The 1,153,433-nt window shown below is 41.4% G+C and overlaps 2 protein-coding genes across 2 annotated transcripts; one reads left to right on the plus strand and one right to left on the minus strand.

Annotated features, from left to right (window-relative positions):
- Positions 1-207,876: 207,876 nt before the first annotated feature.
- Positions 207,877-210,335, minus strand: LOC149324920 (uncharacterized). Its single transcript, XM_089565182.1, has one exon. The coding sequence runs from the start codon at positions 210,316-210,318 to the stop codon at positions 207,922-207,924; it is 2,397 nt and encodes a 798-aa protein (XP_089421308.1). The 5' UTR covers positions 210,319-210,335; the 3' UTR covers positions 207,877-207,921.
- A 184-nt stretch (positions 210,336-210,519) lies between these two features.
- On the plus strand, positions 210,520-212,724 carry LOC149324921 (uncharacterized). Its single transcript, XM_089565183.1, has one exon. It carries the CDS (start codon positions 210,523-210,525, stop codon positions 212,677-212,679), a length of 2,157 nt encoding a protein of 718 aa, XP_089421309.1. The 5' UTR covers positions 210,520-210,522; the 3' UTR covers positions 212,680-212,724.
- Positions 212,725-1,153,433: the final 940,709 nt, after the last annotated feature.

Raw genomic sequence — 1,153,433 nt, forward strand, 5'->3', positions numbered from 1 at the left:
AGAACACCACAACCCCGAATCTCCAAAACTGAGAAACTCCAAAAATCCATACCTCCAAAATCCAAAATTCTAAAACTCCAAAACTACAAAACTACAAAATTCTGGAACAAAACCCCGAATCTCCAAAAATCCAAAAATCCGAAACTCCAAAACTCATAAATTCCGAAACTCCACAACCCTGGACCTCTAAAACTCCGAAACTCCAAAACTCCAAAACTCCGAAACTCCGAAACTCCAAAACTCCGAAACTCCGGAAATCCGAAACTCCAAAACTCCCAAACTCCAAAACTCCGAAACTCGAAAACTCCAAAACTCCGAAACTCCGAAAGTCTAAAACTCAAAAACTCCGAAATTCCGAAACTCCAATAATCCGCAACTCCGAAAATCCAAAGCTCCAAAAATCCAAAACACAAAAACTCCAATGCTCCAAATATCCAAAACTCCAAAAATCGAAAACTTAAAAACTCCAAAACTCGAAAAATCCGAAGCTCCAAAACATGAAAACTCCGAAACCCCGAATCTCCAAAACTCCAAAAATCCATACCTCCAAAATCCAAAATTCTAAAACTCCAAAACTCCAAAACTACAAAATTCTGGAACAAAACCCCAAATCTCCAAAACTCCAAAAATCCAAAACTCCAAAAGTGCAAAATCCAAAACTCAAAAACTCCAAAACTCCAAAACTCTGAAACACCGAAATTACGAAAATCCGAAACTCCAAAACTCCGAAACTCCAAAACTACAAAATTCCGAAACTCCAGAACTATGAAACTCCAAAATACTTAAACTCACAACACTGAATCTCCAAAACTCCGAAACTCCAAAGCTCTAAAACTTAAAATTCGAAACTCCAAAACTCCAAAATTCCGAAACTCCAAAACTCCGAAACTCCGAAAATCTGGAACTCCAAAACTCCAAAGCTCTAAAACTCCAAAAGTCCAATAATCCGAAACTCCGAAAGTCCAAAACTCCAAAAATCCAAAACTCCAAAAATCCAAAACTCCAAAAATCCAAAACTCGAAAACTCCAAAACTCCAAAATCTCCAAAGCTCCACAACCCCGAATCTCCAAAACTCTGAAACTCAAAAAATCCATACCTCCAAAATCCAAAATTCTAAAACTCCAAAACTCCAAAACTACAAAATATTGGAACAACAAAACCCCAAATCTCCAAAAATCCATACCTCCAAAACTCCAAAAAACCAAAACTCCGAAACTCCAAAACTCCAAAAGTGCAAAAATCCAAAACTCCAAGCTCTAAAACTCCAAAAGTCCAATAATCCGAAACTCAGAAAGTCCAAAACTCCAAAAATCCAAGACTCCAAAAATACAAAACTCCAAAAATCCAAAACTCGAAAACTCCAAAACTGCAAAAATCCAAAACTCCAAAATTCCGAAACTCGGAAACTCCGAAACTCGGAAACTCCAAAACACTAAAACTCCGAAAATCCAGAACTCCAAAACTCCAAAACTCCAAAGCTCTAAAACTCCAGACGTCCAATAATCCGAAACTCCGAAAGTCCAAAACTCCAAACATCCAAAACTCCAAAAATCCAAAACTTAAAATTCGAAACTCCAAAGCTCCAAAACTCCGAAACTGCAAAACTCCAAAACTCCGAAACTCCAAAATTCCGAAACTCCAAAACTCCGAAACTCCAAAGCTCTAAAACTCCAAAACTCCAAAAGTCCAAAAATCCAAAACTCCAAAATTCCGAAACTCGGAAACTCCAAAACTCGGAAACTCCAAAATTCCGAACCTCCAAAACTCCAAAACTCCACAACCCCTCAAAACTCAAAACCTCCAAAAATCCAAAACACCAAAACTCCAATGCTTTAAAAATCCAAAACTCCAAAAATCCAAAACTCCAAAAATTGAAAACTCCGCAAATCTGAAACTCCAAAACTCCGAAACTCCAAAACTCTGAAACTCCAAAACTCCGAAACTCACAAACTCCGAAACTCCGCAACCCCGAATCTCCAAAACTCTGAAACTCCAAAACTCCGAAACTCCAAAAATCCAGAACTCCAAAACTCCAAAGCTGTAAAACTCCAAATGTCCAATAATCCGAAACTCCGAAAGTCCAAAACTCAAACAATCCAAAACTCCAAAAATCCAAAACTCCAAAAATCCAAAACTCCAAAATTCCGAAACTCGGAAACTCCAAAACTCGGAAACTCCAAAACTCCGAACCTCCAAAACTCCAAAACTCCACAACCCCTCCAAACTCAAAACCTCCAAAAATCCAAAACACCAAAACTCCAATGCTTTAAAAATCCAAAACTTCAAAAATCCAAAACTCCAAAAATCGAAAACTTAAAAACTCCAAAACTCCAAAACTCCGAACCTCCAAAATCTCCAAAGCTCCACAACTCCGAATCTCCAAAACTCCGAAACTCCAAAAATCCATACCTCCAAAATCCAAAATTCTAAAACTCCAAAACTCCAAAACTACAAAATTTTGGAACAACAAAACCCCAAATCTCCAAAAATCCATACCTCCAAAACTCCAAAAATCCAAAACTCCGAAACTCCAAAACTCCAAAAGTGCAAAAATCCAAAACACCAAAGCTCTAAAACTCCAAAAGTCCAATAATCCGAAACTCCGAAAGCCCAAAACTCCAAAAATCCAAGACTCCAAAAATCCAAAACTCCAAAAATCCAAAACTCGAAAACTACAAAACTGCAAAAATCCAAAACTCCAAAATTCCGAAACTCGGAAACTCCAAAACTCCAAACCTCCAAAATCTCCAAAACTCCACAACCCCGAATCTCCAAAACTCCGAAAACTCCAAAATTCCATACCTCCAAAATCCAAACTTCTAAAAGTCCAAAACTACAAAACTACAAAATTCTGGAACAACAAAACCCCGAATCTCCAAAAATCCATACCTCCCAAACTCCGAAACTCCAAAACTCCAAAAGTGCAAAAATCCAAAACTCCAAAACTCAAAAATCCAAAACTCGGAAACTCCAAAACTCGGAAACTCCAAAACTCTGAACCTCCAAAATCTCCAAAACTCCACAACCCCGAATCTCCAAAACTCCGAAAACTCCAAAATTCCATACCTCCAAAATCCAAACTTCTAAAACTCCAAAACTACAAAACTACAAAATTCTGGAACAACAAAATTCGAATCTCCAAAAATCCATACCTCCAAAACTCCGAAACTCCAAAACTCCAAAAGTGCAAAAATACAAAACTCCAAAACTCAAAAACTCCGAAACTCCAAAAATCCAAAACTCCAAAGCTCCAAAACTCGAAACTCCGAAAATCCAAAACACCAAAACTCCAAAACTCTGAAACTCCAAAACTCCAAAACTCCAAAACTACAAAATTACGAAACTCCAAAACTGCAAAAATCCAAAACTCCAAAATTCCGAAACTCGGAAACTCCAAAACTCCGAAACTCCGAAACTCCGAAAATCCAGAACTCCAAAACTCCAAAGCTCTAAAACTGCAGACGTCCAATAATCCGAAACTCCGAAAGTCCAAAACTCCAAACATCCAAAACTCCAAAAATCCAAAACTTAAAATTCGAAACTCCAAAACTCCAAAACTCCGAAACTGCAAAACTCCAAAACTCCGAAACTCCAAAATTCCGAAACTCCAAAACTCCGAAACTCCGAAAATCCGGAACTCCAAAACTCCACAACCCCTCAAAACTCAAAACCTCCAAAAATCCAAAACACCAAAATTCCAATGCTTCAAAAATCCAAAACTCCAAAAATCCAAAACTCCAAAAATCGAAAACTTAAAAACTCCAAAACTCCACAAATCCGAAACTCCAATACTCCAAAACTCCGAAACTCCAAAACTCTGAAACTCCAAAACTCCGAAACTCACAAATTCCGAAACTCCGCAACTCCGAATCTCCAAAACTCTGAAACTCCAAAACTCCGAAACTCCAAAAATCCAGAACTCCACAACCCCGAATCTCCAAAACTGAGAAACTCCAAAAATCCATACCTCCAAAATCCAAAATTCTAAAACTCCAAAACTACAAAACTACAAAATTCTGGAACAACAAAACCCCGAATCTCCAAAAATCCAAAAATCCGAAACTCCAAAACTCATAAATTCCGAAACTCCAAAACACAAAAATTCCGAAACTCCACAACCCTGAACCTCTAAAACTCCGAAACTCCAAAACTCCAAAACTCCGAAACTCCGAAACTCCAAAACTCCGAAACTCCGGAAATCCGAAACTCCAAAACTCCAAAACTCCAAAACTCCGAAACTCGAAAACTCCAAAACTCCGAAACTCCAAAACTCCGAAACTCCAAAACTCCGAACCTCCAAAACTCCACAACCCCTCAAAACTCAAAACCTCCAAAAATCCAAAACACCAAAATTCCAATGCTTTAAAAATCCAAAACTCCAAAAATCCAAAACTCCAAAAATCGAAAACTTAAAAACTCCAAAACTCCACAAATCCGAAACTCCAATACTCCAAAACTCCGAAACTCCAAAACTCTGAAACTCCAAAACTCCGAAACTCACAAACTCCGAAACTCCGCAACCCCGAATCTCCAAAACTCTGAAACTCCAAAACTCCGAAACTCCAAAAATCCAGAACTCCAAAACTCCAAAGCTGTAAAACTCCAAATGTCCAATAATCCGAAACTCCGAAAGTCCAAAACTCAAACAATCCAAAACTCCAAAAATCCAAAACTCCAAAAATCCAAAACTCCAAAATTCCGAAACTCGGAAACTCCAAAACTCGGAAACTCCAAAACTCCGAACCTCCAAAACTCCAAAACTCCACAACCCCTCCAAACTCAAAACCTCCAAAAATCCAAAACACCAAAACTCCAATGCTTTAAAAATCCAAAACTTCAAAAATTCAAAACTCCAAAAATCGAAAACTTAAAAACTCCAAAACTCCAAAACTCCGAACCTCCAAAATCTCCAAAGCTCCACAACTCCGAATCTCCAAAACTCCGAAACTCCAAAAATCCATACCTCCAAAATCCAAAATTCTAAAACTCCAAAACTCCAAAACTACAAAATTTTGGAACAACAAAACCCCAAATCTCCAAAAATCCATACCTCCAAAACTCCAAAAATCCAAAACTCCGAAACTCCAAAACTCCAAAAGTGCAAAAATCCAAAACACCAAAGCTCTAAAACTCCAAAAGTCCAATAATCTGAAACTCCGAAAGCCCAAAACTCCAAAAATCCATGACTCCAAAAATCCAAAACTCCAAAAATCCAAAACTCGAAAACTCCAAAACTGCAAAAATCCAAAACTCCAAAATTCCGAAACTCGGAAACTCCAAAACTCGGAAACTCCAAAACTCCAAACCTCCAAAATCTCCAAAACTAAACAACCCCGAATCTCCAAAACTCCGAAACTCCAAAAATCCATACCTCCAAAACTCCAAAAATCCAAAACTCCGAAACTCCAAAACTCCAAAAGTGCAAAAATCCAAAACACCAAAGCTCTAAAACTCCAAAAGTCCAATAATCCGAAACTCCGAAAGCCCAAAACTCCAAAAATCCAAGACTCCAAAAATCCAAAACTCCAAAAATCCAAAACTCGAAAACTCCAAAACTGCAAAAATCCAAAACTCCAAAATTCCGAAACTCGGAAACTCCAAAACTCCAAACCTCCAAAATCTCCAAAACTAAACAACCCCGAATCTCCAAAACTCCGAAACTCCAAAAATCCATACCTCCAAAATCCAAAGTTCTAGAACTCCAAAACTACAAAAATACAAAATTCTGGAACAACAAAACCCCGAATCTCCAAAAATCCATACCTCCAAAACTCCAAAACTCCAAAACTCCAAAACTCCAAAAGTGCAAAAATCCAGAACTCCGAAACTCAAAAACTCCAAAAAACCAAAACTCCAAAACTCCAAACCTCCAAACTTCGAAAACTCCCAAACCCCGAATCTCCAACACTCGGAAACTCCAAAACTCCAAAAGTGCAAAAATACAAAACTCCAAAACTCAAAAACTCCAGAACTCCAAAACTCCAAAAATCCAAAACTCCAAAACTCCGAAACTCCAAAGCTCGAAAACTCCGAAACTCCAAAACTCCGAAACTCGAAAACTCCTAAACTCCGAAACTCTGAAAATTCAAAACTCCAAAAAGTCAAAACTCTGAAACTCCGAAAATCCGAAATTCCGAAACTCCACAACCCCAAATCTCCAAAACTCCACAAATCCAAAACTAGAAAACTCCAAAACTGCAAAACTGCAAAACTCCAAAACTCCGAACCTCCAAAACTCCAAAAGTTCGAAACTCCGAAACCACAAAAATCTGGAACTCCAAAACTCCAAAGCTCTAGAACTCCAAAACTGCAAAAATCCGAAACTCCAAAATTCCGAAACTCCACAACTCCGAGTCTCCAAAACGGCGCAACTCTCAAACTCAAAAACTCCGAAACTCCAAAACTCCAAAACTCCGAAACTCGGAAACTCTAAAACTCCAAAACTCCAATAATCCGAAACTCCGAAAATCCTAAACTCCAAAAATCCAAAACTCCGAAACTCCAAAACTCCAACACTCCGAAACTCCGAATTTCTGGAACTCCAAAACTCCAAAGCTCTAAAACTCCAAAACTCCAAAAATCCGAAACTCCTTAAATCCAAAACTAGAAAACTCCACAACTGCAAAAAACTGAAACTCCAAAATTCCGAAACTCCACAACCACGAATCTGCAAAACTGCGAAACTCCAAAACTCAGAAACTCCAAAACTCTGAACCCCCAAAACTACAAAACTTGAAACTCCGAAACTCCAAAACTCCGAAACTCCAAAACTCCAAAACTGCAAAATTCTGGAACAACAAAACCCTGAATCTCCAAAAATCCAAAAATCCGAAACTCCAAAACTCAAATTCCGAAACTCCACAACCCTGAACCTCCAAAACTCCGAAACTCCAAAACTTCGAAATTCCGAAACTCCAAAACTCCAAAACTCCGAAACTGCAAAACTCCAAAACTCCGAAACTCCGAAACTCCGAAACTCCGGAACTCCGAAACTCCGAAACTCCAAAACTCCGAAACTCCAACAATCAATACCTCCAAAACTCCAAAACTACAGAATTCGGAAACTCCAAAACCCCGAATTTCCAAAACTCCGAAACTGCAATAGTCCGAAACTCTAAAACTCCAAAAATCCGAAACTCTGAAAATTCAAAAATCCGAAACTCCAAAAATCCGGAACTCCACAACCCCGATTCTCCATACGGCGCAACTCCCAAACTAAAAAACTCCGAAACTCCAAAACTCCGAAACTCGGAAACTCCAAAACTCCAAAACTACAAAATTCTGGAACTCCAAAATTCTGAATCTCCAAAAATCCATACCTCCAAAACTCCAAAACTCCAAAACTCCGGAACTCCAAAACTCAAAAATTCCGAAACTCCACAACCCTGAACCTCCAAAACTCCGAAACTCCTAAACTCCAAATCTCCAAAACTCCAAAACTCCGAAACTCCAAAACTGCGAAAATCGGAAACTCCAAAACTCCGAAACTCCAAAAGTCCAAAACTCAATAACTCCAAAACTCCGAAACTCCAAAACTCCCAAAATCGAAAACTTGAAAACTCCAAAACTACACAAATCCGAAACTCCAAAACTCCAAAACTCCGAAACTCCAAAACTCTGAAACTCCAAAACTCCGAAACTCACAAATTCCGAAACTCCGCAACCCCGAATCTCCAAAACTGAAACTCCAAAACTCCGAAACTCAAAAATCCAGAACTCCAAAACTCCAAAGCTCTAAAACTCCAAAAGTCCAATAATCCGAAACTCCGAAAGTCCAAAACTCAAACAATCCAGAACTCCAAAAATCCAAAACTTAAAATTCGAAACTCCAAAACTCCAAAATTCCGAAACTCCAAAACTCCGAAACTCCGAAAATCTGGAACTCCAAAACTCCAAAGCTATAAAACTCCAAAACTGCAAAAATCCAAAACTCCAAAATTCCGAAACTCGGAAACTCCAAAACTCCGAACCTCCAAAATCTCCGAAGCTCCACAACTCCGAATCTCCAAAACTCCGAAACTCCAAAAATCCATACCTCCAAAATCCAAAATTCTAAAACTCCAAAACTCCAAAACTCTGAAACTCCAAAACTCCAAAACTACAAAATTACGAAACTCCAAAACTGCAAAAATCCAAAACTCCAAAATTCCGAAACTCGGAAACTCCAAAACTCCGAAACTCCGAAAATCCAGAACTCCAAAACTCCAAAACTCCAAAGCTCTAAAACTCCAGACGTCTAATAATCCTAAACTCCGAAAGTCCAAAACTCCAAACATCCAAAACTCCAAAAATCCAAAACTTAAAATTCGAAACTCCAAAACTCCAAAACTCCGAAACTGCAAAACTCCAAAACTCCGAAACTCCAAAATTCCGAAACTCCAAAACTCCGAAACTCCAAAGCTCTAAAACTCCAAAACTCCAAAACTCCAAAAATCCAAAACTCCAAAATTCCGAAACTCGGAAACTCCAAAACTCGGAAACTCCAAAACTCCGAACCTCCAAAACTCCAAAACTCCACAACCCCTCAAAACTCAAAACCTCCAAAAATCCAAAACACCAAAACTCCAATGCTTTAAAAATCCAAAACTCCAAAAATCCAAAACTCCAAAAATTGAAAACTCCACAAATCCGAAACTCCAAAACTCCGAAACTCGGAAACTCTGAAACTCCAAAACTCCGAAACTCACAAACTCCGAAACTCCGCAACCCCGAATCTCCAAAACTCTGAAACTCCAAAACTCCGAAACTCCAAAAATCCAGAACTCCAAAATTCCAAAGCTGTAAAACTCCAAATGTCCAATAATCCGAAACTCCGAAAGTCCAAAACTCAAACAATCCAAAACTCCAAAAATCCAAAACTCCAAAATTCCGAAACTCGGAAACTCCAAAACTCCAAAACTCCGAAACTACAAAACCCTGAAACTCCAAAACTCCGAAACTCACAAATTCCGAAACTCCGCAACCCGGAATCTCCAAAACTGAAACTCCAAAACTCCGAAACTCAAAAATCCAGAACTCCAAAGCTCTAAAGCTCCAAAAGTCCAAAAATCGAAAACTCGAAAACTCCAAAACTGCAAAAATCCAAAACTCCAAAATTCCGAAACTCGGAAACTCCAAAACTCCGAACCTCCAAAATCTCCAAAGCTCCACAACTCCGAATCTCCAAAACTCCGAAACTCCAAAAATCCATACCTCCAAAATCCAAAATTCTAAAACTCCAAAAATCCAAATCTACAAAATTTTGGAACAACAAAACCCCAAATCTCCAAAAATCCATACCTCCAAAACTCCAAAAATCCATAACTTCGAAACTCCAAAACTCCAAAAGTGCAAAAATACAAAACTCCAAAACTCAAAAACTCCGAAACTCCAAAAATCCAAAACTCCAAAGCTCCAAAACTCCGAAACTCCGAAAATCCAAAACACCAAAACTCCAAAACTCAGAAACTCCAAAACTCCAAAACTCCAAAACTCCAAAACTACAAAATTACGAAACTCCAAAACTGCAAAAATCCAAACCTCCAAAATTCCGAAACTCGGAAACTCCAAAACTCCGAAACTCCGAAAATCCAGAACACCAAAACTCCAAAGCTCTAAAACTCCAGACGTCCAATAATCCGAAACTCCGAAAGTCCAAAACTCCAAACATCCAAAACTCCAAAAATCCAAAACTTAAAAATCGAAACTCCAAAACTCCGAAACTGCAAAACTCCAAAACTCCGAAACTCCAAAATTCCGAAACTCCAAAACTCCGAAACTCCGAAAATCCGGAACTCCAGAACTCCAAAACACCAAAAATCCAAAACTCCAAAATTCCGAAACTCGGAAACCACAAAACTCGGAAACTCCAAAACTCCGAACCTCCAAAACTCCACAACCCCTCAAAACTCAAAACCTCCAAAAATCCAAAACACCAAAACTCCAATGCTTTAAAAATCCAAAACTCCAAAAATCCAAAACTCCAAAAATCGAAAACTTAAAAACTCCAAAACTCCACAAATCCGAAACTCCAAAACTCCGAAACTCCAAAACTCTGAAACTCCAAAACTCCGAAACTCACAAATTCCGAAACTCCGCAACTCCGAATCTCCAAAACTCTGAAACTCCAAAACTCCGAAACTCCAAAAATCCAGAACTCCACAACCCCGAATCTCCAAAACTGCGAAACTCCAAAAATCCATACCTCCAAAATCCAAAATTCTAAAACTCCAAAACTACAAAACTACAAAATTCTGGAACAACAAAACCCCGAATCTCCAAAAATCCAAAAATCCGAAACTCCAAAACTCATAAATTCCGAAACTCCAAAACACAAAAATTCCGAAACTCCACAACCCTGAACCTCTAAAACTCCGAAACTCCAAAACTCCGAAACTCCGGAAATCCGAAACTCCAAAACTCCAAAACTCCGAAACTCGAAAACTCCAAAACTCCGAAACTCCGAAAGTCCAAAACTCAAAAACTCCGAAACTCCGAAACTCCAATAATCCGCAACTCCGAAAATCCAAAGCTCCAAAAATCCAAAACACAAAAACTCCAATGCTCCAAATATCCAAAACTCCAAAAATCGAAAACTTAAAAACTCCAAAACTCGAAAAATCCGAAGCTCCAAAACATGAAAACTCCGAAACCCCGAATCTCCAAAACTCCAAAAATCCATACCTCCAAAATCCAAAATTCTAAAACTCCAAAACTACAAAATTCTGGAACAAAACCCCAAATCTCCAAAACTCCAAAAATCCAAAACTCCAAAAGTGCAAAATCCAAAACTCAAAAACTCCAAAACTCCAAAACTCTGAAACACCGAAATTATGAAAATCCGAAACTCCAAAACTACAAAATTCCGAAACTCCAAAACTATGAAACTCCAAAATAATTAAACTCACAACACTGAATCTCCAAAACTCCGAAACTCCAAAGCTCTAAAACTTAAAATTCGAAACTATAAAACTACAAAATTCCGAAACTCCAAAACTCCGAAACTCCGAAAATCTGGAACTCCAAAACTCCAAAACTCCGAAACTCCAAAACTCTGAAACTCCAGAACTCTGAACCTCCAAAACTACAAAACTTGAAACCCCGAAACTCCAAAGCTCCGAAACTCCAAAACTCCAAAACTGCAAAATTCTGGAACAACAAAACCCTGAATCTCCAAAAATCCAAAAATCCGTAACTCCAAAACTCAAATTCCAAAACTCCACAACCCTGAACCTCAAAAACTCCGAAACTCCAAAACTTCGAAATTCCGAAACTCCAAAACTCCAAAACTCCGAAACTGCAAAACTCCAAAACTCCGAAACTCCGAAACTCCGGAACTCCGAAACTCCGAAACTCCGAAAGTCCAAAACTCCGAAACTCCAACAATCAATACCTCCAAAATTCCAAAACTACAGAATTCGGAAACTCCATAACCCCGAATTTCCAAAACTCCGAAACTGGAATAGTCCGAAACTCTAAAACTCCAAAAATCCGAAACTCCACAACCCCGATTCTCCATACGGCGCAACTCCCAAACTAAAAAACTCCGAAACTCCAAAACTCCGAAACTCGGAAACTCCAAAACTCCAAAACTACAAAATTCTGGAACTCCAAAATTCGGAATCTCCAAAAATCCATACCTCCAAAACTCCAAAACTCCAAAACTCCGGAACTCCAAAACTCAAAAATTCCGAAACTCCACAACCCTGAACCTCCAAAACTCCGAAACTCCAAAACTCCAAAACTCCAAAACTCCAAAACTCCAAAACTCCGAAACTCCAAAACTGCGAAACTCGAAAACTCGAAAACTCCAAAACTCCGAAACCCCAAAAGTCCAAAAATCAAAAACTCCAAAACTCCGAAACTCCAAAACTCCAATAATCTGCAACTCTGAAAATCCAAAGCTCCAAAAATCCAAAACACAAAAACTCCAATGCTCCAAAAATCCAAAACTCCAAATATCCAAATCTCCAAAAATCGAAAACTTAAAAACTCCAAAAATCGAAAAATCCGAAGCTCCAAAAATTCCGAAACTCGGAAACTCCAAAACTCGGAAACTCCAAAACTCCGAACCTCCAAAATCTCCAAAACTCCACAACCCCGAATCTCCAAAACTCCGAAAACTCCAAAATTCCATACCTCCAAAATCCAAACTTCTAAAAGTCCAAAACTACAAAACTACAAAATTCTGGAACAACAAAACCCCGAATCTCCAAAAATCCATACCTCCCAAACTCCGAAACTCCAAAACTCCAAAAGTGCAAAAATCCAAAACTCCAAAACTCAAAAATCCAAAACTCGGAAACTCCAAAACTCGGAAACTCCAAAACTCCGAACCTCCAAAATCTCCAAAACTCCACAACCCCGAATCTCCAAAACTCCGAAAACTCCAAAATTCCATACCTCCAAAATCCAAACTTCTAAAACTCCAAAACTACAAAACTACAAAATTCTGGAACAACAAAATTCGAATCTCCAAAAATCCATACCTCCAAAACTCCGAAACTCCAAAACTCCAAAAGTGCAAAAATACAAAACTCCAAAACTCAAAAACTCCGAAACTCCAAAAATCCAAAACTCCAAAGCTCCAAAACTCCGAAACTCCGAAAATCCAAAACACCAAAACTCCAAAACTCTGAAACTCCAAAACTCCAAAACTCCAAAACTCCAAAACTACAAAATTACGAAACTCCAAAACTGCAAAAATCCAAAACTCCAAAATTCCGAAACTCGGAAACTCCAAAACTCCGAAACTCTGAAACTCCGAAAATCCAGAACTCCAAAACTCCAAAGCTCTAAAACTCCAGACGTCCAATAATCCGAAACTCCGAAAGTCCAAAACTCCAAACATCCAAAACTCCAAAAATCCAAAACTTAAAATTCGAAACTCCACAACTCCAAAACTCCGAAACTGCAAAACTCCAAAACTCCGAAACTCCAAAATTCCGAAACTGCAAAACTCCGAAACTCCGAAAATCCGGAACTCCAAAACTCCAAAACTCCAAAAATCCAAAACTCCAAAATTCCGAAACTCGGAAACCACAAAACTCGGAAACTCCAAAACTCCGAACCTCCAAAACTCCACAACCCCTCAAAACTCAAAACCTCCAAAAATCCAAAACACCAAAATTCCAATGCTTTAAAAATCCAAAACTCCAAAAATCCAAAACTCCAAAAATCGAAAACTTAAAAACTCCAAAACTCCACAAATCCGAAACTCCAATACTCCAAAACTCCGAAACTCCAAAACTCTGAAACTCCAAAACTCCGAAACTCACAAATTCCGAAACTCCGCAACTCCGAATCTCCAAAACTCTGAAACTCCAAAACTCGGAAACTCCAAAAATCCAGAACTCCACAACCCCGAATCTCCAAAACTGAGAAACTCCAAAAATCCATACCTCCAAAATCCAAAATTCTAAAACTCCAAAACTACAAAGCTACAAAATTCTGGAACAACAAAACCGCGAATCTCCAAAAATCCAAAAATCCGAAACTCCAAAACTCATAAATTCCGAAACTCCAAAACACAAAAATTCCGAAACTCCACAACCCTGAACCTCTAAAACTCCGAAACTCCAAAACTCCAAAACTCCGAAACTCCGAAACTCCAAAACTCCGAAACTCCGGAAATCCGAAACTCCAAAACTTCAAAACTCCAAAACTCCGAAACTCGAAAACTCCAAAACTCCGAAACTCCGAAAGTCTAAAACTCAAAAACTCCGAAATTCCGAAACTCCAATAATCCGCAACTCCGAAAATCCAAAGCTCCAAAAATCCAAAACACAAAAACTCCAATGCTCCAAATATCCAAAACTCCAAAAATCGAAAACTTAAAAACTCCAAAACTCGAAAAATCCGAAGCTCCAAAACATGAAAACTCCGAAACCCCGAATCTCCAAAACTCCAAAAATCCATACCTCCAAAATCCAAAATTCTAAAACTCCAAAACTCCAAAACTACAAAATTCTGGAACAAAACCCCAAATCTCCAAAACTCCAAAAATCCAAAACTCCAAAAGTGCAAAATCCAAAACTCAAAAACTCCAAAACTCCGAAACTCTGAAACACCGAAATTACGAAAATCCGAAACTCCACAACTCCAAAACTCCGAAACTGCAAAACTCCAAAACTCCGAAACTCCGAAACTCCGGAACTGCGAAACTCCGAAACTCCGAAAGTCCAAAACTCCGAAACTCCAACAATCAATACCTCCAAAATTCCAAAACTACAGAATTCGGAAACTCCATAACCCCGAATTTCCAAAACTCCGAAACTGGAATAGTCCGAAACTCTAAAACTCCAAAAATCCGAAACTCTGAAAATTCAAAAATCCGAAACTCCAAAAATTCCGGAACTCCACAACCCCGATTCTCCGTACGGCGCAACTCCCAAACTAAAAAACTCCGAAACTCCAAAACTCCGAAACTCGGAAACTCCAAAACTCCAAAACTACAAAATTCTGGAACTCCAAAATTCTGAATCTCCAAAAATCCATACCTCCAAAACTCCAAAACTCGAAAACTCCGGAACTCCAAAACTCAAAAATTCCGAAACTCCACAACCCTGAACCTCCAAAACTCCGAAACTCGAAAACTCGAAAACTCCAAAACTCCGAAACCCCAAAAGTCCAAAAATCAAAAACTCCAAAACTCCGAAACTCCAAAGCTCCAATAATCTTCAACTCTGAAAATCCAAAGCTCCAAAAATCCAAAACACAAAAACTCCAATGCTCCAAAAATCCAAAACTCCAAATATCCAAAACTCCGAAACTCCAAAACTCTGAAACTCCAAAACTCCGAAACTCACAAATTCCGAAACTCCGCAACTCCGAATCTCCAAAACTCTGAAACTCCAAAACTCCGAAACTCCAAAAATCCAGAACTCCACATCCCCGAATCTCCAAAACTGAGAAACTCCAAAAATCCATACCTCCAAAATCCAAAATTCTAAAACTCCAAAACTACAAAACTACAAAATTCTGGAACAAAACCCCGAATCTCCAAAAATCCAAAAATCCGAAACTCCAAAACTCATAAATTCCGAAACTCCACAACCCTGGACCTCTAAAACTCCGAAACTCCAAAACTCCAAAACTCCGAAACTCCGAAACTCCAAAACTCCGAAACTCTGGAAATCCGAAACTCCAAAACTCCAAAACTCCAAAACTCCGAAACTCGAAAACTCCAAAACTCCGAAACTCCGAAAGTCTAAAACTCAAAAACTCCGAAATTCCGAAACTCCAATAATCCGCAACTCCGAAAATCCAAAGCTCCAAAAATCCAAAACACAAAAACTCCAATGCTCCAAATATCCAAAACTCCAAAAATCGAAAACTTAAAAACTCCAAAACTCGAAAAATCCGAAGCTCCAAAACATGAAAACTCCGAAACCCCGAATCTCCAAAACTCCAAAAATCCATACCTCCAAAATCCAAAATTCTAAAACTCCAAAACTCCAAAACTACAAAATTCTGGAACAAAACCCCAAATCTCCAAAACTCCAAAAATCCAAAACTCCAAAAGTGCAAAATCCAAAACTCAAAAACTCCAAAACTCCAAAACTCTGAAACACCGAAATTACGAAAATCCGAAACTCCAAAACTCCGAAACTCCAAAACTACAAAATTCCGAAACTCCAGAACTATGAAACTCCAAAATACTTAAACTCACAACACTGAATCTCCAAAACTCCGAAACTCCAAAGCTCTAAAACTTAAAATTCGAAACTCCAAAACTCCAAAATTCCGAAACTCCAAAACTCCGAAAATCTGGAACTCCAAAACTCCAAAGCTCTAAAACTCCAAAAGTCCAATAATCCGAAACTCCGAAAGTCCAAAACTCCAAAAATCCAAAACTCCAAAAATCCAAAACTCCAAAAATCCAAAACTCGAAAACTCCAAAACTCCAAAATCTCCAAAGCTCCACAACCCCGAATCTCCAAAACTCTGAAACTCAAAAAATCCATACCTCCAAAATCCAAAATTCTAAAACTCCAAAACTCCAAAACTACAAAATATTGGAACAACAAAACCCCAAATCTCCAAAAATCCATACCTCCAAAACTCCAAAAAACCAAAACTCCGAAACTCCAAAACTCCAAAAGTGCAAAAATCCAAAACTCCAAGCTCTAAAACTCCAAAAGTCCAATAATCCGAAACTCAGAAAGTCCAAAACTCCAAAAATCCAAGACTCCAAAAATACAAAACTCCAAAAATCCAAAACTCGAAAACTCCAAAACTGCAAAAATCCAAAACTCCAAAATTCCGAAACTCGGAAACTCCGAAACTCCAAAACTCCAAAACTCCGAAACTCCGAAACTCCAAAACTCCGAAACTCTGGAAATCCGAAACTCCAAAACTCCAAAACTCCAAAACTCCGAAACTCGAAAACTCCAAAACTCCGAAACTCCGAAAGTCTAAAACTCAAAAACTCCGAAATTCCGAAACTCCAATAATCCGCAACTCCGAAAATCCAAAGCTCCAAAAATCCAAAACACAAAAACTCCAATGCTCCAAATATCCAAAACTCCAAAAATCGAAAACTTAAAAACTCCAAAACTCGAAAAATCCGAAGCTCCAAAACATGAAAACTCCGAAACCCCGAATCTCCAAAACTCCAAAAATCCATACCTCCAAAATCCAAAATTCTAAAACTCCAAAACTCCAAAACTACAAAATTCTGGAACAAAACCCCAAATCTCCAAAACTCCAAAAATCCAAAACTCCAAAAGTGCAAAATCCAAAACTCAAAAACTCCAAAACTCCAAAACTCTGAAACACCGAAATTACGAAAATCCGAAACTCCAAAACTCCGAAACTCCAAAACTACAAAATTCCGAAACTCCAGAACTATGAAACTCCAAAATACTTAAACTCACAACACTGAATCTCCAAAACTCCGAAACTCCAAAGCTCTAAAACTTAAAATTCGAAACTCCAAAACTCCAAAATTCCGAAACTCCAAAACTCCGAAAATCTGGAACTCCAAAACTCCAAAGCTCTAAAACTCCAAAAGTCCAATAATCCGAAACTCCGAAAGTCCAAAACTCCAAAAATCCAAAACTCCAAAAATCCAAAACTCCAAAAATCCAAAACTCGAAAACTCCAAAACTCCAAAATCTCCAAAGCTCCACAACCCCGAATCTCCAAAACTCTGAAACTCAAAAAATCCATACCTCCAAAATCCAAAATTCTAAAACTCCAAAACTCCAAAACTACAAAATATTGGAACAACAAAACCCCAAATCTCCAAAAATCCATACCTCCAAAACTCCAAAAAACCAAAACTCCGAAACTCCAAAACTCCAAAAGTGCAAAAATCCAAAACTCCAAGCTCTAAAACTCCAAAAGTCCAATAATCCGAAACTCAGAAAGTCCAAAACTCCAAAAATCCAAGACTCCAAAAATACAAAACTCCAAAAATCCAAAACTCGAAAACTCCAAAACTGCAAAAATCCAAAACTCCAAAATTCCGAAACTCGGAAACTCCGAAACTCGGAAACTCCAAAACACTAAAACTCCGAAAATCCAGAACTCCAAAACTCCAAAACTCCAAAGCTCTAAAACTCCAGACGTCCAATAATCCGAAACTCCGAAAGTCCAAAACTCCAAACATCCAAAACTCCAAAAATCCAAAACTTAAAATTCGAAACTCCAAAGCTCCAAAACTCCGAAACTGCAAAACTCCAAAACTCCGAAACTCCAAAATTCCGAAACTCCAAAACTCCGAAACTCCAAAGCTCTAAAACTCCAAAACTCCAAAAGTCCAAAAATCCAAAACTCCAAAATTCCGAAACTCGGAAACTCCAAAACTCGGAAACTCCAAAACTCCGAACCTCCAAAACTCCAAAACTCCACAACCCCTCAAAACTCAAAACCTCCAAAAATCCAAAACACCAAAACTCCAATGCTTTAAAAATCCAAAACTCCAAAAATCCAAAACTCCAAAAATTGAAAACTCCGCAAATCTGAAACTCCAAAACTCCGAAACTCCAAAACTCTGAAACTCCAAAACTCCGAAACTCCGAAACTCCGCAACCCCGAATCTCCAAAACTCTGAAACTCCAAAACTCCGAAACTCCAAAAATCCAGAACTCCAAAACTCCAAAGCTGTAAAACTCCAAATGTCCAATAATCCGAAACTCCGAAAGTCCAAAACTCCAAAAATCCAAAACTCCAAAATTCCGAAACTCGGAAACTCCAAAACTCGGAAACTCCAAAACTCCGAACCTCCAAAACTCCAAAACTCCACAACCCCTCCAAACTCAAAACCTCCAAAAATCCAAAACACCAAAACTCCAATGCTTTAAAAATCCAAAACTTCAAAAATCCAAAACTCCAAAAATCGAAAACTTAAAAACTCCAAAACTCCAAAACTCCGAACCTCCAAAATCTCCAAAGCTCCACAACTCCGAATCTCCAAAACTCCGAAACTCCAAAAATCCATACCTCCAAAATCCAAAATTCTAAAACTCCAAAACTCCAAAACTACAAAATTTTGGAACAACAAAACCCCAAATCTCCAAAAATCCATACCTCCAAAACTCCAAAAATCCAAAACTCCGAAACTCCAAAACTCCAAAAGTGCAATAATCCGAAACTCCGAAAGCCCAAAACTCCAAAAATCCATGACTCCAAAAATCCAAAACTCCAAAAATCCAAAACTCGAAAACTCCAAAACTGCAAAAATCCAAAACTCCAAAATTCCGAAACTCGGAAACTCCAAAACTCGGAAACTCCAAAACTCCAAACCTCCAAAATCTCCAAAACTAAACAACCCCGAATCTCCAAAACTCCGAAACTCCAAAAATCCATACCTCCAAAACTCCAAAAATCCAAAACTCCGAAACTCCAAAACTCCAAAAGTGCAAAAATCCAAAACACCAAAGCTCTAAAACTCCAAAAGTCCAATAATCCGAAACTCCGAAAGCCCAAAACTCCAAAAATCCAAGACTCCAAAAATCCAAAACTCCAAAAATCCAAAACTCGAAAACTCCAAAACTGCAAAAATCCAAAACTCCAAAATTCCGAAACTCGGAAACTCCAAAACTCCAAACCTCCAAAATCTCCAAAACTAAACAACCCCGAATCTCCAAAACTCCGAAACTCCAAAAATCCATACCTCCAAAATCCAAAGTTCTAGAACTCCAAAACTGCAAAAATACAAAATTCTGGAACAACAAAACCCCGAATCTCCAAAAATCCATACCTCCAAAACTCCAAAAATCCAAAACTCCAAAACTCCAAAACTCCAAAACTCCAAAACTCCAAAAGTGCAAAAATCCAGAACTCCGAAACTCAAAAACTCCAAAAAACCAAAACTCCAAAACTCCAAACCTCCAAACTTCGAAAACTCCCAAACCCCGAATCTCCAACACTCGGAAACTCCAAAACTCCAAAAGTGCAAAAATACAAAACTCCAAAACTCAAAAACTCCAGAACTCCAAAACTCCAAAAATCCAAAACTCCAAAACTCCGAAACTCCAAAGCTCCAAAACTCCGAAACTCCAAAACTCCGAAACTCGAAAACTCCTAAACTCCGAAACTCTGAAAATTCAAAACTCCAAAAAGTCAAAACTCTGAAACTCCGAAAATCCGAAATTCCGAAACTCCACAACCCCAAATCTCCAAAACTCCACAAATCCAAAACTAGAAAACCCCAAAACTGCAAAACTGCAAAACTCCAAAACTCCGAACCTCCAAAACTCCAAAAGTTCGAAACTCCGAAACCACAAAAATCTGGAACTCCAAAACTCCAAAGCTCTAGAACTCCAAAACTGCAAAAATCCGAAACTCCAATATTCCGAAACTCCACAACTCCGAGTCTCCAAAACGGCGCAACTCTCAAACTCAAAAACTCCGAAACTCCAAAACTCCAAAACTCCGAAACTCGGAAACTCTAAAACTCCAAAACTCCAATAATCCGAAACTCCGAAAATCCTAAACTCCAAAAATCCAAAACTCCGAAACTCCAAAGCTCCAACACTCCGAAACTCCGAATTTCTGGAACTCCAAAACTCCAAAGCTCTAAAACTCCAAAACTCCAAAAATCCGAAACTTCTTAAATCCAAAACTAGAAAACTCCACAACTGCAAAAAACTGAAACTCCAAAATTCCGAAACTCCACAACCACGAATCTGCAAAACTGCGAAACTCCAAAACTCAGAAACTCCAAAACTCTGAACCCCCAAAACTACAAAACTTGAAACTCCGAAACTCCAAAACTCCGAAACTCCAAAACTCCAAAACTGCAAAATTCTGGAACAACAAAACCCTGAATCTCCAAAAATCCAAAAATCCGAAACTCCAAAACTTCGATATTCCGAAACTGCAAAACTCCAAAACTCCGAAACTGCAAAACTCCAAAACTCCGAAACTCCGAAACTCCGGAACTCCGAAACTCCGAAACTCCAAAACTCCGAAACTCCAACAATCAATACCTCCAAAACTCCAAAACTACAGAATTCGGAAACTCCAAAACCCCGAATTTCCAAAACTCCGAAACTGCAATAGTCCGAAACTCTAAAACTCCAAAAATCCGAAACTCTGAAAATTCAAAAATCCGAAACTCCAAAAATCCGGAACTCCACAACCCCGATTCTCCATACGGCGCAACTCCCAAACTAAAAAACTCCGAAACTCCAAAACTCCAAAACTACAAAATTCTGGAACTCCAAAATTCTGAATCTCCAAAAATCCATACCTCCAAAACTCCAAAACTCCGGAACTCCAAAACTCAAAAATTCCGAAACTCCACAACCCTGAACCTCCAAAACTCCGAAACTCCGAAACTCCAAAACTCCAAAACTCCAAAACTCCAAAACTCCAAAACTCCGAAACTCCAAAACTGCGAAAATCGGAAACTCCAAAACTCCGAAACTCCAAAAGTCCAAAACTCAATAACTCCAAAACTCCGAAACTCCAAAACTCCAAAAATCGAAAACTTGAAAACTCCAAAACTCCACAAATCCGAAACTCCAAAACTCCAAAACTCCGAAACTCCAAAACTCTGAAACTCCAAAACTCCGAAACTCACAAATTCCGAAACTCCGCAACCCCGAATCTCCAAAACTGAAACTCCAAAACTCCGAAACTCAAAAATCCAGAACTCCAAAACTCCAAAGCTCTAAAACTCCAAAAGTCCAATAATCCGAAACTCCGAAAGTCCAAAACTCAAACAATCCAGAACTCCAAAAATCCAAAACTTAAAATTCGAAACTCCAAAACTCCAAAATTCCGAAACTCCAAAACTCCGAAACTCCGAAAATCTGGAACTCCAAAACTCCAAAGCTATAAAACTCCAAAACTGCAAAAATCCAGAACTCCAAAATTCCGAAACTCGGAAACTCCAAAACTCCGAACCTCCAAAATCTCCGAAGCTCCACAACTCCGAATCTCCAAAACTTCGAAAATCCAAAAATCCATACCTCCAAAATCCAAAATTCTAAAACTCCAAAACTCCAAAACTCCAAAACTCTGAAACTCCAAAACTCCAAAACTACAAAATTACGAAACTCCAAAACTGCAAAAATCCAAAACTCCAAAATTCCGAAACTCGGAAACTCCAAAACTCCGAAACTCCGAAAATCCAGAACTCCAAAACTCCAAAACTCCAAAGCTCTAAAACTCCAGACGTCTAATAATCCTAAACTCCGAAAGTCCAAAACTCCAAACATCCAAAACTCCAAAAATCCAAAACTTAAAATTCGAAACTCCAAAACTCCAAAACTCCGAAACTGCAAAACTCCAAAACTCCGAAACTCCAAAATTCCGAAACTCCAAAACTCCGAAACTCCAAAGCTCTAAAACTCCAAAACTCAAAACCTCCAAAAATCCAAAACACCAAAACTCCAATGCTTTAAAAATCCAAAACTCCAAAAATCCAAAACTCCAAAAATTGAAAACTCCACAAATCCGAAACTCCAAATCTCCAAAACTCTGAAACTCCAAATCTCCGAAACTCCAAAAATCCAGAACTCCAAAATTCCAAAGCTGTAAAACTCCAAATGTCCAATAATCCGAAACCCCGAAAGTCCAAAACTCAAACAATCCAAAACTCCAAAAATCCAAAACTCCAAAATTCCGAAACTCGGAAACTCCAAAACTCCAAAACTCCGAAACTACAAAACCCTGAAACTCCAAAACTCCGAAACTCACAAATTCCGAAACTCCGCAACCCGGAATCTCCAAAACTGAAACTCCAAAACTCCGAAACTCAAAAATCCAGAACTGCAAAACTCCAAAGCTCTAAAGCTCCAAAAGTCCAAAAATCGAAAACTCGAAAACTCCAAAACTGCAAAAATCCAAAACTCCAAAATTCCGAAACTCGGAAACTCCAAAACTCCGAACCTCGAAAATCTCCAAAGCTCCACAACTCCGAATCTCCAAAACTCCGAAACTCCAAAAATCCATACCTCCAAAATCCAAAATTCTAAAACTCCAAAAATCCAAAACTACAAAATTTTGGAACAACAAAACCCCAAATCTCCAAAAATCCATACCTCCAAAATTCCAAAAATCCATAACTTCGAAACTCCAAAACTCCAAAAGTGCAAAAATACAAAACTCCAAAACTCAAAAACTCCGAAACTCCAAAAATCCAAAACTCCAAAGCTCCAAAACTCCGAAACTCCGAAATTCCAAAACTCCAAAACTACAAAATTACGAAACTCCAAAACTGCAAAAATCCAAAACTCCAAAATTCCGAAACTCGGAAACTCCAAAACTCCGAAACTCTGAAAATCCAGAACTCCAAAACTCCAAAGCTCTAGAACTCCAAAACTGCAAAAATCCGAAACTCCAAAATTCCGAAACTCCACAACTCCGAGTCTCCAAAACGGCGCAACTCTCAAACTCAAAAACTCCGAAACTCCAAAACTCCGAAACTCGGAAACTCTAAAACTCCAAAACTCCAATAATCCGAAACTCCGAAAATCCTAAACTCCAAAAATCCAAAACTCCGAAACTCCAAAACTCCAACACTCCGAAACTCCGAATTTCTGGAACTCCAAAACTCCAAAGCTCTAAAACTCCAAAACTCCAAAAATCCGAAACTCCTTAAATCCAAAACTAGAAAACTCCACAACTGCAAAAAACTGAAACTCCAAAATTCCGAAACTCCACAACCACGAATCTGCAAAACTGCGAAACTCCAAAACTCAGAAACTCCAAAACTCTGAACCCCCAAAACTACAAAACTTGAAACTCCGAAACTCCAAAACTCCGAAACTCCAAAACTCCAAAACTGCAAAATTCTGGAACAACAAAACCCTGAATCTCCAAAAATCCAAAAATCCGAAACTCCAAAACTCAAATTCCGAAACTCCACAACCCTGAACCTCCAAAACTCCGAAACTCCAAAACTTCGAAATTCCGAAACTCCAAAACTCCAAAACTCCGAAACTGCAAAACTCCAAAACTCCGAAACTCCGAAACTCCGAAACTCCGGAACTCCGAAACTCCGAAACTCCAAAACTCCGAAACTCCAACAATCAATACCTCCAAAACTCCAAAACTACAGAATTCGGAAACTCCAAAACCCCGAATTTCCAAAACTCCGAAACTGCAATAGTCCGAAACTCTAAAACTCCAAAAATCCGAAACTCTGAAAATTCAAAAATCTGAAACTCCAAAAATCCGGAACTCCACAACCCCGATTCTAAATACGGCGCAACTCCCAAACTAAAAAACTCCGAAACTCCAAAACTCCGAAACTCGGAAACTCCAAAACTCCAAAACTACAAAATTCTGGAACTCCAAAATTCTGAATCTCCAAAAATCCATACCTCCAAAACTCCAAAACTCCAAAACTCCGGAACTCCAAAACTCAAAAATTCCGAAACTCCACAACCCTGAACCTCCAAAACTCCGAAACTCCGAAACTCCAAAACTCCAAAACTCCAAAACTCCGAAACTCCAAAACTGCGAAAATCGGAAACTCCAAAACTCCGAAACTCCAAAAGTCCAAAACTCAATAACTCCAAAACTCCGAAACTCCAAAACTCCAAAAATCGAAAACTTGAAAACTCCAAAACTCCACAAATCCGAAACTCCAAAACTCCAAAAGTCCGAAACTCCAAAACTCTGAAACTCCAAAACTCCGAAACTCACAAATTCCGAAACTCCGCAACCCCGAATCTCCAAAACTGAAACTCCAAAACTCCGAAACTCAAAAATCCAGAACTCCAAAATTCCAAAGCTGTAAAACTCCAAATGTCCAATAATCCGAAACTCCGAAAGTCCAAAACTCAAACAATCCAAAACTCCAAAAATCCAAAACTCCAAAATTCCGAAACTCGGAAACTCCAAAACTCCAAAACTCCGAAACTACAAAACCCTGAAACTCCAAAACTCCGAAACTCACAAATTCCGAAACTCCGCAACCCGGAATCTCCAAAACTGAAACTCCAAAACTCCGAAACTCAAAAATCCAGAACTCCAAAACTCCAAAGCTCTAAAGCTCCAAAAGTCCAAAAATCGAAAACTCGAAAACTCCAAAACTGCAAAAATCCAAAACTCCAAAATTCCGAAACTCGGAAACTCCAAAACTCTGAACCTCCAAAATCTCCAAAGCTCCACAACTCCGAATCTCCAAAACTCCGAAACTCCAAAAATCCATACCTCCAAAATCCAAAATTCTAAAACTCCAAAAATCCAAAACTACAAAATTTTGGAACAACAAAACCCCAAATCTCCAAAAATCCATACCTCCAAAACACCAAAAATCCATAACTTCGAAACTCCAAAACTCCAAAAGTGCAAAAATACAAAACTCCAAAACTCAAAAACTCCGAAACTCCAAAAATCCAAAACTCCAAAGCTCCAAAACTCCGAAACTCCGAAAATCCAAAACACCAAAACTCCAAAACTCTGAAACTCCAAAACTCCAAAACTCCAAAACTCCAAAACTCCAAAACTACAAAATTACGAAACTCCAAAACTGCAAAAATCCAAAACTCCAAAATTCCGAAACTCGGAAACTCCAAAACTCCGAAACTCCGAAAATCCAGAACTCCAAAACTCCAAAGCTCTAAAACTCCAGACGTCCAATAATCCGAAACTCCGAAAGTCCAAAACTCCAAACATCCAAAACTCCAAAAATCCAAAACTTAAAATTCGAAACTCCAAAACTCCGAAACTGCAAAACTCCAAAACTCCGAAACTCCAAAATTCCGAAACTCCAAAACTCCGAAACTCGAAAATCCGGAACTCCAAAACTCCAAAACACCAAAAATCCAAAACTCCAAAATTCCGAAACTCGGAAACCACAAAACTCGGAAACTCCAAAACTCCGAACCTCCAAAACTCCACAACCCCTCAAAACTCAAAACCTCCAAAAATCCAAAACACCAAAACTCCAATGCTTTAAAAATCCAAAACTCCAAAAATCCAAAACTCCAAAAATCGAAAACTTAAAAACTCCAAAACTCCACAAATCCGAATCTCCAAAACTCTGAAACTCCAAAACTCCGAAACTCCGAAACTCCAAAACTCCGAAACTCCGGAAATCCGAAACTCCAAAACTCCAAAACTCCGAAACTCGAAAACTCCAAAACTCCGAAACTCCGAAAGTCTAAAACTCAAAAACTCCGAAATTCCGAAACTCCAATAATCCGCAACTCCGAAAATCCAAAGCTCCAAAAATCCAAAACACAAAAACTCCAATGCTCCAAATATCCAAAACTCCAAAAATCGAAAACTTAAAAACTCCAAAACTCGAAAAATCCGAAGCTCCAAAACATGAAAACTCCGAAACCCCGAATCTCCAAAACTCCAAAAATCCATACCTCCAAAATCCAAAATTCTAAAACTCCAAAACTCCAAAACTACAAAATTCTGGAACAAAACCCCAAATCTCCAAAACTCCAAAAATCCAAAACTCCAAAAGTGCAAAATCCAAAACTCAAAAACTCCAAAACTCCAAAACTCTGAAACACCGAAATTACGAAAATCCGAAACTCCAAAACTCCGAAACTCCAAAACTACAAAATTCCGAAACTCCAGAACTATGAAACTCCAAAATACTTAAACTCACAACACTGAATCTCCAAAACTCCGAAACTCCAAAGCTCTAAAACTTAAAATTCGAAACTCCAAAACTCCAAAATTCCGAAACTCCAAAACTCCGAAACTCCGAAAATCTGGAACTCCAAAACTCCAAAGCTCTAAAACTCCAAAAGTCCAATAATCCGAAACTCCGAAAGTCCAAAACTCCAAAAATCCAAAACTCCAAAAATCCAAAACTCCAAAAATCCAAAACTCGAAAACTCCAAAACTCCAAAATCTCCAAAGCTCCACAACCCCGAATCTCCAAAACTCTGAAACTCAAAAAATCCATACCTCCAAAATCCAAAATTCTAAAACTCCAAAACTCCAAAACTACAAAATATTGGAACAACAAAACCCCAAATCTCCAAAAATCCATACCTCCAAAACTCCAAAAAACCAAAACTCCGAAACTCCAAAACTCCAAAAGTGCAAAAATCCAAAACTCCAAGCTCTAAAACTCCAAAAGTCCAATAATCCGAAACTCAGAAAGTCCAAAACTCCAAAAATCCAAGACTCCAAAAATACAAAACTCCAAAAATCCAAAACTCGAAAACTCCAAAACTGCAAAAATCCAAAACTCCAAAATTCCGAAACTCGGAAACTCCGAAACTCGGAAACTCCAAAACACTAAAACTCCGAAAATCCAGAACTCCAAAACTCCAAAACTCCAAAGCTCTAAAACTCCAGACGTCCAATAATCCGAAACTCCGAAAGTCCAAAACTCCAAACATCCAAAACTCCAAAAATCCAAAACTTAAAATTCGAAACTCCAAAGCTCCAAAACTCCGAAACTGCAAAACTCCAAAACTCCGAAACTCCAAAATTCCGAAACTCCAAAACTCCGAAACTCCAAAGCTCTAAAACTCCAAAACTCCAAAAGTCCAAAAATCCAAAACTCCAAAATTCCGAAACTCGGAAACTCCAAAACTCGGAAACTCCAAAACTCCGAACCTCCAAAACTCCAAAACTCCACAACCCCTCAAAACTCAAAACCTCCAAAAATCCAAAACACCAAAACTCCAATGCTTTAAAAATCCAAAACTCCAAAAATCCAAAACTCCAAAAATTGAAAACTCCGCAAATCTGAAACTCCAAAACTCCGAAACTCCAAAACTCTGAAACTCCAAAACTCCGAAACTCACAAACTCCGAAACTCCGCAACCCCGAATCTCCAAAACTCTGAAACTCCAAAACTCCGAAACTCCAAAAATCCAGAACTCCAAAACTCCAAAGCTGTAAAACTCCAAATGTCCAATAATCCGAAACTCCGAAAGTCCAAAACTCAAACAATCCAAAACTCCAAAAATCCAAAACTCCAAAAATCCAAAACTCCAAAATTCCGAAACTCGGAAACTCCAAAACTCGGAAACTCCAAAACTCCGAACCTCCAAAACTCCAAAACTCCACAACCCCTCCAAACTCAAAACCTCCAAAAATCCAAAACACCAAAACTCCAATGCTTTAAAAATCCAAAACTTCAAAAATCCAAAACTCCAAAAATCGAAAACTTAAAAACTCCAAAACTCCAAAACTCCGAACCTCCAAAATCTCCAAAGCTCCACAACTCCGAATCTCCAAAACTCCGAAACTCCAAAAATCCATACCTCCAAAATCCAAAATTCTAAAACTCCAAAACTCCAAAACTACAAAATTTTGGAACAACAAAACCCCAAATCTCCAAAAATCCATACCTCCAAAACTCCAAAAATCCAAAACTCCGAAACTCCAAAACTCCAAAAGTGCAAAAATCCAAAACACCAAAGCTCTAAAACTCCAAAAGTCCAATAATCCGAAACTCCGAAAGCCCAAAACTCCAAAAATCCAAGACTCCAAAAATCCAAAACTCCAAAAATCCAAAACTCGAAAACTACAAAACTGCAAAAATCCAAAACTCCAAAATTCCGAAACTCGGAAACTCCAAAACTCCAAACTTCCAAAATCTCCAAAACTCCACAACCCCGAATCTCCAAAACTCCGAAAACTCCAAAATTCCATACCTCCAAAATCCAAACTTCTAAAAGTCCAAAACTACAAAACTACAAAATTCTGGAACAACAAAACCCCGAATCTCCAAAAATCCATACCTCCCAAACTCCGAAACTCCAAAACTCCAAAAGTGCAAAAATCCAAAACTCCAAAACTCAAAAATCCAAAACTCGGAAACTCCAAAACTCGGAAACTCCAAAACTCCGAACCTCCAAAATCTCCAAAACTCCACAACCCCGAATCTCCAAAACTCCGAAAACTCCAAAATTCCATACCTCCAAAATCCAAACTTCTAAAACTCCAAAACTACAAAACTACAAAATTCTGGAACAACAAAATTCGAATCTCCAAAAATCCATACCTCCAAAACTCCGAAACTCCAAAACTCCAAAAGTGCAAAAATACAAAACTCCAAAACTCAAAAACTCCGAAACTCCAAAAATCCAAAACTCCAAAGCTCCAAAACTCCGAAACTCCGAAAATCCAAAACACCAAAACTCCAAAACTCTGAAACTCCAAAACTCCAAAACTCCAAAACTACAAAATTACGAAACTCCAAAACTGCAAAAATCCAAAACTCCAAAATTCCGAAACTCGGAAACTCCAAAACTCCGAAACTCCGAAACTCCGAAAATCCAGAACTCCAAAACTCCAAAGCTCTAAAACTGCAGACGTCCAATAATCCGAAACTCCGAAAGTCCAAAACTCCAAACATCCAAAACTCCAAAAATCCAAAACTTAAAATTCGAAACTCCAAAACTCCAAAACTCCGAAACTGCAAAACTCCAAAACTCCGAAACTCCAAAATTCCGAAACTCCAAAACTCCGAAACTCCGAAAATCCGGAACTCCAAAACTCCACAACCCCTCAAAACTCAAAACCTCCAAAAATCCAAAACACCAAAATTCCAATGCTTCAAAAATCCAAAACTCCAAAAATCCAAAACTCCAAAAATCGAAAACTTAAAAACTCCAAAACTCCACAAATCCGAAACTCCAATACTCCAAAACTCCGAAACTCCAAAACTCTGAAACTCCAAAACTCCGAAACTCACAAATTCCGAAACTCCGCAACTCCGAATCTCCAAAACTCTGAAACTCCAAAACTCCGAAACTCCAAAAATCCAGAACTCCACAACCCCGAATCTCCAAAACTGAGAAACTCCAAAAATCCATACCTCCAAAATCCAAAATTCTAAAACTCCAAAACTACAAAACTACAAAATTCTGGAACAACAAAACCCCGAATCTCCAAAAATCCAAAAATCCGAAACTCCAAAACTCATAAATTCCGAAACTCCAAAACACAAAAATTCCGAAACTCCACAACCCTGAACCTCTAAAACTCCGAAACTCCAAAACTCCAAAACTCCGAAACTCCGAAACTCCAAAACTCCGAAACTCCGGAAATCCGAAACTCCAAAACTCCAAAACTCCAAAACTCCGAAACTCGAAAACTCCAAAACTCCGAAACTCCAAAACTCCGAAACTCCAAAACTCCGAACCTCCAAAACTCCACAACCCCTCAAAACTCAAAACCTCCAAAAATCCAAAACACCAAAATTCCAATGCTTTAAAAATCCAAAACTCCAAAAATCCAAAACTCCAAAAATCGAAAACTTAAAAACTCCAAAACTCCACAAATCCGAAACTCCAATACTCCAAAACTCCGAAACTCCAAAACTCTGAAACTCCAAAACTCCGAAACTCACAAACTCCGAAACTCCGCAACCCCGAATCTCCAAAACTCTGAAACTCCAAAACTCCGAAACTCCAAAAATCCAGAACTCCAAAACTCCAAAGCTGTAAAACTCCAAATGTCCAATAATCCGAAACTCCGAAAGTCCAAAACTCAAACAATCCAAAACTCCAAAAATCCAAAACTCCAAAAATCCAAAACTCCAAAATTCCGAAACTCGGAAACTCCAAAACTCGGAAACTCCAAAACTCCGATCCTCCAAAACTCCAAAACTCCACAACCCCTCCAAACTCAAAACCTCCAAAAATCCAAAACACCAAAACTCCAATGCTTTAAAAATCCAAAACTTCAAAAATTCAAAACTCCAAAAATCGAAAACTTAAAAACTCCAAAACTCCAAAACTCCGAACCTCCAAAATCTCCAAAGCTCCACAACTCCGAATCTCCAAAACTCCGAAACTCCAAAAATCCATACCTCCAAAATCCAAAATTCTAAAACTCCAAAACTCCAAAACTACAAAATTTTGGAACAACAAAACCCCAAATCTCCAAAAATCCATACCTCCAAAACTCCAAAAATCCAAAACTCCGAAACTCCAAAACTCCAAAAGTGCAAAAATCCAAAACACCAAAGCTCTAAAACTCCAAAAGTCCAATAATCTGAAACTCCGAAAGCCCAAAACTCCAAAAATCCATGACTCCAAAAATCCAAAACTCCAAAAATCCAAAACTCGAAAACTCCAAAACTGCAAAAATCCAAAACTCCAAAATTCCGAAACTCGGAAACTCCAAAACTCGGAAACTCCAAAACTCCAAACCTCCAAAATCTCCAAAACTAAACAACCCCGAATCTCCAAAACTCCGAAACTCCAAAAATCCATACCTCCAAAACTCCAAAAATCCAAAACTCCGAAACTCCAAAACTCCAAAAGTGCAAAAATCCAAAACACCAAAGCTCTAAAACTCCAAAAGTCCAATAATCCGAAACTCCGAAAGCCCAAAACTCCAAAAATCCAAGACTCCAAAAATCCAAAACTCCAAAAATCCAAAACTCGAAAACTCCAAAACTGCAAAAATCCAAAACTCCAAAATTCCGAAACTCGGAAACTCCAAAACTCCAAACCTCCAAAATCTCCAAAACTAAACAACCCCGAATCTCCAAAACTCCGAAACTCCAAAAATCCATACCTCCAAAATCCAAAGTTCTAGAACTCCAAAACTACAAAAATACAAAATTCTGGAACAACAAAACCCCGAATCTCCAAAAATCCATACCTCCAAAACTCCAAAACTCCAAAACTCCAAAACTCCAAAAGTGCAAAAATCCAGAACTCCGAAACTCAAAAACTCCAAAAAACCAAAACTCCAAAACTCCAAACCTCCAAACTTCGAAAACTCCCAAACCCCGAATCTCCAACACTCGGAAACTCCAAAACTCCAAAAGTGCAAAAATACAAAACTCCAAAACTCAAAAACTCCAGAACTCCAAAACTCCAAAAATCCAAAACTCCGAAACTCCAAAGCTCGAAAACTCCGAAACTCCAAAACTCCGAAACTCGAAAACTCCTAAACTCCGAAACTCTGAAAATTCAAAACTCCAAAAAGTCAAAACTCTGAAACTCCGAAAATCCGAAATTCCGAAACTCCACAACCCCAAATCTCCAAAACTCCACAAATCCAAAACTAGAAAACTCCAAAACTGCAAAACTGCAAAACTCCAAAACTCCGAACCTCCAAAACTCCAAAAGTTCGAAACTCCGAAACCACAAAAATCTGGAACTCCAAAACTCCAAAGCTCTAGAACTCCAAAACTGCAAAAATCCGAAACTCCAAAATTCCGAAACTCCACAACTCCGAGTCTCCAAAACGGCGCAACTCTCAAACTCAAAAACTCCGAAACTCCAAAACTCCAAAACTCCGAAACTCGGAAACTCTAAAACTCCAAAACTCCAATAATCCGAAACTCCGAAAATCCTAAACTCCAAAAATCCAAAACTCCGAAACTCCAAAACTCCAACACTCCGAAACTCCGAATTTCTGGAACTCCAAAACTCCAAAGCTCTAAAACTCCAAAACTCCAAAAATCCGAAACTCCTTAAATCCAAAACTAGAAAACTCCACAACTGCAAAAAACTGAAACTCCAAAATTCCGAAACTCCACAACCACGAATCTGCAAAACTGCGAAACTCCAAAACTCAGAAACTCCAAAACTCTGAACCCCCAAAACTACAAAACTTGAAACTCCGAAACTCCAAAACTCCGAAACTCCAAAACTCCAAAACTGCAAAATTCTGGAACAACAAAACCCTGAATCTCCAAAAATCCAAAAATCCGAAACTCCAAAACTCAAATTCCGAAACTCCACAACCCTGAACCTCCAAAACTCCGAAACTCCAAAACTTCGAAATTCCGAAACTCCAAAACTCCAAAACTCCGAAACTGCAAAACTCCAAAACTCCGAAACTCCGAAACTCCGAAACTCCGGAACTCCGAAACTCCGAAACTCCAAAACTCCGAAACTCCAACAATCAATACCTCCAAAACTCCAAAACTACAGAATTCGGAAACTCCAAAACCCCGAATTTCCAAAACTCCGAAACTGCAATAGTCCGAAACTCTAAAACTCCAAAAGTCCGAAACTCTGAAAATTCAAAAATCCGAAACTCCAAAAATCCGGAACTCCACAACCCCGATTCTCCATACGGCGCAACTCCCAAACTAAAAAACTCCGAAACTCCAAAACTCCGAAACTCGGAAACTCCAAAACTCCAAAACTACAAAATTCTGGAACTCCAAAATTCTGAATCTCCAAAAATCCATACCTCCAAAACTCCAAAACTCCAAAACTCCGGAACTCCAAAACTCAAAAATTCCGAAACTCCACAACCCTGAACCTCCAAAACTCCGAAACTCCGAAACTCCAAAACTCCAAAACTCCAAAACTCCGAAACTCCAAAACTGCGAAAATCGGAAACTCCAAAACTCCGAAACTCCAAAAGTCCAAAACTCAATAACTCCAAAACTCCGAAACTCCAAAACTCCCAAAATCGAAAACTTGAAAACTCCAAAACTACACAAATCCGAAACTCCAAAACTCCAAAACTCCGAAACTCCAAAACTCTGAAACTCCAAAACTCCGAAACTCACAAATTCCGAAACTCCGCAACCCCGAATCTCCAAAACTGAAACTCCAAAACTCCGAAACTCAAAAATCCAGAACTCCAAAACTCCAAAGCTCTAAAACTCCAAAAGTCCAATAATCCGAAACTCCGAAAGTCCAAAACTCAAACAATCCAGAACTCCAAAAATCCAAAACTTAAAATTCGAAACTCCAAAACTCCAAAATTCCGAAACTCCAAAACTCCGAAACTCCGAAAATCTGGAACTCCAAAACTCCAAAGCTATAAAACTCCAAAACTGCAAAAATCCAAAACTCCAAAATTCCGAAACTCGGAAACTCCAAAACTCCGAACCTCCAAAATCTCCGAAGCTCCACAACTCCGAATCTCCAAAACTCCGAAACTCCAAAAATCCATACCTCCAAAATCCAAAATTCTAAAACTCCAAAACTCCAAAACTCTGAAACTCCAAAACTCCAAAACTACAAAATTACGAAACTCCAAAACTGCAAAAATCCAAAACTCCAAAATTCCGAAACTCGGAAACTCCAAAACTCCGAAACTCCGAAAATCCAGAACTCCAAAACTCCAAAACTCCAAAGCTCTAAAACTCCAGACGTCTAATAATCCTAAACTCCGAAAGTCCAAAACTCCAAACATCCAAAACTCCAAAAATCCAAAACTTAAAATTCGAAACTCCAAAACTCCAAAACTCCGAAACTGCAAAACTCCAAAACTCCGAAACTCCAAAATTCCGAAACTCCAAAACTCCGAAACTCCAAAGCTCTAAAACTCCAAAACTCCAAAACTCCAAAAATCCAAAACTCCAAAATTCCGAAACTCGGAAACTCCAAAACTCGGAAACTCCAAAACTCCGAACCTCCAAAACTCCAAAACTCCACAACCCCTCAAAACTCAAAACCTCCAAAAATCCAAAACACCAAAACTCCAATGCTTTAAAAATCCAAAACTCCAAAAATCCAAAACTCCAAAAATTGAAAACTCCACAAATCCGAAACTCCAAAACTCCGAAACTCGGAAACTCTGAAACTCCAAAACTCCGAAACTCACAAACTCCGAAACTCCGCAACCCCGAATCTCCAAAACTCTGAAACTCCAAAACTCCGAAACTCCAAAAATCCAGAACTCCAAAATTCCAAAGCTGTAAAACTCCAAATGTCCAATAATCCGAAACTCCGAAAGTCCAAAACTCAAACAATCCAAAACTCCAAAAATCCAAAACTCCAAAATTCCGAAACTCGGAAACTCCAAAACTCCAAAACTCCGAAACTACAAAACCCTGAAACTCCAAAACTCCGAAACTCACAAATTCCGAAACTCCGCAACCCGGAATCTCCAAAACTGAAACTCCAAAACTCCGAAACTCAAAAATCCAGAACTCCAAAGCTCTAAAGCTCCAAAAGTCCAAAAATCGAAAACTCGAAAACTCCAAAACTGCAAAAATCCAAAACTCCAAAATTCCGAAACTCGGAAACTCCAAAACTCCGAACCTCCAAAATCTCCAAAGCTCCACAACTCCGAATCTCCAAAACTCCGAAACTCCAAAAATCCATACCTCCAAAATCCAAAATTCTAAAACTCCAAAAATCCAAATCTACAAAATTTTGGAACAACAAAACCCCAAATCTCCAAAAATCCATACCTCCAAAACTCCAAAAATCCATAACTTCGAAACTCCAAAACTCCAAAAGTGCAAAAATACAAAACTCCAAAACTCAAAAACTCCGAAACTCCAAAAATCCAAAACTCCAAAGCTCCAAAACTCCGAAACTCCGAAAATCCAAAACACCAAAACTCCAAAACTCAGAAACTCCAAAACTCCAAAACTCCAAAACTCCAAAACTACAAAATTACGAAACTCCAAAACTGCAAAAATCCAAACCTCCAAAATTCCGAAACTCGGAAACTCCAAAACTCCGAAACTCCGAAAATCCAGAACTCCAAACATCCAAAACTCCAAAAATCCAAAACTTAAAAATCGAAACTCCAAAACTCCGAAACTGCAAAACTCCAAAACTCCGAAACTCCAAAATTCCGAAACTCCAAAACTCCGAAACTCCGAAAATCCGGAACTCCAGAACTCCAAAACACCAAAAATCCAAAACTCCAAAATTCCGAAACTCGGAAACCACAAAACTCGGAAACTCCAAAACTCCGAACCTCCAAAACTCCACAACCCCTCAAAACTCAAAACCTCCAAAAATCCAAAACACCAAAACTCCAATGCTTTAAAAATCCAAAACTCCAAAAATCGAAAACTTAAAAACTCCAAAACTCCACAAATCCGAAACTCCAAAACTCCGAAACTCCAAAACTCTGAAACTCCAAAACTCCGAAACTCACAAATTCCGAAACTCCGCAACTCCGAATCTCCAAAACTCTGAAACTCCAAAACTCCGAAACTCCAAAAATCCAGAACTCCACAACCCCGAATCTCCAAAACTGCGAAACTCCAAAAATCCATACCTCCAAAATCCAAAATTCTAAAACTCCAAAACTACAAAACTACAAAATTCTGGAACAACAAAACCCCGAATCTCCAAAAATCCAAAAATCCGAAACTCCAAAACTCATAAATTCCGAAACTCCAAAACACAAAAATTCCGAAACTCCACAACCCTGAACCTCTAAAACTCCGAAACTCCAAAACTCCGAAACTCCGGAAATCCGAAACTCCAAAACTCCAAAACTCCGAAACTCGAAAACTCCAAAACTCCGAAACTCCGAAAGTCCAAAACTCAAAAACTCCGAAACTCCGAAACTCCAATAATCCGCAACTCCGAAAATCCAAAGCTCCAAAAATCCAAAACACAAAAACTCCAATGCTCCAAATATCCAAAACTCCAAAAATCGAAAACTTAAAAACTCCAAAACTCGAAAAATCCGAAGCTCCAAAACATGAAAACTCCGAAACCCCGAATCTCCAAAACTCCAAAAATCCATACCTCCAAAATCCAAAATTCTAAAACTCCAAAACTCCAAAACTACAAAATTCTGGAACAAAACCCCAAATCTCCAAAACTCCAAAAATCCAAAACTCCAAAAGTGCAAAATCCAAAACTCAAAAACTCCAAAACTCCAAAACTCTGAAACACCGAAATTATGAAAATCCGAAACTCCAAAACTACAAAATTCCGAAACTCCAAAACTATGAAACTCCAAAATAATTAAACTCACAACACTGAATCTCCAAAACTCCGAAACTCCAAAGCTCTAAAACTTAAAATTCGAAACTATAAAACTACAAAATTCCGAAACTCCAAAACTCCGAAACTCCGAAAATCTGGAACTCCAAAACTCCAAAACTCCGAAACTCCAAAACTCTGAAACTCCAGAACTCTGAACCTCCAAAACTACAAAACTTGAAACTCCGAAACTCCAAAGCTCCGAAACTCCAAAACTCCAAAACTGCAAAATTCTGGAACAACAAAACCCTGAATCTCCAAAAATCCAAAAATCCGTAACTCCAAAACTCAAATTCCAAAACTCCACAACCCTGAACCTCAAAAACTCCGAAACTCCAAAACTTCGAAATTCCGAAACTCCAAAACTCCAAAACTCCGAAACTGCAAAACTCCAAAACTCCGAAACTCCGAAACTCCGGAACTCCGAAACTCCGAAACTCCGAAAGTCCAAAACTCCGAAACTCCAACAATCAATATCTCCAAAATTCCAAAACTACAGAATTCGGAAACTCCATAACCCCGAATTTCCAAAACTCCGAAACTGGAATAGTCCGAAACTCTAAAACTCCAAAAATCCGAAACTCCACAACCCCGATTCTCCATACGGCGCAACTCCCAAACTAAAAAACTCCGAAACTCCAAAACTCCGAAACTCGGAAACTCCAAAACTCCAAAACTACAAAATTCTGGAACTCCAAAATTCGGAATCTCCAAAAATCCATACCTCCAAAACTCCAAAACTCCAAAACTCCGGAACTCCAAAACTCAAAAATTCCGAAACTCCACAACCCTGAACCTCCAAAACTCCGAAACTCCAAAACTCCAAAACTCCAAAACTCCAAAACTCCAAAACTCCGAAACTCCAAAACTGCGAAACTCGAAAACTCGAAAACTCCAAAACTCCGAAACCCCAAAAGTCCAAAAATCAAAAACTCCAAAACTCCGAAACTCCAAAACTCCAATAATCTGCAACTCTGAAAATCCAAAGCTCCAAAAATCCAAAACACAAAAACTCCAATGCTCCAAAAATCCAAAACTCCAAATATCCAAATCTCCAAAAATCGAAAACTTAAAAACTCCAAAAATCGAAAAATCCGAAGCTCCAAAAATTCCGAAACTCGGAAACTCCAAAACTCGGAAACTCCAAAACTCCGAACCTCCAAAATCTCCAAAACTCCACAACCCCGAATCTCCAAAACTCCGAAAACTCCAAAATTCCATACCTCCAAAATCCAAACTTCTAAAAGTCCAAAACTACAAAACTACAAAATTCTGGAACAACAAAACCCCGAATCTCCAAAAATCCATACCTCCCAAACTCCGAAACTCCAAAACTCCAAAAGTGCAAAAATCCAAAACTCCAAAACTCAAAAATCCAAAACTCGGAAACTCCAAAACTCGGAAACTCCAAAACTCCGAACCTCCAAAATCTCCAAAACTCCACAACCCCGAATCTCCAAAACTCCGAAAACTCCAAAATTCCATACCTCCAAAATCCAAACTTCTAAAACTCCAAAACTACAAAACTACAAAATTCTGGAACAACAAAATTCGAATCTCCAAAAATCCATACCTCCAAAACTCCGAAACTCCAAAACTCCAAAAGTGCAAAAATACAAAACTCCAAAACTCAAAAACTCCGAAACTCCAAAAATCCAAAACTCCAAAGCTCCAAAACTCCGAAACTCCGAAAATCCAAAACACCAAAACTCCAAAACTCTGAAACTCCAAAACTCCAAAACTCCAAAACTCCAAAACTACAAAATTACGAAACTCCAAAACTGCAAAAATCCAAAACTCCAAAATTCCGAAACTCGGAAACTCCAAAACTCCGAAACTCTGAAACTCCGAAAATCCAGAACTCCAAAACTCCAAAGCTCTAAAACTCCAGACGTCCAATAATCCGAAACTCCGAAAGTCCAAAACTCCAAACATCCAAAACTCCAAAAATCCAAAACTTAAAATTCGAAACTCCAAAACTCCAAAACTCCGAAACTGCAAAACTCCAAAACTCCGAAACTCCAAAATTCCGAAACTGCAAAACTCCGAAACTCCGAAAATCCGGAACTCCAAAACTCCAAAACTCCAAAAATCCAAAACTCCAAAATTCCGAAACTCGGAAACCACAAAACTCGGAAACTCCAAAACTCCGAACCTCCAAAACTCCACAACCCCTCAAAACTCAAAACCTCCAAAAATCCAAAACACCAAAATTCCAATGCTTTAAAAATCCAAAACTCCAAAAATCCAAAACTCCAAAAATCGAAAACTTAAAAACTCCAAAACTCCACAAATCCGAAACTCCAATACTCCAAAACTCCGAAACTCCAAAACTCTGAAACTCCAAAACTCCGAAACTCACAAATTCCGAAACTCCGCAACTCCGAATCTCCAAAACTCTGAAACTCCAAAACTCGGAAACTCCAAAAATCCAGAACTCCACAACCCCGAATCTCCAAAACTGAGAAACTCCAAAAATCCATACCTCCAAAATCCAAAATTCTAAAACTCCAAAACTACAAAGCTACAAAATTCTGGAACAACAAAACCGCGAATCTCCAAAAATCCAAAAATCCGAAACTCCAAAACTCATAAATTCCGAAACTCCAAAACACAAAAATTCCGAAACTCCACAACCCTGAACCTCTAAAACTCCGAAACTCCAAAACTCCAAAACTCCGAAACTCCGAAACTCCAAAACTCCGAAACTCCGGAAATCCGAAACTCCAAAACTTCAAAACTCCAAAACTCCGAAACTCGAAAACTCCAAAACTCCGAAACTCCGAAAGTCTAAAACTCAAAAACTCCGAAATTCCGAAACTCCAATAATCCGCAACTCCGAAAATCCAAAGCTCCAAAAATCCAAAACACAAAAACTCCAATGCTCCAAATATCCAAAACTCCAAAAATCGAAAACTTAAAAACTCCAAAACTCGAAAAATCCGAAGCTCCAAAACATGAAAACTCCGAAACCCCGAATCTCCAAAACTCCAAAAATCCATACCTCCAAAATCCAAAATTCTAAAACTCCAAAACTCCAAAACTACAAAATTCTGGAACAAAACCCCAAATCTCCAAAACTCCAAAAATCCAAAACTCCAAAAGTGCAAAATCCAAAACTCAAAAACTCCATAACTCCGAAACTCTGAAACACCGAAATTACGAAAATCCGAAACTCCACAACTCCAAAACTCCGAAACTGCAAAACTCCAAAACTCCGAAACTCCGAAACTCCGGAACTGCGAAACTCCGAAACTCCGAAAGTCCAAAACTCCGAAACTCCAACAATCAATACCTCCAAAATTCCAAAACTACAGAATTCGGAAACTCCATAACCCCGAATTTCCAAAACTCCGAAACTGGAATAGTCCGAAACTCTAAAACTCCAAAAATCCGAAACTCTGAAAATTCAAAAATCCGAAACTCCAAAAATTCCGGAACTCCACAACCCCGATTCTCCGTACGGCGCAACTCCCAAACTAAAAAACTCCGAAACTCCAAAACTCCGAAACTCGGAAACTCCAAAACTCCAAAACTACAAAATTCTGGAACTCCAAAATTCTGAATCTCCAAAAATCCATACCTCCAAAACTCCAAAACTCGAAAACTCCGGAACTCCAAAACTCAAAAATTCCGAAACTCCACAACCCTGAACCTCCAAAACTCCGAAACTCGAAAACTCGAAAACTCCAAAACTCCGAAACCCCAAAAGTCCAAAAATCAAAAACTCCAAAACTCCGAAACTCCAAAGCTCCAATAATCTGCAACTCTGAAAATCCAAAGCTCCAAAAATCCAAAACACAAAAACTCCAATGCTCCAAAAATCCAAAACTCCAAATATCCAAAACTCCGAAACTCCAAAACTCTGAAACTCCAAAACTCCGAAACTCACAAATTCCGAAACTCCGCAACTCCGAATCTCCAAAACTCTGAAACTCCAAAACTCCGAAACTCCAAAAATCCAGAACTCCACAACCCCGAATCTCCAAAACTGAGAAACTCCAAAAATCCATACCTCCAAAATCCAAAATTCTAAAACTCCAAAACTACAAAACTACAAAATTCTGGAACAAAACCCCGAGTCTCCAAAAATCCAAAAATCCGAAACTCCAAAACTCATAAATTCCGAAACTCCACAACCCTGGACCTCTAAAACTCCGAAACTCCAAAACTCCAAAACTCCGAAACTCCGAAACTCCAAAACTCCGAAACTCTGGAAATCCGAAACTCCAAAACTCCAAAACTCCAAAACTCCGAAACTCGAAAACTCCAAAACTCCGAAACTCCGAAAGTCTAAAACTCAAAAACTCCGAAATTCCGAAACTCCAATAATCCGCAACTCCGAAAATCCAAAGCTCCAAAAATCCAAAACACAAAAACTCCAATGCTCCAAATATCCAAAACTCCAAAAATCGAAAACTTAAAAACTCCAAAACTCGAAAAATCCGAAGCTCCAAAACATGAAAACTCCGAAACCCCGAATCTCCAAAACTCCAAAAATCCATAGCTCCAAAATCCAAAATTCTAAAACTCCAAAACTCCAAAACTACAAAATTCTGGAACAAAACCCCAAATCTCCAAAACTCCAAAAATCCAAAACTCCAAAAGTGCAAAATCCAAAACTCAAAAACTCCAAAACTCCAAAACTCTGAAACACCGAAATTACGAAAATCCGAAACTCCAAAACTCCGAAACTCCAAAACTACAAAATTCCGAAACTCCAGAACTATGAAACTCCAAAATACTTAAACTCACAACACTGAATCTCCAAAACTCCGAAACTCCAAAGCTCTAAAACTTAAAATTCGAAACTCCAAAACTCCAAAATTCCGAAACTCCAAAACTCCGAAAATCTGGAACTCCAAAACTCCAAAGCTCTAAAACTCCAAAAGTCCAATAATCCGAAACTCCGAAAGTCCAAAACTCCAAAAATCCAAAACTCCAAAAATCCAAAACTCCAAAAATCCAAAACTCGAAAACTCCAAAACTCCAAAATCTCCAAAGCTCCACAACCCCGAATCTCCAAAACTCTGAAACTCAAAAAATCCATACCTCCAAAATCCAAAATTCTAAAACTCCAAAACTCCAAAACTACAAAATATTGGAACAACAAAACCCCAAATCTCCAAAAATCCATACCTCCAAAACTCCAAAAAACCAAAACTCCGAAACTCCAAAACTCCAAAAGTGCAAAAATCCAAAACTCCAAGCTCTAAAACTCCAAAAGTCCAATAATCCGAAACTCAGAAAGTCCAAAACTCCAAAAATCCAAGACTCCAAAAATACAAAACTCCAAAAATCCAAAACTCGAAAACTCCAAAACTGCAAAAATCCAAAACTCCAAAATTCCGAAACTCGGAAACTCCGAAACTCGGAAACTCCAAAACACTAAAACTCCGAAAATCCAGAACTCCAAAACTCCAAAACTCCAAAGCTCTAAAACTCCAGACGTCCAATAATCCGAAACTCCGAAAGTCCAAAACTCCAAACATCCAAAACTCCAAAAATCCAAAACTTAAAATTCGAAACTCCAAAGCTCCAAAACTCCGAAACTGCAAAACTCCAAAACTCCGAAACTCCAAAATTCCGAAACTCCAAAACTCCGAAACTCCAAAGCTCTAAAACTCCAAAACTCCAAAAGTCCAAAAATCCAAAACTCCAAAATTCCGAAACTCGGAAACTCCAAAACTCGGAAACTCCAAAACTCCGAACCTCCAAAACTCCAAAACTCCACAACCCCTCAAAACTCAAAACCTCCAAAAATCCAAAACACCAAAACTCCAATGCTTTAAAAATCCAAAACTCCAAAAATCCAAAACTCCAAAAATTGAAAACTCCGCAAATCTGAAACTCCAAAACTCCGAAACTCCAAAACTCTGAAACTCCAAAACTCCGAAACTCACAAACTCCGAAACTCTGCAACCCCGAATCTCCAAAACTCTGAAACTCCAAAACTCCGAAACTCCAAAAATCCAGAACTCCAAAACTCCAAAGCTGTAAAACTCCAAATGTCCAATAATCCGAAACTCCGAAAGTCCAAAACTCCAAAAATCCAAAACTCCAAAATTCCGAAACTCGGAAACTCCAAAACTCGGAAACTCCAAAACTCCGAACCTCCAAAACTCCAAAACTCCACAACCCCTCCAAACTCAAAACCTCCAAAAATCCAAAACACCAAAACTCCAATGCTTTAAAAATCCAAAACTTCAAAAATCCAAAACTCCAAAAATCGAAAACTTAAAAACTCCAAAACTCCAAAACTCCGAACCTCCAAAATCTCCAAAGCTCCACAACTCCGAATCTCCAAAACTCCGAAACTCCAAAAATCCATACCTCCAAAATCCAAAATTCTAAAACTCCAAAACTCCAAAACTACAAAATTTTGGAACAACAAAACCCCAAATCTCCAAAAATCCATACCTCCAAAGCTCCAAAAATCCAAAACTCCGAAACTCCAAAACTCCAAAAGTGCAAAAATCCAAAACACCAAAGCTCTAAAACTCCAAAAGTCCAATAATCCGAAACTCCGAAAGCCCAAAACTCCAAAAATCCATGACTCCAAAAATCCAAAACTCCAAAAATCCAAAACTCGAAAACTCCAAAACTGCAAAAATCCAAAACTCCAAAATTCCGAAACTCGGAAACTCCAAAACTCGGAAACTCCAAAACTCCAAACCTCCAAAATCTCCAAAACTAAACAACCCCGAATCTCCAAAACTCCGAAACTCCAAAAATCCATACCTCCAAAACTCCAAAAATCCAAAACTCCGAAACTCCAAAACTCCAAAAGTGCAAAAATCCAAAACACCAAAGCTCTAAAACTCCAAAAGTCCAATAATCCGAAACTCCGAAAGCCCAAAACTCCAAAAATCCAAGACTCCAAAAATCCAAAACTCCAAAAATCCAAAACTCGAAAACTCCAAAACTGCAAAAATCCAAAACTCCAAAATTCCGAAACTCGGAAACTCCAAAACTCCAAACCTCCAAAATCTCCAAAACTAAACAACCCCGAATCTCCAAAACTCCGAAACTCCAAAAATCCATACCTCCAAAATCCAAAGTTCTAGAACTCCAAAACTGCAAAAATACAAAATTCTCGAACAACAAAACCCCGAATCTCCAAAACTCCAAAAATCCAAAACTCCAAAACTCCAAAACTCCAAAACTCCAAAACTCCAAAAGTGCAAAAATCCAGAACTCCGAAACTCAAAAACTCCAAAAAACCAAAACTCCAAAACTCCAAACCTCCAAACTTCGAAAACTCCCAAACCCCGAATCTCCAACACTCGGAAACTCCAAAACTCCAAAAGTGCAAAAATACAAAACTCCAAAACTCAAAAACTCCAGAACTCCAAAACTCCAAAAATCCAAAACTCCAAAACTCCGAAACTCCAAAGCTCCAAAACTCCGAAACTCCAAAACTCCGAAACTCGAAAACTCCTAAACTCCGAAACTCTGAAAATTCAAAACTCCAAAAAGTCAAAACTCTGAAACTCCGAAAATCCGAAATTCCGAAACTCCACAACCCCAAATCTCCAAAACTCCACAAATCCAAAACTAGAAAACTCCAAAACTGCAAAACTGCAAAACTCCAAAACTCCGAACCTCCAAAACTCCAAAAGTTCGAAACTCCGAAACCACAAAAATCTGGAACTCCAAAACTCCAAAGCTCTAGAACTCCAAAACTGCAAAAATCCGAAACTCCAATATTCCGAAACTCCACAACTCCGAGTCTCCAAAACGGCGCAACTCTCAAACTCAAAAACTCCGAAACTCCAAAACTCCAAAACTCCGAAACTCGGAAACGCTAAAACTCCAAAACTCCAATAATCCGAAACTCCGAAAATCCTAAACTCCAAAAATCCAAAACTCCGAAACTCCAAAGCTCCAACACTCCGAAACTCCGAATTTCTGGAACTCCAAAACTCCAAAGCTCTAAAACTCCAAAACTCCAAAAATCCGAAACTTCTTAAATCCAAAACTAGAAAACTCCACAACTGCAAAAAACTGAAACTCCAAAATTCCGAAACTCCACAACCACGAATCTGCAAAACTGCGAAACTCCAAAACTCAGAAACTCCAAAACTCTGAACCCCCAAAACTACAAAACTTGAAACTCCGAAACTCCAAAACTCCGAAACTCCAAAACTCCAAAACTGCAAAATTCTGGAACAACAAAACCCTGAATCTCCAAAAATCCAAAAATCCGAAACTCCAAAACTTCGATATTCCGAAACTGCAAAACTCCAAAACTCCGAAACTGCAAAACTCCAAAACTCCGAAACTCCGAAACTCCGGAACTCCGAAACTCCGAAACTCCAAAACTCCGAAACTCCAACAATCAATACCTCCAAAACTCCAAAACTACAGAATTCGGAAACTCCAAAACCCCGAATTTCCAAAACTCCGAAACTGCAATAGTCCGAAACTCTAAAACTCCAAAAATCCGAAACTCTGAAAATTCAAAAATCCGAAACTCCAAAAATCCGGAACTCCACAACCCCGATTCTCCATACGGCGCAACTCCCAAACTAAAAAACTCCGAAACTCCAAAACTCCAAAACTACAAAATTCTGGAACTCCAAAATTCTGAATCTCCAAAAATCCATACCTCCAAAACTCCAAAACTCCGGAACTCCAAAACTCAAAAATTCCGAAACTCCACAACCCTGAACCTCCAAAACTCCGAAACTCCGAAACTCCAAAACTCCAAAACTCCAAAACTCCAAAACTCCGAAACTCCAAAACTGCGAAAATCGGAAACTCCAAAACTCCGAAACTCCAAAAGTCCAAAACTCAATAACTCCAAAACTCCGAAACTCCAAAACTCCAAAAATCGAAAACTTGAAAACTCCAAAACTCCACAAATCCGAAACTCCAAAACTCCAAAACTCCGAAACTCCAAAACTCTGAAACTCCAAAACTCCGAAACTCACAAATTCCGAAACTCCGCAACCCCGAATCTCCAAAACTGAAACTCCAAAACTCCGAAACTCAAAAATCCAGAACTCCAAAACTCCAAAGCTCTAAAACTCCAAAAGTCCAATAATCCGAAACTCCGAAAGTCCAAAAGTCAAACAATCCAGAACTCCAAAAATCCAAAACTTAAAATTCGAAACTCCAAAACTCCAAAATTCCGAAACTCCAAAACTCCGAAACTCCGAAAATCTGGAACTCCAAAACTCCAAAGCTATAAAACTCCAAAACTGCAAAAATCCAGAACTCCAAAATTCCGAAACTCGGAAACTCCAAAACTCCGAACCTCCAAAATCTCCGAAGCTCCACAACTCCGAATCTCCAAAACTTGGAAAATCCAAAAATCCATACCTCCAAAATCCAAAATTCTAAAACTCCAAAACTCCAAAACTCCAAAACTCTGAAACTCCAAAACTCCAAAACTACAAAATTACGAAACTCCAAAACTGCAAAAATCCAAAACTCCAAAATTCCGAAACTCGGAAACTCCAAAACTCCGAAACTCCGAAAATCCAGAACTCCAAAACTCCAAAACTCCAAAGCTCTAAAACTCCAGACGTCTAATAATCCTAAACTCCGAAAGTCCAAAACTCCAAAACTCCAAAACTCCAAAACTCCAAAACTCCAAAAGTGCAAAAATCCAGAACTCCGAAACTCAAAAACTCCAAAAAACCAAAACTCCAAAACTCCAAACCTCCAAACTTCGAAAACTCCCAAACCCCGAATCTCCAACACTCGGAAACTCCAAAACTCCAAAAGTGCAAAAATACAAAACTCCAAAACTCAAAAACTCCAGAACTCCAAAACTCCAAAAATCCAAAACTCCAAAACTCCGAAACTCCAAAGCTCCAAAACTCCGAAACTCCAAAACTCCGAAACTCGAAAACTCCTAAACTCCGAAACTCTGAAAATTCAAAACTCCAAAAAGTCAAAACTCTGAAACTCCGAAAATCCGAAATTCCGAAACTCCACAACCCCAAATCTCCAAAACTCCACAAATCCAAAACTAGAAAACTCCAAAACTGCAAAACTGCAAAACTCCAAAACTCCGAACCTCCAAAACTCCAAAAGTTCGAAACTCCGAAACCACAAAAATCTGGAACTCCAAAACTCCAAAGCTCTAGAACTCCAAAACTGCAAAAATCCGAAACTCCAATATTCCGAAACTCCACAACTCCGAGTCTCCAAAACGGCGCAACTCTCAAACTCAAAAACTCCGAAACTCCAAAACTCCAAAACTCCGAAACTCGGAAACTCTAAAACTCCAAAACTCCAATAATCCGAAACTCCGAAAATCCTAAACTCCAAAAATCCAAAACTCCGAAACTCCAAAACTCCAACACTCCGAAACTCCGAATTTCTGGAACTCCAAAACTCCAAAGCTCTAAAACTCCAAAACTCCAAAAATCCGAAACTTCTTAAATCCAAAACTAGAAAACTCCACAACTGCAAAAAACTGAAACTCCAAAATTCCGAAACTCCACAACCACGAATCTGCAAAACTGCGAAACTCCAAAACTCAGAAACTCCAAAACTCTGAACCCCCAAAACTACAAAACTTGAAACTCCGAAACTCCAAAACTCCGAAACTCCAAAACTCCAAAACTGCAAAATTCTGGAACAACAAAACCCTGAATCTCCAAAAATCCAAAAATCCGAAACTCCAAAACTTCGATATTCCGAAACTGCAAAACTCCAAAACTCCGAAACTGCAAAACTCCAAAACTCCGAAACTCCGAAACTCCGGAACTCCGAAACTCCGAAACTCCAAAACTCCGAAACTCCAACAATCAATACCTCCAAAACTCCAAAACTACAGAATTCGGAAACTCCAAAACCCCGAATTTCCAAAACTCCGAAACTGCAATAGTCCGAAACTCTAAAACTCCAAAAATCCGAAACTCTGAAAATTCAAAAATCCGAAACTCCAAAAATCCGGAACTCCACAACCCCGATTCTCCATACGGCGCAACTCCCAAACTAAAAAACTCCGAAACTCCAAAACTCCAAAACTACAAAATTCTGGAACTCCAAAATTCTGAATCTCCAAAAATCCATACCTCCAAAACTCCAAAACTCCGGAACTCCAAAACTCAAAAATTCCGAAACTCCACAACCCTGAACCTCCAAAACTCCGAAACTCCGAAACTCCAAAACTCCAAAACTCCAAAACTCCAAAACTCCGAAACTCCAAAACTGCGAAAATCGGAAACTCCAAAACTCCGAAACTCCAAAAGTCCAAAACTCAATAACTCCAAAACTCCGAAACTCCAAAACTCCAAAAATCGAAAACTTGAAAACTCCAAAACTCCACAAATCCGAAACTCCAAAACTCCAAAACTCCGAAACTCCAAAACTCTGAAACTCCAAAACTCCGAAACTCACAAATTCCGAAACTCCGCAACCCCGAATCTCCAAAACTGAAACTCCAAAACTCCGAAACTCAAAAATCCAGAACTCCAAAACTCCAAAGCTCTAAAACTCCAAAAGTCCAATAATCCGAAACTCCGAAAGTCCAAAAGTCAAACAATCCAGAACTCCAAAAATCCAAAACTTAAAATTCGAAACTCCAAAACTCCAAAATTCCGAAACTCCAAAACTCCGAAACTCCGAAAATCTGGAACTCCAAAACTCCAAAGCTATAAAACTCCAAAACTGCAAAAATCCAGAACTCCAAAATTCCGAAACTCGGAAACTCCAAAACTCCGAACCTCCAAAATCTCCGAAGCTCCACAACTCCGAATCTCCAAAACTTCGAAAATCCAAAAATCCATACCTCCAAAATCCAAAATTCTAAAACTCCAAAACTCCAAAACTCCAAAACTCTGAAACTCCAAAACTCCAAAACTACAAAATTACGAAACTCCAAAACTGCAAAAATCCAAAACTCCAAAATTCCGAAACTCGGAAACTCCAAAACTCCGAAACTCCGAAAATCCAGAACTCCAAAACTCCAAAACTCCAAAGCTCTAAAACTCCAGACGTCTAATAATCCTAAACTCCGAAAGTCCAAAACTCCAAAACTCCAAAACTCCAAAACTCCAAAACTCCAAAAGTGCAAAAATCCAGAACTCCGAAACTCAAAAACTCCAAAAAACCAAAACTCCAAAACTCCAAACCTCCAAACTTCGAAAACTCCCAAACCCCGAATCTCCAACACTCGGAAACTCCAAAACTCCAAAAGTGCAAAAATACAAAACTCCAAAACTCAAAAACTCCAGAACTCCAAAACTCCAAAAATCCAAAACTCCAAAACTCCGAAACTCCAAAGCTCCAAAACTCCGAAACTCCAAAACTCCGAAACTCGAAAACTCCTAAACTCCGAAACTCTGAAAATTCAAAACTCCAAAAAGTCAAAACTCTGAAACTCCGAAAATCCGAAATTCCGAAACTCCACAACCCCAAATCTCCAAAACTCCACAAATCCAAAACTAGAAAACTCCAAAACTGCAAAACTGCAAAACTCCAAAACTCCGAACCTCCAAAACTCCAAAAGTTCGAAACTCCGAAACCACAAAAATCTGGAACTCCAAAACTCCAAAGCTCTAGAACTCCAAAACTGCAAAAATCCGAAACTCCAATATTCCGAAACTCCACAACTCCGAGTCTCCAAAACGGCGCAACTCTCAAACTCAAAAACTCCGAAACTCCAAAACTCCAAAACTCCGAAACTCGGAAACTCTAAAACTCCAAAACTCCAATAATCCGAAACTCCGAAAATCCTAAACTCCAAAAATCCAAAACTCCGAAACTCCAAAACTCCAACACTCCGAAACTCCGAATTTCTGGAACTCCAAAACTCCAAAGCTCTAAAACTCCAAAACTCCAAAAATCCGAAACTTCTTAAATCCAAAACTAGAAAACTCCACAACTGCAAAAAACTGAAACTCCAAAATTCCGAAACTCCACAACCACGAATCTGCAAAACTGCGAAACTCCAAAACTCAGAAACTCCAAAACTCTGAACCCCCAAAACTACAAAACTTGAAACTCCGAAACTCCAAAACTCCGAAACTCCAAAACTCCAAAACTGCAAAATTCTGGAACAACAAAACCCTGAATCTCCAAAAATCCAAAAATCCGAAACTCCAAAACTTCGAAATTCCGAAACTGCAAAACTCCAAAACTCCGAAACTGCAAAACTCCAAAACTCCGAAACTCCGAAACTCCGGAACTCCGAAACTCCGAAACTCCAAAACTCCGAAACTCCAACAATCAATACCTCCAAAACTCCAAAACTACAGAATTCGGAAACTCCAAAACCCCGAATTTCCAAAACTCCGAAACTGCAATAGTCCGAAACTCTAAAACTCCAAAAATCCGAAACTCTGAAAATTCAAAAATCCGAAACTCCAAAAATCCGGAACTCCACAACCCCGATTCTCCATACGGCGCAACTCCCAAACTAAAAAACTCCGAAACTCCAAAACTCCAAAACTACAAAATTCTGGAACTCCAAAATTCTGAATCTCCAAAAATCCATACCTCCAAAACTCCAAAACTCCGGAACTCCAAAACTCAAAAATTCCGAAACTCCACAACCCTGAACCTCCAAAACTCCGAAACTCCGAAACTCCAAAACTCCAAAACTCCAAAACTCCAAAACTCCGAAACTCCAAAACTGCGAAAATCGGAAACTCCAAAACTCCGAAACTCCAAAAGTCCAAAACTCAATAACTCCAAAACTCCGAAACTCCAAAACTCCAAAAATCGAAAACTTGAAAACTCCAAAACTCCACAAATCCGAAACTCCAAAACTCCAAAACTCCGAAACTCCAAAACTCTGAAACTCCAAAACTCCGAAACTCACAAATTCCGAAACTCCGCAACCCCGAATCTCCAAAACTGAAACTCCAAAACTCCGAAACTCAAAAATCCAGAACTCCAAAACTCCAAAGCTCTAAAACTCCAAAAGTCCAATAATCCGAAACTCCGAAAGTCCAAAACTCAAACAATCCAGAACTCCAAAAATCCAAAACTTAAAATTCGAAACTCCAAAACTCCAAAATTCCGAAACTCCAAAACTCCGAAACTCCGAAAATCTGGAACTCCAAAACTCCAAAGCTATAAAACTCCAAAACTGCAAAAATCCAGAACTCCAAAATTCCGAAACTCGGAAACTCCAAAACTCCGAACCTCCAAAATCTCCGAAGCTCCACAACTCCGAATCTCCAAAACTTCGAAAATCCAAAAATCCATACCTCCAAAATCCAAAATTCTAAAACTCCAAAACTCCAAAACTCCAAAACTCTGAAACTCCAAAACTCCAAAACTACAAAATTACGAAACTCCAAAACTGCAAAAATCCAAAACTCCAAAATTCCGAAACTCGGAAACTCCAAAACTCCGAAACTCCGAAAATCCAGAACTCCAAAACTCCAAAACTCCAAAGCTCTAAAACTCCAGACGTCTAATAATCCTAAACTCCGAAAGTCCAAAACTCCAAACATCCAAAACTCCAAAAATCCAAAACTTAAAATTCGAAACTCCAAAACTCCAAAACTCCGAAACTGCAAAACTCCAAAACTCCGAAACTCCAAAATTCCGAAACTCCAAAACTCCGAAACTCCAAAGCTCTAAAACTCCAAAACTCCAAAACTCCAAAAATCCAAAACTCCAAAATTCCGAATCTCGGAAACTCCAAAACTCGGAAACTCCAAAACTCCGAACCTCCAAAACTCCAAAACTCCACAACCCCTCAAAACTCAAAACCTCCAAAAATCCAAAACACCAAAACTCCAATGCTTTAAAAATCCAAAACTCCAAAAATCCAAAACTCCAAAAATTGAAAACTCCACAAATCCGAAACTCCAAAACTCCGAAACTCGGAAACTCTGAAACTCCAAAACTCCAAAACTCACAAACTCCGAAACTCCGCAACCCCGAATCTCCAAAACTCTGAAACTCCAAAACTCCGAAACTCAAAAATCCAGAACTGCAAAACTCCAAAGCTCTAAAGCTCCAAAAGTCCAAAAATCGAAAACTCGAAAACTCCAAAACTGCAAAAATCCAAAACTCCAAAATTCCGAAACTCGGAAACTCCAAAACTCCGAACCTCGAAAATCTCCAAAGCTCCACAACTCCGAATCTCCAAAACTCCGAAACTCCAAAAATCCATACCTCCAAAATCCAAAATTCTAAAACTCCAAAAATCCAAAACTACAAAATTTTGGAACAACAAAACCCCAAATCTCCAAAAATCCATACCTCCAAAATTCCAAAAATCCATAACTTCGAAACTCCAAAACTCCAAAAGTGCAAAAATACAAAACTCCAAAACTCAAAAACTCCGAAACTCCAAAAATCCAAAACTCCAAAGCTCCAAAACTCCGAAACTCCGAAACTCCAAAACTCCAAAACTACAAAATTACGAAACTCCAAAACTGCAAAAATCCAAAACTCCAAAATTCCGAAACTCGGAAACTCCAAAACTCCGAAACTCTGAAAATCCAGAACTCCAAAACTCCAAAGCTCTAGAACTCCAAAACTGCAAAAATCCGAAACTCCAAAATTCCGAAACTCCACAACTCCGAGTCTCCAAAACGGCGCAACTCTCAAACTCAAAAACTCCGAAACTCCAAAACTCCGAAACTCGGAAACTCTAAAACTCCAAAACTCCAATAATCCGAAACTCCGAAAATCCTAAACTCCAAAAATCCAAAACTCCGAAACTCCAAAACTCCAACACTCCGAAACTCCGAATTTCTGGAACTCCAAAACTCCAAAGCTCTAAAACTCCAAAACTCCAAAAATCCGAAACTCCTTAAATCCAAAACTAGAAAACTCCACAACTGCAAAAAACTGAAACTCCAAAATTCCGAAACTCCACAACCACGAATCTGCAAAACTGCGAAACTCCAAAACTCAGAAACTCCAAAACTCTGAACCCCCAAAACTACAAAACTTGAAACTCCGAAACTCCAAAACTCCGAAACTCCAAAACTCCAAAACTGCAAAATTCTGGAACAACAAAACCCTGAATCTCCAAAAATCCAAAAATCCGAAACTCCAAAACTCAAATTCCGAAACTCCACAACCCTGAACCTCCAAAACTCCGAAACTCCAAAACTTCGAAATTCCGAAACTCCAAAACTCCAAAACTCCGAAACTGCAAAACTCCAAAACTCCGAAACTCCGAAACTCCGAAACTCCGGAACTCCGAAACTCCGAAACTCCAAAACTCCGAAACTCCAACAATCAATACCTCCAAAACTCCAAAACTACAGAATTCGGAAACTCCAAAACCCCGAATTTCCAAAACTCCGAAACTGCAATAGTCCGAAACTCTAAAACTCCAAAAATCCGAAACTCTGAAAATTCAAAAATCTGAAACTCCAAAAATCCGGAACTCCACAACCCCGATTCTCCATACGGCGCAACTCCCAAACTAAAAAACTCCGAAACTCCAAAACTCCGAAACTCGGAAACTCCAAAACTCCAAAACTACAAAATTCTGGAACTCCAAAATTCTGAATCTCCAAAAATCCATACCTCCAAAACTCCAAAACTCCAAAACTCCGGAACTCCAAAACTCAAAAATTCCGAAACTCCACAACCCTGAACCTCCAAAACTCCGAAACTCCGAAACTCCAAAACTCCAAAACTCCAAAACTCCGAAACTCCAAAACTGCGAAAATCGGAAACTCCAAAACTCCGAAACTCCAAAAGTCCAAAACTCAATAACTCCAAAACTCCGAAACTCCAAAACTCCAAAAATCGAAAACTTGAAAACTCCAAAACTCCACAAATCCGAAACTCCAAAACTCCAAAAGTCCGAAACTCCAAAACTCTGAAACTCCAAAACTCCGAAACTCACAAATTCCGAAACTCCGCAACCCCGAATCTCCAAAACTGAAACTCCAAAACTCCGAAACTCAAAAATCCAGAACTCCAAAATTCCAAAGCTGTAAAACTCCAAATGTCCAATAATCCGAAACTCCGAAAGTCCAAAACTCAAACAATCCAAAACTCCAAAAATCCAAAACTCCAAAATTCCGAAACTCGGAAACTCCAAAACTCCAAAACTCCGAAACTACAAAACCCTGAAACTCCAAAACTCCGAAACTCACAAATTCCGAAACTCCGCAACCCGGAATCTCCAAAACTGAAACTCCAAAACTCCGAAACTCAAAAATCCAGAACTCCAAAACTCCAAAGCTCTAAAGCTCCAAAAGTCCAAAAATCGAAAACTCGAAAACTCCAAAACTGCAAAAATCCAAAACTCCAAAATTCCGAAACTCGGAAACTCCAAAACTCCGAACCTCCAAAATCTCCAAAGCTCCACAACTCCGAATCTCCAAAACTCCGAAACTCCAAAAATCCATACCTCCAAAATCCAAAATTCTAAAACTCCAAAAATCCAAAACTACAAAATTTTGGAACAACAAAACCCCAAATCTCCAAAAATCCATACCTCCAAAACACCAAAAATCCATAACTTCGAAACTCCAAAACTCCAAAAGTGCAAAAATACAAAACTCCAAAACTCAAAAACTCCGAAACTCCAAAAATCCAAAACTCCAAAGCTCCAAAACTCCGAAACTCCGAAAATCCAAAACACCAAAACTCCAAAACTCTGAAACTCCAAAACTCCAAAACTCCAAAACTCCAAAACTCCAAAACTACAAAATTACGAAACTCCAAAACTGCAAAAATCCAAAACTCCAAAATTCCGAAACTCGGAAACTCCAAAACTCCGAAACTCCGAAAATCCAGAACTCCAAAACTCCAAAGCTCTAAAACTCCAGACGTCCAATAATCCGAAACTCCGAAAGTCCAAAACTCCAAACATCCAAAACTCCAAAAATCCAAAACTTAAAATTCGAAACTCCAAAACTCCGAAACTGCAAAACTCCAAAACTCCGAAACTCCAAAATTCCGAAACTCCAAAACTCCGAAACTCGAAAATCCGGAACTCCAAAACTCCAAAACACCAAAAATCCAAAACTCCAAAATTCCGAAACTCGGAAACCACAAAACTCGGAAACTCCAAAACTCCGAACCTCCAAAACTCCACAACCCCTCAAAACTCAAAACCTCCAAAAATCCAAAACACCAAAACTCCAATGCTTTAAAAATCCAAAACTCCAAAAATCTAAAACTCCAAAAATCGAAAACTTAAAAACTCCAAAACTCCACAAATCCGAATCTCCAAAACTCTGAAACTCCAAAACTCCGAAACTCCAAAAATCCAGAACTCCACAACCCCGAATCTCCAAAACTGCGAAACTCCAAAAATCCATACCTCCAAAATCCAAAATTCTAAAACTCCAAAACTACAAAACTACAAAATTCTGGAACAACAAAACCCCGAATCTCCAAAAATCCAAAAATCCGAAACTCCAAAACTCATAAATTCCGAAACTCCAAAACACAAAAATTCCGAAACTCCACAACCCTGAACCTCTAAAACTCCGAAACTCCAAAACTCCGAAACTCCGGAAATCCGAAACTCCAAAACTCCAAAACTCCAAAACTCCGAAACTCGAAAACTCCAAAACTCCGAAACTCCGAAAGTCCAAAACTCAAAAACTCCGAAACTCCGAAACTCCGAAACTCCAATAATCCGCAACTCCGAAAATCCAAAGCTCCAAAAATCCAAAACACAAAAACTCCAATGCTCCAAATATCCAAAACTCCAAAAATCGAAAACTTAAAAACTCCAAAACTCGAAAAATCCGAAGCTCCAAAACATGAAAACTCCGAAACCCCGAATCTCCAAAACTCCAAAAATCCATACCTCCAAAATCCAAAATTCTAAAACTCCAAAACTCCAAAACTACTAAATTCTGGAACAAAACCCCAAATCTCCAAAACTCCAAAAATCCAAAACTCCAAAAGTGCAAAATCCTAAACTCAAAAACTCCAAAACTCCAAAACTCTGAAACACCGAAATTACGAAAATCCGAAACTCCAAAACTACAAAATTCCGAAACTCCAAAACTATGAAACTCCAAAATACTTAAACTCACAACACTGAATCTCGAAAACTCCGAAACTCCAAAGCTCTAAAACTTAAAATTCGAAACTATAAAACTACAAAATTCCGAAACTCCAAAACTCCGAAACTCCGAAAATCTGGAACTCCAAAACTCCAAAGCTCTAAAACTCCAAAAGTCCAATAATCCGAAACTCCGAAAGTCCAAAACTCCAAAAATCCAAAACTACAAAAATCCAAAACTCCAAAAATCCAAAACTCGAAAACTCCAAAACTGCAAAAATCCAAAACTCCAAAATTCCGAAACTCGGAAACTCCAAAACTCTGAACCTCCAAAATCTCCAAAGCTCCACAACCCCGAATCTCCAAAACTCTGAAACTCAAAAAATCCATACCTCCAAAATCCAAAATTCTAAAACTCCAAAACTCCAAAACTACAAAATATTGGAGCAACAAAACCCCAAATCTCCAAAAATCTATACCTCCAAAACTCCAAAAATCCAAAACTCCGAAACTCCAAAACTCCAAAAGTGCAAAAATCCAAAACTCCAAAGCTCTAAAACTCCAAAAGTCCAATAATCCGAAACTCCGAAAGTCCAAAACTCCAAAAATCAAGACTCCAAAAATCCAAAACTCCAAAAATCCAAAACTCGAAAACTCCAAAACTGCAAAAATGCAAAACTCCAAAATTCCGAAACTCGGAAACTCCAAAACTCGGAAACTCCAAAACTCCGAACCTCCAAAATCTCCAAAACTCCACAACACCGTATCTCCAAAACTCCGAAAACTCCAAAATTCCATACCTCCAAAATCCAAACTTCTAAAACTCCAAAACTACAAAACTACAAAATTCTGGAACAACAAAACCCCGAATCTCCAAAAATCCATACCTCCAAAACTCCAAAAATCCAAAACTCCGAAACTCCAAAACTCCAAAAGTGCAAAAATCCAAAACTCCAAAACTCCAAAACTCCAAAAATCCAAAACTCCAAAACTCCTAAACTCCGAAGCTCCGAAACTCCGAAACACCAAAACTCCAAAACTCTGAAACTCCAAAACTCCAAAACTACAAAATTACGAAACTCCAAAACTGCAAAAATCCAAAACTCCAAAATTCCGAAACTCGGAAACTCCAAAACTCCGAAACTCCGAAAATCCAGAACTCCAAAACTCCAAAACTCTAAAGCTCTAAAACTCCAGACGTCCAATAAACCGAAACTCCGAAAGTCCAAAACTCCAAACATCCAAAACTCCAAAAATCCAAAACTTAAAATTCGAAACTCCAAAACTCCAAAACTCCGAAACTGCAAAACTCCAAAACTCCGAAACTCCAAAATTCCGAAACTCCAAAACTCCGAAACTCCAAAGCTCTAAAACTCCAAAACTCCAAAACTCCAAAAATCCAAAACTCCAAAATTCCGAAACTCGGAAACTCCAAAAATCGGAAACTCCAAAACTCCGAACCTCCAAAACTCCAAAACTCCACAACCCCTCAAAACTCAAAACCTCCAAAAATCCAAAACACCAAAACTCCAAAACTCTGAAACTCCAAAACTCCGAAACTCACAAACTCCGAAACTCCGCAACCCCGAATCTCCAAAACTCTGAAACTCCAAAACTCCGAAACTCCAAAAATCCAGAACTCCAAAACTCCAAAGCTGTAAAACTCCAAATGTCCAATAATCCGAAACTCCGAAAGTCCGAAACTCAAACAATCCAAAACTCCAAAAATCCAAAACTACAAAATTCCGAAACTCGGAAACTCCAAAACTCCGAACCTCCAAAACTCCAAAACTCCACAACCCCTCCAAACTCAAAACCTCCAAAAATCCAAAACACCAAAACTCCAATGCTTTAAAAATCCAAAACTCCAAAAATCCAAAACTCCAAAAATCGAAAACTTAAAAACTCCAAAACTCCGAACCTCCAAAATCTCCAAAGCTCCACAACTCCGAATCTCCAAAACTCCGAAACTCGAAAAATCCATACCTCCAAAATCCAAAATTCTAAAACTCCAAAACTCCAAAACTACAAAATTTTGGAACAACAAAACCCCAAATCTCCAAAAATCCATACCTCCAAAACTCCAAAAATCCAAAACTCCGAAACTCCAAAACTCCAAAAGTGCAAAAATCCAAAACACCAAAGCTCTAAAACTCCAAAAGTCCAATAATCCGAAACTCCGAAAGCCCAAAACTCCAAAAATCCAAGACTCCAAAAATCCAAAACTCCAAAAATCGAAAACTCCACAAATCCGAAACTCCAAAACTCCGAAACTACAAAACTCTGAAACTCCAAAACTCCGAAACTCACAAACTCCGAAACTCCGCAACCCCGAATCTCCAAAACTCTGAAACTCCAAAACTCCAAAACTCCAAAACTCCGAAACTCCAAAAATCCAGAACTCCAAAACTCCAAAGCTCTAAAACTCCAAATGTCCAATAATCCGAAACTCCGAAAGTCCAAGACTCAAACAATACAAAACTCCAAAAATCCAAAACTTAAAATTCGAAACTCCAAAACTCCAAAATTCCGAAACTCCAAAACTCCGAAACTCCGAAAACCTGGAACTCCAAAACTCCAAAGCTCTAAAACTCCAAAAGTCAAATAATCCGAAACTCCGAAAGTCCAAAACTCCAAAAATCCAAAACTCCAAAAATCCAAAACTCCAAAAATCCAAAACTCCAAAACTCCAAAACTGCAAAAATCCAAAACTCCAAAATTCCGAAACTCGGAAACTCCAAAACTCCGAACCTCCAAAATCTCCAAAGCTCCACAACCCCAAATCTCCAAAACTCCGAAACTCCAAAAATCCATACCTCCAAAATCCAAAATTCTAAAACTCCAAAACTCCAAAAGTACAAAATTTTGGAACAACAAAACCCCAAATCTCCAAAAATCCATACCTCCAAAACTCTAAAAATCCAAAACTCCGAAACTCTAGAACTCCAAAAGTCCAATAATCCGAAACTCCGAAAGTCCAAAACTCCAAAAATCCAAGACTTCAAAAATCCAAAACTCCAAAAATACAAAACTCCGAAACTCCAAAACTCGGAAACTCCAAAACTCCGAACCTCCAAAACTCCAAAACTCCACAACCCCTCCAAACTCAAAACCTCCAAAAATCCAAAACACCAAAACTCCAAAGCTCTAAAACTCCAAAAGTCCAATAATCCGAAACTCCGAAAGTCCAAAACTCCAAATATCCAAGACTCCAAAAATCCAAAACTCCAAAAATCCAAAACTCCAAAATTCCGAAACTCGGAAACTCCAAAACTCGGAAACTCCAAAACTCCGAACCTCCAAAACTCCAAAACTCCACAACCCCTCCAAACTCAAAACCTCCAAAAATCCAAAACACCAAAACTCCAATGCTTTAAAAATCCAAAACTCCAAAAATCCAAAACTCTAAAAATCGAAAACTTAAAAACTCCAAAACTCCACAAATCCGAAACTCCAGAACTCCAAAACTCCGAAACTCCAAAACTCTGAAACTCCAAAACTCTGAACCTCCAAAACAACAAAACTTGAAACTCCGAAACTCCAAAGCTCCGAAACTCCAAAACTCCAAAACTCCAAAAATCTGGAACAACAAAACCCTGAATCTCCAAAAATCCAAAAATCCGAAACTCCAAAACTCAAATTCCGAAACTCCACAACCCTGAACCTCAAAATCTCCGAAACTCCAAAACTTCGAAATTCCGAAACTCCAAAACTCCAAAACACCGAAACTGCAAAACTCCAAAACTCCGAAACTCCGAAACTCCGGAACTCCGAAACTCCGAAACTCCGAAACTCCAAAACTCCAAAAGTGCAAAAATCCAAAACACCAAAGCTCTAAAACTCCAAAAGTCCAATAATCCGAAACTCCGAAAGCCCAAAACTCCAAAAATCCAAGACTCCAAAAATCCAAAACTCCAAAAATCCAAAACTCCAAAACTCCAAAACTGCAAAAATCCAAAACTCCAAAATTCCGAAACTCGGAAACTCCAAAACTCCGAACCTCCAAAATCTCCAAAGCTCCACAACCCCGAATCTCCAAAACTCCGAAACTCCAAAAATCCATACCTCCAAAATCCAAAATTCTAAAACTCCAAAACTCCAAAAGTACAAAATTTTGGAACAACAAAACCCCAAATCTCCAAAAATCCATACCTCCAAAACTCTAAAAATCCAAAACTCCGAAACTCTAAAACTCCAAAAGTCCAATAATCCGAAACTCCGAAAGTCCAAAACTCCAAAAATCCAAGACTTCAAAAATCCAAAACTCCAAAAATACAAAACTCCGAAACTCCAAAACTCCAAAAGTGCAAAAATCCAAAACTCCAAAGCTCTAAAACTCCAAAAGTCCAATAATCCGAAACTCCGAAAGTCCAAAACTCCAAATATCCAAGACTCCAAAAATCCAAAACTCCAAAAATCCAAAACTCCAAAATTCCGAAACTCGGAAACTCCAAAACTCGGAAACTCCAAAACTCCGAACCTCCAAAACTCCAAAACTCCACAACCCCTCCAAACTCAAAACCTCCAAAAATCCAAAACACCAAAACTCCAATGCTTTAAAAATCCAAAACTCCAAAAATCCAAAACTCTAAAAATCGAAAACTTAAAAACTCCAAAACTCCAAAACTCCACAAATCCGAAACTCCAGAACTCCAAAACTCCGAAACTCCAAAACTCTGAAACTCCAAAACTCTGAACCTCCAAAACTACAAAACTTGAAACTCCGAAACTCCAAAGCTCCGAAACTCCAAAACTCCAAAACTCCAAAAATCTGGAACAACAAAACCCTGAATCTCCAAAAATCCAAAAATCCGAAACTCCAAAACTCAAATTCCGAAACTCCACAACCCTGAACCTCAAAAACTCCGAAACTCCAAAACTTCGAAATTCCGAAACTCCAAAACTCCAAAACACCGAAACTGCAAAACTCCAAAACTCCGAAACTCCGAAACTCCGGAACTCCGAAACTCCGAAACTCCGAAACTCCAAAACTCCAAAAGTGCAAAAATCCAAAACACCAAAGCTCTAAAACTCCAAAAGTCCAATAATCCGAAACTCCGAAAGCCCAAAACTCCAAAAATCCAAGACTCCAAAAATCCAAAACTCCAAAAATCCAAAACTCGAAAACTCCAAAACTGCAAAAATCCAAAACTCCAAAATTCCGAAACTCGGAAACTCCAAAACTCGGAAACTCCAAAACTCCAAACCTCCAAAATCTCCAAAACTAAACAACCCCGAATCTCCAAAACTCTGAAACTTCAAAAATCCATACCTCCAAAATCCAAAATTCTAGAACTCGAAAACTACAAAAATACAAAATTCTGGAACAACAAAACCCCGAATCTCCAAAAATCCATACCTCCAAAACTCCAAAAATCCAAAACTCCAAAAATCCAAAACTCCAAAAGTGCAAAAATCCAGAACTCCGAAACTCAAAAACTCCAAAAAACCAAAACTCCAAAACTCCAAACCTCCAAACTTTGAAAACTCCCAAACCCCGAATCTCCAAAACTCGGAAACTCCAAAACTCCAAAAGTGCAAAAATCCAAAACTCCAAAACTCCGAAACTCCGAAAATCCGAAACTCCAAAACTCCAAAACTCCGAAACTCCAAAACTCCGAAACTCGAAAACTCCTAAACTCCGAAACTCTGAAAATTCAAAACTCCAAAAAGTCAAAACTCCAAAACTCCGAAACTCCGAAACTCCGAAACTCCAAAACTCCAAAAGTGCAAAAATCCAAAACACCAAAGCTCTAAAACTCCAAAAGTCCAATAATCCGAAACTCCGAAAGCCCAAAACTCCAAAAATCCAAGACTCCAAAAATCCAAAACTCCAAAAATCCAAAACTCCAAAAATCCAAAACTCGAAAACTCCAAAACTGCAAAAATCCAAAACTCCAAAATTCCGAAACTCGGAAACTCCAAAACTCGGAAACTCCAAAACTCCAAACCTCCAAAATCTCCAAAACTAAACAACCCCGAATCTCCAAAACTCCGAAACTCCAAAAATCCATACCTCCAAAATCCAAAATTCTAGAACTCCAAAACTACAAAAATACAAAATTCTGGAACAACAAAACCCCGAATCTCCAAAAATCCATACCTCCAAAACTCCAAAAATCCAAAACTCCAAAACTCCAAAACTCCAAAAGTGCAAAAATCCAGAACTCCGAAACTCAAAAACTCCAGAAAACCAAAACTCCAAAACTCCGAAACTCAAAAACTCCAAAAAACCAAAACTCCAAAACTCCAAACCTCCAAACTTCGAAAACTCCCAAACCCCGAATCTCCAAAACTCGGAAACTCCAAAACTCCAAAAGTGCAAAAATCCAAAACTCCAAAACTCCGAAACTCCGAAAATCCGAAACTCCAAAACTCCAAAACTCCGAAACTCCAAAACTCCGAAACTCGAAAACTCCTAAACTCCGGAAATCCGAAACTCCAAAACTCCAAAACTCCAACACTCCGAAACTCCGAATTTCTGAAACTCCAAAACTCCAAAGCTCTAAAACTCCAAAACTCAAAAAAACCCAAACCCCTTAAATCCAAAACTAGAAAACTCCACAACTGCAAAAAACTGAAACTCCAAAATTCCGAAACTCCACAACCACGAATCTGCAAAACTCCGAAACTCCAAAACTCAGAAACTCCAAAACTCTGAACCCCCAAAACTACAAAACTTGAAACTCCGAAACTCCAAAACTCCGAAACTCCAAAACTCCAAAACTGCAAGATTCTGGAACAACAAAACCCTGAATCTCCAAAATGCCAAAAATCCGAAACTCCAAAACTCAAATTCCGAAACTCCATAACCCTGAACCTCCAAAACTCTGAAACTCCAAAACTCCGAAACTGCAAAACTCCAAAACTCCGAAACTCCGGAACTCCGAAACTCCGAAACTCCGAAACTCCAAAACTCCGAAACTCCAACAATCAATACCTACAAAACTCCAAAACTACAGAATTCGGAAACTCCAAAACCCCGAATTTACAAAACTCCGAAACTGCAATAGTCCGAAACTCTAAAACTCCAAAAATCCGAAACTCTCAAAATTCAAAAATCCGAAACTCCAAAAATCCGGAACTCCACAACCCCGATTCTCCATACGGCGCAACTCCCAAACTAAATAACTCCGAAACTCCAAAACTCCGAAACTCGGAAACTCCAAAACTCCAAAACTACAAAATTCTGGAACTCCAAAATTCTGAATCTCCAAAAATCCATACCTCCAAAACTCCAAAACTCCACAAATCCGAAACTCCAAAACTCCAAAACTCCAAAACTCCGAAACTCCAAAACTCCAAAACTCCAAAACTCCGAAACTCCAAAACTGCGAAACTCGAAAACTCCAAAACTCCGAAACTCCGAAAGTCCAAAACTCAAAAACTCCAAAACTCCGAAACTCTAAAACTCCAAAAATCGAAAACTTAAAAACTCAAAAACTCCAAAACTCCGAAACTCCAAAACTCCAAAACCGCAAAATTCTGGAACAACAAAACCCTGAATCTCCAAAAATCCAAAAATCCGAAACTCCAAAACTCAAATTCCGAAACTCCACAACCCTGAACCTCCAAAACTCCGAAAATCCAAAACTTCGAAATTCCGAAACTCCAAAACTCCAAAACTCCGAAACTGCAAAACTCCAAAACTCCGAAACTCCGAAACTCCGGAACTCCGAAACTCCGAAACTCCGAAACTCCAAAACTCCGAAACTCCAACAATCAATACCTCCAAAACTCCAAAACTACAGAATTCGGAAACTCCAAAACCCCGAATTTACAAAACTCCGAAACTGCAATAGTCCGAAACTCTAAAACTCCAAAAATTCGAAACTCTCAAAATTCAAAAATCCGAAACTCCAAAAATCCGGAACTCCACAACCCCGATTCTCCATACGGCGCAACTCCCAAACTAAAAAACTCCGAAACTCCAAAACTCCGAAACTCGGAAACTCCAAAACTCCAAAACTACAAAATTCTGGAACTCCAAAATTCTGAATCTCCAAAAATCCATACCTCCAAAACTCCAAAACTCCACAAATCCGAAACTCCAAAACTCCAAAACTCCGAAACTCCGAAACTCCAAAACTCCAAAACTCCAAAACTCCGAAACTCCAAAACTGCGAAACTCGAAAACTCCAAAACTCCGAAAGTCCAAAACTCAAAAACTCCAAAACTCCGAAACTCCACAACTCCAAAAATCGAAAACTTAAAAACTCCAAAACTCCACAAATCCGAAACTCCAAAACTCCGAAACTCCAAAACTCTGAAACTCCAAAACTCCAAAACTCACAAATTCCGAAACTCCGCAACCCCGAATCTCCAAAACTGAAACTCCAAAACTCCGAAACTCAAAAATCCAGAACTCCAAAACTCCAAAGCTCTAAAACTCCAAAAGTCCAATAATCCGAAACTCCGAAAGTCCAAAACTCAAACAATCCAGAACTCCAAAAATCCAAAACTTAAAATTCGAAACTCCAAAACTCCAAAATTCCGAAACTCCAAAACTCCGAAACTCCGAAAATCTGGAACTCCAAAACTCCAAAGCTATAAAACTCCAAAAGTCCAATAATCCGAAACTCCGAAAGTCCAAAACTCCAAAACTCCAAAAATCGAAAACTCGAAAACTCCAAAACTCCGAACCTCCAAAATCTCCAAAGCTCTAAAACTCCAAAACTCCAATAATCCGAAACTCAGAAAGTCCAAAACTCCAAAAATCCAAGACTCCAAAAATCCAAAACTCCAAAAACCCAAAACTCGAAAACTCCAAAACTGCAAAAATCCAAAACTCCAAAATTCCGAAACTCGGAAACTCCAAAACTCGGAAACTCCAAAACTCCGAACCTCCAAAATCTCCAAAACTGCACAACACCGAATCTCCAAAACTCCGAAAACTCCAAAATTCCATACCTCCAAAATCCAAACTTCTAAAACTCCAAAACTACAAAACTACAAAATTCTGGAACAACAAAACCCCGAATCTCCAAAAATCCATACCTCCAAAACTCCAAAAATCCAAAACTCCGAAACTCCAAAACTCCAAAAGTGCAAAAATCCAAAACTCCAAAACTCCAAAACTCCAAAAATCCAAAACTCCAAAACTCCAAAACTCCTAAACTCCGAAGCTCCGAAACTCCGAAACACCAAAACTCCAAAACTCTGAAACTCCAAAACTACAAAATTACGAAACTCCAAAACTGCAAAAATCCAAAACTCCAAAATTCCGAAACTCGGAAACTCCAAAACTCCGAAACTCCGAAAATCCAAAACACCAAAACTCCAAAACTCTGAAACTCCAAAACTCCAAAACTCCAAAACTACAAAACTCTGAAACTCCAAAACTCCGAAACTCACAAATTCCGAAACTCCGCAACCCCGAATCTCCAAAACTGAAACTCCAAAACTCCGAAACTCAAAAATCCAGAACTCCAAAACTCCAAAGCTCTAAAACTCCAGACGTCCAATAATCCGAAACTCCGAAAGTCCAAAACTCCAAACATCCAAAACTCCAAAAATCCAAAACTTAAAATTCGAAACTCCAAAAATCCAAAACTCCGAAACTGCAAAACTCCAAAACTCCGAAACTCCAAAATTCCGAAACTCCAAAACTCCGAAACTCCGAAAATCCGGAACTCCAAAACTCCAAAACTCCAAAAATCCAAAACTCCAAAATTCCGAAACTCGGAAACCACAAAACTCGGAAACTCCAAAACTCCGAACCTCCAAAACTCCACAACCCCTCAAAACTCAAAACCTCCAAAAATCCAAAACACCAAAACTCCAATGCTTTAAAAATCCAAAACTCCAAAAATCCAAAACTCCAAAAATCGAAAACTTAAAAACTCCAAAACTCCACAAATCCGAAACTCCAAAACTCCAAAACTCCGAAACTCCAAAACTCTGAAACTCCAAAACTCCGAAACTCACAAATTCCGAAACTCCGCAATTCCGAATCTCCAAAACTCTGAAACTCCAAAACTCGGAAACTCCAAAAATCCAGAACTCCACAACCCCGAATCTCCAAAACTGCGAAACTCCAAAAATCCATACCTCCAAAATCCAAAATTCTAAAACTCCAAAACTACAAAACTACAAAATTCTGGAACAACAAAACCCCGAATCTCCAAAAATCCAAAAATCCGAAACTCCAAAACTGATAAATTCCGAAACTCCAAAACACAAAAATTCCGAAACTCCACAACCCTGAACCTCTAAAACTCCGAAACTCCAAAACTCCAAAACTCCGAAACTCCGAAACTCCAAAACTCCGAAACTCCGGAAATCCGAAACTCCAAAACTCCAAAACTCCAAAACTCCGAAACTCGAAAACTCGAAAACTCCGAAACTCCGAAAGTCCAAAGCGCCAAAAATCCAAAACACAAAAACTCCAATGCTCTAATAATCCAAAACTCCAAAAATCGAAAACTTAAAAACTCCAAAACTCGAAAAATCCGAAGCTCCAAAACATGAAAACTCCGAAACCCCGAATCTCCAAAACTCCAAAAATCCATACCTCCAAAATCCAAAATTCTAAAACTCCAAAACTCCAAAACTACAAAATTCTGGAACAAAACCCCAAATCTCCAAAACTCCAAAAATCCAAAACTCCAAAAGTGCAAAATCCAAAACTCAAAAACTCCAAAACTCCAAAACTCTGAAACACCGAAATTACGAAAATCCGAAACTCCAAAACTCCGAAACTCCAAAACTACAAAATTCCGAAACTCCAAAACTATGAAACTCCAAAATACTTAAACTCACAACACTGAATCTCCAAAACTCCGAAACTCCAAAGCTCTAAAACTTAAAATTCGAAACTCCAAAACTCCAAAATTCCGAAACTCCAAAACTCCGAAACTCCGAAAATCTGGAACTCCAAAACTCCAAAGCTCTAAAACTCCAAAAGTCCAATAATCCGAAACTCCGAAAGTCCAAAACTCCAAAAATCCAAAACTCCAAAAATCCAAAACTCCAAAAATCAAAAACTCGAAAACTACAAAACTGCAAAAATCCAAAACTCCAAAATTCCGAAACTCGGAAACTCCAAAACTCTGAACCTCCAAAATCTCCAAAGCTCCACAACCCCGAATCTCCAAAACTCTGAAACTCAAAAAATCCATACCTCCAAAATCCAAAATTCTAAAACTCCAAAACTCCAAAACTACAAAATATTGGAACAACAAAACCCCAAATCTCCAAAAATCCATACCTCCAAAACTCCAAAAATCCAAAACTCCGAAACTCCAAAACTCCAAAAGTGCAAAAATCCAAAACTCCAAAGCTCTAAAACTCCAAAAGTCCAATAATCCGAAACTCAGAAAGTCCAAAACTCCAAAAATCCAAGACTCCAAAAATCCAAAACTCCAAAAATCCAAAACTCGAAAACTCCAAAACTGCAAAAATCCAAAACTCCAAAATTCCGAAACTCGGAAACTCCAAAACTCGGAAACTCCAAAACTCCGAACCTCCAAAATCTCCAAAACTGCACAACACCGAATCTCCAAAACTCCGAAAACTCCAAAATTCCATACCTCCAAAATCCAAACTTCTAAAACTCCAAAACTACAAAACTACAAAATTCTGGAACAACAAAACCCCGAATCTCCAAAAATCCATACCTCCAAAACTCCAAAAATCCAAAACTCCGAAACTCCAAAACTCCAAAAGTGCAAAAATCCAAAACTCCAAAACTCCAAAACTCCAAAAATCCAAAACTCCAAAACTCCAAAACTCCTAAACTCCGAAGCTCCGAAACTCCGAAACACCAAAACTCCAAAACTCTGAAACTCCAAAACTCCAAAACTACAAAATTACGAAACTCGAAAACTGCAAAAATCCAAGACTCCAAAATTCCGAAACTCGGAAACTCCAAAACTCCGAAACTCCGAAAATCCAGAACTCCAAAACTCCAAAACTCCAAAGCTCTAAAACTCCAGACGTCCAATAATCCGAAACTCCGAAAGTCCAAAACTCCAAACATCCAAAACTCCAAAAATCCAAAACTTAAAATTCGAAACTCCAAAACTCCAAAACTTCGAAACTGCAAAACTCCAAAACTCCGAAACTCCAAAATTCCGAAACTCCAAAACTCCGAAACTCCAAAGCTCTAAAACTCCAAAACTCCAAAACTCCAAAAATCCAAAACTCCAAAATTCCGAAACTCGGAAACTCCAAAAATCGGAAACTCCAAAACTCCGAACCTCCAAAACTCCAAAACTCCACAACCCCTCAAAACTCAAAACCTCCAAAAATCCAAAACACCAAAACTCCAATGCTTTAAAAATCCAAAACACCAAAAATCCAAAACTCCAAAAATTGAAAACTCCACAAATCCGAAACTCCAATACTCCGAAACTCCAAAACTCTGAAACTCCAAAACTCCGAAACTCACAAACTCCGAAACTCCGCAACCCCGAATCTCCAAAACTCTGAAACTCCAAAACTCCGAAACTCCAAAAATCCAGAACTCCAAAACTCCAAAGCTGTAAAACTCCAAATGTCCAATAATCCGAAACTCCGAAAGTCCGAAACTCAAACAATCCAAAACTCCAAAAATCCAAAACTCCAAAAATCCAAAACTCCAAAATTCCGAAACTCGGAAACTCCAGAACTCCGAACCTCCTAAACTCCAAAACTCCACAACCCCTCCAAACTCAAAACCTCCAAAAATCCAAAACACCAAAACTCCAATGCTTTAAAAATCCAAAACTCCAAAAATCCAAAACTCCAAAAATCGAAAACTTAAAAACTCCAAAACTCCGAACCTCCAAAATCTCCAAAGCTCCACAACTCCGAATCTCCAAAACTCCGAAACTCCAAAAATCCATACCTCCAAAATCCAAAATTCTAAAACTCCAAAACTCCAAAACTACAAAATTTTGGAACAACAAAACTCCAAAACTCAAAAACTCCAAAAAACCAAAACTCAAAACTCCAAACCTCCAAACTTCGAAAACTCCCAAACCCCGAATTTCCAAAACTCGGAAACTCCAAAACTCCAAAAGTGCAAAAATCCAAAACTCCAAAACTCCGAAACTCCGAAAATCCGAAACTCCAAAACTCCAAAACTCCAAAACTCCGAAACTCCAAAACTCCGAAACTCGAAAACTCCTAAACTCCGAAACTCTGAAAATTCAAAACTCCAAAAAGTCAAAACTCCGAAACTCCGAAAATCCGAAATTCCGAAACTCCACAACCCCAAATCTCCAAAACTCCACAAATCCAAAACTAGAAAACTCCAAAACTGCAAAACTGCAAAACTCCAAAAGTCCGAACCTCCAAAACTCCAAAAGTTCGAAACTCCGAAACCACAAAAATCTGGAACTCCAAAACTCCAAAGCACTAGAACTCCAAAACTGCAAAAATCCGAAACTCCAAAATTCCGAAACTCCACAACTCCGAAACTCGGAAACTCTAAAACTCCAAAACTCCAATAATCCGAAACTCCGAAAATCCTAAACTCCAAAAATCCATAACTCCGAATCTCCAAAACTCCAACACTCCGAAACTCCGAATTTCTGGAAATCCAAAACTCCAAAGCTCTAAAACTCCAAAACTCAAAAAATAAAACTCCTTAAATCCAAAACTAGAAAACTCCACAACTGCAAAAAACTGAAACTGCAAAATTCCGAAACTCCACAACCACGAATCTGCAAAACTCCGAAACTCCAAAACTCAGAAACTCCAAAACTCTGAACCCCCAAAACTACAAAACTTGAAACTCCGAAACTCCAAAACTCCGAAACTCCAAAACTCCAAAACTGCAAGATTCTGGAACAACAAAACCCTGAATCTCCAAAAATCCAAAAATCCGAAACTCCAAAACTCAAATTCCGAAACTCCACAACCCTGAACCTCCAAAACTCCGAAACTCCAAAACTTCGAAATTCCGAAACTCCAAAACTCCAAAACTCCGAAACTGCAAAACTCCAAAACTCCGAAACTCCGGAACTCCGAAACTCCGAAACTCCAAAACTCCGAAACTCCAACAATCAATACCTCCAAAACTCCAAAACTACAGAATTCGGAAACTCCAAAACCCCGAATTTACAAAACTCCGAAACTGCAATAGTCCGAAACTCTAAAACTCCAAAAATCCGAAACTCTCAAAATTCAAAAATCCGAAACTCCAAAAATCCGGAACTCCACAACCCCGATTCTCCATACGGCGCAACTCCCAAACTAAAAAACTCCGAAACTCCAAAACTCCGAAACTCGGAAACTCCAAAACTCCAAAACTACAAAATTCTGGAACTCCAAAATTCTGAATCTCCAAAAATCCATACCTCCAAAACTCCAAAACTCCACAAATCCGAAACTCCAAAACTCCAAAACTCCGAAACTCCGAAACTCCAAAACTCCAAAACTCCAAAACTCCAAAACTCCGAAACTCCAAAACTGCGAAACTCGAAAACTCCAAAACTCCGAAACTCCGAAAGTCCAAAACTCGGAAACTCCAAAACTCCGAACCTCCAAAATCTCCAAAACTGCACAACACCGAATCTCCAAAACTCCGAAAACTCCAAAATTCCATACCTCCAAAATCCAAACTTCTATAACTCCAAAACTACAAAACTACAAAATTCTGGAACAACAAAACCCCGAATCTCCAAAAATCCATACCTCCAAAACTCCAAAAATCCAAAACTCCGAAACTCCAAAACTCCAAAAGTGCAAAAATCCAAAACTCCAAAACTCCAAAACTCCAAAAATCCAAAACTCCAAAACTCCAAAACTCCTAAACTCCGAAGCTCCGAAACTCCGAAACACCAAAACTCCAAAACTCTGAAACTCCAAAACTCCAAAACTACAAAATTACGAAACTCCAAAACTGCAAAAATCCAAAACTCCAAAATTCCGAAACTCGGAAACTCCAAAACTCCGAAACTCCGAAAATCCAAAACACCAAAACTCCAAAACTCTGAAACTCCAAAACTCCAAAACTCCAAAACCCCGAATTTACAAAACTCCGAAACTGCAATAGTCCGAAACTCTAAAACTCCAAAAATCCGAAACTCTCAAAATTCAAAAATCCGAAACTCCAAAAATCCGGAACTCCACAACCCCGATTCTCCATACGGCGCAACTCCCAAACTAAAAAACTCCGAAACTCCAAAACTCCGAAACTCGGAAACTCCAAAACTCCAAAACTACAAAATTCTGGAACTCCAAAATTCTGAATCTCCAAAAATCCATACCTCCAAAACTCCAAAACTCCACAAATCCGAAACTCCAAAACTCCAAAACTCCGAAACTCCGAAACTCCAAAACTCCAAAACTCCAAAACTCCAAAACTCCGAAACTCCAAAACTGCGAAACTCGAAAACTCCAAAACTCCGAAACTCCGAAAGTCCAAAACTCGGAAACTCCAAAACTCCGAACCTCCAAAATCTCCAAAACTGCACAACACCGAATCTCCAAAACTCCGAAAACTCCAAAATTCCATACCTCCAAAATCCAAACTTCTATAACTCCAAAACTACAAAACTACAAAATTCTGGAACAACAAAACCCCGAATCTCCAAAAATCCATACCTCCAAAACTCCAAAAATCCAAAACTCCGAAACTCCAAAACTCCAAAAGTGCAAAAATCCAAAACTCCAAAACTCCAAAACTCCAAAAATCCAAAACTCCAAAACTCCAAAACTCCTAAACTCCGAAGCTCCGAAACTCCGAAACACCAAAACTCCAAAACTCTGAAACTCCAAAACTCCAAAACTACAAAATTACCAAACTCCAAAACTGCAAAAATCCAAAACTCCAAAATTCCGAAACTCGGAAACTCCAAAACTCCGAAACTCCGAAAATCCAAAACACCAAAACTCCAAAACTCTGGAACTCCAAAACTCCAAAACTCCAAAACTACAAAACTCTGAAACTCCAAAACTCCGAAACTCACAAATTCCGAAACTCCGCAACCCCGAATCTCCAAAACTGAAACTCCAAAACTCCGAAACTCAAAAATCCAGAACTCCAAAACTCCAAAGCTCTAAAACTCCAGACGTCCAATAATCCGAAACTCCGAAAGTCCAAAACTCCAAAAATCCAAAACTTAAAATTCGAAACTCCAAAAATCCAAAACTCCGAAACTGCAAAACTCCAATACTCCGAAACTCCAAAATTCCGAAACTCCAAAACTCCGAAACTCCGAAAATCCGGAACTCCAAAACTCCAAAACTCCAAAAATCCAAAACTCCAAAATTCCGAAACTCGGAAACCACAAAACTCGGAAACTCCAAAACTCCGAACCTCCAAAACTCCACAACCCCTCAAAACTCAAAACCTCCAAAAATCCAAAACACCAAAACTGCAATGCTTTAAAAATCCAAAACTCCAAAAATCCAAAACTCCAAAAATCGAAAACTTAAAAACTCCAAAACTCCACAAATCCGAAACTCCAAAACTCCAAAACTCCGAAACTCCAAAACTCTGAAACTCCAAAACTCCGAAACTCACAAATTCCGAAACTCCGCAATTCCGAATCTCCAAAACTCTGAAACTCCAAAACTCCGAAACTCCAAAAATCCAGAACTCCACAACCCCGAATCTCCAAAACTGCGAAACTCCAAAAATCCATACCTCCAAAATCCAAAATTCTAAAACTCCAAAACTACAAAACTACAAAATTCTGGAAACACAAAACCCCGAATCTCCAAAAATCCAAAAATCCGAAACTCCAAAACTCATAAATTCCGAAACTCCAAAACACAAAAATTCCGAAACTCCACAACCCTGAACCTCTAAAACTCCGAAACTCCAAAACTCCAAAACTCCGAAACTCCGAAACTCCAAAACTCCGAAACTCCGGAAATCCGAAACTCCAAAACTCCAAAACTCCAAAACTCCGAAACTCGAAAACTCGAAAACTCCGAAACTCCGAAAGTCCAAAGCGCCAAAAATCCAAAACACAAAAACTCCAATGCTCTAAATATCCAAAACTCCAAAAATCGAAAACTTAAAAACTCCAAAACTCGAAAAATCCGAAGCTCCAAAACATGAAAACTCCGAAACCCCGAATCTCCAAAACTCCAAAAATCCATACCTCCAAAATCCAAAATTCTAAAACTCCAAAACTCCAAAACTACAAAATTCTGAAACAAAACCCCAAATCTCCAAAACTCCAAAAATCCAAAACTCCAAAAGTGCAAAATCCAAAACTCAAAAACTCCAAAACTCCAAAACTCTGAAACACCGAAATTACGAAAATCCGAAACTCCAAAACTCCGAAACTCCAAAACTACAAAACTCCGAAACTCCAAAACTATGAAACTCCAATATACTTAAACTCACAACACTGAATCTCCAAAACTCCGAAACTCCAAAGCTCTAAAACTTAAAATTCGAAACTCCAAAACTCCAAAATTCCGAAACTCCAAAACTCCGAAACTCCGAAAATCTGGAACTCCAAAACTCCAAAGCTCTAAAACTCCAAAAGTCCAATAATCCGAAACTCCGAAAGTCCAAAACTCCAAAAATCCAAAACTCCAAAAATCCAAAACTCCAAAAATCAAACACTCGAAAACTACAAAACTGCAAAAATCCAAAACTCCAAAATTCCGAAACTCGGAAACTCCAAAACTCTGAACCTCCAAAATCTCCAAAGCTCCACAACCCCGAATCTCCAAAACTCTGAAACTCAAAAAATCCATACCTCCAAAATCCAAAATTCTAAAACTCCAAAACTCCAAAACTACAAAATATTGGAACAACAAAACCCCAAATCTCCAAAAATCCATACCTCCAAAACTCCAAAAATCCAAAACTCCGAAACTCCAAAACTCCAAAAGTGCAAAAATCCAAAACTCCAAAGCTCTAAAACTCCAAAAGTCCAATAATCCGAAACTCAGAAAGTCCAAAACTCCAAAAATCCAAGACTCCAAAAATCCAAAACTCCAAAAATCCAAAACTCGAAAACTCCAAAACTGCAAAAATCCAAAACTCCAAAATTCCGAAACTCGGAAACTCCAAAACTCGGAAACTCCAAAACTCCGAACCTCCAAAATCTCCAAAACTGCACAACACCGAATCTCCAAAACTCCGAAAACTCCAAAATTCCATACCTCCAAAATCCAAACTTCTAAAACTCCAAAACTACAAAACTACAAAATTCTGGAACAACAAAACCCTGAATCTCCAAAAATCCATACCTCCAAAACTCCAAAAATCCAAAACTCCGAAACTCCAAAACTCCAAAAGTGCTAAAATCCAAAACTCCAAAACTCCAAAAATCCAAAACTCCAAAACTCCTAAACTCCGAAGCTCCGAAACTCCGAAACACCAAAACTCCAAAACTCTGAAACTCCAAAACTCCAAAACTACAAAATTACGAAACTCCAAAACTGCAAAAATCCAAAACTCCAAAATTCCGAAACTCGGAAACTCCAAAACTCCGAAACTCCGAAAATCCAGAACTCCAAAACTCCAAAGCTCTAAAACTCCAGACGTCCAATAATCCGAAACTCCGAAAGTCCAAAACTCCAAACATCCAAAACTCCAAAAATCCAAAACTTAAAATTCGAAACTCCAAAACTCCAAAACTCCGAAACTCCAAAATTCCGAAACTCCAAAACTCCGAAACTCCAAAGCTCTAAAACTCCAAAACTCCAAAACTCCAAAAATCCAAAACTCCAAAATTCCGAAACTCGGAAACTCCAAAAATCGGAAACTCCAAAACTCCGAACCTCCAAAACTCCAAAACTCCACAACCCCTCAAAACTCAAAACCTCCAAAAATCCAAAACACCAAAACTCCAATGCTTTAAAAATCCAAAACTCCAAAAATCCAAAACTCCAAAAATTGAAAACTCCACAAATCCGAAACTCCAAAACTCCGCAACTCCAAAACTCCAAAAGTGCAAAAATCCAAAACTCCAAAACTCAAAAATCCAAAACTCGGAAACTCCAAAACTCGGAAACTCCAAAACTCCGAACCTCCAAAATCTCCAAAACTCCACAACCCCGAATCTCCAAAACTCCGAAAACTCCAAAATTCCATACCTCCAAAATCCAAACTTCTAAAACTCCAAAACTACAAAACTACAAAATTCTGGAACAACAAAATCCGAATCTCCAAAAATCCATACCTCCAAAACTCCGAAACTCCAAAAATCCAAAACTCCAAAGCTCCAAAACTCCGAAACTCCGAAAATCCAAAACACCAAAACTCCAAAACTCTGAAACTCCAAAACTCCAAAACTCCAAAACTCCAAAACTACAAAATTACGAAACTCCAAAACTGCAAAAATCCAAAACCCCAAAACTCAAAAACTCCGAAACTCCAAAAATCCAAAACTCCAAAGCTCCAAAACTCCGAAACTCCGAAAATCCCAAACACCAAAACTCCAAAACTCTGAAACTCCAAAACTCCAAAACTCCGAAACTCACAAATTCCGAAACTCCGCAACCCCGAATCTCCAAAACTGGAACTCCAAAACTCCGAAACTCAAAAATCCAGAACTCCAAAACTCCAAAGCTCTAAAACTCCAGACGTCCAATAATCCGAAACTCCGAAAGTCCAAAACTCCAAACATCCAAAACTCCAAAAATCCAAAACTTAAAATTCGAAACTCCAAAAATCCAAAACTCCGAAACTGCAAAACTCCAAAACTCCGAAACTCCAAAATTCCGAAACTCCAAAACTCCGAAACTCCGAAAATCCGGAACTCCAAAACTCCAAAACTCCAAAAATCCAAAACTCCAAAATTCCGAAACTCGGAAACCACAAAACTCGGAAACTCCAAAACTCCGAACCTCCAAAACTCCACAACCCCTCAAAACTCAAAACCTCCAAAAATCCAAAACACCAAAATTCCAATGCTTTAAAAATCCAAAACTCCAAAAATCCAAAACTCCAAAAATCGAAAACTTAAAAACTCCAAAACTCCACAAATCCGAAACTCCAAAACTCCGAAACTCCAAAACTCTGAAACTCCAAAACTCCGAAACTCACAAATTCCGAAACTCCGCAACTCCGAATCTCCAAAACTCTGAAACTCCAAAACTCCGAAACTCCAAAAATCCAGAACTCCACAACCCCGAATCTCCAAAACTGCGAAACTCCAAAAATCCATACCTCCAAAATCCAAAATTCTAAAACTCCAAAACTACAAAACTACAAAATTCTGGAACAACAAAACCCCGAATCTCCAAAAATCCAAAAATCCGAAACTCCAAAACTCATAAATTCCGAAACTCCAAAACACAAAAATTCCGAAACTCCACAACCCTGAACCTCTAAAACTCCGAAACTCCAAAACTCCAAAACTCCGAAACTCCGAAACTCCAAAACTCCGAAACTCCGGAAATCCGAAACTCCAAAACTCCGAAACTCGAAAACTCCAAAACTCCGAAACTCCGAAAGTCCAAAGCGCCAAAAATCCAAAACACAAAAACTCCAATGCTCTAAATATCCAAAACTCCAAAAATCGAAAACTTAAAAACTCCAAAACTCGAAAAATCCGAAGCTCCAAAACATGAAAACTCCGAAACCCCGAATCTCCAAAACTCCAAAAATCCATACCTCCAAAATGCAAAATTCTAAAACTCCAAAACTCCAAAACTACAAAATTCTGGAACAAAACCCCAAATCTCCAAAACTCCAAAAATCCAAAACTCCAAAAGTGCAAAATCCAAAACTCAAAAACTCCAAAACTCCAAAACTTTGAAACACCGAAATTACGAAAATCCGAAACTCCAAAACTATGAAACTCCAAAATACTTAAACTCACAACACTGAATCTCCAAAACTCCGAAACTCCAAAGCTCTAAAACTTAAAATTCGAAACTCCAAAACTCCAAAATTCCGAAACTCCAAAACTCCAAAACTCCAAAACTCCAAAACTCCAAAACTCCGAAACTCCGAAACTCCGAAACTCCAAAACTCCAAAACTCCAAAACTCCGAAACTGCAAAACTCCGAAACTCCAAAACTCCAAAACTCCGAAACTCCGAAACTCCGAAACTCCGAAACTCCGAAACTCCAAAACTCCGAAACTCCGAAACTCCGAAACTCCAAAACTCCGAAACTCCAACAATCAATACCTCCAAAACTCCAAAACTACAGAATTCGGAAACTCCAAAACCCCGAATTTACAAAACTCCGAAACTGCAATAGTCCGAAACTCTAAAACTCCAAAAATCCGAAACTCTCAAAATTCAAAAATCCGAAACTCCAAAAATCCGGAACTCCACAACCCCGATTCTCCATACGGCGCAACTCCCAAACTAAAAAACTCCGAAACTCCAAAACTCCGAAACTCGGAAACTCCAAAACTCCAAAACTACAAAATTCTGGAACTCCAAAATTCTGAATCTCCAAAAATCCATACCTCCAAAACTCCAAAACTCCACAAATCCGAAACTCCAAAACTCCAAAACTCCGAAACTCCGAAACTCCAAAACTCCAAAACTCCAAAACTCCAAAACTCCGAAACTCCAAAACTGCGAAACTCGAAAACTCCAAAACTCCGAAACTCCGAAAGTCCAAAACTCGGAAACTCCAAAACTCCGAACCTCCAAAATCTCCAAAACTGCACAACACCGAATCTCCAAAACTCCGAAAACTCCAAAATTCCATACCTCCAAAATCCAAACTTCTATAACTCCAAAACTACAAAACTACAAAATTCTGGAACAACAAAACCCCGAATCTCCAAAAATCCATACCTCCAAAACTCCAAAAATCCAAAACTCCGAAACTCCAAAACTCCAAAAGTGCAAAAATCCAAAACTCCAAAACTCCAAAACTCCAAAAATCCAAAACTCCAAAACTCCAAAACTCCTAAACTCCGAAGCTCCGAAACTCCGAAACACCAAAACTCCAAAACTCTGAAACTCCAAAACTCCAAAACTACAAAATTACGAAACTCCAAAACTGCAAAAATCCAAAACTCCAAAATTCCGAAACTCGGAAACTCCAAAACTCCGAAACTCCGAAAATCCAAAACACCAAAACTCCAAAACTCTGAAACTCCAAAACTCCAAAACTCCAAAACCCCGAATTTACAAAACTCCGAAACTGCAATAGTCCGAAACTCTAAAACTCCAAAAATCCGAAACTCTCAAAATTCAAAAATCCGAAACTCCAAAAATCCGGAACTCCACAACCCCGATTCTCCATACGGCGCAACTCCCAAACTAAAAAACTCCGAAACTCCAAAACTCCGAAACTCGGAAACTCCAAAACTCCAAAACTACAAAATTCTGGAACTCCAAAATTCTGAATCTCCAAAAATCCATACCTCCAAAACTCCAAAACTCCACAAATCCGAAACTCCAAAACTCCAAAACTCCGAAACTCCGAAACTCCAAAACTCCAAAACTCCAAAACTCCGAAACTCCAAAACTGCGAAACTCGAAAACTCCAAAACTCCGAAACTCCGAAAGTCCAAAACTCGGAAACTCCAAAACTCCGAACCTCCAAAATCTCCAAAACTGCACAACACCGAATCTCCAAAACTCCGAAAACTCCAAAATTCCATACCTCCAAAATCCAAACTTCTATAACTCCAAAACTACAAAACTACAAAATTCTGGAACAACAAAACCCCGAATCTCCAAAAATCCATACCTCCAAAACTCCAAAAATCCAAAACTCCGAAACTCCAAAACTCCAAAAGTGCAAAAATCCAAAACTCCAAAACTCCAAAACTCCAAAAATCCAAAACTCCAAAACTCCAAAACTCCTAAACTCCGAAGCTCCGAAACTCCGAAACACCAAAACTCCAAAACTCTGAAACTCCAAAACTCCAAAACTACAAAATTACGAAACTCCAAAACTGCAAAAATCCAAAACTCCAAAATTCCGAAACTCGGAAACTCCAAAACTCCGAAACTCCGAAAATCCAAAACACCAAAACTCCAAAACTCTGGAACTCCAAAACTCCAAAACTCCAAAACTACAAAACTCTGAAACTCCAAAACTCCGAAACTCACAAATTCCGAAACTCCGCAACCCCGAATCTCCAAAACTGAAACTCCAAAACTCCGAAACTCAAAAATCCAGAACTCCAAAACTCCAAAGCTCTAAAACTCCAGACGTCCAATAATCCGAAACTCCGAAAGTCCAAAACTCCAAAAATCCAAAACTTAAAATTCGAAACTCCAAAAATCCAAAACTCCGAAACTGCAAAACTCCAATACTCCGAAACTCCAAAATTCCGAAACTCCAAAACTCCGAAACTCCGAAAATCCGGAACTCCAAAACTCCAAAACTCCAAAAATCCAAAACTCCAAAATTCCGAAACTCGGAAACCACAAAACTCGGAAACTCCAAAACTCCGAACCTCCAAAACTCCACAACCCCTCAAAACTCAAAACCTCCAAAAATCCAAAACACCAAAACTGCAATGCTTTAAAAATCCAAAACTCCAAAAATCCAAAACTCCAAAAATCGAAAACTTAAAAACTCCAAAACTCCACAAATCCGAAACTCCAAAACTCCAAAACTCCGAAACTCCAAAACTCTGAAACTCCAAAACTCCGAAACTCACAAATTCCGAAACTCCGCAATTCCGAATCTCCAAAACTCTGAAACTCCAAAACTCCGAAACTCCAAAAATCCAGAACTCCACAACCCCGAATCTCCAAAACTGCGAAACTCCAAAAATCCATACCTCCAAAATCCAAAATTCTAAAACTCCAAAACTACAAAACTACAAAATTCTGGAAACACAAAACCCCGAATCTCCAAAAATCCAAAAATCCGAAACTCCAAAACTCATAAATTCCGAAACTCCAAAACACAAAAATTCCGAAACTCCACAACCCTGAACCTCTAAAACTCCGAAACTCCAAAACTCCAAAACTCCGAAACTCCGAAACTCCAAAACTCCGAAACTCCGGAAATCCGAAACTCCAAAACTCCAAAACTCCAAAACTCCGAAACTCGAAAACTCGAAAACTCCGAAACTCCGAAAGTCCAAAGCGCCAAAAATCCAAAACACAAAAACTCCAATGCTCTAAATATCCAAAACTCCAAAAATCGAAAACTTAAAAACTCCAAAACTCGAAAAATCCGAAGCTCCAAAACATGAAAACTCCGAAACCCCGAATCTCCAAAACTCCAAAAATCCATACCTCCAAAATCCAAAATTCTAAAACTCCAAAACTCCAAAACTACAAAATTCTGAAACAAAACCCCAAATCTCCAAAACTCCAAAAATCCAAAACTCCAAAAGTGCAAAATCCAAAACTCAAAAACTCCAAAACTCCAAAACTCTGAAACACCGAAATTACGAAAATCCGAAACTCCAAAACTCCGAAACTCCAAAACTACAAAACTCCGAAACTCCAAAACTATGAAACTCCAATATACTTAAACTCACAACACTGAATCTCCAAAACTCCGAAACTCCAAAGCTCTAAAACTTAAAATTCGAAACTCCAAAACTCCAAAATTCCGAAACTCCAAAACTCCGAAACTCCGAAAATCTGGAACTCCAAAACTCCAAAGCTCTAAAACTCCAAAAGTCCAATAATCCGAAACTCCGAAAGTCCAAAACTCCAAAAATCCAAAACTCCAAAAATCCAAAACTCCAAAAATCAAACACTCGAAAACTACAAAACTGCAAAAATCCAAAACTCCAAAATTCCGAAACTCGGAAACTCCAAAACTCTGAACCTCCAAAATCTCCAAAGCTCCACAACCCCGAATCTCCAAAACTCTGAAACTCAAAAAATCCATACCTCCAAAATCCAAAATTCTAAAACTCCAAAACTCCAAAACTACAAAATATTGGAACAACAAAACCCCAAATCTCCAAAAATCCATACCTCCAAAACTCCAAAAATCCAAAACTCCGAAACTCCAAAACTCCAAAAGTGCAAAAATCCAAAACTCCAAAGCTCTAAAACTCCAAAAGTCCAATAATCCGAAACTCAGAAAGTCCAAAACTCCAAAAATCCAAGACTCCAAAAATCCAAAACTCCAAAAATCCAAAACTCGAAAACTCCAAAACTGCAAAAATCCAAAACTCCAAAATTCCGAAACTCGGAAACTCCAAAACTCGGAAACTCCAAAACTCCGAACCTCCAAAATCTCCAAAACTGCACAACACCGAATCTCCAAAACTCCGAAAACTCCAAAATTCCATACCTCCAAAATCCAAACTTCTAAAACTCCAAAACTACAAAACTACAAAATTCTGGAACAACAAAACCCTGAATCTCCAAAAATCCATACCTCCAAAACTCCAAAAATCCAAAACTCCGAAACTCCAAAACTCCAAAAGTGCTAAAATCCAAAACTCCAAAACTCCAAAAATCCAAAACTCCAAAACTCCTAAACTCCGAAGCTCCGAAACTCCGAAACACCAAAACTCCAAAACTCTGAAACTCCAAAACTCCAAAACTACAAAATTACGAAACTCCAAAACTGCAAAAATCCAAAACTCCAAAATTCCGAAACTCGGAAACTCCAAAACTCCGAAACTCCGAAAATCCAGAACTCCAAAACTCCAAAGCTCTAAAACTCCAGACGTCCAATAATCCGAAACTCCGAAAGTCCAAAACTCCAAACATCCAAAACTCCAAAAATCCAAAACTTAAAATTCGAAACTCCAAAACTCCAAAACTCCGAAACTCCAAAATTCCGAAACTCCAAAACTCCGAAACTCCAAAGCTCTAAAACTCCAAAACTCCAAAACTCCAAAAATCCAAAACTCCAAAATTCCGAAACTCGGAAACTCCAAAAATCGGAAACTCCAAAACTCCGAACCTCCAAAACTCCAAAACTCCACAACCCCTCAAAACTCAAAACCTCCAAAAATCCAAAACACCAAAACTCCAATGCTTTAAAAATCCAAAACTCCAAAAATCCAAAACTCCAAAAATTGAAAACTCCACAAATCCGAAACTCCAAAACTCCGCAACTCCAAAACTCCAAAAGTGCAAAAATCCAAAACTCCAAAACTCAAAAATCCAAAACTCGGAAACTCCAAAACTCGGAAACTCCAAAACTCCGAACCTCCAAAATCTCCAAAACTCCACAACCCCGAATCTCCAAAACTCCGAAAACTCCAAAATTCCATACCTCCAAAATCCAAACTTCTAAAACTCCAAAACTACAAAACTACAAAATTCTGGAACAACAAAATCCGAATCTCCAAAAATCCATACCTCCAAAACTCCGAAACTCCAAAAATCCAAAACTCCAAAGCTCCAAAACTCCGAAACTCCGAAAATCCAAAACACCAAAACTCCAAAACTCTGAAACTCCAAAACTCCAAAACTCCAAAACTCCAAAACTACAAAATTACGAAACTCCAAAACTGCAAAAATCCAAAACCCCAAAACTCAAAAACTCCGAAACTCCAAAAATCCAAAACTCCAAAGCTCCAAAACTCCGAAACTCCGAAAATCCCAAACACCAAAACTCCAAAACTCTGAAACTCCAAAACTCCAAAACTCCGAAACTCACAAATTCCGAAACTCCGCAACCCCGAATCTCCAAAACTGGAACTCCAAAACTCCGAAACTCAAAAATCCAGAACTCCAAAACTCCAAAGCTCTAAAACTCCAGACGTCCAATAATCCGAAACTCCGAAAGTCCAAAACTCCAAACATCCAAAACTCCAAAAATCCAAAACTTAAAATTCGAAACTCCAAAAATCCAAAACTCCGAAACTGCAAAACTCCAAAACTCCGAAACTCCAAAATTCCGAAACTCCAAAACTCCGAAACTCCGAAAATCCGGAACTCCAAAACTCCAAAACTCCAAAAATCCAAAACTCCAAAATTCCGAAACTCGGAAACCACAAAACTCGGAAACTCCAAAACTCCGAACCTCCAAAACTCCACAACCCCTCAAAACTCAAAACCTCCAAAAATCCAAAACACCAAAATTCCAATGCTTTAAAAATCCAAAACTCCAAAAATCCAAAACTCCAAAAATCGAAAACTTAAAAACTCCAAAACTCCACAAATCCGAAACTCCAAAACTCCGAAACTCCAAAACTCTGAAACTCCAAAACTCCGAAACTCACAAATTCCGAAACTCCGCAACTCCGAATCTCCAAAACTCTGAAACTCCAAAACTCCGAAACTCCAAAAATCCAGAACTCCACAACCCCGAATCTCCAAAACTGCGAAACTCCAAAAATCCATACCTCCAAAATCCAAAATTCTAAAACTCCAAAACTACAAAACTACAAAATTCTGGAACAACAAAACCCCGAATCTCCAAAAATCCAAAAATCCGAAACTCCAAAACTCATAAATTCCGAAACTCCAAAACACAAAAATTCCGAAACTCCACAACCCTGAACCTCTAAAACTCCGAAACTCCAAAACTCCAAAACTCCGAAACTCCGAAACTCCAAAACTCCGAAACTCCGGAAATCCGAAACTCCAAAACTCCGAAACTCGAAAACTCCAAAACTCCGAAACTCCGAAAGTCCAAAGCGCCAAAAATCCAAAACACAAAAACTCCAATGCTCTAAATATCCAAAACTCCAAAAATCGAAAACTTAAAAACTCCAAAACTCGAAAAATCCGAAGCTCCAAAACATGAAAACTCCGAAACCCCGAATCTCCAAAACTCCAAAAATCCATACCTCCAAAATCCAAAATTCTAAAACTCCAAAACTCCAAAACTACAAAATTCTGGAACAAAACCCCAAATCTCCAAAACTCCAAAAATCCAAAACTCCAAAAGTGCAAAATCCAAAACTCAAAAACTCCAAAACTCCAAAACTTTGAAACACCGAAATTACGAAAATCCGAAACTCCAAAACTATGAAACTCCAAAATACTTAAACTCACAACACTGAATCTCCAAAACTCCGAAACTCCAAAGCTCTAAAACTTAAAATTCGAAACTCCAAAACTCCAAAATTCCGAAACTCCAAAACTCCAAAACTCCAAAACTCCAAAACTCCAAAACTCCGAAACTCCGAAACTCCGAAACTCCAAAACTCCAAAACTCCAAAACTCCGAAACTGCAAAACTCCGAAACTCCAAAACTCCAAAACTCCGAAACTCCGAAACTCCGAAACTCGGAAACTCCGAAACTCCAAAACTCCGAAACTCCGAAACTCCGAAACTCCAAAACTCCAAAACTCCAAAACTCCAAAACTCCGAAACTCCGAAACTCCGAAACTCCGAAACTCCAAAACTCCAAAACTCCAAAACTCCGAAACTCCAAAACTCCAAAACTCCAAAACTCCAAAACTCCAAAACTCCGAAACTCCGAAACTCCAAAACTCCAAAACTCCAAAACTCCAAAACTCCGAAACTCCAAAACTCCGAAACTCCAAAACTCCGAAACTCCAAAACTCCAAAACTCCAAAACTGCAAAACTCCAAAACTCCAAAACTCCGAAACTCCAAAACTCCAAAACTCCGAAACTCCGAAACTCCAAAACTCCAAAACTCCAAAACTCCGAAACTCCGAAACTCCAAAACTCCAAAACTCCAAAACTCCGAAACTCCAAAACTCCAAAACTCCAAAACTCCAAAACTCCAAAACTCCAAAACTCCGAAACTCCGAAACTCCAAAACTCCAAAACTCCAAAACTCCAAAACTCCGAAACTCCAAAACTCCGAAACTCCGAAACTCGGAAACTCCGAAACTCCAAAACTCCGAAACTCCGAAACTCCGAAACTCCAAAACTCCAAAACTCCAAAACTCCAAAACTCCGAAACTCCGAAACTCCAAAACTCCAAAACTCCGAAACTCCGAAACTCCGAAACTCCGAAACTCCGAAACTCCAAAACTCCGAAACTCCAAAACTCCGAAACTCCGAAACTCCGAAACTCCAAAACTCCAAAACTCCACAACCCCGAATCTCCAAAACTCTGAAACTCAAAAAATCCATACCTCCAAAATCCAAAATTCTAAAACTCCAAAACTCCAAAACTACAAAATATTGGAACAACAAAACCCCAAATCTCCAAAAATCCATACCTCCAAAACTCCAAAAATCCAAAACTCCGAAACTCCAAAACTCCAAAAGTGCAAAATCCAAAACTCCAAAGCTCTAAAACTCCAAAAGTCCAATAATCCGAAACTCCGAAAGTCCAAAACTCCAAAAATCCAAAACTCGAAAACTCCAAAACTGCAAAAATCCAAAACTCCAAAATTCCGAAAATCGGAAACTCCAAAACTCGGAAACTCCAAAACTCCGAACCTCCAAAATCTCCAAAACTCCACAACACCAAATCTCCAAAACTCCGAAAACTCCAAAATTCCATACCTCCAAAATCCAAACTTCTAAAACTCCAAAACTAAAAAACTACAAAATTCTGGAACAACAAAACCCCGAATCTCCAAAAATCCATACCTCCAAAACTCCAAAAATCCAAAACTCCGAAACTCCAAAACTCCAAAAGTGCAAAAATCCAAAACTCCAAAGCTCTAAAACTCCCAAAGTCCAATAATCCGAAACTCCGAAAGTCCAAAACTCCAAAAATCCAAGACTTCAAAAATCCAAAACTCCAAAAATACAAAACTCGAAAACTCCAAAACTACAAAATATTGGAACAACAAAACCCCAAATCTCCAAAAATCCATACCTCCAAAACTCCAAAAATACAAAACTCCGAATCTCCAAAACTCCAAAAGTGCAAAAATCCAAAACTCCAAAGCTCTAAAACTCCAAAAGTCCAATAATCCGAAACTCCGAAAGTCCAAAACTCCAAATATCCAAGACTCCAAAATCCAAAACTCCAAAAATCCAAAACTCCAAAATTCCGAAACTCGGAAACTCCAAAACTCGGAAACTCCAAAACTCCGAACCTCCAAAACTCCAAAACTCCACAACCCCTCCAAACTCAAAACCTCCAAAAATCCAAAACACCAAAACTCCAATGCTTTAAAAATCCAAAACTCCAAAAATCCAAAACTCAAAAAATCGAAAACTTAAAAACTCCAAAACTCCACAAATCCGAAACTCCAGAACTCCAAAACTCCGAAACTCCAAAACTCTGAAACTCCAAAACTCTGAACCTCCAAAACTACAAAACTTGAAACTCCGAAACTCCAAAGCTCCGAAACTCCAAAACTCCAAAACTGCAAAATTCTGGAACAACAAAACCCTGAATCTCCAAAAATCCAAAAATCCGAAACTCCAAAACTCAAATTCCGAAACTCCACAACCCTGAACCTCAAAAACTCCGAAACTCCAAAACTTCGAAATTCCGAAACTCCGAAACTCCGAAACTCCAAAACTCCGAAACTCCAACAATCAATACCTCCAAAATTCCAAAACTACAGAATTCGGAAACTCCATAACCCCGAATTTCCAAAACTCCGAAACTGCAATAGTCCGAAACTCTAAAACTCCAAAAATCCGAAACTGAAAATTCAAAAATCCGAAACTCCAAAAATCCGGAACTCCACAACCCCGATTCTCCATACGGCACAACTCCCAAACTAAAAAACTCCGAAACTCCAAAACTCCGAAACTCGGAAACTCCAAAACTCCAAAACTACAAAATTCTGGAACTCCAAAATTCCAAAACTACAAAACTACAAAATTACGAAACTCCAAATCTGCAAAAATCCAGAACTCCAAAACTCCAAAGCTCTAAAACTCCAGACGTCCAAAATCCGAAACTCCGAAAGTCCAAAACTCCAAACATCCAAAACTCCAAAAATCCAAAACTTAAAATTCGAAACTCCAAAACTCCGAAACTGCAAAACTCGAGAACTCCGAAACTCCAAAATTCCGAAACTCCTAAACTCCGAAAATCCGGAACTCCAAAACTCCAAAAGCACAAAAATCCAAAACTCCAAAGCACTAAAACTCCAAAAGTCCAATAATCCGAAACTCCGAAAGTCCAAAACTCCAAAAATCCAAGACTCCAAAAATCCAAAACTCTAAAAATCCAAAACTCGAAAACTCCAAAACTGCAAAAATCCAAAACTCCAAAATTCCGAAACTCGGAAACTCCAAAACTCCAAAACTCCAAAACTCCGAAACTACAAAACTCTGAAACTCCAAAACTCCGAAACTCACAAATTCCGAAACTCCGCAACCCGGAATCTCCAAAACTGAAACTCCAAAACTCCGAAACTCAAAAATCCAGAACTCCAAAACTCCAAAGCTCTAAAGCTCCAGAAGTCCAAAAATCGAAAACTCCAAAACTCCAAAACTGCAAAAATCCAAAACTCCAAAATTCCGAAACTCGGAAACTCCAAAACTCCGAACCTCCAAAATCTCCAAAGCTCCACAACTCCGAATCTCCAAAACTCCGAAACTCCAAAAATCCAAAACTCCAAAATTCCGAAACTCGGAAACTCCAAAACTCGGAAACTCCAAAACTCTGAACCTCCAAAACTCCAAAACTCCACAACCCCTCAAAACTCAAAACCTCCAAAAATCCAAAACACCAAAACTCCAATGCTTTAAAAATCCAAAACTCCAAAAATCCAAAACTCCAAAAATTGAAAACTCCACAAATCCGAAACTCCAAAACTCCGAAACTCCAAAACTCTGAAACTCCAAAAGTCCGAAACTCACAAACTCCGAAACTCCGCAACCCCGAATCTCCAAAACTCAAACTCCAAAACTCCGAAACTCCAAAAATCCAGAACTCCAAAACTCCAAAGCTGTAAAACTCCAAATGTCCAATAATCCGAAACTCCGAAAGTCCAAAACTCAAACAATCCAAAACTCCAAAAATCCAAAACTCCGAAAATCCAAAACTCCAAAATTCCGAAACTCGGAAACTCCAAAACTCGGAAACTCCAAAACTCCGAACCTCCAAAACTCCAAAACTCCACAACCCCTCCAAACTCAAAACCTCCAAAAACCCAAAACACCAAAACTCCAATGCTTTAAAAATCCAAAACTCCAAAAATCCAAAACTCCAAACCTCCAAAATCTCCAAAACTCCACAACACCGAATCTCCAAAACTCCGAAAACTCCAAAATTCCATACCTCCAAAATCCAAACTTCTAAAACTCCAAAACTACAAAACTACAAAATTCTGGAACAACAAAACCCCGAATCTCCAAAAATCCATACCTCCAAAACTCCAAAAATCCAAAACTCCGAAACTCCAAAACTCCAAAAGTGCAAAAATCCAAAACTCCAAAACTCTAAAACTCCAAAAATCCAAAACTCCAAAACTCCGAACCTCCAAAACTCCAAAACTCCACAACCCCTCAAAACTCAAAACCTCCAAAAATCCAAAACACCAAAACTCCAATGCTTTAAAAATCCAAAACTCCAAAAATCCAAAACTCCAAAAATTGAAAACTCCACAAATCCGAAACTCCAAAACTCCAAAACTCTGAAACTCCAAAACTCCGAAACTCACAAACTCCAAACCTCCAAAATCTCCAAAACTAAACAACCCCGAATCTCCAAAACTCCGAAACTCCAAAAATCCATACCTCCAAAATCCAAAGTTCTAGAACTCCAAAACTACAAAAATGCACAATTCTGGAACAACAAAACCCCGAATCTCCAAAAATCCATACCTCCAAAACTCCAAAAATCCAAAACTCCAAAACTCCAAAACTCCAAAAGTGCAAAAATCCAGAACTCCGAAACTCAAAAACTCCAAAAAACCAAAACTCCAAAACTCCAAACCTCCAAACTTCGAAAACTCCCAAACCCCGAATCTCCAAAACTCGGAAACTCCAAAACTCCAAAAGTGCAAAAATCCAAAACTCCAAAACTCCGAAACTCCAAAACTCTGAAACTCGAAAACTCCTAAACTCCGAAACTCTGAAAATTCAAAACTCCAAAACTCCACAAATCCAAAACTAGAAAACTCCAAAACTGCAAAACTGCAAAACTCCAAAACTCCGAACCTCCAAAACTCCAAAAGTTCGAAGCTCCGAAACCACAAAAATCTGGAACTCCAAAACTCCAAAGCTCTAGAACTCCAAAACTGCAAAAATCCGAAACTCCAAAATTCCGAAACTCCACAGCTCCGAAACTCGGAAACTCTAAAACTCCAAAACTCCAATAATCCGAAACTCCGAAAATCCTAAACTCCAAAAATCCCAAACTCCGAAACTCCAAAACTCCAACACTCCGAAACTCCGAATTTCTGGAACTCCAAAACTCCAAAGCTCTAAAACTCCAAAACTCCAAAAATCCGAAACTCCTTAAATCCAAAACTAGAAAACTCCACAACTGCAAAAAACTGAAACTCCAAAATTCCGAAACTCCACAACCACGAATCTGCAAAACTGCGAAACTCCAAAACTCAGAAACTCCAAAACTCTGAACCCCCAAAACTACAAAATTTGAAACTCCGAAACTCCAAAACTCCGGAACTCCAAAACTCCAAAACTGCAAAATTCTGGAACAACAAAACCCTGAATCTCCAAAAATCCAAAAATCCGAAACTCCAAAACTCAAATTCCGAAACTCCACAACCCTGAACCTCCGAAACTCTGAAACTCCAAAACTTCGAAATTCCGAAACTCCAAAACTCCAAAACTCCGAAACTGCAAAACTCCAAAACTCCGAAACTCCGAAACTCCGGAACTCCGAAACTCCGAAACTCCAAAACTCCGAAACTCCAACAATTAATACCTCCAAAACTCCAAAACTACAGAATTCGGAAAATCCAAAACCCCGAATTTCCAAAACTCCGAAACTGCAATAGTCCGAAACTCTAAAACTCCAAAAATCCGAAACTCTGAAAATTCAAAAATCCGAAACTCCAAAAATCCGGAACTCCACAACCCCGATTCTCCATACGGCGCAAATCCCAAACTAAAAAACTCCGAAACTCCAAAACTCCGAAACTCGGAAACTCCAAAACTCCAAAACTACAAAATTCTGGAACTCCAAAATACTGAATCTCCAAAAATCCATACCTCCAAAACTCCATAACTCCAAAACTCCACAAATCCGAAACTCCAAAACTCCAAAACTCCGAAACTCCAAAACTCCAAAACTCCAAAACTCCAAAACTGCAAAAATCCAAAACTCCAAAATTCCGAAACTCGGAAACTCCGAGCCTCCAAAATCTCCAAAGCTCCACAACCCCGAATCTCCAAAACTCCGAAACTCCAAAAATCCATACCTCCAAAATCCAAAATTCTAAAACTCCAAAACTCCAAAACTACAAAATATTGGAACAACAAAACCATAAATCTTCAAAAATCCATACCTCCAAAACTCCAAAAATCCAAAACTCCGAAACTCCAAAACTCCAAAAGTGCAAAAATCCAAAACTCCAAAGCTCTAAAACTCCAAAAGTCCAATAATCCGAAACTCCGAAAGTCCAAAACTCCAAAAATCCAAGACTCCAAAAATCCAAAACTCCAAAAATCCAAAACTCGAAAACTCCAAAACTGCAAAAATCCAAAACTCCACAATTCCGAAACTCGTAAACTCCAAAACTCGGAAACTCCAAAACTCCGAACCTCCAAAATCTGCAAAACTCCACAACCCCGAATCTCCAAAACTCCGAAACTCCAAAAATTCATACCTCCAAATCCAAACTTCTAAAACTCCAAAACTACAAAACTACAAAATTCTGGAACAACAACACTCTGAATCTCCAAAAATCCATACCTCCAAAACTCTAAATATCCAAAACTCCGAAACTCCAAAACTCCAAAAGTGCAAAAATCCAAAACTCCAAAAGTCCAATAATCCGAAACTCCGAAAGTCCAAAACTCCAAAAATCCAAGACTTCAAAAATCCAAAACTCCAAAAAACCAAAACTCGAAAACTCCAAAACTACAAAATATTGGAACAACAAAACCCCAAATCTCCAAAAATCCATACCTCCAAAACTCCAAAAATCCATAACTCCGAAACTCCAAAACTCCAAAAGTGCAAAAATACAAAACTCCAAAACTCAAAAACTCCGAAACTCCAAAAATCCAAAACTCCAAAACTCTGAAAATCCAAAACATCAAAACTCCAAAACTCCAAAACTCCAAAACTCCAAAACTACAAAATTACGAAACTCCAAAACTGCAAAAATCCAAAACTCCAAAATTCCGAAACTCGGAAACTCCAAAACTCCGAAACTCCGAAAATCCAGAACTCCAAAACTCCAAAGCTCTAAAACTCCAGACGTCCAATAATCCGGAACTCCGAAAGTCCAAAACTCCAAACATCCAAAACTCCAAAACTCCAAAACTCCGAAACTGCAAAACTCCAAAACTCCGAAACTCCAAAATTCCGAAACTCCAAAACTCCGAAACTCCGGAACTCCAAAACTCCAAAACTCCAAAAATTCAAAACTCCAAAATTCCGAAACTCGGAAACCACAAAATTTGGAAACTCCAAAACTCCGAACCTCCAAAACTCCACAACCCCTCAAAACTCAAAACCTCCAAAAATCCAAAACACCAAAACTCCAATGCTTTAAAAATCCAAAACTCCAAAAATCCAGAACTCCAAAAATCGAAAACTTAAAAACTCCAAAACTCCACAAATCCGAAACTCCAAAACTCCAAAACTCCGAAACTCCAAAACTCTGAAACTCCAAAACTCCGAAACTCACAAATTCCGAAACTCCGCAACTCCGAATCTCCAAAACTCTGAAACTCCAAAACTCCGAAACTGCAAAAATCCAGAACTCCACAACCCCGAATCTCCAAAACTGAGAAACTCCAAAAATCCATACCTCCAAAATCCAAAATTCTAAAACTCCAAAACTACAAAACTACAAAATTCTGGAACAACAAAACCCCGAATCTCCAAAAATCCAAAAATCCGAAACTCCAAAACTCATAAATTCCGAAACTCCAAAACACAAAAATTCCGAAACTCCACAACCCTGAACCTCTAAAACTCCGAAACTCCAAAACTCCGAAACTCCGGAAATCCGAAACTCCAAAACTCCAAAACTCCAAAACTCCGAAACTCGAAAACTCCAAAACTCCGAAACTCCGTCCAATGTCCAATAATCCGCAACTCCGAAAATCCAAAGCTCCAAAAATCCAAAACACAAAAACTCCAATGCTCCAAATATCCAAAACTCCAAAAATCGAAAACTTAAAAACTCCAAAACTCGAAAAATCCGAAGCTCCAAAACATGAAAACTCCGAAACCCCGAATCTCCAAAACTCCAAAAATCCATACCTCCAAAATCCAAAATTCTAAAACTCCAAAACTCCAAAACTACAAAATTCTGGAACAAAACCCCAAATCTCCAAAACTCCAAAAATCCAAAACTCCAAAAGTGCAAAATCCAAAACTCAAAAACTCCAAAACTCCAAAACTCTGAAACACCGAAATTACGAAAATCCGAAACTCCAAAACTCCGAAACTCCAAAACTACAAAATTCCGAAACTCCAAAACTATGAAACTCCAAAATACTTAAACTCACAACACTGAATCTCCAAAACTCCGAAACTCCAAAGCTCTAAAACTTAAAATTCGAAACTCCAAAACTCCAAAATTCCGAAACTCCAAAACTCCGAAACTCCGAAAATCTGGAACTCCAAAACTCCAAAGCTCTAAAACTCCAAAAGTCCAATAATCCGAAACTCCGAAAGTCCAAAACTCGAAAACTCCAAAACTGCAAAAATCCAAAACTCCAAAATTCCAAAACTCGGAAACTCCAAAACTCTGAACCTCCAAAATCTCCAAAGCTCCACAACCCCGAATCTCCAAAACTCTGAAACTCAAAAAATCCATACCTCCAAAATCCAAAATTCTAAAACTCCAAAACTCCAAAACTACAAAAGTGCAAAAATCCAAAACTCCAAAGCTCTAAAACTCCAAAAGTCCAATAATCCGAAACTCCGAAAGTCCAAAACTCCAAAAATCCAAGACTCCAAAAATCCAAAACTCCAAAAATCCAAAACTCGAAAACTCCAAAACTGCAAAAATCCAAAACTCCAAAATTCCGAAACTCGGAAACTCCAAAACTCGGAAACTCCAAAACTCCGAACCTCCAAAATCTCCAAAACTCCACAACACCGAATCTCCAAAACTCCGAAAACTCCAAAATTCCATACCTCCAAAATCCAAACTTCTAAAACTCCAAAACTACAAAACTACAAAATTCTGGAACAACAAAACCCCGAATCTCCAAAAATCAATACCTCCAAAACTCCAAAAATTTAAAACTCCGAAACTCCAAAACTCCAAAAGTGCAAAAATCCAAAACTCCAAAACTCCAAAACTCCAAAAATCCAAAACTCCAAAACTCCAAAACTCCTAAACTCCTAAACTCCGAAGCTCCGAAACTCCGAAACACCAAAACTCCAAAACTCTGAAACTCCAAAACTCCAAAACTACAAAATTACGAAACTCCAAAACTGCAAAAATCCAAAACTCCAAAATTCCGAAACTCGGAAACTCCAAAACTCCGAAACTCCGAAAATCCAGAACTCCAAAACTCCAAAACTCCAAAGCTCTAAAACTCCAGACGTCCAATAATCCGAAACTCCGAAAGTCCAAAACTCCAAACATCCAAAACTCCAAAAATCCAAAACTTAAAATTCGGAACTCCAAAACTCCAAAACTCCGAAACTGCAAAACTCCAAAACTCCGAAACTCCAAAACTCCGAAACTCCAAAGCTCTAAAACTCCAAAACTCCAAAACTCCAAAAATCCAAAACTCCAAAATTCCGAAACTCGGAAACTCCAAAACTCGGAAACTCCAAAACTCCACAACCCCTCAAAACTCAAAACCTCCAAAAATCCAAAACACCAAAACTCCAATGCTTTAAAAATCCGAAACTCCAAAAATCCAAAACTCCAAAAATTGAAAACTCCACAAATCAGAAACTCCAAAACTCCGAAACTCCAAAACTCTGAAACTCCAAAACTCCGAAACTCACAAACTCCGAAACTCCGCAACCCCGAATCTCCAAAACTCTGAAACTCCAAAACTCCGAAACTCCAAAAATCCAGAACTCCAAAACTCCAAAGCTGTAAAACTCCAAATGTCCAATAATCCGAAACTCCGAAAGTCCAAAACTCAAACAATCCAAAACTCCAAAAATCCAAAACTCCAAAAATCCAAAACTCCAAAATTCCGAAACTCGGAAACTCCAAAACTCGGAAACTCCAAAACTCCGAACCTCCAAAACTCCAAAACTCCACAACCCCTCCAAACTCAAAACCTCCAAAAATCCAAAACACCAAAACTCCAATGCTTTAAAAATCCAAAACTCCAAAAATCCAAAACTCCAAAAATCGAAAACTTAAAAACTCCAAAACTCCAAAACTCCGAAACTACAAAACTCTGAAACTCCGAAACTCCAAAGCTCTAAAGCTCCAATAGTCCAAAAATCGAAAACTCGAAAACTCCAAAACTGCAAAAATCCAAAACTCCAAAATTCCGAAACTCGGAAACTCCAAAACTCCGAACCTCCAAAATCTCCAAAGCTCCACAACTCCGAATCTCCAAAACTCCGAAACTCCAAAAATCCATACCTCCAAAATCCAAAATTCTAAAACTCCAAAACTCCAAAACTACAAAATTTTGGAACAACAAAACCAAAAATCTCCAAAAATCCATACCTCCAAAACTCCAAAAATCCAAAACTCCGAAACTCCAAAACTCGAAAAGTGCAAAAATCCAAAACACCAAAGCTCTAAAACTCCAAAAGTCCAATAATCCGAAACTCCGAAAGCCCAAAACTCCAAAAATCCAAGACTCCAAAAATCCAAAACTCCAAAAATCCAAAACTCGAAAACTCCAAAACTGCAAAAATCCAAAACTCCAAAATTCCGAAACTCGGAAACTCCAAAACTCGTACAAAATATTGGGACAACAAAACCCCAAATCTCCAAAAATCCATACCTCCAAAACTCCAAAAATCCAAAACTCCAAAAGTGCAAAAATCCAAAACTCCAAAGCTCTAAAACTCCAAAAGTCCAATAATCCGAAACTCCGAAAGTCCAAAACTCCAAAAATCCAAGACTCCAAAAATCCAAAACTCCAAAAATCCAAAACTCGAAAACTCCAAAACTGCAAAAATCCAAAACTCCAAAATTCCGAAACTCGGAAACTCCAAAACTCGGAAACTCCAAAACTCCGAACCTCCAAAATCTCCAAAACTCCACAACACCGAATCTCCAAAACTCCGAAAACTCCAAAATTCCATACCTCCAAAATCCAAACTTCTAAAACTCCAAAACTACAAAACTACAAAATTCTGGAACAACAAAACCCCGAATCTCCAAAAATCCATACCTCCAAAACTCCAAAAATCCAAAACTCCGAAACTCCAAAACTCCAAAAGTGCAAAAATCCAAAACTCCAAAACTCCAAAACTCCAAAAATCCAAAACTCCGAAACTCCTAAACTCCGAAGCTCCGAAAATCCAAGACTCCAAAACTCCAAAACTCAAACAATCCAAAACTCCAAAAATCCAAAACTCCAAAAATCCAAAACTCCAAAATTCCGAAACTCGGAAACTCCAAAACTCGGAAACTCCAAAACTCCGAACCTCCAAAACTCCAAAACTCCACAACCCCTCCAAACTCAAAACCTCCAAAAATCCAAAACACCAAAACTCCAATGCTTTAAAAATCCAAAACTCCAAAAATCCAAAACTCCAAAAATCGAAAACTTAAAAACTCCAAAACTCCAAAACTCCGAACCTCCAAAATCTCCAAAGCTCCACAACTCCGAATCTCCAAAACTCCGAAACTCCAAAAATCCATACCTCCAAAATCCAAAATTGTAAAACTCCAAAACTCCAAAACTACAAAATTTTGGAACAACAAAACCCCAAATCTCCAAAAATCCATACCTCTAAAACTCCAAAAATCCAAAACTCCGAAACTCCAAAACTCCAAAAGTGCAAAAATCCAAAACACCAAAGCTCTAAAACTCCAAAAGTCCAATAATCCGAAACTCCGAAAGCCCAAAACTCCAAAAATCCAAGACTCCAAAAATCCAAAACTCCAAAAATCCAAAACTCGAAAACTCGAAAACTGCAAAAATCCAAAACTCCAAAATTCCGAAACTCGGAAACTCCAAAACTCCAAACCTCCAAAATCTCCAAAACTAAACAACCCCGAATCTCCAAAACTCCGAAACTCCAAAAATCCATACCTCCAAAATCCAAAGTTCTAGAACTCCAAAACTACAAAAATGCAAAATTCTGGAACAACAAAACCCCGAATCTCCAAAAATCCATACCTCCCAAACTCCAAAAATCCAAAACTCCAAAACTCCAAAACTCCAAAAGTGCAAAAATCCAGAACTCCGAAACTCAAAAACTCCAAAAAACCAAAACTCCAAAACTCCAAACCTCCAAACTTCGAAAACTCCCAAACCCCGAATCTCCAAAACTCGGAAACTCCAAAACTCCAAAAGTGCCAAAAATCCAAAACTCCAAAACTCCGAAACTCCGAAAATCCGAAACTCCAAAACTCCAAAACTCCGAAACTCCAAAACTCCGAAACTCGAAAACTCCTAAACTCCGAAACTCTGAAAATTCAAAACTCCAAAAAGTCAAAACTCCGAAACTCCGAAAATCCGAAATTCCGAAACTCCACAACCCCAAATCTCCAAAACTCCACAAATCCAAAACTAGAAAACTCCAAAACTGCAAAACTGCAAAACTCCAAAACTCCGAACCTCCAAAACTCCAAAAGTTCGAAGCTCCGAAACCACAAAAATCTGGAACTCCAAAACTCCAAAGCTCTAGAACTCCAAAACTGCAAAAATCCGAAACTCCAAAATTCCGAAACTCCACAGCTCCGAAACTCGGAAACTCTAAAACTCCAAAACTCCAACACTCCGAAACTCCGAATTTCTGGAACTCCAAAACTCCAAAGCTCTAAAACTCCAAAACTCCAAAAATCCGAAACTCCTTAAATCCAAAACTAGAAAACTCCACAACTGCAAAAAACTGAAACTCCAAAATTCCGAAACTCCACAACCACGAATCTGCAAAACTGCGAAACTCCAAAACTCAGGAACTCCAAAACCCTGAACCCCCAAAACTACAAAACTTGAAACTCCGAAACTCCAAAACTCCGAAACTCCAAAACTCCAAAACTGCAAAATTCTGGAACAACAAAACCCTGAATCTCCAAAAATCCAAAAATCCGAAACTCAAAAACTCAAATTCCGAAACTCCACGACCCTGAACCTCCAAAACTCCGAAACTCCAAAACTTCGAAATTCCGAAACTCCAAAACTCCGAAACTGCAAAACTCCAAAACTCCGAAACTCCGAAACTCCGGAACTCCGAAACTCCGAAACTCCAAAACTCCGAAACTCCAACAATCAATACCTCCAAAACTCCAAAACTACAGAATTCGGAAACTCCAAAACCCCGAATTTCCAAAACTCCGAAACTGCAATAGTCCGAAACTCTAAAACTCCAAAAATCCGAAACTCTGAAAATTCAAAAATCCGAAACTCCAAAAATCCGGAACTCCACAACCCCGATTCTCCATACGGTGCAACTCCCAAACTAAAAAACTCCGAAACTCCAAAACTCCGAAACTCGGAAACTCCAAAACTCCAAAACTACAAAATTCTGGAACTCCAAAATACTGAATCTCCAAAAATCCATACCTCCAAAACTCCAAAACTCCAGAAATCCGAAACTCCAAAACTCCAACACTCCGAAACTCCAAAACTCCAAAACTCCAAAACTCCAAAACTCCGAAACTCCAAAACTGCGAAACTCGAAAACTCCAAAACTCCGAAACTCCGAAAGTCCAAAACTCAAAAACTCCAAAACTCCGAAACTCCAAAACTCCAAAAATCGAAAACTTAAAAACTCCAAAACTCCACAAATCCGAAACTCCAAAACTCCGAAACTCCAAAACTCCGAAACTCACAAATTCCGAAACTCCGCAACCCCGAATCTCCAAAACTGAAACTCCAAAACTCCGAAACTCAAAAATCCAGAACTCCAAAACTCCAAAGCTCTAAAACTCCAAAAGTCCAATAATCCAAAACTCCGAAAGTCCAAAACTCAAACAATCCAGAACTCCAAAAATCCAAAACTTAAAATTCGAAACTCCAAAACTCCAAAATTCCGAAACTCCAAAACTCCGAAACTCCGAAAATCTGGAACTCCAAAACTCCAAAGCTATAAAACTCCAAAAGTCCAATAATCCGAAACTCCGAAAGTCCAAAACTGCAAAACTCCAAAAAACGAAAACTCGAAAACTCCAAAACTCCGAACCTCCAAAATCTCCAAAGCTCTAAAACTCCAAAACTCCAACACTCCAAAAATCCAAAACTCCAAAATTCCGAAACTCGGAAACTCCAAAACTCGGAAACTCCAAAACTCCGAACCTGCAAAACTCCAAAACTCCACAACCCCTCAAAACTCAAAACCTCCAAAAATCCAAAGCACCAAAACTCCAATGCTTTCAAAATCCAAAACTCCAAAAATCCAAAACTCCAAAAATCGAAAACTCCACAAATCCGAAACTCCAAAACTCCGAAACTCCAAAACTCTGAAACTCCAAAACTCCGAAACTCACAAACTCCGAAACTCCGACACCCCGAATCTCCAAAACTCTGAAACTACAAAACTCCAAAACTCCAAAACTCCGAAACTCCAAAAATCCAGAACTCCAAAACTCCAAAGCTCTAAAACTCCAAATGTCGAATAATCCGAAACTCCGAAAGTCCAAAACTCAAACAATACAAAACTCCAAAAATCCAAAACTTAAAATTCGAAACTCCAAAACTCCAAAATTCCGAAACTCCAAAACTCCAAAGCTCTAAAACTCCAAAAGTCCAATAATCCGAAACTCCGAAAGTCCAAAACTCCAAAAATCCAAAACTCCAAAAATCCAAAACTCCAAAAATCCAAAACTCCAAAAATCCAAAACTCCAAAACTCCAAAACTGCAAAAATCCAAAACTCCAAAATTCCGAAACTCGGAAACTCCAAAACTCCGAACCTCCAAAATCTCCAAAGCTCCACAACCCCGAATCTCCAAAACTCCGAAACTCCAAAAATCATACCTCCAAAATCCAAAATTCTAAAACTCCAAAACTCCAAAACTACAAAATTTTGGAACAACAAAACCCCAAATCTCCAAAAATCTATACCTCCAAAAGTCTAAAAATCCAAAACTCCGAAACTCCAAAACTCCAAAAGTGCAAAAATCCAAAACTCCAAAAGTCCAATAATCCGAAACTCCGAAAGTCCAAAACTCCAAAAATCCAAAACTCCAAAAATCCAAAACTCGAAAACTCCAAAACTGCAAAAATCCAAAACTCCAAAATTCCGAAACTCGGAAACTCCAAAACTCCGAACCTCCAAAATCTCCAAAGCTCCACAACCCCGAATCTCCAAAACTCCGAAACTCCAAAAATCCATAGATCCAAAATCCAAAATTCTAAAACTCCAAAACTCCAAAACTACAAAATATTGGAACAACAAAACCATAAATCTTCAAAAATCCATACCTCCAAAACTCCAAAAATCCAAAACTCCGAAACTCCAAAACTCCAAAAGTGCAAAAATCCAAAACTCCAAAGCTCTAAAACTCCAAAAGTCCAATAATCCGAAACTCCGAAAGTCCAAAACTCCAAAAATCCAAGACTCCAAAAATCCAAAACTCCAAAAATCCAAAACTCGAAAACTCCAAAACTGCAAAAATCCAAAACTCCACAATTCCGAAACTCGTAAACTCCAAAACTCGGAAACTCCAAAACTCCGAACCTCCAAAATCTCTAAAACTCCACAACCCCGAATCTCCAAAACTCCGAAACTCCAAAAATTCATACCTCCAAATCCAAACTTCTAAAACTCCAAAACTACAAAACTACAAAATTCTGGAACAACAACACTCTGAATCTCCAAAAATCCATACCTCCAAAACTCTAAAAATCCAAAACTCCGAAACTCCAAAACTCCAAAAGTGCAAAAATCCAAAACTCCAAAAGTCCAATAATCCGAAACTCCGAAAGTCCAAAACTCCAAAAATCCAAGACTTCAAAAATCCAAAACTCCAAAAATCCAAAACTCCAAAACTCCAAAACTCCAAATCTCCAAAAATCCATACCTCCAAAACTCCAAAAATACAAAACTCCGAAACTCCAAAACTCCAAAAGTGCAAAAATCCAAAACTCCAAAGCTCTAAAACTCCAAAAGTCCAATAATCCGAAACTCCGAAAGTCCAAAACTCCAAATATCCAAGACTCCAAAAATCCAAAACTCCAAAAATCCAAAACTCCAATATTCCGAAACTCGGAAACTCCAAAACTCGGAAACTCCAAGACTCCGAACCTCCAAAACTCCAAAACTCCACAACCCCTCCAAACTCAAAACCTCCAAAAATCCAAAACACCAAAACTCCAATGCTTTAAAAATCCAGACGTCTAATAATCCGAAACTCCGAAAGTCCAAAACTCCAAACATCCAAAACTCCAAAAATCCAAAACTTAAAATTCGAAACTCCAAAACTCCGAAACTGCAAAACTCGAGAACTCCGAAACTCCAAAATTCCGAAACTCCTAAACTCCGAAACTCCGAAAATCCGGAACTCCAAAACTCCAAAAGCGCAAAAATCCAAAACTCCAAAGCACTAAAACTCCAAAAGTCCAATAATCCGAAACTACGAAAGTCCAAAACTCCAAAAATCCAAGACTCCAAAAATCCAAAACTCCAAAAATCCAAAACTCGAAAACTCCAAAACTGCAAAAATCCATAACTCCAAAATTCCGAAACTCGGAAACTCCAAAACTCGGAAACTCCAAAACTCCGAACCTCCAAAATCTCCAAAACTCCACAACACCGAATCTCCAAAACTCCGAAAACTCCAAAATTCCATACCTCCAAAATCCAAACTTCTAAAACTCCAAAACTACAAAACTACAAAATTCTGGAACAACAAAACCCCGAATCTCCAAAACTCCATACCTCCAAAACTCCAAAAATCCAAAACACCGAAACTCCAAAACTCCAAAAGTGCAAAAATCCAAAACTCCAAAACTCCAAAACTCCAAAAATCCAAAACTCCAAAACTCCAAAACTCCGAAACTCCAGAACACCAAAACTCCAAAACTCTGAAACTCCAAAACTCCAAAACTACAAAATTACGAAACTCCAAAACTGCAAAAATCCAAAACTCCAAAATTCCGAAACTCGGAAACTCGGAAACTCCAAAACTCCGAAACTCCGAAAATCCAGAACTCCAAAACTCCAAAACTCCAAAGCTCTAAAACTCCAGACGTCTAATAATCCGAAACTCCGAAAGTCCAAAACTCCAAACATCCAAAACTCCAAAAATCCAAAGTTTAAAATTCGAAACTCCAAAACTCCAAAACTCCGAAACTGCAAAACTCCAAAACTCCGAAACTCCAAAATTCCAAAACTCCAAAACTCCGAAACTCCAAAGCTCTAAATCTCCAAAACTCCAAAACTCCAAAAATCCAAAACTCCAAAATTCCGAAACTCGGAAACTCCAAAACTCGGAAACTCCAAAACTCCGAACCTCCAAAACTCCAAAACTCCACAACCCCTCAAAACTCAAAACCTCCAAAAATCCAAAACACCAAAACTCCAATGCTTTAAAAATCCAAAACTCCAAAAATCCAAAACTCCAAAAATTGAAAACTCCACAAATCCGAAACTCCAAAACTCCGAAACTCCGAAACTCTGAAACTCCAAAACTCCGAAACTCACAAACTCCGAAACTCCGCAACCCCGAATCTCCAAAACTCTGAAACTCCAAAACTCCGAAACTCCAAAAATCCAGAACTCCAAAATTCCAAAGCTGTAAAACTCCAAATGTCCAATAATCCGAAACTCCGAAAGTCCAAAACTCAAACAATCCAAAACTCCAAAAATCCAAACCTCCAAAAATCCAAAACTCCAAAATTCCGAAACTCGGAAACTCCAAAACTCCGAACCTCCAAAACTCCACAACCCCTCAAAACTCAAAACCTCCAAAAATCCAAAACACCGAAACTCCAATGCTTTAAAAATCCAAAACTCCAAAAATCCAAAACTCCAAAAATCGAAAACTTAAAAACTCCAAAACTCCACAAATCCGAAACTCCAAAACTCCAAAACTCCGAAACTCCAAAACTCTGAAACTCCAAAACTCCGAAACTCACAAATTCCGAAACTCCGCAACTCCGAATCTCCAAAACTCTGAAACTCCAAAACTCCGAAACTCCAAAAATCCAGAACTCCACATCCCCGAATCTCCAAAACTGCGAAACTCCAAAAATCCATACCTCTAAAATCCAAAATTCTAAAACTCCAAAACTACAAAACTACAAAATTCTGGAACAAAACCCCGAATCTCCAAAAATCCAAAAATCCGAAACTCCAAAACTCATAAATTCCGAAACTCCAAAACTCCAAAACTCCTAAACTCCGAAGCTCCGAAACTCCGAAACACCAAAACTCCAAAACTCTGAAACTCCAAAACTCCAAAACTACAAAATTACGAAACTCCAAAACTGCAAAAATCCAAAACTCCAAAATTCCGAAACTCGGAAACTCCAAAACTCCGAAACTCCGAAAATCCAGAACTCCAAAACTCCAAAACTCCAAAGCTCTAAAACTCCAGACGTCCAATAATCCGAAACTCCGAAAGTCCAAAACTCCAAACATCCAAAACTCCAAAAATCCAAAACTTAAAATTCGAAACTCCAAAACTCCAAAACTCCGAAACTCCAAAATTCCGAAACTCCAAAACTCCGAAACTCCAAAGCTCTAAAACTCCAAAACTCCAAAACTCCAAAAATCGAAAACTCCAAAATTCCGAAACTCGGAAACTCCAAAAATCGGAAACTCCAAAACTCCGAACCTCCAAAACTCCAAAACTCCACAACCTCTCAAAACTCAAAACCTCCAAAAATCCAAAACACCAAAACTCCAATGCTTTAAAAATCCAAAACTCCAAAAATCCAAAACTCCAAAAATTGAAAACTCCACAAATCCGAAACTCCAAAACTCCGAAACTCCAAAACTCTGAAACTACAAAATTCTGGAACAAAACCCCGAATCTCCAAAAATCCATACCTCCCAAACTCCGAAACTCCAAAACTCCAAAAGTGCAAAAATCCAAAACTCCAAAACTCAAAAATCCAAAACTCGGAAACTCCAAAACTCAGAAACTCCAAAACTCCGAACCTCCAAAATCTCCAAAACTCCACAACCCCGAATCTCCAAAACTCCGAAAACTCCAAAATTCCATACCTCCAAAATCCAAACTTCTAAAACTCCAAAACTACAAAACTACAAAATTCTGGAACAACAAAATCCGAATCTCCAAAAATCCATACCTCCAAAACTCCGAAACTCCAAAAATCCAAAACTCCAAAGCTCCAAAACTCCGAAACTCCGAAAATCCAAAACACCAAAACTCCAAAACTCTGAAACTCCAAAACTCCAAAACTCCAAAACTCCAAAACTACAAAATTACGAAACTCCAAAACTGCAAAAATCCAAAACCCCAAAACTCAAAAACTCCGAAACTCCAAAAATCCAAAACTCCAAAGCTCCAAAACTCCGAAACTCCGAAAATCCCAAACACCAAAACTCCAAAACTCTGAAACTCCAAAACTCCAAAACTCCAAAACTCCAAAACTACAAAACTCTGAAACTCCAAAACTCCGAAACTCACAAATTCCGAAACTCCGCAACCCCGAATCTCCAAAACTGAAACTCCAAAACTCCGAAACTCAAAAATCCAGAACTCCAAAACTCCAAAGCTCTAAAACTCCAGACGTCCAATAATCCGAAACTCCGAAAGTCCAAAACTCCAAACATCCAAAACTCCAAAAATCCAAAACTTAAAATTCGAAACTCCAAAAATCCAAAACTCCGAAACTGCAAAACTCCAAAACTCCGAAACTCCAAAATTCCGAAACTCCAAAACTCCGAAACTCCGAAAATCCGGAACTCCAAAACTCCAAAACTCCAAAAATCCAAAACTCCAAAATTCCGAAACTCGGAAACCACAAAACTCGGAAACTCCAAAACTCCGAACCTCCAAAACTCCACAACCCCTCAAAACTCAAAACCTCCAAAAATCCAAAACACCAAAACTCCAATGCTTTAAAAATCCAAAACTCCAAAAATCCAAAACTCCAAAAATCGAAAACTTCAAAACTCCAAAACTCCACAAATCCGAAACTCCAAAACTCCGAAACTCCAAAACTCTGAAACTCCAAAACTCCGAAACTCACAAATTCCGAAACTCCGCAACTCCGAATCTCCAAAACTCTGAAACTCCAAAACTCCGAAACTCCAAAAATCCAGAACTCCACAACCCCGAATCTCCAAAACTGCGAAACTCCAAAAATCCATACCTCCAAAATCCAAAATTCTAAAACTCCAAAACTACAAAACTACAAAATTCTGGAACAACAAAACCCCGAATCTCCAAAAATCCAAAAATCCGAAACTCCAAAACTCATAAATTCCGAAACTCCAAAACACAAAAATTCCGAAACTCCACAACCCTGAACCTCTAAAACTCCGAAACTCCAAAACTCCAAAACTCCGAAACTCCGAAACTCCAAAACTCCGAAACTCCGGAAATCCGAAACTCCAAAACTCTAAAACTCCGAAACTCGAAAACTCCAAAACTCCGAAACTCCGAAAGTCCAAAGCGCCAAAAATCCAAAACACAAAAATTCCAATGCTCTAAATATCCAAAACTCCAAAAATCGAAAACTTAAAAACTCCAAAACTCGAAAAATCCGAAGCTCCAAAACATGAAAACTCCGAAACCCCGAATCTCCAAAACTCCAAAAATCCATACCTCCAAAATCCAAAATTCTAAAACTCCAAAACTCCAAAACTACAAAATTCTGGAACAAAACCCCAAATCTCCAAAACTCCAAAAATCCAAAACTCCAAAAGTGCAAAATCCAAAACTCAAAAACTCCAAAACTCCAAAACTTTGAAACACCGAAATTACGAAAATCCGAAACTCCAAAACTCCGAAACTCCAAAACTACAAAATTCCGAAACTCCAAAACTATGAAACTCCAAAATACTTAAACTCACAACACTGAATCTCCAAAACTCCGAAACTCCAAAGCTCTAAAACTTAAAATTCGAAACTCCAAAACTCCAAAATTCCGAAACTCCAAAACTCCGAAACTCCGAAAACTCTGAACCTCCAAAATCTCCAAAGCTCCACAACCCCGAATCTCCAAAACTCTGAAACTCAAAAAATCCATACCTCCAAAATCCAAAATTCTAAAACTCCAAAACTCCAAAACTACAAAATATTGGAACAACAAAACCCCAAATCTCCAAAAATCCATACCTCCAAAACTCCAAAAATCCAAAACTCCAAACCTCCAAAAGTGCAAAAATCCAAAACTCCAAAGCTCTAAAACTCCAAAAGTCCAATAATCCGAAACTCAGAAAGTCCAAAACTCCAAAAATCCAAGACTCCAAAAATCCAAAACTCCAAAAATCCAAAACTCGAAAACTCCAAAACTGCAAAAATCCAAAACTCCAAAATTCCGAAACTCGGAAACTCCAAAACTCGGAAACTCCAAAACTCCGAACCTCCAAAATCTCCAAAACTGCACAACACCGAATCTCCAAAACTCCGAAAACTCCAAAATTCCATACCTCCAAAATCCAAACTTCTAAAACTCCAAAACTACAAAACTACAAAATTCTGGAACAACAAAACCCCGAATCTCCAAAAATCCATACCTCCAAAACTCCAAAAATCCAAAACTCCGAAACTCCAAAACTCCAAAAGTGCAAAAATCCAAAACTCCAAAACTCCAAAACTCCAAAAATCCAAAACTCCAAAACTCCAAAACTCCAAAACTCCGAAGCTCCGAAACTCCGAAACACCAAAACTCCAAAACTCTGAAACTCCAAAACTCCAAAACTACAAAATTACGAAACTCCAAAACTGCAAAAATCCAAAACTCCAAAATTCCGAAACTCGGAAACTCCAAAACTCCGAAACTCCGAAAATCCAGAACTCCAAAACTCCAAAACTCCAAAGCTCTAAAACTCCAGACGTCCAATAATCCGAAACTCCGAAAGTCCAAAACTCCAAACATCCAAAACTCCAAAAATCCAAAACTTAAAATTCGAAACTCCAAAACTCCAAAACTTCGAAACTGCAAAACTCCAAAACTCCGAAACTCCAAAATTCCGAAACTCCAAAACTCCGAAACTCCAAAGCTCTAAAACTCCAAAACTCCAAAACTCCAAAAATCCAAAACTCCAAAATTCCGAAACTCGGAAACTCCAAAAATCGGAAACTCCAAAACTCCGAACCTCCAAAACTCCAAAACTCCACAACCCCTCAAAACTCAAAACCTCCAAAAATCCAAAACACCAAAACTCCAATGCTTTAAAAATCCAAAACACCAAAAATCCAAAACTCCAAAAATTGAAAACTCCACAAATCCGAAACTCCAATACTCCGAAACTCCAAAACTCTGAAACTCCAAAACTCCGAAACTCACAAACTCCGAAACTCCGCAACCCCGAATCTCCAAAACTCTGAAACTCCAAAACTCCGAAACTCCAAAAATCCAGAACTCCAAAACTCCAAAGCTGTAAAACTCCAAATGTCCAATAATCCGAAACTCCGAAAGTCCGAAACTCAAACAATCGAAAACTCCAAAAATCCAAAACTCCAAAAATCCAAAACTCCAAAATTCCGAAACTCGGAAACTCCAGAACTCCGAACCTCCAAAACTCCAAAACTCCACAACCCCTCCAAACTCAAAACCTCCAAAAATCCAAAACACCAAAACTCCAATGCTTTAAAAATCCAAAACTCCAAAAATCCAAAACTCCAAAAATCGAAAACTTAAAAACTCCAAAACTCCGAACCTCCAAAATCTCCAAAGCTCCACAACTCCGAATCTCCAAAACTCCGAAACTCCAAAAATCCATACCTCCAAAATCCAAAATTCTAAAACTCCAAAACTCCAAAACTACAAAATTTTGGAACAACAAAACTCCAAATCTCCAAAAATCCATGCCTCCAAAACTCCAAAAATCCAAAACTCCGAAACTCCTAAACTCCAAAAGTGCAAAAATCCAAAACACCAAAGCTCTAAAACTCCAAAAGTCCAATAATCCGAAACTCCGAAAGCCCAAAACTCCAAAAATCCAAGACTCCAAAAATCCAAAACTCCAAAAATCCAAAACTCCAAAATTCCGAAACTCGGAAACTCCAAAACTCGGAAACTCCAAAACTCCAAACCTCCAAAATCTCCAAAACTAAACAACCCCGAATCTCCAAAACTCCGAAACTCCAAAAATCCATACCTCCAAAATCCAAAGTTCTAGAACTCCAAAACTACAAAAATACAAAATTCTGGAACAAAACCCCGAATCTCCAAAAATCCATACCTCCAAAACTCCAAAAATCCAAAACTCCAAAACTCCAAAACTCCAAAAGTGCAAAAATCCAGAACTCCGAAACTCAAAAACTCCAAAAAACCAAAACTCAAAACTCCAAACCTCCAAACTTCGAAAACTCCCAAACCCCGAATTTCCAAAACTCGGAAACTCCAAAACTCCAAAAGTGCAAAAATCCAAAACTCCAAAACTCCGAAACTCCGAAAATCCGAAACTCCAAAACTCCAAAACTCCAAAACTCCGAAACTCCAAAACTCCGAAACTCGAAAACTCCTAAACTCCGAAACTCTGAAAATTCAAAACTCCAAAAAGTCAAAACTCCGAAACTCCGAAAATCCGAAATTCCGAAACTCCACAACCCCAAATCTCCAAAACTCCACAAATCCAAAACTAGAAAACTCCAAAACTGCAAAACTGCAAAACTCCAAAAGTCCGAACCTCCAAAACTCCAAAAGTTCGAAACTCCGAAACCACAAAAATCTGGAACTCCAAAACTCCAAAGCACTAGAACTCCAAAACTGCAAAAATCCGAAACTCCAAAATTCCGAAACTCCACAACTCCGAAACTCGGAAACTCTAAAACTCCAAAACTCCAATAATCCGAAACTCCGAAAATCCTAAACTCCAAAAATCCATAACTCCGAATCTCCAAAACTCCAACACTCCGAAACTCCGAATTTCTGGAAATCCAAAACTCCAAAGCTCTAAAACTCCAAAACTCAAAAAATCCAAAACTCCTTAAATCCAAAACTAGAAAACTCCACAACTGCAAAAAACTGAAACTGCAAAATTCCGAAACTCCACAACCACGAATCTGCAAAACTCCGAAACTCCAAAACTCAGAAACTCCAAAACTCTGAACCCCCAAAACTACAAAACTTGAAACTCCGAAACTCCAAAACTCCGAAACTCCAAAACTCCAAAACTGCAAGATTCTGGAACAACAAAACCCTGAATCTCCAAAAATCCGAAACTCCAAAACTCAAATTCCGAAACTCCACAACCCTGAACCTCCAAAACTCCGAAACTCCAAAACTTCGAAATTCCGAAACTCCAAAACTCCAAAACTCCGAAACTGCAAAACTCCAAAACTCCGAAACTCCGGAACTCCGAAACTCCGAAACTCCAAAACTCCGAAACTCCAACAATCAATACCTCCAAAACTCCAAAACTACAGAATTCGGAAACTCCAAAACCCCGAATTTACAAAACTCCGAAACTGCAATAGTCCGAAACTCTAAAACTCCAAAAATCCGAAACTCTCAAAATTCAAAAATCCGAAACTCCAAAAATCCGGAACTCCACAACCCCGATTCTCCATACGGCGCAACTCCCAAACTAAAAAACTCCGAAACTCCAAAACTCCGAAACTCGGAAACTCCAAAACTCCAAAACTACAAAATTCTGGAACTCCAAAATTCTGAATCTCCAAAAATCCATACCTCCAAAACTCCAAAACTCCACAAATCCGAAACTCCAAAACTCCAAAACTCCGAAACTCCGAAACTCCAAAACTCCAAAACTCCAAAACTCCAAAACTCCGAAACTCCAAAACTGCGAAACTCGAAAACTCCAAAACTCCGAAACTCCGAAAGTCCAAAACTCGGAAACTCCAAAACTCCGAACCTCCAAAATCTCCAAAACTGCACAACACCGAATCTCCAAAACTCCGAAAACTCCAAAATTCCATACCTCCAAAATCCAAACTTCTATAACTCCAAAACTACAAAACTACAAAATTCTGGAACAACAAAACCCCGAATCTCCAAAAATCCATACCTCCAAAACTCCAAAAATCCAAAACTCCGAAACTCCAAAACTCCAAAAGTGCAAAAATCCAAAACTCCAAAACTCCAAAACTCCAAAAATCCAAAACTCCAAAACTCCAAAACTCCTAAACTCCGAAGCTCCGAAACTCCGAAACACCAAAACTCCAAAACTCTGAAACTCCAAAACTCCAAAACTACAAAATTACGAAACTCCAAAACTGCAAAAATCCAAAACTCCAAAATTCCGAAACTCGGAAACTCCAAAACTCCGAAACTCCGAAAATCCAAAACACCAAAACTCCAAAACTCTGAAACTCCAAAACTCCAAAACTCCAAAACCCCGAATTTACAAAACTCCGAAACTGCAATAGTCCGAAACTCTAAAACTCCAAAAATCCGAAACTCTCAAAATTCAAAAATCCGAAACTCCAAAAATCCGGAACTCCACAACCCCGATTCTCCATACGGCGCAACTCCCAAACTAAAAAACTCCGAAACTCCAAAACTCCGAAACTCGGAAACTCCAAAACTCCAAAACTACAAAATTCTGGAACTCCAAAATTCTGAATCTCCAAAAATCCATACCTCCAAAACTCCAAAACTCCACAAATCCGAAACTCCAAAACTCCAAAACTCCGAAACTCCGAAACTCCAAAACTCCAAAACTCCAAAACTCCAAAACTCCGAAACTCCAAAACTGCGAAACTCGAAAACTCCAAAACTCCGAAACTCCGAAAGTCCAAAACTCGGAAACTCCAAAACTCCGAACCTCCAAAATCTCCAAAACTGCACAACACCGAATCTCCAAAACTCCGAAAACTCCAAAATTCCATACCTCCAAAATCCAAACTTCTATAACTCCAAAACTACAAAACTACAAAATTCTGGAACAACAAAACCCCGAATCTCCAAAAATCCATACCTGCAAAACTCCAAAAATCCAAAACTCCGAAACTCCAAAACTCCAAAAGTGCAAAAATCCAAAACTCCAAAACTCCAAAACTCCAAAAATCCAAAACTCCAAAACTCCAAAACTCCTAAACTCCGAAGCTCCGAAACTCCGAAACACCAAAACTCCAAAACTCTGAAACTCCAAAACTCCAAAACTACAAAATTACGAAACTCCAAAACTGCAAAAATCCAAAACTCCAAAATTCCGAAACTCGGAAACTCCAAAACTCCGAAACTCCGAAAATCCAAAACACCAAAACTCCAAAACTCTGGAACTCCAAAACTCCAAAACTCCAAAACTACAAAACTCTGAAACTCCAAAACTCCGAAACTCACAAATTCCGAAACTCCGCAACCCCGAATCTCCAAAACTGAAACTCCAAAACTCCGAAACTCAAAAATCCAGAACTCCAAAACTCCAAAGCTCTAAAACTCCAGACGTCCAATAATCCGAAACTCCGAAAGTCCAAAACTCCAAAAATCCAAAACTTAAAATTCGAAACTCCAAAAATCCAAAACTCCGAAACTGCAAAACTCCAATACTCCGAAACTCCAAAATTCCGAAACTCCAAAACTCCGAAACTCCGAAAATCCGGAACTCCAAAACTCCAAAACTCCAAAAATCCAAAACTCCAAAATTCCGAAACTCGGAAACCACAAAACTCGGAAACTCCAAAACTCCGAACCTCCAAAACTCCACAACCCCTCAAAACTCAAAACCTCCAAAAATCCAAAACACCAAAACTGCAATGCTTTAAAAATCCAAAACTCCAAAAATCCAAAACTCCAAAAATCGAAAACTTAAAAACTCCAAAACTCCACAAATCCGAAACTCCAAAACTCCAAAACTCCGAAACTCCAAAACTCTGAAACTCCAAAACTCCGAAACTCACAAATTCCGAAACTCCGCAATTCCGAATCTCCAAAACTCTGAAACTCCAAAACTCCGAAACTCCAAAAATCCAGAACTCCACAACCCCGAATCTCCAAAACTGCGAAACTCCAAAAATCCATACCTCCAAAATCCAAAATTCTAAAACTCCAAAACTACAAAACTACAAAATTCTGGAAACACAAAACCCCGAATCTCCAAAAATCCAAAAATCCGAAACTCCAAAACTCATAAATTCCGAAACTCCAAAACACAAAAATTCCGAAACTCCACAACCCTGAACCTCTAAAACTCCGAAACTCCAAAACTCCAAAACTCCGAAACTCCGAAACTCCAAAACTCCGAAACTCCGGAAATCCGAAACTCCAAAACTCCAAAACTCCAAAACTCCGAAACTCGAAAACTCGAAAACTCCGAAACTCCGAAAGTCCAAAGCGCCAAAAATCCAAAACACAAAAACTCCAATGCTCTAAATATCCAAAACTCCAAAAATCGAAAACTTAAAAACTCCAAAACTCGAAAAATCCGAAGCTCCAAAACATGAAAACTCCGAAACCCCGAATCTCCAAAACTCCAAAAATCCATACCTCCAAAATCCAAAATTCTAAAACTCCAAAACTCCAAAACTACAAAATTCTGAAACAAAACCCCAAATCTCCAAAACTCCAAAAATCCAAAACTCCAAAAGTGCAAAATCCAAAACTCAAAAACTCCAAAACTCCAAAACTCTGAAACACCGAAATTACGAAAATCCGAAACTCCAAAACTCCGAAACTCCAAAACTACAAAATTCCGAAACTCCAAAACTATGAAACTCCAAAATACTTAAACTCACAACACTGAATCTCGAAAACTCCGAAACTCCAAAGCTCTAAAACTTAAAATTCGAAACTCCAAAACTCCAAAATTCCGAAACTCCAAAACTCCGAAACTCCGAAAATCTGGAACTCCAAAACTCCAAAGCTCTAAAACTCCAAAAGTCCAATAATCCGAAACTCCGAAAGTCCAAAACTCCAAAAATCCAAAACTCCAAAAATCCAAAACTCCAAAAATCAAACACTCGAAAACTACAAAACTGCAAAAATCCAAAACTCCAAAATTCCGAAACTCGGAAACTCCAAAACTCTGAACCTCCAAAATCTCCAAAGCTCCACAACCCCGAATCTCCAAAACTCTGAAACTCAAAAAATCCATACCTCCAAAATCCAAAATTCTAAAACTCCAAAACTCCAAAACTACAAAATATTGGAACAACAAAACCCCAAATCTCCAAAAATCCATACCTCCAAAACTCCAAAAATCCAAAACTCCGAAACTCCAAAACTCCAAAAGTGCAAAAATCCAAAACTCCAAAGCTCTAAAACTCCAAAAGTCCAATAATCCGAAACTCAGAAAGTCCAAAACTCCAAAAATCCAAGACTCCAAAAATCCAAAACTCCAAAAATCCAAAACTCGAAAACTCCAAAACTGCAAAAATCCAAAACTCCAAAATTCCGAAACTCGGAAACTCCAAAACTCGGAAACTCCAAAACTCCGAACCTCCAAAATCTCCAAAACTGCACAACACCGAATCTCCAAAACTCCGAAAACTCCAAAATTCCATACCTCCAAAATCCAAACTTCTAAAACTCCAAAACTACAAAACTACAAAATTCTGGAACAACAAAACCCCGAATCTCCAAAAATCCATACCTCCAAAACTCCAAAAATCCAAAACTCCGAAACTCCAAAACTCCAAAAGTGCTAAAATCCAAAACTCCAAAACTCCAAAAATCCAAAACTCCAAAACTCCTAAACTCCGAAGCTCCGAAACTCCGAAACACCAAAACTCCAAAACTCTGAAACTCCAAAACTCCAAAACTACAAAATTACGAAACTCCAAAACTGCAAAAATCCAAAACTCCAAAATTCCGAAACTCGGAAACTCCAAAACTCCGAAACTCCGAAAATCCAGAACTCCAAAACTCCAAAGCTCTAAAACTCCAGACGTCCAATAATCCGAAACTCCGAAAGTCCAAAACTCCAAACATCCAAAACTCCAAAAATCCAAAACTTAAAATTCGAAACTCCAAAACTCCAAAACTCCGAAACTCCAAAATTCCGAAACTCCAAAACTCCGAAACTCCAAAGCTCTAAAACTCCAAAACTCCAAAACTCCAAAAATCCAAAACTCCAAAATTCCGAAACTCGGAAACTCCAAAAATCGGAAACTCCAAAACTCCGAACCTCCAAAACTCCAAAACTCCACAACCCCTCAAAACTCAAAACCTCCAAAAATCCAAAACACCAAAACTCCAATGCTTTAAAAATCCAAAACTCCAAAAATCCAAAACTCCAAAAATTGAAAACTCCACAAATCCGAAACTCCAAAACTCCGCAACTCCAAAACTCCAAAAGTGCAAAAATCCAAAACTCCAAAACTCAAAAATCCAAAACTCGGAAACTCCAAAACTCGGAAACTCCAAAACTCCGAACCTCCAAAATCTCCAAAACTCCACAACCCCGAATCTCCAAAACTCCGAAAACTCCAAAATTCCATACCTCCAAAATCCAAACTTCTAAAACTCCAAAACTACAAAACTACAAAATTCTGGAACAACAAAATCCGAATCTCCAAAAATCCATACCTCCAAAACTCCGAAACTCCAAAAATCCAAAACTCCAAAGCTCCAAAACTCCGAAACTCCGAAAATCCAAAACACCAAAACTCCAAAACTCTGAAACTCCAAAACTCCAAAACTCCAAAACTCCAAAACTACAAAATTACGAAACTCCAAAACTGCAAAAATCCAAAACCCCAAAACTCAAAAACTCCGAAACTCCAAAAATCCAAAACTCCAAAGCTCCAAAACTCCGAAACTCCGAAAATCCCAAACACCAAAACTCCAAAACTCTGAAACTCCAAAACTCCAAAACTCCGAAACTCACAAATTCCGAAACTCCGCAACCCCGAATCTCCAAAACTGGAACTCCAAAACTCCGAAACTCAAAAATCCAGAACTCCAAAACTCCAAAGCTCTAAAACTCCAGACGTCCAATAATCCGAAACTCCGAAAGTCCAAAACTCCAAACATCCAAAACTCCAAAAATCCAAAACTTAAAATTCGAAACTCCAAAAATCCAAAACTCCGAAACTGCAAAACTCCAAAACTCCGAAACTCCAAAATTCCGAAACTCCAAAACTCCGAAACTCCGAAAATCCGGAACTCCAAAACTCCAAAACTCCAAAAATCCAAAACTCCAAAATTCCGAAACTCGGAAACCACAAAACTCGGAAACTCCAAAACTCCGAACCTCCAAAACTCCACAACCCCTCAAAACTCAAAACCTCCAAAAATCCAAAACACCAAAATTCCAATGCTTTAAAAATCCAAAACTCCAAAAATCCAAAACTCCAAAAATCGAAAACTTAAAAACTCCAAAACTCCACAAATCCGAAACTCCAAAACTCCGAAACTCCAAAACTCTGAAACTCCAAAACTCCGAAACTCACAAATTCCGAAACTCCGCAACTCCGAATCTCCAAAACTCTGAAACTCCAAAACTCCGAAACTCCAAAAATCCAGAACTCCACAACCCCGAATCTCCAAAACTGCGAAACTCCAAAAATCCATACCTCCAAAATCCAAAATTCTAAAACTCCAAAACTACAAAACTACAAAATTCTGGAACAACAAAACCCCGAATCTCCAAAAATCCAAAAATCCGAAACTCCAAAACTCATAAATTCCGAAACTCCAAAACACAAAAATTCCGAAACTCCACAACCCTGAACCTCTAAAACTCCGAAACTCCAAAACTCCAAAACTCCGAAACTCCGAAACTCCAAAACTCCGAAACTCCGGAAATCCGAAACTCCAAAACTCCGAAACTCGAAAACTCCAAAACTCCGAAACTCCGAAAGTCCAAAGCGCCAAAAATCCAAAACACAAAAACTCCAATGCTCTAAATATCCAAAACTCCAAAAATCGAAAACTTAAAAACTCCAAAACTCGAAAAATCCGAAGCTCCAAAACATGAAAACTCCGAAACCCCGAATCTCCAAAACTCCAAAAATCCATACCTCCAAAATCCAAAATTCTAAAACTCCAAAACTCCAAAACTACAAAATTCTGGAACAAAACCCCAAATCTCCAAAACTCCAAAAATCCAAAACTCCAAAAGTGCAAAATCCAAAACTCAAAAACTCCAAAACTCCAAAACTTTGAAACACCGAAATTACGAAAATCCGAAACTCCAAAACTATGAAACTCCAAAATACTTAAACTCACAACACTGAATCTCCAAAACTCCGAAACTCCAAAGCTCTAAAACTTAAAATTCGAAACTCCAAAACTCCAAAATTCCGAAACTCCAAAACTCCAAAACTCCAAAACTCCAAAACTCCGAAACTCCGAAACTCCGAAACTCCAAAACTCCAAAACTCCAAAACTCCGAAACTGCAAAACTCCGAAACTCCAAAACTCCAAAACTCCGAAACTCCGAAACTCCGAAACTCGGAAACTCCGAAACTCCAAAACTCCGAAACTCCGAAACTCCGAAACTCCAAAACTCCAAAACTCCAAAACTCCAAAACTCCGAAACTCCGAAACTCCGAAACTCCGAAACTCCAAAACTCCAAAACTCCAAAACTCCGAAACTCCAAAACTCCAAAACTCCAAAACTCCAAAACTCCAAAACTCCAAAACTCCGAAACTCCGAAACTCCAAAACTCCAAAACTCCAAAACTCCGAAACTCCAAAACTCCGAAACTCCAAAACTCCGAAACTCCAAAACTCCAAAACTCCAAAACTGCAAAACTCCAAAACTCCAAAACTCCGAAACTCCAAAACTCCAAAACTCCGAAACTCCGAAACTCCAAAACTCCAAAACTCCAAAACTACGAAACTCCGAAACTCCAAAACTCCAAAACTCCAAAACTCCGAAACTCCAAAACTCCAAAACTCCAAAACTCCAAAACTCCAAAACTCCAAAACTCCGAAACTCCGAAACTCCAAAACTCCAAAACTCCAAAACTCCAAAACTCCGAAACTCCAAAACTCCGAAACTCCAAAACTCCGAAACTCCAAAACTCCAAAACTCCAAAACTCCAAAACTCCAAAACTCCAAAACTCCAAAACTCCAAAACTGCAAAACTCCAAAACTCCAAAACTCCGAAACTCCAAAACTCCAAAACTCCGAAACTCCGAAACTCCGAAACTCCGAAACTCCGAAACTCCGAAACTCCAAAACTCCGAAACTCCAAAACTCCGAAACTCCGAAACTCCGAAACTCCAAAACTCCAAAACTCCACAACCCCGAATCTCCAAAACTCTGAAACTCAAAAAATCCATACCTCCAAAATCCAAAATTCTAAAACTCCAAAACTCCAAAACTACAAAATATTGGAACAACAAAACCCCAAATCTCCAAAAATCCATACCTCCAAAACTCCAAAAATCCAAAACTCCGAAACTCCAAAACTCCAAAAGTGCAAAATCCAAAACTCCAAAGCTCTAAAACTCCAAAAGTCCAATAATCCGAAACTCCGAAAGTCCAAAACTCCAAAAATCCAAAACTCGAAAACTCCAAAACTGCAAAAATCCAAAACTCCAAAATTCCGAAAATCGGAAACTCCAAAACTCGGAAACTCCAAAACTCCGAACCTCCAAAATCTCCAAAACTCCACAACACCAAATCTCCAAAACTCCGAAAACTCCAAAATTCCATACCTCCAAAATCCAAACTTCTAAAACTCCAAAACTAAAAAACTACAAAATTCTGGAACAACAAAACCCCGAATCTCCAAAAATCCATACCTCCAAAACTCCAAAAATCCAAAACTCCGAAACTCCAAAACTCCAAAAGTGCAAAAATCCAAAACTCCAAAGCTCTAAAACTCCCAAAGTCCAATAATCCGAAACTCCGAAAGTCCAAAACTCCAAAAATCCAAGACTTCAAAAATCCAAAACTCCAAAAATACAAAACTCGAAAACTCCAAAACTACAAAATATTGGAACAACAAAACCCCAAATCTCCAAAAATCCATACCTCCAAAACTCCAAAAATACAAAACTCCGAATCTCCAAAACTCCAAAAGTGCAAAAATCCAAAACTCCAAAGCTCTAAAACTCCAAAAGTCCAATAATCCGAAACTCCGAAAGTCCAAAACTCCAAATATCCAAGACTCCAAAATCCAAAACTCCAAAAATCCAAAACTCCAAAATTCCGAAACTCGGAAACTCCAAAACTCGGAAACTCCAAAACTCCGAACCTCCAAAACTCCAAAACTCCACAACCCCTCCAAACTCAAAACCTCCAAAAATCCAAAACACCAAAACTCCAATGCTTTAAAAATCCAAAACTCCAAAAATCCAAAACTCAAAAAATCGAAAACTTAAAAACTCCAAAACTCCACAAATCCGAAACTCCAGAACTCCAAAACTCCGAAACTCCAAAACTCTGAAACTCCAAAACTCTGAACCTCCAAAACTACAAAACTTGAAACTCCGAAACTCCAAAGCTCCGAAACTCCAAAACTCCAAAACTGCAAAATTCTGGAACAACAAAACCCTGAATCTCCAAAAATCCAAAAATCCGAAACTCCAAAACTCAAATTCCGAAACTCCACAACCCTGAACCTCAAAAACTCCGAAACTCCAAAACTTCGAAATTCCGAAACTCCGAAACTCCGAAACTCCAAAACTCCGAAACTCCAACAATCAATACCTCCAAAATTCCAAAACTACAGAATTCGGAAACTCCATAACCCCGAATTTCCAAAACTCCGAAACTGCAATAGTCCGAAACTCTAAAACTCCAAAAATCCGAAACTGAAAATTCAAAAATCCGAAACTCCAAAAATCCGGAACTCCACAACCCCGATTCTCCATACGGCACAACTCCCAAACTAAAAAACTCCGAAACTCCAAAACTCCGAAACTCGGAAACTCCAAAACTCCAAAACTACAAAATTCTGGAACTCCAAAATTCCAAAACTACAAAACTACAAAATTACGAAACTCCAAATCTGCAAAAATCCAGAACTCCAAAACTCCAAAGCTCTAAATCTCCAGACGTCCAATAATCCGAAACTCCGAAAGTCCAAAACTCCAAACATCCAAAACTCCAAAAATCCAAAACTTAAAATTCGAAACTCCAAAACTCCGAAACTGCAAAACTCGAGAACTCCGAAACTCCAAAATTCCGAAACTCCTAAACTCCGAAAATCCGGAACTCCAAAACTCCAAAAGCACAAAAATCCAAAACTCCAAAGCACTAAAACTCCAAAAGTCCAATAATCCGAAACTCCGAAAGTCCAAAACTCCAAAAATCCAAGACTCCAAAAATCCAAAACTCTAAAAATCCAAAACTCGAATACTCCAAAACTGCAAAAATCCAAAACTCCAAAATTCCGAAACTCGGAAACTCCAAAACTCCAAAACTCCAAAACTCCGAAACTACAAAACTCTGAAACTCCAAAACTCCGAAACTCACAAATTCCGAAACTCCGCAACCCGGAATCTCCAAAACTGAAACTCCAAAACTCCGAAACTCAAAAATCCAGAACTCCAAAACTCCAAAGCTCTAAAGCTCCAGAAGTCCAAAAATCGAAAACTCCAAAACTCCAAAACTGCAAAAATCCAAAACTCCAAAATTCCGAAACTCGGAAACTCCAAAACTCCGAACCTCCAAAATCTCCAAAGCTCCACAACTCCGAATCTCCAAAACTCCGAAACTCCAAAAATCCAAAACTCCAAAATTCCGAAACTCGGAAACTCCAAAACTCGGAAACTCCAAAACTCTGAACCTCCAAAATTCCAAAACTCCACAACCCCTCAAAACTCAAAACCTCCAAAAATCCAAAACACCAAAACTCCAATGCTTTAAAAATCCAAAACTCCAAAAATCCAAAACTCCAAAAATTGAAAACTCCACAAATCCGAAACTCCAAAACTCCGAAACTCCAAAACTCTGAAACTCCAAAAGTCCGAAACTCACAAACTCCGAAACTCCGCAACCCCGAATCTCCAAAACTCAAACTCCAAAACTCCGAAACTCCAAAAATCCAGAACTCCAAAACTCCAAAGCTGTAAAACTCCAAATGTCCAATAATCCGAAACTCCGAAAGTCCAAAACTCAAACAATCCAAAACTCCAAAAATCCAAAACTCCAAAAATCCAAAACTCCAAAATTCCGAAACTCGGAAACTCCAAAACTCGGAAACTCCAAAACTCCGAACCTCCAAAACTCCAAAACTCCACAACCCCTCCAAACTCAAAACCTCCAAAAACCCAAAACACCAAAACTCCAATGCTTTAAAAATCCAAAACTCCAAAAATCCAAAACTCCAAACCTCCAAAATCTCCAAAACTCCACAACACCGAATCTCCAAAACTCCGAAAACTCCAAAATTCCATACCTCCAAAATCCAAACTTCTAAAACTCCAAAACTACAAAACTACAAAATTCTGGAACAACAAAACCCCGAATCTCCAAAAATCCATACCTCCAAAACTCCAAAAATCCAAAACTCCGAAACTCCAAAACTCCAAAAGTGCAAAAATCCAAAACTCCAAAACTCTAAAACTCCAAAAATCCAAAACTCCAAAACTCCGAACCTCCAAAACTCCAAAACTCCACAACCCCTCAAAACTCAAAACCTCCAAAAATCCAAAACACCAAAACTCCAATGCTTTAAAAATCCAAAACTCCAAAAATCCAAAACTCCAAAAATTGAAAACTCCACAAATCCGAAACTCCAAAACTCCAAAACTCTGAAACTCCAAAACTCCGAAACTCACAAACTCCAAACCTCCAAAATCTCCAAAACTAAACAACCCCGAATCTCCAAAACTCCGAAACTCCAAAAATCCATACCTCCAAAATCCAAAGTTCTAGAACTCCAAAACTACAAAAATGCAAAATTCTGGAACAACAAAACCCCGAATCTCCAAAAATCCATACCTCCAAAACTCCAAAAATCCAAAACTCCAAAACTCCAAAACTCCAAAAGTGCAAAAATCCAGAACTCCGAAACTCAAAAACTCCAAAAAACCAAAACTCCAAAACTCCAAACCTCCAAACTTCGAAAACTCCCAAACCCCGAATCTCCAAAACTCGGAAACTCCAAAACTCCAAAAGTGCAAAAATCCAAAACTCCAAAACTCCGAAACTCCAAAACTCTGAAACTCGAAAACTCCTAAACTCCGAAACTCTGAAAATTCAAAACTCCAAAACTCCACAAATCCAAAACTAGAAAACTCCAAAACTGCAAAACTGCAAAACTCCAAAACTCCGAACCTCCAAAACTCCAAAAGTTCGAAGCTCCGAAACCACAAAAATCTGGAACTCCAAAACTCCAAAGCTCTAGAACTCCAAAACTGCAAAAATCCGAAACTCCAAAATTCCGAAACTCCACAGCTCCGAAACTCGGAAACTCTAAAACTCCAAAACTCCAATAATCCGAAACTCCGAAAATCCTAAACTCCAAAAATCCCAAACTCCGAAACTCCAAAACTCCAACACTCCGAAACTCCGAATTTCTGGAACTCCAAAACTCCAAAGCTCTAAAACTCCAAAACTCCAAAAATCCGAAACTCCTTAAATCCAAAACTAGAAAACTCCACAACTGCAAAAAACTGAAACTCCAAAATTCCGAAACTCCACAACCACGAATCTGCAAAACTGCGAAACTCCAAAACTCAGAAACTCCAAAACTCTGAACCCCCAAAACTACAAAATTTGAAACTCCGAAACTCCAAAACTCCGGAACTCCAAAACTCCAAAACTGCAAAATTCTGGAACAACAAAACCCTGAATCTCCAAAAATCCAAAAATCCGAAACTCCAAAACTCAAATTCCGAAACTCCACAACCCTGAACCTCCGAAACTCTGAAACTCCAAAACTTCGAAATTCCGAAACTCCAAAACTCCAAAACTCCGAAACTGCAAAACTCCAAAACTCCGAAACTCCGAACCTCCGGAACTCCGAAACTCCGAAACTCCAAAACTCCGAAACTCCAACAATTAATACCTCCAAAACTCCAAAACTACAGAATTCGGAAAATCCAAAACCCCGAATTTCCAAAACTCCGAAACTGCAATAGTCCGAAACTCTAAAACTCCAAAAATCCGAAACTCTGAAAATTCAAAAATCCGAAACTCCAAAAATCCGGAACTCCACAACCCCGATTCTCCATACGGCGCAAATCCCAAACTAAAAAACTCCGAAACTCCAAAACTCCGAAACTCGGAAACTCCAAAACTCCAAAACTACAAAATTCTGGAACTCCAAAATACTGAATCTCCAAAAATCCATACCTCCAAAACTCCATAACTCCAAAACTCCACAAATCCGAAACTCCAAAACTCCAAAACTCCGAAACTCCAAAACTCCAAAACTCCAAAACTCCAAAACTGCAAAAATCCAAAACTCCAAAATTCCGAAACTCGGAAACTCCGAGCCTCCAAAATCTCCAAAGCTCCACAACCCCGAATCTCCAAAACTCCGAAACTCCAAAAATCCATACCTCCAAAATCCAAAATTCTAAAACTCCAAAACTCCAAAACTACAAAATATTGGAACAACAAAACCATAAATCTTCAAAAATCCATACCTCCAAAACTCCAAAAATCCAAAACTCCGAAACTCCAAAACTCCAAAAGTGCAAAAATCCAAAACTCCAAAGCTCTAAAACTCCAAAAGTCCAATAATCCGAAACTCCGAAAGTCCAAAACTCCAAAAATCCAAGACTCCAAAAATCCAAAACTCCAAAAATCCAAAACTCGAAAACTCCAAAACTGCAAAAATCCAAAACTCCACAATTCCGAAACTCGTAAACTCCAAAACTCGGAAACTCCAAAACTCCGAACCTCCAAAATCTGCAAAACTCCACAACCCCGAATCTCCAAAACTCCGAAACTCCAAAAATTCATACCTCCAAATCCAAACTTCTAAAACTCCAAAACTACAAAACTACAAAATTCTGGAACAACAACACTCTGAATCTCCAAAAATCCATACCTCCAAAACTCTAAATATCCAAAACTCCGAAACTCCAAAACTCCAAAAGTGCAAAAATCCAAAACTCCAAAAGTCCAATAATCCGAAACTCCGAAAGTCCAAAACTCCAAAAATCCAAGACTTCAAAAATCCAAAACTCCAAAAAACCAAAACTCGAAAACTCCAAAACTACAAAATATTGGAACAACAAAACCCCAAATCTCCAAAAATCCATACCTCCAAAACTCCAAAAATCCATAACTCCGAAACTCCAAAACTCCAAAAGTGCAAAAATACAAAACTCCAAAACTCAAAAACTCCGAAACTCCAAAAATCCAAAACTCCAAAACTCTGAAAATCCAAAACACCAAAACTCCAAAACTCCAAAACTCCAAAACTCCAAAACTACAAAATTACGAAACTCCAAAACTGCAAAAATCCAAAACTCCAAAATTCCGAAACTCGGAAACTCCAAAACTCCGAAACTCCGAAAATCCAGAACTCCAAAACTCCAAAGCTCTAAAACTCCAGACGTCCAATAATCCGGAACTCCGAAAGTCCAAAACTCCAAACATCCAAAACTCCAAAAATCCAAAACTTAAAATTCGAAACTCCAAAACTCCAAAACTCCGAAACTGCAAAACTCCAAAACTCCGAAACTCCAAAATTCCGAAACTCCAAAACTCCGAAACTCCGGAACTCCAAAACTCCAAAACTCCAAAAATTCAAAACTCCAAAATTCCGAAACTCGGAAACCACAAAATTTGGAAACTCCAAAACTCCGAACCTCCAAAACTCCACAACCCCTCAAAACTCAAAACCTCCAAAAATCCAAAACACCAAAACTCCAATGCTTTAAAAATCCAAAACTCCAAAAATCCAGAACTCCAAAAATCGAAAACTTAAAAACTCCAAAACTCCACAAATCCGAAACTCCAAAACTCCAAAACTCCGAAACTCCAAAACTCTGAAACTCCAAAACTCCGAAACTCACAAATTCCGAAACTCCGCAACTCCGAATCTCCAAAACTCTGAAACTCCAAAACTCCGAAACTGCAAAAATCCAGAACTCCACAACCCCGAATCTCCAAAACTGAGAAACTCCAAAAATCCATACCTCCAAAATCCAAAATTCTAAAACTCCAAAACTACAAAACTACAAAATTCTGGAACAACAAAACCCCGAATCTCCAAAAATCCAAAAATCCGAAACTCCAAAACTCATAAATTCCGAAACTCCAAAACACAAAAATTCCGAAACTCCACAACCCTGAACCTCTAAAACTCCGAAACTCCAAAACTCCGAAACTCCGGAAATCCGAAACTCCAAAACTCCAAAACTCCAAAACTCCGAAACTCGAAAACTCCAAAACTCCGAAACTCCGTCCAATGTCCAATAATCCGCAACTCCGAAAATCCAAAGCTCCAAAAATCCAAAACACAAAAACTCCAATGCTCCAAATATCCAAAACTCCAAAAATCGAAAACTTAAAAACTCCAAAACTCGAAAAATCCGAAGCTCCAAAACATGAAAACTCCGAAACCCCGAATCTCCAAAACTCCAAAAATCCATACCTCCAAAATCCAAAATTCTAAAACTCCAAAACTCCAAAACTACAAAATTCTGGAACAAAACCCCAAATCTCCAAAACTCCAAAAATCCAAAACTCCAAAAGTGCAAAATCCAAAACTCAAAAACTCCAAAACTCCAAAACTCTGAAACACCGAAATTACGAAAATCCGAAACTCCAAAACTCCGAAACTCCAAAACTACAAAATTCCGAAACTCCAAAACTATGAAACTCCAAAATACTTAAACTCACAACACTGAATCTCCAAAACTCCGAAACTCCAAAGCTCTAAAACTTAAAATTCGAAACTCCAAAACTCCAAAATTCCGAAACTCCAAAACTCCGAAACTCCGAAAATCTGGAACTCCAAAACTCCAAAGCTCTAAAACTCCAAAAGTCCAATAATCCGAAACTCCGAAAGTCCAAAACTCGAAAACTCCAAAACTGCAAAAATCCAAAACTCCAAAATTCCAAAACTCGGAAACTCCAAAACTCTGAACCTCCAAAATCTCCAAAGCTCCACAACCCCGAATCTCCAAAACTCTGAAACTCAAAAAATCCATACCTCCAAAATCCAAAATTCTAAAACTCCAAAACTCCAAAACTACAAAAGTGCAAAAATCCAAAACTCCAAAGCTCTAAAACTCCAAAAGTCCAATAATCCGAAACTCCGAAAGTCCAAAACTCCAAAAATCCAAGACTCCAAAAATCCAAAACTCCAAAAATCCAAAACTCGAAAACTCCAAAACTGCAAAAATCCAAAACTCCAAAATTCCGAAACTCGGAAACTCCAAAACTCGGAAACTCCAAAACTCCGAACCTCCAAAATCTCCAAAACTCCACAACACCGAATCTCCAAAACTCCGAAAACTCCAAAATTCCATACCTCCAAAATCCAAACTTCTAAAACTCCAAAACTACAAAACTACAAAATTCTGGAACAACAAAACCCCGAATCTCCAAAAATCAATACCTCCAAAACTCCAAAAATTTAAAACTCCGAAACTCCAAATCTCCAAAAGTGCAAAAATCCAAAACTCCAAAACTCCAAAACTCCAAAAATCCAAAACTCCAAAACTCCAAAACTCCTAAACTCCGAAGCTCCGAAACTCCGAAACACCAAAACTCCAAAACTCTGAAACTCCAAAACTCCAAAACTACAAAATTACGAAACTCCAAAACTGCAAAAATCCAAAACTCCAAAATTCCGAAACTCGGAAACTCCAAAACTCCGAAACTCCGAAAATCCAGAACTCCAAAACTCCAAAACTCCAAAGCTCTAAAACTCCAGACGTCCAATAATCCGAAACTCCGAAAGTCCAAAACTCCAAACATCCAAAACTCCGAAAGTCCAAAACTCCAAACATCCAAAACTCCAAAAATCCAAAACTTAAAATTCGGAACTCCAAAACTCCAAAACTCCGAAACTGCAAAACTCCAAAACTCCGAAACTCCAAAACTCCGAAACTCCAAAGCTCTAAAACTCCAAAACTCCAAAACTCCAAAAATCCAAAACTCCAAAATTCCGAAACTCGGAAACTCCAAAACTCGGAAACTCCAAAACTCCACAACCCCTCAAAACTCAAAACCTCCAAAAATCCAAAACACCAAAACTCCAATGCTTTAAAAATCCGAAACTCCAAAAATCCAAAACTCCAAAAATTGAAAACTCCACAAATCAGAAACTCCAAAACTCCGAAACTCCAAAACTCTGAAACTCCAAAACTCCGAAACTCACAAACTCCGAAACTCCGCAACCCCGAATCTCCAAAACTCTGAAACTCCAAAACTCCGAAACTCCAAAAATCCAGAACTCCAAAACTCCAAAGCTGTAAAACTCCAAATGTCCAATAATCCGAAACTCCGAAAGTCCAAAACTCAAACAATCCAAAACTCCAAAAATCCAAAACTCCAAAAATCCAAAACTCCAAAATTCCGAAACTCGGAAACTCCAAAACTCGGAAACTCCAAAACTCCGAACCTCCAAAACTCCAAAACTCCACAACCCCTCCAAACTCAAAACCTCCAAAAATCCAAAACACCAAAACTCCAATGCTTTAAAAATCCAAAACTCCAAAAATCCAAAACTCCAAAAATCAAAAACTTAAAAACTCCAAAACTCCAAAACTCCGAAACTACAAAACTCTGAAACTCCGAAACTCCAAAGCTCTAAAGCTCCAATAGTCCAAAAATCGAAAACTCGAAAACTCCAAAACTGCAAAAATCCAAAACTCCAAAATTCCGAAACTCGGAAACTCCAAAACTCCGAACCTCCAAAATCTCCAAAGCTCCACAACTCCGAATCTCCAAAACTCCGAAACTCCAAAAATCCATACCTCCAAAATCCAAAATTCTAAAACTCCAAAACTCCAAAACTACAAAATTTTGGAACAACAAAACCAAAAATCTCCAAAAATCCATACCTCCAAAACTCCAAAAATCCAAAACTCCGAAACTCCAAAACTCGAAAAGTGCAAAAATCCAAAACACCAAAGCTCTAAAACTCCAAAAGTCCAATAATCCGAAACTCCGAAAGCCCAAAACTCCAAAAATCCAAGACTCCAAAAATCCAAAACTCCAAAAATCCAAAACTCGAAAACTCCAAAACTGCAAAAATCCAAAACTCCAAAATTCCGAAACTCGGAAACTCCAAAACTCGTACAAAATATTGGAACAACAAAACCCCAAATCTCCAAAAATCCATACCTCCAAAACTCCAAAAATCCAAAACTCCAAAAGTGCAAAAATCCAAAACTCCAAAGCTCTAAAACTCCAAAAGTCCAATAATCCGAAACTCCGAAAGTCCAAAACTCCAAAAATCCAAGACTCCAAAAATCCAAAACTCCAAAAATCCAAAACTCGAAAACTCCAAAACTGCAAAAATCCAAAACTCCAAAATTCCGAAACTCGGAAACTCCAAAACTCGGAAACTCCAAAACTCCGAACCTCCAAAATCTCCAAAACTCCACAACACCGAATCTCCAAAACTCCGAAAACTCCAAAATTCCATACCTCCAAAATCCAAACTTCTAAAACTCCAAAACTACAAAACTACAAAATTCTGGAACAACAAAACCCCGAATCTCCAAAAATCCATACCTCCAAAACTCCAAAAATCCAAAACTCCGAAACTCCAAAACTCCAAAAGTGCAAAAATCCAAAACTCCAAAACTCCAAAACTCCAAAAATCCAAAACTCCGAAACTCCTAAACTCCGAAGCTCCGAAACTCCGAAACTCCAAAACTCCAAAGCTCTAAAACTCCAGACGTCCAATAATCCGAAACTCCGAAAGTCCAAAACTCCAAACATCCAAAACTCCAAAAATCGAAAACTTAAAATTCGAAACTCCAAAACTGCAAAACTCCGAAACTGCAAAACTCCAAAACTCCGAAACTCCAAAATTCCGAAACTCCAAAACTCCGAAACTCCAAAGCTCTAAAACTCCAAAACTCCAAAACTCAAACAATCCAAAACTCCAAAAATCCAAAACTCCAAAAATCCAAAACTCCAAAATTCCGAAACTCGGAAACTCCAAAACTCGGAAACTCCAAAACTCCGAACCTCCAAAACTCCAAAACTCCACAACCCCTCCAAACTCAAAACCTCCAAAAATCCAAAACACCAAAACTCCAATGCTTTAAAAATCCAAAACTCCAAAAATCCAAAACTCCAAAAATCGAAAACTTAAAAACTCCAAAACTCCAAAACTCCGAACCTCCAAAATCTCCAAAGCTCCACAACTCCGAATCTCCAAAACTCCGAAACTCCAAAAATCCATACCTCCAAAATCCAAAATTGTAAAACTCCAAAACTCCAAAACTACAAAATTTTGGAACAACAAAACCCCAAATCTCCAAAAATCCATACCTCTAAAACTCCAAAAATCCAAAACTCCGAAACTCCAAAACTCCAAAAGTGCAAAAATCCAAAACACCAAAGCTCTAAAACTCCAAAAGTCCAATAATCCGAAACTCCGAAAGCCCAAAACTCCAAAAATCCAAGACTCCAAAAACCCAAAACTCCAAAAATCCAAAACTCGAAAACTCGAAAACTGCAAAAATCCAAAACTCCAAAATTCCGAAACTCGGAAACTCCAAAACTCCAAACCTCCAAAATCTCCAAAACTAAACAACCCCGAATCTCCAAAACTCCGAAACTCCAAAAATCCATACCTCCAAAATCCAAAGTTCTAGAACTCCAAAACTACAAAAATGCAAAATTCTGGAACAACAAAACCCCGAATCTCCAAAAATCCATACCTCCCAAACTCCAAAAATCCAAAACTCCAAAACTCCAAAACTCCAAAAGTGCAAAAATCCAGAACTCCGAAACTCAAAAACTCCAAAAAACCAAAACTCCAAAACTCCAAACCTCCAAACTTCGAAAACTCCCAAACCCCGAATATCCAAAACTCCGAAACTCCAAAACTCCAAAAGTGCAAAAATCCAAAACTCCAAAAGTCCAATAATCCGAAACTCCGAAAGTCCAAAACTCCAAAAATCCAAGACTTCAAAAATCCAAAACTCCAAAAAACCAAAACTCGAAAACTCCAAAACTACAAAATATTGGAACAACAAAACCCCAAATCTCCAAAAATCCATACCTCCAAAACTCCAAAAATCCATAACTCCGAAACTCCAAAACTCCAAAAGTGCAAAAATACAAAACTCCAAAACTCAAAAACTCCGAAACTCCAAAAATCCAAAACTCCAAAACTCTGAAAATCCAAAACACCAAAACTCCAAAACTCCAAAACTCCAAAACTCCAAAACTACAAAATTACGAAACTCCAAAACTGCAAAAATCCAAAACTCCAAAATTCCGAAACTCGGAAACTCCAAAACTCCGAAACTCCGAAAATCCAGAACTCCAAAACTCCAAAGCTCTAAAACTCCAGACGTCCAATAATCCGGAACTCCGAAAGTCCAAAACTCCAAACATCCAAAACTCCAAAAATCCAAAACTTAAAATTCGAAACTCCAAAACTCCAAAACTCCGAAACTGCAAAACTCCAAAACTCCGAAACTCCAAAATTCCGAAACTCCAAAACTCCGAAACTCCGGAACTCCAAAACTCCAAAACTCCAAAAATTCAAAACTCCAAAATTCCGAAACTCGGAAACCACAAAATTTGGAAACTCCAAAACTCCGAACCTCCAAAACTCCACAACCCCTCAAAACTCAAAACCTCCAAAAATCCAAAACACCAAAACTCCAATGCTTTAAAAATCCAAAACTCCAAAAATCCAGAACTCCAAAAATCGAAAACTTAAAAACTCCAAAACTCCACAAATCCGAAACTCCAAAACTCCAAAACTCCGAAACTCCAAAACTCTGAAACTCCAAAACTCCGAAACTCACAAATTCCGAAACTCCGCAACTCCGAATCTCCAAAACTCTGAAACTCCAAAACTCCGAAACTGCAAAAATCCAGAACTCCACAACCCCGAATCTCCAAAACTGAGAAACTCCAAAAATCCATACCTCCAAAATCCAAAATTCTAAAACTCCAAAACTACAAAACTACAAAATTCTGGAACAACAAAACCCCGAATCTCCAAAAATCCAAAAATCCGAAACTCCAAAACTCATAAATTCCGAAACTCCAAAACACAAAAATTCCGAAACTCCACAACCCTGAACCTCTAAAACTCCGAAACTCCAAAACTCCGAAACTCCGGAAATCCGAAACTCCAAAACTCCAAAACTCCAAAACTCCGAAACTCGAAAACTCCAAAACTCCGAAACTCCGTCCAATGTCCAATAATCCGCAACTCCGAAAATCCAAAGCTCCAAAAATCCAAAACACAAAAACTCCAATGCTCCAAATATCCAAAACTCCAAAAATCGAAAACTTAAAAACTCCAAAACTCGAAAAATCCGAAGCTCCAAAACATGAAAACTCCGAAACCCCGAATCTCCAAAACTCCAAAAATCCATACCTCCAAAATCCAAAATTCTAAAACTCCAAAACTCCAAAACTACAAAATTCTGGAACAAAACCCCAAATCTCCAAAACTCCAAAAATCCAAAACTCCAAAAGTGCAAAATCCAAAACTCAAAAACTCCAAAACTCCAAAACTCTGAAACACCGAAATTACGAAAATCCGAAACTCCAAAACTCCGAAACTCCAAAACTACAAAATTCCGAAACTCCAAAACTATGAAACTCCAAAATACTTAAACTCACAACACTGAATCTCCAAAACTCCGAAACTCCAAAGCTCTAAAACTTAAAATTCGAAACTCCAAAACTCCAAAATTCCGAAACTCCAAAACTCCGAAACTCCGAAAATCTGGAACTCCAAAACTCCAAAGCTCTAAAACTCCAAAAGTCCAATAATCCGAAACTCCGAAAGTCCAAAACTCGAAAACTCCAAAACTGCAAAAATCCAAAACTCCAAAATTCCAAAACTCGGAAACTCCAAAACTCTGAACCTCCAAAATCTCCAAAGCTCCACAACCCCGAATCTCCAAAACTCTGAAACTCAAAAAATCCATACCTCCAAAATCCAAAATTCTAAAACTCCAAAACTCCAAAACTACAAAAGTGCAAAAATCCAAAACTCCAAAGCTCTAAAACTCCAAAAGTCCAATAATCCGAAACTCCGAAAGTCCAAAACTCCAAAAATCCAAGACTCCAAAAATCCAAAACTCCAAAAATCCAAAACTCGAAAACTCCAAAACTGCAAAAATCCAAAACTCCAAAATTCCGAAACACGGAAACTCCAAAACTCGGAAACTCCAAAACTCCGAACCTCCAAAATCTCCAAAACTCCACAACACCGAATCTCCAAAACTCCGAAAACTCCAAAATTCCATACCTCCAAAATCCAAACTTCTAAAACTCCAAAACTACAAAACTACAAAATTCTGGAACAACAAAACCCCGAATCTCCAAAAATCAATACCTCCAAAACTCCAAAAATTTAAAACTCCGAAACTCCAAATCTCCAAAAGTGCAAAAATCCAAAACTCCAAAACTCCAAAACTCCAAAAATCCAAAACTCCAAAACTCCAAAACTCCTAAACTCCGAAGCTCCGAAACTCCGAAACACCAAAACTCCAAAACTCTGAAACTCCAAAACTCCAAAACTACAAAATTACGAAACTCCAAAACTGCAAAAATCCAAAACTCCAAAATTCCAAAACTCGGAAACTCCAAAACTCCGAAACTCCGAAAATCCAGAACTCCAAAACTCCAAAACTCCAAAGCTCTAAAACTCCAGACGTCCAATAATCCGAAACTCCGAAAGTCCAAAACTCCAAACATCCAAAACTCCGAAAGTCCAAAACTCCAAACATCCAAAACTCCAAAAATCCAAAACTTAAAATTCGGAACTCCAAAACTCCAAAACTCCGAAACTGCAAAACTCCAAAACTCCGAAACTCCAAAACTCCGAAACTCCAAAGCTCTAAAACTCCAAAACTCCAAAACTCCAAAAATCCAAAACTCCAAAATTCCGAAACTCGGAAACTCCAAAACTCGGAAACTCCAAAACTCCACAACCCCTCAAAACTCAAAACCTCCAAAAATCCAAAACACCAAAACTCCAATGCTTTAAAAATCCGAAACTCCAAAAATCCAAAACTCCAAAAATTGAAAACTCCACAAATCAGAAACTCCAAAACTCCGAAACTCCAAAACTCTGAAACTCCAAAACTCCGAAACTCACAAACTCCGAAACTCCGCAACCCCGAATCTCCAAAACTCTGAAACTCCAAAACTCCGAAACTCCAAAAATCCAGAACTCCAAAACTCCAAAGCTGTAAAACTCCAAATGTCCAATAATCCGAAACTCCGAAAGTCCAAAACTCAAACAATCCAAAACTCCAAAAATCCAAAACTCCAAAAATCCAAAACTCCAAAATTCCGAAACTCGGAAACTCCAAAACTCGGAAACTCCAAAACTCCGAACCTCCAAAACTCCAAAACTCCACAACCCCTCCAAACTCAAAACCTCCAAAAATCCAAAACACCAAAACTCCAATGCTTTAAAAATCCAAAACTCCAAAAATCCAAAACTCCAAAAATCGAAAACTTAAAAACTCCAAAACTCCAAAACTCCGAAACTACAAAACTCTGAAACTCCGAAACTCCAAAGCTCTAAAGCTCCAATAGTCCAAAAATCGAAAACTCGAAAACTCCAAAACTGCAAAAATCCAAAACTCCAAAATTCCGAAACTCGGAAACTCCAAAACTCCGAACCTCCAAAATCTCCAAAGCTCCACAACTCCGAATCTCCAAAACTCCGAAACTCCAAAAATCCATACCTCCAAAATCCAAAATTCTAAAACTCCAAAACTCCAAAACTACAAAATTTTGGAACAACAAAACCAAAAATCTCCAAAAATCCATACCTCCAAAACTCCAAAAATCCAAAACTCCGAAACTCCAAAACTCGAAAAGTGCAAAAATCCAAAACACCAAAGCTCTAAAACTCCAAAAGTCCAATAATCCGAAACTCCGAAAGCCCAAAACTCCAAAAATCCAAGACTCCAAAAATCCAAAACTCCAAAAATCCAAAACTCGAAAACTCCAAAACTGCAAAAATCCAAAACTCCAAAATTCCGAAACTCGGAAACTCCAAAACTCGTACAAAATATTGGAACAACAAAACCCCAAATCTCCAAAAATCCATACCTCCAAAACTCCAAAAATCCAAAACTCCAAAAGTGCAAAAATCCAAAACTCCAAAGCTCTAAAACTCCAAAAGTCCAATAATCCGAAACTCCGAAAGTCCAAAACTCCAAAAATCCAAGACTCCAAAAATCCAAAACTCCAAAAATCCAAAACTCGAAAACTCCAAAACTGCAAAAATCCAAAACTCCAAAATTCCGAAACTCGGAAACTCCAAAACTCGGAAACTCCAAAACTCCGAACCTCCAAAATCTCCAAAACTCCACAACACCGAATCTCCAAAACTCCGAAAACTCCAAAATTCCATACCTCCAAAATCCAAACTTCTAAAACTCCAAAACTACAAAACTACAAAATTCTGGAACAACAAAACCCCGAATCTCCAAAAATCCATACCTCCAAAACTCCAAAAATCCAAAACTCCGAAACTCCAAAACTCCAAAAGTGCAAAAATCCAAAACTCCAAAACTCCAAAACTCCAAAAATCCAAAACTCCGAAACTCCTAAACTCCGAAGCTCCGAAACTCCGAAACTCCAAAACTCCAAAGCTCTAAAACTCCAGACGTCCAATAATCCGAAACTCCGAAAGTCCAAAACTCCAAACATCCAAAACTCCAAAAATCGAAAACTTAAAATTCGAAACTCCAAAACTGCAAAACTCCGAAACTGCAAAACTCCAAAACTCCGAAACTCCAAAATTCCGAAACTCCAAAACTCCGAAACTCCAAAGCTCTAAAACTCCAAAACTCCAAAACTCAAACAATCCAAAACTCCAAAAATCCAAAACTCCAAAAATCCAAAACTCCAAAATTCCGAAACTCGGAAACTCCAAAACTCGGAAACTCCAAAACTCCGAACCTCCAAAACTCCAAAACTCCACAACCCCTCCAAACTCAAAACCTCCAAAAATCCAAAACACCAAAACTCCAATGCTTTAAAAATCCAAAACTCCAAAAATCCAAAACTCCAAAAATCGAAAACTTAAAAACTCCAAAACTCCAAAACTCCGAACCTCCAAAATCTCCAAAGCTCCACAACTCCGAATCTCCAAAACTCCGAAACTCCAAAAATCCATACCTCCAAAATCCAAAATTGTAAAACTCCAAAACTCCAAAACTACAAAATTTTGGAACAACAAAACCCCAAATCTCCAAAAATCCATACCTCTAAAACTCCAAAAATCCAAAACTCCGAAACTCCAAAACTCCAAAAGTGCAAAAATCCAAAACACCAAAGCTCTAAAACTCCAAAAGTCCAATAATCCGAAACTCCGAAAGCCCAAAACTCCAAAAATCCAAGACTCCAAAAATCCAAAACTCCAAAAATCCAAAACTCGAAAACTCGAAAACTGCAAAAATCCAAAACTCCAAAATTCCGAAACTCGGAAACTCCAAAACTCCAAACCTCCAAAATCTCCAAAACTAAACAACCCCGAATCTCCAAAACTCCGAAACTCCAAAAATCCATACCTCCAAAATCCAAAGTTCTAGAACTCCAAAACTACAAAAATGCAAAATTCTGGAACAACAAAACCCCGAATCTCCAAAAATCCATACCTCCCAAACTCCAAAAATCCAAAACTCCAAAACTCCAAAACTCCAAAAGTGCAAAAATCCAGAACTCCGAAACTCAAAAACTCCAAAAAACCAAAACTCCAAAACTCCAAACCTCCAAACTTCGAAAACTCCCAAACCCCGAATCTCCAAAACTCGGAAACTCCAAAACTCCAAAAGTGCAAAAATCCAAAACTCCAAAACTCCGAAACTCCGAAAATCCGAAACTCCAAAACTCCAAAACTCCGAAACTCCAAAACTCCGAAACTCGAAAACTCCTAAACTCCGAAACTCTGAAAATTCAAAACTCCAAAAAGTCAAAACTCCGAAACTCCGAAAATCCGAAATTCCGAAACTCCACAACCCCAAATCTCCAAAACTCCACAAATCCAAAACTAGAAAACTCCAAAACTGCAAAACTGCAAAACTCCAAAACTCCGAACCTCCAAAACTCCAAAAGTTCGAAGCTCCGAAACCACAAAAATCTGGAACTCCAAAACTCCAAAGCTCTAGAACTCCAAAACTGCAAAAATCCGAAACTCCAAAATTCCGAAACTCCACAGCTCCGAAACTCGGAAACTCTAAAACTCCAAAACTCCAACACTCCGAAACTCCGAATTTCTGGAACTCCAAAACTCCAAAGCTCTAAAACTCCAAAACTCCAAAAATCCGAAACTCCTTAAATCCAAAACTAGAAAACTCCACAACTGCAAAAAACTGAAACTCCAAAATTCCGAAACTCCACAACCACGAATCTGCAAAACTGCGAAACTCCAAAACTCAGGAACTCCAAAACCCTGAACCCCCAAAACTACAAAACTTGAAACTCCGAAACTCCAAAACTCCGAAACTCCAAAACTCCAAAACTGCAAAATTCTGGAACAACAAAACCCTGAATCTCCAAAAATCCAAAAATCCGAAACTCAAAAACTCAAATTCCGAAACTCCACGACCCTGAACCTCCAAAACTCCGAAACTCCAAAACTTCGAAATTCCGAAACTCCAAAACTCCGAAACTGCAAAACTCCAAAACTCCGAAACTCCGAAACTCCGGAACTCCGAAACTCCGAAACTCCAAAACTCCGAAACTCCAACAATCAATACCTCCAAAACTCCAAAACTACAGAATTCGGAAACTCCAAAACCCCGAATTTCCAAAACTCCGAAACTGCAATAGTCCGAAACTCTAAAACTCCAAAAATCCGAAACTCTGAAAATTCAAAAATCCGAAACTCCAAAAATCCGGAACTCCACAACCCCGATTCTCCATACGGTGCAACTCCCAAACTAAAAAACTCCGAAACTCCAAAACTCCGAAACTCGGAAACTCCAAAACTCCAAAACTACAAAATTCTGGAACTCCAAAATACTGAATCTCCAAAAATCCATACCTCCAAAACTCCAAAACTCCAGAAATCCGAAACTCCAAAACTCCAACACTCCGAAACTCCAAAACTCCAAAACTCCAAAACTCCAAAACTCCGAAACTCCAAAACTGCGAAACTCGAAAACTCCAAAACTCCGAAACTCCGAAAGTCCAAAACTCAAAAACTCCAAAACTCCGAAACTCCAAAACTCCAAAAATCGAAAACTTAAAAACTCCAAAACTCCACAAATCCGAAACTCCAAAACTCCGAAACTCCAAAACTCCGAAACTCACAAATTCCGAAACTCCGCAACCCCGAATCTCCAAAACTGAAACTCCAAAACTCCGAAACTCAAAAATCCAGAACTCCAAAACTCCAAAGCTCTAAAACTCCAAAAGTCCAATAATCCAAAACTCCGAAAGTCCAAAACTCAAACAATCCAGAACTCCAAAAATCCAAAACTTAAAATTCGAAACTCCAAAACTCAAAAATTCCGAAACTCCAAAACTCCGAAACTCCGAAAATCTGGAACTCCAAAACTCCAAAGCTATAAAACTCCAAAAGTCCAATAATCCGAAACTCCGAAAGTCCAAAACTCCAAAACTCCAAAAATCGAAAACTCGAAAACTCCAAAACTCCGAACCTCCAATAATCTCCAAAGCTCTAAAACTCCAAAACTCCAACACTCCAAAAATCCAAAACTCCAAAATTCCGAAACTCGGAAACTCCAAAACTCGGAAACTCCAAAACTCCGAACCTGCAAAACTCCAAAACTCCACAACCCCTCAAAACTCAAAACCTCCAAAAATCCAAAGCACCAAAACTCCAATGCTTTCAAAATCCAAAACTCCAAAAATCCAAAACTCCAAAAATCGAAAACTCCACAAATCCGAAACTCCAAAACTCCGAAACTCCAAAACTCTGAAACTCCAAAACTCCGAAACTCACAAACTCCGAAACTCCGACACCCCGAATCTCCAAAACTCTGAAACTCCAAAACTCCAAAACTCCAAAACTCCGAAACTCCAAAAATCCAGAACTCCAAAACTCCAAAGCTCTAAAACTCCAAATGTCGAATAATCCGAAACTCCGAAAGTCCAAAACTCAAACAATACAAAACTCCAAAAATCCAAAACTTAAAATTCGAAACTCCAAAACTCCAAAATTCCGAAACTCCAAAACTCCAAAGCTCTAAAACTCCAAAAGTCCAATAATCCGAAACTCCGAAAGTCCAAAACTCCAAAAATCCAAAACTCCAAAAATCCAAAACTCCAAAAATCCAAAACTCCAAAAATCCAAAACTCCAAAACTCCAAAACTGCAAAAATCCAAAACTCCAAAATTCCGAAACTCGGAAACTCCAAAACTCCGTACCTCCAAAATCTCCAAAGCTCCACAACCCCGAATCTCCAAAACTCCGAAACTCCAAAAATCATACCTCCAAAATCCAAAATTCTAAAACTCCAAAACTCCAAAACTACAAAATTTTGGAACAACAAAACCCCAAATCTCCAAAAATCTATACCTCCAAAACTCTAAAAATCCAAAACTCCGAAACTCCAAAACTCCAAAAGTGCAAAAATCCAAAACTCCAAAAGTCCAATAATCCGAAACTCCGAAAGTCCAAAACTCCAAAAATCCAAAACTCCAAAAATCCAAAACTCGAAAACTCCAAAACTGCAAAAATCCAAAACTCCAAAATTCCGAAACTCGGAAACTCCAAAACTCCGAACCTCCAAAATCTCCAAAGCTCCACAACCCCGAATCTCCAAAACTCCGAAACTCCAAAAATCCATAGATCCAAAATCCAAAATTCTAAAACTCCAAAACTCCAAAACTACAAAATATTGGAACAACAAAACCATAAATCTTCAAAAATCCATACCTCCAAAACTCCAAAAATCCAAAACTCCGAAACTCCAAAACTCCAAAAGTGCAAAAATCCAAAACTCCAAAGCTCTAAAACTCCAAAAGTCCAATAATCCGAAACTCCGAAAGTCCAAAACTCCAAAAATCCAAGACTCCAAAAATCCAAAACTCCAAAAATCCAAAACTCGAAAACTCCAAAACTGCAAAAATCCAAAACTCCACAATTCCGAAACTCGTAAACTCCAAAACTCGGAAACTCCAAAACTCCGAACCTCCAAAATCTCTAAAACTCCACAACCCCGAATCTCCAAAACTCCGAAACTCCAAAAATTCATACCTCCAAATCCAAACTTCTAAAACTCCAAAACTACAAAACTACAAAATTCTGGAACAACAACACTCTGAATCTCCAAAAATCCATACCTCCAAAACTCTAAAAATCCAAAACTCCGAAACTCCAAAACTCCAAAAGTGCAAAAATCCAAAACTCCAAAAGTCCAATAATCCGAAACTCCGAAAGTCCAAAACTCCAAAAATCCAAGACTTCAAAAATCCAAAACTCCAAAAATCCAAAACTCCAAAACTCCAAAACTCCAAATCTCCAAAAATCCATACCTCCAAAACTCCAAAAATACAAAACTCCGAAACTCCAAAACTCCAAAAGTGCAAAAATCCAAAACTCCAAAGCTCTAAAACTCCAAAAGTCCAATAATCCGAAACTCCGAAAGTCCAAAACTCCAAATATCCAAGACTCCAAAAATCCAAAACTCCAAAAATCCAAAACTCCAATATTCCGAAACTCGGAAACTCCAAAACTCGGAAACTCCAAGACTCCGAACCTCCAAAACTCCAAAACTCCACAACCCCTCCAAACTCAAAACCTCCAAAAATCCAAAACACCAAAACTCCAATGCTTTAAAAATCCAGACGTCTAATAATCCGAAACTCCGAAAGTCCAAAACTCCAAACATCCAAAACTCCAAAAATCCAAAACTTAAAATTCGAAACTCCAAAACTCCGAAACTGCAAAACTCGAGAACTCCCAAACTCCAAAATTCCGAAACTCCTAAACTCCGAAACTCCGAAAATCCGGAACTCCAAAACTCCAAAAGCGCAAAAATCCAAAACTCCAAAGCACTAAAACTCCAAAAGTCCAATAATCCGAAACTACGAAAGTCCAAAACTCCAAAAATCCAAGACTCCAAAAATCCAAAACTCCAAAAATCCAAAACTCGAAAACTCCAAAACTGCAAAAATCCATAACTCCAAAATTCCGAAACTCGGAAACTCCAAAACTCGGAAACTCCAAAACTCCGAACCTCCAAAATCTCCAAAACTCCACAACACCGAATCTCCAAAACTCCGAAAACTCCAAAATTCCATACCTCCAAAATCCAAACTTCTAAAACTCCAAAACTACAAAACTACAAAATTCTGGAACAACAAAACCCCGAATCTCCAAAACTCCATACCTCCAAAACTCCAAAAATCCAAAACACCGAAACTCCAAAACTCCAAAAGTGCAAAAATCCAAAACTCCAAAACTCCAAAACTCCAAAAATCCAAAACTCCAAAACTCCAAAACTCCGAAACTCCAGAACACCAAAACTCCAAAACTCTGAAACTCCAAAACTCCAAAACTACAAAATTACGAAACTCCAAAACTGCAAAAATCCAAAACTCCAAAATTCCGAAACTCGGAAACTCGGAAACTCCAAAACTCCGAAACTCCGAAAATCCAGAACTCCAAAACTCCAAAACTCCAAAGCTCTAAAACTCCAGACGTCTAATAATCCGAAACTCCGAAAGTCCAAAACTCCAAACATCCAAAACTCCAAAAATCCAAAGTTTAAAATTCGAAACTCCAAAACTCCAAAACTCCGAAACTGCAAAACTCCAAAACTCCGAAACTCCAAAATTCCAAAACTCCAAAACTCCGAAACTCCAAAGCTCTAAATCTCCAAAACTCCAAAACTCCAAAAATCCAAAACTCCAAAATTCCGAAACTCGGAAACTCCAAAACTCGGAAACTCCAAAACTCCGAACCTCCAAAACTCCAAAACTCCACAACCCCTCAAAACTCAAAACCTCCAAAAATCCAAAACACCAAAACTCCAATGCTTTAAAAATCCAAAACTCCAAAAATCCAAAACTCCAAAAATTGAAAACTCCACAAATCCGAAACTCCAAAACTCCGAAACTCCGAAACTCTGAAACTCCAAAACTCCGAAACTCACAAACTCCGAAACTCCGCAACCCCGAATCTCCAAAACTCTGAAACTCCAAAACTCCGAAACTCCAAAAATCCAGAACTCCAAAATTCCAAAGCTGTAAAACTCCAAATGTCCAATAATCCGAAACTCCGAAAGTCCAAAACTCAAACAATCCAAAACTCCAAAAATCCAAACCTCCAAAAATCCAAAACTCCAAAATTCCGAAACTCGGAAACTCCAAAACTCCGAACCTCCAAAACTCCAAAACTCCACAACCTCTCCAAACTCAAAACCTCCAAAAATCCAAAACACCAAAACTCCAATGCTTTAAAAATCCAAAACTCCAAAAATCCAAAACTCCAAAAATCGAAAACTTAAAAACTCCAAAACTCCAAAACTCCGAAACTACAAAACTCTGAAACTCCAAAACTCCGAAACTCACAAATTCCGAAACTCCGCAACCCGGAATCTCCAAAACTGAAACTCCAAAACTCCGAAACTCAAAAATCCAGAACTCCAAAACTCCAAAGCTCTAAAGCTCCAGAAGTCCAAAAATCGAAAACTCGAAAACTCCAAAACTGCAAAAATCCAAAACTCCAAAATTCCGAAACTCGGAAACTCCAAAACTCCGAACCTCCAAAGTCTCCAAAGCTCCACAACTCCGAATCTCCAAAACTCCGAAACTCCAAAAATCCATACCTCCAAAATCCAAAACTACAAAATTTTGGAACAACAAAACCCCAAATCTCCAAAAATCTATACCTCCAAAACTCCAAAAATCCATAACTCCGAAACTCCAAAACTCCAAAAGTGCAAAAATACAAAACTCCAAAACTCAAAAACTCCGAAACTCCAAAAATCCAAAACTCCAAAACTCCGAAACTCCGAAAATCCAAAACACCAAAACTCCAAAACTCCAAAACTCCAAAACTACAAAATTACGAAACTCCAAAACTGCAAAAATCCAAAACTCCACAATTCCGAAACTCGGAAACTCCAAAACTCCGAAACTCCGAAACTCCGAAAATCCAGAACTCCAAAACTCCAAAGCTCTAAAACTCCAGGCGTCCAATAATCCGGAACTCCGAAAGTCCAAAACTCCAAACATCCAAAACTCCAAAAATCCAAAACTTAAAATTCGAAACTCCAAAACTCCAAAACTCCGAAACTGCAAAACTCCAAAACTCCGAAACTCCAAAATTCCGAAACTCCAAAACTCCGAAACTCCGGAACTCCAAAACTCCAAAACTCCAAAAATCCAAAATTCCAAAATTCCGAAACTCGGAAACCACAAAATTTGGAAACTCCAAAACTCCGAACCTCCAAAACTCCACAACCCCTCAAAACTCAAAACCTCCAAAAATCCAAAACACCAAAACTCCAATGCTTTAAAAATCCAAAACTCCAAAAATCCAAAACTCCAAAAATCGAAAACTTAAAAACTCCAAAACTCCAAAATTCCGAAACTACAAAACTCTGAAACTCCAAAACTCCAAAGCTCTAAAGCTCCAATAGTCCAAAAATCGAAAACTCGAAAACTCCAAAACTGCAAAAATCCAAAACTCCAAAATTCCGAAACTCGGAAACTCCAAAACTCCGAACCTCCAAAATCTCCAAAGCTCCACAACTCCGAATCTCCAAAACTCCGAAACTCCAAAAATCCATACCTCCAAAATCCAAAATTCTAAAACTCCAAAACTCCAAAACTACAAAATTTTGGAACAAAACCCCAAATCTCCAAAAATCCATACCTCCAAAACTCCAAAAATCCCAAACTCCGAAACTCCAAAACTCCAAAAGTGCAAAAATCCAAAACACCAAAGCTCTAAAACTCCAAAAGTCCAATAATCCGAAACTCCGAAAGCCCAAAACTCCAAAAATCCAAGACTCCAAAAATCCAAAACTCCAAAAATCCAAAACTCGAAAACTCCAAAACTGCAAAAATCCAAAACTCCAAAATTCCAAAACTCGGAAACTCCAAAACTCGTACAAAATATTGGAACAACAAAACCCCAAATCTCCAAAAATCCATACCTCCAAAACTCCAAAAATCCAAAACTCCGAAACTCCAAAACTCCAAAAGTGCAAAAATCCAAAACTCCAAAGCTCTAAAACTCCAAAAGTCCAATAATCCGAAACTCCGAAAGTCCAAAACTCCAAAAATCCAAGACTCCAAAAATCCAAAACTCCAAAAATCCAAAACTCGAAAACTCCAAAACTGCAAAAATCCAAAACTCCAAAATTCCGAAACTCGGAAACTCCAAAACTCGGAAACTCCAAAACTCCGAACCTCCAAAATCTCCAAAACTCCACAACACCGAATCTCCAAAACTCCGAAAACTCCAAAATTCCATACCTCCAAAATCCAAACTTCTAAAACTCCAAAACTACAAAACTACAAAATTCTGGAACAACAAAACCCCGAATCTCCAAAAATCCATACCTCCAAAACTCCAAAAATCCAAAACTCCGAAACTCCAAAACTCCAAAAGTGCAAAAATCCAAAACTCCAAAACTCCAAAACTCCAAAAATCCAAAACTCCAAAACTCCTAAACTCCGAAGCTCCGAAACTCCGAAACACCAAAACTCCAAAACTCTGAAACTCCAAAACTCCAAAACTACAAAATTACGAAACTCCAAAACTGCAAAAATCCAAAACTCCAAAATTCCGAAACTCCAAAACTCCAAAACTCCAAAGCTCTAAAACTCCAGACGTCTAATAATCCGAAACTCCGAAAGTCCAAAACTCCAAACATCCAAAACTCCAAAAATCCAAAATTTAAAATTCGAAACTCCAAAACTCCAAAACTCCGAAACTGCAAAACTCCAAAACTCCGAAACTCCAAAATTCCAAAACTCCAAAACTCCGAAACTCCAAAGCTCTAAAACTCCAAAACTCCAAAACTCCAAAAATCCAAAACTCCAAAATTCCGAAACTCGGAAACTCCAAAACTCGGAAACTCCAAAACTCCGAACCTCCAAAACTCCAAAACTCCACAACCCCTCAAAACTCAAAACCTCCAAAAATCCAAAACACCAAAACTCCAATGCTTTAAAAATCCAAAACTCCAAAAATCCAAAACTCCAAAAATTGAAAACTCCACAAATCCGAAACTCCAAAACTCCGAAACTCCGAAACTCTGAAACTCCAAAACTCCGAAACTCACAAACTCCGAAACTCCGCAACCCCGAATCTCCAAAACTCTGAAACTCCAAAACTCCGAAACTCCAAAAATCCAGAACTCCAAAATTTCAAAGCTGTAAAACTCCAAATGTCCAATAATCCGAAACTCCGAAAGTCCAAAACTCAAACAATCCAAAACTCCAAAAATCCAAAACTCCAAAAATCCAAAACTCCAAAATTCCGAAACTCGGAAACTCCAAAACTCCGAACCTCCAAAACTCCAAAACTCCACAACCCCTCCAAACTCAAAACCTCCAAAAATCCAAAACACCAAAACTCCAATGCTTTAAAAATCCAAAACTCCAAAAATCCAAAACTCCAAAAATCGAAAACTTAAAAACTCCAAAACTCCAAAACTCCGAAACTACAAAACTCTGAAACTGCAAAACTCCGAAACTCACAAATTCCGAAACTCCGCAACCCGGAATCTCCAAAACTGAAACTCCAAAACTCCGAAACTCAAAAATCCAGAACTCCAAAACTCCAAAGCTCTAAAGCTCCAGAAGTCCAAAAATCGAAAACTCGAAAACTCCAAAACTGCAAAAATCCAAAACTCCAAAATTCCGAAACTCGGAAACTCCAAAACTCCGAACCTCCAAAGTCTCCAAAGCTCCACAACTCCGAATCTCCAAAACTCCGAAACTCCAAAAATCCATACCTCCAAAATCCAAAACTACAAAATTTTGGAACAACAAAACCCCAAATCTCCAAAAATCCATACCTCCAAAACTCCAAAAATCCATAACTCCGAAACTCCAAAACTCCAAAAGTGCAAAAATACAAAACTCCAAAACTCAAAAACTCCGAAACTCCAAAAATCCAAAACTCCAAAACTCCGAAACTCCGAAAATCCAAAACACCAAAACTCCAAAACTCCAAAACTCCAAAACTCCAAAACTACAAAATTACGAAACTAGAAAAACTGCAAAAATCCAAAACTCCACAATTCCGAAACTCGGAAACTCCAAAACTCCGAAACTCCGAAACTCCGAAAATCCAGAACTCCAAAACTCCAAAGCTCTAAAACTCCAGACGTCCAATAATCCGGAACTCCGAAAGTCCAAAACTCCGAACATCCAAAACTCCAAAAATCCAAAACTTAAAATTCGAAACTCCAAAACTCCAAAACTCCGAAACTGCAAAACTCCAAAACTCCCAAACTCCAAAATTCCGAAACTCCAAAACTCCGAAACTCCGGAACTCCAAAACTCCAAAACTCCAAAAATCCAAAACTCCAAAATTCCGAAACTCGGAAACCACAAAATTTGGAAACTCCAAAACTCCGAACCTCCAAAACTCCACAACCCCTCAAAACTCAAAACCTCCAAAAATCCAAAACACCAAAACTCCAATGCTTTAAAAATCCAAAACTCCAAAAATCCAAAACTCCAAAAATCGAAAACTTAAAAACTCCAAAACTCCAAAATTCCGAAACTACAAAACTCTGAAACTCCAAAACTCCAAAGCTCTAAAGCTCCAATAGTCCAAAAATCGAAAACTCGAAAACTCCAAAACTGCAAAAATCCAAAACTCCAAAATTCCGAAACTCGGAAACTCCAAAACTCCGAACCTCCAAAATCTCCAAAGCTCCACAACTCCGAATCTCCAAAACTCCGAAACTCCAAAAATCCATACCTCCAAAATCCAAAATTCTAAAACTCCAAAACTCCAAAACTACAAAATTTTGGAACAACAAAACCCCAAATCTCCAAAAATCCATACCTCCAAAACTCCAAAAATCCAAAACTCCGAAACTCCAAAACTCCAAAAGTGCAAAAATCCAAAACACCAAAGCTCTAAAACTCCAAAAGTCCAATAATCCGAAACTCCGAAAGCCCAAAACTCCAAAAATCCAAGACTCCAAAAATCCAAAACTCCAAAAATCCAAAACTCGAAAACTCCAAAACTGCAAAAATCCAAAACTCCAAAATTCCGAAACTCGGAAACTCCAAAACTCGTACAAAATATTGGAACAACAAAACCCCAAATCTCCAAAAATCCATACCTCCAAAACTCCAAAAATCCAAAACTCCGAAACTCCAAAACTCCAAAAGTGCAAAAATCCAAAACTCCAAAGCTCTAAAACTCCAAAAGTCCAATAATCCGAAACTCCGAAAGTCCAAAACTCCAAAAATCCAAGACTCCAAAAATCCAAAACTCCAAAAATCCAAAACTCGAAAACTCCAAAACTGCAAAAATCCAAAACTCCAAAATTCCGAAACTCGGAAACTCCAAAACTCGGAAACTCCAAAACTCCGAACCTCCAAAATCTCCAAAACTCCACAACACCGAATCTCCAAAACTCCGAAAACTCCAAAATTCCATACCTCCAAAATCCAAACTTCTAAAACTCCAAAACTACAAAACTACAAAATTCTGGAACAACAAAACCCCGAATCTCCAAAAATCCATACCTCCAAAACTCCAAAAATCCAAAACTCCGAAACTCCAAAACTCCAAAAGTGCAAAAATCCAAAACTCCAAAACTCCAAAACTCCAAAAATCCAAAACTCCAAAACTCCTAAACTCCGAAGCTCCGAAACTCCGAAACACCAAAACTCCAAAACTCTGAAACTCCAAAACTCCAAAACTACAAAATTACGAAACTCCAAAACTGCAAAAATCCAAAACTCCAAAATTCCGAAACTCCAAAACTCCAAAACTCCAAAGCTCTAAAACTCCAGACGTCTAATAATCCGAAACTCCGAAAGTCCAAAACTCCAATTATCCAAAACTCCAAAAATCCAAAATTTAAAATTCGAAACTCCAAAACTCCAAAACTCCGAAACTCCAAAACTCCGAAACTCCAAAATTCCAAAACTCCAAAACTCCGAAACTCCAAAGCTCTAAAACTCCAAAACTCCAAAACTCCAAAAATCCAAAACTCCAAAATTCCGAAACTCGGAAACTCCAAAACTCGGAAACTACAAAACTCTGAACCTCCAAAACTCCAAAACTCCACAACCCCTCAAAACTCAAAACCTCCAAAAATCCAAAACACCAAAACTCCAATGCTTTAAAAATCCAAAACTCCAAAAATCCAAAACTCCAAAAATTGAAAACTCCACAAATCCGAAACTCCAAAACTCCGAAACTCCGAAACTCTGAAACTCCAAAACTCCGAAACTCACAAACTCCGAAACTCCGCAACCCCGAATCTCCAAAACTCTGAAACTCCAAAACTCCGAAACTCCAAAAATCAAGAACTCCAAAATTCCAAAGCTGTAAAACTCCAAATGTCCAATAATCCGAAACTCCGAAAGTCCAAAACTCAAACAATCCAAAACTCCAAAAATCCAAAACTCCAAAAATCCAAAACTCCAAAATTCCGAAACTCGGAAACTCCAAAACTCCGAACCTCCAAAACTCCAAAACTCCACAACCCCTCCAAACTCAAAACCTCCAAAAATCGAAAACACCAAAACTCCAATGCTTTAAAAATCCAAAACTCCAAAAATCCAAAACTCCAAAAATCGAAAACTTAAAAACTCCAAAACTCCGAAACTACAAAACTCTGAAACTCCAAAACTCCGAAACTCACAAATTCCGAAACTCCGCAACCCGGAATCTCCAAAACTGAAACTCCAAAACTCCGAAACTCAAAAATCCAGAACTCCAAAACTCCAAAGCTCTAAAGCTCCAGAAGTCCAAAAATCGAAAACTCGAAAACTCCAAAACTGCAAAAATCCAAAACTCCAAAATTCCGAAACTCGGAAACTCCAAAACTCCGAACCTCCAAAGTCTCCAAAGCTCCACAACTCCGAATCTCCAAAACTCCGAAACTCCAAAAATCCATACCTCCAAAATCCAAAATTCTAAAACTCCAAAAATCCAAAACTACAAAATTTTGGAACAACAAAACCCCAAATCTCCAAAAATCCATACCTCCAAAACTCCAAAAATCCATAACTCCGAAACTCCAAAACTCCAAAAGTGCAAAATTACAAAACTCCAAAACTCAAAAACTCCGAAACTCCAAAAATCCAAAACTCCAAAACTCCGAAACTCCGAAAATCCAAAACACCAAAACTCCAAAACTCCAAAACTCCAAAACTACAAAATTACGAAACTCCAAAACTGCAAAAATCCAAAACTCCACAATTCCGAAACTCGGAAACTCCAAAACTCCGAAACTCCGAAACTCCGAAAATCCAGAACTCCAAAACTCAAAAAGCTCTAAAACTCCAGTCGTCCAATAATCCGGAACTCCGAAAGTCCAAAACTCCAAACATCCAAAACTCCAAAAATCCAAAACTTAAAATTCGAAACTCCAAAACTCCAAAACTCCGAAACTGCAAAACTCCAAAACTCCGAAACTCCAAAATTCCGAAACTCCAAAACTCCGAAACTCCGGAACTCCGGAACTCCAAAACTCCAAAACTCCAAAAATCCAAAACTCCAAAATTCCGAAACTCGGAAACCACAAAATTTGGAAACTCCAAAACTCCGAACCTCCAAAACTCCACAACCCCTCAAAACTCAAAACCTCCAAAAATCCAAAACACCAAAACTCCAATGCTTTAAAAATCCAAAACTCCAAAAATCCAAAACTCCAAAAATCCAAAAGTCCAAAAATCGAAAACTTAAAAACTCCAAACCTCCAAAATTCCGAAACTACAAAACTCTGAAACTCCAAAACTCCAAAGCTCTAAAGCTCCAATAGTCCAAAAATCGAAAACTCGAAAACTCCAAAACTGCAAAAATCCAAAACTCCAAAATTCCGAAACTCGGAAACTCCAAAACTCCGAACCTCCAAAATCTCCAAAGCTCCACAACTCCGAATCTCCAAAACTCCGAAACTCCAAAAATCCATACCTCCAAAATCCAAAATTCTAAAACTCCAAAACTCCAAAACTACAAAATTTTGGAACAACAAAACCCCAAATCTCCAAAAATCCATACCTCCAAAACTCCAAAAATCCAAAACTCCGAAACTCCAAAACTCCAAAAGTGCAAAAATCCAAAACACCAAAGCTCTAAAACTCCAAAAGTCCAATAATCCGAAACTCCGAAAGCCCAAAACTCCAAAAATCCAAGACTCCAAAAATCCAAAACTCCAAAAATCCAAAACTCGAAAACTCCAAAACTGCAAAAATCCAAAACTCCAAAATTCCGAAACTCGGAAACTCCAAAACTCGTACAAAATATTGGAACAACAAAACCCCAAATCTCCAAAAATCCATACCTCCAAAACTCCGAAACTCCAAAACTCCAAAAGTGCAAAAATCCAAAACTCCAAAGCTCTAAAACTCCAAAAGTCCAATAATCCGAAACTCCGAAAGTCCAAAACTCCAAAAATCCAAGACTCCAAAAATCCAAAACTCCAAAAATCCAAAACTCCGAAACTACAAAACTCTGAAACTCCAAAACTCCGAAACTCACAAATTCCGAAACTCCGCAACCCGGAATCTCCAAAACTGAAACTCCAAAACTCCGAAACTCAAAAATCCAGAACTCCAAAACTCCAAAGCTCTAAAGCTCCAGAAGTCCAAAAATCGAAAACTCGAAAACTCCAAAACTGCAAAAATCCAAAACTCCAAAATTCCGAAACTCGGAAACTCCAAAACTCCGAACCTCCAAAGTCTCCAAAGCTCCACAACTCCGAATCTCCAAAACTCCGAAACTCCAAAAATCCATACCTCCAAAATCCAAAACTACAAAATTTTGGAACAACAAAACCCCAAATCTCCAAAAATCCATACCTCCAAAACTCCAAAAATCCATAACTCCGAAACTCCAAAACTCCAAAAGTGCAAAAATACAAAACTCCAAAACTCAAAAACTCCGAAACTCCAAAAATCCAAAACTCCAAAACTCCGAAACTCCGAAAATCCAAAACACCAAAACTCCAAAACTCCAAAACTCCAAAACTCCAAAACTACAAAATTACGAAACTCCAAAACTGCAAAAATCCAAAACTCCACAATTCCGAAACTCGGAAACTCCAAAACTCCGAAACTCCGAAACTCCGAAAATCCAGAACTCCAAAACTCCAAAGCTCTAAAACTCCAGATGTCCAATAATCCGGAACTCCGAAAGTCCAAAACTCCAAACATCCAAAACTCCAAAAATCCAAAACTTAAAATTCGAAACTCCAAAACTCCGAAACTGCAAAACTCCAAAACTCCGAAACTCCAATATTCCGAAACTCCAAAACTCCGAAACTCCGGAACTCCAAAACTCCAAAACTCCAAAAATCCAAAACTCCAAAATTCCGAAACTCGGAAACCACAAAATTTGGAAACTCCAAACTCCGAACCTCCAAAACTCCACAACCCCTCAAAACTCAAAACCTCCAAAAATCCAAAACACCAAAACTCCAATGCTTTAAAAATCCAAAACTCCAAAAATCCAAAACTCCAAAAATCCAAAACTCCAAAAATCGAAAACTTAAAAACTCCAAAACTCCAAAATTCCGAAACTACAAAACTCTGAAACTCCAAAACTCCAAAGCTCTAAAGCTCCAATAGTCCAAAAATCGAAAACTCGAAAACTCCAAAACTGCAAAAATCCAAAACTCCAAAATTCCGAAACTCGGAAACTCCAAAACTCCGAACCTCCAAAATCTCCAAAGCTCCACAACTCCGAATCTCCAAAACTCCGAAACTCCAAAAATCCATACCTCCAAAATCCAAAATTCTAAAACTCCAAAACTCCAAAACTACAAAATTTTGGAACAACAAAACCCCAAATCTCCAAAAATCCATACCTCTAAAACTCCAAAAATCCAAAACTCCGAAACTCCAAAACTCCAAAAGTGCAAAAATCCAAAACACCAAAGCTCTAAAACTCCAAAAGTCCAATAATCCGAAACTCCGAAAGCCCAAAACTCCAAAAATCCAAGACTCCAAAAATCCAAAACTCCAAAAATCCAAAACTCGAAAACTCCAAAACTGCAAAAATCCAAAACTCCAAAATTCCGAAACTCGGAAACTCCAAAACTCGTACAAAATATTGGAACAACAAAACCCCAAATCTCCAAAAATCCATACCTCCAAAACTCCAAAAATCCAAAACTCCGAAACTCCAAAACTCCAAAAGTGCAAAAATCCAAAACTCCAAAGCTCTAAAACTCCAAAAGTCCAATAATCCGAAACTCCGAAAGTCCAAAACTCCAAAAATCCAAGACTCCAAAAATCCAAAACTCCAAAAATCCAAAACTCGAAAACTCCAAAACTGCAAAAATCCAAAACTCCAAAATTCCGAAACTCGGAAACTCCAAAACTCGGAAACTCCAAAACTCCTGTTGCGGAAAAGAATATATTTACAGATATTTACAAATAGACAAGAACAGCTGCGAGCGGCACCGAGAACACAGTCCGAACTTCGTTGTCGTCTTCTACTCTTCGCACTCGTGCCATCGCTCTTCGTCGTCGTCGTCTACCCGCATCAGGACCCCCGGCTGCTGAAACGCCGTCTCGGCGTTAGGGCGGCGACGTATGAGCGTCGTGGTAAGGTTTAAGGCGACAGACGTGGACGATGTCGGTGGTGGCGCCAGATGACGAGGGCGAGGTTTCAAGGGGAGCAATTTCATAGTTCACGTCGGTAACACGGCGCACGACACGGTAAGGGCCACGGTAGTGCGAAAGGAGCTTCTCGGAGAGACCGACGCTGCGAGAGGGCGTCCATAGAAGGACGAGTGATCCTGGGGTATATTCGACGGCCTGGTGACGGCGGTCGTAGGCTGACTTCTGGGAAACTTGAGAGGCTTGGAGCCTACTACGTGCTATTTGGCGCGCCAGCGTGGCCTGGGAGATGGCGTCCCGAGCGTAAGCAGTGGTGGGGGCTGAAGAAGGCGGCATGAGTGTGTCCAAAGGCAAGGTGGGATGCCTACCAAACAAAAGGTAGAAAGGAGAATAGCCTGTTCTGTCATGAAGGGAAGAGTTATATGCAAATGTCACATAAGGCAAGGCTGCGTCCCAATCTCGGTGGTCTGGCGATACGTACATGGCTAACATGTCGGTGAGCGTGCGGTTGAACCTTTCCGTAAGCCCATTGGTTTGTGGGTGGTAAGCTGTCGCGAGCTGGTGCTGCGTGTCACACGAACGAAGAATGTCGTGAACTACTCTGGATAGAAAATAACGACCGCGGTCGGTGAGCAGTTGACGAGGGGCGCCGTGGTGAAGGATGACGTCTTGCAGAAGAAAATCGGCAACATCAGTAGCGCAGCTGGACGGCAAAGCACGCGTGATGGCGTACCGAGTCGTATAATCAGTTGCGACAGCGATCCACTTGTTGCCGGAGAGGGACGTCGGAAAAGGGCCAAGAAGGTCGAGGCCAACACGGTGAAAAGGTTCAGGAGGTATGTCGATGGGTTGCAGAAGACCAGCAGGCAGAGTGGAGGGCCTTTTCCGACGTTGACACAGGTCGCAAGCGGCCACGTAACGCTTGACGGAACGATAGAGACCAGGCCAAAAGAAGCGATGCCGCACCCGAGCGTACGTGCGGGACACGCCAAGGTGACCGGCTGTCGGCAGATCGTGCAGTTCTGCAAGGACAGAAGAGCGTAGACGTTGGGGTATCACGAGCAGGAGCGGAGGGCCATCGGAGCGTAGGTTTCGGCGATACAAAATGCCGTTCTGGAGCACATAAAGGTTCAGAGACGGAGATCGGTTTGCAGAACGGATGCCATCAAAGATAGGTCGTAAAGATGAGTCGTGACGCTGTTCGTTGGCAATATCAGCAAGATCGGAGATAGCTAAGAGGCAGGGCAGGGTCTCAGCGTCCTCTAGGTCAGGTGGTTCCACAGGGTATCGGGATAAGCAGTCAGCGTCCTGGTGATGGCGCCCTGACTTGTACACGACGGAGTATGAGTATTCTTGGAGGCGCAATGCCCAGCGACCAAGGCGACCGGTGGGATCTTTTAGTGAAGACAACCAACAGAGAGCGTGGTGATCAGTGACAACAGCGAATGAACGGCCGAACAAGTAGGGTCTGAATTTAGCTACTGCCCAGACAAGGGCAAGACACTCGCGCTCAGTAATGGTGTAATTTTGCTCTGCGGCTGAAAGTAGGCGGCTGGCATAAGCGATGACTCGATCTTGACACTGCTGACGTTGGGCTAGGACGGCGCCGATGCCATATCCGGAGGCGTCGGTGCGAACCTCTGTGGGAGACGACGGGTCAAAATGTGCTAAGATGGGCGGAGTGGTCAGCAAATGGACGAGAGAGGAAAATGAGTTCTCTTGAGCAGGGCCCCAGGTAAAGGGGGTGTCGTTCTTCAGAAGATCGGTGAGGGGACGAGCGATGCCGGCGAAATCTTTGATAAAACGGCGAAAATATGAGCACAAGCCGACAAAGCTGCGCACATCTTTCGACGACCTTGGAAGAGGAAAGTCCTTCACAGCTTGAATTTTGATGGGATCTGGGCGTACACCAGAAGCGTCTACGAGGTGTCCGAGAATAGTGAGTTGGCGACGACCGAACTTGCATTTCGATGAGTTCAGCTGAAGTCCGGCGTTACGAAACACTGTCAGAATATTAGAGAGGCGCTCGAGGTGCGTGGCAAAAGTAGGCGAGAAAACCACAACATCGTCTAGGTAACAGAGGCAGGTGGACCATTTAAAGCCACGAAGAAGGGAGTCCATCATTCGTTCGAAGGTAGCCGGGGCGTTACAGAGGCCGAACGGCATGACTTTAAACTGGTATAAGCCATCAGGCGTCACGAAGGCGGTCTTCTCGCGGTCCTTTTCATCAACGGCAATTTGCCAGTACCCCGATCGAAGATCAATTGAAGAGAAATATTTGGCGCCGTGGAGGCAATCTAAGGCATCATCGATCCTTGGGAGTGGATATACGTCTTTTTTTGTGATGCGGTTGAGGTGCCGATAATCAACGCAGAAGCGCCAGCTGCCATCCTTCTTTTTCACCAGGACGACTGGTGAAGCCCAAGGACTTGACGAGGGCTCGATGATGTCTTTTGCGAGCATCTTGTCCACCTCTTGATTTATGACGGTGCGTTCGGCGCTGGACACTCGGTACGGACGTCTGCGGAGAGGAGCGGAATCACCGGTGTTTATCTGATGCGTCACCACAGAGGTCCGAGCCAAAACACGGCTATCAAAGTCGAAGATGTCGCGGAAAGATGATAAGAGGCACCTAAGATCGCGAGCTTGCATCGGCGGTAGGTCAGAAGCGATCATGTCGGCGTAGTCATCCGTTGGGTTCGCTGTTGATGGGGCCGCAGGCAACCGGCATTGCTGAGTGGAAGGTAAGCAGCTGTCCACCACTGATATCACACATTCGGCAGCAGGGCACAGCGTGGCGAGTGAGATGCCTTGCGGGAGCGGTTGGATGGATGAACCGAAGTTCAGGACCGGAAGGCACGCTCGGTTGGCCGACATTGTAAATACAATGTGTGGAAGCGCAATGCTGCGTGTCAGGGCGACGTCAAGTTCCGGAGTGACTACGTAGTGACCATCAGGTACAGGGGGAACAGACGAGAAAGAAATGTAAGTTGCGGCTTGAGGCGGTAGACGGACAAAATCGACAGCACAAAGACGGTGTATAACTGGGGACGGCGACTCAGCAGAAAGAGGAAGGTCAAGCTGAACAACATTAGTAGCGCAGTCAATGAGGGCTGAATGCTCAGACAGGAAGTCGAGGCCAAGAATGACTTCATGAGGGCACTGGTCCAGAACAGAGAACAGAACGGATGTATGGCGGCCGGATATGGTCACACGGGCTGTGCATAGTCCAACAACATGAGCAGTTCCGCCGTCGGCAACGCGGAGAACGGCTTTGGGTGCAGGGGTCAGTACTTTTCGGAGGCGGCGTCGTAGGGCTGAACTCATGACGGATACGTGCGCGCCTGTATCGATCAGAGCTCTCACAGGCACTCCATCGACATGAATAGCGAGCAAATTATGGTCTGCGCGAAGGGCTAATCGAGGATTTTGGGACTGGGGCTGTACTGCAGCATCACCTCCAGACACTGCAGCGTCTAGTTTTCCGCTTGCGAGCGTCCGTAGGGGCCAGGAGAGGAGCGACGGCGTTGGGGCGAACGAGACTGGCGACGCAGGGGGGACGGGGAGCGGCTGGAGCGGGGAATCTGGCCGTCGACTGTAGCACTGTGCTGGGCTGGAGGGGGCGTGTAGTGGCTGGGCTGTTCGTCGTCGCGGTGGGAGCTGAGAGGACGGTATGTGCTGCGACGGGACCAATAATTTCGACAGTGGCGGGAGATGTGGCCAATGCGGTGGCAATGGAAACAAATGGGCCTGTCGTCGGTTGTCCGCCAGTCGTTAGGGTTTCGACGACGGGGAGTGAAGTACGAAGGTCGTCCAGGAGCAATCGCAGTGATTTCGGGTGGTGGTGAAGACCGTACAGGGCTGACGGGCTGGAAACCAAGGTTGGCAAGCTCTTGGCGGACGACAGCTTGTACCAGAGAGATGGTAGGTAAGCGGGTGTCGCCATCATGTAGATGCTGGGGGGCAGGGGACATAGCTTCGAGCTCGCGTCGGATGATGCGGGTCACATTTTCTGGGGGCGCTGGAGTTGCCCGGTGTCGCAGGTCTTCACATGAAGAAGTCGCAGCCGTGTTGGGGAGGCGTGTGTACGGCTGGCTAATACGCCTGCTTTTGGCTTCCTCGAAGCGTCGACATTCCTTAATAATTCCGTCGACTGTAGTGCAGCTCTTGTATACGAGCAAGTTGAAGGCATCGTCGGCGATTCCCTTCAACACGTGGCCGACTTTGTCAGACTCGGGCATGTTGGCGTCAACTTTGTGACAGAGGGCCAGCACATCTTGAATGTACGACACATAGGACTCCGTAGATGTTTGAGCTCGGGAGGCGAGGTCCTTCTTAGCGGCAAGCGTTCGGCCGAGCGGCCGTCCAAACAATTCGCGGAGTTTCTCTTTGCACACGTCCCAGCTGGTCAGATGGTCTTCGTGTGTCTCATACCAGACCCGGGCGGTGTCTTTTAGATAGAATATTACATTTGCGAGCATAAGGGTCGGATCCCAGCGGTTGTAGGTACTCACTCGCTCGTACATGTTGATCCAGTCGTCGACGTCAGTGTTGTCGGTACCAGAAAATGTCCCAGGGTCACGAGGGGGAGAAAGAACGAGTGAAGTCATGGCCGGGGCTGAGGTTTGCTGGGCGGCGTCGTGGGTCATGATGAGTGAAGGCAACTGGCGGCCGCTGCGGAGCTCCGTCGTCGGTAGACGTAGGGGAAATCCGCACCTCCACCAAATATGTTGCGGAAAAGAATATATTTACAGATATTTACAAATAGACAAGAACAGCTGCGAGCGGCACCGAGAACACAGTCCGAACTTCGTTGTCGTCTTCTACTCTTCGCACTCGTGCCATCGCTCTTCGTCGTCGTCGTCTACCCGCATCACTCCGAACCTCCAAAATCTCCAAAACTCCACAACACCGAATCTCCAAAACTCCGAAAACTCCAAAATTCCATACCTCCAAAATCCAAACTTCTAAAACTCCAAAACTACAAAACTACAAAATTCTGGAACAACAAACCCCGAATCTCCAAAAATCCATACCTCCAAAACTCCAAAAATCCAAAACTCCGAAACTCCAAAACTCCAAAAGTGCAAAAATCCAAAACTCCAAAACTCCAAAACTCCAAAAATCCAAAACTCCAAAACTCCTAAACTCCGAAGCTCCGAAACTCCGAAACACCAAAACTCCAAAACTCTGAAACTCCAAAACTCCAAAACTACAAAATTACGAAACTCCAAAACTGCAAAAATCCAAAACTCCAAAATTCCGAAACTCCAAAACTCCAAAGCTCTAAAACTCCAGACGTCTAATAATCCGAAACTCCGAAAGTCCAAAACTCCAAACATCCAAAACTCCAAAAATCCAAAATTTAAAATTCGAAACTCCAAAACTCCAAAACTCCGAAACTGCAAAACTCCAAAACTCCGAAACTCCAAAATTCCAAAACTCCAAAACTCCGAAACTCCAAAGCTCTAAAACTCCAAAACTCCAAAACTCCAAAAATCCAAAACTCCAAAATTCCGAAACTCGGAAACTCCAAAACTCGGAAACTCCAAAACTCCGAACCTCCAAAACTCCAAAACTCCACAACCCCTCAAAACTCAAAACCTCCAAAAATCCAAAACACCAAAACTCCAATGCTTTAAAAATCCAAAACTCCAAAAATCCAAAACTCCAAAAATTGAAAACTCCACAAATCCGAAACTCCAAAACTCCGAAACTCCGAAACTCTGAAACTCCAAAACTCCGAAACTCACAAACTCCGAAACTCCGCAACCCCGAATCTCCAAAACTCTGAAACTCCAAAACTCCGAAACTCCAAAAATCCAGAACTCCAAAATTCCAAAGCTGTAAAACTCCAAATGTCCAATAATCCGAAACTCCGAAAGTCCAAAACTCAAACAATCCAAAACTCCAAAAATCCAAAACTCCAAAAATCCAAAACTCCAAAATTCCGAAACTCGGAAACTCCAAAACTCCGAAAATCCAAAACTCCAAAACTCCACAACCCCTCCAAACTCAAAACCTCCAAAAATCCAAAACACCAAAACTCCAATGCTTTAAAAATCCAAAACTCCAAAAATCCAAAACTCCAAAAATCGAAAACTTAAAAACTCCAAAACTCCAAAACTCCGAAACTACAAAACTCTGAAACTCCAAAACTCCGAAACTCACAAATTCCGAAACTCCGCAACCCGGAATCTCCAAAACTGAAACTCCAAAACTCCGAAACTCAAAAATCCAGAACTCCAAAACTCCAAAGCTCTAAAGCTCCAGAAGTCCAAAAATCGAAAACTCGAAAACTGCAAAACTGCAAAAATCCAAAACTCCAAAATTCCGAAACTCGGAAACTCCAAAACTCCGAACCTCCAAAGTCTCCAAAGCTCCACAACTCCGAATCTCCAAAACTCCGAAACTCCAAAAATCCATACCTCCAAAATCCAAAATTCTAAAACTCCAAAAATCCAAAACTACAAAATTTTGGAACAACAAAACCCCAAATCTCCAAAAATCCATACCTCCAAAACTCCAAAAATCCATAACTCCGAAACTCCAAAACTCCAAAAGTGCAAAAATACAAAACTCCAAAACTCAAAAACTCCGAAACTCCAAAAATCCAAAACTCCAAAACTCCGAAACTCCGAAAATCTAAAACACCAAAACTCCAAAACTCCAAAACTCCAAAACTACAAAATTACGAAACTCCAAAACTGCAAAAATCCAAAACTCCACAATTCCGAAACTCGGAAACTCCAAAACTCCGAAACTCCGAAACTCCGAAAATCCAGAACTCCAAAACTCCAAAGCTCTAAAACTCCAGTCGTCCAATAATCCGGAACTCCGAAAGTCCAAAACTCCAAACATCCAAAACTCCAAAAATCCAAAACTTAAAATTCGAAACTCCAAAACTCCAAAACTCCGAAACTGCAAAACTCCAAAACTCCGAAACTCCAAAATTCCGAAACTCCAAAACTCCGAAACTCCGGAACTCCAAAACTCCAAAACTCCAAAAATCCAAAACTCCAAAATTCCGAAACTCGGAAACCACAAAATTTGGAAACTCCAAAACTCCGAACCTCCAAAACTCCACAACCCCTCAAAACTCAAAACCTCCAAAAATCCAAAACACCAAAACTCCAATGCTTTAAAAATCCAAAACTCCAAAAATCCAAAACTCCAAAAATCCAAAACTCCAAAAATCGAAAACTTAAAAACTCCAAAACTCCAAAATTCCGAAACTACAAAACTCTGAAACTCCAAAACTCCAAAGCTCTAAAGCTCCAATAGTCCAAAAATCGAAAACTCGAAAACTCCAATACTGCAAAAATCCAAAACTCCAAAATTCCGAAACTCGGAAACTCCAAAACTCCGAACCTCCAAAATCTCCATAGCTCCACAACTCCGAATCTCCAAAAATCCATAACTCCGAAACTCCAAAGCTCCAAAAGTGCAAAAATACAAAACTCCAAAACTCAAACACTCCGAAACTCCAAAAATCCAAAACTCCAAAACTCCGAAACTCCGAAAATCCAAAACACCAAAACTCCAAAACTCCAAAACTCCAAAACTACAAAATTACGAAACTCCAAAACTGCAAAAATCCAAAACTCCACAATTCCGAAACTCGGAAACTCCAAAACTCCGAAACTCCGAAACTCCGAAAATCCAGAACTCCAAAACTCCAAAGCTCTAAAACTCCAGACGTCCAATAATCCGGAACTCCGAAAGTCCAAAACTCCAAACATCCAAAACTCCAAAAATCCAAAACTTAAAATTCGAAACTCCAAAACTCCAAAACTCCGAAACTGCAAAACTCCAAAACTCCGAAACTCCAAAATTCCGAAACTCCAAAACTCCGAAACTCCGGAACTCCAAAACTCCAAAACTCCAAAAATCCAAAACTCCAAAATTCCGAAACTCGGAAACCACAAAATTTGGAAACTCCAAAACTCCGAACCTCCAAAACTCCTCAACCCCTCAAAACTCAAAACCTCCAAAAATCCAAAACACCAAAACTCCAATGCTTTAAAAATCCAAAACTCCAAAAATCCAAAACTCCAAAAATCCAAAACTCCAAAAATCGAAAACTTAAAAACTCCAAAACTCCAAAATTCCGAAACTACAAAACTCTGAAACTCCAAAACTCCAAAGCTCTAAAGCTCCAATAGTCCAAAAATCGAAAACTCGAAAACTCCAAAACTGCAAAAATCCAAAACTCCAAAATTCCGAAACTCGGAAACTACAAAACTCCGAACCTCCAAAATCTCCAAAGCTCCACAACTCCGAATCTCCAAAACTCCGAAACTCCAAAAATCCATACCTCCAAAATCCAAAATTCTAAAACTCCAAAACTCCAAAACTACAAAATTTTGGAACAACAAAACCCCAAATCTCCAAAAATCCATACCTCCAAAACTCCAAAAATCCAAAACTCCGAAACTCCAAAACTCCAAAAGTGCAAAAATCCAGAACACCAAAGCTCTAAAACTCCAAAAGTCCAATAATCCGAAACTCCGAAAGCCCAAAACTCCAAAAATCCAAGACTCCAAAAATCCAAAACTCCAAAAATCCAAAACTCGAAAACTCCAAAACTGCAAAAATCCAAAACTCCAAAATTCCGAAACTCGGAAACTCCAAAACTCCAAAAGTGCAAAAATCCAAACTCCAAATGTCGAATAATCCGAAACTCCGAAAGTCCAAAACTCAAACAATACAAAACTCCAAAAATCCAAAACTTAAAATTCGAAACTCCAAAACTCCAAAATTCCGAAACTCCAAAACTCCAAAACTCCGAAAACCTGGAACTCCAAAACTCCAAAGCTCTAAAACTCCAAAAGTCCAATAATCCGAAACTCCGAAAGTCCAAAACTCCAAAACTCCAAAGCTCTAAAACTCCAAAAGTCCAATAATCCGAAACTCCGAAAGTCCAAAACTCCAAAAATCCAAAACTCCAAAAATCCAAAACTCCAAAAATCCAAAACTCCAAAAATCCAAAACTCCAAAACTCCAAAACTGCAAAAATCCAAAACTCCAAAATTCCGAAACTCGGAAACTCCAAAACTCCGAACCTCCAAAATCTCCAAAGCTCCACAACCCCGAATCTCCAAAACTCCGAAACTCCAAAAATCATACCTCCAAAATCCAAAATTCTAAAACTCCAAAACTCCAAAACTACAAAATTTTGGAACAACAAAACCCCAAATCTCCAAAAATCCATGCCTCCAAAACTCTAAAAATCCAAAACTCCGAAACTCCAAAACTCCAAAAGTGCAAAAATCCAAAACTCAAAAAGTCCAATAATCCGAAACTCCGAAAGTCCAAAACTCCAAAAATCCAAAACTCCAAAAATCCAAAACTCCAAAAATCCAAAACTCGAAAACTCCAAAACTGCAAAAATCCAAAACTCCAAAATTCCGAAACTCGGAAACTCCAAAACTCCGAACCTCCAAAATCTCCAAAGCTCCACAACCCCGAATATCCAAAGCTCCGAAACTCCAAAAATCCATACCTCCAAAATCCAAAATTCTAAAACTCCAAAACTCCAAAACTACAAAATATTGGAAGAACAAAACCATAAATCTTCAAAAATCCATACTTCCAAAACTCCAAAAATCCAAAACTCCGAAACTCCAAAACTCCAAAAGTGCAAAAATCCAAAACTCCAAAGCTCTAAAACTCCAAAAGTCCAATAATCCGAAACTCCGAAAGTCCAAAACTCCAAAAATCCAAGACTCCAAAAATCCAAAACTCCAAAAATCCAAAACTCGGAAACTCCAAAACTGCAAAAATCCAAAACTCCACAATTCCGAAACTCGTAAACTCCAAAACTCGGAAACTCCAAAACTCCGAACCTCCAAAATCTCCAAAACTCCACAACCCCGACTCTCCAAAACTCCGAAACTCCAAAAATTCATACCTCCAAATCCAAACTTCTAAAACTCCAAAACTACAAAACTACAAAATTCTGGAACAAAAACACTCTGAATCTCCAAAAATCCATACCTCCAAAACTCTAAAAATCCAAAACTCCGAAACTCCAAAACTCCAAAAGTGCAAAAATCCAAAACTCCAAAAGTCCAACAATCCGAAACTCCGAAAGTCCAAAACTCCAAAAATCCAAGACTTCAAAAATCCAAAACTCCAAAAATCCAAAACTCGAAAACTCCAAAACTACAAAATTTTGGAACAACAAAACCCCAAATCTCCAAAAATCCATACCTCCAAAACTCCAAAAATCCAAAACTCCGAAACTCCAAAACTCCAAAAGTGCAAAAATCCAAAACTCCAAAGCTCTAAAACTCCAAAAGTCCAATAATCCGAAACTCCGAAAGTCCAAAACTCCAAATATCCAAGACTCCAAAAATCCAAAACTCCAAAAATCCAAAACTCCAATATTCCGAAACTCGGAAACTCCAAAACTCGGAAACTCCAAAACTCCGAACCTCCAAATCTCCAAAACTCCACAACCCCTCCAAACTCAAAACCTCCAAAAATCCAAAACCCCAAAACTCCAATGCTTTAAAAATCCAAAACTCCAAAAATCCAAAACTCCAAAAATCGAAAACTTAAAAACTCCAAAAATCGAAAAATCCGAAGCTCCAAAAATTCCGAAACTCGGAAACTCCAAAACTCGGAAACTCCAAAACTCCGAACCTCCAAAATCTCGAAAACTCCACAACCCCGAATCTCCAAAACTCCGAAAACTCCAAAATTCCATACCTCCAAAATCCAAACTTCTAAAAGTCCAAAACTACAAAACTACAAAATTCTGGAACAACAAAACCCCGAATCTCCAAAAATCCATACCTCCCAAACTCCGAAACTCCAAAACTCCAAATGTGCAAAAATCCAAAACTCCAAAACTCAAAAATCCAAAACTCGGAAACTCCAAAACTCGGAAACTCCAAAACTCCGAACCTCCAAAATCTCCAAAACTCCACAACTCCGAATCTCCAAAACTCCGAAAACTCCAAAATTCCATACCTACAAAATCCAAACTTCTAAACCTCCAATACTACAAAACTACAAAATTCTGGAACAACAAAATCCGAATCTCCAAAAATCCATACCTCCAAAACTCCAAAAGTGCAAAAATCCAAAACTCCAAAACTCAAAAACTCCAAAACTCCAAAAATCCAAAACTCCAAAACTCCAAAACTCCGAAACTCCGAAAATCCAAAACACCAAAACTCCAAAACTCTGAAACTCCAAAACTCCAAAACTACAAAATTACGAAACTCCAAAACTGAATAAAATCCAGAACTCCAAAACTCCAAAGCTCTAAAACTCCAGACGTCCAATAATCCGAAACTCCGAAAGTCCAAAACTCCAAACATCCAAAACTCCAAAAATCCAAAACTTAAAATTCGAAACTCCAAAACTCCGAAACTGCAAAACTCGAGAACTCCGAAACTCCAAAATTCCGAAACTCCTAAACTACAAAACTCCGAAAATCCGGAACTCCAAAACTCAAAAACTCCAAAGCTCTAAAACTCCAAAACTCCAAAACTCCAAAAATCCAAAACTCCAAAATTCCGAAACTCGGAAACTCCAAAACTCGGAAACTCCAAAACTCCGAACCTCCAAAACTCCAAAACTCCACAACCCCTCAAAACTCAAAACCTCCAAAAATCCAAAACACCAATACTCCAAGCTTTAAAAATCCAAAACTCCAAAAATGCAAAACTCCAAAAATCGAAAACTTAAAAACTCCAAAACTCCACAAATCCGAAACTCCAAAACTCTGAAACTCCAAAACTCCGAAACTCACAAATTCCGAAACTCCGCAACCCCGAATCTCCAAAACTCTGAAACTCCAAAACTCCAAAGCTCTAAAACTCCAAATGTCCAATAATCCGAAACTCCGAAAGTCCAAAACTCCAAAAATCCAAAAATCCAAAACTCCAAAAATCCAAAACTCGAAAACTCCAAAACTGCAAAAATCCAAAACTCCAAAATTCCGAAACTCGGAAACTCCAAAACTCCGAACCTCCAAAATCTCCAAAGCTCCACAACCCCGAATCTCCAAAACTCCGAAACTCCAAAAATCCATACCTCCAAAATCCAAAATTCTAGAACTCCAAAACTCCAAAACTACAAAATATTGGAACAACAAAACCCCAAATCTCCAAAAATCCATACCTCCAAAACTCCAAAAATCCAAAACTCTGAAACTCCAAAACTCCAAAAGTGCAAAAATCCAAAACTCCAAAGCTCTAAAACTCCAAAAGTCCAATAATCCGAAACTCCGAAAGTCCAAAACTCAAACAATCCAAAATTCCAAAAATCCAAAACTCCAAAAATCCAAAACTCGAAAACTCCAAAACTGCAAAAATCCAAAACTCCAAAATTCCGAAACTCAAACTCCAAAACTCCGAACCTCCAAAATCTCTAAAGCTCCACAACTCCGAATCTCCAAAACTCCGAAACTCCAAAAATCCATACCTCCAAAATCCAAAATTCTAAAACTCCAAAACTACAAAATTTTGGAACAACAAAACCCCAAATCTCCAAAAATCCATACCTCCAAAACTCCAAAAATCCAAAACTACGAAACTCCAAAACTCCAAAAGTGCAAAAATCCAAAACTCAAAAGCTCTAAAACTCCAAAAGTCCAATAATCCGAAACTCCGAAAGTCCAAAACTCCAAAAATCCAAGACTCCAAAAATTCAAAACTCCAAAAATCCAAAACTCGAAAACTCCAAAACTGCAAAAATCCAAAACTCCAAAATCCAAAATTCTAGAACTCCAAAACTACAAAACTACAAAATTCTGGAACAAAACCCCGAATCTCCAAAAATCCATACCTCCAAAACTCCAAAAATCTAAAACTCCGAAACTCCAAAACTCCAAAAGTGCAAAAATCCAGAACTCCAAAACTCAAAAAATCAAAAACTCCAAAAATCCAAAACTCCAAAACTCCGAAACTCCGAAAATCCAAAAATCCATACCTCCAAAATCCAAAATTCTAAAACTCCAAAACTACAAAATATTGGAACAACAAAACCCCAAATCTCGAAAAATCCATACCTCCAAAACTCCAAAAATCCAAAACTCCGAAACTCCAAAACTCCAAAAGTGCAAAAATCCAAAACTCCAAAGCTCTAAAACTCCAAAAGTCCAATAATCCGAAACTCCGAAAGTCCAAAACTCCAAAAATCCAAGACTCCAAAAATCCAAAACTCCAAAAATACAAAACTCGAAAACTTCAAAACTGCAAAAATCCAAAACTCCAAAATTCCGAAACTCGGAAACTCCAAAACTCGGAAACTCCAAAACTCCGAACCTCCAAAATCTCCACAACTCCACAACCCCGAATCTCCAAAACTCCGAAACTCCAAAAATCCATACCTCCAAAATCCAAACTTCTAAAACTCCAAAACTACAAAACTACAAAATTCTGGAACAACAACACTCCGAATCTCCAGATATCCATACCTCCAAAACTCCAAAAATCCAAAACTCCGAAACTCCAAAACTCCAAAAGTGCAAAAATCCAAAACTCCAAAACTCAAAAACTCCTAAACTCCAAAAATCCAAAACTCCAAAACTCCAAAACTCCGAAACTCCGAAACTCCGAAAATCCAAAACACCAAAACTCCAAAACTCAAACTCCAAAACTCTAAAACTACAAAATTACGAAACTCCAAAACTGCAAAAATCCAAAACTCCAAAATTCCGAAACTCGGAAACTCCAAAACTCCGAAACTCTGAAACTCCGAAAATCCATACCTCCAAAACTCCAAAAATCCAAAACTCCGAAACTCCAAAACTCCAAAAGTGCAAAAATCCAAAACTCCAAAACTCAAAAACTCCTAAACTCCAAAAATCCAAAACTCCAAAACTCCAAAACTCCGAAACTCCAAAACTCCGAAACTCCGAAACTCCAAAACTCCAAAACTCCGAAACTCCAAAACTCCGAAACTCCGAAACTCCAAAACTCCAAAACTCCAAAACTCCAAAACTCCAAAACTCCGAAACTCCGAAACTCCGAAACTCCAAAACTCCAAAACTCCAAAACTCCGAAACTCCGAAACTCTAAAACTCCAAAACTTCAAAACTCCAAAACTCCAAACTCCAAAACTCCGAAACTCGGAAACTCCAAAACTCCAAAACTCCGAAACTCCAAAACTCCAAAACTCCGAAACTCCGAAACTCCAAAACTCCAAAACTCCGAAACTCCAAAACTCCGAAACTCCGAAACTCCAAAACTCCAAAACTCCGAAACTCCGAAACTCCAAAACTCCGAAACTCCAAAACTCCAAAACTCCAAAACTCCAAAACTCCAAAACTCCAAAACTCCGAAACTCCGAAACTCCAAAACTCCAAAACTCCAAAACTCCAAAACTCCGAAACTCCAAAACTCCGAAACTCCAAAACTCCAAAACTCCAAAACTCCAAAACTCCAAAACTCCGAAACTCCAAAACTCCAAAACTCCAAAACTCCAAAACTGCAAAACTCCAAAACTCAAAAACTCAAAAACTCCTAAACTCCAAAAATTCAAAACTCCAAAACTCCAAAACTCCGAAACTCCGAAACTCCGAAAATCCAAAACACCAAAACTCCAAAACTCAAACTCCAAAACACTAAAACTACAAAATTACGAAACTCCAAAACTGCAAAAATCCAAAACTCCAAAATTCCGAAACTCGGAAACTCCAAAACTCCGAAACTCCGAAACTCCGAAAATCCATACCTCCAAAACTCCAAAAATCCAAAACTCCGAAACTCCAAAACTCCAAAAGTGCAAAAATCCAAAATTCCAAAACTCAAAAACTCCTAAACTCCAAAAATCCAAAACTCCAAAACTCCAAAACTCCGAAACTCCAAAACTCCGAAACTCCGAAACTCCAAAACTCCAAAACTCCGAAACTCCAAAACTCCGAAACTCCGAAACTCCGAAACTCCAAAACTCCAAAAGTGCAAAAATCCAGAACTCCAAAACTCAAAAAATCAAAAACTCCAAAAATCCAAAACTCCAAAACTCCGAAACTCCGAAAATCCAAAAATCCATACCTCCAAAATCCAAAATTCTAAAACTCCAAAACTACAAAATATTGGAACAACAAAACCCCAAATCTCGAAAAATCCATACCTCCAAAACTCCAAAAATCCAAAACTCCGAAACTCCGAAACTCCAAAACTCCGAAACTCCAAAACTCCAAAACTCCGAAACTCCAAAACTCCAAAACTCCGAAACTCCAAAACTCCAAAACTCCGGAACTCCGAAACTCCAAAACTCCAAAACTCCAAAACTCCGATACTCCAAAACTCCAAAACTCCAAAACTCCAAAACTCCAAAACTCCAAAACTCCGAAACTCCGAAACTCCGAAACTCCAAAACTCCAAAACTCCAAAACTCCGGAACTCCGAAACTCCAAAACTCCGAAACTCCAAAACTCCAAAACTCCGAAACTCCGAAACTCCAAAACTCCAAAACTCCGAAACTCCGAAACTCCAAAACTCCAAAACTCCAAAACTCCAAAACTCCAAAACTCCAAAACTCCGAAACTCCAAAACTCCAAAACTCCAAAACTCCAAAACTCCAAAACTCCGAAACTCGGAAACTCGGAAACTCCGAAACTCTGAAACTCCAAAACTCCAAAACTCCAAAACTCTAAAACTCCAAAACTCCAAAACTCCAAAACTGCAAAACTCCAAAACTCCAAAACTCCGAAACTCCAAAACTCCAAAACTCCGAAACTCCAAAACTCTAAAACTCCAAAACTCCAAAACTCCAAAACTGCAAAACTCCGAAACTCCAAAACTCCGAAACTCCGAAACTCCAAAACTCCAAAACTCTAGAACTCCGAAACTCCAAAACTCCAAAACTCCAAAACTCCGAAACTCCGAAACTCCAAAACTCCAAAACTCCAAAACTCCGAAACTCCGAAACTCCGAAACTCCGAAACTCCGAAACTCCAAAACTCCAAAACTCCAAAACTCCGAAACTCCGAAACTCCAAAACTCCAAAACTCTAGAACTCCGAAACTCCAAAACTCCAAAACTCCAAAACTCCGAAACTCCAAAACTCCGAAACTCCAAAACTCCAAAACTCCAAAACTCCGAAACTCCAAAACTCCGAAACTCCAAAACTCCAAAACTCCAAAACTCCAAAACTCCAAAACTGCAAAAATCCAAAATTCCAAAACTCAAAAACTCCTAAACTCCAAAAATCCAAAACTCCAAAACTCCAAAACTCCGAAACTCCAAAACTCCGAAACTCCGAAACTCCAAAACTCCAAAACTCCGAAACTCCAAAACTCCGAAACTCCGAAACTCCGAAACTCCAAATCTCCAAAACTCCAAAAGTGCAAAAATCCAGAACTCCAAAACTCAAAAAATCAAAAACTCCAAAAATCCAAATCTCCAAAACTCCGAAACTCCGAAAATCCAAAAATCCATACCTCCAAAATCCAAAATTCTAAAACTCCAAAACTACAAAATATTGGAACAACAAAACCCCAAATCTCGAAAAATCCATACCTCCAAAACTCCAAAAATCCAAAACTCCGAAACTCCAAAACTCCAAAAGTGCAAAAATCCAAAACTCCAAAACTCCGAAACTCCAAAACTCCAAAACTCCAAAACTCCGAAACTCCAAAACTCCAAAACTCCGAAACTCCAAAACTCCGAAACTCCAAAACTCCAAAACTCCGAAACTCCGAAACTCCAAAACTCCAAAACTCCGAAACTCCAAAACTCCGAAACTCCGAAACTCCAAAACTCCGAAACTCCGAAACTCCAAAACTCCAAAACTCCGAAACTCCGAAACTCCAAAACTCCAAAACTCCAAAACTCCAAAACTCCGAAACTCCAAAACTCCAAAACTCCAAAACTCCAAACTCCAAAACTCCGAAACTCGGAAACTCCAAAACTCCAAAACTCCGAAACTCCAAAACTCCACAACTCCGAAACTCCGAAACTCCAAAACTCCAAAACTCCGAAACTCCAAAACTCCGAAACTCCGAAACTCCAAAACTCCAAAACTCCGAAACTCCGAAACTCCAAAACTCCAAAACTCCGAAACTCCAAAACTCCAAAACTCCGAAACTCCGAAACTCCAAAACTCCAAAACTCCAAAACTCCGAAACTCCGAAACTCCAAAACTGCAAAACTCCGAAACTCCGAAACTCCGAAACTCCGAAACTCCAAAACTCCGAAACTCCAAAACTCCGAAACTCCGAAACTCCAAAACTCCAAAACTCCAAAACTCCGAAACTCCAAAACTCCAAAACTCCAAAACTCCAAAACTCCGAAACTCCAAAACTCCAAAACTCCAAAACTCCGAAACTCCAAAACTCCAAAACTCCAAAACTTCAAAACTCCGAAACTCCAAAACTCCAAAACTCCAAAACTCCGAAACTCCGAAACTCCAAAACTCCGAAACTCCGAAACTCCGAAACTCCAAAACTCCGAAACTCCAAAACTCCAAAACTCCGAAACTCCAAAACTCCAAAACTCCGAAACTCCAAAACTCCAAAACTCCGGAACTCCGAAACTCCAAAACTCCAAAACTCCAAAACTCCAAAACTCCGATACTCCAAAACTCCAAAACTCCAAAACTCCAAAACTCCAAAACTCCGAAACTCCGAAACTCCGAAACTCCAAAACTCCAAAACTCCAAAACTCCGGAACTCCGAAACTCCAAAACTCCGAAACTCCAAAACTCCAAAACTCCGAAACTCCGAAACTCCAAAACTCCAAAACTCCGAAACTCCGAAACTCCAAAACTCCAAAACTCCAAAACTCCAAAACTCCAAAACTCCAAAACTCCGAAACTCCAAAACTCCAAAACTCCAAAACTCCAAAACTCCAAAACTCCGAAACTCGGAAACTCGGAAACTCCGAAACTCTGAAACTCCAAAACTCCAAAACTCCAAAACTCTAAAACTCCAAAACTCCAAAACTCCAAAACTCCAAAACTGCAAAACTCCAAAACTCCAAAACTCCGAAACTCCAAAACTCCAAAACTCCGAAACTCCAAAACTCTAAAACTCCAAAACTCCAAAACTCCAAAACTGCAAAACTCCGAAACTCCAAAACTCCAAAACTCCAAAACTCCAAAACTCCAAAACTGCAAAACTCCGAAACTCCAAAACTCCGAAACTGCAAAACTCCAAAACTCCGAAACTCCGAAACTCCAAAACTCCGAAACTCCGAAACTCCAAAACTCCAAAACTCCGAAACTCCAAAACTCCAAAACTCCAAAACTCCAAAACTCCGAAACTCCGAAACTCCGAAACTCCGAAACTCCAAAACTCCGAAACTCCGAAACTCCAAAACTCCAAAACTCCAAAACTCCGAAACTCCAAAACTCCAAAACTCCAAAACTCCAAAACTCCGAAACTCCAAAACTCCGAAACTCCAAAACTCCAAAACTCCAAAACTCCAAAACTCCGAAACTCCAAAACTCCGAAACTCCAAAACTCCAAAACTCCGAAACTCCGAAACTCCGAAACTCCAAAACTCCAAAACTCCAAAACTCCAAAACTCCGAAACTCCAAAACTCCAAAACTCCGAAACTCCGAAACTCCAAAACTCCGAAACTCCAAAACTCCAAAACTCCAAAACTCCGAAACTCCGAAACTCCAAAACTCCGAAACTCCGAAACTCCAAAACTCCAAAACTCCAAAACTCCAAAACTCCGAAACTCCGAAACTCCAAAACTCCAAAACTCTAGAACTCCGAAACTCCAAAACTCCAAAACTCCAAAACTCCGAAACTCCGAAACTCCAAAACTCCAAAACTCCAAAACTCCAAAACTCCGAAACTCCGAAACTCCAAAACTCCAAAACTCTAGAACTCCGAAACTCCAAAACTCCAAAACTCCAAAACTCCGAAACTCCAAAACTCCGAAACTCCAAAACTCCAAAACTCCAAAACTCCAAAACTCCGAAACTCCAAAACTCCGAAACTCCAAAACTCCAAAAATCCAAAATTCCAAAAATCCAAAACTCCAAAAATCCAAAACTCGAAAACTCCAAAACTGCGAAAATCCAAAACTCCAAAATTCCGAAACTCAAACTCCAAAACTCCGAACCTCCAAAATCTCTAAAGCTCCACAACTCCGAATCTCCAAAACTCCGAAACTCCAAAAATCCATACCTCCAAAACTCCAAAAATCCAAAACTACGAAACTCCAAAACTCCAAAAGTGCAAAAATCCAAAACTCCAAAGCTCTAAAACTCCAAAAGTCCAATAATCCGAAACTCCGAAAGTCCAAAACTCCAAAAATCCAAGACTCCAAAAATTCAAAACTCCAAAAATCCAAAACTCGAAAACTCCAAAACTGCAAAAATCCAAAACTCCAAAATCCAAAATTCTAGAACTCCAAAACTACAAAACTACAAAATTCTGGAACAACAAAACCCCGAATCTCCAAAAATCCATACCTCCAAAACTCCAAAAATCTAAAACTCCGAAACTCCAAAACTCCAAAAGTGCAAAAATCCAGAACTCCAAAACTCAAAAAATCAAAAACTCCAAAAATCCAAAACTCCAAAACTCCGAAACTCCGAAAATCCAAAAATCCATACCTCCAAAATCCAAAATTCTAAAACTCCAAAACTACAAAATATTGAAACAACAAAACCCCAAATCTCGAAAAATCCATACCTCCAAAACTCCAAAAATCCAAAACTCCGAAACTCCAAAACTCCAAAAGTGCAAAAATCCAAAACTCCAAAGCTCTAAAACTCCAAAAGTCCAATAATCCGAAACTCCGAAAGTCCAAAACTCCAAAAATCCAAGACTCCAAAAATCCAAAACTCCAAAAATACAAAACTCGAAAACTTCAAAACTGCAAAAATCCAAAACTCCAAAATTCCGAAACTCGGAAACTCCAAAACTCGGAAACTCCAAAACTCCGAACCTCCAAAATCTCCAAAACTCCACAACCCCGAATCTCCAAAACTCCGAAACTCCAAAAATCCATACCTCCAAAATCCAAACTTCTAAAACTCCAAAACTACAAAACTACAAAATTCTGGAACAACAACACTCCGAATCTCCAGATATCCATACCTCCAAAACTCCAAAAATCCAAAACTCCGAAACTCCAAAACTCCAAAAGTGCAAAAATCCAAAACTCCAAAACTCAAAAACTCCTAAACTCCAAAAATCCAAAACTCCAAAACTCCAAAACTCCAAAACTCCGAAACTCTGAAAATCCAAAACACCAAAACTCCAGAACTCAAACTCCAAAACTCTAAAACTACAAAATTACAAAACTCCAAAACTGCAAAAATCCAAAACTCCAAAATTCCGAAACTCGGAAACTCCAAAACTCCGAAACTCCGAAACTCCGAAAATCCATACCTCCAAAACTCCAAAAATCCAAAACTCCGAAACTCCAAAACTCCAAAAGTGCAAAAATCCAAAACTCCAAAACTCAAAAACTCCTAAACTCCAAAAATCCAAAACTCCAAAACTCCAAAACTCCGAAACTCCAAAACTCCGAAACTCCGAAACTCCGAAAATCCAAAACACCAAAACTCCAAAACTCAAACTCCAAAACTCTAAAACTACAAAATTACGAAACTCCAAAACTGCAAAAATCCAAAACTCCAAAATTCCGAAACTCGGAAACTCCAAAACTCCGAAACTCCGAAACTCCGAAAATCCATACCTCCAAAACTCCAAAAATCCAAAACTCCGAAACTCCAAAACTCCAAAAGTGCAAAAATCCAAAACTCCAAAACTCAAAAACTCCTAAACTCCAAAAATCCAAAACTCCAAAACTCCAAAACTCCGAAACTCCAAAACTCCGAAACTCCGAAACTCCAAAACTCCAAAACTCCAAAACTCCAAAACTCCGAAACTCCGAAACTCTAAAACTCCAAAACTCCAAAACTCCAAACTCCAAAACTCCGAAACTCGGAAACTCCAAAACTCCAAAACTCCGAAACTCCAAAACTCCAAAACTCCGAAACTCCGAAACTCCAAAACTCCATAACTCCGAAACTCCAAAACTCCGAAACTCCGAAACTCCAAAACTCCAAAACTCCGAAACTCCGAAACTCCAAAACTCCGAAACTCCAAAACTCCAAAACTCCAAAACTCCAAAACTCCGAAACTCCGAAACTCCAAAACTCCAAAACTCCAAAACTCCAAAACTCCGAAACTCCAAAACTCCGAAACTCCAAAACTCCAAAACTCCAAAACTCCAAAACTCCAAAACTCCGGAACTCCAAAACTCCAAAACTCCAAAACTCCAAAACTGCAAAACTCCAAAACTCAAAAACTCAAAAACTCCTAAACTCCAAAAATCCAAAACTCCAAAACTCCAAAACTCCAAAAGTGCAAAAATCCAAAACTCAAAAACTCAAAAACTCCTAAACTCCAAAAATCCAAAACTCCAAAACTCCAAAACTCCGAAACTCCGAAACTCCGAAAATCCAAAACACCAAAACTCCAAAACTCAAACTCCAAAACACTAAAACTACAAAATTACGAAACTCCAAAACTGCAAAAATCCAAAACTCCAAAATTCCGAAACTCGGAAACTCCAAAACTCCGAAACTCCGAAACTCCGAAAATCCATACCTCCAAAACTCCAAAAATCCAAAACTCTGACACTCCAAAACTCCAAAAGTGCAAAAATCCAAAACTCCAAAACTCAAAAACTCCTAAACTCCAAAAATCCAAAACTCGAAAACTCCAAAACTCCGAAACTCCAAAACTCCGAAACTCCGAAACTCCAAAACTCCAAAACTCCGAAACTCCAAAACTCCGAAACTCCGAAACTCCGAAACTCCAAAACTCCAAAACTCCAAAAGTGCAAAAATCCAGAACTCCAAAACTCAAAAAATCAAAAACTCCAAAAATCCAAAACTCCAAAACTCCGAAACTCCGAAAATCCAAAAATCCATACCTCCAAAATCCAAAATTCTAAAACTCCAAAACTCCAAAACTCCGAAACTCCAAAACTCCAAAACTCCGAAACTCCAAAACTCCGAAACTCCAAAACTCCAAAACTCCGAAACTCCGAAACTCCAAAACTCCAAAACTCCGAAACTCCAAAACTCCGAAACTCCGAAACTCCAAAACTCCGAAACTCCGAAACTCCAAAACTCCAAAACTCCGAAACTCCGAAACTCCAAAACTCCAAAACTCCAAAACTCCAAAACTCCGAAACTCCAAAACTCCAAAACTCCAAAACTCCAAACTCCAAAACTCCGAAACTCGGAAACTCCAAAACTCCAAAACTCCGAAACTCCAAAACTCCAAAACTCCGAAACTCCGAAACTCCAAAACTCCAAAACTCCGAAACTCCAAAACTCCGAAACTCCGAAACTCCAAAACTCCAAAACTCCAAAACTCCAAAACTCCGAAACTCCGAAACTCCAAAACTCCAAAACTCCGAAACTCCGAAACTCCAAAACTCCAAAACTCCAAAACTCCGAAACTCCGAAACTCCAAAACTGCAAAACTCCGAAACTCCGAAACTCCGAAACTCCGAAACTCCAAAACTCCGAAACTCCAAAACTCCGAAACTCCGAAACTCCAAAACTCCAAAACTCCAAAACTCCGAAACTCCAAAACTCCAAAACTCCAAAACTCCGAAACTCCAAAACTCCAAAACTCCAAAACTTCAAAACTCCGAAACTCCAAAACTCCAAAACTCCAAAACTCCAAAACTCCGAAACTCCGAAACTCCAAAACTCCGAAACTCCGAAACTCCGAAACTCCAAAACTCCGAAACTCCGAAACTCCAAAACTCCAAAACTCCGAAACTCCAAAACTCCAAAACTCCGGAACTCCGAAACTCCAAAACTCCAAAACTCCAAAACTCCAAAACTCCGATACTCCAAAACTCCAAAACTCCAAAACTCCGAAACTCCGAAACTCCGAAACTCCAAAACTCCAAAACTCCAAAACTCCGGAACTCCGAAACTCCAAAACTCCGAAACTCCAAAACTCCAAAACTCCAAAACTCCGAAACTCCGAAACTCCAAAACTCCAAAACTCCGAAACTCCGAAACTCCAAAACTCCAAAACTCCAAAACTCCAAAACTCCAAAACTCCAAAACTCCAAAACTCCGAAACTCCAAAACTCCAAAACTCCAAAACTCCAAAACTCCAAAACTCCGAAACTCGGAAACTCGGAAACTCCGAAACTCCGAAACTCCAAAACTCCAAAACTCCAAAACTCTAAAACTCCAAAACTCCAAAACTCCAAAACTGCAAAACTCCAAAACTCCAAAACTCCGAAACTCCAAAACTCCAAAACTCCGAAACTCCAAAACTCTAAAACTCCAAAACTCCAAAACTCCAAAACTGCAAAACTCCGAAACTCCAAAACTCCAAAACTCCAAAACTCCAAAACTGCAAAACTCCGAAACTCCAAAACTCCGAAACTGCAAAACTCCAAAACTCCGAAACTCCGAAACTCCAAAACTCCGAAACTCCGAAACTCCAAAACTCCAAAACTCCGAAACTCCAAAACTCCAAAACTCCAAAACTCCGAAACTCCGAAACTCCGAAACTCCGAAACTCCAAAACTCCGAAACTCCGAAACTCCAAAACTCCAAAACTCCAAAACTCCGAAACTCCAAAACTCCGAAACTCCGAAACTCCAAAACTCCAAAACTCCAAAACTCCGAAACTCCGAAACTCCGAAACTCCGAAACTCCAAAACTCCAAAACTCCAAAACTCCGAAACTCCGAAACTCCAAAACTCCAAAACTCCGAAACTCCGAAACTCCGAAACTCCAAAACTCCAAAACTCCAAAACTCCGAAACTCCAAAACTCCGAAACTCCAAAACTCCAAAACTCCAAAACTCCGAAACTCCAAAACTCCGAAACTCCAAAACTCCAAAACTCCAAAACTCCGAAACTCCGAAACTCCGAAACTCCAAAACTCCAAAACTCCAAAACTCCAAAACTCCAAAACTCCGAAACTCCAAAACTCCAAAACTCCGAAACTCCGAAACTCCAAAACTCCGAAACTCCAAAACTCCAAAACTCCAAAACTCCGAAACTCCGAAACTCCAAAACTCCGAAACTCCGAAACTCCAACACTCCAAAACTCCAAAACTCCAAAACTCCGAAACTCCAAAACTCCGAAACTCCAAAACTCCAAAACTCCAAAACTCCAAAACTCCGAAACTCCGAAACTCCAAAACTCCAAAACTCCAAAACTGCAAAACTCCAAAACTCCAAAACTCCGAAACTCCAAAACTCCGAAACTCCGAAACTCCGAAACTCCGAAAATCTGGAATTCCAAAACTCCAAAGCTCTAAAACTCCAAAAGTCCAATAATCCGAAACTCAGAAAGCCCAAAACTCCAAAAATCCAAAATTCCAAAAATCCAAAACTCCAAAAATCCAAAACTCGAAAACTCCAAAACTGCGAAAATCCAAAACTCCAAAATTCCGAAACTCAAACTCCAAAACTCCGAACCTCCAAAATCTCTAAAGCTCCACAACTCCGAATCTCCAAAACTCCGAAACTCCAAAAATCCATACCTCCAAAACTCCAAAAATCCAAAACTACGAAACTCCAAAACTCCAAAAGTGCAAAAATCCAAAACTCCAAAGCTCTAAAACTCCAAAAGTCCAATAATCCGAAACTCCGAAAGTCCAAAACTCCAAAAATCCAAGACTCCAAAAATTCAAAACTCCAAAAATCCAAAACTCGAAAACTCCAAAACTGCAAAAATCCAAAACTCCAAAATCCAAAATTCTAGAACTCCAAAACTACAAAACTACAAAATTCTGGAACAACAAAACCCCGAATCTCCAAAAATCCATACCTCCAAAACTCCAAAAATCTAAAACTCCGAAACTCCAAAACTCCAAAAGTGCAAAAATCCAGAACTCCAAAACTCAAAAAATCAAAAACTCCAAAAATCCAAAACTCCAAAACTCCGAAACTCCGAAAATCCAAAAATCCATACCTCCAAAATCCAAAATTCTAAAACTCCAAAACTACAAAATATTGAAACAACAAAACCCCAAATCTCGAAAAATCCATACCTCCAAAACTCCAAAAATCCAAAACTCCGAAACTCCAAAACTCCAAAAGTGCAAAAATCCAAAACTCCAAAGCTCTAAAACTCCAAAAGTCCAATAATCCGAAACTCCGAAAGTCCAAAACTCCAAAAATCCAAGACTCCAAAAATCCAAAACTCCAAAAATACAAAACTCGAAAACTTCAAAACTGCAAAAATCCAAAACTCCAAAATTCCGAAACTCGGAAACTCCAAAACTCGGAAACTCCAAAACTCCGAACCTCCAAAATCTCCAAAACTCCACAACCCCGAATCTCCAAAACTCCGAAACTCCAAAAATCCATACCTCCAAAATCCAAACTTCTAAAACTCCAAAACTACAAAACTACAAAATTCTGGAACAACAACACTCCGAATCTCCAGATATCCATACCTCCAAAACTCCAAAAATCCAAAACTCCGAAACTCCAAAACTCCAAAAGTGCAAAAATCCAAAACTCCAAAACTCAAAAACTCCTAAACTCCAAAAATCCAAAACTCCAAAACTCCAAAACTCCAAAACTCCGAAACTCCGAAACTCTGAAAATCCAAAACACCAAAACTCCAGAACTCAAACTCCAAAACTCTAAAACTACAAAATTACAAAACTCCAAAACTGCAAAAATCCAAAACTCCAAAATTCCGAAACTCGGAAACTCCAAAACTCCGAAACTCCGAAACTCCGAAAATCCATACCTCCAAAACTCCAAAAATCCAAAACTCCGAAACTCCAAAACTGCAAAAGTGCAAAAATCCAAAACTCCAAAACTCAAAAACTCCTAAACTCCAAAAATCCAAAACTCCAAAACTCCAAAACTCCGAAACTCCAAAACTCCGAAACTCCGAAACTCCGAAAATCCAAAACACCAAAACTCCAAAACTCAAACTCCAAAACTCTAAAACTACAAAATTACGAAACTCCAAAACTGCAAAAATCCAAAACTCCAAAATTCCGAAACTCGGAAACTCCAAAACTCCGAAACTCCGAAACTCCGAAAATCCATACCTCCAAAACTCCAAAAATCCAAAACTCCGAAACTCCAAAACTCCAAAAGTGCAAAAATCCAAAACTCCAAAACTCAAAAACTCCTAAACTCCAAAAATCCAAAACTCCAAAACTCCAAAACTCCGAAACTCCAAAACTCCGAAACTCCGAAACTCCAAAACTCCAAAACTCCAAAACTCCAAAACTCCGAAACTCCGAAACTCTAAAACTCCAAAACTCCAAAACTCCAAACTCCAAAACTCCGAAACTCGGAAACTCCAAAACTCCAAAACTCCGAAACTCCAAAACTCCAAAACTCCGAAACTCCGAAACTCCAAAACTCCATAACTCCGAAACTCCAAAACTCCGAAACTCCGAAACTCCAAAACTCCAAAACTCCGAAACTCCGAAACTCCAAAACTCCGAAACTCCAAAACTCCAAAACTCCAAAACTCCGAAACTCCAAAACTCCAAAACTCCGAAACTCCGAAACTCCAAAACTCCAAAACTCCGAAACTCCGAAACTCCAAAACTCCAAAACTCCAAAACTCCAAAACTCCGAAACTCCAAAACTCCGAAACTCCAAAACTCCAAAACTCCAAAACTCCAAAACTCCAAAACTCCGGAACTCCAAAACTCCAAAACTCCAAAACTCCAAAACTGCAAAACTCCAAAACTCAAAAACTCAAAAACTCCTAAACTCCAAAAATCCAAAACTCCAAAACTCCAAAACTCCAAAAGTGCAAAAATCCAAAACTCAAAAACTCAAAAACTCCTAAACTCCAAAAATCCAAAACTCCAAAACTCCAAAACTCCGAAACTCCGAAACTCCGAAAATCCAAAACACCAAAACTCCAAAACTCAAACTCCAAAACACTAAAACTACAAAATTACGAAACTCCAAAACTGCAAAAATCCAAAACTCCAAAATTCCGAAACTCGGAAACTCCAAAACTCCGAAACTCCGAAACTCCGAAAATCCATACCTCCAAAACTCCAAAAATCCAAAACTCTGAAACTCCAAAACTCCAAAAGTGCAAAAATCCAAAACTCCAAAACTCAAAAACTCCTAAACTCCAAAAATCCAAAACTCGAAAACTCCAAAACTCCGAAACTCCAAAACTCCGAAACTCCGAAACTCCAAAACTCCAAAACTCCGAAACTCCAAAACTCCGAAACTCCGAAACTCCGAAACTCCAAAACTCCAAAACTCCAAAAGTGCAAAAATCCAGAACTCCAAAACTCAAAAAATCAAAAACTCCAAAAATCCAAAACTCCAAAACTCCGAAACTCCGAAAATCCAAAAATCCATACCTCCAAAATCCAAAATTCTAAAACTCCAAAACTCCAAAACTCCGAAACTCCAAAACTCCAAAACTCCGAAACTCCAAAACTCCGAAACTCCAAAACTCCAAAACTCCGAAACTCCGAAACTCCAAAACTCCAAAACTCCGAAACTCCAAAACTCCGAAACTCCGAAACTCCAAAACTCCGAAACTCCGAAACTCCAAAACTCCAAAACTCCGAAACTCCGAAACTCCAAAACTCCAAAACTCCAAAACTCCAAAACTCCGAAACTCCAAAACTCCAAAACTCCAAAACTCCAAACTCCAAAACTCCGAAACTCGGAAACTCCAAAACTCCAAAACTCCGAAACTCCAAAACTCCAAAACTCCGAAACTCCGAAACTCCAAAACTCCAAAACTCCGAAACTCCAAAACTCCGAAACTCCGAAACTCCAAAACTCCAAAACTCCAAAACTCCAAAACTCCGAAACTCCGAAACTCCAAAACTCCAAAACTCCGAAACTCCGAAACTCCAAAACTCCAAAACTCCAAAACTCCGAAACTCCGAAACTCCAAAACTGCAAAACTCCGAAACTCCGAAACTCCGAAACTCCGAAACTCCAAAACTCCGAAACTCCAAAACTCCGAAACTCCGAAACTCCAAAACTCCAAAACTCCAAAACTCCGAAACTCCAAAACTCCAAAACTCCAAAACTCCGAAACTCCAAAACTCCAAAACTCCAAAACTTCAAAACTCCGAAACTCCAAAACTCCAAAACTCCAAAACTCCAAAACTCCAAAACTCCGAAACTCCGAAACTCCAAAACTCCGAAACTCCGAAACTCCGAAACTCCAAAACTCCGAAACTCCGAAACTCCAAAACTCCAAAACTCCGAAACTCCAAAACTCCAAAACTCCGGAACTCCGAAACTCCAAAACTCCAAAACTCCAAAACTCCAAAACTCCGATACTCCAAAACTCCAAAACTCCAAAACTCCGAAACTCCGAAACTCCGAAACTCCAAAACTCCAAAACTCCAAAACTCCGGAACTCCGAAACTCCAAAACTCCGAAACTCCAAAACTCCAAAACTCCAAAACTCCGAAACTCCGAAACTCCAAAACTCCAAAACTCCGAAACTCCGAAACTCCAAAACTCCAAAACTCCAAAACTCCAAAACTCCAAAACTCCAAAACTCCGAAACTCCAAAACTCCAAAACTCCAAAACTCCAAAACTCCAAAACTCCGAAACTCGGAAACTCGGAAACTCCGAAACTCCGAAACTCCAAAACTCCAAAACTCCAAAACTCTAAAACTCCAAAACTCCAAAACTCCAAAACTGCAAAACTCCAAAACTCCAAAACTCCGAAACTCCAAAACTCCAAAACTCCGAAACTCCAAAACTCTAAAACTCCAAAACTCCAAAACTCCAAAACTGCAAAACTCCGAAACTCCAAAACTCCAAAACTCCAAAACTCCAAAACTGCAAAACTCCGAAACTCCAAAACTCCGAAACTGCAAAACTCCAAAACTCCGAAACTCCGAAACTCCAAAACTCCGAAACTCCGAAACTCCAAAACTCCAAAACTCCGAAACTCCAAAACTCCAAAACTCCAAAACTCCGAAACTCCGAAACTCCGAAACTCCGAAACTCCAAAACTCCGAAACTCCGAAACTCCAAAACTCCAAAACTCCAAAACTCCGAAACTCCAAAACTCCGAAACTCCGAAACTCCAAAACTCCAAAACTCCAAAACTCCGAAACTCCGAAACTCCGAAACTCCGAAACTCCAAAACTCCAAAACTCCAAAACTCCGAAACTCCGAAACTCCAAAACTCCAAAACTCCGAAACTCCGAAACTCCGAAACTCCAAAACTCCAAAACTCCAAAACTCCGAAACTCCAAAACTCCGAAACTCCAAAACTCCAAAACTCCAAAACTCCGAAACTCCAAAACTCCGAAACTCCAAAACTCCAAAACTCCAAAACTCCGAAACTCCGAAACTCCGAAACTCCAAAACTCCAAAACTCCAAAACTCCAAAACTCCAAAACTCCGAAACTCCAAAACTCCAAAACTCCGAAACTCCGAAACTCCAAAACTCCGAAACTCCAAAACTCCAAAACTCCAAAACTCCGAAACTCCGAAACTCCAAAACTCCGAAACTCCGAAACTCCAACACTCCAAAACTCCAAAACTCCAAAACTCCGAAACTCCAAAACTCCGAAACTCCAAAACTCCAAAACTCCAAAACTCCAAAACTCCGAAACTCCGAAACTCCAAAACTCCAAAACTCCAAAACTGCAAAACTCCAAAACTCCAAAACTCCGAAACTCCAAAACTCCGAAACTCCGAAACTCCGAAACTCCGAAAATCTGGAATTCCAAAACTCCAAAGCTCTAAAACTCCAAAAGTCCAATAATCCGAAACTCAGAAAGCCCAAAACTCCAAAAATCCAAAATTCCAAAAATCCAAAACTCCAAAAATCCAAAACTCGAAAACTCCAAAACTGCGAAAATCCAAAACTCCAAAATTCCGAAACTCAAACTCCAAAACTCCGAACCTCCAAAATCTCTAAAGCTCCACAACTCCGAATCTCCAAAACTCCGAAACTCCAAAAATCCATACCTCCAAAACTCCAAAAATCCAAAACTACGAAACTCCAAAACTCCAAAAGTGCAAAAATCCAAAACTCCAAAGCTCTAAAACTCCAAAAGTCCAATAATCCGAAACTCCGAAAGTCCAAAACTCCAAAAATCCAAGACTCCAAAAATTCAAAACTCCAAAAATCCAAAACTCGAAAACTCCAAAACTGCAAAAATCCAAAACTCCAAAATCCAAAATTCTAGAACTCCAAAACTACAAAACTACAAAATTCTGGAACAACAAAACCCCGAATCTCCAAAAATCCATACCTCCAAAACTCCAAAAATCTAAAACTCCGAAACTCCAAAACTCCAAAAGTGCAAAAATCCAGAACTTCAAAACTCAAAAAATCAAAAACTCCAAAAATCCAAAACTCCAAAACTCCGAAACTCCGAAAATCCAAAAATCCATACCTCCAAAATCCAAAATTCTAAAACTCCAAAACTACAAAATATTGAAACAACAAAACCCCAAATCTCGAAAAATCCATACCTCCAAAACTCCAAAAATCCAAAACTCCGAAACTCCAAAACTCCAAAAGTGCAAAAATCCAAAACTCCAAAGCTCTAAAACTCCAAAAGTCCAATAATCCGAAACTCCGAAAGTCCAAAACTCCAAAAATCCAAGACTCCAAAAATCCAAAACTCCAAAAATACAAAACTCGAAAACTTCAAAACTGCAAAAATCCAAAACTCCAAAATTCCGAAACTCGGAAACTCCAAAACTCGGAAACTCCAAAACTCCGAACCTCCAAAATCTCCAAAACTCCACAACCCCGAATCTCCAAAACTCCGAAACTCCAAAAATCCATACCTCCAAAATCCAAACTTCTAAAACTCCAAAACTACAAAACTACAAAATTCTGGAACAACAACACTCCGAATCTCCAGATATCCATACCTCCAAAACTCCAAAAATCCAAAACTCCGAAACTCCAAAACTCCAAAAGTGCAAAAATCCAAAACTCCAAAACTCAAAAACTCCTAAACTCCAAAAATCCAAAACTCCAAAACTCCAAAACTCCGAAACTCCGAAACTCTGAAAATCCAAAACACCAAAACTCCAGAACTCAAACTCCAAAACTCTAAAACTACAAAATTACAAAACTCCAAAACTGCAAAAATCCAAAACTCCAAAATTCCGAAACTCGGAAACTCCAAAACTCCGAAACTCCGAAACTCCGAAAATCCATACCTCCAAAACTCCAAAAATCCAAAACTCCGAAACTCCAAAACTCCAAAAGTGCAAAAATCCAAAACTCCAAAACTCAAAAACTCCTAAACTCCAAAAATCCAAAACTCCAAAACTCCAAAACTCCGAAACTCCAAAACTCCGAAACTCCGAAACTCCGAAAATCCAAAACACCAAAACTCCAAAACTCAAACTCCAAAACTCTAAAACTACAAAATTACGAAACTCCAAAACTGCAAAAATCCAAAACTCCAAAATTCCGAAACTCGGAAACTCCAAAACTCCGAAACTCCGAAACTCCGAAAATCCATACCTCCAAAACTCCAAAAATCCAAAACTCCGAAACTCCAAAACTCCAAAAGTGCAAAAATCCAAAACTCCAAAACTCAAAAACTCCTAAACTCCAAAAATCCAAAACTCCAAAACTCCAAAACTCCAAAACTGCAAAACTCCAAAACTCCAAAACTCCGAAACTCCGAAACTCCGAAACTCCAAAACTCCGAAACTCCGAAACTTCAAAACTCCAAAACTCCGAAACTCCGAAACTCCAAAACTCCAAAACTCCGAAACTCCAAAACTCCAAAACTCCGAAACTCCGAAACTCCAAAACTCCGAAACTCCGAAACTCCAAAACTCCAAAACTCCGAAACTCCGAAACTCCAAAACTCCAAAACTCCAAAACTCCAAAACTCCGAAACTCCAAAACTCCAAAACTCCAAAACTCCAAACTCCAAAACTCCGAAACTCAGAAACTCCAAAACTCCAAAACTCCGAAACTCCAAAACTCCAAAACTCCGAAACTCCGAAACTCCAAAACTCCAAAACTCCGAAACTCCAAAACTCCGAAACTCCGAAACTCCAAAACTCCAAAACTCCGAAACTCCGAAACTCCAAAACTCCAAAACTCCGAAACTCCAAAACTCCAAAACTCCGAAACTCCGAAACTCCAAAACTCCAGAACTCCAAAACTCCGAAACTCCGAAACTCCAAAACTGCAAAACTCCGAAACTCCGAAACTCCGAAACTCCGAAACTCCAAAACTCCGAAACTCCAAAACTCCGAAACTCCGAAACTCCAAAACTCCAAAACTCCAAAACTCCGAAACTCCAAAACTCCAAAACTCCAAAACTCCGAAACTCCAAAACTCCAAAACTCCAAAACTTCAAAACTCCGAAACTCCAAAACTCCAAAACTCCAAAACTCCAAAACTCCAAAACTCCGAAACTCCGAAACTCCAAAACTCCGAAACTCCGAAACTCCAAAACTCCGAAACTCCAAAACTCCAAAACTCCGAAACTCCAAAACTCCAAAACTCCGAAACTCCAAAACTCCAAAACTCCGGAACTCCGAAACTCCAAAACTCCAAAACTCCAAAACTCCAAAACTCCGATACTCCAAAACTCCAAAACTCCAAAACTCCAAAACTCCAAAACTCCAAAACTCCGAAACTCCGAAACTCCGAAACTCCAAAACTCCAAAACTCCGGAACTCCGAAACTCCAAAACTCCGAAACTCCAAAACTCCAAAACTCCAAAACTCCGAAACTCCAAAACTCCAAAACTCCGGAACTCCGAAACTCCAAAACTCCAAAACTCCAAAACTTCAAAACTCCGAAACTCCAAAACTCCAAAACTCCAAAACTCCAAAACTCCAAAACTCCGAAACTCCGAAACTCCAAAACTCCGAAACTCCGAAACTCCGAAACTCCAAAACTCCGAAACTCCAAAACTCCAAAACTCCGAAACTCCAAAACTCCAAAACTCCGAAACTCCAAAACTCCAAAACTCCGGAACTCCGAAACTCCAAAACTCCAAAACTCCAAAACTCCAAAACTCCGATACTCCAAAACTCCAAAACTCCAAAACTCCAAAACTCCAAAACTCCAAAACTCCGAAACTCCGAAACTCCGAAACTCCAAAACTCCAAAACTCCAAAACTCCGGAACTCCGAAACTCCAAAACTCCAAAACTCCAAAACTCCAAAACTCCGAAACTCCAAAACTCCAAAACTCCGGAACTCCGAAACTCCAAAACTCCAAAACTCCAAAACTCCAAAACTCCGATACTCCAAAACTCCAAAACTCCAAAACTCCAAAACTCCAAAACTCCGAAACTCCGAAACTCCGAAACTCCAAAACTCCAAAACTCCAAAACTCCATAACTCCGAAACTCCGAAACTCCAAAACTCCGAAACTCCAAAACTCCAAAACTCCGAAACTCCAAAACTCCAAAACTCCGAAACTCCAAAACTCCAAAACTCCGGAACTCCGAAACTCCAAAACTCCAAAACTCCAAAACTCCAAAACTCCGATACTCCAAAACTCCAAAACTCCAAAACTCCAAAACTCCAAAACTCCGAAACTCCGAAACTCCGAAACTCCAAAACTCCAAAACTCCAAAACTCCGGAACTCCGAAACTCCAAAACTCCGAAACTCCAAAACTCCAAAACTCCAAAACTCCGAAACTCCAAAACTCCAAAACTCCGGAACTCCGAAACTCCAAAACTCCAAAACTCCAAAACTCCAAAACTCCGATACTCCAAAACTCCAAAACTCCAAAACTCCAAAACTCCAAAACTCCGAAACTCCGAAACTCCGAAACTCCAAAACTCCAAAACTCCAAAACTCCGGAACTCCGAAACTCCAAAACTCCGAAACTCCAAAACTCCAAAACTCCGAAACTCCGAAACTCCAAAACTCCAAAACTCCGAAACTCCGAAACTCCAAAACTCCAAAACTCCAAAACTCCAAAACTCCGAAACTCCAAAACTCCAAAACTCCAAAACTCCAAAACTCCGAAACTCGGAAACTCGGAAACTCCGAAACTCCGAAACTCCAAAACTCCAAAACTCCAAAACTCTAAAACTCCAAAACTCCAAAACTCCAAAACTGCAAAACTCCAAAACTCCAAAACTCCAAAACTCCGAAACTCCGAAACTCCAAAACTCCAAAACTCCAAAACTCCGAAACTCCAAAACTCCGAAACTCCGAAACTCCAAAACTCCAAAACTCCGAAACTCCAAAACTCCAAAACTCCGAAACTCCAAAACTCCAAAACTCCGAAACTCCGAAACTCCAAAACTCCAAAACTCCAAAACTCCGAAACTCCGAAACTCCAAAACTGCAAAACTCCGAAACTCCGAAACTCCGAAACTCCGAAACTCCAAAACTCCGAAACTCCAAAACTCCGAAACTCCGAAACTCCAAAACTCCAAAACTCCAAAACTCCGAAACTCCAAAACTCCAAAACTCCAAAACTCCGAAACTCCAAAACTCCAAAACTCCAAAACTTCAAAACTCCGAAACTCCAAAACTCCAAAACTCCAAAACTCCAAAACTCCAAAACTCCGAAACTCCGAAACTCCAAAACTCCGAAACTCCGAAACTCCGAAACTCCAAAACTCCGAAACTCCAAAACTCCAAAACTCCGAAACTCCAAAACTCCAAAACTCCGAAACTCCAAAACTCCAAAACTCCGGAACTCCGAAACTCCAAAACTCCAAAACTCCAAAACTCCAAAACTCCGATACTCCAAAACTCCAAAACTCCAAAACTCCAAAACTCCAAAACTCCAAAACTCCGAAACTCCGAAACTCCAAAACTCCAAAACTCCGGAACTCCGAAACTCCAAAACTCCGAAACTCCAAAACTCCAAAACTCCGAAACTCCGAAACTCCAAAACTCCAAAACTCCGAAACTCCGAAAGTCCAAAACTCCAAAACTCCAAAACTCCAAAACTCCAAAACTCCAAAACTCCGAAACTCCAAAACTCCAAAACTCCAAAACTCCAAAACTCCAAAACTCCGAAACTCGGAAACTCGGAAACTCCGAAACTCCGAAACTCCAAAACTCCAGAACTCCAAAACTCTAAAACTCCAAAACTCCAAAACTCCAAAACTGCAAAACTCCAAAACTCCAAAACTCCGAAACTCCAAAACTCCAAAACTCCGAAACTCCAAAACTCTAAAACTCCAAAACTCCAAAACTCCAAAACTGCAAAACTCCGAAACTCCAAAACTCCAAAACTCCAAAACTCCAAAACTGCAAAACTCCGAAACTCCAAAACTCCGAAAGTGCAAAACTCCAAAACTCCGAAACTCCGAAACTCCAAAACTCCGAAACTCCGAAACTCCAAAACTCCAAAACTCCGAAACTCCAAAACTCCAAAACTCCAAAACTCCAAAACTCCGAAACTCCGAAACTCCGAAACTCCGAAACTCCAAAACTCCGAAACTCCGAAACTCCAAAACTCCAAAACTCCAAAACTCCGAAACTCCAAAACTCCGAAACTCCGAAACTCCAAAACTCCAAAACTCCAAAACTCCGAAACTCCGAAACTCCGAAACTCCGAAACTCCAAAACTCCAAAACTCCAAAACTCCGAAACTCCGAAACTCCAAAACTCCAAAACTCCGAAACTCCGAAACTCCGAAACTCCAAAACCCCAAAACTCCAAAACTCCGAAACTCCAAAACTCCGAAACTCCAAAACTCCAAAACTCCAAAACTCCGAAACTCCAAAACTCCGAAACTCCAAAACTCCAAAACTCCAAAACTCCGAAACTCCGAAACTCCGAAACTCCAAAACTCCAAAACTCCAAAACTCCAAAACTCCGAAACTCCAAAACTCCAAAACTCCGAAACTCCGAAACTCCAAAACTCCGAAACTCCAAAACTCCAAAACTCCAAAACTCCGAAACTCCGAAACTCCAAAACTCCGAAACTCCGAAACTCCAAAACTCCAAAACTCCAAAACTCCAAAACTCCGAAACTCCGAAACTCCAAAACTCCAAAACTCTAGAACTCCGAAACTCCAAAACTCCAAAACTCCGAAACTCCGAAACTCCAAAACTCCAAAACTCCAAAACTCCGAAACTCCGAAACTCCGAAACTCCGAAACTCCAAAACTCCAAAACTCCAAAACTCCAAAACTCCGAAACTCCGAAACTCCAAAACTCCAAAACTCTAGAACTCCGAAACTCCAAAACTCCAAAACTCCAAAACTCCAAAACTCCGAAACTCCAAAACTCCGAAACTCCAAAACTCCAAAACTCCAAAACTCCAAAACTCCGAAACTCCAAAACTCCGAAACTCCAAAACTCCAAAACTCTAAAACTGCAAAACTCCAAAACTCCAAAACTCCAAAACTCCAAAACTCCGAAACTCCGAAACTCCAAAACTCCAAAACTCCGAAACTCCGAAACTCCAAAACTCCAAAACTCCGAAACTCCAAAACTCCAAAACTCCAAAACTCCGAAACTCCAACACTCCAAAACTCCAAAACTCCAAAAGTCCGAAACTCCAAAACTCCGAAACTCCAAAACTCCAAAACTCCAAAACTCCAAAACTCCGAAACTCCGAAACTCCAAAACTCCAAAACTCCAAAACTGCAAAACTCCAAAACTCCAAAACTCCGAAACTCCAAAACTCCGAAACTCCGAAACTCCGAAACTCCGAAAATCTGGAATTCCAAAACTCCAAAGCTCTAAAACTCCAAAAGTCCAATAATCCGAAACTCAGAAAGCCCAAAACTCCAAAAATCCAAAATTCCAAAAATCCAAAACTCCAAAAATCCAAAACTCGAAAACTCCAAAACTGCGAAAATCCAAAACTCCAAAATTCCGAAACTCAAACTCCAAAACTCCGAACCTCCAAAATCTCTAAAGCTCCACAACTCCGAATCTCCAAAACTCCGAAACTCCAAAAATCCATACCTCCAAAACTCCAAAAATCCAAAACTACGAAACTACAAAACTCCAAAAGTGCAAAAATCCAAAACTCCAAAGCTCTAAAACTCCAAAAGTCCAATAATCCGAAACTCCGAAAGTCCAAAACTCCAAAAATCCAAGACTCCAAAAATTCAAAACTCCAAAAATCCAAAACTCGAAAACTCCAAAACTGCAAAAATCCAAAACTCCAAAATCCAAAATTCTAGAACTCCAAAACTACAAAACTACAAAATTCTGGAACAACAAAACCCCGAATCTCCAAAAATCCATACCTCCAAAACTCCAAAAATCTAAAACTCCGAAACTCCAAAACTCCAAAAGTGCAAAAATCCAGAACTCCAAAACTCAAAAAATCAAAAACTCCAAAAATCCAAAACTCCAAAACTCCGAAACTCCGAAAATCCAAAAATCCATACCTCCAAAATCCAAAATTCTAAAACTCCAAAACTACAAAATATTGGAACAACAAAACCCCAAATCTCGAAAAATCCATACCTCCAAAACTCCAAAAATCCAAAACTCCGAAACTCCAAAACTCCAAAAGTGCAAAAATCCAAAACTCCAAAGCTCTAAAACTCCAAAAGTCCAATAATCCGAAACTCCGAAAGTCCAAAACTCCAAAAATCCAAGACTCCAAAAATCCAAAACTCCAAAAATACAAAACTCGAAAACTTCAAAACTGCAAAAATCCAAAACTCCAAAATTCCGAAACTCGGAAACTCCAAAACTCGGAAACTCCAAAACTCCGAACCTCCAAAATCTCCAAAACTCCACAACCCCGAATCTCCAAAACTCCGAAACTCCAAAAATCCATACCTCCAAAATCCAAACTTCTAAAACTCCAAAACTACAAAACTACAAAATTCTGGAACAACAACACTCCGAATCTCCAGATATCCATACCTCCAAAACTCCAAAAATCCAAAACTCCGAAACTCCAAAACTCCAAAAGTGCAAAAATCCAAAACTCCAAAACTCAAAAACTCCTAAACTCCAAAAATCCAAAACTCCAAAACTCCAAAACTCCGAAACTCCGAAACTCCGAAAATCCAAAACACCAAAACTCCAGAACTCAAACTCCAAAACTCTAAAACTACAAAATTACGAAACTCCAAAACTGCAAAAATCCAAAACTCCAAAATTCCGAAACTCGGAAACTCCAAAACTCCGAAACTCCGAAACTCCGAAAATCCATACCTCCAAAACTCCAAAAATCCAAAACTCCGAAATTCCAAAACTCCAAAAGTGCAAAAATCCAAAACTCCAAAACTCAAAAACTCCTAAACTCCAAAAATCCAAAACTCCAAAACTCCAAAACTCCGAAACTCCAAAACTCCGAAACTCCGAAACTCCAAAACTCCAAAACTCCGAAACTCCAAAACTCCGAAACTCCGAAACTCCAAAACTCCAAAACTCCAAAACTCCAAAACTCCAAAACTCCGAAACTCCGAAACTCCGAAACTCCAAAACTCCAAAACTCCAAAACTCCGAAACTCCGAAACTCTAAAACTCCAAAACTCCAAAACTCCAAACTCCAAAACTCCGAAACTCGGAAACTCCAAAACTCCAAAACTCCGAAACTCCGAAACTCCGAAACTCCAAAACTCCAAAACTCCAAAACTCCGAAACTCCGAAACTCTAAAACTCCAAAACTCCAAAACTCCAAACTCCAAAACTCCGAAACTCGGAAACTCCAAAACTCCAAAACTCCGAAACTCCAAAACTCCAAAACTCCGAAACTCCGAAACTCCAAAACTCCAAAACTCCGAAACTCCAAAACTCCGAAACTCCGAAACTCCAAAACTCCAAAACTCCAAAACTCCGAAACTCCGAAACTCCAAAACTCCGAAACTCCAAAACTCCAAAACTCCAAAACTCCAAAACTCCAAAACTCCAAAACTCCGAAACTCCGAAACTCCAAAACTCCAAAACTCCAAAACTCCAAAACTCCGGAACTCCAAAACTCCGAAACTCCAAAACTCCAAAACTCCAAAACTCCAAAACTCCAAAACTCCGAAACTCCAAAACTCCAAAACTCCAAAACTCCAAAACTGCAAAACTCCAAAACTCAAAAACTCCTAAACTCCAAAAATCCAAAACTCCAAAACTCCAAAACTCCAAAAGTGCAAAAATCCAAAACTCAAAAACTCAAAAACTCCTAAACTCCAAAAATCCAAAACTCCAAAACTCCAAAACTCCGAAACTCCGAAACTCCGAAAATCCAAAACACCAAAACTCCAAAACTCAAACTCCAAAACACTAAAACTACAAAATTACGAAACTCCAAAACTGCAAAAATCCAAAACTCCAAAATTCCGAAACTCGGAAACTCCAAAACTCCGAAACTCCGAAACTCCGAAAATCCATACCTCCAAAACTCCAAAAATCCAAAACTCCGAAACTCCAAAACTCCAAAAGTGCAAAAATCCAAAACTCCAAAACTCAAAAACTCCTAAACTCCAAAAATCCAAAACTCCAAAACTCCAAAACTCCGAAACTCCAAAACTCCGAAACTCCGAAACTCCAAAACTCCAAAACTCCGAAACTCCAAAACTCCGAAACTCCGAAACTCCGAAACTCCAAAAGTGCAAAAATCCAAAACTCCAAAACTCAAAAACTCCTAAACTCCAAAAATCCAAAACTCCAAAACTCCAAAACTCCGAAACTCCAAAACTCCGAAACTCCGAAACTCCAAAACTCCAAAACTCCGAAACTCCAAAACTCCGAAACTCCGAAACTCCGAAACTCCAAAACTCCAAAACTCCAAAAGTGCAAAAATCCAGAACTCCAAAACTCAAAAAATCAAAAACTCCAAAAATCCAAAACTCCAAAACTCCGAAACTCCGAAAATCCAAACATCCATACCTCCAAAATCCAAAATTCTAAAACTCCAAAACTACAAAATATTGGAACAACAAAACCCCAAATCTCGAAAAATCCATACCTCCAAAACTCCAAAAATCCAAAACTCCGAAACTCCAAAACTCCAAAAGTGCAAAAATCCAAAACTCCAAAACTCCGAAACTCCAAAACTCCAAAACTCCAAAACTCCGAAACTCCAAAACTCCAAAACTCCGAAACTCCAAAACTCCGAAACTCCGAAACTCCAAAACTCCAAAACTCCGAAACTCCGAAACTCCAAAACTCCGAAACTCCAAAACTCCAAAACTCCAAAACTCCAAAACTCCAAAACTCCGAAACTCCGAAACTCCGAAACTCCAAAACTCCAAAACTCCGGAACTCCGAAACTCCAAAACTCCGAAACTCCAAAACTCCAAAACTCCAAAACTCCGAAACTCCAAAACTCCAAAACTCCGGAACTCCGAAACTCCAAAACTCCAAAACTCCAAAACTTCAAAACTCCGAAACTCCAAAACTCCAAAACTCCAAAACTCCAAAACTCCAAAACTCCGAAACTCCGAAACTCCAAAACTCCGAAACTCCGAAACTCCGAAACTCCAAAACTCCGAAACTCCAAAACTCCAAAACTCCGAAACTCCAAAACTCCAAAACTCCGAAACTCCAAAACTCCAAAACTCCGGAACTCCGAAACTCCAAAACTCCAAAACTCCAAAACTCCAAAACTCCGATACTCCAAAACTCCAAAACTCCAAAACTCCAAAACTCCAAAACTCCAAAACTCCGAAACTCCGAAACTCCGAAACTCCAAAACTCCAAAACTCCAAAACTCCGGAACTCCGAAACTCCAAAACTCCGAAACTCCAAAACTCCAAAACTCCAAAACTCCGAAACTCCAAAACTCCAAAACTCCGGAACTCCGAAACTCCAAAACTCCAAAACTCCAAAACTCCAAAACTCCGATACTCCAAAACTCCAAAACTCCAAAACTCCAAAACTCCAAAACTCCGAAACTCCGAAACTCCGAAACTCCAAAACTCCAAAACTCCAAAACTCCATAACTCCGAAACTCCGAAACTCCAAAACTCCGAAACTCCAAAACTCCAAAACTCCGAAACTCCAAAACTCCAAAACTCCGAAACTCCAAAACTCCAAAACTCCGGAACTCCGAAACTCCAAAACTCCAAAACTCCAAAACTCCAAAACTCCGATACTCCAAAACTCCAAAACTCCAAAACTCCAAAACTCCAAAACTCCGAAACTCCGAAACTCCGAAACTCCAAAACTCCAAAACTCCAAAACTCCGGAACTCCGAAACTCCAAAACTCCGAAACTCCAAAACTCCAAAACTCCAAAACTCCGAAACTCCAAAACTCCAAAACTCCGGAACTCCGAAACTCCAAAACTCCAAAACTCCAAAACTCCAAAACTCCGATACTCCAAAACTCCAAAACTCCAAAACTCCAAAACTCCAAAACTCCGAAACTCCGAAACTCCGAAACTCCAAAACTCCAAAACTCCAAAACTCCGGAACTCCGAAACTCCAAAACTCCGAAACTCCAAAACTCCAAAACTCCGAAACTCCGAAACTCCAAAACTCCAAAACTCCGAAACTCCGAAACTCCAAAACTCCAAAACTCCAAAACTCCAAAACTCCGAAACTCCAAAACTCCAAAACTCCAAAACTCCAAAACTCCAAAACTCCGAAACTCGGAAACTCGGAAACTCCGAAACTCCGAAACTCCAAAACTCCAAAACTCCAAAACTCTAAAACTCCAAAACTCCAAAACTCCAAAACTGCAAAACTCCAAAACTCCAAAACTCCAAAACTCCGAAACTCCGAAACTCCAAAACTCCAAAACTCCAAAACTCCGAAACTCCAAAACTCCGAAACTCCGAAACTCCAAAACTCCAAAACTCCGAAACTCCAAAACTCCAAAACTCCGAAACTCCAAAACTCCAAAACTCCGAAACTCCGAAACTCCAAAACTCCAAAACTCCAAAACTCCGAAACTCCGAAACTCCAAAACTGCAAAACTCCGAAACTCCGAAACTCCGAAACTCCGAAACTCCAAAACTCCGAAACTCCAAAACTCCGAAACTCCGAAACTCCAAAACTCCAAAACTCCAAAACTCCGAAACTCCAAAACTCCAAAACTCCAAAACTCCGAAACTCCAAAACTCCAAAACTCCAAAACTTCAAAACTCCGAAACTCCAAAACTCCAAAACTCCAAAACTCCAAAACTCCAAAACTCCGAAACTCCGAAACTCCAAAACTCCGAAACTCCGAAACTCCGAAACTCCAAAACTCCGAAACTCCAAAACTCCAAAACTCCGAAACTCCAAAACTCCAAAACTCCGAAACTCCAAAACTCCAAAACTCCGGAACTCCGAAACTCCAAAACTCCAAAACTCCAAAACTCCAAAACTCCGATACTCCAAAACTCCAAAACTCCAAAACTCCAAAACTCCAAAACTCCAAAACTCCGAAACTCCGAAACTCCAAAACTCCAAAACTCCGGAACTCCGAAACTCCAAAACTCCGAAACTCCAAAACTCCAAAACTCCGAAACTCCGAAACTCCAAAACTCCAAAACTCCGAAACTCCGAAAGTCCAAAACTCCAAAACTCCAAAACTCCAAAACTCCAAAACTCCAAAACTCCGAAACTCCAAAACTCCAAAACTCCAAAACTCCAAAACTCCAAAACTCCGAAACTCGGAAACTCGGAAACTCCGAAACTCCGAAACTCCAAAACTCCAGAACTCCAAAACTCTAAAACTCCAAAACTCCAAAACTCCAAAACTGCAAAACTCCAAAACTCCAAAACTCCGAAACTCCAAAACTCCAAAACTCCGAAACTCCAAAACTCTAAAACTCCAAAACTCCAAAACTCCAAAACTGCAAAACTCCGAAACTCCAAAACTCCAAAACTCCAAAACTCCAAAACTGCAAAACTCCGAAACTCCAAAACTCCGAAAGTGCAAAACTCCAAAACTCCGAAACTCCGAAACTCCAAAACTCCGAAACTCCGAAACTCCAAAACTCCAAAACTCCGAAACTCCAAAACTCCAAAACTCCAAAACTCCAAAACTCCGAAACTCCGAAACTCCGAAACTCCGAAACTCCAAAACTCCGAAACTCCGAAACTCCAAAACTCCAAAACTCCAAAACTCCGAAACTCCAAAACTCCGAAACTCCGAAACTCCAAAACTCCAAAACTCCAAAACTCCGAAACTCCGAAACTCCGAAACTCCGAAACTCCAAAACTCCAAAACTCCAAAACTCCGAAACTCCGAAACTCCAAAACTCCAAAACTCCGAAACTCCGAAACTCCGAAACTCCAAAACTCCAAAACTCCAAAACTCCGAAACTCCAAAACTCCGAAACTCCAAAACTCCAAAACTCCAAAACTCCGAAACTCCAAAACTCCGAAACTCCAAAACTCCAAAACTCCAAAACTCCGAAACTCCGAAACTCCGAAACTCCAAAACTCCAAAACTCCAAAACTCCAAAACTCCGAAACTCCAAAACTCCAAAACTCCGAAACTCCGAAACTCCAAAACTCCGAAACTCCAAAACTCCAAAACTCCAAAACTCCGAAACTCCGAAACTCCAAAACTCCGAAACTCCGAAACTCCAAAACTCCAAAACTCCAAAACTCCAAAACTCCGAAACTCCGAAACTCCAAAACTCCAAAACTCTAGAACTCCGAAACTCCAAAACTCCAAAACTCCGAAACTCCGAAACTCCAAAACTCCAAAACTCCAAAACTCCGAAACTCCGAAACTCCGAAACTCCGAAACTCCAAAACTCCAAAACTCCAAAACTCCAAAACTCCGAAACTCCGAAACTCCAAAACTCCAAAACTCTAGAACTCCGAAACTCCAAAACTCCAAAACTCCAAAACTCCAAAACTCCGAAACTCCAAAACTCCGAAACTCCAAAACTCCAAAACTCCAAAACTCCAAAACTCCGAAACTCCAAAACTCCGAAACTCCAAAACTCCAAAACTCTAAAACTGCAAAACTCCAAAACTCCAAAACTCCAAAACTCCAAAACTCCGAAACTCCGAAACTCCAAAACTCCAAAACTCCGAAACTCCGAAACTCCAAAACTCCAAAACTCCGAAACTCCAAAACTCCAAAACTCCAAAACTCCGAAACTCCAACACTCCAAAACTCCAAAACTCCAAAAGTCCGAAACTCCAAAACTCCGAAACTCCAAAACTCCAAAACTCCAAAACTCCAAAACTCCGAAACTCCGAAACTCCAAAACTCCAAAACTCCAAAACTGCAAAACTCCAAAACTCCAAAACTCCGAAACTCCAAAACTCCGAAACTCCGAAACTCCGAAACTCCGAAAATCTGGAATTCCAAAACTCCAAAGCTCTAAAACTCCAAAAGTCCAATAATCCGAAACTCAGAAAGCCCAAAACTCCAAAAATCCAAAATTCCAAAAATCCAAAACTCCAAAAATCCAAAACTCGAAAACTCCAAAACTGCGAAAATCCAAAACTCCAAAATTCCGAAACTCAAACTCCAAAACTCCGAACCTCCAAAATCTCTAAAGCTCCACAACTCCGAATCTCCAAAACTCCGAAACTCCAAAAATCCATACCTCCAAAACTCCAAAAATCCAAAACTACGAAACTACAAAACTCCAAAAGTGCAAAAATCCAAAACTCCAAAGCTCTAAAACTCCAAAAGTCCAATAATCCGAAACTCCGAAAGTCCAAAACTCCAAAAATCCAAGACTCCAAAAATTCAAAACTCCAAAAATCCAAAACTCGAAAACTCCAAAACTGCAAAAATCCAAAACTCCAAAATCCAAAATTCTAGAACTCCAAAACTACAAAACTACAAAATTCTGGAACAACAAAACCCCGAATCTCCAAAAATCCATACCTCCAAAACTCCAAAAATCTAAAACTCCGAAACTCCAAAACTCCAAAAGTGCAAAAATCCAGAACTCCAAAACTCAAAAAATCAAAAACTCCAAAAATCCAAAACTCCAAAACTCCGAAACTCCGAAAATCCAAAAATCCATACCTCCAAAATCCAAAATTCTAAAACTCCAAAACTACAAAATATTGGAACAACAAAACCCCAAATCTCGAAAAATCCATACCTCCAAAACTCCAAAAATCCAAAACTCCGAAACTCCAAAACTCCAAAAGTGCAAAAATCCAAAACTCCAAAGCTCTAAAACTCCAAAAGTCCAATAATCCGAAACTCCGAAAGTCCAAAACTCCAAAAATCCAAGACTCCAAAAATCCAAAACTCCAAAAATACAAAACTCGAAAACTTCAAAACTGCAAAAATCCAAAACTCCAAAATTCCGAAACTCGGAAACTCCAAAACTCGGAAACTCCAAAACTCCGAACCTCCAAAATCTCCAAAACTCCACAACCCCGAATCTCCAAAACTCCGAAACTCCAAAAATCCATACCTCCAAAATCCAAACTTCTAAAACTCCAAAACTACAAAACTACAAAATTCTGGAACAACAACACTCCGAATCTCCAGATATCCATACCTCCAAAACTCCAAAAATCCAAAACTCCGAAACTCCAAAACTCCAAAAGTGCAAAAATCCAAAACTCCAAAACTCAAAAACTCCTAAACTCCAAAAATCCAAAACTCCAAAACTCCAAAACTCCGAAACTCCGAAAATCCAAAACACCAAAACTCCAGAACTCAAACTCCAAAACTCTAAAACTACAAAATTACGAAACTCCAAAACTGCAAAAATCCAAAACTCCAAAATTCCGAAACTCGGAAACTCCAAAACTCCGAAACTCCGAAACTCCGAAAATCCATACCTCCAAAACTCCAAAAATCCAAAACTCCGAAATTCCAAAACTCCAAAAGTGCAAAAATCCAAAACTCCAAAACTCAAAAACTCCTAAACTCCAAAAATCCAAAACTCCAAAACTCCAAAACTCCGAAACTCCAAAACTCCGAAACTCCGAAACTCCAAAACTCCAAAACTCCGAAACTCCAAAACTCCGAAACTCCGAAACTCCAAAACTCCAAAACTCCAAAACTCCAAAACTCCAAAACTCCGAAACTCCGAAACTCCGAAACTCCAAAACTCCAAAACTCCAAAACTCCGAAACTCCGAAACTCTAAAACTCCAAAACTCCAAAACTCCAAACTCCAAAACTCCGAAACTCGGAAACTCCAAAACTCCAAAACTCCGAAACTCCGAAACTCCGAAACTCCAAAACTCCAAAACTCCAAAACTCCGAAACTCCGAAACTCTAAAACTCCAAAACTCCAAAACTCCAAACTCCAAAACTCCGAAACTCGGAAACTCCAAAACTCCAAAACTCCGAAACTCCAAAACTCCAAAACTCCGAAACTCCGAAACTCCAAAACTCCAAAACTCCGAAACTCCAAAACTCCGAAACTCCGAAACTCCAAAACTCCAAAACTCCAAAACTCCGAAACTCCGAAACTCCAAAACTCCGAAACTCCAAAACTCCAAAACTCCAAAACTCCAAAACTCCAAAACTCCAAAACTCCGAAACTCCGAAACTCCAAAACTCCAAAACTCCAAAACTCCAAAACTCCGGAACTCCAAAACTCCGAAACTCCAAAACTCCAAAACTCCAAAACTCCAAAACTCCAAAACTCCGAAACTCCAAAACTCCAAAACTCCAAAACTCCAAAACTGCAAAACTCCAAAACTCAAAAACTCCTAAACTCCAAAAATCCAAAACTCCAAAACTCCAAAACTCCAAAAGTGCAAAAATCCAAAACTCAAAAACTCAAAAACTCCTAAACTCCAAAAATCCAAAACTCCAAAACTCCAAAACTCCGAAACTCCGAAACTCCGAAAATCCAAAACACCAAAACTCCAAAACTCAAACTCCAAAACACTAAAACTACAAAATTACGAAACTCCAAAACTGCAAAAATCCAAAACTCCAAAATTCCGAAACTCGGAAACTCCAAAACTCCGAAACTCCGAAACTCCGAAAATCCATACCTCCAAAACTCCAAAAATCCAAAACTCCGAAACTCCAAAACTCCAAAAGTGCAAAAATCCAAAACTCCAAAACTCAAAAACTCCTAAACTCCAAAAATCCAAAACTCCAAAACTCCAAAACTCCGAAACTCCAAAACTCCGAAACTCCGAAACTCCAAAACTCCAAAACTCCGAAACTCCAAAACTCCGAAACTCCGAAACTCCGAAACTCCAAAAGTGCAAAAATCCAAAACTCCAAAACTCAAAAACTCCTAAACTCCAAAAATCCAAAACTCCAAAACTCCAAAACTCCGAAACTCCAAAACTCCGAAACTCCGAAACTCCAAAACTCCAAAACTCCGAAACTCCAAAACTCCGAAACTCCGAAACTCCGAAACTCCAAAACTCCAAAACTCCAAAAGTGCAAAAATCCAGAACTCCAAAACTCAAAAAATCAAAAACTCCAAAAATCCAAAACTCCAAAACTCCGAAACTCCGAAAATCCAAACATCCATACCTCCAAAATCCAAAATTCTAAAACTCCAAAACTACAAAATATTGGAACAACAAAACCCCAAATCTCGAAAAATCCATACCTCCAAAACTCCAAAAATCCAAAACTCCGAAACTCCAAAACTCCAAAAGTGCAAAAATCCAAAACTCCAAAACTCCGAAACTCCAAAACTCCAAAACTCCAAAACTCCGAAACTCCAAAACTCCAAAACTCCGAAACTCCAAAACTCCGAAACTCCGAAACTCCAAAACTCCAAAACTCCGAAACTCCGAAACTCCAAAACTCCGAAACTCCAAAACTCCAAAACTCCAAAACTCCAAAACTCCAAAACTCCAAAACTCCGAAACTCCGAAACTCCAAAACTCCAAAACTCCAAAACTCCGAAACTCCGAAACTCCGAAACTCCAAAACTCCGAAACTCCGAAACTCCAAAACTCCAAAACTCCGAAACTCCGAAACTCCAAAACTCCAAAACTCCGAAACTCCAAAACTCCGAAACTCCGAAACTCCAAAACTCCGAAACTCCGAAACTCCAAAACTTCAAAACTCCGAAACTCCGAAACTCCAAAACTCCAAAACTCCAAAACTCCAAAACTCCGAAACTCCAAAACTCCAAAACTCCAAAACTCCAAACTCCAAAACTCCGAAACTCGGAAACTCCAAAACTCCAAAACTCCGAAACTCCAAAACTCCAAAACTCCGAAACTCCGAAACTCCAAAACTCCAAAACTCCGAAACTCCAAAACTCCGAAACTCCGAAACTCCAAAACTCCAAAACTCCGAAACTCCGAAACTCCAAAACTCCAAAACTCCGAAACTCCAAAACTCCAAAACTCCGAAACTCCGAAACTCCGAAACTCCAAAACTCCAAAACTCCAAAACTCCGAAACTCCGAAACTCCAAAACTGCAAAACTCCGAAACTCCGAAACTCCGAAACTCCGAAACTCCAAAACTCCGAAACTCCAAAACTCCGAAACTCCGAAACTCCAAAACTCCAAAACTCCAAAACTCCGAAACTCCAAAACTCCAAAACTCCAAAACTCCGAAACTCCAAAACTCCAAAACTCCAAAACTTCAAAACTCCGAAACTCCAAAACTCCAAAACTCCAAAACTCCAAAACTCCGAAACTCCGAAACTCCAAAACTCCGAAACTCCGAAACTCCGAAACTCCAAAACTCCGAAACTCCGAAACTCCAAAACTCCGAAACTCCAAAACTCCAAAACTCCGAAACTCCAAAACTCCAAAACTCCGGAACTCCGAAACTCCAAAACTCCAAAACTCCAAAACTCCAAAACTCCGATACTCCAAAACTCCAAAACTCCAAAACTCCAAAACTCCAAAACTCCAAAACTCCAAAACTCCGAAACTCCGAAACTCCGAAACTCCAAAACTCCAAAACTCCAAAACTCCAGAACTCCGAAACTCCAAAACTCCGAAACTCCAAAACTCCAAAACTCCGAAACTCCGAAACTCCAAAACTCCAAAACTCCGAAACTCCGAAACTCCAAAACTCCAAAACTCCGAAACTCCGAAACTCCGAAACTCCGAAACTCCAAAACTCCGAAACTCCGAAACTCCAAAACTCCAAAACTCCAAAACTCCGAAACTCCAAAACTCCGAAACTCCGAAACTCCAAAACTCCAAAACTCCAAAACTCCGAAACTCCGAAACTCCGAAACTCCAAAACTCCAAAACTCCAAAACTCCAAAACTCCAAAACTCCGAAACTCCAAAACTCCGAAACTCCGAAACTCCGAAACTCCGAAACTCCGAAACTCCAAAACTCCAAAACTCCAAAACTCCGAAACTCCAAAACTCCGAAACTCCAAAACTCCAAAACTCCAAAACTCCAAAACTCCGAAACTCCAAAACTCCGAAACTCCAAAACTCCAAAACTCCAAAACTCCGAAACTCCGAAACTCCGAAACTCCAAAACTCCAAAACTCCAAAACTCCAAAACTCCGAAACTCCAAAACTCCAAAACTCCGAAACTCCGAAACTCCAAAACTCCGAAACTCCAAAACTCCAAAACTCCAAAACTCCGAAACTCCGAAACTCCAAAACTCCGAAACTCCGAAACTCCAAAACTCCAAAACTCCAAAACTCCAAAACTGCAAAACTCCGAAACTCCGAAACTCCAAAACTCCAAAACTCTAGAACTCCGAAACTCCAAAACTCCAAAACTCCAAAACTCCGAAACTCCGAAACTCCAAAACTCCAAAACTCCAAAACTCCGAAACTCCGAAACTCCGAAACTCCGAAACTCCGAAACTCCGAAACTCCGAAACTCCAAAACTCCAAAACTCCAAAACTCCGAAACTCCGAAACTCCAAAACTCCAAAACTCCGAAACTCCGAAACTCCGAAAATCCAAAACACCAAAACTCCAAAACTCAAACTCCAAAACACTAAAACTACAAAATTACGAAACTCCAAAACTGCAAAAATCCAAAACTCCAAAATTCCGAAACTCGGAAACTCCAAAACTCCGAAACTCCGAAACTCCGAAAATCCATACCTCCAAAACTCCAAAAATCCAAAACTCCGAAACTCCAAAACTCCAAAAGTGCAAAAATCCAAAACTCCGAAACTCCAAAACTCCGAAACTCCGAAACTCCAAAACTCCAAAACTCCGAAACTCCAAAACTCCGAAACTCCGAAACTCCGAAACTCCAAAACTCCGAAACTCCAAAACTCCGAAACTCCGAAACTCCAAAACTCCGAAACTCCGAAACTCCAAAACTCCAAAACTCCGAAACTCCGAAACTCCAAAACTCCGAAACTCCGAAACTCCAAAACTCCAAAACTCCGAAACTCCGAAACTCCAAAACTCCAAAACTCCAAAACTCCAAAACTCCAAAACTCCGAAACTCCAAAACTCCAAAACTCCAAAACTCCAAACTCCAAAACTCCGAAACTCGGAAACTCCAAAACTCCAAAACTCCGAAACTCCAAAACTCCAAAACTCCGAAACTCCGAAACTCCAAAACTCCAAAACTCCGAAACTCCAAATCTCCGAAACTCCGAAACTCCAAAACTCCAAAACTCCGAAACTCCGAAACTCCCAAACTCCAAAACTCCGAAACTCCAAAACTCCAAAACTCCGAAACTCCGAAACTCCAAAACTCCAAAACTCCAAAACTCCGAAACTCCGAAACTCCAAAACTGCAAAACTCCGAAACTCCGAAACTCCGAAACTCCGAAACTCCAAAACTCCGAAACTCCAAAACTCCGAAACTCCGAAACTCCAAAACTCCAAAACTCCAAAACTCCGAAACTCCAAAACTCCAAAACTCCAAAACTCCGAAACTCCAAAACTCCAAAACTCCAAAACTTCAAAACTCCGAAACTCCAAAACTCCAAAACTCCAAAACTCCAAAACTCCAAAACTCCGAAACTCCGAAACTCCAAAACTCCGAAACTCCGAAACTCCAAAACTCCAAAACTCCGAAACTCCGAAACTCCAAAACTCCAAAACTCCGAAACTCCAAAACTCCGGAACTCCGAAACTCCAAAACTCCGAAACTCCGAAACTCCAAAACTCCAAAACTCCGAAACTCCGAAACTCCAAAACTCCAAAACTCCAAAACTCCAAAACTCCGAAACTCCAAAACTCCAAAACTCCAAAACTCCAAACTCCAAAACTCCGAAACTCGGAAACTCCAAAACTCCAAAACTCCGAAACTCCAAAACTCCAAAACTCCGAAACTCCGAAACTCCAAAACTCCAAAACTCCGAAACTCCAAAACTCCGAAACTCCGAAACTCCAAAACTCCAAAACTCCGAAACTCCAAAACTCCGAAACTCCGAAACTCCAAAACTCCAAAACTCCGAAACTCCGAAACTCCAAAACTCCAAAACTCCAAAACTCAAAAACTCCAAAACTGCAAAACTCCAAAACTCCAAAACTCCAAAACTCCGAAACTCCGAAACTCCAAAACTCCAAAACTCCGAAACTCCGAAACTCCAAATCTCCAAAACTCCGAAACTCCAAAACTCCAAAACTCCGAAACTCCAACACTCCAAAACTCCAAAACTCCAAAAGTCCGAAACTCCGAAACTCCGAAACTCCAAAACTCCAAAACTCCAAAACTCCAAAACTCCGAAACTCCGAAACTCCAAAACTCCAAAACTCCAAAACTGCAAAACTCCAAAACTCCAAAACTCCGAAACTCCAAAACTCCGAAACTCCGAAACTCCGAAACTCCAAAACTCCAAAACTCCAAAACTGCAAAACTCCAAAACTCCAAAACTCCGAAACTCCAAAACTCCGAAACTCCGAAACTCCGAAACTCCGAAAATCTGGAATTCCAAAACTCCAAAGCTCTAAAACTCCAAAAGTCCAATAATCCGAAACTCAGAAAGCCCAAAACTCCAAAAATCCAAAATTCCAAAAATCCAAAACTCCAAAAATCCAAAACTCGAAAACTCCAAAACTGCGAAAATCCAAAACTCCAAAATTCCGAAACTCAAACTCCAAAACTCCGAACCTCCAAAATCTCTAAAGCTCCACAACTCCGAATCTCCAAAACTCCGAAACTCCAAAAATCCATACCTCCAAAACTCCAAAAATCCAAAACTACGAAACTCCAAAACTCCAAAAGTGCAAAAATCCAAAACTCCAAAGCTCTAAAACTCCAAAAGTCCAATAATCCGAAACTCCGAAAGTCCAAAACTCCAAAAATCCAAGACTCCAAAAATTCAAAACTCCAAAAATCCAAAACTCGAAAACTCCAAAACTGCAAAAATCCAAAACTCCAAAATCCAAAATTCTAGAACTCCAAAACTACAAAACTACAAAATTCTGGAACAACAAAACCCCGAATCTCCAAAAATCCATACCTCCAAAACTCCAAAAATCTAAAACTCCGAAACTCCAAAACTCCAAAAGTGCAAAAATCCAGAACTCCAAAACTCAAAAAATCAAAAACTCCAAAAATCCAAAACTCCAAAACTCCGAAACTCCGAAAATCCAAAAATCCATACCTCCAAAATCCAAAATTCTAAAACTCCAAAACTACAAAATATTGGAACAACAAAACCCCAAATCTCGAAAAATCCATACCTCCAAAACTCCAAAAATCCAAAACTCCGAAACTCCAAAACTCCAAAAGTGCAAAAATCCAAAACTCCAAAGCTCTAAAACTCCAAAAGTCCAATAATCCGAAACTCCGAAAGTCCAAAACTCCAAAAATCCAAGACTCCAAAAATCCAAAACTCCAAAAATACAAAACTCGAAAACTTCAAAACTGCAAAAATCCAAAACTCCAAAATTCCGAAACTCGGAAACTCCAAAACTCGGAAACTCCAAAACTCCGAACCTCCAAAATCTCCAAAACTCCACAACCCCGAATCTCCAAAACTCCGAAACTCCAAAAATCCATACCTCCAAAATCCAAGCTTCTAAAACTCCAAAACTACAAAACTACAAAATTCTGGAACAACAACACTCCGAATCTCCAGATATCCATACCTCCAAAACTCCAAAAATCCAAAACTCCGAAACTCCAAAACTCCAAAAGTGCAAAAATCCAAAACTCCAAAACTCAAAAACTCCTAAACTCCAAAAATCCAAAACTCCAAAACTCCAAAACTCCGAAACTCCGAAACTCCGAAAATCGAAAACACCAAAACTCCAGAACTCCAAAACTCCAAAACTCCGAAACTCCGAAACTCTAAAACTCCAAAACTCCAAAACTCCAAACTCCAAAACTCCGAAACTCGGAAACTCCAAAACTCCGAAACTCCGAAACTCTAAAACTCCAAAACTCCAAAACTCCAAACTCCAAAACTCCGAAACTCGGAAACTCCAAAACTCCAAAACTCCGAAACTCCGAAACTCCGAAACTCCGAAACTCCGAAACTCTAAAACTCCAAAACTCCAAAACTCCAAACTCCAAAACTCCGAAACTCGGAAACTCCAAAACTCCAAAACTCCGAAACTCCAAAACTCCAAAACTCCGAAACTCCGAAACTCCAAAACTCCAAAACTCCGAAACTCCAAAACTCCGAAACTCCGAAACTCCAAAACTCCAAAACTCCGAAACTCCGAAACTCCAAAACTCCGAAACTCCAAAACTCCAAAACTCCAAAACTCCAAAACTCCAAAACTCCGAAACTCCGAAACTCCAAAACTCCAAAACTCCAAAACTCCAAAACTCCGAAACTCCAAAACTCCGAAACTCCAAAACTCCAAAACTCCAAAACTCCAAAACTCCAAAACTCCGAAACTCCAAAACTCCAAAACTCCAAAACTCCAAAACTGCAAAACTCCAAAACTCCAAAACTCAAAAACTCCTAAACTCCAAAAATCCAAAAATCCAAAACTCCAAAACTCCAAAACTCCAAAAGTGCAAAAATCCAAAACTCAAAAACTCAAAAACTCCTAAACTCCAAAAATCCAAAACTCCAAAACTCCAAAACTCCGAAACTCCGAAACTCCGAAAATCCAAAACACCAAAACTCCAAAACTCAAACTCCAAAACACTAAAACTACAAAATTACGAAACTCCAAAACTGCAAAAATCCAAAACTCCAAAATTCCGAAACTCGGAAACTCCAAAACTCCAAAACTCCGAAACTCCGAAAATCCATACCTCCAAAACTCCAAAAATCCAAAACTCCGAAACTCCAAAACTCCAAAAGTGCAAAAATCCAAAACTCCAAAACTCAAAAACTCCTAAACTCCAAAAATCCAAAACTCCAAAACTCCAAAACTCCGAAACTCCAAAACTCCGAAACTCCGAAACTCCAAAACTCCAAAACTCCGAAACTCCAAAACTCCGAAACTCCGAAACTCCGAAACTCCAAAACTCCAAAAGTGCAAAAATCCAGAACTCCAAAACTCAAAAAATCAAAAACTCCAAAAATCCAAAACTCCAAAACTCCGAAACTCCGAAAATCCAAAAATCCATACCTCCAAAATCCAAAATTCTAAAACTCCAAAACTACAAAATATTGGAACAACAAAACCCCAAATCTCGAAAAATCCATACCTCCAAAACTCCAAAAATCCAAAACTCCGAAACTCCAAAACTCCAAAAGTGCAAAAATCCAAAACTCCAAAACTCCGAAACTCCAAAACTCCAAAACTCCAAAACTCCGAAACTCCAAAACTCCAAAACTCCGAAACTCCAAAACTCCGAAACTCCGAAACTCCAAAACTCCAAAACTCCGAAACTCCGAAACTCCAAAACTCCAAAACTCCGAAACTCCAAAACTCCAAAACTCCGAAACTCCGAAACTCCAAAACTCCAGAACTCCAAAACTCCGAAACTCCGAAACTCCAAAACTGCAAAACTCCGAAACTCCGAAACTCCGAAACTCCGAAACTCCAAAACTCCGAAACTCCAAAACTCCGAAACTCCGAAACTCCAAAACTCCAAAACTCCAAAACTCCGAAACTCCAAAACTCCAAAACTCCAAAACTCCGAAACTCCAAAACTCCAAAACTCCAAAACTTCAAAACTCCGAAACTCCAAAACTCCAAAACTCCAAAACTCCAAAACTCCAAAACTCCGAAACTCCAAAACTCCAAAACTCCGAAACTCCGAAACTCCAAAACTCCGAAACTCCAAAACTCCAAAACTCCGAAACTCCAAAACTCCAAAACTCCGAAACTCCAAAACTCCAAAACTCCGGAACTCCGAAACTCCAAAACTCCAAAACTCCAAAACTCCAAAACTCCGATACTCCAAAACTCCAAAACTCCAAAACTCCAAAACTCCAAAACTCCAAAACTCCGAAACTCCGAAACTCCGAAACTCCAAAACTCCAAAACTCCAAAACTCCGGAACTCCGAAACTCCAAAACTCCGAAACTCCAAAACTCCAAAACTCCAAAACTCCGAAACTCCAAAACTCCAAAACTCCGGAACTCCGAAACTCCAAAACTCCAAAACTCCAAAACTCCAAAACTCCGATACTCCAAAACTCCAAAACTCCAAAACTCCAAAACTCCAAAACTCCGAAACTCCGAAACTCCGAAACTCCAAAACTCCAAAACTCCAAAACTCCGGAACTCCGAAACTCCAAAACTCCGAAACTCCAAAACTCCAAAACTCCGAAACTCCGAAACTCCAAAACTCCAAAACTCCGAAACTCCGAAACTCCAAAACTCCAAAACTCCAAAACTCCAAAACTCCAAAACTCCAAAACTCCGAAACTCCAAAACTCCAAAACTCCAAAACTCCAAAACTCCAAAACTCCGAAACTCGGAAACTCGGAAACTCCGAAACTCCGAAACTCCAAAACTCCAAAACTCCAAAACTCTAAAACTCCAAAACTCCAAAACTCCAAAACTGCAAAACTCCAAAACTCCAAAACTCCAAAACTCCAAAACTCCGAAACTCCGAAACTCCAAAACTCCAAAACTCCGAAACTCCAAAACTCCAAAACTCCGAAACTCCAAAACTCCAAAACTCCGAAACTCCGAAACTCCAAAACTCCAAAACTCCGGAACTCCGAAACTCCAAAACTCCAAAACTCCAAAACTCCAAAACTCCGATACTCCAAAACTCCAAAACTCCAAAACTCCAAAACTCCAAAACTCCGAAACTCCGAAACTCCGAAACTCCAAAACTCCAAAACTCCAAAACTCCGGAACTCCGAAACTCCAAAACTCCGAAACTCCAAAACTCCAAAACTCCGAAACTCCGAAACTCCAAAACTCCAAAACTCCGAAACTCCGAAACTCCAAAACTCCAAAACTCCAAAACTCCAAAACTCCAAAACTCCAAAACTCCGAAACTCCAAAACTCCAAAACTCCAAAACTCCAAAACTCCAAAACTCCGAAACTCGGAAACTCGGAAACTCCGAAACTCCGAAACTCCAAAACTCCAAAACTCCAAAACTCTAAAACTCCAAAACTCCAAAACTCCAAAACTGCAAAACTCCAAAACTCCAAAACTCCAAAACTCCAAAACTCCGAAACTCCGAAACTCCAAAACTCCAAAACTCCAAAACTCCGAAACTCCAAAACTCCGAAACTCCGAAACTCCAAAACTCCAAAACTCCGAAACTCCAAAACTCCAAAACTCCGAAACTCCAAAACTCCAAAACTCCGAAACTCCGAAACTCCAAAACTCCAAAACTCCAAAACTCCGAAACTCCGAAACTCCAAAACTGCAAAACTCCGAAACTCCGAAACTCCGAAACTCCGAAACTCCAAAACTCCGAAACTCCAAAACTCCGAAACTCCGAAACTCCAAAACTCCAAAACTCCAAAACTCCAAAACTCCGAAACTCCAAAACTCCAAAACTCCAAAACTCCGAAACTCCAAAACTCCAAAACTCCAAAACTTCAAAACTCCGAAACTCCAAAACTCCAAAACTCCAAAACTCCAAAACTCCAAAACTCCGAAACTCCGAAACTCCAAAACTCCGAAACTCCGAAACTCCAAAACTCCGAAACTCCAAAACTCCAAAACTCCGAAACTCCAAAACTCCAAAACTCCGAAACTCCAAAACTCCAAAACTCCGGAACTCCGAAACTCCAAAACTCCAAAACTCCAAAACTCCAAAACTCCGATACTCCAAAACTCCAAAACTCCAAAACTCCAAAACTCCAAAACTCCAAAACTCCGAAACTCCGAAACTCCAAAACTCCAAAACTCCAAAACTCCGGAACTCCGAAACTCCAAAACTCCGAAACTCCAAAACTCCAAAACTCCGAAACTCCGAAACTCCAAAACTCCAAAACTCCGAAACTCCGAAAGTCCAAAACTCCAAAACTCCAAAACTCCAAAACTCCAAAACTCCAAAACTCCGAAACTCCAAAACTCCAAAACTCCAAAACTCCAAAACTCCAAAACTCCGAAACTCGGAAACTCGGAAACTCGGAAACTCCGAAACTCCGAAACTCCAAAACTCCAGAACTCCAAAACTCTAAAACTCCAAAACTCCAAAACTCCAAAACTGCAAAACTCCAAAACTCCAAAACTCCGAAACTCCAAAACTCCAAAACTCCGAAACTCCAAAACTCTAAAACTCCAAAACTCCAAAACTCCAAAACTGCAAAACTCCGAAACTCCAAAACTCCAAAACTCCAAAACTCCAAAACTGCAAAACTCCGAAACTCCAAAACTCCGAAAGTGCAAAACTCCAAAACTCCGAAACTCCGAAACTCCAAAACTCCGAAACTCCGAAACTCCAAAACTCCAAAACTCCGAAACTCCAAAACTCCAAAACTCCAAAACTCCAAAACTCCGAAACTCCGAAACTCCGAAACTCCGAAACTCCAAAACTCCGAAACTCCGAAACTCCAAAACTCCAAAACTCCAAAACTCCGAAACTCCAAAACTCCGAAACTCCGAAACTCCAAAACTCCAAAACTCCAAAACTCCGAAACTCCGAAACTCCGAAACTCCGAAACTCCAAAACTCCAAAACTCCAAAACTCCGAAACTCCGAAACTCCAAAACTCCAAAACTCCGAAACTCCGAAACTCCGAAACTCCAAAACTCCAAAACTCCAAAACTCCGAAACTCCAAAACTCCGAAACTCCAAAACTCCAAAACTCCAAAACTCCGAAACTCCAAAACTCCGAAACTCCAAAACTCCAAAACTCCAAAACTCCGAAACTCCGAAACTCCGAAACTCCAAAACTCCAAAACTCCAAAACTCCAAAACTCCGAAACTCCAAAACTCCAAAACTCCGAAACTCCGAAACTCCAAAACTCCGAAACTCCAAAACTCCAAAACTCCAAAACTCCGAAACTCCGAAACTCCAAAACTCCGAAACTCCGAAACTCCAAAACTCCAAAACTCCAAAACTCCAAAACTCCGAAACTCCGAAACTCCAAAACTCCAAAACTCTAGAACTCCGAAACTCCAAAACTCCAAAACTCCGAAACTCCGAAACTCCAAAACTCCAAAACTCCAAAACTCCGAAACTCCGAAACTCCGAAACTCCGAAACTCCAAAACTCCAAAACTCCAAAACTCCAAAACTCCGAAACTCCGAAACTCCAAAACTCCAAAACTCTAGAACTCCGAAACTCCAAAACTCCAAAACTCCAAAACTCCAAAACTCCGAAACTCCAAAACTCCGAAACTCCAAAACTCCAAAACTCCAAAACTCCAAAACTCCGAAACTCCAAAACTCCGAAACTCCAAAACTCCAAAACTCCAAAACTCCAAAACTCCAAAACTGCAAAACTCCAAAACTCCAAAACTCCAAAACTCCAAAACTCCGAAACTCCGAAACTCCAAAACTCCAAAACTCCGAAACTCCGAAACTCCAAAACTCCAAAACTCCGAAACTCCAAAACTCCAAAACTCCAAAACTCCGAAACTCCAACACTCCAAAACTCCAAAACTCCAAAAGTCCGAAACTCCAAAACTCCGAAACTCCAAAACTCCAAAACTCCAAAACTCCAAAACTCCGAAACTCCGAAACTCCAAAACTCCAAAACTCCAAAACTGCAAAACTCCAAAACTCCAAAACTCCGAAACTCCAAAACTCCGAAACTCCGAAACTCCGAAAATCTGGAATTCCAAAACTCCAAAGCTCTAAAACTCCAAAAGTCCAATAATCCGAAACTCAGAAAGCCCAAAACTCCAAAAATCCAAAATTCCAAAAATCCAAAACTCCAAAAATCCAAAACTCGAAAACTCCAAAACTGCGAAAATCCAAAACTCCAAAATTCCGAAACTCAAACTCCAAAACTCCGAACCTCCAAAATCTCTAAAGCTCCACAACTCCGAATCTCCAAAACTCCGAAACTCCAAAAATCCATACCTCCAAAACTCCAAAAATCCAAAACTACGAAACTACAAAACTCCAAAAGTGCAAAAATCCAAAACTCCAAAGCTCTAAAACTCCAAAAGTCCAATAATCCGAAACTCCGAAAGTCCAAAACTCCAAAAATCCAAGACTCCAAAAATTCAAAACTCCAAAAATCCATAACTACAGCGCAAACGACAGGACAGAGATGAAGAAGGGACACCACACAGCGCTGACTCACAACTAAAGTTTATTGGATGCCAGAAGGTATAAATACCTCCCTGGCGGCCAGAAAGAATGCAGTCGACACTTACATGCGTGACTGACATAATTGTGTACCAGTCATATGCCGCCAAGCAAATCACATGCGCGAGAATACAAGCAGTGACAGAATACAATATAATCAGTGAGCAAGCACTTGTCAAAATTCGCAATCAAGGTATCTTCTTTCTTTTTCTGACAACGCGACAGATGAAGCACTGATGCATTCTTCCGAGAGCCTACCTATTAAGTGAGCTTCAATGATCTCCCTTGCTAACGAGTCACGGTTCTTTTCTAACACTGCACTTTCCTGATAGTTTGGCGCACAGACGTAGGTGTCATCGTCATCTTCATTGCCTTTGCAGTGCCTGCAATGTTTCGCCACGTGGCCAGAGATAGCGACACGGGAGACATTATACTCATGCTCTCTGAGTCTTTCGTTTAAACATCGGCCGGTTTGGCCGATGTATCGCTTACCACAAGACAGTGGCAGCGAATATATCACCCCTTCCTGGCAAGGCACGAACTGTTTTGCGTGCTTTATCGGGCACTTGCGCGATTCTTTAATCTCTGAATTGACATTCTTAATCAGGCTGGACAGTCGTTTGGGCGCCGAAAAGACGACATCAACGCCTGCATGTTTTCCGATTCTTTTCAGATTGTGCGACACCTTGTGAAGATATGGCACCACAACAATCTTCCTTTTCTTCGTCTCTTTCGTACATTTACTATTTCCTTTTGATTTTAACTTTTCCAGTAGTTTTCCTGCCACGGAAACTAATAATTCAGACGGGTAGCCTGCCTTTGCCAGGCGGTCTACTTGGTTGCTGAAGCTATGCTTCAACCTGTGTTCACAGGATTTGTTGACTGTGTTGCTAAAAACGGTATGCACAATTGCTCTCTTCACCAGCTTGGAGTGAGCTGATGAAAACGGCAAGATGGGCTTAACAGCACGGGGTTCATAAGCCCAACAAACATGAGATGGACTGAAATGAAGCGAAAGATCTAAAAACCTAATAAAATCATTCAATGGTACTTCGTGTGTTAAAACCAATGGTGTGAGGCATTCTGAGAACACCGAAAGGACGTCAGGGAATTGCTGCTCGAAATCGAGGTTGTCACAATCTAAAAACACAAGGTAGTCATCAACAAATCTAAAAATGCTACAAACTCTGGAACCTTCAAATCGCTCTTTCATGCTTCTGTCTCGTGCTGCTAGGAACACGTCACTAAGGAAAGGCGCTAGACATGAACCAATACAGATCCCCTCTTTCTGAATAAAAACTTCGCCATTCCATTCCGCGAAAGTTGAGCCAAGATACAGTGACAACAATTCAAGGAACCCAGTAGTGGAAATTCCGCTCTCATTCTGAAATGCAACAGCACCATATTCATCAATCAGATCGTTAACAGAAGACAAAATTTCTGCTTGAGGAATGGTGTAATAAAGATCCTTTACATCGACGGAAAATCCACAAAGCTTCTTACTGTAGTTACTTTCTAGGAACGCGATAACATCTTTCGAACTTTTTACTCTAAAAGGGTCGTCAATTGATAAAAGATTCAGTTTTTTCTGCAGGAACTTAGCTACATGCTGCTGCCATGTTCCAATTTCCGAGACAATTACACGAAACGGCCACTCTAGTTTATGTGTTTTCGCAGTGAAAAACATTTGCAACCACTTTCCTGAGCTGCTGTCGATCTTACTTGATAGCCTAGTTAATTCCAGCCTATTAGCAAGTTTCTTCGCCTTGCTCTTAACTTTTGAGGCGGACACATCACTGCGTTTTTCAAACATCGCAAGAACAGCTTCCGATGCTTTCGACAAATATACGTTCCTGTCCAAGACAACAAAACCTCCGTCCTTATCAGAAAGTAGCAGAGAGAACGAGTTCTCTTTCAGCCAACTAACCGTCTTATGCAGAGGTAGCTTCGTCCCCGATGCCCTGTACCTCGTTAACATGTCCACACCTTCCGAAATGCAACGGTCCACCTCAGCTCTGTCGGCCTGCTTGGAAACTTGCTTTACCATGGCTAAAAGTTCCGGTCTGGATTTCTTGGGCTCCACAGCAAACTTCGGTCCCAGCCCCAGGACTTGCCTGACGTACCCAGGAAAGGGGATGCTTTCAGTGGTGTGGATCTGTTGTCTTGTTGATACACTCTTCTTCGGCAGCAGCGCACGAAGGCCGGGAAGCGTTTGCTGCCATATGAACTCGGTGGTAAGGTCTATGCTCCGTGACAGCTGACGCCATTGGTTCTTTGAGTGGGCAGGTTCCTCCAAGAACTGCACCCGAAGCTTGAGATGTTCCTTGTACATTCGCACCCGTTGCTGCCATTCCGCTCGGAGTAGTTTGCAAAATCTTCTTCCATGACCGGCAGAGGGCTGAACGCCACCCAGTAGACCCAAGACTTCGGGCGGCAGCACTTTCTTGCGAATACAAAAACCGAGCGTTCTTGCGATGCAGGATGCGGCAGCAACGACTGGTACACAGCGAAGAGGGTCAATATCACATACAGAAAGGCCCTTTGTACGAGAAATGAAGTTCGACAAAAGCATTTGTTGGGCGAGTTGGTGTTTTTGATGATCCATAACTACAGCGCAAACGACAGGACAGAGATGAAGAAGGGACACCACACAGCGCTGACTCACAACTAAAGTTTATTGGATGCCAGAAGGTATAAATACCTCCCTGGCGGCCAGAAAGAATGCAGTCGACACTTACATGCGTGACTGACAGCGGAATGGCAGCAACGGGTGCGAATGTACAAGGAACATCTCAAGCTTCGGGTGCAGTTCTTGGAGGAACCTGCCCACTCAAAGAACCAATGGCGTCAGCTGTCACGGAGCATAGACCTTACCACCGAGTTCATATGGCAGCAAACGCTTCCCGGCCTTCGTGCGCTGCTGCCGAAGAAGAGTGTATCAACAAGACAACAGATCCACACCACTGAAAGCATCCCCTTTCCTGGGTACGTCAGGCAAGTCCTGGGGCTGGGACCGAAGTTTGCTGTGGAGCCCAAGAAATCCAGACCGGAACTTTTAGCCATGGTAAAGCAAGTTTCCAAGCAGGCCGACAGAGCTGAGGTGGACCGTTGCATTTCGGAAGGTGTGGACATGTTAACGAGGTACAGGGCATCGGGGACGAAGCTACCTCTGCATAAGACGGTTAGTTGGCTGAAAGAGAACTCGTTCTCTCTGCTACTTTCTGATAAGGACGGAGGTTTTGTTGTCTTGGACAGGAACGTATATTTGTCGAAAGCATCGGAAGCTGTTCTTGCGATGTTTGAAAAACGCAGTGATGTGTCCGCCTCAAAAGTTAAGAGCAAGGCGAAGAAACTTGCTAATAGGCTGGAATTAACTAGGCTATCAAGTAAGATCGACAGCAGCTCAGGAAAGTGGTTGCAAATGTTTTTCACTGCGAAAACACATAAACTAGAGTGGCCGTTTCGTGTAATTGTCTCGGAAATTGGAACATGGCAGCAGCATGTAGCTAAGTTCCTGCAGAAAAAACTGAATCTTTTATCAATTGACGACCCTTTTAGAGTAAAAAGTTCGAAAGATGTTATCGCGTTCCTAGAAAGTAACTACAGTAAGAAGCTTTGTGGATTTTCCGTCGATGTAAAGGATCTTTATTACACCATTCCTCAAGCAGAAATTTTGTCTTCTGTTAACGATCTGATTGATGAATATGGTGCTGTTGCATTTCAGAATGAGAGCGGAATTTCCACTACTGGGTTCCTTGAATTGTTGTCACTGTATCTTGGCTCAACTTTCGCGGAATGGAATGGCGAAGTTTTTATTCAGAAAGAGGGGATCTGTATTGGTTCATGTCTAGCGCCTTTCCTTAGTGACGTGTTCCTAGCAGCACGAGACAGAAGCATGAAAGAGCGATTTGAAGGTTCCAGAGTTTGTAGCATTTTTAGATTTGTTGATGACTACCTTGTGTTTTTAGATTGTGACAACCTCGATTTCGAGCAGCAATTCCCTGACGTCCTTTCGGTGTTCTCAGAATGCCTCACACCATTGGTTTTAACACACGAAGTACCATTGAATGATTTTATTAGGTTTTTAGATCTTTCGCTTCATTTCAGTCCATCTCATGTTTGTTGGGCTTATGAACCCCGTGCTGTTAAGCCCATCTTGCCGTTTTCATCAGCTCACTCCAAGCTGGTGAAGAGAGCAATTGTGCATACCGTTTTTAGCAACACAGTCAACAAATCCTGTGAACACAGGTTGAAGCATAGCTTCAGCAACCAAGTAGACCGCCTGGCAAAGGCAGGCTACCCGTCTGAATTATTAGTTTCCGTGGCAGGAAAACTACTGGAAAAGTTAAAATCAAAAGGAAATAGTAAATGTACGAAAGAGACGAAGAAAAGGAAGATTGTTGTGGTGCCATATCTTCACAAGGTGTCGCACAATCTGAAAAGAATCGGAAAACATGCAGGCGTTGATGTCGTCTTTTCGGCGCCCAAACGACTGTCCAGCCTGATTAAGAATGTCAATTCAGAGATTAAAGAATCGCGCAAGTGCCCGATAAAGCACGCAAAACAGTTCGTGCCTTGCCAGGAAGGGGTGATATATTCGCTGCCACTGTCTTGTGGTAAGCGATACATCGGCCAAACCGGCCGATGTTTAAACGAAAGACTCAGAGAGCATGAGTATAATGTCTCCCGTGTCGCTATCTCTGGCCACGTGGCGAAACATTGCAGGCACTGCAAAGGCAATGAAGATGACGATGACACCTACGTCTGTGCGCCAAACTATCAGGAAAGTGCAGTGTTAGAAAAGAACCGTGACTCGTTAGCAAGGGAGATCATTGAAGCTCACTTAATAGGTAGGCTCTCGGAAGAATGCATCAGTGCTTCATCTGTCGCGTTGTCAGAAAAAGAAAGAAGATACCTTGATTGCGAATTTTGACAAGTGCTTGCTCACTGATTATATTGTATTCTGTCACTGCTTGTATTCTCGCGCATGTGATTTGCTTGGCGGCATATGACTGGTACACAATTATGTCAGTCACGCATGTAAGTGTCGACTGCATTCTTTCTGGCCGCCAGGGAGGTATTTATACCTTCTGGCATCCAATAAACTTTAGTTGTGAGTCAGCGCTGTGTGGTGTCCCTTCTTCATCTCTGTCCTGTCGTTTGCGCTGTAGTTATGGATCATCAAAAACACCAACTCGCCCAACAAATGCTTTTGTCCAAAAATCCAAAACTCGAAAACTCCAAAACTGCAAAAATCCAAAACTCCAAAATCCAAAATTCTAGAACTCCAAAACTACAAAACTACAAAATTCTGGAACAACAAAACCCCGAATCTCCAAAAATCCATACCTCCAAAACTCCAAAAATCTAAAACTCCGAAACTCCAAAACTCCAAAAGTGCAAAAATCCAGAACTCCAAAACTCAAAAAATCAAAAACTCCAAAAATCCAAAACTCCAAAACTCCGAAACTCCGAAAATCCAAAAATCCATACCTCCAAAATCCAAAATTCTAAAACTCCAAAACTACAAAATATTGGAACAACAAAACCCCAAATCTCGAAAAATCCATACCTCCAAAACTCCAAAAATCCAAAACTCCGAAACTCCAAAACTCCAAAAGTGCAAAAATCCAAAACTCCAAAGCTCTAAAACTCCAAAAGTCCAATAATCCGAAACTCCGAAAGTCCAAAACTCCAAAAATCCAAGACTCCAAAAATCCAAAACTCCAAAAATACAAAACTCGAAAACTTCAAAACTGCAAAAATCCAAAACTCCAAAATTCCGAAACTCGGAAACTCCAAAACTCGGAAACTCCAAAACTCCGAACCTCCAAAATCTCCAAAACTCCACAACCCCGAATCTCCAAAACTCCGAAACTCCAAAAATCCATACCTCCAAAATCCAAACTTCTAAAACTCCAAAACTACAAAACTACAAAATTCTGGAACAACAACACTCCGAATCTCCAGATATCCATACCTCCAAAACTCCAAAAATCCAAAACTCCGAAACTCCAAAACTCCAAAAGTGCAAAAATCCAAAACTCCAAAACTCAAAAACTCCTAAACTCCAAAAATCCAAAACTCCAAAACTCCAAAACTCCGAAACTCCGAAACTCCGAAAATCCAAAACACCAAAACTCCAGAACTCAAACTCCAAAACTCTAAAACTACAAAATTACGAAACTCCAAAACTGCAAAAATCCAAAACTCCAAAATTCCGAAACTCGGAAACTCCAAAACTCCGAAACTCCGAAACTCCGAAAATCCATACCTCCAAAACTCCAAAAATCCAAAACTCCGAAATTCCAAAACTCCAAAAGTGCAAAAATCCAAAGCTCCAAAACTCAAAAACTCCTAAACTCCAAAAATCCAAAACTCCAAAACTCCAAAACTCCGAAACTCCAAAACTCCGAAACTCCGAAACTCCAAAACTCCAAAACTCCGAAACTCCAAAACTCCGAAACTCCGAAACTCCAAAACTCCAAAACTCCAAAACTCCAAAACTCCAAAACTCCGAAACTCCGAAACTCCGAAACTCCAAAACTCCAAAACTCCAAAACTCCGAAACTCCGAAACTCTAAAACTCCAAAACTCCAAAACTCCAAACTCCAAAACTCCGAAACTCGGAAACTCCAAAACTCCAAAACTCCGAAACTCCGAAACTCCGAAACTCCAAAACTCCAAAACTCCAAAACTCCGAAACTCCGAAACTCTAAAACTCCAAAACTCCAAAACTCCAAACTCCAAAACTCCGAAACTCGGAAACTCCAAAACTCCAAAACTCCGAAACTCCAAAACTCCAAAACTCCGAAACTCCGAAACTCCAAAACTCCAAAACTCCGAAACTCCAAAACTCCGAAACTCCGAAACTCCAAAACTCCAAAACTCCGAAACTCCGAAACTCCAAAACTCCGAAACTCCAAAACTCCAAAACTCCAAAACTCCAAAACTCCAAAACTCCAAAACTCCGAAACTCCGAAACTCCAAAACTCCAAAACTCCAAAACTCCAAAACTCCGGAACTCCAAAACTCCGAAACTCCAAAACTCCAAAACTCCAAAACTCCAAAACTCCAAAACTCCGAAACTCCAAAACTCCAAAACTCCAAAACTCCAAAACTGCAAAACTCCAAAACTCAAAAACTCCTAAACTCCAAAAATCCAAAACTCCAAAACTCCAAAACTCCAAAAGTGCAAAAATCCAAAACTCAAAAACTCAAAAACTCCTAAACTCCAAAAATCCAAAACTCCAAAACTCCAAAACTCCGAAACTCCGAAACTCCGAAAATCCAAAACACCAAAACTCCAAAACTCAAACTCCAAAACACTAAAACTACAAAATTACGAAACTCCAAAACTGCAAAAATCCAAAACTCCAAAATTCCGAAACTCGGAAACTCCAAAACTCCGAAACTCCGAAACTCCGAAAATCCATACCTCCAAAACTCCAAAAATCCAAAACTCCGAAACTCCAAAACTCCAAAAGTGCAAAAATCCAAAACTCCAAAACTCAAAAACTCCTAAACTCCAAAAATCCAAAACTCCAAAACTCCAAAACTCCGAAACTCCAAAACTCCGAAACTCCGAAACTCCAAAACTCCAAAACTCCGAAACTCCAAAACTCCGAAACTCCGAAACTCCGAAACTCCAAAACTCCAAAACTCCAAAAGTGCAAAAATCCAGAACTCCAAAACTCAAAAAATCAAAAACTCCAAAAATCCAAAACTCCAAAACTCCGAAACTCCGAAAATCCAAACATCCATACCTCCAAAATCCAAAATTCTAAAACTCCAAAACTACAAAGTATTGGAACAACAAAACCCCAAATCTCGAAAAATCCATACCTCCAAAACTCCAAAAATCCAAAACTCCGAAACTCCAAAACTCCAAAAGTGCAAAAATCCAAAACTCCAAAACTCCGAAACTCCAAAACTCCAAAACTCCAAAACTCCGAAACTCCAAAACTCCAAAACTCCGAAACTCCAAAACTCCGAAACTCCGAAACTCCAAAACTCCAAAACTCCGAAACTCCGAAACTCCAAAACTCCGAAACTCCAAAACTCCAAAACTCCAAAACTCCAAAACTCCAAAACTCCAAAACTCCGAAACTCCGAAACTCCAAAACTCCAAAACTCCAAAACTCCGAAACTCCGAAACTCCGAAACTCCAAAACTCCGAAACTCCGAAACTCCAAAACTCCAAAACTCCGAAACTCCGAAACTCCAAAACTCCAAAACTCCGAAACTCCAAAACTCCGAAACTCCGAAACTCCAAAACTCCGAAACTCCGAAACTCCAAAACTTCAAAACTCCGAAACTCCGAAACTCCAAAACTCCAAAACTCCAAAACTCCAAAACTCCGAAACTCCAAAACTCCAAAACTCCAAAACTCCAAACTCCAAAACTCCGAAACTCGGAAACTCCAAAACTCCAAAACTCCGAAACTCCAAAACTCCAAAACTCCGAAACTCCGAAACTCCAAAACTCCAAAACTCCGAAACTCCAAAACTCCGAAACTCCGAAACTCCAAAACTCCAAAACTCCGAAACTCCGAAACTCCAAAACTCCAAAACTCCGAAACTCCAAAACTCCAAAACTCCGAAACTCCGAAACTCCAAAACTCCAAAACTCCAAAACTCCGAAACTCCGAAACTCCAAAACTGCAAAACTCCGAAACTCCGAAACTCCGAAACTCCGAAACTCCAAAACTCCGAAACTCCAAAACTCCGAAACTCCGAAACTCCAAAACTCCAAAACTCCAAAACTCCGAAACTCCAAAACTCCAAAACTCCAAAACTCCGAAACTCCAAAACTCCAAAACTCCAAAACTTCAAAACTCCGAAACTCCAAAACTCCAAAACTCCAAAACTCCAAAACTCCAAAACTCCGAAACTCCGAAACTCCAAAACTCCGAAACTCCGAAACTCCGAAACTCCAAAACTCCGAAACTCCGAAACTCCAAAACTCCGAAACTCCAAAACTCCAAAACTCCGAAACTCCAAAACTCCAAAACTCCGGAACTCCGAAACTCCAAAACTCCAAAACTCCAAAACTCCGATACTCCAAAACTCCAAAACTCCAAAACTCCAAAACTCCAAAACTCCAAAACTCCAAAACTCCGAAACTCCGAAACTCCGAAACTCCAAAACTCCAAAACTCCAAAACTCCGGAACTCCGAAACTCCAAAACTCCGAAACTCCAAAACTCCAAAACTCCGAAACTCCGAAACTCCAAAACTCCAAAACTCCGAAACTCCGAAACTCCAAAACTCCAAAACTCCGAAACTCCGAAACTCCGAAACTCCGAAACTCCAAAACTCCGAAACTCCGAAACTCCAAAACTCCAAAACTCCAAAACTCCGAAACTCCAAAACTCCGAAACTCCGAAACTCCAAAACTCCAAAACTCCAAAACTCCGAAACTCCGAAACTCCGAAACTCCAAAACTCCAAAACTCCAAAACTCCAAAACTCCAAAACTCCGAAACTCCAAAACTCCGAAACTCCGAAACTCCGAAACTCCGAAACTCCAAAACTCCAAAACTCCAAAACTCCGAAACTCCAAAACTCCGAAACTCCAAAACTCCAAAACTCCAAAACTCCAAAACTCCGAAACTCCAAAACTCCGAAACTCCAAAACTCCAAAACTCCAAAACTCCGAAACTCCGAAACTCCGAAACTGCAAAACTCCAAAACTCCAAAACTCCAAAACTCCGAAACTCCAAAACTCCAAAACTCCGAAACTCCGAAACTCCAAAACTCCGAAACTCCAAAACTCCAAAACTCCAAAACTCCGAAACTCCGAAACTCCAAAACTCCGAAACTCCGAAACTCCAAAACTCCAAAACTCCAAAACTCCAAAACTGCAAAACTCCGAAACTCCGAAACTCCAAAACTCCAAAACTCTAGAACTCCGAAACTCCAAAACTCCAAAACTCCAAAACTCCGAAACTCCGAAACTCCAAAACTCCAAAACTCCAAAACTCCGAAACTCCGAAACTCCGAAACTCCGAAACTCCGAAACTCCAAAACTCCAAAACTCCAAAACTCCAAAACTCCGAAACTCCGAAACTCCAAAACTCCAAAACTCCGAAACTCCGAAACTCCGAAAATCCAAAACACCAAAACTCCAAAACTCAAACTCCAAAACACTAAAACTACAAAATTACGAAACTCCAAAACTGCAAAAATCCAAAACTCCAAAATTCCGAAACTCGGAAACTCCAAAACTCCGAAACTCCGAAACTCCGAAAATCCATACCTCCAAAACTCCAAAAATCCAAAACTCCGAAACTCCAAAACTCCAAAAGTGCAAAAATCCAAAACTCCAAAACTCAAAAACTCCTAAACTCCAAAAATCCAAAACTCCAAAACTCAAAAACTCCGAAACTCCAAAACTCCGAAACTCCGAAACTCCAAAACTCCAAAACTCCGAAACTCCAAAACTCCGAAACTCCGAAACTCCGAAACTCCAAAACTCCGAAACTCCAAAACTCCGAAACTCCGAAACTCCGAAACTCCGAAACTCCAAAACTCCGAAACTCCGAAACTCCAAAACTCCGAAACTCCGAAACTCCAAAACTCCAAAACTCCGAAACTCCGAAACTCCAAAACTCCAAAACTCCAAAACTCCGAAACTCCAAAACTCCAAAACTCCAAAACTCCAAACTCCAAAACTCCGAAACTCGGAAACTCCAAAACTCCGAAACTCCAAAACTCCAAAACTCCGAAACTCCGAAACTCCAAAACTCCAAAACTCCGAAACTCCAAAACTCCGAAACTCCGAAACTCCAAAACTCCAAAACTCCGAAACTCCAAAACTCCCAAACTCCAAAACTCCGAAACTCCAAAACTCCAAAACTCCGAAACTCCGAAACTCCAAAACTCCAAAACTCCAAAACTCCGAAACTCCGAAACTCCAAAACTGCAAAACTCCGAAACTCCGAAACTCCGAAACTCCGAAACTCCAAAACTCCGAAACTCCAAAACTCCGAAACTCCGAAACTCCAAAACTCCAAAACTCCAAAACTCCGAAACTCCAAAACTCCAAAACTCCAAAACTCCGAAACTCCAAAACTCCAAAACTCCAAAACTTCAAAACTCCGAAACTCCAAAACTCCAAAACTCCAAAACTCCAAAACTCCAAAACTCCGAAACTCCGAAACTCCAAAACTCCGAAACTCCGAAACTCCAAAACTCCAAAACTCCGAAACTCCGAAACTCCAAAACTCCAAAACTCCGAAACTCCAAAACTCCGGAACTCCAAAACTCCGAAACTCCGAAACTCCAAAACTCCAAAACTCCAAAACTCCGAAACTCCGAAACTCCAAAACTCCAAAACTCCAAAACTCCAAAACTCCGAAACTCCAAAACTCCAAAACTCCAAAACTCCAAACTCCAAAACTCCGAAACTCGGAAACTCCAAAACTCCAAAACTCCGAAACTCCAAAACTCCAAAACTCCGAAACTCCGAAACTCCGAAACTCCAAAACTCCAAAACTCCGAAACTCCAAAACTCCGAAACTCCGAAACTCCAAAACTCCAAAACTCCGAAACTCCGAAACTCCAAAACTCCAAAACTCCGAAACTCCAAAACTCCAAAACTCCGAAACTCCGAAACTCCAAAACTCCAAAACTCCAAAACTCCGAAACTCCGAAACTCCAAAACTGCAAAACTCCGAAACTCCGAAACTCCGAAACTCCGAAACTCCAAAACTCCGAAACTCCAAAACTCCGAAACTCCGAAACTCCAAAACTCCAAAACTCCAAAACTCCGAAACTCCAAAACTCCAAAACTCCGAAACTCCAAAACTCCAAAACTCCAAAACTTCAAAACTCCGAAACTCCAAAACTCCAAAACTCCAAAACTCCAAAACTCCAAAACTCCGAAACTCCGAAACTCCAAAACTCCGAAACTCCGAAACTCCGAAACTCCAAAACTCCGAAACTCCGAAACTCCAAAACTCCGAAACTCCAAAACTCCAAAACTCCGAAACTCCAAAACTCCAAAACTCCGGAACTCCGAAACTCCAAAACTCCAAAACTCCAAAACTCCAAAACTCCGATACTCCAAAACTCCAAAACTCCAAAACTCCAAAACTCCAAAACTCCAAAACTCCGAAACTCCGAAACTCCGAAACTCCGAAACTCCAAAACTCCAAAACTCCAAAACTCCGGAACTCCGAAACTCCAAAACTCCGAAACTCCAAAACTCCAAAACTCCGAAACTCCGAAACTCCAAAACTCCAAAACTCCGAAACTCCGAAACTCCAAAACTCCAAAACTCCGAAACTCCGAAACTCCGAAACTCCGAAACTCCAAAACTCCGAAACTCCGAAACTCCAAAACTCCAAAACTCCAAAACTCCGAAACTCCAAAACTCCGAAACTCCGAAACTCCAAAACTCCAAAACTCCAAAACTCCGAAACTCCGAAACTCCGAAACTCCAAAACTCCAAAACTCCAAAACTCCAAAACTCCAAAACTCCGAAACTCCAAAACTCCGAAACTCCGAAACTCCGAAACTCCGAAACTCCGAAACTCCAAAACTCCAAAACTCCAAAACTCCGAAACTCCAAAACTCCGAAACTCCAAAACTCCAAAACTCCAAAACTCCAAAACTCCGAAACTCCAAAACTCCGAAACTCCAAAACTCCAAAACTCCAAAACTCCGAAACTCCGAAACTCCGAAACTCCAAAACTCCAAAACTCCAAAACTCCAAAACTCCGAAACTCAAAACTCCAAAACTCCGAAACTCCGAAACTCCAAAACTCCGAAACTCCAAAACTCCAAAACTCCAAAACTCCGAAACTCCGAAACTCCAAAACTCCGAAACTCCGAAACTCCAAAACTCCAAAACTCCAAAACTCCAAAACTGCAAAACTCCGAAACTCCGAAACTCCAAAACTCCAAAACTCTAGAACTCCGAAACTCCAAAACTCCAAAACTCCAAAACTCCGAAACTCCGAAACTCCAAAACTCCAAAACTCCAAAACTCCGAAACTCCGAAACTCCGAAACTCCGAAACTCCGAAACTCCGAAACTCCAAAACTCCAAAACTCCAAAACTCCAAAACTCCAAAACTCCGAAACTCCGAAACTCCAAAACTCCAAAACTCCGAAACTCCGAAACTCCGAAAATCCAAAACACCAAAACTCCAAAACTCAAACTCCAAAACACTAAAACTACAAAATTACGAAACTCCAAAACTGCAAAAATCCAAAACTCCAAAATTCCGAAACTCGGAAACTCCAAAACTCCGAAACTCCGAAACTCCGAAAATCCATACCTCCAAAACTCCAAAAATCCAAAACTCCGAAACTCCAAAACTCCAAAAGTGCAAAAATCCAAAACTCCAAAACTCCAAAACTCCGATACTCCAAAACTCCAAAACTCCAAAACTCCAAAACTCCAAAACTCCAAAACTCCGAAACTCCGAAACTCCAAAACTCCAAAACTCCGAAACTCCAAAACTCCGAAACTCCGAAACTCCGAAACTCCAAAACTCCAAAACTCCAAAAGTGCAAAAATCCAGAACTCCAAAACTCAAAAAATCAAAAACTCCAAAAATCCAAAACTCCAAAACTCCGAAACTCCGAAAATCCAAACATCCATACCTCCAAAATCCAAAATTCTAAAACTCCAAAACTACAAAATATTGGAACAACAAAACCCCAAATCTCGAAAAATCCATACCTCCAAAACTCCAAAAATCCAAAACTCCGAAACTCCAAAACTCCAAAAGTGCAAAAATCCAAAACTCCAAAGCTCTAAAACTCCAAAAGTCCAATAATCCGAAACTCCGAAAGTCCAAAACTCCAAAAATCCAAGACTCCAAAAATCCAAAACTCCAAAAATACAAAACTCGAAAACTTCAAAACTGCAAAAATCCAAAACTCCAAAATTCCGAAACTCGGAAACTCCAAAACTCGGAAACTCCAAAACTCCGAACCTCCAAAATCTCCAAAACTCCACAACCCCGAATCTCCAAAACTCCGAAACTCCAAAAATCCATACCTCCAAAATCCAAACTTCTAAAACTCCAAAACTACAAAACTACAAAATTCTGGAACAACAACACTCCGAATCTCCAGATATCCATACCTCCAAAACTCCAAAAATCCAAAACTCCGAAACTCCAAAACTCCAAAAGTGCAAAACTCCAAAACTCCAAAACTCCGAAACTCCGAAACTCCGAAAATCCAAAACACCAAAACTCCAGAACTCAAACTCCAAAACTCTAAAACTACAAAATTACGAAACTCCAAAACTGCAAAAATCCAAAACTCCAAAATTCCGAAACTCGGAAACTCCAAAACTCCGAAACTCCGAAACTCCGAAAATCCATACCTCCAAAACTCCAAAAATCCAAAACTCCGAAATTCCAAAACTCCAAAAGTGCAAAAATCCAAAGCTCCAAAACTCAAAAACTCCTAAACTCCAAAAATCCAAAACTCCAAAACTCCAAAACTCCGAAACTCCAAAACTCCGAAACTCCGAAACTCCAAAACTCCAAAACTCCGAAACTCCAAAACTCCGAAACTCCGAAACTCCAAAACTCCAAAACTCCAAAACTCCAAAACTCCAAAACTCCGAAACTCCGAAACTCCGAAACTCCAAAACTCCAAAACTCCAAAACTCCGAAACTCCGAAACTCTAAAACTCCAAAACTCCAAAACTCCAAACTCCAAAACTCCGAAACTCGGAAACTCCAAAACTCCAAAACTCCGAAACTCCGAAACTCCGAAACTCCAAAACTCCAAAACTCCAAAACTCCGAAACTCCGAAACTCTAAAACTCCAAAACTCCAAAACTCCAAACTCCAAAACTCCGAAACTCGGAAACTCCAAAACTCCAAAACTCCGAAACTCCAAAACTCCAAAACTCCGAAACTCCGAAACTCCAAAACTCCAAAACTCCGAAACTCCAAAACTCCGAAACTCCGAAACTCCAAAACTCCAAAACTCCGAAACTCCGAAACTCCAAAACTCCGAAACTCCAAAACTCCAAAACTCCAAAACTCCAAAACTCCAAAACTCCAAAACTCCGAAACTCCGAAACTCCAAAACTCCAAAACTCCAAAACTCCAAAACTCCGGAACTCCAAAACTCCGAAACTCCAAAACTCCAAAACTCCAAAACTCCAAACTCCAAAACTCCGAAACTCGGAAACTCCAAAACTCCAAAACTCCGAAACTCCAAAACTCCAAAACTCCGAAACTCCGAAACTCCAAAACTCCAAAACTCCGAAACTCCAAAACTCCGAAACTCCGAAACTCCAAAACTCCAAAACTCCGAAACTCCGAAACTCCAAAACTCCAAAACTCCGAAACTCCAAAACTCCAAAACTCCGAAACTCCGAAACTCCAAAACTCCAAAACTCCAAAACTCCGAAACTCCGAAACTCCAAAACTGCAAAACTCCGAAACTCCGAAACTCCGAAACTCCGAAACTCCAAAACTCCGAAACTCCAAAACTCCGAAACTCCGAAACTCCAAAACTCCAAAACTCCAAAACTCCGAAACTCCAAAACTCCAAAACTCCAAAACTCCGAAACTCCAAAACTCCAAAACTCCAAAACTTCAAAACTCCGAAACTCCAAAACTCCAAAACTCCAAAACTCCAAAACTCCAAAACTCCGAAACTCCGAAACTCCAAAACTCCGAAACTCCGAAACTCCGAAACTCCAAAACTCCGAAACTCCGAAACTCCAAAACTCCGAAACTCCAAAACTCCAAAACTCCGAAACTCCAAAACTCCAAAACTCCGGAACTCCGAAACTCCAAAACTCCAAAACTCCAAAACTCCGATACTCCAAAACTCCAAAACTCCAAAACTCCGAAACTCCGAAACTCCGAAACTCCAAAACTCCAAAACTCCAAAACTCCGGAACTCCGAAACTCCAAAACTCCGAAACTCCAAAACTCCAAAACTCCGAAACTCCGAAACTCCAAAACTCCAAAACTCCGAAACTCCGAAACTCCAAAACTCCAAAACTCCGAAACTCCGAAACTCCGAAACTCCGAAACTCCAAAACTCCGAAACTCCGAAACTCCAAAACTCCAAAACTCCAAAACTCCGAAACTCCAAAACTCCGAAACTCCGAAACTCCAAAACTCCAAAACTCCAAAACTCCGAAACTCCGAAACTCCGAAACTCCAAAACTCCAAAACTCCAAAACTCCAAAACTCCAAAACTCCGAAACTCCAAAACTCCGAAACTCCGAAACTCCGAAACTCCGAAACTCCAAAACTCCAAAACTCCAAAACTCCGAAACTCCAAAACTCCGAAACTCCAAAACTCCAAAACTCCAAAACTCCAAAACTCCGAAACTCCAAAACTCCGAAACTCCAAAACTCCAAAACTCCAAAACTCCGAAACTCCGAAACTCCGAAACTGCAAAACTCCAAAACTCCAAAACTCCAAAACTCCGAAACTCCAAAACTCCAAAACTCCGAAACTCCGAAACTCCAAAACTCCGAAACTCCAAAACTCCAAAACTCCAAAACTCCGAAACTCCGAAACTCCAAAACTCCGAAACTCCGAAACTCCAAAACTCCAAAACTCCAAAACTCCAAAACTGCAAAACTCCGAAACTCCGAAACTCCAAAACTCCAAAACTCTAGAACTCCGAAACTCCAAAACTCCAAAACTCCAAAACTCCGAAACTCCGAAACTCCAAAACTCCAAAACTCCAAAACTCCGAAACTCCGAAACTCCGAAACTCCGAAACTCCGAAACTCCAAAACTCCAAAACTCCAAAACTCCAAAACTCCGAAACTCCGAAACTCCAAAACTCCAAAACTCCGAAACTCCGAAACTCCGAAAATCCAAAACACCAAAACTCCAAAACTCAAACTCCAAAACACTAAAACTACAAAATTACGAAACTCCAAAACTGCAAAAATCCAAAACTCCAAAATTCCGAAACTCGGAAACTCCAAAACTCCGAAACTCCGAAACTCCGAAAATCCATACCTCCAAAACTCCAAAAATCCAAAACTCCGAAACTCCAAAACTCCAAAAGTGCAAAAATCCAAAACTCCAAAACTCAAAAACTCCTAAACTCCAAAAATCCAAAACTCCAAAACTCAAAAACTCCGAAACTCCAAAACTCCGAAACTCCGAAACTCCAAAACTCCAAAACTCCGAAACTCCAAAACTCCGAAACTCCGAAACTCCGAAACTCCAAAACTCCGAAACTCCAAAACTCCGAAACTCCGAAACTCCGAAACTCCGAAACTCCAAAACTCCGAAACTCCGAAACTCCAAAACTCCGAAACTCCGAAACTCCAAAACTCCAAAACTCCGAAACTCCGAAACTCCAAAACTCCAAAACTCCAAAACTCCGAAACTCCAAAACTCCAAAACTCCAAAACTCCAAACTCCAAAACTCCGAAACTCGGAAACTCCAAAACTCCGAAACTCCAAAACTCCAAAACTCCGAAACTCCGAAACTCCAAAACTGCAAAACTCCGAAACTCCGAAACTCCGAAACTCCGAAACTCCAAAACTCCGAAACTCCAAAACTCCGAAACTCCGAAACTCCAAAACTCCAAAACTCCAAAACTCCGAAACTCCAAAACTCCAAAACTCCAAAACTCCGAAACTCCAAAACTCCAAAACTCCAAAACTTCAAAACTCCGAAACTCCAAAACTCCAAAACTCCAAAACTCCAAAACTCCAAAACTCCGAAACTCCGAAACTCCAAAACTCCGAAACTCCGAAACTCCAAAACTCCAAAACTCCGAAACTCCGAAACTCCAAAACTCCAAAACTCCGAAACTCCAAAACTCCGGAACTCCAAAACTCCGAAACTCCGAAACTCCAAAACTCCAAAACTCCAAAACTCCGAAACTCCGAAACTCCAAAACTCCAAAACTCCAAAACTCCAAAACTCCGAAACTCCAAAACTCCAAAACTCCAAAACTCCAAACTCCAAAACTCCGAAACTCGGAAACTCCAAAACTCCAAAACTCCGAAACTCCAAAACTCCAAAACTCCGAAACTCCGAAACTCCGAAACTCCAAAACTCCAAAACTCCGAAACTCCAAAACTCCGAAACTCCAAAACTCCGAAACTCCGAAACTCCAAAACTCCAAAACTCCGAAACTCCAAAACTCCGAAACTCCGAAACTCCAAAACTCCAAAACTCCGAAACTCCAAAACTCCCAAACTCCAAAACTCCGAAACTCCAAAACTCCAAAACTCCGAAACTCCGAAACTCCAAAACTCCAAAACTCCAAAACTCCGAAACTCCGAAACTCCAAAACTGCAAAACTCCGAAACTCCGAAACTCCGAAACTCCGAAACTCCAAAACTCCGAAACTCCAAAACTCCGAAACTCCGAAACTCCAAAACTCCAAAACTCCAAAACTCCGAAACTCCAAAACTCCAAAACTCCAAAACTCCGAAACTCCAAAACTCCAAAACTCCAAAACTTCAAAACTCCGAAACTCCAAAACTCCAAAACTCCAAAACTCCAAAACTCCAAAACTCCGAAACTCCGAAACTCCAAAACTCCGAAACTCCGAAACTCCAAAACTCCAAAACTCCGAAACTCCGAAACTCCAAAACTCCAAAACTCCGAAACTCCAAAACTCCGGAACTCCAAAACTCCGAAACTCCGAAACTCCAAAACTCCAAAACTCCAAAACTCCGAAACTCCGAAACTCCAAAACTCCAAAACTCCAAAACTCCAAAACTCCGAAACTCCAAAACTCCAAAACTCCAAAACTCCAAACTCCAAAACTCCGAAACTCGGAAACTCCAAAACTCCAAAACTCCGAAACTCCAAAACTCCAAAACTCCGAAACTCCGAAACTCCGAAACTCCAAAACTCCAAAACTCCGAAACTCCAAAACTCCGAAACTCCGAAACTCCAAAACTCCAAAACTCCGAAACTCCGAAACTCCAAAACTCCAAAACTCCGAAACTCCAAAACTCCGAAACTCCAAAACTCCAAAACTCCGAAACTCCGAAACTCCAAAACTCCAAAACTCCAAAACTCCGAAACTCCGAAACTCCAAAACTGCAAAACTCCGAAACTCCGAAACTCCGAAACTCCGAAACTCCAAAACTCCGAAACTCCAAAACTCCGAAACTCCGAAACTCCAAAACTCCAAAACTCCAAAACTCCGAAACTCCAAAACTCCAAAACTCCGAAACTCCAAAACTCCAAAACTCCAAAACTTCAAAACTCCGAAACTCCAAAACTCCAAAACTCCAAAACTCCAAAACTCCAAAACTCCGAAACTCCGAAACTCCAAAACTCCGAAACTCCGAAACTCCGAAACTCCAAAACTCCGAAACTCCGAAACTCCAAAACTCCGAAACTCCAAAACTCCAAAACTCCGAAACTCCAAAACTCCAAAACTCCGGAACTCCGAAACTCCAAAACTCCAAAACTCCAAAACTCCAAAACTCCGATACTCCAAAACTCCAAAACTCCAAAACTCCAAAACTCCAAAACTCCAAAACTCCGAAACTCCGAAACTCCGAAACTCCGAAACTCCAAAACTCCAAAACTCCAAAACTCCGGAACTCCGAAACTCCAAAACTCCGAAACTCCAAAACTCCAAAACTCCGAAACTCCGAAACTCCAAAACTCCAAAACTCCGAAACTCCGAAACTCCAAAACTCCAAAACTCCGAAACTCCGAAACTCCGAAACTCCGAAACTCCAAAACTCCGAAACTCCGAAACTCCAAAACTCCAAAACTCCAAAACTCCGAAACTCCAAAACTCCGAAACTCCGAAACTCCAAAACTCCAAAACTCCAAAACTCCGAAACTCCGAAACTCCGAAACTCCAAAACTCCAAAACTCCAAAACTCCAAAACTCCAAAACTCCGAAACTCCAAAACTCCGAAACTCCGAAACTCCGAAACTCCGAAACTCCGAAACTCCAAAACTCCAAAACTCCAAAACTCCGAAACTCCAAAACTCCGAAACTCCAAAACTCCAAAACTCCAAAACTCCAAAACTCCGAAACTCCAAAACTCCGAAACTCCAAAACTCCAAAACTCCAAAACTCCGAAACTCCGAAACTCCGAAACTCCAAAACTCCAAAACTCCAAAACTCCAAAACTCCGAAACTCAAAACTCCAAAACTCCGAAACTCCGAAACTCCAAAACTCCGAAACTCCAAAACTCCAAAACTCCAAAACTCCGAAACTCCGAAACTCCAAAACTCCGAAACTCCGAAACTCCAAAACTCCAAAACTCCAAAACTCCAAAACTGCAAAACTCCGAAACTCCGAAACTCCAAAACTCCAAAACTCTAGAACTCCGAAACTCCAAAACTCCAAAACTCCAAAACTCCGAAACTCCGAAACTCCAAAACTCCAAAACTCCAAAACTCCGAAACTCCGAAACTCCGAAACTCCGAAACTCCGAAACTCCGAAACTCCAAAACTCCAAAACTCCAAAACTCCAAAACTCCAAAACTCCGAAACTCCGAAACTCCAAAACTCCAAAACTCCGAAACTCCGAAACTCCGAAAATCCAAAACACCAAAACTCCAAAACTCAAACTCCAAAACACTAAAACTACAAAATTACGAAACTCCAAAACTGCAAAAATCCAAAACTCCAAAATTCCGAAACTCGGAAACTCCAAAACTCCGAAACTCCGAAACTCCGAAAATCCATACCTCCAAAACTCCAAAAATCCAAAACTCCGAAACTCCAAAACTCCAAAAGTGCAAAAATCCAAAACTCCAAAACTCCAAAACTCCGATACTCCAAAACTCCAAAACTCCAAAACTCCAAAACTCCAAAACTCCAAAACTCCGAAACTCCGAAACTCCAAAACTCCAAAACTCCGAAACTCCAAAACTCCGAAACTCCGAAACTCCGAAACTCCAAAACTCCAAAACTCCAAAAGTGCAAAAATCCAGAACTCCAAAACTCAAAAAATCAAAAACTCCAAAAATCCAAAACTCCAAAACTCCGAAACTCCGAAAATCCAAACATCCATACCTCCAAAATCCAAAATTCTAAAACTCCAAAACTACAAAATATTGGAACAACAAAACCCCAAATCTCGAAAAATCCATACCTCCAAAACTCCAAAAATCCAAAACTCCGAAACTCCAAAACTCCAAAAGTGCAAAAATCCAAAACTCCAAAGCTCTAAAACTCCAAAAGTCCAATAATCCGAAACTCCGAAAGTCCAAAACTCCAAAAATCCAAGACTCCAAAAATCCAAAACTCCAAAAATACAAAACTCGAAAACTTCAAAACTGCAAAAATCCAAAACTCCAAAATTCCGAAACTCGGAAACTCCAAAACTCGGAAACTCCAAAACTCCGAACCTCCAAAATCTCCAAAACTCCACAACCCCGAATCTCCAAAACTCCGAAACTCCAAAAATCCATACCTCCAAAATCCAAACTTCTAAAACTCCAAAACTACAAAACTACAAAATTCTGGAACAACAACACTCCGAATCTCCAGATATCCATACCTCCAAAACTCCAAAAATCCAAAACTCCGAAACTCCAAAACTCCAAAAGTGCAAAACTCCAAAACTCCAAAACTCCGAAACTCCGAAACTCCGAAAATCCAAAACACCAAAACTCCAGAACTCAAACTCCAAAACTCTAAAACTACAAAATTACGAAACTCCAAAACTGCAAAAATCCAAAACTCCAAAATTCCGAAACTCGGAAACTCCAAAACTCCGAAACTCCGAAACTCCGAAAATCCATACCTCCAAAACTCCAAAAATCCAAAACTCCGAAATTCCAAAACTCCAAAAGTGCAAAAATCCAAAGCTCCAAAACTCAAAAACTCCTAAACTCCAAAAATCCAAAACTCCAAAACTCCAAAACTCCGAAACTCCAAAACTCCGAAACTCCGAAACTCCAAAACTCCAAAACTCCGAAACTCCAAAACTCCGAAACTCCGAAACTCCAAAACTCCAAAACTCCAAAACTCCAAAACTCCAAAACTCCGAAACTCCGAAACTCCGAAACTCCAAAACTCCAAAACTCCAAAACTCCGAAACTCCGAAACTCTAAAACTCCAAAACTCCAAAACTCCAAACTCCAAAACTCCGAAACTCGGAAACTCCAAAACTCCAAAACTCCGAAACTCCGAAACTCCGAAACTCCAAAACTCCAAAACTCCAAAACTCCGAAACTCCGAAACTCTAAAACTCCAAAACTCCAAAACTCCAAACTCCAAAACTCCGAAACTCGGAAACTCCAAAACTCCAAAACTCCGAAACTCCAAAACTCCAAAACTCCGAAACTCCGAAACTCCAAAACTCCAAAACTCCGAAACTCCAAAACTCCGAAACTCCGAAACTCCAAAACTCCAAAACTCCGAAACTCCGAAACTCCAAAACTCCGAAACTCCAAAACTCCAAAACTCCAAAACTCCAAAACTCCAAAACTCCAAAACTCCGAAACTCCGAAACTCCAAAACTCCAAAACTCCAAAACTCCAAAACTCCGGAACTCCAAAACTCCGAAACTCCAAAACTCCAAAACTCCAAAACTCCAAAACTCCGAAACTCCAAAACTCCAAAACTCCAAAACTCCAAAACTGCAAAACTCCAAAACTCAAAAACTCCTAAACTCCAAAAATCCAAAACTCCAAAACTCCAAAAGTGCAAAAATCCAAAACTCAAAAACTCAAAAACTCCTAAACTCCAAAAATCCAAAACTCCAAAACTCCAAAACTCCGAAACTCCGAAACTCCGAAAATCCAAAACACCAAAACTCCAAAACTCAAACTCCAAAACACTAAAACTACAAAATTACGAAACTCCAAAACTGCAAAAATCCAAAACTCCAAAATTCCGAAACTCGGAAACTCCAAAACTCCGAAACTCCGAAACTCCGAAAATCCATACCTCCAAAACTCCAAAAATCCAAAACTCCGAAACTCCAAAACTCCAAAAGTGCAAAAATCCAAAACTCCAAAACTCAAAAACTCCTAAACTCCAAAAATCCAAAACTCCAAAACTCCAAAACTCCGAAACTCCAAAACTCCGAAACTCCGAAACTCCAAAACTCCAAAACTCCGAAACTCCAAAACTCCGAAACTCCGAAACTCCGAAACTCCAAAACTCCAAAACTCCAAAAGTGCAAAAATCCAGAACTCCAAAACTCAAAAAATCAAAAACTCCAAAAATCCAAAACTCCAAAACTCCGAAACTCCGAAAATCCAAACATCCATACCTCCAAAATCCAAAATTCTAAAACTCCAAAACTACAAAATATTGGAACAACAAAACCCCAAATCTCGAAAAATCCATACCTCCAAAACTCCAAAAATCCAAAACTCCGAAACTCCAAAACTCCAAAAGTGCAAAAATCCAAAACTCCAAAACTCCGAAACTCCAAAACTCCAAAACTCCAAAACTCCGAAACTCCAAAACTCCAAAACTCCGAAACTCCAAAACTCCGAAACTCCGAAACTCCAAAACTCCAAAACTCCGAAACTCCGAAACTCCAAAACTCCGAAACTCCAAAACTCCAAAACTCCAAAACTCCAAAACTCCAAAACTCCAAAACTCCGAAACTCCGAAACTCCAAAACTCCAAAACTCCAAAACTCCGAAACTCCGAAACTCCGAAACTCCAAAACTCCGAAACTCCGAAACTCCAAAACTCCAAAACTCCGAAACTCCGAAACTCCAAAACTCCAAAACTCCGAAACTCCAAAACTCCGAAACTCCGAAACTCCAAAACTCCGAAACTCCGAAACTCCAAAACTTCAAAACTCCGAAACTCCGAAACTCCAAAACTCCAAAACTCCAAAACTCCAAAACTCCGAAACTCCAAAACTCCAAAACTCCAAAACTCCAAACTCCAAAACTCCGAAACTCGGAAACTCCAAAACTCCAAAACTCCGAAACTCCAAAACTCCAAAACTCCGAAACTCCGAAACTCCAAAACTCCAAAACTCCGAAACTCCAAAACTCCGAAACTCCGAAACTCCAAAACTCCAAAACTCCGAAACTCCGAAACTCCAAAACTCCAAAACTCCAAAAATCCGAAACTCCAAAACTCCAAAACTCCGGAACTCCGAAACTCCAAAACTCCAAAACTCCAAAACTCCGAAACTCCGAAACTCCAAAACTGCAAAACTCCGAAACTCCGAAACTCCGAAACTCCGAAACTCCAAAACTCCGAAACTCCAAAACTCCGAAACTCCGAAACTCCAAAACTCCAAAACTCCAAAACTCCGAAACTCCAAAACTCCAAAACTCCAAAACTCCGAAACTCCAAAACTCCAAAACTCCAAAACTTCAAAACTCCGAAACTCCAAAACTCCAAAACTCCAAAACTCCAAAACTCCAAAACTCCGAAACTCCGAAACTCCAAAACTCCGAAACTCCGAAACTCCGAAACTCCAAAACTCCGAAACTCCGAAACTCCAAAACTCCGAAACTCCAAAACTCCAAAACTCCGAAACTCCAAAACTCCAAAACTCCGGAACTCCGAAACTCCAAAACTCCAAAACTCCAAAACTCCAAAACTCCGATACTCCAAAACTCCAAAACTCCAAAACTCCAAAACTCCAAAACTCCAAAACTCCAAAACTCCGAAACTCCGAAACTCCGAAACTCCAAAACTCCAAAACTCCAAAACTCCGGAACTCCGAAACTCCAAAACTCCGAAACTCCAAAACTCCAAAACTCCGAAACTCCGAAACTCCAAAACTCCAAAACTCCGAAACTCCGAAACTCCAAAACTCCAAAACTCCGAAACTCCGAAACTCCGAAACTCCGAAACTCCAAAACTCCGAAACTCCGAAACTCCAAAACTCCAAAACTCCAAAACTCCGAAACTCCAAAACTCCGAAACTCCGAAACTCCAAAACTCCAAAACTCCAAAACTCCGAAACTCCGAAACTCCGAAACTCCAAAACTCCAAAACTCCAAAACTCCAAAACTCCAAAACTCCGAAACTCCAAAACTCCGAAACTCCGAAACTCCGAAACTCCGAAACTCCAAAACTCCAAAACTCCAAAACTCCGAAACTCCAAAACTCCGAAACTCCAAAACTCCAAAACTCCAAAACTCCAAAACTCCGAAACTCCAAAACTCCGAAACTCCAAAACTCCAAAACTCCAAAACTCCGAAACTCCGAAACTGCGAAACTCCAAAACTCCAAAACTCCAAAACTCCAAAACTCCGAAACTCCAAAACTCCAAAACTCCGAAACTCCGAAACTCCAAAACTCCGAAACTCCAAAACTCCAAAACTCCAAAACTCCGAAACTCCGAAACTCCAAAACTCCGAAACTCCGAAACTCCAAAACTCCAAAACTCCAAAACTCCAAAACTGCAAAACTCCGAAACTCGGAAACTCCAAAACTCCGAAACTCCGAAACTCCGAAAATCCATACCTCCAAAACTCCAAAAATCCAAAACTCCGAAACTCCAAAACTCCAAAAGTGCAAAAATCCAAAACTCCAAAACTCAAAAACTCCTAAACTCCAAAAATCCAAAACTCCAAAACTCAAAAACTCCGAAACTCCAAAACTCCGAAACTCCGAAACTCCAAAACTCCAAAACTCCGAAACTCCAAAACTCCGAAACTCCGAAACTCCGAAACTCCAAAACTCCGAAACTCCAAAACTCCGAAACTCCGAAACTCCGAAACTCCGAAACTCCGAAACTCCAAAACTCCGAAACTCCGAAACTCCAAAACTCCGAAACTCCGAAACTCCAAAACTCCAAAACTCCGAAACTCCGAAACTCCAAAACTCCAAAACTCCAAAACTCCAAAACTCCGAAACTCCAAAACTCCAAAACTCCAAAACTCCAAACTCCAAAACTCCGAAACTCGGAAACTCCAAAACTCCGAAACTCCAAAACTCCAAAACTCCGAAACTCCGAAACTCCAAAACTCCAAAACTCCGAAACTCCAAAACTCCGAAACTCCGAAACTCCAAAACTCCAAAACTCCGAAACTCCAAAACTCCCAAACTCCAAAACTCCGAAACTCCAAAACTCCAAAACTCCGAAACTCCGAAACTCCAAAACTCCAAAACTCCAAAACTCCGAAACTCCGAAACTCCAAAACTGCAAAACTCCGAAACTCCGAAACTCCGAAACTCCGAAACTCCAAAACTCCGAAACTCCAAAACTCCGAAACTCCGAAACTCCAAAACTCCAAAACTCCAAAACTCCGAAACTCCAAAACTCCAAAACTCCAAAACTCCGAAACTCCAAAACTCCAAAACTCCAAAACTTCAAAACTCCGAAACTCCAAAACTCCAAAACTCCAAAACTCCAAAACTCCGAAACTCCGAAACTCCAAAACTCCGAAACTCCGAAACTCCAAAACTCCAAAACTCCGAAACTCCGAAACTCCAAAACTCCAAAACTCCGAAACTCCAAAACTCCGGAACTCCAAAACTCCGAAACTCCGAAACTCCAAAACTCCAAAACTCCAAAACTCCGAAACTCCGAAACTCCAAAACTCCAAAACTCCAAAACTCCAAAACTCCGAAACTCCAAAACTCCAAAACTCCAAAACTCCAAACTCCAAAACTCCGAAACTCGGAAACTCCAAAACTCCAAAACTCCGAAACTCCAAAACTCCAAAACTCCGAAACTCCGAAACTCCGAAACTCCAAAACTCCAAAACTCCGAAACTCCAAAACTCCGAAACTCCGAAACTCCAAAACTCCAAAACTCCGAAACTCCGAAACTCCAAAACTCCAAAACTCCGAAACTCCAAAACTCCAAAACTCCGAAACTCCGAAACTCCAAAACTCCAAAACTCCAAAACTCCGAAACTCCGAAACTCCAAAACTGCAAAACTCCGAAACTCCGAAACTCCGAAACTCCGAAACTCCAAAACTCCGAAACTCCAAAACTCCGAAACTCCGAAACTCCAAAACTCCAAAACTCCAAAACTCCGAAACTCCAAAACTCCAAAACTCCAAAACTCCGAAACTCCAAAACTCCAAAACTCCAAAACTTCAAAACTCCGAAACTCCAAAACTCCAAAACTCCAAAACTCCAAAACTCCAAAACTCCGAAACTCCGAAACTCCAAAACTCCGAAACTCCGAAACTCCGAAACTCCAAAACTCCGAAACTCCGAAACTCCAAAACTCCGAAACTCCAAAACTCCAAAACTCCGAAACTCCAAAACTCCAAAACTCCGGAACTCCGAAACTCCAAAACTCCAAAACTCCAAAACTCCAAAACTCCGATACTCCAAAACTCCAAAACTCCAAAACTCCAAAACTCCAAAACTCCAAAACTCCGAAACTCCGAAACTCCGAAACTCCGAAACTCCGAAACTCCAAAACTCCAAAACTCCAAAACTCCGGAACTCCGAAACTCCAAAACTCCGAAACTCCAAAACTCCAAAACTCCGAAACTCCGAAACTCCAAAACTCCAAAACTCCGAAACTCCGAAACTCCAAAACTCCAAAACTCCGAAACTCCGAAACTCCGAAACTCCGAAACTCCAAAACTCCGAAACTCCGAAACTCCAAAACTCCAAAACTCCAAAACTCCGAAACTCCAAAACTCCGAAACTCCGAAACTCCAAAACTCCAAAACTCCAAAACTCCGAAACTCCGAAACTCCGAAACTCCAAAACTCCAAAACTCCAAAACTCCAAAACTCCAAAACTCCGAAACTCCAAAACTCCGAAACTCCGAAACTCCGAAACTCCGAAACTCCGAAACTCCGAAACTCCAAAACTCCAAAACTCCAAAACTCCGAAACTCCAAAACTCCGAAACTCCAAAACTCCAAAACTCCAAAACTCCAAAACTCCGAAACTCCAAAACTCCGAAACTCCAAAACTCCAAAACTCCAAAACTCCGAAACTCCGAAACTCCGAAACTCCAAAACTCCAAAACTCCAAAACTCCAAAACTCCGAAACTCAAAACTCCAAAACTCCGAAACTCCGAAACTCCAAAACTCCGAAACTCCAAAACTCCAAAACTCCAAAACTCCGAAACTCCGAAACTCCAAAACTCCGAAACTCCGAAACTCCAAAACTCCAAAACTCCAAAACTCCAAAACTGCAAAACTCCGAAACTCCGAAACTCCAAAACTCCAAAACTCTAGAACTCCGAAACTCCAAAACTCCAAAACTCCAAAACTCCGAAACTCCGAAACTCCAAAACTCCAAAACTCCAAAACTCCGAAACTCCGAAACTCCGAAACTCCGAAACTCCGAAACTCCGAAACTCCAAAACTCCAAAACTCCAAAACTCCAAAACTCCAAAACTCCGAAACTCCGAAACTCCAAAACTCCAAAACTCCGAAACTCCGAAACTCCGAAAATCCAAAACACCAAAACTCCAAAACTCAAACTCCAAAACACTAAAACTACAAAATTACGAAACTCCAAAACTGCAAAAATCCAAAACTCCAAAATTCCGAAACTCGGAAACTCCAAAACTCCGAAACTCCGAAACTCCGAAAATCCATACCTCCAAAACTCCAAAAATCCAAAACTCCGAAACTCCAAAACTCCAAAAGTGCAAAAATCCAAAACTCCAAAACTCCAAAACTCCGATACTCCAAAACTCCAAAACTCCAAAACTCCAAAACTCCAAAACTCCAAAACTCCGAAACTCCGAAACTCCGAAACTCCAAAACTCCAAAACTCCAAAACTCCAAAACTCCGGAACTCCGAAACTCCAAAACTCCGAAACTCCAAAACTCCAAAACTCCGAAACTCCGAAACTCTAAAACTCCGAAACTCCGAAACTCCAAAACTCCAAAACTCCAAAACTCCAAAACTCCAAAACTCCAAAACTCCGAAACTCCAAAACTCCAAAACTCCAAAACTCCAAAACTCCAAAACTCCGAAACTCGGAAACTCGGAAACTCCGAAACTCCGAAACTCCAAAACTCCAAAACTCCAAAACTCTAAAACTCCAAAACTCCAAAACTCCAAAACTGCAAAACTCCAAAACTCCAAAACTCCAAAACTCCAAAACTCCGAAACTCCGAAACTCCAAAACTCCAAAACTCCAAAACTCCGAAACTCCAAAACTCCGAAACTCCGAAACTCCAAAACTCCAAAACTCCGAAACTCCAAAACTCCAAAACTCCGAAACTCCAAAACTCCAAAACTCCGAAACTCCGAAACTCCAAAACTCCAAAACTCCAAAACTCCGAAACTCCGAAACTCCAAAACTGCAAAACTCCGAAACTCCGAAACTCCGAAACTCCGAAACTCCAAAACTCCGAAACTCCAAAACTCCGAAACTCCAAAACTCCAAAACTCCAAAACTCCGAAACTGCAAAACTCCAAAACTCCAAAACTCCGAAACTCCAAAACTCCAAAACTCCAAAACTTCAAAACTCCGAAACTCCAAAACTCCAAAACTCCAAAACTCCAAAACTCCAAAACTCCGAAACTCCGAAACTCCAAAACTCCGAAACTCCGAAACTCCGAAACTCCAAAACTCCGAAACTCCAAAACTCCGAAACTCCAAAACTCCAAAACTCCGAAACTCCAAAACTCTAAAACTCCGGAACTCCGAAACTCCAAAACTCCAAAACTCCAAAACTCCAAAACTCCGATACTCCAAAACTCCAAAACTCCAAAACTCCAAAACTCCAAAACTCCGAAACTCCGAAACTCCAAAACTCCAAAACTCCAAAACTCCGGAACTCCGAAACTCCAAAACTCCGAAACTCCAAAACTCCAAAACTCCGAAACTCCGAAACTCCAAAACTCCAAAACTCCGAAACTCCGAAAGTCCAAAACTCCAAAACTCCAAAACTCCAAAACTCCAAAACTCCAAAACTCCGAAACTCCAAAACTCCAAAACTCCAAAACTCCAAAACTCCAAAACTCCGAAACTCGGAAACTCGGAAACTCCGAAACTCCGAAACTCCAAAACTCCAGAACTCCAAAACTCTAAAACTCCAAAACTCCAAAACTCCAAAACTGCAAAACTCCAAAACTCCAAAACTCCGAAACTCCAAAACTCCAAAACTCCGAAACTCCAAAACTCTAAAACTCCAAAACTCCAAAACTCCAAAACTGCAAAACTCCGAAACTCCAAAACTCCAAAACTCCAAAACTCCAAAACTGCAAAACTCCGAAACTCCAAAACTCCGAAACTGCAAAACTCCAAAACTCCGAAACTCCGAAACTCCAAAACTCCGAAACTCCGAAACTCCAAAACTCCAAAACTCCGAAACTCCAAAACTCCAAAACTCCAAAACTCCAAAACTCCGAAACTCCGAAACTCCGAAACTCCGAAACTCCAAAACTCCGAAACTCCGAAACTCCAAAACTCCAAAACTCCAAAACTCCGAAACTCCAAAACTCCGAAACTCCGAAACTCCAAAACTCCAAAACTCCGAAACTCCGAAACTCCGAAACTCCGAAACTCCAAAACTCCAAAACTCCAAAACTCCGAAACTCCGAAACTCCAAAACTCCAAAACTCCGAAACTCCGAAACTCCGAAACTCCAAAACTCCAAAACTCCAAAACTCCGAAACTCCAAAACTCCGAAACTCCAAAACTCCAAAACTCCAAAACTCCGAAACTCCAAAACTCCGAAACTCCAAAACTCCAAAACTCCAAAACTCCGAAACTCCGAAACTCCGAAACTCCAAAACTCCAAAACTCCAAAACTCCAAAACTCCAAAACTCCGAAACTCCAAAACTCCAAAACTCCGAAACTCCGAAACTCCAAAACTCCGAAACTCCAAAACTCCAAAACTCCAAAACTCCGAAACTCCGAAACTCCAAAACTCCGAAACTCCGAAACTCCAAAACTCCAAAACTCCAAAACTCCAAAACTCCGAAACTCCGAAACTCCAAACCTCCAAAACTCTAGAACTCCGAAACTCCAAAACTCCAAAACTCCGAAACTCCGAAACTCCAAAACTCCAAAACTCCAAAACTCCGAAACTCCAAAACTCCAAAACTCCGAAACTCCAAAACTCCAAAACTCCAAAACTCCGAAACTCCGAAACTCCAAAACTCCAAAACTCCGAAACTCCGAAACTCCAAAACTCCAAAACTCCGAAACTCCAAAACTCCAAAACTCCGAAACTCCGAAACTCCAAAACTCCAAAACTCCAAAACTCCGAAACTCCGAAACTCCAAAACTGCAAAACTCCGAAACTCCGAAACTCCGAAACTCCGAAACTCCAAAACTCCGAAACTCCAAAACTCCGAAACTCCGAAACTCCAAAACTCCAAAACTCCAAAACTCCGAAACTCCAAAACTCCAAAACTCCAAAACTCCGAAACTCCAAAACTCCAAAACTCCAAAACTTCAAAACTCCGAAACTCCAAAACTCCAAAACTCCAAAACTCCAAAACTCCAAAACTCCGAAACTCCGAAACTCCAAAACTCCGAAACTCCGAAACTCCGAAACTCCAAAACTCCGAAACTCCGAAACTCCAAAACTCCGAAACTCCAAAACTCCAAAACTCCGAAACTCCAAAACTCCAAAACTCCGGAACTCCGAAACTCCAAAACTCCAAAACTCCAAAACTCCAAAACTCCGATACTCCAAAACTCCAAAACTCCAAAACTCCAAAACTCCAAAACTCCAAAACTCCGAAACTCCGAAACTCCGAAACTCCGAAACTCCAAAACTCCAAAACTCCAAAACTCCGGAACTCCGAAACTCCAAAACTCCGAAACTCCAAAACTCCGAAACTCCGAAACTCCGAAACTCCAAAACTCCGAAACTCCGAAACTCCAAAACTCCAAAACTCCAAAACTCCGAAACTCCAAAACTCCGAAACTCCGAAACTCCAAAACTCCAAAACTCCAAAACTCCGAAACTCCGAAACTCCGAAACTCCAAAACTCCAAAACTCCAAAACTCCAAAACTCCAAAACTCCGAAACTCCAAAACTCCGAAACTCCGAAACTCCGAAACTCCGAAACTCCGAAACTCCAAAACTCCAAAACTCCAAAACTCCGAAACTCCAAAACTCCGAAACTCCAAAACTCCAAAACTCCAAAACTCCAAAACTCCGAAACTCCAAAACTCCGAAACTCCAAAACTCCAAAACTCCAAAACTCCGAAACTCCGAAACTCCGAAACTCCAAAACTCCAAAACTCCAAAACTCCAAAACTCCGAAACTCAAAACTCCAAAACTCCGAAACTCCGAAACTCCAAAACTCCGAAACTCCAAAACTCCAAAACTCCAAAACTCCGAAACTCCGAAACTCCAAAACTCCGAAACTCCGAAACTCCAAAACTCCAAAACTCCAAAACTCCAAAACTGCAAAACTCCGAAACTCCGAAACTCCAAAACTCCAAAACTCTAGAACTCCGAAACTCCAAAACTCCAAAACTCCAAAACTCCGAAACTCCGAAACTCCAAAACTCCAAAACTCCAAAACTCCGAAACTCCGAAACTCCGAAACTCCGAAACTCCGAAACTCCGAAACTCCAAAACTCCAAAACTCCAAAACTCCAAAACTCCAAAACTCCGAAACTCCGAAACTCCAAAACTCCAAAACTCCGAAACTCCGAAACTCCGAAAATCCAAAACACCAAAACTCCAAAACTCAAACTCCAAAACACTAAAACTACAAAATTACGAAACTCCAAAACTGCAAAAATCCAAAACTCCAAAATTCCGAAACTCGGAAACTCCAAAACTCCGAAACTCCGAAACTCCGAAAATCCATACCTCCAAAACTCCAAAAATCCAAAACTCCGAAACTCCAAAACTCCAAAAGTGCAAAAATCCAAAACTCCAAAACTCCAAAACTCCGATACTCCAAAACTCCAAAACTCCAAAACTCCAAAACTCCAAAACTCCAAAACTCCGAAACTCCGAAACTCCGAAACTCCAAAACTCCAAAACTCCAAAACTCCAAAACTCCGGAACTCCGAAACTCCAAAACTCCGAAACTCCAAAACTCCAAAACTCCGAAACTCCGAAACTCTAAAACTCCGAAACTCCGAAACTCCAAAACTCCAAAACTCCAAAACTCCAAAACTCCAAAACTCCAAAACTCCGAAACTCCAAAACTCCAAAACTCCAAAACTCCAAAACTCCAAAACTCCGAAACTCGGAAACTCGGAAACTCCGAAACTCCGAAACTCCAAAACTCCAAAACTCCAAAACTCTAAAACTCCAAAACTCCAAAACTCCAAAACTGCAAAACTCCAAAACTCCAAAACTCCAAAACTCCAAAACTCCGAAACTCCGAAACTCCAAAACTCCAAAACTCCAAAACTCCGAAACTCCAAAACTCCGAAACTCCGAAACTCCAAAACTCCAAAACTCCGAAACTCCAAAACTCCAAAACTCCGAAACTCCAAAACTCCAAAACTCCGAAACTCCGAAACTCCAAAACTCCAAAACTCCAAAACTCCGAAACTCCGAAACTCCAAAACTGCAAAACTCCGAAACTCCGAAACTCCGAAACTCCGAAACTCCAAAACTCCGAAACTCCAAAACTCCGAAACTCCAAAACTCCAAAACTCCAAAACTCCGAAACTGCAAAACTCCAAAACTCCAAAACTCCGAAACTCCAAAACTCCAAAACTCCAAAACTTCAAAACTCCGAAACTCCAAAACTCCAAAACTCCAAAACTCCAAAACTCCAAAACTCCGAAACTCCGAAACTCCAAAACTCCGAAACTCCGAAACTCCGAAACTCCAAAACTCCGAAACTCCAAAACTCCGAAACTCCAAAACTCCAAAACTCCGAAACTCCAAAACTCTAAAACTCCGGAACTCCGAAACTCCAAAACTCCAAAACTCCAAAACTCCAAAACTCCGATACTCCAAAACTCCAAAACTCCAAAACTCCAAAACTCCAAAACTCCGAAACTCCGAAACTCCAAAACTCCAAAACTCCAAAACTCCGGAACTCCGAAACTCCAAAACTCCGAAACTCCAAAACTCCAAAACTCCGAAACTCCGAAACTCCAAAACTCCAAAACTCCGAAACTCCGAAAGTCCAAAACTCCAAAACTCCAAAACTCCAAAACTCCAAAACTCCAAAACTCCAAAACTCCGAAACTCCGAAACTCCGAAACTCCGAAACTCCAAAACTCCGAAACTCCGAAACTCCAAAACTCCGAAACTCCAAAACTCCGAAACTCCAAAACTCCAAAACTCCAAAACTCCGAAACTCCAAAACTCCGAAACTCCAAAACTCCAAAACTCCAAAACTCCGAAACTCCGAAACTCCGAAACTCCAAAACTCCAAAACTCCAAAACTCCAAAACTCCAAAACTCCGAAACTCCAAAACTCCAAAACTCCGAAACTCCGAAACTCCAAAACTCCGAAACTCCAAAACTCCAAAACTCCAAAACTCCGAAACTCCGAAACTCCAAAACTCCGAAACTCCGAAACTCCAAAACTCCAAAACTCCAAAACTCCAAAACTCCGAAACTCCGAAACTCCAAACCTCCAAAACTCTAGAACTCCGAAACTCCAAAACTCCAAAACTCCGAAACTCCGAAACTCCAAAACTCCAAAACTCCAAAACTCCGAAACTCCGAAACTCCGAAACTCCGAAACTCCAAAACTCCAAAACTCCAAAACTCCAAAACTCCGAAACTCCGAAACTCCAAAACTCCAAAACTCTAGAACTCCGAAACTCCAAAACTCCAAAACTCCAAAACTCCGAAACTCCAAAACTCCGAAACTCCAAAACTCCAAAACTCCAAAACTCCAAAACTCCGAAACTCCAAAACTCCAAAACTCCAAAACTCCAAAACTCCAAAACTGCAAAACTCCAAAACTCCAAAACTCCAAAACTCCAAAACTCCGAAACTCCGAAACTCCAAAACTCCAAAACTCCGAAACTCCGAAACTCCAAAACTCCAAAACTCCGAAACTCCAAAACTCCAAAACTCCAAAACTCCGAAACTCCAACACTCCAAAACTCCAAAACTCCAAAAGTCCGAAACTCCAAAACTCCGAAACTCCAAAACTCCAAAACTCCAAAACTCCAAAACTCCGAAACTCCGAAACTCCAAAACTCCAAAACTCCAAAACTGCAAAACTCCAAAACTCCAAAACTCCGAAACTCCAAAACTCCGAAACTCCGAAACTCCGAAACTCCGAAAATCTGGAATTCCAAAACTCCAAAGCTCTAAAACTCCAAAAGTCCAATAATCCGAAACTCAGAAAGCCCAAAACTCCAAAAATCCAAAATTCCAAAAATCCAAAACTCCAAAAATCCAAAACTCGAAAACTCCAAAACTGCGAAAATCCAAAACTCCAAAATTCCGAAACTCAAACTCCAAAACTCCGAACCTCCAAAATCTCTAAAGCTCCACAACTCCGAATCTCCAAAACTCCGAAACTCCAAAAATCCATACCTCCAAAACTCCAAAAATCCAAAACTCCGAAACTCCGAAACTCCAAAACTGCAAAACTCCGAAACTCCGAAACTCCGAAACTCCGAAACTCCAAAACTCCGAAACTCCAAAACTCCGAAACTTCGAAACTCCAAAACTCCAAAACTCCAAAACTCCGAAACTCCAAAACTCCAAAACTCCAAAACTCCGAAACTCCAAAACTCCAAAACTCCAAAACTTCAAAACTCCGAAACTCCAAAACTCCAAAACTCCAAAACTCCAAAACTCCAAAACTCCGAAACTCCGAAACTCCAAAACTCCGAAACTCCGAAACTCCAAAACTCCAAAACTCCGAAACTCCGAAACTCCAAAACTCCAAAACTCCGAAACTCCAAAACTCCGGAACTCCGAAACTCCAAAACTCCGAAACTCCGAAACTCCAAAACTCCAAAACTCCGAAACTCCGAAACTCCAAAACTCCAAAACTCCAAAACTCCAAAACTCCGAAACTCCAAAACTCCAAAACTCCAAAACTCCAAACTCCAAAACTCCGAAACTCGGAAACTCCAAAACTCCAAAACTCCGAAACTCCAAAACTCCAAAACTCCGAAACTCCGAAACTCCAAATCTCCAAAACTCCGAAACTCCAAAACTCCGAAACTCCGAAACTCCAAAACTGCAAAACTCCGAAACTCCGAAACTCCAAAACTCCAAAACTCCGAAACTCCAAAACTCCAAAACTCCGAAACTCCGAAACTCCAAAACTCCAAAACTCCAAAACTCCGAAACTCCGAAACTCCAAAACTGCAAAACTCCGAAACTCCGAAACTCCGAAACTCCAAAACTCCGAAACTCCAAAACTCCGAAACTCCGAAACTCCAAAACTACAAAACTCCAAAACTCCGAAACTCCAAAACTCCAAAACTCCAAAACTCCGAAACTCCAAAACTCCAAAACTCCAAAACTTCAAAACTCCGAAACTCCAAAACTCCAAAACTCCAAAACTCCAAAACTCCAAAACTCCGAAACTCCGAAACTCCAAAACTCCGAAACTCCGAAACTCCGAAACTCCAAAACTCCGAAACTCCGAAACTCCAAAACTCCGAAACTCCAAAACTCCAAAACTCCGAAACTCCAAAACTCCAAAACTCCGGAACTCCGAAACTCCAAAACTCCAAAACTCCAAAACTCCAAAACTCCGATACTCCAAAACTCCAAAACTCCGAAACTCCGAAACTCCGAAACTCCGAAACTCCGAAACTCCAAAACTCCAAATCTCCAAAACTCCGAAACTCCAAAACTCCGAAACTCCAAAACTCCAAAACTCCAAAACTCCAAAACTCCGAAACTCCAAAACTCCGAAACTCCAAAACTCCAAAACTCCGAAACTCCGAAACTCCGAAACTCCAAAACTCCAAAACTCCAAAACTCCAAAACTCCGAAACTCCAAAACTCCAAAACTCCGAAACTCCGAAACTCCAAAACTCCGAAACTCCAAAACTCCAAAACTCCGAAACTCCGAAACTCCAAAACTCCGAAACTCCGAAACTCCAAAACTCCAAAACTCCAAAACTCCAAAACTCCAAAACTGCAAAACTCCGAAACTCCGAAACTCCAAAACTCCAAAACTCTAGAACTCCGAAACTCCAAAACTCCAAAACTCCAAAACTCCGAAACTCCGAAACTCCAAAACTCCAAAACTCCAAAACTCCGAAACTCCGAAACTCCGAAACTCCGAAACTCCGAAACTCCAAAACTCCAAAACTCCAAAACTCCAAAACTCCAAAACTCCGAAACTCCGAAACTCCAAAACTCCAAAACTCCGAAACTCCGAAACTCCGAAAATCCAAAACACCAAAACTCCAAAACTCAAACTCCAAAACACTAAAACTACAAAATTACGAAACTCCAAAACTGCAAAAATCCAAAACTCCAAAATTCCGAAACTCGGAAACTCAAAAACTCCGAAACTCCGAAACTCCGAAAATCCATACCTCCAAAACTCCAAAAATCCAAAACTCCGAAACTCCAAAACTCCAAAAGTGCAAAAATCCAAAACTCCAAAACTCCAAAACTCCGATACTCCAAAACTCCAAAACTCCAAAACTCCAAAACTCCAAAACTCCGAAACTCCGAAACTCCGAAACTCCAAAACTCCAAAACTCCAAAACTCCGGAACTCCGAAACTCCAAAACTCCGAAACTCCAAAACTCCAAAACTCCGAAACTCCGAAACTCCAAAACTCCAAAACTCCGAAACTCCGAAACTCCAAAACTCCAAAACTCCAAAACTCCAAAACTCCAAAACTCCAAAACTCCGAAACTCCAAAACTCCAAAACTCCAAAACTCCAAAACTCCGAAACTCGGAAACTCGGAAACTCCGAAACTCCGAAACTCCAAAACTCCAAAACTCCAAAACTCTAAAACTCCAAAACTCCAAAACTCCAAAACTGCAAAACTCCAAAACTCCAAAACTCCAAAACTTCAAAACTCCGAAACTCCGAAACTCCAAAACTCCAAAACTCCAAAACTCCGAAACTCCAAAACTCCGAAACTCCGAAACTCCAAAACTCCAAAACTCCGAAACTCCAAAACTCCAAAACTCCGAAACTCCAAAACTCCAAAACTCCGAAACTCCGAAACTCCAAAACTCCAAAACTCCAAAACTCCGAAACTCCGAAACTCCAAAACTGCAAAACTCCGAAACTCCGAAACTCCGAAACTCCGAAACTCCAAAACTCCGAAACTCCAAAACTCCGAAACTCCAAAACTCCAAAACTCCAAAACTCCGAAACTGCAAAACTCCAAAACTCCAAAACTCCGAAACTCCAAAACTCCAAAACTCCAAAACTTCAAAACTCCGAAACTCCAAAACTCCAAAACTCCAAAACTCCAAAACTCCGAAACTCCGAAACTCCAAAACTCCGAAACTCCGAAACTCCGAAACTCCAAAACTCCGAAACTCCAAAACTCCAAAACTCCGAAACTCCAAAACTCCAAAACTCCGAAACTCCAAAACTCCAAAACTCCGGAACTCCGAAACTCCAAAACTCCGAAACTCCGAAACTCCAAAACTCCAAAACTCCGAAACTCCGAAACTCCAAAACTCCAAAACTCCGAAACTCCAAAACTCCGGAACTCCGAAACTCCAAAACTCCGAAACTCCGAAACTCCAAAACTCCAAAACTCCGAAACTCCGAAACTCCAAAACTCCAAAACTCCAAAACTCCAAAACTCCGAAACTCCAAAACTCCAAAACTCCAAAACTCCAAACTCCAAAACTCCGAAACTCCAAAACTCCAAAACTCCAAAACTCCGAAACTCCAAAACTCCAAAACTCCGAAACTCCGAAACTCCAAATCTCCAAAACTCCGAAACTCCAAAACTCCGAAACTCCGAAACTCCAAAACTGCAAAACTCCGAAACTCCGAAACTCCAAATCTCCAAAACTCCGAAACTCCAAAACTCCGAAACTCCGAAACTCCAAAACTGCAAAACTCCGAAACTCCGAAACTCCAAAACTCCAAAACTCCGAAACTCCAAAACTCCAAAACTCCGAAACTCCGAAACTCCAAAACTCCAAAACTCCAAAACTCCGAAACTCCGAAACTCCAAAACTGCAAAACTCCGAAACTCCGAAACTCCGAAACTCCAAAACTCCGAAACTCCAAAACTCCGAAACTCCGAAACTCCAAAACTACAAAACTCCAAAACTCCGAAACTCCAAAACTCCAAAACTCCAAAACTCCGAAACTCCAAAACTCCAAAACTCCGAAACTCCGAAACTCCAAAACTCCAAAACTCCAAAACTCCGAAACTCCAAAACTCCGAAACTCCGAAACTCCAAAACTCCAAAACTCCGAAACTCCGAAACTCCGAAACTCCGAAACTCCAAAACTCCAAAACTCCAAAACTCCGAAACTCCGAAACTCCAAAACTCCAAAACTCCGAAACTCCGAAACTCCGAAACTCCAAAACTCCAAAACTCCAAAACTCCGAAACTCCAAAACTCCGAAACTCCAAAACTCCAAAACTCCAAAACTCCGAAACTCCAAAACTCCGAAACTCCAAAACTCCAAAACTCCAAAACTCCGAAACTCCGAAACTCCGAAACTCCAAAACTCCAAAACTCCAAAACTCCAAAACTCCAAAACTCCGAAACTCCAAAACTCCAAAACTCCGAAACTCCGAAACTCCAAAACTCCGAAACTCCAAAACTCCAAAACTCCAAAACTCCGAAACTCCGAAACTCCAAAACTCCGAAACTCCGAATCTCCAAAACTCCAAAACTCCAAAACTCCAAAACTCCGAAACTCCGAAACTCCAAAACTCCAAAACTCTAGAACTCCGAAACTCCAAAACTCCAAAACTCCGAAACTCCGAAACTCCAAAACTCCAAAACTCCAAAACTCCGAAACTCCGAAACTCCGAAACTCCAAAACTCCAAAACTCCAAAACTCCAAAACTCCGAAACTCCGAAACTCCAAAACTCCAAAACTCTAGAACTCCGAAACTCCAAAACTCCAAAACTCCAAAACTCCAAAACTCCGAAACTCCAAAACTCCGAAACTCCAAAACTCCAAAACTCCAAAACTCCAAAACTCCGAAACTCCAAAACTCCGAAACTCCAAAACTCCAAAACTCCAAAACTCCAAAACTCCAAAACTCCAAAACTGCAAAACTCCAAAACTCCAAAACTCCAAAACTCCAAAACTCCGAAACTCCGAAACTCCAAAACTCCGAAACTCCGAAACTCCAAAACTCCAAAACTCCGAAACTCCAAAACTCCAAAACTCCAAAACTCCGAAACTCCAACACTCCAAAACTCCAAAACTCCAAAAGTCCGAAACTCCAAAACTCCGAAACTCCAAAACTCCAAAACTCCAAAACTCCAAAACTCCGAAACTCCGAAACTCCAAAACTCCAAAACTCCAAAACTGCAAAACTCCAAAACTCCAAAACTCCGAAACTCCAAAACTCCGAAACTCCGAAACTCCGAAACTCCGAAAATCTGGAATTCCAAAACTCCAAAGCTCTAAAACTCCAAAAGTCCAATAATCCGAAACTCAGAAAGCCCAAAACTCCAAAAATCCAAAATTCCAAAAATCCAAAACTCCAAAAATCCAAAACTCGAAAACTCCAAAACTGCGAAAATCCAAAACTCCAAAATTCCGAAACTCAAACTCCAAAACTCCGAACCTCCAAAATCTCTAAAGCTCCACAACTCCGAATCTCCAAAACTCCGAAACTCCAAAAATCCATACCTCCAAAACTCCAAAAATCCAAAACTACGAAACTACAAAACTCCAAAAGTGCAAAAATCCAAAACTCCAAAACTCAAAAACTCCTAAACTCCAAAAATCCAAAACTCCAAAACTCCAAAACTCCGAAACTCCGAAACTCCGAAAATCCAAAACACCAAAACTCCAGAACTCAAACTCCAAAACTCTAAAACTACAAAATTACGAAACTCCAAAACTGCAAAAATCCAAAACTCCAAAATTCCGAAACTCGGAAACTCCAAAACTCCGAAACTCCGAAACTCCGAAAATCCATACCTCCAAAACTCCAAAAATCCAAAACTCCGAAATTCCAAAACTCCAAAAGTGCAAAAATCCAAAACTCCAAAACTCAAAAACTCCTAAACTCCAAAAATCCAAAACTCCAAAACTCCAAAACTCCGAAACTCCAAAACTCCGAAACTCCGAAACTCCAAAACTCCAAAACTCCGAAACTCCAAAACTCCGAAACTCCGAAACTCCAAAACTCCAAAACTCCAAAACTCCAAAACTCCAAAACTCCGAAACTCCGAAACTCCGAAACTCCAAAACTCCAAAACTCCAAAACTCCGAAACTCCGAAACTCTAAAACTCCAAAACTCCAAAACTCCAAACTCCAAAACTCCGAAACTCGGAAACTCCAAAACTCCAAAACTCCAAAACTCCGAAACTCCGAAACTCCGAAACTCCAAAACTCCAAAACTCCAAAACTCCGAAACTCCGAAACTCTAAAACTCCAAAACTCCAAAACTCCAAACTCCAAAACTCCGAAACTCGGAAACTCCAAAACTCCAAAACTCCAAAACTCCGAAACTCCAAAACTCCAAAACTCCGAAACTCCGAAACTCCAAAACTCCAAAACTCCGAAACTCCAAAACTCCGAAACTCCGAAACTCCAAAACTCCAAAACTCCGAAACTCCGAAACTCCAAAACTCCGAAACTCCAAAACTCCAAAACTCCAAAACTCCAAAACTCCAAAACTCCAAAACTCCGAAACTCCGAAACTCCAAAACTCCAAAACTCCAAAACTCCAAAACTCCGAAACTCCAAAACTCCGAAACTCCAAAACTCCAAAACTCCAAAACTCCGAAACTCCAAAACTCCAAAACTCCAAAACTCCAAAACTGCAAAACTCCAAAACTCCAAAACTCAAAAACTCCTAAACTCCAAAAATATAAAACTCCAAAACTCCAAAACTCCAAAAGTGCAAAAATCCAAAACTCAAAAACTCCTAAACTCCAAAAATCCAAAACTCCAAAACTCCAAAACTCCGAAACTCCGAAACTCCGAAAATCCAAAACACCAAAACTCCAAAACTCAAACTCCAAAACACTAAAACTACAAAATTACGAAACTCCAAAACTGCAAAAATCCAAAACTCCAAAATTCCGAAACTCGGAAACTCCAAAACTCCGAAACTCCGAAACTCCGAAAATCCATACCTCCAAAACTCCAAAAATCCAAAACTCCGAAACTCCAAAACTCCAAAAGTGCAAAAATCCAAAACTCCAAAACTCAAAAACTCCTAAACTCCAAAAATCCAAAACTCCAAAACTCCAAAACTCCGAAACTCCAAAACTCCGAAACTCCGAAACTCCAAAACTCCAAAACTCCGAAACTCCAAAACTCCGAAACTCCGAAACTCCGAAACTCCAAAACTCCAAAACTCCAAAAGTGCAAAAATCCAGAACTCCAAAACTCAAAAAATCAAAAACTCCAAAAATCCAAAACTCCAAAACTCCGAAACTCCGAAAATCCAAAAATCCATACCTCCAAAATCCAAAATTCTAAAACTCCAAAACTACAAAATATTGGAACAACAAAACCCCAAATCTCGAAAAATCCATACCTCCAAAACTCCAAAAATCCAAAACTCCGAAACTCCAAAACTCCAAAAGTGCAAAAATCCAAAACTCCAAAACTCCGAAACTCCAAAACTCCAAAACTCCAAAACTCCGAAACTCCAAAACTCCAAAACTCCGAAACTCCAAAACTCCGAAACTCCGAAACTCCAAAACTCCAAAACTCCGAAACTCCGAAACTCCAAAACTCCGAAACTCCAAAACTCCAAAACTCCAAAACTCCAAAACTCCGAAACTCCGAAACTCCAAAACTCCAAAACTCCAAAACTCCGAAACTCCGAAACTCCGAAACTCCAAAACTCCGAAACTCCGAAACTCCAAAACTCCAAAACTCCGAAACTCCGAAACTCCAAAACTCCAAAACTCCGAAACTCCAAAACTCCGAAACTCCGAAACTCCAAAACTCCGAAACTCCGAAACTCCAAAACTCCAAAACTCCGAAACTCCGAAACTCCAAAACTCCAAAACTCCAAAACTCCAAAACTCCGAAACTCCAAAACTCCAAAACTCCAAACTCCAAAACTCCGAAACTCGGAAACTCCAAAACTCCAAAACTCCGAAACTCCAAAACTCCAAAACTCCGAAACTCCGAAACTCCAAAACTCCAAAACTCCGAAACTCCAAAACTCCGAAACTCCGAAACTCCAAAACTCCGAAACTCCGAAACTCCAAAACTCCAAAACTCCGAAACTCCAAAACTCCAAAACTCCGAAACTCCGAAACTCCAAAACTCCAAAACTCCAAAACTCCGAAACTCCGAAACTCCAAAACTGCAAAACTCCGAAACTCCGAAACTCCGAAACTCCGAAACTCCAAAACTCCGAAACTCCAAAACTCCGAAACTCCGAAACTCCAAAACTCCAAAACTCCAAAACTCCGAAACTCCAAAACTCCAAAACTCCAAAACTCCGAAACTCCAAAACTCCAAAACTCCAAAACTTCAAAACTCCGAAACTCCAAAACTCCAAAACTCCAAAACTCCAAAACTCCAAAACTCCGAAACTCCGAAACTCCAAAACTCCGAAACTCCGAAACTCCAAAACTCCGAAACTCCGAAACTCCAAAACTCCGAAACTCCAAAACTCCAAAACTCCGAAACTCCAAAACTCCAAAACTCCGGAACTCCGAAACTCCAAAACTCCAAAACTCCAAAACTCCAAAACTCCGATACTCCAAAACTCCAAAACTCCAAAACTCCAAAACTCCAAAACTCCAAAACTCCGAAACTCCGAAACTCCGAAACTCCAAAACTCCAAAACTCCAAAACTCCGGAACTCCGAAACTCCAAAACTCCGAAACTCCAAAACTCCAAAACTCCGAAACTCCGAAACTCCAAAACTCCAAAACTCCGAAACTCCGAAACTCCAAAACTCCAAAACTCCGAAACTCCGAAACTCCGAAACTCCGAAACTCCGAAACTCCAAAACTCCGAAACTCCGAAACTCCAAAACTCCAAAACTCCAAAACTCCGAAACTCCAAAACTCCGAAACTCCGAAACTCCAAAACTCCAAAACTCCAAAACTCCGAAACTCCGAAACTCCGAAACTCCAAAACTCCAAAACTCCAAAACTCCAAAACTCCAAAACTCCGAAACTCCAAAACTCCGAAACTCCGAAACTCCGAAACTCCGAAACTCCGAAACTCCAAAACTCCAAAACTCCAAAACTCCAAAACTCCGAAACTCCAAAACTCCGAAACTCCAAAACTCCAAAACTCCAAAACTCCAAAACTCCGAAACTCCAAAACTCCGAAACTCCGAAACTCCAAAACTCCAAAACTCCGAAACTCCGAAACTCCAAAACTCCGAAACTCCAAAACTCCAAAACTCCAAAACTCCGAAACTCCGAAACTCCGAAACTCCAAAACTCCAAAACTCCAAAACTCCAAAACTCCAAAACTCCGAAACTCCAAAACTCCAAAACTCCGAAACTCCGAAACTCCAAAACTCCGAAACTCCAAAACTCCAAAACTCCAAAACTCCGAAACTCCGAAACTCCAAAACTCCGAAACTCCGAAACTCCAAAACTCCAAAACTCCAAAACTCCAAAACTCCGAAACTCCGAAACTCCAAAACTCCAAAACTCTAGAACTCCGAAACTCCAAAACTCCAAAACTCCGAAACTCCGAAACTCCAAAACTCCAAAACTCCAAAACTCCGAAACTCCGAAACTCCGAAACTCCGAAACTCCAAAACTCCAAAACTCCAAAACTCCAAAACTCCGAAACTCCGAAACTCCAAAACTCCAAAACTCTAGAACTCCGAAACTCCAAAACTCCAAAACTCCAAAACTCCAAAACTCCGAAACTCCAAAACTCCGAAACTCCAAAACTCCAAAACTCCAAAACTCCAAAACTCCGAAACTCCAAAACTCCGAAACTCCAAAACTCCAAAACTCCAAAACTCCAAAACTCCAAAACTGCAAAACTCCAAAACTCCAAAACTCCAAAACTCCAAAACTCCGAAACTCCGAAACTCCAAAACTCCAAAACTCCGAAACTCCGAAACTCCAAAACTCCAAAACTCCGAAACTCCAAAACTCCAAAACTCCAAAACTCCGAAACTCCAACACTCCAAAACTCCAAAACTCCAAAAGTCCGAAACTCCAAAACTCCGAAACTCCAAAACTCCAAAACTCCAAAACTCCAAAACTCCAAAACTCCGAAACTCCGAAACTCCAAAACTCCAAAACTCCAAAACTGCAAAACTCCAAAACTCCAAAACTCCGAAACTCCAAAACTCCGAAACTCCGAAACTCCGAAACTCCGAAAATCTGGAATTCCAAAACTCCAAAGCTCTAAAACTCCAAAAGTCCAATAATCCGAAACTCAGAAAGCCCAAAACTCCAAAAATCCAAAATTCCAAAAATCCAAAACTCCAAAAATCCAAAACTCGAAAACTCCAAAACTGCGAAAATCCAAAACTCCAAAATTCCGAAACTCAAACTCCAAAACTCCGAACCTCCAAAATCTCTAAAGCTCCACAACTCCGAATCTCCAAAACTCCGAAACTCCAAAAATCCATACCTCCAAAACTCCAAAAATCCAAAACTACGAAACTACAAAACTCCAAAAGTGCAAAAATCCAAAACTCCAAAGCTCTAAAACTCCAAAAGTCCAATAATCCGAAACTCCGAAAGTCCAAAACTCCAAAAATCCAAGACTCCAAAAATTCAAAACTCCAAAAATCCAAAACTCGAAAACTCCAAAACTGCAAAAATCCAAAATTCTAGAACTCCAAAACTACAAAACTACAAAATTCTGGAACAACAAAACCCCGAATCTCCAAAAATCCATACCTCCAAAACTCCAAAAATCTAAAACTCCGAAACTCCAAAACTCCAAAAGTGCAAAAATCCAGAACTCCAAAACTCAAAAAATCAAAAACTCCAAAAATCCAAAACTCCAAAACTCCGAAACTCCGAAAATCCAAAAATCCATACCTCCAAAATCCAAAATTCAAAAACTCCAAAACTACAAAATATTGGAACAACAAAACCCCAAATCTCGAAAAATCCATACCTCCAAAACTCCAAAAATCCAAAACTCCGAAACTCCAAAACTCCAAAAGTGCAAAAATCCAAAACTCCAAAGCTCTAAAACTCCAAAAGTCCAATAATCCGAAACTCCGAAAGTCCAAAACTCCAAAAATCCAAGACTCCAAAAATCCAAAACTCCAAAAATACAAGACTAGAAACTTCAAAACTGCAAAAATCCAAAACTCCAAAATTCCGAAACTCGGAAACTCCAAAACTCGGAAACTCCAAAACTCCGAACCTCCAAAATCTCCAAAACTCCACAACCCCGAATCTCCAAAACTCCGAAACTCCAAAAATCCATACCTCCAAAATCCAAACTTCTAAAACTCCAAAACTACAAAACTACAAAATTCTGGAACAACAACACTCCGAATCTCCAGATATCCATACCTCCAAAACTCCAAAAATCCAAAACTCCGAAACTCCAAAACTCCAAAAGTGCAAAAATCCAAAACTCCAAAACTCAAAAACTCCTAAACTCCAAAAATCCAAAACTCCAAAACTCCAAAACTCCGAAACTCCGAAACTCCGAAAATCCAAAACACCAAAACTCCAGAACTCAAACTCCAAAACTCTAAAACTACAAAATTACGAAACTCCAAAACTGCAAAAATCCAAAACTCCAAAATTCCGAAACTCGGAAACTCCAAAACTCCGAAACTCCGAAACTCCGAAAATCCATACCTCCAAAACTCCAAAAATCCAAAACTCCGAAATTCCAAAACTCCAAAAGTGCAAAAATCCAAAACTCCAAAACTCAAAAACTCCTAAACTCCAAAAATCCAAAACTCCAAAACTCCAAAACTCCGAAACTCCAAAACTCCGAAACTCCGAAACTCCAAAACTCCAAAACTCCGAAACTCCAAAACTCCGAAACTCCGAAACTCCAAAACTCCAAAACTCCAAAACTCCAAAACTCCAAAACTCCGAAACTCCGAAACTCCGAAACTCCAAAACTCCAAAACTCCAAAACTCCGAAACTCCGAAACTCTAAAACTCCAAAACTCCAAAACTCCAAACTCCAAAACTCCGAAACTCGGAAACTCCAAAACTCCAAAACTCCAAAACTCCGAAACTCCGAAACTCCGAAACTCCAAAACTCCAAAACTCCAAAACTCCGAAACTCCGAAACTCTAAAACTCCAAAACTCCAAAACTCCAAACTCCAAAACTCCGAAACTCGGAAACTCCAAAACTCCAAAACTCCAAAACTCCGAAACTCCAAAACTCCAAAACTCCGAAACTCCGAAACTCCAAAACTCCAAAACTCCGAAACTCCAAAACTCCGAAACTCCGAAACTCCAAAACTCCAAAACTCCGAAACTCCGAAACTCCAAAACTCCGAAACTCCAAAACTCCAAAACTCCAAAACTCCAAAACTCCAAAACTCCAAAACTCCGAAACTCCGAAACTCCAAAACTCCAAAACTCCAAAACTCCAAAACTCCGAAACTCCAAAACTCCGAAACTCCAAAACTCCAAAACTCCAAAACTCCAAAACTCCGAAACTCCAAAACTCCAAAACTCCAAAACTCCAAAACTCCAAAACTCCAAAACTCCAAAACTCAAAAACTCCTAAACTCCAAAAATATAAAACTCCAAAACTCCAAAACTCCAAAAGTGCAAAAATCCAAAACTCAAAAACTCCTAAACTCCAAAAATCCAAAACTCCAAAACTCCAAAACTCCGAAACTCCGAAACTCCGAAAATCCAAAACACCAAAACTCCAAAACTCAAACTCCAAAACACTAAAACTACAAAATTACGAAACTCCAAAACTGCAAAAATCCAAAACTCCAAAATTCCGAAACTCGGAAACTCCAAAACTCCGAAACTCCGAAACTCCGAAAATCCATACCTCCAAAACTCCAAAAATCCAAAACTCCGAAACTCCAAAACTCCAAAAGTGCAAAAATCCAAAACTCCAAAACTCAAAAACTCCTAAACTCCAAAAATCCAAAACTCCAAAACTCCAAAACTCCGAAACTCCAAAACTCCGAAACTCCGAAACTCCAAAACTCCAAAACTCCGAAACTCCAAAACTCCGAAACTCCGAAACTCCGAAACTCCAAAACTCCAAAACTCCAAAAGTGCAAAAATCCAGAACTCCAAAACTCAAAAAATCAAAAACTCCAAAAATCCAAAACTCCAAAACTCCGAAACTCCGAAAATCCAAAAATCCATACCTCCAAAATCCAAAATTCTAAAACTCCAAAACTACAAAATATTGGAACAACAAAACCCCAAATCTCGAAAAATCCATACCTCCAAAACTCCAAAAATCCAAAACTCCGAAACTCCAAAACTCCAAAAGTGCAAAAATCCAAAACTCCAAAACTCCGAAACTCCAAAACTCCAAAACTCCAAAACTCCGAAACTCCAAAACTCCAAAACTCCGAAACTCCAAAACTCCGAAACTCCGAAACTCCAAAACTCCAAAACTCCGAAACTCCGAAACTCCAAAACTCCGAAACTCCAAAACTCCAAAACTCCAAAACTCCAAAACTCCGAAACTCCGAAACTCCAAAACTCCAAAACTCCAAAACTCCGAAACTCCGAAACTCCGAAACTCCAAAACTCCGAAACTCCGAAACTCCAAAACTCCAAAACTCCGAAACTCCGAAACTCCAAAACTCCAAAACTCCGAAACTCCAAAACTCCGAAACTCCGAAACTCCAAAACTCCGAAACTCCGAAACTCCAAAACTCCAAAACTCCGAAACTCCGAAACTCCAAAACTCCAAAACTCCAAAACTCCAAAACTCCGAAACTCCAAAACTCCAAAACTCCAAACTCCAAAACTCCGAAACTCGGAAACTCCAAAACTCCAAAACTCCGAAACTCCAAAACTCCGAAACTCCGAAACTGCAAAACTCCAAAACTCCGAAACTCCAAAACTCCGAAACTCCGAAACTCCAAAACTCCAAAACTCCGAAACTCCGAAACTCCAAAACTCCAAAACTCCGAAACTCCAAAACTCCAAAACTCCGAAACTCCGAAACTCCAAAACTCCAAAACTCCAAAACTCCGAAACTCCGAAACTCCAAAACTGCAAAACTCCGAAACTCCGAAACTCCGAAACTCCGAAACTCCAAAACTCCGAAACTCCAAAACTCCGAAACTCCGAAACTCCAAAACTCCAAAACTCCAAAACTCCGAAACTCCAAAACTCCAAAACTCCAAAACTCCGAAACTCCAAAACTCCAAAACTCCAAAACTTCAAAACTCCGAAACTCCAAAACTCCAAAACTCCAAAACTCCAAAACTCCAAAACTCCGAAACTCCGAAACTCCAAAACTCCGAAACTCCGAAACTCCGAAACTCCAAAACTCCGAAACTCCGAAACTCCAAAACTCCGAAACTCCAAAACTCCAAAACTCCGAAACTCCAAAACTCCAAAACTCCGGAACTCCGAAACTCCAAAACTCCAAAACTCCAAAACTCCAAAACTCCGATACTCCAAAACTCCAAAACTCCAAAACTCCAAAACTCCAAAACTCCAAAACTCCGAAACTCCGAAACTCCGAAACTCCAAAACTCCAAAACTCCAAAACTCCGGAACTCCGAAACTCCAAAACTCCGAAACTCCAAAACTCCAAAACTCCGAAACTCCGAAACTCCAAAACTCCAAAACTCCGAAACTCCGAAACTCCAAAACTCCAAAACTCCGAAACTCCGAAACTCCGAAACTCCGAAACTCCGAAACTCCAAAACTCCGAAACTCCGAAACTCCAAAACTCCAAAAGTCCAAAACTCCGAAACTCCAAAACTCCGAAACTCCGAAACTCCAAAACTCCAAAACTCCAAAACTCCGAAACTCCGAAACTCCGAAACTCCAAAACTCCAAAACTCCAAAACTCCAAAACTCCAAAACTCCGAAACTCCAAAACTCCGAAACTCCGAAACTCCGAAACTCCGAAACTCCGAAACTCCAAAACTCCAAAACTCCAAAACTCCAAAACTCCGAAACTCCAAAACTCCGAAACTCCAAAACTCCAAAACTCCAAAACTCCAAAACTCCGAAACTCCAAAACTCCGAAACTCCAAAACTCCAAATCTCCAAAACTCCGAAACTCCGAAACTCCAAAACTCCAAAACTCCAAAACTCCAAAACTCCGAAACTCCAAAACTCCAAAACTCCGAAACTCCGAAACTCCAAAACTCCGAAACTCCAAAACTCCAAAACTCCGAAACTCCGAAACTCCAAAACTCCGAAACTCCGAAACTCCAAAACTCCAAAACTCTAGAACTCCGAAACTCCAAAACTCCAAAACTCCAAAACTCCGAAACTCCGAAACTCCAAAACTCCAAAACTCCAAAACTCCGAAACTCCGAAACTCCGAAACTCCGAAACTCCGAAACTCCGAAACTCCAAAACTCCGAAACTCCAAAACTCCAAAACTCCGAAACTCCGAAACTCCAAAACTCCGAAACTCCGAAACTCCAAAACTCCAAAACTCTAGAACTCCGAAACTCCAAAACTCCAAAACTCCAAAACTCCGAAACTCCGAAACTCCAAAACTCCAAAACTCCGAAACTCCGAAACTCCGAAACTCCGAAACTCCGAAACTCCGAAACTCCAAAACTCCAAAACTCCAAAACTCCAAAACTCCAAAACTCCGAAACTCCGAAACTCCAAAACTCCAAAACTCCGAAACTCCGAAACTCCGAAAATCCAAAACACCAAAACTCCAAAACTCAAACTCCAAAACACTAAAACTACAAAATTACGAAACTCCAAAACTGCAAAAATCCAAAACTCCAAAATTCCGAAACTCGGAAACTCCAAAACTCCGAAACTCCGAAACTCCGAAAATCCATACCTCCAAAACTCCAAAAATCCAAAACTCCGAAACTCCAAAACTCCAAAAGTGCAAAAATCCAAAACTCCAAAACTCAAAAACTCCTAAACTCCAAAAATCCAAAACTCCAAAACTCCAAAACTCCGAAACTCCAAAACTCCGAAACTCCGAAACTCCAAAACTCCAAAACTCCGAAACTCCAAAACTCCGAAACTCCGAAACTCCGAAACTCCAAAACTCCAAAACTCCAAAAGTGCAAAAATCCAGAACTCCAAAACTCAAAAAATCAAAAACTCCAAAACTCCGAAACTCCGAAAATCCAAAAATCCGTACCTCCAAAATCCAAAATTCTAAAACTCCAAAACTACAAAATATTGGAACAACAAAACCCCAAATCTCGAAAAATCCATACCTCTAAAACTCCAAAAATCCAAAACTCCGAAACTCCAAAACTCCAATAGTGCAAAAATCCAAAACTCCAAAACTCCGAAACTCCAAAACTCCAAAACTCCAAAACTCCGAAACTCCAAAACTCCAAAACTCCGAAACTCCAAAACTCCGAAACTCCGAAACTCCAAAACTCCAAAACTCCGAAACTCCGAAACTCCAAAACTCCGAAACTCCAAAACTCCGAAACTCCAAAACTCCGAAACTCCGAAACTCCAAAACTCCAAAACTCCAAAACTCCGAAACTCCGAAACTCCGAAACTCCAAAACTCCAAAACTCCAAAACTCCAAAACTCCAAAACTCCGAAACTCCAAAACTCCGAAACTCCGAAACTCCGAAACTCCGAAACTCCGAAACTCCAAAACTCCAAAACTCCAAAACTCCAAAACTCCGAAACTCCAAAACTCCGAAACTCCAAAACTCCAAAACTCCAAAACTCCAAAACTCCGAAACTCCAAAACTCCGAAACTCCAAAACTCCAAAACTCCAAAACTCCGAAACTCCGAAACTCCGAAACTCCAAAACTCCAAAACTCCAAAACTCCAAAACTCCGAAACTCCAAAACTCCAAAACTCCGAAACTCCGAAACTCCAAAACTCCGAAACTCCAAAACTCCAAAACTCCAAAACTCCGAAACTCCGAAACTCCAAAACTCCGAAACTCCGAAACTCCAAAACTCCAAAACTCCAAAACTGCAAAACTCCGAAACTCCGAAACTCCAAAACTCCAAAACTCTAGAACTCCGAATACTCCAAAACTCCAAAACTCCAAAACTCCGAAACTCCGAAACTCCAAAACTCCAAAACTCCAAAACTCCGAAACTCCGAAACTCCGAAACTCCGAAACTCCGAAACTCCGAAACTCCAAAACTCCAAAACTCCAAAACTCCAAAACTCCAAAACTCCGAAACTCCGAAACTCCAAAACTCCAAAACTCCGAAACTCCGAAACTCCGAAAATCCAAAACACCAAAACTCCAAAACTCAAACTCCAAAACTGCAAAACTCCGAAACTCCGAAACTCCGAAACTCCGAAACTCCAAAACTCCGAAACTCCAAAACTCCGAAACTCCGAAACTCCAAAACTCCAAAACTCCAAAACTCCGAAACTCCAAAACTCCAAAACTCCAAAACTCCGAAACTTCAAAACTCCAAAACTCCAAAACTTCAAAACTCCGAAACTCCAAAACTCCAAAACTCCAAAACTCCAAAACTCCAAAACTCCGAAACTCCGAAACTCCAAAACTCCGAAACTCCGAAACTCCAAAACTCCGAAACTCCGAAACTCCAAAACTCCGAAACTCCAAAACTCCAAAACTCCGAAACTCCAAAACTCCAAAACTCCGGAACTCCGAAACTCCAAAACTCCAAAACTCCAAAACTCCAAAACTCCAAAACTCCGATACTCCAAAACTCCAAAACTCCAAAACTCCAAAACTCCAAAACTCCAAAACTCCGAAACTCCGAAACTCCGAAACTCCAAAACTCCAAAACTCCAAAACTCCGGAACTCCGAAACTCCAAAACTCCGAAACTCCAAAACTCCAAAACTCCGAAACTCCGAATCTCCAAAACTCCAAAACTCCGAAACTCCGAAACTCCAAAACTCCAAAACTCCGAAACTCCGAAACTCCGAAACTCCGAAACTCCGAAACTCCAAAACTCCGAAACTCCGAAACTCCAAAACTCCAAAACTCCAAAACTCCGAAACTCCAAAATTCCGAAACTCCGAAACTCCAAAACTCCAAAACTCCAAAACTCCGAAACTCCGAAACTCCGAAACTCCAAAACTCCAAAACTCTAGAACTCCGAAACTCCAAAACTCCAAAACTCCAAAACTCCGAAACTCCGAAACTCCAAAACTCCAAAACTCCAAAACTCCGAAACTCCGAAACTCCGAAACTCCGAAACTCCGAAACTCCGAAACTCCAAAACTCCAAAACTCCAAAACTCCAAAACTCCAAAACTCCGAAACTCCGAAACTCCAAAACTCCAAAACTCCGAAACTCCGAAACTCCGAAAATCCAAAACACCAAAACTCCAAAACTCAAACTCCAAAACACTAAAACTACAAAATTACGAAACTCCAAAACTGCAAAAATCCAAAACTCCAAAATTCCGAAACTCGGAAACTCCAAAACTCCGAAACTCCGAAACTCCGAAAATCCATACCTCCAAAACTCCAAAAATCCAAAACTCCGAAACTCCAAAACTCCAAAAGTGCAAAAATCCAAAACTCCAAAACTCAAAAACTCCTAAACTCCAAAAATCCAAAACTCCAAAACTCCAAAACTCCGAAACTCCAAAACTCCGAAACTCCGAAACTCCAAAACTCCAAAACTCCGAAACTCCAAAACTCCGAAACTCCGAAACTCCGAAACTCCAAAACTCCAAAACTCCAAAAGTGCAAAAATCCAGAACTCCAAAACTCAAAAAATCAAAAACTCCAAAAATCCAAAACTCCAAAACTCCGAAACTCCGAAAATCCAAAAATCCATACCTCCAAAATCCAAAATTCTAAAACTCCAAAACTACAAAATATTGGAACAACAAAACCCCAAATCTCGAAAAATCCATACCTCTAAAACTCCAAAAATCCAAAACTCCGAAACTCCAAAACTCCAAAAGTGCAAAAATCCAAAACTCCAAAACTCCGAAACTCCAAAACTCCAAAACTCCAAAACTCCGAAACTCCAAAACTCCAAAACTCCGAAACTCCAAAACTCCGAAACTCCGAAACTCCAAAACTCCAAAACTCCGAAACTCCGAAACTCCAAAACTCCGAAACTCCAAAACTCCGAAACTCCAAAACTCCGAAACTCCGAAACTCCAAAACTCCAAAACTCCAAAACTCCGAAACTCCGAAACTCCGAAACTCCAAAACTCCAAAACTCCAAAACTCCAAAACTCCAAAACTCCGAAACTCCAAAACTCCGAAACTCCGAAACTCCGAAACTCCGAAACTCCAAAACTCCAAAACTCCAAAACTCCAAAACTCCGAAACTCCAAAACTCCGAAACTCCAAAACTCCAAAACTCCAAAACTCCAAAACTCCGAAACTCCAAAACTCCGAAACTCCAAAACTCCAAAACTCCAAAACTCCGAAACTCCGAAACTCCGAAACTCCAAAACTCCAAAACTCCAAAACTCCAAAACTCCGAAACTCCAAAACTCCAAAACTCCGAAACTCCGAAACTCCAAAACTCCGAAACTCCAAAACTCCAAAACTCCAAAACTCCGAAACTCCGAAACTCCAAAACTCCGAAACTCCGAAACTCCAAAACTCCAAAACTCCAAAACTCCAAAACTCCAAAACTGCAAAACTCCGAAACTCCGAAACTCCAAAACTCCAAAACTCTAGAACTCCGAAACTCCAAAACTCCAAAACTCCAAAACTCCGAAACTCCGAAACTCCAAAACTCCAAAACTCCAAAACTCCGAAACTCCGAAACTCCGAAACTCCGAAACTCCGAAACTCCGAAACTCCAAAACTCCAAAACTCCAAAACTCCAAAACTCCAAAACTCCGAAACTCCGAAACTCCAAAACTCCAAAACTCCGAAACTCCGAAACTCCGAAAATCCAAAACACCAAAACTCCAAAACTCAAACTCCAAAACACTAAAACTACAAAATTACGAAACTCCAAAACTGCAAAAATCCAAAACTCCAAAATTCCGAAACTCGGAAACTCCAAAACTCCGAAACTCCGAAACTCCGAAAATCCATACCTCCAAAACTCCAAAAATCCAAAACTCCGAAACTCCAAAACTCCGAAACTCCAAAACTCCAAAACTCCGAAACTCCGAAACTCCGAAAATCCAAAACACCAAAACTCCAAAACTCAAACTCCAAAACACTAAAACTACAAAATTACGAAACTCCAAAACTGCAAAAATCCAAAACTCCAAAATTCCGAAACTCGGAAACTCCAAAACTCCGAAACTCCGAAACTCCGAAAATCCATACCTCCAAAACTCCAAAAATCCAAAACTCCGAAACTCCAAAACTCCAAAAGTGCAAAAATCCAAAACTCCAAAACTCAAAAACTCCTAAACTCCAAAAATCCAAAACTCCAAAACTCCAAAACTCCGAAACTCCAAAACTCCGAAACTCCGAAACTCCAAAACTCCAAAACTCCGAAACTCCAAAACTCCGAAACTCCGAAACTCCGAAACTCCAAAACTCCAAAACTCCAAAAGTGCAAAAATCCAGAACTCCAAAACTCAAAAAATCAAAAACTCCAAAAATCCAAAACTCCAAAACTCCGAAACTCCGAAAATCCAAAAATCCATACCTCCAAAATCCAAAATTCTAAAACTCCAAAACTACAAAATATTGGAACAACAAAACCCCAAATCTCGAAAAATCCATACCTCTAAAACTCCAAAAATCCAAAACTCCGAAACTCCAAAACTCCAAAAGTGCAAAAATCCAAAACTCCAAAACTCCGAAACTCCAAAACTCCAAAACTCCAAAACTCCGAAACTCCAAAACTCCAAAACTCCGAAACTCCAAAACTCCGAAACTCCGAAACTCCAAAACTCCAAAACTCCGAAACTCCGAAACTCCAAAACTCCGAAACTCCAAAACTCCGAAACTCCAAAACTCCGAAACTCCGAAACTCCAAAACTCCAAAACTCCAAAACTCCGAAACTCCGAAACTCCGAAACTCCAAAACTCCAAAACTCCAAAACTCCAAAACTCCAAAACTCCGAAACTCCAAAACTCCGAAACTCCGAAACTCCGAAACTCCGAAACTCCAAAACTCCAAAACTCCAAAACTCCAAAACTCCGAAACTCCAAAACTCCGAAACTCCAAAACTCCAAAACTCCAAAACTTCAAAACTCCGAAACTCCAAAACTCCGAAACTCCAAAACTCCAAAACTCCAAAACTCCGAAACTCCGAAACTCCGAAACTCCAAAACTCCAAAACTCCAAAACTCCAAAACTCCGAAACTCCAAAACTCCAAAACTCCGAAACTCCGAAACTCCAAAACTCCGAAACTCCAAAACTCCAAAACTCCAAAACTCCGAAACTCCGAAACTCCAAAACTCCGAAACTCCGAAACTCCAAAACTCCAAAACTCCAAAACTCCAAAACTGCAAAACTCCGAAACTCCGAAACTCCAAAACTCCAAAACTCTAGAACTCCGAAACTCCAAAACTCCAAAACTCCAAAACTCCGAAACTCCGAAACTCCAAAACTCCAAAACTCCAAAACTCCGAAACTCCGAAACTCCGAAACTCCGAAACTCCGAAACTCCGAAACTCCAAAACTCCAAAACTCCAAAACTCCAAAACTCCAAAACTCCGAAACTCCGAAACTCCAAAACTCCAAAACTCCGAAACCCCGAAACTCCGAAAATCCAAAACACCAAAACTCCAAAACTCAAACTCCAAAACACTAAAACTACAAAATTACGAAACTCCAAAACTGCAAAAATCCAAAACTCCAAAATTCCGAAACTCGGAAACTCCAAAACTCCGAAACTCCGAAACTCCGAAAATCCATACCTCCAAAACTCCAAAAATCCAAAACTCCGAAACTCCAAAACTCCAAAAGTGCAAAAATCCAAAACTCCAAAACTCAAAAACTCCTAAACTCCAAAAATCCAAAACTCCAAAACTCCAAAACTCCGAAACTCCAAAACTCCGAAACTCCGAAACTCCAAAACTCCAAAACTCCGAAACTCCAAAACTCCGAAACTCCGAAACTCCGAAACTCCAAAACTCCAAAACTCCAAAAGTGCAAAAATCCAGAACTCCAAAACTCAAAAAATCAAAAACTCCAAAAATCCAAAACTCCAAAACTCCGAAACTCCGAAAATCCAAAAATCCATACCTCCAAAATCCAAAATTCTAAAACTCCAAAACTACAAAATATTGGAACAAAACCCCAAATCTCGAAAAATCCATACCTCTAAAACTCCAAAAATCCAAAACTCCGAAACTCCAAAACTCCAAAAGTGCAAAAATCCAAAACTCCAAAACTCCGAAACTCCAAAACTCCAAAACTCCAAAACTCCGAAACTCCAAAACTCCAAAACTCCGAAACTCCAAAACTCCGAAACTCCGAAACTCCAAAACTCCAAAACTCCGAAACTCCGAAACTCCAAAACTCCGAAACTCCAAAACTCCAAAACTCCAAAACTCCAAAACTCCAAAACTCCAAAACTCCGAAACTCCGAAACTCCAAAACTCCAAAACTCCAAAACTCCGAAACTCCGAAAATCCGAAACTCCAAAACTCCGAAACTCCGAAACTCCAAAACTCCAAAACTCCGAAACTCCGAAACTCCAAAACTCCAAAACTCCGAAACTCCAAAACTCCGAAACTCCGAAACTCCAAAACTCCGAAACTCCGAAACTCCAAAACTCCAAAACTCCGAAACTCCGAAACTCCAAAACTCCAAAACTCCAAAACTCCAAAACTCCGAAACTCCAAAACTCCAAAACTCCAAACTCCAAAACTCCGAAACTCGGAAACTCCAAAACTCCAAAACTCCGAAACTCCAAAACTCCAAAACTCCGAAACTCCGAAACTCCAAAACTCCAAAACTCCGAAACTCCAAAACTCCGAAACTCCGAAACTCCAAAACTCCAAAACTCCGAAACTCCGAAACTCCAAAACTCCAAAACTCCGAAACTCCAAAACTCCAAAACTCCGAAACTCCGAAACTCCAAAACTCCAAAACTCCAAAACTCCGAAACTCCGAAACTCCAAAACTGCAAAACTCCGAAACTCCGAAACTCCGAAACTCCAAAACTCCGAAACTCTAAAACTCCGAAACTTCGAAACTCCAAAACTCCAAAACTCCAAAACTCCGAAACTCCAAAACTCCAAAACTCCAAAACTCCGAAACTCCAAAACTCCAAAACTCCAAAACTCCAAAACTTTAAAACTTCAAAACTCCGAAACTCCAAAACTCCAAAACTCCAAAACTCCAAAACTCCAAAACTCCGAAACTCCAAAACTCCGAAACTCCGAAACTCCAAAACTCCGAAACTCCGAAACTCCAAAACTCCGAAACTCCAAAACTCCAAAACTCCGAAACTCCAAAACTCCAAAACTCCGGAACTCCGAAACTCCAAAACTCCAAAACTCCAAAACTCCAAAACTCCGATACTCCAAAACTCCAAAACTCCAAAACTCCAAAACTCCAAAACTCCGAAACTTCGAAACTCCGAAACTCCAAAACTCCAAAACTCCAAAACTCCGGAACTCCGAAACTCCAAAACTCCGAAACTCCAAAACTCCAAAACTCCGAAACTCCGAAACTCCAAAACTCCAAAACTCCGAAACTCCGAAACTCCAAAACTCCAAAACTCCGAAACTCCGAAACTCCGAAACTCCGAAACTCCGAAACTCCAAAACTCCGAAACTCCGAAACTCCAAAACTCCAAAACTCCAAAACTCCGAAACTCCAAAACTCCGAAACTCCGAAACTCCAAAACTCCAAAACTCCAAAACTCCGAAACTCCGAAACTCCGAAACTCCAAAACTCCAAAACTCCAAAACTCCAAAACTCCGAAACTCCAAAACTCCGAAACTCCGAAACTCCGAAACTCCGAAACTCCAAAACTCCAAAACTCCAAAACTCCGAAACTCCAAAACTCCGAAACTCCAAAACTCCAAAACTCCAAAACTCCAAAACTCCGAAACTCCAAAACTCCGAAACTCCAAAACTCCAAAACTCCAAAACTCCGAAACTCCGAAACTCCGAAACTCCAAAACTCCAAAACTCCAAAACTCCAAAACTCCGAAACTCCAAAACTCCAAAACTCCAAAACTCCAAAACTCCAAAACTCCGAAACTCCAAAACTCCGAAACTCCGAAACTCCAAAACTCCAAAACTCCAAAACTCCGAAACTCCGAAACTCCGAAACTCCAAAACTCCAAAACTCCAAAACTCCAAAACTCCAAAACTCCGAAACTCCAAAACTCCGAAACTCCGAAACTCCGAAACTCCGAAACTCCGAAACTCCAAAACTCCAAAACTCCAAAACTCCGAAACTCCAAAACTCCGAAACTCCAAAACTCCAAAACTCCAAAACTCCAAAACTCCGAAACTCCAAAACTCCGAAACTCCAAAACTCCAAAACTCCAAAACTCCGAAACTCCGAAACTCCGAAACTCCAAAACTCCAAAACTCCAAAACTCCAAAACTCCGAAACTCCAAAACTCCAAAACTCCGAAACTCCGAAACTCCAAAACTCCGAAACTCCAAAACTCCAAAACTCCAAAACTCCGAAACTCCGAAACTCCAAAACTCCGAAACTCCGAAACTCCAAAACTCCAAAACTCCAAAACTCCAAAACTGCAAAACTCCGAAACTCCGAAACTCCAAAACTCCAAAACTCCAAAACTCCAAAACTCCGAAACTCCAAAACTCCAAAACTCCAAAACTCCAAAACTCCGAAACTCCAAAACTCCGAAACTCCGAAACTCCAAAACTCCAAAACTCCAAAACTCCGAAACTCCGAAACTCCGAAACTCCAAAACTCCAAAACTCCAAAACTCCAAAACTCCAAAACTCCGAAACTCCAAAACTCCGAAACTCCGAAACTCCGAAACTCCGAAACTCCGAAACTCCAAAACTCCAAAACTCCAAAACTCCAAAACTCCAAAACTCCGAAACTCCGAAACTCCAAAACTCCAAAACTCCGAAACTCCGAAACTCCGAAAATCCAAAACACCAAAACTCCAAAACTCAAACTCCAAAACACTAAAACTACAAAATTACGAAACTCCAAAACTGCAAAAATCCAAAACTCCAAAATTCCGAAACTCGGAAACTCCAAAACTCCGAAACTCCGAAACTCCGAAAATCCATACCTCCAAAACTCCAAAAATCCAAAACTCCGAAACTCCAAAACTCCAAAAGTGCAAAAATCCAAAACTCCAAAACTCAAAAACTCCTAAACTCCAAAAATCCAAAACTCCAAAACTCCAAAACTCCGAAACTCCAAAACTCCGAAACTCCGAAACTCCAAAACTCCAAAACTCCGAAACTCCAAAACTCCGAAACTCCGAAACTCCGAAACTCCAAAACTCCAAAACTCCAAAAGTGCAAAAATCCAGAACTCCAAAACTCAAAAAATCAAAAACTCCAAAAATCCAAAACTCCAAAACTCCGAAACTCCGAAAATCCAAAAATCCATACCTCCAAAATCCAAAATTCTAAAACTCCAAAACTACAAAATATTGGAACAAAACCCCAAATCTCGAAAAATCCATACCTCTAAAACTCCAAAAATCCAAAACTCCGAAACTCCAAAACTCCAAAAGTGCAAAAATCCAAAACTCCAAAACTCCGAAACTCCAAAACTCCAAAACTCCAAAACTCCGAAACTCCAAAACTCCAAAACTCCGAAACTCCAAAACTCCGAAACTCCGAAACTCCAAAACTCCAAAACTCCGAAACTCCGAAACTCCAAAACTCCGAAACTCCAAAACTCCAAAACTCCAAAACTCCAAAACTCCAAAACTCCAAAACTCCGAAACTCCGAAACTCCAAAACTCCAAAACTCCAAAACTCCGAAACTCCGAAAATCCGAAACTCCAAAACTCCGAAACTCCGAAACTCCAAAACTCCAAAACTCCGAAACTCCGAAACTCCAAAACTCCAAAACTCCGAAACTCCAAAACTCCGAAACTCCGAAACTCCAAAACTCCGAAACTCCGAAACTCCAAAACTCCAAAACTCCGAAACTCCGAAACTCCAAAACTCCAAAACTCCAAAACTCCAAAACTCCGAAACTCCAAAACTCCAAAACTCCAAAACTCCAAACTCCAAAACTCCGAAACTCGGAAACTCCAAAACTCCAAAACTCCGAAACTCCAAAACTCCAAAACTCCGAAACTCCGAAACTCCAAAACTCCAAAACTCCGAAACTCCAAAACTCCGAAACTCCGAAACTCCAAAACTCCAAAACTCCGAAACTCCGAAACTCCAAAACTCCAAAACTCCGAAACTCCAAAACTCCAAAACTCCGAAACTCCGAAACTCCAAAACTCCAAAACTCCAAAACTCCGAAACTCCGAAACTCCAAAACTGCAAAACTCCGAAACTCCGAAACTCCGAAACTCCAAAACTCCGAAACTCTAAAACTCCGAAACTTCGAAACTCCAAAACTCCAAAACTCCAAAACTCCGAAACTCCAAAACTCCAAAACTCCAAAACTCCGAAACTCCAAAACTCCAAAACTCCAAAACTCCAAAACTTTAAAACTTCAAAACTCCGAAACTCCAAAACTCCAAAACTCCAAAACTCCAAAACTCCAAAACTCCGAAACTCCAAAACTCCGAAACTCCGAAACTCCAAAACTCCGAAACTCCGAAACTCCAAAACTCCGAAACTCCAAAACTCCAAAACTCCGAAACTCCAAAACTCCAAAACTCCGGAACTCCGAAACTCCAAAACTCCAAAACTCCAAAACTCCAAAACTCCAAAACTCCGATACTCCAAAACTCCAAAACTCCAAAACTCCAAAACTCCAAAACTCCGAAACTTCGAAACTCCGAAACTCCAAAACTCCAAAACTCCAAAACTCCGGAACTCCGAAACTCCAAAACTCCGAAACTCCAAAACTCCAAAACTCCGAAACTCCGAAACTCCAAAACTCCAAAACTCCGAAACTCCGAAACTCCAAAACTCCAAAACTCCGAAACTCCGAAACTCCGAAACTCCGAAACTCCGAAACTCCAAAACTCCGAAACTCCGAAACTCCAAAACTCCAAAACTCCAAAACTCCGAAACTCCAAAACTCCGAAACTCCGAAACTCCAAAACTCCAAAACTCCAAAACTCCGAAACTCCGAAACTCCGAAACTCCAAAACTCCAAAACTCCAAAACTCCAAAACTCCGAAACTCCAAAACTCCGAAACTCCGAAACTCCGAAACTCCGAAACTCCGAAACTCCAAAACTCCAAAACTCCAAAACTCCGAAACTCCAAAACTCCGAAACTCCAAAACTCCAAAACTCCAAAACTCCAAAACTCCGAAACTCCAAAACTCCGAAACTCCAAAACTCCAAAACTCCAAAACTCCGAAACTCCGAAACTCCGAAACTCCAAAACTCCAAAACTCCAAAACTCCAAAACTCCGAAACTCCAAAACTCCAAAACTCCAAAACTCCAAAACTCCAAAACTCCGAAACTCCAAAACTCCGAAACTCCGAAACTCCAAAACTCCAAAACTCCAAAACTCCGAAACTCCGAAACTCCAAAACTCCAAAACTCCAAAACTCCAAAACTCCAAAACTCCGAAACTCCAAAACTCCGAAACTCCGAAACTCCGAAACTCCGAAACTCCGAAACTCCAAAACTCCAAAACTCCAAAACTCCGAAACTCCAAAACTCCGAAACTCCAAAACTCCAAAACTCCAAAACTCCAAAACTCCGAAACTCCAAAACTCCGAAACTCCAAAACTCCAAAACTCCAAAACTCCGAAACTCCGAAACTCCGAAACTCCAAAACTCCAAAACTCCAAAACTCCAAAACTCCGAAACTCCAAAACTCCAAAACTCCGAAACTCCGAAACTCCAAAACTCCGAAACTCCAAAACTCCAAAACTCCAAAACTCCAAAACTCCGAAACTCCGAAGCTCCAAAACTCCGAAACTCCGAAACTCCAAAACTCCAAAACTCCAAAACTCCAAAACTGCAAAACTCCGAAACTCCGAAACTCCAAAACTCCAAAACTCTAGAACTCCGAAACTCCAAAACTCCAAAACTCCAAAACTCCGAAACTCCGAAACTCCAAAACTCCAAAACTCCAAAACTCCGAAACTCCGAAACTCCGAAACTCCGAAACTCCGAAACTCCGAAACTCCAAAACTCCAAAACTCCAAAACTCCAAAACTCCAAAACTCCGAAACTCCGAAACTCCAAAACTCCAAAACTCCGAAACTCCGAAACTCCGAAAATCCAAAACACCAAAACTCCAAAACTCAAACTCCAAAACACTAAAACTACAAAATTACGAAACTCCAAAACTGCAAAAATCCAAAACTCCAAAATTCCGAAACTCGGAAACTCCAAAACTCCGAAACTCCGAAACTCCGAAAATCCATACCTCCAAAACTCCAAAAATCCAAAACTCCGAAACTCCAAAACTCCAAAAGTGCAAAAATCCAAAACTCCAAAACTCCAAAACTCCAAAACTCCGAAACTCCGAAAATCCAAAAATCCATACCTCCAAAATCCAAAATTCTAAAACTCCAAAACTACAAAATATTGGAACAACAAAACCCCAAATCTCGAAAAATCCATACCTCCAAAACTCCAAAAATCCAAAACTCCGAAACTCCAAAACTCCAAAAGTGCAAAAATCCAAAACTCCAAAGCTCTAAAACTCCAAAAGTCCAATAATCCGAAACTCCGAAAGTCCAAAACTCCAAAAATCCAAGACTCCAAAAATCCAAAACTCCAAAAATACAAGACTCGAAAACTTCAAAACTGCAAAAATCCAAAACTCCAAAATTCCGAAACTCGGAAACTCCAAAACTCGGAAACTCCAAAACTCCGAACCTCCAAAATCTCCAAAACTCCACAACCCCGAATCTCCAAAACTCCGAAACTCCAAAAATCCATACCTCCAAAATCCAAACTTCTAAAACTCCAAAACTACAAAACTACAAAATTCTGGAACAACAACACTCCGAATCTCCAGATATCCATACCTCCAAAACTCCAAAAATCCAAAACTCCGAAACTCCAAAACTCCAAAAGTGCAAAAATCCAAAACTCCAAAACTCAAAAACTCCTAAACTCCAAAAATCCAAAACTCCAAAACTCCAAAACTCCGAAACTCCGAAACTCCGAAAATCCAAAACACCAAAACTCCAGAACTCAAACTCCAAAACTCTAAAACTACAAAATTACGAAACTCCAAAACTGCAAAAATCCAAAACTCCAAAATTCCGAAACTCGGAAACTCCAAAACTCCGAAACTCCGAAACTCCGAAAATCCATACCTCCAAAACTCCAAAAATCCAAAACTCCGAAATTCCAAAACTCCAAAAGTGCAAAAATCCAAAACTCCAAAACTCAAAAACTCCTAAACTCCAAAAATCCAAAACTCCAAAACTCCAAAACTCCGAAACTCCAAAACTCCGAAACTCCGAAACTCCAAAACTCCAAAACTCCGAAACTCCAAAACTCCGAAACTCCGAAACTCCAAAACTCCAAAACTCCAAAACTCCAAAACTCCAAAACTCCGAAACTCCGAAACTCCGAAACTCCAAAACTCCAAAACTCCAAAACTCCGAAACTCCGAAACTCTAAAACTCCAAAACTCCAAAACTCCAAACTCCAAAACTCCGAAACTCGGAAACTCCAAAACTCCAAAACTCCAAAACTCCGAAACTCCGAAACTCCGAAACTCCAAAACTCCAAAACTCCAAAACTCCGAAACTCCGAAACTCTAAAACTCCAAAACTCCAAAACTCCAAACTCCAAAACTCCGAAACTCGGAAACTCCAAAACTCCAAAACTCCGAAACTCCAAAACTCCAAAACTCCGAAACTCCGAAACTCCAAAACTCCAAAACTCCGAAACTCCAAAACTCCGAAACTCCGAAACTCCAAAACTCCAAAACTCCGAAACTCCGAAGCTCCAAAACTCCGAAACTCCAAAACTCCAAAACTCCAAAACTCCAAAACTCCAAAACTCCGAAACTCCGAAACTCCAAAACTCCAAAACTCCAAAACTCCAAAACTCCGAAACTCCAAAACTCCGAAACTCCAAAACTCCAAAACTCCAAAACTCCAAAACTCCAAAACTCCGAAACTCCAAAACTCCAAAACTCCAAAACTCCAAAACTGCAAAACTCCAAAACTCAAAAACTCAAAAACTCCTAAACTCCAAAAATCCAAAACTCCAAAACTCCAAAACTCCAAAAGTGCAAAAATCCAAAACTCAAAAACTCCTAAACTCCAAAAATCCAAAACTCCAAAACTCCAAAACTCCGAAACTCCGAAACTCCGAAAATCCAAAACACCAAAACTCCAAAACTCAAACTCCAAAACACTAAAACTACAAAATTACGAAACTCCAAAACTGCAAAAATCCAAAACTCCAAAATTCCGAAACTCGGAAACTCCAAAACTCCGAAACTCCGAAACTCCGAAAATCCATACCTCCAAAACTCCAAAAATCCAAAACTCCGAAACTCCAAAACTCCAAAAGTGCAAAAATCCAAAACTCCAAAACTCAAAAACTCCTAAACTCCAAAAATCCAAAACTCCAAAACTCCAAAACTCCGAAACTCCAAAACTCCGAAACTCCAAAACTCCAAAACTCCGAAACTCCAAAACTCCGAAACTCCGAAACTCCGAAACTCCAAAACTCCAAAACTCCAAAAGTGCAAAAATCCAGAACTCCAAAACTCAAAAAATCAAAAACTCCAAAAATCCAAAACTCCAAAACTCCGAAACTCCGAAAATCCAAAAATCCATACCTCCAAAATCCAAAATTCTAAAACTCCAAAACTACAAAATATTGGAACAACAAAACCCCAAATCTCGAAAAATCCATACCTCCAAAACTCCAAAACTCCGAAACTCCAAAACTCCAAAAGTGCAAAAATCCAAAACTCCAAAACTCCGAAACTCCAAAACTCCAAAACTCCAAAACTCCGAAACTCCAAAACTCCAAAACTCCGAAACTCCAAAACTCCGAAACTCCGAAACTCCAAAACTCCAAAACTCCGAAACTCCGAAACTCCAAAACTCCGAAACTCCAAAACTCCAAAACTCCAAAACTCCAAAACTCCGAAACTCCGAAACTCCAAAACTCCAAAACTCCAAAACTCCGAAACTCCGAAACTCCGAAACTCCAAAACTCCGAAACTCCGAAACTCCAAAACTCCAAAACTCCGAAACTCCGAAACTCCAAAACTCCAAAACTCCGAAACTCCAAAACTCCGAAACTCCGAAACTCCAAAACTCCGAAACTCCGAAACTCCAAAACTCCAAAACTCCGAAACTCCGAAACTCCAAAACTCCAAAACTCCAAAACTCCAAAACTCCGAAACTCCAAAACTCCAAAACTCCAAAACTCCAAACTCCAAAACTCCGAAACTCGGAAACTCCAAAACTCCAAAACTCCGAAACTCCAAAACTCCAAAACTCCGAAACTCCGAAACTCCAAAACTCCAAAACTTCGAAACTCCAAAACTCCGAAACTCCGAAACTCCAAAACTCCAAAACTCCGAAACTCCGAAACTCCAAAACTCCAAAACTCCGAAACTCCAAAACTCCAAAACTCCGAAACTCCGAAACTCCAAAACTCCAAAACTCCAAAACTCCGAAACTCCGAAACTCCAAAACTGCAAAACTCCGAAACTCCGAAACTCCGAAACTCCGAAACTCCAAAACTCCGAAACTCCAAAACTCCGAAACTCCGAAACTCCAAAACTCCAAAACTCCAAAACTCCGAAACTCCAAAACTCCAAAACTCCAAAACTCCGAAACTCCAAAACTCCAAAACTCCAAAACTTCAAAACTCCGAAACTCCAAAACTCCAAAACTCCAAAACTCCAAAACTCCAAAACTCCGAAACTCCGAAACTCCAAAACTCCGAAACTCCGAAACTCCGAAACTCCAAAACTCCGAAACTCCGAAACTCCAAAACTCCGAAACTCCAAAACTCCAAAACTCCGAAACTCCAAAACTCCAAAACTCCGGAACTCCGAAACTCCAAAACTCCAAAACTCCAAAACTCCAAAACTCCGATACTCCAAAACTCCAAAACTCCAAAACTCCAAAACTCCAAAACTCCAAAACTCCGAAACTCCGAAACTCCGAAACTCCAAAACTCCAAAACTCCGAAACTCCAAAACTCCAAAACTCCGAAACTCCAAAACTCCAAAACTCCAAAAGTGCAAAAATCCAAAACTCCAAAACTCAAAAACTCCTAAACTCCAAAAATCCAAAACTCCAAAACTCCAAAACTCCGAAACTCCAAAACTCCGAAACTCCGAAACTCCAAAACTCCAAAACTCCGAAACTCCAAAACTCCGAAACTCCGAAACTCCGAAACTCCAAAACTCCAAAACTCCAAAAGTGCAAAAATCCAGAACTCCAAAACTCAAAAAATCAAAAACTCCAAAAATCCAAAACTCCAAAACTCCGAAACTCCGAAAATCCAAAAATCCATACCTCCAAAATCCAAAATTCTAAAACTCCAAAACTACAAAATATTGGAACAAAACCCCAAATCTCGAAAAATCCATACCTCTAAAACTCCAAAAATCCAAAACTCCGAAACTCCAAAACTCCAAAAGTGCAAAAATCCAAAACTCCAAAACTCCGAAACTCCAAAACTCCAAAACTCCAAAACTCCGAAACTCCAAAACTCCAAAACTCCGAAACTCCAAAACTCCGAAACTCCGAAACTCCAAAACTCCAAAACTCCGAAACTCCGAAACTCCAAAACTCCGAAACTCCAAAACTCCAAAACTCCAAAACTCCAAAACTCCAAAACTCCAAAACTCCGAAACTCCGAAACTCCAAAACTCCAAAACTCCAAAACTCCGAAACTCCGAAAATCCGAAACTCCAAAACTCCGAAACTCCGAAACTCCAAAACTCCAAAACTCCGAAACTCCGAAACTCCAAAACTCCAAAACTCCGAAACTCCAAAACTCCGAAACTCCGAAACTCCAAAACTCCGAAACTCCGAAACTCCAAAACTCCAAAACTCCGAAACTCCGAAACTCCAAAACTCCAAAACTCCAAAACTCCAAAACTCCGAAACTCCAAAACTCCAAAACTCCAAAACTCCAAACTCCAAAACTCCGAAACTCGGAAACTCCAAAACTCCAAAACTCCGAAACTCCAAAACTCCAAAACTCCGAAACTCCGAAACTCCAAAACTCCAAAACTCCGAAACTCCAAAACTCCGAAACTCCGAAACTCCAAAACTCCAAAACTCCGAAACTCCGAAACTCCAAAACTCCAAAACTCCGAAACTCCAAAACTCCAAAACTCCGAAACTCCGAAACTCCAAAACTCCAAAACTCCAAAACTCCGAAACTCCGAAACTCCAAAACTGCAAAACTCCGAAACTCCGAAACTCCGAAACTCCAAAACTCCGAAACTCTAAAACTCCGAAACTTCGAAACTCCAAAACTCCAAAACTCCGAAACTCCAAAACTCCAAAACTCCAAAACTCCGAAACTCCAAAACTCCAAAACTCCAAAACTCCAAAACTTTAAAACTTCAAAACTCCGAAACTCCAAAACTCCAAAACTCCAAAACTCCAAAACTCCGAAACTCCAAAACTCCGAAACTCCGAAACTCCAAAACTCCGAAACTCCGAAACTCCAAAACTCCGAAACTCCAAAACTCCAAAACTCCGAAACTCCAAAACTCCAAAACTCCGGAACTCCGAAACTCCAAAACTCCAAAACTCCAAAACTCCAAAACTCCAAAACTCCGATACTCCAAAACTCCAAAACTCCAAAACTCCAAAACTCCAAAACTCCGAAACTTCGAAACTCCGAAACTCCAAAACTCCAAAACTCCAAAACTCCGGAACTCCGAAACTCCAAAACTCCGAAACTCCAAAACTCCAAAACTCCGAAACTCCGAAACTCCAAAACTCCAAAACTCCGAAACTCCGAAACTCCAAAACTCCAAAACTCCGAAACTCCGAAACTCCGAAACTCCGAAACTCCGAAACTCCAAAACTCCGAAACTCCGAAACTCCAAAACTCCAAAACTCCAAAACTCCGAAACTCCAAAACTCCGAAACTCCGAAACTCCAAAACTCCAAAACTCCAAAACTCCGAAACTCCGAAACTCCGAAACTCCAAAACTCCAAAACTCCAAAACTCCAAAACTCCGAAACTCCAAAACTCCGAAACTCCGAAACTCCGAAACTCCGAAACTCCGAAACTCCAAAACTCCAAAACTCCAAAACTCCGAAACTCCAAAACTCCGAAACTCCAAAACTCCAAAACTCCAAAACTCCAAAACTCCGAAACTCCAAAACTCCGAAACTCCAAAACTCCAAAACTCCAAAACTCCGAAACTCCGAAACTCCGAAACTCCAAAACTCCAAAACTCCAAAACTCCAAAACTCCGAAACTCCAAAACTCCAAAACTCCAAAACTCCAAAACTCCAAAACTCCGAAACTCCAAAACTCCGAAACTCCGAAACTCCAAAACTCCAAAACTCCAAAACTCCGAAACTCCGAAACTCCGAAACTCCAAAACTCCAAAACTCCAAAACTCCAAAACTCCAAAACTCCGAAACTCCAAAACTCCGAAACTCCGAAACTCCGAAACTCCGAAACTCCGAAACTCCAAAACTCCAAAACTCCAAAACTCCGAAACTCCAAAACTCCGAAACTCCAAAACTCCAAAACTCCAAAACTCCAAAACTCCGAAACTCCAAAACTCCGAAACTCCAAAACTCCAAAACTCCAAAACTCCGAAACTCCGAAACTCCGAAACTCCAAAACTCCAAAACTCCAAAACTCCAAAACTCCGAAACTCCAAAACTCCAAAACTCCGAAACTCCGAAACTCCAAAACTCCGAAACTCCAAAACTCCAAAACTCCAAAACTCCGAAACTCCGAAACTCCAAAACTCCGAAACTCCGAAACTCCAAAACTCCAAAACTCCAAAACTCCAAAACTGCAAAACTCCGAAACTCCGAAACTCCAAAACTCCAAAACTCTAGAACTCCGAAACTCCAAAACTCCAAAACTCCAAAACTCCGAAACTCCGAAACTCCAAAACTCCAAAACTCCAAAACTCCGAAACTCCGAAACTCCGAAACTCCGAAACTCCGAAACTCCGAAACTCCAAAACTCCAAAACTCCAAAACTCCAAAACTCCAAAACTCCGAAACTCCGAAACTCCAAAACTCCAAAACTCCGAAACTCCGAAACTCCGAAAATCCAAAACACCAAAACTCCAAAACTCAAACTCCAAAACACTAAAACTACAAAATTACGAAACTCCAAAACTGCAAAAATCCAAAACTCCAAAATTCCGAAACTCGGAAACTCCAAAACTCCGAAACTCCGAAACTCCGAAAATCCATACCTCCAAAACTCCAAAAATCCAAAACTCCGAAACTCCAAAACTCCAAAAGTGCAAAAATCCAAAACTCCAAAACTCCAAAACTCCAAAACTCCGAAACTCCGAAAATCCAAAAATCCATACCTCCAAAATCCAAAATTCTAAAACTCCAAAACTACAAAATATTGGAACAACAAAACCCCAAATCTCGAAAAATCCATACCTCCAAAACTCCAAAAATCCAAAACTCCGAAACTCCAAAACTCCAAAAGTGCAAAAATCCAAAACTCCAAAGCTCTAAAACTCCAAAAGTCCAATAATCCGAAACTCCGAAAGTCCAAAACTCCAAAAATCTAAGACTCCAAAAATCCAAAACTCCAAAAATACAAGACTCGAAAACTTCAAAACTGCAAAAATCCAAAACTCCAAAATTCCGAAACTCGGAAACTCCAAAACTCGGAAACTCCAAAACTCCGAACCTCCAAAATCTCCAAAACTCCACAACCCCGAATCTCCAAAACTCCGAAACTCCAAAAATCCATACCTCCAAAATCCAAACTTCTAAAACTCCAAAACTACAAAACTACAAAATTCTGGAACAACAACACTCCGAATCTCCAGATATCCATACCTCCAAAACTCCAAAAATCCAAAACTCCGAAACTCCAAAACTCCAAAAGTGCAAAAATCCAAAACTCCAAAACTCAAAAACTCCTAAACTCCAAAAATCCAAAACTCCAAAACTCCAAAACTCCGAAACTCCGAAACTCCGAAAATCCAAAACACCAAAACTCCAGAACTCAAACTCCAAAACTCTAAAACTACAAAATTACGAAACTCCAAAACTGCAAAAATCCAAAACTCCAAAATTCCGAAACTCGGAAACTCCAAAACTCCGAAACTCCGAAACTCCGAAAATCCATACCTCCAAAACTCCAAAAATCCAAAACTCCGAAATTCCAAAACTCCAAAAGTGCAAAAATCCAAAACTCCAAAACTCAAAAACTCCTAAACTCCAAAAATCCAAAACTCCAAAACTCCAAAACTCCGAAACTCCAAAACTCCGAAACTCCGAAACTCCAAAACTCCAAAACTCCGAAACTCCAAAACTCCGAAACTCCGAAACTCCAAAACTCCAAAACTCCAAAACTCCAAAACTCCAAAACTCCGAAACTCCGAAACTCCGAAACTCCAAAACTCCAAAACTCCAAAACTCCGAAACTCCGAAACTCTAAAACTCCAAAACTCCAAAACTCCAAACTCCAAAACTCCGAAACTCGGAAACTCCAAAACTCCAAAACTCCAAAACTCCGAAACTCCGAAACTCCGAAACTCCAAAACTCCAAAACTCCAAAACTCCGAAACTCCGAAACTCTAAAACTCCAAAACTCCAAAACTCCAAACTCCAAAACTCCGAAACTCGGAAACTCCAAAACTCCAAAACTCCGAAACTCCAAAACTCCAAAACTCCGAAACTCCGAAACTCCAAAACTCCAAAACTCCGAAACTCCAAAACTCCGAAACTCCGAAACTCCAAAACTCCAAAACTCCGAAACTCCGAAGCTCCAAAACTCCGAAACTCCAAAACTCCAAAACTCCAAAACTCCAAAACTCCAAAACTCCAAAACTCCGAAACTCCGAAACTCCAAAACTCCAAAACTCCAAAACTCCGAAACTCCAAAACTCCGAAACTCCAAAACTCCAAAACTCCAAAACTCCAAAACTCCGAAACTCCAAAACTCCAAAACTCCAAAACTCCAAAACTGCAAAACTCCAAAACTCAAAAACTCAAAAACTCCTAAACTCCAAAAATCCAAAACTCCAAAACTCCAAAACTCCAAAAGTGCAAAAATCCAAAACTCAAAAACTCCTAAACTCCAAAAATCCAAAACTCCAAAACTCCAAAACTCCGAAACTCCGAAACTCCGAAAATCCAAAACACCAAAACTCCAAAACTCAAACTCCAAAACACTAAAACTACAAAATTACGAAACTCCAAAACTGCAAAAATCCAAAACTCCAAAATTCCGAAACTCGGAAACTCCAAAACTCCGAAACTCCGAAACTCCGAAAATCCATACCTCCAAAACTCCAAAAATCCAAAACTCCGAAACTCCAAAACTCCAAAAGTGCAAAAATCCAAAACTCCAAAACTCAAAAACTCCTAAACTCCAAAAATCCAAAACTCCAAAACTCCAAAACTCCGAAACTCCAAAACTCCGAAACTCCAAAACTCCAAAACTCCGAAACTCCAAAACTCCGAAACTCCGAAACTCCGAAACTCCAAAACTCCAAAACTCCAAAAGTGCAAAAATCCAGAACTCCAAAACTCAAAAAATCAAAAACTCCAAAAATCCAAAACTCCAAAACTCCGAAACTCCGAAAATCCAAAAATCCATACCTCCAAAATCCAAAATTCTAAAACTCCAAAACTACAAAATATTGGAACAACAAAACCCCAAATCTCGAAAAATCCATACCTCCAAAACTCCAAAACTCCGAAACTCCAAAACTCCAAAAGTGCAAAAATCCAAAACTCCAAAACTCCGAAACTCCAAAACTCCAAAACTCCAAAACTCCGAAACTCCAAAACTCCAAAACTCCGAAACTCCAAAACTCCGAAACTCCGAAACTCCAAAACTCCAAAACTCCGAAACTCCGAAACTCCAAAACTCCGAAACTCCAAAACTCCAAAACTCCAAAACTCCAAAACTCCGAAACTCCGAAACTCCAAAACTCCAAAACTCCAAAACTCCGAAACTCCGAAACTCCGAAACTCCAAAACTCCGAAACTCCGAAACTCCAAAACTCCAAAACTCCGAAACTCCGAAACTCCAAAACTCCAAAACTCCGAAACTCCAAAACTCCGAAACTCCGAAACTCCAAAACTCCGAAACTCCGAAACTCCAAAACTCCAAAACTCCGAAACTCCGAAACTCCAAAACTCCAAAACTCCAAAACTCCAAAACTCCGAAACTCCAAAACTCCAAAACTCCAAAACTCCAAACTCCAAAACTCCGAAACTCGGAAACTCCAAAACTCCAAAACTCCGAAACTCCAAAACTCCAAAACTCCGAAACTCCGAAACTCCAAAACTCCAAAACTTCGAAACTCCAAAACTCCGAAACTCCGAAACTCCAAAACTCCAAAACTCCGAAACTCCGAAACTCCAAAACTCCAAAACTCCGAAACTCCAAAACTCCAAAACTCCGAAACTCCGAAACTCCAAAACTCCAAAACTCCAAAACTCCGAAACTCCGAAACTCCAAAACTGCAAAACTCCGAAACTCCGAAACTCCGAAACTCCGAAACTCCAAAACTCCGAAACTCCAAAACTCCGAAACTCCGAAACTCCAAAACTCCAAAACTCCAAAACTCCGAAACTCCAAAACTCCAAAACTCCAAAACTCCGAAACTCCAAAACTCCAAAACTCCAAAACTTCAAAACTCCGAAACTCCAAAACTCCAAAACTCCAAAACTCCAAAACTCCGAAACTCCGAAACTCCAAAACTCCGAAACTCCGAAACTCCGAAACTCCAAAACTCCGAAACTCCGAAACTCCAAAACTCCGAAACTCCAAAACTCCAAAACTCCGAAACTCCAAAACTCCAAAACTCCGGAACTCCGAAACTCCAAAACTCCAAAACTCCAAAACTCCAAAACTCCGATACTCCAAAACTCCAAAACTCCAAAACTCCAAAACTCCAAAACTCCAAAACTCCGAAACTCCGAAACTCCGAAACTCCAAAACTCCAAAACTCCGAAACTCCAAAACTCCAAAACTCCGAAACTCCAAAACTCCAAAACTCCAAAAGTGCAAAAATCCAAAACTCCAAAACTCAAAAACTCCTAAACTCCAAAAATCCAAAACTCCAAAACTCCAAAACTCCGAAACTCCAAAACTCCGAAACTCCGAAACTCCAAAACTCCAAAACTCCGAAACTCCAAAACTCCGAAACTCCGAAACTCCGAAACTCCAAAACTCCAAAACTCCAAAAGTGCAAAAATCCAGAACTCCAAAACTCAAAAAATCAAAAACTCCAAAAATCCAAAACTCCAAAACTCCGAAACTCCGAAAATCCAAAAATCCATACCTCCAAAATCCAAAATTCTAAAACTCCAAAACTACAAAATATTGGAACAAAACCCCAAATCTCGAAAAATCCATACCTCTAAAACTCCAAAAATCCAAAACTCCGAAACTCCAAAACTCCAAAAGTGCAAAAATCCAAAACTCCAAAACTCCGAAACTCCAAAACTCCAAAACTCCAAAACTCCGAAACTCCAAAACTCCAAAACTCCGAAACTCCAAAACTCCGAAACTCCGAAACTCCAAAACTCCAAAACTCCGAAACTCCGAAACTCCAAAACTCCGAAACTCCAAAACTCCAAAACTCCAAAACTCCAAAACTCCAAAACTCCAAAACTCCGAAACTCCGAAACTCCAAAACTCCAAAACTCCAAAACTCCGAAACTCCGAAAATCCGAAACTCCAAAACTCCGAAACTCCGAAACTCCAAAACTCCAAAACTCCGAAACTCCGAAACTCCAAAACTCCAAAACTCCGAAACTCCAAAACTCCGAAACTCCGAAACTCCAAAACTCCGAAACTCCGAAACTCCAAAACTCCAAAACTCCGAAACTCCGAAACTCCAAAACTCCAAAACTCCAAAACTCCAAAACTCCGAAACTCCAAAACTCCAAAACTCCAAAACTCCAAACTCCAAAACTCCGAAACTCGGAAACTCCAAAACTCCAAAACTCCGAAACTCCAAAACTCCAAAACTCCGAAACTCCGAAACTCCAAAACTCCAAAACTCCGAAACTCCAAAACTCCGAAACTCCGAAACTCCAAAACTCCAAAACTCCGAAACTCCGAAACTCCAAAACTCCAAAACTCCGAAACTCCAAAACTCCAAAACTCCGAAACTCCGAAACTCCAAAACTCCAAAACTCCAAAACTCCGAAACTCCGAAACTCCAAAACTGCAAAACTCCGAAACTCCGAAACTCCGAAACTCCAAAACTCCGAAACTCTAAAACTCCGAAACTTCGAAACTCCAAAACTCCAAAACTCCAAAACTCCGAAACTCCAAAACTCCAAAACTCCAAAACTCCGAAACTCCAAAACTCCAAAACTCCAAAACTCCAAAACTTTAAAACTTCAAAACTCCGAAACTCCAAAACTCCAAAACTCCAAAACTCCAAAACTCCGAAACTCCAAAACTCCGAAACTCCGAAACTCCAAAACTCCGAAACTCCGAAACTCCAAAACTCCGAAACTCCAAAACTCCAAAACTCCGAAACTCCAAAACTCCAAAACTCCGGAACTCCGAAACTCCAAAACTCCAAAACTCCAAAACTCCAAAACTCCAAAACTCCGATACTCCAAAACTCCAAAACTCCAAAACTCCAAAACTCCAAAACTCCGAAACTTCGAAACTCCGAAACTCCAAAACTCCAAAACTCCAAAACTCCGGAACTCCGAAACTCCAAAACTCCGAAACTCCAAAACTCCAAAACTCCGAAACTCCGAAACTCCAAAACTCCAAAACTCCGAAACTCCGAAACTCCAAAACTCCAAAACTCCGAAACTCCGAAACTCCGAAACTCCGAAACTCCGAAACTCCAAAACTCCGAAACTCCGAAACTCCAAAACTCCAAAACTCCAAAACTCCGAAACTCCAAAACTCCGAAACTCCGAAACTCCAAAACTCCAAAACTCCAAAACTCCGAAACTCCGAAACTCCGAAACTCCAAAACTCCAAAACTCCAAAACTCCAAAACTCCGAAACTCCAAAACTCCGAAACTCCGAAACTCCGAAACTCCGAAACTCCGAAACTCCAAAACTCCAAAACTCCAAAACTCCGAAACTCCAAAACTCCGAAACTCCAAAACTCCAAAACTCCAAAACTCCAAAACTCCGAAACTCCAAAACTCCGAAACTCCAAAACTCCAAAACTCCAAAACTCCGAAACTCCGAAACTCCGAAACTCCAAAACTCCAAAACTCCAAAACTCCAAAACTCCGAAACTCCAAAACTCCAAAACTCCAAAACTCCAAAACTCCAAAACTCCGAAACTCCAAAACTCCGAAACTCCGAAACTCCAAAACTCCAAAACTCCAAAACTCCGAAACTCCGAAACTCCGAAACTCCAAAACTCCAAAACTCCAAAACTCCAAAACTCCAAAACTCCGAAACTCCAAAACTCCGAAACTCCGAAACTCCGAAACTCCGAAACTCCGAAACTCCAAAACTCCAAAACTCCAAAACTCCGAAACTCCAAAACTCCGAAACTCCAAAACTCCAAAACTCCAAAACTCCAAAACTCCGAAACTCCAAAACTCCGAAACTCCAAAACTCCAAAACTCCAAAACTCCGAAACTCCGAAACTCCGAAACTCCAAAACTCCAAAACTCCAAAACTCCAAAACTCCGAAACTCCAAAACTCCAAAACTCCGAAACTCCGAAACTCCAAAACTCCGAAACTCCAAAACTCCAAAACTCCAAAACTCCGAAACTCCGAAACTCCAAAACTCCGAAACTCCGAAACTCCAAAACTCCAAAACTCCAAAACTCCAAAACTGCAAAACTCCGAAACTCCGAAACTCCAAAACTCCAAAACTCTAGAACTCCGAAACTCCAAAACTCCAAAACTCCAAAACTCCGAAACTCCGAAACTCCAAAACTCCAAAACTCCAAAACTCCGAAACTCCGAAACTCCGAAACTCCGAAACTCCGAAACTCCGAAACTCCAAAACTCCAAAACTCCAAAACTCCAAAACTCCAAAACTCCGAAACTCCGAAACTCCAAAACTCCAAAACTCCGAAACTCCGAAACTCCGAAAATCCAAAACACCAAAACTCCAAAACTCAAACTCCAAAACACTAAAACTACAAAATTACGAAACTCCAAAACTGCAAAAATCCAAAACTCCAAAATTCCGAAACTCGGAAACTCCAAAACTCCGAAACTCCGAAACTCCGAAAATCCATACCTCCAAAACTCCAAAAATCCAAAACTCCGAAACTCCAAAACTCCAAAAGTGCAAAAATCCAAAACTCCAAAACTCCAAAACTCCAAAACTCCGAAACTCCGAAAATCCAAAAATCCATACCTCCAAAATCCAAAATTCTAAAACTCCAAAACTACAAAATATTGGAACAACAAAACCCCAAATCTCGAAAAATCCATACCTCCAAAACTCCAAAAATCCAAAACTCCGAAACTCCAAAACTCCAAAAGTGCAAAAATCCAAAACTCCAAAGCTCTAAAACTCCAAAAGTCCAATAATCCGAAACTCCGAAAGTCCAAAACTCCAAAAATCTAAGACTCCAAAAATCCAAAACTCCAAAAATACAAGACTCGAAAACTTCAAAACTGCAAAAATCCAAAACTCCAAAATTCCGAAACTCGGAAACTCCAAAACTCGGAAACTCCAAAACTCCGAACCTCCAAAATCTCCAAAACTCCACAACCCCGAATCTCCAAAACTCCGAAACTCCAAAAATCCATACCTCCAAAATCCAAACTTCTAAAACTCCAAAACTACAAAACTACAAAATTCTGGAACAATAACACTCCGAATCTCCAGATATCCATACCTCCAAAACTCCAAAAATCCAAAACTCCGAAACTCCAAAACTCCAAAAGTGCAAAAATCCAAAACTCCAAAACTCAAAAACTCCTAAACTCCAAAAATCCAAAACTCCAAAACTCCAAAACTCCGAAACTCCGAAACTCCGAAAATCCAAAACACCAAAACTCCAGAACTCAAACTCCAAAACTCTAAAACTACAAAATTACGAAACTCCAAAACTGCAAAAATCCAAAACTCCAAAATTCCGAAACTCGGAAACTCCAAAACTCCGAAACTCCGAAACTCCGAAAATCCATACCTCCAAAACTCCAAAAATCCAAAACTCCGAAATTCCAAAACTCCAAAAGTGCAAAAATCCAAAACTCCAAAACTCAAAAACTCCTAAACTCCAAAAATCCAAAACTCCAAAACTCCAAAACTCCGAAACTCCAAAACTCCGAAACTCCGAAACTCCAAAACTCCAAAACTCCGAAACTCCAAAACTCCGAAACTCCGAAACTCCAAAACTCCAAAACTCCAAAACTCCAAAACTCCAAAACTCCGAAACTCCGAAACTCCGAAACTCCAAAACTCCAAAACTCCAAAACTCCGAAACTCCGAAACTCTAAAACTCCAAAACTCCAAAACTCCAAACTCCAAAACTCCGAAACTCGGAAACTCCAAAACTCCAAAACTCCAAAACTCCGAAACTCCGAAACTCCGAAACTCCAAAACTCCAAAACTCCAAAACTCCGAAACTCCAAAACTCCGAAACTCCAAAACTCCAAAACTCCAAAACTCCAAAACTCCAAAACTCCGAAACTCCAAAACTCCAAAACTCCAAAACTCCAAAACTGCAAAACTCCAAAACTCCAAAACTCAAAAACTCCTAAACTCCAAAAATCCAAAACTCCAAAACTCCAAAACTCCAAAAGTGCAAAAATCCAAAACTCAAAAACTCCTAAACTCCAAAAATCCAAAACTCCAAAACTCCAAAACTCCGAAACTCCGAAAATCCAAAACACCAAAACTCCAAAACTCAAACTCCAAAACACTAAAACTACAAAATTACGAAACTCCAAAACTGCAAAAATCCAAAACTCCAAAATTCCGAAACTCGGAAACTCCAAAACTCCGAAACTCCGAAACTCCGAAAATCCATACCTCCAAAACTCCAAAAATCCAAAACTCCGAAACTCCAAAACTCCAAAAGTGCAAAAATCCAAAACTCCAAAACTCAAAAACTCCTAAACTCCAAAAATCCAAAACTCCAAAACTCCAAAACTCCGAAACTCCAAAACTCCGAAACTCCGAAACTCCAAAACTCCAAAACTCCGAAACTCCAAAACTCCGAAACTCCGAAACTCCGAAACTCCAAAACTCCAAAACTCCAAAAGTGCAAAAATCCAGAACTCCAAAACTCAAAAAATCAAAAACTCCAAAAATCCAAAACTCCAAAACTCCGAAACTCCGAAAATCCAAAAATCCATACCTCCAAAATCCAAAATTCTAAAACTCCAAAACTACAAAATATTGGAACAACAAAACCCCAAATCTCGAAAAATCCATACCTCCAAAACTCCAAAACTCCGAAACTCCAAAACTCCAAAAGTGCAAAAATCCAAAACTCCAAAACTCCGAAACTCCAAAACTCCAAAACTCCAAAACTCCGAAACTCCAAAACTCCAAAACTCCGAAACTCCAAAACTCCGAAACTCCGAAACTCCAAAACTCCAAAACTCCGAAACTCCGAAACTCCAAAACTCCGAAACTCCAAAACTCCAAAACTCCAAAACTCCAAAACTCCGAAACTCCGAAACTCCAAAACTCCAAAACTCCAAAACTCCGAAACTCCGAAACTCCGAAACTCCAAAACTCCGAAACTCCGAAACTCCAAAACACCAAAACTCCGAAACTCCGAAACTCCAAAACTCCAAAACTCCGAAACTCCAAAACTCCGAAACTCCGAAACTCCAAAACTCCGAAACTCCGAAACTCCAAAACTCCAAAACTCCGAAACTCCGAAACTCCAAAACTCCAAAACTCCAAAACTCCAAAACTCCGAAACTCCAAAACTCCAAAACTCCAAAACTCCAAACTCCAAAACTCCGAAACTCGGAAACTCCAAAACTCCAAAACTCCAAAACTCCGAAACTCCGAAACTCCGAAACTCCAAAACTCCAAAACTCCAAAACTCCGAAACTCCGAAACTCTAAAACTCCAAAACTCCAAAACTCCAAACTCCAAAACTCCGAAACTCGGAAACTCCAAAACTCCAAAACTCCGAAACTCCAAAACTCCAAAACTCCGAAACTCCGAAACTCCAAAACTCCAAAACTCCGAAACTCCAAAACTCCGAAACTCCGAAACTCCAAAACTCCAAAACTCCGAAACTCCGAAGCTCCAAAACTCCGAAACTCCAAAACTCCAAAACTCCAAAACTCCAAAACTCCAAAACTCCAAAACTCCGAAACTCCGAAACTCCAAAACTCCAAAACTCCAAAACTCCGAAACTCCAAAACTCCGAAACTCCAAAACTCCAAAACTCCAAAACTCCAAAACTCCGAAACTCCAAAACTCCAAAACTCCAAAACTCCAAAACTGCAAAACTCCAAAACTCAAAAACTCAAAAACTCCTAAACTCCAAAAATCCAAAACTCCAAAACTCCAAAACTCCAAAAGTGCAAAAATCCAAAACTCAAAAACTCCTAAACTCCAAAAATCCAAAACTCCAAAACTCCAAAACTCCGAAACTCCGAAACTCCGAAAATCCAAAACACCAAAACTCCAAAACTCAAACTCCAAAACACTAAAACTACAAAATTACGAAACTCCAAAACTGCAAAAATCCAAAACTCCAAAATTCCGAAACTCGGAAACTCCAAAACTCCGAAACTCCGAAACTCCGAAAATCCATACCTCCAAAACTCCAAAAATCCAAAACTCCGAAACTCCAAAACTCCAAAAGTGCAAAAATCCAAAACTCCAAAACTCAAAAACTCCTAAACTCCAAAAATCCAAAACTCCAAAACTCCAAAACTCCGAAACTCCAAAACTCCGAAACTCCAAAACTCCAAAACTCCGAAACTCCAAAACTCCGAAACTCCGAAACTCCGAAACTCCAAAACTCCAAAACTCCAAAAGTGCAAAAATCCAGAACTCCAAAACTCAAAAAATCAAAAACTCCAAAAATCCAAAACTCCAAAACTCCGAAACTCCGAAAATCCAAAAATCCATACCTCCAAAATCCAAAATTCTAAAACTCCAAAACTACAAAATATTGGAACAACAAAACCCCAAATCTCGAAAAATCCATACCTCCAAAACTCCAAAACTCCGAAACTCCAAAACTCCAAAAGTGCAAAAATCCAAAACTCCAAAACTCCGAAACTCCAAAACTCCAAAACTCCAAAACTCCGAAACTCCAAAACTCCAAAACTCCGAAACTCCAAAACTCCGAAACTCCGAAACTCCAAAACTCCAAAACTCCGAAACTCCGAAACTCCAAAACTCCGAAACTCCAAAACTCCAAAACTCCAAAACTCCAAAACTCCGAAACTCCGAAACTCCAAAACTCCAAAACTCCAAAACTCCGAAACTCCGAAACTCCGAAACTCCAAAACTCCGAAACTCCGAAACTCCAAAACTCCAAAACTCCGAAACTCCGAAACTCCAAAACTCCAAAACTCCGAAACTCCAAAACTCCGAAACTCCGAAACTCCAAAACTCCGAAACTCCGAAACTCCAAAACTCCAAAACTCCGAAACTCCGAAACTCCAAAACTCCAAAACTCCAAAACTCCAAAACTCCGAAACTCCAAAACTCCAAAACTCCAAAACTCCAAACTCCAAAACTCCGAAACTCGGAAACTCCAAAACTCCAAAACTCCGAAACTCCAAAACTCCAAAACTCCGAAACTCCGAAACTCCAAAACTCCAAAACTTCGAAACTCCAAAACTCCGAAACTCCGAAACTCCAAAACTCCAAAACTCCGAAACTCCGAAACTCCAAAACTCCAAAACTCCGAAACTCCAAAACTCCAAAACTCCGAAACTCCGAAACTCCAAAACTCCAAAACTCCAAAACTCCGAAACTCCGAAACTCCAAAACTGCAAAACTCCGAAACTCCGAAACTCCGAAACTCCGAAACTCCAAAACTCCGAAACTCCAAAACTCCGAAACTCCGAAACTCCAAAACTCCAAAACTCCAAAACTCCGAAACTCCAAAACTCCAAAACTCCAAAACTCCGAAACTCCAAAACTCCAAAACTCCAAAACTTCAAAACTCCGAAACTCCAAAACTCCAAAACTCCAAAACTCCAAAACTCCGAAACTCCGAAACTCCAAAACTCCGAAACTCCGAAACTCCGAAACTCCAAAACTCCGAAACTCCGAAACTCCAAAACTCCGAAACTCCAAAACTCCAAAACTCCGAAACTCCAAAACTCCAAAACTCCGGAACTCCGAAACTCCAAAACTCCAAAACTCCAAAACTCCAAAACTCCGATACTCCAAAACTCCAAAACTCCAAAACTCCAAAACTCCAAAACTCCAAAACTCCGAAACTCCGAAACTCCGAAACTCCAAAACTCCAAAACTCCGAAACTCCAAAACTCCAAAACTCCGAAACTCCAAAACTCCAAAACTCCAAAAGTGCAAAAATCCAAAACTCCAAAACTCAAAAACTCCTAAACTCCAAAAATCCAAAACTCCAAAACTCCAAAACTCCGAAACTCCAAAACTCCGAAACTCCGAAACTCCAAAACTCCAAAACTCCGAAACTCCAAAACTCCGAAACTCCGAAACTCCGAAACTCCAAAACTCCAAAACTCCAAAAGTGCAAAAATCCAGAACTCCAAAACTCAAAAAATCAAAAACTCCAAAAATCCAAAACTCCAAAACTCCGAAACTCCGAAAATCCAAAAATCCATACCTCCAAAATCCAAAATTCTAAAACTCCAAAACTACAAAATATTGGAACAAAACCCCAAATCTCGAAAAATCCATACCTCTAAAACTCCAAAAATCCAAAACTCCGAAACTCCAAAACTCCAAAAGTGCAAAAATCCAAAACTCCAAAACTCCGAAACTCCAAAACTCCAAAACTCCAAAACTCCGAAACTCCAAAACTCCAAAACTCCGAAACTCCAAAACTCCGAAACTCCGAAACTCCAAAACTCCAAAACTCCGAAACTCCGAAACTCCAAAACTCCGAAACTCCAAAACTCCAAAACTCCAAAACTCCAAAACTCCAAAACTCCAAAACTCCGAAACTCCGAAACTCCAAAACTCCAAAACTCCAAAACTCCGAAACTCCGAAAATCCGAAACTCCAAAACTCCGAAACTCCGAAACTCCAAAACTCCAAAACTCCGAAACTCCGAAACTCCAAAACTCCAAAACTCCGAAACTCCAAAACTCCGAAACTCCGAAACTCCAAAACTCCGAAACTCCGAAACTCCAAAACTCCAAAACTCCGAAACTCCGAAACTCCAAAACTCCAAAACTCCAAAACTCCAAAACTCCGAAACTCCAAAACTCCAAAACTCCAAAACTCCAAACTCCAAAACTCCGAAACTCGGAAACTCCAAAACTCCAAAACTCCGAAACTCCAAAACTCCAAAACTCCGAAACTCCGAAACTCCAAAACTCCAAAACTCCGAAACTCCAAAACTCCGAAACTCCGAAACTCCAAAACTCCAAAACTCCGAAACTCCGAAACTCCAAAACTCCAAAACTCCGAAACTCCAAAACTCCAAAACTCCGAAACTCCGAAACTCCAAAACTCCAAAACTCCAAAACTCCGAAACTCCGAAACTCCAAAACTGCAAAACTCCGAAACTCCGAAACTCCGAAACTCCAAAACTCCGAAACTCTAAAACTCCGAAACTTCGAAACTCCAAAACTCCAAAACTCCAAAACTCCGAAACTCCAAAACTCCAAAACTCCAAAACTCCGAAACTCCAAAACTCCAAAACTCCAAAACTCCAAAACTTTAAAACTTCAAAACTCCGAAACTCCAAAACTCCAAAACTCCAAAACTCCAAAACTCCGAAACTCCAAAACTCCGAAACTCCGAAACTCCAAAACTCCGAAACTCCGAAACTCCAAAACTCCGAAACTCCAAAACTCCAAAACTCCGAAACTCCAAAACTCCAAAACTCCGGAACTCCGAAACTCCAAAACTCCAAAACTCCAAAACTCCAAAACTCCAAAACTCCGATACTCCAAAACTCCAAAACTCCAAAACTCCAAAACTCCAAAACTCCGAAACTTCGAAACTCCGAAACTCCAAAACTCCAAAACTCCAAAACTCCGGAACTCCGAAACTCCAAAACTCCGAAACTCCAAAACTCCAAAACTCCGAAACTCCGAAACTCCAAAACTCCAAAACTCCGAAACTCCGAAACTCCAAAACTCCAAAACTCCGAAACTCCGAAACTCCGAAACTCCGAAACTCCGAAACTCCAAAACTCCGAAACTCCGAAACTCCAAAACTCCAAAACTCCAAAACTCCGAAACTCCAAAACTCCGAAACTCCGAAACTCCAAAACTCCAAAACTCCAAAACTCCGAAACTCCGAAACTCCGAAACTCCAAAACTCCAAAACTCCAAAACTCCAAAACTCCGAAACTCCAAAACTCCGAAACTCCGAAACTCCGAAACTCCGAAACTCCGAAACTCCAAAACTCCAAAACTCCAAAACTCCGAAACTCCAAAACTCCGAAACTCCAAAACTCCAAAACTCCAAAACTCCAAAACTCCGAAACTCCAAAACTCCGAAACTCCAAAACTCCAAAACTCCAAAACTCCGAAACTCCGAAACTCCGAAACTCCAAAACTCCAAAACTCCAAAACTCCAAAACTCCGAAACTCCAAAACTCCAAAACTCCAAAACTCCAAAACTCCAAAACTCCGAAACTCCAAAACTCCGAAACTCCGAAACTCCAAAACTCCAAAACTCCAAAACTCCGAAACTCCGAAACTCCGAAACTCCAAAACTCCAAAACTCCAAAACTCCAAAACTCCAAAACTCCGAAACTCCAAAACTCCGAAACTCCGAAACTCCGAAACTCCGAAACTCCGAAACTCCAAAACTCCAAAACTCCAAAACTCCGAAACTCCAAAACTCCGAAACTCCAAAACTCCAAAACTCCAAAACTCCAAAACTCCGAAACTCCAAAACTCCGAAACTCCAAAACTCCAAAACTCCAAAACTCCGAAACTCCGAAACTCCGAAACTCCAAAACTCCAAAACTCCAAAACTCCAAAACTCCGAAACTCCAAAACTCCAAAACTCCGAAACTCCGAAACTCCAAAACTCCGAAACTCCAAAACTCCAAAACTCCAAAACTCCGAAACTCCGAAACTCCAAAACTCCGAAACTCCGAAACTCCAAAACTCCAAAACTCCAAAACTCCAAAACTGCAAAACTCCGAAACTCCGAAACTCCAAAACTCCAAAACTCTAGAACTCCGAAACTCCAAAACTCCAAAACTCCAAAACTCCGAAACTCCGAAACTCCAAAACTCCAAAACTCCAAAACTCCGAAACTCCGAAACTCCGAAACTCCGAAACTCCGAAACTCCGAAACTCCAAAACTCCAAAACTCCAAAACTCCAAAACTCCAAAACTCCGAAACTCCGAAACTCCAAAACTCCAAAACTCCGAAACTCCGAAACTCCGAAAATCCAAAACACCAAAACTCCAAAACTCAAACTCCAAAACACTAAAACTACAAAATTACGAAACTCCAAAACTGCAAAAATCCAAAACTCCAAAATTCCGAAACTCGGAAACTCCAAAACTCCGAAACTCCGAAACTCCGAAAATCCATACCTCCAAAACTCCAAAAATCCAAAACTCCGAAACTCCAAAACTCCAAAAGTGCAAAAATCCAAAACTCCAAAACTCCAAAACTCCAAAACTCCGAAACTCCGAAAATCCAAAAATCCATACCTCCAAAATCCAAAATTCTAAAACTCCAAAACTACAAAATATTGGAACAACAAAACCCCAAATCTCGAAAAATCCATACCTCCAAAACTCCAAAAATCCAAAACTCCGAAACTCCAAAACTCCAAAAGTGCAAAAATCCAAAACTCCAAAGCTCTAAAACTCCAAAAGTCCAATAATCCGAAACTCCGAAAGTCCAAAACTCCAAAAATCTAAGACTCCAAAAATCCAAAACTCCAAAAATACAAGACTCGAAAACTTCAAAACTGCAAAAATCCAAAACTCCAAAATTCCGAAACTCGGAAACTCCAAAACTCGGAAACTCCAAAACTCCGAACCTCCAAAATCTCCAAAACTCCACAACCCCGAATCTCCAAAACTCCGAAACTCCAAAAATCCATACCTCCAAAATCCAAACTTCTAAAACTCCAAAACTACAAAACTACAAAATTCTGGAACAATAACACTCCGAATCTCCAGATATCCATACCTCCAAAACTCCAAAAATCCAAAACTCCGAAACTCCAAAACTCCAAAAGTGCAAAAATCCAAAACTCCAAAACTCAAAAACTCCTAAACTCCAAAAATCCAAAACTCCAAAACTCCAAAACTCCGAAACTCCGAAACTCCGAAAATCCAAAACACCAAAACTCCAGAACTCAAACTCCAAAACTCTAAAACTACAAAATTACGAAACTCCAAAACTGCAAAAATCCAAAACTCCAAAATTCCGAAACTCGGAAACTCCAAAACTCCGAAACTCCGAAACTCCGAAAATCCATACCTCCAAAACTCCAAAAATCCAAAACTCCGAAATTCCAAAACTCCAAAAGTGCAAAAATCCAAAACTCCAAAACTCAAAAACTCCTAAACTCCAAAAATCCAAAACTCCAAAACTCCAAAACTCCGAAACTCCAAAACTCCGAAACTCCGAAACTCCAAAACTCCAAAACTCCGAAACTCCAAAACTCCGAAACTCCGAAACTCCAAAACTCCAAAACTCCAAAACTCCAAAACTCCAAAACTCCGAAACTCCGAAACTCCGAAACTCCAAAACTCCAAAACTCCAAAACTCCGAAACTCCGAAACTCTAAAACTCCAAAACTCCAAAACTCCAAACTCCAAAACTCCGAAACTCGGAAACTCCAAAACTCCAAAACTCCAAAACTCCGAAACTCCGAAACTCCGAAACTCCAAAACTCCAAAACTCCAAAACTCCGAAACTCCGAAACTCTAAAACTCCAAAACTCCAAAACTCCAAACTCCAAAACTCCGAAACTCGGAAACTCCAAAACTCCAAAACTCCGAAACTCCAAAACTCCAAAACTCCGAAACTCCGAAACTCCAAAACTCCAAAACTCCGAAACTCCAAAACTCCGAAACTCCGAAACTCCAAAACTCCAAAACTCCGAAACTCCGAAGCTCCAAAACTCCGAAACTCCAAAACTCCAAAACTCCAAAACTCCAAAACTCCAAAACTCCAAAACTCCGAAACTCCGAAACTCCAAAACTCCAAAACTCCAAAACTCCGAAACTCCAAAACTCCGAAACTCCAAAACTCCAAAACTCCAAAACTCCAAAACTCCAAAACTCCGAAACTCCAAAACTCCAAAACTCCAAAACTCCAAAACTGCAAAACTCCAAAACTCCAAAACTCAAAAACTCCTAAACTCCAAAAATCCAAAACTCCAAAACTCCAAAACTCCAAAAGTGCAAAAATCCAAAACTCAAAAACTCCTAAACTCCAAAAATCCAAAACTCCAAAACTCCAAAACTCCGAAACTCCGAAAATCCAAAACACCAAAACTCCAAAACTCAAACTCCAAAACACTAAAACTACAAAATTACGAAACTCCAAAACTGCAAAAATCCAAAACTCCAAAATTCCGAAACTCGGAAACTCCAAAACTCCGAAACTCCGAAACTCCGAAAATCCATACCTCCAAAACTCCAAAAATCCAAAACTCCGAAACTCCAAAACTCCAAAAGTGCAAAAATCCAAAACTCCAAAACTCAAAAACTCCTAAACTCCAAAAATCCAAAACTCCAAAACTCCAAAACTCCGAAACTCCAAAACTCCGAAACTCCGAAACTCCAAAACTCCAAAACTCCGAAACTCCAAAACTCCGAAACTCCGAAACTCCGAAACTCCAAAACTCCAAAACTCCAAAAGTGCAAAAATCCAGAACTCCAAAACTCAAAAAATCAAAAACTCCAAAAATCCAAAACTCCAAAACTCCGAAACTCCGAAAATCCAAAAATCCATACCTCCAAAATCCAAAATTCTAAAACTCCAAAACTACAAAATATTGGAACAACAAAACCCCAAATCTCGAAAAATCCATACCTCCAAAACTCCAAAACTCCGAAACTCCAAAACTCCAAAAGTGCAAAAATCCAAAACTCCAAAACTCCGAAACTCCAAAACTCCAAAACTCCAAAACTCCGAAACTCCAAAACTCCAAAACTCCGAAACTCCAAAACTCCGAAACTCCGAAACTCCAAAACTCCAAAACTCCGAAACTCCGAAACTCCAAAACTCCGAAACTCCAAAACTCCAAAACTCCAAAACTCCAAAACTCCGAAACTCCGAAACTCCAAAACTCCAAAACTCCAAAACTCCGAAACTCCGAAACTCCGAAACTCCAAAACTCCGAAACTCCGAAACTCCAAAACACCAAAACTCCGAAACTCCGAAACTCCAAAACTCCAAAACTCCGAAACTCCAAAACTCCGAAACTCCGAAACTCCAAAACTCCGAAACTCCGAAACTCCAAAACTCCAAAACTCCGAAACTCCGAAACTCCAAAACTCCAAAACTCCAAAACTCCAAAACTCCGAAACTCCAAAACTCCAAAACTCCAAAACTCCAAACTCCAAAACTCCGAAACTCGGAAACTCCAAAACTCCAAAACTCCGAAACTCCAAAACTCCAAAACTCCGAAACTCCGAAACTCCAAAACTCCAAAACTTCGAAACTCCAAAACTCCGAAACTCCGAAACTCCAAAACTCCAAAACTCCGAAACTCCGAAACTCCAAAACTCCAAAACTCCGAAACTCCAAAACTCCAAAACTCCGAAACTCCGAAACTCCAAAACTCCAAAACTCCAAAACTCCGAAACTCCGAAACTCCAAAACTGCAAAACTCCGAAACTCCGAAACTCCGAAACTCCGAAACTCCAAAACTCCGAAACTCCAAAACTCCGAAACTCCGAAACTCCAAAACTCCAAAACTCCAAAACTCCAAAACTCCGAAACTCCGAAAATCCAAAACACCAAAACTCCAAAACTCAAACTCCAAAACACTAAAACTACAAAATTACGAAACTCCAAAACTGCAAAAATCCAAAACTCCAAAATTCCGAAACTCGGAAACTCCAAAACTCCGAAACTCCGAAACTCCGAAAATCCATACCTCCAAAACTCCAAAAATCCAAAACTCCGAAACTCCAAAACTCCAAAAGTGCAAAAATCCAAAACTCCAAAACTCAAAAACTCCTAAACTCCAAAAATCCAAAACTCCAAAACTCCAAAACTCCGAAACTCCAAAACTCCGAAACTCCGAAACTCCAAAACTCCAAAACTCCGAAACTCCAAAACTCCGAAACTCCGAAACTCCGAAACTCCAAAACTCCAAAACTCCAAAAGTGCAAAAATCCAGAACTCCAAAACTCAAAAAATCAAAAACTCCAAAAATCCAAAACTCCAAAACTCCGAAACTCCGAAAATCCAAAAATCCATACCTCCAAAATCCAAAATTCTAAAACTCCAAAACTACAAAATATTGGAACAACAAAACCCCAAATCTCGAAAAATCCATACCTCCAAAACTCCAAAACTCCGAAACTCCAAAACTCCAAAAGTGCAAAAATCCAAAACTCCAAAACTCCGAAACTCCAAAACTCCAAAACTCCAAAACTCCGAAACTCCAAAACTCCAAAACTCCGAAACTCCAAAACTCCGAAACTCCGAAACTCCAAAACTCCAAAACTCCGAAACTCCGAAACTCCAAAACTCCGAAACTCCAAAACTCCAAAACTCCAAAACTCCAAAACTCCGAAACTCCGAAACTCCAAAACTCCAAAACTCCAAAACTCCGAAACTCCGAAACTCCGAAACTCCAAAACTCCGAAACTCCGAAACTCCAAAACACCAAAACTCCGAAACTCCGAAACTCCAAAACTCCAAAACTCCGAAACTCCAAAACTCCGAAACTCCGAAACTCCAAAACTCCGAAACTCCGAAACTCCAAAACTCCAAAACTCCGAAACTCCGAAACTCCAAAACTCCAAAACTCCAAAACTCCAAAACTCCGAAACTCCAAAACTCCAAAACTCCAAAACTCCAAACTCCAAAACTCCGAAACTCGGAAACTCCAAAACTCCAAAACTCCGAAACTCCAAAACTCCAAAACTCCGAAACTCCGAAACTCCAAAACTCCAAAACTTCGAAACTCCAAAACTCCGAAACTCCGAAACTCCAAAACTCCGAAACTCCGAAACTCCAAAACTCCAAAACTCCGAAACTCCAAAACTCCAAAACTCCGAAACTCCGAAACTCCAAAACTCCAAAACTCCAAAACTCCAAAACTCCGAAACTCCGAAACTCCAAAACTGCAAAACTCCGAAACTCCGAAACTCCGAAACTCCGAAACTCCAAAACTCCGAAACTCCAAAACTCCGAAACTCCGAAACTCCAAAACTCCAAAACTCGAAAACTCCGAAACTCCAAAACTCCAAAACTCCAAAACTCCGAAACTCCAAAACTCCAAAACTCCAAAACTTCAAAACTCCGAAACTCCAAAACTCCAAAACTCCAAAACTCCAAAACTCCAAAACTCCGAAACTCCGAAACTCCAAAACTCCGAAACTCCGAAACTCCGAAACTCCAAAACTCCGAAACTCCGAAAATCCAAAACACCAAAACTCCAAAACTCAAACTCCAAAACACTAAAACTACAAAATTACGAAACTCCAAAACTGCAAAAATCCAAAACTCCAAAATTCCGAAACTCGGAAACTCCAAAACTCCGAAACTCCGAAACTCCGAAAATCCATACCTCCAAAACTCCAAAAATCCAAAACTCCGAAACTCCAAAACTCCAAAAGTGCAAAAATCCAAAACTCCAAAACTCAAAAACTCCTAAACTCCAAAAATCCAAAACTCCAAAACTCCAAAACTCCGAAACTCCAAAACTCCGAAACTCCGAAACTCCAAAACTCCAAAACTCCGAAACTCCAAAACTCCGAAACTCCGAAACTCCGAAACTCCAAAACTCCAAAACTCCAAAAGTGCAAAAATCCAGAACTCCAAAACTCAAAAAATCAAAAACTCCAAAAATCCAAAACTCCAAAACTCCGAAACTCCGAAAATCCAAAAATCCATACCTCCAAAATCCAAAATTCTAAAACTCCAAAACTACAAAATATTGGAACAACAAAACCCCAAATCTCGAAAAATCCATACCTCTAAAACTCCAAAAATCCAAAACTCCGAAACTCCAAAACTCCAAAAGTGCAAAAATCCAAAACTCCAAAACTCCGAAACTCCAAAACTCCAAAACTCCAAAACTCCGAAACTCCAAAACTCCAAAACTCCGAAACTCCAAAACTCCGAAACTCCGAAACTCCAAAACTCCAAAACTCCGAAACTCCGAAACTCCAAAACTCCGAAACTCCAAAACTCCAAAACTCCAAAACTCCAAAACTCCAAAACTCCAAAACTCCGAAACTCCGAAACTCCAAAACTCCAAAACTCCAAAACTCCGAAACTCCGAAAATCCGAAACTCCAAAACTCCGAAACTCCGAAACTCCAAAACTCCAAAACTCCGAAACTCCAAAACTCCAAAACTCCGAAACTCCAAAACTCCGAAACTCCGAAACTCCAAAACTCCGAAACTCCGAAACTCCAAAACTCCAAAACTCCGAAACTCCGAAACTCCAAAACTCCAAAACTCCAAAACTCCGAAACTCCAAAACTCCAAAACTCCAAAACTCCAAACTCCAAAACTCCGAAACTCCAAAACTCCAAAACTCCAAAACTCCGAAACTCCAAAACTCCAAAACTCCGAAACTCCGAAACTCCAAAACTCCAAAACTCCGAAACTCCAAAACTCCGAAACTCCGAAACTCCAAAACTCCAAAACTCCGAAACTCCGAAACTCCAAAACTCCAAAACTCCGAAACTCCAAAACTCCAAAACTCCGAAACTCCGAAACTCCAAAACTCCAAAACTCCAAAACTCCGAAACTCCGAAACTCCAAAACTGCAAAACTCCGAAACTCCGAAACTCCGAAACTCCAAAACTCCGAAACTCTAAAACTCCGAAACTTCGAAACTCCAAAACTCCAAAACTCCGAAACTCCAAAACTCCAAAACTCCAAAACTCCGAAACTCCAAAACTCCAAAACTCCAAAACTCCAAAACTTTAAAACTTCAAAACTCCGAAACTCCAAAACTCCAAAACTCCAAAACTCCAAAACTCCAAAACTCCGAAACTCCGAAACTCCAAAACTCCGAAACTCCGAAACTCCAAAACTCCGAAACTCCAAAACTCCAAAACTCCGAAACTCCAAAACTCCAAAACTCCGGAACTCCGAAACTCCAAAACTCCAAAACTCCAAAACTCCAAAACTCCGATACTCCAAAACTCCAAAACTCCAAAACTCCAAAACTCCAAAACTCCAAAACTCCGAAACTTCGAAACTCCGAAACTCCAAAACTCCAAAACTCCAAAACTCCGGAACTCCGAAACTCCAAAACTCCGAAACTCCAAAACTCCAAAACTCCGAAACTCCGAAACTCCAAAACTCCAAAACTCCGAAACTCTGAAACTCCAAAACTCCAAAACTCCGAAACTCCGAAACTCCGAAACTCCGAAACTCCGAAACTCCAAAACTCCGAAACTCCGAAACTCCAAAACTCCAAAACTCCAAAACTCCGAAACTCCAAAACTCCGAAACTCCGAAACTCCAAAACTCCAAAACTCCAAAACTCTGAAACTCCGAAACTCCGAAACTCCAAAACTCCAAAACTCCAAAACTCCAAAACTCCAAAACTCCGAAACTCCAAAACTCCGAAACTCCGAAACTCCGAAACTCCGAAACTCCGAAACTCCAAAACTCCAAAACTCCAAAACTCCGAAACTCCAAAACTCCGAAACTCCAAAACTCCAAAACTCCAAAACTCCAAAACTCCGAAACTCCAAAACTCCGAAACTCCAAAACTCCAAAACTCCAAAACTCCGAAACTCCGAAACTCCGAAACTCCAAAACTCCAAAACTCCAAAACTCCAAAACTCCGAAACTCCAAAACTCCAAAACTCCAAAACTCCAAAACTCCGAAACTCCAAAACTCCGAAACTCCGAAACTCCAAAACTCCAAAACTCCAAAACTCCGAAACTCCGAAACTCCGAAACTCCAAAACTCCAAAACTCCAAAACTCCAAAACTCCAAAACTCCGAAACTCCAAAACTCCGAAACTCCGAAACTCCGAAACTCCGAAACTCCAAAACTCCAAAACTCCAAAACTCCGAAACTCCAAAACTCCGAAACTCCAAAACTCCAAAACTCCAAAACTCCAAAACTCCGAAACTCCAAAACTCCGAAACTCCAAAACTCCAAAACTCCAAAACTCCGAAACTCCGAAACTCCGAAACTCCGAAACTCCAAAACTCCAAAACTCCAAAACTCCGAAACTCCAAAACTCCAAAACTCCGAAACTCCGAAACTCCAAAACTCCGAAACTCCAAAACTCCAAAACTCCGAAACTCCAAAACTCCGAAACTCCGAAACTCCGAAACTCCAAAACTCCGAAACTCCAAAACTCCAAAACTCCAAAACTTCAAAACTCCGAAACTCCAAAACTCCAAAACTCCAAAACTCCAAAACTCCAAAACTCCGAAACTCCGAAACTCCAAAACTCCGAAACTCCGAAACTCCGAAACTCCAAAACTCCGAAACTCCGAAACTCCAAAACTCCGAAACTCCAAAACTCCAAAACTCCGAAACTCCAAAACTCCAAAACTCCGGAACTCCGAAACTCCAAAACTCCAAAACTCCAAAACTCCAAAACTCCGATACTCCAAAACTCCAAAACTCCAAAACTCCAAAACTCCAAAACTCCAAAACTCCGAAACTCCGAAACTCCGAAACTCCAAAACTCCAAAACTCCAAAACTCCGGAACTCCGAAACTCCAAAACTCCGAAACTCCAAAACTCCAAAACTCCGAAACTCCGAAACTCCAAAACTCCAAAACTCCGAAACTCCGAAACTCCAAAACTCCAAAACTCCGAAACTCCGAAACTCCGAAACTCCGAAACTCCGAAACTCCAAAACTCCGAAACTCCGAAACTCCAAAACTCCAAAACTCCGAAACTCCAAAACTCCGAAACTCCGAAACTCCAAAACTCCAAAACTCCAAAACTCCGAAACTCCGAAACTCCGAAACTCCAAAACTCCAAAACTCCAAAACTCCAAAACTCCGAAACTCCAAAACTCCGAAACTCCGAAACTCCGAAACTCCGAAACTCCAAAACTCCAAAACTCCAAAACTCCAAAACTCCGAAACTCCAAAACTCCGAAACTCCAAAACTCCAAAACTCCAAAACTCCAAAACTCCGAAACTCCAAAACTCCGAAACTCCAAAACTCCAAAACTCCAAAACTCCGAAACTCCGAAACTCCGAAACTCCAAAACTCCAAAACTCCAAAACTCCAAAACTCCGAAACTCCAAAACTCCAAAACTCCGAAACTCCGAAACTCCAAAACTCCGAAACTCCAAAACTCCAAAACTCCAAAACTCCGAAACTCCGAAACTCCAAAACTCCGAAACTCCGAAACTCCAAAACTCCAAAACTCCAAAACTGCAAAACTCCGAAACTCCGAAACTCCAAAACTCCAAAACTCTAGAACTCCGAAACTCCAAAACTCCAAAACTCCAAAACTCCGAAACTCCAAAACTGCAAAACTCCGAAACTCCGAAACTCCAAAACTCCAAAACTCTAGAACTCCGAAACTCCAAAACTCCAAAACTCCAAAACTCCGAAACTCCGAAACTCCAAAACTCCAAAACTCCAAAACTCCGAAACTCCGAAACTCCGAAACTCCGAAACTCCGAAACTCCGAAACTCCAAAACTCCAAAACTCCAAAACTCCAAAACTCCAAAACTCCGAAACTCCGAAACTCCAAAACTCCAAAACTCCGAAACTCCGAAACTCCGAAAATCCAAAACACCAAAACTCCAAAACTCAAACTCCAAAACACTAAAACTACAAAATTACGAAACTCCAAAACTGCAAAAATCCAAAACTCCAAAATTCCGAAACTCGGAAACTCCAAAACTCCGAAACTCCGAAACTCCGAAAATCCATACCTCCAAAACTCCAAAACTCCGAAACTCCGAAACTCCGAAACTCCAAAACTCCAAAACTCCAAAACTCCAAAACTCCAAAACTCCGAAACTCCAAAACTCCGAAACTCCGAAACTCCGAAACTCCAAAACTCCAAAACTCCAAAACTCCGAAACTCCAAAACTCCGAAACTCCAAAACTCCAAAACTCCAAAACTCCAAAACTCCGAAACTCCAAAACTCCGAAACTCCAAAACTCCAAAACTCCAAAACTCCGAAACTCCGAAACTCCAAAACTCCAAAACTCCAAAACTCCGAAACTCCAAAACTCCAAAACTCCGAAACTCCGAAACTCCAAAACTCCGAAACTCCAAAACTCCAAAACTCCAAAACTCCGAAACTCCGAAACTCCAAAACTCCGAAACTCCGAAACTCCAAAACTCCAAAACTCCAAAACTCCAAAACTGCAAAACTCCGAAACTCCGAAACTCCAAAACTCCAAAACTCTAGAACTCCGAAACTCCAAAACTCCAAAACTCCAAAACTCCGAAACTCCGAAACTCCAAAACTCCAAAACTCCAAAACTCCGAAACTCCGAAACTCCGAAACTCCGAAACTCCGAAACTCCGAAACTCCAAAACTCCAAAACTCCAAAACTCCAAAACTCCAAAACTCCGAAACTCCGAAACTCCAAAACTCCAAAACTCCGAAACTCCGAAACTCCGAAAATCCAAAACACCAAAACTCCAAAACTCAAACTCCAAAACACTAAAACTACAAAATTACGAAACTCCAAAACTGCAAAAATCCAAAACTCCAAAATTCCGAAACTCGGAAACTCCAAAACTCCGAAACTCCGAAACTCCGAAAATCCATACCTCCAAAACTCCAAAAATCCAAAACTCCGAAACTCCAAAACTCCAAAAGTGCAAAAATCCAAAACTCCAAAACTCAAAAACTCCTAAACTCCAAAAATCCAAAACTCCAAAACTCCAAAACTCCGAAACTCCAAAACTCCGAAACTCCGAAACTCCAAAACTCCAAAACTCCGAAACTCCAAAACTCCGAAACTCCGAAACTCCGAAACTCCAAAACTCCAAAACTCCAAAAGTGCAAAAATCCAGAACTCCAAAACTCAAAAACTCCGAAACTCCGAAACTCCAAAACTCCAAAACTCCGAAACTCCGAAACTCTGAAAATCCAAAACACCAAAACTCCAAAACTCAAACTCCAAAACACTAAAACTACAAAATTACGAAACTCCAAAACTGCAAAAATCCAAAACTCCAAAATTCCGAAACTCGGAAACTCCAAAACTCCGAAACTCCGAAACTCCGAAAATCCATACCTCCAAAACTCCAAAAATCCAAAACTCCGAAACTCCAAAACTCCAAAAGTGCAAAAATCCAAAACTCCAAAACTCAAAAACTCCTAAACTCCAAAAATCCAAAACTCCAAAACTCCAAAACTCCGAAACTCCAAAACTCCGAAACTCCGAAACTCCAAAACTCCAAAACTCCGAAACTCCAAAACTCCGAAACTCCGAAACTCCGAAACTCCAAAACTCCAAAACTCCAAAAGTGCAAAAATCCAGAACTCCAAAACTCAAAAAATCAAAAACTCCAAAAATCCAAAACTCCAAAACTCCGAAACTCCGAAAATCCAAAAATCCATACCTCCAAAATCCAAAATTCTAAAACTCCAAAACTACAAAATATTGGAACAACAAAACCCCAAATCTCGAAAAATCCATACCTCTAAAACTCCAAAAATCCAAAACTCCGAAACTCCAAAACTCCAAAAGTGCAAAAATCCAAAACTCCAAAACTCCGAAACTCCAAAACTCCAAAACTCCAAAACTCCGAAACTCCAAAACTCCAAAACTCCGAAACTCCAAAACTCCGAAACTCCGAAACTCCAAAACTCCAAAACTCCGAAACTCCGAAACTCCAAAACTCCGAAACTCCAAAACTCCAAAACTCCAAAACTCCAAAACTCCAAAACTCCAAAACTCCGAAACTCCGAAACTCCAAAACTCCAAAACTCCAAAACTCCGAAACTCCGAAAATCCGAAACTCCAAAACTCCGAAACTCCGAAACTCCAAAACTCCAAAACTCCGAAACTCCGAAACTCCAAAACTCCAAAACTCCGAAACTCCAAAACTCCGAAACTCCGAAACTCCAAAACTCCGAAACTCCGAAACTCCAAAACTCCAAAACTCCGAAACTCCGAAACTCCAAAACTCCAAAACTCCAAAACTCCGAAACTCCAAAACTCCAAAACTCCAAAACTCCAAACTCCAAAACTCCGAAACTCGGAAACTCCAAAACTCCAAAACTCCGAAACTCCAAAACTCCAAAACTCCGAAACTCCGAAACTCCAAAACTCCAAAACTCCGAAACTCCAAAACTCCGAAACTCCGAAACTCCAAAACTCCAAAACTCCGAAACTCCGAAACTCCAAAACTCCAAAACTCCGAAACTCCAAAACTCCAAAACTCCGAAACTCCGAAACTCCAAAACTCCAAAACTCCAAAACTCCGAAACTCCGAAACTCCAAAACTGCAAAACTCCGAAACTCCGAAACTCCAAAACTCCGAAACTCTAAAACTCCGAAACTTCGAAACTCCAAAACTCCAAAACTCCAAAACTCCGAAACTCCAAAACTCCAAAACTCCAAAACTCCGAAACTCCAAAACTCCAAAACTCCAAAACTCCAAAACTTTAAAACTTCAAAACTCCGAAACTCCAAAACTCCAAAACTCCAAAACTCCAAAACTCCAAAACTCCGAAACTCCGAAACTCCAAAACTCCGAAACTCCGAAACTCCAAAACTCCGAAACTCCGAAACTTTAAAACTCCGAAACTCCAAAACTCCAAAACTCCGAAACTCCAAAACTCCAAAACTCCGGAACTCCGAAACTCCAAAACTCCAAAACTCCAAAACTCCAAAACTCCGATACTCCAAAACTCCAAAACTCCAAAACTCCAAAACTCCAAAACTCCAAAACTCCGAAACTTCGAAACTCCGAAACTCCAAAACTCCAAAACTCCAAAACTCCGGAACTCCGAAACTCCAAAACTCCGAAACTCCAAAACTCCAAAACTCCGAAACTCCGAAACTCCAAAACTCCAAAACTCCGAAACTCTGAAACTCCAAAACTCCAAAACTCCGAAACTCCGAAACTCCGAAACTCCGAAACTCCAAAACTCCGAAACTCCGAAACTCCAAAACTCCAAAACTCCAAAACTCCGAAACTCCAAAACTCCGAAACTCCGAAACTCCAAAACTCCAAAACTCCAAAACTCCGAAACTCCGAAACTCCAAAACTCCGAAACTCCGAAACTCCAAAACTCCAAGACTCCGAAACTCCGAAACTCCAAAACTCCAAAACTCCAAAACTCCAAAACTCCGAAACTCCAAAACTCCAAAACTCCAAAACTCCAAACTCCAAAACTCCGAAACTCGGAAACTCCAAAACTCCAAAACTCCGAAACTCCAAAACTCCAAAACTCCGAAACTCCGAAACTCCAAAACTCCAAAACTCCGAAACTCCAAAACTCCGAAACTCCGAAACTCCAAAACTCCAAAACTCCGAAACTCCGAAACTCCAAAACTCCAAAACTCCGAAACTCCAAAACTCCAAAACTCCGAAACTCCGAAACTCCAAAACTCCAAAACTCCAAAACTCCGAAACTCCGAAACTCCAAAACTGCAAAACTCCGAAACTCCGAAACTCCGAAACTCCGAAACTCCAAAACTCCGAAACTCTAAAACTCCGAAACTCCGAAACTCCAAAACTCCAAAACTCCAAAACTCCGAAACTCCAAAACTCCAAAACTCCAAAACTCCAAAACTCCGAAACTCCAAAACTCCAAAACTCCAAAACTTCAAAACTCCGAAACTCCAAAACTCCAAAACTCCAAAACTCCAAAACTCCGAAACTCCGAAACTCCAAAACTCCGAAACTCCGAAACTCCAAAACTCCGAAACTCCGAAACTCCAAAACTCCGAAACTCCAAAACTCCAAAACTCCGAAACTCCAAAACTCCAAAACTCCGGAACTCCGAAACTCCAAAACTCCAAAACTCCAAAACTCCAAAACTCCGATACTCCAAAACTCCAAAACTCCAAAACTCCAAAACTCCAAAACTCCAAAACTCCGAAACTCCGAAACTCCGAAACTCCAAAACTCCAAAACTCCAAAACTCCGGAACTCCGAAACTCCAAAACTCCGAAACTCCAAAACTCCAAAACTCCGAAACTCCGAAACTCCAAAACTCCAAAACTCCGAAACTCCGAAACTCCAAAACTCCAAAACTCCGAAACTCCGAAACTCCGAAACTCCGAAACTCCGAAACTCCGAAACTCCAAAACTCCGAAACTCCGAAACTCCAAAACTCCAAAACTCCAAAACTCCGAAACTCCAAAACTCCGAAACTCCGAAACTCCAAAACTCCAAAACTCCAAAACTCCGAAACTCCGAAACTCCAAAACTCCAAAACTCCAAAACTCCAAAACTCCAAAACTCCGAAACTCCAAAACTCCGAAACTCCGAAACTCCGAAACTCCGAAACTCCGAAACTCCAAAACTCCAAAACTCCAAAACTCCGAAACTCCAAAACTCCGAAACTCCAAAACTCCAAAACTCCAAAACTCCAAACCTCCGAAACTCCAAAACTCCGAAACTCCAAAACTCCAAAACTCCAAAACTCCGAAACTCCGAAACTCCGAAACTCCAAAACTCCAAAACTCCAAAACTCCAAAACTCCGAAACTCCAAAACTCCAAAACTCCGAAACTCCGAAACTCCAAAACTCCAAAACTCCGAAACTCCGAAACTCCAAAACTCCAAAACTCCAAAACTCCAAAACTGCAAAACTCCGAAACTCCGAAACTCCAAAACTCCAAAACTCTAGAACTCCGAAACTCCAAAACTCCAAAACTCCAAAACTCCGAAACTCCGAAACTCCAAAACTCCAAAACTCCAAAACTCCGAAACTCCGAAACTCCGAAACTCCGAAACTCCGAAACTCCGAAACTCCAAAACTCCAAAACTCCAAAACTCCAAAACTCCAAAACTCCGAAACTCCGAAACTCCGAAACTCCAAAACTCCGAAACTCCGAAACTCCAAAACTCCAAAACTCCAAAACTCCAAAACTCCGAAACTCCAAAACTCCGAAACTCCAAAACTCCAAAACTCCAAAACTCCAAAACTCCGAAACTCCAAAACTCCGAAACTCCAAAACTCCAAAACTCCAAAACTCCAAAACTCCAAAACTGCAAAACTCCAAAACTCCAAAACTCCAAAACTCCAAAACTCCGAAACTCCGAAACTCCAAAACTCCAAAACTCCGAAACTCCGAAACTCCAAAACTCCAAAACTCCGAAACTCCAAAACTCCAAAACTCCAAAACTCCGAAACTCCAACACTCCAAAACTCCAAAACTCCGAAATTCCAAAACTCCGAAACTCCAAAACTCCAAAACTCCAAAACTCCAAAACTCCGAAACTCCGAAACTCCAAAACTCCAAAACTCCAAAACTGCAAAACTCCAAAACTCCAAAACTCCGAAACTCCGAAACTCCGAAACTCCGAAACTCCGAAACTCTGAAAATCTGGAATTCCAAAACTCCAAAACTCAAACTCCAAAACACTAAAACTACAAAATTACGAAACTCCAAAACTGCAAAAATCCAAAACTCCAAAATTCCGAAACTCGGAAACTCCAAAACTCCGAAACTCCGAAACTCCGAAAATCCATACCTCCAAAACTCCAAAAATCCAAAACTCCGAAACTCCAAAACTCCAAAAGTGCAAAAATCCAAAACTCCAAAACTCAAAAACTCCTAAACTCCAAAAATCCAAAACTCCAAAACTCCAAAACTCCGAAACTCCAAAACTCCGAAACTCCGAAACTCCAAAACTCCAAAACTCCGAAACTCCAAAACTCCGAAACTCCCAAACTCCGAAACTCCAAAACTCCAAAACTCCAAAAGTGCAAAAATCCAGAACTCCAAAACTCAAAAACTCCGAAACTCCGAAACTCCAAAACTCCAAAACTCCGAAACTCCGAAACTCCGAAAATCCAAAACACCAAAACTCCAAAACTCAAACTCCAAAACACTAAAACTACAAAATTACGAAACTCCAAAACTGCAAAAATCCAAAACTCCAAAATTCCGAAACTCGGAAACTCCAAAACTCCGAAACTCCGAAACTCCGAAAATCCATACCTCCAAAACTCCAAAAATCCAAAACTCCGAAACTCCAAAACTCCAAAAGTGCAAAAATCCAAAACTCCAAAACTCAAAAACTCCTAAACTCCAAAAATCCAAAACTCCAAAACTCCAAAACTCCGAAACTCCAAAACTCCGAAACTCCGAAACTCCAAAACTCCAAAACTCCGAAACTCCAAAACTCCGAAACTCCGAAACTCCGAAACTCCAAAACTCCAAAACTCCAAAAGTGCAAAAATCCAGAACTCCAAAACTCAAAAAATCAAAAACTCCAAAAATCCAAAACTCCAAAACTCCGAAACTCCGAAAATCCAAAAATCCATACCTCCAAAATCCAAAATTCTAAAACTCCAAAACTACAAAATATTGGAACAACAAAACCCCAAATCTCGAAAAATCCATACCTCTAAAACTCCAAAAATCCAAAACTCCGAAACTCCAAAACTCCAAAAGTGCAAAAATCCAAAACTCCAAAACTCCGAAACTCCAAAACTCCAAAACTCCAAAACTCCGAAACTCCAAAACTCCAAAACTCCGAAACTCCAAAACTCCGAAACTCCGAAACTCCAAAACTCCAAAACTCCGAAACTCCGAAACTCCAAAACTCCGAAACTCCAAAACTCCAAAACTCCAAAACTCCAAAACTCCAAAACTCCAAAACTCCGAAACTCCGAAACTCCAAAACTCCAAAACTCCAAAACTCCGAAACTCCGAAAATCCGAAACTCCAAAACTCCGAAACTCCGAAACTCCAAAACTCCAAAACTCCGAAACTCCGAAACTCCAAAACTCCAAAACTCCGAAACTCCAAAACTCCGAAACTCCGAAACTCCAAAACTCCGAAACTCCGAAACTCCAAAACTCCAAAACTCCGAAACTCCGAAACTCCAAAACTCCAAAACTCCAAAACTCCGAAACTCCAAAACTCCAAAACTCCAAAACTCCAAACTCCAAAACTCCGAAACTCGGAAACTCCAAAACTCCAAAACTCCGAAACTCCAAAACTCCAAAACTCCGAAACTCCGAAACTCCAAAACTCCAAAACTCCGAAACTCCAAAACTCCGAAACTCCGAAACTCCAAAACTCCAAAACTCCGAAACTCCGAAACTCCAAAACTCCAAAACTCCGAAACTCCAAAACTCCAAAACTCCGAAACTCCGAAACTCCAAAACTCCAAAACTCCAAAACTCCGAAACTCCGAAACTCCAAAACTGCAAAACTCCGAAACTCCGAAACTCCAAAACTCCGAAACTCTAAAACTCCGAAACTTCGAAACTCCAAAACTCCAAAACTCCAAAACTCCGAAACTCCAAAACTCCAAAACTCCAAAACTCCGAAACTCCAAAACTCCAAAACTCCAAAACTCCAAAACTTTAAAACTTCAAAACTCCGAAACTCCAAAACTCCAAAACTCCAAAACTCCAAAACTCCAAAACTCCGAAACTCCGAAACTCCAAAACTCCGAAACTCCGAAACTCCAAAACTCCGAAACTCCGAAACTTTAAAACTCCGAAACTCCAAAACTCCAAAACTCCGAAACTCCAAAACTCCAAAACTCCGGAACTCCGAAACTCCAAAACTCCAAAACTCCAAAACTCCAAAACTCCGATACTCCAAAACTCCAAAACTCCAAAACTCCAAAACTCCAAAACTCCAAAACTCCGAAACTTCGAAACTCCGAAACTCCAAAACTCCAAAACTCCAAAACTCCGGAACTCCGAAACTCCAAAACTCCGAAACTCCAAAACTCCAAAACTCCGAAACTCCGAAACTCCAAAACTCCAAAACTCCGAAACTCTGAAACTCCAAAACTCCAAAACTCCGAAACTCCGAAACTCCGAAACTCCGAAACTCCAAAACTCCGAAACTCCGAAACTCCAAAACTCCAAAACTCCAAAACTCCGAAACTCCAAAACTCCGAAACTCCGAAACTCCAAAACTCCAAAACTCCAAAACTCCGAAACTCCGAAACTCCGAAACTCCAAAACTCCAAAACTCCAAAACTCCAAAACTCCAAAACTCCGAAACTCCAAAACTCCGAAACTCCGAAACTCCGAAACTCCGAAACTCCGAAACTCCAAAACTCCAAAACTCCAAAACTCCGAAACTCCAAAACTCCGAAACTCCAAAACTCCAAAACTCCAAAACTCCAAAACTCCGAAACTCCAAAACTCCGAAACTCCAAAACTCCAAAACTCCAAAACTCCGAAACTCCGAAACTCCGAAACTCCAAAACTCCAAAACTCCAAAACTCCAAAACTCCGAAACTCCAAAACTCCAAAACTCCAAAACTCCAAAACTCCAAAACTCCGAAACTCCAAAACTCCGAAACTCCGAAACTCCAAAACTCCAAAACTCCAAAACTCCGAAACTCCGAAACTCCGAAACTCCAAAACTCCAAAACTCCAAAACTCCAAAACTCCAAAACTCCGAAACTCCAAAACTCCGAAACTCCGAAACTCCGAAACTCCGAAACTCCAAAACTCCAAAACTCCAAAACTCCGAAACTCCAAAACTCCGAAACTCCAAAACTCCAAAACTCCAAAACTCCAAAACTCCGAAACTCCAAAACTCCGAAACTCCAAAACTCCAAAACTCCAAAACTCCGAAACTCCGAAACTCCGAAACTCCGAAACTCCAAAACTCCAAAACTCCAAAACTCCAAAACTCCGAAACTCCAAAACTCCAAAACTCCGAAACTCCGAAACTCCAAAACTCCGAAACTCCAAAACTCCAAAACTCCAAAACTCCGAAACTCCGAAACTCCAAAACTCCGAAACTCCGAAACTCCAAAACTCCAAAACTCCAAAACTCCAAAACTGCAAAACTCCGAAACTCCGAAACTCCAAAACTCCAAAACTCTAGAACTCCGAAACTCCAAAACTCCAAAACTCCAAAACTCCGAAACTCCGAAACTCCAAAACTCCAAAACTCCAAAACTCCGAAACTCCGAAACTCCGAAACTCCGAAACTCCGAAACTCCGAAACTCCAAAACTCCAAAACTCCAAAACTCCAAAACTCCAAAACTCCGAAACTCCGAAACTCCAAAACTCCAAAACTCCGAAACTCCGAAACTCCGAAAATCCAAAACACCAAAACTCCAAAACTCAAACTCCAAAACACTAAAACTACAAAATTACGAAACTCCAAAACTGCAAAAATCCAAAACTCCAAAATTCCGAAACTCGGAAACTCCAAAACTCCGAAACTCCGAAACTCCGAAAATCCATACCTCCAAAACTCCAAAAATCCAAAACTCCGAAACTCCAAAACTCCAAAAGTGCAAAAATCCAAAACTCCAAAACTCAAAAACTCCTAAACTCCAAAAATCCAAAACTCCAAAACTCCAAAACTCCGAAACTCCAAAACTCCGAAACTCCGAAACTCCAAAACTCCAAAACTCCGAAACTCCAAAACTCCGAAACTCCGAAACTCCGAAACTCCAAAACTCCAAAACTCCAAAAGTGCAAAAATCCAGAACTCCAAAACTCAAAAAATCAAAAACTCCAAAAATCCAAAACTCCAAAACTCCGAAACTCCGAAAATCCAAAAATCCATACCTCCAAAATCCAAAATTCTAAAACTCCAAAACTACAAAATATTGGAACAACAAAACCCCAAATCTCGAAAAATCCATACCTCCAAAACTCCAAAAATCCAAAACTCCGAAACTCCAAAACTCCAAAAGTGCAAAAATCCAAAACTCCAAAACTCCAAAACTCCGAAACTCCGAAACTCCAAAACTCCGAAACTCCAAAACTCCAAAACTCCAAAACTCCAAAACTCCAAAACTCCGAAACTCCGAAACTCCAAAACTCCAAAACTCCAAAACTCCGAAACTCCGAAACTCCGAAACTCCAAAACTCCGAAACTCCGAAACTCCAAAACTCCAAAACTCCGAAACTCCGAAACTCCAAAACTCCAAAACTCCGAAACTCCAAAACTCCGAAACTCCGAAACTCCAAAACTCCGAAACTCCGAAACTCCAAAACTCCAAGACTCCGAAACTCCGAAACTCCAAAACTCCAAAACTCCAAAACTCCAAACTCCAAAACTCCGAAACTCGGAAACTCCAAAACTCCAAAACTCCGAAACTCCAAAACTCCAAAACTCCGAAACTCCGAAACTCCAAAACTCCAAAACTCCGAAACTCCAAAACTCCGAAACTCCGAAACTCCAAAACTCCAAAACTCCGAAACTCCGAAACTCCAAAACTCCAAAACTCCGAAACTCCAAAACTCCAAAACTCCGAAACTCCAAAACTCCAAAACTCCAAAACTCCGAAACTCCGAAACTCCAAAACTGCAAAACTCCGAAACTCCGAAACTCCGAAACTCCGAAACTCCAAAACTCCGAAACTCTAAAACTCCGAAACTCCGAAACTCCAAAACTCCAAAACTCCAAAACTCCGAAACTCCAAAACTCCAAAACTCCAAAACTCCAAAACTCCGAAACTCCAAAACTCCAAAACTCCAAAACTTCAAAACTCCGAAACTCCAAAACTCCAAAACTCCAAAACTCCAAAACTCCGAAACTCCGAAACTCCAAAACTCCGAAACTCCGAAACTCCAAAACTCCAAAACTCCAAAACTCCAAAACTCCAAAACTCCAAAACTCCGAAACTCCGAAACTCCGAAACTCCAAAACTCCAAAACTCCAAAACTCCGGAACTCCGAAACTCCAAAACTCCGAAACTCCAAAACTCCAAAACTCCGAAACTCCGAAACTCCAAAACTCCAAAACTCCGAAACTCCGAAACTCCAAAACTCCAAAACTCCGAAACTCCGAAACTCCGAAACTCCGAAACTCCGAAACTCCAAAACTCCGAAACTCCGAAACTCCAAAACTCCAAAACTCCAAAACTCCGAAACTCCAAAACTCCGAAACTCCGAAACTCCAAAACTCCAAAACTCCAAAACTCCGAAACTCCGAAACTCCGAAACTCCAAAACTCCAAAACTCCAAAACTCCAAAACTCCAAAACTCCGAAACTCCAAAACTCCGAAACTCCGAAACTCCGAAACTCCGAAACTCCGAAACTCCAAAACTCCAAAACTCCAAAACTCCGAAACTCCAAAACTCCGAAACTCCAAAACTCCAAAACTCCAAAACTCCAAAACTCCGAAACTCCAAAACTCCGAAACTCCAAAACTCCAAAACTCCAAAACTCCGAAACTCCGAAACTCCGAAACTCCAAAACTCCAAAACTCCAAAACTCCAAAACTCCGAAACTCCAAAACTCCAAAACTCCAAAACTCCAAAACTCCAAAACTCCGAAACTCCAAAACTCCAAAACTCCGGAACTCCGAAACTCCAAAACTCCAAAACTCCAAAACTCCAAAACTCCGATACTCCAAAACTCCAAAACTCCAAAACTCCAAAACTCCAAAACTCCAAAACTCCGAAACTCCGAAACTCCGAAACTCCAAAACTCCAAAACTCCAAAACTCCGGAACTCCGAAACTCCAAAACTCCGAAACTCCAAAACTCCAAAACTCCGAAACTCCGAAACTCCAAAACTCCAAAACTCCGAAACTCCGAAACTCCAAAACTCCAAAACTCCGAAACTCCGAAACTCCGAAACTCCGAAACTCCAAAACTCCGAAACTCTGAAACTCCAAAACTCCAAAACTCCGAAACTCCGAAACTCCGAAACTCCGAAACTCCAAAACTCCGAAACTCCGAAACTCCAAAACTCCAAAACTCCAAAACTCCGAAACTCCAAAACTCCGAAACTCCGAAACTCCAAAACTCCAAAACTCCAAAACTCCGAAACTCCGAAACTCCGAAACTCCAAAACTCCAAAACTCCAAAACTCCAAAACTCCAAAACTCCGAAACTCCAAAACTCCGAAACTCCGAAACTCCGAAACTCCGAAACTCCGAAACTCCAAAACTCCAAAACTCCAAAACTCCGAAACTCCAAAACTCCGAAACTCCAAAACTCCAAAACTCCAAAACTCCAAAACTCCGAAACTCCAAAACTCCGAAACTCCAAAACTCCAAAACTCCAAAACTCCGAAACTCCGAAACTCCGAAACTCCAAAACTCCAAAACTCCAAAACTCCAAAACTCCGAAACTCCAAAACTCCAAAACTCCAAAACTCCAAAACTCCAAAACTCCGAAACTCCAAAACTCCGAAACTCCGAAACTCCAAAACTCCAAAACTCCAAAACTCCGAAACTCCGAAACTCCGAAACTCCAAAACTCCAAAACTCCAAAACTCCAAAACTCCAAAACTCCGAAACTCCAAAACTCCGAAACTCCGAAACTCCGAAACTCCGAAACTCCAAAACTCCAAAACTCCAAAACTCCGAAACTCCAAAACTCCGAAACTCCAAAACTCCAAAACTCCAAAACTCCAAAACTCCGAAACTCCAAAACTCCGAAACTCCAAAACTCCAAAACTCCAAAACTCCGAAACTCCGAAACTCCGAAACTCCGAAACTCCAAAACTCCAAAACTCCAAAACTCCAAAACTCCGAAACTCCAAAACTCCAAAACTCCGAAACTCCGAAACTCCAAAACTCCGAAACTCCAAAACTCCAAAACTCCAAAACTCCGAAACTCCGAAACTCCAAAACTCCGAAACTCCGAAACTCCAAAACTCCAAAACTCCAAAACTCCAAAACTGCAAAACTCCGAAACTCCGAAACTCCAAAACTCCAAAACTCTAGAACTCCGAAACTCCAAAACTCCAAAACTCCAAAACTCCGAAACTCCGAAACTCCAAAACTCCAAAACTCCAAAACTCCGAAACTCCGAAACTCCGAAACTCCGAAACTCCGAAACTCCGAAACTCCAAAACTCCAAAACTCCAAAACTCCAAAACTCCAAAACTCCGAAACTCCGAAACTCCAAAACTCCAAAACTCCGAAACTCCGAAACTCCGAAAATCCAAAACACCAAAACTCCAAAACTCAAACTCCAAAACACTAAAACTACAAAATTACGAAACTCCAAAACTGCAAAAATCCAAAACTCCAAAATTCCGAAACTCGGAAACTCCAAAACTCCGAAACTCCGAAACTCCGAAAATCCATACCTCCAAAACTCCAAAAATCCAAAACTCCGAAACTCCAAAACTCCAAAAGTGCAAAAATCCAAAACTCCAAAACTCAAAAACTCCTAAACTCCAAAAATCCAAAACTCCAAAACTCCAAAACTCCGAAACTCCAAAACTCCGAAACTCCGAAACTCCAAAACTCCAAAACTCCGAAACTCCAAAACTCCGAAACTCCGAAACTCCGAAACTCCAAAACTCCAAAACTCCAAAAGTGCAAAAATCCAGAACTCCAAAACTCAAAAAATCAAAAACTCCAAAAATCCAAAACTCCAAAACTCCGAAACTCCGAAAATCCAAAAATCCATACCTCCAAAATCCAAAATTCTAAAACTCCAAAACTACAAAATATTGGAACAACAAAACCCCAAATCTCGAAAAATCCATACCTCCAAAACTCCAAAAATCCAAAACTCCGAAACTCCAAAACTCCAAAAGTGCAAAAATCCAAAACTCCAAAACTCCAAAACTCCGAAACTCCGAAACTCCAAAACTCCGAAACTCCAAAACTCCAAAACTCCAAAACTCCAAAACTCCAAAACTCCGAAACTCCGAAACTCCAAAACTCCAAAACTCCAAAACTCCGAAACTCCGAAACTCCGAAACTCCAAAACTCCGAAACTCCGAAACTCCAAAACTCCAAAACTCCGAAACTCCGAAACTCCAAAACTCCAAAACTCCGAAACTCCAAAACTCCGAAACTCCGAAACTCCAAAACTCCGAAACTCCGAAACTCCAAAACTCCAAGACTCCGAAACTCCGAAACTCCAAAACTCCAAAACTCCAAAACTCCAAACTCCAAAACTCCGAAACTCGGAAACTCCAAAACTCCAAAACTCCGAAACTCCAAAACTCCAAAACTCCGAAACTCCGAAACTCCAAAACTCCAAAACTCCGAAACTCCAAAACTCCGAAACTCCGAAACTCCAAAACTCCAAAACTCCGAAACTCCGAAACTCCAAAACTCCAAAACTCCGAAACTCCAAAACTCCAAAACTCCGAAACTCCGAAACTCCAAAACTCCAAAACTCCAAAACTCCGAAACTCCGAAACTCCAAAACTGCAAAACTCCGAAACTCCGAAACTCCGAAACTCCGAAACTCCAAAACTCCGAAACTCTAAAACTCCGAAACTCCGAAACTCCAAAACTCCAAAACTCCAAAACTCCGAAACTCCAAAACTCCAAAACTCCAAAACTCCAAAACTCCGAAACTCCAAAACTCCAAAACTCCAAAACTTCAAAACTCCGAAACTCCAAAACTCCAAAACTCCAAAACTCCAAAACTCCGAAACTCCGAAACTCCAAAACTCCGAAACTCCGAAACTCCAAAACTCCGAAACTCCGAAACTCCAAAACTCCGAAACTCCAAAACTCCAAAACTCCGAAACTCCAAAACTCCAAAACTCCGGAACTCCGAAACTCCAAAACTCCAAAACTCCAAAACTCCAAAACTCCGATACTCCAAAACTCCAAAACTCCAAAACTCCAAAACTCCAAAACTCCAAAACTCCGAAACTCCGAAACTCCGAAACTCCAAAACTCCAAAACTCCAAAACTCCGGAACTCCGAAACTCCAAAACTCCGAAACTCCAAAACTCCAAAACTCCGAAACTCCGAAACTCCAAAACTCCAAAACTCCGAAACTCCGAAACTCCAAAACTCCAAAACTCCGAAACTCCGAAACTCCGAAACTCCGAAACTCCGAAACTCCAAAACTCCGAAACTCCGAAACTCCAAAACTCCAAAACTCCAAAACTCCGAAACTCCAAAACTCCGAAACTCCGAAACTCCAAAACTCCAAAACTCCAAAACTCCGAAACTCCGAAACTCCGAAACTCCAAAACTCCAAAACTCCAAAACTCCAAAACTCCAAAACTCCGAAACTCCAAAACTCCGAAACTCCGAAACTCCGAAACTCCGAAACTCCGAAACTCCAAAACTCCAAAACTCCAAAACTCCGAAACTCCAAAACTCCGAAACTCCAAAACTCCAAAACTCCAAAACTCCAAAACTCCGAAACTCCAAAACTCCGAAACTCCAAAACTCCAAAACTCCAAAACTCCGAAACTCCGAAACTCCGAAACTCCAAAACTCCAAAACTCCAAAACTCCAAAACTCCGAAACTCCAAAACTCCAAAACTCCAAAACTCCAAAACTCCAAAACTCCGAAACTCCAAAACTCCGAAACTCCGAAACTCCAAAACTCCAAAACTCCAAAACTCCGAAACTCCGAAACTCCGAAACTCCGAAACTCCAAAACTCCGAAACTCCAAAACTCCAAAACTCCAAAACTCCAAAACTCCGAAACTCCAAAACTCCGAAACTCCAAAACTCCAAAACTCCAAAACTCCGAAACTCCGAAACTCCGAAACTCCGAAACTCCAAAACTCCAAAACTCCAAAACTCCAAAACTCCGAAACTCCAAAACTCCAAAACTCCGAAACTCCGAAACTCCAAAACTCCGAAACTCCAAAACTCCAAAACTCCAAAACTCCGAAACTCCGAAACTCCAAAACTCCGAAACTCCGAAACTCCAAAACTCCAAAACTCCAAAACTCCAAAACTGCAAAACTCCGAAACTCCGAAACTCCAAAACTCCAAAACTCTAGAACTCCGAAACTCCAAAACTCCAAAACTCCAAAACTCCGAAACTCCGAAACTCCAAAACTCCAAAACTCCAAAACTCCGAAACTCCGAAACTCCGAAACTCCGAAACTCCGAAACTCCGAAACTCCAAAACTCCAAAACTCCAAAACTCCAAAACTCCAAAACTCCGAAACTCCGAAACTCCAAAACTCCAAAACTCCGAAACTCCGAAACTCCGAAAATCCAAAACACCAAAACTCCAAAACTCAAACTCCAAAACACTAAAACTACAAAATTACGAAACTCCAAAACTGCAAAAATCCAAGACTCCAAAATTCCGAAACTCGGAAACTCCAAAACTCCGAAACTCCGAAACTCCGAAAATCCATACCTCCAAAACTCCAAAAATCCAAAACTCCGAAACTCCAAAACTCCAAAAGTGCAAAAATCCAAAACTCCAAAACTCAAAAACTCCTAAACTCCAAAAATCCAAAACTCCAAAACTCCAAAACTCCGAAACTCCAAAACTCCGAAACTCCGAAACTCCAAAACTCCAAAACTCCGAAACTCCAAAACTCCGAAACTCCGAAACTCCGAAACTCCAAAACTCCAAAACTCCAAAAGTGCAAAAATCCAGAACTCCAAAACTCAAAAAATCAAAAACTCCAAAAATCCAAAACTCCAAAACTCCGAAACTCCGAAAATCCAAAAATCCATACCTCCAAAATCCAAAATTCTAAATCTCCAAAACTACAAAATATTGGAACAACAAAACCCCAAATCTCGAAAAATCCATACCTCCAAAACTCCAAAAATCCAAAACTCCGAAACTCCAAAACTCCAAAAGTGCAAAAATCCAAAACTCCAAAACTCCAAAACTCCGAAACTCCGAAACTCCAAAACTCCGAAACTCCAAAACTCCAAAACTCCAAAACTCCAAAACTCCAAAACTCCGAAACTCCGAAACTCCAAAACTCCAAAACTCCAAAACTCCGAAACTCCGAAACTCCGAAACTCCAAAACTCCGAAACTCCGAAACTCCAAAACTCCAAAACTCCGAAACTCCGAAACTCCAAAACTCCAAAACTCCGAAACTCCAAAACTCCGAAACTCCGAAACTCCAAAACTCCGAAACTCCGAAACTCCAAAACTCCAAGACTCCGAAACTCCGAAACTCCAAAACTCCAAAACTCCAAAACTCCAAAACTCCGAAACTCCAAAACTCCAAAACTCCAAAACTCCAAACTCCAAAACTCCGAAACTCGGAAACTCCAAAACTCCAAAACTCCGAAACTCCAAAACTCCAAAACTCCGAAACTCCGAAACTCCAAAACTCCAAAACTCCGAAACTCCAAAACTCCGAAACTCCGAAACTCCAAAACTCCAAAACTCCGAAACTCCGAAACTCCAAAACTCCAAAACTCCGAAACTCCAAAACTCCAAAACTCCGAAACTCCGAAACTCCAAAACTCCAAAACTCCAAAACTCCGAAACTCCGAAACTCCAAAACTGCAAAACTCCGAAACTCCGAAACTCCGAAACTCCGAAACTCCAAAACTCCGAAACTCTAAAACTCCGAAACTCCGAAACTCCAAAACTCCAAAACTCCAAAACTCCGAAACTCCAAAACTCCAAAACTCCAAAACTCCAAAACTCCGAAACTCCAAAACTCCAAAACTCCAAAACTTCAAAACTCCGAAACTCCAAAACTCCAAAACTCCAAAACTCCAAAACTCCGAAACTCCGAAACTCCAAAACTCCGAAACTCCGAAACTCCAAAACTCCGAAACTCCGAAACTCCAAAACTCCGAAACTCCAAAACTCCAAAACTCCGAAACTCCAAAACTCCAAAACTCCGGAACTCCGAAACTCCAAAACTCCAAAACTCCAAAACTCCAAAACTCCGATACTCCAAAACTCCAAAACTCCAAAACTCCAAAACTCCAAAACTCCAAAACTCCGAAACTCCGAAACTCCGAAACTCCAAAACTCCAAAACTCCAAAACTCCGGAACTCCGAAACTCCAAAACTCCGAAACTCCAAAACTCCAAAACTCCGAAACTCCGAAACTCCAAAACTCCAAAACTCCGAAACTCCGAAACTCCAAAACTCCAAAACTCCGAAACTCCGAAACTCCGAAACTCCGAAACTCCGAAACTCCAAAACTCCGAAACTCCGAAACTCCAAAACTCCAAAACTCCAAAACTCCGAAACTCCAAAACTCCGAAACTCCGAAACTCCAAAACTCCAAAACTCCAAAACTCCGAAACTCCGAAACTCCGAAACTCCAAAACTCCAAAACTCCAAAACTCCAAAACTCCAAAACTCCGAAACTCCAAAACTCCGAAACTCCGAAACTCCGAAACTCCAAAACTCCGAAACTCCGAAACTCCAAAACTCCGAAACTCCGAAACTCCAAAACTCCAAGACTCCGAAACTCCGAAACTCCAAAACTCCAAAACTCCAAAACTCCAAACTCCAAAACTCCGAAACTCGGAAACTCCAAAACTCCAAAACTCCGAAACTCCAAAACTCCAAAACTCCGAAACTCCGAAACTCCAAAACTCCAAAACTCCGAAACTCCAAAACTCCGAAACTCCGAAACTCCAAAACTCCAAAACTCCGAAACTCCGAAACTCCAAAACTCCAAAACTCCGAAACTCCAAAACTCCAAAACTCCGAAACTCCGAAACTCCAAAACTCCAAAACTCCAAAACTCCGAAACTCCGAAACTCCAAAACTGCAAAACTCCGAAACTCCGAAACTCCGAAACTCCGAAACTCCAAAACTCCGAAACTCTAAAACTCCGAAACTCCGAAACTCCAAAACTCCAAAACTCCAAAACTCCGAAACTCCAAAACTCCAAAACTCCAAAACTCCAAAACTCCGAAACTCCAAAACTCCAAAACTCCAAAACTTCAAAACTCCGAAACTCCAAAACTCCAAAACTCCAAAACTCCAAAACTCCGAAACTCCGAAACTCCAAAACTCCGAAACTCCGAAACTCCAAAACTCCGAAACTCCGAAACTCCAAAACTCCGAAACTCCAAAACTCCAAAACTCCGAAACTCCAAAACTCCAAAACTCCGGAACTCCGAAACTCCAAAACTCCAAAACTCCAAAACTCCAAAACTCCGATACTCCAAAACTCCAAAACTCCAAAACTCCAAAACTCCAAAACTCCAAAACTCCGAAACTCCGAAACTCCGAAACTCCAAAACTCCAAAACTCCAAAACTCCGGAACTCCGAAACTCCAAAACTCCGAAACTCCAAAACTCCAAAACTCCGAAACTCCGAAACTCCAAAACTCCAAAACTCCGAAACTCCGAAACTCCAAAACTCCAAAACTCCGAAACTCCGAAACTCCGAAACTCCGAAACTCCGAAACTCCAAAACTCCGAAACTCCGAAACTCCAAAACTCCAAAACTCCAAAACTCCGAAACTCCAAAACTCCGAAACTCCGAAACTCCAAAACTCCAAAACTCCAAAACTCCGAAACTCCGAAACTCCGAAACTCCAAAACTCCAAAACTCCAAAACTCCAAAACTCCAAAACTCCGAAACTCCAAAACTCCGAAACTCCGAAACTCCGAAACTCCGAAACTCCGAAACTCCAAAACTCCAAAACTCCAAAACTCCGAAACTCCAAAACTCCGAAACTCCAAAACTCCAAAACTCCAAAACTCCAAAACTCCGAAACTCCAAAACTCCGAAACTCCAAAACTCCAAAACTCCAAAACTCCGAAACTCCGAAACTCCGAAACTCCAAAACTCCAAAACTCCAAAACTCCAAAACTCCGAAACTCCAAAACTCCAAAACTCCAAAACTCCAAAACTCCAAAACTCCGAAACTCCAAAACTCCGAAACTCCGAAACTCCAAAACTCCAAAACTCCAAAACTCCGAAACTCCGAAACTCCGAAACTCCAAAACTCCAAAACTCCAAAACTCCAAAACTCCAAAACTCCGAAACTCCAAAACTCCGAAACTCCGAAACTCCGAAACTCCGAAACTCCAAAACTCCAAAACTCCAAAACTCCGAAACTCCAAAACTCCGAAACTCCAAAACTCCAAAACTCCAAAACTCCAAAACTCCGAAACTCCAAAACTCCGAAACTCCAAAACTCCAAAACTCCAAAACTCCGAAACTCCGAAACTCCGAAACTCCGAAACTCCAAAACTCCAAAACTCCAAAACTCCAAAACTCCGAAACTCCAAAACTCCAAAACTCCGAAACTCCGAAACTCCAAAACTCCGAAACTCCAAAACTCCAAAACTCCAAAACTCCGAAACTCCGAAACTCCAAAACTCCGAAACTCCGAAACTCCAAAACTCCAAAACTCCAAAACTCCAAAACTGCAAAACTCCGAAACTCCGAAACTCCAAAACTCCAAAACTCTAGAACTCCGAAACTCCAAAACTCCAAAACTCCAAAACTCCGAAACTCCGAAACTCCAAAACTCCAAAACTCCAAAACTCCGAAACTCCGAAACTCCGAAACTCCGAAACTCCGAAACTCCGAAACTCCAAAACTCCAAAACTCCAAAACTCCAAAACTCCAAAACTCCGAAACTCCGAAACTCCAAAACTCCAAAACTCCGAAACTCCGAAACTCCGAAAATCCAAAACACCAAAACTCCAAAACTCAAACTCCAAAACACTAAAACTACAAAATTACGAAACTCCAAAACTGCAAAAATCCAAGACTCCAAAATTCCGAAACTCGGAAACTCCAAAACTCCGAAACTCCGAAACTCCGAAAATCCATACCTCCAAAACTCCAAAAATCCAAAACTCCGAAACTCCAAAACTCCAAAAGTGCAAAAATCCAAAACTCCAAAACTCAAAAACTCCTAAACTCCAAAAATCCAAAACTCCAAAACTCCAAAACTCCGAAACTCCAAAACTCCGAAACTCCGAAACTCCAAAACTCCAAAACTCCGAAACTCCAAAACTCCGAAACTCCGAAACTCCGAAACTCCAAAACTCCAAAACTCCAAAAGTGCAAAAATCCAGAACTCCAAAACTCAAAAAATCAAAAACTCCAAAAATCCAAAACTCCAAAACTCCGAAACTCCGAAAATCCAAAAATCCATACCTCCAAAATCCAAAATTCTAAATCTCCAAAACTACAAAATATTGGAACAACAAAACCCCAAATCTCGAAAAATCCATACCTCCAAAACTCCAAAAATCCAAAACTCCGAAACTCCAAAACTCCAAAAGTGCAAAAATCCAAAACTCCAAAACTCCAAAACTCCGAAACTCCGAAACTCCAAAACTCCGAAACTCCAAAACTCCAAAACTCCAAAACTCCAAAACTCCAAAACTCCGAAACTCCGAAACTCCAAAACTCCAAAACTCCAAAACTCCGAAACTCCGAAACTCCGAAACTCCAAAACTCCGAAACTCCGAAACTCCAAAACTCCAAAACTCCGAAACTCCGAAACTCCAAAACTCCAAAACTCCGAAACTCCAAAACTCCGAAACTCCGAAACTCCAAAACTCCGAAACTCCGAAACTCCAAAACTCCAAGACTCCGAAACTCCGAAACTCCAAAACTCCAAAACTCCAAAACTCCAAAACTCCGAAACTCCAAAACTCCAAAACTCCAAAACTCCAAACTCCAAAACTCCGAAACTCGGAAACTCCAAAACTCCAAAACTCCGAAACTCCAAAACTCCAAAACTCCGAAACTCCGAAACTCCAAAACTCCAAAACTCCGAAACTCCAAAACTCCGAAACTCCGAAACTCCAAAACTCCAAAACTCCGAAACTCCGAAACTCCAAAACTCCAAAACTCCGAAACTCCAAAACTCCAAAACTCCGAAACTCCGAAACTCCAAAACTCCAAAACTCCAAAACTCCGAAACTCCGAAACTCCAAAACTGCAAAACTCCGAAACTCCGAAACTCCGAAACTCCGAAACTCCAAAACTCCGAAACTCTAAAACTCCGAAACTCCGAAACTCCAAAACTCCAAAACTCCAAAACTCCGAAACTCCAAAACTCCAAAACTCCAAAACTCCAAAACTCCGAAACTCCAAAACTCCAAAACTCCAAAACTTCAAAACTCCGAAACTCCAAAACTCCAAAACTCCAAAACTCCAAAACTCCGAAACTCCGAAACTCCAAAACTCCGAAACTCCGAAACTCCAAAACTCCGAAACTCCGAAACTCCAAAACTCCGAAACTCCAAAACTCCAAAACTCCGAAACTCCAAAACTCCAAAACTCCGGAACTCCGAAACTCCAAAACTCCAAAACTCCAAAACTCCAAAACTCCGATACTCCAAAACTCCAAAACTCCAAAACTCCAAAACTCCAAAACTCCAAAACTCCGAAACTCCGAAACTCCGAAACTCCAAAACTCCAAAACTCCAAAACTCCGGAACTCCGAAACTCCAAAACTCCGAAACTCCAAAACTCCAAAACTCCGAAACTCCGAAACTCCAAAACTCCAAAACTCCGAAACTCCGAAACTCCAAAACTCCAAAACTCCGAAACTCCGAAACTCCGAAACTCCGAAACTCCGAAACTCCAAAACTCCGAAACTCCGAAACTCCAAAACTCCAAAACTCCAAAACTCCGAAACTCCAAAACTCCGAAACTCCGAAACTCCAAAACTCCAAAACTCCAAAACTCCGAAACTCCGAAACTCCGAAACTCCAAAACTCCAAAACTCCAAAACTCCAAAACTCCAAAACTCCGAAACTCCAAAACTCCGAAACTCCGAAACTCCGAAACTCCGAAACTCCGAAACTCCAAAACTCCAAAACTCCAAAACTCCGAAACTCCAAAACTCCGAAACTCCAAAACTCCAAAACTCCAAAACTCCAAAACTCCGAAACTCCAAAACTCCGAAACTCCAAAACTCCAAAACTCCAAAACTCCGAAACTCCGAAACTCCGAAACTCCAAAACTCCAAAACTCCAAAACTCCAAAACTCCGAAACTCCAAAACTCCAAAACTCCGAAACTCCGAAACTCCAAAACTCCGAAACTCCAAAACTCCAAAACTCCAAAACTCCGAAACTCCGAAACTCCAAAACTCCGAAACTCCGAAACTCCAAAACTCCAAAACTCCAAAACTCCAAAACTGCAAAACTCCGAAACTCCGAAACTCCAAAACTCCAAAACTCTAGAACTCCGAAACTCCAAAACTCCAAAACTCCAAAACTCCGAAACTCCGAAACTCCAAAACTCCAAAACTCCAAAACTCCGAAACTCCGAAACTCCGAAACTCCGAAACTCCGAAACTCCGAAACTCCAAAACTCCAAAACTCCAAAACTCCAAAACTCCGAAACTCCGAAACTCCAAAACTCCAAAACTCTAGAACTCCGAAACTCCAAAACTCCAAAACTCCAAAACTCCAAAACTCCGAAACTCCAAAACTCCGAAACTCCAAAACTCCAAAACTCCAAAACTCCAAAACTCCGAAACTCCAAAACTCCGAAACTCCAAAACTCCAAAACTCCAAAACTCCAAAACTCCAAAACTGCAAAACTCCAAAACTCCAAAACTCCAAAACTCCAAAACTCCGAAACTCCGAAACTCCAAAACTCCAAAACTCCGAAACTCCGAAACTCCAAAACTCCAAAACTCCGAAACTCCAAAACTCCAAAACTCCAAAACTCCGAAACTCCAACACTCCAAAACTCCAAAACTCCGAAATTCCAAAACTCCAAAACTCCAAAACTCCAAAACTCCGAAACTCCGAAACTCCAAAACTCCAAAACTCCAAAACTGCAAAACTCCAAAACTCCAAAACTCCGAAACTCCGAAACTCCGAAACTCCGAAACTCCGAAACTCTGAAAATCTGGAATTCCAAAACTCCAAAGCTCTAAAACTCCAAAAGTCCAATAATCCGAAACTCAGAAAGCCCAAAACTCCAAAAATCCAAAATTCCAAAAATCCAAAACTCCAAAAATCCAAAACTCGAAAACTCCAAAACTGCGAAAATCCAAAACTCCAAAATTCCGAAACTCAAACTCCAAAACTCCGAACCTCCAAAATCTCTAAAGCTCCACAACTCCGAATCTCCAAAACTCCGAAACTCCAAAAATCCATACCTCCAAAACTCCAAAAATCCAAAACTACGAAACTCCAAAACTCCAAAAGTGCAAAAATCCAAAACTCCAAAGCTCTAAAACTCCAAAAGTCCAATAATCCGAAACTCCGAAAGTCCAAAACTCCAAAAATCCAAGACTCCAAAAATTCAAAACTCCAAAAATCCAAAACTCGAAAACTCCAAAACTGCAAAAATCCAAAACTCCAAAATCCAAAATTCTAGAACTCCAAAACTACAAAACTACAAAATTCTGGAACAACAAAACCCCGAATCTCCAAAAATCCATACCTCCAAAACTCAAAAAATCTAAAACTCCGAAACTCCAAAACTCCAAAAGTGCAAAAATCCAGAACTCCAAAACTCAAAAAATCAAAAACTCCAAAAATCCAAAACTCCAAAACTCCGAAACTCCGAAAATCCAAAAATCCATACCTCCAAAATCCAAAATTCTAAAACTCCAAAACTACAAAATATTGGAACAACAAAACCCCAAATCTCGAAAAATCCATACCTCCAAAACTCCAAAAGTGCAAAAATCCAAAACTCCAAAGCTCTAAAACTCCAAAAGTCCAATAATCCGAAACTCCGAAAGTCCAAAACTCCAAAAATCCAAGACTCCAAAAATCCAAAACTCCAAAAATACAAAACTCGAAAACTTCAAAACTGCAAAAATCCAAAACTCCAAAATTCCGAAACTCGGAAACTCCAAAACTCGGAAACTCCAAAACTCCGAACCTCCAAAATCTCCAAAACTCCACAACCCCGAATCTCCAAAACTCCGAAACTCCAAAAATCCATACCTCCAAAATCCAAACTTCTAAAACTCCAAAACTACAAAACTACAAAATTCTGGAACAACAACACTCCGAATCTCCAGATATCCATACCTCCAAAACTCCAAAAATCCAAAACTCCGAAACTCCAAAACTCCAAAAGTGCAAAAATCCAAAACTCCAAAACTCAAAAACTCCTAAACTCCAAAAATCCAAAACTCCAAAACTCCAAAACTCCGAAACTCCGAAACTCCGAAAATCCAAAACACCAAAACTCCAGAACTCAAACTCCAAAACTCTAAAACTACAAAATTACGAAACTCCAAAACTGCAAAAATCCAAAACTCCAAAATTCCGAAACTCGGAAACTCCAAAACTCCGAAACTCCGAAACTCCGAAAATCCATACCTCCAAAACTCCAAAAATCCAAAACTCCGAAACTCCAAAACTCCAAAAGTGCAAAAATCCAAAACTCCAAAACTCAAAAACTCCTAAACTCCAAAAATCCAAAACTCCAAAACTCCAAAACTCCGAAACTCCAAAACTCCGAAACTCCGAAACTCCAAAACTCCAAAACTCCGAAACTCCAAAACTCCAAAACTCCAAAACTCCAAAACTCCGAAACTCCGAAACTCCAAAACTCCAAAACTCCAAAACTCCAAAACTGCAAAACTCCAAAACTCCAAAACTCCGAAACTCCAAAACTCCGAAACTCCGAAACTCCGAAACTCCGAAACTCCGAAAATCTGGAATTCCAAAACTCCAAAGCTCTAAAACTCCAAAAGTCCAATAATCCGAAACTCAGAAAGCCCAAAACTCCAAAAATCCAAAATTCCAAAAATCCAAAACTCCAAAAATCCAAAACTCGAAAACTCCAAAACTGCGAAAATCCAAAACTCCAAAATTCCGAAACTCAAACTCCAAAACTCCGAACCTCCAAAATCTCTAAAGCTCCACAACTCCGAATCTCCAAAACTCCGAAACTCCAAAAATCCATACCTCCAAAACTCCAAAAATCCAAAACTACGAAACTCCAAAACTCCAAAAGTGCAAAAATCCAAAACTCCAAAGCTCTAAAACTCCAAAAGTCCAATAATCCGAAACTCCGAAAGTCCAAAACTCCAAAAATCCAAGACTCCAAAAATTCAAAACTCCAAAAATCCAAAACTCGAAAACTCCAAAACTGCAAAAATCCAAAACTCCAAAATCCAAAATTCTAGAACTCCAAAACTACAAAACTACAAAATTCTGGAACAACAAAACCCCGAATCTCCAAAAATCCATACCTCCAAAACTCAAAAAATCTAAAACTCCGAAACTCCAAAACTCCAAAAGTGCAAAAATCCAGAACTCCAAAACTCAAAAAATCAAAAACTCCAAAAATCCAAAACTCCAAAACTCCGAAACTCCGAAAATCCAAAAATCCATACCTCCAAAATCCAAAATTCTAAAACTCCAAAACTACAAAATATTGGAACAACAAAACCCCAAATCTCGAAAAATCCATACCTCCAAAACTCCAAAAATCCAAAACTCCGAAACTCCAAAACTCCAAAAGTGCAAAAATCCAAAACTCCAAAGCTCTAAAACTCCAAAAGTCCAATAATCCGAAACTCCGAAAGTCCAAAACTCCAAAAATCCAAGACTCCAAAAATCCAAAACTCCAAAAATACAAAACTCGAAAACTTCAAAACTGCAAAAATCCAAAACTCCAAAATTCCGAAACTCGGAAACTCCAAAACTCGGAAACTCCAAAACTCCGAACCTCCAAAATCTCCAAAACTCCACAACCCCGAATCTCCAAAACTCCGAAACTCCAAAAATCCATACCTCCAAAATCCAAACTTCTAAAACTCCAAAACTACAAAACTACAAAATTCTGGAACAACAACACTCCGAATCTCCAGATATCCATACCTCCAAAACTCCAAAAATCCAAAACTCCGAAACTCCAAAACTCCAAAAGTGCAAAAATCCAAAACTCCAAAACTCAAAAACTCCTAAACTCCAAAAATCCAAAACTCCAAAACTCCGAAACTCCGAAACTCCGAAAATCCAAAACACCAAAACTCCAGAACTCAAACTCCAAAACTCTAAAACTACAAAATTACGAAACTCCAAAACTGCAAAAATCCAAAACTCCAAAATTCCGAAACTCGGAAACTCCAAAACTCCGAAACTCCGAAACTCCGAAAATCCATACCTCCAAAACTCCAAAAATCCAAAACTCCGAAACTCCAAAACTCCAAAAGTGCAAAAATCCAAAACTCCAAAACTCAAAAACTCCTAAACTCCAAAAATCCAAAACTCCAAAACTCCAAAACTCCGAAACTCCAAAACTCCGAAACTCCGAAACTCCAAAACTCCAAAACTCCGAAACTCCAAAACTCCGAAACTCCGAAACTCCAAAACTCCAAAACTCCAAAACTCCAAAACTCCAAAACTCCGAAACTCCGAAACTCCGAAACTCCAAAACTCCAAAACTCCAAAACTCCGAAACTCCGAAACTCTAAAACTCCAAAACTCCAAAACTCCAAACTCCAAAACTCCGAAACTCGGAAACTCCAAAACTCTAAAACTGCAAAACTCCAAAACTCCAAAACTCCGAAACTCCGAAACTCCGAAACTCCGAAACTCCAAAACTCCGAAACTCCGAAACTCCAAAACTCCAAAACTCCGAAACTCCGAAACTCCAAAACTCCAAAACTCCGAAACTCCAAAACTCCGAAACTCCGAAACTCGAAAACTCCGAAACTCCGAAACTCCAAAACTCCAAAACTCCGAAACTCCGAAACTCCAAAACTCCAAAACTCCAAAACTCCAAAACTCCGAAACTCCGAAACTCCAAAACTCCAAAACTCCAAAACTCCAAACTCCAAAACTCCGAAACTCGGAAACTCCAAAACTCCAAAACTCCGAAACTCCAAAACTCCAAAACTCCGAAACTCCGAAACTCCAAAACTCCAAAACTCCGAAACTCCAAAACTCCGAAACTCCGAAACTCCAAAACTCCAAAACTCCGAAACTCCGCAACTCCAAAACTCCAAAACTCCGAAACTCCAAAACTCCAAAACTCCGAAACTCCGAAACTCCAAAACTCCAAAACTCCAAAACTCCGAAACTCCGAAACTCCAAAACTGCAAAACTCCGAAACTCCGAAACTCCGAAACTCCGAAACTCCAAAACTCCGAAACTCCAAAACTCCGAAACTCCGAAACTCCGAAACTCCAAAACTCCGAAACTCCAAAACTCCGAAACTCCGAAACTCCGAAACTCCAAAACTCCGAAACTCCAAAACTCCAAAACTCCGAAACTCCAAAACTCCAAAACTCCGAAACTCCAAAACTCCAAAACTCCGGAACTCCGAAACTCCAAAACTCCAAAACTCCAAAACTCCAAAACTCCGATACTCCAAAACTCCAAAACTCCAAAACTCCAAAACTCCAAAACTCCAAAACTCCGAAACTCCGAAACTCCGAAACTCCAAAACTCCAAAACTCCAAAACTCCGGAACTCCAAAACTCCAAAACTCCGAAACTCCAAAACTCCAAAGCTCCGAAACTCCGAAACTCCAAAACTCCAAAACTCCAAAACTCCGAAACTCCGAAACTCCAAAACTCCAAAACTCTAGAACTCCGAAACTCCAAAACTCCAAAACTCCAAAACTCCGAAACTCCGAAACTCCAAAACTCCAAAACTCCGAAACTCCGAAACTCCGAAACTCCGAAACTCCGAAACTCCAAAACTCCAAAACTCCAAAACTCCAAAACTCCGAAACTCCGAAAATCCAAAACTCCAAAACTCTAGAACTCCCAAACTCCAAAACTCCAAAACTCCAAAACTCCGAAACTCCAAAACTCCGAAACTCCAAAACTCCAAAACTCCAAAACTCCAAAACTCCGAAACTCCGAAACTCCAAAACTCCAAAACTCCAAAACTCCAAAACTCCGACACTCCAAAACTCCAAAACTCCGAAACTCCGAAACTCCAAAACTCCGAAACTCCAAAACTCCAAAACTCCAAAACTCCGAAACTCCGAAACTCCAAAACTCCGAAACTCCGAAACTCCAAAACTCCAAAACTCCAAAACTCCAAAACTCCAAAACTCCGAAACTCCGAAACTCCAAAACTCCAAAACTCTAGAACTCCGAAACTCCAAAACTCCAAAACTCCAAAACTCCAAAACTCCGAAACTCCGAAACTCCAAAACTCCAAAACTCCAAAACTCCGAAACTCCGAAACTCCGAAACTCCGAAACTCCGAAACTCCAAAACTCCAAAACTCCAAAACTCCAAAACTCCGAAACTCCAAAACTCCGAAACTCCGAAACTCCGAAACTCCAAAACTCCGAAACTCCGAAACTCCGAAACTCCAAAACTCCGAAACTCCGAAACTCCGAAACTCCAAAACTCCGAAACTCCAAAACTCCAAAACTCCGAAACTCCAAAACTCCAAAACTCCGAAACTCCAAAACTCCAAAACTCCGGAACTCCGAAACTCCAAAACACCAAAACTCCAAAACTCCAAAACTCCGATACTCCAAAACTCCAAAACTCCAAAACTCCAAAACTCCAAAACTCCAAAACTCCGAAACTCCGAAACTCCGAAACTCCAAAACTCCAAAACTCCAAAACTCCGGAACTCCGAAACTCCAAAACTCCGAAACTCCAAAACTCCAAAACTCCGAAACTCCGAAACTCCAAAACTCCAAAACTCCGAAACTCCGAAACTCCAAAACTCCAAAACTCCAAAACTCCAAAACTCCGAAACTCCAAAACTCCAAAACTCCAAAACTCCGAAACTCGGAAACTCGGAAACTCCGAAACTCCGAAACTCCAACACTCCAAAACTCCAAAACTCTAAAACTCCAAAACTCCAAAACTCCAAAACTGCAAAACTCCAAAACTCCAAAACTCCGAAACTCCAAAACTCCAAAACTCCGAAACTCCAAAACTCTAAAACTCCAAAACTCCAAAACTCCAAAACTGCAAAACTCCGAAACTCCAAAACTCCAAAACTCCAAAACTCCAAAACTGCAAAACTCCGAAACTCCAAAACTCCGAAACTCCAAAACTCCAAAACTCCGAAACTCCGAAACTCCAAAACTCCGAAACTCCGAAACTCCAAAACTCCAAAACTCCGAAACTCCAAAACTCCAAAACTCCAAAACTCCAAAACTCCGAAACTCCGAAACTCCGAAACTCCGAAACTCCAAAACTCCGAAACTCCGAAACTCCAAAACTCCAAAACTCCAAAACTCCGAAACTCCAAAACTCCGAAACTCCGAAACTCCAAAACTCCAAAACTCCAAAACTCCGAAACTCCGAAACTCCAAAACTCCAAAACTCCAAAACTCCGAAACTCCGAAACTCCAAAACTCCGAAACTCCGAAACTCCAAAACCCCAAAACTCCAAAACTCCGAAACTCCAAAACTCCGAAACTCCAAAACTCCAAAACTCCAAAACTCCGAAACTCCAAAACTCCGAAACTCCAAAACTCCAAAACTCCAAAACTCCGAAACTCCGAAACTCCGAAACTCCAAAACTCCAAAACTCCAAAACTCCAAAACTCCGAAACTCCAAAACTCCAAAACTCCGAAACTCCGAAACTCCAAAACTCCGAAACTCCAAAACTCCAAAACTCCAAAACTCCGAAACTCCGAAACTCCAAAACTCCGAAACTCCGAAACTCCAAAACTCCAAAACTCCAAAACTCCAAAACTCCAAAACTCCGAAACTCCGAAACTCCAAAACTCCAAAACTCTAGAACTCCGAAACTCCAAAACTCCAAAACTCCAAAACTCCAAAACTCCGAAACTCCGAAACTCCAAAACTCCAAAACTCCGAAACTCCGAAACTCCGAAACTCCGAAACTCCGAAACTCCAAAACTCCAAAACTCCAAAACTCCGAAACTCCAAAACTCCGAAACTCCGAAACTCCGAAACTCCAAAACTCCGAAACTCCAAAACTCCAAAACTCCGAAACTCCAAAACTCCAAAACTCCGAAACTCCAAAACTCCAAAACTCCGGAACTCCGAAACTCCAAAACACCAAAACTCCAAAACTCCAAAACTCCGATACTCCAAAACTCCAAAACTCCAAAACTCCAAAACTCCAAAACTCCGAAACTCCGAAACTCCGAAACTCCAAAACTCCAAAACTCCAAAACTCCGGAACTCCGAAACTCCAAAACTCCGAAACTCCAAAACTCCAAAACTCCAAAACTCCAAAACTCCGAAACTCCAAAACTCCAAAACTCCGAAACTCCAAAACTCCAAAACTCCGAAACTCCGAAACTCCAAAACTCCGAAACTCCAAAACTCCAAAACTCCAAAACTCCGAAACTCCGAAACTCCAAAACTCCGAAACTCCGAAACTCCAAAACTCCAAAACTCCAAAACTCCAAAACTCCAAAACTCCGAAACTCCGAAACTCCAAAACTCCAAAACTCTAGAACTCCGAAACTCCAAAACTCCAAAACTCCAAAACTCCGAAACTCCGAAACTCCAAAACTCCAAAACTCCAAAACTCCGAAACTCCGAAACTCCGAAACTCCGAAACTCCGAAACTCCAAAACTCCAAAACTCCGAAACTCCGAAACTCCGAAACTCCAAAACTCCAAAACTCCAAAACTCCAAAACTCCGAAACTCCGAAACTCCAAAACTCCGAAACTCCGAAACTCCAAAACTCCAAAACTCCAAAACTCCGAAACTCCAAAACTCCGAAACTCCAAAACTCTAAAACTCCAAAACTCCAAAACTCCGAAACTCCAAAACTCCGAAACTCCAAAACTCCAAAACTCCAAAACTCCGAAACTCCGAAACTCCGAAACTCCAAAACTCCAAAACTCCAAAACTCCAAAACTCCAAAACTCCGAAACTCCAAAACTCCAAAACTCCGAAACTCCGAAACTCCAAAACTCCGAAACTCCAAAACTCCAAAACTCCAAAACTCCGAAACTCCGAAACTCCAAAACTCCGAAACTCCGAAACTCCAAAACTCCAAAACTCCAAAACTCCAAATCTCCGAAACTCCGAAACTCCAAAACTCCAAAACTCTAGAACTCCGAAACTCCAAAACTGCAAAACTCCAAAACTCCGAAACTCCGAAACTCCAAAACTCCAAAACTCCAAAACTCCGAAACTCCGAAACTCCGAAACTCCGAAACTCCGAAACTCCAAAACTCCAAAACTCCAAAACTCCAAAACTCCGAAACTCCGAAACTCCGAAACTCCAAAACTCCAAAACTCTAGAACTCCGAAACTCCAAAACTCCAAAACTCCAAAACTCCAAAACTCCGAAACTCCAAAACTCCGAAACTCCAAAACTCCAAAACTCCAAAACTCCAAAACTCCGAAACTCCAAAACTCCGAAACTCCAAAACTCCAAAACTTCAAAACTCCAAAACTCCAAAACTCCAAAACTGCAAAACTCCAAAACTCCAAAACTCCAAAACTCCGAAACTCCGAAACTCCAAAACTCCAAAACTCCGAAACTCCGAAACTCCAACACTCCAAAACTCCGAAACTCCAAAACTCCAAAACTCCAAAACTCCGAAACTCCAACACTCCAAAACTCCAAAACTCCAAAACTCCGAAACTCCAAAACTCCGAAACTCCAAAACTCCAAAACTCCAAAACTCCAAAACTCCGAAACTCCGAAACTCCAAAACTCCAAAACTCCAAAACTGCAAAACTCCAAAACTCCAAAACTCCGAAACTCCAAAACTCCGAAACTCCGAAACTCCGAAACTCCGAAAATCTGGAATTCCAAAACTCCAAAGCTCTAAAACTCCAAAAGTCCAATAATCCGAAACTCAGAAAGCCCAAAACTCCAAAAATCCAAAATTCCAAAAATCCAAAACTCCAAAAATCCAAAACTCGAAAACTCCAAAACTTCGAAAATCCAAAACTCCAAAATTCCGAAACTCAAACTCCAAAACTCCGAACCTCCAAAATCTCTAAAGCTCCACAACTCCGAATCTCCAAAACTCCGAAACTCCAAAAATCCATACCTCCAAAACTCCAAAAATCCAAAACTACGAAACTCCAAAACTCCAAAAGTGCAAAAATCCAAAACTCCAAAGCTCTAAAACTCCAAAAGTCCAATAATCCGAAACTCCGAAAGTCCAAAACTCCAAAAATCCAAGACTCCAAAAATTCAAAACTCCAAAAATCCAAAACTCGAAAACTCCAAAACTGCAAAAATCCAAAACTCCAAAATCCAAAATTCTAGAACTCCAAAACTACAAAACTACAAAATTCTGGAACAACAAAACCCCGAATCTCCAAAAATCCATACCTCCAAAACTCCAAAAATCTAAAACTCCGAAACTCCAAAACTCCAAAAGTGCAAAAATCCAGAACTCCAAAACTCAAAAAATCAAAAACTCCAAAAATCCAAAACTCCAAAACTCCGAAACTCCGAAAATCCAAAAATCCATACCTCCAAAATCCAAAATTCTAAAACTCCAAAACTACAAAATATTGGAACAACAAAACCCCAAATCTCGAAAAATCCAAACCTCCAAAACTCCAAAAATCCAAAACTCCGAAACTCCAAAACTCCAAAAGTGCAAAAATCCAAAACTCCAAAGCTCTAAAACTCCAAAAGTCCAATAATCCGAAACTCCGAAAGTCCAAAACTCCAAAAATCCAAGACTCCAAAAATCCAAAACTCCAAAAATACAAAACTCGAAAACTTCAAAACTGCAAAAATCCAAAACTCCAAAATTCCGAAAATCGGAAACTCCAAAACTCGGAAACTCCAAAACTCCGAACCTCCAAAATCTCCAAAACTCCACAACCCCGAATCTCCAAAACTCCGAAACTCCAAAAATCCATACCTCCAAAATCCAAACTTCTAAAACTCCAAAACTACAAAACTACAAAATTCTGGAACAACAACACTCCGAATCTCCAGATATCCATACCTCCAAAACTCCAAAAATCCAAAACTCCGAAACTCCAAAACTCCAAAAGTGCAAAAATCCAAAACTCCAAAACTCAAAAACTCCTAAACTCCAAAAATCCAAAACTCCAAAACTCCAAAACTCCGAAACTCCGAAACTCCGAAAATCCAAAACACCAAAACTCCAGAACTCAAACTCCAAAACTCTAAAACTACAAAATTACGAAACTCCAAAACTGCAAAAATCCAAATCTCCAAAATTCCGAAACTCGGAAACTCCAAAACTCCGAAACTCCGAAACTCCGAAAATCCATACCTCCAAAACTCCAAAAATCCAAAACTCCGAAACTCCAAAACTCCAAAAGTGCAAAAATCCAAAACTCCAAAACTCAAAAACTCCTAAACTCCAAAAATCCAAAACTCCAAAACTCCAAAACTCCGAAACTCCAAAACTCCGAAACTCCGAAACTCCAAAACTCCAAAACTCCGAAACTCCAAAACTCCGAAACTCCGAAACTCCAAAACTCCAAAACTCCAAAACTCCAAAACTCCAAAACTCCGAAACTCCGAAACTCCGAAACTCCAAAACTCCAAAACTCCAAAACTCCGAAACTCCGAAACTCTAAAACTCCAAAACTCCAAAACTCCAAACTCCAAAACTCCGAAACTCGGAAACTCCAAAACTCCAAAACTCCGAAACTCCAAAACTCCAAAACTCCGAAACTCCGAAACTCCAAAACTCCAAAACTCCGAAACTCCAAAACTCCGAAACTCCGAAACTCCAAAACTCCAAAACTCCGAAACTCCGAAACTCCAAAACTCCGAAACTCCAAAACTCAAAAACTCCAAAACTCCAAAACTCCGAAACTCCAAAACTCCGAAACTCCAAAACTCCAAAACTCCAAAACTCCAAAACTCCGAAACTCCAAAACTCCAAAACTCCAAAACTCCAAAACTGCAAAACTCCAAAACTCCAAAACTCCGAAACTCCGAAACTCCGAAACTCCGAAACTCCAAAACTCCGAAACTCCGAAACTCCAAAACTCCGAAACTCCGAAATTCCAAAACTCCAAAACTCCGAAACTCCAAAACTCCGAAACTCCGAAACTCGAAAACTCCGAAACTCCGAAACTCCAAAACTCCAAAACTCCGAAACTCCGAAACTCCAAAACTCCAAAACTCCAAAACTCCAAAACTCCGAAACTCCGAAACTCCAAAACTCCAAAACTCCAAACTCCAAAACTCCGAAACTCGGAAACTCCAAAACTCCAAAACTCCGAAACTCCAAAACTCCAAAACTCCGAAACTCCGAAACTCCAAAACTCCAAAACTCCGAAACTCCAAAACTCCGAAACTCCGAAACTCCAAAACTCCAAAACTCCGAAACTCCGAAACTCCAAAACTCCAAAACTCCGAAACTCCAAAACTCCAAAACTCCGAAACTCCGAAACTCCAAAACTCCAAAACTCCAAAACTCCGAAACTCCAAAACTCCAAAACTGCAAAACTCCGAAACTCCGAAACTCCGAAACTCCGAAACTCCAAAACTCCGAAACTCCAAAACTCCGAAACTCCGAAACTCCGAAACTCCAAAACTCCAAAACTCCAAAACTCCGAAACTCCAAAACTCCAAAACTCCGAAACTCCAAAACTCCAAAACTCCAAAACTCCAAAACTCCAAAACTCCGAAACTCCAAAACTCCAAAACTCCAAAACTCCAAAACTCCAAAACTCCGAAACTCCGAAACTCCAAAACTCCGAAACTCCGAAACTCCGAAACTCCAAAACTCCGAAACTCCAAAACTCCAAAACTCCGAAACTCCAAAACTCCGAAACTCCAAAACTCCAAAACTCCGGAACTCCGAAACTCCAAAACTCCAAAACTCCAAAACTTGTGGGTTTCTAAGTGGACACAGGCCACCACCCACCGCGGTTTCGAGCTTCGCGCGAGCCAAGGGCCCCGATCAGCCGTCACCACACACACACTGGGACACCGATGCGGTGCACTCAACCTCCGCTGGGAGGAGAGCGATTCGCCGCAAAGAAATAGGCCTCCAAGTTCACAAAGGAGACGTTTATTCACGTCGTCCTTCAGCAGGTACACAAACACTCAATAGTCACCCCGTCCCGGGGGCGCGCGAGGAGCAAGGCTCCGCTGCACGCACGAAGCGACCAGAGTAATGCGCGCCGCTAACACGCCGCTGCAGGAGAATGTCCCCGCGGCAGTGCTGTGATCTCTCTCTCGTGTCGACCGTTGGGCCGGTTGCGAGAGAGAGTGGGCATTCAACGCAAGGTACGCCTGTCAGAGGTCGCTGGACCCCGCTGGACAGGCTCGAGCCGCTGCAGGTCAGAGGACACGTGCGGGCGAGCTCGAGTAAGCACTGGTCCGAACGGCAAAGGCCGGCACGGAAAAAACAGTAACGTACGCACCTTTCGCTGTCTCGGAGGGATCTCTCTCTCTCTGGGCCCCGCTCGGACGGTCCCGCGGCGCGCGGCCGCCCAAAGCGGGGTCCCGAATTCCCGCCAAAAGGCGCCAATGGCAAAGGCCCTTGGGGAGCCGGGGCGGAGCTGTGGCTAAATGACAGTGATTAGTCACCCAGCCGCCTCTCCACCGCCTGAGGCGGGGGCAAGGGAAAGAGGAGAAACAACGCGGGAGGCCGGAACAGCCGCGCAAAGGCGACGGCGGAAAGCCAGCATTCCCACATCCCCCTCTCCTTAAATGCCCTCCTACCCATCGGCAAAGCACGCGGCCAAAATAAAGAAAATCAATACACAAAAAAAAATAAGCTACACTTCAGTTCAAAAAATAAAGAAATGAATACACACAAAAAAAAAACTAGCTACACTTCAGTTCCAAAATAAAGAAATGAATACACAAAAAAAACTAGCTACACTTCAGTTCCAGCCAGAACAATGTAAAAAAACAAAGGAAAAACAAGGCAAACAACACTTGCATACGCTTCAGTAAATCAAAACAGCTTGCAGATTATATACACGGTACACAAGAAGATGTGAATACAACTGTACAACTATGTTACAGGTGGATGCCAGCCTCAAAGTTCGGTGGCGCGGCCCAGTGGGCCTGTCGGCGACTCACCGCTCGCAGACTTGAACGGGTTGAAGTTGAACGGGTTGGGAGGGCCGACGACTGATGGCGGTCTTCTTTCAGTTGATGACGACGGGGCCGCGGCAGAGCACTGACCTCACGCCCTTGGACACGACATCACGTTCGGGCACAAGACAGTTAGCACACCCCCCTTCACGCCGGCTGAAACGGGCGAGGACGTTCGGCGGCGTCCAGATGTGTAACCTTGTCCACAGCGAGGGGTCCTTCTTATACTCGCGCTCACGCAGAAGGACACAACGGCACAACTCACAGGCGTCGCCTTGGCTCATGGTTACGCGCGCACACAGCCACAGCCACAAACACGCATACACCGGCACGTGCGCGGACGCTGGTCGGCGACAACGACCCCCCCCCCCATCAGAAGCGTCCAGAGGCGCCGCGGCGAGGGTCAAAGGGTGCACTTTCCGCCCCAAACGCCCCGCCAACTTCCCCTCCATAAGGGCCGCACAAAACTCGCACCGCGAGACACGGCTCCTTAACGAGCCAACCACCCACAGTCGGGCCGGAAATGAGAGAAGGCGCGCTGTACAAACGACACCTAATCCAATCTATTCCTTCTAGAAGATAAGAGCAAGCACGAGCGGGCTGAAGTTTGCCTATGTACAAGTCTGGGAAAAAAAACTGAACGCCAACACAAACGCATGTTGCCTATGTACATCTCGGTACGTTAGAACGAAAACAGACGTACCAGCAGGAAACGAAAGTGGCTAGAAAACTGACTCAAGCAAAACAAATAAATGAATAAACTGATAAACACACAAGGCTGGAACTGAGCATGCTGCAAAAACAACAAAAAAAATAACACACCGTGCTTCACCTGGGTAGGGCCTGACGAGAAAGCTCGCCAGCTAGCTGAGGCTGCGTGCCTTCGGTTGCGGAAAAGTCCGCCGTCCGGCATCAATCACACCGGTGACCGTCGCCTCAGATTGTACCGGTGCTCCGTACGCTTGCGTTCCGCAGCACCAGTTGTGCCTTTGCGCTTGCCTTTGATACCAATGGGTACCGGCGCAAGCTCGTCAGACCGTGACGCGTAGGCCTTCAGATCTGCGATGTGGGCACGGCTGGTTTTCCCCGTAAGGGAATCCTCCAGCAGGTACGCGAGTGGCGACCAGACTCTGACCACTCGGTACGGACCAAGCCACTTAGGAGCGAGCGAGGCTGAGAACCCCTTGCTCGCATCGCTAAGGACGTGGTTGCGCTTCAGGACAAGATCACCCACCTGAAAAGTCAGGCGGCGGTGCTTGCGGTCATACTGAGCCTTCTGTTGGGCTCTGGCTGCCGCCAAACTCTGCCTTGCTCTGTTGAGAGCCCGACCAAGCCGGTCCCGAAGCGTCGACGCATAAGCAGAGCAGTCTGCCCGCGTCTGCTCATCCCCGAGCTGGCCCTGCACGACGTTTGACATCGGATTCGCCAGCTCCCTCCCGAAATTGAGGAAGGCGGGAGAGAAACCAGTTGAGCGATTCTCAGCTGTTCGGATGGCGAACGCAAACTCGCTCAAATGGTCTGCCCAATCCTTTTGACACTCGGCAAAGGCCGCCAGCATTGGCTTGAGCGTTCGGTTGATTCGCTCGGTCAAGTTGGACTGGGGGTGGTAGGGTGAAGTGGTGTAGTGCTCGATTCCGAGGGAACGGCACGTGTTACCGAACACCCGAGCGGTGAAATAGGACGCATTGTCCGTGATCAGTCTTTCCGGAAAGCCGAACCGACAGAACACTTCCTGGAGTTTATCCAGCACCGCTCGTGCTGACACTTTCCGAAGGGGGTACAACTCAACCCATTTGGAAAAGTGGTCAGCGACTACCATCAGGTAAATGAACCCCTGCTTGCTCCTGGGGAAAGGCCCCATCAAATCGCAGGTGGCCATCTGCCACGGACGCACACTGTCAATTGGTTTCATCATTCCAGGCGGCTTGCCGCCCCGTGACTTCACCGCTTGACAGACATGGCAGGAACGGCAATAGCGGAAAATGTCACGCTTCATGCCGGGCCACGTCACCGATTGACTCAGTTTTGCAAAAACTTTGGAGCCACTCAGATGACCGGCCAGTGGTTCGTCATGAGAGAATCGCAAAAGTGCGCCTCTTAGACTTTTGGGGATAACCACCTTGAACGGGTCGCTGGACTCGTCATCGGTGGCTATGTACTTCAGCACGAGCCCGTCATGATCCAGCAAATATGAATCCCCGGGGTTCGCCGCGACACACGCTGGCTTCTGCCCCCCTGCGCCCGCTACAATACAAGTAGCGTCACAGCGCTCCGTCTCCCTGAGACCGTCGCTCACCTCGCGACAAAAGGGGTCATTTTGCTGGGCTTTCAGTAGCTCTTTACGGCTGAAAACGATTCCAGTCATCCCAGAGGGGAGCGTGGTCTCGTCCCCACTCAGGTTTGCAGCCAAAATTTCCGTTCGCGTCGGCAACTCCGAGGCGCTCACGAAGAGCTTCGCCTCTCGTCCTCTTTGCGAAGCGCTGCTTGCCTGGTTAGCGGAATGGGTTAGCCCGTTCGCGGGCTCTCCCTCCTTGCCGCCCGGCGGCTCGTCCGCTGTTTCGCCCCCTCCGCCTACAGGCGTCAAGGCGCCGCTGGCGAGTGGGGCACGGGATAGCGCGTCAGCTACCACGTTTGTGCTCCCCTTTCGACACTGCACGGAAAAGTCGTAATGCTGTATCAGGAGAGCTCAGCGCGCCAGCCGACCCGCAGGCTCGCGGAGCCGCATCAGCCAACTAAGCGCACTGCACCCCTGCCTCAGTGGATGCTTGGGTGGGCTGCACGAACGAGGGAGGCAAGGCTCCTAGTTCGATGAGCGGCGTGGTTTCCACAGGGAACCGGGCCAGCGCCTCGCCGTTCCCAGAGCAGAATTGACTGCTCGCGGGGCACGGCTGCTGCTGTTCGAAACTGCCGGTTGCGGCAGCGTGACACGAACTGCTTTCGCACTGGGCGGAAAGCATGCACAGCTGAGGCATGTGACCAGCGGATGCACCGCAGGGTGCTTCCGATACAGCTCCAATGGGAGCCACGTGGTCAACATTTTGGGTTGTGTCACCGTAAACCCCAATGGGGGCCGCGGCCAACCACGGTGTCTAGCTATTCGAAGGAACAGCAGCCAGCGCATCAAACGACGCTACAACTCCGTAGGGAGCCGACATGTAGCTGCCGAGTGCCGCGCTGGGGGTGGTAGACACGGTGCACAAGCGTGATCGTCAAGGCGACCTGCTCGGCTAATGTGCCATCAAAGGCGTAAGCGCCAATGACTTAGCACGTTGGGCGCCAGTTGTGGGTTTCTAAGTGGACAAAGGCCACCACCCACCGCGGGTTCGAGCTTCGCGCGAGCCAAGGGCCCCGATCAGCCGTCACCACACACACACTGGGACACCGATGCAGCGCACTCAACCTCCGCTGGGGGGAGAGCGATTCGCCGCAAAGAAATAAGCCTCCAAGTTCACAAAGGAGACGTTTATTCACATCGTCCTCCAGCTGATACACACACACTCAATAGTCACCCCGTCCCGGGGGCGCGCGAGGAGCAAGGCTCCGCTGCACGCACGAAGCGACCAGAGTAATGCGCGCCGCTAACACGCCGCTGCAGGAGAATGTCCCCGCGGCAGTGCTGTGATCTCTCTCTCGTGTCGACCGTTGGGCCGGTTGCGAGAGAGAGTGGGCATTCAACGCAAGGTACGCCTGTCAGAGGTCGCTGGACCCCGCTGGACAGGCTCGAGCCGCTGCAGGTCAGAGGACACGTGCGGGCGAGCTCGAGTAAGCACTGGTCCGAACGGCAAAGGCCGGCACGGACAAAACAGTAACGTACGCACCTTTCGCTGTCTCGGAGGGATCTCTCTCTCTCTGGGCCCCGCTCGGACGGTCCCGCGGCGCGCGGCCGCCCAAAGCGGGGTCCCGAATTCCCGCCAAAAGGCGCCAATGGCAAAGGCCCTTGGGGAGCCGGGGCGGAGCTGTGGCTAAATGACAGTGATTAGTCACCCAGCCGCCTCTCCACCGCCTGAGGCGGGGGCAAGGGAAAGAGGAGAAACAACGCGGGAGGCCGGAACAGCCGCGCAAAGGCGACGGCGGAAAGCCAGCATTCCCACAAACTCCAAAACTCCAAAACTCCAAAACTCCAAAACTCCAAAACTCCGAAACTCCGAAACTCCGAAACTCCAAAACTCCAAAACTCCAAAACTCCGGAACTCCGAAACTCCAAAACTCCGAAACTCCAAAACTCCAAAACTCCGAAACTCCGAAACTCCAAAACTCCAAAACTCCGAAACTCCGAAACTCCAAAACTCCAAAACTCCAAAACTCCAAAACTCCGAAACTCCAAAACTCCAAAACTCCAAAACTCCGAAACTCGGAAACTCGGAAACTCCGAAACTCCGAAACTCCAAAACTCCAAAACTCCAAAACTCTAAAACTCCAAAACTCCAAAACTCCAAAACTGCAAAACTCCAAAACTCCAAAACTCCGAAACTCCAAAACTCCAAAACTCCGAAACTCCAAAACTCTAAAACTCCAAAACTCCAAAACTCCAAAACTGCAAAACTCCGAAACTCCAAAACTCCAAAACTCCAAAACTCAAACTCCAAAACTCTAAAACTACAAAATTACGAAACTCCAAAACTGCAAAAATTCAAAACTCCAAAATTCCGAAACTCGGAAACTCCAAAACTCCGAAACTCCGAAACTGCGAAAATCCATACCTCCAAAACTCCAAAAATCCAAAACTCCGAAACTCCAAAACTCCAAAAGTGCAAAAATCCAAAACTCCAAAACTCAAAAACTCCTAAACTCCAAAAATCCAAAACTCCAAAACTCCAAAACTCCGAAACTCCAAAACTCCGAAACTCCGAATCTCCAAAACTCCAAAACTCCGAAACTCCAAAACTCCGAAACTCCGAAACTCCAAAACTCCAAAACTCCAAAAGTGCAAAAATCCAGAACTCCAAAACTCAAAAAATCAAAAACTCCAAAAATCCAAAACTCCAAAACTCCGAAACTCCGAAAATCCAAAAATCCATACCTCCAAAATCCAAAATTCTAAAACTCCAAAACTACAAAATATTGGAACAACAAAACCCCAAATCTCGAAAAATCCATACCTCCAAATCTCCAAAAATCCAAAACTCCGAAACTCCAAAACTCCAAAAGTGCAAAAATCCAAAACTCCAAAGCTCTAAAACTCCAAAAGTCCAATAATCCGAAACTCCGAAAGTCAAAACTCCAAAAATCCAAGACTCCAAAAATCCAAAACTCCAAAAATACAAAACTCGAAAACTTCAAAACTGCAAAAATCCAAAACTCCAAAATTCCGAAACTCGTAAACTCCAAAACTCGGAAACTCCAAAACTCCGAACCTCCAAAATCTCCAAAACTCCACAACCCCGAATCTCCAAAACTCCGAAACTCCAAAAATCCATACCTCCAAAATCCAAACTTCTAAAACTCCAAAACTACAAAACTCCGAAACTCCGAAACTCCGAAACTCCAAAACTCCAAAACTCCAAAACTCCGGAACTCCGAAACTCCAAAACTCCGAAACTCCAAAACTCCAAAACTCCGAAACTCCGAAACTCCAAAACTCCAAAACTCCGAAACTCCGAAACTCCAAAACTCCAAAACTCCAAAACTCCAAAACTCCGAAACTCCAAAACTCCAAAACTCCAAAACTCCGAAACTCGGAAACTCGGAAACTCCGAAACTCCGAAACTCCAAAACTCCAAAACTCCAAAACTCTAAAACTCCAAAACTCCAAAACTCCAAAACTGCAAAACTCCAAAACTCCAAAACTCCGAAACTCCAAAACTCCAAAACTCCGAAACTCCAAAACTCTAAAACTCCAAAACTCCAAAACTCCAAAACTGCAAAACTCCGAAACTCCAAAACTCCAAAACTCCAAAACTCAAACTCCAAAACTCTAAAACTACAAAATTACGAAACTCCAAAACTGCAAAAATTCAAAACTCCAAAATTCCGAAACTCGGAAACTCCAAAACTCCGAAACTCCGAAACTGCGAAAATCCATACCTCCAAAACTCCAAAAATCCAAAACTCCGAAACTCCAAAACTCCAAAAGTGCAAAAATCCAAAACTCCAAAACTCAAAAACTCCTAAACTCCAAAAATCCAAAACTCCAAAACTCCGAAACTCCAAAACTCCGAAACTCCGAATCTCCAAAACTCCAAAACTCCGAAACTCCAAAACTCCGAAACTCCGAAACTCCAAAACTCCAAAACTCCAAAAGTGCAAAAATCCAGAACTCCAAAACTTAAAAAATCAAAAACTCCAAAAATCCAAAACTCCAAAACTCCGAAACTCCGAAAATCCAAAAATCCATACCTCCAAAATCCAAAATTCTAAAACTCCAAAACTACAAAATATTGGAACAACAAAACCCCAAATCTCGAAAAATCCATACCTCCAAAACTCCAAAAATCCAAAACTCCGAAACTCCAAAACTCCAAAAGTGCAAAAATCCAAAACTCCAAAACTCCAAAACTCCGAAACTCGGAAACTCGGAAACTCCGAAACTCCGAAACTCCAAAACTCCAAAACTCCAAAACTCTAAAACTCCAAAACTCCAAAACTCCAAAACTGCAAAACTCCAAAACTCCAAAACTCCGAAACTCCAAAACTCCAAAACTCCGAAACTCCAAAACTCTAAAACTCCAAAACTCCAAAACTCCAAAACTGCAAAACTCCGAAACTCCAAAACTCCAAAACTCCAAAACTCAAACTCCAAAACTCTAAAACTACAAAATTACGAAACTCCAAAACTGCAAAAATTCAAAACTCCAAAATTCCGAAACTCGGAAACTCCAAAACTCCGAAACTCCGAAACTGCGAAAATCCATACCTCCAAAACTCCAAAAATCCAAAACTCCGAAACTCCAAAACTCCAAAAGTGCAAAAATCCAAAACTCCAAAACTCAAAAACTCCTAAACTCCAAAAATCCAAAACTCCAAAACTCCGAAACTCCAAAACTCCGAAACTCCGAATCTCCAAAACTCCAAAACTCCGAAACTCCAAAATCCAAAATTCTAAAACTCCAAAACTACAAAATATTGGAACAACAAAACCCCAAATCTCGAAAAATCCATACCTCCAAAACTCCAAAAATCCAAAACTCCGAAACTCCAAAACTCCAAAAGTGCAAAAATCCAAAACTCCAAAGCTCTAAAACTCCAAAAGTCCAATAATCCGAAACTCCGAAAGTCAAAACTCCAAAAATCCAAGACTCCAAAAATCCAAAACTCCAAAAATACAAAACTCGAAAACTTCAAAACTGCAAAAATCCAAAACTCCAAAATTCCGAAACTCGGAAACTCCAAAACTCGGAAACTCCAAAACTCCGAACCTCCAAAATCTCCAAAACTCCACAACCCCGAATCTCCAAAACTCCGAAACTCCAAAAATCCATACCTCCAAAATCCAAACTTCTAAAACTCCAAAACTACAAAACTACAAAATTCTGGAACAACAACACTCCGAATCTCCAGATATCCATACCTCCAAAACTCCAAAAATCCAAAACTCCGAAACTCCAAAACTCGAAAAGTGCAAAAATCCAAAACTCCAAAACTCAAAAACTCCTAAACTCCAAAAATCCAAAACTCCAAAACTCCAAAACTCCGAAACTCCGAAACTCCGAAAATCCAAAACACCAAAACTCCAGAACTCAAACTCCAAAACTCTAAAACTACAAAATTACGAAACTCCAAAACTGCAAAAATCCAAAACTCCAAAATTCCGAAACTCGGAAACTCCAAAACTCCGAAACTCCGAAACTCGGAAAATCCATACATCCAAAACTCCAAAAATCCAAAACTCCGAAACTCCAAAACTCCAAAAGTGCAAAAATCCAAAACTCCAAAACTCAAAAACTCCTAAACTCCAAAAATCCAAAACTCCAAAACTCCAAAACTCCGAAACTCCAAAACTCCGAAACTCCGAAACTCCAAAACTCCAAAACTCCGAAACTCCAAAACTCCGAAACTCCGAAACTCCAAAACTCCAAAACTCCAAAACTCCAAAACTCCAAAACTCCGAAACTCCGAAACTCCGAAACTCCAAAACTCCAAAACTCCAAAACTCCGAAACTCCGAAACTCTAAAACTCCAAAACTCCAAAACTCCAAACTCCAAAACTCCGAAACTCGGAAACTCCAAAACTCCAAAACTCCGAAACTCCAAAACTCCAAAACTCCGAAACTCCGAAACTCCAAAACTCCAAAACTCCGAAACTCCAAAACTCCGAAACTCCGAAACTCCAAAACTCCGAAACTCCAAAACTCCAAAACTCCAAAACTCCAAAACTCCGAAACTCCAAAACTCCGAAACTCCAAAACTCCAAAACTCCGAAACTCCGAAACTCCAAAACTCCAAAACTCCGAAACTCCGAAACTCCAAAACTCCAAAACTCCGAAACTCCGAAACTCCAAAACTCCAAAACTCCAAAACTCCAAAACTCCAAAACTCCGAAACTCCAAAACTCCAAAACTCCAAAACTCCAAAACTCCGAAACTCGGAAACTCGGAAACTCCGAAACTCCGAAACTCCAAAACTCCAAAACTCCAAAACTCTAAAACTCCAAAACTCCAAAACTCCAAAACTGCAAAACTCCAAAACTCCAAAACTCCGAAACTCCAAAACTCCAAAACTCCGAAACTCCAAAACTCTAAAACTCCAAAACTCCAAAACTCCAAAACTGCAAAACTCCGAAACTCCAAAACTCCAAAACTCCAAAACTCAAACTCCAAAACTCTAAAACTCCAAAATTCCGAAACTCGGAAACTCCAAAACTCCGAAACTCCGAAACTCCGAAAATCCATACCTCCAAAACTCCAAAAATCCAAAACTCCGAAACTCCAAAACTCCAAAAGTGCAAAAATCCAAAACTCCAAAACTCAAAAACTCCTAAACTCCAAAAATCCAAAACTCCAAAACTCCAAAACTCCGAAACTCCAAAACTCCGAAACTCCGAATCTCCAAAACTCCAAAACTCCGAAACTCCAAAACTCCGAAACTCCGAAACTCCAAAACTCCAAAACTCCAAAAGTGCAAAAATCCAGAACTCCAAAACTCAAAAAATCAAAAACTCCAAAAATCCAAAACTCCAAAACTCCGAAACTCCGAAAATCCAAAAATCCATACCTCCAAAATCCAAAATTCTAAAACTCCAAAACTACAAAATATTGGAACAACAAAACCCCAAATCTCGAAAAATCCATACCTCCAAAACTCCAAAAATCCAAAACTCCGATACTCCAAAACTCCAAAAGTGCAAAAATCCAAAACTCCAAAGCTCTAAAACTCCAAAAGTCCAATAATCCGAAACTCCGAAAGTCAAAACTCCAAAAATCCAAGACTCCAAAAATCCAAAACTCCAAAAATACAAAACTCGAAAACTTCAAAACTGCAAAAATCCAAAACTCCAAAATTCCGAAACTCGGAAACTCCAAAACTCGGAAACTCCAAAACTCCGAACCTCCAAAATCTCCAAAACTCCACAACCCCGAATCTCCAAAACTCCGAAACTCCAAAAATCCATACCTCCAAAATCCAAACTTCTAAAACTCCAAAACTACAAAACTACAAAATTCTGGAACAACAACACTCCGAATCTCCAGATATCCATACCTCCAAAACTCCAAAAATCCAAAACTCCGAAACTCCAAAACTCGAAAAGTGCAAAAATCCAAAACTCCAAAACTCAAAAACTCCTAAACTCCAAAAATCCAAAACTCCAAAACTCCAAAACTCCGAAACTCCGAAACTCCGAAAATCCAAAACACCAAAACTCCAAAACTCAAACTCCAAAACTCTAAAACTACAAAATTACGAAACTCCAAAACTGCAAAAATCCAAAACTCCAAAATTCCGAAACTCGGAAACTCCAAAACTCCGAAACTCCGAAACTCCGAAAATCCATACCTCCAAAACTCCAAAAATCCAAAACTCCGAAACTCCAAAACTCCAAAAGTGCAAAAATCCAAAACTCCAAAACTCAAAAACTCCTAAACTCCAAAAATCCAAAACTCCAAAACTCCAAAACTCCGAAACTCCAAAACTCCAAAAGTGCAAAAATCCAAAACTCCAAAGCTCTAAAACTCCAAAAGTCCAATAATCCGAAACTCCGAAAGTCAAAACTCCAAAAATCCAAGACTCCAAAAATCCAAAACTCCAAAAATACAAACTCGAAAACTTCAAAACTGCAAAAATCCAAAACTCCAAAATTCCGAAACTCGGAAACTCCAAAACTCGGAAACTCGAAAACTCCGAACCTCCAAAATCTCCAAAACTCCACAACCCCGAATCTCCAAAACTCCGAAACTCCAAAAATCCATACCTCCAAAATCCAAACTTCTAAAACTCCAAAACTACAAAACTACAAAATTCTGGAACAACACTCCGAATCTCCAGATATCCATACCTCCAAAACTCCAAAAATCCAAAACTCCGAAACTCCAAAACTCGAAAAGTGCAAAAATCCAAAACTCAAAAACTCCTAAACTCCAAAAATCCAAAACTCCAAAACTCCAAAACTCCGAAACTCCGAAACTCCGAAAATCCAAAACACCAAAACTCCAAAACTCTAACTCCAAAACTCTAAAACTACAAAATTACGAAACTCCAAAACTGCAAAAATCCAAAACTCCAAAATTCCGAAACTCGGAAACTCCAAAACTCCGAAACTCCGAAACTCCGAAAATCCATACCTCCAAAACTCCAAAAATCCAAAACTCCGAAACTCCAAAACTCCAAAAGTGCAAAAATCCAAAACTCCAAAACTCAAAAACTCTTAAACTCCAAAAATCCAAAACTCCAAAACTCCAAAACTCCGAAACTCCAAAACTCCGAAACTCCGAAACTCCAAACTCCAAAACTCCGAAACTCGGAAACTCCAAAACTCCAAAACACCGAAACTCCAAAACTCCAAAACTCCGAAACTCCGAAACTCCAAAACTCCAAAACTCCGAAACTCCAAAACTCCGAAACTCCGAAACTCCAAAACTCCAAAACTCCGAAACTCCGAAACTCCAAAACTCCGAAACTCCAAAACTCCAAAACTCCAAAACTCCAAAACTCCAAAACTCCAAAACTCCGAAACTCCGAAACTCCAAAACTCCAAAACTCCAAAACTCCAAAACTCCGAAACTCCAAAACTCCGAAACTCCAAAACTCCAAAACTCCAAAACTCCAAAACTCCGAAACTCCAAAACTCCAAAACTCCAAAACTCCAAAACTGCAAAACTCCAAAACTCCAAAACTCCGAAACTCCGAAACTCCGAAACTCCAATACTGCGAAACTCCGAAACTCCAAAACTCCAAAACTCCGAAACTCCGAAACTCCAAAACTCCAAAACTCCGAAACTCCAAAACTCCGAAACTCCGAAACTCCAAAACTCCGAAACTCCAAAACTCCAAAACTCCGAAACTCCGAAACTCCAAAACTCCGAAACTCCGAAACTCCGAAACTCCGAAACTCCAAAACTCCGAAACTCCAAAACTCCAAAACTCCGAAACTCCAAAACTCCGAAACTCCAAAACTCCAAAACTCCGGAACTCCGAAACTCCAAAACTCCAAAACTCCAAAACTCCAAAACTCCAAAACTCCAAAACTCCAAAACTCCAAAACTCCAAAACTCCGAAACTCCGAAACTCCGAAACTCCAAAACTCCAAATCTCCAAAACTCTGGAACTCCGAAACTCCAAAACTCCGAAACTCCAAAACTCCAAAACTCCGAAACTCCGAAACTCCAAAACTCCAAAACTCCGAAACTCCGAAACTCCAAAACTCCAAAACTCCAAAACTCCAAAACTCCAAAACTCCGAAACTCCAAAACTCCAAAACTCCAAAACTCCAAAACTCCAAAACTCCGAAACTCGGAAACTCGGAAACTCCGAAACTCCGAAACTCCAAAACTCCAAAACTCCAAAACTCTAAAACTCCAAAACTCCAAAACTCCAAAACTGCAAAACTCCAAAACTCCAAAACTCCGAAACTCCAAAACTCCAAAACTCCGAAACTCCAAAACTCTAAAACTCCAAAACTCCAAAACTCCAAAACTGCAAAACTCCGAAACTCCAAAACTCCAAAACTCAAACTCCAAAACTCTAAAACTACAAAATTACGAAACTCCAAAACTGCAAAAATCCAAAACTCCAAAATTCCGAAACTCGGAAACTCCAAAACTCCGAAACTCCGAAACTCCGAAAATCCATACCTCCAAAACTCCAAAAATTCAAAACTCCGAAACTCCAAAACTCCAAAAGTGCAAAAATCCAAAACTCCAAAACTCAAAAACTCCTAAACTCCAAAAATCCAAAACTCCAAAACTCCAAAACTCCGAAACTCCAAAACTCCGAAACTCCGAATCTCCAAAACTCCAAAACTCCGAAACTCCAAAACTCCGAAACTCCGAAACTCCGAAACTCCAAAACTCCAAAACTCCAAACGTGCAAAAATCCAGAACTCCAAAACTCCGAAACTCCAAAACTCCGAAACTCCGAAACTCCGAAACTCCGAAAATCTGGAATTCCAAAACTCCAAAGCTCTAAAACTCCAGAAGTCCAATAATCCGAAACTCAGAAAGCCCAAAACTCCAAAAATCCAAAATTCCAAAAATCCAAAACTCCAAAAATCCAAAACTCGAAAACTCCAAAACTGCAAAAATCCAAAACTCCAAAATTCCGAAACTCAAACTCCAAAACTCCGAACCTCCAAAATCTCTAAAGCTCCACAACTCCGAATCTCCAAAACTCCGAAACTCCAAAAATCCATACCTCCAAAATCCAAACTTCTAAAACTCCAAAACTACAAAACTACAAAATTCTGGAACAACAACACTCCGAATCTCCAGATATCCAAACCTCCAAAACTCCAAAAATCCAAAACTCCGAAACTCCAAAACTCGAAAAGTGCAAAAATCCAAAACTCCAAAACTCAAAAACTCCTAAACTCCAAAAATCCAAAACTCCAAAACTCCAAAACTCCGAAACTCCGAAACTCCGAAACTCCGAAAATCCAAAACACCAAAACTCCAGAACTCAAACTCCAAAACTCTAAAACTACAAAATTACGAAACTCCAAAACTGCAAAAATCCAAAACTCCAAAATTCCGAAACTCGGAAACTCCAAAACTCCGAAACTCCGAAACTCGGAAAATCCATACATCCAAAACTCCAAAAATCCAAAACTCCGAAACTCCAAAACTCCAAAAGTGCAAAAATCCAAAACTCCAAAACTCAAAAACTCCTAAACTGCAAAAATCCAAAAATCCAAAACTCCAAAACTCCAAAACTCCGAAACTCCAAAACTCCGAAACTCCGAAACTCCAAAACTCCAAAACTCCGAAACTCCAAAACTCCGAAACTCCGAAACTCCAAAACTCCAAAACTCCAAAACTCCAAAACTCCGAAACTCCGAAACTCCAAAACTCCAAAACTCCAAAACTCCGAAACTCCGAAACTCTAAAACTCCAAAACTCCAAAACTCCAAACTCCAAAACTCGGAAACTCGGAAACTCCAAAACTCCAAAACTCCGAAACTCCAAAACTCCAAAACTCCGAAACTCCGAAACTCCAAAACTCCAAAACTCCGAAACTCCAAAACTCCGAAACTCCGAAACTCCAAAACTCCAAAACTCCGAAACTCCGAAACTCCAAAACTCCGAAACTCCAAAACTCCAAAACTCCAAAACTCCAAAACTCCGAAACTCCAAAACTCCGAAACTCCAAAACTCCAAAACTCCAAAACTCCAAAACTCCGAAACTCCAAAACTCCAAAACTCCAAAACTCCAAAACTCCAAAACTCCGAAACTCGGAAACTCGGAAACTCCGAAACTCCGAAACTCCAAAACTCCAAAACTCCAAAACTCTAAAACTCCAAAACTCCAAAACTCCAAAACTGCAAAACTCCAAAACTCCAAAACTCCGAAACTCCAAAACTCCAAAACTCCGAAACTCCAAAACTCTAAAACTCCAAAACTCCAAAACTCCAAAACTGCAAAACTCCGAAACTCCAAAACTCCAAAACTCCAAAACTCAAACTCCAAAACTCTAAAACTACAAAATTACGAAACTCCAAAACTGCAAAAATCCAAAACTCCAAAATTCCGAAACTCGGAAACTCCAAAACTCCGAAACTCCGAAACTCCGAAAATCCATACCTCCAAAACTCCAAAAATTCAAAACTCCGAAACTCCAAAACTCCAAAAGTGCAAAAATCCAAAACTCCAAAACTCAAAAACTCCTAAACTCCAAAAATCCAAAACTCCAAAACTCCAAAACTCCGAAACTCCAAAACTCCGAAACTCCGAATCTCCAAAACTCCAAAACTCCGAAACTCCAAAACTCCGAAACTCCGAAACTCCGAAACTCCAAAACTCCAAAACTCCAAACGTGCAAAAATCCAGAACTCCAAAACTCCGAAACTCCAAAACTCCGAAACTCCGAAACTCCGAAACTCCGAAAATCTGGAATTCCAAAACTCCAAAGCTCTAAAACTCCAGAAGTCCAATAATCCGAAACTCAGAAAGCCCAAAACTCCAAAAATCCAAAATTCCAAAAATCCAAAACTCCAAAAATCCAAAACTCGAAAACTCCAAAACTGCAAAAATCCAAAACTCCAAAATTCCGAAACTCAAACTCCAAAACTCCGAACCTCCAAAATCTCTAAAGCTCCACAACTCCGAATCTCCAAAACTCCGAAACTCCAAAAATCCATACCTCCAAAACTCCAAAAATCCAAAACTACGAAACTCCAAAACTCCAAAAGTGCAAAAATCCAAAACTCCAAAGCTCTAAAACTCCAAAAGTCCAATAATCCGAAACTCCGAAAGTCCAAAACTCCAAAAATCCAAGACTCCAAAAATTCAAAACTCCAAAAATCCAAAACTCGAAAACTCCAAAACTGCAAAAATCCAAAACTCCAAAATCCAAAATTCTAGAACTCCAAAACTACAAAACTACAAAATTCTGGAACAACAAAACCCCGAATCTCCAAAAATCCATACCTCCAAAACTCCAAAAATCTAAAACTCCGAAACTCCAAAACTCCAAAAGTGCAAAAATCCAGAACTCCAAAACTCAAAAAATCAAAAACTCCAAAAATCCAAAACTCCAAAACTCCGAAACTCCGAAAATCCAAAAATCCATACCTCCAAAATCCAAAATTCTAAAACTCCAAAACTACAAAATATTGGAACAACAAAACCCCAAATCTCGAAAAATCCATACCTCCAAAACTCCAAAAATCCAAAACTCTGAAACTCCAAAACTCCAAAAGTGCAAAAATCCAAAACTCCAAAGCTCTAAAACTCCAAAAGTCCAATAATCCGAAACTCCGAAAGTCAAAACTCCAAAAATCCAAGACTCCAAAAATCCAAAACTCCAAAAATACAAAACTCGAAAACTTCAAAACTGCAAAAATCCAAAACTCCAAAATTCCGAAACTCGGAAACTCCAAAACTCGGAAACTCCAAAACTCCGAACCTCCAAAATCTCCAAAACTCCACAACCCCGAATCTCCAAAACTCCGAAACTCCAAAAATCCATACCTCCAAAATCCAAACTTCTAAAACTCCAAAACTACAAAACTACAAAATTCTGGAACAACAACACTCCGAATCTCCAGATATCCAAACCTCCAAAACTCCAAAAATCCAAAACTCCGAAACTCCAAAACTCGAAAAGTGCAAAAATCCAAAACTCCAAAACTCAAAAACTCCTAAACTCCAAAAATCCAAAACTCCAAAACTCCAAAACTCCGAAACTCCGAAACTCCGAAACTCCGAAAATCCAAAACACCAAAACTCCAGAACTCAAACTCCAAAACTCTAAAACTACAAAATTACGAAACTCCAAAACTGCAAAAATCCAAAACTCCAAAATTCCGAAACTCGGAAACTCCAAAACTCCGAAACTCCGAAACTCGGAAAATCCATACATCCAAAACTCCAAAAATCCAAAACTCCGAAACTCCAAAACTCCAAAAGTGCAAAAATCCAAAACTCCAAAACTCAAAAACTCCTAAACTGCAAAAATCCAAAAATCCAAAACTCCAAAACTCCAAAACTCCGAAACTCCAAAACTCCGAAACTCCGAAACTCCAAAACTCCAAAACTCCGAAACTCCAAAACTCCGAAACTCCGAAACTCCAAAACTCCAAAACTCCAAAACTCCAAAACTCCGAAACTCCGAAACTCCAAAACTCCAAAACTCCAAAACTCCGAAACTCCGAAACTCTAAAACTCCAAAACTCCAAAACTCCAAACTCCAAAACTCGGAAACTCGGAAACTCCAAAACTCCAAAACTCCGAAACTCCAAAACTCCAAAACTCCGAAACTCCGAAACTCCAAAACTCCAAAACTCCGAAACTCCAAAACTCCGAAACTCCGAAACTCCAAAACTCCAAAACTCCGAAACTCCGAAACTCCAAAACTCCGAAACTCCAAAACTCCAAAACTCCAAAACTCCAAAACTCCGAAACTCCAAAACTCCGAAACTCCAAAACTCCAAAACTCCAAAACTCCGAAACTCCGAAACTCCGAAACTCCAAAACTCCAAAACTCCGAAACTCCGAAACTCCAAAACTCCAAAACTCCGAAACTCCGAAACTCCAAAACTCCAAAACTCCAAAACTCCAAAACTCCAAAACTCCGAAACTCCAAAACTCCAAAACTCCAAAACTCCAAAACTCCAAAACTCCAAAACTCCAAAACTCCGAAACTCGGAAACTCGGAAACTCCGAAACTCCGAAACTCCAAAACTCCAAAACTCCAAAACTCTAAAACTCCAAAACTCCAAAACTCCAAAACTGCAAAACTCCAAAACTCCAAAACTCCGAAACTCCAAAGCTCCAAAACTCCGAAACTCCAAAACTCTAAAACTCCAAAACTCCAAAACTCCAAAACTGCAAAACTCCGAAACTCCAAAACTCCAAAACTCCAAAACTCAAACTCCAAAACTCTAAAACTACAAAATTACGAAACTCCAAAACTGCAAAAATTCAAAACTCCAAAATTCCGAAACTCGGATACTCCAAAACTCCGAAACTCCGAAACTCCGAAAATCCATACCTCCAAAACTCCAAAAATCCAAAACTCCGAAACTCCAAAACTCCAAAAGTGCAAAAATCCAAAACTCCAAAACTCAAAAACTCCTAAACTCCAAAAATCCAAAACTCCAAAACTCCAAAACTCCGAAACTCCAAAACTCCGAAACTCCGAATCTCCAAAACTCCAAAACTCCGAAACTCCAAAACTCCGAAACTCCGAAACTCCAAAACTCCAAAACTCCAAAAGTGCAAAAATCCAGAACTCCAAAACTCAAAAAATCAAAAACTCCAAAAATCCAAAACTCCAAACCTCCGAAACTCCGAAAATCCAAAAATCCATACCTCCAAAATCCAAAATTCTAAAACTCCAAAACTACAAAATATTGGAACAACAAAACCCCAAATCTCGAAAAATCCATACCTCCAAAACTCCAAAAATCCAAAACTCCGAAACTCCAAAACTCCAAAAGTGCAAAAATCCAAAACTCCAAAGCTCTAAAACTCCAAAAGTCCAATAATCCGAAACTCCGAAAGTCAAAACTCCAAAAATCCAAGACTCCAAAAATCCAAAACTCCAAAAATACAAAACTCGAAAACTTCAAAACTGCAAAAATCCAAAACTCCAAAATTCCGAAACTCGGAAACTCCAAAACTCGGAAACTCCAAAACTCCGAACCTCCAAAATCTCCAAAACTCCACAACCCCGAATCTCCAAAACTCCGAAATTCCAAAAATCCATACCTCCAAAATCCAAACTTCTAAAACTCCAAAACTACAAAACTACAAAATTCTGGAACAACAACACTCCGAATCTCCAGATATCCATACCTCCAAAACTCCAAAAATCCAAAACTCCGAAACTCCAAAACTCGAAAAGTGCAAAAATCCAAAACTCCAAAACTCAAAAACTCCTAAACTCCAAAAATCCAAAACTCCAAAACTCCAAAACTCCGAACCTCCGAAACTCCGAAAATCCAAAACACCAAAACTCAAACTCCAAAACTCTAAAACTACAAAATTACGAAACTCCAAAACTGCAAAAATCCAAAACTCCAAAATTCCGAAACTCGGAAACTCCAAAACTCCGAAACTCCGAAACTCCGAAAATCCATACCTCCAAAACTCCAAAAATCCAAAACTCCGAAACTCCAAAACTCCAAAAGTGCAAAAATCCAAAACTCCAAAACTCAAAAACTCCTAAACTCCAAAAATCCAAAACTCCAAAACTCCAAAACTCCGAAACTCTAAAACTCCGAAACTCCGAAACTCCAAACTCCAAAACTCCGAAACTCGGAAACTCCAAAACTCCAAAACTCCGAAACTCCAAAACTCCAAAACTCCGAAACTCCGAAACTCCAAAACTCCAAAACTCCGAAACTCCAAAACTCCGAAACTCCGAAACTCCAAAACTCCAAAACTCCGAAACTCCGAAACTCCAAAACTCCGAAACTCCAAAACTCCAAAACTCCAAAACTCCAAAACTCCGAAACTCCGAAACTCCAAAACTCCAAAACTCCAAAACTCCAAAACTCCGAAACTCCAAAACTCCGAAACTCCAAAACTCCAAAACTCCAAAACTCCAAAACTCCGAAACTCTGAAACTCCAAAACTCCAAAACTCCGAAACTCCGAAAATCCAAAACACCAAAACTCCAGAACTCAAACTCCAAAACTCTAAAACTACAAAATTACGAAACTCCAAAACTGCAAAAATCCAAAACTCCAAAATTCCGAAACTCGGAAACTCCAAAACTCCGAAACTCCGAAACTCGGAAAATCCATACATCCAAAACTCCAAAAATCCAAAACTCCGAAACTCCAAAACTCCAAAAGTGCAAAAATCCAAAACTCCAAAACTCAAAAACTCCTAAACTGCAAAAATCCAAAACTCCAAAACTCCAAAACTCCGAAACTCCAAAACTCCGAAACTCCGAAACTCCAAAACTCCAAAACTCCGAAACTCCAAAACTCCGAAACTCCGAAACTCCAAAACTCCAAAACTCCAAAACTCCAAAACTCCGAAACTCCAAAACTCCAAAAGTGCAAAAATCCAAAACTCCAAAACTCAAAAACTCCTAAACTCCAAAAATCCAAAACTCCAAAACTCCAAAACTCCGAAACTCCAAAACTCCGAAACTCCGAATCTCCAAAACTCCAAAACTCCGAAACTCCAAAACTCCGAAACTCCGAAACTCCAAAACTCCGAAACTCTGAAACTCCAAAACTCCAAAACTCCGAAACTCCGAAAATCCAAAACACCAAAACTCCAGAACTCAAACTCCAAAACTCTAAAACTACAAAATTACGAAACTCCAAAACTGCAAAAATCCAAAACTCCAAAATTCCGAAACTCGGAAACTCCAAAACTCCGAAACTCCGAAACTCGGAAAATCCATACATCCAAAACTCCAAAAATCCAAAACTCCGAAACTCCAAAACTCCAAAAGTGCAAAAATCCAAAACTCCAAAACTCAAAAACTCCTAAACTGCAAAAATCCAAAACTCCAAAACTCCAAAACTCCGAAACTCCAAAACTCCGAAACTCCGAAACTCCAAAACTCCAAAACTCCGAAACTCCAAAACTCCGAAACTCCGAAACTCCAAAACTCCAAAACTCCAAAACTCCAAAACTCCGAAACTCCAAAACTCCAAAAGTGCAAAAATCCAAAACTCCAAAACTCAAAAACTCCTAAACTCCAAAAATCCAAAACTCCAAAACTCCAAAACTCCGAAACTCCAAAACTCCGAAACTCCGAATCTCCAAAACTCCAAAACTCCGAAACTCCAAAACTCCGAAACTCCGAAACTCCAAAACTCCAAAACTCCAAAAGTGCAAAAATCCAGAACTCCAAAACTCAAAAAATCAAAAACTCCAAAAATCCAAAACTCCAAACCTCCGAAACTCCGAAAATCCAAAAATCCATACCTCCAAAATCCAAAATTCTAAAACTCCAAAACTACAAAATATTGGAACAACAAAACCCCAAATCTCGAAAAATCCATACCTCCAAAACTCCAAAAATCCAAAACTCCGAAACTCCAAAACTCCAAAAGTGCAAAAATCCAAAACTCCAAAGCTCTAAAACTCCAAAAGTCCAATAATCCGAAACTCCGAAACTCCGAAACTCCGAAACTCCGAAACTCCAAAACTCCAAAACTCCGAAACTCCGAAACTCCAAAACTCCAAAACTCCGAAACTCCGAAACTCCAAAACTCCAAAACTCCAAAACTCCAAAACTCCGAAACTCCAAAACTCCAAAACTCCAAAACTCCAAAACTCCAAAACTCCAAAACTCCGAAACTCGGAAACTCGGAAACTCCGAAACTCCGAAACTCCAAAACTCCAAAACTCCAAAACTCTAAAACTCCAAAACTCCAAAACTCCAAAACTGCAAAACTCCAAAACTCCAAAACTCCGAAACTCCAAAACTCCAAAACTCCGAAACTCCAAAACTCTAAAACTCCAAAACTCCAAAACTCCAAAACTGCAAAACTCCGAAACTCCAAAACTCCAAAACTCAAACTCCAAAACTCTAAAACTACAAAATTACGAAACTCCAAAACTGCAAAAATTCAAAACTCCAAAATTCCGAAACTCGGATACTCCAAAACTCCGAAACTCCGAAACTCCGAAAATCCATACCTCCAAAACTCCAAAAATCCAAAACTCCGAAACTCCAAAACTCCAAAAGTGCAAAAATCCAAAACTCCAAAACTCAAAAACTCCTAAACTCCAAAAATCCAAAACTCCAAAACTCCAAAACTCCGAAACTCCAAAACTCCGAAACTCCGAATCTCCAAAACTCCAAAACTCCGAAACTCCAAAACTCCGAAACTCCGAAACTCCAAAACTCCAAAACTCCAAAAGTGCAAAAATCCAGAACTCCAAAACTCAAAAAATCAAAAACTCCAAAAATCCAAAACTCCAAACCTCCGAAACTCCGAAAATCCAAAAATCCATACCTCCAAAATCCAAAATTCTAAAACTCCAAAACTACAAAATATTGGAACAACAAAACCCCAAATCTCGAAAAATCCATACCTCCAAAACTCCAAAAATCCAAAACTCCGAAACTCCAAAACTCCAAAAGTGCAAAAATCCAAAACTCCAAAGCTCTAAAACTCCAAAAGTCCAATAATCCGAAACTCCGAAAGTCAAAACTCCAAAAATCCAAGACTCCAAAAATCCAAAACTCCAAAAATACAAAACTCGAAAACTTCAAAACTGCAAAAATCCAAAACTCCAAAATTCCGAAACTCGGAAACTCCAAAACTCGGAAACTCCAAAACTCCGAACCTCCAAAATCTCCAAAACTCCACAACCCCGAATCTCCAAAACTCCGAAATTCCAAAAATCCATACCTCCAAAATCCAAACTTCTAAAACTCCAAAACTACAAAACTACAAAATTCTGGAACAACAACACTCCGAATCTCCAGATATCCATACCTCCAAAACTCCAAAAATCCAAAACTCCGAAACTCCAAAACTCGAAAAGTGCAAAAATCCAAAACTCCAAAACTCAAAAACTCCTAAACTCCAAAAATCCAAAACTCCAAAACTCCAAAACTCCGAACCTCCGAAACTCCGAAAATCCAAAACACCAAAACTCCAAAACTCAAACTCCAAAACTCTAAAACTACAAAATTACGAAACTCCAAAACTGCAAAAATCCAAAACTCCAAAATTCCGAAACTCGGAAACTCCAAAACTCCGAAACTCCGAAACTCCGAAAATCCATACCTCCAAAACTCCAAAAATCCAAAACTCCGAAACTCCAAAACTCCAAAAGTGCAAAAATCCAAAACTCCAAAACTCAAAAACTCCTAAACTCCAAAAATCCAAAACTCCAAAACTCCAAAACTCCGAAACTCCAAAACTCCGAAACTCCGAAACTCCAAACTCCAAAACTCCGAAACTCGGAAACTCCAAAACTCCAAAACTCCGAAACTCCAAAACTCCAAAACTCCGAAACTCCGAAACTCCAAAACTCCAAAACTCCGAAACTCCAAAACTCCGAAACTCCGAAACTCCAAAACTCCAAAACTCCGAAACTCCGAAACTCCAAAACTCCGAAACTCCAAAACTCCAAAACTCCAAAACTCCAAAACTCCAAAACTCCAAAACTCCGAAACTCCGAAACTCCAAAACTCCAAAACTCCAAAACTCCGAAACTCCAAAACTCCGAAACTCCAAAACTCCAAAACTCCAAAACTCCAAAACTCCGAAACTCTGAAACTCCAAAACTCCAAAACTCCGAAACTCCGAAAATCCAAAACACCAAAACTCCAGAACTCAAACTCCAAAACTCTAAAACTACAAAATTACGAAACTCCAAAACTGCAAAAATCCAAAACTCCAAAATTCCGAAACTCGGAAACTCCAAAACTCCGAAACTCCGAAACTCGGAAAATCCATACATCCAAAACTCCAAAAATCCAAAACTCCGAAACTCCAAAACTCCAAAAGTGCAAAAATCCAAAACTCCAAAACTCAAAAACTCCTAAACTGCAAAAATCCAAAACTCCAAAACTCCAAAACTCCGAAACTCCAAAACTCCGAAACTCCGAAACTCCAAAACTCCAAAACTCCGAAACTCCAAAACTCCGAAACTCCGAAACTCCAAAACTCCAAAACTCCAAAACTCCAAAACTCCGAAACTCCAAAACTCCAAAAGTGCAAAAATCCAAAACTCCAAAACTCAAAAACTCCTAAACTCCAAAAATCCAAAACTCCAAAACTCCAAAACTCCGAAACTCCAAAACTCCGAAACTCCGAATCTCCAAAACTCCAAAACTCCGAAACTCCAAAACTCCGAAACTCCGAAACTCCAAAACTCCAAAACTCCAAAAGTGCAAAAATCCAGAACTCCAAAACTCAAAAAATCAAAAACTCCAAAAATCCAAAACTCCAAACCTCCGAAACTCCGAAAATCCAAAAATCCATACCTCCAAAATCCAAAATTCTAAAACTCCAAAACTACAAAATATTGGAACAACAAAACCCCAAATCTCGAAAAATCCATACCTCCAAAACTCCAAAAATCCAAAACTCCGAAACTCCAAAACTCCAAAAGTGCAAAAATCCAAAACTCCAAAGCTCTAAAACTCCAAAAGTCCAATAATCCGAAACTCCGAAAGTCAAAACTCCAAAAATCCAAGACTCCAAAAATCCAAAACTCCAAAAATACAAAACTCGAAAACTTCAAAACTGCAAAAATCCAAAACTCCAAAATTCCGAAACTCGGAAACTCCAAAACTCGGAAACTCCAAAACTCCGAACCTCCAAAATCTCCAAAACTCCACAACCCCGAATCTCCAAAACTCCGAAACTCCAAAAATCCATACCTCCAAAATCCAAACTTCTAAAACTCCAAAACTACAAAACTACAAAATTCTGGAACAACAACACTCCGAATCTCCAGATATCCATACCTCCAAAACTCCAAAAATCCAAAACTCCGAAACTCCAAAACTCGAAAAGTGCAAAAATCCAAAACTCCAAAACTCAAAAACTCCTAAACTCCAAAAATCCAAAACTCCAAAACTCCAAAACTCCGAACCTCCGAAACTCCGAAAATCCAAAACACCAAAACTCCAAAACTCAAACTCCAAAACTCTAAAACTACAAAATTACGAAACTCCAAAACTGCAAAAATCCAAAACTCCAAAATTCCGAAACTCGGAAACTCCAAAACTCCGAAACTCCGAAACTCCGAAAATCCATACCTCCAAAACTCCAAAAATCCAAAACTCCGAAACTCCAAAACTCCAAAAGTGCAAAAATCCAAAACTCCAAAACTCAAAAACTCCTAAACTCCAAAAATCCAAAACTCCAAAACTCCAAAACTCCGAAACTCCAAAACTCCGAAACTCCGAAACTCCAAACTCCAAAACTCCGAAACTCGGAAACTCCTAAACTCCAAAACTCCGAAACTCCAAAACTCCAAAACTCCGAAACTCCGAAACTCCAAAACTCCAAAACTCCGAAACTCCAAAACTCCGAAACTCCGAAACTCCAAAACTCCAAAACTCCGAAACTCCGAAACTCCAAAACTCCGAAACTCCAAAACTCCAAAACTCCAAAACTCCAAAACTCCAAAACTCCGAAACTCCGAAACTCCAAAACTCCAAAACTCCAAAACTCCAAAACTCCGAAACTCCAAAACTCCGAAACTCCAAAACTCCAAAACTCCAAAACTCCAAAACTCCAAAACTCCGAAACTCTGAAACTCCAAAACTCCAAAACTCCGAAACTCCGAAAATCCAAAACACCAAAACTCCAGAACTCAAACTCCAAAACTCTAAAACTACAAAATTACGAAACTCCAAAACTGCAAACATCCAAAACTCCAAAATTCCGAAACTCGGAAACTCCAAAACTCCGAAACTCCGAAACTCGGAAAATCCATACATCCAAAACTCCAAAAATCCAAAACTCCAAAAGTGCAAAAATCCAAAACTCCAAAACTCAAAAACTCCTAAACTGCAAAAATCCAAAACTCCAAAACTCCAAAACTCCGAAACTCCAAAACTCCGAAACTCCGAAACTCCAAAACTCCAAAACTCCGAAACTCCAAAACTCCGAAACTCCGAAACTCCAAAACTCCAAAACTCCAAAACTCCAAAACTCCGAAACTCCAAAACTCCAAAACTCCAAAACTCCGAAACTCCGAAACTCTAAAACTCCAAAACTCCAAAACTCCAAACTCCAAAACTCCGAAACTCGGAAACTCCAAAACTCCAAAACTCCGAAACTCCAAAACTCCAAAACTCCGAAACTCCGAAACTCCAAAACTCCGAAACTCCAAAACTCCGAAACTCCGAAACTCCAAAACTCCAAAACTCCGAAACTCCGAAACTCCAAAACTCCGAAACTCCAAAACTCCAAAACTCCAAAACTCCGAAACTCCGAAACTCCGAAACTCCAAAACTCCAAAACTCCGAAACTCCGAAACTCCAAAACTCCAAAACTCCGAAACTCCGAAACTCCGAAACTCCAAAACTCCAAAACTCCAAAACTCCAAAACTCCGAAACTCCGAAACTCCAAAACTCCAAAACTCCAAAACTCCAAAACTCCAAAACTCCGAAACTCGGAAACTCGGAAACTCCGAAACTCCGAAACTCCAAAACTCCAAAACTCCAAAACTCTAAAACTCCAAAACTCCAAAACTCCAAAACTCCAAAACTGCAAAACTCCGAAACTCCAAAACTCCAAAACTCAAACTCCAAAACTCTAAAACTACAAAATTACGAAACTCCAAAACTGCAAAAATTCAAAACTCCAAAATTCCGAAACTCGGAAACTCCAAAACTCCGAAACTCCGAAAATCCATACCTCCAAAACTCCAAAAATCCAAAACTCCGAAACTCCAAAACTCCAAAAGTGCAAAAATCCAAAACTCCAAAACTCGAAAACTCCTAAACTCCAAAAATCCAAAACTCCAAAACTCCAAAACTCCGAAACTCCAAAACTCCGAAACTCCGAATCTCCAAAACTCCAAAACTCCGAAACTCCAAAACTCCGAAACTCCGAAACTCCAAAACTCCAAAAGTGCAAAAATCCAGAACTCCAAAACTCAAAAAATCAAAAACTCCAAAAATCCAAAACTCCACACCTCCGAAACTCCGAAAATCCAAAAATCCATACCTCCAAAATCCAAAATTCTAAAACTCCAAAACTACAAAATATTGGAACAACAAAACCCCAAATCTCGAAAAATCCATACCTCCAAAACTCCAAAAATCCAAAACTCCGAAACTCCAAAACTCCAAAAGTGCAAAAATCCAAAACTCCAAAGCTCTAAAACTCCAAAAGTCCAATAATCCGAAACTCCGAAAGTCAAAACTCCAAAAATCCAAGACTCCAAAAATCCAAAACTCCAAAAATACAAAACTCGAAAACTTCAAAACTGCAAAAATCCAAAACTCCAAAATTCCGAAACTCGGAAACTCCAAAACTCGGAAACTCCAAAACTCCGAACCTCCAAAATCTCCAAAACTCCACAACCCCGAATCTCCAAAACTCCGAAACTCCAAAAATCCATACCTCCAAAATCCAAACTTCTAAAACTCCAAAACTACAAAACTACAAAATTCTGGAACAACAACACTCCGAATCTCCAGATATCCATACCTCCAAAACTCCAAAAATCCAAAACTCCGAAACTCCAAAACTCGAAAAGTGCAAAAATCCAAAACTCCAAAACTCAAAAACTCCTAAACTCCAAAAATCCAAAACTCCAAAACTCCAAAACTCCGAACCTCCGAAACTCCGAAAATCCAAAACACCAAAACTCCAAAACTCAAACTCCAAAACTCTAAAACTACAAAATTACGAAACTCCAAAACTGCAAAAATCCAAAACTCCAAAATTCCGAAACTCGGAAACTCCAAAACTCCGAAACTCCGAAACTCCGAAAATCCATACCTCCAAAACTCCAAAAATCCAAAACTCCGAAACTCCAAAACTCCAAAAGTGCAAAAATCCAAAACTCCAAAACTCAAAAACTCCTAAACTCCAAAAATCCAAAACTCCAAAACTCCAAAACTCCGAAACTCCAAAACTCCGAAACTCCGAAACTCCAAACTCCAAAACTCCGAAACTCGGAAACTCCAAAACTCCAAAACTCCGAAACTCCAAAACTCCAAAACTCCGAAACTCCGAAACTCCAAAACTCCAAAACTCCGAAACTCCAAAACTCCGAAACTCCGAAACTCCAAAACTCCAAAACTCCGAAACTCCAAAACTCCGAAACTCCAAAACTCCAAAACTCCAAAACTCCAAAACTCCAAAACTCCGAAACTCCGAAACTCCAAAACTCCAAAACTCCAAAACTCCAAAACTCCGAAACTCCAAAACTCCGAAACTCCAAAACTCCAAAACTCCAAAACTCCAAAACTCCAAAACTCCGAAACTCCAAAACTCCAAAACTCCAAAACTCCGAAACTCCAAAACTCCGAAACTCCGAAACTCCAAAACTCCAAAACTCCAAAACTCCAAAACTCCGAAACTCCAAAACTCCGAAACTCCAAAACTCCAAAACTCCAAAACTCCGAAACTCCGAAACTCCGAAACTCCAAAACTCCAAAACTCCGAAACTCCGAAACTCCAAAACTCCAAAACTCCGAAACTCCGAAACTCCAAAACTCCAAAACTCCAAAACTCCAAAACTCCGAAACTCCAAAACTCCAAAACTCCAAAACTCCAAAACTCCAAAACTCCAAAACTCCGAAACTCGGAAACTCGGAAACTCCGAAACTCCGAAACTCCAAAACTCCAAAACTCCAAAACTCTAAAACTCCAAAACTCCAAAACTCCAAAACTGCAAAACTCCAAAACTCCAAAACTCCGAAACTCCAAAACTCCAAAACTCCGAAACTCCAAAACTCTAAAACTCCAAAACTCCAAAACTCCAAAACTCCGAAACTCCAAAACTCTAAAACTCCAAAACTCCAAAACTCCAAAACTGCAAAACTCCGAAACTCCAAAACTCCAAAACTCCAAAACTCAAACTCCAAAACTCTAAAACTACAAAATTACGAAACTCCAAAACTGCAAAAATTCAAAACTCCAAAATTCCGAAACTCGGAAACTCCAAAACTCCGAAACTCCGAAAATCCATACCTCCAAAACTCCAAAAATCCAAAACTCCGAAACTCCAAAACTCCAAAAGTGCAAAAATCCAAAACTCCAAAACTCAAAAACTCCTAAACTCCAAAAATCCAAAACTCCAAAACTCCAAAACTCCGAAACTCCAAAACTCCGAAACTCCGAATCTCCAAAACTCCAAAACTCCGAAACTCCAAAACTCCGAAACTCCGAAACTCCAAAACTCCAAAACTCCAAAAGTGCAAAAATCCAGAACTCCAAAACTCAAAAAATCAAAAACTCCAAAAATCCAAAACTCCAAAACTCCGAAACTCCGAAAATCCAAAAATCCATACCTCCAAAATCCAAAATTCTAAAACTCCAAAACTACAAAATATTGAAACAACAAAACCCCAAATCTCGAAAAATCCATACCTCCAAAACTCCAAAAATCCAAAACTCCGAAACTCCAAAACTCCAAAAGTGCAAAAATCCAAAACTCCAAAGCTCTAAAACTCCAAAAGTCCAATAATCCGAAACTCCGAAAGTCAAAACTCCAAAAATCCAAGACTCCAAAAATCCAAAACTCCAAAAATACAAAACTCGAAAACTTCAAAACTGCAAAAATCCAAAACTCCAAAATTCCGAAACTCGGAAACTCCAAACTCGGAAACTCCAAAACTCCGAACCTCCAAAATCTCCAAAACTCCACAACCCCGAATCTCCAAAACTCCGAAACTCCAAAAATCCATACCTCCAAAATCCAAACTTCTAAAACTCCAAAACTACAAAACTACAAAATTCTGGAACAACAACACTCCGAATCTCCAGATATCCATACCTCCAAAACTCCAAAAATCCAAAACTCCGAAACTCCAAAACTCAAAAAGTGCAAAAATCCAAAACTCCAAAACTCAAAAACTCCTAAACTCCAAAAATCCAAAACTCCAAAACTCCAAAACTCCGAAACTCCGAAACTCCGAAAATCCAAAACACCAAAACTCCAAAACTCAAACTCCAAAACTCTAAAACTACAAAATTACGAAACTCCAAAACTGCAAAAATCCAAAACTCCAAAATTCCGAAACTCGGAAACTCCAAAACTCCGAAACTCCGAAACTCCGAAAATCCATACCTCCAAAACTCCAAAAATCCAAAACTCCGAAACTCCAAAACTCCAAAAGTGCAAAAATCCAAAACTCCAAAACTCAAAAACTCCTAAACTCCAAAAATCCAAAACTCCAAAACTCCAAAACTCCGAAACTCCAAAACTCCGAAACTCCGAAACTCCAAACTCCAAAACTCCGAAACTCGGAAACTCCAAAACTCCAAAACTCCGAAACTCCAAAACTCCAAAACTCCGAAACTCCGAAACTCCAAAACTCCAAAACTCCGAAACTCCAAAACTCCGAAACTCCGAAACTCCAAAACTCCAAAACTCCGAAACTACGAAACTCCAAAACTCCGAAACTCCAAAACTCCAAAACTCCAAAACTCCAAAACTCCGAAACTCCGAAACTCCAAAACTCCAAAACTCCAAAACTCCAAAACTCCGAAACTCCAAAACTCCGAAACTCCAAAACTCCAAAACTCCAAAACTCCAAAACTCCAAAACTCCGAAACTCCAAAACTCCAAAACTCCAAAACTCCAAAACTGCAAAACTCCAAAACTCCAAAACTCCGAAACTCCGAAACTCCGAAACTCCAATACTCCGAAACTCCGAAACTCCAAAACTCCAAAACTCCGAAACTCCGAAACTCCAAAACTCCAAAACTCCGAAACTCCAAAACTCCGAAACTCCGAAACTCCAAAACTCCGAAACTCCAAAACTCCAAAACTCCGAAACTCCGAAACTCCAAAACTCCGAAACTCAGAAACTCCGAAACTCCGAAACTCCAAAACTCCGAAACTCCAAAACTCCAAAACTCCAAAACTCCAAAACTCCGGAACTCCGAAACTCCAAAACTCCGAAACTCCAAAACTCCAAAACTCCGAAACTCCGAAACTCCAAAACTCCAAAACTCCGAAACTCCGAAACTCCGAAACTCCAAAGCTCCAAAACTCCAAAACTCCAAAACTCCAAAACTCCGAAACTCCAAAACTCCAAAACTCCAAAACTCCAAAACTCCAAAACTCCAAAACTCCGAAACTCGGAAACTCGGAAACTCCGAAACTCCGAAACTCCAAAACTCCAAAACTCCAAAACTCTAAAACTCCAAAACTCCAAAACTCCAAAACTGCAAAACTCCAAAACTCCAAAACTCCGAAACTCCAAAACTCCAAAACTCCGAAACTCCAAAACTCTAAAACTCCAAAACTCCAAAACTCCAAAACTGCAAAACTCCGAAACTCCAAAACTCCAAAACTCCAAAACTCAAACTCCAAAACTCTAAAACTACAAAATTACGAAACTCCAAAACTGCAAAAATCCAAAACTCCAAAATTCCGAAACTCGGAAACTCCAAAACTCCGAAACTCCGAAACTCCGAAAATCCATACCTCCAAAACTCCAAAAATCCAAAACTCCGAAACTCCAAAACTCCAAAAGTGCAAAAATCCAAAACTCCAAAACTCAAAAACTCCTAAACTCCAAAAATCCAAAACTCCAAAACTCCAAAACTCCGAAACTCCAAAACTCCGAAACTCCGAATCTCCAAAACTCCAAAACTCCGAAACTCCAAAACTCCGAAACTCCGAAACTCCAAAACTCCAAAACTCCAAAAGTGCAAAAATCCAGAACTCCAAAACTCCGAAACTCCAAAACTCCGAAACTCCGAAACTCCGAAAATCTGGAATTCCAAAACTCCAAAGCTCTAAAACTCCAAAAGTCCAATAATCCGAAACTCAGAAAGCCGAAAACTCCAAAAATCCAAAATTCCAAAAATCCAAAACTCCAAAAATCCAAAACTCGAAAACTCCAAAACTGCAAAAATCCAAAACTCCAAAATTCCGAAACTCAAACTCCAAAACTCCGAACCTCCAAAATCTCTAAAGCTCCACAACTCCGAATCTCCAAAACTCCGAAACTCCAAAAATCCATACCTCCAAAACTCCAAAAATCCAAAACTACGAAACTCCAAAACTCCAAAAGTGCAAAAATCCAAAACTCCAAAGCTCTAAAACTCCAAAAGTCCAATAATCCGAAACTCCGAAAGTCCAAAACTCCAAAAATCCAAGACTCCAAAAATTCAAAACTCCAAAAATCCAAAACTCGAAAACTCCAAAACTGCAAAAATCCAAAACTCCAAAATCCAAAATTCTAGAACTCCAAAACTACAAAACTACAAAATTCTGGAACAACAAAACCCAGAATCTCCAAAAATCCATACCTCCAAAACTCCAAAAATCTAAAACTCCGAAACTCCAAAATTCCAAAAGTGCAAAAATCCAGAACTCCAAAACTCAAAAAATCAAAAACTCCAAAAATCCAAAACTCCAAAACTCCGAAACTCCGAAAATCCAACAATCCATACCTCCAAAATCCAAAATTCTAAAACTCCAAAACTACAAAATATTGGAACAACAAAACCCCAAATCTCGAAAAATCCATACCTCCAAAACTCCAAAAATCCAAAACTCCGAAACTCCAAAACTCCAAAAGTGCAAAAATCCAAAACTCCAAAGCTCTAAAACTCCAAAAGTCCAATAATCCGAAACTCCGAAAGTCCAAAACTCCAAAAATCCAAGACTCCAAAAATCCAAAACTCCAAAAATACAAAACTCGAAAACTTCAAAACTGCAAAAATCCAAAACTCCAAAATTCCGAAACTCGGAAACTCCAAAACTCGGAAACTCCAAAACTCCGAACCTCCAAAATCTCCAAAACTCCAGAACTCAAACTCCAAAACTCTAAAACTACAAAATTACGAAACTCCAAAACTGCAAAAATCCAAAACTCCAAAATTCCGAAACTCGGAAACTCCAAAACTCCGAAACTCCGAAAATCCATACCTCCAAAACTCCAAAAATCCAAAACTCCGAAACTCCAAAACTCCAAAAGTGCAAAAATCCAAAACTCAAAAACTCAAAAACTCCTAAACTCCAAAAATCCAAAACTCCAAAACTCCGAAACTCCAAAACTCCGAAACTCCGAAACTCCAAAACTCCAAAACTCCGAAACTCCAAAACTCCGAAACTCCGAAACTCCAAAACTCCAAAACTCCAAAACTCCAAAACTCCAAAACTCCGAAACTCCGAAACTCCGAAACTCCAAAACTCCAAAACTCCAAAACTCCGAAACTCCGAAACTCTAAAACTCCAAAACTCCAAAACTCCGAAACTCCGAAACTCCAAAACTCCGAAACTCCAAAACTCCAAAACTCCAAAACTCCAAAACTCCGAAACTCCAAAACTCCGAAACTCCAAAACTCCAAAACTCCAAAACTCCAAAACTCCAAAACTCCGAAACTCCAAAACTCCAAAACTCCAAAACTCCAAAACTGCAAAACTCCAAAACTCCAAAACTCCGAAACTCCGAAACTCCGAAACTCCGAAACTCCAAAACTCCGAAACTCCGAAACTCCAAAACTCCAAAACTCCGAAACTCCGAAACTCCAAAACTCCAAAACTCCGAAACTCCAAAACTCCGAAACTCCGAAACTCGAAAACTCCGAAACTCCGAAACTCTAAAACTCCAAAACTCCGAAACTCCGAAACTCCAAAACTCCAAAACTCCAAAACTCCGAAACTCCGAAACTCCAAAACTGCAAAACTCCGAAACTCCGAAACTCCGAAACTCCGAAACTCCAAAACTCCGAAACTCCAAAACTCCGAAACTCCGAAACTCCAAAACTCCAAAACTCCAAAACTCCGAAACTCCAAAACTCCAAAACTCCGAAACTCCAAAACTCCAAAACTCCAAAACTCCAAAACTCCAAAACTCCAAAACTCCGAAACTCCAAAACTCCAAAACTCCAAAACTCCGAAACTCCGAAACTCCAAAACTCCGAAACTCCGAAACTCCGAAACTCCAAAACTCCGAAACTCCAAAACTCCGAAACTCCAAAACTCCGAAACTCCAAAACTCCAAAACTCCGGAACTCCGAAACTCCAAAACTCCAAAACTCCAAAACTCCAAAACTCCAAAACTCCAAAACTCCAAAACTCCGAAACTCCGAAACTCCGAAACTCCAAAACTCCAAAACTCCAAAACTCCGGAACTCCGAAACTCCAAAACTCCGAAACTCCAAAACTCCAAAACTCCGAAACTCCGAAACTCCAAAACTCCAAAACTCCGAAACTCCGAAACTCCAAAACTCCAAAACTCCAAAACTCCAAAACTCCAAAACTCCGAAACTCCAAAACTCCAAAACTCCAAAACTCCAAAACTCCGAAACTCGGAAACTCGGAAACTCCGAAACTCCGAAACTCCAAAACTCTAAAACTCCAAAACTCCAAAACTCCAAAACTGCAAAACTCCGAAACTCCAAAACTCCAAAACTCAAACTCCAAAACTCTAAAACTACAAAATTACGAAACTCCAAAAGTGCAAAAATCCAAAACTCCAAAACTCAAAAACTCCTAAACTCCAAAAATCCAAAACTCCAAAACTCCAAAACTCCGAAACTCCAAAACTCCGAAACTCCGAATCTCCAAAACTCCAAAACTCCGAAACTCCGAAACTCCAAAACTCCGAAACTCCGAAACTCCAAAACTCCAAAACTCCAAAAGTGCAAAAATCCAGAACTCCAAAACTCAAAAAATCAAAAACTCCAAAAATCCAAAACTCCAAAACTCCGAAACTCCGAAAATCCAAAAATCCATACCTCCAAAATCGAAAATTCTAAAACTCCAAAACTACAAAATATTGGAACAACAAAACCCCAAATCTCGAAAAATCCATACCTCCAAAACTCCAAAAATCCAAAACTCCGAAACTCCAAAACTCCAAAAGTGCAAAAATCCAAAACTCCAAAGCTCTAAAACTCCAAAAGTCCAATAATCCGAAACTCCGAAAGTCAAAACTCCAAAAATCCAAGACTCCAAAAATCCAAAACTCCAAAAATACAAAACTCGAAAACTTCAAAACTGCAAAAATCCAAAACTCCAAAATTCCGAAACTCGGAAACTCCAAAACTCGGAACCTCCAAAACTCCGAACCTCCAAAATCTCCAAAACTCCACAACCCCGAATCTCCAAAACTCCGAAACTCCAAAACTCCAAAACTCTAGAACTCCGAAACTCCAAAACTCCAAAATCCGAAACTCCGAAACTCCAAAACTCCAAAACTCCAAAACTCGGAAACTCCAAAACTCCGAACCTCCAAAATCTCCAAAACTCCACAACCCCGAATCTCCAAAACTCCGAAACTCCAAAAATCCATACCTCCAAAATCCAAACTTCTAAAACTCCAAAACTACAAAACTACAAAATTCTGGAACAACAACACTCCGAATCTCCAGATATCCATACCTCCAAAACTCCAAAAATCCAAAACTCCGAAACTCCAAAACTCGAAAAGTGCAAAAATCCAAAACTCCAAAACTCAAAAACTCCTAAACTCCAAAAATCCAAAACTCCAAAACTCCGAAACTCCGAAACTCCGAAAATCCAAAACACCAAAACTCCAAAACTCAAACTCCAAAACTCTAAAACTACAAAATTACGAAACTCCAAAACTGCAAAAATCCAAAACTCCAAAATTCCGAAACTCGGAAACTCCAAAACTCCGAAACTCCGAAACTCCGAAAATCCATACCTCCAAAACTCCAAAAATCCAAAACTCCGAAACTCCAAAACTCCAAAAGTGCAAAAATCCAGAACTCCAAAACTCAAAAACTCCTAAACTCCAAAAATCCAAAACTCCAAAACTCCAAAACTCCGAAACTCCAAAACTCCGAAACTCCGAAACTCCAAACTCCAATACTCCGAAACTCGGAAACTCCAAAACTCCAAAACTCCGAAACTCCAAAACTCCAAAACTCCGAAACTCCGAAACTCCAAAACTCCAAAACTCCGAAACTCCAAAACTCCGAAACTCCGAAACTCCAAAACTCCAAAACTCCGAAACTCCGAAACTCCAATACTCCGAAACTCCAAAACTCCAAAACTCCCAAACTCCAAAACTCCAAAACTCCAAAACTCCGAAACTCCGAAACTCCAAAACTCCAAAACTCCAAAACTCCAAAACTCCGAAACTCCAAAACTCCGAAACTCCAAAACTCCAAAACTCCAAAACTCCAAAACTCCGAAACTCCAAAACTCCAAAACTCCAAAACTCCAAAACTGCAAAACTCCAAAACTCCAAAACTCCGAAACTCCGAAACTCCGAAACTCCGAAACTCCAATACTCCGAAACTCCGAAACTCCAAAACTCCAAAACTCCGAAACTCCGAAACTCCAAAACTCCAAAACTCCGAAACTCCAAAAGTCCGAAACTCCGAAACTCCAAAACTCCGAAACTCCAAAACTCCAAAACTCCGAAACTCCGAAACTCCAAAACTCCGAAACTCCGAAACTCCGAAACTCCAAAACTCCGAAACTCCAAAACTCCAAAACTCCGAAACTCCAAAACTCCGAAACTCCAAAACTCCAAAACTCCGGAACTCCGAAACTCCAAAACTCCAAAACTCCAAAACTCCAAAACTCCAAAACTCCAAAACTCCAAAACTCCGAAACTCCGAAACTCCGAAACTCCGAAACTCCAAAACTCCAAAACTCCAAAACTCCGGAACGCCGAAACTCCAAAACTCCGAAACTCCAAAACTCCAAAACTCCGAAACTCCGAAACTCCAAAACTCCAAAACTCCGAAACTCCGAAACTCCAAAACTCCAAAACTCCAAAACTCCAAAACTCCAAAACTCCAAAACTCCGAAACTCCAAAACTCCAAAACTCCAAAACTCCAAAACTCCAAAACTCCGAAACTCGGAAACTCGGAAACTCCGAAACTCCGAAACTCCAAAACTCCAAAACTCCAAAACTCTAAAACTCCAAAACTCCAAAACTCCAAAACTGCAAAACTCCAAAACTCCAAAACTCCGAAACTCCAAAACTCCAAAACTCCGAAACTCCAAAACTCTAAAACTCCAAAACTCCAAAACTCCAAAACTGCAAAACTCCGAAACTCCAAAACTTCAAAACTCCAAAACTCAAACTCCAAAACTCTAAAACTACAAAATTACGAAACTCCAAAACTGCAAAAATCCAAAACTCCAAAATTCCGAAACTCGGAAACTCCAAAACTCCGAAACTCCGAAACTCCGAAAATCCATACCTCCAAAACTCCAAAAATTCAAAACTCCGAAACTCCAAAACTCCAAAAGTGCAAAAATCCAAAACTCAAAAACTCAAAAACTCCTAAACTCCAAAAATCCAAAACTCCAAAACTCCAAAACTCCGAAACTCCAAAACTCCGAAACTCCGAATCTCCAAAACTCCAAAACTCCGAAACTCCAAAACTCCGAAACTCCGAAACTCCAAAACTCCAAAACTCCAAAAGTGCAAAAATCCAGAACTCCAAAACTCCGATACTCCAAAACTCCGAAACTCCGAAACTCCGAAACTCCGAAAATCTGGAATTACAAAACTCCAAAGCTCTAAAACTCCAAAAGTCCAATAATCCGAAACTCAGAAAGCCCAAAACTCCAAAAATCCAAAATTCCAAAAATCCAAAACTCCGAAACTCCAAAACTCCGAAACTCCGAAACTCCAAAACTCCAAAACTCCAAAAGTGCAAAAATCCAGAACTCCAAAACTCAAAAAATCAAAAACTCCAAAAATCCAAAACTCCAAACCTCCGAAACTCCGAAAATCCAAAAATCCATACCTCCAAAATCCAAAATTCTAAAACTCCAAAACTACAAAATATTGGAACAACAAAACCCCAAATCTCGAAAAATCCATACCTCCAAAACTCCAAAAATCCAAAACTCCGAAACTCCAAAACTCCAAAAGTGCAAAAATCCAAAACTCCAAAGCTCTAAAACTCCAAAAGTCCAATAATCCGAAACTCCGAAAGTCAAAACTCCAAAAATCCAAGACTCCAAAAATCCAAAACTCCAAAAATACAAAACTCGAAAACTTCAAAACTGCAAAAATCCAAAACTCCAAAATTCCGAAACTCGGAAACTCCAAAACTCGGAAACTCCAAAACTCCGAACCTCCAAAATCTCCAAAACTCCACAACCCCGAATCTCCAAAACTCCGAAACTCCAAAAATCCATACCTCCAAAATCCAAACTTCTAAAACTCCAAAACTACAAAACTACAAAATTCTGGAACAACAACACTCCGAATCTCCAGATATCCATACCTCCAAAACTCCAAAAATCCAAAACTCCGAAACTCCAAAACTCGAAAAGTGCAAAAATCCAAAACTCCAAAACTCAAAAACTCCTAAACTCCAAAAATCCAAAACTCCAAAACTCCAAAACTCCGAACCTCCGAAACTCCGAAAATCCAAAACACCAAAACTCCAAAACTCAAACTCCAAAACTCTAAAACTACAAAATTACGAAACTCCAAAACTGCAAAAATCCAAAACTCCAAAATTCCGAAACTCGGAAACTCCAAAACTCCGAAACTCCGAAACTCCGAAAATCCATACCTCCAAAACTCCAAAAATCCAAAACTCCGAAACTCCAAAACTCCAAAAGTGCAAAAATCCAAAACTCCAAAACTCAAAAACTCCTAAACTCCAAAAATCCAAAACTCCAAAACTCCAAAACTCCGAAACTCCAAAACTCCGAAACTCCGAAACTCCAAACTCCAAAACTCCGAAACTCGGAAACTCCTAAACTCCAAAACTCCGAAACTCCAAAACTCCAAAACTCCGAAACTCCGAAACTCCAAAACTCCAAAACTCCGAAACTCCAAAACTCCGAAACTCCGAAACTCCAAAACTCCAAAACTCCGAAACTCCGAAACTCCAAAACTCCGAAACTCCAAAACTCCAAAACTCCAAAACTCCAAAACTCCAAAACTCCAAAACTCCGAAACTCCGAAACTCCAAAACTCCAAAACTCCAAAACTCCAAAACTCCGAAACTCCAAAACTCCGAAACTCCAAAACTCCAAAACTCCAAAACTCCAAAACTCCAAAACTCCGAAACTCTGAAACTCCAAAACTCCAAAACTCCAAAACTCCGAAACTCCGAAAATCCAAAACACCAAAACTCCAGAACTCAAACTCCAAAACTCTAAAACTACAAAATTACGAAACTCCAAAACTGCAAAAATCCAAAACTCCAAAATTCCGAAACTCGGAAACTCCAAAACTCCGAAACTCCGAAACTCGGAAAATCCATACATCCAAAACTCCAAAAATCCAAAACTCCAAAAGTGCAAAAATCCAAAACTCCAAAACTCAAAAACTCCTAAACTGCAAAAATCCAAAACTCCAAAACTCCAAAACTCCGAAACTCCAAAACTCCGAAACTCCGAAACTCCAAAACTCCAAAACTCCGAAACTCCAAAACTCCGAAACTCCGAAACTCCAAAACTCCAAAACTCCAAAACTCCAAAACTCCGAAACTCCAAAACTCCAAAACTCCAAAACTCCGAAACTCCGAAACTCTAAAACTCCAAAACTCCAAAACTCCAAACTCCAAAACTCCGAAACTCGGAAACTCCAAAACTCCAAAACTCCGAAACTCCAAAACTCCAAAACTCCGAAACTCCGAAACTCCAAAACTCCGAAACTCCAAAACTCCGAAACTCCGAAACTCCAAAACTCCAAAACTCCGAAACTCCGAAACTCCAAAACTCCGAAACTCCAAAACTCCAAAACTCCAAAACTCCGAAACTCCGAAACTCCGAAACTCCAAAACTCCAAAACTCCGAAACTCCGAAACTCCAAAACTCCAAAACTCCGAAACTCCGAAACTCCAAAACTCCAAAACTCCAAAACTCCAAAACTCCAAAACTCCAAAACTCCGAAACTCCAAAACTCCAAAACTCCAAAACTCCAAAACTCCAAAACTCCAAAACTCCGAAACTCGGAAACTCGGAAACTCCGAAACTCCGAAACTCCAAAACTCCAAAACTCCAAAACTCTAAAACTCCAAAACTCCAAAACTCCAAAACTGCAAAACTCCAAAACTCCAAAACTCCGAAACTCCAAAACTCCAAAACTCCGAAACTCCAAAACTCTAAAACTCCAAAACTCCAAAACTCCAAAACTGCAAAACTCCGAAACTCCAAAACTCCAAAACTCCAAAACTCAAACTCCAAAACTCTAAAACTACAAAATTACGAAACTCCAAAACTGCAAAAATTCAAAACTCCAAAATTCCGAAACTCGGAAACTCCAAAACTCCGAAACTCCGAAAATCCATACCTCCAAAACTCCAAAAATCCAAAACTCCGAAACTCCAAAACTCCAAAAGTGCAAAAATCCAAAACTCCAAAACTCGAAAACTCCTAAACTCCAAAAATCCAAAACTCCAAAACTCCAAAACTCCGAAACTCCAAAACTCCGAAACTCCGAATCTCCAAAACTCCAAAACTCCGAAACTCCAAAACTCCGAAACTCCGAAACTCCAAAACTCCAAAAGTGCAAAAATCCAGAACTCCAAAACTCAAAAAATCAAAAACTCCAAAAATCCAAAACTCCAAACCTCCGAAACTCCGAAAATCCAAAAATCCATACCTCCAAAATCCAAAATTCTAAAACTCCAAAACTACAAAATATTGGAACAACAAAACCCCAAATCTCGAAAAATCCATACCTCCAAAACTCCAAAAATCCAAAACTCCGAAACTCCAAAACTCCAAAAGTGCAAAAATCCAAAACTCCAAAGCTCTAAAACTCCAAAAGTCCAATAATCCGAAACTCCGAAAGTCAAAACTCCAAAAATCCAAGACTCCAAAAATCCAAAACTCCAAAAATACAAAACTCGAAAACTTCAAAACTGCAAAAATCCAAAACTCCAAAATTCCGAAACTCGGAAACTCCAAAACTCGGAAACTCCAAAACTCCGAACCTCCAAAATCTCCAAAACTCCACAACCCCGAATCTCCAAAACTCCGAAACTCCAAAAATCCATACCTCCAAAATCCAAACTTCTAAAACTCCAAAACTACAAAACTACAAAATTCTGGAACAACAACACTCCGAATCTCCAGATATCCATACCTCCAAAACTCCAAAAATCCAAAACTCCGAAACTCCAAAACTCGAAAAGTGCAAAAATCCAAAACTCCAAAACTCAAAAACTCCTAAACTCCAAAAATCCAAAACTCCAAAACTCCAAAACTCCGAACCTCCGAAACTCCGAAAATCCAAAACACCAAAACTCCAAAACTCAAACTCCAAAACTCTAAAACTACAAAATTACGAAACTCCAAAACTGCAAAAATCCAAAACTCCAAAATTCCGAAACTCGGAAACTCCAAAACTCCGAAACTCCGAAACTCCGAAAATCCATACCTCCAAAACTCCAAAAATCCAAAACTCCGAAACTCCAAAACTCCAAAAGTGCAAAAATCCAAAACTCCAAAACTCAAAAACTCCTAAACTCCAAAAATCCAAAACTCCAAAACTCCAAAACTCCGAAACTCCAAAACTCCGAAACTCCGAAACTCCAAACTCCAAAACTCCGAAACTCGGAAACTCCAAAACTCCAAAACTCCGAAACTCCAAAACTCCGAAACTCCGAAACTCCAAAACTCCAAAACTCCGAAACTCCAAAACTCCGAAACTCCGAAACTCCAAAACTCCGAAACTCCGAAACTCCAAAACTCCAAAACTCCGAAACTCCAAAACTCCGAAACTCCAAAACTCCAAAACTCCAAAACTCCAAAACTCCAAAACTCCAAAACTCCGAAACTCCGAAACTCCAAAACTCCAAAACTCCAAAACTCCAAAACTCCGAAACTCCAAAACTCCGAAACTCCAAAACTCCAAAACTCCAAAACTCCAAAACTCCAAAACTCCGAAACTCCAAAACTCCAAAACTCCAAAACTCCGAAACTCCAAAACTCCGAAACTCCGAAACTCCAAAACTCCAAAACTCCAAAACTCCGAAACTCCAAAACTCCGAAACTCCAAAACTCCAAAACTCCAAAACTCCGAAACTCCGAAACTCCGAAACTCCAAAACTCCAAAACTCCGAAACTCCGAAACTCCAAAACTCCAAAACTCCGAAACTCCGAAACTCCAAAACTCCAAAACTCCAAAACTCCAAAACTCCAAAACTCCGAAACTCCAAAACTCCAAAACTCCAAAACTCCAAAACTCCAAAACTCCAAAACTCCGAAACTCGGAAACTCGGAAACTCCGAAACTCCGAAACTCCAAAACTCCAAAACTCCAAAACTCTAAAACTCCAAAACTCCAAAACTCCAAAACTGCAAAACTCCAAAACTCCAAAACTCCGAAACTCCAAAACTCCAAAACTCCGAAACTCCAAAACTCTAAAACTCCAAAACTCCAAAACTCCAAAACTCCAAAACTCCGAAACTCCAAAACTCTAAAACTCCAAAACTCCAAAACTCCAAAACTGCAAAACTCCGAAACTCCAAAACTCCAAAACTCCAAAACTCAAACTCCAAAACTCTAAAACTACAAAAGTACGAAACTCCAAAACTGCAAAAATTCAAAACTCCAAAATTCCGAAACTCGGAAACTCCAAAACTCCGAAACTCCGAAAATCCATACCTCCAAAACTCCAAAAATCCAAAACTCCGAAACTCCAAAACTCCAAAAGTGCAAAAATCCAAAACTCCAAAACTCAAAAACTCCTAAACTCCAAAAATCCAAAACTCCAAAACTCCAAAACTCCGAAACTCCAAAACTCCGAAACTCCGAATCTCCAAAACTCCAAAACTCCGAAACTCCAAAACTCCGAAACTCCGAAACTCCAAAACTCCAAAACTCCAAAAGTGCAAAAATCCAGAACTCCAAAACTCAAAAAATCAAAAACTCCAAAAATCCAAAACTCCAAAACTCCGAAACTCCGAAAATCCAAAAATCCATACCTCCAAAATCCAAAATTCTAAAACTCCAAAACTACAAAATATTGAAACAACAAAACCCCAAATCTCGAAAAATCCATACCTCCAAAACTCCAAAAATCCAAAACTCCGAAACTCCAAAACTCCAAAAGTGCAAAAATCCAAAACTCCAAAGCTCTAAAACTCCAAAAGTCCAATAATCCGAAACTCCGAAAGTCAAAACTCCAAAAATCCAAGACTCCAAAAATCCAAAACTCCAAAAATACAAAACTCGAAAACTTCAAAACTGCAAAAATCCAAAACTCCAAAATTCCGAAACTCGGAAACTCCAAACTCGGAAACTCCAAAACTCCGAACCTCCAAAATCTCCAAAACTCCACAACCCCGAATCTCCAAAACTCCGAAACTCCAAAAATCCATACCTCCAAAATCCAAACTTCTAAAACTCCAAAACTACAAAACTACAAAATTCTGGAACAACAACACTCCGAATCTCCAGATATCCATACCTCCAAAACTCCAAAAATCCAAAACTCCGAAACTCCAAAACTCGAAAAGTGCAAAAATCCAAAACTCCAAAACTCAAAAACTCCTAAACTCCAAAAATCCAAAACTCCAAAACTCCAAAACTCCGAAACTCCGAAACTCCGAAAATCCAAAACACCAAAACTCCAAAACTCAAACTCCAAAACTCTAAAACTACAAAATTACGAAACTCCAAAACTGCAAAAATCCAAAACTCCAAAATTCCGAAACTCGGAAACTCCAAAACTCCGAAACTCCGAAACTCCGAAAATCCATACCTCCAAAACTCCAAAAATCCAAAACTCCGAAACTCCAAAACTCCAAAAGTGCAAAAATCCAAAACTCCAAAACTCAAAAACTCCTAAACTCCAAAAATCCAAAACTCCAAAACTCCAAAACTCCGAAACTCCAAAACTCCGAAACTCCGAAACTCCAAACTCCAAAACTCCGAAACTCGGAAACTCCAAAACTCCAAAACTCCGAAACTCCAAAACTCCAAAACTCCGAAACTCCGAAACTCCAAAACTCCAAAACTCCGAAACTCCAAAACTCCGAAACTCCGAAACTCCAAAACTCCAAAACTCCGAAACTACGAAACTCCAAAACTCCGAAACTCCAAAACTCCAAAACTCCAAAACTCCAAAACTCCAAAACTCCGAAACTCCGAAACTCCAAAACTCCAAAACTCCAAAACTCCAAAACTCCGAAACTCCAAAACTCCGAAACTCCAAAACTCCAAAACTCCAAAACTCCAAAACTCCAAAACTCCGAAACTCCAAAACTCCAAAACTCCAAAACTCCAAAACTGCAAAACTCCAAAACTCCAAAACTCCGAAACTCCGAAACTCCGAAACTCCAATACTCCGAAACTCCGAAACTCCAAAACTCCAAAACTCCGAAACTCCGAAACTCCAAAACTCCAAAACTCCGAAACTCCAAAACTCCGAAACTCCGAAACTCCAAAACTCCGAAACTCCAAAACTCCAAAACTCCGAAACTCCGAAACTCCAAAACTCCGAAACTCAGAAACTCCGAAACTCCGAAACTCCAAAACTCCGAAACTCCAAAACTCCAAAACTCCAAAACTCCAAAACTCCGGAACTCCGAAACTCCAAAACTCCGAAACTCCAAAACTCCAAAACTCCGAAACTCCGAAACTCCAAAACTCCAAAACTCCGAAACTCCGAAACTCCAAAACTCCAAAACTCCAAAACTCCAAAACTCCAAAACTCCGAAACTCCAAAACTCCAAAACTCCAAAACTCCAAAACTCCGAAACTCGGAAACTCGGAAACTCCGAAACTCCGAAACTCCAAAACTCCAAAACTCCAAAACTCTAAAACTCCAAAACTCCAAAACTCCAAAACTGCAAAACTCCAAAACTCCAAAACTCCGAAACTCCAAAACTCCAAAACTCCGAAACTCCAAAACTCTAAAACTCCAAAACTCCAAAACTCCAAAACTGCAAAACTCCGAAACTCCAAAACTCCAAAACTCCAAAACTCAAACTCCAAAACTCTAAAACTACAAAATTACGAAACTCCAAAACTGCAAAAATCCAAAACTCCAAAATTCCGAAACTCGGAAACTCCAAAACTCCGAAACTCCGAAACTCCGAAAATCCATACCTCCAAAACTCCAAAAATCCAAAACTCCGAAACTCCAAAACTCCAAAAGTGCAAAAATCCAAAACTCCAAAACTCAAAAACTCCTAAACTCCAAAAATCCAAAACTCCAAAACTCCAAAACTCCGAAACTCCAAAACTCCGAAACTCCGAATCTCCAAAACTCCAAAACTCCGAAACTCCAAAACTCCGAAACTCCGAAACTCCAAAACTCCAAAACTCCAAAAGTGCAAAAATCCAGAACTCCAAAACTCCGAAACTCCAAAACTCCGAAACTCCGAAACTCCGAAAATCTGGAATTCCAAAACTCCAAAGCTCTAAAACTCCAAAAGTCCAATAATCCGAAACTCGAAAACTCCAAAACTGCAAAAATCCAAAACTCCAAAATTCCGAAACTCAAACTCCAAAACTCCGAACCTCCAAAATCTCTAAAGCTCCACAACTCCGAATCTCCAAAACTCCGAAACTCCAAAAATCCATACCTCCAAAACTCCAAAAATCCAAAACTACGAAACTCCAAAACTCCAAAAGTGCAAAAATCCAAAACTCCAAAGCTCTAAAACTCCAAAAGTCCAATAATCCGAAACTCCGAAAGTCCAAAACTCCAAAAATCCAAGACTCCAAAAATTCAAAACTCCAAAAATCCAAAACTCGAAAACTCCAAAACTGCAAAAATCCAAAACTCCAAAATCCAAAATTCTAGAACTCCAAAACTACAAAACTACAAAATTCTGGAACAACAAAACCCAGAATCTCCAAAAATCCATACCTCCAAAACTCCAAAAATCTAAAACTCCGAAACTCCAAAATTCCAAAAGTGCAAAAATCCAGAACTCCAAAACTCAAAAAATCAAAAACTCCAAAAATCCAAAACTCCAAAACTCCGAAACTCCGAAAATCCAAAAATCCATACCTCCAAAATCCAAAATTCTAAAACTCCAAAACTACAAAATATTGGAACAACAAAACCCCAAATCTCGAAAAATCCATACCTCCAAAACTCCAAAAATCCAAAACTCCGAAACTCCAAAACTCCAAAAGTGCAAAAATCCAAAACTCCAAAGCTCTAAAACTCCAAAAGTCCAATAATCCGAAACTCCGAAAGTCCAAAACTCCAAAAATCCAAGACTCCAAAAATCCAAAACTCCAAAAATACAAAACTCGAAAACTTCAAAACTGCAAAAATCCAAAACTCCAAAATTCCGAAACTCGGAAACTCCAAAACTCGGAAACTCCAAAACTCCGAACCTCCAAAATCTCCAAAACTCCAGAACTCAAACTCCAAAACTCTAAAACTACAAAATTACGAAACTCCAAAACTGCAAAAATCCAAAACTCCAAAATTCCGAAACTCGGAAACTCCAAAACTCCGAAACTCCGAAAATCCATACCTCCAAAACTCCAAAAATCCAAAACTCCGAAACTCCAAAACTCCAAAAGTGCAAAAATCCAAAACTCAAAAACTCAAAAACTCCTAAACTCCAAAAATCCAAAACTCCAAAACTCCGAAACTCCAAAACTCTGAAACTCCGAAACTCCAAAACTCCAAAACTCCGAAACTCCAAAACTCCGAAACTCCGAAACTCCAAAACTCCAAAACTCCAAAACTCCAAAACTCCAAAACTCCGAAACTCCGAAACTCCGAAACTCCAAAACTCCAAAACTCCAAAACTCCGAAACTCCGAAACTCTAAAACTCCAAAACTCCAAAACTCCAAACTCCAAAACTCCGAAACTCGGAAACTCCAAAACTGCAAAACTCCGAAACTCCAAAACTCCAAAACTCCGAAACTCCGAAACTCCAAAACTCCAAAACTCCGAAACTCCAAAACTCCGAAACTCCGAAACTCCGAAACTCCAAAACTCCAAAACTCCGAAACTCCGAAACTCCAAAACTCCGAAACTCCAAAACTCCGAAACTCCGAAACTCCAAAACTCCAAAACTCCGAAACTCCGAAACTCCAAAACTCCGAAACTCCAAAACTCCAAAACTCCAAAACTCCAAAACTCCGAAACTCCAAAACTCCGAAACTCCAAAACTCCAAAACTCCAAAACTCCAAAACTCCAAAACTCCGAAACTCCAAAACTCCAAAACTCCAAAACTCCAAAACTGCAAAACTCCAAAACTCCAAAACTCCGAAACTCCGAAACTCCGAAACTCCGAAACTCCAAAACTCCGAAACTCCGAAACTCCAAAACTCCAAAACTCCGAAACTCCGAAACTCCAAAACTCCAAAACTCCGAAACTCCAAAACTCCGAAACTCCGAAACTCGAAAACTCCGAAACTCCGAAACTCTAAAACTCCAAAACTCCGAAACTCCGAAACTCCAAAACTCCAAAACTCCAAAACTCCGAAACTCCGAAACTCCAAAACTGCAAAACTCCGAAACTCCGAAACTCCGAAACTCCGAAACTCCAAAACTCCGAAACTCCAAAACTCCGAAACTCCGAAACTCCAAAACTCCAAAACTCCAAAACTCCGAAACTCCAAAACTCCAAAACTCCGAAACTCCAAAACTCCAAAACTCCAAAACTCCAAAACTCCAAAACTCCGAAACTCCAAAACTCCAAAACTCCAAAACTCCGAAACTCCAAAACTCCGAAACTCCGAAACTCCGAAACTCCAAAACTCCGAAACTCCAAAACTCCGAAACTCCAAAACTCCGAAACTCCAAAACTCCAAAACTCCGGAACTCCGAAACTCCAAAACTCCAAAACTCCAAAACTCCAAAACTCCAAAACTCCAAAACTCCAAAACTCCGAAACTCCGAAACTCCGAAACTCCAAAACTCCAAAACTCCAAAACTCCGGAACTCCGAAACTCCAAAACTCCGAAACTCCAAAACTCCAAAACTCCGAAACTCCGAAACTCCAAAACTCCAAAACTCCGAGACTCCGAAACTCCAAAACTCCAAAACTCCAAAACTCCAAAACTCCAAAACTCCGAAACTCCAAAACTCCAAAACTCCAAAACTCCAAAACTCCGAAACTCGGAAACTCGGAAACTCCGAAACTCCGAAACTCCAAAACTCTAAAACTCCAAAACTCCAAAACTCCAAAACTGCAAAACTCCGAAACTCCAAAACTCCAAAACTCCAAAACTCAAACTCCAAAACTCTAAAACTACAAAATTACGAAACTCCAAAAGTGCAAAAATCCAAAACTCCAAAACTCAAAAACTCCTAAACTCGAAAAATCCAAAACTCCAAAACTCCAAAACTCCGAAACTCCAAAACTCCGAAACTCCGAATCTCCAAAACTCCAAAACTCCGAAACTCCGAAACTCCAAAACTCCGAAACTCCGAAACTCCAAAACTCAAACTCCAAAACTCTAAAACTACAAAATTACGAAACTCCAAAAGTGCAAAAATCCAAAACTCCAAAACTCAAAAATCCAGAACTCCAAAACTCAAAAAATCAAAAACTCCAAAAATCCAAAACTCCAAAACTCCGAAACTCCGAAAATCCAAAAATCCATACCTCCAAAATCGAAAATTCTAAAACTCCAAAACTACAAAATATTGGAACAACAAAACCCCAAATCTCGAAAAATCCATACCTCCAAAACTCCAAAAATCCAAAACTCCGAAACTCCAAAACTCCAAAAGTGCAAAAATCCAAAACTCCAAAGCTCTAAAACTCCAAAAGTCCAATAATCCGAAACTCCGAAAGTCAAAACTCCAAAAATCCAAGACTCCAAAAATCCAAAACTCCAAAAATACAAAACTCGAAAACTTCAAAACTGCAAAAATCCAAAACTCCAAAATTCCGAAACTCGGAAACTCCAAAACTCGGAAACTCCAAAACTCCGAACCTCCAAAATCTCCAAAACTCCACAACCCCGAATCTCCAAAACTCCGAAACTCCAAAAATCCATACCTCCAAAATCCAAACTTCTAAAACTCCAAAACTACAAAACTACAAAATTCTGGAACAACAACACTCCGAATCTCCAGATATCCATACCTCCAAAACTCCAAAAATCCAAAACTCCGAAACTCCAAAACTCGAAAAGTGCAAAAATCCAAAACTCCAAAACTCAAAAACTCCTAAACTCCAAAAATCCAAAACTCCAAAACTCCAAAACTCCAAAACTCCAAAACTCCGAAACTCCGAAACTCCAAAACTCCGAAACTCCGAAACTCCAAAACTCCAAAACTCCAAAACTCCAAAACTCCGAAACACCGAAACTCCAAAACTCCAAAACTCTAGAACTCCGAAACTCCAAAACTCCAAAACTCCGAAACTCCGAAACTCCAAAACTCCAAAACTCCAAAACTCGGAAACTCCAAAACTCCGAACCTCCAAAATCTCCAAAACTCCACAACCCCGAATCTCCAAAACTCCGAAACTCCAAAAATCCATACCTCCAAAATCCAAACTTCTAAAACTCCAAAACTACAAAACTACAAAATTCTGGAACAACAACACTCCGAATCTCCAGATATCCATACCTCCAAAACTCCAAAAATCCAAAACTCCGAAACTCCAAAACTCGAAAAGTGCAAAAATCCAAAACTCCAAAACTCAAAAACTCCTAAACTCCAAAAATCCAAAACTCCAAAACTCCGAAACTCCGAAACTCCGAAAATCCAAAACACCAAAACTCCAAAACTCAAACTCCAAAACTCTAAAACTACAAAATTACGAAACTCCAAAACTGCAAAAATCCAAAACTCCAAAATTCCGAAACTCGGAAACTCCAAAACTCCGAAACTCCGAAACTCCGAAAATCCATACCTCCAAAACTCCAAAAATCCAAAACTCCGAAACTCCAAAACTCCAAAAGTGCAAAAATCCAGAACTCCAAAACTCAAAAACTCCTAAACTCCAAAAATCCAAAACTCCAAAACTCCAAAACTCCGAAACTCCAAAACTCCGAAACTCCGAAACTCCGAAACTCCAAACTCCAATACTCCGAAACTCGGAAACTCCAAAACTCCAAAACTCTGAAACTCCAAAACTCCAAAACTCCGAAACTCCGAAACTCCAAAACTCCAAAACTCCGAAACTCCAAAACTCCGAAACTCCGAAACTCCAAAACTCCAAAACTCCGAAACTCCGAAACTCCAAAACTCCGAAACTCCAAAACTCCAAAACTCCCAAACTCCAAAACTCCAAAACTCCAAAACTCCGAAACTCCGAAACTCCAAAACTCCAAAACTCCAAAACTCCAAAACTCCGAAACTCCAAAACTCCGAAACTCCAAAACTCCAAAACTCCAAAACTCCAAAACTCCGAAACTCCAAAACTCCAAAACTCCAAAACTCCAAAACTGCAAAACTCCAAAACTCCAAAACTCCGAAACTCCGAAACTCCGAAACTCCGAAACTCCAATACTCCGAAACTCCGAAACTCCAAAACTCCAAAACTCCGAAACTCCGAAACTCCAAAACTCCAAAACTCCGAAACTCCAAAAGTCCGAAACTCCGAAACTCCAAAACTCCGAAACTCCAAAACTCCAAAACTCCGAAACTCCGAAACTCCAAAACTCCGAAACTCCGAAACTCCGAAACTCCAAAACTCCGAAACTCCAAAACTCCAAAACTCCGAAACTCCAAAACTCCGAAACTCCAAAACTCCAAAACTCCGGAACTCCGAAACTCCAAAACTCCAAAACTCCAAAACTCCAAAACTCCAAAACTCCAAAACTCCGAAACTCCGAAACTCCGAAACTCCGAAACTCCAAAACTCCAAAACTCCAAAACTCCAGAACGCCGAAACTCCAAAACTCCGAAACTCCAAAACTCCAAAACTCCGAAACTCCGAAACTCCAAAACTCCAAAACTCCGAAACTCCGAAACTCCAAAACTCCAAAACTCCAAAACTCCAAAACTCCAAAACTCCAAAACTCCGAAACTCCAAAACTCCAAAACTCCAAAACTCCAAAACTCCAAAACTCCGAAACTCGGAAACTCGGAAACTCCGAAACTCCGAAACTCCAAAACTCCAAAACTCCAAAACTCTAAAACTCCAAAACTCCAAAACTCCAAAACTGCAAAACTCCAAAACTCCAAAACTCCGAAACTCCAAAACTCCAAAACTCCGAAACTCCAAAACTCTAAAACTCCAAAACTCCAAAACTCCAAAACTGCAAAACTCCGAAACTCCAAAACTTCAAAACTCCAAAACTCAAACTCCAAAACTCTAAAACTACAAAATTACGAAACTCCAAAACTGCAAAAATCCAAAACTCCAAAATTCCGAAACTCGGAAACTCCAAAACTCCGAAACTCCGAAACTCCGAAAATCCATACCTCCAAAACTCCAAAAATTCAAAACTCCGAAACTCCAAAACTCCAAAAGTGCAAAAATCCAAAACTCAAAAACTCAAAAACTCCTAAACTCCAAAAATCCAAAACTCCAAAACTCCAAAACTCCGAAACTCCAAAACTCCGAAACTCCGAATCTCCAAAACTCCAAAACTCCGAAACTCCAAAACTCCGAAACTCCGAAACTCCAAAACTCCAAAACTCCAAAAGTGCAAAAATCCAGAACTCCAAAACTCCGAAACTCCAAAACTCCGAAACTCCGAAACTCCGAAACTCCGAAACTCCGAAAATCTGGAATTACAAAACTCCAAAGCTCTAAAACTCCAAAAGTCCAATAATCCGAAACTCAGAAAGCCCAAAACTCCAAAAATCCAAAATTCCAAAAATCCAAAACTCCAAAAATCCAAAACTCGAAAACTCCAAAACTGCAAAAATCCAAAACTCCAAAATTCCGAAACTCAAACTCCAAAACTCCGAACCTCCAAAATCTCTAAAGCTCCACAACTCCGAATCTCCAAAACTCCGAAACTCCAAAAATCCATACCTCCAAAACTCCAAAAATCCAAAACTACGAAACTCCAAAACTCCAAAAGTGCAAAAATCCAAAACTCCAAAGCTCTAAAACTCCAAAAGTCCAATAATCCGAAACTCCGAAAGTCCAAAACTCCAAAAATCCAAGACTCCAAAAATTCAAAACTCCAAAAATCCAAAACTCGAAAACTCCAAAACTGCAAAAATCCAAAACTCCAAAATCCAAAATTCTAGAACTCCAAAACTACAAAACTACAAAATTCTGGAACAACAAAACCCCGAATCTCCAAAAATCCATACCTCCAAAACTCCAAAAATCTAAAACTCCGAAACTCCAAAACTCCAAAAGTGCAAAAATCCAGAACTCCAAAACTCAAAAAATCAAAAACTCCAAAAATCCAAAACTCCAAAACTCCGAAACTCCGAAAATCCAAAAATCCATACCTCCAAAATCCAAAATTCTAAAACTCCAAAACTACAAAATATTGGAACAACAAAACCCCAAATCTCGAAAAATCCATACCTCCAAAACTCCAAAAATCCAAAACTCCGAAACTCCAAAACTCCAAAAGTGCAAAAATCCAAAACTCCAAAGCTCTAAAACTCCAAAAGTCCAATAATCCGAAACTCCGAAAGTCAAAACTCCAAAAATCCAAGACTCCAAAAATCCAAAACTCCAAAAATACAAAACTCGAAAACTTCAAAACTGCAAAAATCCAAAACTCCAAAATTCCGAAACTCGGAAACTCCAAAACTCGGAAACTCCAAAACTCCGAACCTCCAAAATCTCCAAAACTCCACAACCCCGAATCTCCAAAACTCCGAAACTCCAAAAATCCATACCTCCAAAATCCAAACTTCTAAAACTCCAAAACTACAAAACTACAAAATTCTGGAACAACAACACTCCGAATCTCCAGATATCCATACCTCCAAAACTCCAAAAATCCAAAACTCCGAAACTCCAAAACTCGAAAAGTGCAAAAATCCAAAACTCCAAAACTCAAAAACTCCTAAACTCCAAAAATCCAAAACTCCAAAACTCCAAAACTCCGAAACTCCGAAACTCCGAAACTCCGAAAATCCAAAACACCAAAACTCCAGAACTCAAACTCCAAAACTCTAAAACTACAAAATTACGAAACTCCAAAACTGCAAAAATCCAAAACTCCAAAATTCCGAAACTCGGAAACTCCAAAACTCCGAAACTCCGAAACTCGGAAAATCCATACATCCAAAACTCCAAAAATCCAAAACTCCGAAACTCCAAAACTCCAAAAGTGCAAAAATCCAAAACTCCAAAACTCAAAAACTCCTAAACTCCAAAAATCCAAAACTCCAAAACTCCAAAACTCCGAAACTCCAAAACTCCGAAACTCCGAAACTCCAAAACTCCAAAACTCCGAAACTCCAAAACTCCGAAACTCCGAAACTGCAAAACTCCAAAACTCCAAAACTCCAAAACTCCAAAACTCCGAAACTCCGAAACTCCAAAACTCCAAAACTCCAAAACTCCGAAACTCCGAAACTCTAAAACTCCAAAACTCCAAAACTCCAAACTCCAAAACTCCGAAACTCGGAAACTCCAAAACTCCAAAACTCCGAAACTCCAAAACTCCAAAACTCCGAAACTCCGAAACTCCAAAACTCCAAAACTCCGAAACTCCAAAACTCCAAAACTCCAAAACTCCGAAACTCCGAAACTCCAAAACTCCAAAACTCCAAAACTCCAAAACTCCGAAACTCCAAAACTCCGAAACTCCAAAACTCCAAAACTCCAAAACTCCAAAACTCCGAAACTCCAAAACTCCAAAACTCCAAAACTCCAAAACTGCAAAACTCCAAAACTCCAAAACTCCGAAACTCCGAAACTCCGAAACTCCGAAACTCCAATACTCCGAAACTCCGAAACTCCAAAACTCCAAAACTCCGAAACTCCGAAACTCCAAAACTCCAAAACTCCGAAACTCCAAAAGTCCGAAACTCCGAAACTCCAAAACTCCGAAACTCCAAAACTCCAAAACTCCGAAACTCCGAAACTCCAAAACTCCGAAACTCCGAAACTCCGAAACTCCAAAACTCCGAAACTCCAAAACTCCAAAACTCCGAAACTCCAAAACTCCGAAACTCCAAAACTCCAAAACTCCGGAACTCCGAAACTCCAAAACTCCAAAACTCCAAAACTCCAAAACTCCAAAACTCCAAAACTCCAAAACTCCGAAACTCCGAAACTCCGAAACTCCGAAACTCCAAAACTCCAAAACTCCAAAACTCCAGAACGCCGAAACTCCAAAACTCCGAAACTCCAAAACTCCAAAACTCCGAAACTCCGAAACTCCAAAACTCCAAAACTCCGAAACTCCGAAACTCCAAAACTCCAAAACTCCAAAACTCCAAAACTCCAAAACTCCAAAACTCCGAAACTCCAAAACTCCAAAACTCCAAAACTCCAAAACTCCAAAACTCCGAAACTCGGAAACTCGGAAACTCCGAAACTCCGAAACTCCAAAACTCCAAAACTCCAAAACTCTAAAACTCCAAAACTCCAAAACTCCAAAACTGCAAAACTCCAAAACTCCGAAACTCCGAAACTCCAAAACTCCAAAACTCCAAAACTCCAAAACTCCGAAACTCCAAAACTCCGAAACTCCAAAACTCCAAAACTCCAAAACTCCAAAACTCCGAAACTCCAAAACTCCAAAACTCCAAAACTCCAAAACTGCAAAACTCCAAAACTCCAAAACTCCGAAACTCCGAAACTCCGAAACTCCAAAACTCCAAAACTCCGAAACTCCGAAACTCCAAAACTCCGAAACTCCGAAACTCCGAAACTCCAAAACTCCGAAACTCCAAAACTCCAAAACTCCGAAACTCCAAAACTCCGAAACTCCAAAACTCCAAAACTCCGGAACTCCGAAACTCCAAAACTCCAAAACTCCAAAACTCCAAAACTCCAAAACTCCAAAACTCCAAAACTCCGAAACTCCGAAACTCCGAAACTCCGAAACTCCAAAACTCCAAAACTCCAAAACTCCAGAACGCCGAAACTCCAAAACTCCGAAACTCCAAAACTCCAAAACTCCGAAACTCCGAAACTCCAAAACTCCAAAACTCCGAAACTCCGAAACTCCAAAACTCCAAAACTCCAAAACTCCAAAACTCCAAAACTCCAAAACTCCGAAACTCCAAAACTCCAAAACTCCAAAACTCCAAAACTCCAAAACTCCGAAACTCGGAAACTCGGAAACTCCGAAACTCCGAAACTCCAAAACTCCAAAACTCCAAAACTCTAAAACTCCAAAACTCCAAAACTCCAAAACTGCAAAACTCCAAAACTCCAAAACTCCGAAACTCCAAAACTCCAAAACTCCGAAACTCCAAAACTCTAAAACTCCAAAACTCCAAAACTCCAAAACTGCAAAACTCCGAAACTCCAAAACTTCAAAACTCCAAAACTCAAACTCCAAAACTCTAAAACTACAAAATTACGAAACTCCAAAACTGCAAAAATCCAAAACTCCAAAATTCCGAAACTCGGAAACTCCAAAACTCCGAAACTCCGAAACTCCGAAAATCCATACCTCCAAAACTCCAAAAATTCAAAACTCCGAAACTCCAAAACTCCAAAAGTGCAAAAATCCAAAACTCAAAAACTCAAAAACTCCTAAACTCCAAAAATCCAAAACTCCAAAACTCCAAAACTCCGAAACTCCAAAACTCCGAAACTCCGAATCTCCAAAACTCCAAAACTCCGAAACTCCAAAACTCCGAAACTCCGAAACTCCAAAACTCCAAAACTCCAAAAGTGCAAAAATCCAGAACTCCAAAACTCCGAAACTCCAAAACTCCGAAACTCCGAAACTCCGAAACTCCGAAACTCCGAAAATCTGGAATTACAAAACTCCAAAGCTCTAAAACTCCAAAAGTCCAATAATCCGAAACTCAGAAAGCCCAAAACTCCAAAAATCCAAAATTCCAAAAATCCAAAACTCCAAAAATCCAAAACTCGAAAACTCCAAAACTGCAAAAATCCAAAACTCCAAAATTCCGAAACTCAAACTCCAAAACTCCGAACCTCCAAAATCTCTAAAGCTCCACAACTCCGAATCTCCAAAACTCCGAAACTCCAAAAATCCATACCTCCAAAACTCCAAAAATCCAAAACTACGAAACTCCAAAACTCCAAAAGTGCAAAAATCCAAAACTCCAAAGCTCTAAAACTCCAAAAGTCCAATAATCCGAAACTCCGAAAGTCCAAAACTCCAAAAATCCAAGACTCCAAAAATTCAAAACTCCAAAAATCCAAAACTCGAAAACTCCAAAACTGCAAAAATCCAAAACTCCAAAATCCAAAATTCTAGAACTCCAAAACTACAAAACTACAAAATTCTGGAACAACAAAACCCCGAATCTCCAAAAATCCATACCTCCAAAACTCCAAAAATCTAAAACTCCGAAACTCCAAAACTCCAAAAGTGCAAAAATCCAGAACTCCAAAACTCAAAAAATCAAAAACTCCAAAAATCCAAAACTCCAAAACTCCGAAACTCCGAAAATCCAAAAATCCATACCTCCAAAATCCAAAATTCTAAAACTCCAAAACTACAAAATATTGGAACAACAAAACCCCAAATCTCGAAAAATCCATACCTCCAAAACTCCAAAAATCCAAAACTCCGAAACTCCAAAACTCCAAAAGTGCAAAAATCCAAAACTCCAAAGCTCTAAAACTCCAAAAGTCCAATAATCCGAAACTCCGAAAGTCAAAACTCCAAAAATCCAAGACTCCAAAAATCCAAAACTCCAAAAATACAAAACTCGAAAACTTCAAAACTGCAAAAATCCAAAACTCCAAAATTCCGAAACTCGGAAACTCCAAAACTCGGAAACTCCAAAACTCCGAACCTCCAAAATCTCCAAAACTCCACAACCCCGAATCTCCAAAACTCCGAAACTCCAAAAATCCATACCTCCAAAATCCAAACTTCTAAAACTCCAAAACTACAAAACTACAAAATTCTGGAACAACAACACTCCGAATCTCCAGATATCCATACCTCCAAAACTCCAAAAATCCAAAACTCCGAAACTCCAAAACTCGAAAAGTGCAAAAATCCAAAACTCCAAAACTCAAAAACTCCTAAACTCCAAAAATCCAAAACTCCAAAACTCCAAAACTCCGAAACTCCGAAACTCCGAAACTCCGAAAATCCAAAACACCAAAACTCCAGAACTCAAACTCCAAAACTCTAAAACTACAAAATTACGAAACTCCAAAACTGCAAAAATCCAAAACTCCAAAATTCCGAAACTCGGAAACTCCAAAACTCCGAAACTCCGAAACTCGGAAAATCCATACATCCAAAACTCCAAAAATCCAAAACTCCGAAACTCCAAAACTCCAAAAGTGCAAAAATCCAAAACTCCAAAACTCAAAAACTCCTAAACTCCAAAAATCCAAAACTCCAAAACTCCAAAACTCCGAAACTCCAAAACTCCGAAACTCCGAAACTCCAAAACTCCAAAACTCCGAAACTCCAAAACTCCGAAACTCCGAAACTGCAAAACTCCAAAACTCCAAAACTCCAAAACTCCAAAACTCCGAAACTCCGAAACTCCAAAACTCCAAAACTCCAAAACTCCGAAACTCCGAAACTCTAAAACTCCAAAACTCCAAAACTCCAAACTCCAAAACTCCGAAACTCGGAAACTCCAAAACTCCAAAACTCCGAAACTCCAAAACTCCAAAACTCCGAAACTCCGAAACTCCAAAACTCCAAAACTCCGAAACTCCAAAACTCCGAAACTCCGAAACTCCAAAACTCCAAAACTCCGAAACTCCGAAACTCCAAAACTCCGAAACTCCAAAACTCCAAAACTCCAAAACTCCAAAACTCCGAAACTCCAAAACTCCGAAACTCCAAAACTCCAAAACTCCAAAACTCCGAAACTCCGAAACTCCAAAACTCCAAAACTCCGAAACTCCGAAACTTCAAAACTCCAAAACTCCGAAACTCCGAAACTCCAAAACTCCAAAACTCCAAAACTCCAAAACTCCAAAACTCCGAAACTCCAAAACTCCAAAACTCCAAAACTCCAAAACTCCAAAACTCCGAAACTCGGAAACTCGGAAACTCCGAAACTCCGAAACTCCAAAACTCCAAAACTCCAAAACTCTAAAACTCCAAAACTCCAAAACTCCAAAACTGCAAAACTCCAAAACTCCAAAACTCCGAAACTCCAAAACTCCAAAACTCCGAAACTCCAAAACTCTAAAACTCCAAAACTCCAAAACTCCAAAACTGCAAAACTCCGAAACTCCAAAACTCCAAAACTCCAAAACTCAAACTCCAAAACTCTAAAACTACAAAATTACGAAACTCCAAAACTGCAAAAATTCAAAACTCCAAAATTCCGAAACTCGGAAACTCCAAAACTCCGAAACTCCGAAACTCCGAAAATCCATACCTCCAAAACTCCAAAAATCCAAAACTCCGAAACTCCAAAACTGCAAAAGTGCAAAAATCCAAAACTCCAAAACTCAAAAACTCCTAAACTCCAAAAATCCAAAACTCCAAAACTCCAAAACTCCGAAACTCCAAAACTCCGAAACTCCGAATCTCCAAAACTCCAAAACTCCGAAACTCCAAAACTCCGAAACTCCGAAACTCCAAAACTCCAAAACTCCAAAAGTGCAAAAATCCAGAACTCCAAAACTCAAAAAATCAAAAACTCCAAAAATCCAAAACTCCAAAACTCCGAAACTCCGAAAATCCAAAAATCCATACCTCCAAAATCCAAAATTCTAAAACTCCAAAACTACAAAATATTGGAACAACAAAACCCCAAATCTCGAAAAATCCATACCTCCAAAACTCCAAAAATCCAAAACTCCGAAACTCCAAAACTCCAAAAGTGCAAAAATCCAAAACTCCAAAGCTCTAAAACTCCAAAAGTCCAATAATCCGAAACTCCGAAAGTCAAAACTCCAAAAATCCAAGACTCCAAAAATCCAAAACTCCAAAAATACAAAACTCGAAAACTTCAAAACTGCAAAAATCCAAAACTCCAAAATTCCGAAACTCGGAAACTCCAAAACTCGGAAACTCCAAAACTCCGAACCTCCAAAATCTCCAAAACTCCACAACCCCGAATCTCCAAAACTCCGAAACTCCAAAAATCCATACCTCCAAAATCCAAACTTCTAAAACTCCAAAACTACAAAACTACAAAATTCTGGAACAACAACACTCCGAATCTCCAGATATCCATACCTCCAAAACTCCAAAAATCCAAAACTCCGAAACTCCAAAACTCGAAAAGTGCAAAAATCCAAAACTCCAAAACTCAAAAACTCCTAAACTCCAAAAATCCAAAACTCCAAAACTCCAAAACTCCGAAACTCCGAAACTCCAAAAATCCAAAACTCCGAAACTCCAAAACTCGAAAAGTGCAAAAATCCAAAACTCCAAAACTCAAAAACTCCTAAACTCCAAAAATCCAAAACTCCAAAACTCCAAAAATCCAAAACTCCGAAACTCCAAAACTCGAAAAGTGCAAAAATCCAAAACTCCAAAACTCAAAAACTCCTAAACTCCAAAAATCCAAAACTCCAAAATTCCGAAACTCGGAAACTCCAAAACTCCGAAACTCCGAAACTCCGAAAATCCATACCTCCAAAACTCCAAAAATCCAAAACTCCGAAACTCCAAAACTCCAAAAGTGCAAAAATCCAAAACTCCAAAACTCAAAAACTCCTAAACTCCAAAAATCCAAAACTCCAAAACTCCAAAACTCCGAAACTCCAAAACTCCGAAACTCCGAAACTCCAAACTCCAAAACTCCGAAACTCGGAAACTCCAAAACTCCAAAACTCCGAAACTCCAAAACTCCAAAACTCCGAAACTCCGAAACTCCAAAACTCCAAAACTCCGAAACTCCAAAACTCCGAAACTCCGAAACTCCAAAACTCCAAAACTCCGAAACTCCGAAACTCCGAAACTCCAAAACTCCCAAACTCCAAAACTCCAAAACTCCAAAACTCCAAAACTCCAAAACTCCAAAACTCCGAAACTCCGAAACTCCAAAACTCCAAAACTCCAAAACTCCAAAACTCCGAAACTCCAAAACTCCGAAATTCCAAAACTCCAAAACTCCGAAACTCCAAAACTCCGAAACTCCGAAACTCCAAAACTCCGAAACTCCAAAACTCCAAAACTCCGAAACTCCGAAACTCCAAAACTCCGAAACTCCGAAACTCCGAAACTCCAAAACTCCGAAACTCCAAAACTCCAAAACTCCGAAACTCCAAAACTCCGAAACTCCAAAACTCCAAAACTCTGAACTCCGAAACTCCAAAACTCCAAAACTCCAAAACTCCAAAACTCCAAAACTCCAAAACTCCGAAACTCCGAAACTCCGAAACTCCAAAACTCCAAAACTCCAAAACTCCGGAACTCCGAAACTCCAAAACTCCGAAACTCCAAAACTCCAAAACTCCGAAACTCCGAAACTCCAATACTCCAAAACTCCGAAACTCCGAAACTCCAAAACTCCAAAACTCCAAAACTCCAAAACTCCAAAACTCCGAAACTCCAAAACTCCAAAACTCCAAAACTCCAAAACTCCAAAACTCCGAAACTCGGAAACTCGGAAACTCCGAAACTCCGAAACTCCAAAACTCCAAAACTCCAAAACTCTAAAACTCAAAAACTCCAAAACTCCAAAACTGCAAAACTCCAAAACTCCAAAACTCCGAAACTCAAAAACTCCAAAACTCCAAAACTGCAAAACTCCGAAACTCCAAAACTCCAAAACTCCAAAACTCAAACTCCAAAACTCTAAAACTACAAAATTACGAAACTCCAAAACTGCAAAAATCCAAAACTCCAAAATTCCGAAACTCGGAAACTCCAAAACTCCGAAACTCCGAAACTCCGAAAATCCATACCTCCAAAACTCCAAAAATTCAAAACTCCGAAACTCCAAAACTCCAAAAGTGCAAAAATCCAAAACTCCAAAACTCAAAAACTCCTAAACTCCAAAAATCCAAAACTCCAAAACTCCAAAACTCCGAAACTCCAAAACTCCGAAACTCCGAATCTCCAAAACTCCAAAACTCCGAAACTCCAAAACTCCGAAACTCCGAAACTCCGAAACTCCAAAACTCCAAAAGTGCAAAAATCCAGAACTCCAAAACTCCAAAACTCCGAAACTCCGAAACTCCGAAACTCCGAAACTCCGAAAATCTGGAATTCCAAAACTCCAAAGCTCTAAAACTCCAAAAGTCGAATAATCCGAAACTCAGAAAGCCCAAAACTCCAAAAATCCAAAATTCCAAAAATCCAAAACTCCAAAAATCCAAAACTCGAAAACTCCAAAACTGCAAAAATCCAAAACTCCAAAATTCCGAAACTCAAACTCCAAAACTCCGAACCTCCAAAATCTCTAAAGCTCCACAACTCCGAATCTCCAAAACTCCGAAACTCCAAAAATCCATACCTCCAAAACTCCAAAAATCCAAAACTACGAAACTCCAAAACTCCAAAAGTGCAAAAATCCAAAACTCCAAAGCTCTAAAACTCCAAAAGTCCAATAATCCGAAACTCCGAAAGTCCAAAACTCCAAAAATCCAAGACTCCAAAAATTCAAAACTCCAAAAATCCAAAACTCGAAAACTCCAAAACTGCAAAAATCCAAAACTCCAAAATCCAAAATTCTAGAACTCCAAAACTACAAAACTACAAAATTCTGGAACAACAAAACCCCGAATCTCCAAAAATCCATACCTCCAAAACTCCAAAAATCTAAAACTCCGAAACTCCAAAACTCCAAAAGTGCAAAAATCCAGAACTCCAAAACTCAAAAAATCAAAAACTCCAAAAATCCAAAACTCCAAAACTCCGAAACTCCGAAAATCCAAAAATCCATACCTCCAAAATCCAAAATTCTAAAACTCCAAAACTACAAAATATTGGAACAACAAAACCCCAAATCTCGAAAAATCCATACCTCCAAAACTCCAAAAATCCAAAACTCCGAAACTCCAAAACTCCAAAAGTGCAAAAATCCAAAACTCCAAAGCTCTAAAACTCCAAAAGTCCAATAATCCGAAACTCTGAAAGTCAAAACTCCAAAAATCCAAGACTCCAAAAATCCAAAACTCCAAAAATACAAAACTCGAAAACTTCAAAACTGCAAAAATCCAAAACTCCAAAATTCCGAAACTCGGAAACTCCAAAACTCGGAAACTCCAAAACTCCGAACCTCCAAAATCTCCAAAACTCCACAACCCCGAATCTCCAAAACTCCGAAACTCCAAAAATCCATACCTCCAAAATCCAAACTTCTAAAACTCCAAAACTACAAAACTACAAAATTCTGGAACAACAACACTCCGAATCTCCAGATATCCATACCTCCAAAACTCCAAAAGTGCAAAAATCCAAAACTCAAAAACTCAAAAACTCCAAAAATCCAAAACTCCAAAACTCCGAAACTCCGAAACTCCGAAAATCCAAAACACCAAAACTCCAAAACTCAAACTCCAAAACTCTAAAACTACAAAATTACGAAACTCCAAAACCGCAAAAATCCAAAACTCCAAAATTCCGAAACTCGGAAACTCCAAAACTCCGAAACTCCGAAACTCCGAAAATCCATACCTCCAAAACTCCAAAAATCCAAAACTCCGAAACTCCAAAACTCCAAAAGTGCAAAAATCCAAAACTCCAAAACTCAAAAACTCCTAAACTCCAAAAATCCAAAACTCCAAAACTCCAAAACTCCGAAACTCCAAAACTCCGAAACTCCGAAACTCCAAACTCCAAAACTCCGAAACTCGGAAACTCCAAAACTCCAAAACTCCGAAACTCCAAAACTCCAAAACTCCGAAACTCGGAAACTCCAAAACTCCAAAACTCCGAAACTCCAAAACTCCGAAACTCCGAAACTCCAAAACTCCAAAACTCCAAAACTCCGAAACTCCGAAACTCCAAAACTCCGAAACTCCAAAACTCCAAAACTCCAAAACTCCAAAACTCCAAAACTCCGAAACTCCAAAACTCCGAAACTCCGAAACTCCAAAACTCCAAAACTCCGAAACTCCAAAACTCCGAAACTCCAAAACTCCAAAACTCCAAAACTCCAAAACTCCAAAACTCCAAAACTCCAAAACTGCAAAACTCCAAAACTCCAAAACTCCAAAACTCCGAAACTCCGAAACTCCGAAACTCCGAAACTCCAATACTCCGAAACTCCGAAACTCCAAAACTATAAAACTCCGAAACTCCGAAACTCCAAAACTCCAAAACTCCGAAACTCCAAAACTCCGAAACTCCGAAACTCCAAAACTCCGAAACTCCAAAACTCCAAAACTCCGAAACTCCGAAACTCCAAAACTCCGAAACTCCGAAACTCCGAAACTCCAAAACTCCGAAACTCCAAAACTCCAAAACTCCGAAACTCCAAAACTCCGAAACTCCAAAACTCCAAAACTCCGGAACTCCGAAACTCCAAAACTCCAAAACTTCAAAACTCCAAAACTCCAAAACTCCAAAACTCCGAAACTCCGAAACTCCAAAACTCCAAAACTCCAAAACTCCGGAACTCCGAAACTCCGAAAATCTGGAATTCCAAAACTCCAAAGCTCTAAAACTCCAAAAGTCCAATAATCCGAAACTCAGAAAGCCCAAAACTCCAAAAATCCAAAATTCCAAAAATCCAAAACTCCAAAAATCCAAAACTCGAAAACTCCAAAACTGCAAAAATCCAAAACTCCAAAATTCCGAAACTCAAACTCCAAAACTCCGAACCTCCAAAATCTCTAAAGCTCCACAACTCCGAATCTCCAAAACTCCGAAACTCCAAAAATCCATACCTCCAAAACTCCAAAAATCCAAAACTACGAAACTCCAAAACTCCAAAAGTGCAAAAATCCAAAACTCCAAAGCTCTAAAACTCCAAAAGTCCAATAATCCGAAACTCCGAAAGTCCAAAACTCCAAAAATCCAAGACTCCAAAAATTCAAAACTCCAAAAATCCAAAACTCCAAAACTCCAAAACTGCAAAAATCCAAAACTCCAAAATCCAAAATTCTAGAACTCCAAAACTACAAAACTACAAAATTCTGGAACAACAAAACCCCGAATCTCCAAAAATCCATACCTCCAAAACTCCAAAAATCTAAAACTCCGAAACTCCAAAATTCCAAAAGTGCAAAAATCCAGAACTTCAAAACTCAAAAAATCAAAAACTCCAAAAATCCAAAACTCCAAAACTCCGAAACTCCGAAAATCCAAAAATCCATACCTCCAAAATCCAAAATTCTAAAACTCCAAAACTACAAAATACTGGAACAACAAAACCCCAAATCTCGAAAAATCCATACCTCCAAAACTCCAAAAATCCAAAACTCCGAAACTCCAAAACTCCAAAAGTGCAAAAATCCAAAACTCCAAAGCTCTAAAACTCCAAAAGTCCAATAATCCGAAACTCCGAAAGTCCAAAACTCCAAAAATCCAAGACTCCAAAAATGCAAAACTCCAAAAATACAAAACTCGAAAACTTCAAAACTGCAAAAATCCAAAACTCCAAAATTCCGAAACTCGGAAACTCCAAAACTCGGAAACTCCAAAACTCCGAACCTCCAAAATCTCCAAAACTCCACAACCCCGAATCTCCAAAACTCCGAAACTCCAAAAATCCATACCTCCAAAATCCAAACTTCTAAAACTCCAAAACTACAAAACTACAAAATTCTGGAACAACAACACTCCGAATCTCCAGATATCCATACCTCCAAAACTCCAAAAATCCAAAACTCCGAAACTCCAAAACTCCAAAAGTGCAAAAATTCAAAACTCCAAAACTCAAAAACTCCTAAACTCCAAAAATCCAAAACTCCAAAACTCCAAAACTCCGAAACTCCGAAACTCCGAAAATCCAAAACACCAAAACTCCAGAACTCAAACTCCAAAACTCTAAAACTACAAAATTACGAAACTCCAAAATTGCAAAAATCCAAAACTCCAAAATTCCGAAACTCGGAAACTCCAAAACTCCGAAACTCCGAAACTCCGAAAATCCATACCTCCAAAACTCCAAAAATCCAAAACTCCGAAACTCCAAAACTCCAAAAGTGCAAAAATCCAAAACTCAAAAACTCAAAAACTCCTAAACTCCAAAAATCCAAAACTCCAAAACTCCAAAACTCCGAAACTCCAAAACTCCGAAACTCCGAAACTCCAAAACTCCAAAACTCCGAAACTCCAAAACTCCGAAACTCCGAAACTCCAAAACTCCAAAACTCCAAAACTCCAAAACTCCAAAACTCCAAAACTCCGAAACTCCGAAACTCCAAAGCTCCGAAACTCCGAAACTCCGAAACTCCAAAACTCCAAAAGTGCAAAAATCCAGAACTCCAAAACTCCAAAACTCCGAAACTCCGAAACTCCGAAAATCTGGAATTCCAAAACTCCAAAGCTCTAAAACTCCAAAAGTCGAATAATCCGAAACTCAGAAAGCCCAAAACTCCAAAAATCCAAAATTCCAAAAATCCAAAACTCCAAAAATCCAAAACTCGAAAACTCCAAAACTGCAAAAATCCAAAACTCCAAAATTCCGAAACTCAAACTCCAAAACTCCGAACCTCCAAAATCTCTAAAGCTCCACAACTCCGAATCTCCAAAACTCCGAAACTCCAAAAATCCATACCTCCAAAACTCCAAAAATCCAAAACTACGAAACTCCAAAACTCCAAAAGTGCAAAAATCCAAAACTCCAAAGCTCTAAAACTCCAAAAGTCCAATAATCCGAAACTCCGAAAGTCCAAAACTCCAAAAATCCAAGACTCCAAAAATTCAAAACTCCAAAAATCCAAAACTCGAAAACTCCAAAACTGCAAAAATCCAAAACTCCAAAATCCAAAATTCTAGAACTCCAAAACTACAAAACTACAAAATTCTGGAACAACAAAACCCCGAATCTCCAAAAATCCATACCTCCAAAACTCCAAAAATCTAAAACTCCGAAACTCCAAAACTCCAAAAGTGCAAAAATCCAGAACTCCAAAACTCAAAAAATCAAAAACTCCAAAAATCCAAAACTCCAAAACTCCGAAACTCCGAAAATCCAAAAATCCATACCTCCAAAATCCAAAATTCTAAAACTCCAAAACTACAAAATATTGGAACAACAAAACCCCAAATCTCGAAAAATCCATACCTCCAAAACTCCAAAAATCCAAAACTCCGAAACTCCAAAACTCCAAAAGTGCAAAAATCCAAAACTCCAAAGCTCTAAAACTCCAAAAGTCCAATAATCCGAAACTCTGAAAGTCAAAACTCCAAAAATCCAAGACTCCAAAAATCCAAAACTCCAAAAATACAAAACTCGAAAACTTCAAAACTGCAAAAATCCAAAACTCCAAAATTCCGAAACTCGGAAACTCCAAAACTCGGAAACTCCAAAACTCCGAACCTCCAAAATCTCCAAAACTCCACAACCCCGAATCTCCAAAACTCCGAAACTCCAAAAATCCATACCTCCAAAATCCAAACTTCTAAAACTCCAAAACTACAAAACTACAAAATTCTGGAACAACAACACTCCGAATCTCCAGATATCCATACCTCCAAAACTCCAAAAGTGCAAAAATCCAAAGCTCAAAAACTCAAAAACTCCAAAAATCCAAAACTCCAAAACTCCGAAACTCCGAAACTCCGAAAATCCAAAACACCAAAACTCCAAAACTCAAACTCCAAAACTCTAAAACTACAAAATTACGAAACTCCAAAACCGCAAAAATCCAAAACTCCAAAATTCCGAAACTCGGAAACTCCAAAACTCCGAAACTCCGAAACTCCGAAAATCCATACCTCCAAAACTCCAAAAATCCAAAACTCCGAAACTCCAAAACTCCAAAAGTGCAAAAATCCAAAACTCCAAAACTCAAAAACTCCTAAACTCCAAAAATCCAAAACTCCAAAACTCCAAAACTCCGAAACTCCAAAACTCCGAAACTCCGAAACTCCAAACTCCAAAACTCCGAAACTCGGAAACTCCAAAACTCCGAAACTCCGAAACTCCAAAACTCCAAAACTCCGAAACTCCAAAACTCCGAAACTCCGAAACTCCAAAACTCCAAAACTCCAAAACTCCGAAACTCCGAAACTCCAAAACTCCGAAACTCCAAAACTCCAAAACTCCAAAACTCCAAAACTCCAAAACTCCGAAACTCCAAAACTCCGAAACTCCGAAACTCCAAAACTCCAAAACTCCGAAACTCCAAAACTCCGAAACTCCAAAACTCCAAAACTCCAAAACTCCAAAACTCCAAAACTCCAAAACTCCAAAACTGCAAAACTCCAAAACTCCAAAACTCCAAAACTCCGAAACTCCGAAACTCCGAAACTCCGAAACTCCAATACTCCGAAACTCCGAAACTCCAAAACTATAAAACTCCGAAACTCCGAAACTCCAAAACTCCAAAACTCCGAAACTCCAAAACTCCGAAACTCCGAAACTCCAAAACTCCGAAACTCCAAAACTCCAAAACTCCGAAACTCCGAAACTCCAAAACTCCGAAACTCCGAAACTCCGAAACTCCAAAACTCCGAAACTCCAAAACTCCAAAACTCCGAAACTCCAAAACTCCGAAACTCCAAAACTCCAAAACTCCGGAACTCCGAAACTCCAAAACTCCAAAACTTCAAAACTCCAAAACTCCAAAACTCCAAAACTCCGAAACTCCGAAACTCCGAAACTCCAAAACTCCAAAACTCCAAAACTCCGGAACTCCGAAACTCCGAAAATCTGGAATTCCAAAACTCCAAAGCTCTAAAACTCCAAAAGTCCAATAATCCGAAACTCAGAAAGCCCAAAACTCCAAAAATCCAAAATTCCAAAAATCCAAAACTCCAAAAATCCAAAACTCGAAAACTCCAAAACTGCAAAAATCCAAAACTCCAAAATTCCGAAACTCAAACTCCAAAACTCCGAACCTCCAAAATCTCTAAAGCTCCACAACTCCGAATCTCTAAAACTCCGAAACTCCAAAAATCCATACCTCCAAAACTCCAAAAATCCAATACTACGAAACTCCAAAACTCCAAAAGTGCAAAAATCCAAAACTCCAAAGCTCTAAAACTCCAAAAGTCCAATAATCCGAAACTCCGAAAGTCCAAAACTCCAAAAATCCAAGACTCCAAAAATTCAAAACTCCAAAAATCCAAAACTCCAAAACTCCAAAACTGCAAAAATCCAAAACTCCAAAATCCAAAATTCTAGAACTCCAAAACTACAAAACTACAAAATTCTGGAACAACAAAACCCCGAATCTCCAAAAATCCATACCTCCAAAACTCCAAAAATCTAAAACTCCGAAACTCCAAAATTCCAAAAGTGCAAAAATCCAGAACTTCAAAACTCAAAAAATCAAAAACTCCAAAAATCCAAAACTCCAAAACTCCGAAACTCCGAAAATCCAAAAATCCATACCTCCAAAATCCAAAATTCTAAAACTCCAAAACTACAAAATATTGGAACAACAAAACCCCAAATCTCGAAAAATCCATACCTCCAAAACTCCAAAAATCCAAAACTCCGAAACTCCAAAACTCCAAAAGTGCAAAAATCCAAAACTCCAAAGCTCTAAAACTCCAAAAGTCCAATAATCCGAAACTCCGAAAGTCCAAAACTCCAAAAATCCAAGACTCCAAAAATGCAAAACTCCAAAAATACAAAACTCGAAAACTTCAAAACTGCAAAAATCCAAAACTCCAAAATTCCGAAACTCGGAAACTCCAAAACTCGGAAACTCCAAAACTCCGAACCTCCAAAATCTCCAAAACTCCACAACCCCGAATCTCCAAAACTCCGAAACTCCAAAAATCCATACCTCCAAAATCCAAACTTCTAAAACTCCAAAACTACAAAACTACAAAATTCTGGAACAACAACACTCCGAATCTCCAGATATCCATACCTCCAAAACTCCAAAAATCCAAAACTCCGAAACTCCAAAACTCCAAAAGTGCAAAAATCCAAAACTCCAAAACTCAAAAACTCCTAAACTCCAAAAATCCAAAACTCCAAAACTCCAAAACTCCGAAACTCCGAAACTCCGAAAATCCAAAACACCAAAACTCCAGAACTCAAACTCCAAAACTCTAAAACTACAAAATTACGAAACTCCAAAACTGCAAAAATCCAAAACTCCAAAATTCCGAAACTCGGAAACTCCAAAACTCCGAAACTCCGAAACTCCGAAAATCCATACCTCCAAAACTCCAAAAATCCAAAACTCCGAAACTCCAAAACTCCAAAAGTGCAAAAATCCAAAACTCAAAAACTCAAAAACTCCTAAACTCCAAAAATCCAAAACTCCAAAACTCCAAAACTCCGAAACTCCAAAACTCCGAAACTCCGAAACTCCAAAACTCCAAAACTCCGAAACTCCAAAACTCCGAAACTCCGAAACTCCAAAACTCCAAAACTCCAAAACTCCAAAACTCCAAAACTCCAAAACTCCGAAACTCCGAAACTCCGAAACTCCAAAACTCCAAAACTCCAAAACTCCGAAACTCCGAAACTCTAAAACTCCAAAACTCCAAAACTCCAAACTCCAAAACTCCGAAACTCGGAAACTCCAAAACTCCAAAACTCCGAAACTCCAAAACTCCAAAACTCCGAAACTCCGAAACTCCGAAACTCCAAAACTCCAAAACTCCGAAACTCCAAAACTCCGAAACTCCGAAACTCCAAAACTCCAAAACTCCGAAACTCCGAAACTCCAAAACTCCGAAACTCCAAAACTCCAAAACTCCAAAACTCCGAAACTCCAAAACTCCGAAACTCCAAAACTCCAAAACTCCAAAACTCCAAAACTCCAAAACTCCGAAACTCCAAAACTCCAAAACTCCAAAACTCCAAAACTGCAAAACTCCAAAACTCCAAAACTCTGAAACTCCGAAACTCCGAAACTCCGAAACTCCGAAACTCCAAAACTCCGAAACTCCGAAACTCCAAAACTCCAAAACTCCGAAACTCCGAAACTCCAAAACTCCAAAACTCCGAAACTCCAAAACTCCGAAACTCCGAAACTCGAAAACTCCGAAACTCCGAAACTCTAAAACTCCAAAACTCCGAAACTCCGAAACTCCAAAACTCCAAAACTCCAAAACTCCAAAACTCCGAAACTCCGAAACTCCAAAACTCCAAAACTCCAAAACTCCAAACTCCAAAACTCCGAAACTCGGAAACTCCAAAACTCCAAAACTCCGAAACTCCAAAACTCCGAAACTCCGAAACTCCAAAACTCCAAAACTCCGAAACTCCAAAACTCCGAAACTCCGAAACTCCAAAACTCCAAAACTCCGAAACTCCGAAACTCCAAAACTCCAAAACTCCGAAACTCCAAAACTCCAAAACTCCGAAACTCCGAAACTCCAAAACTCCAAAACTCCAAAACTCCGAAACTCCGAAACTCCAAAACTGCAAAACTCCGAAACTCCGAAACTCCGAAACTCCGAAACTCCGAAACTCCAAAACTCCGAAACTCCAAAACTCCGAAACTCCGAAACTCCAAAACTCCAAAACTCCAAAACTCCGAAACTCCAAAACTCCAAAACTCCGAAACTCCAAAACTCCAAAACTCCAAAACTCCGAAACTCCAAAACTCCAAAACTCCAAAACTCCAAAACTCCAAAACTCCAAAACTCCGAAACTCCAAAACTCCAAAACTCCGGAACTCCGAAACTCCAAAACTCCAAAACTTCAAAACTCCAAAACTCCAAAACTCCAAAACTCCGAAACTCCGAAACTCCGAAACTCCAAAACTCCAAAACTCCAAAACTCCGGAACTCCGAAACTCCGAAAATCTGGAATTCCAAAACTCCAAAGCTCTAAAACTCCAAAAGTCCAATAATCCGAAACTCAGAAAGCCCAAAACTCCAAAAATCCAAAATTCCAAAAATCCAAAACTCCAAAAATCCAAAACTCGAAAACTCCAAAACTGCAAAAATCCAAAACTCCAAAATTCCGAAACTCAAACTCCAAAACTCCGAACCTCCAAAATCTCTAAAGCTCCACAACTCCGAATCTCCAAAACTCCGAAACTCCAAAAATCCATACCTCCAAAACTCCAAAAATCCAAAACTACGAAACTCCAAAACTCCAAAAGTGCAAAAATCCAAAACTCCAAAGCTCTAAAACTCCAAAAGTCCAATAATCCGAAACTCCGAAAGTCCAAAACTCCAAAAATCCAAGACTCCAAAAATTCAAAACTCCAAAAATCCAAAACTCCAAAACTCCAAAACTGCAAAAATCCAAAACTCCAAAATCCAAAATTCTAGAACTCCAAAACTACAAAACTACAAAATTCTGGAACAACAAAACCCCGAATCTCCAAAAATCCATACCTCCAAAACTCCAAAAATCTAAAACTCCGAAACTCCAAAATTCCAAAAGTGCAAAAATCCAGAACTTCAAAACTCAAAAAATCAAAAACTCCAAAAATCCAAAACTCCAAAACTCCGAAACTCCGAAAATCCAAAAATCCATACCTCCAAAATCCAAAATTCTAAAACTCCAAAACTACAAAATATTGGAACAACAAAACCCCAAATCTCGAAAAATCCATACCTCCAAAACTCCAAAAATCCAAAACTCCGAAACTCCAAAACTCCAAAAGTGCAAAAATCCAAAACTCCAAAGCTCTAAAACTCCAAAAGTCCAATAATCCGAAACTCCGAAAGTCCAAAACTCCAAAAATCCAAGACTCCAAAAATGCAAAACTCCAAAAATACAAAACTCGAAAACTTCAAAACTGCAAAAATCCAAAACTCCAAAATTCCGAAACTCGGAAACTCCAAAACTCGGAAACTCCAAAACTCCGAACCTCCAAAATCTCCAAAACTCCACAACCCCGAATCTCCAAAACTCCGAAACTCCAAAAATCCATACCTCCAAAATCCAAACTTCTAAAACTCCAAAACTACAAAACTACAAAATTCTGGAACAACAACACTCCGAATCTCCAGATATCCATACCTCCAAAACTCCAAAAATCCAAAACTCCGAAACTCCAAAACTCCAAAAGTGCAAAAATCCAAAACTCCAAAACTCAAAAACTCCTAAACTCCAAAAATCCAAAACTCCAAAACTCCAAAACTCCGAAACTCCGAAACTCCGAAAATCCAAAACACCAAAACTCCAGAACTCAAACTCCAAAACTCTAAAACTACAAAATTACGAAACTCCAAAACTGCAAAAATCCAAAACTCCAAAATTCCGAAACTCGGAAACTCCAAAACTCCGAAACTCCGAAACTCCGAAAATCCATACCTCCAAAACTCCAAAAATCCAAAACTCCGAAACTCCAAAACTCCAAAAGTGCAAAAATCCAAAACTCAAAAACTCAAAAACTCCTAAACTCCAAAAATCCAAAACTCCAAAACTCCAAAACTCCGAAACTCCAAAACTCCGAAACTCCGAAACTCCAAAACTCCAAAACTCCGAAACTCCAAAACTCCGAAACTCCGAAACTCCAAAACTCCAAAACTCCAAAACTCCAAAACTCCAAAACTCCAAAACTCCGAAACTCCGAAACTCCGAAACTCCAAAACTCCAAAACTCCAAAACTCCGAAACTCCGAAACTCTAAAACTCCAAAACTCCAAAACTCCAAACTCCAAAACTCCGAAACTCGGAAACTCCAAAACTCCAAAACTCCGAAACTCCAAAACTCCAAAACTCCGAAACTCCGAAACTCCAAAACTCCAAAACTCCGAAACTCCAAAACTCCGAAACTCCGAAACTCCAAAACTCCAAAACTCCGAAACTCCGAAACTCCAAAACTCCGAAACTCCAAAACTCCAAAACTCCAAAACTCCGAAACTCCAAAACTCCGAAACTCCAAAACTCCAAAACTCCAAAACTCCAAAACTCCGAAACTCCAAAACTCCAAAACTCCAAAACTCCAAAACTGCAAAACTCCAAAACTCCAAAACTCTGAAGCTCCGAAACTCCGAAACTCCGAAACTCCAAAACTCCGAAACTCCGAAACTCCAAAACTCCAAAACTCCGAAACTCCAAAACTCCGAAACTCCAAAACTCCAAAACTCCGAAACTCCAAAACTCCACAACTGCAAAACTCCGAAACTCCAAAACTCCAAAACTCCAAAACTCCGAAACTCCGAAACTCCGAAACTCCAAAACTCCGAAACTCCGAAACTCCAAAACTCCAAAACTCCAAAACTCCGAAACTCCTAAAACTCCGATACTCCGAAACTCCAAAACTCCAAAACTCCAAAACTCCGAAACTCCGAAACTCCGAAACTCCAAAACACCAAAACTCCAAAACTCCGAAACTCCGAAACTCCGAAACTCCAAAACTCCGAAACTCCAAAACTCCAAAACTCCAAAACTCCAAAACTCCAAAACTCCGAAACTCCAAAACTCCAAAACTCCAAAACTCCGAAACTCCGAAACTCCGAAACTCCGAAACTCCGAAACTCCGAAACTCCAAAACTCCAAAACTCCAAAACTCCAAAACTCCGAAACTCCGAAACTCCAAAACTCCAAAACTCTAGAACTCCGAAACTCCAAAACTCCGAAACTCCAAAACTCCAAAACTCCAAAACTCCAAAACTCCGAAACTCCAAAATCCAAAACTCCAAAACTCCAAAACTCCAAAACTCCAAAACTCCAAAACTCCAAAACTCCAAAACTCCGAAACTCCAAAACTCCAAAACTCCGAAACTCCAAAACTCCAAAACTCCAATACTCCGAAACTCCAAAACTCCGAAACTCCAAAACTCCAAAACTCCGAAACTCCAAAACTCCACAACTGCAAAACTCCGAAACTCCAAAACTCCAAAACTCCAAAACTCCGAAACTCCGAAACTCCGAAACTCCAAAACTCCGAAACTCCGAAACTCCAAAACTCCAAAACTCCAAAACTCCGAAACTCCTAAAACTCCGATACTCCGAAACTCCAAAACTCCAAAACTTCAAAACTCCGAAACTCCGAAACTCCGAAACTCCGAAACTCCAAAACACCAAAACTCCAAAACTCCGAAACTCCGAAACTCCAAAACTCCAAAACTCCGAAACTCCGAAACTCCAAAACTCCAAAACTCCGAAACTCCAAAACTCCAAAACTCCAAAACTGCAAAACTCCAAAACTCCGAAACTCCGAAACTCCAAAACTCCAAAACTCCAAAACTCCAAAACTCCAAAACTCCAAAACTCCGAAACTCCAAAACTCCAAAACTCCAAAACTGCAAAACTCCAAAACTCCAAAACTCCGAAACTCCAAAACTCCAAAACTCCAAAACTCCAAAACTCCGAAACTCCGAAACTCCAAAACTCCAAAACTCTAGAACTCCGAAACTCCAAAACTGCAAAACTCCAAAACTCCAAAACTCCAAAACTCCAAAACTGCAAAACTCCGAAACTCCAAAACTCCAAAACTCTAGAACTCCGAAACTCCAAAACTGCAAAACTCCAAAACTCCAAAACTCCGAAACTCCAAAACTCCGAAACTCCAAAACTCCGAAACTACAAAACTCCAAAACTCCAAAACTCCGAAACTCCAAAACTCCAAAACTCCAAAACTCCAAAACTGCAAAACTCCAAAACTCCAAAACTCCGAAACTCCGAAACTCCGAAACTCCGAAACTCCAAAACTCCGAAACTCCGAAACTCCAAAACTCCAAAACTCCGAAACTCCGAAACTCCAAAACTCCAAAACTCCAAAACTCCAATACTCCGAAACTCCAAAACTCCGAAACTCCAAAACTCCAAAACTCCGAAACTCCAAAACTCCAAAACTGCAAAACTCCGAAACTCCAAAACTCCAAAACTCCAAAACTCCGAAACTCCAAAACTCCAAAACTCCAAAACTCCGAAACTCCAAAATCCAAAACTCCAAAATTCCAAAACTCCAAAACTCCGAAACTCGGAAACTCCAAAACTCCAAAACTCCGAAACTCCATAACTCCAAAACTCCAAAACTCCAAAACTCCAAAACTCCAAAACTCCGAAACTCCAAAACTCCGAAACTCCAAAACTCCAAAACTCCAAAACTCCGAAACTCCGAAACTCCAAAACTCCAAAACTCCGAAACTCCAAAACTCCAAAAATGCAAAACTCCAAAACTGCAAAACTCCGAAACTCCAAAACTCCAAAACTCCAAAACTCCGAAACTCCGAAACTCCAAAACTCCGAAACTCCGAAACTCCAAAACTCCAAAACTCCGAAACTCCGAAACTCCGAAACTCCAAAACTCCAAAACTCCGAAACTCCGAAACTCCGAAACTCCGAAACTCCAAAACACCAAAACTCCAAAACTCCGAAACTCCGAAACTCCAAAACTCCAAAACTCCGAAACTCCGAAACTCCAAAACTCCAAAACTCCGAAACTCCAAAACTCCAAAACTGCAAAACTCCAAAACTCCGAAACTCCGAAACTCCAAAACTCCAAAACTCCAAAACTCCGAAACTCCAAAACTCCAAAACTCCAAAACTGCAAAACTCCAAAACTCCAAAACTCCGAAACTCCAAAACTCCAAAACTCCAAAACTCCAAAACTCCAAAACTCCGAAACTCCGAAACTCCAAAACTCCAAAACTCTAGAACTCCGAAACTCCAAAACTGCAAAACTCCAAAACTCCAAAACTCCGAAACTCCAAAACTCCGAAACTCCAAAACTCCGAAACTACAAAACTCCAAAACTCCAAAACTCCAAAACTCCGAAACTCCAAAACTCCAAAACTCCAAAACTCCAAAACTGCAAAACTCCAAAACTCCAAAACTCCGAAACTCCGAAACTCCGAAACTCCGAAACTCCAAAACTCCGAAACTCCGAAACTCCAAAACTCCAAAACTCCGAAACTCCGAAACTCCAAAACTCCAAAACTCCGAAACTCCGAAACTCCAAAACTCCAAAACTCCAAAACTCCAAAACTCCGAAACTCCGAAACTCCAAAACTCCAAAACTCCAAAACTGCAAAACTCCGAAACTCCAAAACTCCAAAACTCTAGAACTCCGAAACTCCAAAACTGCAAAACTCCAAAACTCCAAAACTCCGAAACTCCAAAACTCCGAAACTCCAAAACTCCGAAACTACAAAACTCCAAAACTCCAAAACTCCAAAACTCCGAAACTCCAAAACTCCAAAACTCCAAAACTCCAAAACTGCAAAACTCCAAAACTCCAAAACTCCGAAACTCCGAAACTCCGAAACTCCAAAACTCCGAAACTCCGAAACTCCAAAACTCCAAAACTCCAAAACTCCGAAATCCAAAATTCTAGAACTCCAAAACTACAAAACTACAAAATTCTGGAACAACAAAACCCCGAATCTCCAAAAATCCATACCTCCAAAACTCCAAAAATCTAAAACTCCGAAACTCCAAAATTCCAAAAGTGCAAAAATCCAGAACTTCAAAACTCAAAAAATCAAAAACTCCAAAAATCCAAAACTCCAAAACTCCGAAACTCCGAAAATCCAAAAATCCATACCTCCAAAATCCAAAATTCTAAAACTCCAAAACTACAAAATATTGGAACAACAAAACCCCAAATCTCGAAAAATCCATACCTCCAAAACTCCAAAAATCCAAAACTCCGAAACTCCAAAACTCCAAAAGTGCAAAAATCCAAAACTCCAAAGCTCTAAAACTCCAAAAGTCCAATAATCCGAAACTCCGAAAGTCCAAAACTCCAAAAATCCAAGACTCCAAAAATGCAAAACTCCAAAAATACAAAACTCGAAAACTTCAAAACTGCAAAAATCCAAAACTCCAAAATTCCGAAACTCGGAAACTCCAAAACTCGGAAACTCCAAAACTCCGAACCTCCAAAATCTCCAAAACTCCACAACCCCGAATCTCCAAAACTCCGAAACTCCAAAAATCCATACCTCCAAAATCCAAACTTCTAAAACTCCAAAACTACAAAACTACAAAATTCTGGAACAACAAAACCCCGAATCTCCAAAAATCCATACCTCCAAAACTCCAAAAATCCAAAACTCCGAAACTCCGAAACTCCAAAACTCCAAAACTCCAAAACTCCGAAATCCAAAATTCTAGAACTCCAATACTCCGAAACTCCAAAACTCCGAAACTCCAAAACTCCAAAACTCCGAAACTCCAAAACTCCGAAACTCCGAAACTCCAAAACTCCGAAACTCCAAAACTCCAAAACTCCAAAACTCCGAAACTCCAAAACTCCAAAACTCCAAAACTCCGAAACTCCAAAATCCAAAACTCCAAAATTCCAAAACTCCAAAACTCCGAAACTCGGAAACTCCAAAACTCCAAAACTCCGAAACTCCATAACTCCAAAACTCCAAAACTCCAAAACTCCAAAACTCCAAAACTCCGAAACTCCAAAACTCCGAAACTCCAAAACTCCAAAACTCCAAAACTCCGAAACTCCGAAACTCCAAAACTCCAAAACTCCAAAACTCCAAAACTCCGAAACTCCGAAACTCCAAAACTCCAAAACTCCGAAACTCCAAAACTCCAAAACTCCAAAAATGCAAAACTCCAAAACTGCAAAACTCCGAAACTCCAAAACTCCAAAACTCCAAAACTCCGAAACTCCGAAACTCCAAAACTCCGAAACTCCGAAACTCCAAAACTCCAAAACTCCAAAACTCCGAAACTCCAAAACTCCGAAACTCCGAAACTCCAAAACTCCAAAACTCCGAAACTCCGAAACTCCGAAACTCCGAAACTCCAAAACTCCAAAACTCCAAAACTCCGAAACTCCGAAACTCCGAAACTCCGAAACTCCAAAACACCAAAACTCCAAAACTCCGAAACTCCGAAACTCCAAAACTCCAAAACTCCGAAACTCCGAAACTCCAAAACTCCAAAACTCCGAAACTCCAAAACTCCAAAACTCCAAAACTGCAAAACTCCAAAACTCCGAAACTCCGAAACTCCAAAACTCCAAAACTCCAAAACTCCAAAACTCCGAAACTCCAAAACTCCAAAACTCCAAAACTCCAAAACTGCAAAACTCCAAAACTCCAAAACTCCGAAACTCCAAAACTCCAAAACTCCAAAACTCCGAAACTCCGAAACTCCAAAACTCCAAAACTCTAGAACTCCGAAACTCCAAAACTGCAAAACTCCAAAACTCCAAAACTCCGAAACTGCAAAACTCCAAAACTCCAAAACTCCGAAACTCCAAAACTCCGAAACTCCAAAACTCCGAAACTACAAAACTCCAAAACTCCAAAACTCCAAAACTCCGAAACTCCAAAACTCCAAAACTCCAAAACTCCAAAACTCCAAAACTGCAAAACTCCAAAACTCCAAAACTCCGAAACTCCGAAACTCCGAAACTCCGAAACTCCAAAACTCCGAAACTCCGAAACTCCAAAACTCCAAAACTCCGAAACTCCGAAACTCCAAAACTCCAATACTCCGAAACTCCAAAACTCCGAAACTCCAAAACTCCAAAACTCCGAAACTCCAAAACTCCGAAACTCCGAAACTCCAAAACTCCGAAACTCCAAAACTCCAAAACTCCGAAACTCCAAAACTCCGAAACTCGGAAACTCCAAAACTCCAAAACTCCGAAACTCCATAACTCCAAAACTCCAAAACTCCAAAACTCCAAAACTCCGAAACTCCAAAACTCCGAAACTCCAAAACTCCAAAACTCCAAAACTCCAAAACTCCGAAACTCCGAAACTCCAAAACTCCAAAACTCCGAAACTCCAAAACTCCAAAACTCCAAAAATGCAAAACTCCAAAACTGCAAAACTCCGAAACTCCAAAACTCCAAAACTCCAAAACTCCGAAACTCCGAAACTCCAAAACTCCGAAACTCCAAAACTCCAAAACTCCAAAACTCCGAAACTCCAAAACTCCGAAACTCCGAAACTCCAAAACTCCAAAACTCCGAAACTCCGAAACTCCGAAACTCCGAAACTCCAAAACTCCAAAACTCCAAAACTCCGAAACTCCGAAACTCCGAAACTCTAAAACTCCAAAACTCCAAAACTCCAAACTCCAAAACTCCGAAACACGGAAACTCCAAAACTCCAAAACTCCGAAACTCCAAAACTCCAAAACTCCGAAACTCCGAAACTCCAAAACTCCGAAACTCCGAAACTCCAAAACTCCAAAACTCCGAAACTCCGAAACTCCAAAACTCCAAAACTCCAAAACTCCAAAACTCCGAAACTCCGAAACTCTAAAACTCCAAAACTCCAAAACTCCAAACTCCAAAACTCCGAAACTCGGAAACTCCAAAACTCCAAAACTCCGAAACTCCAAAACTCCGAAACTCCGAAACTCCAAAACTCCAAAACTCCAAAACTCCGAAACTCCTAAAACTCCGATACTCCGAAACTCCAAAACTCCAAAACTCCAAAACTCCGAAACTCCGAAACTCCGAAACTCCGAAACTCCAAAACACCAAAACTCCAAAACTCCGAAACTCCGAAACTCCAAAACTCCAAAACTCCGAAACTCCGAAACTCCAAAACTCCAAAACTCCGAAACTCCAAAACTCCAAAACTCCAAAACTGCAAAACTCCAAAACTCCGAAACTCCGAAACTCCAAAACTCCAAAACTCCAAAACTCCAAAACTCCGAAACTCCAAAACTCCAAAACTCCGAAACTCCAAAACTCCAAAACTCCAATACTCCGAAACTCCAAAACTCCGAAACTCCAAAACTCCAAAACTCCGAAACTCCAAAACTCCACAACTGCAAAACTCCGAAACTCCAAAACTCCAAAACTCCAAAACTCCGAAACTCCGAAACTCCGAAACTCCAAAACTCCGAAACTCCGAAACTCCAAAACTCCAAAACTCCAAAACTCCGAAACTACTAAAACTCCGATACTCCGAAACTCCAAAACTCCAAAACTCCAAAACTCCGAAACTCCGAAACTCCGAAACTCCGAAATTCCAAAACACCAAAACTCCAAAACTCCGAAACTCCGAAACTCCAAAACTCCAAAACTCCGAAACTCCGAAACTCCAAAACTCCAAAACTCCGAAACTCCAAAACTCCAAAACTCCAAAACTGCAAAACTCCAAAACTCCGAAACTCCGAAACTCCAAAACTCCAAAACTCCAAAACTCCAAAACTCCGAAACTCCAAAACTCCAAAACTCCAAAACTGCAAAACTCCAAAACTCCAAAACTCCGAAACTCCAAAACTCCAAAACTCCAAAACTCCAAAACTCCGAAACTCCGAAACTCCAAAACTCCAAAACTCTAGAACTCCGAAACTCCAAAACTGCAAAACTCCAAAACTCCAAAACTCCAAAACTCCAAAACTGCAAAACTCCGAAACTCCAAAACTCCAAAACTCTAGAACTCCGAAACTCCAAAACTGCAAAACTCCAAAACTCCAAAACTCCGAAACTCCAAAACTCCGAAACTCCAAAACTCCGAAACTACAAAACTCCAAAACTCCAAAACTCCGAAACTCCAAAACTCCAAAACTCCAAAACTCCAAAACTGCAAAACTCCAAAACTCCAAAACTCCGAAACTCCGAAACTCCGAAACTCCGAAACTCCAAAACTCCGAAACTCCGAAACTCCAAAACTCCAAAACTCCGAAACTCCGAAACTCCAAAACTCCAAAACTCCAAAACTCCAATACTCCGAAACTCCAAAACTCCGAAACTCCAAAACTCCAAAACTCCGAAACTCCAAAACTCCAAAACTGCAAAACTCCGAAACTCCAAAACTCCAAAACTCCAAAACTCCGAAACTCCAAAATCCAAAACTCCAAAATTCCAAAACTCCAAAACTCCGAAACTCGGAAACTCGGAAACTCCAAAACTCCGAAACTCCATAACTCCAAAACTCCAAAACTCCAAAACTCCAAAACTCCAAAACTCCGAAACTCCAAAACTCCGAAACTCCAAAACTCCAAAACTCCAAAATTCCAAAACTCCGAAACTCCGAAACTCCAAAACTCCAAAACTCCGAAACTCCAAAACTCCAAAACTCCAAAAATGCAAAACTCCAAAACTGCAAAACTCCGAAACTCCAAAACTCCAAAACTCCAAAACTCCGAAACTCCGAAACTCCAAAACTCCGAAACTCTGAAACTCCAAAACTCCAAAACTCCAAAACTCCGAAACTCCAAAACTCCGAAACTCCGAAACTCCAAAACTCCAAAACTCCGAAACTCCGAAACTCCGAAACTCCGAAACTCCAAAACTCCAAAACTCCAAAACTCCGAAACTCCGAAACTCCGAAACTCCGAAACTCCAAAACACCAAAACTCCAAAACTCCGAAACTCCGAAACTCCAAAACTCCAAAACTCCGAAACTCCGAAACTCCAAAACTCCAAAACTCCGAAACTCCAAAACTCCAAAACTCCAAAACTGCAAAACTCCAAAACTCCGAAACTCCGAAACTCCAAAACTCCAAAACTCCAAAACTCCAAAACTCCAAAACTCCGAAACTCCAAAACTCCAAAACTCCAAAACTGCAAAACTCCAAAACTCCAAAACTCCGAAACTCCAAAACTCCAAAACTCCAAAACTCCAAAACTCCGAAACTCCGAAACTCCAAAACTCCAAAACTCTAGAACTCCGAAACTCCAAAACTGCAAAACTCCAAAACTCCAAAACTCCGAAACTCCAAAACTCCGAAACTCCAAAACTCCGAAACTACAAAACTCCAAAACTCCAAAACTCCAAAACTCCGAAACTCCAAAACTCCAAAACTCCAAAACTCCAAAACTGCAAAACTCCAAAACTCCAAAACTCCGAAACTCCGAAACTCCGAAACTCCAAAACTCCGAAACTCCGAAACTCCAAAACTCCAAAACTCCGAAACTCCAAAACTCCAAAACTCCAAAAATGCAAAACTCCAAAACTGCAAAACTCCGAAACTCCAAAACTCCAAAACTCCAAAACTCCGAAACTCCGAAACTCCAAAACTCCGAAACTCCAAAACTCCAAAACTCCAAAACTCCGAAACTCCAAAACTCCGAAACTCCGAAACTCCAAAACTCCAAAACTCCGAAACTCCGAAACTCCGAAACTCCGAAACTCCAAAACTCCAAAACTCCAAAACTCCGAAACTCCGAAACTCCGAAAATCTAAAACTCCAAAACTCCAAAACTCCAAACTCCAAAACTCCGAAACACGGAAACTCCAAAACTCCAAAACTCCGAAACTCCAAAACTCCAAAACTCCGAAACTCCGAAACTCCAAAACTCCGAAACTCCGAAACTCCAAAACTCCAAAACTCCGAAACTCCGAAACTCCAAAACTCCAAAACTCCAAAACTCCAAAACTCCGAAACTCCGAAACTCTAAAACTCCAAAACTCCAAAACTCCAAACTCCAAAACTCCGAAACTCGGAAACTCCAAAACTCCAAAACTCCGAAACTCCAAAACTCCGAAACTCCGAAACTCCAAAACTCCAAAACTCCAAAACTCCGAAACTCCTAAAACTCCGATACTCCGAAACTCCAAAACTCCAAAACTCCAAAACTCCGAAACTCCGAAACTCCGAAACTCCGAAACTCCAAAACACCAAAACTCCAAAACTCCGAAACTCCGAAACTCCAAAACTCCAAAACTCCGAAACTCCGAAACTCCAAAACTCCAAAACTCCGAAACTCCAAAACTCCAAAACTCCAAAACTGCAAAACTCCAAAACTCCGAAACTCCGAAACTCCAAAACTCCAAAACTCCAAAACTCCAAAACTCCGAAACTCCAAAACTCCAAAACTCCGAAACTCCAAAACTCCAAAACTCCAATACTCCGAAACTCCAAAACTCCGAAACTCCAAAACTCCAAAACTCCGAAACTCCAAAACTCCACAACTGCAAAACTCCGAAACTCCAAAACTCCAAAACTCCAAAACTCCGAAACTCCGAAACTCCGAAACTCCAAAACTCCGAAACTCCGAAACTCCAAAACTCCAAAACTCCAAAACTCCGAAACTCCTAAAACTCCGATACTCCGAAACTCCAAAACTCCAAAACTCCAAAACTCCGAAACTCCGAAACTCCGAAACTCCGAAACTCCAAAACACCAAAACTCCAAAACTCCGAAACTCCGAAACTCCAAAACTCCAAAACTCCAAAACTCCGAAACTCCGAAACTCCAAAACTCCAAAACTCTAGAACTCCGAAACTCCAAAACTGCAAAACTCCAAAACTCCAAAACTCCAAAACTCCAAAACTGCAAAACTCCGAAACTCCAAAACTCCAAAACTCTAGAACTCCGAAACTCCAAAACTGCAAAACTCCAAAACTCCAAAACTCCGAAACTCCAAAACTCCGAAACTCCAAAACTCCGAAACTACAAAACTCCAAAACTCCAAAACTCCGAAACTCCAAAACTCCAAAACTCCAAAACTCCAAAACTGCAAAACTCCAAAACTCCAAAACTCCGAAACTCCGAAACTCCGAAACTCCGAAACTCCAAAACTCCGAAACTCCGAAACTCCAAAACTCCAAAACTCCGAAACTCCGAAACTCCAAAACTCCAAAACTCCAAAACTCCAATACTCCGAAACTCCAAAACTCCGAAACTCCAAAACTCCAAAACTCCGAAACTCCAAAACTCCAAAACTGCAAAACTCCGAAACTCCAAAACTCCAAAACTCCAAAACTCCGAAACTCCAAAACTCCAAAACTCCAAAACTCCGAAACTCCAAAATCCAAAACTCCAAAATTCCAAAACTCCAAAACTCCGAAACTCGGAAACTCGGAAACTCCAAAACTCCGAAACTCCATAACTCCAAAACTCCAAAACTCCAAAACTCCAAAACTCCAAAACTCCGAAACTCCAAAACTCCGAAACTCCAAAACTCCAAAACTCCAAAACTCCAAAACTCCGAAACTCCGAAACTCCAAAACTCCAAAACTCCGAAACTCCAAAACTCCAAAACTCCAAAAATGCAAAACTCCAAAACTGCAAAACTCCGAAACTCCAAAACTCCAAAACTCCAAAACTCCGAAACTCCGAAACTCCAAAACTCCGAAACTCCAAAACTCCAAAACTCCAAAACTCCGAAACTCCAAAACTCCGAAACTCCGAAACTCCAAAACTCCAAAACTCCGAAACTCCGAAACTCCGAAACTCCGAAACTCCAAAACTCCAAAACTCCAAAACTCCGAAACTCCGAAACTCCGAAACTCTAAAACTCCAAAACTCCAAAACTCCAAACTCCAAAACTCCGAAACACGGAAACTCCAAAACTCCAAAACTCCGAAACTCCAAAACTCCAAAACTCCGAAACTCCGAAACTCCAAAACTCCGAAACTCCGAAACTCCAAAACTCCAAAACTCCGAAACTCCGAAACTCCAAAACTCCAAAACTCCAAAACTCCAAAACTCCGAAACTCCGAAACTCTAAAACTCCAAAACTCCAAAACTCCAAACTCCAAAACTCCGAAACTCGGAAACTCCAAAACTCCAAAACTCCGAAACTCCAAAACTCCGAAACTCCGAAACTCCAAAACTCCAAAACTCCAAAACTCCGAAACTCCTAAAACTCCGATACTCCGAAACTCCAAAACTCCAAAACTCCAAAACTCCGAAACTCCGAAACTCCGAAACTCCGAAACTCCAAAACACCAAAACTCCAAAACTCCGAAACTCCGAAACTCCAAAACTCCAAAACTCCGAAACTCCGAAACTCCAAAACTCCAAAACTCCGAAACTCCAAAACTCCAAAACTCCAAAACTGCAAAACTCCAAAACTCCGAAACTCCGAAACTCCAAAACTCCAAAACTCCAAAACTCCAAAACTCCGAAACTCCAAAACTCCAAAACTCCGAAACTCCAAAACTCCAAAACTCCAATACTCCGAAACTCCAAAACTCCGAAACTCCAAAACTCCAAAACTCCGAAACTCCAAAACTCCACAACTGCAAAACTCCGAAACTCCAAAACTCCAAAACTCCAAAACTCCGAAACTCCGAAACTCCGAAACTCCAAAACTCCGAAACTCCGAAACTCCAAAACTCCAAAACTCCAAAACTCCGAAACTCCTAAAACTCCGATACTCCGAAACTCCAAAACTCCAAAACTCCAAAACTCCGAAACTCCGAAACTCCGAAACTCCGAAACTCCAAAACACCAAAACTCCAAAACTCCGAAACTCCGAAACTCCAAAACTCCAAAACTCCAAAACTCCGAAACTCCGAAACTCCAAAACTCCAAAACTCTAGAACTCCGAAACTCCAAAACTGCAAAACTCCAAAACTCCAAAACTCCAAAACTCCAAAACTGCAAAACTCCGAAACTCCAAAACTCCAAAACTCTAGAACTCCGAAACTCCAAAACTGCAAAACTCCAAAACTCCAAAACTCCGAAACTCCAAAACTCCGAAACTCCAAAACTCCGAAACTACAAAACTCCAAAACTCCAAAACTCCGAAACTCCAAAACTCCAAAACTCCAAAACTCCAAAACTGCAAAACTCCAAAACTCCAAAACTCCGAAACTCCGAAACTCCGAAACTCCGAAACTCCAAAACTCCGAAACTCCGAAACTCCAAAACTCCAAAACTCCGAAACTCCGAAACTCCAAAACTCCAAAACTCCAAAACTCCAATACTCCGAAACTCCAAAACTCCGAAACTCCAAAACTCCAAAACTCCGAAACTCCAAAACTCCAAAACTGCAAAACTCCGAAACTCCAAAACTCCAAAACTCCAAAACTCCGAAACTCCAAAACTCCAAAACTCCAAAACTCCGAAACTCCAAAATCCAAAACTCCAAAATTCCAAAACTCCAAAACTCCGAAACTCGGAAACTCGGAAACTCCAAAACTCCGAAACTCCAAAACTCCAAAACTCCAAAACTCCAAAACTCCAAAACTCCGAAACTCCAAAACTCCGAAACTCCAAAACTCCAAAACTCCAAAACTCCAAAACTCCGAAACTCCGAAACTCCAAAACTCCAAAACTCCGAAACTCCAAAACTCCAAAACTCCAAAAATGCAAAACTCCAAAACTGCAAAACTCCGAAACTCCAAAACTCCAAAACTCCAAAACTCCGAAACTCCGAAACTCCAAAACTCCGAAACTCTGAAACTCCAAAACTCCAAAACTCCAAAACTCCGAAACTCCAAAACTCCGAAACTCCGAAACTCCAAAACTCCAAAACTCCGAAACTCCGAAACTCCGAAACTCCGAAACTCCAAAACTCCAAAACTCCAAAACTCCGAAACTCCGAAACTCCGAAACTCCAAAACTCCGAACCTCCGAAACTCCAAAACTCCAAAACTCCGAAACTCCAAAACTCCAAAACTCCAAAACTGCAAAACTCCAAAACTCCGAAACTCCGAAACTCCAAAACTCCAAAACTCCAAAACTCCGAAACTCCAAAACTCCAAAACTCCAAAACTGCAAAACTCCAAAACTCCAAAACTCCGAAACTCCAAAACTCCAAAACTCCAAAACTCCAAAACTCCGAAACTCCGAAACTCCAAAACTCCAAAACTCTAGAACTCCGAAACTCCAAAACTGCAAAACTCCAAAACTCCAAAACTCCGAAACTCCAAAACTCCGAAACTCCAAAACTCCGAAACTACAAAACTCCAAAACTCCAAAACTCCAAAACTCCGAAACTCCAAAACTCCAAAACTCCAAAACTCCAAAACTGCAAAACTCCAAAACTCCAAAACTCCGAAACTCCGAAACTCCGAAACTCCAAAACTCCGAAACTCCGAAACTCCAAAACTCCAAAATTCCGAAACTCCAAAACTCCAAAAATGCAAAACTCCAAAACTGCAAAACTCCGAAACTCCAAAACTCCAAAACTCCAAAACTCCGAAACTCCGAAACTCCAAAACTCCGAAACTCCAAAACTCCAAAACTCCAAAACTCCGAAACTCCAAAACTCCGAAACTCCGAAACTCCAAAACTCCAAAACTCCGAAACTCCGAAACTCCGAAACTCCGAAACTCCAAAACTCCAAAACTCCAAAACTCCGAAACTCCGAAACTCCGAAACTCTAAAACTCCAAAACTCCAAAACTCCAAACTCCAAAACTCCGAAACACGGAAACTCCAAAACTCCAAAACTCCGAAATTCCAAAACTCCAAAACTCCGAAACTCCGAAACTCCAAAACTCCGAAACTCCGAAACTCCAAAACTCCAAAACTCCGAAACTCCGAAACTCCAAAACTCCAAAACTCCAAAACTCCAAAACTCCGAAACTCCGAAACTCTAAAACTCCAAAACTCCAAAACTCCAAACTCCAAAACTCCGAAACTCGGAAACTCCAAAACTCCAAAACTCCGAAACTCCAAAACTCCGAAACTCCGAAACTCCAAAACTCCAAAACTCCAAAACTCCGAAACTCCTAAAACTCCGATACTCCGAAACTCCAAAACTCCAAAACTCCAAAACTCCGAAACTCCGAAACTCCGAAACTCCGAAACTCCAAAACACCAAAACTCCAAAACTCCGAAACTCCGAAACTCCAAAACTCCAAAACTCCGAAACTCCGAAACTCCAAAACTCCAAAACTCCGAAACTCCAAAACTCCAAAACTCCAAAACTGCAAAACTCCAAAACTCCGAAACTCCGAAACTCCAAAACTCCAAAACTCCAAAACTCCAAAACTCCGAAACTCCAAAACTCCAAAACTCCGAAACTCCAAAACTCCAATACTCCGAAACTCCAAAACTCCGAAACTCCAAAACTCCAAAACTCCGAAACTCCAAAACTCCACAACTGCAAAACTCCGAAACTCCAAAACTCCAAAACTCCAAAACTCCGAAACTCCGAAACTCCGAAACTCCAAAACTCCGAAACTCCGAAACTCCAAAACTCCAAAACTCCAAAACTCCGAAACTCCTAAAACTCCGATACTCCGAAACTCCAAAACTCCAAAACTCCAAAACTCCGAAACTCCGAAACTCCGAAACTCCGAAACTCCAAAACACCAAAACTCCAAAACTCCGAAACTCCGAAACTCCAAAACTCCAAAACTCCGAAACTCCGAAACTCCAAAACTCCAAAACTCCGAAACTCCAAAACTCCAAAACTCCAAAACTGCAAAACTCCAAAACTCCGAAACTCCGAAACTCCAAAACTCCAAAACTCCAAAACTCCAAAACTCCAAAACTCCGAAACTCCAAAACTCCAAAACTCCAAAACTGCAAAACTCCAAAACTCCAAAACTCCGAAACTCCAAAACTCCAAAACTCCAAAACTCCAAAACTCCGAAACTCCGAAACTCCAAAACTCCAAAACTCCGAAACTCCAAAACTCCAAAACTCTAGAACTCCGAAACTCCAAAACTGCAAAACTCCAAAACTCCAAAACTCCGAAACTCCAAAACTCCGAAACTCCAAAACTCCGAAACTACAAAACTCCAAAACTCCAAAACTCCGAAACTCCAAAACTCCAAAACTCCAAAACTCCAAAACTGCAAAACTCCAAAACTCCAAAACTCCGAAACTCCGAAACTCCGAAACTCCGAAACTCCAAAACTCCGAAACTCCGAAACTCCAAAACTCCAAAACTCCGAAACTCCGAAACTCCAAAACTCCAAAACTCCAAAACTCCAATACTCCGAAACTCCAAAACTCCGAAACTCCAAAACTCCAAAACTCCGAAACTCCAAAACTCCAAAACTGCAAAACTCCGAAACTCCAAAACTCCAAAACTCCAAAACTCCGAAACTCCAAAACTCCAAAACTCCAAAACTCCGAAACTCCAAAATCCAAAACTCCAAAATTCCAAAACTCCAAAACTCCGAAACTCGGAAACTCGGAAACTCCAAAACTCCGAAACTCCATAACTCCAAAACTCCAAAACTCCAAAACTCCAAAACTCCAAAACTCCGAAACTCCAAAACTCCGAAACTCCAAAACTCCAAAACTCCAAAACTCCGAAACTCCGAAACTCCAAAACTCCAAAACTCCGAAACTCCAAAACTCCAAAACTCCAAAAATGCAAAACTCCAAAACTGCAAAACTCCGAAACTCCAAAACTCCAAAACTCCAAAACTCCGAAACTCCGAAACTCCAAAACTCCGAAACTCTGAAACTCCAAAACTCCAAAACTCCAAAACTCCGAAACTCCAAAACTCCGAAACTCCGAAACTCCAAAACTCCAAAACTCCGAAACTCCGAAACTCCGAAACTCCGAAACTCCAAAACTCCAAAACTCCAAAACTCCGAAACTCCGAAACTCCGAAACTCCGAAACTCCAAAACACCAAAACTCCAAAACTCCGAAACTCCGAAACTCCAAAACTCCAAAACTCCGAAACTCCGAAACTCCAAAACTCCAAAACTCCGAAACTCCAAAACTCCAAAACTCCAAAACTGCAAAACTCCAAAACTCCGAAACTCCGAAACTCCAAAACTCCAAAACTCCAAAACTCCAAAACTCCAAAACTCCGAAACTCCAAAACTCCAAAACTCCAAAACTGCAAAACTCCAAAACTCCAAAACTCCGAAACTCCAAAACTCCAAAACTCCAAAACTCCAAAACTCCGAAACTCCGCAACTCCAAAACTCCAAAACTCTAGAACTCCGAAACTCCAAAACTGCAAAACTCCAAAACTCCAAAACTCCGAAACTCCAAAACTCCGAAACTCCAAAACTCCGAAACTACAAAACTCCAAAACTCCAAAACTCCAAAACTCCGAAACTCCAAAACTCCAAAACTCCAAAACTCCAAAACTGCAAAACTCCAAAACTCCAAAACTCCGAAACTCCGAAACTCCGAAACTCCGAAACTCCAAAACTCCGAAACTCCGAAACTCCAAAACTCCAAAACTCCGAAACTCCGAAACTCCAAAACTCCAAAACTCCGAAACTCCGAAACTCCAAAACTCCAAAACTCCAAAACTCCAAAACTCCGAAACTCCGAAACTCCAAAACTCCAAAACTCCAAAACTGCAAAACTCCAAAACTCCAAAACTCCGAAACTCCAAAACTCCAAAACTCCGAAACTCCGAAACTCCGAAACTCCGAAACTCCGAAACTCCGAAACTCCAAAACTCCGAAACTCCAAAACTCCGAAACTCCGAAACTCCGAAACTCCAAAACTCCAAAACTCCGAAACTCCAAAACTCCGAAACTCCAAAACTCCAAAACTCCGAAACTCCAAAACTCCGAAACTCCAAAACTCCAAAACTCCGAAGCTCCAAAACTCCAAAACTCCGAAACTCCGAAACTCCAAAACTCCAAAACTCCAAAACTCCAAAACTCCGAAACTCCAAAACTCCGAAACTCCAAAACTCCAAAATTCCAAAACTCCAAAACTCCAAAACTCCAAAACTCCGAAACTCCAAAACTCCAAAACTCCAAAACTCCGAAACTCCGAAACTCCGAAACTCCAAAACTCCTAAACTCCAAAACTCCAAAACTCCAAAACTCCAAAACTCCAAAACTCCAAAACTCCGAAACTCCGAAACTCCAAAACTCCAAAACTCCAAAACTGCAAAACTCCAAAACTCCAAAACTCCGAAACTCCAAAACTCCAAAACTCCGAAACTCCGAAACTCCGAAACTCCGAAACTCCGAAACTCCGAAACTCCAAAACTCCGAAACTCCAAAACTCCGAAACTCCGAAACTCCGAAACTCCAAAACTCCAAAACTCCGAAACTCCAAAACTCCGAAACTCCAAAACTCCAAAACTCCGAAACTCCAAAACTCCGAAACTCCAAAACTCCAAAACTCCGAAGCTCCAAAACTCCAAAACTCCGAAACTCCGAAACTCCAAAACTCCAAAACTCCAAAACTCCAAAACTCCGAAACTCCAAAACTCCGAAACTCCAAAACTCCAAAATTCCAAAACTCCAAAACTCCAAAACTCCAAAACTCCGAAACTCCAAAACTCCAAAACTCCAAAACTCCGAAACTCCGAAACTCCGAAACTCCAAAACTCCTAAACTCCAAAACTCCAAAACTCCAAAACTCCAAAACTGCAAAACTCCAAAACTCCAAAACTCCAAAACTCCGAAACTCCGAAACTCCGAAACTCCGAAACTCCAAAACTCCGAAACTCCGAAACTCCAAAACTCCAAAACTCCGAAACTCCGAAACTCCAAAACTCCAAAACTCCGAACCTCCGAAACTCCAAAACTCCAAAACTCCAAAACTCCGAAACTCCTAAAACTCCGATACTCCGAAACTCCAAAACTCCAAAACTCCAAAACTCCGAAACTCCGAAACTCCGAAACTCCGAAACTCCAAAACACCAAAACTCCAAAACACCGAAACTCCGAAACTCCAAAACTCCAAAACTCCGAAACTCCGAAACTCCGAAACTCCGAAACTCCAAAACTCCAAAACTCCAAAACTCCGAAACTCCAAAACTCCAAAACTCCAAAACTCCAAAACTCCGAAACTCCGAAACTCCAAAACTCCAAAACTCCAAAACTCCGAAACTCCAAAACTCCGAAACTCCGAAACTCCAAAACTCCAAAACTCCGAAACTCCAAAACTCCAAAACTCCAAAACTCCAAAACTGCAAAACTCCAAAACTGCAAAACTCCGAAACTCCAAAACTCCGAAACTCCAAAACTCCAAAACTGCGAAACTCCGAAACTCCAAAACTCCGAAACTCCGAAACTCCGAAACTCCGAAACTCCAAAACTCCAAAACCCCAAAACTCCGAAACTCCGAAACTCCAAAACTACAAAACTCCACAACTCCAAAACTCCGAAACTCCAAAACTCCAAAACTCCAATACTCCAAAACTCCGAAACTCTGAAACTCCGAAACTCCGAAACTCTAAAACTCCAAAACTCCAAAACTCCGAAACTCCGAAACTCCAAAACTACAAAACTACAAAACTCCAAAACTCCGAAACTCCAAAACTCCAAAACTCCAATACTCCAAAACTCCGAAACTCCAAAACTCCAAAACTCCAAAACTCCAAAACTCCGAAACTCCAAAACTCCAAAACTCCAAAACTGCAAAACTCCAAAACTCCAATACTCCGAAACTCCGAAACTCCGAAACTCCGAAACTCCAAAACTCCAAAACTCCAAAACTCCGAAACTCCAAAACTCCAAAACTCCAAAACTCCAAAACTCCAAAACTCCGAAACTCCAAAATCCAAAACTCCAAAACTCCAAAACTCCAAAACTCCGAAACTCGGAAACTCCAAAACTCCAAAACTCCGAAACTCCAAAACTCCAAAACTCCGAAACTCCAAAACTCCAAAACTCCAAATCTCCAAAACTCCGAAACTCCAAAACTCCGAAACTCCAAAACTCCAAAACTCCGAAACTCCAAAACTCCAAAGCTCCAAAACTCCAAGACTCCAAAACTCCGAAACTCCAAAACTCCGAAACTCCGAAACTCCGAAACTCCAAAACTCCGAAACTGCAAAACTCCAAAACTCCAATACTCCAAAACTCCAAAACTCCAAAACTCCGAAACTCCGAAACTCCGAAACTCCGAAACTCCAAAACTCCAAAACCCCAAAACTCCGAAACTCCGAAACTCCAAAACTACAAAACTCCACAACTCCAAAACTCCGAAACTCCAAAACTCCAAAACTCCAATACTCCAAAACTCCGAAACTCTGAAACTCCGAAACTCCGAAACTCTAAAACTCCAAAACTCCAAAACTCCGAAACTCCGAAACTCCGAAACTCCGAAACTCCAAAACTACAAAACTACAAAACTCCGAAACTCCAAAATCCAAAACTCCAAAACTCCAAAACTCCAAAACTCCGAAACTCCGAAACTCCGAAACTCCGAAACTCCAAAACTCCAAAACTCCAAAACTCCAAAACTCCGAAACTCCGAAACTCCAAAACTCCAAAACTCCAAAACTGCAAAACTCCAAAACTCCAAAACTCCAAAACTCCGAAACTCCAAAACTCCGAAACTCCAAAACTCCGAAACTCCAAAACTCCAAAACTCCAAAACTCCAAAACTCTGAAACTCCAAAACTCCAAAACTCCAAAACTCCGAAACTCCAAAACTCCAAAACTCCAAAACTCCAAAACTCCGAAACTCCGAAACTCCAAAACTCCAAAACTCCAAAACTCCAAACTCCAAAACTCCGAAACTCCAAAACTCCAAAACTCCGAAACTCCGAAACTCGGAAACTCGGAAACTCCGAAACTCCGAAACTCCAAAACTCCAAAACTCCAAAACTCCGAAACTCCAAAACTCCAAAACTCCAAAACTCCGAAACTCCAAAACTCCAAAACTCCAAAACTCCAAAACTCCAAAACTCCGAAACTCGGACACTCGGAAACTCCGAAACTCCAAAACTCCAAAACTCCAAAACTCCAAAACTCTAAAACTCCAAAACTCCAAAACTCCAAAACTCCGAAACTCGGAAACTCGGAAACTCCGAAACTCCGAAACTCCAAAACTCCAAAACTCCAAAACTCCGAAACTCCAAAACTCCAAAACTCCGAAACTCCGAAACTCCAAAACTCCGAAACTCCGAAACTCCAAAACTCCAAAACTCTAAAACTCCAAAACTCCAAAACTCCAAAACTGCAAAACTCCAAAATTCCAAAACTCTAAAACTCCAAAACTCCAAAACTCCAAAACTGCAAAACTCCAAAACTCCAAAACTCCGAAACTCCAAAACTCCAAAACTCCGAAACTCCAAAACTCCAAAACTCCAAAACTCCGAAACTCCGAAACTCCAAAACTCCAAAACTCCGAAACTCCAAAACTCCAAAACTGCAAAACTCCAAAACTGCAAAACTCCGAAACTCCAAAACTCCAAAACTCCAAAACTCCGAAACTCCGAAACTCCAAAACTCCGAAACTCCGAAACTCCAAAACTCCAAAACTCCAAAACTCCGAAACTCCAAAACTCCGAAACTCCGAAACTCCAAAACTCCAAAACTCCAAAACTCCGAAACTCCGAAACTCCGAAACTCCGAAACTCCAAAACTCCAAAACTCCAAAACTCCGAAACTCCGAAACTCCAAAACTCCGAAACTCCGAAACTCCGAAACTCCGAAACTCCGAAACTCCAAAACTCCAAAACTCCAAAACTCCGAAACTCCAAAACTCCAAAACTCCAAAACTCCAAAACTCCGAAACTCCGAAACTCCAAAACTCCAAAACTCCAAAACTCCAAAACTCCAAAACTCCGAAACTCCGAAACTCCAAAACTCCGAAACTCCGAAACTCCAAAACTCCGAAACTCCAAAACTCCAAAACTCCAAAACTCCGAAACTCCAAAACTCCAAAACTCCAAAACTCCAAAACTGCAAAACTCCAAAACTCCAAAACTCCGAAACTCCAAAACTCCAAAACTCCGAAACTCCGAAACTCCGAAACTCCAAAACTCCGAAACTCCGAAACTCCGAAACTCCAAAACTCCGAAACTCCAAAACTCCGAAACTCCGAAACTCCGAAACTCCGAAACTCCAAAACTCCAAAACTCCGAAACTCCAAAACTCCGAAACTCCAAAACTCCAAAACTCCAAAACTCCGAAACTCCAAAACTCCGAAACTCCAAAACTCCAAAACTCCAAAACTCCGAAACTCCAAAACTCCGAAACTCCGAAACTCCAAAACTCCAAAACTCCAAAACTCCGAAACTCCGAAACTCCAAAACTCCAAAACTCCGAAACTCCGAAACTCCGAAACTCCGAAACTCCAAAACTCCAAAACTCCAAAACTCCAAAACTCCGAAACTCCGAAACTCCAAAACTCCAAAACTCTAGAACTCCGAAACTCCAAAACTCCAAAACTCCAAAACTGCAAAACTCCAAAACTCCAAAACTCCAAAACTCCGAAACTCCGAAACTCCAAAACTCCGAAACTCCAAAACTCCAAAACTCCAAAACTCCAAAACTCCGAAACTCCAAAACTCCAAAACTCCAAAACTCCAAAACTGCAAAACTCCAAAACTCCAAAACTCCGAAACTCCAAAACTCCAAAACTCCGAAACTCCGAAACTCCAAAACTCCAAAACTCCAAAACTGCAAAACTCCAAAACTCCAAAACTCCGAAACTCCAAAACTCCAAAACTCCGAAACTCCGAAACTCCGAAACTCCAAAACTCCGAAACTCCGAAACTCCGAAACTCCAAAACTCCGAAACTCCAAAACTCCGAAACTCCGAAACTCCGAAACTCCGAAACTCCGAAACTCCAAAACTCCAAAACTCCGAAACTCCAAAACTCCGAAACTCCAAAACTCCAAAACTCCAAAACTCCGAAACTCCAAAACTCCGAAACTCCAAAACTCCAAAACTCCAAAACTCCGAAACTCCAAAACTCCGAAACTCCGAAACTCCAAAACTCCAAAACTCCAAAACTCCGAAACTCCAAAACTCCAAAACTCCGAAACTCCGAAACTCCAAAACTCCAAAACTCCAAAACTCCAAAACTCCGAAACTCCGAAACTCTAAAACTCCAAAACTCCAAAACTCCAAACTCCAAAACTCCGAAACTCGGAAACTCCAAAACTCCGAAACTCCGAAACTCCAAAACTCCAAAACTCCAAAACTCCGAAACTCCGAAACTCCAAAACTCCGAAACTCCGAAACTCCAAAACTCCGAAACTCCAAAACTCCAAAACTCCAAAACTCCAAAACTCCGAAACTCCAAAACTCCAAAACTCCAAAACTCCAAAACTGCAAAACTCCAAAACTCCAAAACTCCGAAACTCCAAAACTCCAAAACTCCGAAACTCCGAAACTCCGAAACTCCAAAACTCCGAAACTCCGAAACTCCGAAACTCCAAAACTCCGAAACTCCAAAACTCCGAAACTCCGAAACTCCGAAACTCCGAAACTCCAAAACTCCAAAACTCCGAAACTCCAAAACTCCGAAACTCCAAAACTCCAAAACTCCAAAACTCCGAAACTCCAAAACTCCGAAACTCCAAAACTCCAAAACTCCAAAACTCCGAAACTCCAAAACTCCAAAACTCCGAAACTCCAAAACTCCAAAACTCCAAAACTCCAAAACTCCAAAACTCCGAAACTCCAAAACTCCGAAACTCCGAAACTCCAAAACTCCAAAACTCCAAAACTCCGAAACTCCGAAACTCCAAAACTCCAAAACTCCGAAACTCCGAAACTCCGAAACTCCAAAACTCCAAAACTCCAAAACTCCAAAACTCCGAAACTCCGAAACTCCCAAACTCCAAAACTCTAGAACTCCGAAACTCCAAAACTCCAAAACTCCAAAACTGCAAAACTCCAAAACTCCAAAACTCCAAAACTCCAAAACTCCGAAACTCCAAAACTCCGAAACTCCAAAACTCCGAAACTCCAAAACTCCAAAACTCCAAAACTCCGAAACTCCAAAACTCCAAAACTCCAAAACTGCAAAACTCCAAAACTCCAAAACTCCAAAACTCCAAAACTCCGAAACTCCGAAACTCCAAAACTCCAAAACTCCAAACTCCAAAACTCCGAAACTCCAAAACTCCGAAACTCCGAAACTCCAAAACTCCAAAACTCCGAAACTCCGAAACTCCGAAACTCCGAAACTCCGAAACTCCAAAACTCCAAAACTCCAAAACTCCGAAACTCCAAAACTCCAAAACTCCGAAACTCCGAAACTCCAAAACTCCGAAACTCCAAAACTCCAAAACTCCAAAACTCCGAAACTCCGAAACTCCAAAACTCCAAAACTCCGAAACTCCGAAACTCCAAAACTCCAAAACTCCAAAACTCCAAAACTCCGAAACTCCGAAACTCTAAAACTCCAAAACTCCAAAACTCCAAACTCCAAAACTCCGAAACTCGGAAACTCCAAAACTCCAAAACTCCGAAACTCCAAAACTCCAAAACTCCGAAACTCCGAAACTCCAAAACTCCAAAACTCCAAAACTCCAAAACTCCAAAACTCCAAAACTCCGAAACTCCGAAACTCCAAAACTCCGAAACTCCGAAACTCCAAAACTCCGAAACTCCAAAACTCCAAAACTCCAAAACTCCGAAACTCCAAAACTCCAAAACTCCAAAACTCCAAAACTGCAAAACTCCAAAACTCCAAAACTCCGAAACTCCAAAACTCCAAAACTCCGAAACTCCGAAACTCCGAAACTCCAAAACTCCGAAACTCCGAAACTCCGAAACTCCAAAACTCCGAAACTCCAAAACTCCGAAACTCCGAAACTCCGAAACTCCGAAACTCCAAAACTCCAAAACTCCGAAACTCCAAAACTCCGAAACTCCAAAACTCCAAAACTCCAAAACTCCGAAACTCCAAAACTCCGAAACTCCAAAACTCCAAAACTCCAAAACTCCGAAACTCCAAAACTCCAAAACTCCGAAACTCCGAAACTCCAAAACTCCAAAACTCCAAAACTCCAAAACTCCAAAACTCCAAAACTCCGAAACTCCAAAACTCCGAAACTCCGAAACTCCAAAACTCCAAAACTCCAAAACTCCGAAACTCCGAAACTCCAAAACTCCAAAACTCCGAAACTCCGAAACTCCGAAACTCCGAAACTCCAAAACTCCAAAACTCCAAAACTCCAAAACTCCGAAACTCCGAAACTCCAAAACTCCAAAACTCTAGAACTCCGAAACTCCAAAACTCCAAAACTCCAAAACTGCAAAACTCCAAAACTCCAAAACTCCAAAACTCCGAAACTCCAAAACTCCGAAACTCCAAAACTCCGAAACTCCAAAACTCCAAAACTCCAAAACTCCAAAACTCCGAAACTCCAAAACTCCAAAACTCCAAAACTCCAAAACTGCAAAACTCCAAAACTCCAAAACTCCAAAACTCCAAAACTCCGAAACTCCGAAACTCCAAAACTCCAAAACTCCAAAACTCCAAACTCCAAAACTCCGAAACTCCAAAACTCCGAAACTCCGAAACTCCAAAACTCCAAAACTCCGAAACTCCTAAACTCCAAAACTCCGAAGCTCCAAAACTCCAAAACTCCAAAACTCCAAAACTCCGAAACTCCAAAACTCCAAAACTCCGAAACTCCGAAACTCCAAAACTCCGAAACTCCAAAACTCCAAAACTCCAAAACTCCGAAACTCCGAAACTCCAAAACTCCAAAACTCCGAAACTCCGAAACTCCAAAACTCCAAAACTCCAAAACTCCAAAACTCCGAAACTCCGAAACTCTAAAACTCCAAAACTCCAAAACTCCAAACTCCAAAACTCCGAAACTCGGAAACTCCAAAACTCCAAAACTCCGAAACTCCAAAACTCCAAAACTCCGAAACTCCGAAACTCCAAAACTCCGAAACTCCGAAACTCCGAAACTCCGAAACTCCGAAACTCCAAAACTCCAAAACTCCGAAACTCCAAAACTCCAAAACTCCAAAACTCCAAAACTCCAAAACTCCGAAACTCCGAAACTCCAAAACTCCAAAACTCCAAAACTCCGAAACTCCGAAACTCCAAAACTCCGAAACTCCGAAACTCCGAAACTCCAAAACTCCGAAACTCCAAAACTCCAAAACTCCAAAACTCCAAAACTCCGAAACTCCAAAACTCCAAAACTCCAAAACTCCAAAACTGCAAAACTCCAAAACTCCAAAACTCCGAAACTCCAAAACTCCAAAACTCCGAAACTCCGAAACTCCGAAACTCCAAAACTCCGAAACTCCGAAACTCCGAAACTCCAAAACTCCGAAACTCCAAAACTCCGAAACTCCGAAACTCCGAAACTCCGAAACTCCAAAACTCCAAAACTCCGAAACTCCAAAACTCCGAAACTCCAAAACTCCAAAACTCCAAAACTCCGAAACTCCAAAACTCCGAAACTCCAAAACTCCAAAACTCCAAAACTCCGAAACTCCAAAACTCCAAAACTCCGAAACTCCAAAACTCCAAAACTCCAAAACTCCAAAACTCCAAAACTCCAAAACTCCGAAACTCCAAAACTCCGAAACTCCGAAACTCCAAAACTCCAAAACTCCAAAACTCCGAAACTCCGAAACTCCGAAACTCCAAAACTCCAAAACTCCGAAACTCCGAAACTCCGAAACTCCGAAACTCCAAAACTCCAAAACTCCAAAACTCCAAAACTCCGAAACTCCGAAACTCCCAAACTCCAAAACTCTAGAACTCCGAAACTCCAAAACTCCAAAACTCCAAAACTGGAAAACTCCAAAACTCCAAAACTCCAAAACTCCAAAACTCCGAAACTCCAAAACTCCGAAACTCCAAAACTCCGAAACTCCAAAACTCCAAAACTCCAAAACTCCGAAACTCCAAAACTCCAAAACTCCAAAACTGCAAAACTCCAAAACTCCAAAACTCCAAAACTCCAAAACTCCAAAACTCCGAAACTCCGAAACTCCAAAACTCCAAAACTCCAAACTCCAAAACTCCGAAACTCCAAAACTCCGAAACTCCGAAACCCCAAAACTCCAAAACTCCGAAACTCCGAAACTCCAAAACTCCGAAACTCCAAAACTCCAAAACTCCAAAACTCCAAAACTCCGAAACTCCAAAACTCCAAAACTCCGAAACTCCGAAACTCCAAAACTCCGAAACTCCAAAACTCCAAAACTCCAAAACTCCGAAACTCCGAAACTCCAAAACTCCAAAACTCCGAAACTCCGAAACTCCAAAACTCCAAAACTCCAAAACTCCAAAACTCCGAAACTCCGAAACTCTAAAACTCCAAAACTCCAAAACTCCAAACTCCAAAACTCCGAAACTCGGAAACTCCAAAACTCCAAAACTCCGAAACTCCAAAACTCCAAAACTCCGAAACTCCGAAACTCCAAAACTCCAAAACTCCGAAACTCCAAAACTCCGAAACTCCGAAACTCCAAAACTCCAAAACTCCGAAACTCCGAAACTCCAAAACTCCAAAACTCCGAAACTCCAAAACTCCAAAACTCCGAAACTCCGAAACTCCAAAACTCCAAAACTCCAAAACTCCGAAACTCCAAAACTCCAATACTCCAAAACTCCGAAACTCTGAAACTCCGAAACTCCGAAACTCTAAAACTCCAAAACTCCAAAACTCCGAAACTCCGAAACTCCAAAACTACAAAACTCCAAAACTCCGAAACTCCAAAACTCCAAAACTCCAATACTCCAAAACTCCGAAACTCCAAAACTCCAAAACTCCAAAACTCCAAAACTCCAAAACTCCGAAACTCCGAAACTCCAAAACTCCAAAACTCCGAAACTCCGAAACTCCAAAACTCCGAAACTCCAAAACTCCAAAACTCCAAAACTCCGAAACTCCAAAACTACAAAAGTCCGAAACTCCGAAACTCCAAAACTCCGAAACTCCAAAACTCCAAAACTCCAAAACTCCGAAACTCCGAAACTCCAAAACTCCAAAACTCCGAAACTCCGAAACTCCAAAACTCCAAAACTCCAAAACTCCAAAACTCCGAAACTCCGAAACTCTAAAACTCCAAAACTCCAAAACTCCAAACTCCAAAACTCCGAAACACGGAAACTCCAAAACTCCAAAACTCCGAAACTCCAAAACTCCAAAACTCCGAAACTCCGAAACTCCAAAACTCCAAAACTCCGAAACTCCAAAACTCCGAAACTCCGAAACTCCAAAACTCCAAAACTCCGAAACTCCGAAACTCCAAAACTCCAAAACTCCAAAACTCCGAAACTCCAAAACTCCAAAACTCCGAAACTCCGAAACTCCAAAACTCCAAAAACTCCAAAACTCCAAAACTCCGAAACTCCGAAACTCCAAAACTGCAAAACTCCGAAACTCCGAAACTCCGAAACTCCGAAACTCCAAAACTCCGAAACTCCAAAACTCCGAAACTCCGAAACTCCAAAACTCCAAAACTCCAAAACTCCGAAACTCCAAAACTCCAAAACTCCAAAACTCCGAAACTCCAAAACTCCAAAACTCCAAAACTCCAAAACTCCGAAACTCCGAAACTCCGAAACTCCAAAACTCCGAAACTCCGAAACTCCAAAACTCCGAAACTCCAAAACTCCAAAACTCCGAAACTCCAAAACTCCGAAACTCCAAAACTCCAAAACTCCGAAACTCCAAAACTCCGAATCTCCAAAACTCCAAAACTCCAAAACTCCAAAACTCCGAAACTCCAAAACTCCAAAACTCCAAAACTCCAAAACTCCGAAACTCCGAAACTCCGAAACTCCAAAACTCCGAAACTCCGAAACTCCAAAACTCCAAAACTCCAAAACTCCGAAACTCCAAAACTCCAAAACTCCAAAACTCCAAAACTCCAAAACTCCGAAACTCGGAAACTCGGAAACTCCGAAACTCCGAAACTCCAAAACTCCAAAACTCCAAAACTCCGAAACTCCAAAACTCCAAAACTCCGAAACTCCGAAACTCCGAAACTCCAAAACTCCAAAACTGCAAAACTCCAAAACTCCAAAACTCCGAAACTCCAAAACTCCAAAACTCCGAAACTCCGAAACTCCGAAACTCCAAAACTCCGAAACTCCGAAACTCCAAAACTCCGAAACTCCGAAACTCCGAAACTCCGAAACTCCAAAACTCCAAAACTCCGAAACTCCAAAACTCCGAAACTCCAAAACTCCAAAACTCCAAAACTCCGAAACTCCAAAACTCCGAAACTCCAAAACTCCAAAACTCCAAAACTCCGAAACTCCAAAACTCCAAAACTCCGAAACTCCGAAACTCCAAAACTCCAAAACTCCAAAACTCCAAAACTCCAAAACTCCAAAACTCCGAAACTCCAAAACTCCGAAACTCCGAAACTGCAAAACTCCAAAACTCCAAAACTCCGAAACTCCGAAACTCCAAAACTCCAAAACTCCAAAACTCCGAAACTCCGAAACTCCAAAACTCCAAAACTCCGAAACTCCAAAACTCCGAAACTCCGAAACTCCAAAACTCCAAAACTCCAAAACTCCGAAACTCCAAAACTCCAAAACTCCAAAACTCCAAAACTCCAAAACTCCGAAACTCGGAAACTCGGAAACTCCGAAACTCCGAAACTCCAAAACTCCAAAACTCCAAAACTCCGAAACTCCAAAACTCCAAAACTCCGAAACTCCGAAACTCCGAAACTCCAAAACTCCGAAACTCCAAAACTCCAAAACTCCAAAACTCTAAAACTCCAAAACTCCAAAACTCCAAAACTGCAAAACTCCAAAATTCCAAAACTCTAAAACTCCAAAACTCCAAAACTCCAAAACTGCAAAACTCCAAAACTCCAAAACTCCGAAACTCCAAAACTCCAAAACTCCGAAACTCCAAAACTCCAAAACTCCAAAACTCCGAAACTCCGAAACTCCAAAACTCCAAAACTCCGAAACTCCAAAACTCCAAAACTGCAAAACTCCAAAACTGCAAAACTCCGAAACTCCAAAACTCCAAAACTCCAAAACTCCGAAACTCCGAAACTCCAAAACTCCGAAACTCCGAAACTCCAAAACTCCAAAACTCCAAAACTCCGAAACTCCAAAACTCCGAAACTCCGAAACTCCAAAACTCCAAAACTCCAAAACTCCGAAACTCCGAAACTCCGAAACTCCGAAACTCCAAAACTCCAAAACTCCGAAACTCCGAAACTCCAAAACTCCAAAACTCCGAAACTCCGAAACTCCGAAACTCCGAAACTCCAAAACTCCAAAACTCCAAAACTCCCAAACTCCAAAACTCCAAAACTCCAAAACTCCAAAACTCCGAAACTCCGAAACTCCAAAACTCCAAAACTCCAAAACTCCGAAACTCCAAAACTCCGAAACTCCAAAACTCCAAAACTCCAAAACTCCAAAACTCCGAAACTCCAAAACTCCAAAACTCCAAAACTGCAAAACTCCAAAACTCCAAAACTCCGAAACTCCAAAACTCCAAAACTCCGAAACTCCGAAACTCCGAAACTCCAAAACTCCGAAACTCCGAAACTCCAAAACTCCGAAACTCCGAAACTCCGAAACTCCGAAACTCCAAAACTCCAAAACTCCGAAACTCCAAAACTCCGAAACTCCAAAACTCCAAAACTCCAAAACTCCGAAACTCCAAAACTCCGAAACTCCAAAACTCCAAAACTCCAAAACTCCGAAACTCCAAAACTCCAAAACTCCGAAACTCCGAAACTCCAAAACTCCAAAACTCCAAAACTCCAAAACTCCAAAACTCCAAAACTCCGAAACTCCAAAACTCCGAAACTCCGAAACTCCAAAACTCCAAAACTCCAAAACTCCGAAACTCCGAAACTCCAAAACTCCAAAACTCCGAAACTCCGAAACTCCGAAACTCCGAAACTCCAAAACTCCAAAACTCCAAAACTCCAAAACTCCGAAACTCCGAAACTCCAAAACTCCAAAACTCTAGAACTCCGAAACTCCAAAACTCCAAAACTCCAAAACTGCAAAACTCCAAAACTCCAAAACTCCAAAACTCCGAAACTCCAAAACTCCGAAACTCCAAAACTCCGAAACTCCAAAACTCCAAAACTCCAAAACTCCGAAACTCCAAAACTCCAAAACTCCAAAACTCCAAAACTGCAAAACTCCAAAACTCCAAAACTCCAAAACTCCAAAACTCCAAAACTCCGAAACTCCGAAACTCCAAAACTCCAAAACTCCAAAACTCCAAACTCCAAAACTCCGAAACTCCAAAACTCCAAAACTCCGAAACTCCGAAACTCGGAAACTCGGAAACTCCGAAACTCCGAAACTCCAAAACTCCAAAACTCCAAAACTCCGAAACTCCAAAACTCCAAAACTCCAAAACTCCGAAACTCCAAAACTCCAAAACTCCAAAACTCCAAAACTCCAAAACTCCGAAACTCGGAAACTCGGAAACTCCGAAACTCCAAAACTCCAAAACTCCAAAACTCCAAAACTCTAAAACTCCAAAACTCCAAAACTCCAAAACTCCAAAACTCCAAAACTGCAAAACTCCAAAACTCCGAAACTCCAAAACTCCAAAACTCCGAAACTCCAAAACTCTAAAACTCCAAAACTCCAAAACTCCAAAACTCCAAAACTGCAAAACTCCGAAACTCCAAAACTCCAAAACTCCAAAACTGCAAAACTCCGAAACTCCAAAACTCCGAAACTCCAAAACTCCAAAACTCCGAAAGTCCGAAACTCCAAAACTCCGAAACTCCGAAACTCCAAAACTCCAAAACTCCGAAACTCCAAAACTCCAAAACTCCAAAACTGCAAAACTCCAAAACTGCAAAACTCCGAAACTCCAAAACTCCAAAACTCCGAAACTCCGAAACTCCGAAACTCCAAAACTCCAAAACTCCGAAACTCCAAAACTCTAAAACTCCAAAACTCCAAAACTCCAAAACTGCAAAACTCCGAAACTCCAAAACTCCGAAACTCCAGAACTCCAAAACTCCAAAACTCCGAAACTCCAAAACTCCAAAACTCCGAAACTCCGAAACTCCAAAACTCCAAAACTCCAAAACTCCAAAACTCCAAAACTCCGAAACTCCAAAACTCCGAAACTCCGAAACTCCAAAACTCCAAAACTCCAAAACTCCGAAACTCCGAAACTCCAAAACTCCAAAACTCCGAAACTCCGAAACTCCGAAACTCCAAAACTCCAAAACTCCAAAACTCCAAAACTCCGAAACTCCGAAACTCCAAAACTCCAAAACTCTAGAACTCCGAAACTCCAAAACTCCAAAACTCCAAAACTGCAAAACTCCAAAACTCCAAAACTCCAAAACTCCGAAACTCCAAAACTCCGAAACTCCAAAACTCCGAAACTCCAAAACTCCAAAACTCCAAAACTCCAAAACTCCGAAACTCCAAAACTCCAAAACTCCAAAACTCCAAAACTGCAAAACTCCAAAACTCCAAAACTCCAAAACTCCGAAACTCCGAAACTCCAAAACTCCAAAACTCCAAAACTCCAAACTCCAAAACTCCGAAACTCCAAAACTCCAAAACTCCGAAACTCCGAAACTCGGAAACTCGGAAACTCCGAAACTCCGAAACTCCAAAACTCCAAAACTCCAAAACTCCGAAACTCCAAAACTCCAAAACTCCAAAACTCCGAAACTCCAAAACTCCAAAACTCCAAAACTCCAAAACTCCGAAACTCGGAAACTCGGAAACTCCGAAACTCCAAAACTCCAAAACTCCAAAACTCCAAAACTCTAAAACTCCAAAACTCCAAAACTCCAAAACTCCGAAACTCGGAAACTCGGAAACTCCGAAACTCCGAAACTCCAAAACTCCAAAACTCCAAAACTCCGAAACTCCAAAACTCCAAAACTCCGAAACTCCGAAACTCCAAAACTCCAAAACTCCGAAACTCCAAAACTCCAAAACTCCAAAACTCTAAAACTCCAAAACTCCAAAACTCCAAAACTCCAAAACTCCAAAACTCCGAAACTCCGAAACTCCAAAACTCCGAAACTCCGAAACTCCAAAACTCCAAAACTCCAAAACTCCGAAACTCCAAAACTCCGAAACTCCGAAACTCCAAAACTCCAAAACTCCAAAACTCCGAAACTCCGAAACTCCGAAACTCCGAAACTCCAAAACTCCAAAACTCCAAAACTCCGAAACTCCGAAACTCCAAAACTCCAAAACTCCGAAACTCCGAAACTCCGAAACTCCGAAACTCCAAAACTCCAAAACTCCAAAACTCCGAAACTCCAAAACTCCAAAACTCCAAAACTCCGAAACTCCGAAACTCCAAAACTCCAAAACTCCAAAACTCCAAAACTCCAAAACTCCGAAACTCCGAAACTCCAAAACTCCGAAACTCCGAAACTCCAAAACTCCGAAACTCCAAAACTCCAAAACTCCAAAACTCCAAAACTCCGAAACTCCGAAACTCCAAAACTCCAAAACTCCAAAACTGCAAAACTCCAAAACTCCAAAACTCCGAAACTCCAAAACTCCAAAACTCCGAAACTCCGAAACTCCGAAACTCCAAAACTCCGAAACTCCGAAACTCCGAAACTCCAAAACTCCGAAACTCCAAAACTCCGAAACTCCGAAACTCCGAAACTCCGAAACTCCAAAACTCCAAAACTCCGAAACTCCAAAACTCCGAAACTCCAAAACTCCAAAACTCCAAAACTCCGAAACTCCAAAACTCCGAAACTCCAAAACTCCAAAACTCCAAAACTCCGAAACTCCAAAACTCCAAAACTCCGAAACTCCGAAACTCCAAAACTCCAAAACTCCAAAACTCCAAAACTCCAAAACTCCGAAACTCCAAAACTCCGAAACTCCGAAACTCCAAAACTCCAAAACTCCAAAACTCCGAAACTCCGAAACTCCAAAACTCCAAAACTCCGAAACTCCGAAACTCCGAAACTCCGAAACTCCAAAACTCCAAAACTCCAAAACTCCAAAACTCCGAAACTCCGAAACTCCAAAACTCCAAAACTCTAGAACTCCGAAACTCCAAAACTCCAAAACTCCAAAACTGCAAAACTCCAAAACTCCAAAACTCCAAAACTCCGAAACTCCAAAACTCCGAAACTCCAAAACTCCGAAACTCCAAAACTCCAAAACTCCAAAACTCCGAAACTCCAAAACTCCAAAACTCCAAAACTCCAAAACTCCAAAACTCCAAAACTCCAAAACTCCGAAACTCCGAAACTCCAAAACTCCAAAACTCCAAAACTCCAAACTCCAAAACTCCGAAACTCCAAAACTCCAAAACTCCGAAACTCCGAAACTCGGAAACTCGGAAACTCCGAAACTCCGAAACTCCAAAACTCCAAAACTCCAAAACTCCGAAACTCCAAAACTCCAAAACTCCAAAACTCCGAAACTCCAAAACTCCAAAACTCCAAAACTCCAAAACTCCAAAACTCCGAAACTCGGAAACTCGGAAACTCCGAAACTCCAAAACTCCAAAACTCCAAAACTCCAAAACTCCAAAACTCTAAAACTCCAAAACTCCAAAACTCCAAAACTCCAAAACTCCAAAACTGCAAAACTCCAAAACTCCGAAACTCCAAAACTCCAAAACTCCGAAACTCCAAAACTCTAAAACTCCAAAACTCCAAAACTCCAAAACTCCAAAACTGCAAAACTCCAAAATTCCAAAACTCTAAAACTCCAAAACTCCAAAACTCCAAAACTCCAAAACTGCAAAACTCCAAAACTCCAAAACTCCGAAACTCCAAAACTCCAAAACTCCGAAACTCCAAAACTCCAAAACTCCAAAACTCCGAAACTCCGAAACTCCAAAACTCCAAAACTCCGAAACTCCAAAACTCCAAAACTGCAAAACTCCAAAACTGCAAAACTCCGAAACTCCAAAACTCCAAAACTCCAAAACTCCGAAACTCCGAAACTCCAAAACTCCGAAACTCCGAAACTCCAAAACTCCAAAACTCCAAAACTCCGAAACTCCAAAACTCCGAAACTCCGAAACTCCAGAACTCCAAAACTCCAAAACTCCGAAACTCCAAAACTCCAAAACTCCGAAACTCCGAAACTCCAAAACTCCAAAACTCCAAAACTCCAAAACTCCAAAACTCCGAAACTCCAAAACTCCGAAACTCCGAAACTCCAAAACTCCAAAACTCCAAAACTCCGAAACTCCGAAACTCCAAAACTCCAAAACTCCGAAACTCCGAAACTCCGAAACTCCGAAACTCCAAAACTCCAAAACTCCAAAACTCCAAAACTCCGAAACTCCGAAACTCCAAAACTCCAAAACTCTAGAACTCCGAAACTCCAAAACTCCAAAACTCCAAAACTGCAAAACTCCAAAACTCCAAAACTCCAAAACTCCGAAACTCCAAAACTCCGAAACTCCAAAACTCCGAAACTCCAAAACTCCAAAACTCCAAAACTCCAAAACTCCGAAACTCCAAAACTCCAAAACTCCAAAACTCCAAAACTGCAAAACTCCAAAACTCCAAAACTCCAAAACTCCGAAACTCCGAAACTCCAAAACTCCAAAACTCCAAAACTCCAAACTCCAAAACTCCGAAACTCCAAAACTCCAAAACTCCGAAACTCCGAAACTCGGAAACTCGGAAACTCCGAAACTCCGAAACTCCAAAACTCCAAAACTCCAAAACTCCGAAACTCCAAAACTCCAAAACTCCAAAACTCCGAAACTCCAAAACTCCAAAACTCCAAAACTCCAAAACTCCGAAACTCGGAAACTCGGAAACTCCGAAACTCCAAAACTCCAAAACTCCAAAACTCCAAAACTCTAAAACTCCAAAACTCCAAAACTCCAAAACTCCGAAACTCGGAAACTCGGAAACTCCGAAACTCCGAAACTCCAAAACTCCAAAACTCCAAAACTCCGAAACTCCAAAACTCCAAAACTCCGAAACTCCGAAACTCCAAAACTCCAAAACTCCGAAACTCCAAAACTCCAAAACTCCAAAACTCTAAAACTCCAAAACTCCAAAACTCCAAAACTCCAAAACTGCAAAACTCCAAAATTCCAAAACTCTAAAACTCCAAAACTCCAAAACTCCAAAACTGCAAAACTCCAAAACTCCAAAACTCCAAAACTCCGAAACTCCAAAACTCCAAAACTCCGAAACTCCAAAACTCCAAAACTCCAAAACTCCGAAACTCCGAAACTCCAAAACTCCAAAACTCCGAAACTCCAAAACTCCAAAACTGCAAAACTCCAAAACTGCAAAACTCCGAAACTCCAAAACTCCAAAACTCCAAAACTCCGAAACTCCGAAACTCCAAAACTCCGAAACTCCGAAACTCCAAAACTCCAAAACTCCAAAACTCCGAAACTCCAAAACTCCGAAACTCCGAAACTCCAAAACTCCAAAACTCCGAAACTCCGAAACTCCGAAACTCCGAAACTCCAAAACTCCAAAACTCCAAAACTCCGAAACTCCGAAACTCCAAAACTCCAAAACTCCGAAACTCCGAAACTCCGAAACTCCGAAACTCCAAAACTCCAAAACTCCAAAACTCCGAAACTCCAAAACTCCAAAACTCCAAAACTCCAAAACTCCGAAACTCCGAAACTCCAAAACTCCAAAACTCCAAAACTCCAAAACTCCAAAACTCCAAAACTCCGAAACTCCGAAACTCCAAAACTCCGAAACTCCGAAACTCCAAAACTCCGAAACTCCAAAACTCCAAAACTCCAAAACTCCAAAACTCCGAAACTCCAAAACTCCAAAACTCCAAAACTGCAAAACTCCAAAACTCCAAAACTCCGAAACTCCAAAACTCCAAAACTCCGAAACTCCGAAACTCCGAAACTCCAAAACTCCGAAACTCCGAAACTCCGAAACTCCAAAACTCCGAAACTCCAAAACTCCGAAACTCCGAAACTCCGAAACTCCGAAACTCCAAAACTCCAAAACTCCGAAACTCCAAAACTCCGAAACTCCAAAACTCCAAAACTCCAAAACTCCGAAACTCCAAAACTCCGAAACTCCAAAACTCCAAAACTCCAAAACTCCGAAACTCCAAAACTCCAAAACTCCGAAACTCCGAAACTCCAAAACTCCAAAACTCCAAAACTCCAAAACTCCGAAACTCCAAAACTCCGAAACTCCGAAACTCCAAAACTCCAAAACTCCAAAACTCCGAAACTCCGAAACTCCAAAACTCCAAAACTCCGAAACTCCGAAACTCCGAAACTCCGAAACTCCGAAACTCCAAAACTCCAAAACTCCAAAACTCCGAAACTCCGAAACTCCAAAACTCCAAAACTCTAGAACTCCGAAACTCCAAAACTCCAAAACTCCAAAACTGCAAAACTCCAAAACTCCAAAACTCCAAAACTCCGAAACTCCAAAACTCCGAAACTCCAAAACTCCGAAACTCCAAAACTCCAAAACTCCAAAACTCCGAAACTCCAAAACTCCAAAACTCCAAAACTCCAAAACTGCAAAACTCCAAAACTCCAAAACGCCAAAACTCCAAAACTCCAAAACTCCGAAACTCCGAAACTCCAAAACTCCAAAACTCCAAAACTCCAAACTCCAAAACTCCGAAACTCCAAAACTCCAAAACTCCGAAACTCCGAAACTCGGAAACTCGGAAACTCCGAAACTCCGAAACTCCAAAACTCCAAAACTCCAAAACTCCGAAACTCCAAAACTCCAAAACTCCAAAACTCCGAAACTCCAAAACTCCAAAACTCCAAAACTCCAAAACTCCAAAACTCCGAAACTCGGAAACTCGGAAACTCCGAAACTCCAAAACTCCAAAACTCCAAAACTCCAAAACTCTAAAACTCCAAAACTCCAAAACTCCAAAACTCCAAAACTCCAAAACTGCAAAACTCCAAAACTCCGAAACTCCAAAACTCCAAAACTCCGAAACTCCAAAACTCTAAAACTCCAAAACTCCAAAACTCCAAAACTCCAAAACTGCAAAACTCCGAAACTCCAAAACTCCAAAACTCCAAAACTCCAAAACTGCAAAACTCCGAAACTCCAAAACTCCGAAACTCCAAAACTCCAAAACTCCGAAACTCCGAAACTCCAAAACTCCGAAACTCCGAAACTCCAAAACTCCAAAACTCCGAAACTCCAAAACTCCAAAACTCCAAAACTGCAAAACTCCAAAACTGCAAAACTCCGAAACTCCAAAACTCCAAAACTCCGAAACTCCGAAACTCCGAAACTCCGAAACACCAAAACTCCAAAACTCCGAAACTCCAAAACTCTAAAACTCCAAAACTCCAAAACTCCAAAACTGCAAAACTCCGAAACTCCAAAACTCCAAAACTCCAAAACTCCAAAACTGCAAAACTCCGAAACTCCAAAACTCCAAAACTCCAAAACTCCGAAACTCCAAAACTCCAAAACTCCGAAACTCCGAAACTCCAAAACTCCGAAACTCCGAAACTCCAAAACTCCAAAACTCCGAAACTCCAAAACTCCAAAACTCCAAAACTGCAAAACTCCAAAACTCCAATACTCCGAAACTCCAAAACTCCGAAACTCCGAAACTCCAAAACTCCGAAACTCCAAAACTCCGAAACTCCGAAACTCCAAAACTCCAAAACTCCAAAACTCCGAAACTCCAAAATCCAAAACTCCAAAACTCCAAAACTCCAAAACTCCGAAACTCGGAAACTCCAAAACTCCAAAACTCCGTAACTCCAAAACTCCAAAACTCCGAAACTCCAAAACTCCAAAACTCCAAAACTCCGAAACTCCAAAACTCCGAAACTCCAAAACTCGAAAACTCCGAAACTCCAAAACTCCAAAGCTCCAAAACTCCAAGACTCCAAAACTCCGAAACTCCAAAACTCCGAAACTCCGAAACTCCGAAACTCCAAAACTCCGAAACTGCAAAACTCCAAAACTCCAATACTCCAAAACTCCAAAACTCCAAAACTCCGAAACTCCGAAACTCCGAAACTCCGAAACTCCAAAACTCCAAAACCCCAAAACTCCGAAACTCCGAAACTCCAAAACTACAAAACTCCACAACTCCAAAACTCCGAAACTCCAAAACTCCAAAACTCCAATACTCCAAAACTCCGAAACTCTGAAACTCCAAAACTCCGAAACTCCAAAACTCCGAAACTCCGAAACTCCAAAACTCCAAAACTCCGAAACTCCGAAACTCCGAAACTCCGAAACTCCAAAACTCCAAAACTCCAAAACTCCGAAACTCCGAAACTCCAAAACTCCAAAACTCCGAAACTCCGAAACTCCGAAACTCCGAAACTCCAAAACTCCAAAACTCCAAAACTCCGAAACTCCAAAACTCCAAAACTCCAAAACTCCAAAACTCCGAAACTCCGAAACTCCAAAACTCCAAAACTCCAAAACTCCAAAACTCCAAAACTCCGAAACTCCGAAACTCCAAAACTCCGAAACTCCGAAACTCCAAAACTCCGAAACTCCAAAACTCCAAAACTCCAAAACTCCAAAACTCCGAAACTCCAAAACTCCAAAACTCCAAAACTGCAAAACTCCAAAACTCCAAAACTCCGAAACTCCAAAACTCCAAAACTCCGAAACTCCGAAACTCCAAAACTCCAAAACCCCAAAACTCCGAAACTCCGAAACTCCAAAACTACAAAACTCCACAACTCCAAAACTCCGAAACTCCAAAACTCCAAAACTCCAATACTCCAAAACTCCGAAACTCTGAAACTCCAAAACTCCGAAACTCCAAAACTCCGAAACTCCGAAACTCCAAAACTCCAAAACTCCGAAACTCCGAAACTCCGAAACTCCGAAACTCCGAAACTCCGAAACTCCGAAACTCCAAAACTCCAAAACCCCAAAACTCCGAAACTCCGAAACTCCAAAACTACAAAACTCCACAACTCCAAAACTCCGAAACTCCAAAACTCCAAAACTCCAAAACTCCGAAACTCCAAAACTCCAAAACTCCAAAACTCCAAAACTCCAAAACTCCGAAACTCGGAAACTCGGAAACTCCGAAACTCCAAAACTCCAAAACTCCAAAACTCCAAAACTCCAAAACTCTAAAACTCCAAAACTCCAAAACTCCAAAACTCCAAAACTCCAAAACTGCAAAACTCCAAAACTCCGAAACTCCAAAACTCCAAAACTCCGAAACTCCAAAACTCTAAAACTCCAAAACTCCAAAACTCCAAAACTCCAAAACTGCAAAACTCCAAAATTCCAAAACTCTAAAACTCCAAAACTCCAAAACTCCAAAACTCCAAAACTGCAAAACTCCAAAACTCCAAAACTCCGAAACTCCAAAACTCCAAAACTCCGAAACTCCAAAACTCCAAAACTCCAAAACTCCGAAACTCCGAAACTCCAAAACTCCAAAACTCCGAAACTCCAAAACTCCAAAACTGCAAAACTCCAAAACTGCAAAACTCCGAAACTCCAAAACTCCAAAACTCCAAAACTCCGAAACTCCGAAACTCCAAAACTCCGAAACTCCGAAACTCCAAAACTCCAAAACTCCAAAACTCCGAAACTCCAAAACTCCGAAACTCCGAAACTCCAGAACTCCAAAACTCCAAAACTCCGAAACTCCAAAACTCCAAAACTCCGAAACTCCGAAACTCCAAAACTCCAAAACTCCAAAACTCCAAAACTCCAAAACTCCGAAACTCCAAAACTCCGAAACTCCGAAACTCCAAAACTCCAAAACTCCAAAACTCCGAAACTCCGAAACTCCAAAACTCCAAAACTCCGAAACTCCGAAACTCCGAAACTCCGAAACTCCAAAACTCCAAAACTCCAAAACTCCAAAACTCCGAAACTCCGAAACTCCAAAACTCCAAAACTCTAGAACTCCGAAACTCCAAAACTCCAAAACTCCAAAACTGCAAAACTCCAAAACTCCAAAACTCCAAAACTCCGAAACTCCAAAACTCCGAAACTCCAAAACTCCGAAACTCCAAAACTCCAAAACTCCAAAACTCCAAAACTCCGAAACTCCAAAACTCCAAAACTCCAAAACTCCAAAACTGCAAAACTCCAAAACTCCAAAACTCCAAAACTCCGAAACTCCGAAACTCCAAAACTCCAAAACTCCAAAACTCCAAACTCCAAAACTCCGAAACTCCAAAACTCCAAAACTCCGAAACTCCGAAACTCGGAAACTCGGAAACTCCGAAACTCCGAAACTCCAAAACTCCAAAACTCCAAAACTCCGAAACTCCAAAACTCCAAAACTCCAAAACTCCGAAACTCCAAAACTCCAAAACTCCAAAACTCCAAAACTCCGAAACTCGGAAACTCGGAAACTCCGAAACTCCAAAACTCCAAAACTCCAAAACTCCAAAACTCTAAAACTCCAAAACTCCAAAACTCCAAAACTCCGAAACTCGGAAACTCGGAAACTCCGAAACTCCGAAACTCCAAAACTCCAAAACTCCAAAACTCCGAAACTCCAAAACTCCAAAACTCCGAAACTCCGAAACTCCAAAACTCCAAAACTCCGAAACTCCAAAACTCCAAAACTCCAAAACTCTAAAACTCCAAAACTCCAAAACTCCAAAACTCCAAAACTGCAAAACTCCAAAATTCCAAAACTCTAAAACTCCAAAACTCCAAAACTCCAAAACTGCAAAACTCCAAAACTCCAAAACTCCGAAACTCCAAAACTCCAAAACTCCGAAACTCCAAAACTCCAAAACTCCAAAACTCCGAAACTCCGAAACTCCAAAACTCCAAAACTCCGAAACTCCAAAACTCCAAAACTGCAAAACTCCAAAACTGCAAAACTCCGAAACTCCAAAACTCCAAAACTCCAAAACTCCGAAACTCCGAAACTCCAAAACTCCGAAACTCCGAAACTCCAAAACTCCAAAACTCCAAAACTCCGAAACTCCAAAACTCCGAAACTCCGAAACTCCAAAACTCCAAAACTCCGAAACTCCGAAACTCCGAAACTCCGAAACTCCAAAACTCCAAAACTCCAAAACTCCGAAACTCCGAAACTCCAAAACTCCAAAACTCCGAAACTCCGAAACTCCGAAACTCCGAAACTCCAAAACTCCAAAACTCCAAAACTCCGAAACTCCAAAACTCCAAAACTCCAAAACTCCAAAACTCCGAAACTCCGAAACTCCAAAACTCCAAAACTCCAAAACTCCAAAACTCCAAAACTCCGAAACTCCGAAACTCCAAAACTCCGAAACTCCGAAACTCCAAAACTCCGAAACTCCAAAACTCCAAAACTCCAAAACTCCAAAACTCCGAAACTCCAAAACTCCAAAACTCCAAAACTGCAAAACTCCAAAACTCCAAAACTCCGAAACTCCAAAACTCCAAAACTCCGAAACTCCGAAACTCCGAAACTCCAAAACTCCGAAACTCCGAAACTCCGAAACTCCAAAACTCCGAAACTCCAAAACTCCGAAACTCCGAAACTCCGAAACTCCGAAACTCCAAAACTCCAAAACTCCGAAACTCCAAAACTCCGAAACTCCAAAACTCCAAAACTCCAAAACTCCGAAACTCCAAAACTCCGAAACTCCAAAACTCCAAAACTCCAAAACTCCGAAACTCCAAAACTCCAAAACTCCGAAACTCCGAAACTCCAAAACTCCAAAACTCCAAAACTCCAAAACTCCGAAACTCCAAAACTCCGAAACTCCAAAACTCCAAAACTCCAAAACTCCGAAACTCCGAAACTCCAAAACTCCAAAACTCCGAAACTCCGAAACTCCGAAACTCCGAAACTCCGAAACTCCAAAACTCCAAAACTCCAAAACTCCGAAACTCCGAAACTCCAAAACTCCAAAACTCTAGAACTCCGAAACTCCAAAACTCCAAAACTCCAAAACTGCAAAACTCCAAAACTCCAAAACTCCAAAACTCCGAAACTCCAAAACTCCGAAACTCCAAAACTCCGAAACTCCAAAACTCCAAAACTCCAAAACTCCGAAACTCCAAAACTCCAAAACTCCAAAACTCCAAAACTGCAAAACTCCAAAACTCCAAAACGCCAAAACTCCAAAACTCCAAAACTCCGAAACTCCGAAACTCCAAAACTCCAAAACTCCAAAACTCCAAACTCCAAAACTCCGAAACTCCAAAACTCCAAAACTCCGAAACTCCGAAACTCGGAAACTCGGAAACTCCGAAACTCCGAAACTCCAAAACTCCAAAACTCCAAAACTCCGAAACTCCAAAACTCCAAAACTCCAAAACTCCGAAACTCCAAAACTCCAAAACTCCAAAACTCCAAAACTCCAAAACTCCGAAACTCGGAAACTCGGAAACTCCGAAACTCCAAAACTCCAAAACTCCAAAACTCCAAAACTCTAAAACTCCAAAACTCCAAAACTCCAAAACTCCAAAACTCCAAAACTGCAAAACTCCAAAACTCCGAAACTCCAAAACTCCAAAACTCCGAAACTCCAAAACTCTAAAACTCCAAAACTCCAAAACTCCAAAACTCCAAAACTGCAAAACTCCGAAACTCCAAAACTCCAAAACTCCAAAACTCCAAAACTGCAAAACTCCGAAACTCCAAAACTCCGAAACTCCAAAACTCCAAAACTCCGAAACTCCGAAACTCCAAAACTCCGAAACTCCGAAACTCCAAAACTCCAAAACTCCGAAACTCCAAAACTCCAAAACTCCAAAACTGCAAAACTCCAAAACTGCAAAACTCCGAAACTCCAAAACTCCAAAACTCCGAAACTCCGAAACTCCGAAACTCCGAAACACCAAAACTCCAAAACTCCGAAACTCCAAAACTCTAAAACTCCAAAACTCCAAAACTCCAAAACTGCAAAACTCCGAAACTCCAAAACTCCAAAACTCCAAAACTCCAAAACTGCAAAACTCCGAAACTCCAAAACTCCAAAACTCCAAAACTCCGAAACTCCAAAACTCCAAAACTCCGAAACTCCGAAACTCCAAAACTCCGAAACTCCGAAACTCCAAAACTCCAAAACTCCGAAACTCCAAAACTCCAAAACTCCAAAACTGCAAAACTCCAAAACTCCAATACTCCGAAACTCCAAAACTCCGAAACTCCGAAACTCCAAAACTCCGAAACTCCAAAACTCCGAAACTCCGAAACTCCAAAACTCCAAAACTCCAAAACTCCGAAACTCCAAAATCCAAAACTCCAAAACTCCAAAACTCCAAAACTCCGAAACTCGGAAACTCCAAAACTCCAAAACTCCGTAACTCCAAAACTCCAAAACTCCGAAACTCCAAAACTCCAAAACTCCAAAACTCCGAAACTCCAAAACTCCGAAACTCCAAAACTCGAAAACTCCGAAACTCCAAAACTCCAAAGCTCCAAAACTCCAAGACTCCAAAACTCCGAAACTCCAAAACTCCGAAACTCCGAAACTCCGAAACTCCAAAACTCCGAAACTGCAAAACTCCAAAACTCCAATACTCCAAAACTCCAAAACTCCAAAACTCCGAAACTCCGAAACTCCGAAACTCCGAAACTCCAAAACTCCAAAACCCCAAAACTCCGAAACTCCGAAACTCCAAAACTACAAAACTCCACAACTCCAAAACTCCGAAACTCCAAAACTCCAAAACTCCAATACTCCAAAACTCCGAAACTCTGAAACTCCGAAACTCCGAAACTCTAAAACTCCAAAACTCCAAAACTCCAAAACTCCAAAACTCCGAAACTCCAAAACTCCGAAACTCCAAAACTCGAAAACTCCGAAACTCCAAAACTCCAATACTCCAAAACTCCGAAACTCCAAAACTCCAAAACTCCGAAACTCCAAAACTCCGAAACTCCGAAACTCCAAAACTCCAAAACTCCGAAACTCCAAAACTCCAAAACTCCAAAACTGCAAAACTCCAAAACTGCAAAACTCCGAAACTCCAAAACTCCAAAACTCCGAAACTCCGAAACTCCGAAACTCCGAAACTCCGAAACTCCGAAACTCCGAAACTCCAAAACTCCAAAACTCCGAAACTCCAAAACTCTAAAACTCCAAAACTCCAAAACTCCAAAACTCCAAAACTCCAAAACTGCAAAACTCCGAAACTCCAAAACTCCAAAACTCCAAAACTCCGAAACTCCAAAACTCCAAAACTCCGAAACTCCGAAACTCCAAAACTCCGAAACTCCGAAACTCCAAAACTCCAAAACTCCGAAACTCCAAAACTCCAAAACTCCAAAACTGCAAAACTCCAAAACTCCAATACTCCGAAACTCCAAAACTCCGAAACTCCGAAACTCCAAAACTCCGAAACTCCAAAACTCCGAAACTCCGAAACTCCAAAACTCCAAAACTCCAAAACTCCGAAACTCCAAAATCCAAAACTCCAAAACTCCAAAACTCCAAAACTCCGAAACTCGGAAACTCCAAAACTCCAAAACTCCGTAACTCCAAAACTCCAAAACTCCGAAACTCCAAAACTCCAAAACTCCAAAACTCCAAAACTCCGAAACTCCAAAACTCCGAAACTCCAAAACTCGAAAACTCCGAAACTCCAAAACTCCAAAGCTCCAAAACTCCAAGACTCCAAAACTCCGAAACTCCAAAACTCCAAAACTCCGAAACTCCGAAACTCCGAAACTCCAAAACTCCGAAACTGCAAAACTCCAAAACTCCAATACTCCAAAACTCCAAAACTCCAAAACTCCGAAACTCCGAAACTCCGAAACTCCAAAACTCCAAAACCCCAAAACTCCGAAACTCCGAAACTCCAAAACTACAAAACTCCACAACTCCAAAACTCCGAAACTCCAAAACTCCAAAACTCCAATACTCCAAAACTCCGAAACTCTGAAACTCCGAAACTCCGAAACTCTAAAACTCCAAAACTCCAAAACTCCGAAACTCCGAAACTCCAAAACTACAAAACTACAAAACTCCAAAACTCCGAAACTCCAAAACTCCAAAACTCCAATACTCCAAAACTCCGAAACTCCAAAACTCCAAAACTCCAAAACTCCAAAACTCCAAAACTCCGAAACTCCGAAACTCCAAAACTCCAAAACTCCGAAACTCCGAAACTCCAAAACTCCGAAACTCCAAAACTCCAAAACTCCAAAACTCCAAAACTCCGAAACTACAAAACTCCAAAACTCCGAAACTCCGAAACTCCAAAACTCCGAAACTCCAAAACTCCAAAACTCCAAAACTCCGAAACTCCGAAACTCCAAAGCTCCAAAACTCCAAAACTCCAAAACTCCGAAACTCCAAAACTCCAAAACTCCAAAACTCCAAAACTCCAAAACTGCAAAACTCCAAAACTCCAAAACTCCAAAACTCCAAAACTCCAAAACTCCGAAACTCCGAAACTCCAAAACTCCAAAACTCCAAAACTCCAAACTCCAAAACTCCGAAACTCCAAAACTCCAAAACTCCGAAACTCCAAAACTCTAAAACTCCAAAACTCCAAAACTCCAAAACTGCAAAACTCCGAAACTCCAAAACTCCGAAACTCCAGAACTCCAAAACTCCAAAACTCCGAAACTCCAAAACTCCAAAACTCCAAAACTCCAAAACTCCAAAACTCCGAAACTCGGAAACTCGGAAACTCCGAAACTCCAAAACTCCAAAACTCCAAAACTCCAAAACTCTAAAACTCCAAAACTCCAAAACTCCGAAACTCCAAAACTCCAAAACTCCAAAACTGCAAAACTCCAAAACTGCAAAACTCCGAAACTCCAAAACTCCAAAACTCCGAAACTCCGAAACTCCAAAACTCCAAAACTCTAGAACTCCGAAACTCCAAAACTCCAAAACTCCAAAACTGCAAAACTCCAAAACTCCAAAACTCCAAATCTCCGAAACTCCAAAACTCCGAAACTCCAAAACTCCGAAACTCCAAAACTCCAAAACTCCAAAACTCCAAAACTCCGAAACTCCAAAACTCCAAAACTCCAAAACTCCAAAACTCCAAAACTGCAAAACTCCAAAACTCCAAAACTCCAAAACTCCAAAACTCCAAAACTCCGAAACTCCGAAACTCCAAAACTCCAAAACTCCAAAACTCCAAACTCCAAAACTCCGAAACTCCAAAACTCCAAAACTCCGAAACTCCGAAACTCGGAAACTCGGAAACTCCGAAACTCCGAAACTCCAAAACTCCAAAACTCCAAAACTCCGAAACTCCAAAACTCCAAAACTCCAAAACTCCAAAACTCCGAAACTCCAAAACTCCAAAACTCCAAAACTCCAAAACTCCAAAACTCCGAAACTCCGAAACTCGGAAACTCGGAAACTCCGAAACTCCAAAACTCCAAAACTCCAAAACTCCAAAACTCTAAAACTCCAAAACTCCAAAACTCCAAAACTCCAAAACTCCAAAACTGCAAAACTCCAAAACTCCAAAACTCCGAAACTCCAAAACTCCAAAACTCCGAAACTCCAAAACTCTAAAACTCCAAAACTCCAAAACTCCAAAACTGCAAAACTCCGAAACTCCAAAACTCCAAAACTCCAAAACTCCAAAACTGCAAAACTCCGAAACTCCAAAACTCCGAAACTCCAAAACTCCAAAACTCCGAAACTCCGAAACTCCAAAACTCCGAAACTCCGAAACTCCAAAACTCCAAAACTCCGAAACTCCAAAACTCCAAAACTCCAAAACTGCAAAACTCCAAAACTGCAAAACTCCGAAACTCCAAAACTCCAAAACTCCGAAACTCCGAAACTCCGAAACTCCGAAACTCCGAAACTCCGAAACTCCAAAACTCCAAAACTCCGAAACTCCAAAACTCTAAAACTCCAAAACTCCAAAACTCCAAAACTCCAAAACTGCAAAACTCCGAAACTCCAAAACTCCAAAACTCCGAAACTCCAAAACTCCGAAACTCCGAAACTCCAAAACTCCAAAACTCCAAAACTCCGAAACTCCGAAACTCCGAAACTCCAAAACTCCAAAACTCTAGAACTCCGAAACTCCAAAACCCCAAAACTCCAAAACTGCAAAACTCCAAAACTCCAAAACTCCAAAACTCCGAAACTCCAAAACTCCGAAACTCCAAAACTCCGAAACTCCAAAACTCCAAAACTCCAAAACTCCAAAACTCCGAAACTCCAAAACTCCAAAATTCCAAAACTCCAAAACTCCAAAACTGCAAAACTCCAAAACTCCAAAACTCCAAAACTCCAAAACTCCAAAACTCCGAAACTCCGAAACTCCAAAACTCCAAAACTCCAAAACTCCAAACTCCAAAACTCCGAAACTCCAAAACTCCAAAACTCCGAAACTCCGAAACTCGGAAACTCGGAAACTCCGAAACTCCGAAACTCCAAAACTCCAAAACTCCAAAACTCCGAAACTCCAAAACTCCAAAACTCCAAAACTCCAAAACTCCGAAACTCCAAAACTCCAAAACTCCAAAACTCCAAAACTCCAAAACTCCGAAACTCGGAAACTCGGAAACTCCGAAACTCCAAAACTCCAAAACTCCAAAACTCTAAAACTCCAAAACTCCAAAACTCCAAAACTCCAAAACTCCAAAACTGCAAAACTCCAAAACTCCAAAACTCCGAAACTCCAAAACTCCAAAACTCCGAAACTCCGAAACTCCGAAACTCCGAAACTCCGAAACTCCAAAACTCCAAAACTCCCAAACTCCAAAACTCTAAAACTCCAAAACTCCAAAACTCCAAAACTCCAAAACTCCAAAACTGCAAAACTCCGAAACTCCAAAACTCCAAAACTCCAAAACTCCGAAACTCCAAAACTCCAAAACTCCGAAACTCCGAAACTCCAAAACTCCGAAACTCCGAAACTCCAAAACTCCAAAACTCCGAAACTCCGAAACTCCGAAACTCCAAAACTCCGAAACTGCAAAACTCCAAAACTCCAATACTCCAAAACTCCAAAACTCCAAAACTCCGAAACTCCGAAACTCCGAAACTCCATAACTCCAAAACCCCAAAACTCCGAAACTCCGAAACTCCAAAACTACAAAACTCCACAACTCCAAAACTCCGAAACTCCAAAACTCCAAAACTCCAATACTCCAAAACTCCGAAACTCTGAAACTCCGAAACTCCGAAACTCTAAAACTCCAAAACTCCAAAACTCCGAAACTCCGAAACTCCAAAACTACAAAACTACAAAACTCCAAAACTCCGAAACTCCAAAACTCCAAAACTCCAATACTCCAAAACTCCGAAACTCCAAAACTCCAAAACTCCAAAACTCCAAAACTCCAAAACTCCGAAACTCCGAAACTCCAAAACTCCAAAACTCCGAAACTCCGAAACTCCAAAACTCCGAAACTCCAAAACTCCAAAACTCCAAAACTCTAAAACTCCGAAACTCCAAAACTCCAAAACTCCGAAACTCCGAAACTCCAAAACTCCGAAACTCCAAAACTCCAAAACTCCAAAACTCCGAAACTCCGAAACTCCAAAGCTCCAAAACTCCAAAACTCCAAAACTCCGAAACTCCAAAACTCCAAAACTCCAAAACTCCAAAACTCCAAAACTGCAAAACTCCAAAACTCCAAAACTCCAAAACTCCAAAACTCCAAAACTCCGAAACTCCGAAACTCCAAAACTCCAAAACTCCAAAACTCCAAACTCCAAAACTCCGAAACTCCAAAACTCCAAAACTCCGAAACTCCAAAACTCTAAAACTCCAAAACTCCAAAACTCCAAAACTGCAAAACACCGAAACTCCAAAACTCCGAAACTCCAGAACTCCAAAACTCCAAAACTCCGAAACTCCAAAACTCCAAAACTCCAAAACTCCAAAACTCCAAAACTCCAAAACTCCGAAACTCGGAAACTCGGAAACTCCGAAACTCCAAAACTCCAAAACTCCAAAACTCCAAAACTCTAAAACTCCAAAACTCCAAAACTCCGAAACTCCAAAACTCCAAAACTCCAAAACTGCAAAACTCCAAAACTGCAAAACTCCGAAACTCCAAAACTCCAAAACTCCGAAACTCCGAAACTCCAAAACTCCAAAACTCTAGAACTCCGAAACTCCAAAACTCCAAAACTCCAAAACTGCAAAACTCCAAAACTCCAAAACTCCAAATCTCCGAAACTCCAAAACTCCGAAACTCCAAAACTCCGAAACTCCAAAACTCCAAAACTCCAAAACTCCGAAACTCCAAAACTCCAAAACTCCAAAACTCCAAAACTCCAAAACTGCAAAACTCCAAAACTCCAAAACTCCAAAACTCCAAAACTCCAAAACTCCAAAACTCCGAAACTCCGAAACTCCAAAACTCCAAAACTCCAAAACTCCAAACTCCAAAACTCCGAAACTCCAAAACTCCAAAACTCCGAAACTCCGAAACTCGGAAACTCGGAAACTCCGAAACTCCGAAACTCCAAAACTCCAAAACTCCAAAACTCCGAAACTCCAAAACTCCAAAACTCCAAAACTCCAAAACTCCGAAACTCCAAAACTCCAAAACTCCAAAACTCCAAAACTCCGAAACTCCGAAACTCGGAAACTCGGAAACTCCGAAACTCCAAAACTCCAAAACTCCAAAACTCCAAAACTCTAAAACTCCAAAACTCCAAAACTCCAAAACTCCAAAACTCCAAAACTGCAAAACTCCAAAACTCCAAAACTCCGAAACTCCAAAACTCCAAAACTCCGAAACTCCAAAACTCTAAAACTCCAAAACTCCAAAACTCCAAAACTGCAAAACTCCGAAACTCCAAAACTCCAAAACTCCAAAACTCCAAAACTCCAAAACTGCAAAACTCCGAAACTCCAAAACTCCGAAACTCCAAAACTCCAAAACTCCGAAACTCCGAAACTCCAAAACTCCGAAACTCCGAAACTCCAAAACTCCAAAACTCCGAAACTCCAAAACTCCAAAACTCCAAAACTGCAAAACTCCAAAACTGCAAAACTCCGAAACTCCAAAACTCCAAAACTCCGAAACTCCGAAACTCCGAAACTCCGAAACTCCGAAACTCCGAAACTCCAAAACTCCAAAACTCCGAAACTCCAAAACTCTAAAACTCCAAAACTCCAAAACTCCAAAACTCCAAAACTGCAAAACTCCGAAACTCCAAAACTCCAAAACTCCGAAACTCCAAAACTCCGAAACTCCGAAACTCCAAAACTCCAAAACTCCAAAACTCCAAAACTCCGAAACTCCGAAACTCCAAAACTCCAAAACTCTAGAACTCCGAAACTCCAAAACCCCAAAACTCCAAAACTGCAAAACTCCAAAACTCCAAAACTCCAAAACTCCGAAACTCCAAAACTCCGAAACTCCAAAACTCCGAAACTCCAAAACTCCAAAACTCCAAAACTCCAAAACTCCGAAACTCCAAAACTCCAAAACTCCAAAACTCCAAAACTCCAAAACTGCAAAACTCCAAAACTCCAAAACTCCAAAACTCCAAAACTCCAAAACTCCGAAACTCCGAAACTCCAAAACTCCAAAACTCCAAAACTCCAAACTCCAAAACTCCGAAACTCCAAAACTCCAAAACTCCGAAACTCCGAAACTCGGAAACTCGGAAACTCCGAAACTCCGAAACTCCAAAACTCCAAAACTCCAAAACTCCGAAACTCCAAAACTCCAAAACTCCAAAACTCCAAAACTCCGAAACTCCAAAACTCCAAAACTCCAAAACTCCAAAACTCCAAAACTCCGAAACTCGGAAACTCGGAAACTCCGAAACTCCAAAACTCCAAAACTCCAAAACTCCAAAACTCTAAAACTCCAAAACTCCAAAACTCCAAAACTCCAAAACTCCAAAACTGCAAAACTCCAAAACTCCAAAACTCCGAAACTCCAAAACTCCAAAACTCCGAAACTCCGAAACTCCGAAACTCCGAAACTCCGAAACTCCAAAACTCCAAAACTCCGAAACTCCAAAACTCTAAAACTCCAAAACTCCAAAACTCCAAAACTCCAAAACTCCAAAACTGCAAAACTCCGAAACTCCAAAACTCCAAAACTCCAAAACTCCGAAACTCCAAAACTCCAAAACTCCGAAACTCCGAAACTCCAAAACTCCGAAACTCCGAAACTCCAAAACTCCAAAACTCCGAAACTCCAAAACTCCAAAACTCCAAAACTGCAAAACTCCAAAACTCCAATACTCCGAAACTCCAAAACTCCGAAACTCCGAAACTCCAAAACTCCGAAACTCCAAAACTCCGAAACTCCGAAACTCCAAAACTCCAAAACTCCAAAACTCCGAAACTCCAAAATCCAAAACTCCAAAACTCCAAAACTCCAAAACTCCGAAACTCGGAAACTCCAAAACTCCAAAACTCCGTAACTCCAAAACTCCAAAACTCCGAAACTCCAAAACTCCAAAATTCCAAAACTCCAAAACTCCGAAACTCCAAAACTCCGAAACTCCAAAACTCGAAAACTCCGAAACTCCAAAACTCCAAAGCTCCAAAACTCCAAGACTCCAAAACTCCGAAACTCCAAAACTCCGAAACTCCGAAACTCCGAAACTCCAAAACTCCGAAACTGCAAAACTCCAAAACTCCAATACTCCAAAACTCCAAAACTCCAAAACTCCGAAACTCCAAAACTCCGAAACTCCGAAACTCCAAAACTCCAAAACCCCAAAACTCCGAAACTCCGAAACTCCAAAACTACAAAACTCCACAACTCCAAAACTCCGAAACTCCAAAACTCCAAAACTCCAATACTCCAAAACTCCGAAACTCTGAAACTCCGAAACTCCGAAACTCCAAAACTCCAAAACTCCAAAACTCCAAAACTCCAAAACTCCAAAACTGCAAAACTCCAAAACTCCAAAACTCCAAAACTCCAAAACTCCAAAACTCCGAAACTCCGAAACTCCAAAACTCCAAAACTCCAAAACTCCAAACTCCAAAACTCCGAAACTCCAAAACTCCGAAACTCCAAAACTCTAAAACTCCAAAACTCCAAAACTCCAAAACTGCAAAACTCCGAAACTCCAAAACTCCGAAACTCCAGAACTCCAAAACTCCAAAACTCCGAAACTCCAAAACTCCAAAACTCCAAAACTCCAAAACTCCAAAACTCCAAAACTCCGAAACTCGGAAACTCGGAAACTCCGAAACTCCAAAACTCCAAAACTCCAAAACTCCAAAACTCTAAAACTCCAAAACTCCAAAACTCCGAAACTCCAAAACTCCAAAACTCCAAAACTGCAAAACTCCAAAACTGCAAAACTCCGAAACTCCAAAACTCCAAAACTCCAAAACTCCGAAACTCCGAAACTCCAAAACTCCAAAACTCTAGAACTCCGAAACTCCAAAACTCCAAAACTCCAAAACTGCAAAACTCCAAAACTCCAAAACTCCAAATCTCCGAAACTCCAAAACTCCGAAACTCCAAAACTCCGAAACTCCAAAACTCCAAAACTCCAAAACTCCAAAACTCCGAAACTCCAAAACTCCAAAACTCCAAAACTCCAAAACTCCAAAACTGCAAAACTCCAAAACTCCAAAACTCCAAAACTCCAAAACTCCAAAACTCCGAAACTCCGAAACTCCAAAACTCCAAAACTCCAAAACTCCAAACTCCAAAACTCCGAAACTCCAAAACTCCAAAACTCCGAAACTCCGAAACTCGGAAACTCGGAAACTCCGAAACTCCGAAACTCCAAAACTCCAAAACTCCAAAACTCCGAAACTCCAAAACTCCAAAACTCCAAAACTCCAAAACTCCGAAACTCCAAAACTCCAAAACTCCAAAACTCCAAAACTCCAAAACTCCGAAACTCCGAAACTCGGAAACTCGGAAACTCCGAAACTCCAAAACTCCAAAACTCCAAAACTCCAAAACTCTAAAACTCCAAAACTCCAAAACTCCAAAACTCCAAAACTCCCAAACTGCAAAACTCCAAAACTCCAAAACTCCGAAACTCCAAAACTCCAAAACTCCGAAACTCCAAAACTCTAAAACTCCAAAACTCCAAAACTCCAAAACTGCAAAACTCCGAAACTCCAAAACTCCAAAACTCCAAAACTCCAAAACTCCAAAACTGCAAAACTCCGAAACTCCAAAACTCCGAAACTCCAAAACTCCAAAACTCCGAAACTCCGAAACTCCAAAACTCCGAAACTCCGAAACTCCAAAACTCCAAAACTCCGAAACTCCAAAACTCCAAAACTCCAAAACTGCAAAACTCCAAAACTGCAAAACTCCGAAACTCCAAAACTCCAAAACTCCGAAACTCCGAAACTCCGAAACTCCGAAACTCCGAAACTCCAAAACTCCAAAACTCCGAAACTCCAAAACTCTAAAACTCCAAAACTCCAAAACTCCAAAACTCCAAAACTCCAAAACTGCAAAACTCCGAAACTCCAAAACTCCAAAACTCCAAAACTCCGAAACTCCAAAACTCCGAAACTCCGAAACTCCAAAACTCCAAAACTCCAAAACTCCAAAACTCCGAAACTCCGAAACTCCAAAACTCCAAAACTCTAGAACTCCGAAACTCCAAAACCCCAAAACTCCAAAACTGCAAAACTCCAAAACTCCAAAACTCCAAAACTCCGAAACTCCAAAACTCCGAAACTCCAAAACTCCGAAACTCCAAAACTCCAAAACTCCAAAACTCCAAAACTCCGAAACTCCAAAACTCCAAAACTCCAAAACTCCGAAACTGCAAAACTCCAAAACTCCAAAACTCCAAAACTCCAAAACTCCAAAACTCCAAAACTCCGAAACTCCGAAACTCCAAAACTCCAAAACTCCAAAACTCCAAACTCCAAAACTCCGAAACTCCAAAACTCCAAAACTCCGAAACTCCGAAACTCGGAAACTCGGAAACTCCGAAACTCCGAAACTCCAAAACTCCAAAACTCCAAAACTCCGAAACTCCAAAACTCCAAAACTCCAAAACTCCAAAACTCCGAAACTCCAAAACTCCAAAACTGCAAAACTCCAAAACTGCAAAACTCCGAAACTCGGAAACTCCAAAACTCCAAAACTCCAAAACTCCAAAACTGCAAAACTCCGAAACTCCAAAACTCCGACACTCCAAAACTCCAAAACTCCGAAACTCCGAAACTCCAAAACTCCGAAACTCCGAAACTCCAAAACTCCAAAACTCCGAAACTCCAAAACTCCAAAACTCCAAAACTGCAAAACTCCAAAACTGCAAAACTCCGAAACTCCAAAACTCCAAAACTCCGAAACTCCGAAACTCCGAAACTCCGAAACTCCGAAACTCCGAAACTCCAAAACTCCAAAACTCCGAAACTCCAAATCTCTAAAACTCCAAAACTCCAAAACTCCAAAACTCCAAAACTCCAAAACTCCAAAACTGCAAAACTCCGAAACTCCAAAACTCCAAAACCCCAAAACTCCGAAACTCCGAAACTCCAAAACTACAAAACTCCACAACTCCAAAACTCCGAAACTCCAAAACTCCAAAACTCCAATACTCCAAAACTCCGAAACTCTGAAACTCCGAAACTCCGAAACTCTAAAACTCCAAAACTCCAAAACTCCGAAACTCCGAAACTCCAAAACTACAAAACTACAAAACTCCAAAACTCCGAAACTCCAAAACTCCAAAACTCCAATACTCCAAAACTCCGAAACTCCAAAACTCCAAAACTCCAAAACTCCAAAACTCCAAAACTCCGAAACTCCGAAACTCCAAAACTCCAAAACTCCGAAACTCCGAAACTCCGAAACTCCAAAACTCCAAAACTCCAAAACTCCAAAACTCCGAAACTCCAAAACTCCAAAACTCCGAAACTCCGAAACTCCAAAACTCCGAAACTCCAAAACTCCAAAACTCCAAAACTCCGAAACTCCGAAACTCCAAAGCTCCAAAACTCCAAAACTCCAAAACTCCGAAACTCCAAAACTCCAAAACTCCAAAACTCCAAAACTCCAAAACTGCAAAACTCCAAAACTCCAAAACTCCAAAACTCCAAAACTCCAAAACTCCGAAACTCCGAAACTCCAAAACTCCAAAACTCCAAAACTCCAAACTCCAAAACTCCGAAACTCCAAAACTCCAAAACTCCGAAACTCCAAAACTCTAAAACTCCAAAACTCCAAAACTCCAAAACTGCAAAACTCCGAAACTCCAAAACTCCGAAACTCCAGAACTCCAAAACTCCAAAACTCCGAAACTCCAAAACTCCAAAACTCCAAAACTCCAAAACTCCAAAACTCCAAAACTCCAAAACTCCGAAACTCGGAAACTCGGAAACTCCGAAACTCCAAAACTCCAAAACTCCAAAACTCCAAAACTCTAAAACTCCAAAACTCCAAAACTCCGAAACTCCAAAACTCCAAAACTCCAAAACTGCAAAACTCCAAAACTGCAAAACTCCGAAACTCCAAAACTCCAAAACTCCGAAACTCCGAAACTCCAAAACTCCAAAACTCTAGAACTCCGAAACTCCAAAACTCCAAAACTCCAAAACTGCAAAACTCCAAAACTCCAAAACTCCAAATCTCCGAAACTCCAAAACTCCGAAACTCCAAAACTCCGAAACTCCAAAACTCCAAAACTCCAAAACTCCGAAACTCCAAAACTCCAAAACTCCAAAACTCCAAAACTCCAAAACTGCAAAACTCCAAAACTCCAAAACTCCAAAACTCCAAAACTCCAAAACTCCGAAACTCCGAAACTCCAAAACTCCAAAACTCCAAAACTCCAAACTCCAAAACTCCGAAACTCCAAAACTCCAAAACTCCGAAACTCCGAAACTCGGAAACTCGGAAACTCCGAAACTCCGAAACTCCAAAACTCCAAAACTCCAAAACTCCGAAACTCCAAAACTCCAAAACTCCAAAACTCCAAAACTCCGAAACTCCAAAACTCCAAAACTCCAAAACTCCAAAACTCCGAAACTCCGAAACTCGGAAACTCGGAAACTCCGAAACTCCAAAACTCCAAAACTCCAAAACTCCAAAACTCTAAAACTCCAAAACTCCAAAACTCCAAAACTCCAAAACTCCAAAACTGCAAAACTCCAAAACTCCAAAACTCCGAAACTCCAAAACTCCAAAACTCCGAAACTCCAAAACTCTAAAACTCCAAAACTCCAAAACTCCAAAACTGCAAAACTCCGAAACTCCAAAACTCCAAAACTCCAAAACTCCAAAACTCCAAAACTGCAAAACTCCGAAACTCCAAAACTCCGAAACTCCAAAACTCCAAAACTCCGAAACTCCGAAACTCCAAAACTCCGAAACTCCGAAACTCCAAAACTCCAAAACTCCGAAACTCCAAAACTCCAAAACTCCAAAACTGCAAAACTCCAAAACTGCAAAACTCCGAAACTCCAAAACTCCAAAACTCCGAAACTCCGAAACTCCGAAACTCCGAAACTCCGAAACTCCGAAACTCCAAAACTCCAAAACTCCGAAACTCCAAAACTCTAAAACTCCAAAACTCCAAAACTCCAAAACTCCAAAACTGCAAAACTCCGAAACTCCAAAACTCCAAAACTCCGAAACTCCAAAACTCCGAAACTCCGAAACTCCAAAACTCCAAAACTCCAAAACTCCAAAACTCCGAAACTCCGAAACTCCAAAACTCCAAAACTCTAGAACTCCGAAACTCCAAAACCCCAAAACTCCAAAACTGCAAAACTCCAAAACTCCAAAACTCCAAAACTCCGAAACTCCAAAACTCCGAAACTCCAAAACTCCGAAACTCCAAAACTCCAAAACTCCAAAACTCCAAAACTCCGAAACTCCAAAACTCCAAAACTCCAAAACTCCAAAACTCCAAAACTGCAAAACTCCAAAACTCCAAAACTCCAAAACTCCAAAACTCCGAAACTCCGAAACTCCAAAACTCCAAAACTCCAAAACTCCAAACTCCAAAACTCCGAAACTCCAAAACTCCAAAACTCCGAAACTCCGAAACTCGGAAACTCGGAAACTCCGAAACTCCGAAACTCCAAAACTCCAAAACTCCAAAACTCCGAAACTCCAAAACTCCAAAACTCCAAAACTCCAAAACTCCGAAACTCCAAAACTCCAAAACTCCAAAACTCCAAAACTCCAAAACTCCGAAACTCGGAAACTCGGAAACTCCGAAACTCCAAAACTCCAAAACTCCAAAACTCCAAAACTCTAAAACTCCAAAACTCCAAAACTCCAAAACTCCAAAACTCCAAAACTGCAAAACTCCAAAACTCCAAAACTCCGAAACTCCAAAACTCCAAAACTCCGAAACTCCGAAACTCCGAAACTCCGAAACTCCGAAACTCCAAAACTCCAAAACTCCGAAACTCCAAAACTCTAAAACTCCAAAACTCCAAAACTCCGAAACTCCGAAACTCCAAAACTCCAAAACTCCAAAACTCCAAACTCCAAAACTCCGAAACTCCAAAACTCCAAAACTCCGAAACTCCGAAACTCGGAAACTCGGAAACTCCGAAACTCCGAAACTCCAAAACTCCAAAACTCCAAAACTCCGAAACTCCAAAACTCCAAAACTCCAAAACTCCAAAACTCCGAAACTCCAAAACTCCAAAACTCCAAAACTCCAAAACTCCGAAACTCCGAAACTCGGAAACTCGGAAACTCCGAAACTCCAAAACTCCAAAACTCCAAAACTCCAAAACTCTAAAACTCCAAAACTCCAAAACTCCAAAACTCCAAAACTCCAAAACTGCGAAACTCCGAAACTCCGAAACTCCAAAACTCCAAAACTCCGAAACTCCAAAACTCTAAAACTCCAAAACTCCAAAACTCCAAAACTCCAAAACTGCAAAACTCCGAAACTCCAAAACTCCAAAACTCCGAAACTCCAAAACTCCGAAACTCCGAAACTCCAAAACTCCAAAACTCCAAAACTCCAAAACTCCGAAACTCCGAAACTCCAAAACTCCAAAACTCTAGAACTCCGAAACTCCAAAACCCCAAAACTCCAAAACTGCAAAACTCCAAAACTCCAAAACTCCAAAACTCCGAAACTCCAAAACTCCGAAACTCCAAAACTCCGAAACTCCAAAACTCCAAAACTCCAAAACTCCGAAACTCCAAAACTCCAAAACTCCAAAACTCCAAAACTCCAAAACTGCAAAACTCCAAAACTCCAAAACTCCAAAACTCCAAAACTCCAAAACTCCGAAACTCCGAAACTCCAAAACTCCAAAACTCCAAAACTCCAAACTCCAAAACTCCGAAACTCCAAAACTCCAAAACTCCGAAACTCCGAAACTCGGAAACTCGGAAACTCCGAAACTCCGAAACTCCAAAACTCCAAAACTCCAAAACTCCGAAACTCCAAAACTCCAAAACTCCAAAACTCCAAAACTCCGAAACTCCAAAACTCCAAAACTCCAAAACTCCAAAACTCCAAAACTCCGAAACTCGGAAACTCGGAAACTCCGAAACTCCAAAACTCCAAAACTCCAAAACTCCAAAACTCTAAAACTCCAAAACTCCAAAACTCCAAAACTCCAAAACTCCAAAACTCCAAAACTGCAAAACTCCAAAACTCCAAAACTCCGAAACTCCAAAACTCCAAAACTCCGAAACTCCGAAACTCCGAAACTCCGAAACTCCGAAACTCCGAAACTCCAAAACTCCAAAACTCCGAAACTCCAAAACTCTAAAACTCCAAAACTCCAAAACTCCAAAACTCCAAAACTCCAAAACTGCAAAACTCCGAAACTCCAAAACTCCAAAACTCCAAAACTCCGAAACTCCAAAACTCCAAAACTCCGAAACTCCGAAACTCCAAAACTCCGAAACTCCGAAACTCCAAAACTCCAAAACTCCGAAACTCCAAAACTCCAAAACTCCAAAACTGCAAAACTCCAAAACTCCAATACTCCGAAAATCCAAAACTCCGAAACTCCGAAACTCCAAAACTCCGAAACTCCAAAACTCCGAAACTCCGAAACTCCAAAACTCCAAAACTCCAAAACTCCGAAACTCCAAAATCCAAAACTCCAAAACTCCAAAACTCCAAAACTCCGAAACTCGGAAACTCCAAAACTCCAAAACTCCGTAACTCCAAAACTCCAAAACTCCGAAACTCCAAAACTCCAAAATTCCAAAACTCCAAAACTCCGAAACTCCAAAACTCCGAAACTCCAAAACTCGAAAACTCCGAAACTCCAAAACTCCAAAGCTCCAAAACTCCAAGACTCCAAAACTCCAAAACTCCAAAACTCCGAAACTCCGAAACTCCGAAACTCCAAAACTCCGAAACTGCAAAACTCCAAAACTCCAATACTCCAAAACTCCAAAACTCCAAAACTCCGAAACTCCGAAACTCCGAAACTCCAAAACTCCAAAACCCCAAAACTCCGAAACTCCGAAACTCCAAAACTACAAAACTCCACAACTCCAAAACTCCGAAACTCCAAAACTCCAAAACTCCAATACTCCAAAACTCCGAAACTCTGAAACTCCGAAACTCCGAAACTCCAAAACTCCGAAACTCCAAAACTCCAAAACTCCAAAACTCCAAAACTCCAAAACTGCAAAACTCCAAAACTCCAAAACTCCAAAACTCCAAAACTCCAAAACTCCGAAACTCCGAAACTCCAAAACTCCAAAACTCCAAAACTCCAAACTCCAAAACTCCGAAACTCCAAAACTCCGAAACTCCAAAACTCTAAAACTCCAAAACTCCAAAACTCCAAAACTGCAAAACTCCGAAACTCCAAAACTCCGAAACTCCAGAACTCCAAAACTCCAAAACTCCGAAACTCCAAAACTCCAAAACTCCAAAACTCCAAAACTCCAAAACTCCGAAACTCGGAAACTCGGAAACTCCGAAACTCCAAAACTCCAAAACTCCAAAACTCCAAAACTCTAAAACTCCAAAACTCCAAAACTCCGAAACTCCAAAACTCCAAAACTCCAAAACTGCAAAACTCCAAAACTGCAAAACTCCGAAACTCCAAAACTCCAAAACTCCAAAACTCCGAAACTCCGAAACTCCAAAACTCCAAAACTCTAGAACTCCGAAACTCCAAAACTCCAAAACTCCAAAACTGCAAAACTCCAAAACTCCAAATCTCCGAAACTCCAAAACTCCGAAACTCCAAAACTCCGAAACTCCAAAACTCCAAAACTCCAAAACTCCAAAACTCCGAAACTCCAAAACTCCAAAACTCCAAAACTCCAAAACTCCAAAACTGCAAAACTCCAAAACTCCAAAACTCCAAAACTCCAAAACTCCAAAACTCCGAAACTCCGAAACTCCAAAACTCCAAAACTCCAAAACTCCAAACTCCAAAACTCCGAAACTCCAAAACTCCAAAACTCCGAAACTGCAAAACTCCGAAACTCCAAAACTCCGACACTCCAAAACTCCAAAACTCCGAAACTCCGAAACTCCAAAACTCCGAAACTCCGAAACTCCAAAACTCCAAAACTCCGAAACTCCAAAACTCCAAAACTCCAAAACTGCAAAACTCCAAAACTGCAAAACTCCGAAACTCCAAAACTCCAAAACTCCGAAACTCCGAAACTCCGAAACTCCGAAACTCCGAAACTCCGAAACTCCAAAACTCCAAAACTCCGAAACTCCAAAACTCTAAAACTCCAAAACTCCAAAACTCCAAAACTCCAAAACTCCAAAACTGCAAAACTCCGAAACTCCAAAACTCCAAAACCCCAAAACTCCGAAACTCCGAAACTCCAAAACTACAAAACTCCACAACTCCAAAACTCCGAAACTCCAAAACTCCAAAACTCCAATACTCCAAAACTCCGAAACTCTGAAACTCCGAAACTCCGAAACTCTAAAACTCCAAAACTCCAAAACTCCGAAACTCCGAAACTCCAAAACTACAAAACTACAAAACTCCAAAACTCCGAAACTCCAAAACTCCAAAACTCCAATACTCCAAAACTCCGAAACTCCAAAACTCCAAAACTCCAAAACTCCAAAACTCCGAAACTCCGAAACTCCAAAACTCCAAAACTCCGAAACTCCGAAACTCCAAAACTCCGAAACTCCAAAACTCCAAAACTCCAAAACTCCAAAACTCCGAAACTCCAAAACTCCAAAACTCCGAAACTCCGAAACTCCAAAACTCCGAAACTCCAAAACTCCAAAACTCCAAAACTCCGAAACTCCGAAACTCCAAAGCTCCAAAACTCCAAAACTCCAAAACTCCGAAACTCCAAAACTCCAAAACTCCAAAACTCCAAAACTCCAAAACTGCAAAACTCCAAAACTCCAAAACTCCAAAACTCCAAAACTCCAAAACTCCGAAACTCCGAAACTCCAAAACTCCAAAACTCCAAAACTCCAAACTCCAAAACTCCGAAACTCCAAAACTCCAAAACTCCGAAACTCCAAAACTCTAAAACTCCAAAACTCCAAAACTCCAAAACTGCAAAACTCCGAAACTCCAAAACTCCGAAACTCCAGAACTCCAGAACTCCAAAACTCCAAAACTCCGAAACTCCAAAACTCCAAAACTCCAAAACTCCAAAACTCCAAAACTCCGAAACTCGGAAACTCGGAAACTCCGAAACTCCAAAACTCCAAAACTCCAAAACTCCAAAACTCTAAAACTCCAAAACTCCAAAACTCCGAAACTCCAAAACTCCAAAACTCCAAAACTGCAAAACTCCAAAACTGCAAAACTCCGAAACTCCAAAACTCCAAAACTCCGAAACTCCGAAACTCCAAAACTCCAAAACTCTAGAACTCCGAAACTCCAAAACTCCAAAACTCCAAAACTGCAAAACTCCAAAACTCCAAAACTCCAAATCTCCGAAACTCCAAAACTCCGAAACTCCAAAACTCCGAAACTCCAAAACTCCAAAACTCCAAAACTCCGAAACTCCAAAACTCCAAAACTCCAAAACTCCAAAACTCCAAAACTGCAAAACTCCAAAACTCCAAAACTCCAAAACTCCAAAACTCCAAAACTCCGAAACTCCGAAACTCCAAAACTCCAAAACTCCAAAACTCCAAACTCCAAAACTCCGAAACTCCAAAACTCCAAAACTCCGAAACTCCGAAACTCGGAAACTCGGAAACTCCGAAACTCCGAAACTCCAAAACTCCAAAACTCCAAAACTCCGAAACTCCAAAACTCCAAAACTCCAAAACTCCAAAACTCCGAAACTCCAAAACTCCAAAACTCCAAAACTCCAAAACTCCAAAACTCCGAAACTCCGAAACTCGGAAACTCGGAAACTCCGAAACTCCAAAACTCCAAAACTCCAAAACTCCAAAACTCTAAAACTCCAAAACTCCAAAACTCCAAAACTCCAAAACTCCAAAACTGCAAAACTCCAAAACTCCAAAACTCCGAAACTCCAAAACTCCAAAACTCCGAAACTCCAAAACTCTAAAACTCCAAAACTCCAAAACTCCAAAACTGCAAAACTCCGAAACTCCAAAACTCCAAAACTCCAAAACTCCAAAACTCCAAAACTGCAAAACTCCGAAACTCCAAAACTCCGAAACTCCAAAACTCCAAAACTCCGAAACTCCGAAACTCCAAAACTCCGAAACTCCGAAACTCCAAAACTCCAAAACTCCGAAACTCCAAAACTCCAAAACTCCAAAACTGCAAAACTCCGAAACTCCAAAACTCCAAAACTCCGAAACTCCGAAACTCCGAAACTCCGAAACTCCGAAACTCCGAAACTCCAAAACTCCAAAACTCCGAAACTCCAAAACTCTAAAACTCCAAAACTCCAAAACTCCAAAACTCCAAAACTGCAAAACTCCGAAACTCCAAAACTCCAAAACTCCGAAACTCCAAAACTCCGAAACTCCGAAACTCCAAAACTCCAAAACTCCAAAACTCCAAAACTCCGAAACTCCGAAACTCCAAAACTCCAAAACTCTAGAACTCCGAAACTCCAAAACCCCAAAACTCCAAAACTGCAAAACTCCAAAACTCCAAAACTCCAAAACTCCGAAACTCCAAAACTCCGAAACTCCAAAACTCCGAAACTCCAAAACTCCAAAACTCCAAAACTCCAAAACTCCGAAACTCCAAAACTCCAAAACTCCAAAACTCCAAAACTCCAAAACTGCAAAACTCCAAAACTCCAAAACTCCAAAACTCCAAAACTCCAAAACTCCGAAACTCCGAAACTCCAAAACTCCAAAACTCCAAAACTCCAAACTCCAAAACTCCGAAACTCCAAAACTCCAAAACTCCGAAACTCCGAAACTCGGAAACTCGGAAACTCCGAAACTCCGAAACTCCAAAACTCCAAAACTCCAAAACTCCGAAACTCCAAAACTCCAAAACTCCAAAACTCCAAAACTCCGAAACTCCAAAACTCCAAAACTCCAAAACTCCAAAACTCCAAAACTCCGAAACTCGGAAACTCGGAAACTCCGAAACTCCAAAACTCCAAAACTCCAAAACTCCAAAACTCTAAAACTCCAAAACTCCAAAACTCCAAAACTCCAAAACTCCAAAACTGCAAAACTCCAAAACTCCAAAACTCCGAAACTCCAAAACTCCAAAACTCCGAAACTCCGAAACTCCGAAACTCCGAAACTCCAAAACTCCAAAACTCCGAAACTCCAAAACTCTAAAACTCCAAAACTCCAAAACTCCAAAACTCCAAAACTCCAAAACTGCAAAACTCCGAAACTCCAAAACTCCAAAACTCCAAAACTCCGAAACTCCAAAACTCCAAAACTCCGAAACTCCGAAACTCCAAAACTCCGAAACTCCGAAACTCCAAAACTCCAAAACTCCGAAACTCCAAAACTCCAAAACTCCAAAACTGCAAAACTCCAAAACTCCAATACTCCGAAACTCCAAAACTCCGAAACTCCGAAACTCCAAAACTCCGAAACTCCAAAACTCCGAAACTCCGAAACTCCAAAACTCCAAAACTCCAAAACTCCGAAACTCCAAAATCCAAAACTCCAAAACTCCAAAACTCCAAAACTCCGAAACTCGGAAACTCCAAAACTCCAAAACTCCGTAACTCCAAAACTCCAAAACTCCGAAACTCCAAAACTCCAAAATTCCAAAACTCCAAAACTCCGAAACTCCAAAACTCCGAAACTCCAAAACTCGAAAACTCCGAAACTCCAAAACTCCAAAGCTCCAAAACTCCAAGACTCCAAAACTCCGAAACTCCAAAACTCCGAAACTCCGAAACTCCGAAACTCCAAAACTCCGAAACTGCAAAACTCCAAAACTCCAATACTCCAAAACTCCAAAACTCCAAAACTCCGAAACTCCGAAACTCCGAAACTCCGAAACTCCAAAACTCCAAAACCCCAAAACTCCGAAACTCCGAAACTCCAAAACTACAAAACTCCACAACTCCAAAACTCCGAAACTCCAAAACTCCAAAACTCCAATACTCCAAAACTCCGAAACTCTGAAACTCCGAAACTCCGAAACTCCAAAACTCCGAAACTCCAAAACTCCAAAACTCCAAAACTCCAAAACTCCAAAACTGCAAAACTCCAAAACTCCAAAACTCCAAAACTCCAAAACTCCAAAACTCCGAAACTCCGAAACTCCAAAACTCCAAAACTCCAAAACTCCAAACTCCAAAACTCCGAAACTCCAAAACTCCGAAACTCCAAAACTCTAAAACTCCAAAACTCCAAAACTCCAAAACTGCAAAACTCCGAAACTCCAAAACTCCGAAACTCCAGAACTCCAAAACTCCAAAACTCCGAAACTCCAAAACTCCAAAACTCCAAAACTCCAAAACTCCAAAACTCCGAAACTCGGAAACTCGGAAACTCCGAAACTCCAAAACTCCAAAACTCCAAAACTCCAAAACTCTAAAACTCCAAAACTCCAAAACTCCGAAACTCCAAAACTCCAAAACTCCAAAACTGCAAAACTCCAAAACTGCAAAACTCCGAAACTCCAAAACTCCAAAACTCCAAAACTCCGAAACTCCGAAACTCCAAAACTCCAAAACTCTAGAACTCCGAAACTCCAAAACTCCAAAACTCCAAAACTGCAAAACTCCAAAACTCCAAAACTCCAAATCTCCGAAACTCCAAAACTCCGAAACTCCAAAACTCCGAAACTCCAAAACTCCAAAACTCCAAAACTCCAAAACTCCGAAACTCCAAAACTCCAAAACTCCAAAACTCCAAAACTCCAAAACTGCAAAACTCCAAAACTCCAAAACTCCAAAACTCCAAAACTCCAAAACTCCGAAACTCCGAAACTCCAAAACTCCAAAACTCCAAAACTCCAAACTCCAAAACTCCGAAACTCCAAAACTCCAAAACTCCGAAACTCCGAAACTCGGAAACTCGGAAACTCCGAAACTCCGAAACTCCAAAACTCCAAAACTCCAAAACTCCGAAACTCCGAAACTCCAAAACTCCAAAACTCTAGAACTCCGAAACTCCAAAACTCCAAAACTCCAAAACTGCAAAACTCCAAAACTCCAAAACTCCAAATCTCCGAAACTCCAAAACTCCGAAACTCCAAAACTCCAAAACTCCAAAACTCCAAAACTCCGAAACTCCGAAACTCGGAAACTCGGAAACTCCGAAACTCCAAAACTCCAAAACTCCAAAACTCCAAAACTCTAAAACTCCAAAACTCCAAAACTCCAAAACTCCAAAACTCCAAAACTGCAAAACTCCAAAACTCCAAAACTCCGAAACTCCAAAACTCCAAAACTCCGAAACTCCAAAACTCTAAAACTCCAAAACTCCAAAACTCCAAAACTGCAAAACTCCGAAACTCCAAAACTCCAAAACTCCAAAACTCCAAAACTCCAAAACTGCAAAACTCCGAAACTCCAAAACTCCGAAACTCCAAAACTCCAAAACTCCGAAACTCCGAAACTCCAAAACTCCGAAACTCCGAAACTCCAAAACTCCAAAACTCCGAAACTCCAAAACTCCAAAACTCCAAAACTGCAAAACTCCAAAACTGCAAAACTCCGAAACTCCAAAACTCCAAAACTCCGAAACTCCGAAACTCCGAAACTCCGAAACTCCGAAACTCCAAAACTCCAAAACTCCGAAACTCCAAAACTCTAAAACTCCAAAACTCCAAAACTCCAAAACTCCAAAACTCCAAAACTGCAAAACTCCGAAACTCCAAAACTCCAAAACTCCAAAACTCCAAAACTCCGAAACTCCGAAACTCCAAAACTCCAAAACTCCAAAACTCCAAACTCCAAAACTCCGAAACTCCAAAACTCCAAAACTCCGAAACTCCGAAACTCGGAAACTCGGAAACTCCGAAACTCCGAAACTCCAAAACTCCAAAACTCCAAAACTCCGAAACTCCAAAACTCCAAAACTCCAAAACTCCAAAACTCCGAAACTCCAAAACTCCAAAACTCCAAAACTCCAAAACTCCAAAACTCCGAAACTCCGAAACTCGGAAACTCGGAAACTCCGAAACTCCAAAACTCCAAAACTCCAAAACTCCAAAACTCTAAAACTCCAAAACTCCAAAACTCCAAAACTCCAAAACTCCAAAACTGCAAAACTCCGAAACTCCAAAACTCCAAAACTCCAAAACTCCAAAACTCCAAAACTGCAAAACTCCGAAACTCCAAAACTCCGAAACTCCAAAACTCCAAAACTCCGAAACTCCGAAACTCCAAAACTCCGAAACTCCGAAACTCCAAAACTCCAAAACTCCGAAACTCCAAAACTCCAAAACTCCAAAACTGCAAAACTCCAAAACTGCAAAACTCCGAAACTCCAAAACTCCAAAACTCCGAAACTCCGAAACTCCGAAACTCCGAAACTCCGAAACTCCGAAACTCCAAAACTCCAAAACTCCGAAACTCCAAAACTCTAAAACTCCAAAACTCCAAAACTCCAAAACTCCAAAACTGCAAAACTCCGAAACTCCAAAACTCCAAAACTCCGAAACTCCAAAACTCCGAAACTCCGAAACTCCAAAACTCCAAAACTCCAAAACTCCAAAACTCCGAAACTCCGAAACTCCAAAACTCCAAAACTCTAGAACTCCGAAACTCCAAAACCCCAAAACTCCAAAACTGCAAAACTCCAAAACTCCAAAACTCCAAAACTCCGAAACTCCAAAACTCCGAAACTCCAAAACTCCGAAACTCCAAAACTCCAAAACTCCAAAACTCCAAAACTCCGAAACTCCAAAACTCCAAAACTCCAAAACTCCAAAACTCCAAAACTGCAAAACTCCAAAACTCCAAAACTCCAAAACTCCAAAACTCCAAAACTCCGAAACTCCGAAACTCCAAAACTCCAAAACTCCAAAACTCCAAACTCCAAAACTCCGAAACTCCAAAACTCCAAAACTCCGAAACTCCGAAACTCGGAAACTCGGAAACTCCGAAACTCCGAAACTCCAAAACTCCAAAACTCCAAAACTCCGAAACTCCAAAACTCCAAAACTCCAAAACTCCAAAACTCCGAAACTCCAAAACTCCAAAACTCCAAAACTCCAAAACTCCAAAACTCCGAAACTCGGAAACTCGGAAACTCCGAAACTCCAAAACTCCAAAACTCCAAAACTCCAAAACTCTAAAACTCCAAAACTCCAAAACTCCAAAACTCCAAAACTGCAAAACTCCAAAACTCCAAAACTCCAAAACTCCGAAACTCCAAAACTCCAAAACTCCGAAACTCCGAAACTCCGAAACTCCGAAACTCCGAAACTCCAAAACTCCAAAACTCCGAAACTCCAAAACTCTAAAACTCCAAAACTCCAAAACTCCAAAACTCCAAAACTCCAAAACTGCAAAACTCCGAAACTCCAAAACTCCAAAACTCCAAAACTCCGAAACTCCAAAACTCCAAAACTCCGAAACTCCGAAACTCCAAAACTCCGAAACTCCGAAACTCCAAAACTCCAAAACTCCGAAACTCCAAAACTCCAAAACTCCAAAACTGCAAAACTCCAAAACTCCAATACTCCGAAACTCCAAAACTCCGAAACTCCGAAACTCCAAAACTCCGAAACTCCAAAACTCCGAAACTCCGAAACTCCAAAACTCCAAAACTCCAAAACTCCGAAACTCCAAAATCCAAAACTCCAAAACTCCAAAACTCCAAAACTCCGAAACTCGGAAACTCCAAAACTCCAAAACTCCGTAACTCCAAAACTCCAAAACTCCGAAACTCCAAAACTCCAAAATTCCAAAACTCCAAAACTCCGAAACTCCAAAACTCCGAAACTCCAAAACTCGAAAACTCCGAAACTCCAAAACTCCAAAGCTCCAAAACTCCAAGACTCCAAAACTCCGAAACTCCAAAACTCCGAAACTCCGAAACTCCGAAACTCCAAAACTCCGAAACTGCAAAACTCCAAAACTCCAATACTCCAAAACTCCAAAACTCCAAAACTCCGAAACTCCGAAACTCCGAAACTCCGAAACTCCAAAACTCCAAAACCCCAAAACTCCGAAACTCCGAAACTCCAAAACTACAAAACTCCACAACTCCAAAACTCCGAAACTCCAAAACTCCAAAACTCCAATACTCCAAAACTCCGAAACTCTGAAACTCCGAAACTCCGAAACTCCAAAACTCCGAAACTCCAAAACTCCAAAACTCCAAAACTCCAAAACTCCAAAACTGCAAAACTCCAAAACTCCAAAACTCCAAAACTCCAAAACTCCAAAACTCCGAAACTCCGAAACTCCAAAACTCCAAAACTCCAAAACTCCAAACTCCAAAACTCCGAAACTCCAAAACTCCGAAACTCCAAAACTCTAAAACTCCAAAACTCCAAAACTCCAAAACTGCAAAACTCCGAAACTCCAAAACTCCGAAACTCCAGAACTCCAAAACTCCAAAACTCCGAAACTCCAAAACTCCAAAACTCCAAAACTCCAAAACTCCAAAACTCCGAAACTCGGAAACTCGGAAACTCCGAAACTCCAAAACTCCAAAACTCCAAAACTCCAAAACTCTAAAACTCCAAAACTCCAAAACTCCGAAACTCCAAAACTCCAAAACTCCAAAACTGCAAAACTCCAAAACTGCAAAACTCCGAAACTCCAAAACTCCAAAACTCCAAAACTCCGAAACTCCGAAACTCCAAAACTCCAAAACTCTAGAACTCCGAAACTCCAAAACTCCAAAACTCCAAAACTGCAAAACTCCAAAACTCCAAAACTCCAAATCTCCGAAACTCCAAAACTCCGAAACTCCAAAACTCCGAAACTCCAAAACTCCAAAACTCCAAAACTCCAAAACTCCGAAACTCCAAAACTCCAAAACTCCAAAACTCCAAAACTCCAAAACTGCAAAACTCCAAAACTCCAAAACTCCAAAACTCCAAAACTCCAAAACTCCGAAACTCCGAAACTCCAAAACTCCAAAACTCCAAAACTCCAAACTCCAAAACTCCGAAACTCCAAAACTCCAAAACTCCGAAACTCCGAAACTCGGAAACTCGGAAACTCCGAAACTCCGAAACTCCAAAACTCCAAAACTCCAAAACTCCGAAACTCCAAAACTCCAAAACTCCAAAACTCCAAAACTCCGAAACTCCGAAACTCCGAAACTCGGAAACTCGGAAACTCCGAAACTCCAAAACTCCAAAACTCCAAAACTCCAAAACTCTAAAACTCCAAAACTCCAAAACTCCAAAACTCCAAAACTCCAAAACTGCAAAACTCCAAAACTCCAAAACTCCGAAACTCCAAAACTCCAAAACTCCGAAACTCCAAAACTCTAAAACTCCAAAACTCCAAAACTCCAAAACTGCAAAACTCCGAAACTCCAAAACTCCAAAACTCCAAAACTCCAAAACTCCAAAACTGCAAAACTCCGAAACTCCAAAACTCCGAAACTCCAAAACTCCAAAACTCCGAAACTCCGAAACTCCAAAACTCCGAAACTCCGAAACTCCAAAACTCCAAAACTCCGAAACTCCAAAACTCCAAAACTCCAAAACTGCAAAACTCCAAAACTGCAAAACTCCGAAACTCCAAAACTCCAAAACTCCGAAACTCCGAAACTCCGAAACTCCGAAACTCCGAAACTCCAAAACTCCAAAACTCCGAAACTCCAAAACTCTAAAACTCCAAAACTCCAAAACTCCAAAACTCCAAAACTCCAAAACTGCAAAACTCCGAAACTCCAAAACTCCAAAACTCCAAAACTCCGAAACTCCAAAACTCCGAAACTCCGAAACTCCAAAACTCCAAAACTCCAAAACTCCAAAACTCCGAAACTCCGAAACTCCAAAACTCCAAAACTCTAGAACTCCGAAACTCCAAAACCCCAAAACTCCAAAACTGCAAAACTCCAAAACTCCAAAACTCCAAAACTCCGAAACTCCAAAACTCCGAAACTCCAAAACTCCGAAACTCCAAAACTCCAAAACTCCAAAACTCCAAAACTCCGAAACTCCAAAACTCCAAAACTCCAAAACTCCAAAACTCCAAAACTGCAAAACTCCAAAACTCCAAAACTCCAAAACTCCAAAACTCCAAAACTCCGAAACTCCGAAACTCCAAAACTCCAAAACTCCAAAACTCCAAACTCCAAAACTCCGAAACTCCAAAACTCCAAAACTCCGAAACTCCGAAACTCGGAAACTCGGAAACTCCGAAACTCCGAAACTCCAAAACTCCAAAACTCCAAAACTCCGAAACTCCAAAACTCCAAAACTCCAAAACTCCAAAACTCCGAAACTCCAAAACTCCAAAACTGCAAAACTCCAAAACTGCAAAACTCCGAAACTCGGAAACTCCAAAACTCCAAAACTCCAAAACTCCAAAACTGCAAAACTCCGAAACTGCAAAACTCCGAAACTCCGAAACTCCAAAACTCCAAAACTCCGAAACTCCAAAACTCCAAAACTCCAAAACTGCAAAACTCCAAAACTCCAATACTCCGAAACTCCAAAACTCCGAAACTCCGAAACTCCAAAACTCCGAAACTCCAAAACTCCGAAACTCCGAAACTCCAAAACTCCAAAACTCCAAAACTCCAAACTCCAAAACTCCGAAACTCCAAAACTCCAAAACTCCGAAACTCCGAAACTCGGAAACTCGGAAACTCCGAAACTCCGAAACTCCAAAACTCCAAAACTCCAAAACTCCGAAACTCCAAAACTCCAAAACTCCAAAACTCCAAAACTCCGAAACTCCAAAACTCCAAAACTCCAAAACTCCAAAACTCCAAAACTCCGAAACTCGGAAACTCGGAAACTCCGAAACTCCAAAACTCCAAAACTCCAAAACTCCAAAACTCTAAAACTCCAAAACTCCAAAACTCCAAAACTCCAAAACTCCAAAACTGCAAAACTCCAAAACTCCAAAACTCCGAAACTCCAAAACTCCAAAACTCCGAAACTCCGAAACTCCGAAACTCCGAAACTCCAAAACTCCAAAACTCCGAAACTCCAAAACTCTAAAACTCCAAAACTCCAAAACTCCAAAACTCCAAAACTCCAAAACTGCAAAACTCCGAAACTCCAAAACTCCAAAACTCCAAAACTCCGAAACTCCAAAACTCCAAAACTCCGAAACTCCGAAACTCCAAAACTCCGAAACTCCGAAACTCCAAAACTCCAAAACTCCGAAACTCCAAAACTCCAAAACTCCAAAACTGCAAAACTCCAAAACTCCAATACTCCGAAACTCCAAAACTCCGAAACTCCGAAACTCCAAAACTCCGAAACTCCAAAACTCCGAAACTCCGAAACTCCAAAACTCCAAAACTCCAAAACTCCGAAACTCCAAAATCCAAAACTCCAAAACTCCAAAACTCCAAAACTCCGAAACTCGGAAACTCCAAAACTCCAAAACTCCGTAACTCCAAAACTCCAAAACTCCGAAACTCCAAAACTCCAAAATTCCAAAACTCCAAAACTCCGAAACTCCAAAACTCCGAAACTCCAAAACTCGAAAACTCCGAAACTCCAAAACTCCAAAGCTCCAAAACTCCAAGACTCCAAAACTCCGAAACTCCAAAACTCCGAAACTCCGAAACTCCGAAACTCCAAAACTCCGAAACTGCAAAACTCCAAAACTCCAATACTCCAAAACTCCAAAACTCCAAAACTCCGAAACTCCGAAACTCCGAAACTCCGAAACTCCAAAACTCCAAAACCCCAAAACTCCGAAACTCCGAAACTCCAAAACTACAAAACTCCACAACTCCAAAACTCCGAAACTCCAAAACTCCAAAACTCCAATACTCCAAAACTCCGAAACTCTGAAACTCCGAAACTCCGAAACTCCAAAACTCCGAAACTCCAAAACTCCAAAACTCCAAAACTCCAAAACTCCAAAACTGCAAAACTCCAAAACTCCAAAACTCCAAAACTCCAAAACTCCAAAACTCCGAAACTCCGAAACTCCAAAACTCCAAAACTCCAAAACTCCAAACTCCAAAACTCCGAAACTCCAAAACTCCGAAACTCCAAAACTCTAAAACTCCAAAACTCCAAAACTCCAAAACTGCAAAACTCCGAAACTCCAAAACTCCGAAACTCCAGAACTCCAAAACTCCAAAACTCCGAAACTCCAAAACTCCAAAACTCCAAAACTCCAAAACTCCAAAACTCCAAAACTCCGAAACTCGGAAACTCGGAAACTCCGAAACTCCAAAACTCCAAAACTCCAAAACTCCAAAACTCTAAAACTCCAAAACTCCAAAACTCCGAAACTCCAAAACTCCAAAACTCCAAAACTGCAAAACTCCAAAACTGCAAAACTCCGAAACTCCAAAACTCCAAAACTCCAAAACTCCGAAACTCCGAAACTCCAAAACTCCAAAACTCTAGAACTCCGAAACTCCAAAACTCCAAAACTCCAAAACTGCAAAACTCCAAAACTCCAAAACTCCAAATCTCCGAAACTCCAAAACTCCGAAACTCCAAAACTCCGAAACTCCAAAACTCCAAAACTCCAAAACTCCAAAACTCCGAAACTCCAAAACTCCAAAACTCCAAAACTCCAAAACTCCAAAACTGCAAAACTCCAAAACTCCAAAACTCCAAAACTCCAAAACTCCAAAACTCCGAAACTCCGAAACTCCAAAACTCCAAAACTCCAAAACTCCAAACTCCAAAACTCCGAAACTCCAAAACTCCAAAACTCCGAAACTCCGAAACTCGGAAACTCGGAAACTCCGAAACTCCGAAACTCCAAAACTCCAAAACTCCAAAACTCCGAAACTCCAAAACTCCAAAACTCCAAAACTCCAAAACTCCGAAACTCCAAAACTCCAAAACTCCAAAACTCCAAAACTCCAAAACTCCGAAACTCCGAAACTCGGAAACTCGGAAACTCCGAAACTCCAAAACTCCAAAACTCCAAAACTCCAAAACTCTAAAACTCCAAAACTCCAAAACTCCAAAACTCCAAAACTCCAAAACTGCAAAACTCCAAAACTCCAAAACTCCGAAACTCCAAAACTCCAAAACTCCGAAACTCCAAAACTCTAAAACTCCAAAACTCCAAAACTCCAAAACTGCAAAACTCCGAAACTCCAAAACTCCAAAACTCCAAAACTCCAAAACTCCAAAACTGCAAAACTCCGAAACTCCAAAACTCCGAAACTCCAAAACTCCAAAACTCCGAAACTCCGAAACTCCAAAACTCCGAAACTCCGAAACTCCAAAACTCCAAAACTCCGAAACTCCAAAACTCCAAAACTCCAAAACTGCAAAACTCCAAAACTGCAAAACTCCGAAACTCCAAAACTCCAAAACTCCGAAACTCCGAAACTCCGAAACTCCGAAACTCCGAAACTCCAAAACTCCAAAACTCCGAAACTCCAAAACTCTAAAACTCCAAAACTCCAAAACTCCAAAACTCCAAAACTCCAAAACTGCAAAACTCCGAAACTCCAAAACTCCAAAACTCCAAAACTCCGAAACTCCAAAACTCCGAAACTCCGAAACTCCAAAACTCCAAAACTCCAAAACTCCAAAACTCCGAAACTCCGAAACTCCAAAACTCCAAAACTCTAGAACTCCGAAACTCCAAAACCCCAAAACTCCAAAACTGCAAAACTCCAAAACTCCAAAACTCCAAAACTCCGAAACTCCAAAACTCCGAAACTCCAAAACTCCGAAACTCCAAAACTCCAAAACTCCAAAACTCCAAAACTCCGAAACTCCAAAACTCCAAAACTCCAAAACTCCAAAACTGCAAAACTCCAAAACTCCAAAACTCCAAAACTCCAAAACTCCAAAACTCCGAAACTCCGAAACTCCAAAACTCCAAAACTCCAAAACTCCAAACTCCAAAACTCCGAAACTCCAAAACTCCAAAACTCCGAAACTCCGAAACTCGGAAACTCGGAAACTCCGAAACTCCGAAACTCCAAAACTCCAAAACTCCAAAACTCCGAAACTCCAAAACTCCAAAACTCCAAAACTCCAAAACTCCGAAACTCCAAAACTCCAAAACTGCAAAACTCCAAAACTGCAAAACTCCGAAACTCGGAAACTCCAAAACTCCAAAACTCCAAAACTCCAAAACTGCAAAACTCCGAAACTCCAAAACTCCGAAACTCCAAAACTCCAAAACTCCGAAACTCCGAAACTCCAAAACTCCGAAACTCCGAAACTCCAAAACTCCAAAACTCCGAAACTCCAAAACTCCAAAACTCCAAAACTGCAAAACTCCAAAACTGCAAAACTCCGAAACTCCAAAACTCCAAAACTCCGAAACTCCGAAACTCCGAAACTCCGAAACTCCGAAACTCCGAAACTCCAAAACTCCAAAACTCCGAAACTCCAAAACTCTAAAACTCCAAAACTCCAAAACTCCAAAACTCCAAAACTCCAAAACTGCAAAACTCCGAAACTCCAAAACTCCAAAACTCCAAAACTCCGAAACTCCAAAACTCCAAAACTCCGAAATTCCGAAACTCCAAAACTCCGAAACTCCGAAACTCCAAAACTCCAAAACTCCGAAACTCCAAAACTCCAAAACTCCAAAACTGCAAAACTCCAAAACTCCAATACTCCGAAACTCCAAAACTCCGAAACTCCGAAACTCCAAAACTCCGAAACAACAAAACTCCGAAACTCCAAAACTCCAAAACTCCAAAACTCCGAAACTCCAAAATCCAAAACTCCAAAACTCCAAAACTCCAAAACTCCGAAACTCGGAAACTCCAAAACTCCAAAACTCCGTAACTCCAAAACTCCAAAACTCCGAAACTCCAAAACTCCAAAACTCCAAAACTCCGAAACTCCAAAACTCCGAAACTCCAAAACTCGAAAACTCCGAAACTCCAAAACTCCAAAGCTCCAAAACTCCAAGACTCCAAAACTCCGAAACTCCAAAACTCCGAAACTCCGAAACTCCGAAACTCCAAAACTCCGAAACTGCAAAACTCCAAAACTCCAAAACTCCAAAACTCCAAAACTCCAAAACTCCGAAACTCCGAAACTCCGAAACTCCGAAACTCCAAAACTCCAAAACCCCAAAACTCCGAAACTCCGAAACTCCAAAACTACAAAACTCCACAACTCCACAACTCCGAAACTCCAAAACTCCAAAACTCCAAAACTCCAATACTCCAAAACTCCGAAACTCTGAAACTCCGAAACTCCGAAACTCTAAAACTCCAAAACTCCAAAACTCCGAAACTCCGAAACTCCAAAACTACAAAACTACAAAACTCCAAAACTCCGAAACTCCAAAACTCCAAAACTCCAATACTCCAAAACTCCGAAACTCCAAAACTCCAAAACTCCAAAACTCCAAAACTCCAAAACTCCGAAACTCCGAAACTCCAAAACTCCAAAACTCCGAAACTCCGAAACTCCAAAACTCCGAAACTCCAAAACTCCAAAACTCCAAAACTCCAAAACTCCGAAACTCCAAAACTCCAAAACTCCGAAACTCCGAAACTCCAAAACTCCGAAACTCCAAAACTCCAAAACTCCAAAACTCCGAAACTCCGAAACTCCAAAGCTCCAAAACTCCAAAACTCCAAAACTCCGAAACTCCAAAACTCCAAAACTCCAAAACTCCAAAACTCCAAAACTGCAAAACTCCAAAACTCCAAAACTCCAAAACTCCAAAACTCCGAAACTCCGAAACTCCAAAACTCCAAAACTCCAAACTCCAAAACTCCGAAACTCCAAAACTCCAAAACTCCGAAACTCCGAAACTCGGAAACTCGGAAACTCCGAAACTCCGAAACTCCAAAACTCCAAAACTCCAAAACTCCGAAACTCCAAAACTCCAAAACTCCAAAACTCCAAAACTCCGAAACTCCAAAACTCCAAAACTCCAAAACTCCAAAACTCCAAAACTCCGAAACTCGGAAACTCGGAAACTCCGAAACTCCAAAACTCCAAAACTCCAAAACTCCAAAACTCTAAAACTCCAAAACTCCAAAACTCCAAAACTCCAAAACTCCAAAACTGCAAAACTCCAAAACTCCAAAACTCCGAAACTCCAAAACTCCAAAACTCCGAAACTCCAAAACTCTAAAACTCCAAAACTCCAAAACTCCAAAACTGCAAAACTCCGAAACTCCAAAACTCCAAAACTCCAAAACTCCAAAACTCCAAAACTGCAAAACTCCGAAACTCCAAAACTCCGAAACTCCAAAACTCCAAAACTCCGAAACTCCGAAACTCCAAAACTCCGAAACTCCGAAACTCCAAAACTCCAAAACTCCGAAACTCCAAAACTCCAAAACTCCAAAACTGCAAAACTCCAAAACTCCAAAACTCCAAAACTCCGAAACTCCAAAACTCCAAAACTCCAAAACTCCGAAACTCCGAAACTCCGAAACTCCGAAACTCCGAAACTCCAAAACTCCAAAACTCCGAAACTCCAAAACTCTAAAACTCCAAAACTCCAAAACTCCAAAACTCCAAAACTCCAAAACTGCAAAACTCCGAAACTCCAAAACTCCAAAACTCCAAAACTCCGAAACTCCAAAACTCCAAAACTCCGAAACTCCGAAACTCCAAAACTCCGAAACTCCGAAACTCCAAAACTCCAAAACTCCGAAACTCCAAAACTCCAAAACTCCAAAACTGCAAAACTCCAAAACTCCAATACTCCGAAACTCCAAAACTCCGAAACTCCGAAACTCCAAAACTCCGAAACTCCAAAACTCCGAAACTCCGAAACTCCAAAACTCCAAAACTCCAAAACTCCGAAACTCCAAAATCCAAAACTCCAAAACTCCAAAACTCCAAAACTCCGAAACTCGGAAACTCCAAAACTCCAAAACTCCGAAACTCCAAAACTCCAAAACTCCGAAACTCCAAAACTCTAAAACTCCAAAACTCCAAAACTGCAAAACTGCAAAACTCCGAAACTCCAAAACTCCAAAACTCCAAAACTCCAAAACTGCAAAACTCCGAAACTCCAAAACTCCGAAACTCCAAAACTCCAAAACTCCGAAACTCCAAAACTCCGAAACTCCGAAACTCCAAAACTCCAAAACTCCGAAACTCCAAAACTCCAAAACTCCAAAACTGCAAAACTCCAAAACTGCAAAACTCCGAAACTCCAAAACTCCAAAACTCCGAAACTCCGAAACTCCGAAACTCCGAAACTCCGAAACTCCGAAACTCCGAAACTCCAAAACTCCAAAACTCCGAAACTCCAAAACTCTAAAACTCCAAAACTCCAAAACTCCAAAACTCCAAAACTGCAAAACTCCAAAACTCCAAAACTCCAAAACTCCAAAACTGCAAAACTCCGAAACTCCAAAACTCCAAAACTCCAAAACTCCGAAACTCCAAAACTCCAAAACTCCGAAACTCCGAAACTCCAAAACTCCGAAACTCCGAAACTCCAAAACTCCAAAACTCCGAAACTCCAAAACTCCAAAACTCCAAAACTGCAAAACTCCAAAACTCCAATACTCCGAAACTCCAAAACTCCGAAACTCCGAAACTCCAAAACTCCGAAACTCCAAAACTCCGAAACTCCGAAACTCCAAAACTCCAAAACTCCAAAACTCCGAAACTCCAAAATCCAAAACTCCAAAACTCCAAAACTCCAAAACTCCGAAACTCGGAAACTCCAAAACTCCAAAACTCCGTAACTCCAAAACTCCAAAACTCCGAAACTCCAAAACTCCAAAACTCCAAAACTCCAAAACTCCGAAACTCCAAAACTCCGAAACTCCAAAACTCGAAAACTCCGAAACTCCAAAACTCGAAAGCTCCAAAACTCCAAGACTCCAAATCTCCGAAACTCCAAAACTCCGAAACTCCGAAACTCCGAAACTCCAAAACTCCGAAAGTGCAAAACTCCAAAACTCCAATACTCCAAAACTCCAAAACTCCAAAACTCCGAAACTCCGAAACTCCGAAACTCCGAAACTCCAAAACTCCAAAACCCCAAAACTCCGAAACTCCGAAACTCCAAAACTACAAAACTCCACAACTCCAAAACTCCGAAACTCCAAAACTCCAAAACTCCAATACTCCAAAACTCCGAAACTCTGAAACTCCGAAACTCCGAAACTCTAAAACTCCAAAACTCCAAAACTCCGAAACTCCGAAACTCCAAAACTACAAAACTACAAAACTCCAAAACTCCGAAACTCCAAAACTCCAAAACTCCAATACTCCAAAACTCCGAAACTCCAAAACTCCAAAACTCCAAAACTCCAAAACTCCAAAACTCCAAAACTCCGAAACTCCGAAACTCCAAAACTCCAAAACTCCGAAACTCCGAAACTCCAAAACTCCGAAACTCCAAAACTCCAAAACTCCAAAACTCCAAAACTCCGAAACTCCAAAACTCCAAAACTCCGAAACTCCGAAACTCCAAAACTCCGAAACTCCAAAACTCCAAAACTCCAAAACTCCGAAACTCCGAAACTCCAAAGCTCCAAAACTCCAAAACTCCAAAACTCCGAAACTCCAAAACTCCAAAACTCCAAAACTCCAAAACTCCAAAACTGCAAAACTCCAAAACTCCAAAACTCCAAAACTCCAAAACTCCAAAACTCCGAAACTCCGAAACTCCAAAACTCCAAAACTCCAAAACTCCAAACTCCAAAACTCCGAAACTCCAAAACTCCAAAACTCCAAAACTCCGAAACTCCGAAACTCGGAAACTCGGAAACTCCGAAACTCCGAAACTCCAAAACTCCAAAACTCCAAAACTCCGAAACTCCAAAACTCCAAAACTCCAAAACTCCAAAACTCCGAAACTCCAAAACTCCAAAACTCCAAAACTCCAAAACTCCAAAACTCCAAAACTCCGAAACTCGGAAACTCGGAAACTCCGAAACTCCAAAACTCCAAAACTCCAAAACTCCAAAACTCTAAAACTCCAAAACTCCAAAACTCCAAAACTCCAAAACTGCAAAACTCCAAAACTCCAAAACTCCGAAACTCCAAAACTCCAAAACTCCGAAACTCCAAAACTCTAAAACTCCAAAACTCCAAAACTCCAAAACTGCAAAACTCCGAAACTCCAAAACTCCAAAACTCCAAAACTCCAAAACTCCAAAACTGCAAAACTCCGAAACTCCAAAACTCCGAAACTCCAAAACTCCAAAACTCCGAAACTCCGAAACTCCAAAACTCCGAAACTCCGAAACTCCAAAACTCCAAAACTCTGAAACTCCAAAACTCCAAAACTCCAAAACTCCAAAACTGCAAAACTCCGAAACTCCAAAACTCCAAAACTCCGAAACTCCGAAACTCCGAAACTCCGAAACTCCGAAACTCCAAAACTCCAAAACTCCGAAACTCCAAAACTCTAAAACTCCAAAACTCCAAAACTCCAAAACTCCAAAACTCCAAAACTGCAAAACTCCGAAACTCCAAAACTCCAAAACTCCGAAACTCCAAAACTCCAAAACTCCGAAACTCCGAAACTCCAAAACTCCGAAACTCCGAAACTCCAAAACTCCAAAACTCCGAAACTCCAAAACTCCAAAACTCCAAAACTGCAAAACTCCAAAACTCCAATACTCCGAAACTCCAAAACTCCGAAACTCCGAAACTCCAAAACTCCGAAACTCCAAAACTCCGAAACTCCGAAACTCCGAAACTCCAAAACTCCAAAATTCCAAAACTCCGAAACTCCAAAATCCAAAACTCCAAAACTCCAAAACTCCAAAACTCCGAAACTTGGAAACTCCAAAACTCCAAAACTCCGTAACTCCAAAACTCCAAAACTCCGAAACTCCAAAACTCCAAAACTCCAAAACTCCAAAACTCCGAAACTCCAAAACTCCGAAACTCCAAAACTCGAAAACTCCGAAACTCCAAAACTCCAAAGCTCCAAAACTCCAAGACTCCAAAACTCCGAAACTCCAAAACTCCGAAACTCCGAAACTCCGAAACTCCAAAACTCCGAAACTGCAAAACTCCAAAACTCCAATACTCCAAAACTCCAAAACTCCAAAACTCCGAAACTCCGAAACTCCGAAACTCCGAAACTCCAAAACTCCAAAACCCCAAAACTCCGAAACTCCGAAACTCCAAAACTACAAAACTCCACAACTCCAAAACTCCGAAACTCCAAAACTCCAATACTCCAAAACTCCGAAACTCTGAAACTCCGAAACTCCGAAACTCTAAAACTCCAAAACTCCAAAACTCCGAAACTCCGAAACTCCAAAACTACAAAACTACAAAACTCCAAAACTCCGAAACTCCAAAACTCCAAAACTCCAATACTCCAAAACTCCGAAACTCCAAAACTCCAAAACTCCAAAACTCCAAAACTCCAAAACTCCGAAACTCCGAAACTCCAAAACTCCAAAACTCCGAAACTCCGAAACTCCAAAACTCCGAAACTCCAAAACTCTAAAACTCCAAAACTCCAAAACTCCGAAACTCCAAAACTCCAAAACTCCGAAACTCCGAAACTCCAAAACTCCGAAACTCCAAAACTCCAAAACTCCAAAACTCCGAAACTCCGAAACTCCAAAGCTCCAAAACTCCGAAACTCCGAAACTCCAAAACTCCAAAACTCCAAAACTCCGAAACTCCGAAACTCTAAAACTCCAAAACTCCAAAACTCCAAACTCCAAAACTCCGAAACTCGGAAACTCCAAAACTCCAAAACTCCGAAACTCCAAAACTCCAAAACTCCGAAACTCCGAAACTCCAAAACTCCAAAACTCCGAAACTCCAAAACTCCGAAACTCCGAAACTCCAAAACTCCAAAACTCCGAAACTCCAAAACTCCAAAACTCCGAAACTCCGAAACCCCAAAACTCCAAAACTCCAAAACTCCGAAACTCCAAAACTCCGAAACTCCAAAACTCCAGAACTCCAAAACTCCGAAACTCCAAAACTCCGAAACTCCGAAACTCCAAAACTCCAAAACTCCGAAACTCCGAAACTCCAAAACTCCAAAACTCCGAAACTCCGAAACCCCAAAACTCCAAAACTCCAAAACTCCGAAACTCCAAAACTCCGAAACTCCAAAACTCCAGAACTCCAAAACTCCGAAACTCCAAAACTCCAAAACTCCGAAACTCCGAAACTCCAAAACTCCAAAACTCCAAAACTCCAAAACTCCGAAACTCCAAAACTCCAAAACTCCAAAACTCCAAAACTCCAAAACTCCAAAACTCCGAAACTCCAAAACTCCAAAACTCCAAAACTCCGAAACTCCGAAACTCCGAAACTCCGAAACTCCAAAACTCCAAATCTCCAAAACTCCAAAACTCCGAAACTCCGAAACTCCAAAACTCCAAAACTCTAGAACTCCGAAACTCCAAAACTCCAAAACTCCAAAACTGCAAAACTCCAAAACTCCAAAACTCCAAAACTCCGAAACTCCAAAACTCCAAAACTCCAAAACTCCGAAACTCCAAAACTCCAAAACTCCAAAACTCCAAAACTCCGAAACTCCAAAACTCCAAAACTCCAAAACTCCAAAACTCCAAAACTGCAAAACTCCAAAACTCCAAAACTCCAAAACTCCAAAACTCCAAAACTCCGAAACTCCGAAACTCCAAAACTCCAAAACTCCAAACTCCAAAACTCCGAAACTCCAAAACTCCAAAACTCCGAAACTCCGAAACTCGGAAACTCGGAAACTCCGAAACTCCGAAACTCCAAAACTCCAAAACTCCAAAACTCCGAAACTCCAAAACTCCAAAACTCCAAAACTCCAAAACTCCAAAACTCCAAAACTCCAAAACTCCAAAACTCCGAAACTCGGAAACTCGGAAACTACGAAACTCCAAAACTCCAAAACTCCAAAACTTCAAAACTCCAAAACTCTAAAACTCCAAAACTCCAAAACTCCAAAACTCCAAAACTCCAAAACTGCAAAACTCCAAAACTCCAAAACTCCGAAACTCCAAAACTCCATAACTCCGAAACTCCAAAACTCTAAAACTCCAAAACTCCAAAACTCCAAAACTGCAAAACTCCGAAACTCCGAAACTCCAAAATCCAAAACTCCAAAACTCCAGAACTCCAAAACTCCGAAACTCGGAAACTCCAAAACTCCAAAACTCCGAAACTCCAAAACTCCAAAACTCCGAAACTCCAAAACTCCAAAACTCCAAAACTCCAAAACTCCGAAACTCCAAAACTCCGAAACTCCAAAACTCCAAAACTCCGAAACTCCAAAACTCCAAAGCTCCAAAACTCCAAGACTCCAAGACTCCAAAACTCCGAAACTCCAAAACTCCGAAACTCCGAAACTCCGAAACTCCAAAACTCCGAAACTGCAAAACTCCAAAACTCCAATACTCCAAAACTCCAAAACTCCAAAACTCCGAAACTCCGAAACTCCGAAACTCCAAAACTCCAAAACCCCAAAACTCCGAAACTCCGAAACTCCAAAACTACAAAACTCCACAACTCCAAAACTCCGAAACTCCAAAACTCCAAACCTCCAATACTCCAAAACTCCGAAACTCTGAAACTCCGAAACTCCGAAACTCTAAAACTCCAAAACTCCAAAACTCCGAAACTCCGAAACTCCAAAACTACAAAACTACAAAACTCCAAAACTCCGAAACTCCAAAACTCCAAAACTCCAATACTCCAAAACTCCGAAACTCCAAAACTCCAAAACTCCAAAACTCCAAAACTCCAAAACTCCGAAACTCCGAAACTCCAAAACTCCAAAACTCCGAAACTCCGAAACTCCAAAACTCCGAAACTCCAAAACTCCAAAACTCCAAAACTCCAAAACTCCGAAACTCCAAAACTCCAAAACTCCGAAACTCCGAAACTCCAAAACTCCGAAACTCCAAAACTCCAAAACTCCAAAACTCCAAAACTCCAAAACTCCGAAACTCCAAAACTCCAAAACTCCGAAACTCCGAAACTCCAAAACTCCGAAACTCCGAAACTCCAAAACTCCAAAACTCCGAAACTCCAAAACTCCAAAACTCCAAAACTGCAAAACTCCAAAACTCCAATACTCCGAAACTCCAAAACTCCGAAACTCCGAAACTCCAAAACTCCGAAACTCCAAAACTCCGAAACTCCAAAACTCCGAAACTCCGAAACTCCAAAACTCCATAACTCCAAAACTCCGAAACTCCAAAATCCAAAACTCCAAAACTCCAAAACTCCAAAACTCCGAAACTCGGAAACTCCGAAACTCCGAAACTCCGAAACTCCGAAACTCCGAAACTCCAAAACTCCAAAACTCCGAAACTCCAAAACTCTAAAACTCCAAAACTCCAAAACTCCAAAACTCCAAAACTCCAAAACTGCGAAACTCCGAAACTCCAAAACTCCAAAACTCCAAAACTCCGAAACTCCAAAACTCCAAAACTCCAAAACTCCGAAACTCCGAAACTCCAAAACTCCGAAACTCCGAAACTCCAAAACTCCAAAACTCCGAAACTCCAAAACTCCAAAACTCCAAAACTGCAAAACTCCAAAACTCCAATACTCCGAAACTCCAAAACTCCGAAACTCCGAAACTCCAAAACTCCGAAACTCCAAAACTCCGAAACTCCGAAACTCCAAAACTCCAAAACTCCAAAACTCCGAAACTCCAAAATCCAAAACTCCAAAACTCCAAAACTCCAAAACTCCGAAACTCGGAAACTCCAAAACTCCAAAACTCCGTAACTCCAAAACTCCAAAACTCCGAAACTCCAAAACTCCAAAACTCCAAAACTCCAAAACTCCGAAACTCCAAAACTCCGAAACTCCAAAACTCGAAAACTCCGAAACTCCAAAACTCCAAAGCTCCAAAACTCCAAGACTCCAAAACTCCAAAACTCCGAAACTCCGAAACTCCGAAACTCCAAAACTCCGAAACTGCAAAACTCCAAAACTCCAATACTCCAGAACTCCAAAACTCCAAAACTCCGAAACTCCGAAACTCCGAAACTCCGAAACTCCAAAACTCCAAAACCCCAAAACTCCGAAACTCCGAAACTCCAAAACTACAAAACTCCACAACTCCAAAACTCCGAAACTCCAAAACTCCAAAACTCCAAAACTCCAATACTCCAAAACTCCGAAACTCTGAAACTCCGAAACTCCGAAACTCTAAAACTCCAAAACTCCAAAACTCCGAAACTCCGAAACTCCAAAACTACAAAACTACAAAACTCCAAAACTCCGAAACTCCAAAACTCCAAAACTCCAATACTCCAAAACTCCGAAACTCCAAAACTCCAAAACTCCAAAACTCCAAAACTCCAAAACTCCGAAACTCCGAAACTCCAAAACTCCAAAACTCCGAAACTCCGAAACTCCAAAACTCCGAAACTCCAAAACTCCAAAACTCCAAAACTCCAAAACTCCGAAACTCCAAAACTCCAAAACTCCGAAACTCCGAAACTCCAAAACTCCGAAACTCCAAAACTCCAAAACTCCAAAACTCCGAAACTCCGAAACTCCAAACCTCCAAAACTCCAAAACTGCAAAACTCCAAAACTGCAAAACTCCGAAACTCCAAAACTCCAAAACTCCGAAACTCCGAAACTCCGAAACTCCGAAACTCCGAAACTCCAAAACTCCAAAACTCCGAAACTCCAAAACTCTAAAACTCCAAAACTCCAAAACTCCAAAACTCCAAAACTCCAAAACTCCAAAACTGCAAAACTCCGAAACTCCAAAACTCCAAAACTCCAAAACTCCGAAACTCCAAAACTCCAAAACTCCGAAACTCCGAAACTCCAAAACTCCGAAACTCCGAAACTCCAAAACTCCAAAACTCCGAAACTCCAAAACTCCAAAACTCCAAAACTGCAAAACTCCAAAACTCCAATACTCCGAAACTCCAAAACTCCGAAACTCCGAAACTCCAAAACTCCGAAACTCCAAAACTCCGAAACTCCGAAACTCCAAAACTCCAAAACTCCAAAACTCCGAAACTCCAAAATCCAAAACTCCAAAACTCCAAAACTCCAAAACTCCGAAACTCGGAAACTCCACAACTCCAAAACTCCGTAACTCCAAAACTCCAAAACTCCGAAACTCCAAAACTCCAAAACTCCAAAACTCCAAAACTCCGAAACTCCAAAACTCCGAAACTCCAAAACTCGAAAACTCCGAAACTCCAAAACTCCAAAGCTCCAAAACTCCAAGACTCCAAAACTCCGAAACTCCAAAACTCCGAAACTCCGAAACTCCGAACTCCAAAACTCCGAAACTGCAAAACTCCAAAACTCCAATACTCCAAAACTCCAAAACTCCAAAACTCCGAAACTCCGAAACTCCGAAACTCCGAAACTCCAAAACTCCAAAACCCCAAAACTCCGAAACTCCGAAACTCCAAAACTACAAAACTCCACAACTCCAAAACTCCGAAACTCCAAAACTCCAAAACTCCAATACTCCAAAACTCCGAAACTCTGAAACTCCGAAACTCCGAAACTCTAAAACTCCAAAACTCCAAAACTCCGAAACTCCGAAACTCCAAAACTACAAAACTACAAAACTCCAAAACTCCGAAACTCCAAAACTCCAAAACTCCAATACTCCAAAACTCCGAAACTCCAAAACTCCAAAACTCCAAAACTCCAAAACTCCAAAACTCCGAAACTCCGAAACTCCAAAACTCCAAAACTCCGAAACTCCGAAACTCCAAAACTCCGAAACTCCAAAACTCCAAAACTCCAAAACTCCAAAACTCCGAAACTCCAAAACTCCAAAACTCCGAAACTCCGAAACTCCAAAACTCCGAAACTCCAAAACTCCAAAACTCCAAAACTCCGAAACTCCGAAACTCCAAAGCTCCAAAACTCCGAAACTCCGAAACTCCAAAACTCCAAAACTCCAAAACTCCAAAACTCCGAAACTCCGAAACTCTAAAACTCCAAAACTCCAAAACTCCAAACTCCAAAACTCCGAAACTCGGAAACTCCAAAACTCCAAAACTCCGAAACTCCAAAACTCCAAAACTCCGAAACTCCGAAACTCCAAAACTCCAAAACTCCGAAACTCCAAAACTCCGAAACTCCGAAACTCCAAAACTCCAAAACTCCGAAACTCCGAAACTCCAAAACTCCAAAACTCCGAAACTCCGAAACTCCAAAACTCCAAAACTCAAAAACTCCGAAACTCCAAAACTCCGAAACTCCAAAACTCCAGAACTCCAAAACTCCGAAACTCCAAAACTCCAAAACTCCGAAACTCCGAAACTCCAAAACTCCAAAACTCCAAAACTCCAAAACTCCGAAACTCCAAAACTCCGAAACTCCAAAACTCCAAAACTCCAAAACTCCAAAACTCCGAAACTCCAAAACTCCAAAACTCCAAAACTCCGAAACTCCGAAACTCCGAAACTCCGAAACTCCAAAACTCCAAAACTCCAAAACTCCAAAACTCCGAAACTCCGAAACTCCAAAACTCCAAAACTCTAGAACTCCGAAACTCCAAAACTCCAAAACTCCAAAACTGCAAAACTCCAAAACTCCAAAACTCCAAAACTACGAAACTCCAAAACTCCGAAACTCCAAAACTCCGAAACTCCAAAACTCCAAAACTCCAAAACTCCAAAACTCCGAAACTCCAAAACTCCAAAACTCCAAAACTCCAAAACTGCAAAACTCCAAAACTCCAAAACTCCAAAACTCCAAAACTCCAAAACTCCGAAACTCCGAAACTCCAAAACTCCAAAACTCCAAACTCCAAAACTCCGAAACTCCAAAACTCCAAAACTCCGAAACTCCGAAACTCGGAAACTCGGAAACTCCGAAACTCCGAAACTCCAAAACTCCAAAACTCCAAAACTCCGAAACTCCAAAACTCCAAAACTCCAAAACTCCGAAACTCCAAAACTCCAAAACTCCAAAACTCCAAAACTCCAAAACTCCGAAACTCGGAAACTCGGAAACTACGAAACTCCAAAACTCCAAAACTCCAAAACTCCAAAACTCTAAAACTCCAAAACTCCAAAACTCCAAAACTCCAAAACTGCAAAACTAAAAAACTCCAAAACTCCGAAACTCCAAAACTCCATAACTCCGAAACTCCAAAACTCTAAAACTCCAAAACTCCAAAACTGCAAAACTGCAAAACTCCGAAACTCCGAAACTCCAAAATCCAAAACTCCAAAACTCCAGAACTCCAAAACTCCGAAACTCGGAAACTCCAAAACTCCAAAACTCCGAAACTCCAAAACTCCAAAACTCCGAAACTCCAAAACTCCAAAACTCCAAAACTCCAAAACTCCGAAACTCCAAAACTCCGAAACTCCAAAACTCCAAAACTCCGAAACTCCAAAACTCCAAAGCTCCAAAACTCCAAGACTCCAAAACTCCGAAACTCCAAAACTCCGAAACTCCGAAACTCCGAAACTCCAAAACTCCGAAACTGCAAAACTCCAAAACTCCAATACTCCAAAACTCCAAAACTCCAAAACTCCGAAACTCCGAAACTCCGAAACTCCAAAACTCCAAAACCCCAAAACTCCGAAACTCCGAAACTCCAAAACTACAAAACTCCACAACTCCAAAACTCCGAAACTCCAAAACTCCAAACCTCCAATACTCCAAAACTCCGAAACTCTGAAACTCCGAAACTCCGAAACTCTAAAACTCCAAAACTCCAAAACTCCGAAACTCCGAAACTCCAAAACTACAAAACTACAAAACTCCAAAACTCCGAAACTCCAAAACTCCAAAACTCCAATACTCCAAAACTCCGAAACTCCAAAACTCCAAAACTCCAAAACTCCAAAACTCCAAAACTCCGAAACTCCGAAACTCCAAAACTCCGAAACTCCGAAACTCCAAAACTCCGAAACTCCAAAACTCCAAAACTCCAAAACTCCAAAACTCCGAAACTCCAAAACTCCAAAACTCCGAAACTCCGAAACTCCAAAACTCCGAAACTCCAAAACTCCAAAACTCCAAAACTCCAAAACTCCAAAACTCCGAAACTCCAAAACTCCAAAACTCCGAAACTCCGAAACTCCAAAACTCCGAAACTCCAAAACTCCAAAACTCCAAAACTCCGAAACTCCAAAACTCCAAAACTCCAAAACTGCAAAACTCCAAAACTCCAATACTCCGAAACTCCAAAACTCCGAAACTCCGAAACTCCAAAACTCCGAAACTCCAAAACTCCAAAACCCTGAAACTCCGAAACTCCAAAACTCCAAAACTCCAAAACTCCGAAACTCCAAAATCCAAAACTCCAAAACTCCAAAACTCCAAAACTCCGAAACTCGGAAACTCCGAAACTCCGAAACTCCGAAACTCCGAAACTCCAAAACTCCAAAACTCCAAAACTCCGAAACTCCAAAACTCTAAAACTCCAAAACTCCAAAACTCCAAAACTCCAAAACTCCAAAACTGCAAAACTCCGAAACTCCAAAACTCCAAAACTCCGAAACTCCAAAACTCCGAAGCTCCGAAACTCCAAAACTCCGAAACTCCGAAACTCCAAAACTCCAAAACTCCGAAACTCCAAAACTCCAAAACTCCAAAACTGCAAAACTCCAAAACTCCAATACTCCGAAACTCCAAAACTCCGAAACTCCGAAACTCCAAAACTCCGAAACTCCAAAACTCCGAAACTCCGAAACTCCAAAACTCCAAAACTCCAAAACTCCGAAACTCCAAAATCCAAAACTCCAAAACTCCAAAACTCCAAAACTCCGAAACTCGGAAACTCCAAAACTCCAAAACTCCGTAACTCCAAAACTCCAAAACTCCGAAACTCCAAAACTCCAAAACTCCAAAACTCCAAAACTCCGAAACTCCAAAACTCCGAAACTCCAAAACTCGAAAACTCCGAAACTCCAAAACTCCAAAGCTCCAAAACTCCAAGACTCCAAAACTCCAAAACTCCGAAACTCCGAAACTCCGAAACTCCAAAACTCCGAAACTGCAAAACTCCAAAACTCCAATACTCCAAAACTCCAAAACTCCAAAACTCCGAAACTCCGAAACTCCGAAACTCCGAAACTCCAAAACTCCAAAACCCCAAAACTCCGAAACTCCGAAACTCCAAAACTACAAAACTCCACAACTCCAAAACTCCGAAACTCCAAAACTCCAAAACTCCAAAACTCCAATACTCCAAAACTCCGAAACTCTGAAACTCCGAAACTCCGAAACTCTAAAACTCCAAAACTCCAAAACTCCGAAACTCCGAAACTCCAAAACTCCAAAACTCCAAAACTCCGAAACTCCAAAACTCCGAAACTCCAAAACTCCAGAACTCCAAAACTCCGAAACTCCAAAACTCCAAAACTCCGAAACTCCGAAACTCCAAAACTCCAAAACTCCAAAACTCCAAAACTCCGAAACTCCAAAACTCCGAAACTCCAAAACTCCAAAACTCCAAAACTCCAAAACTCCAAAACTCCGAAACTCCAAAACTCCAAAACTCCAAAACTCCGAAACTCCGAAACTCCGAAACTCCGAAACTCCAAAACTCCAAAACTCCAAAACTCCAAAACTCCGAAACTCCGAAACTCCAAAACTCCAAAACTCTAGAACTCCGAAACTCCAAAACTCCAAAACTCCAAAACTGCAAAACTCCAAAACTCCAAAACTCCAAAACTCCGAAACTCCAAAACTCCGAAACTCCAAAACTCCGAAACTCCAAAACTCCAAAACTCCAAAACTCCAAAACTCCGAAACTCCAAAACTCCAAAACTCCAAAACTCCAAAACTGCAAAACTCCAAAACTCCAAAACTCCAAAACTCCAAAACTCCAAAACACCGAAACTCCGAAACTCCAAAACTCCAAAACTCCAAACTCCAAAACTCCGAAACTCCAAAACTCCAAAACTCCGAAACTCCGAAACTCGGAAACTCGGAAACTCCGAAACTCCGAAACTCCAAAACTCCAAAACTCCAAAACTCCGAAACTCCAAAACTCCAAAACTCCAAAACTCCGAAACTCCAAAACTCCAAAACTCCAAAACTCCGAAACTCGGAAACTCGGAAACTACGAAACTCCAAAACTCCAAAACTCCAAAACTCCAAAACTCTAAAACTCCAAAACTCCAAAACTCCAAAACTCCAAAACTCCAAAACTGCAAAACTCCAAAACTCCAAAACTCCGAAACTCCAAAACTCCATAACTCCGAAACTCCAAAACTCTAAAACTCCAAAACTCCAAAACTCCAAAACTGCAAAACTCCGAAACTCCGAAACTCCAAAATCCAAAACTCCAAAACTCCAGAACTCCAAAACTCCGAAACTCGGAAACTCCAAAACTCCAAAACTCCAAAACTCCAAAACTCCAATACTCCAAAACTCCGAAACTCCAAAACTCCAAAACTCCAAAACTCCAAAACTCCAAAACTCCGAAACTCCGAAACTCCAAAACTCCAAAACTCCGAAACTCCAAAACTACAAAACTACAAAACTCCAAAACTCCGAAACTCCAAAACTCCAAAACTCCAATACTCCAAAACTCCGAAACTCCAAAACTCCAAAACTCCAAAACTCCAAAACTCCAAAACTCCGAAACTCCGAAACTCCAAAACTCCAAAACTCCGAAACTCCGAAACTCCAAAACTCCGAAACTCCAAAACTCCAAAACTCCAAAACTCCAAAACTCCGAAACTCCAAAACTCCAAAACTCCAAAACTCCGAAACTCCGAAACTCCAAAACTCCAAAACTCCGAAACTCCGAAACTCCAAAACTCCAAAACTCCAAAACTCCGAAACTCCGAAACTCTAAAACTCCAAAACTCCAAAACTCCAAACTCCAAAACTCCGAAACTCGGAAACTCCAAAACTCCAAAACTCCGAAACTCCAAAACTCCAAAACTCCGAAACTCCGAAACTCCGAAACTCCGAAACTCCGAAACTCCAAAACTCCAAAACTCCAAAACTCCAAAACTCCGAAACTCCGAAACTCCAAAACTCCAAAACTCTAGAACTCCGAAACTCCAAAACTCCAAAACTCCAAAACTGCAAAACTCCAAAACTCCAAAACTCCAAAACTACGAAACTCCAAAACTCCGAAACTCCAAAACTCCGAAACTCCAAAACTCCAAAACTCCAAAACTCCAAAACTCCGAAACTCCAAAACTCCAAAACTCCAAAACTCCAAAACTGCAAAACTCCAAAACTCCAAAACTCCAAAACTCCAAAACTCCAAAACTCCGAAACTCCGAAACTCCAAAACTCCAAAACTCCAAACTCCAAAACTCCGAAACTCCAAAACTCCAAAACTCCGAAACTCCGAAACTCGGAAACTCGGAAACTCCGAAACTCCGAAACTCCAAAACTCCAAAACTCCAAAACTCCGAAACTCCAAAACTCCAAAACTCCAAAACTCCGAAACTCCAAAACTCCAAAACTCCAAAACTCCAAAACTCCAAAACTCCGAAACTCGGAAACTCGGAAACTACGAAACTCCAAAACTCCAAAACTCCAAAACTCCAAAACTCTAAAACTCCAAAACTCCAAAACTCCAAAACTCCAAAACTGCAAAACTAAAAAACTCCAAAACTCCGAAACTCCAAAACTCCATAACTCCGAAACTCCAAAACTCTAAAACTCCAAAACTCCAAAACTGCAAAACTGCAAAACTCCGAAACTCCGAAACTCCAAAATCCAAAACTCCAAAACTCCAGAACTCCAAAACTCCGAAACTCGGAAACTCCAAAACTCCAAAACTCCGAAACTCCAAAACTCCAAAACTCCGAAACTCCAAAACTCCAAAACTCCAAAACTCCAAAACTCCGAAACTCCAAAACTCCGAAACTCCAAAACTCCAAAACTCCGAAACTCCAAAACTCCAAAGCTCCAAAACTCCAAGACTCCAAAACTCCGAAACTCCAAAACTCCGAAACTCCGAAACTCCGAAACTCCAAAACTCCGAAACTGCAAAACTCCAAAACTCCAATACTCCAAAACTCCAAAACTCCAAAACTCCGAAACTCCGAAACTCCGAAACTCCAAAACTCCAAAACCCCAAAACTCCGAAACTCCGAAACTCCAAAACTACAAAACTCCACAACTCCAAAACTCCGAAACTCCAAAACTCCAAACCTCCAATACTCCAAAACTCCGAAACTCTGAAACTCCGAAACTCCGAAACTCTAAAACTCCAAAACTCCAAAACTCCGAAACTCCGAAACTCCAAAACTACAAAACTACAAAACTCCAAAACTCCGAAACTCCAAAACTCCAAAACTCCAATACTCCAAAACTCCGAAACTCCAAAACTCCAAAACTCCAAAACTCCAAAACTCCAAAACTCCGAAACTCCGAAACTCCAAAACTCCGAAACTCCGAAACTCCAAAACTCCGAAACTCCAAAACTCCAAAACTCCAAAACTCCAAAACTCCGAAACTCCAAAACTCCAAAACTCCGAAACTCCGAAACTCCAAAACTCCGAAACTCCAAAACTCCAAAACTCCAAAACTCCAAAACTCCAAAACTCCGAAACTCCAAAACTCCAAAACTCCGAAACTCCGAAACTCCAAAACTCCGAAACTCCAAAACTCCAAAACTCCAAAACTCCGAAACTCCAAAACTCCAAAACTCCAAAACTGCAAAACTCCAAAACTCCAATACTCCGAAACTCCAAAACTCCGAAACTCCGAAACTCCAAAACTCCGAAACTCCAAAACTCCAAAACCCTGAAACTCCGAAACTCCAAAACTCCAAAACTCCAAAACTCCGAAACTCCAAAATCCAAAACTCCAAAACTCCAAAACTCCAAAACTCCGAAACTCGGAAACTCCGAAACTCCGAAACTCCGAAACTCCGAAACTCCAAAACTCCAAAACTCCAAAACTCCGAAACTCCAAAACTCTAAAACTCCAAAACTCCAAAACTCCAAAACTCCAAAACTCCAAAACTGCAAAACTCCGAAACTCCAAAACTCCAAAACTCCGAAACTCCAAAACTCCGAAGCTCCGAAACTCCAAAACTCCGAAACTCCGAAACTCCAAAACTCCAAAACTCCGAAACTCCAAAACTCCAAAACTCCAAAACTGCAAAACTCCAAAACTCCAATACTCCGAAACTCCAAAACTCCGAAACTCCGAAACTCCAAAACTCCGAAACTCCAAAACTCCGAAACTCCGAAACTCCAAAACTCCAAAACTCCAAAACTCCGAAACTCCAAAATCCAAAACTCCAAAACTCCAAAACTCCAAAACTCCGAAACTCGGAAACTCCAAAACTCCAAAACTCCGTAACTCCAAAACTCCAAAACTCCGAAACTCCAAAACTCCAAAACTCCAAAACTCCAAAACTCCGAAACTCCAAAACTCCGAAACTCCAAAACTCGAAAACTCCGAAACTCCAAAACTCCAAAGCTCCAAAACTCCAAGACTCCAAAACTCCAAAACTCCGAAACTCCGAAACTCCGAAACTCCAAAACTCCGAAACTGCAAAACTCCAAAACTCCAATACTCCAAAACTCCAAAACTCCAAAACTCCGAAACTCCGAAACTCCGAAACTCCGAAACTCCAAAACTCCAAAACCCCAAAACTCCGAAACTCCGAAACTCCAAAACTACAAAACTCCACAACTCCAAAACTCCGAAACTCCAAAACTCCAAAACTCCAAAACTCCAATACTCCAAAACTCCGAAACTCTGAAACTCCGAAACTCCGAAACTCTAAAACTCCAAAACTCCAAAACTCCGAAACTCCGAAACTCCAAAACTCCAAAACTCCAAAACTCCGAAACTCCAAAACTCCGAAACTCCAAAACTCCAGAACTCCAAAACTCCGAAACTCCAAAACTCCAAAACTCCGAAACTCCGAAACTCCAAAACTCCAAAACTCCAAAACTCCAAAACTCCGAAACTCCAAAACTCCGAAACTCCAAAACTCCAAAACTCCAAAACTCCAAAACTCCAAAACTCCGAAACTCCAAAACTCCAAAACTCCAAAACTCCGAAACTCCGAAACTCCGAAACTCCGAAACTCCAAAACTCCAAAACTCCAAAACTCCAAAACTCCGAAACTCCGAAACTCCAAAACTCCAAAACTCTAGAACTCCGAAACTCCAAAACTCCAAAACTCCAAAACTGCAAAACTCCAAAACTCCAAAACTCCAAAACTCCGAAACTCCAAAACTCCGAAACTCCAAAACTCCGAAACTCCAAAACTCCAAAACTCCAAAACTCCAAAACTCCGAAACTCCAAAACTCCAAAACTCCAAAACTCCAAAACTGCAAAACTCCAAAACTCCAAAACTCCAAAACTCCAAAACTCCAAAACACCGAAACTCCGAAACTCCAAAACTCCAAAACTCCAAACTCCAAAACTCCGAAACTCCAAAACTCCAAAACTCCGAAACTCCGAAACTCGGAAACTCGGAAACTCCGAAACTCCGAAACTCCAAAACTCCAAAACTCCAAAACTCCGAAACTCCAAAACTCCAAAACTCCAAAACTCCGAAACTCCAAAACTCCAAAACTCCAAAACTCCGAAACTCGGAAACTCGGAAACTACGAAACTCCAAAACTCCAAAACTCCAAAACTCCAAAACTCTAAAACTCCAAAACTCCAAAACTCCAAAACTCCAAAACTCCAAAACTGCAAAACTCCAAAACTCCAAAACTCCGAAACTCCAAAACTCCATAACTCCGAAACTCCAAAACTCTAAAACTCCAAAACTCCAAAACTCCAAAACTGCAAAACTCCGAAACTCCGAAACTCCAAAATCCAAAACTCCAAAACTCCAGAACTCCAAAACTCCGAAACTCGGAAACTCCAAAACTCCAAAACTCCAAAACTCCAAAACTCCAATACTCCAAAACTCCGAAACTCCAAAACTCCAAAACTCCAAAACTCCAAAACTCCAAAACTCCGAAACTCCGAAACTCCAAAACTCCAAAACTCCGAAACTCCAAAACTACAAAACTACAAAACTCCAAAACTCCGAAACTCCAAAACTCCAAAACTCCAATACTCCAAAACTCCGAAACTCCAAAACTCCAAAACTCCAAAACTCCAAAACTCCAAAACTCCGAAACTCCGAAACTCCAAAACTCCAAAACTCCGAAACTCCGAAACTCCAAAACTCCGAAACTCCAAAACTCCAAAACTCCAAAACTCCAAAACTCCGAAACTCCAAAACTCCAAAACTCCAAAACTCCGAAACTCCGAAACTCCAAAACTCCAAAACTCCGAAACTCCGAAACTCCAAAACTCCAAAACTCCAAAACTCCGAAACTCCGAAACTCTAAAACTCCAAAACTCCAAAACTCCAAACTCCAAAACTCCGAAACTCGGAAACTCCAAAACTCCAAAACTCCGAAACTCCAAAACTCCAAAACTCCGAAACTCCGAAACTCCAAAACTCCAAAACTCCGAAACTCCAAAACTCCGAAACTCCGAAACTCCAAAACTCCAAAACTCCGAAACTCCGAAACTCCAAAACTCCAAAACTCCGAAAATCCAAAACTCCAAAACTCCGAAACTCCGAAACTCCAAAACTCCAAAACTCCAAAACTCCGAAACTCCAAAACTCCAATACTCCAAAACTCCGAAACTCTGAAACTCCGAAACTCCGAAACTCTAAAACTCCAAAACTCCAAAACTCCGAAACTCCGAAACTCCAAAACTACAAAACTACAAAACTCCAAAACTCCGAAACTCCAAAACTCCAAAACTCCAATACTCCAAAACTCCGAAACTCCAAAACTCCAAAACTCCAAAACTCCAAAACTCCAAAACTCCGAAACTCCGAAACTCCAAAACTCCAAAACTCCGAAACTCCGAAACTCCAAAACTCCGAAACTCCAAAACTCCAAAACTCCAAAACTCCGAAACTCCAAAACTCCAAAACTCCGAAACTCCAAAACTTCAAAACTCCGAAACTCCGAAACTCCAAAACTCCGAAACTCCAAAACTCCAAAACTCCAAAACTCCGAAACTCCAAAACTCCAAAACTCCGAAACTCCGAAACTCCAAAACTCCAAAACTCCAAAACTCCAAAACTCCGAAACTCCGAAACTCTAAAACTCCAAAACTCCAAAACTCCAAACTCCAAAACTCCGAAACACGGAAACTCCAAAACTCCAAAACTCCGAAACTCCAAAACTCCAAAACTCCGAAACTCCGAAACTCCAAAACTCCAAAACTCCGAAACTCCAAAACTCCGAAACTCCGAAACTCCAAAACTCCAAAACTCCGAAACTCCGAAACTCCAAAACTCCAAAACTCCGAAACTCCAAAACTCCAAAACTCCGAAACTCCGAAACTCCAAAACTCCAAAACTCCAAAACTCCGAAACTCCGAAACTCCAAAACTGCAAAACTCCGAAACTCCGAAACTCCGAAACTCCAAAACTCCGAAACTCCAAAACTCCGAAACTCCGAAACTCCAAAACTCCAACACTCCAAAACTCCGAAACTCCAAAACTCCAAAACTCCAAAACTCCGAAACTCCAAAACTCCAAAACTCCAAAACTCCAAAACTCCGAAACTCCGAAACTCCAAAACTCCGAAACTCCGAAACTCCAAAACTCCGAAACTCCAAAACTCCAAAACTCCGAAACTCCAAAACTCCGAAACTCCAAAACTCGAAAACTCCGAAACTCCAAAACTCCGAATCTCCGAAACTCCAAAACTCCAAAACTCCGAAACTCCAAAACTCTAAAACTCCAAAACTCCAAAACTCCAAAACTGCAAAACTCCGAAACTCCAAAACTCCGAAACTCCAGAACTCCAAAACTCCAAAACTCCGAAACTCCAAAACTCCAAAACTCCGAAACTCCGAAACTCCAAAACTCCAAAACTCCAAAACTCCAAAACTCCAAAACTCCGAAACTCCAAAACTCCGAAACTCCGAAACTCCAAAACTCCAAAACTCCAAAACTCCGAAACTCCGAAACTCCAAAACTCCAAAACTCCGAAACTCCGAAACTCCGAAACTCCAAAACTCCAAAACTCCAAAACTCCAAAACTCCGAAACTCCGAAACTCCAAAACTCCAAAACTCTAGAACTCCGAAACTCCAAAACTCCAAAACTCCAAAACTGCAAAACTCCAAAACTCCAAAACTCCAAAACTCCGAAACTCCAAAACTCCGAAACTCCAAAACTCCGAAACTCCAAAACTCCAAAACTCCAAAACTCCAAAACTCCGAAACTCCAAAACTCCAAAACTCCAAAACTCCAAAACTGCAAAACTCCAAAACTCCAAAACTCCAAAACTCCAAAACTCCGAAACTCCGAAACTCCAAAACGCCAAAACTCCAAAACTCCAAACTCCGAAACTCCAAAACTCCAAAACTCCAAAACTCCGAAGCTCCAAAACTCCAAAACTCCAAAACTCCGAAACTCCAAAACTCCAAAACTCCAAAACTCCAAAACTCCAAAACTCCGAAACTCGGAAACTCCGAAACTCCAAAACTCCAAAACTCCAAAACTCCAAAACTCCAAAACTCCAAAACTCCAAAACTCCAAAACTCCAAAACTCCAAAACTCCAAAACTCCGAAACTCCAAAACTCCAAAACTCCGAAAGTCCAAAACTCTAAAACTCCAAAACTCCAAAACTCCAAAACTGCAAAACTCCGAAACTCCAAAACTCCAAAACTCCAAAACTCCAAAACTGCAAAACTCCGAAACTCCAAAACTCCGAAACTCCAAAACTCCAAAACTCCGAAACTCCGAAACTCCAAAACTCCGAAACTCCGAAACTCCAAAACTCCAAAACTCCGAAACTCCAAAACTCCAAAACTCCAAAACTGCAAAACTCCAAAACTGCAAAACTCCGAAACTCCAAAACTCCAAAACTCCGAAACTCCGAAACTCCGAAACTCCGAAACTCCGAAACTCCAAAACTCCAAAACTCCGAAACTCCAAAACTCTAAAACTCCAAAACTCCAAAACTCCAAAACTCCAAAACTGCAAAACTCCAAAACTCCAAAACTCCGAAACTCCAAAACTCCAAAACTCCGAAACTCCGAAACTCCAAAACTCCGAAACTCCGAAACTCCAAAACTCCAAAACTCCGAAACTCCAAAACTCCAAAACTCCAAAACTGCAAAACTCCAAAACTCCAATACTCCGAAACTCCAAAACTCCGAAACTCCGAAACTCCAAAACTCCGAAACTCCAAAACTCCGAAACTCCGAAACTCCAAAACTCCAAAACTCCAAAACTCCGAAACTCCAAAATCCAAAACTCCAAAACTCCAAAACTCCAAAACTCCGAAACTCGGAAACTCCAAAACTCCAAAACTCCGTAACTCCAAAACTCCAAAACTCCGAAACTCCAAAACTCCAAAACTCCAAAACTCCAAAACTCCGAAACTCCAAAACTCCGAAACTCGAAAACTCGAAAACTCCGAAACTCCAAAACTCCAAAGCTCCAAAACTCCAAGACTCCAAAACTCCGAAACTCCAAAACTCCGAAACTCCGAAACTCCGAAACTCCAAAACTCCGAAACTGCAAAACTCCAAAACTCCAATACTCCAAAACTCCAAAACTCCGAAACTCCAAAACTCCAAAACTCCAATACTCCAAAACTCCGAAACTCCAAAACTCCAAAACTCCAAAACTCCAAAACTCCAAAACTCCGAAACTCCGAAACTCCAAAACTCCAAAACTCCGAAACTCCGAAACTCCAAAACTCCGAAACTCCAAAACTCCAAAACTCCAAAACTCCGAAACTCCAAAACTCCAAAACTCCGAAACTCCGAAACTCCAAAACTCCAAAACTCCGAAACTCCAAAACTCCGAAACTCCGAAACTCCAAAACTCCAAAACTCCGAAACTCCGAAACTCCAAAACTCCGAAACTCCAAAACTCCAAAACTCCGAAACTCCGAAACTCCAAAACTCCGAAACACGGAAACTCCAAAACTCCAAAACTCCGAAACTCCAAAACTCCAAAACTCCGAAACTCCGAAACTCCAAAACTCCGAAACTCCAAAACTCCGAAACTCCAAAACTCCGAAACTCCGAAACTCCAAAACTCCAACACTCCAAAACTCCGAAACTCCAAAACTCCAAAACTCCAAAACTCCGAAACTCCAAAACTCCAAAACTCCAAAACTCCGAAACTCCGAAACTCCAAAACTCCGAAACTCCAAAACTCCAAAACTCCGAAACTCCGAAACTCCGAAACTCCAAAACTCCAAAACTCCAAAACTCCAAAACTCCGAAACTCCAAAACTCCGAAACTCCGAAACTCCAAAACTCCAAAACTCCAAAACTCCGAAACTCCGAAACTCCAAAACTCCAAAACTCCGAAACTCCGAAACTCCGAAACTCCAAAACTCCAAAACTCCAAAACTCCAAAACTCCGAAACTCCGAAACTCCAAAACTCCAAAACTCTAGAACTCCGAAACTCCAAAACTCCAAAACTCCAAAACTGCAAAACTCCAAAACTCCAAAACTCCAAAACTCCGAAACTCCAAAACTCCGAAACTCCAAAACTCCGAAACTCCAAAACTCCAAAACTCCAAAACTCCAAAACTCCGAAACTCCAAAACTCCAAAACTCCAAAACTCCAAAACTCCAAAACTGCAAAACTCCAAAACTCCAAAACTCCAAAACTCCAAAACTCCAAAACTCCGAAACTCCGAAACTCCAAAACGCCAAAACTCCAAAACTCCAAGCTCCAAAACTCCGGAACTCCAAAACTCCAAAACTCCGAAACTCCGAAACTCGGAAACTCGGAAACTCGGAAACTCCGAAACTCCGAAACTCCAAAACTCCAAAACTCCAAAACTCCAAAACTCCGAAACTCCAAAACTCCAAAACTCCAAAACTCCGAAACTCCAAAACTCCAAAACTCCAAAACTCCAAAACTCCAAAACTCCGAAACTCGGAAACTCGGAAACTCCGAAACTCCAAAACTCCAAAACTCCAAAACTCCAAAACTCCAAAACTCCAAAACTCCAAAACTCCAAAACTCCAAAACTGCAAAACTCCAAAACTCCAAAACTCCGAAACTCCAAAACTCCAAAACTCCGAAACTCCAAAACTCTAAAACTCCAAAACTCCAAAACTCCAAAACTGCAAAACTCCGAAACTCCAAAACTCCAAAACTCCAAAACTCCAAAACTGCAAAACTCCGAAACTCCAAAACTCCGAAACTCCAAAACTCCAAAACTCCGAAACTCCGAAACTCCAAAACTCCGAAACTCCGAAACTCCAAAACTCCAAAACTCCGAAACTCCAAAACTCCAAAACTCCAAAACTGCAAAACTCCAAAACTGCAAAACTCCGAAACTCCAAAACTCCAAAACTCCGAAACTCCGAAACTCCGAAACTCCGAAACTCCGAAACTCCAAAACTCCAAAACTCCGAAACTCCAAAACTCTAAAACTCCAAAACTCCAAAACTCCAAAACTCCAAAACTGCAAAACTCCGAAACTCCAAAACTCCAAAACTCCAAAACTCCGAAACTCCAAAACTCCAAAACTCCGAAACTCCGAAACTCCAAAACTCCGAAACTCCGAAACTCCAAAACTCCAAAACTCCGAAACTCCAAAACTCCAAAACTCCAAAACTGCAAAACTCCAAAACTCCAATACTCCGAAACTCCAAAACTCCGAAACTCCGAAACTCCAAAACTCCGAAACTCCAAAACTCCGAAACTCCGAAACTCCAAAACTCCGAAACTCCAAAACTCCGAAACTCCAAAACTCCAAAACTCCAAAACTCCGAAACTCCAAAACTCCAAAACTCCAAAACTCCAAAACTCCAAAACTGCAAAACTCCAAAACTCCAAAACTCCAAAACTCCAAAACTCCAAAACTCCGAAACTCCGAAACTCCAAAACTCCAAAACTCCAAACTCCAAAACTCCGAAACTCCAAAACTCCAAAACTCCGAAACTCCGAAACTCGGAAACTCGGAAACTCCGAAACTCCGAAACTCCAAAACTCCAAAACTCCAAAACTCCGAAACTCCGAAACTCCGAAACTCCAAAACTCCGAAACTGCAAAACTCCAAAACTCCAATACTCCAAAACTCCAAAACTCCAAAACTCCGAAACTCCGAAACTCCAAAACTCCGAAACTCCAAAACTCCAAAACTCCAAAACTCCAAAACTCCAAAACTCCGAAACTCCAAAACTCCAAAACTCCGAAACTCCAAAACTCCAAAACTCCAAAACTCCGAAACTCCAAAATCCAAAACTCCAAAACTCCAAAACTCCAAAACTCCGAAACTCGGAAACTCCAAAACTCGGAAACTCCAAAACTCCAAAACTCCGAAACTCCAAAACTCCAAAACTCCGAAACTCCGAAACTCCAAAACTCCAAAACTCCGAAACTCCAAAACTCCGAAACTCCGAAACTCTAAAACTCCAAAACTCCAAAACTCCGAAACTCCAAAACTCCAAAACTCCGAAACTCCGAAACTCCAAAACTCCAAAACTCCAAAACTGCGAAACTCCAAAACTCCGAAACTCCAAAACTCCAGAACTCCAAAACTCCGAAACTCCAAAACTCCAAAACTCCGAAACTCCGAAACTCCAAAACTCCAAAACTCCAAAACTCCAAAACTCCGAAACTCCGAAACTCCAAAACTCCAAAACTCCAAAACTCCGAAACTCCAAAACTCCAAAACTCCAAAACTCCAAAACTCCGAAACTCCGAAACTCCAAAACTCCAAAACTCTAGAACTCCGAAACTCCAAAACTCCAAAACTCCAAAACTGCAAAACTCCAAAACTCCAAAACTCGGAAACTCGGAAACTCCAAAACTCCGAAACTCCAAAACTCCAAAACTCCAAAACTCCGAAACTCCAAAACTCCAAAACTCCAAAACTCCGAAACTCCAAAACTCCAAAACTCCAAAACTCCAAAACTCCAAAACTCCGAAACTCGGAAACTCGGAAACTCCAAAACTCCAAAACTCCGAAACTCCAAAACTCCGAAACTCCAAAACTCCAAAACTCCGAAACTCCAAAACTCCAAAACTCCGAAACTCCAAAACTCCAAAACTCCAAAACTCCGAAACTCCAAAATCCAAAACTCCAAAACTCCAAAACTCCAAAACTCCGAAACTCGGAAACTCCAAAACTCGGAAACTCCAAAACTCCAAAACTCCGAAACTCCAAAACTCCAAAACTCCGAAACTCCGAAACTCCAAAACTCCAAAACTCCGAAACTCCAAAACTCCGAAACTCCGAAACTCCAAAACTCCAAAACTCCGAAACTCCGAAACTCCAAAACTCCAAAACTCCGAAACTCCGAAACTCCAAAACTCCAAAACTCCAAAACTCCGAAACTCCAAAACTCCGAAACTCCAAAACTCCAGAACTCCAAAACTCCGAAACTCCAAAACTCCAAAACTCCGAAACTCCGAAACTCCAAAACTCCAAAACTCCAAAACTCCAAAACTCCGAAACTCCAAAACTCCGAAACTCCAAAACTCCAAAACTCCAAAACTCCAAAACTCCGAAACTCCAAAACTCCAAAACTCCAAAACTCCGAAACTCCGAAACTCCGAAACTCCGAAACTCCGAAACTCCAAAACTCCAAAACTCCAAAACTCCAAAACTCCGAAACTCCGAAACTCCAAAACTCCAAAACTCTAGAACTCCGAAACTCCAAAACTCCAAAACTCCAAAACTGCAAAACTCCAAAACTCCAAAACTCCGAAACTCCAAAACTCCGAAACTCCAAAACTCCGAAACTCCAAAACTCCAAAACTCCAAAACTCCAAAACTCCGAAACTCCGAAACTCCGAAACTCCAAAACTCCGAAACTGCAAAACTCCAAAACTCCAATACTCCAAAACTCCAAAACTCCAAAACTCCAAAACTCCGAAACTCCAAAACTCCGAAACTCCAAAACTCCAAAACTCCAAAACTCCAAAACTCCAAAACTCCGAAACTCCAAAACTCCAAAACTCCAAAACTCCGAAACTGCGAAACTCCGAAACTCCGAAACTCCGAAACTCCAAAACTCCAAAACTCCAAAACTCCAAAACTCCGAAACTCCGAAACTCCGAAACTCCAAAACTCCGAAACTCCAAAACTCCGAAACTCCGAAACTCCAAAACTCCAAAACTCCAAAACTCCGAAACTCCAAAATCCAAAACTCCAAAACTCCAAAACTCCGAAACTCGGAAACTCCAAAACTCGGAAACTCCAAAACTCCAAAACTCCGAAACTCCAAAACTCCAAAACTCCGAAACTCCGAAACTCCAAAACTCCAAAACTCCGAAACTCCAAAACTCCGAAACTCCGAAACTCCAAAACTCCAAAACTCCGAAACTCCGAAACTCCAAAACTCCAAAACTCCGAAACTCCGAAACTCCAAAACTCCAAAACTCCAAAACTCCGAAACTACAAAACTCCACAACTCCAAAACTCCAGAACTCCAAAACTCCGAAACTCCAAAACTCCAAAACTCCGAAACTCCGAAACTCCAAAACTCCAAAACTCCAAAACTCCAAAACTCCGAAACTCCAAAACTCCGAAACTCCAAAACTCCAAAACTCCAAAACTCCAAAACTCCGAAACTCCAAAACTCCAAAACTCCAAAACTCCGAAACTCCGAAACTCCGAAACTCCGAAACTCCGAAACTCCAAAACTCCAAAACTCCAAAACTCCAAAACTCCGAAACTCCGAAACTCCAAAACTCCAAAACTCTAGAACTCCGAAACTCCAAAACTCCAAAACTCCAAAACTGCAAAACTCCAAAACTCCAAAACTCCAAAACTCCGAAACTCCAAAACTCCGAAACTCCAAAACTCCGAAACTCCAAAACTCCAAAACTCCAAAACTCCAAAACTCCGAAACTCCGAAACTCCGAAACTCCAAAACTCCGAAACTGCAAAACTCCAAAACTCCAATACTCCAAAACTCCAAAACTCCAAAACTCCGAAACTCCGAAACTCCAAAACTACAAAACTCCACAACTCCAAAACTCCGAAACTCCAAAACTCCAAAACTCCAAAACTCCAATACTCCAAAACTCCGAAACTCTGAAACTCCGAAACTCCGAAACTCTAAAACTCCAAAACTCCAAAACTCCGAAACTCCGAAACTCCAAAACTACAAAACTACAAAACTCCAAAACTCCGAAACTCCAAAACTCCAAAACTCCAATACTCCAAAACTCCGAAACTCCAAAACTCCAAAACTCCAAAACTCCAAAACTCCAAAACTCCGAAACTCCGAAACTCCAAAACTCCAAAACTCCGAAACTCCGAAACTCCAAAACTCCGAAACTCCAAAACTCCAAAACTCCAAAACTCCAAAACTCCGAAACTCCAAAACTCCAAAACTCCAAAACTCCGAAACTCCGAAACTCCAAAACTCCAAAACTCCGAAACTCCGAAACTCCAAAACTCCAAAACTCCAAAACTCCAAAACTCCGAAACTCCGAAACTCTAAAACTCCAAAACTCCAAAACTCCAAACTCCAAAACTCCGAAACTCGGAAACTCCAAAACTCCAAAACTCCGAAACTCCAAAACTCCAAAACTCCGAAACTCCGAAACTCCAAAACTCCAAAACTCCGAAACTCCAAAACTCCGAAACTCCGAAACTCCAAAACTCCAAAACTCCGAAACTCCGAAACTCCAAAACTCCAAAACTCCGAAAATCCAAAACTCCAAAACTCCGAAACTCCGAAACTCCAAAACTCCAAAACTCCAAAACTCCGAAACTCCAAAACTCCAATACTCCAAAACTCCGAAACTCTGAAACTCCGAAACTCCGAAACTCTAAAACTCCAAAACTCCAAAACTCCGAAACTCCGAAACTCCAAAACTACAAAACTACAAAACTCCAAAACTCCGAAACTCCAAAACTCCAAAACTCCAATACTCCAAAACTCCGAAACTCCAAAACTCCAAAACTCCAAAACTCCAAAACTCCAAAACTCCAAAACTCCGAAACTCCGAAACTCCAAAACTCCAAAACTCCGAAACTCCGAAACTCCAAAACTCCGAAACTCCAAAACTCCAAAACTCCAAAACTCCGAAACTCCAAAACTCCAAAACTCCGAAACTCCAAAACTTCAAAACTCCGAAACTCCGAAACTCCAAAACTCCGAAACTCCAAAACTCCAAAACTCCAAAACTCCGAAACTCCAAAACTCCAAAACTCCGAAACTCCGAAACTCCAAAACTCCAAAACTCCAAAACTCCAAAACTCCGAAACTCCGAAACTCTAAAACTCCAAAACTCCAAAACTCCAAACTCCAAAACTCCGAAACACGGAAACTCCAAAACTCCAAAACTCCGAAACTCCAAAACTCCAAAACTCCGAAACTCCGAAACTCCAAAACTCCAAAACTCCGAAACTCCAAAACTCCGAAACTCCGAAACTCCAAAACTCCGAAACTCCGAAACTCCAAAACTCCAAAACTCCGAAACTCCAAAACTCCAAAACTCCGAAACTCCGAAACTCCAAAACTCCAAAACTCCAAAACTCCAAAACTCCGAAACTCCAAAACTCCAAAACTCCAAAACTCCAAAACTCCAAAACTCCGAAACTCCGAAACTCCAAAACTCCAAAACTCCGAAACTCCGAAACTCCAAAACTCCGAAACTCCAAAACTCCAAAACTCCAAAACTCCGAAACTCCGAAACTCCAAAACTCCAAAACTCCAAAACTCCGAAACTCCGAAACTCCAAAACTGCAAAACTCCGAAACTCCGAAACTCCGAAACTCCAAAACTCCGAAACTCCAAAACTCCGAAACTCCGAAACTCCAAAACTCCAACACTCCAAAACTCCGAAACTCCAAAACTCCAAAACTCCAAAACTCCGAAACTCCAAAACTCCAAAACTCCAAAACTCCGAAACTCCGAAACTCCAAAACTCCGAAACTCCAAAACTCCAAAACTCCGAAACTCCGAAACTCCGAAACTCCAAAACTCCAAAACTCCAAAACTCCAAAACTCCAAAACTCCGAAACTCCAAAACTCCGAAACTCCAATACTCCAAAACTCCGAAACTCTGAAACTCCGAAACTCCGAAACTCTAAAACTCCAAAACTCCAAAACTCCGAAACTCCGAAACTCCAAAACTACAAAACTACAAAACTCCAAAACTCCGAAACTCCAAAACTCCAAAACTCCAATACTCCAAAACTCCGAAACTCCAAAACTCCAAAACTCCAAAACTCCAAAACTCCGAAACTCCGAAACTCCAAAACTCCAAAACTCCGAAACTCCGAAACTCCAAAACTCCGAAACTCCAAAACTCCAAAACTCCAAAACTCCAAAACTCCGAAACTCCAAAACTCCAAAACTCCAAAACTCCGAAACTCCGAAACTCCAAAACTCCAAAACTCCGAAACTCCGAAACTCCAAAACTCCAAAACTCCAAAACTCCAAAACTCCGAAACTCCGAAACTCCGAAACTCTAAAACTCCAAAACTCCAAAACTCCAAACTCCAAAACTCCGAAACTCGGAAACTCCAAAACTCCAAAACTCCGAAACTCCAAAACTCCAAAACTCCGAAACTCCGAAACTCCAAAACTCCAAAACTCCGAAACTCCAAAACTCCGAAACTCCGAAACTCCAAAACTCCAAAACTCCGAAACTCCGAAACTCCAAAACTCCAAAACTCCGAAAATCCAAAACTCCAAAACTCCGAAACTCCGAAACTCCAAAACTCCAAAACTCCAAAACTCCGAAACTCCAAAACTCCAATACTCCAAAACTCCGAAACTCTGAAACTCCGAAACTCCGAAACTCTAAAACTCCAAAACTCCAAAACTCCGAAACTCCGAAACTCCAAAACTACAAAACTACAAAACTCCAAAACTCCGAAACTCCAAAACTCCAAAACTCCAATACTCCAAAACTCCGAAACTCCAAAACTCCAAAACTCCAAAACTCCAAAACTCCAAAACTCCAAAACTCCGAAACTCCGAAACTCCAAAACTCCAAAACTCCGAAACTCCGAAACTCCAAAACTCCGAAACTCCAAAACTCCAAAACTCCAAAACTCCGAAACTCCAAAACTCCAAAACTCCGAAACTCCAAAACTTCAAAACTCCGAAACTCCGAAACTCCAAAACTCCGAAACTCCAAAACTCCAAAACTCCAAAACTCCGAAACTCCAAAACTCCAAAACTCCGAAACTCCGAATCTCCAAAACTCCAAAACTCCAAAACTCCGAAACTCCGAAACTCTAAAACTCCAAAACTCCAAAACTCCAAACTCCAAAACTCCGAAACACGGAAACTCCAAAACTCCAAAACTCCGAAACTCCAAAACTCCAAAACTCCGAAACTCCGAAACTCCAAAACTCCAAAACTCCGAAACTCCAAAACTCCGAAACTCCGAAACTCCAAAACTCCAAAACTCCGAAACTCCGAAACTCCAAAACTCCAAAACTCCGAAACTCCAAAACTCCAAAACTCCAAAACTCCGAAACTCCAAAACTCCAAAACTCCAAAACTCCGAAACTCCGAAACTCCAAAACTGCAAAACTCCGAAACTCCGAAACTCCAAAACTCCGAAACTCCAAAACTCCGAAACTCCGAAACTCCAAAACTCCAACACTCCAAAACTCCGAAACTCCAAAACTCCAAAACTCCAAAACTCCGAAACTCCAAAACTCCAAAACTCCAAAACTCCAAAACTCCGAAACTCCGAAACTCCAAAACTCCGAAACTCCGAAACTCCGAAACTCCAAAACTCCGAAACTCCAAAACTCCAAAACTCCGAAACTCCAAAACTCCGAAACTCCAAAACTCCAAAACTCCGAAACTCCAAAACTCCGAATCTCCGAAACTCCAAAACTCCAAAACTCCGAAACTCCAAAACTCTAAAACTCCAAAACTCCAAAACTCCAAAACTGCAAAACTCCGAAACTCCAAAACTCCGAAACTCCAGAACTCCAAAACTCCAAAACTCCGAAACTCCAAAACTCCAAAACTCCGAAACTCCGAAACTCCAAAACTCCAAAACTCCAAAACTCCAAAACTCCAAAACTCCGAAACTCCAAAACTCCGAAACTCCGAAACTCCAAAACTCCAAAACTCCAAAACTCCGAAACTCCGAAACTCCAAAACTCCAAAACTCCGAAACTCCGAAACTCCGAAACTCCGAAACTCCAAAACTCCAAAACTCCAAAACTCCAAAACTCCAAAACTCCGAAACTCCGAAACTCCAAAACTCCAAAACTCTAGAACTCCGAAACTCCAAAACTCCAAAACTCCAAAACTGCAAAACTCCAAAACTCCAAAACTCCAAAACTCCGAAACTCCAAAACTCCGAAACTCCAAAACTCCGAAACTCCAAAACTCCAAAACTCCAAAACTCCGAAACTCCAAAACTCCAAAACTCCAAAACTCCAAAACTCCAAAACTGCAAAACTCCAAAACTCCAAAACTCCAAAACTCCAAAACTCCAAAACTCCGAAACTCCGAAACTCCAAAACTCCAAAACTCCAAAACTCCAAACTCCAAAACTCCGAAACTCCAAAACTCCAAAACTCCGAAACTCCGAAACTCGGAAACTCGGAAACTCCGAAACTCCGAAACTCCAAAACTCCAAAACTCCAAAACTCCGAAACTCCAAAACTCCAAAACTCCAAAACTCCGAAACTCCAAAACTCCAAAACTCCAAAACTCCAAAACTCCAAAACTCCGAAACTCGGAAACTCGGAAACTCCGAAACTCCAAAACTCCAAAACTCCAAAACTCCAAAACTCCAAAACTCCAAAACTCCAAAACTCCAAAACTGCAAAACTCCAAAACTCCAAAACTCCGAAACTCCAAAACTCCAAAACTCCGAAACTCCAAAACTCTAAAACTCCAAAACTCCAAAACTCCAAAACTGCAAAACTCCGAAACTCCAAAACTCCAAAACTCCAAAACTCCAAAACTGCAAAACTCCGAAACTCCAAAACTCCGAAACTCCAAAACTCCAAAACTCCGAAACTCCGAAACTCCAAAACTCCGAAACTCCGAAACTCCAAAACTCCAAAACTCCGAAACTCCAAAACTCCAAAACTCCAAAACTGCAAAACTCCAAAACTGCAAAACTCCGAAACTCCAAAACTCCAAAACTCCGAAACTCCGAAACTCCGAAACTCCGAAACTCCGAAACTCCGAAACTCCGAAACTCCAAAACTCCAAAACTCCGAAACTCCAAAACTCTAAAACTCCAAAACTCCAAAACTCCAAAACTCCAAAACTGCAAAACTCCGAAACTCCAAAACTCCAAAACTCCAAAACTCCGAAACTCCAAAACTCCAAAACTCCGAAACTCCGAAACTCCAAAACTCCGAAACTCCGAAACTCCAAAACTCCAAAACTCCGAAACTCCAAAACTCCAAAACTCCAAAACTGCAAAACTCCAAAACTCCAATACTCCGAAACTCCAAAACTCCGAAACTCCGAAACTCCAAAACTCCGAAACTCCAAAACTCCGAAACTCCGAAACTCCAAAACTCCAAAACTCCAAAACTCCGAAACTCCAAAATCCAAAACTCCAAAACTCCAAAACTCCAAAACTCCGAAACTCGGAAACTCCAAAACTCCAAAACTCCGTAACTCCAAAACTCCAAAACTCCGAAACTCCAAAACTCCAAAACTCCAAAACTCCGAAACTCCAAAACTCCGAAACTCGAAAACTCGAAAACTCCGAAACTCCAAAACTCCAAAGCTCCAAAACTCCAAGACTCCAAAACTCCGAAACTCCAAAACTCCGAAACTCCGAAACTCCGAAACTCCAAAACTCCGAAACTGCAAAACTCCAAAACTCCAATACTCCAAAACTCCAAAACTCCGAAACTCCAAAACTCCAAAACTCCAATACTCCAAAACTCCGAAACTCCAAAACTCCAAAACTCCAAAACTCCAAAACTCCAAAACTCCGAAACTCCGAAACTCCAAAACTCCAAAACTCCGAAACTCCGAAACTCCAAAACTCCGAAACTCCAAAACTCCAAAACTCCAAAACTCCGAAACTCCAAAACTCCAAAACTCCGAAACTCCGAAACTCCAAAACTCCGAAACTCCAAAACTCCAAAACTCCAAAACTCCGAAACTCCGAAACTCCAAAGCTCCAAAACTCCGAAACTCCGAAACTCCAAAACTCCAAAACTCCAAAACTCCAAAACTCCGAAACTCCGAAACTCTAAAACTCCAAAACTCCAAAACTCCAAACTCCAAAACTCCGAAACTCGGAAACTCCAAAACTCCAAAACTCCGAAACTCCAAAACTCCAAAACTCCGAAACTCCGAAACTCCAAAACTCCAAAACTCCGAAACTCCAAAACTCCGAAACTCCGAAACTCCAAAACTCCAAAACTCCGAAACTCCGAAACTCCAAAACTCCAAAACTCCGAAACTCCGAAACTCCAAAACTCCAAAACTCCAAAACTCCGAAACTCCAAAACTCCGTAACTCCAAAACTCCAGAACTCCAAAACTCCGAAACTCCAAAACTCCAAAACTCCGAAACTCCGAAACTCCAAAACTCCAAAACTCCAAAACTCCAAAACTCCGAAACTCCAAAACTCCGAAACTCCAAAACTCCAAAACTCCAAAACTCCAAAACTCCGAAACTCCAAAACTCCAAAACTCCAAAACTCCGAAACTGCGAAACTCCGAAACTCCGAAACTCCGAAACTCCAAAACTCCAAAACTCCAAAACTCCAAAACTCCGAAACTCCGAAACTCCGAAACTCCAAAACTCCGAAACTCCAAAACTCCGAAACTCCGAAACTCCAAAACTCCGAATCTCCAAAACTCCAAAACTCCAAAACTCCGAAACTCCAAAACTCCAAAACTCCAAAACTCCAAAACTCCAAAACTCCAAAACTCCAAAACTCCAAAACTCCAAAACTGCAAAACTCCGAAACTCCAAAACTGCAAAACTCCGAAACTCCGAAACTCCAAAACTCCGAAACTCCAAAACTCCGAAACTCCGAAACTCCAAAACTCCAACACTCCAAAACTCCGAAACTCCAAAACTCCAAAACTCCAAAACTCCGAAACTCCAAAACTCCAAAACTCCAAAACTCCAAAACTCCGAAACTCCGAAACTCCAAAACTCCGAAACTCCGAAACTCCGAAACTCCAAAACTCCGAAACTCCAAAACTCCAAAACTCCGAAACTCCAAAACTCCGAAACTCCAAAACTCCAAAACTCCGAAACTCCAAAACTCCGAATCTCCGAAACTCCAAAACTCCAAAACTCCGAAACTCCAAAACTCTAAAACTCCAAAACTCCAAAACTCCAAAACTGCAAAACTCCGAAACTCCAAAACTCCGAAACTCCAGAACTCCAAAACTCCAAAACTCCGAAACTCCAAAACTCCAAAACTCCGAAACTCCGAAACTCCAAAACTCCAAAACTCCAAAACTCCAAAACTCCAAAACTCCGAAACTCCAAAACTCCGAAACTCCGAAACTCCAAAACTCCAAAACTCCAAAACTCCGAAACTCCGAAACTCCAAAACTCCAAAACTCCGAAACTCCGAAACTCCGAAACTCCGAAACTCCAAAACTCCAAAACTCCAAAACTCCAAAACTCCAAAACTCCGAAACTCCGAAACTCCAAAACTCCAAAACTCTAGAACTCCGAAACTCCAAAACTCCAAAACTCCAAAACTGCAAAACTCCAAAACTCCAAAACTCCAAAACTCCGAAACTCCAAAACTCCGAAACTCCAAAACTCCGAAACTCCAAAACTCCAAAACTCCAAAACTCCGAAACTCCAAAACTCCAAAACTCCAAAACTCCAAAACTCCAAAACTGCAAAACTCCAAAACTCCAAAACTCCAAAACTCCAAAACTCCAAAACTCCGAAACTCCGAAACTCCAAAACTCCAAAACTCCAAAACTCCAAACTCCAAAACTCCGAAACTCCAAAACTCCAAAACTCCGAAACTCCGAAACTCGGAAACTCGGAAACTCCGAAACTCCGAAACTCCAAAACTCCAAAACTCCAAAACTCCGAAACTCCAAAACTCCAAAACTCCAAAACTCCGAAACTCCAAAACTCCAAAACTCCAAAACTCCAAAACTCCAAAACTCCGAAACTCGGAAACTCGGAAACTCCGAAACTCCAAAACTCCAAAACTCCAAAACTCCAAAACTCCAAAACTCCAAAACTCCAAAACTCCAAAACTGCAAAACTCCAAAACTCCAAAACTCCGAAACTCCAAAACTCCAAAACTCCGAAACTCCAAAACTCTAAAACTCCAAAACTCCAAAACTCCAAAACTGCAAAACTCCGAAACTCCAAAACTCCAAAACTCCAAAACTCCAAAACTGCAAAACTCCGAAACTCCAAAACTCCGAAACTCCAAAACTCCAAAACTCCGAAACTCCGAAACTCCAAAACTCCGAAACTCCGAAACTCCAAAACTCCAAAACTCCGAAACTCCAAAACTCCAAAACTCCAAAACTGCAAAACTCCAAAACTGCAAAACTCCGAAACTCCAAAACTCCAAAACTCCGAAACTCCGAAACTCCGAAACTCCGAAACTCCGAAACTCCGAAACTCCGAAACTCCAAAACTCCAAAACTCCGAAACTCCAAAACTCTAAAACTCCAAAACTCCAAAACTCCAAAACTCCAAAACTGCAAAACTCCGAAACTCCAAAACTCCAAAACTCCAAAACTCCGAAACTCCAAAACTCCAAAACTCCGAAACTCCGAAACTCCAAAACTCCGAAACTCCGAAACTCCAAAACTCCAAAACTCCGAAACTCCAAAACTCCAAAACTCCAAAACTGCAAAACTCCAAAACTCCAATACTCCGAAACTCCAAAACTCCGAAACTCCGAAACTCCAAAACTCCGAAACTCCAAAACTCCGAAACTCCGAAACTCCAAAACTCCAAAACTCCAAAACTCCGAAACTCCAAAATCCAAAACTCCAAAACTCCAAAACTCCAAAACTCCGAAACTCGGAAACTCCAAAACTCCAAAACTCCGTAACTCCAAAACTCCAAAACTCCGAAACTCCAAAACTCCAAAACTCCAAAACTCCGAAACTCCAAAACTCCGAAACTCGAAAACTCGAAAACTCCGAAACTCCAAAACTCCAAAGCTCCAAAACTCCAAGACTCCAAAACTCCGAAACTCCAAAACTCCGAAACTCCGAAACTCCGAAACTCCAAAACTCCGAAACTGCAAAACTCCAAAACTCCAATACTCCAAAACTCCAAAACTCCGAAACTCCAAAACTCCAAAACTCCAATACTCCAAAACTCCGAAACTCCAAAACTCCAAAACTCCAAAACTCCAAAACTCCAAAACTCCGAAACTCCGAAACTCCAAAACTCCAAAACTCCGAAACTCCGAAACTCCAAAACTCCGAAACTCCAAAACTCCAAAACTCCAAAACTCCGAAACTCCAAAACTCCAAAACTCCGAAACTCCGAAACTCCAAAACTCCGAAACTCCAAAACTCCAAAACTCCAAAACTCCGAAACTCCGAAACTCCAAAGCTCCAAAACTCCGAAACTCCGAAACTCCAAAACTCCAAAACTCCAAAACTCCAAAACTCCGAAACTCCGAAACTCTAAAACTCCAAAACTCCAAAACTCCAAACTCCAAAACTCCGAAACTCGGAAACTCCAAAACTCCAAAACTCCGAAACTCCAAAACTCCAAAACTCCGAAACTCCGAAACTCCAAAACTCCAAAACTCCGAAACTCCAAAACTCCGAAACTCCGAAACTCCAAAACTCCAAAACTCCGAAACTCCGAAACTCCAAAACTCCAAAACTCCGAAACTCCGAAACTCCAAAACTCCAAAACTCCAAAACTCCGAAACTCCAAAACTCCGAAACTCCAAAACTCCAGAACTCCAAAACTCCGAAACTCCAAAACTCCAAAACTCCGAAACTCCGAAACTCCAAAACTCCAAAACTCCAAAACTCCAAAACTCCGAAACTCCAAAACTCCGAAACTCCAAAACTCCAAAACTCCAAAACTCCAAAACTCCGAAACTCCAAAACTCCAAAACTCCAAAACTCCGAAACTGCGAAACTCCGAAACTCCGAAACTCCGAAACTCCAAAACTCCAAAACTCCAAAACTCCAAAACTCCGAAACTCCGAAACTCCGAAACTCCAAAACTCCGAAACTCCAAAACTCCGAAACTCCGAAACTCCAAAACTCCAAAACTCCAAAACTCCAAAACTCCAAAACTCCGAAACTCCAAAACTCCAAAACTCCAAAACTCCAAAACTGCAAAACTCCAAAACTCCAAAACTCCAAAACTCCAAAACTCCAAAACTCCGAAACTCCGAAACTCCAAAACTCCAAAACTCCAAACTCCAAAACTCCGAAACTCCAAAACTCCAAAACTCCGAAACTCCGAAACTCGGAAACTCCAAAACTCCAAAACTCCAAAACTCCAAAACTCCAAAACTCCGAAACTCCGAAACTCCAAAACTCCAAAACTCCAAACTCCAAAACTCCGAAACTCCAAAACTCCGAAACTCCGAAACTCGGAAACTCGGAAACTCCGAAACTCCGAAACTCCAAAACTCCAAAACTCCAAAACTCCGAAACTCCAAAACTCCAAAACTCCAAAACTCCGAAACTCCAAAACTCCAAAACTCCAAAACTCCAAAACTCCAAAACTCCGAAACTCGGAAACTCGGAAACTACGAAACTCCAAAACTCCAAAACTCCAAAACTCCAAAACTCTAAAACTCCAAAACTCCAAAACTCCAAAACTCCAAAACTGCAAAACTCCAAAACTCCAAAACTCCGAAACTCCAAAACTCCATAACTCCGAAACTCCAAAACTCTAAAACTCCAAAACTCCAAAACTCCAAAACTGCAAAACTCCGAAACTCCGAAACTCCAAAATCCAAAACTCCAAAACTCCAGAACTCCAAAACTCCGAAACTCGGAAACTCGGAAACTCCAAAACTCCAAAACTCCGAAACTCCAAAACTCCAAAACTCCGAAACTCCAAAACTCCAAAACTCCAAAACTCCGAAACTCCAAAACTCCGAAACTCCAAAACTCCAAAACTCCGAAACTCCAAAACTCCAAAGCTCCAAAACTCCAAGACTCCAAAACTCCGAAACTCCAAAACTCCGAAACTCCGAAACTCCGAAACTCCAAAACTCCGAAACTGCAAAACTCCAAATCTCCAATACTCCAAAACTCCAAAACTCCAAAACTCCGAAACTCCGAAACTCCGAAACTCCAAAACTCCAAAACCCCAAAACTCCGAAACTCCGAAACTCCAAAACTACAAAACTCCACAACTCCAAAACTCCGAAACTCCAAAACTCCAAAACTCCAATACTCCAAAACTCCGAAACTCTGAAACTCCGAAACTCCGAAACTCTAAAACTCCAAAACTCCAAAACTCCGAAACTCCGAAACTCCAAAACTACAAAACTACAAAACTCCAAAACTCCGAAACTCCAAAACTCCAAAACTCCAATACTCCAAAACTCCGAAACTCCAAAACTCCAAAACTCCAAAACTCCAAAACTCCAAAACTCCGAAACTCCAAAACTCCAAAACTCCGAAACTCCGAAACTCCAAAACTCCGAAACTCCAAAACTCCAAAACTCCAAAACTCCGAAACTCCGAAACTCCAAAGCTCCAAAACTCCGAAACTCCGAAACTCCAAAACTCCAAAACTCCAAAACTCCAAAACTCCGAAACTCCGAAACTCTAAAACTCCAAAACTCCAAAACTCCAAACTCCAAAACTCCGAAACTCGGAAACTCCAAAACTCCAAAACTCCGAAACTCCAAAACTCCAAAACTCCGAAACTCCGAAACTCCAAAACTCCGAAACTCCAAAACTCCGAAACTCCGAAACTCCAAAACTCCAAAACTCCGAAACTCCGAAACTCCAAAACTCCAAAACTCCGAAACTCCGAAACTCCAAAACTCCAAAACTCCAAAACTCCGAAACTCCAAAACTTTGAAACTCCAAAACTCCAGAACTCCAAAACTCCGAAACTCCGAAACTCCAAAACTCCGAAACTCCGAAACTCCAAAACTCCAAAACTCCAAAACTCCAAAACTCCGAAACTCCAAAACTCCGAAACTCCAAAACTCCAAAACTCCAAAACTCCAAAACTCCGAAACTCCAAAACTCCAAAACTCCAAAACTCCGAAACTCCGAAACTCCGAAACTCCGAAACTCCGAAACTCCAAAACTCCAAAACTCCAAAACTCCAAAACTCCGAAACTCCGAAACTCCAAAACTCCAAAACTCTAGAACTCCGAAACTCCAAAACTCCAAAACTCCAAAACTGCAAAACTCCAAAACTCCAAAACTCCAAAACTCCGAAACTCCAAAACTCCGAAACTCCAAAACTCCGAAACTCCAAAACTCCAAAACTCCAAAACTCCGAAACTCCGAAACTCCAAAACTCCAAAACTCCAAAACTCCAAAACTGCAAAACTCCAAAACTCCAAAACTCCAAAACTCCAAAACTCCGAAACTCCGAAACTCCAAAACTCCAAAACTCCAAACTCCAAAACTCCGAAACTCCAAAACTCCAAAACTCCGAAACTCCGAAACTCGGAAACTCGGAAACTCCGAAACTCCGAAACTCCAAAACTCCAAAACTCCAAAACTCCGAAACTCCAAAACTCCAAAACTCCAAAACTCCGAAACTCCAAAACTCCAAAACTCCAAAACTCCAAAACTCCAAAACTCCGAAACTCGGAAACTCGGAAACTACGAAACTCCAAAACTCCAAAACTCCAAAACTCCAAAACTCTAAAACTCCAAAACTCCAAAACTCCAAAACTCCAAAACTGCAAAACTCCAAAACTCCAAAACTCCGAAACTCCAAAACTCCATAACTCCGAAACTCCAAAACTCTAAAACTCCAAAACTCCAAAACTCCAAAACTGCAAAACTCCGAAACTCCGAAACTCCAAAATCCAAAACTCCAAAACTCCAGAACTCCAAAACTCCGAAACTCGGAAACTCCAAAACTCCAAAACTCCGAAACTCCAAAACTCCAAAACTCCGAAACTCCAAAACTCCAAAACTCCAAAACTCCAAAACTCCGAAACTCCAAAACTCCGAAACTCCAAAACTGCAAAACTCCGAAACTCCAAAACTCCAAAGCTCCAAAACTCCAAGACTCCAAAACTCCGAAACTCCAAAACTCCGAAACTCCGAAACTCCGAAACTCCAAAACTCCGAAACTGCAAAACTCCAAAACTCCAATACTCCAAAACTCCAAAACTCCAAAACTCCGAAACTCCGAAACTCCGAAACTCCAAAACTCCAAAACCCCAAAACTCCGAAACTCCGAAACTCCAAAACTACAAAACTCCACAACTCCAAAACTCCGAAACTCCAAAACTCCAAAACTCCAATACTCCAAAACTCCGAAACTCTGAAACTCCGAAACTCCGAAACTCTAAAACTCCAAAACTCCAAAACTCCGAAACTCCGAAACTCCAAAACTACAAAACTACAAAACTCCAAAACTCCGAAACTCCAAAACTCCAAAACTCCAATACTCCAAAACTCCGAAACTCCAAAACTCCAAAACTCCAAAACTCCAAAACTCCAAAACTCCGAAACTCCGAAACTCCAAAACTCCAAAACTCCGAAACTCCGAAACTCCAAAACTCCGAAACTCCAAAACTCCAAAACTCCAAAACTCCGAAACTCCAAAACTCCAAAACTCCGAAACTCCGAAACTCCAAAACTCCGAAACTCCAAAACTCCAAAACTCCAAAACTCCAAAACTCCGAAACTCCGAAACTCTAAAACTCCAAAACTCCAAAACTCCAAACTCCAAAACTCCGAAACTCGGAAACTCCAAAACTCCAAAACTCCGAAACTCCAAAACTCCAAAACTCCGAAACTCCAAAACTCCAAAACTCCAAAACTCCAAAACTCCAAAACTCCGAAACTCCGAAACTCCAAAACTCCAAAACTCCGAAACTCCGAAACTCCAAAACTCCGAAACTCCAAAACTCCAAAACTCCAAAACTCCGAAACTCCGAAACTCCAAAACTCCAAAACTCCAAAACTCCGAAACTCCGAAACTCCAAAACTGCAAAACTCCGAAACTCCGAAACTCCGAAACTCCAAAACTCCGAAACTCCAAAACTCCGAAACTCCGAAACTCCAAAACTCCAACACTCCAAAACTCCGAAACTCCAAAACTCCAAAACTCCAAAACTCCGAAACTCCAAAACTCCAAAACTCCAAAACTCCGAAACTCCGAAACTCCAAAACTCCGAAACTCCAAAACTCCAAAACTCCGAAACTCCGAAACTCCGAAACTCCAAAACTCCAAAACTCCAAAACTCCAAAACTCCAAAACTCCGAAACTCCAAAACTCCGAAACTCCGAAACTCCAAAACTCCAAAACTCCAAAACTCCGAAACTCCGAAACTCCAAAACTCCAAAACTCCAAAACTCCAAAACTCCAAAACTCCGAAACTCCAAAACTCCAAAACTCCAAAACTCCGAAACTCCGAAACTCCGAAACTCCGAAACTCCGAAACTCCAAAACTCCAAAACTCCAAAACTCCAAAACTCCGAAACTCCGAAACTCCAAAACTCCAAAACTCTAGAACTCCGAAACTCCAAAACTCCAAAACTCCAAAACTGCAAAACTCCAAAACTCCAAAACTCCAAAACTCCGAAACTCCAAAACTCCGAAACTCCAAAACTCCGAAACTCCAAAACTCCAAAACTCCAAAACTCCAAAACTCCGAAACTCCGAAACTCCGAAACTCCAAAACTCCGAAACTGCAAAACTCCAAAACTCCAATACTCCAAAACTCCAAAACTCCAAAACTCCGAAACTCCGAAACTCCAAAACTACAAAACTCCACAACTCCAAAACTCCGAAACTCCAAAACCCCAAAACTCCAAAACTCCAATACTCCAAAACTCCGAAACTCTGAAACTCCGAAACTCCGAAACTCTAAAACTCCAAAACTCCAAAACTCCGAAACTCCGAAACTCCAAAACTACAAAACTACAAAACTCCAAAACTCCGAAACTCCAAAACTCCAAAACTCCAATACTCCAAAACTCCGAAACTCCAAAACTCCAAAACTCCAAAACTCCAAAACTCCGAAACTCCGAAACTCCAAAACTCCAAAACTCCGAAACTCCGAAACTCCAAAACTCCGAAACTCCAAAACTCCAAAACTCCAAAACTCCAAAACTCCGAAACTCCAAAACTCCAAAACTCCAAAACTCCGAAACTCCGAAACTCCAAAACTCCAAAACTCCGAAACTCCGAAACTCCAAAACTCCAAAACTCCAAAACTCCAAAACTCCGAAACTCCGAAACTCTAAAACTCCAAAACTCCAAAACTCCAAACTCCAAAACTCCGAAACTCGGAAACTCCAAAACTCCAAAACTCCGAAACTCCAAAACTCCAAAACTCCGAAACTCCGAAACTCCAAAACTCCAAAACTCCGAAACTCCAAAACTCCGAAACTCCGAAACTCCAAAACTCCAAAACTCCGAAACTCCGAAACTCCAAAACTCCAAAACTCCGAAAATCCAAAACTCCAAAACTCCGAAACTCCGAAACTCCAAAACTCCAAAACTCCAAAACTCCGAAACTCCAAAACTCCAATACTCCAAAACTCCGAAACTCTGAAACTCCGAAACTCCGAAACTCTAAAACTCCAAAACTCCAAAACTCCGAAACTCCGAAACTCCAAAACTACAAAACTACAAAACTCCAAAACTCCGAAACTCCAAAACTCCAAAACTCCAATACTCCAAAACTCCGAAACTCCAAAACTCCAAAACTCCAAAACTCCAAAACTCCAAAACTCCAAAACTCCGAAACTCCGAAACTCCAAAACTCCAAAACTCCGAAACTCCGAAACTCCAAAACTCCGAAACTCCAAAACTCCAAAACTCCAAAACTCCGAAACTCCAAAACTCCAAAACTCCGAAACTCCAAAACTTCAAAACTCCGAAACTCCGAAACTCCAAAACTCCGAAACTCCAAAACTCCAAAACTCCAAAACTCCGAAACTCCAAAACTCCAAAACTCCGAAACTCCGAAACTCCAAAACTCCGAAACTCCAAAACTCCGAAACTCCGAAACTCTAAAACTCCAAAACTCCAAAACTCCAAACTCCAAAACTCCGAAACACGGAAACTCCAAAACTCCAAAACTCCGAAACTCCAAAACTCCAAAACTCCGAAACTCCGAAACTCCAAAACTCCAAAACTCCGAAACTCCAAAACTCCGAAACTCCGAAACTCCAAAACTCCAAAACTCCGAAACTCCGAAACTCCAAAACTCCAAAACTCCGAAACTCCAAAACTCCAAAACTCCAAAACTCCGAAACTCCAAAACTCCAAAACTCCAAAACTCCGAAACTCCGAAACTCCAAAACTGCAAAACTCCGAAACTCCGAAACTCCAAAACTCCGAAACTCCAAAACTCCGAAACTCCGAAACTCCAAAACTCCAACACTCCAAAACTCCGAAACTCCAAAACTCCAAAACTCCAAAACTCCGAAACTCCAAAACTCCAAAACTCCAAAACTCCAAAACTCCGAAACTCCGAAACTCCAAAACTCCGAAACTCCGAAACTCCGAAACTCCAAAACTCCGAAACTCCAAAACTCCAAAACTCCGAAACTCCAAAACTCCGAAACTCCAAAACTCCAAAACTCCGAAACTCCAAAACTCCGAATCTCCGAAACTCCAAAACTCCAAAACTCCCAAACTCCAAAACTCTAAAACTCCAAAACTCCAAAACTCCAAAACTGCAAAACTCCGAAACTCCAAAACTCCGAAACTCCAGAACTCCAAAACTCCAAAACTCCGAAACTCCAAAACTCCAAAACTCCGAAACTCCGAAACTCCAAAACTCCAAAACTCCAAAACTCCAAAACTCCAAAACTCCGAAACTCCAAAACTCCGAAACTCCGAAACTCCAAAACTCCAAAACTCCAAAACTCCGAAACTCCGAAACTCCAAAACTCCAAAACTCCGAAACTCCGAAACTCCGAAACTCCGAAACTCCAAAACTCCAAAACTCCAAAACTCCAAAACTCCAAAACTCCGAAACTCCGAAACTCCAAAACTCCAAAACTCTAGAACTCCGAAACTCCAAAACTCCAAAACTCCAAAACTGCAAAACTCCAAAACTCCAAAACTCCAAAACTCCGAAACTCCAAAACTCCGAAACTCCAAAACTCCGAAACTCCAAAACTCCAAAACTCCAAAACTCCGAAACTCCAAAACTCCAAAACTCCAAAACTCCAAAACTCCAAAACTGCAAAACTCCAAAACTCCAAAACTCCAAAACTCCAAAACTCCAAAACTCCGAAACTCCGAAACTCCAAAACTCCAAAACTCCAAAACTCCAAACTCCAAAACTCCGAAACTCCAAAACTCCAAAACTCCGAAACTCCGAAACTCGGAAACTCGGAAACTCCGAAACTCCGAAACTCCAAAACTCCAAAACTCCAAAACTCCGAAACTCCAAAACTCCAAAACTCCAAAACTCCGAAACTCCAAAACTCCAAAACTCCAAAACTCCAAAACTCCAAAACTCCGAAACTCGGAAACTCGGAAACTCCGAAACTCCAAAACTCCAAAACTCCAAAACTCCAAAACTCCAAAACTCCAAAACTCCAAAACTCCAAAACTGCAAAACTCCAAAACTCCAAAACTCCGAAACTCCAAAACTCCAAAACTCCGAAACTCCAAAACTCTAAAACTCCAAAACTCCAAAACTCCAAAACTGCAAAACTCCGAAACTCCAAAACTCCAAAACTCCAAAACTCCAAAACTGCAAAACTCCGAAACTCCAAAACTCCGAAACTCCAAAACTCCAAAACTCCGAAACTCCGAAACTCCAAAACTCCGAAACTCCGAAACTCCAAAACTCCAAAACTCCGAAACTCCAAAACTCCAAAACTCCAAAACTGCAAAACTCCAAAACTGCAAAACTCCGAAACTCCAAAACTCCAAAACTCCGAAACTCCGAAACTCCGAAACTCCGAAACTCCGAAACTCCGAAACTCCGAAACTCCAAAACTCCAAAACTCCGAAACTCCAAAACTCTAAAACTCCAAAACTCCAAAACTCCAAAACTCCAAAACTGCAAAACTCCGAAACTCCAAAACTCCAAAACTCCAAAACTCCGAAACTCCAAAACTCCAAAACTCCGAAACTCCGAAACTCCAAAACTCCGAAACTCCGAAACTCCAAAACTCCAAAACTCCGAAACTCCAAAACTCCAAAACTCCAAAACTGCAAAACTCCAAAACTCCAATACTCCGAAACTCCAAAACTCCGAAACTCCGAAACTCCAAAACTCCGAAACTCCAAAACTCCGAAACTCCGAAACTCCAAAACTCCAAAACTCCAAAACTCCGAAACTCCAAAATCCAAAACTCCAAAACTCCAAAACTCCAAAACTCCGAAACTCGGAAACTCCAAAACTCCAAAACTCCGTAACTCCAAAACTCCAAAACTCCGAAACTCCAAAACTCCAAAACTCCAAAACTCCGAAACTCCAAAACTCCGAAACTCGAAAACTCGAAAACTCCGAAACTCCAAAACTCCAAAGCTCCAAAACTCCAAGACTCCAAAACTCCGAAACTCCAAAACTCCGAAACTCCGAAACTCCGAAACTCCAAAACTCCGAAACTGCAAAACTCCAAAACTCCAATACTCCAAAACTCCAAAACTCCGAAACTCCAAAACTCCAAAACTCCAATACTCCAAAACTCCGAAACTCCAAAACTCCAAAACTCCAAAACTCCAAAACTCCAAAACTCCGAAACTCCGAAACTCCAAAACTCCAAAACTCCGAAACTCCGAAACTCCAAAACTCCGAAACTCCAAAACTCCAAAACTCCAAAACTCCGAAACTCCAAAACTCCAAAACTCCGAAACTCCGAAACTCCAAAACTCCGAAACTCCAAAACTCCAAAACTCCAAAACTCCGAAACTCCGAAACTCCAAAGCTCCAAAACTCCGAAACTCCGAAACTCCAAAACTCCAAAACTCCAAAACTCCAAAACTCCGAAACTCCGAAACTCTAAAACTCCAAAACTCCAAAACTCCAAACTCCAAAACTCCGAAACTCGGAAACTCCAAAACTCCAAAACTCCGAAACTCCAAAACTCCAAAACTCCGAAACTCCGAAACTCCAAAACTCCAAAACTCCGAAACTCCAAAACTCCGAAACTCCGAAACTCCAAAACTCCAAAACTCCGAAACTCCGAAACTCCAAAACTCCAAAACTCCGAAACTCCGAAACTCCAAAACTCCAAAACTCCAAAACTCCGAAACTCCAAAACTCCGTAACTCCAAAACTCCAGAACTCCAAAACTCCGAAACTCCAAAACTCCAAAACTCCGAAACTCCGAAACTCCAAAACTCCAAAACTCCAAAACTCCAAAACTCCGAAACTCCAAAACTCCGAAACTCCAAAACTCCAAAACTCCAAAACTCCAAAACTCCGAAACTCCAAAACTCCAAAACTCCAAAACTCCGAAACTGCGAAACTCCGAAACTCCGAAACTCCGAAACTCCAAAACTCCAAAACTCCAAAACTCCAAAACTCCGAAACTCCGAAACTCCGAAACTCCAAAACTCCGAAACTCCAAAACTCCGAAACTCCGAAACTCCAAAACTCCGAATCTCCAAAACTCCAAAACTCCAAAACTCCGAAACTCCAAAACTCCAAAACTCCAAAACTCCAAAACTCCAAAACTCCAAAACTCCAAAACTCCAAAACTCCAAAACTGCAAAACTCCGAAACTCCAAAACTGCAAAACTCCGAAACTCCGAAACTCCAAAACTCCGAAACTCCAAAACTCCGAAACTCCGAAACTCCAAAACTCCAACACTCCAAAACTCCGAAACTCCAAAACTCCAAAACTCCAAAACTCCGAAACTCCAAAACTCCAAAACTCCAAAACTCCAAAACTCCGAAACTCCGAAACTCCAAAACTCCGAAACTCCGAAACTCCGAAACTCCAAAACTCCGAAACTCCAAAACTCCAAAACTCCGAAACTCCAAAACTCCGAAACTCCAAAACTCCAAAACTCCGAAACTCCAAAACTCCGAATCTCCGAAACTCCAAAACTCCAAAACTCCGAAACTCCAAAACTCTAAAACTCCAAAACTCCAAAACTCCAAAACTGCAAAACTCCGAAACTCCAAAACTCCGAAACTCCAGAACTCCAAAACTCCAAAACTCCGAAACTCCAAAACTCCAAAACTCCGAAACTCCGAAACTCCAAAACTCCAAAACTCCAAAACTCCAAAACTCCAAAACTCCGAAACTCCAAAACTCCGAAACTCCGAAACTCCAAAACTCCAAAACTCCAAAACTCCGAAACTCCGAAACTCCAAAACTCCAAAACTCCGAAACTCCGAAACTCCGAAACTCCGAAACTCCAAAACTCCAAAACTCCAAAACTCCAAAACTCCAAAACTCCGAAACTCCGAAACTCCAAAACTCCAAAACTCTAGAACTCCGAAACTCCAAAACTCCAAAACTCCAAAACTGCAAAACTCCAAAACTCCAAAACTCCAAAACTCCGAAACTCCAAAACTCCGAAACTCCAAAACTCCGAAACTCCAAAACTCCAAAACTCCAAAACTCCGAAACTCCAAAACTCCAAAACTCCAAAACTCCAAAACTCCAAAACTGCAAAACTCCAAAACTCCAAAACTCCAAAACTCCAAAACTCCAAAACTCCGAAACTCCGAAACTCCAAAACTCCAAAACTCCAAAACTCCAAACTCCAAAACTCCGAAACTCCAAAACTCCAAAACTCCGAAACTCCGAAACTCGGAAACTCGGAAACTCCGAAACTCCGAAACTCCAAAACTCCAAAACTCCAAAACTCCGAAACTCCAAAACTCCAAAACTCCAAAACTCCGAAACTCCAAAACTCCAAAACTCCAAAACTCCAAAACTCCAAAACTCCGAAACTCGGAAACTCCGAAACTCCAAAACTCCAAAACTCCAAAACTCCAAAACTCCAAAACTCCAAAACTCCAAAACTCCAAAACTGCAAAACTCCAAAACTCCAAAACTCCGAAACTCCAAAACTCCAAAACTCCGAAACTCCAAAACTCTAAAACTCCAAAACTCCAAAACTCCAAAACTGCAAAACTCCGAAACTCCAAAACTCCAAAACTCCAAAACTCCAAAACTGCAAAACTCCGAAACTCCAAAACTCCGAAACTCCAAAACTCCAAAACTCCGAAACTCCGAAACTCCAAAACTCCGAAACTCCGAAACTCCAAAACTCCAAAACTCCGAAACTCCAAAACTCCAAAACTCCAAAACTGCAAAACTCCAAAACTGCAAAACTCCGAAACTCCAAAACTCCAAAACTCCGAAACTCCGAAACTCCGAAACTCCGAAACTCCGAAACTCCGAAACTCCGAAACTCCAAAACTCCAAAACTCCGAAACTCCAAAACTCTAAAACTCCAAAACTCCAAAACTCCAAAACTCCAAAACTGCAAAACTCCGAAACTCCAAAACTCCAAAACTCCAAAACTCCGAAACTCCAAAACTCCAAAACTCCGAAACTCCGAAACTCCAAAACTCCGAAACTCCGAAACTCCAAAACTCCAAAACTCCGAAACTCCAAAACTCCAAAACTCCAAAACTGCAAAACTCCAAAACTCCAATACTCCGAAACTCCAAAACTCCGAAACTCCGAAACTCCAAAACTCCGAAACTCCAAAACTCCGAAACTCCGAAACTCCAAAACTCCAAAACTCCAAAACTCCGAAACTCCAAAATCCAAAACTCCAAAACTCCAAAACTCCAAAACTCCGAAACTCGGAAACTCCAAAACTCCAAAACTCCGTAACTCCAAAACTCCAAAACTCCGAAACTCCAAAACTCCAAAACTCCAAAACTCCGAAACTCCAAAACTCCGAAACTCGAAAACTCGAAAACTCCGAAACTCCAAAACTCCAAAGCTCCAAAACTCCAAGACTCCAAAACTCCGAAACTCCAAAACTCCGAAACTCCGAAACTCCGAAACTCCAAAACTCCGAAACTGCAAAACTCCAAAACTCCAATACTCCAAAACTCCAAAACTCCGAAACTCCAAAACTCCAAAACTCCAATACTCCAAAACTCCGAAACTCCAAAACTCCAAAACTCCAAAACTCCAAAACTCCAAAACTCCGAAACTCCGAAACTCCAAAACTCCAAAACTCCGAAACTCCGAAACTCCAAAACTCCGAAACTCCAAAACTCCAAAACTCCAAAACTCCGAAACTCCAAAACTCCAAAACTCCGAAACTCCGAAACTCCAAAACTCCGAAACTCCAAAACTCCAAAACTCCAAAACTCCGAAACTCCGAAACTCCAAAGCTCCAAAACTCCGAAACTCCGAAACTCCAAAACTCCAAAACTCCAAAACTCCAAAACTCCGAAACTCCGAAACTCTAAAACTCCAAAACTCCAAAACTCCAAACTCCAAAACTCCGAAACTCGGAAACTCCAAAACTCCAAAACTCCGAAACTCCAAAACTCCAAAACTCCGAAACTCCGAAACTCCAAAACTCCAAAACTCCGAAACTCCAAAACTCCGAAACTCCGAAACTCCAAAACTCCAAAACTCCGAAACTCCGAAACTCCAAAACTCCAAAACTCCGAAACTCCGAAACTCCAAAACTCCAAAACTCCAAAACTCCGAAACTCCAAAACTCCGAAACTCCAAAACTCCAGAACTCCAAAACTCCGAAACTCCAAAACTCCAAAACTCCGAAACTCCGAAACTCCAAAACTCCAAAACTCCAAAACTCCAAAACTCCGAAACTCCAAAACTCCGAAACTCCAAAACTCCAAAACTCCAAAACTCCAAAACTCCGAAACTCCAAAACTCCAAAACTCCAAAACTCCGAAACTGCGAAACTCCGAAACTCCGAAACTCCGAAACTCCAAAACTCCAAAACTCCAAAACTCCAAAACTCCGAAACTCCGAAACTCCGAAACTCCAAAACTCCGAAACTCCAAAACTCCGAAACTCCGAAACTCCAAAACTCCAAAACTCCAAAACTCCAAAACTCCAAAACTCCGAAACTCCAAAACTCCAAAACTCCAAAACTCCAAAACTGCAAAACTCCAAAACTCCAAAACTCCAAAACTCCAAAACTCCAAAACTCCGAAACTCCGAAACTCCAAAACTCCAAAACTCCAAACTCCAAAACTCCGAAACTCCAAAACTCCAAAACTCCGAAACTCCGAAACTCGGAAACTCCAAAACTCCAAAACTCCAAAACTCCAAAACTCCAAAACTCCGAAACTCCGAAACTCCAAAACTCCAAAACTCCAAACTCCAAAACTCCGAAACTCCAAAACTCCGAAACTCCGAAACTCGGAAACTCGGAAACTCCGAAACTCCGAAACTCCAAAACTCCAAAACTCCAAAACTCCGAAACTCCAAAACTCCAAAACTCCAAAACTCCGAAACTCCAAAACTCCAAAACTCCAAAACTCCAAAACTCCAAAACTCCGAAACTCGGAAACTCGGAAACTACGAAACTCCAAAACTCCAAAACTCCAAAACTCCAAAACTCTAAAACTCCAAAACTCCAAAACTCCAAAACTCCAAAACTGCAAAACTCCAAAACTCCAAAACTCCGAAACTCCAAAACTCCATAACTCCGAAACTCCAAAACTCTAAAACTCCAAAACTCCAAAACTCCAAAACTGCAAAACTCCGAAACTCCGAAACTCCAAAATCCAAAACTCCAAAACACCAGAACTCCAAAACTCCGAAACTCGGAAACTCGGAAACTCCAAAACTCCAAAACTCCGAAACTCCAAAACTCCAAAACTCCGAAACTCCAAAACTCCAAAACTCCAAAACTCCGAAACTCCAAAACTCCGAAACTCCAAAACTCCAAAACTCCGAAACTCCAAAACTCCAAAGCTCCAAAACTCCAAGACTCCAAAACTCCGAAACTCCAAAACTCCGAAACTCCGAAACTCCGAAACTCCAAAACTCCGAAACTGCAAAACTCCAAAACTCCAATACTCCAAAACTCCAAAACTCCAAAACTCCGAAACTCCGAAACTCCGAAACTCCAAAACTCCAAAACCCCAAAACTCCGAAACTCCGAAACTCCAAAACTACAAAACTCCACAACTCCAAAACTCCGAAACTCCAAAACTCCAAAACTCCAATACTCCAAAACTCCGAAACTCTGAAACTCCGAAACTCCGAAACTCTAAAACTCCAAAACTCCAAAACTCCGAAACTCCGAAACTCCAAAACTACAAAACTACAAAACTCCAAAACTCCGAAACTCCAAAACTCCAAAACTCCAATACTCCAAAACTCCGAAACTCCAAAACTCCAAAACTCCAAAACTCCAAAACTCCAAAACTCCGAAACTCCAAAACTCCAAAACTCCGAAACTCCGAAACTCCAAAACTCCGAAACTCCAAAACTCCAAAACTCCAAAACTCCGAAACTCCGAAACTCCAAAGCTCCAAAACTCCGAAACTCCGAAACTCCAAAACTCCAAAACTCCAAAACTCCAAAACTCCGAAACTCCGAAACTCTAAAACTCCAAAACTCCAAAACTCCAAACTCCAAAACTCCGAAACTCGGAAACTCCAAAACTCCAAAACTCCGGAACTCCAAAACTCCAAAACTCCGAAACTCCGAAACTCCAAAACTCCAAAACTCCGAAACTCCAAAACTCCGAAACTCCGAAACTCCAAAACTCCAAAACTCCGAAACTCCGAAACTCCAAAACTCCAAAACTCCGAAACTCCGAAACTCCAAAACTCCAAAACTCCAAAACTCCGAAACTCCAAAACTTTGAAACTCCAAAACTCCAGAACTCCAAAACTCCGAAACTCCGAAACTCCAAAACTCCGAAACTCCGAAACTCCAAAACTCCAAAACTCCAAAACTCCAAAACTCCGAAACTCCAAAACTCCGAAACTCCAAAACTCCAAAACTCCAAAACTCCAAAACTCCGAAACTCCAAAACTCCAAAACTCCAAAACTCCGAAACTCCGAAACTCCGAAACTCCGAAACTCCGAAACTCCAAAACTCCAAAACTCCAAAACTCCAAAACTCCGAAACTCCGAAACTCCAAAACTCCAAAACTCTAGAACTCCGAAACTCCAAAACTCCAAAACTCCAAAACTGCAAAACTCCAAAACTCCAAAACTCCAAAACTCCGAAACTCCAAAACTCCGAAACTCCAAAACTCCGAAACTCCAAAACTCCAAAACTCCAAAACTCCGAAACTCCGAAACTCCAAAACTCCAAAACTCCAAAACTCCAAAACTGCAAAACTCCAAAACTCCAAAACTCCAAAACTCCAAAACTCCGAAACTCCGAAACTCCAAAACTCCAAAACTCCAAACTCCAAAACTCCGAAACTCCAAAACTCCAAAACTCCGAAACTCCGAAACTCGGAAACTCGGAAACTCCGAAACTCCGAAACTCCAAAACTCCAAAACTCCAAAACTCCGAAACTCCAAAACTCCAAAACTCCAAAACTCCGAAACTCCAAAACTCCAAAACTCCAAAACTCCAAAACTCCAAAACTCCGAAACTCGGAAACTCGGAAACTACGAAACTCCAAAACTCCAAAACTCCAAAACTCCAAAACTCTAAAACTCCAAAACTCCAAAACTCCAAAACTCCAAAACTGCAAAACTCCAAAACTCCAAAACTCCGAAACTCCAAAACTCCATAACTCCGAAACTCCAAAACTCTAAAACTCCAAAACTCCAAAACTCCAAAACTGCAAAACTCCGAAACTCCGAAACTCCAAAATCCAAAACTCCAAAACTCCAGAACTCCAAAACTCCGAAACTCGGAAACTCCAAAACTCCAAAACTCCGAAACTCCAAAACTCCAAAACTCCGAAACTCCAAAACTCCAAAACTCCAAAACTCCAAAACTCCGAAACTCCAAAACTCCGAAACTCCAAAACTGCAAAACTCCGAAACTCCAAAACTCCAAAGCTCCAAAACTCCAAGACTCCAAAACTCCGAAACTCCAAAACTCCGAAACTCCGAAACTCCGAAACTCCAAAACTCCGAAACTGCAAAACTCCAAAACTCCAATACTCCAAAACTCCAAAACTCCAAAACTCCGAAACTCCGAAACTCCGAAACTCCAAAACTCCAAAACCCCAAAACTCCGAAACTCCGAAACTCCAAAACTACAAAACTCCACAACTCCAAAACTCCGAAACTCCAAAACTCCAAAACTCCAATACTCCAAAACTCCGAAACTCTGAAACTCCGAAACTCCGAAACTCTAAAACTCCAAAACTCCAAAACTCCGAAACTCCGAAACTCCAAAACTACAAAACTACAAAACTCCAAAACTCCGAAACTCCAAAACTCCAAAACTCCAATACTCCAAAACTCCGAAACTCCAAAACTCCAAAACTCCAAAACTCCAAAACTCCAAAACTCCGAAACTCCGAAACTCCAAAACTCCAAAACTCCGAAACTCCGAAACTCCAAAACTCCGAAACTCCAAAACTCCAAAACTCCAAAACTCCGAAACTCCAAAACTCCAAAACTCCGAAACTCCGAAACTCCAAAACTCCGAAACTCCAAAACTCCAAAACTCCAAAACTCCAAAACTCCAAAACTCCGAAACTCCAAAACTCCAAAACTCCGAAACTCCGAAACTCCAAAACTCCGAAACTCCGAAACTCCAAAACTCCAAAACTCCGAAACTCCAAAACTCCAAAACTCCGAAACTGCAAAACTCCAAAACTCCAATACTCCGAAACTCCAAAACTCCGAAACTCCGAAACTCCAAAACTCCGAAACTCCAAAACTCCGAAACTCCGAAACTCCAAAACTCCAAAACTCCAAAACTCCGAAACTCCAAAATCCAAAACTCCAAAACTCCAAAACTCCAAAACTCCAAAACTCCGAAACTCGGAAACTCCGAAACTCCGAAACTCCGAAACTCCGAAACTCCGAAACTCCAAAACTCCAAAACTCCGAAACTCCAAAACTCTAAAACTCCAAAACTCCAAAACTCCAAAACTCCAAAACTCCAAAACTGCAAAACTCCGAAACTCCAAAACTCCAAAACTCCGAAACTCCAAAACTCCAAAACTCCGAAACTCCGAAACTCCAAAACTCCGAAACTCCGAAACTCCAAAACTCCAAAACTCCGAAACTCCAAAACTCCAAAACTCCAAAACTGCAAAACTCCAAATCTCCAATACTCCGAAACTCCAAAACTCCGAAACTCCGAAACTCCAAAACTCCGAAACTCCAAAACTCCGAAACTCCGAAACTCCAAAACTCCAAAACTCCAAAACTCCGAAACTCCAAAATCCAAAACTCCAAAACTCCAAAACTCCGAAACTCGGAAACTCCAAAACTCCAAAACTCCGTAACTCCAAAACTCCAAAACTCCGAAACTCCAAAACTCCAAAACTCCAAAACTCCGAAACTCCAAAACTCCGAAACTCCAAAACTCGAAAACTCCGAAACTCCAAAACTCCAAAGCTCCAAAACTCCAAGACTCCAAAACTCCGAAACTCCAAAACTCCGAAACTCCGAAACTCCAAAACTCCGAAACTGCAAAACTCCAAAACTCCAATACTCCAAAACTCCAAAACTCCAAAACTCCGAAACTCCGAAACTCCGAAACTCCGAAACTCCAAAACTCCAAAACCCCAAAACTCCGAAACTCCGAAACTCCAAAACTACAAAACTCCACAACTCCAAAACTCCGAAACTCCAAAACTCCAAAACTCCAAAACTCCAATACTCCAAAACTCCGAAACTCTGAAACTCCGAAACTCCGAAACTCTAAAACTCCAAAACTCCAAAACTCCGAAACTCCGAAACTCCAAAACTACAAAACTACAAAACTCCAAAACTCCGAAACTCCAAAACTCCAAAACTCCAATACTCCAAAACTCCGAAACTCCAAAACTCCAAAACTCCAAAACTCCAAAACTCCAAAACTCCGAAACTCCGAAACTCCAAAACTCCAAAACTCCGAAACTCCGAAACTCCAAAACTCCGAAACTCCAAAACTCCAAAACTCCAAAACTCCAAAACTCCGAAACTCCAAAACTCCAAAACTCCGAAACTCCGAAACTCCAAAACTCCGAAACTCCAAAACTCCAAAACTCCAAAACTCCGAAACTCCGAAACTCCAAAGCTCCAAAACTCCGAAACTCCGAAACTCCAAAACTCCAAAACTCCAAAACTCCAAAACTCCGAAACTGTGAAACTCTAAAACTCCAAAACTCCAAAACTCCAAACTCCAAAACTCCGAAACTCGGAAACTCCAAAACTCCAAAACTCCGAAACTCCGAAACTCCAAAACTCCGAAACTCCGAAACTCCAAAACTCCAAAACTCCGAAACTCCAAAACTCCAAAACTCCGAAACTGCAAAACTCCAAAACTCCAATACTCCGAAACTCCAAAACTCCGAAACTCCGAAACTCCAAAACTCCGAAACTCCAAAACTCCGAAACTCCGAAACTCCAAAACTCCAAAACTCCAAAACTCCGAAACTCCAAAATCCAAAACTCCAAAACTCCAAAACTCCAAAACTCCAAAACTCCGAAACTCGGAAACTCCGAAACTCCGAAACTCCGAAACTCCGAAACTCTGAAACTCCGAAACTCCGAAACTCTAAAACTCCAAAACTCCAAAACTCCGAAACTCCGAAACTCCAAAACTACAAAACTACAAAACTCCAAAACTCCGAAACTCCAAAACTCCAAAACTCCAATACTCCAAAACTCCGAAACTCCAAAACTCCAAAACTCCAAAACTCCAAAACTCCAAAACTCCGAAACTCCGAAACTCCAAAACTCCAAAACTCCGAAACTCCGAAACTCCAAAACTCCGAAACTCCAAAACTCCAAAACTCCAAAACTCCGAAACTCCAAAACTCCAAAACTCCGAAACTCCGAAACTCCAAAACTCCGAAACTCCAAAACTCCAAAACTCCAAAACTCCAAAACTCCAAAACTCCGAAACTCCAAAACTCCAAAACTCCGAAACTCCGAAACTCCAAAACTCCGAAACTCCGAAACTCCAAAACTCCAAAACTCCGAAACTCCAAAACTCCAAAACTCCGAAACTGCAAAACTCCAAAACTCCAATACTCCGAAACTCCAAAACTCCGAAACTCCGAAACTCCAAAACTCCGAAACTCCAAAACTCCGAAACTCCGAAACTCCAAAACCCCAAAACTCCAAAACTCCGAAACTCCAAAATCCAAAACTCCAAAACTCCAAAACTCCAAAACTCCAAAACTCCGAAACTCGGAAACTCCGAAACTCCGAAACTCCGAAACTCCGAAACTCCGAAACTCCAAAACTCCAAAACTCCGAAACTCCAAAACTCTAAAACTCCAAAACTCCAAAACTCCAAAACTCCAAAACTCCAAAACTGCAAAACTCCGAAACTCCAAAACTCCAAAACTCCGAAACTCCAAAACTCCAAAACTCCGAAACTCCGAAACTCCAAAACTCCGAAACTCCGAAACTCCAAAACTCCAAAACTCCGAAACTCCAAAACTCCAAAACTCCAAAACTGCAAAACTCCAAATCTCCAATACTCCGAAACTCCAAAACTCCGAAACTCCGAAACTCCAAAACTCCGAAACTCCAAAACTCCGAAACTCCGAAACTCCAAAACTCCAAAACTCCAAAACTCCGAAACTCCAAAATCCAAAACTCCAAAACTCCAAAACTCCGAAACTCGGAAACTCCAAAACTCCAAAACTCCGTAACTCCAAAACTCCAAAACTCCGAAACTCCAAAACTCCAAAACTCCAAAACTCCGAAACTCCAAAACTCCGAAACTCCAAAACTCGAAAACTCCGAAACTCCAAAACTCCAAAGCTCCAAAACTCCAAGACTCCAAAACTCCGAAACTCCAAAACTCCGAAACTCCGAAACTCCAAAACTCCGAAACTGCAAAACTCCAAAACTCCAATACTCCAAAACTCCAAAACTCCAAAACTCCGAAACTCCGAAACTCCGAAACTCCGAAACTCCAAAACTCCAAAACCCCAAAACTCCGAAACTCCGAAACTCCAAAACTACAAAACTCCACAACTCCAAAACTCCGAAACTCCAAAACTCCAAAACTCCAAAACTCCAATACTCCAAAACTCCGAAACTCTGAAACTCCGAAACTCCGAAACTCTAAAACTCCAAAACTCCAAAACTCCGAAACTCCGAAACTCCAAAACTACAAAACTACAAAACTCCAAAACTCCGAAACTCCAAAACTCCAAAACTCCAATACTCCAAAACTCCGAAACTCCAAAACTCCAAAACTCCAAAACTCCAAAACTCCAAAACTCCGAAACTCCGAAACTCCAAAACTCCAAAACTCCGAAACTCCGAAACTCCAAAACTCCGAAACTCCAAAACTCCAAAACTCCAAAACTCCAAAACTCCGAAACTCCAAAACTCCAAAACTCCGAAACTCCGAAACTCCAAAACTCCGAAACTCCAAAACTCCAAAACTCCAAAACTCCGAAACTCCGAAACTCCAAAGCTCCAAAACTCCGAAACTCCGAAACTCCAAAACTCCAAAACTCCAAAACTCCAAAACTCCGAAACTGTGAAACTCTAAAACTCCAAAACTCCAAAACTCCAAACTCCAAAACTCCGAAACTCGGAAACTCCAAAACTCCAAAACTCCGAAACTCCAAAACTCCAAAACTCCGAAACTCCGAAACTCCAAAACTCCGAAACTCCAAAACTCCGAAACTCCGAAACTCCAAAACTCCAAAACTCCGAAACTCCGAAACTCCAAAACTCCAAAACTCCGAAACTCCAAAACTCCAAAACTCCAAAACTCCGAAACTCCAAAACTCCGAAACTCCAAAACTCCAGAACTCCAAAACTCCGAAACTCCAAAACTCCAAAACTCCGAAACTCCGAAACTCCAAAACTCCGAAACTCCAAAACTCCAAAACTCCAAAACTCCGAAACTCCAAAACTCCAAAACTCCGAAACTCCAAAACTTCAAAACTCCGAAACTCCGAAACTCCAAAACTCCGAAACTCCAAAACTCCAAAACTCCAAAACTCCGAAACTCCGAAACTCCAAAACTCCAAAACTCCGAAACTCCGAAACTCCAAAACTCCAAAACTCCAAAACTCCAAAACTCCGAAACTCCGAAACTCTAAAACTCCAAAACTCCAAAACTCCAAACTCCAAAACTCCGAAACACGGAAACTCCAAAACTCCAAAACTCCGAAACTCCAAAACTCCAAAACTCCGAAACTCCGAAACTCCAAAACTCCAAAACTCCGAAACTCCAAAACTCCGAAACTCCGAAACTCCAAAACTCCAAAACTCCGAAACTCCGAAACTCCAAAACTCCAAAACTCCGAAACTCCAAAACTCCAAAACTCCGAAACTCCGAAACTCCAAAACTCCAAAACTCCGAAACTCCAAAACTCCGAATCTCCGAAACTCCAAAACTCCAAAACTCCGAAACTCCGAAACTCCAAAACTCCGAAACTCCGAAACTCCAAAACTGCAAAACTCCGAAACTCCGAAACTCCAAAACTCCGAAACTCCAAAACTCCGAAACTCCGAAACTCCAAAACTCCAACACTCCAAAACTCCGAAACTCCAAAACTCCAAAACTCCAAAACTCCGAAACTCCAAAACTCCAAAACTCCAAAACTCCAAAACTCCGAAACTCCGAAACTCCAAAACTCCGAAACTCCGAAACTCCGAAACTCCAAAACTCCGAAACTCCAAAACTCCAAAACTCCGAAACTCCAAAACTCCGAAACTCCAAAACTCCAAAACTCCGAAACTCCAAAACTCCGAATCTCCGAAACTCCAAAACTCCGAAACTCCAAAACTCCGAAACTCCAAAACTCCAAAACTCCAAAACTCCAAAACTCCGAAACTCCAAAACTCCAAAACTCCAAAACTCCGAAACTCCGAAACTCCGAAACTCCGAAACTCCGAAACTCCAAAACTCCAAAACTCCAAAACTCCAAAACTCCGAAACTCCGAAACTCCAAAACTCCAAAACTCTAGAACTCCGAAACTCCAAAACTCCAAAACTCCAAAACTGCAAAACTCCAAAACTCCAAAACTCCAAAACTCCGAAACTCCAAAACTCCGAAACTCCAAAACTCCGAAACTCCAAAACTCCAAAACTCCAAAACTCCGAAACTCCGAAACTCCAAAACTCCAAAACTCCAAAACTCCAAAACTGCAAAACTCCAAAACTCCAAAACTCCAAAACTCCAAAACTCCGAAACTCCGAAACTCCAAAACTCCAAAACTCCAAACTCCAAAACTCCGAAACTCCAAAACTCCAAAACTCCGAAACTCCGAAACTCGGAAACTCGGAAACTCCGAAACTCCGAAACTCCAAAACTCCAAAACTCCAAAACTCCGAAACTCCAAAACTCCAAAACTCCAAAACTCCGAAACTCCAAAACTCCAAAACTCCAAAACTCCAAAACTCCAAAACTCCGAAACTCGGAAACTCCAAAACTCCAAAACTCCGAAACTCCAAAACTCCAAAACTCCGAAACTGCAAAACTCCAAAACTCCAATACTCCGAAACTCCAAAACTCCGAAACTCCGAAACTCCAAAACTCCGAAACTCCAAAACTCCGAAACTCCGAAACTCCAAAACTCCAAAACTCCAAAACTCCGAAACTCCAAAATCCAAAACTCCAAAACTCCAAAACTCCAAAACTCCAAAACTCCGAAACTCGGAAACTCCGAAACTCCGAAACTCCGAAACTCCGAAACTCCGAAACTCCAAAACTCCAAAACTCCGAAACTCCAAAACTCTAAAACTCCAAAACTCCAAAACTCCAAAACTCCAAAACTCCAAAACTGCAAAACTCCGAAACTCCAAAACTCCAAAACTCCGAAACTCCAAAACTCCAAAACTCCGAAACTCCGAAACTCCAAAACTCCGAAACTCCGAAACTCCAAAACTCCAAAACTCCGAAACTCCAAAACTCCAAAACTCCAAAACTGCAAAACTCCAAATCTCCAATACTCCGAAACTCCAAAACTCCGAAACTCCGAAACTCCAAAACTCCGAAACTCCAAAACTCCGAAACTCCGAAACTCCAAAACTCCAAAACTCCAAAACTCCGAAACTCCAAAATCCAAAACTCCAAAACTCCAAAACTCCGAAACTCGGAAACTCCAAAACTCCAAAACTCCGTAACTCCAAAACTCCAAAACTCCGAAACTCCAAAACTCCAAAACTCCAAAACTCCGAAACTCCAAAACTCCGAAACTCCAAAACTCGAAAACTCCGAAACTCCAAAACTCCAAAGCTCCAAAACTCCAAGACTCCAAAACTCCGAAACTCCAAAACTCCGAAACTCCGAAACTCCAAAACTCCGAAACTGCAAAACTCCAAAACTCCAATACTCCAAAACTCCAAAACTCCAAAACTCCGAAACTCCGAAACTCCGAAACTCCGAAACTCCAAAACTCCAAAACCCCAAAACTCCGAAACTCCGAAACTCCAAAACTACAAAACTCCACAACTCCAAAACTCCGAAACTCCAAAACTCCAAAACTCCAAAACTCCAATACTCCAAAACTCCGAAACTCTGAAACTCCGAAACTCCGAAACTCTAAAACTCCAAAACTCCAAAACTCCGAAACTCCGAAACTCCAAAACTACAAAACTACAAAACTCCAAAACTCCGAAACTCCAAAACTCCAAAACTCCAATACTCCAAAACTCCGAAACTCCAAAACTCCAAAACTCCAAAACTCCAAAACTCCAAAACTCCGAAACTCCGAAACTCCAAAACTCCAAAACTCCGAAACTCCGAAACTCCAAAACTCCGAAACTCCAAAACTCCAAAACTCCAAAACTCCAAAACTCCGAAACTCCAAAACTCCAAAACTCCGAAACTCCGAAACTCCAAAACTCCGAAACTCCAAAACTCCAAAACTCCAAAACTCCGAAACTCCGAAACTCCAAAGCTCCAAAACTCCGAAACTCCGAAACTCCAAAACTCCAAAACTCCAAAACTCCAAAACTCCGAAACTGTGAAACTCTAAAACTCCAAAACTCCAAAACTCCAAACTCCAAAACTCCGAAACTCGGAAACTCCAAAACTCCAAAACTCCGAAACTCCAAAACTCCAAAACTCCGAAACTCCGAAACTCCAAAACTCCGAAACTCCAAAACTCCGAAACTCCGAAACTCCAAAACTCCAAAACTCCGAAACTCCGAAACTCCAAAACTCCAAAACTCCGAAACTCCAAAACTCCAAAACTCCAAAACTCCGAAACTCCAAAACTCCGAAACTCCAAAACTCCAGAACTCCAAAACTCCGAAACTCCAAAACTCCAAAACTCCGAAACTCCGAAACTCCAAAACTCCGAAACTCCAAAACTCCAAAACTCCAAAACTCCGAAACTCCAAAACTCCAAAACTCCGAAACTCCAAAACTTCAAAACTCCGAAACTCCGAAACTCCAAAACTCCGAAACTCCAAAACTCCAAAACTCCAAAACTCCGAAACTCCGAAACTCCAAAACTCCAAAACTCCGAAACTCCGAAACTCCAAAACTCCAAAACTCCAAAACTCCAAAACTCCGAAACTCCGAAACTCTAAAACTCCAAAACTCCAAAACTCCAAACTCCAAAACTCCGAAACACGGAAACTCCAAAACTCCAAAACTCCGAAACTCCAAAACTCCAAAACTCCGAAACTCCGAAACTCCAAAACTCCAAAACTCCGAAACTCCAAAACTCCGAAACTCCGAAACTCCAAAACTCCAAAACTCCGAAACTCCGAAACTCCAAAACTCCAAAACTCCGAAACTCCAAAACTCCAAAACTCCGAAACTCCGAAACTCCAAAACTCCAAAACTCCGAAACTCCAAAACTCCGAATCTCCGAAACTCCAAAACTCCAAAACTCCGAAACTCCGAAACTCCAAAACTCCGAAACTCCGAAACTCCAAAACTGCAAAACTCCGAAACTCCGAAACTCCAAAACTCCGAAACTCCAAAACTCCGAAACTCCGAAACTCCAAAACTCCAACACTCCAAAACTCCGAAACTCCAAAACTCCAAAACTCCAAAACTCCGAAACTCCAAAACTCCAAAACTCCAAAACTCCAAAACTCCGAAACTCCGAAACTCCAAAACTCCGAAACTCCGAAACTCCGAAACTCCAAAACTCCGAAACTCCAAAACTCCAAAACTCCGAAACTCCAAAACTCCGAAACTCCAAAACTCCAAAACTCCGAAACTCCAAAACTCCGAATCTCCGAAACTCCAAAACTCCGAAACTCCAAAACTCCGAAACTCCAAAACTCCAAAACTCCAAAACTCCAAAACTCCGAAACTCCAAAACTCCAAAACTCCAAAACTCCGAAACTCCGAAACTCCGAAACTCCGAAACTCCGAAACTCCAAAACTCCAAAACTCCAAAACTCCAAAACTCCGAAACTCCGAAACTCCAAAACTCCAAAACTCTAGAACTCCGAAACTCCAAAACTCCAAAACTCCAAAACTGCAAAACTCCAAAACTCCAAAACTCCAAAACTCCGAAACTCCAAAACTCCGAAACTCCAAAACTCCGAAACTCCAAAACTCCAAAACTCCAAAACTCCGAAACTCCGAAACTCCAAAACTCCAAAACTCCAAAACTCCAAAACTGCAAAACTCCAAAACTCCAAAACTCCAAAACTCCAAAACTCCGAAACTCCGAAACTCCAAAACTCCAAAACTCCAAACTCCAAAACTCCGAAACTCCAAAACTCCAAAACTCCGAAACTCCGAAACTCGGAAACTCGGAAACTCCGAAACTCCGAAACTCCAAAACTCCAAAACTCCAAAACTCCGAAACTCCAAAACTCCAAAACTCCAAAACTCCGAAACTCCAAAACTCCAAAACTCCAAAACTCCAAAACTCCAAAACTCCGAAACTCGGAAACTCGGAAACTACGAAACTCCAAAACTCCAAAACTCCAAAACTCCAAAACTCTAAAACTCCAAAACTCCAAAACTCCAAAACTCCAAAACTGCAAAACTCCAAAACTCCAAAACTCCGAAACTCCAAAACTCCATAACTCCGAAACTCCAAAACTCTAAAACTCCAAAACTCCAAAACTCCAAAACTGCAAAACTCCGAAACTCCGAAACTCCAAAATCCAAAACTCCAAAACTCCAGAACTCCAAAACTCCGAAACTCGGAAACTCCAAAACTCCAAAACTCCGAAACTCCAAAACTCCAAAACTCCGAAACTCCAAAACTCCAAAACTCCAAAACTCCAAAACTCCGAAACTCCAAAACTCCGAAACTCCAAAACTGCAAAACTCCGAAACTCCAAAACTCCAAAGCTCCAAAACTCCAAGACTCCAAAACTCCGAAACTCCAAAACTCCGAAACTCCGAAACTCCGAAACTCCAAAACTCCGAAACTGCAAAACTCCAAAACTCCAATACTCCAAAACTCCAAAACTCCAAAACTCCGAAACTCCGAAACTCCGAAACTCCAAAACTCCAAAACCCCAAAACTCCGAAACTCCGAAACTCCAAAACTACAAAACTCCACAACTCCAAAACTCCGAAACTCCAAAACTCCAAAACTCCAATACTCCAAAACTCCGAAACTCTGAAACTCCGAAACTCCGAAACTCTAAAACTCCAAAACTCCAAAACTCCGAAACTCCGAAACTCCAAAACTACAAAACTACAAAACTCCAAAACTCCGAAACTCCAAAACTCCAAAACTCCAATACTCCAAAACTCCGAAACTCCAAAACTCCAAAACTCCAAAACTCCAAAACTCCAAAACTCCGAAACTCCGAAACTCCAAAACTCCAAAACTCCGAAACTCCGAAACTCCAAAACTCCGAAACTCCAAAACTCCAAAACTCCAAAACTCCGAAACTCCAAAACTCCAAAACTCCGAAACTCCGAAACTCCAAAACTCCGAAACTCCAAAACTCCAAAACTCCAAAACTCCAAAACTCCAAAACTCCGAAACTCCAAAACTCCAAAACTCCGAAACTCCGAAACTCCAAAACTCCGAAACTCCGAAACTCCAAAACTCCAAAACTCCGAAACTCCAAAACTCCAAAACTCCGAAACTGCAAAACTCCAAAACTCCAATACTCCGAAACTCCAAAACTCCGAAACTCCGAAACTCCAAAACTCCGAAACTCCAAAACTCCGAAACTCCGAAACTCCAAAACTCCAAAACTCCAAAACTCCGAAACTCCAAAATCCAAAACTCCGAAACTCCGAAACTCCGAAACTCCAAAACTCCAAAACCCCAAAACTCCGAAACTCCGAAACTCCAAAACTACAAAACTCCACAACTCCAAAACTCCGAAACTCCAAAACTCCAAAACTCCAAAACTCCAATACTCCAAAACTCCGAAACTCTGAAACTCCGAAACTCCGAAACTCTAAAACTCCAAAACTCCAAAACTCCGAAACTCCGAAACTCCAAAACTACAAAACTACAAAACTCCAAAACTCCGAAACTCCAAAACTCCAAAACTCCAATACTCCAAAACTCCGAAACTCCAAAACTCCAAAACTCCAAAACTCCAAAACTCCAAAACTCCGAAACTCCGAAACTCCAAAACTCCAAAACTCCGAAACTCCGAAACTCCAAAACTCCGAAACTCCAAAACTCCAAAACTCCAAAACTCCAAAACTCCGAAACTCCAAAACTCCAAAACTCCGAAACTCCGAAACTCCAAAACTCCGAAACTCCAAAACTCCAAAACTCCAAAACTCCGAAACTCCGAAACTCCAAAGCTCCAAAACTCCGAAACTCCGAAACTCCAAAACTCCAAAACTCCAAAACTCCAAAACTCCGAAACTGTGAAACTCTAAAACTCCAAAACTCCAAAACTCCAAACTCCAAAACTCCGAAACTCGGAAACTCCAAAACTCCAAAACTCCGAAACTCCAAAACTCCAAAACTCCGAAACTCCGAAACTCCAAAACTCCGAAACTCCAAAACTCCGAAACTCCGAAACTCCAAAACTCCAAAACTCCGAAACTCCGAAACTCCAAAACTCCAAAACTCCGAAACTCCAAAACTCCAAAACTCCAAAACTCCGAAACTCCAAAACTCCGAAACTCCAAAACTCCAGAACTCCAAAACTCCGAAACTCCAAAACTCCAAAACTCCGAAACTCCGAAACTCCAAAACTCCGAAACTCCAAAACTCCAAAACTCCAAAACTCCGAAACTCCAAAACTCCAAAACTCCGAAACTCCAAAACTTCAAAACTCCGAAACTCCGAAACTCCAAAACTCCGAAACTCCAAAACTCCAAAACTCCAAAACTCCGAAACTCCGAAACTCCAAAACTCCAAAACTCCGAAACTCCGAAACTCCAAAACTCCAAAACTCCAAAACTCCAAAACTCCGAAACTCCGAAACTCTAAAACTCCAAAACTCCAAAACTCCAAACTCCAAAACTCCGAAACACGGAAACTCCAAAACTCCAAAACTCCGAAACTCCAAAACTCCAAAACTCCGAAACTCCGAAACTCCAAAACTCCAAAACTCCGAAACTCCAAAACTCCGAAACTCCGAAACTCCAAAACTCCAAAACTCCGAAACTCCGAAACTCCAAAACTCCAAAACTCCGAAACTCCAAAACTCCAAAACTCCGAAACTCCGAAACTCCAAAACTCCAAAACTCCGAAACTCCAAAACTCCGAATCTCCGAAACTCCAAAACTCCAAAACTCCGAAACTCCGAAACTCCAAAACTCCGAAACTCCGAAACTCCAAAACTGCAAAACTCCGAAACTCCGAAACTCCAAAACTCCGAAACTCCAAAACTCCGAAACTCCGAAACTCCAAAACTCCAACACTCCAAAACTCCGAAACTCCAAAACTCCAAAACTCCAAAACTCCGAAACTCCAAAACTCCAAAACTCCAAAACTCCAAAACTCCGAAACTCCGAAACTCCAAAACTCCGAAACTCCGAAACTCCGAAACTCCAAAACTCCGAAACTCCAAAACTCCAAAACTCCGAAACTCCAAAACTCCGAAACTCCAAAACTCCAAAACTCCGAAACTCCAAAACTCCGAATCTCCGAAACTCCAAAACTCCAAAACTCCGAAACTCCAAAACTCTAAAACTCCAAAACTCCAAAACTCCAAAACTGCAAAACTCCGAAACTCCAAAACTCCGAAACTCCAGAACTCCAAAACTCCGAAACTCCAAAACTCCAAAACTCCGAAACTCCGAAACTCCAAAACTCCAAAACTCCAAAACTCCAAAACTCCAAAACTCCGAAACTCCAAAACTCCGAAACTCCGAAACTCCAAAACTCCAAAACTCCGAAACTCCGAAACTCCGAAACTCCGAAACTCCAAAACTCCAAAACTCCAAAACTCCAAAACTCCAAAACTCCGAAACTCCGAAACTCCAAAACTCCAAAACTCTAGAACTCCGAAACTCCAAAACTCCAAAACTCCAAAACTGCAAAACTCCAAAACTCCAAAACTCCAAAACTCCGAAACTCCAAAACTCCGAAACTCCAAAACTCCGAAACTCCAAAACTCCAAAACTCCAAAACTCCGAAACTCCAAAACTCCAAAACTCCAAAACTCCAAAACTGCAAAACTCCAAAACTCCAAAACTCCAAAACTCCAAAACTCCGAAACTCCGAAACTCCAAAACTCCAAAACTCCAAAACTCCAAACTCCAAAACTCCGAAACTCCAAAACTCCAAAGCTCCGAAACTCCGAAACTCGGAAACTCGGAAACTCCGAAACTCCGAAACTCCAAAACTCCAAAACTCCAAAACTCCGAAACTCCAAAACTCCAAAACTCCAAAACTCCGAAACTCCAAAACTCCAAAACTCCAAAACTCCAAAACTCCGAAACTCGGAAACTCGGAAACTCCGAAACTCCAAAACTCCAAAACTCCAAAACTCCAAAACTCCAAAACTCCAAAACTCCAAAACTGCAAAACTCCAAAACTCCAAAACTCCGAAACTCCAAAACTCCAAAACTCCGAAACTCCAAAACTCTAAAACTCCAAAACTCCAAAACTCCAAAACTGCAAAACTCCGAAACTCCAAAACTCCAAAACTCCAAAACTCCAAAACTGCAAAACTCCGAAACTCCAAAACTCCGAAACTCCAAAACTCCGAAACTCCAAAACTCCAAAACTCCAAAACTCCAAAACTCCGAAACTCCAAAACTCTAAAACTCCAAAACTCCAAAACTCCAAAACTCCAAAACTGCAAAACTCCGAAACTCCAAAACTCCAAAACTCCAAAACTCCGAAACTCCAAAACTCCAAAACTCCGAAACTCCGAAACTCCAAAACTCCGAAACTCCGAAACTCCAAAACTCCAAAACTCCGAAACTCCAAAACTCCAAAACTCCAAAACTCCGAAACTCCAAAACTCCAAAACTCCGAAACTCCGAAACTCCAAAACTCCGAAACTCCAAAACTCCAAAACTCCAAAACTCCAAAACTCCAAAACTCCGAAACTCCAAAACTCCAAAACTCCGAAACTCCGAAACTCCAAAACTCCGAAACTCCGAAACTCCAAAACTCCAAAACTCCGAAACTCCAAAACTCCAAAACTCCGAAACTGCAAAACTCCAAAACTCCAATACTCCGAAACTCCAAAACTCCGAAACTCCGAAACTCCAAAACTCCGAAACTCCAAAACTCCGAAACTCCGAAACTCCAAAACTCCAAAACTCCAAAACTCCGAAACTCCAAAATCCAAAACTCCAAAACTCCAAAACTCCAAAACTCCAAAACTCCGAAACTCGGAAACTCCGAAACTCCGAAACTCCGAAACTCCGAAACTCCGAAACTCCAAAACTCCAAAACTCCGAAACTCCAAAACTCTAAAACTCCAAAACTCCAAAACTCCAAAACTCCAAAACTCCAAAACTGCAAAACTCCGAAACTCCAAAACTCCAAAACTCCAAAACTCCGAAACTCCAAAACTCCAAAACTCCGAAACTCCGAAACTCCAAAACTCCGAAACTCCGAAACTCCAAAACTCCAAAACTCCGAAACTCCAAAACTCCAAAACTCCAAAACTGCAAAACTCCAAATCTCCAATACTCCGAAACTCCAAAACTCCGAAACTCCGAAACTCCAAAACTCCGAAACTCCAAAACTCCGAAACTCCGAAACTCCAAAACTCCAAAACTCCAAAACTCCGAAACTCCAAAATCCAAAACTCCAAAACTCCAAAACTCCAAAACTCGGAAACTCGGAAACTCCAAAACTCCAAAACTCCAAAACTCCGTAACTCCAAAACTCCAAAACTCCGAAACTCCAAAACTCCAAAACTCCAAAACTCCGAAACTCCAAAACTCCGAAACTCCAAAACTCGAAAACTCCGAAACTCCAAAACTCCAAAGCTCCAAAACTCCAAGACTCCAAAACTCCGAAACTCCAAAACTCCGAAACTCCGAAACTCCAAAACTCCGAAACTGCAAAACTCCAAAACTCCAATACTCCAAAACTCCAAAACTCCGAAACTCCGAAACTCCGAAACTCCGAAACTCCAAAACTCCAAAACTCCAAAACTCCGAAACTCCGAAACTCCGAAACTCCAAAACTCCGAAACTCCAAAACTCCAAAACTCGGAAACTCCAAAACTCCAAAACTCCGAAACTCCAAAACTCCTAAACTCCGAAACTCGGAAACTCCAAAACTCCAATACTCCAGAACTCCAAAACTCCGAAACTCCGAAACTCCAAAACTCCGAAACTCCAAAACTCCAAAACTCCGAAACTGCAAAACTCCAAAACTCCAATACTCCAAAACTCCAAAACTCCAAAACTCCGAAACTCCGAAACTCCGAAACTCCAAAACTCCAAAACCCCAAAACTCCGAAACTCCGAAACTCCAAAACTACAAAACTCCACAACTCCAAAACTCCGAAACTCCAAAACTCCAAAACTCCAATACTCCAAAACTCCGAAACTCTGAAACTCCGAAACTCCGAAACTCTAAAACTCCAAAACTCCAAAACTCCGAAACTCCGAAACTCCAAAACTACAAAACTACAAAACTCCAAAACTCCGAAACTCCAAAACTCCAAAACTCCAATACTCCAAAACTCCGAAACTCCAAAACTCCAAAACTCCAAAACTCCAAAACTCCAAAACTCCAAAACTCCGAAACTCCAAAACTCCAAAACTCCGAAACTCCGAAACTCCAAAACTCCGAAACTCCAAAACTCCAAAACTCCAAAACTCCGAAACTCCGAAACTCCAAAGCTCCAAAACTCCGAAACTCCGAAACTCCAAAACTCCAAAACTCCAAAACTCCAAAACTCCGAAACTCCGAAACTCTAAAACTCCAAAACTCCAAAACTCCAAACTCCAAAACTCCGAAACTCGGAAACTCCAAAACTCCAAAACTCCGAAACTCCAAAACTCCAAAACTCCGAAACTCCGAAACTCCAAAACTCCAAAACTCCGAAACTCCAAAACTCCGAAACTCCGAAACTCCAAAACTCCAAAACTCCGAAACTCCGAAACTCCAAAACTCCAAAACTCCGAAACTCCGAAACTCCAAAACTCCAAAACTCCAAAACTCCGAAACTCCAAAACTTTGAAACTCCAAAACTCCAGAACTCCAAAACTCCGAAACTCCAAAACTCCAAAACTCCGAAACTCCGAAACTCCAAAACTCCAAAACTCCAAAACTCCAAAACTCCGAAACTCCAAAACTCCGAAACTCCAAAACTCCAAAACTCCAAAACTCCAAAACTCCGAAACTCCAAAACTCCAAAACTCCAAAACTCCGAAACTCCGAAACTCCGAAACTCCGAAACTCCAAAACTCCAAAACTCCAAAACTCCAAAACTCCGAAACTCCGAAACTCCAAAACTCCAAAACTCTAGAACTCCGAAACTCCAAAACTCCAAAACTCCAAAACGGCAAAACTCCAAAACTCCAAAACTCCAAAACTCCGAAACTCCAAAACTCCGAAACTCCAAAACTCCGAAACTCCAAAACTCCAAAACTCCAAAACTCCGAAACTCCGAAACTCCAAAACTCCAAAACTCCAAAACTCCAAAACTGCAAAACTCCAAAACTCCAAAACTCCAAAACTCCAAAACTCCGAAACTCCGAAACTCCAAAACTCCAAAACTCCAAACTCCAAAACTCCGAAACTCCAAAACTCCGAAACTCGGAAACTCGGAAACTCCGAAACTCCGAAACTCCAAAACTCCAAAACTCCAAAACTCCGAAACTCCAAAACTCCAAAACTCCAAAACTCCGAAACTCCAAAACTCCAAAACTCCAAAACTCCAAAACTCCAAAACTCCGAAACTCGGAAACTCGGAAACTCCGAAACTCCAAAACTCCAAAACTCCAAAACTCCAAAACTCCAAAACTCCAAAACTCCAAAACTCCAAAACTGCAAAACTCCAAAACTCCAAAACTCCGAAACTCCAAAACTCCAAAACTCCGAAACTCCAAAACTCTAAAACTCCAAAACTCCAAAACTCCAAAACTGCAAAACTCCGAAACTCCAAAACTCCAAAACTCCAAAACTCCAAAACTGCAAAACTCCGAAACTCCAAAACTCCGAAACTCCAAAACTCCAAAACTCCGAAACTCCGAAACTCCAAAACTCCGAAACTCCGAAACTCCAAAACTCCAAAACTCCGAAACTCCAAAACTCCAAAACTCCAAAACTGCAAAACTCCAAAACTGCAAAACTCCGAAACTCCAAAACTCCAAAACTCCGAAACTCCGAAACTCCGAAACTCCGAAACTCCGAAACTCCGAAACTCCGAAACTCCAAAACTCCAAAACTCCGAAACTCCAAAACTCTAAAACTCCAAAACTCCAAAACTCCAAAACTCCAAAACTGCAAAACTCCGAAACTCCAAAACTCCAAAACTCCAAAACTCCGAAACTCCAAAACTCCAAAACTCCGAAACTCCGAAACTCCAAAACTCCGAAACTCCGAAACTCCAAAACTCCAAAACTCCGAAACTCCAAAACTCCAAAACTCCAAAACTGCAAAACTCCAAAACTCCAATACTCCGAAACTCCAAAACTCCGAAACTCCGAAACTCCAAAACTCCGAAACTCCAAAACTCCGAAACTCCGAAACTCCAAAACTCCAAAACTCCAAAACTCCGAAACTCCAAAATCCAAAACTCCAAAACTCCAAAACTCCAAAACTCCGAAACTCGGAAACTCCAAAACTCCAAAACTCCGTAACTCCAAAACTCCAAAACTCCGAAACTCCAAAACTCCAAAACTCCAAAACTCCAAAACTCCGAAACTCCAAAACTCCGAAACTCGAAAACTCGAAAACTCCGAAACTCCAAAACTCCAAAGCTCCAAAACTCCAAGACTCCAAAACTCCGAAACTCCAAAACTCCGAAACTCCGAAACTCCGAAACTCCAAAACTCCGAAACTGCAAAACTCCAAAACTCCAATACTCCAAAACTCCAAAACTCCGAAACTCCAAAACTCCAAAACTCCAATACTCCAAAACTCCGAAACTCCAAAACTCCAAAACTCCAAAACTCCAAAACTCCAAAACTCCGAAACTCCGAAACTCCAAAACTCCAAAACTCCGAAACTCCGAAACTCCAAAACTCCGAAACTCCAAAACTCCAAAACTCCAAAACTCCGAAACTCCAAAACTCCAAAACTCCGAAACTCCGAAACTCCAAAACTCCGAAACTCCAAAACTCCAAAACTCCAAAACTCCGAAACTCCGAAACTCCAAAGCTCCAAAACTCCGAAACTCCGAAACTCCAAAACTCCAAAACTCCAAAACTCCAAAACTCCGAAACTCCGAAACTCTAAAACTCCAAAACTCCAAAACTCCAAACTCCAAAACTCCGAAACTCGGAAACTCCAAAACTCCAAAACTCCGAGACTCCAAAACTCCAAAACTCCGAAACTCCGAAACTCCAAAACTCCAAAACTCCGAAACTCCAAAACTCCGAAACTCCGAAACTCCAAAACTCCAAAACTCCGAAACTCCGAAACTCCAAAACTCCAAAACTCCGAAACTCCGAAACTCCAAAACTCCAAAACTCCAAAACTCCGAAACTCCAAAACTCCGAAACTCCAAAACTCCAGAACTCCAAAACTCCGAAACTCCAAAACTCCAAAACTCCGAAACTCCGAAACTCCAAAACTCCAAAACTCCAAAACTCCAAAACTCCGAAACTCCAAAACTCCGAAACTCCAAAACTCCAAAACTCCAAAACTCCAAAACTCCAAAACTCCGAAACTCCAAAACTCCAAAACTCCAAAACTCCGAAACTGCGAAACTCCGAAACTCCGAAACTCCGAAACTCCAAAACTCCAAAACTCCAAAACTCCAAAACTCCGAAACTCCGAAACTCCGAAACTCCAAAACTCCGAAACTCCAAAACTCCGAAACTCCGAAACTCCAAAACTGCAAAACTCCAAAACTCCAAAACTCCAAAACTCCGAAACTCCAAAACTCCGAAACTCCAAAACTCCGAAACTCCAAAACTCCAAAACTCCAAAACTCCAAAACTCCGAAACTCCAAAACTCCAAAACTCCAAAACTCCAAAACTGCAAAACTCCAAAACTCCAAAACTCCAAAACTCCAAAACTCCAAAACTCCGAAACTCCGAAACTCCAAAACTCCAAAACTCCAAACTCCAAAACTCCGAAACTCCAAAACTCCAAAACTCCGAAACTCCGAAACTCGGAAACTCCAAAACTCCAAAACTCCAAAACTCCAAAACTCCAAAACTCCGAAACTCCGAAACTCCAAAACTCCAAAACTCCAAACTCCAAAACTCCGAAACTCCAAAACTCCAAAACTCCGAAACTCCGAAACTCGGAAACTCGGAAACTCCGAAACTCCGAAACTCCAAAACTCCAAAACTCCAAAACTCCGAAACTCCAAAACTCCAAAACTCCAAAACTCCGAAACTCCAAAACTCCAAAACTCCAAAACTCCAAAACTCCGAAACTCGGAAACTCGGAAACTACGAAACTCCAAAACTCCAAAACTCCAAAACTCCAAAACTCTAAAACTCCAAAACTCCAAAACTCCAAAACTCCAAAACTGCAAAACTCCAAAACTCCAAAACTCCGAAACTCCAAAACTCCATAACTCCGAAACTCCAAAACTCTAAAACTCCAAAACTCCAAAACTCCAAAACTGCAAAACTCCGAAACTCCGAAACTCCAAAATCCAAAACTCCAAAACTCCAGAACTCCAAAACTCCGAAACTCGGAAACTCGGAAACTCCAAAACTCCAAAACTCCGAAACTCCAAAACTCCAAAACTCCGAAACTCCAAAACTCCAAAACTCCAAAACTCCGAAACTCCAAAACTCCGAAACTCCAAAACTCCAAAACTCCGAAACTCCAAAACTCCAAAGCTCCAAAACTCCAAGACTCCAAAACTCCGAAACTCCAAAACTCCGAAACTCCGAAACTCCGAAACTCCAAAACTCCGAAACTGCAAAACTCCAAAACTCCAATACTCCAAAACTCCAAAACTCCAAAACTCCGAAACTCCGAAACTCCGAAACTCCAAAACTCCAAAACCCCAAAACTCCGAAACTCCGAAACTCCAAAACTACAAAACTCCACAACTCCAAAACTCCGAAACTCCAAAACTCCAAAACTCCAATACTCCAAAACTCCGAAACTCTGAAACTCCGAAACTCCGAAACTCTAAAACTCCAAAACTCCAAAACTCCGAAACTCCGAAACTCCAAAACTACAAAACTACAAAACTCCAAAACTCCGAAACTCCAAAACTCCAAAACTCCAATACTCCAAAACTCCGAAACTCCAAAACTCCAAAACTCCAAAACTCCAAAACTCCGAAACTCCAAAACTCCAAAACTCCGAAACTCCGAAACTCCAAAACTCCGAAACTCCAAAACTCCAAAACTCCAAAACTCCGAAACTCCGAAACTCCAAAGCTCCAAAACTCCGAAACTCCGAAACTCCAAAACTCCAAAACTCCAAAACTCCAAAACTCCGAAACTCCGAAACTCTAAAACTCCAAAACTCCAAAACTCCAAACTCCAAAACTCCGAAACTCGGAAACTCCAAAACTCCAAAACTCCGAAACTCCAAAACTCCAAAACTCCGAAACTCCGAAACTCCAAAACTCCAAAACTCCGAAACTCCAAAACTCCGAAACTCCGAAACTCCAAAACTCCAAAACTCCGAAACTCCGAAACTCCAAAACTCCAAAACTCCGAAACTCCGAAACTCCAAAACTCCAAAACTCCAAAACTCCGAAACTCCAAAACTTTGAAACTCCAAAACTCCAGAACTCCAAAACTCCGAAACTCCAAAACTCCAAAACTCCGAAACTCCGAAACTCCAAAACTCCAAAACTCCAAAACTCCAAAACTCCGAAACTCCAAAACTCCGAAACTCCAAAACTCCAAAACTCCAAAACTCCAAAACTCCGAAACTCCAAAACTCCAAAACTCCAAAACTCCGAAACTCCGAAACTCCGAAACTCCGAAACTCCGAAACTCCAAAACTCCAAAACTCCAAAACTCCAAAACTCCGAAACTCCGAAACTCCAAAACTCCAAAACTCTAGAACTCCGAAACTCCAAAACTCCAAAACTCCAAAACTGCAAAACTCCAAAACTCCAAAACTCCAAAACTCCGAAACTCCAAAACTCCGAAACTCCAAAACTCCGAAACTCCAAAACTCCAAAACTCCAAAACTCCGAAACTCCGAAACTCCAAAACTCCAAAACTCCAAAACTCCAAAACTGCAAAACTCCAAAACTCCAAAACTCCAAAACTCCAAAACTCCGAAACTCCGAAACTCCAAAACTCCAAAACTCCAAACTCCAAAACTCCGAAACTCCAAAACTCCAAAACTCCGAAACTCCGAAACTCGGAAACTCGGAAACTCCGAAACTCCGAAACTCCAAAACTCCAAAACTCCAAAACTCCGAAACTCCAAAACTCCAAAACTCCAAAACTCCGAAACTCCAAAACTCCAAAACTCCAAAACTCCAAAACTCCAAAACTCCAAAACTCCGAAACTCGGAAACTCGGAAACTACGAAACTCCAAAACTCCAAAACTCCAAAACTCCAAAACTCTAAAACTCCAAAACTCCAAAACTCCAAAACTCCAAAACTCCAAAACTGCAAAACTCCAAAACTCCAAAACTCCGAAACTCCAAAACTCCATAACTCCGAAACTCCAAAACTCTAAAACTCCAAAACTCCAAAACTCCAAAACTGCAAAACTCCGAAACTCCGAAACTCCAAAATCCAAAACTCCAAAACTCCAGAACTCCAAAACTCCGAAACTCGGAAACTCCAAAACTCCAAAACTCCGAAACTCCAAAACTCCAAAACTCCGAAACTCCAAAACTCCAAAACTCCAAAACTCCAAAACTCCGAAACTCCAAAACTCCGAAACTCCAAAACTCCAAAACTCCGAAACTCCAAAACTCCAAAGCTCCAAAACTCCAAGACTCCAAAACTCCGAAACTCCAAAACTCCGAAACTCCGAAACTCCGAAACTCCAAAACTCCGAAACTGCAAAACTCCAAAACTCCAATACTCCAAAACTCCAAAACTCCAAAACTCCGAAACTCCGAAACTCCGAAACTCCAAAACTCCAAAACCCCAAAACTCCGAAACTCCGAAACTCCAAAACTACAAAACTCCAAAACTCCAAAACTCCGAAACTGCAAAACTCCAAAACTCCAATACTCCGAAACTCCAAAACTCCGAAACTCCGAAACTCCAAAACTCCGAAACTCCAAAACTCCGAAACTCCGAAACTCCAAAACTCCAAAACTCCAAAACTCCGAAACTCCAAAATCCAAAACTCCAAAACTCCAAAACTCCAAAACTCCAAAACTCCGAAACTCGGAAACTCCGAAACTCCGAAACTCCGAAACTCCGAAACTCCGAAACTCCAAAACTCCAAAACTCCGAAACTCCAAAACTCTAAAACTCCAAAACTCCAAAACTCCAAAACTCCAAAACTCCAAAACTGCAAAACTCCGAAACTCCAAAACTCCAAAACTCCAAAACTCCGAAACTCCAAAACTCCAAAACTCCGAAACTCCGAAACTCCAAAACTCCGAAACTCCGAAACTCCAAAACTCCAAAACTCCGAAACTCCAAAACTCCAAAACTCCAAAACTGCAAAACTCCAAATCTCCAATACTCCGAAACTCCAAAACTCCGAAACTCCGAAACTCCAAAACTCCGAAACTCCAAAACTCCGAAACTCCGAAACTCCAAAACTCCAAAACTCCAAAACTCCGAAACTCCAAAATCCAAAACTCCAAAACTCCAAAACTCCAAAACTCCGAAACTCGGAAACTCCAAAACTCCAAAACTCCGTAACTCCAAAACTCCAAAACTCCGAAACTCCAAAACTCCAAAACTCCAAAACTCCGAAACTCCAAAACTCCGAAACTCCAAAACTCGAAAACTCCGAAACTCCAAAACTCCAAAGCTCCAAAACTCCAAGACTCCAAAACTCCGAAACTCCAAAACTCCGAAACTCCGAAACTCCAAAACTCCGAAACTGCAAAACTCCAAAACTCCAATACTCCAAAACTCCAAAACTCCAAAACTCCGAAACTCCGAAACTCCGAAACTCCGAAACTCCAAAACTCCAAAACCCCAAAACTCCGAAACTCCGAAACTCCAAAACTACAAAACTCCACAACTCCAAAACTCCGAAACTCCAAAACTCCAAAACTCCAAAACTCCAATACTCCAAAACTCCGAAACTCTGAAACTCCGAAACTCCGAAACTCTAAAACTCCAAAACTCCAAAACTCCGAAACTCCGAAACTCCAAAACTACAAAACTACAAAACTCCAAAACTCCGAAACTCCAAAACTCCAAAACTCCAATACTCCAAAACTCCGAAACTCCAAAACTCCAAAACTCCAAAACTCCAAAACTCCAAAACTCCGAAACTCCGAAACTCCAAAACTCCAAAACTCCGAAACTCCGAAACTCCAAAACTCCGAAACTCCAAAACTCCAAAACTCCAAAACTCCAAAACTCCGAAACTCCAAAACTCCAAAACTCCGAAACTCCGAAACTCCAAAACTCCGAAACTCCAAAACTCCAAAACTCCAAAACTCCGAAACTCCGAAACTCCAAAGCTCCAAAACTCCGAAACTCCGAAACTCCAAAACTCCAAAACTCCAAAACTCCAAAACTCCGAAACTGTGAAACTCTAAAACTCCAAAACTCCAAAACTCCAAACTCCAAAACTCCGAAACTCGGAAACTCCAAAACTCCAAAACTCCGAAACTCCAAAACTCCAAAACTCCGAAACTCCGAAACTCCAAAACTCCGAAACTCCAAAACTCCGAAACTCCGAAACTCCAAAACTCCAAAACTCCGAAACTCCGAAACTCCAAAACTCCAAAACTCCGAAACTCCAAAACTCCAAAACTCCAAAACTCCGAAACTCCAAAACTCCGAAACTCCAAAACTCCAGAACTCCAAAACTCCGAAACTCCAAAACTCCAAAACTCCGAAACTCCGAAACTCCAAAACTCCGAAACTCCAAAACTCCAAAACTCCAAAACTCCGAAACTCCAAAACTCCAAAACTTCAAAACTCCGAAACTCCGAAACTCCAAAACTCCGAAACTCCAAAACTCCAAAACTCCAAAACTCCGAAACTCCGAAACTCCAAAACTCCAAAACTCCGAAACTCCGAAACTCCAAAACTCCAAAACTCCAAAACTCCGAAACTCCGAAACTCTAAAACTCCAAAACTCCAAAACTCCAAACTCCAAAACTCCGAAACACGGAAACTCCAAAACTCCAAAACTCCGAAACTCCAAAACTCCAAAACTCCGAAACTCCGAAACTCCAAAACTCCAAAACTCCGAAACTCCAAAACTCCGAAACTCCGAAACTCCAAAACTCCAAAACTCCGAAACTCCGAAACTCCAAAACTCCAAAACTCCGAAACTCCAAAACTCCAAAACTCCGAAACTCCGAAACTCCAAAACTCCAAAACTCCGAAACTCCGAAACTCCAAAACTGCAAAACTCCGAAACTCCGAAACTCCAAAACTCCGAAACTCCAAAACTCCGAAACTCCGAAACTCCAAAACTCCAACACTCCAAAACTCCGAAACTCCAAAACTCCAAAACTCCAAAACTCCGAAACTGCAAAACTCCAAAACTCCAAAACTCCAAAACTCCGAAACTCCGAAACTCCAAAACTCCGAAACTCCGAAACTCCGAAACTCCAAAACTCCGAAACTCCAAAACTCCAAAACTCCGAAACTCCAAAACTCCGAAACTCCAAAACTCCGAAACTCCAAAACTCCGAATCTCCGAAACTCCAAAACTCCAAAACTCCGAAACTCCAAAACTCTAAAACTCCAAAACTCCAAAACTCCAAAACTGCAAAACTCCGAAACTCCAAAACTCCGAAACTCCAGAACTCCAAAACTCCAAAACTCCGAAACTCCAAAACTCCAAAACTCCGAAACTCCGAAACTCCAAAACTCCAAAACTCCAAAACTCCAAAACTCCAAAACTCCGAAACTCCAAAACTCCGAAACTCCGAAACTCCAAAACTCCAAAACTCCGAAACTCCGACACTCCGAAACTCCGAAACTCCAAAACTCCAAAACTCCAAAACTCCAAAACTCCAAAACTCCGAAACTCCGAAACTCCAAAACTCCAAAACTCTAGAACTCCGAAACTCCAAAACTCCAAAACTCCAAAACTGCAAAACTCCAAAACTCCAAAACTCCAAAACTCCGAAACTCCAAAACTCCGAAACTCCAAAACTCCGAAACTCCAAAACTCCAAAACTCCAAAACTCCGAAACTCCAAAACTCCAAAACTCCAAAACTCCAAAACTCCAAAACTGCAAAACTCCAAAACTCCAAAACTCCAAAACTCCAAAACTCCAAAACTCCGAAACTCCGAAACTCCAAAACTCCAAAACTCCAAAACTCCAAACTCCAAAACTCCGAAACTCCAAAACTCCAAAACTCCGAAACTCCGAAACTCGGAAACTCGGAAACTCCGAAACTCCGAAACTCCAAAACTCCAAAACTCCAAAACTCCGAAACTCCAAAACTCCAAAACTCCAAAACTCCGAAACTCCAAAACTCCAAAACTCCAAAACTCCAAAACTCCAAAACTCCGAAACTCGGAAACTCGGAAACTCCGAAACTCCAAAACTCCAAAACTCCAAAACTCCAAAACTCCAAAACTCCAAAACTCCAAAACTCCAAAACTGCAAAACTCCAAAACTCCAAAACTCCGAAACTCCAAAACTCCAAAACTCCGAAACTCCAAAACTCTAAAACTCCAAAACTCCAAAACTCCAAAACTGCAAAACTCCGAAACTCCAAAACTCCAAAACTCCAAAACTCCAAAACTGCAAAACTCCGAAACTCCAAAACTCCGAAACTCCAAAACTCCAAAACTCCGAAACTCCGAAACTCCAAAACTCCGAAACTCCGAAACTCCAAAACTCCAAAACTCCGAAACTCCAAAACTCCAAAACTCCAAAACTGCAAAACTCCAAAACTGCAAAACTCCGAAACTCCAAAACTCCAAAACTCCGAAACTCCGAAACTCCGAAACTCCGAAACTCCGAAACTCCGAAACTCCGAAACTCCGAAACTCCAAAACTCCAAAACTCCGAAACTCCAAAACTCTAAAACTCCAAAACTCCAAAACTCCAAAACTCCAAAACTGCAAAACTCCGAAACTCCAAAACTCCAAAACTCCAAAACTCCGAAACTCCAAAACTCCAAAACTCCGAAACTCCGAAACTCCAAAACTCCGAAACTCCGAAACTCCAAAACTCCAAAACTCCGAAACTCCAAAACTCCAAAACTCCAAAACTCCGAAACTCCAAAACTCCAAAACTCCGAAACTCCGAAACTCCAAAACTCCGAAACTCCAAAACTCCAAAACTCCAAAACTCCAAAACTCCAAAACTCCGAAACTCCAAAACTCCAAAACTCCGAAACTCCGAAACTCCAAAACTCCGAAACTCCGAAACTCCAAAACTCCAAAACTCCGAAACTCCAAAACTCCAAAACTCCGAAACTGCAAAACTCCAAAACTCCAATACTCCGAAACTCCAAAACTCCGAAACTCCGAAACTCCAAAACTCCGAAACTCCAAAACTCCGAAACTCCGAAACTCCAAAACTCCAAAACTCCAAAACTCCGAAACTCCAAAATCCAAAACTCCAAAACTCCAAAACTCCAAAACTCCAAAACTCCGAAACTCGGAAACTCCGAAACTCCGAAACTCCGAAACTCCGAAACTCCGAAACTCCAAAACTCCAAAACTCCGAAACTCCAAAACTCTAAAACTCCAAAACTCCAAAACTCCAAAACTCCAAAACTCCAAAACTGCAAAACTCCGAAACTCCAAAACTCCAAAACTCCAAAACTCCGAAACTCCAAAACTCCAAAACTCCGAAACTCCGAAACTCCAAAACTCCGAAACTCCGAAACTCCAAAACTCCAAAACTCCGAAACTCCAAAACTCCAAAACTCCAAAACTGCAAAACTCCAAATCTCCAATACTCCGAAACTCCAAAACTCCGAAACTCCGAAACTCCAAAACTCCGAAACTCCAAAACTCCGAAACTCCGAAACTCCAAAACTCCAAAACTCCAAAACTCCGAAACTCCAAAATCCAAAACTCCAAAACTCCAAAACTCCAAAACTCCGAAACTCGGAAACTCCAAAACTCCAAAACTCCGTAACTCCAAAACTCCAAAACTCCGAAACTCCAAAACTCCAAAACTCCAAAACTCCGAAACTCCAAAACTCGAAAACTCCGAAACTCCAAAACTCCAAAGCTCCAAAACTCCAAGACTCCAAAACTCCGAAACTCCAAAACTCCGAAACTCCGAAACTCCAAAACTCCGAAACTGCAAAACTCCAAAACTCCAATACTCCAAAACTCCAAAACTCCAAAACTCCGAAACTCCGAAACTCCGAAACTCCGAAACTCCAAAACTCCAAAACTCCAAAACTCCGAAACTCCGAAACTCCGAAACTCCAAAACTCCGAAACTCCAAAACTCCAAAACTCGGAAACTCCAAAACTCCAAAACTCCGAAACTCCAAAACTCCTAAACTCCGAAACTCGGAAACTCCAAAACTCCAATACTCCAGAACTCCAAAACTCCGAAACTCCGAAACTCCAAAACTCCGAAACTCCAAAACTCCAAAACTCCGAAACTGCAAAACTCCAAAACTCCAATACTCCAAAACTCCAAAACTCCAAAACTCCGAAACTCCGAAACTCCGAAACTCCAAAACTCCAAAACCCCAAAACTCCGAAACTCCGAAACTCCAAAACTACAAAACTCCACAACTCCAAAACTCCGAAACTCCAAAACTCCAAAACTCCAATACTCCAAAACTCCGAAACTCTGAAACTCCGAAACTCCGAAACTCTAAAACTCCAAAACTCCAAAACTCCGAAACTCCGAAACTCCAAAACTACAAAACTACAAAACTCCAAAACTCCGAAACTCCAAAACTCCAAAACTCCAATACTCCAAAACTCCGAAACTCCAAAACTCCAAAACTCCGAAACTCCAAAACTCCAAAACTCCGAAACTCCGAAACTCCAAAACTCCAAAACTCCGAAACTCCAAAACTCCGAAACTCCGAAACTCCAAAACTCCAAAACTCCGAAACTCCGAAACTCCAAAACTACAAAACTCCGAAACTCCGAAACTCCAAAACTCCAAAACTCCAAAACTCCGAAACTCCAAAACTTTGAAACTCCAAAACTCCAGAACTCCAAAACTCCGAAACTCCAAAACTCCAAAACTCCGAAACTCCGAAACTCCAAAACTCCAAAACTCCAAAACTCCAAAACTCCGAAACTCCAAAACTCCGAAACTCCAAAACTCCAAAACTCCAAAACTCCAAAACTCCGAAACTCCAAAACTCCAAAACTCCAAAACTCCGAAACTCCGAAACTCCGAAACTCCGAAACTCCGAAACTCCAAAACTCCAAAACTCCAAAACTCCGAAACTCCAAAACTCCAAAACTCCAAAACTCCGAAACTCCAAAACTCCAAAACTCCAAAACTCCGAAACTCCGAAACTCCAAAACTCCGAAACTCCGAAACTCCGAAACTCCAAAACTCCGAAACTCCAAAACTCCAAAACTCCGAAACTCCAAAACTCCGAAACTCCAAAACTCCAAAACTCCGAAACTCCAAAACTCCGAATCTCCGAAACTCCAAAACTCCAAAACTCCGAAACTCCAAAACTCTAAAACTCCAAAACTCCAAAACTCCAAAACTGCAAAACTCCGAAACTCCAAAACTCCGAAACTCCAGAACTCCAAAACTCCAAAACTCCGAAACTCCAAAACTCCAAAACTCCGAAACTCCGAAACTCCAAAACTACAAAACTCCGAAACTCCGAAACTCCAAAACTCCAAAACTCCAAAACTCCGAAACTCCAAAACTTTGAAACTCCAAAACTCCAGAACTCCAAAACTCCGAAACTCCAAAACTCCAAAACTCCGAAACTCCGAAACTCCAAAACTCCAAAACTCCAAAACTCCAAAACTCCGAAACTCCAAAACTCCGAAACTCCAAAACTCCAAAACTCCAAAACTCCAAAACTCCGAAACTCCAAAACTCCAAAACTCCAAAACTCCGAAACTCCGAAACTCCGAAACTCCGAAACTCCGAAACTCCAAAACTCCAAAACTCCAAAACTCCGAAACTCCAAAACTCCAAAACTCCAAAACTCCGAAACTCCAAAACTCCAAAACTCCAAAACTCCAAAACTCCGAAACTCCGAAACTCCAAAACTCCGAAACTCCGAAACTCCGAAACTCCAAAACTCCGAAACTCCAAAACTCCAAAACTCCGAAACTCCAAAACTCCGAAACTCCAAAACTCCAAAACTCCGAAACTCCAAAACTCCGAATCTCCGAAACTCCAAAACTCCAAAACTCCGAAACTCCAAAACTCTAAAACTCCAAAACTCCAAAACTCCAAAACTGCAAAACTCCGAAACTCCAAAACTCCGAAACTCCAGAACTCCAAAACTCCAAAACTCCGAAACTCCAAAACTCCAAAACTCCGAAACTCCGAAACTCCAAAACTCCAAAACTCCAAAACTCCAAAACTCCAAAACTCCGAAACTCCAAAACTCCGAAACTCCGAAACTCCAAAACTCCAAAACTCCGAAACTCCGAAACTCCGAAACTCCGAAACTCCAAAACTCCAAAACTCCAAAACTCCAAAACTCCAAAACTCCGAAACTCCGAAACTCCAAAACTCCAAAACTCTAGAACTCCGAAACTCCAAAACTCCAAAACTCCAAAACTGCAAAACTCCAAAACTCCAAAACTCCAAAACTCCGAAACTCCAAAACTCCGAAACTCCAAAACTCCGAAACTCCAAAACTCCAAAACTCCAAAACTCCGAAACTCCAAAACTCCAAAACTCCAAAACTCCAAAACTCCAAAACTGCAAAACTCCAAAACTCCAAAACTCCAAAACTCCAAAACTCCAAAACTCCGAAACTCCGAAACTCCAAAACTCCAAAACTCCAAAACTCCAAACTCCAAAACTCCGAAACTCCAAAACTCCAAAACTCCGAAACTCCGAAACTCGGAAACTCGGAAACTCCGAAACTCCGAAACTCCAAAACTCCAAAACTCCAAAACTCCGAAACTCCAAAACTCCAAAACTCCAAAACTCCGAAACTCCAAAACTCCAAAACTCCAAAACTCCAAAACTCCAAAACTCCGAAACTCGGAAACTCGGAAACTCCGAAACTCCAAAACTCCAAAACTCCAAAACTCCAAAACTCCAAAACTCCAAAACTCCAAAACTCCAAAACTGCAAAACTCCAAAACTCCAAAACTCCGAAACTCCAAAACTCCAAAACTCCGAAACTCCAAAACTCTAAAACTCCAAAACTCCAAAACTCCAAAACTGCAAAACTCCGAAACTCCAAAACTCCAAAACTCCAAAACTCCAAAACTGCAAAACTCCGAAACTCCAAAACTCCGAAACTCCAAAACTCCAAAACTCCGAAACTCCGAAACTCCAAAACTCCGAAACTCCGAAACTCCAAAACTCCAAAACTCCGAAACTCCAAAACTCCAAAACTCCAAAACTGCAAAACTCCAAAACTGCAAAACTCCGAAACTCCAAAACTCCAAAACTCCGAAACTCCGAAACTCCGAAACTCCGAAACTCCGAAACTCCGAAACTCCGAAACTCCGAAACTCCAAAACTCCAAAACTCCGAAACTCCAAAACTCTAAAACTCCAAAACTCCAAAACTCCAAAACTCCAAAACTGCAAAACTCCGAAACTCCAAAACTCCAAAACTCCAAAACTCCGAAACTCCAAAACTCCAAAACTCCGAAACTCCGAAACTCCAAAACTCCGAAACTCCGAAACTCCAAAACTCCAAAACTCCGAAACTCCAAAACTCCAAAACTGCAAAACTCCAAAACTCCAATACTCCGAAACTCCAAAACTCCGAAACTCCGAAACTCCAAAACTCCGAAACTCCAAAACTCCGAAACTCCGAAACTCCAAAACTCCAAAACTCCAAAACTCCGAAACTCCAAAATCCAAAACTCCAAAACTCCAAAACTCCAAAACTCCGAAACTCGGAAACTCCAAAACTCCAAAACTCCGTAACTCCAAATCTCTAAAACTCCAAAACTCCAAAACTCCAAAACTGCAAAACTCCGAAACTCCGAAACTCCAAAATCCAAAACTCCAAAACTCCAGAACTCCAAAACTCCGAAACTCGGAAACTCCAAAACTCCAAAACTCCGAAACTCCAAAACTCCAAAACTCCGAAACTCCAAAACTCCAAAACTCCAAAACTCCAAAACTCCGAAACTCCAAAACTCCGAAACTCCAAAACTCCAAAACTCCGAAACTCCAAAACTCCAAAGCTCCAAAACTCCAAGACTCCAAAACTCCGAAACTCCAAAACTCCGAAACTCCGAAACTCCGAAACTCCAAAACTCCGAAACTGCAAAACTCCAAAACTCCAATACTCCAAAACTCCAAAACTCCAAAACTCCGAAACTCCGAAACTCCGAAACTCCAAAACTCCAAAACCCCAAAACTCCGAAACTCCGAAACTCCAAAACTACAAAACTCCACAACTCCAAAACTCCGAAACTCCAAAACTCCAAAACTCCAATACTCCAAAACTCCGAAACTCTGAAACTCCGAAACTCCGAAACTCTAAAACTCCAAAACTCCAAAACTCCGAAACTCCGAAACTCCAAAACTACAAAACTACAAAACTCCAAAACTCCGAAACTCCAAAACTCCAAAACTCCAATACTCCAAAACTCCGAAACTCCAAAACTCCAAAACTCCAAAACTCCAAAACTCCAAAACTCCGAAACTCCGAAACTCCAAAACTCCAAAACTCCGAAACTCCGAAACTCCAAAACTCCGAAACTCCAAAACTCCAAAACTCCAAAACTCCGAAACTCCAAAACTCCAAAACTCCGAAACTCCGAAACTCCAAAACTCCGAAACTCCAAAACTCCAAAACTCCAAAACTCCAAAACTCCAAAACTCCGAAACTCCAAAACTCCAAAACTCCGAAACTCCGAAACTCCAAAACTCCGAAACTCCGAAACTCCAAAACTCCAAAACTCCGAAACTCCAAAACTCCAAAACTCCGAAACTGCAAAACTCCAAAACTCCAATACTCCGAAACTCCAAAACTCCGAAACTCCGAAACTCCAAAACTCCGAAACTCCAAAACTCCGAAACTCCGAAACTCCAAAACTCCAAAACTCCAAAACTCCGAAACTCCAAAATCCAAAACTCCAAAACTCCAAAACTCCAAAACTCCAAAACTCCGAAACTCGGAAACTCCGAAACTCCGAAACTCCGAAACTCCGAAACTCCGAAACTCCGAAACTCCAAAACTCCAAAACTCCGAAACTCCAAAACTCTAAAACTCCAAAACTCCAAAACTCCAAAACTCCAAAACTCCAAAACTGCAAAACTCCGAAACTCCAAAACTCCAAAACTCCAAAACTCCGAAACTCCAAAACTCCAAAACTCCGAAACTCCGAAACTCCAAAACTCCGAAACTCCGAAACTCCAAAACTCCAAAACTCCGAAACTCCAAAACTCCAAAACTCCAAAACTGCAAAACTCCAAATCTCCAATACTCCGAAACTCCAAAACTCCGAAACTCCGAAACTCCAAAACTCCGAAACTCCAAAACTCCGAAACTCCGAAACTCCAAAACTCCAAAACTCCAAAACTCCGAAACTCCAAAATCCAAAACTCCAAAACTCCAAAACTCCAAAACTCCGAAACTCGGAAACTCCAAAACTCCAAAACTCCGTAACTCCAAAACTCCAAAACTCCGAAACTCCAAAACTCCAAAACTCCAAAACTCCGAAACTCCAAAACTCCGAAACTCCAAAACTCGAAAACTCCGAAACTCCAAAACTCCAAAGCTCCAAAACTCCAAGACTCCAAAACTCCGAAACTCCAAAACTCCGAAACTCCGAAACTCCAAAACTCCGAAACTGCAAAACTCCAAAACTCCAATACTCCAAAACTCCAAAACTCCAAAACTCCGAAACTCCGAAACTCCGAAACTCCGAAACTCCAAAACTCCAAAACCCCAAAACTCCGAAACTCCGAAACTCCAAAACTACAAAACTCCACAACTCCAAAACTCCGAAACTCCAAAACTCCAAAACTCCAATACTCCAAAACTCCGAAACTCTGAAACTCCGAAACTCCGAAACTCTAAAACTCCAAAACTCCAAAACTCCGAAACTCCGAAACTCCAAAACTACAAAACTACAAAACTCCAAAACTCCGAAACTCCAAAACTCCAAAACTCCAATACTCCAAAACTCCGAAACTCCAAAACTCCAAAACTCCAAAACTCCAAAACTCCAAAACTCCGAAACTCCGAAACTCCAAAACTCCAAAACTCCGAAACTCCGAAACTCCAAAACTCCGAAACTCCAAAACTCCAAAACTCCAAAACTCCAAAACTCCGAAACTCCAAAACTCCAAAACTCCGAAACTCCGAAACTCCAAAACTCCGAAACTCCAAAACTCCAAAACTCCAAAACTCCGAAACTCCGAAACTCCAAAGCTCCAAAACTCCGAAACTCCGAAACTCCAAAACTCCAAAACTCCAAAACTCCAAAACTCCGAAACTGTGAAACTCTAAAACTCCAAAACTCCAAAACTCCAAACTCCAAAACTCCGAAACTCGGAAACTCCAAAACTCCAAAACTCCGAAACTCCAAAACTCCGAAACTCCGAAACTCCAAAACTCCGAAACTCCAAAACTCCGAAACTCCGAAACTCCAAAACTCCAAAACTCCGAAACTCCGAAACTCCAAAACTCCAAAACTCCGAAACTCCAAAACTCCAAAACTCCAAAACTCCGAAACTCCAAAACTCCGAAACTCCAAAACTCCAGAACTCCAAAACTCCGAAACTCCAAAACTCCAAAACTCCGAAACTCCGAAACTCCAAAACTCCGAAACTCCAAAACTCCAAAACTCCAAAACTCCGAAACTCCAAAACTACAAAACTCCGAAACTCCAAAACTTCAAAACTCCGAAACTCCGAAACTCCAAAACTCCGAAACTCCAAAACTCCAAAACTCCAAAACTCCGAAACTCGAAAACTCCAAAACTCCGAAACTCCGAAACTCCAAAACTCCAAAACTCCAAAACTCCAAAACTCCGAAACTCCGAAACTCTAAAACTCCAAAACTCCAAAACTCCAAACTCCAAAACTCCGAAACACGGAAACTCCAAAACTCCAAAACTCCGAAACTCCAAAACTCCAAAACTCCGAAACTCCGAAACTCCAAAACTCCAAAACTCCGAAACTCGAAAACTCCGAAACTCCAAAACTCCAAAACTCCAAAACTCCGAAACTCCGAAACTCCAAAACTCCAAAACTCCGAAACTCCAAAACTCCAAAACTCCGAAACTCCGAAACTCCAAAACTCCAAAACTCCAAAACTCCGAAACTCCGAAACTCCAAAACTGCAAAACTCCGAAACTCCGAAACTCCAAAACTCCGAAACTCCAAAACTCCGAAACTCCGAAACTCCAAAACTCCAACACTCCAAAACTCCGAAACTCCAAAACTCCAAAACTCCAAAACTCCAAAACTCCGAAACTCCGAAACTCCAAAACTCCAAAACTCCGAAACTCCGAAACTCCAAAACTCCAAAACTCCGAAACTCCGAAACTCCAAAACTCCAAAACTCCAAAACTCCGAAACTCCAAAACTTTGAAACTCCAAAACTCCAGAACTCCAAAACTCCGAAACTCCAAAACTCCAAAACTCCGAAACTCCGAAACTCCAAAACTCCAAAACTCCAAAACTCCAAAACTCCGAAACTCCAAAACTCCGAAACTCCAAAACTCCAAAACTCCAAAACTCCAAAACTCCGAAACTCCAAAACTCCAAAACTCCAAAACTCCAAAACTCCAAAACTCCAAAACTCCAAAACTCCGAAACTCCGAAACTCTAAAACTCCAAAACTCCAAAACTCCAAACTCCAAAACTCCGAAACACGGAAACTCCAAAACTCCAAAACTCCGAAACTCCAAAACTCCAAAACTCCGAAACTCCAAAACTCCAAAACTCCGAAACTCCGAAACTCCAAAACTCCGAAACTCCAAAACTCCAAAACTCCAAAACTCCGAAACTCCGAAACTCCAAAGCTCCAAAACTCCGAAACTCCGAAACTCCAAAACTCCAAAACTCCAAAACTCCAAAACTCCGAAACTCCGAAACTCTAAAACTCCAAAACTCCAAAACTCCAAACTCCAAAACTCCGAAACTCGGAAACTCCAAAACTCCAAAACTCCGAAACTCCAAAACTCCAAAACTCCGAAACTCCGAAACTCCAAAACTCCAAAACTCCGAAACTCCAAAACTCCGAAACTCCGAAACTCCAAAACTCCAAAACTCCGAAACTCCGAAACTCCAAAACTCCAAAACTCCGAAACTCCGAAACTCCAAAACTCCAAAACTCCAAAACTCCGAAACTCCAAAACTTTGAAACTCCAAAACTCCAGAACTCCAAAACTCCGAAACTCCAAAACTCCAAAACTCCGAAACTCCGAAACTCCAAAATTCCAAAACTCCAAAACTCCAAAACTCCGAAACTCCAAAACTCCGAAACTCCAAAACTCCAAAACTCCAAAACTCCAAAACTCCGAAACTCCAAAACTCCAAAACTCCAAAACTCCGAAACTCCGAAACTCCGAAACTCCGAAACTCCGAAACTCCAAAACTCCAAAACTCCAAAACTCCGAAACTCCGAAACTCCAAAACTCCAAAACTCTAGAACTCCGAAACTCCAAAACTCCAAAACTCCAAAACTGCAAAACTCCAAAACTCCAAAACTCCAAAACTCCGAAACTCCAAAACTCCGAAACTCCAAAACTCCGAAACTCCAAAACTCCAAAACTCCAAAACTCCGAAACTCCGAAACTCCAAAACTCCAAAACTCCAAAACTCCAAAACTGCAAAACTCCAAAACTCCAAAACTACAAAACTCCGAAACTCCAAAACTCCAAAACTCCGTAACTCCAAAACTCCAAAACTCCGAAACTCCAAAACTCCAAAACTCCAAAACTCCGAAACTCCAAAACTCCGAAACTCCAAAACTCGAAAACTCCGAAACTCCAAAACTCCAAAGCTCCAAAACTCCAAGACTCCAAAACTCCGAAACTCCAAAACTCCGAAACTCCGAAACTCCAAAACTCCGAAACTGCAAAACTCCAAAACTCCAATACTCCAAAACTCCAAAACTCCAAAACTCCGAAACTCCGAAACTCCGAAACTCCGAAACTCCAAAACTCCAAAACCCCAAAACTCCGAAACTCCGAAACTCCAAAACTACAAAACTCCACAACTCCAAAACTCCGAAACTCCAAAACTCCAAAACTCCAATACTCCAAAACTCCGAAACTCTGAAACTCCGAAACTCCGAAACTCTAAAACTCCAAAACTCCAAAACTCCGAAACTCCGAAACTCCAAAACTACAAAACTACAAAACTCCAAAACTCCGAAACTCCAAAACTCCAAAACTCCAATACTCCAAAACTCCGAAACTCCAAAACTCCAAAACTCCAAAACTCCAAAACTCCAAAACTCCGAAACTCCGAAACTCCAAAACTCCAAAACTCCGAAACTCCGAAACTCCAAAACTCCGAAACTCCAAAACTCCAAAACTCCAAAACTCCAAAACTCCGAAACTCCAAAACTCCAAAACTCCGAAACTCCGAAACTCCAAAACTCCGAAACTCCAAAACTCCAAAACTCCAAAACTCCGAAACTCCGAAACTCCAAAGCTCCAAAACTCCGAAACTCCGAAACTCCAAAACTCCAAAACTCCAAAACTCCAAAACTCCGAAACTGTGAAACTCTAAAACTCCAAAACTCCAAAACTCCAAACTCCAAAACTCCGAAACTCGGAAACTCCAAAACTCCAAAACTCCGAAACTCCAAAACTCCAAAACTCCGAAACTCCGAAACTCCAAAACTCCGAAACTCCAAAACTCCGAAACTCCGAAACTCCAAAACTCCAAAACTCCGAAACTCCGAAACTCCAAAACTCCAAAACTCCGAAACTCCAAAACTCCAAAACTCCAAAACTCCGAAACTCCAAAACTCCGAAACTCCAAAACTCCAGAACTCCAAAACTCCGAAACTCCAAAACTCCAAAACTCCGAAACTCCGAAACTCCAAAACTCCGAAACTCCAAAACTCCAAAACTCCAAAACTCCGAAACTCCAAAACTACAAAACTCCGAAACTCCAAAACTTCAAAACTCCGAAACTCCGAAACTCCAAAACTCCGAAACTCCAAAACTCCAAAACTCCAAAACTCCGAAACTCGAAAACTCCAAAACTCCGAAACTCCGAAACTCCAAAACTCCAAAACTCCAAAACTCCAAAACTCCGAAACTCCGAAACTCTAAAACTCCAAAACTCCAAAACTCCAAACTCCAAAACTCCGAAACACGGAAACTCCAAAACTCCAAAACTCCGAAACTCCAAAACTCCAAAACTCCGAAACTCCGAAACTCCAAAACTCCAAAACTCCGAAACTCGAAAACTCCGAAACTCCAAAACTCCAAAACTCCAAAACTCCGAAACTCCGAAACTCCAAAACTCCAAAACTCCGAAACTCCAAAACTCCAAAACTCCGAAACTCCGAAACTCCAAAACTCCAAAACTCCAAAACTCCGAAACTCCGAAACTCCAAAACTTTGAAACTCCAAAACTCCAGAACTCCAAAACTCCGAAACTCCAAAACTCCAAAACTCCGAAACTCCGAAACTCCAAAACTCCAAAACTCCAAAACTCCAAAACTCCGAAACTCCAAAACTCCGAAACTCCAAAACTCCAAAACTCCAAAACTCCAAAACTCCGAAACTCCAAAACTCCAAAACTCCAAAACTCCAAAACTCCAAAACTCCAAAACTCCAAAACTCCGAAACTCCGAAACTCTAAAACTCCAAAACTCCAAAACTCCAAACTCCAAAACTCCGAAACACGGAAACTCCAAAACTCCAAAACTCCGAAACTCCAAAACTCCAAAACTCCGAAACTCCAAAACTCCAAAACTCCGAAACTCCGAAACTCCAAAACTCCGAAACTCCAAAACTCCAAAACTCCAAAACTCCGAAACTCCGAAACTCCAAAGCTCCAAAACTCCGAAACTCCGAAACTCCAAAACTCCAAAACTCCAAAACTCCAAAACTCCGAAACTCCGAAACTCTAAAACTCCAAAACTCCAAAACTCCAAACTCCAAAACTCCGAAACTCGGAAACTCCAAAACTCCAAAACTCCGAAACTCCAAAACTCCAAAACTCCGAAACTCCGAAACTCCAAAACTCCAAAACTCCGAAACTCCAAAACTCCGAAACTCCGAAACTCCAAAACTCCAAAACTCCGAAACTCCGAAACTCCAAAACTCCAAAACTCCGAAACTCCGAAACTCCAAAACTCCAAAACTCCAAAACTCCGAAACTCCAAAACTTTGAAACTCCAAAACTCCAGAACTCCAAAACTCCGAAACTCCAAAACTCCAAAACTCCGAAACTCCGAAACTCCAAAACTCCAAAACTCCAAAACTCCAAAACTCCGAAACTCCAAAACTCCGAAACTCCAAAACTCCAAAACTCCAAAACTCCAAAACTCCGAAACTCCAAAACTCCAAAACTCCAAAACTCCGAAACTCCGAAACTCCGAAACTCCGAAACTCCGAAACTCCAAAACTCCAAAACTCCAAAACTCCGAAACTCCGAAACTCCAAAACTCCAAAACTCTAGAACTCCGAAACTCCAAAACTCCAAAACTCCAAAACTGCAAAACTCCAAAACTCCAAAACTCCAAAACTCCGAAACTCCAAAACTCCGAAACTCCAAAACTCCGAAACTCCAAAACTCCAAAACTCCAAAACTCCGAAACTCCGAAACTCCAAAACTCCAAAACTCCAAAACTCCAAAACTGCAAAACTCCAAAACTCCAAAACTACAAAACTCCGAAACTCCAAAACTCCAAAACTCCGTAACTCCAAAACTCCAAAACTCCGAAACTCCAAAACTCCAAAACTCCAAAACTCCGAAACTCCAAAACTCCGAAACTCCAAAACTCGAAAACTCCGAAACTCCAAAACTCCAAAGCTCCAAAACTCCAAGACTCCAAAACTCCGAAACTCCAAAACTCCGAAACTCCGAAACTCCAAAACTCCGAAACTGCAAAACTCCAAAACTCCAATACTCCAAAACTCCAAAACTCCAAAACTCCGAAACTCCGAAACTCCGAAACTCCGAAACTCCAAAACTCCAAAACCCCAAAACTCCGAAACTCCGAAACTCCAAAACTACAAAACTCCACAACTCCAAAACTCCGAAACTCCAAAACTCCAAAACTCCAATACTCCAAAACTCCGAAACTCTGAAACTCCGAAACTCCGAAACTCTAAAACTCCAAAACTCCAAAACTCCGAAACTCCGAAACTCCAAAACTACAAAACTACAAAACTCCAAAACTCCGAAACTCCAAAACTCCAAAACTCCAATACTCCAAAACTCCGAAACTCCAAAACTCCAAAACTCCAAAACTCCAAAACTCCAAAACTCCGAAACTCCGAAACTCCAAAACTCCAAAACTCCGAAACTCCGAAACTCCAAAACTCCGAAACTCCAAAACTCCAAAACTCCAAAACTCCAAAACTCCGAAACTCCAAAACTCCAAAACTCCGAAACTCCGAAACTCCAAAACTCCGAAACTCCAAAACTCCAAAACTCCAAAACTCCGAAACTCCGAAACTCCAAAGCTCCAAAACTCCGAAACTCCGAAACTCCAAAACTCCAAAACTCCAAAACTCCAAAACTCCGAAACTGTGAAACTCTAAAACTCCAAAACTCCAAAACTCCAAACTCCAAAACTCCGAAACTCGGAAACTCCAAAACTCCAAAACTCCGAAACTCCAAAACTCCAAAACTCCGAAACTCCGAAACTCCAAAACTCCGAAACTCCAAAACTCCGAAACTCCGAAACTCCAAAACTCCAAAACTCCGAAACTCCGAAACTCCAAAACTCCAAAACTCCGAAACTCCAAAACTCCAAAACTCCAAAACTCCGAAACTCCAAAACTCCGAAACTCCAAAACTCCAGAACTCCAAAACTCCGAAACTCCAAAACTCCAAAACTCCGAAACTCCGAAACTCCAAAACTCCGAAACTCCAAAACTCCAAAACTCCAAAACTCCGAAACTCCAAAACTACAAAACTCCGAAACTCCAAAACTTCAAAACTCCGAAACTCCGAAACTCCAAAACTCCGAAACTCCAAAACTCCAAAACTCCAAAACTCCGAAACTCGAAAACTCCAAAACTCCGAAACTCCGAAACTCCAAAACTCCAAAACTCCAAAACTCCAAAACTCCGAAACTCCGAAACTCTAAAACTCCAAAACTCCAAAACTCCAAACTCCAAAACTCCGAAACACGGAAACTCCAAAACTCCAAAACTCCGAAACTCCAAAACTCCAAAACTCCGAAACTCCGAAACTCCAAAACTCCAAAACTCCGAAACTCGAAAACTCCGAAACTCCAAAACTCCAAAACTCCAAAACTCCGAAACTCCGAAACTCCAAAACTCCAAAACTCCGAAACTCCAAAACTCCAAAACTCCGAAACTCCGAAACTCCAAAACTCCAAAACTCCAAAACTCCGAAACTCCGAAACTCCAAAACTGCAAAACTCCGAAACTCCGAAACTCCAAAACTCCGAAACTCCAAAACTCCGAAACTCCGAAACTCCAAAACTCCAACACTCCAAAACTCCGAAACTCCAAAACTCCAAAACTCCAAAACTCCAAAACTCCGAAACTCCGAAACTCCAAAACTCCAAAACTCCGAAACTCCGAAACTCCAAAACTCCAAAACTCCGAAACTCCGAAACTCCAAAACTCCAAAACTCCAAAACTCCGAAACTCCAAAACTTTGAAACTCCAAAACTCCAGAACTCCAAAACTCCAAAACTCCAAAACTCCGAAACTCCGAAACTCCAAAACTCCAAAACTCCGAAACTCCAAAACTCCAAAACTCCGAAACTCCGAAACTCCAAAACTCCAAAACTCCAAAACTCCGAAACTCCGAAACTCCAAAACTGCAAAACTCCGAAACTCCGAAACTCCAAAACTCCGAAACTCCAAAACTCCGAAACTCCGAAACTCCAAAACTCCAACACTCCAAAACTCCGAAACTCCAAAACTCCAAAACTCCAAAACTCCAAAACTCCGAAACTCCGAAACTCCAAAACTCCAAAACTCCGAAACTCCGAAACTCCAAAACTCCAAAACTCCGAAACTCCGAAACTCCAAAACTCCAAAACTCCAAAACTCCGAAACTCCAAAACTTTGAAACTCCAAAACTCCAGAACTCCAAAACTCCGAAACTCCAAAACTCCAAAACTCCGAAACTCCGAAACTCCAAAACTCCAAAACTCCAAAACTCCAAAACTCCGAAACTCCAAAACTCCGAAACTCCAAAACTCCAAAACTCCAAAACTCCAAAACTCCGAAACTCCAAAACTCCAAAACTCCAAAACTCCAAAACTCCAAAACTCCAAAACTCCAAAACTCCGAAACTCCGAAACTCTAAAACTCCAAAACTCCAAAACTCCAAACTCCAAAACTCCGAAACACGGAAACTCCAAAACTCCAAAACTCCGAAACTCCAAAACTCCAAAACTCCGAAACTCCAAAACTCCAAAACTCCGAAACTCCGAAACTCCAAAACTCCGAAACTCCAAAACTCCAAAACTCCAAAACTCCGAAACTCCGAAACTCCAAAGCTCCAAAACTCCGAAACTCCGAAACTCCAAAACTCCAAAACTCCAAAACTCCAAAACTCCGAAACTCCGAAACTCTAAAACTCCAAAACTCCAAAACTCCAAACTCCAAAACTCCGAAACTCGGAAACTCCAAAACTCCAAAACTCCGAAACTCCAAAACTCCAAAACTCCGAAACTCCGAAACTCCAAAACTCCAAAACTCCGAAACTCCAAAACTCCGAAACTCCGAAACTCCAAAACTCCAAAACTCCGAAACTCCGAAACTCCAAAACTCCAAAACTCCGAAACTCCGAAACTCCAAAACTCCAAAACTCCAAAACTCCGAAACTCCAAAACTTTGAAACTCCAAAACTCCAGAACTCCAAAACTCCGAAACTCCAAAACTCCAAAACTCCGAAACTCCGAAACTCCAAAACTCCAAAACTCCAAAACTCCAAAACTCCGAAACTCCAAAACTCCGAAACTCCAAAACTCCAAAACTCCAAAACTCCAAAACTCCGAAACTCCAAAACTCCAAAACTCCAAAACTCCGAAACTCCGAAACTCCGAAACTCCGAAACTCCGAAACTCCAAAACTCCAAAACTCCAAAACTCCGAAACTCCGAAACTCCAAAACTCCAAAACTCTAGAACTCCGAAACTCCAAAACTCCAAAACTCCAAAACTGCAAAACTCCAAAACTCCAAAACTCCAAAACTCCGAAACTCCAAAACTCCGAAACTCCAAAACTCCGAAACTCCAAAACTCCAAAACTCCAAAACTCCGAAACTCCGAAACTCCAAAACTCCAAAACTCCAAAACTCCAAAACTGCAAAACTCCAAAACTCCAAAACTACAAAACTCCGAAACTCCAAAACTCCAAAACTCCGTAACTCCAAAACTCCAAAACTCCGAAACTCCAAAACTCCAAAACTCCAAAACTCCGAAACTCCAAAACTCCGAAACTCCAAAACTCGCAAACTCCGAAACTCCAAAACTCCAAAGCTCCAAAACTCCAAGACTCCAAAACTCCGAAACTCCAAAACTCCGAAACTCCGAAACTCCAAAACTCCGAAACTGCAAAACTCCAAAACTCCAATACTCCAAAACTCCAAAACTCCAAAACTCCGAAACTCCGAAACTCCGAAACTCCGAAACTCCAAAACTCCAAAACCCCAAAACTCCGAAACTCCGAAACTCCAAAACTACAAAACTCCACAACTCCAAAACTCCGAAACTCCAAAACTCCAAAACTCCAATACTCCAAAACTCCGAAACTCTGAAACTCCGAAACTCCGAAACTCTAAAACTCCAAAACTCCAAAACTCCGAAACTCCGAAACTCCAAAACTACAAAACTACAAAACTCCAAAACTCCGAAACTCCAAAACTCCAAAACTCCAATACTCCAAAACTCCGAAACTCCAAAACTCCAAAACTCCAAAACTCCAAAACTCCAAAACTCCGAAACTCCGAAACTCCAAAACTCCAAAACTCCGAAACTCCGAAACTCCAAAACTCCGAAACTCCAAAACTCCAAAACTCCAAAACTCCAAAACTCCGAAACTCCAAAACTCCAAAACTCCGAAACTCCGAAACTCCAAAACTCCGAAACTCCAAAACTCCAAAACTCCAAAACTCCGAAACTCCGAAACTCCAAAGCTCCAAAACTCCGAAACTCCGAAACTCCAAAACTCCAAAACTCCAAAACTCCAAAACTCCGAAACTGTGAAACTCTAAAACTCCAAAACTCCAAAACTCCAAACTCCAAAACTCCGAAACTCGGAAACTCCAAAACTCCAAAACTCCGAAACTCCAAAACTCCAAAACTCCGAAACTCCGAAACTCCAAAACTCCGAAACTCCAAAACTCCGAAACTCCGAAACTCCAAAACTCCAAAACTCCGAAACTCCGAAACTCCAAAACTCCAAAACTCCGAAACTCCAAAACTCCAAAACTCCAAAACTCCGAAACTCCAAAACTCCGAAACTCCAAAACTCCAGAACTCCAAAACTCCGAAACTCCAAAACTCCAAAACTCCGAAACTCCGAAACTCCAAAACTCCGAAACTCCAAAACTCCAAAACTCCAAAACTCCGAAACTCCAAAACTACAAAACTCCGAAACTCCAAAACTTCAAAACTCCGAAACTCCGAAACTCCAAAACTCCGAAACTCCAAAACTCCAAAACTCCAAAACTCCGAAACTCGAAAACTCCAAAACTCCGAAACTCCGAAACTCCAAAACTCCAAAACTCCAAAACTCCGAAACTCCGAAACTCTAAAACTCCAAAACTCCAAAACTCCAAACTCCAAAACTCCGAAACACGGAAACTCCAAAACTCCGAAACTCCAAAACTCCAAAACTCCGAAACTCCGAAACTCCAAAACTCCAAAACTCCGAAACTCGAAAACTCCGAAACTCCAAAACTCCAAAACTCCAAAACTCCGAAACTCCGAAACTCCAAAACTCCAAAACTCCGAAACTCCAAAACTCCAAAACTCCGAAACTCCGAAACTCCAAAACTCCAAAACTCCGAAACTCCGAAACTCCAAAACTCCGAAACTCCAAAACTCCAAAACTCCAAAACTCCGAAACTCCAAAACTCCAAAACTCCGAAACTCCGAAACTCCAAAACTCCGAAACTCCAAAACTCCAAAACTCCAAAACTCCGAAACTCCGAAACTCCAAAGCTCCAAAACTCCGAAACTCCGAAACTCCAAAACTCCAAAACTCCAAAACTCCAAAACTCCGAAACTGTGAAACTCTAAAACTCCAAAACTCCAAAACTCCAAACTCCAAAACTCCGAAACTCGGAAACTCCAAAACTCCAAAACTCCGAAACTCCAAAACTCCAAAACTCCGAAACTCCGAAACTCCAAAACTCCGAAACTCCAAAACTCCGAAACTCCGAAACTCCAAAACTCCAAAACTCCGAAACTCCGAAACTCCAAAACTCCAAAACTCCGAAACTCCAAAACTCCAAAACTCCAAAACTCCGAAACTCCAAAACTCCGAAACTCCAAAACTCCAGAACTCCAAAACTCCGAAACTCCAAAACTCCAAAACTCCGAAACTCCGAAACTCCAAAACTCCGAAACTCCAAAACTCCAAAACTCCAAAACTCCGAAACTCCAAAACTACAAAACTCCGAAACTCCAAAACTTCAAAACTCCGAAACTCCGAAACTCCAAAACTCCGAAACTCCAAAACTCCAAAACTCCAAAACTCCGAAACTCGAAAACTCCAAAACTCCGAAACTCCGAAACTCCAAAACTCCAAAACTCCAAAACTCCAAAACTCCGAAACTCCGAAACTCTAAAACTCCAAAACTCCAAAACTCCAAACTCCAAAACTCCGAAACACGGAAACTCCAAAACTCCAAAACTCCGAAACTCCAAAACTCCAAAACTCCGAAACTCCGAAACTCCAAAACTCCAAAACTCCGAAACTCGAAAACTCCGAAACTCCAAAACTCCAAAACTCCAAAACTCCGAAACTCCGAAACTCCAAAACTCCAAAACTCCGAAACTCCAAAACTCCAAAACTCCGAAACTCCGAAACTCCAAAACTCCAAAACTCCAAAACTCCGAAACTCCGAAACTCCAAAACTGCAAAACTCCGAAACTCCGAAACTCCAAAACTCCGAAACTCCAAAACTCCGAAACTCCGAAACTCCAAAACTCCAACACTCCAAAACTCCGAAACTCCAAAACTCCAAAACTCCAAAACTCCAAAACTCCGAAACTCCGAAACTCCAAAACTCCAAAACTCCGAAACTCCGAAACTCCAAAACTCCAAAACTCCGAAACTCCGAAACTCCAAAACTCCAAAACTCCAAAACTCCGAAACTCCAAAACTTTGAAACTCCAAAACTCCAGAACTCCAAAACTCCGAAACTCCAAAACTCCAAAACTCCGAAACTCCGAAACTCCAAAACTCCAAAACTCCAAAACTCCAAAACTCCGAAACTCCAAAACTCCGAAACTCCAAAACTCCAAAACTCCAAAACTCCAAAACTCCGAAACTCCAAAACTCCAAAACTCCAAAACTCCAAAACTCCAAAACTCCAAAACTCCAAAACTCCGAAACTCCGAAACTCTAAAACTCCAAAACTCCAAAACTCCAAACTCCAAAACTCCGAAACACGGAAACTCCAAAACTCCAAAACTCCGAAACTCCAAAACTCCAAAACTCCGAAACTCCGAAACTCCAAAACTCCAAAACTCCGAAACTCCGAAACTCCAAAACTCCGAAACTCCAAAACTCCAAAACTCCAAAACTCCGAAACTCCGAAACTCCAAAGCTCCAAAACTCCGAAACTCCGAAACTCCAAAACTCCAAAACTCCAAAACTCCAAAACTCCGAAACTCCGAAACTCTAAAACTCCAAAACTCCAAAACTCCAAACTCCAAAACTCCGAAACTCGGAAACTCCAAAACTCCAAAACTCCGAAACTCCAAAACTCCAAAACTCCGAAACTCCGAAACTCCAAAACTCCAAAACTCCGAAACTCCAAAACTCCGAAACTCCGAAACTCCAAAACTCCAAAACTCCGAAACTCCGAAACTCCAAAACTCCAAAACTCCGAAACTCCGAAACTCCAAAACTCCAAAACTCCAAAACTCCGAAACTCCAAAACTTTGAAACTCCAAAACTCCAGAACTCCAAAACTCCGAAACTCCAAAACTCCAAAACTCCGAAACTCCGAAACTCCAAAACTCCAAAACTCCAAAACTCCAAAACTCCGAAACTCCAAAACTCCGAAACTCCAAAACTCCAAAACTCCAAAACTCCAAAACTCCGAAACTCCAAAACTCCAAAACTCCAAAACTCCGAAACTCCGAAACTCCGAAACTCCGAAACTCCGAAACTCCAAAACTCCAAAACTCCAAAACTCCGAAACTCCAAAACTCCAAAACTCTAGAACTCCGAAACTCCAAAACTCCAAAACTCCAAAACTGCAAAACTCCAAAACTCCAAAACTCCAAAACTCCGAAACTCCAAAACTCCGAAACTCCAAAACTCCGAAACTCCAAAACTCCAAAACTCCAAAACTCCGAAACTCCGAAACTCCAAAACTCCAAAACTCCAAAACTCCAAAACTGCAAAACTCCAAAACTCCAAAACTCCAAAACTCCAAAACTCCGAAACTCCGAAACTCCAAAACTCCAAAACTCCAAACTCCAAAACTCCGAAACTCCAAAACTCCAAAACTCCGAAACTCCGAAACTCGGAAACTCGGAAACTCCGAAACTCCGAAACTCCAAAACTCCAAAACTCCAAAACTCCGAAACTCCAAAACTCCAAAACTCCAAAACTCCGAAACTCCAAAACTCCAAAACTCCAAAACTCCAAAACTCCAAAACTCCGAAACTCGGAAACTCGGAAACTACGAAACTCCAAAACTCCAAAACTCCAAAACTCCAAAACTCTAAAACTCCAAAACTCCAAAACTCCAAAACTCCAAAACTCCAAAACTGCAAAACTCCAAAACTCCAAAACTCCGAAACTCCAAAACTCCATAACTCCGAAACTCCAAAACTCTAAAACTCCAAAACTCCAAAACTCCAAAACTGCAAAACTCCGAAACTCCGAAACTCCAAAATCCAAAACTCCAAAACTCCAGAACTCCAAAACTCCGAAACTCGGAAACTCCAAAACTCCAAAACTCCGAAACTCCAAAACTCCAAAACTCCGAAACTCCAAAACTCCAAAACTCCAAAACTCCAAAACTCCGAAACTCCAAAACTCCGAAACTCCAAAACTCCAAAACTCCGAAACTCCAAAACTCCAAAGCTCCAAAACTCCAAGACTCCAAAACTCCGAAACTCCAAAACTCCGAAACTCCGAAACTCCGAAACTCCAAAACTCCGAAACTGCAAAACTCCAAAACTCCAATACTCCAAAACTCCAAAACTCCAAAACTCCGAAACTCCGAAACTCCGAAACTCCAAAACTCCAAAACCCCAAAACTCCGAAACTCCGAAACTCCAAAACTACAAAACTCCAAAACTCCAAAACTCCGAAACTGCAAAACTCCAAAACTCCAATACTCCGAAACTCCAAAACTCCGAAACTCCGAAACTCCAAAACTCCGAAACTCCAAAACTCCGAAACTCCGAAACTCCAAAACTCCAAAACTCCAAAACTCCGAAACTCCAAAATCCAAAACTCCAAAACTCCAAAACTCCAAAACTCCAAAACTCCGAAACTCGGAAACTCCGAAACTCCGAAACTCCGAAACTCCGAAACTCCGAAACTCCAAAACTCCAAAACTCCGAAACTCCAAAACTCTAAAACTCCAAAACTCCAAAACTCCAAAACTCCAAAACTCCAAAACTGCAAAACTCCGAAACTCCAAAACTCCAAAACTCCAAAACTCCGAAACTCCAAAACTCCAAAACTCCGAAACTCCGAAACTCCAAAACTCCGAAACTCCGAAACTCCAAAACTCCAAAACTCCGAAACTCCAAAACTCCAAAACTCCAAAACTGCAAAACTCCAAATCTCCAATACTCCGAAACTCCAAAACTCCGAAACTCCGAAACTCCAAAACTCCGAAACTCCAAAACTCCGAAACTCCGAAACTCCAAAACTCCAAAACTCCAAAACTCCGAAACTCCAAAATCCAAAACTCCAAAACTCCAAAACTCCAAAACTCCGAAACTCGGAAACTCCAAAACTCCAAAACTCCGTAACTCCAAAACTCCAAAACTCCGAAACTCCAAAACTCCAAAACTCCAAAACTCCGAAACTCCAAAACTCCGAAACTCCAAAACTCGAAAACTCCGAAACTCCAAAACTCCAAAGCTCCAAAACTCCAAGACTCCAAAACTCCGAAACTCCAAAACTCCGAAACTCCGAAACTCCAAAACTCCGAAACTGCAAAACTCCAAAACTCCAATACTCCAAAACTCCAAAACTCCAAAACTCCGAAACTCCGAAACTCCGAAACTCCGAAACTCCAAAACTCCAAAACCCCAAAACTCCGAAACTCCGAAACTCCAAAACTACAAAACTCCACAACTCCAAAACTCCGAAACTCCAAAACTCCAAAACTCCAAAACTCCAATACTCCAAAACTCCGAAACTCTGAAACTCCGAAACTCCGAAACTCTAAAACTCCAAAACTCCAAAACTCCGAAACTCCGAAACTCCAAAACTACAAAACTACAAAACTCCAAAACTCCGAAACTCCAAAACTCCAAAACTCCAATACTCCAAAACTCCGAAACTCCAAAACTCCAAAACTCCAAAACTCCAAAACTCCAAAACTCCGAAACTCCGAAACTCCAAAACTCCAAAACTCCGAAACTCCGAAACTCCAAAACTCCGAAACTCCAAAACTCCAAAACTCCAAAACTCCAAAACTCCGAAACTCCAAAACTCCAAAACTCCGAAACTCCGAAACTCCAAAACTCCGAAACTCCAAAACTCCAAAACTCCAAAACTCCGAAACTCCGAAACTCCAAAGCTCCAAAACTCCGAAACTCCGAAACTCCAAAACTCCAAAACTCCAAAACTCCAAAACTCCGAAACTGTGAAACTCTAAAACTCCAAAACTCCAAAACTCCAAACTCCAAAACTCCGAAACTCGGAAACTCCAAAACTCCAAAACTCCGAAACTCCAAAACTCCAAAACTCCGAAACTCCGAAACTCCAAAACTCCGAAACTCCAAAACTCCGAAACTCCGAAACTCCAAAACTCCAAAACTCCGAAACTCCGAAACTCCAAAACTCCAAAACTCCGAAACTCCAAAACTCCAAAACTCCAAAACTCCGAAACTCCAAAACTCCGAAACTCCAAAACTCCAGAACTCCAAAACTCCGAAACTCCAAAACTCCAAATCTCCGAAACTCCGAAACTCCAAAACTCCGAAACTCCAAAACTCCAAAACTCCAAAACTCCGAAACTCCAAAACTCCAAAACTCCGAAACTCCAAAACTTCAAAACTCCGAAACTCCGAAACTCCAAAACTCCGAAACTCCAAAACTCCAAAACTCCAAAACTCCGAAACTCCGAAACTCCAAAACTCCAAAACTCCGAAACTCCGAAACTCCAAAACTCCAAAACTCCAAAACTCCAAAACTCCGAAACTCCGAAACTCTAAAACTCCAAAACTCCAAAACTCCAAACTCCAAAACTCCGAAACACGGAAACTCCAAAACTCCAAAACTCCGAAACTCCAAAACTCCAAAACTCCGAAACTCCGAAACTCCAAAACTCCAAAACTCCGAAACTCCAAAACTCCGAAACTCCGAAACTCCAAAACTCCAAAACTCCGAAACTCCGAAACTCCAAAACTCCAAAACTCCGAAACTCCAAAACTCCAAAACTCCGAAACTCCGAAACTCCAAAACTCCAAAACTCCGAAACTCCGAAACTCCAAAACTGCAAAACTCCGAAACTCCGAAACTCCAAAACTCCGAAACTCCAAAACTCCGAAACTCCGAAACTCCAAAACTCCAACACTCCAAAACTCCGAAACTCCAAAACTCCAAAACTCCAAAACTCGGAAACTCCAAAACTCCAAAACTCCAAAACTCCAAAACTCCGAAACTCCGAAACTCCAAAACTCCGAAACTCCGAAACTCCGAAACTCCAAAACTCCGAAACTCCAAAACTCCAAAACTCCGAAACTCCAAAACTCCGAAACTCCAAAACTCCAAAACTCCGAAACTCCAAAACTCCGAATCTCCGAAACTCCAAAACTCCAAAACTCCGAAACTCCAAAACTCTAAAACTCCAAAACTCCAAAACTCCAAAACTGCAAAACTCCGAAACTCCAAAACTCCGAAACTCCAGAACTCCAAAACTCCAAAACTCCGAAACTCCAAAACTCCAAAACTCCGAAACTCCGAAACTCCAAAACTCCAAAACTCCAAAACTCCAAAACTCCAAAACTCCGAAACTCCAAAACTCCGAAACTCCGAAACTCCAAAACTCCAAAACTCCGAAACTCCGAAACTCCGAAACTCCGAAACTCCAAAACTCCAAAACTCCAAAACTCCAAAACTCCAAAACTCCGAAACTCCGAAACTCCAAAACTCCAAAACTCTAGAACTCCGAAACTCCAAAACTCCAAAACTCCAAAACTGCAAAACTCCAAAACTCCAAAACTCCAAAACTCCGAAACTCCAAAACTCCGAAACTCCAAAACTCCGAAACTCCAAAACTCCAAAACTCCCAAACTCCGAAACTCCAAAACTCCAAAACTCCAAAACTCCAAAACTCCAAAACTGCAAAACTCCAAAACTCCAAAACTCCAAAACTCCAAAACTCCAAAACTCCGAAACTCCGAAACTCCAAAACTCCAAAACTCCAAAACTCCAAACTCCAAAACTCCGAAACTCCAAAACTCCAAAACTCCGAAACTCCGAAACTCGGAAACTCGGAAACTCCGAAACTCCGAAACTCCAAAACTCCAAAACTCCAAAACTCCGAAACTCCAAAACTCCAAAACTCCAAAACTCCGAAACTCCAAAACTCCAAAACTCCAAAACTCCAAAACTCCAAAACTCCGAAACTCGGAAACTCGGAAACTCCGAAACTCCAAAACTCCAAAACTCCGAAACTCCGAAACTCCAAAACTCCAAAACTCCAAAACTCCAAAACTGCAAAACTCCAAAACTCCAAAACTCCGAAACTCCAAAACTCCAAAACTCCGAAACTCCGAAACTCCAAAACTCCGAAACTCCGAAACTCCAAAACTCCAAAACTCCGAAACTCCAAAACTCCAAAACTCCGAAACTGCAAAACTCCAAAACTCCAATACTCCGAAACTCCAAAACTCCGAAACTCCGAAACTCCAAAACTCCGAAACTCCAAAACTCCGAAACTCCGAAACTCCAAAACTCCAAAACTCCAAAACTCCGAAACTCCAAAATCCAAAACTCCAAAACTCCAAAACTCCAAAACTCCAAAACTCCGAAACTCGGAAACTCCGAAACTCCGAAACTCCGAAACTCCGAAACTCCGAAACTCCAAAACTCCAAAACTCCGAAACTCCAAAACTCTAAAACTCCAAAACTCCAAAACTCCAAAACTCCAAAACTGCAAAACTCCGAAACTCCAAAACTCCAAAACTCCAAAACTCCGAAACTCCAAAACTCCAAAACTCCGAAACTCCGAAACTCCAAAACTCCGAAACTCCGAAACTCCAAAACTCCAAAACTCCGAAACTCCAAAACTCCAAAACTCCAAAACTGCAAAACTCCAAATCTCCAATACTCCGAAACTCCAAAACTCCGAAACTCCGAAACTCCAAAACTCCGAAACTCCAAAACTCCGAAACTCCGAAACTCCAAAACTCCAAAACTCCAAAACTCCGAAACTCCAAAATCCAAAACTCCAAAACTCCAAAACTCCGAAACTCGGAAACTCCAAAACTCCAAAACTCCGTAACTCCAAAACTCCAAAACTCCGAAACTCCAAAACTCCAAAACTCCAAAACTCCGAAACTCCAAAACTCCGAAACTCCAAAACTCGAAAACTCCGAAACTCCAAAACTCCAAAGCTCCAAAACTCCAAGACTCCAAAACTCCGAAACTCCAAAACTCCGAAACTCCGAAACTCCAAAACTCCGAAACTGCAAAACTCCAAAACTCCAATACTCCAAAACTCCAAAACTCCAAAACTCCGAAACTCCGAAACTCCGAAACTCCGAAACTCCAAAACTCCAAAACTCCAAAACTCCGAAACTCCGAAACTCCGAAACTCCAAAACTCCGAAACTCCAAAACTCCAAAACTCGGAAACTCCAAAACTCCAAAACTCCGAAACTCCAAAACTCCTAAACTCCGAAACTCGGAAACTCCAAAACTCCAATACTCCAGAACTCCAAAACTCCGAAACTCCGAAACTCCAAAACTCCGAAACTCCAAAACTCCAAAACTCCGAAACTGCAAAACTCCAAAACTCCAATACTCCAAAACTCCAAAACTCCAAAACTCCGAAACTCCGAAACTCCGAAACTCCAAAACTCCAAAACCCCAAAACTCCGAAACTCCGAAACTCCAAAACTACAAAACTCCACAACTCCAAAACTCCGAAACTCCAAAACTCCAAAACTCCAATACTCCAAAACTCCGAAACTCTGAAACTCCGAAACTCCGAAACTCCGAAACTCTAAAACTCCAAAACTCCAAAACTCTGAAACTCCGAAACTCCAAAACTACAAAACTACAAAACTCCAAAACTCCGAAACTCCAAAACTCCAAAACTCCAATACTCCAAAACTCCGAAACTCCAAAACTCCAAAACTCCAAAACTCCAAAACTCCAAAACTCCGAAACTCCAAAACTCCAAAACTCCGAAACTCCGAAACTCCAAAACTCCGAAACTCCAAAACTCCAAAACTCCAAAACTCCGAAACTCCAAAGCTCCAAAACTCCGAAACTCCGAAACTCCAAAACTCCAAAACTCCAAAACTCCAAAACTCCGAAACTCCGAAACTCTAAAACTCCAAAACTCCAAAACTCCAAACTCCAAAACTCCGAAACTCGGAAACTCCAAAACTCCAAAACTCCGAAACTCCAAAACTCCAAAACTCCGAAACTCCGAAACTCCAAAACTCCAAAACTCCGAAACTCCAAAACTCCGAAACTCCGAAACTCCAAAACTCCAAAACTCCGAAACTCCGAAACTCCAAAACTCCAAAACTCCGAAACTCCGAAACTCCAAAACTCCAAAACTCCAAAACTCCGAAACTCCAAAACTTTGAAACTCCAAAACTCCAGAACTCCAAAACTCCGAAACTCCAAAACTCCAAAACTCCGAAACTCCGAAACTCCAAAACTCCAAAACTCCAAAACTCCAAAACTCCGAAACTCCAAAACTCCGAAACTCCAAAACTCCAAAACTCCAAAACTCCAAAACTCCGAAACTCCAAAACTCCAAAACTCCAAAACTCCAAAACTCCGAAACTCCGAAACTCCGAAACTCCGAAACTCCGAAACTCCAAAACTCCAAAACTCCAAAACTCCGAAACTCCAAAACTCCAAAACTCCAAAACTCCGAAACTCCAAAACTCCAAAACTCCAAAACTCCAAAACTCCGAAACTCCGAAACTCCAAAACTCCGAAACTCCGAAACTCCGAAACTCCAAAACTCCGAAACTCCAAAACTCCAAAACTCCGAAACTCCAAAACTCCGAAACTCCAAAACTCCAAAACTCCGAAACTCCAAAACTCCGAATCTCCGAAACTCCAAAACTCCAAAACTCCGAAACTCCAAAACTCTAAAACTCCAAAACTCCAAAACTCCAAAACTGCAAAACTCCGAAACTCCAAAACTCCGAAACTCCAGAACTCCAAAACTCCAAAACTCCGAAACTCCAAAACTCCAAAACTCCGAAACTCCGAAACTCCAAAACTCCAAAACTCCAAAACTCCAAAACTCCAAAACTCCGAAACTCCAAAACTCCGAAACTCCGAAACTCCAAAACTCCAAAATTCCGAAACTCCGAAACTCCGAAACTCCGAAACTCCAAAACTCCAAAACTCCAAAACTCCAAAACTCCAAAACTCCGAAACTCCGAAACTCCAAAACTCCAAAACTCTAGAACTCCGAAACTCCAAAACTCCAAAACTCCAAAACTGCAAAACTCCAAAACTCCAAAACTCCAAAACTCCGAAACTCCAAAACTCCGAAACTCCAAAACTCCGAAACTCCAAAACTCCAAAACTCCAAAACTCCGAAACTCCAAAACTCCAAAACTCCAAAACTCCAAAACTCCAAAACTGCAAAACTCCAAAACTCCAAAACTCCAAAACTCCAAAACTCCAAAACTCCGAAACTCCGAAACTCCAAAACTCCAAAACTCCAAAACTCCAAACTCCAAAACTCCGAAACTCCAAAACTCCAAAACTCCGAAACTCCGAAACTCGGAAACTCGGAAACTCCGAAACTCCGAAACTCCAAAACTCCAAAACTCCAAAACTCCGAAACTCCAAAACTCCAAAACTCCAAAACTCCGAAACTCCAAAACTCCAAAACTCCAAAACTCCAAAACTCCAAAACTCCGAAACTCGGAAACTCGGAAACTCCGAAACTCCAAAACTCCAAAACTCCAAAACTCCAAAACTCCAAAACTCCAAAACTCCAAAACTCCAAAACTGCAAAACTCCAAAACTCCAAAACTCCGAAACTCCAAAACTCCAAAACTCCGAAACTCCAAAACTCTAAAACTCCAAAACTCCAAAACTCCAAAACTGCAAAACTCCGAAACTCCAAAACTCCAAAACTCCAAAACTCCAAAACTGCAAAACTCCGAAACTCCAAAACTCTAAACTCCAAAACTCCAAAACTCCGAAACTCCGAAACTCCAAAACTCCGAAACTCCGAAACTCCAAAACTCCAAAACTCCGAAACTCCAAAACTCCAAAACTCCAAAACTGCAAAACTCCAAAACTGCAAAACTCCGAAACTCCAAAACTCCAAAACTCCGAAACTCCGAAACTCCGAAACTCCGAAACTCCGAAACTCCGAAACTCCGAAACTCCGAAACTCCAAAACTCCAAAACTCCGAAACTCCAAAACTCTAAAACTCCAAAACTCCAAAACTCCAAAACTCCAAAACTGCAAAACTCCGAAACTCCAAAACTCCAAAACTCCAAAACTCCGAAACTCCAAAACTCCAAAACTCCGAAACTCCGAAACTCCAAAACTCCGAAACTCCGAAACTCCAAAACTCCAAAACTCCGAAACTCCAAAACTCCAAAACTGCAAAACTCCAAAACTCCAATACTCCGAAACTCCAAAACTCCGAAACTCCGAAACTCCAAAACTCCGAAACTCCAAAACTCCGAAACTCCGAAACTCCAAAACTCCAAAACTCCAAAACTCCGAAACTCCAAAATCCAAAACTCCAAAACTCCAAAACTCCAAAACTCCGAAACTCGGAAACTCCAAAACTCCAAAACTCCGTAACTCCAAAACTCTAAAACTCCAAAACTCCAAAACTCCAAAACTGCAAAACTCCGAAACTCCGAAACTCCAAAATCCAAAACTCCAAAACTCCAGAACTCCAAAACTCCGAAACTCGGAAACTCCAAAACTCCAAAACTCCGAAACTCCAAAACTCCAAAACTCCGAAACTCCAAAACTCCAAAACTCCAAAACTCCAAAACTCCGAAACTCCAAAACTCCGAAACTCCAAAACTCCAAAACTCCGAAACTCCAAAACTCCAAAGCTCCAAAACTCCAAGACTCCAAAACTCCGAAACTCCAAAACTCCGAAACTCCGAAACTCCGAAACTCCAAAACTCCGAAACTGCAAAACTCCAAAACTCCAATACTCCAAAACTCCAAAACTCCAAAACTCCGAAACTCCGAAACTCCGAAACTCCAAAACTCCAAAACCCCAAAACTCCGAAACTCCGAAACTCCAAAACTACAAAACTCCACAACTCCAAAACTCCGAAACTCCAAAACTCCAAAACTCCAATACTCCAAAACTCCGAAACTCTGAAACTCCGAAACTCCGAAACTCTAAAACTCCAAAACTCCAAAACTCCGAAACTCCGAAACTCCAAAACTACAAAACTACAAAACTCCAAAACTCCGAAACTCCAAAACTCCAAAACTCCAATACTCCAAAACTCCGAAACTCCAAAACTCCAAAACTCCAAAACTCCAAAACTCCAAAACTCCGAAACTCCGAAACTCCAAAACTCCAAAACTCCGAAACTCCGAAACTCCAAAACTCCGAAACTCCAAAACTCCAAAACTCCAAAACTCCGAAACTCCAAAACTCCAAAACTCCGAAACTCCGAAACTCCAAAACTCCGAAACTCCAAAACTCCAAAACTCCAAAACTCCAAAACTCCAAAACTCCGAAACTCCAAAACTCCAAAACTCCGAAACTCCGAAACTCCAAAACTCCGAAACTCCGAAACTCCAAAACTCCAAAACACCGAAACTCCAAAACTCCAAAACTCCGAAACTGCAAAACTCCAAAACTCCAATACTCCGAAACTCCAAAACTCCGAAACTCCGAAACTCCAAAACTCCGAAACTCCAAAACTCCGAAACTCCGAAACTCCAAAACTCCAAAACTCCAAAACTCCGAAACTCCAAAATCCAAAACTCCAAAACTCCAAAACTCCAAAACTCCAAAACTCCGAAACTCGGAAACTCCGAAACTCCGAAACTCCGAAACTCCGAAACTCCGAAACTCCAAAACTCCAAAACTCCGAAACTCCAAAACTCTAAAACTCCAAAACTCCAAAACTCCAAAACTCCAAAACTCCAAAACTGCAAAACTCCGAAACTCCAAAACTCCAAAACTCCAAAACTCCGAAACTCCAAAACTCCAAAACTCCGAAACTCCGAAACTCCAAAACTCCGAAACTCCGAAACTCCAAAACTCCAAAACTCCGAAACTCCAAAACTCCAAAACTCCAAAACTGCAAAACTCCAAATCTCCAATACTCCGAAACTCCAAAACTCCGAAACTCCGAAACTCCAAAACTCCGAAACTCCAAAACTCCGAAACTCCGAAACTCCAAAACTCCAAAACTCCAAAACTCCGAAACTCCAAAATCCAAAACTCCAAAACTCCAAAACTCCAAAACTCCGAAACTCGGAAACTCCAAAACTCCAAAACTCCGTAACTCCAAAACTCCAAAACTCCGAAACTCCAAAACTCCAAAACTCCAAAACTCCGAAACTCCAAAACTCCGAAACTCCAAAACTCGAAAACTCCGAAACTCCAAAACTCCAAAGCTCCAAAACTCCAAGACTCCAAAACTCCGAAACTCCAAAACTCCGAAACTCCGAAACTCCAAAACTCCGAAACTGCAAAACTCCAAAACTCCAATACTCCAAAACTCCAAAACTCCAAAACTCCGAAACTCCGAAACTCCGAAACTCCGAAACTCCAAAACTCCAAAACCCCAAAACTCCGAAACTCCGAAACTCCAAAACTACAAAACTCCACAACTCCAAAACTCCGAAACTCCAAAACTCCAAAACTCCAAAACTCCAATACTCCAAAACTCCGAAACTCTGAAACTCCGAAACTCCGAAACTCTAAAACTCCAAAACTCCAAAACTCCGAAACTCCGAAACTCCAAAACTACAAAACTACAAAACTCCAAAACTCCGAAACTCCAAAACTCCAAAACTCCAATACTCCAAAACTCCGAAACTCCAAAACTCCAAAACTCCAAAACTCCAAAACTCCAAAACTCCGAAACTCCGAAACTCCAAAACTCCAAAACTCCAAAACTCCGAAACTCCAAAACTCCGAAACTCCGAAACTCCAAAACTCCAAAACTCCGAAACTCCAAAATCCAAAACTCCAAAACTCCAAAACTCCAAAACTCCAAAACTCCGAAACTCGGAAACTCCGAAACTCCGAAACTCCGAAACTCCGAAACTCCGAAACTCCAAAACTCCAAAACTCCGAAACTCCAAAACTCTAAAACTCCAAAACTCCAAAACTCCAAAACTCCAAAACTCCAAAACTGCAAAACTCCGAAACTCCAAAACTCCAAAACTCCAAAACTCCGAAACTCCAAAACTCCAAAACTCCGAAACTCCGAAACTCCAAAACTCCGAAACTCCGAAACTCCAAAACTCCAAAACTCCGAAACTCCAAAACTCCAAAACTCCAAAACTGCAAAACTCCAAATCTCCAATACTCCGAAACTCCAAAACTCCGAAACTCCGAAACTCCAAAACTCCGAAACTCCAAAACTCCGAAACTCCGAAACTCCAAAACTCCAAAACTCCAAAACTCCGAAACTCCAAAATCCAAAACTCCAAAACTCCAAAACTCCAAAACTCCGAAACTCGGAAACTCCAAAACTCCAAAACTCCGTAACTCCAAAACTCCAAAACTCCGAAACTCCAAAACTCCAAAACTCCAAAACTCCGAAACTCCAAAACTCCGAAACTCCAAAACTCGAAAACTCCGAAACTCCAAAACTCCAAAGCTCCAAAACTCCAAGACTCCAAAACTCCGAAACTCCAAAACTCCGAAACTCCGAAACTCCAAAACTCCGAAACTGCAAAACTCCAAAACTCCAATACTCCAAAACTCCAAAACTCCAAAACTCCGAAACTCCGAAACTCCGAAACTCCGAAACTCCAAAACTCCAAAACCCCAAAACTCCGAAACTCCGAAACTCCAAAACTACAAAACTCCACAACTCCAAAACTCCGAAACTCCAAAACTCCAAAACTCCAAAACTCCAATACTCCAAAACTCCGAAACTCTGAAACTCCGAAACTCCGAAACTCTAAAACTCCAAAACTCCAAAACTCCGAAACTCCGAAACTCCAAAACTACAAAACTACAAAACTCCAAAACTCCGAAACTCCAAAACTCCAAAACTCCAATACTCCAAAACTCCGAAACTCCAAAACTCCAAAACTCCAAAACTCCAAAACTCCAAAACTCCGAAACTCCGAAACTCCAAAACTCCAAAACTCCGAAACTCCGAAACTCCAAAACTCCGAAACTCCAAAACTCCAAAACTCCAAAACTCCAAAACTCCGAAACTCCAAAACTCCAAAACTCCGAAACTCCGAAACTCCAAAACTCCGAAACTCCAAAACTCCAAAACTCCAAAACTCCGAAACTCCGAAACTCCAAAGCTCCAAAACTCCGAAACTCCGAAACTCCAAAACTCCAAAACTCCAAAACTCCAAAACTCCGAAACTGTGAAACTCTAAAACTCCAAAACTCCAAAACTCCAAACTCCAAAACTCCGAAACTCGGAAACTCCAAAACTCCAAAACTCCGAAACTCCAAAACTCCAAAACTCCGAAACTCCGAAACTCCAAAACTCCGAAACTCCAAAACTCCGAAACTCCGAAACTCCAAAACTCCAAAACTCCGAAACTCCGAAACTCCAAAACTCCAAAACTCCGAAACTCCAAAACTCCAAAACTCCAAAACTCCGAAACTCCAAAACTCCGAAACTCCAAAACTCCAGAACTCCAAAACTCCGAAACTCCAAAACTCCAAAACTCCGAAACTCCGAAACTCCAAAACTCCGAAACTCCAAAACTCCAAAACTCCAAAACTCCGAAACTCCAAAACTACAAAACTCCGAAACTCCAAAACTTCAAAACTCCGAAACTCCGAAACTCCAAAACTCCGAAACTCCAAAACTCCAAAACTCCAAAACTCCGAAACCCGAAAACTCCAAAACTCCGAAACTCCGAAACTCCAAAACTCCAAAACTCCAAAACTCCAAAACTCCGAAACTCCGAAACTCTAAAACTCCAAAACTCCAAAACTCCAAACTCCAAAACTCCGAAACACGGAAACTCCAAAACTCCAAAACTCCGAAACTCCAAAACTCCAAAACTCCGAAACTCCGAAACTCCAAAACTCCAAAACTCCGAAACTCGAAAACTCCGAAACTCCGAAACTCCAAAACTCCAAAACTCCGAAACTCCGAAACTCCAAAACTCCAAAACTCCGAAACTCCAAAACTCCAAAACTCCGAAACTCCGAAACTCCAAAACTCCAAAACTCCAAAACTCCGAAACTCCGAAACTCCAAAACTGCAAAACTCCGAAACTCCGAAACTCCAAAACTCCGAAACTCCAAAACTCCGAAACTCCGAAACTCCAAAACTCCAACACTCCAAAACTCCGAAACTCCAAAACTCCAAAACTCCAAAACTCCGAAACTCCAAAACTCCAAAACTCCAAAACTCCAAAACTCCGAAACTCCGAAACTCCAAAACTCCGAAACTCCAAAACTCCGAATCTCCGAAACTCCAAAACTCCAAAACTCCGAAACTCCAAAACTCTAAAACTCCAAAACTCCAAAACTCCAAAACTGCAAAACTCCGAAACTCCAAAACTCCGAAACTCCAGAACTCCAAAACTCCAAAACTCCGAAACTCCAAAACTCCAAAACTCCGAAACTCCGAAACTCCAAAACTCCAAAACTCCAAAACTCCAAAACTCCAAAACTCCGAAACTCCAAAACTCCGAAACTCCGAAACTCCAAAACTCCGAAACTCCGAAACTCCGAAACTCCGAAACTCCAAAACTCCAAAACTCCAAAACTCCAAAACTCCAAAACTCCGAAACTCCGAAACTCCAAAACTCCAAAACTCTAGAACTCCGAAACTCCAAAACTCCAAAACTCCAAAACTGCAAAACTCCAAAACTCCAAAACTCCAAAACTCCGAAACTCCAAAACTCCGAAACTCCAAAACTCCGAAACTCCAAAACTCCAAAACTCCAAAACTCCGAAACTCCAAAACTCCAAAACTCCAAAACTCCAAAACTCCAAAACTGCAAAACTCCAAAACTCCAAAACTCCAAAACTCCAAAACTCCAAAACTCCGAAACTCCGAAACTCCAAAACTCCAAAACTCCAAAACTCCAAACTCCAAAACTCCGAAACTCCAAAACTCCAAAACTCCGAAACTCCGAAACTCGGAAACTCGGAAACTCCGAAACTCCGAAACTCCAAAACTCCAAAACTCCAAAACTCCGAAACTCCAAAACTCCAAAACTCCAAAACTCCGAAACTCCAAAACTCCAAAACTCCAAAACTCCAAAACTCCAAAACTCCGAAACTCGGAAACTCGGAAACTCCGAAACTCCAAAACTCCAAAACTCCAAAACTCCAAAACTCCAAAACTCCAAAACTCCAAAACTCCAAAACTGCAAAACTCCAAAACTCCAAAACTCCGAAACTCCAAAACTCCAAAACTCCGAAACTCCAAAACTCTAAAACTCCAAAACTCCAAAACTCCAAAACTGCAAAACTCCGAAACTCCAAAACTCCAAAACTCCAAAACTCCAAAACTGCAAAACTCCGAAACTCCAAAACTCCGAAACTCCAAAACTCCAAAACTCCGAAACTCCGAAACTCCAAAACTCCGAAACTCCGAAACTCCAAAACTCCAAAACTCCGAAACTCCAAAACTCCAAAACTCCAAAACTGCAAAACTCCAAAACTGCGAAACTCCGAAACTCCAAAACTCCGAAACTCCGAAACTCCGAAACTCCGAAACTCCGAAACTCCGAAACTCCGAAACTCCAAAACTCCAAAACTCCGAAACTCCAAAACTCTAAAACTCCAAAACTCCAAAACTCCAAAACTCCAAAACTGCAAAACTCCGAAACTCCAAAACTCCAAAACTCCAAAACTCCGAAACTCCAAAACTCCAAAACTCCGAAACTCCGAAACTCCAAAACTCCGAAACTCCGAAACTCCAAAACTCCAAAACTCCGAAACTCCAAAACTCCAAAACTCCAAAACTGCAAAACTCCAAAACTCCAATACTCCGAAACTCCAAAACTCCGAAACTCCGAAACTCCAAAACTCCGAAACTCCAAAACTCCGAAACTCCGAAACTCCAAAACTCCAAAACTCCAAAACTCCGAAACTCCAAAATCCAAAACTCCAAAACTCCAAAACTCCAAAACTCCGAAACTCGGAAACTCCAAAACTCCAAAACTCCGTAACTCCAAAACTCCAAAACTCCGAAACTCCAAAACTCCAAAACTCCAAAACTCCAAAACTCCGAAACTCCAAAACTCCGAAACTCGAAAACTCGAAAACTCCGAAACTCCAAAACTCCAAAGCTCCAAAACTCCAAGACTCCAAAACTCCGAAACTCCAAAACTCCGAAACTCCGAAACTCCGAAACTCCAAAACTCCGAAACTGCAAAACTCCAAAACTCCAATACTCCAAAACTCCAAAACTCCGAAACTCCAAAACTCCAAAACTCCAATACTCCAAAACTCCGAAACTCCAAAACTCCAAAACTCCAAAACTCCAAAACTCCAAAACTCCAAAACTCCGAAACTCCGAAACTCCAAAACTCCAAAACTCCGAAACTCCGAAACTCCAAAACTCCGAAACTCCAAAACTCCAAAACGCCAAAACTCCAAAACTCCGAAACTCCAAAACTCCAAAACTCCGAAACTCCGAAACTCCAAAACTCCGAAACTCCAAAACTCCAAAACTCCAAAACTCCGAAACTCCGAAACTCCAAAGCTCCAAAACTCCGAAACTCCGAAACTCCAAAACTCCAAAACTCCAAAACTCCGAAACTCCGAAACTCTAAAACTCCAAAACTCCAAAACTCCAAACTCCAAAACTCCGAAACTCGGAAACTCCAAAACTCCAAAACTCCGAAACTCCAAAACTCCAAAACTCCGAAACTCCAAAACTCCAAAACTCCAAAACTCCGAAACTCCAAAACTCCGAAACTCCGAAACTCCAAAACTCCAAAACTCCGAAACTCCGAAACTCCAAAACTCCAAAACTCCGAAACTCCGAAACTCCAAAACTCCAAAACTCCAAAACTCCGAAACTCCAAAACTCCGAAACTCCAAAACTCCAGAACTCCAAAACTCCGAAACTCCAAAACTCTAAAACTCCGAAACTCCGAAACTCCAAAACTCCAAAACTCCAAAACTCCAAAACTCCGAAACTCCAAAACTCCGAAACTCCAAAACTCCAAAACTCCAAAACTCCAAAACTCCAAAACTCCGAAACTCCAAAACTCCAAAACTCCAAAACTCCGAAACTCCGAAACTCCGAAACTCCGAAACTCCAAAACTCCAAAACTCCAAAACTCCAAAACTCCGAAACTCCGAAACTCCAAAACTCCAAAACTCTAGAACTCCGAAACTCCAAAACTCCAAAACTCCAAAACTGCAAAACTCCAAAACTCCAAAACTCCAAAACTCCGAAACTCCAAAACTCCGAAACTCCAAAACTCCGAAACTCCAAAACTCCAAAACTCCAAAACTCCAAAACTCCGAAACTCCAAAACTCCAAAACTCCAAAACTCCAAAACTGCAAAACTCCAAAACTCCAAAACTCCAAAACTCCAAAACTCCAAAACTCCGAAACTCCGAAACTCCAAAACTCCAAAACTCCAAACTCCAAAACTCCGAAACTCCAAAACTCCAAAACTCCGAAACTCCGAAACTCGGAAACTCCAAAACTCCAAAACTCCAAAACTCCAAAACTCCAAAACTCCGAAACTCCGAAACTCCAAAACTCCAAAACTCCAAACTCCAAAACTCCGAAACTCCAAAACTCCAAAACTCCGAAACTCCGAAACTCGGAAACTCGGAAACTCCGAAACTCCGAAACTCCAAAACTCCAAAACTCCAAAACTCCGAAACTCCAAAACTCCAAAACTCCAAAACTCCGAAACTCCAAAACTCCAAAACTCCAAAACTCCAAAACTCCAAAACTCCGAAACTCGGAAACTCGGAAACTACGAAACTCCAAAACTCCAAAACTCCAAAACTCCAAAACTCTAAAACTCCAAAACTCCAAAACTCCAAAACTGCAAAACTCCAAAACTCCAAAACTCCGAAACTCCAAAACTCCATAACTCCGAAACTCCAAAACTCTAAAACTCCAAAACTCCAAAACTCCAAAACTGCAAAACTCCGAAACTCCGAAACTCCAAAATCCAAAACTCCAAAACTCCAGAACTCCAAAACTCCGAAACTCGGAAACTCGGAAACTCCAAAACTCCAAAACTCCGAAACTCCAAAACTCCAAAACTCCGAAACTCCAAAACTCCAAAACTCCAAAACTCCAAAACTCCGAAACTCCAAAACTCCGAAACTCCAAAACTCCAAAACTCCGAAACTCCAAAACTCCAAAGCTCCAAAACTCCAAGACTCCAAAACTCCGAAACTCCAAAACTCCGAAACTCCGAAACTCCGAAACTCCAAAACTCCGAAACTGCAAAACTCCAAAACTCCAATACTCCAAAACTCCAAAACTCCAAAACTCCGAAACTCCGAAACTCCGAAACTCCAAAACTCCAAAACCCCAAAACTCCGAAACTCCGAAACTCCAAAACTACAAAACTCCACAACTCCAAAACTCCGAAACTCCAAAACTCCAAAACTCCAATACTCCAAAACTCCGAAACTCTGAAACTCCGAAACTCCGAAACTCTAAAACTCCAAAACTCCAAAACTCCGAAACTCCGAAACTCCAAAACTACAAAACTACAAAACTCCAAAACTCCGAAACTCCAAAACTCCAAAACTCCAATACTCCAAAACTCCGAAACTCCAAAACTCCAAAACTCCAAAACTCCAAAACTCCAAAACTCCGAAACTCCGAAACTCCAAAACTCCAAAACTCCGAAACTCCGAAACTCCAAAACTCCGAAACTCCAAAACTCCAAAACTCCAAAACTCCAAAACTGCAAAACTCCAAAACTCCAAAACTCCAAAACTCCAAAACTCCAAAACTCCGAAACTCCGAAACTCCAAAACTCCAAAACTCCAAACTCCAAAACTCCGAAACTCCAAAACTCCAAAACTCCGAAACTCCGAAACTCGGAAACTCCAAAACTCCAAAACTCCAAAACTCCGAAACTCCGAAACTCCGAAACTCCAAAACTCCAAAACTCCAAACTCCAAAACTCCGAAACTCCAAAACTCCAAAACTCCGAAACTCCGAAACTCGGAAACTCGGAAACTCCGAAACTCCGAAACTCCAAAACTCCAAAACTCCAAAACTCCGAAACTCCAAAACTCCAAAACTCCAAAACTCCGAAACTCCAAAACTCCAAAACTCCAAAACTCCAAAACTCCAAAACTCCGAAACTCGGAAACTCGGAAACTACGAAACTCCAAAACTCCAAAACTCCAAAACTCCAAAACTCTAAAACTCCAAAACTCCAAAACTCCAAAACTCCAAAACTGCAAAACTCCAAAACTCCAAAACTCCGAAACTCCAAAACTCCATAACTCCGAAACTCCAAAACTCTAAAACTCCAAAACTCCAAAACTCCAAAACTGCAAAACTCCGAAACTCCGAAACTCCAAAATCCAAAACTCCAAAACTCCAGAACTCCAAAACTCCGAAACTCGGAAACTCGGAAACTCCAAAACTCCAAAACTCCGAAACTCCAAAACTCCAAAACTCCGAAACTCCAAAACTCCAAAACTCCAAAACTCCAAAACTCCGAAACTCCAAAACTCCAAAGCTCCAAAACTCCAAGACTCCAAAACTCCGAAACTCCAAAACTCCGAAACTCCGAAACTCCAAAACTACAAAACTCCAAAACTCCGAAACTCCAAAACTCCAAAACTCCAATACTCCAAAACTCCGAAACTCCAAAACTCCAAAACTCCAAAACTCCAAAACTCCAAAACTCCGAAACTCCAAAACTCCAAAACTCCGAAACTCCGAAACTCCAAAACTCCGAAACTCCAAAACTCCAAAACTCCAAAACTCCGAAACTCCGAAACTCCAAAGCTCCAAAACTCCGAAACTCCGAAACTCCAAAACTCCAAAACTCCAAAACTCCGAAACTCCAAAACTCCAAAACTCCGAAACTCCGAAACTCCAAAACTCCGAAACTCCGAAACTCCAAAACTCCAAAACTCCGAAACTCCAAAACTCCAAAACTCCAAAACTGCAAAACTCCAAATCTCCAATACTCCGAAACTCCAAAACTCCGAAACTCCGAAACTCCAAAACTCCGAAACTCCAAAACTCCGAAACTCCGAAACTCCAAAACTCCAAAACTCCAAAACTCCGAAACTCCAAAATCCAAAACTCCAAAACTCCAAAACTCCAAAACTCCGAAACTCGGAAACTCCAAAACTCCAAAACTCCGTAACTCCAAAACTCCAAAACTCCGAAACTCCAAAACTCCAAAACTCCAAAACTCCGAAACTCCAAAACTCCGAAACTCCAAAACTCGAAAACTCCGAAACTCCAAAACTCCAAAGCTCCAAAACTCCAAGACTCCAAAACTCCGAAACTCCAAAACTCCGAAACTCCGAAACTCCAAAACTCCGAAACTGCAAAACTCCAAAACTCCAATACTCCAAAACTCCAAAACTCCAAAACTCCGAAACTCCGAAACTCCGAAACTCCGAAACTCCAAAACTCCAAAACCCCAAAACTCCGAAACTCCGAAACTCCAAAACTACAAAACTCCACAACTCCAAAACTCCGAAACTCCAAAACTCCAAAACTCCAAAACTCCAATACTCCAAAACTCCGAAACTCTGAAACTCCGAAACTCCGAAACTCTAAAACTCCAAAACTCCAAAACTCCGAAACTCCGAAACTCCAAAACTACAAAACTACAAAACTCCAAAACTCCGAAACTCCAAAACTCCAAAACTCCAATACTCCAAAACTCCGAAACTCCAAAACTCCAAAACTCCAAAACTCCAAAACTCCAAAACTCCGAAACTCCGAAACTCCAAAACTCCAAAACTCCGAAACTCCGAAACTCCAAAACTCCGAAACTCCAAAACTCCAAAACTCCAAAACTCCAAAACTGCAAAACTCCAAAACTCCAAAACTCCAAAACTCCAAAACTCCAAAACTCCGAAACTCCGAAACTCCAAAACTCCAAAACTCCAAACTCCAAAACTCCAAACTCCAAAACTCCGAAACTCCAAAACTCCAAAACTCCGAAACTCCGAAACTCGGAAACTCGGAAACTCCGAAACTCCGAAACTCCAAAACTCCAAAACTCCAAAACTCCGAAACTCCAAAACTCCAAAACTCCAAAACTCCGAAACTCCAAAACTCCAAAACTCCAAAACTCCGAAACTCGGAAACTCGGAAACTACGAAACTCCAAAACTCCAAAACTCCAAAACTCCAAAACTCTAAAACTCCAAAACTCCAAAACTCCAAAACTCCAAAACTGCAAAACTCCAAAACTCCAAAACTCCGAAACTCCAAAACTCCATAACTCCGAAACTCCAAAACTCTAAAACTCCAAAACTCCAAAACTCCAAAACTGCAAAACTCCGAAACTCCGAAACTCCAAAATCCAAAACTCCAAAACTCCAGAACTCCAAAACTCCGAAACTCGGAAACTCGGAAACTCCAAAACTCCAAAACTCCGAAACTCCAAAACTCCAAAACTCCGAAACTCCGAAACTCCGAAACTCCAAAACTCCAAAACTCCGAAACTCCAAAACTCTAAAACTCCAAAACTCCAAAACTCCAAAACTCCAAAACTCCAAAACTGCAAAACTGCAAAACTCCGAAACTCCAAAACTCCAAAACTCCAAAACTCCGAAACTCCAAAACTCCAAAACTCCGAAACTCCGAAACTCCAAAACTCCGAAACTCCGAAACTCCAAAACTCCAAAACTCCGAAACTCCCAAACTCCAAAACTCCAAAACTGCAAAACTCCAAATCTCCAATACTCCGAAACTCCAAAACTCCGAAACTCCGAAACTCCAAAACCCCGAAACTCCAAAACTCCGAAACTCCGAAACTCCAAAACTCCAAAACTCCAAAACTCCGAAACTCCAAAATCCAAAACTCCAAAACTCCAAAACTCCAAAACTCCGAAACTCGGAAACTCCAAAACTCCAAAACTCCGTAACTCCAAAACTCCAAAACTCCGAAACTCCAAAACTCCAAAACTCCAAAACTCCGAAACTCCAAAACTCCGAAACTCCAAAACTCGAAAACTCCGAAACTCCAAAACTCCAAAGCTCCAAAACTCCAAGACTCCAAAACTCCGAAACTCCAAAACTCCGAAACTCCGAAACTCCAAAACTCCGAAACTGCAAAACTCCAAAACTCCAATACTCCAAAACTCCAAAACTCCAAAACTCCGAAACTCCGAAACTCCGAAACTCCGAAACTCCAAAACTCCAAAACCCCAAAACTCCGAAACTCCGAAACTCCAAAACTACAAAACTCCACAACTCCAAAACTCCGAAACTCCAAAACTCCAAAACTCCAAAACTCCAATACTCCAAAACTCCGAAACTCTGAAACTCCGAAACTCCGAAACTCTAAAACTCCAAAACTCCAAAACTCCGAAACTCCGAAACTCCAAAACTACAAAACTACAAAACTCCAAAACTCCGAAACTCCAAAACTCCAAAACTCCAATACTCCAAAACTCCGAAACTCCAAAACTCCAAAACTCCAAAACTCCGAAACTCCAAAACTCCGAAACTCCGAAACTCCAAAACTCCAAAACTCCGAAACTCCGAAACTCCAAAACTCCGAAACTCCAAAACTCCAAAACTCCAAAACTCCAAAACTGCAAAACTCCAAAACTCCAAAACTCCAAAACTCCAAAACTCCAAAACTCCGAAACTCCGAAACTCCAAAACTCCAAAACTCCAAACTCCAAAACTCCGAAACTCCAAAACTCCAAAACTCCGAAACTCCGAAACTCGGAAACTCCAAAACTCCAAAACTCCAAAACTCCAAAACTCCGAAACTCCGAAACTCCAAAACTCCAAAACTCCAAACTCCAAAACTCCGAAACTCCAAAACTCCAAAACTCCGAAACTCCGAAACTCGGAAACTCGGAAACTCCGAAACTCCGAAACTCCAAAACTCCAAAACTCCAAAACTCCGAAACTCCGAAACTCCAAAACTCCATAACTCCGAAACTCCAAAACTCTAAAACTCCAAAACTCCAAAACTCCAAAACTGCAAAACTCCGAAACTCCGAAACTCCAAAATCCAAAACTCCAAAACTCCAGAACTCCAAAACTCCGAAACTCGGAAACTCGGAAACTCCAAAACTCCAAAACTCCGAAACTCCAAAACTCCAAAACTCCGAAACTCCAAAACTCCAAAACTCCAAAACTCCAAAACTCCGAAACTCCAAAACTCCGAAACTCCAAAACTCCAAAACTCCGAAACTCCAAAACTCCAAAGCTCCAAAACTCCAAGACTCCAAAACTCCGAAACTCCAAAACTCCGAAACTCCGAAACTCCGAAACTCCAAAACTCCGAAACTGCAAAACTCCAAAACTCCAATACTCCAAAACTCCAAAACTCCAAAACTCCGAAACTCCGAAACTCCGAAACTCCAAAACTCCAAAACCCCAAAACTCCGAAACTCCGAAACTCCAAAACTACAAAACTCCACAACTCCAAAACTCCGAAACTCCAAAACTCCAAAACTCCAATACTCCAAAACTCCGAAACTCTGAAACTCCGAAACTCCGAAACTCTAAAACTCCAAAACTCCAAAACTCCGAAACTCCGAAACTCCAAAACTACAAAACTACAAAACTCCAAAACTCCGAAACTCCAAAACTCCAAAACTCCAATACTCCAAAACTCCGAAACTCCAAAACTCCAAAACTCCAAAACTCCAAAACTCCAAAACTCCGAAACTCCAAAACTCCAAAACTCCGAAACTCCGAAACTCCAAAACTCCGAAACTCCAAAACTCCAAAACTCCAAAACTCCAAAACTGCAAAACTCCAAAACTCCAAAACTCCAAAACTCCAAAACTCCAAAACTCCGAAACTCCGAAACTCCAAAACTCCAAAACTCCAAACTCCAAAACTCCGAAACTCCAAAACTCCAAAACTCCGAAACTCCGAAACTCGGAAACTCCAAAACTCCAAAACTCCAAAACTCCAAAACTCCAAAACTCCGAAACTCCGAAACTCCGAAACTCCAAAACTCCAAAACTCCAAACTCCAAAACTCCGAAACTCCAAAACTCCAAAACTCCGAAACTCCGAAACTCGGAAACTCGGAAACTCCGAAACTCCGAAACTCCAAAACTCCAAAACTCCAAAACTCCGAAACTCCAAAACTCCAAAACTCCAAAACTCCGAAACTCCAAAACTCCAAAACTCCAAAACTCCAAAACTCCAAAACTCCGAAACTCGGAAACTCGGAAACTACGAAACTCCAAAACTCCAAAACTCCAAAACTCCAAAACTCTAAAACTCCAAAACTCCAAAACTCCAAAACTCCAAAACTGCAAAACTCCAAAACTCCAAAACTCCGAAACTCCAAAACTCCATAACTCCGAAACTCCAAAACTCTAAAACTCCAAAACTCCAAAACTCCAAAACTGCAAAACTCCGAAACTCCGAAACTCCAAAATCCAAAACTCCAAAACTCCGAAACTCCAAAACTCCAAAGCTCCAAAACTCCAAGACTCCAAAACTCCGAAACTCCAAAACTCCGAAACTCCGAAACTCCAAAACTACAAAACTCCAAAACTCCGAAACTCCAAAACTCCAAAACTCCAATACTCCAAAACTCCGAAACTCCAAAACTCCAAAACTCCAAAACTCCAAAACTCCGAAACTCCAAAACTCCAAAACTCCGAAACTCCGAAACTCCAAAACTCCGAAACTCCAAAACTCCAAAACTCCAAAACTCCGAAACTCCGAAACTCCAAAGCTCCAAAACTCCGAAACTCCGAAACTCCAAAACTCCAAAACTCCAAAACTCCGAAACTCCAAAACTCCAAAACTCCGAAACTCCGAAACTCCAAAACTCCGAAACTCCGAAACTCCAAAACTCCAAAACTCCGAAACTCCAAAACTCCAAAACTCCAAAACTGCAAAACTCCAAATCTCCAATACTCCGAAACTCCAAAACTCCGAAACTCCGAAACTCCAAAACTCCGAAACTCCAAAACTCCGAAACTCCGAAACTCCAAAACTCCAAAACTCCAAAACTCCGAAACTCCAAAATCCAAAACTCCAAAACTCCAAAACTCCAAAACTCCGAAACTCGGAAACTCCAAAACTCCAAAACTCCGTAACTCCAAAACTCCAAAACTCCGAAACTCCAAAACTCCAAAACTCCAAAACTCCGAAACTCCAAAACTCCGAAACTCCAAAACTCGAAAACTACGAAACTCCAAAACTCCAAAGCTCCAAAACTCCAAGACTCCAAAACTCCGAAACTCCAAAACTCCGAAACTCCGAAACTCCAAAACTCCGAAACTGCAAAACTCCAAAACTCCAATACTCCAAAACTCCAAAACTCCAAAACTCCGAAACTCCGAAACTCCGAAACTCCGAAACTCCAAAACTCCAAAACCCCAAAACTCCGAAACTCCGAAACTCCAAAACTACAAAACTCCACAACTCCAAAACTCCGAAACTCCAAAACTCCAAAACTCCAAAACTCCAATACTCCAAAACTCCGAAACTCTGAAACTCCGAAACTCCGAAACTCTAAAACTCCAAAACTCCAAAACTCCGAAACTCCGAAACTCCAAAACTACAAAACTACAAAACTCCAAAACTCCGAAACTCCAAAACTCCAAAACTCCAATACTCCAAAACTCCGAAACTCCAAAACTCCAAAACTCCAAAACTCCAAAACTCCAAAACTCCGAAACTCCGAAACTCCAAAACTCCAAAACTCCGAAACTCCGAAACTCCAAAACTCCGAAACTCCAAAACTCCAAAACTCCAAAACTCCAAAACTGCAAAACTCCAAAACTCCAAAACTCCAAAACTCCAAAACTCCAAAACTCCGAAACTCCGAAACTCCAAAACTCCAAAACTCCAAACTCCAAAACTCCGAAACTCCAAAACTCCAAAACTCCGAAACTCCGAAACTCGGAAACTCCAAAACTCCAAAACTCCAAAACTCCAAAACTCCAAAACTCCGAAACTCCAAAACTCCAAAACTCCAAACTCCAAAACTCCGAAACTCCAAAACTCCAAAACTCCGAAACTCCGAAACTCGGAAACTCGGAAACTCCGAAACTCCGAAACTCCAAAACTCCAAAACTCCGAAACTCCAAAACTCCAAAACTCCAAAACTCCGAAACTCCAAAACTCCAAAACTCCAAAACTCCAAAACTCCAAAACTCCGAAACTCGGAAACTCGGAAACTACGAAACTCCAAAACTCCAAAACTCCAAAACTCCAAAACTCTAAAACTCCAAAACTCCAAAACTCCAAAACTGCAAAACTCCAAAACTCCAAAACTCCGAAACTCCAAAACTCCATAACTCCGAAACTCCAAAACTCTAAAACTCCAAAACTCCAAAACTCCAAAACTGCAAAACTCCGAAACTCCGAAACTCCAAAATCCAAAACTCCAAAACTCCAGAACTCCAAAACTCCGAAACTCGGAAACTCGGAAACTCCAAAACTCCAAAACTCCGAAACTCCAAAACTCCAAAACTCCGAAACTCCGAAACTCCGAAACTCCAAAACTCCAAAACTCCGAAACTCCAAAACTCTAAAACTCCAAAACTCCAAAACTCCAAAACTCCAAAACTCCAAAACTGCAAAACTCCGAAACTCCAAAACTCCAAAACTCCAAAACTCCGAAACTCCAAAACTCCAAAACTCCGAAACTCCGAAACTCCAAAACTCCGAAACTCCGAAACTCCAAAACTCCAAAACTCCGAAACTCCAAAACTCCAAAACTCCAAAACTGCAAAACTCCAAATCTCCAATACTCCGAAACTCCAAAACTCCGAAACTCCGAAACTCCAAAACTCCGAAACTCCAAAACTCCGAAACTCCGAAACTCCAAAACTCCAAAACTCCAAAACTCCGAAACTCCAAAATCCAAAACTCCAAAACTCCAAAACTCCAAAACTCCGAAACTCGGAAACTCCAAAACTCCAAAACTCCGTAACTCCAAAACTCCAAAACTCCGAAACTCCAAAACTCCAAAACTCCAAAACTCCGAAACTCCAAAACTCCGAAACTCCAAAACTCGAAAACTCCGAAACTCCAAAACTCCAAAGCTCCAAAACTCCAAGACTCCAAAACTCCGAAACTCCAAAACTCCGAAACTCCGAAACTCCAAAACTCCGAAACTGCAAAACTCCAAAACTCCAATACTCCAAAACTCCAAAACTCCAAAACTCCGAAACTCCGAAACTCCGAAACTCCGAAACTCCAAAACTCCAAAACCCCAAAACTCCGAAACTCCGAAACTCCAAAACTACAAAACTCCACAACTCCAAAACTCCGAAACTCCAAAACTCCAAAACTCCAAAACTCCAATACTCCAAAACTCCGAAACTCTGAAACTCCGAAACTCCGAAACTCTAAAACTCCAAAACTCCAAAACTCCGAAACTCCGAAACTCCAAAACTACAAAACTACAAAACTCCAAAACTCCGAAACTCCAAAACTCCAAAACTCCAATACTCCAAAACTCCGAAACTCCAAAACTCCAAAACTCCAAAACTCCGAAACTCCAAAACTCCGAAACTCCGAAACTCCAAAACTCCAAAACTCCGAAACTCCGAAACTCCAAAACTCCGAAACTCCAAAACTCCAAAACTCCAAAACTCCAAAACTGCAAAACTCCAAAACTCCAAAACTCCAAAACTCCAAAACTCCAAAACTCCGAAACTCCGAAACTCCAAAACTCCAAAACTCCAAACTCCAAAACTCCGAAACTCCAAAACTCCAAAACTCCGAAACTCCGAAACTCGGAAACTCCAAAACTCCAAAACTCCAAAACTCCAAAACTCCAAAACTCCGAAACTCCGAAACTCTAAAACTCCAAAACTCCAAACTCCAAAACTCCGAAACTCCAAAACTCCAAAACTCCGAAACTCCGAAACTCGGAAACTCGGAAACTCCGAAACTCCGAAACTCCAAAACTCCAAAACTCCAAAACTCCGAAACTCCAAAACTCCAAAACTCCAAAACTCCGAAACTCCAAAACTCCAAAACTCCAAAACTCCAAAACTCCAAAACTCCGAAACTCGGAAACTCGGAAACTACGAAACTCCAAAACTCCAAAACTCCAAAACTCCAAAACTCTAAAACTCCAAAACTCCAAAACTCCAAAACTCCAAAACTGCAAAACTCCAAAACTCCAAAACTCCGAAACTCCAAAACTCCATAACTCCGAAACTCCAAAACTCTAAAACTCCAAAACTCCAAAACTCCAAAACTGCAAAACTCCGAAACTCCGAAACTCCAAAATCCAAAACTCCAAAACTCCAGAACTCCAAAACTCCGAAACTCGGAAACTCGGAAACTCCAAAACTCCAAAACTCCGAAACTCCAAAACTCCAAAACTCCGAAACTCCAAAACTCCAAAACTCCAAAACTCCGAAACTCCAAAACTCCGAAACTCCAAAACTCCAAAACTCCGAAACTCCAAAACTCCAAAGCTCCAAAACTCCAAGACTCCAAAACTCCGAAACTCCAAAACTCCGAAACTCCGAAACTCCGAAACTCCAAAACTCCGAAACTGCAAAACTCCAAAACTCCAATACTCCAAAACTCCAAAACTCCAAAACTCCGAAACTCCGAAACTCCGAAACTCCAAAACTCCAAAACCCCAAAACTCCGAAACTCCGAAACTCCAAAACTACAAAACTCCACAACTCCAAAACTCCGAAACTCCAAAACTCCAAAACTCCAATACTCCAAAACTCCGAAACTCTGAAACTCCGAAACTCCGAAACTCTAAAACTCCAAAACTCCAAAACTCCGAAACTCCGAAACTCCAAAACTACAAAACTACAAAACTCCAAAACTCCGAAACTCCAAAACTCCAAAACTCCAATACTCCAAAACTCCGAAACTCCAAAACTCCAAAACTCCAAAACTCCAAAACTCCAAAACTCCGAAACTCCAAAACTCCAAAACTCCGAAACTCCGAAACTCCAAAACTCCGAAACTCCGAAACTCCAAAACTCCAAAACTCCGAAACTCCAAAACTCCAAAACTCCAAAACTGCAAAACTCCAAAACTCCAAAACTCCGAAACTCCAAAATCCAAAACTCCAAAACTCCAAAACTCCAAAACTCCGAAACTCGGAAACTCCAAAACTCCAAAACTCCGTAACTCCAAAACTCCAAAACTCCGAAACTCCAAAACTCCAAAACTCCAAAACTCCGAAACTCCAAAACTCCGAAACTCCAAAACTCGAAAACTCCGAAACTCCAAAACTCCAAAGCTCCAAAACTCCAAGACTCCAAAACTCCGAAACTCCAAAACTCCGAAACTCCGAAACTCCAAAACTCCGAAACTGCAAAACTCCAAAACTCCAAAACTCCAAAACTCCAAAACTCCGAAACTCCGAAACTCCGAAACTCCGAAACTCCAAAACTCCAAAACCCCAAAACTCCGAAACTCCGAAACTCCAAAACTACAAAACTCCACAACTCCAAAACTCCGAAACTCCAAAACTCCAAAACTCCAAAACTCCAATACTCCAAAACTCCGAAACTCTGAAACTCCGAAACTCCGAAACTCTAAAACTCCAAAACTCCAAAACTCCGAAACTCCGAAACTCCAAAACTACAAAACTACAAAACTCCAAAACTCCGAAACTCCAAAACTCCAAAACTCCAATACTCCAAAACTCCGAAACTCCAAAACTCCAAAACTCCAAAACTCCAAAACTCCAAAACTCCGAAACTCCGAAACTCCAAAACTCCAAAACTCCGAAACTCCGAAACTCCAAAACTCCGAAACTCCAAAACTCCAAAACTCCAAAACTCCAAAACTGCAAAACTCCAAAACTCCAAAACTCCAAAACTCCAAAACTCCAAAACTCCGAAACTCCGAAACTCCAAAACTCCAAAACTCCAAACTCCAAAACTCCGAAACTCCAAAACTCCAAAACTCCGAAACTCCGAAACTCGGAAACTCCAAAACTCCAAAACTCCAAAACTCCAAAACTCCAAAACTCCGAAACTCCGAAACTCCAAAACTCCAAAACTCCAAACTCCAAAACTCCGAAACTCCAAAACTCCAAAACTCCGAAACTCCGAAACTCGGAAACTCGGAAACTCCGAAACTCCGAAACTCCAAAACTCCAAAACTCCAAAACTCCGAAACTCCAAAACTCCAAAACTCCAAAACTCCGAAACTCCAAAACTCCAAAACTCCAAAACTCCAAAACTCCGAAACTCGGAAACTCGGAAACTACGAAACTCCAAAACTCCAAAACTCCAAAACTCCAAAACTCTAAAACTCCAAAACTCCAAAACTCCAAAACTCCAAAACTGCAAAACTCCAAAACTCCAAAACTCCGAAACTCCAAAACTCCATAACTCCGAAACTCCAAAACTCTAAAACTCCAAAACTCCAAAACTCCAAAACTGCAAAACTCCGAAACTCCGAAACTCCAAAATCCAAAACTCCAAAACTCCAGAACTCCAAAACTCCGAAACTCGGAAACTCGGAAACTCCAAAACTCCAAAACTCCGAAACTCCAAAACTCCAAAACTCCGAAACTCCAAAACTCCAAAACTCCAAAACTCCAAAACTCCGAAACTCCAAAACTCCGAAACTCCAAAACTCCAAAACTCCGAAACTCCAAAACTCCAAAGCTCCAAAACTCCAAGACTCCAAAACTCCGAAACTCCAAAACTCCGAAACTCCGAAACTCCGAAACTCCAAAACTCCGAAACTGCAAAACTCCAAAACTCCAATACTCCAAAACTCCAAAACTCCAAAACTCCGAAACTCCGAAACTCCGAAACTCCAAAACTCCAAAACCCCAAAACTCCGAAACTCCGAAACTCCAAAACTACAAAACTCCACAACTCCAAAACTCCGAAACTCCAAAACTCCAAAACTCCAATACTCCAAAACTCCGAAACTCTGAAACTCCGAAACTCCGAAACTCTAAAACTCCAAAACTCCAAAACTCCGAAACTCCGAAACTCCAAAACTACAAAACTACAAAACTCCAAAACTCCGAAACTCCAAAACTCCAAAACTCCAATACTCCAAAACTCCGAAACTCCAAAACTCCAAAACTCCAAAACTCCAAAACTCCAAAACTCCGAAACTCCAAAACTCCAAAACTCCGAAACTCCGAAACTCCAAAACTCCGAAACTCCAAAACTCCAAAACTCCAAAACTCCGAAACTCCGAAACTCCAAAGCTCCAAAACTCCGAAACTCCGAAACTCCAAAACTCCAAAACTCCAAAACTCCAAAACTCCGAAACTCCGAAACTCTAAAACTCCAAAACTCCAAAACTCCAAACTCCAAAACTCCGAAACTCGGAAACTCCAAAACTCCAAAACTCCGAAACTCCAAAACTCCAAAACTCCGAAACTCCGAAACTCCAAAACTCCGAAACTCCGAAACTCCGAAACTCCAAAACTCCAAAACTCCGAAACTCCAAAACTCTAGAACTCCAAAACTCCAAAACTCCAAAACTCCAAAACTCCAAAACTGCAAAACTCCGAAACTCCAAAACTCCAAAACTCCAAAACTCCGAAACTCCGAAACTCCAAAACTACAAAACTCCACAACTCCAAAACTCCGAAACTCCAAAACTCCAAAACTCCAATACTCCAAAACTCCGAAACTCTGAAACTCCGAAACTCCGAAACTCTAAAACTCCAAAACTCCAAAACTCCGAAACTCCGAAACTCCAAAACTACAAAACTACAAAACTCCAAAACTCCGAAACTCCAAAACTCCAAAACTCCAATACTCCAAAACTCCGAAACTCCAAAACTCCAAAACTCCAAAACTCCAAAACTCCAAAACTCCGAAACTCCGAAACTCTGAAACTCCGAAACTCCGAAACTCTAAAACTCCAAAACTCCAAAACTCCGAAACTCCGAAACTCCAAAACTACAAAACTACAAAACTCCAAAACTCCGAAACTCCAAAACTCCAAAACTCCAATACTCCAAAACTCCGAAACTCCAAAACTCCAAAACTCCAAAACTCCAAAACTCCAAAACTCCAAAACTCCATAACTCCGAAACTCCAAAACTCTAAAACTCCAAAACTCCAAAACTCCAAAACTGCAAAACTCCGAAACTCCGAAACTCCAAAATCCAAAACTCCAAAACTCCAGAACTCCAAAACTCCAAAACTCCGAAACTCCGAAACTCCGAAACTCCAAAACTCCGAAACTGCAAAACTCCAAAACTCCAATACTCCAAAACTCCAAAACTCCAAAACTCCGAAACTCCGAAACTCCGAAACTCCAAAACTCCAAAACCCCAAAACTCCGAAACTCCGAAACTCCAAAACTACAAAACTCCACAACTCCAAAACTCCGAAACTCCAAAACTCCAAAACTCCAATACTCCAAAACTCCGAAACTCTGAAACTCCGAAACTCCGAAACTCTAAAACTCCAAAACTCCAAAACTCCGAAACTCCGAAACTCCAAAACTACAAAACTACAAAACTCCAAAACTCCGAAACTCCAAAACTCCAAAACTCCAATACTCCAAAACTCCGAAACTCCAAAACTCCAAAACTCCAAAACTCCAAAACTCCAAAACTCCAAAACTCCATAACTCCGAAACTCCAAAACTCTAAAACTCCAAAACTCCAAAACTCCAAAACTGCAAAACTCCGAAACTCCGAAACTCCAAAATCCAAAACTCCAAAACTCCAGAACTCCAAAACTCCGAAACTCGGAAACTCGGAAACTCCAAAACTCCAAAACTCCGAAACTCCAAAACTCCAAAACTCCGAAACTCCAAAACTCCAAAACTCCAAAACTCCGAAACTCCAAAACTCCGAAACTCCAAAACTCCAAAACTCCGAAACTCCAAAACTCCAAAGCTCCAAAACTCCAAGACTCCAAAACTCCGAAACTCCAAAACTCCGAAACTCCGAAACTCCGAAACTCCAAAACTCCGAAACTGCAAAACTCCAAAACTCCAATACTCCAAAACTCCAAAACTCCAAAACTCCGAAACTCCGAAACTCCGAAACTCCAAAACTCCAAAACCCCAAAACTCCGAAACTCCGAAACTCCAAAACTACAAAACTCCACAACTCCAAAACTCCGAAACTCCAAAACTCCAAAACTCCAATACTCCAAAACTCCGAAACTCTGAAACTCCGAAACTCCGAAACTCTAAAACTCCAAAACTCCAAAACTCCGAAACTCCGAAACTCCAAAACTACAAAACTACAAAACTCCAAAACTCCGAAACTCCAAAACTCCAAAACTCCAATACTCCAAAACTCCGAAACTCCAAAACTCCAAAACTCCAAAACTCCAAAACTCCAAAACTCCGAAACTCCAAAACTCCAAAACTCCGAAACTCCGAAACTCCAAAACTCCGAAACTCCGAAACTCCAAAACTCCAAAACTCCGAAACTCCAAAACTCCAAAACTCCAAAACTGCAAAACTCCAAAACTCCAAAACTCCGAAACTCCAAAATCCAAAACTCCAAAACTCCAAAACTCCAAAACTCCGAAACTCGGAAACTCCAAAACTCCAAAACTCCGTAACTCCAAAACTCCAAAACTCCGAAACTCCAAAACTCCAAAACTCCAAAACTCCGAAACTCCAAAACTCCGAAACTCCAAAACTCGAAAACTCCGAAACTCCAAAACTCCAAAGCTCCAAAACTCCAAGACTCCAAAACTCCGAAACTCCAAAACTCCGAAACTCCGAAACTCCAAAACTCCGAAACTGCAAAACTCCAAAACTCCAATACTCCAAAACTCCAAAACTCCAAAACTCCGAAACTCCGAAACTCCGAAACTCCGAAACTCCAAAACTCCAAAACCCCAAAACTCCGAAACTCCGAAACTCCAAAACTACAAAACTCCACAACTCCAAAACTCCGAAACTCCAAAACTCCAAAACTCCAAAACTCCAATACTCCAAAACTCCGAAACTCTGAAACTCCGAAACTCCGAAACTCTAAAACTCCAAAACTCCAAAACTCCGAAACTCCGAAACTCCAAAACTACAAAACTACAAAACTCCAAAACTCCGAAACTCCAAAACTCCAAAACTCCAATACTCCAAAACTCCGAAACTCCAAAACTCCAAAACTCCAAAACTCCAAAACTCCAAAACTCCGAAACTCCGAAACTCCAAAACTCCAAAACTCCGAAACTCCGAAACTCCAAAACTCCGAAACTCCAAAACTCCAAAACTCCAAAACTCCAAAACTGCAAAACTCCAAAACTCCAAAACTCCAAAACTCCAAAACTCCAAAACTCCGAAACTCCGAAACTCCAAAACTCCAAAACTCCAAACTCCAAAACTCCGAAACTCCAAAACTCCAAAACTCCGAAACTCCGAAACTCGGAAACTCCAAAACTCCAAAACTCCAAAACTCCAAAACTCCAAAACTCCGAAACTCCGAAACTCCAAAACTCCAAAACTCCAAACTCCAAAACTCCGAAACTCCAAAACTCCAAAACTCCGAAACTCCGAAACTCGGAAACTCGGAAACTCCGAAACTCCGAAACTCCAAAACTCCAAAACTCCAAAACTCCGAAACTCCAAAACTCCAAAACTCCAAAACTCCGAAACTCCAAAACTCCAAAACTCCAAAACTCCAAAACTCCGAAACTCGGAAACTCGGAAACTACGAAACTCCAAAACTCCAAAACTCCAAAACTCCAAAACTCTAAAACTCCAAAACTCCAAAACTCCAAAACTCCAAAACTGCAAAACTCCAAAACTCCAAAACTCCGAAACTCCAAAACTCCATAACTCCGAAACTCCAAAACTCTAAAACTCCAAAACTCCAAAACTCCAAAACTGCAAAACTCCGAAACTCCGAAACTCCAAAATCCAAAACTCCAAAACTCCAGAACTCCAAAACTCCGAAACTCGGAAACTCGGAAACTCCAAAACTCCAAAACTCCGAAACTCCAAAACTCCAAAACTCCGAAACTCCAAAACTCCAAAACTCCAAAACTCCAAAACTCCGAAACTCCAAAACTCCGAAACTCCAAAACTCCAAAACTCCGAAACTCCAAAACTCCAAAGCTCCAAAACTCCAAGACTCCAAAACTCCGAAACTCCAAAACTCCGAAACTCCGAAACTCCGAAACTCCAAAACTCCGAAACTGCAAAACTCCAAAACTCCAATACTCCAAAACTCCAAAACTCCAAAACTCCGAAACTCCGAAACTCCGAAACTCCAAAACTCCAAAACCCCAAAACTCCGAAACTCCGAAACTCCAAAACTACAAAACTCCACAACTCCAAAACTCCGAAACTCCAAAACTCCAAAACTCCAATACTCCAAAACTCCGAAACTCTGAAACTCCGAAACTCCGAAACTCTAAAACTCCAAAACTCCAAAACTCCGAAACTCCGAAACTCCAAAACTACAAAACTACAAAACTCCAAAACTCCGAAACTCCAAAACTCCAAAACTCCAATACTCCAAAACTCCGAAACTCCAAAACTCCAAAACTCCAAAACTCCAAAACTCCAAAACTCCGAAACTCCAAAACTCCAAAACTCCGAAACTCCGAAACTCCAAAACTCCGAAACTCCAAAACTCCAAAACTCCAAAACTCCGAAACTCCGAAACTCCAAAGCTCCAAAACTCCGAAACTCCGAAACTCCAAAACTCCAAAACTCCAAAACTCCAAAACTCCGAAACTCCGAAACTCTAAAACTCCAAAACTCCAAAACTCCAAACTCCAAAACTCCGAAACTCGGAAACTCCAAAACTCCAAAACTCCGAAACTCCAAAACTCCAAAACTCCGAAACTCCGAAACTCCAAAACTCCGAAACTCCGAAACTCCGAAACTCCAAAACTCCAAAACTCCGAAACTCCAAAACTCTAGAACTCCAAAACTCCAAAACTCCAAAACTCCAAAACTCCAAAACTGCAAAACTCCGAAACTCCAAAACTCCAAAACTCCAAAACTCCGAAACTCCAAAACTCCAAAACTCCGAAACTCCGAAACTCCAAAACTCCGAAACTCCGAAACTCCAAAACTCCAAAACTCCGAAACTCCAAAACTCCAAAACTCCAAAACTGCAAAACTCCAAATCTCCAATACTCCGAAACTCCAAAACTCCGAAACTCCGAAACTCCAAAACTCCGAAACTCCAAAACTCCGAAACTCCGAAACTCCAAAACTCCAAAACTCCAAAACTCCGAAACTCCAAAATCCAAAACTCCAAAACTCCAAAACTCCAAAACTCCGAAACTCGGAAACTCCAAAACTCCAAAACTCCGTAACTCCAAAACTCCAAAACTCCGAAACTCCAAAGCTCCAAAACTCCAAAACTCCGAAACTCCAAAACTCCGAAACTCCAAAACTCGAAAACTCCGAAACTCCAAAACTCCAAAGCTCCAAAACTCCAAGACTCCAAAACTCCGAAACTCCAAAACTCCGAAACTCCGAAACTCCAAAACTCCGAAACTGCAAAACTCCAAAACTCCAATACTCCAAAACTCCAAAACTCCAAAACTCCGAAACTCCGAAACTCCGAAACTCCGAAACTCCAAAACTCCAAAACCCCAAAACTCCGAAACTCCGAAACTCCAAAACTACAAAACTCCACAACTCCAAAACTCCGAAACTCCAAAACTCCAAAACTCCAAAACTCCAATACTCCAAAACTCCGAAACTCTGAAACTCCGAAACTCCGAAACTCTAAAACTCCAAAACTCCAAAACTCCGAAACTCCGAAACTCCAAAACTACAAAACTACAAAACTCCAAAACTCCGAAACTCCAAAACTCCAAAACTCCAATACTCCAAAACTCCGAAACTCCAAAACTCCAAAACTCCAAAACTCCGAAACTCCAAAACTCCGAAACTCCGAAACTCCAAAACTCCAAAACTCCGAAACTCCGAAACTCCAAAACTCCGAAACTCCAAAACTCCAAAACTCCAAAACTCCAAAACTGCAAAACTCCAAAACTCCAAAACTCCAAAACTCCAAAACTCCAAAACTCCGAAACTCCGAAACTCCAAAACTCCAAAACTCCAAACTCCAAAACTCCGAAACTCCAAAACTCCAAAACTTCGAAACTCCGAAACTCGGAAACTCCAAAACTCCAAAACTCCAAAACTCCAAAACTCCAAAACTCCGAAACTCCGAAACTCCAAAACTCCAAAACTCCAAACTCCAAAACTCCGAAACTCCAAAACTCCAAAACTCCGAAACTCCGAAACTCGGAAACTCGGAAACTCCGAAACTCCGAAACTCCAAAACTCCAAAACTCCAAAACTCCGAAACTCCAAAACTCCAAAACTCCAAAACTCCGAAACTCCAAAACTCCAAAACTCCAAAACTCCAAAACTCCAAAACTCCGAAACTCGGAAACTCGGAAACTACGAAACTCCAAAACTCCAAAACTCCAAAACTCCAAAACTCTAAAACTCCAAAACTCCAAAACTCCAAAACTCCAAAACTGCAAAACTCCAAAACTCCAAAACTCCGAAACTCCAAAACTCCATAACTCCGAAACTCCAAAACTCTAAAACTCCAAAACTCCAAAACTCCAAAACTGCAAAACTCCGAAACTCCGAAACTCCAAAATCCAAAACTCCAAAACTCCAGAACTCCAAAACTCCGAAACTCGGAAACTCGGAAACTCCAAAACTCCAAAACTCCGAAACTCCAAAACTCCAAAACTCCGAAACTCCAAAACTCCAAAACTCCAAAACTCCAAAACTCCGAAACTCCAAAACTCCGAAACTCCAAAACTCCAAAACTCCGAAACTCCAAAACTCCAAAGCTCCAAAACTCCAAGACTCCAAAACTCCGAAACTCCAAAACTCCGAAACTCCGAAACTCCGAAACTCCAAAACTCCGAAACTGCAAAACTCCAAAACTCCAATACTCCAAAACTCCAAAACTCCAAAACTCCGAAACTCCGAAACTCCGAAACTCCAAAACTCCAAAACCCCAAAACTCCGAAACTCCGAAACTCCAAAACTACAAAACTCCACAACTCCAAAACTCCGAAACTCCAAAACTCCAAAACTCCAATACTCCAAAACTCCGAAACTCTGAAACTCCGAAACTCCGAAACTCTAAAACTCCAAAACTCCAAAACTCCGAAACTCCGAAACTCCAAAACTACAAAACTACAAAACTCCAAAACTCCGAAACTCCAAAACTCCAAAACTCCAATACTCCAAAACTCCGAAACTCCAAAACTCCAAAACTCCAAAACTCCAAAACTCCAAAACTCCGAAACTCCAAAACTCCAAAACTCCGAAACTCCGAAACTCCAAAACTCCGAAACTCCAAAACTCCAAAACTCCAAAACTCCGAAACTCCGAAACTCCAAAGCTTCAAAACTCCGAAACTCCGAAACTCCAAAACTCCAAAACTCCAAAACTCCAAAACTCCGAAACTCCGAAACTCTAAAACTCCAAAACTCCAAAACTCCAAACTCCAAAACTCCGAAACTCGGAAACTCCAAAACTCCAAAACTCCGAAACTCCAAAACTCCAAAACTCCGAAACTCCGAAACTCCAAAACTCCGAAACTCCGAAACTCCGAAACTCCAAAACTCCAAAACTCCGAAACTCCAAAACTCTAAAACTCCAAAACTCCAAAACTCCAAAACTCCAAAACTCCAAAACTGCAAAACTCCGAAACTCCAAAACTCCAAAACTCCAAAACTCCGAAACTCCAAAACTCCAAAACTCCGAAACTCCGAAACTCCAAAACTCCGAAACTCCGAAACTCCAAAACTCCAAAACTCCGAAACTCCAAAACTCCAAAACTCCAAAACTGCAAAACTCCAAATCTCCAATACTCCGAAACTCCAAAACTCCGAAACTCCGAAACTCCAAAACTCCGAAACTCCAAAACTCCGAAACTCCGAAACTCCAAAACTCCAAAACTCCAAAACTCCGAAACTCCAAAATCCAAAACTCCAAAACTCCAAAACTCCAAAACTCCGAAACTCGGAAACTCCAAAACTCCAAAACTCCGTAACTCCAAAACTCCAAAACTCCGAAACTCCAAAACTCCAAAACTCCAAAACTCCGAAACTCCAAAACTCCGAAACTCCAAAACTCGAAAACTCCGAAACTCCAAAACTCCAAAGCTCCAAAACTCCAAGACTCCAAAACTCCGAAACTCCAAAACTCCGAAACTCCGAAACTCCAAAACTCCGAAACTGCAAAACTCCAAAACTCCAATACTCCAAAACTCCAAAACTCCAAAACTCCGAAACTCCGAAACTCCGAAACTCCGAAACTCCAAAACTCCAAAACCCCAAAACTCCGAAACTCCGAAACTCCAAAACTACAAAACTCCACAACTCCAAAACTCCGAAACTCCAAAACTCCAAAACTCCAAAACTCCAATACTCCAAAACTCCGAAACTCTGAAACTCCGAAACTCCGAAACTCTAAAACTCCAAAACTCCAAAACTCCGAAACTCCGAAACTCCAAAACTACAAAACTACAAAACTCCAAAACTCCGAAACTCCAAAACTCCAAAACTCCAATACTCCAAAACTCCGAAACTCCAAAACTCCAAAACTCCAAAACTCCGAAACTCCAAAACTCCGAAACTCCGAAACTCCAAAACTCCAAAACTCCGAAACTCCGAAACTCCAAAACTCCGAAACTCCAAAACTCCAAAACTCCAAAACTCCAAAACTGCAAAACTCCAAAACTCCAAAACTCCAAAACTCCAAAACTCCAAAACTCCGAAACTCCGAAACTCCAAAACTCCAAAACTCCAAACTCCAAAACTCCGAAACTCCAAAACTCCAAAACTTCGAAACTCCGAAACTCGGAAACTCCAAAACTCCAAAACTCCAAAACTCCAAAACTCCAAAACTCCGAAACTCCGAAACTCCAAAACTCCAAAACTCCAAACTCCAAAACTCCGAAACTCCAAAACTCCAAAACTCCGAAACTCCGAAACTCGGAAACTCGGAAACTCCGAAACTCCGAAACTCCAAAACTCCAAAACTCCAAAACTCCGAAACTCCAAAACTCCAAAACTCCAAAACTCCGAAACTCCAAAACTCCAAAACTCCAAAACTCCAAAACTCCAAAACTCCGAAACTCGGAAACTCGGAAACTACGAAACTCCAAAACTCCAAAACTCCAAAACTCCAAAACTCTAAAACTCCAAAACTCCAAAACTCCAAAACTCCAAAACTGCAAAACTCCAAAACTCCAAAACTCCGAAACTCCAAAACTCCATAACTCCGAAACTCCAAAACTCTAAAACTCCAAAACTCCAAAACTCGAAAACTGCAAAACTCCGAAACTCCGAAACTCCAAAATCCAAAACTCCAAAACTCCAGAACTCCAAAACTCCGAAACTCGGAAACTCGGAAACTCCAAAACTCCAAAACTCCGAAACTCCAAAACTCCAAAACTCCGAAACTCCAAAACTCCAAAACTCCAAAACTCCAAAACTCCGAAACTCCAAAACTCCGAAACTCCAAAACTCCAAAACTCCGAAACTCCAAAACTCCAAAGCTCCAAAACTCCAAGACTCCAAAACTCCGAAACTCCAAAACTCCGAAACTCCGAAACTCCGAAACTCCAAAACTCCGAAACTGCAAAACTCCAAAACTCCAATACTCCAAAACTCCAAAACTCCAAAACTCCGAAACTCCGAAACTCCGAAACTCCAAAACTCCAAAACCCCAAAACTCCGAAACTCCGAAACTCCAAAACTACAAAACTCCACAACTCCAAAACTCCGAAACTCCAAAACTCCAAAACTCCAATACTCCAAAACTCCGAAACTCTGAAACTCCGAAACTCCGAAACTCTAAAACTCCAAAACTCCAAAACTCCGAAACTCCGAAACTCCAAAACTACAAAACTACAAAACTCCAAAACTCCGAAACTCCAAAACTCCAAAACTCCAATACTCCAAAACTCCGAAACTCCAAAACTCCAAAACTCCAAAACTCCAAAACTCCAAAACTCCGAAACTCCAAAACTCCAAAACTCCGAAACTCCGAAACTCCAAAACTCCGAAACTCCAAAACTCCAAAACTCCAAAACTCCGAAACTCCGAAACTCCAAAGCTCCAAAACTCCGAAACTCCGAAACTCCAAAACTCCAAAACTCCAAAACTCCAAAACTCCGAAACTCCGAAACTCTAAAACTCCAAAACCCCAAAACTCCAAACTCCAAAACTCCGAAACTCGGAAACTCCAAAACTCCAAAACTCCGAAACTCCAAAACTCCAAAACTCCGAAACTCCGAAACTCCAAAACTCCAAAACTCCGAAACTCCAAAACTCCGAAACTCCGAAACTCCAAAACTCCAAAACTCCGAAACTCCGAAACTCCAAAACTCCAAAACTCCGAAACTCCGAAACTCCAAAACTCCAAAACTCCAAAACTCCGAAACTCCAAAACTCCGAAACTCCAAAACTCCAGAACTCCAAAACTCCGAAACTCCAAAACTCCAAAACTCCGAAACTCCGAAACTCCAAAACTCCAAAACTCCAAAACTCCAAAACTCCGAAACTCCAAAACTCCGAAACTCCAAAACTCCAAAACTCCAAAACTCCAAAACTCCGAAACTCCAAAACTCCAAAACTCCAAAACTCCGAAACTCCGAAACTCCGAAACTCCGAAACTCCGAAACTCCAAAACTCCAAAACTCCAAAACTCCAAAACTCCGAAACTCCGAAACTCCAAAACTCCAAAACTCTAGAACTCCGAAACTCCAAAACTCCAAAACTCCAAAACTGCAAAACTCCAAAACTCCAAAACTCCAAAACTCCGAAACTCCAAAACTCCGAAACTCCAAAACTCCGAAACTCCAAAACTCCAAAACTCCAAAACTCCTAAACTCCGAAACTCCAAAACTCCAAAACTCCAAAACTCCAAAACTGCAAAACTCCAAAACTCCAAAACTCCAAAACTCCAAAACTCCAAAACTCCGAAACTCCGAAACTCCAAAACTCCAAAACTCCAAACTCCAAAACTCCGAAACTCCAAAACTCCAAAACTCCGAAACTCCGAAACTCGGAAACTCGGAAACTCCGAAACTCCGAAACTCCAAAATCCAAAACTCCAAAACTCCAGAACTCCAAAACTCCGAAACTCGGAAACTCGGAAACTCCAAAACTCCAAAACTCCGAAACTCCAAAACTCCAAAACTCCGAAACTCCAAAACTCCAAAACTCCAAAACTCCAAAACTCCGAAACTCCAAAACTCCGAAACTCCAAAACTCCAAAACTCCGAAACTCCAAAACTCCAAAGCTCCAAAACTCCAAGACTCCAAAACTCCGAAACTCCAAAACTCCGAAACTCCGAAACTCCGAAACTCCAAAACTCCGAAACTGCAAAACTCCAAAACTCCAATACTCCAAAACTCCAAAACTCCAAAACTCCGAAACTCCGAAACTCCGAAACTCCAAAACTCCAAAACCCCAAAACTCCGAAACTCCGAAACTCCAAAACTACAAAACTCCACAACTCCAAAACTCCGAAACTCCAAAACTCCAAAACTCCAATACTCCAAAACTCCGAAACTCTGAAACTCCGAAACTCCAAACTCCAAAACTCCGAAACTCGGAAACTCCAAAACTCCAAAACTCCGAAACTCCAAAACTCCAAAACTCCGAAACTCCGAAACTCCAAAACTCCAAAACTCCGAAACTCCAAAACTCCGAAACTCCGAAACTCCAAAACTCCAAAACTCCGAAACTCCGAAACTCCAAAACTCCAAAACTCCGAAACTCCGAAACTCCAAAACTCCAAAACTCCAAAACTCCGAAACTCCAAAACTCCGAAACTCTAAAACTCCAGAACTCCAAAACTCCGAAACTCCAAAACTCCAAAACTCCGAAACTCCGAAACTCCAAAACTCCAAAACTCCAAAACTCCAAAACTCCAAAACTCCGAAACTCCAAAACTCCGAAACTCCAAAACTCCAAAACTCCAAAACTCCAAAACTCCGAAACTCCAAAACTCCAAAACTCCAAAACTCCGAAACTCCGAAACTCCGAAACTCCGAAACTCCGAAACTCCAAAACTCCAAAACTCCAAAACTCCAAAACTCCGAAACTCCGAAACTCCAAAACTCCAAAACTCTAGAACTCCGAAACTCCAAAACTCCAAAACTCCAAAACTGCAAAACTCCAAAACTCCAAAACTCCAAAACTCCGAAACTCCAAAACTCCGAAACTCCAAAACTCCGAAACTCCAAAACTCCAAAACTCCAAAACTCCGAAACTCCGAAACTCCAAAACTCCAAAACTCCAAAACTCCAAAACTGCAAAACTCCAAAACTCCAAAACTCCAAAACTCCAAAACTCCAAAACTCCGAAACTCCGAAACTCCAAAACTCCAAAACTCCAAACTCCAAAACTCCGAAACTCCAAAACTCCAAAACTCCGAAACTCGGAAACTCGGAAACTCGGAAACTCCGAAACTCCGAAACTCCAAAACTCCAAAACTCCAAAACTCCGAAACTCCAAAACTCCAAAACTCCAAAACTCCGAAACTCCAAAACTCCAAAACTCCAAAACTCCAAAACTCCAAAACTCCAAAACTCCGAAACTCGGAAACTCGGAAACTACGAAACTCCAAAACTCCAAAACTCCAAAACTCCAAAACTCTAAAACTCCAAAACTCCAAAACTCCAAAACTCCAAAACTCCAAAACTGCAAAACTCCAAAACTCCAAAACTCCGAAACTCCAAAACTCCATAACTCCGAAACTCCAAAACTCTAAAACTCCAAAACTCCAAAACTCCAAAACTGCAAAACTCCGAAACTCCGAAACTCCAAAATCCAAAACTCCAAAACTCCAGAACTCCAAAACTCCGAAACTCGGAAACTCCAAAACTCCAAAACTCCGAAACTCCAAAACTCCAAAACTCCGAAACTCCAAAACTCCAAAACTCCAAAACTCCAAAACTCCGAAACTCCAAAACTCCGAAACTCCAAAACTCCAAAACTCCGAAACTCCAAAACTCCAAAGCTCCAAAACTCCAAGACTCCAAAACTCCGAAACTCCAAAACTCCGAAACTCCGAAACTCCGAAACTCCAAAACTCCGAAACTGCAAAACTCCAAAACTCCAATACTCCAAAACTCCAAAACTCCAAAACTCCGAAACTCCGAAACTCCGAAACTCCAAAACTCCAAAACCCCAAAACTCCGAAACTCCGAAACTCCAAAACTACAAAACTCCACAACTCCAAAACTCCGAAACTCCAAAACTCCAAAACTCCAATACTCCAAAACTCCGAAACTCTGAAACTCCGAAACTCCGAAACTCTAAAACTCCAAAACTCCAAAACTCCGAAACTCCGAAACTCCAAAACTACAAAACTACAAAACTCCAAAACTCCGAAACTCCAAAACTCCAAAACTCCAATACTCCAAAACTCCGAAACTCCAAAACTCCAAAACTCCAAAACTCCAAAACTCCAAAACTCCGAAACTCCGAAACTCCAAAACTCCAAAACTCCGAAACTCCGAAACTCCAAAACTCCGAAACTCCAAAACTCCAAAACTCCAAAACTCCGAAACTCCAAAACTCCAAAACTCCGAAACTCCGAAACTCCAAAACTCCGAAACTCCAAAACTCCAAAACTCCAAAACTCCAAAACTCCAAAACTCCGAAACTCCAAAACTCCAAAACTCCGAAACTCCGAAACTCCAAAACTCCGAAACTCCGAAACTCCAAAACTCCAAAACTCCGAAACTCCAAAACTCCAAAACTCCAAAACTGCAAAACTCCAAAACTCCAATACTCCGAAACTCCAAAACTCCGAAACTCCGAAACTCCAAAACTCCGAAACTCCAAAACTCCGAAACTCCGAAACTCCAAAACTCCAAAACTCCAAAACTCCGAAACTCCAAAATCCAAAACTCCAAAACTCCAAAACTCCAAAACTCCAAAACTCCGAAACTCGGAAACTCCGAAACTCCGAAACTCCGAAACTCCGAAACTCCGAAACTCCAAAACTCCAAAACTCCGAAACTCCAAAACTCTAAAACTCCAAAACTCCAAAACTCCAAAACTCCAAAACTCCAAAACTGCAAAACTCCGAAACTCCAAAACTCCAAAACTCCAAAACTCCGAAACTCCAAAACTCCAAAACTCCGAAACTCCGAAACTCCAAAACTCCGAAACTCCGAAACTCCAAAACTCCAAAACTCCGAAACTCCAAAACTCCAAAACTCCAAAACTGCAAAACTCCAAATCTCCAATACTCCGAAACTCCAAAACTCCGAAACTCCGAAACTCCAAAACTCCGAAACTCCAAAACTCCGAAACTCCGAAACTCCAAAACTCCAAAACTCCAAAACTCCGAAACTCCAAAATCCAAAACTCCAAAACTCCAAAACTCCAAAACTCCGAAACTCGGAAACTCCAAAACTCCAAAACTCCGTAACTCCAAAACTCCAAAACTCCGAAACTCCAAAACTCCAAAACTCCAAAACTCCGAAACTCCAAAACTCCGAAACTCCAAAACTCGAAAACTCCGAAACTCCAAAACTCCAAAGCTCCAAAACTCCAAGACTCCAAAACTCCGAAACTCCAAAACTCCGAAACTCCGAAACTCCAAAACTCCGAAACTGCAAAACTCCAAAACTCCAATACTCCAAAACTCCAAAACTCCAAAACTCCGAAACTCCGAAACTCCGAAACTCCGAAACTCCAAAACTCCAAAACCCCAAAACTCCGAAACTCCGAAACTCCAAAACTACAAAACTCCACAACTCCAAAACTCCGAAACTCCAAAACTCCAAAACTCCAAAACTCCAATACTCCAAAACTCCGAAACTCTGAAACTCCGAAACTCCGAAACTCTAAAACTCCAAAACTCCAAAACTCCGAAACTCCGAAACTCCAAAACTACAAAACTACAAAACTCCAAAACTCCGAAACTCCAAAACTCCAAAACTCCAATACTCCAAAACTCCGAAACTCCAAAACTCCAAAACTCCAAAACTCCAAAACTCCAAAACTCCGAAACTCCGAAACTCCAAAACTCCAAAACTCCGAAACTCCGAAACTCCAAAACTCCAAAACTCCAATACTCCAAAACTCCGAAACTCTGAAACTCCGAAACTCCGAAACTCTAAAACTCCAAAACTCCAAAACTCCGAAACTCCAAAACTCCAAAACTCCAAAACTGCAAAACTCCAAAACTCCAATACTCCGAAACTCCAAAACTCCGAAACTCCGAAACTCCAAAACTCCGAAACTCCAAAACTCCAAAACTCCAAAACTCCGAAACTCCGAAACTCCAAAACTCCAAAACTCCGAAACTCCGAAACTCCAAAACTCCAAAACTCCAAAACTCCGAAACTCGGAAACTCCGAAACTCCGAAACTCCAAAACTCCAAAACTCCGAAACTCCGAAACTCCAAAACTCCGAAACTCCAAAACTCCAAAACTCCAAAACTCCGAAACTCCGAAACTCCAAAACTCCGAAACTCCAAAACTCCAAAACTCCAAAACTCCGAAACTCCAAAACTCCAAAACTCCGAAACTCCGAAACTCCAAAACTCCGAAACTCCGAAACTCCAAAACTCCAAAACTCCGAAACTCCGAAACTCCAAAACTCCAAAACTCCAAAACTGCAAAACTCCAAATCTCCAATACTCCGAAACTCCAAAACTCCGAAACTCCGAAACTCCAAAACTCCGAAACTCCAAAACTCCGAAACTCCGAAACTCCAAAACTCCAAAACTCCGAAACTCCAAAACTCCAAAACTCCAAAACTCCGAAACTCCAAAACTCCGAAACTCCAAAACTCCAGAACTCCAAAACTCCGAAACTCCAAAACTCCAAAACTCCGAAACTCCGAAACTCCAAAACTCCAAAACTCCAAAACTCCAAAACTCCGAAACTCCAAAACTCCGAAACTCCAAAACTCCAAAACTCCAAAACTCCAAAACTCCAAAACTCCGAAACTCCAAAACTCCAAAACTCCAAAACTCCGAAACTCCGAAACTCCGAAACTCCGAAACTCCAAAACTCCAAAACTCCAAAACTCCAAAACTCCGAAACTCCGAAACTCCAAAACTCCAAAACTCTAGAACTCCGAAACTCCAAAACTCCAAAACTCCAAAACTGCAAAACTCCAAAACTCCAAAACTCCAAAACTCCGAAACTCCAAAACTCCGAAACTCCAAAACTCCGAAACTCCAAAACTCCAAAACTCCAAAACTCCGAAACTCCAAAACTCCAAAACTCCAAAACTCCAAAACTGCAAAACTCCAAAACTCCAAAACTCCAAAACTCCAAAACTCCAAAACTCCGAAACTCCGAAACTCCAAAACTCCAAAACTCCAAACTCCAAAACTCCGAAACTCCGAAACTCGGAAACTCGGAAACTCCGAAACTCCGAAACTCCAAAACTCCAAAACTCCAAAACTCCGAAACTCCAAAACTCCAAAACTCCAAAACTCCGAAACTCCAAAACTCCAAAACTCCAAAACTCCAAAACTCCAAAACTCCGAAACTCGGAAACTCGGAAACTACGAAACTCCAAAACTCCAAAACTCCAAAACTCCAAAACTCTAAAACTCCAAAACTCCAAAACTCCAAAACTCCAAAACTCCAAAACTGCAAAACTCCAAAACTCCAAAACTCCGAAACTCCAAAACTCCATAACTCCGAAACTCCAAAACTCTAAAACTCCAAAACTCCAAAACTCCAAAACTGCAAAACTCCGAAACTCCGAAACTCCAAAATCCAAAACTCCAAAACTCCAGAACTCCAAAACTCCGAAACTCGGAAACTCCAAAACTCCAAAACTCCGAAACTCCAAAACTCCAAAACTCCGAAACTCCAAAACTCCAAAACTCCAAAACTCCAAAACTCCGAAACTCCGAAACTCCAAAACTCCGAAACTCCAAAACTCCAAAACTCCGAAACTCCAAAACTCCAAAGCTCCAAAACTCCAAGACTCCAAAACTCCGAAACTCCAAAACTCCGAAACTCCGAAACTCCAAAACTCCGAAACTGCAAAACTCCAAAACTCCAATACTCCAAAACTCCAAAACTCCAAAACTCCGAAACTCCGAAACTCCGAAACTCCAAAACTCCAAAACCCCAAAACTCCGAAACTCCGAAACTCCAAAACTACAAAACTCCACAACTCCAAAACTCCGAAACTCCAAAACTCCAAAACTCCAATACTCCAAAACTCCGAAACTCTGAAACTCCGAAACTCCGAAACTCTAAAACTCCAAAACTCCAAAACTCCGAAACTCCGAAACTCCAAAACTACAAAACTACAAAACTCCAAAACTCCGAAACTCCAAAACTCCAAAACTCCAATACTCCAAACCTCCGAAACTCCAAAACTCCAAAACTCCGAAACTCCAAAACTCCAAAACTCCGAAACTCCGAAACTCCAAAACTCCGAAACTCCAAAACTCCAAAACTCCAAAACTCCGAAACTCCGAAACTCCAAAGCTCCAAAACTCCGAAACTCCGAAACTCCGAAACTCCAAAACTCCAAAACTCCAAAACTCCGAAACTCCGAAACTCTAAAACTCCAAAACTCCAAAACTCCAAACTCCAAAACTCCGAAACTCGGAAACTCCAAAACTCCAAAACTCCGAAACTCCAAAACTCCAAAACTCCGAAACTCCGAAACTCCAAAACTCCAAAACTCCGAAACTCCAAAACTCCGAAACTCCGAAACTCCAAAACTCCAAAACTCCGAAACTCCGAAACTCCAAAACTCCAAAACTCCGAAACTCCGAAACTCCAAAACTCCAAAACTCCAAAACTCCGAAACTCCAAAACTCCGAAACTCCAAAACTCCAGAACTCCAAAACTCCGAAACTCCAAAACTCCAAAACTCCGAAACTCCGAAACTCCAAAACTCCAAAACTCCAAAACTCCGAAACTCCAAAACTCCGAAACTCCAAAACTCCAAAACTCCAAAACTCCAAAACTCCAAAACTCCGAAACTCCAAAACTCCAAAACTCCAAAACTCCGAAACTCCGAAACTCCGAAACTCCGAAACTCCGAAACTCCAAAACTCCAAAACTCCAAAACTCCAAAACTCCGAAACTCCGAAACTCCGAAACTCCAAAACTCCAAAACTCTAGAACTCCGAAACTCCAAAACTCCAAAACTCCAAAACTGCAAAACTCCAAAACTCCAAAACTCCAAAACTCCGAAACTCCAAAACTCCGAAACTCCAAAACTCCGAAACTCCAAAACTCCAAAACTCCAAAACTCCAAAACTCCGAAACTCCAAAACTCCAAAACTCCAAAACTGCAAAACTCCAAAACTCCAAAACTCCAAAACTCCAAAACTCCAAAACTCCGAAACTCCGAAACTCCAAAACTCCAAAACTCCAAACTCCAAAACTCCGAAACTCCAAAACTCCAAAACTCCGAAACTCCGAAACTCGGAAACTCGGAAACTCCGAAACTCCGAAACTCCAAAACTCCAAAACTCCAAAACTCCGAAACTCCAAAACTCCAAAACTCCAAAACTCCGAAACTCCAAAACTCCAAAACTCCAAAACTCCAAAACTCCAAAACTCCGAAACTCGGAAACTCGGAAACTACGAAACTCCAAAACTCCAAAACTCCAAAACTCCAAAACTCTAAAACTCCAAAACTCCAAAACTCCAAAACTCCAAAACTCCAAAACTCCAAAACTCCAAAACTGCAAAACTCCAAAACTCCAAAACTCCGAAACTCCAAAACTCCATAACTCCGAAACTCCAAAACTCTAAAACTCCAAAACTCCAAAACTCCAAAACTGCAAAACTCCGAAACTCCGAAACTCCAAAATCCAAAACTCCAAAACTCCAGAACTCCAAAACTCCGAAACTCGGAAACTCCAAAACTCCAAAACTCCGAAACTCCAAAACTCCAAAACTCCGAAACTCCAAAACTCCAAAACTCCAAAACTCCAAAACTCCGAAACTCCAAAACTCCGAAACTCCAAAACTCCAAAACTCCGAAACTCCAAAACTCCAAAGCTCCAAAACTCCAAGACTCCAAAACTCCGAAACTCCAAAACTCCGAAACTCCGAAACTCCGAAACTCCAAAACTCCGAAACTGCAAAACTCCAAAACTCCAATACTCCAAAACTCCAAAACTCCAAAACTCCGAAACTCCGAAACTCCGAAACTCCAAAACTCCAAAACCCCAAAACTCCGAAACTCCGAAACTCCAAAACTACAAAACTCCACAACTCCAAAACTCCGAAACTCCAAAACTCCAAAACTCCAATACTCCAAAACTCCGAAACTCTGAAACTCCGAAACTCCGAAACTCTAAAACTACAAAACTCCAAAACTCCGAAACTCCGAAACTCCAAAACTACAAAACTACAAAACTCCAAAACTCCGAAACTCCAAAACTCCAAAACTCCAATACTCCAAAACTCCGAAACTCCAAAACTCCAAAACTCCAAAACTCCAAAACTCCAAAACTCCGAAACTCCGAAACTCCAAAACTCCAAAACTCCGAAACTCCGAAACTCCAAAACTCCGAAACTCCAAAACTCCAAAACTCCAAAACTCCAAAACTCCGAAACTCCAAAACTCCAAAACTCCGAAACTCCGAAACTCCAAAACTCCGAAACTCCAAAACTCCAAAACTCCAAAACTCCAAAACTCCAAAACTCCGAAACTCCAAAACTCCAAAACTCCGAAACTCCGAAACTCCAAAACTCCGAAACTCCGAAACTCCAAAACTCCAAAACTCCGAAACTCCAAAACTCCAAAACTCCAAAACTGCAAAACTCCAAAACTCCAATACTCCGAAACTCCAAAACTCCGAAACTCCGAAACTCCAAAACTCCGAAACTCCAAAACTCCGAAACTCCGAAACTCCAAAACTCCAAAACTCCAAAACTCCAAAACTCCGAAACTCGGAAACTCCGAAACTCCGAAACTCCGAAACTCCGAAACTCCGAAACTCCAAAACTCCAAAACTCCAAAACTCCAAAACTCCAAAACTCCAAAACTGCAAAACTCCGAAACTCCAAAACTCCAAAACTCCAAAACTCCGAAACTCCAAAACTCCAAAACTCCGAAACTCCGAAACTCCAAAACTCCGAAACTCCGAAACTCCAAAACTCCAAAACTCCGAAACTCCGAAACTCCAAAACTCCAAAACTCCAAAACTGCAAAACTCCAAATCTCCAATACTCCGAAACTCCAAAACTCCGAAACTCCGAAACTCCAAAACTCCGAAACTCCAAAACTCCGAAACTCCGAAACTCCAAAACTCCAAAACTCCAAAACTCCGAAACTCCAAAATCCAAAACTCCAAAACTCCAAAACTCCAAAACTCCGAAACTCGGAAACTCCAAAACTCCAAAACTCCATAACTCCAAAACTCCAAAACTCCGAAACTCCAAAACTCCAAAACTCCAAAACTCCGAAACTCCAAAACTCCGAAACTCCAAAACTCGAAAACTCCGAAACTCCAAAACTCCAAAGCTCCAAAACTCCAAGACTCCAAAACTCCGAAACTCCAAAACTCCGAAACTCCGAAACTCCGAAACTCCAAAACTCCGAAACTGCAAAACTCCAAAACTCCAATACTCCAAAACTCCAAAACTCCAAAACTCCGAAACTCCGAAACTCCGAAACTCCGAAACTCCAAAACTCCAAAACTCCAAAACTCCAAAACTCCAAAACTCCGAAACTCCAAAACTCCAAAACTCCAAAACTCCAAAACTGCAAAACTCCAAAACTCCAAAACTCCAAAACTCCAAAACTCCAAAACTCCGAAACTCCGAAACTCCAAAACTCCAAAACTCCAAACTCCAAAACTCCGAAACTCCAAAACTCCAAAACTCCGAAACTCCGAAACTCGGAAACTCGGAAACTCCGAAACTCCGAAACTCCAAAACTCCAAAACTCCAAAACTCCGAAACTCCAAAACTCCAAAACTCCAAAACTCCGAAACTCCAAAACTCCAAAACTCCGAAACTCGGAAACTCGGAAACTACGAAACTCCAAAACTCCAAAACTCCGAAACTCCGAAACTCCAAAGCTCCAAAACTCCGAAACTCCGAAACTCCAAAACTCCAAAACTCCAAAACTCCAAAACTCCGAAACTCCGAAACTCTAAAACTCCAAAACTCCAAAACTCCAAACTCCAAAACTCCGAAACTCGGAAACTCCAAAACTCCAAAACTCCGAAACTCCAAAACTCCAAAACTCCGAAACTCCGAAACTCCAAAACTCCGAAACTCCAAAACTCCGAAACTCCGAAACTCCAAAACTCCAAAACTCCGAAACTCCGAAACTCCAAAACTCCAAAACTCCGAAACTCCAAAACTCCAAAACTCCAAAACTCCGAAACTCCAAAACTCCGAAACTCCAAAACTCCAGAACTCCAAAACTCCGAAACTCCAAAACTCCAAAACTCCGAAACTCCGAAACTCCAAAACTCCAAAACTCCAAAACTCCAAAACTCCGAAACTCCAAAACTCCGAAACTCCAAAACTCCAAAACTCCAAAACTCCAAAACTCCGAAACTCCAAAACTCCAAAACTCCAAAACTCCGAAACTCCGAAACTCCGAAACTCCAAAACTCCAAAACTCCAAAACTCCAAAACTCCGAAACTCCGAAACTCCAAAACTCCAAAACTCTAGAACTCCGAAACTCCAAAACTCCAAAACTCCAAAACTGCAAAACTCCAAAACTCCAAAACTCCAAAACTCCGAAACTCCAAAACTCCGAAACTCCAAAACTCCGAAACTCCAAAACTCCAAAACTCCAAAACTCCAAAACTCCGAAACTCCAAAACTCCAAAACTCCAAAACTCCAAAACTGCAAAACTCCAAAACTCCAAAACTCCAAAACTCCAAAACTCCGAAACTCCGAAACTCCGAAACTCCGAAACTCCAAAACTCCAAAACTCCAAACTCCAAAACTCCGAAACTCCAAAACTCCAAAACTCCGAAACTCCGAAACTCGGAAACTCGGAAACTCCGAAACTCCGAAACTCCAAAACTCCAAAACTCCAAAACTCCGAAACTCCAAAACTCCAAAACTCCGAAACTCCAAAACTCCAAAACTCCAAAACTCCAAAACTCCAAAACTCCGAAACTCGGAAACTCGGAAACTACGAAACTCCAAAACTCCAAAACTCCAAAACTCCAAAACTCTAAAACTCCAAAACTCCAAAACTCCAAAACTCCAAAACTGCAAAACTCCAAAACTCCAAAACTCCGAAACTCCAAAACTCCATAACTCCGAAACTCCAAAACTCTAAAACTCCAAAACTCCAAAACTCCAAAACTGCAAAACTCCGAAACTCCGAAACTCCAAAATCCAAAACTCCAAAACTCCAGAACTCCAAAACTCCGAAACTCGGAAACTCCAAAACTCCAAAACTCCGAAACTCCAAAACTCCAAAACTCCGAAACTCTAGAACTCCGAAACTCCAAAACTCCAAAACTCCAAAACTGCAAAACTCCAAAACTCCAAAACTCCAAAACTCCGAAACTCCAAAACTCCGAAACTCCAAAACTCCGAAACTCCAAAACTCCAAAACTCCAAAACTCCAAAACTCCAAAACTCCGAAACTCCAAAACTCCAAAACTCCAAAACTCCAAAACTGCAAAACTCCAAAACTCCAAAACTCCAAAACTCCAAAACTCCAAAACTCCGAAACTCCGAAACTCCAAAACTCCAAAACTCCAAACTCCAAAACTCCGAAACTCCAAAACTCCAAAACTCCGAAACTCCGAAACTCGGAAACTCGGAAACTCCGAAACTCCGAAACTCCAAAACTCCAAAACTCCAAAACTCCGAAACTCCAAAACTCCAAAACTCCAAAACTCCGAAACTCCAAAACTCCAAAACTCCAAAACTCCAAAACTCCAAAACTCCGAAACTCGGAAACTCGGAAACTACGAAACTCCAAAACTCCAAAACTCCAAAACTCCAAAACTCTAAAACTCCAAAACTCCAAAACTCCAAAACTCCAAAACTCCAAAACTCCAAAACTGCAAAACTCCAAAACTCCAAAACTCCGAAACTCCAAAACTCCATAACTCCGAAACTCCAAAACTCTAAAACTCCAAAACTCCAAAACTCCAAAACTGCAAAACTCCGAAACTCCGAAACTCCAAAATCCAAAACTCCAAAACTCCAGAACTCCAAAACTCCGAAACTCGGAAACTCCAAAACTCCAAAACTCCGAAACTCCAAAACTCCAAAACTCCGAAACTCCAAAACTCCAAAACTCCAAAACTCCAAAACTCCGAAACTCCAAAACTCCGAAACTCCAAAACTCCAAAACTCCGAAACTCCAAAACTCCAAAGCTCCAAAACTCCAAGACTCCAAAACTCCGAAACTCCGAAACTCCGAAACTCCAAAACTCCGAAACTGCAAAACTCCAAAACTCCAATACTCCAAAACTCCAAAACTCCAAAACTCCGAAACTCCGAAACTCCGAAACTCCGAAACTCCGAAACTCCAAAACTCCAAAACCCCAAAACTCCGAAACTCCGAAACTCCAAAACTACAAAACTCCGAAACTCCAAAACTCCAAAACTCCAAAACTCCAATACTCCAAAACTCCGAAACTCTGAAACTCCGAAACTCCGAAACTCTAAAACTCCAAAACTCCAAAACTCCGAAACTCCGAAACTCCAAAACTACAAAACTACAAAACTCCAAAACTCCGAAACTCCAAAACTCCAAAACTCCAATACTCCAAAACTCCGAAACTCCAAAACTCCAAAACTCCAAAACTCCAAAACTCCGAAACTCCAAAACTCCGAAACTCCAAAACTCCGAAACTCCAAAACTCCAAAACTCCAAAACTCCAAAACTCCAAAACTCCGAAACTCCAAAACTCCAAAACTCCAAAACTCCAAAACTGCAAAACTCCAAAACTCCAAAACTCCAAAACTCCAAAACTCCAAAACTCCGAAACTCCGAAACTCCAAAACTCCAAAACTCCAAACTCCAAAACTCCGAAACTCCAAAACTCCAAAACTCCGAAACTCCGAAACTCGGAAACTCGGAAACTCCGAAACTCCGAAACTCCAAAACTCCAAAACTCCAAAACTCCGAAACTCCAAAACTCCAAAACTCCAAAACTCCGAAACTCCAAAACTCCAAAACTCCGAAACTCGGAAACTCGGAAACTACGAAACTCCAAAACTCCAAAACTCCGAAACTCCGAAACTCCAAAGCTCCAAAACTCCGAAACTCCGAAACTCCAAAACTCCAAAACTCCAAAACTCCAAAACTCCGAAACTCCGAAACTCTAAAACTCCAAAACTCCAAAACTCCAAACTCCAAAACTCCGAAACTCGGAAACTCCAAAACTCCAAAACTCCGAAACTCCAAAACTCCAAAACTCCGAAACTCCGAAACTCCAAAACTCCGAAACTCCAAAACTCCGAAACTCCGAAACTCCAAAACTCCAAAACTCCGAAACTCCGAAACTCCAAAACTCCAAAACTCCGAAACTCCAAAACTCCAAAACTCCAAAACTCCGAAACTCCAAAACTCCGAAACTCCAAAACTCCAGAACTCCAAAACTCCGAAACTCCAAAACTCCAAAACTCCGAAACTCCGAAACTCCAAAACTCCAAAACTCCAAAACTCCAAAACTCCGAAACTCCAAAACTCCGAAACTCCAAAACTCCAAAACTCCAAAACTCCAAAACTCCGAAACTCCAAAACTCCAAAACTCCGAAACTCCGAAACTCCAAAACTCCAAAACTCCAAAACTCCAAAACTCCGAAACTCCGAAACTCCAAAACTCCAAAACTCTAGAACTCCGAAACTCCAAAACTCCAAAACTCCAAAACTGCAAAACTCCAAAACTCCAAAACTCCAAAACTCCGAAACTCCAAAACTCCGAAACTCCAAAACTCCGAAACTCCAAAACTCCAAAACTCCAAAACTCCAAAACTCCGAAACTCCAAAACTCCAAAACTCCAAAACTCCAAAACTGCAAAACTCCAAAACTCCAAAACTCCAAAACTCCAAAACTCCGAAACTCCGAAACTCCGAAACTCCGAAACTCCAAAACTCCAAAACTCCAAACTCCAAAACTCCGAAACTCCAAAACTCCAAAACTCCGAAACTCCGAAACTCGGAAACTCGGAAACTCCGAAACTCCGAAACTCCAAAACTCCAAAACTCCAAAACTCCGAAACTCCAAAACTCCAAAACTCCGAAACTCCAAAACTCCAAAACTCCAAAACTCCAAAACTCCAAAACTCCGAAACTCGGAAACTCGGAAACTACGAAACTCCAAAACTCCAAAACTCCAAAACTCCAAAACTCTAAAACTCCAAAACTCCAAAACTCCAAAACTCCAAAACTGCAAAACTCCAAAACTCCAAAACTCCGAAACTCCAAAACTCCATAACTCCGAAACTCCAAAACTCTAAAACTCCAAAACTCCAAAACTCCAAAACTGCAAAACTCCGAAACTCCGAAACTCCAAAATCCAAAACTCCAAAACTCCAGAACTCCAAAACTCCGAAACTCGGAAACTCCAAAACTCCAAAACTCCGAAACTCCAAAACTCCAAAACTCCGAAACTCTAGAACTCCGAAACTCCAAAACTCCAAAACTCCAAAACTGCAAAACTCCAAAACTCCAAAACTCCAAAACTCCGAAACTCCAAAACTCCGAAACTCCAAAACTCCGAAACTCCAAAACTCCAAAACTCCAAAACTCCAAAACTCCAAAACTCCGAAACTCCAAAACTCCAAAACTCCAAAACTCCAAAACTGCAAAACTCCAAAACTCCAAAACTCCAAAACTCCAAAACTCCAAAACTCCGAAACTCCGAAACTCCAAAACTCCAAAACTCCAAACTCCAAAACTCCGAAACTCCAAAACTCCAAAACTCCGAAACTCCGAAACTCGGAAACTCGGAAACTCCGAAACTCCGAAACTCCAAAACTCCAAAACTCCAAAACTCCGAAACTCCAAAACTCCAAAACTCCAAAACTCCGAAACTCCAAAACTCCAAAACTCCAAAACTCCAAAACTCCAAAACTCCGAAACTCGGAAACTCGGAAACTACGAAACTCCAAAACTCCAAAACTCCAAAACTCCAAAACTCTAAAACTCCAAAACTCCAAAACTCCAAAACTCCAAAACTCCAAAACTCCAAAACTGCAAAACTCCAAAACTCCAAAACTCCGAAACTCCAAAACTCCATAACTCCGAAACTCCAAAACTCTAAAACTCCAAAACTCCAAAACTCCAAAACTGCAAAACTCCGAAACTCCGAAACTCCAAAATCCAAAACTCCAAAACTCCAGAACTCCAAAACTCCGAAACTCGGAAACTCCAAAACTCCAAAACTCCGAAACTCCAAAACTCCAAAACTCCGAAACTCCAAAACTCCAAAACTCCAAAACTCCAAAACTCCGAAACTCCAAAACTCCGAAACTCCAAAACTCCAAAACTCCGAAACTCCAAAACTCCAAAGCTCCAAAACTCCAAGACTCCAAAACTCCGAAACTCCGAAACTCCGAAACTCCAAAACTCCGAAACTGCAAAACTCCAAAACTCCAATACTCCAAAACTCCAAAACTCCAAAACTCCGAAACTCCGAAACTCCGAAACTCCGAAACTCCGAAACTCCAAAACTCCAAAACCCCAAAACTCCGAAACTCCGAAACTCCAAAACTACAAAACTCCGAAACTCCAAAACTCCAAAACTCCAAAACTCCAATACTCCAAAACTCCGAAACTCTGAAACTCCGAAACTCCGAAACTCTAAAACTCCAAAACTCCAAAACTCCGAAACTCCGAAACTCCAAAACTACAAAACTACAAAACTCCAAAACTCCGAAACTCCAAAACTCCAAAACTCCAATACTCCAAAACTCCGAAACTCCAAAACTCCAAAACTCCAAAACTCCAAAACTCCAAAACTCCGAAACTCCGAAGCTCCAAAACTCCAAAACTCCGAAACTCCGAAACTCCAAAACTCCGAAACTCCAAAACTCCAAAACTCCAAAACTCCAATACTCCAAAACTCCAAACTCCAAAACTCCGAAACTCGGAAACTCGAAAACTCCAAAACTCCGAAACTCCAAAACTCCAAAACTCCGAAACTCCGAAACTCCAAAACTCCAAAACTCCGAAACTCCGAAACTCCAAAACTCCAAAACTCCGAAACTCCAAAACTCCAAAACTCCAAAACTCCGAAACTCCAAAACTCCGAAACTCCAAAACTCCAGAACTCCAAAACTCCGAAACTCCGAAACTCCAAAACTCCGAAACTCCAAAACTCCAAAACTCCAAAACTCCAAAACTCCAAAACTCCGAAACTCCAAAACTCCAAAACTCCAAAACTCCGAAACTCCGAAACTCCGAAACTCCGAAACTCCAAAACTCCAAAACTCCAAAACTCCAAAACTCCGAAACTCCGAAACTCCAAAACTCCAAAACTCTAGAACTCCGAAACTCCAAAACTCCAAAACTCCAAAACTGCAAAACTCCAAAACTCCAAAACTCCAAAACTCCGAAACTCCAAAACTCCGAAACTCCAAAACTCCGAAACTCCAAAACTCCAAAACTCCAAAACTCCAAAACTCCGAAACTCCAAAACTCCAAAACTCCAAAACTCCAAAACTGCAAAACTGCAAAACTCCAAAACTCCAAAACTCCAAAACTCCAAAACTCCGAAACTCCGAAACTCCAAAACTCCAAAACTCCAAACTCCAAAACTCCGAAACTCCAAAACTCCAAAACTCCGAAACTCCGAAACTCGGAAACTCGGAAACTCCGAAACTCCGAAACTCCATAACTCCAAAACTCCAAAACTCCGAAACTCCAAAACTCCAAAACTCCAAAACTCCGAAACTCCAAAACTCCAAAACTCCAAAACTCCAAAACTCCAAAACTCCGAAACTCGGAAACTCGGAAACTACGAAACTCCAAAACTCCAAAACTCCAAAACTCCAAAACTCTAAAACTCCAAAACTCCAAAACTCCAAAACTCCAAAACTCCAAAACTGCAAAACTCCAAAACTCCAAAACTCCGAAACTCCAAAACTCCATAACTCCGAAACTCCAAAACTCTAAAACTCCAAAACTCCAAAACTCCAAAACTGCAAAACTCCGAAACTCCGAAACTCCAAAATCCAAAACTCCAAAACTCCAGAACTCCAAAACTCCGAAACTCGGAAACTCCAAAACTCCAAAACTCCGAAACTCCAAAACTCCAAAACTCCGAAACTCCAAAACTCCAAAACTCCAAAACTCCAAAACTCCGAAACTCCAAAACTCCGAAACTCCAAAACTCCAAAACTCCGAAACTCCAAAACTCCAAAGCTCCAAAACTCCAAGACTCCAAAACTCCGAAACTCCGAAACTCCGAAACTCCAAAACTCCGAAACTGCAAAACTCCAAAACTCCAATACTCCAAAACTCCAAAACTCCAAAACTCCGAAACTCCGAAACTCCGAAACTCCGAAACTCCAAAACTCCAAAACCCCAAAACTCCGAAACTCCGAAACTCCAAAACTACAAAACTCCGAAACTCCAAAACTCCAAAACTCCAAAACTCCAATACTCCAAAACTCCGAAACTCTGAAACTCCGAAACTCCGAAACTCTAAAACTCCAAAACTCTAAAACTCCGAAACTCCGAAACTCCAAAACTACAAAACTACAAAACTCCAAAACTCCGAAACTCCAAAACTCCAAAACTCCAATACTCCAAAACTCTGAAACTCCAAAACTCCAAAACTCCAAAACTCCAAAACTCCAAAACTCGGAAACTCCAAAACTCCAAAACTCCGAAACTCCAAAACTCCAAAACTCCGAAACTCCGAAACTCCAAAACTCCAAAACTCCGAAACTCCGAAACTCCAAAACTCCAAAACTCCGAAACTCCAAAACTCCAAAACTCCAAAACTCCGAAACTCCAAAACTCCGAAACTCCAAAACTCCAGAACTCCAAAACTCCGAAACTCCGAAACTCCAAAACTCCGAAACTCCAAAACTCCAAAACTCCAAAACTCCAAAACTCCAAAACTCCGAAACTCCAAAACTCCAAAACTCCAAAACTCCGAAACTCCGAAACTCCGAAACTCCGAAACTCCAAAACTCCAAAACTCCAAAACTCCAAAACTCCGAAACTCCGAAACTCCAAAACTCCAAAACTCTAGAACTCCAAAACTCCAAAACTCCAAAACTCCAAAACTGCAAAACTCCAAAACTCCAAAACTCCAAAACTCCGAAACTCCAAAACTCCGAAACTCCAAAACTCCGAAACTCCAAAACTCCAAAACTCCAAAACTCCAAAACTCCGAAACTCCAAAACTCCAAAACTCCAAAACTCCAAAACTGCAAAACTCCAAAACTCCAAAACTCCAAAACTCCAAAACTCCAAAACTCCGAAACTCCGAAACTCCAAAACTCCAAAACTCCAAACTCCAAAACTCCGAAACTCCAAAACTCCAAAACTCCGAAACTCCGAAACTCGGAAACTCGGAAACTCCGAAACTCCGAAACTCCATAACTCCAAAACTCCAAAACTCCGAAACTCCAAAACTCCAAAACTCCAAAACTCCGAAACTCCAAAACTCCAAAACTCCAAAACTCCAAAACTCCAAAACTCCGAAACTCGGAAACTCGGAAACTACGAAACTCCAAAACTCCAAAACTCCAAAACTCCAAAACTCTAAAACTCCAAAACTCCAAAACTCCAAAACTCCAAAACTCCAAAACTGCAAAACTCCAAAACTCCAAAACTCCGAAACTCCAAAACTCCATAACTCCGAAACTCCAAAACTCTAAAACTCCAAAACTCCAAAACTCCAAAACTGCAAAACTCCGAAACTCCGAAACTCCAAAATCCAAAACTCCAAAACTCCAGAACTCCAAAACTCCGAAACTCGGAAACTCCAAAACTCCAAAACTCCGAAACTCCAAAACTCCAAAACTCCGAAACTCCAAAACTCCAAAACTCCAAAACTCCGAAACTCCAAAACTCCGAAACTCCAAAACTCCAAAACTCCGAAACTCCAAAACTCCAAAGCTCCAAAACTCCAAGACTCCAAGACTCCAAAACTCCGAAACTCCGAAACTCCGAAACTCCAAAACTCCGAAACTGCAAAACTCCAAAACTCCAATACTCCAAAACTCCAAAACTCCAAAACTCCGAAACTCCGAAACTCCGAAACTCCAAAACTCCAAAACCCCAAAACTCCGAAACTCCGAAACTCCAAAACTACAAAACTCCACAACTCCAAAACTCCGAAACTCCAAAACTCCAAAACTCCAATACTCCAAAACTCCGAAACTCTGAAACTCCGAAACTCCGAAACTCTAAAACTCCAAAACTCCAAAACTCCGAAACTCCGAAACTCCAAAACTACAAAACTACAAAACTCCAAAACTCCGAAACTCCAAAACTCCAAAACTCCAATACTCCAAAACTCCGAAACTCCAAAACTCCAAAACTCCAAAACTCCAAAACTCCAAAACTCCGAAACTCCGAAACTCCAAAACTCCAAAACTCCGAAACTCCGAAACTCCAAAACTCCGAAACTCCAAAACTCCAAAACTCCAAAACTCCAAAACTCCGAAACTCCAAAACTCCAAAACTCCGAAACTCCGAAACTCCAAAACTCCGAAACTCCAAAACTCCAAAACTCCAAAACTCCGAAACTCCGAAACTCCAAAACTCCAAAACTCCGAAACTCCGAAACTCCAAAACTCCAAAACTCCAAAACTCCAAAACTCCGAAACTCCGAAACTGTAAAACTCCAAAACTCCAAAACTCCAAACTCCAAAACTCCGAAACTCGGAAACTCCAAAACTCCAAAACTCCGAAACTCCAAAACTCCAAAACTCCGAAACTCCGAAACTCCAAAACTCCAAAACTCCGAAACTCCAAAACTCCTAAACTCCGAAACTCCAAAACTCCAAAACTCCGAAACTCCGAAACTCCAAAACTCCAAAACTCCGAAACTCCAAAACTCCAAAGCTCCAAAACTCCAAGACTCCAAAACTCCGAAACTCCGAAACTCCGAAACTCCAAAACTCCGAAACTGCAAAACTCCAAAACTCCAATACTCCAAAACTCCAAAACTCCAAAACTCCGAAACTCCGAAACTCCGAAACTCCGAAACTCCGAAACTCCAAAACTCCAAAACCCCAAAACTCCGAAACTCCGAAACTCCAAAACTACAAAACTCCGAAACTCCAAAACTCCAAAACTCCAAAACTCCAATACTCCAAAACTCCGAAACTCTGAAACTCCGAAACTCCGAAACTCTAAAACTCCAAAACTCTAAAACTCCGAAACTCCGAAACTCCAAAACTACAAAACTACAAAACTCCAAAACTCCGAAACTCCAAAACTCCAAAACTCCAATACTCCAAAACTCTGAAACTCCAAAACTCCAAAACTCCAAAACTCCAAAACTCCAAAACTCGGAAACTCCAAAACTCCAAAACTCCGAAACTCCAAAACTCCAAAACTCCGAAACTCCGAAACTCCAAAACTCCAAAACTCCGAAACTCCGAAACTCCAAAACTCCAAAACTCCGAAACTCCAAAACTCCAAAACTCCAAAACTCCGAAACTCCAAAACTCCGAAACTCCAAAACTCCAGAACTCCAAAACTCCGAAACTCCGAAACTCCAAAACTCCGAAACTCCAAAACTCCAAAACTCCAAAACTCCAAAACTCCAAAACTCCGAAACTCCAAAACTCCAAAACTCCAAAACTCCGAAACTCCGAAACTCCGAAACTCCGAAACTCCAAAACTCCAAAACTCCAAAACTCCAAAACTCCGAAACTCCGAAACTCCAAAACTCCAAAACTCTAGAACTCCAAAACTCCAAAACTCCAAAACTCCAAAACTGCAAAACTCCAAAACTCCAAAACTCCAAAACTCCGAAACTCCAAAACTCCGAAACTCCAAAACTCCGAAACTCCAAAACTCCAAAACTCCAAAACTCCAAAACTCCGAAACTCCAAAACTCCAAAACTCCAAAACTCCAAAACTGCAAAACTCCAAAACTCCAAAACTCCAAAACTCCAAAACTCCAAAACTCCGAAACTCCGAAACTCGAAAACTCCAAAACTCCAAACTCCAAAACTCCGAAACTCCAAAACTCCAAAACTCCGAAACTCCGAAACTCGGAAACTCGGAAACTCCGAAACTCCGAAACTCCATAACTCCAAAACTCCAAAACTCCGAAACTCCAAAACTCCAAAACTCCAAAACTCCGAAACTCCAAAACTCCAAAACTCCAAAACTCCAAAACTCCAAAACTCCGAAACTCGGAAACTCGGAAACTACGAAACTCCAAAACTCCAAAACTCCAAAACTCCAAAACTCTAAAACTCCAAAACTCCAAAACTCCAAAACTCCAAAACTCCAAAACTGCAAAACTCCAAAACTCCAAAACTCCGAAACTCCAAAACTCCATAACTCCGAAACTCCAAAACTCTAAAACTCCAAAACTCCAAAACTCCAAAACTGCAAAACTCCGAAACTCCGAAACTCCAAAATCCAAAACTCCAAAACTCCAGAACTCCAAAACTCCGAAACTCGGAAACTCCAAAACTCCAAAACTCCGAAACTCCAAAACTCCAAAACTCCGAAACTCCAAAACTCCAAAACTCCAAAACTCCGAAACTCCAAAACTCCGAAACTCCAAAACTCCAAAACTCCGAAACTCCAAAACTCCAAAGCTCCAAAACTCCAAGACTCCAAGACTCCAAAACTCCGAAACTCCGAAACTCCGAAACTCCAAAACTCCGAAACTGCAAAACTCCAAAACTCCAATACTCCAAAACTCCAAAACTCCAAAACTCCGAAACTCCGAAACTCCGAAACTCCAAAACTCCAAAACCCCAAAACTCCGAAACTCCGAAACTCCAAAACTACAAAACTCCACAACTCCAAAACTCCGAAACTCCAAAACTCCAAAACTCCAATACTCCAAAACTCCGAAACTCTGAAACTCCGAAACTCCGAAACTCTAAAACTCCAAAACTCCAAAACTCCGAAACTCCGAAACTCCAAAACTACAAAACTACAAAACTCCAAAACTCCGAAACTCCAAAACTCCAAAACTCCAATACTCCAAAACTCCGAAACTCCAAAACTCCAAAACTCCAAAACTCCAAAACTCCAAAACTCCGAAACTCCGAAACTCCAAAACTCCAAAACTCCGAAACTCCGAAACTCCAAAACTCCGAAACTCCAAAACTCCAAAACTCCAAAACTCCAAAACTCCGAAACTCCAAAACTCCAAAACTCCGAAACTCCGAAACTCCAAAACTCCGAAACTCCAAAACTCCAAAACTCCAAAACTCCGAAACTCCGAAACTCCAAAACTCCAAAACTCCGAAACTCCGAAACTCCAAAACTCCAAAACTCCAAAACTCCAAAACTCCGAAACTCCGAAACTGTAAAACTCCAAAACTCCAAAACTCCAAACTCCAAAACTCCGAAACTCGGAAACTCCAAAACTCCAAAACTCCGAAACTCCAAAACTCCAAAACTCCGAAACTCCGAAACTCCAAAACTCCAAAACTCCGAAACTCCAAAACTCCTAAACTCCGAAACTCCAAAACTCCAAAACTCCGAAACTCCGAAACTCCAAAACTCCAAAACTCCGAAACTCCAAAACTCCAAAACTCCGAAACTCCGAAACTCCAAAACTCCAAAACTCCAAAACTCCGAAACTCCAAAACTCCAATACTCCAAAACTCCGAAACTCTGAAACTCCGAAACTCCGAAACTCTAAAACTCCAAAACTCCAAAACTCCGAAACTCCGAAACTCCAAAACTACAAAACTACAAAACTCCAAAACTCCGAAACTCCAAAACTCCAAAACTCCAATACTCCAAAACTCCGAAACTCCAAAACTCCAAAACTCCAAAACTCCAAAACTCCAAAACTCCAAAACTCCGAAACTGCGAAACTCCAAAACTCCAAAACTCCGAAACTCCGAAACTCCAAAACTCCGAAACTCCAAAACTCCAAAACTCCAAAACTCCGAAACTCCAAAACTCCAAAACTCCGAAACTCCAAAACTCCAAAACTCCGAAACTCCGAAACTCCAAAACTCCGAAACTCCAAAACTCCAAAACTCCAAAACTCCAAAACTCCGAAACTCCGAAACTCCAAAACTCCAAAACTCCGAAACTCCGAAACTCCAAAACTCCAAAACTCCAAAACTCCAAAACTCCGAAACTCCGAAACTCTAAAACTCCAAAACTCCAAAACTCCAAACTCCAAAACTCCGAAACACGGAAACTCCAAAACTCCAAAACTCCGAAACTCCAAAACTCCAAAACTCCGAAACTCCGAAACTCCAAAACTCCAAAACTCCGAAACTCCAAAACTCCGAAACTCCGAAACTCCAAAACTCCAAAACTCCGAAACTCCGAAACTCCAAAACTCCAAAACTCCGAAACTCCAAAACTCCAAAACTCCGAAACTCCGAAACTCCAAAACTCCAAAACTCCAAAACTCCGAAACTCCGAAACTCCAAAACTGCAAAACTCCGAAACTCCGAAACTCCGAAACTCCAAAACTCCGAAACTCCAAAACTCCGAAACTCCGAAACTCCAAAACTCCAACACTCCAAAACTCCGAAACTCCAAAACTCCAAAACTCCAAAACTCCGAAACTCCAAAACTCCAAAACTCCAAAACTCCAAAACTCCGAAACTCCGAAACTCCAAAACTCCGAAACTCCGAAACTCCAAAACTCCGAAACTCCAAAACTCCAAAACTCCGAAACTCCAAAACTCCGAAACTCCAAAACTCCAAAACTCCGAAACTCCAAAACTCCGAATCTCCAAAACTCCAAAACTCCAAAACTCCAAAACTCCGAAACTCCAAAACTCCAAAACTCCAAAACTCCAAAACTCCAAAACTCCGAAACTCCGAAACTCCGAAACTCCAAAACTCCAAAACTCCAAAACTCCGGAACTCCGAAACTCCAAAACTCCGAAACTCCGAAACTCCTAAACTCCAAAACTCCGAAACTCCAAAACTCCGAAACTCCGAAACTCCAAAACTCCAAAACTCCAAAACTCCAAAACTCCGAAACTCCAAAACTCCAAAACTCCAAAACTCCAAAACTCCAAAACTCCGAAACTCGGAAACTCGGAAACTCCGAAACTCCGAAACTCCAAAACTCCAAAACTCCGAAACTCCAAAACTCCAAAACTCCGAAACTCCGAAACTCCAAAACTCCAAAACTCCGAAACTCCAAAACTCCAAAACTCCAAAACTCTAAAACTCCAAAACTCCAAAACTCCAAAACTGCAAAACTCCAAAATTCCAAAACTCTAAAACTCCAAAACTCCAAAACTCCAAAACTGCAAAACTCCAAAACTCCAAAACTCCGAAACTCCAAAACTCCAAAACTCCGAAACTCCAAAACTCCAAAACTCCAAAACTCCGAAACTCCGAAACTCCAAAACTCCAAAACTCCGAAACTCCAAAACTCCAAAACTGCAAAACTCCAAAACTGCAAAACTCCGAAACTCCAAAACTCCAAAACTCCAAAACTCCGAAACTCCGAAACTCCAAAACTCCGAAACTCCGAAACTCCAAAACTCCAAAACTCCAAAACTCCGAAACTCCAAAACTCCGAAACTCCGAAACTCCAAAACTCCAAAACTCCAAAACTCCGAAACTCCGAAACTCCGAAACTCCGAAACTCCAAAACTCCAAAACTCCAAAACTCCGAAACTCCGAAACTCCAAAACTCCGGAACTCCGAAACTCCGAAACTCCGAAACTCCAAAACTCCGAAACTCCAAAACTCCAAAACTCCAAAACTCCAAAACTCCGAAACTCCGAAACTCCAAAACTCCAAAACTCCAAAACTCCGAAACTCCAAAACTCCGAAACTCCAAAACTCCAAAACTCCAAAACTCCAAAACTCCGAAACTCCAAAACTCCAAAACTCCAATACTCCAAAACTCCGAAACTCTGAAACTCCGAAACTCCGAAACTCCAAAACTCCAAAACTCCAATACTCCAAAACTCCGAAACTCTGAAACTCCGAAACTCTAAAACTCCAAAACTCCAAAACTCCAAAACTCCGAAACTCCTAAACTCCAAATCTACAAAACTACAAAACTCCAAAACTCCGAAACTCCAAAACTCCAAAACTCCAATACTCCAAAACTCCGAAACTCCAAAACTCCAAAACTCCAAAACTCCAAAACTCCAAAACTCCAAACCTCCGAAACTCCGAAACTCCAAAACTCCAAAACTCCGAAACTCCGAAACTCCAAAACTCCGAAACTCCAAAACTCCAAAACTCCAAAACTCCAAAACTCCGAAACTCCAAAACTCCAAAACTCCGAAACTCCGAAACTCCAAAACTCCGAAACTCCAAAACTCCAAAACTCCAAAACTCCGAAACTCCGAAACTCCAAAACTCCAAAACTCCGAAACTCCGAAACTCCAAAACTCCAAAACTCCAAAACTCCAAAACTCCGAAACTCCGAAACTCTAAAACTCCAAAACTCCAAAACTCCAAACTCCAAAACTCCGAAACTCGGAAACTCCAAAACTCCAAAACTCCGAAACTCCAAAACTCCAAAACTCCGAAACTCCGAAACTCCAAAACTCCAAAACTCCGAAACTCCAAAACTCCGAAACTCCGAAACTCCAAAACTCCAAAACTCCGAAACTCCGAAACTCCAAAACTCCAAAACTCCGAAACTCCAAAACTCCAAAACTCCGAAACTCCGAAACTCCAAAACTCCAAAACTCCAAAACTCCGAAACTCCAAAACTCCAATACTCCAAAACTCCGAAACTCTGAAACTCCGAAACTCCGAAACTCTAAAACTCCAAAACTCCAAAACTCCAAAACTCCAAAACTCCGAAACTCGGAAACTCGGAAACTCCGAAACTCCGAAACTCCAAAACTCCAAAACTCCAAAACTCCGAAACTCCAAAACTCCAAAACTCCGAAACTCCGAAACTCCAAAACTCCAAAACTCCGAAACTCCAAAACTCCAAAACTCCAAAACTCCAAACTCCAAAACTCCGAAACACGGAAACTCCAAAACTCCAAAACTCCGAAACTCCAAAACTCCAAAACTCCGAAACTCCGAAACTCCAAAACTCCAAAACTCCGAAACTCCAAAACTCCGAAACTCCGAAACTCCAAAACTCCAAAACTCCGAAACTCCGAAACTCCAAAACTCCAAAACTCCGAAACTCCAAAACTCCAAAACTCCGAAACTCCGAAACTCCAAAACTCCAAAACTCCAAAACTCCGAAACTCCGAAACTCCAAAACTGCAAAACTCCGAAACTCCGAAACTCCGAAACTCCAAAACTCCGAAACTCCGAAACTCCAAAACTCCGAAACTCCGAAACTCCAAAACTCCAACACTCAAAAACTCCGAAACTCCAAAACTCCAAAACTCCAAAACTCCGAAACTCCAAAACTCCAAAACTCCAAAACTCCAAAACTCCGAAACTCCGAAACTCCAAAACTCCGAAACTCCGAAACTCCAAAACTCCGAAACTCCAAAACTCCAAAACTCCGAAACTCCAAAACTCCGAAACTCCAAAACTCCAAAACTCCGAAACTCCAAAACTCCGAATCTCCAAAACTCCAAAACTCCAAAACTCCAAAACTCCGAAACTCCAAAACTCCAAAACTCCAAAACTCCAAAACTCCAAAACTCCGAAACTCCGAAACTCCGAAACTCCAAAACTCCAAAACTCCAAAACTCCGGAACTCCGAAACTCCAAAACTCCGAAACTCCGAAACTCCTAAACTCCAAAACTCCGAAACTCCAAAACTCCGAAACTCCGAAACTCCAAAACTCCAAAACTCCAAAACTCCAAAACTCCGAAACTCCAAAACTCCAAAACTCCAAAACTCCAAAACTCCAAAACTCCGAAACTCGGAAACTCGGAAACTCCGAAACTCCGAAACTCCAAAACTCCAAAACTCCAAAACTCCGAAACTCCAAAACTCCAAAACTCCGAAACTCCGAAACTCCAAAACTCCAAAACTCCGAAACTCCAAAACTCCAAAACTCCAAAACTCTAAAACTCCAAAACTCCAAAACTCCAAAACTGCAAAACTCCAAAATTCCAAAACTCTAAAACTCCAAAACTCCAAAACTCCAAAACTGCAAAACTGCAAAACTCCAAAACTCCGAAACTCCAAAACTCCAAAACTCCGAAACTCCAAAACTCCAAAACTCCAAAACTCCGAAACTCCGAAACTCCAAAACTCCAAAACTCCGAAACTCCAAAACTCCAAAACTGCAAAACTCCAAAACTGCAAAACTCCGAAACTCCAAAACTCCAAAACTCCAAAACTCCGAAACTCCGAAACTCCAAAACTCCGAAACTCCGAAACTCCAAAACTCCAAAACTCCAAAACTCCGAAACTCCAAAACTCCGAAACTCCGAAACTCCAAAACTCCAAAACTCCAAAACTCCGAAACTCCGAAACTCCGAAACTCCGAAACTCCAAAACTCCAAAACTCCAAAACTCCGAAACTCCGAAACTCCAAAACTCCGGAACTCCGAAACTCCGAAACTCCGAAACTCCAAAACTCCGAAACTCCAAAACTCCAAAACTCCAAAACTCCAAAACTCCGAAACTCCGAAACTCCAAAACTCCAAAACTCCAAAACTCCGAAACTCCAAAACTCCGAAACTCCAAAACTCCAAAACTCCAAAACTCCAAAACTCCGAAACTCCAAAACTCCAAAACTCCAATACTCCAAAACTCCGAAACTCTGAAACTCCGAAACTCCGAAACTCCAAAACTCCAAAACTCCAATACTCCAAAACTCCGAAACTCTGAAACTCCGAAACTCTAAAACTCCAAAACTCCAAAACTCCAAAACTCCGAAACTCCTAAACTCCAAATCTACAAAACTACAAAACTCCAAAACTCCGAAACTCCAAAACTCCAAAACTCCAATACTCCAAAACTCCGAAACTCCAAAACTCCAAAACTCCAAAACTCCAAAACTCCAAAACTCCGAAACTCCGAAACTCCAAAACTCCAAAACTCCGAAACTCCAAAACTCCGAAACTCCAAAACTCCAAAACTCCAAAACTCCGAAACTCCAAAACTCCAAAACTCCGAAACTCCGAAACTCCAAAACTCCGAAACTCCAAAACTCCAAAACTCCAAAACTCCGAAACTCCGAAACTCCAAAACTCCAAAACTCCGAAACTCCGAAACTCCAAAACTCAAAAACTCCAAAACTCCAAAACTCCGAAACTCCGAAACTCTAAAACTCCAAAACTCCAAAACTCCAAACTCCAAAACTCCGAAACTCGGAAACTCCAAAACTCCAAAACTCCGAAACTCCAAAACTCCAAAACTCCGAAACTCCGAAACTCCAAAACTCCAAAACTCCGAAACTCCAAAACTCCGAAACTCCGAAACTCCAAAACTCCAAAACTCCGAAACTCCGAAACTCCAAAACTCCAAAACTCCGAAACTCCAAAACTCCAAAACTCCGAAACTCCGAAACTCCAAAACTCCAAAACTCCAAAACTCCGAAACTCCAAAACTCCAATACTCCAAAACTCCGAAACTCTGAAACTCCGAAACTCCTAAACTCTAAAACTCCAAAACTCCAAAACTCCGAAACTCCGAAACTCCAAAACTACAAAACTACAAAACTCCAAAACTCCGAAACTCCAAAACTCCAAAACTCCAATACTTCAAAACTCCGAAACTCCAAAACTCCAAAACTCCAAAACTCCAAAACTCCAAAACTCCAAAACTCCAAAACTCCGAAACTCGGAAACTCGGAAACTACGAAACTCCAAAACTCCAAAACTCCAAAACTCCAAAACTCTAAAACTCCAAAACTCCAAAACTCCAAAACTCCAAAACTCCAAAACTGCAAAACTCCAAAACTCCAAAACTCCAAAACTCCAAAACTCCGAAACTCCGAAACTCCAAAACTCCAAAACTCCGAAACTCCAAAACTCCAAAACTCCAAAACTCCGAAACTCCAAAACTCCGAAACTCCAAAACTCCAGAACTCCAAAACTCCGAAACTCCGAAACTCCAAAACTCCGAAACTCCAAAACTCCAAAACTCCAAAACTCCAAAACTCCAAAACTCCGAAACTCCAAAACTCCAAAACTCCAAAACTCCGAAACTCCGAAACTCCGAAACTCCGAAACTCCAAAACTCCAAAACTCCAAAACTCCAAAACTCCGAAACTCCGAAACTCCAAAACTCCAAAACTCTAGAACTCCGAAACTCCAAAACTCCAAAACTCCAAAACTGCAAAACTCCAAAACTCCAAAACTCCAAAACTCCGAAACTCCAAAACTCCGAAACTCCAAAACTCCGAAACTCCAAAACTCCAAAACTCCAAAACTCCGAAACTCCAAAACTCCAAAACTCCAAAACTGCAAAACTCCAAAACTCCAAAACTCCAAAACTCCAAAACTCCAAAACTCCGAAACTCCGAAACTCCAAAACTCCAAAACTCCAAACTCCAAAACTCCGAAACTCCAAAACTCCAAAACTCCGAAACTCCGAAACTCGGAAACTCGGAAACTCCGAAACTCCGAAACTCCATAACTCCAAAACTCCAAAACTCCGAAACTCCAAAACTCCAAAACTCCAAAACTCCGAAACTCCAAAACTCCAAAACTCCAAAACTCCAAAACTCCAAAACTCCGAAACTCGGAAACTCGGAAACTACGAAACTCCAAAACTCCAAAACTCCAAAACTCCAAAACTCTAAAACTCCAAAACTCCAAAACTCCAAAACTCCAAAACTGCAAAACTCCAAAACTCCAAAACTCCGAAACTCCAAAACTCCATAACTCCGAAACTCCAAAACTCTAAAACTCCAAAACTCCAAAACTCCAAAACTGCAAAACTCCGAAACTCCGAAACTCCAAAATCCAAAACTCCAAAACTCCAGAACTCCAAAACTCCGAAACTCGGAAACTCCAAAACTCCAAAACTCCGAAACTCCAAAACTCCAAAACTCCGAAACTCCAAAACTCCAAAACTCCAAAACTCCAAAACTCCGAAACTCCAAAACTCCGAAACTCCAAAACTCCAAAACTCCGAAACTCCAAAACTCCAAAGCTCCAAAACTCCAAGACTCCAAAACTCCGAAACTCCGAAACTCCGAAACTCCAAAACTCCGAAACTGCAAAACTCCAAAACTCCAATACTCCAAAACTCCAAAACTCCAAAACTCCGAAACTCCGAAACTCCGAAACTCCGAAACTCCGAAACTCCAAAACTCCAAAACCCCAAAACTCCGAAACTCCGAAACTCCAAAACTACAAAACTCCGAAACTCCAAAACTCCAAAACTCCAAAACTCCAATACTCCAAAACTCCGAAACTCTGAAACTCCGAAACTCCGAAACTCTAAAACTCCAAAACTCCAAAACTCCGAAACTCCGAAACTCCAAAACTACAAAACTACAAAACTCCAAAACTCCGAAACTCCAAAACTCCAAAACTCCAATACTCCAAAACTCCGAAACTCCAAAACTCCAAAACTCCAAAACTCCAAAACTCCAAAACTCCGAAACTCCGAAGCTCCAAAACTCCAAAACTCCGAAACTCCGAAACTCCAAAACTCCGAAACTCCAAAACTCCAAAACTCCAAAACTCCAATACTCCAAAACTCCAAACTCCAAAACTCCGAAACTCGGAAACTCCAAAACTCCAAAACTCCGAAACTCCAAAACTCCAAAACTCCGAAACTCCGAAACTCCAAAACTCCAAAACTCCGAAACTCCGAAACTCCAAAACTCCAAAACTCCGAAACTCCAAAACTCCAAAACTCCAAAACTCCGAAACTCCAAAACTCCGAAACTCCAAAACTCCAGAACTCCAAAACTCCGAAACTCCGAAACTCCAAAACTCCGAAGCTCCAAAACTCCAAAACTCCAAAACTCCAAAACTCCAAAACTCCGAAACTCCAAAACTCCAAAACTCCAAAACTCCGAAACTCCGAAACTCCGAAACTCCGAAACTCCAAAACTCCAAAACTCCAAAACTCCAAAACTCCGAAACTCCGAAACTCCAAAACTCCAAAACTCTAGAACTCCGAAACTCCAAAACTCCAAAACTCCAAAACTGCAAAACTCCAAAACTCCAAAACTCCAAAACTCCGAAACTCCAAAACTCCGAAACTCCAAAACTCCGAAACTCCAAAACTCCAAAACTCCAAAACTCCAAAACTCCGAAACTCCAAAACTCCAAAACTCCAAAACTCCAAAACTGCAAAACTCCAAAACTCCAAAACTCCAAAACTCCAAAACTCCAAAACTCCGAAACTCCGAAACTCCAAAACTCCAAAACTCCAAACTCCAAAACTCCGAAACTCCAAAACTCCAAAACTCCGAAACTCCGAAACTCGGAAACTCGGAAACTCCGAAACTCCGAAACCCCATAACTCCAAAACTCCAAAACTCCGAAACTCCAAAACTCCAAAACTCCAAAACTCCGAAACTCCAAAACTCCAAAACTCCAAAACTCCAAAACTCCAAAACTCCGAAACTCGGAAACTCGGAAACTACGAAACTCCAAAACTCCTAAACTCCAAAACTCCAAAACTCTAAAACTCCAAAACTCCAAAACTCCAAAACTCCAAAACTCCAAAACTGCAAAACTCCAAAACTCCAAAACTCCGAAACTCCAAAACTCCATAACTCCGAAACTCCAAAACTCTAAAACTCCAAAACTCCAAAACTCCAAAACTGCAAAACTCCGAAACTCCGAAACTCCAAAATCCAAAACTCCAAAACTCCAGAACTCCAAAACTCCAAAACTCGGAAACTCCAAAACTCCAAAACTCCGAAACTCCAAAACTCCAAAACTCCGAAACTCCAAAACTCCAAAACTCCAAAACTCCAAAACTCCGAAACTCCAAAACTCCGAAACTCCAAAACTCCAAAACTCCGAAACTCCAAAACTCCAAAGCTCCAAAACTCCAAGACTCCAAAACTCCGAAACTCCGAAACTCCGAAACTCCGAAACTCTAAAACTCCAAAACTCCAAAACTCCGAAACTCCGAAACTCCAAAACTACAAAACTCCAAAACTCCAAAACTCCGAAACTCCAAAACTCCAAAACTCCAATACTCCAAAACTCCGAAACTCCAAAACTCCAAAACTCCAAAACTCCAAAACTCCAAAACTCCGAAACTCCGAAGCTCCAAAACTCCAAAACTCCGAAACTCCGAAACTCCAAAACTCCGAAACTCCAAAACTCCAAAACTCCAAAACTCCAATACTCCAAAACTCCAAACTCCAAAACTCCGAAACTCGGAAACTCCAAAACTCCAAAACTCCGAAACTCCAAAACTCCAAAACTCCGAAACTCCGAAACTCCAAAAGTCCAAAACTCCGAAACTCCGAAACTCCAAAACTCCAAAACTCCGAAACTCCAAAACTCCAAAACTCCAAAACTCCGAAACTCCAAAACTCCGAAACTCCAAAACTCCAGAACTCCAAAACTCCGAAACTCCGAAACTCCAAAACTCCGAAACTCCAAAACTCCAAAACTCCAAAACTCCAAAACTCCGAAACTCCAAAACTCCAAAACTCCAAAACTCCGAAACTCCGAAACTCCGAAACTCCGAAACTCCAAAACTCCAAAACTCCAAAACTCCAAAACTCCGAAACTCCGAAACTCCAAAACTCCAAAACTCTAGAACTCCGAAACTCCAAAACTCCAAAACTCCAAAACTGCAAAACTCCAATACTCCAAAACTCCAAAACTCCGAAACTCCAAAACTCCGAAACTCCAAAACTCCGAAACTCCAAAACTCCAAAACTCCAAAACTCCAAAACTCCGAAACTCCAAAACTCCAAAACTCCAAAACTCCAAAACTGCAAAACTCCAAAACTCCAAAACTCCAAAACTCCAAAACTCCAAAACTCCGAAACTCCGAAACTCCAAAACTCCAAAACTCCAAACTCCAAAACTCCGAAACTCCAAAACTCCAAAACTCCGAAACTCCGAAACTCGGAAACTCGGAAACTCCGAAACTCCGAAACCCCATAACTCCAAAACTCCAAAACTCCGAAACTCCAAAACTCCAAAACTCCAAAACTCCGAAACTCCAAAACTCCAAAACTCCAAAACTCCAAAACTCCAAAACTCCGAAACTCGGAAACTCGGAAACTACGAAACTCCAAAACTCCTAAACTCCAAAACTCCAAAACTCTAAAACTCCAAAACTCCAAAACTCCAAAACTCCAAAACTCCAAAACTGCAAAACTCCAAAACTCCAAAACTCCGAAACTCCAAAACTCCATAACTCCGAAACTCCAAAACTCTAAAACTCCAAAACTCCAAAACTCCAAAACTGCAAAACTCCGAAACTCCGAAACTCCAAAATCCAAAACTCCAAAACTCCAGAACTCCAAAACTCCAAAACTCGGAAACTCCAAAACTCCAAAACTCCGAAACTCCAAAACTCCAAAACTCCGAAACTCCAAAACTCCAAAACTCCAAAACTCCAAAACTCCGAAACTCCAAAACTCCGAAACTCCAAAACTCCAAAACTCCGAAACTCCAAAACTCCAAAGCTCCAAAACTCCAAGACTCCAAAACTCCGAAACTCCGAAACTCCGAAACTCCAAAACTCCGAAACTGCAAAACTCCAAAACTCCAATACTCCAAAACTCCAAAACTCCAAAACTCCGAAACTCCGAAACTCCGAAACTCCAAAACTCCAAAACCCCAAAACTCCGAAACTCCGAAACTCCAAAACTACAAAACTCCACAACTCCAAAACTCCGAAACTCCAAAACTCCAAAACTCCAATACTCCAAAACTCCGAAACTCTGAAACTCCGAAACTCCGAAACTCTAAAACTCCAAAACTCCAAAACTCCGAAACTCCGAAACTCCAAAACTACAAAACTACAAAACTCCAAAACTCCGAAACTCCAAAACTCCAAAACTCCAATACTCCAAAACTCCGAAACTCCAAAACTCCAAAACTCCAAAACTCCAAAACTCCAAAACTCCGAAACTCCGAAACTCCAAAACTCCAAAACTCCGAAACTCCGAAACTCCAAAACTCCGAAACTCCAAAACTCCAAAACTCCAAAACTCCAAAACTCCGAAACTCCAAAACTCCAAAACTCCGAAACTCCGAAACTCCGAAACTCCAAAACTCCAAAACTCCGAAACTCCGAAACTCCAAAACTCCAAAACTCCAAAACTCCAAAACTCCGAAACTCCGAAACTCTAAAACTCCAAAACTCCAAAACTCCAAACTCCAAAACTCCGAAACTCGGAAACTCCAAAACTCCAAAACTCCGAAACTCCAAAACTCCAAAACTCCGAAACTCCGAAACTCCAAAACTCCAAAACTCCGAAACTCCAAAACTCCTAAACTCCGAAACTCCAAAACTCCAAAACTCCGAAACTCCGAAACTCCAAAACTCCAAAACTCCGAAACTCCAAAACTCCAAAACTCCGAAACTCCGAAACTCCAAAACTCCAAAACTCCAAAACTCCGAAACTCCAAAACTCCAATACTCCAAAACTCCGAAACTCTGAAACTCCGAAACTCCGAAACTCTAAAACTCGAAAACTCCAAAACTCCGAAACTCCGAAACTCCAAAACTACAAAACTACAAAACTCCAAAACTCCGAAACTCCAAAACTCCAAAACTCCAATACTCCAAAACTCCGAAACTCCAAAACTCCAAAACTCCAAAACTCCAAAACTCCAAAACTCCAAAACTCCGAAACTGCGAAACTCCAAAACTCCAAAACTCCGAAACTCCGAAACTCCAAAACTCCGAAACTCCAAAACTCCAAAACTCCAAAACTCCGAAACTCCAAAACTCCAAAACTCCGAAACTCCAAAACTCCAAAACTCCGAAACTCCGAAACTCCAAAACTCCGAAACTCCAAAACTCCAAAACTCCAAAACTCCAAAACTCCGAAACTCCGAAACTCCAAAACTCCAAAACTCCGAAACTCCGAAACTCCAAAACTCCAAAACTCCAAAACTCCAAAACTCCGAAACTCCGAAACTCTAAAACTCCAAAACTCCAAAACTCCAAACTCCAAAACTCCGAAACACGGAAACTCCAAAACTCCAAAACTCCGAAACTCCAAAACTCCAAAACTCCGAAACTCCGAAACTCCAAAACTCCAAAACTCCGAAACTCCAAAACTCCGAAACTCCAAAACTCCGAAACTCCGAAACTCCAAAACTCCAAAACTCCGAAACTCCGAAACTCCAAAACTCCAAAACTCCGAAACTCCAAAACTCCAAAACTCCGAAACTCCGAAACTCCAAAACTCCAAAACTCCAAAACTCCGAAACTCCGAAACTCCAAAACTGCAAAACTCCGAAACTCCGAAACTCCGAAACTCCAAAACTCCGAAACTCCAAAACTCCGAAACTCCGAAACTCCAAAACTCCAACACTCCAAAACTCCGAAACTCCAAAACTCCAAAACTCCAAAACTCCGAAACTCCAAAACTCCAAAACTCCAAAACTCCAAAACTCCGAAACTCCGAAACTCCAAAACTCCGAAACTCCGAAACTCCAAAACTCCGAAACTCCAAAACTCCAAAACTCCGAAACTCCAAAACTCCGAAACTCCAAAACTCCAAAACTCCGAAACTCCAAAACTCCGAATCTCCAAAACTCCAAAACTCCGAAACTCCAAAACTCCGAAACTCCGAAACTCCAAAACTCCAAAACTCCAAAACTCCGAAACTCCGAAACTCCGAAACTCCGAAACTCCAAAACTCCAAAACTCCAAAACTCCGAAACTCCGAAACTCCAAAACTCCGGAACTCCGAAACTCCGAAACTCCGAAACTCCAAAACTCCGAAACTCCAAAACTCCAAAACTCCAAAACTCCAAAACTCCGAAACTCCGAAACTCCAAAACTCCAAAACTCCAAAACTCCGAAACTCCAAAACTCCGAAACTCCAAAACTCCAAAACTCCAAAACTCCAAAACTCCGAAACTCCAAAACTCCAAAACTCCAATACTCCAAAACTCCGAAACTCTGAAACTCCGAAACTCCGAAACTCCAAAACTCCAAAACTCCAATACTCCAAAACTCCGAAACTCTGAAACTCCGAAACTCTAAAACTCCAAAACTCCAAAACTCCAAAACTCCGAAACTCCTAAACTCCAAATCTACAAAACTACAAAACTCCAAAACTCCGAAACTCCAAAACTCCAAAACTCCAATACTCCAAAACTCCGAAACTCCAAAACTCCAAAACTCCAAAACTCCAAAACTCCAAAACTCCGAAACTCCGAAACTCCAAAACTCCAAAACTCCGAAACTCCGAAACTCCAAAACTCCGAAACTCCAAAACTCCAAAACTCCAAAACTCCAAAACTCCGAAACTCCAAAACTCCAAAACTCCGAAACTCCGAAACTCCAAAACTCCGAAACTCCAAAACTCCAAAACTCCAAAACTCCGAAACTCCGAAACTCCAAAACTCCAAAACTCCGAAACTCCGAAACTCCAAAACTCCAAAACTCCAAAACTCCAAAACTCCGAAACTCCGAAACTCTAAAACTCCAAAACTCCAAAACTCCAAACTCCAAAACTCCGAAACTCGGAAACTCCAAAACTCCAAAACTCCGAAACTCCAAAACTCCAAAACTCCGAAACTTCGAAACTCCAAAACTCCAAAACTCCGAAACTCCAAAACTCCGAAACTCCGAAACTCCAAAACTCCAAAACTCCGAAACTCCGAAACTCCAAAACTCCAAAACTCCGAAACTCCAAAACTCCAAAACTCCGAAACTCCGAAACTCCAAAACTCCAAAACTCCAAAACTCCGAAACTCCAAAACTCCAATACTCCAAAACTCCGAAACTCTGAAACTCCGAAACTCCGAAACTCTAAAACTCCAAAACTCCAAAACTCCGAAACTCCGAAACTCCAAAACTACAAAACTACAAAACTCCAAAACTCCGAAACTCCAAAACTCCAAAACTCCAATACTTCAAAACTCCGAAACTCCAAAACTCCAAAACTCCAAAACTCCAAAACTCCAAAACTCCAAAACTCCAAAACTCCGAAACTCCGAAACTCCAAAACTCCAAAACTCCGAAACTCCGAAACTCCAAAACTCCGAAACTCCAAAACTCCAAAACTCCAAAACTCCGAAACTCCAAAACTCCAAAACTCCGAAACTCCAAAACTCCAAAACTCCGAAACTCCGAAACTCCAAAACTCCGAAACTCCAAAACTCCAAAACTCCAAAACTCCGAAACTCCGAAACTCCAAAACTCCAAAACTCCAAAACTCCAAAACTCCGAAACTCTAAAACTCCAAAACTCCAAAACTCCAAACTCCAAAACTCCGACACACGGAAACTCCAAAACTCCAAAACTCCGAAACTCCAAAACTCCAAAACTCCGAAACTCCGAAACTCCAAAACTCCAAAACTCCGAAACTCCAAAACTCCGAAACTCCGAAACTCCAAAACTCCAAAACTCCGAAACTCCAAAACTCCAAAACTCCAAAACTCCGAAACTCCAAAACTCCAAAACTCCAAAACTCCAAAACTCCGAAACTCCGAAACTCCAAAACTCCGAAACTCCGAAACTCCAAAACTCCGAAACTCCAAAACTCCAAAACTCCGAAACTCCAAAACTCCGAAACTCCAAAACTCCAAAACTCCGAAACTCCAAAACTCCGAATCTCCAAAACTCCAAAACTCCAAAACTCCAAAACTCCGAAACTCCAAAACTCCAAAACTCCAAAACTCCAAAACTCCAAAACTCCGAAACTCCGAAACTCCGAAACTCCAAAACTCCAAAACTCCAAAACTCCGGAACTCCGAAACTCCAAAACTCCGAAACTCCGAAACTCCTAAACTCCAAAACTCCGAAACTCCAAAACTCCGAAACTCCGAAACTCCAAAACTCCAAAACTCCAAAACTCCAAAACTCCGAAACTCCAAAACTCCAAAACTCCAAAACTCCAAAACTCCAAAACTCCGAAACTCGGAAACTCGGAAACTCCGAAACTCCGAAACTCCAAAACTCCAAAACTCCAAAACTCCGAAACTCCAAAACTCCAAAACTCCGAAACTCCGAAACTCCAAAACTCCAAAACTCCGAAACTCCAAAACTCCAAAACTCCAAAACTCTAAAACTCCAAAACTCCAAAACTCCAAAACTGCAAAACTCCAAAATTCCAAAACTCTAAAACTCCAAAACTCCAAAACTCCAAAACTGCAAAACTCCAAAACTCCAAAACTCCGAAACTCCAAAACTCCAAAACTCCGAAACTCCAAAACTCCAAAACTCCAAAACTCCGAAACTCCGAAACTCCAAAACTCCAAAACTCCGAAACTCCAAAACTCCAAAACTGCAAAACTCCAAAACTGCAAAACTCCGAAACTCCAAAACTCCAAAACTCCAAAACTCCGAAACTCCGAAACTCCAAAACTCCGAAACTCCGAAACTCCAAAACTCCAAAACTCCAAAACTCCGAAACTCCAAAACTCCGAAACTCCGAAACTCCAAAACTCCAAAACTCCAAAACTCCGAAACTCCGAAACTCCGAAACTCCGAAACTCCAAAACTCCAAAACTCCAAAACTCCAAAACTCCAAAACTCCAAAACTCCGAAACTCCGAAACTCCAAAACTCCGAAACTCCGAAACTCCAAAACTCCAAAACTCCAAAACTCCGAAACTCCAAAACTCCGAAACTCCGAAACTCCAAAACTCCAAAACTCCAAAACTCCGAAACTCCGAAACTCCGAAACTCCGAAACTCCAAAACTCCAAAACTCCAAAACTCCGAAACTCCGAAACTCCAAAACTCCGGAACTCCGAAACTCCGAAACTCCGAAACTCCAAAACTCCGAAACTCCAAAACTCCAAAACTCCAAAACTCCAAAACTCCGAAACTCCGAAACTCCAAAACTCCAAAACTCCAAAACTCCGAAACTCCAAAACTCCGAAACTCCAAAACTCCAAAACTCCAAAACTCCAAAACTCCGAAACTCCAAAACTCCAAAACTCCAATACTCCAAAACTCCGAAACTCTGAAACTCCGAAACTCCGAAACTCCAAAACTCCAAAACTCCAATACTCCAAAACTCCGAAACTCTGAAACTCCGAAACTCTAAAACTCCAAAACTCCAAAACTCCGAAACTCCTAAACTCCAAATCTACAAAACTACAAAACTCCAAAACTCCGAAACTCCAAAACTCCAAAACTCCAATACTCCAAAACTCCGAAACTCCAAAACTCCAAAACTCCAAAACTCCAAAACTCCAAAACTCCGAAACTCCGAAACTCCAAAACTCCAAAACTCCGAAACTCCGAAACTCCAAAACTCCGAAACTCCAAAACTCCAAAACTCCAAAACTCCAAAACTCCGAAACTCCAAAACTCCAAAACTCCGAAACTCCGAAACTCCAAAACTCCGAAACTCCAAAACTCCAAAACTCCAAAACTCCGAAACTCCGAAACTCCAAAACTCCAAAACTCCGAAACTCCGAAACTCCAAAACTCCAAAACTCCAAAACTCCAAAACTCCGAAACTCCGAAACTCTAAAACTCCAAAACTCCAAAACTCCAAACTCCAAAACTCCGAAACTCGGAAACTCCAAAACTCCAAAACTCCGAAACTCCAAAACTCCAAAACTCCGAAACTTCGAAACTCCAAAACTCCAAAACTCCGAAACTCCAAAACTCCGAAACTCCGAAACTCCAAAACTCCAAAACTCCGAAACTCCGAAACTCCAAAACTCCAAAACTCCGAAACTCCAAAACTCCAAAACTCCGAAACTCCGAAACTCCAAAACTCCAAAACTCCAAAACTCCGAAACTCCAAAACTCCAATACTCCAAAACTCCGAAACTCTGAAACTCCGAAACTCCGAAACTCTAAAACTCCAAAACTCCAAAACTCCGAAACTCCGAAACTCCAAAACTACAAAACTACAAAACTCCAAAACTCCGAAACTCCAAAACTCCAAAACTCCAATACTTCAAAACTCCGAAACTCCAAAACTCCAAAACTCCAAAACTCCAAAACTCCAAAACTCCAAAACTCCGAAACTCCGAAACTCCAAAACTCCAAAACTCCGAAACTCCGAAACTCCAAAACTCCGAAACTCCAAAACTCCAAAACTCCAAAACTCCGAAACTCCAAAACTCCAAAACTCCGAAACTCCAAAACTCCGAAACTCCAAAACTCCAAAACTCCAAAACTCCGAAACTCCAAAACTCCAAAACTCCGAAACTCCGAAACTCCGAAACTCCAAAACTCCAAAACTCCAAAACTCCAAAACTCCGAAACTCCAAAACTCCGAAACTCCAAAACTCCAAAACTCCAAAACTCCAAAACTCCAAAACTCCAAAACTCCAAAACTCCGAAACTCCAAAACTCCAAAACTCCAAAACTCCAAAACTCCAAAACTCCGAAACTCCAAAACTCCAAAACTCCAAAACTCCAAAACTGCAAAACTCCAAAACTCCAAAACTCCGAAACTCCAAAACTCCAAAACTCCGAAACTCCGAAACTCCGAAACTCCAAAACTCCGAAACTCCGAAACTCCGAAACTCCAAAACTCCGAAGCTCCAAAACTCCGAAACTCCGAAACTCCGAAACTCCGAAACTCCAAAACTCCAAAACTCCGAAACTCCAAAACTCCGAAACTCCAAAACTCCAAAACTCCAAAACTCCGAAACTCCAAAACTCCGAAACTCCAAAACTCCAAAACTCCGAAACTCCAAAACTCCAAAACTCCGAAACTCCGAAACTCCAAAACTCCAAAACTCCAAAACTCCAAAACTCCAAAACTCCAAAACTCCGAAACTCCAAAACTCCGAAACTCCAAAACTCCAAAACTCCAAAACTCCAAAACTCCAAAACTCCGAAACTCCAAAACTCCAAAACTCCAAAACTCCGAAACTCCGAAACTCCGAAACTCCGAAACTCCGAAACTCCAAAACTCCAAAACTCCAAAACTCCAAAACTCCGAAACTCCGAAACTCCAAAACTCTAGAACTCCGAAACTCCAAAACTCCAAAACTCCAAAACTCCAAAACTGCAAAACTCCAAAACTCCAAAACTCCAAAACTCCGAAACTCCAAAACTCCGAAACTCCAAAACTCCGAAACTCCAAAACTCCAAAACTCCAAAACTCCGAAACTCCAAAACTCCAAAACTCCAAAACTCCAAAACTGCAAAACTCCAAAACTCCGAAACTCCGAAACTCCGAAACTCCAAAACTCCGAAACTCCAAAACTCCGAAACTCCGAAACTCCGAAACTCCGAAACTCCGAAACTCCAAAACTCCAAAACTCCAAAACTCCAAAACTCTAAAACTCCAAAACTCCAAAACTCCGAAACTCCGAAACTCCAAAACTCCGAAACTCCGAAACTCCAAAACTCCAAAACTCCGAAACTCCAAAATTCCAAAACTCCAAAACTGCAAAACTCCAAAACTGCAAAACTCCGAAACTCCAAAACTCCAAAACTCCGAAACTCCGAAACTCCGAAACTCCAAAACTCCAAAACTCCAAAACTCCGAAAATCCGAAACTCCGAAAATCCGAAACTCCGAAACTCCAAAACTCCGAAACTCCAAAACTCCAAAACTCCAAAACTCCGAAACTCCAAAACTCCAAAACTCCAATACTCCGAAACTCCAAAACTCCAAAACTCCGAAACTCCAAAACTCCGAAACTCCGAAACTCCAAAACTCCGAAACTCCAAAACTCCAAAACTCCAAAACTCCGAAACTCCAAAACTCCAAAACTCCAAAACTCCAAAACTCCGAAACTCCAAACTCCAAAACTCCAAAACTCCAAAACTCCGAAACTCCGAAACTCGGAAACTCCAAAACTCCAAAACTCCGAAACTCCATAACTCCAAAACTCCGAAACTCCAAAACTCCAAAACTCCAAAACTCCGAAACTCCAAAACTCCGAAACTCCAAAACTCCAAAACTCCGAAACTCCAAAACTCCAAAACTCCAAAACTCCGAAACTCCGAAACTCCGAAACTCCAAAACTCCGAAACTCCGAAACTCCGAAACTCCAAAACTCCAAAACTCCAAAACTCCGAAACTCCCAAACTCCAAAACTCCAAAACTCCAAAACTCCAAAACTCCGAAACTCCGAAACTCCAAAACTCCAAAACTCCAAAACTCCAAAACTCCGAAACTCCAAAACTCCGAAACTCCAAAACTCCAAAACTCCAAAACTCCAAAACTCCAAAACTCCGAAACTCCAAAACTCCAAAACTCCAAAACTCCAAAACTGCAAAACTCCAAAAATCCAAAACTCCGAAACTCCAAAACTCCAAAACTCCGAAACTCCGAAACTCCGAAACTCCAAAACTCCGAAACTCCGAAACTCCGAAACTCCAAAACTCCAAAACTCCAAAACTCCGAAACTCCAAAACTCCAAAACTCCGAAACTCCGAAACTCCGAAACTCCGAAACTCCAAAACTCCAAAACTCCAAAACTCCGAAACTCCGAAACTCCAAAACTCCAAAACTCTAGAACTCCGAAACTCCAAAACTCCAAAACTCCAAAACTCCAAAACTGCAAAACTCCAAAACTCCAAAACTCCAAAACTCCGAAACTCCAAAACTCCGAAACTCCAAAACTCCGAAACTCCAAAACTCCAAAACTCCAAAACTCCGAAACTCCAAAACTCCAAAACTCCAAAACTCCAAAACTGCAAAACTCCAAAACTCCAAAACTCCGAAACTCCGAAACTCCGAAACTCCGAAACTCCAAAACTCCGAAACTCCGAAACTCCAAAACTCCAAAACTCCGAAACTCCGAAACTCCGAAACTCCAAAACTCCGAAACTCCGAAACTCCAAAACTCCAAAACTCCGAAACTCCGAAACTCCAAAACTCCAAAACTCCAAAACTCCAAAACTCCGGAACTCCGAAACTCCAAAACTCCAAAACTCCAAAACTCCAAACTCCAAAACTCCGAAACTCGGAAACTCCAAAACTCCAAAACTCCGAAACTCCAAAACTCCAAAACTCCAAAACTCCGAAACTCCGAAACTCCGGAACTCCGAAACTCCAAAACTCCAAAACTCCGAAACTCCGAAACTCCAAAACTCCAAAACTCCGAAACTCCAAAACTGCAAAACTCCAAAACTCCAAAACTCCGAAACTCCGAAACTCCGAAACTCCGAAACTCCAAAACTCCGAAACTCCGAAACTCCAAAACTCCAAAACTCCGAAACTCCGAAACTCCAAAACTCCAAAACTCCGAAACTCCAAAACTCCGAAACTCCGAAACTCCAAAACTCCGAAACTCCGAAACTCCAAAACTCCAAAACTCCAAAACTCTAAAACTCCGGAACTCCGAAACTCCGAAACTCCAAAACTCCGAAACTCCGAAACTCCAAAACTCCAAAACTCCAAAACTCCGAAACTCCGAAACTCCAAAACTCCAAAACTCCGAAACTCCAAAACTCCAAAACTCCAAAACTCCAAAACTCTAAAACTCCGGAACTCCGAAACTCCAAAACTCCAAAACTCCAAAACTCCAAACTCCAAAACTCCGAAACTCGGAAACTCCAAAACTCCAAAACTCCGAAACTCCAAAACTCCGAAACTCCGAAACTCCGAAACTCCGAAACTCCAAAACTCCGAAACTCCGAAACTCCAAAACTCCAAAACTCCGAAACTCCGAAACTCCAAAACTCCAAAACTCCGAAACTCCAAAACTCCGAAACTCCGAAACTCCAAAACTCCGAAACTCCGAAACTCCAAAACTCCAAAACTCCAAAACTCTAAAACTCCGGAACTCCGAAACTCCAAAACTCCAAAACTCCAAAACTCCAAACTCCAAAACTCCGAAACTCGGAAACTCCAAAACTCCAAAACTCCGAAACTCCAAAACTCCAAAACTCCAAAACTCCGAAACTCCGAAACTCCGAAACTCCAAAACTCCAAAACTCCAAAACTCCGAAAATCCGAAACTCCGAAAATCCGAAACTCCAAAACTCCGAAACTCCAAAACTCCAAAACTCCAAAACTCCAAAACTGCAAAACTCCAAAACTCCAAAACTCCGAAACTCCGAAACTCCGAAACTCCGAAACTCCAAAACTCCGAAACTCCGAAACTCCAAAACTCCAAAACTCCGAAACTCCGAAACTCCAAAACTCCGAAACTCCAAAACTCCAAAACTCCAAAACTGCAAAACTCCAAAACTCCAAAACTCCGAAACTCCGAAACTCCGAAACTCCGAAACTCCAAAACTCCGAAACTCCGAAACTCCAAAACTCCAAAACTCCGAAACTCCGAAACTCCAAAACTCCAAAACTCCGAAACTCCAAAACTCCGAAACTCCGAAACTCCAAAACTCCGAAACTCCGAAACTCCAAAACTCCAAAACTCCGAAACTCCGAAACTCCAAAACTCCAAAACTCCAAAACTCCAAAACTCCGGAACTCCGAAACTCCAAAACTCCAAAACTCCAAACTCCAAAACTCCGAAACTCGGAAACTCCAAAACTCCAAAACTCCGAAACTCCAAAACTCCAAAACTCCGAAACTCCGAAACTCCAAAACTCCAAAACTCCGAAACTCCAAAACTCCGAAACTCCGAAACTCCAAAACTCCAAAACTCCAAAACTCCAAAACTCCAAAACTCCAAAACTCCAAAACTCCGAAACTCCGAAACTCCAAAACTCCAAAACTCTAGAACTCCGAAACTCCAAAACTCCAAAACTCCAAAATTCCAAAACTCCAAAACTCCGAAACTCCAAAACTCCGAAACTCCAAAACTCCGAAACTCCAAAACTCCAAAACTCCATAACTCCGAAACTCCAAAACTCCAAAACTCCGAAACTCCGAAACTCCAAAACTCCAAAACTCCGAAACTCCAAAACTCCAAAACTCCAAAACTCCGAAACTCCAAAACTCCAAAACTCCGAAACTCCGAAACTCCAAAACTCCAAAACTCCAAAACTCCAAAACTGCAAAACTCCAAAACTCCAAAACTCCGAAACTCCAAAACTCCAAAACTCCAAAACTCCGAAACTCCAAAACTCCAAAACTCCAAAACTCCAAAACTCCGAAACTCCGAAACTCCAAAACTCCAAAACTCCGAAACTCCAAAACTCCAAAACTGCAAAACTCCAAAACTGCAAAACTCCGAAACTCCAAAACTCCAAAACTCCAAAACTCCGAAACTCCGAAACTCCAAAACTCCGAAACTCCGAAACTCCAAAACTCCAAAACTCCAAAACTCCGAAACTCCAAAACTCCGAAACTCCGAAACTCCAAAACTCCAAAACTCCAAAACTCCGAAACTCCGAAACTCCGAAACTCCGAAACTCCAAAACTCCAAAACTCCAAAACTCCGAAACTCCGAAACTCCAAAACTCCAAAACTCCGGAACTCCGAAACTCCGAAACTCCAAAACTCCGAAACTCCAAAACTCCAAAACTCCAAAACTCCAAAACTCCAAAACTCCGAAACTCCAAAACTCCAAAACCCCAAAACTCCGAAACTCCGAAACTCCGAAACTCCGAAACTCCGAAACTCCAAAACTCCAAAACTCCAAAACTCCAAAACTCCGAAACTCCGAAACTCCAAAACTCTAGAACTCCGAAACTCCAAAACTCCAAAACTCCAAAACTCCAAAACTGCAAAACTCCAAAACTCCAAAACTCCAAAACTCCGAAACTCCAAAACTCCGAAACTCCAAAACTCCGAAACTCCAAAACTCCAAAACTCCAAAACTCCGAAACTCCAAAACTCCAAAACTCCAAAACTCCAAAACTGCAAAACTCCAAAACTCCGAAACTCCGAAACTCCGAAACTCCAAAACTCCGAAACTCCAAAACTCCGAAACTCCGAAACTCCGAAACTCCGAAACTCCGAAACTCCAAAACTCCAAAACTCCAAAACTCCAAAACTCTAAAACTCCAAAACTCCAAAACTCCGAAACTCCGAAACTCCAAAACTCCGAAACTCCGAAACTCCAAAACTCCAAAACTCCGAAACTCCAAAATTCCAAAACTCCAAAACTGCAAAACTCCAAAACTGCAAAACTCCGAAACTCCAAAACTCCAAAACTCCGAAACTCCGAAACTCCGAAACTCCAAAACTCCAAAACTCCAAAACTCCGAAAATCCGAAACTCCGAAAATCCGAAACTCCGAAACTCCAAAACTCCGAAACTCCAAAACTCCAAAACTCCGAAACTCCAAAACTCCAAAACTCCAATACTCCGAAACTCCAAAACTCCAAAACTCCGAAACTCCAAAACTCCGAAACTCCGAAACTCCAAAACTCCGAAACTCCAAAACTCCAAAACTCCAAAACTCCGAAACTCCAAAACTCCAAAACTCCAAAACTCCAAAACTCCGAAACTCCAAACTCCAAAACTCCAAAACTCCGAAACTCCGAAACTCGGAAACTCCAAAACTCCAAAACTCCGAAACTCCATAACTCCAAAACTCCGAAACTCCAAAACTCCAAAACTCCAAAACTCCGAAACTCCAAAACTCCGAAACTCCAAAACTCCAAAACTCCGAAACTCCAAAACTCCAAAACTCCAAAACTCCGAAACTCCGAAACTCCGAAACTCCAAAACTCCGAAACTCCGAAACTCCGAAACTCCGAAACTCCAAAACTCCAAAACTCCAAAACTCCGAAACTCCCAAACTCCAAAACTCCAAAACTCCAAAACTCCAAAACTCCGAAACTCCGAAACTCCAAAACTCCAAAACTCCAAAACTCCAAAACTCCGAAACTCCAAAACTCCGAAACTCCAAAACTCCAAAACTCCAAAACTCCAAAACTCCAAAACTCCGAAACTCCAAAACTCCAAAACTCCAAAACTCCAAAACTGCAAAACTCCAAAAATCCAAAACTCCGAAACTCCAAAACTCCAAAACTCCGAAACTCCGAAACTCCGAAACTCCAAAACTCCGAAACTCCGAAACTCCGAAACTCCAAAACTCCAAAACTCCAAAACTCCGAAACTCCAAAACTCCAAAACTCCGAAACTCCGAAACTCCGAAACTCCGAAACTCCAAAACTCCAAAACTCCAAAACTCCGAAACTCCGAAACTCCAAAACTCCAAAACTCTAGAACTCCGAAACTCCAAAACTCCAAAACTCCAAAACTCCAAAACTCCAAAACTGCAAAACTCCAAAACTCCAAAACTCCGAAACTCCAAAACTCCGAAACTCCAAAACTCCGAAACTCCAAAACTCCAAAACTCCAAAACTCCGAAACTCCAAAACTCCAAAACTCCAAAACTCCAAAACTGCAAAACTCCAAAACTCCAAAACTCCGAAACTCCGAAACTCCGAAACTCCGAAACTCCAAAACTCCGAAACTCCGAAACTCCAAAACTCCAAAACTCCGAAACTCCGAAACTCCGAAACTCCAAAACTCCGAAACTCCGAAACTCCAAAACTCCAAAACTCCGAAACTCCGAAACTCCAAAACTCCAAAACTCCAAAACTCCAAAACTCCGGAACTCCGAAACTCCAAAACTCCAAAACTCCAAAACTCCAAACTCCAAAACTCCGAAACTCGGAAACTCCAAAACTCCAAAACTCCGAAACTCCAAAACTCCAAAACTCCAAAACTCCGAAACTCCGAAACTCCGGAACTCCGAAACTCCAAAACTCCAAAACTCCGAAACTCCGAAACTCCGAAACTCCAAAACTCCAAAACTCCGAAACTCCAAAACTGCAAAACTCCAAAACTCCAAAACTCCGAAACTCCGAAACTCCGAAACTCCGAAACTCCAAAACTCCGAAACTCCGAAACTCCAAAACTCCAAAACTCCGAAACTCCGAAACTCCAAAACTCCAAAACTCCGAAACTCCAAAACTCCGAAACTCCGAAACTCCAAAACTCCGAAACTCCGAAACTCCAAAACTCCAAAACTCCAAAACTCTAAAACTCCGGAACTCCGAAACTCCGAAACTCCAAAACTCCGAAACTCCGAAACTCCAAAACTCCAAAACTCCAAAACTCCGAAACTCCGAAACTCCAAAACTCCAAAACTCCGAAACTCCGAAACTCCAAAACTCCAAAACTCCAAAACTCTAAAACTCCGGAACTCCGAAACTCCAAAACTCCAAAACTCCAAAACTCCAAACTCCAAAACTCCGAAACTCGGAAACTCCAAAACTCCAAAACTCCGAAACCCCAAAACTCCGAAACTCCGAAACTCCGAAACTCCGAAACTCCAAAACTCCGAAACTCCGAAACTCCAAAACTCCAAAACTCCGAAACTCCGAAACTCCAAAACTCCAAAACTCCGAAACTCCAAAACTCCGAAACTCCGAAACTCCAAAACTCCGAAACTCCGAAACTCCAAAACTCCAAAACTCCAAAACTCTAAAACTCCGGAACTCCGGAACTCCAAAACTCCAAAACTCCAAAACTCCAAACTCCAAAACTCCGAAACTCGGAAACTCCAAAACTCCAAAACTCCGAAACTCCAAAACTCCAAAACTCCAAAACTCCGAAACTCCGAAACTCCGAAACTCCAAAACTCCAAAACTCCAAAACTCCGAAAATCCGAAACTCCGAAAATCCGAAACTCCAAAACTCCGAAACTCCAAAACTCCAAAACTCCAAAACTCCAAAACTGCAAAACTCCAAAACTCCAAAACTCCGAAACTCCGAAACTCCGAAACTCCAAAACTCCGAAACTCCGAAACTCCAAAACTCCAAAACTCCGAAACTCCGAAACTCCAAAACTCCGAAACTCCAAAACTCCAAAACTCCAAAACTGCAAAACTCCAAAACTCCAAAACTCCGAAACTCCGAAACTCCGAAACTCCGAAACTCCAAAACTCCGAAACTCCGAAACTCCAAAACTCCAAAACTCCGAAACTCCGAAACTCCAAAACTCCAAAACTCCGAAACTCCAAAACTCCGAAACTCCGAAACTCCAAAACTCCGAAACTCCGAAACTCCAAAACTCCAAAACTCCGAAACTCCGAAACTCCAAAACTCCAAAACTCCAAAACTCCAAAACTCCGGAACTCCGAAACTCCAAAACTCCAAAACTCCAAACTCCAAAACTCCGAAACTCGGAAACTCCAAAACTCCAAAACTCCGAAACTCCAAAACTCCAAAACTCCGAAACTCCGAAACTCCAAAACTCCAAAACTCCGAAACTCCAAAACTCCGAAACTCCGAAACTCCAAAACTCCAAAACTCCAAAACTCCAAAACTCCAAAACTCCAAAACTCCGAAACTCCGAAACTCCAAAACTCCAAAACTCTAGAACTCCGAAACTCCAAAACTCCAAAACTCCAAAACTCCAAAACTCCAAAACTCCGAAACTCCAAAACTCCGAAACTCCAAAACTCCGAAACTCCAAAACTCCAAAACTCCATAACTCCGAAACTCCAAAACTCCAAAACTCCGAAACTCCGAAACTCCAAAACTCCAAAACTCCGAAACTCCAAAACTCCAAAACTCCAAAACTCCGAAACTCCAAAACTCCAAAACTCCGAAACTCCGAAACTCCAAAACTCCAAAACTCCAAAACTCCAAAACTGCAAAACTCCAAAACTCCAAAACTCCGAAACTCCAAAACTCCAAAACTCCAAAACTCCGAAACTCCAAAACTCCAAAACTCCAAAACTCCAAAACTCCGAAACTCCGAAACTCCAAAACTCCAAAACTCCGAAACTCCAAAACTGCAAAACTCCAAAACTGCAAAACTCCGAAACTCCAAAACTCCAAAACTCCAAAACTCCGAAACTCCGAAACTCCAAAACTCCGAAACTCCGAAACTCCAAAACTCCAAAACTCCAAAACTCCGAAACTCCAAAACTCCGAAACTCCGAAACTCCAAAACTCCAAAACTCCAAAACTCCGAAACTCCGAAACTCCGAAACTCCGAAACTCCAAAACTCCAAAACTCCAAAACTCCGAAACTCCGAAACTCCAAAACTCCAAAACTCCGGAACTCCGAAACTCCGAAACACCGAAACTCCGAAACTCCAAAACTCCGAAACTCCAAAACTCCAAAACTCCAAAACTCCAAAACTCCGAAACTCCGAAACTCCAAAACTCCAAAACTCCAAAACTCCGAAACTCCAAAACTCCGAAACTCCAAAACTCCAAAACTCCAAAACTCCAAAACTCCGAAACTCCAAAACTCCAAAACTCCAAAACTCCAAAACTCCAAAACTGCAAAACTCCAAAACTCCAAAACTCCGAAACTCCAAAACTCCAAAACTCCGAAACTCCGAAACTCCGAAACTCCAAAACTCCGAAACTCCGAAACTCCGAAACTCCAAAACTCCGAAACTCCAAAACTCCGAAACTCCGAAACTCCGAAACTCCGAAACTCCAAAACTCCAAAACTCCGAAACTCCAAAACTCCGAAACTCCAAAACTCCAAAACTCCGAAACTCCAAAACTCCGAAACTCCAAAACTCCAAAACTCCAAAACTCCGAAACTCCAAAACTCCAAAACTCCGAAACTCCGAAACTCCAAAACTCCAAAACTCCAAAACTCCAAAACTCCAAAACTCCGAAACTCCAAAACTCCGAAACTCCAAAACTCCAAAACTCCAAAACTCCAAAACTCCAAAACTCCGAAACTCCAAAACTCCAAAACTCCAAAACTCCAAAACTCCAAAACTCCGAAACTCCAAAACTCCAAAACTCCAAAACTCCAAAACTGCAAAACTCCAAAACTCCAAAACTCCGAAACTCCAAAACTCCAAAACTCCGAAACTCCGAAACTCCGAAACTCCAAAACTCCGAAACTCCGAAACTCCGAAACTCCAAAACTCCGAAACTCCAAAACTCCGAAACTCCGAAACTCCGAAACTCCGAAACTCCAAAACTCCAAAACTCCGAAACTCCAAAACTCCGAAACTCCAAAACTCCAAAACTCCAAAACTCCGAAACTCCAAAACTCCGAAACTCCAAAACTCCAAAACTCCAAAACTCCGAAACTCCAAAACTCCAAAACTCCGAAACTCCGAAACTCCAAAACTCCAAAACTCCAAAACTCCAAAACTCCAAAACTCCAAAACTCCGAAACTCCAAAACTCCGAAACTCCAAAACTCCAAAACTCCAAAACTCCAAAACTCCAAAACTCCAAAACTCCGAAACTCCAAAACTCCAAAACTCCAAAACTCCGAAACTCCGAAACTCCGAAACTCCGAAACTCCGAAACTCCGAAACTCCAAAACTCCAAAACTCCAAAACTCCAAAACTCCGAAACTCCGAAACTCCAAAACTCCAAAACTCTAGAACTCCGAAACTGCAAAACTCCAAAACTCCAAAACTCCAAAACTGCAAAACTCCAAAACTCCAAAACTCCAAAACTCCGAAACTCCAAAACTCCGAAACTCCAAAACTCCGAAACTCCAAAACTCCAAAACTCCAAAACTCCGAAACTCCAAAACTCCAAAACTCCAAAACTCCAAAACTGCAAAACTCCAAAACTCCGAAACTCCGAAACTCCGAAACTCCGAAACTCCAAAACTCCGAAACTCCGAAACTCCAAAACTCCAAAACTCCGAAACTCCGAAACTCCAAAACTCCAAAACTCCAAAACTCCAAAACTGCAAAACTCCAAAACTCCAAAACTCCGAAACTCCAAAACTCCAAAACTCCAAAACTCCGAAACTCCAAAACTCTAAAACTCCAAAACTCCAAAACTCCGAAACTCCGAAACTCCAAAACTCCGAAACTCCGAAACTCCAAAACTCCAAAACTCCGAAACTCCAAAATTCCAAAACTCCGAAACTCCAAAACTCCAAAACTCCAAAACTCCGAAACTCCAAAACTCCAAAACTCCAAAACTCCAAAACTCCGAAACTCCAAAATCCAAAACTCCAAAACTCCAAAACTCCGAAACTCCGAAACTCGGAAACTCCAAAACTCCAAAACTCCGAAACTCCATAACTCCAAAACTCCGAAACTCCAAAACTCCAAAACTCCAAAACTCCGAAACTCCAAAACTCCGAAACTCCAAAACTCCAAAACTCCGAAACTCCAAAACTCCAAAACTCCAAAACTCCGAAACTCCGAAACTCCAAAACTCCGAAACTCCGAAACTCCGAAACTCCAAAACTCCAAAACTCCAAAACTCCGAAACTCCAAAACTCCAAAACTCCAAAACTCCAAAACTCCGAAACTCCGAAACTCCAAAACTCCAAAACTCCAAAACTCCAAAACTCCGAAACTCCAAAACTCCGAAACTCCAAAACTCCAAAACTCCAAAACTCCAAAACTCCAAAACTCCGGAACTCCAAAACTCCAAAACTCCAAAACTCCAAAACTGCAAAACTCCAAAAATCCAAAACTCCGAAACTCCAAAACTCCAAAACTCCGAAACTCCGAAACTCCGAAACTCCAAAACTCCGAAACTCCGAAACTCCGAAACTCCAAAACTCCAAAACTCCAAAACTCCGAAACTCCAAAACACCAAAACTCCGAAACTCCGAAACTCCGAAACTCCGAAACTCCAAAACTCCAAAACTCCAAAACTCCGAAACTCCGAAACTCCAAAACTCCAAAACTCTAGAACTCCGAAACTCCAAAACTCCAAAACTCCAAAACTCCAAAACTGCAAAACTCCAAAACTCCAAAACTCCAAAACTCCGAAACTCCAAAACTCCGAAACTCCAAAACTCCGAAACTCCAAAACTCCAAAACTCCAAAACTCCGAAACTCCAAAACTCCAAAACTCCAAAACTCCAAAACTGCAAAACTCCAAAACTCCAAAACTCCGAAACTCCGAAACTCCGAAACTCCAAAACTCCGAAACTCCGAAACTCCAAAACTCCAAAACTCCGAAACTCCGAAACTCCGAAACTCCAAAACTCCGAAACTCCGAAACTCCAAAACTCCAAAACTCCGAAACTCCGAAACTCCAAAACTCCAAAACTCCAAAACTCCAAAACTCCGGAACTCCGAAACTCCAAAACTCCAAAACTCCAAAACTCCAAACTCCAAAACTCCGAAACTCGGAAACTCCAAAACTCCAAAACTCCGAAACTCCAAAACTCCAAAACTCCAAAACTCCGAAACTCCGAAACTCCGAAACTCCAAAACTCCAAAACTCCAAAACTCCGAAAATCCGAAACTCCGAAAATCCGAAACTCCAAAACTCCGAAACTCCAAAACTCCAAAACTCCAAAACTGCAAAACTCCAAAACTCCAAAACTCCGAAACTCCGAAACTCCGAAACTCCGAAACTCCAAAACTCCGAAACTCCGAAACTCCAAAACTCCAAAACTCCGAAACTCCGAAACTCCAAAACTCCAAAACTCCGAAACTCCAAAACTCCGAAACTCCGAAACTCCAAAACTCCGAAACTCCGAAACTCCAAAACTCCAAAACTCCGAAACTCCGAAACTCCAAAACTCCAAAACTCCAAAACTCCGGAACTCCGAAACTCCAAAACTCCAAAACTCCAAAACTCCAAAACTCCAAAACTCCAAAACTCCGAAACTCCAAAACTCCAAAACTCCAAAACTCCAAAACTGCAAAACTCCAAAAATCCAAAACTCCGAAACTCCAAAACTCCAAAACTCCGAAACTCCGAAACTCCGAAACTCCAAAACTCCGAAACTCCGAAACTCCGAAACTCCAAAACTCCAAAACTCCAAAACTCCAAAACTCCGAAACTCCAAAACTCCAAAACTCCGAAACTCCGAAACTCCGAAACTCCGAAACTCCAAAACTCCAAAACTCCAAAACTCCGAAACTCCGAAACTCCAAAACTCCAAAACTCTAGAACTCCGAAACTCCAAAACTCCAAAACTCCAAAACTCCAAAACTGCAAAACTCCAAAACTCCAAAACTCCAAAACTCCGAAATTCCAAAACTCCGAAACTCCAAAACTCCGAAACTCCAAAACTCCAAAACTCCAAAACTCCGAAACTCCAAAACTCCAAAACTCCAAAACTCCAAAACTGCAAAACTCCAAAACTCCAAAACTCCGAAACTCCGAAACTCCGAAACTCCGAAACTCCAAAACTCCGAAACTCCGAAACTCCAAAACTCCAAAACTCCGAAACTCCGAAACTCCGAAACTCCAAAACTCCGAAACTCCGAAACTCCAAAACTCCAAAACTCCGAAACTCCGAAACTCCAAAACTCCAAAACTCCAAAACTCTAAAACTCCGGAACTCCGAAACTCCAAAACTCCAAAACTCCAAAACTCCAAACTCCAAAACTCCGAAACTCGGAAACTCCAAAACTCCAAAACTCCGAAACTCCAAAACTCCAAAACTCCAAAACTCCGAAACTCCGAAACTCCGAAACTCCAAAACTCCAAAACTCCAAAACTCCGAAAATCCGAAACTCCGAAAATCCGAAACTCCAAAACTCCGAAACTCCAAAACTCCAAAACTCCAAAACTGCAAAACTCCAAAACTCCAAAACTCCGAAACTCCGAAACTCCGAAACTCCGAAACTCCAAAACTCCGAAACTCCGAAACTCCAAAACTCCAAAACTCCGAAACTCCGAAACTCCAAAACTCCAAAACTCCGAAACTCCAAAACTCCGAAACTCCGAAACTCCAAAACTCCGAAACTCCGAAACTCCAAAACTCCAAAACTCCGAAACTCCGAAACTCCAAAACTCCAAAACTCCAAAACTCCAAAACTCCGGAACTCCGAAACTCCAAAACTCCAAAACTCCAAACTCCAAAACTCCGAAACTCGGAAACTCCAAAACTCCAAAACTCCGAAACTCCAAAACTCCAAAACTCCGAAACTCCGAAACTCCAAAACTCCAAAACTCCGAAACTCCAAAACTCCGAAACTCCGAAACTCCAAAACTCCAAAACTCCGAAACTCCGAAACTCCAATACTCCAAAACTCCGAAACTCCAAAACTCCAAAACTCCGAAACTCCGAAACTCCAAAACTCCAAAACTCCAAAACTCCGAAACTCCGAAACTCCAAAACTGCAAAACTCCGAAACTCCGAAACTCCGAAACTCCGAAACTCCAAAACTCCGAAACTCCAAAACTCCGAAACTCCGAAACTCCAAAACTCCAAAACTCCAAAACTCCGAAACTCCAAAACTCCAAAACTCCAAAACTCCGAAACTCCAAAACTCCAAAACTCCAAAACTCCAAAACTCCGAAACTCCAAAACTCCAAAACTCCAACACTCCAAAACTCCAAAACTGCGAAACTCCGAAACTCCGAAACTCCAAAACTCCGAAACTCCGAAACTCCAAAACTCCAAAACTCCGAAACTCCGAAACTCCGAAACTCCAAAACTCCGAAACTCCGAAACTCCAAAACTCCGAAACTCCAAAACTCCGAAACTCCGAAACTCCGAAACTCCAAAACTCCAAAACTCCGAAACTCCAAAACTCCGAAACACCAAAACTCCAAAACTCCAAAACTCCGAAACTCCAAAACTCCGAAACTCCAAAACTCCAAAACTCCAAAACTCCGAAACTCCAAAACTCCAAAACTCCGAAACTCCGAAACTCCAAAACTCCAAAACTCCAAAACTCCAAAACTCCAAAACTCCAAAACTCCGAAACTCCAAAACTCCGAAACTCCAAAACTCCAAAACTCCAAAACTCCAAAACTCCAAAACTCCAAAACTCCGAAACTCCAAAATTCCAAAACTCCAAAACTCCGAAACTCCGAAACTCCGAAACTCCGAAACTCCGAAACTCCAAAACTCCAAAACTCCAAAACTCCAAAACTCCGAAACTCCGAAACTCCAAAACTCCAAAACTCTAGAACTCCGAAACTCCAAAACTCCAAAACTCCAAAACTCCAAAACTGCAAAACTCCAAAACTCCAAAACTCCAAAACTCCGAAACTCCAAAACTCCGAAACTCCAAAACTCCGAAACTCCAAAACTCCAAAACTCCAAAACTCCGAAACTCCAAAACTCCAAAACTCCAAAACTCCAAAACTCCAAAACTCCGAAACTCCAAAACTCCGAAACTCCAAAACTCCAAAACTCCAAAACTCCGAAACTCCAAAACTCCAAAACTCCGAAACTCCGAAACTCCAAAACTCCAAAACTCCAAAACTCCAAAACTCCAAAACTCCAAAACTCCGAAACTCCAAAACTCCAAAACTCCAAAACTCCAAACTCCAAAACTCCGAAACTCGGAAACTCCAAAACTCCAAAACTCCGAAACTCCAAAACTCCAAAACTCCAAAACTCCGAAACTCCGAAACTCCGAAACTCCAAAACTCCAAAACTCCAAAACTCCGAAAATCCGAAACTCCGAAAATCCGAAACTCCAAAACTCCGAAACTCCAAAACTCCAAAACTCCAAAACTGCAAAACTCCAAAACTCCAAAACTCCGAAACTCCGAAACTCCGAAACTCCGAAACTCCAAAACTCCGAAACTCCGAAACTCCAAAACTCCAAAACTCCGAAACTCCGAAACTCCAAAACTCCAAAACTCCGAAACTCCAAAACTGCAAAACTCCAAAACTCCAAAACTCCGAAACTCCGAAACTCCGAAACTCCGAAACTCCAAAACTCCGAAACTCCGAAACTCCAAAACTCCAAAACTCCGAAACTCCGAAACTCCAAAACTCCAAAACTCCGAAACTCCAAAACTCCGAAACTCCGAAACTCCAAAACTCCGAAACTCCGAAACTCCAAAACTCCAAAACTCCAAAACTCTAAAACTCCGGAACTCCGAAACTCCAAAACTCCAAAACTCCAAAACTCCAAACTCCAAAACTCCGAAACTCGGAAACTCCAAAACTCCAAAACTCCGAAACTCCAAAACTCCAAAACTCCAAAACTCCGAAACTCCGAAACTCCGAAACTCCAAAACTCCAAAACTCCAAAACTCCGAAAATCCGAAACTCCGAAAATCCGAAACTCCAAAACTCCGAAACTCCAAAACTCCAAAACTCGAAAACTCCAAAACTGCAAAACTCCAAAACTCCAAAACTCCGAAACTCCGAAACTCCGAAACTCCGAAACTCCGAAACTCCAAAACTCCAAAACTCCAAAACTCCAAAACTCCGAAACTCCGAAACTCCAAAACTCCAAAACTCTAGAACTCCGAAACTCCAAAACTCCAAAACTCCAAAACTCCAAAACTGCAAAACTCCAAAACTCCAAAACTCCAAAACTCCGAAACTCCAAAACTCCGAAACTCCAAAACTCCGAAACTCCAAAACTCCAAAACTCCAAAACTCCGAAACTCCAAAACTCCAAAACTCCAAAACTGCAAAACTCCAAAACTCCAAAACTCCGAAACTCCGAAACTCCGAAACTCCGAAACTCCAAAACTCCGAAACTCCGAAACTCCAAAACTCCAAAACTCCGAAACTCCGAAACTCCGAAACTCCAAAACTCCGAAACTCCGAAACTCCAAAACTCCAAAACTCCGAAACTCCGAAACTCCAAAACTCCAAAACTCCAAAACTCTAAAACTCCGGAACTCCGAAACTCCAAAACTCCAAAACTCCAAAACTCCAAACTCCAAAACTCCGAAACTCGGAAACTCCAAAACTCCAAAACTCCGAAACTCCAAAACTCCAAAACTCCAAAACTCCGAAACTCCGAAACTCCGAAACTCCAAAACTCCAAAACTCCAAAACTCCGAAAATCCGAAACTCCGAAAATCCGAAACTCCAAAACTCCGAAACTCCAAAACTCCAAAACTCCGAAACTCCGAAACTCCGAAACTCCGAAACTCCAAAACTCCAAAACTCCGAAACTCCAAAACTCCAAAACTCCGAAACTCCGAAACTCCGAAACTCCGAAACTCCAAAACTCCAAAACTCCAAAACTCCGAAACTCCGAAACTCCAAAACTCCAAAACTCTAGAACTCCGAAACTCCAAAACTCCAAAACTCCAAAACTCCAAAACTGCAAAACTCCAAAACTCCAAAACTCCAAAACTCCGAAACTCCAAAACTCCGAAACTCCAAAACTCCGAAACTCCAAAACTCCAAAACTCCAAAACTCCGAAACTCCAAAACTCCAAAACTCCAAAACTCCAAAACTGCAAAACTCCAAAACTCCAAAACTCCGAAACTCCGAAACTCCGAAACTCCGAAACTCCAAAACTCCGAAACTCCGAAACTCCAAAACTCCAAAACTCCGAAACTCCGAAACTCCGAAACTCCAAAACTCCGAAACTCCGAAACTCCAAAACTCCAAAACTCCGAAACTCCGAAACTCCAAAACTCCAAAACTCCAAAACTCTAAAACTCCGGAACTCCGAAACTCCAAAACTCCAAAACTCCAAAACTCCAAACTCCAAAACTCCGAAACTCGGAAACTCCAAAACTCCAAAACTCCGAAACTCCAAAACTCCAAAACTCCAAAACTCCGAAACTCCGAAACTCCGAAACTCCAAAACTCCAAAACTCCAAAACTCCGAAAATCCGAAACTCCGAAAATCCGAAACTCCAAAACTCCGAAACTCCAAAACTCCAAAACTCCAAAACTGCAAAACTCCAAAACTCCAAAACTCCGAAATTCCGAAACTCCGAAACTCCGAAACTCCAAAACTCCGAAACTCCGAAACTCCAAAACTCCAAAACTCCGAAACTCCGAAACTCCAAAACTCCAAAACTCCGAAACTCCAAAACTGCAAAACTCCAAAACTCCAAAACTCCGAAACTCCGAAACTCCGAAACTCCGAAACTCCAAAACTCCGAAACTCCGAAACTCCAAAACTCCAAAACTCCGAAACTCCGAAACTCCAAAACTCCAAAACTCCGAAACTCCAAAACTCCGAAACTCCGAAACTCCAAAACTCCGAAACTCCGAAACTCCAAAACTCCAAAACTCCGAAACTCCGAAACTCCAAAACTCCAAAACTCCAAAACTCCGGAACTCCGAAACTCCAAAACTCCAAAACTCCAAAACTCCAAAACTCCAAAACTCCAAAACTCCGAAACTCCAAAACTCCAAAACTCCAAAACTGCAAAACTCCAAAAATCCAAAACTCCGAAACTCCAAAACTCCAAAACTCCGAAACTCCGAAACTCCGAAACTCCAAAACTCCGAAACTCCGAAACTCCGAAACTCCAAAACTCCAAAACTCCAAAACTCCAAAACTCCGAAACTCCAAAACTCCAAAACTCCGAAACTCCGAAACTCCGAAACTCCAAAACTCCAAAACTCCAAAACTCCGAAACTCCGAAACTCCAAAACTCCAAAACTCTAGAACTCCGAAACTCCAAAACTCCAAAACTCCAAAACTCCAAAACTGCAAAACTCCAAAACTCCAAAACTCCAAAACTCCGAAACTCCAAAACTCCGAAACTCCAAAACTCCGAAACTCCAAAACTCCAAAACTCCAAAACTCCGAAACTCCAAAACTCCAAAACTCCAAAACTCCAAAACTGCAAAACTCCAAAACTCCAAAACTCCGAAACTCCGAAACTCCGAAACTCCGAAACTCCAAAACTCCGAAACTCCAAAACTCCAAAACTCCAAAACTCCGAAACTCCAAAACTCCAAAACTCCAAAACTCCAAAACTGCAAAACTCCAAAACTCCAAAACTCCGAAACTCCGAAACTCCGAAACTCCGAAACTCCAAAACTCCGAAACTCCGAAACTCCAAAACTCCAAAACTCCGAAACTCCGAAACTCCGAAACTCCAAAACTCCGAAACTCCGAAACTCCAAAACTCCAAAACTCCGAAACTCCGAAACTCCAAAACTCCAAAACTCCAAAACTCTAAAACTCCGGAACTCCGAAACTCCAAAACTCCAAAACTCCAAAACTCCAAACTCCAAAACTCCGAAACTCGGAAACTCCAAAACTCCAAAACTCCGAAACTCCAAAACTCCAAAACTCCAAAACTCCGAAACTCCGAAACTCCGAAACTCCAAAACTCCAAAACTCCAAAACTCCGAAAATCCGAAACTCCGAAAATCCGAAACTCCAAAACTCCGAAACTCCAAAACTCCAAAACTCCAAAACTGCAAAACTCCAAAACTCCAAAACTCCGAAACTCCGAAACTCCGAAACTCCGAAACTCCAAAACTCCGAAACTCCGAAACTCCAAAACTCCAAAACTCCGAAACTCCGAAACTCCAAAACTCCAAAACTCCGAAACTCCAAAACTCCGAAACTCCAAAACTCCGAAACTCCGAAACTCCAAAACTCCAAAACTCCGAAACTCCGAAACTCCAAAACTCCAAAACTCCAAAAGTCCAAAACTCCGGAACTCCGAAACTCCAAAACTCCAAAACTCCAAACTCCAAAACTCCGAAACTCGGAAACTCCAAAACTCCAAAACTCCGAAACTCCAAAACTCCAAAACTCCGAAACTCCGAAACTCCAAAACTCCAAAACTCCGAAACTCCAAAACTCCGAAACTCCGAAACTCCAAAACTCCAAAACTCCGAAACTCCGAAACTCCAATACTCCAAAACTCCGAAACTCCAAAACTCCAAAACTCCGAAACTCCGAAACTCCAAAACTCCAAAACTCCAAAACTCCAAAACTCCGAAACTCCGAAACTCCAAAACTGCAAAACTCCGAAACTCCGAAACTCCGAAACTCCGAAACTCCAAAACTCCGAAACTCCAAAACTCCGAAACTCCGAAACTCCAAAACTCCAAAACTCCAAAACTCCGAAACTCCAAAACTCCAAAACTCCAAAACTCCGAAACTCCAAAACTCCAAAACTCCAAAACTCCAAAACTCCGAAACTCCAAAACTCCAAAACTCCAACACTCCAAAACTCCAAAACTGCGAAACTCCGAAACTCCGAAACTCCAAAACTCCGAAACTCCGAAACTCCAAAACTCCAAAACTCCGAAACTCCGAAACTCCGAAACTCCAAAACTCCGAAACTCCGAAACTCCAAAACTCCGAAACTCCAAAACTCCGAAACTCCGAAACTCCGAAACTCCAAAACTCCAAAACTCCGAAACTCCAAAACTCCGAAACACCAAAACTCCAAAACTCCAAAACTCCGAAACTCCAAAACTCCGAAACTCCAAAACTCCAAAACTCCAAAACTCCGAAACTCCAAAACTCCAAAACTCCGAAACTCCGAAACTCCAAAACTCCAAAACTCCAAAACTCCAAAACTCCAAAACTCCAAAACTCCGAAACTCCAAAACTCCGAAACTCCAAAACTCCAAAACTCCAAAACTCCAAAACTCCAAAACTCCAAAACTCCGAAACTCCAAAATTCCAAAACTCCAAAACTCCGAAACTCCGAAACTCCGAAACTCCGAAACTCCGAAACTCCAAAACTCCAAAACTCCAAAACTCCAAAACTCCGAAACTCCGAAACTCCAAAACTCCAAAACTCTAGAACTCCGAAACTCCAAAACTCCAAAACTCCAAAACTCCAAAACTGCAAAACTCCAAAACTCCAAAACTCCAAAACTCCGAAACTCCAAAACTCCGAAACTCCAAAACTCCGAAACTCCAAAACTCCAAAACTCCAAAACTCCGAAACTCCAAAACTCCAAAACTCCAAAACTCCAAAACTCCAAAACTCCGAAACTCCAAAACTCCGAAACTCCAAAACTCCAAAACTCCAAAACTCCGAAACTCCAAAACTCCAAAACTCCGAAACTCCGAAACTCCAAAACTCCAAAACTCCAAAACTCCAAAACTCCAAAACTCCAAAACTCCGAAACTCCAAAACTCCAAAACTCCAAAACTCCAAACTCCAAAACTCCGAAACTCGGAAACTCCAAAACTCCAAAACTCCGAAACTCCAAAACTCCAAAACTCCAAAACTCCGAAACTCCGAAACTCCGAAACTCCAAAACTCCAAAACTCCAAAACTCCGAAAATCCGAAACTCCGAAAATCCGAAACTCCAAAACTCCGAAACTCCAAAACTCCAAAACTCCAAAACTGCAAAACTCCAAAACTCCAAAACTCCGAAACTCCGAAACTCCGAAACTCCGAAACTCCAAAACTCCGAAACTCCGAAACTCCAAAACTCCAAAACTCCGAAACTCCGAAACTCCAAAACTCCAAAACTCCGAAACTCCAAAACTGCAAAACTCCAAAACTCCAAAACTCCGAAACTCCGAAACTCCGAAACTCCGAAACTCCAAAACTCCGAAACTCCGAAACTCCAAAACTCCAAAACTCCGAAACTCCGAAACTCCAAAACTCCAAAACTCCGAAACTCCAAAACTCCGAAACTCCGAAACTCCAAAACTCCGAAACTCCGAAACTCCAAAACTCCAAAACTCCAAAACTCTAAAACTCCGGAACTCCGAAACTCCAAAACTCCAAAACTCCAAAACTCCAAACTCCAAAACTCCGAAACTCGGAAACTCCAAAACTCCAAAACTCCGAAACTCCAAAACTCCAAAACTCCAAAACTCCGAAACTCCGAAACTCCGAAACTCCAAAACTCCAAAACTCTAGAACTCCGAAACTCCAAAACTCCAAAACTCCAAAACTCCAAAACTGCAAAACTCCAAAACTCCAAAACTCCAAAACTCCGAAACTCCAAAACTCCGAAACTCCAAAACTCCGAAACTCCAAAACTCCAAAACTCCAAAACTCCGAAACTCCAAAACTCCAAAACTCCAAAACTGCAAAACTCCAAAACTCCAAAACTCCGAAACTCCGAAACTCCGAAACTCCGAAACTCCAAAACTCCGAAACTCCGAAACTCCAAAACTCCAAAACTCCGAAACTCCGAAACTCCGAAACTCCAAAACTCCGAAACTCCGAAACTCCAAAACTCCAAAACTCCGAAACTCCGAAACTCCAAAACTCCAAAACTCCAAAACTCTAAAACTCCGGAACTCCGAAACTCCAAAACTCCAAAACTCCAAAACTCCAAACTCCAAAACTCCGAAACTCGGAAACTCCAAAACTCCAAAACTCCGAAACTCCAAAACTCCAAAACTCCAAAACTCCGAAACTCCGAAACTCCGAAACTCCAAAACTCCAAAACTCCAAAACTCCGAAAATCCGAAACTCCGAAAATCCGAAACTCCAAAACTCCGAAACTCCAAAACTCCAAAACTCCGAAACTCCGAAACTCCGAAACTCCGAAACTCCAAAACTCCAAAACTCCGAAACTCCAAAACTCCAAAACTCCGAAACTCCGAAACTCCGAAACTCCGAAACTCCAAAACTCCAAAACTCCAAAACTCCGAAACTCCGAAACTCCAAAACTCCAAAACTCTAGAACTCCGAAACTCCAAAACTCCAAAACTCCAAAACTCCAAAACTGCAAAACTCCAAAACTCCAAAACTCCAAAACTCCGAAACTCCAAAACTCCGAAACTCCAAAACTCCGAAACTCCAAAACTCCAAAACTCCAAAACTCCGAAACTCCAAAACTCCAAAACTCCAAAACTCCAAAACTGCAAAACTCCAAAACTCCAAAACTCCGAAACTCCGAAACTCCGAAACTCCGAAACTCCAAAACTCCGAAACTCCGAAACTCCAAAACTCCAAAACTCCGAAACTCCGAAACTCCGAAACTCCAAAACTCCGAAACTCCGAAACTCCAAAACTCCAAAACTCCGAAACTCCGAAACTCCAAAACTCGAAAACTCCAAAACTCTAAAACTCCGGAACTCCGAAACTCCAAAACTCCAAAACTCCAAAACTCCAAACTCCAAAACTCCGAAACTCGGAAACTCCAAAACTCCAAAACTCCGAAACTCCAAAACTCCAAAACTCCAAAACTCCGAAACTCCGAAACTCCGAAACTCCAAAACTCCAAAACTCCAAAACTCCGAAAATCCGAAACTCCGAAAATCCGAAACTCCAAAACTCCGAAACTCCAAAACTCCAAAACTCCAAAACTGCAAAACTCCAAAACTCCAAAACTCCGAAATTCCGAAACTCCGAAACTCCGAAACTCCAAAACTCCGAAACTCCGAAACTCCAAAACTCCAAAACTCCGAAACTCCGAAACTCCAAAACTCCAAAACTCCGAAACTCCAAAACTGCAAAACTCCAAAACTCCAAAACTCCGAAACTCCGAAACTCCGAAACTCCAAAACTCCGAAACTCCGAAACTCCAAAACTCCAAAACTCCGAAACTCCGAAACTCCAAAACTCCAAAACTCCGAAACTCCAAAACTCCGAAACTCCGAAACTCCAAAACTCCGAAACTCCGAAACTCCAAAACTCCAAAACTCCGAAACTCCGAAACTCCAAAACTCCAAAACTCCAAAACTCCGGAACTCCGAAACTCCAAAACTCCAAAACTCCAAAACTCCAAAACTCCAAAACTCCGAAACTCCAAAACTCCAAAACTCCAAAACTCCAAAACTGCAAAACTCCAAAAATCCAAAACTCCGAAACTCCAAAACTCCAAAACTCCGAAACTCCGAAACTCCGAAACTCCAAAACTCCGAAACTCCGAAACTCCGAAACTCCAAAACTCCAAAACTCCAAAACTCCAAAACTCCGAAACTCCAAAACTCCAAAACTCCGAAACTCCGAAACTCCGAAACTCCGAAACTCCAAAACTCCAAAACTCCAAAACTCCAAAACTCCGAAACTCCAAAACTCCAAAACTCTAGAACTCCGAAACTCCAAAACTCCAAAACTCCAAAACTCCAAAACTGCAAAACTCCAAAACTCCAAAACTCCAAAACTCCGAAACTCCAAAACTCCGAAACTCCAAAACTCCGAAACTCCAAAACTCCAAAACTCCGAAACTCCAAAACTCCAAAACTCCAAAACTCCAAAACTGCAAAACTCCAAAACTCCAAAACTCCGAAACTCCGAAACTCCGAAACTCCGAAACTCCAAAACTCCGAAACTCCGAAACTCCAAAACTCCAAAACTCCGAAACTCCGAAACTCCGAAACTCCAAAACTCCGAAACTCCGAAACTCCAAAACTCCAAAACTCCGAAACTCCGAAACTCCAAAACTCCAAAACTCCAAAACTCTAAAACTCCGGAACTCCGAAACTCCAAAACTCCAAAACTCCAAAACTCCAAACTCCAAAACTCCGAAACTCGGAAACTCCAAAACTCCAAAACTCCGAAACTCCAAAACTCCAAAACTCCAAAACTCCGAAACTCCGAAACTCCGAAACTCCAAAACTCCAAAACTCCAAAACTCCGAAAATCCGAAACTCCGAAAATCCGAAACTCCAAAACTCCGAAACTCCAAAACTCCAAAACTCCAAAACTGCAAAACTCCAAAACTCCAAAACTCCGAAACTCCGAAACTCCGAAACTCCGAAACTCCAAAACTCCGAAACTCCGAAACTCCAAAACTCCAAAACTCCGAAACTCCGAAACTCCAAAACTCCAAAACTCCGAAACTCCAAAACTCCGAAACTCCGAAACTCCAAAACTCCGAAACTCCGAAACTCCAAAACTCCAAAACTCCGAAACTCCGAAACTCCAAAACTCCAAAACTCCAAAACTCCAAAACTCCGGAACTCCGAAACTCCAAAACTCCAAAACTCCAAACTCCAAAACTCCGAAACTCGGAAACTCCAAAACTCCAAAACTCCGAAACTCCAAAACTCCAAAACTCCGAAACTCCGAAACTCCAAAACTCCAAAACTCCGAAACTCCAAAACTCCGAAACTCCGAAACTCCAAAACTCCAAAACTCCAAAACTCCAAAACTCCAAAACTCCAAAACTCCGAAACTCCGAAACTCCAAAACTCCAAAACTCTAGAACTCCGAAACTCCAAAACTCCAAAACTCCAAAACTGCAAAACTCCAAAACTCCAAAACTCCAAAACTCCGAAACTCCAAAACTCCGAAACTCCAAAACTCCGAAACTCCAAAACTCCAAAACTCCAAAACTCCGAAACTCCAAAACTCCAAAACTCCAAAACTGCAAAACTGCAAAACTCCAAAACTCCGAAACTCCGAAACTCCAAAACTCCGAAACTCCGAAACTCCGAAACTCCAAAACTCCAAAACTCCGAAACTCCGAAACTCCAAAACTCCAAAACTCCAAAACTCCAAAACTGCAAAACTCCAAAACTCCAAAACTCCGAAACTCCAAAACTCCAAAACTCCGAAAATCCGAAACTCCGAAAATCCGAAACTCCAAAACTCCGAAACTCCAAAACTCCAAAACTCCAAAACTGCAAAACTCCAAAACTCCAAAACTCCGAAACTCCGAAACTCCGAAACTCCGAAACTCCAAAACTCCGAAACTCCGAAACTCCAAAACTCCAAAACTCCGAAACTCCGAAACTCCAAAACTCCAAAACTCCGAAACTCCAAAACTGCAAAACTCCAAAACTCCAAAACTCCGAAACTCCGAAACTCCGAAACTCCGAAACTCCAAAACTCCGAAACTCCGAAACTCCAAAACTCCAAAACTCCGAAACTCCGAAACTCCAAAACTCCAAAACTCCGAAACTCCAAAACTCCGAAACTCCGAAACTCCAAAACTCCGAAACTCCGAAACTCCAAAACTCCAAAACTCCAAAACTCTAAAACTCCGGAACTCCGAAACTCCAAAACTCCAAAACTCCAAAACTCCAAACTCCAAAACTCCGAAACTCGGAAACTCCAAAACTCCAAAACTCCGAAACTCCAAAACTCCAAAACTCCAAAACTCCGAAACTCCGAAACTCCGAAACTCCAAAACTCCAAAACTCTAGAACTCCGAAACTCCAAAACTCCAAAACTCCAAAACTCCAAAACTGCAAAACTCCAAAACTCCAAAACTCCAAAACTCCGAAACTCCAAAACTCCGAAACTCCAAAACTCCGAAACTCCAAAACTCCAAAACTCCAAAACTCCGAAACTCCAAAACTCCAAAACTCCAAAACTGCAAAACTCCAAAACTCCAAAACTCCGAAACTCCGAAACTCCGAAACTCCGAAACTCCAAAACTCCGAAACTCCGAAACTCCAAAACTCCAAAACTCCGAAACTCCGAAACTCCGAAACTCCAAAACTCCGAAACTCCGAAACTCCAAAACTCCAAAACTCCGAAACTCCGAAACTCCAAAACTCCAAAACTCCAAAACTCTAAAACTCCGGAACTCCGAAACTCCAAAACTCCAAAACTCCAAAACTCCAAACTCCAAAACTCCGAAACTCGGAAACTCCAAAACTCCAAAACTCCGAAACTCCAAAACTCCAAAACTCCAAAACTCCGAAACTCCGAAACTCCGAAACTCCAAAACTCCAAAACTCCAAAACTCCGAAAATCCGAAACTCCGAAAATCCGAAACTCCAAAACTCCGAAACTCCAAAACTCCAAAACTCCGAAACTCCGAAACTCCGAAACTCCGAAACTCCAAAACTCCAAAACTCCGAAACTCCAAAACTCCAAAACTCCGAAACTCCGAAACTCCGAAACTCCGAAACTCCAAAACTCCAAAACTCCAAAACTCCGAAACTCCGAAACTCCAAAACTCCAAAACTCTAGAACTCCGAAACTCCAAAACTCCAAAACTCCAAAACTCCAAAACTGCAAAACTCCAAAACTCCAAAACTCCAAAACTCCGAAACTCCAAAACTCCGAAACTCCAAAACTCCGAAACTCCAAAACTCCAAAACTCCAAAACTCCGAAACTCCAAAACTCCAAAACTCCAAAACTCCAAAACTGCAAAACTGCAAAACTCCAAAACTCCGAAACTCCGAAACTCCGAAACTCCGAAACTCCAAAACTCCGAAACTCCGAAACTCCAAAACTCCAAAACTCCGAAACTCCGAAACTCCGAAACTCCAAAACTCCGAAACTCCGAAACTCCAAAACTCCAAAACTCCGAAACTCCGAAACTCCAAAACTCGAAAACTCCAAAACTCTAAAACTCCGGAACTCCGAAACTCCAAAACTCCAAAACTCCAAAACTCCAAACTCCAAAACTCCGAAACTCGGAAACTCCAAAACTCCAAAACTCCGAAACTCCAAAACTCCAAAACTCCAAAACTCCGAAACTCCGAAACTCCGAAACTCCAAAACTCCAAAACTCCAAAACTCCGAAAATCCGAAACTCCGAAAATCCGAAACTCCAAAACTCCGAAACTCCAAAACTCCAAAACTCCAAAACTGCAAAACTCCAAAACTCCAAAACTCCGAAATTCCGAAACTCCGAAACTCCGAAACTCCAAAACTCCGAAACTCCGAAACTCCAAAACTCCAAAACTCCGAAACTCCGAAACTCCAAAACTCCAAAACTCCGAAACTCCAAAACTGCAAAACTCCAAAACTCCAAAACTCCGAAACTCCGAAACTCCGAAACTCCAAAACTCCGAAACTCCGAAACTCCAAAACTCCAAAACTCCGAAACTCCGAAACTCCAAAACTCCAAAACTCCGAAACTCCAAAACTCCGAAACTCCGAAACTCCAAAACTCCGAAACTCCGAAACTCCAAAACTCCAAAACTCCGAAACTCCGAAACTCCAAAACTCCAAAACTCCAAAACTCCGGAACTCCGAAACTCCAAAACTCCAAAACTCCAAAACTCCAAAACTCCAAAACTCCGAAACTCCAAAACTCCAAAACTCCAAAACTCCAAAACTGCAAAACTCCAAAAATCCAAAACTCCGAAACTCCAAAACTCCAAAACTCCGAAACTCCGAAACTCCGAAACTCCAAAACTCCGAAACTCCGAAACTCCGAAACTCCAAAACTCCAAAACTCCAAAACTCCAAAACTCCGAAACTCCAAAACTCCAAAACTCCGAAACTCCGAAACTCCGAAACTCCGAAACTCCAAAACTCCAAAACTCCAAAACTCCAAAACTCCGAAACTCCAAAACTCCAAAACTCTAGAACTCCGAAACTCCAAAACTCCAAAACTCCAAAACTCCAAAACTGCAAAACTCCAAAACTCCAAAACTCCAAAACTCCGAAACTCCGAAACTCCAAAACTCCAAAACTCCAAAACTGCAAAACTCCAAAACTCCAAAACTCCGAAACTCCGAAACTCCGAAACTCCGAAACTCCAAAACTCCGAAACTCCGAAACTCCAAAACTCCAAAACTCCGAAACTCCGAAACTCCAAAACTCCAAAACTCCGAAACTCCAAAACTCCGAAACTCCGAAACTCCAAAACTCCGAAACTCCGAAACTCCAAAACTCCAAAACTCCGAAACTCCGAAACTCCAAAACTCCAAAACTCCAAAACTCCGGAACTCCGAAACTCCAAAACTCCAAAACTCCAAACTCCAAAACTCCGAAACTCGGAAACTCCAAAACTCCAAAACTCCGAAACTCCAAAACTCCAAAACTCCGAAACTCCGAAACTCCAAAACTCCAAAACTCCGAAACTCCAAAACTCCGAAACTCCGAAACTCCAAAACTCCAAAACTCCAAAACTCCAAAACTCCAAAACTCCAAAACTCCGAAACTCCGAAACTCCAAAACTCCAAAACTCTAGAACTCCGAAACTCCAAAACTCCAAAACTCCAAAACTGCAAAACTCCAAAACTCCAAAACTCCAAAACTCCGAAACTCCAAAACTCCGAAACTCCAAAACTCCGAAACTCCAAAACTCCAAAACTCCAAAACTCCGAAACTCCAAAACTCCAAAACTCCAAAACTGCAAAACTGCAAAACTCCAAAACTCCGAAACTCCGAAACTCCAAAACTCCGAAACTCCGAAACTCCGAAACTCCAAAACTCCAAAACTCCGAAACTCCGAAACTCCAAAACTCCAAAACTCCAAAACTCCAAAACTGCAAAACTCCAAAACTCCAAAACTCCGAAACTCCAAAACTCCAAAACTCCAAAACTCCGAAACTCCAAAACTCTAAAACTCCAAAACTCCAAAACTCCGAAACTCCGAAACTCCAAAACTCCGAAACTCCGAAACTCCAAAACTCCAAAACTCCGAAACTCCAAAATTCCAAAACTCCAAAACTGCAAAACTCCAAAACTGCAAAACTCCGAAACTCCAAAACTCCAAAACTCCGAAACTCCGAAACTCCGAAACTCCAAAACTCCAAAACTCCAAAACTCCGAAAATCCGAAACTCCGAAAATCCGAAACTCCGAAACTCAAAAACTCCGAAACTCCAAAACTCCAAAACTCCAAAACTCCGAAACTCCAAAACTCCAAAACTCCAATACTCCGAAACTCCAAAACTCCAAAACTCCGAAACTCCAAAACTCCGAAACTCCGAAACTCCAAAACTCCGAAACTCCAAAACTCCAAAACTCCAAAACTCCGAAACTCCAAAACTCCAAAACTCCAAAACTCCAAAACTGCAAAACTCCAAAACTCCAAAACTCCGAAACTCCGAAACTCCGAAACTCCAAAACTCCGAAACTCCGAAACTCCAAAACTCCGAAACTCCGAAACTCCGAAACTCCGAAACTCCAAAACTCCAAAACTCCGAAACTCCCAAACTCCAAAACTCCAAAACTCCAAAACTCCAAAACTCCGAAACTCCGAAACTCCAAAACTCCAAAACTCCAAAACTCCGAAACTCCAAAACTCCGAAACTCCAAAACTCCAAAACTCCAAAACTCCAAAACTCCGAAACTCCAAAACTCCAAAACTCCAAAACTCCAAAACTGCAAAACTCCAAAAATCCAAAACTCCGAAACTCCAAAACTCCAAAACTCCGAAACTCCGAAACTCCGAAACTCCAAAACTCCGAAACTCCGAAACTCCGAAACTCCAAAACTCCAAAACTCCAAAACTCCGAAACTCCAAAACTCCAAAACTCCGAAACTCCGAAACTCCGAAACTCCGAAACTCCAAAACTCCAAAACTCCAAAACTCCGAAACTCCGAAACTCCAAAACTCCAAAACTCTAGAACTCCGAAACTCCAAAACTCCAAAACTCCAAAACTCCAAAACTGCAAAACTCCAAAACTCCAAAACTCCAAAACTCCGAAACTCCAAAACTCCGAAACTCCAAAACTCCGAAACTCCAAAACTCCAAAACTCCAAAACTCCGAAACTCCAAAACTCCAAAACTCCAAAACTGCAAAACTCCAAAACTCCAAAACTCCGAAACTCCGAAACTCCGAAACTCCGAAGCTCCAAAACTCCGAAACTCCGAAACTCCAAAACTCCAAAACTCCGAAACTCCGAAACTCCGAAACTCCAAAACTCCGAAACTCCGAAACTCCAAAACTCCAAAACTCCGAAACTCCGAAACTCCAAAACTCCAAAGCTCCAAAACTCCAAAACTCCGGAACTCCGAAACTCCAAAACTCCAAAACTCCAAAACTCCAAACTCCAAAACTCCGAAACTCGGAAACTCCAAAACTCCAAAACTCCGAAACTCCAAAACTCCAAAACTCCAAAACTCCGAAACTCCGAAACTCCGAAACTCCAAAACTCCAAAACTCCAAAACTCCGAAAATCCGAAACTCCGAAAATCCGAAACTCCAAAACTCCGAAACTCCAAAACTCCAAAACTCCAAAACTCCGAAACTCCGAAACTCCGAAACTCCGAAACTCCAAAACTCCGAAACTCCGAAACTCCAAAACTCCAAAACTCCGAAACTCCGAAACTCCAAAACTCCAAAACTCCGAAACTCCAAAACTCCGAAACTCCGAAACTCCAAAACTCCGAAACTCCGAAACTCCAAAACTCCGAAACTCCAAAACTCCAAAACTCCGAAACTCCGAAACTCCGAAACTCCGAAACTCCAAAACTCCAAAACTCCAAAACTCCGAAACTCCGAAACTCCAAAACTCCAAAACTCTAGAACTCCGAAACTCCAAAACTCCAAAACTCCAAAACTCCAAAACTGCAAAACTCCAAAACTCCAAAACTCCAAAACTCCGAAACTCCAAAACTCCGAAACTCCAAAACTCCGAAACTCCAAAACTCCAAAACTCCAAAACTCCGAAACTCCAAAACTCCAAAACTCCAAAACTCCAAAACTGCAAAACTCCAAAACTCCAAAACTCCGAAACTCCGAAACTCCGAAACTCCGAAACTCCAAAACTCCGAAACTCCGAAACTCCAAAACTCCAAAACTCCAAAACTGCAAAACTCCAAAACTCCAAAACTCCGAAACTCCGAAACTCCGAAACTCCAAAACTCCGAAACTCCGAAACTCCAAAACTCCGAAACTCCGAAACTCCGAAACTCCGAAACTCCAAAACTCCAAAACTCCAAAACTCCGAAACTCCCAAACTCCAAAACTCCAAAACTCCAAAACTCCAAAACTCCGAAACTCCGAAACTCCAAAACTCCAAAACTCCAAAACTCCGAAACTCCAAAACTCCGAAACTCCAAAACTCCAAAACTCCAAAACTCCAAAACTCCGAAACTCCAAAACTCCAAAACTCCAAAACTCCAAAACTGCAAAACTCCAAAAATCCAAAACTCCGAAACTCCAAAACTCCAAAACTCCGAAACTCCGAAACTCCGAAACTCCAAAACTCCGAAACTCCGAAACTCCGAAACTCCAAAACTCCAAAACTCCAAAACTCCGAAACTCCAAAACTCCAAAACTCCGAAACTCCGAAACTCCGAAACTCCGAAACTCCAAAACTCCAAAACTCCAAAACTCCGAAACTCCGAAACTCCGAAACTCCAAAACTCCAAAACTCTAGAACTCCGAAACTCCAAAACTCCAAAACTCCAAAACTCCAAAACTGCAAAACTCCAAAACTCCAAAACTCCAAAACTCCGAAACTCCAAAACTCCGAAACTCCAAAACTCCGAAACTCCAAAACTCCAAAACTCCAAAACTCCGAAACTCCAAAACTCCAAAACTCCAAAACTGCAAAACTCCAAAACTCCAAAACTCCGAAACTCCGAAACTCCGAAACTCCGAAACTCCAAAACTCCGAAACTCCGAAACTCCAAAACTCCAAAACTCCGAAACTCCGAAACTCCGAAACTCCAAAACTCCGAAACTCCGAAACTCCAAAACTCCAAAACTCCGAAACTCCGAAACTCCAAAACTCCAAAGCTCCAAAACTCCAAAACTCCGGAACTCCGAAACTCCAAAACTCCAAAACTCCAAAACTCCAAACTCCAAAACTCCGAAACTCGGAAACTCCAAAACTCCAAAACTCCGAAACTCCAAAACTCCAAAACTCCAAAACTCCGAAACTCCGAAACTCCGAAACTCCAAAACTCCAAAACTCCAAAACTCCGAAAATCCGAAACTCCGAAAATCCGAAACTCCAAAACTCCGAAACTCCAAAACTCCAAAACTCCAAAACTGCAAAACTCCAAAACTCCAAAACTCCGAAACTCCGAAACTCCGAAACTCCGAAACTCCAAAACTCCGAAACTCCGAAACTCCAAAACTCCAAAACTCCGAAACTCCGAAACTCCAAAACTCCAAAACTCCGAAACTCCAAAACTCCGAAACTCCGAAACTCCAAAACTCCGAAACTCCGAAACTCCAAAACTCCGAAACTCCAAAACTCCAAAACTCCGAAACTCCGAAACTCCGAAACTCCGAAACTCCAAAACTCCAAAACTCCAAAACTCCGAAACTCCGAAACTCCAAAACTCCAAAACTCTAGAACTCCGAAACTCCAAAACTCCAAAACTCCAAAACTCCAAAACTGCAAAACTCCAAAACTCCAAAACTCCAAAACTCCGAAACTCCAAAACTCCGAAACTCCAAAACTCCGAAACTCCAAAACTCCAAAACTCCAAAACTCCGAAACTCCAAAACTCCAAAACTCCAAAACTCCAAAACTGCAAAACTCCAAAACTCCAAAACTCCGAAACTCCGAAACTCCGAAACTCCGAAACTCCGAAACTCCAAAACTCCGAAACTCCGAAACTCCAAAACTCCAAAACTCCGAAACTCCGAAACTCCGAAACTCCAAAACTCCGAAACTCCGAAACTCCAAAACTCCAAAACTCCGAAACTCCGAAACTCCAAAACTCCAAAACTCCAAAACTCCAAAACTCCGGAACTCCGAAACTCCAAAACTCCAAAACTCCAAAACTCCAAACTCCAAAACTCCGAAACTCGGAAACTCCAAAACTCCAAAACTCCGAAACTCCAAAACTCCAAAACTCCAAAACTCCGAAACTCCGAAACTCCAAAACTCCAAAACTCCAAAACTCCGAAAATCCGAAACTCCGAAAATCCGAAACTCCAAAACTCCGAAACTCCAAAACTCCAAAACTCCAAAACTGCAAAACTCCAAAACTCCAAAACTCCGAAACTCCGAAACTCCAAAACTCCGAAACTCCGAAACTCCAAAACTCCAAAACTCCGAAACTCCGAAACTCCAAAACTCCAAAACTCCGAAACTCCGAAACTCCAAAACTCCAAAACTCCGAAACTCCGAAACTCCAAAACTCCAAAACTCCGAAACTCCAAAACTCCGAAACTCCGAAACTCCAAAACTCCGAAACTCCGAAACTCCAAAACTCCAAAACTCCGAAACTCCGAAACTCCAAAACTCCAAAACTCCAAAACTCCGGAACTCCGAAACTCCAAAACTCCAAAACTCCAAAACTCCAAAACTCCAAAACTCTTAAACTCCAAAACTCCAAAACTCCAAAACTCCAAAACTGCAAAACTCCAAAAATCCAAAACTCCGAAACTCCGAAACTCCGAAACTCCGAAACTCCGAAACTCCGAAACTCCAAAACTCCAAAACTCCGAAACTCCGAAACTCCAAAACTCCAAAACTCTAGAACTCCGAAACTCCAAAACTCCAAAACTCCAAAACTCCAAAACTGCAAAACTCCAAAACTCCAAAACTCCAAAACTCCGAAACTCCAAAACTCCGAAACTCCAAAACTCCGAAACTCCAAAACTCCAAAACTCCAAAACTCCGAAACTCCAAAACTCCAAAACTCCAAAACTCCAAAACTGCAAAACTCCAAAACTCCAAAACTCCGAAACTCCGAAACTCCGAAACTCCAAAACTCCGAAACTCCGAAACTCCAAAACTCCAAAACTCCGAAACTCCGAAACTCCGAAACTCCAAAACTCCGAAACTCCGAAACTCCAAAACTCCAAAACTCCGAAACTCCGAAACTCCAAAACTCCAAAACTCCAAAACTCTAAAACTCCGGAACTCCGAAACTCCAAAACTCCAAAACTCCAAAACTCCAAACTCCAAAACTCCGAAACTCGGAAACTCCAAAACTCCAAAACTCCGAAACTCCAAAACTCCAAAACTCCAAAACTCCGAAACTCCGAAACTCCGAAACCCCAAAACTCCAAAACTCCAAAACTCCGAAAATCCGAAACTCCGAAAATCCGAAACTCCAAAACTCCGAAACTCCAAAACTCCAAAACTCCAAAACTGCAAAACTCCAAAACTCCAAAACTCCGAAACTCCGAAACTCCGAAACTCCGAAACTCCAAAACTCCGAAACTCCGAAACTCCAAAACTCCAAAACTCCGAAACTCCGAAACTCCAAAACTCCAAAACTCCGAAACTCCAAAACTCCGAAACTCCGAAACTCCAAAACTCCGAAACTCCGAAACTCCAAAACTCCAAAACTCCGAAACTCCGAAACTCCAAAACTCCAAAACTCCAAAACTCCGGAACTCCGAAACTCCAAAACTCCAAAACTCCAAACTCCAAAACTCCGAAACTCGGAAACTCCAAAACTCCAAAACTCCGAAACTCCAAAACTCCAAAACTCCGAAACTCCGAAACTCCAAAACTCCAAAACTCCGAAACTCCAAAACTCCGAAACTCCGAAACTCCAAAACTCCAAAACTCCGAAACTCCGAAACTCCAATACTCCAAAACTCCGAAACTCCAAAACTCCAAAACTCCGAAACTCCGAAACTCCAAAACTCCAAAACTCCAAAACTCCGAAACTCCGAAACTCCAAAACTGCAAAACTCCGAAACTCCGAAACTCCGAAACTCCGAAACTCCAAAACTCCGAAACTCCAAAACTCCGAAACTCCGAAACTCCAAAACTCCAAAACTCCAAAACTCCGAAACTCCAAAACTCCAAAACTCCAAAACTCCGAAACTCCAAAACTCCAAAACTCCAAAACTCCAAAACTCCAAAACTCCGAAACTCCAAAACTCCAAAACTCCAACACTCCAAAACTCCAAAACTCCGAAACTCCGAAACTCCGAAACTCCAAAACTCCGAAACTCCGAAACTCCAAAACTCCAAAACTCCGAAACTCCGAAACTCCGAAACTCCAAAACTCCGAAACTCCGAAACTCCGAAACTCCAAAACTCCGAAACTCCAAAACTCCGAAACTCCGAAACTCCGAAACTCCAAAACTCCAAAACTCCGAAACTCCAAAACTCCGAAACTCCAAAACTCCAAAACTCCAAAACTCCGAAACTCCAAAACTCCGAAACTCCAAAACTCCAAAACTCCAAAACTCCGAAACTCCAAAACTCCAAAACTCCGAAACTCCGAAACTCCAAAACTCCAAAACTCCAAAACTCCAAAACTCCAAAACTCCGAAACTCCAAAACTCCGAAACTCCAAAACTCCAAAACTCCAAAACTCCAAAACTCCAAAACTCCAAAACTCCGAAACTCCAAAACTCCAAAACTCCAAAGCTCCGAAACTCCGAAACTCCGAAACTCCGAAACTCCAAAACTCCAAAACTCCGGAACTCCGAAACTCCAAAACTCCAAAACTCCAAAACTCCAAAACTCCAAAACTCTTAAACTCCAAAACTCCAAAACTCCAAAACTCCAAAACTGCAAAACTCCAAAAATCCAAAACTCCGAAACTCCGAAACTCCGAAACTCCGAAACTCCGAAACTCCGAAACTCCAAAACTCCAAAACTCCGAAACTCCGAAACTCCAAAACTCCAAAACTCTAGAACTCCGAAACTCCAAAACTCCAAAACTCCAAAACTCCAAAACTGCAAAACTCCAAAACTCCAAAACTCCAAAACTCCGAAACTCCAAAACTCCGAAACTCCAAAACTCCGAAACTCCAAAACTCCAAAACTCCAAAACTCCGAAACTCCAAAACTCCAAAACTCCAAAACTCCAAAACTGCAAAACTCCAAAACTCCAAAACTCCGAAACTCCGAAACTCCGAAACTCCAAAACTCCGAAACTCCGAAACTCCAAAACTCCAAAACTCCGAAACTCCGAAACTCCGAAACTCCAAAACTCCGAAACTCCGAAACTCCAAAACTCCAAAACTCCGAAACTCCGAAACTCCAAAACTCCAAAACTCCAAAACTCTAAAACTCCGGAACTCCGAAACTCCAAAACTCCAAAACTCCAAAACTCCAAACTCCAAAACTCCGAAACTCGGAAACTCCAAAACTCCAAAACTCCGAAACTCCAAAACTCCAAAACTCCAAAACTCCGAAACTCCGAAACTCCGAAACCCCAAAACTCCAAAACTCCAAAACTCCGAAAATCCGAAACTCCGAAAATCCGAAACTCCAAAACTCCGAAACTCCAAAACTCCAAAACTCCAAAACTGCAAAACTCCAAAACTCCAAAACTCCGAAACTCCGAAACTCCGAAACTCCGAAACTCCAAAACTCCGAAACTCCGAAACTCCAAAACTCCAAAACTCCGAAACTCCGAAACTCCAAAACTCCAAAACTCCGAAACTCCAAAACTCCGAAACTCCGAAACTCCAAAACTCCGAAACTCCGAAACTCCAAAACTCCAAAACTCCGAAACTCCGAAACTCCAAAACTCCAAAACTCCAAAACTCCGGAACTCCGAAACTCCAAAACTCCAAAACTCCAAACTCCAAAACTCCGAAACTCGGAAACTCCAAAACTCCAAAACTCCGAAACTCCAAAACTCCAAAACTCCGAAACTCCGAAACTCCAAAACTCCAAAACTCCGAAACTCCAAAACTCCGAAACTCCGAAACTCCAAAACTCCAAAACTCCGAAACTCCGAAACTCCAATACTCCAAAACTCCGAAACTCCAAAACTCCAAAACTCCGAAACTCCGAAACTCCAAAACTCCAAAACTCCAAAACTCCGAAACTCCGAAACTCCAAAACTGCAAAACTCCGAAACTCCGAAACTCCGAAACTCCGAAACTCCAAAACTCCGAAACTCCAAAACTCCGAAACTCCGAAACTCCAAAACTCCAAAACTCCAAAACTCCGAAACTCCAAAACTCCAAAACTCCAAAACTCCGAAACTCCAAAACTCCAAAACTCCAAAACTCCAAAACTCCGAAACTCCAAAACTCCAAAACTCCAACACTCCAAAACTCCAAAACTCCGAAACTCCGAAACTCCGAAACTCCAAAACTCCGAAACTCCGAAACTCCAAAACTCCAAAACTCCGAAACTCCGAAACTCCGAAACTCCAAAACTCCGAAACTCCGAAACTCCGAAACTCCAAAACTCCGAAACTCCAAAACTCCGAAACTCCGAAACTCCGAAACTCCAAAACTCCAAAACTCCGAAACTCCAAAACTCCGAAACTCCAAAACTCCAAAACTCCAAAACTCCGAAACTCCAAAACTCCGAAACTCCAAAACTCCAAAACTCCAAAACTCCGAAACTCCAAAACTCCAAAACTCCGAAACTCCGAAACTCCAAAACTCCAAAACTCCAAAACTCCAAAACTCCAAAACTCCGAAACTCCAAAACTCCGAAACTCCAAAACTCCAAAACTCCAAAACTCCAAAACTCCAAAACTCCAAAACTCCGAAACTCCAAAACTCCAAAACTCCAAAGCTCCGAAACTCCGAAACTCCGAAACTCCGAAACTCCGAAACTCCAAAACTCCAAAACTCCAAAACTCCAAAACTCCGAAACTCCGAAACTCCAAAACTCCAAAACTCTAGAACTCCGAAACTCCAAAACTCCAAAACTCCAAAACTCCAAAACTGCAAAACTCCAAAACTCCAAAACTCCAAAACTCCGAAACTCCAAAACTCCGAAACTCCAAAACTCCGAAACTCCAAAACTCCAAAACTCCAAAACTCCGAAACTCCAAAACTCCAAAACTCCAAAACTCCAAAACTGCAAAACTCCAAAACTCCGAAACTCCGAAACTCCGAAACTCCGAAACTCCAAAACTCCGAAACTCCGAAACTCCGAAACTCCAAAACTCCAAAACTCCGAAACTCCGAAACTCCAAAACTCCAAAACTCCAAAACTCCAAAACTGCAAAACTCCAAAACTCCCAAACTCCGAAACTCCAAAACTCCAAAACTCCAAAACTCCGAAACTCCAAAACTCTAAAACTCCAAAACTCCAAAACTCCGAAACTCCGAAACTCCAAAACTCCGAAACTCCGAAACTCCAAAACTCCAAAACTCCGAAACTCCAAAATTCCAAAACTCCAAAACTGCAAAACTCCAAAACTGCAAAACTCCGAAACTCCAAAACTCCAAAACTCCGAAACTCCGAAACTCCGAAACTCCGAAACTCCAAAACTCCAAAACTCCGAAAATCCGAAACTCCGAAAATCCGAAACTCCGAAACTCCAAAACTCCGAAACTCCAAAACTCCAAAACTCCAAAACTCCGAAACTCCAAAACTCCAAAACTCCAATACTCCGAAACTCCAAAACTCCAAAACTCCGAAACTCCAAAACTCCGAAACTCCGAAACTCCAAAACTCCGAAACTCCAAAACTCCAAAACTCCAAAACTCCAAAACTCCGAAACTCCAAAACTCCAAAACTCCAAAACTGCAAAACTCCAAAACTCCAAAACTCCGAAACTCCGAAACTCCGAAACTCCAAAACTCCGAAACTCCGAAACTCCAAAACTCCGAAACTCCGAAACTACGAAACTCCGAAACTCCAAAACTCCAAAACTCCAAAACTCCGAAACTCCCAAACTCCAAAACTCCAAAACTCCAAAACTCCAAAACTCCGAAACTCCGAAACTCCAAAACTCCAAAACTCCAAAACTCCGAAACTCCAAAACTCCGAAACTCCAAAACTCCAAAACTCCAAAACTCCAAAACTCCGAAACTCCAAAACTCCAAAACTCCAAAACTCCAAAACTGCAAAACTCCAAAAATCCAAAACTCCGAAACTCCAAAACTCCAAAACTCCGAAACTCCGAAACTCCGAAACTCCAAAACTCCGAAACTCCGAAACTCCGAAACTCCAAAACTCCAAAACTCCAAAACTCCGAAACTCCAAAACTCCAAAACTCCGAAACTCCGAAACTCCGAAACTCCGAAACTCCAAAACTCCAAAACTCCAAAACTCCGAAACTCCGAAACTCCAAAACTCCAAAACTCTAGAACTCCGAAACTCCAAAACTCCAAAACTCCAAAACTCCAAAACTGCAAAACTCCAAAACTCCAAAACTCCGAAACTCCAAAACTCCGAAACTCCAAAACTCCGTAACTCCAAAACTCCAAAACTCCAAAACTCCGAAACTCCAAAACTCCAAAACTCCAAAACTCGAAAACTGCAAAACTCCAAAACTCCAAAACTCCGAAACTCCGAAACTCCGAAACTCCGAAACTCCAAAACTCCGAAACTCCGAAACTCCAAAACTCCAAAACTCCGAAACTCCGAAACTCCGAAACTCCAAAACTCCGAAACTCCGAAACTCCAAAACTCCAAAACTCCGAAACTCCGAAACTTCAAAACTCCAAAACTCCAAAACTCCGAAACTCCGAAACTCCAAAACTCCAAAACTCCGAAACTCCGAAACTCCAAAACTCCAAAACTCCGAAACTCCAAAACTCCGAAACTCCGAAACTCCAAAACTCCGAAACTCCGAAACTCCAAAACTCCAAAACTCCGAAACTCCGAAACTCCAAAACTCCAAAACTCCAAAACTCCGGAACTCCGAAACTCCAAAACTCCAAAACTCCAAAACTCCAAAACTCCAAAACTCCAAAACTCCGAAACTCCAAAACTCCAAAACTCCAAAACTCCAAAACTGCAAAACTCCAAAAATCCAAAACTCCGAAACTCCAAAACTCCAAAACTCCGAAACTCCGAAACTCCGAAACTCCAAAACTCCGAAACTCCGAAACTCCGAAACTCCAAAACTCCAAAACTCCAAAACTCCAAAACTCCGAAACTCCAAAACTCCAAAACTCCGAAACTCCGAAACTCCGAAACTCCGAAACTCCAAAACTCCAAAACTCCAAAACTCCGAAACTCCGAAACTCCAAAACTCCAAAACTCTAGAACTCCGAAACTCCAAAACTCCAAAACTCCAAAACTCCAAAACTGCAAAACTCCAAAACTCCAAAACTCCAAAACTCCGAAACTCCAAAACTCCGAAACTCCAAAACTCCGAAACTCCAAAACTCCAAAACTCCAAAACTCCAAAACTCCAAAACTCCAAAACTCCAAAACTGCAAAACTCCAAAACTCCAAAACTCCGAAACTCCGAAACTCCGAAACTCCAAAACTCCGAAACTCCGAAACTCCAAAACTCCAAAACTCCGAAACTCCGAAACTCCGAAACTCCAAAACTCCGAAACTCCGAAACTCCAAAACTCCAAAACTCCGAAACTCCGAAACTCCAAAACTCCAAAACTCCAAAACTCTAAAACTCCGGAACTCCGAAACTCCAAAACTCCAAAACTCCAAAACTCCAAACTCCAAAACTCCGAAACTCGGAAACTCCAAAACTCCAAAACTCCGAAACTCCAAAACTCCAAAACTGCAAAACTCCGAAACTCCGAAACTCCGAAACTCCAAAACTCCAAAACTCCAAAACTCCGAAAATCCGAAACTCCGAAAATCCGAAACTCCAAAACTCCGAAACTCCAAAACTCCAAAACTCCAAAACTGCAAAACTCCAAAACTCCAAAACTCCGAAACTCCGAAACTCCGAAACTCCGAAACTCCGAAACTCCAAAACTCCGAAACTCCGAAACTCCAAAACTCCAAAACTCCGAAACTCCGAAACTCCAAAACTCCAAAACTCCGAAACTCCAAAACTCCGAAACTCCGAAACTCCAAAACTCCGAAACTCCGAAACTCCAAAACTCCAAAACTCCGAAACTCCGAAACTCCAAAACTCCAAAACTCCAAAACTCCAAAACTCCGGAACTCCGAAACTCCAAAACTCCAAAACTCCAAACTCCAAAACTCCGAAACTCGGAAACTCCAAAACTCCAAAACTCCGAAACTCCAAAACTCCAAAACTCCGAAACTCCGAAACTCCAAAACTCCAAAACTCCGAAACTCCAAAACTCCGAAACTCCGAAACTCCAAAACTCCAAAACTCCGAAACTCCGAAACTCCAATACTCCAAAACTCCGAAACTCCAAAACTCCAAAACTCCGAAACTCCGAAACTCCAAAACTCCAAAACTCCAAAACTCCGAAACTCCGAAACTCCAAAACTGCAAAACTCCGAAACTCCGAAACTCCGAAACTCCGAAACTCCAAAACTCCGAAACTCCAAAACTCCGAAACTCCGAAACTCCAAAACTCCAAAACTCCAAAACTCCGAAACTCCAAAACTCCAAAACTCCAAAACTCCGAAACTCCAAAACTCCAAAACTCCAAAACTCCAAAACTCCGAAACTCCAAAACTCCAAAACTCCAACACTCCAAAACTCCAAAACTCCGAAACTCCGAAACTCCGAAACTCCAAAACTCCGAAACTCCGAAACTCCAAAACTCCAAAACTCCGAAACTCCGAAACTCCGAAACTCCAAAACTCCGAAACTCCGAAACTCCGAAACTCCAAAACTCCGAAACTCCAAAACTCCGAAACTCCGAAACTCCGAAAATCCGAAACTCCGAAAATCCGAAACTCCGAAACTCCAAAACTCCGAAACTCCAAAACTCCAAAACTCCAAAACTCCGAAACTCCAAAACTCCAAAACTCCAATACTCCGAAACTCCAAAACTCCAAAACTCCGAAACTCCAAAACTCCGAAACTCCGAAACTCCAAAACTCCGAAACTCCAAAACTCCAAAACTCCAAAACTCCAAAACTCCGAAACTCCAAAACTCCAAAACTCCAAAACTGCAAAACTCCAAAACTCCAAAACTCCGAAACTCCGAAACTCCGAAACTCCAAAACTCCGAAACTCCGAAACTCCAAAACTCCGAAACTCCGAAACTACGAAACTCCGAAACTCCAAAACTCCAAAACTCCAAAACTCCGAAACTCCCAAACTCCAAAACTCCAAAACTCCAAAACTCCAAAACTCCGAAACTCCGAAACTCCAAAACTCCAAAACTCCAAAACTCCGAAACTCCAAAACTCCGAAACTCCAAAACTCCAAAACTCCAAAACTCCAAAACTCCGAAACTCCAAAACTCCAAAACTCCAAAACTCCAAAACTGCAAAACTCCAAAAATCCAAAACTCCGAAACTCCAAAACTCCAAAACTCCGAAACTCCGAAACTCCGAAACTCCAAAACTCCGAAACTCCGAAACTCCGAAACTCCAAAACTCCAAAACTCCAAAACTCCGAAACTCCAAAACTCCAAAACTCCGAAACTCCGAAACTCCGAAACTCCGAAACTCCAAAACTCCAAAACTCCAAAACTCCGAAACTCCGAAACTCCAAAACTCCAAAACTCTAGAACTCCGAAACTCCAAAACTCCAAAACTCCAAAACTCCAAAACTGCAAAACTCCAAAACTCCAAAACTCCGAAACTCCAAAACTCCGAAACTCCAAAACTCCGTAACTCCAAAACTCCAAAACTCCAAAACTCCGAAACTCCAAAACTCCAAAACTCCAAAACTCGAAAACTGCAAAACTCCAAAACTCCAAAACTCCGAAACTCCGAAACTCCGAAACTCCGAAACTCCAAAACTCCGAAACTCCGAAACTCCAAAACTCCAAAACTCCGAAACTCCGAAACTCCGAAACTCCAAAACTCCGAAACTCCGAAACTCCAAAACTCCAAAACTCCGAAACTCCGAAACTTCAAAACTCCAAAACTCCAAAACTCCGAAACTCCGAAACTCCAAAACTCCAAAACTCCGAAACTCCGAAACTCCAAAACTCCAAAACTCCGAAACTCCAAAACTCCGAAACTCCGAAACTCCAAAACTCCGAAACTCCGAAACTCCAAAACTCCAAAACTCCGAAACTCCGAAACTCCAAAACTCCAAAACTCCAAAACTCCGGAACTCCGAAACTCCAAAACTCCAAAACTCCAAAACTCCAAAACTCCAAAACTCCAAAACTCCGAAACTCCAAAACTCCAAAACTCCAAAACTCCAAAACTGCAAAACTCCAAAAATCCAAAACTCCGAAACTCCAAAACTCCAAAACTCCGAAACTCCGAAACTCCGAAACTCCAAAACTCCGAAACTCCGAAACTCCGAAACTCCAAAACTCCAAAACTCCAAAACTCCAAAACTCCGAAACTCCAAAACTCCAAAACTCCGAAACTCCGAAACTCCGAAACTCCGAAACTCCAAAACTCCAAAACTCCAAAACTCCGAAACTCCGAAACTCCAAAACTCCAAAACTCTAGAACTCCGAAACTCCAAAACTCCAAAACTCCAAAACTCCAAAACTGCAAAACTCCAAAACTCCAAAACTCCAAAACTCCGAAACTCCAAAACTCCGAAACTCCAAAACTCCGAAACTCCAAAACTCCAAAACTCCAAAACTCCAAAACTCCAAAACTCCAAAACTCCAAAACTGCAAAACTCCAAAACTCCAAAACTCCGAAACTCCGAAACTCCGAAACTCCGAAACTCCAAAACTCCGAAACTCCGAAACTCCAAAACTCCAAAACTCCGAAACTCCGAAACTCCGAAACTCCAAAACTCCGAAACTCCGAAACTCCAAAACTCCAAAACTCCGAAACTCCGAAACTCCAAAACTCCAAAACTCCAAAACTCTAAAACTCCGGAACTCCGAAACTCCAAAACTCCAAAACTCCAAAACTCCAAACTCCAAAACTCCGAAACTCGGAAACTCCAAAACTCCAAAACTCCGAAACTCCAAAACTCCAAAACTGCAAAACTCCGAAACTCCGAAACTCCGAAACTCCAAAACTCCAAAACTCCAAAACTCCGAAAATCCGAAACTCCGAAAATCCGAAACTCCAAAACTCCGAAACTCCAAAACTCCAAAACTCCAAAACTGCAAAACTCCAAAACTCCAAAACTCCGAAACTCCGAAACTCCGAAACTCCGAAACTCCGAAACTCCAAAACTCCGAAACTCCGAAACTCCAAAACTCCAAAACTCCGAAACTCCGAAACTCCAAAACTCCAAAACTCCGAAACTCCAAAACTCCGAAACTCCGAAACTCCAAAACTCCGAAACTCCGAAACTCCAAAACTCCAAAACTCCGAAATTCCGAAACTCCAAAACTCCAAAACTCCAAAACTCCAAAACTCCGGAACTCCGAAACTCCAAAACTCCAAAACTCCAAACTCCAAAACTCCGAAACTCGGAAACTCCAAAACTCCAAAACTCCGAAACTCCAAAACTCCAAAACTCCGAAACTCCGAAACTCCAAAACTCCAAAACTCCGAAACTCCAAAACTCCGAAACTCCGAAACTCCAAAACTCCAAAACTCCGAAACTCCGAAACTCCAATACTCCAAAACTCCGAAACTCCAAAACTCCAAAACTCCGAAACTCCGAAACTCCAAAACTCCAAAACTCCAAAACTCCGAAACTCCGAAACTCCAAAACTGCAAAACTCCGAAACTCCGAAACTCCGAAACTCCGAAACTCCAAAACTCCGAAACTCCAAAACTCCGAAACTCCGAAACTCCAAAACTCCAAAACTCCAAAACTCCGAAACTCCAAAACTCCAAAACTCCAAAACTCCGAAACTCCAAAACTCCAAAACTCCAAAACTCCAAAACTCCGAAACTCCAAAACTCCAAAACTCCAACACTCCAAAACTCCAAAACTCCGAAACTCCGAAACTCCGAAACTCCAAAACTCCGAAACTCCGAAACTCCAAAACTCCAAAACTCCGAAACTCCGAAACTCCGAAACTCCAAAACTCCGAAACTCCGAAACTCCGAAACTCCAAAACTCCGAAACTCCAAAACTCCGAAACTCCGAAACTCCGAAACTCCAAAACTCCAAAACTCCGAAACTCCGAAACTCCGAAACTCCAAAACTCCAAAACTCCAAAACTCCGAAACTCCAAAACTCCGAAACTCCAAAACTCCAAAACTCCAAAACTCCAAAACTCCGAAACTCCAAAACTCCAAAACTCCGAAACTCCAAAACTCCAAAACTCCAAAACTCCAAAACTCCAAAACTCCGAAACTCCAAAACTCCGAAACTCCAAAACTCCAAAACTCCAAAACTCCAAAACTCCAAAACTCCAAAACTCCGAAACTCCAAAACTCCAAAACTCCAAAACTCCGAAACTCCGAAACTCCGAAACTCCGAAACTCCGAAACTCCAAAACTCCAAAACTCCAAAACTCCGAAACTCCGAAACTCCAAAACTCCAAAACTCTAGAACTCCGAAACTCCAAAACTCCAAAACTCCAAAACTCCAAAACTGCAAAACTCCAAAACTCCAAAACTCCAAAACTCCGAAACTCCAAAACTCCGAAACTCCAAAACTCCGAAACTCCAAAACTCCAAAACTCCAAAACTCCGAAACTCCAAAACTCCAAAACTCCAAAACTCCAAAACTGCAAAACTCCAAAACTCCGAAACTCCGAAACTCCGAAACTCCGAAACTCCAAAACTCCGAAACTCCGAAACTCCGAAACTCCAAAACTCCAAAACTCCGAAACTCCGAAACTCCAAAACTCCAAAACTCCAAAACTGCAAAACTCCAAAACTCCAAAACTCCGAAACTCCAAAACTCCGAAACTCCAAAACTCCGAAACTCCGAAACTCCGAAACTCCAAAACTCCAAAACTCCGAAACTCCGAAACTCCAAAACTCCAAAACTCCAAAACTGCAAAACTCCAAAACTCCAAAACTCCGAAACTCCAAAACTCCAAAACTCCAAAACTCCGAAACTCCAAAACTCTAAAACTCCAAAACTCCAAAACTCCGAAACTCCGAAACTCCAAAACTCCGAAACTCCGAAACTCCAAAACTCCAAAACTCCGAAACTCCAAAATTCCAAAACTCCAAAACTGCAAAACTCCAAAACTGCAAAACTCCGAAACTCCAAAACTCCAAAACTCCGAAACTCCGAAACTCCGAAACTCCAAAACTCCAAAACTCCAAAACTCCGAAAATCCGAAACTCCGAAAATCCGAAACTCCGAAACTCCAAAACTCCGAAACTCCAAAACTCCAAAACTCCAAAACTCCGAAACTCCGAAACTCCGAAACTCCGAAACTCCAAAACTCCGAAACTCCGAAACTCCAAAACTCCAAAACTCCGAAACTCCGAAACTCCGAAACTCCGAAACTCCAAAACTCCGAAACTCCGAAACTCCAAAACTCCAAAACTCCGAAACTCCGAAACTCCGAAACTCCAAAACTCCGAAACTCCGAAACTCCAAAACTCCAAAACTCCGAAACTCCGAAACTCCAAAACTCCAAAACTCCAAAACTCCAAAACTCCGGAACTCCGAAACTCCAAAACTCCAAAACTCCAAAACTCCAAACTCCAAAACTCCGAAACTCGGAAACTCCAAAACTCCAAAACTCCGAAACTCCAAAACTCCAAAACTCCAAAACTGCGAAACTCCGAAACTCCGAAACTCCAAAACTCCAAAACTCCAAAACTCCGAAAATCCGAAACTCCGAAAATCCGAAACTCCAAAACTCCGAAACTCCAAAACTCCAAAACTCCAAAACTGCAAAACTCCAAAACTCCAAAACTCCGAAACTCCGAAACTCCGAAACTCCGAAACTCCAAAACTCCGAAACTCCAAAACTCCGAAACTCCGAAACTCCGAAACTCCAAAACTCCAAAACTCCAAAACTCCAAAACTCCGAAACTCCAAAACTCCAAAACTCCGAAACTCCGAAACTCCGAAACTCCGAAACTCCAAAACTCCAAAACTCCAAAACTCCGAAACTCCGAAACTCCAAAACTCCAAAACTCTAGAACTCCGAAACTCCAAAACTCCAAAACTCCAAAACTCCAAAACTGCAAAACTCCAAAACTCCAAAACTCCAAAACTCCGAAACTCCAAAACTCCGAAACTCCAAAACTCCGAAACTCCAAAACTCCAAAACTCCAAAACTCCAAAACTCCAAAACTCCAAAACTCCAAAACTGCAAAACTCCAAAACTCCAAAACTCCGAAACTCCGAAACTCCGAAACTCCGAAACTCCAAAACTCCGAAACTCCGAAACTCCAAAACTCCAAAACTCCGAAACTCCGAAACTCCGAAACTCCAAAACTCCGAAACTCCGAAACTCCAAAACTCCAAAACTCCGAAACTCCGAAACTCCAAAACTCCAAAACTCCAAAACTCTAAAACTCCGGAACTCCGAAACTCCAAAACTCCAAAACTCCAAAACTCCAAACTCCAAAACTCCGAAACTCGGAAACTCCAAAACTCCAAAACTCCGAAACTCCAAAACTCCAAAACTCCAAAACTCCGAAACTCCGAAACTCCGAAACTCCAAAACTCCAAAACTCCAAAACTCCAAAAATCCGAAACTCCGAAAATCCGAAACTCCAAAACTCCGAAACTCCAAAACTCCAAAACTCCAAAACTGCAAAACTCCAAAACTCCCAAACTCCGAAACTCCGAAACTCCGAAACTCCAAAACTCCGAAACTCCGAAACTCCAAAACTCCAAAACTCCGAAACTCCGAAACTCCAAAACTCCAAAACTCCGAAACTCCAAAACTCCGAAACTCCGAAACTCCGAAACTCCGAAACTCCAAAACTCCAAAACTCCGAAACTCCGAAACTCCAAAACTCCAAAACTCCAAAACTCCGAAACTCCGAAACTCCAAAACTCCGAAACTCCGAAACTCCGAAACTCCAAAACTCCAAAACTCCAAAACTCCGAAACTCCAAAACTCCAAAACTCCGAAACTCCGAAACTCCGAAACTCCGAAACTCCAAAACTCCAAAACTCCAAAACTCCGAAACTCCGAAACTCCAAAACTCCAAAACTCTAGAACTCCGAAACTCCAAAACTCCAAAACTCCAAAACTCCAAAACTGCAAAACTCCAAAACTCCAAAACTCCGAAACTCCAAAACTCCGAAACTCCAAAACTCCGTAACTCCAAAACTCCAAAACTCCAAAACTCCGAAACTCCAAAACTCCAAAACTCCAAAACTCGAAAACTGCAAAACTCCAAAACTCCAAAACTCCGAAACTCCGAAACTCCGAAACTCCGAAACTCCAAAACTCCGAAACTCCGAAACTCCAAAACTCCAAAACTCCGAAACTCCGAAACTCCGAAACTCCAAAACTCCGAAACTCCGAAACTCCAAAACTCCAAAACTCCGAAACTCCGAAACTTCAAAACTCCAAAACTCCAAAACTCCGAAACTCCGAAACTCCAAAACTCCAAAACTCCGAAACTCCGAAACTCCAAAACTCCAAAACTCCGAAACTCCAAAACTCCGAAACTCCGAAACTCCAAAACTCCGAAACTCCGAAACTCCAAAACTCCAAAACTCCGAAACTCCGAAACTCCAAAACTCCAAAACTCCAAAACTCCGGAACTCCGAAACTCCAAAACTCCAAAACTCCAAAACTCCAAAACTCCAAAACTCCAAAACTCCGAAACTCCAAAACTCCAAAACTCCAAAACTCCAAAACTGCAAAACTCCAAAAATCCAAAACTCCGAAACTCCAAAACTCCAAAACTCCGAAACTCCGAAACTCCGAAACTCCAAAACTCCGAAACTCCGAAACTCCGAAACTCCAAAACTCCAAAACTCCAAAACTCCAAAACTCCGAAACTCCAAAACTCCAAAACTCCGAAACTCCGAAACTCCGAAACTCCGAAACTCCAAAACTCCAAAACTCCAAAACTCCGAAACTCCGAAACTCCAAAACTCCAAAACTCTAGAACTCCGAAACTCCAAAACTCCAAAACTCCAAAACTCCAAAACTCCGAAACTCCAAAACTCCAAAACTCCAAAACTCCGAAACTCCAAAACTCTAAAACTCCAAAACTCCAAAACTCCGAAACTCCGAAACTCCAAAACTCCGAAACTCCGAAACTCCAAAACTCCAAAACTCCGAAACTCCAAAATTCCAAAACTCCAAAACTGCAAAACTCCAAAACTGCAAAACTCCGAAACTCCAAAACTCCAAAACTCCGAAACTCCGAAACTCCGAAACTCCAAAACTCCAAAACTCCAAAACTCCGAAAATCCGAAACTCCGAAAATCCGAAACTCCGAAACTCCAAAACTCCGAAACTCCAAAACTCCAAAACTCCAAAACTCCGAAACTCCAAAACTCCAAAACTCCAATACTCCGAAACTCCAAAACTCCAAAACTCCGAAACTCCAAAACTCCGAAACTCCGAAACTCCAAAACTCCGAAACTCCAAAACTCCAAAACTCCAAAACTCCGAAACTCCAAAACTCCAAAACTCCAAAACTCCGAAACTCCAAAATCCAAAACTCCAAAACTCCAAAACTCCGAAACTCCGAAACTCGGAAACTCCAAAACTCCAAAACTCCGAAACTCCATAACTCCAAAACTCCGAAACTCCAAAACTCCAAAACTCCAAAACTCCGAAACTCCAAAACTCCGAAACTCCAAAACTCCAAAACTCCGAAACTCCAAAACTCCAAAACTCCAAAACTCCGAAACTCCGAAACTCCAAAACTCCGAAACTCCGAAACTCCGAAACTCCGAAACTCCAAAACTCCAAAACTCCAAAACTCCGAAACTCCGAAACTCCAAAACTCCAAAACTCCAAAACTCCAAAACTCCGAAACTCCGAAACTCCAAAACTCCAAAACTCCAAAACTCCGAAACTCCAAAACTCCGAAACTCCAAAACTCCAAAACTCCAAAACTCCAAAACTCCAAAACTCCAAAACTCCAAAACTCCGAAACTCCAAAACTCCAAAACTCCAAAACTCCAAAACTGCAAAACTGCAAAAATCCAAAACTCCGAAACTCCAAAACTCCGAAACTCCGAAACTCCGAAACTCCAAAACTCCGAAACTCCGAAACTCCGAAACTCCGAAACTCCAAAACTCCAAAACTCCAAAACTCCAAAACTCCGAAACTCCAAAACTCCAAAACTCCGAAACTCCGAAACTCCGAAACTCCGAAACTCCAAAACTCCAAAACTCCAAAACTCCGAAACTCCGAAACTCCAAAACTCCAAAACTCTAGAACTCCGAAACTCCAAAACTCCAAAACTCCAAAACTCCAAAACTGCAAAACTCCAAAACTCCAAAACTCCAAAACTCCGAAACTCCAAAACTCCGAAACTCCAAAACTCCGAAACTCCAAAACTCCAAAACTCCAAAACTCCGAAACTCCAAAACTCCAAAACTCCAAAACTCCAAAACTGCAAAACTCCAAAACTCCAAAACTCCGAAACTCCGAAACTCCGAAACTCCGAAACTCCAAAACTCCGAAACTCCGAAACTCCAAAACTCCAAAACTCCGAAACTCCGAAACTCCGAAACTCCAAAACTCCGAAACTCCGAAACTCCAAAACTCCAAAACTCCGAAACTCCGAAACTCCAAAACTCCAAAACTCCAAAACTCCGAAACTCCAAAACTCCGAAACTCCAAAACTCCAAAACTCCAAAACTCCAAAACTCCGAAACTCCAAAACTCCAAAACTCCGAAACTCCGAAACTCCAAAACTCCAAAACTCCAAAACTCCAAAACTCCAAAACTCCGAAACTCCAAAACTCCGAAACTCCAAAACTCCAAAACTCCAAAACTCCAAAACTCCAAAACTCCGAAACTCCAAAACTCCAAAACTCTAGAACTCCGAAACTCCAAAACTCCAAAACTCCAAAACTCCAAAACTGCAAAACTCCAAAACTCCAAAACTCCAAAACTCCGAAACTCCAAAACTCCGAAACTCCAAAACTCCGAAACTCCAAAACTCCAAAACTCCAAAACTCCGAAACTCCAAAACTCCAAAACTCCAAAACTCCAAAACTGCAAAACTCCAAAACTCCGAAACTCCGAAACTCCGAAACTCCGAAACTCCAAAACTCCGAAACTCCGAAACTCCGAAACTCCAAAACTCCAAAACTCCGAAACTCCGAAACTCCAAAACTCCAAAACTCCAAAACTCCAAAACTGCAAAACTCCAAAACTCCAAAACTCCGAAACTCCAAAACTCCAAAACTCCAAAACTCCGAAACTCCAAAACTCTAAAACTCCAAAACTCCAAAACTCCGAAACTCCGAAACTCCAAAACTCCGAAACTCCGAAACTCCAAAACTCCAAAACTCCGAAACTCCAAAATTCCAAAACTCCAAAACTGCAAAACTCCAAAACTGCAAAACTCCGAAACTCCAAAACTCCAAAACTCCGAAACTCCGAAACTCCGAAACTCCAAAACTCCAAAACTCCAAAACTCCGAAAATCCGAAACTCCGAAAATCCGAAACTCCGAAACTCCAAAACTCCGAAACTCCAAAACTCCAAAACTCCAAAACTCCGAAACTCCAAAACTCCAAAACTCCAATACTCCGAAACTCCAAAACTCCAAAACTCCGAAACTCCAAAACTCCGAAACTCCGAAACTCCAAAACTCCGAAACTCCAAAACTCCAAAACTCCAAAACTCCGAAACTCCAAAACTCCAAAACTCCAAAACTCCAAAACTCCGAAACTCCAAAATCCAAAACTCCAAAACTCCAAAACTCCGAAACTCCGAAACTCGGAAACTCCAAAACTCCAAAACTCCGAAACTCCATAACTCCAAAACTCCGAAACTCCAAAACTCCAAAACTCCAAAACTCCGAAACTCCAAAACTCCGAAACTCCAAAACTCCAAAACTCCGAAACTCCAAAACTCCAAAACTCCAAAACTCCGAAACTCCGAAACTCCAAAACTCCGAAACTCCGAAACTCCGAAACTCCGAAACTCCAAAACTCCAAAACTCCAAAACTCCGAAACTCCCAAACTCCAAAACTCCAAAACTCCGAAACTCCGAAACTCCGAAACTCCGAAACTCCAAAACTCCAAAACTCCAAAACTCCAAAACTCCAAAACTCCAAAACTCCGAAACTCCAAAACTCCAAAACTCCAAAACTCCAAAACTCCAAAACTCCGAAACTCCAAAACTCCAAAACTCCAAAACTCCAAAACTGCAAAACTCCAAAAATCCAAAACTCCGAAACTCTAAAACTCCGAAACTCCGAAACTCCGAAACTCCGAAACTCCGAAACTCCGAAACTCCGAAACTCCGAAACTCCAAAACTCCAAAACTCCAAAACTCCAAAACTCCGAAACTCCAAAACTCCAAAACTCCGAAACTCCGAAACTCCGAAACTCCGAAACTCCAAAACTCCAAAACTCCAAAACTCCGAAACTCCGAAACTCCAAAACTCCAAAACTCTAGAACTCCGAAACTCCAAAACTCCAAAACTCCAAAACTCCAAAACTCCGAAACTCGGAAACTCCAAAACTCCAAAACTCCGAAACTCCATAACTCCAAAACTCCGAAACTCCAAAACTCCAAAACTCCAAAACTCCGAAACTCCAAAACTCCGAAACTCCAAAACTCCAAAACTCCGAAACTCCAAAACTCCAAAACTCCAAAACTCCGAAACTCCGAAACTCCAAAACTCCGAAACTCCGAAACTCCGAAACTCCGAAACTCCAAAACTCCAAAACTCCAAAACTCCGAAACTCCGAAACTCCAAAACTCCAAAACTCCAAAACTCCAAAACTCCGAAACTCCGAAACTCCAAAACTCCAAAACTCCAAAACTCCGAAACTCCAAAACTCCGAAACTCCAAAACTCCAAAACTCCAAAACTCCAAAACTCCAAAACTCCAAAACTCCGAAACTCCAAAACTCCAAAACTCCAAAACTCCAAAACTGCAAAACTGCAAAAATCCAAAACTCCGAAACTCCAAAACTCCGAAACTCCGAAACTCCGAAACTCCAAAACTCCGAAACTCCGAAACTCCGAAACTCCGAAACTCCAAAACTCCAAAACTCCAAAACTCCAAAACTCCGAAACTCCAAAACTCCAAAACTCCGAAACTCCGAAACTCCGAAACTCCGAAACTCCAAAACTCCAAAACTCCAAAACTCCGAAACTCCGAAACTCCAAAACTCCAAAACTCTAGAACTCCGAAACTCCAAAACTCCAAAACTCCAAAACTCCAAAACTGCAAAACTCCAAAACTCCAAAACTCCAAAACTCCGAAACTCCAAAACTCCGAAACTCCAAAACTCCGAAACTCCAAAACTCCAAAACTCCAAAACTCCGAAACTCCAAAACTCCAAAACTCCAAAACTCCAAAACTGCAAAACTCCAAAACTCCAAAACTCCGAAACTCCGAAACTCCGAAACTCCGAAACTCCAAAACTCCGAAACTCCGAAACTCCAAAACTCCAAAACTCCGAAACTCCGAAACTCCGAAACTCCAAAACTCCGAAACTCCGAAACTCCAAAACTCCAAAACTCCGAAACTCCGAAACTCCAAAACTCCAAAACTCCAAAACTCCGAAACTCCAAAACTCCGAAACTCCAAAACTCCAAAACTCCAAAACTCCAAAACTCCGAAACTCCAAAACTCCAAAACTCCGAAACTCCGAAACTCCAAAACTCCAAAACTCCAAAACTCCAAAACTCCAAAACTCCGAAACTCCAAAACTCCGAAACTCCAAAACTCCAAAACTCCAAAACTCCAAAACTCCAAAACTCCGAAACTCCAAAACTCCAAAACTCTAGAACTCCGAAACTCCAAAACTCCAAAACTCCAAAACTCCAAAACTGCAAAACTCCAAAACTCCAAAACTCCAAAACTCCGAAACTCCAAAACTCCGAAACTCCAAAACTCCGAAACTCCAAAACTCCAAAACTCCAAAACTCCGAAACTCCAAAACTCCAAAACTCCAAAACTCCAAAACTGCAAAACTCCAAAACTCCGAAACTCCGAAACTCCGAAACTCCGAAACTCCAAAACTCCGAAACTCCGAAACTCCGAAACTCCAAAACTCCAAAACTCCAAAACTCCGAAACTCCGAAACTCCAAAACTCCAAAACTCCAAAACTCCAAAACTGCAAAACTCCAAAACTCCAAAACTCCGAAACTCCAAAACTCCAAAACTCCAAAACTCCGAAACTCCAAAACTCTAAAACTCCAAAACTCCAAAACTCCGAAACTCCGAAACTCCAAAACTCCGAAACTCCGAAACTCCAAAACTCCAAAACTCCGAAACTCCAAAATTCCAAAACTCCAAAACTGCAAAACTCCAAAACTGCAAAACTCCGAAACTCCAAAACTCCAAAACTCCGAAACTCCGAAACTCCGAAACTCCAAAACTCCAAAACTCCAAAACTCCGAAAATCCGAAACTCCGAAAATCCGAAACTCCGAAACTCCAAAACTCCGAAACTCCAAAACTCCAAAACTCCAAAACTCCGAAACTCCAAAACTCCAAAACTCCAATACTCCGAAACTCCAAAACTCCAAAACTCCGAAACTCCAAAACTCCGAAACTCCGAAACTCCAAAACTCCGAAACTCCAAAACTCCAAAACTCCAAAACTCCGAAACTCCAAAACTCCAAAACTCCAAAACTCCAAAACTCCGAAACTCCAAAATCCAAAACTCCAAAACTCCAAAACTCCGAAACTCCGAAACTCGGAAACTCCAAAACTCCAAAACTCCGAAACTCCATAACTCCAAAACTCCGAAACTCCAAAACTCCAAAACTCCAAAACTCCGAAACTCCAAAACTCCGAAACTCCAAAACTCCAAAACTCCGAAACTCCAAAACTCCAAAACTCCAAAACTCCGAAACTCCGAAACTCCAAAACTCCGAAACTCCGAAACTCCGAAACTCCGAAACTCCAAAACTACAAAACTCCAAAACTCCGAAACTCCCAAACTCCAAAACTCCAAAACTCCGAAACTCCGAAACTCCGAAACTCCGAAACTCCAAAACTCCAAAACTCCAAAACTCCAAAACTCCAAAACTCCGAAACTCCAAAACTCCAAAACTCCAAAACTCCAAAACTCCAAAACTCCGAAACTCCAAAACTCCAAAACTCCAAAACTCCAAAACTGCAAAACTCCAAAAATCCAAAACTCCGAAACTCTAAAACTCCGAAACTCCGAAACTCCGAAACTCCGAAACTCCGAAACTCCGAAACTCCGAAACTCCGAAACTCCAAAACTCCAAAACTCCAAAACTCCAAAACTCCGAAACTCCAAAACTCCAAAACTCCGAAACTCCGAAACTCCGAAACTCCGAAACTCCAAAACTCCAAAACTCCAAAACTCCGAAACTCCGAAACTCCAAAACTCCAAAACTCTAGAACTCCGAAACTCCAAAACTCCAAAACTCCAAAACTCCAAAACTGCAAAACTCCAAAACTCCAAAACTCCAAAACTCCGAAACTCCAAAACTCCGAAACTCCAAAACTCCGAAACTCCAAAACTCCAAAACTCCAAAACTCCGAAACTCCAAAACTCCAAAACTCCAAAACTCCAAAACTGCAAAACTCCAAAACTCCAAAACTCCGAAACTCCGAAACTCCGAAACTCCGAAACTCCAAAACTCCGAAACTCCGAAACTCCAAAACTCCAAAACTCCGAAACTCCGAAACTCCGAAACTCCAAAACTCCGAAACTCCGAAACTCCAAAACTCCGAAACTCCAAAACTCCAAAACTCCAAAACTCCAAAACTCCGAAACTCGGAAACTCCAAAACTCCAAAACTCCAAAACTCCAAAACTCCAAACTCCAAAACTCCGAAACTCGGAAACTCCAAAACTCCAAAACTCCGAAACTCCAAAACTCCAAAACTCCAAAACTCCGAAACTCCGAAACTCCGAAACTCCAAAACTCCAAAACTCCAAAACTCCGAAAATCCGAAACTCCGAAAATCCGAAACTCCAAAACTCCGAAACTCCAAAACTCCAAAACTCCAAAACTCCAAAACTCCAAAACTCCAAAACTCCGAAACTCCGAAACTCCGAAACTCCGAAACTCCAAAACTCCGAAACTCCGAAACTCCAAAACTCCAAAACTCCGAAACTCCGAAACTCCAAAACTCCAAAACTCCGAAACTCCAAAACTCCGAAACTCCGAAACTCCAAAACTCCGAAACTCCGAAACTCCAAAACTCCAAAACTCCGAAACTCCGAAACTCCAAAACTCCAAAACTCCAAAACTCCAAAACTCCGGAACTCCGAAACTCCAAAACTCCAAAACTCCAAACTCCAAAACTCCGAAACTCGGAAACTCCAAAACTCCAAAACTCCGAAACTCCAAAACTCCAAAACTCCGAAACTCCGAAACTCCAAAACTCCAAAACTCCGAAACTCCAAAACTCCGAAACTCCGAAACTCCAAAACTCCAAAACTCCGAAACTCCGAAACTCCAATACTCCAAAACTCCGAAACTCCAAAACTCCAAAACTCCGAAACTCCGAAACTCCAAAACTCCAAAACTCCAAAACTCCGAAACTCCGAAACTCCAAAACTGCAAAACTCCGAAACTCCGAAACTCCGAAACTCCGAAACTCCAAAACTCCGAAACTCCAAAACTCCGAAACTCCGAAACTCCAAAACTCCAAAACTCCGAAACTCCAAAACTCCAAAACTCCAAAACTCCGAAACTCCAAAACTCCAAAACTCCAAAACTCCAAAACTCCGAAACTCCAAAACTCCAAAACTCCAACACTCCAAAACTCCAAAACTCCAAAACTCCGAAACTCCGAAACTCCGAAACTCCAAAACTCCGAAACTTCGAAACTCCAAAACTCCGGAACTCCAAAACTCCGAAACTCCGAAACTCCAAAACTCCCAAACTCCAAAACTCCAAAACTCCGGAACTCCGAAACTCCAAAACTCCAAAACTCCAAAACTCCGAAACTCCGAAACTCCAAAACTCCAAAACTCCGAAACTCCAAAACTCCGAAACTCCGAAACTCCAAAACTCCAAAACTCCAAAACTCCAAAACTCCGGAACTCCGAAACTCCGAAACTCGGAAACTCGGAAACTCCGAAACTCCGAAACTCCAAAACTCCAAAACTCCAAAACTCCGAAACTCCGAAACTCCAAAACTCCAAAACTCCAAAACTCCGAAACTCCAAAACTCCGAAACTCCAAAACTCCAAAACTCCAAAACTCCAAAACTCCGAAACTCCAAAAATCCAAAACTCCAAAACTCCAAAACTGCAAAACTCCAAAACTCAAAAACTGCGAAACTCCAAAACTCCAAAACTCCGAAACTCCGAAACTCCGAAACTCCAAAACTCCGAAACTCCGAAACTCCGAAACTCCAAAACTCCGAAACTCCAAAACTCCGAAACTCCGAAACTCCGAAACTCCGAAACTCCAAAACTCCAAAACTCCGAAACTCCAAAACTCCGAAACTCCAAAACTCCAAAACTCCAAAACTCCGAAACTCCAAAACGCCGAAACTCCAAAACTCCAAAACTCCAAAACTCCGAAACTCCAAAACTCCAAAACTCCGAAACTCCGAAACTCCAAAACTCCAAAACTCCAAAACTCCAAAACTCCAAAACTCCAAAACTCCGAAACTCCAAAACTCCGAAACTCCAAAACTCCAAAACTCCAAAACTCCAAAACTCCAAAACTCCAAAACTCCGAAACTCCAAAACTCCAAAACTCCAAAACTCCGAAACTCCGAAACTCCGAAACTCCGAAACTCCGAAACTCCGAAACTCCAAAACTCCAAAACTCCAAAACTCCAAAACTCCGAAACTCCGAAACTCCAAAACTCCAAAACTCTAGAACTCCGAAACTCCAAAACTCCAAAACTCCAAAACTCCAAAACTGCAAAACTCCAAAACTCCAAAACTCCAAAACTCCGAAACTCCAAAACTCCGAAACTCCAAAACTCCGAAACTCCAAAACTCCAAAACTCCAAAACTCCGAAACTCCAAAACTCCAAAACTCCAAAACTCCAAAACTGCAAAACTCCAAAACTCCGAAACTCCGAAACTCCGAAACTCCAAAACTCCGAAACTCCGAAACTCCGAAACTCCAAAACTCCAAAACTCCGAAACTCCGAAACTCCAAAACTCCAAAACTCCAAAACTCCAAAACTGCAAAACTCCAAAACTCCAAAACTCCGAAACTCCAAAACTCCAAAACTGCAAAACTCCGAAACTCCAAAACTCTAAAACTCCAAAACTCCAAAACTCCGAAACTCCGAAACTCCAAAACTCCGAAACTCCGAAACTCCAAAACTCCAAAACTCCGAAACTCCGAAACTCCAAAACGCCGAAACTCCAAAACTCCAAAACTCCAAAACTCCGAAACTCCAAAACTCCAAAACTCCGAAACTCCGAAACTCCAAAACTCCAAAACTCCAAAACTCCAAAACTCCAAAACTCCAAAACTCCGAAACTCCAAAACTCCGAAACTCCAAAACTCCAAAACTCCAAAACTCCAAAACTCCAAAACTCCAAAACTCCGAAACTCCAAAACTCCAAAACTCCAAAACTCCGAAACTCCGAAACTCCGAAACTCCGAAACTCCGAAACTCCGAAACTCCGAAACTCCGAAACTCCAAAACTCCAAAACTCCGAAACTCCGAAACTCCGAAACTCCAAAACTCCAAAACTCCAAAACTCCGAAACTCCAAAACTCCGAAACTCCAAAACTCCAAAACTCCAAACTCCAAAACTCCGAAACTCGGAAACTCCAAAACTCCAAAACTCCGAAACTCCAAAACTCCAAAACTCCGAAACTCCGAAACTCCAAAACTCCAAAACTCCGAAACTCCAAAACTCCGAAACTCCGAAACTCCAAAACTCCAAAACTCCGAAACTCCGAAACTCTAATACTCCAAAACTCCGAAACTCCAAAACTCCAAAACTCCGAAACTCCGAAACTCCAAAACTCCAAAACTCCAAAACTCCGAAACTCCGAAACTGCAAAACTGCAAAACTCCGAAACTCCGAAACTCCGAAACTCCGAAACTCCAAAACTCCGAAACTCCGAAACTCCAATACTCCAAAACTCCGAAACTCCAAAACTCCAAAACTCCGAAACTCCGAAACTCCAAAACTCCAAAACTCCAAAACTCCGAAACTCCAAAACTGCAAAACTCCGAAACTCCGAAACTCCGAAACTCCGAAACTCCAAAACTCCGAAACTCCAAAACTCCGAAACTCCGAAACTCTAAAACTCCAAAACTCCAAAACTCCGAAACTCCAAAACTCCAAAACTCCAAAACTCCGAAACTCCAAAACTCCAAAACTCCAAAACTCCAAAACTCCGAAACTCCAAAACTCCAAAACTCCAACACTCCAAAACTCCAAAACTCCGAAACTCCGAAACTCCGAAACTCCAAAACTCCGAAACTTCGAAACTCCAAAACTCCGGAACTCCAAAACTCCGAAACTCCGAAACTCCAAAACTCCCAAACTCCAAAACTCCAAAACTCCGGAACTCCGAAACTCCAAAACTCCAAAACTCCAAAACTCCGAAACTCCGAAACTCCAAAACTCCAAAACTCCGAAACTCCAAAACTCCGAAACTCCGAAACTCCAAAACTCCAAAACTCCAAAACTCCAAAACTCCGGAACTCCGAAACTCCGAAACTCGGAAACTCGGAAACTCCGAAACTCCGAAACTCCAAAACTCCAAAACTCCAAAACTCCGAAACTCCGAAACTCCAAAACTCCAAAACTCCAAAACTCCGAAACTCCAAAACTCCGAAACTCCAAAACTCCAAAACTCCAAAACTCCAAAACTCCGAAACTCCAAAAATCCAAAACTCCAAAACTCCAAAACTGCAAAACTCCAAAACTCAAAAACTCCGAAACTCCAAAACTCCAAAACTCCGAAACTCCGAAACTCCAAAACTCCGAAACTCCGAAACTCCGAAACTCCAAAACTCCGAAACTCCAAAACTCCGAAACTCCGAAACTCCGAAACTCCGAAACTCCAAAACTCCAAAACTCCGAAACTCCAAAACTCCGAAACTCCAAAACTCCAAAACTCCAAAACTCCGAAACTCCAAAACGCCGAAACTCCAAAACTCCAAAACTCCAAAACTCCGAAACTCCAAAACTCCAAAACTCCGAAACTCCGAAACTCCAAAACTCCAAAACTCCAAAACTCCAAAACTCCAAAACTCCGAAACTCCGAAACTCCAAAACTCCGAAACTCCAAAACTCCAAAACTCCAAAACTCCGAAACTCCAAAACTCCAAAACTCCGAAACTCCAAAACTCCAAAACTCCAAAACTCCGAAACTCCGAAACTCCGAAACTCCGAAACTCCGAAACTCCGAAACTCCAAAACTCCAAAACTCCAAAACTCCAAAACTCCGAAACTCCGAAACTCCAAAACTCCAAAACTCTAGAACTCCGAAACTCCAAAACTCCAAAACTCCAAAACTCCAAAACTGCAAAACTCCAAAACTCCAAAACTCCAAAACTCCGAAACTCCAAAACTCCGAAACTCCAAAACTCCGAAACTCCAAAACTCCAAAACTCCAAAACTCCGAAACTCCAAAACTCCAAAACTCCAAAACTCCAAAACTGCAAAACTCCAAAACTCCGAAACTCCGAAACTCCGAAACTCCGAAACTCCAAAACTCCGAAACTCCGAAACTCCGAAACTCCAAAACTCCAAAACTCCGAAACTCCAAAACTCCAAAACTCCAAAACTCCAAAACTGCAAAACTCCAAAACTCCAAAACTCCGAAACTCCAAAACTCCAAAACTGCAAAACTCCGAAACTCCAAAACTCTAAAACTCCAAAACTCCAAAACTCCGAAACTCCGAAACTCCAAAACTCCGAAACTCCGAAACTCCAAAACTCCAAAACTCCGAAACTCCAAAACTCCAAAACTCCAAAACTGCAAAACTCCAAAACTGCAAAACTCCGAAACTCCAAAACTCCGAAACTCCGAAACTCCGAAACTCCAAAACTCCAAAACTCCAAAACTCCGAAAATCCGAAACTCCGAAAATCCGAAACTCCGAAACTCCAAAACTCCGAAACTCCAAAACTCCAAAACTCCAAAACTCCGAAACTCCAAAACTCCAAAACTCCAATACTCCGAAACTCCAAAACTCCAAAACTCCGAAACTCCAAAACTCCGAAACTCCGAAACTCCAAAACTCCGAAACTCCAAAACTCCAAAACTCCAAAACTCCGAAACTCCAAAACTCCAAAACTCCAAAACTCCAAAACTCCGAAACTCCAAAATCCAAAACTCCAAAACTCCAAAACTCCGAAACTCCGAAACTCGGAAACTCCAAAACTCCAAAACTCCGGAACTCCGAAACTCCAAAACTCCAAAACTCCAAACTCCAAAACTCCGAAACTCGGAAACTCCAAAACTCGAAAACTCCGAAACTCCAAAACTCCAAAACTCCGAAACTCCGAAACTCCAAAACTCCAAAACTCCGAAACTCCAAAACTCCGAAACTCCGAAACTCCAAAACTCCAAAACTCCGAAACTCCGAAACTCCAATACTCCAAAACTCCGAAACTCCAAAACTCCAAAACTCCGAAACTCCGAAACTCCAAAACTCCAAAACTCCAAAACTCCGAAACTCCGAAACTCCAAAACTGCAAAACTCCGAAACTCCGAAACTCCGAAACTCCGAAACTCCAAAACTCCGAAACTCCAAAACTCCGAAACTCCGAAACTCCAAAACTCCAAAACTCCAAAACTCCGAAACTCCAAAACTCCAAAACTCCAAAACTCCGAAACTCCAAAACTCCAAAACTCCAAAACTCCAAAACTCCGAAACTCCAAAACTCCAAAACTCCAACACTCCAAAACTCCAAAACTCCGAAACTCCGAAACTCCGAAACTCCAAAACTCCGAAACTCCGAAACTCCAAAACTCCAAAACTCCGAAACTCCGAAACTCCGAAACTCCAAAACTCCGAAACTCCGAAACTCCGAAACTCCAAAACTCCGAAACTCCAAAACTCCGAAACTCCGAAACTCCGAAACTCCAAAACTCCAAAACTCCGAAACTCCGAAACTCCGAAACTCCAAAACTCCAAAACTCCAAAACTCCGAAACTCCAAAACTCCGAAACTCCAAAACTCCAAAACTCCAAAACTCCAAAACTCCGAAACTCCAAAACTCCAAAACTCCGAAACTCCAAAACTCCAAAACTCCAAAACTCCAAAACTCCAAAACTCCGAAACTCCAAAACTCCGAAACTCCAAAACTCCAAAACTCCAAAACTCCAAAACTCCAAAACTCCAAAACTCCGAAACTCCAAAACTCCAAAACTCCAAAACTCCGAAACTCCGAAACTCCGAAACTCCGAAACTCCGAAACTCCAAAACTCCAAAACTCCAAAACTCCGAAACTCCGAAACTCCAAAACTCCAAAACTCTAGAACTCCGAAACTCCAAAACTCCAAAACTCCAAAACTCCAAAACTGCAAAACTCCAAAACTCCAAAACTCCAAAACTCCGAAACTCCAAAACTCCGAAACTCCAAAACTCCGAAACTCCAAAACTCCAAAACTCCAAAACTCCGAAACTCCAAAACTCCAAAACTCCAAAACTCCAAAACTGCAAAACTCCAAAACTCCGAAACTCCGAAACTCCGAAACTCCGAAACTCCAAAACTCCGAAACTCCGAAACTCCGAAACTCCAAAACTCCAAAACTCCGAAACTCCGAAACTCCAAAACTCCAAAACTCCAAAACTCCAAAACTGCAAAACTCCAAAACTCCAAAACTCCGAAACTCCAAAACTCCGAAACTCCAAAACTCCGAAACTCCGAAACTCCGAAACTCCAAAACTCCAAAACTCCGAAACTCCGAAACTCCAAAACTCCAAAACTCCAAAACTGCAAAACTCCAAAACTCCAAAACTCCGAAACTCCAAAACTCCAAAACTCCGAAACTCCAAAACTCTAAAACTCCAAAACTCCAAAACTCCGAAACTCCGAAACTCCAAAACTCCGAAACTCCGAAACTCCAAAACTCCAAAACTCCGAAACTCCAAAATTCCAAAACTCCAAAACTGCAAAACTCCAAAACTGCAAAACTCCGAAACTCCAAAACTCCAAAACTCCGAAACTCCGAAACTCCGAAACTCCAAAACTCCAAAACTCCAAAACTCCGAAAATCCGAAACTCCGAAAATCCGAAACTCCGAAACTCCAAAACTCCGAAACTCCAAAACTCCAAAACTCCAAAACTCCGAAACTCCGAAACTCCGAAACTCCGAAACTCCAAAACTCCGAAACTCCGAAACTCCAAAACTCCAAAACTCCGAAACTCCGAAACTCCGAAACTCCGAAACTCCAAAACTCCGAAACTCCGAAACTCCAAAACTCCAAAACTCCGAAACTCCGAAACTCCGAAACTCCAAAACTCCGAAACTCCGAAACTCCAAAACTCCAAAACTCCGAAACTCCGAAACTCCAAAACTCCAAAACTCCAAAACTCCAAAACTCCGGAACTCCGAAACTCCAAAACTCCAAAACTCCAAAACTCCAAACTCCAAAACTCCGAAACTCGGAAACTCCAAAACTCCAAAACTCCGAAACTCCAAAACTCCAAAACTCCAAAACTCCGAAACTCCAAAACTCCAAAACTCCAAAACTCCGAAAATCCGAAACTCCGAAAATCCGAAACTCCAAAACTCCGAAACTCCAAAACTCCAAAACTCCAAAACTGCAAAACTCCAAAACTCCAAAACTCCGAAACTCCGAAACTCCGAAACTCCGAAACTCCAAAACTCCGAAACTCCAAAACTCCGAAACTCCGAAACTCCGAAACTCCAAAACTCCAAAACTCCAAAACTCCAAAACTCCGAAACTCCAAAACTCCAAAACTCCGAAACTCCGAAACTCCGAAACTCCGAAACTCCAAAACTCCAAAACTCCAAAACTCCGAAACTCCGAAACTCCAAAACTCCAAAACTCTAGAACTCCGAAACTCCAAAACTCCAAAACTCCAAAACTCCAAAACTGCAAAACTCCAAAACTCCAAAACTCCAAAACTCCGAAACTCCAAAACTCCGAAACTCCAAAACTCCGAAACTCCAAAACTCCAAAACTCCAAAACTCCAAAACTCCAAAACTCCAAAACTCCAAAACTGCAAAACTCCAAAACTCCAAAACTCCGAAACTCCGAAACTCCGAAACTCCGAAACTCCAAAACTCCGAAACTCCGAAACTCCAAAACTCCAAAACTCCGAAACTCCGAAACTCCGAAACTCCAAAACTCCGAAACTCCGAAACTCCAAAACTCCAAAACTCCGAAACTCCGAAACTCCAAAACTCCAAAACTCCAAAACTCTAAAACTCCGGAACTCCGAAACTCCAAAACTCCAAAACTCCAAAACTCCAAACTCCAAAACTCCGAAACTCGGAAACTCCAAAACTCCAAAACTCCGAAACTCCAAAACTCCAAAACTCCAAAACTCCGAAACACCGAAACTCCGAAACTCCAAAACTCCAAAACTCCAAAACTCCGAAAATCCGAAACTCCGAAAATCCGAAACTCCAAAACTCCGAAACTCCAAAACTCCAAAACTCCAAAACTGCAAAACTCCAAAACTCCAAAACTCCGAAACTCCGAAACTCCGAAACTCCGAAACTCCAAAACTCCGAAACTCCGAAACTCCAAAACTCCAAAACTCCGAAACTCCGAAACTCCAAAACTCCAAAACTCCGAAACTCCAAAACTCCGAAACTCCGAAACTCCAAAACTCCGAAACTCCGAAACTCCAAAACTCCAAAACTCCGAAACTCCGAAACTCCAAAACTCCAAAACTCCAAAACTCCAAAACTCCGGAACTCCGAAACTCCAAAACTCCAAAACTCCAAACTCCAAAACTCCGAAACTCGGAAACTCCAAAACTCCAAAACTCCGAAACTCCAAAACTCCAAAACTCCGAAACTCCGAAACTCCAAAACTCCAAAACTCCGAAACTCCAAAACTCCGAAACTCCGAAACTCCAAAACTCCAAAACTCCGAAACTCCAATACTCCAAAACTCCGAAACTCCAAAACTCCAAAACTCCGAAACTCCGAAACTCCAAAACTCCAAAACTCCAAAACTCCGAAACTCCGAAACTCCAAAACTGCAAAACTCCGAAACTCCGAAACTCCGAAACTCCAAAACTCCGAAACTCCAAAACTCCGAAACTCCGAAACTCCAAAACTCCAAAACTCCAAAACTCCGAAACTCCAAAACTCCAAAACTCCAAAACTCCGAAACTCCAAAACTCCAAAACTCCAAAACTCCAAAACTCCGAAACTCCAAAACTCCAAAACTCCAACACTCCAAAACTCCAAAACTCCGAAACTCCGAAACTCCGAAACTCCAAAACTCCGAAACTCCGAAACTCCAAAACTCCAAAACTCTGAAACTCCGAAACTCCGAAACTCCAAAACTCCGAAACTCCGAAACTCCGAAACTCCAAAACTCCGAAACTCCAAAACTCCGAAACTCCGAAACTCCGAAACTCCAAAACTCCAAAACTCCGAAACTCCAAAACTCCGAAACTCCAAAACTCCAAAACTCCAAAACTCCGAAACTCCAAAACTCCGAAACTCCAAAACTCCAAAACTCCAAAACTCCAAAACTCCGAAACTCCAAAACTCCAAAACTCCGAAACTCCGAAACTCCAAAACTCCAAAACTCCAAAACTCCAAAACTCCAAAACTCCGAAACTCCAAAACTCCGAAACTCCAAAACTCCAAAACTCCAAAACTCCAAAACTCCAAAACTCCAAAACTCCGAAACTCCAAAACTCCAAAACTCCAAAACTCCGAAACTCCGAAACTCCGAAACTCCGAAACTCCAAAACTCCAAAACTCCAAAACTCCAAAACTCCGAAACTCCGAAACTCCAAAACTCCAAAACTCTAGAACTCCGAAACTCCAAAACTCCAAAACTCCAAAACTCCAAAACTGCAAAACTCCAAAACTCCAAAACTCCAAAACTCCGAAACTCCAAAACTCCGAAACTCCAAAACTCCGAAACTCCAAAACTCCAAAACTCCAAAACTCCGAAACTCCAAAACTCCAAAACTCCAAAACTCCAAAACTGCAAAACTCCAAAACTCCGAAACTCCGAAACTCCGAAACTCCGAAACTCCAAAACTCCGAAACTCCGAAACTCCGAAACTCCAAAACTCCAAAACTCCGAAACTCCGAAACTCCAAAACTCCAAAACTCCAAAACTCCAAAACTGCAAAACTCCAAAACTCCAAAACTCCGAAACTCCAAAACTCCAAAACTCCAAAACTCCGAAACTCCAAAACTCTAAAACTCCAAAACTCCAAAACTCCGAAACTCCGAAACTCCAAAACTCCGAAACTCCGAAACTCCAAAACTCCAAAACTCCGAAACTCCAAAATTCCAAAACTCCAAAACTGCAAAACTCCAAAACTGCAAAACTCCGAAACTCCAAAACTCCAAAACTCCGAAACTCCGAAACTCCGAAACTCCAAAACTCCAAAACTCCAAAACTCCGAAAATCCGAAACTCCGAAAATCCGAAACTCCGAAACTCCAAAACTCCGAAACTCCAAAACTCCAAAACTCCAAAACTCCGAAACTCCAAAACTCCAAAACTCCAATACTCCGAAACTCCAAAACTCCAAAACTCCGAAACTCCAAAACTCCGAAACTCCGAAACTCCAAAACTCCGAAACTCCAAAACTCCAAAACTCCAAAACTCCGAAACTCCAAAACTCCAAAACTCCAAAACTCCGAAACTCCAAAATCCAAAACTCCAAAACTCCAAAACTCCGAAACTCCGAAACTCGGAAACTCCAAAACTCCAAAACTCCGAAACTCCATAACTCCAAAACTCCGAAACTCCAAAACTCCAAAACTCCAAAACTCCGAAACTCCAAAACTCCGAAACTCCAAAACTCCAAAACTCCGAAACTCCAAAACTCCAAAACTCCAAAACTCCGAAACTCCGAAACTCCAAAACTCCGAAACTCCGAAACTCCGAAACTCCGAAACTCCAAAACTCCAAAACTCCAAAACTCCGAAACTCCCAAACTCCAAAACTCCAAAACTCCAAAACTCCAAAACTCCAAAACTCCGAAACTCCGAAACTCCAAAACTCCAAAACTCCAAAACTCCGAAACTCCAAAACTCCGAAACTCCAAAACTCCAAAACTCCAAAACTCCAAAACTCCAAAACTCCAAAACTCCGAAACTCCAAAACTCCAAAACTCCAAAACTCCAAAACTGCAAAACTCCAAAAATCCAAAACTCCGAAACTCCAAAACTCCGAAACTCCGAAACTCCGAAACTCCAAAACTCCGAAACTCCGAAACTCCGAAACTCCGAAACTCCGAAACTCCAAAACTCCAAAACTCCAAAACTCCAAAACTCCGAAACTCCAAAACTCCAAAACTCCGAAACTCCGAAACTCCGAAACTCCGAAACTCCAAAACTCCAAAACTCCAAAACTCCGAAACTCCGAAACTCCAAAACTCCAAAACTCTAGAACTCCGAAACTCCAAAACTCCAAAACTCCAAAACTCCAAAACTGCAAAACTCCAAAACTCCAAAACTCCAAAACTCCGAAACTCCAAAACTCCGAAACTCCAAAACTCCGAAACTCCAAAACTCCAAAACTCCAAAACTCCGAAACTCCAAAACTCCAAAACTCCAAAACTCCAAAACTGCAAAACTCCAAAACTCCAAAACTCCGAAACTCCGAAACTCCGAAACTCCGAAACTCCAAAACTCCGAAACTCCGAAACTCCAAAACTCCAAAACTCCGAAACTCCGAAACTCCGAAACTCCAAAACTCCGAAACTCCGAAACCCGAAAACTCCAAAACTCCGAAACTCCGAAACTCCAAAACTCCAAAACTCCAAAACTCCGAAACTCCAAAACTCCGAAACTCCAAAACTCCAAAACTCCAAAACTCCAAAACTCCGAAACTCCAAAACTCCAAAACTCCGAAACTCCGAAACTCCAAAACTCCAAAACTCCAAAACTCCAAAACTCCGAAACTCCAAAACTCCGAAACTCCAAAACTCCAAAACTCCAAAACTCCAAAACTCCAAAACTCCAAAACTCCGAAACTCCAAAACTCCAAAACTCTAGAACTCCGAAACTCCAAAACTCCAAAACTCCAAAACTCCAAAACTGCAAAACTCCAAAACTCCAAAACTCCAAAACTCCGAAACTCCAAAACTCCGAAACTCCAAAACTCCGAAACTCCAAAACTCCAAAACTCCAAAACTCCGAAACTCCAAAACTCCAAAACTCCAAAACTGCAAAACTCCAAAACTCCGAAACTCCGAAACTCCGAAACTCCAAAACTCCGAAACTCCGAAACTCCGAAACTCCAAAACTCCAAAACTCCGAAACTCCGAAACTCCAAAACTCCAAAACTCCAAAACTCCAAAACTGCAAAACTCCAAAACTCCAAAACTCCGAAACTCCAAAACTCCAAAACTCCAAAACTCCGAAACTCCAAAACTCTAAAACTCCAAAAATCCAAAACTCCGAAACTCCGAAACTCCAAAACTCCGAAACTCCGAAACTCCAAAACTCCAAAACTCCGAAACTCCAAAATTCCAAAACTCCAAAACTGCAAAACTCCAAAACTGCAAAACTCCGAAACTCCAAAACTCCAAAACTCCGAAACTCCGAAACTCCGAAACTCCAAAACTCCAAAACTCCAAAACTCCGAAAATCCGAAACTCCGAAAATCCGAAACTCCGAAACTCCAAAACTCCGAAACTCCAAAACTCCAAAACTCCAAAACTCCGAAACTCCAAAACTCCAAAACTCCAATACTCCGAAACTCCAAAACTCCAAAACTCCGAAACTCCAAAACTCCGAAACTCCGAAACTCCAAAACTCCGAAACTCCAAAACTCCAAAACTCCAAAACTCCGAAACTCCAAAACTCCAAAACTCCAAAACTCCGAAACTCCAAAATCCAAAACTCCAAAACTCCAAAACTCCGAAACTCCGAAACTCGGAAACTCCAAAACTCCAAAACTCCGAAACTCCATAACTCCAAAACTCCGAAACTCCAAAACTCCAAAACTCCAAAACTCCGAAACTCCAAAACTCCGAAACTCCAAAACTCCAAAACTCCGAAACTCCAAAACTCCAAAACTCCAAAACTCCGAAACTCCGAAACTCCAAAACTCCGAAACTCCGAAACTCCGAAACTCCGAAACTCCAAAACTCCAAAACTCCAAAACTCCGAAACTCCCAAACTCCAAAACTCCAAAACTCCAAAACTCCAAAACTCCGAAACTCCGAAACTCCAAAACTCCAAAACTCCAAAACTCCGAAACTCCAAAACTCCGAAACTCCAAAACTCCAAAACTCCAAAACTCCAAAACTCCAAAACTCCGAAACTCCAAAACTCCAAAACTCCAAAACTCCAAAACTGCAAAACTCCAAAAATCCAAAACTCCGAAACTCCAAAACTCCGAAACTCCGAAACTCCGAAACTCCAAAACTCCGAAACTCCGAAACTCCGAAACTCCGAAACTCCAAAACTCCAAAACTCGGAAACTCCAAAACTCCGAAACTCCAAAACTCCAAAACTCCGAAACTCCGAAACTCCGAAACTCCGAAACTCCAAAACTCCAAAACTCCAAAACTCCGAAACTCCGAAACTCCAAAACTCCAAAACTCTAGAACTCCGAAACTCCAAAACTCCAAAACTCCAAAACTCCAAAACTGCAAAACTCCAAAACTCCAAAACTCCAAAACTCCGAAACTCCAAAACTCCGAAACTCCAAAACTCCGAAACTCCAAAACTCCAAAACTCCAAAACTCCGAAACTCCAAAACTCCAAAACTCCAAAACTCCAAAACTGCAAAACTCCAAAACTCCAAAACTCCAAAACTCCGAAACTCCGAAACTCCGAAACTCCGAAACTCCAAAACTCCGAAACTCCGAAACTCCAAAACTCCAAAACTCCGAAACTCCGAAACTCCGAAACTCCAAAACTCCGAAACTCCGAAACTCCAAAACTCCGAAACTCCAAAACTCCAAAACTCCAAAACTCCAAAACTCCAAAACTCCGAAACTCGGAAACTCCAAAACTCCAAAACTCCAAAACTCCAAAACTCCAAACTCCAAAACTCCGAAACTCGGAAACTCCAAAACTCCAAAACTCCGAAACTCCAAAACTCCAAAACTCCAAAACTCCGAAACTCCGAAACTCCGAAACTCCAAAACTCCAAAACTCCAAAACTCCGAAAATCCGAAACTCCGAAAATCCGAAACTCCAAAACTCCGAAACTCCAAAACTCCAAAACTCCAAAACTCCAAAACTCCAAAACTCCAAAACTCCGAAACTCCGAAACTCCGAAACTCCGAAACTCCAAAACTCCGAAACTCCGAAACTCCAAAACTCCAAAACTCCGAAACTCCGAAACTCCAAAACTCCAAAACTCCGAAACTCCAAAACTCCGAAACTCCGAAACTCCAAAACTCCGAAACTCCGAAACTCCAAAACTCCAAAACTCCGAAACTCCGAAACTCCAAAACTCCAAAACTCCAAAACTCCAAAACTCCGGAACTCCGAAACTCCAAAACTCCAAAACTCCAAACTCCAAAACTCCGAAACTCGGAAACTCCAAAACTCCAAAACTCCGAAACTCCAAAACTCCAAAACTCCGAAACTCCGAAACTCCAAAACTCCAAAACTCCGAAACTCCAAAACTCCGAAACTCCGAAACTCCAAAACTCCAAAACTCCGAAACTCCGAAACTCCAATACTCCAAAACTCCGAAACTCCAAAACTCCAAAACTCCGAAACTCCGAAACTCCAAAACTCCAAAACTCCAAAACTCCGAAACTCCGAAACTCCAAAACTGCAAAACTCCGAAACTCCGAAACTCCGAAACTCCGAAACTCCAAAACTCCGAAACTCCAAAACTCCGAAACTCCGAAACTCCAAAACTCCAAAACTCCAAAACTCCGAAACTCCAAAACTCCAAAACTCCAAAACTCCGAAACTCCAAAACTCCAAAACTCCAAAACTCCAAAACTCCGAAACTCCAAAACTCCAAAACTCCAACACTCCAAAACTCCAAAACTCCGAAACTCCGAAACTCCAAAACTCCGAAACTTCGAAACTCCAAAACTCCGGAACTCCAAAACTCCGAAACTCCGAAACTCCAAAACTCCCAAACTCCAAAACTCCAAAACTCCGGAACTCCGAAACTCCAAAACTCCAAAACTCCAAAACTCCGAAACTCCGAAACTCCAAAACTCCAAAACTCCGAAACTCCAAAACTCCGAAACTCCGAAACTCCAAAACTCCAAAACTCCAAAACTCCAAAACTCCGGAACTCCGAAACTCCGAAACTCGGAAACTCGGAAACTCCGAAACTCCGAAACTCCAAAACTCCAAAACTCCAAAACTCCGAAACTCCGAAACTCCAAAACTCCAAAACTCCAAAACTCCGAAACTCCAAAACTCCGAAACTCCAAAACTCCAAAACTCCAAAACTCCAAAACTCCGAAACTCCAAAAATCCAAAACTCCAAAACTCCAAAACTGCAAAACTCCAAAACTCAAAAACTCCGAAACTCCAAAACTCCAAAACTCCGAAACTCCGAAACTCCGAAACTCCAAAACTCCGAAACTCCGAAACTCCGAAACTCCAAAACTCCGAAACTCCAAAACTCCGAAACTCCGAAACTCCGAAACTCCGAAACTCCAAAACTCCAAAACTCCGAAACTCCAAAACTCCGAAACTCCAAAACTCCAAAACTCCAAAACTCCGAAACTCCAAAACGCCGAAACTCCAAAACTCCAAAACTCCAAAACTCCGAAACTCCAAAACTCCAAAACTCCGAAACTCCGAAACTCCAAAACTCCAAAACTCCAAAACTCCAAAACTCCAAAACTCCAAAACTCCGAAACTCCAAAACTCCGAAACTCCAAAACTCCAAAACTCCAAAACTCCAAAACTCCAAAACTCCAAAACTCCGAAACTCCAAAACTCCAAAACTCCAAAACTCCGAAACTCCGAAACTCCGAAACTCCGAAACTCCGAAACTCCGAAACTCCAAAACTCCAAAACTCCAAAACTCCAAAACTCCGAAACTCCGAAACTCCAAAACTCCAAAACTCTAGAACTCCGAAACTCCAAAACTCCAAAACTCCAAAACTCCAAAACTGCAAAACTCCAAAACTCCAAAACTCCAAAACTCCGAAACTCCAAAACTCCGAAACTCCAAAACTCCGAAACTCCAAAACTCCAAAACTCCAAAACTCCGAAACTCCAAAACTCCAAAACTCCAAAACTCCAAAACTGCAAAACTCCAAAACTCCGAAACTCCGAAACTCCGAAACTCCGAAACTCCAAAACTCCGAAACTCCGAAACTCCGAAACTCCAAAACTCCAAAACTCCGAAACTCCGAAACTCCAAAACTCCAAAACTCCAAAACTCCAAAACTGCAAAACTCCAAAACTCCAAAACTCCGAAACTCCAAAACTCCAAAACTGCAAAACTCCGAAACTCCAAAACTCTAAAACTCCAAAACTCCAAAACTCCGAAACTCCGAAACTCCAAAACTCCGAAAATCCGAAACTCCGAAACTCCAAAACTCCGAAACTCCAAAACTCCAAAACTCCAAAACTCCGAAACTCCAAAACTCCAAAACTCCAATACTCCGAAACTCCAAAACTCCGAAACTCCAAAACTCCAAAACTCCGAAACTCCGAAACTCCGAAACTCCGAAACTCCAAAACTCCGAAACTCCGAAACTCCAAAACTCCAAAACTCCAAAACTCCGAAACTCCGAAACTCCGAAACTCCGAAACTCCGAAACTCCGAAACTCCAAAACTCCAAAACTCCAAAACTCCAAAACTCCGAAACTCCGAAACTCCAAAACTCCAAAACTCTAGAACTCCGAAACTCCAAAACTCCAAAACTCCAAAACTCCAAAACTGCAAAACTCCAAAACTCCAAAACTCCAAAACTCCGAAACTCCAAAACTCCGAAACTCCAAAACTCCGAAACTCCAAAACTCCAAAACTCCAAAACTCCGAAACTCCAAAACTCCAAAACTCCAAAACTCCAAAACTGCAAAACTCCAAAACTCCGAAACTCCGAAACTCCGAAACTCCGAAACTCCAAAACTCCGAAACTCCGAAACTCCGAAACTCCAAAACTCCAAAACTCCGAAACTCCGAAACTCCAAAACTCCAAAACTCCAAAACTCCAAAACTGCAAAACTCCAAAACTCCAAAACTCCGAAACTCCAAAACTCCAAAACTGCAAAACTCCGAAACTCCAAAACTCTAAAACTCCAAAACTCCAAAACTCCGAAACTCCGAAACTCCAAAACTCCGAAACTCCGAAACTCCAAAACTCCAAAACTCCGAAACTCCAAAACTCCAAAACTCCAAAACTGCAAAACTCCAAAACTGCAAAACTCCGAAACTCCAAAACTCCAAAACTCCGAAACTCCGAAACTCCGAAACTCCAAAACTCCAAAACTCCAAAACTCCGAAAATCCGAAACTCCGAAAATCCGAAACTCCGAAACTCCAAAACTCCGAAACTCCAAAACTCCAAAACTCCAAAACTCCGAAACTCCAAAACTCCAAAACTCCAATACTCCGAAACTCCAAAACTCCGAAACTCCAAAACTCCAAAACTCCGAAACTCCGAAACTCCGAAACTCCGAAACTCCAAAACTCCGAAACTCCGAAACTCCAAAACTCCAAAACTCCGAAACTCCGAAACTCCGAAACTCCAAAACTCCGAAACTCCGAAACTCCAAAACTCCAAAACTCCGAAACTCCGAAACTCCAAAACTCCAAAACTCCAAAACTCCAAAACTCCGGAACTCCGAAACTCCAAAACTCCAAAACTCCAAAACTCCAAACTCCAAAACTCCGAAACTCGGAAACTCCAAAACTCCAAAACTCCGAAACTCCAAAACTCCAAAACTCCAAAACTCCGAAACTCCGAAACTCCGAAACTCCAAAACTCCAAAACTCCAAAACTCCGAAAATCCGAAACTCCGAAAATCCGAAACTCCAAAACTCCGAAACTCCAAAACTCCAAAACTCCAAAACTGCAAAACTCCAAAACTCCAAAACTCCGAAACTCCGAAACTCCGAAACTCCGAAACTCCAAAACTCCGAAACTCCAAAACTCCGAAACTCCGAAACTCCGAAACTCCAAAACTCCAAAACTCCAAAACTCCGAAACTCCAAAACTCCAAAACTCCGAAACTCCGAAACTCCGAAACTCCGAAACTCCAAAACTCCAAAACTCCAAAACTCCGAAACTCCGAAACTCCAAAACTCCAAAACTCTAGAACTCCGAAACTCCAAAACTCCAAAACTCCAAAACTCCAAAACTGCAAAACTCCAAAACTCCAAAACTCCAAAACTCCGAAACTCCAAAACTCCGAAACTCCAAAACTCCGAAACTCCAAAACTCCAAAACTCCAAAACTCCAAAACTCCAAAACTCCAAAACTCCAAAACTGCAAAACTCCAAAACTCCAAAACTCCGAAACTCCGAAACTCCGAAACTCCAAAACTCCGAAACTCCGAAACTCCAAAACTCCAAAACTCCGAAACTCCGAAACTCCGAAACTCCAAAACTCCGAAACTCCGAAACTCCAAAACTCCAAAACTCCGAAACTCCGAAACTCCAAAACTCCAAAACTCCAAAACTCTAAAACTCCGGAACTCCGAAACTCCAAAACTCCAAAACTCCAAAACTCCAAACTCCAAAACTCCGAAACTCGGAAACTCCAAAACTCCAAAACTCCGAAACTCCAAAACTCCAAAACTCCAAAACTCCGAAACTCCGAAACTCCGAAACTCCAAAACTCCAAAACTCCAAAACTCCGAAAATCCGAAACTCCGAAAATCCGAAACTCCAAAACTCCGAAACTCCAAAACTCCAAAACTCCAAAACTGCAAAACTCCAAAACTCCAAAACTCCGAAACTCCGAAACTCCGAAACTCCGAAACTCCAAAACTCCGAAACTCCGAAACTCCAAAACTCCAAAACTCCGAAACTCCGAAACTCCAAAACTCCAAAACTCCGAAACTCCAAAACTCCGAAACTCCGAAACTCCAAAACTCCGAAACTCCGAAACTCCAAAACTCCAAAACTCCGAAACTCCGAAACTCCAAAACTCCAAAACTCCAAAACTCCAAAACTCCGGAACTCCGAAACTCCAAAACTCCAAAACTGCAAACTCCAAAACTCCGAAACTCGGAAACTCCAAAACTCCAAAACTCCGAAACTCCAAAACTCCAAAACTCCGAAACTCCGAAACTCCAAAACTCCAAAACTCCGAAACTCCAAAACTCCGAAACTCCGAAACTCCAAAACTCCAAAACTCCGAAACTCCGAAACTCCAATACTCCAAAACTCCGAAACTCCAAAACTCCAAAACTCCGAAACTCCGAAACTCCAAAACTCCAAAACTCCAAAACTCCGAAACTCCGAAACTCCAAAACTGCAAAACTCCGAAACTCCGAAACTCCGAAACTCCAAAACTCCGAAACTCCAAAACTCCGAAACTCCGAAACTCCAAAACTCCAAAACTCCGAAACTCCAAAACTCCAAAACTCCAAAACTCCGAAACTCCAAAACTCCAAAACTCCAAAACTCCAAAACTCCGAAACTCCAAAACTCCAAAACTCCAACACTCCAAAACTCCAAAACTCCGAAACTCCGAAACTCCGAAACTCCAAAACTCCGAAACTCCGAAACTCCAAAACTCCAAAACTCCGAAACTCCGAAACTCCGAAACTCCAAAACTCCGAAACTCCGAAACTCCGAAACTCCAAAACTCCGAAACTCCAAAACTCCGAAACTCCGAAACTCCGAAACTCCAAAACTCCAAAACTCCGAAACTCCAAAACTCCGAAACTCCAAAACTCCAAAACTCCAAAACTCCGAAACTCCAAAACTCCGAAACTCCAAAACTCCAAAACTCCAAAACTCCAAAACTCCGAAACTCCAAAACTCCAAAACTCCGAAACTCCGAAACTCCAAAACTCCAAAACTCCAAAACTCCGAAACTCCAAAACTCCGAAACTCCAAAACTCCAAAACTCCAAAACTCCAAAACTCCAAAACTCCGAAACTCCAAAACTCCAAAACTCCAAAACTCCGAAACTCCGAAACTCCGAAACTCCGAAACTCCAAAACTCCAAAACTCCAAAACTCCAAAACTCCGAAACTCCGAAACTCCAAAACTCCAAAACTCTAGAACTCCGAAACTCCAAAACTCCAAAACTCCAAAACTCCAAAACTGCAAAACTCCAAAACTCCAAAACTCCAAAACTCCGAAACTCCAAAACTCCGAAACTCCAAAACTCCGAAACTCCAAAACTCCAAAACTCCAAAACTCCGAAACTCCAAAACTCCAAAACTCCAAAACTCCAAAACTGCAAAACTCCAAAACTCCGAAACTCCGAAACTCCGAAACTCCGAAACTCCAAAACTCCGAAACTCCGAAACTCCGAAACTCCAAAACTCCAAAACTCCGAAACTCCGAAACTCCAAAACTCCAAAACTCCAAAACTCCAAAACTGCAAAACTCCAAAACTCCAAAACTCCGAAACTCCAAAACTCCAAAACTCCAAAACTCCGAAACTCCAAAACTCTAAAACTCCAAAACTCCAAAACTCCGAAACTCCGAAACTCCAAAACTCCGAAACTCCGAAACTCCAAAACTCCAAAACTCCGAAACTCCAAAATTCCAAAACTCCAAAACTGCAAAACTCCAAAACTGCAAAACTCCGAAACTCCAAAACTCCAAAACTCCGAAACTCCGAAACTCCGAAACTCCAAAACTCCAAAACTCCAAAACTCCGAAAATCCGAAACTCCGAAAATCCGAAACTCCGAAACTCCAAAACTCCGAAACTCCAAAACTCCAAAACTCCAAAACTCCAAAACTCCGAAACTCCAAAACTCCAAAACTCCAATACTCCGAAACTCCAAAACTCCAAAACTCCGAAACTCCAAAACTCCGAAACTCCGAAACTCCAAAACTCCGAAACTCCAAAACTCCAAAACTCCAAAACTCCGAAACTCCAAAACTCCAAAACTCCAAAACTCCGAAACTCCAAAATCCAAAACTCCAAAACTCCAAAACTCCGAAACTCCGAAACTCGGAAACTCCAAAACTCCAAAACTCCGAAACTCCATAACTCCAAAACTCCGAAACTCCAAAACTCCAAAACTCCAAAACTCCGAAACTCCAAAACTCCGAAACTCCAAAACTCCAAAACTCCGAAACTCCAAAACTCCAAAACTCCAAAACTCCGAAACTCCGAAACTCCAAAACTCCGAAACTCCGAAACTCCGAAACTCCAAAACTCCAAAACTCCAAAACTCCGAAACTCCCAAACTCCAAAACTCCAAAACTCCAAAACTCCAAAACTCCAAAACTCCGAAACTCCGAAACTCCAAAACTCCAAAACTCCAAAACTCCGAAACTCCAAAACTCCGAAACTCCAAAACTCCAAAACTCCAAAACTCCAAAACTCCAAAACTCCAAAACTCCGAAACTCCAAAACTCCAAAACTCCAAAACTCCAAAACTGCAAAACTCCAAAAATCCAAAACTCCGAAACTCCAAAACTCCGAAACTCCGAAACTCCGAAACTCCAAAACTCCGAAACTCCGAAACTCCGAAACTCCGAAACTCCAAAACTCCAAAACTCCAAAACTCCAAAACTCCGAAACTCCAAAACTCCAAAACTGCAAAACTCCAAAACTCCAAAACTCCGAAACTCCGAAACTCCGAAACTCCGAAACTCCAAAACTCCGAAACTCCGAAACTCCAAAACTCCAAAACTCCGAAACTCCGAAACTCCGAAACTCCAAAACTCCGAAACTCCGAAACTCCAAAACTCCAAAACTCCGAAACTCCGAAACTCCAAAACTCCAAAACTCCAAAACTCTAAAACTCCGGAACTCCGAAACTCCAAAACTCCAAAACTCCAAAACTCCAAACTCCAAAACTCCGAAACTCGGAAACTCCAAAACTCCAAAACTCCGAAACTCCAAAACTCCAAAACTCCAAAACTCCGAAACTCCGAAACTCCGAAACTCCAAAACTCCAAAACTCCAAAACTCCGAAAATCCGAAACTCCGAAAATCCGAAACTCCAAAACTCCGAAACTCCAAAACTCCAAAACTCCAAAACTGCAAAACTCCAAAACTCCAAAACTCCGAAACTCCGAAACTCCGAAACTCCGAAACTCCAAAACTCCGAAACTCCGAAACTCCAAAACTCCAAAACTCCGAAACTCCGAAACTCCAAAACTCCAAAACTCCGAAACTCCAAAACTCCGAAACTCCGAAACTCCAAAACTCCGAAACTCCGAAACTCCAAAACTCCAAAACTCCGAAACTCCGAAACTCCAAAACTCCAAAACTCCAAAACTCCAAAACTCCGGAACTCCGAAACTCCAAAACTCCAAAACTCCAAACTCCAAAACTCCGAAACTCGGAAACTCCAAAACTCCAAAACTCCGAAACTCCAAAACTCCAAAACTCCGAAACTCCGAAACTCCAAAACTCCAAAACTCCGAAACTCCAAAACTCCGAAACTCCGAAACTCCAAAACTCCAAAACTCCGAAACTCCGAAACTCCAATACTCCAAAACTCCGAAACTCCAAAACTCCAAAACTCCGAAACTCCGAAACTCCAAAACTCCAAAACTCCAAAACTCCGAAACTCCGAAACTCCAAAACTGCAAAACTCCGAAACTCCGAAACTCCGAAACTCCAAAACTCCGAAACTCCAAAACTCCGAAACTCCGAAACTCCAAAACTCCAAAACTCCAAAACTCCGAAACTCCAAAACTCCGAAACTCCGAAACTCCGAAACTCCGAAACTCCAAAACTCCAAAACTCCAAAACTCCAAAACTCCGAAACTCCGAAACTCCAAAACTCCAAAACTCTAGAACTCCGAAACTCCAAAACTCCAAAACTCCAAAACTCCAAAACTGCAAAACTCCAAAACTCCAAAACTCCAAAACTCCGAAACTCCAAAACTCCGAAACTCCAAAACTCCGAAACTCCAAAACTCCAAAACTCCAAAACTCCGAAACTCCAAAACTCCAAAACTCCAAAACTCCAAAACTGCAAAACTCCAAAACTCCGAAACTCCGAAACTCCGAAACTCCGAAACTCCAAAACTCCGAAACTCCGAAACTCCGAAACTCCAAAACTCCAAAACTCCGAAACTCCGAAACTCCAAAACTCCAAAACTCCAAAACTCCAAAACTGCAAAACTCCAAAACTCCAAAACTCCGAAACTCCAAAACTCCAAAACTCCAAAACTCCGAAACTCCAAAACTCTAAAACTCCAAAACTCCAAAACTCCGAAACTCCGAAACTCCAAAACTCCGAAACTCCGAAACTCCAAAACTCCAAAACTCCGAAACTCCAAAATTCCAAAACTCCAAAACTGCAAAACTCCAAAACTGCAAAACTCCGAAACTCCAAAACTCCAAAACTCCGAAACTCCGAAACTCCGAAACTCCAAAACTCCAAAACTCCAAAACTCCGAAAATCCGAAACTCCGAAAATCCGAAACTCCGAAACTCCAAAACTCCGAAACTCCAAAACTCCAAAACTCCGAAACTCCAAAACTCCAAAACTCCAATACTCCGAAACACCAAAACTCCAAAACTCCGAAACTCCAAAACTCCGAAACTCCGAAACTCCAAAACTCCGAAACTCCAAAACTCCAAAACTCCAAAACTCCGAAACTCCAAAACTCCAAAACTCCAAAACTCCGAAACTCCAAAATCCAAAACTCCAAAACTCCAAAACTCCGAAACTCCGAAACTCGGAAACTCCAAAACTCCAAAACTCCGAAACTCCATAACTCCAAAACTCCGAAACTCCAAAACTCCAAAACTCCAAAACTCCGAAACTCCAAAACTCCGAAACTCCAAAACTCCAAAACTCCGAAACTCCAAAACTCCAAAACTCCAAAACTCCGAAACTCCGAAACTCCAAAACTCCGAAACTCCGAAACTCCGAAACTCCGAAACTCCAAAACTCCAAAACTCCAAAACTCCGAAACTCCCAAACTCCAAAACTCCAAAACTCCAAAACTCCAAAACTCCAAAACTCCGAAACTCCGAAACTCCAAAACTCCAAAACTCCAAAACTCCGAAACTCCAAAACTCCGAAACTCCAAAACTCCGAAACTCCAAAACTCCGAAACTCCAAAACTCCGAAACTCCAAAACTCCAAAACTCCAAAACTGCAAAACTCCAAAACTCCAAAACTCCAAAACTCCGAAACTCCAAAACTCCGAAACTCCAAAACTCCGAAACTCCAAAACTCCAAAACTCCAAAACTCCGAAACTCCAAAACTCCAAAACTCCAAAACTCCAAAACTGCAAAACTCCAAAACTCCAAAACTCCGAAACTCCGAAACTCCGAAACTCCGAAACTCCAAAACTCCGAAACTCCGAAACTCCAAAACTCCAAAACTCCGAAACTCCGAAACTCCGAAACTCCAAAACTCCGAAACTCCGAAACTCCAAAACTCCAAAACTCCGAAACTCCGAAACTCCAAAACTCCAAAACTCCAAAACTCCGAAACTCCAAAACTCCGAAACTCCAAAACTCCAAAACTCCAAAACTCCAAAACTCCGAAACTCCAAAACTCCAAAACTCCGAAACTCCGAAACTCCAAAACTCCAAAACTCCAAAACTCCAAAACTCCAAAACTCCGAAACTCCAAAACTCCGAAACTCCAAAACTCCAAAACTCCAAAACTCCAAAACTCCAAAACTCCAAAACTCCGAAACTCCAAAACTCCAAAACTCTAGAACTCCGAAACTCCAAAACTCCAAAACTCCAAAACTCCAAAACTGCAAAACTCCAAAACTCCAAAACTCCAAAACTCCGAAACTCCAAAACTCCGAAACTCCAAAACTCCGAAACTCCAAAACTCCAAAACTCCAAAACTCCGAAACTCCAAAACTCCAAAACTCCAAAACTCCGAAAATCCGAAACTCCGAAACTCCAAAACTCCGAAACTCCAAAACTCCAAAACTCCAAAACTCCGAAACTCCAAAACTCCAAAACTCCAATACTCCGAAACTCCAAAACTCCAAAACTCCGAAACTCCAAAACTCCGAAACTCCGAAACTCCAAAACTCCGAAACTCCAAAACTCCAAAACTCCGAAACTCCAAAACTCCAAAACTCCAAAACTCCGAAACTCCAAAACTCCGAAACTCCAAAACTCCAAAACTCCAAAACTCCAAAACTCCAAAACTCCAAAACTCCGAAACTCCAAAACTCCAAAACTCCAAAACTCCAAAACTGCAAAACTCCAAAAATCCAAAACTCCGAAACTCCAAAACTCCGAAACTCCGAAACTCCGAAACTCCAAAACTCCGAAACTCCGAAACTCCGAAACTCCGAAACTCCAAAACTCCAAAACTCCAAAACTCCAAAACTCCGAAACTCCAAAACTCCAAAACTCCGAAACTCCGAAACTCCGAAACTCCGAAACTCCGAAACTCCAAAACTCCAAAACTCCAAAACTCCGAAACTCCGAAACTCCAAAACTCCAAAACTCTAGAACTCCGAAACTCCAAAACTCCAAAACTCCAAAACTCCAAAACTGCAAAACTCCAAAACTCCAAAACTCCAAAACTCCGAAACTCCAAAACTCCGAAACTCCAAAACTCCGAAACTCCAAAACTCCAAAACTCCAAAACTCCGAAACTCCAAAACTCCAAAACTCCAAAACTCCAAAACTGCAAAACTCCAAAACTCCAAAACTCCGAAACTCCGAAACTCCGAAACTCCGAAACTCCAAAACTCCGAAACTCCGAAACTCCAAAACTCCAAAACTCCGAAACTCCGAAACTCCGAAACTCCAAAACTCCGAAACTCCGAAACTCCAAAACTCCAAAACTCCGAAACTCCGAAACTCCAAAACTCCAAAACTCCAAAACTCCGAAACTCCAAAACTCCGAAACTCCAAAACTCCAAAACTCCAAAACTCCAAAACTCCGAAACTCCCAAACTCCAAAACTCCGAAACTCCGAAACTCCAAAACTCCAAAACTCCAAAACTCCAAAACTCCAAAACTCCGAAACTCCAAAACTCCGAAACTCCAAAACTCCAAAACTCCAAAACTCCAAAACTCCAAAACTCCAAAACTCCGAAACTCCAAAACTCCAAAACTCTAGAACTCCGAAACTCCAAAACTCCAAAACTCCAAAACTCCAAAACTGCAAAACTCCAAAACTCCAAAACTCCAAAACTCCGAAACTCCAAAACTCCGAAACTCCAAAACTCCGAAACTCCAAAACTCCAAAACTCCAAAACTCCGAAACTCCAAAACTCCAAAACTCCAAAACTCCAAAACTGCAAAACTCCAAAACTCCGAAACTCCGAAACTCCGAAACTCCGAAACTCCAAAACTCCGAAACTCCGAAACTCCGAAACTCCAAAACTCCAAAACTCCGAAACTCCGAAACTCCAAAACTCCAAAACTCCAAAACTCCAAAACTGCAAAACTCCAAAACTCCAAAACTCCGAAACTCCAAAACTCCAAAACTCCAAAACTCCGAAACTCCAAAACTCTAAAACTCCAAAACTCCAAAACTCCGAAACTCCGAAACTCCAAAACTCCGAAACTCCGAAACTCCAAAACTCCAAAACTCCGAAACTCCAAAATTCCAAAACTCCAAAACTGCAAAACTCCAAAACTGCAAAACTCCGAAACTCCAAAACTCCAAAACTCCGAAACTCCGAAACTCCGAAACTCCAAAACTCCAAAACTCCAAAACTCCGAAAATCCGAAACTCCGAAAATCCGAAACTCCGAAACTCCAAAACTCCGAAACTCCAAAACTCCAAAACTCCAAAACTCCGAAACTCCAAAACTCCAAAACTCCAATACTCCGAAACTCCAAAACTCCAAAACTCCGAAACTCCAAAACTCCGAAACTCCGAAACTCCAAAACTCCGAAACTCCAAAACTCCAAAACTCCAAAACTCCGAAACTCCAAAACTCCAAAACTCCAAAACTCCAAAACTCCGAAACTCCAAAACTCCGAAACTCCAAAACTCCGAAACTCCGAAACTCCAAAACTCCGAAACTCCAAAACTCCGAAACTCCGAAACTCCAAAACTCCGAAACTCCAAAACTCCAAAACTCCAAAACTCCAAAACTCCAAAACTCCGAAACTCGGAAACTCCAAAACTCCAAAACTCCAAAACTCCAAAACTCCAAACTCCAAAACTCCGAAACTCGGAAACTCCAAAACTCCAAAACTCCGAAACTCCAAAACTCCAAAACTCCAAAACTCCGAAACTCCGAAACTCCGAAACTCCAAAACTCCAAAACTCCAAAACTCCGAAAATCCGAAACTCCGAAAATCCGAAACTCCAAAACTCCGAAACTCCAAAACTCCAAAACTCCAAAACTCCAAAACTCCAAAACTCCAAAACTCCGAAACTCCGAAACTCCAAAACTCCGAAACTCCAAAACTCCAAAACTCCAAACTCCAAAACTCCGAAACTCGGAAACTCCAAAACTCCAAAACTCCGAAACTCCAAAACTCCAAAACTCCGAAACTCCGAAACTCCAAAACTCCAAAACTCCGAAACTCCAAAACTCCGAAACTCCGAAACTCCAAAACTCCAAAACTCCGAAACTCCGAAACTCCAAAACTCCGAAACTCCGAAACTCCAAAACTCCAAAACTCCGAAACTCCGAAACTCCAAAACTCCAAAACTCCAAAACTCCAAAACTCCGGAACTCCGAAACTCCAAAACTCCAAAACTCCAAACTCCAAAACTCCGAAACTCGGAAACTCCAAAACTCCAAAACTCCGAAACTCCAAAACTCCAAAACTCCGAAACTCCGAAACTCCAAAACTCCAAAACTCCGAAACTCCAAAACTCCAAAACTCCAAAACTCCAAAACTCCGAAACTCCGAAACTCCAAAACTCCAAAACTCTAGAACTCCGAAACTCCAAAACTCCAAAACTCCAAAACTCCAAAACTGCAAAACTCCAAAACTCCAAAACTCCAAAACTCCGAAACTCCAAAACTCCAAAACTCCAAAACTCCGAAACTCCAAAACTCCGAAACTCCGAAACTCCAAAACTCCAAAACTCCGAAACTCCAAAACTCCGAAACTCCGAAACTCCGAAACTCCAAAACTCCAAAACTCCAAAAGTGCAAAAATCCAGAACTCCAAAACTCAAAAAATCAAAAACTCCAAAAATCCAAAACTCCAAAACTCCGAAACTCCGAAAATCCAAAAATCCATACCTCCAAAATCCAAAATTCTAAAACTCCAAAACTACAAAATATTGGAACAACAAAACCCCAAATCTCGAAAAATCCATACCTCTAAAACTCCAAAAATCCAAAACTCCGAAACTCCAAAACTCCAAAAGTGCAAAAATCCAAAACTCCAAAACTCCGAAACTCCAAAACTCCAAAACTCCAAAACTCCGAAACTCCAAAACTCCAAAACTCCGAAACTCCAAAACTCCGAAACTCCGAAACTCCAAAACTCCAAAACTCCGAAACTCCAAAACTCCAAAACTCCGAAACTCCAAAACTCCGAAACTCCAAAACTCCAAAACTCCAAAACTCCAAAACTCCGAAACTCCCAAACTCCAAAACTCCGAAACTCCGAAACTCCAAAACTCCAAAACTCCAAAACTCCAAAACTCCAAAACTCCGAAACTCCAAAACTCCGAAACTCCAAAACTCCAAAACTCCAAAACTCCAAAACTCCAAAACTCCAAAACTCCGAAACTCCAAAACTCCAAAACTCTAGAACTCCGAAACTCCAAAACTCCAAAACTCCAAAACTCCAAAACTGCAAAACTCCAAAACTCCAAAACTCCAAAACTCCGAAACTCCAAAACTCCGAAACTCCAAAACTCCGAAACTCCAAAACTCCAAAACTCCAAAACTCCGAAACTCCAAAACTCCAAAACTCCAAAACTCCAAAACTGCAAAACTCCAAAACTCCGAAACTCCGAAACTCCGAAACTCCGAAACTCCAAAACTCCGAAACTCCGAAACTCCGAAACTCCAAAACTCCAAAACTCCGAAACTCCGAAACTCCAAAACTCCAAAACTCCAAAACTCCAAAACTGCAAAACTCCAAAACTCCAAAACTCCGAAACTCCAAAACTCCAAAACTCCAAAACTCCGAAACTCCAAAACTCTAAAACTCCAAAACTCCAAAACTCCGAAACTCCGAAACTCCAAAACTCCGAAACTCCGAAACTCCAAAACTCCAAAACTCCGAAACTCCAAAATTCCAAAACTCCAAAACTGCAAAACTCCAAAACTGCAAAACTCCGAAACTCCAAAACTCCAAAACTCCGAAACTCCGAAACTCCGAAACTCCAAAACTCCAAAACTCCAAAACTCCGAAAATCCGAAACTCCGAAAATCCGAAACTCCGAAACTCCAAAACTCCGAAACTCCAAAACTCCAAAACTCCAAAACTCCGAAACTCCAAAACTCCAAAACTCCAATACTCCGAAACTCCAAAACTCCAAAACTCCGAAACTCCAAAACTCCGAAACTCCGAAACTCCAAAACTCCGAAACTCCAAAACTCCAAAACTCCAAAACTCCGAAACTCCAAAACTCCAAAACTCCAAAACTCCGAAACTCCAAAATCCAAAACTCCAAAACTCCGAAACTCCGAAACTCGGAAACTCCAAAACTCCAAAACTCCGAAACTCCATAACTCCAAAACTCCGAAACTCCAAAACTCCAAAACTCCAAAACTCCGAAACTCCAAAACTCCGAAACTCCAAAACTCCAAAACTCCGAAACTCCAAAACTCCAAAACTCCAAAACTCCGAAACTCCGAAACTCCAAAACTCCGAAACTCCGAAACTCCGAAACTCCGAAACTCCAAAACTCCAAAACTCCAAAACTCCGAAACTCCCAAACTCCAAAACTCCAAAACTCCAAAACTCCAAAACTCCGAAACTCCGAAACTCCAAAACTCCAAAACTCCAAAACTCCGAAACACCAAAACTCCGAAACTCCAAAACTCCAAAACTCCAAAACTCCAAAACTCCAAAACTCCAAAACTCCGAAACTCCAAAACTCCAAAACTCCAAAACTCCAAAACTGCAAAACTCCAAAAATCCAAAACTCCGAAACTCCAAAACTCCGAAACTCCGAAACTCCGAAACTCCAAAACTCCGAAACTCCGAAACTCCGAAACTCCGAAACTCCAAAACTCCAAAACTCCAAAACTCCAAAACTCCGAAACTCCAAAACTCCAAAACTCCGAAACTCCGAAACTCCGAAACTCCGAAACTCCAAAACTCCAAAACTCCAAAACTCCGAAACTCCGAAACTCCAAAACTCCAAAACTCTAGAACTCCGAAACTCCAAAACTCCAAAACTCCAAAACTCCAAAACTGCAAAACTCCAAAACTCCAAAACTCCAAAACTCCGAAACTCCAAATCTCCGAAACTCCAAAACTCCGAAACTCCAAAACTCCAAAACTCCAAAACTCCGAAACTCCAAAACTCCAAAACTCCAAAACTCCAAAACTGCAAAACTCCAAAACTCCAAAACTCCGAAACTCCGAAACTCCGAAACTCCGAAACTCCAAAACTCCGAAACTCCGAAACTCCAAAACTCCAAAACTCCGAAACTCCGAAACTCCGAAACTCCAAAACTCCGAAACTCCGAAACTCCAAAACTCCGAAACTCCAAAACTCCAAAACTCCAAAACTCCAAAACTCCAAAACTCCGAAACTCGGAAACTCCAAAACTCCAAAACTCCAAAACTCCAAAACTCCAAACTCCAAAACTCCGAAACTCGGAAACTCCAAAACTCCAAAACTCCGAAACTCCAAAACTCCAAAACTCCAAAACTCCGAAACTCCGAAACTCCGAAACTCCAAAACTCCAAAACTCCAAAACTCCGAAAATCCGAAACTCCGAAAATCCGAAACTCCAAAACTCCGAAACTCCAAAACTCCAAAACTCCAAAACTCCAAAACTCCAAAACTCCAAAACTCCGAAACTCCGAAACTCCGAAACTCCGAAACTCCAAAACTCCGAAACTCCAAAACTCCAAAACTCCAAACTCCAAAACTCCGAAACTCGGAAACTCCAAAACTCCAAAACTCCGAAACTCCAAAACTCCAAAACTCCGAAACTCCGAAACTCCAAAACTCCAAAACTCCGAAACTCCAAAACTCCGAAACTCCGAAACTCCAAAACTCCAAAACTCCGAAACTCCGAAACTCCAAAACTCCGAAACTCCGAAACTCCAAAACTCCAAAACTCCGAAACTCCGAAACTCCAAAACTCCAAAACTCCAAAACTCCAAAACTCCGGAACTCCGAAACTCCAAAACTCCAAAACTCCAAACTCCAAAACTCCGAAACTCGGAAACTCCAAAACTCCAAAACTCCGAAACTCCAAAACTCCAAAACTCCGAAACTCCGAAACTCCAAAACTCCAAAACTCCGAAACTCCAAAACTCCAAAACTCCAAAACTCGAAAACTCCGAAACTCCGAAACTCCAAAACTCCAAAACTCTAGAACTCCGAAACTCCAAAACTCCAAAACTCCAAAACTCCAAAACTGCAAAACTCCAAAACTCCAAAACTCCAAAACTCCGAAACTCCAAAACTCCGAAACTCCAAAACTCCGAAACTCCAAAACTCCAAAACTCCAAAACTCCGAAACTCCAAAACTCCAAAACTCCAAAACTCCAAAACTGCAAAACTCCAAAACTCCGAAACTCCGAAACTCCGAAACTCCGAAACTCCAAAACTCCGAAACTCCGAAACTCCGAAACTCCAAAACTCCAAAACTCCGAAACTCCGAAACTCCAAAACTCCAAAACTCCAAAACTCCAAAACTGCAAAACTCCAAAACTCCAAAACTCCGAAACTCCAAAACTCCAAAACTCCAAAACTCCGAAACTCCAAAACTCTAAAACTCCAAAACTCCAAAACTCCGAAACTCCGAAACTCCAAAACTCCGAAACTCCGAAACTCCAAAACTCCAAAACTCCGAAACTCCAAAATTCCAAAACTCCAAAACTGCAAAACTCCAAAACTGCAAAACTCCGAAACTCCAAAACTCCAAAACTCCGAAACTCCGAAACTCCGAAACTCCAAAACTCCAAAACTCCAAAACTCCGAAAATCCGAAACTCCGAAAATCCGAAACTCCGAAACTCCAAAACTCCGAAACTCCAAAACTCCAAAACTCCGAAACTCCAAAACTCCAAAACTCCAATACTCCGAAACTCCAAAACTCCAAAACTCCGAAACTCCAAAACTCCGAAACTCCGAAACTCCAAAACTCCGAAACTCCAAAACTCCAAAACTCCAAAACTCCGAAACTCCAAAACTCCAAAACTCCAAAACTCCGAAACTCCAAAATCCAAAACTCCAAAACTCCAAAACTCCGAAACTCCGAAACTCGGAAACTCCAAAACTCCAAAACTCCGAAACTCCATAACTCCAAAACTCCGAAACTCCAAAACTCCAAAACTCCAAAACTCCGAAACTCCAAAACTCCGAAACTCCAAAACTCCAAAACTCCGAAACTCCAAAACTCCAAAACTCCAAAACTCCGAAACTCCGAAACTCCAAAACTCCGAAACTCCGAAACTCCGAAACTCCGAAACTCCAAAACTCCAAAACTCCAAAACTCCGAAACTCCCAAACTCCAAAACTCCAAAACTCCAAAACTCCAAAACTCCAAAACTCCGAAACTCCGAAACTCCAAAACTCCAAAACTCCAAAACTCCGAAACTCCAAAACTCCGAAACTCCAAAACTCCAAAACTCCAAAACTCCAAAACTCCAAAACTCCAAAACTCCGAAACTCCAAAACTCCAAAACTCCAAAACTCCAAAACTGCAAAACTCCAAAAATCCAAAACTCCGAAACTCCAAAACTCCGAAACTCCGAAACTCCGAAACTCCAAAACTCCGAAACTCCGAAACTCCGAAACTCCGAAACTCCAAAACTCCAAAACTCCAAAACTCCAAAACTCCGAAACTCCAAAACTCCAAAACTCCGAAACTCCGAAACTCCGAAACTCCGAAACTCCAAAACTCCAAAACTCCAAAACTCCGAAACTCCGAAACTCCAAAACTCCAAAACTCTAGAACTCCGAAACTCCAAAACTCCAAAACTCCAAAACTCCAAAACTGCAAAACTCCAAAACTCCAAAACTCCAAAACTCCGAAACTCCAAAACTCCGAAACTCCAAAACTCCGAAACTCCAAAACTCCAAAACTCCAAAACTCCGAAACTCCAAAACTCCAAAACTCCAAAACTCCAAAACTGCAAAACTCCAAAACTCCAAAACTCCGAAACTCCGAAACTCCGAAACTCCGAAACTCCAAAACTCCGAAACTCCGAAACTCCAAAACTCCAAAACTCCGAAACTCCGAAACTCCGAAACTCCAAAACTCCGAAACTCCGAAACTCCAAAACTCCAAAACTCCGAAACTCCGAAACTCCAAAACTCCAAAACTCCAAAACTCCGAAACTCCAAAACTCCGAAACTCCAAAACTCCAAAACTCCAAAACTCCAAAACTCCGAAACTCCAAAACTCCAAAACTCCGAAACTCCGAAACTCCAAAACTCCAAAACTCCAAAACTCCAAAACTCCAAAACTCCGAAACTCCAAAACTCCGAAACTCCAAAACTCCAAAACTCCAAAACTCCAAAACTCCAAAACTCCAAAACTCCGAAACTCCAAAACTCCAAAACTCTAGAACTCCGAAACTCCAAAACTCCAAAACTCCAAAACTCCGAAACTCCAAAACTCCAAAACTCCAAAACTCCAAAACTCCAAAACTCCAAAACTCCGAAACTCCAAAACTCCAAAACTCTAGAACTCCGAAACTCCAAAACTCCAAAACTCCAAAACTCCAAAACTGCAAAACTCCAAAACTCCAAAACTCCAAAACTCCGAAACTCCAAAACTCCGAAACTCCAAAACTCCGAAACTCCAAAACTCCAAAACTCCAAAACTCCGAAACTCCAAAACTCCAAAACTCCAAAACTCCAAAACTGCAAAACTCCAAAACTCCAAAACTCCAAAACTCCGAAAATCCGAAACTCCGAAAATCCGAAACTCCGAAACTCCAAAACTCCGAAACTCCAAAACTCCAAAACTCCAAAACTCCGAAACTCCAAAACTCCAAAACTCCAATACTCCGAAACTCCAAAACTCCAAAACTCCGAAACTCCAAAACTCCGAAACTCCGAAACTCCAAAACTCCGAAACTCCAAAACTCCAAAACTCCAAAACTCCGAAACTCCAAAACTCCAAAACTCCAAAACTCCAAAACTCCGAAACTCCAAAATCCAAAACTCCAAAACTCCGAAACTCCGAAACTCGGAAACTCCAAAACTCCAAAACTCCGAAACTCCATAACTCCAAAACTCCGAAACTCCAAAACTCCAAAACTCCAAAACTCCGAAACTCCAAAACTCCGAAACTCCAAAACTCCAAAACTCCGAAACTCCAAAACTCCAAAACTCCAAAACTCCGAAACTCCGAAACTCCAAAACTCCGAAACTCCGAAACTCCGAAACTCCGAAACTCCAAAACTCCAAAACTCCAAAACTCCGAAACTCCCAAACTCCAAAACTCCAAAACTCCAAAACTCCAAAACTCCGAAACTCCGAAACTCCAAAACTCCAAAACTCCAAAACTCCGAAACTCCAAAACTCCGAAACTCCAAAACTCCAAAACTCCAAAACTCCAAAACTCCAAAACTCCGAAACTCCAAAACTCCAAAACTCCAAAACTCCAAAACTGCAAAACTCCAAAAATCCAAAACTCCGAAACTCCAAAACTCCGAAACTCCGAAACTCCGAAACTCCAAAACTCCGAAACTCCGAAACTCCGAAACTCCGAAACTCCAAAACTCCAAAACTCCAAAACTCCAAAACTCCGAAACAACAAAACTCCAAAACTCCGAAACTCCGAAACTCCGAAACTCCGAAACTCCAAAACTCCAAAACTCCAAAACTCCGAAACTCCGAAACTCCAAAACTCCAAAACTCTAGAACTCCGAAACTCCAAAACTCCAAAACTCCAAAACTCCAAAACTGCAAAACTCCAAAACTCCAAAACTCCAAAACTCCGAAACTCCAAAACTCCGAAACTCCAAAACTCCGAAACTCCAAAACTCCAAAACTCCAAAACTCCGAAACTCCAAAACTCCAAAACTCCAAAACTCCAAAACTGCAAAACTCCAAAACTCCAAAACTCCGAAACTCCGAAACTCCGAAACTCCGAAACTCCAAAACTCCGAAACTCCGAAACTCCAAAACTCCAAAACTCCGAAACTCCGAAACTCCGAAACTCCAAAACTCCGAAACTCCGAAACTCCAAAACTCCGAAACTCCAAAACTCCAAAACTCCAAAACTCCAAAACTCCAAAACTCCGAAACTCGGAAACTCCAAAACTCCAAAACTCCAAAACTCCAAAACTCCAAACTCCAAAACTCCGAAACTCGGAAACTCCAAAACTCCAAAACTCCGAAACTCCAAAACTCCAAAACTCCAAAACTCCGAAACTCCGAAACTCCGAAACTCCAAAACTCCAAAACTCCAAAACTCCGAAAATCCGAAACTCCGAAAATCCGAAACTCCAAAACTCCGAAACTCCAAAACTCCAAAACTCCAAAACTCCAAAACTCCAAAACTCCGAAACTCCGAAACTCCGAAACTCCAAAACTCCGAAACTCCGAAACTCCAAAACTCCAAAACTCCGAAACTCCGAAACTCCAAAACTCCAAAACTCCGAAACTCCAAAACTCCGAAACTCCGAAACTCCAAAACTCCGAAACTCCGAAACTCCAAAACTCCAAAACTCCGAAACTCCGAAACTCCAAAACTCCAAAACTCCAAAACTCCAAAACTCCGGAACTCCGAAACTCCAAAACTCCAAAACTCCAAACTCCAAAACTCCGAAACTCGGAAACTCCAAAACTCCAAAACTCCGAAACTCCAAAACTCCAAAACTCCGAAACTCCGAAACTCCAAAACTCCAAAACTCCGAAACTCCAAAACTCCGAAACTCCGAAACTCCAAAACTCCAAAACTCCGAAACTCCGAAACTCCAAAACTCCGAAACTCCGAAACTCCAAAACTCCAAAACTCCGAAACTCCGAAACTCCAAAACTCCAAAACTCCAAAACTCCAAAACTCCGGAACTCCAAAACTCCGAAACTCCGAAACTCCAAAACTCCAAAACTCTAGAACTCCGAAACTCCAAAACTCCAAAACTCCAAAACTCCAAAACTGCAAAACTCCAAAACTCCAAAACTCCAAAACTCCGAAACTCCAAAACTCCGAAACTCCAAAACTCCGAAACTCCAAAACTCCAAAACTCCAAAACTCCGAAACTCCAAAACTCCAAAACTCCAAAACTCCAAAACTGCAAAACTCCAAAACTCCAAAACTCCGAAACTCCGAAACTCCGAAACTCCGAAACTCCAAAACTCCGAAACTCCGAAACTCCAAAACTCCAAAACTCCGAAACTCCGAAACTCCGAAACTCCAAAACTCCGAAACTCCGAAACTCCAAAACTCCGAAACTCCAAAACTCCAAAACTCCAAAACTCCAAAACTCCAAAACTCCGAAACTCGGAAACTCCAAAACTCCAAAACTCCAAAACTCCAAAACTCCAAACTCCAAAACTCCGAAACTCGGAAACTCCAAAACTCCAAAACTCCGAAACTCCAAAACTCCAAAACTCCAAAACTCCGAAACTCCGAAACTCCGAAACTCCAAAACTCCAAAACTCCAAAACTCCGAAAATCCGAAACTCCGAAAATCCGAAACTCCAAAACTCCGAAACTCCAAAACTCCAAAACTCCAAAACTCCAAAACTCCAAAACTCCAAAACTCCGAAACTCCGAAACTCCGAAACTCCGAAACTCCAAAACTCCGAAACTCCGAAACTCCAAAACTCCAAAACTCCGAAACTCCGAAACTCCAAAACTCCAAAACTCCGAAACTCCAAAACTCCGAAACTCCGAAACTCCAAAACTCCGAAACTCCGAAACTCCAAAACTCCAAAACTCCGAAACTCCGAAACTCCAAAACTCCAAAACTCCAAAACTCCAAAACTCCGGAACTCCGAAACTCCAAAACTCCAAAACTCCAAACTCCAAAACTCCGAAACTCGGAAACTCCAAAACTCCAAAACTCCGAAACTCCAAAACTCCAAAACTCCGAAACTCCGAAACTCCAAAACTCCAAAACTCCGAAACTCCAAAACTCCGAAACTCCGAAACTCCAAAACTCCAAAACTCCGAAACTCCGAAACTCCAAAACTCCGAAACTCCGAAACTCCAAAACTCCAAAACTCCGAAACTCCGAAACTCCAAAACTCCAAAACTCCAAAACTCCAAAACTCCGGAACTCCGAAACTCCAAAACTCCAAAACTCCAAACTCCAAAACTCCGAAACTCGGAAACTCCAAAACTCCAAAACTCCGAAACTCCAAAACTCCAAAACTCCGAAACTCCGAAACTCCAAAACTCCAAAACTCCGAAACTCCAAAACTCCAAAACTCCAAAACTCCAAAACTCCGAAACTCCAAAACTCCAAAACTCCGAAACTCCGAAACTCCGAAACTCCGAAACTCCAAAACTCCAAAACTCCAAAACTCCGAAACTCCGAAACTCCAAAACTCCAAAACTCTAGAACTCCGAAACTCCAAAACTCCAAAACTCCAAAACTCCAAAACTGCAAAACTCCAAAACTCCAAAACTCCAAAACTCCGAAACTCCAAAACTCCGAAACTCCAAAACTCCGAAACTCCAAAACTCCAAAACTCCAAAACTCCGAAACTCCAAAACTCCAAAACTCCAAAACTCCAAAACTGCAAAACTCCAAAACTCCAAAACTCCGAAACTCCGAAACTCCGAAACTCCGAAACTCCAAAACTCCGAAACTCCGAAACTCCAAAACTCCAAAACTCCGAAACTCCGAAACTCCGAAACTCCAAAACTCCGAAACTCCGAAACTCCAAAACTCCAAAACTCCGAAACTCCGAAACTCCAAAACTCCAAAACTCCAAAACTCCGAAACTCCAAAACTCCGAAACTCCAAAACTCCAAAACTCCAAAACTCCGAAACTCCAAAACTCCAAAACTCCGAAACTCCGAAACTCCAAAACTCCAAAACTCCAAAACTCCAAAACTCCAAAACTCCGAAACTCCAAAACTCCGAAACTCCAAAACTCCAAAACTCCAAAACTCCAAAACTCCAAAACTCCAAAACTCCGAAACTCCAAAACTCCAAAACTCTAGAACTCCGAAACTCCAAAACTCCAAAACTCCAAAACTCCAAAACTGCAAAACTCCAAAACTCCAAAACTCCAAAACTCCGAAACTCCAAAACTCCGAAACTCCAAAACTCCGAAACTCCAAAACTCCAAAACTCCAAAACTCCGAAACTCCAAAACTCCAAAACTCCAAAACTCCAAAACTGCAAAACTCCAAAACTCCGAAACTCCGAAACTCCGAATCTCCGAAACTCCAAAACTCCGAAACTCCGAAACTCCGAAACTCCAAAACTCCAAAACTCCGAAACTCCGAAACTCCAAAACTCCAAAACTCCAAAACTCCAAAACTGCAAAACTCCAAAACTCCAAAACTCCGAAACTCCAAAACTCCAAAACTCCAAAACTCCGAAACTCCAAAACTCTAAAACTCCAAAACTCCAAAACTCCGAAACTCCGAAACTCCAAAACTCCGAAACTCCGAAACTCCAAAACTCCAAAACTCCGAAACTCCAAAATTCCAAAACTCCAAAACTGCAAAACTCCAAAACTGCAAAACTCCGAAACTCCAAAACTCCAAAACTCCGAAACTCCGAAACTCCGAAACTCCAAAACTCCAAAACTCCAAAACTCCGAAAATCCGAAACTCCGAAAATCCGAAACTCCGAAACTCCAAAACTCCGAAACTCCAAAACTCCAAAACTCCAAAACTCCGAAACTCCAAAACTCCAAAACTCCAATACTCCGAAACTCCAAAACTCCAAAACTCCGAAACTCCAAAACTCCGAAACTCCGAAACTCCAAAACTCCGAAACTCCAAAACTCCAAAACTCCGAAACTCCAAAACTCCAAAACTCCAAAACTCCGAAACTCCAAAACTCCGAAACTCCAAAACTCCAAAACTCCAAAACTCCAAAACTCCAAAACTCCGAAACTCCAAAACTCCAAAACTCCAAAACTCCAAAACTGCAAAACTCCAAAAATCCAAAACTCCGAAACTCCAAAACTCCGAAACTCCGAAACTCCGAAACTCCAAAACTCCGAAACTCCGAAACTCCGAAACTCCGAAACTCCAAAACTCCAAAACTCCAAAACTCCAAAACTCCGAAACTCCAAAACTCCAAAACTCCGAAACTCCGAAACTCCGAAACTCCGAAACTCCAAAACTCCAAAACTCCAAAACTCCGAAACTCCGAAACTCCAAAACTCCAAAACTCCGAAACTCCGAAACTCCAAAACTCCAAAACTCCGAAACTCCGAAACTCCGAAACTCCAAAACTCCAAAACTCCGAAACTCCAAAACTCCAAAACTCCGAAACTCCGAAACTCCAAAACTCCAAAACTCCAAAACTCCGAAACTCCAAAACTCCGAAACTCCAAAACTCCAAAACTCCAAAACTCCAAAACTCCGAAACTCCCAAACTCCAAAACTCCGAAACTCCGAAACTCCAAAACTCCAAAACTCCAAAACTCCAAAACTCCGAAACTCCAAAACTCCGAAACTCCAAAACTCCAAAACTCCAAAACTCCAAAACTCCAAAACTCCAAAACTCCGAAACTCCAAAACTCCAAAACTCTAGAACTCCGAAACTCCAAAACTCCAAAACTCCAAAACTCCAAAACTGCAAAACTCCAAAACTCCAAAACTCCAAAACTCCGAAACTCCAAAACTCCGAAACTCCAAAACTCCGAAACTCCAAAACTCCAAAACTCCAAAACTCCGAAACTCCAAAACTCCAAAACTCCAAAACTCCAAAACTGCAAAACTCCAAAACTCCGAAACTCCGAAACTCCGAAACTCCGAAACTCCAAAACTCCGAAACTCCGAAACTCCGAAACTCCAAAACTCCAAAACTCCGAAACTCCGAAACTCCAAAACTCCAAAACTCCAAAACTCCAAAACTGCAAAACTCCAAAACTCCAAAACTCCGAAACTCCAAAACTCCAAAACTCCAAAACTCCGAAACTCCAAAACTCTAAAACTCCAAAACTCCAAAACTCCGAAACTCCGAAACTCCAAAACTCCGAAACTCCGAAACTCCAAAACTCCAAAACTCCGAAACTCCAAAATTCCAAAACTCCAAAACTGCAAAACTCCAAAACTGCAAAACTCCGAAACTCCAAAACTCCAAAACTCCGAAACTCCGAAACTCCGAAACTCCAAAACTCCAAAACTCCAAAACTCCGAAAATCCGAAACTCCGAAAATCCGAAACTCCGAAACTCCAAAACTCCGAAACTCCAAAACTCCAAAACTCCAAAACTCCGAAACTCCAAAACTCCAAAACTCCAATACTCCGAAACTCCAAAACTCCAAAACTCCGAAACTCCAAAACTCCGAAACTCCGAAACTCCAAAACTCCGAAACTCCAAAACTCCAAAACTCCAAAACTCCGAAACTCCAAAACTCCAAAACTCCAAAACTCCAAAACTCCGAAACTCCAAAATCCAAAACTCCAAAACTCCGAAACTCCGAAACTCGGAAACTCCAAAACTCCAAAACTCCGAAACTCCATAACTCCAAAACTCCGAAACTCCAAAACTCCAAAACTCCAAAACTCCGAAACTCCAAAACTCCGAAACTCCAAAACTCCAAAACTCCGAAACTCCAAAACTCCAAAACTCCAAAACTCCGAAACTCCGAAACTCCAAAACTCCGAAACTCCGAAACTCCGAAACTCCGAAACTCCGAAACTCCAAAACTCCAAAACTCCAAAACTCCGAAACTCCCAAACTCCAAAACTCCAAAACTCCAAAACTCCAAAACTCCGAAACTCCGAAACTCCAAAACTCCAAAACTCCAAAACTCCGAAACTCCAAAACTCCGAAACTCCAAAACTCCAAAACTCCAAAACTCCAAAACTCCAAAACTCCGAAACTCCAAAACTCCAAAACTCCAAAACTCCAAAACTGCAAAACTCCAAAAATCCAAAACTCCGAAACTCCAAAACTCCGAAACTCCGAAACTCCGAAACTCCAAAACTCCGAAACTCCGAAACTCCGAAACTCCGAAACTCCAAAACTCCAAAACTCCAAAACTCCAAAACTCCGAAACTCCAAAACTCCAAAACTCCGAAACTCCGAAACTCCGAAACTCCGAAACTCCAAAACTCCAAAACTCCAAAACTCCGAAACTCCGAAACTCCAAAACTCCAAAACTCTAGAACTCCGAAACTCCAAAACTCCAAAACTCCAAAACTCCAAAACTGCAAAACTCCAAAACTCCAAAACTCCAAAACTCCGAAACTCCAAAACTCCGAAACTCCAAAACTCCGAAACTCCAAAACTCCAAAACTCCAAAACTCCGAAACTCCAAAACTCCAAAACTCCAAAACTCCAAAACTGCAAAACTCCAAAACTCCAAAACTCCGAAACTCCGAAACTCCGAAACTCCGAAACTCCAAAACTCCGAAACTCCGAAACTCCAAAACTCCAAAACTCCGAAACTCCGAAACTCCGAAACTCCAAAACTCCGAAACTCCGAAACTCCAAAACTCCGAAACTCCAAAACTCCAAAACTCCAAAACTCCAAAACTCCAAAACTCCGAAACTCGGAAACTCCAAAACTCCAAAACTCCAAAACTCCAAAACTCCAAACTCCAAAACTCCGAAACTCGGAAACTCCAAAACTCCAAAACTCCGAAACTCCAAAACTCCAAAACTCCAAAACTCCGAAACTCCGAAACTCCGAAACTCCAAAACTCCAAAACTCCAAAACTCCGAAAATCCGAAACTCCGAAAATCCGAAACTCCAAAACTCCGAAACTCCAAAACTCCAAAACTCCAAAACTCCAAAACTCCGAAACTCCGAAACTCCGAAACTCCGAAACTCCAAAACTCCGAAACTCCGAAACTCCAAAACTCCAAAACTCCGAAACTCCGAAACTCCAAAACTCCAAAACTCCGAAACTCCAAAACTCCGAAACTCCGAAACTCCAAAACTCCGAAACTCCGAAACTCCAAAACTCCAAAACTCCGAAACTCCGAAACTCCAAAACTCCAAAACTCCAAAACTCCAAAACTCCGGAACTCCGAAACTCCAAAACTCCAAAACTCCAAACTCCAAAACTCCGAAACTCGGAAACTCCAAAACTCCAAAACTCCGAAACTCCAAAACTCCAAAACTCCGAAACTCCGAAACTCCAAAACTCCAAAACTCCGAAACTCCAAAACTCCGAAACTCCGAAACTCCAAAACTCCAAAACTCCGAAACTCCGAAACTCCAATACTCCAAAACTCCGAAACTCCAAAACTCCAAAACTCCGAAACTCCGAAACTCCAAAACTCCAAAACTCCAAAACTCCGAAACTCCGAAACTCCAAAACTGCAAAACTCCGAAACTCCGAAACTCCGAAACTCCGAAACTCCAAAACTCCGAAACTCCAAAACTCCGAAACTCCGAAACTCCAAAACTCCAAAACTCCAAAACTCCGAAACTCCAAAACTCCAAAACTCCAAAACTCCGAAACTCCAAAACTCCAAAACTCCAAAACTCCAAAACTCCGAAACTCCAAAACTCCAAAACTCCAACACTCCAAAACTCCAAAACTCCGAAACTCCGAAACTCCGAAACTCCAAAACTCCGAAACTTCGAAACTCCAAAACTCCGGAACTCCAAAACTCCGAAACTCCGAAACTCCAAAACTCCCAAACTCCAAAACTCCAAAACTCCGGAACTCCGAAACTCCAAAACTCCAAAACTCCAAAACTCCGAAACTCCGAAACTCCAAAACTCCAAAACTCCGAAACTCCAAAACTCCGAAACTCCGAAACTCCAAAACTCCAAAACTCCAAAACTCCAAAACTCCGGAACTCCGAAACTCCGAAACTCGGAAACTCGGAAACTCCGAAACTCCGAAACTCCAAAACTCCAAAACTCCAAAACTCCGAAACTCCGAAACTCCAAAACTCCAAAACTCCAAAACTCCGAAACTCCAAAACTCCGAAACTCCAAAACTCCAAAACTCCAAAACTCCAAAACTCCGAAACTCCAAAAATCCAAAACTCCAAAACTCCAAAACTGCAAAACTCCAAAACTCAAAAACTCCGAAACTCCAAAACTCCAAAACTCCGAAACTCCGAAACTCCGAAACTCCAAAACTCCGAAACTCCGAAACTCCGAAACTCCAAAACTCCGAAACTCCAAAATTCCGAAACTCCGAAACTCCGAAACTCCGAAACTCCAAAACTCCAAAACTCCGAAACTCCAAAACTCCGAAACTCCAAAACTCCAAAACTCCAAAACTCCGAAACTCCAAAACGCCGAAACTCCAAAACTCCAAAACTCCAAAACTCCGAAACTCCAAAACTCCAAAACTCCGAAACTCCGAAACTCCAAAACTCCAAAACTCCAAAACTCCAAAACTCCAAAACTCCGAAACTCCAAAACTCCGAAACTCCAAAACTCCAAAACTCCAAAACTCCAAAACTCCAAAACTCCAAAACTCCGAAACTCCAAAACTCCAAAACTCCAAAACTCCGAAACTCCGAAACTCCGAAACTCCGAAACTCCGAAACTCCGAAACTCCAAAACTCCAAAACTCCAAAACTCCAAAACTCCGAAACTCCGAAACTCCAAAACTCCAAAACTCTAGAACTCCGAAACTCCAAAACTCCAAAACTCCAAAACTCCAAAACTGCAAAACTCCAAAACTCCAAAACTCCAAAACTCCGAAACTCCAAAACTCCGAAACTCCGAAACTCCGAAACTCCAAAACTCCAAAACTCCAAAACTCCGAAACTCCAAAACTCCAAAACTCCAAAACTCCAAAACTGCAAAACTCCAAAACTCCGAAACTCCGAAACTCCGAAACTCCAAAACTCCGAAACTCCGAAACTCCGAAACTCCAAAACTCCAAAACTCCGAAACTCCGAAACTCCAAAACTCCAAAACTCCAAAACTCCAAAACTGCAAAACTCCAAAACTCCAAAACTCCGAAACTCTAAAACTCCAAAACTGCAAAACTCCGAAACTCCAAAACTCTAAAACTCCAAAACTCCAAAACTCCGAAACTCCGAAACTCCAAAACTCCGAAACTCCGAAACTCCAAAACTCCAAAACTCCGAAACTCCAAAACTCCAAAACTCCAAAACTGCAAAACTCCAAAACTGCAAAACTCCGAAACTCCAAAACTCCAAAACTCCGAAACTCCGAAACTCCAAAACTCCAAAACTCCAAAACTCCGAAAATCCGAAACTCCGAAAATCCGAAACTCCGAAACTCCAAAACTCCGAAACTCCAAAACTCCAAAACTCCAAAACTCCGAAACTCCAAAACTCCAAAACTCCAATACTCCGAAACTCCAAAACTCCAAAACTCCGAAACTCCAAAACTCCGAAACTCCGAAACTCCAAAACTCCGAAACTCCAAAACTCCAAAACTCCAAAACTCCGAAACTCCAAAACTCCAAAACTCCAAAACTCCAAAACTCCGAAACTCCAAAATCCAAAACTCCAAAACTCCAAAACTCCGAAACTCCGAAACTCGGAAACTCCAAAACTCCAAAACTCCGAAACTCCATAACTCCAAAACTCCGAAACTCCAAAACTCCAAAACTCCAAAACTCCGAAACTCCAAAACTCCGAAACTCCAAAACTCCAAAACTCCGAAACTCCAAAACTCCAAAACTCCAAAACTCCGAAACTCCGAAACTCCAAAACTCCGAAACTCCGAAACTCCGAAACTCCGAAACTCCAAAACTCCAAAACTCCAAAACTCCGAAACTCCGAAACTCCAAAACTCCGAAACTCCAAAACTCCAAAACTCCAAAACTCCGAAACTCCAAAACTCCAAAACTCCAATACTCCGAAACTCCAAAACTCCAAAACTCCGAAACTCCAAAACTCCGAAACTCCGAAACTCCAAAACTCCGAAACTCCAAAACTCCAAAACTCCAAAACTCCGAAACTCCAAAACTCCAAAACTCCAAAACTCCAAAACTCCGAAACTCCAAAATCCAAAACTCCAAAACTCCAAAACTCCGAAACTCCGAAACTCGGAAACTCCAAAACTCCAAAACTCCGAAACTCCATAACTCCAAAACTCCGAAACTCCAAAACTCCAAAACTCCAAAACTCCGAAACTCCAAAACTCCGAAACTCCAAAACTCCAAAACTCCGAAACTCCAAAACTCCAAAACTCCAAAACTCCGAAACTCCGAAACTCCAAAACTCCGAAACTCCGAAACTCCGAAACTCCGAAACTCCAAAACTCCAAAACTCCAAAACTCCGAAACTCCCAAACTCCAAAACTCCAAAACTCCAAAACTCCAAAACTCCGAAACTCCGAAACTCCAAAACTCCAAAACTCCAAAACTCCGAAACTCCAAAACTCCGAAACTCCAAAACTCCAAAACTCCAAAACTCCAAAACTCCAAAACTCCGAAACTCCAAAACTCCAAAACTCCAAAACTCCAAAACTGCAAAACTCCAAAAATCCAAAACTCCGAAACTCCAAAACTCCAAAACTCCGAAACTCCGAAACTCCGAAACTCCAAAACTCCGAAACTCCGAAACTCCGAAACTCCAAAACTCCAAAACTCCAAAACTCCAAAACTCCGAAACTCCAAAACTCCAAAACTCCGAAACTCCGAAACTCCGAAACTCCGAAACTCCAAAACTCCAAAACTCCAAAACTCCGAAACTCCGAAACTCCAAAACTCCAAAACTCTAGAACTCCGAAACTCCAAAACTCCAAAACTCCAAAACTCCAAAACTGCAAAACTCCAAAACTCCAAAACTCCAAAACTCCGAAACTCCAAAACTCCGAAACTCCAAAACTCCGAAACTCCAAAACTCCAAAACTCCAAAACTCCGAAACTCCAAAACTCCAAAACTCCAAAACTCCAAAACTGCAAAACTCCAAAACTCCAAAACTCCGAAACTCCGAAACTCCGAAACTCCGAAACTCCAAAACTCCGAAACTCCGAAACTCCAAAACTCCAAAACTCCGAAACTCCGAAACTCCGAAACTCCAAAACTCCGAAACTCCGAAACTCCAAAACTCCAAAACTCCGAAACTCCGAAACTCCAAAACTCCAAAACTCCAAAACTCCAAAACTCCGGAACTCCGAAACTCCAAAACTCCAAAACTCCAAAACTCCAAACTCCAAAACTCCGAAACTCGGAAACTCCAAAACTCCAAAACTCCGAAACTCCAAAACTCCAAAACTCCAAAACTCCGAAACTCCGAAACTCCGAAACTCCGAAACTCCAAAACTCCAAAACTCCAAAACTCCGAAAATCCGAAACTCCGAAAATCCGAAACTCCGAAACTCCAAAACTCCGAAACTCCAAAACTCCAAAACTCCAAAACTCCGAAACTCCAAAACTCCAAAACTCCAATACTCCGAAACTCCAAAACTCCGAAACTCCGAAACTCCAAAACTCCAAAACTCCGAAACTCCAAAACTCCGAAACTCCGAAACTCCAAAACTCCGAAACTCCAAAACTCCAAAACTCCAAAACTCCGAAACTCCAAAACTCCAAAACTCCAAAACTCCGAAACTCCAAAATCCAAAACTCCAAAACTCCAAAACTCCGAAACTCCGAAACTCGGAAACTCCAAAACTCCAAAACTCCGAAACTCCATAACTCCAAAACTCCGAAACTCCAAAACTCCAAAACTCCAAAACTCCGAAACTCCAAAACTCCGAAACTCCAAAACTCCAAAACTCCGAAACTCCAAAACTCCAAAACTCCAAAACTCCGAAACTCCGAAACTCCAAAACTCCGAAACTCCGAAACTCCGAAACTCCGAAACTCCAAAACTCCAAAACTCCAAAACTCCGAAACTCCCAAACTCCAAAACTCCAAAACTCCAAAACTCCGAAACTCCGAAACTCCAAAACTCCAAAACTCCAAAACTCCGAAACTCCAAAACTCCGAAACTCCAAAACTCCAAAACTCCAAAACTCCAAAACTCCAAAACTCCAAAACTGCGAAACTCCAAAACTCCAAAACTCCAAAACTCCAAAACTGCAAAACTCCAAAACTCCAAAACTCCGAAACTCCAAAACTCCAAAACTCCGAAACTCCGAAACTCCGAAACTCCAAAACTCCGAAACTCCGAAACTCCGAAACTCCAAAACTCCAAAACTCCAAAACTCCAAAACTCCGAAACTCCAAAACTCCAAAACTCCGAAACTCCGAAACTCCGAAACTCCGAAACTCCAAAACTCCAAAACTCCAAAACTCCGAAACTCCGAAACTCCAAAACTCCAAAACTCTAGAACTCCGAAACTCCAAAACTCCAAAACTCCAAAACTGCAAAACTCCAAAACTCCAAAACTCCAAAACTCCGAAACTCCAAAACTCCGAAACTCCAAAACTCCGAAACTCCAAAACTCCAAAACTCCAAAACTCCGAAACTCCAAAACTCCAAAACTCCAAAACTCCAAAACTGCAAAACTCCAAAACTCCAAAACTCCGAAACTCCGAAACTCCGAAACTCCGAAACTCCAAAACTCCGAAACTCCGAAACTCCAAAACTCCAAAACTCCGAAACTCCGAAACTCCGAAACTCCAAAACTCCGAAACTCCGAAACTCCAAAACTCCAAAACTCCGAAACTCCGAAACTCCAAAACTCCAAAACTCCAAAACTCCAAAACTCCGGAACTCCGAAACTCCAAAACTCCAAAACTCCAAAACTCCAAACTCCAAAACTCCGAAACTCGGAAACTCCAAAACTCCAAAACTCCGAAGCTCCAAAACTCCAAAACTCCGAAACTCCGAAACTCCAAAACTCCAAAACTCCGAAACTCCGAAACTCCGAAACTCCAAAACTCCAAAACTCCAAAACTCCGAAAATCCGAAACTCCGAAAATCCGAAACTCCGAAACTCCAAAACTCCGAAACTCCAAAACTCCAAAACTCCAAAACTCCGAAACTCCAAAACTCCAAAACTCCAATACTCCGAAACTCCAAAACTCCGAAACTCCGAAACTCCAAAACTCCAAAACTCCGAAACTCCAAAACTCCGAAACTCCGAAACTCCAAAACTCCAAAACTCCGAAACTCCGAAACTCCGAAACTCCAAAACTCCAAAACTCCAAAACTCCGAAAATCCGAAACTCCGAAAATCCGAAACTCCGAAACTCCAAAACTCCGAAACTCCAAAACTCCAAAACTCCAAAACTCCGAAACTCCAAAACTCCAAAACTCCAATACTCCGAAACTCCAAAACTCCGAAACTCCGAAACTCCAAAACTCCAAAACTCCGAAACTCCAAAACTCCGAAACTCCGAAACTCCAAAACTCCGAAACTCCAAAACTCCAAAACTCCAAAACTCCGAAACTCCAAAACTCCAAAACTCCAAAACTCCGAAACTCCAAAATCCAAAACTCCAAAACTCCAAAACTCCGAAACTCCGAAACTCGGAAACTCCAAAACTCCAAAACTCCGAAACTCCATAACTCCAAAACTCCGAAACTCCAAAACTCCAAAACTCCAAAACTCCGAAACTCCAAAACTCCGAAACTCCAAAACTCCAAAACTCCGAAACTCCAAAACTCCAAAACTCCAAAACTCCGAAACTCCGAAACTCCAAAACTCCGAAACTCCGAAACTCCGAAACTCCGAAACTCCAAAACTCCAAAACTCCAAAACTCCGAAACTCCCAAACTCCAAAACTCCAAAACTCCAAAACTCCGAAACTCCGAAACTCCAAAACTCCAAAACTCCAAAACTCCGAAACTCCAAAACTCCGAAACTCCAAAACTCCAAAACTCCAAAACTCCAAAACTCCAAAACTCCAAAACTCCAAAACTCCGAAACTCCAAAACTCCAAAACTCCAAAACTCCAAAACTGCAAAACTCCAAAACGCCAAAACTCCGAAACTCCAAAACTCCAAAACTCCGAAACTCCGAAACTCCGAAACTCCAAAACTCCGAAACTCCGAAACTCCGAAACTCCAAAACTCCAAAACTCCAAAACTCCAAAACTCCGAAACTCCAAAACTCCAAAACTCCGAAACTCCGAAACTCCGAAACTCCGAAACTCCAAAACTCCAAAACTCCAAAACTCCGAAACTCCGAAACTCCAAAACTCCAAAACTCTAGAACTCCGAAACTCCAAAACTCCAAAACTCCAAAACTGCAAAACTCCAAAACTCCAAAACTCCAAAACTCCGAAACTCCAAAACTCCGATACTCCAAAACTCCGAAACTCCAAAACTCCAAAACTCCAAAACTCCGAAACTCCAAAACTCCAAAACTCCAAAACTCCAAAACTGCAAAACTCCAAAACTCCAAAACTCCGAAACTCCGAAACTCCGAAACTCCGAAACTCCAAAACTCCGAAACTCCGAAACTCCAAAACTCCAAAACTCCGAAACTCCGAAACTCCGAAACTCCAAAACTCCGAAACTCCGAAACTCCAAAACTCCAAAACTCCGAAACTCCGAAACTCCAAAACTCCAAAACTCCAAAACTCCAAAACTCCGGAACTCCGAAACTCCAAAACTCCAAAACTCCAAAACTCCAAACTCCAAAACTCCGAAACTCGGAAACTCCAAAACTCCAAAACTCCGAAACTCCAAAACTCCAAAACTCCGAAACTCCGAAACTCCAAAACTCCAAAACTCCGAAACTCCGAAACTCCGAAACTCCAAAACTCCAAAACTCCAAAACTCCGAAAATCCGAAACTCCGAAAATCCGAAACTCCGAAACTCCAAAACTCCGAAACTCCAAAACTCCAAAACTCCAAAACTCCGAAACTCCAAAACTCCAAAACTCCAATACTCCGAAACTCCAAAACTCCGAAACTCCGAAACTCCAAAAATCCAAAACTCCGAAACTCCAAAACTCCGAAACTCCGAAACTCCAAAACTCCGAAACTCCAAAACTCCAAAACTCCAAAACTCCGAAACTCCAAAACTCCAAAACTCCAAAACTCCAAAACTCCGAAATCCAAAACTCCAAAACTCCAAAACTCCGAAACTCCGAAACTCGGAAACTCCAAAACTCCAAAACTCCGAAACTCCATAACTCCAAAACTCCGAAACTCCAAAACTCCAAAACTCCAAAACTCCGAAACTCCAAAACTCCGAAACTCCAAAACTCCAAAACTCCGAAACTCCAAAACTCCAAAACTCCAAAACTCCGAAACTCCGAAACTCCAAAACTCCGAAACTCCGAAACTCCAAAACTCCAAAACTCCAAAACTCCGAAACTCCCAAACTCCAAAACTCCAAAACTCCAAAACTCCGAAACTCCGAAACTCCAAAACTCCAAAACTCCAAAACTCCGAAACTCCAAAACTCCGAAACTCCAAAACTCCAAAACTCCAAAACTCCAAAACTCCGAAACTCCAAAACTCCAAAACTCCAAAACTCCTAAACTGCAAAACTCCAAAACTCCAAAACTCCGAAACTCCAAAACTCCAAAACTCCGAAACTCCGAAACTCCAAAACTCCGAAACTCCGAAACTCCGAAACTCCAAAACTCCAAAACTCCAAAACTCCAAAACTCCGAAACTCCAAAACTCCAAAACTCCGAAACTCCGAAACTCCGAAACTCCGAAACTCCAAAACTCCAAAACTCCGAAACTCCGAAACTCCAAAACTCCAAAACTCTAGAACTCCGAAACTCCAAAACTCCAAAACTCCAAAACTGCAAAACTCCAAAACTCCAAAACTCCAAAACTCCGAAACTCCAAAACTCCGAAACTCCAAAACTCCGAAACTCCAAAACTCCAAAACTCCAAAACTCCGAAACTCCAAAACTCCAAAACTCCAAAACTCCAAAACTGCAAAACTCCAAAACTCCAAAACTCCGAAACTCCGAAACTCCGAAACTCCGAAACTCCAAAACTCCGAAACTCCGAAACTCCAAAACTCCAAAACTCCGAAACTCCGAAACTCCGAAACTCCAAAACTCCGAAACTCCGAAACTCCAAAACTCCAAAACTCCGAAACTCCGAAACTCCAAAACTCCAAAACTCCAAAACTCCAAAACTCCGGAACTCCGAAACTCCAAAACTCCAAAACTCCAAACTCCAAAACTCCGAAACTCGGAAACTCCAAAACTCCAAAACTCCGAAACTCCAAAACTCCAAAACTCCGAAACTCCGAAACTCCAAAACTCCAAAACTCCGAAACTCCAAAACTCCGAAACTCCGAAACTCCAAAACTCCAAAACTCCGAAACTCCGAAACTCCAATACTCCAAAACTCCGAAACTCCCAAACTCCAAAACTCCGAAACTCCGAAACTCCAAAACTCCAAAACTCCAAAACTCCGAAACTCCGAAACTCCAAAACTGCAAAACTCCGAAACTCCGAAACTCCGAAACTCCGAAACTCCGAAACTCCAAAACTCCAAAACTCCGAAACTCCGAAACTCCAAAACTCCAAAACTCCAAAACTCCGAAACTCCAAAACTCCAAAACTCCAAAACTCCGAAACTCCAAAACTCCAAAACTCCAAAACTCCAAAACTCCGAAACTCCAAAACTCCAAAACTCCAACACTCCAAAACTCCAAAACTCCGAAACTCCGAAACTCCAAAACTCCGAAACTCCGAAACTCCAAAACTCCGAAACTCCAAAACTCCGAAACTCCGAAACTCCAAAACTCCCAAACTCCAAAACTCCAAAACTCCGGAACTCCGAAACTCCAAAACTCCAAAACTCCAAAACTCCGAAACTCCGAAACTCCAAAACTCCAAAACTCCGAAACTCCAAAACTCCGAAACTCCGAAACTCCAAAACTCCAAAACTCCAAAGCTCCAAAACTCCGGAACTCCGAAACTCCGAAACTCGGAAACTCGGAAACTCCGAAACTCCGAAACTCCAAAACTCCAAAACTCCAAAACTCCGAAACTCCAAAACTCCAAAACTCCAAAACTCCGAAACTCCAAAACTCCAAAACTCCAAAACTCCAAAACTCCAAAACTCCGAAACTCGGAAACTCGGAAACTCCGAAACTCCAAAACTCCAAAACTCCAAAACTCTAAAACTCCAAAACTCCAAAACTCCAAAACTGCAAAACTCCAAAACTCCAAAACTCCGAAACTCCAAAACTCCAAAACTCCGAAACTCCAAAACTCCAAAACTCCGAAACTCCAAAACTCCAAAACTCCAAAACTCCGAAACTCCGAAACTCCAAAACTCCGAAACTCCGAAACTCCGAAACTCCGAAACTCCAAAACTCCAAAACTCCAAAACTCCGAAACTCCCAAACTCCAAAACTCCAAAACTCCAAAACTCCGAAACTCCGAAACTCCAAAACTCCAAAACTCCAAAACTCCGAAACTCCAAAACTCCGAAACTCCAAAACTCCAAAACTCCAAAACTCCAAAACTCCAAAACTCCAAAACTCCGAAACTCCAAAACTCCGAAACTCCAAAACTCCAAAACTCCAAAACTCCAAAACTGCAAAACTCCAAAACTCCAAAACTCCGAAACTCCAAAACTCCAAAACTCCGAAACTCCGAAACTCCGAAACTCCAAAACTCCAAAACTCCAAAACTCCAAAACTCCGAAACTCCGAAACTCCAAAACTCCAAAACTCTAGAACTCCGAAACTCCGAAACTCCAAAACTCCAAAACTCCAAAACTCCGAAAATCCGAAACTCCAAAACTCCAAAACTCCGAAACTCCAAAACTCCAAAACTCCAATACTCCGAAACTCCAAAACTCCGAAACTCCGAAACTCCAAAACTCCAAAACTCCGAAACTCCAAAACTCCGAAACTCCGAAACTCCAAAACTCCGAAACTATAAAACTCCAAAACTCCAAAACTCCAAAACTCCAAAACTCCGAAACTCCAAAACTCCGAAACTCCAAAACTCCAAAACTCCGAAACTCCAAAACTCCGAAACTCCCAAACTCCAAAACTCCAAAACTCCAAAACTCCGAAACTCCGAAACTCCAAAACTCCAAAACTCCAAAACTCCGAAACTCCAAAACTCCGAAACTCCAAAACTCCAAAACTCCAAAACTCCAAAACTCCGAAACTCCAAAACTCCAAAACTCCAAAACTCCGAAACTCCAAAACTCCAAAACTCCAAAACTCCAAAACTCCGAAATCCAAAACTCCAAAACTCCAAAACTCCGAAACTCCGAAACTCGGAAACTCCAAAACTCCAAAACTCCGAAACTCCATAACTCCAAAACTCCGAAACTCCAAAACTCCAAAACTCCAAAACTCCGAAACTCCAAAACTCCGAAACTCCAAAACTCCAAAACTCCGAAACTCCAAAACTCCAAAACTCCAAAACTCCGAAACTCCGAAACTCCAAAACTCCGAAACTCCGAAACTCCAAAACTCCAAAACTCCAAAACTCCGAAACTCCCAAACTCCAAAACTCCAAAACTCCAAAACTCCGAAACTCCGAAACTCCAAAACTCCAAAACTCCAAAACTCCGAAACTCCAAAACTCCGAAACTCCAAAACTCCAAAACTCCAAAACTCCAAAACTCCGAAACTCCAAAACTCCAAAACTCCAAAACTCCTAAACTGCAAAACTCCAAAACTCCAAAACTCCGAAACTCCAAAACTCCAAAACTCCGAAACTCCGAAACTCCAAAACTCCGAAACTCCGAAACTCCGAAACTCCAAAACTCCAAAACTCCAAAACTCCAAAACTCCGAAACTCCAAAACTCCAAAACTCCGAAACTCCGAAACTCCGAAACTCCGAAACTCCAAAACTCCAAAACTCCGAAACTCCGAAACTCCAAAACTCCAAAACTCTAGAACTCCGAAACTCCAAAACTCCAAAACTCCAAAACTGCAAAACTCCAAAACTCCAAAACTCCAAAACTCCGAAACTCCAAAACTCCGAAACTCCAAAACTCCGAAACTCCAAAACTCCAAAACTCCAAAACTCCGAAACTCCAAAACTCCAAAACTCCAAAACTCCAAAACTGCAAAACTCCAAAACTCCAAAACTCCGAAACTCCGAAACTCCGAAACTCCGAAACTCCAAAACTCCGAAACTCCGAAACTCCAAAACTCCAAAACTCCGAAACTCCGAAACTCCGAAACTCCAAAACTCCGAAACTCCGAAACTCCAAAACTCCAAAACTCCGAAACTCCGAAACTCCAAAACTCCAAAACTCCAAAACTCCAAAACTCCGGAACTCCGAAACTCCAAAACTCCAAAACTCCAAACTCCAAAACTCCGAAACTCGGAAACTCCAAAACTCCAAAACTCCGAAACTCCAAAACTCCAAAACTCCGAAACTCCGAAACTCCAAAACTCCAAAACTCCGAAACTCCAAAACTCCGAAACTCCGAAACTCCAAAACTCCAAAACTCCGAAACTCCGAAACTCCAATACTCCAAAACTCCGAAACTCCCAAACTCCAAAACTCCGAAACTCCGAAACTCCAAAACTCCAAAACTCCAAAACTCCGAAACTCCGAAACTCCAAAACTGCAAAACTCCGAAACTCCGAAACTCCGAAACTCCGAAACTCCGAAACTCCAAAACTCCAAAACTCCGAAACTCCGAAACTCCAAAACTCCAAAACTCCAAAACTCCGAAACTCCAAAACTCCAAAACTCCAAAACTCCGAAACTCCAAAACTCCAAAACTCCAAAACTCCAAAACTCCGAAACTCCAAAACTCCAAAACTCCAACACTCCAAAACTCCAAAACTCCGAAACTCCGAAACTCCAAAACTCCGAAACTCCGAAACTCCAAAACTCCGAAACTCCAAAACTCCGAAACTCCGAAACTCCAAAACTCCCAAACTCCAAAACTCCAAAACTCCGGAACTCCGAAACTCCAAAACTCCAAAACTCCAAAACTCCGAAACTCCGAAACTCCAAAACTCCAAAACTCCGAAACTCCAAAACTCCGAAACTCCGAAACTCCAAAACTCCAAAACTCCAAAGCTCCAAAACTCCGGAACTCCGAAACTCCGAAACTCGGAAACTCGGAAACTCCGAAACTCCGAAACTCCAAAACTCCAAAACTCCAAAACTCCGAAACTCCAAAACTCCAAAACTCCAAAACTCCGAAACTCCAAAACTCCAAAACTCCAAAACTCCAAAACTCCAAAACTCCGAAACTCGGAAACTCGGAAACTCCGAAACTCCAAAACTCCAAAACTCCAAAACTCTAAAACTCCAAAACTCCAAAACTCCAAAACTGCAAAACTCCAAAACTCCAAAACTCCGAAACTCCAAAACTCCAAAACTCCGAAACTCCAAAACTCCAAAACTCCGAAACTCCAAAACTCCAAAACTCCAAAACTCCGAAACTCCGAAACTCCAAAACTCCGAAACTCCGAAACTCCGAAACTCCGAAACTCCAAAACTCCAAAACTCCAAAACTCCGAAACTCCCAAACTCCAAAACTCCAAAACTCCAAAACTCCGAAACTCCGAAACTCCAAAACTCCAAAACTCCAAAACTCCGAAACTCCAAAACTCCGAAACTCCAAAACTCCAAAACTCCAAAACTCCAAAACTCCAAAACTCCAAAACTCCGAAACTCCAAAACTCCGAAACTCCAAAACTCCAAAACTCCAAAACTCCAAAACTGCAAAACTCCAAAACTCCAAAACTCCGAAACTCCAAAACTCCAAAACTCCGAAACTCCGAAACTCCGAAACTCCAAAACTCCAAAACTCCAAAACTCCAAAACTCCGAAACTCCGAAACTCCAAAACTCCAAAACTCTAGAACTCCGAAACTCCGAAACTCCAAAACTCCAAAACTCCAAAACTCCGAAAATCCGAAACTCCAAAACTCCAAAACTCCGAAACTCCAAAACTCCAAAACTCCAATACTCCGAAACTCCAAAACTCCGAAACTCCGAAACTCCAAAACTCCAAAACTCCGAAACTCCAAAACTCCGAAACTCCGAAACTCCAAAACTCCGAAACTATAAAACTCCAAAACTCCAAAACTCCAAAACTCCAAAACTCCGAAACTCCAAAACTCCGAAACTCCAAAACTCCAAAACTCCGAAACTCCAAAACTCCCAAACTCCAAAACTCCGAAACTCCGAAACTCCAAAACTCCGAAACTCCGAAACTCCGAAACTCCGAAACTCCAAAACTCCAAAACTCCAAAACTCCGAAACTCCCAAACTCCAAAACTCCAAAACTCCAAAACTCCGAAACTCCGAAACTCCAAAACTCCAAAACTCCAAAACTCCGAAACTCCAAAACTCCAAAACTCCAAAACTCCGAAACTCCAAAACTCCAAAACTCCAAAACTCCAAAACTGCAAAACTCCAAAACTCCAAAACTCCGAAACTCCAAAACTCCAAAACTCCGAAACTCCGAAACTCCGAAACTCCAAAACTCCGAAACTCCGAAACTCCGAAACTCCAAAACTCCAAAACTCCAAAACTCCAAAACTCCGAAACTCCAAAACTCCAAAACTCCGAAACTCCGAAACTCCGAAACTCCGAAACTCCAAAACTCCAAAACTCCAAAACTCCGAAACTCCGAAACTCCAAAACTCCAAAACTCTAGAACTCCGAAACTCCAAAACTCCAAAACTCCAAAACTGCAAAACTCCAAAACTCCAAAACTCCAAAACTCCGAAACTCCAAAACTCCGAAACTCCAAAACTCCGAAACTCCAAAACTCCAAAACTCCAAAACTCCGAACCTCCAAAACTCCAAAACTCCAAAACTCCAAAACTGCAAAACTCCAAAACTCCAAAACTCCGAAACTCCGAAACTCCGAAACTCCGAAACTCCAAAACTCCGAAACTCCGAAACTCCAAAACTCCAAAACTCCGAAACTCCGAAACTCCGAAACTCCAAAACTCCGAAACTCCGAAACCCCAAAACTCCAAAACTCCGAAACTCCGAAACTCCAAAACTCCAAAACTCCAAAACTCCAAAACTCCGGAACTCCGAAACTCCAAAACTCCAAAACTCCTAAACTCCAAACTCCAAAACTCCGAAACTCGGAAACTCCAAAACTCCAAAACTCCGAAACTCCAAAACTCCAAAACTCCGAAACTCCGAAACTCCAAAACTCCAAAACTCCGAAACTCCGAAACTCCGAAACTCCGAAACTGCAAAACTCCAAAACTCCAAAACTCCGAAAATCCGAAACTCCGAAAATCCGAAACTCCGAAACTCCAAAACTCCGAAACTCCAAAACTCCAAAACTCCAAAACTCCGAAACTCCAAAACTCCAAAACTCCAATACTCCGAAACTCCAAAACTCCGAAACTCCGAAACTCCAAAACTCCAAAACTCCGAAACTCCAAAACTCCGAAACTCCGAAACTCCAAAACTCCGAAACTCCAAAACTCCAAAACTCCAAAACTCCGAAACTCCAAAACTCCAAAACTCCAAAACTCCGAAACTCCAAAATCCAAAACTCCAAAACTCCAAAACTCCGAAACTCCGAAACTCGGAAACTCCAAAACTCCAAAACTCCGAAACTCCATAACTCCAAAACTCCGAAACTCCGAAACTCCGAAACTCCGAAACTCCAAAACTCCAAAACTCCGAAACTCCGAAACTCCAAAACTCCAAAACTCTAGAACTCCGAAACTCCAAAACTCCAAAACTCCGAAACTCCCAAACTCCAAAACTCCAAAACTCCAAAACTCCGAAACTCCGAAACTCCAAAACTCCAAAACTCCAAAACTCCGAAACTCCAAAACTCCGAAACTCCAAAACTCCAAAACTCCAAAACTCCAAAACTCCGAAACTCCAAAACTCCAAAACTCCAAAACTCCTAAACTGCAAAACTCCAAAACTCCAAAACTCCGAAACTCCAAAACTCCAAAACTCCGAAACTCCGAAACTCCAAAACTCCGAAACTCCGAAACTCCGAAACTCCAAAACTCCAAAACTCCAAAACTCCAAAACTCCGAAACTCCAAAACTCCAAAACTCCGAAACTCCGAAACTCCGAAACTCCGAAACTCCAAAACTCCAAAACTCCGAAACTCCGAAACTCCAAAACTCCAAAACTCTAGAACTCCGAAACTCCAAAACTCCAAAACTCCAAAACTGCAAAACTCCAAAACTCCAAAACTCCAAAACTCCGAAACTCCAAAACTCCGAAACTCCAAAACTCCGAAACTCCAAAACTCCAAAACTCCAAAACTCCGAATCTCCAAAACTCCAAAACTCCAAAACTCCAAAACTGCAAAACTCCAAAACTCCAAAACTCCGAAACTCCGAAACTCCGAAACTCCGAAACTCCAAAACTCCGAAACTCCGAAACTCCAAAACTCCAAAACTCCGAAACTCCGAAACTCCGAAACTCCAAAACTCCGAAACTCCGAAACTCCAAAACTCCAAAACTCCGAAACTCCGAAACTCCAAAACTCCAAAACTCCAAAACTCCAAAACTCCGGAACTCCGAAACTCCAAAACTCCAAAACTCCAAACTCCAAAACTCCGAAACTCGGAAACTCCAAAACTCCAAAACTCCGAAACTCCAAAACTCCAAAACTCCGAAACTCCGAAACTCCAAAACTCCAAAACTCCGAAACTCCAAAACTCCGAAACTCCGAAACTCCAAAACTCCAAAACTCCGAAACTCCGAAACTCCAATACTCCAAAACTCCGAAACTCCCAAACTCCAAAACTCCGAAACTCCGAAACTCCAAAACTCCAAAACTCCAAAACTCCGAAACTCCGAAACTCCAAAACTGCAAAACTCCGAAACTCCGAAACTCCGAAACTCCGAAACTCCAAAACTCCAAAACTCCAAAACTCCGAAACTCCGAAACTCCAAAACTCCAAAACTCCAAAACTCCGAAACTCCAAAACTCCAAAACTCCAAAACTCCGAAACTCCAAAACTCCAAAACTCCAAAACTCCAAAACTCCGAAACTCCAAAACTCCAAAACTCCAACACTCCAAAACTCCAAATCTCCGAAACTCCGAAACTCCAAAACTCCGAAACTCCGAAACTCCAAAACTCCGAAACTCCAAAACTCCGAAACTCCGAAACTCCAAAACTCCCAAACTCCAAAACTCCAAAACTCCGGAACTCCGAAACTCCAAAACTCCAAAACTCCAAAACTCCGAAACTCCGAAACTCCAAAACTCCAAAACTCCGAAACTCCAAAACTCCGAAACTCCGAAACTCCAAAACTCCAAAACTCCAAAGCTCCAAAACTCCGGAACTCCGAAACTCCGAAACTCGGAAACTCGGAAACTCCGAAACTCCGAAACTCCAAAACTCCAAAACTCCAAAACTCCGAAACTCCAAAACTCCAAAACTCCAAAACTCCGAAACTCCAAAACTCCAAAACTCCAAAACTCCAAAACTCCAAAACTCCGAAACTCGGAAACTCGGAAACTCCGAAACTCCAAAACTCCAAAACTCCAAAACTCTAAAACTCCAAAACTCCAAAACTCCAAAACTGCAAAACTCCAAAACTCCAAAACTCCGAAACTCCAAAACTCCAAAACTCCGAAACTCCAAAACTCCAAAACTCCGAAACTCCAAAACTCCAAAACTCCAAAACTCCGAAACTCCGAAACTCCAAAACTCCGAAACTCCGAAACTCCGAAACTCCGAAACTCCAAAACTCCAAAACTCCAAAACTCCGAAACTCCCAAACTCCAAAACTCCAAAACTCCAAAACTCCGAAACTCCGAAACTCCAAAACTCCAAAACTCCAAAACTCCGAAACTCCAAAACTCCGAAACTCCAAAACTCCAAAACTCCAAAACTCCAAAACTCCAAAACTCCAAAACTCCGAAACTCCAAAACTCCGAAACTCCAAAACTCCAAAACTCCAAAACTCCAAAACTGCAAAACTCCAAAACTCCAAAACTCCGAAACTCCAAAACTCCAAAACTCCGAAACTCCGAAACTCCGAAACTCCAAAACTCCAAAACTCCAAAACTCCAAAACTCCGAAACTCCGAAACTCCAAAACTCCAAAACTCTAGAACTCCGAAACTCCGAAACTCCAAAACTCCAAAACTCCAAAACTCCGAAAATCCGAAACTCCAAAACTCCAAAACTCCGAAACTCCAAAACTCCAATACTCCGAAACTCCAAAACTCCGAAACTCCGAAACTCCAAAACTCCAAAACTCCGAAACTCCAAAACTCCGAAACTCCGAAACTCCAAAACTCCGAAACTATAAAACTCCAAAACTCCAAAACTCCGAAACTCCAAAACTCCAAAACTCCAAAACTCCGAAACTCCAAAATCCAAAACTCCAAAACTCCAAAACTCCGAAACTCCGAAACTCGGAAACTCCAAAACTCCAAAACTCCGAAACTCCATAACTCCAAAACTCCGAAACTCCAAAACTCCAAAACTCCAAAACTCCGAAACTCCAAAACTCCGAAACTCCAAAACTCCAAAACTCCGAAACTCCAAAACTCCCAAACTCCAAAACTCCGAAACTCCGAAACTCCAAAACTCCGAAACTCCGAAACTCCGAAACTCCGAAACTCCAAAACTCCAAAACTCCAAAACTCCGAAACTCCCAAACTCCAAAACTCCAAAACTCCAAAACTCCGAAACTCCGAAACTCCAAAACTCCAAAACTCCAAAACTCCGAAACTCCAAAACTCCAAAACTCCAAAACTCCGAAACTCCAAAACTCCAAAACTCCAAAACTCCAAAACTGCAAAACTCCAAAACTCCAAAACTCCGAAACTCCAAAACTCCAAAACTCCGAAACTCCGAAACTCCGAAACTCCAAAACTCCGAAACTCCGAAACTCCGAAACTCCAAAACTCCAAAACTCCAAAACTCCAAAACTCCGAAACTCCAAAACTCCAAAACTACGAAACTCCGAAACTCCGAAACTCCGAAACTCCAAAACTCCAAAACTCCAAAACTCCGAAACTCCGAAACTCCAAAACTCCAAAACTCTAGAACTCCGAAACTCCAAAACTCCAAAACTCCAAAACTGCAAAACTCCAAAACTCCAAAACTCCAAAACTCCGAAACTCCAAAACTCCGAAACTCCAAAACTCCGAAACTCCAAAACTCCAAAACTCCAAAACTCCGAACCTCCAAAACTCCAAAACTCCAAAACTCCAAAACTGCAAAACTCCAAAACTCCAAAACTCCGAAACTCCGAAACTCCGAAACTCCGAAACTCCAAAACTCCGAAACTCCGAAACTCCAAAACTCCAAAACTCCGAAACTCCGAAACTCCGAAACTCCAAAACTCCGAAACTCCGAAACCCCAAAACTCCAAAACTCCGAAACTCCGAAACTCCAAAACTCCAAAACTCCAAAACTCCAAAACTCCGGAACTCCGAAACTCCAAAACTCCAAAACTCCTAAACTCCAAACTCCAAAACTCCGAAACTCGGAAACTCCAAAACTCCAAAACTCCGAAACTCCAAAACTCCAAAACTCCGAAACTCCGAAACTCCAAAACTCCAAAACTCCGAAACTCCGAAACTCCGAAACTGCAAAACTCCAAAACTCCAAAACTCCGAAAATCCGAAACTCCGAAAATCCGAAACTCCGAAACTCCAAAACTCCGAAACTCCAAAACTCCAAAACTCCAAAACTCCGAAACTCCAAAACTCCAAAACTCCAATACTCCGAAACTCCAAAACTCCGAAACTCCGAAACTCCAAAACTCCAAAACTCCGAAACTCCAAAACTCCGAAACTCCGAAACTCCAAAACTCCGAAACTCCAAAACTCCAAAACTCCAAAACTCCGAAACTCCAAAACTCCAAAACTCCAAAACTCCGAAACTCCAAAATCCAAAACTCCAAAACTCCAAAACTCCGAAACTCCGAAACTCGGAAACTCCAAAACTCCAAAACTCCGAAACTCCATAACTCCAAAACTCCGAAACTCCAAAACTCCAAAACTCCAAAACTCCGAAACTCCAAAACTCCGAAACTCCAAAACTCCAAAACTCCGAAACTCCAAAACTCCAAAACTCCAAAACTCCGAAACTCCGAAACTCCAAAACTCCGAAACTCCGAAACTCCGAAACTCCGAAACTCCAAAACTCCAAAACTCCAAAACTCCGAAACTCCCAAACTCCAAAACTCCAAAACTCCAAAACTCCGAAACTCCGAAACTCCAAAACTCCAAAACTCCAAAACTCCGAAACTCCAAAACTCCGAAACTCCAAAACTCCAAAACTCCAAAACTCCAAAACTCCGAAACTCCAAAACTCCAAAACTCCAAAACTCCAAAACTGCAAAACTCCAAAACTCCAAAACTCCGAAACTCCAAAACTCCAAAACTCCGAAACTCCGAAACTCCGAAACTCCAAAACTCCGAAACTCCGAAACTCCGAAACTCCAAAACTCCAAAACTCCAAAACTCCAAAACTCCGAAACTCCAAAACTCCAAAACTCCGAAACTCCGAAACTCCGAAACTCCGAAACTCCAAAACTCCAAAACTCCAAAACTCCGAAACTCCGAAACTCCAAAACTCCAAAACTCTAGAACTCCGAAACTCCAAAACTCCAAAACTCCAAAACTGCAAAACTCCAAAACTCCAAAACTCCAAAACTCCGAAACTCCAAAACTCCGAAACTCCAAAACTCCGAAACTCCAAAACTCCAAAACTCCAAAACTCCGAAACTCCAAAACTCCAAAACTCCAAAACTCCAAAACTGCAAAACTCCAAAACTCCAAAACTCCGAAACTCCGAAACTCCGAAACTCCGAAACTCCAAAACTCCGAAACTCCGAAACTCCAAAACTCCAAAACTCCGAAACTCCGAAACTCCGAAACTCCGAAACTCCAAAACTCCGAAACTCCGAAACTCCAAAACTCCAAAACTCCGAAACTCCGAAACTCCAAAACTCCAAAACTCCAAAACTCCAAAACTCCGGAACTCCGAAACTCCAAAACTCCAAAACTCCAAAACTCCAAAACTCCAAACTCCAAAACTCCGAAACTCGGAAACTCCAAAACTCCAAAACTCCGAAACTCCAAAACTCCAAAACTCCGAAACTCCAAAACTCCAAAACTCCAAAACTCCGAAAATCCGAAACTCCGAAAATCCGAAACTCCAAAACTCCGAAACTCCAAAACTCCAAAACTCCGAAACTCCGAAACTCCAAAACTCCGAAACTCCGAAACTCCGAAACTCCAAAACTCCAAAACTCCAAAACTCCAAAACTCCGAAACTCCAAAACTCCAAAACTCCGAAACTCCGAAACTCCGAAACTCCGAAACTCCAAAACTCCAAAACTCCAAAACTCCAAAACTCCAAAACTCCGAAACTCCGAAACTCCAAAACTCTAGAACTCCGAAACTCCAAAACTCCAAAACTCCAAAACTGCAAAACTCCAAAACTCCAAAACTCCGAAACTCCAAAACTCTGAAACTCCAAAACTCCGAAACTCCAAAACTCCAAAACTCCAAAACTCCGAAACTCCAAAACTCCAAAACTCCAAAACTCCAAAACTGCAAAACTCCAAAACTCCAAAACTCCGAAACTCCGAAACTCCGAAACTCCAAAACTCCGAAACTCCGAAACTCCAAAACTCCAAAACTCCGAAACTCCGAAACTCCGAAACTCCAAAACTCCGAAACTCCGAAACTCCAAAACTCCAAAACTCCGAAACTCCGAAACTCCAAAACTCCAAAACTCCAAAACTCCAAAACTCCGGAACTCCGAAACTCCAAAACTCCAAAACTCCAAAACTCCAAACTCCAAAACTCCGAAACTCGGAAACTCCAAAACTCCAAAACTCCGAAACTCCAAAACTCCAAAACTCCGAAACTCCGAAACTCCAAAACTCCAAAACTCCGAAACTCCGAAACTCCAAAACTCCAAAACTCCAAAACTCCGAAAATCCGAAACTCCGAAAATCCGAAACTCCGAAACTCCAAAACTCCGAAACTCCAAAACTCCAAAACTCCAAAACTCCGAAACTCCAAAACTCCAAAACTCCAATACTCCGAAACTCCAAAACTCCGAAACTCCGAAACTCCAAAACTCCAAAACTCCGAAACTCCAAAACTCCGAAACTCCGAAACTCCAAAACTCCGAAACTCCAAAACTCCAAAACTCCAAAACTCCGAAACTCCAAAACTCCAAAACTCCAAAACTCCGAAACTCCAAAATCCAAAACTCCAAAACTCCAAAACTCCGAAACTCCGAAACTCGGAAACTCCAAAACTCCAAAACTCCGAAACTCCATAACTCCAAAACTCCGAAACTCCAAAACTCCAAAACTCCAAAACTCCAAAACTCCGAAACTCCAAAACTCCAAAACTCCAAAACTCCAAAACTGCAAAACTCCAAAACTCCAAAACTCCGAAACTCCAAAACTCCAAAACTCCGAAACTCCGAAACTCCGAAACTCCAAAACTCCGAAACTCCGAAACTCCGAAACTCCAAAACTCCAAAACTCCAAAACTCCAAAACTCCGAAACTCCAAAACTCCAAAACTCCGAAACTCCGAAACTCCGAAACTCCGAAACTCCAAAACTCCAAAACTCCAAAACTCCGAAACTCCGAAACTCCAAAACTCCAAAACTCTAGAACTCCGAAACTCCAAAACTCCAAAACTCCAAAACTGCAAAACTCCAAAACTCCAAAACTCCAAAACTCCGAAACTCCAAAACTCCGAAACTCCAAAACTCCGAAACTCCAAAACTCCAAAACTCCAAAACTCCGAAACTCCAAAACTCCAAAACTCCAAAACTCCAAAACTGCAAAACTCCAAAACTCCAAAACTCCGAAACTCCGAAACTCCGAAACTCCGAAACTCCAAAACTCCGAAACTCCGAAACTCCAAAACTCCAAAACTCCGAAACTCCGAAACTCCGAAACTCCAAAACTCCGAAACTCCGAAACTCCAAAACTCCAAAACTCCGAAACTCCGAAACTCCAAAACTCCAAAACTCCAAAACTCCAAAACTCCGGAACTCCGAAACTCCAAAACTCCAAAACTCCAAAACTCCAAACTCCAAAACTCCGAAACTCGGAAACTCCAAAACTCCAAAACTCCGAAACTCCAAAACTCCAAAACTCCGAAACTCCGAAACTCCAAAACTCCAAAACTCCGAAACTCCAAAACTCCGAAACTCCGAAACTCCAAAACTCCAAAACTCCGAAACTCCGAAACTCCAATACTCCAAAACTCCGAAACTCCCAAACTCCAAAACTCCGAAACTCCGAAACTCCAAAACTCCAAAACTCCAAAACTCCGAAACTCCGAAACTCCAAAACTGCAAAACTCCGAAACTCCGAAACTCCGAAACTCCGAAACTCCAAAACTCCGAAACTCCGAAACTCCAAAACTCCAAAACTCCAAAACTCCGAAACTCCAAAACTCCAAAACTCCAAAACTCCAAAACTCCGAAACTCCAAAACTCCAAAACTCCAAAACTCCGAAACTCCAAAACTCCAAAACTCCAACACTCCAAAACTCCAAAACTCCGAAACTCCGAAACTCCGAAACTCCAAAACTCCGAAACTCCGAAACTCCAAAACTCCGAAACTCCAAAACTCCGAAACTCCGAAACTCCAAAACTCCCAAACTCCAAAACTCCAAAACTCCGGAACTCCGAAACTCCAAAACTCCAAAACTCCAAAACTCCGAAACTCCGAAACTCCAAAACTCCAAAACTCCGAAACTCCAAAACTCCGAAACTCCGAAACTCCAAAACTCCAAAACTCCAAAACTCCAAAACTCCAAAACTCCGGAACTCCGAAACTCCGAAACTCGGAAACTCGGAAACTCCGAAACTCCGAAACTCCAAAACTCCAAAACTCCAAAACTCCGAAACTCCAAAACTCCAAAACTCCAAAACTCCGAAACTCCAAAACTCCTAAACTCCAAAACTCCAAAACTCCAAAACTCCGAAACTCGGAAACTCGGAAACTCCGAAACTCCAAAACTCCAAAACTCCAAAACTCCAAAACTGCAAAACTCCAAAACTCCAAAACTCCGAAACTCCAAAACTCCAAAACTCCAAAACTCCAAAACTCCGAAACTCGGAAACTCGGAAACTCCGAAACTCCAAAACTCCAAAACTCCAAAACTCTAAAACTCCAAAACTCCAAAACTCCAAAACTGCAAAACTCCAAAACTCCAAAACTCCGAAACTCCAAAACTCCAAAACTCCGAAACTCCAAAACTCCAAAACTCCGAAACTCCAAAACTCCAAAACTCCAAAACTCCGAAACTCCGAAACTCCAAAACTCCGAAACTCCGAAACTCCGAAACTCCGAAACTCCAAAACTCCAAAACTCCAAAACTCCGAAACTCCCAAACTCCAAAACTCCAAAACTCCAAAACTCCGAAACTCCGAAACTCCAAAACTCCAAAACTCCAAAACTCCGAAACTCCAAAACTCCGAAACTCCAAAACTCCAAAACTCCAAAACTCCAAAACTCCAAAACTCCAAAACTCCAAAACTCCGAAACTCCAAAACTCCGAAACTCCAAAACTCCAAAACTCCAAAACTCCAAAACTGCAAAACTCCAAAACTCCAAAACTCCGAAACTCCAAAACTCCAAAACTCCGAAACTCCGAAACTCCGAAACTCCAAAACTCCAAAACTCCAAAACTCCAAAACTCCGAAACTCCGAAACTCCAAAACTCCAAAACTCTAGAACTCCGAAACTCCGAAACTCCAAAACTCCAAAACTCCAAAACTCCGAAAATCCGAAACTCCAAAACTCCAAAACTCCGAAACTCCAAAACTCCAAAACTCCAATACTCCGAAACTCCAAAACTCCGAAACTCCGAAACTCCAAAACTCCAAAACTCCGAAACTCCAAAACTCCGAAACTCCGAAACTCCAAAACTCCGAAACTATAAAACTCCAAAACTCCAAAACTCCGAAACTCCAAAACTCCAAAACTCCAAAACTCCGAAACTCCAAAATCCAAAACTCCAAAACTCCAAAACTCCGAAACTCCGAAACTCGGAAACTCCAAAACTCCAAAACTCCGAAACTCCATAACTCCAAAACTCCGAAACTCCAAAACTCCAAAACTCCAAAACTCCGAAACTCCAAAACTCCGAAACTCCAAAACTCCAAAACTCCGAAACTCCAAAACTCCCAAACTCCAAAACTCCGAAACTCCGAAACTCCAAAACTCCGAAACTCCGAAACTCCGAAACTCCGAAACTCCAAAACTCCAAAACTCCAAAACTCCGAAACTCCCAAACTCCAAAACTCCAAAACTCCAAAACTCCGAAACTCCGAAACTCCAAAACTCCAAAACTCCAAAACTCCGAAACTCCAAAACTCCAAAACTCCAAAACTCCGAAACTCCAAAACTCCAAAACTCCAAAACTCCAAAACTGCAAAACTCCAAAACTCCAAAACTCCGAAACTCCAAAACTCCAAAACTCCGAAACTCCGAAACTCCGAAACTCCAAAACTCCGAAACTCCGAAACTCCGAAACTCCAAAACTCCAAAACTCCAAAACTCCAAAACTCCGAAACTCCAAAACTCCAAAACTCCGAAACTCCGAAACTCCGAAACTCCGAAACTCCAAAACTCCAAAACTCCAAAACTCCGAAACTCCGAAACTCCAAAACTCCAAAACTCTAGAACTCCGAAACTCCAAAACTCCAAAACTCCAAAACTGCAAAACTCCAAAACTCCAAAACTCCAAAACTCCGAAACTCCAAAACTCCGAAACTCCAAAACTCCGAAACTCCAAAACTCCAAAACTCCAAAACTCCGAACCTCCAAAACTCCAAAACTCCAAAACTCCAAAACTGCAAAACTCCAAAACTCCAAAACTCCGAAACTCCGAAACTCCGAAACTCCGAAACTCCAAAACTCCGAAACTCCGAAACTCCAAAACTCCAAAACTCCGAAACTCCGAAACTCCGAAACTCCAAAACTCCGAAACTCCGAAACTCCAAAACTCCAAAACTCCGAAACTCCGAAACTCCAAAACTCCAAAACTCCAAAACTCCAAAACTCCGGAACTCCGAAACTCCAAAACTCCAAAACTCCAAACTCCAAAACTCCGAAACTCGGAAACTCCAAAACTCCAAAACTCCGAAACTCCAAAACTCCAAAACTCCGAAACTCCAAAACTCCGAAACTCCGAAACTCCGAAACTCCAAAACTCCGAAACTCCGAAACTCCGAAACTCCAAAACTCCAAAACTCCAAAACTCCAAAACTCCGAAACTCCAAAACTCCAAAACTCCGAAACTCCGAAACTCCGAAACTCCGAAACTCCAAAACTCCAAAACTCCAAAACTCCGAAACTCCGAAACTCCAAAACTCCAAAACTCTAGAACTCCGAAACTCCAAAACTCCAAAACTCCAAAACTGCAAAACTCCAAAACTCCAAAACTACAAAACTCCGAAACTCCAAAACTCCGAAACTCCAAAACTCCGAAACTCCAAAACTCCAAAACTCCAAAACTCCGAAACTCCAAAACTCCAAAACTCCAAAACTCCAAAACTGCAAAACTCCAAAACTCCAAAACTCCGAAACTCCGAAACTCCGAAACTCCGAAACTCCAAAACTCCGAAACTCCGAAACTCCAAAACTCCAAAACTCCGAAACTCCGAAACTCCGAAACTCCAAAACTCCGAAACTCCGAAACTCCAAAACTCCAAAACTCCGAAACTCCGAAACTCCAAAACTCCAAAACTCCAAAACTCCAAAACTCCGGAACTCCGAAACTCCAAAACTCCAAAACTCCAAAACTCCAAACTCCAAAACTCCGAAACTCGGAAACTCCAAAACTCCAAAACTCCGAAACTCCAAAACTCCAAAACTCCGAAACTCCGAAACTCCAAAACTCCAAAACTCCGAAACTCCAAAACTCCGAAACTCCGAAACTCCAAAACTCCAAAACTCCGAAACTCCGAAACTCCAATACTCCAAAACTCCGAAACTCCCAAACTCCAAAACTCCGAAACTCCGAAACTCCAAAACTCCAAAACTCCAAAACTCCGAAACTCCGAAACTCCAAAACTGCAAAACTCCGAAACTCCGAAACTCCGAAACTCCAAAACTCCGAAACTCCAAAACTCCGAAACTCCGAAACTCCAAAACTCCAAAACTCCAAAACTCCGAAACTCCAAAACTCCAAAACTCCAAAACTCCAAAACTCCGAAACTCCAAAACTCCAAAACTCCAAAACTCCGAAACTCCAAAACTCCAAAACTCCAACACTCCAAAACTCCAAAACTCCGAAACTCCGAAACTCCGAAACTCCAAAACTCCGAAACTCCGAAACTCCAAAACTCCGAAACTCCAAAACTCCGAAACTCCGAAACTCCAAAACTCCCAAACTCCAAAACTCCAAAACTCCGGAACTCCGAAACTCCAAAACTCCAAAACTCCAAAACTCCGAAACTCCGAAACTCCAAAACTCCAAAACTCCGAAACTCCAAAACTCCGAAACTCCGAAACTCCAAAACTCCAAAACTCCAAAACTCCAAAACTCCAAAACTCCGGAACTCCGAAACTCCGAAACTCGGAAACTCGGAAACTCCGAAACTCCGAAACTCCAAAACTCCAAAACTCCAAAACTCCGAAACTCCAAAACTCCAAAACTCCAAAACTCCGAAACTCCAAAACTCCTAAACTCCAAAACTCCAAAACTCCAAAACTCCGAAACTCGGAAACTCGGAAACTCCGAAACTCCAAAACTCCAAAACTCCAAAACTCCAAAACTGCAAAACTCCAAAACTCCAAAACTCCGAAACTCCAAAACTCCAAAACTCCAAAACTCCAAAACTCCGAAACTCGGAAACTCGGAAACTCCGAAACTCCAAAACTCCAAAACTCCAAAACTCTAAAACTCCAAAACTCCAAAACTCCAAAACTGCAAAACTCCAAAACTCCAAAACTCCGAAACTCCAAAACTCCAAAACTCCGAAACTCCAAAACTCCAAAACTCCGAAACTCCAAAACTCCAAAACTCCAAAACTCCGAAACTCCGAAACTCCAAAACTCCGAAACTCCGAAACTCCGAAACTCCGAAACTCCAAAACTCCAAAACTCCAAAACTCCGAAACTCCCAAACTCCAAAACTCCAAAACTCCAAAACTCCAAAACTCCGAAACTCCGAAACTCCAAAACTCCAAAACTCCAAAACTCCGAAACTCCAAAACTCCGAAACTCCAAAACTCCAAAACTCCAAAACTCCAAAACTCCAAAACTCCAAAACTCCAAAACTCCGAAACTCCAAAACTCCGAAACTCCAAAACTCCAAAACTCCAAAACTCCAAAACTGCAAAACTCCAAAACTCCAAAACTCCGAAACTCCAAAACTCCAAAACTCCGAAACTCCGAAACTCCGAAACTCCAAAACTCCAAAACTCCAAAACTCCAAAACTCCGAAACTCCGAAACTCCAAAACTCCAAAACTCTAGAACTCCGAAACTCCGAAACTCCAAAACTCCAAAACTCCAAAACTCCGAAAATCCGAAACTCCAAAACTCCAAAACTCCGAAACTCCAAAACTCCAAAACTCCAATACTCCGAAACTCCAAAACTCCGAAACTCCGAAACTCCAAAACTCCAAAACTCCGAAACTCCAAAACTCCGAAACTCCGAAACTCCAAAACTCCGAAACTATAAAACTCCAAAACTCCAAAACTCCGAAACTCCAAAACTCCAAAACTCCAAAACTCCGAAACTCCAAAATCCAAAACTCCAAAACTCCAAAACTCCGAAACTCCGAAACTCGGAAACTCCAAAACTCCAAAACTCCGAAACTCCATAACTCCAAAACTCCGAAACTCCAAAACTCCAAAACTCCAAAACTCCGAAACTCCAAAACTCCGAAACTCCAAAACTCCAAAACTCCGAAACTCCAAAACTCCCAAACTCCAAAACTCCGAAACTCCGAAACTCCAAAACTCCGAAACTCCGAAACTCCGAAACTCCGAAACTCCAAAACTCCAAAACTCCAAAACTCCGAAACTCCCAAACTCCAAAACTCCAAAACTCCAAAACTCCGAAACTCCGAAACTCCAAAACTCCAAAACTCCAAAACTCCGAAACTCCAAAACTCCAAAACTCCAAAACTCCGAAACTCCAAAACTCCAAAACTCCAAAACTCCAAAACTGCAAAACTCCAAAACTCCAAAACTCCGAAACTCCAAAACTCCAAAACTCCGAAACTCCGAAACTCCGAAACTCCAAAACTCCGAAACTCCGAAACTCCGAAACTCCAAAACTCCAAAACTCCAAAACTCCAAAACTCCGAAACTCCAAAACTCCAAAACTCCGAAACTCCGAAACTCCGAAACTCCGAAACTCCAAAACTCCAAAACTCCAAAACTCCGAAACTCCGAAACTCCAAAACTCCAAAACTCTAGAACTCCGAAACTCCAAAACTCCAAAACTCCAAAACTGCAAAACTCCAAAACTCCAAAACTCCAAAACTCCGAAACTCCAAAACTCCGAAACTCCAAAACTCCGAAACTCCAAAACTCCAAAACTCCAAAACTCCGAACCTCCAAAACTCCAAAACTCCAAAACTCCAAAACTGCAAAACTCCAAAACTCCAAAACTCCGAAACTCCGAAACTCCGAAACTCCGAAACTCCAAAACTCCGAAACTCCGAAACTCCAAAACTCCAAAACTCCGAAACTCCGAAACTCCGAAACTCCAAAACTCCGAAACTCCGAAACTCCAAAACTCCAAAACTCCGAAACTCCGAAACTCCAAAACTCCAAAACTCCAAAACTCCAAAACTCCGGAACTCCGAAACTCCAAAACTCCAAAACTCCAAACTCCAAAACTCCGAAACTCGGAAACTCCAAAACTCCAAAACTCCGAAACTCCAAAACTCCAAAACTCCGAAACTCCGAAACTCCAAAACTCCAAAACTCCGAAACTCCGAAACTCCGAAACTCCAAAACTCCAAAACTCCAAAACTCCAAAACTCCAAAACTCCGAAACTCCGAAACTCCAAAACTCCAAAACTCCAAAACTCCGAAACTCCAAAACTCCGAAACTCCAAAACTCCAAAACTCCAAAACTCCAAAACTCCAAAACTCCGAAACTCCAAAACTCCAAAACTCCAAAACTCCAAAACTGCAAAACTCCAAAAATCCAAAACTCCGAAACTCCAAAACTCCGAAACTCCGAAACTCCGAAACTCCAAAACTCCGAAACTCCGAAACTCCGAAACTCCGAAACTCCAAAACTCCAAAACTCCAAAACTCCAAAACTCCGAAACTCCAAAACTCCAAAACTCCGAAACTCCGAAACTCCGAAACTCCGAAACTCCAAAACTCCAAAACTCCAAAACTCCGAAACTCCGAAACTCCAAAACTCCAAAACTCTAGAACTCCGAAACTCCAAAACTCCAAAACTCCAAAACTCCAAAACTGCAAAACTCCAAAACTCCAAAACTCCAAAACTCCGAAACTCCAAAACTCCGAAACTCCAAAACTCCGAAACTCCAAAACTCCAAAACTCCAAAACTCCGAAACTCCAAAACTCCAAAACTCCAAAACTCCAAAACTGCAAAACTCCAAAACTCCAAAACTCCGAAACTCCGAAACTCCGAAACTCCGAAACTCCAAAACTCCGAAACTCCGAAACTCCAAAACTCCAAAACTCCGAAACTCCGAAACTCCGAAACTCCAAAACTCCGAAACTCCGAAACTCCAAAACTCCGAAACTCCAAAACTCCAAAACTCCAAAACTCCAAAACTCCAAAACTCCGAAACTCGGAAACTCCAAAACTCCAAAACTCCAAAACTCCAAAACTCCAAACTCCAAAACTCCGAAACTCGGAAACTCCAAAACTCCAAAACTCCGAAACTCCAAAACTCCAAAACTCCAAAACTCCGAAACTCCGAAACTCCGAAACTCCAAAACTCCAAAACTCCAAAACTCCGAAAATCCGAAACTCCGAAAATCCGAAACTCCAAAACTCCGAAACTCCAAAACTCCAAAACTCCAAAACTCCAAAACTCCGAAACTCCGAAACTCCGAAACTCCGAAACTCCAAAACTCCGAAACTCCGAAACTCCAAAACTCCAAAACTCCGAAACTCCGAAACTCCAAAACTCCAAAACTCCGAAACTCCAAAACTCCGAAACTCCGAAACTCCAAAACTCCGAAACTCCGAAACTCCAAAACTCCAAAACTCCGAAACTCCGAAACTCCAAAACTCCAAAACTCCAAAACTCCAAAACTCCGGAACTCCGAAACTCCAAAACTCCAAAACTCCAAACTCCAAAACTCCGAAACTCGGAAACTCCAAAACTCCAAAACTCCGAAACTCCAAAACTCCAAAACTCCGAAACTCCGAAACTCCAAAACTCCAAAACTCCGAAACTCCAAAACTCCGAAACTCCGAAACTCCAAAACTCCAAAACTCCGAAACTCCGAAACTCCAATACTCCAAAACTCCGAAACTCCAAAACTCCAAAACTCCGAAACTCCGAAACTCCAAAACTCCAAAACTCCAAAACTCCGAAACTCCGAAACTCCAAAACTGCAAAACTCCGAAACTCCGAAACTCCGAAACTCCGAAACTCCAAAACTCCGAAACTCCAAAACTCCGAAACTCCGAAACTCCAAAACTCCAAAACTCCAAAACTCCGAAACTCCAAAACTCCAAAACTCCAAAACTCCGAAACTCCAAAACTCCAAAACTCCAAAACTCCAAAACTCCGAAACTCCAAAACTCCAAAACTCCAACACTCCAAAACTCCAAAACTCCGAAACTCCGAAACTCCGAAACTCCAAAACTCCGAAACTTCGAAACTCCAAAACTCCGGAACTCCAAAACTCCGAAACTCCGAAACTCCAAAACTCCCAAACTCCAAAACTCCAAAACTCCGGAACTCCGAAACTCCAAAACTCCAAAACTCCAAAACTCCGAAACTCCGAAACTCCAAAACTCCAAAACTCCGAAACTCCAAAACTCCGAAACTCCGAAACTCCAAAACTCCAAAACTCCAAAACTCCAAAACTCCGGAACTCCGAAACTCCGAAACTCGGAAACTCGGAAACTCCGAAACTCCGAAACTCCAAAACTGCAAAACTCCAAAACTCCAAAACTCCGAAACTCCAAAACTCCAAAACTCCGAAACTCCGAAACTCCGAAACTCCAAAACTCCGAAACTCCGAAACTCCGAAACTCCAAAACTCCAAAACTCCAAAACTCCGAAACTCCAAAACTCCAAAACTCCGAAACTCCGAAACTCCGAAACTCCGAAACTCCGAAACTCCAAAACTCCAAAACTCCAAAACTCCGAAACTCCGAAACTCCAAAACTCCAAAACTCTAGAACTCCGAAACTCCAAAACTCCAAAACTCCAAAACTGCAAAACTCCAAAACTCCAAAACTCCAAAACTCCGAAACTCCAAAACTCCGAAACTCCAAAACTCCGAAACTCCAAAACTCCAAAACTCCAAAACTCCGAACCTCCAAAACTCCAAAACTCCAAAACTCCAAAACTGCAAAACTCCAAAACTCCAAAACTCCGAAACTCCGAAACTCCGAAACTCCGAAACTCCAAAACTCCGAAACTCCGAAACTCCAAAACTCCAAAACTCCGAAACTCCGAAACTCCGAAACTCCAAAACTCCGAAACTCCGAAACTCCAAAACTCCAAAACTCCGAAACTCCGAAACTCCAAAACTCCAAAACTCCAAAACTCCAAAACTCCGGAACTCCGAAACTCCAAAACTCCAAAACTCCAAACTCCAAAACTCCGAAACTCGGAAACTCCAAAACTCCAAAACTCCGAAACTCCAAAACTCCAAAACTCCGAAACTCCGAAACTCCAAAACTCCAAAACTCCGAAACTCCGAAACTCCGAAACTCCAAAACTCCAAAACTCCAAAACTCCAAAACTCCAAAACTCCGAAACTCCGAAACTCCAAAACTCCAAAACTCCAAAACTCCGAAACTCCAAAACTCCGAAACTCCAAAACTCCAAAACTCCAAAACTCCAAAACTCCAAAACTCCGAAACTCCAAAACTCCAAAACTCCAAAACTCCAAAACTGCAAAACTCCAAAAATCCAAAACTCCGAAACTCCAAAACTCCGAAACTCCGAAACTCCGAAACTCCAAAACTCCGAAACTCCGAAACTCCGAAACTCCGAAACTCCAAAACTCCAAAACTCCAAAACTCCAAAACTCCGAAACTCCAAAACTCCAAAACTCCGAAACTCCGAAACTCCGAAACTCCGAAACTCCAAAACTCCAAAACTCCAAAACTCCGAAACTCCGAAACTCCAAAACTCCAAAACTCTAGAACTCCGAAACTCCAAAACTCCAAAACTCCAAAACTCCAAAACTGCAAAACTCCAAAACTCCAAAACTCCAAAACTCCGAAACTCCAAAACTCCGAAACTCCAAAACTCCGAAACTCCAAAACTCCAAAACTCCAAAACTCCGAAACTCCAAAACTCCAAAACTCCAAAACTCCAAAACTGCAAAACTCCAAAACTCCAAAACTCCGAAACTCCGAAACTCCGAAACTCCGAAACTCCAAAACTCCGAAACTCCGAAACTCCAAAACTCCAAAACTCCGAAACTCCGAAACTCCGAAACTCCAAAACTCCGAAACTCCGAAACTCCAAAACTCCGAAACTCCAAAACTCCAAAACTCCAAAACTCCAAAACTCCAAAACTCCGAAACTCGGAAACTCCAAAACTCCAAAACTCCAAAACTCCAAAACTCCAAACTCCAAAACTCCGAAACTCGGAAACTCCAAAACTCCAAAACTCCGAAACTCCAAAACTCCAAAACTCCAAAACTCCGAAACTCCGAAACTCCGAAACTCCAAAACTCCAAAACTCCAAAACTCCGAAAATCCGAAACTCCGAAAATCCGAAACTCCAAAACTCCGAAACTCCAAAACTCCAAAACTCCAAAACTCCAAAACTCCGAAACTCCGAAACTCCGAAACTCCGAAACTCCAAAACTCCGAAACTCCGAAACTCCAAAACTCCAAAACTCCGAAACTCCGAAACTCCAAAACTCCAAAACTCCGAAACTCCAAAACTCCGAAACTCCGAAACTCCAAAACTCCGAAACTCCGAAACTCCAAAACTCCAAAACTCCGAAACTCCGAAACTCCAAAACTCCAAAACTCCAAAACTCCAAAACTCCGGAACTCCGAAACTCCAAAACTCCAAAACTCCAAACTCCAAAACTCCGAAACTCGGAAACTCCAAAACTCCAAAACTCCGAAACTCCAAAACTCCAAAACTCCGAAACTCCGAAACTCCAAAACTCCAAAACTCCGAAACTCCAAAACTCCGAAACTCCGAAACTCCAAAACTCCAAAACTCCGAAACTCCGAAACTCCAATACTCCAAAACTCCGAAACTCCAAAACTCCAAAACTCCGAAACTCCGAAACTCCAAAACTCCAAAACTCCAAAACTCCGAAACTCCGAAACTCCAAAACTGCAAAACTCCGAAACTCCGAAACTCCGAAACTCCGAAACTCCAAAACTCCGAAACTCCAAAACTCCGAAACTCCGAAACTCCAAAACTCCAAAACTCCAAAACTCCGAAACTCCAAAACTCCAAAACTCCAAAACTCCGAAACTCCAAAACTCCAAAACTCCAAAACTCCAAAACTCCGAAACTCCAAAACTCCAAAACTCCAACACTCCAAAACTCCAAAACTCCGAAACTCCGAAACTCCGAAACTCCAAAACTCCGAAACTTCGAAACTCCAAAACTCCGGAACTCCAAAACTCCGAAACTCCGAAACTCCAAAACTCCCAAACTCCAAAACTCCAAAACTCCGGAACTCCGAAACTCCAAAACTCCAAAACTCCAAAACTCCGAAACTCCGAAACTCCAAAACTCCAAAACTCCGAAACTCCAAAACTCCGAAACTCCGAAACTCCAAAACTCCAAAACTCCAAAACTCCAAAACTCCGGAACTCCGAAACTCCGAAACTCGGAAACTCGGAAACTCCGAAACTCCGAAACTCCAAAACTCCAAAACTCCAAAACTCCGAAACTCCGAAACTCCAAAACTCCAAAACTCCAAAACTCCGAAACTCCAAAACTCCGAAACTCCAAAACTCCAAAACTCCAAAACTCCAAAACTCCGAAACTCCAAAAATCCAAAACTCCAAAACTCCAAAACTGCAAAACTCCAAAACTCAAAAACTCCGAAACTCCAAAACTCCAAAACTCCGAAACTCCGAAACTCCGAAACTCCAAAACTCCGAAACTCCGAAACTCCGAAACTCCAAAACTCCGAAACTCCAAAATTCCGAAACTCCGAAACTCCGAAACTCCGAAACTCCAAAACTCCAAAACTCCGAAACTCCAAAACTCCGAAACTCCAAAACTCCAAAACTCCAAAACTCCGAAACTCCAAAACGCCGAAACTCCAAAACTCCAAAACTCCAAAACTCCGAAACTCCAAAACTCCAAAACTCCGAAACTCCGAAACTCCAAAACTCCAAAACTCCAAAACTCCAAAACTCCAAAACTCCGAAACTCCAAAACTCCGAAACTCCAAAACTCCAAAACTCCAAAACTCCAAAACTCCAAAACTCCAAAACTCCGAAACTCCAAAACTCCAAAACTCCAAAACTCCGAAACTCCGAAACTCCGAAACTCCGAAACTCCGAAACTCCGAAACTCCAAAACTCCAAAACTCCAAAACTCCAAAACTCCGAAACTCCGAAACTCCAAAACTCCAAAACTCTAGAACTCCGAAACTCCAAAACTCCAAAACTCCAAAACTGCAAAACTCCAAAACTCCAAAACTCCAAAACTCCGAAACTCCAAAACTCCGAAACTCCGAAACTCCGAAACTCCAAAACTCCAAAACTCCAAAACTCCGAAACTCCAAAACTCCAAAACTCCAAAACTCCAAAACTGCAAAACTCCAAAACTCCGAAACTCCGAAACTCGGAAACTCCAAAACTCCAAAACTCCGAAACTCCAAAACTCCAAAACTCCGAAACTCCGAAACTCCAAAACTCCAAAACTCCGAAACTCCGAAACTCCGAAACTCCAAAACTCCAAAACTCCAAAACTCCAAAACTCCAAAACTCCGAAACTCCGAAACTCCAAAACTCCAAAACTCCAAAACTCCGAAACTCCAAAACTCCGAAACTCCAAAACTCCAAAACTCCAAAACTCCAAAACTCCAAAACTCCGAAACTCCAAAACTCCAAAACTCCAAAACTCCAAAACTGCAAAACTCCAAAAATCCAAAACTCCGAAACTCCAAAACTCCGAAACTCCGAAACTCCGAAACTCCAAAACTCCGAAACTCCGAAACTCCGAAACTCCGAAACTCCAAAACTCCAAAACTCCAAAACTCCAAAACTCCGAAACTCCAAAACTCCAAAACTCCGAAACTCCGAAACTCCGAAACTCCAAAACTCCAAAACTCCAAAACTCCGAAACTCCGAAACTCCAAAACTCCAAAACTCTAGAACTCCGAAACTCCAAAACTCCAAAACTCCAAAACTCCAAAACTGCAAAACTCCAAAACTCCAAAACTCCAAAACTCCGAAACTCCAAAACTCCGAAACTCCAAAACTCCGAAACTCCAAAACTCCAAAACTCCAAAACTCCGAAACTCCAAAACTCCAAAACTCCAAAACTCCAAAACTGCAAAACTCCAAAACTCCAAAACTCCGAAACTCCGAAACTCCGAAACTCCGAAACTCCAAAACTCCGAAACTCCGAAACTCCAAAACTCCAAAACTCCGAAACTCCGAAACTCCGAAACTCCAAAACTCCGAAACTCCGAAACTCCAAAACTCCGAAACTCCAAAACTCCAAAACTCCAAAACTCCAAAACTCCAAAACTCCGAAACTCGGAAACTCCAAAACTCCAAAACTCCAAAACTCCAAAACTCCAAACTCCAAAACTCCGAAACTCGGAAACTCCAAAACTCCAAAACTCCGAAACTCCAAAACTCCAAAACTCCAAAACTCCGAAACTCCGAAACTCCGAAACTCCAAAACTCCAAAACTCCAAAACTCCGAAAATCCGAAACTCCGAAAATCCGAAACTCCAAAACTCCGAAACTCCAAAACTCCAAAACTCCAAAACTCCAAAACTCCGAAACTCCGAAACTCCGAAACTCCGAAACTCCAAAACTCCGAAACTCCGAAACTCCAAAACTCCAAAACTCCGAAACTCCGAAACTCCAAAACTCCAAAACTCCGAAACTCCAAAACTCCGAAACTCCGAAACTCCAAAACTCCGAAACTCCGAAACTCCAAAACTCCAAAACTCCGAAACTCCGAAACTCCAAAACTCCAAAACTCCAAAACTCCAAAACTCCGGAACTCCGAAACTCCAAAACTCCAAAACTCCAAACTCCAAAACTCCGAAACTCGGAAACTCCAAAACTCCAAAACTCCGAAACTCCAAAACTCCAAAACTCCGAAACTCCGAAACTCCAAAACTCCAAAACTCCGAAACTCCAAAACTCCGAAACTCCGAAACTCCAAAACTCCAAAACTCCGAAACTCCGAAACTCCAATACTCCAAAACTCCGAAACTCCAAAACTCCAAAACTCCGAAACTCCGAAACTCCAAAACTCCAAAACTCCAAAACTCCGAAACTCCGAAACTCCAAAACTGCAAAACTCCGAAACTCCGAAACTCCGAAACTCCGAAACTCCAAAACTCCGAAACTCCAAAACTCCGAAACTCCGAAACTCCAAAACTCCAAAACTCCAAAACTCCGAAACTCCAAAACTCCAAAACTCCAAAACTCCGAAACTCCAAAACTCCAAAACTCCAAAACTCCAAAACTCCGAAACTCCAAAACTCCAAAACTCCAACACTCCAAAACTCCAAAACTCCGAAACTCCGAAACTCCGAAACTCCAAAACTCCGAAACTTCGAAACTCCAAAACTCCGGAACTCCAAAACTCCGAAACTCCGAAACTCCAAAACTCCCAAACTCCAAAACTCCAAAACTCCGGAACTCCGAAACTCCAAAACTCCAAAACTCCAAAACTCCGAAACTCCGAAACTCCAAAACTCCAAAACTCCGAAACTCCAAAACTCCGAAACTCCGAAACTCCAAAACTCCAAAACTCCAAAACTCCAAAACTCCGGAACTCCGAAACTCCGAAACTCGGAAACTCGGAAACTCCGAAACTCCGAAACTCCAAAACTCCAAAACTCCAAAACTCCGAAACTCCGAAACTCCAAAACTCCAAAACTCCAAAACTCCGAAACTCCAAAACTCCGAAACTCCAAAACTCCAAAACTCCAAAACTCCAAAACTCCGAAACTCCAAAAATCCAAAACTCCAAAACTCCAAAACTGCAAAACTCCAAAACTCAAAAACTCCGAAACTCCAAAACTCCAAAACTCCGAAACTCCGAAACTCCGAAACTCCAAAACTCCGAAACTCCGAAACTCCGAAACTCCAAAACTCCGAAACTCCAAAATTCCGAAACTCCGAAACTCCGAAACTCCGAAACTCCAAAACTCCAAAACTCCGAAACTCCAAAACTCCGAAACTCCAAAACTCCAAAACTCCAAAACTCCGAAACTCCAAAACGCCGAAACTCCAAAACTCCAAAACTCCAAAACTCCGAAACTCCAAAACTCCAAAACTCCGAAACTCCGAAACTCCAAAACTCCAAAACTCCAAAACTCCAAAACTCCAAAACTCCGAAACTCCAAAACTCCGAAACTCCAAAACTCCAAAACTCCAAAACTCCAAAACTCCAAAACTCCAAAACTCCGAAACTCCAAAACTCCAAAACTCCAAAACTCCGAAACTCCGAAACTCCGAAACTCCGAAACTCCGAAACTCCGAAACTCCAAAACTCCAAAACTCCAAAACTCCAAAACTCCGAAACTCCGAAACTCCAAAACTCCAAAACTCTAGAACTCCGAAACTCCAAAACTCCAAAACTCCAAAACTCCAAAACTGCAAAACTCCAAAACTCCAAAACTCCAAAACTCCGAAACTCCAAAACTCCGAAACTCCGAAACTCCGAAACTCCAAAACTCCAAAACTCCAAAACTCCGAAACTCCAAAACTCCAAAACTCCAAAACTCCAAAACTGCAAAACTCCAAAACTCCGAAACTCCGAAACTCCGAAACTCCGAAACTCCAAAACTCCGAAACTCCGAAACTCCGAAACTCCAAAACTCCAAAACTCCGAAACTCCGAAACTCCAAAACTCCAAAACTCCAAAACTCCAAAACTGCAAAACTCCAAAACTCCAAAACTCCGAAACTCCAAAACTCCAAAACTGCAAAACTCCGAAACTCCAAAACTCTAAAACTCCAAAACTCCAAAACTCCGAAACTCCGAAACTCCAAAACTCCGAAACTCCGAAACTCCAAAACTCCAAAACTCCGAAACTCCAAAACTCCAAAACTCCAAAACTGCAAAACTCCAAAACTGCAAAACTCCGAAACTCCAAAACTCCAAAACTCCGAAACTCCGAAACTCCAAAACTCCAAAACTCCGAAAATCCGAAACTCCGAAAATCCGAAACTCCGAAACTCCAAAACTCCGAAACTCCAAAACTCCAAAACTCCAAAACTCCGAAACTCCAAAACTCCAAAACTCCAATACTCCGAAACTCCAAAACTCCAAAACTCCGAAACTCCAAAACTCCGAAACTCCGAAACTCCAAAACTCCGAAACTCCAAAACTCCAAAACTCCAAAACTCCGAAACTCCAAAACTCCAAAACTCCAAAACTCCGAAACTCCAAAATCCAAAACTCCAAAACTCCAAAACTCCGAAACTCCGAAACTCGGAAACTCCAAAACTCCAAAACTCCGAAACTCCATAACTCCAAAACTCCGAAACTCCAAAACTCCAAAACTCCAAAACTCCGAAACTCCAAAACTCCGAAACTCCAAAACTCCAAAACTCCGAAACTCCAAAACTCCAAAACTCCAAAACTCCGAAACTCCGAAACTCCAAAACTCCGAAACTCCGAAACTCCGAAACTCCGAAACTCCAAAACTCCAAAACTCCAAAACTCCGAAACTCCAAAACTCCGAAACTCCGAAACTCCGAAACTCCAAAACTCCAAAACTCCAAAACTCCGAAAATCCGAAACTCCGAAAATCCGAAACTCCGAAACTCCAAAACTCCGAAACTCCAAAACTCCAAAACTCCAAAACTCCGAAACTCCAAAACTCCAAAACTCCAATACTCCGAAACTCCAAAACTCCAAAACTCCAAAACTCCAAAACTCCAAAACTCCGAAACTCCAAAATCCAAAACTCCAAAACTCCAAAACTCCGAAACTCCGAAACTCGGAAACTCCAAAACTCCAAAACTCCGAAACTCCATAACTCCAAAACTCCGAAACTCCAAAACTCCAAAACTCCAAAACTCCGAAACTCCAAAACTCCGAAACTCCAAAACTCCAAAACTCCGAAACTCCAAAACTCCAAAACTCCAAAACTCCGAAACTCCGAAACTCCAAAACTCCGAAACTCCGAAACTCCGAAACTCCGAAACTCCAAAACTCCAAAACTCCAAAACTCCGAAACTCCCAAACTCCAAAACTCCAAAACTCCAAAACTCCAAAACTCCGAAACTCCGAAACTCCAAAACTCCAAAACTCCAAAACTCCGAAACTCCAAAACTCCGAAACTCCAAAACTCCAAAACTCCAAAACTCCAAAACTCCAAAACTCCGAAACTCCAAAACTCCAAAACTCCAAAACTCCAAAACTGCAAAACTCCAAAAATCCAAAACTCCGAAACTCCAAAACTCCAAAACTCCGAAACTCCGAAACTCCGAAACTCCAAAACTCCGAAACTCCGAAACTCCGAAACTCCAAAACTCCAAAACTCCAAAACTCCAAAACTCCGAAACTCCAAAACTCCAAAACTCCGAAACTCCGAAACTCCGAAACTCCGAAACTCCAAAACTCCAAAACTCCAAAACTCCGAAACTCCGAAACTCCAAAACTCCAAAACTCTAGAACTCCGAAACTCCAAAACTCCAAAACTCCAAAACTCCAAAACTGCAAAACTCCAAAACTCCAAAACTCCAAAACTCCGAAACTCCAAAACTCCGAAACTCCAAAACTCCGAAACTCCAAAACTCCAAAACTCCAAAACTCCGAAACTCCGAAACTCCAAAACTCCAAAACTCCAAAACTCCGAAACTCCAAAATCCAAAACTCCGAAACTCCGAAACTCCGAAACTCCGAAACTCCAAAACTCCGAAACTCCGAAACTCCAAAACTCCAAAACTCCGAAACTCCGAAACTCCGAAACTCCAAAACTCCGAAACTCCGAAACTCCAAAACTCCAAAACTCCGAAACTCCGAAACTCCAAAACTCCAAAACTCCAAAACTCCAAAACTCCGGAACTCCGAAACTCCAAAACTCCAAAACTCCAAAACTCCAAACTCCAAAACTCCGAAACTCGGAAACTCCAAAACTCCAAAACTCCGAAACTCCAAAACTCCAAAACTCCAAAACTCCGAAACTCCGAAACTCCGAAACTCCGAAACTCCAAAACTCCAAAACTCCAAAACTCCGAAAATCCGAAACTCCGAAAATCCGAAACTCCGAAACTCCAAAACTCCGAAACTCCAAAACTCCAAAACTCCAAAACTCCGAAACTCCAAAACTCCAAAACTCCAATACTCCGAAACTCCAAAACTCCGAAACTCCGAAACTCCAAAACTCCAAAACTCCGAAACTCCAAAACTCCGAAACTCCGAAACTCCAAAACTCCGAAACTCCAAAACTCCAAAACTCCAAAACTCCGAAACTCCAAAACTCCAAAACTCCAAAACTCCGAAACTCCAAAATCCAAAACTCCAAAACTCCAAAACTCCGAAACTCCGAAACTCGGAAACTCCAAAACTCCAAAACTCCGAAACTCCATAACTCCAAAACTCCGAAACTCCAAAACTCCAAAACTCCAAAACTCCGAAACTCCAAAACTCCGAAACTCCAAAACTCCAAAACTCCGAAACTCCAAAACTCCAAAACTCCAAAACTCCGAAACTCCGAAACTCCAAAACTCCGAAACTCCGAAACTCCGAAACTCCGAAACTCCAAAACTCCAAAACTCCAAAACTCCGAAACTCCCAAACTCCAAAACTCCAAAACTCCAAAACTCCGAAACTCCGAAACTCCAAAACTCCAAAACTCCAAAACTCCGAAACTCCAAAACTCCGAAACTCCAAAACTCCAAAACTCCAAAACTCCAAAACTCCAAAACTCCAAAACTGCGAAACTCCAAAACTCCAAAACTCCAAAACTCCAAAACTGCAAAACTCCAAAACTCCAAAACTCCGAAACTCCAAAACTCCAAAACTCCGAAACTCCGAAACTCCGAAACTCCAAAACTCCGAAACTCCGAAACTCCGAAACTCCAAAACTCCAAAACTCCAAAACTCCAAAACTCCGAAACTCCAAAACTCCAAAACTCCGAAACTCCGAAACTCCGAAACTCCGAAACTCCAAAACTCCAAAACTCCAAAACTCCGAAACTCCGAAACTCCAAAACTCCAAAACTCTAGAACTCCGAAACTCCAAAACTCCAAAACTCCAAAACTGCAAAACTCCAAAACTCCAAAACTCCAAAACTCCGAAACTCCAATACTCCGAAACTCCAAAACTCCGAAACTCCGAAACTCCGAAACTCCAAAACTCCAAAACTCCAAAACTCCGAAACTCCGAAACTCCAAAACTCCAAAACTCTAGAACTCCGAAACTCCAAAACTCCAAAACTCCAAAACTGCAAAACTCCAAAACTCCAAAACTCCAAAACTCCGAAACTCCAAAACTCCGATACTCCAAAACTCCGAAACTCCAAAACTCCGAAACTCCGAAACTCCGAAACTCCAAAACTCCAAAACTCCAAAACTCCGAAAATCCGAAACTCCGAAAATCCGAAACTCCGAAACTCCAAAACTCCGAAACTCCAAAACTCCAAAACTCCAAAACTCCGAAACTCCAAAACTCCAAAACTCCAAAACTCCGAAACTCCGAAACTCCAAAACTCCAAAACTCCGAAACTCCGAAACTCCGAAACTCCAAAACTCCAAAACTCCAAAACTCCGAAAATCCGAAACTCCGAAAATCCGAAACTCCGAAACTCCAAAACTCCGAAACTCCAAAACTCCAAAACTCCAAAACTCCGAAACTCCAAAACTCCAAAACTCCAATACTCCGAAACTCCAAAACTCCGAAACTCCGAAACTCCAAAACTCCAAAACTCCGAAACTCCAAAACTCCGAAACTCCGAAACTCCAAAACTCCAAAACTCCGAAACTCCGAAACTCCGAAACTCCAAAACTCCAAAACTCCAAAACTCCGAAAATCCGAAACTCCGAAAATCCGAAACTCCGAAACTCCAAAACTCCGAAACTCCAAAACTCCAAAACTCCAAAACTCCGAAACTCCAAAACTCCAAAACTCCAATACTCCGAAACTCCAAAACTCCGAAACTCCGAAACTCCAAAACTCCAAAACTCCGAAACTCCAAAACTCCGAAACTCCGAAACTCCAAAACTCCGAAACTCCAAAACTCCAAAACTCCAAAACTCCGAAACTCCAAAACTCCAAAACTCCAAAACTCCGAAACTCCAAAATCCAAAACTCCAAAACTCCAAAACTCCGAAACTCCGAAACTCGGAAACTCCAAAACTCCAAAACTCCGAAACTCCATAACTCCAAAACTCCGAAACTCCAAAACTCCAAAACTCCAAAACTCCGAAACTCCAAAACTCCGAAACTCCAAAACTCCAAAACTCCGAAACTCCAAAACTCCAAAACTCCAAAACTCCGAAACTCCGAAACTCCAAAACTCCGAAACTCCGAAACTCCGAAACTCCGAAACTCCAAAACTCCAAAACTCCAAAACTCCGAAACTCCCAAACTCCAAAACTCCAAAACTCCAAAACTCCGAAACTCCGAAACTCCAAAACTCCAAAACTCCAAAACTCCGAAACTCCAAAACTCCGAAACTCCAAAACTCCAAAACTCCAAAACTCCAAAACTCCAAAACTCCAAAACTCCAAAACTCCGAAACTCCAAAACTCCAAAACTCCAAAACTCCAAAACTGCAAAACTCCAAAACGCCAAAACTCCGAAACTCCAAAACTCCAAAACTCCGAAACTCCGAAACTCCGAAACTCCAAAACTCCGAAACTCCGAAACTCCGAAACTCCAAAACTCCAAAACTCCAAAACTCCAAAACTCCGAAACTCCAAAACTCCAAAACTCCGAAACTCCGAAACTCCGAAACTCCGAAACTCCAAAACTCCAAAACTCCAAAACTCCGAAACTCCGAAACTCCAAAACTCCAAAACTCTAGAACTCCGAAACTCCAAAACTCCAAAACTCCAAAACTGCAAAACTCCAAAACTCCAAAACTCCAAAACTCCGAAACTCCAAAACTCCGATACTCCAAAACTCCGAAACTCCAAAACTCCAAAACTCCAAAACTCCGAAACTCCAAAACTCCAAAACTCCAAAACTCCAAAACTGCAAAACTCCAAAACTCCAAAACTCCGAAACTCCGAAACTCCGAAACTCCGAAACTCCAAAACTCCGAAACTCCGAAACTCCAAAACTCCAAAACTCCGAAACTCCGAAACTCCGAAACTCCAAAACTCCGAAACTCCGAAACTCCAAAACTCCAAAACTCCGAAACTCCGAAACTCCAAAACTCCAAAACTCCAAAACTCCAAAACTCCGGAACTCCGAAACTCCAAAACTCCAAAACTCCAAAACTCCAAACTCCAAAACTCCAAAACTCCGAAACTCCGAAACTCCAAAACTCCAAAACTCCGAAACTCCGAAACTCCGAAACTCCAAAACTCCAAAACTCCAAAACTCCGAAAATCCGAAACTCCGAAAATCCGAAACTCCGAAACTCCAAAACTCCGAAACTCCAAAACTCCAAAACTCCAAAACTCCGAAACTCCAAAACTCCAAAACTCCAATACTCCGAAACTCCAAAACTCCGAAACTCCGAAACTCCAAAAATCCAAAACTCCGAAACTCCAAAACTCCGAAACTCCGAAACTCCAAAACTCCGAAACTCCAAAACTCCAAAACTCCAAAACTCCGAAACTCCAAAACTCCAAAACTCCAAAACTCCAAAACTCCGAAATCCAAAACTCCAAAACTCCAAAACTCCGAAACTCCGAAACTCGGAAACTCCAAAACTCCAACACTCCGAAACTCCATAACTCCAAAACTCCGAAACTCCAAAACTCCAAAACTCCAAAACTCCGAAACTCCAAAACTCCGAAACTCCAAAACTCCAAAACTCCGAAACTCCAAAACTCCAAAACTCCAAAACTCCGAAACTCCGAAACTCCAAAACTCCGAAACTCCGAAACTCCGAAACTCCAAAACTCCAAAACTCCAAAACTCCGAAACTCCCAAACTCCAAAACTCCAAAACTCCAAAACTCCGAAACTCCGAAACTCCAAAACTCCAAAACTCCAAAACTCCGAAACTCCAAAACTCCGAAACTCCAAAACTCCAAAACTCCAAAACTCCAAAACTCCGAAACTCCAAAACTCCAAAACTCCAAAACTCCTAAACTGCAAAACTCCAAAACTCCAAAACTCCGAAACTCCAAAACTCCAAAACTCCGAAACTCCGAAACTCCAAAACTCCGAAACTCCGAAACTCCGAAACTCCAAAACTCCAAAACTCCAAAACTCCAAAACTCCGAAACTCCAAAACTCCAAAACTCCGAAACTCCGAAACTCCGAAACTCCGAAACTCCAAAACTCCAAAACTCCGAAACTCCGAAACTCCAAAACTCCAAAACTCTAGAACTCCGAAACTCCAAAACTCCAAAACTCCAAAACTGCAAAACTCCAAAACTCCAAAACTCCAAAACTCCGAAACTCCAAAACTCCGAAACTCCAAAACTCCGAAACTCCAAAACTCCAAAACTCCAAAACTCCGAAACTCCAAAACTCCAAAACTCCAAAACTCCAAAACTGCAAAACTCCAAAACTCCAAAACTCCGAAACTCCGAAACTCCGAAACTCCGAAACTCCAAAACTCCGAAACTCCGAAACTCCAAAACTCCAAAACTCCGAAACTCCGAAACTCCGAAACTCCAAAACTCCGAAACTCCGAAACTCCAAAACTCCAAAACTCCGAAACTCCGAAACTCCAAAACTCCAAAACTCCAAAACTCCAAAACTCCGGAACTCCGAAACTCCAAAACTCCAAAACTCCAAACTCCAAAACTCCGAAACTCGGAAACTCCAAAACTCCAAAACTCCGAAACTCCAAAACTCCAAAACTCCGAAACTCCGAAACTCCAAAACTCCAAAACTCCGAAACTCCAAAACTCCGAAACTCCGAAACTCCAAAACTCCAAAACTCCGAAACTCCGAAACTCCAATACTCCAAAACTCCGAAACTCCCAAACTCCAAAACTCCGAAACTCCGAAACTCCAAAACTCCAAAACTCCAAAACTCCGAAACTCCGAAACTCCAAAACTGCAAAACTCCGAAACTCCGAAACTCCGAAACTCCGAAACTCCAAAACTCCAAAACTCCAAAACTCCGAAACTCCGAAACTCCAAAACTCCAAAACTCCAAAACTCCGAAACTCCAAAACTCCAAAACTCCAAAACTCCGAAACTCCAAAACTCCAAAACTCCAAAACTCCAAAACTCCGAAACTCCAAAACTCCAAAACTCCAACACTCCAAAACTCCAAAACTCCGAAACTCCGAAACTCCAAAACTCCGAAACTCCGAAACTCCAAAACTCCGAAACTCCAAAACTCCGAAACTCCGAAACTCCAAAACTCCCAAACTCCAAAACTCCAAAACTCCGGAACTCCGAAACTCCAAAACTCCAAAACTCCAAAACTCCGAAACTCCGAAACTCCAAAACTCCAAAACTCCGAAACTCCAAAACTCCGAAACTCCGAAACTCCAAAACTCCAAAACTCCAAAGCTCCAAAACTCCGGAACTCCGAAACTCCGAAACTCGGAAACTCGGAAACTCCGAAACTCCGAAACTCCAAAACTCCAAAACTCCAAAACTCCGAAACTCCAAAACTCCAAAACTCCAAAACTCCGAAACTCCAAAACTCCAAAACTCCAAAACTCCAAAACTCCAAAACTCCGAAACTCGGAAACTCGGAAACTCCGAAACTCCAAAACTCCAAAACTCCAAAACTCTAAAACTCCAAAACTCCAAAACTCCAAAACTGCAAAACTCCAAAACTCCAAAACTCCGAAACTCCAAAACTCCAAAACTCCGAAACTCCAAAACTCCAAAACTCCGAAACTCCAAAACTCCAAAACTCCAAAACTCCGAAACTCCGAAACTCCAAAACTCCGAAACTCCGAAACTCCGAAACTCCGAAACTCCAAAACTCCCAAACTCCAAAACTCCGAAACTCCCAAACTCCAAAACTCCAAAACTCCAAAACTCCGAAACTCCGAAACTCCAAAACTCCAAAACTCCAAAACTCTGAAACTCCAAAACTCCGAAACTCCAAAACTCCAAAACTCCAAAACTCCAAAACTCCAAAACTCCAAAACTCCGAAACTCCAAAACTCCGAAACTCCAAAACTCCAAAACTCCAAAACTCCAAAACTGCAAAACTCCAAAACTCCAAAACTCCGAAACTCCAAAACTCCAAAACTCCGAAACTCCGAAACTCCGAAACTCCAAAACTCCAAAACTCCAAAACTCCAAAACTCCGAAACTCCGAAACTCCAAAACTCCAAAACTCTAGAACTCCGAAACTCCGAAACTCCAAAACTCCAAAACTCCAAAACTCCGAAAATCCGAAACTCCAAAACTCCAAAACTCCGAAACTCCAAAACTCCAAAACTCCAATACTCCGAAACTCCAAAACTCCGAAACTCCGAAACTCCAAAACTCCAAAACTCCGAAACTCCAAAACTCCGAAACTCCGAAACTCCAAAACTCCGAAACTATAAAACTCCAAAACTCCAAAACTCCGAAACTCCAAAACTCCAAAACTCCAAAACTCCGAAACTCCAAAATCCAAAACTCCAAAACTCCAAAACTCCGAAACTCCGAAACTCGGAAACTCCAAAACTCCAAAACTCCGAAACTCCATAACTCCAAAACTCCGAAACTCCAAAACTCCAAAACTCCAAAACTCCGAAACTCCAAAACTCCGAAACTCCAAAACTCCAAAACTCCGAAACTCCAAAACTCCCAAACTCCAAAACTCCGAAACTCCGAAACTCCAAAACTCCGAAACTCCGAAACTCCGAAACTCCGAAACTCCAAAACTCCAAAACTCCAAAACTCCGAAACTCCCAAACTCCAAAACTCCAAAACTCCAAAACTCCGAAACTCCGAAACTCCAAAACTCCAAAACTCCAAAACTCCGAAACTCCAAAACTCCAAAACTCCAAAACTCCGAAACTCCAAAACTCCAAAACTCCAAAACTCCAAAACTGCAAAACTCCAAAACTCCAAAACTCCGAAACTCCAAAACTCCAAAACTCCGAAACTCCGAAACTCCGAAACTCCAAAACTCCGAAACTCCGAAACTCCGAAACTCCAAAACTCCAAAACTCCAAAACTCCAAAACTCCGAAACTCCAAAACTCCAAAACTCCGAAACTCCGAAACTCCGAAACTCCGAAACTCCAAAACTCCAAAACTCCAAAACTCCGAAACTCCGAAACTCCAAAACTCCAAAACTCTAGAACTCCGAAACTCCAAAACTCCAAAACTCCAAAACTGCAAAACTCCAAAACTCCAAAACTCCAAAACTCCGAAACTCCAAAACTCCGAAACTCCAAAACTCCGAAACTCCAAAACTCCAAAACTCCAAAACTCCGAACCTCCAAAACTCCAAAACTCCAAAACTCCAAAACCGCAAAACTCCAAAACTCCAAAACTCCGAAACTCCGAAACTCCGAAACTCCGAAACTCCAAAACTCCGAAACTCCGAAACTCCAAAACTCCAAAACTCCGAAACTCCGAAACTCCGAAACTCCAAAACTCCGAAACTCCGAAACCCCAAAACTCCAAAACTCCGAAACTCCGAAACTCCAAAACTCCAAAACTCCAAAACTCCAAAACTCCGGAACTCCGAAACTCCAAAACTCCAAAACTCCTAAACTCCAAACTCCAAAACTCCGAAACTCGGAAACTCCAAAACTCCAAAACTCCGAAACTCCAAAACTCCAAAACTCCGAAACTCCGAAACTCCAAAACTCCAAAACTCCGAAACTCCGAAACTCCGAAACTCCAAAACTCCAAAACTCCAAAACTCCGAAAATCCGAAACTCCGAAAATCCGAAACTCCGAAACTCCAAAACTCCGAAACTCCAAAACTCCAAAACTCCAAAACTCCGAAACTCCAAAACTCCAAAACTCCAATACTCCGAAACTCCAAAACTCCGAAACTCCGAAACTCCAAAACTCCAAAACTCCGAAACTCCAAAACTCCGAAACTCCGAAACTCCAAAACTCCGAAACTCCAAAACTCCAAAACTCCAAAACTCCGAAACTCCAAAACTCCAAAACTCCAAAACTCCGAAACTCCAAAATCCAAAACTCCAAAACTCCAAAACTCCGAAACTCCGAAACTCGGAAACTCCAAAACTCCAAAACTCCGAAACTCCATAACTCCAAAACTCCGAAACTCCAAAACTCCAAAACTCCAAAACTCCGAAACTCCAAAACTCCGAAACTCCAAAACTCCAAAACTCCGAAACTCCAAAACTCCAAAACTCCAAAACTCCGAAACTCCGAAACTCCAAAACTCCGAAACTCCGAAACTCCGAAACTCCGAAACTCCAAAACTCCAAAACTCCAAAACTCCGAAACTCCCAAACTCCAAAACTCCAAAACTCCAAAACTCCGAAACTCCGAAACTCCAAAACTCCAAAACTCCAAAACTCCGAAACTCCAAAACTCCGAAACTCCAAAACTCCAAAACTCCAAAACTCCAAAACTCCGAAACTCCAAAACTCCAAAACTCCAAAACTCCAAAACTGCAAAACTCCAAAACTCCAAAACTCCGAAACTCCAAAACTCCAAAACTCCGAAACTCCGAAACTCCGAAACTCCAAAACTCCGAAACTCCGAAACTCCGAAACTCCAAAACTCCAAAACTCCAAAACTCCAAAACTCCGAAACTCCAAAACTCCAAAACTCCGAAACTCCGAAACTCCGAAACTCCGAAACTCCAAAACTCCAAAACTCCAAAACTCCGAAACTCCGAAACTCCAAAACTCCAAAACTCTAGAACTCCGAAACTCCAAAACTCCAAAACTCCAAAACTGCAAAACTCCAAAACTCCAAAACTCCAAAACTCCGAAACTCCAAAACTCCGAAACTCCAAAACTCCGAAACTCCAAAACTCCAAAACTCCAAAACTCCGAAACTCCAAAACTCCAAAACTCCAAAACTCCAAAACTGCAAAACTCCAAAACTCCAAAACTCCGAAACTCCGAAACTCCGAAACTCCGAAACTCCAAAACTCCGAAACTCCGAAACTCCAAAACTCCAAAACTCCGAAACTCCGAAACTCCGAAACTCCGAAACTCCAAAACTCCGAAACTCCGAAACTCCAAAACTCCAAAACTCCGAAACTCCGAAACTCCAAAACTCCAAAACTCCAAAACTCCAAAACTCCGGAACTCCGAAACTCCAAAACTCCAAAACTCCAAAACTCCAAAACTCCAAACTCCAAAACTCCGAAACTCGGAAACTCCAAAACTCCAAAACTCCGAAACTCCAAAACTCCAAAACTCCGAAACTCCAAAACTCCAAAACTCCAAAACTCCGAAAATCCGAAACTCCGAAAATCCGAAACTCCAAAACTCCGAAACTCCAAAACTCCAAAACTCCGAAACTCCGAAACTCCAAAACTCCGAAACTCCGAAACTCCGAAACTCCAAAACTCCAAAACTCCAAAACTCCAAAACTCCGAAACTCCAAAACTCCAAAACTCCGAAACTCCGAAACTCCGAAACTCCAAAACTCCAAAACTCCAAAACTCCAAAACTCCAAAACTCCGAAACTCCGAAACTCCAAAACTCCAAAACTCTAGAACTCCGAAACTCCAAAACTCCAAAACTCCAAAACTGCAAAACTCCAAAACTCCAAAACTCCGAAACTCCAAAACTCCGAAACTCCAAAACTCCGAAACTCCAAAACTCCAAAACTCCAAAACTCCGAAACTCCAAAACACCAAAACTCCAAAACTCCAAAACTGCAAAACTCCAAAACTCCAAAACTCCGAAACTCCGAAACTCCGAAACTCCAAAACTCCGAAACTCCGAAACTCCAAAACTCCAAAACTCCGAAACTCCGAAACTCCGAAACTCCAAAACTCCGAAACTCCGAAACTCCAAAACTCCAAAACTCCGAAACTCCGAAACTCCAAAACTCCAAAACTCCAAAACTCCAAAACTCCGGAACTCCGAAACTCCAAAACTCCAAAACTCCAAAACTCCAAACTCCAAAACTCCGAAACTCGGAAACTCCAAAACTCCAAAACTCCGAAACTCCAAAACTCCAAAACTCCGAAACTCCGAAACTCCAAAACTCCAAAACTCCGAAACTCCGAAACTCCAAAACTCCAAAACTCCAAAACTCCGAAAATCCGAAACTCCGAAAATCCGAAACTCCGAAACTCCAAAACTCCGAAACTCCAAAACTCCAAAACTCCAAAACTCCGAAACTCCAAAACTCCAAAACTCCAATACTCCGAAACTCCAAAACTCCGAAACTCCGAAACTCCAAAACTCCAAAACTCCGAAACTCCAAAACTCCGAAACTCCGAAACTCCAAAACTCCGAAACTCCAAAACTCCAAAACTCCAAAACTCCGAAACTCCAAAACTCCAAAACTCCAAAACTCCAAAACTCCGAAACTCCAAAATCCAAAACTCCAAAACTCCAAAACTCCGAAACTCCGAAACTCGGAAACTCCAAAACTCCAAAACTCCGAAACTCCATAACTCCAAAACTCCGAAACTCCAAAACTCCAAAACTCCAAAACTCCAAAACTCCGAAACTCCAAAACTCCAAAACTCCAAAACTCCAAAACTGCAAAACTCCAAAACTCCAAAACTCCGAAACTCCAAAACTCCAAAACTCCGAAACTCCGAAACTCCGAAACTCCAAAACTCCGAAACTCCGAAACTCCGAAACTCCAAAACTCCAAAACTCCAAAACTCCAAAACTCCGAAACTCCAAAACTCCAAAACTCCGAAACTCCGAAACTCCGAAACTCCGAAACTCCAAAACTCCAAAACTCCAAAACTCCGAAACTCCGAAACTCCAAAACTCCAAAACTCTAGAACTCCGAAACTCCAAAACTCCAAAACTCCAAAACTGCAAAACTCCAAAACTCCAAAACTCCAAAACTCCGAAACTCCAAAACTCCGAAACTCCAAAACTCCGAAACTCCAAAACTCCAAAACTCCAAAACTCCGAAACTCCAAAACTCCAAAACTCCAAAACTCCAAAACTGCAAAACTCCAAAACTCCAAAACTCCGAAACTCCGAAACTCCGAAACTCCGAAACTCCAAAACTCCGAAACTCCGAAACTCCAAAACTCCAAAACTCCGAAACTCCGAAACTCCGAAACTCCAAAACTCCGAAACTCCGAAACTCCAAAACTCCAAAACTCCGAAACTCCGAAACTCCAAAACTCCAAAACTCCAAAACTCCAAAACTCCGGAACTCCGAAACTCCAAAACTCCAAAACTCCAAAACTCCAAACTCCAAAACTCCGAAACTCGGAAACTCCAAAACTCCAAAACTCCGAAACTCCAAAACTCCAAAACTCCGAAACTCCGAAACTCCAAAACTCCAAAACTCCGAAACTCCAAAACTCCGAAACTCCGAAACTCCAAAACTCCAAAACTCCGAAACTCCGAAACTCCAATACTCCAAAACTCCGAAACTCCCAAACTCCAAAACTCCGAAACTCCGAAACTCCAAAACTCCAAAACTCCAAAACTCCGAAACTCCGAAACTCCAAAACTGCAAAACTCCGAAACTCCGAAACTCCGAAACTCCGAAACTCCAAAACTCCGAAACTCCAAAACTCCGAAACTCCGAAACTCCAAAACTCCAAAACTCCAAAACTCCGAAACTCCAAAACTCCAAAACTCCAAAACTCCAAAACTCCGAAACTCCAAAACTCCAAAACTCCAAAACTCCGAAACTCCAAAACTCCAAAACTCCAACACTCCAAAACTCCAAAACTCCGAAACTCCGAAACTCCGAAACTCCAAAACTCCGAAACTCCGAAACTCCAAAACTCCGAAACTCCAAAACTCCGAAACTCCGAAACTCCAAAACTCCCAAACTCCAAAACTCCAAAACTCCGGAACTCCGAAACTCCAAAACTCCAAAACTCCAAAACTCCGAAACTCCGAAACTCCAAAACTCCAAAACTCCGAAACTCCAAAACTCCGAAACTCCGAAACTCCAAAACTCCAAAACTCCAAAACTCCAAAACTCCAAAACTCCGGAACTCCGAAACTCCGAAACTCGGAAACTCGGAAACTCCGAAACTCCGAAACTCCAAAACTCCAAAACTCCAAAACTCCGAAACTCCAAAACTCCAAAACTCCAAAACTCCGAAACTCCAAAACTCCTAAACTCCAAAACTCCGAAACTCGGAAACTCGGAAACTCCGAAACTCCAAAACTCCAAAACTCCAAAACTCCAAAACTGCAAAACTCCAAAACTCCAAAACTCCGAAACTCCAAAACTCCAAAACTCCAAAACTCCAAAACTCCAAAACTCCGAAACTCGGAAACTCGGAAACTCCGAAACTCCAAAACTCCAAAACTCCAAAACTCTAAAACTCCAAAACTCCAAAACTCCAAAACTGCAAAACTCCAAAACTCCAAAACTCCGAAACTCCAAAACTCCAAAACTCCGAAACTCCAAAACTCCAAAACTCCGAAACTCCAAAACTCCAAAACTCCAAAACTCCGAAACTCCGAAACTCCAAAACTCCGAAACTCCGAAACTCCGAAACTCCGAAACTCCAAAACTCCAAAACTCCAAAACTCCGAAACTCCCAAACTCCAAAACTCCAAAACTCCAAAACTCCGAAACTCCGAAACTCCAAAACTCCAAAACTCCAAAACTCCGAAACTCCAAAACTCCGAAACTCCAAAACTCCAAAACTCCAAAACTCCAAAACTCCAAAACTCCAAAACTCCAAAACTCCGAAACTCCAAAACTCCGAAACTCCAAAACTCCAAAACTCCAAAACTCCAAAACTGCAAAACTCCAAAACTCCAAAACTCCGAAACTCCAAAACTCCAAAACTCCGAAACTCCGAAACTCCGAAACTCCAAAACTCCAAAACTCCAAAACTCCAAAACTCCGAAACTCCGAAACTCCAAAACTCCAAAACTCTAGAACTCCGAAACTCCGAAACTCCAAAACTCCAAAACTCCAAAACTCCGAAAATCCGAAACTCCAAAACTCCAAAACTCCGAAACTCCAAAACTCCAAAACTCCAATACTCCGAAACTCCAAAACTCCGAAACTCCGAAACTCCAAAACTCCAAAACTCCGAAACTCCAAAACTCCGAAACTCCGAAACTCCAAAACTCCGAAACTATAAAACTCCAAAACTCCAAAACTCCGAAACTCCAAAACTCCAAAACTCCAAAACTCCGAAACTCCAAAATCCAAAACTCCAAAACTCCAAAACTCCGAAACTCCGAAACTCGGAAACTCCAAAACTCCAAAACTCCGAAACTCCATAACTCCAAAACTCCGAAACTCCAAAACTCCAAAACTCCAAAACTCCGAAACTCCAAAACTCCGAAACTCCAAAACTCCAAAACTCCGAAACTCCAAAACTCCCAAACTCCAAAACTCCGAAACTCCGAAACTCCAAAACTCCGAAACTCCGAAACTCCGAAACTCCGAAACTCCAAAACTCCAAAACTCCAAAACTCCGAAACTCCCAAACTCCAAAACTCCAAAACTCCAAAACTCCGAAACTCCGAAACTCCAAAACTCCAAAACTCCAAAACTCCGAAACTCCAAAACTCCAAAACTCCAAAACTCCGAAACTCCAAAACTCCAAAACTCCAAAACTCCAAAACTGCAAAACTCCAAAACTCCAAAACTCCGAAACTCCAAAACTCCAAAACTCCGAAACTCCGAAACTCCGAAACTCCAAAACTCCGAAACTCCGAAACTCCGAAACTCCAAAACTCCAAAACTCCAAAACTCCAAAACTCCGAAACTCCAAAACTCCAAAACTCCGAAACTCCGAAACTCCGAAACTCCGAAACTCCAAAACTCCAAAACTCCAAAACTCCGAAACTCCGAAACTCCAAAACTCCAAAACTCTAGAACTCCGAAACTCCAAAACTCCAAAACTCCAAAACTGCAAAACTCCAAAACTCCAAAACTCCAAAACTCCGAAACTCCAAAACTCCGAAACTCCAAAACTCCGAAACTCCAAAACTCCAAAACTCCAAAACTCCGAACCTCCAAAACTCCAAAACTCCAAAACTCCAAAACTGCAAAACTCCAAAACTCCAAAACTCCGAAACTCCGAAACTCCGAAACTCCGAAACTCCAAAACTCCGAAACTCCGAAACTCCAAAACTCCAAAACTCCGAAACTCCGAAACTCCGAAACTCCAAAACTCCGAAACTCCGAAACTCCAAAACTCCAAAACTCCGAAACTCCGAAACTCCAAAACTCCAAAACTCCAAAACTCCAAAACTCCGGAACTCCGAAACTCCAAAACTCCAAAACTCCAAACTCCAAAACTCCGAAACTCGGAAACTCCAAAACTCCAAAACTCCGAAACTCCAAAACTCCAAAACTCCGAAACTCCGAAACTCCAAAACTCCAAAACTCCGAAACTCCGAAACTCCGAAACTCCAAAACTCCAAAACTCCAAAACTCCGAAAATCCGAAACCCCGAAAATCCGAAACTCCGAAACTCCAAAACTCCGAAACTCCAAAACTCCAAAACTCCAAAACTCCGAAACTCCAAAACTCCAAAACTCCAATACTCCGAAACTCCAAAACTCCGAAACTCCGAAACTCCAAAACTCCAAAACTCCGAAACTCCAAAACTCCGAAACTCCGAAACTCCAAAACTCCGAAACTCCAAAACTCCAAAACTCCAAAACTCCGAAACTCCAAAACTCCAAAACTCCAAAACTCCGAAACTCCAAAATCCAAAACTCCAAAACTCCAAAACTCCGAAACTCCGAAACTCCGAAACTCGGAAACTCCAAAACTCCAAAACTCCGAAACTCCATAACTCCAAAACTCCGAAACTCCAAAACTCCAAAACTCCGAAACTCCAAAACTCCGAAACTCCAAAACTCCAAAACTCCGAAACTCCAAAACTCCAAAACTCCAAAACTCCGAAACTCCGAAACTCCAAAACTCCGAAACTCCGAAACTCCGAAACTCCGAAACTCCGAAACTCCAAAACTCCAAAACTCCAAAACTCCGAAACTCCCAAACTCCAAAACTCCAAAACTCCGAAACTCCGAAACTCCAAAACTCCAAAACTCCAAAACTCCGAAACTCCAAAACTCCGAAACTCCAAAACTCCAAAACTCCAAAACTCCAAAACTCCGAAACTCCAAAACTCCAAAACTCCAAAACTCCAAAACTGCAAAACTCCAAAACTCCAAAACTCCGAAACTCCAAAACTCCAAAACTCCGAAACTCCGAAACTCCGAAACTCCAAAACTCCGAAACTCCGAAACTCCGAAACTCCAAAACTCCAAAACTCCAAAACTCCAAAACTCCGAAACTCCAAAACTCCAAAACTCCGAAACTCCGAAACTCCGAAACTCCGAAACTCCAAAACTCCAAAACTCCAAAACTCCGAAACTCCGAAACTCCAAAACTCCAAAACTCTAGAACTCCGAAACTCCAAAACTCCAAAACTCCAAAACTGCAAAACTCCAAAACTCCAAAACTCCAAAACTCCGAAACTCCAAAACTCCGAAACTCCAAAACTCCGAAACTCCAAAACTCCAAAACTCCAAAACTCCGAAACTCCAAAACTCCAAAACTCCAAAACTCCAAAACTGCAAAACTCCAAAACTCCAAAACTCCGAAACTCCGAAACTCCGAAACTCCGAAACTCCAAAACTCCGAAACTCCGAAACTCCAAAACTCCAAAACTCCGAAACTCCGAAACTCCGAAACTCCGAAACTCCAAAACTCCGAAACTCCGAAACTCCAAAACTCCAAAACTCCGAAACTCCGAAACTCCAAAACTCCAAAACTCCAAAACTCCAAAACTCCGGAACTCCGAAACTCCAAAACTCCAAAACTCCAAAACTCCAAAACTCCAAACTCCAAAACTCCGAAACTCGGAAACTCCAAAACTCCAAAACTCCGAAACTCCAAAACTCCAAAACTCCGAAACTCCAAAACTCCAAAACTCCAAAACTCCGAAAATCCGAAACTCCGAAAATCCGAAACTCCAAAACTCCGAAACTCCAAAACTCCAAAACTCCGAAACTCCGAAACTCCAAAACTCCGAAACTCCGAAACTCCGAAACTCCAAAACTCCAAAACTCCAAAACTCCGAAACTCCGAAACTCCAAAACTCCAAAACTCTAGAACTCCGAAACTCCAAAACTCCAAAACTCCAAAACTGCAAAACTCCAAAACTCCAAAACTCCAAAACTCCGAAACTCCAAAACTCCGAAACTCCAAAACTCCGAAACTCCAAAACTCCAAAACTCCAAAACTCCGAACCTCCAAAACTCCAAAACTCCAAAACTCCAAAACTGCAAAACTCCAAAACTCCAAAACTCCGAAACTCCGAAACTCCGAAACTCCGAAACTCCAAAACTCCGAAACTCCGAAACTCCAAAACTCCAAAACTCCGAAACTCCGAAACTCCGAAACTCCAAAACTCCGAAACTCCGAAACTCCAAAACTCCAAAACTCCGAAACTCCGAAACTCCAAAACTCCAAAACTCCAAAACTCCAAAACTCCGGAACTCCGAAACTCCAAAACTCCAAAACTCCAAACTCCAAAACTCCGAAACTCGGAAACTCCAAAACTCCAAAACTCCGAAACTCCAAAACTCCAAAACTCCGAAACTCCGAAACTCCAAAACTCCAAAACTCCGAAACTCCGAAACTCCGAAACTCCAAAACTCCAAAACTCCAAAACTCCGAAAATCCGAAACTCCGAAAATCCGAAACTCCGAAACTCCAAAACTCCGAAACTCCAAAACTCCAAAACTCCAAAACTCCGAAACTCCAAAACTCCAAAACTCCAATACTCCGAAACTCCAAAACTCCGAAACTCCGAAACTCCAAAACTCCAAAACTCCGAAACTCCAAAACTCCGAAACTCCGAAACTCCAAAACTCCGAAACTCCAAAACTCCAAAACTCCAAAACTCCGAAACTCCAAAACTCCAAAACTCCAAAACTCCGAAACTCCAAAATCCAAAACTCCAAAACTCCAAAACTCCGAAACTCCGAAACTCCGAAACTCGGAAACTCCAAAACTCCAAAACTCCGAAACTCCATAACTCCAAAACTCCGAAACTCCAAAACTCCAAAACTCCGAAACTCCAAAACTCCGAAACTCCAAAACTCCAAAACTCCGAAACTCCAAAACTCCAAAACTCCAAAACTCCGAAACTCCGAAACTCCAAAACTCCGAAACTCCGAAACTCCGAAACTCCGAAACTCCAAAACTCCAAAACTCCAAAACTCCGAAACTCCCAAACTCCAAAACTCCAAAACTCCAAAACTCCGAAACTCCGAAACTCCAAAACTCCAAAACTCCAAAACTCCGAAACTCCAAAACTCCGAAACTCCAAAACTCCAAAACTCCAAAACTCCAAAACTCCGAAACTCCAAAACTCCAAAACTCCAAAACTCCAAAACTGCAAAACTCCAAAACTCCAAAACTCCGAAACTCCAAAACTCCAAAACTCCGAAACTCCGAAACTCCGAAACTCCAAAACTCCGAAACTCCGAAACTCCGAAACTCCAAAACTCCAAAACTCCAAAACTCCAAAACTCCGAAACTCCAAAACTCCAAAACTCCGAAACTCCGAAACTCCGAAACTCCGAAACTCCAAAACTCCAAAACTCCAAAACTCCGAAACTCCGAAACTCCAAAACTCCAAAACTCTAGAACTCCGAAACTCCAAAACTCCAAAACTCCAAAACTGCAAAACTCCAAAACTCCAAAACTCCAAAACTCCGAAACTCCAAAACTCCGAAACTCCAAAACTCCGAAACTCCAAAACTCCAAAACTCCAAAACTCCGAAACTCCAAAACTCCAAAACTCCAAAACTCCAAAACTGCAAAACTCCAAAACTCCAAAACTCCGAAACTCCGAAACTCCGAAACTCCGAAACTCCAAAACTCCGAAACTCCGAAACTCCAAAACTCCAAAACTCCGAAACTCCGAAACTCCGAAACTCCGAAACTCCAAAACTCCGAAACTCCGAAACTCCAAAACTCCAAAACTCCGAAACTCCGAAACTCCAAAACTCCAAAACTCCAAAACTCCAAAACTCCGGAACTCCGAAACTCCAAAACTCCAAAACTCCAAAACTCCAAAACTCCAAACTCCAAAACTCCGAAACTCGGAAACTCCAAAACTCCAAAACTCCGAAACTCCAAAACTCCAAAACTCCGAAACTCCAAAACTCCAAAACTCCAAAACTCCGAAAATCCGAAACTCCGAAAATCCGAAACTCCAAAACTCCGAAACTCCAAAACTCCAAAACTCCGAAACTCCGAAACTCCAAAACTCCGAAACTCCGAAACTCCGAAACTCCAAAACTCCAAAACTCCAAAACTCCAAAACTCCGAAACTCCAAAACTCCAAAACTCCGAAACTCCGAAACTCCGAAACTCCGAAACTCCAAAACTCCAAAACTCCAAAACTCCAAAACTCCAAAACTCCGAAACTCCGAAACTCCAAAACTCCAAAACTCTAGAACTCCGAAACTCCAAAACTCCAAAACTCCAAAACTGCAAAACTCCAAAACTCCAAAACTCCAAAACTCCGAAACTCCAAAACTCCGAAACTCCAAAACTCCGAAACTCCAAAACTCCAAAACTCCAAAACTCCGAAACTCCAAAACTCCAAAACTCCAAAACTCCAAAACTGCAAAACTCCAAAACTCCAAAACTCCGGAACTCCGAAACTCCGAAACTCCAAAACTCCGAAACTCCGAAACTCCAAAACTCCAAAACTCCGAAACTCCGAAACTCCGAAACTCCAAAACTCCGAAACTCCGAAACTCCAAAACTCCAAAACTCCGAAACTCCGAAACTCCAAAACTCCAAAACTCCAAAACTCCAAAACTCCGGAACTCCGAAACTCCAAAACTCCAAAACTCCAAAACTCCAAACTCCAAAACTCCGAAACTCGGAAACTCCAAAACTCCAAAACTCCGAAACTCCAAAACTCCAAAACTCCGAAACTCCGAAACTCCAAAACTCCAAAACTCCGAAACTCCGAAACTCCAAAACTCCAAAACTCCAAAACTCCGAAAATCCGAAACTCCGAAAATCCGAAACTCCGAAACTCCAAAACTCCGAAACTCCAAAACTCCAAAACTCCAAAACTCCGAAACTCCAAAACTCCAAAACTCCAATACTCCGAAACTCCAAAACTCCGAAACTCCGAAACTCCAAAACTCCAAAACTCCGAAACTCCAAAACTCCGAAACTCCGAAACTCCAAAACTCCGAAACTCCAAAACTCCAAAACTCCAAAACTCCGAAACTCCAAAACTCCAAAACTCCAAAACTCCAAAACTCCGAAACTCCAAAATCCAAAACTCCAAAACTCCAAAACTCCGAAACTCCGAAACTCGGAAACTCCAAAACTCCAAAACTCCGAAACTCCATAACTCCAAAACTCCGAAACTCCAAAACTCCAAAACTCCAAAACTCCAAAACTCCGAAACTCCAAAACTCCAAAACTCCAAAACTCCAAAACTGCAAAACTCCAAAACTCCAAAACTCCGAAACTCCAAAACTCCAAAACTCCGAAACTCCGAAACTCCGAAACTCCAAAACTCCGAAACTCCGAAACTCCGAAACTCCAAAACTCCAAAACTCCAAAACTCCAAAACTCCGAAACTCCAAAACTCCAAAACTCCGAAACTCCGAAACTCCGAAACTCCGAAACTCCAAAACTCCAAAACTCCAAAACTCCGAAACTCCGAAACTCCAAAACTCCAAAACTCTAGAACTCCGAAACTCCAAAACTCCAAAACTCCAAAACTGCAAAACTCCAAAACTCCAAAACTCCAAAACTCCGACACTCCAAAACTCCGAAACTCCAAAACTCCGAAACTCCAAAACTCCAAAACTCCAAAACTCCGAAACTCCAAAACTCCAAAACTCCAAAACTCCAAAACTGCAAAACTCCAAAACTCCAAAACTCCGAAACTCCGAAACTCCGAAACTCCGAAACTCCAAAACTCCGAAACTCCGAAACTCCAAAACTCCAAAACTCCGAAACTCCGAAACTCCGAAACTCCAAAACTCCGAAACTCCGAAACTCCAAAACTCCAAAACTCCGAAACTCCGAAACTCCAAAACTCCAAAACTCCAAAACTCCAAAACTCCGGAACTCCGAAACTCCAAAACTCCAAAACTCCAAAACTCCAAACTCCAAAACTCCGAAACTCGGAAACTCCAAAACTCCAAAACTCCGAAACTCCAAAACTCCAAAACTCCGAAACTCCGAAACTCCAAAACTCCAAAACTCCGAAACTCCAAAACTCCGAAACTCCGAAACTCCAAAACTCCAAAACTCCGAAACTCCGAAACTCCAATACTCCAAAACTCCGAAACTCCCAAACTCCAAAACTCCGAAACTCCAAAACTCCAAAACTCCAAAACTCCGAAACTCCGAAACTCCAAAACTGCAAAACTCCGAAACTCCGAAACTCCGAAACTCCGAAACTCCAAAACTCCGAAACTCCAAAACTCCGAAACTCCGAAACTCCAAAACTCCAAAACTCCAAAACTCCGAAACTCCAAAACTCCAAAACTCCAAAACTCCGAAACTCCAAAACTCCAAAACTCCAAAACTCCGAAACTCCAAAACTCCAAAACTCCAACACTCCAAAACTCCAAAACTCCGAAACTCCGAAACTCCGAAACTCCAAAACTCCGAAACTCCGAAACTCCAAAACTCCGAAACTCCAAAACTCCGAAACTCCGAAACTCCAAAACTCCCAAACTCCAAAACTCCAAAACTCCGGAACTCCGAAACTCCAAAACTCCAAAACTCCAAAACTCCGAAACTCCGAAACTCCAAAACTCCAAAACTCCGAAACTCCAAAACTCCGAAACTCCGAAACTCCAAAACTCCAAAACTCCAAAACTCCAAAACTCCAAAACTCCGGAACTCCGAAACTCCGAAACTCGGAAACTCGGAAACTCCGAAACTCCGAAACTCCAAAACTCCAAAACTCCAAAACTCCGAAACTCCAAAACTCCAAAACTCCAAAACTCCGAAACTCCAAAACTCCAAAACTCCAAAACTCCAAAACTCCAAAACTCCGAAACTCGGAAACTCGGAAACTCCGAAACTCCAAAACTCCAAAACTCCAAAACTCTAAAACTCCAAAACTCCAAAACTCCAAAACTGCAGAACTCCAAAACTCCAAAACTCCGAAACTCCAAAACTCCAAAACTCCGAAACTCCAAAACTCTAAAACTCCAAAACTCCGAAACTCCGAAACTCCAAAACTCCGAAACTCCGAAACTCCAAAACTCCAAAACTCCAAAACTCCGAAACTCCAAAACTCCAAAACTCCAAAACTCCGAAACTCCAAAACTCCAAAACTCCAACACTCCAAAACTCCAAAACTCCGAAACTCCGAAACTCCGAAACTCCAAAACTCCGAAACTCCGAAACTCCAAAACTCCGAAACTCCAAAACTCCGAAACTCCGAAACTCCAAAACTCCCAAACTCCAAAACTCCAAAACTCCGGAACTCCGAAACTCCAAAACTCCAAAACTCCAAAACTCCGAAACTCCGAAACTCCAAAACTCCAAAACCCGAAACTCCATAACTCCAAAACTCCGAAACTCCAAAACTCCAAAACTCCAAAACTCCAAAACTCCGAAACTCCAAAACTCCAAAACTCCAAAACTCCAAAACTGCAAAACTCCAAAACTCCAAAACTCCGAAACTCCAAAACTCCAAAACTCCGAAACTCCGAAACTCCGAAACTCCAAAACTCCGAAACTCCGAAACTCCGAAACTCCAAAACTCCAAAACTCCAAAACTCCAAAACTCCGAAACTCCAAAACTCCAAAACTCCGAAACTCCGAAACTCCGAAACTCCGAAACTCCAAAACTCCAAAACTCCAAAACTCCGAAACTCCGAAACTCCAAAACTCCAAAACTCTAGAACTCCGAAACTCCAAAACTCCAAAACTCCAAAACTGCAAAACTCCAAAACTCCAAAACTCCAAAACTCCGACACTCCAAAACTCCGAAACTCCAAAACTCCGAAACTCCAAAACTCCAAAACTCCAAAACTCCGAAACTCCAAAACTCCAAAACTCCAAAACTCCAAAACTGCAAAACTCCAAAACTCCAAAACTCCGAAACTCCGAAACTCCGAAACTCCGAAACTCCAAAACTCCGAAACTCCGAAACTCCAAAACTCCAAAACTCCGAAACTCCGAAACTCCGAAACTCCAAAACTCCGAAACTCCGAAACTCCAAAACTCCAAAACTCCGAAACTCCGAAACTCCAAAACTCCAAAACTCCAAAACTCCAAAACTCCGGAACTCCGAAACTCCAAAACTCCAAAACTCCAAAACTCCAAACTCCAAAACTCCGAAACTCGGAAACTCCAAAACTCCAAAACTCCGAAACTCCAAAACTCCAAAACTCCGAAACTCCGAAACTCCAAAACTCCAAAACTCCGAAACTCCAAAACTCCGAAACTCCGAAACTCCAAAACTCCAAAACTCCGAAACTCCGAAACTCCAATACTCCAAAACTCCGAAACTCCCAAACTCCAAAACTCCGAAACTCCAAAACTCCAAAACTCCAAAACTCCGAAACTCCGAAACTCCAAAACTGCAAAACTCCGAAACTCCGAAACTCCGAAACTCCGAAACTCCAAAACTCCGAAACTCCAAAACTCCGAAACTCCGAAACTCCAAAACTCCAAAACTCCAAAACTCCGAAACTCCAAAACTCCAAAACTCCAAAACTCCGAAACTCCAAAACTCCAAAACTCCAAAACTCCGAAACTCCAAAACTCCAAAACTCCAACACTCCAAAACTCCAAAACTCCGAAACTCCGAAACTCCGAAACTCCAAAACTCCGAAACTCCGAAACTCCAAAACTCCGAAACTCCAAAACTCCGAAACTCCGAAACTCCAAAACTCCCAAACTCCAAAACTCCAAAACTCCGGAACTCCGGAACTCCGAAACTCCAAAACTCCAAAACTCCAAAACTCCGAAACTCCGAAACTCCAAAACTCCAAAACTCCGAAACTCCAAAACTCCGAAACTCCGAAACTCCAAAACTCCAAAACTCCAAAACTCCAAAACTCCAAAACTCCGGAACTCCGAAACTCCGAAACTCGGAAACTCGGAAACTCCGAAACTCCGAAACTCCAAAACTCCAAAACTCCAAAACTCCGAAACTCCAAAACTCCAAAACTCCAAAACTCCGAAACTCCAAAACTCCAAAACTCCAAAACTCCAAAACTCCAAAACTCCGAAACTCGGAAACTCGGAAACTCGGAAACTCCGAAACTCCAAAACTCCAAAACTCCAAAACTCTAAAACTCCAAAACTCCAAAACTCCAAAACTGCAGAACTCCAAAACTCCAAAACTCCGAAACTCCAAAACTCCAAAACTCCGAAACTCCAAAACTCTAAAACTCCAAAACTCCGAAACTCCGAAACTCCAAAACTCCGAAACTCCGAAACTCCAAAACTCCAAAACTCCAAAACTCCGAAACTCCAAAACTCCAAAACTCCAAAACTCCGAAACTCCAAAACTCCAAAACTCCAACACTCCAAAACTCCAAAACTCCGAAACTCCGAAACTCCGAAACTCCAAAACTCCGAAACTCCGAAACTCCAAAACTCCGAAACTCCAAAACTCCGAAACTCCGAAACTCTAAAACTCCCAAACTCCAAAACTCCAAAACTCCGGAACTCCGAAACTCCAAAACTCCAAAACTCCAAAACTCCGAAACTCCGAAACTCCAAAACTCCAAAACTCCGAAACTCCAAAACTCCGAAACTCCGAAACTCCAAAACTCCAAAACTCCAAAACTCCAAAACTCCAAAACTCCGGAACTCCGAAACTCCGAAACTCGGAAACTCGGAAACTCCGAAACTCCGAAACTCCAAAACTCCAAAACTCCAAAACTCCGAAACTCCAAAACTCCAAAACTCCAAAACTCCGAAACTCCAAAACTCCAAAACTCCAAAACTCCAAAACTCCAAAACTCCGAAACTCGGAAACTCGGAAACTCCGAAACTCCAAAACTCCAAAACTCCAAAACTCCAAAACTCTAAAACTCCAAAACTCCAAAACTCCAAAACTGCAGAACTCCAAAACTCCAAAACTCCGAAACTCCAAAACTCCAAAACTCCGAAACTCCAAAACTCTAAAACTCCAAAACTCCGAAACTCCGAAACTCCAAAACTCCGAAACTCCGAAACTCCAAAACTCCAAAACTCCGAAACTCCAAAACTCCAAAACTCCAAAACTGCAAAACTCCAAAACTGCAAAACTCCGAAACTCCAAAACTCCAAAACTCCGAAACTCCGAAACTCCGAAACTCCGAAACTCCGAAACTCCGAAACTCCAAAACTCCAAAACTCCATAACTCCAAAACTCCGAAACTCCAAAACTCCAAAACTCCAAAACTCCAAAACTCCGAAACTCCAAAACTCCGAAACTCCAAAACTCCAAAACTCCGAAACTCCAAAACTCGGAAACTCCAAAACTCCAAAACTCCGAAACTCCGAAACTCCGAAACTCCACAACTCCGAAACTCCAAAACTCCAAAACTCCAAAACTCCAAAACTCCGAAACTCCAAAACTCCAAAACTCCAATACTCCGAAACTCCAAAACTCCGAAACTCCGAAACTCCAAAACTCCAAAACTCCGAAACTCCAAAACTCCGAAACTCCGAAACTCCAAAACTCCGAAACTCCAAAACTCCAAAACTCCAAAACTCCGAAACTCCAAAACTCCAAAACTCCAAAACTCCAAAACTCCAAAACTCCGAAACTCCAAAATCCAAAACTCCAAAACTCCAAAACTCCAAAACACCAAAACTCCAAAACTCCGAAACTCCAAAACTCCAAAACTCCGAAACTCCAAAACTCCAAAACTCCAAAACTGCAAAACTCCAAAACTCCGAAACTCCGAAACTCCGAAACTCCGAAACTCCAAAACTCCGAAACTCCGAAACTCCGAAACTCCAAAACTCCAAAACTCCGAAACTCCGAAACTCCAAAACTCCAAAACTCCAAAACTCCAAAACTGCAAAACTCCAAAACTCCAAAACTCCAAAACTCCAAAACTCCAAAACTCCAAAACTCCAAAACTCCAAAACTCCGAAACTCCGAAACTCCGAAACTCCGAAACTCCAAAACACCAAAACTCCAAAACTCCGAAACTCCAAAACTCCAAAACTCCGAAACTCCAAAACTCCAAAACTCCAAAACTGCAAAACTCCAAAACTCCGAAACTCCGAAACTCCGAAACTCCGAAACTCCAAAACTCCGAAACTCCGAAACTCCGAAACTCCAAAACTCCAAAACTCCGAAACTCCGAAACTCCAAAACTCCAAAACTCCAAAACTCCAAAACTGCAAAACTCCAAAACTCCAAAACTCCGAAACTCCAAAACTCCAAAACTCCAAAACTCCGAAACTCCAAAACTCTAAAACTCCAAAACTCCAAAACTCCGAAACTCCGAAACTCCAAAACTCCGAAACTCCGAAACTCCAAAACTCCAAAACTCCGAAACTCCAAAACTCCAAAACTCCAAAACTGCAAAACTCCAAAACTGCAAAACTCCGAAACTCCAAAACTCCAAAACTCCGAAACTCCGAAACTCCGAAACTCCAAAACTCCAAAACTCCAAAACTCCGAAAATCCGAAACTCCGAAAATCCGAAACTCCGAAACTCCAAAACTCCGAAACTCCAAAACTCCAAAACTCCAAAACTCCGAAACTCCAAAACTCCAAAACTCCAATACTCCGAAACTCCAAAACTCCGAAACTCCGAAACTCCAAAACTCCAAAACTCCGAAACTCCAAAACTCCGAAACTCCGAAACTCCAAAACTCCGAAACTCCAAAACTCCAAAACTCCAAAACTCCGAAACTCCAAAACTCCAAAACTCCAAAACTCCAAAACTCCGAAACTCCAAAATCCAAAACTCCAAAACTCCAAAACTCCGAAACTCCGAAACTCGGAAACTCCAAAACTCCAAAACTCCGAAACTCCATAACTCCAAAACTCCGAAACTCCAAAACTCCAAAACTCCAAAACTCCGAAACTCCAAAACTCCGAAACTCCAAAACTCCAAAACTCCGAAACTCCAAAACTCCAAAACTCCAAAACTCCAAAACTCCGAAACTCCAAAACTCCGAAACTCCGAAACTCCGAAACTCCGAAACTCCAAAACTCCAAAACTCCAAAACTCCGAAACTCCCAAACTCCAAAACTCCAAAACTCCAAAACTACAAAACTCCGAAACTCCGAAACTCCAAAACTCCAAAACTCCAAACCTCCGAAACTCCAAAACTCCGAAACTCCAAAACTCCAAAACTCCAAAACTCCAATACTCCAAAACTCCGAAACTCCAAAACTCCAAAACTCCAAAACTCCAAAACTGCAAAACTCCAAAACTCCAAAACTCCGAAACTCCAAAACTCCAAAACTCCGAAACTCCGAAACTCCGAAACTCCAAAACTCCGAAACTCCGAAACTCCGAAACTCCAAAACTCCAAAACTCCAAAACTCCAAAACTCCGAAACTCCAAAACTCCAAAACTCCGAAACTCCGAAACTCCGAAACTCCGAAACTCCAAAACTCCAAAACTCCGAAACTCCAAAACTCCGAAACTCCAAAACTCCGAAACTCCAAAACTCCAAAACTCCAAAACTCCGAAACTCCAAAACTCCAAAACTCCAAAACTCCAAAACTGCAAAACTCCAAAACTCCAAAACTCCGAAACTCCGAAACTCCGAAACTCCGAAACTCCAAAACTCCGAAACTCCGAAACTCCAAAACTCCAAAACTCCGAAACTCCGAAACTCCGAAACTCCAAAACTCCGAAACTCCGAAACTCCAAAACTCCAAAACTCCGAAACTCCGAAACTCCAAAACTCCAAAACTCCAAAACTCCAAAACTCCGGAACTCCGAAACTCCAAAACTCCAAAACTCCAAAACTCCAAACTCCAAAACTCCGAAACTCGGAAACTCCAAAACTCCGAAACTCCAAAACTCCAAAACTCCAAAACTCCGAAACTCCGAAACTCCGAAACTCCAAAACTCCAAAACTCCAAAACTCCGAAAATCCGAAACTCCGAAAATCCGAAACTCCGAAACTCCAAAACTCCGAAACTCCAAAACTCCAAAACTCCAAAACTCCGAAACTCCAAAACTCCAAAACTCCAATACTCCGAAACTCCAAAACTCCGAAACTCCGAAACTCCAAAACTCCAAAACTCCGAAACTCCAAAACTCCGAAACTCCGAAACTCCAAAACTCCGAATCTCCAAAACTCCAAAACTCCAAAACTCCGAAACTCCAAAACTCCAAAACTCCAAAACTCCAAAACTCCGAAACTCCAAAATCCAAAACTCCAAAACTCCAAAACTCCGAAACTCCGAAACTCGGAAACTCCAAAACTCCAAAACTCCGAAACTCCATAACTCCAAAACTCCGAAACTCCAAAACTCCAAAACTCCAAAACTCCGAAACTCCAAAACTCCGAAACTCCAAAACTCCAAAACTCCGAAACTCCAAAACTCCAAAACTCCAAAACTCCGAAACTCCGAAACTCCAAAGCTCCGAAACTCCGAAACTCCGAAACTCCGAAACTCCAAAACTCCAAAACTCCAAAACTCCGAAACTCCCAAACTCCAAAACTCCAAAACTCCAAAACTCCGAAACTCCGAAACTCCAAAACTCCAAAACTCCGAAACTCCAAAACTCCGAAACTCCAAAACTCCAAAACTCCAAAACTCCAAAACTCCAAAACTCCAAAACTCCGAAACTCCAAAACTCCAAAACTCCAAAACTCCAAAACTGCAAAACTCCAAAACTCCAAAACTCCGAAACTCCAAAACTCCAAAACTCCGAAACTCCGAAACTCCGAAACTCCAAAACTCCGAAACTCCAAAACTCCGAAACTCCGAAACTCCGAAACTCCGAAACTCCAAAACTCCAAAACTCCAAAACTCCGAAACTCCCAAACTCCAAAACTCCAAAACTCCAAAACTCCAAAACTCCGAAACTCCGAAACTCCAAAACTCCAAAACTCCAAACCTCCGAAACTCCAAAACTCCGAAACTCCAAAACTCCAAAACTCCAAAACTCCAATACTCCAAAACTCCGAAACTCCAAAACTCCAAAACTCCAAAACTCCAAAACTGCAAAACTCCAAAACTCCAAAACTCCGAAACTCCAAAACTCCAAAACTCCGAAACTCCGAAACTCCGAAACTCCGAAACTCCAAAACTCCGAAACTCCGAAACTCCGAAACTCCAAAACTCCAAAACTCCAAAACTCCAAAACTCCGAAACTCCAAAACTCCAAAACTCCGAAACTCCGAAACTCCGAAACTCCGAAACTCCAAAACTCCAAAACTCCGAAACTCCAAAACTCCGAAACTCCAAAACTCCGAAACTCCAAAACTCCAAAACTCCAAAACTCCGAAACTCCAAAACTCCAAAACTCCAAAACTCCAAAACTGCAAAACTCCAAAACTCCAAAACTCCGAAACTCCGAAACTCCGAAACTCCGAAACTCCAAAACTCCGAAACTCCGAAACTCCAAAACTCCAAAACTCCGAAACTCCGAAACTCCGAAACTCCAAAACTCCGAAACTCCGAAACTCCAAAACTCCAAAACTCCGAAACTCCGAAACTCCAAAACTCCAAAACTCCAAAACTCCAAAACTCCGGAACTCCGAAACTCCAAAACTCCAAAACTCCAAAACTCCAAACTCCAAAACTCCGAAACTCGGAAACTCCAAAACTCCGAAACTCCAAAACTCCAAAACTCCAAAACTCCGAAACTCCGAAACTCCGAAACTCCAAAACTCCAAAACTCCAAAACTCCGAAAATCCGAAACTCCGAAAATCCGAAACTCCGAAACTCCAAAACTCCGAAACTCCAAAACTCCAAAACTCCAAAACTCCGAAACTCCAAAACTCCAAAACTCCAATACTCCGAAACTCCAAAACTCCGAAACTCCGAAACTCCAAAACTCCAAAACTCCGAAACTCCAAAACTCCGAAACTCCGAAACTCCAAAACTCCGAATCTCCAAAACTCCAAAACTCCAAAACTCCGAAACTCCAAAACTCCAAAACTCCAAAACTCCGAAACTCCAAAATCCAAAACTCCAAAACTCCAAAACTCCGAAACTCCGAAACTCGGAAACTCCAAAACTCCAAAACTCCGAAACTCCATAACTCCAAAACTCCGAAACTCCAAAACTCCAAAACTCCAAAACTCCGAAACTCCAAAACTCCGAAACTCCAAAACTCCAAAACTCCGAAACTCCAAAACTCCAAAACTCCAAAACTCCGAAACTCCGAAACTCCAAAGCTCCGAAACTCCGAAACTCCGAAACTCCGAAACTCCAAAACTCCAAAACTCCAAAACTCCGAAACTCCCAAACTCCAAAACTCCAAAACTCCAAAACTCCGAAACTCCGAAACTCCAAAACTCCAAAACTCCGAAACTCCAAAACTCCGAAACTCCAAAACTCCAAAACTCCAAAACTCCAAAACTCCAAAACTCCAAAACTCCGAAACTCCAAAACTCCAAAACTCCAAAACTCCAAAACTGCAAAACTCCAAAACTCCAAAACTCCGAAACTCCAAAACTCCAAAACTCCGAAACTCCGAAACTCCGAAACTCCGAAACTCCGAAACTCCAAAACTCCGAAACTCCGAAACTCCGAAACTCCAAAACTCCAAAACTCCAAAACTCCAAAACTCCGAAACTCCAAAACTCCGAAACTCCGAAACTCCGAAACTCCAAAACTCCAAAACTCCAAAACTCCGAAACTCCGAAACTCCAAAACTCCAAAACTCTAGAACTCCGAAACTCCAAAACTCCAAAACTCCAAAACTCCAAAACTCCGAAACTCCGAAACTCCAAAACTCCAAAACTCCGAAACTCCAAAACTCCGAAACTCCAAAACTCCAAAACTCCAAAACTCCAAAACTCCAAAACTCCAAAACTCCGAAACTCCAAAACTCCAAAACTCCAAAACTCCAAAACTGCAAAACTCCAAAACTCCAAAACTCCGAAACTCCAAAACTCCAAAACTCCGAAACTCCGAAACTCCGAAACTCCAAAACTCCGAAACTCCGAAACTCCGAAACTCGGAAACTCCAAAACTCCAAAACTCCGAAACTCCATAACTCCAAAACTCCGAAACTCCAAAACTCCAAAACTCCAAAACTCCGAAACTCCAAAACTCCGAAACTCCAAAACTCCAAAACTCCGAAACTCCAAAACTCCAAAACTCCAAAACTCCGAAACTCCGAAACTCCAAAACTCCGAAACTCCGAAACTCCGAAACTCCGAAACTCCAAAACTCCAAAACTCCAAAACTCCGAAACTCCCAAACTCCAAAACTCCAAAACTCCAAAACTCCAAAACTCCGAAACTCCGAAACTCCAAAACTCCAAAACTCCAAACCTCCGAAACTCCAAAACTCCAAAACTCTAGAACTCCGAAACTCCAAAACTCCAAAACTCCAAAACTCCAAAACTGCAAAACTCCAAAACTCCAAAACTCCAAAACTCCAAAACTGCAAAACTCCAAAACTCCAAAACTCCGAAACTCCAAAACTCCGAAACTCCAAAACTCCGAAACTCCAAAACTCCAAAACTCCGAAACTCCAAAACTCCAAAACTCCAAAACTCCAAAACTGCAAAACTCCAAAACTCCAAAACTCCGAAACTCCGAAACTCCGAAACTCCAAAACTCCGAAACTCCGAAACTCCAAAACTCCAAAACTCCGAAACTCCGAAACTCCGAAACTCCAAAACTCCGAAACTCCGAAACTCCAAAACTCCAAAACTCCGAAACTCCGAAACTCCAAAACTCCAAAACTCCAAAACTCCGAAACTCCAAAACTCCGAAACTCCAAAACTCCGAAACTCCAAAACTCCAAAACTCCGAAACTCCAAAACTCCAAAACTCCAAAACTCCAAAACTGCAAAACTCCAAAACTCCAAAACTCCGAAACTCCGAAACTCCGAAACTCCAAAACTCCGAAACTCCGAAACTCCAAAACTCCAAAACTCCGAAACTCCGAAACTCCGAAACTCCAAAACTCCGAAACTCCGAAACTCCAAAACTCCAAAACTCCGAAACTCCGAAACTCCAAAACTCCAAAACTCCAAAACTCCAAAACTCCGGAACTCCGAAACTCCAAAACTCCAAAACTCCAAAACTCCGAAACTCCAAAACTCCGAAACTCCAAAACTCCAAAACTCCAAAACTCCGAAACTCCAAAACTCCAAAACTCCAAAACTCCAAAACTGCAAAACTCCAAAACTGCAAAACTCCGAAACTCCGAAACTCCGAAACTCCAAAACTCCGAAACTCCGAAACTCCAAAACTCCAAAACTCCGAAACTCCGAAACTCCGAAACTCCGAAACTCCAAAACTCCGAAACTCCGAAACTCCAAAACTCCAAAACTCCGAAACTCCGAAACTCCAAAACTCCAAAACTCCAAAACTCCGGAACTCCGAAACTCCAAAACTCCAAAACTCCAAAACTCCAAACTCCAAAACTCCGAAACTCGGAAACTCCAAAACTCCAAAACTCCGAAACTCCAAAACTCCAAAACTCCGAAACTCCGAAACTCCAAAACTCCAAAACTCCGAAACTCCCAAACTCCAAAACTCCGAAACTCCGAAACTCCAAAACTCCAAAACTCCAAAACTCCAAAACTCCGAAACTCCGAAACTCCAAAACTGCAAAACTCCGAAACTCCGAAACTCCGAAACTCCGAAACTCCAAAACTCCGAAACTCCGAAACTCCGAAACTCCGAAACTCCAAAACTCCAAAACTCCAAAACTCCGAAACTCCAAAACTCCAAAACTCCAAAACTCCGAAACTCCAAAACTCCAAAACTCCAAAACTCCAAAACTCCGAAACTCCAAAACTCCAAAACTCCAACACTCCAAAACTCCAAAACTCCGAAACTCCGAAACTCCGAAACTCCAAAACTCCGAAACTCCGAAACTCCAAAACTCCGAAACTCCAAAACTCCGAAACTCCGAAACTCCAAAACTCCCAAACTCCAAAACTCCAAAACTCCGGAACTCCGAAACTCCAAAACTCCAAAACTCCAAAACTCCGAAACTCCGAAACTCCAAAACTCCAAAACTCCGAAACTCCAAAACTCCGAAACTCCGAAACTCCAAAACTCCAAAACTCCAAAACTCCAAAACTCCGGAACTCCGAAACTCCAAAACTCCAAAACTCCAAAACTCCGAAACTCCAAAACTCCAAAACTCCAAAACTCCGAAACTCCAAAACTCCAAAACTCCAAAACTCCAAAACTCCAAAACTCCGAAACTCGGAAACTCGGAAACTCCGAAACTCCAAAACTCCAAAACTCCAAAACTCCAAAACTGCAAAACTCCAAAACTCCAAAACTGCGAAACTCCAAAACTCCAAAACTCCGAAACTCCAAAACTCTAAAACTCCAAAACTCCGAAACTCCGAAACTCCAAAACTCCGAAACTCCGAAACTCCAAAACTCCGAAACTCCGAAACTCCAAAACTCCAAAACTCCAAAACTGCAAAACTCCAAAACTGCAAAACTCCGAAACTCCGAAACTCCGAAACTCCGAAACTCCAAAACTCCGAAACTCCGAAACTCCAAAACTCCAAAACTCCGAAACTCCGAAACTCCGAAACTCCAAAACTCTAAAACTCCAAAACTCCGAAACTCCGAAACTCCAAAACTCCGAAACTCCGAAACTCCAAAACTCCGAAACTCCGAAACTCCAAAACTCCAAAACTCCAAAACTGCAAAACTCCAAAACTGCAAAACTCCGAAACTCCGAAACTCCGAAACTCCGAAACTCCAAAACTCCGAAACTCCGAAACTCCAAAACTCCAAAACTCCGAAACTCCGAAACTCCGAAACTCCAAAACTCCGAAACTCCGAAACTCCAAAACTCCAAAACTCCGAAACTCCGAAACTCCAAAACTCCAAAACTCCAAAACTCCAAAACTCCGGAACTCCGAAACTCCAAAACTCCAAAACTCCAAAACTCCGAAACTCCAAAACTCCGAAACTCCAAAACTCCAAAACTCCAAAACTCCGAAACTCCAAAACTCCAAAACTCCAAAACTCCAAAACTGCAAAACTCCAAAACTGCAAAACTCCGAAACTCCGAAACTCCGAAACTCCAAAACTCCAAAACTCCGAAACTCCGAAACTCCAAAACTCCAAAACTCCGAAACTCCAAAACTCCGAAACTCCGAAACTCCAAAACTCCAAAACTCCAAAACTCCAAAACTCCGGAACTCCGAAACTCCGAAACTCGGAAACTCGGAAACTCCGAAACTCCGAAACTCCAAAACTCCAAAACTCCAAAACTCCGAAACTCCAAAACTCCAAAACTCCAAAACTCCGAAACTCCAAAACTCCAAAACTCCAAAACTCCAAAACTCCAAAACTCCGAAACTCGGAAACTCGGAAACTCCGAAACTCCAAAACTCCAAAACTCCAAAACTCTAAAACTCCAAAACTCCAAAACTCCAAAACTGCAAAACTCCAAAACTCCAAAACTCCGAAACTCCAAAACTCCAAAACTCCGAAACTCCAAAACTCTAAAACTCCAAAACTCCGAAACTCCGAAACTCCAAAACTCCGAAACTCCGAAACTCCAAAACTCCAAAACTCCGAAACTCCAAAACTCCAAAACTCCAAAACTGCAAAACTCCAAAACTGCAAAACTCCGAAACTCCAAAACTCCAAAACTCCGAAACTCCGAAACTCCGAAACTCCGAAACTCCGAAACTCCGAAACTCCAAAACTCCAAAACTCCATAACTCCAAAACTCCGAAACTCCAAAACTCCAAAACTCCAAAACTCCAAAACTCCGAAACTCCAAAACTCCGAAACTCCAAAACTCCAAAACTCCGAAACTCCAAAACTCGGAAACTCCAAAACTCCAAAACTCCAAAACTCCGAAACTCCAAAACTCCAAAACTCCAACACTCCAAAACTCCAAAACTCCGAAACTCCGAAACTCCGAAACTCCAAAATTCCGAAACTCCGAAACTCCAAAACTCCGAAACTCCAAAACTCCGAAACTCCGAAACTCCAAAACTCCCAAACTCCAAAACTCCAAAACTCCGGAACTCCGAAACTCCAAAACTCCAAAACTCCAAAACTCCGAAACTCCGAAACTCCAAAACTCCAAAACTCCGAAACTCCAAAACTCCGAAACTCCGAAACTCCAAAACTCCAAAACTCCAAAACTCCAAAACTCCGGAACTCCGAAACTCCGAAACTCGGAAACTCGGAAACTCCGAAACTCCGAAACTCCAAAACTCCAAAACTCCAAAACTCCGAAACTCCAAAACTCCAAAACTCCAAAACTCCGAAACTCCAAAACTCCAAAACTCCAAAACTCCAAAACTCCAAAACTCCGAAACTCGGAAACTCGGAAACTCCGAAACTCCAAAACTCCAAAACTCCAAAACTCCAAAACTCTAAAACTCCAAAACTCCAAAACTCCAAAACTGCAAAACTCCAAAACTCCAAAACTCCGAAACTCCAAAACTCCAAAACTCCGAAACTCCAAAACTCTAAAACTCCAAAACTCCGAAACTCCGAAACTCCAAAACTCCGAAACTCCGAAACTCCAAAACTCCAAAACTCCGAAACTCCAAAACTCCAAAACTCCAAAACTGCAAAACTCCAAAACTGCAAAACTCCGAAACTCCAAAACTCCAAAACTCCGAAACTCCGAAACTCCGAAACTCCGAAACTCCGAAACTCCGAAACTCCAAAACTCCAAAACTCCATAACTCCAAAACTCCGAAACTCCAAAACTCCAAAACTCCAAAACTCCAAAACTCCAAAACTCCGAAACTCCAAAACTCCGAAACTCCAAAACTCCAAAACTCCGAAACTCCAAAACTCGGAAACTCCAAAACTCCAAAACTCCGAAACTCCGAAACTCCGAAACTCCACAACTCCGAAACTCCAAAACTCCAAAACTCCAAAACTCCAAAACTCCGAAACTCCAAAACTCCAAAACTCCAATACTCCGAAACTCCAAAACTCCGAAACTCCGAAACTCCAAAACTCCAAAACTCCGAAACTCCAAAACTCCGAAACTCCGAAACTCCAAAACTCCGAAACTCCAAAACTCCAAAACTCCAAAACTCCGAAACTCCAAAACTCCAAAACTCCAAAACTCCAAAACTCCAAAACTCCGAAACTCCAAAATCCAAAACTCCAAAACTCCAAAACTCCAAAACTCCGAAACTCGGAAACTCCAAAACTCCAAAACTCCGAAACTCCATAACTCCAAAACTCCGAAACTCCAAAACTCCAAAACTCCAAAACTCCAAAACTCCGAAACTCCAAAACTCCGAAACTCCGAAACTCCAAAACTCCAAAACTCCAAAACTGCAAAACTCCAAAACTGCAAAACTCCGAAACTCCAAAACTCCAAAACTCCAAAACTCCGAAACTCCGAAACTCCGAAACTCCAAAACTCCGAAACTCCGAAACTCCAAAACTCCAAAACTCCAAAACTCCAAAACTCCAAAACTCCGAAACTCCTAAAACTCCGATACTCCGAAACTCCAAAACTCCAAAACTCCAAAACTCCGAAACTCCGAAACTCCGAAACTCCGAAACTCCAAAACACCAAAACTCCAAAACTCCGAAACTCCAAAACTCCAAAACTCCAAAACTCCGATACTCCAAAACTCCAAAACTCCAAAACTGCAAAACTCCAAAACTCCGAAACTCCGAAACTCCAAAACTCCGAAACTCCGAAACTCCGAAACTCCAAAACTCCAAAACTCCGAAACTCCGAAACTCCAAAACTCCAAAACTCCAAAACTCCAAAACTGCAAAACTCCAAAACTCCAAAACTCCGAAACTCCAAAACTCCAAAACTCCAAAACTCCGAAACTCCAAAACTCTAAAACTCCAAAACTCCAAAACTCCGAAACTCCGAAACTCCAAAACTCCGAAACTCCGAAACTCCAAAACTCCAAAACTCCGAAACTCCAAAACTCCAAAACTCCAAAACTGCAAAACTCCAAAACTGCAAAACTCCGAAACTCCAAAACTCCAAAACTCCGAAACTCCGAAACTCCGAAACTCCAAAACTCCAAAACTCCAAAACTCCGAAAATCCGAAACTCCGAAAATCCGAAACTCCGAAACTCCAAAACTCCGAAACTCCAAAACTCCAAAACTCCAAAACTCCGAAACTCCAAAACTCCAAAACTCCAAAACTCCGAAACTCCAAAACTCCAAAACTCCAAAACTCCAAAACTCCGAAACTCCAAAACTCCAAAACTCCAACACTCCAAAACTCCAAAACTCCGAAACTCCGAAACTCCGAAACTCCAAAACTCCGAAACTCCGAAACTCCAAAACTCCGAAACTCCAAAACTCCGAAACTCCGAAACTCCAAAACTCCCAAACTCCAAAACTCCAAAACTCCGGAACTCCGAAACTCCAAAACTCCAAATCTCCAAAACTCCGAAACTCCGAAACTCCAAAACTCCAAAACTCCGAAACTCCAAAACTCCGAAACTCCGAAACTCCAAAACTCCAAAACTCCAAAACTCCAAAACTCCGGAACTCCGAAACTCCGAAACTCGGAAACTCGGAAACTCCGAAACTCCGAAACTCCAAAACTCCAAAACTCCAAAACTCCGAAACTCCAAAACTCCAAAACTCCAAAACTCCGAAACTCCAAAACTCCAAAACTCCAAAACTCCAAAACTCCAAAACTCCGAAACTCGGAAACTCGGAAACTCCGAAACTCCAAAACTCCAAAACTCCAAAACTCTAAAACTCCAAAACTCCAAAACTCCAAAACTGCAAAACTCCAAAACTCCAAACTCCGAAACTCCAAAACTCCAAAACTCCGAAACTCCAAAACTCTAAAACTCCAAAACTCCGAAACTCCGAAACTCCAAAACTCCGAAACTCCGAAACTCCAAAACTCCAAAACTCCGAAACTCCAAAACTCCAAAACTCCAAAACTGCAAAACTCCAAAACTGCAAAACTCCGAAACTCCGAAACTCCAAAACTCCAAAACTCCGAAACTCCAAAACTCCAAAACTCCAAAACTGCAAAACTCCAAAACTGCAAAACTCCGAAACTCCAAAACTCCAAAACTCCGAAACTCCGAAACTCCGAAACTCCGAAACTCCGAAACTCCGAAACTCCAAAACTCCAAAACTCCATAACTCCAAAACTCCGAAACTCCAAAACTCCAAAACTCCAAAACTCCAAAACTCCAAAACTCCGAAACTCCAAAACTCCGAAACTCCAAAACTCCAAAACTCCGAAACTCCAAAACTCGGAAACTCCAAAACTCCAAAACTCCGAAACTCCGAAACTCCGAAACTCCACAACTCCGAAACTCCAAAACTCCAAAACTCCAAAACTCCAAAACTCCGAAACTCCAAAACTCCAAAACTCCAATACTCCGAAACTCCAAAACTCCGAAACTCCGAAACTCCAAAACTCCAAAACTCCGAAACTCCAAAACTCCGAAACTCCGAAACTCCAAAACTCCGAAACTCCAAAACTCCAAAACTCAAAAACTCCGAAACTCCAAAACTCCAAAACTCCAAAACTCCAAAACTCCGAAACTCCAAAATCCAAAACTCCAAAACTCCAAAACTCCAAAACTCCGAAACTCGGAAACTCCAAAACTCCAAAACTCCGAAACTCCATAACTCCAAAACTCCGAAACTCCAAAACTCCAAAACTCCAAAACTCCAAAACTCCAAAACTCCGAAACTCCAAAACTCCGAAACTCCAAAACTCCAAAACTCCGAAACTCCAAAACTCCAAAACTCCAAAACTCCGAAACTCCGAAACTCCAAAACTCCAAAACTCCGAAACTCCAAAACTCCAAAACTCCAAAACTGCAAAACTCCAAAACTGCAAAACTCCGAAACTCCAAAACTCCAAAACTCCAAAACTCCGAAACTCCGAAACTCCGAAACTCCAAAACTCCGAAACTCCGAAACTCCAAAACTCCAAAACTCCAAAACTCCAAAACTCCAAAACTCCGAAACTCCTAAAACTCCGATACTCCGAAACTCCAAAACTCCAAAACTCCAAAACTCCGAAACTCCGAAACTCCGAAACTCCGAAACTCCAAAACACCAAAACTCCAAAACTCCGAAACTCCAAAACTCCAAAACTCCAAAACTCCGATACTCCAAAACTCCAAAACTCCAAAACTGCAAAACTGCAAAACTCCAAAACTCCGAAACTCCGAAACTCCGAAACTCCAAAACTCCGAAACTCCGAAACTCCGAAACTCCAAAACTCCAAAACTCCGAAACTCCGAAACTCCAAAACTCCAAAACTCCAAAACTCCAAAACTGCAAAACTCCAAAACTCCAAAACTCCGAAACTCCAAAACTCCAAAACTCCAAAACTCCGAAACTCCAAAACTCTAAAACTCCAAAACTCCAAAACTCCGAAACTCCGAAACTCCAAAACTCCGAAACTCCGAAACTCCAAAACTCCAAAACTCCGAAACTCCAAAACTCCAAAACTCCAAAACTGCAAAACTCCAAAACTGCAAAACTCCGAAACTCCAAAACTCCAAAACTCCAAAACTCCAAAACTCCAAAACTGCAAAACTCCAAAACTCCAAAACTCCGAAACTCCGAAACTCCGAAACTCCGAAACTCCAAAACTCCGAAACTCCGAAACTCCAAAACTCCAAAACTCCGAAACTCCGAAACTCCGAAACTCCAAAACTCCGAAACTCCGAAACTCCAAAACTCCAAAACTCCGAAACTCCGAAACTCCAAAACTCCAAAACTCCAAAACTCCAAAACTCCGGAACTCCGAAACTCCAAAACTCCAAAACTCCAAAACTCCAAACTCCAAAACTCCGAAACTCGGAAACTCCAAAACTCCAAAACTCCAAAACTCCGAAACTCCAAAACTCCAAAACTCCAAAACTCCGAAACTCCGAAACTCCGAAACTCCAAAACTCCAAAACTCCAAAACTCCGAAAATCCGAAACTCCGAAAATCCGAAACTCCGAAACTCCAAAACTCCGAAACTCCAAAACTCCAAAACTCCAAAACTCCGAAACTCCAAAACTCCAAAACTCCAATACTCCGAAACTCCAAAACTCCGAAACTCCGAAACTCCGAAACTCCAAAACTCCAAAACTCCAAAACTCCAAAACTCCAAAACTCCAAAACTCCGAAACTCCAAAACTCCAAAACTCCAAAACTCCAAAACTGCAAAACTCCAAAACTCCAAAACTCCGAAACTCCAAAACTCCAAAACTCCGAAACTCCGAAACTCCGAAACTCCAAAACTCCGAAACTCCGAAACTCCGAAACTCCAAAACTCCAAAACTCCAAAACTCCAAAACTCCGAAACTCCAAAACTCCAAAACTCCGAAACTCCGAAACTCCGAAACTCCGAAACTCCAAAACTCCAAAACTCCAAAACTCCGAAACTCCGAAACTCCAAAACTCCAAAACTCTAGAACTCCGAAACTCCAAAACTCCAAAACTCCAAAACTGCAAAACTCCAAAACTCCAAAACTCCAAAACTCCGAAACTCCAAAACTCCGAAACTCCAAAACTCCGAAACTCCAAAACTCCAAAACTCCGAAACTCCAAAACTCCAAAACTCCAAAACTCCAAAACTCCAAAACTCCAAAACTCCAAAACTCCGAAACTCCGAAACTCCGAAACTCCAAAACTCCGAAACTCCGAAACTCCAAAACTCCAAAACTCCGAAACTCCGAAACTCCAAAACTCCGAAACTCCGAAACTCCAAAACTCCAAAACTCCGAAACTCCGAAACTCCAAAACTCCAAAACTCCAAAACTCCAAAACTCCGGAACTCCGAAATTCCAAGACTCCAAAACTCCAAAACTCCAAACTCCAAAACTCCGAAACTCGGAAACTCCAAAACTCCAAAACTCCGAAACTCCAAAACTCCAAAACTCCGAAACTCCGAAACTCCAAAACTCCAAAACTCCGAAACTCCAAAACTCCGAAACTCCGAAACTCCAAAACTCCAAAACTCCGAAACTCCGAAACTCCAATACTCCAAAACTCCGAAACTCCCAAACTCCAAAACTCCGAAACTCCGAAACTCCAAAACTCCAAAACTCCAAAACTCCGAAACTCCGAAACTCCAAAACTGCAAAACTCCGAAACTCCGAAACTCCGAAACTCGGAAACTCCAAAACTCCGAAACTCCAAAACTCCGAAACTCCGAAACTCCAAAACTCCAAAACTCCAAAACTCCGAAACTCCAAAACTCCAAAACTCCAAAACTCCGAAACTCCAAAACTCCAAAACTCCAAAACTCCAAAACTCCGAAACTCCAAAACTCCAAAACTCCAACACTCCAAAACTCCAAAACTCCGAAACTCCGAAACTCCAAAACTCCGAAACTCCGAAACTCCAAAACTCCGAAACTCCAAAACTCCGAAACTCCGAAACTCCAAAACTCCCAAACTCCAAAACTCCAAAACTCCGGAACTCCGAAACTCCAAAACTCCAAAACTCCAAAACTCCGAAACTCCGAAACTCCAAAACTCCAAAACTCCGAAACTCCAAAACTCCGAAACTCCGAAACTCCAAAACTCCAAAACTCCAAAACTCCGAAACTCCAAAACTCCAAAACTCCAAAACTCCGAAACTCCAAAACTCCAAAACTCCAAAACTCCAAAACTCCGAAACTCCAAAACTCCAAAACTCCAACACTCCAAAACTCCAAAACTCCGAAACTCCGAAACTCCAAAACTCCGAAACTCCGAAACTCCAAAACTCCGAAACTCCATAACTCCAAAACTCCGAAACTCCAAAACTCCAAAACTCCAAAACTCCAAAACTCCAAAACTCCGAAACTCCAAAACTCCGAAACTCCAAAACTCCAAAACTCCGAAACTCCAAAACTCCAAAACTCCAAAACTCCGAAACTCCGAAACTCCAAAACTCCAAAACTCCGAAACTCCAAAACTCCAAAACTCCAAAACTGCAAAACTCCAAAACTGCAAAACTCCGAAACTCCAAAACTCCAAAACTCCAAAACTCCGAAACTCCGAAACTCCGAAACTCCAAAACTCCGAAACTCCGAAACTCCAAAACTCCAAAACTCCAAAACTCCAAAACTCCAAAACTCCGAAACTCCTAAAACTCCGATACTCCGAAACTCCAAAACTCCAAAACTCCAAAACTCCGAAACTCCGAAACTCCGAAACTCCGAAACTCCAAAACACCAAAACTCCAAAACTCCGAAACTCCAAAACTCCAAAACTCCAAAACTCCGATACTCCAAAACTCCAAAACTCCAAAACTGCAAAACTCCAAAACTCCGAAACTCCGAAACTCCAAAACTCCGAAACTCCGAAACTCCGAAACTCCAAAACTCCAAAACTCCGAAACTCCGAAACTCCAAAACTCCAAAACTCCAAAACTCCAAAACTGCAAAACTCCAAAACTCCAAAACTCCGAAACTCCAAAACTCCAAAACTCCAAAACTCCGAAACTCCAAAACTCTAAAACTCCAAAACTCCAAAACTCCGAAACTCCGAAACTCCAAAACTCCGAAACTCCGAAACTCCAAAACTCCAAAACTCCGAAACTCCAAAACTCCAAAACTCCAAAACTGCAAAACTCCAAAACTGCAAAACTCCGAAACTCCAAAACTCCAAAACTCCGAAACTCCGAAACTCCGAAACTCCAAAACTCCAAAACTCCAAAACTCCGAAAATCCGAAACTCCGAAAATCCGAAACTCCGAAACTCCAAAACTCCGAAACTCCAAAACTCCAAAACTCCAAAACTCCGAAACTCCAAAACTCCAAAACTCCAATACTCCGAAACTCCAAAACTCCGAAACTCCGAAACTCCAAAACTCCAAAACTCCGAAACTCCAAAACTCCAAAACTCCAAAACTCCAAAACTCCGAAACTCCAAAACTCCGAAACTCCAAAACTCCAAAACTCCGAAACTCCAAAACTCCAAAACTCCAAAACTCCAAAACTCCGAAACTCCCAAACTCCAAAACTCCAAAACTCCAAAACTCCAAAACTCCGAAACTCCGAAACTCCAAAACTCCAAAACTCCAAACCTCCGAAACTCCAAAACTCCGAAACTCCAAAACTCCAAAACTCCAAAACTGCAAAACTCCAAAACTCCAAAACTCCGAAACTCCAAAACTCCAAAACTCCGAAACTCCGAAACTCCGAAACTCCAAAACTCCGAAACTCCGAAACTCCGAAACTCCAAAACTCCAAAACTCCAAAACTCCAAAACTCCGAAACTCCAAAACTCCAAAACTCCGAAACTCCGAAACTCCGAAACTCCGAAACTCCAAAACTCCAAAACTCCAAAACTCCGAAACTCCGAAACTCCAAAACTCCAAAACTCTAGAACTCCGAAACTCCAAAACTCCAAAACTCCAAAACTCCAAAACTGCAAAACTCCAAAACTCCAAAACTCCAAAACTCCGAAACTCCAAAACTCCGAAACTCCAAAACTCCGAAACTCCAAAACTCCAAAACTCCAAAACTCCGAAACTCCAAAACTCCAAAACTCCAAAACTCCAAAACTGCAAAACTCCAAAACTCCAAAACTCCGAAACTCCGAAACTCCGAAACTCCGAAACTCCAAAACTCCGAAACTCCGAAACTCCAAAACTCCAAAACTCCGAAACTCCGAAACTCCGAAACTCCAAAACTCCGAAACTCCGAAACTCCAAAACTCCAAAACTCCGAAACTCCGAAACTCCAAAACTCCAAAACTCCAAAACTCCAAAACTCCGGAACTCCGAAACTCCAAAACTCCAAAACTCCAAAACTCCAAACTCCAAAACTCCGAAACTCGGAAACTCCAAAACTCCAAAACTCCGAAACTCCAAAACTCCAAAACTCCAAAACTCCGAAACTCCGAAACTCCGAAACTCCAAAACTCCAAAACTCCAAAACTCCGAAAATCCGAAACTCCGAAAATCCGAAACTCCGAAACTCCAAAACTCCGAAACTCCAAAACTCCAAAACTCCAAAACTCCGAAACTCCAAAACTCCAAAACTCCAATACTCCGAAACTCCAAAACTCCGAAACTCCGAAACTCCGAAACTCCAAAACTCCAAAACTCCAAAACTCCAAAACTCCAAAACTCCGAAACTCCAAAACTCCAAAACTCCAAAACTCCAAAACTGCAAAACTCCAAAACTCCAAAACTCCGAAACTCCAAAACTCCAAAACTCCGAAACTCCGAAACTCCGAAACTCCAAAACTCCGAAACTCCGAAACTCCGAAACTCCAAAACTCCAAAACTCCAAAACTCCAAAACTCCGAAACTCCAAAACTCCAAAACTCCGAAACTCCGAAACTCCGAAACTCCGAAACTCCAAAACTCCAAAACTCCAAAACTCCGAAACTCCGAAACTCCAAAACTCCAAAACTCTAGAACTCCGAAACTCCAAAACTCCAAAACTCCAAAACTGCAAAACTCCAAAACTCCAAAACTCCAAAACTCCGAAACTCCAAAACTCCGAAACTCCAAAACTCCGAAACTCCAAAACTCCAAAACTCCGAAACTCCAAAACTCCAAAACTCCAAAACTCCAAAACTCCAAAACTCCAAAACTCCAAAACTCCGAAACTCCGAAACTCCGAAACTCCAAAACTCCGAAACTCCGAAACTCCAAAACTCCAAAACTCCGAAACTCCGAAACTCCAAAACTCCGAAACTCCGAAACTCCAAAACTCCAAAACTCCGAAACTCCGAAACTCCAAAACTCCAAAACTCCAAAACTCCAAAACTCCGGAACTCCGAAATTCCAAAACTCCAAAACTCCAAAACTCCAAACTCCAAAACTCCGAAACTCGGAAACTCCAAAACTCCAAAACTCCGAAACTCCAAAACTCCAAAACTCCGAAACTCCGAAACTCCAAAACTCCAAAACTCCGAAACTCCAAAACTCCGAAACTCCGAAACTCCAAAACTCCAAAACTCCGAAACTCCGAAACTCCAATACTCCAAAACTCCGAAACTCCCAAACTCCAAAACTCCGAAACTCCGAAACTCCAAAACTCCAAAACTCCAAAACTCCGAAACTCCGAAACTCCAAAACTGCAAAACTCCGAAACTCCGAAACTCCGAAACTCGGAAACTCCAAAACTCCGAAACTCCAAAACTCCGAAACTCCGAAACTCCAAAACTCCAAAACTCCAAAACTCCGAAACTCCAAAACTCCAAAACTCCAAAACTCCGAAACTCCAAAACTCCAAAACTCCAAAACTCCAAAACTCCAAAACTCCAACACTCCAAAACTCCAAAACTCCGAAACTCCGAAACTCCAAAACTCCGAAACTCCGAAACTCCAAAACTCCGAAACTCCAAAACTCCGAAACTCCGAAACTCCAAAACTCCCAAACTCCAAAACTCCAAAACTCCGGAACTCCGAAACTCCAAAACTCCAAAACTCCAAAACTCCGAAACTCCGAAACTCCAAAACTCCAAAACTCCGAAACTCCAAAACTCCGAAACTCCGAAACTCCAAAACTCCAAAACTCCAAAACTCCGGAACTCCGAAACTCCGAAACTCCAAAACTCCGAAACTCCAAAACTCCGAAACTCCGAAACTCCAAAACTCCAAAACTCCAAAACTCCAAAACTCCGAAACTCCGAAACTCCAAAACTCCAAAACTCCGAAACTCCAAAACTCCGAAACTCCGAAACTCCAAAACTCCAAAACTCCAAAACTCCAAAACTCCGAAACTCCGAAACTCCAAAACTCCGAAACTCCAAAACTCCAAAACTCCAAAACTCCGAAACTCCAAAACTCCAAAACTCCAAAACTCCGAAACTCCAAAACTCCAAAACTCCAAAACTCCAAAACTCCAAAACTCCGGAACTCCGAAACTCCGAAACTCCAAAACTCCGAAACTCCAAAACTCCGAAACTCCGAAACTCCAAAACTCCAAAACTCCGAAACTCCGAAACTCCGAAACTCCAAAACTCCGAAACTCCAAAACTCCAAAACTCCAAAACTCCGAAACTCCAAAACTCCGAATCTCCAAAACTCCAAAACTCCAAAACTCCGAAACTCCAAAACTGCAAAACTCCGAAACTCCAAAACTCCGAATCTCCAAAACTCCAAAACTCCAAAACTCCAAAACTCCGAAACTCCAAAACTCCGAAACTCCAAAACTCCAAAACTCCGAAACTCCGAAACTCCAAAACTCCAAAACTCCAAAACTCCAAAACTCCAAAACTCCGAAACTCGGAAACTCGGAAACTCCGAAACTCCAAAACTCCAAAACTCCAAAACTCTAAAACTCCAAAACTCCAAAACTCCAAAACTCCGAAACTCCAAAACTCCGAAACTCCAAAACTCCAAAACTCCGAAACTCCAAAACTCCGAATCTCCAAAACTCCAAAACTCCAAAACTCCGAAACTCCAAAACTCCGAAACTCCAAAACTCCGAAACTCCGAAACTCCAAAACTCCGAATCTCCAAAACTCCAAAACTCCAAAACTCCGAAACTCCAAAACTCCAAAACTCCGAAACTCCAAAACTCCGAAACTCCGAAACTCCAAAACTCCAAAACTCCAAAACTCCAAAACTCCAAAACTCCAAAACTCCGAAACTCGGAAACTCGGAAACTCCGAAACTCCAAAACTCCAAAACTCCAAAACTCTAAAACTCCAAAACTCCAAAACTCCAAAACTCCGAAACTCCAAAACTCCAAAACTCCGAAACTCCGAAACTCCGAAACTCCGAAACTCCAAAACTCCAAAACTCCAAAACTCCGAAACTCCAAAACTCCAAAACTCCAAAACTCCAAAACTCCGAAACTCCGAAACTCCAAAACTCCAAAACTCCAAAACTCCGAAACTCCAAAACTCCGAAACTCCAAAACTCCAAAACTCCAAAACTCCAAAACTCCGAAACTCCAAAACTCCAAAACTCCAAAACTCCAAAACTCCAAAACTGCAAAACTCCAAAACTCCAAAACTCCGAAACTCCAAAACTCCAAAACTCCGAAACTCCGAAACTCCGAAACTCCAAAACTCCGAAACTCCGAAACTCCGAAACTCCAAAACTCCGAAACTCCAAAACTCCGAAACTCCGAAACTCCGAAACTCCGAAACTCCGAAACTCCAAAACTCCAAAACTCCAAAACTCCGAAACTCCAAAACTCCGAAACTCCAAAACTCCAAAACTCCAAAACTCCAAAACTCCGAAACTCCAAAACTCCGAAACTCCAAAACTCCAAAACTCCAAAACTCCGAAACTCCGAAACTCCAAAACTCCAAAACTCCGAAACTCCAAAACTCCAAAACTCCGAAACTCCGAAACTCCAAAACTCCAAAACTCCGAAACTCCGAAACTCCAAAACTGCAAAACTCCGAAACTCCGAAACTCCGAAACTCCAAAACTCCGAAACTCCAAAACTCCGAAACTCCGAAACTCCAAAACTCCAAAACTCCAAAACTCCGAAACTCCAAAACTCCAAAACTCCAAAACTCCGAAACTCCAAAACTCCAGAACTCCAAAACTCCAAAACTCCAAAACTCCGAAACTCCGAAACTCCGAAACTCCAAAACTCCGAAACTCCGAAACTCCAAAACTCCAAAACTCCGAAACTCCAAAACTCCAAAACTCCGAAACTCCAAAACTCCGAAACTCCAAAACTCCAAAACTCCGAAACTCCAAAACTCCGAATCTCCAAAACTCCAAAACTCCAAAACTCCGAAACTCCAAAACTCCAAAACTCCGAAACTCCAAAACTCCGAAACTCCAAAACTCCAAAACTCCGAAACTCCAAAACTCCGAATCTCCAAAACTCCAAAACTCCAAAACTCCAAAACTCCGAAACTCCAAAACTCCAAAACTCCAAAACTCCAAAACTCCAAAACTCCAAAACTCCGGAACTCCGAAACTCCAAAACTCCGAAACTCCAAAACTCCAAAACTCCGAAACTCCGAAACTCCAAAACTCCAAAACTCCGAAACTCCAAAACTCCGAAACTCCGAAACTCCAAAACTCCAAAACTCCAAAACTCCAAAACTCCAAAACTCCGAAACTCCAAAACTCCAAAACTCCAAAACTCCAAAACTCCAAAACTCCGAAACTCCAAAACTCCAAAACTCCAAAACTCCGAAACTCCAAAACTCCAAAACTCCAAAACTCCAAAACTCCGAAACTCGGAAACTCGGAAACTCCGAAACTCCAAAACTCCAAAACTCCAAAACTCTAAAACTCCAAAACTCCAAAACTCCAAAACTGCAAAACTCCAAAACTCCAAAACTCCGAAACTCCAAAACTCCAAAACTCCGAAACTCCAAAACTCTAAAACTCCAAAACTCCAAAACTCCGAAACTCCGAAACTCCAAAACTCCAAAACTCCGAAACTCCAAAACTCCAAAACTCCGAAACTCCAAAACTCCAAAACTCCAATACTCCGAAACTCCAAAACTCCGAAACTCCGAAACTCCAAAACTCCAAAACTGCAAAACTCCAAAACTCCAAAACTCCAAAACTCCGAAACTCCGAAACTCCGAAACTCCAAAACTCCGAAACTCCAAAACTCCGAAACTCCAAAACTCCAAAACTCCAAAACTCCGGAACTCCGAAACTCCGAAACTCCAAAACTCCGAAACTCCAAAACTCCGAAACTCCGAAACTCCAAAACTCCAAAACTCCAAAACTCCAAAACTCCGAAACTCCGAAACTCCAAAACTCCAAAACTCCGAAACTCCAAAACTCCGAAACTCCGAAACTCCAAAACTCCAAAACTCCAAAACTCCAAAACTCCAAAACTCCGAAACTCCGAAACTCCAAAACTCCGAAACTCCAAAACTCCAAAACTCCAAAACTCCGAAACTCCAAAACTCCAAAACTCCAAAACTCCGAAACTCCGAAACTCCGAAACTCCAAAACTCCGAAACTCCGAAACTCGAAAACTCCAAAACTCCAAAACTCCAAAACTCCAAAACTCCGAAACTCCTAAAACTCCGATACTCCGAAACTCCAAAACTCCAAAACTCCAAAACTCCGAAACTCCGAAACTCCGAAACTCCGAAACTCCAAAACACCAAAACTCCAAAACTCCGAAACTCCAAAACTCCAAAACTCCAAAACTCCGATACTCCAAAACTCCAAAACTCCAAAACTGCAAAACTCCAAAACTCCGAAACTCCGAAACTCCGAAACTCCAAAACTCCGAAACTCCGAAACTCCGAAACTCCAAAACTCCAAAACTCCAAAACTCCAAAACTCCGAAACTCGGAAACTCGGAAACTCCGAAACTCCAAAACTCCAAAACTCCAAAACTCTAAAACTCCAAAACTCCAAAACTCCAAAACTGCAAAACTCCAAAACTCCAAAACTCCGAAACTCCAAAACTCCAAAACTCCGAAACTCCAAAACTCTAAAACTCCAAAACTCCGAAACTCCGAAACTCCAAAACTCCGAAACTCCGAAACTCCAAAACTCCAAAACTCCGAAACTCCGAAACTCCAAAACTCCAAAACTCCAAAACTCCAAAACTGCAAAACTCCAAAACTGCAAAACTCCGAAACTCCAAAACTCCAAAACTCCGAAACTCCGAAACTCCGAAACTCCGAAACTCCGAAACTCCAAAACTCCAAAACTCCAAAACTCCGAAACTCCAAAACTCCAAAACTCCAAAACTCCAAAACTCCGAAACTCCAAAATCCAAAACTCCAAAACTCCAAAACTCCAAAACTCCGAAACTCGGAAACTCCAAAACTCCAAAACTCCGAAACTCCGAAACTCGGAAACTCCACAACTCCGAAACTCCAAAACTCCAAAACTCCAAAACTCCGAAACTCCAAAACTCCAAAACTCCAATACTCCGAAACTCCAAAACTCCGAAACTCCGAAACTCCAAAACTCCAAAACTCCGAAACTCCAAAACTCCGAAACTCCGAAACTCCAAAACTCCGAAACTCCAAAACTCCAAAACTCCAAAACTCCGAAACTCCAAAACTCCAAAACTCCAAAACTCCAAAACTCCAAAACTCCGAAACTCCAAAATCCAAAACTCCAAAACTCCAAAACTCCAAAACTCCGAAACTCGGAAACTCCAAAACTCCAAAACTCCGAAACTCCATAACTCCAAAACTCCGAAACTCCAAAACTCCAAAACTCCAAAACTCCAAAACTCCGAAACTCCAAAACTCCGAAACTCCAAAACTCCAAAACTCCGAAACTCCAAAACTCCAAAACTCCAAAACTCCGAAACTCCGAAACTCCAAAACTCCAAAACTCCGAAACTCCAAAACTCCAAAACTCCAAAACTGCAAAACTCCAAAACTGCAAAACTCCGAAACTCCAAAACTCCAAAACTCCAAAACTCCGAAACTCCGAAACTCCGAAACTCCAAAACTCCGAAACTCCGAAACTCCAAAACTCCAAAACTCCAAAACTCCGAAACTCCTAAAACTCCGATACTCCGAAACTCCAAAACTCCAAAACTCCAAAACTCCGAAACTCCGAAACTCCGAAACTCCGAAACTCCAAAACACCAAAACTCCAAAACTCCGAAACTCCGAAACTCAAAAACTCCAAAACTCCGAAACTCCGAAACTCCGAAACTCCGAAACTCCAAAACTCCAAAACTCCAAAACTCCGAAACTCCAAAACTCCAAAACTCCAAAACTCCAAAACTCCGAAACTCCGAAACTCCAAAACTCCAAAACTCCAAAACTCCGAAACTCCAAAACTCCGAAACTCCAAAACTCCAAAACTCCAAAACTCCAAAACTCCAAAACTCCGAAACTCCAAAACTCCAAAACTCCAAAACTCCAAAACTCCAAAACTGCAAAACTCCAAAACTCCAAAACTCCGAAACTCCAAAACTCCAAAACTCCGAAACTCCGAAACTCCGAAACTCCAAAACTCCGAAACTCCGAAACTCCGAAACTCCAAAACTCCGAAACTCCAAAACTCCGAAACTCCGAAACTCCGAAACTCCGAAACTCCAAAACTCCAAAACTCCAAAACTCCGAAACTCCAAAACTCCGAAACTCCAAAACTCCAAAACTCCAAAACTCCAAAACTCCGAAACTCCAAAACTCCGAAACTCCAAAACTCCAAAACTCCAAAACTCCGAAACTCCGAAACTCCAAAACTCCAAAACTCCGAAACTCCAAAACTCCAAAACTCCGAAACTCCGAAACTCCAAAACTCCAAAACTCCAAAACTCCGAAACTCCGAAACTCCAAAACTGCAAAACTCCGAAACTCCGAAACTCCGAAACTCCAAAACTCCGAAACTCCAAAACTCCGAAACTCCGAAACTCCAAAACTCCAAAACTCCAAAACTCCGAAACTCCAAAACTCCAAAACTCCAAAACTCCGAAACTCCAAAACTCCAAAACTCCAAAACTCCAAAACTCCAAAACTCCGAAACTCCGAAACTCCAAAACTCCGAAACTCCGAAACTCCGAAACTCCAAAACTCCGAAACTCCAAAACTCCAAAACTCCGAAACTCCAAAACTCCGAAACTCCAAAACTCCAAAACTCCGAAACTCCAAAACTCCGAATCTCCAAAACTCCAAAACTCCAAAACTCCGAAACTCCAAAACTCCAAAACTCCAAAACTCCAAAACTCCAAAACTCCGAAACTCCGAAACTCCGAAACTCCAAAACTCCAAAACTCCAAAACTCCGGAACTCCGAAACTCCAAAACTCCGAAACTCCAAAACTCCAAAACTCCGAAACTCCGAAACTCCAAAACTCCAAAACTCCGAAACTCCAAAACTCCGAAACTCCGAAACTCCAAAACTCCAAAACTCCAAAACTCCAAAACTCCAAAACTCCGAAACTCCAAAACTCCAAAACTCCAAAACTCCAAAACTCCGAAACTCGGAAACTCGGAAACTCCGAAACTCCAAAACTCCGAAACTCCGAAACTCCAAAACTCCAAAACTCCAAAACTCCGAAACTCCGAAACTCCAAAACTCCAAAACTCCGGAACTCCGAAACTCCGAAACTCCGAAACTCCAAAACTCCAAAACTCCAAAACTCCGAAACTCCAAAACTCCAAAACTCCAAAACTCCAAAACTCCGAAACTCCGAAACTCCAAAACTCCAAAACTCCAAAACTCCGAAACTCCAAAACTCCGAAACTCCAAAACTCCAAAACTCCAAAACTCCAAAACTCCGAAACTCCAAAACTCCAAAACTCCAAAACTCCAAAACTGCAAAACTCCAAAACTCCAAAACTCCGAAACTCCAAAACTCCGAAACTCCGCAACTCCCAAACTCCAAAACTCCGAAACTCCGAAACTCCGAAACTCCAAAACTCCGAAACTCCAAAACTCCGAAACTCCGAAACTCCGAAACTCCGAAACTCCAAAACTCCAAAACTCCGAAACTCCAAAACTCCGAAACTCCAAAACTCCAAAACTCCAAAACTCCGAAACTCCAAAACTCCGAAACTCCAAAACTCCAAAACTCCAAAACTCCGAAACTCCAAAACTCCAAAACTCTGAAACTCCGAAACTCCAAAACTCCAAAACTCCAAAACTCCAAAACTCCAAAACTCCAAAACTCCGAAACTCCAAAACTCCGAAACTCCAAGACTCCAAAACTCCAAAACTCCAAAACTCCAAAACTCCGAAACTCCAAAACTCCAAAACTCCAAAACTCCGAAACTCCGAAACTCCGAAACTCCGAAACTCCGAAACTCCGAAACTCCAAAACTCCAAAACTCCAAAACTCCAAAACTCCGAAACTCCGAAACTCCAAAACTCCAAAACTCTAGAACTCCGAAACACCAAAACTCCAAAACTCCAAAACTCCAAAACTGAAAAACTCCACAACTCCAAAACTCCGAAACTCCAAAACTCCGAAACTCCAAAACTCCAAAACTCCAAAACTCCGAAACTCCAAAACTCCAAAACTCCAAAACTCCAAAACTGCAAAACTCCAAAACTCCGAAACTCCGAAACTCCGAAACTCCGAAACTCCAAAACTCCGAAACTCCGAAACTCCAAAACTCCAAAACTCCGAAACTCCGAAACTCCAAAACTCCAAAACTCCAAAACTCCAAAACTGCAAAACTCCAAAACTCCAAAACTCCGAAACTCCAAAACTCCAAAACTCCAAAACTCCGAAACTCCAAAACTCTAAAACTCCAAAACTCCAAAATTCCGAAACTCCGAAACTCCAATACTCCGAAACTCCGAAACTCCAAAACTCCAAAACTCCGAAACTCCAAAACTCCAAAACTCCAAAACTGCAAAACTCCAAAACTCCAAAACTCCAAAACTCCAAAACTCCGAAACTCCAAAACTCCAAAACTCCAAAACTCCAAAACTCCGCAACTCCGAAACTCCAAAACTCCAAAACTCCAAAACTCCGAAACTCCAAAACTCCGAAACTCCAAAACTCCAAAACTCCAAAACTCCGAAACTCCAAAATCCAAAACTCCAAAACTCCAAAACTCCAAAACTCCGAAACTCGGAAACTCCAAAACTCCAAAACTCCGAAACTCCATAACTCCAAAACTCCGAAACTCCAAAACTCCAAAACTCCAAAACTCCAAAACTCCAAAACTCCGAAACTCCAAAACTCCGAAACTCCAAAACTCCAAAACTCCGAAACTCCAAAACTCCAAAACTCCAAAACTCCGAAACTCCGAAACTCCAAAACTCCAAAACTCCGAAACTCCAAAACTCCAAAACTCCAAAACTGCAAAACTCCAAAACTGCAAAACTCCGAAACTCCGAAACTCCGAAACTCCAAAACTCCAAAACTCCAAAACTCCGAAACTCCAAAACTCCAAAACTCCAAAACTCCAAAACTCCGAAACTCCGAAACTCCAAAACTCCAAAACTCCAAAACTCCGAAACTCCAAAACTCCGAAACTCCAAAACTCCAAAACTCCAAAACTCCAAAACTCCAAAACTCCGAAACTCCAAAACTCCAAAACTCCAAAACTCCAAAACTCCAAAACTGCAAAACTCCAAAACTCCAAAACTCCGAAACTCCAAAACTCCAAAACTCCGAAACTCCGAAACTCCGAAACTCCAAAACTCCGAAACTCCGAAACTCCGAAACTCCAAAACTCCGAAACTCCAAAACTCCGAAACTCCGAAACTCCGAAACTCCGAAACTCCGAAACTCCAAAACTCCAAAACTCCAAAACTCCGAAACTCCAAAACTCCGAAACTCCAAAACTCCAAAACTCCAAAACTCCAAAACTCCGAAACTCCAAAACTCCGAAACTCCAAAACTCCAAAACTCCAAAACTCCGAAACTCCGAAACTCCAAAACTCCAAAACTCCGAAACTCCAAAACTCCAAAACTCCGAAACTCCGAAACTCCAAAACTCCAAAACTCCAAAACTCCGAAACTCCGAAACTCCAAAACTGCAAAACTCCGAAACTCCGAAACTCCGAAACTCCAAAACTCCGAAACTCCAAAACTCCGAAACTCCGAAACTCCAAAACTCCAAAACTCCAAAACTCCGAAACTCCAAAACTCCAAAACTCCAAAACTCCGAAACTCCAAAACTCCAAAACTCCAAAACTCCAAAACTCCAAAACTCCGAAACTCCGAAACTCCAAAACTCCGAAACTCCGAAACTCCGAAACTCCAAAACTCCGAAACTCCAAAACTCCAAAACTCCGAAACTCCAAAACTCCGAAACTCCAAAACTCCAAAACTCCGAAACTCCAAAACTCCGAATCTCCAAAACTCCAAAACTCCAAAACTCCGAAACTCCAAAACTCCAAAACTCCAAAACTCCAAAACTCCAAAACTCCGAAACTCCGAAACTCCGAAACTCCAAAACTCCAAAACTCCAAAACTCCGGAACTCCGAAACTCCAAAACTCCAAAACTCCAAAACTCCAAAACTCCGAAACTCGGAAACTCGGAAACTCCGAAACTCCAAAACTCCGAAACTCCGAAACTCCAAAACTCCAAAACTCCAAAACTCCGAAACTCCGAAACTCCAAAACTCCAAAACTCCGGAACTCCGAAACTCCGAAACTCCGAAACTCCAAAACTCCAAAACTCCAAAACTCCGAAACTCCAAAACTCCAAAACTCCAAAACTCCAAAACTCCAAAACTCCGAAACTCCGAAACTCCAAAACTCCAAAACTCCAAAACTCCGAAACTCCAAAACTCCGAAACTCCAAAACTCCAAAACTCCAAAACTCCAAAACTCCGAAACTCCAAAACTCCAAAACTCCAAAACTCCAAAACTGCAAAACTCCAAAACTCCAAAACTCCGAAACTCCAAAACTCCAAAACTCCGAAACTCCGAAACTCCGAAACTCCGAAACTCCGAAACTCCAAAACTCCAAAACTCCAAAACTCCGAAACTCCAAAACTCCGAAACTCCAAAACTCCAAAACTCCAAAACTCCAAAACTCCGAAACTCCAAAACTCCGAAACTCCAAAACTCCAAAACTCCAAAACTCCGAAACTCCGAAACTCCAAAACTCCAAAACTCCGAAACTCCAAAACTCCAAAACTCCGAAACTCCGAAACTCCAAAACTCCAAAACTCCAAAACTCCGAAACTCCGAAACTCCAAAACTGCAAAACTCCGAAACTCCGAAACTCCGAAACTCCAAAACTCCGAAACTCCAAAACTCCGAAACTCCGAAACTCCAAAACTCCAAAACTCCAAAACTCCGAAACTCCAAAACTCCAAAACTCCAAAACTCCGAAACTCCAAAACTCCAAAACTCCAAAACTCCAAAACTCCAAAACTCCGAAACTCCGAAACTCCAAAACTCCGAAACTCCGAAACTCCGAAACTCCAAAACTCCGAAACTCCAAAACTCCAAAACTCCGAAACTCCAAAACTCCGAAACTCCAAAACTCCAAAACTCCGAAACTCCAAAACTCCGAATCTCCAAAACTCCAAAACTCCAAAACTCCGAAACTCCAAAACTCCAAAACTCCAAAACTCCAAAACTCCAAAACTCCGAAACTCCGAAACTCCGAAACTCCAAAACTCCAAAACTCCAAAACTCCGGAACTCCGAAACTCCAAAACTCCGAAACTCCAAAACTCCAAAACTCCGAAACTCCGAAACTCCAAAACTCCAAAACTCCGAAACTCCAAAACTCCGAAACTCCGAAACTCCAAAACTCCAAAACTCCAAAACTCCAAAACTCCAAAACTCCGAAACTCCAAAACTCCAAAACTCCCAAACTCCAAAACTCCGAAACTCGGAAACTCGGAAACTCCGAAACTCCAAAACTCCGAAACTCCGAAACTCCAAAACTCCAAAACTCCAAAACTCCGAAACTCCGAAACTCCAAAACTCCAAAACTCCAAAACTCCAAAACTCCGAAACTCCGAAACTCCAAAACTCCAAAACTCCAAAACTCCGAAACTCCAAAACTCCGAAACTCCAAAACTCCAAAACTCCAAAACTCCAAAACTCCGAAACTCCAAAACTCCAAAACTCCAAAACTCCAAAACTGCAAAACTCCAAAACTCCAAAACTCCGAAACTCCAAAACTCCAAAACTCCGAAACTCCGCAACTCCGAAACTCCAAAACTCCGAAACTCCGAAACTCCGAAACTCCAAAACTCCGAAACTCCAAAACTCCGAAACTCCGAAACTCCGAAACTCCGAAACTCCAAAACTCCAAAACTCCGAAACTCCAAAACTCCGAAACTCCAAAACTCCAAAACTCCAAAACTCCGAAACTCCAAAACTCCGAAACTCCAAAACTCCAAAACTCCAAAACTCCGAAACTCCAAAACTCCAAAACTCCGAAACTCCGAAACTCCAAAACTCCAAAACTCCAAAACTCCAAAACTCCAAAACTCCAAAACTCCGAAACTCCAAAACTCCGAAACTCCAAGACTCCAAAACTCCAAAACTCCAAAACTCCAAAACTCCAAAACTCCGAAACTCCAAAACTCCAAAACTCCAAAACTCCGAAACTCCGAAACTCCGAAACTCCGAAACTCCGAAACTCCGAAACTCCAAAACTCCAAAACTCCAAAACTCCAAAACTCCGAAACTCCGAAACTCCAAAACTCCAAAACTCTAGAACTCCGAAACACCAAAACTCCAAAACTCCAAAACTCCAAAACTGAAAAACTCCACAACTCCAAAACTCCGAAACTCCAAAACTCCGAAACTCCAAAACTCCAAAACTCCAAAACTCCGAAACTCCAAAACTCCAAAACTCCAAAACTCCAAAACTGCAAAACTCCAAAACTCCGAAACTCCGAAACTCCGAAACTCCGAAACTCCAAAACTCCGAAACTCCGAAACTCCAAAACTCCAAAACTCCGAAACTCCGAAACTCCAAAACTCCAAAACTCCAAAACTCCAAAACTGCAAAACTCCAAAACTCCAAAACTCCGAAACTCCAAAACTCCAAAACTCCAAAACTCCGAAACTCCAAAACTCTAAAACTCCAAAACTCCAAAATTCCGAAACTCCGAAACTCCAATACTCCGAAACTCCGAAACTCCAAAACTCCAAAACTCCGAAACTCCAAAACTCCAAAACTCCAAAACTGCAAAACTCCAAAACTCCAAAACTCCAAAACTCCAAAACTCCGAAACTCCAAAACTCCAAAACTCCAAAACTCCAAAACTCCGAAACTCCGAAACTCCAAAACTCCAAAACTCCAAAACTCCGAAACTCCAAAACTCCGAAACTCCAAAACTCCAAAACTCCAAAACTCCGAAACTCCAAAATCCAAAACTCCAAAACTCCAAAACTCCAAAACTCCGAAACTCGGAAACTCCAAAACTCCAAAACTCCGAAACTCCATAACTCCAAAACTCCGAAACTCCAAAACTCCAAAACTCCAAAACTCCAAAACTCCAAAACTCCGAAACTCCAAAACTCCGAAACTCCAAAACTCCAAAACTCCGAAACTCCAAAACTCCAAAACTCCAAAACTCCGAAACTCCGAAACTCCAAAACTCCAAAACTCCGAAACTCCAAAACTCCAAAACTCCAAAACTGCAAAACTCCAAAACTGCAAAACTCCGAAACTCCGAAACTCCGAAACTCCAAAACTCCAAAACTCCAAAACTCCGAAACTCCAAAACTCCAAAACTCCAAAACTCCAAAACTCCGAAACTCCGAAACTCCAAAACTCCAAAACTCCAAAACTCCGAAACTCCAAAACTCCGAAACTCCAAAACTCCAAAACTCCAAAACTCCAAAACTCCAAAACTCCGAAACTCCAAAACTCCAAAACTCCAAAACTCCAAAACTCCAAAACTGCAAAACTCCAAAACTCCAAAACTCCGAAACTCCAAAACTCCAAAACTCCGAAACTCCGAAACTCCGAAACTCCAAAACTCCGAAACTCCGAAACTCCGAAACTCCAAAACTCCGAAACTCCAAAACTCCGAAACTCCGAAACTCCGAAACTCCGAAACTCCAAAACTCCAAAACTCCAAAACTCCGAAACTCCAAAACTCCGAAACTCCAAAACTCCAAAACTCCAAAACTCCAAAACTCCGAAACTCCAAAACTCCGAAACTCCAAAACTCCAAAACTCCAAAACTCCGAAACTCCGAAACTCCAAAACTCCAAAACTCCGAAACTCCAAAACTCCAAAACTCCGAAACTCCGAAACTCCAAAACTCCAAAACTCCAAAACTCCGAAACTCCGAAACTCCAAAACTGCAAAACTCCGAAACTCCGAAACTCCGAAACTCCAAAACTCCGAAACTCCAAAACTCCGAAACTCCGAAACTCCAAAACTCCAAAACTCCAAAACTCCGAAACTCCAAAACTCCAAAACTCCAAAACTCCGAAACTCCAAAACTCCAAAACTCCAAAACTCCAAAACTCCAAAACTCCGAAACTCCGAAACTCCGAAACTCCGAAACTCCGAAACTCCGAAACTCCAAAACTCCGAAACTCCAAAACTCCAAAACTCCGAAACTCCAAAACTCCGAAACTCCAAAACTCCAAAACTCCGAAACTCCAAAACTCCGAATCTCCAAAACTCCAAAACTCCAAAACTCCGAAACTCCAAAACTCCAAAACTCCAAAACTCCAAAACTCCGAAACTCCGAAACTCCGAAACTCCAAAACTCCAAAACTCCAAAACTCCGGAACTCCGAAACTCCAAAACTCCAAAACTCCAAAACTCCAAAACTCCGAAACTCGGAAACTCGGAAACTCCGAAACTCCAAAACTCCGAAACTCCGAAACTCCAAAACTCCAAAACTCCAAAACTCCGAAACTCCGAAACTCCAAAACTCCAAAACTCCGGAACTCCGAAACTCCGAAACTCCGAAACTCCAAAACTCCAAAACTCCAAAACTCCGAAACTCCAAAACTCCAAAACTCCAAAACTCCAAAACTCCGAAACTCCGAAACTCCAAAACTCCAAAACTCCAAAACTCCGAAACTCCAAAACTCCGAAACTCCAAAACTCCAAAACTCCAAAACTCCAAAACTCCGAAACTCCAAAACTCCAAAACTCCAAAACTCCAAAACTGCAAAACTCCAAAACTCCAAAACTCCGAAACTCCAAAACTCCAAAACTCCGAAACTCCGAAACTCCGAAACTCCGAAACTCCGAAACTCCAAAACTCCAAAACTCCAAAACTCCGAAACTCCAAAACTCCGAAACTCCAAAACTCCAAAACTCCAAAACTCCAAAACTCCGAAACTCCAAAACTCCGAAACTCCAAAACTCCAAAACTCCAAAACTCCGAAACTCCGAAACTCCAAAACTCCAAAACTCCGAAACTCCAAAACTCCAAAACTCCGAAACTCCGAAACTCCAAAACTCCAAAACTCCAAAACTCCGAAACTCCGAAACTCCAAAACTGCAAAACTCCGAAACTCCGAAACTCCGAAACTCCAAAACTCCGAAACTCCAAAACTCCGAAACTCCGAAACTCCAAAACTCCAAAACTCCAAAACTCCGAAACTCCAAAACTCCAAAACTCCAAAACTCCGAAACTCCAAAACTCCAAAACTCCAAAACTCCAAAACTCCAAAACTCCGAAACTCCGAAACTCCAAAACTCCGAAACTCCGAAACTCCGAAACTCCAAAACTCCGAAACTCCAAAACTCCAAAACTCCGAAACTCCAAAACTCCGAAACTCCAAAACTCCAAAACTCCGAAACTCCAAAACTCCGAATCTCCAAAACTCCAAAACTCCAAAACTCCGAAACTCCAAAACTCCAAAACTCCAAAACTCCAAAACTCCAAAACTCCGAAACTCCGAAACTCCGAAACTCCAAAACTCCAAAACTCCAAAACTCCGGAACTCCGAAACTCCAAAACTCCGAAACTCCAAAACTCCAAAACTCCGAAACTCCGAAACTCCAAAACTCCAAAACTCCGAAACTCCAAAACTCCGAAACTCCGAAACTCCAAAACTCCAAAACTCCAAAACTCCAAAACTCCAAAACTCCGAAACTCCAAAACTCCAAAACTCCAAAACTCCAAAACTCCGAAACTCGGAAACTCGGAAACTCCGAAACTCCAAAACTCCGAAACTCCGAAACTCCAAAACTCCAAAACTCCAAAACTCCGAAACTCCGAAACTCCAAAACTCCAAAACTCCGGAACTCCGAAACTCCGAAACTCCGAAACTCCAAAACTCCAAAACTCCAAAACTCCGAAACTCCAAAACTCCAAAACTCCAAAACTCCAAAACTCCGAAACTCCGAAACTCCAAAACTCCAAAACTCCAAAACTCCGAAACTCCAAAACTCCGAAACTCCAAAACTCCAAAACTCCAAAACTCCAAAACTCCGAAACTCCAAAACTCCAAAACTCCAAAACTGCAAAACTCCAAAACTCCAAAACTCCGAAACTCCAAAACTCCAAAACTCCGAAACTCCGCAACTCCGAAACTCCAAAACTCCGAAACTCCGAAACTCCGAAACTCCAAAACTCCGAAACTCCAAAACTCCGAAACTCCGAAACTCCGAAACTCCGAAACTCCAAAACTCCAAAACTCCGAAACTCCAAAACTCCGAAACTCCAAAACTCCAAAACTCCAAAACTCCGAAACTCCAAAACTCCGAAACTCCAAAACTCCAAAACTCCAAAACTCCGAAACTCCAAAACTCCAAAACTCCGAAACTCCGAAACTCCAAAACTCCAAAACTCCAAAACTCCAAAACTCCAAAACTCCAAAACTCCGAAACTCCAAAACTCCGAAACTCCAAGACTCCAAAACTCCAAAACTCCAAAACTCCAAAACTCCGAAACTCCAAAACTCCAAAACTCCAAAACTCCGAAACTCCGAAACTCCGAAACTCCGAAACTCCGAAACTCCGAAACTCCAAAACTCCAAAACTCCAAAACTCCAAAACTCCGAAACTCCGAAACTCCAAAACTCCAAAACTCTAGAACTCCGAAACACCAAAACTCCAAAACTCCAAAACTCCAAAACTGAAAAACTCCACAACTCCAAAACTCCGAAACTCCAAAACTCCGAAACTCCAAAACTCCAAAACTCCAAAACTCCGAAACTCCAAAACTCCAAAACTCCAAAACTCCAAAACTGCAAAACTCCAAAACTCCGAAACTCCGAAACTCCGAAACTCCGAAACTCCAAAACTCCGAAACTCCGAAACTCCAAAACTCCAAAACTCCGAAACTCCGAAACTCCAAAACTCCAAAACTCCAAAACTCCAAAACTGCAAAACTCCAAAACTCCAAAACTCCGAAACTCCAAAACTCCAAAACTCCAAAACTCCGAAACTCCAAAACTCTAAAACTCCAAAACTCCAAAATTCCGAAACTCCGAAACTCCAATACTCCGAAACTCCGAAACTCCAAAACTCCAAAACTCCGAAACTCCAAAACTCCAAAACTCCAAAACTGCAAAACTCCAAAACTCCAAAACTCCAAAACTCCAAAACTCCGAAACTCCAAAACTCCAAAACTCCAAAACTCCAAAACTCCGAAACTCCGAAACTCCAAAACTCCAAAACTCCAAAACTCCGAAACTCCAAAACTCCGAAACTCCAAAACTCCAAAACTCCAAAACTCCGAAACTCCAAAATCCAAAACTCCAAAACTCCAAAACTCCAAAACTCCGAAACTCGGAAACTCCAAAACTCCAAAACTCCGAAACTCCATAACTCCAAAACTCCGAAACTCCAAAACTCCAAAACTCCAAAACTCCAAAACTCCGAAACTCCAAAACTCCGAAACTCCAAAACTCCAAAACTCCGAAACTCCAAAACTCCAAAACTCCAAAACTCCGAAACTCCGAAACTCCAAAACTCCAAAACTCCGAAACTCCAAAACTCCAAAACTCCAAAACTGCAAAACTCCAAAACTGCAAAACTCCGAAACTCCGAAACTCCGAAACTGCAAAACTCCGAAACTCCGAAACTCCGAAACTCCAAAACTCCAAAACTCCAAAACTCCAAAACTCCGAAACTCCGAAACTCCGAAACTCCGAAACTCCGAAACTCCAAAACTCCGAAACTCCGAAACTCCGAAACTCCAAAACTCCGAAACTCCAAAACTCCGAAACTCCGAAACTCCGAAACTCCAAAACTCCAAAACTCCAAAACTCCGAAACTCCGAAACTCCGAAACTCCAAAACTCCAAAACTCCAAAACTCCGGAACTCCGAAACTCCAAAACTCCGAAACTCCAAAACTCCAAAACTCCGAAACTCCGAAACTCCAAAACTCCAAAACTCCGAAACTCCAAAACTCCGAAACTCCGAAACTCCAAAACTCCAAAACTCCAAAACTCCAAAACTCCAAAACTCCGAAACTCCAAAACTCCAAAACTCCAAAACTCCAAAACTCCGAAACTCGGAAACTCGGAAACTCCGAAACTCCAAAACTCCGAAACTCCGAAACTCCAAAACTCCAAAACTCCAAAACTCCGAAACTCCGAAACTCCAAAACTCCAAAACTCCGGAACTCCGAAACTCCGAAACTCCGAAACTCCAAAACTCCAAAACTCCAAAACTCCGAAACTCCAAAACTCCAAAACTCCAAAACTCCAAAACTCCGAAACTCCGAAACTCCAAAACTCCAAAACTCCAAAACTCCGAAACTCCAAAACTCCGAAACTCCAAAACTCCAAAACTCCAAAACTCCAAAACTCCGAAACTCCAAAACTCCAAAACTCCAAAACTGCAAAACTCCAAAACTCCAAAACTCCGAAACTCCAAAACTCCAAAACTCCGAAACTCCGCAACTCCGAAACTCCAAAACTCCGAAACTCCGAAACTCCGAAACTCCAAAACTCCGAAACTCCAAAACTCCGAAACTCCGAAACTCCGAAACTCCGAAACTCCAAAACTCCAAAACTCCGAAACTCCAAAACTCCGAAACTCCAAAACTCCAAAACTCCAAAACTCCGAAACTCCAAAACTCCGAAACTCCAAAACTCCAAAACTCCAAAACTCCGAAACTCCAAAACTCCAAAACTCCGAAACTCCGAAACTCCAAAACTCCAAAACTCCAAAACTCCAAAACTCCAAAACTCCAAAACTCCGAAACTCCAAAACTCCGAAACTCCAAGACTCCAAAACTCCAAAACTCCAAAACTCCAAAACTCCGAAACTCCAAAACTCCAAAACTCCAAAACTCCGAAACTCCGAAACTCCGAAACTCCGAAACTCCGAAACTCCGAAACTCCAAAACTCCAAAACTCCAAAACTCCAAAACTCCGAAACTCCGAAACTCCAAAACTCCAAAACTCTAGAACTCCGAAACACCAAAACTCCAAAACTCCAAAACTCCAAAACTGAAAAACTCCACAACTCCAAAACTCCGAAACTCCAAAACTCCGAAACTCCAAAACTCCAAAACTCCAAAACTCCGAAACTCCAAAACTCCAAAACTCCAAAACTCCAAAACTGCAAAACTCCAAAACTCCGAAACTCCGAAACTCCGAAACTCCGAAACTCCAAAACTCCGAAACTCCGAAACTCCAAAACTCCAAAACTCCGAAACTCCGAAACTCCAAAACTCCAAAACTCCAAAACTCCAAAACTGCAAAACTCCAAAACTCCAAAACTCCGAAACTCCAAAACTCCAAAACTCCAAAACTCCGAAACTCCAAAACTCTAAAACTCCAAAACTCCAAAATTCCGAAACTCCGAAACTCCAATACTCCGAAACTCCGAAACTCCAAAACTCCAAAACTCCGAAACTCCAAAACTCCAAAACTCCAAAACTGCAAAACTCCAAAACTCCAAAACTCCAAAACTCCAAAACTCCGAAACTCCAAAACTCCAAAACTCCAAAACTCCAAAACTCCGAAACTCCGAAACTCCAAAACTCCAAAACTCCAAAACTCCGAAACTCCAAAACTCCGAAACTCCAAAACTCCAAAACTCCAAAACTCCGAAACTCCAAAATCCAAAACTCCAAAACTCCAAAACTCCAAAACTCCGAAACTCGGAAACTCCAAAACTCCAAAACTCCGAAACTCCATAACTCCAAAACTCCGAAACTCCAAAACTCCAAAACTCCAAAACTCCAAAACTCCGAAACTCCAAAACTCCGAAACTCCAAAACTCCAAAACTCCGAAACTCCAAAACTCCAAAACTCCAAAACTCCGAAACTCCGAAACTCCAAAACTCCAAAACTCCGAAACTCCAAAACTCCAAAACTCCAAAACTGCAAAACTCCAAAACTGCAAAACTCCGAAACTCCGAAACTCCGAAACTCCAAAACTCCAAAACTCCAAAACTCCGAAACTCCAAAACTCCAAAACTCCAAAACTCCAAAACTCCGAAACTCCGAAACTCCGAAACTCCGAAACTCCGAAACTCCGAAACTCCAAAACTCCGAAACTCCGAAACTCCGAAACTCCAAAACTCCGAAACTCCAAAACTCCGAAACTCCGAAACTCCGAAACTCCGAAACTCCGAAACTCCAAAACTCCAAAACTCCAAAACTCCGAAACTCCAAAACTCCGAAACTCCAAAACTCCAAAACTCCAAAACTCCAAAACTCCGAAACTCCAAAACTCCGAAACTCCAAAACTCCAAAACTCCAAAACTCCGAAACTCCGAAACTCCAAAACTCCAAAACTCCGAAACTCCAAAACTCCAAAACTCCGAAACTCCGAAACTCCAAAACTCCAAAACTCCAAAACTCCGAAACTCCGAAACTCCAAAACTGCAAAACTCCGAAACTCCGAAACTCCGAAACTCCAAAACTCCGAAACTCCAAAACTCCGAAACTCCGAAACTCCAAAACTCCAAAACTCCAAAACTCCGAAACTCCAAAACTCCAAAACTCCAAAACTCCGAAACTCCAAAACTCCAAAACTCCAAAACTCCAAAACTCCGAAACTCCGAAACTCCAAAACTCCGAAACTCCGAAACTCCGAAACTCCAAAACTCCGAAACTCCAAAACTCCAAAACTCCGAAACTCCAAAACTCCGAAACTCCAAAACTCCAAAACTCCGAAACTCCAAAACTCCGAATCTCCAAAACTCCAAAACTCCAAAACTCCGAAACTCCAAAACTCCAAAACTCCAAAACTCCAAAACTCCAAAACTCCGAAACTCCGAAACTCCGAAACTCCAAAACTCCAAAACTCCAAAACTCCGGAACTCCGAAACTCCAAAACTCCAAAACTCCAAAACTCCAAAACTCCGAAACTCGGAAACTCGGAAACTCCGAAACTCCAAAACTCCGAAACTCCGAAACTCCAAAACTCCAAAACTCCAAAACTCCGAAACTCCGAAACTCCAAAACTCCAAAACTCCGGAACTCCGAAACTCCGAAACTCCGAAACTCCAAAACTCCAAAACTCCAAAACTCCGAAACTCCAAAACTCCAAAACTCCAAAACTCCAAAACTCCGAAACTCCGAAACTCCAAAACTCCAAAACTCCAAAACTCCGAAACTCCAAAACTCCGAAACTCCAAAACTCCAAAACTCCAAAACTCCAAAACTCCGAAACTCCAAAACTCCAAAACTCCAAAACTCCAAAACTGCAAAACTCCAAAACTCCAAAACTCCGAAACTCCAAAACTCCAAAACTCCGAAACTCCGAAACTCCGAAACTCCGAAACTCCGAAACTCCAAAACTCCAAAACTCCAAAACTCCGAAACTCCAAAACTCCGAAACTCCAAAACTCCAAAACTCCAAAACTCCAAAACTCCGAAACTCCAAAACTCCGAAACTCCAAAACTCCAAAACTCCAAAACTCCGAAACTCCGAAACTCCAAAACTCCAAAACTCCGAAACTCCAAAACTCCAAAACTCCGAAACTCCGAAACTCCAAAACTCCAAAACTCCAAAACTCCGAAACTCCGAAACTCCAAAACTGCAAAACTCCGAAACTCCGAAACTCCGAAACTCCAAAACTCCGAAACTCCAAAACTCCGAAACTCCGAAACTCCAAAACTCCAAAACTCCAAAACTCCGAAACTCCAAAACTCCAAAACTCCAAAACTCCGAAACTCCAAAACTCCAAAACTCCAAAACTCCAAAACTCCAAAACTCCGAAACTCCGAAACTCCAAAACTCCGAAACTCCAAAACTCCAAAACTCCAAAACTCCGAAACTCCGAAACTCCAAAACTCCAAAACTCCGAAACTCCAAAACTCCAAAACTCCAAAACTGCAAAACTCCAAAACTGCAAAACTCCGAAACTCCGAAACTCCGAAACTCCAAAACTCCAAAACTCCAAAACTCCGAAACTCCAAAACTCCAAAACTCCAAAACTCCAAAACTCCGAAACTCCGAAACTCCAAAACTCCAAAACTCCAAAACTCCGAAACTCCAAAACTCCGAAACTCCAAAACTCCAAAACTCCAAAACTCCAAAACTCCAAAACTCCGAAACTCCAAAACTCCAAAACTCCAAAACTCCAAAACTCCAAAACTGCAAAACTCCAAAACTCCAAAACTCCGAAACTCCAAAACTCCAAAACTCCGAAACTCCGAAACTCCGAAACTCCAAAACTCCGAAACTCCGAAACTCCGAAACTCCAAAACTCCGAAACTCCAAAACTCCGAAACTCCGAAACTCCGAAACTCCGAAACTCCGAAACTCCAAAACTCCAAAACTCCAAAACTCCGAAACTCCAAAACTCCGAAACTCCAAAACTCCAAAACTCCAAAACTCCAAAACTCCGAAACTCCAAAACTCCGAAACTCCAAAACTCCAAAACTCCAAAATTCCGAAACTCCGAAACTCCAAAACTCCAAAACTCCGAAACTCCAAAACTCCAAAACTCCGAAACTCCGAAACTCCAAAACTCCAAAACTCCAAAACTCCGAAACTCCGAAACTCCAAAACTGCAAAACTCCGAAACTCCGAAACTCCGAAACTCCAAAACTCCGAAACTCCAAAACTCCGAAACTCCGAAACTCCAAAACTCCAAAACTCCAAAACTCCGAAACTCCAAAACTCCAAAACTCCAAAACTCCGAAACTCCAAAACTCCAAAACTCCAAAACTCCAAAACTCCAAAACTCCGAAACTCCGAAACTCCAAAACTCCGAAACTCCGAAACTCCGAAACTCCAAAACTCCGAAACTCCAAAACTCCAAAACTCCGAAACTCCAAAACTCCGAAACTCCAAAACTCCAAAACTCCGAAACTCCAAAACTCCGAATCTCCAAAACTCCAAAACTCCAAAACTCCGAAACTCCAAAACTCCAAAACTCCAAAACTCCAAAACTCCAAAACTCCGAAACTCCGAAACTCCGAAACTCCAAAACTCCAAAACTCCAAAACTCCGGAACTCCGAAACTCCAAAACTCCAAAACTCCAAAACTCCAAAACTCCGAAACTCGGAAACTCGGAAACTCCGAAACTCCAAAACTCCGAAACTCCGAAACTCCAAAACTCCAAAACTCCAAAACTCCGAAACTCCGAAACTCCAAAACTCCAAAACTCCGGAACTCCGAAACTCCGAAACTCCGAAACTCCAAAACTCCAAAACTCCAAAACTCCGAAACTCCAAAACTCCAAAACTCCAAAACTCCAAAACTCCGAAACTCCGAAACTCCAAAACTCCAAAACTCCAAAACTCCGAAACTCCAAAACTCCGAAACTCCAAAACTCCAAAACTCCAAAACTCCAAAACTCCGAAACTCCAAAACTCCAAAACTCCAAAACTCCAAAACTGCAAAACTCCAAAACTCCAAAACTCCGAAACTCCAAAACTCCAAAACTCCGAAACTCCGCAACTCCGAAACTCCAAAACTCCGAAACTCCGAAACTCCGAAACTCCAAAACTCCGAAACTCCAAAACTCCGAAACTCCGAAACTCCGAAACTCCGAAACTCCAAAACTCCAAAACTCCGAAACTCCAAAACTCCGAAACTCCAAAACTCCAAAACTCCAAAACTCCGAAACTCCAAAACTCCGAAACTCCAAAACTCCAAAACTCCGAAACTCCAAAACTCCAAAACTCCGAAACTCCGAAACTCCAAAACACCAAAACTCCAAAACTCCAAAACTCCAAAACTCCAAAACTCCGAAACTCCAAAACTCCGAAACTCCAAGACTCCAAAACTCCAAAACTCCAAAACTCCAAAACTCCGAAACTCCAAAACTCCAAAACTCCAAAACTCCGAAACTCCGAAACTCCGAAACTCCGAAACTCCGAAACTCCGAAACTCCAAAACTCCAAAACTCCAAAACTCCAAAACTCCGAAACTCCGAAACTCCAAAACTCCAAAACTCTAGAACTCCGAAACACCAAAACTCCAAAACTCCAAAACTCCAAAACTGAAAAACTCCAAAACTCCAAAACTCCGAAACTCCAAAACTCCGAAACTCCAAAACTCCAAAACTCCAAAACTCCGAAACTCCAAAACTCCAAAACTCCAAAACTCCAAAACTGCAAAACTCCAAAACTCCGAAACTCCGAAACTCCGAAACTCCGAAACTCCAAAACTCCGAAACTCCGAAACTCCAAAACTCCAAAACTCCGAAACTCCGAAACTCCAAAACTCCAAAACTCCAAAACTCCAAAACTGCAAAACTCCAAAACTCCAAAACTCCGAAACTCCAAAACTCCAAAACTCCAAAACTCCGAAACTCCAAAACTCTAAAACTCCAAAACTCCAAAATTCCGAAACTCCGAAACTCCAATACTCCGAAACTCCGAAACTCCAAAACTTCAAAACTCCGAAACTCCAAAACTCCAAAACTCCAAAACTGCAAAACTCCAAAACTGCAAAACTCCGAAACTCCAAAACTCCGAAACTCCGAAACTCCGAAACTCCGAAACTCCGAAACTCCGAAACTCCGAAACTCCAAAACTCCAAAACTCCAAAACTCCGAAAATCCGAAACTCCGAAACTCCAAAACTCCGAAACTCCAAAACTCCAAAACTCCAAAACTCCGAAACTCCAAAACTCCAAAACTCCAATACTCCGAAACTCCAAAACTCCGAAACTCCGAAACTCCAAAACTCCAAAACACCGAAACTCCAAAACTCCGAAACTCCGAAACTCCAAAACTCCGAAACTCCAAAACTCCAAAACTCCAAAACTCCGAAACTCCAAAACTCCAAAACTCCAAAACTCCGAAACTCCAAAATCCAAAACTCCAAAACTCCAAAACTCCGAAACTCCGAAACTCGGAAACTCCAAAACTCCAAAACTCCGAAACTCCATAACTCCAAAACTCCGAAACTCCAAAACTCCAAAACTCCAAAACTCCGAAACTTCAAAACTCCGAAACTCCGAAACTCCGAAACTCCGAAACTCCAAAACTCCAAAACTCCAAAACTCCGAAACTCCAAAACTCCGAAACTCCAAAACTCCAAAACTCCAAAACTCCAAAACTCCGAAACTCCAAAACTCCGAAACTCCAAAACTTCAAAACTCCAAAACTCCGAAACTCCGAAACTCCAAAACTCCAAAACTCCGAAACTCCAAAACTCCAAAACTCCGAAACTCCGAAACTCCAAAACTCCAAAACTCCAAAACTCCGAAACTCCGAAACTCCAAAACTGCAAAACTCCGAAACTCCGAAACTCCAAAACTCCGAAACTCCAAAACTCCGAAACTCCGAAACTCCAAAACTCCAAAACTCCAAAACTCCGAAACTCCAAAACTCCAAAACTCCGAAACTCCGAAACTCCAAAACTCCAAAACTCCAAAACTCCGAAACTCCAAAACTCCGAAACTCCAAAACTCCAAAACTCCAAAACTCCGAAACTCCAAAACTCCAAAACTCCAAAACTCCAAAACTGCAAAACTCCAAAACTCCAAAACTCCGAAACTCCAAAACTCCGAAACTCCGAAACTCCGAAACTCCAAAACTCCGAAACTCCGAAACTCCGAAACTCCAAAACTCCGAAACTCCGAAACTCCAAAACTCCGAAACTCCAAAACTCCAAAACTCCGAAACTCCAAAACTCCGAAACTCCAAAACTCCAAAACTCCGAAACTCCAAAACTCCGAATCTCCAAAACTCCAAAACTCCAAAACTCCAAAACTCCGAAACTCCAAAACTCCAAAACTCCAAAACTCCAAAACTCCAAAACTCCAAAACTCCGAAACTCCGAAACTCCGAAACTCCAAAACTCCAAAACTCCAAAACTCCGGAACTCCGAAACTCCAAAACTCCGAAACTCCAAAACTCCAAAACTCCGAAACTCCGAAACTCCAAAACTCCAAAACTCCGAAACTCCAAAACTCCGAAACTCCGAAACTCCAAAACTCCAAAACTCCAAAACTCCAAAACTCCAAAACTCCGAAACTCCAAAACTCCAAAACTCCAAAACTCCAAAACTCCAAAACTCCGAAACTCGGAAACTCGGAAACTCCGAAACTCCAAAACTCCGAAACTCCGAAACTCCAAAACTCCAAAACTCCAAAACTCCGAAACTCCGAAACTCCAAAACTCCAAAACTCCGGAACTCCGAAACTCCGAAACTCCGAAACTCCAAAACTCCAAAACTCCAAAACTCCGAAACTCCAAAACTCCAAAACTCCAAAACGCCAAAACTCCGAAACTCCGAAACTCCAAAACTCCAAAACTCCAAAACTCCGAAACTCCAAAACTCCGAAACTCCAAAACTCCAAAACTCCAAAACTCCAAAACTCCGAAACTCCAAAACTCCAAAACTCCAAAACTCCAAAACTGCAAAACTCCAAAACTCCAAAACTCCGAAACTCCAAAACTCCAAAACTCCGAAACTCCGCAACTCCGAAACTCCAAAACTCCGAAACTCCGAAACTCCGAAACTCCAAAACTCCGAAACTCCAAAACTCCGAAACTCCGAAACTCCGAAACTCCAAAACTCCGAAACTCCAAAACTCCGAAACTCCGAAACTCCGAAACTCCGAAACTCCAAAACTCCAAAACTCCGAAACTCCAAAACTCCGAAACTCCAAAACTCCAAAACTCCAAAACTCCGAAACTCCAAAACTCCGAAACTCCAAAACTCCAAAACTCCGAAACTCCAAAACTCCAAAACTCCGAAACTCCGAAACTCCAAAACTCCAAAACTCCAAAACTCCAAAACTCCAAAACTCCAAAACTCCGAAACTCCAAAACTCCGAAACTCCAAGACTCCAAAACTCCAAAACTCCAAAACTCCAAAACTCCGAAACTCCAAAACTCCAAAACTCCAAAACTCCGAAACTCCGAAACTCCGAAACTCCGAAACTCCGAAACTCCAAAACTCCAAAACTCCAAAACTCCAAAACTCCGAAACTCCGAAACTCCAAAACTCCAAAACTCTAGAACTCCGAAACACCAAAACTCCAAAACTCCAAAACTCCAAAACTGAAAAACTCCAAAACTCCAAAACTCCGAAACTCCAAAACTCCGAAACTCCAAAACTCCAAAACTCCAAAACTCCGAAACTCCAAAACTCCAAAACTCCAAAACTCCAAAACTGCAAAACTCCAAAACTCCGAAACTCCGAAACTCCGAAACTCCGAAACTCCAAAACTCCGAAACTCCGAAACTCCAAAACTCCAAAACTCCGAAACTCCGAAACTCCAAAACTCCAAAACTCCAAAACTCCAAAACTGCAAAACTCCAAAACTCCAAAACTCCGAAACTCCAAAACTCCAAAACTCCAAAACTCCGAAACTCCAAAACTCTAAAACTCCAAAACTCCAAAATTCCGAAACTCCGAAACTCCAATACTCCGAAACTCCGAAACTCCAAAACTCCAAAACTCCGAAACTCCAAAACTCCAAAACTCCAAAACTGCAAAACTCCAAAACTGCAAAACTCCGAAACTCCAAAACTCCAAAACTCCGAAACTCCGAAACTCCGAAACTCCGAAACTCCGAAACTCCGAAACTCCAAAACTCCAAAACTCCAAAACTCCGAAAATCCGAAACTCCGAAACTCCAAAACTCCGAAACTCCAAAACTCCAAAACTCCAAAACTCCGAAACTCCAAAACTCCAAAACTCCAATACTCCGAAACTCCAAAACTCCGAAACTCCGAAACTCCAAAACTCCAAAACTCCGAAACTCCAAAACTCCGAAACTCCGAAACTCCAAAACTCCGAAACTCCAAAACTCCAAAACTCCAAAACTCCGAAACTCCAAAACTCCAAAACTCCAAAACTCCGAAACTCCAAAATCCAAAACTCCAAAACTCCAAAACTCCGAAACTCCGAAACTCGGAAACTCCAAAACTCCAAAACACCGAAACTCCATAACTCCAAAACTCCGAAACTCCAAAACTCCAAAACTCCAAAACTCCGAAACTCCAAAACTCCGAAACTCCGAAACTCCGAAACTCCGAAACTCCAAAACTCCAAAACTCCAAAACTCCGAAACTCCAAAACTCCGAAACTCCAAAACTCCAAAACTCCAAAACTCCAAAACTCCGAAACTCCAAAACTCCGAAACTCCAAAACTTCAAAACTCCAAAACTCCGAAACTCTGAAACTCCAAAACTCCAAAACTCCGAAACTCCAAAACTCCAAAACTCCGAAACTCCGAAACTCCAAAACTCCAAAACTCCAAAACTCCGAAACTCCGAAACTCCAAAACTGCAAAACTCCGAAACTCCGAAACTCCAAAACTCCGAAACTCCAAAACTCCGAAACTCCGAAACTCCAAAACTCCAAAACTCCAAAACTCCGAAACTCCAAAACTCCAAAACTCCGAAACTCCGAAACTCCAAAACTCCAAAACTCCAAAACTCCGAAACTCCAAAACTCCGAAACTCCAAAACTCCAAAACTCCAAAACTCCGAAACTCCAAAACTCCAAAACTCCAAAACTCCAAAACTCCAAAACTCCGAAACTCCAAAACTCCAAAACTCCAAAACTCCAAAACTGCAAAACTCCAAAACTCCAAAACTCCGAAACTCCAAAACTCCAAAACTCCGAAACTCCGAAACTCCGAAACTCCAAAACTCCGAAACTCCGAAACTCCGAAACTCCAAAACTCCGAAACTCCAAAACTCCGAAACTCCGAAACTCCGAAACTCCGAAACTCCAAAACTCGAAAACTCCGAAACTCCAAAACTCCGAAACTCCAAAACTCCAAAACTCCAAAACTCCGAAACTCCGAAACTCCGAAACTCCGAAACTCCGAAACTCCAAAACTCCAAAACTCCAAAACTCCAAAACTCCGAAACTCCAAAACTCCAAAACTCTAGAACTCCGAAACACCAAAACTCCAAAACTCCAAAACTCCAAAACTGCAAAACTCCAAAACTCCAAAACTCCAAAACTCCGAAACTCCAAAACTCCGAAACTCCAAAACTCCAAAACTCCAAAACTCCAAAACTCCGAAACTCCAAAACTCCAAAACTCCAAAACTCCAAAACTGCAAAACTCCAAAACTCCGAAACTCCGAAACTCCGAAACTCCGAAACTCCAAAACTCCGAAACTCCGAAACTCCAAAACTCCAAAACTCCGAAACTCCGAAACTCCGAAACTCGAAAACTCCAAAACTCCAAAACTCCAAAACTCCGAAACTCCAAAACTCCAAAACTCCAAAACTCCGAAACTCCGAAACTCCGAAACTCCGAAACTCCGAAACTCCGAAACTCCAAAACTCCAAAACTCCAAAACTCCAAAACTCCGAAACTCCGAAACTCCAAAACTCCAAAACTCCGAAACTCCGAAACTCCAAAACTCCAAAACTCCAAAACTAAGGAACTCCGAAACTCCAAAACTCCGAAACACCAAAATCCAAAACTCCAAAACTCCAAAACTGCAAAACTCCAAAACTCCAAAACTCCAAAACTCCGAAACTAAAAAACTCCGAAACTCCAAAACTCCAAAACTCCAAAACTCCGAAACTCCAAAACTCCAAAACTCCAAAACTCCAAAACTGCAAAACTCCAAAACTCCGAAACTCCGAAACTCCGAAACTCCGAAACTCCGAAACTCCAAAACTCCGAAACTCCGAAACTCCAAAACTCCAAAACTCCGAAACTCCGAAACTCCGAAACTCCAAAACTCCAAAACTCCAAAACTCCGGAACTCCGAAACTCCAAAACTCCGAAACTCCAAAACTCCAAAACTCCGAAACTCCGAAACTCCAAAACTCCAAAACTCCGAAACTCCAAAACTCCGAAACTCCGAAACTCCAAAACTCCAAAACTCCAAAACTCCAAAACTCCAAAACTCCGAAACTCCAAAACTCCAAAACTCCAAAACTCCAAAACTCCAAAACTCCGAAACTCGGAAACTCGGAAACTCCGAAACTCCAAAACTCCGAAACTCCGAAACTCCAAAACTCCAAAACTCCAAAACTCCGAAACTCCGAAACTCCAAAACTCCAAAACTCCAGAACTCCGAAACTCCAAAACTCCAAAACTCCAAAACTCCAAAACTCCAAAACTCCGAAACTCCAAAACTCCAAAACTCCAAAACTGCAAAACTCCAAAACTCCAAAACTCCGAAACTCCAAAACTCCAAAACTCCGAAACTCCGAAACTCCGAAACTCCAAAACTCCGAAACTCCGAAACTCCGAAACTCCAAAACTCCGAAACTCCAAAACTCCGAAACTCCGAAACTCCGAAACTCCAAAACTCCGAAACTCCGAAACTCCAAAACTCCAAAACTCCAAAACTCCAAAACTCCAAAACTCCGAAACTCCAAAACTCCGAAACTCCAAAACTCCAAAACTGCAAAACTCCAAAACTCCGAAACTCCGAAACTCCGAAACTCCGAAACTCCAAAACTCCGAAACTCCGAAACTCCAAAACTCCAAAACTCCGAAACTCCGAAACTCCAAAACTCCAAAACTCCAAAACTCCAAAACTGCAAAACTCCAAAACTCCAAAACTCCGAAACTCCAAAACTCCAAAACTCCAAAACTCCGAAACTCCAAAACTCTAAAACTCCAAAACTCCAAAACTCCGAAACACCGAAACTCCAATACTCCGAAACTCCGAAACTCCAAAACTCCAAAACTCCGAAACTCCAAAACTCCAAAACTCCAAAACTGCAAAACTCCAAAACTGCAAAACTCCAAAACTCCAAAACTCCGAAACTCCGAAACTCCAAAACTCCAAAACTCCAGAACTCCGAAACTCCGAAACTCCGAAACTCCAAAACTCCAAAACTCCAAAACTCCAAAACTCCAAAACTCCGAAACTCCAAAACTCCAAAACTCCAAAACTGCAAAACTCCAAAACTCCAAAACTCCGAAACTCCAAAACTCCAAAACTCCGAAACTCCGAAACTCCGAAACTCCAAAACTCCGAAACTCCGAAACTCCGAAACTCCAAAACTCCGAAACTCCAAAACTCCGAAACTCCGAAACTCCGAAACTCCAAAACTCCGAAACTCCGAAACTCCAAAACTCCAAAACTCCAAAACTCCAAAACTCCAAAACTCCAAAACTCCGAAACTCCAAAACTCCGAAACTCCAAAACTCCAAAACTGCAAAACTCCAAAACTCCGAAACTCCGAAACTCCAAAACTCCAAAACTCCAAAACTCCAAAACTCCAAAACTCCGAAACTCCAAAACTCCAAAACTCCAAAACTCCAAAACTCCAAAACTCCGAAACTCGGAAACTCGGAAACTCCGAAACTCCAAAACTCCGAAACTCCGAAACTCCAAAACTCCAAAACTCCAAAACTCCGAAACTCCGAAACTCCAAAACTCCAAAACTCCGGAACTCCGAAACTCCGAAACTCCGAAACTCCAAAACTCCAAAACTCCAAAACTCCGAAACTCCAAAACTCCAAAACTCCAAAACGCCAAAACTCCGAAACTCCGAAACTCCAAAACTCCAAAACTCCAAAACTCCGAAACTCCAAAACTCCGAAACTCCAAAACTCCAAAACTCCAAAACTCCAAAACTCCGAAACTCCAAAACTCCAAAACTCCAAAACTCCAAAACTGCAAAACTCCAAAACTCCAAAACTCCGAAACTCCAAAACTCCAAAACTCCGAAACTCCGCAACTCCGAAACTCCAAAACTCCGAAACTCCGAAACTCCGAAACTCCAAAACTCCGAAACTCCAAAACTCCGAAACTCCGAAACTCCGAAACTCCAAAACTCCGAAACTCCAAAACTCCGAAACTCCGAAACTCCGAAACTCCGAAACTCCAAAACTCCAAAACTCCGAAACTCCAAAACTCCGAAACTCCAAAACTCCAAAACTCCAAAACTCCGAAACTCCAAAACTCCGAAACTCCAAAACTCCAAAACTCCGAAACTCCAAAACTCCAAAACTCCGAAACTCCGAAACTCCAAAACTCCAAAACTCCAAAACTCCAAAACTCCAAAACTCCAAAACTCCGAAACTCCAAAACTCCGAAACTCCAAGACTCCAAAACTCCAAAACTCCAAAACTCCAAAACTCCGAAACTCCAAAACTCCAAAACTCCAAAACTCCGAAACTCCGAAACTCCGAAACTCCGAAACTCCGAAACTCCAAAACTCCAAAACTCCAAAACTCCAAAACTCCGAAACTCCGAAACTCCAAAACTCCAAAACTCTAGAACTCCGAAACACCAAAACTCCAAAACTCCAAAACTGAAAAACTCCAAAACTCCAAAACTCCGAAACTCCAAAACTCCGAAACTCCAAAACTCCAAAACTCCAAAACTCCGAAACTCCAAAACTCCAAAACTCCAAAACTCCAAAACTGCAAAACTCCAAAACTCCGAAACTCCGAAACTCCGAAACTCCGAAACTCCAAAACTCCGAAACTCCGAAACTCCAAAACTCCAAAACTCCGAAACTCCGAAACTCCAAAACTCCAAAACTCCAAAACTCCAAAACTGCAAAACTCCAAAACTCCAAAACTCCGAAACTCCAAAACTCCAAAACTCCAAAACTCCGAAACTCCAAAACTCTAAAACTCCAAAACTCCAAAATTCCGAAACTCCGAAACGTCAATACTCCGAAACTCCGAAACTCCAAAACTCCAAAACTCCGAAACTCCAAAACTCCAAAACTCCAAAACTGCAAAACTCCAAAACTGCAAAACTCCGAAACTCCAAAACTCCAAAACTCCGAAACTCCGAAACTCCGAAACTCCGAAACTCCGAAACTCCGAAACTCCAAAACTCCAAAACTCCAAAACTCCGAAAATCCGAAACTCCGAAACTCCAAAACTCCGAAACTCCAAAACTCCAAAACTCCAAAACTCCGAAACTCCAAAACTCCAAAACTCCAATACTCCGAAACTCCAAAACTCCGAAACTCCGAAACTCCAAAACTCCAAAACTCCGAAACTCCAAAACTCCGAAACTCCGAAACTCCAAAACTCCGAAACTCCAAAACTCCAAAACTCCAAAACTCCGAAACTCCAAAACTCCAAAACTCCAAAACTCCAAAACTCCGAAACTCCAAAATCCAAAACTCCAAAACTCCAAAACTCCGAAACTCCGAAACTCGGAAACTCCAAAACTCCAAAACTCCGAAACTCCATAACTCCAAAACTCCGAAACTCCAAAACTCCAAAACTCCAAAACTCCGAAACTCCAAAACTCCGAAACTCCGAAACTCCGAAACTCCGAAACTCCAAAACTCCAAAACTCCAAAACTCCGAAACTCCAAAACTCCGAAACTCCAAAACTCCAAAACTCCAAAACTCCAAAACTCCGAAACTCCAAAACTCCGAAACTCCAAAACTTCAAAACTCCAAAACTCCGAAACTCCAAAACTCCAAAACTCCGAAACTCCGAAACTCCAAAACTGCAAAACTCCGAAACTCCGAAACTCCAAAACTCCGAAACTCCAAAACTCCGAAACTCCGAAACTCCAAAACTCCAAAACTCCAAAACTCCGAAACTCCAAAACTCCAAAACTCCGAAACTCCGAAACTCCGAAACTCCAAAACTCCAAAACTCCAAAACTCCGAAACTCCAAAACTCCAAAACTCCAAAACTCCAAAACTGCAAAACTCCAAAACTCCAAAACTCCGAAACTCCAAAACTCCAAAACTCCGAAACTCCGAAACTCCGAAACTCCAAAACTCCGAAACTCCGAAACTCCGAAACTCCAAAACTCCGAAACTCCAAAACTCCGAAACTCCGAAACTCCGAAACTCCGAAACTCCAAAACTCCAAAACTCCGAAACTCCAAAACTCCAAAACTCCAAAACTCCAAAACTGCAAAACTCCAAAACTCCAAAACTCCGAAACTCCAAAACTCCAAAACTCCGAAACTCCGAAACTCCGAAACTCCAAAACTCCGAAACTCCGAAACTCCGAAACTCCAAAACTCCGAAACTCCAAAACTCCGAAACTCCGAAACTCCGAAACTCCGAAACTCCAAAACTCCAAAACTCCGAAACTCCAAAACTCCGAAACTCCAAAACTCCAAAACTCCAAAACTCCGAAACTCCAAAACTCCGAAACTCCAAAACTCCAAAACTCCAAAACTCCGAAACTCCAAAACTCCAAAACTCCGAAACTCCGAAACTCCAAAACTCCAAAACTCCAAAACTCCAAAACTCCAAAACTCCGAAACTCCAAAACTCCGAAACTCCAAAACTCCAAAACTCCAAAACTCCAAAACTCCAAAACTCCGAAACTCCGAAACTCCAAAACTCCAAAACTCCGAAACTCCGAAACTCCAAAACTCCGAAACTCCAAAACTCCAAAACTCCAAAACTCCAAAACTCCGAAACTCCAAAACTCCAAAACTCCGAAACTCCGAAACTCCAAAACTCCGAAACTCCAAAACTCCAAAACTCCAAAACTCCAAAACTCCAAAACTCCGAAACTCCAAAACTCCGAAACTCCAAAACTCCGAAACTCCAAAACTCCAAAACTCCAAAACTCCGAAACTCCAAAACTCCGAAACTCCAAAACTCCAAAACTCCAAAACTCCGAAACTCCAAAACTCCAAAACTCCGAAACTCCGAAACTCCAAAACTCCAAAACTCCAAAACTCCAAAACTCCAAAACTCCGAAACTCCAAAACTCCGAAACTCCAAAACTCCAAAACTCCAAAACTCCAAAACTCCAAAACTCCGAAACTCCGAAACTCCAAAACTCCAAAACTCCGAAACTCCGAAACTCCAAAACTCCGAAACTCCAAAACTCCAAAACTCCAAAACTCCAAAACTCCGAAACTCCAAAACTCCAAAACTCCGAAACTCCGAAACTCCAAAACTCCGAAACTCCAAAACTCCAAAACTCCAAAACTCCAAAACTCCAAAACTCCGAAACTCCAAAACTCCAAAACTCCGAAACTCCGAAACTCCAAAACTCCGAAACTCCGAAACTCCAAAACTCCAAAACTCCGAAACTCCAAAACTCCAAAACTCCAAAACTGCAAAACTCCAAAACTCCAATACTCCGAAACTCCAAAACTCCGAAACTCCGAAACTCCAAAACTCCGAAACTCCAAAACTCCGAAACTCCGAAACTCCAAAACTCCAAAACTCCAAAACTCCGAAACTCCAAAATCCAAAACTCCAAAACTCCAAAACTCCAAAACTCCGAAACTCGGAAACTCCGAAACTCCGAAACTCCGAAACTCCGAAACTCCGAAACTCCGAAACTCCAAAACTCCAAAACTCCAAAACTCCAAAACTCCAAAACTCCAAAACTGCAAAACTCCGAAACTCCAAAACTCCAAAACTCCAAAACTCCGAAACTCCAAAACTCCAAAACTCCGAAACTCCGAAACTCCAAAACTCCGAAACTCCGAAACTCCAAAACTCCAAAACTCCGAAACTCCGAAACTCCAAAACTCCAAAACTCCAAAACTGCAAAACTCCAAATCTCCAATACTCCGAAACTCCAAAACTCCGAAACTCCGAAACTCCAAAACTCCGAAACTCCAAAACTCCGAAACTCCGAAACTCCAAAACTCCAAAACTCCAAAACTCCGAAACTCCAAAATCCAAAACTCCAAAACTCCAAAACTCCAAAACTCCGAAACTCGGAAACTCCAAAACTCCAAAACTCCATAACTCCAAAACTCCAAAACTCCGAAACTCCAAAACTCCAAAACTCCAAAACTCCGAAACTCCAAAACTCCGAAACTCCAAAACTCGAAAACTCCGAAACTCCAAAACTCCAAAGCTCCAAAACTCCAAGACTCCAAAACTCCGAAACTCCAAAACTCCGAAACTCCGAAACTCCGAAACTCCAAAACTCCGAAACTGCAAAACTCCAAAACTCCAATACTCCAAAACTCCAAAACTCCAAAACTCCGAAACTCCGAAACTCCGAAACTCCGAAACTCCAAAACTCCAAAACCCCAAAACTCCGAAACTCCGAAACTCCAAAACTACAAAACTCCACAACTCCAAAACTCCGAAACTCCAAAACTCCAAAACTCCAAAACTCCAATACTCCAAAACTCCGAAACTCTGAAACTCCGAAACTCCGAAACTCTAAAACTCCAAAACTCCAAAACTCCGAAACTCCGAAACTCCAAAACTACAAAACTACAAAACTCCAAAACTCCGAAACTCCAAAACTCCAAAACTCCAATACTCCAAAACTTCGAAACTCCAAAACTCCAAAACTCCAAAACTCCAAAACTCCGAAACTCCAAAACTCCAAAGCTCCAAAACTCCAAGACTCCAAAACTCCGAAACTCCAAAACTCCGAAACTCCGAAACTCCGAAACTCCAAAACTCCGAAACTGCAAAACTCCAAAACTCCAATACTCCAAAACTCCAAAACTCCAAAACTCCGAAACTCCGAAACTCCGAAACTCCAAAACTCCAAAACCCCAAAACTCCGAAACTCCGAAACTCCAAAACTACAAAACTCCACAACTCCAAAACTCCGAAACTCCAAAACTCCAAAACTCCAATACTCCAAAACTCCGAAACTCTGAAACTCCGAAACTCCGAAACTCTAAAACTCCAAAACTCCAAAACTCCGAAACTCCGAAACTCCAAAACTACAAAACTACAAAACTCCAAAACTCCGAAACTCCAAAACTCCAAAACTCCAATACTCCAAAACTCCGAAACTCCAAAACTCCAAAACTCCAAAACTCCAAAACTCCAAAACTCCGAAACTCCAAAACTCCAAAACTCCGAAACTCCGAAACTCCAAAACTCCGAAACTCCAAAACTCCAAAACTCCAAAACTCCGAAACTCCGAAACTCCAAAGCTCCAAAACTCCGAAACTCCGAAACTCCAAAACTCCAAAACTCCAAAACTCCAAAACTCCGAAACTCCGAAACTCTAAAACTCCAAAACTCCAAAACTCCAAACTCCAAAACTCCGAAACTCGGAAACTCCAAAACTCCAAAACTCCGAAACTCCAAAACTCCAAAACTCCGAAACTCCGAAACTCCAAAACTCCGAAACTCCGAAACTCCGAAACTCCAAAACTCCAAAACTCCGAAACTCCAAAACTCTAAAACTCCAAAACTCCAAAACTCCAAAACTGCAAAACTCCGAAACTCCAAAACTCCAAAACTCCAAAACTCCGAAACTCCAAAACTCCAAAACTCCGAAACTCCGAAACTCCAAAACTCCGAAACTCCGAAACTCCAAAACTCCAAAACTCCGAAACTCCAAAACTCCAAAACTCCAAAACTGCAAAACTCCAAATCTCCAATACTCCGAAACTCCAAAACTCCGAAACTCCGAAACTCCAAAACTCCGAAACTCCAAAACTCCGAAACTCCGAAACTCCAAAACTCCAAAACTCCAAAACTCCGAAACTCCAAAATCCAAAACTCCAAAACTCCAAAACTCCAAAACTCCGAAACTCGGAAACTCCAAAACTCCAAAACTCCGTAACTCCAAAACTCCAAAACTCCGAAACTCCAAAACTCCAAAACTCCAAAACTCCGAAACTCCAAAACTCCGAAACTCCAAAACTCGAAAACTCCGAAACTCCAAAACTCCAAAGCTCCAAAACTCCAAGACTCCAAAACTCCGAAACTCCAAAACTCCGAAACTCCGAAACTCCAAAACTCCGAAACTGCAAAACTCCAAAACTCCAATACTCCAAAACTCCAAAACTCCAAAACTCCGAAACTCCGAAACTCCGAAACTCCGAAACTCCAAAACTCCAAAACCCCAAAACTCCGAAACTCCGAAACTCCAAAACTACAAAACTCCACAACTCCAAAACTCCGAAACTCCAAAACTCCAAAACTCCAAAACTCCAATACTCCAAAACTCCGAAACTCTGAAACTCCGAAACTCCGAAACTCTAAAACTCCAAAACTCCAAAACTCCGAAACTCCGAAACTCCAAAACTACAAAACTACAAAACTCCAAAACTCCGAAACTCCAAAACTCCAAAACTCCAATACTCCAAAACTCCGAAACTCCAAAACTCCAAAACTCCAAAACTCCGAAACTCCAAAACTCCGAAACTCCGAAACTCCAAAACTCCAAAACTCCGAAACTCCGAAACTCCAAAACTCCGAAACTCCAAAACTCCAAAACTCCAAAACTCCAAAACTGCAAAACTCCAAAACTCCAAAACTCCAAAACTCCAAAACTCCAAAACTCCGAAACTCCGAAACTCCAAAACTCCAAAACTCCAAACTCCAAAACTCCGAAACTCCAAAACTCCAAAACTTCGAAACTCCGAAACTCGGAAACTCCAAAACTCCAAAACTCCAAAACTCCAAAACTCCAAAACTCCGAAACTCCGAAACTCCAAAACTCCAAAACTCCGAAACTCCAAAACTCCAAAACTCCGAAACTCCGAAACTCGGAAACTCGGAAACTCCGAAACTCCGAAACTCCAAAACTCCAAAACTCCAAAACTCCGAAACTCCAAAACTCCAAAACTCCAAAACTCCGAAACTCCAAAACTCCAAAACTCCAAAACTCCAAAACTCCAAAACTCCGAAACTCGGAAACTCGGAAACTACGAAACTCCAAAACTCCAAAACTCCAAAACTCCAAAACTCTAAAACTCCAAAACTCCAAAACTCCAAAACTGCAAAACTCCAAAACTCCAAAACTCCGAAACTCCAAAACTCCATAACTCCGAAACTCCAAAACTCTAAAACTCCAAAACTCCAAAACTCCAAAACTGCAAAACTCCGAAACTCCGAAACTCCAAAATCCAAAACTCCAAAACTCCAGAACTCCAAAACTCCGAAACTCGGAAACTCGGAAACTCCAAAACTCCAAAACTCCGAAACTCCAAAACTCCAAAACTCCGAAACTCCAAAACTCCAAAACTCCAAAACTCCAAAACTCCGAAACTCCAAAACTCCGAAACTCCAAAACTCCAAAACTCCGAAACTCCAAAACTCCAAAGCTCCAAAACTCCAAGACTCCAAAACTCCGAAACTCCAAAACTCCGAAACTCCGAAACTCCGAAACTCCAAAACTCCGAAACTGCAAAACTCCAAAACTCCAATACTCCAAAACTCCAAAACTCCAAAACTCCGAAACTCCGAAACTCCGAAACTCCAAAACTCCAAAACCCCAAAACTCCGAAACTCCGAAACTCCAAAACTACAAAACTCCACAACTCCAAAACTCCGAAACTCCAAAACTCCAAAACTCCAATACTCCAAAACTCCGAAACTCTGAAACTCCGAAACTCCGAAACTCTAAAACTCCAAAACTCCAAAACTCCGAAACTCCGAAACTCCAAAACTACAAAACTACAAAACTCCAAAACTCCGAAACTCCAAAACTCCAAAACTCCAATACTCCAAAACTCCGAAACTCCAAAACTCCAAAACTCCAAAACTCCAAAACTCCGAAACTCCAAAACTCCAAAACTCCGAAACTCCGAAACTCCAAAACTCCGAAACTCCAAAACTCCAAAACTCCAAAACTCCGAAACTCCGAAACTCCAAAGCTCCAAAACTCCGAAACTCCGAAACTCCAAAACTCCAAAACTCCAAAACTCCAAAACTCCGAAACTCCGAAACTCTAAAACTCCAAAACTCCAAAACTCCAAACTCCAAAACTCCGAAACTCGGAAACTCCAAAACTCCAAAACTCCGAAACTCCAAAACTCCAAAACTCCGAAACTCCGAAACTCCAAAACTCCGAAACTCCGAAACTCCGAAACTCCAAAACTCCAAAACTCCGAAACTCCAAAACTCTAAAACTCCAAAACTCCAAAACTCCAAAACTCCAAAACTCCAAAACTGCAAAACTCCGAAACTCCAAAACTCCAAAACTCCAAAACTCCGAAACTCCAAAACTCCAAAACTCCGAAACTCCGAAACTCCAAAACTCAGAAACTCCGAAACTCGAAAACTCCAAAACTCCGAAACTCCAAAACTCCAAAACTCCAAAACTGCAAAACTCCAAATCTCCAATACTCCGAAACTCCAAAACTCCGAAACTCCGAAACTCCAAAACTCCGAAACTCCAAAACTCCGAAACTCCGAAACTCCAAAACTCCAAAACTCCAAAACTCCGAAACTCCAAAATCCAAAACTCCAAAACTCCAAAACTCCAAAACTCCGAAACTCGGAAACTCCAAAACTCCAAAACTCCGTAACTCCAAAACTCCAAAACTCCGAAACTCCAAAACTCCAAAACTCCAAAACTCCGAAACTCCAAAACTCCGAAACTCCAAAACTCGAAAACTCCGAAACTCCAAAACTCCAAAGCTCCAAAACTCCAAGACTCCAAAACTCCGAAACTCCAAAACTCCGAAACTCCGAAACTCCAAAACTCCGAAACTGCAAAACTCCAAAACTCCAATACTCCAAAACTCCAAAACTCCAAAACTCCGAAACTCCGAAACTCCGAAACTCCGAAACTCCAAAACTCCAAAACCCCAAAACTCCGAAACTCCGAAACTCCAAAACTACAAAACTCCACAACTCCAAAACTCCGAAACTCCAAAACTCCAAAACTCCAAAACTCCAATACTCCAAAACTCCGAAACTCTGAAACTCCGAAACTCCGAAACTCTAAAACTCCAAAACTCCAAAACTCCGAAACTCCGAAACTCCAAAACTACAAAACTACAAAACTCCAAAACTCCGAAACTCCAAAACTGCAAAACTCCAATACTCCAAAACTCCGAAACTCCAAAACTCCAAAACTCCAAAACTCCGAAACTCCAAAACTCCGAAACTCCGAAACTCCAAAACTCCAAAACTCCGAAACTCCGAAACTCCAAAACTCCGAAACTCCAAAACTCCAAAACTCCAAAACTCCAAAACTGCAAAACTCCAAAACTCCAAAACTCCAAAACTCCAAAACTCCAAAACTCCGAAACTCCGAAACTCCAAAACTCCAAAACTCCAAACTCCAAAACTCCGAAACTCCAAAACTCCAAAACTTCGAAACTCCGAAACTCGGAAACTCCAAAACTCCAAAACTCCAAAACTCCAAAACTCCAAAACTCCGAAACTCCGAAACTCCAAAACTCCAAAACTCCAAACTCCAAAACTCCGAAACTCCAAAACTCCAAAACTCCGAAACTCCGAAACTCGGAAACTCGGAAACTCCGAAACTCCGAAACTCCAAAACTCCAAAACTCCAAAACTCCGAAACTCCAAAACTCCAAAACTCCAAAACTCCGAAACTCCAAAACTCCAAAACTCCAAAACTCCAAAACTCCAAAACTCCGAAACTCGGAAACTCGGAAACTACGAAACTCCAAAACTCCAAAACTCCAAAACTCCAAAACTCTAAAACTCCAAAACTCCAAAACTCCAAAACTGCAAAACTCCAAAACTCCAAAACTCCGAAACTCCAAAACTCCATAACTCCGAAACTCCAAAACTCTAAAACTCCAAAACTCCAAAACTCCAAAACTGCAAAACTCCGAAAATCCGAAACTCCAAAATCCAAAACTCCAAAACTCCAGAACTCCAAAACTCCGAAACTCGGAAACTCGGAAACTCCAAAACTCCAAAACTCCGAAACTCCAAAACTCCAAAACTCCGAAACTCCAAAACTCCAAAACTCCAAAACTCCAAAACTCCGAAACTCCAAAACTCCGAAACTCCAAAACTCCAAAACTCCGAAACTCCAAAACTCCAAAGCTCCAAAACTCCAAGACTCCAAAACTCCGAAACTCCAAAACTCCGAAACTCCGAAACTCCGAAACTCCAAAACTCCGAAACTGCAAAACTCCAAAACTCCAATACTCCAAAACTCCAAAACTCCAAAACTCCGAAACTCCGAAACTCCGAAACTCCAAAACTCCAAAACCCCAAAACTCCGAAACTCCGAAACTCCAAAACTACAAAACTCCACAACTCCAAAACTCCGAAACTCCAAAACTCCAAAACTCCAATACTCCAAAACTCCGAAACTCTGAAACTCCGAAACTCCGAAACTCTAAAACTCCAAAACTCCAAAACTCCGAAACTCCGAAACTCCAAAACTACAAAACTACAAAACTCCAAAACTCCGAAACTCCAAAACTCCAAAACTCCAATACTCCAAAACTCCGAAACTCCAAAACTCCAAAACTCCAAAACTCCAAAACTCCAAAACTCCGAAACTCCAAAACTCCAAAACTCCGAAACTCCGAAACTCCAAAACTCCGAAACTCCAAAACTCCAAAACTCCAAAACTCCGAAACTCCGAAACTCCAAAGCTCCAAAACTCCGAAACTCCGAAACTCCAAAACTCCAAAACTCCAAAACTCCAAAACTCCGAAACTCCGAAACTCTAAAACTCCAAAACTCCAAAACTCCAAACTCCAAAACTCCGAAACTCGGAAACTCCAAAACTCCAAAACTCCGAAACTCCAAAACTCCAAAACTCCGAAACTCCGAAACTCCAAAACTCCAAAACTCCGAAACTCCAAAACTCCGAAACTCCGAAACTCCAAAACTCCAAAACTCCGAAACTCCGAAACTCCAAAACTCCAAAACTCCGAAACTCCGAAACTCCAAAACTCCAAAACTCCAAAACTCCGAAACTCCAAAACTCCGAAACTCCAAAACTCCAGAACTCCAAAACTCCGAAACTCCAAAACTCCAAAACTCCGAAACTCCGAAACTCCAAAACTCCAAAACTCCAAAACTCCAAAACTCCGAAACTCCAAAACTCCGAAACTCCAAAACTCCAAAACTCCAAAACTCCAAAACTCCGAAACTCCAAAACTCCAAAACTCCAAAACTCCGAAACTCCGAAACTCCGAAACTCCGAAACTCCGAAACTCCAAAACTCCAAAACTCCAAAACTCCAAAACTCCGAAACTCCGAAACTCCAAAACTCCAAAACTCTAGAACTCCGAAACTCCAAAACTCCAAAACTCCAAAACTGCAAAACTCCAAAACTCCAAAACTCCAAAACTCCGAAACTCCAAAACTCCGAAACTCCAAAACTCCGAAACTCCAAAACTCCAAAACTCCAAAACTCCTAAACTCCGAAACTCCAAAACTCCAAAACTCCAAAACTCCAAAACTGCAAAACTCCAAAACTCCAAAACTCCAAAACTCCAAAACTCCAAAACTCCGAAACTCCGAAACTCCAAAACTCCAAAACTCCAAACTCCAAAACTCCGAAACTCCAAAACTCCAAAACTCCGAAACTCCGAAACTCGGAAACTCGGAAACTCCGAAACTCCGAAACTCCAAAATCCAAAACTCCAAAACTCCAGAACTCCAAAACTCCGAAACTCGGAAACTCGGAAACTCCAAAACTCCAAAACTCCAAAACTCCAAAACTCCGAAACTCCAAAACTCCAAAACTCCAAAACTCCAAAACTCCGAAACTCCAAAACTCCGAAACTCCAAAACTCCAAAACTCCGAAACTCCAAAACTCCAAAGCTCCAAAACTCCAAGACTCCAAAACTCCGAAACTCCAAAACTCCGAAACTCCGAAACTCCGAAACTCCAAAACTCCGAAACTGCAAAACTCCAAAACTCCAATACTCCAAAACTCCAAAACTCCAAAACTCCGAAACTCCGAAACTCCGAAACTCCAAAACTCCAAAACCCCAAAACTCCGAAACTCCGAAACTCCAAAACTACAAAACTCCACAACTCCAAAACTCCGAAACTCCAAAACTCCAAAACTCCAATACTCCAAAACTCCGAAACTCTGAAACTCCGAAACTCCGAAACTCTAAAACTCCAAAACTCCAAAACTCCGAAACTCCAAAACTCCGAAACTCCAAAACTCCAAAACTCCAAAACTCCGAAACTCCGAAACTCCAAAGCTCCAAAACTCCGAAACTCCGAAACTCCAAAACTCCAAATCTCCAAAACTCCAAAACTCCGAAACTCCGAAACTCTAAAACTCCAAAACTCCAAAACTCCAAACTCCAAAACTCCGAAACTCGGAAACTCCAAAACTCCAAAACTCCGAAACTCCAAAACTCCAAAACTCCGAAACTCCGAAACTCCAAAACTCCAAAACTCCGAAACTCCAAAACTCCGAAACTCCGAAACTCCAAAACTCCAAAACTCCGAAACTCCGAAACTCCAAAACTCCAAAACTCCGAAACTCCGAAACTCCAAAACTCCAAAACTCCAAAACTCCGAAACTCCAAAACTCCGAAACTCTAAAACTCCAGAACTCCAAAACTCCGAAACTCCAAAACTCCAAAACTCCGAAACTCCGAAACTCCAAAACTCCAAAACTCCAAAACTCCAAAACTCCAAAACTCCGAAACTCCAAAACTCCGAAACTCCAAAACTCCAAAACTCCAAAACTCCAAAACTCCGAAACTCCAAAACTCCAAAACTCCAAAACTCCGAAACTCCGAAACTCCGAAACTCCGAAACTCCGAAACTCCAAAACTCCAAAACTCCAAAACTCCAAAACTCCGAAACTCCGAAACTCCAAAACTCCAAAACTCTAGAACTCCGAAACTCCAAAACTCCAAAACTCCAAAACTGCAAAACTCCAAAACTCCAAAACTCCAAAACTCCGAAACTCCAAAACTCCGAAACTCCAAAACTCCGAAACTCCAAAACTCCAAAACTCCAAAACTCCGAAACTCCGAAACTCCAAAACTCCAAAACTCCAAAACTCCAAAACTGCAAAACTCCAAAACTCCAAAACTCCAAAACTCCAAAACTCCAAAACTCCGAAACTCCGAAACTCCAAAACTCCAAAACTCCAAACTCCAAAACTCCGAAACTCCAAAACTCCAAAACTCCGAAACTCCGAAACTCGGAAACTCGGAAACTCCGAAACTCCGAAACTCCAAAACTCCAAAACTCCAAAACTCCGAAACTCCAAAACTCCAAAACTCCAAAACTCCGAAACTCCAAAACTCCAAAACTCCAAAACTCCAAAACTCCAAAACTCCGAAACTCGGAAACTCGGAAACTACGAAACTCCAAAACTCCAAAACTCCAAAACTCCAAAACTCTAAAACTCCAAAACTCCAAAACTCCAAAACTCCAAAACTCCAAAACTGCAAAACTCCAAAACTCCAAAACTCCGAAACTCCAAAACTCCATAACTCCGAAACTCCAAAATTCTAAAACTCCAAAACTCCAAAACTCCAAAACTGCAAAACTCCGAAACTCCGAAACTCCAAAATCCAAAACTCCAAAACTCCAGAACTCCAAAACTCCGAAACTCGGAAACTCCAAAACTCCAAAACTCCGAAACTCCAAAACTCCAAAACTCCGAAACTCCAAAACTCCAAAACTCCAAAACTCCAAAACTCCGAAACTCCAAAACTCCGAAACTCCAAAACTCCAAAACTCCGAAACTCCAAAACTCCAAAGCTCCAAAACTCCAAGACTCCAAAACTCCGAAACTCCAAAACTCCGAAACTCCGAAACTCCGAAACTCCGAAACTCCGAAACTCCAAAACTCCGAAACTGCAAAACTCCAAAACTCCAATACTCCAAAACTCCAAAACTCCGAAACTCCGAAACTCCGAAACTCCAAAACTCCAAAACCCCAAAACTCCGAAACTCCGAAACTCCAAAACTACAAAACTCCACAACTCCAAAACTCCGAAACTCCAAAACTCCAAAACTCCAATACTCCAAAACTCCGAAACTCTGAAACTCCGAAACTCCGAAACTCTAAAACTCCAAAACTCCAAAACTCCGAAACTCCGAAACTCCAAAACTACAAAACTACAAAACTCCAAAACTCCGAAACTCCAAAACTCCAAAACTCCAATACTCCAAAACTCCGAAACTCCAAAACTCCAAAACTCCAAAACTCCAAAACTCCAAAACTCCGAAACTCCGAAACTCCAAAACTCCAAAACTCCGAAACTCCGAAACTCCAAAACTCCGAAACTCCAAAACTCCAAAACTCCAAAACTCCGAAACTCCAAAACTCCAAAACTCCGAAACTCCGAAACTCCAAAACTCCGAAACTCCAAAACTCCAAAACTCCAAAACTCCAAAACTCCAAAACTCCGAAACTCCAAAACTCCAAAACTCCGAAACTCCGAAACTCCAAAACTCCGAAACTCCGAAACTCCAAAACTCCAAAACTCCGAAACTCCAAAACTCCAAAACTCCAAAACTGCAAAACTCCAAAACTCCAATACTCCGAAACTCCAAAACTCCGAAACTCCGAAACTCCAAAACTCCGAAACTCCAAAACTCCGAAACTCCGAAACTCCAAAACTCCAAAACTCCAAAACTCCGAAACTCCAAAATCCAAAACTCCAAAACTCCAAAACTCCAAAACTCCAAAACTCCGAAACTCGGAAACTCCGAAACTCCGAAACTCCGAAACTCCGAAACTCCGAAACTCCAAAACTCCAAAACTCCGAAACTCCAAAACTCTAAAACTCCAAAACTCCAAAACTCCAAAACTCCAAAACTCCAAAACTGCAAAACTCCGAAACTCCAAAACTCCAAAACTCCAAAACTCCGAAACTCCAAAACTCCAAAACTCCGAAACTCCGAAACTCCAAAACTCCGAAACTCCGAAACTCCAAAACTCCAAAACTCCGAAACTCCAAAACTCCAAAACTCCAAAACTGCAAAACTCCAAATCTCCAATACTCCGAAACTCCAAAACTCCGAAACTCCGAAACTCCAAAACTCCGAAACTCCAAAACTCCGAAACTCCGAAACTCCAAAACTCCAAAACTCCAAAACTCCGAAACTCCAAAATCCAAAACTCCAAAACTCCAAAACTCCAAAACTCCGAAACTCGGAAACTCCAAAACTCCAAAACTCCGTAACTCCAAAACTCCAAAACTCCGAAACTCCAAAACTCCAAAACTCCAAAACTCCGAAACTCCAAAACTCCGAAACTCCAAAACTCGAAAACTCCGAAACTCCAAAACTCCAAAGCTCCAAAACTCCAAGACTCCAAAACTCCGAAACTCCAAAACTCCGAAACTCCGAAACTCCAAAACTCCGAAACTGCAAAACTCCAAAACTCCAATACTCCAAAACTCCAAAACTCCAAAACTCCGAAACTCCGAAACTCCGAAACTCCGAAACTCCAAAACTCCAAAACCCCAAAACTCCGAAACTCCGAAACTCCAAAACTACAAAACTCCACAACTCCAAAACTCCGAAACTCCAAAACTCCAAAACTCCAAAACTCCAATACTCCAAAACTCCGAAACTCTGAAACTCCGAAACTCCGAAACTCTAAAACTCCAAAACTCCAAAACTCCGAAACTCCGAAACTCCAAAACTACAAAACTACAAAACTCCAAAACTCCGAAACTCCAAAACTCCAAAACTCCAATACTCCAAAACTCCGAAACTCCAAAACTCCAAAACTCCAAAACTCCAAAACTCCAAAACTCCGAAACTCCGAAACTCCAAAACTCCAAAACTCCGAAACTCCGAAACTCCAAAACTCCAAAACTCCAATACTCCAAAACTCCGAAACTCTGAAACTCCGAAACTCCGAAACTCTAAAACTCCAAAACTCCAAAACTCCGAAACTCCGAAACTCCAAAACTACAAAACTACAAAACTCCAAAACTCCGAAACTCCAAAACTCCAATACTCCAAAACTCCGAAACTCCAAAACTCCAAAACTCCAAAACTCCAAAACTCCAAAACTCCGAAACTCCGAAACTCCAAAACTCCAAAACTCCGAAACTCCGAAACTCCAAAACTCCGAAACTCCAAAACTCCAAAACTCCAAAACTCCAAAACTCCGAAACTCCAAAACTCCAAAACTCCGAAACTCCGAAACTCCAAAACTCCGAAACTCCAAAACTCCAAAACTCCAAAACTCCGAAACTCCGAAACTCCAAAGCTCCAAAACTCCGAAACTCCGAAACTCCAAAACTCCAAAACTCCAAAACTCCGAAACTGTGAAACTCTAAAACTCCAAAACTCCAAAACTCCAAACTCCAAAACTCCGAAACTCGGAAACTCCAAAACTCCAAAACTCCGAAACTCCAAAACTCCAAAACTCCGAAACTCCGAAACTCCAAAACTCCGAAACTCCAAAACTCCGAAACTCCGAAACTCCAAAACTCCAAAACTCCGAAACTCCGAAACTCCAAAACTCCAAAACTCCGAAACTCCAAAACTCCAAAACTCCAAAACTCCGAAACTCCAAAACTCCAAAACTCCAGAACTCCAAAACTCCGAAACTCCAAAACTCCAAAACTCCGAAACTCCGAAACTCCAAAACTCCAAAACTCCAAAACTCCAAAACTCCGAAACTCCAAAACTCCGAAACTCCAAAACTCCAAAACTCCAAAACTCCAAAACTCCAAAACTCCGAAACTCCAAAACTCCAAAACTCCAAAACTCCGAAACTCCGAAACTCCGAAACTCCGAAACTCCAAAACTCCAAAACTCCAAAACTCCAAAACTCCGAAACTCCGAAACTCCAAAACTCCAAAACTCTAGAACTCCGAAACTCCAAAACTCCAAAACTCCAAAACTGCAAAACTCCAAAACTCCAAAACTCCAAAACTCCGAAACTCCAAAACTCCGAAACTCCAAAACTCCGAAACTCCAAAACTCCAAAACTCCAAAACTCCAAAACTCCAAAACTCCAAAACTCCAAAACTGCAAAACTCCAAAACTCCAAAACTCCAAAACTCCAAAACTCCAAAACTCCGAAACTCCGAAACTCCAAAACTCCAAAACTCCAAACTCCAAAACTCCGAAACTCCAAAACTCCAAAACTCCGAAACTCCGAAACTCGGAAACTCGGAAACTCCGAAACTCCGAAACTCCAAAACTCCAAAACTCCAAAACTCCGAAACTCCAAAACTCCAAAACTCCAAAACTCCGAAACTCCAAAACTCCAAAACTCCAAAACTCCAAAACTCCAAAACTCCGAAACTCGGAAACTCGGAAACTACGAAACTCCAAAACTCCAAAACTCCAAAACTCCAAAACTCTAAAACTCCAAAACTCCAAAACTCCAAAACTCCAAAACTCCAAAACTGCAAAACTCCAAAACTCCAAAACTCCGAAACTCCAAAACTCCATAACTCCGAAACTCCAAAACTCTAAAACTCCAAAACTCCAAAACTCCAAAACTGCAAAACTCCGAAACTCCGAAACTCCAAAATCCAAAACTCCAAAACTCCAGAACTCCAAAACTCCGAAACTCGGAAACTCCAAAACTCCAAAACTCCGAAACTCCAAAACTCCAAAACTCCGAAACTCCAAAACTCCAAAACTCCAAAACTCCAAAACTCCGAAACTCCAAAACTCCGAAACTCCAAAACTCCAAAACTCCGAAACTCCAAAACTCCAAAGCTCCAAAACTCCAAGACTCCAAAACTCCGAAACTCCAAAACTCCGAAACTCCGAAACTCCAAAACTCCGAAACTGCAAAACTCCAAAACTCCAATACTCCAAAACTCCAAAACTCCAAAACTCCGAAACTCCGAAACTCCGAAACTCCAAAACTCCAAAACCCCAAAACTCCGAAACTCCGAAACTCCAAAACTACAAAACTCCACAACTCCAAAACTCCGAAACTCCAAAACTCCAAAACTCCAATACTCCAAAACTCCGAAACTCTGAAACTCCGAAACTCCGAAACTCTAAAACTCCAAAACTCCAAAACTCCGAAACTCCGAAACTCCAAAACTACAAAACTACAAAACTCCAAAACTCCGAAACTCCAAAACTCCAAAACTCCAATACTCCAAACCTCCGAAACTCCAAAACTCCAAAACTCCGAAACTCCAAAACTCCAAAACTCCGAAACTCCGAAACTCCAAAACTCCGAAACTCCAAAACTCCAAAACTCCAAAACTCCGAAACTCCGAAACTCCAAAGCTCCAAAACTCCGAAACTCCGAAACTCCGAAACTCCAAAACTCCAAAACTCCAAAACTCCGAAACTCCGAAACTCTAAAACTCCAAAACTCCAAAACTCCAAACTCCAAAACTCCGAAACTCGGAAACTCCAAAACTCCAAAACTCCGAAACTCCAAAACTCCAAAACTCCGAAACTCCGAAACTCCAAAACTCCAAAACTCCGAAACTCCAAAACTCCGAAACTCCGAAACTCCAAAACTCCAAAACTCCGAAACTCCGAAACTCCAAAACTCCAAAACTCCGAAACTCCGAAACTCCAAAACTCCAAAACTCCAAAACTCCGAAACTCCAAAACTCCGAAACTCCAAAACTCCAGAACTCCAAAACTCCGAAACTCCAAAACTCCAAAACTCCGAAACTCCGAAACTCCAAAACTCCAAAACTCCAAAACTCCGAAACTCCAAAACTCCGAAACTCCAAAACTCCAAAACTCCAAAACTCCAAAACTCCAAAACTCCGAAACTCCAAAACTCCAAAACTCCAAAACTCCGAAACTCCGAAACTCCGAAACTCCGAAACTCCGAAACTCCAAAACTCCAAAACTCCAAAACTCCAAAACTCCGAAACTCCGAAACTCCAAAACTCCAAAACTCTAGAACTCCGAAACTCCAAAACTCCAAAACTCCAAAACTGCAAAACTCCAAAACTCCAAAACTCCAAAACTCCGAAACTCCAAAACTCCGAAACTCCAAAACTCCGAAACTCCAAAACTCCAAAACTCCAAAACTCCAAAACTCCGAAACTCCAAAACTCCAAAACTCCAAAACTGCAAAACTCCAAAACTCCAAAACTCCAAAACTCCAAAACTCCAAAACTCCGAAACTCCGAAACTCCAAAACTCCAAAACTCCAAACTCCAAAACTCCGAAACTCCAAAACTCCAAAACTCCGAAACTCCGAAACTCGGAAACTCGGAAACTCCGAAACTCCGAAACTCCAAAACTCCAAAACTCCAAAACTACGAAACTCCAAAACTCCAAAACTCCAAAACTCCGAAACTCCAAAACTCCAAAACTCCAAAACTCCAAAACTCCAAAACTCCGAAACTCGGAAACTCGGAAACTACGAAACTCCAAAACTCCAAAACTCCAAAACTCCAAAACTCTAAAACTCCAAAACTCCAAAACTCCAAAACTCCAAAACTCCAAAACTCCAAAACTGCAAAACTCCAAAACTCCAAAACTCCGAAACTCCAAAACTCCATAACTCCGAAACTCCAAAACTCTAAAACTCCAAAACTCCAAAACTCCAAAACTGCAAAACTCCGAAACTCCGAAACTCCAAAATCCAAAACTCCAAAACTCCAGAACTCCAAAACTCCGAAACTCGGAAACTCCAAAACTCCAAAACTCCGAAACTCCAAAACTCCAAAACTCCGAAACTCCAAAACTCCAAAACTCCAAAACTCCAAAACTCCGAAACTCCAAAACTCCGAAACTCCAAAACTCCAAAACTCCGAAACTCCAAAACTCCAAAGCTCCAAAACTCCAAGACTCCAAAACTCCGAAACTCCAAAACTCCGAAACTCCGAAACTCCGAAACTCCAAAACTCCGAAACTGCAAAACTCCAAAACTCCAATACTCCAAAACTCCAAAACTCCAAAACTCCGAAACTCCGAAACTCCGAAACTCCAAAACTCCAAAACCCCAAAACTCCGAAACTCCGAAACTCCAAAACTACAAAACTCCACAACTCCAAAACTCCGAAACTCCAAAACTCCAAAACTCCAATACTCCAAAACTCCGAAACTCTGAAACTCCGAAACTCCGAAACTCTAAAACTCCAAAACTCCAAAACTCCGAAACTCCGAAACTCCAAAACTACAAAACTACAAAACTCCAAAACTCCGAAACTCCAAAACTCCAAAACTCCAATACTCCAAAACTCCGAAACTCCAAAACTCCAAAACTCCAAAACTCCAAAACTCCAAAACTCCGAAACTCCGAAACTCCAAAACTCCAAAACTCCGAAACTCCGAAACTCCAAAACTCCGAAACTCCAAAACTCCAAAACTCCAAAACTCCAAAACTCCGAAACTCCAAAACTCCAAAACTCCGAAACTCCGAAACTCCAAAACTCCGAAACTCCAAAACTCCAAAACTCCAAAACTCCAAAACTCCAAAACTCCGAAACTCCAAAACTCCAAAACTCCGAAACTCCGAAACTCCAAAACTCCGAAACTCCGAAACTCCAAAACTCCAAAACTCCGAAACTCCAAAACTCCGAAACTCCGAAACTCCAAAACTCCGAAACTCCAAAACTCCAAAACTCCAAAACTCCGAAACTCCGAAACTCCAAAGCTCCAAAACTCCGAAACTCCGAAACTCCGAAACTCCAAAACTCCAAAACTCCAAAACTCCGAAACTCCGAAACTCTAAAACTCCAAAACTCCAAAACTCCAAACTCCAAAACTCCGAAACTCGGAAACTCCAAAACTCCAAAACTCCGAAACTCCAAAACTCCAAAACTCCGAAACTCCGAAACTCCAAAACTCCAAAACTCCGAAACTCCAAAACTCCGAAACTCCGAAACTCCAAAACTCCAAAACTCCGAAACTCCGAAACTCCAAAACTCCAAAACTCCGAAACTCCGAAACTCCAAAACTCCAAAACTCCAAAACTCCGAAACTCCAAAACTCCGAAACTCCAAAACTCCAGAACTCCAAAACTCCGAAACTCCAAAACTCCAAAACTCCGAAACTCCGAAACTCCAAAACTCCAAAACTCCAAAACTCCGAAACTCCAAAACTCCGAAACTCCAAAACTCCAAAACTCCAAAACTCCAAAACTCCAAAACTCCGAAACTCCAAAACTCCAAAACTCCAAAACTCCGAAACTCCGAAACTCCGAAACTCCGAAACTCCGAAACTCCAAAACTCCAAAACTCCAAAACTCCAAAACTCCGAAACTCCGAAACTCCAAAACTCCAAAACTCTAGAACTCCGAAACTCCAAAACTCCAAAACTCCAAAACTGCAAAACTCCAAAACTCCAAAACTCCAAAACTCCGAAACTCCAAAACTCCGAAACTCCAAAACTCCGAAACTCCAAAACTCCAAAACTCCAAAACTCCAAAACTCCGAAACTCCAAAACTCCAAAACTCCAAAACTGCAAAACTCCAAAACTCCAAAACTCCAAAACTCCAAAACTCCAAAACTCCGAAACTCCGAAACTCCAAAACTCCAAAACTCCAAACTCCAAAACTCCGAAACTCCAAAACTCCAAAACTCCGAAACTCCGAAACTCGGAAACTCGGAAACTCCGAAACTCCGAAACTCCAAAACTCCAAAACTCCAAAACTACGAAACTCCAAAACTCCAAAACTCCAAAACTCCGAAACTCCAAAACTCCAAAACTCCAAAACTCCAAAACTCCAAAACTCCGAAACTCGGAAACTCGGAAACTACGAAACTCCAAAACTCCAAAACTCCAAAACTCCAAAACTCTAAAACTCCAAAACTCCAAAACTCCAAAACTCCAAAACTCCAAAACTCCAAAACTGCAAAACTCCAAAACTCCAAAACTCCGAAACTCCAAAACTCCATAACTCCGAAACTCCAAAACTCTAAAACTCCAAAACTCCAAAACTCCAAAACTGCAAAACTCCGAAACTCCGAAACTCCAAAATCCAAAACTCCAAAACTCCAGAACTCCAAAACTCCGAAACTCGGAAACTCCAAAACTCCAAAACTCCGAAACTCCAAAACTCCAAAACTCCGAAACTCCAAAACTCCAAAACTCCAAAACTCCAAAACTCCGAAACTCCAAAACTCCGAAACTCCAAAACTCCAAAACTCCGAAACTCCAAAACTCCAAAGCTCCAAAACTCCAAGACTCCAAAACTCCGAAACTCCAAAACTCCGAAACTCCGAAACTCCGAAACTCCAAAACTCCGAAACTGCAAAACTCCAAAACTCCAATACTCCAAAACTCCAAAACTCCAAAACTCCGAAACTCCGAAACTCCGAAACTCCAAAACTCCAAAACCCCAAAACTCCGAAACTCCGAAACTCCAAAACTACAAAACTCCACAACTCCAAAACTCCGAAACTCCAAAACTCCAAAACTCCAATACTCCAAAACTCCGAAACTCTGAAACTCCGAAACTCCGAAACTCTAAAACTCCAAAACTCCAAAACTCCGAAACTCCGAAACTCCAAAACTACAAAACTACAAAACTCCAAAACTCCGAAACTCCAAAACTCCAAAACTCCAATACTCCAAAACTCCGAAACTCCAAAACTCCAAAACTCCAAAACTCCAAAACTCCAAAACTCCGAAACTCCGAAACTCCAAAACTCCAAAACTCCGAAACTCCGAAACTCCAAAACTCCGAAACTCCAAAACTCCAAAACTCCAAAACTCCAAAACTCCGAAACTCCAAAACTCCAAAACTCCGAAACTCCGAAACTCCAAAACTCCGAAACTCCAAAACTCCAAAACTCCAAAACTCCAAAACTCCGAAACTCCAAAACTCCAAAACTCCGAAACTCCGAAACTCCAAAACTCCGAAACTCCGAAACTCCAAAACTCCAAAACTCCGAAACTCCAAAACTCCAAAACTCCAAAACTGCAAAACTCCAAAACTCCAATACTCCGAAACTCCAAAACTCCGAAACTCCGAAACTCCAAAACTCCGAAACTCCAAAACTCCGAAACTCCGAAACTCCAAAACTCCAAAACTCCAAAACTCCGAAACTCCAAAATCCAAAACTCCAAAACTCCAAAACTCCAAAACTCCGAAACTCGGAAACTCCGAAACTCCGAAACTCCGAAACTCCGAAACTCCGAAACTCCGAAACTCCAAAACTCCAAAACTCCAAAACTCCAAAACTCCAAAACTCCAAAACTGCAAAACTCCGAAACTCCAAAACTCCAAAACTCCAAAACTCCGAAACTCCAAAACTCCAAAACTCCGAAACTCCGAAACTCCAAAACTCCGAAACTCCGAAACTCCAAAACTCCAAAACTCCGAAACTCCGAAACTCCAAAACTCCAAAACTCCAAAACTGCAAAACTCCAAATCTCCAATACTCCGAAACTCCAAAACTCCGAAACTCCGAAACTCCAAAACTCCGAAACTCCAAAACTCCGAAACTCCGAAACTCCAAAACTCCAAAACTCCAAAACTCCGAAACTCCAAAATCCAAAACTCCAAAACTCCAAAACTCCAAAACTCCGAAACTCGGAAACTCCAAAACTCCAAAACTCCATAACTCCAAAACTCCAAAACTCCGAAACTCCAAAACTCCAAAACTCCAAAACTCCGAAACTCCAAAACTCCGAAACTCCAAAACTCGAAAACTCCGAAACTCCAAAACTCCAAAGCTCCAAAACTCCAAGACTCCAAAACTCCGAAACTCCAAAACTCCGAAACTCCGAAACTCCGAAACTCCAAAACTCCGAAACTGCAAAACTCCAAAACTCCAATACTCCAAAACTCCAAAACTCCAAAACTCCGAAACTCCGAAACTCCGAAACTCCGAAACTCCAAAACTCCAAAACCCCAAAACTCCGAAACTCAGAAACTCCAAAACTACAAAACTCCACAACTCCAAAACTCCGAAACTCCAAAACTCCAAAACTCCAAAACTCCAATACTCCAAAACTCCGAAACTCTGAAACTCCGAAACTCCGAAACTCTAAAACTCCAAAACTCCAAAACTCCGAAACTCCGAAACTCCAAAACTACAAAACTACAAAACTCCAAAACTCCGAAACTCCAAAACTCCAAAACTCCAATACTCCAAAACTTCGAAACTCCAAAACTCCAAAACTCCAAAACTCCAAAACTCCAAAACTCCGAAACTCCGAAACTCCAAAACTCCAAAACTCCGAAACTCCGAAACTCCAAAACTCCGAAACTCCAAAACTCCAAAACTCCAAAACTCCGAAACTCCAAAACTCCGAAACTCCGAAACTCCAAAACTCCGAAACTCCAAAACTCCAAAACTCCAAAACTCCGAAACTCCGAAACTCCAAAGCTCCAAAACTCCGAAACTCCGAAACTCCAAAACTCCAAAACTCCAAAACTCCAAAACTCCGAAACTCCGAAACTCTAAAACTCCAAAACTCCAAAACTCCAAACTCCAAAACTCCGAAACTCGGAAACTCCAAAACTCCAAAACTCCGAAACTCCAAAACTCCAAAACTCCGAAACTCCGAAACTCCAAAACTCCGAAACTCCAAAACTCCGAAACTCCGAAACTCCAAAACTCCAAAACTCCGAAACTCCGAAACTCCAAAACTCCAAAACTCCGAAACTCCAAAACTCCAAAACTCCAAAACTCCGAAACTCCAAAACTCCGAAACTCCAAAACTCCAGAACTCCAAAACTCCGAAACTCCAAAACTCCAAAACTCCGAAACTCCGAAACTCCAAAACTCCAAAACTCCAAAACTCCAAAACTCCGAAACTCCAAAACTCCGAAACTCCAAAACTCCAAAACTCCAAAACTCCAAAACTCCAAAACTCCGAAACTCCAAAACTCCAAAACTCCAAAACTCCGAAACTCCGAAACTCCGAAACTCCGAAACTCCAAAACTCCAAAACTCCAAAACTCCAAAACTCCGAAACTCCGAAACTCCAAAACTCCAAAACTCTAGAACTCCGAAACTCCAAAACTCCAAAACTCCAAAACTGCAAAACTCCAAAACTCCAAAACTCCAAAACTCCGAAACTCCAAAACTCCGAAACTCCAAAACTCCGAAACTCCAAAACTCCAAAACTCCAAAACTCCAAAACTCCGAAACTCCAAAACTCCAAAACTCCAAAACTCCAAAACTGCAAAACTCCAAAACTCCAAAACTCCAAAACTCCAAAACTCCAAAACTCCAAAACTCCAAAACTCCAAAACTCTAAAACTCCAAAACTCCAAAACTCCAAAACTCCAAAACTCCAAAACTGCAAAACTCCAAAACTCCAAAACTCCGAAACTCCAAAACTCCATAACTCCGAAACTCCAAAACTCTAAAACTCCAAAACTCCAAAACTCCAAAACTGCAAAACTCCGAAACTCCGAAACTCCAAAATCCAAAACTCCAAAACTCCAGAACTCCAAAACTCCGAAACTCGGAAACTCCAAAACTCCAAAACTCCGAAACTCCAAAACTCCAAAACTCCGAAACTCTAGAACTCCGAAACTCCAAAACTCCAAAACTCCAAAACTGCAAAACTCCAAAACTCCAAAACTCCAAAACTCCGAAACTCCAAAACTCCGAAACTCCAAAACTCCGAAACTCCAAAACTCCAAAACTCCAAAACTCCAAAACTCCAAAACTCCGAAACTCCAAAACTCCAAAACTCCAAAACTCCAAAACTGCAAAACTCCAAAACTCCAAAACTCCAAAACTCCAAAACTCCAAAACTCCGAAACTCCGAAACTCCAAAACTCCAAAACTCCAAACTCCAAAACTCCGAAACTCCAAAACTCCAAAACTCCGAAACTCCGAAACTCGGAAACTCGGAAACTCCGAAACTCCGAAACTCCAAAACTCCAAAACTCCAAAACTCCGAAACTCCAAAACTCCAAAACTCCAAAACTCCGAAACTCCAAAACTCCAAAACTCCAAAACTCCAAAACTCCAAAACTCCGAAACTCGGAAACTCGGAAACTACGAAACTCCAAAACTCCAAAACTCCAAAACTCCAAAACTCTAAAACTCCGAAACTCCAAAACTCCAAAACTCCAAAACTCCAAAACTCCAAAACTGCAAAACTCCAAAACTCCAAAACTCCGAAACTCCAAAACTCCATAACTCCGAAACTCCAAAACTCTAAAACTCCAAAACTCCAAAACTCCAAAACTGCAAAACTCCGAAACTCCGAAACTCCAAAATCCAAAACTCCAAAACTCCAGAACTCCAAAACTCCGAAACTCGGAAACTCCAAAACTCCAAAACTCCGAAACTCCAAAACTCCAAAACTCCGAAACTCCAAAACTCCAAAACTCCAAAACTCCAAAACTCCGAAACTCCAAAACTCCGAAACTCCAAAACTCCAAAACTCCGAAACTCCAAAACTCCAAAGCTCCAAAACTCCAAGACTCCAAAACTCCGAAACTCCGAAACTCCGAAACTCCAAAACTCCGAAACTGCAAAACTCCAAAACTCCAATACTCCAAAACTCCAAAACTCCAAAACTCCGAAACTCCGAAACTCCGAAACTCCGAAACTCCGAAACTCCAAAACTCCAAAACCCCAAAACTCCGAAACTCCGAAACTCCAAAACTACAAAACTCCGAAACTCCAAAACTCCAAAACTCCAAAACTCCAATACTCCAAAACTCCGAAACTCTGAAACTCCGAAACTCCGAAACTCTAAAACTCCAAAACTCCAAAACTCCGAAACTCCGAAACTCCAAAACTACAAAACTACAAAACTCCAAAACTCCGAAACTCCAAAACTCCAAAACTCCAATACTCCAAAACTCCGAAACTCCAAAACTCCAAAACTCCAAAACTCCAAAACTCCGAAACTCCGAAGCTCCAAAACTCCAAAACTCCGAAACTCCGAAACTCCAAAACTCCGAAACTCCAAAACTCCAAAACTCCAAAACTCCAATACTCCAAAACTCCAAACTCCAAAACTCCGAAACTCGGAAACTCCAAAACTCCAAAACTCCGAAACTCCAAAACTCCAAAACTCCGAAACTCCGAAACTCCAAAACTCCAAAACTCCGAAACTCCGAAACTCCAAAACTCCAAAACTCCGAAACTCCAAAACTCCAAAACTCCAAAACTCCGAAACTCCAAAACTCCGAAACTCCAAAACTCCAGAACTCCAAAACTCCGAAACTCCGAAACTCCAAAACTCCGAAACTCCAAAACTCCAAAACTCCAAAACTCCAAAACTCCAAAACTCCGAAACTCCAAAACTCCAAAACTCCAAAACTCCGAAACTCCGAAACTCCGAAACTCCGAAACTCCAAAACTCCAAAACTCCAAAACTCCGAAACTCCGAAACTCCAAAACTCCAAAACTCTAGAACTCCGAAACTCCAAAACTCCAAAACTCCAAAACTGCAAAACTCCAAAACTCCAAAACTCCAAAACTCCGAAACTCCAAAACTCCGAAACTCCAAAACTCCGAAACTCCAAAACTCCAAAACTCCAAAACTCCAAAACTCCGAAACTCCAAAACTCCAAAACTCCAAAACTCCAAAACTGCAAAACTGCAAAACTCCAAAACTCCAAAACTCCAAAACTCCAAAACTCCGAAACTCCGAAACTCCAAAACTCCAAAACTCCAAACTCCAAAACTCCGAAACTCCAAAACTCCAAAACTCCGAAACTCCGAAACTCGGAAACTCGGAAACTCCGAAACTCCGAAACTCCATAACTCCAAAACTCCAAAACTCCGAAACTCCAAAACTCCAAAACTCCAAAACTCCGAAACTCCAAAACTCCAAAACTCCAAAACTCCAAAACTCCAAAACTCCGAAACTCGGAAACTCGGAAACTACGAAACTCCAAAACTCCAAAACTCCAAAACTCCAAAACTCTAAAACTCCAAAACTCCAAAACTCCAAAACTCCAAAACTCCAAAACTGCAAAACTCCAAAACTCCAAAACTCCGAAACTCCAAAACTCCATAACTCCGAAACTCCAAAACTCTAAAACTCCAAAACTCCAAAACTCCAAAACTGCAAAACTCCGAAACTCCGAAACTCCAAAATCCAAAACTCCAAAACTCCAGAACTCCAAAACTCCGAAACTCGGAAACTCCAAAACTCCAAAACTCCGAAACTCCAAAACTCCAAAACTCCGAAACTCCAAAACTCCAAAACTCCAAAACTCCAAAACTCCGAAACTCCAAAACTCCGAAACTCCAAAACTCCAAAACTCCGAAACTCCAAAACTCCAAAGCTCCAAAACTCCAAGACTCCAAAACTCCGAAACTCCGAAACTCCGAAACTCCAAAACTCCGAAACTGCAAAACTCCAAAACTCCAATACTCCAAAACTCCAAAACTCCAAAACTCCGAAACTCCGAAACTCCGAAACTCCGAAACTCCGAAACTCCAAAACTCCAAAACCCCAAAACTCCGAAACTCCGAAACTCCAAAACTACAAAACTCCGAAACTCCAAAACTCCAAAACTCCAAAACTCCAAAACTCCAATACTCCAAAACTCCGAAACTCTGAAACTCCGAAACTCCGAAACTCTAAAACTCCAAAACTCTAAAACTCCGAAACTCCGAAACTCCAAAACTACAAAACTACAAAACTCCAAAACTCCGAAACTCCAAAACTCCAAAACTCCAATACTCCAAAACTCCGAAACTCCAAAACTCCAAAACTCCAAAACTCCAAAACTCCAAAACTCCGAAACTCCGAAGCTCCAAAACTCCAAAACTCCGAAACTCCGAAACTCCAAAACTCCGAAACTCCAAAACTCCAAAACTCCAAAACTCCAATACTCCAAAACTCCAAACTCCAAAACTCCGAAACTCGGAAACTCCAAAACTCCAAAACTCCGAAACTCCAAAACTCCAAAACTCCGAAACTCCGAAACTCCAAAACTCCAAAACTCCGAAACTCCGAAACTCCAAAACTCCAAAACTCCGAAACTCCAAAACTCCAAAACTCCAAAACTCCGAAACTCCAAAACTCCGAAACTCCAAAACTCCAGAACTCCAAAACTCCGAAACTCCGAAACTCCAAAACTCCGAAACTCCAAAACTCCAAAACTCCAAAACTCCAAAACTCCAAAACTCCGAAACTCCAAAACTCCAAAACTCCAAAACTCCGAAACTCCGAAACTCCGAAACTCCGAAACTCCAAAACTCCAAAACTCCAAAACTCCAAAACTCCGAAACTCCGAAACTCCAAAACTCCAAAACTCTAGAACTCCAAAACTCCAAAACTCCAAAACTCCAAAACTGCAAAACTCCAAAACTCCAAAACTCCAAAACTCCGAAACTCCAAAACTCCGAAACTCCAAAACTCCGAAACTCCAAAACTCCAAAACTCCAAAACTCCAAAACTCCGAAACTCCAAAACTCCAAAACTCCAAAACTCCAAAACTGCAAAACTCCAAAACTCCAAAACTCCAAAACTCCAAAACTCCAAAACTCCGAAACTCCGAAACTCCAAAACTCCAAAACTCCAAACTCCAAAACTCCGAAACTCCAAAACTCCAAAACTCCGAAACTCCGAAACTCGGAAACTCGGAAACTCCGAAACTCCGAAACTCCATAACTCCAAAACTCCAAAACTCCGAAACTCCAAAACTCCAAAACTCCAAAACTCCGAAACTCCAAAACTCCAAAACTCCAAAACTCCAAAACTCCAAAACTCCGAAACTCGGAAACTCGGAAACTACGAAACTCCAAAACTCCAAAACTCCAAAACTCCAAAACTCTAAAACTCCAAAACTCCAAAACTCCAAAACTCCAAAACTCCAAAACTGCAAAACTCCAAAACTCCAAAACTCCGAAACTCCAAAACTCCATAACTCCGAAACTCCAAAACTCTAAAACTCCAAAACTCCAAAACTCCAAAACTGCAAAACTCCGAAACTCCGAAACTCCAAAATCCAAAACTCCAAAACTCCAGAACTCCAAAACTCCGAAACTCGGAAACTCCAAAACTCCAAAACTCCGAAACTCCAAAACTCCAAAACTCCGAAACTCCAAAACTCCAAAACTCCAAAACTCCAAAACTCCGAAACTCCAAAACTCCGAAACTCCAAAACTCCAAAACTCCGAAACTCCAAAACTCCAAAGCTCCAAAACTCCAAGACTCCAAGACTCCAAAACTCCGAAACTCCGAAACTCCGAAACTCCAAAACTCCGAAACTGCAAAACTCCAAAACTCCAATACTCCAAAACTCCAAAACTCCAAAACTCCGAAACTCCGAAACTCCGAAACTCCAAAACTCCAAAACCCCAAAACTCCGAAACTCCGAAACTCCAAAACTACAAAACTCCACAACTCCAAAACTCCGAAACTCCAAAACTCCAAAACTCCAATACTCCAAAACTCCGAAACTCTGAAACTCCGAAACTCCGAAACTCTAAAACTCCAAAACTCCAAAACTCCGAAACTCCGAAACTCCAAAACTACAAAACTACAAAACTCCAAAACTCCGAAACTCCAAAACTCCAAAACTCCAATACTCCAAAACTCCGAAACTCCAAAACTCCAAAACTCCAAAACTCCAAAACTCCAAAACTCCGAAACTCCGAAACTCCAAAACTCCAAAACTCCGAAACTCCGAAACTCCAAAACTCCGAAACTCCAAAACTCCAAAACTCCAAAACTCCAAAACTCCGAAACTCCAAAACTCCAAAACTCCGAAACTCCGAAACTCCAAAACTCCGAAACTCCAAAACTCCAAAACTCCAAAACTCCGAAACTCCGAAACTCCAAAACTCCAAAACTCCGAAACTCCGAAACTCCAAAACTCCAAAACTCCAAAACTCCAAAACTCCGAAACTCCGAAACTGTAAAACTCCAAAACTCCAAAACTCCAAACTCCAAAACTCCGAAACTCGGAAACTCCAAAACTCCAAAACTCCGAAACTCCAAAACTCCAAAACTCCGAAACTCCGAAACTCCAAAACTCCAAAACTCCGAAACTCCAAAACTCCTAAACTCCGAAACTCCAAAACTCCAAAACTCCGAAACTCCGAAACTCCAAAACTCCAAAACTCCGAAACTCCAAAACTCCAAAACTCCGAAACTCCGAAACTCCAAAACTCCAAAACTCCAAAACTCCGAAACTCCAAAACTCCAATACTCCAAAACTCCGAAACTCTGAAACTCCGAAACTCCGAAACTCTAAAACTCCAAAACTCCAAAACTCCGAAACTCCGAAACTCCAAAACTACAAAACTACAAAACTCCAAAACTCCGAAACTCCAAAACTCCGAAACTGCGAAACTCCAAAACTCCAAAACTCCGAAACTCCAAAACTCCGAAACTCCAAAACTCCAAAACTCCAAAACTCCGAAACTCCAAAACTCCAAAACTCCGAAACTCCAAAACTCCAAAACTCCGAAACTCCGAAACTCCAAAACTCCGAAACTCCAAAACTCCAAAACTCCAAAACTCCAAAACTCCGAAACTCCGAAACTCCAAAACTCCAAAAACTCCGAAACTCCGAAACTCCAAAACTCCAAAACTCCAAAACTCCAAAACTCCGAAACTCCGAAACTCTAAAACTCCAAAACTCCAAAACTCCAAACTCCAAAACTCCGAAACACGGAAACTCCAAAACTCCAAAACTCCGAAACTCCAAAACTCCAAAACTCCGAAACTCCGAAACTCCAAAACTCCAAAACTCCGAAACTCCAAAACTCCGAAACTCCGAAACTCCAAAACTCCAAAACTCCGAAACTCCGAAACTCCAAAACTCCAAAACTCCGAAACTCCAAAACTCCAAAACTCCGAAACTCCGAAACTCCAAAACTCCAAAACTCCAAAACTCCGAAACTCCGAAACTCCAAAACTGCAAAACTCCGAAACTCCGAAACTCCGAAACTCCAAAACTCCGAAACTCCAAAACTCCGAAACTCCGAAACTCCAAAACTCCAACACTCCAAAACTCCGAAACTCCAAAACTCCAAAACTCCGAAACTCCAAAACTCCAAAACTCCAAAACTCCAAAACTCCGAAACTCCGAAACTCCAAAACTCCGAAACTCCGAAACTCCAAAACTCCGAAACTCCAAAACTCCAAAACTCCGAAACTCCAAAACTCCGAAACTCCAAAACTCCAAAACTCCGAAACTCCAAAACTCCGAATCTCCAAAACTCCAAAACTCCAAAACTCCAAAACTCCGAAACTCCAAAACTCCAAAACTCCAAAACTCCAAAACTCCAAAACTCCGAAACTCCGAAACTCCGAAACTCCAAAACTCCAAAACTCCAAAACTCCGGAACTCCGAAACTCCAAAACTCCGAAACTCCGAAACTCCTAAACTCCAAAACTCCGAAACTCCAAAACTCCGAAACTCCGAAACTCCAAAACTCCAAAACTCCAAAACTCCAAAACTCCGAAACTCCAAAACTCCAAAACTCCAAAACTCCAAAACTCCAAAACTCCGAAACTCGGAAACTCGGAAACTCCGAAACTCCGAAACTCCAAAACTCCAAAACTCCAAAACTCCGAAACTCCAAAACTCCAAAACTCCGAAACTCCGAAACTCCAAAACTCCAAAACTCCGAAACTCCAAAACTCCAAAACTCCAAAACTCTAAAACTCCAAAACTCCAAAACTCCAAAACTGCAAAACTCCAAAATTCCAAAACTCTAAAACTCCAAAACTCCAAAACTCCAAAACTGCAAAACTCCAAAACTCCAAAACTCCGAAACTCCAAAACTCCAAAACTCCGAAACTCCAAAACTCCAAAACTCCAAAACTCCGAAACTCCAAAACTCCAAAACTCCGAAACTCCAAAACTCCAAAACTGCAAAACTCCAAAACTGCAAAACTCCGAAACTCCAAAACTCCAAAACTCCAAAACTCCGAAACTCCGAAACTCCAAAACTCCGAAACTCCGAAACTCCAAAACTCCAAAACTCCAAAACTCCGAAACTCCAAAACTCCGAAACTCCGAAACTCCAAAACTCCAAAACTCCAAAACTCCGAAACTCCGAAACTCCGAAACTCCGAAACTCCAAAACTCCAAAACTCCAAAACTCCGAAACTCCGAAACTCCAAAACTCCGGAACTCCGAAACTCCGAAACTCCGAAACTCCAAAACTCCGAAACTCCAAAACTCCAAAACTCCAAAACTCCAAAACTCCGAAACTCCGAAACTCCAAAACTCCAAAACTCCAAAACTCCGAAACTCCAAAACTCCGAAACTCCAAAACTCCAAAACTCCAAAACTCCAAAACTCCGAAACTCCAAAACTCCAAAACTCCAATACTCCAAAACTCCGAAACTCTGAAACTCCGAAACTCCGAAACTCCAAAACTCCAAAACTCCAATACTCCAAAACTCCGAAACTCTGAAACTCCGAAACTCTAAAACTCCAAAACTCCAAAACTCCAAAACTCCGAAACTCCTAAACTCCAAATCTACAAAACTACAAAACTCCAAAACTCCGAAACTCCAAAACTCCAAAACTCCAATACTCCAAAACTCCGAAACTCCAAAACTCCAAAACTCCAAAACTCCAAAACTCCAAAACTCCAAACCTCCGAAACTCCGAAACTCCAAAACTCCAAAACTCCGAAACTCCGAAACTCCAAAACTCCGAAACTCCAAAACTCCAAAACTCCAAAACTCCAAAACTCCGAAACTCCAAAACTCCAAAACTCCGAAACTCCGAAACTCCAAAACTCCGAAACTCCAAAACTCCAAAACTCCAAAACTCCGAAACTCCGAAACTCCAAAACTCCAAAACTCCGAAACTCCGAAACTCCAAAACTCCAAAACTCCAAAACTCCAAAACTCCGAAACTCCGAAACTCTAAAACTCCAAAACTCCAAAACTCCAAACTCCAAAACTCCGAAACTCGGAAACTCCAAAACTCCAAAACTCCGAAACTCCAAAACTCCAAAACTCCGAAACTCCGAAACTCCAAAACTCCAAAACTCCGAAACTCCAAAACTCCGAAACTCCGAAACTCCAAAACTCCAAAACTCCGAAACTCCGAAACTCCAAAACTCCAAAACTCCGAAACTCCAAAACTCCAAAACTCCGAAACTCCGAAACTCCAAAACTCCAAAACTCCAAAACTCCGAAACTCCAAAACTCCAATACTCCAAAACTCCGAAACTCTGAAACTCCGAAACTCCGAAACTCTAAAACTCCAAAACTCCAAAACTCCAAAACTCCAAAACTCCGAAACTCGGAAACTCGGAAACTCCGAAACTCCGAAACTCCAAAACTCCAAAACTCCAAAACTCCGAAACTCCAAAACTCCAAAACTCCGAAACTCCGAAACTCCAAAACTCCAAAACTCCGAAACTCCAAAACTCCAAAACTCCAAAACTCCAAACTCCAAAACTCCGAAACACGGAAACTCCAAAACTCCAAAACTCCGAAACTCCAAAACTCCAAAACTCCGAAACTCCGAAACTCCAAAACTCCAAAACTCCGAAACTCCAAAACTCCGAAACTCCGAAACTCCAAAACTCCAAAACTCCGAAACTCCGAAACTCCAAAACTCCAAAACTCCGAAACTCCAAAACTCCAAAACTCCGAAACTCCGAAACTCCAAAACTCCAAAACTCCAAAACTCCGAAACTCCGAAACTCCAAAACTGCAAAACTCCGAAACTCCGAAACTCCGAAACTCCAAAACTCCGAAACTCCGAAACTCCAAAACTCCGAAACTCCGAAACTCCAAAACTCCAACACTCCAAAACTCCGAAACTCCAAAACTCCAAAACTCCAAAACTCCGAAACTCCAAAACTCCAAAACTCCAAAACTCCAAAACTCCGAAACTCCGAAACTCCAAAACTCCGAAACTCCGAAACTCCAAAACTCCGAAACTCCAAAACTCCAAAACTCCGAAACTCCAAAACTCCGAAACTCCAAAACTCCAAAACTCCGAAACTCCAAAACTCCGAATCTCCAAAACTCCAAAACTCCAAAACTCCAAAACTCCGAAACTCCAAAACTCCAAAACTCCAAAACTCCAAAACTCCAAAACTCCGAAACTCCGAAACTCCGAAACTCCAAAACTCCAAAACTCCAAAACTCCGGAACTCCGAAACTCCAAAACTCCGAAACTCCGAAACTCCTAAACTCCAAAACTCCGAAACTCCAAAACTCCGAAACTCCGAAACTCCAAAACTCCAAAACTCCGAAACTCCAAAACTCCGAAACTCCAAAACTCCAAAACTCCAAAACTCCAAAACTCCAAAACTCCGAAACTCGGAAACTCGGAAACTCCGAAACTCCGAAACTCCAAAACTCCAAAACTCCAAAACTCCGAAACTCCAAAACTCCAAAACTCCGAAACTCCGAAACTCCAAAACTCCAAAACTCCGAAACTCCAAAACTCCAAAACTCCAAAACTCTAAAACTCCAAAACTCCAAAACTCCAAAACTGCAAAACTCCAAAATTCCAAAACTCTAAAACTCCAAAACTCCAAAACTCCAAAACTGCAAAACTGCAAAACTCCAAAACTCCGAAACTCCAAAACTCCAAAACTCCGAAACTCCAAAACTCCAAAACTCCAAAACTCCGAAACTCCGAAACTCCAAAACTCCAAAACTCCGAAACTCCAAAACTCCAAAACTGCAAAACTCCAAAACTGCAAAACTCCGAAACTCCAAAACTCCAAAACTCCAAAACTCCGAAACTCCGAAACTCCAAAACTCCGAAACTCCGAAACTCCAAAACTCCAAAACTCCAAAACTCCGAAACTCCAAAACTCCGAAACTCCGAAACTCCAAAACTCCAAAACTCCAAAACTCCGAAACTCCGAAACTCCGAAACTCCGAAACTCCAAAACTCCAAAACTCCAAAACTCCGAAACTCCGAAACTCCAAAACTCCGGAACTCCGAAACTCCGAAACTCCGAAACTCCAAAACTCCGAAACTCCAAAACTCCAAAACTCCAAAACTCCAAAACTCCGAAACTCCGAAACTCCAAAACTCCAAAACTCCAAAACTCCGAAACTCCAAAACTCCGAAACTCCAAAACTCCAAAACTCCAAAACTCCAAAACTCCGAAACTCCAAAACTCCAATACTCCAAAACTCCGAAACTCTGAAACTCCGAAACTCCGAAACTCCAAAACTCCAAAACTCCAATACTCCAAAACTCCGAAACTCTGAAACTCCGAAACTCTAAAACTCCAAAACTCCAAAACTCCAAAACTCCGAAACTCCTAAACTCCAAATCTACAAAACTACAAAACTCCAAAACTCCGAAACTCCAAAACTCCAAAACTCCAATACTCCAAAACTCCGAAACTCCAAAACTCCAAAACTCCAAAACTCCAAAACTCCAAAACTCCGAAACTCCGAAACTCCAAAACTCCAAAACTCCGAAACTCCAAAACTCCGAAACTCCAAAACTCCAAAACTCCAAAACTCCAAAACTCCGAAACTCCAAAACTCCAAAACTCCGAAACTCCGAAACTCCAAAACTCCGAAACTCCAAAACTCCAAAACTCCAAAACTCCGAAACTCCGAAACTCCAAAACTCCAAAACTCCGAAACTCCGAAACTCCAAAACTCAAAAACTCCAAAACTCCAAAACTCCGAAACTCCGAAACTCTAAAACTCCAAAACTCCAAAACTCCAAACTCCAAAACTCCGAAACTCGGAAACTCCAAAACTCCAAAACTCCGAAACTCCAAAACTCCAAAACTCCGAAACTCCGAAACTCCAAAACTCCAAAACTCCGAAACTCCAAAACTCCGAAACTCCGAAACTCCAAAACTCCAAAACTCCGAAACTCCGAAACTCCAAAACTCCAAAACTCCGAAACTCCAAAACTCCAAAACTCCGAAACTCCGAAACTCCAAAACTCCAAAACTCCAAAACTCCGAAACTCCAAAACTCCAATACTCCAAAACTCCGAAACTCTGAAACTCCGAAACTCCGAAACTCTAAAACTCCAAAACTCCAAAACTCCGAAACTCCGAAACTCCAAAACTACAAAACTACAAAACTCCAAAACTCCGAAACTCCAAAACTCCAAAACTCCAATACTTCAAAACTCCGAAACTCCAAAACTCCAAAACTCCAAAACTCCAAAACTCCAAAACTCCGAAACTCGGAAACTCGGAAACTACGAAACTCCAAAACTCCAAAACTCCAAAACTCCAAAACTCTAAAACTCCAAAACTCCAAAACTCCAAAACTCCAAAACTCCAAAACTGCAAAACTGCAAAACTCCAAAACTCCAAAACTCCAAAACTCCGAAACTCCGAAACTCCAAAACTCCAAAACTCCGAAACTCCAAAACTCCAAAACTCCAAAACTCCGAAACTCCAAAACTCCGAAACTCCAAAACTCCAGAACTCCAAAACTCCGAAACTCCGAAACTCCAAAACTCCGAAACTCCAAAACTCCAAAACTCCAAAACTCCAAAACTCCAAAACTCCGAAACTCCAAAACTCCAAAACTCCAAAACTCCGAAACTCCGAAACTCCGAAACTCCGAAACTCCAAAACTCCAAAACTCCAAAACTCCAAAACTCCGAAACTCCGAAACTCCAAAACTCCAAAACTCTAGAACTCCGAAACTCCAAAACTCCAAAACTCCAAAACTGCAAAACTCCAAAACTCCAAAACTCCAAAACTCCAAAACTCCGAAACTCCAAAACTCCGAAACTCCAAAACTCCGAAACTCCAAAACTCCAAAACTCCAAAACTCCGAAACTCCAAAACTCCAAAACTCCAAAACTCCAAAACTGCAAAACTCCAAAACTCCAAAACTCCAAAACTCCAAAACTCCAAAACTCCGAAACTCCGAAACTCCAAAACTCCAAAACTCCAAACTCCAAAACTCCGAAACTCCAAAACTCCAAAACTCCGAAACTCCGAAACTCGGAAACTCGGAAACTCCGAAACTCCGAAACTCCATAACTCCAAAACTCCAAAACTCCGAAACTCCAAAACTCCAAAACTCCAAAACTCCGAAACTCCAAAACTCCAAAACTCCAAAACTCCAAAACTCCAAAACTCCGAAACTCGGAAACTCGGAAACTACGAAACTCCAAAACTCCAAAACTCCAAAACTCCAAAACTCTAAAACTCCAAAACTCCAAAACTCCAAAACTCCAAAACTCCAAAACTGCAAAACTCCAAAACTCCAAAACTCCGAAACTCCAAAACTCCATAACTCCGAAACTCCAAAACTCTAAAACTCCAAAACTCCAAAACTCCAAAACTGCAAAACTCCGAAACTCCGAAACTCCAAAATCCAAAACTCCAAAACTCCAGAACTCCAAAACTCCGAAACTCGGAAACTCCAAAACTCCAAAACTCCGAAACTCCAAAACTCCAAAACTCCGAAACTCCAAAACTCCAAAACTCCAAAACTCCAAAACTCCGAAACTCCAAAACTCCGAAACTCCAAAACTCCAAAACTCCGAAACTCCAAAACTCCAAAGCTCCAAAACTCCAAGACTCCAAAACTCCGAAACTCCGAAACTCCGAAACTCCAAAACTCCGAAACTGCAAAACTCCAAAACTCCAATACTCCAAAACTCCAAAACTCCAAAACTCCGAAACTCCGAAACTGCGAAACTCCGAAACTCCGAAACTCCAAAACTCCAAAACCCCAAAACTCCGAAACTCCGAAACTCCAAAACTACAAAACTCCGAAACTCCAAAACTCCAAAACTCCAAAACTCCAATACTCCAAAACTCCGAAACTCTGAAACTCCGAAACTCCGAAACTCTAAAACTCCAAAACTCCAAAACTCCGAAACTCCGAAACTCCAAAACTACAAAACTACAAAACTCCAAAACTCCGAAACTCCAAAACTCCAAAACTCCAATACTCCAAAACTCCGAAACTCCAAAACTCCAAAACTCCAAAACTCCAAAACTCCAAAACTCCGAAACTCCGAAGCTCCAAAACTCCAAAACTCCGAAACTCCGAAACTCCAAAACTCCGAAACTCCAAAACTCCAAAACTCCAAAACTCCAATACTCCAAAACTCCAAACTCCAAAACTCCGAAACTCGGAAACTCCAAAACTCCAAAACTCCGAAACTCCAAAACTCCAAAACTCCGAAACTCCGAAACTCCAAAACTCCAAAACTCCGAAACTCCGAAACTCCAAAACTCCAAAACTCCGAAACTCCAAAACTCCAAAACTCCAAAACTCCGAAACTCCAAAACTCCGAAACTCCAAAACTCCAGAACTCCAAAACTCCGAAACTCCGAAACTCCAAAACTCCGAAACTCCAAAACTCCAAAACTCCAAAACTCCAAAACTCCAAAACTCCGAAACTCCAAAACTCCAAAACTCCAAAACTCCGAAACTCCGAAACTCCGAAACTCCGAAACTCCAAAACTCCAAAACTCCAAAACTCCAAAACTCCGAAACTCCGAAACTCCAAAACTCCAAAACTCTAGAACTCCGAAACTCCAAAACTCCAAAACTCCAAAACTGCAAAACTCCAAAACTCCAAAACTCCAAAACTCCGAAACTCCAAAACTCCGAAACTCCAAAACTCCGAAACTCCAAAACTCCAAAACTCCAAAACTCCAAAACTCCGAAACTCCAAAACTCCAAAACTCCAAAACTCCAAAACTGCAAAACTCCAAAACTCCAAAACTCCAAAACTCCAAAACTCCGAAACTCCGAAACTCCAAAACTCCAAAACTCCAAACTCCAAAACTCCGAAACTCCAAAACTCCAAAACTCCGAAACTCCGAAACTCGGAAACTCGGAAACTCCGAAACTCCGAAACCCCATAACTCCAAAACTCCAAAACTCCGAAACTCCAAAACTCCAAAACTCCAAAACTCCGAAACTCCAAAACTCCAAAACTCCAAAACTCCAAAACTCCAAAACTCCGAAACTCGGAAACTCGGAAACTACGAAACTCCAAAACTCCTAAACTCCAAAACTCCAAAACTCTAAAACTCCAAAACTCCAAAACTCCAAAACTCCAAAACTCCAAAACTGCAAAACTCCAAAACTCCAAAACTCCGAAACTCCAAAACTCCATAACTCCGAAACTCCAAAACTCTAAAACTCCAAAACTCCAAAACTCCAAAACTGCAAAACTCCGAAACTCCGAAACTCCAAAATCCAAAACTCCAAAACTCCAGAACTCCAAAACTCCAAAACTCGGAAACTCCAAAACTCCAAAACTCCGAAACTCCAAAACTCCAAAACTCCGAAACTCCAAAACTCCGAAACTCCAAAACTCCGAAACTCCAAAACTCCAATACTCCGAAACTCCAAAACTCCAAAGCTCCAAAACTCCAAGACTCCAAAACTCCGAAACTCCGAAACTCCGAAACTCCAAAACTCCGAAACTCCAAAACTCCAAAACTCCGAAACTCCAAAACTCCAAAGCTCCAAAACTCCAAGACTCCAAAACTCCGAAACTCCGAAACTCCGAAACTCCAAAACTCCGAAACTGCAAAACTCCAAAACTCCAATACTCCAAAACTCCAAAACTCCAAAACTCCGAAACTCCGAAACTCCGAAACTCCGAAACTCCGAAACTCCAAAACTCCAAAACCCCAAAACTCCGAAACTCCGAAACTCCAAAACTACAAAACTCCGAAACTCCAAAACTCCAAAACTCCAAAACTCCAATACTCCAAAACTCCGAAACTCTGAAACTCCGAAACTCCGAAACTCTAAAACTCCAAAACTCCAAAACTCCGAAACTCCGAAACTCCAAAACTACAAAACTACAAAACTCCAAAACTCCGAAACTCCAAAACTCCAAAACTCCAATACTCCAAAACTCCGAAACTCCAAAACTCCAAAACTCCAAAACTCCAAAACTCCAAAACTCCAAAACTCCGAAACTCCGAAGCTCCAAAACTCCAAAACTCCGAAACTCCGAAACTCCAAAACTCCGAAACTCCAAAACTCCAAAACTCCAAAACTCCAATACTCCAAAACTCCAAACTCCAAAACTCCGAAACTCGGAAACTCCAAAACTCCAAAACTCCGAAACTCCAAAACTCCAAAACTCCGAAACTCCGAAACTCCAAAAGTCCAAAACTCCGAAACTCCGAAACTCCAAAACTCCAAAACTCCGAAACTCCAAAACTCCAAAACTCCAAAACTCCGAAACTCCAAAACTCCGAAACTCCAAAACTCCAGAACTCCAAAACTCCGAAACTCCGAAACTCCAAAACTCCGAAACTCCAAAACTCCAAAACTCCAAAACTCCAAAACTCCAAAACTCCGAAACTCCAAAACTCCAAAACTCCAAAACTCCGAAACTCCGAAACTCCGAAACTCCGAAACTCCAAAACTCCAAAACTCCAAAACTCCAAAACTCCGAAACTCCGAAACTCCAAAACTCCAAAACTCTAGAACTCCGAAACTCCAAAACTCCAAAACTCCAAAACTGCAAAACTCCAATACTCCAAAACTCCAAAACTCCGAAACTCCAAAACTCCGAAACTCCAAAACTCCGAAACTCCAAAACTCCAAAACTCCAAAACTCCAAAACTCCGAAACTCCAAAACTCCAAAACTCCAAAACTCCAAAACTCCAAAACTGCAAAACTCCAAAACTCCAAAACTCCAAAACTCCAAAACTCCGAAACTCCGAAACTCCAAAACTCCAAAACTCCAAACTCCAAAACTCCGAAACTCCAAAACTCCAAAACTCCGAAACTCCGAAACTCGGAAACTCGGAAACTCCGAAACTCCGAAACCCCATAACTCCAAAACTCCAAAACTCCGAAACTCCAAAACTCCAAAACTCCAAAACTCCGAAACTCCAAAACTCCAAAACTCCAAAACTCCAAAACTCCAAAACTCCGAAACTCGGAAACTCGGAAACTACGAAACTCCAAAACTCCTAAACTCCAAAACTCCAAAACTCTAAAACTCCAAAACTCCAAAACTCCAAAACTCCAAAACTCCAAAACTGCAAAACTCCAAAACTCCAAAACTCCGAAACTCCAAAACTCCATAACTCCGAAACTCCAAAACTCTAAAACTCCAAAACTCCAAAACTCCAAAACTGCAAAACTCCGAAACTCCGAAACTCCAAAATCCAAAACTCCAAAACTCCAGAACTCCAAAACTCCAAAACTCGGAAACTCCAAAACTCCAAAACTCCGAAACTCCAAAACTCCAAAACTCCGAAACTCCAAAACTCCAAAACTCCAAAACTCCAAAACTCCGAAACTCCAAAACTCCGAAACTCCAAAACTCCAAAACTCCGAAACTCCAAAACTCCAAAGCTCCAAAACTCCAAGACTCCAAAACTCCGAAACTCCGAAACTCCGAAACTCCAAAACTCCGAAACTGCAAAACTCCAAAACTCCAATACTCCAAAACTCCAAAACTCCAAAACTCCGAAACTCCGAAACTCCGAAACTCCAAAACTCCAAAACCCCAAAACTCCGAAACTCCGAAACTCCAAAACTACAAAACTCCACAACTCCAAAACTCCGAAACTCCAAAACTCCAAAACTCCAATACTCCAAAACTCCGAAACTCTGAAACTCCGAAACTCCGAAACTCTAAAACTCCAAAACTCCAAAACTCCGAAACTCCGAAACTCCAAAACTACAAAACTACAAAACTCCAAAACTCCGAAACTCCAAAACTCCAAAACTCCAATACTCCAAAACTCCGAAACTCCAAAACTCCAAAACTCCAAAACTCCAAAACTCCAAAACTCCGAAACTCCGAAACTCCAAAACTCCAAAACTCCGAAACTCCGAAACTCCAAAACTCCGAAACTCCAAAACTCCAAAACTCCAAAACTCCAAAACTCCGAAACTCCAAAACTCCAAAACTCCGAAACTCCGAAACTCCGAAACTCCAAAACTCCAAAACTCCGAAACTCCGAAACTCCAAAACTCCAAAACTCCAAAACTCCAAAACTCCGAAACTCCGAAACTCTAAAACTCCAAAACTCCAAAACTCCAAACTCCAAAACTCCGAAACTCGGAAACTCCAAAACTCCAAAACTCCGAAACTCCAAAACTCCAAAACTCCGAAACTCCGAAACTCCAAAACTCCAAAACTCCGAAACTCCAAAACTCCTAAACTCCGAAACTCCAAAACTCCAAAACTCCGAAACTCCGAAACTCCAAAACTCCAAAACTCCGAAACTCCAAAACTCCAAAACTCCGAAACTCCGAAACTCCAAAACTCCAAAACTCCAAAACTCCGAAACTCCAAAACTCCAATACTCCAAAACTCCGAAACTCTGAAACTCCGAAACTCCGAAACTCTAAAACTCCAAAACTCCAAAACTCCGAAACTCCGAAACTCCAAAACTACAAAACTACAAAACTCCAAAACTCCGAAACTCCAAAACTCCAAAACTCCAATACTCCAAAACTCCGAAACTCCAAAACTCCAAAACTCCAAAACTCCAAAACTCCAAAACTCCAAAACTCCGAAACTGCGAAACTCCAAAACTCCAAAACTCCGAAACTCCGAAACTCCAAAACTCCGAAACTCCAAAACTCCAAAACTCCAAAACTCCGAAACTCCAAAACTCCAAAACTCCGAAACTCCAAAACTCCAAAACTCCGAAACTCCGAAACTCCAAAACTCCGAAACTCCAAAACTCCAAAACTCCAAAACTCCAAAACTCCGAAACTCCGAAACTCCAAAACTCCAAAACTCCGAAACTCCGAAACTCCAAAACTCCAAAACTCCAAAACTCCAAAACTCCGAAACTCCGAAACTATAAAACTCCAAAACTCCAAAACTCCAAACTCCAAAACTCCGAAACACGGAAACTCCAAAACTCCAAAACTCCGAAACTCCAAAACTCCAAAACTCCGAAACTCCGAAACTCCAAAACTCCAAAACTCCGAAACTCCAAAACTCCGAAACTCCAAAACTCCGAAACTCCGAAACTCCAAAACTCCAAAACTCCGAAACTCCGAAACTCCAAAACTCCAAAACTCCGAAACTCCAAAACTCCAAAACTCCGAAACTCCGAAACTCCAAAACTCCAAAACTCCAAAACTCCGAAACTCCGAAACTCCAAAACTGCAAAACTCCGAAACTCCGAAACTCCGAAACTCCAAAACTCCGAAACTCCAAAACTCCGAAACTCCGAAACTCCAAAACTCCAACACTCCAAAACTCCGAAACTCCAAAACTCCAAAACTCCAAAACTCCGAAACTCCAAAACTCCAAAACTCCAAAACTCCAAAACTCCGAAACTCCGAAACTCCAAAACTCCGAAACTCCGAAACTCCAAAACTCCGAAACTCCAAAACTCCAAAACTCCGAAACTCCAAAACTCCGAAACTCCAAAACTCCAAATCTCCGAAACTCCAAAACTCCGAATCTCCAAAACTCCAAAACTCCAAAACTCCAAAACTCCGAAACTCCAAAACTCCAAAACTCCAAAACTCCAAAACTCCAAAACTCCGAAACTCCGAAACTCCGAAACTCCAAAACTCCAAAACTCCAAAACTCCGGAACTCCGAAACTCCAAAACTCCGAAACTCCGAAACTCCTAAACTCCAAAACTCCGAAACTCCAAAACTCCGAAACTCCGAAACTCCAAAACTCCAAAACTCCAAAACTCCAAAACTCCGAAACTCCAAAACTCCAAAACTCCAAAACTCCAAAACTCCAAAACTCCGAAACTCGGAAACTCGGAAACTCCGAAACTCCGAAACTCCAAAACTCCAAAACTCCAAAACTCCGAAACTCCAAAACTCCAAAACTCCGAAACTCCGAAACTCCAAAACTCCAAAACTCCGAAACTCCAAAACTCCAAAACTCCAAAACTCTAAAACTCCAATACTCCAAAACTCCGAAACTCTGAAACTCCGAAACTCTAAAACTCCAAAACTCCAAAACTCCAAAACTCCGAAACTCCTAAACTCCAAATCTACAAAACTACAAAACTCCAAAACTCCGAAACTCCAAAACTCCAAAACTCCAATACTCCAAAACTCCGAAACTCCAAAACTCCAAAACTCCAAAACTCCAAAACTCCAAAACTCCGAAACTCCGAAACTCCAAAACTCCAAAACTCCGAAACTCCGAAACTCCAAAACTCCGAAACTCCAAAACTCCAAAACTCCAAAACTCCAAAACTCCGAAACTCCAAAACTCCAAAACTCCGAAACTCCGAAACTCCAAAACTCCGAAACTCCAAAACTCCAAAACTCCAAAACTCCGAAACTCCAAAACTACAAAACTACAAAACTCCAAAACTCCGAAACTCCAAAACTCCAAAACTCCAATACTCCAAAACTCCGAAACTCCAAAACTCCAAAACTCCAAAACTCCAAAACTCCAAAACTCCAAAACTCCGAAACTCCGAAGCTCCAAAACTCCAAAACTCCGAAACTCCGAAACTCCAAAACTCCGAAACTCCAAAACTCCAAAACTCCAAAACTCCAATACTCCAAAACTCCAAACTCCAAAACTCCGAAACTCGGAAACTCCAAAACTCCAAAACTCCGAAACTCCAAAACTCCAAAACTCCGAAACTCCGAAACTCCAAAAGTCCAAAACTCCGAAACTCCGAAACTCCAAAACTCCAAAACTCCGAAACTCCAAAACTCCAAAACTCCAAAACTCCGAAACTCCAAAACTCCGAAACTCCAAAACTCCAGAACTCCAAAACTCCGAAACTCCGAAACTCCAAAACTCCGAAACTCCAAAACTCCAAAACTCCAAAACTCCAAAACTCCAAAACTCCGAAACTCCAAAACTCCAAAACTCCAAAACTCCGAAACTCCGAAACTCCGAAACTCCGAAACTCCAAAACTCCAAAACTCCAAAACTCCAAAACTCCGAAACTCCGAAACTCCAAAACTCCAAAACTCTAGAACTCCGAAACTCCAAAACTCCAAAACTCCAAAACTGCAAAACTCCAATACTCCAAAACTCCAAAACTCCGAAACTCCAAAACTCCGAAACTCCAAAACTCCGAAACTCCAAAACTCCAAAACTCCAAAACTCCAAAACTCCGAAACTCCAAAACTCCAAAACTCCAAAACTCCAAAACTCCAAAACTGCAAAACTCCAAAACTCCAAAACTCCAAAACTCCAAAACTCCGAAACTCCGAAACTCCAAAACTCCAAAACTCCAAACTCCAAAACTCCGAAACTCCAAAACTCCAAAACTCCGAAACTCCGAAACTCGGAAACTCGGAAACTCCGAAACTCCGAAACCCCATAACTCCAAAACTCCAAAACTCCGAAACTCCAAAACTCCAAAACTCCAAAACTCCGAAACTCCAAAACTCCAAAACTCCAAAACTCCAAAACTCCAAAACTCCGAAACTCGGAAACTCGGAAACTACGAAACTCCAAAACTCCTAAACTCCAAAACTCCAAAACTCTAAAACTCCAAAACTCCAAAACTCCAAAACTCCAAAACTCCAAAACTGCAAAACTCCAAAACTCCAAAACTCCGAAACTCCAAAACTCCATAACTCCGAAACTCCAAAACTCTAAAACTCCAAAACTCCAAAACTCCAAAACTGCAAAACTCCGAAACTCCGAAACTCCAAAATCCAAAACTCCAAAACTCCAGAACTCCAAAACTCCAAAACTCGGAAACTCCAAAACTCCAAAACTCCGAAACTCCAAAACTCCAAAACTCCGAAACTCCAAAACTCCAAAACTCCAAAACTCCAAAACTCCGAAACTCCAAAACTCCGAAACTCCAAAACTCCAAAACTCCGAAACTCCAAAACTCCAAAGCTCCAAAACTCCAAGACTCCAAAACTCCGAAACTCCGAAACTCCGAAACTCCAAAACTCCGAAACTGCAAAACTCCAAAACTCCAATACTCCAAAACTCCAAAACTCCAAAACTCCGAAACTCCGAAACTCCGAAACTCCAAAACTCCAAAACCCCAAAACTCCGAAACTCCGAAACTCCAAAACTACAAAACTCCACAACTCCAAAACTCCGAAACTCCAAAACTCCAAAACTCCAATACTCCAAAACTCCGAAACTCTGAAACTCCGAAACTCCGAAACTCTAAAACTCCAAAACTCCAAAACTCCGAAACTCCGAAACTCCAAAACTACAAAACTACAAAACTCCAAAACTCCGAAACTCCAAAACTCCAAAACTCCAATACTCCAAAACTCCGAAACTCCAAAACTCCAAAACTCCAAAACTCCAAAACTCCAAAACTCCGAAACTCCGAAACTCCAAAACTCCAAAACTCCGAAACTCCGAAACTCCAAAACTCCGAAACTCCAAAACTCCAAAACTCCAAAACTCCAAAACTCCGAAACTCCAAAACTCCAAAACTCCGAAACTCCGAAACTCCGAAACTCCAAAACTCCAAAACTCCGAAACTCCGAAACTCCAAAACTCCAAAACTCCAAAACTCCAAAACTCCGAAACTCCGAAACTCTAAAACTCCAAAACTCCAAAACTCCAAACTCCAAAACTCCGAAACTCGGAAACTCCAAAACTCCAAAACTCCGAAACTCCAAAACTCCAAAACTCCGAAACTCCGAAACTCCAAAACTCCAAAACTCCGAAACTCCAAAACTCCTAAACTCCGAAACTCCAAAACTCCAAAACTCCGAAACTCCGAAACTCCAAAACTCCAAAACTCCGAAACTCCAAAACTCCAAAACTCCGAAACTCCGAAACTCCAAAACTCCAAAACTCCAAAACTCCGAAACTCCAAAACTCCAATACTCCAAAACTCCGAAACTCTGAAACTCCGAAACTCCGAAACTCTAAAACTCCAAAACTCCAAAACTCCGAAACTCCGAAACTCCAAAACTACAAAACTACAAAACTCCAAAACTCCGAAACTCCAAAACTCCAAAACTCCAATACTCCAAAACTCCGAAACTCCAAAACTCCAAAACTCCAAAACTCCAAAACTCCAAAACTCCAAAACTCCGAAACTGCGAAACTCCAAAACTCCAAAACTCCGAAACTCCGAAACTCCAAAACTCCGAAACTCCAAAACTCCAAAACTCCAAAACTCCGAAACTCCAAAACTCCAAAACTCCGAAACTCCAAAACTCCAAAACTCCGAAACTCCGAAACTCCAAAACTCCGAAACTCCAAAACTCCAAAACTCCAAAACTCCAAAACTCCGAAACTCCGAAACTCCAAAACTCCAAAACTCCGAAACTCCGAAACTCCAAAACTCCAAAACTCCAAAACTCCAAAACTCCGAAACTCCGAAACTCTAAAACTCCAAAACTCCAAAACTCCAAACTCCAAAACTCCGAAACACGGAAACTCCAAAACTCCAAAACTCCGAAACTCCAAAACTCCAAAACTCCGAAACTCCGAAACTCCAAAACTCCAAAACTCCGAAACTCCAAAACTCCGAAACTCCAAAACTCCGAAACTCCGAAACTCCAAAACTCCAAAACTCCGAAACTCCGAAACTCCAAAACTCCAAAACTCCGAAACTCCAAAACTCCAAAACTCCGAAACTCCGAAACTCCAAAACTCCAAAACTCCAAAACTCCGAAACTCCGAAACTCCAAAACTGCAAAACTCCGAAACTCCGAAACTCCGAAACTCCAAAACTCCGAAACTCCAAAACTCCGAAACTCCGAAACTCCAAAACTCCAACACTCCAAAACTCCGAAACTCCAAAACTCCAAAACTCCAAAACTCCGAAACTCCAAAACTCCAAAACTCCAAAACTCCGAAACTCCGAAACTCCAAAACTCCGAAACTCCGAAACTCCAAAACTCCGAAACTCCAAAACTCCAAAACTCCGAAACTCCAAAACTCCGAAACTCCAAAACTCCAAAACTCCGAAACTCCAAAACTCCGAATCTCCAAAACTCCAAAACTCCAAAACTCCAAAACTCCGAAACTCCAAAACTCCAAAACTCCAAAACTCCAAAACTCCAAAACTCCGAAACTCCGAAACTCCGAAACTCCAAAACTCCAAAACTCCAAAACTCCGGAACTCCGAAACTCCAAAACTACGAAACTCCGAAACTCCTAAACTCCAAAACTCCGAAACTCCAAAACTCCGAAACTCCGAAACTCCAAAACTCCAAAACTCCAAAACTCCAAAACTCCGAAACTCCAAAACTCCAAAACTCCAAAACTCCAAAACTCCAAAACTCCGAAACTCGGAAACTCGGAAACTCCGAAACTCCGAAACTCCAAAACTCCAAAACTCCAAAACTCCGAAACTCCAAAACTCCAAAACTCCGAAACTCCGAAACTCCAAAACTCCAAAACTCCGAAACTCCAAAACTCCAAAACTCCAAAACTCTAAAACTCCAATACTCCAAAACTCCGAAACTCTGAAACTCCGAAACTCTAAAACTCCAAAACTCCAAAACTCCAAAACTCCGAAACTCCTAAACTCCAAATCTACAAAACTACAAAACTCCAAAACTCCGAAACTCCAAAACTCCAAAACTCCAATACTCCAAAACTCCGAAACTCCAAAACTCCAAAACTCCAAAACTCCAAAACTCCAAAACTCCGAAACTCCGAAACTCCAAAACTCCAAAACTCCGAAACTCCGAAACTCCAAAACTCCGAAACTCCAAAACTCCAAAACTCCAAAACTCCAAAACTCCGAAACTCCAAAACTCCAAAACTCCGAAACTCCGAAACTCCAAAACTCCGAAACTCCAAAACTCCAAAACTCCAAAACTCCGAAACTCCGAAACTCCAAAACTCCAAAACTCCGAAACTCCGAAACTCCAAAACTCCAAAACTCCAAAACTCCAAAACTCCGAAACTCCGAAACTCTAAAACTCCAAAACTCCAAAACTCCAAACTCCAAAACTCCGAAACTCGGAAACTCCAAAACTCCAAAACTCCGAAACTCCAAAACTCCAAAACTCCGAAACTTCGAAACTCCAAAACTCCAAAACTCCGAAACTCCAAAACTCCGAAACTCCGAAACTCCAAAACTCCAAAACTCCGAAACTCCGAAACTCCAAAACTCCAAAACTCCGAAACTCCAAAACTCCAAAACTCCGAAACTCCGAAACTCCAAAACTCCAAAACTCCAAAACTCCGAAACTCCAAAACTCCAATACTCCAAAACTCCGAAACTCTGAAACTCCGAAACTCCGAAACTCTAAAACTCCAAAACTCCAAAACTCCGAAACTCCGAAACTCCAAAACTACAAAACTACAAAACTCCAAAACTCCGAAACTCCAAAACTCCAAAACTCCAATACTTCAAAACTCCGAAACTCCAAAACTCCAAAACTCCAAAACTCCAAAACTCCAAAACTCCAAAACTCCGAAACTCCGAAACTCCAAAACTCCAAAACTCCGAAACTCCGAAACTCCAAAACTCCGAAACTCCAAAACTCCAAAACTCCAAAACTCCGAAACTCCAAAACTCCAAAACTCCGAAACTCCAAAACTCCAAAACTCCGAAACTCCGAAACTCCAAAACTCCGAAACTCCAAAACTCCAAAACTCCAAAACTCCGAAACTCCGAAACTCCAAAACTCCAAAACTCCAAAACTCCAAAACTCCGAAACTCTAAAACTCCAAAACTCCAAAACTCCAAACTCCAAAACTCCGACACACGGAAACTCCAAAACTCCAAAACTCCGAAACTCCAAAACTCCAAAACTCCGAAACTCCGAAACTCCAAAACTCCAAAACTCCGAAACTCCAAAACTCCGAAACTCCGAAACTCCAAAACTCCAAAACTCCGAAACTCCGAAACTCCAAAACTCCAAAACTCCGAAACTCCAAAACTCCAAAACTCCGAAACTCCGAAACTCCAAAACTCCAAAACTCCAAAACTCCGAAACTCCGAAACTCCAAAACTGCAAAACTCCGAAACTCCGAAACTCCGAAACTCCGAAACTCCGAAACTCCGAAACTCCAAAACTCCGAAACTCCGAAACTCCAAAACTCCAAAACTCCAAAACTCCGAAACTCCAAAACTCCAAAACTCCAAAACTCCGAAACTCCAAAACTCCAAAACTCCAAAACTCCGAAACTCCGAAACTCCGAAACTCCAAAACTCCGAAACTCCGAAACTCCAAAACTCCGAAACTCCAAAACTCCAAAACTCCGAAACTCCAAAACTCCGAAACTCCAAAACTCCAAAACTCCGAAACTCCAAAACTCCGAATCTCCAAAACTCCAAAACTCCAAAACTCCAAAACTCCGAAACTCCAAAACTCCAAAACTCCAAAACTCCAAAACTCCAAAACTCCGAAACTCCGAAACTCCGAAACTCCAAAACTCCAAAACTCCAAAACTCCGGAACTCCGAAACTCCAAAACTCCGAAACTCCGAAACTCCAAAACTCCAAAACTCCGAAACTCCAAAACTCCGAAACTCCGAAACTCCAAAACTCCAAAACTCCAAAACTCCAAAACTCCAAAACTCCGAAACTCCAAAACTCCAAAACTCCAAAACTCCAAAACTCCAAAACTCGGAAACTCGGAAACTCGGAAACTCCGAAACTCCGAAACTCCAAAACTCCAAAACTCCAAAACTCCGAAACTCCAAAACTCCAAAACTCCGAAACTCCGAAACTCCAAAACTCCAAAACTCCGAAACTCCAAAACTCCAAAACTCCAAAACTGCAAAACTCCGAAACTCCAAAACTCCAAAACTCCAAAACTCCGAAACTCCGAAACTCCAAAACTCCGAAACTCCGAAACTCCAAAACTCCAAAACTCCAAAACTCCGAAACTCCAAAACTCCGAAACTCCGAAACTCCAAAACCCCAAAACTCCAAAACTCCGAAACTCCGAAACTCCGAAACTCCGAAACTCCGAAACTCCAAAACTCCAAAACTCCAAAACTCCGAAACTCCGAAACTCCAAAACTCCAAAACTCCGGAACTCCGAAACTCCGAAACTCCGAAACTCCGAAACTCCAAAACTCCGAAACTCCAAAACTCCAAAACTCCAAAACTCCAAAACTCCGAAACTCCGAAACTCCAAAACTCCAAAACTCCAAAACTCCGAAACTCCAAAACTCCGAAACTCCAAAACTCCAAAACTCCAAAACTCCAAAACTCCGAAACTCCAAAACTCCAAAACTCCAAAGCTCCAAAACTGCAAAACTGCAAAACTCCAAAACTCCAAAACTCCGAAACTCCAAAACTCCAAAACTCCGAAACTCCGAAACTCCGAAACTCCAAAACTCCGAAACTCCGAAACTCCGAAACTCCAAAACTCCGAAACTCCAAAACTCCGAAACTCCGAAACTCCGAAACTCCGAAACTCCGAAACTCCAAAACTCCAAAACTCCGAAACTCCAAAACTCCGAAACTCCAAAACTCCAAAACTCCGAAACTCCAAAACTCCGAAACTCCAAAACTCCAAAACTCCAAAACTCCGAAACTCCAAAACTCCAAAACTCCGAAACTCCGAAACTCCGAAACTCCAAAACTCCAAAACTCCAAAACTCCAAAACTCCGAAACTCCAAAACTCCGAAACTCCAAAACTCCAAAACTCCAAAACTCCAAAACTCCAAAACTCCAAAACTCCAAAACTCCGAAACTCCAAAACTCCAAAACTCCAAAACTCCAAAACTCCAAAACTCCGAAACTCCAAAACTCCAAAACTCCAAAACTCCAAAACTGCAAAACTCCAAAACTCCAAAACTCCGAAACTCCAAAACTCCAAAACTCCGAAACTCCGAAACTCCGAAACTCCAAAACTCCGAAACTCCGAAACTCCGAAACTCCAAAACTCCGAAGCTCCAAAACTCCGAAACTCCGAAACTCCGAAACTCCGAAACTCCAAAACTCCAAAACTCCGAAACTCCAAAACTCCGAAACTCCAAAACTCCAAAACTCCAAAACTCCGAAACTCCAAAACTCCGAAACTCCAAAACTCCAAAACTCCGAAACTCCAAAACTCCAAAACTCCGAAACTCCGAAACTCCAAAACTCCAAAACTCCAAAACTCCAAAACTCCAAAACTCCAAAACTCCGAAACTCCAAAACTCCGAAACTCCAAAACTCCAAAACTCCAAAACTCCAAAACTCCAAAACTCCGAAACTCCAAAACTCCAAAACTCCAAAACTCCGAAACTCCGAAACTCCGAAACTCCGAAACTCCGAAACTCCAAAACTCCAAAACTCCAAAACTCCAAAACTCCGAAACTCCGAAACTCCAAAACTCTAGAACTCCGAAACTCCAAAACTCCAAAACTCCAAAACTCCAAAACTGCAAAACTCCAAAACTCCAAAACTCCAAAACTCCGAAACTCCAAAACTCCGAAACTCCAAAACTCCGAAACTCCAAAACTCCAAAACTCCAAAACTCCGAAACTCCAAAACTCCAAAACTCAAAAACTTCAAAACTGCAAAACTCCAAAACTCCGAAACTCCGAAACTCCGAAACTCCAAAACTCCGAAACTCCAAAACTCCGAAACTCCGAAACTCCGAAACTCCGAAACTCCGAAACTCCAAAACTCCAAAACTCCAAAACTCCAAAACTCTAAAACTCCAAAACTCCAAAACTCCGAAACTCCGAAACTCCAAAACTCCGAAACTCCGAAACTCCAAAACTCCAAAACTCCGAAACTCCAAAATTCCAAAACTCCAAAACTGCAAAACTCCAAAACTGCAAAACTCCGAAACTCCAAAACTGCAAAACTCCGAAACTCCGAAACTCCGAAACTCCAAAACTCCAAAACTCCAAAACTCCGAAAATCCGAAACTCCGAAAATCCGAAACTCCGAAACTCCAAAACTCCGAAACTCCAAAACTCCAAAACTCCAAAACTCCGAAACTCCAAAACTCCAAAACTCCAATACTCCGAAACTCCAAAACTCCAAAACTCCGAAACTCCAAAACTCCGAAACTCCGAAACTCCAAAACTCCGAAACTCCAAAACTCCAAAACTCCAAAACTCCGAAACTCCAAAACTCCAAAACTCCAAAACTCCAAAACTCCGAAACTCCAAACTCCAAAACTCCAAAACTCCAAAACTCCGAAACTCCGAAACTCGGAAACTCCAAAACTCCAAAACTCCGAAACTCCATAACTCCAAAACTCCGAAACTCCAAAACTCCAAAACTCCAAAACTCCGAAACTCCAAAACTCCGAAACTCCAAAACTCCAAAACTCCGAAACTCCAAAACTCCAAAACTCCAAAACTCCGAAACTCCGAAACTCCGAAACTCCAAAACTCCGAAACTCCGAAACTCCGAAACTCCGAAACTCCAAAACTCCAAAACTCCAAAACTCCGAAACTCCCAAACTCCAAAACTCCAAAACTCCAAAACTCCAAAACTCCGAAACTCCGAAACTCCAAAACTCCAAAACTCCAAAACTCCAAAACTCCGAAACTCCAAAACTCCGAAACTCCAAAACTCCAAAACTCCAAAACTCCAAAACTCCAAAACTCCAAAACTCCGAAACTCCAAAACTCCAAAACTCCAAAACTCCAAAACTGCAAAACTCCAAAAATCCAAAACTCCGAAACTCCAAAACTCCAAAACTCCGAAACTCCGAAACTCCGAAACTCCAAAACTCCGAAACTCCGAAACTCCGAAACTCCAAAACTCCAAAACTCCAAAACTCCGAAACTCCAAAACTCCAAAACTCCGAAACTCCGAAACTCCGAAACTCCGAAACTCCAAAACTCCAAAACTCCAAAACTCCGAAACTCCGAAACTCCAAAACTCCAAAACTCTAGAACTCCGAAACTCCAAAACTCCAAAACTCCAAAACTCCAAAACTGCAAAACTCCAAAACTCCGAAACTCCAAAACTCCGAAACTCCAAAACTCCGAAACTCCAAAACTCCAAAACTCCAAAACTCCGAAACTCCAAAACTCCAAAACTCCAAAACTCCAAAACTGCAAAACTCCAAAACTCCAAAACTCCGAAACTCCGAAACTCCGAAACTCCGAAACTCCAAAACTCCGAAACTCCGAAACTCCAAAACTCCAAAACTCCGAAACTCCGAAACTCCGAAACTCCAAAACTCCGAAACTCCGAAACTCCAAAACTCCAAAACTCCGAAACTCCGAAACTCCAAAACTCCAAAACTCCAAAACTCCAAAACTCCGGAACTCCGAAACTCCAAAACTCCAAAACTCCAAAACTCCAAACTCCAAAACTCCGAAACTCGGAAACTCCAAAACTCCAAAACTCCGAAACTCCAAAACTCCAAAACTCCAAAACTCCGAAACTCCGAAACTCCGGAACTCCGAAACTCCAAAACTCCAAAACTCCGAAACTCCGAAACTCCAAAACTCCAAAACTCCGAAACTCCAAAACTGCAAAACTCCAAAACTCCAAAACTCCGAAACTCCGAAACTCCGAAACTCCGAAACTCCAAAACTCCGAAACTCCGAAACTCCAAAACTCCAAAACTCCGAAACTCCGAAACTCCAAAACTCCAAAACTCCGAAACTCCAAAACTCCGAAACTCCGAAACTCCAAAACTCCGAAACTCCGAAACTCCAAAACTCCAAAACTCCAAAACTCTAAAACTCCGGAACTCCGAAACTCCGAAACTCCAAAACTCCGAAACTCCGAAACTCCAAAACTCCAAAACTCCAAAACTCCGAAACTCCGAAACTCCAAAACTCCAAAACTCCGAAACTCCGAAACTCCAAAACTCCAAAACTCCAAAACTCTAAAACTCCGGAACTCCGAAACTCCAAAACTCCAAAACTCCAAAACTCCAAACTCCAAAACTCCGAAACTCGGAAACTCCAAAACTCCAAAACTCCGAAACTCCAAAACTCCGAAACTCCGAAACTCCGAAACTCCGAAACTCCAAAACTCCGAAACTCCGAAACTCCAAAACTCCAAAACTCCGAAACTCCGAAACTCCAAAACTCCAAAACTCCGAAACTCCAAAACTCCGAAACTCCGAAACTCCAAAACTCCGAAACTCCGAAACTCCAAAACTCCAAAACTCCAAAACTCTAAAACTCCGGAACTCCGAAACTCCAAAACTCCAAAACTCCAAAACTCCAAACTCCAAAACTCCGAAACTCGGAAACTCCAAAACTCCAAAACTCCGAAACTCCAAAACTCCAAAACTCCAAAACTCCGAAACTCCGAAACTCCGAAACTCCAAAACTCCAAAACTCCAAAACTCCGAAAATCCGAAACTCCGAAAATCCGAAACTCCAAAACTCCGAAACTCCAAAACTCCAAAACTCCAAAACTCCAAAACTGCAAAACTCCAAAACTCCAAAACTCCGAAACTCCGAAACTCCGAAACTCCGAAACTCCAAAACTCCGAAACTCCGAAACTCCAAAACTCCAAAACTCTGAAACTCCGAAACTCCAAAACTCCGAAACTCCAAAACTCCAAAACTCCAAAACTGCAAAACTCCAAAACTCCAAAACTCCGAAACTCCGAAACTCCGAAACTCCGAAACTCCAAAACTCCGAAACTCCGAAACTCCAAAACTCCAAAACTCCGAAACTCCGAAACTCCAAAACTCCAAAACTCCGAAACTCCAAAACTCCGAAACTCCGAAACTCCAAAACTCCGAAACTCCGAAACTCCAAAACTCCAAAACTCCGAAACTCCGAAACTCCAAAACTCCAAAACTCCAAAACTCCAAAACTCCGGAACTCCGAAACTCCAAAACTCCAAAACTCCAAACTCCAAAACTCCGAAACTCGGAAACTCCAAAACTCCAAAACTCCGAAACTCCAAAACTCCAAAACTCCGAAACTCCGAAACTCCAAAACTCCAAAACTCCGAAACTCCAAAACTCCGAAACTCCGAAACTCCAAAACTCCAAAACTCCAAAACTCCAAAACTCCAAAACTCCAAAACTCCAAAACTCCGAAACTCCGAAACTCCAAAACTCCAAAACTCTAGAACTCCGAAACTCCAAAACTCCAAAACTCCAAAATTCCAAAACTCCAAAACTCCGAAACTCCAAAACTCCGAAACTCCAAAACTCCGAAACTCCAAAACTCCAAAACTCCATAACTCCGAAACTCCAAAACTCCAAAACTCCGAAACTCCGAAACTCCAAAACTCCAAAACTCCGAAACTCCAAAACTCCAAAACTCCAAAACTCCGAAACTCCAAAACTCCAAAACTCCGAAACTCCGAAACTCCAAAACTCCAAAACTCCAAAACTCCAAAACTGCAAAACTCCAAAACTCCAAAACTCCGAAACTCCAAAACTCCAAAACTCCAAAACTCCGAAACTCCAAAACTCCAAAACTCCAAAACTCCAAAACTCCGAAACTCCGAAACTCCAAAACTCCAAAACTCCGAAACTCCAAAACTCCAAAACTGCAAAACTCCAAAACTGCAAAACTCCGAAACTCCAAAACTCCAAAACTCCAAAACTCCGAAACTCCGAAACTCCAAAACTCCGAAACTCCGAAACTCCAAAACTCCAAAACTCCAAAACTCCGAAACTCCAAAACTCCGAAACTCCGAAACTCCAAAACTCCAAAACTCCAAAACTCCGAAACTCCGAAACTCCGAAACTCCGAAACTCCAAAACTCCAAAACTCCAAAACTCCGAAACTCCGAAACTCCAAAACTCCAAAACTCCGGAACTCCGAAACTCCGAAACTCCAAAACTCCGAAACTCCAAAACTCCAAAACTCCAAAACTCCAAAACTCCAAAACTCCGAAACTCCAAAACTCCAAAACTCCAAAACTCCGAAACTCCGAAACTCCGAAACTCCGAAACTCCGAAACTCCAAAACTCCAAAACTCCAAAACTCCAAAACTCCGAAACTCCGAAACTCCAAAACTCTAGAACTCCGAAACTCCAAAACTCCAAAACTCCAAAACTCCAAAACTGCAAAACTCCAAAACTCCAAAACTCCAAAACTCCGAAACTCCAAAACTCCGAAACTCCAAAACTCCGAAACTCCAAAACTCCAAAACTCCAAAACTCCGAAACTCCAAAACTCCAAAACTCCAAAACTCCAAAACTGCAAAACTCCAAAACTCCGAAACTCCGAAACTCCGAAACTCCAAAACTCCGAAACTCCAAAACTCCGAAACTCCGAAACTCCGAAACTCCGAAACTCCGAAACTCCAAAACTCCAAAACTCCAAAACTCCAAAACTCTAAAACTCCAAAACTCCAAAACTCCGAAACTCCGAAACTCCAAAACTCCGAAACTCCGAAACTCCAAAACTCCAAAACTCCGAAACTCCAAAATTCCAAAACTCCAAAACTGCAAAACTCCAAAACTGCAAAACTCCGAAACTCCAAAACTCCAAAACTCCGAAACTCCGAAACTCCGAAACTCCAAAACTCCAAAACTCCAAAACTCCGAAAATCCGAAACTCCGAAAATCCGAAACTCCGAAACTCCAAAACTCCGAAACTCCAAAACTCCAAAACTCCAAAACTCCGAAACTCCAAAACTCCAAAACTCCAATACTCCGAAACTCCAAAACTCCAAAACTCCGAAACTCCAAAACTCCGAAACTCCGAAACTCCAAAACTCCGAAACTCCAAAACTCCAAAACTCCAAAACTCCGAAACTCCAAAACTCCAAAACTCCAAAACTCCAAAACTCCGAAACTCCAAACTCCAAAACTCCAAAACTCCAAAACTCCGAAACTCCGAAACTCGGAAACTCCAAAACTCCAAAACTCCGAAACTCCATAACTCCAAAACTCCGAAACTCCAAAACTCCAAAACTCCAAAACTCCGAAACTCCAAAACTCCGAAACTCCAAAACTCCAAAACTCCGAAACTCCAAAACTCCAAAACTCCAAAACTCCGAAACTCCGAAACTCCGAAACTCCAAAACTCCGAAACTCCGAAACTCCGAAACTCCGAAACTCCAAAACTCCAAAACTCCAAAACTCCGAAACTCCCAAACTCCAAAACTCCAAAACTCCAAAACTCCAAAACTCCGAAACTCCGAAACTCCAAAACTCCAAAACTCCAAAACTCCAAAACTCCGAAACTCCAAAACTCCGAAACTCCAAAACTCCAAAACTCCAAAACTCCAAAACTCCAAAACTCCGAAACTCCAAAACTCCAAAACTCCAAAACTCCAAAACTGCAAAACTCCAAAAATCCAAAACTCCGAAACTCCAAAACTCCAAAACTCCGAAACTCCGAAACTCCGAAACTCCAAAACTCCGAAACTCCGAAACTCCGAAACTCCAAAACTCCAAAACTCCAAAACTCCGAAACTCCAAAACTCCAAAACTCCGAAACTCCGAAACTCCGAAACTCCGAAACTCCAAAACTCCAAAACTCCAAAACTCCGAAACTCCGAAACTCCAAAACTCCAAAACTCTAGAACTCCGAAACTCCAAAACTCCAAAACTCCAAAACTCCAAAACTGCAAAACTCCAAAACTCCAAAACTCCAAAACTCCGAAACTCCAAAACTCCGAAACTCCAAAACTCCGAAACTCCAAAACTCCAAAACTCCAAAACTCCGAAACTCCAAAACTCCAAAACTCCAAAACTCCAAAACTGCAAAACTCCAAAACTCCAAAACTCCGAAACTCCGAAACTCCGAAACTCCGAAACTCCAAAACTCCGAAACTCCGAAACTCCAAAACTCCAAAACTCCGAAACTCCGAAACTCCGAAACTCCAAAACTCCGAAACTCCGAAACTCCAAAACTCCAAAACTCCGAAACTCCGAAACTCCAAAACTCCAAAACTCCAAAACTCCAAAACTCCGGAACTCCGAAACTCCAAAACTCCAAAACTCCAAAACTCCAAACTCCAAAACTCCGAAACTCGGAAACTCCAAAACTCCAAAACTCCGAAACTCCAAAACTCCAAAACTCCAAAACTCCGAAACTCCGAAACTCCAAAACTCCAAAGCTCCAAAACTCCAAGACTCCAAAACTCCGAAACTCCGAAACTCCGAAACTCCAAAACTCCGAAACTGCAAAACTCCAAAACTCCAATACTCCAAAACTCCAAAACTCCAAAACTCCGAAACTCCGAAACTCCGAAACTCCAAAACTCCAAAACCCCAAAACTCCGAAACTCCGAAACTCCAAAACTACAAAACTCCACAACTCCAAAACTCCGAAACTCCAAAACTCCAAAACTCCAATACTCCAAAACTCCGAAACTCTGAAACTCCGAAACTCCGAAACTCTAAAACTCCAAAACTCCAAAACTCCGAAACTCCGAAACTCCAAAACTACAAAACTACAAAACTCCAAAACTCCGAAACTCCAAAACTCCAAAACTCCAATACTCCAAAACTCCGAAACTCCAAAACTCCAAAACTCCAAAACTCCAAAACTCCAAAACTCCGAAACTCCAAAACTCCAAAACTCCGAAACTCCGAAACTCCAAAACTCCGAAACTCCAAAACTCCAAAACTCCAAAACTCCAAAACTCCGAAACTCCAAAACTCCAAAACTCCGAAACTCCGAAACTCCGAAACTCCAAAACTCCAAAACTCCGAAACTCCGAAACTCCAAAACTCCAAAACTCCAAAACTCCAAAACTCCGAAACTCCGAAACTCTAAAACTCCAAAACTCCAAAACTCCAAACTCCAAAACTCCGAAACTCGGAAACTCCAAAACTCCAAAACTCCGAAACTCCAAAACTCCAAAACTCCGAAACTCCGAAACTCCAAAACTCCAAAACTCCGAAACTCCAAAACTCCTAAACTCCGAAACTCCAAAACTCCAAAACTCCGAAACTCCGAAACTCCAAAACTCCAAAACTCCGAAACTCCAAAACTCCAAAACTCCGAAACTCCGAAACTCCAAAACTCCAAAACTCCAAAACTCCGAAACTCCAAAACTCCAATACTCCAAAACTCCGAAACTCTGAAACTCCGAAACTCCGAAACTCTAAAACTCCAAAACTCCAAAACTCCGAAACTCCGAAACTCCAAAACTACAAAACTACAAAACTCCAAAACTCCGAAACTCCAAAACTCCAAAACTCCAATACTCCAAAACTCCGAAACTCCAAAACTCCAAAACTCCAAAACTCCAAAACTCCAAAACTCCAAAACTCCGAAACTGCGAAACTCCAAAACTCCAAAACTCCGAAACTCCGAAACTCCAAAACTCCGAAACTCCAAAACTCCAAAACTCCAAAACTCCGAAACTCCAAAACTCCAAAACTCCGAAACTCCAAAACTCCAAAACTCCGAAACTCCGAAACTCCAAAACTCCGAAACTCCAAAACTCCAAAACTCCAAAACTCCAAAACTCCGAAACTCCGAAACTCCAAAACTCCAAAACTCCGAAACTCCGAAACTCCAAAACTCCAAAACTCCAAAACTCCAAAACTCCGAAACTCCGAAACTCTAAAACTCCAAAACTCCAAAACTCCAAACTCCAAAACTCCGAAACACGGAAACTCCAAAACTCCAAAACTCCGAAACTCCAAAACTCCAAAACTCCGAAACTCCGAAACTCCAAAACTCCAAAACTCCGAAACTCCAAAACTCCGAAACTCCAAAACTCCGAAACTCCGAAACTCCAAAACTCCAAAACTCCGAAACTCCGAAACTCCAAAACTCCAAAACTCCGAAACTCCAAAACTCCAAAACTCCGAAACTCCGAAACTCCAAAACTCCAAAACTCCAAAACTCCGAAACTCCGAAACTCCAAAACTGCAAAACTCCGAAACTCCGAAACTCCGAAACTCCAAAACTCCGAAACTCCAAAACTCCGAAACTCCGAAACTCCAAAACTCCAACACTCCAAAACTCCGAAACTCCAAAACTCCAAAACTCCAAAACTCCGAAACTCCAAAACTCCAAAACTCCAAAACTCCAAAACTCCGAAACTCCGAAACTCCAAAACTCCGAAACTCCGAAACTCCAAAACTCCGAAACTCCAAAACTCCAAAACTCCGAAACTCCAAAACTCCGAAACTCCAAAACTCCAAAACTCCGAAACTCCAAAACTCCGAATCTCCAAAACTCCAAAACTCCAAAACTCCAAAACTCCGAAACTCCAAAACTCCAAAACTCCAAAACTCCAAAACTCCAAAACTCCGAAACTCCGAAACTCCGAAACTCCAAAACTCCAAAACTCCAAAACTCCGGAACTCCGAAACTCCAAAACTCCGAAACTCCGAAACTCCTAAACTCCAAAACTCCGAAACTCCAAAACTCCGAAACTCCGAAACTCCAAAACTCCAAAACTCCAAAACTCCAAAACTCCGAAACTCCAAAACTCCAAAACTCCAAAACTCCAAAACTCCAAAACTCCGAAACTCGGAAACTCGGAAACTCCGAAACTCCGAAACTCCAAAACTCCAAAACTCCAAAACTCCGAAACTCCAAAACTCCAAAACTCCGAAACTCCGAAACTCCAAAACTCCAAAACTCCGAAACTCCAAAACTCCAAAACTCCAAAACTCTAAAACTCCAATACTCCAAAACTCCGAAACTCTGAAACTCCGAAACTCTAAAACTCCAAAACTCCAAAACTCCAAAACTCCGAAACTCCTAAACTCCAAATCTACAAAACTTGTGGGGTTAAAATGGGGGAGATAAACACGTATTCCCCGTTTAACCGCGGCTGAGCCAGTTCAAAGCCGCGCGGACCCCACCCCGTGGTTGCGTACGCTACTGAGCGCACGCCGACCACGGCGGGCCGTGCTCTGCGGGAACAAAGGAACGACACAATGGCTGACACAAACAAGGCATTTATTGCTATAACAACAATAACGCCAGCTAGCAACAAAATACACTGAGGAATCTAGGATGTCCGACTCACCAGCACGGCTACGAGCGAACGTCCGCCCACGCTAGGGCAAAGGGAAGCTCCGAGGCCCGACGGGACGAGGTGGCGGGAGTAAGTTCCAACCACGAGGCGCCCGCGGCCAAGAGCGGAGCTTTGCGCGTGAACGTCCACACGCTATCCTGTCCCGGGGAGAAGAGACCTCGCCTTCCCCCGCGCGCGAGCGGCCAAACACGCCATCCGTGGCGCTGCTGTCGCTGCGACGCGAGCGCCCTCCCCTGTTAGCTAGAGTAACCAAACTAAAGGGAGTGCTTTTCGGGGGCAGCTAACAACAGTGGGGTGCAGTGCGGGAAAGTGAACGCAGGGGACGAAGGCGTCCCCACATCCCCCCAACCTTAAATAGACCCACGCGCCTGCAAGTTACATGCTATGGAGGAGTCTCCTGGTCTTCATGCACTTGAGGCAGGTCGTGCAGCGGAGGTCACGCCGACAGGGTGCACGCAGTCTTCCGCGGTATTCCGAAGGCGGCGTGAAGGTCTCCGCTGGGACGACTCGCATGGCCCGCGGGCTATGTGCCCGCAGGCCCGCGAAGAGGAGGGCCGGTTGACCACTGCAGGCCAAGATTCCGCAGTAGTCGCCAGGGCAGCAGCAGCCGGAGGTGGCTGCTGTCTGGTCTCGCCACGGCTGCCCCGGATGGATGCGGCGAACAGGATACAGGCCGCTCCGTCGCAGCAGGCGGCGGCGAGACGATGTGCACAGGACAGCAAGCCGCAGTGGCTCCAGATCTGTAAAATTTCCGAAACACACTCCGCATGCCTTTAACGTAGGTCACGGGAGGGGAAACGGCGTACACAAGGGCCTCGTGGCTCAAATGCTCAACTCGCTAGCAAAACGTGTCGGGCGGCTGTGCAATGCAAAGTTCGAGTGAACAAAGCCCTTTCTTGAGTTGAACGAGAATGCTCGGTTCATGCGAGGTTAAAAAAACGGGTGGCCAGCAAAGTGCGCCCCCTCTCAATACCACGGTCCGGTGGTCGTGTCACTTTTGACAAGGTGCAGGCGGCTATGAATAGCCTTAGGCCTCACTGCCACAGTGAAGGTCGACGACCCCCAACAAAAGAAAGACCCGAAACGGGTTTCGTGCGCGCAGCCGCGAGGAGACATCAGCGTTGTGGGGTGGTCCTCCCCGCTCACTGCACAAAGCAGCTTGAGCGATCGGCGCCCACCGTATCGGACGGTGTCGGAACGCCCGGTGCCGAGCTGCAATACCAGCGAGCTCGTTAAGGCACCCGTGGCCCCAGGCCACCCGGCTCCCAGAGCCGCGACTCCCAGAGTCGAAAAAGAGACAGCGAGAAAATATATACAGAAAACTCGGACCACCCACGCGGCTTCCGTACTCACTCGCTTCGGGCTCGGCAACTCCGCGGGCGCTAGGCCTCGCGCTCCCTCGATGCGGACCAAGTGGTTCTTGAAGAAACTCCAGGAAGAAAACTTCACAAAAAAAAACATGCTGAGCATGTCGAAAAGTTCAAACATGCTGCAGCGCAATACACCTCGCACTCAAGAAAGCATGCCGCAGGTCCTAGCGATCAAAATTCACTCTAGGCCTAGCACTTGTCAAGTCCGGACAAAGAGCGTTCCTCGAACCGAACAGACTGTCGTCCAATGTTCCAAGAGCAGGCCCCACGTTGGGCGCCAGATGTGGGGTTAAAATGGGGGAGATAAACACGTATTCCCCGTTTAACCGCGGCTGAGCCAGTTCAAAGCCGCGCGGACCCCACCCCGTGGTTGCGTACGCTACTGAGCGCACGCCGACCACGGCGGGCCGTGCTCTGCGGGAACAAAGGAACGACACAATGGCTGACACAAACAAGGCATTTATTGCTATAACAACAATAACGCCAGCTAGCAACAAAATACACTGAGGAATCTAGGATGTCCGACTCACCAGCACGGCTACGAGCGAACGTCCGCCCACGCTAGGGCAAAGGGAAGCTCCGAGGCCCGACGGGACGAGGTGGCGGGAGTAAGTTCCAACCACGAGGCGCCCGCGGCCAAGAGCGGAGCTTTGCGCGTGAACGTCCACACGCTATCCTGTCCCGGGGAGAAGAGACCTCGCCTTCCCCCGCGCGCGAGCGGCCAAACACGCCATCCGTGGCGCTGCTGTCGCTGCGACGCGAGCGCCCTCCCCTGTTAGCTAGAGTAACCAAACTAAAGGGAGTGCTTTTCGGGGGCAGCTAACAACAGTGGGGTGCAGTGCGGGAAAGTGAACGCAGGGGACGAAGGCGTCCCCACAAACTACAAAACTCCAAAACTCCGAAACTCCAAAACTCCAAAACTCCAATACTCCAAAACTCCGAAACTCCAAAACTCCAAAACTCCAAAACTCCAAAACTCCAAAACTCCGAAACTCCGAAACTCCAAAACTCCAAAACTCCGAAACTCCGAAACTCCAAAACTCCGAAACTCCAAAACTCCAAAACTCCAAAACTCCAAAACTCCGAAACTCCAAAACTCCAAAACTCCGAAACTCCGAAACTCCAAAACTCCGAAACTCCAAAACTCCAAAACTCCAAAACTCCGAAACTCCGAAACTCCAAAACTCCAAAACTCCGAAACTCCGAAACTCCAAAACTCCAAAACTCCAAAACTCCAAAACTCCGAAACTCCGAAACTCTAAAACTCCAAAACTCCAAAACTCCAAACTCCAAAACTCCGAAACTCGGAAACTCCAAAACTCCAAAACTCCGAAACTCCAAAACTCCAAAACTCCGAAACTTCGAAACTCCAAAACTCCAAAACTCCGAAACTCCAAAACTCCGAAACTCCGAAACTCCAAAACTCCAAAACTCCGAAACTCCGAAACTCCAAAACTCCAAAACTCCGAAACTCCAAAACTCCAAAACTCCGAAACTCCGAAACTCCAAAACTCCAAAACTCCAAAACTCCGAAACTCCAAAACTCCAATACTCCAAAACTCCGAAACTCTGAAACTCCGAAACTCCGAAACTCTAAAACTCCAAAACTCCAAAACTCCGAAACTCCGAAACTCCAAAACTACAAAACTACAAAACTCCAAAACTCCGAAACTCCAAAACTCCAAAACTCCAATACTTCAAAACTCCGAAACTCCAAAACTCCAAAACTCCAAAACTCCAAAACTCCAAAACTCCAAAACTCCGAAACTCCAAAACTCCAAAACTCCGAAACTCCGAAACTCCAAAACTCCAAAACTCCAAAACTCCGAAACTCCGAAACTCCAAAACTGCAAAACTCCGAAACTCCGAAACTCCAAAACTCCAAAACTCCAAAACTCCGAAACTCCAAAACTCCGAAACTCCAAAACTCCAAAACTCCGAAACTCCAAAACTCCGAATCTCCAAAACTCCAAAACTCCAAAACTCCAAAACTCCGAAACTCCAAAACTCCAAAACTCCGAAACTCCGAAACTCCAAAACTCCAAAACTCCGAAACTCCGAAACTCCAAAACTCCAAAACTCCGAAACTCCAAAACTCCAAAACTCCGAAACTCCGAAACTCCAAAACTCCAAAACTCCAAAACTCCGAAACTCCGAAACTCCAAAACTGCAAAACTCCGAAACTCCGAAACTCCGAAACTCCAAAACTCCGAAACTCCAAAACTCCGAAACTCCGAAACTCCAAAACTCCAACACTCCAAAACTCCGAAACTCCAAAACTCCAAAACTCCAAAACTCCGAAACTCCAAAACTCCAAAACTCCAAAACTCCAAAACTCCGAAACTCCGAAACTCCAAAACTCCGAAACTCCGAAACTCCAAAACTCCGAAACTCCAAAACTCCAAAACTCCGAAACTCCAAAACTCCGAAACTCCAAAACTCCAAAACTCCGAAACTCCAAAACTCCGAATCTCCAAAACTCCAAAACTCCAAAACTCCAAAACTCCGAAACTCCAAAACTCCAAAACTCCAAAACTCCAAAACTCCGAAACTCCGAAACTCCGAAACTCCAAAACTCCAAAACTCCAAAACTCCGGAACTCCGAAACTCCAAAACTCCGAAACTCCGAAACTCCTAAACTCCAAAACTCCGAAACTCCAAAACTCCGAAACTCCGAAACTCCAAAACTCCAAAACTCCAAAACTCCAAAACTCCGAAACTCCAAAACTCCAAAACTCCAAAACTCCAAAACTCCAAAACTCCGAAACTCGGAAACTCGGAAACTCCGAAACTCCGAAACTCCAAAACTCCAAAACTCCAAAACTCCGAAACTCCAAAACTCCAAAACTCCGAAACTCCGAAACTCCAAAACTCCAAAACTCCGAAACTCCAAAACTCCAAAACTCCAAAACTCTAAAACTCCAATACTCCAAAACTCCGAAACTCTGAAACTCCGAAACTCTAAAACTCCAAAACTCCAAAACTCCAAAACTCCGAAACTCCTAAACTCCAAATCTACAAAACTACAAAACTCCAAAACTCCGAAACTCCAAAACTCCAAAACTCCAATACTCCAAAACTCCGAAACTCCAAAACTCCAAAACTCCAAAACTCCAAAACTCCAAAACTCCGAAACTCCGAAACTCCAAAACTCCAAAACTCCGAAACTCCGAAACTCCAAAACTCCGAAACTCCAAAACTCCAAAACTCCAAAACTCCAAAACTCCGAAACTCCAAAACTCCAAAACTCCGAAACTCCGAAACTCCAAAACTCCGAAACTCCAAAACTCCAAAACTCCAAAACTCCGAAACTCCGAAACTCCAAAACTCCAAAACTCCGAAACTCCGAAACTCCAAAACTCCAAAACTCCAAAACTCCAAAACTCCGAAACTCCGAAACTCTAAAACTCCAAAACTCCAAAACTCCAAACTCCAAAACTCCGAAACTCGGAAACTCCAAAACTCCAAAACTCCGAAACTCCAAAACTCCAAAACTCCGAAACTTCGAAACTCCAAAACTCCAAAACTCCGAAACTCCAAAACTCCGAAACTCCGAAACTCCAAAACTCCAAAACTCCGAAACTCCGAAACTCCAAAACTCCAAAACTCCGAAACTCCAAAACTCCAAAACTCCGAAACTCCGAAACTCCAAAACTCCAAAACTCCAAAACTCCGAAACTCCAAAACTCCAATACTCCAAAACTCCGAAACTCTGAAACTCCGAAACTCCGAAACTCTAAAACTCCAAAACTCCAAAACTCCGAAACTCCGAAACTCCAAAACTACAAAACTACAAAACTCCAAAACTCCGAAACTCCAAAACTCCAAAACTCCAATACTTCAAAACTCCGAAACTCCAAAACTCCAAAACTCCAAAACTCCAAAACTCCAAAACTCCAAAACTCCGAAACTCCGAAACTCCAAAACTCCAAAACTCCGAAACTCCGAAACTCCAAAACTCCGAAACTCCAAAACTCCAAAACTCCAAAACTCCGAAACTCCAAAACTCCAAAACTCCGAAACTCCAAAACTCCAAAACTCCGAAACTCCGAAACTCCAAAACTCCGAAACTCCAAAACTCCAAAACTCCAAAACTCCGAAACTCCGAAACTCCAAAACTCCAAAACTCCAAAACTCCAAAACTCCGAAACTCTAAAACTCCAAAACTCCAAAACTCCAAACTCCAAAACTCCGACACACGGAAACTCCAAAACTCCAAAACTCCGAAACTCCAAAACTCCAAAACTCCGAAACTCCGAAACTCCAAAACTCCAAAACTCCGAAACTCCAAAACTCCGAAACTCCGAAACTCCAAAACTCCAAAACTCCGAAACTCCGAAACTCCAAAACTCCAAAACTCCGAAACTCCAAAACTCCAAAACTCCGAAACTCCGAAACTCCAAAACTCCAAAACTCCAAAACTCCGAAACTCCGAAACTCCAAAACTGCAAAACTCCGAAACTCCGAAACTCCGAAACTCCGAAACTCCGAAACTCCGAAACTCCAAAACTCCGAAACTCCGAAACTCCAAAACTCCAAAACTCCAAAACTCCGAAACTCCAAAACTCCAAAACTCCAAAACTCCGAAACTCCAAAACTCCAAAACTCCAAAACTCCGAAACTCCGAAACTCCGAAACTCCAAAACTCCGAAACTCCGAAACTCCAAAACTCCGAAACTCCAAAACTCCAAAACTCCAAAACTCCGAAACTCCAAAACTCCGAAACTCCAAAACTCCAAAACTCCGAAACTCCAAAACTCCGAATCTCCAAAACTCCAAAACTCCAAAACTCCAAAACTCCGAAACTCCAAAACTCCAAAACTCCAAAACTCCAAAACTCCAAAACTCCGAAACTCCGAAACTCCGAAACTCCAAAACTCCAAAACTCCAAAACTCCGGAACTCCGAAACTCCAAAACTCCGAAACTCCGAAACTCCAAAACTCCAAAACTCCGAAACTCCAAAACTCCGAAACTCCGAAACTCCAAAACTCCAAAACTCCAAAACTCCAAAACTCCAAAACTCCGAAACTCCAAAACTCCAAAACTCCAAAACTCCAAAACTCCAAAACTCCGAAACTCGGAAACTCGGAAACTCCGAAACTCCGAAACTCCAAAACTCCAAAACTCCAAAACTCCGAAACTCCAAAACTCCAAAACTCCGAAACTCCGAAACTCCAAAACTCCAAAACTCCGAAACTCCAAAACTCCAAAACTCCAAAACTGCAAAACTCCGAAACTCCAAAACTCCAAAACTCCAAAACTCCGAAACTCCGAAACTCCAAAACTCCGAAACTCCGAAACTCCAAAACTCCAAAACTCCAAAACTCCGAAACTCCAAAACTCCGAAACTCCGAAACTCCAAAACCCCAAAACTCCAAAACTCCGAAACTCCGAAACTCCGAAACTCCGAAACTCCAAAACTCCAAAACTCCAAAACTCCGAAACTCCGAAACTCCAAAACTCCAAAACTCCGGAACTCCGAAACTCCGAAACTCCGAAACTCCGAAACTCCAAAACTCCGAAACTCCAAAACTCCAAAACTCCAAAACTCCAAAACTCCGAAACTCCGAAACTCCAAAACTCCAAAACTCCAAAACTCCGAAACTCCAAAACTCCGAAACTCCAAAACTCCAAAACTCCAAAACTCCAAAACTCCGAAACTCCAAAACTCCAAAACTCCAAAACTCCAAAACTGCAAAACTGCAAAACTCCAAAACTCCAAAACTCCGAAACTCCAAAACTCCAAAACTCCGAAACTCCGAAACTCCGAAACTCCAAAACTCCGAAACTCCGAAACTCCGAAACTCCAAAACTCCGAAACTCCAAAACTCCGAAACTCCGAAACTCCGAAACTCCGAAACTCCGAAACTCCGAAACTCCAAAACTCCAAAACTCCGAAACTCCAAAACTCCGAAACTCCAAAACTCCAAAACTCCGAAACTCCAAAACTCCGAAACTCCAAAACTCCAAAACTCCAAAACTCCGAAACTCCAAAACTCCAAAACTCCGAAACTCCGAAACTCCGAAACTCCAAAACTCCAAAACTCCAAAACTCCAAAACTCCCAAACTCCAAAACTCCGAAACTCCAAAACTCCAAAACTCCAAAACTCCAAAACTCCAAAACTCCAAAACTCCGAAACTCCAAAACTCCAAAACTCCAAAACTCCAAAACTCCAAAACTCCGAAACTCCAAAACTCCAAAACTCCAAAACTCCAAAACTGCAAAACTCCAAAACTCCAAAACTCCGAAACTCCAAAACTCCAAAACTCCGAAACTCCGAAACTCCGAAACTCCAAAACTCCGAAACTCCGAAACTCCGAAACTCCAAAACTCCGAAGCTCCAAAACTCCGAAACTCCGAAACTCCGAAACTCCGAAACTCCAAAACTCCAAAACTCCGAAACTCCAAAACTCCGAAACTCCAAAACTCCAAAACTCCAAAACTCCGAAACTCCAAAACTCCGAAACTCCAAAACTCCAAAACTCCGAAACTCCAAAACTCCAAAACTCCGAAACTCCGAAACTCCAAAACTCCAAAACTCCAAAACTCCAAAACTCCAAAACTCCAAAACTCCGAAACTCCAAAACTCCGAAACTCCAAAACTCCAAAACTCCAAAACTCCAAAACTCCAAAACTCCGAAACTCCAAAACTCCAAAACTCCGAAACTCCGAAACTCCGAAACTCCGAAACTCCGAAACTCCAAAACTCCAAAACTCCAAAACTCCAAAACTCCGAAACTCCGAAACTCCAAAACTCTAGAACTCCGAAACTCCAAAACTCCAAAACTCCAAAACTCCAAAACTGCAAAACTCCAAAACTCCAAAACTCCAAAACTCCGAAACTCCAAAACTCCGAAACTCCAAAACTCCGAAACTCCAAAACTCCAAAACTCCAAAACTCCGAAACTCCAAAACTCCAAAACTCCAAAACTCCAAAACTGCAAAACTCCAAAACTCCGAAACTCCGAAACTCCGAAACTCCAAAACTCCGAAACTCCAAAACTCCGAAACTCCGAAACTCCGAAACTCCGAAACTCCGAAACTCCAAAACTCCAAAACTCCAAAACTCCAAAACTCTAAAACTCCAAAACTCCAAAACTCCGAAACTCCGAAACTCCAAAACTCCGAAACTCCGAAACTCCAAAACTCCAAAACTCCGAAACTCCAAAATTCCAAAACTCCAAAACTGCAAAACTCCAAAACTGCAAAACTCCGAAACTCCAAAACTCCAAAACTCCGAAACTCCGAAACTCCGAAACTCCAAAACTCCAAAACTCCAAAACTCCGAAAATCCGAAACTCCGAAAATCCGAAACTCCGAAACTCCAAAACTCCGAAACTCCAAAACTCCAAAACTCCAAAACTCCGAAACTCCAAAACTCCAAAACTCCAATACTCCGAAACTCCAAAACTCCAAAACTCCGAAACTCCAAAACTCCGAAACTCCGAAACTCCAAAACTCCGAAACTCCAAAACTCCAAAACTCCAAAACTCCGAAACTCCAAAACTCCAAAACTCCAAAACTCCAAAACTCCGAAACTCCAAACTCCAAAACTCCAAAACTCCAAAACTCCGAAACTCCGAAACTCGGAAACTCCAAAACTCCAAAACTCCGAAACTCCATAACTCCAAAACTCCGAAACTCCAAAACTCCAAAACTCCAAAACTCCGAAACTCCAAAACTCCGAAACTCCAAAACTCCAAAACTCCGAAACTCCAAAACTCCAAAACTCCAAAACTCCGAAACTCCGAAACTCCGAAACTCCAAAACTCCGAAACTCCGAAACTCCGAAACTCCGAAACTCCAAAACTCCAAAACTCCAAAACTCCGAAACTCCCAAACTCCAAAACTCCAAAACTCCAAAACTCCAAAACTCCGAAACTCCGAAACTCCAAAACTCCAAAACTCCAAAACTCCAAAACTCCGAAACTCCAAAACTCCGAAACTCCAAAACTCCAAAACTCCAAAACTCCAAAACTCCAAAACTCCGAAACTCCAAAACTCCAAAACTCCAAAACTCCAAAACTGCAAAACTCCAAAAATCCAAAACTCCGAAACTCCAAAACTCCAAAACTCCGAAACTCCGAAACTCCGAAACTCCAAAACTCCGAAACTCCGAAACTCCGAAACTCCAAAACTCCAAAACTCCAAAACTCCGAAACTCCAAAACTCCAAAACTCCGAAACTCCGAAACTCCGAAACTCCGAAACTCCAAAACTCCAAAACTCCAAAACTCCGAAACTCCGAAACTCCAAAACTCCAAAACTCTAGAACTCCGAAACTCCAAAACTCCAAAACTCCAAAACTCCAAAACTGCAAAACTCCAAAACTCCAAAACTCCAAAACTCCGAAACTCCAAAACTCCGAAACTCCAAAACTCCGAAACTCCAAAACTCCAAAACTCCAAAACTCCGAAACTCCAAAACTCCAAAACTCCAAAACTCCAAAACTGCAAAACTCCAAAACTCCAAAACTCCGAAACTCCGAAACTCCGAAACTCCGAAACTCCAAAACTCCGAAACTCCGAAACTCCAAAACTCCAAAACTCCGAAACTCCGAAACTCCGAAACTCCAAAACTCCGAAACTCCGAAACTCCAAAACTCCAAAACTCCGAAACTCCGAAACTCCAAAACTCCAAAACTCCAAAACTCCAAAACTCCGGAACTCCGAAACTCCAAAACTCCAAAACTCCAAAACTCCAAACTCCAAAACTCCGAAACTCGGAAACTCCAAAACTCCAAAACTCCGAAACTCCAAAACTCCAAAACTCCAAAACTCCGAAACTCCGAAACTCCGGAACTCCGAAACTCCAAAACTCCAAAACTCCGAAACTCCGAAACTCCAAAACTCCAAAACTCCGAAACTCCAAAACTGCAAAACTCCAAAACTCCAAAACTCCGAAACTCCGAAACTCCGAAACTCCGAAACTCCAAAACTCCGAAACTCCGAAACTCCAAAACTCCAAAACTCCGAAACTCCGAAACTCCAAAACTCCAAAACTCCGAAACTCCAAAACTCCGAAACTCCGAAACTCCAAAACTCCGAAACTCCGAAACTCCAAAACTCCAAAACTCCAAAACTCTAAAACTCCGGAACTCCGAAACTCCGAAACTCCAAAACTCCGAAACTCCGAAACTCCAAAACTCCAAAACTCCAAAACTCCGAAACTCCGAAACTCCAAAACTCCAAAACTCCGAAACTCCGAAACTCCAAAACTCCAAAACTCCAAAACTCTAAAACTCCGGAACTCCGAAACTCCAAAACTCCAAAACTCCAAAACTCCAAACTCCAAAACTCCGAAACTCGGAAACTCCAAAACTCCAAAACTCCGAAACTCCAAAACTCCGAAACTCCGAAACTCCGAAACTCCGAAACTCCAAAACTCCGAAACTCCGAAACTCCAAAACTCCAAAACTCCGAAACTCCGAAACTCCAAAACTCCAAAACTCCGAAACTCCAAAACTCCGAAACTCCGAAACTCCAAAACTCCGAAACTCCGAAACTCCAAAACTCCAAAACTCCAAAACTCTAAAACTCCGGAACTCCGAAACTCCAAAACTCCAAAACTCCAAAACTCCAAACTCCAAAACTCCGAAACTCGGAAACTCCAAAACTCCAAAACTCCGAAACTCCAAAACTCCAAAACTCCAAAACTCCGAAACTCCGAAACTCCGAAACTCCAAAACTCCAAAACTCCAAAACTCCGAAAATCCGAAACTCCGAAAATCCGAAACTCCAAAACTCCGAAACTCCAAAACTCCAAAACTCCAAAACTCCAAAACTGCAAAACTCCAAAACTCCAAAACTCCGAAACTCCGAAACTCCGAAACTCCGAAACTCCAAAACTCCGAAACTCCGAAACTCCAAAACTCCAAAACTCTGAAACTCCGAAACTCCAAAACTCCGAAACTCCAAAACTCCAAAACTCCAAAACTGCAAAACTCCAAAACTCCAAAACTCCGAAACTCCGAAACTCCGAAACTCCGAAACTCCAAAACTCCGAAACTCCGAAACTCCAAAACTCCAAAACTCCGAAACTCCGAAACTCCAAAACTCCAAAACTCCGAAACTCCAAAACTCCGAAACTCCGAAACTCCAAAACTCCGAAACTCCGAAACTCCAAAACTCCAAAACTCCGAAACTCCGAAACTCCAAAACTCCAAAACTCCAAAACTCCAAAACTCCGGAACTCCGAAACTCCAAAACTCCAAAACTCCAAACTCCAAAACTCCGAAACTCGGAAACTCCAAAACTCCAAAACTCCGAAACTCCAAAACTCCAAAACTCCGAAACTCCGAAACTCCAAAACTCCAAAACTCCGAAACTCCAAAACTCCGAAACTCCGAAACTCCAAAACTCCAAAACTCCAAAACTCCAAAACTCCAAAACTCCAAAACTCCAAAACTCCGAAACTCCGAAACTCCAAAACTCCAAAACTCTAGAACTCCGAAACTCCAAAACTCCAAAACTCCAAAATTCCAAAACTCCAAAACTCCGAAACTCCAAAACTCCGAAACTCCAAAACTCCGAAACTCCAAAACTCCAAAACTCCATAACTCCGAAACTCCAAAACTCCAAAACTCCGAAACTCCGAAACTCCAAAACTCCAAAACTCCGAAACTCCAAAACTCCAAAACTCCAAAACTCCGAAACTCCAAAACTCCAAAACTCCGAAACTCCGAAACTCCAAAACTCCAAAACTCCAAAACTCCAAAACTGCAAAACTCCAAAACTCCAAAACTCCGAAACTCCAAAACTCCAAAACTCCAAAACTCCGAAACTCCAAAACTCCAAAACTCCAAAACTCCAAAACTCCGAAACTCCGAAACTCCAAAACTCCAAAACTCCGAAACTCCAAAACTCCAAAACTGCAAAACTCCAAAACTGCAAAACTCCGAAACTCCAAAACTCCAAAACTCCAAAACTCCGAAACTCCGAAACTCCAAAACTCCGAAACTCCGAAACTCCAAAACTCCAAAACTCCAAAACTCCGAAACTCCAAAACTCCGAAACTCCGAAACTCCAAAACTCCAAAACTCCAAAACTCCGAAACTCCGAAACTCCGAAACTCCGAAACTCCAAAACTCCAAAACTCCAAAACTCCGAAACTCCGAAACTCCAAAACTCCAAAACTCCGGAACTCCGAAACTCCGAAACTCCAAAACTCCGAAACTCCAAAACTCCAAAACTCCAAAACTCCAAAACTCCAAAACTCCGAAACTCCAAAACTCCAAAACTCCAAAACTCCGAAACTCCGAAACTCCGAAACTCCGAAACTCCGAAACTCCAAAACTCCAAAACTCCAAAACTCCAAAACTCCGAAACTCCGAAACTCCAAAACTCTAGAACTCCGAAACTCCAAAACTCCAAAACTCCAAAACTCCAAAACTGCAAAACTCCAAAACTCCAAAACTCCAAAACTCCGAAACTCCAAAACTCCGAAACTCCAAAACTCCGAAACTCCAAAACTCCAAAACTCCAAAACTCCGAAACTCCAAAACTCCAAAACTCCAAAACTCCAAAACTGCAAAACTCCAAAACTCCGAAACTCCGAAACTCCGAAACTCCAAAACTCCGAAACTCCAAAACTCCGAAACTCCGAAACTCCGAAACTCCGAAACTCCGAAACTCCAAAACTCCAAAACTCCAAAACTCCAAAACTCTAAAACTCCAAAACTCCAAAACTCCGAAACTCCGAAACTCCAAAACTCCGAAACTCCGAAACTCCAAAACTCCAAAACTCCGAAACTCCAAAATTCCAAAACTCCAAAACTGCAAAACTCCAAAACTGCAAAACTCCGAAACTCCAAAACTCCAAAACTCCGAAACTCCGAAACTCCGAAACTCCAAAACTCCAAAACTCCAAAACTCCGAAAATCCGAAACTCCGAAAATCCGAAACTCCGAAACTCCAAAACTCCGAAACTCCAAAACTCCAAAACTCCAAAACTCCGAAACTCCAAAACTCCAAAACTCCAATACTCCGAAACTCCAAAACTCCAAAACTCCGAAACTCCAAAACTCCGAAACTCCGAAACTCCAAAACTCCGAAACTCCAAAACTCCAAAACTCCAAAACTCCGAAACTCCAAAACTCCAAAACTCCAAAACTCCAAAACTCCGAAACTCCAAACTCCAAAACTCCAAAACTCCAAAACTCCGAAACTCCGAAACTCGGAAACTCCAAAACTCCAAAACTCCGAAACTCCATAACTCCAAAACTCCGAAACTCCAAAACTCCAAAACTCCAAAACTCCGAAACTCCAAAACTCCGAAACTCCAAAACTCCAAAACTCCGAAACTCCAAAACTCCAAAACTCCAAAACTCCGAAACTCCGAAACTCCGAAACTCCAAAACTCCGAAACTCCGAAACTCCGAAACTCCGAAACTCCAAAACTCCAAAACTCCAAAACTCCGAAACTCCCAAACTCCAAAACTCCAAAACTCCAAAACTCCAAAACTCCGAAACTCCGAAACTCCAAAACTCCAAAACTCCAAAACTCCAAAACTCCGAAACTCCAAAACTCCGAAACTCCAAAACTCCAAAACTCCAAAACTCCAAAACTCCAAAACTCCGAAACTCCAAAACTCCAAAACTCCAAAACTCCAAAACTCCAAAACTGCAAAACTCCAAAAATCCAAAACTCCGAAACTCCAAAACTCCAAAACTCCGAAACTCCGAAACTCCGAAACTCCAAAACTCCGAAACTCCGAAACTCCGAAACTCCAAAACTCCAAAACTCCAAAACTCCGAAACTCCAAAACTCCAAAACTCCGAAACTCCGAAACTCCGAAACTCCGAAACTCCAAAACTCCAAAACTCCAAAACTCCGAAACTCCGAAACTCCAAAACTCCAAAACTCTAGAACTCCGAAACTCCAAAACTCCAAAACTCCAAAACTCCAAAACTGCAAAACTCCAAAACTCCAAAACTCCAAAACTCCGAAACTCCAAAACTCCGAAACTCCAAAACTCCGAAACTCCAAAACTCCAAAACTCCAAAACTCCGAAACTCCAAAACTCCAAAACTCCAAAACTCCAAAACTGCAAAACTCCAAAACTCCAAAACTCCGAAACTCCGAAACTCCGAAACTCCGAAACTCCAAAACTCCGAAACTCCGAAACTCCAAAACTCCAAAACTCCGAAACTCCGAAACTCCGAAACTCCAAAACTCCGAAACTCCGAAACTCCAAAACTCCAAAACTCCGAAACTCCGAAACTCCAAAACTCCAAAACTCCAAAACTCCAAAACTCCGGAACTCCGAAACTCCAAAACTCCAAAACTCCAAAACTCCAAACTCCAAAACTCCGAAACTCGGAAACTCCAAAACTCCAAAACTCCGAAACTCCAAAACTCGAAAACTCCAAAACTCCGAAACTCCGAAACTCCGGAACTCCGAAACTCCAAAACTCCAAAACTCCGAAACTCCGAAACTCCAAAACTCCAAAACTCCGAAACTCCAAAACTGCAAAACTCCAAAACTCCAAAACTCCGAAACTCCGAAACTCCGAAACTCCGAAACTCCAAAACTCCGAAACTCCGAAACTCCAAAACTCCAAAACTCCGAAACTCCGAAACTCCAAAACTCCAAAACTCCGAAACTCCAAAACTCCGAAACTCCGAAACTCCAAAACTCCGAAACTCCGAAACTCCAAAACTCCAAAACTCTAAAACTCCGGAACTCCGAAACTCCGAAACTCCAAAACTCCGAAACTCCGAAACTCCAAAACTCCAAAACTCCAAAACTCCGAAACTCCGAAACTCCAAAACTCCAAAACTCCGAAACTCCGAAACTCCAAAACTCCAAAACTCCAAAACTCTAAAACTCCGGAACTCCGAAACTCCAAAACTCCAAAACTCCAAAACTCCAAACTCCAAAACTCCGAAACTCGGAAACTCCAAAACTCCAAAACTCCGAAACCCCAAAACTCCGAAACTCCGAAACTCCGAAACTCCGAAACTCCAAAACTCCGAAACTCCGAAACTCCAAAACTCCAAAACTCCGAAACTCCGAAACTCCAAAACTCCAAAACTCCGAAACTCCAAAACTCCGAAACTCCGAAACTCCAAAACTCCGAAACTCCGAAACTCCAAAACTCCAAAACTCCAAAACTCTAAAACTCCGGAACTCCGAAACTCCAAAACTCCAAAACTCCAAAACTCCAAACTCCAAAACTCCGAAACTCGGAAACTCCAAAACTCCAAAACTCCGAAACTCCAAAACTCCAAAACTCCAAAACTCCGAAACTCCGAAACTCCGAAACTCCAAAACTCCAAAACTCCAAAACTCCGAAAATCCGAAACTCCGAAAATCCGAAACTCCAAAACTCCGAAACTCCAAAACTCCAAAACTCCAAAACTCCAAAACTGCAAAACTCCAAAACTCCAAAACTCCGAAACTCCGAAACTCCGAAACTCCGAAACTCCAAAACTCCGAAACTCCGAAACTCCAAAACTCCAAAACTCCGAAACTCCGAAACTCCAAAACTCCGAAACTCCAAAACTCCAAAACTCCAAAACTGCAAAACTCCAAAACTCCAAAACTCCGAAACTCCGAAACTCCGAAACTCCGAAACTCCAAAACTCCGAAACTCCGAAACTCCAAAACTCCAAAACTCCGAAACTCCGAAACTCCAAAACTCCAAAACTCCGAAACTCCAAAACTCCGAAACTCCGAAACTCCAAAACTCCGAAACTCCGAAACTCCAAAACTCCAAAACTCCGAAACTCCGAAACTCCAAAACTCCAAAACTCCAAAACTCCAACACTCCGGAACTCCGAAACTCCAAAACTCCAAAACTCCAAACTCCAAAACTCCGAAACTCGGAAACTCCAAAACTCCAAAACTCCGAAACTCCAAAACTCCAAAACTCCGAAACTCCGAAACTCCAAAACTCCAAAACTCCGAAACTCCAAAACTCCGAAACTCCGAAACTCCAAAACTCCAAAACTCCAAAACTCCAAAACTCCAAAACTCCAAAACTCCGAAACTCCGAAACTCCAAAACTCCAAAACTCTAGAACTCCGAAACTCCAAAACTCCAAAACTCCAAAACTCCAAAACTCCAAAACTCCGAAACTCCAAAACTCCGAAACTCCAAAACTCCGAAACTCCAAAACTCCAAAACTCCATAACTCCGAAACTCCAAAACTCCAAAACTCCGAAACTCCGAAACTCCAAAACTCCAAAACTCCGAAACTCCAAAACTCCAAAACTCCAAAACTCCGAAACTCCAAAACTCCAAAACTCCGAAACTCCGAAACTCCAAAACTCCAAAACTCCAAAACTCCAAAACTGCAAAACTCCAAAACTCCAAAACTCCGAAACTCCAAAACTCCAAAACTCCAAAACTCCGAAACTCCAAAACTCCAAAACTCCAAAACTCCAAAACTCCGAAACTCCGAAACTCCAAAACTCCAAAACTCCGAAACTCCAAAACTGCAAAACTCCAAAACTGCAAAACTCCGAAACTCCAAAACTCCAAAACTCCAAAACTCCGAAACTCCGAAACTCCAAAACTCCGAAACTCCGAAACTCCAAAACTCCAAAACTCCAAAACTCCGAAACTCCAAAACTCCGAAACTCCGAAACTCCAAAACTCCAAAACTCCAAAACTCCGAAACTCCGAAACTCCGAAACTCCGAAACTCCAAAACTCCAAAACTCCAAAACTCCGAAACTCCGAAACTCCAAAACTCCAAAACTCCGGAACTCCGAAACTCCGAAACACCGAAACTCCGAAACTCCAAAACTCCGAAACTCCAAAACTCCAAAACTCCAAAACTCCAAAACTCCGAAACTCCGAAACTCCAAAACTCCAAAACTCCAAAACTCCGAAACTCCAAAACTCCGAAACTCCAAAACTCCAAAACTCCAAAACTCCAAAACTCCGAAACTCCAAAACTCCAAAACTCCAAAACTCCAAAACTCCAAAACTGCAAAACTCCAAAACTCCAAAACTCCGAAACTCCAAAACTCCAAAACTCCGAAACTCCGAAACTCCGAAACTCCAAAACTCCGAAACTCCGAAACTCCGAAACTCCAAAACTCCGAAACTCCAAAACTCCGAAACTCCGAAACTCCGAAACTCCGAAACTCCAAAACTCCAAAACTCCGAAACTCCAAAACTCCGAAACTCCAAAACTCCAAAACTCCGAAACTCCAAAACTCCGAAACTCCAAAACTCCAAAACTCCAAAACTCCGAAACTCCAAAACTCCAAAACTCCGAAACTCCGAAACTCCAAAACTCCAAAACTCCAAAACTCCAAAACTCCAAAACTCCGAAACTCCAAAACTCCGAAACTCCAAAACTCCAAAACTCCAAAACTCCAAAACTCCAAAACTCCGAAACTCCAAAACTCCAAAACTCCAAAACTCCAAAACTCCAAAACTCCGAAACTCCAAAACTCCAAAACTCCAAAACTCCAAAACTGCAAAACTCCAAAACTCCAAAACTCCGAAACTCCAAAACTCCAAAACTCCGAAACTCCGAAACTCCGAAACTCCAAAACTCCGAAACTCCGAAACTCCGAAACTCCAAAACTCCGAAACTCCAAAACTCCGAAACTCCGAAACTCCGAAACTCCGAAACTCCAAAACTCCAAAACTCCGAAACTCCAAAACTCCGAAACTCCAAAACTCCAAAACTCCAAAACTCCGAAACTCCAAAACTCCGAAACTCCAAAACTCCAAAACTCCAAAACTCCGAAACTCCAAAACTCCAAAACTCCGAAACTCCGAAACTCCAAAACTCCAAAACTCCAAAACTCCAAAACTCCAAAACTCCGAAACTCCAAAACTCCGAAACTCCAAAACTCCAAAACTCCAAAACTCCAAAACTCCAAAACTCCAAAACTCCAAAACTCCAAAACTCCGAAACTCCAAAACTCCAAAACTCCAAAACTCCGAAACTCCGAAACTCCGAAACTCCGAAACTCCGAAACTCCAAAACTCCAAAACTCCAAAACTCCAAAACTCCGAAACTCCGAAACTCCAAAATTCCAAAACTCTAGAACTCCGAAACTGCAAAACTCCAAAACTCCAAAACTCCAAAACTGCAAAACTCCAAAACTCCAAAACTCCAAAACTCCGAAACTCCAAAACTCCGAAACTCCAAAACTCCGAAACTCCAAAACTCCAAAACTCCAAAACTCCGAAACTCCAAAACTCCAAAACTCCAAAACTCCAAAACTGCAAAACTCCAAAACTCCGAAACTCCGAAACTCCGAAACTCCGAAACTCCAAAACTCCGAAACTCCGAAACTCCAAAACTCCAAAACTCCGAAACTCCGAAACTCCAAAACTCCAAAACTCCAAAACTCCAAAACTGCAAAACTCCAAAACTCCAAAACTCCGAAACTCCAAAACTCCAAAACTCCAAAACTCCGAAACTCCAAAACTCTAAAACTCCAAAACTCCAAAACTCCGAAACTCCGAAACTCCAAAACTCCGAAACTCCGAAACTCCAAAACTCCAAAACTCCGAAACTCCAAAATTCCAAAACTCCAAAACTGCAAAACTCCAAAACTGCAAAACTCCGAAACTCCAAAACTCCAAAACTCCGAAACTCCGAAACTCCGAAACTCCAAAACTCCAAAACTCCAAAACTCCGAAAATCCGAAACTCCGAAAATCCGAAACTCCGAAACTCCAAAACTCCGAAACTCCAAAACTCCAAAACTCCAAAACTCCGAAACTCCAAAACTCCAAAACTCCAATACTCCGAAACTCCAAAACTCCAAAACTCCGAAACTCCAAAACTCCGAAACTCCGAAACTCCAAAACTCCGAAACTCCAAAACTCCAAAACTCCAAAACTCCGAAACTCCAAAACTCCAAAACTCCAAAACTCCAAAACTCCGAAACTCCAAAATCCAAAACTCCAAAACTCCAAAACTCCGAAACTCCGAAACTCGGAAACTCCAAAACTCCAAAACTCCGAAACTCCATAACTCCAAAACTCCGAAACTCCAAAACTCCAAAACTCCAAAACTCCGAAACTCCAAAACTCCGAAACTCCAAAACTCCAAAACTCCGAAACTCCAAAACTCCAAAACTCCAAAACTCCGAAACTCCGAAACTCCAAAACTCCGAAACTCCGAAACTCCGAAACTCCGAAACTCCAAAACTCCAAAACTCCAAAACTCCGAAACTCCAAAACTCCAAAACTCCAAAACTCCAAAACTCCGAAACTCCGAAACTCCAAAACTCCAAAACTCCAAAACTCCAAAACTCCGAAACTCCAAAACTCCGAAACTCCAAAACTCCAAAACTCCAAAACTCCAAAACTCCAAAACTCCGGAACTCCAAAACTCCAAAACTCCAAAACTCCAAAACTGCAAAACTCCAAAAATCCAAAACTCCGAAACTCCAAAACTCCAAAACTCCGAAACTCCGAAACTCCGAAACTCCAAAACTCCGAAACTCCGAAACTCCGAAACTCCAAAACTCCAAAACTCCAAAACTCCGAAACTCCAAAACTCCAAAACTCCGAAACTCCGAAACTCCGAAACTCCGAAACTCCAAAACTCCAAAACTCCAAAACTCCGAAACTCCGAAACTCCAAAACTCCAAAACTCTAGAACTCCGAAACTCCAAAACTCCAAAACTCCAAAACTCCAAAACTGCAAAACTCCAAAACTCCAAAACTCCAAAACTCCGAAACTCCAAAACTCCGAAACTCCAAAACTCCGAAACTCCAAAACTCCAAAACTCCAAAACTCCGAAACTCCAAAACTCCAAAACTCCAAAACTCCAAAACTGCAAAACTCCAAAACTCCAAAACTCCGAAACTCCGAAACTCCGAAACTCCAAAACTCCGAAACTCCGAAACTCCAAAACTCCAAAACTCCGAAACTCCGAAACTCCGAAACTCCAAAACTCCGAAACTCCGAAACTCCAAAACTCCAAAACTCCGAAACTCCGAAACTCCAAAACTCCAAAACTCCAAAACTCCAAAACTCCGGAACTCCGAAACTCCAAAACTCCAAAACTCCAAAACTCCAAACTCCAAAACTCCGAAACTCGGAAACTCCAAAACTCCAAAACTCCGAAACTCCAAAACTCCAAAACTCCAAAACTCCGAAACTCCGAAACTCCGAAACTCCAAAACTCCAAAACTCCAAAACTCCGAAAATCCGAAACTCCGAAAATCCGAAACTCCAAAACTCCGAAACTCCAAAACTCCAAAACTCCAAAACTGCAAAACTCCAAAACTCCAAAACTCCGAAACTCCGAAACTCCGAAACTCCGAAACTCCAAAACTCCGAAACTCCGAAACTCCAAAACTCCAAAACTCCGAAACTCCGAAACTCCAAAACTCCAAAACTCCGAAACTCCAAAACTCCGAAACTCCGAAACTCCAAAACTCCGAAACTCCGAAACTCCAAAACTCCAAAACTCCGAAACTCCGAAACTCCAAAACTCCAAAACTCCAAAACTCCGGAACTCCGAAACTCCAAAACTCCAAAACTCCAAAACTCCAAAACTCCAAAACTCCAAAACTCCGAAACTCCAAAACTCCAAAACTCCAAAACTCCAAAACTGCAAAACTCCAAAACTCCAAAACTCCGAAACTCCGAAACTCCAAAACTCCAAAACTCTAGAACTCCGAAACTCCAAAACTCCAAAACTCCAAAACTCCAAAACTGCAAAACTCCAAAACTCCAAAACTCCAAAACTCCGAAATTCCAAAACTCCGAAACTCCAAAACTCCGAAACTCCAAAACTCCAAAACTCCAAAACTCCGAAACTCCAAAACTCCAAAACTCCAAAACTCCAAAACTGCAAAACTCCAAAACTCCAAAACTCCGAAACTCCGAAACTCCGAAACTCCGAAACTCCAAAACTCCGAAACTCCGAAACTCCAAAACTCCAAAACTCCGAAACTCCGAAACTCCAAAACTCCGAAACTCCGAAACTCCAAAACTCCAAAACTCCGAAACTCCGAAACTCCAAAACTCCAAAACTCCAAAACTCTAAAACTCCGGAACTCCGAAACTCCAAAACTCCAAAACTCCAAAACTCCAAACTCCAAAACTCCGAAACTCGGAAACTCCAAAACTCCAAAACTCCGAAACTCCAAAACTCCAAAACTCCAAAACTCCGAAACTCCGAAACTCCGAAACTCCAAAACTCCAAAACTCCAAAACTCCGAAAATCCGAAACTCCGAAAATCCGAAACTCCAAAACTCCGAAACTCCAAAACTCCAAAACTCCAAAACTGCAAAACTCCATAACTCCAAAACTCCGAAACTCCGAAACTCCGAAACTCCGAAACTCCAAAACTCCGAAACTCCGAAACTCCAAAACTCCAAAACTCCGAAACTCCGAAACTCCAAAACTCCAAAACTCCGAAACTCCAAAACTCCGAAACTCCGAAACTCCAAAACTCCGAAACTCCGAAACTCCAAAACTCCAAAACTCCGAAACTCCGAAACTCCAAAACTCCAAAACTCCAAAACTCCAAAACTCCGGAACTCCGAAACTCCAAAACTCCAAAACTCCAAACTCCAAAACTCCGAAACTCGGAAACTCCAAAACTCCAAAACTCCGAAACTCCAAAACTCCAAAACTCCGAAACTCCGAAACTCCAAAACTCCAAAACTCCGAAACTCCAAAACTCCGAAACTCCGAAACTCCAAAACTCCAAAACTCCGAAACTCCGAAACTCCAATACTCCAAAACTCCGAAACTCCAAAACTCCAAAACTCCGAAACTCCGAAACTCCAAAACTCCAAAACTCCAAAACTCCGAAACTCCGAAACTCCAAAACTGCAAAACTCCGAAACTCCGAAACTCCGAAACTCCGAAACTCCAAAACTCCGAAACTCCAAAACTCCGAAACTCCGAAACTCCAAAACTCCAAAACTCCAAAACTCCGAAACTCCAAAACTCCAAAACTCCAAAACTCCGAAACTCCAAAACTCCAAAACTCCAAAACTCCAAAACTCCGAAACTCCAAAACTCCAAAACTCCAACACTCCAAAACTCCAAAACTGCGAAACTCCGAAACTCCGAAACTCCAAAACTCCGAAACTCCGAAACTCCAAAACTCCAAAACTCCGAAACTCCGAAACTCCGAAACTCCAAAACTCCGAAACTCCGAAACTCCAAAACTCCGAAACTCCAAAACTCCGAAACTCCGAAACTCCGAAACTCCAAAACTCCAAAACTCCGAAACTCCAAAACTCCGAAACACCAAAACTCCAAAACTCCAAAACTCCGAAACTCCAAAACTCCGAAACTCCAAAACTCCAAAACTCCAAAACTCCGAAACTCCAAAACTCCAAAACTCCGAAACTCCGAAACTCCAAAACTCCAAAACTCCAAAACTCCAAAACTCCAAAACTCCAAAACTCCGAAACTCCAAAACTCCGAAACTCCAAAACTACAAAACTCCAAAACTCCAAAACTCCAAAACTCCAAAACTCCGAAACTCCAAAATTCCAAAACTCCAAAACTCCGAAACTCCGAAACTCCGAAACTCCGAAACTCCGAAACTCCAAAACTCCAAAACTCCAAAACTCCAAAACTCCGAAACTCCGAAACTCCAAAACTCCAAAACTCTAGAACTCCGAAACTCCAAAACTCCAAAACTCCAAAACTCCAAAACTGCAAAACTCCAAAACTCCAAAACTCCGAAACTCCAAAACTCCGAAACTCCAAAACTCCGAAACTCCAAAACTCCAAAACTCCAAAACTCCGAAACTCCAAAACTCCAAAACTCCAAAACTCCAAAACTCCAAAACTCCGAAACTCCAAAACTCCGAAACTCCAAAACTCCAAAACTCCAAAACTCCGAAACTCCAAAACTCCAAAACTCCGAAACTCCGAAACTCCAAAACTCCAAAACTCCAAAACTCCAAAACTCCAAAACTCCAAAACTCCGAAACTCCAAAACTCCAAAACTCCAAAACTCCAAACTCCAAAACTCCGAAACTCGGAAACTCCAAAACTCCAAAACTCCGAAACTCCAAAACTCCAAAACTCCAAAACTCCGAAACTCCGAAACTCCGAAACTCCAAAACTCCAAAACTCCAAAACTCCGAAAATCCGAAACTCCGAAAATCCGAAACTCCAAAACTCCGAAACTCCAAAACTCCAAAACTCCAAAACTGCAAAACTCCAAAACTCCAAAACTCCGAAACTCCGAAACTCCGAAACTCCGAAACTCCAAAACTCCGAAACTCCGAAACTCCAAAACTCCAAAACTCCGAAACTCCGAAACTCCAAAACTCCAAAACTCCGAAACTCCAAAACTGCAAAACTCCAAAACTCCAAAACTCCGAAACTCCGAAACTCCGAAACTCCGAAACTCCAAAACTCCGAAACTCCGAAACTCCAAAACTCCAAAACTCCGAAACTCCGAAACTCCAAAACTCCAAAACTCCGAAACTCCAAAACTCCGAAACTCCGAAACTCCAAAACTCCGAAACTCCGAAACTCCAAAACTCCAAAACTCCAAAACTCTAAAACTCCGGAACTCCGAAACTCCAAAACTCCAAAACTCCAAAACTCCAAACTCCAAAACTCCGAAACTCGGAAACTCCAAAACTCCAAAACTCCGAAACTCCAAAACTCCAAAACTCCAAAACTCCGAAACTCCGAAACTCCGAAACTCCAAAACTCCAAAACTCCAAAACTCCGAAAATCCGAAACTCCGAAAATCCGAAACTCCAAAACTCCGAAACTCCAAAACTCCAAAACTCCAAAACTGCAAAACTCCAAAACTCCAAAACTCCGAAACTCCGAAACTCCGAAACTCCGAAACTCCGAAACTCCAAAACTCCAAAACTCCAAAACTCCAAAACTCCGAAACTCCGAAACTCCAAAACTCCAAAACTCTAGAACTCCGAAACTCCAAAACTCCAAAACTCCAAAACTCCAAAACTGCAAAACTCCAAAACTCCAAAACTCCAAAACTCCAAAACTCCAAACTCCAAAACTCCGAAACTCGGAAACTCCAAAACTCCAAAACTCCGAAACTCCAAAACTCCAAAACTCCAAAACTCCGAAACTCCGAAACTCCGAAACTCCAAAACTCCAAAACTCCAAAACTCCGAAAATCCGAAACTCCGAAAATCCGAAACTCCAAAACTCCGAAACTCCAAAACTCCAAAACTCCAAAACTGCAAAACTCCAAAACTCCAAAACTCCGAAACTCCGAAACTCCGAAACTCCGAAACTCCAAAACTCCGAAACTCCGAAACTCCAAAACTCCAAAACTCCGAAACTCCGAAACTCCAAAACTCCAAAACTCCGAAACTCCAAAACTCCGAAACTCCGAAACTCCAAAACTCCGAAACTCCGAAACTCCAAAACTCCAAAACTCCGAAACTCCGAAACTCCAAAACTCCAAAACTCCAAAACTCCAAAACTCCGGAACTCCGAAACTCCAAAACTCCAAAACTCCAAACTCCAAAACTCCGAAACTCGGAAACTCCAAAACTCCAAAACTCCGAAACTCCAAAACTCCAAAACTCCGAAACTCCGAAACTCCAAAACTCCAAAACTCCGAAACTCCAAAACTCCGAAACTCCGAAACTCCAAAACTCCAAAACTCCGAAACTCCGAAACTCCAATACTCCAAAACTCCGAAACTCCAAAACTCCAAAACTCCGAAACTCCGAAACTCCAAAACTCCAAAACTCCAAAACTCCGAAACTCCGAAACTCCAAAACTGCAAAACTCCGAAACTCCGAAACTCCGAAACTCCGAAACTCCAAAACTCCGAAACTCCAAAACTCCGAAACTCCGAAACTCCAAAACTCCAAAACTCCAAAACTCCGAAACTCCAAAACTCCAAAACTCCAAAACTCCGAAACTCCAAAACTCCAAAACTCCAAAACTCCAAAACTCCGAAACTCCAAAACTCCAAAACTCCAACACTCCAAAACTCCAAAACTGCGAAACTCCGAAACTCCGAAACTCCAAAACTCCGAAACTCCGAAACTCCAAAACTCCAAAACTCCGAAACTCCGAAACTCCGAAACTCCAAAACTCCGAAACTCCGAAACTCCAAAACTCCGAAACTCCAAAACTCCGAAACTCCGAAACTCCGAAACTCCAAAACTCCAAAACTCCGAAACTCCAAAACTCCGAAACACCAAAACTCCAAAACTCCAAAACTCCGAAACTCCAAAACTCCGAAACTCCAAAACTCCAAAACTCCAAAACTCCAAAACTCCGAAACTCCAAAACTCCAAAACTCCGAAACTCCGAAACTCCAAAACTCCAAAACTCCAAAACTCCAAAACTCCAAAACTCCAAAACTCCGAAACTCCAAAACTCCGAAACTCCAAAACTACAAAACTCCAAAACTCCAAAACTCCAAAACTCCAAAACTCCGAAACTCCAAAATTCCAAAACTCCAAAACTCCGAAACTCCGAAACTCCGAAACTCCGAAACTCCGAAACTCCAAAACTCCAAAACTCCAAAACTCCAAAACTCCGAAACTCCGAAACTCCAAAACTCCAAAACTCTAGAACTCCGAAACTCCAAAACTCCAAAACTCCAAAACTCCAAAACTGCAAAACTCCAAAACTCCAAAACTCCGAAACTCCAAAACTCCGAAACTCCAAAACTCCGAAACTCCAAAACTCCAAAACTCCGAAACTCCAAAACTCCAAAACTCCAAAACTCCAAAACTCCAAAACTCCGAAACTCCAAAACTCCGAAACTCCAAAACTCCAAAACTCCAAAACTCCGAAACTCCAAAACTCCAAAACTCCGAAACTCCGAAACTCCAAAACTCCAAAACTCCAAAACTCCAAAACTCCAAAACTCCAAAACTCCGAAACTCCAAAACTCCAAAACTCCAAAACTCCAAACTCCAAAACTCCGAAACTCGGAAACTCCAAAACTCCAAAACTCCGAAACTCCAAAACTCCAAAACTCCAAAACTCCGAAACTCCGAAACTCCGAAACTCCAAAACTCCAAAACTCCAAAACTCCGAAAATCCGAAACTCCGAAAATCCGAAACTCCAAAACTCCGAAACTCCAAAACTCCAAAACTCCAAAACTGCAAAACTCCAAAACTCCAAAACTCCGAAACTCCGAAACTCCGAAACTCCGAAACTCCAAAACTCCGAAACTCCGAAACTCCAAAACTCCAAAACTCCGAAACTCCGAAACTCCAAAACTCCAAAACTCCGAAACTCCAAAACTGCAAAACTCCAAAACTCCAAAACTCCGAAACTCCGAAACTCCGAAACTCCGAAACTCCAAAACTCCGAAACTCCGAAACTCCAAAACTCCAAAACTCCGAAACTCCGAAACTCCAAAACTCCAAAACTCCGAAACTCCAAAACTCCGAAACTCCGAAACTCCAAAACTCCGAAACTCCGAAACTCCAAAACTCCAAAACTCCAAAACTCTAAAACTCCGGAACTCCGAAACTCCAAAACTCCAAAACTCCAAAACTCCAAACTCCAAAACTCCGAAACTCGGAAACTCCAAAACTCCAAAACTCCGAAACTCCAAAACTCCAAAACTCCAAAACTCCGAAACTCCGAAACTCCGAAACTCCAAAACTCCAAAACTCCAAAACTCCGAAAATCCGAAACTCCGAAAATCCGAAACTCCAAAACTCCGAAACTCCAAAACTCCAAAACTCCAAAACTGCAAAACTCCAAAACTCCAAAACTCCGAAACTCCGAAACTCCGAAACTCCGAAACTCCGAAACTCCAAAACTCCAAAACTCCAAAACTCCAAAACTCCGAAACTCCGAAACTCCAAAACTCCAAAACTCTAGAACTCCGAAACTCCAAAACTCCAAAACTCCAAAACTCCAAAACTGCAAAACTCCAAAACTCCAAAACTCCAAAACTCCGAAACTCCAAAACTCCGAAACTCCAAAACTCCGAAACTCCAAAACTCCAAAACTCCAAAACTCCGAAACTCCAAAACTCCAAAACTCCAAAACTGCAAAACTCCAAAACTCCAAAACTCCGAAACTCCGAAACTCCGAAACTCCGAAACTCCAAAACTCCGAAACTCCGAAACTCCAAAACTCCAAAACTCCGAAACTCCGAAACTCCGAAACTCCAAAACTCCGAAACTCCGAAACTCCAAAACTCCAAAACTCCGAAACTCCGAAACTCCAAAACTCCAAAACTCCAAAACTCTAAAACTCCGGAACTCCGAAACTCCAAAACTCCAAAACTCCAAAACTCCAAACTCCAAAACTCCGAAACTCGGAAACTCCAAAACTCCAAAACTCCGAAACTCCAAAACTCCAAAACTCCAAAACTCCGAAACTCCGAAACTCCGAAACTCCAAAACTCCAAAACTCCAAAACTCCGAAAATCCGAAACTCCGAAAATCCGAAACTCCAAAACTCCGAAACTCCAAAACTCCAAAACTCCGAAACTCCGAAACTCCGAAACTCCAAAACTCCAAAACTCCGAAACTCCAAAACTCCAAAACTCCGAAACTCCGAAACTCCGAAACTCCGAAACTCCAAAACTCCAAAACTCCAAAACTCCGAAACTCCGAAACTCCAAAACTCCAAAACTCTAGAACTCCGAAACTCCAAAACTCCAAAACTCCAAAACTCCAAAACTGCAAAACTCCAAAACTCCAAAACTCCAAAACTCCGAAACTCCAAAACTCCGAAACTCCAAAACTCCGAAACTCCAAAACTCCAAAACTCCAAAACTCCGAAACTCCAAAACTCCAAAACTCCAAAACTCCAAAACTGCAAAACTCCAAAACTCCAAAACTCCGAAACTCCGAAACTCCGAAACTCCGAAACTCCAAAACTCCGAAACTCCGAAACTCCAAAACTCCAAAACTCCGAAACTCCGAAACTCCGAAACTCCAAAACTCCGAAACTCCGAAACTCCAAAACTCCAAAACTCCGAAACTCCGAAACTCCAAAACTCCAAAACTCCAAAACTCTAAAACTCCGGAACTCCGAAACTCCAAAACTCCAAAACTCCAAAACTCCAAACTCCAAAACTCCGAAACTCGGAAACTCCAAAACTCCAAAACTCCGAAACTCCAAAACTCCAAAACTCCAAAACTCCGAAACTCCGAAACTCCGAAACTCCAAAACTCCAAAACTCCAAAACTCCGAAAATCCGAAACTCCGAAAATCCGAAACTCCAAAACTCCGAAACTCCAAAACTCCAAAACTCCAAAACTGCAAAACTCCAAAACTCCAAAACTCCGAAATTCCGAAACTCCGAAACTCCGAAACTCCAAAACTCCGAAACTCCGAAACTCCAAAACTCCAAAACTCCGAAACTCCGAAACTCCAAAACTCCAAAACTCCGAAACTCCAAAACTGCAAAACTCCAAAACTCCAAAACTCCGAAACTCCGAAACTCCGAAACTCCAAAACTCCGAAACTCCGAAACTCCAAAACTCCAAAACTCCGAAACTCCGAAACTCCAAAACTCCAAAACTCCGAAACTCCAAAACTCCGAAACTCCGAAACTCCAAAACTCCGAAACTCCGAAACTCCAAAACTCCAAAACTCCGAAACTCCGAAACTCCAAAACTCCAGAACTCCAAAACTCCGGAACTCCGAAACTCCAAAACTCCAAAACTCCAAAACTCCAAAACTCCAAAACTCCGAAACTCCAAAACTCCAAAACTCCAAAACTCCAAAACTGCAAAACTCCAAAAATCCAAAACTCCGAAACTCCAAAACTCCAAAACTCCGAAACTCCGAAACTCCGAAACTCCAAAACTCCGAAACTCCGAAACTCCGAAACTCCAAAACTCCAAAACTCCAAAACTCCAAAACTCCGAAACTCCAAAACTCCAAAACTCCGAAACTCCGAAACTCCGAAACTCCGAAACTCCAAAACTCCAAAACTCCAAAACTCCGAAACTCCGAAACTCCAAAACTCCAAAACTCTAGAACTCCGAAACTCCAAAACTCCAAAACTCCAAAACTCCAAAACTGCAAAACTCCAAAACTCCAAAACTCCAAAACTCCGAAACTCCAAAACTCCGAAACTCCAAAACTCCGAAACTCCAAAACTCCAAAACTCCAAAACTCCGAAACTCCAAAACTCCAAAACTCCAAAACTCCAAAACTGCAAAACTCCAAAACTCCAAAACTCCGAAACTCCGAAACTCCGAAACTCCGAAACTCCAAAACTCCGAAACTCCGAAACTCCAAAACTCCAAAACTCCGAAACTCCGAAACTCCGAAACTCCAAAACTCCGAAACTCCGAAACTCCAAAACTCCAAAACTCCGAAACTCCGAAACTCCAAAACTCCAAAACTCCAAAACTCTAAAACTCCGGAACTCCGAAACTCCAAAACTCCAAAACTCCAAAACTCCAAACTCCAAAACTCCGAAACTCGGAAACTCCAAAACTCCAAAACTCCGAAACTCCAAAACTCCAAAACTCCAAAACTCCGAAACTCCGAAACTCCGAAACTCCAAAACTCCAAAACTCCAAAACTCCGAAAATCCGAAACTCCGAAAATCCGAAACTCCAAAACTCCGAAACTCCAAAACTCCAAAACTCCAAAACTGCAAAACTCCAAAACTCCAAAACTCCGAAACTCCGAAACTCCGAAACTCCGAAACTCCAAAACTCCGAAACTCCGAAACTCCAAAACTCCAAAACTCCGAAACTCCGAAACTCCAAAACTCCAAAACTCCGAAACTCCAAAACTCCGAAACTCCGAAACTCCAAAACTCCGAAACTCCGAAACTCCAAAACTCCAAAACTCCGAAACTCCGAAACTCCAAAACTCCAAAACTCCAAAACTCCAAAACTCCGGAACTCCGAAACTCCAAAACTCCAAAACTCCAAACTCCAAAACTCCGAAACTCGGAAACTCCAAAACTCCAAAACTCCGAAACTCCAAAACTCCAAAACTCCGAAACTCCGAAACTCCAAAACTCCAAAACTCCGAAACTCCAAAACTCCGAAACTCCGAAACTCCAAAACTCCAAAACTCCAAAACTCCAAAACTCCAAAACTCCAAAACTCCGAAACTCCGAAACTCCAAAACTCCAAAACTCTAGAACTCCGAAACTCCAAAACTCCAAAACTCCAAAACTGCAAAACTCCAAAACTCCAAAACTCCAAAACTCCGAAACTCCAAAACTCCGAAACTCCAAAACTCCGAAACTCCAAAACTCCAAAACTCCAAAACTCCGAAACTCCAAAACTCCAAAACTCCAAAACTGCAAAACTGCAAAACTCCAAAACTCCGAAACTCCGAAACTCCAAAACTCCGAAACTCCGAAACTCCAAAACTCCAAAACTCCGAAACTCCGAAACTCCAAAACTCCAAAACTCCAAAACTCCAAAACTGCAAAACTCCAAAACTCCAAAACTCCGAAACTCCAAAACTCCAAAACTCCAAAACTCCGAAACTCCAAAACTCTAAAACTCCAAAACTCCAAAACTCCGAAACTCCGAAACTCCAAAACTCCGAAACTCCGAAACTCCAAAACTCCAAAACTCCGAAACTCCAAAATTCCAAAACTCCAAAACTGCAAAACTCCAAAACTGCAAAACTCCGAAACTCCAAAACTCCAAAACTCCGAAACTCCGAAACTCCGAAACTCCAAAACTCCAAAACTCCAAAACTCCGAAAATCCGAAACTCCGAAAATCCGAAACTCCGAAACTCAAAAACTCCGAAACTCCAAAACTCCAAAACTCCAAAACTCCGAAACTCCAAAACTCCAAAACTCCAATACTCCGAAACTCCAAAACTCCAAAACTCCGAAACTCCAAAACTCCGAAACTCCGAAACTCCAAAACTCCGAAACTCCAAAACTCCAAAACTCCAAAACTCCAAAACTCCGAAACTCCAAAACTCCAAAACTCCAAAACTCCAAAACTGCAAAACTCCAAAACTCCAAAACTCCGAAACTCCGAAACTCCGAAACTCCAAAACTCCGAAACTCCGAAACTCCAAAACTCCGAAACTCCGAAACTCCGAAACTCCAAAACTCCAAAACTTAAAAACTCCGAAACTCCCAAACTCCAAAACTCCAAAACTCCAAAACTCCAAAACTCCGAAACTCCGAAACTCCAAAACTCCAAAACTCCAAAACTCCGAAACTCCAAAACTCCGAAACTCCAAAACTCCAAAACTCCAAAACTCCAAAACTCCGAAACTCCAAAACTCCAAAACTCCAAAACTCCAAAACTGCAAAACTCCAAAAATCCAAAACTCCGAAACTCCAAAACTCCAAAACTCCGAAACTCCGAAACTCCGAAACTCCAAAACTCCGAAACTCCGAAACTCCGAAACTCCAAAACTCCAAAACTCCAAAACTCCGAAACTCCAAAACTCCAAAACTCCGAAACTCCGAAACTCCGAAACTCCGAAACTCCAAAACTCCAAAACTCCAAAACTCCGAAACTCCGAAACTCCAAAACTCCAAAACTCTAGAACTCCGAAACTCCAAAACTCCAAAACTCCAAAACTCCAAAACTGCAAAACTCCAAAACTCCAAAACTCCAAAACTCCGAAACTCCAAAACTCCGAAACTCCAAAACTCCGAAACTCCAAAACTCCAAAACTCCAAAACTCCGAAACTCCAAAACTCCAAAACTCCAAAACTGCAAAACTCCAAAACTCCAAAACTCCGAAACTCCGAAACTCCGAAACTCCGAAACTCCAAAACTCCGAAACTCCGAAACTCCAAAACTCCAAAACTCCGAAACTCCGAAACTCCGAAACTCCAAAACTCCGAAACTCCGAAACTCCAAAACTCCAAAACTCCGAAACTCCGAAACTCCAAAACTCCAAAGCTCCAAAACTCCAAAACTCCGGAACTCCGAAACTCCAAAACTCCAAAACTCCAAAACTCCAAACTCCAAAACTCCGAAACTCGGAAACTCCAAAACTCCAAAACTCCGAAACTCCAAAACTCCAAAACTCCAAAACTCCGAAACTCCGAAACTCCGAAACTCCAAAACTCCAAAACTCCAAAACTCCGAAAATCCGAAACTCCGAAAATCCGAAACTCCAAAACTCCGAAACTCCAAAACTCCAAAACTCCAAAACTGCAAAACTCCAAAACTCCAAAACTCCGAAACTCCGAAACTCCGAAACTCCGAAACTCCAAAACTCCGAAACTCCGAAACTCCAAAACTCCAAAACTCCGAAACTCCGAAACTCCAAAACTCCAAAACTCCGAAACTCCAAAACTCCGAAACTCCGAAACTCCAAAACTCCGAAACTCCGAAACTCCAAAACTCCGAAACTCCAAAACTCCAAAACTCCGAAACTCCGAAACTCCGAAACTCCGAAACTCCAAAACTCCAAAACTCCAAAACTCCGAAACTCCGAAACTCCAAAACTCCAAAACTCTAGAACTCCGAAACTCCAAAACTCCAAAACTCCAAAACTCCAAAACTGCAAAACTCCAAAACTCCAAAACTCCAAAACTCCGAAACTCCAAAACTCCGAAACTCCAAAACTCCGAAACTCCAAAACTCCAAAACTCCAAAACTCCGAAACTCCAAAACTCCAAAACTCCAAAACTCCAAAACTGCAAAACTCCAAAACTCCAAAACTCCGAAACTCCGAAACTCCGAAACTCCGAAACTCCAAAACTCCGAAACTCCGAAACTCCAAAACTCCAAAACTCCAAAACTGCAAAACTCCAAAACTCCAAAACTCCGAAACTCCGAAACTCCGAAACTCCAAAACTCCGAAACTCCGAAACTCCAAAACTCCGAAACTCCGAAACTCCGAAACTCCGAAACTCCAAAACTCCAAAACTCCAAAACTCCGAAACTCCCAAACTCCAAAACTCCAAAACTCCAAAACTCCAAAACTCCGAAACTCCGAAACTCCAAAACTCCAAAACTCCAAAACTCCGAAACTCCAAAACTCCGAAACTCCAAAACTCCAAAACTCCAAAACTCCAAAACTCCGAAACTCCAAAACTCCAAAACTCCAAAACTCCAAAACTGCAAAACTCCAAAAATCCAAAACTCCGAAACTCCAAAACTCCAAAACTCCGAAACTCCGAAACTCCGAAACTCCAAAACTCCGAAACTCCGAAACTCCGAAACTCCAAAACTCCAAAACTCCAAAACTCCGAAACTCCAAAACTCCAAAACTCCGAAACTCCGAAACTCCGAAACTCCGAAACTCCAAAACTCCAAAACTCCAAAACTCCGAAACTCCGAAACTCCAAAACTCCAAAACTCTAGAACTCCGAAACTCCAAAACTCCAAAACTCCAAAACTCCAAAACTGCAAAACTCCAAAACTCCAAAACTCCAAAACTCCGAAACTCCAAAACTCCGAAACTCCAAAACTCCGAAACTCCAAAACTCCAAAACTCCAAAACTCCGAAACTCCAAAACTCCAAAACTCCAAAACTGCAAAACTCCAAAACTCCAAAACTCCGAAACTCCGAAACTCCGAAACTCCGAAACTCCAAAACTCCGAAACTCCGAAACTCCAAAACTCCAAAACTCCGAAACTCCGAAACTCCGAAACTCCAAAACTCCGAAACTCCGAAACTCCAAAACTCCAAAACTCCGAAACTCCGAAACTCCAAAACTCCAAAGCTCCAAAACTCCAAAACTCCGGAACTCCGAAACTCCAAAACTCCAAAACTCCAAAACTCCAAACTCCAAAACTCCGAAACTCGGAAACTCCAAAACTCCAAAACTCCGAAACTCCAAAACTCCAAAACTCCAAAACTCCGAAACTCCGAAACTCCGAAACTCCAAAACTCCAAAACTCCAAAACTCCGAAAATCCGAAACTCCGAAAATCCGAAACTCCAAAACTCCGAAACTCCAAAACTCCAAAACTCCAAAACTCCAAAACTCCGAAACTCCGAAACTCCGAAACTCCAAAACTCCGAAACTCCGAAACTCCAAAACTCCAAAACTCCGAAACTCCGAAACTCCAAAACTCCAAAACTCCGAAACTCCAAAACTCCGAAACTCCGAAACTCCAAAACTCCGAAACTCCGAAACTCCAAAACTCCGAAACTCCAAAACTCCAAAACTCCGAAACTCCGAAACTCCGAAACTCCGAAACTCCAAAACTCCAAAACTCCAAAACTCCGAAACTCCGAAACTCCAAAACTCCAAAACTCTAGAACTCCGAAACTCCAAAACTCCAAAACTCCAAAACTCCAAAACTGCAAAACTCCAAAACTCCAAAACTCCAAAACTCCGAAACTCCAAAACTCCGAAACTCCAAAACTCCGAAACTCCAAAACTCCAAAACTCCAAAACTCCGAAACTCCAAAACTCCAAAACTCCAAAACTCCAAAACTGCAAAACTCCAAAACTCCAAAACTCCGAAACTCCGAAACTCCGAAACTCCGAAACTCCAAAACTCCGAAACTCCGAAACTCCAAAACTCCAAAACTCCGAAACTCCGAAACTCCAAAACTCCGAAACTCCGAAACTCCAAAACTCCAAAACTCCGAAACTCCGAAACTCCAAAACTCCAAAACTCCAAAACTCCAAAACTCCAAAACTCCGGAACTCCGAAACTCCAAAACTCCAAAACTCCAAAACTCCAAACTCCAAAACTCCGAAACTCGGAAACTCCAAAACTCCAAAACTCCGAAACTCCAAAACTCCAAAACTCCAAAACTCCGAAACTCCGAAACTCCAAAACTCCAAAACTCCAAAACTCCGAAAATCCGAAACTCCGAAAATCCGAAACTCCAAAACTCCGAAACTCCAAAACTCCAAAACTCCAAAACTGCAAAACTCCAAAACTCCAAAACTCCGAAACTCCGAAACTCCAAAACTCCGAAACTCCGAAACTCCAAAACTCCAAAACTCCGAAACTCCGAAACTCCAAAACTCCAAAACTCCGAAACTCCGAAACTCCAAAACTCCAAAACTCCGAAACTCCGAAACTCCAAAACTCCAAAACTCCGAAACTCCAAAACTCCGAAACTCCGAAACTCCAAAACTCCGAAACTCCGAAACTCCAAAACTCCAAAACTCCGAAACTCCGAAACTCCAAAACTCCAAAACTCCAAAACTCCGGAACTCCGAAACTCCAAAACTCCAAAACTCCAAAACTCCGAAACTCCAAAACTCCGAAACTCCAAAACTCCGAAACTCCAAAACTCCAAAACTCCAAAACTCCGAAACTCCAAAACTCCAAAACTCCAAAACTCCAAAACTGCAAAACTCCAAAACTCCAAAACTCCGAAACTCCGAAACTCCGAAACTCCAAAACTCCGAAACTCCGAAACTCCAAAACTCCAAAACTCCGAAACTCCGAAACTCCGAAACTCCAAAACTCCGAAACTCCGAAACTCCAAAACTCCAAAACTCCGAAACTCCGAAACTCCAAAACTCCAAAACTCCAAAACTCTAAAACTCCGGAACTCCGAAACTCCAAAACTCCAAAACTCCAAACTCCAAAACTCCGAAACTCGGAAACTCCAAAACTCCAAAACTCCGAAACTCCAAAACTCCAAAACTCCAAAACTCCGAAACTCCGAAACTCCGAAACCCCAAAACTCCAAAACTCCAAAACTCCGAAAATCCGAAACTCCGAAAATCCGAAACTCCAAAACTCCGAAACTCCAAAACTCCAAAACTCCAAAACTGCAAAACTCCAAAACTCCAAAACTCCGAAACTCCGAAACTCCGAAACTCCGAAACTCCAAAACTCCGAAACTCCGAAACTCCAAAACTCCAAAACTCCGAAACTCCGAAACTCCAAAACTCCAAAACTCCGAAACTCCAAAACTCCGAAACTCCGAAACTCCAAAACTCCGAAACTCCGAAACTCCAAAACTCCAAAACTCCGAAACTCCGAAACTCCAAAACTCCAAAACTCCAAAACTCCGGAACTCCGAAACTCCAAAACTCCAAAACTCCAAACTCCAAAACTCCGAAACTCGGAAACTCCAAAACTCCAAAACTCCGAAACTCCAAAACTCCAAAACTCCGAAACTCCGAAACTCCAAAACTCCAAAACTCCGAAACTCCAAAACTCCGAAACTCCGAAACTCCAAAACTCCAAAACTCCGAAACTCCGAAACTCCAATACTCCAAAACTCCGAAACTCCAAAACTCCAAAACTCCGAAACTCCGAAACTCCAAAACTCCAAAACTCCAAAACTCCGAAACTCCGAAACTCCAAAACTGCAAAACTCCGAAACTCCGAAACTCCGAAACTCCGAAACTCCAAAACTCCGAAACTCCAAAACTCCGAAACTCCGAAACTCCAAAACTCCAAAACTCCAAAACTCCGAAACTCCAAAACTCCAAAACTCCAAAACTCCGAAACTCCAAAACTCCAAAACTCCAAAACTCCAAAACTCCGAAACTCCAAAACTCCAAAACTCCAACACTCCAAAACTCCAAAACTCCGAAACTCCGAAACTCCGAAACTCCAAAACTCCGAAACTCCGAAACTCCAAAACTCCAAAACTCCGAAACTCCGAAACTCCGAAACTCCAAAACTCCGAAACTCCGAAACTCCGAAACTCCAAAACTCCGAAACTCCAAAACTCCGAAACTCCGAAACTCCGAAACTCCAAAACTCCAAAACTCCGAAACTCCAAAACTCCGAAACTCCAAAACTCCAAAACTCCAAAACTCCGAAACTCCAAAACTCCGAAACTCCAAAACTCCAAAACTCCAAAACTCCGAAACTCCAAAACTCCAAAACTCCGAAACTCCGAAACTCCAAAACTCCAAAACTCCAAAACTCCAAAACTCCAAAACTCCGAAACTCCAAAACTCCGAAACTCCGAAACTCCAAAACTCCAAAACTCCGAAACTCCGAAACTCCGAAACTCCAAAACTCCGAAACTCCGAAACTCCAAAACTCCAAAACTCCGAAACTCCGAAACTCCAAAACTCCAAAGCTCCAAAACTCCAAAACTCCGGAACTCCGAAACTCCAAAACTCCAAAACTCCAAAACTCCAAACTCCAAAACTCCGAAACTCGGAAACTCCAAAACTCCAAAACTCCGAAACTCCAAAACTCCAAAACTCCGAAACTCCGAAACTCCGAAACTCCGAAACTCCAAAACTCCGAAACTCCGAAACTCCAAAACTCCAAAACTCCAAAACTGCAAAACTCCAAAACTCCAAAACTCCGAAACTCCGAAACTCCGAAACTCCAAAACTCCGAAACTCCGAAACTCCAAAACTCCGAAACTCCGAAACTCCGAAACTCCGAAACTCCAAAACTCCAAAACTCCAAAACTCCGAAACTCCCAAACTCCAAAACTCCAAAACTCCAAAACTCCAAAACTCCGAAACTCCGAAACTCCAAAACTCCAAAACTCCAAAACTCCGAAACTCCAAAACTCCGAAACTCCAAAACTCCAAAACTCCAAAACTCCAAAACTCCGAAACTCCAAAACTCCAAAACTCCAAAACTCCAAAACTGCAAAACTCCAAAAATCCAAAACTCCGAAACTCCAAAACTCCAAAACTCCGAAACTCCGAAACTCCGAAACTCCAAAACTCCGAAACTCCGAAACTCCGAAACTCCAAAACTCCAAAACTCCAAAACTCCGAAACTCCGAAACTCCAAAACTCCGAAACTCCGAAACTCCGAAACTCCAAAACTCCAAAACTCCAAAACTCCGAAACTCCAAAACTCCAAAACTCCGAAACTCCGAAACTCCGAAACTCCGAAACTCCAAAACTCCAAAACTCCAAAACTCCGAAACTCCGAAACTCCAAAACTCCAAAACTCTAGAACTCCGAAACTCCAAAACTCCAAAACTCCAAAACTCCAAAACTGCAAAACTCCAAAACTCCAAAACTCCAAAACTCCGAAACTCCAAAACTCCGAAACTCCAAAACTCCGAAACTCCAAAACTCCAAAACTCCAAAACTCCGAAACTCCAAAACTCCAAAACTCCAAAACTGCAAAACTCCAAAACTCCAAAACTCCGAAACTCCGAAACTCCGAAACTCCGAAACTCCAAAACTCCGAAACTCCGAAACTCCAAAACTCCAAAACTCCGAAACTCCGAAACTCCGAAACTCCAAAACTCCGAAACTCCGAAACTCCAAAACTCCAAAACTCCGAAACTCCGAAACTCCAAAACTCCAAAGCTCCAAAACTCCAAAACTCCGGAACTCCGAAACTCCAAAACTCCAAAACTCCAAAACTCCAAACTCCAAAACTCCGAAACTCGGAAACTCCAAAACTCCAAAACTCCGAAACTCCAAAACTCCAAAACTCCAAAACTCCGAAACTCCGAAACTCCGAAACTCCAAAACTCCAAAACTCCAAAACTCCGAAAATCCGAAACTCCGAAAATCCGAAACTCCAAAACTCCGAAACTCCAAAACTCCAAAACTCCAAAACTGCAAAACTCCAAAACTCCAAAACTCCGAAACTCCGAAACTCCGAAACTCCGAAACTCCAAAACTCCGAAACTCCGAAACTCCAAAACTCCAAAACTCCGAAACTCCGAAACTCCAAAACTCCAAAACTCCGAAACTCCAAAACTCCGAAACTCCGAAACTCCAAAACTCCGAAACTCCGAAACTCCAAAACTCCGAAACTCCAAAACTCCAAAACTCCGAAACTCCGAAACTCCGAAACTCCGAAACTCCAAAACTCCAAAACTCCAAAACTCCGAAACTCCGAAACTCCAAAACTCCAAAACTCTAGAACTCCGAAACTCCAAAACTCCAAAACTCCAAAACTCCAAAACTGCAAAACTCCAAAACTCCAAAACTCCAAAACTCCGAAACTCCAAAACTCCGAAACTCCAAAACTCCGAAACTCCAAAACTCCAAAACTCCAAAACTCCGAAACTCCAAAACTCCAAAACTCCAAAACTCCAAAACTGCAAAACTCCAAAACTCCAAAACTCCGAAACTCCGAAACTCCGAAACTCCGAAACTCCAAAACTCCGAAACTCCGAAACTCCAAAACTCCAAAACTCCGAAACTCCGAAACTCCAAAACTCCGAAACTCCGAAACTCCAAAACTCCAAAACTCCGAAACTCCGAAACTCCAAAACTCCAAAACTCCAAAACTCCAAAACTCCAAAACTCCGGAACTCCGAAACTCCAAAACTCCAAAACTCCAAAACTCCAAACTCCAAAACTCCGAAACTCGGAAACTCCAAAACTCCAAAACTCCGAAACTCCAAAACTCCAAAACTCCAAAACTCCGAAACTCCGAAACTCCAAAACTCCAAAACTCCAAAACTCCGAAAATCCGAAACTCCGAAAATCCGAAACTCCAAAACTCCGAAACTCCAAAACTCCAAAACTCCAAAACTGCAAAACTCCAAAACTCCAAAACTCCGAAACTCCGAAACTCCAAAACTCCGAAACTCCGAAACTCCAAAACTCCAAAACTCCGAAACTCCGAAACTCCAAAACTCCAAAACTCCGAAACTCCGAAACTCCAAAACTCCAAACCTCCGAAACTCCGAAACTCCAAAACTCCAAAACTCCGAAACTCCAAAACTCCGAAACTCCGAAACTCCAAAACTCCGAAACTCCGAAACTCCAAAACTCCAAAACTCCGAAACTCCGAAACTCCAAAACTCCAAAACTCCAAAACTCCGGAACTCCGAAACTCCAAAACTCCAAAACTCCAAAACTCCGAAACTCCAAAACTCCGAAACTCCAAAACTCCGAAACTCCAAAACTCCAAAACTCCAAAACTCCGAAACTCCAAAACTCCAAAACTCCAAAACTCCAAAACTGCAAAACTCCAAAACTCCAAAACTCCGAAACTCCGAAACTCCGAAACTCCAAAACTCCGAAACTCCGAAACTCCAAAACTCCAAAACTCCGAAACTCCGAAACTCCGAAACTCCAAAACTCCGAAACTCCGAAACTCCAAAACTCCAAAACTCCGAAACTCCGAAACTCCAAAACTCCAAAACTCCAAAACTCTAAAACTCCGGAACTCCGAAACTCCAAAACTCCAAAACTCCAAACTCCAAAACTCCGAAACTCGGAAACTCCAAAACTCCAAAACTCCGAAACTCCAAAACTCCAAAACTCCAAAACTCCGAAACTCCGAAACTCCGAAACCCCAAAACTCCAAAACTCCAAAACTCCGAAAATCCGAAACTCCGAAAATCCGAAACTCCAAAACTCCGAAACTCCAAAACTCCAAAACTCCAAAACTGCAAAACTCCAAAACTCCAAAACTCCGAAACTCCGAAACTCCGAAACTCCGAAACTCCAAAACTCCGAAACTCCGAAACTCCAAAACTCCAAAACTCCGAAACTCCGAAACTCCAAAACTCCAAAACTCCGAAACTCCAAAACTCCGAAACTCCGAAACTCCAAAACTCCGAAACTCCGAAACTCCAAAACTCCAAAACTCCGAAACTCCGAAACTCCAAAACTCCAAAACTCCAAAACTCCGGAACTCCGAAACTCCAAAACTCCAAAACTCCAAACTCCAAAACTCCGAAACTCGGAAACTCCAAAACTCCAAAACTCCGAAACTCCAAAACTCCAAAACTCCGAAACTCCGAAACTCCAAAACTCCAAAACTCCGAAACTCCAAAACTCCGAAACTCCGAAACTCCAAAACTCCAAAACTCCGAAACTCCGAAACTCCAATACTCCAAAACTCCGAAACTCCAAAACTCCAAAACTCCGAAACTCCGAAACTCCAAAACTCCAAAACTCCAAAACTCCGAAACTCCGAAACTCCAAAACTGCAAAACTCCGAAACTCCGAAACTCCGAAACTCCGAAACTCCAAAACTCCGAAACTCCAAAACTCCGAAACTCCGAAACTCCAAAACTCCAAAACTCCAAAACTCCGAAACTCCAAAACTCCAAAACTCCAAAACTCCGAAACTCCAAAACTCCAAAACTCCAAAACTCCAAAACTCCGAAACTCCAAAACTCCAAAACTCCAACACTCCAAAACTCCAAAACTCCGAAACTCCGAAACTCCGAAACTCCAAAACTCCGAAACTCCGAAACTCCAAAACTCCAAAACTCCGAAACTCCGAAACTCCGAAACTCCAAAACTCCGAAACTCCGAAACTCCGAAACTCCAAAACTCCGAAACTCCAAAACTCCGAAACTCCGAAACTCCGAAACTCCAAAACTCCAAAACTCCGAAACTCCAAAACTCCGAAACTCCAAAACTCCAAAACTCCAAAACTCCGAAACTCCAAAACTCCGAAACTCCAAAACTCCAAAACTCCAAAACTCCGAAACTCCAAAACTCCAAAACTCCGAAACTCCGAAACTCCAAAACTCCAAAACTCCAAAACTCCAAAACTCCAAAACTCCGAAACTCCAAAACTCCGAAACTCCGAAACTCCAAAACTCCAAAACTCCGAAACTCCGAAACTCCGAAACTCCAAAACTCCGAAACTCCGAAACTCCAAAACTCCAAAACTCCGAAACTCCGAAACTCCAAAACTCCAAAGCTCCAAAACTCCAAAACTCCGGAACTCCGAAACTCCAAAACTCCAAAACTCCAAAACTCCAAACTCCAAAACTCCGAAACTCGGAAACTCCAAAACTCCAAAACTCCGAAACTCCAAAACTCCAAAACTCCGAAACTCCGAAACTCCGAAACTCCGAAACTCCAAAACTCCGAAACTCCGAAACTCCAAAACTCCAAAACTCCAAAACTGCAAAACTCCAAAACTCCAAAACTCCGAAACTCCGAAACTCCGAAACTCCAAAACTCCGAAACTCCGAAACTCCAAAACTCCGAAACTCCGAAACTCCGAAACTCCGAAACTCCAAAACTCCAAAACTCCAAAACTCCGAAACTCCCAAACTCCAAAACTCCAAAACTCCAAAACTCCAAAACTCCGAAACTCCGAAACTCCAAAACTCCAAAACTCCAAAACTCCGAAACTCCAAAACTCCGAAACTCCAAAACTCCAAAACTCCAAAACTCCAAAACTCCGAAACTCCAAAACTCCAAAACTCCAAAACTCCAAAACTGCAAAACTCCAAAAATCCAAAACTCCGAAACTCCAAAACTCCAAAACTCCGAAACTCCGAAACTCCGAAACTCCAAAACTCCGAAACTCCGAAACTCCGAAACTCCAAAACTCCAAAACTCCAAAACTCCGAAACTCCAAAACTCCAAAACTCCGAAACTCCGAAACTCCGAAACTCCGAAACTCCAAAACTCCAAAACTCCAAAACTCCGAAACTCCGAAACTCCAAAACTCCAAAACTCTAGAACTCCGAAACTCCAAAACTCCAAAACTCCAAAACTCCAAAACTGCAAAACTGCAAAACTCCAAAACTCCAAAACTCCAAAACTCCGAAACTCCAAAACTCCGAAACTCCAAAACTCCGAAACTCCAAAACTCCAAAACTCCAAAACTCCGAAACTCCAAAACTCCAAAACTCCAAAACTGCAAAACTCCAAAACTCCAAAACTCCGAAACTCCGAAACTCCGAAACTCCGAAACTCCAAAACTCCGAAACTCCGAAACTCCAAAACTCCAAAACTCCGAAACTCCGAAACTCCGAAACTCCAAAACTCCGAAACTCCGAAACTCCAAAACTCCAAAACTCCGAAACTCCGAAACTCCAAAACTCCAAAGCTCCAAAACTCCAAAACTCCGGAACTCCGAAACTCCAAAACTCCAAAACTCCAAAACTCCAAACTCCAAAACTCCGAAACTCGGAAACTCCAAAACTCCAAAACTCCGAAACTCCAAAACTCCAAAACTCCAAAACTCCGAAACTCCGAAACTCCGAAACTCCAAAACTCCAAAACTCCAAAACTCCGAAAATCCGAAACTCCGAAAATCCGAAACTCCAAAACTCCGAAACTCCAAAACTCCAAAACTCCAAAACTGCAAAACTCCAAAACTCCAAAACTCCGAAACTCCGAAACTCCGAAACTCCGAAACTCCAAAACTCCGAAACTCCGAAACTCCAAAACTCCAAAACTCCGAAACTCCGAAACTCCAAAACTCCAAAACTCCGAAACTCCAAAACTCCGAAACTCCGAAACTCCAAAACTCCGAAACTCCGAAACTCCAAAACTCCGAAACTCCAAAACTCCAAAACTCCGAAACTCCGAAACTCCGAAACTCCGAAACTCCAAAACTCCAAAACTCCAAAACTCCGAAACTCCGAAACTCCAAAACTCCAAAACTCTAGAACTCCGAAACTCCAAAACTCCAAAACTCCAAAACTCCAAAACTGCAAAACTCCAAAACTCCAAAACTCCAAAACTCCGAAACTCCAAAACTCCGAAACTCCAAAACTCCGAAACTCCAAAACTCCAAAACTCCAAAACTCCGAAACTCCAAAACTCCAAAACTCCAAAACTCCAAAACTGCAAAACTCCAAAACTCCAAAACTCCGAAACTCCGAAACTCCGAAACTCCGAAACTCCAAAACTCCGAAACTCCGAAACTCCAAAACTCCAAAACTCCGAAACTCCGAAACTCCGAAACTCCAAAACTCCGAAACTCCGAAACTCCAAAACTCCAAAACTCCGAAACTCCGAAACTCCAAAACTCCAAAACTCCAAAACTCCAAAACTCCAAAACTCCGGAACTCCGAAACTCCAAAACTCCAAAACTCCAAAACTCCAAACTCCAAAACTCCGAAACTCGGAAACTCCAAAACTCCAAAACTCCGAAACTCCAAAACTCCAAAACTCCAAAACTCCGAAACTCCGAAACTCCAAAACTCCAAAACTCCAAAACTCCGAAAATCCGAAACTCCGAAAATCCGAAACTCCAAAACTCCGAAACTCCAAAACTCCAAAACTCCAAAACTGCAAAACTCCAAAACTCCGAAACTCCGAAACTCCAAAACTCCGAAACTCCGAAACTCCAAAACTCCAAAACTCCGAAACTCCGAAACTCCAAAACTCCAAAACTCCGAAACTCCGAAACTCCAAAACTCCAAAACTCCGAAACTCCGAAACTCCAAAACTCCAAAACTCCGAAACTCCAAAACTCCGAAACTCCGAAACTCCAAAACTCCGAAACTCCGAAACTCCAAAACTCCAAAACTCCGAAACTCCGAAACTCCAAAACTCCAAAACTCCAAAACTCCGGAACTCCGAAACTCCAAAACTCCAAAACTCCAAAACTCCGAAACTCCAAAACTCCGAAACTCCAAAACTCCGAAACTCCAAAACTCCAAAACTCCAAAACTCCGAAACTCCAAAACTCCAAAACTCCAAAACTCCAAAACTGCAAAACTCCAAAACTCCAAAACTCCGAAACTCCGAAACTACGAAACTCCAAAACTCCGAAACTCCGAAACTCCAAAACTCCAAAACTCCGAAACTCCGAAACTCCGAAACTCCAAAACTCCGAAACTCCGAAACTCCAAAACTCCAAAACTCCGAAACTCCGAAACTCCAAAACTCCAAAACTCCAAAACTCTAAAACTCCGGAACTCCGAAACTCCAAAACTCCAAAACTCCAAACTCCAAAACTCCGAAACTCGGAAACTCCAAAACTCCAAAACTCCGAAACTCCAAAACTCCAAAACTCCAAAACTCCGAAACTCCGAAACTCCGAAACCCCAAAACTCCAATACTCCAAAACTCCGAAAATCCGAAACTCCGAAAATCCGAAACTCCAAAACTCCGAAACTCCAAAACTCCAAAACTCCAAAACTGCAAAACTCCAAAACTCCAAAACTCCGAAACTCCGAAACTCCGAAACTCCGAAACTCCAAAACTCCGAAACTCCGAAACTCCAAAACTCCAAAACTCCGAAACTCCGAAACTCCAAAACTCCAAAACTCCGAAACTCCAAAACTCCGAAACTCCGAAACTCCAAAACTCCGAAACTCCGAAACTCCAAAACTCCAAAACTCCGAAACTCCGAAACTCCAAAACTCCAAAACTCCAAAACTCCGGAACTCCGAAACTCCAAAACTCCAAAACTCCAAACTCCAAAACTCCGAAACTCGGAAACTCCAAAACTCCAAAACTCCGAAACTCCAAAACTCCAAAACTCCGAAACTCCGAAACTCCAAAACTCCAAAACTCCGAAACTCCAAAACTCCGAAACTCCGAAACTCCAAAACTCCAAAACTCCGAAACTCCGAAACTCCAATACTCCAAAACTCCGAAACTCCAAAACTCCAAAACTCCGAAACTCCGAAACTCCAAAACTCCAAAACTCCAAAACTCCGAAACTCCGAAACTCCAAAACTGCAAAACTCCGAAACTCCGAAACTCCGAAACTCCGAAACTCCAAAACTCCGAAACTCCAAAACTCCGAAACTCCGAAACTCCAAAACTCCAAAACTCCAAAACTCCGAAACTCCAAAACTCCAAAACTCCAAAACTCCGAAACTCCAAAACTCCAAAACTCCAAAACTCCAAAACTCCGAAACTCCAAAACTCCAAAACTCCAACACTCCAAAACTCCAAAACTCCGAAACTCCGAAACTCCGAAACTCCAAAACTCCGAAACTCCGAAACTCCAAAACTCCAAAACTCCGAAACTCCGAAACTCCGAAACTCCAAAACTCCGAAACTCCGAAACTCCGAAACTCCAAAACTCCGAAACTCCAAAACTCCGAAACTCCGAAACTCCGAAACTCCAAAACTCCAAAACTCCGAAACTCCAAAACTCCGAAACTCCAAAACTCCAAAACTCCAAAACTCCGAAACTCCAAAACTCCGAAACTCCAAAACTCCAAAACTCCAAAACTCCGAAACTCCAAAACTCCAAAACTCCGAAACTCCGAAACTCCAAAACTCCAAAACTCCAAAACTCCAAAACTCCAAAACTCCGAAACTCCAAAACTCCGAAACTCCAAAACTCCAAAACTCCAAAACTCCAAAACTCCAAAACTCCAAAACTCCAAAACTCCGAAACTCCAAAACTCCAAAACTCCAAAGCTCCGAAACTCCGAAACTCCGAAACTCCGAAACTCCGAAACTCCAAAACTCCAAAACTCCAAAACTCCAAAACTCCAAAACTCCGAAACTCCAAAACTCCGAAACTCCGAAACTCCAAAACTCCGAAACTCCAAAACTCCAAAACTCCAAAACTCCAAAACTCCGAAACTCCAAAACTCCAAAACTCCAAAACTGCAAAACTCCAAAACTCCAAAACTCCGAAACTCCGAAACTCCGAAACTCCAAAACTCCGAAACTCCGAAACTCCAAAACTCCGAAACTCCGAAACTCCGAAACTCCGAAACTCCAAAACTCCGAAACTCCGAAACTCCGAAACTCCAAAACTCCAAAACTCCGAAACTCCGAAACTCCAAAACTCCAAAACTCCAAAACTCCAAAACTGCAAAACTCCAAAACTCCCAAACTCCGAAACTCCAAAACTCCAAAACTCCAAAACTCCGAAACTCCAAAACTCTAAAACTCCAAAACTCCAAAACTCCGAAACTCCGAAACTCCAAAACTCCGAAACTCCGAAACTCCAAAACTCCAAAACTCCGAAACTCCAAAATTCCAAAACTCCAAAACTGCAAAACTCCAAAACTGCAAAACTCCGAAACTCCAAAACTCCAAAACTCCGAAACTCCGAAACTCCGAAACTCCGAAACTCCAAAACTCCAAAACTCCAAAACTCCGAAAATCCGAAACTCCGAAAATCCGAAACTCCGAAACTCCAAAACTCCGAAACTCCAAAACTCCAAAACTCCAAAACTCCGAAACTCCAAAACTCCAAAACTCCAATACTCCGAAACTCCAAAACTCCAAAACTCCGAAACTCCAAAACTCCGAAACTCCGAAACTCCAAAACTCCGAAACTCCAAAACTCCAAAACTCCAAAACTCCAAAACTCCGAAACTCCAAAACTCCAAAACTCCAAAACTGCAAAACTCCAAAACTCCAAAACTCCGAAACTCCGAAACTCCGAAACTCCAAAACTCCGAAACTCCGAAACTCCAAAACTCCGAAACTCCGAAACTACGAAACTCCGAAACTCCAAAACTCCAAAACTCCAAAACTCCGAAACTCCCAAACTCCAAAACTCCAAAACTCCAAAACTCCAAAACTCCGAAACTCCGAAACTCCAAAACTCCAAAACTCCAAAACTCCGAAACTCCAAAACTCCGAAACTCCAAAACTCCAAAACTCCAAAACTCCAAAACTCCGAAACTCCAAAACTCCAAAACTCCAAAACTCCAAAACTGCAAAACTCCAAAAATCCAAAACTCCGAAACTCCAAAACTCCAAAACTCCGAAACTCCGAAACTCCGAAACTCCAAAACTCCGAAACTCCGAAACTCCGAAACTCCAAAACTCCAAAACTCCAAAACTCCGAAACTCCAAAACTCCAAAACTCCGAAACTCCGAAACTCCGAAACTCCGAAACTCCAAAACTCCAAAACTCCAAAACTCCGAAACTCCGAAACTCCAAAACTCCAAAACTCTAGAACTCCGAAACTCCAAAACTCCAAAACTCCAAAACTCCAAAACTGCAAAACTCCAAAACTCCAAAACTCCAAAACTCCGAAACTCCAAAACTCCGAAACTCCAAAACTCCGTAACTCCAAAACTCCAAAACTCCAAAACTCCGAAACTCCAAAACTCCAAAACTCCAAAACTCGAAAACTGCAAAACTCCAAAACTCCAAAACTCCGAAACTCCGAAACTCCGAAACTCCGAAACTCCAAAACTCCGAAACTCCGAAACTCCAAAACTCCAAAACTCCGAAACTCCGAAACTCCGAAACTCCAAAACTCCGAAACTCCGAAACTCCAAAACTCCAAAACTCCGAAACTCCGAAACTTCAAAACTCCAAAACTCCAAAACTCCGAAACTCCGAAACTCCAAAACTCCAAAACTCCGAAACTCCGAAACTCCAAAACTCCAAAACTCCGAAACTCCAAAACTCCGAAACTCCGAAACTCCAAAACTCCGAAACTCCGAAACTCCAAAACTCCAAAACTCCGAAACTCCGAAACTCCAAAACTCCAAAACTCCAAAACTCCGGAACTCCGAAACTCCAAAACTCCAAAACTCCAAAACTCCAAAACTCCAAAACTCCAAAACTCCGAAACTCCAAAACTCCAAAACTCCAAAACTCCAAAACTGCAAAACTCCAAAAATCCAAAACTCCGAAACTCCAAAACTCCAAAACTCCGAAACTCCGAAACTCCGAAACTCCAAAACTCCGAAACTCCGAAACTCCGAAACTCCAAAACTCCAAAACTCCAAAACTCCAAAACTCCGAAACTCCAAAACTCCAAAACTCCGAAACTCCGAAACTCCGAAACTCCGAAACTCCAAAACTCCAAAACTCCAAAACTCCGAAACTCCGAAACTCCAAAACTCCAAAACTCTAGAACTCCGAAACTCCAAAACTCCAAAACTCCAAAACTCCAAAACTGCAAAACTCCAAAACTCCAAAACTCCAAAACTCCGAAACTCCAAAACTCCGAAACTCCAAAACTCCGAAACTCCAAAACTCCAAAACTCCAAAACTCCAAAACTCCAAAACTCCAAAACTCCAAAACTGCAAAACTCCAAAACTCCAAAACTCCGAAACTCCGAAACTCCGAAACTCCGAAACTCCAAAACTCCGAAACTCCGAAACTCCAAAACTCCAAAACTCCGAAACTCCGAAACTCCGAAACTCCAAAACTCCGAAACTCCGAAACTCCAAAACTCCAAAACTCCGAAACTCCGAAACTCCAAAACTCCAAAACTCCAAAACTCTAAAACTCCGGAACTCCGAAACTCCAAAACTCCAAAACTCCAAAACTCCAAACTCCAAAACTCCGAAACTCGGAAACTCCAAAACTCCAAAACTCCGAAACTCCAAAACTCCAAAACTGCAAAACTCCGAAACTCCGAAACTCCGAAACTCCAAAACTCCAAAACTCCAAAACTCCGAAAATCCGAAACTCCGAAAATCCGAAACTCCAAAACTCCGAAACTCCAAAACTCCAAAACTCCAAAACTGCAAAACTCCAAAACTCCAAAACTCCGAAACTCCGAAACTCCGAAACTCCGAAACTCCGAAACTCCAAAACTCCGAAACTCCGAAACTCCAAAACTCCAAAACTCCGAAACTCCGAAACTCCAAAACTCCAAAACTCCGAAACTCCAAAACTCCGAAACTCCGAAACTCCAAAACTCCGAAACTCCGAAACTCCAAAACTCCAAAACTCCGAAACTCCGAAACTCCAAAACTCCAAAACTCCAAAACTCCAAAACTCCGGAACTCCGAAACTCCAAAACTCCAAAACTCCAAACTCCAAAACTCCGAAACTCGGAAACTCCAAAACTCCAAAACTCCGAAACTCCAAAACTCCAAAACTCCGAAACTCCGAAACTCCAAAACTCCAAAACTCCGAAACTCCAAAACTCCGAAACTCCGAAACTCCAAAACTCCAAAACTCCGAAACTCCGAAACTCCAATACTCCAAAACTCCGAAACTCCAAAACTCCGAAACTACGAAACTCCAAAACTCCAAAACTCCAAAACTCCGAAACTCCGAAACTCCAAAACTGCAAAACTCCGAAACTCCGAAACTCCGAAACTCCGAAACTCCAAAACTCCGAAACTCCAAAACTCCGAAACTCCGAAACTCCAAAACTCCAAAACTCCAAAACTCCGAAACTCCAAAACTCCAAAACTCCAAAACTCCGAAACTCCAAAACTCCAAAACTCCAAAACTCCAAAACTCCGAAACTCCAAAACTCCAAAACTCCAACACTCCAAAACTCCAAAACTCCGAAACTCCGAAACTCCGAAACTCCAAAACTCCGAAACTCCGAAACTCCAAAACTCCAAAACTCCGAAACTCCGAAACTCCGAAACTCCAAAACTCCGAAACTCCGAAACTCCGAAACTCCAAAACTCCGAAACTCCAAAACTCCGAAACTCCGAAACTCCGAAACTCCAAAACTCCAAAACTCCGAAACTCCGAAACTCCGAAACTCCAAAACTCCAAAACTCCAAAACTCCGAAACTCCAAAACTCCGAAACTCCAAAACTCCAAAACTCCAAAACTCCAAAACTCCGAAACTCCAAAACTCCAAAACTCCGAAACTCCAAAACTCCAAAACTCCAAAACTCCAAAACTCCGAAACTCCAAAACTCCGAAACTCCAAAACTCCAAAACTCCAAAACTCCAAAACTCCAAAACTCCAAAACTCCGAAACTCCAAAACTCCAAAACTCCAAAACTCCGAAACTCCGAAACTCCGAAACTCCGAAACTCCGAAACTCCAAAACTCCAAAACTCCAAAACTCCGAAACTCCGAAACTCCAAAACTCCAAAACTCTAGAACTCCGAAACTCCAAAACTCCAAAACTCCAAAACTCCAAAACTGCAAAACTCCAAAACTCCAAAACTCCAAAACTCCGAAACTCCAAAACTCCGAAACTCCAAAACTCCGAAACTCCAAAACTCCAAAACTCCAAAACTCCGAAACTCCAAAACTCCAAAACTCCAAAACTCCAAAACTGCAAAACTCCAAAACTCCGAAACTCCGAAACTCCGAAACTCCGAAACTCCAAAACTCCGAAACTCCGAAACTCCGAAACTCCAAAACTCCAAAACTCCGAAACTCCGAAACTCCAAAACTCCAAAACTCCAAAACTCCAAAACTGCAAAACTCCAAAACTCCAAAACTCCGAAACTCCAAAACTCCGAAACTCCAAAACTCCGAAACTCCGAAACTCCGAAACTCCAAAACTCCAAAACTCCGAAACTCCGAAACTCCAAAACTCCAAAACTCCAAAACTGCAAAACTCCAAAACTCCAAAACTCCGAAACTCCAAAACTCCAAAACTCCAAAACTCCGAAACTCCAAAACTCTAAAACTCCAAAACTCCAAAACTCCGAAACTCCGAAACTCCAAAACTCCGAAACTCCGAAACTCCAAAACTCCAAAACTCCGAAACTCCAAAATTCCAAAACTCCAAAACTGCAAAACTCCAAAACTGCAAAACTCCGAAACTCCAAAACTCCAAAACTCCGAAACTCCGAAACTCCGAAACTCCAAAACTCCAAAACTCCAAAACTCCGAAAATCCGAAACTCCGAAAATCCGAAACTCCGAAACTCCAAAACTCCGAAACTCCAAAACTCCAAAACTCCAAAACTCCGAAACTCCGAAACTCCGAAACTCCGAAACTCCAAAACTCCGAAACTCCGAAACTCCAAAACTCCAAAACTCCGAAACTCCGAAACTCCGAAACTCCGAAACTCCAAAACTCCGAAACTCCGAAACTCCAAAACTCCAAAACTCCGAAACTCCGAAACTCCGAAACTCCAAAACTCCGAAACTCCGAAACTCCAAAACTCCAAAACTCCGAAACTCCGAAACTCCAAAACTCCAAAACTCCAAAACTCCAAAACTCCGGAACTCCGAAACTCCAAAACTCCAAAACTCCAAAACTCCAAACTCCAAAACTCCGAAACTCGGAAACTCCAAAACTCCAAAACTCCGAAACTCCAAAACTCCAAAACTCCAAAACTGCGAAACTCCGAAACTCCGAAACTCCAAAACTCCAAAACTCCAAAACTCCGAAAATCCGAAACTCCGAAAATCCGAAACTCCAAAACTCCGAAACTCCAAAACTCCAAAACTCCAAAACTGCAAAACTCCAAAACTCCAAAACTCCGAAACTCCGAAACTCCGAAACTCCGAAACTCCAAAACTCCGAAACTCCAAAACTCCGAAACTCCGAAACTCCGAAACTCCAAAACTCCAAAACTCCAAAACTCCAAAACTCCGAAACTCCAAAACTCCAAAACTCCGAAACTCCGAAACTCCGAAACTCCGAAACTCCAAAACTCCAAAACTCCAAAACTCCGAAACTCCGAAACTCCAAAACTCCAAAACTCTAGAACTCCGAAACTCCAAAACTCCAAAACTCCAAAACTCCAAAACTGCAAAACTCCAAAACTCCAAAACTCCAAAACTCCGAAACTCCAAAACTCCGAAACTCCAAAACTCCGAAACTCCAAAACTCCAAAACTCCAAAACTCCAAAACTCCAAAACTCCAAAACTCCAAAACTGCAAAACTCCAAAACTCCAAAACTCCGAAACTCCGAAACTCCGAAACTCCGAAACTCCAAAACTCCGAAACTCCGAAACTCCAAAACTCCAAAACTCCGAAACTCCGAAACTCCGAAACTCCAAAACTCCGAAACTCCGAAACTCCAAAACTCCAAAACTCCGAAACTCCGAAACTCCAAAACTCCAAAACTCCAAAACTCTAAAACTCCGGAACTCCGAAACTCCAAAACTCCAAAACTCCAAAACTCCAAACTCCAAAACTCCGAAACTCGGAAACTCCAAAACTCCAAAACTCCGAAACTCCAAAACTCCAAAACTCCAAAACTCCGAAACTCCGAAACTCCGAAACTCCAAAACTCCAAAACTCCAAAACTCCAAAAATCCGAAACTCCGAAAATCCGAAACTCCAAAACTCCGAAACTCCAAAACTCCAAAACTCCAAAACTGCAAAACTCCAAAACTCCCAAACTCCGAAACTCCGAAACTCCGAAACTCCGAAACTCCAAAACTCCGAAACTCCGAAACTCCAAAACTCCAAAACTCCGAAACTCCGAAACTCCAAAACTCCAAAACTCCGAAACTCCAAAACTCCGAAACTCCGAAACTCCAAAACTCCGAAACTCCGAAACTCCAAAACTCCAAAACTCCGAAACTCCGAAACTCCAAAACTCCAAAACTCCAAAACTCCAAAACTCCGGAACTCCGAAACTCCAAAACTCCAAAACTCCAAACTCCAAAACTCCGAAACTCGGAAACTCCAAAACTCCAAAACTCCGAAACTCCAAAACTCCAAAACTCCGAAACTCCGAAACTCCAAAACTCCAAAACTCCGAAACTCCAAAACTCCGAAACTCCGAAACTCCAAAACTCCAAAACTCCGAAACTCCGAAACTCCAATACTCCAAAACTCCGAAACTCCAAAACTCCAAAACTCCGAAACTCCGAAACTCCAAAACTCCAAAACTCCAAAACTCCGAAACTCCGAAACTCCAAAACTGCAAAACTCCGAAACTCCGAAACTCCGAAACTCCAAAACTCCGAAACTCCAAAACTCCGAAACTCCGAAACTCCAAAACTCCAAAACTCCAAAACTCCGAAACTCCAAAACTCCAAAACTCCAAAACTCCGAAACTCCAAAACTCCAAAACTCCAAAACTCCAAAACTCCGAAACTCCAAAACTCCAAAACTCCAACACTCCAAAACTCCAAAACTCCGAAACTCCGAAACTCCGAAACTCCAAAACTCCGAAACTCCGAAACTCCAAAACTCCAAAACTCCGAAACTCCGAAACTCCGAAACTCCAAAACTCCGAAACTCCGAAACTCCGAAACTCCAAAACTCCGAAACTCCAAAACTCCGAAACTCCGAAACTCCGAAACTCCAAAACTCCAAAACTCCGAAACTCCAAAACTCCGAAACTCCAAAACTCCAAAACTCCAAAACTCCGAAACTCCAAAACTCCGAAACTCCAAAACTCCAAAACTCCAAAACTCCAAAACTCCGAAACTCCAAAACTCCAAAACTCCGAAACTCCGAAACTCCAAAACTCCAAAACTCCAAAACTCCAAAACTCCAAAACTCCGAAACTCCAAAACTCCGAAACTCCAAAACTCCAAAACTCCAAAACTCCAAAACTCCAAAACTCCAAAACTCCGAAACTCCAAAACTCCAAAACTCCAAAACTCCGAAACTCCGAAACTCCGAAACTCCGAAACTCCAAAACTCCAAAACTCCAAAACTCCAAAACTCCGAAACTCCGAAACTCCAAAACTCCAAAACTCTAGAACTCCGAAACTCCAAAACTCCAAAACTCCAAAACTCCAAAACTGCAAAACTCCAAAACTCCAAAACTCCAAAACTCCGAAACTCCAAAACTCCGAAACTCCAAAACTCCGAAACTCCAAAACTCCAAAACTCCAAAACTCCGAAACTCCAAAACTCCAAAACTCCAAAACTCCAAAACTGCAAAACTCCAAAACTCCGAAACTCCGAAACTCCGAAACTCCGAAACTCCAAAACTCCGAAACTCCGAAACTCCGAAACTCCAAAACTCCAAAACTCCGAAACTCCGAAACTCCAAAACTCCAAAACTCCAAAACTCCAAAACTGCAAAACTCCAAAACTCCAAAACTCCGAAACTCCAAAACTCCAAAACTCCAAAACTCCGAAACTCCAAAACTCTAAAACTCCAAAACTCCAAAACTCCGAAACTCCGAAACTCCAAAACTCCGAAACTCCGAAACTCCAAAACTCCAAAACTCCGAAACTCCAAAATTCCAAAACTCCAAAACTGCAAAACTCCAAAACTGCAAAACTCCGAAACTCCAAAACTCCAAAACTCCGAAACTCCGAAACTCCGAAACTCCAAAACTCCAAAACTCCAAAACTCCGAAAATCCGAAACTCCGAAAATCCGAAACTCCGAAACTCCAAAACTCCGAAACTCCAAAACTCCAAAACTCCAAAACTCCGAAACTCCAAAACTCCAAAACTCCAATACTCCGAAACTCCAAAACTCCAAAACTCCGAAACTCCAAAACTCCGAAACTCCGAAACTCCAAAACTCCGAAACTCCAAAACTCCAAAACTCCAAAACTCCGAAACTCCAAAACTCCAAAACTCCAAAACTCCGAAACTCCAAAATCCAAAACTCCAAAACTCCAAAACTCCGAAACTCCGAAACTCGGAAACTCCAAAACTCCAAAACTCCGAAACTCCATAACTCCAAAACTCCGAAACTCCAAAACTCCAAAACTCCAAAACTCCGAAACTCCAAAACTCCGAAACTCCAAAACTCCAAAACTCCGAAACTCCAAAACTCCAAAACTCCAAAACTCCGAAACTCCGAAACTCCAAAACTCCGAAACTCCGAAACTCCGAAACTCCGAAACTCCAAAACTCCAAAACTCCAAAACTCCGAAACTCCCAAACTCCAAAACTCCAAAACTCCAAAACTCCAAAACTCCGAAACTCCGAAACTCCAAAACTCCAAAACTCCAAAACTCCGAAACTCCAAAACTCCGAAACTCCAAAACTCCAAAACTCCGAAACTCCGAAACTCCAAAACTCCAAAACTCCGAAACTCCAAAATTCCAAAACTCCAAAACTGCAAAACTCCAAAACTCCAAAACTCTAGAACTCCGAAACTCCAAAACTCCAAAACTCCAAAACTCCAAAACTGCAAAACTCCAAAACTCCAAAACTCCAAAACTCCGAAACTCCAAAACTCCGAAACTCCAAAACTCCGAAACTCCAAAACTCCAAAACTCCAAAACTCCGAAACTCCAAAACTCCAAAACTCCAAAACTCCAAAACTGCAAAACTCCAAAACTCCGAAACTCCGAAACTCCGAAACTCCGAAACTCCAAAACTCCGAAACTCCGAAACTCCGAAACTCCAAAACTCCAAAACTCCGAAACTCCGAAACTCCAAAACTCCAAAACTCCAAAACTCCAAAACTGCAAAACTCCAAAACTCCAAAACTCCGAAACTCCAAAACTCCAAAACTCCAAAACTCCGAAACTCCAAAACTCTAAAACTCCAAAACTCCAAAACTCCGAAACTCCGAAACTCCAAAACTCCGAAACTCCGAAACTCCAAAACTCCAAAACTCCGAAACTCCAAAATTCCAAAACTCCAAAACTGCAAAACTCCAAAACTGCAAAACTCCGAAACTCCAAAACTCCAAAACTCCGAAACTCCGAAACTCCGAAACTCCAAAACTCCAAAACTCCAAAACTCCGAAAATCCGAAACTCCGAAAATCCGAAACTCCGAAACTCCAAAACTCCGAAACTCCAAAACTCCAAAACTCCAAAACTCCGAAACTCCAAAACTCCAAAACTCCAATACTCCGAAACTCCAAAACTCCAAAACTCCGAAACTCCAAAACTCCGAAACTCCGAAACTCCAAAACTCCGAAACTCCAAAACTCCAAAACTCCAAAACTCCGAAACTCCAAAACTCCAAAACTCCAAAACTCCGAAACTCCAAAATCCAAAACTCCAAAACTCCAAAACTCCGAAACTCCGAAACTCGGAAACTCCAAAACTCCAAAACTCCGAAACTCCATAACTCCAAAACTCCGAAACTCCAAAACTCCAAAACTCCAAAACTCCGAAACTCCAAAACTCCGAAACTCCAAAACTCCAAAACTCCGAAACTCCAAAACTCCAAAACTCCAAAACTCCGAAACTCCGAAACTCCAAAACTCCGAAACTCCGAAACTCCGAAACTCCGAAACTCCAAAACTCCAAAACTCCAAAACTCCGAAACTCCCAAACTCCAAAACTCCAAAACTCCAAAACTCCAAAACTCCGAAACTCCGAAACTCCAAAACTCCAAAACTCCAAAACTCCGAAACTCCAAAACTCCGAAACTCCAAAACTCCAAAACTCCAAAACTCCAAAACTCCAAAACTCCAAAACTCCGAAACTCCAAAACTCCAAAACTCCAAAACTCCAAAACTGCAAAACTGCAAAAATCCAAAACTCCGAAACTCCAAAACTCCGAAACTCCGAAACTCCGAAACTCCAAAACTCCGAAACTCCGAAACTCCGAAACTCCGAAACTCCAAAACTCCAAAACTCCAAAACTCCAAAACTCCGAAACTCCAAAACTCCAAAACTCCGAAACTCCGAAACTCCGAAACTCCGAAACTCCAAAACTCCAAAACTCCAAAACTCCGAAACTCCGAAACTCCAAAACTCCAAAACTCTAGAACTCCGAAACTCCAAAACTCCAAAACGCCAAAACTGCAAAACTCCAAAACTCCAAAACTCCAAAACTCCGAAACTCCAAAACTCCGAAACTCCAAAACTCCGAAACTCCAAAACTCCAAAACTCCAAAACTCCGAAACTCCAAAACTCCAAAACTCCAAAACTCCAAAACTGCAAAACTCCAAAACTCCAAAACTCCGAAACTCCGAAACTCCGAAACTCCGAAACTCCAAAACTCCGAAACTCCGAAACTCCAAAACTCCAAAACTCCGAAACTCCGAAACTCCGAAACTCCAAAACTCCGAAACTCCGAAACTCCAAAACTCCAAAACTCCGAAACTCCGAAACTCCAAAACTCCAAAACTCCAAAACTCCGAAACTCCAAAACTCCGAAACTCCAAAACTCCAAAACTCCAAAACTCCAAAACTCCGAAACTCCAAAACTCCAAAACTCCGAAACTCCGAAACTCCAAAACTCCAAAACTCCAAAACTCCAAAACTCCGAAACTCCAAAACTCCGAAACTCCAAAACTCCAAAACTCCAAAACTCCAAAACTCCAAAACTCCAAAACTCCGAAACTCCAAAACTCCAAAACTCTAGAACTCCGAAACTCCAAAACTCCAAAACTCCAAAACTCCAAAACTGCAAAACTCCAAAACTCCAAAACTCCAAAACTCCGAAACTCCAAAACTCCGAAACTCCAAAACTCCGAAACTCCAAAACTCCAAAACTCCAAAACTCCGAAACTCCAAAACTCCAAAACTCCAAAACTCCAAAACTGCAAAACTCCAAAACTCCGAAACTCCGAAACTCCGAAACTCCGAAACTCCAAAACTCCGAAACTCCGAAACTCCGAAACTCCAAAACTCCAAAACTCCGAAACTCCGAAACTCCAAAACTCCAAAACTCCAAAACTCCAAAACTGCAAAACTCCAAAACTCCAAAACTCCGAAACTCCAAAACTCCAAAACTCCAAAACTCCGAAACTCCAAAACTCTAAAACTCCAAAACTCCAAAACTCCGAAACTCCGAAACTCCAAAACTCCGAAACTCCGAAACTCCAAAACTCCAAAACTCCGAAACTCCAAAATTTCAAAACTCCAAAACTGCAAAACTCCAAAACTGCAAAACTCCGAAACTCCAAAACTCCAAAACTCCGAAACTCCGAAACTCCGAAACTCCAAAACTCCAAAACTCCAAAACTCCAAAACTCCGAAAATCCGAAACTCCGAAAATCCGAAACTCCGAAACTCCAAAACTCCGAAACTCCAAAACTCCAAAACTCCAAAACTCCGAAACTCCAAAACTCCAAAACTCCAATACTCCGAAACTCCAAAACTCCAAAACTCCGAAACTCCAAAACTCCGAAACTCCGAAACTCCAAAACTCCGAAACTCCAAAACTCCAAAACTCCAAAACTCCGAAACTCCAAAACTCCAAAACTCCAAAACTCCAAAACTCCGAAACTCCAAAATCCAAAACTCCAAAACTCCAAAACTCCGAAACTCCGAAACTCGGAAACTCCAAAACTCCAAAACTCCGAAACTCCATAACTCCAAAACTCCGAAACTCCAAAACTCCAAAACTCCAAAACTCCGAAACTCCAAAACTCCGAAACTCCAAAACTCCAAAACTCCGAAACTCCAAAACTCCAAAACTCCAAAACTCCGAAACTCCGAAACTCCAAAACTCCGAAACTCCGAAACTCCGAAACTCCGAAACTCCAAAACTCCAAAACTCCAAAACTCCGAAACTCCCAAACTCCAAAACTCCAAAACTCCGAAACTCCGAAACTCCGAAACTCCGAAACTCCAAAACTCCAAAACTCCAAAACTCCAAAACTCCAAAACTCCGAAACTCCAAAACTCCAAAACTCCAAAACTCCAAAACTCCAAAACTCCGAAACTCCAAAACTCCAAAACTCCAAAACTGCAAAACTCCAAAAATCCAAAACTCCGAAACTCCAAAACTCCGAAACTCCGAAACTCCGAAACTCCAAAACTCCGAAACTCCGAAACTCCGAAACTCCGAAACTCCAAAACTCCAAAACTCCAAAACTCCAAAACTCCGAAACTCCAAAACTCCAAAACTCCGAAACTCCGAAACTCCGAAACTCCGAAACTCCAAAACTCCAAAACTCCAAAACTCCGAAACTCCGAAACTCCAAAACTCCAAAACTCTAGAACTCCGAAACTCCAAAACTCCAAAACTCCAAAACTCCAAAACTGCAAAACTCCAAAACTCCAAAACTCCAAAACTCCGAAACTCCAAAACTCCGAAACTCCAAAACTCCGAAACTCCAAAACTCCAAAACTCCAAAACTCCGAAACTCCAAAACTCCAAAACTCCAAAACTCCAAAACTGCAAAACTCCAAAACTCCAAAACTCCGAAACTCCGAAACTCCGAAACTCCGAAACTCCAAAACTCCGAAACTCCGAAACTCCAAAACTCCAAAACTCCGAAACTCCGAAACTCCGAAACTCCAAAACTCCGAAACTCCGAAACTCCAAAACTCCGAAACTCCAAAACTCCAAAACTCCAAAACTCCAAAACTCCGAAACTCGGAAACTCCAAAACTCCAAAACTCCAAAACTCCAAAACTCCAAACTCCAAAACTCCGAAACTCGGAAACTCCAAAACTCCAAAACTCCGAAACTCCAAAACTCCAAAACTCCAAAACTCCGAAACTCCGAAACTCCGAAACTCCAAAACTCCAAAACTCCAAAACTCCGAAAATCCGAAACTCCGAAAATCCGAAACTCCAAAACTCCGAAACTCCAAAACTCCAAAACTCCAAAACTCCAAAACTCCAAAACTCCAAAACTCCGAAACTCCGAAACTCCGAAACTCCGAAACTCCAAAACTCCGAAACTCCGAAACTCCAAAACTCCAAAACTCCGAAACTCCGAAACTCCAAAACTCCAAAACTCCGAAACTCCAAAACTCCGAAACTCCGAAACTCCAAAACTCCGAAACTCCGAAACTCCAAAACTCCAAAACTCCGAAACTCCGAAACTCCAAAACTCCAAAACTCCAAAACTCCAAAACTCCGGAACTCCGAAACTCCAAAACTCCAAAACTCCAAACTCCAAAACTCCGAAACTCGGAAACTCCAAAACTCCAAAACTCCGAAACTCCAAAACTCCAAAACTCCGAAACTCCGAAACTCCAAAACTCCAAAACTCCGAAACTCCAAAACTCCGAAACTCCGAAACTCCAAAACTCCAAAACTCCGAAACTCCGAAACTCCAATACTCCAAAACTCCGAAACTCCAAAACTCCAAAACTCCGAAACTCCGAAACTCCAAAACTCCAAAACTCCAAAACTCCGAAACTCCGAAACTCCAAAACTGCAAAACTCCGAAACTCCGAAACTCCGAAACTCCGAAACTCCAAAACTCCGAAACTCCAAAACTCCGAAACTCCGAAACTCCAAAACTCCAAAACTCCAAAACTCCGAAACTCCAAAACTCCAAAACTCCAAAACTCCGAAACTCCAAAACTCCAAAACTCCAAAACTCCAAAACTCCGAAACTCCAAAACTCCAAAACTCCAACACTCCAAAACTCCAAAACTCCAAAACTCCGAAACTCCGAAACTCCAAAACTCCGAAACTTCGAAACTCCAAAACTCCGGAACTCCAAAACTCCGAAACTCCGAAACTCCAAAACTCCCAAACTCCAAAACTCCAAAACTCCGGAACTCCGAAACTCCAAAACTCCAAAACTCCAAAACTCCGAAACTCCGAAACTCCAAAACTCCAAAACTCCGAAACTCCAAAACTCCGAAACTCCGAAACTCCAAAACTCCAAAACTCCAAAACTCCAAAACTCCGGAACTCCGAAACTCCGAAACTCGGAAACTCGGAAACTCCGAAACTCCGAAACTCCAAAACTCCAAAACTCCAAAACTCCGAAACTCCGAAACTCCAAAACTCCAAAACTCCAAAACTCCGAAACTCCAAAACTCCGAAACTCCAAAACTCCAAAACTCCAAAACTCCAAAACTCCGAAACTCCAAAAATCCAAAACTCCAAAACTCCAAAACTGCAAAACTCCAAAACTCAAAAACTGCGAAACTCCAAAACTCCAAAACTCCGAAACTCCGAAACTCCGAAACTCCAAAACTCCGAAACTCCGAAACTCCGAAACTCCAAAACTCCGAAACTCCAAAACTCCGAAACTCCGAAACTCCGAAACTCCGAAACTCCAAAACTCCAAAACTCCGAAACTCCAAAACTCCGAAACTCCAAAACTCCAAAACTCCAAAACTCCGAAACTCCAAAACGCCGAAACTCCAAAACTCCAAAACTCCAAAACTCCGAAACTCCAAAACTCCAAAACTCCGAAACTCCGAAACTCCAAAACTCCAAAACTCCAAAACTCCAAAACTCCAAAACTCCAAAACTCCGAAACTCCAAAACTCCGAAACTCCAAAACTCCAAAACTCCAAAACTCCAAAACTCCAAAACTCCAAAACTCCGAAACTCCAAAACTCCAAAACTCCAAAACTCCGAAACTCCGAAACTCCGAAACTCCGAAACTCCGAAACTCCGAAACTCCAAAACTCCAAAACTCCAAAACTCCAAAACTCCGAAACTCCGAAACTCCAAAACTCCAAAACTCTAGAACTCCGAAACTCCAAAACTCCAAAACTCCAAAACTCCAAAACTGCAAAACTCCAAAACTCCAAAACTCCAAAACTCCGAAACTCCAAAACTCCGAAACTCCAAAACTCCGAAACTCCAAAACTCCAAAACTCCAAAACTCCGAAACTCCAAAACTCCAAAACTCCAAAACTCCAAAACTGCAAAACTCCAAAACTCCGAAACTCCGAAACTCCGAAACTCCGAAACTCCAAAACTCCGAAACTCCGAAACTCCGAAACTCCAAAACTCCAAAACTCCGAAACTCCGAAACTCCAAAACTCCAAAACTCCAAAACTCCAAAACTCCAAAACTGCAAAACTCCAAAACTCCAAAACTCCGAAACTCCAAAACTCCAAAACTGCAAAACTCCGAAACTCCAAAACTCTAAAACTCCAAAACTCCAAAACTCCGAAACTCCGAAACTCCAAAACTCCGAAACTCCGAAACTCCAAAACTCCAAAACTCCGAAACTCCAAAACTCCAAAACTCCAAAACTGCAAAACTCCAAAACTGCAAAACTCCGAAACTCCAAAACTCCAAAACTCCGAAACTCCGAAACTCCGAAACTCCAAAACTCCAAAACTCCAAAACTCCGAAAATCCGAAACTCCGAAAATCCGAAACTCCGAAACTCCAAAACTCCGAAACTCCAAAACTCCAAAACTCCAAAACTCCGAAACTCCAAAACTCCAAAACTCCAATACTCCGAAACTCCAAAACTCCAAAACTCCGAAACTCCAAAACTCCGAAACTCCGAAACTCCAAAACTCCGAAACTCCAAAACTCCAAAACTCCAAAACTCCGAAACTCCAAAACTCCAAAACTCCAAAACTCCAAAACTCCGAAACTCCAAAATCCAAAACTCCAAAACTCCAAAACTCCGAAACTCCGAAACTCGGAAACTCCAAAACTCCAAAACTCCGGAACTCCGAAACTCCAAAACTCCAAAACTCCAAACTCCAAATCTCCGAAACTCGGAAACTCCAAAACTCGAAAACTCCGAAACTCCAAAACTCCAAAACTCCGAAACTCCGAAACTCCAAAACTCCAAAACTCCGAAACTCCAAAACTCCGAAACTCCGAAACTCCAAAACTCCAAAACTCCGAAACTCCGAAACTCCAATACTCCAAAACTCCGAAACTCCAAAACTCCAAAACTCCGAAACTCCGAAACTCCAAAACTCCAAAACTCCAAAACTCCGAAACTCCGAAACTCCAAAACTGCAAAACTCCGAAACTCCGAAACTCCGAAACTCCGAAACTCCAAAACTCCGAAACTCCAAAACTCCGAAACTCCGAAACTCCAAAACTCCAAAACTCCAAAACTCCGAAACTCCAAAACTCCAAAACTCCAAAACTCCGAAACTCCAAAACTCCAAAACTCCAAAACTCCAAAACTCCGAAACTCCAAAACTCCGAAACTCCAAAACTCCAAAACTCCAAAACTCCGAAACTCCAAAACTCCGAAACTCCAAAACTCCGAAACTCCGAAACTCCAAAACTCCAAAACTCCGAAACTCCGAAACTCCGAAACTCCAAAACTCCGAAACTCCGAAACTCCGAAACTCCAAAACTCCGAAACTCCAAAACTCCGAAACTCCGAAACTCCGAAACTCCAAAACTCCAAAACTCCGAAACTCCGAAACTCCGAAACTCCAAAACTCCAAAACTCCAAAACTCCGAAACTCCAAAACTCCGAAACTCCAAAACTCCAAAACTCCAAACTCCAAAACTCCGAAACTCGGAAACTCCAAAACTCCAAAACTCCGAAACTCCAAAACTCCAAAACTCCGAAACTCCGAAACTCCAAAACTCCAAAACTCCGAAACTCCAAAACTCCGAAACTCCGAAACTCCAAAACTCCAAAACTCCGAAACTCCGAAACTCTAATACTCCAAAACTCCGAAACTCCAAAACTCCAAAACTCCGAAACTCCGAAACTCCAAAACTCCAAAACTCCAAAACTCCGAAACTCCGAAACTCCAAAACTGCAAAACTCCGAAACTCCGAAACTCCGAAACTCCGAAACTCCAAAACTCCGAAACTCCGAAACTCCAATACTCCAAAACTCCGAAACTCCAAAACTCCAAAACTCCGAAACTCCGAAACTCCAAAACTCCAAAACTCCAAAACTCCGAAACTCCAAAACTGCAAAACTCCGAAACTCCGAAACTCCGAAACTCCGAAACTCCAAAACTCCGAAACTCCAAAACTCCGAAACTCCGAAACTCCAAAACTCCAAAACTCCAAAACTCCGAAACTCCAAAACTCCAAAACTCCAAAACTCCGAAACTCCAAAACTCCAAAACTCCAAAACTCCAAAACTCCGAAACTCCAAAACTCCAAAACTCCAACACTCCAAAACTCCAAAACTCCGAAACTCCGAAACTCCGAAACTCCAAAACTCCGAAACTTCGAAACTCCAAAACTCCGGAACTCCAAAACTCCGAAACTCCGAAACTCCAAAACTCCCAAACTCCAAAACTCCAAAACTCCGGAACTCCGAAACTCCAAAACTCCAAAACTCCAAAACTCCGAAACTCCGAAACTCCAAAACTCCAAAACTCCGAAACTCCAAAACTCCGAAACTCCGAAACTCCAAAACTCCAAAACTCCAAAACTCCAAAACTCCGGAACTCCGAAACTCCGAAACTCGGAAACTCGGAAACTCCGAAACTCCGAAACTCCAAAACTCCAAAACTCCAAAACTCCGAAACTCCGAAACTCCAAAACTCCAAAACTCCAAAACTCCGAAACTCCAAAACTCCGAAACTCCAAAACTCCAAAACTCCAAAACTCCAAAACTCCGAAACTCCAAAAATCCAAAACTCCAAAACTCCAAAACTGCAAAACTCCAAAACTCAAAAACTCCGAAACTCCAAAACTCCAAAACTCCGAAACTCCGAAACTCCAAAACTCCGAAACTCCGAAACTCCGAAACTCCAAAACTCCGAAACTCCAAAACTCCGAAACTCCGAAACTCCGAAACTCCGAAACTCCAAAACTCCAAAACTCCGAAACTCCAAAACTCCGAAACTCCAAAACTCCAAAACTCCAAAACTCCGAAACTCCAAAACGCCGAAACTCCAAAACTCCAAAACTCCAAAACTCCGAAACTCCAAAACTCCAAAACTCCGAAACTCCGAAACTCCAAAACTCCAAAACTCCAAAACTCCAAAACTCCAAAACTCCGAAACTCCGAAACTCCAAAACTCCGAAACTCCAAAACTCCAAAACTCCAAAACTCCGAAACTCCAAAACTCCAAAACTCCGAAACTCCAAAACTCCAAAACTCCAAAACTCCGAAACTCCGAAACTCCGAAACTCCGAAACTCCGAAACTCCAAAACTCCAAAACTCCAAAACTCCAAAACTCCGAAACTCCGAAACTCCAAAACTCCAAAACTCTAGAACTCCGAAACTCCAAAACTCCAAAACTCCAAAACTCCAAAACTGCAAAACTCCAAAACTCCAAAACTCCAAAACTCCGAAACTCCAAAACTCCGAAACTCCAAAACTCCGAAACTCCAAAACTCCAAAACTCCAAAACTCCGAAACTCCAAAACTCCAAAACTCCAAAACTCCAAAACTGCAAAACTCCAAAACTCCGAAACTCCGAAACTCCGAAACTCCGAAACTCCAAAACTCCGAAACTCCGAAACTCCGAAACTCCAAAACTCCAAAACTCCGAAACTCCAAAACTCCAAAACTCCAAAACTCCAAAACTGCAAAACTCCAAAACTCCAAAACTCCGAAACTCCAAAACTCCAAAACTGCAAAACTCCGAAACTCCAAAACTCTAAAACTCCAAAACTCCAAAACTCCGAAACTCCGAAACTCCAAAACTCCGAAACTCCGAAACTCCAAAACTCCAAAACTCCGAAACTCCAAAACTCCAAAACTCCAAAACTGCAAAACTCCAAAACTGCAAAACTCCGAAACTCCAAAACTCCAAAACTCCGAAACTCCGAAACTCCGAAACTCCAAAACTCCAAAACTCCAAAACTCCGAAAATCCGAAACTCCGAAAATCCGAAACTCCGAAACTCCAAAACTCCGAAACTCCAAAACTCCAAAACTCCAAAACTCCGAAACTCCAAAACTCCAAAACTCCAATACTCCGAAACTCCAAAACTCCAAAACTCCGAAACTCCAAAACTCCGAAACTCCGAAACTCCAAAACTCCGAAACTCCAAAACTCCAAAACTCCAAAACTCCGAAACTCCAAAACTCCAAAACTCCAAAACTCCAAAACTCCGAAACTCCAAAATCCAAAACTCCAAAACTCCAAAACTCCGAAACTCCGAAACTCGGAAACTCCAAAACTCCAAAACTCCGGAACTCCGAAACTCCAAAACTCCAAAACTCCAAACTCCAAAACTCCGAAACTCGGAAACTCCAAAACTCGAAAACTCCGAAACTCCAAAACTCCAAAACTCCGAAACTCCGAAACTCCAAAACTCCAAAACTCCGAAACTCCAAAACTCCGAAACTCCGAAACTCCAAAACTCCAAAACTCCGAAACTCCGAAACTCCAATACTCCAAAACTCCGAAACTCCAAAACTCCAAAACTCCGAAACTCCGAAACTCCAAAACTCCAAAACTCCAAAACTCCGAAACTCCGAAACTCCAAAACTGCAAAACTCCGAAACTCCGAAACTCCGAAACTCCGAAACTCCAAAACTCCGAAACTCCAAAACTCCGAAACTCCGAAACTCCAAAACTCCAAAACTCCAAAACTCCGAAACTCCAAAACTCCAAAACTCCAAAACTCCGAAACTCCAAAACTCCAAAACTCCAAAACTCCAAAACTCCGAAACTCCAAAACTCCGAAACTCCAAAACTCCAAAACTCCAAAACTCCGAAACTCCAAAACTCCGAAACTCCAAAACTCCGAAACTCCGAAACTCCAAAACTCCAAAACTCCGAAACTCCGAAACTCCGAAACTCCAAAACTCCGAAACTCCGAAACTCCGAAACTCCAAAACTCCGAAACTCCAAAACTCCGAAACTCCGAAACTCCGAAACTCCAAAACTCCAAAACTCCGAAACTCCGAAACTCCGAAACTCCAAAACTCCAAAACTCCAAAACTCCGAAACTCCAAAACTCCGAAACTCCAAAACTCCAAAACTCCAAACTCCAAAACTCCGAAACTCGGAAACTCCAAAACTCCAAAACTCCGAAACTCCAAAACTCCAAAACTCCGAAACTCCGAAACTCCAAAACTCCAAAACTCCGAAACTCCAAAACTCCGAAACTCCGAAACTCCAAAACTCCAAAACTCCGAAACTCCGAAACTCTAATACTCCAAAACTCCGAAACTCCAAAACTCCAAAACTCCGAAACTCCGAAACTCCAAAACTCCAAAACTCCAAAACTCCGAAACTCCGAAACTCCAAAACTGCAAAACTCCGAAACTCCGAAACTCCGAAACTCCGAAACTCCAAAACTCCGAAACTCCGAAACTCCAATACTCCAAAACTCCGAAACTCCAAAACTCCAAAACTCCGAAACTCCGAAACTCCAAAACTCCAAAACTCCAAAACTCCGAAACTCCAAAACTGCAAAACTCCGAAACTCCGAAACTCCGAAACTCCGAAACTCCAAAACTCCGAAACTCCAAAACTCCGAAACTCCGAAACTCCAAAACTCCAAAACTCCAAAACTCCGAAACTCCAAAACTCCAAAACTCCAAAACTCCGAAACTCCAAAACTCCAAAACTCCAAAACTCCAAAACTCCGAAACTCCAAAACTCCAAAACTCCAACACTCCAAAACTCCAAAACTCCGAAACTCCGAAACTCCGAAACTCCAAAACTCCGAAACTTCGAAACTCCAAAACTCCGGAACTCCAAAACTCCGAAACTCCGAAACTCCAAAACTCCCAAACTCCAAAACTCCAAAACTCCGGAACTCCGAAACTCCAAAACTCCAAAACTCCAAAACTCCGAAACTCCGAAACTCCAAAACTCCAAAACTCCGAAACTCCAAAACTCCGAAACTCCGAAACTCCAAAACTCCAAAACTCCAAAACTCCAAAACTCCGGAACTCCGAAACTCCGAAACTCGGAAACTCGGAAACTCCGAAACTCCGAAACTCCAAAACTCCAAAACTCCAAAACTCCGAAACTCCGAAACTCCAAAACTCCAAAACTCCAAAACTCCGAAACTCCAAAACTCCGAAACTCCAAAACTCCAAAACTCCAAAACTCCAAAACTCCGAAACTCCAAAAATCCAAAACTCCAAAACTCCAAAACTGCAAAACTCCAAAACTCAAAAACTCCGAAACTCCAAAACTCCAAAACTCCGAAACTCCGAAACTCCAAAACTCCGAAACTCCGAAACTCCGAAACTCCAAAACTCCGAAACTCCAAAACTCCGAAACTCCGAAACTCCGAAACTCCGAAACTCCAAAACTCCAAAACTCCGAAACTCCAAAACTCCGAAACTCCAAAACTCCAAAACTCCAAAACTCCGAAACTCCAAAACGCCGAAACTCCAAAACTCCAAAACTCCAAAACTCCGAAACTCCAAAACTCCAAAACTCCGAAACTCCGAAACTCCAAAACTCCAAAACTCCAAAACTCCAAAACTCCAAAACTCCGAAACTCCGAAACTCCAAAACTCCGAAACTCCAAAACTCCAAAACTCCAAAACTCCGAAACTCCAAAACTCCAAAACTCCGAAACTCCAAAACTCCAAAACTCCAAAACTCCGAAACTCCGAAACTCCGAAACTCCGAAACTCCGAAACTCCAAAACTCCAAAACTCCAAAACTCCAAAACTCCGAAACTCCGAAACTCCAAAACTCCAAAACTCTAGAACTCCGAAACTCCAAAACTCCAAAACTCCAAAACTCCAAAACTGCAAAACTCCAAAACTCCAAAACTCCAAAACTCCGAAACTCCAAAACTCCGAAACTCCAAAACTCCGAAACTCCAAAACTCCAAAACTCCAAAACTCCGAAACTCCAAAACTCCAAAACTCCAAAACTCCAAAACTGCAAAACTCCAAAACTCCGAAACTCCGAAACTCCGAAACTCCGAAACTCCAAAACTCCGAAACTCCGAAACTCCGAAACTCCAAAACTCCAAAACTCCGAAACTCCAAAACTCCAAAACTCCAAAACTCCAAAACTGCAAAACTCCAAAACTCCAAAACTCCGAAACTCCAAAACTCCAAAACTGCAAAACTCCGAAACTCCAAAACTCTAAAACTCCAAAACTCCAAAACTCCGAAACTCCGAAACTCCAAAACTCCGAAACTCCGAAACTCCAAAACTCCAAAACTCCGAAACTCCAAAACTCCAAAACTCCAAAACTGCAAAACTCCAAAACTGCAAAACTCCGAAACTCCAAAACTCCAAAACTCCGAAACTCCGAAACTCCGAAACTCCAAAACTCCAAAACTCCAAAACTCCGAAAATCCGAAACTCCGAAAATCCGAAACTCCGAAACTCCAAAACTCCGAAACTCCAAAACTCCAAAACTCCAAAACTCCAAAACTCCGAAACTCCAAAACTCCAAAACTCCAATACTCCGAAACTCCAAAACTCCAAAACTCCGAAACTCCAAAACTCCGAAACTCCGAAACTCCAAAACTCCGAAACTCCAAAACTCCAAAACTCCAAAACTCCGAAACTCCAAAACTCCAAAACTCCAAAACTCCAAAACTCCGAAACTCCAAAATCCAAAACTCCAAAACTCCAAAACTCCGAAACTCCGAAACTCGGAAACTCCAAAACTCCAAAACTCCGGAACTCCGAAACTCCAAAACTCCAAAACTCCAAACTCCAAAACTCCGAAACTCGGAAACTCCAAAACTCGAAAACTCCGAAACTCCAAAACTCCAAAACTCCGAAACTCCGAAACTCCAAAACTCCAAAACTCCGAAACTCCAAAACTCCGAAACTCCGAAACTCCAAAACTCCAAAACTCCGAAACTCCGAAACTCCAATACTCCAAAACTCCGAAACTCCAAAACTCCAAAACTCCGAAACTCCGAAACTCCAAAACTCCAAAACTCCAAAACTCCGAAACTCCGAAACTCCAAAACTGCAAAACTCCGAAACTCCGAAACTCCGAAACTCCGAAACTCCAAAACTCCGAAACTCCAAAACTCCGAAACTCCGAAACTCCAAAACTCCAAAACTCCAAAACTCCGAAACTCCAAAACTCCAAAACTCCAAAACTCCGAAACTCCAAAACTCCAAAACTCCAAAACTCCAAAACTCCGAAACTCCAAAACTCCAAAACTCCAACACTCCAAAACTCCAAAACTCCGAAACTCCGAAACTCCGAAACTCCAAAACTCCGAAACTCCGAAACTCCAAAACTCCAAAACTCCGAAACTCCGAAACTCCGAAACTCCAAAACTCCGAAACTCCGAAACTCCGAAACTCCAAAACTCCGAAACTCCAAAACTCCGAAACTCCGAAACTCCGAAACTCCAAAACTCCAAAACTCCGAAACTCCGAAACTCCGAAACTCCAAAACTCCAAAACTGAAAACTCCGAAACTCCAAAACTCCGAAACTCCAAAACTCCAAAACTCCAAAACTCCAAAACTCCGAAACTCCAAAACTCCAAAACTCCGAAACTCCAAAACTCCAAAACTCCAAAACTCCAAAACTCCAAAACTCCGAAACTCCAAAACTCCAAAACTCCAAAACTCCAAAACTCCAAAACTCCAAAACTCCAAAACTCCGAAACTCCAAAACTCCAAAACTCCAAAACTCCGAAACTCCGAAACTCCGAAACTCCGAAACTCCGAAACTCCAAAACTCCAAAACTCCAAAACTCCGAAACTCCGAAACTCCAAAACTCCAAAACTCTAGAACTCCGAAACTCCAAAACTCCAAAACTCCAAAACTCCAAAACTGCAAAACTCCAAAACTCCAAAACTCCAAAACTCCGAAACTCCAAAACTCCGAAACTCCAAAACTCCGAAACTCCAAAACTCCAAAACTCCAAAACTCCGAAACTCCAAAACTCCAAAACTCCAAAACTCCAAAACTGCAAAACTCCAAAACTCCGAAACTCCGAAACTCCGAAACTCCGAAACTCCAAAACTCCGAAACTCCGAAACTCCGAAACTCCAAAACTCCAAAACTCCGAAACTCCGAAACTCCAAAACTCCAAAACTCCAAAACTCCAAAACTGCAAAACTCCAAAACTCCAAAACTCCGAAACTCCAAAACTCCAAAACTCCGAAACTCCGAAACTCCGAAACTCCAAAACTCCAAAACTCCAAAACTCCGAAACTCCAAAACTCCGAAACTCCAAAACTCCAAAACTCCAAAACTCCAAAACTCCGAAACTCCAAAACTCCAAAACTCCGAAACTCCAAAACTCCAAAACTCCAAAACTCCAAAACTCCAAAACTCCGAAACTCCAAAACTCCGAAACTCCAAAACTCCAAAACTCCAAAACTCCAAAACTCCAAAACTCCAAAACTCCGAAACTCCAAAACTCCAAAACTCCAAAACTCCGAAACTCCGAAACTCCGAAACTCCGAAACTCCGAAACTCCAAAACTCCAAAACTCCAAAACTCCGAAACTCCGAAACTCCAAAACTCCAAAACTCTAGAACTCCGAAACTCCAAAACTCCGAAACTCCAAAACTCCGAAACTCCGAAACTCCAAAACTCCAAAACTCCGAAACTCCGAAACTCCAATACTCCAAAACTCCGAAACTCCAAAACTCCAAAACTCCGAAACTCCGAAACTCCAAAACTCCAAAACTCCAAAACTCCGAAACTCCGAAACTCCAAAACTGCAAAACTCCGAAACTCCGAAACTCCGAAACTCCGAAACTCCAAAACTCCGAAACTCCAAAACTCCGAAACTCCGAAACTCCAAAACTCCAAAACTCCAAAACTCCGAAACTCCAAAACTCCAAAACTCCAAAACTCCGAAACTCCAAAACTCCAAAACTCCAAAACTCCAAAACTCCGAAACTCCAAAACTCCGAAACTCCAAAACTCCAAAACTCCAAAACTCCGAAACTCCAAAACTCCGAAACTCCAAAACTCCGAAACTCCGAAACTCCAAAACTCCAAAACTCCGAAACTCCGAAACTCCGAAACTCCAAAACTCCGAAACTCCGAAACTCCGAAACTCCAAAACTCCGAAACTCCAAAACTCCGAAACTCCGAAACTCCGAAACTCCAAAACTCCAAAACTCCGAAACTCCGAAACTCCGAAACTCCAAAACTCCAAAACTCCAAAACTCCGAAACTCCAAAACTCCGAAACTCCAAAACTCCAAAACTCCAAACTCCAAAACTCCGAAACTCGGAAACTCCAAAACTCCAAAACTCCGAAACTCCAAAACTCCAAAACTCCGAAACTCCGAAACTCCAAAACTCCAAAACTCCAAAACTCCGAAACTCCAAAACTCCAAAACTCCAAAACTCCGAAACTCCAAAACTCCAAAACTCCAAAACTCCAAAACTCCGAAACTCCAAAACTCCGAAACTCCAAAACTCCAAAACTCCAAAACTCCGAAACTCCAAAACTCCGAAACTCCAAAACTCCGAAACTCCGAAACTCCAAAACTCCAAAACTCCGAAACTCCGAAACTCCGAAACTCCAAAACTCCGAAACTCCGAAACTCCGAAACTCCAAAACTCCGAAACTCCAAAACTCCGAAACTCCGAAACTCCGAAACTCCAAAACTCCAAAACTCCGAAACTCCGAAACTCCGAAACTCCAAAACTCCAAAACTCCAAAACTCCGAAACTCCAAAACTCCGAAACTCCAAAACTCCAAAACTCCAAACTCCAAAACTCCGAAACTCGGAAACTCCAAAACTCCAAAACTCCGAAACTCCAAAACTCCAAAACTCCGAAACTCCGAAACTCCAAAACTCCAAAACTCCGAAACTCCAAAACTCCGAAACTCCGAAACTCCAAAACTCCAAAACTCCGAAACTCCGAAACTCTAATACTCCAAAACTCCGAAACTCCAAAACTCCAAAACTCCGAAACTCCGAAACTCCAAAACTCCAAAACTCCAAAACTCCGAAACTCCGAAACTCCAAAACTGCAAAACTCCGAAACTCCGAAACTCCAAAACTCCGAAACTCCGAAACTCCAATACTCCAAAACTCCGAAACTCCAAAACTCCAAAACTCCGAAACTCCGAAACTCCAAAACTCCAAAACTCCAAAACTCCGAAACTCCAAAACTGCAAAACTCCGAAACTCCGAAACTCCGAAACTCCGAAACTCCAAAACTCCGAAACTCCAAAACTCCGAAACTCCGAAACTCCAAAACTCCAAAACTCCAAAACTCCGAAACTCCAAAACTCCAAAACTCCAAAACTCCGAAACTCCAAAACTCCAAAACTCCAAAACTCCAAAACTCCGAAACTCCAAAACTCCAAAACTCCAACACTCCAAAACTCCAAAACTCCGAAACTCCGAAACTCCGAAACTCCAAAACTCCGAAACTTCGAAACTCCAAAACTCCGGAACTCCAAAACTCCGAAACTCCGAAACTCCAAAACTCCCAAACTCCAAAACTCCAAAACTCCGGAACTCCGAAACTCCAAAACTCCAAAACTCCAAAACTCCGAAACTCCGAAACTCCAAAACTCCAAAACTCCGAAACTCCAAAACTCCGAAACTCCGAAACTCCAAAACTCCAAAACTCCAAAACTCCAAAACTCCGGAACTCCGAAACTCCGAAACTCGGAAACTCCGAAACTCCGAAACTCCGAAACTCCAAAACTCCAAAACTCCAAAACTCCGAAACTCCGAAACTCCAAAACTCCAAAACTCCAAAACTCCGAAACTCCAAAACTCCGAAACTCCAAAACTCCAAAACTCCAAAACTCCAAAACTCCGAAACTCCAAAAATCCAAAACTCCAAAACTCCAAAACTGCAAAACTCCAAAACTCAAAAACTCCGAAACTCCAAAACTCCAAAACTCCGAAACTCCGAAACTCCAAAACTCCGAAACTCCGAAACTCCGAAACTCCAAAACTCCGAAACTCCAAAACTCCGAAACTCCGAAACTCCGAAACTCCAAAACTCCAAAACTCCGAAACTCCAAAACTCCGAAACTCCAAAACTCCAAAACTCCAAAACTCCGAAACTCCAAAACGCCGAAACTCCAAAACTCCAAAACTCCAAAACTCCGAAACTCCAAAACTCCAAAACTCCGAAACTCCGAAACTCCAAAACTCCAAAACTCCAAAACTCCAAAACTCCAAAACTCCGAAACTCCGAAACTCCAAAACTCCGAAACTCCAAAACTCCAAAACTCCAAAACTCCGAAACTCCAAAACTCCGAAACTCCAAAACTCCAAAACTCCAAAACTCCGAAACTCCGAAACTCCGAAACTCCGAAACTCCGAAACTCCGAAACTCCAAAACTCCAAAACTCCAAAACTCCAAAACTCCGAAACTCCGAAACTCCAAAACTCCAAAACTCTAGAACTCCGAAACTCCAAAACTCCAAAACTCCAAAACTCCAAAACTGCAAAACTCCAAAACTCCAAAACTCCAAAACTCCGAAACTCCAAAACTCCGAAACTCCAAAACTCCGAAACTCCAAAACTCCAAAACTCCAAAACTCCGAAACTCCAAAACTCCAAAACTCCAAAACTCCAAAACTGCAAAACTCCAAAACTCCGAAACTCCGAAACTCCGAAACTCCGAAACTCCAAAACTCCGAAACTCCGAAACTCCGAAACTCCAAAACTCCAAAACTCCGAAACTCCAAAACTCCAAAACTCCAAAACTCCAAAACTGCAAAACTCCAAAACTCCAAAACTCCGAAACTCCAAAACTCCAAAACTGCAAAACTCCGAAACTCCAAAACTCTAAAACTCCAAAACTCCAAAACTCCGAAACTCCGAAACTCCAAAACTCCGAAACTCCGAAACTCCAAAACTCCAAAACTCCGAAACTCCAAAACTCCAAAACTCCAAAACTGCAAAACTCCAAAACTGCAAAACTCCGAAACTCCAAAACTCCAAAACTCCGAAACTCCGAAACTCCGAAACTCCAAAACTCCAAAACTCCAAAACTCCGAAAATCCGAAACTCCGAAAATCCGAAACTCCGAAACTCCAAAACTCCGAAACTCCAAAACTCCAAAACTCCAAAACTCCGAAACTCCAAAACTCCAAAACTCCAATACTCCGAAACTCCAAAACTCCAAAACTCCGAAACTCCAAAACTCCGAAACTCCGAAACTCCAAAACTCCGAAACTCCAAAACTCCAAAACTCCAAAACTCCGAAACTCCAAAACTCCAAAACTCCAAAACTCCAAAACTCCGAAACTCCAAAATCCAAAACTCCAAAACTCCAAAACTCCGAAACTCCGAAACTCGGAAACTCCAAAACTCCAAAACTCCGGAACTCCGAAACTCCAAAACTCCAAAACTCCAAACTCCAAAACTCCGAAACTCGGAAACTCCAAAACTCGAAAACTCCGAAACTCCAAAACTCCAAAACTCCGAAACTCCGAAACTCCAAAACTCCAAAACTCCGAAACTCCAAAACTCCGAAACTCCGAAACTCCAAAACTCCAAAACTCCGAAACTCCGAAACTCCAATACTCCAAAACTCCGAAACTCCAAAACTCCAAAACTCCGAAACTCCGAAACTCCAAAACTCCAAAACTCCAAAACTCCGAAACTCCGAAACTCCAAAACTGCAAAACTCCGAAACTCCGAAACTCCGAAACTCCGAAACTCCAAAACTCCGAAACTCCAAAACTCCGAAACTCCGAAACTCCAAAACTCCAAAACTCCAAAACTCCGAAACTCCAAAACTCCAAAACTCCAAAACTCCGAAACTCCAAAACTCCAAAACTCCAAAACTCCAAAACTTCGAAACTCCAAAACTCCAAAACTCCAACACTCCAAAACTCCAAAACTCCGAAACTCCGAAACTCCGAAACTCCAAAACTCCGAAACTCCGAAACACCAAAACTCCAAAACTCCGAAACTCCGAAACTCCGAAACTCCAAAACTCCGAAACTCCGAAACTCCGAAACTCCAAAACTCCGAAACTCCAAAACTCCGAAACTCCGAAACTCCGAAACTCCAAAACTCCAAAACTCCGAAACTCCGAAACTCCGAAACTCCAAAACTCCAAAACTCCAAAACTCCGAAACTCCAAAACTCCGAAACTCCAAAACTCCAAAACTCCAAAACTCCAAAACTCCGAAACTCCAAAACTCCAAAACTCCGAAACTCCAAAACTCCAAAACTCCAAAACTCCAAAACTCCAAAACTCCGAAACTCCAAAACTCCGAAACTCCAAAACTCCAAAACTCCAAAACTCCAAAACTCCAAAACTCCAAAACTCCGAAACTCCAAAACTCCAAAACTCCAAAACTCCGAAACTCCGAAACTCCGAAACTCCGAAACTCCGAAACTCCAAAACTCCAAAACTCCAAAACTCCGAAACTCCGAAACTCCAAAACTCCAAAACTCTAGAACTCCGAAACTCCAAAACTCCAAAACTCCAAAACTCCAAAACTGCAAAACTCCAAAACTCCAAAACTCCAAAACTCCGAAACTCCAAAACTCCGAAACTCCAAAACTCCGAAACTCCAAAACTCCAAAACTCCAAAACTCCGAAACTCCAAAACTCCAAAACTCCAAAACTCCAAAACTGCAAAACTCCAAAACTCCGAAACTCCGAAACTCCGAAACTCCGAAACTCCAAAACTCCGAAACTCCGAAACTCCGAAACTCCAAAACTCCAAAACTCCGAAACTCCGAAACTCCAAAACTCCAAAACTCCAAAACTCCAAAACTGCAAAACTCCAAAACTCCAAAACTCCGAAACTCCAAAACTCCGAAACTCCAAAACTCCGAAACTCCGAAACTCCGAAACTCCAAAACTCCAAAACTCCGAAACTCCGAAACTCCAAAACTCCAAAACTCCAAAACTGCAAAACTCCAAAACTCCAAAACTCCGAAACTCCAAAACTCCAAAACTCCAAAACTCCGAAACTCCAAAACTCTAAAACTCCAAAACTCCAAAACTCCGAAACTCCGAAACTCCAAAACTCCGAAACTCCGAAACTCCAAAACTCCAAAACTCCGAAACTCCAAAATTCCAAAACTCCAAAACTGCAAAACTCCAAAACTGCAAAACTCCGAAACTCCAAAACTCCAAAACTCCGAAACTCCGAAACTCCGAAACTCCAAAACTCCAAAACTCCAAAACTCCGAAAATCCGAAACTCCGAAAATCCGAAACTCCGAAACTCCAAAACTCCGAAACTCCAAAACTCCAAAACTCCAAAACTCCGAAACTCCGAAACTCCGAAACTCCGAAACTCCAAAACTCCGAAACTCCGAAACTCCAAAACTCCAAAACTCCGAAACTCCGAAACTCCGAAACTCCAAAACTCCGAAACTCCGAAACTCCAAAACTCCAAAACTCCGAAACTCCGAAACTCCGAAACTCCAAAACTCCGAAACTCCGAAACTCCAAAACTCCAAAACTCCGAAACTCCGAAACTCCAAAACTCCAAAACTCCAAAACTCCAAAACTCCGGAACTCCGAAACTCCAAAACTCCAAAACTCCAAAACTCCAAACTCCAAAACTCCGAAACTCGGAAACTCCAAAACTCCAAAACTCCGAAACTCCAAAACTCCAAAACTCCAAAACTCCGAAACTCCGAAACTCCGAAACTCCAAAACTCCAAAACTCCAAAACTCCGAAAATCCGAAACTCCGAAAATCCGAAACTCCAAAACTCCGAAACTCCAAAACTCCAAAACTCCAAAACTGCAAAACTCCAAAACTCCAAAACTCCGAAACTCCGAAACTCCGAAACTCCGAAACTCCAAAACTCCGAAACTCCAAAACTCCGAAACTCCGAAACTCCGAAACTCCAAAACTCCAAAACTCCAAAACTCCAAAACTCCGAAACTCCAAAACTCCAAAACTCCGAAACTCCGAAACTCCGAAACTCCGAAACTCCAAAACTCCAAAACTCCAAAACTCCGAAACTCCGAAACTCCAAAACTCCAAAACTCTAGAACTCCGGAACTCCAAAACTCCAAAACTCCAAAACTCCAAAACTGCAAAACTCCAAAACTCCAAAACTCCAAAACTCCGAAACTCCAAAACTCCGAAACTCCAAAACTCCGAAACTCCAAAACTCCAAAACTCCAAAACTCCAAAACTCCAAAACTCCAAAACTGCAAAACTCCAAAACTCCAAAACTCCGAAACTCCGAAACTCCGAAACTCCAAAACTCCGAAACTCCGAAACTCCAAAACTCCAAAACTCCGAAACTCCGAAACTCCGAAACTCCGAAACTCCGAAACTCCAAAACTCCAAAACTCCGAAACTCCGAAACTCCAAAACTCCAAAACTCTAAAACTCCGGAACTCCGAAACTCCAAAACTCCAAAACTCCAAAACTCCAAACTCCAAAACTCCGAAACTCGGAAACTCCAAAACTCCAAAACTCCGAAACTCCAAAACTCCAAAACTCCAAAACTCCGAAACACCGAAACTCCGAAACTCCAAAACTCCAAAACTCCAAAACTCCGAAAATCCGAAACTCCGAAAATCCGAAACTCCAAAACTCCGAAACTCCAAAACTCCAAAACTCCAAAACTGCAAAACTCCAAAACTCCAAAACTCCGAAACTCCGAAACTCCGAAACTCCGAAACTCCAAAACTCCGAAACTCCGAAACTCCAAAACTCCAAAACTCCGAAACTCCGAAACTCCAAAACTCCAAAACTCCGAAACTCCAAAACTCCGAAACTCCGAAACTCCAAAACTCCGAAACTCCGAAACTCCAAAACTCCAAAACTCCGAAACTCCGAAACTCCAAAACTCCAAAACTCCAAAACTCCAAAACTCCGGAACTCCGAAACTCCAAAACTCCAAAACTCCAAACTCCAAAACTCCGAAACTCGGAAACTCCAAAACTCCAAAACTCCGAAACTCCAAAACTCCAAAACTCCGAAACTCCGAAACTCCAAAACTCCAAAACTCCGAAACTCCAAAACTCCGAAACTCCGAAACTCCAAAACTCCAAAACTCCGAAACTCCGAAACTCCAATACTCCAAAACTCCGAAACTCCAAAACTCCAAAACTCCGAAACTCCGAAACTCCAAAAGTCCAAAACTCCAAAACTCCGAAACTCCGAAACTCCAAAACTGCAAAACTCCGAAACTCCGAAACTCCGAAACTCCAAAACTCCGAAACTCCAAAACTCCGAAACTCCGAAACTCCAAAACTCCAAAACTCCAAAACTCCGAAACTCCAAAACTCCAAAACTCCAAAACTCCGAAACTCCAAAACTCCAAAACTCCAAAACTCCAAAACTCCGAAACTCCAAAACTCCAAAACTCCAACACTCCAAAACTCCAAAACTCCGAAACTCCGAAACTCCGAAACTCCAAAACTCCGAAACTCCGAAACTCCAAAACTCCAAAACTCCGAAACTCCGAAACTCCGAAACTCCAAAACTCCGAAACTCCGAAACTCCGAAACTCCAAAACTCCGAAACTCCAAAACTCCGAAACTCCGAAACTCCGAAACTCCAAAACTCCAAAACTCCGAAACTCCAAAACTCCGAAACTCCAAAACTCCAAAACTCCAAAACTCCGAAACTCCAAAACTCCGAAACTCCAAAACTCCAAAACTCCAAAACTCCAAAACTCCGAAACTCCAAAACTCCAAAACTCCGAAACTCCGAAACTCCAAAACTCCAAAACTCCAAAACTCCAAAACTCCAAAACTCCGAAACTCCAAAACTCCGAAACTCCAAAACTCCAAAACTCCAAAACTCCAAAACTCCAAAACTCCAAAACTCCGAAACTCCAAAACTCCAAAACTCCAAAACTCCGAAACTCCGAAACTCCGAAACTCCGAAACTCCAAAACTCCAAAACTCCAAAACTCCAAAACTCCGAAACTCCGAAACTCCAAAACTCCAAAACTCTAGAACTCCGAAACTCCAAAACTCCAAAACTCCAAAACTCCAAAACTGCAAAACTCCAAAACTCCAAAACTCCAAAACTCCGAAACTCCAAAACTCCGAAACTCCAAAACTCCGAAACTCCAAAACTCCAAAACTCCAAAACTCCGAAACTCCAAAACTCCAAAACTCCAAAACTCCAAAACTGCAAAACTCCAAAACTCCGAAACTCCGAAACTCCGAAACTCCGAAACTCCAAAACTCCGAAACTCCGAAACTCCGAAACTCCAAAACTCCAAAACTCCGAAACTCCGAAACTCCAAAACTCCAAAACTCCAAAACTCCAAAACTGCAAAACTCCAAAACTCCAAAACTCCGAAACTCCAAAACTCCAAAACTCCAAAACTCCGAAACTCCAAAACTCTAAAACTCCAAAACTCCAAAACTCCGAAACTCCGAAACTCCAAAACTCCGAAACTCCGAAACTCCAAAACTCCAAAACTCCGAAACTCCAAAATTCCAAAACTCCAAAACTGCAAAACTCCAAAACTGCAAAACTCCGAAACTCCAAAACTCCAAAACTCCGAAACTCCGAAACTCCGAAACTCCAAAACTCCAAAACTCCAAAACTCCAAAACTCCGAAAATCCGAAACTCCGAAAATCCGAAACTCCGAAACTCCAAAACTCCGAAACTCCAAAACTCCAAAACTCCAAAACTCCGAAACTCCAAAACTCCAAAACTCCAATACTCCGAAACTCCAAAACTCCAAAACTCCGAAACTCCAAAACTCCGAAACTCCGAAACTCCAAAACTCCGAAACTCCAAAACTCCAAAACTCCAAAACTCCGAAACTCCAAAACTCCAAAACTCCAAAACTCCGAAACTCCAAAATCCAAAACTCCAAAACTCCAAAACTCCGAAACTCCGAAACTCGGAAACTCCAAAACTCCAAAACTCCGAAACTCCATAACTCCAAAACTCCGAAACTCCAAAACTCCAAAACTCCAAAACTCCGAAACTCCAAAACTCCGAAACTCCAAAACTCCAAAACTCCGAAACTCCAAAACTCCAAAACTCCAAAACTCCGAAACTCCGAAACTCCAAAACTCCGAAACTCCGAAACTCCGAAACTCCGAAACTCCAAAACTCCAAAACTCCAAAACTCCGAAACTCCCAAACTCCAAAACTCCAAAACTCCAAAACTCCAAAACTCCAAAACTCCGAAACTCCGAAACTCCAAAACTCCAAAACTCCAAAACTCCGAAACTCCAAAACTCCGAAACTCCAAAACTCCAAAACTCCAAAACTCCAAAACTCCAAAACTCCAAAACTCCGAAACTCCAAAACTCCAAAACTCCAAAACTCCAAAACTGCAAAACTCCAAAAATCCAAAACTCCGAAACTCCAAAACTCCGAAACTCCGAAACTCCGAAACTCCAAAACTCCGAAACTCCGAAACTCCGAAACTCCGAAACTCCAAAACTCCAAAACTCCAAAACTCCAAAACTCCGAAACTCCAAAACTCCAAAACTCCGAAACTCCGAAACTCCGAAACTCCGAAACTCCAAAACTCCAAAACTCCAAAACTCCGAAACTCCGAAACTCCAAAACTCCAAAACTCTAGAACTCCGAAACTCCAAAACTCCAAAACTCCAAAACTCCAAAACTGCAAAACTCCAAAACTCCAAAACTCCAAAACTCCGAAACTCCAAAACTCCGAAACTCCAAAACTCCGAAACTCCAAAACTCCAAAACTCCAAAACTCCGAAACTCCAAAACTCCAAAACTCCAAAACTCCAAAACTGCAAAACTCCAAAACTCCAAAACTCCGAAACTCCGAAACTCCGAAACTCCGAAACTCCAAAACTCCGAAACTCCGAAACTCCAAAACTCCAAAACTCCGAAACTCCGAAACTCCGAAACTCCAAAACTCCGAAACTCCGAAACCCGAAAACTCCAAAACTCCGAAACTCCGAAACTCCAAAACTCCAAAACTCCAAAACTCCGAAACTCCAAAACTCCGAAACTCCAAAACTCCAAAACTCCAAAACTCCAAAACTCCGAAACTCCAAAACTCCAAAACTCCGAAACTCCGAAACTCCAAAACTCCAAAACTCCAAAACTCCAAAACTCCAAAACTCCGAAACTCCAAAACTCCGAAACTCCAAAACTCCAAAACTCCAAAACTCCAAAACTCCAAAACTCCGAAACTCCAAAACTCCAAAACTCTAGAACTCCGAAACTCCAAAACTCCAAAACTCCAAAACTCCAAAACTGCAAAACTCCAAAACTCCAAAACTCCAAAACTCCGAAACTCCAAAACTCCGAAACTCCAAAACTCCGAAACTCCAAAACTCCAAAACTCCAAAACTCCGAAACTCCAAAACTCCAAAACTCCAAAACTCCAAAACTGCAAAACTCCAAAACTCCGAAACTCCGAAACTCCGAAACTCCGAAACTCCAAAACTCCGAAACTCCGAAACTCCGAAACTCCAAAACTCCAAAACTCCGAAACTCCGAAACTCCAAAACTCCAAAACTCCAAAACTCCAAAACTGCAAAACTCCAAAACTCCAAAACTCCGAAACTCCAAAACTCCAAAACTCCAAAACTCCGAAACTCCAAAACTCTAAAACTCCAAAAATCCAAAACTCCGAAACTCCGAAACTCCAAAACTCCGAAACTCCGAAACTCCAAAACTCCAAAACTCCGAAACTCCAAAATTCCAAAACTCCAAAACTGCAAAACTCCAAAACTGCAAAACTCCGAAACTCCAAAACTCCAAAACTCCGAAACTCCGAAACTCCGAAACTCCAAAACTCCAAAACTCCAAAACTCCGAAAATCCGAAACTCCGAAAATCCGAAACTCCGAAACTCCAAAACTCCGAAACTCCAAAACTCCAAAACTCCAAAACTCCGAAACTCCAAAACTCCAAAACTCCAATACTCCGAAACTCCAAAACTCCAAAACTCCGAAACTCCAAAACTCCGAAACTCCGAAACTCCAAAACTCCGAAACTCCAAAACTCCAAAACTCCAAAACTCCGAAACTCCAAAACTCCAAAACTCCAAAACTCCGAAACTCCAAAATCCAAAACTCCAAAACTCCAAAACTCCGAAACTCCGAAACTCGGAAACTCCAAAACTCCAAAACTCCGAAACTCCATAACTCCAAAACTCCGAAACTCCAAAACTCCAAAACTCCAAAACTCCGAAACTCCAAAACTCCGAAACTCCAAAACTCCAAAACTCCGAAACTCCAAAACTCCAAAACTCCAAAACTCCGAAACTCCGAAACTCCAAAACTCCGAAACTCCGAAACTCCGAAACTCCGAAACTCCAAAACTCCAAAACTCCAAAACTCCGAAACTCCCAAACTCCAAAACTCCAAAACTCCAAAACTCCAAAACTCCGAAACTCCGAAACTCCAAAACTCCAAAACTCCAAAACTCCGAAACTCCAAAACTCCGAAACTCCAAAACTCCAAAACTCCAAAACTCCAAAACTCCAAAACTCCGAAACTCCAAAACTCCAAAACTCCAAAACTCCAAAACTGCAAAACTCCAAAAATCCAAAACTCCGAAACTCCAAAACTCCGAAACTCCGAAACTCCGAAACTCCAAAACTCCGAAACTCCGAAACTCCGAAACTCCGAAACTCCAAAACTCCAAAACTCCAAAACTCCAAAACTCCGAAACTCCAAAACTCCAAAACTCCGAAACTCCGAAACTCCGAAACTCCGAAACTCCAAAACTCCAAAACTCCAAAACTCCGAAACTCCGAAACTCCAAAACTCCAAAACTCTAGAACTCCGAAACTCCAAAACTCCAAAACTCCAAAACTCCAAAACTGCAAAACTCCAAAACTCCAAAACTCCAAAACTCCGAAACTCCAAAACTCCGAAACTCCAAAACTCCGAAACTCCAAAACTCCAAAACTCCAAAACTCCGAAACTCCAAAACTCCAAAACTCCAAAACTCCAAAACTGCAAAACTCCAAAACTCCAAAACTCCGAAACTCCGAAACTCCGAAACTCCGAAACTCCAAAACTCCGAAACTCCGAAACTCCAAAACTCCAAAACTCCGAAACTCCGAAACTCCGAAACTCCAAAACTCCGAAACTCCGAAACTCCAAAACTCCGAAACTCCAAAACTCCAAAACTCCAAAACTCCAAAACTCCAAAACTCCGAAACTCGGAAACTCCAAAACTCCAAAACTCCAAAACTCCAAAACTCCAAACTCCAAAACTCCGAAACTCGGAAACTCCAAAACTCCAAAACTCCGAAACTCCAAAACTCCAAAACTCCAAAACTCCGAAACTCCGAAACTCCGAAACTCCAAAACTCCAAAACTCCAAAACTCCGAAAATCCGAAACTCCGAAAATCCGAAACTCCAAAACTCCGAAACTCCAAAACTCCAAAACTCCAAAACTCAAAAACTCCAAAACTCCAAAACTCCGAAACTCCGAAACTCCGAAACTCCAAAACTCCGAAACTCCGAAACTCCAAAACTCCAAAACTCCGAAACTCCGAAACTCCAAAACTCCAAAACTCCGAAACTCCAAAACTCCGAAACTCCGAAACTCCAAAACTCCGAAACTCCGAAACTCCAAAACTCCAAAACTCCGAAACTCCGAAACTCCAAAACTCCAAAACTCCAAAACTCCAAAACTCCGGAACTCCGAAACTCCAAAACTCCAAAACTCCAAACTCCAAAACTCCGAAACTCGGAAACTCCAAAACTCCAAAACTCCGAAACTCCAAAACTCCAAAACTCCGAAACTCCGAAACTCCAAAACTCCAAAACTCCGAAACTCCAAAACTCCGAAACTCCGAAACTCCAAAACTCCAAAACTCCGAAACTCCGAAACTCCAATACTCCAAAACTCCGAAACTCCAAAACTCCAAAACTCCGAAACTCCGAAACTCCAAAACTCCAAAACTCCAAAACTCCGAAACTCCGAAACTCCAAAACTGCAAAACTCCGAAACTCCGAAACTCCGAAACTCCGAAACTCCAAAACTCCGAAACTCCAAAACTCCGAAACTCCGAAACTCCAAAACTCCAAAACTCCAAAACTCCGAAACTCCAAAACTCCAAAACTCCAAAACTCCGAAACTCCAAAACTCCAAAACTCCAAAACTCCAAAACTCCGAAACTCCAAAACTCCAAAACTCCAACACTCCAAAACTCCAAAACTCCGAAACTCCGAAACTCCAAAACTCCGAAACTTCGAAACTCCAAAACTCCGGAACTCCAAAACTCCGAAACTCCGAAACTCCAAAACTCCCAAACTCCAAAACTCCAAAACTCCGGAACTCCGAAACTCCAAAACTCCAAAACTCCAAAACTCCGAAACTCCGAAACTCCAAAACTCCAAAACTCCGAAACTCCAAAACTCCGAAACTCCGAAACTCCAAAACTCCAAAACTCCAAAACTCCAAAACTCCGGAACTCCGAAACTCCGAAACTCGGAAACTCGGAACCTCCGAAACTCCGAAACTCCAAAACTCCAAAACTCCAAAACTCCGAAACTCCGAAACTCCAAAACTCCAAAACTCCAAAACTCCGAAACTCCAAAACTCCGAAACTCCAAAACTCCAAAACTCCAAAACTCCAAAACTCCGAAACTCCAAAAATCCAAAACTCCAAAACTCCAAAACTGCAAAACTCCAAAACTCAAAAACTCCGAAACTCCAAAACTCCAAAACTCCGAAACTCCGAAACTCCGAAACTCCAAAACTCCGAAACTCCGAAACTCCGAAACTCCAAAACTCCGAAACTCCAAAACTCCGAAACTCCGAAACTCCGAAACTCCGAAACTCCAAAACTCCAAAACTCCGAAACTCCAAAACTCCGAAACTCCAAAACTCCAAAACTCCAAAACTCCGAAACTCCAAAACGCCGAAACTCCAAAACTCCAAAACTCCAAAACTCCGAAACTCCAAAACTCCAAAACTCCGAAACTCCGAAACTCCAAAACTCCAAAACTCCAAAACTCCAAAACTCCAAAACTCCGAAACTCCAAAACTCCGAAACTCCAAAACTCCAAAACTCCAAAACTCCAAAACTCCAAAACTCCAAAACTCCGAAACTCCAAAACTCCAAAACTCCAAAACTCCGAAACTCCGAAACTCCGAAACTCCGAAACTCCGAAACTCCGAAACTCCAAAACTCCAAAACTCCAAAACTCCAAAACTCCGAAACTCCGAAACTCCAAAACTCCAAAACTCTAGAACTCCGAAACTCCAAAACTCCAAAACTCCAAAACTCCAAAACTGCAAAACTCCAAAACTCCAAAACTCCAAAACTCCGAAACTCCAAAACTCCGAAACTCCAAAACTCCGAAACTCCAAAACTCCAAAACTCCAAAACTCCGAAACTCCAAAACTCCAAAACTCCAAAACTCCAAAACTGCAAAACTCCAAAACTCCGAAACTCCGAAACTCCGAAACTCCGAAACTCCAAAACTCCGAAACTCCGAAACTCCGAAACTCCAAAACTCCAAAACTCCGAAACTCCGAAACTCCAAAACTCCAAAACTCCAAAACTCCAAAACTGCAAAACTCCAAAACTCCAAAACTCCGAAACTCCAAAACTCCAAAACTGCAAAACTCCGAAACTCCAAAACTCTAAAACTCCAAAACTCCAAAACTCCGAAACTCCGAAACTCCAAAACTCCGAAACTCCGAAACTCCAAAACTCCAAAACTCCGAAACTCCAAAACTCCAAAACTCCAAAACTGCAAAACTCCAAAACTGCAAAACTCCGAAACTCCAAAACTCCAAAACTCCGAAACTCCGAAACTCCGAAACTCCAAAACTCCAAAACTCCAAAACTCCGAAAATCCGAAACTCCGAAAATCCGAAACTCCGAAACTCCAAAACTCCGAAACTCCAAAACTCCAAAACTCCAAAACTCCGAAACTCCAAAACTCCAAAACTCCAATACTCCGAAACTCCAAAACTCCGAAACTCCAAAACTCCAAAACTCCGAAACTCCGAAACTCCGAAACTCCGAAACTCCAAAACTCCGAAACTCCGAAACTCCAAAACTCCAAAACTCCGAAACTCCGAAACTCCAAAACTCCGAAACTCCGAAACTCCAAAACTCCAAAACTCCGAAACTCCGAAACTCCAAAACTCCAAAACTCCAAAACTCCAAAACTCCGGAACTCCGAAACTCCAAAACTCCAAAACTCCAAAACTCCAAACTCCAAAACTCCGAAACTCGGAATCTCCAAAACTCCAAAACTCCGAAACTCCAAAACTCCAAAACTCCAAAACTCCGAAACTCCGAAACTCCAAAACTCCAAAACTCCAAAACTCCGAAAATCCGAAACTCCGAAAATCCGAAACTCCAAAACTCCGAAACTCCAAAACTCCAAAACTCCAAAACTGCAAAACTCCAAAACTCCAAAACTCCGAAACTCCGAAACTCCGAAACTCCGAAACTCCAAAACTCCGAAACTCCAAAACTCCGAAACTCCGAAACTCCGAAACTCCAAAACTCCAAAACTCCAAAACTCCAAAACTCCGAAACTCCAAAACTCCAAAACTCCGAAACTCCGAAACTCCGAAACTCCGAAACTCCAAAACTCCAAAACTCCAAAACTCCGAAACTCCGAAACTCCAAAACTCCAAAACTCTAGAACTCCGAAACTCCAAAACTCCAAAACTCCAAAACTGCAAAACTCCAAAACTCCAAAACTCCAAAACTCCGAAACTCCAAAACTCCGAAACTCCAAAACTCCGAAACTCCAAAACTCCAAAACTCCAAAACTCCAAAACTCCAAAACTCCAAAACTCCAAAACTGCAAAACTCCAAAACTCCAAAACTCCGAAACTCCGAAACTCCGAAACTGCGAAACTCCAAAACTCCGAAACTCCGAAACTCCAAAACTCCAAAACTCCGAAACTCCGAAACTCCGAAACTCCAAAACTCCGAAACTCCGAAACTCCAAAACTCCAAAACTCCGAAACTCCGAAACTCCAAAACTCCAAAACTCCAAAACTCTAAAACTCCGGAACTCCGAAACTCCAAAACTCCAAAACTCCAAAACTCCAAACTCCAAAACTCCGAAACTCGGAAACTCCAAAACTCCAAAACTCCGAAACTCCAAAACTCCAAAACTCCAAAACTCCGAAACTCCGAAACTCCGAAACTCCAAAACTCCAAAACTCCAAAACTCCGAAAATCCGAAACTCCGAAAATCCGAAACTCCAAAACTCCGAAACTCCAAAACTCCAAAACTCCAAAACTGCAAAACTCCAAAACTCCAAAACTCCGAAACTCCGAAACTCCGAAACTCCGAAACTCCAAAACTCCGAAACTCCGAAACTCCAAAACTCCAAAACTCCGAAACTCCGAAACTCCAAAACTCCAAAACTCCGAAACTCCAAAACTCCGAAACTCCGAAACTCCAAAACTCCGAAACTCCGAAACTCCAAAACTCCAAAACTCCGAAACTCCGAAACTCCAAAACTCCAAAACTCCAAAACTCCAAAACTCCGGAACTCCGAAACTCCAAAACTCCAAAACTCCAAACTCCAAAACTCCGAAACTCGGAAACTCCAAAACTCCAAAACTCCGAAACTCCAAAACTCCAAAACTCCGAAACTCCGAAACTCCAAAACTCCAAAACTCCGAAACTCCAAAACTCCGAAACTCCGAAACTCCAAAACTCCAAAACTCCGAAACTCCGAAACTCCAATACTCCAAAACTCCGAAACTCCAAAACTCCAAAACTCCGAAACTCCGAAACTCCAAAACTCCAAAACTCCAAAACTCCGAAACTCCGAAACTCCAAAACTGCAAAACTCCGAAACTCCGAAACTCCGAAACTCCAAAACTCCGAAACTCCGAAACTCCGAAACTCCAAAACTCCAAAACTCCAAAACTCCGAAACTCCAAAACTCCAAAACTCCGAAACTCCAAAACTCCAAAACTCCAAAACTCCAAAACTCCGAAACTCCAAAACTCCAAAACTCCAACACTCCAAAACTCCAAAACTCCGAAACTCCGAAACTCCGAAACTCCGAAACTCCAAAACTCCGAAACTCCGAAACTCCAAAACTCCAAAACTCCGAAACTCCGAAACTCCGAAACTCCAAAACTCCGAAACTCCGAAACTCCGAAACTCCAAAACTCCGAAACTCCAAAACTCCGAAACTCCGAAACTCCGAAACTCCAAAACTCCAAAACTCCGAAACTCCAAAACTCCGAAACTCCAAAACTCCAAAACTCCAAAACTCCGAAACTCCAAAACTCCGAAACTCCAAAACTCCAAAACTCCAATACTCCGAAACTCCAAAACTCCAAAACTCCGAAACTCCGAAACTCCAAAACTCCAAAACTCCAAAACTCCAAAACTCCAAAACTCCGAAACTCCAAAACTCCGAAACTCCAAAACTCCAAAACTCCAAAACTCCAAAACTCCAAAACTCCGAAACTCCAAAACTCCAAAACTCCAAAACTCCGAAACTCCGAAACTCCGAAACTCCGAAACTCCAAAACTCCAAAACTCCAAAACTCCAAAACTCCGAAACTCCGAAACTCCAAAACTCCAAAACTCTAGAACTCCGAAACTCCAAAACTCCAAAACTCCAAAACTCCAAAACTGCAAAACTCCAAAACTCCAAAACTCCAAAACTCCGAAACTCCAAAACTCCGAAACTCCAAAACTCCGAAACTCCAAAACTCCAAAACTCCAAAACTCCGAAACTCCAAAACTCCAAAACTCCAAAACTCCAAAACTGCAAAACTCCAAAACTCCGAAACTCCGAAACTCCGAAACTCCGAAACTCCAAAACTCCGAAACTCCGAAACTCCGAAACTCCAAAACTCCAAAACTCCGAAACTCCGAAACTCCAAAACTCCAAAACTCCAAAACTCCAAAACTGCAAAACTCCAAAACTCCAAAACTCCGAAACTCCAAAACTCCAAAACTCCAAAACTCCGAAACTCCAAAACTCTAAAACTCCAAAACTCCAAAACTCCGAAACTCCGAAACTCCAAAACTCCGAAACTCCGAAACTCCAAAACTCCAAAACTCCGAAACTCCAAAATTCCAAAACTCCAAAACTGCAAAACTCCAAAACTGCAAAACTCCGAAACTCCAAAACTCCAAAACTCCGAAACTCCGAAACTCCGAAACTCCAAAACTCCAAAACTCCAAAACTCCGAAAATCCTGAACTCCGAAAATCCGAAACTCCGAAACTCCAAAACTCCGAAACTCCAAAACTCCAAAACTCCAAAACTCCGAAACTCCAAAACTCCAAAACTCCAATACTCCGAAACTCCAAAACTCCAAAACTCCGAAACTCCAAAACTCCGAAACTCCGAAACTCCAAAACTCCGAAACTCCAAAACTCCAAAACTCCAAAACTCCGAAACTCCAAAACTCCAAAACTCCAAAACTCCGAAACTCCAAAATCCAAAACTCCAAAACTCCAAAACTCCGAAACTCCGAAACTCGGAAACTCCAAAACTCCAAAACTCCGAAACTCCATAACTCCAAAACTCCGAAACTCCAAAACTCCAAAACTCCAAAACTCCGAAACTCCAAAACTCCGAAACTCCAAAACTCCAAAACTCCGAAACTCCAAAACTCCAAAACTCCAAAACTCCGAAACTCCGAAACTCCAAAACTCCGAAACTCCGAAACTCCGAAACTCCGAAACTCCAAAACTCCAAAACTCCAAAACTCCGAAACTCCCAAACTCCAAAACTCCAAAACTCCAAAACTCCAAAACTCCAAAACTCCGAAACTCCGAAACTCCAAAACTCCAAAACTCCAAAACTCCGAAACTCCAAAACTCCGAAACTCCAAAACTCCAAAACTCCAAAACTCCAAAACTCCAAAACTCCAAAACTCCGAAACTCCAAAACTCCAAAACTCCAAAACTGCAAAACTCCAAAAATCCAAAACTCCGAAACTCCAAAACTCCGAAACTCCGAAACTCCGAAACTCCAAAACTCCGAAACTCCGAAACTCCGAAACTCCGAAACTCCAAAACTCCAAAACTCCAAAACTCCAAAACTCCGAAACTCCAAAACTCCAAAACTGCAAAACTCCAAAACTCCAAAACTCCGAAACTCCGAAACTCCGAAACTCCGAAACTCCAAAACTCCGAAACTCCGAAACTCCAAAACTCCAAAACTCCGAAACTCCGAAACTCCGAAACTCCAAAACTCCGAAACTCCGAAACTCCAAAACTCCAAAACTCCAAAACTCTAAAACTCCGGAACTCCGAAACTCCAAAACTCCAAAACTCCAAAACTCCAAACTCCAAAACTCCGAAACTCGGAAACTCCAAAACTCCAAAACTCCGAAACTCCAAAACTCCAAAACTCCAAAACTCCGAAACTCCGAAACTCCGAAACTCCAAAACTCCAAAACTCCAAAACTCCGAAAATCCGAAACTCCGAAAATCCGAAACTCCAAAACTCCGAAACTCCAAAACTCCAAAACTCCAAAACTGCAAAACTCCAAAACTCCAAAACTCCGAAACTCCGAAACTCCGAAACTCCGAAACTCCAAAACTCCGAAACTCCGAAACTCCAAAACTCCAAAACTCCGAAACTCCGAAACTCCAAAACTCCAAAACTCCGAAACTCCAAAACTCCGAAACTCCGAAACTCCAAAACTCCGAAACTCCGAAACTCCAAAACTCCAAAACTCCGAAACTCCGAAACTCCAAAACTCCAAAACTCCAAAACTCCAAAACTCCGGAACTCCGAAACTCCAAAACTCCAAAACTCCAAACTCCAAAACTCCGAAACTCGGAAACTCCAAAACTCCAAAACTCCGAAACTCCAAAACTCCAAAACTCCGAAACTCCGAAACTCCAAAACTCCAAAACTCCGAAACTCCAAAACTCCGAAACTCCGAAACTCCAAAACTCCAAAACTCCGAAACTCCGAAACTCCAATACTCCAAAACTCCGAAACTCCAAAACTCCAAAACTCCGAAACTCCGAAACTCCAAAACTCCAAAACTCCAAAACTCCGAAACTCCGAAACTCCAAAACTGCAAAACTCCGAAACTCCGAAACTCCGAAACTCCAAAACTCCGAAACTCCAAAACTCCGAAACTCCGAAACTCCAAAACTCCAAAACTCCAAAACTCCGAAACTCCAAAACTCCGAAACTCCGAAACTCCGAAACTCCGAAACTCCAAAACTCCAAAACTCCAAAACTCCAAAACTCCGAAACTCCGAAACTCCAAAACTCCAAAACTCTAGAACTCCGAAACTCCAAAACTCCAAAACTCCAAAACTCCAAAACTGCAAAACTCCAAAACTCCAAAACTCCAAAACTCCGAAACTCCAAAACTCCGAAACTCCAAAACTCCGAAACTCCAAAACTCCAAAACTCCGAAACTCCAAAACTCCAAAACTCCAAAACTCCAAAACTGCAAAACTCCAAAACTCCGAAACTCCGAAACTCCGAAACTCCGAAACTCCAAAACTCCGAAACTCCGAAACTCCGAAACTCCAAAACTCCAAAACTCCGAAACTCCGAAACTCCAAAACTCCAAAACTCCAAAACTCCAAAACTGCAAAACTCCAAAACTCCAAAACTCCGAAACTCCAAAACTCCAAAACTCCAAAACTCCGAAACTCCAAAACTCTAAAACTCCAAAACTCCAAAACTCCGAAACTCCGAAACTCCAAAACTCCGAAACTCCGAAACTCCAAAACTCCAAAACTCCGAAACTCCAAAATTCCAAAACTCCAAAACTGCAAAACTCCAAAACTGCAAAACTCCGAAACTCCAAAACTCCAAAACTCCGAAACTCCGAAACTCCGAAACTCCAAAACTCCAAAACTCCAAAACTCCGAAAATCCGAAACTCCGAAAATCCGAAACTCCGAAACTCCAAAACTCCGAAACTCCAAAACTCCAAAACTCCAAAACTCCGAAACTCCAAAACTCCAAAACTCCAATACTCCGAAACTCCAAAACTCCAAAACTCCGAAACTCCAAAACTCCGAAACTCCGAAACTCCAAAACTCCGAAACTCCAAAACTCCAAAACTCCAAAACTCCGAAACTCCAAAACTCCAAAACTCCAAAACTCCGAAACTCCAAAATCCAAAACTCCAAAACTCCAAAACTCCGAAACTCCGAAACTCGGAAACTCCAAAACTCCAAAACTCCGAAACTCCATAACTCCAAAACTCCGAAACTCCAAAACTCCAAAACTCCAAAACTCCGAAACTCCAAAACTCCGAAACTCCAAAACTCCAAAACTCCGAAACTCCAAAACTCCAAAACTCCAAAACTCCGAAACTCCGAAACTCCAAAACTCCGAAACTCCGAAACTCCGAAACTCCGAAACTCCAAAACTCCAAAACTCCAAAACTCCGAAACTCCCAAACTCCAAAACTCCAAAACTCCAAAACTCCAAAACTCCAAAACTCCGAAACTCCGAAACTCCAAAACTCCAAAACTCCAAAACTCCGAAACTCCAAAACTCCGAAACTCCAAAACTCCAAAACTCCAAAACTCCAAAACTCCAAAACTCCAAAACTCCGAAACTCCAAAACTCCAAAACTCCAAAACTCCAAAACTGCAAAACTCCAAAAATCCAAAACTCCGAAACTCCAAAACTCCAAAACTCCGAAACTCCGAAACTCCAAAACTCCAAAACTCTAGAACTCCGAAACTCCAAAACTCCAAAACTCCAAAACTCCAAAACTGCAAAACTCCAAAACTCCAAAACTCCAAAACTCCGAAACTCCAAAACTCCGAAACTCCAAAACTCCGAAACTCCAAAACTCCAAAACTCCGAAACTCCAAAACTCCAAAACTCCAAAACTCCAAAACTGCAAAACTCCAAAACTCCGAAACTCCGAAACTCCGAAACTCCGAAACTCCAAAACTCCGAAACTCCGAAACTCCGAAACTCCAAAACTCCAAAACTCCGAAACTCCGAAACTCCAAAACTCCAAAACTCCAAAACTCCAAAACTGCAAAACTCCAAAACTCCAAAACTCCGAAACTCCAAAACTCCAAAACTCCAAAACTCCGAAACTCCAAAACTCTAAAACTCCAAAACTCCAAAACTCCGAAACTCCGAAACTCCAAAACTCCGAAACTCCGAAACTCCAAAACTCCAAAACTCCGAAACTCCAAAATTCCAAAACTCCAAAACTGCAAAACTCCAAAACTGCAAAACTCCGAAACTCCAAAACTCCAAAACTCCGAAACTCCGAAACTCCGAAACTCCAAAACTCCAAAACTCCAAAACTCCGAAAATCCGAAACTCCGAAAATCCGAAACTCCGAAACTCCAAAACTCCGAAACTCCAAAACTCCAAAACTCCAAAACTCCGAAACTCCAAAACTCCAAAACTCCAATACTCCGAAACTCCAAAACTCCAAAACTCCGAAACTCCAAAACTCCGAAACTCCGAAACTCCAAAACTCCGAAACTCCAAAACTCCAAAACTCCAAAACTCCGAAACTCCAAAACTCCAAAACTCCAAAACTCCGAAACTCCAAAATCCAAAACTCCAAAACTCCAAAACTCCGAAACTCCGAAACTCGGAAACTCCAAAACTCCAAAACTCCGAAACTCCATAACTCCAAAACTCCGAAACTCCAAAACTCCAAAACTCCAAAACTCCGAAACTCCAAAACTCCGAAACTCCAAAACTCCAAAACTCCGAAACTCCAAAACTCCAAAACTCCAAAACTCCGAAACTCCGAAACTCCAAAACTCCGAAACTCCGAAACTCCGAAACTCCGAAACTCCAAAACTCCAAAACTCCAAAACTCCAAAACTCCCAAACTCCAAAACTCCAAAACTCCAAAACTCCAAAACTCCAAAACTCCGAAACTCCGAAACTCCAAAACTCCAAAACTCCAAAACTCCGAAACTCCAAAACTCCGAAACTCCAAAACTCCAAAACTCCAAAACTCCAAAACTCCAAAACTCCAAAACTCCGAAACTCCAAAACTCCAAAACTCCAAAACTCCAAAACTGCAAAACTCCAAAAATCCAAAACTCCGAAACTCCAAAACTCCGAAACTCCGAAACTCCGAAACTCCAAAACTCCGAAACTCCGAAACTCCGAAACTCCGAAACTCCAAAACTCCAAAACTCCAAAACTCCAAAACTCCGAAACTCCAAAACTCCGAAACTCCGAAACTCCGAAACTCCGAAACTCCAAAACTCCAAAACTCCAAAACTCCGAAACTCCGAAACTCCAAAACTCCAAAACTCTAGAACTCCGAAACTCCAAAACTCCAAAACTCCAAAACTCCAAAACTGCAAAACTCCAAAACTCCAAAACTCCAAAACTCCGAAACTCCAAAACTCCGAAACTCCAAAACTCCGAAACTCCAAAACTCCAAAACTCCAAAACTCCGAAACTCCAAAACTCCAAAACTCCAAAACTCCAAAACTGCAAAACTCCAAAACTCCAAAACTCCGAAACTCCGAAACTCCGAAACTCCAAAACTCCGAAACTCCGAAACTCCAAAACTCCAAAACTCCGAAACTCCGAAACTCCGAAACTCCAAAACTCCGAAACTCCGAAACTCCAAAACTCCAAAACTCCGAAACTCCGAAACTCCAAAACTCCAAAACTCCAAAACTCCGAAACTCCAAAACTCCGAAACTCCAAAACTCCAAAACTCCAAAACTCCAAAACTCCGAAACTCCAAAACTCCAAAACTCCGAAACTCCGAAACTCCAAAACTCCAAAACTCCAAAACTCCAAAACTCCAAAACTCCGAAACTCCAAAACTCCGAAACTCCAAAACTCCAAAACTCCAAAACTCCAAAACTCCAAAACTCCGAAACTCCAAAACTCCAAAACTCTAGAACTCCGAAACTCCAAAACTCCAAAACTCCAAAACTCCAAAACTGCAAAACTCCAAAACTCCAAAACTCCAAAACTCCGAAACTCCAAAACTCCGAAACTCCAAAACTCCGAAACTCCAAAACTCCAAAACTCCAAAACTCCGAAACTCCAAAACTCCAAAACTCCAAAACTCCAAAACTGCAAAACTCCAAAACTCCGAAACTCCGAAACTCCGAAACTCCGAAACTCCAAAACTCCGAAACTCCGAAACTCCGAAACTCCAAAACTCCAAAACTCCGAAACTCCGAAACTCCAAAACTCCAAAACTCCAAAACTCCAAAACTGCAAAACTCCAAAACTCCAAAACTCCGAAACTCCAAAACTCCAAAACTCCAAAACTCCGAAACTCCAAAACTCTAAAACTCCAAAACTCCAAAACTCCGAAACTCCGAAACTCCAAAACTCCGAAACTCCGAAACTCCAAAACTCCAAAACTCCGAAACTCCAAAATTCCAAAACTCCAAAACTGCAAAACTCCAAAACTGCAAAACTCCGAAACTCCAAAACTCCAAAACTCCGAAACTCCGAAACTCCGAAACTCCAAAACTCCAAAACTCCAAAACTCCGAAAATCCGAAACTCCGAAAATCCGAAACTCCGAAACTCCAAAACTCCGAAACTCCAAAACTCCAAAACTCCAAAACTCCGAAACTCCAAAACTCCAAAACTCCAATACTCCGAAACTCCAAAACTCCAAAACTCCGAAACTCCAAAACTCCGAAACTCCGAAACTCCAAAACTCCGAAACTCCAAAACTCCAAAACTCCGAAACTCCAAAACTCCAAAACTCCAAAACTCCGAAACTCCAAAACTCCGAAACTCCAAAACTCCAAAACTCCAAAACTCCAAAACTCCAAAACTCCAAAACTCCGAAACTCCAAAACTCCAAAACTCCAAAACTCCAAAACTGCAAAACTCCAAAAATCCAAAACTCCGAAACTCCAAAACTCCGAAACTCCGAAACTCCGAAACTCCAAAACTCCGAAACTCCGAAACTCCGAAACTCCGAAACTCCAAAACTCCAAAACTCCAAAACTCCAAAACTCCGAAACTCCAAAACTCCAAAACTCCGAAACTCCGAAACTCCGAAACTCCGAAACTCCAAAACTCCAAAACTCCAAAACTCCGAAACTCCGAAACTCCAAAACTCCAAAACTCTAGAACTCCGAAACTCCAAAACTCCAAAACTCCAAAACTCCAAAACTGCAAAACTCCAAAACTCCAAAACTCCAAAACTCCGAAACTCCAAAACTCCGAAACTCCAAAACTCCGAAACTCCAAAACTCCAAAACTCCAAAACTCCGAAACTCCAAAACTCCAAAACTCCAAAACTCCAAAACTGCAAAACTCCAAAACTCCAAAACTCCGAAACTCCGAAACTCCGAAACTCCGAAACTCCAAAACTCCGAAACTCCGAAACTCCAAAACTCCAAAACTCCGAAACTCCGAAACTCCGAAACTCCAAAACTCCGAAACTCCGAAACTCCAAAACTCCAAAACTCCGAAACTCCGAAACTCCAAAACTCCAAAACTCCAAAACTCCGAAACTCCAAAACTCCGAAACTCCAAAACTCCAAAACTCCAAAACTCCAAAACTCCGAAACTCCCAAACTCCAAAACTCCGAAACTCCGAAACTCCAAAACTCCAAAACTCCAAAACTCCAAAACTCCAAAACTCCGAAACTCCAAAACTCCAAAACTCCAAAACTCCAAAACTCCAAAACTCCAAAACTCCGAAACTCCAAAACTCCAAAACTCTAGAACTCCGAAACTCCAAAACTCCAAAACTCCAAAACTCCAAAACTGCAAAACTCCAAAACTCCAAAACTCCAAAACTCCGAAACTCCAAAACTCCGAAACTCCAAAACTCCGAAACTCCAAAACTCCAAAACTCCAAAACTCCGAAACTCCAAAACTCCAAAACTCCAAAACTCCAAAACTGCAAAACTCCAAAACTCCGAAACTCCGAAACTCCGAAACTCCGAAACTCCAAAACTCCGAAACTCCGAAACTCCGAAACTCCAAAACTCCAAAACTCCGAAACTCCGAAACTCCAAAACTCCAAAACTCCAAAACTCCAAAACTGCAAAACTCCAAAACTCCAAAACTCCGAAACTCCAAAACTCCAAAACTCCAAAACTCCGAAACTCCAAAACTCTAAAACTCCAAAACTCCAAAACTCCGAAACTCCGAAACTCCAAAACTCCGAAACTCCGAAACTCCAAAACTCCAAAACTCCGAAACTCCAAAATTCCAAAACTCCAAAACTGCAAAACTCCAAAACTGCAAAACTCCGAAACTCCAAAACTCCAAAACTCCGAAACTCCGAAACTCCGAAACTCCAAAACTCCAAAACTCCAAAACTCCGAAAATCCGAAACTCCGAAAATCCGAAACTCCGAAACTCCAAAACTCCGAAACTCCAAAACTCCAAAACTCCAAAACTCCGAAACTCCAAAACTCCAAAACTCCAATACTCCGAAACTCCAAAACTCCAAAACTCCGAAACTCCAAAACTCCGAAACTCCGAAACTCCAAAACTCCGAAACTCCAAAACTCCAAAACTCCAAAACTCCGAAACTCCAAAACTCCAAAACTCCAAAACTCCAAAACTCCGAAACTCCAAAATCCAAAACTCCAAAACTCCGAAACTCCGAAACTCGGAAACTCCAAAACTCCAAAACTCCGAAACTCCATAACTCCAAAACTCCGAAACTCCAAAACTCCAAAACTCCAAAACTCCGAAACTCCAAAACTCCGAAACTCCAAAACTCCAAAACTCCGAAACTCCAAAACTCCAAAACTCCAAAACTCCGAAACTCCGAAACTCCAAAACTCCGAAACTCCGAAACTCCGAAACTCCGAAACTCCGAAACTCCAAAACTCCAAAACTCCAAAACTCCGAAACTCCCAAACTCCAAAACTCCAAAACTCCAAAACTCCAAAACTCCGAAACTCCGAAACTCCAAAACTCCAAAACTCCAAAACTCCGAAACTCCAAAACTCCGAAACTCCAAAACTCCAAAACTCCAAAACTCCAAAACTCCAAAACTCCGAAACTCCAAAACTCCAAAACTCCAAAACTCCAAAACTGCAAAACTCCAAAAATCCAAAACTCCGAAACTCCAAAACTCCGAAACTCCGAAACTCCGAAACTCCAAAACTCCGAAACTCCGAAACTCCGAAACTCCGAAACTCCAAAACTCCAAAACTCCAAAACTCCAAAACTCCGAAACTCCAAAACTCCAAAACTCCGAAACTCCGAAACTCCGAAACTCCGAAACTCCAAAACTCCAAAACTCCAAAACTCCGAAACTCCGAAACTCCAAAACTCCAAAACTCTAGAACTCCGAAACTCCAAAACTCCAAAACTCCAAAACTCCAAAACTGCAAAACTCCAAAACTCCAAAACTCCAAAACTCCGAAACTCCAAAACTCCGAAACTCCAAAACTCCGAAACTCCAAAACTCCAAAACTCCAAAACTCCGAAACTCCAAAACTCCAAAACTCCAAAACTCCAAAACTGCAAAACTCCAAAACTCCAAAACTCCGAAACTCCGAAACTCCGAAACTCCGAAACTCCAAAACTCCGAAACTCCGAAACTCCAAAACTCCAAAACTCCGAAACTCCGAAACTCCGAAACTCCAAAACTCCGAAACTCCGAAACTCCAAAACTGCAAAACTCCAAAACTCCGAAACTCCGAAACTCCGAAACTCCGAAACTCCAAAACTCCGAAACTCCGAAACTCCGAAACTCCAAAACTCCAAAACTCCGAAACTCCGAAACTCCAAAACTCCAAAACTCCAAAACTCCAAAACTGCAAAACTCCAAAACTCCAAAACTCCGAAACTCCAAAACTCCAAAACTCCAAAACTCCGAAACTCCAAAACTCTAAAACTCCAAAACTCCAAAACTCCGAAACTCCGAAACTCCAAAACTCCGAAACTCCGAAACTCCAAAACTCCAAAACTCCGAAACTCCAAAATTCCAAAACTCCAAAACTGCAAAACTCCAAAACTGCAAAACTCCGAAACTCCAAAACTCCAAAACTCCGAAACTCCGTAACTCCGAAACTCCAAAACTCCAAAACTCCAAAACTCCGAAAATCCGAAACTCCGAAAATCCGAAACTCCGAAACTCCAAAACTCCGAAACTCCAAAACTCCAAAACTCCAAAACTCCGAAACTCCAAAACTCCAAAACTCCAATACTCCGAAACTCCAAAACTCCAAAACTCCGAAACTCCAAAACTCCGAAACTCCGAAACTCCAAAACTCCGAAACTCCAAAACTCCAAAACTCCGAAACTCCAAAACTCCAAAACTCCAAAACTCCGAAACTCCAAAACTCCGAAACTCCAAAACTCCAAAACTCCAAAACTCCAAAACTCCAAAACTCCAAAACTCCGAAACTCCAAAACTCCAAAACTCCAAAACTCCAAAACTGCAAAACTCCAAAAATCCAAAACTCCGAAACTCCAAAACTCCGAAACTCCGAAACTCCGAAACTCCAAAACTCCGAAACTCCGAAACTCCGAAACTCCGAAACTCCAAAACTCCAAAACTCCAAAACTCCAAAACTCCGAAACTCCAAAACTCCAAAACTCCGAAACTCCGAAACTCCGAAACTCCGAAACTCCAAAACTCCAAAACTCCAAAACTCCGAAACTCCGAAACTCCAAAACTCCAAAACTCTAGAACTCCGAAACTCCAAAACTCCAAAACTCCAAAACTCCAAAACTGCAAAACTCCAAAACTCCAAAACTCCAAAACTCCGAAACTCCAAAACTCCGAAACTCCAAAACTCCGAAACTCCAAAACTCCAAAACTCCAAAACTCCGAAACTCCAAAACTCCAAAACTCCAAAACTCCAAAACTGCAAAACTCCAAAACTCCAAAACTCCGAAACTCCGAAACTCCGAAACTCCGAAACTCCAAAACTCCGAAACTCCGAAACTCCAAAACTCCAAAACTCCGAAACTCCGAAACTCCGAAACTCCAAAACTCCGAAACTCCGAAACTCCAAAACTCCAAAACTCCGAAACTCCGAAACTCCAAAACTCCAAAACTCCAAAACTCCGAAACTCCAAAACTCCGAAACTCCAAAACTCCAAAACTCCAAAACTCCAAAACTCCGAAACTCCCAAACTCCAAAACTCCGAAACTCCGAAACTCCAAAACTCCAAAACTCCAAAACTCCAAAACTCCAAAACTCCGAAACTCCAAAACTCCGAAACTCCAAAACTCCAAAACTCCAAAACTCCAAAACTCCAAAACTCCAAAACTCCGAAACTCCAAAACTCCAAAACTCTAGAACTCCGAAACTCCAAAACTCCAAAACTCCAAAACTCCAAAACTGCAAAACTCCAAAACTCCAAAACTCCAAAACTCCGAAACTCCAAAACTCCGAAACTCCAAAACTCCGAAACTCCAAAACTCCAAAACTCCAAAACTCCGAAACTCCAAAACTCCAAAACTCCAAAACTCCAAAACTGCAAAACTCCAAAACTCCGAAACTCCGAAACTCCGAAACTCCGAAACTCCAAAACTCCGAAACTCCGAAACTCCGAAACTCCAAAACTCCAAAACTCCGAAACTCCGAAACTCCAAAACTCCAAAACTCCAAAACTCCAAAACTGCAAAACTCCAAAACTCCAAAACTCCGAAACTCCAAAACTCCAAAACTCCAAAACTCCGAAACTCCAAAACTCTAAAACTCCAAAACTCCAAAACTCCGAAACTCCGAAACTCCAAAACTCCGAAACTCCGAAACTCCAAAACTCCAAAACTCCGAAACTCCAAAATTCCAAAACTCCAAAACTGCAAAACTCCAAAACTGCAAAACTCCGAAACTCCAAAACTCCAAAACTCCGAAACTCCGAAACTCCGAAACTCCAAAACTCCAAAACTCCAAAACTCCGAAAATCCGAAACTCCGAAAATCCGAAACTCCGAAACTCCAAAACTCCGAAACTCCAAAACTCCAAAACTCCAAAACTCCGAAACTCCAAAACTCCAAAACTCCAATACTCCGAAACTCCAAAACTCCAAAACTCCGAAACTCCAAAACTCCGAAACTCCGAAACTCCAAAACTCCGAAACTCCAAAACTCCAAAACTCCAAAACTCCGAAACTCCAAAACTCCAAAACTCCAAAACTCCAAAACTCCGAAACTCCAAAATCCAAAACTCCAAAACTCCGAAACTCCGAAACTCGGAAACTCCAAAACTCCAAAACTCCGAAACTCCATAACTCCAAAACTCCGAAACTCCAAAACTCCAAAACTCCAAAACTCCGAAACTCCAAAACTCCGAAACTCCAAAACTCCAAAACTCCGAAACTCCAAAACTCCAAAACTCCAAAACTCCGAAACTCCGAAACTCCAAAACTCCGAAACTCCGAAACTCCGAAACTCCGAAACTCCGAAACTCCAAAACTCCAAAACTCCAAAACTCCGAAACTCCCAAACTCCAAAACTCCAAAACTCCAAAACTCCAAAACTCCGAAACTCCGAAACTCCAAAACTCCAAAACTCCAAAACTCCGAAACTCCAAAACTCCGAAACTCCAAAACTCCAAAACTCCAAAACTCCAAAACTCCAAAACTCCGAAACTCCAAAACTCCAAAACTCCAAAACTCCAAAACTGCAAAACTCCAAAAATCCAAAACTCCGAAACTCCAAAACTCCGAAACTCCGAAACTCCGAAACTCCAAAACTCCGAAACTCCGAAACTCCGAAACTCCGAAACTCCAAAACTCCAAAACTCCAAAACTCCAAAACTCCGAAACTCCAAAACTCCAAAACTCCGAAACTCCGAAACTCCGAAACTCCGAAACTCCAAAACTCCAAAACTCCAAAACTCCGAAACTCCGAAACTCCAAAACTCCAAAACTCTAGAACTCCGAAACTCCAAAACTCCAAAACTCCAAAACTCCAAAACTGCAAAACTCCAAAACTCCAAAACTCCAAAACTCCGAAACTCCAAAACTCCGAAACTCCAAAACTCCGAAACTCCAAAACTCCAAAACTCCAAAACTCCGAAACTCCAAAACTCCAAAACTCCAAAACTCCAAAACTGCAAAACTCCAAAACTCCAAAACTCCGAAACTCCGAAACTCCGAAACTCCGAAACTCCAAAACTCCGAAACTCCGAAACTCCAAAACTCCAAAACTCCGAAACTCCGAAACTCCGAAACTCCAAAACTCCGAAACTCCGAAACTCCAAAACTCCGAAACTCCAAAACTCCAAAACTCCAAAACTCCAAAACTCCAAAACTCCGAAACTCGGAAACTCCAAAACTCCAAAACTCCAAAACTCCAAAACTCCAAACTCCAAAACTCCGAAACTCGGAAACTCCAAAACTCCAAAACTCCGAAACTCCAAAACTCCAAAACTCCAAAACTCCGAAACTCCGAAACTCCGAAACTCCAAAACTCCAAAACTCCAAAACTCCGAAAATCCGAAACTCCGAAAATCCGAAACTCCAAAACTCCGAAACTCCAAAACTCCAAAACTCCAAAACTCCAAAACTCCAAAACTCCAAAACTCCGAAACTCCGAAACTCCGAAACTCCAAAACTCCGAAACTCCGAAACTCCAAAACTCCAAAACTCCGAAACTCCGAAACTCCAAAACTCCAAAACTCCGAAACTCCAAAACTCCGAAACTCCGAAACTCCAAAACTCCGAAACTCCGAAACTCCAAAACTCCAAAACTCCGAAACTCCGAAACTCCAAAACTCCAAAACTCCAAAACTCCAAAACTCCGGAACTCCGAAACTCCAAAACTCCAAAACTCCAAACTCCAAAACTCCGAAACTCGGAAACTCCAAAACTCCAAAACTCCGAAACTCCAAAACTCCAAAACTCCGAAACTCCGAAACTCCAAAACTCCAAAACTCCGAAACTCCAAAACTCCGAAACTCCGAAACTCCAAAACTCCAAAACTCCGAAACTCCGAAACTCCAAAACTCCGAAACTCCGAAACTCCAAAACTCCAAAACTCCGAAACTCCGAAACTCCAAAACTCCAAAACTCCAAAACTCCAAAACTCCGGAACTCCGAAACTCCAAAACTCCAAAACTCCAAACTCCAAAACTCCGAAACTCGGAAACTCCAAAACTCCAAAACTCCGAAACTCCAAAACTCCAAAACTCCGAAACTCCGAAACTCCAAAACTCCAAAACTCCGAAACTCCAAAACTCCAAAACTCCAAAACTCCAAAACTCCGAAACTCCAAAACTCCAAAACTCCGAAACTCCGAAACTCCGAAACTCCGAAACTCCAAAACTCCAAAACTCCAAAACTCCGAAACTCCGAAACTCCAAAACTCCAAAACTCTAGAACTCCGAAACTCCAAAACTCCAAAACTCCAAAACTGCAAAACTCCAAAACTCCAAAACTCCAAAACTCCGAAACTCCAAAACTCCGAAACTCCAAAACTCCGAAACTCCAAAACTCCAAAACTCCAAAACTCCGAAACTCCAAAACTCCAAAACTCCAAAACTCCAAAACTGCAAAACTCCAAAACTCCAAAATTCCAAAACTCCGAAACTCCGAAACTCCGAAACTCCGAAACTCCAAAACTCCGAAACTCCGAAACTCCAAAACTCCAAAACTCCGAAACTCCGAAACTCCGAAACTCCAAAACTCCGAAACTCCGAAACTCCAAAACTCCAAAACTCCGAAACTCCGAAACTCCAAAACTCCAAAACTCCAAAACTCCAAAACTCCGAAACTCCAAAACTCCAAAACTCCAAAACTCCGAAACTCCAAAACTCCAAAACTCCAATACTCCGAAACTCCAAAACTCCAAAACTCCGAAACTCCAAAACTCCGAAACTCCGAAACTCCAAAACTCCGAAACTCCAAAACTCCAAAACTCCAAAACTCCGAAACTCCAAAACTCCAAAACTCCAAAACTCCGAAACTCCAAAATCCAAAACTCCAAAACTCCAAAACTCCGAAACTCCGAAACTCGGAAACTCCAAAACTCCAAAACTCCGAAACTCCATAACTCCAAAACTCCGAAACTCCAAAACTCCAAAACTCCAAAACTCCGAAACTCCAAAACTCCGAAACTCCAAAACTCCAAAACTCCGAAACTCCAAAACTCCAAAACTCCAAAACTCCGAAACTCCGAAACTCCAAAACTCCGAAACTCCGAAACTCCGAAACTCCGAAACTCCAAAACTCCAAAACTCCAAAACTCCGAAACTCCCAAACTCCAAAACTCCAAAACTCCAAAACTCCAAAACTCCAAAACTCCGAAACTCCGAAACTCCAAAACTCCAAAACTCCAAAACTCCGAAACTCCAAAACTCCGAAACTCCAAAACTCCAAAACTCCAAAACTCCAAAACTCCAAAACTCCGAAACTCCAAAACTCCAAAACTCCAAAACTCCAAAACTGCAAAACTCCAAAAATCCAAAACTCCGAAACTCCAAAACTCCGAAACTCCGAAACTCCGAAACTCCAAAACTCCGAAACTCCGAAACTCCGAAACTCCGAAACTCCAAAACTCCAAAACTCCAAAACTCCGAAACTCGGAAACTCCAAAACTCCAAAACTCCGAAACTCCAAAACTCCGAAACTCCAAAACTCCAAAACTCCAAAACTCCAAAACTCCGAAACTCCAAAACTCCAAAACTCCGAAACTCCGAAACTCCAAAACTCCAAAACTCCAAAACTCCAAAACTCCAAAACTCCGAAACTCCAAAACTCCGAAACTCCAAAACTCCAAAACTCCAAAACTCCAAAACTCCGAAACTCCAAAACTCCAAAACTCTAGAACTCCGAAACTCCAAAACTCCAAAACTCCAAAACTCCAAAACTGCAAAACTCCAAAACTCCAAAACTCCAAAACTCCGAAACTCCAAAACTCCGAAACTCCAAAACTCCGAAACTCCAAAACTCCAAAACTCCAAAACTCCGAAACTCCAAAACTCCAAAACTCCAAAACTCCAAAACTGCAAAACTCCAAAACTCCGAAACTCCGAAACTCCGAAACTCCGAAACTCCAAAACTCCGAAACTCCGAAACTCCGAAACTCCAAAACTCCAAAACTCCGAAACTCCGAAACTCCAAAACTCCAAAACTCCAAAACTCCAAAACTGCAAAACTCCAAAACTCCAAAACTCCGAAACTCCAAAACTCCAAAACTCCAAAACTCCGAAACTCCAAAACTCTAAAACTCCAAAACTCCAAAACTCCGAAACTCCGAAACTCCAAAACTCCGAAACTCCGAAACTCCAAAACTCCAAAACTCCGAAACTCCAAAATTCCAAAACTCCAAAACTGCAAAACTCCAAAACTGCAAAACTCCGAAACTCCAAAACTCCAAAACTCCGAAACTCCGAAACTCCAAAACTCCAAAACTCCAAAACTCCGAAAATCCGAAACTCCGAAAATCCGAAACTCCGAAACTCCAAAACTCCGAAACTCCAAAACTCCAAAACTCCAAAACTCCGAAACTCCAAAACTCCAAAACTCCAATACTCCGAAACTCCAAAACTCCAAAACTGCAAAACTCCAAAAATCCAAAACTCCGAAACTCCAAAACTCCGAAACTCCGAAACTCCGAAACTCCAAAACTCCGAAACTCCGAAACTCCGAAACTCCGAAACTCCAAAACTCCAAAACTCCAAAACTCCAAAACTCCGAAACTCCAAAACTCCAAAACTCCGAAACTCCGAAACTCCGAAACTCCGAAACTCCAAAACTCCAAAACTCCAAAACTCCGAAACTCCGAAACTCCAAAACTCCAAAACTCTAGAACTCCGAAACTCCAAAACTCCAAAACTCCAAAACTCCAAAACTGCAAAACTCCAAAACTCCAAAACTCCAAAACTCCGAAACTCCAAAACTCCGAAACTCCAAAACTCCGAAACTCCAAAACTCCAAAACTCCAAAACTCCGAAACTCCAAAACTCCAAAACTCCAAAACTCCAAAACTGCAAAACTCCAAAACTCCAAAACTCCGAAACTCCGAAACTCCGAAACTCCGAAACTCCAAAACTCCGAAACTCCGAAACTCCAAAACTCCAAAACTCCGAAACTCCGAAACTCCGAAACTCCAAAACTCCGAAACTCCGAAACTCCAAAACTCCAAAACTCCGAAACTCCGAAACTCCAAAACTCCAAAACTCCAAAACTCCGAAACTCCAAAACTCCGAAACTCCAAAACTCCAAAACTCCAAAACTCCAAAACTCCGAAACTCCCAAACTCCAAAACTCCGAAACTCCGAAACTCCAAAACTCCAAAACTCCAAAACTCCAAAACTCCAAAACTCCGAAACTCCAAAACTCCGAAACTCCAAAACTCCAAAACTCCAAAACTCCAAAACTCCAAAACTCCAAAACTCCGAAACTCCAAAACTCCAAAACTCTAGAACTCCGAAACTCCAAAACTCCAAAACTCCAAAACTCCAAAACTGCAAAACTCCAAAACTCCAAAACTCCAAAACTCCGAAACTCCAAAACTCCGAAACTCCAAAACTCCGAAACTCCAAAACTCCAAAACTCCAAAACTCCGAAACTCCAAAACTCCAAAACTCCAAAACTCCAAAACTGCAAAACTCCAAAACTCCGAAACTCCGAAACTCCGAAACTCCGAAACTCCAAAACTCCGAAACTCCGAAACTCCGAAACTCCAAAACTCCAAAACTCCGAAACTCCGAAACTCCAAAACTCCAAAACTCCAAAACTCCAAAACTGCAAAACTCCAAAACTCCAAAACTCCGAAACTCCAAAACTCCAAAACTCCAAAACTCCGAAACTCCAAAACTCTAAAACTCCAAAACTCCAAAACTCCGAAACTCCGAAACTCCAAAACTCCGAAACTCCGAAACTCCAAAACTCCAAAACTCCGAAACTCCAAAATTCCAAAACTCCAAAACTGCAAAACTCCAAAACTGCAAAACTCCGAAACTCCAAAACTCCAAAACTCCGAAACTCCGAAACTCCGAAACTCCAAAACTCCAAAACTCCAAAACTCCGAAAATCCGAAACTCCGAAAATCCGAAACTCCGAAACTCCAAAACTCCGAAACTCCAAAACTCCAAAACTCCAAAACTCCGAAACTCCAAAACTCCAAAACTCCAATACTCCGAAACTCCAAAACTCCAAAACTCCGAAACTCCAAAACTCCGAAACTCCGAAACTCCAAAACTCCGAAACTCCAAAACTCCAAAACTCCAAAACTCCGAAACTCCAAAACTCCAAAACTCCAAAACTCCAAAACTCCGAAACTCCAAAATCCAAAACTCCAAAACTCCGAAACTCCGAAACTCGGAAACTCCAAAACTCCAAAACTCCGAAACTCCATAACTCCAAAACTCCGAAACTCCAAAACTCCAAAACTCCAAAACTCCGAAACTCCAAAACTCCGAAACTCCAAAACTCCAAAACTCCGAAACTCCAAAACTCCAAAACTCCAAAACTCCGAAACTCCGAAACTCCAAAACTCCGAAACTCCGAAACTCCGAAACTCCGAAACTCCGAAACTCCAAAACTCCAAAACTCCAAAACTCCGAAACTCCCAAACTCCAAAACTCCAAAACTCCAAAACTCCAAAACTCCGAAACTCCGAAACTCCAAAACTCCAAAACTCCAAAACTCCGAAACTCCAAAACTCCGAAACTCCAAAACTCCAAAACTCCAAAACTCCAAAACTCCAAAACTCCGAAACTCCAAAACTCCAAAACTCCAAAACTCCAAAACTGCAAAACTCCAAAAATCCAAAACTCCGAAACTCCAAAACTCCGAAACTCCGAAACTCCGAAACTCCAAAACTCCGAAACTCCGAAACTCCGAAACTCCGAAACTCCAAAACTCCAAAACTCCAAAACTCCAAAACTCCGAAACTCCAAAACTCCAAAACTCCGAAACTCCGAAACTCCGAAACTCCGAAACTCCAAAACTCCAAAACTCCAAAACTCCGAAACTCCGAAACTCCAAAACTCCAAAACTCTAGAACTCCGAAACTCCAAAACTCCAAAACTCCAAAACTCCAAAACTGCAAAACTCCAAAACTCCAAAACTCCAAAACTCCGAAACTCCAAAACTCCGAAACTCCAAAACTCCGAAACTCCAAAACTCCAAAACTCCAAAACTCCGAAACTCCAAAACTCCAAAACTCCAAAACTCCAAAACTGCAAAACTCCAAAACTCCAAAACTCCGAAACTCCGAAACTCCGAAACTCCGAAACTCCAAAACTCCGAAACTCCGAAACTCCAAAACTCCAAAACTCCGAAACTCCGAAACTCCGAAACTCCAAAACTCCGAAACTCCGAAACTCCAAAACTCCGAAACTCCAAAACTCCAAAACTCCAAAACTCCAAAACTCCAAAACTCCGAAACTCGGAAACTCCAAAACTCCAAAACTCCAAAACTCCAAAACTCCAAACTCCAAAACTCCGAAACTCGGAAACTCCAAAACTCCAAAACTCCGAAACTCCAAAACTCCAAAACTCCAAAACTCCGAAACTCCGAAACTCCGAAACTCCAAAACTCCAAAACTCCAAAACTCCGAAAATCCGAAACTCCGAAAATCCGAAACTCCAAAACTCCGAAACTCCAAAACTCCAAAACTCCAAAACTCCAAAACTCCAAAACTCCAAAACTCCGAAACTCCGAAACTCCGAAACTCCGAAACTCCAAAACTCCGAAACTCCGAAACTCCAAAACTCCAAAACTCCGAAACTCCGAAACTCCAAAACTCCAAAACTCCGAAACTCCAAAACTCCGAAACTCCGAAACTCCAAAACTCCGAAACTCCGAAACTCCAAAACTCCAAAACTCCGAAACTCCGAAACTCCAAAACTCCAAAACTCCAAAACTCCAAAACTCCGGAACTCCGAAACTCCAAAACTCCAAAACTCCAAACTCCAAAACTCCGAAACTCGGAAACTCCAAAACTCCAAAACTCCGAAACTCCAAAACTCCAAAACTCCGAAACTCCGAAACTCCAAAACTCCAAAACTCCGAAACTCCAAAACTCCGAAACTCCGAAACTCCAAAACTCCAAAACTCCGAAACTCCGAAACTCCAAAACTCCGAAACTCCGAAACTCCAAAACTCCAAAACTCCGAAACTCCGAAACTCCAAAACTCCAAAACTCCAAAACTCCAAAACTCCGGAACTCCGAAACTCCAAAACTCCAAAACTCCAAACTCCAAAACTCCGAAACTCGGAAACTCCAAAACTCCAAAACTCCGAAACTCCAAAACTCCAAAACTCCGAAACTCCGAAACTCCAAAACTCCAAAACTCCGAAACTCCAAAACTCCAAAACTCCAAAACTCCAAAACTCCGAAACTCCAAAACTCCAAAACTCCGAAACTCCGAAACTCCGAAACTCCGAAACTCCAAAACTCCAAAACTCCAAAACTCCGAAACTCCGAAACTCCAAAACTCCAAAACTCTAGAACTCCGAAACTCCAAAACTCCAAAACTCCAAAACTGCAAAACTCCAAAACTCCAAAACTCCAAAACTCCGAAACTCCAAAACTCCGAAACTCCAAAACTCCGAAACTCCAAAACTCCAAAACTCCAAAACTCCGAAACTCCAAAACTCCAAAACTCCAAAACTCCAAAACTGCAAAACTCCAAAACTCCAAAACTCCAAAACTCCGAAACTCCGAAACTCCGAAACTCCGAAACTCCAAAACTCCGAAACTCCGAAACTCCAAAACTCCAAAACTCCGAAACTCCGAAACTCCGAAACTCCAAAACTCCGAAACTCCGAAACTCCAAAACTCCAAAACTCCGAAACTCCGAAACTCCAAAACTCCAAAACTCCAAAACTCCGAAACTCCAAAACTCCGAAACTCCAAAACTCCAAAACTCCAAAACTCCAAAACTCCGAAACTCCAAAACTCCAAAACTCCGAAACTCCGAAACTCCAAAACTCCAAAACTCCAAAACTCCAAAACTCCAAAACTCCGAAACTCCAAAACTCCGAAACTCCAAAACTCCAAAACTCCAAAACTCCAAAACTCCAAAACTCCAAAACTCCGAAACTCCAAAACTCCAAAACTCTAGAACTCCGAAACTCCAAAACTCCAAAACTCCAAAACTCCAAAACTGCAAAACTCCAAAACTCCAAAACTCCAAAACTCCGAAACTCCAAAACTCCGAAACTCCAAAACTCCGAAACTCCAAAACTCCAAAACTCCAAAACTCCGAAACTCCAAAACTCCAAAACTCCAAAACTCCAAAACTGCAAAACTCCAAAACTCCGAAACTCCGAAACTCCGAAACTCCGAAACTCCAAAACTCCGAAACTCCGAAACTCCGAAACTCCAAAACTCCAAAACTCCGAAACTCCGAAACTCCAAAACTCCAAAACTCCAAAACTCCAAAACTGCAAAACTCCAAAACTCCAAAACTCCGAAACTCCAAAACTCCAAAACTCCAAAACTCCGAAACTCCAAAACTCTAAAACTCCAAAACTCCAAAACTCCGAAACTCCGAAACTCCAAAACTCCGAAACTCCGAAACTCCAAAACTCCAAAACTCCGAAACTCCAAAATTCCAAAACTCCAAAACTGCAAAACTCCAAAACTGCAAAACTCCGAAACTCCAAAACTCCAAAACTCCGAAACTCCGAAACTCCGAAACTCCAAAACTCCAAAACTCCAAAACTCCGAAAATCCGAAACTCCGAAAATCCGAAACTCCGAAACTCCAAAACTCCGAAACTCCAAAACTCCAAAACTCCAAAACTCCGAAACTCCAAAACTCCAAAACTCCAATACTCCGAAACTCCAAAACTCCAAAACTCCGAAACTCCAAAACTCCGAAACTCCGAAACTCCAAAACTCCGAAACTCCAAAACTCCAAAACTCCGAAACTCCAAAACTCCAAAACTCCAAAACTCCGAAACTCCAAAACTCCGAAACTCCAAAACTCCAAAACTCCAAAACTCCAAAACTCCAAAACTCCGAAACTCCAAAACTCCAAAACTCCAAAACTCCAAAACTGCAAAACTCCAAAAATCCAAAACTCCGAAACTCCAAAACTCCGAAACTCCGAAACTCCGAAACTCCGAAACTCCGAAACTCCGAAACTCCGAAACTCCAAAACTCCAAAACTCCAAAACTCCAAAACTCCGAAACTCCAAAACTCCAAAACTCCGAAACTCCGAAACTCCGAAACTCCGAAACTCCAAAACTCCAAAACTCCAAAACTCCGAAACTCCGAAACTCCAAAACTCCAAAACTCTAGAACTCCGAAACTCCAAAACTCCAAAACTCCAAAACTCCAAAACTGCAAAACTCCAAAACTCCAAAACTCCAAAACTCCGAAACTCCAAAACTCCGAAACTCCAAAACTCCGAAACTCCAAAACTCCAAAACTCCAAAACTCCGAAACTCCAAAACTCCAAAACTCCAAAACTCCAAAACTCCAAAACTCCAAAACTCCAAAACTCCGAAACTCCGAAACTCCGAAACTCCGAAACTCCAAAACTCCGAAACTCCGAAACTCCAAAACTCCAAAACTCCGAAACTCCGAAACTCCGAAACTCCAAAACTCCGAAACTCCGAAACTCCAAAACTCCAAAACTCCGAAACTCCGAAACTCCAAAACTCCAAAACTCCAAAACTCCGAAACTCCAAAACTCCGAAACTCCAAAACTCCAAAACTCCAAAACTCCAAAACTCCGAAACTCCCAAACTCCAAAACTCCGAAACTCCGAAACTCCAAAACTCCAAAACTCCAAAACTCCAAAACTCCGAAACTCCAAAACTCCGAAACTCCAAAACTCCAAAACTCCAAAACTCCAAAACTCCAAAACTCCAAAACTCCGAAACTCCAAAACTCCAAAACTCTAGAACTCCGAAACTCCAAAACTCCAAAACTCCAAAACTCCAAAACTGCAAAACTCCAAAACTCCAAAACTCCAAAACTCCGAAACTCCAAAACTCCGAAACTCCAAAACTCCGAAACTCCAAAACTCCAAAACTCCAAAACTCCGAAACTCCAAAACTCCAAAACTCCAAAACTCCAAAACTGCAAAACTCCAAAACTCCGAAACTCCGAAACTCCGAAACTCCGAAACTCCAAAACTCCGAAACTCCGAAACTCCGAAACTCCAAAACTCCAAAACTCCGAAACTCCGAAACACCAAAACTCCAAAACTCCAAAACTCCAAAACTGCAAAACTCCAAAACTCCAAAACTCCGAAACTCCAAAACTCCAAAACTCCAAAACTCCGAAACTCCAAAACTCTAAAACTCCAAAACTCCAAAACTCCGAAACTCCGAAACTCCAAAACTCCGAAACTCCGAAACTCCAAAACTCCGAAACTCCAAAACTCCAAAACTCCAAAACTCCAAAACTCCAAAACTCCAAAACTCCGAAACTCCAAAACTCCAAAACTCTAGAACTCCGAAACTCCAAAACTCCAAAACTCCAAAACTCCAAAACTGCAAAACTCCAAAACTCCAAAACTCCAAAACTCCGAAACTCCAAAACTCCGAAACTCCAAAACTCCGAAACTCCAAAACTCCAAAACTCCAAAACTCCGAAACTCCAAAACTCCAAAACTCCAAAACTCCAAAACTGCAAAACTCCAAAACTCCGAAACTCCGAAACTCCGAAACTCCGAAACTCCAAAACTCCGAAACTCCGAAACTCCGAAACTCCAAAACTCCAAAACTCCGAAACTCCGAAACTCCAAAACTCCAAAACTCCAAAACTCCAAAACTGCAAAACTCCAAAACTCCAAAACTCCGAAACTCCAAAACTCCAAAACTCCAAAACTCCGAAACTCCAAAACTCTAAAACTCCAAAACTCCAAAACTCCGAAACTCCGAAACTCCAAAACTCCGAAACTCCGAAACTCCAAAACTCCAAAACTCCGAAACTCCAAAATTCCAAAACTCCAAAACTGCAAAACTCCAAAACTGCAAAACTCCGAAACTCCAAAACTCCAAAACTCCGAAACTCCGAAACTCCGAAACTCCAAAACTCCAAAACTCCAAAACTCCGAAAATCCGAAACTCCGAAAATCCGAAACTCCGAAACTCCAAAACTCCGAAACTCCAAAACTCCAAAACTCCAAAACTCCGAAACTCCAAAACTCCAAAACTCCAATACTCCGAAACTCCAAAACTCCAAAACTCCGAAACTCCAAAACTCCGAAACTCCGAAACTCCAAAACTCCGAAACTCCAAAACTCCAAAACTCCAAAACTCCGAAACTCCAAAACTCCAAAACTCCAAAACTCCAAAACTCCGAAACTCCAAAATCCAAAACTCCAAAACTCCGAAACTCCGAAACTCGGAAACTCCAAAACTCCAAAACTCCGAAACTCCATAACTCCAAAACTCCGAAACTCCAAAACTCCAAAACTCCAAAACTCCGAAACTCCAAAACTCCGAAACTCCAAAACTCCAAAACTCCGAAACTCCAAAACTCCAAAACTCCAAAACTCCGAAACTCCGAAACTCCAAAACTCCGAAACTCCGAAACTCCGAAACTCCGAAACTCCGAAACTCCAAAACTCCAAAACTCCAAAACTCCGAAACTCCCAAACTCCAAAACTCCAAAACTCCAAAACTCCAAAACTCCGAAACTCCGAAACTCCAAAACTCCAAAACTCCAAAACTCCGAAACTCCAAAACTCCGAAACTCCAAAACTCCAAAACTCCAAAACTCCAAAACTCCAAAACTCCGAAACTCCAAAACTCCAAAACTCCAAAACTCCAAAACTGCAAAACTCCAAAAATCCAAAACTCCGAAACTCCAAAACTCCGAAACTCCGAAACTCCGAAACTCCAAAACTCCGAAACTCCGAAACTCCGAAACTCCGAAACTCCAAAACTCCAAAACTCCAAAACTCCAAAACTCCGAAACTCCAAAACTCCAAAACTCCGAAACTCCGAAACTCCGAAACTCCGAAACTCCAAAACTCCAAAACTCCAAAACTCCGAAACTCCGAAACTCCAAAACTCCAAAACTCTAGAACTCCGAAACTCCAAAACTCCAAAACTCCAAAACTCCAAAACTGCAAAACTCCAAAACTCCAAAACTCCAAAACTCCGAAACTCCAAAACTCCGAAACTCCAAAACTCCGAAACTCCAAAACTCCAAAACTCCAAAACTCCGAAACTCCAAAACTCCAAAACTCCAAAACTCCAAAACTGCAAAACTCCAAAACTCCAAAACTCCGAAACTCCGAAACTCCGAAACTCCGAAACTCCAAAACTCCGAAACTCCGAAACTCCAAAACTCCAAAACTCCGAAACTCCGAAACTCCGAAACTCCAAAACTCCGAAACTCCGAAACTCCAAAACTCCGAAACTCCAAAACTCCAAAACTCCAAAACTCCAAAACTCCAAAACTCCGAAACTCGGAAACTCCAAAACTCCAAAACTCCAAAACTCCAAAACTCCAAACTCCAAAACTCCGAAACTCGGAAACTCCAAAACTCCAAAACTCCGAAACTCCAAAACTCCAAAACTCCAAAACTCCGAAACTCCGAAACTCCGAAACTCCAAAACTCCAAAACTCCAAAACTCCGAAAATCCGAAACTCCGAAAATCCGAAACTCCAAAACTCCGAAACTCCAAAACTCCAAAACTCCAAAACTCCAAAACTCCAAAACTCCAAAACTCCGAAACTCCGAAACTCCGAAACTCCGAAACTCCAAAACTCCGAAACTCCGAAACTCCAAAACTCCAAAACTCCGAAACTCCGAAACTCCAAAACTCCAAAACTCCGAAACTCCAAAACTCCGAAACTCCGAAACTCCAAAACTCCGAAACTCCGAAACTCCAAAACTCCAAAACTCCGAAACTCCGAAACTCCAAAACTCCAAAACTCCAAAACTCCAAAACTCCGGAACTCCGAAACTCCAAAACTCCAAAACTCCAAACTCCAAAACTCCGAAACTCGGAAACTCCAAAACTCCAAAACTCCGAAACTCCAAAACTCCAAAACTCCGAAACTCCGAAACTCCAAAACTCCAAAACTCCGAAACTCCAAAACTCCGAAACTCCGAAACTCCAAAACTCCAAAACTCCGAAACTCCGAAACTCCAAAACTCCGAAACTCCGAAACTCCAAAACTCCAAAACTCCGAAACTCCGAAACTCCAAAACTCCAAAACTCCAAAACTCCAAAACTCCGGAACTCCGAAACTCCAAAACTCCAAAACTCCAAACTCCAAAACTCCGAAACTCGGAAACTCCAAAACTCCAAAACTCCGAAACTCCAAAACTCCAAAACTCCGAAACTCCGAAACTCCAAAACTCCAAAACTCCGAAACTCCAAAACTCCAAAACTCCAAAACTCCAAAACTCCGAAACTCCAAAACTCCAAAACTCCGAAACTCCGAAACTCCGAAACTCCGAAACTCCAAAACTCCAAAACTCCAAAACTCCGAAACTCCGAAACTCCAAAACTCCAAAACTCTAGAACTCCGAAACTCCAAAACTCCAAAACTCCAAAACTGCAAAACTCCAAAACTCCAAAACTCCAAAACTCCGAAACTCCAAAACTCCGAAACTCCAAAACTCCGAAACTCCAAAACTCCAAAACTCCAAAACTCCGAAACTCCAAAACTCCAAAACTCCAAAACTCCAAAACTGCAAAACTCCAAAACTCCAAAACTCCAAAACTCCGAAACTCCGAAACTCCGAAACTCCGAAACTCCAAAACTCCGAAACTCCGAAACTCCAAAACTCCAAAACTCCGAAACTCCGAAACTCCGAAACTCCAAAACTCCGAAACTCCGAAACTCCAAAACTCCAAAACTCCGAAACTCCGAAACTCCAAAACTCCAAAACTCCAAAACTCCGAAACTCCAAAACTCCGAAACTCCAAAACTCCAAAACTCCAAAACTCCAAAACTCCGAAACTCCAAAACTCCAAAACTCCGAAACTCCGAAACTCCAAAACTCCAAAACTCCAAAACTCCAAAACTCCAAAACTCCGAAACTCCAAAACTCCGAAACTCCAAAACTCCAAAACTCCAAAACTCCAAAACTCCAAAACTCCAAAACTCCGAAACTCCAAAACTCCAAAACTCTAGAACTCCGAAACTCCAAAACTCCAAAACTCCAAAACTCCAAAACTGCAAAACTCCAAAACTCCAAAACTCCAAAACTCCGAAACTCCAAAACTCCGAAACTCCAAAACTCCGAAACTCCAAAACTCCAAAACTCCAAAACTCCGAAACTCCAAAACTCCAAAACTCCAAAACTCCAAAACTGCAAAACTCCAAAACTCCGAAACTCCGAAACTCCGAAACTCCGAAACTCCAAAACTCCGAAACTCCGAAACTCCGAAACTCCAAAACTCCAAAACTCCGAAACTCCGAAACTCCAAAACTCCAAAACTCCAAAACTCCAAAACTGCAAAACTCCAAAACTCCAAAACTCCGAAACTCCAAAACTCCAAAACTCCAAAACTCCGAAACTCCAAAACTCTAAAACTCCAAAACTCCAAAACTCCGAAACTCCGAAACTCCAAAACTCCGAAACTCCGAAACTCCAAAACTCCAAAACTCCGAAACTCCAAAATTCCAAAACTCCAAAACTGCAAAACTCCAAAACTGCAAAACTCCGAAACTCCAAAACTCCAAAACTCCGAAACTCCGAAACTCCGAAACTCCAAAACTCCAAAACTCCAAAACTCCGAAAATCCGAAACTCCGAAAATCCGAAACTCCGAAACTCCAAAACTCCGAAACTCCAAAACTCCAAAACTCCAAAACTCCGAAACTCCAAAACTCCAAAACTCCAATACTCCGAAACTCCAAAACTCCAAAACTCCGAAACTCCAAAACTCCGAAACTCCGAAACTCCAAAACTCCGAAACTCCAAAACTCCAAAACTCCGAAACTCCAAAACTCCAAAACTCCAAAACTCCGAAACTCCAAAACTCCGAAACTCCAAAACTCCAAAACTCCAAAACTCCAAAACTCCAAAACTCCGAAACTCCAAAACTCCAAAACTCCAAAACTCCAAAACTGCAAAACTCCAAAAATCCAAAACTCCGAAACTCCAAAACTCCGAAACTCCGAAACTCCGAAACTCCGAAACTCCGAAACTCCGAAACTCCGAAACTCCAAAACTCCAAAACTCCAAAACTCCAAAACTCCGAAACTCCAAAACTCCAAAACTCCGAAACTCCGAAACTCCGAAACTCCGAAACTCCAAAACTCCAAAACTCCAAAACTCCGAAACTCCGAAACTCCAAAACTCCAAAACTCTAGAACTCCGAAACTCCAAAACTCCAAAACTCCAAAACTCCAAAACTGCAAAACTCCAAAACTCCAAAACTCCAAAACTCCGAAACTCCAAAACTCCGAAACTCCAAAACTCCGAAACTCCAAAACTCCAAAACTCCAAAACTCCGAAACTCCAAAACTCCAAAACTCCAAAACTCCAAAACTCCAAAACTCCAAAACTCCAAAACTCCGAAACTCCGAAACTCCGAAACTCCGAAACTCCAAAACTCCGAAACTCCGAAACTCCAAAACTCCAAAACTCCGAAACTCCGAAACTCCGAAACTCCAAAACTCCGAAACTCCGAAACTCCAAAACTCCAAAACTCCGAAACTCCGAAACTCCAAAACTCCAAAACTCCAAAACTCCGAAACTCCAAAACTCCGAAACTCCAAAACTCCAAAACTCCAAAACTCCAAAACTCCGAAACTCCCAAACTCCAAAACTCCGAAACTCCGAAACTCCAAAACTCCAAAACTCCAAAACTCCAAAACTCCGAAACTCCAAAACTCCGAAACTCCAAAACTCCAAAACTCCAAAACTCCAAAACTCCAAAACTCCAAAACTCCGAAACTCCAAAACTCCAAAACTCTAGAACTCCGAAACTCCAAAACTCCAAAACTCCAAAACTCCAAAACTGCAAAACTCCAAAACTCCAAAACTCCAAAACTCCGAAACTCCAAAACTCCGAAACTCCAAAACTCCGAAACTCCAAAACTCCAAAACTCCAAAACTCCGAAACTCCAAAACTCCAAAACTCCAAAACTCCAAAACTGCAAAACTCCAAAACTCCGAAACTCCGAAACTCCGAAACTCCGAAACTCCAAAACTCCGAAACTCCGAAACTCCGAAACTCCAAAACTCCAAAACTCCGAAACTCCGAAACACCAAAACTCCAAAACTCCAAAACTCCAAAACTGCAAAACTCCAAAACTCCAAAACTCCGAAACTCCAAAACTCCAAAACTCCAAAACTCCGAAACTCCAAAACTCTAAAACTCCAAAACTCCAAAACTCCGAAACTCCGAAACTCCAAAACTCCGAAACTCCGAAACTCCAAAACTCCAAAACTCCGAAACTCCAAAATTCCAAAACTCCAAAACTGCAAAACTCCAAAACTGCAAAACTCCGAAACTCCAAAACTCCAAAACTCCGAAACTCCGAAACTCCGAAACTCCAAAACTCCAAAACTCCAAAACTCCGAAAATCCGAAACTCCGAAAATCCGAAACTCCGAAACTCCAAAACTCCGAAACTCCAAAACTCCAAAACTCCAAAACTCCGAAACTCCAAAACTCCAAAACTCCAATACTCCGAAACTCCAAAACTCCAAAACTCCGAAACTCCAAAACTCCGAAACTCCGAAACTCCAAAACTCCGAAACTCCAAAACTCCAAAACTCCAAAACTCCGAAACTCCAAAACTCCAAAACTCCAAAACTCCAAAACTCCGAAACTCCAAAATCCAAAACTCCAAAACTCCGAAACTCCGAAACTCGGAAACTCCAAAACTCCAAAACTCCGAAACTCCATAACTCCAAAACTCCGAAACTCCAAAACTCCAAAACTCCAAAACTCCGAAACTCCAAAACTCCGAAACTCCAAAACTCCAAAACTCCGAAACTCCAAAACTCCAAAACTCCAAAACTCCGAAACTCCGAAACTCCAAAACTCCGAAACTCCGAAACTCCGAAACTCCGAAACTCCGAAACTCCAAAACTCCAAAACTCCAAAACTCCGAAACTCCCAAACTCCAAAACTCCAAAACTCCAAAACTCCAAAACTCCGAAACTCCGAAACTCCAAAACTCCAAAACTCCAAAACTCCGAAACTCCAAAACTCCGAAACTCCAAAACTCCAAAACTCCAAAACTCCAAAACTCCAAAACTCCGAAACTCCAAAACTCCAAAACTCCAAAACTCCAAAACTGCAAAACTCCAAAAATCCAAAACTCCGAAACTCCAAAACTCCGAAACTCCGAAACTCCGAAACTCCAAAACTCCGAAGCTCCGAAACTCCGAAACTCCGAAACTCCAAAACTCCAAAACTCCAAAACTCCAAAACTCCGAAACTCCAAAACTCCAAAACTCCGAAACTCCGAAACTCCGAAACTCCGAAACTCCAAAACTCCAAAACTCCAAAACTCCGAAACTCCGAAACTCCAAAACTCCAAAACTCTAGAACTCCGAAACTCCAAAACTCCAAAACTCCAAAACTCCAAAACTGCAAAACTCCAAAACTCCAAAACTCCAAAACTCCGAAACTCCAAAACTCCGAAACTCCAAAACTCCGAAACTCCAAAACTCCAAAACTCCAAAACTCCGAAACTCCAAAACTCCAAAACTCCAAAACTCCAAAACTGCAAAACTCCAAAACTCCAAAACTCCGAAACTCCGAAACTCCGAAACTCCGAAACTCCAAAACTCCGAAACTCCGAAACTCCAAAACTCCAAAACTCCGAAACTCCGAAACTCCGAAACTCCAAAACTCCGAAACTCCGAAACTCCAAAACTCCGAAACTCCAAAACTCCAAAACTCCAAAACTCCAAAACTCCAAAACTCCGAAACTCGGAAACTCCAAAACTCCAAAACTCCAAAACTCCAAAACTCCAAACTCCAAAACTCCGAAACTCGGAAACTCCAAAACTCCAAAACTCCGAAACTCCAAAACTCCAAAACTCCAAAACTCCGAAACTCCGAAACTCCGAAACTCCAAAACTCCAAAACTCCAAAACTCCGAAAATCCGAAACTCCGAAAATCCGAAACTCCAAAACTCCGAAACTCCAAAACTCCAAAACTCCAAAACTCCAAAACTCCAAAACTCCAAAACTCCGAAACTCCGAAACTCCGAAACTCCGAAACTCCAAAACTCCGAAACTCCGAAACTCCAAAACTCCAAAACTCCGAAACTCCGAAACTCCAAAACTCCAAAACTCCGAAACTCCAAAACTCCGAAACTCCGAAACTCCAAAACTCCGAAACTCCGAAACTCCAAAACTCCAAAACTCCGAAACTCCGAAACTCCAAAACTCCAAAACTCCAAAACTCCAAAACTCCGGAACTCCGAAACTCCAAAACTCCAAAACTCCAAACTCCAAAACTCCGAAACTCGGAAACTCCAAAACTCCAAAACTCCGAAACTCCAAAACTCCAAAACTCCGAAACTCCGAAACTCCAAAACTCCAAAACTCCGAAACTCCAAAACTCCGAAACTCCGAAACTCCAAAACTCCAAAACTCCGAAACTCCGAAACTCCAATACTCCAAAACTCCGAAACTCCAAAACTCCAAAACTCCGAAACTCCGAAACTCCAAAACTCCAAAACTCCAAAACTCCGAAACTCCGAAACTCCAAAACTGCAAAACTCCGAAACTCCGAAACTCCGAAACTCCGAAACTCCAAAACTCCGAAACTCCAAAACTCCGAAACTCCGAAACTCCAAAACTCCAAAACTCCAAAACTCCGAAACTCCAAAACTCCAAAACTCCAAAACTCCGAAACTCCAAAACTCCAAAACTCCAAAACTCCAAAACTCCGAAACTCCAAAACTCCAAAACTCCAACACTCCAAAACTCCAAAACTCCGAAACTCCGAAACTCCGAAACTCCAAAACTCCGAAACTTCGAAACTCCAAAACTCCGGAACTCCAAAACTCCGAAACTCCGAAACTCCAAAACTCCCAAACTCCAAAACTCCAAAACTCCGGAACTCCGAAACTCCAAAACTCCAAAACTCCAAAACTCCGAAACTCCGAAACTCCAAAACTCCAAAACTCCGAAACTCCAAAACTCCGAAACTCCGAAACTCCAAAACTCCAAAACTCCAAAACTCCAAAACTCCGGAACTCCGAAACTCCGAAACTCGGAAACTCGGAAACTCCGAAACTCCGAAACTCCAAAACTCCAAAACTCCAAAACTCCGAAACTCCGAAACTCCAAAACTCCAAAACTCCAAAACTCCGAAACTCCAAAACTCCGAAACTCCAAAACTCCAAAACTCCAAAACTCCAAAACTCCGAAACTCCAAAAATCCAAAACTCCAAAACTCCAAAACTGCAAAACTCCAAAACTCAAAAACTCCGAAACTCCAAAACTCCAAAACTCCGAAACTCCGAAACTCCGAAACTCCAAAACTCCGAAACTCCGAAACTCCGAAACTCCAAAACTCCGAAACTCCAAAATTCCGAAACTCCGAAACTCCGAAACTCCGAAACTCCAAAACTCCAAAACTCCGAAACTCCAAAACTCCAAAACTCCGAAACTCCAAAACTCCGAAACTCCAAAACTCCAAAACTCCAAAACTCCGAAACTCCAAAACGCCGAAACTCCAAAACTCCAAAACTCCAAAACTCCGAAACTCCAAAACTCCAAAACTCCGAAACTCCGAAACTCCAAAACTCCAAAACTCCAAAACTCCAAAACTCCAAAACTCCGAAACTCCAAAACTCCGAAACTCCAAAACTCCAAAACTCCAAAACTCCAAAACTCCAAAACTCCAAAACTCCGAAACTCCAAAACTCCAAAACTCCAAAACTCCGAAACTCCGAAACTCCGAAACTCCGAAACTCCGAAACTCCGAAACTCCAAAACTCCAAAACTCCAAAACTCCAAAACTCCGAAACTCCGAAACTCCAAAACTCCAAAACTCTAGAACTCCGAAACTCCAAAACTCCAAAACTCCAAAACTCCAAAACTCCAAAACTGCAAAACTCCAAAACTCCAAAACTCCAAAACTCCGAAACTCCAAAACTCCGAAACTCCAAAACTCCGAAACTCCAAAACTCCAAAACTCCGAAACTCCAAAACTCCAAAACTCCAAAACTCCAAAACTGCAAAATTCCAAAACTCCGAAACTCCGAAACTCCGAAACTCCAAAACTCCGAAACTCCGAAACTCCGAAACTCCAAAACTCCAAAACTCCGAAACTCCGAAACTCCAAAACTCCAAAACTCCAAAACTCCAAAACTGCAAAACTCCAAAACTCCAAAACTCCGAAACTCCAAAACTCCAAAACTGCAAAACTCCGAAACTCCAAAACTCTAAAACTCCAAAACTCCAAAACTCCGAAACTCCGAAACTCCAAAACTCCGAAACTCCGAAACTCCAAAACTCCAAAACTCCGAAACTCCAAAACTCCAAAACTCCAAAACTGCAAAACTCCAAAACTGCAAAACTCCGAAACTCCAAAACTCCAAAACTCCGAAACTCCGAAACTCCAAAACTCCAAAACTCCAAAACTCCGAAAATCCGAAACTCCGAAAATCCGAAACTCCGAAACTCCAAAACTCCGAAACTCCAAAACTCCAAAACTCCAAAACTCCGAAACTCCAAAACTCCAAAACTCCAATACTCCGAAACTCCAAAACTCCAAAACTCCGAAACTCCAAAACTCCGAAACTCCGAAACTCCAAAACTCCGAAACTCCAAAACTCCAAAACTCCAAAACTCCGAAACTCCAAAACTCCAAAACTCCAAAACTCCAAAACTCCGAAACTCCAAAATCCAAAACTCCAAAACTCCAAAACTCCGAAACTCCGAAACTCGGAAACTCCAAAACTCCAAAACTCCGAAACTCCATAACTCCAAAACTCCGAAACTCCAAAACTCCAAAACTCCAAAACTCCGAAACTCCAAAACTCCGAAACTCCAAAACTCCAAAACTCCGAAACTCCAAAACTCCAAAACTCCAAAACTCCGAAACTCCGAAACTCCAAAACTCCGAAACTCCGAAACTCCGAAACTCCGAAACTCCAAAACTCCAAAACTCCAAAACTCCGAAACTCCGAAACTCCAAAACTCCGAAACTCCAAAACTCCAAAACTCCAAAACTCCGAAACTCCAAAACTCCAAAACTCCAATACTCCGAAACTCCAAAACTCCAAAACTCCGAAACTCCAAAACTCCGAAACTCCGAAACTCCAAAACTCCGAAACTCCAAAACTCCAAAACTCCAAAACTCCAAAACTCCGAAACTCCAAAACTCCAAAACTCCAAAACTCCAAAACTCCGAAACTCCAAAATCCAAAACTCCAAAACTCCAAAACTCCGAAACTCCGAAACTCGGAAACTCCAAAACTCCAAAACTCCGAAACTCCATAACTCCAAAACTCCGAAACTCCAAAACTCCAAAACTCCAAAACTCCGAAACTCCAAAACTCCGAAACTCCAAAACTCCAAAACTCCGAAACTCCAAAACTCCAAAACTCCAAAACTCCGAAACTCCGAAACTCCAAAACTCCGAAACTCCGAAACTCCGAAACTCCGAAACTCCAAAACTCCAAAACTCCAAAACTCCGAAACTCCCAAACTCCAAAACTCCAAAACTCCAAAACTCCAAAACTCCGAAACTCCGAAACTCCAAAACTCCAAAACTCCAAAACTCCGAAACTCCAAAACTCCGAAACTCCAAAACTCCAAAACTCCAAAACTCCAAAACTCCAAAACTCCGAAACTCCAAAACTCCAAAACTCCAAAACTCCAAAACTGCAAAACTCCAAAAATCCAAAACTCCGAAACTCCAAAACTCCAAAACTCCGAAACTCCGAAACTCCGAAACTCCAAAACTCCGAAACTCCGAAACTCCGAAACTCCAAAACTCCAAAACTCCAAAACTCCGAAACTCCAAAACTCCAAAACTCCGAAACTCCGAAACTCCGAAACTCCGAAACTCCAAAACTCCAAAACTCCAAAACTCCGAAACTCCGAAACTCCAAAACTCCAAAACTCTAGAACTCCGAAACTCCAAAACTCCAAAACTCCAAAACTCCAAAACTGCAAAACTCCAAAACTCCAAAACTCCAAAACTCCGAAACTCCAAAACTCCGAAACTCCAAAACTCCGAAACTCCAAAACTCCAAAACTCCAAAACTCCGAAACTCCAAAACTCCAAAACTCCAAAACTCCAAAACTGCAAAACTCCAAAACTCCAAAACTCCGAAACTCCGAAACTCCGAAACTCCGAAACTCCAAAACTCCGAAACTCCGAAACTCCAAAACTCCAAAACTCCGAAACTCCGAAACTCCGAAACTCCAAAACTCCGAAACTCCGAAACTCCAAAACTCCAAAACTCCGAAACTCCGAAACTCCAAAACTCCAAAACTCCAAAACTCCAAAACTCCGGAACTCCGAAACTCCAAAACTCCAAAACTCCAAAACTCCAAACTCCAAAACTCCGAAACTCGGAAACTCCAAAACTCCAAAACTCCGAAACTCCAAAACTCCAAAACTCCAAAACTCCGAAACTCCGAAACTCCGAAACTCCGAAACTCCAAAACTCCAAAACTCCAAAACTCCGAAAATCCGAAACTCCGAAAATCCGAAACTCCGAAACTCCAAAACTCCGAAACTCCAAAACTCCAAAACTCCAAAACTCCGAAACTCCAAAACTCCAAAACTCCAATACTCCGAAACTCCAAAACTCCGAAACTCCGAAACTCCAAAACTCCAAAACTCCGAAACTCCAAAACTCCGAAACTCCGAAACTCCAAAACTCCGAAACTCCAAAACTCCAAAACTCCAAAACTCCGAAACTCCAAAACTCCAAAACTCCAAAACTCCGAAACTCCAAAATCCAAAACTCCAAAACTCCAAAACTCCGAAACTCCGAAACTCGGAAACTCCAAAACTCCAAAACTCCGAAACTCCATAACTCCAAAACTCCGAAACTCCAAAACTCCAAAACTCCAAAACTCCGAAACTCCAAAACTCCGAAACTCCAAAACTCCAAAACTCCGAAACTCCAAAACTCCAAAACTCCAAAACTCCGAAACTCCGAAACTCCAAAACTCCGAAACTCCGAAACTCCGAAACTCCGAAACTCCAAAACTCCAAAACTCCAAAACTCCGAAACTCCCAAACTCCAAAACTCCAAAACTCCGAAACTCCGAAACTCCAAAACTCCAAAACTCCAAAACTCCGAAACTCCAAAACTCCGAAACTCCAAAACTCCAAAACTCCAAAACTCCAAAACTCCAAAACTCCAAAACTCCGAAACTCCAAAACTCCAAAACTCCAAAACTGCAAAACTCCAAAACTCCAAAACTCCGAAACTCCAAAACTCCAAAACTCCGAAACTCCGAAACTCCGAAACTCCAAAACTCCGAAACTCCGAAACTCCGAAACTCCAAAACTCCAAAACTCCAAAACTCCAAAACTCCGAAACTCCAAAACTCCAAAACTCCGAAACTCCGAAACTCCGAAACTCCGAAACTCCAAAACTCCAAAACTCCAAAACTCCGAAACTCCGAAACTCCAAAACTCCAAAACTCTAGAACTCCGAAACTCCAAAACTCCAAAACTCCAAAACTGCAAAACTCCAAAACTCCAAAACTCCAAAACTCCGAAACTCCAAAACTCCGAAACTCCAAAACTCCGAAACTCCAAAACTCCAAAACTCCAAAACTCCGAAACTCCAAAACTCCAAAACTCCAAAACTGCAAAACTCCAAAACTCCAAAACTCCGAAACTCCGAAACTCCGAAACTCCGAAACTCCAAAACTCCGAAACTCCGAAACTCCAAAACTCCAAAACTCCGAAACTCCGAAACTCCGAAACTCCAAAACTCCGAAACTCCGAAACTCCAAAACTCCAAAACTCCGAAACTCCGAAACTCCAAAACTCCAAAACTCCAAAACTCCAAAACTCCGGAACTCCGAAACTCCAAAACTCCAAAACTCCAAAACTCCAAACTCCAAAACTCCGAAACTCGGAAACTCCAAAACTCCAAAACTCCGAAACTCCAAAACTCCAAAACTCCGAAACTCCGAAACTCCAAAACTCCAAAACTCCGAAACTCCGAAACTCCGAAACTCCAAAACTCCAAAACTCCAAAACTCCGAAAATCCGAAACTCCGAAAATCCGAAACTCCGAAACTCCAAAACTCCGAAACTCCAAAACTCCAAAACTCCAAAACTCCGAAACTCCAAAACTCCAAAACTCCAATACTCCGAAACTCCAAAACTCCGAAACTCCGAAACTCCAAAACTCCAAAACTCCGAAACTCCAAAACTCCGAAACTCCGAAACTCCAAAACTCCAAAACTCCGAAACTCCGAAACTCCGAAACTCCAAAACTCCAAAACTCCAAAACTCCGAAAATCCGAAACTCCGAAAATCCGAAACTCCGAAACTCCAAAACTCCGAAACTCCAAAACTCCAAAACTCCAAAACTCCGAAACTCCAAAACTCCAAAACTCCAATACTCCGAAACTCCAAAACTCCGAAACTCCGAAACTCCAAAACTCCAAAACTCCGAAACTCCAAAACTCCGAAACTCCGAAACTCCAAAACTCCGAAACTCCAAAACTCCAAAACTCCAAAACTCCGAAACTCCAAAACTCCAAAACTCCAAAACTCCGAAACTCCAAAATCCAAAACTCCAAAACTCCAAAACTCCGAAACTCCGAAACTCGGAAACTCCAAAACTCCAAAACTCCGAAACTCCATAACTCCAAAACTCCGAAACTCCAAAACTCCAAAACTCCAAAACTCCGAAACTCCAAAACTCCGAAACTCCAAAACTCCAAAACTCCGAAACTCCAAAACTCCAAAACTCCAAAACTCCGAAACTCCGAAACTCCAAAACTCCGAAACTCCGAAACTCCGAAACTCCGAAACTCCAAAACTCCAAAACTCCAAAACTCCGAAACTCCCAAACTCCAAAACTCCAAAACTCCAAAACTCCGAAACTCCGAAACTCCAAAACTCCAAAACTCCAAAACTCCGAAACTCCAAAACTCCGAAACTCCAAAACTCCAAAACTCCAAAACTCCAAAACTCCAAAACTCCAAAACTCCAAAACTCCGAAACTCCAAAACTCCAAAACTCCAAAACTCCAAAACTGCAAAACTCCAAAACTCCAAAACTCCGAAACTCCAAAACTCCAAAACTCCGAAACTCCGAAACTCCGAAACTCCAAAACTCCGAAACTCCGAAACTCCGAAACTCCAAAACTCCAAAACTCCAAAACTCCAAAACTCCGAAACTCCAAAACTCCAAAACTCCGAAACTCCGAAACTCCGAAACTCCGAAACTCCAAAACTCCAAAACTCCAAAACTCCGAAACTCCGAAACTCCAAAACTCCAAAACTCTAGAACTCCGAAACTCCAAAACTCCAAAACTCCAAAACTGCAAAACTCCAAAACTCCAAAACTCCAAAACTCCGAAACTCCAAAACTCCGATACTCCAAAACTCCGAAACTCCAAAACTCCAAAACTCCAAAACTCCGAAACTCCAAAACTCCAAAACTCCAAAACTCCAAAACTGCAAAACTCCAAAACTCCAAAACTCCGAAACTCCGAAACTCCGAAACTCCGAAACTCCAAAACTCCGAAACTCCGAAACTCCAAAACTCCAAAACTCCGAAACTCCGAAACTCCGAAACTCCAAAACTCCGAAACTCCGAAACTCCAAAACTCCAAAACTCCGAAACTCCGAAACTCCAAAACTCCAAAACTCCAAAACTCCGGAACTCCGAAACTCCAAAACTCCAAAACTCCAAAACTCCAAACTCCAAAACTCCGAAACTCGGAAACTCCAAAACTCCAAAACTCCGAAACTCCAAAACTCCAAAACTCCGAAACTCCGAAACTCCAAAACTCCAAAACTCCGAAACTCCGAAACTCCGAAACTCCAAAACTCCAAAACTCCAAAACTCCGAAAATCCGAAACTCCGAAAATCCGAAACTCCGAAACTCCAAAACTCCGAAACTCCAAAACTCCAAAACTCCAAAACTCCGAAACTCCAAAACTCCAAAACTCCAATACTCCGAAACTCCAAAACTCCGAAACTCCGAAACTCCAAAAATCCAAAACTCCGAAACTCCAAAACTCCGAAACTCCGAAACTCCAAAACTCCGAAACTCCAAAACTCCAAAACTCCAAAACTCCGAAACTCCAAAACTCCAAAACTCCAAAACTCCAAAACTCCGAAATCCAAAACTCCAAAACTCCAAAACTCCGAAACTCCGAAACTCGGAAACTCCAAAACTCCAAAACTCCGAAACTCCATAACTCCAAAACTCCGAAACTCCAAAACTCCAAAACTCCAAAACTCCGAAACTCCAAAACTCCGAAACTCCAAAACTCCAAAACTCCGAAACTCCAAAACTCCAAAACTCCAAAACTCCGAAACTTCGAAACTCCAAAACTCCGAAACTCCGAAACTCCGAAACTCCAAAACTCCAAAACTCCAAAACTCCGAAACTCCCAAACTCCAAAACTCCAAAACTCCAAAACTCCGAAACTCCGAAACTCCAAAACTCCAAAACTCCAAAACTCCGAAACTCCAAAACTCCGAAAGTCCAAAACTCCAAAACTCCAAAACTCCAAAACTCCGAAACTCCAAAACTCCAAAACTCCAAAACTCCTAAACTGCAAAACTCCAAAACTCCAAAACTCCGAAACTCCAAAACTCCAAAACTCCGAAACTCCGAAACTCCAAAACTCCGAAACTCCGAAACTCCGAAACTCCAAAACTCCAAAACTCCAAAACTCCAAAACTCCGAAACTCCAAAACTCCAAAACTCCGAAACTCCGAAACTCCGAAACTCCGAAACTCCAAAACTCCAAAACTCCGAAACTCCGAAACTCCAAAACTCCAAAACTCTAGAACTCCGAAACTCCAAAACTCCAAAACTCCAAAACTGCAAAACTCCAAAACTCCAAAACTCCAAAACTCCGAAACTCCAAAACTCCGAAACTCCAAAACTCCGAAACTCCAAAACTCCAAAACTCCAAAACTCCGAAACTCCAAAACTCCAAAACTCCAAAACTCCAAAACTGCAAAACTCCAAAACTCCAAAACTCCGAAACTCCGAAACTCCGAAACTCCGAAACTCCAAAACTCCGAAACTCCGAAACTCCAAAACTCCAAAACTCCGAAACTCCGAAACTCCGAAACTCCAAAACTCCGAAACTCCGAAACTCCAAAACTCCAAAACTCCGAAACTCCGAAACTCCAAAACTCCAAAACTCCAAAACTCCAAAACTCCGGAACTCCGAAACTCCAAAACTCCAAAACTCCAAACTCCAAAACTCCGAAACTCGGAAACTCCAAAACTCCAAAACTCCGAAACTCCAAAACTCCAAAACTCCGAAACTCCGAAACTCCAAAACTCCAAAACTCCGAAACTCCAAAACTCCGAAACTCCGAAACTCCAAAACTCCAAAACTCCGAAACTCCGAAACTCCAATACTCCAAAACTCCGAAACTCCCAAACTCCAAAACTCCGAAACTCCGAAACTCCAAAACTCCAAAACTCCAAAACTCCGAAACTCCGAAACTCCAAAACTGCAAAACTCCGAAACTCCGAAACTCCGAAACTCCGAAACTCCAAAACTCCGAAACTCCAAAACTCCGAAACTCCGAAACTCCAAAACTCCAAAACTCCAAAACTCCGAAACTCCAAAACTCCAAAACTCCAAAACTCCGAAACTCCAAAACTCCAAAACTCCAAAACTCCAAAACTCCGAAACTCCAAAACTCCAAAACTCCAACACTCCAAAACTCCAAAACTCCGAAACTCCGAAACTCCAAAACTCCGAAACTCCGAAACTCCAAAACTCCGAAACTCCAAAACTCCGAAACTCCGAAACTCCAAAACTCCCAAACTCCAAAACTCCAAAACTCCGGAACTCCGAAACTCCAAAACTCCAAAACTCCAAAACTCCGAAACTCCGAAACTCCAAAACTCCAAAACTCCGAAACTCCAAAACTCCGAAACTCCGAAACTCCAAAACTCCAAAACTCCAAAACTCCAAAACTCCGGAACTCCGAAACTCCGAAACTCGGAAACTCGGAAACTCCGAAACTCCGAAACTCCAAAACTCCAAAACTCCAAAACTCCGAAACTCCAAAACTCCAAAACTCCAAAACTCCGAAACTCCAAAACTCCAAAACTCCAAAACTCCAAAACTCCAAAACTCCGAAACTCGGAAACTCGGAAACTCCGAAACTCCAAAACTCCAAAACTCCAAAACTCTAAAACTCCAAAACTCCAAAACTCCAAAACTGCAAAACTCCAAAACTCCAAAACTCCGAAACTCCAAAACTCCAAAACTCCGAAACTCCAAAACTCCAAAACTCCGAAACTCCAAAACTCCAAAACTCCAAAACTCCGAAACTCCGAAACTCCAAAACTCCGAAACTCCGAAACTCCGAAACTCCGAAACTCCAAAACTCCAAAACTCCAAAACTCCGAAACTCCCAAACTCCAAAACTCCAAAACTCCAAAACTCCGAAACTCCGAAACTCCAAAACTCCAAAACTCCAAAACTCCGAAACTCCAAAACTCCGAAACTCCAAAACTCCAAAACTCCAAAACTCCAAAACTCCAAAACTCCAAAACTCCGAAACTCCAAAACTCCGAAACTCCAAAACTCCAAAACTCCAAAACTCCAAAACTGCAAAACTCCAAAACTCCAAAACTCCGAAACTCCAAAACTCCAAAACTCCGAAACTCCGAAACTCCGAAACTCCAAAACTCCAAAACTCCAAAACTCCAAAACTCCGAAACTCCGAAACTCCAAAACTCCAAAACTCTAGAACTCCGAAACTCCGAAACTCCAAAACTCCAAAACTCCAAAACTCCGAAAATCCGAAACTCCAAAACTCCAAAACTCCGAAACTCCAAAACTCCAAAACTCCAATACTCCGAAACTCCAAAACTCCGAAACTCCGAAACTCCAAAACTCCAAAACTCCGAAACTCCAAAACTCCGAAACTCCGAAACTCCAAAACTCCGAAACTATAAAACTCCAAAACTCCAAAACTCCGAAACTCCAAAACTCCAAAACTCCAAAACTCCGAAACTCCAAAATCCAAAACTCCAAAACTCCAAAACTCCGAAACTCCGAAACTCGGAAACTCCAAAACTCCAAAACTCCGAAACTCCATAACTCCAAAACTCCGAAACTCCAAAACTCCAAAACTCCAAAACTCCGAAACTCCAAAACTCCGAAACTCCAAAACTCCAAAACTCCGAAACTCCAAAACTCCCAAACTCCAAAACTCCGAAACTCCGAAACTCCAAAACTCCGAAACTCCGAAACTCCGAAACTCCGAAACTCCAAAACTCCAAAACTCCAAAACTCCGAAACTCCCAAACTCCAAAACTCCAAAACTCCAAAACTCCGAAACTCCGAAACTCCAAAACTCCAAAACTCCAAAACTCCGAAACTCCAAAACTCCAAAACTCCAAAACTCCGAAACTCCAAAACTCCAAAACTCCAAAACTCCAAAACTGCAAAACTCCAAAACTCCAAAACTCCGAAACTCCAAAACTCCATAACTCCGAAACTCCGAAACTCCGAAACTCCAAAACTCCGAAACTCCGAAACTCCGAAACTCCAAAACTCCAAAACTCCAAAACTCCAAAACTCCGAAACTCCAAAACTCCAAAACTCCGAAACTCCGAAACTCCGAAACTCCGAAACTCCAAAACTCCAAAACTCCAAAACTCCGAAACTCCGAAACTCCAAAACTCCAAAACTCTAGAACTCCGAAACTCCAAAACTCCAAAACTCCAAAACTGCAAAACTCCAAAACTCCAAAACTCCAAAACTCCGAAACTCCAAAACTCCGAAACTCCAAAACTCCGAAACTCCAAAACTCCAAAACTCCAAAACTCCGAACCTCCAAAACTCCAAAACTCCAAAACTCCAAAACTGCAAAACTCCAAAACTCCAAAACTCCGAAACTCCGAAACTCCGAAACTCCGAAACTCCAAAACTCCGAAACTCCGAAACTCCAAAACTCCAAAACTCCGAAACTCCGAAACTCCGAAACTCCAAAACTCCGAAACTCCGAAACTCCAAAACTCCAAAACTCCGAAACTCCGAAACTCCAAAACTCCAAAACTCCAAAACTCCAAAACTCCGGAACTCCGAAACTCCAAAACTCCAAAACTCCAAAACTCCAAACTCCAAAACTCCGAAACTCGGAAACTCCAAAACTCCAAAACTCCGAAACTCCAAAACTCCAAAACTCCGAAACTCCGAAACTCCAAAACTCCAAAACTCCGAAACTCCGAAACTCCGAAACTCCAAAACTCCAAAACTCCAAAACTCCGAAAATCCGAAACTCCGAAAATCCGAAACTCCGAAACTCCAAAACTCCGAAACTCCAAAACTCCAAAACTCCAAAACTCCGAAACTCCAAAACTCCAAAACTCCAATACTCCGAAACTCCAAAACTCCGAAACTCCGAAACTCCAAAACTCCAAAACTCCGAAACTCCAAAACTCCGAAACTCCGAAACTCCAAAACTCCGAAACTCCAAAACTCCAAAACTCCAAAACTCCGAAACTCCAAAACTCCAAAACTCCAAAACTCCGAAACTCCAAAATCCAAAACTCCAAAACTCCAAAACTCCGAAACTCCGAAACTCGGAAACTCCAAAACTCCAAAACTCCGAAACTCCATAACTCCAAAACTCCGAAACTCCAAAACTCCAAAACTCCAAAACTCCGAAACTCCAAAACTCCGAAACTCCAAAACTCCAAAGCTCCGAAACTCCAAAACTCCAAAACTCCAAAACTCCGAAACTCCGAAACTCCAAAACTCCGAAACTCCGAAACTCCGAAACTCCGAAACTCCAAAACTCCAAAACTCCAAAACTCCGAAACTCCCAAACTCCAAAACTCCAAAACTCCAAAACTCCGAAACTCCGAAACTCCAAAACTCCAAAACTCCAAAACTCCGAAACTCCAAAACTCCGAAACTCCAAAACTCCAAAACTCCAAAACTCCAAAACTCCGAAACTCCAAAACTCCAAAACTCCAAAACTCCAAAACTGCAAAACTCCAAAACTCCAAAACTCCGAAACTCCAAAACTCCAAAACTCCGAAACTCCGAAACTCCGAAACTCCAAAACTCCGAAACTCCGAAACTCCGAAACTCCAAAACTCCAAAACTCCAAAACTCCAAAACTCCGAAACTCCAAAACTCCAAAACTCCGAAACTCCGAAACTCCGAAACTCCGAAACTCCAAAACTCCAAAACTCCAAAACTCCGAAACTCCGAAACTCCAAAACTCCAAAACTCTAGAACTCCGAAACTCCAAAACTCCAAAACTCCAAAACTGCAAAACTCCAAAACTCCAAAACTCCAAAACTCCGAAACTCCAAAACTCCGAAACTCCAAAACTCCGAAACTCCAAAACTCCAAAACTCCAAAACTCCGAAACTCCAAAACTCCAAAACTCCAAAACTCCAAAACTGCAAAACTCCAAAACTCCAAAACTCCAAAACTCCGAAACTCCGAAACTCCGAAACTCCGAAACTCCAAAACTCCGAAACTCCGAAACTCCAAAACTCCAAAACTCCGAAACTCCGAAACTCCGAAACTCCAAAACTCCGAAACTCCGAAACTCCAAAACTCCAAAACTCCGAAACTCCGAAACTCCAAAACTCCAAAACTCCAAAACTCCGAAACTCCAAAACTCCGAAACTCCAAAACTCCAAAACTCCAAAACTCCAAAACTCCGAAACTCCAAAACTCCAAAACTCCGAAACTCCGAAACTCCAAAACTCCAAAACTCCAAAACTCCAAAACTCCGAAACTCCAAAACTCCGAAACTCCAAAACTCCAAAACTCCAAAACTCCAAAACTCCAAAACTCCAAAACTCCGAAACTCCAAAACTCCAAAACTCCAAAACTCCGAAACTCCAAAACTCCAAAACTCCAAAACTCCAAAACTGCAAAACTCCAAAACTCCAAAACTCCAAAACTCCGAAACTCCGAAACTCCGAAACTCCGAAACTCCAAAACTCCGAAACTCCGAAACTCCAAAACTCCAAAACTCCGAAACTCCGAAACTCCGAAACTCCAAAACTCCGAAACTCCGAAACTCCAAAACTCCAAAACTCCGAAACTCCGAAACTCCAAAACTCCAAAACTCCAAAACTCCGAAACTCCAAAACTCCGAAACTCCAAAACTCCAAAACTCCAAAACTCCAAAACTCCGAAACTCCAAAACTCCAAAACTCCGAAACTCCGAAACTCCAAAACTCCAAAACTCCAAAACTCCAAAACTCCAAAACTCCGAAACTCCAAAACTCCGAAACTCCAAAACTCCAAAACTCCAAAACTCCAAAACTCCAAAACTCCGAAACTCCAAAACTCCAAAACTCTAGAACTCCGAAACTCCAAAACTCCAAAACTCCAAAACTCCAAAACTGCAAAACTCCAAAACTCCAAAACTCCAAAACTCCGAAACTCCAAAACTCCGAAACTCCAAAACTCCGAAACTCCAAAACTCCAAAACTCCAAAACTCCGAAACTCCAAAACTCCAAAACTCCAAAACTCCAAAACTGCAAAACTCCAAAACTCCGAAACTCCGAAACTCCGAAACTCCGAAACTCCAAAACTCCGAAACTCCGAAACTCCGAAACTCCAAAACTCCAAAACTCCGAAACTCCGAAACTCCAAAACTCCAAAACTCCAAAACTCCAAAACTGCAAAACTCCAAAACTCCAAAACTCCGAAACTCCAAAACTCCAAAACTCCAAAACTCCGAAACTCCAAAACTCTAAAACTCCAAAACTCCAAAACTCCGAAACTCCGAAACTCCAAAACTCCGAAACTCCGAAACTCCAAAACTCCAAAACTCCGAAACTCCAAAATTCCAAAACTCCAAAACTGCAAAACTCCAAAACTGCAAAACTCCGAAACTCCAAAACTCCAAAACTCCGAAACTCCGAAACTCCGAAACTCCAAAACTCCAAAACTCCAAAACTCCGAAAATCCGAAACTCCGAAAATCCGAAACTCCGAAACTCCAAAACTCCGAAACTCCAAAACTCCAAAACTCCAAAACTCCGAAACTCCAAAACTCCAAAACTCCAATACTCCGAAACTCCAAAACTCCAAAACTCCGAAACTCCAAAACTCCGAAACTCCGAAACTCCAAAACTCCGAAACTCCAAAACTCCAAAACTCCGAAACTCCAAAACTCCAAAACTCCAAAACTCCGAAACTCCAAAACTCCGAAACTCCAAAACTCCAAAACTCCAAAACTCCAAAACTCCAAAACTCCAAAACTCCGAAACTCCAAAACTCCAAAACTCCAAAACTCCAAAACTGCAAAACTCCAAAAATCCAAAACTCCGAAACTCCAAAACTCCGAAACTCCGAAACTCCGAAACTCCAAAACTCCGAAACTCCGAAACTCCGAAACTCCGAAACTCCAAAACTCCAAAACTCCAAAACTCCAAAACTCCGAAACTCCAAAACTCCAAAACTCCGAAACTCCGAAACTCCGAAACTCCGAAACTCCAAAACTCCAAAACTCCAAAACTCCGAAACTCCGAAACTCCAAAACTCCAAAACTCTAGAACTCCGAAACTCCAAAACTCCAAAACTCCAAAACTCCAAAACTGCAAAACTCCAAAACTCCAAAACTCCAAAACTCCGAAACTCCAAAACTCCGAAACTCCAAAACTCCGAAACTCCAAAACTCCAAAACTCCAAAACTCCGAAACTCCAAAACTCCAAAACTCCAAAACTCCAAAACTGCAAAACTCCAAAACTCCAAAACTCCGAAACTCCGAAACTCCGAAACTCCGAAACTCCAAAACTCCGAAACTCCGAAACTCCAAAACTCCAAAACTCCGAAACTCCGAAACTCCGAAACTCCAAAACTCCGAAACTCCGAAACTCCAAAACTCCAAAACTCCGAAACTCCGAAACTCCAAAACTCCAAAACTCCAAAACTCCGAAACTCCAAAACTCCGAAACTCCAAAACTCCAAAACTCCAAAACTCCAAAACTCCGAAACTCCCAAACTCCAAAACTCCGAAACTCCGAAACTCCAAAACTCCAAAACTCCAAAACTCCAAAACTCCGAAACTCCAAAACTCCGAAACTCCAAAACTCCAAAACTCCAAAACTCCAAAACTCCAAAACTCCGAAACTCCAAAACTCCAAAACTCTAGAACTCCGAAACTCCAAAACTCCAAAACTCCAAAACTCCAAAACTGCAAAACTCCAAAACTCCAAAACTCCAAAACTCCGAAACTCCAAAACTCCGAAACTCCAAAACTCCGAAACTCCAAAACTCCAAAACTCCAAAACTCCGAAACTCCAAAACTCCAAAACTCCAAAACTCCAAAACTGCAAAACTCCAAAACTCCGAAACTCCGAAACTCCGAAACTCCGAAACTCCAAAACTCCGAAACTCCGAAACTCCGAAACTCCAAAACTCCAAAACTCCGAAACTCCGAAACACCAAAACTCCAAAACTCCAAAACTCCAAAACTGCAAAACTCCAAAACTCCAAAACTCCGAAACTCCAAAACTCCAAAACTCCAAAACTCCGAAACTCCAAAACTCTAAAACTCCAAAACTCCAAAACTCCGAAACTCCGAAACTCCAAAACTCCGAAACTCCGAAACTCCAAAACTCCAAAACTCCGAAACTCCAAAATTCCAAAACTCCAAAACTGCAAAACTCCAAAACTGCAAAACTCCGAAACTCCAAAACTCCAAAACTCCGAAACTCCGAAACTCCGAAACTCCAAAACTCCAAAACTCCAAAACTCCGAAAATCCGAAACTCCGAAAATCCGAAACTCCGAAACTCCAAAACTCCGAAACTCCAAAACTCCAAAACTCCAAAACTCCGAAACTCCAAAACTCCAAAACTCCAATACTCCGAAACTCCAAAACTCCAAAACTCCGAAACTCCAAAACTCCGAAACTCCGAAACTCCAAAACTCCGAAACTCCAAAACTCCAAAACTCCAAAACTCCGAAACTCCAAAACTCCAAAACTCCAAAACTCCAAAACTCCGAAACTCCAAAATCCAAAACTCCAAAACTCCGAAACTCCGAAACTCGGAAACTCCAAAACTCCAAAACTCCGAAACTCCATAACTCCAAAACTCCGAAACTCCAAAACTCCAAAACTCCAAAACTCCGAAACTCCAAAACTCCGAAACTCCAAAACTCCAAAACTCCGAAACTCCAAAACTCCAAAACTCCAAAACTCCGAAACTCCGAAACTCCAAAACTCCGAAACTCCGAAACTCCGAAACTCCGAAACTCCGAAACTCCAAAACTCCAAAACTCCAAAACTCCGAAACTCCCAAACTCCAAAACTCCAAAACTCCAAAACTCCAAAACTCCGAAACTCCGAAACTCCAAAACTCCAAAACTCCAAAACTCCGAAACTCCAAAACTCCGAAACTCCAAAACTCCAAAACTCCAAAACTCCAAAACTCCAAAACTCCGAAACTCCAAAACTCCAAAACTCCAAAACTCCAAAACTGCAAAACTCCAAAAATCCAAAACTCCGAAACTCCAAAACTCCGAAACTCCGAAACTCCGAAACTCCAAAACTCCGAAGCTCCGAAACTCCGAAACTCCGAAACTCCAAAACTCCAAAACTCCAAAACTCCAAAACTCCGAAACTCCAAAACTCCAAAACTCCGAAACTCCGAAACTCCGAAACTCCAAAACTCCAAAACTCCAAAACTCCGAAACTCCGAAACTCCAAAACTCCAAAACTCTAGAACTCCGAAACTCCAAAACTCCAAAACTCCAAAACTCCAAAACTGCAAAACTCCAAAACTCCAAAACTCCAAAACTCCGAAACTCCAAAACTCCGAAACTCCAAAACTCCGAAACTCCAAAACTCCAAAACTCCAAAACTCCGAAACTCCAAAACTCCAAAACTCCAAAACTCCAAAACTGCAAAACTCCAAAACTCCAAAACTCCGAAACTCCGAAACTCCGAAACTCCGAAACTCCAAAACTCCGAAACTCCGAAACTCCAAAACTCCAAAACTCCGAAACTCCGAAACTCCGAAACTCCAAAACTCCGAAACTCCGAAACTCCAAAACTCCGAAACTCCAAAACTCCAAAACTCCAAAACTCCAAAACTCCAAAACTCCGAAACTCGGAAACTCCAAAACTCCAAAACTCCAAAACTCCAAAACTCCAAACTCCAAAACTCCGAAACTCGGAAACTCCAAAACTCCAAAACTCCGAAACTCCAAAACTCCAAAACTCCAAAACTCCGAAACTCCGAAACTCCGAAACTCCAAAACTCCAAAACTCCAAAACTCCAAAACTCCAAAACTCCAAAACTCCGAAACTCCAAAACTCCAAAACTCCAAAACTCCGAAACTCCAAAACTCCAAAACTCCAAAACTCCAAAACTCCGAAACTCCAAAACTCCAAAACTCCAACACTCCAAAACTCCAAAACTCCGAAACTCCGAAACTCCGAAACTCCAAAACTCCGAAACTTCGAAACTCCAAAACTCCGGAACTCCAAAACTCCGAAACTCCGAAACTCCAAAACTCCCAAACTCCAAAACTCCAAAACTCCGGAACTCCGAAACTCCAAAACTCCAAAACTCCAAAACTCCGAAACTCCGAAACTCCAAAACTCCAAAACTCCGAAACTCCAAAACTCCGAAACTCCGAAACTCCAAAACTCCAAAACTCCAAAACTCCAAAACTCCGGAACTCCGAAACTCCGAAACTCGGAAACTCGGAAACTCCGAAACTCCGAAACTCCAAAACTCCAAAACTCCAAAACTCCGAAACTCCGAAACTCCAAAACTCCAAAACTCCAAAACTCCGAAACTCCAAAACTCCGAAACTCCAAAACTCCAAAACTCCAAAACTCCAAAACTCCGAAACTCCAAAAATCCAAAACTCCAAAACTCCAAAACTGCAAAACTCCAAAACTCAAAAACTCCGAAACTCCAAAACTCCAAAACTCCGAAACTCCGAAACTCCGAAACTCCAAAACTCCGAAACTCCGAAACTCCGAAACTCCAAAACTCCGAAACTCCAAAATTCCGAAACTCCGAAACTCCGAAACTCCGAAACTCCAAAACTCCAAAACTCCGAAACTCCAAAACTCCGAAACTCCAAAACTCCAAAACTCCAAAACTCCGAAACTCCAAAACGCCGAAACTCCAAAACTCCAAAACTCCAAAACTCCGAAACTCCAAAACTCCAAAACTCCGAAACTCCGAAACTCCAAAACTCCAAAACTCCAAAACTCCAAAACTCCAAAACTCCGAAACTCCAAAACTCCGAAACTCCAAAACTCCAAAACTCCAAAACTCCAAAACTCCAAAACTCCAAAACTCCGAAACTCCAAAACTCCAAAACTCCAAAACTCCGAAACTCCGAAACTCCGAAACTCCGAAACTCCGAAACTCCGAAACTCCAAAACTCCAAAACTCCAAAACTCCAAAACTCCGAAACTCCGAAACTCCAAAACTCCAAAACTCTAGAACTCCGAAACTCCAAAACTCCAAAACTCCAAAACTCCAAAACTGCAAAACTCCAAAACTCCAAAACTCCAAAACTCCGAAACTCCAAAACTCCGAAACTCCAAAACTCCGAAACTCCAAAACTCCAAAACTCCGAAACTCCAAAACTCCAAAACTCCAAAACTCCAAAACTGCAAAACTCCAAAACTCCGAAACTCCGAAACTCCGAAACTCCAAAACTCCGAAACTCCGAAACTCCGAAACTCCAAAACTCCAAAACTCCGAAACTCCGAAACTCCAAAACTCCAAAACTCCAAAACTCCAAAACTGCAAAACTCCAAAACTCCAAAACTCCGAAACTCCAAAACTCCAAAACTGCAAAACTCCGAAACTCCAAAACTCTAAAACTCCAAAACTCCAAAACTCCGAAACTCCGAAACTCCAAAACTCCGAAACTCCGAAACTCCAAAACTCCAAAACTCCGAAACTCCAAAACTCCAAAACTCCAAAACTGCAAAACTCCAAAACTGCAAAACTCCGAAACTCCAAAACTCCAAAACTCCGAAACTCCGAAACTCCAAAACTCCAAAACTCCAAAACTCCGAAAATCCGAAACTCCGAAAATCCGAAACTCCGAAACTCCAAAACTCCGAAACTCCAAAACTCCAAAACTCCAAAACTCCGAAACTCCAAAACTCCAAAACTCCAATACTCCGAAACTCCAAAACTCCAAAACTCCGAAACTCCAAAACTCCGAAACTCCGAAACTCCAAAACTCCGAAACTCCAAAACTCCAAAACTCCAAAACTCCGAAACTCCAAAACTCCAAAACTCCAAAACTCCAAAACTCCGAAACTCCAAAATCCAAAACTCCAAAACTCCAAAACTCCGAAACTCCGAAACTCGGAAACTCCAAAACTCCAAAACTCCGAAACTCCATAACTCCAAAACTCCGAAACTCCAAAACTCCAAAACTCCAAAACTCCGAAACTCCAAAACTCCGAAACTCCAAAACTCCAAAACTCCGAAACTCCAAAACTCCAAAACTCCAAAACTCCGAAACTCCGAAACTCCAAAACTCCGAAACTCCGAAACTCCGAAACTCCGAAACTCCAAAACTCCAAAACTCCAAAACTCCGAAACTCCGAAACTCCAAAACTCCGAAACTCCAAAACTCCAAAACTCCAAAACTCCGAAACTCCAAAACTCCAAAACTCCAATACTCCGAAACTCCAAAACTCCAAAACTCCGAAACTCCAAAACTCCGAAACTCCGAAACTCCAAAACTCCGAAACTCCAAAACTCCAAAACTCCAAAACTCCAAAACTCCGAAACTCCAAAACTCCAAAACTCCAAAACTCCAAAACTCCGAAACTCCAAAATCCAAAACTCCAAAACTCCAAAACTCCGAAACTCCGAAACTCGGAAACTCCAAAACTCCAAAACTCCGAAACTCCATAACTCCAAAACTCCGAAACTCCAAAACTCCAAAACTCCAAAACTCCGAAACTCCAAAACTCCGAAACTCCAAAACTCCAAAACTCCGAAACTCCAAAACTCCAAAACTCCAAAACTCCGAAACTCCGAAACTCCAAAACTCCGAAACTCCGAAACTCCGAAACTCCGAAACTCCAAAACTCCAAAACTCCAAAACTCCGAAACTCCCAAACTCCAAAACTCCAAAACTCCAAAACTCCAAAACTCCGAAACTCCGAAACTCCAAAACTCCAAAACTCCAAAACTCCGAAACTCCAAAACTCCGAAACTCCAAAACTCCAAAACTCCAAAACTCCAAAACTCCAAAACTCCGAAACTCCAAAACTCCAAAACTCCAAAACTCCAAAACTGCAAAACTCCAAAAATCCAAAACTCCGAAACTCCAAAACTCCAAAACTCCGAAACTCCGAAACTCCGAAACTCCAAAACTCCGAAACTCCGAAACTCCGAAACTCCAAAACTCCAAAACTCCAAAACTCCGAAACTCCAAAACTCCAAAACTCCGAAACTCCGAAACTCCGAAACTCCGAAACTCCAAAACTCCAAAACTCCAAAACTCCGAAACTCCGAAACTCCAAAACTCCAAAACTCTAGAACTCCGAAACTCCAAAACTCCAAAACTCCAAAACTCCAAAACTGCAAAACTCCAAAACTCCAAAACTCCAAAACTCCGAAACTCCAAAACTCCGAAACTCCAAAACTCCGAAACTCCAAAACTCCAAAACTCCAAAACTCCGAAACTCCAAAACTCCAAAACTCCAAAACTCCAAAACTGCAAAACTCCAAAACTCCAAAACTCCGAAACTCCGAAACTCCGAAACTCCGAAACTCCAAAACTCCGAAACTCCGAAACTCCAAAACTCCAAAACTCCGAAACTCCGAAACTCCGAAACTCCAAAACTCCGAAACTCCGAAACTCCAAAACTCCAAAACTCCGAAACTCCGAAACTCCAAAACTCCAAAACTCCAAAACTCCAAAACTCCGGAACTCCGAAACTCCAAAACTCCAAAACTCCAAAACTCCAAACTCCAAAACTCCGAAACTCGGAAACTCCAAAACTCCAAAACTCCGAAACTCCAAAACTCCAAAACTCCAAAACTCCGAAACTCCGAAACTCCGAAACTCCGAAACTCCAAAACTCCAAAACTCCAAAACTCCGAAAATCCGAAACTCCGAAAATCCGAAACTCCGAAACTCCAAAACTCCGAAACTCCAAAACTCCAAAACTCCAAAACTCCGAAACTCCAAAACTCCAAAACTCCAATACTCCGAAACTCCAAAACTCCGAAACTCCGAAACTCCAAAACTCCAAAACTCCGAAACTCCAAAACTCCGAAACTCCGAAACTCCAAAACTCCGAAACTCCAAAACTCCAAAACTCCAAAACTCCGAAACTCCAAAACTCCAAAACTCCAAAACTCCGAAACTCCAAAATCCAAAACTCCAAAACTCCAAAACTCCGAAACTCCGAAACTCGGAAACTCCAAAACTCCAAAACTCCGAAACTCCATAACTCCAAAACTCCGAAACTCCAAAACTCCAAAACTCCAAAACTCCGAAACTCCAAAACTCCGAAACTCCAAAACTCCAAAACTCCGAAACTCCAAAACTCCAAAACTCCAAAACTCCGAAACTCCGAAACTCCAAAACTCCGAAACTCCGAAACTCCGAAACTCCGAAACTCCAAAACTCCAAAACTCCAAAACTCCGAAACTCCCAAACTCCAAAACTCCAAAACTCCGAAACTCCGAAACTCCAAAACTCCAAAACTCCAAAACTCCGAAACTCCAAAACTCCGAAACTCCAAAACTCCAAAACTCCAAAACTCCAAAACTCCAAAACTCCAAAACTCCGAAACTCCAAAACTCCAAAACTCCAAAACTGCAAAACTCCAAAACTCCAAAACTCCGAAACTCCAAAACTCCAAAACTCCGAAACTCCGAAACTCCGAAACTCCAAAACTCCGAAACTCCGAAACTCCGAAACTCCAAAACTCCAAAACTCCAAAACTCCAAAACTCCGAAACTCCAAAACTCCAAAACTCCGAAACTCCGAAACTCCGAAACTCCGAAACTCCAAAACTCCAAAACTCCAAAACTCCGAAACTCCGAAACTCCAAAACTCCAAAACTCTAGAACTCCGAAACTCCAAAACTCCAAAACTCCAAAACTGCAAAACTCCAAAACTCCAAAACTCCAAAACTCCGAAACTCCAAAACTCCGAAACTCCAAAACTCCGAAACTCCAAAACTCCAAAACTCCAAAACTCCGAAACTCCAAAACTCCAAAACTCCAAAACTGCAAAACTCCAAAACTCCAAAACTCCGAAACTCCGAAACTCCGAAACTCCGAAACTCCAAAACTCCGAAACTCCGAAACTCCAAAACTCCAAAACTCCGAAACTCCGAAACTCCGAAACTCCAAAACTCCGAAACTCCGAAACTCCAAAACTCCAAAACTCCGAAACTCCGAAACTCCAAAACTCCAAAACTCCAAAACTCCAAAACTCCGGAACTCCGAAACTCCAAAACTCCAAAACTCCAAAACTCCAAACTCCAAAACTCCGAAACTCGGAAACTCCAAAACTCCAAAACTCCGAAACTCCAAAACTCCAAAACTCCGAAACTCCGAAACTCCAAAACTCCAAAACTCCGAAACTCCGAAACTCCGAAACTCCAAAACTCCAAAACTCCAAAACTCCGAAAATCCGAAACTCCGAAAATCCGAAACTCCGAAACTCCAAAACTCCGAAACTCCAAAACTCCAAAACTCCAAAACTCCGAAACTCCAAAACTCCAAAACTCCAATACTCCGAAACTCCAAAACTCCGAAACTCCGAAACTCCAAAACTCCAAAACTCCGAAACTCCAAAACTCCGAAACTCCGAAACTCCAAAACTCCAAAACTCCGAAACTCCGAAACTCCGAAACTCCAAAACTCCAAAACTCCAAAACTCCGAAAATCCGAAACTCCGAAAATCCGAAACTCCGAAACTCCAAAACTCCGAAACTCCAAAACTCCAAAACTCCAAAACTCCGAAACTCCAAAACTCCAAAACTCCAATACTCCGAAACTCCAAAACTCCGAAACTCCGAAACTCCAAAACTCCAAAACTCCGAAACTCCAAAACTCCGAAACTCCGAAACTCCAAAACTCCGAAACTCCAAAACTCCAAAACTCCAAAACTCCGAAACTCCAAAACTCCAAAACTCCAAAACTCCGAAACTCCAAAATCCAAAACTCCAAAACTCCAAAACTCCGAAACTCCGAAACTCGGAAACTCCAAAACTCCAAAACTCCGAAACTCCATAACTCCAAAACTCCGAAACTCCAAAACTCCAAAACTCCAAAACTCCGAAACTCCAAAACTCCGAAACTCCAAAACTCCAAAACTCCGAAACTCCAAAACTCCAAAACTCCAAAACTCCGAAACTCCGAAACTCCAAAACTCCGAAACTCCGAAACTCCGAAACTCCGAAACTCCAAAACTCCAAAACTCCAAAACTCCGAAACTCCCAAACTCCAAAACTCCAAAACTCCAAAACTCCGAAACTCCGAAACTCCAAAACTCCAAAACTCCAAAACTCCGAAACTCCAAAACTCCGAAACTCCAAAACTCCAAAACTCCAAAACTCCAAAACTCCAAAACTCCAAAACTCCAAAACTCCGAAACTCCAAAACTCCAAAACTCCAAAACTCCAAAACTGCAAAACTCCAAAACTCCAAAACTCCGAAACTCCAAAACTCCAAAACTCCGAAACTCCGAAACTCCGAAACTCCAAAACTCCGAAACTCCGAAACTCCGAAACTCCAAAACTCCAAAACTCCAAAACTCCAAAACTCCGAAACTCCAAAACTCCAAAACTCCGAAACTCCGAAACTCCGAAACTCCGAAACTCCAAAACTCCAAAACTCCAAAACTCCGAAACTCCGAAACTCCAAAACTCCAAAACTCTAGAACTCCGAAACTCCAAAACTCCAAAACTCCAAAACTGCAAAACTCCAAAACTCCAAAACTCCAAAACTCCGAAACTCCAAAACTCCGATACTCCAAAACTCCGAAACTCCAAAACTCCAAAACTCCAAAACTCCGAAACTCCAAAACTCCAAAACTCCAAAACTCCAAAACTGCAAAACTCCAAAACTCCAAAACTCCGAAACTCCGAAACTCCGAAACTCCGAAACTCCAAAACTCCGAAACTCCGAAACTCCAAAACTCCAAAACTCCGAAACTCCGAAACTCCGAAACTCCAAAACTCCGAAACTCCGAAACTCCAAAACTCCAAAACTCCGAAACTCCGAAACTCCAAAACTCCAAAACTCCAAAACTCCGGAACTCCGAAACTCCAAAACTCCAAAACTCCAAAACTCCAAACTCCAAAACTCCGAAACTCGGAAACTCCAAAACTCCAAAACTCCGAAACTCCAAAACTCCAAAACTCCGAAACTCCGAAACTCCAAAACTCCAAAACTCCGAAACTCCGAAACTCCGAAACTCCAAAACTCCAAAACTCCAAAACTCCGAAAATCCGAAACTCCGAAAATCCGAAACTCCGAAACTCCAAAACTCCGAAACTCCAAAACTCCAAAACTCCAAAACTCCGAAACTCCAAAACTCCAAAACTCCAATACTCCGAAACTCCAAAACTCCGAAACTCCGAAACTCCAAAAATCCAAAACTCCGAAACTCCAAAACTCCGAAACTCCGAAACTCCAAAACTCCGAAACTCCAAAACTCCAAAACTCCAAAACTCCGAAACTCCAAAACTCCAAAACTCCAAAACTCCAAAACTCCGAAATCCAAAACTCCAAAACTCCAAAACTCCGAAACTCCGAAACTCGGAAACTCCAAAACTCCAAAACTCCGAAACTCCATAACTCCAAAACTCCGAAACTCCAAAACTCCAAAACTCCAAAACTCCGAAACTCCAAAACTCCGAAACTCCAAAACTCCAAAACTCCGAAACTCCAAAACTCCAAAACTCCAAAACTCCGAAACTTCGAAACTCCAAAACTCCGAAACTCCGAAACTCCGAAACTCCAAAACTCCAAAACTCCAAAACTCCGAAACTCCCAAACTCCAAAACTCCAAAACTCCAAAACTCCGAAACTCCGAAACTCCAAAACTCCAAAACTCCAAAACTCCGAAACTCCAAAACTCCGAAAGTCCAAAACTCCAAAACTCCAAAACTCCAAAACTCCGAAACTCCAAAACTCCAAAACTCCAAAACTCCTAAACTGCAAAACTCCAAAACTCCAAAACTCCGAAACTCCAAAACTCCAAAACTCCGAAACTCCGAAACTCCAAAACTCCGAAACTCCGAAACTCCGAAACTCCAAAACTCCAAAACTCCAAAACTCCAAAACTCCGAAACTCCAAAACTCCAAAACTCCGAAACTCCGAAACTCCGAAACTCCGAAACTCCAAAACTCCAAAACTCCGAAACTCCGAAACTCCAAAACTCCAAAACTCTAGAACTCCGAAACTCCAAAACTCCAAAACTCCAAAACTGCAAAACTCCAAAACTCCAAAACTCCAAAACTCCGAAACTCCAAAACTCCGAAACTCCAAAACTCCGAAACTCCAAAACTCCAAAACTCCAAAACTCCGAAACTCCAAAACTCCAAAACTCCAAAACTCCAAAACTGCAAAACTCCAAAACTCCAAAACTCCGAAACTCCGAAACTCCGAAACTCCGAAACTCCAAAACTCCGAAACTCCGAAACTCCAAAACTCCAAAACTCCGAAACTCCGAAACTCCGAAACTCCAAAACTCCGAAACTCCGAAACTCCAAAACTCCAAAACTCCGAAACTCCGAAACTCCAAAACTCCAAAACTCCAAAACTCCAAAACTCCGGAACTCCGAAACTCCAAAACTCCAAAACTCCAAACTCCAAAACTCCGAAACTCGGAAACTCCAAAACTCCAAAACTCCGAAACTCCAAAACTCCAAAACTCCGAAACTCCGAAACTCCAAAACTCCAAAACTCCGAAACTCCAAAACTCCGAAACTCCGAAACTCCAAAACTCCAAAACTCCGAAACTCCGAAACTCCAATACTCCAAAACTCCGAAACTCCCAAACTCCAAAACTCCGAAACTCCGAAACTCCAAAACTCCAAAACTCCAAAACTCCGAAACTCCGAAACTCCAAAACTGCAAAACTCCGAAACTCCGAAACTCCGAAACTCCGAAACTCCAAAACTCCGAAACTCCAAAACTCCGAAACTCCGAAACTCCAAAACTCCAAAACTCCAAAACTCCGAAACTCCAAAACTCCAAAACTCCAAAACTCCGAAACTCCAAAACTCCAAAACTCCAAAACTCCAAAACTCCGAAACTCCAAAACTCCAAAACTCCAACACTCCAAAACTCCAAAACTCCGAAACTCCGAAACTCCAAAACTCCGAAACTCCGAAACTCCAAAACTCCGAAACTCCAAAACTCCGAAACTCCGAAACTCCAAAACTCCCAAACTCCAAAACTCCAAAACTCCGGAACTCCGAAACTCCAAAACTCCAAAACTCCAAAACTCCGAAACTCCGAAACTCCAAAACTCCAAAACTCCGAAACTCCAAAACTCCGAAACTCCGAAACTCCAAAACTCCAAAACTCCAAAACTCCAAAACTCCGGAACTCCGAAACTCCGAAACTCGGAAACTCGGAAACTCCGAAACTCCGAAACTCCAAAACTCCAAAACTCCAAAACTCCGAAACTCCAAAACTCCAAAACTCCAAAACTCCGAAACTCCAAAACTCCAAAACTCCAAAACTCCAAAACTCCAAAACTCCGAAACTCGGAAACTCGGAAACTCCGAAACTCCAAAACTCCAAAACTCCAAAACTCTAAAACTCCAAAACTCCAAAACTCCAAAACTGCAAAACTCCAAAACTCCAAAACTCCGAAACTCCAAAACTCCAAAACTCCGAAACTCCAAAACTCCAAAACTCCGAAACTCCAAAACTCCAAAACTCCAAAACTCCGAAACTCCGAAACTCCAAAACTCCGAAACTCCGAAACTCCGAAACTCCGAAACTCCAAAACTCCAAAACTCCAAAACTCCGAAACTCCCAAACTCCAAAACTCCAAAACTCCAAAACTCCGAAACTCCGAAACTCCAAAACTCCAAAACTCCAAAACTCCGAAACTCCAAAACTCCGAAACTCCAAAACTCCAAAACTCCAAAACTCCAAAACTCCAAAACTCCAAAACTCCGAAACTCCAAAACTCCGAAACTCCAAAACTCCAAAACTCCAAAACTCCAAAACTGCAAAACTCCAAAACTCCAAAACTCCGAAACTCCAAAACTCCAAAACTCCGAAACTCCGAAACTCCGAAACTCCAAAACTCCAAAACTCCAAAACTCCAAAACTCCGAAACTCCGAAACTCCAAAACTCCAAAACTCTAGAACTCCGAAACTCCGAAACTCCAAAACTCCAAAACTCCAAAACTCCGAAAATCCGAAACTCCAAAACTCCAAAACTCCGAAACTCCAAAACTCCAAAACTCCAATACTCCGAAACTCCAAAACTCCGAAACTCCGAAACTCCAAAACTCCAAAACTCCGAAACTCCAAAACTCCGAAACTCCGAAACTCCAAAACTCCGAAACTATAAAACTCCAAAACTCCAAAACTCCGAAACTCCAAAACTCCAAAACTCCAAAACTCCGAAACTCCAAAATCCAAAACTCCAAAACTCCAAAACTCCGAAACTCCGAAACTCGGAAACTCCAAAACTCCAAAACTCCGAAACTCCATAACTCCAAAACTCCGAAACTCCAAAACTCCAAAACTCCAAAACTCCGAAACTCCAAAACTCCGAAACTCCAAAACTCCAAAACTCCGAAACTCCAAAACTCCCAAACTCCAAAACTCCGAAACTCCGAAACTCCAAAACTCCGAAACTCCGAAACTCCGAAACTCCGAAACTCCAAAACTCCAAAACTCCAAAACTCCGAAACTCCCAAACTCCAAAACTCCAAAACTCCAAAACTCCGAAACTCCGAAAATCCAAAACTCCAAAACTCCAAAACTCCGAAACTCCAAAACTCCAAAACTCCAAAACTCCGAAACTCCAAAACTCCAAAACTCCAAAACTCCAAAACTCCAAAACTGCAAAACTCCAAAACTCCAAAACTCCGAAACTCCAAAACTCCATAACTCCGAAACTCCGAAACTCCGAAACTCCAAAACTCCGAAACTCCGAAACTCCGAAACTCCAAAACTCCAAAACTCCAAAACTCCAAAACTCCGAAACTCCAAAACTCCAAAACTCCGAAACTCCGAAACTCCGAAACTCCGAAACTCCAAAACTCCAAAACTCCAAAACTCCGAAACTCCGAAACTCCAAAACTCCAAAACTCTAGAACTCCGAAACTCCAAAACTCCAAAACTCCAAAACTGCAAAACTCCAAAACTCCAAAACTCCAAAACTCCGAAACTCCAAAACTCCGAAACTCCAAAACTCCGAAACTCCAAAACTCCAAAACTCCAAAACTCCGAACCTCCAAAACTCCAAAACTCCAAAACTCCAAAACTGCAAAACTCCAAAACTCCAAAACTCCGAAACTCCGAAACTCCGAAACTCCGAAACTCCAAAACTCCGAAACTCCGAAACTCCAAAACTCCAAAACTCCGAAACTCCGAAACTCCGAAACTCCAAAACTCCGAAACTCCGAAACTCCAAAACTCCAAAACTCCGAAACTCCGAAACTCCAAAACTCCAAAACTCCAAAACTCCAAAACTCCGGAACTCCGAAACTCCAAAACTCCAAAACTCCAAAACTCCAAACTCCAAAACTCCGAAACTCGGAAACTCCAAAACTCCAAAACTCCGAAACTCCAAAACTCCAAAACTCCGAAACTCCAAAACTCCAAAACTCCAAAACTCCGAAACTCCGAAACTCCGAAACTCCAAAACTCCAAAACTCCAAAACTCCGAAAATCCGAAACTCCGAAAATCCGAAACTCCGAAACTCCAAAACTCCGAAACTCCAAAACTCCAAAACTCCAAAACTCCGAAACTCCAAAACTCCAAAACTCCAATACTCCGAAACTCCAAAACTCCGAAACTCCGAAACTCCAAAACTCCAAAACTCCGAAACTCCAAAACTCCGAAACTCCGAAACTCCAAAACTCCGAAACTCCAAAACTCCAAAACTCCAAAACTCCGAAACTCCAAAACTCCAAAACTCCAAAACTCCGAAACTCCAAAATCCAAAACTCCAAAACTCCAAAACTCCGAAACTCCGAAACTCGGAAACTCCAAAACTCCAAAACTCCGAAACTCCATAACTCCAAAACTCCGAAACTCCAAAACTCCAAAACTCCAAAACTCCGAAACTCCAAAACTCCGAAACTCCAAAACTCCAAAACTCCGAAACTCCAAAACTCCAAAACTCCAAAACTCCGAAACTCCGAAACTCCAAAACTCCGAAACTCCGAAACTCCGAAACTCCGAAACTCCAAAACTCCAAAACTCCAAAACTCCGAAACTCCCAAACTCCAAAACTCCAAAACTCCAAAACTCCGAAACTCCGAAACTCCAAAACTCCAAAACTCCAAAACTCCGAAACTCCAAAACTCCGAAACTCCAAAACTCCAAAACTCCAAAACTCCGAAACTCCAAAACTCCAAAACTCCAAAACTCCAAAACTGCAAAACTCCAAAACTCCAAAACTCCGAAACTCCAAAACTCCAAAACTCCGAAACTCCGAAACTCCGAAACTCCAAAACTCCGAAACTCCGAAACTCCGAAACTCCAAAACTCCAAAACTCCAAAACTCCAAAACTCCGAAACTCCAAAACTCCAAAACTCCGAAACTCCGAAACTCCGAAACTCCGAAACTCCAAAACTCCAAAACTCCAAAACTCCGAAACTCCGAAACTCCAAAACTCCAAAACTCTAGAACTCCGAAACTCCAAAACTCCAAAACTCCAAAACTGCAAAACTCCAAAACTCCAAAACTCCAAAACTCCGAAACTCCAAAACTCCGAAACTCCAAAACTCCGAAACTCCAAAACTCCAAAACTCCAAAACTCCGAAACTCCAAAACTCCAAAACTCCAAAACTCCAAAACTCCAAAACTGCAAAACTCCAAAACTCCAAAACTCCGAAACTCCGAAACTCCGAAACTCCGAAACTCCAAAACTCCGAAACTCCGAAACTCCAAAACTCCAAAACTCCGAAACTCCGAAACTCCGAAACTCCGAAACTCCAAAACTCCGAAACTCCGAAACTCCAAAACTCCAAAACTCCGAAACTCCGAAACTCCAAAACTCCAAAACTCCAAAACTCCAAAACTCCGGAACTCCGAAACTCCAAAACTCCAAAACTCCAAAACTCCAAAACTCCAAACTCCAAAACTCCGAAACTCGGAAACTCCAAAACTCCAAAACTCCGAAACTCCAAAACTCCAAAACTCCGAAACTCCAAAACTCCAAAACTCCGAAAATCCGAAACTCCGAAAATCCGAAACTCCAAAACTCCGAAACTCCAAAACTCCAAAACTCCGAAACTCCGAAACTCCAAAACTCCGAAACTCCGAAACTCCGAAACTCCAAAACTCCAAAACTCCAAAACTCCAAAACTCCGAAACTCCAAAACTCCAAAACTCCGAAACTCCGAAACTCCGAAACTCCGAAACTCCAAAACTCCAAAACTCCAAAACTCCAAAACTCCAAAACTCCGAAACTCCGAAACTCCAAAACTCCAAAACTCTAGAACTCCGAAACTCCAAAACTCCAAAACTCCAAAACTGCAAAACTCCAAAACTCCAAAACTCCAAAACTCCGAAACTCCAAAACTCCGAAACTCCAAAACTCCGAAACTCCAAAACTCCAAAACTCCAAAACTCCGAAACTCCAAAACTCCAAAACTCCAAAACTGCAAAACTCCAAAACTCCAAAACTCCGAAACTCCGAAACTCCGAAACTCCAAAACTCCGAAACTCCGAAACTCCAAAACTCCAAAACTCCGAAACTCCGAAACTCCGAAACTCCAAAACTCCGAAACTCCGAAACTCCAAAACTCCAAAACTCCGAAACTCCGAAACTCCAAAACTCCAAAACTCCAAAACTCCGGAACTCCGAAACTCCAAAACTCCAAAACTCCAAAACTCCAAACTCCAAAACTCCGAAACTCGGAAACTCCAAAACTCCAAAACTCCGAAACTCCAAAACTCCAAAACTCCGAAACTCCGAAACTCCAAAACTCCAAAACTCCGAAACTCCGAAACTCCAAAACTCCAAAACTCCAAAACTCCGAAAATCCGAAACTCCGAAAATCCGAAACTCCGAAACTCCAAAACTCCGAAACTCCAAAACTCCAAAACTCCAAAACTCCGAAACTCCAAAACTCCAAAACTCCAATACTCCGAAACTCCAAAACTCCGAAACTCCGAAACTCCAAAACTCCAAAACTCCGAAACTCCAAAACTCCGAAACTCCGAAACTCCAAAACTCCGAAACTCCAAAACTCCAAAACTCCAAAACTCCGAAACTCCAAAACTCCAAAACTCCAAAACTCCAAAACTCCGAAACTCCAAAATCCAAAACTCCAAAACTCCAAAACTCCGAAACTCCGAAACTCGGAAACTCCAAAACTCCAAAACTCCGAAACTCCATAACTCCAAAACTCCGAAACTCCAAAACTCCAAAACTCCAAAACTCCAAAACTCCGAAACTCCAAAACTCCAAAACTCCAAAACTCCAAAACTGCAAAACTCCAAAACTCCAAAACTCCGAAACTCCAAAACTCCAAAACTCCGAAACTCCGAAACTCCGAAACTCCAAAACTCCGAAACTCCGAAACTCCGAAACTCCAAAACTCCAAAACTCCAAAACTCCAAAACTCCGAAACTCCAAAACTCCAAAACTCCGAAACTCCGAAACTCCGAAACTCCGAAACTCCAAAACTCCAAAACTCCAAAACTCCGAAACTCCGAAACTCCAAAACTCCAAAACTCTAGAACTCCGAAACTCCAAAACTCCAAAACTCCAAAACTGCAAAACTCCAAAACTCCAAAACTCCAAAACTCCGAAACTCCAAAACTCCGAAACTCCAAAACTCCGAAACTCCAAAACTCCAAAACTCCAAAACTCCGAAACTCCAAAACTCCAAAACTCCAAAACTCCAAAACTGCAAAACTCCAAAACTCCAAAACTCCGAAACTCCGAAACTCCGAAACTCCGAAACTCCAAAACTCCGAAACTCCGAAACTCCAAAACTCCAAAACTCCGAAACTCCGAAACTCCGAAACTCCAAAACTCCGAAACTCCGAAACTCCAAAACTCCAAAACTCCGAAACTCCGAAACTCCAAAACTCCAAAACTCCAAAACTCCAAAACTCCGGAACTCCGAAACTCCAAAACTCCAAAACTCCAAAACTCCAAACTCCAAAACTCCGAAACTCGGAAACTCCAAAACTCCAAAACTCCGAAACTCCAAAACTCCAAAACTCCGAAACTCCGAAACTCCAAAACTCCAAAACTCCGAAACTCCAAAACTCCGAAACTCCGAAACTCCAAAACTCCAAAACTCCGAAACTCCGAAACTCCAATACTCCAAAACTCCGAAACTCCCAAACTCCAAAACTCCGAAACTCCGAAACTCCAAAACTCCAAAACTCCAAAACTCCGAAACTCCGAAACTCCAAAACTGCAAAACTCCGAAACTCCGAAACTCCGAAACTCCGAAACTCCAAAACTCCGAAACTCCAAAACTCCGAAACTCCGAAACTCCAAAACTCCAAAACTCCAAAACTCCGAAACTCCAAAACTCCAAAACTCCAAAACTCCGAAACTCCAAAACTCCAAAACTCCAAAACTCCGAAACTCCAAAACTCCAAAACTCCAACACTCCAAAACTCCAAAACTCCGAAACTCCGAAACTCCGAAACTCCAAAACTCCGAAACTCCGAAACTCCAAAACTCCGAAACTCCAAAACTCCGAAACTCCGAAACTCCAAAACTCCCAAACTCCAAAACTCCAAAACTCCGGAACTCCGAAACTCCAAAACTCCAAAACTCCAAAACTCCGAAACTCCGAAACTCCAAAACTCCAAAACTCCGAAACTCCAAAACTCCGAAACTCCGAAACTCCAAAACTCCAAAACTCCAAAACTCCAAAACTCCAAAACTCCGGAACTCCGAAACTCCGAAACTCGGAAACTCGGAAACTCCGAAACTCCGAAACTCCAAAACTCCAAAACTCCAAAACTCCGAAACTCCAAAACTCCAAAACTCCAAAACTCCGAAACTCCAAAACTCCAAAACTCCAAAACTCCAAAACTCCAAAACTCCGAAACTCGGAAACTCGGAAACTCCGAAACTCCAAAACTCCAAAACTCCAAAACTCCAAAACTGCAAAACTCCAAAACTCCAAAACTCCGAAACTCCAAAACTCCAAAACTCCAAAACTCCAAAACTCCAAAACTCCGAAACTCGGAAACTCGGAAACTCCGAAACTCCAAAACTCCAAAACTCCAAAACTCTAAAACTCCAAAACTCCAAAACTCCAAAACTGCAAAACTCCAAAACTCCAAAACTCCGAAACTCCAAAACTCCAAAACTCCGAAACTCCAAAACTCCAAAACTCCGAAACTCCAAAACTCCAAAACTCCAAAACTCCGAAACTCCGAAACTCCAAAACTCCGAAACTCCGAAACTCCGAAACTCCGAAACTCCGAAACTCCAAAACTCCAAAACTCCAAAACTCCGAAACTCCCAAACTCCAAAACTCCAAAACTCCAAAACTCCGAAACTCCGAAACTCCAAAACTCCAAAACTCCAAAACTCCGAAACTCCAAAACTCCGAAACTCCAAAACTCCAAAACTCCAAAACTCCAAAACTCCAAAACTCCAAAACTCCAAAACTCCGAAACTCCAAAACTCCGAAACTCCAAAACTCCAAAACTCCAAAACTCCAAAACTGCAAAACTCCAAAACTCCAAAACTCCGAAACTCCAAAACTCCAAAACTCCGAAACTCCGAAACTCCGAAACTCCAAAACTCCAAAACTCCAAAACTCCAAAACTCCGAAACTCCGAAACTCCAAAACTCCAAAACTCTAGAACTCCGAAACTCCGAAACTCCAAAACTCCAAAACTCCAAAACTCCGAAAATCCGAAACTCCAAAACTCCAAAACTCCGAAACTCCAAAACTCCAAAACTCCAATACTCCGAAACTCCAAAACTCCGAAACTCCGAAACTCCAAAACTCCAAAACTCCGAAACTCCAAAACTCCGAAACTCCGAAACTCCAAAACTCCGAAACTATAAAACTCCAAAACTCCAAAACTCCGAAACTCCAAAACTCCAAAACTCCAAAACTCCGAAACTCCAAAATCCAAAACTCCAAAACTCCAAAACTCCGAAACTCCGAAACTCGGAAACTCCAAAACTCCAAAACTCCGAAACTCCATAACTCCAAAACTCCGAAACTCCAAAACTCCAAAACTCCAAAACTCCGAAACTCCAAAACTCCGAAACTCCAAAACTCCAAAACTCCGAAACTCCAAAACTCCCAAACTCCAAAACTCCGAAACTCCGAAACTCCAAAACTCCGAAACTCCGAAACTCCGAAACTCCGAAACTCCGAAACTCCGAAACTCCGAAACTCCAAAACTCCAAAACTCCGAAACTCCGAAACTCCAAAACTCCAAAACTCTAGAACTCCGAAACTCCAAAACTCCAAAACTCCAAAACTGCAAAACTCCAAAACTCCAAAACTCCAAAACTCCGAAACTCCAAAACTCCGAAACTCCAAAACTCCGAAACTCCAAAACTCCAAAACTCCAAAACTCCGAAACTCCAAAACTCCAAAACTCCAAAACTCCAAAACTGCAAAACTCCAAAACTCCAAAACTCCGAAACTCCGAAACTCCGAAACTCCGAAACTCCAAAACTCCGAAACTCCGAAACTCCAAAACTCCAAAACTCCGAAACTCCGAAACTCCGAAACTCCGAAACTCCAAAACTCCGAAACTCCGAAACTCCAAAACTCCAAAACTCCGAAACTCCGAAACTCCAAAACTCCAAAACTCCAAAACTCCAAAACTCCGGAACTCCGAAACTCCAAAACTCCAAAACTCCAAACTCCAAAACTCCGAAACTCGGAAACTCCAAAACTCCAAAACTCCGAAACTCCAAAACTCCAAAACTCCGAAACTCCGAAACTCCAAAACTCCAAAACTCCGAAACTCCAAAACTCCGAAACTCCGAAACTCCAAAACTCCAAAACTCCGAAACTCCGAAACTCCAATACTCCAAAACTCCGAAACTCCCAAACTCCAAAACTCCGAAACTCCGAAACTCCAAAACTCCAAAACTCCAAAACTCCGAAACTCCGAAACTCCAAAACTGCAAAACTCCGAAACTCCGAAACTCCGAAACTCCGAAACTCCAAAACTCCGAAACTCCAAAACTCCGAAACTCCGAAACTCCAAAACTCCAAAACTCCAAAACTCCGAAACTCCAAAACTCCAAAACTCCAAAACTCCGAAACTCCAAAACTCCAAAACTCCAAAACTCCAAAACTCCGAAACTCCAAAACTCCAAAACTCCAACACTCCAAAACTCCAAAACTCCGAAACTCCGAAACTCCAAAACTCCGAAACTCCGAAACTCCAAAACTCCGAAACTCCAAAACTCCGAAACTCCGAAACTCCAAAACTCCCAAACTCCAAAACTCCAAAACTCCGGAACTCCGAAACTCCAAAACTCCAAAACTCCAAAACTCCGAAACTCCGAAACTCCAAAACTCCAAAACTCCGAAACTCCAAAACTCCGAAACTCCGAAACTCCAAAACTCCAAAACTCCAAAACTCCAAAACTCCGGAACTCCGAAACTCCGAAACTCGGAAACTCGGAAACTCCGAAACTCCGAAACTCCAAAACTCCAAAACTCCAAAACTCCGAAACTCCAAAACTCCAAAACTCCAAAACTCCGAAACTCCAAAACTCCAAAACTCCAAAACTCCAAAACTCCGAAACTCGGAAACTCGGAAACTCCGAAACTCCAAAACTCCAAAACTCCAAAACTCTGAAACTCCAAAACTCCAAAACTCCAAAACTGCAAAACTCCAAAACTCCAAAACTCCGAAACTCCAAAACTCCAAAACTCCGAAACTCCAAAACTCCAAAACTCCGAAACTCCAAAACTCCAAAACTCCAAAACTCCGAAACTCCGAAACTCCAAAACTCCGAAACTCCGAAACTCCGAAACTCCGAAACTCCAAAACTCCAAAACTCCAAAACTCCGAAACTCCCAAACTCCAAAACTCCAAAACTCCAAAACTCCGAAACTCCGAAACTCCAAAACTCCAAAACTCCAAAACTCCGAAACTCCAAAACTCCGAAACTCCAAAACTCCAAAACTCCAAAACTCCAAAACTCCAAAACTCCAAAACTCCGAAACTCCAAAACTCCGAAACTCCAAAACTCCAAAACTCCAAAACTCCAAAACTGCAAAACTCCAAAACTCCAAAACTCCGAAACTCCAAAACTCCAAAACTCCGAAACTCCGAAACTCCGAAACTCCAAAACTCCAAAACTCCAAAACTCCAAAACTCCGAAACTCCGAAACTCCAAAACTCCAAAACTCTAGAACTCCGAAACTCCGAAACTCCAAAACTCCAAAACTCCAAAACTCCGAAAATCCGAAACTCCAAAACTCCAAAACTCCGAAACTCCAAAACTCCAAAACTCCAATACTCCGAAACTCCAAAACTCCGAAACTCCGAAACTCCAAAACTCCAAAACTCCGAAACTCCAAAACTCCGAAACTCCGAAACTCCAAAACTCCGAAACTATAAAACTCCAAAACTCCAAAACTCCGAAACTCCAAAACTCCAAAACTCCAAAACTCCGAAACTCCAAAATCCAAAACTCCAAAACTCCAAAACTCCGAAACTCCGAAACTCGGAAACTCCAAAACTCCAAAACTCCGAAACTCCATAACTCCAAAACTCCGAAACTCCAAAACTCCAAAACTCCAAAACTCCGAAACTCCAAAACTCCGAAACTCCAAAACTCCAAAACTCCGAAACTCCAAAACTCCCAAACTCCAAAACTCCGAAACTCCGAAACTCCAAAACTCCGAAACTCCGAAACTCCGAAACTCCGAAACTCCAAAACTCCAAAACTCCAAAACTCCGAAACTCCCAAACTCCAAAACTCCAAAACTCCAAAACTCCGAAACTCCGAAACTCCAAAACTCCAAAACTCCAAAACTCCGAAACTCCAAAACTCCAAAACTCCAAAACTCCGAAACTCCAAAACTCCAAAACTCCAAAACTCCAAAACTGCAAAACTCCAAAACTCCAAAACTCCGAAACTCCAAAACTCCAAAACTCCGAAACTCCGAAACTCCGAAACTCCAAAACTCCGAAACTCCGAAACTCCGAAACTCCAAAACTCCAAAACTCCAAAACTCCAAAACTCCGAAACTCCAAAACTCCAAAACTCCGAAACTCCGAAACTCCGAAACTCCGAAACTCCAAAACTCCAAAACTCCAAAACTCCGAAACTCCGAAACTCCAAAACTCCAAAACTCTAGAACTCCGAAACTCCAAAACTCCAAAACTCCAAAACTGCAAAACTCCAAAACTCCAAAACTCCAAAACTCCGAAACTCCAAAACTCCGAAACTCCAAAACTCCGAAACTCCAAAACTCCAAAACTCCAAAACTCCGAACCTCCAAAACTCCAAAACTCCAAAACTCCAAAACTGCAAAACTCCAAAACTCCAAAACTCCGAAACTCCGAAACTCCGAAACTCCGAAACTCCAAAACTCCGAAACTCCGAAACTCCAAAACTCCAAAACTCCGAAACTCCGAAACTCCGAAACTCCAAAACTCCGAAACTCCGAAACTCCAAAACTCCAAAACTCCGAAACTCCGAAACTCCAAAACTCCAAAACTCCAAAACTCCAAAACTCCGGAACTCCGAAACTCCAAAACTCCAAAACTCCAAAACTCCAAACTCCAAAACTCCGAAACTCGGAAACTCCAAAACTCCAAAACTCCGAAACTCCAAAACTCCAAAACTCCGAAACTCCGAAACTCCAAAACTCCAAAACTCCGAAACTCCGAAACTCCGAAACTCCAAAACTCCAAAACTCCAAAACTCCGAAAATCCGAAACTCCGAAAATCCGAAACTCCGAAACTCCAAAACTCCGAAACTCCAAAACTCCAAAACTCCAAAACTCCGAAACTCCAAAACTCCAAAACTCCAATACTCCGAAACTCCAAAACTCCGAAACTCCGAAACTCCAAAACTCCAAAACTCCGAAACTCCAAAACTCCGAAACTCCGAAACTCCAAAACTCCGAAACTCCAAAACTCCAAAACTCCAAAACTCCGAAACTCCAAAACTCCAAAACTCCAAAACTCCGAAACTCCAAAATCCAAAACTCCAAAACTCCAAAACTCCGAAACTCCGAAACTCGGAAACTCCAAAACTCCAAAACTCCGAAACTCCATAACTCCAAAACTCCGAAACTCCAAAACTCCAAAACTCCAAAACTCCGAAACTCCAAAACTCCGAAACTCCAAAACTCCAAAACTCCGAAACTCCAAAACTCCAAAACTCCAAAACTCCGAAACTCCGAAACTCCAAAACTCCGAAACTCCGAAACTCCGAAACTCCGAAACTCCAAAACTCCAAAACTCCAAAACTCCGAAACTCCCAAACTCCAAAACTCCAAAACTCCAAAACTCCGAAACTCCGAAACTCCAAAACTCCAAAACTCCAAAACTCCGAAACTCCAAAACTCCGAAACTCCAAAACTCCAAAACTCCAAAACTCCAAAACTCCGAAACTCCAAAACTCCAAAACTCCAAAACTCCAAAACTGCAAAACTCCAAAACTCCAAAACTCCGAAACTCCAAAACTCCAAAACTCCGAAACTCCGAAACTCCGAAACTCCAAAACTCCGAAACTCCGAAACTCCGAAACTCCAAAACTCCAAAACTCCAAAACTCCAAAACTCCGAAACTCCAAAACTCCAAAACTCCGAAACTCCGAAACTCCGAAACTCCGAAACTCCAAAACTCCAAAACTCCAAAACTCCGAAACTCCGAAACTCCAAAACTCCAAAACTCTAGAACTCCGAAACTCCAAAACTCCAAAACTCCAAAACTGCAAAACTCCAAAACTCCAAAACTCCAAAACTCCGAAACTCCAAAACTCCGAAACTCCAAAACTCCGAAACTCCAAAACTCCAAAACTCCAAAACTCCGAAACTCCAAAACTCCAAAACTCCAAAACTCCAAAACTGCAAAACTCCAAAACTCCAAAACTCCGAAACTCCGAAACTCCGAAACTCCGAAACTCCAAAACTCCGAAACTCCGAAACTCCAAAACTCCAAAACTCCGAAACTCCGAAACTCCGAAACTCCGAAACTCCAAAACTCCGAAACTCCGAAACTCCAAAACTCCAAAACTCCGAAACTCCGAAACTCCAAAACTCCAAAACTCCAAAACTCCAAAACTCCGGAACTCCGAAACTCCAAAACTCCAAAACTCCAAAACTCCAAAACTCCAAACTCCAAAACTCCGAAACTCGGAAACTCCAAAACTCCAAAACTCCGAAACTCCAAAACTCCAAAACTCCGAAACTCCAAAACTCCAAAACTCCAAAACTCCGAAAATCCGAAACTCCGAAAATCCGAAACTCCAAAACTCCGAAACTCCAAAACTCCAAAACTCCGAAACTCCGAAACTCCAAAACTCCGAAACTCCGAAACTCCGAAACTCCAAAACTCCAAAACTCCAAAACTCCGAAACTCCAAAACTCCAAAACTCCGAAACTCCGAAACTCCGAAACTCCGAAACTCCAAAACTCCGAAACTCCAAAACTCCGAAACTCCAAAACTCCGAAACTCCAAAACTCCAAAACTCCAAAACTCCGAAACTCCAAAACTCCAAAACTCCAAAACTCCAAAACTGCAAAACTCCAAAACTCCAAAACTCCGAAACTCCGAAACTCCGAAACTCCAAAACTCCGAAACTCCGAAACTCCAAAACTCCAAAACTCCGAAACTCCGAAACTCCGAAACTCCAAAACTCCGAAACTCCGAAACTCCAAAACTCCAAAACTCCGAAACTCCGAAACTCCAAAACTCCAAAACTCCAAAACTCCAAAACTCCGGAACTCCGAAACTCCAAAACTCCAAAACTCCAAAACTCCAAACTCCAAAACTCCGAAACTCGGAAACTCCAAAACTCCAAAACTCCGAAACTCCAAAACTCCAAAACTCCGAAACTCCGAAACTCCAAAACTCCAAAACTCCGAAACTCCGAAACTCCAAAACTCCAAAACTCCAAAACTCCGAAAATCCGAAACTCCGAAAATCCGAAACTCCGAAACTCCAAAACTCTGAAACTCCAAAACTCCAAAACTCCAAAACTCCGAAACTCCAAAACTCCAAAACTCCAATACTCCGAAACTCCAAAACTCCGAAACTCCGAAACTCCAAAACTCCAAAACTCCGAAACTCCAAAACTCCGAAACTCCGAAACTCCAAAACTCCGAAACTCCAAAACTCCAAAACTCCAAAACTCCGAAACTCCAAAACTCCAAAACTCCAAAACTCCAAAACTCCGAAACTCCAAAATCCAAAACTCCAAAACTCCAAAACTCCGAAACTCCGAAACTCGGAAACTCCAAAACTCCAAAACTCCGAAACTCCATAACTCCAAAACTCCGAAACTCCAAAACTCCAAAACTCCAAAACTCCGAAACTCCAAAACTCCAAAACTCCAATACTCCGAAACTCCAAAACTCCGAAACTCCGAAACTCCAAAACTCCAAAACTCCGAAACTCCAAAACTCCGAAACTCCGAAACTCCAAAACTCCAAAACTCCAAAACTCCAAAACTCCGAAACTCCAAAACTCCAAAACTCCAATACTCCGAAACTCCAAAACTCCGAAACTCCGAAACTCCAAAACTCCAAAACTCCGAAACTCCAAAACTCCGAAACTCCGAAACTCCAAAACTCCGAAACTCCAAAACTCCAAAACTCCAAAACTCCGAAACTCCAAAACTCCAAAACTCCAAAACTCCGAAACTCCAAAATCCAAAACTCCAAAACTCCAAAACTCCGAAACTCCGAAACTCGGAAACTCCAAAACTCCAAAACTCCGAAACTCCATAACTCCAAAACTCCGAAACTCCAAAACTCCAAAACTCCGGAACTCCGAAACTCCAAAACTCCAAAACTCCAAAACTCCAAACTCCAAAACTCCGAAACTCGGAAACTCCAAAACTCCGAAACTCCAAAACTCCAAAACTCCAAAACTCCGAAACTCCGAAACTCCAAAACTCCAAAACTCCAAAACTCCGAAAATCCGAAACTCCGAAAATCCGAAACTCCGAAACTCCAAAACTCCGAAACTCCAAAACTCCAAAACTCCAAAACTCCGAAACTCCAAAACTCCAAAACTCCAATACTCCGAAACTCCAAAACTCCGAAACTCCGAAACTCCAAAACTCCAAAACACCGAAACTCCAAAACTCCGAAACTCCGAAACTCCAAAACTCCGAATCTCCAAAACTCCAAAACTCCAAAACTCTGAAACTCCAAAACTCCAAAACTCCAAAACTCCAAAACTCCGAAACTCCAAAATCCAAAACTCCAAAACTCCAAAACTCCGAAACTCCGAAACTCGGAAACTCCAAAACTCCAAAACTCCGAAACTCCATAACTCCAAAACTCCGAAACTCCAAAACTCCAAAACTCCAAAACTCCGAAACTCCAAAACTCCGAAACTCCAAAACTCCAAAACTCCGAAACTCCAAAACTCCAAAACTCCAAAACTCCGAAACTCCGAAACTCCAAAGCTCCGAAACTCCGAAACTCCGAAACTCCGAAACTCCAAAACTCCAAAACTCCAAAACTCCGAAACTCCCAAACTCCAAAACTCCAAAACTCCAAAACTCCGAAACTCCGAAACTCCAAAACTCCAAAACTCCGAAACTCCAAAACTCCGAAACTCCAAAACTCCAAAACTCCAAAACTCCAAAACTCCAAAACTCCAAAACTCCGAAACTCCAAAACTCCAAAACTCCAAAACTCCAAAACTCCAAAACTGCAAAACTCCAAAACTCCAAAACTCCGAAACTCCAAAACTCCAAAACTCCGAAACTCCGAAACTCCGAAACTCCGAAACTCCAAAACTCCGAAACTCCGAAACTCCGAAACTCCAAAACTCCAAAACTCCAAAACTCCAAAACTCCGAAACTCCAAAACTCCGAAACTCCGAAACTCCGAAACTCCAAAACTCCAAAACTCCAAAACTCCGAAACTCCGAAACTCCAAAACTCCAAAACTCTAGAACTCCGAAACTCCAAAACTCCAAAACTCCAAAACTCCAAAACTCCGAAACTCCGAAACTCCAAAACTCCAAAACTCCGAAACTCCAAAACTCCGAAACTCCAAAACTCCGAAACTCCGAAACTCCAAAACTCCGAAACTATAAAACTCCAAAACTCCAAAACTCCGAAACTCCAAAACTCCAAAACTCCAAAACTCCGAAACTCCAAAATCCAAAACTCCAAAACTCCAAAACTCCGAAACTCCGAAACTCGGAAACTCCAAAACTCCAAAACTCCGAAACTCCATAACTCCAAAACTCCGAAACTCCAAAACTCCAAAACTCCAAAACTCCGAAACTCCAAAACTCCGAAACTCCAAAACTCCAAAACTCCGAAACTCCAAAACTCCCAAACTCCAAAACTCCGAAACTCCGAAACTCCAAAACTCCGAAACTCCGAAACTCCGAAACTCCGAAACTCCAAAACTCCAAAACTCCAAAACTCCGAAACTCCCAAACTCCAAAACTCCAAAACTCCAAAACTCCGAAACTCCGAAACTCCAAAACTCCAAAACTCCAAAACTCCGAAACTCCAAAACTCCAAAACTCCAAAACTCCGAAACTCCAAAACTCCAAAACTCCAAAACTCCAAAACTGCAAAACTCCAAAACTCCAAAACTCCGAAACTCCAAAACTCCAAAACTCCGAAACTCCGAAACTCCGAAACTCCAAAACTCCGAAACTCCGAAACTCCGAAACTCCAAAACTCCAAAACTCCAAAACTCCAAAACTCCGAAACTCCAAAACTCCAAAACTCCGAAACTCCGAAACTCCGAAACTCCGAAACTCCAAAACTCCAAAACTCCAAAACTCCGAAACTCCGAAACTCCAAAACTCCAAAACTCTAGAACTCCGAAACTCCAAAACTCCAAAACTCCAAAACTGCAAAACTCCAAAACTCCAAAACTCCAAAACTCCGAAACTCCAAAACTCCGAAACTCCAAAACTCCAAAACTCCAAAACTCCAAAACTCCAAAACTGCAAAACTCCAAAACTCCAAAACTCCGAAACTCCAAAACTCCAAAACTCCGAAACTCCGAAACTCCGAAACTCCGAAACTCCAAAACTCCGAAACTCCGAAACTCCGAAACTCCAAAACTCCAAAACTCCAAAACTCCAAAACTCCGAAACTCCAAAACTCCGAAACTCCGAAACTCCGAAACTCCAAAACTCCAAAACTCCAAACTCCAAAACTCCGAAACTCGGAAACTCCAAAACTCCGAAACTCCAAAACTCCAAAACTCCAAAACTCCGAAACTCCGAAACTCCAAAACTCCAAAACTCCAAAACTCCGAAAATCCGAAACTCCGAAAATCCGAAACTCCGAAACTCCAAAACTCCGAAACTCCAAAACTCCAAAACTCCAAAACTCCGAAACTCCAAAACTCCAAAACTCCAATACTCCGAAACTCCAAAACTCCGAAACTCCGAAACTCCAAAACTCCAAAACTCCGAAACTCCAAAACTCCGAAACTCCGAAACTCCAAAACTCCGAATCTCCAAAACTCCAAAACTCCAAAACTCTGAAACTCCAAAACTCCAAAACTCCAAAACTCCAAAACTCCGAAACTCCAAAATCCAAAACTCCAAAACTCCAAAACTCCGAAACTCCGAAACTCGGAAACTCCAAAACTCCAAAACTCCGAAACTCCATAACTCCAAAACTCCGAAACTCCAAAACTCCAAAACTCCAAAACTCCGAAACTCCAAAACTCCGAAACTCCAAAACTCCAAAACTCCGAAACTCCAAAACTCCAAAACTCCAAAACTCCGAAACTCCGAAACTCCAAAGCTCCGAAACTCCGAAACTCCGAAACTCCGAAACTCCAAAACTCCAAAACTCCAAAACTCCGAAACTCCCAAACTCCAAAACTCCAAAACTCCAAAACTCCAAAACTCCAAAACTCCAAAACTCCGAAACTCCAAAACTCCAAAACTCCAAAACTCCAAAACTCCAAAACTGCAAAACTCCAAAACTCCAAAACTCCGAAACTCCAAAACTCCAAAACTCCGAAACTCCGAAACTCCGAAACTCCGAAACTCCAAAACTCCGAAACTCCGAAACTCCGAAACTCCAAAACTCCAAAACTCCAAAACTCCAAAACTCCGAAACTCCAAAACTCCGAAACTCCGAAACTCCGAAACTCCAAAACTCCAAAACTCCAAAACTCCGAAACTCCGAAACTCCAAAACTCCAAAACTCTAGAACTCCGAAACTCCAAAACTCCAAAACTCCAAAACTCCAAAACTCCGAAACTCCGAAACTCCAAAACTCCAAAACTCCGAAACTCCAAAACTCCGAAACTCCAAAACTCCAAAACTCCAAAACTCCAAAACTCCAAAACTCCAAAACTCCGAAACTCCAAAACTCCAAAACTCCAAAACTCCAAAACTGCAAAACTCCAAAACTCCAAAACTCCGAAACTCCAAAACTCCAAAACTCCGAAACTCCGAAACTCCGAAACTCCAAAACTCCGAAACTCCGAAACTCCGAAACTCGGAAACTCCAAAACTCCAAAACTCCGAAACTCCATAACTCCAAAACTCCGAAACTCCAAAACTCCAAAACTCCAAAACTCCGAAACTCCAAAACTCCGAAACTCCAAAACTCCAAAACTCCGAAACTCCAAAACTCCAAAACTCCAAAACTCCGAAACTCCGAAACTCCAAAACTCCGAAACTCCGAAACTCCGAAACTCCGAAACTCCAAAACTCCAAAACTCCAAAACTCCGAAACTCCCAAACTCCAAAACTCCAAAACTCCAAAACTCCAAAACTCCGAAACTCCGAAACTCCAAAACTCCAAAACTCCAAACCTCCGAAACTCCAAAACTCCAAAACTCTAGAACTCCGAAACTCCAAAACTCCAAAACTCCAAAACTCCAAAACTGCAAAACTCCAAAACTCCAAAACTCCAAAACTCCGAAACTCCAAAACTCCGAAACTCCAAAACTCCGAAACTCCAAAACTCCAAAACTCCAAAACTCCGAAACTCCAAAACTCCAAAACTCCAAAACTCCAAAACTGCAAAACTCCAAAACTCCAAAACTCCGAAACTCCGAAACTCCGAAACTCCAAAACTCCGAAACTCCGAAACTCCAAAACTCCAAAACTCCGAAACTCCGAAACTCCGAAACTCCAAAACTCCGAAACTCCGAAACTCCAAAACTCCAAAACTCCGAAACTCCGAAACTCCAAAACTCCAAAACTCCAAAACTCCGAAACTCCAAAACTCCGAAACTCCAAAACTCCGAAACTCCAAAACTCCAAAACTCCAAAACTCCGAAACTCCAAAACTCCAAAACTCCAAAACTCCAAAACTGCAAAACTCCAAAACTCCAAAACTCCGAAACTCCGAAACTCCGAAACTCCGAAACTCCAAAACTCCGAAACTCCGAAACTCCAAAACTCCAAAACTCCGAAACTCCGAAACTCCGAAACTCCAAAACTCCAAAACTCCGAAACTCCGAAACTCCAAAACTCCAAAACTCCGAAACTCCGAAACTCCAAAACTCCAAAACTCCAAAACTCCAAAACTCCGGAACTCCGAAACTCCAAAACTCCAAAACTCCAAAACTCCGAAACTCCAAAACTCCGAAACTCCAAAACTCCAAAACTCCAAAACTCCGAAACTCCAAAACTCCAAAACTCCAAAACTCCAAAACTGCAAAACTCCAAAACTGCAAAACTCCGAAACTCCGAAACTCCGAAACTCCAAAACTCCGAAACTCCGAAACTCCAAAACTCCAAAACTCCGAAACTCCGAAACTCCGAAACTCCGAAACTCCAAAACTCCGAAACTCCGAAACTCCAAAACTCCAAAACTCCGAAACTCCGAAACTCCAAAACTCCAAAACTCCAAAACTCCGGAACTCCGAAACTCCAAAACTCCAAAACTCCAAAACTCCAAACTCCAAAACTCCGAAACTCGGAAACTCCAAAACTCCAAAACTCCGAAACTCCAAAACTCCAAAACTCCGAAACTCCGAAACTCCAAAACTCCAAAACTCCGAAACTCCAAAACTCCGAAACTCCGAAACTCCAAAACTCCAAAACTCCGAAACTCCGAAACTCCAATACTCCAAAACTCCGAAACTCCCAAACTCCAAAACTCCGAAACTCCGAAACTCCAAAACTCCAAAACTCCAAAACTCCAAAACTCCGAAACTCCGAAACTCCAAAACTGCAAAACTCCGAAACTCCGAAACTCCGAAACTCCGAAACTCCAAAACTCCGAAACTCCAAAACTCCGAAACTCCGAAACTCCAAAACTCCAAAACTCCAAAACTCCGAAACTCCAAAACTCCAAAACTCCAAAACTCCGAAACTCCAAAACTCCAAAACTCCAAAACTCCAAAACTCCGAAACTCCAAAACTCCAAAACTCCAACACTCCAAAACTCCAAAACTCCGAAACTCCGAAACTCCGAAACTCCAAAACTCCGAAACTCCGAAACTCCAAAACTCCGAAACTCCAAAACTCCGAAACTCCGAAACTCCAAAACTCCCAAACTCCAAAACTCCAAAACTCCGGAACTCCGAAACTCCAAAACTCCAAAACTCCAAAACTCCGAAACTCCGAAACTCCAAAACTCCAAAACTCCGAAACTCCAAAACTCCGAAACTCCGAAACTCCAAAACTCCAAAACTCCAAAACTCCAAAACTCCGGAACTCCGAAACTCCGAAACTCGGAAACTCGGAAACTCCGAAACTCCGAAACTCCAAAACTCCAAAACTCCAAAACTCCGAAACTCCAAAACTCCAAAACTCCAAAACTCCGAAACTCCAAAACTCCAAAACTCCAAAACTCCAAAACTCCAAAACTCCGAAACTCGGAAACTCGGAAACTCCGAAACTCCAAAACTCCAAAACTCCAAAACTCTAAAACTCCAAAACTCCAAAACTCCAAAACTGCAAAACTCCAAAACTCCAAAACTCCGAAACTCCAAAACTCCAAAACTCCGAAACTCCAAAACTCTAAAACTCCAAAACTCCGAAACTCCGAAACTCCAAAACTCCGAAACTCCGAAACTCCAAAACTCCGAAACTCCGAAACTCCAAAACTCCAAAACTCCAAAACTGCAAAACTCCAAAACTGCAAAACTCCGAAACTCCGAAACTCCGAAACTCCGAAACTCCAAAACTCCGAAACTCCGAAACTCCAAAACTCCAAAACTCCGAAACTCCGAAACTCCGAAACTCCAAAACTCCGAAACTCCGAAACTCCAAAACTCCAAAACTCCGAAACTCCGAAACTCCAAAACTCCAAAACTCCAAAACTCCAAAACTCCGGAACTCCGCAACTCCAAAACTCCAAAACTCCAAAACTCCGAAACTCCAAAACTCCGAAACTCCAAAACTCCAAAACTCCAAAACTCCGAAACTCCAAAACTCCAAAACTCCAAAACTCCAAAACTGCAAAACTCCAAAACTGCAAAACTCCGAAACTCCGAAACTCCGAAACTCCAAAACTCCGAAACTCCGAAACTCCAAAACTCCAAAACTCCGAAACTCCGAAACTCCGAAACTCCAAAACTCCGAAACTCCGAAACTCCAAAACTCCAAAACTCCGAAACTCCGAAACTCCAAAACTCCAAAACTCCAAAACTCCGGAACTCCGAAACTCCAAAACTCCAAAACTCCAAAACTCCAAACTCCAAAACTCCGAAACTCGGAAACTCCAAAACTCCAAAACTCCGAAACTCCAAAACTCCAAAACTCCGAAACTCCGAAACTCCAAAACTCCAAAACTCCGAAACTCCAAAACTCCGAAACTCCGAAACTCCAAAACTCCAAAACTCCGAAACTCCGAAACTCCAATACTCCAAAACTCCGAAACTCCCAAACTCCAAAACTCCGAAACTCCGAAACTCCAAAACTCCAAAACTCCAAAACTCCAAAACTCCGAAACTCCGAAACTCCAAAACTGCAAAACTCCGAAACTCCGAAACTCCGAAACTCCGAAACTCCAAAACTCCGAAACTCCAAAACTCCGAAACTCCGAAACTCCAAAACTCCAAAACTCCAAAACTCCGAAACTCCAAAACTCCAAAACTCCAAAACTCCGAAACTCCAAAACTCCAAAACTCCAAAACTCCAAAACTCCGAAACTCCAAAACTCCAAAACTCCAACACTCCAAAACTCCAAAACTCCGAAACTCCGAAACTCCGAAACTCCAAAACTCCGAAACTCCGAAACTCCAAAACTCCGAAACTCCAAAACTCCGAAACTCCGAAACTCCAAAACTCCCAAACTCCAAAACTCCAAAACTCCGGAACTCCGAAACTCCAAAACTCCAAAACTCCAAAACTCCGAAACTCCGAAACTCCAAAACTCCAAAACTCCGAAACTCCAAAACTCCGAAACTCCGAAACTCCAAAACTCCAAAACTCCAAAACTCCAAAACTCCGGAACTCCGAAACTCCGAAACTCGGAAACTCGGAAACTCCGAAACTCCGAAACTCCAAAACTCCAAAACTCCAAAACTCCGAAACTCCAAAACTCCAAAACTCCAAAACTCCGAAACTCCAAAACTCCAAAACTCCAAAACTCCAAAACTCCAAAACTCCGAAACTCGGAAACTCGGAAACTCCGAAACTCCAAAACTCCAAAACTCCAAAACTCTAAAACTCCAAAACTCCAAAACTCCAAAACTGCAAAACTCCAAAACTCCAAAACTCCGAAACTCCAAAACTCCAAAACTCCGAAACTCCAAAACTCTAAAACTCCAAAACTCCGAAACTCCGAAACTCCAAAACTCCGAAACTCCGAAACTCCAAAACTCCAAAACTCCGAAACTCCAAAACTCCAAAACTCCAAAACTGCAAAACTCCAAAACTGCAAAACTCCGAAACTCCAAAACTCCAAAACTCCGAAACTCCGAAACTCCGAAACTCCGAAACTCCGAAACTCCGAAACTCCAAAACTCCAAAACTCCATAACTCCAAAACTCCGAAACTCCAAAACTCCAAAACTCCAAAACTCCAAAACTCCGAAACTCCAAAACTCCGAAACTCCAAAACTCCAAAACTCCGAAACTCCAAAACTCGGAAACTCCAAAACTCCAAAACTCCAAAACTCCGAAACTCCAAAACTCCAAAACTCCAACACTCCAAAACTCCAAAACTCCGAAACTCCGAAACTCCGAAACTCCAAAACTCCGAAACTCCGAAACTCCAAAACTCCGAAACTCCAAAACTCCGAAACTCCGAAACTCCAAAACTCCCAAACTCCAAAACTCCAAAACTCCGGAACTCCGAAACTCCAAAACTCCAAAACTCCAAAACTCCGAAACTCCGAAACTCCAAAACTCCAAAACTCCGAAACTCCAAAACTCCGAAACTCCGAAACTCCAAAACTCCAAAACTCCAAAACTCCAAAACTCCGGAACTCCGAAACTCCGAAACTCGGAAACTCGGAAACTCCGAAACTCCGAAACTCCAAAACTCCAAAACTCCAAAACTCCGAAACTCCAAAACTCCAAAACTCCAAAACTCCGAAACTCCAAAACTCCAAAACTCCAAAACTCCAAAACTCCAAAACTCCGAAACTCGGAAACTCGGAAACTCCGAAACTCCAAAACTCCAAAACTCTAAAACTCCAAAACTCCAAAACTCCAAAACTGCAAAACTCCAAAACTCCAAAACTCCGAAACTCCAAAACTCCAAAACTCCGAAACTCCAAAACTCTAAAACTCCAAAACTCCGAAACTCCGAAACTCCAAAACTCCGAAACTCCGAAACTCCAAAACTCCAAAACTCCGAAACTCCAAAACTCCAAAACTCCAAAACTGCAAAACTCCAAAACTGCAAAACTCCGAAACTCCAAAACTCCAAAACTCCGAAACTCCGAAACTCCGAAACTCCGAAACTCCGAAACTCCGAAACTCCAAAACTCCAAAACTCCATAACTCCAAAACTCCGAAACTCCAAAACTCCAAAACTCCAAAACTCCAAAACTCCAAAACTCCGAAACTCCAAAACTCCGAAACTCCAAAACTCCAAAACTCCGAAACTCCAAAACTCGGAAACTCCAAAACTCCAAAACTCCGAAACTCCGAAACTCCGAAACTCCACAACTCCGAAACTCCAAAACTCCAAAACTCCGAAACTCCAAAACTCTAAAACTCCAAAACTCCGAAACTCCGAAACTCCAAAACTCCGAAACTCCGAAACTCCAAAACTCCAAAACTCCGAAACTCCAAAACTCCAAAACTCCAAAACTGCAAAACTCCAAAACTGCAAAACTCCGAAACTCCAAAACTCCAAAACTCCGAAACTCCGAAACTCCGAAACTCCGAAACTCCGAAACTCCAAAACTCCAAAACTCCATAACTCCAAAACTCCGAAACTCCGAAACTCCGAAACTCCAAAACTCCGAAACTCCGAAACTCCAAAACTCCAAAACTCCGAAACTCCGAAACTCCAAAACTCCAAAACTCCAAAACTCCAAAACTGCAAAACTCCAAAACTCCAAAACTCCGAAACTCTAAAACTCCAAAACTCCAAAACTCCGAAACTCCAAAACTCTAAAACTCCAAAACTCCAAAACTCCGAAACACCGAAACTCCAATACTCCGAAACTCCGAAACTCCAAAACTCCAAAACTCCGAAACTCCAAAACTCCAAAACTCCAAAACTGCAAAACTCCAAAACTGCAAAACTCCAAAACTCCAAAACTCCGAAACTCCGAAACTCCAAAACTCCAAAACTCCAGAACTCCGAAACTCCGAAACTCCGAAACTCCAAAACTCCAAAACTCCAAAACTCCAAAACTCCGAAACTCCAAAACTCCAAAACTCCAAAACTGCAAAACTCCAAAACTCCAAAACTCCGAAACTCCAAAACTCCAAAACTCCGAAACTCCGAAACTCCGAAACTCCAAAACTCCGAAACTCCGAAACTCCGAAACTCCAAAACTCCGAAACTCCAAAACTCCAAAACTCCAAAACTCCAAAACTCCAAAACTCCAAAACTCCGAAACTCGGAAACTCGGAAACTCCGAAACTCCAAAACTCCAAAACTCCAAAACTCTAAAACTCCAAAACTCCAAAACTCCAAAACTGCAAAACTCCAAAACTCCAAAACTCCGAAACTCCAAAACTCCAAAACTCCGAAACTCCAAAACTCTAAAACTCCAAAACTCCGAAACTCCGAAACTCCAAAACTCCGAAACTCCGAAACTCCAAAACTCCAAAACTCCGAAACTCCAAAACTCCAAAACTCCAAAACTGCAAAACTCCAAAACTGCAAAACTCCGAAACTCCAAAACTCCAAAACTCCGAAACTCCGAAACTCCGAAACTCCGAAACTCCGAAACTCCAAAACTCCAAAACTCCATAACTCCAAAACTCCGAAACTCCAAAACTCCAAAACTCCAAAACTCCAAAACTCCAAAACTCCGAAACTCCAAAACTCCGAAACTCCAAAACTCCAAAACTCCGAAACTCCAAAACTCGGAAACTCCAAAACTCCAAAACTCCGAAACTCCGAAACTCCGAAACTCCACAACTCCGAAACTCCAAAACTCCAAAACTCCGAAACTCCAAAACTCTAAAACTCCAAAACTCCGAAACTCCGAAACTCCAAAACTCCGAAACTCCGAAACTCCAAAACTCCAAAACTCCGAAACTCCAAAACTCCAAAACTCCAAAACTGCAAAACTCCAAAACTGCAAAACTCCGAAACTCCAAAACTCCAAAACTCCGAAACTCCGAAACTCCGAAACTCCGAAACTCCGAAACTCCAAAACTCCAAAACTCCATAACTCCAAAACTCCGAAACTCCGAAACTCCGAAACTCCAAAACTCCGAAACTCCGAAACTCCAAAACTCCAAAACTCCGAAACTCCGAAACTCCAAAACTCCAAAACTCCAAAACTCCAAAACTGCAAAACTCCAAAACTCCAAAACTCCGAAACTCTAAAACTCCAAAACTCCAAAACTCCGAAACTCCAAAACTCTAAAACTCCAAAACTCCAAAACTCCGAAACACCGAAACTCCAATACTCCGAAACTCCGAAACTCCAAAACTCCAAAACTCCGAAACTCCAAAACTCCAAAACTCCAAAACTGCAAAACTCCAAAACTGCAAAACTCCAAAACTCCAAAACTCCGAAACTCCGAAACTCCAAAACTCCAAAACTCCAGAACTCCGAAACTCCGAAACTCCGAAACTCCAAAACTCCAAAACTCCAAAACTCCAAAACTCCGAAACTCCAAAACTCCAAAACTCCAAAACTGCAAAACTCCAAAACTCCAAAACTCCGAAACTCCAAAACTCCAAAACTCCGAAACTCCGAAACTCCGAAACTCCAAAACTCCGAAACTCCGAAACTCCGAAACTCCAAAACTCCGAAACTCCAAAACTCCGAAACTCCGAAACTCCGAAACTCCAAAACTCCGAAACTCCGAAACTCCAAAACTCCAAAACTCCAAAACTCCAAAACTCCAAAACTCCAAAACTCCGAAACTCCAAAACTCCGAAACTCCAAAACTCCAAAACTGCAAAACTCCAAAACTCCGAAACTCCGAAACTCCAAAACTCCAAAACTCCAAAACTCCAAAACTCCAAAACTCCGAAACTCCAAAACTCCAAAACTCCAAAACTCCAAAACTCCAAAACTCCGAAACTCGGAAACTCGGAAACTCCGAAACTCCAAAACTCCGAAACTCCGAAACTCCAAAACTCCAAAACTCCAAAACTCCGAAACTCCGAAACTCCAAAACTCCAAAACTCCGGAACTCCGAAACTCCGAAACTCCGAAACTCCGAAACTCCAAAACTCCAAAACTCCAAAACTCCGAAACTCCAAAACTCCAAAACTCCAAAACGCCAAAACTCCGAAACTCCGAAACTCCAAAACTCCAAAACTCCAAAACTCCGAAACTCCAAAACTCCGAAACTCCAAAACTCCAAAACTCCAAAACTCCAAAACTCCGAAACTCCAAAACTCCAAAACTCCAAAACTCCAAAACTGCAAAACTCCAAAACTCCAAAACTCCGAAACTCCAAAACTCCAAAACTCCGAAACTCCGCAACTCCGAAACTCCAAAACTCCGAAACTCCGAAACTCCGAAACTCCAAAACTCCGAAACTCCAAAACTCCGAAACTCCGAAACTCCGAAACTCCAAAACTCCGAAACTCCAAAACTCCGAAACTCCGAAACTCCGAAACTCCAAAACTCCAAAACTCCGAAACTCCAAAACTCCGAAACTCCGAAACTCCGAAACTCCGAAACTCCAAAACTCCAAAACTCCGAAACTCCAAAACTCCGAAACTCCAAAACTCCAAAACTCCAAAACTCCGAAACTCCAAAACTCCGAAACTCCAAAACTCCAAAACTCCGAAACTCCAAAACTCCAAAACTCCGAAACTCCGAAACTCCAAAACTCCAAAACTCCAAAACTCCAAAACTCCAAAACTCCAAAACTCCGAAACTCCAAAACTCCGAAACTCCAAGACTCCAAAACTCCAAAACTCCAAAACTCCAAAACTCCGAAACTCCAAAACTCCAAAACTCCAAAACTCCGAAACTCCGAAACTCCGAAACTCCGAAACTCCGAAACTCCAAAACTCCAAAACTCCAAAACTCCAAAACTCCGAAACTCCGAAACTCCAAAACTCCAAAACTCTAGAACTCCGAAACACCAAAACTCCAAAACTCCAAAACTCCAAAACTGAAAAACTCCAAAACTCCAAAACTCCGAAACTCCAAAACTCCGAAACTCCAAAACTCCAAAACTCCAAAACTCCGAAACTCCAAAACTCCAAAACTCCAAAACTCCAAAACTGCAAAACTCCAAAACTCCGAAACTCCGAAACTCCGAAACTCCGAAACTCCAAAACTCCGAAACTCCGAAACTCCAAAACTCCAAAACTCCGAAACTCCGAAACTCCAAAACTCCAATACTCCAAAACTCCAAAACTGCAAAACTCCAAAACTCCAAAACTCCGAAACTCCAAAACTCCAAAACTCCAAAACTCCGAAACTCCAAAACTCTAAAACTCCAAAACTCCAAAATTCCGAAACTCCGAAACGTCAATACTCCGAAACTCCGAAACTCCAAAACTCCAAAACTCCGAAACTCCAAAACTCCAAAACTCCAAAACTGCAAAACTCCAAAACTGCAAAACTCCGAAACTCCAAAACTCCAAAACTCCGAAACTCCGAAACTCCGAAACTCCGAAACTCCGAAACTCCGAAACTCCAAAACTCCAAAACTCCAAAACTCCGAAAATCCGAAACTCCGAAACTCCAAAACTCCGAAACTCCAAAACTCCAAAACTCCAAAACTCCGAAACTCCAAAACTCCAAAACTCCAATACTCCGAAACTCCAAAACTCCGAAACTCCGAAACTCCAAAACTCCAAAACTCCGAAACTCCAAAACTCCGAAACTCCGAAACTCCAAAACTCCGAAACTCCAAAACTCCAAAACTCCGAAACTCCGAAACTCCAAAACTCCAAAACTCCAAAACTCCGAAACTCCAAAATCCAAAACTCCAAAACTCCAAAACTCCGAAACTCCGAAACTCGGAAACTCCAAAACTCCAAAACTCCGAAACTCCATAACTCCAAAACTCCGAAACTCCAAAACTCCAAAACTCCAAAACTCCGAAACTCCAAAACTCCGAAACTCCGAAACTCCGAAACTCCGAAACTCCAAAACTCCAAAACTCCAAAACTCCGAAACTCCAAAACTCCGAAACTCCAAAACTCCAAAACTCCAAAACTCCGAAACTCCAAAACTCCGAAACTCCAAAACTTCAAAACTCCAAAACTCCGAAACTCCAAAACTCCAAAACTCCAAAACTCCGAAACTCCGAAACTCCAAAACTGCAAAACTCCGAAACTCCGAAACTCCAAAACTCCGAAACTCCAAAACTCCGAAACTCCGAAACTCCAAAACTCCAAAACTCCAAAACTCCGAAACTCCAAAACTCCAAAACTCCGAAACTCCGAAACTCCAAAACTCCAAAACTCCAAAACTCCGAAACTCCAAAACTCCGAAACTCCAAAACTCCAAAACTCCAAAACTCCGAAACTCCAAAACTCCAAAACTCCAAAACTCCAAAACTGCAAAACTCCAAAACTCCAAAACTCCGAAACTCCAAAACTCCAAAACTCCGAAACTCCGAAACTCCGAAACTCCAAAACTCCGAAACTCCGAAACTCCGAAACTCCAAAACTCCGAAACTCCAAAACTCCGAAACTCCGAAACTCCGAAACTCCGAAACTCCAAAACTCCAAAACTCCGAAACTCCAAAACTCCGAAACTCCAAAACTCCAAAACTCCAAAACTCCGAAACTCCAAAACTCCGAAACTCCAAAACTCCAAAACTCCAAAACTCCGAAACTCCAAAACTCCAAAACTCCGAAACTCCGAAACTCCAAAACTCCAAAACTCCAAAACTCCAAAACTCCAAAACTCCGAAACTCCAAAACTCCGAAACTCCAAAACTCCAAAACTCCAAAACTCCAAAACTCCAAAACTCCAAAACTCCAAAACTCCAAAACTCCAAAACTCCAAAACTCCGAAACTCCGAAACTCCGAAACTCCGAAACTCCGAAACTCCGAAACTCCAAAACTCCAAAACTCCAAAACTCCAAAACTCCGAAACTCCAAAACTCCAAAACTCTAGAACTCCGAAACACCAAAACTCCAAAACTCCAAAACTCCAAAACTGCAAAACTCCAAAACTCCAAAACTCCAAAACTCCGAAACTCCAAAACTCCGAAACTCCAAAACTCCAAAACTCCAAAACTCCGAAACTCCAAAACTCCAAAACTCCAAAACTCCAAAACTGCAAAACTCCAAAACTCCGAAACTCCGAAACTCCGAAACTCCGAAACTCCAAAACTCCGAAACTCCGAAACTCCAAAACTCCAAAACTCCGAAACTCCGAAACTCCAAAACTCCAAAACTCCAAAACTCCGAAACTCCAAAACTCCAAAACTCCAAAACTCCGAAACTCCGAAACTCCGAAACTCCGAAACTCCGAAACTCCGAAACTCCAAAACTCCAAAACTCCAAAACTCCAAAACTCCGAAACTCCGAAACTCCAAAACTCCAAAACTCCGAAACTCCGAAACTCCAAAACTCCAAAACTCCAAAACTCCGGAACTCCGAAACTCCAAAACTCCGAAACACCAAAATCCAAAACTCCAAAACTCCAAAACTGCAAAACTCCAAAACTCCAAAACTCCAAAACTCCGAAACTAAAAAACTCCGAAACTCCAAAACTCCAAAACTCCAAAACTCCGAAACTCCAAAACTCCAAAACTCCAAAACTCCAAAACTGCAAAACTCCAAAACTCCGAAACTCCGAAACTCCGAAACTCCGAAACTCCGAAACTCCAAAACTCCGAAACTCCGAAACTCCAAAACTCCAAAACTCCGAAACTCCGAAACTCCGAAACTCCAAAACTCCAAAACTCCAAAACTCCGGAACTCCAAAACTCCGAAACTCCAAAACTCCAAAACTCCAAAACTCCAAAACTCCGAAACTCGGAAACTCGGAAACTCCGAAACTCCAAAACTCCGAAACTCCGAAACTCCAAAACTCCAAAACTCCAAAACTCCGAAACTCCGAAACTCCAAAACTCCAAAACTCCAGAACTCCGAAACTCCGAAACTCCGAAACTCCAAAACTCCAAAACTCCAAAACTCCAAAACTCCAAAACTCCAAAACTTCAAAACTCCAAAACTCCAAAACTGCAAAACTCCAAAACTCCAAAACTCCGAAACTCCAAAACTCCAAAACTCCGAAACTCCGAAACTCCGAAACTCCAAAACTCCGAAACTCCGAAACTCCGAAACTCCAAAACTCCGAAACTCCAAAACTCCGAAACTCCGAAACTCCGAAACTCCAAAACTCCGAAACTCCGAAACTCCAAAACTCCAAAACTCCAAAACTCCAAAACTCCAAAACTCCGAAACTCCAAAACTCCGAAACTCCAAAACTCCAAAACTGCAAAACTCCAAAACTCCGAAACTCCGAAACTCCGAAACTCCGAAACTCCAAAACTCCGAAACTCCGAAACTCCAAAACTCCAAAACTCCGAAACTCCGAAACTCCAAAACTCCAAAACTCCAAAACTCCAAAACTGCAAAACTCCAAAACTCCAAAACTCCGAAACTCCAAAACTCCAAAACTCCAAAACTCCGAAACTCCAAAACTCTAAAACTCCAAAACTCCAAAACTCCGAAACACCGAAACTCCAATACTCCGAAACTCCGAAACTCCAAAACTCCAAAACTCCGAAACTCCAAAACTCCAAAACTCCAAAACTGCAAAACTCCAAAACTGCAAAACTCCGAAACTCCAAAACTCCAAAACTCCGAAACTCCGAAACTCCGAAACTCCGAAACTCCGAAACTCCGAAACTCCGAAACTCCGAAACTCCAAAACTCCAAAACTCCAAAACTCCGGAACTCCGAAACTCCAAAACTCCGAAACTCCAAAACTCCAAAACTCCGAAACTCCGAAACTCCAAAACTCCAAAACTCCGAAACTCCGGAACTCCGAAACTCCAAAACTCCGAAACACCAAAACTCCAAAACTCCGAAACTCCGAAACTCCGAAACTCGGAAACTCCAAAACTCCAAAACTCCGAAACTCCATAACTCCAAAACTCCGAAACTCCAAAACTCCAAAACTCCAAAACTCCGAAACTCCAAAACTCCGAAACTCCGAAACTCCGAAACTCCGAAACTCCAAAACTCCAAAACTCCAAAACTCCGAAACTCCAAAACTCCGAAACTCCAAAACTCCAAAACTTCAAAACTCCAAAACTCCGAAACTCCAAAACTCCGAAACTCCAAAACTCCAAAACTCCAAAACTCCGAAACTCCGAAACTCCAAAATTCCAAAACTCCGAAACTCCAAAACTCCAAAACTCCGAAACTCCGAAACTCCAAAACTCCAAAACTCCAAAACTCCGAAACTCCGAAACTCCAAAACTGCAAAACTCCGAAACTCCGAAACTCCAAAACTCCGAAACTCCGAAACTCCGAAACTCCAAAACTCCAAAACTCCAAAACTCCGAAACTCCAAAACTCCAAAACTCCGAAACTCCGAAACTCCAAAACTCCAAAACTCCAAAACTCCAAAACTCCGAAACTCCGAAACTCCGAAACTCCAAAACTCCGAAACTCCGAAACTCCGAAACTCCAAAACTCCGAAACTCCAAAACTCCAAAACTCCGAAACTCCAAAACTCCGAAACTCCAAAACTCCAAAACTCCGAAACTCCAAAACTCCGAATCTCCAAAACTCCAAAACTCCAAAACTCCAAAACTCCGAAACTCCAAAACTCCAAAACTCCAAAACTCCAAAACTCCAAAACTCCGAAACTCCGAAACTCCGAAACTCCAAAACTCCAAAACTCCAAAACTCCGGAACTCCGAAACTCCAAAACTCCGAAACTCCAAAACTCCAAAACTCCGAAACTCCGAAACTCCAAAACTCCAAAACTCCGAAACTCCAAAACTAAGAAACTCCGAAACTCCAAAACTCCAAAACTCCAAAACTCCAAAACTCCAAAACTCCGAAACTCCAAAACTCCAAAACTCCAAAACTCCAAAACTCCAAAACTCCGAAACTCGGAAACTCGGAAACTCCGAAACTCCAAAACTCCGAAACTCCGAAACTCCAAAACTCCAAAACTCCAAAACTCCGAAACTCCGAAACTCCAAAACTCCAAAACTCCGGAACTCCGAAACTCCGAAACTCCGAAACTCCAAAACTCCAAAACTCCAAAACTCCGAAACTCCAAAACTCCAAAACTCCAAAACTCCAAAACTCCGAAACTCCGAAACTCCAAAACTCCAAAACTCCAAAACTCCGAAACTCCAAAACTCCGAAACTCCAAAACTCCAAAACTCCAAAACTCCGAAACTCCAAAACTCCAAAACTCCAAAACTCCAAAACTGCAAAACTCCAAAACTCCGAAACTCCAAAACTCCAAAACTCCGAAACTCCGAAACTCCGAAACTCCAAAACTCCGAAACTCCGAAACTCCGAAACTCCAAAACTCCGAAACTCCAAAACTCCGAAACTCCGAAACTCCGAAACTCCGAAACTCCAAAACTCCAAAACTCCGAAACTCCAAAACTCCGAAACTCCAAAACTCCAAAACTTCGAAACTCCAAAACTCCAAAACTCCAAAACTCCAAAACTCCAAAACTCCAAAACTCCGAAACTCCGAAACTCCGAAACTCCAAAACTCCAAAACTCCAAAACTCCGGAACTCCGAAACTCCAAAACTCCGAAACTCCAAAACTCCAAAACTCCGAAACTCCGAAACTCCAAAACTCCAAAACTCCGAAACTCCAAAACGCAAAACTCCGAAACTCCGAAACTCCGAAACTCCAAAACTCCGAAACTCCAAAACTCCGAAACTCCAAAACTCCAAAACTCCGAAACTCCGAAACTCCAAAACTCCAAAACTCCGAAACTCCAAAACTCCGAAACTCCGAAACTCCAAAACTCCAAAACTCCAAAACTCCGAAACTCCGAAACTCCAAAACTCCAAAACTCCGAAACTCCAAAACTCCAAAACTCCGAAACTCCGAAACTCCAAAACTCCAAAACTCCAAAACTCCGAAACTCCGAAACTCCAAAACTGCAAAACTCCGAAACTCCGAAACTCCAAAACTCCGAAACTCCAAAACTCCAAAACTCCGAAACTCCGAAACTCCAAAACTCCAAAACTCCGAAACTCCAAAACTAAGAAACTCCGAAACTCCAAAACTCCAAAACTCCAAAACTCCAAAACTCCGAAACTCCAAAACTCCAAAACTCCAAAACTCCAAAACTCCGAAACTCCAAAACTCCAAAACTCCAAAACTGCAAAACTCCAAAACTCCAAAACTCCGAAACTCCAAAACTCCAAAACTCCGAAACTCCGAAACTCCGAAACTCCAAAACTCCGAAACTCCGAAACTCCAAAACTCCGAAACTCCAAAACTCCAAAACTCCAAAACTGCAAAACTCCAAAACTCCAAAACTCCGAAACTCCAAAACTCCAAAACTCCGAAACTCCGAAACTCCAAAACTCCAAAACTCCGAAACTCCGAAACTCCGAAACTCCAAAACTCCGAAACTCCAAAACTCCGAAACTCCGAAACTCCGAAACTCCAAAACTCCGAAACTCCGAAACTCCAAAACTCCAAAACTCCAAAACTCCAAAACTCCAAAACTCCAAAACTCCGAAACTCCAAAACTCCGAAACTCCAAAACTCCAAAACTGCAAAACTCCAAAACTCCGAAACTCCGAAACTCCGAAACTCCGAAACTCCAAAACTCCGAAACTCCGAAACTCCAAAACTCCAAAACTCCGAAACTCCAAAACTCCAAAACTCCAAAACTCCAAAACTCCGAAACTCCAAAACTCCAAAACTCCAAAACTCCGAAACTCCAAAACTCTAAAACTCCAAAACTCCAAAACTCCGAAACACCGAAACTCCAATACTCCGAAACTCCGAAACTCCAAAACTCCAAAACTCCGAAACTCCAAAACTCCAAAACTCCAAAACTGCAAAACTCCAAAACTGCAAAACTCCGAAACTCCAAAACTCCGAAACTCCGAAACTCCGAAACTCCGAAACTCCGAAACTCCGAAACTCCAAAACTCCAAAACTCCAAAACTACGGAACTCCGAAACTCCAAAACTCCGAAACTCCAAAACTCCAAAACTCTGAAACTCCGAAACTCCAAAGCTCCAAAACTCCGAAACTCCAAAACTCCGAAACTCCGAAACTCCAAAACTCCAAAACTCCAAAACTCCAAAACTCCAAAACTCCGAAACTCCAAAACTCCAAAACTCCGAAACTCCAAAATCCAAAACTCCAAAACTCCAAAACTCCGAAACTCCGAAACTCCGAAACTCGGAAACTCCAAAACTCCAAAACTCCGAAACTCCATAACTCCAAAACTCCGAAACTCCAAAACTCCAAAACTCCAAAACTCCGAAACTCCAAAACTCCGAAACTCCGAAACTCCGAAACTCCGAAACTCCAAAACTCCAAAACTCCAAAACTCCGAAACTCCAAAACTCCGAAACTCCAAAACTCCAAAACTCCAAAACTCCAAAACTCCGAAACTCCAAAACTCCGAAACTCCAAAACTCCAAAACTCCAAAACTCCGAAACTCCGAAACTCCAAAACTCCAAAACTCCGAAACTCCAAAACTCCAAAACTCCGAAACTCCGAAACTCCAAAACTCCAAAACTCCAAAACTCCGAAACTCCGAAACTCCAAAACTGCAAAACTCCGAAACTCCGAAACTCCAAAACTCCGAAACTCCAAAACTCCGAAACTCCGAAACTCCAAAACTCCAAAACTCCAAAACTCCGAAACTCCAAAACTCCAAAACTCCGAAACTCCGAAACTCCAAAACTCCAAAACTCCAAAACTCCAAAACTCCAAAACTCCGAAACTCCGAAACTCCGAAACTCCAAAACTCCGAAACTCCGAAACTCCGAAACTCCAAAACTCCGAAACTCCAAAACTCCGAAACTCCAAAACTCCGAAACTCCAAAACTCCAAAACTCCGAAACTCCAAAACTCCGAATCTCCAAAACTCCAAAACTCCAAAACTCCAAAACTCCGAAACTCCAAAACTCCAAAACTCCAAAACTCCAAAACTCCAAAACTCCGAAACTCCGAAACTCCGAAACTCCAAAACTCCAAAACTCCAAAACTCCGGAACTCCGAAACTCCAAAACTCCGAAACTCCAAAACTCCAAAACTCCGAAACTCCGAAACTCCAAAACTCCAAAACTCCGAAACTCCAAAACTAAGAAACTCCGAAACTCCAAAACTCCAAAACTCCAAAACTCCAAAACTCCAAAACTCCGAAACTCCAAAACTCCAAAACTCCAAAACTCCAAAACTCCAAAACTCCGAAACTCGGAAACTCGGAAACTCCGAAACTCGGAAACTCCGAAACTCCGAAACTCCAAAACTCCAAAACTCCAAAACTCCGAAACTCCGAAACTCCAAAACTCCAAAACTCCGGAACTCCGAAACTCCGAAACTCCGAAACTCCAAAACTCCAAAACTCCAAAACTCCGAAACTCCAAAACTCCAAAACTCCAAAACTCCAAAACTCCGAAACTCCGAAACTCCAAAACTCCAAAACTCCAAAACTCCGAAACTCCAAAACTCCGAAACTCCAAAACTCCAAAACTCCAAAACTCCGAAACTCCAAAACTCCAAAACTCCAAAACTCCAAAACTGCAAAACTCCAAAACTCCGAAACTCCAAAACTCCAAAACTCCGAAACTCCAAAACTCCGAAACTCCAAAACTCCGAAACTCCAAAACTCCGAAACTCCAAAACTCCGAAACTCCGAAACTCCGAAACTCCGAAACTCCAAAACTCCAAAACTCCGAAACTCCAAAACTCCGAAACTCCAAAACTCCAAAACTCCGAAACTCCAAAACTCCAAAACTCCAAAACTCCAAAACTCCAAAACTCCAAAACTGCAAAACTCCAAAACTGCAAAACTCCGAAACTCCAAAACTCCGAAACTCCGAAACTCCGAAACTCCGAAACTCCGAAACTCCGAAACTCCGAAACTCCGAAACTCCGAAACTCCAAAACTCCAAAACTCCAAAACTCCGGAACTCCGAAACTCCAAAACTCCGAAACTCCAAAACTCCAAAACTCTGAAACTCCGAAACTCCAAAGCTCCAAAACTCCGAAACTCCAAAACTCCGAAACTCCGAAACTCCAAAACTCCAAAACTCCAAAACTCCAAAACTCCAAAACTCCGAAACTCCAAAACTCCAAAACTCCGAAACTCCAAAATCCAAAACTCCAAAACTCCAAAACTCCGAAACTCCGAAACTCCGAAACTCGGAAACTCCAAAACTCCAAAACTCCGAAACTCCATAACTCCAAAACTCCGAAACTCCAAAACTCCAAAACTCCAAAACTCCGAAACTCCAAAACTCCGAAACTCCGAAACTCCGAAACTCCGAAACTCCAAAACTCCAAAACTCCAAAACTCCGAAACTCCAAAACTCCGAAACTCCAAAACTCCAAAACTCCAAAACTCCAAAACTCCGAAACTCCAAAACTCCGAAACTCCAAAACTCCAAAACTCCAAAACTCCGAAACTCCGAAACTCCAAAACTCCAAAACTCCGAAACTCCAAAACTCCAAAACTCCGAAACTCCGAAACTCCAAAACTCCAAAACTCCAAAACTCCGAAACTCCGAAACTCCGAAACTCCAAAACTGCAAAACTCCGAAACTCCGAAACTCCAAAACTCCGAAACTCCAAAACTCCGAAACTCCGAAACTCCAAAACTCCAAAACTCCAAAACTCCGAAACTCCAAAACTCCAAAACTCCGAAACTCCGAAACTCCAAAACTCCAAAACTCCAAAACTCCAAAACTCCAAAACTCCGAAACTCCGAAACTCCGAAACTCCAAAACTCCGAAACTCCGAAACTCCGAAACTCCAAAACTCCGAAACTCCAAAACTCCAAAACTCCGAAACTCCAAAACTCCGAAACTCCAAAACTCCAAAACTCCGAAACTCCAAAACTCCGAATCTCCAAAACTCCAAAACTCCAAAACTCCAAAACTCCGAAACTCCAAAACTCCAAAACTCCAAAACTCCAAAACTCCAAAACTCCGAAACTCCGAAACTCCGAAACTCCAAAACTCCAAAACTCCAAAACTCCGGAACTCCGAAACTCCAAAACTCCGAAACTCCAAAACTCCAAAACTCCGAAACTCCGAAACTCCAAAACTCCAAAACTCCGAAACTCCAAAACTAAGAAACTCCGAAACTCCAAAACTCCAAAACTCCAAAACTCCAAAACTCCAAAACTCCGAAACTCCAAAACTCCAAAACTCCAAAACTCCAAAACTCCGAAACTCGGAAACTCGGAAACTCCGAAACTCCAAAACTCCGAAACTCCGAAACTCCAAAACTCCAAAACTCCAAAACTCCGAAACTCCGAAACTCCAAAACTCCAAAACTCCGGAACTCCGAAACTCCGAAACTCCGAAACTCCAAAACTCCAAAACTCCAAAACTCCGAAACTCCAAAACTCCAAAACTCCAAAACTCCGAAACTCCGAAACTCCAAAACTCCAAAACTCCAAAACTCCGAAACTCCAAAACTCCGAAACTCCAAAACTCCAAAACTCCAAAACTCCAAAACTCCAAAACTCCGAAACTCCAAAACTCCAAAACTCCAAAACTCCAAAACTGCAAAACTCCAAAACTCCGAAACTCCAAAACTCCAAAACTCCGAAACTCCGAAACTCCGAAACTCCAAAACTCCGAAACTCCGAAACTCCGAAACTCCAAAACTCCGAAACTCCAAAACTCCGAAACTCCGAAACTCCGAAACTCCGAAACTCCAAAACTCCAAAACTCCGAAACTCCAAAACTCCGAAACTCCAAAACTCCAAAACTCCGAAACTCCAAAACTCCAAAACTCCAAAACTCCAAAACTCCAAAACTCCAAAACTCCAAAACTCCGAAACTCCGAAACTCCGAAACTCCAAAACTCCAAAACTCCAAAACTCCGGAACTCCGAAACTCCAAAACTCCGAAACTCCAAAACTCCAAAACTCCGAAACTCCGAAACTCCAAAACTCCAAAACTCCGAAACTCCAAAACTCCAAAACTCCGAAACTCCGAAACTCCGAAACTCCAAAACTCCAAAACTCCAAAACTCCGGAACTCCGAAACTCCAAAACTCCGAAACTCCAAAACTCCAAAACTCCGAAACTCCGAAACTCCAAAACTCCAAAACTCCGAAACTCCAAAACTCCGAAACTCCGAAACTCCAAAACACCAAAACTCCAAAACTCCGAAACTCCAAAACTCCAAAACTCCGAAACTCCAAAACTCCAAAACTCCGAAACTCCGAAACTCCAAAACTCCAAAACTCCAAAACTCCGAAACTCCGAAACTCCAAAACTGCAAAACTCCGAAACTCCGAAACTCCAAAACTCCGAAACTCCAAAACTCCGAAACTCCGAAACTCCAAAACTCCAAAACTCCAAAACTCCGAAACTCCAAAACTCCAAAACTCCGAAACTCCGAAACTCCAAAACTCCAAAACTCCAAAACTCCAAAACTCCAAAACTCCGAAACTCCGAAACTCCGAAACTCCAAAACTCCGAAACTCCGAAACTCCGAAACTCCAAAACTCGGAAACTCCAAAACTCCAAAGCTCCGAAACTCCAAAACTCCGAAACTCCAAAACTCCAAAACTCCGAAACTCCAAAACTCCGAATCTCCAAAACTCCAAAACTCCAAAACTCCAAAACTCCGAAACTCCAAAACTCCAAAACTCCAAAACTCCAAAACTCCAAAACTCCGAAACTCCGAAACTCCGAAACTCCAAAACTCCAAAACTCCAAAACTCCGGAACTCCGAAACTCCAAAACTCCGAAACTCCAAAACTCCAAAACTCCGAAACTCCGAAACTCCAAAACTCCAAAACTCCGAAACTCCAAAACTCCGAAACTCCGAAACTCCAAAACTCCAAAACTCCAAAACTCCAAAACTCCAAAACTCCGAAACTCCAAAACTCCAAAACTCCAAAACTCCAAAACTCCAAAACTCCGAAACTCGGAAACTCGGAAACTCCGAAACTCCAAAACTCCGAAACTCCGAAACTCCAAAACTCCAAAACTCCAAAACTCCGAAACTCCGAAACTCCAAAACTCCAAAACTCCGGAACTCCGAAACTCCGAAACTCCGAAACTCCAAAACTCCAAAACTCCAAAACTCCGAAACTCCAAAACTCCAAAACTCCAAAACTCCAAAACTCCGAAACTCCGAAACTCCAAAACTCCAAAACTCCAAAACTCCGAAACTCCAAAACTCCGAAACTCCAAAACTCCAAAACTCCAAAACTCCGAAACTCCAAAACTCCAAAACTCCGAAACTCCAAAACTCCGAAACTCCGAAACTCCAAAACTCCAAAACTCCGAAACTCCGAAACTCCAAAACTCCAAAACTCCAAAACTCCAAAACTCCAAAACTCCGAAACTCCAAAACTCCAAAACTCCAAAACTCCGAAACTCCGAAACTCCGAAACTCCGAAACTCCGAAACTCCAAAACTCCAAAACTCCAAAACTCCAAAACTCCGAAACTCCGAAACTCCAAAACTCCAAAACTCCGAAACTCCGAAACTCCAAAACTCCAAAACTCCAAAACTCCGGAACTCCGAAACTCCAAAACTCCGAAACACCAAAACTCCAAAACTCCAAAACTCCAAAACTCCAAAACTGCAAAACTCCAAAACTCCAAAACTCCAAAACTCCGAAACTAAAAAACTCCAAAACTCCAAAACTCCAAAACTCCGAAACTCCAAAACTCCAAAACTCCAAAACTCCAAAACTGCAAAACTCCAAAACTCCGAAACTCCGAAACTCCGAAACTCCGAAACTCCAAAACTCCGAAACTCCGAAACTCCAAAACTCCAAAACTCCGAAACTCCAAAACTCCGAAACTCCGAAACTCCAAAACTCCAAAACTCCAAAACTCCGAAACTCCGAAACTCCAAAACTCCAAAACTCCGGAACTCCGAAACTCCGAAACTCCGAAACTCCAAAACTCCAAAACTCCAAAACTCCGAAACTCCAAAACTCCAAAACTCCAAAACTCCAAAACTCCGAAACTCCGAAACTCCAAAACTCCAAAACTCCAAAACTCCGAAACTCCAAAACTCCGAAACTCCAAAACTCCAAAACTCCAAAACTCCGAAACTCCAAAACTCCAAAACTCCGAAACTCCAAAACTCCGAAACTCCGAAACTCCAAAACTCCAAAACTCCGAAACTCCGAAACTCCAAAACTCCAAACCTCCAAAACTCCAAAACTCCAAAACTCCGAAACTCCAAAACTCCAAAACTCCAAAACTCCGAAACTCCGAAACTCCGAAACTCCGAAACTCCGAAACTCCAAAACTCCAAAACTCCAAAACTCCAAAACTCCGAAACTCCGAAACTCCAAAACTCCAAAACTCCGAAACTCCGAAACTCCAAAACTCCAAAACTCCAAAACTCCGGAACTCCGAAACTCCAAAACTCCGAAACACCAAAACTCCAAAACTCCAAAACTCCAAAACTGCAAAACTCCAAAACTCCAAAACTCCAAAACTCCGAAACTAAAAAACTCCGAAACTCCAAAACTCCAAAACTCCAAAACTCCGAAACTCCAAAACTCCAAAACTCCAAAACTCCAAAACTCCAAAACTGCAAAACTCCAAAACTCCGAAACTCCGAAACTCCGAAACTCCGAAACTCCAAAACTCCGAAACTCCGAAACTCCAAAACTCCAAAACTCCGAAACTCCGAAACTCCGAAACTCCGAAACTCCAAAACTCCAAAACTCCAAACCTCCGGAACTCCGAAACTCCAAAACTCCGAAACTCCAAAACTCCAAAACTCCGAAACTCCGAAACTCCAAAACTCCAAAACTCCGAAACTCCAAAACTCCGAAACTCCGAAACTCCAAAACTCCAAAACTCCAAAACTCCAAAACTCCAAAACTCCGAAACTCCAAAACTCCAAAACTCCAAAACTCCAAAACTCCAAAACTCCGAAACTCGGAAACTCGGAAACTCCGAAACTCCAAAACTCCGAAACTCCGAAACTCCAAAACTCCAAAACTCCAAAACTCCGAAACTCCGAAACTCCAAAACTCCAAAACTCCAGAACTCCGAAACTCCGAAACTCCGAAACTCCAAAACTCCAAAACTCCAAAACTCCGAAACTCCAAAACTCGAAAACTCGAAAACTCCAAAACTCCGAAACTCCGAAACTCCAAAACTCCAAAACTCCAAAACTCCGAAACTCCAAAACTCCGAAACTCCAAAACTCCAAAACTCCAAAACTCCAAAACTCCGAAACTCCAAAACTCCAAAACTCCAAAACTCCAAAACTGCAAAACTCCAAAACTCCAAAACTCCAAAACTCCGAAACTCCAAAACTCCAAAACTCCGAAACTCCGAAACTCCGAAACTCCAAAACTCCGAAACTCCGAAACTCCGAAACTCCAAAACTCCGAAACTCCAAAACTCCGAAACTCCGAAACTCCGAAACTCCAAAACTCCAAAACTCCGAAACTCCGAAACTCCAAAACTCCAAAACTCCAAAACTCCAAAACTCCAAAACTCCAAAACTCCGAAACTCCAAAACTCCGAAACTCCAAAACTCCAAAACTGCAAAACTCCAAAACTCCGAAACTCCGAAACTCCGAAACTCCGAAACTCCAAAACTCCGAAACTCCGAAACTCCAAAACTCCAAAACTCCGAAACTCCGAAACTCCAAAACTCCAAAACTCCAAAACTGCAAAACTCCAAAACTCCAAAACTCCGAAACTCCAAAACTCCAAAACTCCAAAACTCCGAAACTCCAAAACTCTAAAACTCCAAAACTCCAAAACTCCGAAACTGCGAAACTCCAATACTCCGAAACTCCGAAACTCCAAAACTCCAAAACTCCGAAACTCCAAAACTCCAAAACTCCAAAACTGCAAAACTCCAAAACTGCAAAACTCCGAAACTCCAAAACTCCGAAACTCCGAAACTCCGAAACTCCGAAACTCCGAAACTCCGAAACTCCAAAACTCCAAAACTCCAAAACTCCGGAACTCCGAAACTCCAAAACTCCGAAACTCCAAAACTCCAAAACTCCGAAACTCCGAAACTCCAAAACTCCGAAACTCCAAAACTCCAAAACTCCGAAACTCCGAAACTCCAAAACTCCAAAACTCCGAAACTCCAAAACTCCGAAACTCCGAAACTCCAAAACTCCAAAACTCCAAAACTCCAAAACTCCAAAACTCCGAAACTCCAAAACTCCAAAACTCCAAAACTCCAAAACTCGGAAACTCGGAAACTCGGAAACTCCGAAACTCCAAAACTCCGAAACTCCAAAATCCAAAACTCCAAAACTCCAAAACTCCGAAACTCCGAAACTCCGAAACTCGGAAACTCCGAAACTCCAAAACTCCGAAACTCCGAAACTCGGAAACTCGGAAACTCCGAAACTCCAAAACTCCGAAACTCCGAAACTCCAAAACTCCAAAACTCCAAAACTCCGAAACTCCGAAACTCCAAAACTCCAAAACTCCAGAACTCCGAAACTCCGAAACTCCGAAACTCCAAAACTCCAAAACTCCAAAACTCCGAAACTCCAAAACTCCAAAACTCGAAAACTCCAAAACTCCGACACTCCGAAACTCCAAAACTCCAAAACTCCAAAACTCCGAAACTCCAAAACTCCGAAACTCCAAAACTCCAAAACTCCAAAACTCCAAAACTCCGAAACTCCAAAACTCCAAAACTCCAAAACTCCAAAACTGCAAAACTCCAAAACTCCAAAACTCCGAAACTCCAAAACTCCAAAACTCCGAAACTCCGAAACTCCGAAACTCCAAAACTCCGAAACTCCGAAACTCCGAAACTCCAAAACTCCGAAACTCCAAAACTCCGAAACTCCGAAACTCCGAAACTCCAAAACTCCAAAACTCCGAAACTCCGAAACTCCAAAACTCCAAAACTCCAAAACTCCAAAACTCCAAAACTCCAAAACTCCGAAACTCCAAAACTCCGAAACTCCAAAACTCCAAAACTGCAAAACTCCAAAACTCCGAAACTCCGAAACTCCGAAACTCCAAAACTCCGAAACTCCGAAACTCCAAAACTCCAAAACTCCGAAACTCCGAAACTCCAAAACTCCAAAACTCCAAAACTCCAAAACTGCAAAACTCCAAAACTCCAAAACTCCGAAACTCCAAAACTCCAAAACTCCAAAACTCCGAAACTCCAAAACTCTAAAACTCCAAAACTCCAAAACTCCGAAACTCCGAAACTCCAATACTCCGAAACTCCGAAACTCCAAAACTCCAAAACTCCGAAACTCCAAAACTCCAAAACTCCAAAACTGCAAAACTCCAAAACTGCAAAACTCCGAAACTCCAAAACTCCGAAACTCCGAAACTCCGAAACTCCGAAACTCCGAAACTCCAAAACTCCAAAACTCCAAAACTCCGGAACTCCGAAACTCCAAAACTCCGAAACTCCAAAACTCCAAAACTCCGAAACTCCGAAACTCCAAAACTCCGAAACTCCAAAACTCCAAAACTCCGAAACTCCGAAACTCCAAAACTCCAAAACTCCGAAACTCCAAAACTCCGAAACTCCGAAACTCCAAAACTCCAAAACTCCAAAACTCCAAAACTCCAAAACTCCGAAACTCCAAAACTCCAAAACTCCAAAACTCCAAAACTCCAAAACTCGGAAACTCGGAAACTCCGAAACTCCAAAACTCCGAAACTCCAAAATCCAAAACTCCAAAACTCCAAAACTCCGAAACTCCGAAACTCCGAAACTCGGAAACTCCAAAACTCCAAAACTCCGAAACTCCATAACTCCAAAACTCCGAAACTCCAAAACTCCAAAACTCCAAAACTCCGAAACTCCAAAACTCCGAAACTCCGAAACTCCGAAACTCCGAAACTCCAAAACTCCAAAACTCCAAAACTCCGAAACTCCAAAACTCCGAAACTCCAAAACTCCAAAACTCCAAAACTCCGAAACTCCAAAACTCCAAAACTCCAAAACTCCGAAACTCCAAAACTCTAAAACTCCAAAACTCCAAAACTCCGAAACTGCGAAACTCCAATACTCCGAAACTCCGAAACTCCAAAACTCCAAAACTCCGAAACTCCAAAACTCCAAAACTCCAAAACTGCAAAACTCCAAAACTGCAAAACTCCGAAACTCCAAAACTCCGAAACTCCGAAACTCTAAAACTCCAAAACTCCAAAACTCCGAAACTCCGAAACTCCAATACTCCGAAACTCCGAAACTCCAAAACTCCGAAACTCCGAAACTCCGAAACTCCGAAACTCCAAAACTCCAAAACTCCAAAACTCCGGAACTCCGAAACTCCAAAACTCCGAAACTCCAAAACTCCAAAACTCCGAAACTCCGAAACTCCAAAACTCCGAAACTCCAAAACTCCAAAACTCCGAAACTCCGAAACTCCAAAACTCCAAAACTCCGAAACTCCAAAACTCCGAAACTCCGAAACTCCAAAACTCCAAAACTCCAAAACTCCAAAACTCCAAAACTCCGAAACTCCAAAACTCCAAAACTCCAAAACTCCAAAACTCCAAAACTCGGAAACTCGGAAACTCGGAAACTCCGAAACTCCAAAACTCCGAAACTCCAAAATCCAAAACTCCAAAACTCCAAAACTCCGAAACTCCGAAACTCCGAAACTCGGAAACTCCAAAACTCCAAAACTCCGAAACTCCATAACTCCAAAACTCCGAAACTCCAAAACTCCAAAACTCCAAAACTCCGAAACTCCAAAACTCCGAAACTCCGAAACTCCGAAACTCCGAAACTCCAAAACTCCAAAACTCCAAAACTCCGAAACTCCAAAACTCCGAAACTCCAAAACTCCAAAACTCCAAAACTCCAAAACTCCGAAACTCCAAAACTCCGAAACTCCAAAACTCCAAAACTCCAAAACTCCGAAACTCCGAAACTCCAAAACTCCAAAACTCCGAAACTCCAAAACTCGAAAACTCCGAAACTCCGAAACTCCAAAACTCCAAAACTCCAAAACTCCGAAACTCCGAAACTCCAAAACTGCAAAACTCCGAAACTCCGAAACTCCAAAACTCCGAAACTCCAAAACTCCGAAACTCTGAAACTCCAAAACTCCAAAACTCCAAAACTCCGAAACTCCAAAACTCCAAAACTCCGAAACTCCGAAACTCCAAAACTCCAAAACTCCAAAACTCCAAAACTCCGAAACTCCGAAACTCCGAAACTCCAAAACTCCGAAACTCCGAAACTCCGAAACTCCAAAACTCCGAAACTCCAAAACTCCAAAACTCCGAAACTCCAAAACTCCGAAACTCCAAAACTCCAAAACTCCGAAACTCCAAAACTCCGAATCTCCAAAACTCCAAAACTCCAAAACTCCAAAACTCCGAAACTCCAAAACTCCAAAACTCCAAAACTCCAAAACTCCAAAACTCCGAAACTCCGAAACTCCAAAACTCCAACACTCCAAAACTCCGGAACTCCGAAACTCCAAAACTCCGAAACTCCAAAACTCCAAAACTCCGAAACTCCGAAACTCCAAAACTCCGAAACTCCGAAACTCCGAAACTCCGAAACTCCAAAACTCCAAAACTCCAAAACTCCAAAACTCCAAAACTCCGAAACTCCGAAACTCCAAAACTCCAAAACTCTAGAACTCCGAAACACCAAAACTCCAAAACTCCAAAACTCCAAAACTGCAAAACTCCAAAACTCCAAAACTCCAAAACTCCGAAACTCCAAAACTCCGAAACTCCGAAACTCCGAAACTCCGAAACTCCAAAACTCCGAAACTCCGAAACTCCGAAACTCCAAAACTCCGAAACTCCAAAACTCAAAAACTCCAAAACTCCAAAACTCGGAAACTCGGAAACTCGGAAACTCCGAAACACCAAAACTCCGAATCTCCTAAACTCCAAAACTCCAAAACTCCAAAACTCCGAAACTCCGAAACTCCAAAACTCCAAAACTCCGAAACTCCAAAACTCCGAAACTCCAAAACTCCAAAACTCCGAAACTCCAAAACTCCGAATCTCCAAAACTCCAAAACTCCAAAACTCCGAAACTCCGAAACTCCGAAACTCCAAAACTCCAAAACTCCAAAACTCCGAAACTCCGAAACTCCGAAACTCCAAAACTCCAAAACTCCAAAACTCCGGAACTCCGAAACTCCAAAACTCCGAAACTCCAAAACTCCAAAACTCCGAAACTCCGAAACTCCAAAACTCCAAAACTCCGAAACTCCAAAACTAAGAAACTCCGAAACTCCAAAACTCCAAAACTCCAAAACTCCAAAACTCCAAAACTCCGAAACTCCAAAACTCCAAAACTCCAAAACTCCAAAACTCCGAAACTCGGAAACTCGGAAACTCCGAAACTCCAAAACTCCGAAACTCCGAAACTCCAAAACTCCAAAACTCCAAAACTCCGAAACTCCGAAACTCCAAAACTCCAAAACTCCGGAACTCCGAAACTCCGAAACTCCGAAACTCCAAAACTCCGAAACTCCAAAACTCCGAAACTCCAAAACTCCAAAACTCCAAAACTCCAAAACTCCGAAACTCCGAAACTCCAAAACTCCAAAACTCCAAAACTCCGAAACTCCAAAACTCCGAAACTCCGAAACTCCAAAACTCCAAAACTCCAAAACTCCGAAACTCCAAAACTCCAAAACTCCAAAACTCCGAAACTGCAAAACTCCAAAACTCCGAAACTCCAAAACTCCGAAACTCCAAAACTCCAAAACTCCGAAACTCCAAAACTCCGAATCTCCGAAACTCCGAAACTCCAAAACTCCGAAACTCCAAAACTCCGAAACTCCGAAACTCCGAAACTCCGAAACTCCAAAACTCCAAAACTCCGAAACTCCAAAACTCCGAAACTCCAAAACTCCAAAACTCCGAAACTCCAAAACTCCAAAACTCCAAAACTCCAAAACTCCAAAACTCCAAAACTCCAAAACTCCGAAACTCCGAAACTCCGAAACTCCAAAACTCCGAAACTCCAAAACTCCAAAACTCCGAAACTCCGAAACTCCGAAACTCCAAAACTCCGAAACTCCAAAACTCCGAAACTCCGAAACTCCAAAACTCCAAAACTCCAAAACTCCGAAACTCCAAAACTCCAAAACTCCGAAACTCCAAAACTCCAAAACTCCGAAACTCCGAAACTCCAAAACTCCAAAACTCCAAAACTCCGAAACTCCGAAACTCCAAAACTGCAAAACTCCGAAACTCCGAAACTCCAAAACTCCGAAACTCCAAAACTCCGAAACTCCGAAACTCCAAAACTCCAAAACTCCAAAACTCCGAAACTCCAAAACTCCAAAACTCCGAAACTCCGAAACTCCAAAACTCCAAAACTCCAAAACTCCAAAACTCCGAAACTCCGAAACTCCAAAACTCCGAAACTCCGAAACTCCGAAACTCCAAAACTCGGAAACTCCAAAACTCCAAAACTCCGAAACTCCAAAACTCCGAAACTCCAAAACTCCAAAACTCCGAAACTCCAAAACTCCGAATCTCCAAAACTCCAAAACTCCAAAACTCCAAAACTCCGAAACTCCAAAACTCCAAAACTCCAAAACTCCAAAACTCCAAAACTCCGAAACTCCGAAACTCCGAAACTCCAAAACTCCAAAACTCCAAAACTCCGGAACTCCGAAACTCCAAAACTCCGAAACTCCAAAACTCCAAAACTCCGAAACTCCGAAACTCCAAAACTCCAAAAAACTCCGAAACTCCGAAACTCCAAAACTCCGAAACTCCGAAACTCCAAAACTCCAAAACTCCAAAACTCCAAAACTCCAAAACTCCGAAACTCCAAAACTCCAAAACTCCAAAACTCCAAAACTCCAAAACTCCGAAACTCGGAAACTCGGAAACTCCGAAACTCCAAAACTCCGAAACTCCGAAACTCCAAAACTCCAAAACTCCAAAACTCCGAAACTCCGAAACTCCAAAACTCCAAAACTCCGGAACTCCGAAACTCCGAAACTCCGAAACTCCAAAACTCCAAAACTCCAAAACTCCGAAACTCCAAAACTCCAAAACTCCAAAACTCCAAAACTCCGAAACTCCGAAACTCCAAAACTCCAAAACTCCAAAACTCCGAAACTCCAAAACTCCGAAACTCCAAAACTCCAAAACTCCAAAACTCCGAAACTCCAAAACTCCAAAACTCCGAAACTCCAAAACTCCGAAACTCCGAAACTCCAAAACTCCAAAACTCCGAAACTCCGAAACTCCAAAACTCCAAAACTCCAAAACTCCAAAACTCCAAAACTCCGAAACTCCAAAACTCCAAAACTCCAAAACTCCGAAACTCCGAAACTCCGAAACTCCGAAACTCCGAAACTCCAAAACTCCAAAACTCCAAAACTCCAAAACTCCGAAACTCCGAAACTCCAAAACTCCAAAACTCCGAAACTCCGAAACTCCAAAACTCCAAAACTCCAAAACTCCGGAACTCCGAAACTCCAAAACTCCGAAACACCAAAACTCCAAAACTCCAAAACTCCAAAACTGCAAAACTCCAAAACTCCAAAACTCCAAAACTCCAAAACTCCGAAACTAAAAAACTCCGAAACTCCAAAACTCCAAAACTCCAAAACTCCGAAACTCCAAAACTCCAAAACTCCAAAACTCCAAAACTGCAAAACTCCAAAACTCCGAAACTCCGAAACTCCGAAACTCCGAAACTCCAAAACTCCGAAACTCCGAAACTCCAAAACTCCAAAACTCCGAAACTCCAAAACTCCGAAACTCCGAAACTCCAAAACTCCAAAACTCCAAAACTCCGAAACTCCGAAACTCCAAAACTCCAAAACTCCGGAACTCCGAAACTCCGAAACTCCGAAACTCCAAAACTCCAAAACTCCAAAACTCCGAAACTCCAAAACTCCAAAACTCCAAAACTCCAAAACTCCGAAACTCCGAAACTCCAAAACTCCAAAACTCCAAAACTCCGAAACTCCAAAACTCCGAAACTCCAAAACTCCAAAACTCCAAAACTCCGAAACTCCAAAACTCCAAAACTCCGAAACTCCAAAACTCCGAAACTCCGAAACTCCAAAACTCCAAAACTCCGAAACTCCGAAACTCCAAAACTCCAAAACTCCAAAACTCCAAAACTCCAAAACTCCGAAACTCCAAAACTCCAAAACTCCAAAACTCCGAAACTCCGAAACTCCGAAACTCCGAAACTCCAAAACTCCAAAACTCCAAAACTCCAAAACTCCGAAACTCCGAAACTCCAAAACTCCAAAACTCCGAAACTCCGAAACTCCAAAACTCCAAAACTCCAAAACTCCGGAACTCCGAAACTCCAAAACTCCGAAACACCAAAACTCCAAAACTCCAAAACTCCAAAACTGCAAAACTCCAAAACTCCAAAACTCCGGAACTCCGAAACTCCAAAACTCCGAAACTCCAAAACTCCAAAACTCCGAAACTCCGAAACTCCAAAACTCCAAAACTCCGAAACTCCAAAACTCCGAAACTCCGAAACTCCAAAACTCCAAAACTCCAAAACTCCAAAACTCCAAAACTCCAAAACTCCGAAACTCCAAAACTCCAAAACTCCAAAACTCCAAAACTCCAAAACTCCGAAACTCGGAAACTCGGAAACTCCGAAACTCCAAAACTCCGAAACTCCGAAACTCCAAAACTCCAAAACTCCAGAACTCCGAAACTTCGAAACTCCGAAACTCCAAAACTCCAAAACTCCAAAACTCCGAAACTCCAAAACTCCAAAACTCAAAAACTCCAAAACTCCGAAACTCCGAAACTCCAAAACTCCAAAACTCCAAAACTCCGAAACTCCAAAACTCCGAAACTCCAAAACTCCAAAACTCCAAAACTCCGAAACTCCAAAACTCCAAAACTCCAAAACTCCAAAACTGCAAAACTGCAAAACTCCAAAACTCCAAAACTCCGAAACTCCAAAACTCCAAAACTCCGAAACTCCGAAACTCCGAAACTCCAAAACTCCGAAACTCCGAAACTCCGAAACTCCAAAACTCCAAAACTCCGAAACTCCAAAACTCCGAAACTCCGAAACTCCGAAACTCCAAAACTCCAAAACTCCGAAACTCCGAAACTCCAAAACTCCAAAACTCCAAAACTCCAAAACTCCGAAACTCCAAAACTCCGAAACTCCAAAACTCCAAAACTGCAAAACTCCAAAACTCCGAAACTCCGAAACTCCGAAACTCCGAAACTCCAAAACTCCGAAACTCCGAAACTCCAAAACTCCAAAACTCCGAAACTCCGAAACTCCAAAACTCCAAAACTCCAAAACTCCAAAACTGCAAAACTCCAAAACTCCAAAACTCCGAAACTCCAAAACTCCAAAACTCCAAAACTCCGAAACTCCAAAACTCTAAAACTCCAAAACTCCAAAACTCCGAAACTCCGAAACTCCAATACTCCGAAACTCCGAAACTCCAAAACTCCAAAACTCCGAAACTCCAAAACTCCAAAACTCCAAAACTGCAAAACTCCAAAACTGCAAAACTCCGAAACTCCAAAACTCCGAAACTCCGAAACTCCGAAACTCCGAAACTCCGAAACTCCAAAACTCCAAAACTCCAAAACTCCGGAACTCCGAAACTCCAAAACTCCGAAACTCCAAAACTCCAAAACTCCGAAACTCCGAAACTCCAAAACTCCGAAACTCCAAAACTCCAAAACTCCGAAACTCCGAAACTCCAAAACTCCAAAACTCCGAAACTCCAAAACTCCGAAACTCCGAAACTCCAAAACTCCAAAACTCCAAAACTCCAAAACTCCAAAACTCCGAAACTCCAAAACTCCAAAACTCCAAAACTCCAAAACTCCAAAACTCGGAAACTCGGAAACTCGGAAACTCCGAAACTCCAAAACTCCGAAACTCCAAAATCCAAAACTCCAAAACTCCAAAACTCCGAAACTCCGAAACTCCGAAACTCGGAAACTCCAAAACTCCAAAACTCCGAAACTCCATAACTCCAAAACTCCGAAACTCCAAAACTCCAAAACTCCAAAACTCCGAAACTCCAAAACTCCGAAACTCCAAAACTCCGAAACTCCGAAACTCCGAAACTCCGAAACTCCAAAACTCCAAAACTCCAAAACTCCGAAACTCCAAAACTCCGAAACTCCAAAACTCCAAAACTCCAAAACTCCAAAACTCCGAAACTCCAAAACTCCGAAACTCCAAAACTCCAAAACTCCAAAACTCCGAAACTCCGAAACTCCAAAACTCCGAAACTCCAAAACTCCAAAACTCCGAAACTCCGAAACTCCAAAACTCCAAAACTCCAAAACTCCGAAACTCCGAAACTCCAAAACTCCGAAACTCCAAAACTCCAAAACTCCAAAACTCCAAAACTGCAAAACTGCAAAACTCCAAAACTCCAAAACTCCGAAACTCCAAAACTCCAAAACTCCGAAACTCCGAAACTCCGAAACTCCAAAACTCCGAAACTCCGAAACTCCGAAACTCCAAAACTCCAAAACTCCGAAACTCCAAAACTCCGAAACTCCGAAACTCCGAAACTCCAAAACTCCAAAACTCCGAAACTCCGAAACTCCAAAACTCCAAAACTCCAAAACTCCAAAACTCCGAAACTCCAAAACTCCGAAACTCCAAAACTCCAAAACTGCAAAACTCCAAAACTCCGAAACTCCGAAACTCCGAAACTCCGAAACTCCAAAACTCCGAAACTCCAAAACTCCAAAACTCCGAAACTCCGAAACTCCGAAACTCCAAAACTCCGAAACTCCAAAACTCCGAAACTCCGAAACTCCAAAACTCCAAAACTCCAAAACTCCGAAACTCCAAAACTCCAAAACTCCGAAACTCCAAAACTCCAAAACTCCGAAACTCCGAAACTCCAAAACTCCAAAACTCCAAAACTCCGAAACTCCGAAACTCCAAAACTGCAAAACTCCGAAACTCCGAAACTCCAAAACTCCGAAACTCCAAAACTCCGAAACTCCGAAACTCCAAAACTCCAAAACTCCAAAACTCCGAAACTCCAAAACTCCAAAACTCCGAAACTCCGAAACTCCAAAACTCCAAAACTCCAAAACTCCAAAACTCCAAAACTCCGAAACTCCGAAACTCCAAAACTCCGAAACTCCGAAACTCCGAAACTCCAAAACTCGGAAACTCCAAAACTCCAAAACTCCGAAACTCCAAAACTCCGAAACTCCAAAACTCCAAAACTCCGAAACTCCAAAACTCCGAATCTCCAAAACTCCAAAACTCCAAAACTCCAAAACTCCGAAACTCCAAAACTCCAAAACTCCAAAACTCCAAAACTCCAAAACTCCGAAACTCCGAAACTCCGAAACTCCAAAACTCCAAAACTCCAAAACTCCGGAACTCCGAAACTCCAAAACTCCGAAACTCCAAAACTCCAAAACTCCGAAACTCCGAAACTCCAAAACTCCAAAAAACTCCGAAACTCCGAAACTCCAAAACTCCGAAACTCCGAAACTCCAAAACTCCAAAACTCCAAAACTCCAAAACTCCAAAACTCCGAAACTCCAAAACTCCAAAACTCCAAAACTCCAAAACTCCAAAACTCCGAAACTCGGAAACTCGGAAACTCCGAAACTCCAAAACTCCGAAACTCCGAAACTCCAAAACTCCAAAACTCCAAAACTCCGAAACTCCGAAACTCCAAAACTCCAAAACTCCGGAACTCCGAAACTCCGAAACTCCAAAACTCCAAAACTCCAAAACTCCGAAACTCCAAAACTCCAAAACTCCAAAACTCCAAAACTCCGAAACTCCGAAACTCCAAAACTCCAAAACTCCAAAACTCCGAAACTCCAAAACTCCGAAACTCCAAAACTCCAAAACTCCAAAACTCCGAAACTCCAAAACTCCAAAACTCCGAAACTCCAAAACTCCGAAACTCCGAAACTCCAAAACTCCAAAACTCCGAAACTCCGAAACTCCAAAACTCCAAAACTCCAAAACTCCAAAACTCCAAAACTCCGAAACTCCAAAACTCCAAAACTCCAAAACTCCGAAACTCCGAAACTCCGAAACTCCGAAACTCCGAAACTCCAAAACTCCAAAACTCCAAAACTCCAAAACTCCGAAACTCCGAAACTCCAAAACTCCAAAACTCCGAAACTCCGAAACTCCAAAACTCCAAAACTCCAAAACTCCGGAACTCCGAAACTCCAAAACTCCGAAACACCAAAACTCCAAAACTCCAAAACTCCAAAACTGCAAAACTCCAAAACTCCAAAACTCCAAAACTCCAAAACTCCGAAACTAAAAAACTCCGAAACTCCAAAACTCCAAAACTCCAAAACTCCGAAACTCCAAAACTCCAAAACTCCAAAACTCCAAAACTGCAAAACTCCAAAACTCCGAAACTCCGAAACTCCGAAACTCCGAAACTCCAAAACTCCGAAACTCCGAAACTCCAAAACTCCAAAACTCCGAAACTCCAAAACTCCGAAACTCCGAAACTCCAAAACTCCAAAACTCCAAAACTCCGAAACTCCGAAACTCCAAAACTCCAAAACTCCGGAACTCCGAAACTCCGAAACTCCGAAACTCCAAAACTCCAAAACTCCAAAACTCCGAAACTCCAAAACTCCAAAACTCCAAAACTCCAAAACTCCGAAACTCCGAAACTCCAAAACTCCAAAACTCCAAAACTCCGAAACTCCAAAACTCCGAAACTCCAAAACTCCAAAACTCCAAAACTCCGAAACTCCAAAACTCCAAAACTCCGAAACTCCAAAACTCCGAAACTCCGAAACTCCAAAACTCCAAAACTCCGAAACTCCGAAACTCCAAAACTCCAAAACTCCAAAACTCCAAAACTCCAAAACTCCGAAACTCCAAAACTCCAAAACTCCAAAACTCCGAAACTCCGAAACTCCGAAACTCCGAAACTCCAAAACTCCAAAACTCCAAAACTCCAAAACTCCGAAACTCCGAAACTCCAAAACTCCAAAACTCCGAAACTCCGAAACTCCAAAACTCCAAAACTCCAAAACTCCGGAACTCCGAAACTCCAAAACTCCGAAACACCAAAACTCCAAAACTCCAAAACTCCAAAACTGCAAAACTCCAAAACTCCAAAACTCCGGAACTCCGAAACTCCAAAACTCCGAAACTCCAAAACTCCAAAACTCCGAAACTCCGAAACTCCAAAACTCCAAAACTCCGAAACTCCAAAACTCCGAAACTCCGAAACTCCAAAACTCCAAAACTCCAAAACTCCAAAACTCCAAAACTCCAAAACTCCGAAACTCCAAAACTCCAAAACTCCAAAACTCCAAAACTCCAAAACTCCGAAACTCGGAAACTCGGAAACTCCGAAACTCCAAAACTCCGAAACTCCGAAACTCCAAAACTCCAAAACTCCAGAACTCCGAAACTTCGAAACTCCGAAACTCCAAAACTCCAAAACTCCAAAACTCCGAAACTCCAAAACTCCAAAACTCAAAAACTCCAAAACTCCGAAACTCCGAAACTCCAAAACTCCAAAACTCCAAAACTCCGAAACTCCAAAACTCCGAAACTCCAAAACTCCAAAACTCCAAAACTCCGAAACTCCAAAACTCCAAAACTCCAAAACTCCAAAACTGCAAAACTGCAAAACTCCAAAACTCCAAAACTCCGAAACTCCAAAACTCCAAAACTCCGAAACTCCGAAACTCCGAAACTCCAAAACTCCGAAACTCCGAAACTCCGAAACTCCAAAACTCCAAAACTCCGAAACTCCAAAACTCCGAAACTCCGAAACTCCGAAACTCCAAAACTCCAAAACTCCGAAACTCCGAAACTCCAAAACTCCAAAACTCCAAAACTCCAAAACTCCGAAACTCCAAAACTCCGAAACTCCAAAACTCCAAAACTGCAAAACTCCAAAACTCCGAAACTCCGAAACTCCGAAACTCCGAAACTCCAAAACTCCGAAACTCCGAAACTCCAAAACTCCAAAACTCCGAAACTCCGAAACTCCAAAACTCCAAAACTCCAAAACTCCAAAACTGCAAAACTCCAAAACTCCAAAACTCCGAAACTCCAAAACTCCAAAACTCCAAAACTCCGAAACTCCAAAACTCTAAAACTCCAAAACTCCAAAACTCCGAAACTCCGAAACTCCAATACTCCGAAACTCCGAAACTCCAAAACTCCAAAACTCCGAAACTCCAAAACTCCAAAACTCCAAAACTGCAAAACTCCAAAACTGCAAAACTCCGAAACTCCAAAACTCCGAAACTCCGAAACTCCGAAACTCCGAAACTCCGAAACTCCAAAACTCCAAAACTCCAAAACTCCGGAACTCCGAAACTCCAAAACTCCGAAACTCCAAAACTCCAAAACTCCGAAACTCCGAAACTCCAAAACTCCGAAACTCCAAAACTCCAAAACTCCGAAACTCCGAAACTCCAAAACTCCAAAACTCCGAAACTCCAAAACTCCGAAACTCCGAAACTCCAAAACTCCAAAACTCCAAAACTCCAAAACTCCAAAACTCCGAAACTCCAAAACTCCAAAACTCCAAAACTCCAAAACTCCAAAACTCGGAAACTCGGAAACTCGGAAACTCCGAAACTCCAAAACTCCGAAACTCCAAAATCCAAAACTCCAAAACTCCAAAACTCCGAAACTCCGAAACTCCGAAACTCGGAAACTCCAAAACTCCAAAACTCCGAAACTCCATAACTCCAAAACTCCGAAACTCCAAAACTCCAAAACTCCAAAACTCCGAAACTCCAAAACTCCGAAACTCCAAAACTCCGAAACTCCGAAACTCCGAAACTCCGAAACTCCAAAACTCCAAAACTCCAAAACTCCGAAACTCCAAAACTCCGAAACTCCAAAACTCCAAAACTCCAAAACTCCAAAACTCCGAAACTCCAAAACTCCGAAACTCCAAAACTCCAAAACTCCAAAACTCCGAAACTCCGAAACTCCAAAACTCCGAAACTCCAAAACTCCAAAACTCCGAAACTCCGAAACTCCAAAACTCCAAAACTCCAAAACTCCGAAACTCCGAAACTCCAAAACTGCAAAACTCCGAAACTCCGAAACTCCAAAACTCCGAAACTCCAAAACTCCGAAACTCCGAAACTCCAAAACTCCAAAACTCCAAAACTCCAAAACTTTGAAACTCCAAAACTCCAAAACTCCGAAACTCCGAAACTCCAAAACTCCAAAACTCCAAAACTCCAAAACTCCAAAACTCCGAAACTCCGAAACTCCGAAACTCCAAAACTCCGAAACTCCGAAACTCCGAAACTCCAAAACTCCGAAACTCCAAAACTCCAAAACTCCGAAACTCCAAAACTCCGAAACTCGAAAACTCCAAAACTCCGAAACTCCAAAACTCCGAATCTCCAAAACTCCAAAACTCCAAAACTCCAAAACTCCGAAACTCCAAAACTCCAAAACTCCAAAACTCCAAAACTCCGAAACTCCGAAACTCCGAAACTCCAAAACTCCAAAACTCCAAAACTCCGGAACTCCGAAACTCCAAAACTCCGAAACTCCAAAACTCCAAAACTCCGAAACTCCGAAACTCCAAAACTCCAAAACTCCGAAACTCCAAAACTCCGAAACTCCGAAAGTCCGAAACTCCAAAACTCCAAAACTCCAAAACTCCAAAACTCCAAAACTCCGAAACTCCAAAACTCCAAAACTCCAAAACTCCAAAACTCCAAAACTCCAAAACTCCGAAACTCGGAAACTCGGAAACTCCGAAACTCCAAAACTCCGAAACTCCGAAACTCCAAAACTCCAAAACTCCAAAACTCCGAAACTCCGAAACTCCAAAACTCCAAAACTCCGGAACTCCGAAACTCCGAAACTCCGAAACTCCAAAACTCCAAAACTCCAAAACTCCGAAACTCCAAAACTCCAAAACTCCAAAACTCCAAAACTCCGAAACTCCGAAACTCCAAAACTCCAAAACTCCAAAACTCCGAAACTCCAAAACTCCGAAACTCCGAAACTCCAAAACTCCAAAACTCCAAAACTCCGAAACTCCAAAACTCCAAATCTCCAAAACTCCAAAACTGCAAAACTCCAAAACTCCGAAACTCCAAAACTCCAAAACTCCGAAACTCCGAAACTCCAAAACTCCGAAACTCCGAAACTCCGAAACTCCGAAACTCCAAAACTCCGAAACTCCAAAACTCCGAAACTCCGAAACTCCGAAACTCCAAAACTCCAAAACTCCGAAACTCCAAAACTCCGAAACTCCAAAACTCCAAAACTCCGAAACTCCAAAACTCCAAAACTCCAAAACTCCAAAACTCCAAAACTCCAAAACTCCGAAACTCCGAAACTCCGAAACTCCAAAACTCCAAAACTCCAAAACTCCGGAACTCCGAAACTCCAAAACTCCGAAACTCCAAAACTCCAAAACTCCGAAACTCC

Source organism: Amblyomma mixtum, unplaced genomic scaffold (genome assembly GCF_055824585.1).
Source record: "Amblyomma mixtum isolate Tamu unplaced genomic scaffold, ASM5582458v1 scaffold_12, whole genome shotgun sequence".
Lineage (NCBI taxonomy): Eukaryota > Metazoa > Arthropoda > Arachnida > Ixodida > Ixodidae > Amblyomma > Amblyomma mixtum.

Coding starts and splice junctions, on each gene's coding strand:
- LOC149324921 (XM_089565183.1), top strand. CDS start 210,523: ATGTACAAGGAACATCTCAAGCTTCGGGTGCAGTTCTTGGAGGAACCT.
- LOC149324920 (XM_089565182.1), bottom strand. CDS start 210,318: ATGCTTTTGTCGAACTTCATTTCTCGTACAAAGGGCCTTTCTGTATGT.